The 1,036,668-nt window shown below is 35.8% G+C and overlaps 168 protein-coding genes, 7 long non-coding RNA genes, 5 other non-coding genes and 7 pseudogenes across 260 annotated transcripts; 85 read left to right on the forward strand and 102 right to left on the reverse strand.

Moving 5' to 3' along the window:
* Positions 1-219: 219 nt before the first annotated feature.
* Positions 220-8,527, reverse strand: LOC111791535 (kinesin-like protein KIN-14P). Its single transcript, XM_087121971.1, has 20 exons — positions 8,284-8,527; positions 7,088-7,250; positions 6,840-7,000; positions 6,642-6,752; positions 6,325-6,550; positions 6,033-6,160; positions 5,809-5,892; positions 5,600-5,677; positions 5,424-5,516; positions 4,064-5,182; positions 3,900-3,981; positions 3,724-3,819; positions 3,466-3,645; positions 3,138-3,244; positions 2,947-3,052; positions 2,573-2,735; positions 2,244-2,497; positions 1,982-2,145; positions 1,453-1,910; positions 220-706 (listed from the first exon to the last, which is right to left on the reverse strand). Exons 2-20 carry the CDS (start codon positions 7,212-7,214, stop codon positions 592-594), a joined length of 3,852 nt encoding a protein of 1,283 aa, XP_086978097.1. The 5' UTR covers positions 7,215-7,250; positions 8,284-8,527; the 3' UTR covers positions 220-591.
* A 1,794-nt stretch (positions 8,528-10,321) lies between these two features.
* LOC111786603 (small ribosomal subunit protein uS5x) lies at positions 10,322-12,516 on the forward strand. The gene is made up of 2 exons (XM_023666839.2): positions 10,322-11,086; positions 11,980-12,516. Exons 1-2 carry the CDS (start codon positions 10,439-10,441, stop codon positions 12,139-12,141), a joined length of 810 nt encoding a protein of 269 aa, XP_023522607.2. The 5' UTR covers positions 10,322-10,438; the 3' UTR covers positions 12,142-12,516.
* A 939-nt stretch (positions 12,517-13,455) lies between these two features.
* Positions 13,456-14,958, forward strand: LOC111791830 (F-box/kelch-repeat protein At3g23880-like). Its single transcript, XM_023673314.2, has one exon. It carries the CDS (start codon positions 13,537-13,539, stop codon positions 14,707-14,709), a length of 1,173 nt encoding a protein of 390 aa, XP_023529082.2. The 5' UTR covers positions 13,456-13,536; the 3' UTR covers positions 14,710-14,958.
* A 1,777-nt stretch (positions 14,959-16,735) lies between these two features.
* LOC111790162 (putative glycosyltransferase STELLO2) lies at positions 16,736-20,248 on the forward strand. The gene is made up of 3 exons (XM_023671000.2): positions 16,736-18,765; positions 19,139-19,265; positions 19,493-20,248. The coding sequence occupies exons 1-3, from the start codon at positions 17,072-17,074 to the stop codon at positions 19,958-19,960; spliced, it is 2,289 nt and encodes a 762-aa protein (XP_023526768.2). The 5' UTR covers positions 16,736-17,071; the 3' UTR covers positions 19,961-20,248.
* A 366-nt stretch (positions 20,249-20,614) lies between these two features.
* LOC111790161 (protein SEMI-ROLLED LEAF 2) lies at positions 20,615-33,235 on the reverse strand. 2 transcript variants are annotated; one of them, XM_023670999.2, is made up of 19 exons: positions 32,468-33,231; positions 31,509-31,583; positions 27,979-28,094; positions 27,384-27,498; positions 27,154-27,282; positions 26,742-26,789; positions 26,303-26,484; positions 26,019-26,215; positions 25,612-25,904; positions 25,364-25,513; positions 24,845-25,270; positions 24,338-24,487; positions 23,340-23,415; positions 22,959-23,086; positions 22,625-22,825; positions 22,436-22,543; positions 22,226-22,348; positions 21,941-22,129; positions 20,615-21,245 (listed from the first exon to the last, which is right to left on the reverse strand). In XM_023670999.2, exons 1-19 carry the CDS (start codon positions 32,612-32,614, stop codon positions 21,084-21,086), a joined length of 3,015 nt encoding a protein of 1,004 aa, XP_023526767.2. In that variant the 5' UTR covers positions 32,615-33,231; the 3' UTR covers positions 20,615-21,083. The 2 variants fall into 2 exon arrangements, with proteins under 2 accessions (XP_023526767.2, XP_086978330.1); XM_087122204.1 differs by lacking the exon at positions 22,226-22,348 and having other exon boundaries at positions 32,468-33,235.
* Positions 33,236-34,598: 1,363 nt separating this feature from the next.
* Positions 34,599-37,661, forward strand: SIP2;1 (small and basic intrinsic protein 2;1). The gene is made up of 3 exons (XM_087121963.1): positions 34,599-35,091; positions 36,918-37,178; positions 37,270-37,661. Exons 1-3 carry the CDS (start codon positions 34,804-34,806, stop codon positions 37,432-37,434), a joined length of 714 nt encoding a protein of 237 aa, XP_086978089.1. The 5' UTR covers positions 34,599-34,803; the 3' UTR covers positions 37,435-37,661.
* Positions 37,662-39,522: 1,861 nt separating this feature from the next.
* On the forward strand, positions 39,523-44,257 carry LOC111789672 (putative protein S-acyltransferase 4). Its single transcript, XM_023670312.2, has 6 exons — positions 39,523-39,820; positions 40,544-40,732; positions 41,472-41,780; positions 41,889-42,110; positions 42,552-43,090; positions 43,855-44,257. The coding sequence occupies exons 1-5, from the start codon at positions 39,767-39,769 to the stop codon at positions 43,080-43,082; spliced, it is 1,305 nt and encodes a 434-aa protein (XP_023526080.2). The 5' UTR covers positions 39,523-39,766; the 3' UTR covers positions 43,083-43,090; positions 43,855-44,257.
* A 575-nt stretch (positions 44,258-44,832) lies between these two features.
* On the forward strand, positions 44,833-52,241 carry LOC111790586 (alpha-L-arabinofuranosidase 1). Of its 4 annotated transcripts, none has more exons than XM_023671547.2 (18): positions 44,833-45,452; positions 45,680-45,879; positions 46,356-46,410; positions 46,669-46,880; positions 46,982-47,103; positions 47,178-47,325; positions 47,758-47,827; positions 48,004-48,149; positions 48,716-48,761; positions 48,849-48,901; positions 49,358-49,502; positions 50,128-50,246; positions 50,333-50,404; positions 50,493-50,596; positions 50,786-50,842; positions 50,931-51,132; positions 51,397-51,543; positions 51,782-52,241. In XM_023671547.2, the coding sequence occupies exons 2-18, from the start codon at positions 45,691-45,693 to the stop codon at positions 51,929-51,931; spliced, it is 2,037 nt and encodes a 678-aa protein (XP_023527315.2). In that variant the 5' UTR covers positions 44,833-45,452; positions 45,680-45,690; the 3' UTR covers positions 51,932-52,241. The 4 variants fall into 4 exon arrangements, with proteins under 4 accessions (XP_023527315.2, XP_023527316.2, XP_023527313.2 ...); XM_023671548.2 differs by having other exon boundaries at positions 44,833-45,339; XM_023671546.2 differs by having other exon boundaries at positions 44,834-45,402.
* Positions 52,242-52,552: 311 nt separating this feature from the next.
* LOC111790589 (E3 ubiquitin-protein ligase At4g11680) lies at positions 52,553-55,460 on the reverse strand. Its single transcript, XM_023671554.2, has 4 exons — positions 54,794-55,460; positions 54,218-54,337; positions 53,376-53,670; positions 52,553-52,987 (listed from the first exon to the last, which is right to left on the reverse strand). The coding sequence occupies exons 1-4, from the start codon at positions 55,258-55,260 to the stop codon at positions 52,826-52,828; spliced, it is 1,044 nt and encodes a 347-aa protein (XP_023527322.2). The 5' UTR covers positions 55,261-55,460; the 3' UTR covers positions 52,553-52,825.
* Positions 55,461-57,352: 1,892 nt separating this feature from the next.
* Positions 57,353-63,049, reverse strand: LOC111790587 (Transducin/WD40 repeat-like superfamily protein). Its single transcript, XM_023671550.2, has 14 exons — positions 62,795-63,049; positions 62,640-62,695; positions 62,365-62,544; positions 61,391-61,505; positions 61,132-61,231; positions 60,818-60,994; positions 60,531-60,589; positions 60,109-60,196; positions 59,941-60,016; positions 59,207-59,306; positions 58,611-58,662; positions 58,391-58,528; positions 58,220-58,307; positions 57,353-57,699 (listed from the first exon to the last, which is right to left on the reverse strand). The coding sequence occupies exons 1-14, from the start codon at positions 62,850-62,852 to the stop codon at positions 57,637-57,639; spliced, it is 1,350 nt and encodes a 449-aa protein (XP_023527318.2). The 5' UTR covers positions 62,853-63,049; the 3' UTR covers positions 57,353-57,636.
* Positions 63,050-63,588: 539 nt separating this feature from the next.
* LOC111790590 (protein sym-1) lies at positions 63,589-69,065 on the forward strand. The gene is made up of 7 exons (XM_023671557.2): positions 63,589-64,055; positions 65,099-65,186; positions 65,529-65,623; positions 66,708-66,780; positions 66,869-66,961; positions 67,053-67,139; positions 68,839-69,065. Exons 1-7 carry the CDS (start codon positions 63,679-63,681, stop codon positions 68,917-68,919), a joined length of 894 nt encoding a protein of 297 aa, XP_023527325.2. The 5' UTR covers positions 63,589-63,678; the 3' UTR covers positions 68,920-69,065.
* A 4,263-nt stretch (positions 69,066-73,328) lies between these two features.
* LOC111790592 (calmodulin-binding protein 25) lies at positions 73,329-74,109 on the reverse strand. The gene has a single exon (XM_023671558.2). It carries the CDS (start codon positions 74,056-74,058, stop codon positions 73,357-73,359), a length of 702 nt encoding a protein of 233 aa, XP_023527326.2. The 5' UTR covers positions 74,059-74,109; the 3' UTR covers positions 73,329-73,356.
* Positions 74,110-80,868: 6,759 nt separating this feature from the next.
* On the forward strand, positions 80,869-84,869 carry LOC111790588 (putative mediator of RNA polymerase II transcription subunit 26b). Of its 2 annotated transcripts, none has more exons than XM_023671553.2 (9): positions 80,869-82,060; positions 82,169-82,237; positions 82,318-82,400; positions 83,245-83,297; positions 83,372-83,511; positions 83,621-83,648; positions 83,738-83,997; positions 84,083-84,173; positions 84,327-84,869. In XM_023671553.2, the coding sequence occupies exons 1-9, from the start codon at positions 81,602-81,604 to the stop codon at positions 84,449-84,451; spliced, it is 1,308 nt and encodes a 435-aa protein (XP_023527321.2). In that variant the 5' UTR covers positions 80,869-81,601; the 3' UTR covers positions 84,452-84,869. The 2 variants fall into 2 exon arrangements, with proteins under 2 accessions (XP_023527321.2, XP_023527320.2); XM_023671552.2 differs by having other exon boundaries at positions 80,874-82,060; positions 83,366-83,511.
* A 2,130-nt stretch (positions 84,870-86,999) lies between these two features.
* On the reverse strand, positions 87,000-90,805 carry LOC111790886 (bZIP transcription factor 17). The gene is made up of 2 exons (XM_023671996.2): positions 88,846-90,805; positions 87,000-87,696 (listed from the first exon to the last, which is right to left on the reverse strand). Exons 1-2 carry the CDS (start codon positions 90,695-90,697, stop codon positions 87,254-87,256), a joined length of 2,295 nt encoding a protein of 764 aa, XP_023527764.2. The 5' UTR covers positions 90,698-90,805; the 3' UTR covers positions 87,000-87,253.
* Positions 90,806-92,507: 1,702 nt separating this feature from the next.
* Positions 92,508-95,909, forward strand: LOC111790835 (uncharacterized). Its single transcript, XM_023671920.2, has 4 exons — positions 92,508-92,859; positions 93,869-94,487; positions 94,591-94,876; positions 95,662-95,909. Exons 1-4 carry the CDS (start codon positions 92,751-92,753, stop codon positions 95,713-95,715), a joined length of 1,068 nt encoding a protein of 355 aa, XP_023527688.2. The 5' UTR covers positions 92,508-92,750; the 3' UTR covers positions 95,716-95,909.
* A 1,496-nt stretch (positions 95,910-97,405) lies between these two features.
* Positions 97,406-99,097, reverse strand: LOC111791249 (transcription factor MYBC1 pseudogene; annotated as a pseudogene).
* Positions 99,098-99,574: 477 nt separating this feature from the next.
* Positions 99,575-104,738, forward strand: LOC111791687 (exocyst complex component SEC15A). 3 transcript variants are annotated; one of them, XR_002814674.2, is made up of 4 exons: positions 99,575-99,965; positions 100,435-100,515; positions 101,839-104,283; positions 104,361-104,738. XR_002814674.2 is itself a non-coding variant. In XM_023673136.2 (3 exons), the coding sequence occupies exon 3, from the start codon at positions 101,854-101,856 to the stop codon at positions 104,227-104,229; it is 2,376 nt and encodes a 791-aa protein (XP_023528904.1). In that variant the 5' UTR covers positions 99,575-99,965; positions 100,435-100,515; positions 101,839-101,853; the 3' UTR covers positions 104,230-104,738. The 3 variants fall into 3 exon arrangements, 2 of the variants coding, with proteins under 2 accessions (XP_023528904.1, XP_023528906.1); XM_023673136.2 differs by having other exon boundaries at positions 101,839-104,738; XM_023673138.2 differs by lacking the exon at positions 100,435-100,515 and having other exon boundaries at positions 101,839-104,738.
* A 931-nt stretch (positions 104,739-105,669) lies between these two features.
* LOC111790583 (uncharacterized) lies at positions 105,670-107,847 on the forward strand. Its single transcript, XM_023671543.2, has 2 exons — positions 105,670-105,817; positions 105,923-107,847. Exon 2 carries the CDS (start codon positions 106,032-106,034, stop codon positions 107,610-107,612), a length of 1,581 nt encoding a protein of 526 aa, XP_023527311.2. The 5' UTR covers positions 105,670-105,817; positions 105,923-106,031; the 3' UTR covers positions 107,613-107,847.
* A 1,320-nt stretch (positions 107,848-109,167) lies between these two features.
* Positions 109,168-112,190, reverse strand: LOC111790584 (WAT1-related protein At5g07050-like). Of its 3 annotated transcripts, XR_002814503.2 has the most exons (7): positions 111,874-112,189; positions 111,742-111,804; positions 111,499-111,615; positions 110,932-111,355; positions 110,198-110,349; positions 109,821-110,111; positions 109,168-109,679 (listed from the first exon to the last, which is right to left on the reverse strand). XR_002814503.2 is itself a non-coding variant. In XM_023671544.2 (6 exons), the coding sequence occupies exons 1-6, from the start codon at positions 112,137-112,139 to the stop codon at positions 109,901-109,903; spliced, it is 1,233 nt and encodes a 410-aa protein (XP_023527312.2). In that variant the 5' UTR covers positions 112,140-112,189; the 3' UTR covers positions 109,754-109,900. The 3 variants fall into 3 exon arrangements, 2 of the variants coding, with proteins under 2 accessions (XP_023527312.2, XP_086978565.1); XM_023671544.2 differs by lacking the exon at positions 109,168-109,679 and having other exon boundaries at positions 109,754-110,111; XM_087122439.1 differs by lacking the exons at positions 109,168-109,679; positions 111,742-111,804 and having other exon boundaries at positions 109,754-110,111; positions 111,874-112,190.
* Positions 112,191-114,072: 1,882 nt separating this feature from the next.
* Positions 114,073-116,331, reverse strand: LOC111791715 (cytochrome P450 CYP94D108-like). The gene is made up of 2 exons (XM_023673184.2): positions 115,679-116,331; positions 114,073-115,125 (listed from the first exon to the last, which is right to left on the reverse strand). Exons 1-2 carry the CDS (start codon positions 116,323-116,325, stop codon positions 114,285-114,287), a joined length of 1,488 nt encoding a protein of 495 aa, XP_023528952.2. The 5' UTR covers positions 116,326-116,331; the 3' UTR covers positions 114,073-114,284.
* A 913-nt stretch (positions 116,332-117,244) lies between these two features.
* LOC111790181 (WAT1-related protein At5g07050-like) lies at positions 117,245-119,530 on the forward strand. Its single transcript, XM_023671020.2, has 6 exons — positions 117,245-117,468; positions 117,665-117,727; positions 117,805-117,921; positions 118,039-118,465; positions 119,074-119,225; positions 119,311-119,530. The coding sequence occupies exons 1-6, from the start codon at positions 117,266-117,268 to the stop codon at positions 119,435-119,437; spliced, it is 1,089 nt and encodes a 362-aa protein (XP_023526788.2). The 5' UTR covers positions 117,245-117,265; the 3' UTR covers positions 119,438-119,530.
* Positions 119,531-120,864: 1,334 nt separating this feature from the next.
* Positions 120,865-123,549, forward strand: CYP98A3 (cytochrome P450, family 98, subfamily A, polypeptide 3). Its single transcript, XM_023671018.2, has 3 exons — positions 120,865-121,397; positions 122,160-122,557; positions 122,701-123,549. Exons 1-3 carry the CDS (start codon positions 120,914-120,916, stop codon positions 123,343-123,345), a joined length of 1,527 nt encoding a protein of 508 aa, XP_023526786.2. The 5' UTR covers positions 120,865-120,913; the 3' UTR covers positions 123,346-123,549.
* A 182-nt stretch (positions 123,550-123,731) lies between these two features.
* On the reverse strand, positions 123,732-130,770 carry LOC111790180 (V-type proton ATPase subunit H). Its single transcript, XM_023671019.2, has 12 exons — positions 130,641-130,770; positions 130,392-130,461; positions 129,624-129,749; positions 129,338-129,440; positions 127,953-128,025; positions 126,923-126,988; positions 126,673-126,790; positions 125,943-126,104; positions 125,626-125,751; positions 125,265-125,390; positions 124,508-124,687; positions 123,732-124,293 (listed from the first exon to the last, which is right to left on the reverse strand). The coding sequence occupies exons 2-12, from the start codon at positions 130,425-130,427 to the stop codon at positions 124,045-124,047; spliced, it is 1,365 nt and encodes a 454-aa protein (XP_023526787.2). The 5' UTR covers positions 130,428-130,461; positions 130,641-130,770; the 3' UTR covers positions 123,732-124,044.
* A 2,325-nt stretch (positions 130,771-133,095) lies between these two features.
* Positions 133,096-133,781, forward strand: LOC111791729 (uncharacterized). The gene has a single exon (XM_023673199.2). The coding sequence runs from the start codon at positions 133,113-133,115 to the stop codon at positions 133,779-133,781; it is 669 nt and encodes a 222-aa protein (XP_023528967.2). The 5' UTR covers positions 133,096-133,112.
* Positions 133,782-136,149: 2,368 nt separating this feature from the next.
* On the forward strand, positions 136,150-143,335 carry LOC111791383 (uncharacterized). The gene is made up of 10 exons (XM_023672694.2): positions 136,150-136,547; positions 136,889-137,006; positions 139,990-140,406; positions 140,820-140,919; positions 141,078-141,130; positions 141,236-141,298; positions 141,431-141,976; positions 142,295-142,552; positions 142,641-142,906; positions 142,989-143,335. The coding sequence occupies exons 1-10, from the start codon at positions 136,462-136,464 to the stop codon at positions 143,203-143,205; spliced, it is 2,124 nt and encodes a 707-aa protein (XP_023528462.2). The 5' UTR covers positions 136,150-136,461; the 3' UTR covers positions 143,206-143,335.
* A 577-nt stretch (positions 143,336-143,912) lies between these two features.
* Positions 143,913-144,752, reverse strand: LOC111791049 (3'-5' exonuclease). Its single transcript, XM_023672232.2, has one exon. The coding sequence runs from the start codon at positions 144,696-144,698 to the stop codon at positions 144,069-144,071; it is 630 nt and encodes a 209-aa protein (XP_023528000.1). The 5' UTR covers positions 144,699-144,752; the 3' UTR covers positions 143,913-144,068.
* A 604-nt stretch (positions 144,753-145,356) lies between these two features.
* On the reverse strand, positions 145,357-149,210 carry LOC111791252 (uncharacterized). Its single transcript, XM_023672521.2, has 5 exons — positions 148,336-149,210; positions 147,280-147,392; positions 146,825-147,196; positions 145,949-146,741; positions 145,357-145,727 (listed from the first exon to the last, which is right to left on the reverse strand). The coding sequence occupies exons 1-5, from the start codon at positions 148,577-148,579 to the stop codon at positions 145,657-145,659; spliced, it is 1,593 nt and encodes a 530-aa protein (XP_023528289.2). The 5' UTR covers positions 148,580-149,210; the 3' UTR covers positions 145,357-145,656.
* Positions 149,211-150,344: 1,134 nt separating this feature from the next.
* On the forward strand, positions 150,345-154,503 carry LOC111790415 (pentatricopeptide repeat-containing protein At1g80270, mitochondrial). Its single transcript, XM_023671301.2, has 5 exons — positions 150,345-150,514; positions 151,127-151,670; positions 152,228-153,476; positions 153,585-153,685; positions 154,367-154,503. The coding sequence occupies exons 1-3, from the start codon at positions 150,480-150,482 to the stop codon at positions 153,473-153,475; spliced, it is 1,827 nt and encodes a 608-aa protein (XP_023527069.2). The 5' UTR covers positions 150,345-150,479; the 3' UTR covers position 153,476; positions 153,585-153,685; positions 154,367-154,503.
* LOC111790418 (transcription factor TGA2.3) lies at positions 154,117-160,289 on the reverse strand. The gene is made up of 11 exons (XM_023671303.2): positions 159,387-160,289; positions 158,471-158,571; positions 157,935-158,008; positions 157,625-157,819; positions 157,370-157,447; positions 157,217-157,276; positions 156,969-157,046; positions 156,816-156,867; positions 156,471-156,742; positions 154,905-155,153; positions 154,117-154,619 (listed from the first exon to the last, which is right to left on the reverse strand). The coding sequence occupies exons 1-11, from the start codon at positions 159,485-159,487 to the stop codon at positions 154,473-154,475; spliced, it is 1,407 nt and encodes a 468-aa protein (XP_023527071.1). The 5' UTR covers positions 159,488-160,289; the 3' UTR covers positions 154,117-154,472.
* A 1,358-nt stretch (positions 160,290-161,647) lies between these two features.
* On the reverse strand, positions 161,648-166,257 carry LOC111790416 (amino acid transporter AVT1A). 2 transcript variants are annotated; one of them, XM_087122097.1, is made up of 12 exons: positions 165,923-166,257; positions 165,005-165,267; positions 164,685-164,905; positions 164,432-164,455; positions 163,966-164,146; positions 163,369-163,594; positions 163,134-163,269; positions 162,998-163,014; positions 162,545-162,693; positions 162,425-162,468; positions 162,044-162,106; positions 161,648-161,877 (listed from the first exon to the last, which is right to left on the reverse strand). In XM_087122097.1, the coding sequence occupies exons 1-12, from the start codon at positions 166,150-166,152 to the stop codon at positions 161,764-161,766; spliced, it is 1,668 nt and encodes a 555-aa protein (XP_086978223.1). In that variant the 5' UTR covers positions 166,153-166,257; the 3' UTR covers positions 161,648-161,763. The 2 variants fall into 2 exon arrangements, with proteins under 2 accessions (XP_086978223.1, XP_086978222.1); XM_087122096.1 differs by lacking the exons at positions 161,648-161,877; positions 162,044-162,106; positions 162,425-162,468; positions 162,545-162,693 and having other exon boundaries at positions 162,900-163,014; positions 163,369-163,609; positions 165,923-166,256.
* A 4,283-nt stretch (positions 166,258-170,540) lies between these two features.
* On the forward strand, positions 170,541-192,523 carry LOC111789977 (ferredoxin-dependent glutamate synthase, chloroplastic). 3 transcript variants are annotated; one of them, XM_087122086.1, is made up of 33 exons: positions 170,541-171,142; positions 173,543-173,855; positions 174,561-175,003; positions 175,132-175,263; positions 176,818-176,916; positions 177,337-177,407; positions 178,067-178,163; positions 178,535-178,627; positions 179,735-179,880; positions 181,599-181,758; positions 182,737-182,847; positions 182,968-183,183; positions 183,665-183,822; positions 185,613-185,742; positions 185,900-185,958; positions 186,067-186,172; positions 186,451-186,547; positions 186,841-186,956; positions 187,079-187,276; positions 187,408-187,518; positions 188,018-188,257; positions 188,373-188,471; positions 189,162-189,257; positions 189,340-189,537; positions 189,713-189,787; positions 189,952-190,080; positions 190,201-190,299; positions 190,512-190,654; positions 190,753-190,846; positions 191,192-191,430; positions 191,527-191,605; positions 191,711-191,794; positions 191,886-192,523. In XM_087122086.1, the coding sequence occupies exons 1-33, from the start codon at positions 170,834-170,836 to the stop codon at positions 192,045-192,047; spliced, it is 4,902 nt and encodes a 1,633-aa protein (XP_086978212.1). In that variant the 5' UTR covers positions 170,541-170,833; the 3' UTR covers positions 192,048-192,523. The 3 variants fall into 3 exon arrangements, with proteins under 3 accessions (XP_086978212.1, XP_086978213.1, XP_086978214.1); XM_087122087.1 differs by having other exon boundaries at positions 171,002-171,142; positions 173,571-173,855; XM_087122088.1 differs by lacking the exon at positions 170,541-171,142 and having other exon boundaries at positions 173,714-173,855; positions 174,561-174,676; positions 174,742-175,003.
* A 6,673-nt stretch (positions 192,524-199,196) lies between these two features.
* On the forward strand, positions 199,197-218,011 carry LOC111790936 (P-loop containing nucleoside triphosphate hydrolases superfamily protein). Its single transcript, XM_023672067.2, has 32 exons — positions 199,197-199,462; positions 199,583-199,672; positions 199,804-199,922; positions 200,289-200,402; positions 200,498-200,579; positions 200,843-200,910; positions 200,995-201,069; positions 202,526-202,671; positions 202,764-202,866; positions 204,027-204,107; positions 204,271-204,339; positions 204,430-204,489; positions 204,567-204,728; positions 205,130-205,186; positions 205,646-205,891; positions 205,965-206,027; positions 206,134-206,289; positions 206,888-206,992; positions 208,038-208,109; positions 208,271-208,420; positions 208,497-208,610; positions 208,690-208,776; positions 208,864-209,067; positions 209,148-209,336; positions 210,971-211,174; positions 211,266-211,355; positions 211,835-211,975; positions 214,794-214,891; positions 215,409-215,487; positions 216,291-216,410; positions 216,506-216,577; positions 217,577-218,011. The coding sequence occupies exons 1-32, from the start codon at positions 199,339-199,341 to the stop codon at positions 217,802-217,804; spliced, it is 3,768 nt and encodes a 1,255-aa protein (XP_023527835.2). The 5' UTR covers positions 199,197-199,338; the 3' UTR covers positions 217,805-218,011.
* Positions 218,012-218,375: 364 nt separating this feature from the next.
* Positions 218,376-218,556, reverse strand: LOC147793054 (uncharacterized). Its single transcript, XR_015420322.1, has 2 exons — positions 218,517-218,556; positions 218,376-218,486 (listed from the first exon to the last, which is right to left on the reverse strand). It is a non-coding gene; the product is annotated as an uncharacterized LOC147793054 (long non-coding RNA).
* A 15-nt stretch (positions 218,557-218,571) lies between these two features.
* Positions 218,572-220,719, reverse strand: LOC111790937 (nucleolar essential protein-like protein). Its single transcript, XM_023672068.2, has 7 exons — positions 220,356-220,719; positions 220,089-220,181; positions 219,838-219,982; positions 219,631-219,741; positions 219,467-219,549; positions 219,304-219,361; positions 218,572-218,901 (listed from the first exon to the last, which is right to left on the reverse strand). Exons 1-7 carry the CDS (start codon positions 220,623-220,625, stop codon positions 218,822-218,824), a joined length of 840 nt encoding a protein of 279 aa, XP_023527836.2. The 5' UTR covers positions 220,626-220,719; the 3' UTR covers positions 218,572-218,821.
* Positions 220,720-221,479: 760 nt separating this feature from the next.
* On the reverse strand, positions 221,480-224,160 carry LOC111791765 (Haloacid dehalogenase-like hydrolase (HAD) superfamily protein). The gene is made up of 6 exons (XM_023673235.2): positions 223,785-224,160; positions 223,590-223,696; positions 222,645-222,753; positions 222,388-222,549; positions 221,999-222,172; positions 221,480-221,784 (listed from the first exon to the last, which is right to left on the reverse strand). The coding sequence occupies exons 1-6, from the start codon at positions 224,112-224,114 to the stop codon at positions 221,755-221,757; spliced, it is 912 nt and encodes a 303-aa protein (XP_023529003.1). The 5' UTR covers positions 224,115-224,160; the 3' UTR covers positions 221,480-221,754.
* Positions 224,161-227,513: 3,353 nt separating this feature from the next.
* LOC111789964 (PIN domain-like family protein) lies at positions 227,514-231,110 on the reverse strand. The gene is made up of 10 exons (XM_023670705.2): positions 230,873-231,110; positions 230,433-230,523; positions 230,280-230,345; positions 230,075-230,180; positions 229,853-229,895; positions 229,685-229,757; positions 228,843-228,930; positions 228,415-228,471; positions 228,257-228,335; positions 227,514-227,697 (listed from the first exon to the last, which is right to left on the reverse strand). Exons 2-10 carry the CDS (start codon positions 230,501-230,503, stop codon positions 227,684-227,686), a joined length of 597 nt encoding a protein of 198 aa, XP_023526473.1. The 5' UTR covers positions 230,504-230,523; positions 230,873-231,110; the 3' UTR covers positions 227,514-227,683.
* A 1,970-nt stretch (positions 231,111-233,080) lies between these two features.
* Positions 233,081-236,385, reverse strand: LOC111791711 (protein STRICTOSIDINE SYNTHASE-LIKE 10). Its single transcript, XM_023673181.2, has 3 exons — positions 235,986-236,385; positions 234,728-234,991; positions 233,081-233,851 (listed from the first exon to the last, which is right to left on the reverse strand). The coding sequence occupies exons 1-3, from the start codon at positions 236,282-236,284 to the stop codon at positions 233,281-233,283; spliced, it is 1,134 nt and encodes a 377-aa protein (XP_023528949.2). The 5' UTR covers positions 236,285-236,385; the 3' UTR covers positions 233,081-233,280.
* A 5,677-nt stretch (positions 236,386-242,062) lies between these two features.
* ARR9 (response regulator 9) lies at positions 242,063-243,954 on the forward strand. Of its 2 annotated transcripts, none has more exons than XM_023672198.2 (5): positions 242,063-242,337; positions 242,428-242,555; positions 242,641-242,718; positions 243,308-243,378; positions 243,481-243,954. In XM_023672198.2, the coding sequence occupies exons 1-5, from the start codon at positions 242,235-242,237 to the stop codon at positions 243,776-243,778; spliced, it is 678 nt and encodes a 225-aa protein (XP_023527966.2). In that variant the 5' UTR covers positions 242,063-242,234; the 3' UTR covers positions 243,779-243,954. The 2 variants fall into 2 exon arrangements, with proteins under 2 accessions (XP_023527966.2, XP_023527965.2); XM_023672197.2 differs by having other exon boundaries at positions 242,066-242,337; positions 243,484-243,954.
* A 1,223-nt stretch (positions 243,955-245,177) lies between these two features.
* LOC111790839 (uncharacterized) lies at positions 245,178-249,763 on the forward strand. 5 transcript variants are annotated; one of them, XM_087121954.1, is made up of 9 exons: positions 245,178-245,392; positions 246,645-246,778; positions 246,953-247,058; positions 247,312-247,491; positions 248,304-248,507; positions 248,598-248,771; positions 248,937-249,005; positions 249,081-249,180; positions 249,378-249,763. In XM_087121954.1, exons 2-8 carry the CDS (start codon positions 246,731-246,733, stop codon positions 249,149-249,151), a joined length of 852 nt encoding a protein of 283 aa, XP_086978080.1. In that variant the 5' UTR covers positions 245,178-245,392; positions 246,645-246,730; the 3' UTR covers positions 249,152-249,180; positions 249,378-249,763. The 5 variants fall into 5 exon arrangements, with proteins under 5 accessions (XP_086978080.1, XP_086978081.1, XP_023527693.2 ...); XM_087121955.1 differs by having other exon boundaries at positions 248,613-248,771; XM_023671925.2 differs by having other exon boundaries at positions 248,304-248,771.
* Positions 249,764-249,843: 80 nt separating this feature from the next.
* On the reverse strand, positions 249,844-257,434 carry LOC111790838 (binding protein). The gene is made up of 17 exons (XM_023671924.2): positions 257,091-257,434; positions 256,671-256,993; positions 256,386-256,546; positions 255,113-256,301; positions 254,793-254,984; positions 253,528-254,184; positions 253,229-253,405; positions 252,747-252,814; positions 252,433-252,655; positions 252,247-252,346; positions 252,023-252,138; positions 251,838-251,895; positions 251,002-251,153; positions 250,723-250,924; positions 250,313-250,465; positions 250,131-250,203; positions 249,844-249,985 (listed from the first exon to the last, which is right to left on the reverse strand). The coding sequence occupies exons 1-16, from the start codon at positions 257,221-257,223 to the stop codon at positions 250,142-250,144; spliced, it is 3,966 nt and encodes a 1,321-aa protein (XP_023527692.2). The 5' UTR covers positions 257,224-257,434; the 3' UTR covers positions 249,844-249,985; positions 250,131-250,141.
* Positions 257,435-257,956: 522 nt separating this feature from the next.
* On the reverse strand, positions 257,957-261,519 carry LOC111790951 (uncharacterized). Of its 4 annotated transcripts, none has more exons than XM_087121957.1 (3): positions 261,348-261,519; positions 260,228-260,476; positions 257,957-258,293 (listed from the first exon to the last, which is right to left on the reverse strand). In XM_087121957.1, exons 1-2 carry the CDS (start codon positions 261,517-261,519, stop codon positions 260,256-260,258), a joined length of 393 nt encoding a protein of 130 aa, XP_086978083.1. In that variant the 3' UTR covers positions 257,957-258,293; positions 260,228-260,255. The 4 variants fall into 4 exon arrangements, with proteins under 4 accessions (XP_086978083.1, XP_086978085.1, XP_086978082.1 ...); XM_087121959.1 differs by having other exon boundaries at positions 257,957-258,322; XM_087121956.1 differs by having other exon boundaries at positions 260,217-260,476.
* On the reverse strand, positions 261,346-263,653 carry LOC147793055 (Pentatricopeptide repeat (PPR) superfamily protein). Its single transcript, XM_087121953.1, has 2 exons — positions 262,614-263,653; positions 261,346-262,547 (listed from the first exon to the last, which is right to left on the reverse strand). Exons 1-2 carry the CDS (start codon positions 263,503-263,505, stop codon positions 261,556-261,558), a joined length of 1,884 nt encoding a protein of 627 aa, XP_086978079.1. The 5' UTR covers positions 263,506-263,653; the 3' UTR covers positions 261,346-261,555.
* Positions 263,654-266,943: 3,290 nt separating this feature from the next.
* LOC111790682 (uncharacterized protein At3g28850) lies at positions 266,944-270,199 on the forward strand. The gene is made up of 2 exons (XM_023671693.2): positions 266,944-268,233; positions 270,063-270,199. Exon 1 carries the CDS (start codon positions 267,175-267,177, stop codon positions 268,216-268,218), a length of 1,044 nt encoding a protein of 347 aa, XP_023527461.2. The 5' UTR covers positions 266,944-267,174; the 3' UTR covers positions 268,219-268,233; positions 270,063-270,199.
* Positions 270,200-270,231: 32 nt separating this feature from the next.
* On the forward strand, positions 270,232-272,245 carry LOC111790683 (SEC14 cytosolic factor family protein / phosphoglyceride transfer family protein). The gene is made up of 3 exons (XM_023671694.2): positions 270,232-270,482; positions 270,771-271,035; positions 271,807-272,245. Exons 1-3 carry the CDS (start codon positions 270,233-270,235, stop codon positions 272,039-272,041), a joined length of 750 nt encoding a protein of 249 aa, XP_023527462.2. The 5' UTR covers position 270,232; the 3' UTR covers positions 272,042-272,245.
* A 152-nt stretch (positions 272,246-272,397) lies between these two features.
* Positions 272,398-276,971, forward strand: LOC147793056 (uncharacterized). 3 transcript variants are annotated; one of them, XR_015420338.1, is made up of 4 exons: positions 272,398-272,782; positions 272,909-273,029; positions 273,335-273,424; positions 276,186-276,565. It is a non-coding gene; the product is annotated as an uncharacterized LOC147793056 (long non-coding RNA). The 3 variants fall into 3 exon arrangements; XR_015420339.1 differs by lacking the exons at positions 272,398-272,782; positions 272,909-273,029; positions 276,186-276,565 and adding exons at positions 273,036-273,231; positions 276,616-276,971; XR_015420340.1 differs by lacking the exons at positions 272,398-272,782; positions 272,909-273,029; positions 276,186-276,565 and adding exons at positions 273,036-273,221; positions 276,616-276,971.
* LOC147793057 (uncharacterized) lies at positions 273,218-273,697 on the reverse strand. The gene is made up of 2 exons (XR_015420341.1): positions 273,649-273,697; positions 273,218-273,580 (listed from the first exon to the last, which is right to left on the reverse strand). It is a non-coding gene; the product is annotated as an uncharacterized LOC147793057 (long non-coding RNA).
* A 3,407-nt stretch (positions 276,972-280,378) lies between the features above and the next one.
* LOC111790076 (BTB/POZ domain and ankyrin repeat-containing protein NBCL) lies at positions 280,379-282,781 on the forward strand. 2 transcript variants are annotated; one of them, XM_023670874.2, is made up of 2 exons: positions 280,379-280,986; positions 281,743-282,781. In XM_023670874.2, exons 1-2 carry the CDS (start codon positions 280,513-280,515, stop codon positions 282,730-282,732), a joined length of 1,464 nt encoding a protein of 487 aa, XP_023526642.2. In that variant the 5' UTR covers positions 280,379-280,512; the 3' UTR covers positions 282,733-282,781. The 2 variants fall into 2 exon arrangements, with proteins under 2 accessions (XP_023526642.2, XP_023526644.2); XM_023670876.2 differs by having other exon boundaries at positions 281,746-282,781.
* Positions 282,782-284,613: 1,832 nt separating this feature from the next.
* Positions 284,614-289,974, reverse strand: LOC111791350 (putative methyltransferase PMT7). Of its 2 annotated transcripts, XM_023672643.2 has the most exons (8): positions 289,559-289,970; positions 287,936-288,350; positions 287,411-287,700; positions 286,579-286,959; positions 285,923-286,169; positions 285,485-285,623; positions 285,087-285,282; positions 284,614-284,839 (listed from the first exon to the last, which is right to left on the reverse strand). In XM_023672643.2, exons 1-7 carry the CDS (start codon positions 289,728-289,730, stop codon positions 285,124-285,126), a joined length of 1,803 nt encoding a protein of 600 aa, XP_023528411.2. In that variant the 5' UTR covers positions 289,731-289,970; the 3' UTR covers positions 284,614-284,839; positions 285,087-285,123. The 2 variants fall into 2 exon arrangements, with proteins under 2 accessions (XP_023528411.2, XP_086978932.1); XM_087122806.1 differs by lacking the exons at positions 284,614-284,839; positions 285,087-285,282 and having other exon boundaries at positions 285,519-285,659; positions 289,559-289,974.
* A 1,052-nt stretch (positions 289,975-291,026) lies between these two features.
* On the forward strand, positions 291,027-305,240 carry LOC111791012 (WW domain-containing protein). 3 transcript variants are annotated; one of them, XM_087122354.1, is made up of 15 exons: positions 291,027-291,594; positions 293,378-293,494; positions 295,189-295,223; positions 295,302-295,380; positions 295,984-296,062; positions 296,380-296,463; positions 296,540-296,682; positions 297,112-297,171; positions 298,660-298,819; positions 299,691-299,892; positions 301,243-301,371; positions 301,619-301,735; positions 303,512-303,637; positions 304,000-304,051; positions 304,598-305,240. In XM_087122354.1, exons 1-15 carry the CDS (start codon positions 291,229-291,231, stop codon positions 304,748-304,750), a joined length of 1,902 nt encoding a protein of 633 aa, XP_086978480.1. In that variant the 5' UTR covers positions 291,027-291,228; the 3' UTR covers positions 304,751-305,240. The 3 variants fall into 3 exon arrangements, with proteins under 3 accessions (XP_086978480.1, XP_023527950.2, XP_086978482.1); XM_087122356.1 differs by having other exon boundaries at positions 291,453-291,594; positions 293,346-293,494; XM_023672182.2 differs by lacking the exon at positions 293,378-293,494 and having other exon boundaries at positions 291,028-291,594.
* Positions 305,241-306,162: 922 nt separating this feature from the next.
* On the reverse strand, positions 306,163-310,527 carry LOC111790395 (5-methyltetrahydropteroyltriglutamate--homocysteine methyltransferase). The gene is made up of 12 exons (XM_023671276.2): positions 310,369-310,527; positions 309,518-309,871; positions 309,322-309,409; positions 308,948-309,075; positions 308,470-308,861; positions 308,190-308,353; positions 307,944-308,024; positions 307,700-307,866; positions 307,520-307,625; positions 307,190-307,440; positions 306,903-307,104; positions 306,163-306,813 (listed from the first exon to the last, which is right to left on the reverse strand). The coding sequence occupies exons 2-12, from the start codon at positions 309,865-309,867 to the stop codon at positions 306,445-306,447; spliced, it is 2,298 nt and encodes a 765-aa protein (XP_023527044.2). The 5' UTR covers positions 309,868-309,871; positions 310,369-310,527; the 3' UTR covers positions 306,163-306,444.
* A 2,325-nt stretch (positions 310,528-312,852) lies between these two features.
* Positions 312,853-314,753, forward strand: LOC111791244 (protein VAPYRIN). The gene is made up of 2 exons (XM_023672509.2): positions 312,853-313,798; positions 313,885-314,753. The coding sequence occupies exons 1-2, from the start codon at positions 312,898-312,900 to the stop codon at positions 314,556-314,558; spliced, it is 1,575 nt and encodes a 524-aa protein (XP_023528277.2). The 5' UTR covers positions 312,853-312,897; the 3' UTR covers positions 314,559-314,753.
* Positions 314,754-317,414: 2,661 nt separating this feature from the next.
* On the reverse strand, positions 317,415-318,406 carry LOC111789654 (uncharacterized). Its single transcript, XM_023670290.2, has one exon. It carries the CDS (start codon positions 318,342-318,344, stop codon positions 317,991-317,993), a length of 354 nt encoding a protein of 117 aa, XP_023526058.2. The 5' UTR covers positions 318,345-318,406; the 3' UTR covers positions 317,415-317,990.
* A 2,177-nt stretch (positions 318,407-320,583) lies between these two features.
* On the reverse strand, positions 320,584-322,814 carry LOC111791373 (cyclic dof factor 1). Its single transcript, XM_023672675.2, has 2 exons — positions 322,467-322,814; positions 320,584-321,896 (listed from the first exon to the last, which is right to left on the reverse strand). Exons 1-2 carry the CDS (start codon positions 322,590-322,592, stop codon positions 320,763-320,765), a joined length of 1,260 nt encoding a protein of 419 aa, XP_023528443.1. The 5' UTR covers positions 322,593-322,814; the 3' UTR covers positions 320,584-320,762.
* Positions 322,815-326,217: 3,403 nt separating this feature from the next.
* On the reverse strand, positions 326,218-326,968 carry LOC147793058 (uncharacterized). Its single transcript, XM_087122147.1, has 3 exons — positions 326,804-326,968; positions 326,661-326,713; positions 326,218-326,552 (listed from the first exon to the last, which is right to left on the reverse strand). The coding sequence occupies exons 1-3, from the start codon at positions 326,895-326,897 to the stop codon at positions 326,430-326,432; spliced, it is 270 nt and encodes an 89-aa protein (XP_086978273.1). The 5' UTR covers positions 326,898-326,968; the 3' UTR covers positions 326,218-326,429.
* A 2,501-nt stretch (positions 326,969-329,469) lies between these two features.
* LOC111791736 (FAD/NAD(P)-binding oxidoreductase family protein) lies at positions 329,470-331,077 on the reverse strand. The gene has a single exon (XM_023673206.2). The coding sequence runs from the start codon at positions 331,029-331,031 to the stop codon at positions 329,619-329,621; it is 1,413 nt and encodes a 470-aa protein (XP_023528974.1). The 5' UTR covers positions 331,032-331,077; the 3' UTR covers positions 329,470-329,618.
* Positions 331,078-334,472: 3,395 nt separating this feature from the next.
* On the forward strand, positions 334,473-336,970 carry LOC111791734 (cation/calcium exchanger 2). The gene is made up of 2 exons (XM_023673205.2): positions 334,473-334,703; positions 334,817-336,970. Exon 2 carries the CDS (start codon positions 335,121-335,123, stop codon positions 336,837-336,839), a length of 1,719 nt encoding a protein of 572 aa, XP_023528973.1. The 5' UTR covers positions 334,473-334,703; positions 334,817-335,120; the 3' UTR covers positions 336,840-336,970.
* Positions 336,971-338,490: 1,520 nt separating this feature from the next.
* Positions 338,491-352,646, forward strand: RIF10 (polyribonucleotide nucleotidyltransferase). Its single transcript, XM_087122276.1, has 25 exons — positions 338,491-338,922; positions 339,706-339,774; positions 340,505-340,611; positions 340,700-340,742; positions 342,121-342,204; positions 343,866-343,930; positions 344,042-344,198; positions 344,729-344,785; positions 344,887-345,000; positions 345,568-345,831; positions 346,404-346,478; positions 347,050-347,163; positions 347,516-347,608; positions 347,953-348,131; positions 348,268-348,451; positions 348,569-348,616; positions 348,746-348,818; positions 349,894-349,967; positions 350,133-350,240; positions 350,326-350,420; positions 350,804-350,867; positions 350,957-351,010; positions 351,102-351,143; positions 351,686-352,162; positions 352,319-352,646. Exons 1-24 carry the CDS (start codon positions 338,632-338,634, stop codon positions 352,001-352,003), a joined length of 2,772 nt encoding a protein of 923 aa, XP_086978402.1. The 5' UTR covers positions 338,491-338,631; the 3' UTR covers positions 352,004-352,162; positions 352,319-352,646.
* Positions 352,647-352,992: 346 nt separating this feature from the next.
* SDG20 (SET domain protein 20) lies at positions 352,993-355,147 on the reverse strand. Of its 2 annotated transcripts, none has more exons than XM_087122278.1 (2): positions 354,510-355,147; positions 352,993-353,653 (listed from the first exon to the last, which is right to left on the reverse strand). In XM_087122278.1, exons 1-2 carry the CDS (start codon positions 355,126-355,128, stop codon positions 353,265-353,267), a joined length of 1,008 nt encoding a protein of 335 aa, XP_086978404.1. In that variant the 5' UTR covers positions 355,129-355,147; the 3' UTR covers positions 352,993-353,264. The 2 variants fall into 2 exon arrangements, with proteins under 2 accessions (XP_086978404.1, XP_086978403.1); XM_087122277.1 differs by having other exon boundaries at positions 354,498-355,147.
* Positions 355,148-356,656: 1,509 nt separating this feature from the next.
* Positions 356,657-359,526, forward strand: LOC111789998 (HSP20-like chaperones superfamily protein). The gene is made up of 6 exons (XM_023670753.2): positions 356,657-356,817; positions 357,207-357,393; positions 357,944-358,097; positions 358,938-358,966; positions 359,056-359,101; positions 359,288-359,526. Exons 1-6 carry the CDS (start codon positions 356,813-356,815, stop codon positions 359,320-359,322), a joined length of 456 nt encoding a protein of 151 aa, XP_023526521.1. The 5' UTR covers positions 356,657-356,812; the 3' UTR covers positions 359,323-359,526.
* A 587-nt stretch (positions 359,527-360,113) lies between these two features.
* EMB2654 (Tetratricopeptide repeat (TPR)-like superfamily protein) lies at positions 360,114-368,310 on the reverse strand. Its single transcript, XM_087122028.1, has 10 exons — positions 367,857-368,310; positions 367,529-367,701; positions 367,277-367,382; positions 364,901-366,010; positions 364,694-364,799; positions 364,401-364,605; positions 362,678-362,810; positions 362,368-362,472; positions 361,512-361,632; positions 360,114-360,669 (listed from the first exon to the last, which is right to left on the reverse strand). The coding sequence occupies exons 1-10, from the start codon at positions 368,256-368,258 to the stop codon at positions 360,653-360,655; spliced, it is 2,478 nt and encodes an 825-aa protein (XP_086978154.1). The 5' UTR covers positions 368,259-368,310; the 3' UTR covers positions 360,114-360,652.
* A 1,361-nt stretch (positions 368,311-369,671) lies between these two features.
* LOC111791473 (Integrase-type DNA-binding superfamily protein) lies at positions 369,672-373,642 on the forward strand. Its single transcript, XM_023672835.2, has 9 exons — positions 369,672-370,037; positions 370,685-370,767; positions 370,910-370,918; positions 371,024-371,112; positions 371,474-371,547; positions 371,619-371,669; positions 372,043-372,104; positions 372,243-372,880; positions 373,246-373,642. Exons 1-9 carry the CDS (start codon positions 369,787-369,789, stop codon positions 373,297-373,299), a joined length of 1,311 nt encoding a protein of 436 aa, XP_023528603.2. The 5' UTR covers positions 369,672-369,786; the 3' UTR covers positions 373,300-373,642.
* A 1,028-nt stretch (positions 373,643-374,670) lies between these two features.
* Positions 374,671-383,103, forward strand: LOC111791514 (uncharacterized). The gene is made up of 3 exons (XM_087122779.1): positions 374,671-378,397; positions 378,570-378,623; positions 379,339-383,103. Exons 1-3 carry the CDS (start codon positions 375,211-375,213, stop codon positions 382,602-382,604), a joined length of 6,507 nt encoding a protein of 2,168 aa, XP_086978905.1. The 5' UTR covers positions 374,671-375,210; the 3' UTR covers positions 382,605-383,103.
* Positions 383,104-383,628: 525 nt separating this feature from the next.
* LOC111786543 (putative disease resistance protein RGA1) lies at positions 383,629-387,090 on the forward strand. The gene is made up of 2 exons (XM_023666783.2): positions 383,629-383,956; positions 384,041-387,090. The coding sequence occupies exon 2, from the start codon at positions 384,194-384,196 to the stop codon at positions 386,828-386,830; it is 2,637 nt and encodes an 878-aa protein (XP_023522551.2). The 5' UTR covers positions 383,629-383,956; positions 384,041-384,193; the 3' UTR covers positions 386,831-387,090.
* A 975-nt stretch (positions 387,091-388,065) lies between these two features.
* LOC111791416 (putative disease resistance protein RGA1) lies at positions 388,066-391,502 on the forward strand. Its single transcript, XM_023672742.2, has one exon. The coding sequence runs from the start codon at positions 388,389-388,391 to the stop codon at positions 391,335-391,337; it is 2,949 nt and encodes a 982-aa protein (XP_023528510.2). The 5' UTR covers positions 388,066-388,388; the 3' UTR covers positions 391,338-391,502.
* A 527-nt stretch (positions 391,503-392,029) lies between these two features.
* On the reverse strand, positions 392,030-405,157 carry LOC111790702 (nuclear pore complex protein NUP93A). Its single transcript, XM_087122027.1, has 15 exons — positions 404,853-405,157; positions 404,118-404,209; positions 403,949-404,015; positions 402,344-402,403; positions 400,657-400,746; positions 399,731-400,000; positions 399,318-399,413; positions 399,063-399,197; positions 396,614-396,667; positions 396,400-396,483; positions 395,553-395,639; positions 394,575-395,477; positions 393,905-394,086; positions 393,012-393,303; positions 392,030-392,480 (listed from the first exon to the last, which is right to left on the reverse strand). The coding sequence occupies exons 1-15, from the start codon at positions 404,952-404,954 to the stop codon at positions 392,403-392,405; spliced, it is 2,592 nt and encodes an 863-aa protein (XP_086978153.1). The 5' UTR covers positions 404,955-405,157; the 3' UTR covers positions 392,030-392,402.
* Positions 405,158-407,350: 2,193 nt separating this feature from the next.
* On the forward strand, positions 407,351-417,986 carry LOC111789808 (calcium-transporting ATPase 4, plasma membrane-type). Its single transcript, XM_023670506.2, has 7 exons — positions 407,351-407,864; positions 411,629-411,683; positions 411,775-413,717; positions 413,806-413,964; positions 416,761-416,932; positions 417,022-417,320; positions 417,425-417,986. Exons 1-7 carry the CDS (start codon positions 407,685-407,687, stop codon positions 417,722-417,724), a joined length of 3,108 nt encoding a protein of 1,035 aa, XP_023526274.1. The 5' UTR covers positions 407,351-407,684; the 3' UTR covers positions 417,725-417,986.
* Positions 417,987-418,832: 846 nt separating this feature from the next.
* LOC111789809 (UDP-URONIC ACID TRANSPORTER 1) lies at positions 418,833-422,577 on the reverse strand. Its single transcript, XM_023670507.2, has 4 exons — positions 421,637-422,577; positions 420,960-421,063; positions 420,360-420,588; positions 418,833-419,215 (listed from the first exon to the last, which is right to left on the reverse strand). The coding sequence occupies exons 1-4, from the start codon at positions 422,078-422,080 to the stop codon at positions 419,069-419,071; spliced, it is 924 nt and encodes a 307-aa protein (XP_023526275.1). The 5' UTR covers positions 422,081-422,577; the 3' UTR covers positions 418,833-419,068.
* A 1,044-nt stretch (positions 422,578-423,621) lies between these two features.
* PAP16 (purple acid phosphatase 16) lies at positions 423,622-426,561 on the forward strand. The gene is made up of 5 exons (XM_023670859.2): positions 423,622-423,956; positions 424,201-424,425; positions 424,493-424,775; positions 425,626-425,791; positions 425,922-426,561. The coding sequence occupies exons 1-5, from the start codon at positions 423,713-423,715 to the stop codon at positions 426,150-426,152; spliced, it is 1,149 nt and encodes a 382-aa protein (XP_023526627.2). The 5' UTR covers positions 423,622-423,712; the 3' UTR covers positions 426,153-426,561.
* Positions 426,562-428,650: 2,089 nt separating this feature from the next.
* On the forward strand, positions 428,651-430,916 carry LOC111791742 (protein IQ-DOMAIN 12-like). Its single transcript, XM_023673212.2, has 5 exons — positions 428,651-428,981; positions 429,079-429,375; positions 429,455-429,688; positions 430,058-430,189; positions 430,329-430,916. Exons 1-5 carry the CDS (start codon positions 428,868-428,870, stop codon positions 430,674-430,676), a joined length of 1,125 nt encoding a protein of 374 aa, XP_023528980.2. The 5' UTR covers positions 428,651-428,867; the 3' UTR covers positions 430,677-430,916.
* A 3,586-nt stretch (positions 430,917-434,502) lies between these two features.
* Positions 434,503-441,068, reverse strand: LOC111789948 (uncharacterized). Of its 9 annotated transcripts, none has more exons than XR_015420329.1 (7): positions 440,910-440,955; positions 440,071-440,463; positions 439,426-439,731; positions 438,681-438,898; positions 438,461-438,579; positions 435,195-435,541; positions 434,503-434,850 (listed from the first exon to the last, which is right to left on the reverse strand). XR_015420329.1 is itself a non-coding variant. In XM_087122333.1 (3 exons), the coding sequence occupies exon 3, from the start codon at positions 440,438-440,440 to the stop codon at positions 440,114-440,116; it is 327 nt and encodes a 108-aa protein (XP_086978459.1). In that variant the 5' UTR covers positions 440,441-440,463; positions 440,561-440,687; positions 440,910-441,006; the 3' UTR covers positions 439,771-440,113. The 9 variants fall into 9 exon arrangements, 3 of the variants coding, with proteins under 3 accessions (XP_086978459.1, XP_023526456.2, XP_023526458.2); XR_015420326.1 differs by having other exon boundaries at positions 434,503-434,930; XR_015420327.1 differs by having other exon boundaries at positions 434,503-435,541; positions 439,426-439,687.
* LOC111789946 (cytokinin dehydrogenase 1-like) lies at positions 436,087-439,832 on the forward strand. Its single transcript, XM_023670681.2, has 5 exons — positions 436,087-436,729; positions 438,442-438,569; positions 438,664-438,924; positions 439,032-439,294; positions 439,377-439,832. Exons 1-5 carry the CDS (start codon positions 436,135-436,137, stop codon positions 439,759-439,761), a joined length of 1,632 nt encoding a protein of 543 aa, XP_023526449.2. The 5' UTR covers positions 436,087-436,134; the 3' UTR covers positions 439,762-439,832.
* A 1,397-nt stretch (positions 441,069-442,465) lies between the features above and the next one.
* On the reverse strand, positions 442,466-447,076 carry LOC111789947 (hydroxymethylglutaryl-CoA lyase, mitochondrial). Of its 2 annotated transcripts, none has more exons than XM_087122816.1 (8): positions 446,865-447,076; positions 445,906-445,963; positions 445,375-445,554; positions 445,146-445,226; positions 444,892-445,055; positions 444,604-444,740; positions 443,991-444,106; positions 442,466-442,736 (listed from the first exon to the last, which is right to left on the reverse strand). In XM_087122816.1, the coding sequence occupies exons 1-8, from the start codon at positions 447,035-447,037 to the stop codon at positions 442,467-442,469; spliced, it is 1,179 nt and encodes a 392-aa protein (XP_086978942.1). In that variant the 5' UTR covers positions 447,038-447,076; the 3' UTR covers position 442,466. The 2 variants fall into 2 exon arrangements, with proteins under 2 accessions (XP_086978942.1, XP_086978943.1); XM_087122817.1 differs by having other exon boundaries at positions 446,825-446,964.
* A 3,543-nt stretch (positions 447,077-450,619) lies between these two features.
* On the reverse strand, positions 450,620-451,356 carry LOC111790981 (putative calcium-binding protein CML36). The gene has a single exon (XM_023672131.2). The coding sequence runs from the start codon at positions 451,339-451,341 to the stop codon at positions 450,799-450,801; it is 543 nt and encodes a 180-aa protein (XP_023527899.2). The 5' UTR covers positions 451,342-451,356; the 3' UTR covers positions 450,620-450,798.
* Positions 451,357-456,433: 5,077 nt separating this feature from the next.
* LOC111790722 (uncharacterized) lies at positions 456,434-460,678 on the forward strand. The gene is made up of 2 exons (XM_023671747.2): positions 456,434-456,966; positions 457,061-460,678. Exons 1-2 carry the CDS (start codon positions 456,679-456,681, stop codon positions 460,430-460,432), a joined length of 3,660 nt encoding a protein of 1,219 aa, XP_023527515.2. The 5' UTR covers positions 456,434-456,678; the 3' UTR covers positions 460,433-460,678.
* Positions 460,679-461,354: 676 nt separating this feature from the next.
* Positions 461,355-474,342, forward strand: DFC (DHFS-FPGS homolog C). 5 transcript variants are annotated; one of them, XM_087122390.1, is made up of 17 exons: positions 461,356-461,521; positions 461,599-461,712; positions 462,443-462,625; positions 462,871-462,936; positions 464,935-465,044; positions 465,278-465,338; positions 466,094-466,177; positions 468,287-468,343; positions 468,460-468,520; positions 468,767-468,813; positions 469,249-469,326; positions 470,069-470,227; positions 470,729-471,058; positions 471,219-471,297; positions 471,867-472,022; positions 473,579-473,766; positions 474,088-474,342. In XM_087122390.1, exons 3-17 carry the CDS (start codon positions 462,482-462,484, stop codon positions 474,145-474,147), a joined length of 1,680 nt encoding a protein of 559 aa, XP_086978516.1. In that variant the 5' UTR covers positions 461,356-461,521; positions 461,599-461,712; positions 462,443-462,481; the 3' UTR covers positions 474,148-474,342. The 5 variants fall into 5 exon arrangements, with proteins under 5 accessions (XP_023527438.2, XP_086978516.1, XP_023527436.2 ...); XM_023671668.2 differs by lacking the exon at positions 461,599-461,712 and having other exon boundaries at positions 461,356-461,525; XM_023671667.2 differs by lacking the exon at positions 461,599-461,712 and having other exon boundaries at positions 461,362-461,521.
* Positions 474,343-476,074: 1,732 nt separating this feature from the next.
* On the forward strand, positions 476,075-482,817 carry LOC111791322 (glycosyltransferase-like At2g41451). Its single transcript, XM_023672612.2, has 11 exons — positions 476,075-476,518; positions 476,968-477,117; positions 477,222-477,274; positions 477,666-477,774; positions 477,850-477,984; positions 478,143-478,187; positions 479,220-479,407; positions 479,600-479,741; positions 481,475-481,521; positions 481,993-482,080; positions 482,187-482,817. Exons 1-11 carry the CDS (start codon positions 476,183-476,185, stop codon positions 482,484-482,486), a joined length of 1,593 nt encoding a protein of 530 aa, XP_023528380.1. The 5' UTR covers positions 476,075-476,182; the 3' UTR covers positions 482,487-482,817.
* A 573-nt stretch (positions 482,818-483,390) lies between these two features.
* LOC111789768 (RNA-binding CRS1 / YhbY (CRM) domain protein) lies at positions 483,391-487,160 on the reverse strand. The gene is made up of 5 exons (XM_023670451.2): positions 486,911-487,160; positions 486,034-486,173; positions 485,436-485,769; positions 484,828-485,229; positions 483,391-483,998 (listed from the first exon to the last, which is right to left on the reverse strand). The coding sequence occupies exons 2-5, from the start codon at positions 486,111-486,113 to the stop codon at positions 483,507-483,509; spliced, it is 1,308 nt and encodes a 435-aa protein (XP_023526219.2). The 5' UTR covers positions 486,114-486,173; positions 486,911-487,160; the 3' UTR covers positions 483,391-483,506.
* Positions 487,161-488,886: 1,726 nt separating this feature from the next.
* On the forward strand, positions 488,887-493,333 carry LOC111789950 (serine carboxypeptidase-like 45). Its single transcript, XM_023670692.2, has 8 exons — positions 488,887-489,165; positions 489,276-489,377; positions 490,105-490,200; positions 490,310-490,402; positions 490,529-490,599; positions 491,359-491,825; positions 491,895-491,987; positions 492,920-493,333. The coding sequence occupies exons 1-8, from the start codon at positions 488,913-488,915 to the stop codon at positions 493,191-493,193; spliced, it is 1,449 nt and encodes a 482-aa protein (XP_023526460.2). The 5' UTR covers positions 488,887-488,912; the 3' UTR covers positions 493,194-493,333.
* A 743-nt stretch (positions 493,334-494,076) lies between these two features.
* On the forward strand, positions 494,077-496,577 carry LOC111790940 (Ankyrin repeat family protein). The gene is made up of 2 exons (XM_023672071.2): positions 494,077-494,275; positions 495,621-496,577. Exons 1-2 carry the CDS (start codon positions 494,127-494,129, stop codon positions 496,273-496,275), a joined length of 804 nt encoding a protein of 267 aa, XP_023527839.2. The 5' UTR covers positions 494,077-494,126; the 3' UTR covers positions 496,276-496,577.
* A 1,160-nt stretch (positions 496,578-497,737) lies between these two features.
* Positions 497,738-500,346, reverse strand: LOC111790939 (FK506-binding-like protein). Its single transcript, XM_023672070.2, has 3 exons — positions 500,044-500,346; positions 498,268-499,255; positions 497,738-497,994 (listed from the first exon to the last, which is right to left on the reverse strand). The coding sequence occupies exons 1-2, from the start codon at positions 500,114-500,116 to the stop codon at positions 498,306-498,308; spliced, it is 1,023 nt and encodes a 340-aa protein (XP_023527838.2). The 5' UTR covers positions 500,117-500,346; the 3' UTR covers positions 497,738-497,994; positions 498,268-498,305.
* Positions 500,347-501,687: 1,341 nt separating this feature from the next.
* LOC111790075 (uncharacterized) lies at positions 501,688-505,027 on the forward strand. 2 transcript variants are annotated; one of them, XM_023670873.2, is made up of 10 exons: positions 501,688-501,947; positions 502,093-502,483; positions 502,644-502,730; positions 502,815-503,273; positions 503,359-503,494; positions 503,566-503,731; positions 503,988-504,116; positions 504,195-504,389; positions 504,480-504,602; positions 504,693-505,027. In XM_023670873.2, the coding sequence occupies exons 2-10, from the start codon at positions 502,195-502,197 to the stop codon at positions 504,807-504,809; spliced, it is 1,701 nt and encodes a 566-aa protein (XP_023526641.2). In that variant the 5' UTR covers positions 501,688-501,947; positions 502,093-502,194; the 3' UTR covers positions 504,810-505,027. The 2 variants fall into 2 exon arrangements, with proteins under 2 accessions (XP_023526641.2, XP_023526640.2); XM_023670872.2 differs by having other exon boundaries at positions 501,691-501,947; positions 502,644-502,736.
* Positions 505,028-505,747: 720 nt separating this feature from the next.
* On the reverse strand, positions 505,748-506,792 carry LOC111791191 (early nodulin-like protein 17). Its single transcript, XM_023672439.2, has 2 exons — positions 506,524-506,792; positions 505,748-506,438 (listed from the first exon to the last, which is right to left on the reverse strand). Exons 1-2 carry the CDS (start codon positions 506,741-506,743, stop codon positions 506,092-506,094), a joined length of 567 nt encoding a protein of 188 aa, XP_023528207.2. The 5' UTR covers positions 506,744-506,792; the 3' UTR covers positions 505,748-506,091.
* A 1,261-nt stretch (positions 506,793-508,053) lies between these two features.
* LOC111791286 (ruvB-like protein 1) lies at positions 508,054-514,207 on the reverse strand. 2 transcript variants are annotated; one of them, XM_087122331.1, is made up of 13 exons: positions 513,966-514,207; positions 512,399-512,530; positions 511,972-512,160; positions 511,718-511,849; positions 511,463-511,612; positions 511,093-511,248; positions 510,273-510,407; positions 509,887-509,952; positions 509,698-509,804; positions 509,214-509,313; positions 509,030-509,121; positions 508,641-508,710; positions 508,054-508,455 (listed from the first exon to the last, which is right to left on the reverse strand). In XM_087122331.1, the coding sequence occupies exons 2-13, from the start codon at positions 512,486-512,488 to the stop codon at positions 508,366-508,368; spliced, it is 1,377 nt and encodes a 458-aa protein (XP_086978457.1). In that variant the 5' UTR covers positions 512,489-512,530; positions 513,966-514,207; the 3' UTR covers positions 508,054-508,365. The 2 variants fall into 2 exon arrangements, with proteins under 2 accessions (XP_086978457.1, XP_086978456.1); XM_087122330.1 differs by having other exon boundaries at positions 513,938-514,207.
* Positions 514,208-514,919: 712 nt separating this feature from the next.
* Positions 514,920-522,005, forward strand: LOC111790537 (putative ubiquitin conjugation factor E4). The gene is made up of 16 exons (XM_023671474.2): positions 514,920-515,834; positions 515,924-516,128; positions 516,358-516,509; positions 516,596-516,890; positions 517,034-517,186; positions 518,434-518,637; positions 518,739-518,851; positions 518,948-519,062; positions 519,470-519,559; positions 519,654-519,857; positions 519,979-520,074; positions 520,179-520,301; positions 520,821-520,913; positions 521,053-521,217; positions 521,443-521,532; positions 521,611-522,005. The coding sequence occupies exons 1-16, from the start codon at positions 514,996-514,998 to the stop codon at positions 521,794-521,796; spliced, it is 3,123 nt and encodes a 1,040-aa protein (XP_023527242.2). The 5' UTR covers positions 514,920-514,995; the 3' UTR covers positions 521,797-522,005.
* A 109-nt stretch (positions 522,006-522,114) lies between these two features.
* Positions 522,115-525,231, reverse strand: LOC111790538 (uncharacterized). Its single transcript, XM_023671475.2, has 5 exons — positions 525,087-525,231; positions 524,438-524,502; positions 524,269-524,341; positions 523,446-523,511; positions 522,115-522,297 (listed from the first exon to the last, which is right to left on the reverse strand). The coding sequence occupies exons 2-5, from the start codon at positions 524,467-524,469 to the stop codon at positions 522,223-522,225; spliced, it is 246 nt and encodes an 81-aa protein (XP_023527243.2). The 5' UTR covers positions 524,470-524,502; positions 525,087-525,231; the 3' UTR covers positions 522,115-522,222.
* Positions 525,232-526,084: 853 nt separating this feature from the next.
* LOC111791248 (phosphatidylinositol 3,4,5-trisphosphate 3-phosphatase and protein-tyrosine-phosphatase PTEN1) lies at positions 526,085-531,097 on the reverse strand. Its single transcript, XM_023672514.2, has 8 exons — positions 530,805-531,097; positions 530,033-530,353; positions 529,530-529,706; positions 528,727-528,840; positions 528,112-528,300; positions 527,697-527,930; positions 526,934-527,035; positions 526,085-526,423 (listed from the first exon to the last, which is right to left on the reverse strand). The coding sequence occupies exons 2-8, from the start codon at positions 530,309-530,311 to the stop codon at positions 526,271-526,273; spliced, it is 1,248 nt and encodes a 415-aa protein (XP_023528282.2). The 5' UTR covers positions 530,312-530,353; positions 530,805-531,097; the 3' UTR covers positions 526,085-526,270.
* A 1,257-nt stretch (positions 531,098-532,354) lies between these two features.
* Positions 532,355-535,633, reverse strand: LOC111791635 (eukaryotic translation initiation factor 3 subunit I). The gene is made up of 8 exons (XM_023673041.2): positions 535,322-535,633; positions 535,008-535,223; positions 534,618-534,745; positions 533,344-533,463; positions 533,149-533,238; positions 532,931-533,017; positions 532,767-532,846; positions 532,355-532,658 (listed from the first exon to the last, which is right to left on the reverse strand). The coding sequence occupies exons 1-8, from the start codon at positions 535,503-535,505 to the stop codon at positions 532,583-532,585; spliced, it is 981 nt and encodes a 326-aa protein (XP_023528809.1). The 5' UTR covers positions 535,506-535,633; the 3' UTR covers positions 532,355-532,582.
* Positions 535,634-536,448: 815 nt separating this feature from the next.
* LOC111789647 (transcription initiation factor TFIID subunit 15) lies at positions 536,449-539,673 on the reverse strand. The gene is made up of 8 exons (XM_023670282.2): positions 539,533-539,673; positions 539,122-539,275; positions 538,655-539,010; positions 538,332-538,532; positions 537,907-537,990; positions 537,389-537,470; positions 537,186-537,312; positions 536,449-536,886 (listed from the first exon to the last, which is right to left on the reverse strand). Exons 2-8 carry the CDS (start codon positions 539,239-539,241, stop codon positions 536,663-536,665), a joined length of 1,194 nt encoding a protein of 397 aa, XP_023526050.2. The 5' UTR covers positions 539,242-539,275; positions 539,533-539,673; the 3' UTR covers positions 536,449-536,662.
* A 1,022-nt stretch (positions 539,674-540,695) lies between these two features.
* LOC111791573 (small ribosomal subunit protein mL103 (rPPR7)-like) lies at positions 540,696-542,435 on the reverse strand (annotated as a pseudogene).
* Positions 542,436-542,618: 183 nt separating this feature from the next.
* On the reverse strand, positions 542,619-546,115 carry LOC111791572 (2-isopropylmalate synthase 2, chloroplastic). The gene is made up of 9 exons (XM_023672962.2): positions 545,452-546,115; positions 544,251-544,464; positions 544,101-544,181; positions 543,518-543,610; positions 543,340-543,426; positions 543,169-543,269; positions 543,042-543,075; positions 542,889-542,963; positions 542,619-542,806 (listed from the first exon to the last, which is right to left on the reverse strand). The coding sequence occupies exons 1-9, from the start codon at positions 546,102-546,104 to the stop codon at positions 542,720-542,722; spliced, it is 1,425 nt and encodes a 474-aa protein (XP_023528730.2). The 5' UTR covers positions 546,105-546,115; the 3' UTR covers positions 542,619-542,719.
* A 1,487-nt stretch (positions 546,116-547,602) lies between these two features.
* LOC111785532 (transcription factor MYB106) lies at positions 547,603-548,627 on the forward strand. The gene is made up of 4 exons (XM_023665924.2): positions 547,603-547,749; positions 547,820-547,949; positions 548,025-548,275; positions 548,347-548,627. The coding sequence occupies exons 1-4, from the start codon at positions 547,617-547,619 to the stop codon at positions 548,454-548,456; spliced, it is 624 nt and encodes a 207-aa protein (XP_023521692.2). The 5' UTR covers positions 547,603-547,616; the 3' UTR covers positions 548,457-548,627.
* Positions 548,628-551,217: 2,590 nt separating this feature from the next.
* On the forward strand, positions 551,218-555,579 carry LOC111791156 (cystathionine gamma-synthase 1, chloroplastic). The gene is made up of 11 exons (XM_023672394.2): positions 551,218-551,773; positions 551,910-552,013; positions 552,200-552,273; positions 552,379-552,547; positions 553,638-553,697; positions 553,792-553,995; positions 554,147-554,233; positions 554,397-554,504; positions 554,822-554,917; positions 555,026-555,144; positions 555,262-555,579. Exons 1-11 carry the CDS (start codon positions 551,302-551,304, stop codon positions 555,383-555,385), a joined length of 1,617 nt encoding a protein of 538 aa, XP_023528162.1. The 5' UTR covers positions 551,218-551,301; the 3' UTR covers positions 555,386-555,579.
* A 1,031-nt stretch (positions 555,580-556,610) lies between these two features.
* LOC111791157 (glycine-rich protein) lies at positions 556,611-558,208 on the reverse strand. The gene is made up of 2 exons (XM_023672395.2): positions 557,017-558,208; positions 556,611-556,929 (listed from the first exon to the last, which is right to left on the reverse strand). The coding sequence occupies exons 1-2, from the start codon at positions 558,139-558,141 to the stop codon at positions 556,864-556,866; spliced, it is 1,191 nt and encodes a 396-aa protein (XP_023528163.2). The 5' UTR covers positions 558,142-558,208; the 3' UTR covers positions 556,611-556,863.
* Positions 558,209-558,461: 253 nt separating this feature from the next.
* Positions 558,462-559,727, reverse strand: LOC111791159 (uncharacterized). The gene is made up of 5 exons (XM_023672400.2): positions 559,456-559,727; positions 559,307-559,387; positions 559,041-559,190; positions 558,651-558,842; positions 558,462-558,581 (listed from the first exon to the last, which is right to left on the reverse strand). Exons 1-5 carry the CDS (start codon positions 559,636-559,638, stop codon positions 558,480-558,482), a joined length of 708 nt encoding a protein of 235 aa, XP_023528168.2. The 5' UTR covers positions 559,639-559,727; the 3' UTR covers positions 558,462-558,479.
* A 1,778-nt stretch (positions 559,728-561,505) lies between these two features.
* On the reverse strand, positions 561,506-565,889 carry LOC111791155 (Disease resistance protein (TIR-NBS-LRR class) family). The gene is made up of 5 exons (XM_023672393.2): positions 565,182-565,889; positions 563,778-564,879; positions 563,424-563,699; positions 562,412-563,326; positions 561,506-562,304 (listed from the first exon to the last, which is right to left on the reverse strand). The coding sequence occupies exons 1-5, from the start codon at positions 565,685-565,687 to the stop codon at positions 561,681-561,683; spliced, it is 3,423 nt and encodes a 1,140-aa protein (XP_023528161.2). The 5' UTR covers positions 565,688-565,889; the 3' UTR covers positions 561,506-561,680.
* A 773-nt stretch (positions 565,890-566,662) lies between these two features.
* Positions 566,663-568,672, reverse strand: LOC111791160 (vesicle transport v-SNARE 13). Its single transcript, XM_023672401.2, has 6 exons — positions 568,518-568,672; positions 568,279-568,405; positions 568,088-568,146; positions 567,819-568,007; positions 567,360-567,530; positions 566,663-566,941 (listed from the first exon to the last, which is right to left on the reverse strand). Exons 2-6 carry the CDS (start codon positions 568,370-568,372, stop codon positions 566,792-566,794), a joined length of 663 nt encoding a protein of 220 aa, XP_023528169.2. The 5' UTR covers positions 568,373-568,405; positions 568,518-568,672; the 3' UTR covers positions 566,663-566,791.
* Positions 568,673-569,241: 569 nt separating this feature from the next.
* On the reverse strand, positions 569,242-572,553 carry PYR4 (pyrimidin 4). Of its 4 annotated transcripts, none has more exons than XM_023672397.2 (9): positions 572,353-572,553; positions 572,195-572,272; positions 571,780-571,925; positions 571,252-571,433; positions 571,003-571,139; positions 570,745-570,910; positions 570,465-570,581; positions 569,699-569,859; positions 569,242-569,607 (listed from the first exon to the last, which is right to left on the reverse strand). In XM_023672397.2, the coding sequence occupies exons 2-9, from the start codon at positions 572,222-572,224 to the stop codon at positions 569,413-569,415; spliced, it is 1,134 nt and encodes a 377-aa protein (XP_023528165.2). In that variant the 5' UTR covers positions 572,225-572,272; positions 572,353-572,553; the 3' UTR covers positions 569,242-569,412. The 4 variants fall into 4 exon arrangements, with proteins under 4 accessions (XP_023528165.2, XP_023528167.2, XP_086978506.1 ...); XM_023672399.2 differs by having other exon boundaries at positions 572,244-572,272; positions 572,353-572,552; XM_087122380.1 differs by lacking the exon at positions 572,195-572,272 and having other exon boundaries at positions 571,780-571,901; positions 572,353-572,552.
* A 731-nt stretch (positions 572,554-573,284) lies between these two features.
* On the reverse strand, positions 573,285-574,372 carry LOC111791093 (NAC domain-containing protein 100). Its single transcript, XM_023672295.2, has 3 exons — positions 574,210-574,372; positions 573,849-574,132; positions 573,285-573,769 (listed from the first exon to the last, which is right to left on the reverse strand). Exons 1-3 carry the CDS (start codon positions 574,355-574,357, stop codon positions 573,467-573,469), a joined length of 735 nt encoding a protein of 244 aa, XP_023528063.2. The 5' UTR covers positions 574,358-574,372; the 3' UTR covers positions 573,285-573,466.
* A 7,700-nt stretch (positions 574,373-582,072) lies between these two features.
* On the forward strand, positions 582,073-583,615 carry LOC111789965 (cyclic dof factor 1). Its single transcript, XM_023670706.2, has 2 exons — positions 582,073-582,310; positions 582,610-583,615. The coding sequence occupies exons 1-2, from the start codon at positions 582,104-582,106 to the stop codon at positions 583,486-583,488; spliced, it is 1,086 nt and encodes a 361-aa protein (XP_023526474.2). The 5' UTR covers positions 582,073-582,103; the 3' UTR covers positions 583,489-583,615.
* Positions 583,616-584,915: 1,300 nt separating this feature from the next.
* On the reverse strand, positions 584,916-591,114 carry LOC111790034 (granule-bound starch synthase 2, chloroplastic/amyloplastic). 2 transcript variants are annotated; one of them, XM_023670813.2, is made up of 9 exons: positions 590,293-591,114; positions 589,838-589,874; positions 589,232-589,744; positions 588,706-588,770; positions 588,454-588,531; positions 588,255-588,365; positions 587,972-588,016; positions 586,783-586,956; positions 584,916-586,112 (listed from the first exon to the last, which is right to left on the reverse strand). In XM_023670813.2, the coding sequence occupies exons 1-9, from the start codon at positions 590,677-590,679 to the stop codon at positions 585,156-585,158; spliced, it is 2,367 nt and encodes a 788-aa protein (XP_023526581.2). In that variant the 5' UTR covers positions 590,680-591,114; the 3' UTR covers positions 584,916-585,155. The 2 variants fall into 2 exon arrangements, with proteins under 2 accessions (XP_023526581.2, XP_023526580.2); XM_023670812.2 differs by having other exon boundaries at positions 589,232-589,874.
* On the forward strand, positions 591,099-592,520 carry LOC111790035 (F-box protein CPR1-like; annotated as a pseudogene).
* Positions 592,521-593,241: 721 nt separating this feature from the next.
* On the forward strand, positions 593,242-594,585 carry LOC111790036 (F-box protein CPR1-like). Its single transcript, XM_087121884.1, has one exon. It carries the CDS (start codon positions 593,257-593,259, stop codon positions 594,409-594,411), a length of 1,155 nt encoding a protein of 384 aa, XP_086978010.1. The 5' UTR covers positions 593,242-593,256; the 3' UTR covers positions 594,412-594,585.
* A 5,607-nt stretch (positions 594,586-600,192) lies between these two features.
* LOC111789694 (F-box protein CPR1-like) lies at positions 600,193-601,547 on the forward strand. Its single transcript, XM_023670349.2, has one exon. The coding sequence runs from the start codon at positions 600,193-600,195 to the stop codon at positions 601,333-601,335; it is 1,143 nt and encodes a 380-aa protein (XP_023526117.2). The 3' UTR covers positions 601,336-601,547.
* Positions 601,548-602,761: 1,214 nt separating this feature from the next.
* LOC111791727 (ribonuclease MC-like) lies at positions 602,762-603,611 on the reverse strand. The gene is made up of 2 exons (XM_023673196.2): positions 603,357-603,611; positions 602,762-603,287 (listed from the first exon to the last, which is right to left on the reverse strand). The coding sequence occupies exons 1-2, from the start codon at positions 603,597-603,599 to the stop codon at positions 602,883-602,885; spliced, it is 648 nt and encodes a 215-aa protein (XP_023528964.2). The 5' UTR covers positions 603,600-603,611; the 3' UTR covers positions 602,762-602,882.
* Positions 603,612-605,414: 1,803 nt separating this feature from the next.
* Positions 605,415-606,377, reverse strand: LOC147793059 (ribonuclease MC-like). Its single transcript, XM_087122748.1, has 2 exons — positions 606,141-606,377; positions 605,415-606,011 (listed from the first exon to the last, which is right to left on the reverse strand). Exons 1-2 carry the CDS (start codon positions 606,375-606,377, stop codon positions 605,415-605,417), a joined length of 834 nt encoding a protein of 277 aa, XP_086978874.1.
* A 1,287-nt stretch (positions 606,378-607,664) lies between these two features.
* On the forward strand, positions 607,665-609,361 carry LOC111791754 (pentatricopeptide repeat-containing protein At2g36730-like). The gene is given in 3 exon segments (XM_087121885.1): positions 607,665-608,982; positions 609,030-609,293; positions 609,295-609,361. Coding segments are annotated over 3 exon segments (1,545 nt in total). The 5' UTR covers positions 607,665-607,747; the 3' UTR covers positions 609,341-609,361.
* Positions 609,362-611,990: 2,629 nt separating this feature from the next.
* Positions 611,991-614,570, forward strand: LOC111790098 (aquaporin NIP2-1). Its single transcript, XM_023670902.2, has 5 exons — positions 611,991-612,238; positions 612,342-612,566; positions 613,641-613,835; positions 613,919-613,980; positions 614,134-614,570. Exons 1-5 carry the CDS (start codon positions 612,092-612,094, stop codon positions 614,369-614,371), a joined length of 867 nt encoding a protein of 288 aa, XP_023526670.1. The 5' UTR covers positions 611,991-612,091; the 3' UTR covers positions 614,372-614,570.
* A 7,655-nt stretch (positions 614,571-622,225) lies between these two features.
* Positions 622,226-624,736, forward strand: LOC111791241 (aquaporin NIP2-1). Its single transcript, XM_023672504.2, has 5 exons — positions 622,226-622,405; positions 622,487-622,711; positions 623,804-623,998; positions 624,085-624,146; positions 624,284-624,736. The coding sequence occupies exons 1-5, from the start codon at positions 622,274-622,276 to the stop codon at positions 624,462-624,464; spliced, it is 795 nt and encodes a 264-aa protein (XP_023528272.2). The 5' UTR covers positions 622,226-622,273; the 3' UTR covers positions 624,465-624,736.
* Positions 624,737-625,933: 1,197 nt separating this feature from the next.
* On the reverse strand, positions 625,934-627,195 carry GASA4 (GAST1 protein homolog 4). The gene is made up of 4 exons (XM_023672505.2): positions 627,031-627,195; positions 626,883-626,918; positions 626,534-626,567; positions 625,934-626,419 (listed from the first exon to the last, which is right to left on the reverse strand). The coding sequence occupies exons 1-4, from the start codon at positions 627,097-627,099 to the stop codon at positions 626,238-626,240; spliced, it is 321 nt and encodes a 106-aa protein (XP_023528273.1). The 5' UTR covers positions 627,100-627,195; the 3' UTR covers positions 625,934-626,237.
* Positions 627,196-637,381: 10,186 nt separating this feature from the next.
* On the forward strand, positions 637,382-638,798 carry LOC111789935 (zinc-finger homeodomain protein 9-like). Its single transcript, XM_023670662.2, has one exon. The coding sequence runs from the start codon at positions 637,698-637,700 to the stop codon at positions 638,565-638,567; it is 870 nt and encodes a 289-aa protein (XP_023526430.2). The 5' UTR covers positions 637,382-637,697; the 3' UTR covers positions 638,568-638,798.
* A 4,899-nt stretch (positions 638,799-643,697) lies between these two features.
* On the reverse strand, positions 643,698-644,928 carry LOC111791245 (myb-related protein 306). The gene is made up of 3 exons (XM_023672510.2): positions 644,698-644,928; positions 644,473-644,602; positions 643,698-644,387 (listed from the first exon to the last, which is right to left on the reverse strand). The coding sequence occupies exons 1-3, from the start codon at positions 644,828-644,830 to the stop codon at positions 643,733-643,735; spliced, it is 918 nt and encodes a 305-aa protein (XP_023528278.2). The 5' UTR covers positions 644,831-644,928; the 3' UTR covers positions 643,698-643,732.
* Positions 644,929-647,820: 2,892 nt separating this feature from the next.
* Positions 647,821-650,329, forward strand: LOC111791379 (uncharacterized). Its single transcript, XR_015420347.1, has 5 exons — positions 647,821-647,987; positions 648,062-649,008; positions 649,192-649,614; positions 649,713-649,948; positions 650,017-650,329. It is a non-coding gene; the product is annotated as an uncharacterized LOC111791379 (transcript).
* LOC111791376 (thyroid adenoma-associated-like protein) lies at positions 650,309-657,932 on the reverse strand. The gene is made up of 4 exons (XM_087122379.1): positions 654,184-657,932; positions 653,861-654,108; positions 653,022-653,618; positions 650,309-652,865 (listed from the first exon to the last, which is right to left on the reverse strand). Exons 1-4 carry the CDS (start codon positions 657,514-657,516, stop codon positions 650,438-650,440), a joined length of 6,606 nt encoding a protein of 2,201 aa, XP_086978505.1. The 5' UTR covers positions 657,517-657,932; the 3' UTR covers positions 650,309-650,437.
* Positions 657,933-658,420: 488 nt separating this feature from the next.
* Positions 658,421-664,370, reverse strand: LOC111786108 (cullin-3A-like). The gene is made up of 2 exons (XM_087122585.1): positions 663,871-664,370; positions 658,421-660,836 (listed from the first exon to the last, which is right to left on the reverse strand). Exons 1-2 carry the CDS (start codon positions 664,029-664,031, stop codon positions 658,796-658,798), a joined length of 2,202 nt encoding a protein of 733 aa, XP_086978711.1. The 5' UTR covers positions 664,032-664,370; the 3' UTR covers positions 658,421-658,795.
* Positions 664,371-666,608: 2,238 nt separating this feature from the next.
* Positions 666,609-667,581, forward strand: LOC111785883 (uncharacterized). Its single transcript, XM_087122026.1, has 2 exons — positions 666,609-667,228; positions 667,339-667,581. The coding sequence occupies exon 1, from the start codon at positions 666,747-666,749 to the stop codon at positions 667,221-667,223; it is 477 nt and encodes a 158-aa protein (XP_086978152.1). The 5' UTR covers positions 666,609-666,746; the 3' UTR covers positions 667,224-667,228; positions 667,339-667,581.
* Positions 667,582-668,689: 1,108 nt separating this feature from the next.
* Positions 668,690-670,617, reverse strand: LOC111791380 (uncharacterized protein At3g28850). Its single transcript, XR_015420238.1, has one exon. It is a non-coding gene; the product is annotated as an uncharacterized protein At3g28850 (transcript).
* A 1,462-nt stretch (positions 670,618-672,079) lies between these two features.
* On the reverse strand, positions 672,080-674,447 carry LOC111785879 (uncharacterized). Of its 2 annotated transcripts, none has more exons than XM_087122709.1 (5): positions 674,225-674,447; positions 674,001-674,050; positions 673,417-673,540; positions 673,203-673,310; positions 672,080-672,883 (listed from the first exon to the last, which is right to left on the reverse strand). In XM_087122709.1, exons 1-5 carry the CDS (start codon positions 674,400-674,402, stop codon positions 672,261-672,263), a joined length of 1,083 nt encoding a protein of 360 aa, XP_086978835.1. In that variant the 5' UTR covers positions 674,403-674,447; the 3' UTR covers positions 672,080-672,260. The 2 variants fall into 2 exon arrangements, with proteins under 2 accessions (XP_086978835.1, XP_023522009.2); XM_023666241.2 differs by having other exon boundaries at positions 674,156-674,443.
* A 1,347-nt stretch (positions 674,448-675,794) lies between these two features.
* LOC111789750 (2-aminoethanethiol dioxygenase, putative (DUF1637)) lies at positions 675,795-678,338 on the reverse strand. Of its 2 annotated transcripts, XM_023670431.2 has the most exons (5): positions 677,815-678,329; positions 677,141-677,259; positions 676,859-677,042; positions 676,281-676,487; positions 675,795-676,205 (listed from the first exon to the last, which is right to left on the reverse strand). In XM_023670431.2, exons 1-5 carry the CDS (start codon positions 678,038-678,040, stop codon positions 676,075-676,077), a joined length of 867 nt encoding a protein of 288 aa, XP_023526199.1. In that variant the 5' UTR covers positions 678,041-678,329; the 3' UTR covers positions 675,795-676,074. The 2 variants fall into 2 exon arrangements, with proteins under 2 accessions (XP_023526199.1, XP_086978836.1); XM_087122710.1 differs by lacking the exon at positions 677,141-677,259 and having other exon boundaries at positions 677,831-678,338.
* Positions 678,339-682,822: 4,484 nt separating this feature from the next.
* Positions 682,823-689,934, reverse strand: LOC111790962 (FACT complex subunit SSRP1). The gene is made up of 16 exons (XM_023672106.2): positions 689,774-689,934; positions 688,907-689,092; positions 688,519-688,624; positions 687,858-687,994; positions 687,622-687,705; positions 687,446-687,540; positions 687,166-687,274; positions 686,980-687,066; positions 686,786-686,878; positions 685,982-686,179; positions 685,732-685,877; positions 685,509-685,656; positions 683,742-683,840; positions 683,474-683,653; positions 683,308-683,386; positions 682,823-683,188 (listed from the first exon to the last, which is right to left on the reverse strand). Exons 1-16 carry the CDS (start codon positions 689,825-689,827, stop codon positions 683,061-683,063), a joined length of 1,929 nt encoding a protein of 642 aa, XP_023527874.1. The 5' UTR covers positions 689,828-689,934; the 3' UTR covers positions 682,823-683,060.
* Positions 689,935-691,608: 1,674 nt separating this feature from the next.
* LOC111791316 (AP2-like ethylene-responsive transcription factor At1g16060) lies at positions 691,609-694,650 on the forward strand. The gene is made up of 7 exons (XM_087122448.1): positions 691,609-691,869; positions 691,948-692,030; positions 692,266-692,354; positions 693,172-693,245; positions 693,319-693,369; positions 693,480-693,556; positions 693,637-694,650. The coding sequence occupies exons 1-7, from the start codon at positions 691,640-691,642 to the stop codon at positions 694,215-694,217; spliced, it is 1,185 nt and encodes a 394-aa protein (XP_086978574.1). The 5' UTR covers positions 691,609-691,639; the 3' UTR covers positions 694,218-694,650.
* A 307-nt stretch (positions 694,651-694,957) lies between these two features.
* Positions 694,958-697,107, reverse strand: LOC111790573 (pectate lyase). The gene is made up of 4 exons (XM_023671532.2): positions 696,677-697,107; positions 695,937-696,597; positions 695,619-695,861; positions 694,958-695,427 (listed from the first exon to the last, which is right to left on the reverse strand). The coding sequence occupies exons 1-4, from the start codon at positions 696,871-696,873 to the stop codon at positions 695,203-695,205; spliced, it is 1,326 nt and encodes a 441-aa protein (XP_023527300.2). The 5' UTR covers positions 696,874-697,107; the 3' UTR covers positions 694,958-695,202.
* A 1,943-nt stretch (positions 697,108-699,050) lies between these two features.
* On the reverse strand, positions 699,051-704,362 carry LOC111790575 (uncharacterized). 2 transcript variants are annotated; one of them, XR_015420384.1, is made up of 5 exons: positions 704,047-704,362; positions 701,194-703,671; positions 700,070-700,141; positions 699,892-699,986; positions 699,051-699,338 (listed from the first exon to the last, which is right to left on the reverse strand). It is a non-coding gene; the product is annotated as an uncharacterized LOC111790575 (long non-coding RNA). The 2 variants fall into 2 exon arrangements; XR_015420383.1 differs by having other exon boundaries at positions 699,892-700,141.
* LOC111790574 (auxin efflux carrier component 8) lies at positions 701,212-703,619 on the forward strand. The gene is made up of 6 exons (XM_023671533.2): positions 701,212-701,719; positions 702,344-702,518; positions 702,594-702,679; positions 702,758-702,915; positions 702,998-703,074; positions 703,250-703,619. Exons 1-6 carry the CDS (start codon positions 701,212-701,214, stop codon positions 703,314-703,316), a joined length of 1,071 nt encoding a protein of 356 aa, XP_023527301.1. The 3' UTR covers positions 703,317-703,619.
* A 1,120-nt stretch (positions 704,363-705,482) lies between the features above and the next one.
* Positions 705,483-708,883, forward strand: LOC111791142 (mitochondrial outer membrane protein porin of 34 kDa). The gene is made up of 6 exons (XM_087122727.1): positions 705,483-705,668; positions 705,793-705,860; positions 706,511-706,621; positions 707,705-707,791; positions 707,953-708,161; positions 708,237-708,883. Exons 1-6 carry the CDS (start codon positions 705,620-705,622, stop codon positions 708,541-708,543), a joined length of 831 nt encoding a protein of 276 aa, XP_086978853.1. The 5' UTR covers positions 705,483-705,619; the 3' UTR covers positions 708,544-708,883.
* Positions 708,884-709,716: 833 nt separating this feature from the next.
* On the forward strand, positions 709,717-711,989 carry TRX2 (thioredoxin 2). The gene is made up of 3 exons (XM_023672215.2): positions 709,717-709,927; positions 710,061-710,183; positions 711,512-711,989. Exons 1-3 carry the CDS (start codon positions 709,763-709,765, stop codon positions 711,638-711,640), a joined length of 417 nt encoding a protein of 138 aa, XP_023527983.2. The 5' UTR covers positions 709,717-709,762; the 3' UTR covers positions 711,641-711,989.
* Positions 711,990-712,706: 717 nt separating this feature from the next.
* On the reverse strand, positions 712,707-714,121 carry LOC111785462 (uncharacterized). Its single transcript, XM_023665856.2, has 3 exons — positions 713,513-714,121; positions 713,142-713,430; positions 712,707-713,066 (listed from the first exon to the last, which is right to left on the reverse strand). Exons 1-3 carry the CDS (start codon positions 714,119-714,121, stop codon positions 713,011-713,013), a joined length of 954 nt encoding a protein of 317 aa, XP_023521624.2. The 3' UTR covers positions 712,707-713,010.
* A 290-nt stretch (positions 714,122-714,411) lies between these two features.
* LOC111785461 (Tetratricopeptide repeat (TPR)-like superfamily protein) lies at positions 714,412-716,805 on the forward strand. The gene has a single exon (XM_023665853.2). The coding sequence runs from the start codon at positions 714,428-714,430 to the stop codon at positions 716,654-716,656; it is 2,229 nt and encodes a 742-aa protein (XP_023521621.2). The 5' UTR covers positions 714,412-714,427; the 3' UTR covers positions 716,657-716,805.
* Positions 716,806-717,936: 1,131 nt separating this feature from the next.
* LOC111785459 (beta-glucuronosyltransferase GlcAT14B) lies at positions 717,937-721,470 on the forward strand. The gene is made up of 4 exons (XM_023665851.2): positions 717,937-718,818; positions 718,916-718,991; positions 719,076-719,191; positions 720,447-721,470. The coding sequence occupies exons 1-4, from the start codon at positions 718,239-718,241 to the stop codon at positions 720,959-720,961; spliced, it is 1,287 nt and encodes a 428-aa protein (XP_023521619.2). The 5' UTR covers positions 717,937-718,238; the 3' UTR covers positions 720,962-721,470.
* Positions 721,471-724,791: 3,321 nt separating this feature from the next.
* On the forward strand, positions 724,792-726,488 carry LOC111785460 (AAA-ATPase ASD, mitochondrial pseudogene; annotated as a pseudogene).
* Positions 726,489-728,865: 2,377 nt separating this feature from the next.
* Positions 728,866-730,755, forward strand: LOC111785464 (AAA-ATPase At3g28580). Its single transcript, XM_023665858.2, has one exon. It carries the CDS (start codon positions 728,952-728,954, stop codon positions 730,572-730,574), a length of 1,623 nt encoding a protein of 540 aa, XP_023521626.2. The 5' UTR covers positions 728,866-728,951; the 3' UTR covers positions 730,575-730,755.
* Positions 730,756-731,283: 528 nt separating this feature from the next.
* On the reverse strand, positions 731,284-731,392 carry LOC111785467 (small nucleolar RNA R64/Z200 family). The gene has a single exon (XR_002813673.1). It is a non-coding gene; the product is annotated as a small nucleolar RNA R64/Z200 family (small nucleolar RNA).
* Positions 731,393-731,485: 93 nt separating this feature from the next.
* LOC111791924 (small nucleolar RNA U54) lies at positions 731,486-731,573 on the reverse strand. Its single transcript, XR_002814712.2, has one exon. It is a non-coding gene; the product is annotated as a small nucleolar RNA U54 (small nucleolar RNA).
* Positions 731,574-732,846: 1,273 nt separating this feature from the next.
* LOC111785463 (glycerol-3-phosphate acyltransferase RAM2-like) lies at positions 732,847-734,676 on the forward strand. Its single transcript, XM_023665857.2, has 2 exons — positions 732,847-733,110; positions 733,372-734,676. The coding sequence occupies exons 1-2, from the start codon at positions 732,847-732,849 to the stop codon at positions 734,611-734,613; spliced, it is 1,506 nt and encodes a 501-aa protein (XP_023521625.2). The 3' UTR covers positions 734,614-734,676.
* An 882-nt stretch (positions 734,677-735,558) lies between these two features.
* Positions 735,559-737,668, forward strand: LOC111789794 (transcription factor MYB35-like). The gene is made up of 3 exons (XM_023670486.2): positions 735,559-735,691; positions 735,783-735,912; positions 736,972-737,668. The coding sequence occupies exons 1-3, from the start codon at positions 735,559-735,561 to the stop codon at positions 737,531-737,533; spliced, it is 825 nt and encodes a 274-aa protein (XP_023526254.1). The 3' UTR covers positions 737,534-737,668.
* A 2,397-nt stretch (positions 737,669-740,065) lies between these two features.
* On the forward strand, positions 740,066-744,706 carry LOC111791610 (type I inositol polyphosphate 5-phosphatase 8-like). Its single transcript, XM_023673004.2, has 7 exons — positions 740,066-741,467; positions 741,545-741,635; positions 741,730-741,840; positions 741,947-742,567; positions 742,889-743,152; positions 743,961-744,150; positions 744,328-744,706. Exons 1-7 carry the CDS (start codon positions 741,359-741,361, stop codon positions 744,436-744,438), a joined length of 1,497 nt encoding a protein of 498 aa, XP_023528772.1. The 5' UTR covers positions 740,066-741,358; the 3' UTR covers positions 744,439-744,706.
* LOC111791611 (uncharacterized) lies at positions 744,500-747,922 on the reverse strand. Of its 2 annotated transcripts, none has more exons than XM_023673005.2 (9): positions 747,755-747,915; positions 747,087-747,256; positions 746,933-746,995; positions 746,794-746,813; positions 746,629-746,673; positions 746,054-746,112; positions 745,701-745,834; positions 745,289-745,377; positions 744,500-744,905 (listed from the first exon to the last, which is right to left on the reverse strand). In XM_023673005.2, the coding sequence occupies exons 1-9, from the start codon at positions 747,858-747,860 to the stop codon at positions 744,773-744,775; spliced, it is 819 nt and encodes a 272-aa protein (XP_023528773.1). In that variant the 5' UTR covers positions 747,861-747,915; the 3' UTR covers positions 744,500-744,772. The 2 variants fall into 2 exon arrangements, with proteins under 2 accessions (XP_023528773.1, XP_023528778.1); XM_023673010.2 differs by having other exon boundaries at positions 744,767-744,905; positions 745,706-745,834; positions 747,755-747,922.
* A 462-nt stretch (positions 747,923-748,384) lies between these two features.
* Positions 748,385-756,182, reverse strand: LOC111790610 (ubiquitin receptor RAD23b). Of its 3 annotated transcripts, XM_087122442.1 has the most exons (14): positions 755,954-756,182; positions 753,842-754,003; positions 751,028-751,066; positions 750,863-750,936; positions 750,719-750,760; positions 750,385-750,562; positions 750,152-750,286; positions 750,004-750,078; positions 749,608-749,655; positions 749,407-749,516; positions 749,241-749,319; positions 749,037-749,156; positions 748,764-748,800; positions 748,385-748,681 (listed from the first exon to the last, which is right to left on the reverse strand). In XM_087122442.1, the coding sequence occupies exons 1-12, from the start codon at positions 756,017-756,019 to the stop codon at positions 749,040-749,042; spliced, it is 1,125 nt and encodes a 374-aa protein (XP_086978568.1). In that variant the 5' UTR covers positions 756,020-756,182; the 3' UTR covers positions 748,385-748,681; positions 748,764-748,800; positions 749,037-749,039. The 3 variants fall into 3 exon arrangements, with proteins under 3 accessions (XP_086978568.1, XP_023527348.1, XP_086978567.1); XM_023671580.2 differs by having other exon boundaries at positions 748,385-748,800; positions 755,954-756,181; XM_087122441.1 differs by lacking the exons at positions 748,385-748,681; positions 748,764-748,800 and having other exon boundaries at positions 748,835-749,156; positions 755,954-756,181.
* A 3,286-nt stretch (positions 756,183-759,468) lies between these two features.
* Positions 759,469-762,839, reverse strand: LOC111786074 (seed maturation-like protein). The gene is made up of 5 exons (XM_023666429.2): positions 762,226-762,839; positions 761,872-762,115; positions 760,216-760,314; positions 759,840-760,054; positions 759,469-759,711 (listed from the first exon to the last, which is right to left on the reverse strand). Exons 1-5 carry the CDS (start codon positions 762,672-762,674, stop codon positions 759,636-759,638), a joined length of 1,083 nt encoding a protein of 360 aa, XP_023522197.1. The 5' UTR covers positions 762,675-762,839; the 3' UTR covers positions 759,469-759,635.
* Positions 762,840-765,809: 2,970 nt separating this feature from the next.
* Positions 765,810-767,679, reverse strand: LOC111789653 (protein transport protein SEC13 homolog B). The gene is made up of 2 exons (XM_023670289.2): positions 767,454-767,679; positions 765,810-766,982 (listed from the first exon to the last, which is right to left on the reverse strand). Exon 2 carries the CDS (start codon positions 766,902-766,904, stop codon positions 765,996-765,998), a length of 909 nt encoding a protein of 302 aa, XP_023526057.2. The 5' UTR covers positions 766,905-766,982; positions 767,454-767,679; the 3' UTR covers positions 765,810-765,995.
* A 908-nt stretch (positions 767,680-768,587) lies between these two features.
* Positions 768,588-775,939, forward strand: GMII (golgi alpha-mannosidase II). The gene is made up of 4 exons (XM_023671170.2): positions 768,588-769,566; positions 771,440-771,589; positions 772,069-772,101; positions 772,759-775,939. Exons 1-4 carry the CDS (start codon positions 769,003-769,005, stop codon positions 775,492-775,494), a joined length of 3,483 nt encoding a protein of 1,160 aa, XP_023526938.2. The 5' UTR covers positions 768,588-769,002; the 3' UTR covers positions 775,495-775,939.
* Positions 775,940-776,419: 480 nt separating this feature from the next.
* LOC111790814 (uncharacterized) lies at positions 776,420-781,974 on the reverse strand. Its single transcript, XM_087121905.1, has 16 exons — positions 781,692-781,974; positions 781,438-781,575; positions 781,235-781,332; positions 781,062-781,162; positions 780,885-780,963; positions 780,601-780,661; positions 780,444-780,490; positions 780,224-780,316; positions 780,009-780,099; positions 779,789-779,837; positions 778,922-779,038; positions 778,676-778,823; positions 777,783-777,875; positions 777,630-777,698; positions 776,796-776,838; positions 776,420-776,697 (listed from the first exon to the last, which is right to left on the reverse strand). Exons 2-16 carry the CDS (start codon positions 781,490-781,492, stop codon positions 776,597-776,599), a joined length of 1,245 nt encoding a protein of 414 aa, XP_086978031.1. The 5' UTR covers positions 781,493-781,575; positions 781,692-781,974; the 3' UTR covers positions 776,420-776,596.
* Positions 781,975-782,048: 74 nt separating this feature from the next.
* On the reverse strand, positions 782,049-785,065 carry LOC111790813 (uncharacterized). Its single transcript, XM_023671877.2, has one exon. It carries the CDS (start codon positions 784,973-784,975, stop codon positions 782,462-782,464), a length of 2,514 nt encoding a protein of 837 aa, XP_023527645.2. The 5' UTR covers positions 784,976-785,065; the 3' UTR covers positions 782,049-782,461.
* A 4,555-nt stretch (positions 785,066-789,620) lies between these two features.
* On the forward strand, positions 789,621-792,730 carry LOC111789670 (protein NRT1/ PTR FAMILY 5.8). The gene is made up of 4 exons (XM_087122423.1): positions 789,621-789,804; positions 790,227-790,444; positions 791,150-791,697; positions 791,769-792,730. The coding sequence occupies exons 1-4, from the start codon at positions 789,732-789,734 to the stop codon at positions 792,604-792,606; spliced, it is 1,677 nt and encodes a 558-aa protein (XP_086978549.1). The 5' UTR covers positions 789,621-789,731; the 3' UTR covers positions 792,607-792,730.
* Positions 792,731-794,846: 2,116 nt separating this feature from the next.
* Positions 794,847-796,098, reverse strand: LOC111790555 (plant viral-response family protein (DUF716)). Its single transcript, XM_087122425.1, has one exon. It carries the CDS (start codon positions 796,000-796,002, stop codon positions 795,001-795,003), a length of 1,002 nt encoding a protein of 333 aa, XP_086978551.1. The 5' UTR covers positions 796,003-796,098; the 3' UTR covers positions 794,847-795,000.
* A 118-nt stretch (positions 796,099-796,216) lies between these two features.
* Positions 796,217-804,811, forward strand: CFM2 (CRM family member 2). 5 transcript variants are annotated; one of them, XR_015420372.1, is made up of 15 exons: positions 796,217-796,985; positions 797,128-797,656; positions 797,727-797,857; positions 798,209-798,514; positions 798,598-798,754; positions 798,867-799,159; positions 799,969-800,028; positions 800,125-800,181; positions 800,273-800,383; positions 800,679-800,921; positions 801,002-801,218; positions 801,389-801,519; positions 801,621-801,839; positions 802,201-802,323; positions 804,790-804,811. XR_015420372.1 is itself a non-coding variant. In XM_087122421.1 (14 exons), the coding sequence occupies exons 1-13, from the start codon at positions 796,296-796,298 to the stop codon at positions 801,789-801,791; spliced, it is 3,096 nt and encodes a 1,031-aa protein (XP_086978547.1). In that variant the 5' UTR covers positions 796,217-796,295; the 3' UTR covers positions 801,792-801,839; positions 802,201-802,404. The 5 variants fall into 5 exon arrangements, 2 of the variants coding, with proteins under 2 accessions (XP_086978547.1, XP_086978548.1); XR_015420373.1 differs by lacking the exon at positions 804,790-804,811 and adding an exon at positions 802,456-802,677; XM_087122421.1 differs by lacking the exon at positions 804,790-804,811 and having other exon boundaries at positions 802,201-802,404.
* PMZ (zinc finger (AN1-like) family protein) lies at positions 803,013-805,084 on the reverse strand. 2 transcript variants are annotated; one of them, XM_087122427.1, is made up of 3 exons: positions 804,056-805,084; positions 803,742-803,888; positions 803,013-803,634 (listed from the first exon to the last, which is right to left on the reverse strand). In XM_087122427.1, the coding sequence occupies exons 2-3, from the start codon at positions 803,850-803,852 to the stop codon at positions 803,194-803,196; spliced, it is 552 nt and encodes a 183-aa protein (XP_086978553.1). In that variant the 5' UTR covers positions 803,853-803,888; positions 804,056-805,084; the 3' UTR covers positions 803,013-803,193. The 2 variants fall into 2 exon arrangements, with proteins under 2 accessions (XP_086978553.1, XP_086978552.1); XM_087122426.1 differs by lacking the exon at positions 804,056-805,084 and having other exon boundaries at positions 803,742-804,009.
* A 596-nt stretch (positions 805,085-805,680) lies between these two features.
* LOC111790330 (peroxidase 31 pseudogene) lies at positions 805,681-807,020 on the reverse strand (annotated as a pseudogene).
* A 1,546-nt stretch (positions 807,021-808,566) lies between these two features.
* Positions 808,567-812,521, reverse strand: SAG101 (senescence-associated gene 101). Its single transcript, XM_087122424.1, has 4 exons — positions 812,263-812,521; positions 811,760-812,117; positions 810,111-810,653; positions 808,567-809,635 (listed from the first exon to the last, which is right to left on the reverse strand). The coding sequence occupies exons 1-4, from the start codon at positions 812,283-812,285 to the stop codon at positions 808,811-808,813; spliced, it is 1,749 nt and encodes a 582-aa protein (XP_086978550.1). The 5' UTR covers positions 812,286-812,521; the 3' UTR covers positions 808,567-808,810.
* A 766-nt stretch (positions 812,522-813,287) lies between these two features.
* LOC111790331 (Gibberellin-regulated family protein) lies at positions 813,288-815,657 on the reverse strand. Its single transcript, XM_087122780.1, has 5 exons — positions 815,644-815,657; positions 814,853-814,976; positions 814,408-814,443; positions 813,949-814,282; positions 813,288-813,720 (listed from the first exon to the last, which is right to left on the reverse strand). The coding sequence occupies exons 1-5, from the start codon at positions 815,655-815,657 to the stop codon at positions 813,536-813,538; spliced, it is 693 nt and encodes a 230-aa protein (XP_086978906.1). The 3' UTR covers positions 813,288-813,535.
* A 3,680-nt stretch (positions 815,658-819,337) lies between these two features.
* On the reverse strand, positions 819,338-821,790 carry LOC111790332 (Heavy metal transport/detoxification superfamily protein). The gene is made up of 4 exons (XM_023671197.2): positions 821,413-821,790; positions 820,869-820,922; positions 819,722-819,781; positions 819,338-819,620 (listed from the first exon to the last, which is right to left on the reverse strand). The coding sequence occupies exons 1-4, from the start codon at positions 821,725-821,727 to the stop codon at positions 819,492-819,494; spliced, it is 558 nt and encodes a 185-aa protein (XP_023526965.2). The 5' UTR covers positions 821,728-821,790; the 3' UTR covers positions 819,338-819,491.
* Positions 821,791-824,492: 2,702 nt separating this feature from the next.
* On the forward strand, positions 824,493-834,331 carry LOC111790325 (uncharacterized). Of its 2 annotated transcripts, XM_023671187.2 has the most exons (5): positions 824,493-824,802; positions 824,930-825,086; positions 827,937-828,308; positions 828,418-832,801; positions 833,835-834,331. In XM_023671187.2, exons 2-4 carry the CDS (start codon positions 824,976-824,978, stop codon positions 832,756-832,758), a joined length of 4,824 nt encoding a protein of 1,607 aa, XP_023526955.1. In that variant the 5' UTR covers positions 824,493-824,802; positions 824,930-824,975; the 3' UTR covers positions 832,759-832,801; positions 833,835-834,331. The 2 variants fall into 2 exon arrangements, with proteins under 2 accessions (XP_023526955.1, XP_086978104.1); XM_087121978.1 differs by having other exon boundaries at positions 824,493-825,086.
* Positions 834,332-834,481: 150 nt separating this feature from the next.
* On the forward strand, positions 834,482-837,339 carry TBL22 (TRICHOME BIREFRINGENCE-LIKE 22). The gene is made up of 3 exons (XM_087121983.1): positions 834,482-835,075; positions 835,171-835,457; positions 836,409-837,339. Exons 1-3 carry the CDS (start codon positions 834,886-834,888, stop codon positions 837,183-837,185), a joined length of 1,254 nt encoding a protein of 417 aa, XP_086978109.1. The 5' UTR covers positions 834,482-834,885; the 3' UTR covers positions 837,186-837,339.
* A 40-nt stretch (positions 837,340-837,379) lies between these two features.
* On the reverse strand, positions 837,380-840,913 carry DOX1 (Peroxidase superfamily protein). Its single transcript, XM_087121982.1, has 10 exons — positions 840,748-840,913; positions 840,393-840,656; positions 840,154-840,303; positions 839,612-839,745; positions 839,297-839,510; positions 839,048-839,193; positions 838,548-838,775; positions 838,224-838,426; positions 837,873-838,116; positions 837,380-837,726 (listed from the first exon to the last, which is right to left on the reverse strand). Exons 1-10 carry the CDS (start codon positions 840,868-840,870, stop codon positions 837,501-837,503), a joined length of 1,932 nt encoding a protein of 643 aa, XP_086978108.1. The 5' UTR covers positions 840,871-840,913; the 3' UTR covers positions 837,380-837,500.
* Positions 840,914-843,819: 2,906 nt separating this feature from the next.
* LOC111791221 (uncharacterized) lies at positions 843,820-848,155 on the reverse strand. Its single transcript, XM_023672482.2, has 7 exons — positions 847,863-848,155; positions 847,699-847,779; positions 847,436-847,612; positions 845,361-845,531; positions 845,032-845,241; positions 844,858-844,946; positions 843,820-844,503 (listed from the first exon to the last, which is right to left on the reverse strand). Exons 1-7 carry the CDS (start codon positions 847,942-847,944, stop codon positions 843,901-843,903), a joined length of 1,413 nt encoding a protein of 470 aa, XP_023528250.2. The 5' UTR covers positions 847,945-848,155; the 3' UTR covers positions 843,820-843,900.
* A 584-nt stretch (positions 848,156-848,739) lies between these two features.
* On the reverse strand, positions 848,740-853,501 carry LOC111790614 (Potassium transporter family protein). Of its 4 annotated transcripts, XM_087121980.1 has the most exons (10): positions 853,247-853,501; positions 853,056-853,129; positions 852,745-852,968; positions 852,173-852,662; positions 852,019-852,072; positions 850,779-851,039; positions 850,647-850,699; positions 850,374-850,497; positions 850,034-850,288; positions 848,740-849,859 (listed from the first exon to the last, which is right to left on the reverse strand). In XM_087121980.1, exons 3-10 carry the CDS (start codon positions 852,781-852,783, stop codon positions 848,817-848,819), a joined length of 2,319 nt encoding a protein of 772 aa, XP_086978106.1. In that variant the 5' UTR covers positions 852,784-852,968; positions 853,056-853,129; positions 853,247-853,501; the 3' UTR covers positions 848,740-848,816. The 4 variants fall into 4 exon arrangements, with proteins under 4 accessions (XP_086978106.1, XP_086978105.1, XP_023527360.2 ...); XM_087121979.1 differs by lacking the exon at positions 853,056-853,129; XM_023671592.2 differs by lacking the exon at positions 853,247-853,501 and having other exon boundaries at positions 853,056-853,222.
* Positions 853,502-856,943: 3,442 nt separating this feature from the next.
* LOC147793060 (uncharacterized) lies at positions 856,944-861,283 on the reverse strand. Its single transcript, XR_015420231.1, has 3 exons — positions 861,143-861,283; positions 860,953-861,039; positions 856,944-857,350 (listed from the first exon to the last, which is right to left on the reverse strand). It is a non-coding gene; the product is annotated as an uncharacterized LOC147793060 (long non-coding RNA).
* LOC111785558 (uncharacterized) lies at positions 858,496-859,516 on the forward strand (annotated as a pseudogene).
* On the forward strand, positions 859,947-861,120 carry LOC111785557 (uncharacterized). Its single transcript, XM_023665958.2, has one exon. The coding sequence runs from the start codon at positions 859,947-859,949 to the stop codon at positions 860,934-860,936; it is 990 nt and encodes a 329-aa protein (XP_023521726.1). The 3' UTR covers positions 860,937-861,120.
* Positions 861,284-861,417: 134 nt separating the features above from the next.
* On the forward strand, positions 861,418-864,928 carry LOC111785556 (cyclic nucleotide-gated ion channel 18-like). The gene is made up of 6 exons (XM_023665957.2): positions 861,418-861,903; positions 862,028-862,240; positions 862,807-863,117; positions 863,493-863,604; positions 863,700-863,936; positions 864,011-864,928. The coding sequence occupies exons 1-6, from the start codon at positions 861,418-861,420 to the stop codon at positions 864,785-864,787; spliced, it is 2,136 nt and encodes a 711-aa protein (XP_023521725.1). The 3' UTR covers positions 864,788-864,928.
* Positions 864,929-865,128: 200 nt separating this feature from the next.
* Positions 865,129-868,104, reverse strand: LOC111789607 (uncharacterized). Of its 4 annotated transcripts, none has more exons than XM_023670231.2 (7): positions 867,765-868,104; positions 867,041-867,166; positions 866,695-866,942; positions 866,460-866,566; positions 866,217-866,349; positions 865,922-866,116; positions 865,129-865,734 (listed from the first exon to the last, which is right to left on the reverse strand). In XM_023670231.2, the coding sequence occupies exons 3-7, from the start codon at positions 866,938-866,940 to the stop codon at positions 865,453-865,455; spliced, it is 963 nt and encodes a 320-aa protein (XP_023525999.1). In that variant the 5' UTR covers positions 866,941-866,942; positions 867,041-867,166; positions 867,765-868,104; the 3' UTR covers positions 865,129-865,452. The 4 variants fall into 4 exon arrangements, with proteins under 4 accessions (XP_023525999.1, XP_023526000.1, XP_023525997.1 ...); XM_023670232.2 differs by having other exon boundaries at positions 866,695-866,945; XM_023670229.2 differs by lacking the exon at positions 867,041-867,166 and having other exon boundaries at positions 867,765-868,103.
* Positions 868,105-877,278: 9,174 nt separating this feature from the next.
* LOC111789815 (methyl-CpG-binding domain-containing protein 9) lies at positions 877,279-893,433 on the forward strand. 2 transcript variants are annotated; one of them, XR_015420282.1, is made up of 13 exons: positions 877,279-878,011; positions 878,973-879,672; positions 879,805-880,914; positions 881,065-881,730; positions 882,289-882,594; positions 883,411-883,746; positions 886,088-886,186; positions 887,868-888,308; positions 888,776-888,986; positions 889,091-891,027; positions 891,297-891,819; positions 892,445-892,507; positions 892,938-893,433. XR_015420282.1 is itself a non-coding variant. In XM_023670517.2 (11 exons), the coding sequence occupies exons 1-11, from the start codon at positions 877,506-877,508 to the stop codon at positions 891,597-891,599; spliced, it is 6,615 nt and encodes a 2,204-aa protein (XP_023526285.2). In that variant the 5' UTR covers positions 877,279-877,505; the 3' UTR covers positions 891,600-892,335. The 2 variants fall into 2 exon arrangements, 1 of the variants encoding a protein (XP_023526285.2); XM_023670517.2 differs by lacking the exons at positions 892,445-892,507; positions 892,938-893,433 and having other exon boundaries at positions 891,297-892,335.
* LOC111789818 (homeobox-leucine zipper protein HAT5) lies at positions 892,760-895,661 on the reverse strand. The gene is made up of 4 exons (XM_023670518.2): positions 895,154-895,661; positions 893,942-894,081; positions 893,604-893,843; positions 892,760-893,351 (listed from the first exon to the last, which is right to left on the reverse strand). The coding sequence occupies exons 1-4, from the start codon at positions 895,242-895,244 to the stop codon at positions 892,962-892,964; spliced, it is 861 nt and encodes a 286-aa protein (XP_023526286.1). The 5' UTR covers positions 895,245-895,661; the 3' UTR covers positions 892,760-892,961.
* Positions 895,662-899,845: 4,184 nt separating this feature from the next.
* LOC111791758 (uncharacterized) lies at positions 899,846-900,349 on the reverse strand. The gene has a single exon (XM_023673228.2). The coding sequence runs from the start codon at positions 900,347-900,349 to the stop codon at positions 899,846-899,848; it is 504 nt and encodes a 167-aa protein (XP_023528996.2).
* A 2,799-nt stretch (positions 900,350-903,148) lies between these two features.
* On the forward strand, positions 903,149-904,748 carry LOC111791451 (bidirectional sugar transporter SWEET5). Its single transcript, XM_023672803.2, has 6 exons — positions 903,149-903,462; positions 903,550-903,586; positions 903,671-903,887; positions 903,987-904,148; positions 904,236-904,355; positions 904,449-904,748. The coding sequence occupies exons 1-6, from the start codon at positions 903,420-903,422 to the stop codon at positions 904,620-904,622; spliced, it is 753 nt and encodes a 250-aa protein (XP_023528571.2). The 5' UTR covers positions 903,149-903,419; the 3' UTR covers positions 904,623-904,748.
* Positions 904,749-907,798: 3,050 nt separating this feature from the next.
* Positions 907,799-908,816, reverse strand: LOC111790047 (bidirectional sugar transporter SWEET7b-like). Its single transcript, XM_023670824.2, has 5 exons — positions 908,737-908,816; positions 908,414-908,630; positions 908,163-908,324; positions 907,959-908,078; positions 907,799-907,864 (listed from the first exon to the last, which is right to left on the reverse strand). Exons 1-5 carry the CDS (start codon positions 908,814-908,816, stop codon positions 907,799-907,801), a joined length of 645 nt encoding a protein of 214 aa, XP_023526592.2.
* Positions 908,817-917,243: 8,427 nt separating this feature from the next.
* Positions 917,244-923,026, reverse strand: LOC147793061 (bidirectional sugar transporter SWEET6b-like). 2 transcript variants are annotated; one of them, XM_087122094.1, is made up of 5 exons: positions 922,833-923,026; positions 920,462-920,807; positions 917,869-918,021; positions 917,659-917,778; positions 917,244-917,561 (listed from the first exon to the last, which is right to left on the reverse strand). In XM_087122094.1, the coding sequence occupies exons 2-5, from the start codon at positions 920,687-920,689 to the stop codon at positions 917,427-917,429; spliced, it is 636 nt and encodes a 211-aa protein (XP_086978220.1). In that variant the 5' UTR covers positions 920,690-920,807; positions 922,833-923,026; the 3' UTR covers positions 917,244-917,426. The 2 variants fall into 2 exon arrangements, with proteins under 2 accessions (XP_086978220.1, XP_086978219.1); XM_087122093.1 differs by lacking the exon at positions 922,833-923,026 and having other exon boundaries at positions 920,462-920,672; positions 920,752-920,958.
* Positions 923,027-924,587: 1,561 nt separating this feature from the next.
* Positions 924,588-925,127, reverse strand: LOC147793062 (serine/threonine-protein kinase 52 pseudogene; annotated as a pseudogene).
* A 341-nt stretch (positions 925,128-925,468) lies between these two features.
* On the reverse strand, positions 925,469-928,027 carry LOC111790408 (formate dehydrogenase, mitochondrial). Its single transcript, XM_023671291.2, has 6 exons — positions 927,868-928,027; positions 927,104-927,275; positions 926,322-926,862; positions 926,110-926,234; positions 925,929-926,041; positions 925,469-925,836 (listed from the first exon to the last, which is right to left on the reverse strand). Exons 1-6 carry the CDS (start codon positions 927,955-927,957, stop codon positions 925,723-925,725), a joined length of 1,155 nt encoding a protein of 384 aa, XP_023527059.1. The 5' UTR covers positions 927,958-928,027; the 3' UTR covers positions 925,469-925,722.
* A 3,250-nt stretch (positions 928,028-931,277) lies between these two features.
* Positions 931,278-933,912, reverse strand: LOC111790409 (formate dehydrogenase, mitochondrial). 3 transcript variants are annotated; one of them, XM_087121848.1, is made up of 7 exons: positions 933,720-933,912; positions 932,892-933,063; positions 932,116-932,656; positions 931,904-932,028; positions 931,724-931,836; positions 931,498-931,635; positions 931,278-931,461 (listed from the first exon to the last, which is right to left on the reverse strand). In XM_087121848.1, the coding sequence occupies exons 1-6, from the start codon at positions 933,807-933,809 to the stop codon at positions 931,522-931,524; spliced, it is 1,155 nt and encodes a 384-aa protein (XP_086977974.1). In that variant the 5' UTR covers positions 933,810-933,912; the 3' UTR covers positions 931,278-931,461; positions 931,498-931,521. The 3 variants fall into 3 exon arrangements, with proteins under 3 accessions (XP_086977974.1, XP_023527060.2, XP_086977975.1); XM_023671292.2 differs by having other exon boundaries at positions 931,278-931,635; XM_087121849.1 differs by lacking the exon at positions 933,720-933,912 and adding an exon at positions 933,484-933,624 and having other exon boundaries at positions 931,278-931,635.
* A 1,546-nt stretch (positions 933,913-935,458) lies between these two features.
* Positions 935,459-942,189, forward strand: ERA1 (Prenyltransferase family protein). Its single transcript, XM_023671539.2, has 14 exons — positions 935,459-935,681; positions 935,781-935,867; positions 936,461-936,566; positions 936,749-936,784; positions 937,890-937,972; positions 938,056-938,109; positions 938,308-938,359; positions 939,259-939,323; positions 939,984-940,040; positions 940,278-940,350; positions 940,476-940,565; positions 940,631-940,736; positions 941,216-941,340; positions 941,788-942,189. Exons 1-14 carry the CDS (start codon positions 935,560-935,562, stop codon positions 942,019-942,021), a joined length of 1,290 nt encoding a protein of 429 aa, XP_023527307.2. The 5' UTR covers positions 935,459-935,559; the 3' UTR covers positions 942,022-942,189.
* Positions 942,190-943,314: 1,125 nt separating this feature from the next.
* On the reverse strand, positions 943,315-946,626 carry LOC111790581 (carbonic anhydrase 2). Of its 3 annotated transcripts, none has more exons than XR_002814502.2 (10): positions 946,373-946,626; positions 945,246-945,307; positions 945,010-945,156; positions 944,852-944,900; positions 944,637-944,753; positions 944,507-944,560; positions 944,335-944,420; positions 944,022-944,127; positions 943,685-943,900; positions 943,315-943,497 (listed from the first exon to the last, which is right to left on the reverse strand). XR_002814502.2 is itself a non-coding variant. In XM_023671540.2 (10 exons), exons 1-10 carry the CDS (start codon positions 946,568-946,570, stop codon positions 943,459-943,461), a joined length of 1,017 nt encoding a protein of 338 aa, XP_023527308.2. In that variant the 5' UTR covers positions 946,571-946,626; the 3' UTR covers positions 943,315-943,458. The 3 variants fall into 3 exon arrangements, 2 of the variants coding, with proteins under 2 accessions (XP_023527308.2, XP_023527309.2); XM_023671540.2 differs by having other exon boundaries at positions 943,742-943,900; XM_023671541.2 differs by having other exon boundaries at positions 943,707-943,900.
* A 5,039-nt stretch (positions 946,627-951,665) lies between these two features.
* LOC111790582 (uncharacterized) lies at positions 951,666-952,789 on the reverse strand. The gene has a single exon (XM_023671542.2). The coding sequence runs from the start codon at positions 952,722-952,724 to the stop codon at positions 951,840-951,842; it is 885 nt and encodes a 294-aa protein (XP_023527310.2). The 5' UTR covers positions 952,725-952,789; the 3' UTR covers positions 951,666-951,839.
* Positions 952,790-954,949: 2,160 nt separating this feature from the next.
* On the forward strand, positions 954,950-957,308 carry LOC111790928 (uncharacterized). Of its 2 annotated transcripts, none has more exons than XR_002814591.2 (4): positions 954,950-955,172; positions 956,173-956,436; positions 956,617-956,685; positions 956,797-957,308. It is a non-coding gene; the product is annotated as an uncharacterized LOC111790928 (long non-coding RNA). The 2 variants fall into 2 exon arrangements; XR_015420311.1 differs by having other exon boundaries at positions 956,235-956,436.
* A 186-nt stretch (positions 957,309-957,494) lies between these two features.
* On the reverse strand, positions 957,495-959,229 carry LOC111790926 (polygalacturonase QRT3-like). The gene is made up of 3 exons (XM_023672062.2): positions 959,008-959,229; positions 958,688-958,924; positions 957,495-958,604 (listed from the first exon to the last, which is right to left on the reverse strand). Exons 1-3 carry the CDS (start codon positions 959,227-959,229, stop codon positions 957,570-957,572), a joined length of 1,494 nt encoding a protein of 497 aa, XP_023527830.2. The 3' UTR covers positions 957,495-957,569.
* A 5,114-nt stretch (positions 959,230-964,343) lies between these two features.
* On the forward strand, positions 964,344-969,627 carry LOC111789758 (cinnamoyl-CoA reductase-like SNL6). The gene is made up of 5 exons (XM_087122251.1): positions 964,344-964,786; positions 966,289-966,473; positions 967,582-967,776; positions 968,290-968,446; positions 969,151-969,627. Exons 1-5 carry the CDS (start codon positions 964,516-964,518, stop codon positions 969,471-969,473), a joined length of 1,131 nt encoding a protein of 376 aa, XP_086978377.1. The 5' UTR covers positions 964,344-964,515; the 3' UTR covers positions 969,474-969,627.
* Positions 969,628-972,195: 2,568 nt separating this feature from the next.
* On the reverse strand, positions 972,196-972,298 carry LOC111786200 (small nucleolar RNA snoR1). Its single transcript, XR_002814722.2, has one exon. It is a non-coding gene; the product is annotated as a small nucleolar RNA snoR1 (small nucleolar RNA).
* A 2,724-nt stretch (positions 972,299-975,022) lies between these two features.
* LOC111789696 (large ribosomal subunit protein bL12c-like) lies at positions 975,023-977,737 on the reverse strand. Its single transcript, XM_087122602.1, has 2 exons — positions 977,613-977,737; positions 975,023-977,021 (listed from the first exon to the last, which is right to left on the reverse strand). Exon 2 carries the CDS (start codon positions 975,747-975,749, stop codon positions 975,177-975,179), a length of 573 nt encoding a protein of 190 aa, XP_086978728.1. The 5' UTR covers positions 975,750-977,021; positions 977,613-977,737; the 3' UTR covers positions 975,023-975,176.
* A 3,564-nt stretch (positions 977,738-981,301) lies between these two features.
* LOC111791337 (MYB-like transcription factor EOBII) lies at positions 981,302-984,532 on the reverse strand. The gene is made up of 3 exons (XM_023672629.2): positions 984,394-984,532; positions 984,178-984,307; positions 981,302-981,852 (listed from the first exon to the last, which is right to left on the reverse strand). Exons 1-3 carry the CDS (start codon positions 984,530-984,532, stop codon positions 981,510-981,512), a joined length of 612 nt encoding a protein of 203 aa, XP_023528397.2. The 3' UTR covers positions 981,302-981,509.
* LOC147793063 (uncharacterized) lies at positions 982,692-984,764 on the forward strand. Its single transcript, XR_015420200.1, has 2 exons — positions 982,692-982,889; positions 984,216-984,764. It is a non-coding gene; the product is annotated as an uncharacterized LOC147793063 (long non-coding RNA).
* Positions 984,765-989,231: 4,467 nt separating this feature from the next.
* On the reverse strand, positions 989,232-993,567 carry LOC111790990 (ADP-ribosylation factor 1). 3 transcript variants are annotated; one of them, XM_023672148.2, is made up of 7 exons: positions 993,303-993,464; positions 992,781-992,956; positions 992,050-992,120; positions 990,992-991,111; positions 990,062-990,180; positions 989,675-989,756; positions 989,232-989,479 (listed from the first exon to the last, which is right to left on the reverse strand). In XM_023672148.2, exons 2-7 carry the CDS (start codon positions 992,926-992,928, stop codon positions 989,474-989,476), a joined length of 546 nt encoding a protein of 181 aa, XP_023527916.1. In that variant the 5' UTR covers positions 992,929-992,956; positions 993,303-993,464; the 3' UTR covers positions 989,232-989,473. The 3 variants fall into 3 exon arrangements, with proteins under 3 accessions (XP_023527916.1, XP_086978177.1, XP_086978176.1); XM_087122051.1 differs by having other exon boundaries at positions 989,388-989,756; positions 993,418-993,567; XM_087122050.1 differs by having other exon boundaries at positions 989,388-989,756; positions 993,303-993,465.
* Positions 993,568-994,525: 958 nt separating this feature from the next.
* Positions 994,526-999,086, reverse strand: LOC111790992 (ADP-ribosylation factor 1-like). Its single transcript, XM_023672150.2, has 7 exons — positions 998,954-999,086; positions 998,247-998,427; positions 997,132-997,202; positions 996,415-996,534; positions 996,032-996,150; positions 995,684-995,765; positions 994,526-994,876 (listed from the first exon to the last, which is right to left on the reverse strand). The coding sequence occupies exons 2-7, from the start codon at positions 998,392-998,394 to the stop codon at positions 994,871-994,873; spliced, it is 546 nt and encodes a 181-aa protein (XP_023527918.1). The 5' UTR covers positions 998,395-998,427; positions 998,954-999,086; the 3' UTR covers positions 994,526-994,870.
* Positions 999,087-1,000,014: 928 nt separating this feature from the next.
* LOC111790993 (polygalacturonase At1g48100-like) lies at positions 1,000,015-1,002,812 on the reverse strand. Its single transcript, XM_023672151.2, has 7 exons — positions 1,002,482-1,002,812; positions 1,002,239-1,002,370; positions 1,001,864-1,002,040; positions 1,001,726-1,001,770; positions 1,001,433-1,001,640; positions 1,000,854-1,001,044; positions 1,000,015-1,000,640 (listed from the first exon to the last, which is right to left on the reverse strand). The coding sequence occupies exons 1-7, from the start codon at positions 1,002,806-1,002,808 to the stop codon at positions 1,000,266-1,000,268; spliced, it is 1,455 nt and encodes a 484-aa protein (XP_023527919.2). The 5' UTR covers positions 1,002,809-1,002,812; the 3' UTR covers positions 1,000,015-1,000,265.
* Positions 1,002,813-1,008,584: 5,772 nt separating this feature from the next.
* On the forward strand, positions 1,008,585-1,014,215 carry LOC111790995 (DNA (cytosine-5)-methyltransferase DRM2). Of its 2 annotated transcripts, none has more exons than XM_023672157.2 (10): positions 1,008,585-1,008,834; positions 1,009,808-1,009,874; positions 1,010,598-1,010,723; positions 1,010,885-1,010,984; positions 1,011,074-1,011,120; positions 1,011,363-1,011,479; positions 1,012,447-1,012,546; positions 1,012,623-1,012,717; positions 1,012,819-1,013,556; positions 1,013,708-1,014,215. In XM_023672157.2, the coding sequence occupies exons 2-10, from the start codon at positions 1,009,872-1,009,874 to the stop codon at positions 1,014,140-1,014,142; spliced, it is 1,761 nt and encodes a 586-aa protein (XP_023527925.2). In that variant the 5' UTR covers positions 1,008,585-1,008,834; positions 1,009,808-1,009,871; the 3' UTR covers positions 1,014,143-1,014,215. The 2 variants fall into 2 exon arrangements, with proteins under 2 accessions (XP_023527925.2, XP_023527928.2); XM_023672160.2 differs by having other exon boundaries at positions 1,008,586-1,008,834; positions 1,010,890-1,010,984.
* A 1,277-nt stretch (positions 1,014,216-1,015,492) lies between these two features.
* LOC111790994 (DEAD-box ATP-dependent RNA helicase 14) lies at positions 1,015,493-1,021,246 on the forward strand. Of its 2 annotated transcripts, none has more exons than XM_023672154.2 (9): positions 1,015,493-1,015,603; positions 1,016,384-1,016,716; positions 1,017,103-1,017,258; positions 1,017,473-1,017,541; positions 1,018,065-1,018,334; positions 1,018,843-1,019,193; positions 1,019,356-1,019,633; positions 1,019,731-1,020,108; positions 1,020,246-1,021,246. In XM_023672154.2, the coding sequence occupies exons 2-9, from the start codon at positions 1,016,414-1,016,416 to the stop codon at positions 1,020,748-1,020,750; spliced, it is 2,310 nt and encodes a 769-aa protein (XP_023527922.2). In that variant the 5' UTR covers positions 1,015,493-1,015,603; positions 1,016,384-1,016,413; the 3' UTR covers positions 1,020,751-1,021,246. The 2 variants fall into 2 exon arrangements, with proteins under 2 accessions (XP_023527922.2, XP_023527923.2); XM_023672155.2 differs by lacking the exon at positions 1,015,493-1,015,603 and adding an exon at positions 1,015,611-1,015,752.
* A 1,076-nt stretch (positions 1,021,247-1,022,322) lies between these two features.
* On the forward strand, positions 1,022,323-1,026,706 carry LOC111790022 (uncharacterized). Of its 4 annotated transcripts, none has more exons than XM_023670783.2 (9): positions 1,022,323-1,022,585; positions 1,022,999-1,023,430; positions 1,024,067-1,024,100; positions 1,024,209-1,024,433; positions 1,024,532-1,024,621; positions 1,024,938-1,025,003; positions 1,025,426-1,025,517; positions 1,025,605-1,025,652; positions 1,026,320-1,026,706. In XM_023670783.2, the coding sequence occupies exons 2-9, from the start codon at positions 1,023,081-1,023,083 to the stop codon at positions 1,026,429-1,026,431; spliced, it is 1,017 nt and encodes a 338-aa protein (XP_023526551.2). In that variant the 5' UTR covers positions 1,022,323-1,022,585; positions 1,022,999-1,023,080; the 3' UTR covers positions 1,026,432-1,026,706. The 4 variants fall into 4 exon arrangements, with proteins under 4 accessions (XP_023526551.2, XP_023526552.2, XP_086978685.1 ...); XM_023670784.2 differs by having other exon boundaries at positions 1,023,098-1,023,430; XM_087122559.1 differs by having other exon boundaries at positions 1,022,323-1,023,430.
* A 2,490-nt stretch (positions 1,026,707-1,029,196) lies between these two features.
* Positions 1,029,197-1,031,946, forward strand: CRK42 (cysteine-rich RLK (RECEPTOR-like protein kinase) 42). Of its 2 annotated transcripts, XM_023670724.2 has the most exons (6): positions 1,029,199-1,030,004; positions 1,030,329-1,030,442; positions 1,030,600-1,030,950; positions 1,031,027-1,031,261; positions 1,031,348-1,031,492; positions 1,031,565-1,031,946. In XM_023670724.2, the coding sequence occupies exons 1-6, from the start codon at positions 1,029,257-1,029,259 to the stop codon at positions 1,031,934-1,031,936; spliced, it is 1,965 nt and encodes a 654-aa protein (XP_023526492.2). In that variant the 5' UTR covers positions 1,029,199-1,029,256; the 3' UTR covers positions 1,031,937-1,031,946. The 2 variants fall into 2 exon arrangements, with proteins under 2 accessions (XP_086978684.1, XP_023526492.2); XM_087122558.1 differs by having other exon boundaries at positions 1,029,197-1,030,004; positions 1,031,348-1,031,946.
* Positions 1,031,947-1,032,973: 1,027 nt separating this feature from the next.
* On the reverse strand, positions 1,032,974-1,033,792 carry LOC111791466 (Cytochrome c oxidase subunit Vc family protein). 2 transcript variants are annotated; one of them, XM_023672819.2, is made up of 2 exons: positions 1,033,746-1,033,792; positions 1,032,974-1,033,278 (listed from the first exon to the last, which is right to left on the reverse strand). In XM_023672819.2, the coding sequence occupies exon 2, from the start codon at positions 1,033,251-1,033,253 to the stop codon at positions 1,033,068-1,033,070; it is 186 nt and encodes a 61-aa protein (XP_023528587.1). In that variant the 5' UTR covers positions 1,033,254-1,033,278; positions 1,033,746-1,033,792; the 3' UTR covers positions 1,032,974-1,033,067. The 2 variants fall into 2 exon arrangements, with proteins under 2 accessions (XP_023528587.1, XP_086978864.1); XM_087122738.1 differs by having other exon boundaries at positions 1,032,974-1,033,284; positions 1,033,746-1,033,789.
* Between the last annotated feature and the right edge of the window lie 2,876 nt (positions 1,033,793-1,036,668).

A 1,036,668-nucleotide genomic window follows, 5' to 3' on the forward strand; every position in this document is an offset into this window, starting at 1 on the left:
TTATGTACCAAACTTTATGGTAATTAATTTCCTAACCTATATTTGTTTCAATAAGAATTGGAAAAAAAAACTTGTGAAAAACACAAAGAATAAATGAAAAAGAAAAGGAAAAGTTCTCTGTAAATTACTGCCATCTTTTACCATGTCCCGTTAGAGATTTAAGACCTGTAACAAAGCATCAGCTTAATTGATGTTAATTAAGTTTAAAGATAGATAAATAAGAATTACATTATGCCCAGAAACAAAAAAAAAAAAAAAAAACCCCTAAATTAGTATAAGAAACTATTTCTTCTCGTTCTTAATCTTTGTTAATCATTTAAAATGTTCTTTGGAACTCGATACTTATTTCGAGACCTCGTTTGATAATCATTTTGGTTTTAGAAGAATATTGAAGTAAACGAAAAGAAGAACATGAAGGATCATGGAGAAAACTACTATCATTTTATGTCATTTATTTCACAGCTATGAGAAAAAGTAGAATGAAAATAATGAAACTATTCTTTCCTCTAAACTAAGAGGAAGCTTATTTTCATTTGCTAAACAAAAAGAAGGGCTAATAACTTGATGGAAAGTAATAGAAATATTGAGCTTTTACATACTTGGTGCTGAGTATGACCTTGAATGCTCCTTGGATCCTGGCGGTGTAGTTGAAGCAGTTTGTGGCTGTTTTTGCGAGATCCTAGTATGAGTAGTGGTAGATCTGGCCCTGCAAAACATGGAGGGTTTTCAAGAAATAAACAAAAGACAAAATCGTTATCAAACAGACCGTGAGCTAAAACTTTCGTTAAATGAAATGGCTCACGTTTCTAGCTCTCTAACACTCAAGAAACTTTTGTAAGAAATGAATCTGTAACAGCCTAAGTCAAGTCCGTCCATCGCTAACAGATATTGTCTGTTTTTGCCCATTACGTATCGTTGTTAGTCTCATGATTTTAAAACGCGTTTGCTAAGAAGAGGTCTTCACACTATTATAAGGAATGTTTTGTTCTCCTCTCCAACTGATGTGGGGTCTCACAATCCACCCTCTTGGGGGCTTAGCGTCCTCGCTGGCATACCGCCCGATGTCTGACTTTGATACCATTGTAACAATCCAAGCCCATTGCTAGCAGATATTGTCTGCTTTAGCTTGTTACATATCGTTGTCAACCTCACTATTTTAAAACACATCTTCTATGGAGAGAGTCTAGCCCTACACCAACCAATGTCTCGTACCGTCTGGTGACTGGCTTTGATACCATTTGTAACAGCCCAAACTCACTGCTAACAAATATTGTCCACTTTGGCCCGTTACGTATTGCTGTCAGTCTCACGATTTTCAAACACGTCTGCTAGGGAGGTTTCCACACCATTATAAAGAATGTTTCGTTCTCCTCTCCAACCAAAGTGAGATCTCACACAATCACTCTTAAATCACTCATAATGGTCAAGTTCTTGAAAGACAAAACAACTTACTTTTCCAACTTCTTTACTGGTCTTGTGAGTTGAGTGAGCTTCGGTCTTTCTGTAGTTGCATCATTTTCTGTTTCAACAGAAAGAGCATCATCAGGTATGTCCATTAGACTTTCTTCATAATCTGCATCAGGAAATCCTAATGTTTCAGCACCTTCAATAATATTCTGACCTATGTCTAGTGGCCGAATAACTTCATTATGATTCCTCACATCATCCATCAAATGCTGCGAGTCGCCTTCCGAGCGCACGTCAAACAGCTCCTCCTGTGCTCCTGAGCTCTTTCCACCTGAAGGCTTCTGAGTTGTTGCCACTCCGCCGAACACGTCTTTGTTCATAGAAGTTGTGCTGCGCTTCTCGGTGTTGCTACTGTTGTACACATTGTTCTTGAAGTCTTTGAGAACTTGTAGCCTCTCAATCTCATCATCCCTTTTGCTGATAGTGTCTTTCAGAGATGCCACCTTTAACAGGAATACAGTTTAGAATTTTGTTGTAAATGATTCCAATGTAAATCAAGATGAGGCATGTTCACCTGGGTCATTAGCTCTCTGACATCCCTTCCTTCCTTGCTGCTCCGAGCTGCTCCTAGCTCGATTCCCGAAACTCTCTCCGCAAACTTGAGTGTGCTCAAAGATTCAGAATATGAGTTCACATCAGGATTAAGTTGTATAAACATGACCGTCTTTGCTTCACCACCTGCAGCATAGAATCCAAATTTGTACTTATCTAGAAGTTCTGTTGGCAAAATGAGTATCACATCCATGCAAATGAACAAATTAAACTAATGTTAATACCAAGAGAGCTTTGAAGGACTTGAGTGAGCTTGCTATTTCTATATGGAACATGAGAGCTCTTTTGTGCTAGAGCAAAAATGACATCTCCAAGTGCAGACAATGATTTGTTTATGTGTTGTGCTTCTTTGAGTCTATCTCCTGTAACTTCAGAGCGATCAACCCGCTCACTTCCAGCAAGATCTACCAAATGAAGATTACCATGCAATGAGGAACCACCGTTCAAATCCGCCCCACGAACGTGAATAGTCACAATACTGTAGGTTTGCATGAAAGATAAGAGAGGAATAATATAGTGATGAACATTTGAGAGTATAACAAAACATACTAACCTATGTGACCGACTACTTCTTTCATTCATGGCCGTGGCGCCAACTGCTCTGTTTCTCAGTCCAATGTCCATTAGTTCTATAACATCTGAGGTTGAGTTCACTGGAAGCAAGGTAGCATCAGGTACCGCAAGTCCAAATGGTTGGGAATGAGTCAAAATCCCCAGTGTGTGAGAATTAAGATAAACAAGGGATAAAAGAAGTTGGAATATATCATAAAAAATCAGTGATTCAAGTCAAATACTTTAAGAAAAATGACTTGCAATTTGGTGATAAGAGTACAATGCATAGTTCAAAAGGATATTTCTTCTGGGAAGCATTGCTTGAAAGTAAATCCCTGACTTGTTCATTATAAATTTCAACCATTTGCGCCCCAACTTCATAGGCGATGGCACCACTTCTATTTTGAGAGATCTCGAAAAGGTCGTTGAGCGCACGATAGTTAACTCCCCAGTTCTCCTTAGTAGCATTATTAGGACCGGTCTTAAAGGAAACAATGTGACATATCTCATCAGCGAGAGCTCAAAAGAAACTGTCCGTATCATTGAAACATGTAAAGGAAGCATACCATTGTATATGTCTTTCCGGAGCCAGTTTGGCCATAGGCGAATATGCATACATTATATCCATCAAGTACAGATCGTATCAAAGGTTGGATATCAGAAAAGACCTCGCCTGCATTTAATGAAGACAAAACAACAATGAATAACTGCAAAGATGCTTGAAAGCTATCAAGACATATGTAACAGCCGAAACCCATTACTAGCAGATATTGTCCTCTTTGGGGAAGCCTAGAAGGGAAAGTCCAAAGAGGACAATATCTGCTGGCTGTCGGCTTGGGCTGTTACAACATCCTACATATACAAGACTACACGATAAAATGAAAAGAAAGAGACCTTGAGTTGAAGCTGGGCTGTACACCTTGTTAAACTTAAATAACTTTTGACCTTCTTTCCCAGGCTTGGTGGGGTTTGCTATTACCACTTCTCCATTTTCACCAATATATTCTATGGTCATCCGTTTGTCTTTATGCCCGGTCAAAAACGGCCTTATTCGACAAAAGACTCTGATGTTTCCTGATGGAACGGAAAAGATTAAGTGATACAAAAAGCAAAAAAAAGAAATGGTGGTGGAATTCAATACAAGAGTTCCACCTTTTAAATCCTGTAGCTCATTGAACAATTTTCTATTTTCAACCAGCAATCCATGATAGTTTCCAGCTGCATGTGCTACTGATTTGAGTTTGAGCCCTGGAGAAGGTAGAATTCATCATAAGAACTCATTATTTTAAACATAGTATAGTTCTAAACTTCCTCACAATCATCACTACCTAATTGGTTGACATCGTTCGAGTAGTCCAGCTTCACTCTCAAAACCTCTTCTTTAACAGACTCTGAGGAGCATCTAACCTCCTAAAAGTGGTTCATAAAACATTTTCATTAGTCATAATATCTCTCAAAAGAACTAAAATATGAAAAGTTTATTCCATCACACCTGCAGTAGATTGCATTGAAATTCTACCATACGCCTGTAGCTGTTTGCTTTTGCATTCCATTTATTTTGCTTTGATTCAATACTTGCTGTAAGTTTTTGCACTTCGTTACTTGAATCTTCCAAGAGATCTTCAAGTTCTTTAATCCTTTCCTCAAACATTGATTGAGCAGATTTTCCTTCTGTTTCCACTTGCAAGCAACGCAATTCATACGTCTTTGTAGCTGTTTCCAATGCTTGCTTTAGCATTGCTATCTCTGCTTTACATTCATCTCTTTCTTTAATCAACTTAGTCACATCCTCATCTTTTTCCGTTTCTAATTGCAAGCAACGCAATTCAAACATCTTTTTAGCTGTTTCCAATTCTTGCTCCAATGTTATGATCTTTACTTTGCTTTCATCTCCTTCTTTAATCAATTTAGTCATACCCACATCATTTTCTGCTTCCACTTGTAAGCGATGCAATTCATAAGTGTTCTTAGCCTTTTCCAACTCTTGCGTCAAGTTCATAATCTCTGCTTTACTGTCATCTCTTTCTTCAATTAACCTACTCACATCCTCCCCTTTTTCTGCTTCCACTTGCAAGCGGTGCAATTCATAAGTGTTCTTAGCTTTTTCCAATTCTTTCTTCAACATTGTGATTTCGGTTTTGCTTTCATCTCTCTCTTTAATCAACTTACTCACATCCTCCCCTTTTTCTGTTTCCACTTGCAAGCAATGCAATTCATACATTTCTTTAGTTCTTTCCAAATCTTGTTTCAACTTTGTGATTTTTTCTCTACCTTCATCTCTTTCTTTAATCACTCTAGCCATATCCTCATCTGTTTCCGTTTTTACTTGCAAAGAACGTAATTCATTTGTTTTCTTAGCTATTTCCAATTCTTGATTCAACATCATGATCCCTACTTTGCTCTCGTCTCTTTCTTCAATCAACCTACTCATATCCTCACCATTTTCCATTTCCACTTGCAAGCAACGCAATTCATATGTTTTCTTAGTTGTTTCCATCTCTTGCTTCAAGAGTATGATCTCTGCTTTGAATTCATCTCTTTCTTTAATCAACCTAGTCATGTCCTCATTGGAAAAAGTCTTCTTTTCTTCTGTTTTTGTCTTCTCAAATTGCTGCAATTTCAAAAGCTTTCTGCTAGTGAGTGTTTCCTCAAGTACAAAACGCTCATAAAAGAATCTGGTATGTTGTTTAAGTAGGAATGCACGCAATACTTAGCAGCAAAAGCCAGATATAAATAAGAAACTATGTATTTTCAATATGGTCAAGAGGCAAACTTTTGTTTGTTAAAGTTAGCTAGGAACACGCTAAAGAAAAATAAAACACCAGGAGACGATGTGAAAATTATGATATTACCTGATTTTCTTCATTAATGTTTGATGCAAGTGCCTCGAGCACTCTTATTCGAGACTGGAATTTCTCTTCACGAGCCTTGAAAAGATTGTTTTGCTGGATAAAGAGAATCATGACATAGAATTTCAAAGCATAATTCAAATGGAAAAACAATCACTTAAAATTAGTTACGACATTACAGTTCGAAGATGTTCCGCTTGAGTAGAAATACGGCGCTCGATTTCTTGAACGACTTTTCTTAACAGGCATGCCACACGCTATCCAAAAAACAAAAGTAATGTTGGGAGTGAGTATTTAAGAAAAAAAACTATGACCAACAAATATGCAAACAGCTAAGTTCTTACGCATACAATACAATTTATATCATAAAGTAATTACATGGCCATACATGAGGAAGTTCACCATTCTTTTTCTCCACACTTTCATCAAGAATTCCATTCACCACACTCAAAAGTGACTGCGTTGGAGCATTCTGCATTAAGAGATGCTGAAGTGCATCAAAGTTAAATAAACAATATATGTCACTGAAAGACTATACACAAACTGAATCATATATGAAGCTTATTAGACAAAAAACAAGGGGTGGGAGGTGGAGGGATCAGAAGAACTCACGTCTAGACTATTTGATTTCATCATTTCTGAAATTTTTGCAGCCGGAAGATCAGCATAACGACCTTGCTTTAATTGAAACACTTCGTGAAACTTATGGCCAACTTGATGATTTGATCCACCGAATGGATCTGTTGTTTAAAAAAAATTGTTTATTAGACCAAAGTGCCTGTACTTTTGAATTTCAAGGTTTCCAAATGATAAACAAATAAAATCCATGTTGAGCTGAATTCTTCGTTTGGAGGCCAACAGAAATCTTCTACATTTATATAGTTGATGTTTGTCAAAATCAAACCTGACATAACAGGACTACTCAGTGTGCGATGAAATTTCGACTCAGATAAGACTTTCCTCCTTTCTTCTCCAGACATGGGAGAAAATGGCTCATGTAAGGATGCGTCAACACGATTGTTTTCCGACTTAGTAGGTGAGGTACATGCCAAAGGTCTATCTCTATCTCCCAGGTTGTTAGTCCATGCTCTAATTGACCATAAACAATTGTAAAGAGAGTCCATAGATCCCTGAAATTTAATAACACCTAAGAATGAGAGTGAGAACAAGAAGATATATATAGATATATATGAGAGTACTTTCTTAATATGGACACATTACATCTTCAATGTCGGCATTGTCAAGCTTCAGTATCCCCATGTCGGCTACAGCTTCAAGGAACCTCTTGATCTTCTCCGACCGTGAAGCCAAATTATGGATAACATAACCTCCCTAGTGTAAGAAAACTGATACTCATAACAGTGAACAGTATGATATGACAAAAGGACTTGAAAGGAACCAAAACTAGCTGGACAATACCTCTTTTGCAGGACCAGGCTTTTTTAGCTTGTTCAGAATTTGGGACAAGACATTAGCATCCAATAAGCATGCTTTGAGGTCCTCATCAGAAGCATTGATTGGCAAGTTTAGACCAGGGAAAATACTCCTCAACCACCCAGCCAATATCAGTATCTGCTTGGCTGCAGGAGAATGTTGTAAAAGAATTGAATGTTTGCTTTTGGTTTATGAGCAGACATGCAAATGATAATTGTTGGCGAAAACCTCACCGTTCCTGTCTACAGATGGTCTTCCATTAACACCTATATTTGAGATTGTGAGTCCAGCATAATCTCTGTTGTTTTTCTCTGAAGATGAATTCATGGTTGAAAACTGCTGGGCAGTGGCATCAAGCATATAGCTTATCCACTCATTTACAAGAATAATATGCTCCTATAGCAGGAAAGGGAATATTACGACGGTGTAGAAAAATTGCGTCTTCTTCCATTGAACAAAGAGCTAAGAAATGAACCATGAAAAAAAGAAAAGACCATAAACTATATAATGCATATATTTGAGCTCAGCCGAATTGTGATTCTACATCATCTTATCATCAACTGATCAACCTGTTAGAAATTACGAACCTCCACAATGGTATAATATTGTCCACTTTGAGCACAAGCTCTCATGGCTTTAATTTTGGTTCCTCAAAAGAACTCGTATCAATGGAGATTTATTCCTTACTTATAAACTCATGATCATCCCCTTAATTAGCCAACGTGGGACTCCCTCCCAACAATCCTCAACAATCCTTCCCTTGAACAAAGTACACCATAGAGCCTCTCTTAAGGCCTATCGAGCACTCGAACAACCTCCCTTTAATCGAGGCTCGACTCCTTCTCTAGAGACCTCAAACAAAATACACAATTTGTTCTCAACACTTGAGTCACTTTTGACTACACCTCCGACGCTCACAATTTTTTTGTTTGACATTTGAGAATTCTATTGACATAGCTAAGTTAAAGGCATGGCTCTGACTATATAATGCATATAGTTGAGCTTAAACGTAAACTTAATCCAAATGAATTGTGATTCTACATCATCCTACCATCAACCCCACAGCCGAAATGTGGGTGTGACATGTTTGCAAATGACAGAATAGATAAAAAAAAGAAAAAGGCGATACAGCAACACAGCATCATTTCTTTAAGGCAACACATCAAAATTCTTCAATATACACTCCATGTTTTAAACATTACATCACAGATAGAAGTCAGGGATTTGAAGACAGAGCATCGTTTCTGAGTTTTATCAAACACCATAGAACGAAAAGAAATACGAAGTCAGAGATTCTAAGCCATAATATCAAACACTTTTCCAATCTGGTTGAGATTACAGAGACATTCAAACTTCATAAATATCAAACACAAAACCATAACTCAAGCAAGAAGAAAACAAAATCCAAAACAAAACTACGAAACGCTACCTGTTTTCTGAGCCAATGAAGCGGGCAATCGACAATAGAACATGAGAAATCTTCTGGAAACCTCACAGAACGAAACGGATGTAGGACAACGCCAACAGACGATTTCCATGTGCCTTATCTAAGAGAACGAAAACGGCAACCGAATAAAGAAAAAAAAAAAAAGGCGAAAAGGTCAGATTGATGCCATGAACTTTCCTCGAACGTTAACGAGGTCAAGATCGTGTTCGTGAAGAAAAAATGAAATCAAAAGAGAGAGAGAGAGAGAGAGAGAGAGAAGAAGAAGAGAGAGCGTTGATTAAAGAAATAACTCGATATTTGAATGGTGGATGTTTTCTTTGGCGGTTGATCGTCCATGGAAGACGAAGAGGATTGAGAATGTTCCATGAAAGTAGGAGAGTAAGCTCCATTGTTCTCTTTCATGGATGGATTATTGTACATTGGCGCGGGTAGACTACACCTTGCAATATTGCTGTTTTTTAACTGCCTGACTTGTTCTTCTCTGTACACCGTTTATTATATCAAATAAGAACACCATCATAATATTATATCAAATGTTCATGTTTTTCTTGCAACTTTACAATAAATTTATCTCATTTGATCTTTATTTTCTCTTCAACTTTCAATGCATTTTGTTTTTTTGTTTTTTTTTTTTCTAATCAAATATCAATTATTTCATCTAAAAAATTATTTAAATCTACATTTTTACTCGTAGCGGTTAGGTTCGAGCTTAGGTTGACGGGTTATTTCTTATTCTAGTTATATTGTTATGAATTTATTTTTAATTATATAATTTATGTACGTCAATCTTAATATTTGAAATTAAATTATATTATTTTATGAATATTGTACGACCATTTTCTTAATATTTAGTAGAAAAATTGTAAAAATTATAAATATTTAAAATTAAATTATACTATTTTATGAATATTTTACAACCATATTTTCTTATTATTTATTAGAAAATTTGTAAAAATTATAAATATTTAAAATTAAATTATACTATTTTATGAATATTTTACGACCATTTTCTTATTATTTGGTAGAAAAATTGTAAAATTTATAAATATTTAAAATTAAATTATACTATTTTTTTATTATTTAATAGAAAATTTGTAAAAATTATAAAATAATTAAGAAAATATTGAGATTTAAATCATGCATATATGATATTGTTTTATAAGCTGTCATGAATTTTGACGATTTTATTTATTATATTTATATAAAAAAATTTGATGTTCTTCTGACTATTAATTTTTTATTTTTTATTTGGTCAATTTGAACGTTTAATAATATATTTATTAAGTATTAAGGTGTTAATAAAAATTATTATGTTATTAAGTATTATGGTCAATGAATAAGCGTTTGACTTGAAATGAGTATGCATGACCTTTTCTTTTTTAAATAAAAAAATTAATTGTTAAAATTGAGAGATAATTTATTAATGTTAAATTGGTAAATAAAATATTTTAATTCCATCCATAATTATGAAATTCTAACACTATTTTAATTCATTAGGAATTGAATTGGTTATGGGCCAACCTAGACCTTTTCAAATTTTATAAAAATTTAATTCCATTAAATAATACTGAATATCAATAACGGTCTGTATTTGATATTTGATGGCCTGAGTTTTTTTTTAAGAGTGAAGACTATCTTTACAGAGTCATTCCACACATGTTTTAGTTCTTACTGACATGTTTCACTGGAAAATTTATAAGATATCACCAACCTAAAATTGTTTCAAGTAAAACATGCTTAACCATGTAGTTTCTACAGTTGAGCTACCGAAAAAATGGAAAATGAGGGTGCACCTTGATGGTATAGGTAGTGTAACAGCCAAAACCCACCGCTAGTAGATATTGTCTATTTTAACCATTTATATATTGATGTTAGCCTCACGGTTATTAAAACACGTATACTATGGAGAGAGTCTAGTCTACTCCAGCATCGACTAACTTTGATACCAGCCACACTAAATTCCTTAAAAAATGTTGAAAATAAGGTAAAATATATTCTAAAATTTTATAGAAACCCTAGTTTCCCTTCCACTCCCTTCACTGTCATACTAAGTTCGTCTCTCTATCAACTGTGCCAATTTCTTGTCCAACACCTCACATCTTTTCACTCCTTCAACTTTCCCCCCTTTTCCTTATCAATGGCGGAGCGAGGCGGATTTGGACGAGGTTTCGGCGGCAGAGGTCGCGGCGGAGGTGACCGCGGCCGCGGAGGTCGCCGTCGCGCTGGTCGACGTGATGAAGAGGAGAAGTGGGTTCCTGTCACTAAGCTAGGGCGCCTCGTAAAAGAAGGTAAGATCCAGTCCTTGGAGCAGATTTATCTCCATTCTCTCCCCATAAAGGAGCACCAGATCATCGATACCCTCATTGGACTTAGCCTTAAGGACGAGGTTATGAAGATTATGCCAGTCCAGAAGCAGACCCGTGCCGGACAGAGAACTCGTTTCAAGGCTTTCGTCGTTGTCGGCGATGGTAATGGCCATGTGGGTTTGGGAGTGAAGTGTAGTAAAGAAGTTGCCACAGCGATTCGCGGTTCCATTATTTTGGCTAAGTTGTCTGTGATCCCTGTGAGAAGAGGGTATTGGGGTAACAAGATTGGTAAGCCTCACACAGTGCCGTGTAAGGTTACTGGAAAGTGTGGATCCGTCACTGTCCGGATGGTTCCGGCGCCACGAGGTGCTGGGATTGTGGCGGCTCGAGTTCCCAAGAAGGTCTTGCAGTTCGCTGGGATCGAGGACGTGTTTACATCTTCTAGGGGATCGACTAAAACTCTCGGCAACTTTGTTAAGGTTTGGTCTAACTTAAATGGTTACTCTATTCTCATAACTTCAGATTTTGGCTTTGTTCTACTAAAAATACGTTGATTTCGACTTTTGGTGCGCTTCATCATTATGAACACTAATAATTAGATGGCTAAGTTTTGCTGTAGTGTGATGTTTTCGACCTTAAAATTTTGCAGCCTAACTGAAATGTTTCTGTGGGCTTGCATTATTAAGCTACGTTGCATTCTTTGTTACATTTTTGTGTCCTGCATCAAGATGACTCTGCAATTTATGTCTGATATATCTCTTTTTTGTGTCGTCGTTGTGTTGTTAGTCATTGATTAAGGTACTATTCAATCCTTAATCAGTTGATGATGGGTTCTAGATGGGTTGTTTGATTTCAATTTCAGTAGGGGTCGTTTGAAGCTTTTTATGCAGTAATGTTGTCCGATTGTCTGTATGTTGTATCATTGTTGGTTGCTCATAACAGTGGAATTCCACACTACATAAGAGATTGGATCACATTGGTTGGAGAGGGAACTAATCATTCTTATAAAAGTGTGGGAACCTCAACTTGCGAGGCTGACGGCGATACGTAACAGGCCTAAGTGGACAATATCTACTAGCGGTGAGCTTGGGTGGTTATAAATGGCATCAAAGCTAAACACAGGGCAGTGTGCTAGTAAGGACGCTGGACCCTATGGTAGTGGATTGTGAGATCACCATTGGTTGGAGAGGCATTACTTAGAATGGTGTGGAAACCTCTCCTTAACTAACGCGTTTTAAAATTGTGAAGCTGATGGTGATACGTTAGGACGGATTTGTGGCTATTTTCTTGCGGTTAATGGGAGTTTTGTTGTTTATCAAGTGGTATTTGATTTCTTGTGGGTCTTATTTCTACATCTTTATTGGCATTTCAGGCAACCTTTGACTGTCTGCTGAAAACTTACGGCTTCTTAACACCTGAATTTTGGAGGGAAACACGTTTCACAAAATCCCCATTCCAAGAGCACACAGATCTATTGGCGAAACCTACCGTGAAGGCATTGTTGTTGGAAGATCCTGATAAGGTTCCTGCTTAAACTTACTCAATTTCTTCTTTCAATTCTGGGAGTATATCACTGGTTTACTTAAATGAGAAAGGCTCCACACTCTTTGTTCCCTGTTGAGATCTGTTACTTAGAAGGACAACTTTTCGTGTTATGCCTTTTCTTTTTCACCAGATTTGAATTTTTACTGTAATTTATTTACCCTTTTTTAGTTTCATGAATTTCATTTTGTTGCCCATATTCTTTTTTGTAATTGATTAGATTCGTAGATGTTCCTACGAAGAAACAATGATGGTACTTGAACTCGGTTTATCGAGCATGTTGATCCAACCAAACAAGTTGGTAATTCATCCTAAACCATATAGATTGAAATTGATTAATCGATTTGTTTGGATTATTTAGGATCTAGATCTCTTTGACATAGTAGCTTTTGTGCATTTCTTCCTCCAAAAACTATTCATATAGATCATTTTTTGTACATTTAATATATTTACTTGAATAATGTTTATTGTGTTACTTGAGTGCGAGTACTTGTAGCATCCACTTTTATTCCACAATTTTAACGATGTTACAACCCTTGGAAACTCTTATAGTTTATGAAAGATGAGTTAAGCCCCATATTGTGGTTGACTAGTGATGTTTAATCTCGAGCATGAGAATACGTTGAATAGTGATGTTTACGTAAGTTCAAAGAATTGCTACAAAATCATGGATAGCGATATTTTTGCTTCAATCACTGCAAAGTATCATACTTGTCTCATTTGTTAACCAATCTCACTATAACTCTTGGAGAACGCTCAAAACGTACTTTGCAAAAAGACGCCTTCCCGTTCAGGCTCTGTTATGTACAGCGTAGGCCATTTCCCGTTCACGCCTTCCGCAGGCCTCTGATGATAGGTGTTACTAAGAACGATCATGGAGCTCTCTGTGTTAGCTTCGATGGTGAAGAAGGAGCAGAGATGTAATTGGGAATGCAATGAATTGATGGAATCAGAGATGGTAATGGGCTGTGAAGCCGTGAGAGTGCTCTAGTCTTGGCCGCACCCAATATTTCCCCTCCCTTAACGAAGTGTAAATGATAAACAGCAATTGGACACGTGTAAATCATCAAGCTGCGAGTGCTCTAGTCTTGTCCGCATCCAATATTTCCCCTCCCTTAACAAAGTGTAAATCATAAACAGCAATTAGACACGTGTAAATCATCAAGCTGCGAGTGCTCTAGTCTTGGCCGCACCCAATATTTCCCCTCCCTTAACAAAGTGTAAATCATAAATAACAATTCGACACGTGTAAATCATCAAGCCGCGAGTGCTCTAGTCTTGGCCGCACCCAATATTTCCCCCTCCCTTAACAACGAAGTCATCCGTTTGATTTTCCGTCTTTAGTACCCTTCAGAAATCTTGAAGAAGCTTTACCAAGCTCTCTCCAATGGCGGCTCTGGGGCATCTGCCTGAAGAAGTGATGATCGAGATTCTCTCCAGGCTTCCGCTGGAGTCTCTGCTTCGATTCAAGACCGTTCGAAAATCCTGGTATGCTCTAATCAACGACCCTAAATTCGCAACCAAATGTTTCTGCAATTCTCTTCATCAGCAGAAACACATTCTTCTCAAGCGTCTTGTTACGAAGAACTCTGGCAATCAGGAAAATGTCTTCTCCTTCCTCAAATTTCCCCTTCCCTTCGATGGATCTGTGCCGGTTTACGATCTCGATTTGCCATTCGAAGAGGATTTTCGATATTTCGAAATCCGTGGCCATTCTCACGGTTTACTCTGCCTCACTGATCTTCGTAAGGACATTTTCCTCTGCAATCCAGCCACCAGAGAGTTTCAAAAACTACCGCGGTCGATTCTCCTCACTGAACCCCTGGATGAGTTCATCCGGATCACTTCGTTCACTAATGCAGTCGGATTCGGATACGATTCGAAATCTAGGGATTTCAAAGTGGTTAGGGTTGTGGATTTTGTGGAACTACCTTGTTATTTTCACCCTTCTAGAGTGGAAGTTTATGATTTGAGTAAAGATAGATGGAGAGAAATTCAGACCTCTGATAGATGGAGTGGAATTCAGAGCCCTATTTGTGGCAAAGTATTCTTGACGCCTTGCTTTGAGATGTATCACGAAGGAACATATTATTGGTGGGCAAATGCAAAGGTAGAAGGAAGGGCAGAAATTATACGGTCATTTGACATGAGCGAGGAAGTTTTCAGGCCAATTCCAGTGCCAAAGAGTCTCAAGGGGAAGCGCGAAGCGTATAGAAGTATGGGGGTTTTGAATGGATCGATTGTTCTATTTCATTATCCATGGAGTGAGAATGGAAGAGAGTTCGACATATGGGGGATGGAGAATGATGAATGTGGTGGGGTTTCATGGTCAAAGCTGCTCACAATTGGGCCCCTTTATGGAATCGAGAAGCCATTGGTGTTTGTGGGTTCTCATGAACTCTTAATGGAAGCTAATGGAGGGCCGGTGATTTTGTACAATACTCGAACCCAACAGTTCAAAAAACTTCCTATAAAAGGGCACGAAAGGTTCCATGCTACTGTTTTTGTTGAAAGTTTAGTGTCTGTGAAAGGAGGAAATAACTTGACATATGAATTTTGAATCCATGCTTTTGCTTTTACGCATAATCATCTACATTTGAATCCATGCTTTAGGTTTTGCACTTCCTTGTACATCCTTGTCTCTAGGGTGATTGATAGTAACAAGTTAGACTGCTATGGGTTTAGATAAGCGATATCTTACACTCATCTTTTCTTTCTTGTTCACTGATTGGAAAGATGGGTACTCTTATATGCATTATTGTACTGTGATTTCTTGTTGACTGATTGGAAAGACGGGTACTCTTATATGCATTATTTATGCATTTATGCATTATTGTATTGTGATGTTGAATTTTAAGTAGTCTCAAAACTTCAATATCTCATATAAATTTAAATTGAGAAACTGTGAAACTTATTTCAATTATAGATAAAGATAGCGAATATAGTTGATAAAGGTGACACTATCCTTGTCGATGCACGTAACAAGTTAGACTGCTACTGCTATAGGTTTTAGATAAGCAATATCGAGTTACATACTTTCTTTCTTGTTGACTGATTGGAAAACTGCTACTACTATGAGTTTTAGATAAGCAATATAGAGTTACATCCATCCTTTCTTGTTGACTGATTGGAAAGACGGGTAGTCGGGTAGTCTCATAGGCATTATTGTACTGTGATGTTGCTTTAATATAGGTAGTTTTAATATAGGTAGTCTCAAAGCTTTAATATCTCATATAAATTGAGAAATTGTGAACGATAGGGTCTCAATTATAGATAGATAGCAAATATTACAAGATTGTTGTTGATAAAGGTGACACCATCCTTGTCGATGCACCTAACAATCTCTGTCAATAGGACAAGATTTTTATTTATCCTTGTCGATGCACGTAACAATCTCTGTCAATAGGATTTGGGCGTTCGATGCTATTTTACAATGAAGAACAATATTTTTGAGCAAATCCATATATATTTGAGTAAAGTTGGATTAATTGTCTTGATATCGATTGAATATATATGGATTTTCAATTTAGAGTACGATTAACTATTCATGTGTTAAAATATAAAAAACCCAAACCCATTCTTTCACTTATTTTTTTGGATTTAATTTTTAATATCATATCTGGAGGATAAATTTAAAATTAGTAGTTAGACATTAATATTTAATATCTAATAAATATAGGGCAGGATGTTTGTTGAAAAATGAAATAATTAGTTGGTGAAAAAAATACCATAAAAAAAAATCAAAAGGTATAAAAGTTGCAATTTTAATCATGTGCCACGTGTATATATAAATATGCTAACCAACTAATTCAACCATATTATAATAATGCTTAGCTTTAAAATATATTTCCATTTTTTTAACGGTATCGATTGAATTTTTAGAAAACTGAAAAAATTCGGTTTAGTATGTGAGTTGAAAATGGTATTGTGAATTTTTTAATTTTATAAAATTTTAGTTATCAATATAACATGTAGGGTGAATTTTTTAAAAATAATAATAAAAAAAACTCACTACCTAACCAAAAAATAAAGAGTTGGGTTAGGTTAGATTGTGAACTTTATTAGGTTTGCTGGATGAAAGTCTCACATCAGCTAATTTAGGGAATGATCGTTTATAATTGGGAAGCCCAAAGCAAAGTCATGTGCTCAAAGGGGACAATATCATACAATTATGGAAAGTCGTGTTCATTTAACATGATGTCAGAGTCATGTCCTAAACTTAGTCATGTAAATAGAATTCTCAAATGTCGAACAAAGGACTCCAAAAGAAAAAGGAGTTGAGCATCGATTAAGGGGAGGTGTTAGGATGAAAACCATGACTTAAACTTAGATATGTAAATAGAATCCTCAAATGTCGAACAAAGGACTCCAAAGGTGTTGGATGAAAGTCCTACATCGGCTAATTTAGAAAATGATCATGGATTGATCTTCGGGGAAGCCCGAAGCCATGAGAGCAATAAAAATAGACAATATCATACTATTATAGAGAGTCGTGTTCATTTAACACGGTTTGATAGGTTCGATTAGGTTAGGAGGATCAAACGGTAAATTTGAATATTATAAGGACGAAAGTGAAAATAAAAGATTTAAGAAGAGTGGAGTTGAGTATGAGGGAGTGAGAGTCCCTTCCCACCAAACTTGAACGCAGAGTTGTTAGAATCGAAGCTGAAGAAATCCGCAACATGCTTGTCGGCAACCACTGCTTTCAGAGTACAACGCACAGAGAATTTGAATTTCCATTGCAGACTCTCCTCTGCTCTGCAACAATCACAATCCCACACCAACACGTTCTTCCAAGAAGAAGAAGAAGAAGAAGAAACCCCATTTTTTCGCGGGATCTCCACGGAAGCCATTGGAGACCCTTCTGATAATCCTGGAACAACAGTGTACTGTGTGGCTGTGTTCTTGATTTCTCGGATCCAATGTTGGTTCAGGAGCGTTCAACGCCTGAATCCCCCAAAACCCAGATCAGAACTCTGCCGACTCTCCACTCGTATCGTTTCTCCAAGTGTAAAAGCCTTGATTTCTCCACATGGCTATCTGAAAATCTCTATAAGGTAGTCACGATTTTACTCCTGATTGTCACCGTTGCCGCCCTCTTTTTCCTCCGTAACGTCGGGGATACCGCCGCCCTTCTCTGCTTCCAATCGCAGACGGCGGCGTTGGAGAAGATTCAATTCCCTAAAATCGATTGGAATTCGATCGCGTCGATCCCAGCTAAGTCTTCTCTGTATCCGGAATTTCGCTCCGAGCAATGGATCGTCGTCTCGGTGTCTAAATATCCCAGTGATTCACTACGGAAGCTTGTGAAAATGAAGGGTTGGCAGGTGTTGGCGATCGGAAATTCTCTGACGCCGTCGGATTGGGCTCTTAAAGGTGCGATTTATCTCTCCTTAGAAGAACAGTCTAATTTAGGGTTTCGTGTGGTCGAATTTCTTCCGTATGATTCTTTCGTGAGGAAAACTGTTGGGTATCTCTTCGCAATTCAACATGGCGCGAAGAAGATCTTCGATGTGGATGATCGAGGGGAGGTGATTGATGGAGATCTAGGCAAACATTTCGATATAGAATTGGTGGGAGAGGGAGCGAGGCAGGAGATCATATTACAGTATAGCCATGAAAATCCCAATAGAACTGTTGTTAATCCCTATATTCATTTTGGGCAAAGATCAGTGTGGCCTAGGGGCTTGCCACTGGAAAATGTTGGTGAAATTGCTCATGAAGAATTTTACACTGAAATTTTTGGGGGAAAGCAGTTCATTCAACAGGGAATTTCCAATGGCCTTCCTGATGTTGATTCGGTATTTTACTTCACTAGAAAATCTGGATTGGAAGCTTTTGATATTAGATTCGATGAACGTGCTCCAAAACTGGCATTGCCTCAGGGTATGATGGTTCCTATCAACTCCTTCAATACACTTTATCATACCTCAGCCTTCTGGGCTTTAATGCTTCCTGTTTCCATTAGCACAATGGCTTCTGATATCTTGAGAGGATATTGGGGTCAGAGGCTCTTGTGGGAAATTGGTGGTTATGTTGTAGTGTATCCACCAACCGTTCACCGATACGACAAGATTGAAGCATACCCGTTTTCGGAAGAAAGAGATTTACATGTGAACGTGGGTCGTTTGGTCAAGTTTTTGAATTCATGGAGATCGAGTAAGCATAGGCTGTTTGAGAAGATTTTGGAGTTGAGCTTTGTAATGGCAGAGGAAGGGTTTTGGACTGAGAAGGATGTGAAGTTTACAGCAGCTTGGCTACAAGATTTAATCGCTGTTGGGTACCAGCAGCCAAGGCTAATGTCTCTGGAGTTGGATCGTCCACGAGCGACTATTGGTGATGGGGATCGGAAGGAGTTTATTCCACAGAAATTACCATCCATACACCTAGGTGTTGAGGAAACTGGGACAGTGACTAATGAGATAGGGAACTTGATAAGATGGAGAAAGTTCTTTGGAAATGTTGTGCTGATCTTGTTTTGTAAGGGCCCTGTTGAACGAACCGCCCTGGAATGGAGGTTGCTATATGGGAGGATATTCAAGACGGTCATAATTCTTTCAGAGACCAAGAATTCAGATCTTGTAGTGGAAGAAGGCAGATTGGACCATGCATACAAGTAAGTCACTTTTTCAAGAACATGATTAACAAGTTTGTGTGAGTTTTTGATGCCTATGTAAATAGTAATTTGGTAGATAGACAAGATTTTGAGTTCTCTTCTCTGTGTATTGTTTTCTGCCTAGAATGAAAATGATTAGTGTTCGACGAAAATGGTAACATGGGAAGTTCACCATATCTTAGCTCGGCCTTCCGAGTTTAGAAAGAGGCTTATAGTTTGCGTTCGATTTTGGGATGACCAAAGAATTGCTCTTAGTTCATTGAAAAAGTGGCCGAAAGCTTTGTTTTACCTGGTTATGTCATTCGGTATCACGATTAGAGCTGTCTGAGATCACATGTTCTTCTAACTATGTTGTTAAACATGTCTTTTTTAGGTACCTTCCCAAAGTTTTCGACACGTATAGTGGCGCAGAAGGGTTTTTATTCCTGCAAGACGATACGATTCTTAACTACTGGAATCTGCTACAGGCGGACAAATCGAAACTGTGGATAACAGACAAGGTACCATTTGAGCTAGTTTCAGCTGAATTTTTGTGTTTTAGCCTGTGGTTCTTTAGTTGCATTTGGTGGTCAATTAGTAGAAAATTTTAGGAGGAAATATCTTAACACACAAAACAATGTTTTAACTGCTTGAGTGCTTGTTGATCCTTGTGGGAATTGGCTGACTACAAATCTGAAACTTTTTATAAAGCTTGATCTCTAGAATCTCATTATGTTAATGAAATCAGGTGCCAAAATCTTGGACTACTGTGTCAGCTGAAACCTCTGATTGGTTTAAGAAACAATCAAGCATGGTAAAGAAGATAGTTAGCATGATGCCAGTTCATTTCCAAGTGAGTCATAAGCAGTCAGTAGAGAGTGAGAATAGTGTCACGATATGCAGTTCCGAGGTCTTTTACGTTCCTCGGCACTTCGTAGCAGACTTTCTTGACCTTCATGGTTTAGTGGGTGATTTAGAAATCCATCACAAGGTTGCAATCCCCTTATTCTTTACAGCTATGGATTCGGTTCAGAACTTCGATCCAGTACTGAATACAATGAGCTACAGAGAGAAACCAGCAGCCACAAATTCATCAACTATTTACTCTGTTCATGTGCCTGCTGTTCATCCGTGGAATGTATCAAATGAACAGGATTTCATTAAGTTGGTGAGAATCATGGCAGAAGGTGACCCACTTCTAGCAGAGTTAGTTTGAGGGGTAGACGTTGATACCATGGGAGTTGGGGGAAACCATGCATACCAAGCAAACTGTTATACCAAACTGATAATTTTTGTTCTCTTTTTGGTTCAGAGTGAAGGAAAATACATATCATTTGCTTCCCCTTCCCCAACACTTTTTGTAGAGTTTTGTGTGTTCTTGGAAGCAAGAAATTGTATTCAACCACCCCTTGATAGGTCTGTTCTGTAATGTTTTCATTCTTTGCTTCTTCATTTTCATTTTTTTAAACAAAAATGAATAAAATAATTTCCTGTTTCCTTCTTCCTCCTCCTCCTTTAGCTTTTTTTCCTTTCGAATATGTCAAAAATCTATACGACACAAATAAAAAAAATGTAAATTTTTTTTTTTAACTTACGACCTATAAGACATGAAAGTGCACGAATCTAATGATAAATTCAAGTTTTAACGAAATCGAAAAAATAATATATATATAATAAAAATTCAAGACGTATTAAATACATGAGAATAATACACTAAAACAATTGCAGTAAATTCTACGTATCATTTGACGAACGATACATTACGAGAAAGTTCATGCCTAAGAATTATTAAGATTGAAAAATAACTAAGATTTAATATCATGAAAAATCATTGAGAAAAGGCTTGGAAGGAAAAAATAAGAGGCTTCACTGAGTATAATTTACCTCTAGTTTCTTCTCTCTCCTTTTTTTTCCTTTCCTGTAAAATGGGCTATGCTGTTCCATTGTACAACATGAACACTAGCATAGAGTTTCAATACAACAATGGAGAAACAAAATATACAATCAATTAAATTAAGATGAAAGCTCCCAAAAAACAAAAGACGACTACCAAACGTCTAAAGCAGGGAGCAAAATAGCAAGTTGTTTCCAGCAGGAGTCCAGAAATATGAATAGAAAATTTGAAGGGAAAAAAAGAATGAACGAATTGAAGATTTTAGACCTTCAAACTTGACTGAAAACAACAAAAAGTGAAGCTCATCTTTTTTCTGTAGTAGCTACTTACAAAATGTACTCCAGTTGCCGAGTCATCTCGCTTGTTGATATCGATGCCTCGAGTACCTAATACTTCTGGTTCAACTGAAAGAACATGTGATACTTTACTTTACACCGGAGTGGAATCAACAACCTGCTGCTTTGAGAAAGTTGTCATAAGGACTAGAAGCTGGTAATCTGAACATGTGTGTATGACACTGATATTCAGCCCCGCACGACATCGCAATTGGTCCAGGGAGCGGTTGATGTGGGTTAGCTGTGAAGTGTTCAATAGATAGATTGCCAACCTGCAATTTCAGGAATATGTTAGAAGTTTGTAAATTGTTTATGTTTCTTTTACATGGTGAAGAATTGCACCCACATGTGGAATAGCTATAATTTATATCCCTGCAGACAAATTTCACAAACAATCCAATATTAACTATGAGATCCCACATCGGTTGGGGACGGGAGCGAAACATTTTATAAGAGTATGGAAACCTCTCCCTAGCAGATACGTTTTAAAAACCTTGAGAGGAAACCCAAAAGGAAAAGCTCAGAGAACAATATCTGCTAGCGGTGGGCTTGAGCAGTTACAAATGGTATCAAAGCCGTGAGACACCGGGCGATGTGCCAGCGAGGAGGTTGAGCCCCGAAGGGGGTGGACACGAGGTGGTGTGCCAGCAAGGACATTGGGCCCCAAAGGAGATGGATTGGGGGGTCCCACATCGATTGGAGAAAGGAATGGGTGCCAGTGAGAACGCTGGGGCCCCATAGGGGGGGAGTGAATTGTGAGATCCCGCATTGGTTGGGAAAGAGAGCGAAGCATCTTTATGAGGGTGTGGAAACCTCTCCCTAGTAGACGCGTTTTAAAAATCTTAAGGGGAAGCCCGAAAGAGAAAGCTCAAAAGGGAAAACCCAAAAAAGACAGTATCTGCTAGTAGTGGGCTTGAACGGTTGAACTGTTACATTAACACATGGTTGGTTTCCATCTAGGGTTTACCTCATTCTCTTGGTTTGGCAGAGATACGTTCATAGCCTTCTCCTGTTTATGTGGGGAAATCATCAAAGTTGACAACTTCTGATGTTTTCCAACCAGAAGTAGCTCACAATGATGGGCCATTTCCTTGAAAGACACATCAGCTGTGGTCGAGGCGGAGATTCTTCCGACTTGATGTGCCGTTTCAAGTACCTGATTTAGAAGAAATATGAGACAGTAAGCTACTGTTGAAAATTCCCAATTTTGGTAACTTTATCAAATAATGAGAGCTTGAAGTTGCTAACATACTGATTCTAAAAACTGATTCACATTCAAAAGGGGAATCACAATATGCAACTCTTGATTATCTTTAGTTTTGTCTTCGAATGAATCATAAATGTCTTCTTCATCAATGTTAAAAATTGGAGAAAACTGCAGAGAAGAACACAAGTTAAGCAAAACTTATGCTAGATATGTTTACTTTCTCTTTAATGAATTCATTAGAGTTCTGAGTAGAACCTGAAAAACTTTATTAGAAGCATCCTCTAACAGATTATTTCCAAGAGGACACATGTCGTCAGGTACAAACTCGCCGAGAAGTTGCTCATTTATGCTCGAGATTTGTGACTGCACCATAGAGGTAAAAATTTGTCACTGTTCAGCAATAACAAATGAATCTATCCAGAAATGAGTGTTCTAGTGCTTTACGTCTGAAAGTGTATCCAAGCTGTTTACAATCTCAATAACAATGGATTCTCTAGTTTGATCTTCGGTTATCTCTACTTCAGATAGAAATTTTGAGGCCAAATCATCATCTTCCTTAGATCCATATGAACTAGTGATTATCTCAGACTGTAAGGCAACAGCCTGTAACTTGCAGTCTTCCACCAGTTGTAGAAAGGGATCGGCCTAAACAGGTTCAGAAACAATTCATAAGTGAAATTTCTAAAGCAGCTTCAGATATAAACATAGACTTAATCTGGAAGGTAATGGTAGGTTTAAGAGGTCAGTTCTTTTAGCAATAAGCAAATGAGCAACATACCATTCTGTCCACATATATAGCCTTCACTCGCTCAACGAGATGAAGCATATCAAAAGCTTTGGACGAAAAGAGGATCATCGATGTGGCTAGCATAAATAGGGATCTACGACGCGATGGTGGCAGCGATCCTGCAATTAAAGCATAACTTGTAGCTTCGAGTTTCAAATTAAAGGAAAATCAAGCCTAGCCACTCTTCACTATGATTTAGAAGTCAATTCTCACATAATTCTCTTCCTTTCAATGTTTTATTCTGGATAATATCACCTTCTACCGTGTTTTTATTTCTTCCTCACATATATGACAGATGCATGAAATGACATCTTGATTTCATGAAGAGATTAGATTGAAGACCAAATTTAAGCTAAAATTGTGAAACTTCACCTCCTGAATTGAGCGAAATGTCCCGCAATGAAAATGCTAACTGAAAACTTCGTGCTAGGACCTCATGACTTGAATTCTGCATAGAAAGAACCATATAATACATTGAGATTAGAGAATAGAGGAAATGAATATTTTGAGAGGTTAATGAAATCCAAGTTATATATATACAAAAAAGTTGTTCAAGCCCTTCGTACTATATTTTTCTGGTTCTGGGAGAGTTTAACATAACATCCAAAATCTTAAAGTTTTCGACTAAACTGTATGATGGCCGATCTCAAGCAGCAGTCTAGGAAGTCATCACTGGACTATGTAGAATATCTTATCACAATTGTCAACCTCCACGATCCAGAAAGAGAGAGGGTGGGAGAGACATTTCTAAAAGCACCTAGACACGTGTTTCAAGAAAGCCCCATAACTTTTTTTCTTATTTCCATGAGTACTCAAGTGCCAACTTGCTCATACCTCAACTAATCTCACGGGACCTTACTACATTTGGTTACTTGGGAACTCATAAGGTATTAAATCATAGGTAGGTCATATGTGGCTTGAACTTATTCCCTCAAAGTCCTTTACTACTATATACATTAGCCCCCCCTTTTTCTCACTTTATTATACCCATAGATTAGCAATAAATAAGGCCCTAATTGTTTGTACTTATTATCATAACTTTTCACACATCGCAATAAAAAGTGCTTCCTTCTCAGGAAATAAAAATAAAAAGCATTGAGCTTTCTGTAAACTGGATACTGAGGCATATAGGACAAATTAAAAGAACCAACCCCAGGTAAAGCAAATTGAATTTGCAAGATAGAATGAATTTTGTACTCCGTTGCAAAATAAATTACATGCTTTATGCGGATACATTTAGTCCCTTCAAAGTTTAGCATACTACCAAGAAAATGAGATTTTCAACTGAAAAAATAACGACAGTTCATCCTAGTAAAAGGAAAAATCAACCCATCTGAAAAGTATCGTAATCAACCTAATAATTCAATTACCTTAGCTCGAGAAAACAGCAAGATCAAGCTGTATGTATGGGCAATTGCTTCATAGCTTACTGGAAAATTAGCGGGAGATATGGATTGTACAAAAATTGATGAGAGAAAAAGCGTAATTTGGCGACTACTGAGTCGGAGAGAAGAAGTTTCCTGAAGTTTGATTAGGATAAAAATAAGAAAAGGAAAAAGTAAGTAAAGTTGGTAATCTAACGCAAATTGAGCTCTCTTCTACTTCCATGTTATGCAATACTCAAGTATGCTACATTCCTAATATACTTCGGGAAATTAATATATACAATATTAAACAACAGTATTCTAGCAGAACACCCATGCATATGTCAAATCATCGATAATAGTTGACAAGTGAACTATAACAATGGCCTACTTTAATACCTATGATATCACATCTATTTGCAGGGAAAAAGGGAACAAAATGCATATCATATACTAAGCAGTATTTCACAATAAAATACTTAAAAGAAATGAAATAATATTCACATAACTTACTGGTTCTTTTCTCAAGCTGTTGATAGCAGTTGCATCAGTTCCCAGAGGTCCAGAACTTCTTAAGCTATAGGCCCGACTGTAGGACGACTTCAACCTACTTAGCGTACCATTGTTTACAATTTCCTGTTCACCATCAGCAAGAGCGATACCTTTCATATCTGGATGACCATTTTCCAGTGAGGAGACCTTTTCATGCCTCAGCTTCCGGAAAAGGGCAGCTGAAGAAGAAAAAACAGACACGGTTCTTGAGAGTGTCCTAGGAAGGTCAGATGCCGTCATTGACTTACGATCTGAAGAGCATAGACGAGGACAAACAGAAGAAGGCACAAGGACAACTGAAACAATACGATGTGCTGTAACTCGTGTTTCATGATCTGGATGGACCATAGCCAGTAATAACTGATAAAATAAAGCCTCAGGGAATGCCTAAGCCATAAAACACTGAATTTATTAAAATCATAAGGTTAAACTTTGCTGGAGAGAACGAATTAGACTCAAAAGCAGAAAATTGTTTCTTGCCTTATTTTGGTATGATAAATTAGGCAAGGAGGCAACAATTTGAGCAGCACGATAAGCAACAGAAATTGTAGTTCTGGCTATGTCAGCAATGGTAGAAAGGCTCTCCAACATCACAGCCATGGCATCAAGAACTGGGCCCGGTACTCCAACCTATTTTCCAGTGCTTAGTTAAGCTTTTAAGTTCTAAAAATATGCACAACAATAATGAAAGTTAAAACAGTTAAAATTTTCATAGGCATTATCATCACCTTATATATTAGCTGTACCAGACACTGATCTACTGTCTCACTTAAGCTTTTCTTCCAATTTTTCACATCATCCCCTGTATTTGCATCATCAAGTGAGCAGTGTATGCTCTTCCTCAAATGTCTCATGCAGTCACTCACTGCACTAATTATTGCGACTGAAGGTTCAACCTTTGCCTCTTGGGCAAGGGTTGTAGTCACAGAAACAATGTCCATCTGCATGTTAGGTAGCTTCAGGACACTTTTATGGTCAAGATGTTTAATCAACATGGAAAGCAAAACATGGGTACTTAGACCTGTCAAAAAAAAACGATCGATCAACCAGAAATTTACAAGGAAACATGAGGTACAGGCGTTGAAATAATAAAGACAGAAAGAGTACAAACAGGGGTAGGACTGAAAGAACGCACCAGATTGTTCCATTATGGACTGCAAATCTTTTAGAACTGGAGCTGCAATACCGTTTTCAGTAGACCATAAATTTCCATTATCAAAGTAACGAAACAAAGATTCTAAAATACGCCTCATGGTTGTAGCTTCTTTGGCAAGTTTGGCCATGTTGTGTAGGCAAACCCTAGACCAAAAGCAAGGGTTTTGGACATCCTCCCTATCAAAAAAGGATTGTTAATGTATAATGCAACATTTATCTCAACAAGATTATAACCTGGGGACTTAATCAGAGTCATATGATTACCCTGTCAATATCATTTCACCTCTTTCAGTCACGATTTCCCTCCAAGATGGTGTGCTCATCAGGACAACTGATGATGAAGCGATATGACCCTCATCCTGTTGCACTTCTTGGACCCACCGATTATTTAAGTTGTCAGAATTTTGTCCAGAAACCCCATAGTTTTCCAGGACCACTGAAACAATCTGTAAAGACAGGACAAACCAAGCTAGGCTTCAATTTTCATATAATGATAATACTAGTCATTAGAAATAATGTTTGTTTTTCCATAAAAGGAACAAGTTTTGGGGAGGCCATGGGAGATATGAACCTAGTATTGATTGCTTGAATCAATAACTAAAAAATAGGAACATGGATAATAGAATAAAGAAGCTATAACAACACTATAATATACTTAGGATAACAAAATCCAGATCAGTCCAGAATTTCTGATTCAACTTACATTATCAAATTCGGCAGAAATATGAGAGTATTCACCCATAAACCATACCTAGAAGAAAACATAGACCAAATGAGTTTTCACAAGCTATTTGAAAGAAACATTGTACAGAAGAAGGAATATACTTTGAGAATGAAAGTTTTATGCACGAATCAACTTGTACTCTCTTTGCAAGTTCATGAGTACTAGGTACCTTATTATTGTTATTATTTTGTCATCATCGTAAGAAACCATAATAGAATCACTAAGAAGAATGAAAGAAAGTATAAGTGTTTAGCATGCCAAGAGAAACAACAGAGAAAAGAAGTACAGTTGAAAAGGGACAGGGATATTATCTTCTCTTATTTTCTATGTACTATTAATTCCCTTTGACTAGCTTCACATAAATGTAAATAGTAGAAATAGAAAGGAATACCATTGAGGAAAGTCCTTGCAAGCCAGCTGAACGCAGGATTTCAGCCCCTTCATCAACTCCAACATCTTGAGCTAATTGACACAGTTTTGGAATAAAGGCTTCTAAGTTAAACATGTAAGTCCCATCACTCTGGACCATCAGAAGTTCAATATTAAATCAATAAAATATATATTGAAAACCTCCGTACTACTGTACTGAATATAAGGATTAAAGCTATATTATTAACTTACCTGACTATTCACAAAACTAAATAGAGTCTGGCATCCTATTACTTGCATTTCCCTCTGCCGTGTTTGGTCCATTAGAGTTTGCATAATGCTTATTAAGCTACTTGCAAAAAGAGGCCTACAAGTAGTTCAGAATCCTCATGAGCCAATAAGTAATGTTTTAGAACAGACACTATGTTTCACGTCGTCTTATGGATGGGTGGCGGAAAAGTTTTAATAAAAGACATAGAATGCTACCTAGATTCTAATGGACAGCAGAAATCCTTCAAATACAAAATCAAATAGATCCATTTTTAGTAGATTTCAGAACAAATTTATTAAAGATGCTAAATTTTCAACCTCATTTCCTTACTGCCTAGGTGCTCATAATCCCAATATCTAAATAAAAATATTTACTTGGGCACGTTCCAAGCATTAGAAAACATTGTTAAATCCATTGAGCTGTAAGAGAATAAAAAATATATTTATTGACATAAAAGTCATTGAAGATTTTTCGGAAGGTCAAACTAAAGCGTTCTCCCTTAGATATGACAAGAGTAGATATTAGATGCAGATAGACAGAAAACAAATCAAGAAAACAAAAGATGGTTTTACTCACATTTGCTCCTTACATGAAGCCACAAGTTTTTTGTAGATGGACATGACAATTTTAACGGCTAGAAAATTCTCATTCCTCAATTCTTTGTAACACCTTTGCTCAAGGGAAGTTGTGATCTGTTCATGAGATTTGGAAATTAAAAATTAGTACAAAAACTATAATCAAGCATTGAGCATGCTAATTAGTCATTGATAATTATTGGGGTAAAAAACTTTATCGGAAGAGAAGAAAGTATGAAACTTGATTTACATAACTCTTCCAAAGATGGGAACGACAATACAAATGATAAAATGCAATTTGAACTCCGCAAAGATACACGAATACATGCACCACAATAACCAGAAACTTCCTGAGATGATCGGTTTATCTAGAGCAGAAACTACATCCTATGAATTTAAAATTAGCATAATCCTTTGTTAATTTGGTAATATGGTCAAAGAAGAAAATATATATCTTTTATAAGAGACAATTTCATTCCTGATTGATTGACATTTACAAAAGGGATGTAATATTCATGGTGCTTACAAAATACCTTCCCAATTTGCAAGGAGGGAGGTATAACTGTAGGAAGTAAAAATATTAGACAGTTTACACCAAGATATAGCTTGGTAGATAACATTGTTGAAAAGTTTTGTATAAATCTGTGTCTTTTTTGCGAATATTCTTTGCTTTCTTTCTTTCCAAAGATTCCAAAAGAAAGTCATGATGAGGTTTTTCCATAGTAGGGCTTTTGCATTCTTGAAAGTGTAGAAAGTTAAGGTCATGTCCAATAGATCCTTTACCTCCCTAGGAAATGTGAGATGCTTTCCGAATATATTGAGAATTGTTGTCCAGGAATTCTGAGCTTATGTGCGTTGCATAAATAAGTGGTTTTGTGATTTGTTTTCCTTCTTGTATAATGGACACCAATTTGGAGAAAGAGTGATGTAAGACATTCTTTTTTTTTTTTTTTTTTGAAGATTTTCACTTGTGTAATGGCTTTATGCGCTGTTTTCCAAAGGAAGAACTTCACCTTTTTAGGGTGATGTCCTTTCCATAATGTCTTTGCTAGCGTGAGATTTACTGCTTCTACTTTTTCCCCCATGTCCATCATCAAGGATTTTGTACAGAAGACCCCGCAGCATTGGGGAGCCAAGTCAGTGAATCTGTTTCGTTTGACAATACCACAAGAGCAAGGTCAAGACTTAATTTGGCCCATTTCGTTGCTTCATTATCCTTTAAATTCCTACCAAGCTTCAGGTCCCAGAATCTGTTGACAATATTCCACGTTTCTTTGATCGTGGCTTTTTTACGATAAGAGAGCCTGTAAAAAAAGTGGATATCGCAAGGCTAACATGGTGTTTTCAATCCACGGGTCGGTCCAAAATGATGTGCTTCCTCCATCACCCACTCTATGACAAGTTCGGTTGTACAAGATGGAGGGGGTTGATTTTTGTTTGATGTAGGAGTATATTTCGCCTTTATAAGATTTCTCCACAAGGCCTTTTCTTCGTGATGATATCTCCATATCCATTTGGCGGTGAGAGATTTGTTCTTCTTTATCAAGAAAAGACCGAGGTCTCCTTTTTCTGTTGGGAGGTTTATAATATTCCATCAAACAAGGTGTAAGTCATCTTTTCACAAGTAGTTTTTGAATAATCTTTCTATATCCGCAGCCACTTATTGTGGCATTTCAAATAGAGACGTGTAGTAAGTGGGGAGGTTGGATAATGTGGCTTGTATTAGGGCAAGTCTTCTGCCTTTTGAAGTATAACATGATGACCATGTTGACAGCTTTCTTTCTATTTATTCAATAATAGTCTTTCATAAGGAAAAAGATTTGTGGTTTCTTTTTAGAGGTAGTCCTAGGTACATATTCGACCATTCTCCCTTTTTACTACCATATATGCTACCAAATTCTTCACTAATCTCTGTTCTAATATTGATGTCCATGATCTCTGTTTTTTGGAGAATGATATTTTGTCCAGACAATCCTTCGAAGGTTTTGTATAAAATAGGCATCTGCCAAGTCAGAAAAGAGGATTGTATCGTCCTCGAAAGAAGAAAATGTGAAACTTGATTAAAGATATCTTCCAATTGAAGACAAGAATACAAAAGATAAGGCGCAACTTGACCTTCAAAAAGGATACATGAACGTATACAGAGCAAAAGCTACTCCCACATGATCAGTTTACCTGATGTAGAAACTACATCCAGTGGACTTAGTTTACAAAAAAAATCATTCTTATTAGATTAATAATATGATGGATAATGTCTTGTTCATGTTCAGCATCTCATTTGGTAGCACAGACCTCAAAAGCCACCAAAACTTTTCTCCAAGTTGAAACTCACGGTTTCTATTCTGGATGGTAGTACTCAAACTCATGAAAGAGATGATAACAAATTTTCAAATTGGGTTGAGAGAACAGAGTTACCAAAATTAAAGGCATTTTCTTCCTGTTCCTTATCTTCTTTATTTTGTGGTCATTCTTTGCCGAATATTTCTATTAATCAAAGGGCTTTTTCTACAATGTCCTTGTATTGATAGAGATGTTGGTACCCTCGTAGGTTTTTTGAGTTTATTTCTTGTATTAGGAAATATTATCTTACTCTGAAGGCTTGAACTTTTTAAATCTTCACTATTTTAATGAAACTTTCAATTTTTATTAAAGAAAATATAAACTAAAAGGCTGAAACTCACGCTTTCCCACTAATCCTTGATAGAATAATAACATTTGATTGAAAGAACTTTTCAGCATCATAGTTTCTTCTTCACCACTGCAGTCTTTCCTTTACTTTCCCAAGGCATATATTCCTACGGAAATCTAATATAATTTTCAAGAGAAACCGAAGGAAAGAAAATATTTACTGCTTGTTCTCAAAAAGGTTAACTGACATGCAAAGGTATACGGTAAATAAAATAAGAATCTCTGAATGAATTATGTTTCCAGAAAGTAACTTTCCAGCTTATCTCTTACTTCAAAATACTATAAAAATGAACATGTAACATCCTTGTAGAGTTGAGCTGGAAAACTATCCAACCTGGGTTCCCAATAGAGTTCCTCCAGGGATCAGAAATACCAATCAAACATCATTGACGCGACTGTCAAGGCTCTGAGCCCCATGAAACTTTCTAAATCAATAAAAATCATGACAGCTGAATGAAAGCCAAAATAAAATCAAACATAAAGAAGCTTCTGGAAGAATGGTCATCAGAGACAATTGGGCAAATCCTAACTAAAGCACAGTAGGCATTTACTAATACTCATCGAGCGATTCTTATTTTAAAGCAAATGAAAATAATTAGGAAGTATGTAAGGCAAATAAACAAAAAGATGAGGACAAAAAAAATTTATGTCGGAATTAGGATGTTGGAGAGCAGTTATACAAATATACTTTGGGAACAATGCCATCCAGCTCAATGTCATCGACCTTGCAGACGATGTATAATTATGTGAACCAGCCACAACAAAAGTGAACAAACTCTTATGAAAAATAAAACTGTGAGATCGCATAGCAGACAACGGTGTTAAGAGTTTAAAAAATTTTACCTTCGGAATTCGAAGAGGATTTTTAGCAGCATATTCACATAATTTTCCTATCTTCCGCTCATTCGGTCCTTCTTCCTAACATAATATAGGGATTATCCTCAATCAATTATGAATAAATACAAAAAGAGTGATGGACAATTCAATGAGAAGTACGTTGTTGAGAAATGAGGGTTCGTGATAGGAAGACCCAACAAATGAAAATAAATAATAATATTGATAATTTTTAATAAAAAATAAAACAGCATATTCGACCCGACCACTGAATTGAGTTGGGTCTTTTTAGTTTTCACCTTACAAAAGTGCATAGTCAAAGCAATTGGCTCCCAAAAGGAGGAGTAAGGAGAGATTAATTAGTGAAAACTCCACTCCTATCAACCTTTCACTAGTGAATATCAGGAATGCCAATAAGACCTTTAGAGTTCAACATAAACACGAAGGAATTTCTCTCTTTCGATTCCATGTCATATAACAGCGAGATTGCCGATCCCAAACCATAACAGTAACTCTTTTTGGATAGGTAGAGAGAAAGGACTGAATGATCCTTTGAACAGCCTCCCCCACTCCAATCATCCAACCAAAAGAAAGAGCTATTCCCATCCCTAATCTTCATGAAAGAACCTTACAAGTATCGCGTTGTAGCTTGACAATGCTAAACCAAATCCTAGAGAGTAAACAAATTTCTTTTCAAGGAAAGTCGGTCAAAACACACCATAAATTTTTATCATTAATCACTTCCAGAAACCCCCCACAAGAAGATAGAACGTTGCACCAATATCAATTATCTTGTTTTCTTAGACCAAATTTTACTTCAAAATTTCAATATAAAATTCACCATGATTTGTCGTCACCAAAAACCCCCCAAACCCCATTAGTGGAACACGAAAAAACATCAGTCATAAACAAAGCAAAATAATGCTGGGTCAATAGTAAAAGTGCTATAAACATAATAAAATACTAACCAGATTACGAGGGAATATCTCTGCAATAATCTTCTTGTACCTCTTCACAGGCTGCCTAGACCTTGCCCTCAATGCAGGACAGAAGAAACAAAGACTACCACATGCAGGCAATACTTGCCGAGAAATCAGACCCGAAATAGCGCTCATATTCAAAATCTTACAATCACACACACACAAAAATCCGGCAAACCCTCACAAGATAGCCCTTTCTTTCCCTTCTGAACAAATAAAAAATCGAATTCCAATGTCGAGAAGGGAAAGAAAAGCTAGAACTCAAATATGCACTACTTCAAAGCCAAATTAACCAGCCTACAAATTGAAAGATTCCAGTCACTATGTCGCAAGTCAAACGCGGCAACGACAAAACACCAAAACCCCACCAGTTCAGATCGATAAAACCACGTCGCCAAATGAATAGCTAACAATATTATTACGATCAGAATTCCAATAAAAAGTACCTACGATCATTGTCTGAAAGAAGCGCGCAGAGGCTAGGCCGAAATTCGTCTAAAACTAATAAGAAATTAAAACGTATCCGGAATTTCAGCGCCTAATTTCACCGCGAAAATCCCAGTCTCCCTCGATTCCCTCTCCAAAAATGATGAAACTATCCGTTTCCAGGCTGCCAATTATGAGTGAAAACCCAAAAAGAATCCCAAACTTCTTTAACGGCATGGTTGTCTGTGGGTCCATAATACATGGATGGCTGATGCTGAACCCATCGCCATCGTTGGATCGTGTGAGAGCTTTGTTGGCAGTTTAAACCCATTTAAAACTATTGTTTTCGCTGAATAGACATACGGACGTGCCCTGCCGTCTTCTAAACCCAAATGTGAGACCAAGCCACATTAACGTTTTTTTTTTAATATATATATATATTTTTTTAAATACTTTTAAAATTTTAAAATATTAAAAAATGTCCCGACTTGGTGTAATAGTTAGTACCGTATTTTAAATATGCTCGTGAACTATAAAAAATAACATTAATATTTTTATTTTTAAAAAAATAAAAGTTTTTGTCGTAGACGAAAACTATTTATTCATATCTCCCTCGTCTGCTTCGACTTTAACAGTTTTTTGTTTTATTTGCCTTTTACATATCTTCTTAGTTCCTCGATCTTTAAGATTTCTCTTATTTTTCTTTCTATTTTTCCGACCCGATAACTTTAAATAAAAATGAGAAGTTATCTCAACATTTTCCAATTAGCACACAAATAATCAATTTATTTTTAAGTCGATCCTTTCAAATAAATTATATATATATATATATATATAAACTCTAATTCTCAGTCGAACTATCCAAGCTTTTGTTGAACTAAGAATTTTGAAGTGAAGTAATTAACACCTCCTAGTGCAAATTTCGGATATAAAGCTAGAATTACATTACCTCTCCGATCGAAGTCTAGAGACAAGATTTGAAAACTTATTATAAATTAAGTCACTCTACAATCAAACTTGATCAAGGTTTGATTGAATGCTTCGGATGCAGTTCTATAACAATAATGGGATGAAAATAGAAATGACAAATGATGCTCGAATTTACAAGGGAAATGTCTCAATTTGAGATCTTAATTACCTTCGTGTAACATATTGTGGATATTTATAGGTCTCAATTTGAGATCTTAATTACCTTCGTGTAACATATTGTGGATATTTATAGTCTCCTGATAAATGAAGACGTTTGTGGCCGAGATTTATTCCCGATCCTTTTAATGACGAAGTCAAATTGACCCTTTGACCCTTACATAATTGAAATTAAAAATAATACATTCAAACCATGGTTGGTTTGCTGGCCAAGAAGACCGACTCTAATCTTCTTGACATTTTTTTAATCTTGTCAATATATATATACCGACATTGAGAGTTTCTTATTTTTATTTAAAATTTTGATATTTAAGAAACCAAAAATAAAATAATAAATTAAAAAAAAAAAAAAAAAAATATATATATATATATATATATATATATATATATATATATATATATATTTGAATAAAGAAAGGAGAAGATTAAATAAAATATTTTTATCTATATTAATAATTTTCCTTTAAAAAAAATTGTTAAGAATATTTATTTATTATTATTATTTTTTAAAGTTTTGATAAAATTCAGATTCTGTATTAAAATATTCCGTCAAATGGCAATCAACGTTGATCGACCGCCGCCGCATTGGAATCCGATAATATCGTCAAGAAGACCAATGTCGTTCAGACATTCTAAGGTCGTCTAGGTCCAATCAAAATCCCGCCCACCGACGGTCAACGTTCCTTCACTTTGATCAATCGAGTAAAGATCAGGGTCACTGAAAAGAACCCCAGAAGGTCTCCATTTCAACGATGGCTTCTGGGGCTCGATTGCTTGTGCTGGATTTTGCCCTATCTTTTATGTGGTTATGGTCGGGGGTTTTGGTTAAGATCTTTGTTTTTGGGGTATTGGGGTTCGGAAATGATCCGATTGGCGAGGTTGTCAAGGCTTCCTTTTCGATTCTTAACATGTTCTTGTTCGCGTTCTTGGTGAAAATTTCAAAAGGGGCGGCTTACAATCCTCTTAATGTCTTGTCGGCTGCTTTTTCTGGGGGTTTCAGTGGCTTTCTCTTCACTGCTGGTGCCAGAATTCCTGCTCAGGTTCTCTTCCCCACTTAGTCTGGGTTCTGTTGTTGTTTGCATCGCCATGATTTTGTGTTCAAGCTAAGCTTGAATTTGATGTTATATTAACACCTGAATACTCTTCTGTTTGACTTAGAAATTTATTCTATAGGGAAGCTTATGCTGCTGCTTATTTCTTGCTTTCATTGTTGGTTGACTTCCATGTCTGCCTTGGTGCTGGGATGTTTGTGTATGGATCTTCAATCCTTTGGCTTGTTGTTCTTTCTTCTGTTGTCTTGGTTCTTACCCCTTTGCACCCTCTTAGGTTAGAATTGTTAAAGAGGTCAACCTTTTAGTTGGATAGGTATTACATGAGAGAACTGACACTATGGACCTTGTTGGTTGTGGTCACTCTATGGTCATTGTTGTGGTTTGGACTGGTGCCTGGCTTTGATACCATTTGTTACAGTCCAAGCCAACCGCTAGCACATATAGTCATCTTTTGACTTTTTCTTCTTGACTTCCCCTCAAGGTTTGTAAAACGCGTTTGTTAGGGAGAGGTTTCAAACACCCTTATAAGGAATGTTTTGTTTCCCTCTCCAACCAATGTGGGATCTCACAATCCACCCCCTTGGAGGCCCAATGTCCACGCTGGCACACCGTCCAGTGCCTAGCTCTACTGCCATTTGTAACCGTCACTAGCAAATGCTGTCTTCTTTGGGCTTTCTCTTTCGTGCTTCCCCTTAAGGTTTTTAAAAACGCGTATGTTAGGGAGAGGTTTCCACACCCTTATAAGCAATGCTTCGTTACCTCTCAAATCAATGTGGGATCTTACAATCCATCCCCTAGGAGCCAGTGTCATCGCTGGCACTCCGCCTTGTGCCTAGCTCTGATATCATTTGTAACAGTCCAAACCCACCACTAGTAGATATTGTCTTCTTTGGGTTTTCCCTTTCGGACTTCCCCTCAAGGTTTTTAAAACGCGTTTGTTAGGGAGAGGTTTTCACACCCTTATAAGAATGCTTCATTCTCCTCTTCAACCGATGAGGGATCTCACAGTCAATAAAGAGAGCGCTTGGCATTGAGGGGGTAGGGTCAGGGAAGGGGCGTGATTGGAGTGTCACTGGATCGATGGGGGAACCCGTAGGAAGGGCGGGATGACCCGCCGAATTCACATAAAAAATCGCCAACATAAACACAAACGAAATGGTCGAATTCAATTGAATAATTAGGAGGCAAATTTGGAAAGAGCATACATTTTATATGGGGATTGTTTGTCAAAGTTCATCGCAACAAAATTCTAACTATAAGGTAGATTTTCATATTAGGGAGGTTTGAATGTTGCCCTTCTTCTGGGGATTATTGAAGCCTTTAGGCCAAAAGCCAGCACAACGAGATGAGATTTGGATAGTTTAGGAGTTTTTACCTTACCTGAACTATTCTCAATAGAATGTTCTCTAATGCTATGTCGTCCATTCCGAGCTTCTTAGGCTCATAACGAGTCATCGATACTGCTAAACTTTTTCTCGTATGAATGTCGGTAAAGTTTATTTAAAGAAACCGAGCTTTCATTTAGAAAAATGAAAGAATATACAAGTGCATATAGACATGCCCACAAGAATATCCCATATGAAACTCACACAGGATACAGGGTGAATTTTCACCGAGCTAATCACTTGAGTCTATAAGCTACCTCTCTTATCCACTTCTCTATAAGGTCGATTTTCTTCTTTCTTCAGACCGAGTCAAGTGTTTAGGTTGTTTGAGGCTGTGAGACAACATGACAAAGGAAGTACATGGCCTAAACATGCATCTCCATGCTCACTCCAAAAACATAACAAGTTATGGCCTAATTCTCTCTTCAGGTACTTGGAGCTGTTACTGCTGTTAGGCTGATTATCCACACGTTTCCCGAAGCAGGACGAGGACCCCGTTTGAACGTTGGCATCCATCACGGTGCGTTGACGGAAGGGTTGTTAACGTTCGGCATCGTCTTCATCTCACTCGGACTTTCAAAAAAAATCCCTGGAAATTTCTTCATGAAGACTTGGATCTCAAGTGTCTCCAAGTTAACACTTCATGTTCTTGGTTCTGACTTAACTGGTGGCTGTATGAACCCCGCATCCGTAAGTGTTGATGATATCGTTCTCTTATTCACATCAATTTTCGACGTCGAAAGGACGCTCAACGGATTAATCGTTTTCAACTTTTCCATAGGTAATGGGATGGGCATACGCTCGTGGGGAACATATAACGAAAGAACACATTCTTGTATACTGGATCGCTCCGATTCAAGGAACTATAGCAGCAGTATCAACGTTTAAGGTACTATTTCGAAAACCGAAAGACGAGGAAGTAAATACAAAGAAGAAATCAGAATGATTAAGCTTGGTGAAGTGAGTTGCTCTGCTGATGGATTGCTTACCATTGTTCAAAATGTATATAATTGTTTAGTGATCTGTGCATGCTTTTCACTTCCTTCTCTTGCAAGAAATGTGTTTCTTGCTATTCAAGATTGCACGTTTTTTGTCCATTCTAGCTACGCGTAGCTCGGTGGATAAGACACCGATTACTTGAATAAAAGTAGAAAGATTGTTGGATGTTCTCCACGCCTACGTCTTAAAGAGATATATGTCCATATCCTTATATTTTCAAAAGTTTCAATAATACTTTTATACTTTCAAAAAAGTTAAAAAAAAAATACTTTTACTCGATGTGAACTTCTTAACCTTAAAAATAAAATAATAATAATAAAAATAAAAATACTTTTATAAATTTTTAAAAGTAGCACTAACATCGTTTACTTTTATAAATTTTTTTAAAATTTTATAGTTAATACATAGACGAAAATTGTTTATCGACACCTCATTACTTACCATCGTTTTAATGTTACTTTTATGAGTATTTTTTAAACGTGGTACTAATTATAAAAGTATTTTTGAATTAAAAAAAAAAAAATATATATATATATATATATATACACATGTTTTTAATGATGGAGATGACAACTTGGTGACAACTTTTTATTAAAAAAAAAAAAAAAAAGACAACTTGATGGAGTTTTTAAATTTGTTTTGTCTTGTTTATGTTATCTTTATTTGTTTATTAATATTTCTTTTTATTTATTTTATATTCATATTAAAAAAATGAACACATCAAAATCAAAGTATACCTGGAAATTATTGGATGATTATATGAATTTATTTGACTTCAATCCCTCCAACCCACTTACTTAAAAATATAATATTTTTATAACGGTTATGTATGCAGTAATCGTATTCTTCGAACCGTACTATATGACCTTTTTAAAAGTTCTATTATATCGTGACATTTTTGTAGCAGCGGATTAGTGATTGTGCAGTACTTATTATAATCCAACGAACAAACAAGCTATGTCAAAATCAAATTTTGCAGAATTGTCGATGGATGGTCGAGCGTTCTGGACGAACATGACCAAGACATGTACCACACTTGATTTTACCAAACTTTTTAAACCGAATATCATCTTAGTGTAAAATATTATTCGATTGAAAATAAACGTTTTGAAATACGAAAACTTAACTTACATATTTAGAAGCTAAAGTGATATAGATCAACAGTAATTGATCTATACTGTTCAAATTCTCAAACGTCATTTATTTAAAAAAAAAATTCCCGTATAATCAAATATACTTAATTTTCATCATTTTCATATACAGAAAAATGGAAGGAATATAATAAAAATATTAATAAAATATCATTAAGGTCGACTTTATATATTAATAAAAAATATAAAAAATTTAAAATTCTAAAATGTTTATTTGTTGATTAATTTTTTTATATATATACTTGTTTATTTTTAGATTTTTTAAAAATTAATATAACATAGATACATATATCAATTGGTCCAATCACAATTTGACACGTGTTAAATATTTTTGAATTTTTTAAAATTTGGATAAGGTGAAAAAAAAAAGGGTAATATTCAAGGTAACTTGGCAGTGAAGCTACCAGTACGAAGTCGTGAGTCCTGTGGAACGGGAGAAGGTTGGAATGATAATAAAGAAAGAAGCGTGAGGCTATGTGACAGCACGTTTCATGATTCGAATGATGGAGGTAGCAAAGTTCAAAAGCTTTGCCGATTCTCATTATTATTTTTATGCGCTTTCGATTCCCAAACGACAAAGAATGTTGGGTACGTCGTGCGCAAATGCCGCGAGAAATTGAAACTTCCGCCCGTTACATCAATGCTACTAACCCCATTTGATCGATTTCACAGACAGAGAGCGAGGGAGAGCGAGGCTGTGAGGAACCTCTCTTGGGTTACTCCGCGTTCTTCCGAAATCTGGAAATCGATTCATTTCACGAGCGGAGCGGCTCAGCTGGTTTTTGATCGAAAAACCTCCGAACCCATTTCCTCTCCTTCTCTCTCTCTCTCTCTCTCTCTCTCTCTCTCTCTCTCTCTCTCTCTCTCTCTATTTCGTTCTTAGATTCAACCCTTTGTTCTTCTCTTCTCTCACGTGTCCGCACGTCGTTTCGTTGAAAAAAAATCGACCCCAAAAGGGGGAGTTCTTGATTTCTTGAATCATGCTTTGATTTGGGTTTTGGCTTGGGGGTGGGGCGTCTGTTTTTCCATGGCTCTTTTGGTGAACGAATAAGACCGGGCTGTGTTTTTTCCTCCTTGGTTTTGGGTATAGGATTGTCCGAGTTGGGTGGATCGTTCACCGGACTCGGTATGGCCCCGCTGAAGAAACCCAGAAGAGTTTACCAAGTTTGGAGGGGAAGTAATGTGAGCTCTTATCCCTTTTTTTGTTTTTGTTGATGGGTTTGTTTTCAATTCATTATTTGATTGATTCAACGTTTGCAATTTGAGATAGTGTTTGATGTATTAGTACCATTGTTTCATTCTTTGCGATTGACTGATGTTGTTCTGGTTCATCTTGATGACTGTTTACGAGCTGAGAATGTTGATGGAAAATCTAAGTTGTATGTGAGAGTGTTGATATTCATGTAAACAGCAATAACTAGTAGAATTCTTCTGTATTTCATGATCAGATACCTTGTTTGTTTGATTTTTTTGGTCAAATAGTGTAGATCATTTTCCTAGAACTAATAGCTGAGCGCTAGGATATAAAACATTATATGATAATACAATTCCTAGCTCCACAATGGTACGGTATTGTCCACTTTGAGCATTAGCTCTCGTGGTTTTGCTTTTGGTTTCCCCAAAAGGCCTCGTACTAATGGAGATAGTGTTTCTTACTTGTAAACCCAAGATCTTCCTCTTAATTAGCCAATGTGGGACTACTCCTCTCGATAATCCTCAACACTTATCGCTTAAATACTTGAGGAGTTTGAAGTTTCTAAAACTTTTGTGACTTTGAAGTCTTGATGGGTATAGTATCAATTTTAGTGATGATATTATCATAAACATATACAATTGGGGGAATGATACCTATATTTCCATACATACATACCTAAATTGATATTTCGTTTTTTGTTTGTCTTTCAGAGATTCTTCTGTGGTGGGAGATTGATATTTGGGCCTGACGTATCATCTCTGTTTCTCTCCATATGCCTTATTGCTTGTCCTGCAGTTGCTTTCTGCATAAAGATATTCTTGAAGGTTTATAATGTGGAACCACCTGGGAATGCTCATTGGTATCCTGTATTATTTGGTGGTCTCAGTCTCACTTTTCTGGTGAGTTTTGGTTGGATTGGATTGGATTGGACTTATGTTTTTGTGAGATTCTACATCGGTTGGAGAGGGGAACGAAACATTCCTTATAAGGGTGTGGAAACCTCTCCCTAGCAGACGCGTTTTAAAATCATGAGGTTGACGGCGATACGTAACGGGCCAAAGCAGATAATATCTACTAGCGGTGGACTTGGGCTATGAAAACCTTCATGGTTCCATCTAAGAAAATACATGGTGGGCCCCCAATGTGGATTGTGAGATCTCCCATTGATTGGAGAAGGGAATGAAGCATTTCTTATAAGTGTGTGAAAACCTCTCCCTAGCAGACACGTTTTAAAACCGTAAGTTGACGGCGATACATAACGGGCCAAAGCGGATAATATCAACTGGCGGTGGGCTTGGACTGTTACAGTTTTATGTCCGTATTCTTAGTAAGGTTGTCTATATAATTAGTGAGAAAGAGCTTGAATGAAGGAAAGAAAGAAAGAAAGAATTATAGAAAACTATAGTCTATAGAGATTGACAGTGTAGAATAATTCCTTCCATGATTTTCTTTTGTCATCTTCCGACTTTTTTCGTTCTTTAGAGTTGTCGTTATTCTTCTATGATTGTTGACAACTAACCAAAACCCGAAACCGAGCAGTGTATGTCGATAGCTCGACTTATTTAATTATGAAGATTTCATTGTTGTATAAGCAAAGGATCTCGCAGCATTCTCACCTGTGAAGTAAACTATGTGCAGGATTTGATGTTTCTCTTCTTGACTTCTAGTAGAGATCCTGGAATACTGCCTCGAAATTCAAGGCCTCTTGAATCAGATGAATCAGAAGACATGGCTACACCATCCATGGAATGGATCAATGGAAGAACCCCACATCTGAAAATCCCTCGAACTAAAGACGTGACGGTAAATGGTCATGTAGTCAAAGTCAAGTACTGTGACACTTGTCTGTTTTATCGGCCGCCTCGTGCATCTCATTGTTCCATATGCAACAATTGTGTTCAGAGATTTGATCATCACTGTCCATGGGTTGGGCAGTGCATTGGAATAGTAAGTTATTCGTATGGTTAAAACATAGTGAACAAGGCTTGGCTCAAACTTTATTTGCTTATTTTTGTTGGGTTCTAACTATTGGCTACATTGTTGTTACCGTTGCAGCGTAATTATCGGTTCTTCTTCATGTTCATAACAACCTCAACTATCTTGTGTGTATACGTGTTGTCGTTTTCATTGTCTGTTCTTATTCATCATCAAGAATCCTTTTTCAAGGCTGTATCAAAAGATATCCTTTCAGATATTCTAGTAGTGTACTGCTTCATCGCCTTTTGGTTCGTCGGTGGCCTTTCGATATTCCATTCTTATCTTGTATGTACAAACCAGGTAATCTTCTTGTACTCAGCCGTTTGGATTAACAACTTATGCATAATATGATCTAACTTTCTAGAATCATATCTGCATATGGATCAAAATTTATATTTTGCAAGTTTTTTCAATAATGAATAAATAAGAAATAAAAGATTAGGAAGATGAACAAAAGAAAGTGGGGAAGAACAGCCCGAGCTATCGAGATTTTCTTTTCACGAAAGCTTTCGATATGGTTCTCGGGATGCCACAGTAGAGTTTAAAGATAATACAACATGAAATATGGTAAATAAGAAGAGAGAACAATTTAGTTTATTGTTGAGGAACTGTAAACTCCTCTTAGGCTGGTGCTTATTTTTTCCCTTCTGTTTATACAAATGCTAGCTTACCTTGAATATTCTACTTGCTCGCATGTTCTGATAAAGTCACCTCAGCTTCTTTACATCTCTTTTAATACAGACTACCTACGAGAATTTTCGGTATCGGTATGACAAGAAGGAGAATCCATATAACAGGGGAATGATGATAAACCTTAGGGACGTACTTTTCTCCAGGGTACCACCTTCATCAAATAAGTTCCGTTCTGTCATCGAGGATGATCATATGATGGTGGCTGTTACTCCTAATCTTGAAGAAGGAATTCATAGCTCGAAGGAGAAGATTGATATTGAAAGGGGAACTAAGTTTATGGAGGATGAGGCCTTCCCGATCCCCGAGATATTGAGGAGGTTGGAATTTGATGATGATCTGGAAGATGATTTGAAGACTGTAGAAGGAGAAAGACCTCATGTTGATCCATTATTTACTCTCAACCAAGAAGTAGAGGAGTTTGCAAAAAGTGCCCGTGATCGAACACCCGATCCTCAGCTAGTATTATCTATGGAAGATAGTGATGCAGTAGCCGTAGAAAGTTTCATCCTTGCTGGAGTAAACCTAGATGAGACCAAGGATGCAGATGACTCAGCTCAAGTTCAAGCTTCTAAGTTTTAGGCGTCAAGGTGAGCATCTCCCTCTGTCGATATTTTATATCTTAACTAGTTGAGGTATGTTCAAATTGATCATTTCCTTCGGTTTATAGAAATACAATATCTAGTGAATATATATATGACAATTAAAGTTTCGGGAGCTCCACTACTTGCACTATGCTTGTAGCCTATGGCTTATCCCGCTTATCTTTAGCGAGGTTGAGGGTCAACTCCACGAGATGGTGAGCGTTTTATTTTAAATTAGTAAGATTTCAATTAAGAGTTTGAGCCTACGACTTAGGAGGATGTCTCAAAACATCACCAAAGATGTGGAGTATATAATATTTTCTTCGTGTTTACACAATTTTATGAACATTGATTAAGATTATGATCGCCCTTTAACTTGTTTCGAGATGCCATCGTGATGTATAGCCTTAACGACCTAGCTCACACACTCTTGACTTGACTTTCTCTCTTCAACCCCACTTCCTATTACAAGTAAATGACTTTTTACCCGACGTTGCTCGTGTCTGTTTCATTATATATGTTTGTATGCTAACATTATTCTATTATGCCGACCATCCGTCTCTCTTTGTCGAGAGGGAACGGAGTTTTCATATAGTGTCTTGTTCAGTTATCTTTTGACAAAGTTGAGATCGTTTTGTATCACTCAACTTCAATCATGTATATTTTGCGCAATATCATTGTCTGGATGTTTTCTCGGTGCGTTTCATGTCATCTACGAGTCTCTCTGGCCCTCATCGAAATTATGCTCACAAATTTGGGTGGTGCAACAGGTTACATTTTCAGAGGAGGCAGGGAAGAAGCAGTATGCATCTGTAAATGCTTGCTGCTTTGGTTAGAAGCTGTGAGAAATGGCTTAAGAAAGATAGTGATGTACTTTAGGTGTAGAAGCTTAATGAATGTTGACGAAGAACATCAAAGGCTCTATGGTGGATGAAGAATTTTCTGGTTCTCTATGTTAGAAGTGTTGGTTGCTTTGCGTTTTCATGTATCTAAAGTGCTAAAGAATAAAGCTCAAATTCCGCCTGCCAAAATCAGGTTTTCTTGAGACATTGATCCATTTTTTCTGGTTTTTTCTGCAACTTTTTTGTTTCTTTGTCTGCTAAATCTGTTTGGTTTTATAAGAAACCTTTGATTTAAGGAAAGAAAATTGATTGTCTAGTTGGTTGACTTGTATGTTTGGTTTTCTTTACTTCTCTTTGTTCCCTAATCTCTCCTTAACTTCTCTAAAATTGGCCTTACCTTTGTCGTGAAACCTTTAACTTCAATTTCGTGAAGATTAAGGTTCACTAAGTTACTTTTGTCAAACCCAAGCTGTCTGTTATGATTACAACGATATATAGACATCAAAAAACTCATGAATGAGGCCTTAAAACAACTTCAAACATTAGAAAAATATTGGAAAATTATAAGATATTAAACATAAAAAGGACTAAATTAATACGAAAATGGAAGATAAACAAACTTATTATCCATATTAAGTTATACCAAATACCTATGAATTTGGAGCGAGTATTAATTATGTTCATACACGTTGAAATTTGCCAAAAAAAAAAATTTGAATACTCAGTATACTATTTACTGAAACAAAGGATGAAGAATGGATTATTGGATGAGTACTATGAGAGGAAATGAATTAGAGTTGGGACCATGTGAGTGGAAATGGAAAGACTTTCCTTTTCATCCATGGACCCTCGATTCCAGACCAGGAGCTCTTATCCAATTCGATCGAGGTGGGGGCGCAGTTTTTCACCGTTATCCATGCGGAAGGGGACGTGGCTTTGAAGCAAAAAAAAGAAAGAAAAAGGGTATATTTGGATAGGATTGTGGGCACCATCATCATCAATGATCAACAATCATCAATTTCATCGAAAGTTGGAGCAAAATGTCATATTATCTGTCCGCTGATCCACTAACCCTTCATCCGTCTTGTAAACTAATCCACAAATTACAGTCGCGTCGAGGGCTTTACAAGGTCAATGGGCGGTGTTGGGGACGCAAGGGAGCGGGACCCATTGAAGCAAATCTTGAAAGGAGTAATGGGTTCCGCTTGTACTTCTCACCCAGATGGGTTTTCTTTTCTCCCTCTTGAAATTTATACGTGACAGTAAGAAAAACAGGGTATTCTCTCAGTTAGATGATCATCGGCCTTTATAAGGAGGTTGACTGAGCAAATACAGCAGTATTTCAACTCGAGTTTACGAATTTGAACTCATCTTTGGACTTGAATTTCTTCTACTTCTGATAAATTTCAGCAGGTTCACGGATGAACACAATCTTCATTTCTATTTCCTGTTGATTTTGAAGAATTTGTGTTGGCTGTAAGTCCGATCTTGTTGAGAATCTAGTTTGCTTGTGTATTGGGCTTTTCGTAAGTCATCTCTGATTTCGTTTCTGTTAAGTGTCATTAGTTAATCGCTCGATCGTTGTTAGTGTTTATTCAGGCGTTTTTTCTTAACCAAATTAGATATTATTCAGGCGTTTTGTTATTGTCACTTGCACTGCTGCTGCTGCTACATTGTTGTAATGGCAAGGTGTTTGTATAATCATGGATGGACTACCAAACTGAGCTTGATTTCCTTTTTTTGGTTTTGATAGCGTTGGATGCAATGATTGTAATGGGTTCTCGTGAAGTCTCATATTATGTTCTTCTGCTATGCTTCGGTATTGTGGTCGTCTCTGTTTGTACATTCTTTGCCATTGGAGATGACACCGCCCAGCCCGTTCGCCTAGTTGTTAATGCTTCAAATGCATCAACACGGCAGATTCCTGAAACACTTTTTGGAATATTTTTTGAGGTTGGTTCTTTAAATTGTTTTTGCTGTTTCTTTCATAATATATATATATATATTCTTCTGAATCCAAACTTCTTTTATCTGAAATTATGACAATATTATTCATGATTATTTTTCATGTTTTTCAGCTTACTGCAAAAACAACTAAACTCTTGGTTTAGTTAATTTACGATTTGTCGTTTTGTTGATGTTATGTTATAGATTGTGAATCGTCTAAATTGTTCGATTGGAACAAATAGATTGTTGTTGCTATTGATGTTATCAGTCTATGGACTTTCTAATATCGTTTTATGCATAATGACATCATAGGTTGTAAGGGTAAGCGTTGTTGGGAGTGCACACGCTAAGTTTCTTTTGTCACTACGCGACTTTACAGCGTTTTACTAATTCGAGCTTGTTTACATAATTGTGGGGTTTGATTTGTACTTTTGAGAAAAATATCAAGAAGAATGAGCTTATTTTCATGCTCTCTTTTACAGGAAATTAATCATGCAGGGGCTGGTGGAATATGGGCAGAGCTTGTGAGCAACAGAGGTCAGCTCATTTTCCTTATGAAAATAGCATCAAGAAGATGATGGGTGAAGGGTTTGGAGTCTTTATTGAGTTCTTGCATTCGGAATTCGCTTTCGACTTAAAGTTGTTTACTAAATGAGCCAATTCATTCATTGGTTTCTGTTGTGGAAGCACCATGTATTTTCTTAGATGGAACCATGGAGGATATATTTTTATTTGCAATTAAAATGAGCCAAGAACATGCTGATGATATAATCTTTATGATTCTTTTATTCACAGGGTTTGAAGCTGGGGGTCCAAACGTTCCATCGAATATTAGTCCTTGGTCAATCATAGGAAACGAGTCAACTATTAGTGTATCAACAGATCGCTCGTCCTGCTTTGATCGGAATAAGGTGGCTCTACGTATGGACGTGTTGTGTGACAGTGAAGGTATCAATGTCTGTCCAACTGGAGGAGTTGGTATCTACAACCCTGGATTCTGGGGCATGGTTAGTCCTCTTTGAGAAGGAATTTCTTTCCAATGCTTTTATGTTGGGAATTTTCTGGACCCTTATGTTCTTAAAATGTTAAATTCGGTTTCCCTCCTCAGAATATCGAGCAAGGGAAGGCATACAAAGTGACTCTTTTTGTTCGATCCTCCGGAAAAATTGATCTGTCCATTTCACTCACAGATTCGAGTGGGCTGAAAAAGTTGGCAACATCATCCATCATGTGAGCTTATCTGATTTTTTCAAAAGAACTCCTTGCTGGAATGGCAATCCAATATAAATTACTTGTCTTTGTAGATCTTCTGATGTGTCAAACTGGACAAAGATGGAGGTTCTATTGAATGCCTCCGAAACTAATCCCAATTCACGTCTTCAGTTGACTACATCAACAAAAGGGGTAATATGGTTCGACCAAGTCTCGGCCATGCCTCTGGAAACATATAAGGTATTTGTCTCTATATGTCTATATGGTTTGACCAAGTCATGGAAGTGTAGAATTGCAATGTTTTCGGGGTTTTGCTTCGAATTTTCTCAGTAGTTTTCTGCTTATTGTGCTAGACACTGCATTCATATTTGTATCCTTTGAGGACGAGATAATCATGAGTACGATACTACTACCCTTTTTCTACCCCTTTTCGGAACTCAAGCTAATCGTTCTGCATAATTCAAAATGGTTCATGTGCATTATACTTCTACATTGGTAGTATGAAATTACTTTCTGCTTCAGGAGCCAAAAGCACAACTTATTGTCTTCAGGAGCTTTGTACTTCCTTTTCTAAAGATACCAAACAACTTTAGATGAATGGTTATACTTTTTTATTGCACAGAAATCATGTATTTCACTTTCCTTACAGTTGTAACCTTTATCATTATGCAGGGTCATGGTTTCCGAAACGATCTAGTCCAAATGATGGCTGATTTAGAACCCCGATTTATTAGATTTCCAGGTAATCGTCGTGTTTCATCTTTCCTTACCTCTCTCAAATCTTGTCAGGTTGTGTTTAATGTTCGAATTGTAAGAACTTATTGCTACAAATTTGAAATTTCTTCGTCGTGCGGTGTTTCTTTGTTGGTCGTGGTAACTGATAGGCAATCATTTTTTTCTTAAATCATATAAATGAAGGGGGATGCTTTGTGGAAGGTGAGTGGTTAAGAAATGCATTTCGTTGGAAAGAAACCGTTGGACCATGGGAACAGAGACCTGGACACTTTGGTGATGTTTGGATGTACTGGACTGATGATGGACTTGGCTACTTTGAGTTTCTCCAAGTGAGTGTTGTATTTATTTTTCCATGCAGTCAGTATAACTTTTCTTTAAAAACAGAAATACTTGCAAGCGCTGGCACACGACCCGTGTGCCTGGCTTTAATACCATTTGTAACCGCTCAAGTCCGTCGCTAGCAGATATTGCACTCTTTGGGCTTCCCCTTCTAGGCTTCCCCTCAAGGTTTTAAAACACGTCTGTTAGGGAGAAGTTTCCACACCCTTATAAGGAGTGTTTTGTTCCCCTCTCCAACCAACGTGGGATCTCACGATTTATGTCCGTCCAAAAAAGAGAGATGGTTTGTGCTGACATCGAGTAGTGTGTCACTTAGCTATTGTGGAGTGGTACAAGCTCAATGTATTAATGGACGTCATCAAAGTTGAATATCATCAGGTTGAGAGGAACAGTAAAATAAGAAATGTATCACAGATTGATAACAAATCATTAAGATAGCCCCCACAGAAGAGTTGCTACTTAACTTTATCTCATAATTGATATTACTTGCATGTTATGATTGATACTCTTCAAGTTTGGTTGTATATTACATTATTTATTGAGCTTTCCTTTGCAGCTAGCAGAAGATCTTGGTGCTGCGCCAGTTTGGGTGTTCAATAATGGTAATCCATGATGGTTATCTTCCTTTCCTGCTTTCTCCTTTTATTCATTTATTTTCTTCTGCTCAATATATAATTTTATTTTCTAAGGAATCAGCCACCGAGATGAGGTCGATACTTCCGCTATCTCACCGTTTGTGCAGGTATGCTCGCAATCATTTGTTGATGTTTAACAGGCACTTCTACTCCCTCCTGTATGGATAATAGTTTTATGATGCCTGCAATTATATAGTTGCGAGTTTTAACCAATAAAGATCTCGAAATGAGGTCGAGAGAACAAGCTAGTGTAAGCTCATTAGGGTTAGTGACTTAAGATACCTAGTTGTGTCATCTCTTTTTGATGTGCATATGCATTATCTTGTGTTTTTCGAGTACTGTCCTGAATTGCTATCAGGCCGATAAATCGGTTTTTGTTACTTGGACTAGGAAATATGCTTCGTAATGATCTTCGTGGTATTTCTTGTCGATAAATTTGAAATATTGAAATGACTGGCAGTGTGTATCTTGTGAAATCTGTAAATCTTTCCCATACTAACAAATGGGTAGTATCTTGATTTTGTCAAGTCGGTATTCATCTAATCACGATGTAGCGATTTTAGGAAGCGCTTGACAGCATCGAGTTTGCAAGAGGAGATCCTAACTCTACTTGGGGTTCCGTTCGGGCTTCGATGGGACATCCAGAACCTTTTGACTTGAAGTATGTTGCCATTGGAAATGAGGACTGTGGCAAAAAGAACTACAGAGGTTTCTCAATCTTTTAGAGTATTTTCTTCATGTTTCCATATGGTTCTGAACTTCTAGCATTATTTAAAATGGTTCTGAACTTGATTAACAGGCTTGATTCAGATTCTGTAATTTAAAATGTGTTTTGTAAAATTCAGTCCCTTTTTTGAGTTAATCTGTCCTTCTAGCAAATAAGTATAGCATTGCGAGATCCCACGTCGGTTGGGGAGGAAAACGAAGCATTCTTTATAAGGGTGTGGAAACCTCTCCCTAGCAGACGTGTTTAAAACCGTGAGGTTGACGGCAATATGTAACGGACCAAAGCAGACAATATCTGTTAGCGGTAGGCTTGGGCTATTAGAAATGGTACCAAAGCCAAGTTTCTTACAATGTGCCAGCGAGGAGGCTGAGCCCCGAAGGAGGTGGACATGAGGCAGTGTGCCAGCAAGGATGCTAGGCTCTGAAGGGGGTGGGATTGGGGGGTCTCACATCGATTGGAGAAGGGAACGAAACATTATTTATAAGAGTGTGAAAACTTCTCCCTAGTAGACGCATTTTAAAACCGTGAGGCTGATGACAAGTGATGTTTGTCAAAATGTTGTAAATTTTCCTCTGCTCTTTCCTTGAAGAACTTTTATTTGGGCAGGAAATTATGTCAAGATCTACAACGCGATGAAACGTGCCTATCCCGACATTAAAATAATTTCGAACTGTGATGGGTCTTCTAGGAAGTTGGATCACCCAGCTGATTACTATGACTTTCATGTAAGATTTCTTAAGCATCGCCTATTCATTTTCTGCAAATGGAATAATGTTGTTTTTAGTTTCATACTAATTTCTCCCCATATCAGATATATACCTCCGCCAACCAAATGTTTTCAATGGCTCATAGGTTTGATAAAACATCACGCACTGGTCCAAAGGTCTCTACCTCCTCCATTCTATTCCTCTCTTCCTTTTGGCTCTAAATATAGAATTGAATACGAACCAACTTCTGCGATTACTCTGCAGGCGTTTGTGAGCGAGTATGCTGTGACGGGATCAGATGCTGGCAAAGGCAGTCTTCTTGCAGCCCTCGCCGAAGCTGCATTTCTCATCGGCCTTGAGAAGAACAGGTTTGTAATATTAAAAACAATGCTGACATAAATTGTGAGATTCCACGTTAGTTAGAGAAGGGAACGAAACATTCTTTATAAGGGTGTGGAAACCCCTTACTAGTAGACGCATTTTAAAAACCTCGAGGAAAAGCCCAAAAAGGACAATATCTGATAGCGATGGATTATTAGCTACTTGTTTTCTTGCAGTGATATTGTTGAAATGGCAAGCTATGCACCACTTTTCGTGAATACTAATGACAGAAGGTATCACTGTCTGTTGCCTCATCAGCTCTGTCATGTCTGACAATGATTGATTGATAAACTAAAATGGAAAGCTTTGTGTTTCATAAAGGTGGAATCCAGATGCTATTGTCTTCAACTCATCCCACTTGTACGGAACGCCTAGCTATTGGATGCAACGTTTTTTTGTAGGCTCAAGTGGAGCAACTCTTCTTGATACTACACTGGATGCTAATTCTGCTTCTTCTTCCCTAATTGCATCTTCCATTATATGGAAAAATCCCGAAGATGAACGCAACTATCTTCGAATAAAGGTATATATGTATTTCTGTATATGTGAGATCCTACATCGGTTGGAGAGGGGAACGAACCATTTCTTATAAGGATGTGGTAACCTCTCCCTAGCATATGCGTTTTACAATTGTGAGATTGACATCGATACATAACTAGTTAAAATGGACAGTTTGGACAGTTTTTCTACGTGGATCTCCTATGTTATGACCAAAAGTCCCAAGACACGTTTTCAACATGTCTTCGACGTTATTTCATGGCATACTAATATAGCCAACCTTTTGCAGATTGTTAACTTTGGAAGCAACGAAGTGAGTCTCAAGATATCTGTAAATCATTTGAATGCATTCTCCATTCAGAAATCCGGGTCATCTCAGACTGTACTTACATCTCGTAATTTGATGGATGAGAATTCCTTGAATGACCCAATGAAGGTAATCCAAGCACCCTCTTGATCTTGAAATTTATTTCTAGAAATGTAAAGAAGAAATGGTACTAAATTGTCAAAAAACACTTCGATACACGAGAGCTGCAACGTGCAAGAGACCTTCGACTCCATGATAAGAAACTGACTTACACTCCGAAGTTACAAATCTGATTGGTAGCTAACTATATTCTTAGGTGATACTCTTTTCACCTCGGGTTTTAACCTCTGACGTTTCACGATGGCAGGTGATTCCGATCAAAGTTCCGCTCAATACCGCTGGAGAAAACATGGACGTTGTACTTCCCTCTCATTCTCTAACTTCACTTGACTTGTTCATGGAATCTAGCAGTATAAGGATGCCTCGAAGCTATCAATCATCAACATCTGCTATCTGAAGTTGTATATGAAGCTAATAAGCAAAACAGTGAATGCATTCATACGTCTGGTAATCTTTCAACATCGAATAGGTTGAAAGATCTATGTTATTTTCCTTGCAGTTTGGCTCCAAAGTGAAATAAGCATATAGTATGCTTATATTGTATAGTCCTTGGGGGAGCGCTCGTTGGCATCTGATTCGATATCAACGGCACCATTCTTGTAAATTAACATACTAACTATATGGAGCTATCTCCCCCAATTTGGCTGTCGAACACCATGCTAGTATGTCACGGTTACAAACTCAATAGAACCTCTACAATCATTATACCTCGTGTTCTTTACATCAATGATTAGGAACTCATAATTAAGAGCGAGCCTAATCCAATCTGTGATCTTTTAGTCAAAGTTCGCGGAGCAGGTATAGCTACAACACTCCTTCAATGATTATCTTATGAGAATTATTTCACAGAACAAGACAATATCCAAAGTTCGCCATTGTTATTTTATCCTATCTTAGCTTGCTGTATGGATTTGATGTGGCAACACCTATCCACCATACCCTTCTGCATCATCCCTATCTCAACTTATATTTTATGAACACATTTTTGTTCGATGATTAAAACAGGTTTGGGATTCAGTGACACAGAAGAAAATTTCACATATAGCAGATTAAATTAGAGGCACAACACCATTTCCTATCAATTTACATACATATAACCAAAGCCCACCTGTTAAAAGTAAAGATTAAATTCTGTTCACAGGTGAGGTTGAAATCAGCTAAAATCCTATTCTCTACCCCCTCCCTGTTTCTAAAAAGCATTAGTTGGCAGAGATCAGCAAGCATCTAACCTGAAATCGAAAATGCCGAACTTACATATTCTCAGCTGGGATTCGTCTGCTCCTCTCGATGGTCATACCAGTGTATCGCCCCGACAGATACTAGATTTGCAGAGTGGACAGGTTGCGTTTATCCGAAGCCATTTGCCGATGCACCCACAATGAAAATGGTGGTTACAGGGAAGAGTATAGAGCTCCGTCCCGTCTTCATATTGCGAAAGGCAAATGCAACATTCCTATAAAGAAGTAAATCTTCATATACTCAGCTTCAAAGAAATTACAAGATGAACATCACAGTAAGTGATGAGCAAAACTAAAAGCTGTCGTAGAATCACTAACTATTGTGATATTGCTATTGTAATCTGCTTGTGCGAAGGACTGTATCGTTATACGTACTTGTCTCTATAAGCAAGAACAGTCGATCGTGTTTGCAGTTAAGCAGGTCATGAAATTGAGTTATTGAAACAAGACCAAGAGTCCTAATTATTCAACCCAGATTGACCCTTATTATAAAATTCATAGATCTTTCAAGGCTCAAGAATTCAAATTCTACACTTATCAATCTAGAGCAGGAGCAAAATACTATAAAATTGATAGTTTGACATAAAAAGATAAGTAGCTGACCGAATCCTCTGGATGAAGAGCAAGTTCTTTGATAAGGTGATCGTTATCTAACTCCGTTGTTGCTCCAATTGGTTCCCGTTCTTTTCCATGGATAAACGCCCCGAGCGCAGCCTGACGAAATGTGTACTTGGGAAGAGCCCTGATAACCTCTTCTGAGGCACCTTCTCTGGCAGTCATGGCATATGCAAATGCTATAATAGGAATGCAGCAACAAAGGGAGAAGAAAACAACACATGCCATCCCAATACAAAAGAGAATAAAGAACAAGTCAAACGCTAGAAACACGACGGTTAACCTGCAATTAACACGACAAATATTCAGCACCGAAGCTCCAAATCAGATTAAATGGTTCCATACAACTACAAATCAAAGCTAGATTACTCGGGGTGAATGCAATTAAAGCTACAATTTCAAACCAACGATCTCAAAGGAACTAAAAGACATTTGATGACAACGCTTCATGGATTTAGTAAACCTTTAATCATCTTAGTTTCGTAATTGTTCGAGATCCAACACTCATCAGCTTAGTTCGATATGCAAATATTACTAAAACCCCTAATCTTACAAAAATCATAACTTAAAGCTCCAGAAGTCCAGATTGAACAGTGTGAAAATGCTAGATTTATTCAAAGCCCACCTAGAGGTTGCATTTGCAACAACTTTCAACAAGTAACGAAACTTTTCGTTGAATAAATGAAAAGAGACTAATGCAAAAGGGATACGAGCTCCGAAAACGAGCAAAAAGAAGAACAGAACATCGAAAAAAAATACATAGGAAGTTGCAGTTTGGTATATGAAACTATTTCTCCAAAAGGAGACATGTCAAAAGGCAAAGTTCTTACCAGTAAAGCCGGGGAGAATCCTGTAAAAGTGTATGGCCACCCATGACAATCCAATAGAATCCAAAGACCCACCAAACCGACGAGGTCATTGTATTCATTGACTCCAACCTTTTCATTATGCTAGAAGGACAAAGATCAAAACAAATTAGTCCAAAGCTTGTGTTGCTGCAGCTCATAGATCTGTATACTTTTGTGTTCATCAAATAAGTTCCAGACTAAATGTGAGAAAATGATGTGAAGTTATTGCTGGTTCGTTGAATGAAACATGAAAAAGAAAACAAAATAAGCTCAAAACCCATGAATTCACTGTGGCTTATATGTTTGAATTTGCCAAATGTTGAGCAGATTTGGTTTTTCAAACATATTGAAGAACAGATTGAATTCCATCATTATTATTCATTCAAAGGTTGAAATCAAACACCAAGAGAACCCTAGAGGAGGCGATCAAAAGGACATAAGTACACACATATTGCTTAGATTACTGCATTGGAAGGGGAAATCTCAAAATTGCGCATATGATTCAATCAATGAATGCATTAGATATAATTCATACAATGTCTTCACTGTTCTTCCTACCTGCGATGATACGCACGGTCCTCAAAGCCGTGGAGCGCCATACTCCGCTGATACTCAAAGAAGACAAACCCAACATGCAGGAGACATTGCAAGCCATATCCAGAAATCCAAAGGCGCAAAGGCGTGGAAGGGCGTTCTCGAAACGTGGACAAGAGGACAACAATGGAGACAAGAACAAAGGCCAAATTCCAAACGACGTCGAGAACTAAAATGGGCATAGAGTAGAAGCAATTTTCCCTAACAATGGAGCGGCGATTGAAATCGTTAGCGTCGTCGTGGTCTTCCGTGTCGGATCGGGAGTCGGCGCAATCGGCCAATAGGGGGCGGTGGCGGCCGGAGGTAATCAAACGGGTAGTGTAGCGAGTTAAAGGGATTGTAAAAGTGGTACTGACAGTGGGATAGCGAAGAACAGAATCATTATGAGTGCCGCCATTGGCAGTGCGTCTCAGTGCTCGTTCTTCTTCCATTATGGGAATGGCTTCCACTTGAGAGAGAGAGAGAGAGAGAGAGAGAGAGAGAGAGAATGGGTGCGGTGGCGGCTGAGAGTAGTTGGGTTGGGGAGCTGAGGCAGGTCGCAGGCGTTGCTATGGCTCCGTCGCGGCGTGGGGGGGAGATTCAAACGACGTCGTATAATATCTCAATCGTTCTAGACAGGGTTTTGTACGATGATGGATAATGTCCAAGCAACGATGTAATGTCGACCCTAAGAAAAAAAAAAAATAAATAATAATAATAAATTACCAATTTAATTTAATATTTATTTGGTCTCCAAATGATCCAACAAATTTATGAACTTCCCATTTCCACAATAAATTTTTAAATTTTTAAAAGTTTATAATACCCAAAATTAAAAACTTTAAGAAATTATTTTAGGCTCAATAATTTTGGACAAATAATTTAAAATTATTATTGTGACGATGAAGTGATAACGATTAATAAAAAATTAAATGAATTAAAATTTGACGTAACTTATCTTAAAATTTTAATACTCGTACAAAATTAAAATTCTTCATTTTTATAACACAGATGCCTTAAAAATAGAGAATTTATGCGCTTAAAAATTAAAATAAAATAAAAGATTATAGAATAATTTATAATTTTCACATTTAACCAATTAAAAATAATTAAGAATTGTGTTTGTGACAACAAATTAATGAGCCATGTCAATGTGTTGGAAGGTACAACTTAATAATAGAGCCCATTCAATTAATATTTCAACACTTCCATTTTCTTTTTCTTTTTTTTTTTTTTTTTTTTGCTTGGAATATATTTATATTTCTATAAATGAGAAACAAAAGGCTATGCTTGTAGAGGTTGAAAGTTCATTTTCATTTATGTCAATAAATAAATAATATATATATATATATATGTATAGTGGTAGGTACATTATCGGGTACAATTTTTACAATAAAATATTAAAAAGAATCTAACTCTAAAATTAAATATTCTAAAATTTAATCGTAAGGTGAAAATTCAAGAAAGATACGATCCAGCAAGTCCAAAAGTATCATAGATTTTTTAGTTTAAAGAGTACCAACTAGGAGATCAAAGCGATAATAATTAGTATCTTATTTAATGAGCTGCACTCAATGGTCAAAAATACCGTATTTATAGATGAGTATTATAAACTCTCTCTATTTGTTTTGTGATCTTGAAGGGCAGTTAATCAATCACGAATAAATAAGACATTTAGGTATGAATGATGATGCTGAAGATCAACCATGAAGATTTTATCGGAACGAACTAAGCATATACTATCCATTTAGTTTAGTTCTTACTTAACATCCAATTTATCACACACATTAATTAGCTCTATTGAGTGTTATCTTCATCTTGCCATAATTAAGCTACCAAACACTAAGTTACTCCAATTAAGACCATGCATTGTGATTTGAAAAACTTCTCAAACATTCTATATTCATAATAAATTAGATTCTCTAAACATTATAGAGTTAGAACCACTCCCACCTCTAGAATTTTAGATTTGCGATCTAATAATAAAAAATATATAAAGTAGTTTTTGTTTCTAAAATTTCACCGAGAATTAAAAAACTTCTAAAAGAAAACAAGCAAAGTTTTCAAAACCCGAATGGTTATCCAACCAGATCTTAAAACTTCGATTTAAACTTTCGGGTGGGGTAGATCTATGTTCCTTTTTGTGAAAAGGAAGCCATTTATAGAACAAAAGGAGAGAAAAATGTTGGAGAAATTTAAGGTAATCCAGTTGTGTTCAAGGTAGTGTAGAACAAGAAGGCCATAATAATAAATGAAGGGTTGGACAAAGTCATGCATGGGAGAGGGTCTTCCATGGTGAGGACCATCTTGGCTGGATGCTATGCTCTAGTAAAATGTAAATCCACCGACCTACAAACAAATCTTTCCTGTAATTTCTATATCAATTTTGGCCAAGTTTCCTTCCATTTCGCTGAGATTCATAATCTCACCTATAAGATCCCCGACATGAAAATGGTAGGTTTAAGCTAACTTAGCTAGCTATGATAGAACTAAAAGTATGAGGACCAAAAGCAGAAAAGCAATGGAATTTGTGGGGTATTTGGCTCAAGAGAAACAATAGAAACAACATAATTTCCATAATCCACCCTCTTCAGAACATCCACCGACATCAAAACTCTGATGCAAACAAACCTATCAGATAGCTTTTCTTTCTTTCTTTTTTTTTTTTTTTTTCTTTTTGATAATAACAACAGCAAGAGCAAGAGTTGAAGATGGTACCGTAGGATTTGCAGCAACAGACTGTACAGAAGAATTAGAAAACCTCTTCTCTTTGAAATTTAGCACCATACAGTATCTCCTACCAAGACTAGGGCTCAAGAGAACCACCACTAAGGAACAACATGAGAGCGGAATATGAGAGGATAGGTACAGCAAAATCCACTGCTCCAACACTGCACAATTAGTGGAATCGAGCTTGAACATCGTAACAAATTTTTAAGTGAAAAAAAGATGAAAGTAAAACAGTATTCTTACATTGTTTCCTATGTTTCAATATGTAACAGCCCAAGCCCACAGCTAAGAGATATTGTCTTCTTTGGGTTTTTCCTTCCGGTCTTCCCTTTAAAGTTTTAAAACGAGTCTGCTAGGGAGAGGTTTCCATACCCTTGTAAGGAATGCTTTGTTCCCCTCTCCAACCAATGTGGGATCTCACAATCCACCCCCCTTGGGGCCCAGCGTTCTCGCTGCCACACCGTCCAATGACTAGCTCTGATACCATTGGTAATAACCCAAGCCCACCGCTAGCAGATATTGTCTTTTCGGGCCTCAAGGTTTTAAAACGCGTCTGCTAGGAAGAGGTTTCCACATCCTTATAAGGAATGTTTCGTTCCCCTCTCCCACCAATATGAGATCTTACACAATCATATCAATACCAGCATTTATTTAAAGCCAAGGGATTCTTTTGAAACGTACCACTGAAAGCAAAGGTCCCTGCTTGAACTTGCCATGGAACGAAAATGCAGCTGGCTTTGGATTGTCTCCAGGTCCTCTAATAAAGCCACTGGACAGAAATTAAACAATTACATAGACAGGTCAGTTGAATTTACAATTTACTTGAGTCGGAGTACAATGTCAATAACTTACATCAATGATGGACAAATCAGGGGAGTCCTTTTAATATCATATACTGCGATCAGGCCATTATATAATTCATCTCCATCCTTGAAAGAGACAGCCAGTCGCTCTCCTGAAGCATCCCATGCTATCTTCTCAATACCCTGACTGAAAGGATAATGCACAGCTGTCAAAATTTTATGGTTAACAATACTGGTCATGGGCGGTCTAACAAACGAAACATATATACCTGTTCGTCAAAGTAGTTATCTCCGGCAAGTCAACAGCTAGCAGATGTGCAACTGAAGACAAAAATCATTGAGACTGCATCAGATCTACAAACGAGTAAAAACTGAAGATCCATATTAATGGCTAGCGAACATTTTGCAGTTTAATAGAAAGTAAAACTAGATTCATCACATTAACCAGGCAACATAGGCAATAAAAATATTGTCCCTGTAGAGACACTAGGTGAAGACGTTAAGTTAAATAAACATTACTCAATACCTTGCATAATGCACCTGAATCAAAAATGAGAAAAGAGTTTCAAGTGATGATATTATCACAAATCATGAAGACTTGATCTAATCATTAGTTTGTTATCGGCAAACTGCCATGAAACTTCCAGAAAACTTCCGTTCATTCCTTTTTTTTCCACCAAACTCTCACTGTCTAAATATTATTTCTACAGATCTCATAAGAAAAACTTCCAGACACCCCAATTCTGGCAGTTGCAATATGCGAGACAGTGTGCACAAGTCCACTGTAGAACATGACGGAGGCCCAGATGAAAACTCTATAGTAGCTTGTTAGTAGACCCAGCAATTGTAAAGACGATTCACATACCTAATGACGGAGGCTTAGATGCAAAATGAATTGAACCCAATACTGAAGACTCAGAGAAAGCAAGTAGTATCATACGTCCATCAGGATCCCATATTGCTCCCTGAAATCATGAAATTGTTTAGTGGATACAAAGTAAAAAATTTAACTAGTTAAAGACTCTTACTAATTAAAGTGGTGGCTAGAAAATATTGCTAACAACTATAAATTTTAACTTGACTGACAAAAGTGAGAACTAAATAAAAGAATAATTTTCATGCAATGTCTAGATACCATGTCCGGACAATTGTTGACTACTTTACACTGATAACAAGAAGGATTAAGAGAAGGGGCAAGCTACGACGTATTATCTCCTATACAAGGGGGAAAAGAGGAGAAAAAAACCAATGAGATTTCTGATGCCATATCTGGCATAGTTAAAGCCTTATTCTTATCCAGCTATGGAATTCAATATTATTATTTGCTTCAACTACTATATGCGTACATGGATTATTTGGAGTATGAGTTGCATTTCTTCTACATCCTTGTCTATTTTCCTTATGAGAAACCGAAGTACATAGGAAGTTTCTCCTCCATCTGCCCATCTATATTACATTATTTTAAGTAGATACTATGCATTTTTTCCCTAGACCAAAACAGAGGGGGCGAGCAAGAGTAAATGACAGAGACAAAGAGAGAAGGGGAAACATCCCTGGACAAGTTAAAATAAATAAAACATAATTTTTTTTTCTTTGTACCGTGACAAAACCACTTGTTGTCGACCACTGTTCAGATGTCCATGTGTTCGTTTCCCAAAGATAAAATGTTCCATCCCTGCAAAATGAATGGTCTTATGTATGCAGAAAAAAACAGTCCTGGCTGATTATTATGTAACAAAATGCACAAGACAGTTGGATAGTACTTACAATTTTGCAGCAAAAAAGTAATCTCCAGAAGGTGACCACTTGATTGTTGATACACACCCTAATCCACGCCTAATGGGTGTTCCCAACCCTGGAACCATTCAAGAGTCAAAGAAGTTCTTAAAGAAACATAGGAGGGAGGGAGGCAGGAGAGAACTTCAAAATAATGAAAACAAATAAATTAATCAATTGGTAAATGAGATGAGAAACAAAATAAAATAATCAGGCAATTCAAGTACTGTTGATACATTACTAAAGAAGCATTTTCCATAGATATGCTACCCGGGACTATTATGTTTTTTTAACCCCTTTGAATAGAAAAGATTCAGAGATATAGAAGGAGGAAATGAATCCCTAGCATTATTCTTCTTGAAAAATAGCGTCCAGTCATCAAACATAATTAAGAAGATTAGCCTTTGACATACCTTGAGCGACATCCCAAATGGTAAAAGAAGAGCTCTCATAAGATGCAGATGCTAGATATGTGCCAATGAGTCAAGGAAATTTCTCGTATCAGGTTGAAATACTTCAGTGAGGAGATAAATGAAAAAGAATCATAAAAATATAGCAAAAGTCAAATATCATCAGCAAGTATAATCAAAGAAAATTATTTGAGAGATTCTTCCGCAGAGGAAGAGGGGAAAACACCCGCCACCAACCAACAATTCAACTATCATGCAAAGGACTAAATTTTTTTAATTTATTTGGATATCTTCCATCAGGACTCCATGACAGGGCACTAATCTGTTCATCACGGGTTCGAAGAAAATCAATTAGGGTATATCGAACCCCAGAGCCTCTTGAGAATGATCCTAAGAAGGACACGGCACCAGGTCTCACCGAAGCAGCATTTCCTGGGAAAGAAGCAGCCCAGATGCAAATTCCATCTCTGAAAGAACATTCAGTCCAAGAATCTCAAGTCAAGTTAATGGTAAATATTCTTGCGAGAAATAGTTTTGTCCTCTAAAGTTCTAAGATATCTAGTGTTTATTTTAAATGATAAGATTGCAGCTCTAAGGTACTTACTTGCATGCCACCGAAAGAGTCCTCCCGCCATTTGGTCTCCACTCAAGAACTTTAACATCTCTTTGCAAGTCGTGGGTCAAAATGCAAGGGTCTTTTCCTTCTGTCCAGAACATAAAATACATTCGCATTATTTGAAAGAAATTGAACAACAAATTTTACGATGAAATGAACAGTACAAATACAACAACGCTACTTCTATATACAAATAAAAAGATTACAAAACTTTAACCAAGTCATATGGTGAATCAGATTCAATGACCTGCATTTTCAAAATCACGGACAACAACTTGATTCGTCCCAGATATGAATGCTAAAATATGCTTGTGCTGGTGCCAACTCACTCCTTGAAGATATTCTGCTGGTAAGTATTTTACCTATAAAATTGATCAGTGAGCATAAGTTGCTTAACTTTCATTCACAAGTTACAAAGCACGTGCTTACTTTTGGAATGCACGTTGCAGTCAATTTACTAAACTCAAATGTATCTTTTAACAACTTCAGAACTTCAAAGTAGATAGAGTTCCATAAAGCAACCATTTTTATCATGCAAAGAAAAAATGTCGAACTTCCTAAAAATTACAATGGATGTGTAATTTAAAGACACCATTTTAAATTTCATATCTTCTGTATTCGAATTTATTGAACCCCAACAATCATATCTAAGTAAAAACTTAAAGGCATCATGAACTTCAAAATGTTTCCTTGTTGCCAATATATATAAGGTACGCCAGTAGGAGTAAGATACAACAATTAAAATGTAATAGCAAACTAAAATTAAATTAACCATCAATTTTTTCTGTGTGTCCCTAAGTGCAACGAAGTTTGCCGAGCGAAAATGCTTACAAATATTTCCTTACCTAACAATTTATCGTGTTATAGTGCCTTAGGTATGAATCATATTGAACAAGATATAGGATTTCAGAGTGCCTTACACAAAATGATATTGAAGGATTGTTATTGTTATGAAGTTGGGTTAGCAAACTAATTTCATGTAGACAATCAAATTCTTCTTTTTTGAGCCAAAATTTTCTTTCTTTAGATGAAATGGAATATTTTCATTTGTTAAGAGAAAACATTTAAGACTGATCTCTTGTAAACAAAAAATAAAAAAGGATGGAACAAAAATACCCGCAGTTCTGCTACGAGAATGCCTCGACATCAGGAAACTAGTGTACCGGCATTTAGAAATGCTTCTGAACCACACGATTAGCTATCAACAATTATTAAACTTACATCATTAGGACGTAAAAAGCGCTTGATGGAGCCCTCGAGGAATCCCTGCAAAGATGCAATCACACTCTTCCTTTGGATACTTTCCCCATTTGCTTCATCATTTCTAGCCTCATTGTTCGGTTCAGGAATCGGTGACTCCAAAAAATCCGACTGAAATGGAACAGGACTAAACACCATACCCTGTTAAACGCCACAGCCACAAATTCCATAAACAAAAACATCGCCCCTGAAGAGAACGGTAACATCAACCATAAATTTCAACTATCATTACTCACAAGGACTTTCCCATAAGTGTCGTTCGCCAGATCATCGGAGATTCGATCAGCAGTAACTGAACAGTAAGAAATTCACAAAACAGATGCTCAATATCATAAAAAGTAAAACACTGCAACTATATACATGAGAAGCAAAGTAAAAGTTCGATACTAACTGAGGTCGCGATTGATTTCGCATATGGTAACAGACCCAGGAGGAGGAAATGAAGGCATTATGAGAAAACTTAAAAGCCCTAAATCGATCAAATGACTGAATTTCTGCCCAATTCAGCTCGAGAACTGAATTTGATTCCGGCGAAGTTCTTGGATTGTTTGAGCACCGGATTTTCCCGCCCACTCGTTCGGGTCCGTAGTCGGATTTTCCAATGGAGATCCTTTTAAAGATTGCTGAAATGTTCGAAAATAGGGTTTAGATTTTATTTTTAAAATATATAAAATATATATATATATATATATATATATATTTTTTTTTTTTTTTTTTTTTTTTTAATTTGCTACCTATTACTATTATTATTAATATTAATTTTCAAAAGTCTTTTTTATTTTTTCTATTTCCGTCGGGACAGAGACTCGAGCATTTGTCGTCCGTATCAACAATGATCCAAATTTTAATTGGCATACTTACTCGAGAGGTGACATATTGTTTGATACATTTTTTTTTAGATTATCGACTATTTTCTTTCGCTCGAGTAGAAAATATAAATTTATATTAATAATTATTGTAAAGTAAATTATTTTGAAAATCTTTTTTTCTTAAAAAGAAAAAAAAAAACATAAAATGTTATTATGTGGAGGGGAAATTTTAATTTATAATTTTAATTTTTTAAAAAAAATAAAACACTTAAAAAATATTTCCAAAAGGGGAAATTTGAAGAAAAGAAGGGAAAGGAACAAAACGCAGATGGACAGTGAACAGTCCTATCTTCTGCATTGGCCGCTGTGAGAATTGCTGCCTGGTTATCGTCTGCAGCAACACAAGCAAACGAAATCGATTAACCTTTCGAAACCCATTGCTGGGCTCTGCTTCACACGCTCAAAGATGGTTCCCTGTGGCGTCTCTCCTTCTCTGAAACCTACTACCCTTTGTACTCGTTTCAGCTTTAATGGCCGACCCACCTTCGGTTTCGGCCTCCAAGCTCCAATTCTTGAAACCCCACTTCGAATGAAGAGGATTTGTGCTTGTTCTTCCCGCCATAACCATATATTGGAGTTTAAGGATGTGGGTCGGCGTCAAATGCAATGTGGGTCGCGGATTTTTACGAATTTCCGGATTTCAGCATCCTCTGGCGATGGCGATGGCGATGGCTTTGGCTCTGGAGGTGGCGATGGTGGATTTGGAGGTTCTGGTGGTGAAAATTCTGGAGGCGGTGAAGGGGATAGCGGCAAAGGCGGGGTTAACTGGCCCTTCTTGTCTTGGTAATGCATCTCACTATAGTCAATCTTAGACAAGATTGTTGGGAGAGAAGTCCCACCTCCGTTAATAAGGGCTGGCCTTTGTGGTAACCAAAAACAAAACCACGAGAGCTTATGCTCAAAGTGGACAATATCATGTCATTATGAAGAGTCGTAGTTTCTAACCTAGTATCATAGTCATGCTCTTAAGTTAGTCGTGTCAATAGAATCCTCAAGTGTCGAAGAGCTAAATTCTGAGCCTCAAAGGTTTAGTCAAAATGACTAAACTGTCAACAAAGGGTATATTTTGTTTGAGAGTTCTAGAGAAGGAGTCGAGTCTCGATGAAGGAGAGGCTATTCGAAGACTCCATAGACCTTAGAGGAAGCTCTATTGTGTGTATTCGATGGGAGGATTGTTGAGGATTGTTGTGAGAGAAGTCCCATGTCGACTAATTAAGAGGTTGATCATGGGTTTATAAATAAGGAATACATCTTCACTGGTATGAAGCCTTTTGGGGAAGCCCAAACCAAAGCCACGAGAGCTTATGTTCAAAGTGGACAATACCATACCATCGTGGAGAGTCATAATTCCTAACAACTCTCTCTTGGTTAGTCGTAACATCCTCGTCTTGTGATGATCTTCTTGATCAAGTTCAACAACTGTTTGACCACCTTCAAACTTCTCCTCTACATCCAATTTGTCCTCCTCTTTTGGTTGCTTCCCTTCATCATCTTCGAAATCCCACCTCGGTTGGAGAGGGGAACAAAGCATTATTTACAAGGGGTGAGAACTTCTCTCTATCAGATGCGTTTTAAAAATCTCGAAGAGAAGTCCAAAAGGGAAAGTCAAAAGATAACAATATCCGCTAGCGGTGGGCTTGAGCTGTTACAACTCGCGCTTGTAGTTCATCTCCTAGGACAAAAATAGGGTAGTTTTGGTGTTATAACAGCTGATTTCATTATGCTTCCTTTGTAATCTAGTGCCAAAGTGTATAGAAGATTGAATCAGAAACAAGTCTCCCTTATTTCTTTTATTGTCATTGTAATTTGGTTCTGTATTATTTCAGGTATTTGACTGTTCTTGCAAAATACCCTGTTTTGGTGAAATCTGTAACATCTGGGATACTCAATGCTCTGGGGGATTTAATTTGCCAGGTTTGCCTCCTAATATGTTTTTCTAGAAATCTGTGAACGTTGATAAAACACCGGATGGTGTGCCAACGTGGACGCTGACTCCTCAAGGAGGGTGAATTGTGAGATCCCACATCAGTTGGAGAGGGGAACGAAGCATTCCTTATAAGAGTGTGGAAACCTCTCCGCGTTTTAAAACCATGAAGCTAACGGAGATACGTAACGAGCCAAGTGGAGCTTTTGATAGAGAGCTCCTTGCGTGGAGTAGTGTTTATATTCAGATGTTTCATCCTTGTGCCACAGCTGCGTCATAATTTGTTTATATTGTAAGAACGGTTGAACTAAGTTTTTAACGTCTTCGTATAGCTTGTTTTTGAAGAAGCGCCTACAGCAGATTTGAGAAGAACGTTTCGATTTTCTCTTTTGGGGCTCGCGTTAGTCGGTCCTGCATTACATTTCTGGTATTCCTACAAAACCCTTATTCCCTCCTTTCTTATAAGTTCAAAGCTATTTGATACGTGATTACAAATGAAGACTCATTTGAAGTTACCTATTAAAATCAATCTCTTATTGTTGATGATTCTCATAGACATGCCATGCATCGATCCGAAACTCGAGATGAATTGTAATGTAACAGCCCAGGCCCGCCCACCGTTAGCAGATATTGTCCTTCTTGGGCTTTCCCTTTCAAGGTTCCTCTCAAAGTTTTTAAAACGCGTCTACTAGTGAAAGGTTTCTACACCCTTATAAAGAATGTTTTGTTCTCCTCCCCAACCGAAGTGGGATCACCCAATCCCACCCCCCCCCCAAAGCCCAGCGTCCTCGCTGACACTCATCCCTTCTCCAATCGATGTGGGACCCTCCAATCCACTCCCTTCAGGGGCCAGCATCCTTGCTGGCACACCGCCTCGCGTCCACCCCCTTTGAGACTCAGCCTGCTCCCTGGTACATCTCCCGGTGTCTGGCTCTAATACCATTTGTAACAGCCCGAGCTCACCCACCACTAGTAGATATTGTCCTTTTTGGGCTTTCCCTTTCAAGCTTCCCCTCAAGGTTTTTTAAAACGCATCTGCTAGGGAGAGGTTTCCACACCCTTATAAAGAATGTTTCATTCTCCTCCCCAACTGAAGTGGGATCACCCAGTCTCACCCCCCTTTAGGGCCCAACGTCCTCGTTGACACTCATTTCCTTTTCCAATCGATGTGGAATCCCCCAATCCACTCCCTTCGGGGGCCAGCATCCTTGTTGGCACACCACCTCGTGTCCACCCCCTTTGAGCCTCAGCCTGCTCGCTGGTACATCTTCCAGTGTCTAGCTCTAATACCATTTGTAAGCTCACCCACCGCTAGTAGATATTGTCCTTTTTGGGCTTTCTCTTTCAGACTTCCCCTCAAGGTTTTTAAAACGCATCTGCTAGGGAAAGATTTTCACACCCTTATAAAGAATATTTCATTCTCCTCCCCATCAGACGTGGGATGTCACCTGTAATCCTTTTTATATTCTTACACCCTTTCAGATACGTGTCTAATGCATCGATACGTGTAGGTACTTGTATCTTAGTCAATTGGTGACCTTGCCAGGTGCTTCAGGTGCATTCTTGAGCCTTCTTCTTGATCAGGTAATTCATATCTTTGTAGCTATTACATCTTCTGACTAAGTAATTCAACCTGAAGTACTGTTTCTGAATGTAATGTTAACAATTCCAGTTCATCTTTACTCCGGTGTTCCTTGGAGTCTTTCTAGCTGGATTAGTAACTCTAGAAGGGCGGCCATCATGTATTGTTCCTAAGCTTCAACAGGTGCCATTCAAACATCTTCCTCTCCAGCAACAGAAGCAACCCTTTATTTAGTTTTCTTCTCTAATTTGTTTTGGACTCTTTTGGTTTGTAGGAGTGGTTTTCTTCTGTTGTGGCTAATTGGAAACTTTGGATACCTTTCCAGTTTCTCAACTTCAGATTTGTTCCCCAGCAATTCCAGGTATGCCTTACTCCAATTGTGTCCTGTTTTTATATACCATATGATCGAGTTAATCTTTCAAGTAGTAGTTTCTGTTCTTGTTGGATGATATCACTGAATGAATGGAATGATGCTGGTTTCTCTGACTGAATCAGAATCCACCATCTTGTTAATTTAATCATCGTGAACCATAGTTAAAAAGTAGTTGTGAGATCCTGCGTCGGTTGGAGAGGAACGAAGTTATCCTTATAAGGGTGTAGAAATTTCTCCCTAGTAGACGTGTTTTAAAAACCTTGAGGGGAAGCTCGAAAAGGAAAGCCCAAAGAGGGCAATATCTGCTGGCGGTGGACTGGGGTTGTTACAAATAGTATTGGAGCCGGACACCGGGCGATGTGATAGCGAGGACGTTGGGCCCCCAAGAGTGGTGGATTGTGAGATCCAACATCGGTTGGAGAGGGGAATGAAGCATTTTTTATAAGGGTGTGGGAACCTCTCCCTAGCCGACGCGTTTTAAAAAAACCTTAAGGGGAAGCCCGAAGCGGATATCTGCTAGCGGTGGACTGAGGCTGTTACAAATGGTATTGGAGCTAGACACTGGGCAATGTGCCAGCGAGAACGCTAGGCCCCCAACAGGGGTGGATTGTGAGATCTCACATCGGTTGGGGAGGAGAATGAAGCATTCTTTACAAGGGTGTGGAAACCTCTCCCTAGTAGACGCGTTTTAAAAAAACCTTGAGCGGAAGCCCGAAGCGGATAGTCCAAAGAGGACAATATCTGCTAGCGGTGGGCGAGGCTGTTACAAATGGTATTGGAGCCATACATCAGGCGATGTGCCAGCGAGGACGCTAGGCCCCCAACAGGGGTGGATTGTGAGATCTCACATCAGTTGGAGAGGAGAATGAAGCATTCTTTATAAGGGTGTGGGAACCTCTCCCTAGCAGACGCGTTTTAAAAAAAAAACCTTGAGGGAAAGCTCAAAGAGGACAATATCTGCCATCGGTGGGCTTGACTGTTACAAATGGTACCAAGGCCTCAAAGGGATTGGATTGTAAGATCCTACATTGGTTGGAGAGGGAAACGAAGCATTCTTTATAAGGGTGTGGAAACCTCTCTTTAACAGACGCGTTTTAAAAAGAATTTTAGAGAAAGCCCAAAGAAGACAATAGCCGCTAACCGTGGGTTTAAGCTGTTACAAATGGTACCAAAGTCCCGAGATGTGGATTGTGGAGATCCCACATCGGTTGGAGAAGGAAACGAAACATTATTTACAAGGGTGTGGAAACCTCTCACTAGCAGACACATTTAAAAAAACCTTGAGAGGAAGCCCGAAAGAAAAAACCCATAGAGAACAATATCTCCTAGCGGTGGACTTACGCCGTTACATATACAAAGGATGCCAAGTGTTTCATGAGATCCACGACACGAAACGTTAAAAGGTTAGGTAATAACTGATAGGTTCATCGGATTAGTGTCGGATTAGTGGAAGTATGCTAATACTACCCATGTTCAATGGACAATCTTTAGAGTGAATTTGGCCATGCTTACCATCTTCAACCAAGACCTCCTGCCCCCTCCCATACTGACTGTCTTCCATCGTTAAAGTTTTCGATCGTACCCGTCTTCCAAATCAAAAGAAAAATGGCATAACAATCTGTATAAACCCGGTACGATCCCGGTACGATGTAGCTCTAAAACTTCGTATATGCAAAACGAGTTTCAGGTCCTTGCAGCTAATGTCATAGCCTTGGCATGGAATGTTATCCTCTCCTTCAAAGCTCACAGAGAGATCATTACACGATAATAGGTAAAAGCTTCACTTTTCATGGGATTATATGGATGAATTTGTATTACATTCAATAAGCATTTTGGTCAATCTTTGATAATAATTGACCATTTCTTGCAGAATATGTTCCCAAAAATAGTTCAAATAACAGTTATGTTGAATCATTAGTTCTTATTTGTTTCCGGAACGGAAAACGTACAATATGTGCGTGTGAGATCAAGCTCGAACGTTCCTTATTTTGATTTTCGTTGCTAAATTTCAAGTATCCATCACTGTTTTATTTAGTAAACGAGGTTGAAATTGAACAAAAAAAAAGCTAACGATTCATCGTTGACAAGATGACAAGGCCAACTAGCTTTGTTAACTTGACCACGACAATGTTCTTTAGCTTGGCTTCATTCAACATCACAGCTTTTAGAGACGTCAATAACCATTACGTGTCGACCTTCCAAATGAAATTACTTCGAGATATACACAGATAAAGAGGTATTGTTATTCAATTCTCTCGTATGAAAGTCAAAGTCAACAAGAAAGTCAAAGTCAACAAGATTATGAAGTTTAATGCGAGGGAATTCATAGTCAACTAATGCATACAAAGTCATAATAGACATTATGAGTAAACCTTATCAACAACTCATTTCTATCGTCTACTGATCCAAAACTTCCAATGATGCAAATTTCAAAGTCAACTAACGATCGTAGTAATATGATAATTTTTTATTGATACAGTTGAGAATATATAGTAATAATTATGATACGTTCATACGTCTATTTTAAAATATCGATATATATTTAGAGCTAACACGTGTAATCAATGACTAATCAGATCGTTATTTTTGTTAATTTTTTACGATTATTGCATTCATCTTTTGATAACAAGTGTGATTTTTCAATTTTACCCATCACTTTTTGTTGAAATGCACTAAAAAATGGTGGATAATTTCTCGAATATTGGAGGGTATTTTGGTCTTTTAACACTAAAAAAAATAAGAACCCATATTTTGTTATTTTAAAATTAATAAAAGGGTCGTGTAAGATAATCTTTTTTAATTAAATCTTAAAGTCAAAAGTTTTCTTTATATTTTTTTTATAGTAAAATAAATAAATTGTTATAAATAGAAAGACAAAAAGTCACTTTTTTTTTTTTTTCTTTCACCGCTTAGAAATAGTTAATATTAAATCTTTTTTTTTTTTTTTTTTGCTAATAAAACCGAAAAGAAAATTGAAAAATGACGTAATAAAGACGCAAGCATGACGGCATCACGAATCTAAACTCGCAACTCAGTTATTTGGGATGAGGTGACAGCTCGACAACGACAGACAAAATGTTAGTAGACACGTAATCTTATCAAGTGGGCCCCACATGACTAATTTTGTATTGTTTTTTTTTTTAAAAAAAGGAAAACCTATAAATAATAAATTCACCGGTCATTACGACAAGTCTCTATTTCTCTTTCTTACGTAAGCAGTGACGACGGAGGTGCAGGCAGCAATAATGAGAATGGCCGCAGAGGATAATTCCTTCCTGAAGAAAAGAAACACGTGGCGTGAAGTGAGTAGGCGGTGACGGAGGAAGTTGAAAGTCATGGGTGATGTGGAACCGTGGAGGTCCCGATCCATCGAAGAAAAGACTGAGACTGTACAATCAAGTACAGCCCGCAAGTTTGACCATTTTTGTTGACTTTTTTTAAAAGAATTAACGGCCTACAATAATTTTAAATTTCTTGTTTGATTTTTTCTAAAAATTATTATTATTATTATTTATAAATAAATAAATAAATTAAGGACAAACTCCATTTAAAATTTATTGAAAATACCTAAATTAAAATTTATAAAATTTATAAAAAAATAAACTTATGATTAATTCACTGTAGACGAACCAAACCCAAGATTTGGAATCCAAATCTGATACCTCATGGTCTCGACATTCCCCGTTTCTTAAGAGTGAAGCCTATTCCAACAGACCAACATAAGTCATTTTAACATATTTTGTTCTCACTCACGTGTGTTCTAGTAAAATTTTTTACGAGGTCATCCAACATATAATGCTCCAAGTAAATCACGTCTAACCATGTAATTACTGTTGTTGGTATAGACAGTGACTTTCAATTTTCTAAACCTTTCTTAGTTATTTTGTCTTCATAATCGCTCTTTTTCATATATATATTAATTTTTAGTTACTTTATCTCATACTCGACCCCTAATAAACTAATTCTCGACTTTCTCTGTTGTGAGAACATTGTCAAGAGTTTTATAATAGTACAACACGACCGATTCCACTTTTATCTTACATTCACGTAAAAATCTATTTTTACCTTCTTTTTTTTAAAGTCAATCGAGATTTTGACAGTACTTATATACCACAAATCTTTCTAATCTTAACGTGTAACATAAACGTGTCGACGTTGATGGCTCGAAATATCATATTATAAAAATTTAAAAATGTATTTTAGAAAGAATCTTGACGTAATTAGCTTGGATTGCAATCTAATAAAGACCTGAAAAATAATATTTTTGAGGAAAGAGGAAGCCAGTAGTAAACAAATAAAATTAAATAATAAAATAAAAAATACAAAAACAATAAAACCATCAATCAATACGGTGCGTTTTGGGGCCCACTGAAAGCAATGGAATAGACCGCAACGCCACCGTTTACTTGGTCAGACTTTCGAATCCATTTTTATTTTTATTTTTTAAAATTCCTTTATTTTTATTTATTTTGATCCTCCCACTTTTTATAAAAATAATTATTTAATCCTTTAAAAATAAAAATATAAAAAAAAAAATTATTTAAAAGAATTTCAACTTTTTTTAATTGATAAAAAAAAAAAAAAAAACTATATAATAATATATTATTTATTTTTTTATTTGTAATTTCTATGGTATGCTATCCCTTGCAACGGTTTGACATTGACCTTAAAATGACTCTGCCCAATGGACGGTGACATGTGTGACATATAATATAATCTTTTTTATTATTATTATTTTTTTCATTCATAAAATTTTTTATCTATTTTCAACACTTACACCCGTGTCTCGATTTTAGATCAAAGATGTAGTTAAAACGAGTAAAAATAATCTAATTTGAGAGGCGCCCGGGATGATTTGGTTAAAATATTTTTAAAAAATGTAAAAATAGTATATATATTCGAAATAAAAATAAATAAATAAATAATTTTAAATTTAAGATTTAATAAATTATTCAGCCATTATTTTTCTTCATATAAATTTTATTTGATTTAAAATAATAATATATTGGGAAAATGAAAAGACAAAAAGGTCAAAGGAAGAGAGGCAAGGCCATGTGCCTTTGATTCTCTTTGGAAATATTCAAACCTTCAAAACATGAAATATATAATTATTTTCCTTTTTTATTTTAATTAATTTCTTTAATTAAAAAATATTTATAGACCAAAGTCACCCAACACCTACTACCTAACACATTAGCTACGTATTTATTTAATTTAACCTTTTGACCTCGAGTAAACTCATTTAAAATATAAATAATATTAATAATAACTCTTCTGACATACGATAACGTGCCCTAATGAATCTGACCTTATTTTAGGACATCACTCACTTACGAGAACAATCGTTCCCAGTTCTAGTTATACTCAAATTATTCTATATATATATATATATATAATTATTATTTATTTAAAAGGCCATAGTAATTTTGGGAATTAAAAAAATAATAATAATAATGGGAAGGGCTGATTGGATTCTCTTTTGAATGGGTACGTGACAAAAGGGCAACAGTTTTGGGATAAGCTTGGCATCTTTTTGGCGTACGAAACACATCGCATTAATATTCAAATTATTGTATTTTCGATAATAATAATTAAAAAAAAAAATACTTTTTACTTGGGGAGAAAGTTTAGTCTATTATCTTTAAAAAAATTTATGATAAATTTATTAATTTTATTAATAATCAATTAAATTAAATAAAATGTATTTTATTTTAATATCAATTTATTTAATTTTAAGTTCACTAAAAATATTAAAATGACGCTTTAAATTTTTTTAATTGTTTATTATAATACTTTTAAATTAATAATTGAAATTTACTCTAAATAATTGACTCCATTTGAGGGAATTTGGTTAAAGAATATTTGGGGATTTAGTCAACGAGTCAAATGTTGACTTTTTTTTATTTTTTTTTATTGTGTCAAAATTCGAATCCATAATGGCAAAGCTAGGAAGCTTCTTCCGTTGGATGCGTCGTCGTTTTGAAAATAATAATAAAAAAAATTAAATATCGAATTATTTTAATGAGAAATAGGCGTTAATAATTTATAATATTTTACCATTACATTAAATTACAGTAATTTCCAAAAAAAAAAAAAAAAAAAAAAAAACCCTTATGTCCATCCCACTAAAAATTAAAATAAAAAAAAACTAAATATTAATTTCCAAAAATAAAAAAAAAAAAGAAAATAAATTATCCATTCATCATCAGATAACCGCCTTCCACGACTCGAGAGTGGGAAAAGACGAAAATGTATCAAAATCCGACCCGATTGGGTCATTATTCGGCAACCCTAAATCCGGCCCAAAAGAGAGTGGGCCCAGCCCAGTTATATCAGATCCGCTCCCGGAGCTCTGCTGTTGATGGTGGTGGTGGTGGTGGTCGAGTAGAAAGGCAGACGTGTCGAGCGTCGGGAGTCCAGCACCAGCACCGCCGCAGACGGCGAAATTGACAGTTGGTCTCTGCGGCTCCGGCTTCAAAACAGGGGGAACCAAGAGCTGGGAGTTACCAAATCGAACGCCGGTGACTTGCTGAACCATTTGACGGAAATTAGCCGGGTCCGCCGTGATAAACGTGGTGTGATTCTTCTTGGAGGCTCTAGACTTCCGCTTGGAAATCTTGCCTCGAGTAGGCGGAATTGAAGAAGTCGTCGTCGTCTGCCGGTTGGGAGCGGCGGAGTCCGGGTCGGAAGCGGCGGAAACAGTGGGAGTGGGATCGGCGGATTCAGGGGAGATGAGGTGGAGAAAGGAAGAGAAGGACTGTGAATCGGAGGGGAGAAGGGAAGTGTGGAGGGCTTTGGCCAGAGTTTGGGTTTCTCTTGAAAAGGGATCGGAATTCCATGGGTCCTGAAAGGTGGAGCGGAACGGCCATGGATCGAGGACGGTCGGGAAGTTATCGGAGGACGCCATGGCAGAGCAGTGGAGAACAGAGTGATGAAGAAAACAGGGGAAATGGAAGAAGGAAGGGAAGGGAAGAGGCAGTATAAATAGGGCGGTAGAGAGAGAGAGAGATGAGAGAGAAAACGCGTCGTGGAAGGGGAAACGCGCGTGAGAATTACTTTCTTGTTCCGTACGTGTGAGAGAGAAAGAGAGCAAGTTTGTTACATTTTAACCATGGTTAGATTTCACCATGATTCAACTTTGGTTAATTATATGAATTTTTTTAAAAAATTAGAATGAGTCAAACACCACTCTTGCCCCGACAGTGATTATAGGGCACTTGTTCTATAAGCAAAGATATCATGTATAAGAAGAATTGACGATTAAAAATATTTATTAACAGTAAATTAGCTCAACCTGCTTATGCTAGTCACATTTCCGATAAATGTTTTAAGAAACAGGAAGAAATACATTTGAAAACAATTTGAGAGAATTACTTCAGAATTACAGAAAGCAACGCTCTATGGTTGTAAGCAAAATTATATATATATATATATATATATATATATATATATAAATACAAAATTATTATACAAAAGAATATGGAAAATATGTTTAACACATAGTTCTAAAAAATTCCTCCCTTTTATTAATATTAAGATGATATTGACAAATTACACCTAAGTTTTAATAAGGGAGAGTTCATATTATATTTAACAATAATTTAAAAATGTGTCACATCATTATTTTTTCATATCCATATAGATTTAGTTAAATATATAAAATAATAAAAATTATAGAGATATTAGTAAATTAGTTAAAAAGAAAATATAATTTCAATTCTTATATTGACAACTAAACCAACTTTCATATTAATGGAATTATTAATCATTAAACATACCAAATTTTAAAGCAATTAAATTTTTATTTTTATTAATTTCCTTAAATAAATATATATAATATTGAATCACAATCAAAATAAATTATTCGGTCTACTTGCTTTAGGAGTTTAGCGTATTTGTTGACACACTGTCTGGTGACCTAGCTTTGATATCATTTGTACCAATCCACTCGTCTTGAGGGTCAGTGTCTTTGCTGGTACACCATTCGATAACTTGATTATGATATCATTTCTAATAGTCCAAGCTCACTGTTAGCCGATACTGTCTGTTCTTACCCATTACATATCGTTGTTAGCCTCACGGTTGAAACAAATGTCAACAACAACAATGTTACTCAAATATAAATATTTGACAACTAGTCGTATCTTTTTATAGTATATTTTGAAACGAAATATTTACGTTGACATCAAAAGTGACAAGGTATATAGCAGCGACCCGACACCATCCACAAATAAGAGTTGGTTGTATTGGATTTTTTCTTTCCGTTCGAGTTAGGTTAAATTTTTTAATAATCGAAAATTCGATTCATAAGGTAAAACTTTTGTGGTCTTGTCAGCCTGATCAACGCTCGAATAAATTAAATAAAATAAAGCGGGAAAAGAAAAAAGATTTGATGGATGGGATTGGGATTGATGAATGGTGGGGTTAAGTTAGCTTTAGAGCTGAGCTGTCTCTTTTCTGCCAACCTTCCTTCCTACTTCCTCCATACTAAGATTCTCTTCTTTACTTTCTTACGTGGTTCCGAACAATTTAAACCCGAGCTAGCGTCTTGCACTGAAATGCATGACAGCTCGAGCTTATTGCCTCAAGCAGACAGAGACACGATCATCGTTCATAACCTAAACAAATTCACCTAGAAAGTCGTTACGAGCAAAAGAGTCTCTAAATTCTCACTTGTTTCATTCAGTTACGAAGATCTCCCCGTCCTAACGCCTCGACTCTTAATATAGGTCATTCCCTGACCGTTCAAACAAAAACAACACAAACCGTAATATAAAAGAGTTCAATCGTTAGCTCGGAAAAATTTTATTGAACTCGCATATAAATTTATTATCATAAATCGAGATTTATATTTTTTATTAAAATTTAAAAATAAATAAAAACCCTTAAAATATAAGTATATATTATATATTATATATTTATTTATTATTTATATTTGACCGCGTTGACCAGCCCACAGGCTGAGAAGCGTAGAAGAAACAGCTAGGGGTTTTCCAACATTCTAGAACACTTTATTTTTAAATAAAATTAAAAACATAAAAATAACGCCGCCCATGACGTGGCTGCATACGTTAGCATGACAAAATGATGACGTAATGCAAATAATTTAAAATAATAATAACATTAACAAATAATATGAATGTAATGTGTGGTCTGGATGTGATTTGTGATGCTGATCCATATCCGTCTCTACTGGACCCGCCCGCACTGTATCCCTACCCTTTCTCTCTAATTAACCATTATTTTAATTTCAAAAAATAATTATCTAATAGAATTCTAAATGTTTAAAAATAAAATAATTATCAAATGAAACTACATTTTTTTTAAGTTTCTCATCGTACGGTTTAAATAATTTTGTCGAAAAATAATTTATCTCGACTCCAATCGTGACGAAAAAGCTATGTTTGAACGAGCAAATTAGCGGTAAAAAAATGTTAAAAAAGGTAATAATTATTGGTAACTATTTAATTTAGACTTTTATGGATAAGCAGACGCACGTGCAGTGGACCCTACATCACTTTTATTTTAATTTTTATAGTAAAAAAAAATATTAAAATATGTTGGTTTTGTAGAGGAAATTATGGACAAATAATTGCGGAGATTAGGGATTTGGGTTTGTCAATTACTAAATATAATCCAAAAATTGTGTCTTATAACCCTAAACTACCTCGATATTACGAGAAGTATTGCAACGTACGTGCCTCAACTTAACGGGGTCTCGGTTGATTTCCCTTCCTATAGCTATTCAGATATTTTAGTTCGCTAAGTTTGAAAAGTCAGTACAGACTAGTCATGGAGGTTGGATACGGTTTCCCAGTTAGAGATCCATCTATCACTGATGATATTTCCTCATGACGTTTTGTCTTTGAAAGCGTCCTTCCTTCTCAATGTTCGGGAATCGATCTAGTGTATTCTTTTTTATCTTGTATTGAGAGTACACGGAACACCAACCCATCTCGACGAAAATAATTGGATTGCAACTAGGTGAAAAACCCAGATAAAACATAACAATCAGGAATAAATAATAAACAACGTTTTTATTGATTTGAAACAAGCGAGTTAGAAAATTTGAACGTTTGATCTCTTAATCAAACACAATACCCCGAACGTCGTAATTTTGTGGATCCCCTCCCATAATTTGAGGTCAATGGCTGAGTTTAGGGAAACAAACCATGATCCAAATGAGCAAGGATTGGGAAACACATAGAAACATGGAACATTAAATAAGAGACACAACAAAGGCTCCTCGTGTCGCACGTTGGTTGCTGTCTGGTTTGAACGCCCCCTCCAACTTTGTCAAACCGTTATTAAGATTTTTGTTTTGTCTTGGAAATAGATAATTGCTTTATTAACTAATCTTGACCGTTCATTTATTTGATCGGATAAGAATAACGAGCCTTCATATATCTCTACAATGATACGATATTGTTCTTTTGGTTTCATCGAAAAGATCTCGTACCAGTGAAAATATTGTTCTATGTTCGTAATATTTTTTATTGGTTACCTTCACTTATTTCATTGTTTTTGTTTCGGTTCTTTTAAAACCCTAATTTCCGAGAGAGACGTAATTTATTAGGATAACACGAATCATTAATTTTTTACTATATAAAATTTTGCAAAAAATTAAGTTTATTAATTACGAATCAATTGGTTTAAATTAACAAATAATCCACGTGGGCACTGAAAAAGGAATGTTTGGGCCTTTAGGCCCAATGTTTGTCCCCTAAGAAGCCCAAGATCTTTTTATATGGACATTGAAAAGATTAAGCCCATTTTATGTTTGGGCCTTTAGGCCCATTAGTTAAAAAAAAAAAGGTATTTTATAATACCTCATATAATATTCTGTCACATTCTCTTCACATTTTCTCTTCTCTCTCTACCTACTATGGTTCGAACCTGCGCACAGAGAGTCGAACTGACTATCAGTTCAAGCTCATGGCCAGCAAAGCTACGACACCGTTCGGTGGAAGCATAGTCACAACTTATTTATTAATACTATATTTTCCAGAAGAAAAAAAAATAATAAAAAACTATAAATTGTTTAGAAAATTAAATATATCTTTTTATTAAGTTATAAATTTAATTCTTATAATTTAGTAAAAATAATATATATTATCTTAATTACTATATTAATATTTCCCTAAATTTTATTAATTGAAAAATAACATTTTTGATATTAGGCATATATTTATTTAATTATATAATTATTTTATTATTTATTTTCCTAACAACTATTTAAACTAGTTTTTAAATATTGAAATTGAGTTATAATTTTAATTAAATATTTAAAAATAAATAAATCAATAAAATTGACAATTTATGATATATTAATTATTTTACAATTTATTATTATTTAAAAAAATTAAATATTTAAGTTAAAAAAAACCTAAATATAATATATATATATTTATTGAATTTATGGAGGGACACGAAAAGGGTAGCCAACAACAAGTGCATAAGGAGTTGGTAAGGATATGATAAAATCACGAGGTAGATGCCACGTGGCGAGCAACCGTAGGAGAGTTCAGAATATGCGTTGTATTCGCTGTCGTTTACAAATACGGAGCGTTTTAACAAACACAGCAATAGGTAGATAAGATTGTACACGTCATCGAGCCGAGCTGTTTCCCTCTTCAACTGTCCGTTTGACACGTGTCTCTCCCATTTTCGAAACGTGATTAACACGTGTATCGCACCCCTTCTGTCTCTCTCACTGTTGGTCTCTGTCGCAATTCTCCACATGCTTTCTACCCTCTTTCGGCTTGAATTTTAAATTTCACTTTTACTCCCTAACTTTATACTTAATTGCTATTTAACCCCTATGGTTTTGGGGCCAATTTTAAATTTTAATATAATTTAAATTAATTGCATAGTTTTTTTTTTAAATAAATGATTAAATAATTACAATGGATTCGTAATTTATTAAAAAATATTGGTTATCCACTCTATTTTATTTTATTTTATTTTATTTTTTTCTAAAATTAAAAAATAAAAGAAAAAAGGTTTGAAGATGGTTCCCCCAACTCTTATTAACTAGATCTGGCATATGATAAATATGGAAAAATTAAAAGCTGCTTTTAAATTCTAATATTTTTAAAAATAAATTTACATTTAATTTTAGGGCAATTTGCTGTAATTAAAGTCAACGCTAGGGTTGAAATAATAAAATTTAATTAATCACAAATTATCACCTCATTAATTTAAATTAATGGTCAAATTTATAAATTTGAAACCAACCACAGAATTAAACATGTCTGTCTAGTCCAATTAAATTGTGACACGCCAGACTAATTCAGCTCGAGCTCGTTAAAAATGGTTTAACCCAAAATCAATGAGTATAGAGTCATTGAAGGTCCATCAGAACCCTATAGGAAGTCGGTTTTCATTTTGGGCATATGAAGTGTTGGATACACAATATATGTAAATTCATTGAAGGTTCGTTCATTTTCTTTTCGTCTCGGTTTTACGTCACTAGTTCTGTCTCACTTAATTTCTTATTGAGACTAACCACATCGAACTGGTTCCTGTCTCTCTTAACCTATTCTACACATAAACGCAACCTAATGCCATAACTTACGTGTAAATTTAATTCTAATCCTAAGTTGAGTAGGGTTAGACGTACTGATTAGAAATTCTTCTAAGAACTGCTCCCGAGAGTCCTACATTTTATTTATTTATTATTATTCTGAAAAATAAAAAGTAATTTTAAATTAAATAAAAAAGGAAAAAAAAATGGCGTATAATATTTATTTAAATAAATATTAGTGGTATTTAAAATCTTGTCTCCCAAATTGGAATATATATAAAATGAGAAACCAATGTATGGTAGTAGGTGACGGCTGGAGGTGTGGGGGCCACGTGGAATCCGCAATATGAGCTTATCCACGAGACCGCGGCGTGTCGATACGACAATCACTGTCTGTCACTCACAGCCATGTGAGTGTAGCATTCAGCCGAGTCATCTGCATCTCGGCGATTTTATTTAATTTTTTAAATAATAAAAAAAAATTATGATTATTTGACTAAAAAAAATACTCTGACTCGCCCAAACTCAACACGTTTGTCAAAATGGTCCGAGTCAAATTTTTACTCAACTCGTCATCTTTAATTAATTAATTATTTTTGTATTTCACATTTTAAATTACGTTAAATTACAATTTTTTAAAAAATTTAGATTTTTAATTTTATATTTAATATATTTTAAAGATTTTTTTTTTTTAAAAAAAAAAATTAAGATCTAATAAATATCACGTGTTTTTTTATTTTTTTATTTTGTATATAGAGCTCTAAGATATTTATCCGAACATGCTCGGTCAACTCGTCATGCATTAGGCAAATGAATCAACTAAAAGATCATAAAATCGAATCTCCCATGTCATCAAATTCAAAAAAAAAAAAAAATCACGTGAAGAACGTTACACGTTTAAATTACTTGATCGTCTCTAAATCTCCTACCTTTTTAGCTCTACAAAGTACTTTTAATAAATAAATAAATAAATAAATAAATAAAAACTCGTTTAAAATTACTCTTTAAAAAGTTATTTCAAACAGATTCGGGTTCATAATAAAAATCCCAAGATATTGATTTTTTTTTAATGTTAATTATATTTATTTAAAATATATATATAATACAATTATATACGTATATATATATATAGAGAGAGAGAGAGAGAGAGAGAGGAGAGAGAGAGGGGGGTGTTTGGTGGGTTGGGGAGCTTAAAGAGAGATAGGGATTTATGTAGTCTTGGTTTGGATACCCCAAAATCTGTGCCCTTTTTGCAGCACCCAGTTTTATTCTGATCTCCAATTTGTAGAGAGAGAGAGAGAGAGAGACAAACAAACAAAAAAACCCACAAATCCAATTCCAATTCCGAATCAAAATCAATTCTATTGAAAGAGATTGAAGGATTGAATTTCTGTTCTTACTTTTCTCTTTCATTTTCCATTTTCCCCATATTTTTCTCCCCACTAGATTCTGGAACTTTTCCGAGATTAAAGAAGATCAAGGCAAAGCAAAGCAAAGCAACCAAGTTCATCTGTTACTCCCTTCGAATTTTCCAACAATCCATCAAAATAGCACTTGGGTGTTCATCAATCCCCTGTTTCTGTTCTGTTTCTGTTCCTGTTCTTGATCTGATCCTTGATTTTCAACTCACTCTACACACATTAACCAACTCTTTGTTGGGTTATGAACGGATGAACTACGACTGTTAATCAGTTTGTTGCTAACCATTTTCTCTGGGAATCGGATTCTGGTGGTGTTGGATTAGTGTTTGAGAAGGGTTTTCTTGTTGGGTGTTTATCGTTTACGGATTTCCTTCCAAACCCCACCTCGAATCAACTGGGTTTAACCCCAATTCTTTGTTAGGTTTTCGTTTCGACGGCGATGGAATTCCCACATCGATTTTGATTTTTCGTTTGTGTTCGATCGAGTTTTGTAGATTCCGATCATGGCCGCCAAATCTGGGTCGTTGGATTCATGGAGGAATTACTTCCGGAATGCGAATTCGGATATCTTTAGCATAATCGATTACGCAATCTTGGTGGCGGCTTCTGATTGCCCTAAAGAGTTCAAGTTGAGGAGAGATCGAATAGCAGAGCAGTTGTTCTCTTGCCGATTGACTCGCTGTTTTGGCTGCGATCGAGTGGAGCTAGCGGTGGTCGGCGACGACAGCGACGGCGGCGAAACGGGTTTCAAGAGCGATTTTGCTGGAGATGGATGTGAGTTTGAAGGCGGTGGTAGCAAAGAAAGCAAGGTTTATAGCAGTAGAGATGATGCAGGGGAGATGAATTTCATTAGCTTTGGTGAAGCTGAAGCTGAAGCATTAACTGATGAAATTGAACAAGAATCTCAGATTGTTGGGGAGGTTTTGAGGATCAAAGAGATTCTTAATAACTTCGAAGAATCGGTAATGATTTCTTTGAATGTTTTTTTTTCATTTTCTGGGCTGTTCTTGTCTGTCATGATGATGATTATTGTTCTGTTTGTTTGTGTGTTCTTGTGTGTTCTTGTGCAGTCTGATTCAGTGTTGTTTGATTCACTTAGAAGACTTGAATTGATGGCTTTATCAGTTGATACACTGCAGGTGATTTGAATTCTTCTGTTTGTTCTTGTTTATGAGGAAAATCTGGATTCAAGTTTTAGTCTTTTTTCTCTCTTTATCAGGCAACTGAGATTGGCAAGGCTGTTAATGGCCTCCGAAAGCACGGATCGAAGCGCATCCGCCATCTTGCTCGAGTTCTTATCCTGTACTAAATCTTTCCTTCGACGTTCATCGAGTATATATAGATGATATGTGATGAATGTCCACATTTGTCTGCTATGTTCTATAGATCTTATTGATTTGATTTTGAGCTGATCTGTTGAGTTTTATATACCACTTGTTGCATAGAATCGACAAAGAACGATCACTTTCGACCGTTCATGTTCCATTGTTTTGTTTGTTGAGTAGATGAAGAGCTTTTCGAGCTCGTTTACTGAGAGGGTTCTCTATCTGTAACAGCCCAAATCCACGGGCTTTCCCTTTTGAGTTTACCCTCAAAGTTTTTAAAACGCGTCTGCTAGGGAGAGGTTTCCACGCCCTTAGAAAGGATGTTTCGTTCTCCTCCCTAACCGATGTGAGATCTCACAATTCACCTGCCTTCAGGGCCCAGCGGCCTCGGTGACACTCGTTCCATTCTCCAATGGATGTGGGACCCCCGTCCACTCCCCTTTATGACCCAACGTACTTATTGACACACTGTCTTGTGTCCACCCTTTAGGGCTTAGCCACCTCACTGGCACATCGCCCCGTGTCTGGCTCTGATACCATTTGTAACAGCCTGAGTCCACCGCTAGTAGATATTGTCCTCTTTAGGCTTTCCCTTTCGGGCTTACCCTCAAGGTTTTTAAAACGCGCCTACTAGGGAGAGGCTTTCACACCCTTAGAAAGGATGTTTTGTTCTCCTCCCCAACCGATGTGGGATCTCGCACTATCTGTCATGTCATGTCTTGTCTTCGATAACGTTTGCACTCATATCTGTCATGTCTTCTTCGATATCTGTTATTACTTTACTTTGTTTGAGAGTAAAAGATCTACCTTATGGGTTGCAGGGAGTGGAAACAAATGGTGGACGTGTGGGTAAAAGCCACCGCTGCGGTTCAAGGTACAGTTCTGTCGTCAACTTTTTCGAGTTCGTTATTGAGAAACGTTCTTATTTTTGTTGACAAATAGCTGCAGAAGTCACACCGGACTCGAAAAACAAGTCTGCTGCTGCAACAGAAGAAGAAGATGATTATGAAGAAGAAGGGCTTCCATCTCCTCCTTTAGACGAAGCTGCATTTTTTACGACGCAGCCGACATCTATGGAGCTCTCACAAGTATGACTCTATTTCCTTGCTTATTCTATAGAAACGTTATCTACTTTACGTTACATCGTTTCTGATCGACTGTATTTTACTTTCGGTTCCGTTCCGTTCCCTGCTGAAGTTCTTTGATGGCATGGACGATGATGGAAGTGAGTTCGTTACGCAATATCCTCTCTACAATTTTTAGCTTCCCATTTCTTAGATTCATGATTACGAATCGGGATATATGTCGTTTCAGATCCTCGAAACAGCGGGGAAGTCGTCAAGAACCGTGATAATGTGAGAAAAACATCGAATGGCGATCCAAATTCTATGAGGTGTAAACAACAAACCGTTCGAGAGGTCGACGTGCCTGCTAAGGTTAATAAGAGTCAAATGAAGGAACAAGTTGTGAAGCCAAATTCTGGGCTTTTGAGGCCACAGAAGCTAAGCACAGAGCAGAAGAACACACAACGCAAAATGGATAAGCCTACAATCCCAAAGAGGAGCCAGCAAGATGTAAGAACAAGAAGATCTGATACGACTAGTTAATTCGGCTCGATGTTCGAACTTTTACCTGATTTGTTCGGTTTGTGTTTACCAGAACTTCAAGAGCTCGGACGAGGTTGCGGTTCAAGTGAAACTTGAAGCTACAAAGAGGAAACTCCAAGAGAGTTACCAACAAGCTGAAAACGGTATTTGTTTCGTTTTTCCGTTCGTGTTCTTATCGATTCTAATACCAGTTTCATGGGGAATGTTAAGGTTTAGTGTCGAACGTTTTAAGTATCGAATCGATTAAGCTAAATGTTTACGAGTTTCTCAGTTGATTCATGGTGTTTATTCAACAGCCAAGAAGCAGCGTACGATACAAGTTATGGAACTACACGATCTTCCCAAGCAGGGACTCGGCCATCGAAATCCACACATAAAATCTGGAGGATACCAGCGGCATTGGGCGAACGGTCGGCGTTAGGATCGTCGATGTTAAAAGGTAGAAGACTGATGGTTCCAAGAATCAGGTGGAAGGAAGATGGTTCCAGCTAAAGCTCCCTGGCAAACAGTGTCTGTTTTGACCGACTTGCTCGAAGGTAAACATCAAGAAACTTGGGTTCGGTTCGGTTCGGTTTCGGTCTGGCGTGCCGGAGAAGGCGGTCCAGATCGGAAGGAGAGTTGGAGCTTTATCCTGTTTACATAATTACTGTATAGAAGGCTTGATTTGATATCCTCTTCACTTCAGTGACTGTTTGTTACATTCAAGGAAGCCTTTCTTTCATATAATTTGGCACAAAAACAAGGTGCAGTCCCATAAACAGTGTAAAATCTGATCTGTATACTCCTGATGATGAATGCTCATTGTTCTTATGGAATAATAGCCTACTGATTCATTCAAATGCTCTTCTTTTTGTTCTAGACCTGTTTGCTCGAGGCGGGTTCATTGTTTTTTCGCTCTACTTCATGGTTCAGATGCGTTTGGTAAACGAAAAGTGGAAGTTGGAGAAAGTTGGAGGGGTTGTAACTCTATTACGAGATACGAGATTCAAACATTTGTTAACCCCTAATCTTCTGTGAAGAGAGTTAAACCTCTGGTCTCTTAGTCGATGGTATATTCGTTAATCGTGTTTAGTTATCTACTGATTGTGTAACAGTCCAAGCCCACTGTTAACAAATATCGTCTGTTTTGACCTGTTACAAATCGTATTAGAGTCAGTTGTTGGTGGTGCGAGACACTGTTCGAAGTAAAGTTGGATTCTTTCCATAGTAGATATGGTCTAAAACCGTGACACTGACGGAAATATGTATCGGGTGACATGTGGTATGAGAGAGAGAATGTGGTGATGAGTTTATCCATTGGAGAAGGGAAAAGGGAAAAGGGAAAAGGGAAAAGGGAAAAGGGAGAGTTGATTTGATTTGATTTGCTTTGATTCCGATTAATATTTGCAAAGGATAAGGGTTTCCTATCCTTTGCTACACACCTCAAAAACCCATTACCCATTTTTATTTCCCATATTGCCCTTCCCCCATAAAAAAAATTAAATTATAAACTATGTAAATTAACGATTATATGGAAGTAAATTAATTATTCATTTCTAGACGTGTGTTGATACCTAAGTTGATAAGGTGTCCTCGAATTAAATACAGAAAGAAATTTTCAAATTATTAAAAACTAAATGATTATGATAAAATATAAAAAATTGTGTCTAATAGATTCCTAAACTTTAAAATGTATATATTAAGTACTTAATAGGGAATGAATCTTTAAATTTTTATTTTCAAGCTCAAATGCTTTTATTACTGTTTCAAAAGTCTTCTTTGATATCGATGTTTAGATTTTCGATGTGATTAATTACTAGTTACACGTCAACTAATTTAAAAAAATTTATTTATAATTATATCTAAATTTCTAAAAATAACAAGAAAAATTTTGTTAAAAATATGATGGAGTATATAGAAAGTCTTGAAGAACGAGAAAGCTGATCAAATGACTATCCTATAACTGAATTTTCTTACCGAATCAAAAAGTGGCTTTAATGACTATCCTATAACTGAATTTTCTTACCGAATCAAAAAGTGGCTTTGGTTATGAGTTAGCGATCAAACGGAAAAGGGCTTGAATGAACTGAAAAACTCAACTTTGTGAACCGTTAGGGAAATGGCCAAACTGTACAAGAGTACCCCAAATACATACTGAATACCCAAAATACATACTTTTTAACGTCTGCTTAAAGAAAATAGTCAAATCAAGCATAAGACTAATTGAGTCGTTCGTTACATCGATAATTAGCCGATAAGAATAATAACTTTTTTTTTTTTTTTTTTATGGTGTTAATTTACAAATGCAATATTTAAAAGAAAAATATATTTGAAGCATAAATACTATATATATTTTAAAAAAAATAATAACCTTTAGAGAAGAAGAAGAAAAAAAAAAAAAAAGAGACCTAATTAGGAAGTGGTTGGATTTGGATAAAAACCCTAGGACGCACTCAAAGCTAATTAATTACAATGGAACAACCAAATCCAAAAGGTTGACTTATTTGTTAGCTAACTTTGTTGTTGCTGCCGACATTAATTGGCACTTCCTTTTCTTCTACTTTTATTAAGATAAACTCAAAAACTTAAACTTTGTATATACCAAATCTGTGAGTATATAAAACATACCAAGACATTCAAATGTCAACCATACCAAAACATTCCAATGTTGAGACGAACTCCAGAAACGACATTTGAGTGCCAAAGAAACGACATTTGAGTGCCAAAGAATCTGTGTACTCCGCTCGTTGTTTGAACTCTACAACATTTTGGTGTCAAAGAAACTCGAAGACAATTAACCAGCTTATACACATCTCAATTAATCTCTACAACATTTGGGTGCCGAGCCAACACAACTCGAGAAAAATTAACCTTCTTACGCTCATCTCAATTAATCTCACGGGAGAACCCATCTAACTCTACAACATTTGGTCGCCGAGCCAACGGAACTCGAGGAAAATTGAACAGAGAAAAAAGGAGTACAATGGACATAGTTAAACAATATATATTCAAACATTAGAGTTTCTAGCACTTACAGCTTTCTATCCAGAAGATGATATGCACCCTCCACGTCTATTGATGACCGAGTTCCTTTAGAATGTCACTAAACTGATCTTAAAAGTTAAGCATTACAAGCCAAATTCAAAGTCATGATCTGAAGGTTATTCTTCAAACCCGCCAATTGTCCTGTGTATCTACATGTGTGTGTGGTATATAAATAATCTGGCAAAATGGTTTACAAGTTTTAAGTCGACACGAGATGAGGACCCGCACGGGGGAGAACACATGAATATGTGACATACTTGACACTGTCCAGTACCACAGAGACAAATATTCTCGACATTGACTTTGGCGTAATCACGCCGTCGACTTCGCTGTCACCAGCTTCTCTTGGATCAATGAGAACAGAAACTACCATGGAGGAAGATGTTTTATTGTTACCTGGAAAGCTGTCTTTGCGTGGGTTTCTAACAGGTTCTTCTGTGATGTTGAAATTTGATCCACTTAAGGGAACCCGAAGATCACCCAGGATTCTCCTGTTCTTTCCCTTGTTAAGACGAGTAGCATTCCCACGATGCGCTCGAGAAGTATTGACAATTGAAGATGCTGGAATTATTACGCCTGGAGATGTTGCCGATACGTCGAACTGAAACACTTCCGTGCACAAGCCAGAACTCAACATCGGTCCTACAGGTGAAGAAAAACCATAACTATGTATAGAACGATGTTGAACCCACCCCACAATCATTGGCCAAGACCATCAAGCAAAACTTGAGGATATTAAAGTTTGACACTCATCTAATACATCTCATAACCATTAGATCAAATCCTCATACACAAAAACGTGTACCCCCAAAATCAATTTTCCGCCTACTACTTTGCAAATAAATCGGGACAATATATGGTCTACAAGATTCGGTTAAAAATGAAACTGGCGAAATGGGTCGGAAATCCTAAAAGAAAGGAAAAAACGTGAAAATCATGGCAAAAGCATCCCCAATGGCCAAACAACCTAAACAATCAAATAGAAGCAAAACAATCATCTCCAAGGAACCACAAGAGTTTCTTAGTTTGAATTCATGTTCCTTCCCCTTTTCGCACAAGTGGGACGCATCGTAAAGCAAGTTTTCCCACAAGTAACAGGTAGATGTTGCTTTTTCAAGGGTAAAAAACAAAAATTATATTCGCGCAAACAGTCTATCACACACTTCTGAATAAAAACTATTCATGTGCACGCATTGATATCTGATGAAAAATCATCCTAATTCACGGTGTGGAACTATGTTCTATGGTTTAAATGCTTGAAAACACCTTTTGAAGGGTATTGTAGGTCTAAGACATCAATAACAAATTTGTCTTACATCAGTATAAAGGCTAACAAGGGAAAACAACGAGTCGATCTTCCGGCCTACTTTTCAAATTACATGGGCACCAAATAAAGGACCCAATGCTCGCATCGTTAGAAATCACGACTCTCCACAATAGTATGATATTGTCCACTTTGAGCATAAACTCTCATGAGTTTACTTTGGGCTTCCCCAAAAAACCTCATACCAATGGAGATGTATTCCTTACTTATAAACTCACGATCATTTCCTAAATTAGCTGTGAGACTCCCTCTCAACAATCCTCAACACGCATATATCCCGTGTCAATATGTCTTGTTTCAACAGCCATCTGATAGTTGATACCATTAGAATTCTAAATCCCAATGGAAGAGGTAAATTCAAGCAGATTGTGCAACAAATGAAACTTCCAAATATCATCATGCCATGCATAGAAATTGTATATAAAGAATAGTAATCATAATCAAAATGTTAGCATGCTGGGTATTACCTGCAAGACCTTCACGAAACCACTGTTGGAGTTTACCATCAGCCGCGGTAGACTTGATATTTGGGATCGTGAGGGCTGGACTAAGATCCCTAGGAATTGCAAGACCAGTCTCCCTAGCCTTGTTCGTATCAGAAGCCTTGCGAGAGGCCATAGCTTTCTCGCCAGCCAGGAAAGAATGAATTATCAAGTTTCCATCGATCTTCACTAATTTGTCATTCCTTGGAACGTATAAAGAAGCAACAAGAGGTTCGCTAGCATTTCCAAGCTTATTAGACTTGTTTGAATCATTCAAATGCTCCGACCCCTTTCCTTGATTGAATTTCATGTCTCGCCCTTTCCTATAAACTCCCTCACATTGTAAGCGGTTCAAAGTACCAGATTTTCCACAAGGAGTTCCCACATTCCCACCATCGGATAAATTGAAATGCCTATCGACTCTCAAAACCCTCCCATGATTCTGATTGTATAAACTATCACCAACAAATGCCAACTTACCAGGAACTCCTTCAACATTTCCAAATCTGTCATTCACTACAGGAACTAGACCACCAAAAAGCATAATAAAGAACAACAGACCCAGAAAACTAACACTGGCAACCTTCTTAGTTCTTCCCACAGCCTTCTTACTCTCATTCTTTTTACTCCTAGCTGCAGAAGCAGGTTGTTGGGGCTTTAATCTAGGAATAGGAACCAGAGGGACCTGAGACCCTTGCGGTTTAACAACATAAGGAGCACATGGCACCCATGGATAAGACATTGGAGGCATTGAGGGATGTGGGTACATACCAGGAGGAGGAGGCTGACACATACCACTACCAATCAGCTGCTGTCTCAGAGCTGCATTCTCAGCCAACATATACGATATCTTACTATTCAATCCAGCAATGGTTGAATGCATGCTTCTCACTTTATCCTCCAACTCCTCCACATAATGTTTTTTCCTCTGCCTGGAAAGCTGCGCACTCTCTCGATTCCTAATCAACCTCGCTTTCCTCTTCTCTTCGTCCTCATTTACAGCACAGAAACCCAATTGGGGATCGGTAGTTTCCGCAGGAACAGATGACCTTTGATACTTGGAAGATCTGAAATCCGCCTTACCTTCATCCTGTTCTTTCTTCCTCTTAGTCATACAAAATTTCCCTATTTCCTCTGATTTAATCTTCTGGTCGACACTAACATCATAATACTCCGCATTAGAAGATGATCGGCAATTCATTCCTTCAGAGACTCCAGAATCAAAATTTCCAGAACCCGAACCCTGAGACGATGCTGGCTCGCCTGAGAATTCATGATCACTACCACCGCCACCATGCTCTGGGGAAGGACAATTCACAATCCTCGAACTCTTTGAGTCCCATCCACCAGAATGAGTCGAAAAACACTCGCTATCCACGGTTCTTAATTCAGAAGATTGATAGTTTAGAAACTCACCTTCCTCGGGGGACTGCTTGCATGAAACCGCAGAGCTCCCCGATCCTGGAGAGCATGCAGGGCTGCAAACACGAACAGCAGCGCCCTCGGAAGCTTCCCGGTCAGCCTGGAGTGGGATATCAGGAGGCAAGTCCAGCGAATTGGTAGTTTGATCCAAATCTTCGGAGATGAGGAAATCGTCAGCCTCAGAGGGGAGGAAAAGACCGTCAAGATCGTCAAAAGTTAGCTCGAAATCTTCATTTTCGTCGAATCCCAAATCCAAGGCCGTGGAATAAAGAAAAGGGTCACCGGGGTCGTGATCGGGATCGGAGAAAAACAGAGAGTCGAAAGGCGGAATTGGAAGGGATTCAAATTCGGAAGCGTAAGCGGTGGAATTAGGGTTTTGATCGGAGGGGGGAACAACTACAATTGGGTCAGCCATGGTTAGGGTTCTGGTGATGGTGAGGAAGATTGGTTGGATTTATAAGGGGAAGACTGAAAGGAGAACAAATGAAACGCAAACTGCTCACCGCGTTCTTGGTCAAGCGCGCGTCAATCTCCCTCTGTGTCAATGGCTCCCAAGTCTGACTGGCTAACGATCTCTGCTAGCCGTGGACTTCATCTATTACTAATAATATCAAAATCAGACATTCGGCCGTATGCCAGTAAGGACAATGGATCTCCAAAAAGGTAGATTGTAAAATCTAACATCAGTTGGAGAGGGTGAACGAGTCATTCGTGTGATACATAACGGGCCAAAGCTGATAATATCTACTAATTTTAATTTAATTTTCTAAGAACATCTCGATTCTTATCTTGATGGCATTTCGAGGTCACCACTAAAGCTAATAAACATTTATGGTGTCAGTTACGTTTAATGCTCAAGTGAATTAGGTAAGTAAGCTAAATTTGGTGCCATTCCAATAACCAGAATCATTAATAATGGGTCACGAGTTAGACAATAGTGTTGAGTAACATGTTCGGTACCACATTTTACCCGCTTGCTTGAAAATTTATCATATTTAAGCGTCCGATTAAATTATAAAAAATGTCTTTAAATTATGTTGTCGTCTTCCGCTATATTTTAAAGTTTATTTCAAATCCGCTCTCTTCTACTTTTGTCGTTAGATTTATAAAAAAACTTTTTTGATTAAGATTACGTGTTTTAAGTCAGAATATATTAAAATATTATTATTAATTGATGATTATCACAGACTAATCATGTACCGTATATAAATTAAAAATGTACTCAGACACTTTCCTAGTATAAAAAAATGTCAACTTTCTTTTTTAAGATTATTATACAAAATTATAAAAATTAAAAGATTAATCTTATACTCGAAACGTTCTAAGGTGCAAAATTCATACATCTTGAGTAAAAATGAAGAGTATGGATATTATGTCATGGTCATGTTTGTCTAAGACGTGTTGTCTGTGACTATATGTTAAATGTCCTAGTCATGCTTGTGTAGGACGTGTTGTCCGTATGCCCGTTCTAAACTCCTTTTACTATTCTCGTTATGTCGATATGGGGGTATACGACCGGTCACTAAAATCATGTTTCTACCCAGATGTGATTAATTGTGGACTCTGACTCGTAACTCAACTATTTAATATCTATAATGAAGATTGGTAAAAAAAAATTGAACCCTCGATTCAGAGACAAATTGAGAAAGAATATGGATATTATGTCACAGTCATGCTTGTCCAAGACATGTTGTCTGTGACTGTGTCAAATGTCTCAGTCATACTCGTCTAGTACGTATTATCCATATCGTACACCTATTCCAAACCTCTCTTACTATTCTTGTAATGTCAATATAGGGGTATACGACCGGTCACTAAAATCGTGTCTATACCAAGATATGATTAATTGTCGATTCTGACTCGTAACTCAACTATTTAATATCTATAATGAAGATTGGTAAAAAAAATTTGAACACACCATTCAGAAACAGATTGAGAAAGAATATGAATATTATGTCACGGTCATGCTTGTCCAAGACATGTTGTCTGTGGCTATGTGTCAAATATCCCAGTCATACTTGTTTAGGACGTGTTGTCCATGTATATGATGGATCACTCAACTATTTAATATCTATAACAAACCCCAAGAAAGAATATGGGTATTATGAGCTCTCGTCTTTCCACACGGATTGCCCCAAGAAGAAAGGAATTTCTTGGCGAACAAATAATTCAGAAAATTTTATTTGTTTCTTTTTTTGTGATATAAATTCATTGCCAAATTCCATCTGTGTCTTTCCTTTTACCCCTTTCCCCTCCGCCTGGTGGGATAAGAAAGAGGGTTCTCTCTCTCTTTTTCCTTCTCCTCCTTCAGATGCTAAGAATTAAACCCTTTACCTGTTTCTGCACCTTCCCTCTTCCTATTCTTCTTCTCCTCCTCTGACCCAGAAGGGGAAGAAGAAACCCTTTGCAGGAATCGAACAGTTTCAGAGTCTTGTGCGTTCAATCAATCATAAACAGAGCTCTTTTCCATGGAATCGGCTTCCTTCGAACCAACCCCACAAGGGTTCAAGGATAAGGAGTCAATGGTTGATCCCTTCTTGGTTGAGGCTCTCCAGAATCCTCGTCATCGTCTTACCAGTGAGTTCTTTTGTTGTTTCTTTCGTTTTTTTTAAGGGGTTGAATTGCCCAGTTGACCTAATCTTGAATCTGTTATTGGGATCAATTGATTTCGATTTGCGAGTTTGTATTGGTTGATTTGGATTTGGATTTGGATTTGCTATAAGCTTGTAGTTGGGTTAGATCTGTTTTTCTCTGTGAGGTTCCTGTCTTTTTGTTTGTGGAGGAAATCTGGATTTGGCCAAGAATCTTATGATTATGGGTTCATATTTCTTAGGAAACAGAATGATTTCATTGTAGAGATTATGGATTTACAAGAAATCAGATGAAATTTCCCCAACCCACCAAGGGGATTACAGAAAATTCTCAATTGGCTATAATTTGTGTTCACTATGATAAACACACCAAATAGAAGAAAGCAGCCTGACTTGGTCGTTCTGTCCCAATGTTTCCATAAAAGCATCAATATGGAGCACGACCGCAGAATTCTAGCTTTTTTCGCCTAAGAAAGTTCTAGAAATGAGCTCGTAAAAGGCTTCGGTGCAAGTCGTAGGTAAAACCCAACAGAGTTTGAAAGATTTAAACAATCTATACCAATATGAGACAGCAAATGGGCATTTAATGATATATTTGGTAATTAGTAGGGGTTTTTGTGAGATCCCACATCGGTTGGGGAGGAGAACGGAACACCCTTTACAAGGGTGTGGAAACCTCTCTCTAGTACATGTGTTTTAAAAACCTTGTAGGGAAGTCCGAAAGGGAAAGCCCAAAGAGGACGATATCTGCTAGCGGTGTGCTTGGGCCATTATAAATGATATCAGAGCTAGACATCGGGCGGTGTGTTAGTGAGGACGGTGAGCCCCGAAGGGGGATGGACACGGAGCAATGTGCCAAGCCCGGGGGGGGGGGGGGATTGTCAGATCCCTCATCGGTGGGAGAGGGGAACAAGACATTGGGATTTCTTCATTTGAACATTGGTTTCTTTTAATAATATGAATGATTTACATGTTAATGTACGATTTCTTTTCAGTTTTACGGATGGAACTCGACATCCAGAAGTTCTTGCATAATCCGGATCAGCAGCTCTTTGAGTTCCAGCATTTTCCTACATCATACCTTCGACTTGCTGCTCATCGTGTTGCTCAACATTATGGCCTTCAAACCATGGTTCAGGACTCTGGCATAGATGGTTTTGGAAATAGGATCTTGGTTCGTAAAACGGTGGAAAACAGACTCCCTTCTGTGCGGTTATCTGAAATACCTGCGAAGCAATTCGACAATGAGAAAAATGAGCAGGTCAAATTCGTCATCAGACCTCGGCCTAACAAAATGTCTGAAACTTCTGCCAATGATGGAGGTCTCAAACAAAATTCTGTCCGAAGCGTGGAAGAGAGAAAGGAGGAATACGATAGGGCACGAGCTCGAATCTTCAGCTCTCCAAGTAGTCCCGAGTTAGACGATACAACATCTCAATCCCCATCTGAAGGAAAATATGCATGCCCGAACAGGGATGAAACTGAAGGCTTTGGAACTTTGGCTGGTGATTTGGAAAAATTTAATGGCAGGGACGGCATGACTTCTCGGGTTGCCATTTTCAAAGATAGGGAAAAGGATCGTAGTGACCCCGATTATGATCGCAACTACGATAGGTATGTTCGTGTATTTGGCCTTGTTTTTTGTTATCTTTATGCACTGAATGTCTGTCTATTAAGCCTACGTCTATGTTATGCCAATGATTCTTTGTTGAAACAGGTATATTAGGAACCTTCCAACCAATCAAAATTTAAGCTTGGCTCCCTTTAATATGCAAAAAATTCAGCCTCCATTTGTACAATGTGATATGGGTTACTCCCTCATGGGTCATATACCAGGAACTCAACCTTCACTTAACTATGGGCCTCATCCGAGTCCTGTCGTAAGCCCTTTCTCCGCAATGGGTATGAACCGAACGTCTAGAGACGCTTCTTATGAGCAGTGGCAGAGTGCTGCAATGATGTATGCCCATTCCTACAACCAGCTCAGGCATTCTGCTTTTCAGGTACTTTTAATTAATGTACCTTTTCAGTTCGCTAAAGGTTGAAGTATTATTTGTCGAAAACCAAGAAAAAAGTTCTTCGATCCTTTTGCATTGTGGATGCTAGCATTGTTTTTCATTTCTTTATTCATGATTGAGATGAGATGTAATAGCCTAACTATCCGATATTGTCCTCTTTGGACTTTTCCTTTCGCTTTACCTTTCGGGCTTACCTTCAAGGTTTTTAAAACGCGTATGCTAGGGAGAGGTTTCCATACCCTTATAAAGAATGCTTCGTTTTACTCCTCAATCAATGTGAGATCTTATGATAAAAGATAAGAAGTTTTGGCTCACATCGGTTGGGGAGGAGAAAGAAGCATTCTTTATATGGGTTTTATACGGGTGTGGAAACCTCTCCCCAGTAGACGCGTTTTAAGAACCTTGAGGGAAAACCCGAAAGGGAAAGCCCAAAGAGGACAATATCTACTAGTGGTGGGGTTAATGTTGAAAGACGTTTTTAGGAAGCAATCAATATTTCATAAGATGAGATATGATTGAGGAGTTCCTTTGCATGAGGATGAAAGGTTTTCGTGGCACGCTAGGGTATGCTCTCTCGGGGGCTTTGGGAAGAAAGAAACAATAGAATTTTTAGAGCGTTCGAGGGACTCTCGAGTTAGGGGTGGTCTCGTATTAGGTTCAATGTCTCTCTCGATGAACGTTCGGTTTAGTCTCGGCCAGAACTTGTAAATGATGAATAATTATGAATGTTTTGAACTAATGGTAGCATCTGGTGGTATGTTATATTGCAGGCTCCATTCTGCCAGCAACCCCTCAGCTTTGACTACTCTCAAAACCACCATTAGAGATATATGATGATGATGAGGAGCTTAGGTGAAAAACACTTTACAATTAGATATTGTTGTGTACTCTTGTTTGATTGACTGCTTGGAATCTCAGTTCTAGTTTTTGCATAACTTCTTATAACACTTTCTCTCATACTCCATTATGCCATTAGCTGCTATACAACACTCCTTAATAACATTTCTCCCATTCAACATCGATTTTCTTCGTATTTTCACACGTTCATCATCGGTCTCATAGCGACATGAAGAGTGACTAAGATTAAAGTATAAACAGACTCGAACAATCCCGAAGATAAGGTAAGATACAGCTTGAACTTTGCAAACGAACAAAGTTTTAGGTCGCCTTTTGTAGCCCGTTTTATGAGTTCTTTTTCCTTTCCTTTTGGGTTTCTTTTATCCTTTTTCATGGACTAAAAGATGGATGAAGTGAATAGGTGGGGAAAGAGTTATTTTCGATAGATTACTCGGAGGCAAATTCGTTACAGATTATGATTTTAGATTACTGGTTAGGTAGACTACTGGTTTGGGCGTGTATCGTCAATGATGCATACTTGAACTAGTTTGTTTCTTTACTGAATTTTTTTAGACGGCTGACAAAATTAGGAATCTTTTTGCGTTTTTAGTAGCTTAAAAAGTTTAGATGTTGATAAACATGATGAGCAACTGCAAAGACAGTCAGACGTAATTTTATTTATGAGACAAATAAAAATAATTGAATGATTGTTGTTGTACGATCCTATCCAATAATAGACCAAAAAGAACGAGACGAGATATTTGTCATAGTGTTGTACTTGATTGCACACGAACCACAAAATATATTGCTTCTTTCTTCCACTTTTTTCGATACAACTTTGTGTGTTTGTTTCACATTTTAGATTTGCCCTAAAAGTCACTTTCTTTTGCATTTAGTTTTTGTTGGAAATAGTATTATTTCCGCTTAGTCCAAGAAAAAAAAGGACTATAGTGTGTAACAGACCGAGACCATAGTTAGCAAATATTGTCCGCTTTAGCCCGTTACATATTATTCTCAGTCTAACAAACAATTTTAAAACGCGTTTATTAGGGAGAAGTTTCCACACTGGAAACTAGCATCCTCGATATCTGGCTCTGATACCAACTGTAATAGCCTGAGGCCACCACTAGTAAATATTATCCGATTTAGCCCGTTATATATCGTCGTTAGTCTCACGATTTTAAACCGCGTATGTTAGGGAGAGGTTTCCACACTCGTAATAAAGAATGTTTCGCTTTCCTCTCCAACCAGTGTGAGATCTCTCTGTAAGTACTCGACTTTATGAAAAAGAACACCCAACAAGACAAAATTTAAACCGTAATGATTAAAAAAAAGAGTTATCCAAACTTAGAGGAATCCCATGTGGTTGCATTTCCCAATAATCTAAGTTAATAAGGTTCCTTAAAACATCATTAAAGAAATGGATGTGTTTGGTAGTGCTTCATTACAGCTAACATATGTTTCACACATGCTTAAGTCAAATCTAACATAATCAAAGATTCTAAACTTCACATGCACTGCTAATCCTTCTTTAATTAACATATAATTATGGATAATTTGTAATTTAATGCTCTGTTTTTTTTTTCCTTTTGCTTTTTCTTTTTCGGAAAGACTAAGAAGATTCAATGTTTTAAAGCTTGCTTGTCGGTATAACAACTGTAGATCAGAAAGGAGGAATCAAGGAATCTGGTGCTTTGATTTCAAGATTATTGCCTTGAAAAAAGATTGAACTCGATCGAATCTTCAAATAAAAAGAGTAAAAAATGAACTTTATTTGGATCTGATTCACTAATTTTGCATTAATTAAGAAAAAAACAGAGGATTTGATGAAGATGATGATGAACAGAGCTGGAAATCCTCGAGCTCTGTTTTGAGGATTTCAATGGCGGTTTTCGGAGTCTTGTACAATTTTACTCGTTCGGAAATAGAATTGATTTTACCTTCATTCGGCTGCCGGCGGCGAACTGTCTTGGAATACTGGGATTTGGAGATCGGAAAAACGCCATTACCGCCGGTGAAACAGAGGTCTCTAGCCGGATTTCTGTTTGAAAGAAATTTTAATCGTTTCCGGTGGGGAAAAGAGTAAGAACCTTCCTCCCTTCTGTTGCATTACCCGAATCCAAATCTTCGCTGTGATTCATCTCCGGGTTACTCACCGGAGCCCCAAGCCGGTGAATAGGCCGAGCCAGAAACGGACGCTCAAATTGCCCATTTGGCGGCGACCCAAATTGAGCCACTTGCCGGTGGTACTGAGCGGCGGCGGCGGCGGCAGCCATGTGGTGGTGCTGCTGCAGAGCTCCAACGGGTACAAACGGCAAGAAATGGTCGGAATTAGTCCGAGAAGAGTGAAGAAAATGAGGCGGAACAGGGGAGCTCGCGAACAAATGATCAGTAGCGAGATCTGAAGCGGCGGCGCCATTAGCACCGCCACCGCCACCGCTGCCGCTGGAAATCCCCTGCATACGCTTCAAATAAAGACGGTATTTCTGCAAATGGCTAGCTACGTTTTCACGAGTTAACCCATCGACACTCATCAACTGCATTATGGTTTTCGGGACAGCATTTTTTATCCCCAAATGGGCGACAGCATCAACAAATCGCTTATGGAGCTGTGGAGTCCAGACCAGGCGCGGCCGCTTCAGGGTTCTCGCAGGTTCGCCGGACCCCAGGTCTCCACAGTCCCCAAAATCAGCAGAACTCGGCTGAGCGACAACCGGAGGAGGCGGCGGCGGGGGATGGCTGTTGTTATCAATGGCAGCATTTGAGCTCGAGATGTCAAATGCCACAGCAAGATCAGGGGTGATAAGGGTTTGGGAAAGAGGCATCAATTCCTCAGGAGAAGGAAGCTCCTCTTCCCATTTTGAGAACCAATTTGAATCCTCTTCCCTCATTGTTTCTGAAATCTAAAGCAAACCCACTTCAGTTTTCACCAATATTTCAACTGGGTTAGCTCCAATTCTGCAAATCAACAAGCAAAAAGCTTCAAAAAATAGGATCAAACCCAGAACCAGAACAGAACAGAACAGAGCAGGAGGAAGAAGAAGAAGAAGAAGAAGAAGAAGAAGAAAGGCGAGGAATTTGGGAGAGGGGTTCGAGGCGGATTCTTGTAAGCTCCTTTATTTATTTATTTATTTATTTTTGGGTTTTATTTTCCGAGATCTGAGGGTGTTGGGGAAAAAAAGGAAAAAAATTTAAAAAATCAGAAGATCTGATTTTAAGGAAAATGGATTGGCAGCGCGTGGAGTACACGAATTTTGTCAGAAGAGGAGTGAGAGTGGGGAAGGTACAGATGTGTTGAGACAACCAATCATTTGAATGTCGTGGGCCTTCTCTCAGGGGTTGTTCTGGCTACGACGACGGCTCCTAGTACTAGGATTTTTATGGCGCGTGTACTACACGTACCAATGGCGTTTTTTTTAAAAATAATTTTAATATTGGTATGTCATTTAAAGAATTTGATCGACTTAATGAGATTTAAGTTGAATTATTAATTTTTTTAAAATTTTATTTAATTTTATAATTATTCATTTTCCAATTCCTCTTTAAAAAAAATAATATTTTTAAATATATATATTGAAAATAAATTATAAATTTTAATTAAAGGTTTGAAAATAAATAAATAGAGTAAAAAATTATTATATATATATATATATAAAGTATAAAATAAATTAAAATTTTAGTCTAAATTTTTACAGCACGTGATAAATAAGAATAGAATAATTTAATTTATTTTTTATTTTTTAATTTAAAAAGATAATGAATTTTATTTCAATTTTGTCTTAATTTTAGAAAACCTTCAACAAAATTATGAGAATTATTTGTTATTTAATTGATTTTTAAAAAATTTCAATTTTTTTTTTGGTTATTATCTCTGAGATCAGGCGCTCTTCATTCTCCATGACTCTTCAACTATTTCTCCATTGTTCTAGCGTCTCTAGACTCGAATTTCAGATTCTGAAACAATTTCTCTTTAATCTCTCGGATCTCCGGTAAGAAATCTGGCAACGAATCGGAGTGGAGTCCGGTAAAATCCGCTTTAATCGATCGGAGCGACGAAGAGGAAGAGAATTCCGGGGATTTTCTCGCTTGGATCATTGCGCATTTTGAAGAACAAATAATGGAACGAAATTACGGTATCGTTCAATCGTAGAGGAGAACCTTCAGATTAGATGCCAATCTCTCAATTTCTCAGTCTCCATCTCTGTCTCCCCATGTTTGATCAGATCCTTCGCTGAAGGTATGTTGATTGGCGATTCCCGATATGAGTTTCCTGAACTGGAGAGAGTAAATGCTTCCTTGTTTCATGCAAAATTTCCTTTGGAATGTGCGCATTTAGGTATTCTGTACAATTTTCGATATGGATTTTGATTGTTCTGTGATTCAAACGAATGATTTTAGGTTGTAAGAGTAAAACTTCTGGAGATTATTAAAATTAAACGTATGTTCGTGTTCGATTTTCGGTTTACATTGATGATATCGTCTGTTTTTCTAGTCGCTTTCACATTCTAAGAATGTTCACCCAAGTCTTTTTGTACTTTTGTGAAGATGCTTATATAAAATAATGGCTTCTAACTTCGTTTTATTCTCCACCAGTTTCCATAGCCTTTTCTTAATTCTCTCTCTTCCCTGAAAATCACACATCGTTCAATATATTTCTAAATTCAAGTGCACGTCTCTGATTGTTTTTGGTTTCTCAATTTTCCCAGTGTTTATCAAAGTCGGTTATGGGGCACTGAATTCATATTCCATAATTGAGGGATCATGTTCTACAACCCTTCCTTGCTATAGTATGTTTTCTTCCCTCTACTTACTTCATTATAATGTGGACTGTAACGCTCCACAGCTTCAGTTTAGCTCATTTCTTTAATTGCCGCCTTGAAGTTTTCCTTCAAAATTGTTAGAATCGGAGAGAACTATAATTTTGGTTTGGCTCAATAAACCAGATAGATTGAACTTTTTTATTTTTTTATTGTTAAGTTCAACACAACATTAGACGTAGGCATATTGACAGGAGGCTGAGCCTTGAAGGGAGGTGGACACAAGGCGGTGTGCCAGCAAGGATGCTGGGCCCCGAAGGGAGTGGATTGGGGGGTCCCACATTGATTGGAGAATGGAACGAGTCCAGCGAGGATGCTGGGACCTGAAGGGGGGTGAATTGTGAGATCCCACATCGGTTAGAGATGAGAACGAAACATTATTTATAAGGGTGTGGAAACCTCTCCCTACGAGACACCTTTTAAAAACCTTGAGAGGAACCTAAAGCCTAAACAAGACAATATTTATTAGCGGTGGGCTTGAGCTGTTACATTCTTGGAGTTTTAAATTCTTCAATTAAATTTTGCTTCAAGTTGTAAAATCAATTCTCTCACTTTTTTATCATGCCCAAGTTTTTAGGAGATTAAAAGGAGTTTAAAAATAGGAAAAAATCAGAATATTTTGGAAAAAAAAAAAACAAAACAGTTAGTATGATCAAAGGCTGACATGTCACTTGTGGTCTTGGAACCTCAAGTATAAATGGTTGATGTCTGATACGCTAATGTAAAGATGATGTGCACCTGGTGTTGAGTGTAAATGGTCAAGGGCCAATGGAACGAAAAGTGTTGTATCAGAGCCAGCCTTGAGTATAAATGGTGGTCGGCGTGCGTCGTTTTGATGTCTTGAGGGGTTGAACTACCCAATAGATTATAGAGTATCAGCGAGGCCTAGGGTAAATGGCCAAGACTCACTACGTCACAGGCTATGAAATTTTCTTTGAGTTCATTCTTACCTTGTTTTAGTGTAGGATTGGTTCATGTGACAAAAGTTGGTAGAGATACCCCTTTTACAATAAGTTTGGGTTTTCTGTTAAACTGAGAATGAGGTGTGAGTGAAGAAGTTTGTAATGTTTCATTGTACATAGATGGTTTTGTATGAACGTGTTCTCTACATATTTTGTTGTGAATTGAATTGGAATAGCTAGAGTGCTAAGTATGATGGTGTTGATTTGTAATTCAACACTGATCGAACACGAAAGCTGCACCATTTGTAGATTTTTTTAGTAGCATATGTCAATCTTGATATTTATATACTATGTAGGATGTTGTATTAATATGCATTTGACATTTTTGTAGAGTTTGATCTTAATAATGGAGGGAAAACCAAAGAGGAGAGCTGCTGCAGAGAATGGGGAAACGGCCGAAGACCTAGTACTTGCAACATTAATTGGCAATGGCGAGGATCTCGGTCCAATTGTTCGACATGCATTTGAAATGGGTCGACCAGAAACTCTCCTTCACCAGTTGAAGAATGTTGTAAAAAAGAAAGAAGTTGAAATTGAGGAGTTGTGCAAGACTCACTACGAGGAATTTATCCGTGCAGTTGATGAACTTCGTGGGGTTTTGGTCGATGCTGAAGAGCTGAAGGCCGAATTATCGACCGATAATTTTAAATTGCAAGAGGTTGGGAGTGTGCTTTTGATTCGACTCGAAGAGCTTCTGGAATGTTATTCAATAAAAAAGAATGTGACTGAAGCCATCAAAATGTCCCAGAATTGTGTTCAGGTGCTTGATCTTTGTGTCAAGTGCAATGATCATATTTCTAAAGGCCAGTTCTACCCTGCATTGAAAAATGTCGATCTGATTGAAAAGAATTATTTGAAGAACATTTCTGTCAAGACACTAAGAATGGTCATTGAGACAAGAATTCCTGTGATCAAATCTCATATTGAGAAGAAAGTGTCCACTCAATTCAATGAATGGCTTGTTCATGTAAGGAGTTCTGCTAAGGTTATCGGGCAAACGGCTATCGGCCATGCTGCAACTGTTCGACAAAGAGACGAGGAAATGTTAGACCGTCAGAGGAAGGCTGAGGAACAGAACATTTCAGGGATAGGAGATTTTTCATATACTTTGGATGTCGGAGATTTCGATGAGGACTCCATTCTAAAGTTTGATCTTATACCTCTTTATCGAGCGTATCACATTCATACATGTCTTGGGATCAAAGAGCAGTTTCGTGAATATTACTACAGGAACCGAATGTTGCAGCTTAATTCCGACTTGCAGATTTCTTCGTCTCAGCCATTTATCGAGTCCTATCAGACCTATTTAGCTCAAATTGCAGGATATTTTATAGTGGAGGATCGTGTGATGAGGACTGCTGAAGGGCTACTATCAGCTGAACAGGTTGAAGCAATGCTGGAAACTGCTGTTGTCAAGGTGACATCAGTGCTGGAGATACAATTTTCCCTCATGGATTCTGCAACTCACCTTCTCCTGGTGAAGGATTACGTTACTCTTCTGGCATCTACTCTTAGACAATATGGATATGAAGTCGGGCCTGTTCTCGAGACATTGAACAAAAGCCGGGACAAATACCACGAGCTTCTTTTGGAGGAGTGTCAGCAACAAATAGTGGATGTTCTAGCTAATGACACCTACGAGCAGATGGTTCTGAAAAAAGATAGCGATTACGACAACAACGTGCTCGCCTTTAATCTGCAGACATCTGATATAATGCCTACATTTCCGTTCATAGCGCCATTTTCTTCCACCGTTCCTGATGTATGCCGCATCGTGAGGTCCTTCATTAAAGGGTGTGTTGATTACTTGTCCTACAGTGCACATTCTAATCTTTTTGAGGTTGTGAAGAAATATTTGGATAGGATCCTAATTGATGTTTTAAATGAAGCAATACTCAATATTATCCATGGTGCATCCTTTGGTGTTTCTCAAGCGATGCAAATTGCTGCGAATATAACAGTTTTGGAAAGAGCCTGTGACTATTTCATCAGGCATGCAGGTCTGTTATGTGGAATGCCTATTCGATCAGTCGAGAGGCCACAAAGCGGTTTCGCTGCAAAAGTTGTGCTTAAAACTTCAAGGGATGCGGCTTATATTGCATTGTTGACTTTGGTGAACACGAAGTTAGATGAGTTCATGGCTCTTACAGAGAATATTGGTTGGACTTCTGAGGAGGTTACTGCAAATGCAAATGACTATATAAATGAAGTGCTTATTTATCTCGACACGATAATGTCGACCGCACAACAGATTTTACCGATGGAAGCTTTGTACAAGGTCGGGAGTGGCGCTCTCGATCATATCTCCTACTCTATAGTTTCAGCTTTTCTTAGTGATAGTGTGAAAAGGTTTAACGTGAATGCAGTGATGAGCATCAACAGTGATCTGAAAATGCTGGAAGCTTTTGCAGACGAGAGATTCCACAGCACGGGACTGAGCGAAATCTACGGTGGAGGAGGAGGAAGTTTCCGAAACTGTTTAATGGAAGCTCGACAATTAATCAACCTTTTGCAGAGCAGTCAGCCGGAGAACTTCATGAATCCGGTGATCAGAGAGAGGAATTACAACATGTTGGATTATAAGAAAGTGGCTAGTATTTGTGAGAAGTTCAAGGACTCCGCTGATGGCATCTTTGGTAGCCTTTCTAGCAGAAACACCAAGCAAAACACTCGCAAGAAATCAATGGACGTGTTGAAGAAACGACTGAAAGATTTCAACTGAGCCTTTTCAACATTTCTTGTTGAATAATATATATATATATATATGCCTGTACAGGTGTTTTGGCTCCTCCTAGCTTATTTATTTGGATCATCTGTTGTGTATTATCATTTGATTTGGTGCCTTAATTTTAGGTATAATAAAGCCTCCACATGCTTGGTTCTCTTCGGCTTCTTCGTGCTTAAAGCTCCTCTGCCATTGTGACTCAAAAGGGAAGAGATTTTTGGTCAGTAGTACTCACTCTTCTTTGCTTCATTGTTCATTGTTCATTGTTTATGTTCATTAGAAACATGTTCTTGACTCCATTGTATGAAACGGAAGTCTTGGACATAAAAATAAGCTCGATTTAAACTATTTTTAAGAATAAGTTAGGTTGATTCGACGGGGGAATTTGAGTTGGGATTCGAAGATCTTTGAAAAATACAAGTTTAGTTTGTAAATTTTGAGGTTGGTGTCTATTTGCTCCCGAACTTTCAAGCATGTTTATAATACGTTCCTCAACTTCCCATTTTCCCACCAATTTGATTTTTTCTTTAAAAAAAAAAAATAATTTATTAGATATATTTGAAGTTTACCTCGATTAAAGTTTAAATTTTATGTCTAATAAATTAATAGAGATTATATTTTAAAAGATTAAGAACTAAATTTTTTTATGTCTAATAAATTAATAGAGATTATATTTTAAAAGATTAAGAACTAAATTGATCAAAATTTATAGTTTAATCCTAATTATATTTATTTAAATAGATTAATAACTAAATTGATCAAAATTTATAGTTTGAGAATTAGATCGATTGTACTGCACTTTCACTTTCAAAATTATAAATTTATTCTTACCATTTTGAAAATCCACAATATTTTTCTAGACAAAATCTTAAATTATATTTTGTAAAACAATTAATTTTTTAAAATTCTAAATATACTTCGAAGGGACATAAACATAAATATTCGAAATGTTCGATTTTATAAGGATCCTCGATCAAGTCCTCTATCTTAATAACTATTATCAAATTTATTTTTAAAAATATTTATATTTAAATGATAAAAATTTTAATGAAAATTCTATTATCTTAATATTGATTAAATCTATTTTTAAAAACATTTATATTTAAATAATAAAAATTCCAATGAAAAAATTATAGAATTTTAAAGATAGAAATTCCAATGAAAAAATTGAAAGAATTTTAAATTTAGTAATTTAAATAATCAATTCAAATGTGAAAATATGAAAATTGTCCATTTTAAAAAAAAAAAATTTAATATTAAATTAATTCTGATAAAACATAATTAACAACCTATAATCAAAATAAAGTTAATCGAATTAGAATATTTCAGTTCAAAAATGTATTTCGCGACTCTGTTGCGTGTGAAGTCAACTATATCGAATTAACCAATGTAATGACACAATTTAAACCAAATTGATTTTCTAATTTCTCCTTTCATTAAGATATATAAATTCGCCCAGCTAAGCACAGTCGAGCCCAACTAAATAGCCCATTACTCATTCCAAATCTATCCCAGCCCCTCGCGCGCCGCTCATTCTTCCTCTCCCTGACGTTCACGTTCTCCCTCGGTGCTCTCTCTCTCCCTGGTACGAGCTTTAACTCCCATTTGATTTTTTTGTTTTCTGATTGCAACCCTCTGATCGTGTTCTTGTCTGCTAATTAATAATCTGGAACCCTTTCAATAACCCTAGTGCTAGTAGTTAGGAAGATAAGGTAAATCCTGGATTCCAATCGTGTTATAACTGGCGGCTGAGAGACGAATTCAACATCCGTTTTGTTTGCGATACCGAATATTATCAAATGGGTAGGCTAGGGTCTACTGTGGAAATTCCAGAAAGAAGACATCGATCCGATCGAGAAAACGGCAGCCATCGTTACTCGCCGGACTCCGATGCTTCCGGTGGGGATTACCGACGACGTCGTAGCCCTAGCTATGAAAGTTATGATCGCTACAGCCATCGTCGTCGATCTGTATCGCCTGGCTACCAGGACAATAGGCGGAGCCCTAGGGCTGATGGAGACCAAAACGGTCTGCCCAAGAGATTTGGGCGCGCAGGAGGCCGGGCGTATCTGGATAGAAATGGGAGGGCGTCTGACGAGTCCGATTCGGATGAGGAGCTGAAGTGGTTGAACTATGAGGACTATCGGAGGCTGAAGAGGCAGAAGCTCCGGAAGACATTGAAGCATTGTATTTGGAGAGTGACCCCTAGCCCACCGAGGAATGGGAACGAAGATTATGAGGATAAAGATGATGAGATTTTGGAGAAATATGGCAACGATGACGATGGAGATATAAGTGGCTTGAGCGAGAAAAAGCAACATGAAAAAAAATATGCATCTGATAAAGCTAAGAATTCTGACTCTGACTCTGATTCTGAGTTATCTGATACAAAATTGAAAAAGAGGAAATTGAAGAGTTCTGGTTCCAGGCGTAGAAGTAGAAAATCGTCTCTTAGCGACTCTGAGTCGGGCAGTGACACCGAGAGTGAGAGTGAGAGTGAATCAGAGGAAGAGAGTCGGAAGAGAAGAAAGAAATCGACGAATAGGAGGAACAGAAAACATAAGAGTATCAGGAGTAGTAAGAAGAAGAAGAGTATGTACAGTGACACGGAGGACAGCGAAGAAAGCGAGACAGATGATTCTGATGCCAGTGACCATGTCAAGTCAAGAAAAAGGAGTCGTAGAAAGAGGTCCAAGAATGGTAGGAAGAGGAGGTACAGTGATTCAGATGAGAGTGAGAACAGTGAAGGTGAAAAATTGAGGAAGCGAAAGAGCTCATCGACTTCAACAAAATCCAGGAGCAAGAAAAACAGACAGTCAGAAACGGAGAGTAAGGGTTCCTCTTCCGAGGAGAATTCTGGTTCTGAAGATGTTGATGGTAAGAGTAAATTAAAGATCGACGGAGATAAAATGGCTGAGATTAACGCCGAAGCTTTGAAGATCAAGGAAATTTTGGAGGCACAAAAGAAACCTGCATTTGATAATGAGATGCCAGTTGGACCAATGCCACTGCCTAGAGCTGAGGGACATATTAGCTATGGTGGTGCTCTTAGGCCCGGAGAAGGTGACGCCATTGCACAGTATGTTCAACAAGGGAAGCGTATTCCCCGGCGTGGTGAAGTGGGTCTTTCAGCTGAGGAAATCCAGAACTTTGAGACTCTTGGCTATGTGATGAGCGGTAGCAGGCATCAGAGAATGAATGCAATCCGTATTAGAAAAGAAAACCAAGTTTACAGTGCTGAAGATAAAAGAGCCCTTGCAATGTATAACTACGAAGAAAAAGCAAAACGCGAGCGGAAGGTGATGGACGATCTTCAGCGGCTTGTTCAGCGCCATATAGGTCATGATGTTGGCCCTTCACATGATCCTTTTGCTGCATAAACTCATCTGGTACCATACTTAGATGTTTATGTACTCAATTCTTTAGGCAGGAAGAAAATGTGTGATGCAAGGATATGTGAATCACTGCTAAGTATTGGTTATCCCTTTTAGTTTGCCTATCAAACAAGCTTTAAGCAAATATGTTTTGGTTTTGACATGTGTTGCTGAAATCCTCTTATCTTATTATCATTCTCCATCTTAAAAGGTTGTATTTATAAATGAGTTTGGTGGTTCATCTTTGCAAGCTAGTGATGGTACAGGTATTATATTATCACAATGAGTCATCTGCTTCGCCGATCTTCCTTTCATGGTCTCATTTCCTTTGCAAATCTCTAGTATTTATAATTTTCTCTAATGTTATCTTTACCATGATGTTTTCAACATTTACTATGGATTTGAATACTCGACATAGAGTAATTGTGCCTCTGCATTTCAAACCTTTAGCAGCTCGATTCAAACTTTGATGCATAGATGTGTGCTTTGTTGTCGTTATTCTTACGGCCTATTTTCATTATTGAGGCCAATTAATTCTCTCAAAGGATGCTTATCAGGTTGCTTTTGTTTAGCATAGACTTTTTCCTCATCATTATCATCTTGTAAGCATAAATTCTCTAGAGGGGCTTGAAATTTTTTTTGGAGGAGGTGTGGGAGGTATTGCTGTTTGATGTCTCTTTATGGGTGTCCATGAATTGGATTTTTAGTTCGTTCATGTAAGTCATGACTCTTTTTGCAGATTTTTTGTTTCCTTTTACAGGCCTTTGTACATTCTTTATTTCACTTCCTCTGTTTCTTATAACTTTTTTTGGATATAGATGTCATTTTTAATGAGTTATAGATGCCCCCAATCTGTAGTGTGTGGCTATAATGATATTACTTGTTTCGTTCTTATTCCTCAGTTTGGCAAAGAAGGAGCTGTGAAGTATGAATGCAAAGGTATGTTCAGTTAATCAAACCTTCTGGTTTTGTACTCGTGCTTTCCTTGCATGTTTATGTTATTCTGAGAGCACAGTTAGAATGAGGGCTACATGGCTGTAACTCAGCCGTAACTCGCACTATCCTACAAACCAATAGTCCTTTCAACCTGCTTTTTCTTTGAACTCACATGCTCTTGCTTCAAGCCGACCCTGTTTAGTTTTTAGTTTTAGAGTTCTTTCGGTTGGACCACGAAAAAGAAAATTGCACTTTGTCAGTGGCAATCAATTTATTTTGATCTTATCTTCACCATGTTTACATAGTCTAATGATCCACGAAGATGTGATCTGTTCATTTATGTATTTCTTACCTATTTAGACGTCACATGCATACCAACTTTTGTCGTGGTTTAGCCCTAAATCACGTATTATCTAGTGAGTTTTGGTATCAGTGACACCTCAACCCCAAGACATGCATTAAGATTCAAAATATAAATTTGAGACAATAGTCCTTGTGCAATTTAGCCACACCACCTACTTATAGCACACCACCTACTTATCTTGAACTACTTATGAGAATGATAGGATAGGTATCCTTGATTACAATCTATTGACTATTGATCAATTGATAGGGGTTAGGGGTTAACTTTCTCTTCCAAGTCTCACACAACCGTATTTACTTGAACAATGAAAACAACACATTTTCTATCCGCACAACACAAAAGCTATTTAAATGAACAGAGAAATTATATTTACTCGTATTTATTATTTGCAAAACCAAATTGGTTCGAGTTGGGTCAGTTAGCAGGTAGACTCTATCCGACCCAAACAATAATAACACCATACTTCCTTATTCCTTTCATTCGTACTGCTAAACGATTCACTCTCTTTCTAATCAACTTGATCTTTGCCCTTATTTAGAATTAAAGCTCTCAAATTATTGATACGAAAAACAGGCCACAGGAAGAATGATGGGAGGTGGTGATGACCTAAGTGATCTTAATCCTAAAAAACACAGAGTTGGAGTTGGTTATATTATTAACATTAAAGAACAAAAGAGATTATTATGCTGTTTAGTGACAATTAGGAATCTGCCACTCAAAAGACAACCAGCTTAGTGGAATCTTCCACCTTTTTGTTCAATAATTGTCACAACCTGTGTAGAACCATCGATTAGTTGAATTGAAAGAAATATCCGAGTTGAATGAAGAAAAAAATTTGATAATACGTAATAGTAATTGCTGTTTTTAATTATCGAGCTATATTCAAATTGATTTGTAAATGATAAGTTCATTACCATTGTATTAACCTTCCTCCCCTCCCTTTTTCTTGGCCATTTCTCTGTTATTGTTCTTCAGGATTCTGTCTTTTTTATTCTTAGTTTGGGTGATTAGTGTGTTGAAGCTTCTTCTCCATGGTGGGTGGAATACTAAGGGCCAAAGCTTCCTTCTTTTGAGTTGCTTCAATGGCTTCGTTTTTGACAGGCAATTCTTCACCTTTCACTGCTTCAGCAGTGTCTTCAACACCCTTGCATTTACCCCATAAGACACAGTACAGCCCTACCGCAATCAGCACTGCTCCAATTATCCTGAAAAATCAGTACAAAATAAGAGTGTTGTGTTCTAAAGGACTCTGCTAGATTGGTTACCCTCCAAAAGAGAATTGATGAGTTACCCTCCAACATAAATCTTCTCAGCCATGATGAGAGAGCCCATGAAGGCAACAATCACCGTCCCCAGAGGGCAAAAAGCTGTAACAAAAACTGGCCCTTTTGTTTTCATGACCAAACCTTGAAGATAATATGCCAACCCTGAGCAAACAATCCCCTGCATAAACATTCAATATTATGAATCAGAATTAGAAGAATGTTTTTTAGAATCGAAAGACGGAAATATCTGGGACAATTATTGTGAGAGCCCACGTCGGTTGGAGAGGGGAGCGAAACATTGTTTATAAGGTGTGGAAACCTCTCCCTAACCGACGCTTTTTATAAACTTTGATGGGAAGCCTGAAAGAAACGCCCAAAAAGGATAATATCGGCTAGTGATGTGTGCTTGAACTGTTACAAATGGACTGTTATAGTAGCGACTTGAAGTTAGTAGAAATCTATGGTTGTTACAGTTGGTATTAGAGCCAGACACCGGACGGTGTGCCATCGAGAACGCTAAATCCCGAAGAGGGATGGATATCGGGAAGTGTGCCAATGAGGACACTGAGCCCCGAAGGGGGTGGATTGTGAGATCCCACATCGGTTGGAGAGGGGAGCGAAACATTGTTTATAAGGGTATGAAAACCTCTTCTTAGCAGATGCGTTTTAAAAACTTTGAGAGGAAGTCCAAAAGAGAACATAAAAAGGACAATATCTACTAGCGGTGGGTTTGGACTGTTATAATTATTTTCTTTCTTACCGCATAAGCGGCGGCCAGGAGGTTCATGTCCCAGCCAATGGCCCAGGCGTGAGGGCGGTGCTCCATGGCGAGGGTGACAACAATGGCTTGAAGGGTTCCTAAAAAGCAAACCATGGTGGTGAGAGAAAGATGGGCTGTGTATTTTCTCATGGTTATGACTTGCAGAATGAAGAAGGCCGCCCAAGCCAGAGTGGCGATGATGAGGAAGATGGAGCCTTTGATGATCTTTCCGTCGTTGTGAAGGTTGGACGCCGCCGCTGCATCCGCCGTGGGTGGTGTGTTTGGGTGGCGGCCATGCCCAGTCCAGAAGAAGTTGATGACACTTCCTTTATAAAATGTCATCAACATGGCTCCCACCATCGTCACTATTGTTCCAAACACCTTGGCTTGGCATCTCACACTCTTCAACTCCAACTTCTCCATTCTGATAATGACCGTTTTAGTTAAAAAAAAGAACTTAACTTTGAATACAATAATTCCATGTTAATATGTTATTTTTGTATATTTATTCATTTTGTTCTATCTGTTTATTCGATTTGAAAGGACGTTAACCAAAACTTAACATACCTACAAAGAAGTGCCATGATGAATGTCATTGAAGGAAGCGTGTTGCTTATGGCACATGCAAAAGTTGGGGATGTCATTTTTATCCCCAAGTAGTAGAAGTTCTGATCAATCAGTGGTCTGTTGAGATCGATACCATGGAAGATACAAAAAAGGATACAAAAAGAAAAGGTTTTTAGATAATTTAAAGGAACGAGTTAATTTGTTTGAAAAAAAAAAAAAAATACAACCCGCTTTAATACTAACCCAAGAAAAGCCAGAACAAACAGCTGAGCGAAAATCTTAAGTGTAATCTTGGGTCTCATTTTTCTGAAAATTTGAAACTAAAAATGAGTTACTCGTTAAAGAAATGATAACTACGAACTCAAAGATATGTACCTCTCAAAAACAAGAGCAAAAGGTGCCATGACAACAGTGGCAAAGGCGTGGCGGTAGACGACGAGAACGTAATGGCTCATACCGTGGTTGAGGGAGATGGCAGAGATGATATTCATTCCGGCATAGCCAAATTGGAGGGAGATGACAACGATGTAAGGCTTTGCATTTTGAAGGAGACAGCCAAGGGATTGTAAGTATCCCATGCTTGTTTTGTTATGTATAAAAGGGGAAGAGTGGTATGGTGAAGAAGAAAAGGAAAGGAACATATGAGTGTGTTCCCAAAACAAAATGGCTACTTACACCAAATATTTATAACCTACTTCACGGCTTTTGTTTTCTTTTCTTGTTTGAATCGGAGTTGAATCAGAGTTCGAAGGTTCGTCGTTGGAACGACCTATACCGTAGACATTACTCAACCGAAACAAACCCATTCTAATTTACACGTAAGAACGATTTATGAATGTTGATTGGGTGCATATAATGTATAAAGCGTAGTTGACAAGTCACTTCTATAAAGTGACCGGTCTGAAATGCTTTCATCAATGATGCGTATGGGTTAACTCATTCTTACCCCAAATAGCGACTCAATTCGGCCTAGTAGGGAAGAGATTCATATAGAGAATTTGTCGTTATGGCAATCTCTTTCTATGTTAGCGGGAGGGGACAGGCTTTCCTGTAGTAATCCTGTTGTGGCCCGTCTGTCTCATCGCATCTTTTTGTGACTATACTTGTAGATTGACAATCATATCAGTTTTGCATGAGAAACTTTAGAAAAAGGCTAAAGACACTGATTGGTGGAAAAAAAAAGAAGATAGAGACGAGAAAAGTGAGTTATGGAGTGCTCAGTGAGATCATTATCTCACTAAAAGGAGAAGGAAAGAAGAACGAAAGCATGGTGGTGGATGGGAATGTTTTGGCTTTGAGTTCAGTTGAATCTGCTACCCACAACAACGCTCTGGCTAATACCAAACTGAATCCGAATGGTATAAGTTTTAAATGTACGAGTATCTCCAGTTGTTTGTTGTTGATTCTACGCATACAATCTCCCTCTCTCACCCTTTTCCTCACGTGTTTAGGGTTTTTTCTTCGATTCAACGTCGAAATATCGTTCTTTATATAACATCTCGACGTTATCGACAATTCTTATATATATTCATTTATTTTACTCTATTTCGGAGAACTTCTTGAGATTCACATAAAATACATCACAGCACGATTTGAAAGACTTAGAAGATTATTTTGGAAGCTATAAAAGGGATTTCGAAGCTCGAGATCGTGAATATTAAACTGAAGCTAGTTCACGACATATCATATAGATGCTATATCGATGCCTACATCCAACAAAGTTCTGTCTAAGATTCTAGGAATCCGATATTCAGATAATTAATTTTGGTTAGTTATTTTATTTTTATGAAGTTAAATTATTAAAAATTATTTAATAAATAATTTTATTATTTATTAAATAAATAATTCACATAAATATCTCCTCCTCCCACTTTCTCCTAAAAGTTAGTAATGAGATAATAAATAAATAAATAAATAAATAAATAATTCTTTTAAAAAGAAAAATTGACAAAGTATTTTATTATTTAACACTTTATTTAAATCAATTATGAGAGCACTCATTTGAAGATAAGGGTCGATGAATAAAATATCATATGGTCGAAGATTTTAAGTAGGGATGTTCGTGGGTTCGATTGAATCAGGTTAGAATATTCTTTAGATTCAATCGAATCGTTCCGATTGTAAATTTTTTTAACCCAAAAATCCATTATTAAATAATAAATCAAACTCGATTCAATCCAACCATAAATTTTTTCACGTTAGATTCGTCATCAACATCCTCGTCTCCTCTGTTGTCGAAATCAAACGAAAAAATGTCGCTGCAAAGTATCGTTTGCTTGACAATCCAACAACTACGACTCGATTCAGCGTGTTTTTGTTGGTGCCACAATTTTGGCTTGACAGGATCGTGGAGATTTTCGTATTAGCGGGACATTTAGAATTTATGTACAATCAGTCTCTACAGAGCTGGTAGAGTGTCACAAGAGAAGCTTCTGACCCATAAAGTGGCGGCCCCACAAGTGACGCCCATCCAGCCACATGAGAGTCAAAACAAACAAATGTTACAATGTAACCAAGGAGGACCGTGCATCATCTAACAACCACAGAGATGTATATTAAAGTCAATCGGACAGAAGCAACGATGTCAACACGAGAGACAAAAATAGGATTGATAAAAAGTCAAGCAAGACCTCGAACCTCAACTTGAAAAGTCGAAATTCCAGAAAGAGTTTGAACATACAGAAGTACGGTTGAAGCATTATTATTGGCTCGAGTCGACAGTTTCACATTATTGAACACATAAGACGAGATTTTGAAAAGTTTTTAGACAGAACGTCTCGGGATCGTTATATTGACCTCTTTTCGACCATAACTTGCAACCCGTTCTCCATCCTCAAAGTCAATGACTGATAATGCTTTGGAGTCTCCTTCTTCATGATTATGACCTCAAACCTCTCCATCACAGCTGCAACTATGGCCTTCATCTGAACATAAGCCATGTCTTTCCCCACGCACGTCCTCGGCCCTGCATGGAATATAGGGAACCTAAAAGGGCTCTCACCCCTACAAACCCCATTTTCCAGCCACCTTTCCGGCCAAAACTCCTCACAATTCTTCCCCCAAATGCTCTCCATTCTCCCCATTGCATATGCATGGTACATCACAAACCAATTCTTCCCGACAACCGTCCCGTCCGGTAGGACATCGTCGCCTCGACAAGCTTTTGGGTCCACCGGCACCGGTGGGTATAACCGGAGTGTCTCCGACAATGTTGCTTGGAGATAATGCATGTCCCGGAGTTCGTCGATGTGGAAGGTTTCTCCGATTTGGTTACTAGTTTTAGACCTGATGGTTTTGAGTTCTTTAAGGATCTTTTGTTTGATGTCTGGTCGGGTGGATATGATCCAAAAGAACCATGTTAGAGCTGAAGAAGTGGTGTCTCGACCGGCGAGGATGAAGCTTATGGCTATGTCTCGGAGGAATTTTGGGGAATTTTGTTTGTCGGCCATGAACCGAGATAATAAATCTTTGTCATCCTTGTTTTCGGTCGTTTTCTCTTCCATTCTTGAGCGTATGATGTTGTCTACAAATTTATGAACTATCGATATGGATTTCTTCAGGGTTCTCTCTGATCCCAAATTGAAAAATTTCTTGATCTTGTACCATTTAGGAATTGCATACCTAAATCTGTTCAAATTAAGAACAAAATGTTAGGAATAACGACTCTCCACAATGGTATGATATTATCCACGATGATTTTGCTTTGCGTTTTTCCAAACCGACTCATAACAATGTAGATGTATTCCTTACTTATAAATGCACACGATCATTCCTAAAGTAGCTAATGTGGGATTCCCTCCCAACCATCTTCCTACACTATAGAGCCTCCCCTAAGGCCTATGGAGCCCGCCTCTCCTTAATCAAGGCTCGACTCCTTTGTTAGAGCTCTCGAACAAAGTACACTATTTGTTAGACACTTGAGTCACTTTGATATACAGCACGGGGTGGATTATTAGAAGAGAGTCTCACATTGGCTGCTTGAGTGAATGATCATAAGTTTATAAACAAAGAATACATATCCATTGATATAAGGCCTCGTACGGAAGCCAAAGCAAAGTCCGAGTGGATTATATCCGGAGATTCGTGTTTCGTAACACGAAATGGGTATGGTTTTTTGATTAAAAATGCAGATCGGAGAGAGAGAGAGAGAAAAAAAAAAAAAAAAAAAAAAAAACAGAACCTGCCGGAAATTAGAGTGGCGGCGGTCTCAAAAGCGAGCATGAACTCGGTGGCGGAAGTTGCATCGCCGCCGAGACAACCAGGGTCGAAATTGAACGATAATTTACAGACATTATCAAACGCAAATCGTTCAAAAACGTCTTGAAAATCCAAAATCTGCTCTGTTTCAGAAGCCTTTTCCAACAGAGGAATCAGCTTCGTTTGAATCTCAATTACAACATTTTCCGTGACGAAATTTCTCAGCGATTTGGTGCTGAATTCATAACTCGCCATTTTCCGTTGAATCCTCCAAATTTCGCCGTCGGAGTTGAAAATTCCAGACCCCAAAAAATCCTCCATAAGCGAAACCAATCGTTCCCCTTTCGAGTAGTTCTCAAACTGGGTCTTCAGTATATGCTCCACCACATCTGGGTTTGCCGTCATGACGCCGGAGATACCCCCTGGCCGGCGGAATACCGCCGTGTTGTTCCGACTGTTGCGGAGGACCTCCGTCGTCCAGTCCAGAAAACGGTGCCGGTTCAATAAGAACAGCGGCAGAACTCCGACAACAGGGTAGAGTCTAAAACCTTCATGGCTTCGTGATTTTCGAAGGTAAAAGAAAACAGAGAAAAAAGTGATGAACAAAATAGTCCCAACACAGACCTCCATCGGTGAATTAGTTCTCTCAGTAATATCTAACTTTACTTTTTACTTTTTTTATAGTTGAGTTATGCTTAAATTGATTAAATATTTATGTAAAATAAATTACAGTTAGGTTTATTAATAAAAATTAATTTACTGGTTAACTACAATAAATATAAATAAAGTAAACTAATTAATTATAATTACGAACAATTAAATTATTGAAAAAAAATAAATTTACCTTTAAATTTAAAATCTTCACATTTAAACTCTATTTTTATTATTATTTTTTTCTGAGCTGTGTTTCAGTTTCAAACTCTTATCGGAGGCTGTAGCGATGAATTTTTTTGTAACGGACGAAAGTTACTTGGAGGTAGAAGACCTATGTGTCGTGAACTTCTTTTTTCCAGAAAAGAAGTAATGACGATGTTTGGGGAATAGGGATCGGGTAACTCTGTGTCAGCAATTATGGTTATATAGAAGATGCAAGCGTTATTCGAGCACTCTTTTTGGTTAGGACCCTGGACTATTCTTCTGGAACTCTGTAAAAGACAAAGAGAAAGGAAAGACTCTCGATTCATGAGACTGAACTCCGAAACCTGAACCTGAACCTCTATTACCATTAGTTATTGTGAGTTATTCTTTCACGAACTGTAAACAAACAAAGACTCAACTCAAGCAAGATGAATTCGATAGATTGAACTCGGTAAAGCTATTTTACGATCTCTTCTCTGTTCTTTCTCCTGAACCTAAACCTCTATTCCCTTCCCTAATTGAACGAGGTAAACTTCAATTCTATTGCCGGAACCTTGGAATTAGATACTCTAGTAATTCTAACGGTAAACGATGGATACCTGTGCGTATGGGCCCGTACCTTAGGTTGAAGCCCAATTCATAATAACTTATAAACACAGTCATAAGCTGTTCTAAGCTGTTGATTCCTCTCTTCCCTTTAACCATAATAAGCATGGGATACTCACAATCCCTTGGCTGCTTCTTTCAAAATGCAATGCCTTACATCGTTGTCATCTCCCTCACATTTGGCTACGCCGGAATGAATATCATCTCCACCGTCTCCCTCGCCCGTGGTATGAGCCACTACGTCCTCGTCGTCTACCGCCACGCCTTTGCCACCGCTGTCATGGCACCCTTTGCTCTTTTCTTCGAGAGGTACGTAGAAGAGTCAGTACTATCCTAGAAAAGAGAGGAAAGTTCGTAGCTTTCGTATACTCTTCAGTTATCGCGTCTTACGATAAACAAATCCCTTCATATTTCTATAATTATACGATTATTTTTATTTTCAACATTAACCCATTTCACGTTTTGTTGAGTTTTCTTGATATCTCGTTACTAATTTTACTTTCAGGAATGTAAGACCTAAGATTACATTTAAGATTTTCGTTCAGTTATTCATTTTAGCTCTTCTCGGGTTAGTATCAAACTTGCTGCTGGGAACCCTAATTAAGTCCTTTCAAGTAGCTAAAAATTTTCTCTCGATCTCAACAGGCCAGTTATCGATCAGAACTTCTACTATTTAGGGCTGAAAATGACATCTCCAACTTTCTCGTGTGCTATAGGCAACATGCTTCCTTCAATGACGTTCATCATGGCAGTGCTTTGCAGGTATGTTAAGCTTTGGTTAACGTGTTCTCCGATCGAATAAATAATCAAAAGTACGAAGAATATGAATAAATGCAAGTATTATATTCGAAATGTCAACTAATTCGGTCAACCCATCAGAATGGAAAAGTTGGATTTGAAGAACGTGAGATGCCAAGCCAAGGTGTTAGGAACAATAGTGACGGTGGTGGGAGCCATGTTGATGACATTTTATAAAGGAAGTGTCATCAACTTTTTCTGGACCGGGCATGGCCGCCACACAAACACACCACCCACGGCGGCGGCGGCGGCGGCGGCGGCCAACCCCCACAACGACGGAAAGTTCATCAAAGGCTCCATCTTGCTCATCATCGCCACTCTAGCTTGGGCTGCCTTCTTCATTCTCCAAGCCATAACCTTGAGAAAATACACAGCCCATCTTTCTCTCACCACCATGGTTTGCTTTTTAGGAACCCTTCAAGCCATTGTCGTCACGCTCGCCATGGACCACCCCCGCCACTCCTGGTCCATCGGCTGGGATATGAACCTCTTGGCCGCCGCTTATGGGGTAAGAAAAACTAAGAATGTTAGCTTAATTCACCATTTTGTAACGACCCAGATCCACAACATAGTAGATATTGTCCTCTTTGGACTTTCCCTTTCAGGCTTACCCTTACCCTCAAGGCTTCAAAACGCGTCTACCAGGAAAAGGTTTCCACACCCTTATAAGGGTGATTTGTTCTCCTCCCTGGGACATCACAATCCACCCCCCTTCAGGGCCCAGCGTCTCGCTGGGCACTCTTTCCTTCCTCCAATCGATGTGGGACCACCCCCAAATCCACCCCTCTTTGGGGTCCAGCGTTCTTAGTGACACACCGCCTTGTGTCTACCCCCTACGGGGAACAGCAAGAAGGTTGACACATCGTCCAGTGACTGGCTCTAATACCATTTGTAACGACCCAGATCCACCGCTAGCCGATATTGTCCTCTTTGGGCTTTCCCTGTTTATAATCAAATAAACACTGGCACACCTACCTACAAAGTATTGTTATGAATCACAAATCTCTACAATAGTATAATAGTGTCCATACTTTGACTATAAGCTCTTCTGGCCCAAAAATCCCGTACCCATAAAAGTAGTGTTCTTTACTTATAAACTCACGATGAAACCCGCAGGGAATCGTGAGCTCGGGATTGGCATATTATCTTCAAGGTTTGGTGATGAAAAGAAAAGGGCCAGTTTTTGTTACAGCTTTTGGGCCTCTAGTGATAGTGATTGTGGGCTTCATGGGCTCTCTCATCTTGGGTGAAAAGGTTTATGTTGGAGGGTAACTGCTCATCAATTCTCTTTTGGAGGGTAACCGAGCCGAGTCCTTTAGAACACAACGCTCTTATTTTGTATTGATTTTGTAGGATAATTGGTGCACTGCTGATTGGCGTAGGGCTGTACTCTGTTTTGTGGGGTAAATGCAACGACGTTGAAGACGCTGCTGAAGCGGTCAAACGTGAAGAATTGCCCGTCATAAACCAACCCATTTAAGCAACTTTCTATACGAAATAAGGTGTCTTAATCATGTCATAAACATATCGATGACAAGCTCTTTGACTGAATCATAGGTTATTTTAAGGTTTATTTTCAAGGCTAATGTCAAGGTCATCCAGTGTCGTCGAATCCAAATCTCGAATCTTAGATATACGTTGTTACATATATGTTATGTGTTGCAAAAGATCAAAATATCGAGCCACGAGCCTAGTATTAAATTATTAATTAATATTTGATATTAAGATATGAGATTGTGGGCGCACACAATCTATGATGTTTCTCCAACCACATTATCATGATCATATCATTCAACCCATCCACCTACCTCTCCAATACCATGTTCGAGATTTGCGCTGTTTTTTTTTTTAGTTTAACGATCGGTTTCGAACTGATTCTAACAATTTAATATTGATTGAATAATTGAATTTATCCCTTAAACGTGTTTTTTCAGATAATTAAACTTGATTTTGAAGGATTAAGAACATGTTTTGGAATAATTTTCGGGATGATAGAAGTGATTTTGATCATTTTGAATGATCTGTCTCGAACATGTCACAAGTGTATTTTATGAAGTTTCGATATTTATACCGTTACTCTCGAAATTTTGAAACATGTGTGAAGGACGGGGAGTGAGAGGAGTCGATAGAAATAGTATGACGTTTTTACTTTAAAAAATTGATTAAATTATTCCATAGAAAATTTAATAGAGAAATTCTAAAATTAAATTAAACATATATACTTAAAATGGGCAAAAATATTAAATATATATATATATATATATATTTTTTGGTAAGAATTTAATGAAATTGGAAAATGATGTGTCGAAATATGAGTGGTGGAAGAAGAGACAACAAATGATGCGGGGAGCAGAGAATAAAAGCTCTTCATCAACAACCACACATCTCACCAACCTCCACCGGCTTCTCCTTGCACCCAACAAACGCACTCTCCCTTCTTTTTTTCTTATTTCCATTTCTACCCCTTACCTACCTCACCTAATGGACTCCCTAAAACCACCCCCACCCTCTCCAACCACCTCGTGCAATACACGCTCCACAATCTACTTTCAATTTTTTTTTCCCTTTTTTAACCCTATACTTTTAAATATATATTGTAATTTGTTTAAATTTTAATTAATATACCCAAAATTCAATTGCATTTTATTACCATATATATATATATATATAATTGTTAAAATATTATTGAGATTAATATTATTATTTTAATAAATAAAAATAAAAATTTAAATCATGAATATAGTGCAACTTATTAATATTCTAGATTGTATTAATTTTTGTTTTTTTACGTTATTTAAGACTAAAAAGGAAAAATAAAATTAGGAAAATAGAAAATAATAATTAAAAGTCTTTACTCCACCAACTCCCTTCCCTCATATATCAACCTCTCCCACACTCCCAAAATTCTTCGTAATTCAAAAAAATTAAAATTAAAAAAAAAAATTAAAATTCCAAAATGGTCCTCTCTCTCATCCCTCTCTCTCTCCTCCTCCTCCTCCTCGCCTACAACCTCTTCAACCGCCTCCGTTTCAAGCTTCCGCCGGGGCCACGCCCGCTTCCGGTGGTCGGAAACCTGTACGACGTGAAGCCGGTCAGGTTCCGATGCTACGCGGACTGGGCGAAGCAGTACGGTCCAATCATATCGGTGTGGTTCGGGTCGACGCTGAACGTGGTGGTGTCGAACACGGAGCTAGCGAGGGCGGTGCTGAAGGAGCACGACCAGAGCCTGGCGGACCGGCACCGGACTCGGTCGGCGGCGAAATTCAGCCGCGACGGAAAGGACCTGATTTGGGCGGACTATGGGCCCCACTATGTGAAGGTGAGGAAAGTGTGTACCATTGAACTGTTCTCACCGAAACGACTTGAATCTCTGAGGCCCATTAGAGAAGATGAAGTTTCCGCCATGGTTGAAGACATCTTCAAGCTCTGCACCAATCCTGGTACCTTCAATTTCTTACCCATTTTTTGCTTACGTGGCTGCAAAGTGGTCCCCCACGCCATTAATATAATTTTTTAATGATATTTTGTTTCTGCAAATAATTAAAAACGGTCCTCGTTATTAGGAAGAAAATAACCAAAAAATAAATATATCAACTCGTTAATTTTAAAAAATATTCAATTATATATACTTTTTTTTATTTCATTTTAAATTTATTATTTTTATCATTTACCTGTCTAAAATAATTTTTAACTATTTAAAAAATAAATGTTTTCTTATCTGATATTTTATTTTTATAATTAGATTGAGTTAAAAAAAAACATTAAATAATGAAAATAAATACTTTTTTTTGGTAAATATTTATTTAAAAAAATACTTTTATTCTTTATTAATATTAACCTTTAGTAATTAAAATTTTAATATATATATATATATATATATATATATGTGGTAATTTGTTGTTATTGTTTTTTTAAATATCACGTTCTTATGATTGTAACCATTTTATAAACAATTTTATGATGATTTTTAAAATTAAAATAATTGGTTGAAAAGGTCAAATAAGGAAATATCCAGAGTCAACTCTCCAGTTGGAATTTTTAATTAATTTATTAATATTATTATTATTTCTTAATATTTTATCATTTTGATTTTGATTTATTAATTTTAGGGGTTGAAATTGGCTAAATTAATAAAAATATTGAAAAACATTAAAAATTATAATAATTAAAAAGAAAATTGGAATTTGGGTTTTGCATCACAGAGAACTCAGGCAAGAGTGTGAAGGTGAGGGAATTTCTGGGAGCGGTTTCATTCAACAACATCACCAGACTCGCATTCGGGAAGAGGTTCGTCAACTCCGATGGCGTTATGGACGAGCAGGGCCTCGAATTCAAGGCCATTGTCGCCAATGGCCTCAAGCTCGGCGCCTCCCTGGCCATGGCTGAGCACATCCCTTGGCTTCGCTGGATGTTCCCTCTCGAAGAAGAAGCCTTCGCCAAGCATGGTGCCCGTCGCGACCGCCTCACTCGAGCCATCATGGAAGAGCACACCAAAGCTCGCAACCAGAGCGGTAATGTCAAGAACCACTTCGTTGATGCTCTACTTACTCTCCAAGATAAGTATGATCTCAGTGAAGACACTATCATCGGCCTCCTTTGGGTACGTTATGCGATTTTCCCTATCTCTCTCAGTGAAGAACTGTTTTCAATGATTTCGATCTCTATTCAACTCTGTGAAATGAATCGAAGAACAGTCTTCGAGGATTTGGATCTCTTGTTGATGTGGATGTGGATGTGATGTAGGATATGATCACTGCCGGCATGGACACGACGGCGATTTCGGTGGAATGGGCGATGGCGGAGATCGTAAGGAACCCTAGAGTGCAGAAGAAGGTTCAGGAGGAACTAGACAATGTGGTTGGAGTAGATCGGATTATGACAGAGAACGACTTCTCGAACCTTCCGTATCTCCAATGCGTCGTAAAGGAGGCGATGAGATTACATCCACCGACGCCATTGATGCTGCCGCATCGATCGAACGCCAACGTGAAGATCGGCGGCTACGACATCCCCAAAGGCTCGAACGTGCACGTGAACGTGTGGGCAGTGGCACGTGACCCGGCGGTGTGGAAGAACGCAGAGGAATTCCGGCCGGAGAGGTTCTTAGAAGAGGATGTGGACATGAAAGGGCACGATCTCCGGCTGCTGCCATTCGGGGCAGGGCGCAGGGTATGCCCAGGGGCTCAATTGGGAATCAATTTGGTGACCTCAATGTTGGGGCACCTTCTGCACCATTTCGAATGGACACCGTCGCCGGGGATGAAGGCGGAGGAGATCGACATGTCGGAGAGCCCTGGATTGGTGTCGTACATGAAGACGCCAGTGCAGGCTGTGGCCACTCCCAGGCTGCCTTCGGGGCTGTACAAACGCGTGCCTGTGGACATGTAAGATGTGTTTGTTTTTGTTTGGTTGTTGATGTTCCTCGGCGTTTAGATTTGTTTTGTATTATGAAAAAGGGTTTCTTCCGGTGATACTGAGGTTGAAGAAGGTTTCTGTTTTCATGGAAACTCCTTTCTTTCTGTAAAATCTGAAGCGAAATCAAACCTTGACGACAACAGAACAGATGTTTCAATTCAATCACTCAATTTTCTATCTTCCCTTCCCTGCTTTCCTCTTTTCTAATGGGAATTTCTCTGCTTTCTAATGGGATTTTCTCTGCTTTCTTCCTCTATTCTAATGGGATTTTGTGATATTCTACTTGATGTTACTTGACACATTCAGAAAACGGTAGAAAAAAATTGAAGATCATTGACATAGGAAACTCAAATTGCAGATTACGAACAAAGAAACCAACTTTTCACTTGCTTTAAACTCAATATCTCAGAGAGATCTCTTCAATTTTAAATCAATACACAACAAAGCGTAAAACACAAGGTAAGACACCCTGGTGACTTTATTCAATATGCCCAAGAATACTCTGGGAATGCAAGAAATGAATAAAATCTCTCGTTGATTCACACCAACCCCAAAAAAATTTAAGAAGATAATAACTTAATAAAATGAATCACCTCTTTAGCTCCAGCAAGTGGGGTGTTTAAGTAGGATGGGTTTAGTATGTAACTTACACATAGTGGAGAGAAACTCGACTTAAGCCTGCAGAAAGCTGGCATACTTGGCACCTAGGAAGAGCCTCTGGATGCAGAGGAGGGCATATTTGGTAACCTCAGCATTCTCATGATTCATCAGTTTCATCACTCTTTCCTTGGCCTTGAGGTCTGTCACTATAACTCTCCCAGCTGGATGGTGTTGAATGAACTGGGAAAGATCAAAACAAGCAACTGCCAGAGCCCTTGGATCACTGGAACTGTCCAGAATGGTGATTAGGACCCTCAATATCTGTATCAAATAATTCGCCTATTACTTTCACTTTCAGTACAACCAACAAATTCTTCATATATCATACAGATCTATAAAGGATAAAGTGGTTTCTTTATATAAGTAGGACCAACATCATAATCACATTTAATGCAGCCCATTTGAGTATGATAATGACTTGGTGAAGATTCAGAAACGGTAGAAAAAAATACTGTAACAAGAGGAGGGAAAAAACCTTCAAGTCGTTCTCTTCGAAGCTTGTAATATTTTCACGCCAGAAATTTACATCTTTGTGCATAGGAGACCAGTCAAGATGCCCGAGAAGGACTTCTTGCTTGTACTTATCAAAAGAACTTAGTTTCTTGATATTATCTTTCAGCCCCTCTTCCAGTTGACTCAGAGCCTCCAAAAGGTCCTATTACATGGTTGTAATCATATTTTTAAGTACACTGTAGAAAAGAGAGATGGGGAGGGAGAGAGAAAAAAGCTAAAAGATTTGCTTACTTGGTGAAGAAATGTATGCATGGTAATGGAAGTTCGAATAAAAATGGAAATCAGTCGTGAAAACAGGAAACCGAGAGATATTAGGAATGATGAGCAATGTCATTCATTTCACACTCGGAAGAAAAGGTACATCAGAAGTATGTTCGTGGGAAAGAAGAAATTGCACCTAGATCTGATACAGAAAAGGGGAAATGGGGGCAAAAGAATGAAATCCTCGATAGAGCTATAGGATATAATTCAGCCATCAAAGATTTGGATAAAACATGCGATGCTCAGTAAGTTTCAACCAACCATCAATCTTATGGAGATAATATTAAGACAGAAAGTAATGTCACTTTAGTGATATCGATTCAGTTGTTACTTAAAAAACGAGCAAACAAACAAATCAAGAACTGTTTCTTTGATGTCCATCAGGGAGGTTGGTGCATTGGCTATTATGATGAAAATAAAAGAAACTCAGTAAGGAAAAAACTTCGGACTTTTCCTACCTCATCACTCCATGCTTGTGATTTCAAACTTTGAACAATTTGTGGTAGTCCGAGACCGACCATTTGAGCTCCAAATGTTCCCTTGTGGAGTAAGTTCCTCAAGGTCAAAATAACAACTCGGACAACCTAGTAGAAATAACACAAACAAGTTAATAAACATTGATGTTAGAAGTTGAACATGGTAAACAAGCCAACATAGTCTAAGTGGCTCTACTTGAAGATAGAAAAATAAAGGCAGGATGAAACAATGCCATGAATGTACAGGGGAGAATGAATACAATGCGGTTATAGCAAACTAAAACACACAGAACAAGACAGAGTAACTTTATTAGAATGACCAGTGTCCAGAGGGTGGTTTCACCTTCTCTTTTGTGGAACTCTTGACAACATCAATGAGTCTCGGAAGGGTTCTAGAAGTGGCCAAGAATTCAATTGCTGGCTCATAATATGATAAGAGCCAAACACAAAGACAGGTTTCATATAGAATCTGTTAGAAAAAGAACAGTTAGTTTCAATGTTAAAGTTTGACAATAACAATTTTCAAAATTAAATGGAGTAATTGATTACTGGAGACAACTTAAAAAATGCGAGTCTGATAAATATGATAAGAAATCCAAAGAAAATATCCAACTAATAAGAAGACGAGTGCAAATGCCAAGAATTAAATGACCAAATTACCTGAGTAGATTGTTGGGTCGATGCAGGAGAAATCAAAGGAATAAGCAATTTCACTCCATCTGCCTGGACAAAGGAGGATCTGACCTTTGGTTCCTTCAGCAGAGTTGAAAGGCAATTGATAGAAGTCGATACAGCACGACTAGGATGTGAAGGATTCTTCAGCTACACAACATTTTAAGACTACTGTGTCAGCATCGTTGAAACTAGAGCTCAATAATAGATTTTCGATTGGCTAAAATAAATGGGTCACTAAAAGGGTGTGTATGGCCTGCAGCTGCTCTTACACATTACATTTCCAAGTTAATCATCAAACGGAAAAAAGTACATGCATACATTTAAGTACATGGGTTAGTATCTATGTTTAGATAACATATTTCCTTATGGCTTTTGCTGAATAAATATCGCATCCATACCAATTAATCACGAGTGTAAATGGGAGAGGAAATTTTGAGAGAACACAAAGTCAAGATGCCAATACTTGCAACACATTAAAATATATTTTTTTATATTTTAACATTTTAACGATGAACATATCATATAGATATCCATTAAAAAAGAATATGAAGGAAAAAATATGATATATAACATCTATGATCTCTTAGGAAAATCTTGGATGCAGTTGATGTAGCCCACACCAAAGAGGAAAAAGTCCCTAGTATTTTCTTATGTTACAGGCTCTCTAGTCTCTACATTGAAGGAATGGTAAAGATATTGAACATATGCAAAGTACCTGTGCACAAAGCCATTTCACCAGTCCATCCAAAACATCATCAATGGTAGTAATTTTCATCTTGGAATTTGAGACATCATCATTTGCAGAACTGCCATCATGAGTTGTCTTTCTAGCACTATAGTTACGAGAAAGAAATTAAGTCAATCCATAATGGTTACATCAATCATACATGCACACATATACACGCCAAAAAACATACAACTAAATCCTTGAAATTTTGTGGTGGAAAATATTTCCAAAAGTGTACCTCACTAACAGAGAAAGTATTTTACAGCTCTTCTCCTGTATGAACCAATTTCGCTTCCAAAGCAATCTGAATTACATAAGAAATTTACTTAGTATTATACTTCTCCAAAAAGAATTGGCATACTGCTAAATATATAATCCATCCCCAATATTTAGGCCACTTTTAAACTTTTTTTCCTTTCCCTTTAAGAACATTACATATAATCCTTAATGTATAAATTTATCTCAATCAAATTTTCGTGTGAAAAATGATAAATTTGTAATGATGTGCAGTTTAATTATAAATTTATTAAAAAATCCAATGGTTGGTACTGTAAGGTACTGTATCCTTAATGTCCCAAAAACTTCTTTAGAAAAATAAGCAAAGAACTTTTTCCCTCTTTTTTGTTTTTTTATTTTATTTCATTTTATTTTTTTAAACGAAACCCTCCTGAAATATAAATTATGTGAAGTAAAAATCCTGAAAACAAAGCAAAAATAGGAGACTGTTTTTCATGGGAGGGTTATCAAAATTTGGAAAAAGTGCACAATAAACCGCCCCCCAGAACTCCTTCAAGGACCTTTTCTTCCATTCAATGTGCATTATTGATCATCAAACAGTCAGGATTAAAACTCTTCTTTAAGATGATTTAAGGGGGATCTAAAATAAGTGGATGTAGCCAACTTATGTATAGCGGGCTGGTTAGGCTGTATGTTCTCGACTAATAATCCCCCCACCCCATTATTGTTGAACACTAAAATGAGTGGATGTAAATTATGTCTTATATATAGGTTATAAAGCTTGGTTGAGGTTCAACCATTTGGAAATTATGTAACTATATACATAAGGGAAGAATTAAACTTTATTTGGTCAAGAAACAATGTAACTTGTAAGCAAAAGATTGTACACATTAGAGAGAAGTTCAAAAAAGAAAAAAAAAACAAAACAACACGAAAAAGATAAATCAGAATATCAGGATCATATAAATTAATGAAATGTATAACTAATTTAAACAATTCTGCATAAACCCATGCTTGAATCACATACATACCGTAGGAAAGGTTCATAAGCATCTTCGCTTGCAAGAGAAGGATCATGGAACAATCTTGCTCTTTTTGGGTTTGCTGCCAAAGCATTCACCACATATATATCAGTGGGCTTTTAATGTTTTTCTTTGCTTTAACTGAAATTATTTAAGACTTCTATTGATAAATATTTGAGCCTCCCATAGTTGGAGAAACATGTTGAGATGAAAGTGGTATTAAGGGATCTTAAAATACTAGTATTTATTATCAACTACGAAAACATGATAGATGCTTGTAACTAATATATCTACAGGCTGAGTTTTGAACAAATTAGACTTCGAAGGTCAAACTAATATAAAAATATATTACAAAATTGCATATTAAACAAGAAAATGAAACTTTTCATTTAAAAAATTAAACAAATTCCAAAATGAGTGAAATATATGAAAAAGAGAGTTCAACTGATAAATAAAAAATTCCAATTTAGATTAGTTTCCTATAAAGAAAAACAATCAAAAGAGCGGGAGAGGGAACACCAAGGAGGAACTTTCAGATGAGTTGGCACAAGCCAACCTAACTAAGAATGATGTCTACCTTCAAAAGTTCTCTAATTTTTTTCCAATCAATGCTTTTACCACATTGACCCCAAGCAGGTGAGAGAATGCAATGGTAAAGAAAGACCCAATAAAAACTGAAGAACATTACTTTTAGACTAATATGAAAAGAGTTTTCCAAGAATAAATGGTTAAGAAATTCCCCTGCTTCAAAACAAAGACAACAAATGGAAGGTTAGAGACATGAGGGAGACTTTCGTTGGAGAACGTGAGCTGTCTTTAGACTACTATTCAGCACTATCCAAGAAAGAATGTTAATTCTTTTTGGACTTTTTGATTTCCACAAAGCAGAGAACGAACCATTTGCCTGAGATGAAGCATTCAACTTACTAAAAACAGGTTTGATAGAAGATGACCCCTAGGCCTCTTTAAAACTTCCAACTTTAGCAACTAATAAAGCTTCCAGCAAATAATTGAAATCAATAACCTCAACATCTTTTGATCGCCTTCTCAAAAACAATAATCCAAGCAAGACAAGAGTCTAAAAAATCAGAGCTACCACTTGTTTTAGTACATCAACTAATTTTTAACCAATTCCCTAATAAATTACTCAAACCATTACAAAGGCTTGCAAACTTCAACCAAACCACTCTTATCCCAGCCCCTCCTAATATAATTGGATTATTCAATTTGTTACCTTACAAATATGACATACTTTCAGAAAAGAACCTTTTTTATGAACTTCTAAGAAAAGCCCCATGTATATCTCGAGAAAAATAGAAAATATAGTTCTTGATCTTGTAAAACTCTTTTAGACTTCCAAATGGAATCATAAATTTCTATTCATATGAAGTTACCTGTCAGCATTTCGTCGATTAATGCTAGAACATATTCCACTGTTTCTTCCTTAAATATATCACGTAAGATGCTAACAAATAATCGAACATATGCTGGACCATCCTGCAAAATCCAACTGCACTTTGAGTATAATGAGATAATGTAAAGAAAATAGTTCTTAATTTGCTATTTTCTCTACATGGGGTGGACAAACAAGATTTCCATCACAATAATCATGCACAAAAGAATAATAAGTAGATGAATTAAATAATGAAAATGAATCAGACATATATGGGGAAAATTTACATCATCCAACAATTGTGCCCTGTAACTCTCTGGTCTGTTATCATAACGCCTTAACAGCTGAAGGCTTGTTCCACTGATAAGTTTCGTAGTCATGTATGTCTCCCATGGAATGTCCCTTGTGAGAACCTTCCACAATTAGAAAAAATGTTAATGATAGCATCCATTATCAATTCCAAGAAAAAAAAAAATCTATTACAAGGATCTCTCTAAGGGCACCTCAAGACCTCAGTGAAAAATATAAGTTGGAATGTAAGAGGCCTTATCTCAGAATTTTTAAGTAACTTCATCCTAGTAAGTTCCAGATCACGTATTGGATCACCCAATGAAAATGACAATGCTTTAAAAAATAGTAGAATTAAACTTGCGATTGCTAAGAAAATGAATCTCTCAAGACAAACAGCTCGTTTTTGCTCCCTCCAATTTCTCCATCGAGTTATATTTTCTAATGAATGGCATTAAGATGTTCAGATGAATTGCAATTTTAGATCCTAGAAGAAACTTGCAATTACTTATAACCCATAACTAACGAGTAAGTGAACTATTTTTGGATCATTGACCTAACTGCTCAAACACCTAACATTCAATCACCATGGGTGTAGTTACACTCACACCACCAAACTGACAAACAGTACAAATTACTCGATAATCAATAACATTTTGCGCCATCGAAGAAATCAAGTTCTTTACAGTACTACTAATGACCATCTAAAAACACCTCAGAATCAAATCTAAGAAGGAAAGAAACAATAAGAAGATCCAATCACCAACCTGCTCAGTGCTAAGCTCGGCGTGGTCTATTTCCATCGCAACTTCCGCTTGCAATTACGCAACCAGCAACCTGCAGATCAAGCAATCAGATCAAACTCCCAAAATTGAAGTAAAATTCACTCCACGAACGAGAAGAAAACTTCACGAATGGTAAAATACATCAAAATATCCATCTCCACGCAACTGTGATCCAAATTGCTTCAACTAAAACTCTCCTATAAATTATGGGTACAAATGCAGAGAATTTACCAGGAAGAAGAACCAGAAAAAATTGTGATCCAAATTCGCAGATCAGTAAGGAACACAACTCACGATCTCCTAGCAAATTACGAAGAGAGAATCGAATTAGCTCGTTTTTTTTTTTTTTATAATTTCATTTTCAGCGGTTTGCACGAGTTGCGTTTTTTTGGACCAACTCACCATTCGTTTATCGTGATGAACCGGTTGGATTGAACCGCCATGCTTTTTTTTTTTTTTTTTTTTTAATTATGATTATTTAAGATATTAATTTTTATCTACAACTATAACCTATTATATAAAATTAAAATGAACTCAAAACACAAATTCACATCTAACTTCTAAATAACGGATTTAATGAATGATAAATCAAGAAAAAAAAATCGCGATTTTAATTTAAAATATAAATACACTAACTCATAGATTATCAGAACCTCCAAACAAAAAATAAATTTAAATAATATAAAATTAAATTGAAAAACAGTTAAAAATGTGAGGGATGTGAATAATATAAAATTAACTTGAAAAATAGTTAAAAATGTGAGGGATGTGAACAGTGATCATGTATGGCATTAACAATGGATCGTGTGCAATATAAAATTAACTTGAAAAACAGTTAAAAATGTGAGGGATGTGAACACCGTGATCATGTATAGCATTAACAACTGATCGTGTGTAGCGTGAATAGAGTGATCGAGAGTTTTGAAGGAGCACGAGAGACAAATATAGTGAGAATTTAAGCCAAATTGAAATCATTAAATCAAGGAAGCCTTTACAAATATAATTAAAAAACTAATTTCATTCGATTGAACCCATTTTTTTATTTGGACTCGAAAATCAAGTCATCGTCAGTTTTTTAAAAGATATAATCCAATTCAAATCAAAATCTTATCCAATCAAACTCACCGGAACACAATAAGATTAGCACAGAAATATAATTAGTTGGGACGAGAAACTAACTCATTCATTGACTAATTGGTTGGAATTTATAGGTCAAAAACACAATTACAGGTCGTTTTGTTTTGTTTTTTTTTTTTTTCTCTCCCATCTTTTGGTAATAAAATTATATTTTGAAATATAATTCATAATTTTAAGTCCACCGCCGACGTCCATTCTTCCTCCTTTCACCTTCTACTTGTACGGGAAAAAATTCCAAAATAAGAAAAAAAATTATTTTTTGAGTAATTTTTTTTCAAGTTGGATTAATAAAATGAATATGTTCTATTTAAGTAATTAACTTAAATTATAAATGTAGTAATAATTAACCCTCCAAATTTTTAGTTTCTTATCTAAATCACATCTTTAAAATTTATTAATATCTCATTCATTTTTAATTTTTTAATTTTATGTATAATATTCTAAAACAATTTTATTTTAAAATCAAATTCGAAGCTACCTATTAAATAAAATTGGTTAAATTGTTCGATGAAAATTAAGACTTGAAATGGGTGTGACGGTGACATAAACGGTGTGATCGCGTGTAGCAGTCTAAGTCTATAAAAGTATGGGTGTGACAGTGACATAAACGGTGTGATGGCGTGTACCAGTCCAAGTCTATGACTCTCCTCAAAAAATTTAAAACGCGAGAGGGTGGTAATATTTGTAAAAACAATGTTTTATGAATCCGCTCTTTTGAGACCCAACCTTTTCGCTGGCACTAATTCTCCTCTCCAATCGTGGAATTTCACACGGTATATTGTTAGGGTCATTACACGTTTTTAAATTATTATTATTTTTTTTTTAGAAATTTAGCAAAATAATTCATATTTTAAAAAAATGAAAAAGAACTACATTATCTTCGCACAATAATCGAGAGATAATGATGAATAACATAATGAAAGAATGGTTAAACTTTATTCCCTTTATAATTAAAATGAATAGAAAGCCAAATCTCTCACTTTTAATGTGTAGTTACCATATTTACCTCTCTTTTTGTACTTTCCTTATTTACTTTCCAACTCTAATGTCCCTTAACCATTTAATTACCATATCCTCCCATTAACACGCTTCAATTTTAACCCTAAATTTTTTATTTTAACCCTTTACTTATTCAGATTTACTCATTATCTCCATCGACCTAAAGTATAAAGCTCGCGAGTTTTGTACATAAACAACCCTACACCGTATTCTATCGCCACAACTTCAACTCTAAAAACGAAAAAAATAATAATTATAAAAAATTATGTCACGGATATATATAAATTTAAAATTATAAAATATATATAAATTGATAAAATTTGGTGAAAATTTATTTATTTAGGGTTAATTTGTGTATTAACTAAGGTAATTAAAATTGTTTTTTTATATTATTATTATTATTATGACTTACTTTCCATTAATTGGATTTGTACTTAAAAGTCAAAATTAATCTTCTAAAATAGATACCTTTATTAATATCCCAACTCGTTTCCCCTCTATAAATACACTGTAACAGTTAATACTTTGGTCACTCCAAAATCATCTTCTTTACTTAACTTTACGGCCATGGCTTCTTCCGGCAAGTCCGAAGGTTCCGAGGTGGAACTTAACCTGCAACATTCTTTCAAGGTTTTGAAAGCGGAACCCGGCTTCGAAGAAGTCGGGACCGCTATGGGGACGGAGACGAGGACGAAGAGAGAAACCCGGGTTTTTTACTGCAAATTCTGCAGTAGAAAATTCTCAAATCTCCAGGCTTTGGGCGGACATCAAAACGCCCATAAACGAGAAAGAGACATTGCCAAAAGAGAGAAAGCCGCCGCCGCCATGAGCTTCAGAACCACCGCCGCAACTAGTACGGACGCGTTCGATTCCATTGGATCTTTTTACCATCCGTATTATTCGGCAATGGGGATTCAATCTCTGCGAAACAAAGCCCTAGGGTTTCCGATTCGGCCGCAATCGACGATTCGTAAACTGACTCGGCCCCAAGCCGTCGCCCATGGATGCCGGTGGTGGCCTAGAGAACAATACATGGCGGCGGCGGCGGCGGCGCAGCAGTTACATTTTGGAGGTTTATGGCAAGCCGCCAACAATGGCGGAAGAGAGAATTTGGCGGCAACTGAATTGGAATCCATAGCCATGGCGAGTAGAAACGCTTCTTCTTCTTCTTCTTCACAGATTTTTGGAGCCGATCAGTACAATATCCACGGCCTTGATTTGACCCTCAAACTTTAATTTCTTTGTAATTTTACATTTTTTATTTCATTAAATTATTGTTTAAATTCTTGTTAAGAATGAGATAAACAATATAATTGGGAAGGTTTGCTGACGGACATTAGGTTTAAGTTGAATGAAGGCACACATAAAACATTGTTTAATTTAAGGTCAGGATTAAAAGAAACATTGCCGGTATGTGACACATGTGCTGTCCCTCCATTAGACAAATTTATTGTAGATATGGTGGTAGCCTTTGGTTCAGTCATAACAGAAACTTTGGATATTATATGATCTGTAGCTCCACTATCGAGAATCCATGGATTAGAACTCGTAGAGTTAATAGATAATGCAGATAATGCAGATACTGGAAACAAACCTGCAACATTGATGTTATTATCAGAATTACCAAAAGGACGATGATTGAGTGCAGATAAGGCTTGTATAATCTGTTGTAATTGCCCAGAAGAAAAATTTGGGATGGAATTAGGTGACTGTTCTTCTGTATTCAACTGAGAAACATCGGCCATATTTGCAGATGATCGATATCCTCGATTGTTGCGTTGATTGAATCGTACTGCCCTTCTAGAATTATTTTTCTGTTGACATTGATATTCTGTATGTCCCCTTCTATCACAAAATTTACAGTGAAACTTAAGGAATCGACACTCATCAATTGTATGACCACTTTTATTGCAGTGTTCACATGATTTATCCTTCGCGAGTTTTGAATATGTTGTTTTCTTCTGCACTGCTGATGCAATCGAGAAATTCTCAGTAGGTTCAGAAGTTACCTGACGCTGCATCTCTTCTTGTACAAGTAATGAATAGGCTTGCCTCACATTAGGTAATGGAGTCATCATCAATATGTTGGATCTCACCGTTTTATAAGATTCATTGAGTCCCATGAGTAGTTGCATCAACTTGTCTTCTTCGCGTTGATCAATATGTATTTGACGTTGATTACAGGTAAATGGTGTGCGGTATGCTTCCAATTCATCCCAGAGTGCTTTGAGCTTGGTGAAATATACTGACAGTGCCATGGTTCCCTGCGACATCATTCCTATAGACCTTTGTATCTGAAAAATTGCTGGACCATTCTTTTGTGAGAATTGATCGTGAAGATCAACCCACACTTGACGAGCTGTCTTGGCGTAAATAATACCCTCAGCGATATCTGCTTCAACTGAATGAGTTAACCAAGATATTATCATACTGTTGCATTGATTCCATAGTTCAAATTCGATTGAATTTGCATCTTGAGACGGTTCTTCAATTGTGCCATCAATGAAGCCAATTTTCTTTTTGGCAATGAGAGCATGCATAACTGATTTACTCCAGAATTGATAATTTGTTCCATTTAATTTGATTGGAACAAGTGAATATCCTGGCTGATCAGAATGGTGAATATAATAAGGATGTGTTGAATCAACATCCGAATTTTTGAAGCTGTATTTGGCTGATTCCGCCATAGAGAAAATTTTGATATTTAAAAATACCAAGATCTATGCTCTGATACCATGTTAAGAATGAGATAGAAAATATAATTGGGAAGGTGTGTATTATCATTGATATTGATATCCTTTAAATAGGATACAAACTAGTACAAATGAGGAAAATATAAAATAATTAAATACCAGAATAAAATAAAATATACTATAAATCAAATCATAAATAAAGAATATTATGATATAATATCTAGAGTATATATTATTTATAGAATATATCTCAGTTATTATATCATAATATTCTTTATTTATGATTTGATTTATAGTATATTTTATTTTATTCTGGTATTTAATTATTTTATATTTTCCTCATTTGTACTAGTTTGTATCCTATTTAAAGGATATCAATATCAATGATAATACACACCTTCCCAATTATATTTTCTATCTCATTCTTAACAATTCTATAGATACAATTTTATTATTATAAATTACATAAAAATTACATTAATTTGTGTTCTTCACTCCTGGGTTTTATTTATTTAATTCAAATTATCCTAAATTATTTAAATTTATTTTATTACAGAAAAACATTATTTTTAATATTAACCAATAATAACTAATGCAAATAAAATTACACCAGAATATTAATATAACATTAATTTTATATTAATAAATAACTATTAACTAAATTAACAAACTTATATATATATATATATATATATATATATATTTTTAAAGGATATCTTTTTTAGAATTTTAAATTAAGAGATTTATAATTTAAATGTTATGTGAGATTTATTTTTAATATAATTCTCAATTTTTACTTACAAATTTAATTTTATAAATGAATAAAAAAGAGAGAGCGGGCCCCACACCCGAGGCTTTCCTTGTTTAAGCATGCACCATATTCCCTAGGCGATCCCAAAAGATCACGTCCTTCCTTATTTGCGATCTCGTTCTTCCCCAAAAGGCGCTCCCGCCAATTTCGTACTAGAATCTTCCCTTCCCTGGATTCTTGTGAAATTTCCTGAAATTCTGCTTCCATCAACGAAGAAAGTAGAGAAGGAACTGCTTCAGGTGTGTGTTTCAACTCTCTTTCCGTTTCCTTTCTATGGAATTTCACTCGCAATTGATTCTTCCGTTATTGGAACTCCATCGGAAGTGATCGGATTGTGTCGAAGGTTCTTCCTTAGTTTTCTGTGTTGTTCTTGCTCTGTTTTTGTAGCTTTTTTTTATTTTTATTTTGTGTAATGAAGAAGAAACGTAGCCTGGCCACTGCGACGGATTGGAAGGCGGAAATCAAGAATGCGACTAGACAGGAAGCTGTACGTTCAATGTAATCTCTCCAAAACTTTATCGATCATAAACTGTTCTGATTTGTTTATCGTTTGCGTTCGAGATTGATTTAGGAGACTGACGGAGAATTCGTATTGGCTTCGTGCAATAATGTACAGATTAGTTGAATTTAATTCGGTTGTTGCTGATTGATGTTGATTACTGTGTTTAATTAGCTGCATTTATTGTTTTGCTGAACTGAACTAGCTGCCTTTTCTGATTCCATTGTTGACTTGAAAATTTAAGGCATTGCTTGAGTTTCTCTTTGCCGTCTCATATTCTGTTGGTTTTTTTTTAATAACAAAGCATATGAATTTTATTGAAAACAGTATGGTCTTGCAGATACGCGATGTTGAAGGAAGGAGTGTCTTCTCATTATCCTAATGGCATGAGTTCGGAAAGAATTGCTAACCTTGCGATAGAATATGAGAAGAGGTTCTTTAAGAACGCAAAAACAGAGGTACATTAGTAAACTTTCTATGATTTCAGATATGAAACTGTTATTTTCCAGTTCTGACTTTTGGGATGCATTTGTGCTGTAATATGCTTGTTCGGATCATGATGAGTATTTATAGTAAAAGATATATATGGTATTGGTAGAGATATATGTGTACATATTTAGTAAATATTTGGTATATTATATTTATTAAGGGACTCAATCTGCTAAAACTATATTTAGTAAATTGAAACAGTGTTTTCAAAAGGTATTAAACTATATTTAGTAAATTGAAACAGTGGGTTGTTGTGGGGTCCTAATACTTGTATCAGAGCTAGTCAAGTGTGTTGTTGTGTGGTCCTAACTACTGGTATCAGAGCTAGGCGAGATTCACCCTGATCTGTGAAAATGAAAAGTTTAAAGATTGGAATTGAAAAGTTTGATGAATCCTATTTTAGTTTCTGGAAGATGCAAGCTTGAAGATTATCTATATCAAAAAGATCTTCACGAACCCCTATTGGGGGTGAAGTCGGATACCATTACCACGGAGCAGTGGAAGCTCAAAGATCGACAGGCCTTAGGGTTGATCCGGTTGACATTGTCCAGAAACATGGCGTTCAACATCATCAAGGAGGACAACGTCAGATCTGTTAAAGGTGCTGTCGAATATGTATGAAAAATCGTCGGCTATGAACAAGGTGTATTTGATGCGGAGATTGTTTAATCTACAAATGTCTGAAGGTGGATCTGTTGCTAGTCGTATACATGAATTCAATATGATTGTAAGTCAATTGAGTTCGGTGGACATTAATTTCGAATATAAAATTAAAGCATTGATTTTGATGTATTTTTACCCGAGTCGTGGGATACCGTTGTTGTCACGATCAGCAGTTCTTGATGATTTGAGAAACTGAAGTTCGATGAAATCCGAGATGTAGTTCTCAGCGAAATAATTCGCAAACTAGAAACTGGAGATTCATCTGGTAGTGTTCTTAGTATCAACCAAAGGGGAAGAAGTAAATCAAAGGGCTCAAACAAAGGTCGATCAAAATCAAAGAACCGTAAAAAAATTTCAAACAGATCAAATGTAACGTGTTGGAGTTGTGGAGAAAAAGGTCACTTTCGGACATATTGTACGAGATCAAAGAAAAAAACAGAATTACAAATCAGAAGATGATGATTCTAGAAATTTCCCAGAAGACATTGGGATGCTCTAATCTTCAGCGTGGGCAGTCTGATTGAATTCTAGATTTTGGATTCAAGTGCATCCTTTCATTCATCTTCAAACAAAGAGTTGTTTTCAAATTTCAAGTCTGGAAGTTTCGAGGTGTATCTTGTCAACAACAAAAATTTAGAGATTGAAGGAAAACGGGATGTCTGCATAAAAAAAATTCAGCAGAAAATAAGTGGATATTAAAGGATGTCAGATATATTCCTGGTCTCAAGGAAAAGAGTTCGTGGAAGATTGTGAAGTGTGCTTTGGTGGTAGCACGTGACACAAAATCTGAAATCTTATACACCACCGCAGGGTGTATGAACATGGCTGTTGTTGCTGAGAGTTCTTCAAATTCAAGTCTATGGCACAATAGACTTGGACATATGAGCGTTAAAGGAATGAAGATGCTGGCTACGAAAGGAGTTTTGGAAGGGGTCTGGAATCTGTTGATATGAGTTCTTGTGAGAACTGCGTTATGAGCAAACAGAAATGAGTTAGCTTCACAAAGATTACCAGATAATTGAAGAAAGTGCAATTGGAAATGGTCCATACAGACGTTTGGAGACCATCTCCAGTTCCAATAGAGGGTTGTCAGTACTTGTAGAGTTCAAGTTGCCAAAAGAAGTATGGACAGGAAAAGAGATGATGTGAAAATAGTTGAAGCTGGAAAGGAGATGATATGGATGACAGACTATCTAGAAAAATTGAGCAAGAAGTAGCATGAGAAGATTCTTTGTACAGAATGTCATACAGTTGGTGAGGAACCCGGTCTATCATTCAAAAACAAAACACCCATATCATTTTACTCGTAGGTTAGTGAAAGATGGTGATGTGTTCGGAGAAAATAGAGGGTGCAAAGAATCTAACAAACATGTTGACAAAATGTGTTAGGTTGGAACATTGAGGTTGTGCACAGCCTCAATTGGTGTGGTGTAGTGAAGGTTGAGAATGAAATTTTTGTTGACTAGATGAGTCTTCCAGTCGGAGAATTGTTGGGATATGGAGCTGAACGGTTGGGATATGGAGGTTGATGACTATTTATAGCAAATTGGTAGAAATATATAGAGGAGATATTTGATAAAGATTTTGTGAGTTGGAGAATGGTGGGATATGGAGCTTGATGACTATTTTTAGTAAAATATTTGATAGATATATATGGTAGATATTTCGTAAAGATTTGATAGAGATATGCAAATTGGTAGAAATATATAGGGTAGATATTTGATAAAGATTTGGTGAGTTGGAGAATGGTCGGATATGGAGCTTGATGACTATTTATAGTAAAATATCTGATAGAGATATATATTGTAGATATTTCGTAAAGATTTGATAGAGATATATACGTAAATATTTCGTAAAGATTTGATAGAGATATATATGGTAAATACTTCGTAAAAATTTGGTAGAGATATATATATGTAAATATTTCGTAAAGATTTGGTAGAGATATACGGTAGATATTTCATAAAGATTTAGTAGAAGTATATATGATAGATATTTCGTAAAGATTTGATAGAGATATATTTTATCGTAGTTAAATCGGTTAAACCTATAGTCAGTAAACCAAAACCATATATACATGATTAGTGAGTGCTTCTTGGTCCGTACTTCAAAAGGTACTTTCTTCCCCCTCTCTATTCTATTTTGTACATATCCGAAGTCATCAATCCCTTGCATCTTTTTCTTTTGTGTTATTTGTGTTCATCTTTATTGAGTGTGTGCATTGTTGTGGGATCCTAACCCTTCTAAGTTCTTAATTTGCAACATAAGTAATCGGTCTATGCCTCTCAGGAAGCATATTTGAATGCTGTAACCGGCAAGATGAGTAGGAGTGAAAATCGCCATGAAAGCGCAAGCAGTCGAGTTCGTCCTGCATTTGTAATCCAGCCTCCGCCACAGATGAGTAATCAGCCACACCAACGGGCAGTGCCTAATCCGCTATATCAACAACCAGCAGTCCTTAATTCACTTCCGCAGCAACATACTCAGCAGTTAAGGCCAAAGCCACATGGACAGCTACAGAGACAAAAACTGAATGTCAGACAGACACATCAGCAAATTGGGATGCACAATCAAAGCTTTGTTAGTCCACAGAAAGCACTAAATTCACCATGCGGACCACAGGGTTTAGTGAGTCCAATATTCACACAAAATCCAAATGTGTTGAACTTGCAGCCAAATGAGAATTTGACTACCCAAGTAAAAGAGGTATTTGGTTCTGTTTATAATTAAATATTGGTTATGTCTAGGTGTGTAAATACGTAATTTGTTTGTGTATATGTCGTTAAAATACCATCACTCGCCGGTCAAATCCAATAATTATATGAGCCCATTGTATGTTTATGTTAGGAAAATGATTTAGAAATGGTAGGAATAAAGATACATAGATATTTCAGAAAAATGATTTAGAAATTTTAGGAATAAAGATACATAAATACCCAGTTATCATCCCAAGAAATACAGAGCATAGAGTGCAGTAGAACCTAGAGTGTCTTGTATTCTCTTCTCAATTAGTCCTAATAAAGAGTGCGAGTCTTTTCCACTTAGAGTTGTGTTGAACATATATATATATATATAGATATATATATTTTGCGATCTGAAAGTCAAGCTGTTGTGTACAGGGTGTGATTGGTGAAGCTTTTTGGGCCTCAAAAGTCTCACATCAACAACGTCCTGCGATAGAGCAGCAAAAGCAACACCAGTCCATGGGAGCTTCAGCAGGTAAGTTTAAGTTTTTAAAGAGTTCCTATTCTAAAACAACACCATAGTTCTTAATGTTCTTTCTTTTGATGGTTCCTCAACTTAAATGACTTGTATCTTTAGAAACATGGAGCTTCAATCTACAATGTTCTGTGCTTATCTTTCATGTTGTTGCACAGTTCCAAATGGAGTTCCAAATTCAGAAAATTGGCGTGATCTTGCATTTGCTGAGGTATTTTTTTATTATATTAATTCATGGAAGCTTTCTGGATGTTAGGATGTGAGTTTTGTATGTCAATTTGAACGAAGTGCTAAGCCGCTTTTTTTGTTCTTGCAGATGGAGCAGCTCAAGAAGATATGCGTGCCTCTTTTCAAGAAGATGTGTCAACAGTATATGCAGGTACTAAACAGATTTCAAATAAAGACAGATATTAATTGATCTTCATCAGACTTTCATCCTTATTTGATCCACTTTTTGTGCTACCCTCCGTGTATTCTGGTCATATTTCTTGACGGATCTTACTTCTTGTAGGCAGCACAAACAGGGAATATCCAGCACCACCTGGTTTCACTGCAAAAAATGATACGATTTTTGCAATTGCCAAGGGATAGAATCATCTTAACTCACACTAAAGAGGAGTTTTATGGATGTTTGCTAACAATTGTGAAAACTCTGAAATTTTTTGAGAATTGTCATATGAATCTTGCTAATAAGCAGCATTCCCTACGTGGGCAGCCCGGCCTCGGTGGATCTCGCATAAACCCAGTTCAGCAAAGTGATAATGTGAAACTCCATTTTCAACCAGTGAACTGGGCTGCAAATGTCTCTCCTGGTAGTTATTCATCTATAGCGCCACCACGACAAAAAGGTTCATTAAGGTCAGAAGCAGATTGGGTTCAGGATAATCTGTCGCAGAATAGCCAACATTCAGTAAACATCAAGCCAGAAATTGAACTCCAGTCTCATAACATCAGAAGCTCTAGCGCAACTACCTCTCCGCTCCCAGAACCTGCTAATCTCGGAAGCAATAGGCAATTGTCAACAGCAACGGAGCCTCAAAGTCGCTTACTTAAAGCGGTAAGTCTATGTTGTGTACAAGAATAGCATTTGTTAGAAATCACGACTCTCCACAATAGTATGATATTGTCCACTTTGAGTATAAGCTCTCATGGTTTTGCTTTGGGCTTACCCAAAAGGCCTCGTACCAATGGAGATGTATTTCTTACTTATAAACTCATGATCATTCCCTAAATTAGCGAATGTGGGACTCCCTCCCAACAATCCTCAACAGCATTTGCATGATCTAATGGATTAGCATAGGATGATCTTTTTTTTCTTCTTTTTTCCCTTGTGCTCTTCCTATTAGCTGATTATGAGATAGTACAAATTTTGCAGGTTGAGTCTGTGTCAAATGAAGCATTGAGAGAGGCAGTATTGGAAATAAGTTCAGTTGTAAATATGAACGACTCTATAACAGAACCATGGTGTCACTCAAAGGCCACTCATTTAATGTCGTACGACCGACGTGGTTCCTCAAATAGTCTGAAGCGCAAAATAAACGCAACGACCTTAAACGACATGCCATCGCCTTGCAGTGATGCTGCTCAGTCTGCACCAACAGTTATATCAAAAAGAACTAAGCTCAAGAAACTGGTATACATCATATCTATATAGTCTGATTGAAACTGATATTTCTGCCCAGTTATTAATTTTCCTTTTTTGTGTGCTTAAAATTTTGCAGTCCGGTTATGCCTTATTAGAAGAAATGAGAAACATAAACAAGCAGTTCATCGAAACAGTCTTGGAATTAGATTTGGACGAAAATCTCAATGCACGATTAGCCAATGCAGGCACTGTTCTTCGATGCTCATATCGCGCTGTAACTGATAGTAAAAATTCAGAAGCTCACCCTGTTAAGCTGCCAGTGCTGTCTGTGAAGCTACTTGTGCCTCTTGATTATCCAGAGGACTACCCTGTATTTCTAAGCAAGCTTAACACAGACTGCGGGTAAGACTGATAAGGCATAATGAGTTTTAAATGACCCTTGTTTTCTTGTACCTATTCCTTACTTTCTTGCATATGGTGATAGCAATGTGGACGAACAATTTAGAGAGCTGTCGAACGAAGCAACGTCGAGGCTACGCGCATTCCTTCGCACTGTCCCGGAATGCTTGTCTCTTGAAGAATATGCAAGGGCGTGGAATGAATGTGCCCGCTCTGTGGTATCTGAGTATGCTCAACGTGCTGGTGGGGGATGCTTCAGTGCTCGATATGGGACTTGGGAGGACAGCATCAGCACAAACTAACCTCTAATACTCTTCATAGTTCATTTGTTATAAATTTTCTTCATTTTTTTTGTTAATATCACTAATCCTTATTGGAAAATTGGGTCAGAACGAAAAATTCCTTAAGGATATTCATATTTAAGCATTCATAAGTTATTAATATTCGATTTTTTTTTAAATATCTATATTATTTTCGAGTTCAAATAATAATTACTTTTTAATTTGAATGTATATTAATAATTTTAATTATACATACACAAACATTTATATATATATATATATATATAGTTATTTTTTTTTTTTATTAAAATGGAACTTCAAAATCTTTTTTAGTACAATTAATGGGTGTAAAAATTTGAATTTTTCACTTCCAAATAAAAAATTAAATGATAATTTCACTTCACTTTTTAAAGTTTTAAGGGGATGATTGAAAGATTCTAAACCAAATTTGAAGAGGCAGAGGGAAGGAGAAGAAAATAAAAGAAAAAAAGAAGTGGCGGCGGCGGCGGCAGCGGCGCCGACGGTGGTGTCAGCCATAGATAGAGGACGAAGCAGGTTCGGAGGAAGGAGAATATAGGGAAAGAGGGAGAAATTGTTTTAATCCTTGAGCAGATTAACCAAACTCCATAGCCACTTTGCAGCTCTGCATCGGCCACCGCTGCCCTCCACGGCCAGAAAATGCCGCCGGTCTTTGATCCATGGGAATAAATTTGTAACACAATTTCAACTATTCTAAATTTGAGATCCAACTTTTTAATCTTTTTCCTTCAAATCTGCAATGATTTGATTTGCAATATTAGAAAACAGTGATTGCTTACATGATCGCTAACCTCAAACATAGTTCATCGCAAGAACCCTAACAAAGAATCCTCAAATTTCGTTCTTCAACTGGATGATGCTTGCAAATGCCTTCCAATCTCATACGAAATAAACGCATCAAAACAAGCATACTTAATCTGATTATGAGTAAGCCATTCTTGATCCCACCTACTCAACGTGACGCCCCTCGGCTTACGAATCTCTTTCCCCAAAATCTCTTTCGCCAGACTCTTCAATCCCGCATTCTTCAATTCTCTTCTTCCCGTAACGCTCTCAGCCAAATTCCTCAGATCCACCGTCTTCCTCACTTTCAATCCGTAGTCACAGTTCAGTTTTTCAGCGTCCCCCTCGATTCCGACTCCTACAAAACTGATGGATTCGTTTTCCAGAAACTCATACAGAGATTTAGGGAATTCAGGTGCGTAAATCAGTTGCACAATCAGGCATCGGCGGCCGGTGCAGAGTTGTAACGTGGCCACGGGGTTCTCGTAGGAGCGAATGTTAGGGCGCCACTCGATGTCGAGGCCGACGATGAGAGGGGAAGTTTGAGTGTTGAGGGTTTCTGAAATCCAATCGTCTACCATGAGTGGTGAAATGGTGAGCAAAGTGAGAATCGGCTCATCGGAGTCGAAAGTAACGTCGAAGTAATTGTGGGAACCGGAGGGATCTTCACGGTCAACGATGGTGAGCGCCATGGCAATCAGGAAAGAACTCCAACGAGAACAACAAGCAGGTCAAGAAAGTCCTCGACTCACAAGAGAGCTTTATATAGAAATTCCCTAATCTTTTTCTTTGACCAAAATACCCTTCAAATTTTCAAAAACTATTCCCTCCTCTTTTTCCATTACAGAATCATGAAACATTTAAATTCTTGCCAAATTTTTTTTTTAAAAAAAATATTATTATTATTTATTTCGATTTTAAAAACAAATTTAATTTACAAAAACGAAAAATATTAGAAAAATATCAAATAATTATCCAAAAAAATAATTTACGGGACGAACATTGCCAAACAATCAAAGAGACAAGATGAACGTTTTCACAAAAATCATTTACATAATGAACATTGCTAAAGGATCAAAGAGGTGAGACAAGACGAACGTTGACAAATAAAAATCATTTACAGGATGAACGTTGCAAAAGGATCAAAGAAACAGACAACGTGAGACGGGATGAACGTTGACAAAAAAAAATCATTTACAAGATCATCATTGCCAAAGGATCAAAGAAACAGACGATGTGAGACAAGATGAACGTTGACACAGGATGAACGTTGCAAAAGGATCAAAGAGACAGACAATATGAGACGGTGATATTAAAATTAAAAAAACGTCACGTGCTAATATATGAGGGTTTTTGTGGGGTGAAAAATTGTAATTGGTTGATTAAGAAGTTGAGAACAAGATCCATTTGCTGATTTCTTCTCTACTTTACATTTTCTGCAGAAGAAAAACAACACAAGGCCTGCCACCTCTGTGACTTTGACCTGGAAAAATGCATCTCCTAACTTGCTTCATCTCATATTTACATTAATATCAACTCTAGCAGGAGCACGCCTTTGCGTCGGGGTCTCGCTATCGCTATCACAACTCTGATATCAATTACGAGTCCTGTTGTTACCCAGAAGTACGCATGTAGGTTCTATCTCCTTGGTTATACATGCCATACAACAAGAAACAGCGCGAGTGTCCATCGAATTGTATGAACACGAACACCTACAGAAACTGCAAATCAACATGTCGGATTACAACACGATCAGTCTGGCTTATAAACTTAATTTTCAAAAACTACAAACTCCCTAACCAGTCTGGCTTCTTCGCCTATCTGAATCCGTTAACGACGGATGCTGAATCCCTTCCATTACACGTAGGTATATTCGAACCATTACTAATAGTTTCTTGATGAAGCTATGAAACAATGTGAGAATGAAGGATGGCATACTCACAAGAAAATTGTGGTGGCAAGACTGAAGGGGCACTTCTGTCGCCTTTTTCTGGAGGCTGTACATTAGATAGAGCTACCCCTGGCAGTGGACTTGAAGCAGATATGGAAACCGTGACCGATGCTGGCAGGCCTACTCGTAAGTATGGCGACGATGGAGGGCTGCTTGGAGACGGAATAGAGCCTAAATGAGATCGTTTTCTGACTTTTGTTGACAACCCTTTATATCCATATCGAAAACCAGGTGGAGTTGCTTTGTAGTTACGTTTCTTTGAAGCTGGACTTTCCACTGGGGATGAACCAGCTTCAGGAGCGGATGAGATCCCATTTTTCGGTGCATGTTTGTGCTCCTCTGTTACAGGACTCGGTGAATATGCAGTGTCCTGGTGGTGGTGTTGGTGGTGGTGATGGTGATGGTGATGGTGGTGGTGGTGGTGGTGGTGATGGTGGTGGTGGTGGTGGTGGTGTTGATGGTGGTGGTGGTGGTGGTGGTGGTGGTGGTGGTGGTGGTGGTGGTGGGGGTGAGGATGAGGCAGAGGAGCAGGTGAAGGTGACCGTGCTTGACCGCCACTAAGAGAGTGGTTTAGGACCGACGAAAGACGCACCTGCTTGACCTTGCCAAAAACAGTGTTGTTCAGGCCAAGATTTCCTGAATGAGAATTCGTGATGGTTTGAGCCAACTGTTTGAGTCTTTGATTCGACGAATTCGTCCCAATAGCCATCAGAACAGACGACTGAACAATAGTAGGAGCCTGCATTGTCGAACCTCGTTCGTTCGATAGGCTAACATATAAATTCTGCATCATACAAAACGCTGTCAGTGAAATCTATACAGCTAAAAACAATATCCATCAGAAGATAGTAAGGAAGACAGCCAAACCTCATAACGAGATAGACGTAATCCCGACCTCAGCTGGCTGGTAAGATCATCGAAATTCACTTGAATTTGAAAGATAGAATAATTCAACGTAAAATTGAAATAGATCTGTGCTGTCTGCAGAAGAAATGCACTCTGAGGAGGAATAATAGTTATCCCACCAGGAAATTTCAACACCTCGAACAACGAAGTATTGCCGAATAACGATGCGTTCAATCGGAGAGGAGGATCATTTATAACCAATGTTTCAAACGTTTCCTTGATTAAACTTTGAGAAGTTGGGGGAATTTTTGAATACTTAGCATCAGGATCTACGGAGAAAATGATATCTGTTACGTTCGATCCGCCTAATGATTGTAGCGAGAGGACAGCCACCTGATTCACAGAGAGTATCAGATCAAACGACCGAAAACGTGACTAATCAAGCTATAGATGAATCGAGAAACTGGATTGAATACCTTGACAAAAGGAACAGGAATTTCTCCAAAAATGTTATCTTCAAGCTCAAAAATATGGTTTTTCAGAAAAGGAACTGGCTTCCGAGCACGAAAACACGCTACTATTTCATGATCTGGAAACGGGATAGAATCATATAACTTCAGTGAAACGATTATATAATATACGAAAGGGATTGCTAGCATGATATGATAGCGTTACAATAATTCAACCAAGACGAACTGATATCGATAAAATCCATTAAAACTTCACAATTTCTAACACAAAGTTCACCACAATCAAACAAATCTAGACACACCCAACAAGCAAATGGAGTACTCATTGAGTTTATAAGATATCACCCAACTTCTAAACCCATCTGATTACGACGCAATTAATTTCAGTTAAGTTATACGATCATATCGTTTATATGTATCGCTCTTTCAAATTCCAATGTACAAAAGTAGAGCGATCCGTTTAAAACCAGAGCACTATGAGCTTTTAGGCAGTACATTTCATGCATCAATGGGTGTAAACATGTCGAGTTTGTATACCGAGAGAAAAAAAACGAACAATCAAGCTCATAAAGTCTTCGGATAACCAAAAGAGTTCTTCAATATAACACAAAACTACTAACATTATCGAAATGGAAAATTTTAATGCATATGAACAGCAACTTGATGAACAGAATTCACATGAATCCAGGGAAACTAAATGTATACATGGAAAAGTGAGTCAGTTTTCATCATAAACTTCTCATTTAATCGATCAAATCTTCCACAATCAATCAAAAGTGAGTTTCATTACTCGCAATCCCATCGAATCCAGCAAAACAAGACTATAATTCTTCCACAAGGAGCTATCTAAACACAAGAACAGCTACAAACATTCAAAAATCCATAACATTCTACTCTTCAAAACAATCAAAGTTGATATCAACAGCCAACAAAAAGGGGATGATAATCTGATATCACCAGCCAACACCCACCAACATGATTCTAGGTCTACAAACACTCAAAACCCAGGAAGCCTGAACAGGAAAATCATGAAAGAAAAAGAAAATTGACGAAGGATCCGACCTCTATAAGTAGAATCAGCCGCCTGATCCGGCCAATCTCCGTATGAAAGGAACGGCGGCAGCCAAAAAAGAGCAGAAAGAAACACAGCCGCCGACAGTAACAGGAAGAAGACACATCTCACAGCAATCAGTCTACGAATCGCAAAGCACCCACCGCCGCCACATCTACTCTGTACAGTCCAATCAGAAAGCTCAGAGGAGCTCACTCCAACCGGCAGCGGCTGTTCTTCCTCGCTCTTTCCCATGGAGGCAATGCATGAGAAGTGGGTTAACAACCGCCATTGCCACCTCCCTCAATCGGGTCCAAATTATCTCCCCCCATTACAGCTCAAACTCAAAGCAAATCGATCCCAGAACCACAAAAGCTCAAAATCTCACCTCGTGGAGCTTCTCCACCGCAAACCCAGAACCCAAATTCAAAAAGAAAATCTAGGGTTCGAGAGAGAGAGAGAGAGAGAGAGAAATTGGGGGCGATTCGGTCTGATTTAACTGGCGCAACAACTACAAATGACAGCCACAGTCTTGGAAGTAAATGTGGATATAGAGAGGGGGGTTTATTACTCATCCATCAACCATCCATCTATCCGTTTTCTTCACCAAAATTTATAAATCGAAAGGGAAAATGGGGGAAAATGGAAGAAGATGACAAGACAGTAGAAGGGGAAAAGGTAAGAAATGGAAGAAGAAGCGCCAAAAACAGAGAAATGTGGGAACAATGAAATTGAAAAAGGGAATTGATGGCACTAATTGCGCACTTAAATGAAGAGCCGTGGAAGATGGGTTATGCCCATTTCATCACTTCCACTTCCGATCCTAATTCAAAATATAATAATAACAAAATCAGTGAGGGATTCATTTCAGTGTGTTCATCAAGAAACCGAGGCACATGAACCCTTCCACAATAATCATTGTTTTTCCCATTACAATTTTTTTTTATGGATAATTTTAATTTTTCTCTTTTATCCGTTTTATATTGCACACGTGTGATCTTCTCAGCAAAGTTATCTATTTTTTTTTTATTTTATTTTATATATTTGTTTTTATGGTTTCCTTATTTACTCGAATTTAGATAAAAGAATTGTGGTGTGGGAATTTTTAATATATATATATATATATATATATTTTTTTTTTTTTTTTTTTTTTTAAACAAAATTTATATTTACCATTTTTAAAAATTGTTGTTAGGGTTTTTCCGAGCAGGTTCGATATTTGAAATCTAACCTTTTAAGGTCGGAAATAGGTCGGAAATATGGGTTAGTCAGTCATAACTTGGCTACAATGGTACGATATTGTCAACTAATATGATATTGTCCACTTTGAGCATAAGCTTTCATGGCTTTGCTCTAGGCTTTCCCAAAAGGCCTAACACCAGTCTCTACAATGGTATGAATTATAAACCCATGAGCATTCCCTAGATTAGCCGATGTGGGACTTTCATCATCCAACACCTCCTCTCGAACAAAGTACGTCTCCTCTTAATCGAGGCTCGACTCCTTTTTTTCTTTTGGAGTCTTAGTCATTTTTTACTATGCTTTCGAGGAGACTCGACTCCTTTTCTTTTGAAGTCGTTCTTTTTGTTCGACATTTGAGGATTTACCAATCTATTGACACAACTAAGTTTAGGGCATGGCTCTGATACCATGTTAGACGAACACCGCTCTCCACAATGGTATGATATTGTCCACTTTGAGCATAAAGCTCTCCTGGCTTTGCTTTGGGCTTCCTCAAAATGTCTCATAACAATAGAGAGAATATTTTTTTATTATAAATTCACGAGCGATAGATTAGCTGATGTGGGACTTTCGTCATCCAACAACACCATGACGAGACTATTGAAACTAATCCAAAATTAATTAGTATTATTTTAAAAAATTATTATTTAAAAACCCAATTTAATTATTAAGGTTATGATTAGTAATATTAGTAACTAATTAATTGTAGGGTTTATTTATTTATTTATTATTATTAATTATTACTATTATTATTATTTTTTATCTTAGACTTTCAAGACTGAAGTACGACGGGAGGAGGGTTTTGGGGTTTAAGAGCGACGTTACAGCCTCCGCCATTTCAATTCCTCTTGTTCTGGTTTCCATTGTTGGAGGGCTTCTCTGAGCTCTTCGTCACTACTAATATCATCTCACCATGTGGGCTCTTCGTAGAGCTTCTACTCCCCTTAGGTATGCTTCTCTTTGTTCATCATGTTTACGGCTGTTCTCTGTTTTCCATATCAGATTTCTCTGTTTATGTAGCGTACATAGTTCATTCCGTAATGCGAAACAAAGAAAACTAATTTGAATCTCGTTTTTGCGGTTGAATTTTGGATTCATTTCATGCGTATTGAGTTGTATTCATTGTATGCATCAACAAGGTTCTTGCTTGCTTCTGATCGAGTTTTCGGTACTTATTTTTTTCCGTATATTAGCTGAAATGCGAAGCTTCTCTTGGTTGGAGGTTGTTATGTGCATTTTTTGGACGTTTGAGTCTCAAAGATGATGGTTGGGATATCATTGATGGAGATTTTCTTGTCTCTTACGGATAAGTTTTGGAGATGGTCCGAGTGATGAAATTAGAATCAGTGAAGAACGTAGAAATCTATATAATATTGAGAAGAACAGAAGAAATCTATATAATTTGAACATTCTTCTTTTCCAATGTCCTAAAACATGAAATTTTCTTCCGGCAGTTTATTGAAATCCATTATTATCAATCATCCAAAGAACTGTTTTTTGGATAATGCCTCCAACTTTTCAGATCAGTCTCTGTACAATCTTTTTGTGTTCTCTTTCCAGGAATCAAGGGTATAGAGTAAGAACTTCATATGTCTTTGGAAATCTAGAGATACCATACTATTGGGAAGGAAATATAGTTGGTTCTGGTACCACCGCTGCTATATCTGATAGATGCATTTATTTTGAGAGAAATGGCCTTGCAACATGGCAGTCCTCTGGACTTTATATTAGTAGTCATGCTCTATCTTCACAAGCTGGTGCTGAGAACAGTGAAAAGGAAGATGACTTGGAAGATGGATTTTCTGAACTTGAAGATAACAAGACAGCTGATGAAAATGAAGAGGATCGAACCTCTGGATCGGAGATTGATGATGATGATGATGATGATGATGATGATGATGTTGATGATACTCAAGATGCTGAAAATATATCTACAAAAAGGGCTCCTTCAGAGCTGTTCAAGGCAATTTCGAGTTCTCCAGGTTTATCTGTTCCTAGTGCACTTGATAAGTGGGTCAGTGAAGGAAAAGAACTAAGCCGAGCTGACATCTCTCTGGCCATGCTCAATCTTCGTAGACGTCGAATGTTTGGGAAGGCTTTACAGGTAAATTGACTTTAAGTTACTTTTCAAGCAATGAAATTCATTCGTATGGTTTGAGACTTATGATTAATCCCATTTATCTTGGGATTTACAGAACTCTATATAAGTTTATGTGATTAGTGGACACAACGGATTTCAAGATGCAAATGTTGATCAATTTTTAAAAAGTTCAACAATCAACTATAATATGGTCTGACAAGCACATAATAATTTCAAGATGTGTTGGTTAGTTGATCAATATAAACTTAGGCTTGTAATCAGTAAACCTGAGTATGCAGATCAATTCTTTAGAAGTACCATTATCAAATGCTTGTATAAAAATTGTCGAGCTGGCCTATAGCATCCAAGAAATGGTGCTAGGAACTGCAGTCTAGTCTATTTGGATAGGCATTTATATATTGTGGCCTTATAAAGCCATTTCTGGTGTGAAAATGGTTATACAATTGTCTATCCTGAAGAATTTTCTAGCTATTGTATATGGTAATTATTTCCCCTACTTGTTAGACATGCATTCATCCTTTCTTGAACTCTTTGCTGGCATTTATGCATGGGTTTCACAGTTTTCAGAGTGGTTGGAAGCAAAGGGACAACTCGATTTTATTGACAGAGATTATGCTTCTCGCCTCGACTTGATTGCAAAGGTACGGGGTCTCTATAAGGCAGAGAGTTACATCGCTCAAATTCCGAAGTCTTTCCAGGGAGAGGTGATATACCGAACTCTTTTGGCTAACTGTGTGATCGCCAACAACGTAAAAAAAGCAGAGGAAGTGTTTAACAAAATGAAGGACCTTGAATTCCCAATCACAACATTTGCTTGCAACCAGTTGCTTCTTCTTTACAAGAGGCTTGACAAGAGGAAAATAGCAGACGTTTTGTTGTTGATGGAGAAAGAAAATGTCAAGCCTTCTCTGTTCACTTACAAAATCTTAATAGATGCTAAAGGCGTTTCAAATGACATGATAGGGATGGAACAAGTTGTTGATACAATGAAGGCTGAAGGAATTGAACTTGATGTTACTGCGCTTTCCATATTAGCAAAGCACTATGCTTCATGTGGGCTTAAAGACAAAGCCAAGGCCATTTTGAAGGAGATGGAAGATGTTAACTCCAAAGATTCTCGATGGCATTGCAGAATTTCACTTCCCCTTTATGGAGAACTGCAAATGGAAGATGAAGTGAGGAGGCTCTGGAAGATCTGTGAGTCGAATCCTCATTTCGAAGAATGCATGGCTGCCATTGTTGCTTGGGGAAAGCTGAAGAACGTCACAGAAGCTGAGGAAATTTTTCATATGGTTTTAAAAACATGGAAGAAGCTTTCCTCAAAACAATATTCTACCATGTTGAAGGTTTATACAGACAATAAGATGCTGACAAAGGGCAAGGAACTAGTCAAGCAGATGGCAGACAGCGGTTGCCGCGTCGATCCGTTGACATGGGATGCAGTTGTGAAGCTCTATGTGGAAGCTGGGGAGGTAGAAAAGGCGGACTCATTTTTGCAGAAGGCTATTCAGAAAAACCAGATCAAGCCACTGTTTACCTCGTACATGATCATCATGGATCAGTATGCGAGTCGAGGCGATGTCCACAATGCAGAGAAAATCTTTCATAGGATGAGACTATCGGGTTATGTGGCTCGATTTAGCCAATTTCAAGCTTTAATACGGGCATATGTTAATGCCAAGGCTCCAGCATATGGCATGAAGGAGAGAATGAAGGCAGATAATGTATTTCCAAACAAAGATTTGGCAGGAAAATTAGCCCAAATTGATGCGTTCAGGAGGACAGCAGTGTCAGATTTGCTTGACTGAGGTATTTAACCTGATACTTTTGTAAGTTATAAACTCCCTAGATTTCAACTTTATTTTACAAATCAAGTATTTGTTTGCTAATCTGGTGGCTGCCCTTTGATATATGTAGGTATACTGATAGGACAAAGAAATTTCGATATTGGATCGTGCTGCACATGGTCATATATTTCGATCATCCAAAGAACTCTGATTATGCAGAAACTCAAAATGGTATACTATTTTACATCTCTCCCACGTTTGGTATGCAATGTGTATTCTGTTTCATTTTTCGTAATCGAATGGATTCGATAAATGTCTGTTGAACTGTTTTTGGAATGGGGCATCTAAATAGTGGATATTTTAGAAATGATATTTTTATCTTTTCAGTATATTCCAGTTTTGAATTTAAATTAAAAAGTTATTTAATGTGGTAAACTTGTTTTACTTTTGAATGGGGCTTCCGGGACGTTCTTCAGCTTTCCTTGAATATCATATACAAATTAAAGTTGGGAGGATTTTGAAATAACTACGCAGAGAATGCTGTCTTGTTAATGAAATGAAGAAATAGATCATGACATGCTTACTATTCTATGTCTTGGGAAGAAAATAATGAATGAAAAAAAGAATGTATCCTTCCAACTTAGACGTTTTAGATCAATAGAACAAAAAGGCACTGAAATTTCATATGAATATGATCTACTGGTGTAGTAAGCTGATGTAATATAAATCTAAATTACAGATACAAGCTATTTTGCCTTTGAGTTCTATGCAACATCACCTAACTACATGAAGAGATTATTGTAATAAGCATACAGCACCACCAACTGATACTAACATCTGCAAATGTGAAAGCTATATATATCAATCACAAACTTCACCTAACACCATTACCCATCTTGATCCATTGTACAGTTCCTATGACAGAAGCAACTCCATCCAATGAAGAAATGCAATTGGCGCGGTAGCACTGGAGGCACTTGTTCATAAAAAGATTAAGTAGAGAGAACTTCCCTTCCCCTCACTCTCGAGGCCGTGCAAGCCAGAGAGAGCTGAGGGCTCTAAGGCGGGAGAAGTAGTCATTTATTGCAAGAAGCGCACGAGCTGACTGACGGGTTGTCAATATGCGATGCATTTGTTGAAGAGTTTGTTGACGAAGATTATCAGCCTGCAAGTTCCAACAAGAGGAAGAAAATGGAAAGTGAGCATGGATTCATTTTTCAACTTTACTTATGTGTTGTTGCAGATTTGAGGAAACGTAACATGAGTAATAGGCAATGTAAATGAAACAAGATGCAGCTGAAATGTTATGAATTAAAAGTAATTCCTTTGAAGAGTTGAAACCTGAGATCTTTATTTTATTTGAAATAATTTCTTCCATTTGCAAGTGATCTCCAGTAATGAATTACAGGTTTTTCGATAATAATGATTCCAGCTCGATAGAGTGGCATACCTGGCGTAGGAAGCCTTCAAGAGTTCCAAGCTTTCCCATTGCCATGGCCATTTGACCCATATAGTTTGCGACATTCCCAGACGATCCCGACGTTGCAGGTGTGCCACTGGCCAATGTTTCAGCCAAGGATTGCTGCAATGCATCCATTCCTTGCGAGAGAGCATCTTCTGCTTGTTGTGATAATTGTTGCAGGTTACAGATGCCCATTAGCTGCTGCTCAGTCAAAGGCTCTAATTGGTTTATAAGAAGCTGCATTAACATAGATGCAGTTTTAGGTGAGGATGCTATAAAAGAATCCATGCCTACATAATTAGGTGGACAGTTAAATTGACAGCAATTTAAGATAGCGGTCGCGCCCTTTAAAGATTCATCCAAACCGAAAGAAAATACGAACCCTATAGGTATTAGAAAGATTAATGGTGAGTAGTGATAACACATTACATAAAAGGACAGCATTCTTTAACTACAGGAATGATGTGCATCAACATGATATTGTGCCAAGATGCTATCAAGCCCTATTCATTGAAAACCAGAATGAAATGGTATCTGAGTCGGAGCCTAGACGATGTGCCAACAAGGACGCTGGGCTCCCAAGAAGGGTAGATTGTGAGATCCCACATTGGTTAGAGAGGAAAACAAAACATTTCTTATAAAGATATGGAAACCTCTCAAACGCATTTTAAAACCTTAAGAAGCCCAAAAAGGAAAGCCCAAAAAAGACAATATTTGCTAACAGTGGGCATGGGACTGTTACACTAAACTTCATAGATTTGAGGACTAACATCATTGCTAACCCAATCTAAAGACAAAAATGGATTGGGCCTACAGTAAGAGGTATCACCATACGAGGACTGAGTGGAGCTCAAAGGTGAAAAAGTAGCAGACAAAAAAAGGTGAGGTGGGAGGCGGGTGAGTGAAGTTACGAGAAAGGTAACTGCAACGATGCCACCAAAGATTTAACAACCCAAGCCCACCAAGCCCACCACTAGCAGATATTGTTCTCTTTGGGCTTTCCCTTCCGAACTTTCCTTTAAGGTTTTAGCAGACAAAAAAAGGTGAGGTGGGAGGCGGGTGAGTGAAGTTACGAGAAGGTAACTGCAACAATGCCACCAAAGATGTAACAGCCCAAGGCCACCGCTAGCAGATATTGTCCTCTTTGGGCTTCTCTCAAGGTTTAAAAAATGTGTCTATTAGGGAGAGGTTTCCACACCTTTATAAAGTATGTTTCATTCTCCCCCTAACTAACGTGGGATCTCACATGAGAACTCCCTATCGAGAATGCTAATACCTTACTAACCACAACAAGGATACTAGTATTTATTTAACTCGAATTATCACAAAAGATGAACGGGGTAAATTGCAAACGATGATTAAACTCGGTGGCTGGTGGGACATGCTGAATCAGTTTTGGACTTGAGGTTCTTAAAGGCCAAACCGATCAACTGAAGCGTGGAATATAGAGTTGGGGAGCAATTAACTTTTTGTTCTTATACTCTTAGACGTACATGCACCATACAAACATTTTCTTCTCTATTTTCACATGCAAATATACAGAGAATTTCGTACCTTCAGGATCTCTGATGAACGGAAGCCACCAATCCACAGGAAACACCGCTCTGCTGGTGTCTTCCACATTCCTGACAAGATGTGGAACACATCAGCTTTGGCTGCAATGCCTTTCAACCTGAAAATATCGTCGAACTGTGTAGTCACGTTATCAACGACAGTTCGAAGTTCAGTGTCGCCCGCATGTGAATTCACTGCAGCTCTAAGCTCATTTATTAGCCTGTTATGCTCCTCTAACCAACGTGAATATTCTGCATCAAACGCTAGGGCCCCTACAAACCCCCCAAAAAAAAAGATGTGAAAAAGAATCACATGCCATAACATGCAAAGAAAAAAGCTTCATACCATTTCCACTCATTGAATGAGCTTGATCTCCAGAATTTGAAATAAATATACCCTGCACAAATTGTGACAGAGATTTATGCATCTTAACACTTTCCTATAAATTGAAAGATAATGTGCTATGATGGTCAAGCACAAAAATAAAGATAACTCGACCTGCTGGCGGGCCCGCTGGAGTTCTTGCTCAAGTTGAGTAAGCTTCAGCCTGCTACTTTCTAGCTGCTGCACATACGCCTACAAAAGTACGGAAATTCAATGCATAATACGACAAAACTCGTCGAACATTTCTAAACAACTAAGTCAATGTCAGTTATAAAGCAGGACAGCTTTTTCAATACTAGACAGTTTATAATTTTAGAGAATTTGTGAATGAGACATAGAGAGCAATGATAATGGAAGCTTACTTTTTTCCTTAAACGACTTTTTCTAGCAGCTTCACGATTTTGGGCAAGCCTTCGTAAGCTCTGAAAAGGATGCTAAACAGCATATTAGCTGCTGCTAATATCCATCAAGATGTTCAGCTAACAATGTAAAAATATTTTAGTTTAAAACATAACCTTCTGATCAGGTGTTTTTTCTTTCGATTTGTTGCTAGAATCGTACACGACAAGTGAGTTTCCTTGATCCTTGTCAAGCTACAGAAGACAAAAGAACGTGAGGTTACGACCCAAGAATACTAAACAGAAAGATAGGCACTATTACCTGGGATATGAAAACATTCAACCACATTGATTATTGATATCAGGAAACTTGCACACATTGATTATTAAACAATGTAAACCTAATCTCATAACATACTCAAGGGACATTACCCTTTGACTTTTGTCATCTGTGTCATCCGTGGAGGTATCAGTTCTTGTGCTGACGTCGGCCATGTTAGACTCTCCCCAGTTTTCATGAGGACCACCCGACGTAGAAACCAAATTTGGATTTGATTCTTTCTGTAATGGCAATGTTTGAGAGCCCATGATAGCAGTTGGCAGATTTACATCAGTGGATGCAAGTGGCTGAATTCCGTTATAGTTATGTCAGGTGGGTGTTAATGTTCATCAAATACAAGTACGAAACAAAACCAAATGAAGCTTTCTATTAAAAAAAAAATGAGAACAGGTAAAACAGTACCTTAATTAAAGAACCAAACTGGATGTTGTTGTTCAGAGTCGAACTATTTGACTTTATCTGATTATACAAAGGATCTAAGGCAAGTAAATTTGGAAAGAAAATATATCAGCAGAAGAAGAACAACAGGAAGAACAGAGAAGAGAAAAGCAGCAAGACTTTCAGAGGCTTAGATTTTATGAACCAAGAGAAAATGTAGCTCTTGCTCTTCTATAATAATACATCAGCCTACGGTTTTAAACGCGTCTACTAGGGAGAGGTTTCCACACCCTTATAAGGAATGCTTCGTTCCCCTCTCCAACCGATGTAGGATCTCACAGCCAATCAAAACATTTCTTAGCACGCTACAAACCTAGCATAGGAATTATCCAAGATAACTTAGTCAAAATCATAAGAAGTGCAGAATGCAGAGTGTGTACTCAATAATGCAACATCAAGAGTGACATGAGATGAACAGATGATTAGTGAAACTACTTTGGAAGTAAACAAATAATCGAAAGGCCTAAAACTCCATAACAAAATAAAACATTGTTGCATACTTCTAGTAAGGTCTACATTTTCTATGTGAAATCCAAGAGTTTGCTCGAGCGTTCTTAAGTCCGAAATCCGAGATGAAGGAATAGAGCTCCCCTCTGCACCCCTGAAAATCAAAGTGAAAAAAGACCATCAAAGCGTGAAAGAGAAAATTCCAACAATAATGCAAAAGATGAACAAAAGATCCTAGCAAAGAAAGGGATGCCCATGCATCCACAAACCTATAACTAAGGTCAGGAACAAAATGTTTCTTGAACTCAAGGATGTGAATTGACTAAGAAATTCTGTGTTTGAGTCATACTTGACATTCAACTAAGGATTTAACATAACAAAGTTGGAGATGCTCTATGTAACGGTCCAAGCCCACCGCTAATAGATATTGTCCTCTTTGAGCTTCCCATTTTTAAAACGCGTCGGCTAGGGAGAGGTTTCCACACTCTTATAAAGAATGTTTTGTTCTCCTCCTCAACCGATGTGGGATCTCACAATCCACTCCCCTTCAGAACCTGGCGTCTTCACTAGCATTCGTTCCTTTCTACAATCGATGTGGGACCCCCCAATCGACTCCCTTCGAGGCTCAGCCTCCTCGCTGGCACATCGTCCAGTGTTTCGCTCTGATACCATTCGTAACACCCCTAATTTTCTTAACCTAATTAGTGACGTAACCCATGAAAAAATTCTTCAATGTTGCTATAATCAACTCATGGAATTAAACAAAGTGCTCCCATTGAAATTAAAGCAGGTATTAATTTAGTCTTATGGTCCTATTCCCCTCCATGAATTAATAAACCATCAAGTAAGAAGTAAGTACAAGCTAGACAGACTCATCAAGAAGCCAAGTACATATACTGCAAAGTTAAATTCAAACAGTGAACACTACATAGTCTAGTAATTCAAATTAAATAAGATAGAGAAAGTTACATGGAATTATTGGCTGTGGGCATCGAAGAAACGAAGCTAGGCATCCCGTTCACCTTTTTGTTTATATCGTCGGCACCAACCTTCACTGTTCTACTACCCATCAATCACCATCATCACCACCACCACCACCACCACCACCAGTTCAACAAAAAGAAACAGAAACCACTGAACAAGAAGAACAGGAAGAACAGGAAGAACAGGAAGAACAAGAACGAGCTCTTCAAATTCAAACAAAATAACTCAAACTCAGTTCGCTGAAACTCCTAAATCCCAAAGCCCTAATCAATTTATCAATCCAAAAACATCAAAACTTCAGCAATCAACTCATCGAAGAGCTCAAAACAAACAAGAACCCAGCAAAACTATGACCCGTATCGAAGTCAAAAACCTAGCGAAAACAGGAATCGCGAGATGGGAGTTCAGTTTGAGAAATGAATCGATGTCGGGAAGGTGGAAAAATCCGAGGAACAGAGGAAAGAAAACCCTACCCAGAAGGGGTGTGGAGATAAACAGCGAAACTTTTTTTGACTTTTTGATCGAAATTCTTAGGTAAAGGCATTTAAAACCATGGGAGAAAAAGAGAATTCCCTTTCTCCCACCCGCACAGAGAGAAATTTCAACAGGCCCACATTGAATTTTGAGCTTTGGAATAAACTTGTTTTAAAATCAAACTCGGCCCTGCACTTGTTGGTCTGGTCAGGTCAGGTGAGAGAGAGAGAGATAGCGTAGAAGATGCGTGACGCTTAGACCATTCCAAATTCTAACCCCTTCCTCACGTCCTTTTCCTTCAAAACCCCTTTTTATAATCATATTTCATTGATGATGCTACCACTTTCTTCCTTCTTCCATCGCTGATTGTGATTCTTGTGTAGTGGGTACACCACCGCCTTCCCCACTGCAACTCCGCCACACCCTCCACTGAATCACTTTCCCATTGCTTTATAAACCCTAAACCCTCTTTCACGATTTTCTCTTTGATTAATGATATATATTCAAATGATTGAGCTTTAAGTAGGGTTCAAAGACAAGTTTACCTTAGACATGTTCTTGATACTCACTGCGACATAGTGTTGTCTTGTCGAGATGAGTCAGAGTAATATGCACTTCGCTAGTGATTGTTTGAGCTGAGCCTGATTTGCTCGTGTTAAGTCTCGATTTTTCAGTTCCATTTAAACGAGTAACATGGGAAGTAATGGAAATATATTTTTTTCCTTGTTAGCTGAACAAGTCCAAGGACGGGAATCTCCCATCCTCGTCTCCACCCTGCCCCACTACACTCTACATACATTAAAAAAACACGAGCAAATACTTCTACTTGATCATGTAGGTGTCAATTATGGAATAATTTCCACCCTAGCATAAAAGGAGTCAAATTAAGTATTTAAATAAAAGATTCTATTATAATGTTCTTCGAACCTTATATTATTTTCGTATCTTAAATGCACCTTAAATTAGTATCTTTCCATTTAATTAATTAATCGAGAATAATTTTTAATCTCTAGAAAATTAGAAATATCTGTTAATTAAAAAGACAACAAACCCGTTTTACATAACTCACGGGATTATTGTAATAGATACATATCACGATCACATGACGGGTCAGATCCTTCTCAAAGTTATTTAAGAACTAGATATACAAAGGTCGTAAACCGATTACCCTAAATTTAATAAAAAAAAATTAGGGTTATAAGTTTCTCGAAAATCAATTATTATTATAAAATATATATTTTATAAAGTTATTGCAATAATAACCTTAAACTAAAAGAAAACGAAGGATACCAGGATGTAGAATTACGTATATACCCTTAGTCAAAGGAAAAGTCAAAATTGGTGACGTTAGTCGTCTTGGCTTGGCCTTGAAGAAAAGCTATAATTGTCAATTTCCTACCCACCCCCAATGGGCCCCACTGACCAAATAAATAATTAATTAATTAAAAAGCTTTTAAATTTTATATTTATTTTCTAGCGTTTCAATAACATCTTTAAATTAAAGAAAAAAAATTAAAAATGTTAAATGAAAATGGTTAGTATTTTATTTTAAGTATTTAAAAAATATCTTTTAATCTTTTAAATTTTTTCTTTAATCTTTACTTTTAAAAATAACTCAAAAATAAAAATTAAATTAGTATAAAATATTTCAATAATTTGATTTAATAAAAATAAATTAACTAATTAATTATTAATTATTAATTAGTTAATAATTGGCTAGTGTATCTTCGTGGAATAACCATAGCCAACGGTAACGAAAGAGCTTCAAACCCTTTTTTGATAGTGCACCCGACGTACAATTATTAATAATATTGTCACTAGCAAAACTAAAAACGAATCAATACATGAGTTTAACATGTACTAAGAAAATAAAACGAGAATAATCTTATTATATGTTGCACCTACTGATCTCTGGTTTACGAGCCATCTGTGAAAATGAAGAGTACGTTCCAAGCACGGCTCCAACTATGCCCACCAAAATTACCACCTTACACGAAATTACCTAATTTTCATGCAACCACACGTCACCAACTTCAATTATCGATTAAATTATCAATTTAATCTCTAAGCCCGTATTTAATAACAACGTCTAATTTAATAGCTTTAAATTTTTAAAATTTGTATTTAATAGCTAAAATTAAAAAAAAAAATGGTTAGAACATAATTACCTGTAGTCTAGAAGCTTCCTTCCCCATGATCTTCAAAAAGCAGGAGGCTGGTATTATTATTGCCTGAGCCAAATGTCATTATATTTTTTAGGATATGGTATTTAAAATAATGTTTTATATGTAAATATTTATCCTTATTAATATATCACAATTTAATTTAATTAGGGGAATAATTCAAATTATTACAATTTTATTATTTATTTAATTGTATATATATATATAATTTACCCACTAATTTTAATAAATCCCTCCAAATTTATTAATTTCAATAATATTTGCATACATTCAAGTTAAAAATAAATGGATATTTTTTTATATTATTTTAAATTATTTTCATCCCTAATTTTAGATTTAAATTTTTTTTCCAAAAAAATGACTTACAATGAGTATGCAGAGAAGGGATCCAATTAAAGCTAACACAAGACCTGCAAAATAATAATTAATTAATTAATTTAAATACAAAAATAGAAAATAAATAAAATAAAAAAATTCAAACCATACCAAAAAATGGGAGAAGAAGAGCCACAGAAAGGGAAGAGAGAACAAGTGCAGTTCTTATAAGAATGGAACACCACAAGCTATTTGAAACTCTGGCTGGTAACCTCTCCTCTATACTCTTTGCCAATGGAGTCATCAATAGTGCATATTTGAGCATACGTTAAGGATTCCCGATTCATTTCAAAACGATTACGATTACGTAACAGCCCAAGTTCACCACTAGCCGATATCGTTCATTTTGGCACCGTTACGTATCGCTATTAGCCTCGTGGTTTTAAAACACGTCTACTATAGAAAGGGTCTAGCCCTACTCCAACCAGTGTCTTGCACCGTCCGGTGGCGAGCTCTATAACCATTTGTAACAGACAATAGCGATAGCTGTGATTCTTTTATGGACAGAGTCTAGCCCTACTCTGACTAGTACAGATAATTTATAAGATTAGAAAAGGATATTTAGTCAATGGAATGATAACCTGCGAAGAAAATGCAACACACGTCAGTTTAAACATCGAGTATGCGAATATCGATCCATTTTTAGTGATGGGTTTTCTTAATACACGTCGATCACCGTTAAGTCGAGTTAGAAACTGACCGTGGTCCACTTTGCAACATTGGAGGCAAGAGCATGTTGTGGCATGTTCAAAGTTATTTGGGACAATATAGTTTGGCCAAACATGAGGAATCCCATCACAGCAACACCTCCATATATTAGAACACAAAATACAAAGCTGCCAAATATAAACACAATTTGATGGATTAGGATCACTTTCGAACGACGATGAACGAGTTATGGACCGAGTGATATGGGATTCGTAACGCGTACGTACCACACTAAGAGAGCCTTAGTAAACTTGGTTTTATCTGCCATGGAATGGTAAAGATTTGGGAAAAGAGTATGACCAGAGAAGCAAAATCCATAAGCCCCAATGGCAAATGGAATGCCCTTCCAATTCACTACTTCACCAGCTTCAACTTCATGAAACCCTATTCCTCCAAGTGTTCCCAAATATGCTATGGTTAGGATTATCACTGTTGTTGCTACCACCCCACCAGCTGAAATATGATATACTAAACGTGTGTGATCATTTTGGGCTCGTTACTATTCTACTAGGACTTGTATAACGACTCAAACCCACTGCTAACAGATGATGTCCTCTTTGGACATTCCCTCTCGAGCTTACTCTCAAAGTTTTTAAAACACGTATGCTAGTAAGAGGTTTCCACATTCTTATAAAAAATGTGAGATCTCACAATCTACCTGCTTCGGAGTCCGGAATTGATGTGGGACCCTCCAATTCATCCTCTTTCCAGACCCAGTGTGCGTGAGAGGAAGCTCGAAAGGGAAAGTCGAAAAAGAACAATATCTACTAGCAGTGGACTTGGACTCTTATGACTCGGTCTCTCTAAGGGGTATGAAATGTTACCGGAGAGATACGAGATCCAACGGAGATCCCTGAGGCAAACTGTGGGCAAAACAAGAAGAGCAGTAACGATTCCAAAGAGGTGGTTAGAGTCCAAGTGAAGGCCGCCCAGATTCAACCGCGCAGTCGGAAATAGACTGCTAAGGTTGTCCTCTTCCAAGATTATGAACTCAATGCAGCAACACTGTACATTTTTACTTTCTAACCCATTAGACACTTTTACAATGTTTAAAAAATAGTGTTGAGTTTAAAAAAAATTATATATTTTAAAAATCCCTTTTTGTAATTTTAATAAAACCTTTAATTTTTTTTTAAAAATAAATAAAAATAAGAACCGTAAACATAATAGATTATTTTATAAAAAAAAAAAAATTAAAGTTTAAAAATATTTTTAAAATAAAATATTAACGCTTTTTAAAAACAATAAAATTTTAAGAATATTGAGAAACAAGAGAAGAGAGAGACTTACATATAATTCCAAATATAAAATGATCTGAAAAAAAAATAATAAATTAATTAGCTAAAAGCAAAAACAATCTTACAACTAAAACAAATAAAAAATTACTAAATTTTATGGTAAATTTTTTAATTTTGTAATAAAATTTTAATATATTAAAAAATATAAAACTTTTAATTGATTAAATAGACGTAAATAAAAAAAAAAATTAAAGAAGTAAAGGGGTAATTAAAGAAAAAGGGAGGGTTAAAAAGGTAAAACTGACCGATACAAAAAGACGTCCAAAAGTTCCAAAGGCAGCTTGACCCAAATCTGGAAACGTAACGATATTGATTTGGCCTCTCTTCTCAAAGCAATGTTTCATAAGCATAGCTGTGAAATAGCACATAATGGCAAACACAAGCAGCACTCCCAAGCTTCCCCATCCTCCTTCTTTGACCGTGTATGGTGTGGACAGCAGCCCTACTCCAGCCATGAAGTTCATTCCTGCCGCACCCGAACCCGAACCCGAACCCCAACCGTTTTAATTATATTCTTGAATTTCAAAACTTGGCTTAAATTTTTAAGAATTAGAGGTAACTTTACCGTTAAATATGGTTTGTGTGAAGGTGCAGCCGTGAAGAGAAGATACTGATGGGGTAGACGAGATCTCGTACTCTAATTTGTGTCCCTCGTCGTCGTAATAATTGGTTAATAATGGAGTCTTTCCATTGGAATCGACATCGTCATTGATCTCAGACTCTAACAAACTCTCGATTCCATTTTGAAAGCTTGATTTTATGATCGTTGGAATCCGTAGAATCCCGAATGTTGGTGAATTTGTTATTGCGTATGAATCGCTTGCTTCCCTACCATTTTTACATAAACGCTTATCATTATTTAAAGATTCTAAATTTAAATCTTGTGATGTCCCATATTGGTTGGGGGAGGAGAACAACCCACCATTTATAAGAGTGTGGAAACCTTCCCCTATCAGACGTGTTTTAAAGCCTTGAGAGAAGCCTGAAAGGGAAAGTTCAATGAGGACAATATCTGCTAACGGTGGATCTGGGTCGTTACAAATTGTATCAGAGCCAGTCACCGGACGATGTGTCAGCCTTTTCGCTGTTCCCCGAAGGGGGTAGACACGAGGCGGTGTGCCAGTCAAGACGCTGGCCCCAAAGGAGAGTGGATTTGGGGGCGGTTCCACATCGATTGGATAAAGGAACAAGTGCCAGCGAGGACACTGGGTCCCGTGGATTTGGGGGCAGTTTCACATCGATTGGATAAAGGAACGAGTGCCAGCGAGGACACTGGGTCATTGGTTGGGGGAGAGAACAAATCACTCTTACAAGAGTGTGGAAACCTTCTCCTATCAGACTGTTTTAAAGCTTCGGGAAGCACAAAAATGACAATATGTCTGCTAGTGGTGGTTGCAAGTAGTGAATTTTGAAATCAAATTATAAAAAAGACAATAAATTAATTAAAAAAGAGAGAGAGAACATTAAGCAGTTTCAAACGCACCTGAAACTTTGCGGCCATTGTTGAGAAGCGGAGGCGGAGCTGCAACCTCGACGGAGGCACCGATCAACGGCGGCGGAGGAGTTATCTCCGTCGCTGAAACTGCCGCAACTACTACCACTACTTTCCGTTCCCTTATTGTTCATCTCCATATCGTCTTCTTGATTTTCTTGGCCGCCATTGTACGGTGGCTCGAGGAAAAGCTCCGAGTCTTGGTCGCGGCGGTCCGCCATGGAAATTATTTGGAGCTTTATTAATGAATTGGTAGCTGCTTGGTTATTTTAATATCAACCGGACTTTCTTAAATTCCCATCTCTTTAGGGTTACTTATGGGATCCTTATTTATCTTATTCATCAACATTATCCTGTTTGGACACCCTCTTTGTCCCGTTATCTTATTTGGGTCATTTCATCGTAACTATTATACGTGTTTAAAATTTGTTCGTATTGAAAAATTTGACAATAGTTTATGTGACGGCTCGGTGGAGCTATTTGTCAGTTGGTTGATGTTAAAAAACTCATAATTTTCGGAAATAGACTTGTCTGAAGATAAGATGTAACGCCCCAGATCCACCGCTAGCAGATATTGTCTTCTTTGGGCTTTCCCTTTCGGGCTTCCCCTCAAGACTTTAAAACGCGTATGCTAGGTGAAGGTTTCCACACCCTTATAAATGATGATTTGTTCTCCTCCCCAATCCACTCTTTCCTTCCTCCAATCAATGTGCGACCGCCCCAAAATCCACCCCCTTTGGGCCCAGTGTCCTTACTGTCACACCGCCTCGTGTCTACCCCCCTTCGGGGAACAGCGAAAAGGCTGACACATCGTCCGGTGTCTGGCTCTGATACTATTCGTAACGCCCCAGATCCACCGCTAGTACATATTGTCTTCTTTGGGCTTTCCCTTTCGGGCTTCCCCTTAAGCTTTAAAACGTGTTTGCTAGGGGAAGATTTCCACACCCTTATAAATGGTGATTTGTTCTCCTCCCCAACAAATGTGGGACATCACACAAGTACTCTCAAGAAAGAAGACCGTGAGGGAGTCCCAACCACCACCGAGAAGAAATCGCAAAGATTTAACACATACGATGTTGCATGTAGCTGAAAATAGCTAACCGAACAAACGACGATCGAGGGTAAACCTCAAATAGAAAAATCGTTTGAGAGAGGAGAAAATCTTTATACACAAATCTTAGGAGAATGGTGGCTTTCATAGACTTGTAGCGTTTGTTATTTTGCGATAACCTCTCTTTTCAACCCAGTAAATTTACCAGTGAGGTACGTGCACGTTCGACATAAATTAATATTGTTGGTCCTATATCAACTTTTTTCAGTCTAATCCATAAGAAGAGCGAGGACTCTAGGTCAAGCTTCATATTTATATCGTTACGACTCAAATGAGATAAGTTTGACTGGACCCTCGTATGTATATAATAAAAAAATAAAACACGTAGATTTGGGATACTTATCCCTTAAAATTGGTATTTTTTTTTTAAATTTTATCTCAAATATTACTTTTTCAAATGTCTTTATAATATATAATAAATGCTATCTTTAGTTATTTTTCCTTCCTTGTCGTTTAGTACACCTCATATATGACCTTTTAAAAAGTCATTTTTTTCTCCCATTTTTCAGTCTTTATCTCATAATTAAATTAATATATTTATCTACACAATAAAATAATATTTGACCATTTATCAAAATTTCTAATTTAATTTCATCCTTTTATCATTTATATCTAAAATAAAATATACGAAAACAGAATAATTAGGATAACATTTAATTTTTTTTCATGAGGTCATCGACCTTCGTCATAGTTGTTAAATTTATTAATATGTCTATATATTATAAATTAGAAGCCTCTTTCGAATGCTAAGTGTTTAAGTGCAAAAAGAAAGTAGTTTTAAGTACTTAGATTAGTCGATCTGACCCTAAATTAATAGCCGACAACTCTCAATAATGTAAGCCTTTTTATCTTTTATGCTTTATATCTGTGACGGTGTCTGTACCTTTTTCTTTCCCTTTTGTAAAAATAAACGATAAAGAAAATGTATAAGAAATCAATGTCGACGTCATTAGCCATATAAAAAAAACATGAGAACTAAGCATGCAAATAATAAGATTAATAATAAATAATACAATATATTCAAATAGAAAACAAATATTTTTATGAGTGTCTCTCTTTTTTATAATTAATTAAGTTTTAGTTTTATAATTTTGAAAAAATGGGGTAATTTTTTTTTTTTTTTTTAACACAATTTTTTTTATAATTTCTTATAAATTTCAATGTAATTTAGTTTTAAAAATATTATTAAATGAGTCTGAATCAAACTCAACCTATGGGCTTAGCTATCGGAAGGTTGGATTTGCCCAGGCCCAAACAACATCAAGTCGGGTTGGGCCGGGTCGGCCCAGTCAACCCTGAAAAATTGGTGCATGATTTTCTTTTATCTTTTTATAATAAAAAATATTAAATAAAAAAAAAAATCAATTCATACGCTGCTCCCAAAATTATTTAAGTTTATCTTTAAAATTATTTCTTGAATTACTATTTATTTTTCAATATTTTTTTTAATGGTAAAAAAAAAAAATCAATTTATTCCCTTAAAAAAAATAAAAAATTCAATTACGAGCCCGAAAACAACACAAACATGATAAGAAATAAAAAAATTCACTATGACGTACTAAATAAAATTCAGACCAACTCAAAGTATGTAAGTATTTGATTAGGTTATTTGCGGGTTAACATTTTTATCTGATCAATCAGTTAAAAAATAGAGTTATAATCCAATTATGCACTGATAGATCTAAAAATAGAGTTATAATTCAACCTTCCATTATTATGAACATTACAAATATTTTAACGTTTGTAATTGATGTTAGTGATGAATTATGACCTGTGGTATTTGAATTTTTTGAAATTTTAATTATTAATGTATCACGTATATATTATTTTATAATAAAATTGGAAAGAGAGTATTTTATAATAAAATTGGAAAGAGAGAGACCTTGAAAGGGCAATAAAATTGGATCCCAATTTATATGGACTTGGTTGGTTTTTGGTGACTAATCCAACCTCCTCCACACCCACAATATAACATATTATACCCACACAATAATAATAAAATAATAGAATTTAATAAAATTATTTATTATTATTATTATGGGAAGTAATTTTAAGTTTTTTTTAATAATGTAATTATTAAAATTTTATCTTTTCTATTTTATTTTTTAAAAAATGACGCTTTTCTTTTAATATAAATTATAGATTATATGATATTTAAATAAATTAGGACAAACATTAACAAGTAATCCGGTTAAATGTGGCATTAAGTGAACACTAAATTTCACATGTCACGTGCGTCACGTATACGATGAAAATATGATTAATGTCGTAGGAACTTTTTGAACCACGGGTAAAAGCGTAAGAGTGATCCTATTTTTGTATGTTTGGTATTTCACTCTTCATGATCTAAAAAACGTAATTATTGCATGCTTTATTTATTGAATTTTATTTTAATTAACATAATATTTTTTAAAAGTTAAATCTCACAAAATATCATCTCGAACACAAATATTTTTACATTAAATTAAATAATTTAACTGAACAAGCTTTTACTTTATATAATGTAAATTGTATCATATATTTATTCTAATTTTTTACGTCATAATGAAAAAAAAATATTGATTCTAATTTTTTTTTTTCATTTAATAAAGATTTTCACGCATTTACTTTACTCATTCTCTCTGTGACAACATCTTATTTCTCTCTCTTCCATAATAACTAGATATTTCATATTTATCAGTAATTCTTAAACCTTAATTATGATTTTAATTATGATTAAATAAACTAAATCAACCAGAAAAGAAGTATTTACTTTTTATCTTTTTAGATTTTACTGGAAAAATTATATTGAGAAATACAAATTATACAATTAAAAAGAATCGTAAAAATATAAAATGAATTTTTTTTACAAATGAAATGTTAAGCTATTAATGACGTCATTAACTTTGTCAAACCAATTAATTAAATACATTTAATTTAATAAATTTTATTTTTTATAGGTTAGGATTGAAAAGTTTGTGCAGTTATTTCAAGGCATAGAAAACGACAACAAATAGAGGAAATAAAAAAATAAAATCAATTTAAAAAATGAGGTGGTTTATTGGATGACCAATTCCTTACAAACAAGTTGATTAAATAATGCAATAATTTCCCTAATTTCCCTTTTAATTATTACAAATTGGGATTAAATTCAGTTTAATAAGCCATTTAGTGGTTGATTGGGACCATGAATCATCTACTCGGTAGTCGTTATTACCTTGTGTACCAAGATCGGTTAGGGCTAGTTTCGTTGTATTCACGATGTCGTTCTATTTTTCACCATCTTTTTTTAGTTTTTCTCGCATTTTACCCGAGCTTAACTTCATAATCACTTAAGTCAACGAAAATTGCCATGATCGCCATTAGCATCAACGACATCATTGCCAAAATATTCTTGAACACAACAATTCCTTTATTCCTACGTGAGTTCTACTTTTGAGAGTTGAATGTGTAATTTTTAGATCGTGTTTGTCTGATCTTAAAAAAAAGAATATAATATATATTTAATTATTTGAAGAAAGGAAAAAAAAAAAAAAATGAAGATAATTGCGAGGGGAGCCAAAAGGGAGGGATGAAGGCACGTGGAGGCAGAAGAACAGTAATGGAAGTTTCCACCGTGGAAAGCGGCCATTGAGAGGTTGTCCACGGCGGGATGAAAGCGTCGGCATCAACGGCACAGAAGCTCCACAACAATTGAGTACAAACCCATCAGCTACAAGAAGACGAGGTTGAGAGAGACCAAATTCCGCACTTCTTCTACCAGCTGACCCTCGGGTGGTTCTCCTCCTCCTCCTCCTCCTCCTCCTCCTCCCATGGCGCTTCCCTCTGCTTCCTCCTCCATATCCCACCTCCGTCCTTCTTCTCCGTCGCTCTCTCCTCACTCCCCTCTTCTCTCCCCCAATCACGGTCTTTCCCTTCTCGATTTCGTCGCTTTCTATGGCAGGTCCAACAGGACAAGAAGGAAATCATTCCTCTCATATTCATCCTCATCCCTGTCTAATCGGAACATTCCTCACTTCAGTTCTAGGAAGTTTTCTTCCTCGATCAAGGCTGTTCTCGATCTTCCACTCCCTGGTTCTGCTCTGGACAACTCCGATGCTCCTTCCGAACCCGTACCTCAGGTTTGTTTTTCATGTTTGCGTGGTTTCTCATCTGGATTTCCGGTTTTTAGTGAATCGCTTCAAGTATAGATGGATGCGGGATGATGGTTTCCTCATTTTGTTTATCATTACTGTTTCCTTTTGTTTTGTCTGAGGTGGTTGAAGTCTGTGGACTAAATATTGGGAAACGTCGCGGAGAACGCTTAACTGGGTCTTATTATGAGTCTCTTACGTAGTTAATGAGTTTGTAATAATAGTCATTTGTGGATCGTATTCAATTTTAAGTATCGGAGTTGAGATGATTCAATGGGGAAGATGATCCATGCATTTTTGCAGTGTGTATGTGAGGGGTGGTTTTTTGGACTGTCGGGATGTACTGTAAGGTAGCGGCTATTAGTTTGTTCTGCCTCTACATTGTATGATAATTGATGTGTGTGAGCGTGCGTGTCTCTTTTCCTCCGTGGAAAAGAAGAGAAAGTTGATTATTCTATTGAAGAGATATTTGTTTGAGTATTGGCATTGATGTCAAAAGTTATTTCTTAATGTTGCTATGGCGGACCATTGCCTGTCAAGAATCTTTGGAGTAGCATTAACTTATTTGCAAGTTTTTGTTCCACAACAGTTTCTTTGTATTAGTGACTAGAAAGCCTATTTTGGTATCCATACTTGCCAAGATTGGTGCTTAGATGAAGAGGTCCTTTTAGGAAAAAGACAATAGATTATATGTGTACGATCCGGAAGGTTGAAAATTCCTAGGTCAGGGTAACATTTTGGTAGTTTTTGACAACTATATTCAGAAATAATCATAGAGGATGTGATAAATTCTTGTTGTAGAATTTGAGAATCACATGACCATCAATTCTATCAAATAATTTCATGGAACAACCGCCTGACACTGTGATACTTGGATGTCAAGAAACTTGTAAGATTTTAAAATCTTAGGTAGGTAGCCCCCAAGGCGTTTGAACCCATTTTCTCAAAGTCTCTTTACCTTTTTCACATCTACCAATGTCACTAGGCCTCAACCCATGATGGTTCATATGGTCATTAATTATATCGCTAATAAAAAGGATATTTATCTTACTTCTTTAAAGAAAAGTTCTACACCAATGTCCGATTTCAATCCAGTTCATTCGAAATGTTTTAGGACACTCAACTGGAAGACATTCTTAGGAGGAGCCCTCTTCCCCTATCCCTCAGGCTGTTCTTCCTTTGTTGGATAATATATTGTGACACTTGGGTAAAAGAGAGGTACATGAACGATAGTGATCCTGAGGTAAGGAGGTTAAGAAGTGCTTAAAAGAATTGAAAGTTTCTTTCTATACTAACAAGGTGCACTTTCCTTTTCAATGACTCAATCATAAGAACTCCATAATCAAACATGCTTAGCTTTGAGTAATCCTATGTTGGGTGATCTTTTGGGAATTTTTCTAGGAAAAAAGGAGTGAGTACAAAGCACATTGAGAGGATAAGTAAATGATTGGTCATGTTCCAGGGGATGCAGAGAATGCTGAGGCCATCATGTGTTGAATTGTGATTCCAAATTTTGCTCTAAATCTTGGGTCAGAGGCATTACATATATTCTCCATATTTCTTACATAAATAAGAAGTTTTAGGATAGGTTGTGATTGCAAGGAAGAATTGTTCCTTCGGGGATTGACTTTCAATGCCATTAAGTGTTTGTGGAGGTAGACTCTTTTCAGTTCTAATGGAAGGTGTGCGAAAAAAGTGTCCCTACAACTGGCAATGAGTTTTTCTAAGCAAACACATGAACCTCTTGATCATCTATTATTATGTCCTTGGACTTGCAATCCAAGAGTAAAGTAGTTCAAAGTTTTTAGCTTAGCTTTGGGATTTGAGGCATGTGAGAGGCTTGCTTGTATTGGGTATCAGCAGTAGGTCATGTTTCTTACAAGTGCAGTAATTCTTTGAGGCCCAAAAAATGCAAAGCGAAAGAAAGGCCAGGACTATACTTTTGAAGCACAAACTAGAGAAGTGTGAATAAATTTGTCATATATGAAAAGTATTTGAACATTAACAAAGATTTTAAAATAATTTAAGAAATCAGGATTCTTTAGAGAAAGATATTTGGACATATTTTAAATTAATAAAATTCTCCTTCCTCCCCTTTTTATTTGTTTAATTTTTAAGTCACTGTAATTGTTTTTATTAAAAAGATAGAAAAAGGTGCGAAATCATGTAGGTATTTGGGACTTGGGAAGATGTTTAATCCTTCACTTTAATCTCTGTATTCTTTGTTCAAGTTAATACTAATTTCTTATGAATTTGTTTAAGCTTTCTCAGAATGTCACACTTTTGAAAATCATTTTATGTTATGCCTTTAATCAAAGCATTTAGTTATGTCTGTAATCAGAGCATTTAGTTATACCTGTATACATGATATAATTTGGTGCTGATCAGGTTGCAAATTTGAATGACATAATATCAGAAAGAGGAGCGTGTGGAGTTGGATTTGTTGCCAACTTGGAAAACAAAGCATCCCATAAAATTATACAGGATGCTCTTACAGCACTAGGCTGTATGGAACACCGTGGTGGATGTGGAGCAGATAATGATTCTGGTGATGGTTCAGGATTAATGACTTCCATCCCATGGGATCTTTTTGATAATTGGGCCAACGAGCAGGGGATTCCTTCATTTGATAAGTTGCATGCTGGCATTGGCATGGTTTTTCTGCCCAATGATGATGGTCAATATAAAGAGGCAAAAGAAGGTGATTGTTCAATTACAATTGATCTAGTTGAACCAGATTAATTGTTTCTTTCTTTTATCGCTGTTACTATTTTAACTCAAATGTCTTGATTTACTTATTTACTTTTTGACAATTAACAAAGACTTTCGTTGAGATGCGAAAAGTTACAATCAGTCAACTTTTGTTTTAACTGTTGAACTCAGTGCTATTATTTTGAACTCTACATTTGTAAGGGTTTTGTATTTTTATCACTTTAGCTCAAAAAACAATATTTTATTTTTTTGATCACCTTATGGATAATATTACCTACATAGCTATATCTTGGTGTAAATTGTTACTATGTTTTAAATCTTACACTTTTGTATCTCTTAATACCAATTAGAAAAGTCATTTGTCCTTTGGTTTGAGATTTCTTTCCCATCTTTTTGTAATTTCATACATCAATGAATTTTTTATCCAAAAAAATAATACATCAATGAATTTCTTTCACATCTTCATAAAAAAAGTTAGAAAATTAAAAGAAGAAATAAGAGGCGTGCTTCAGTCTTTAGTGAGGGGGCCTCGCTTCTTTGAAGTGAGGAGCTCACCTCTTGTGTTTCCGGGGGCCAGGCCTGCTCTTCCAATGAGTATATCATACTGATAATTTATTTATCCAACTTTGCTTTATGTGGACATCATTTTTAATGCACGTATAATTTGGTGACACTATTGATCCTTGTTTTGTAGTTATTGCAAGTATCTTTAGACAAGAAGGTCTTGAGGTGCTTGGTTGGAGGCCCGTTCCTGTGAATGCTTCTGTGGTTGGTATAAATGCAAAGAAGACCATGCCTAACATTGAGCAGGTATTCGTCCGAGTAGTTAAAGAAGAGAATGTGGACGACATTGAACGAGAACTTTACATTTGTAGGAAATTGATTGAAAGAGAAGCAAACTCTAAGATTTGGGGAAGTGAGCTATATTTCTGTTCTTTGTCGAATCAAACTATAGTTTACAAGGGAATGCTTCGCTCAGAGGTTCTTGGGTTATTTTACGATGACCTTCAGAATGATCTCTATAAATCCCCTTTTGCAATTTATCATCGAAGATATAGTACAAATACTAGTCCTCGATGGCCTCTTGCCCAACCAATGCGATTATTGGGTCATAATGGAGAGATCAACACAATCCAGGTAATTGTTGTTTGTTTTTTTGTTTTATTTTTTGGGGTTCTACTAATTGTCTTTAATCTTATGTTGTTAATATGTTTGTGGTATAAGTTCAGTAAATTCCTTGAAGCTAACTATTTACTGTTAATCAGGGGAACTTAAATTGGATGCAATCTCGAGAAGCCTCCTTAAAGTCATCTGTATGGCGGGGTCGTGAAAATGAAATTCGTCCCTATGGCAACTCAAGGGCATCGGATTCAGCAAATCTTGATAGTGCGGCCGAAGTAAGTCTATATACATTATTGGTGAAAATGCATATCCATGGAGATGAGCAATATTAATTGTCTTATATTTAATTTGGTTATTTGCATATTTTGAACGTATTACTTGTAAGTTTGCATGTGTATTGTTAAATAGATGCTTCAGTGATTCGACATTTGTGCCAGAGTGTCATGCCCAAAGGTCTGTATAATAAGAAATGAAGGATGCTCCAAAATTAGCAGCAACAAAATTGTACAAAATAATTTAAGAGGCCACAAATATTGAAGAATCTAACCATCGAACGATGAACAATTTCGAAGAATCAAGAGATCAAGCCCAAGAATCATGTGAATTCCCCAAGGTGGCCAAAGATAAAAGGTTACATAGATGAGCCCATTCCAAAATTTCAGCTTCATTGAGATTCCTTTGAAGACCTATATCACAAGCGGATTGTGTTGGATTGCTAATTGGAGCAACCCTTTTTAAATAAGAGTACGAATGAGAGCAATAATGGAGCAATACCTCGAAGGTGATTTTGAAAAACCCCTCAAAATAGGAGACGACCCCATACAATCAGAACTTGATGAATAATATTTAGCCATGATAAGTTGTCGTCAAGAGCATTTTCCTCATGGAGCAATGCCAAATCCATTTAGCTAAAAGATAACCAACCCCTAGGCCTCCTACAGGTTATTTTGCAACCAACATTTCTAACTACTGTTTCTATATCCTCCACAGAATTATTAATGCCCAGTAGTTCACTGTTCCCAAAATTGATATTCAATCTGGAGGCTAACTCAAAGACTTTGGTAAGATTAAAAAGATTATCCAAAGCAAAAGACTCCATAATTGAGAACAGTAACGTATCATTGACAAATTGTTAGTGATTTAGGCAAGAAGAAGAGGCACCAATAGGATGTGTCAAGGTTTTGTCCAAGAAGTACCATGGGAAAATAACTAAGGCAATCCGAAACAACAATAAATTGGAATGGAGAAAGTGGATCACCTTGCTTAATGCTCCTTATTGGAATGATCCACCTCTAAGCCTCCCATTTATAGTTACCAGGTAATTAACACTAGAGGTGCATGCAAGGATCATTTGTGCCATAAGGTCCCGAAACCTTTCACTCTTAGAACCACATCTGCAAAACCCCATCAACCTTATCAAAAGCCTTTTTAAGACCCAACTTGATAGCCATACCTTGCTTATGAGAGCTACGCCAATCATCAATCAACTCAATTGCCATCAAAGAAGCATCTAGAATTAGGCAATTAGTAACCCAAGTTATTGGGTAGACTTAATTATTTTGTGTAATATTGATTAAAGGTTGTCTCTTGTTCACAAAACTATTGATCAAAGGTCAGTTTTTTAGATTTTAGTATTTTATTTGGTTCTTTATGGTTTGACTTATAATGTGCATTGTATTTCTATTATTATTGGCAATTCTGTGTTTCTCTAGTAGCCTGAAAGATAAGATGTCCTATGCTAGTTTATGTATTTGCTGAATTTCTGCTTAGTCTGATTCTACATCCTCCTCCTCCTTTATTTTACTAGTTGTTCTCTTCTACTTGTTTAGTTGTTAATAAGAAGTGGCCGTGCTCCTGAGGAGGCTCTCATGATCCTTGTTCCTGAGGCTTACAAGAACCATCCTACGTTGATGATCAAATATCCTGAGGTACCATTCCTTTTGACCTAAATACGTTGATGATCAAATATCCGCAATGTACCATTCCTTTTGACCTAAATACGTTGATGATCAAATATCCGCAATGTACCGTGTTCACACCTTCTTTTGCATCAAATAGAATTCACAGGACTCACTATCCATAAAATTAAGTTTAACATGTTAAATTCCATGAGGGTTAGGCTACTTCGGTTCTTTTCTTAGGGATGGATTTCCATTTCATGGACTGCATTCTTCCCTTATATTCCTGTGTGCTTTTGTAAGAATGGGTCTGGTTTTTTTTCCCGTTGCCTTTTTGTATAATTTTAACTTACCTCTCAACTATATTTTTCACCAATCTTAATTAGTTGTGTAATTAGATTAAAATTACATTGCTGATAATTTTCTGCTGCCTTTTGAACGTTCTCTTAGGTTGTTGACTTTTATGACTATTACAAAGGTCAAATGGAGGCTTGGGACGGACCTGCTTTATTGTTGTTCAGGTAATATCTAAAAAAGGTTTCTAGTAAGTTTTTGGTTGTTATGATATGAAGAAGTGAGTTAATAAATTAAGTCTCACCTTGTAGTCTTAAGTTTTTTATTTTTCAGCATAGATGTAGAATACAAGCTTTGAGTTCAAATTGTTGCATCCCTTTCATCGCTTCTAAAGCAGATAGTCTTCATGTTGGCCTTTATCAACTAAAACGTTTAACAAAATCATCTTTTAAACTTAGTTCTCACCCTTATTTGTTTTCTATTTTGTTACTCTTCCTTTTCTTTCATTTATTTATTTACATTTTCGGATAAGGAAGAAAACCTATTTTATTAAGAGAATGGAATATACAAACGTGACCAGAGGAGTTACTAAAAGGTCTGCAATTGATTATGGAGGCAAGGGTGTAACTAAGAACTCTTTGCAACTTGAAGGTCAAAAGTGAAGCCAACTTGGCTTTTTGGTGGCGCTCATATCTCACAGATTTCTTCTGTAATTATAGTTTTTCCGTTTTGATTGCAAATTAGAATGCCTTTTTGTGATAGTGAGATTTCTCATCTTTAAATGTTAACTTTATACATATCAATGGAAAGACTTTCTAGCTTTTCTGAAAAAACTATAGGTTCATGCTGATGTCTGATCATCGCTAATGCAATTGATATTGTGCAGTGATGGAAAAACAGTTGGTGCATGTCTTGACCGTAATGGATTGCGCCCAGCTCGGTATTGGCGCACATCAGATAATTTTGTTTATGTTGCATCTGAGGTGTGTTCTCCATCTTCTCTTTGTTTTCGTTGCACAACTTTAGATGTCAGGTTTGAAAAGTTAAAACCAATTTCAGTATGAATGTAAGTACCTTATTGTTACTTGGCCTTGATGACACCAAAATAATTAGTTTGTTTGGTAGTTGCTTCAATATTTTGTTAGGATCTCAATTGAAGTTCTTGTTATTTCATTTATTTATTCATATTTAGTTTGTTCCTTTGTGCATGTACATCCAAATTGTGGAATCCAAACACTTTTAACCTTGTATGATGCATTTTCCTTATGAAACAGTGAGAGGAACATGTTCTTCCGAATTTTTTGAGGCACTATCGATATTCCAACTTTGTATTAACTGCCATCTTCTTTATCAGGTTGGCGTCTTACCAATGGATGAGTCTAAAGTTACAATGAAAGGCCGCCTTGGTCCAGGAATGATGATTACTGCTGATTTGCAGACTGGACAGGTTTATTTTGATTTTTTGCTGGTTTAAACTTTTGCATTCAGAGTTTAGTTACGTGGTCTTGTTTGTGAGTTGTGGCCATTATTTGTTCAGTGGTGCATGATAAGAACTGCTAGACCTAGTTATCTCGTTGGAGAGTAATTTTCATGTTTAATCTGTTGCTTTCTTAAATTACAATTATTATTATTTTTTAATAAGAAAAAAGCTTCTTAAAAATGTTCAAAGGAATAAGCTGCCATAGGAAGTGAGAGGAGAAGGAAAATGACAAAAAATACGTAATGAAAGCCTCCCAATTCCAATTCATACAAATATAGCTAGGAGAATAAAGAACGAACAAATTAGAAAGAGATTGCTATTTGGAGGCTTTGAATATTGCGAAGTCAAAATGCTCCAACCAAATGCTGGACTTGTCATAAAAAATTCTCTGGTTCCTTCCAATCCAAATGTATGAGATTTTGGACTTAACTGCATTAACCCATAATATGCCCTCATTGAAGCCTGAGAATTAAGTTTGTTATATTTTAATTTAAAAAAATATAAACTCAGGCTTCTTCACCACTGACTGAACACCAATCTTTCTCCTCCTCTACCCTCCCTCCTTTCCCCCTTCAATACAAACTTAATCTGCCTCCCGGATCTGCCAACCCCTAAAACTCGAACCCAGGAATCCGATACAGCGTGTCTTTCTCCGCAACCTAAACCTTTCTTCTTCTTCTTTTTTTTCCCTCCTATGTTTCACACTGGTCTTCAAACTTCTCTCTATGACTTTCTTTTCCCTAATTTTCGAACTTCTCTCTCTCAGAATTTTTTCCCCATCTTAAAAAGCAACTCATACATGGCAATCATATAAGGTCTAGCTAAGTTTTCAGTTTCATTTCTCAAACAAACAAATTACGAGTCTAAGTTGCACTCTAAGGAATTCCACCCCAAATAATAACCAATGAAGAATAATTTTTGAACTCCTTTGAAAGACTACATGAAGAACCAACGATACATTTTATCAAATCATATCTATCTTCTCACGAAGATATTTTTCATTTAAAATTCTATTGTTTCTTTCACCTCAAACTTCCAAAGTAATGCTTTTATTGAACTGATGTCAATTTGCAGGTCTTTGAGAATACAGAAGTTAAAAAACGTGTTGCTTTGTCATATCCATATGGAAAGTGGATCAAGGAAAATATGCGCTCATTGAAGCCTGAGAATTTCCTTGCATCAACACTATTGGATACTGATAAGTTGCTGAGAAGCCAGCAGTAAGTTTCTTTTCAATGTCTCTTTGATGTTTTCAGACAGATTATTCAGCATGTCCTGTTCATAAAATCTGTAAAGAAAAACTTTATTCAGATCCTATTACTGGAATCTAGATGAACTATGTGGTTTTTTAATAATTCTCCAATAGTTCAACTTTGGCTATTAGTGTGGAAATGTGCGGGTTGTTAAGCATGCCTCTCTACAGGGCATAGTTTGGGCAATTGACCACATTTAGATCTTGGCCTTTCTTTTGGGGTAATCCTTCTTCTCTGTGTAATTGGTAGCTTGTCATTGATTAGATTTGTTAGATAGGATTTGTTTAGGGTTTGATTTGTCTCCTCTGGTTGGGCTATCTTGTAGGCCCATATCTAGGAGTCTTACGAACTCACTAACATTAGTTGTTGACTAACTCATGCAACTATTATCTAGTTGTTAGTAATGGAATGAATAACTAAGTACAAAATGATTCATATATTGGGTACAAAATGGGGTAAAGAATATAAAGATTAAACTATAAATAGGATTTCAAATGATTTGAATTTCTGTTTCTTTGTTTTACAAAACCTTCCTTTCTATTGACATTCTATCATATCATTCAGTTTCCTTTAAAAGTTAAAAAAAAGTTTGCAATTTCTTTTGAACAATTTTTTTTGGTCCCTTACCTTAGCTTGGGCCTGAATACTAACGATAGTCTTACCGTAGCTTGGGGTTTATCAATAAATTTCCTTCAAAAATTAAAAAAAAAAAGAAAAAAAAGAAGCAATTTCATTTGAACAATCTTTCTTTGGTTGTCCACTAAAAGTCAACACAAATAATCCCCAACTTCCCTAACGTCAAACAAGGTTCTTTCTAAAGGAACAGAAGAATGTATGGAGAGTACACGGTTCATTGGGCCTATTGGACAATAGGTTCACAATATAAGTTTTTTTTGGTCATCGAGCCATTGAATACTTCAGTTTAGTGAAATGGAGTACTTTTAGGAAAGTGATTCACTGATTCTGGATATTTTCTAATATCTCTTTTTCCTTTTAAGTTTCAATTGTGTGCTTTTTGAGTGTGCAGAAATAGTTTGGTTTCTAAAAGATGTTATGATTGCTTTTTCATTGTAAGAGTTTATTGAGGTTCTAGTTCTTTTAGGTATCAACTTATTACTTGCGTCTGTCTGTTAGAATAGGACAATTGGAATAAAAACTCTACATAGAGGGAGGTTTGGAGGAAACTAAATCTACAATTAATGTCGTATCTTTTCTTACTTTTTGTAGTTCTTGTTGCTCTTTTTCATGCACATCTTTGTATGGTTTAGAGTTTCAGAGTTCATCCAGAAGTTCAGAGTTCTTAGAGTCCTTTATAACTTTGTCACCTTTCCAATTTTGTATGGTTTGGGTGGAGTGGGGGGTTCTTATAGAAGTTAGACTGGTTTCAACCTTTAGCTTTGGTAAGAACTTGATATACTTGTGATTTGTTGCATAAAGGTATAATTTATTCTCTTGTTATACTATAGTCAGGTTCCACATTATTGCACCGTTTTTATTGCTTTTTCACTCCTCTTGGAGTTTATATCCTTAAACATTAGTCTCTTTTCATTTCCTTGATGAAAAGTTTTGTTTCTTGTTATTAAAAGAAAAAGTCAGGTTCCACATTATTTCAAGACTTTTTCCTTCACATATTGAGATACTTCGCTATTTTTAGTTGTTCTAATTAATTCAAATTGTTGCATCAGGGCATTTGGCTACTCCAGTGAGGATGTCCAAATGATTATCGAGAGTATGGCTGCTCAAGGAAAGGAACCTACGTTCTGCATGGGAGATGATACTCCTCTGGCAATATTGTCTCAGAAGCCACACATGCTCTATGATTATTTTAAGCAACGGTTTGCACAGGTTCACTGGAAGTTTCCTTTTCCCGATTATTGAAATACTTGTTAATGTCCTTCAATCTGTTGTGGGCTGTACCTTAGTGCATGTTTTCTTGTTATTCTTACTTATCATGTCCAAACATTATCATACGGCAGCTTGCAGCTGATGGCTTGGCCAACCACAAAATTATGGAACCATGAAATATTATAATTGATATTGTTGTCATGCTTGCTGGTTGGTCAATGCTCTCTATTTAAAGAAATTGAGTCAAAACAGCGTGGATGCTAACATAACATACATGAACACAGCTTCATTTCATCTTTTTTAAAAAATAAGACCCACTTTAATTGTATGTGATGTTCACATTTCTGTTTACTTGCTTGTTCTTCACTCTTTTTTTTTTTCTTCTTTTTATTAATTTTAACTTTATGCAATTAAGTTTTATAACTAAATTGTTCTTTTATATCTTTTTACTTCTTAACAGACATGAACAAAAATTTGAAACCTTAATTATTTACTTGTACTCGATGTGGTTCCTAGACATGGCTTTATTCTGAAATCCAAAAACAAAAGGCATGCTCTAGATGAGTTTGATACATATCAGATGTTTGTTTGCGCATGTTTGTGTTGTGTATGTTTACAATGACATTTATCATAATATAGTGTTACTTGTCGTAGAACAACGTTGTTGAGAGGAAATCTGAAAATGGCTTCTCTAGTAGTTTCATCTACCATTGACATGATAAAATTTGCAGTCAATGTCAACTGGCACCATCATTTTCTTCTCCTTTCAACTTATAACAAAAGCAAATTAAACTGTCCATCTGCTCTGATTTCCGTTTCCTCTATGTTGCCTGACTTCATTTTATTTAAAGCTCTTGAATATATATATATATATAAACATTTTATGCCCCTGCCTGTTTCTCCAAATTTTTTGTGCTTATGGTTTTACTAATTATTAGTACTTCTCTATGCAATAAATTCACTATGTTGTACTTTTAGGTGACAAATCCAGCAATTGATCCTCTCAGAGAAGGACTAGTCATGTCTCTTGAAGTCAATATTGGAAAGCGAAGAAATATATTAGACATAGGACCCGAGAATGCTTCACAGGTTGCCAAGCCTTCTTTTTTCATTCTTTCTAGTAATTTTATATTTTATAGGTATCGGAGAGTTCTTACAATTGAATCTTTGTTTGTGTTTTCTGATTGCCGACTGAATATCATCGACCAGGTAACTTTGTCTAGTCCTGTTTTAAATGAAGGAGAGCTTGAATCATTGCTAAAGGATCCACACTTGAAGGCCCAAGTATTGCCGACATTTTTTGACATACGTAAGGGGGTTGATGGTTCTCTGGGAAAAATTTTAAACAGACTTTGTGATGCTGCTGATGAGGCTGTTCGTAATGGTTCTCAACTGCTTGTTCTATCTGATCGTTCTGAAGAGCTTGTAAGATCCATTCTGGTTTTTATTTGTATCTGGAAGACTTTGTTGATATAATTTCCGACATAAGAAATAGAAATAAAAATAACGCACTTGAACCTAATATATAATTTGTGAGAAGAACCTGAAATTTTATTGATAAATTGAAATAGAAAAAAGGGTGGGACCTTCCAACCACCGAAGGTGGATTACAAAAAACTATAATGCACACGAGCTATTGAAGTAAGCTAATCTTTTCAATTTTTCTGTGATTCTGGCTTCTGTGTACTTGATATACTTGTGCAAGGAACAAAAAAATTAATATGATTGCTAATGTTGTGCTTAATTCTTTTTTGACATGCTTAATATATTTGTTTGTCATGTTCATTTAGTGCTAAAATTTTTCTGCACTAGGTCCTTTCTTTTTCTGCCTTATTTATAATTATTATTCGTCGTCATCATCATCGTTGAAGGCCTTTCCTTATTTGATGCTGTACCCATCTTCTAGGAAGCAACTCGCCCAGCTATTCCAATTCTTCTTGCTGTTGGGGCTGTTCATCAGCATCTTATTCAAAATGGCTTGCGAATGTCAGCTACTATAGTAGCAGATACTGCTCAGTGCTTCAGTACTCATCAGTTTGCTTGTTTAATTGGATATGGTGCAAGGTAATTTTCATTCACTGGAGTTTTTTAGATCCCTTAATATATTATGTTTCCTTTTAAGGTGATGGAATCTATTGCATTTAGGATTGAATTAGGTGTAGGAGGCAGACTAAATGGTTTTGAAAAATAATGTGCATCAGTCAACGAGAACGAACTGTCTTTGGTTTTAATTACTAATCAGATCATTGGTGAGTACTCAAGTATGATGAAAAGGGGGGTTGTATTTAACTCTGGATAAGCCCATGGTCAAGTGAAACATAGAAAATATCAGAGAGGAGATAGAAAAGAAGTTAGAAAAAGTTAGAAGTAAGATGTTGAATGCTAGGAATAGAGAGAAAACATGAGAGAGAAGAAAAGTTGTTGAGACAAGAAGTGTAAAGAGGTAAAACTGTAGAATGAAGGAACCAAAAGAGAAGAAGAAAAGTTGTGGAAGAAGAGGTATAAAAGGGGAAAAGACGAAATGAGAAGAAAGAGAAGATGAAGTTGAAAATCTATAGTGGACAAGCCCATGGTCAAGTGGATTTTGACATTCCTAGACCATATATCAAGTTGTAGTTGTAAAGGATTCGTTAATTGGATTTTGATGGGATACTGGATGTTAAATTTTCTTTATCTATCTGGCTTCCTTTTTTACATTATGATAGGCTTGGGGTAAACAATTGCAGGATTTTATGCGTGTGTTGCTACATTTAGTTTTGTAATGTGTTTCTGGCAATTTGATACGTAGATAAACTTCCAAATTGGTGTTTGGTGGTTTGTCCAATGGAGAAAGGGGAGTGGGTGGTTTCTCATCTTCAATATGATGATGTTAAAGTTTTCTTCCGCTTGCGAGAGCAGAGGACAGGAAACTTAGTAACAAAGACACGAGCAAGAGCTGTGAGAGAGATCTGTAGTTAGCAAAATGAAAAAAAAAAAAAAAAAAAAAAAATGAAATATAGAAAATAGGTTCCAAATATAGAACTCACTTGAAAGCTATACAACACGGCAAGAAGCTATACAAAGGCTTCAAACATAGGCTCCAAATAGTTAACAAAATTAAGGTATCTTATACATGCCAATAGTTGTAGTCCTAAGCAAAGTTTTGCAATTAGTCGAGCTTGGTAATTTTTTATAGCCATCTCCTTTTTAGAACTTAATATATTTAAAATGTTTGGTTCCATCATTAGCGTGGGCACGGAAAAACTTCTTATATTTCATTCTTGCATTGAGGTGTTGCAACTAATATAAACCGAGGTGTGATTTTCCTTCACATAGTGATCAATATGGTTCATGTATTAGGTATCTGGGGCTGGATGCTAGATATTGATTAAAATATTAACGATGCTATTAGGACATATATTATAGGATGCTAGAGGCGTACTAGTCAAAGCGTTCTAGTCATTAATACACCATGTTGAGGTTAGATGAACAAATGGTGGGATTAATTTTGGGAGAAAACTAAGCCTTTCAATTAGCTAGTACTAGTTTATTTTATATTTGATATACAAAAGATATCTGGAAGGAGATTTGTACGTGGAGATAGTTAAGGAGATTATTTGAACTAGTTTGAAGGTCATATGATAATCTGGACCAGGTGAACATTGTTGGCTTATATCTTGGCGAGAAATCTTGAGTAGTTTCGTTCTCTTCGTTTATGCTTACTCATATTAATTAAAATATAAATATTTTTTAAAACCTATATTTCTTATCTTGTAAATAATTAATTCGAATAGAATTATTTCTTTAATAGTTTTGGCATAAATTGGTTCATGAGTAAATATGCAGCATATTACAACCTAAAATCATCTTTTCAGTGCCATATGCCCATACCTGGCTCTGGAAACCTGTCGGCATTGGCGCCTTAGTAACAAGACTGTTAATATGATGCGGAATGGAAAGATGCCTACTGTAACAATTGAGCAGGCTCAAAAGAACTTTTGCAAGGTTTGGGCCTTTGTATTTCAAGACATTTTTAAATGGGTTGAACTATTATGTTTTAATCGAATCCTTGAGTTACTTTAGATTTTATGACTCTTTATTGAAATGCTGTCTTTGGAACTGAACGGTGTTGTGTTGTGCTTTGGATGCATATCCAACTCAGGCAGTGAAGTCTGGTCTTCTCAAAATTCTTTCCAAAATGGGCATTTCTTTACTATCAAGGTATGCTAGTTGTCCTTTCCCATTTTCCGTCTGTTTCCAAGTTGTTTTCTTCTTTTTCCCGGTAACCCTATGAAGTTTTTGACAACTTTTCTTGTTTTCTGTTCTTAGCTATTGCGGGGCACAAATATTTGAGATCTATGGATTAGGAAATGAGGTTGTAGATTTTGCATTTCGTGGGAGCATATCAAAAATTGGTGGATTGACGTTTGATGAGGTAAGTAGTACTGTGTGAGGTTAACCCATAATTTTCTTATGTATCTGGAAGGAATTCGTCAGGGTAGGGTAGCCCTTGAAATGCTGATCCAGAACTTCAACTTTTTGCTCATATTTATATATTTACATTTTATACGCAGTAGCAATGAGTGTCTATTGGTTGTTGGAACACTTATAGCTTGAGTCAGTATGACTGGCATTATTGAACTTTAATTTAGAGTTTCAAGTTTTCTGTGTCTCTTTCATTCTACTAAAAGATTTTTCAATGCCTTGCTGCAGTTGGCCAGGGAGACTTTGTCTTTCTGGGTGAAGGCATTTTCTGAGGATACAGCCAAGAGACTAGAAAATTTTGGATTTATACAATTCAGACCAGGAGGTATGTGTTAAAGGTCAAACTTGACAGAACTGTAATCGACATTTGTATATTGGGTGCAGATCAATTTGGTGTTATTAGTGCCTTGTGTACTTTCTTCATATAATAATGATACCTAGTTGATAGACAACTTAAATAGTTGTTGGAGTGCTTTTCATCGTTATGCTTAAAAGTAAATTCCAAGTTCAACGATTATTCCTTTTCTTTTCTCTTGTGTGTTGACACATGGTTATAGCTCTTTTTGGTTGCGTGGAGGAAAAGAAATGTTCTTAAAAATCGTCTTTTGTGTGATAAAGGAGAGTATCATGGAAACAACCCTGAGATGTCAAAATTGCTCCATAAAGCAGTGCGCCAGAAAAATGAAAGTGCTTATGCAGTATATCAGCAGCATTTGGCCAATCGGCCTGTGAATGTAAGTGCTGAAGCCATATTTTAGCCTTTTCTTTCAAGATTTTAACGGAAGTTTCTGAGATTAAAGAAGTTCTATGTTGAAGTTAACTGGATTTCTAATTTTCTTCTCCTTGAATCATATAGGTTCTTCGTGATCTTCTGGAGTTCAAAAGTGATCGTGCTCCAATTCCTGTTGGAAAGGTTGAACCAGCTGCATCTATCGTTAAACGCTTTTGCACTGGTGGAATGTCACTTGGAGCTATTTCAAGGGAAACTCATGAAGCGATTGCAATTGCAATGAACAGAATTGGTGGTAAATCCAATTCGGGAGAAGGTGGTGAGGTAGTTCATTATCCTTTTACAGCAGTGTTTCATAAAAGTTGCTGTATTATTATCTACTCTTTTAGCTGCATTAAAACCATAGGGAAAGTACTTCCAGACATGCTGACATGCCCAATATTGTTATTATTCAGGATCCCATTCGTTGGAGACCTCTAGCAGATGTTGTTGATGGGTATTCCCCGACACTGCCACATCTTAAAGGTCTTCAGAATGGCGATACCGCTACTAGTGCCATTAAGCAGGTAACACCTCTAAACTCTTCCCTTTTCATTCAATAATTTGTATCAAAACCTTGATTGTGTAATATTTTTCTGACCTTAATTAATACTATTCATTTAATGCTGTATCTATTGTGTTGAGCTCGAGGATATTATTATTTATATTTTACTTTGTATGTTTTATTGTCAGGTGTAGCAGTTTTGTTTTAGTTAATACCGGTTAGTTAAGTTGTTAGTTGAGGGTCGGTTATTTACATCGGTTCTGTATGTCTTTGGGCCTTGGTTTTAGCCTATAAATACTTGGCTGCTCTGTATTTTGAGGGTTAATCTGAAATTGAATAAAATTATCCATTTGTTCTACACCATGGCCTAATCTTGTAGCTCTCTAGTAAAGAACATGAATGTACACTTTTATCCTATGTTGAGGTACCTAGTCAATGTGCAGTTGAAAATTGTTGGATTGTCAGTAAGGAAATTTAGCTGCACTTTCTTTCTAAAATGTGGTTTATTTTATCTTCTTCAGGTTGCTTCTGGACGTTTTGGTGTCACTCCAACATTCTTGGCCAATGCTGATCAATTAGAAATCAAAATTGCACAAGGTGCAAAGCCTGGAGAAGGTGGCCAATTACCTGGAAAGAAAGTTAGTGCTTACATTGCAAGGTTGAGAAATTCAAAACCTGGTGTTCCACTTATATCTCCACCTCCACATCATGACATTTATTCTATAGAGGATCTTGCACAGTTGATCTTTGACCTTCATCAGGTAGTTCTTTGCGGCTTGCTCAATTTAGTCATTTATATTTAGTTAGTGATGAGATGCGCCTGGAATTCTGATGAAAACCATCGTCCATTTCACCAACAAAAAAAAAAAAAAAAAGGTGAACCCAAAGGCTAAGGTATCGGTAAAGCTTGTTGCTGAAGCTGGAATTGGAACGGTGGCTTCTGGGGTTGCTAAGGGTAATGCTGATATTATACAGGTATCTATATTTCAAATTTCCATCAATTTATGGAGCAGTCTGTAATTTATGTTCTACAGTATAACTGATGTTCTATACAAGTTGGCTGGTCTCAATCTCTCTACATTTGGTAATGTTATAGTTTTTGTTTCCAGAGTTATAATAGTATAGAGCATTTCGTTTTATAATTCAGAACATTGATGACTTGTGCATGCTAGACTTGAAGCATTGATTATTTTGAGAACTAAATTGAAACCGTTCAGAATTTCCCTGTGTTTTGTCTACTAAAGTGCACTTTTCTTTTTGAAAGCTTAACCCCTTCCCCTCGGGTTGCATTGCTATAGAAAACACAAGCTGACAATTTTCTTCTCATTTTGTCAAGCTGCAGGCAGGAAAGATATATTAATTTGAAGAATAGGAAAAGAAGAATGCTAGTTGATTAATCTCTTAGTAGTTTGAATCTTTGAATAATGGTTATGGCCTGCAATACCATAAAATATATTGTCAATATCATATCTTTTCAAATGAGCGTATGTACTTCTATCATCTTCCAACTCCTTTTAATTTAAAGCTTGCAAGCATTAAATTTGTAATCGGCAGAATAGGGAAAGATGAACGTGGATGATATTCAGGCCTAATTCTCTTATTAGTTCTGAATTTTTAGTATTTCAGTCCATTCATTTGGTTGATTTTATCTGATATGCCTTACAGATATCCGGGCATGATGGTGGAACAGGAGCTAGTCCTATAAGTTCCATTAAGCATGCTGGTGGTCCTTGGGAACTTGGACTGACAGAAACACATCAGGTTCTATTCATTATCTTATTTGTAATCATTACTTTGTTCTTTTTGAAGACATGGTTTGTGATCATTGAATGATAATATACAGACCCTTATTGAAAATGGACTTAGAGAAAGGGTCATTCTTAGAGTCGATGGTGGCTTTAAAAGTGGAGTTGATGTCTTAATGGCCGCAGCAATGGGTGCGGATGAATATGGTTTTGGTTCAGTTGCCATGATTGCTACTGGTTGTGTGATGGCCCGCATATGCCACACTAACAACTGCCCAGTTGGTGTTGCTAGTCAGGTAATGAATACGGAGTTTCAGAACTTAGATGCTGTGAAAACTGTGTGAAGTGGCTTGTAAGAGCTAATTTTATTGTGGACGTTGAAACCATTCATATAGTTGCGGCTTAACCTCATGTTCATATTTGTATGTATTTGATATGTGACCGGCAGCTGCTATTTCGTTCTTTTTTCAGAGAGAGGAGCTACGTGCACGTTTTCCTGGTGTACCTGGCGATCTTGTCAACTATTTTCTTTATGTTGCTGAGGAGGTTATTTCTCTTCCTGCCACTGTAGTTTTACATTTGTTTATAATTTCACTTGGTCATCTTTATAGATCTTAATCTTGGAAGCTTCCTCCTTTCATTTTGGTAATTTTATCTTGCTCAGTTTTTGTTTCTATGGTGAGTAATCGAATTTTTATTGTTTGTTTCAGGTAAGGGGTACACTGGCGCAGCTGGGATATGAAAAGTTGGATGATATAATTGGAAGAACAGAATTATTAAGACCCCGAGATATCTCTTTGATGAAGACACAACATCTCGAACTTGATTATATACTTTCTGTATGTATTTATATGAAACCATTTGAACTTTTGATTTTGCATACTGGGTGGTTATATCACCATGCAGTTATGTCCTTGATTATTGGTGTTCTTATATAACCATCTTAAACTTATTTCTAGAATGTTGGATTACCAAAATGGAGCAGTACTGAAATCCGCAGTCAAGATGTTCACACAAATGGTCCTATTCTTGATGATATCCTACTTTCAGACCATCAGGTATGAATGAAGATGATAAATGATCCTCATGTGAAAATGTAGTAGTCTGTGAGTTTTGTTCGCCATTTGTTCTATTTGCAACCATTTTTACTTCGTACGAACCTGTGAAAAGTGAAATGATATTAGCTGGACTTATTTGACCATGTCCTGATTTTTTCTTTTTTTCTTTTTTTCTTTTTTTTTTTTTTTTTTGTTCCAATTTATGTACCCAGATATTAGATGCAATTCAGAGTGAGAAAGTTGTACAAAAGACAGTGAAGATATACAATGTTGATCGCGCTGTTTGTGGGCGTGTAGCAGGGGTGATTGCAAAGAAATATGGCGACACTGGTTTTGCCGGCCAACTGAACATTACGTATGATGCAAATTTTGAGAACTTTTACTAATGTCACGAGAAGTAAATTGGAAGCATAGCCATATGTTGGTGAACACTATTTTCTTTCATGTATTCAGGTTCACAGGTAGCGCTGGACAATCATTTGCGTGCTTTCTTACACCTGGAATGAACATTCGGCTCATAGGAGAGGCCAATGATTATGTGGGAAAGGTACTTCAAATATTATTATACTGAAAGAGTTGGTGTCTCGAGTAGAGATGAAGCAACTTGATTCACGACCCTATGTTTGTCATGTAATGTTTTGAACTATTGGAGGAAGAGAAAACTATTTCCTTTACAATAAGTAGTCAAAAGCCTCTGCCTTTAAGATTGTTCATAGGTCATAGGATAATTTTAATGACATTCCAGGTTCTCATGAAAATATCTTGTGTGTTTTCCTAGTTAAGAATATCTAAGATGGATACCCAGTTCGGACATGAATCTCATTGCCCATCTTTGTGTTGTGATTTTATGCATGAATGTTATATAGTTTCTTACTTCATTTATATCTGCAAGGGTATGGCGGGGGGTGAATTAGTCGTAACTCCAACCGAGAATACCGGTTTTGTTCCTGAGGAAGCAGCCATAGTGGGGAATACATGTCTGTATGGAGCAACTGGCGGTCAAGTTTTTGTTAGAGGAAAAGCCGGGGAGAGGTTTGCTGTTAGAAATTCACTTGCTGAGGCAGTGGTTGAAGGAACTGGTGACCATTGCTGTGAGTACATGACCGGTGGTTGTGTTGTTGTACTTGGCAAGTATGTAATTTCCTTTTATCCAAGTTATCAGTCAGTATATTTGGTGGGTATCACAGAAAACTATATTGACCATTTTTTTGCATCCAACTTATTCAGAGTGGGAAGAAATGTAGCTGCTGGAATGACCGGAGGCTTAGCTTATATTCTTGACGAGGATGATACGCTTATTCCTAAGGTTTGTACGCCTCGTTCTAGCCAATCTTCACCTCTAATTGCTAACCTTGTGTTTATGTTAAAATAATATGAATTATGTGGATAATTCATGTGAAATATGAGCCAGGTTAACAAAGAAATAGTAAAAATTCAGAGAGTAACGGCGCCTGTGGGGCAGATGCAGCTGAAGAGCCTCATTGAAGCCCATGTTGTAAGTATTTTCCAATTCATAACTCCATTTGAAGATGGAACCATTGATTCCATTTGAACGAACTGAGATTTGTACTGCTTCTGATAAATAGGAAAAAACTGGTAGCAGCAAAGGCTCCGCCATCCTGAGCGAGTGGGAAACTTATTTACCACTCTTCTGGCAACTGGTTCCACCTAGTGAGGAAGACACCCCAGAGGCTAGTGCTGAGTACGTGAGAACAGCCACCGGAGAAGTGACCTTTCTGTCTGCATAAACAGTCCCAAAACAACCGTTGCTGTGATCATCTGATTTATTTGCCATGCTGCAACTCTACGACTTCTGGGATATGAATGGGAATTCTTGATACGAAAAACGCTCGCATAACTCGGCGGTGAAGGCTATCACTTGGTGGTGAAGGAGCCCTGATCTACACCACCATTCAGCAAGTAAGCCTTCTCTCGTATCGACCTCTCTGTAAATATCAATTGCAGCATAAGAAAGAACTATATGCAGATTTCATGTAGTTCATTAGGTTTCCAAATTCTTGTCAAAGCAAAGCATCTGTTAATACTGTGATTAAAAATAAGCTTAGGCTTGGCTTGCTATTGTTGGCCATTGTTCTATTTCTGCTATCTAGTCTGCTTTCTTGCATTTCAGGTTTCAAGAACTCTCTGAACAATGTCATTTCTTATTATAAACTACTTCTGAATGCTTTTATTTTGAACTGAAATTAGTTGGGTCCCTTTTGAATTGAAGTGGGATTGTAATCTTAGCAAAGAATCAGAGGAAAAGTGGGTCACTTGGTTGACTAAATCACAGTGGTTTAGTGGAAGTGTGCTTTTCTTAGCTTTTAATCTTAAATTATGAGAGCTTTCACCAAATTGGTGAATCTCTTGGTGCTGCCTCCACTTCAGTTCTTTTTTGTCTCCTGGTTCATGCACATCCCTGTCTTCTGCCTTCCATATCTCTAACTATGTGAGTAAATTTTTGTATCTAGGTTCTCTTTCGGCTTTCCTTTAAAATTTTAAAATACGTATATTAGGAAGAAGTTTTTCCTACCTCCCTCAATTCATCCCCCTTCGAAACCCAGCGTCCTAGCTGGCACACCGGCTGTCTCCCCCCTTTGGGGTTCAGCCTCTTTGCTAACCCATCGTTTGGTGTTTGACTTTAATACTATTTGTAACAGTTCAAGCCTATTGGTAGTAGATATTGTCCTTTTTAGGCTTTCCTTTCCGATCTTTCTCTCAAGATTTCTCAAGATTTTAAAATGAGTATGCTAGAGAGGTTTCACATCTTTATAAAAAATGTCTCGTTCTCCTCCTAACCGATGTGGAATTTCACAATTTTAGATTTAGTTTGTCATGGATGATTCTATTTCTAAGATCAAAAGCTATATATGTTTTTGCTCATTCAATGAATTAATCAAGGAGCCTAGCTTAACCAAGCCACTAGGTTAATTAAATAAAATAGTGTTGAATTTGATGCCAATACTAATTATTTAACTACTTTATACTATACCCTACCATATTAATTATTTTATAAATTATTTTGAACTTAAATCTACCATCCATTTAGCATCTATTTGTTACTTGCCTTTCTTAAGTTTATGATTTTATACTTTTAAATAATTTAAGCTCATGAAAACTATTTATGCCTATATTTTGTTATTTATTTAGTTTTTCACTTTTGAAATCTTGGTGAATTTCTTGTTTTAAAAAATTATGTTTTTTAAATTTTATTTTGTGTTTATTTCCACAATTTTTTATTTGTCTCAAACCTAAAATAAAGTAGATAAAATTATTCTTGTAGCAATAAAAATTACCCACAAATTCTTTCTCAATAAGTAGAGAAAAATAAATAAATACATCTAATTCTTTCTCAATAAATAGAGAAAAATAAATATATATATATATATATATATATATCTAAATGGAAGGCTCTAAATTGATGCCATGAAGTTGGAAACTTTATTTATTTATTTATTTTTGGTACAATGAATATAGAGTCGTGAGAATTTTAAAAACTACATGTCATTATGCTCAACACTTTTTAGTATCTCTCTAATAAAATCATTGTCTCATTTCATAAAAAAAATAAAAATAAAATAAAAAAATACTTTAGTTTTTTTTTTTTTTTTCTTCTAAAAAGTCAACTTTTTCTATTATTTTCTTAAATAGCATATTTTAAAATCATGTAAGTCAATTGATAAGGATCCATAATTGATCATTTATACAATTGATTGGTCAAATATATATTTGATTTAACTTTTAATAAACCCCAATATAATTAATATTAACAGAATATGTTTACAAAATTAATAAAGTCATAATTTTGTATCATTATTATTTTACATATATTATCCTTTATAATATATTATACCATACATATTTTAATTAAATTTAAAAGAAAACAATAATATATTTGAAATTTTAAATTTTAAATATAAACGCACTGAAAACATAAAAATATTATTTTTTAAATTTACACTATTTAGATTACGTAATCTTTTAAAAGAAAATTAAGATATACCTCAAAGTTAACGATGTTAAATGAACACGACTCTCCACAGTGGTATGATATTATCCACTCTGATCCTAAGTTTTGTTTTGGGCTTCCCCAAAAGGCATCATACCAACGGAGAGAGTTTTGTTTTGGGCTTCCCCAAAAGGCATCATACCAACGGAGAGAGTATTCTTTGTTTATAAACTCATGATCATTCCCTAAATTAGCCGACGTCGGACTTTCTCCTCCCACAAACGAATCTAAAAACATAAAATATAATCAAAATGGAACTAACTTGGGTAACATAATAAGAATTAAATTTTTTTTTTAAAAAAAAAAAAAAAAACTTAGAAAATATATATTTATTGAATGATTGGGAAGAACAGAGAAGATGGTGTTAAAAAATTCCAAGTAGAAGATATTATTTTTTTTGAAGTTCTCTGAATCAAGACAGTCTCCCAAGCCTTTGTGGGCCATACCCTGACCCCAACATGCGCCTAAGATCCGCACCTTGGTCCTTCCATATATATATATATATGCGTAAGTTCCTCAGCCCGGCCTCCATCGTTTCATTGCTCCGACCACTGCCTTTCCCGCCGATGCGGTGGCGCGTATGGAAGAGGGGGAGTTAGAAACCTACGATGATCGATGGTGATGTGTTACAAAGTCTTCTCCGGCGTGGTTCTGGTGCTGTGGACGATGGCGCTGGTGGTCCTGCCGGTGGTCCTGCCGCCGCTTCCTCCACCGCCATTGCCGGTTCTTGTTGTGCCTGTTTTGATATTAGGGGTTCTTCTTTTTTGTGCTATCTCCACTTCTAACCTGCCTGATACGGTCAGATGAACACGACTCTCTACAATAATATTATATTGTCTACTTTAAACATAAGCTCTCGTGACTTTGCTTTAAGCTTCTCCAAACGTGAGATAATATTCTTTGATTATAAACTCATAATCATTCCTTAAATTAGCCGACGTGGAACTTTCATCCAACAACGCAGACCGTCGTTTTCTCCAAACGGTTTATTATTATTATTATTATTATTATTATTATTTTAATGTATATACCAAGTTTCCGTCTTTTTTTTTTCTTTTATATATATAAAAATTAGTGTAATGAGATGAAAATTTGAGCATGTTATTTCCTTTTCTTCCTTTTATTTAAAAATAAATCAATTTTTCAATACATTTTAAAATTTTGAATTTTGAATTTAATTAATCTAAATAATTTTTAATAATTTATTAGACGTAAAATTAATTAAAAAGCTTATTAAATATCTTTTTAATTTAGTTTAATTTCTATAATTTTAAATTCATAATCAATTTTCGTAGACTTTTTCTTAATACAAATAAAATATTTCATTAAATTTTAACCATTTTTTCACGGTAAAAGTTATATAGTTTACTTTTAAAATTTAAGAATTAAATTATTTATACTAATATTGGATAATAAATAATTATAAAATTAAAAATATAAATCAATTAAATAGGCATAGAAAGGATTATTAATTAAAAGAATTATCCACTTGTGCTTTAAATACCCAACAGCACACAGTTTTATACGTATTTTTATATAATATTTATGACATATACTTACATTAAATTATAATTTTTTTTCCCATACTTTGTTTTTAATTATTTTATTTTATTAAGAAAATTAGTTACTAAGATAAATATAATTAAATATAATTATTTGACGAGAAAAATAAAATATAGCTAAAATAAATATTTTAAAAGTTAGACTATTAGAATAAAATAAAATAAAAATTTATAAATAAATTAAATTTCCTAAATATTTATAAATCCCACTTGAAATTTACAGCATTTTTTTTTATTAAAGTAATTTTATTTAATTTTTTTCTTTACTTTAAATTTTGAAAAGAGAAGCGAATTAAGGGAAAGTGCATGCATCTAAATGATGACACTGCTCTCCTAAACATCAACTTGCATTTATTTTATTAAATATTTGAAATTTGGAATTTAAATATGTGTAAAATAATTAATATTTATGGTTAAATATTTTTCTTTTTAATCAATTTTATATACGATATTTAATATTTAATTAAATCACATGTCAACGATCTAGATATCAGAAGTTCAAATTTCTCTACCCGAGTAATTATAAGAATATGATAATTAAAAATATTTAAAAGAATTAAAAGTCTCTGCATGTACCAACAAAATAAACCATTCCTTTTTGTGGCTCGATCGAGTAAAACTTTGAAAACGTGCTTGAGTAATACTATGTTAGGTGACTTCATGAGAATTTTCCTAAAAAGCACGTGCATTAGGACAAGACATGCTGAAAAAACTGTATCGGTATGCCGATATAGTATCTACTCTTACAAATACTTTAAATTTTATGGTTAATGTGATCGTGTTGTTACGGTATGAAGGCGTAATGCACGTTGATAATTTTCATAATAAAAAGGTAATAGTCATGCCTTTCAATCCAAACCATGATGATGGCATATCGAGGTAATGGGTGTGATGATTCTGATGTAGGTATGATAAATGATGCTTACAATAATGTCTACCCCACATTTCTCGTTTTATTGTCCTATATGTTTTTCTCTTTGAAATTCTAAGAGCGTTACTTAATTCATAGCACGAGACACTGTTGTAGTGTCTCGATGTTACCATTGTTGCCTTAGGGCACAAGAAATGTACGTGAAGACTAGTCTATGTTAAAAGTACTATGAGATCCCACATCGATTGGAGAGAGAAACGAGTATCACGTGGAAATCTATTCCTAGCAAACATGTTTTAAAAACTTTGAGGGAAAGCGTGAAAGAAAAAATCCAAAAATGACAAATACGTAACATCTCGACCCTATTTTGAGTTTTATAAAATATGCATTATTTCTTGTAACGACCCGATTTTTTAAAACCCTAAACAGATTCAAACCCAATTCAATTTTAGAAAGGCGACTCGGTATATTACTAGCCCGAAAGAAGTATATTCCAAAAGAAGAAGTGGTTTGTTTTCTAATTAGTCCTCAAGCTTTTGATTATTACTATGTTTGGTACAAATCTTGTCTCCCACACATTGTCTTCCACTCCTAAGGAAAAAGCATTGATTTGGATGCACAACAACAACAATAATAATAATAATAATAATAATAAATAAATAAATAAATTATATATATATATATATATATATATGGATAGATTTATATTCGTTCGATTAACTATTAAATAGTCACGTTATCTCATATTTTTTGTATCGAAAAATTAAAAAAAAAAAAGTGCATTAATTACCGTTCAGCTGTGTATACCGACAAAAGAAATTCTCAAAAAAGGAAAGTGTTTGTGACGTTGTTTTGTGATTGTATAAAGATGTTGTCTCCCACTCTAGAGGAACAGTCTAAATTTTACATATAAAGGAAGATGTTCATGAATCTTCATCGTTATCATATACTTAGCGACTAAAATAAAATGAGATAAGATGAAGTGACATGTACTGACTTATTAGTTATATTAAATTGGAAACATTATAATTGTTGGAGGATGAAAGTCCTGCATCGACTAATTTAGAGAATGAAGCTTTCTGGAGAAGTCCAAAGCAAAGCCATGAGAGCTTATATTTAAAGTGGATAATATCATATCATTGTGGAGATCTGATGGATTGACATTTCCTATATATGTTATCATCACTGTAATATCCCACATTGGTTGGGGGAGGAGAACGAAACACTCGATATAAGAAGGGGCCTTCTCTTGCTTGTTAGTGCTTTAGTTTGAAATAAGGACGTTTAGGCTTGACTAAGAGTTTCGTTAGGGCAGCTGCTCGTTTAGTATTTGCTTTGGCTTCACCGTATGTATCTTGCTGGCATGAGAGCTATTGCAACTAAAAGCAGCATTAGAAAGACAAAAAAGGCATTTCAAGTCGACTACAAGACTAGGACTACAATACAAGTCACGAGCGATAATGAAGTCAAGCTGGGTTGGATTTTTTATGTCGAAAGCCCCAAAACTAGCTATCTTATAGAACCGTGATAATATCTGGATGAATACTAGTTCCGCTGACAAGTAATAATTATCAATTATTGTGAAACATTTGTTAACTATCGTACTTTCGTTTTACCATTTTTTTGTGAGTTTTTCTCCAGTAATTTTACCATTTATTAGCGATGATTATAATTTTTTGGCATACCAGAAAGCCTCCTACTAATTGAGGGAGTATTCTTTGTTTATAAACTTATGATTATTCCCTAAATTAACCGATGTGGGACTTTCATCATCCAACACCTCCCATCGAACAAAATATGTCTCCCCTTAATTAAGGCTCGACTCCTTTAGAGTCTTAGTCATTTTTTACTGTCTTCACGACTAATCAATGAGTTGGAGACCAGAACAAAACTCCCCAATGCCGCCGTGGAGGGGCGTCGAGGAGGAGGGAGCTTCTTATGTTGAACAAACCCTAAAAAATCGAAATTATAACATAAAATCGGAAGCTCAATCTTCTGGCTTTATAACAAGAGAGAGAGAGAGGAGATTGGAAGAAGGGCGGCGACATGGCGGCGGAGAGCGGAGGTGGAGGCGGAAGAGGTGGCGACGATGGCAGTGGCTGTTGCAGCAGAAGAAGCAAAAGAAGAAGAAGGAAGTGAGGAAAGAAACCGGGAAGAAGAAGAAGAAAAGAAAGGGAGCCAAAAATTATTATAATAATTGGAGAAAAAAAAATAAATGGTTAATAATAAAAAAAAGAAATTAAATCATTTAAAATTTTATATATCATCCATAATCGCAGTAATAACTCATATTTGATCGTTTATTATAATTTTAATTTGATTAAATTTAATAAATAAAATGCTTTTAATGTGTTATTTTTATATACTTAAGTAAGTATATATTTTAATTTTAAAATTAGAAAATAAAAATGCAAAGAATGATTTTATTTATTTATTATTTATTATTTATTTTGTTAGCTTCATTTTTGAAGGCGCTCTAATTTGCAGAAGTGCGAGGGCGGGAAAACGAAAACGAAGAAGAAGAAGAAGAAGAACAGCTTCGAAGAAGAAACTCAATCCTCCCGCTCTCTGGAAACTGGACTGAAAGAGAACTAGAAATGGAGAGGATTCATGTAACCGTCCGAGCCAGGCCGCTCTCGGCGGCGGACGCCAAAACGAGCCCTTGGAGAATTTCTGGAAACTCCATTTTCATTCCCAATCACCCTAACAAGTTCGATTTTGGTATGTTTCTGCTCAGTTATCTTACTTAAATTTCTGTTTTTCTCGCAAATTTTGCTCTCCTAGGTGTTTTTTTTGTTTACTTACCTTGGCTGTCGATTTTGCTTTCTTTCTACTTTGCAGATCGAGTTTTCGGCGAAGATTGTAGCACTTTCGAAGTTTATCAAGCTCGCACTAAGGAAATTGTTGCCTCCGCAGTTCGTGGGTTCAATGGTATCTTCTATGGAAATAGTTGATGGTTTGGTTTGTTTTATGTGCTTGTACTATTTGGCTGACTACTCTAATATCACTCCTTTGTGTTGTTGTCTCTGTTTTTATTTTCCTTCTTCTCTTGCATTATTCAGGGACGGTCTTTGCTTATGGACAAACTAATAGTGGTAAAACTCATACAATGCGAGGCTCACCAACTGAACCTGGGATCATTCCACTTTCTGTGAATAATTTGTTTGATGTTATACATCAGGTATTTCTTCAATTTAGTCATTGTCATCATAGGCCACGGCCAGGCTACACGAAGAGCGTCCTCCACTTACTGTTCTTACTTTTGTTTTGGTGCTTGCATTTAAAAATGTACTAGGAAACACTGACTTGTGGAGCTTGTTTAATATTCAAATGGAAAAAGAAAAAGAAAAAAAAAAAAAAAACGAAAATGGTTTTCCACAATTGGACTGTTAAAACGAAAATTCAAATTGTATACTGTTGTAGCTGGGAGAAAGAAAAACAATGAAGGTCAATATAATGAAGCATCGAGCTTGAGTTTGACCCAACTCCTGCTCATCTAATTTATTGAACTATGAGATATGTCTAAGTGAAATCTTCTTGTTCAAAGGATGCGGATAGGGAGTTTCTTCTGCGAATGTCCTACATGGAAATCTACAACGAGGAAATTAACGATTTATTGGTTCCTGAGCATCGAAAACTGCAGATTCACGAAAGTTTAGAGGTGGTGCTTAATTTTAAACTTGGGGCAACTTATTGTTCCATGTCCAAACTTCTGTTTACTTTTGTTGATGTTAATTATTTCCTCCAAATTTGCAGCGGGGAATCTATGTTGCTGGTTTGCGAGAAGAGATTGTTGCTTCTTCTGACCAAGTTCTCGATCTTATGGAATTTGGAGAATGTAATTTAATTTTCGAAATGATAAAGTCTATTGCTTCCTCCTTTCTTAAAGATCTCAATAAAATTCTACTTCGTTTCCAAATTTCTTTTATATTGAAGAGTTCAATAGAAAGCATATTTGTTATCCATTACTGTTTAATTACTGGTTCTATGAACTATTTACCCCTTGAAATCGATGCCTCTGGTTTTTTAGGCTTTTGTCTGTCTGTTCTTATATATCTTAGTGATTTCATGCTAATTTTAATATCTTGTTCATACATTCAGCTCATCGTCATATTGGAGAGACAAATATGAATTTGTACAGTAGTAGATCCCACACTATTTTCCGCATGGTAAACTCAATATTCTTCAAATTCCGCGAGTCATATTGCCATTATATTCTTTTTCCCTCTCTAACTTACCTAATAATCAAATAGATAATTGAGAGTCGGGATAAAGTTGAAGATGGAGACACTGGAAATTCTTGTGATGCTGTTCGTGTTTCAGTTCTGGTACGTGGTTCCTGCAGTTATCAATTATTTCTACATGTTTTTTGCTTCCGGTATTCGTTTATCAATTACTTATTATTGTGATTAGATGACGGAGCCATCATCTCCCCTTGTTAGCTAAAAGCTTCTCTCTCACTTTCTTTCTCTCTCTCATTCAAAAAATTATGGTAAGAGAGAACCGATTGGAACTATGGGGTGTTGTCCTTTTTAATTGAACGCACGACTTTTAGGATTTCTTTTGCAGTTGCAGGCTGTTTAGAAGAGGGTATTATAAAACTATTGGCTTTATCTGCACTTAAAGTTTTGATGATTATATGGTGTGAAGGGAGGTCGTCAGTAAAAGTGGAGTGGTGGAGGTGTATAAAATCAACTCAAATGGGGTAAAGAAAGGATTGTCATTCTGGAAGGAAGTATATACCCAAAGCGGGGTCGGAAGATTTTTAAGAAAGCAGTGAGGTGTTTTTCTTTGAAAGAGAAGGGGCTTTTGGGAAGTTTGATGATGTGGTGGAAAGGAGGATGCATAGAACAAACTTATAGTATAAATGAAAAATAGGTGTTTTGTGGGATTGAGTGGAGCAAGGTGATTAGAAAAGAAATGTGGAAAAAGGAGGAAAGAATAAAGGAGGTAAAAGGAGACTTTTGCGGGAATATTGTAATTGAAAGAAATTGTATCTAAGTATTCGAGAGTTAAGGTTAGGAAATGGATTGAAAATGTAGTTTTGGGAGGATGGTCGGTTGGAAGGAGGGTCCTTGTTGATTAAGTATCCAAATTTGCATGATCTGGTGTTCAAAACAGTGAATGATGTGTGGATTCAAGTGTATTGAGTTGTAACAATAAAACAAGAATGGCTTTTGAAGTAAAGGAGAACGATTTAATGTTGCTGCTGGATTTGTTGAAGAATTTTGGATTATAGGAAGACGCGGGAAAGAGGGTGCGATTGCTGTAAAATGGCGGTAATTTATCATGTGGTGTTTAGCGCAGAGATTGGTTAATGGCATGATCTTCTTTGTTTAACTATTTGGATAAAATGTATTTGTGTGGATAGGTTGTCTTGTAGGTCTCAATTAGTGGAAAGAATGCGACGAAGACATACTTTGTGGATTTTAAATCCTTCCCAGTGGTGCTTGTGTTATTCTGATAGTGAAGATTTGCCTCTTTTTTTTTTCTTTTGTTATTTTAGTAGGAAATGAGGAATTTAGTACTTCAATTGGCTGAACTTGATTAAATATTTGGTCGAATATAAACTGTTACTATTTAATTCATTAACATGTTTTATGTTATACATTTTATCATGGTATACATGATTTATAATATATTATGTTTTTAATGTAATCCTCCATTTTAAAATTTAAAATTTAAATTCACTGAAAATATAAAAATTCTTCTTTAATCTCCATTTTCCGAATTTGTCTTTCATAGGTGTTTCTTATTCTTCCTAGTTGTGCTAAATGCTTGCAGAATTTAGTTGACCTTGCTGGTTCGGAGCGTGCTGCAAAAACTGGTGCCGAGGGTATTCGTCTTAAAGAGGGTTCCCACATTAATAAAAGCTTGATGACACTGGGAACTGTCATTAAAAAATTAAGTGAAGGTGCTGAGAGTCAAGGGTAGGTTTCTTTTTTTTTTTTTTTCACTTCTTTGCTGCTTAAAAGAAGGATTGTTGCTGGATGCATGGTTGCTTATTTGATTTATGTTGCAGGAGCCATGTCCCCTATCGTGACAGCAAACTTACTCGTATTTTGCAACCTGCACTCGGTGGAAATGCAAACACAGCAATTATATGCAATATCACTTTAGCACAGGTATCATCTTTTTCCACCAGAGGGATTTTCTTTATTGTTCTTTTAAGTAGTGATACTTTGTTACATCAATTTCTTTGAAGTAGGAAGGATATAAATTCAAGTTACCATTCAGAAAAATAAGGCTTTACTCGTGAAATGGGTATGGGAATTCGTAAAAGAACCTAACAAGTTGTGGCACATGTATTCTATGTTCAAAAGTAAAAGAAGATATCAATCATCTCCTCTTTCATTGTAGTATTGTAATTTCAGCTGGAAACTATAGTCGGCGTTATTTCAAAATTTCGGATTTTCATGGGTTCTCAAGTCTAGACCAGAAAGCTATCTTTTCTGGTAATTGGTGGGCATAGAAAGCAAATAAAATATTGTGGATTAATTTCGTCAAAGTTTTATTTGGGTCTATGATCTGGAAGGAATTTCAGAATTTTGTAAGGCAAAAATTTCTAGTGGGGAGAAAGACTAGATTTCATCAAACTCTTTGACTTCTTGCTGTGTTAGTTTCCTGCATTTCAGTAATTTTCTTCTTTAGAAGTTCACTCTGGCTAGACTTCTCTCCTAATGTTTTTCATTATTAGTTACTCTCATATCCCATTTGAAAAGTTTCTTGTAATCTTCCTTTAGATAGGATTTTCTCGCACTTTTGTAATTTCAATTCATCAATGCATTTGTTTATTATCCAATTTTTTTAGCTATTTTGTTAGAAGAGTTCTGTATAAGTTTTTTGTGGCAGCTTTATTAGTTTGGTTGGATGGAGAGTATTGTAATTGGGGATATTTTAGAGAATTACATATTTGCATTTGTTTTTGAGTTAGATGCTAGAATCTTGTGACATTTGGTACCTTTCAATGGAAAGTCTGTTTCTGTTTCTGTTTCTATAATCTATAAAACAATTTCATAAAAAATCTTGTTACCATTTTGGGTTCAATTCTGTTTTTAGCTCAATAGCCCTTCAAGGCTTAAAGTGTGATTATTTGATTTTTTGTTTACAAATATTAAAGGTATATCTATTTAATTTTCTCTTACTGAAGTGCCTCGAATTGGTTGTAGACTTCCTAGATTTTAGCAGTCTGTTGAGCACCTGATTGCTTCATTACATATGTTTGAAGGAAGTGTGTATATCTATTACTTCATCCTGATTGCTAAGTTCCTTGATTTGGCGACAGATTCATGCAGATGAGACGAAAAGTACCCTCCAGTTTGCTAGTAGAGCATTACGTGTCACTAACTGCGCTCACGTGAATGAGGTTTTGATCTATACTTAGGTTTCATTTCTTTTTTCCCTCGTTCCATCTCAGATATTTATGCTTTCCTCTGAATAAGTTAATATTTCTGGGCCCACATTTGCTTTTAGTCATTGTGCTTATCCACTTGGTTCATCCAGTTCAATGCTTTAATTCTTTCCTGTAGATTTTAACTGATGCTGCTCTGTTAAAGCGTCAAAAGAGAGAGATTGAGGAGCTTCGAGCCAAATTGCAGGTTAGACCATATCTTCTTTTTCTTTTTCTTCCTTTTTTCCCTCCTAATAAAAAGGTCAGACTAATCTTTTGTTCTGTTTCTATGTTTCAGGGTTCCCATTCAGAGCATTTAGGGGAGGAGATCCTCAACTTGAGAAATACATTATTACAGGTCAGCAACAAATGTTAATATGATGATCTTTTGTAGGATGCACGGACTTATCCTGAAAGTTTCTATATGCATGTCAGATTGAACTGGAGAGGGAGCGAATGGCTTTGGAGTTGGAGGAGGAAAAGAAAGTGCAGTCCGAATGGGAGAAGAGGGTGCAGGAGCAAGCTAAGAAAATTGAAAATTTGAGTTCTATGGTGCTTTATTCAAAAAGAGATGATAACCATGATGAAATTAAAAAGGTTCACAAAATAAAAGTGTATTGCATTGATTACAGTTTTCTAATTTCATCTTTTTACAGATTTATGCCTATTGGGAGGTTTCTTATGATCACCTTGGCCTTTGGGGATTTCTCTCATCATTTTTTTTTTGTACATTCCCTCTTTTTTTATTATTAGAAGTTCGTTTCTTATCAAAAAGAAAATATTTTGCATTAATATGTTTTTCTGACTTCTTTTGTCTAGTCTGTACATGTTCCATCTCATTTTTGTTATACTGCTTTATTATTTTCTATCTGACGTCATGTCTAGTTCTCGGCTATTATCCTTTGCTTCCGATTAGTCTTCTTATCACATCTATTCAGAGTTTCTTTTTAAAAATTGTACCTTTTTTTACGTAAAAATTGTACTCTTCAATATTGTAGAATAAGAGAAGGGATACATGGTGTCCAGGAAATATTTCACGGAAGCCCCTTGGAGAGGTAAAATTGTTCTTATTATATTAGCACATGGTTTATATCATGTGTCGCGATTCCCTAGTATTTGAATTTTGAACACTAATGAAACCATCCTACTGTATGCTTTCCAAGTAGTTTAATAGATTTTGAGATATTATTTGTTTTTGGTTGCTTGGCTAATGATTGCTAGAGATAATCTAATGATGTGTAAGCTAGATGGTTAGAGTAGAGTTCACAAGATGGATGTTGGTTAGAAAAGAAACCAACAACGGAGAGAAGAATAAATGTGAAAATATTTGCATTAGTTTTGAAACTGTAGTCATTAATGGGAGAGCTGAGGACTCTCCTGAAAACTCCTCAAATTGCATCTTATATTCGTCTTGCCTTTATTTCGAGTAAAATTAAAGCGGATATCTCTACCGTACTTTTTCCATACATTTTTTTGTACTGATGCTGATATATGAAATGTTCTTGCAAATTTAGGTCGATTCAACCATCCAATCTATTGCTTCGGCTGTGAAGCCTGTAAAATCCAACCGTGAAATGGGACCACTTCTTCCCTTCGAAGAACTGATGGATGACACTGACGTTTCTAAGGGGGAAACTTGCAAAAAGGGTGAGAGTGATCAAAAGAATGTATTAGAAGGGTGTGCTTTTCCAGAGCCCTGCGCATTATTGCATGTTACCAATAGGAGAAAAGTGGCATCGAAGAAAAAAAGCTTACCGGGAGTATGGCACTTGTCTTTTACTCTTTAGTTTTTAAATTGAAATTATGGCATTAACATTGTTATAAATTTGGCAGGACAGTGATGTAGTAGATGTCCAAGAAGCATACGAAGATTTGCTTTTAAGGTTTGAAAGTGAGGTATTATTTAGTCTCTCTACCCCAATATTAGCATGATCTCCCCCCTCCTAATCTTTCTTTCCTTTTAATCCTTATTTATTTGTTTATAATATTTTTTTTTTTGTAGAAAACTGTGAGTGATATAAAAATTGACTGCTTAACAAGGAAGCTTGCTGAAATTGATGATCACTATCATGTCAAAAGAGGTGACTTTAATGGGGACAAACAGATGAGTTTACGGGAATCGGAGGCCATCCTTGTTATCAAGCGACTTCAAGAACGGGTGTTTTGATCATCTCTTTATTATTTTATATCACAATTCACTTGCGAGCCAAACATAAATTTCTTAAAAAGTAGGACACGAACATGTTGGGAATACATTTATATATACGTGTCTATAGTTATATATTCACTTCTTTATTGATAAAACATGTAAAATTGACATAAAAACAAGATATACTAAACAGTCACTGAATCTCAAAAACAAGATAAGGATATGATAGTGTAATACTTTAGGATTGATCGACATGTAAGGATTCAATCTGAATGTCATTTTGTTTTTCCTAATTTTTAGGTTAAATAATATTTAGAGTCATGTTTGAGCTGTATTTTACCCATGCCTAAAATTTAATATATATACATATTTTTTTCAAACATGCCTTTAGCATGTCGGACGTATCCGAAGCGTGTTCGAACATATCCCTATTCGACACGAACACTTTGCCTGGCAAGGTGTCCATGCTTCGTAGCTAATATATGTACATTATTCAGTCTTTCAATTCATTTATGGTATTTTCTTAGTCGGTACATGCCATCGCTTATGTTGGGATTTCTTTTTTACTTTTCATTCCGCCCTTTATAATTTGTTATTTATTTCACAGATAATGATTTTGGAAATGGAGAGATCTTCAAGTCAGCAAAATCTTGATAATGTTGTGGAGCTTGCAACAGAGCAAAATATATGTGCTAGGGAAAAGTTTGACGAGGTAAGTACGGTTCAAATGCCCCCATCTTACTTTGTTTTGCTATTTAACTTGCTATAAATATCTTTATAGGTGCTTTGTAAGGTTGAAAATATTGATGTCAATATTAAAGTTTGATATTCATAACTCATATTTAATTATTTATGATATATCAATTTATAATTTATGGTTTGGGAAAAATCACAGATATCACAAAAGCTTTTAAAATTTTTGTGAATTTCTTAAAAAAACTACAATAACTTATTTAAATCATGACACTATTATATTATTTAGGAACATACGACTTTAAAGTCAAAAGTTTAAAAATTCCCTTGTTGTAATATTGACAGAAATCGTAAGTTTGTTTAAAAATGTCCTTGCCACTAATATATGGACAAAAACCTTTATCTATACCCCATCATCTCCCTCTTTCATTTTCTCTCTCCTCTCACACTTTCCCATTTCTCATATTTTTTTCTCCTTATTCAATACCCTCTTAATCATTTTCTTTCATTCCTCAATCTCTAAAACTTACTTAAAGTAAAAAATATGAAATCTCCCATTTATGAGCAAGTGTCCAAATATAAGAAATTTCAACACCAAAATTGTAAATTTCTTTAAAATTATCTTGAGTTGAGAAGTAACCAATTTGGAAAGTCACAAGATATTCTTATTTTTTCACCCAGATACTCTCTTTTCCCTCATTCATTCTCTTCTTATCTTTGCAATCAAACGTGACCCAAAACTTTGGGTTAAAGAATTAAATCCAACAAAGTCCAAAGATCAAAATCTCCTCTCAAAACACAGGAAATAGAATCACCAAATACGAAAAGGGTCGATAAAAAATATCACCTTTGCTACAAATTTGGTTATGTACATGTTTTTTTTTTCTTTTCCTTCCCATTGTACATAAAAGGTACCTTTTTATTGCAACATTCTTTTTACAGTTTCTCTCAGTAGTTCACGTTTATCTTGATAGTAGTTATTTGGTTTTTGAGTTGAGTTTATCTTATATGGCTTTGTTGTTAAGTAATATTGTGAGGTTGAGTAAGTTTTTAAACTTTTGTAGCTATCTGAAGAGCTGCATTATGCACGTGAAGAAGCCAGGGTAGCTCGTGAGAAGCTTAATTCCCCGGTCTCTGTAAGAAACCTCCATAGACCTTCCATCTTCGATTATGGTTTTGAATTATTTGGTCTTGCCTTTCTCTAATTTTCTGTGTACGTTTCTTTATATGTTAGAAGTTAATCAGTTATTAGATGAAGTAATTTGTAACAATCTTCCTGCCAACATGCTTCTTTCAGGAAGAAAATTTTGACCTATTGTCAATACTTTCAATGGAACTCCAAGAAGTAATTACAGAAATGGAAAACTCTAAACAAATTTCCTCTAGTGTTTCTTCGCTCATCAATGACACGTCTCAGTGTTTTTATGCTATATCTGACATGTTGCTTGTAAGTATTCTGTTCTCTTACTCTTGTCCAGCTCGAGGACTTTCCTCTAGGGCTCATTAGTTGTAACAAAATGCAGGATTTGAGGACTACGATCCATCAATGTGCTGTGCAAGAAAAGCTAATTATTAATGATCATGAAGAGTTTAACTCCAAAATGATGCAGAAAGTTTCCAAAATTGAGAATGAGAAGGTGTGTATATTTAATGTATGTGGTTCTAATCCTTCTGCATCTTGTAAGCCAGTTTTAATATTATTATCTGGATGCACAGCTTCTTCTTCAAAGTTACTCGGATGATCTCCAGAATCAGATAGAGTTACTGAAGCAGCAAGCTCATAATTGTGAGGAGCTATCAATGGTAAATATTATTTTTTACTTTTTTATTAGATGTATGCGTTGCAATCCTTCTAACAGATGTGCGTTTGCATATTTGTATTTCCTACAGGCTCTTTCTGATCATCAGAATGTGGAACAAACTGATTATCTTGCTCAAATCCAAACTCTTCAAAAGGAAATTACATGTTTGTCGTCTAGTTCACTTGCAAGGGAGAAGGAAAGTCTTAGAAAAGATCTTGAAAAAACAAAAGGAAAGTTGAAAGAGTCGGAGGTTAAGCTAAAAAATTCTTTACAAGAGAAAACAAAACTTGAGGTTTGATGACCTTTTTTCTATTTTTCTCCGAATAAAATTAAGTTTGGGCCATCAATTTAATAACATTTTTATACTTCCAGGGAGAGAAAGCTGCGGCAGAACGAGAGATAAAACGGCTAGTTGGACAAAATTCTCTTCTCAAGCGTGATATCAATAAACGTGACTCCATTGCTGGTAGACGGCGTGATTCAATTATTGAAAAGAGTTCAAAGGGGCTTGATCCAGACAGAGCAAAGTCCTTTGTACTTCCATATGAACAAATACTGGAGGTAACAGTAGTGGTGTTAAGAAACATATTCATTACTTCTATTGGTTGACTAATGATTGGTAAGTTATAAAAAAAAAAAATCATACTTTCAATGTTTATACATATTATATTTGCAATTACTTTAACCAAAATTCATATTTGCAAATATTTTTGAGAATGATGCAACCCAGTTAAATTTTCCTAAAAGGTGAGCCGGTCCACCTAAGGGGAGTCAAACATCTTACTAATAACTTTAATAGTGTATCTCTTCTAAATCACCTGTGGACTTATTCGATATTTTCTATTATTGTCAATTGGAGTTGAACATCTTACTAAAAACTCCAACAGTGTATCTTGTCAAAATCACCTGTGAAATTTTTCGATATTTTCTATTATTGCCAATGGGAGATCGTCTCTTAAACTTGGTTGCTGTCGTTTCTCTTAAACTTTGCCAATGATTTATCTAAATGATTTAATAATTAATGGACTATAATTGTAAACTTTTCTTTAGTGCATACATATACTGGTTGATTTTATCATAGTTGAAGCTTTTAGAGTGGTTGTTCTTTGCATATTTCCCCCCCACCTCTTCTTGTTCTGACAGCCAAATTAGTTTTGTCTTGTTTGGGTATTTCGCCCTAACATACACACTTCTCTTATAAGACAGTTCATTTTCCTTTGAGGTGCATAAGTCTTATCATCAACCATGCTCCCACATCCATCAGTGTCATTGAAACTGTTGGAGAGTAAATTCTAGTATATTATTGAGTGAGAAAATAATAATATTTTTACAAGATGAAACTCAATCATAGATCCAAAAATCAGCAATTATCTCAAGTCTAAAAGGAAATTATAGCTATAAATACGCTAAGAAATTGTAGCAGGATGGTATATGCTAGTCATTCCTAGCTTGGAAATCAAATTTCCAGGCTAGTTCAATGTAATGTCTTGGTCAAAAGGTCTGCTGCTTGATATTAGGAAGGTACATATCTCAGGTTGATTGTATTAGTCTCAATCATTCTCATTGATGAAATATGTTAGCTAGATCCGGCTACTCGCATCCCCAAGAAATTTCCAAATTCTTTTGAGAGAAATTGCTAGGCTATTTCTTAAAAAAGATCGTAGTGAGAATTATATCATCAACACATACTATTAACACCATGTTCTTACTTGGTGAGGAGTTTGATGAATAGAGTGTGCTTAGATTGGCATTGCAGATTGCCATCTTTTGAATAAATCTCTCGAAGATGGCACCTGCAAGGATGATGACCAGCGGCTAGGGTTTCAATGGCTTGATTTTGATGGGCTAGAGTTTCTAACTGCTAAGCCTCTGATACCATGAAGCTATATATAAGAGTGACTTTCAAGTATATTATTGAGTGAGAAAATAGGACTGTTTATACAAGAAAGATCCCAATCATATATTTGAAAAAACAGCAATTAGGATTAGTCTAAAATGGAAATTACAGCTATAAATATACAAGAAAATAATATGCCTAATTTACAGCTTGATATTCTACTATCGTTCTAACGTGGTTTTTTTTTTTTCATGACAAATTTTTGCATCTAGGAAACAATTATCATCCTTATTCATTTAAAACTTGTCTTGGAGACGTGTTGGATGATGATTTGCGAATTCTTTTGAATGTTTATCAGGAAGATCACAAGGAGTTGGAAGTTCTTGCCTTTGAGTTAGAAGCGAGGATTGCTTCTCTGGAAGAGCAATTAAGGGCCACATCCGATGAGAAAGAAGAGGCAATATTTAGAAATGAATGCTTGCTTTCAGAATTAGAAACTTTAACTGAAAAACTGAGAATAGCAAACATACAACTGACTGCTGTTCAGGATGTCTCCGAACTTGTAAGCTTATGCTTTCATTTCAATAATCGGACATTGGTTCTGTGTGAACTTCTCTTTTCTTTATGAAACATAATATTGTGTTGCTCTCCAGAAACAAAGCTTAGAAGAAGCTCAAATTAAGCAGAAAAACTTGGAAAGCTCCATAGGACTTCTGGAAGAGCAAAAAGAAGAATTGGCCATGGTAATTTGTGATTTTACATTCGCCTTTTTATAAAATAATAATAAAATTACAAGTTTGGTTTCTAAACATCTAAGATTTTGTCTATTTGGTCCTAAACTTTTAATTTTATGTCTAAACGATCCTTGATATGTTTGAATTTTTTTAAAACTAATCGATCTGTTAGACATAAATTAGAATTTCATGTTTAATGGAACTAATAAATTTTTCATTATGTGTTAACTGGGTCCGTGGATTTCAATAAACATTGAATCAGTCATGGACCTCTTAACACACCAAAATTGACAATTTACGGACTTATTAGATACTTTTTAAGTTTAGAGACCTATTAGATATAAAATTGAAAGTTCATAGACTAAATAAAAATAAAACTCAAAGTTTGGGTACTACTTGTAATTTAACCTAAAGTTGAGTTATTCGGAAAACATTTTTGGCTGCGTTTCATGGTTGAACTTGTTGGTGCATTTCCACTGTTTTTGTAGCATCTCACAGAAAGCCTTCTGGAAATGGAGGAGCAAAGAGCAGTATGGTTATCGAAGGAGAAAGCTTATGTTGAAGCAATAGAAAAGAAAGTAAAATCACACGACCTGGAGGTGGCTTCCGCATCAAATGAAATATCAAAGGTATGAACTTTGTGACTCAACTTGTCAACAAATCTGCAGTGGCTGTCTGCATGTTATAATTGGTTTCTCTGTTTTCTTTCAGTTTGAAGTTTTGGCTCTTTATTATGCATAGTTTCATCAAAAACCAGTTTCCTTGTTTTTTTTATCCACTCTGTTTTGGCATCGCCGATTGAATTTTCTAGCATATATTTCATACCTTTTAGATGGAGGCAATAATTATAATTTCAAAATGCTGGTGGATAATTAATAGAGCTGTCCTTAAGTTATCGAAAGACTTGATAGGGGATTGCATATTGATTTTGCAAACCAACACCTTTCTATCAGTACTAATATTTCGTTGAGGTCATTTAAAATATATATTGTGCTGATTGTGTTTTGTGATAGCATAGATAAAAGCAAAGCTAACTTTTTTAAATTCTATTAGCACTGTCGTTTCATTATCATTTCTCAAGGGCATATAGTTCTCTAAACAAGGGAAATACAGGAGCCATTTATTTGTTCAACTTAAGGCTTTTATTTAAATGATGTTATCTTTAAACAAAATTACTGTTAGAACATTTAAATTCATTTCCTGAAATATTAAATGTTTTCGTTAAAAACGCACTGTTGCCTTGTCTCCTTGACTTCGGATCTAGACTAATATTTTTTACTTTTGGTCTAAGTTCTCCCAAATAACATTTACTGTGTTGGACTAAGATGTACCCTACCGAATACGGAATTTACTGTTATTGTACAAGGTACTCCCAAATATGAATTTATTTTTCTGTTTAACCTATCAGCCCTCCTAGAAGAAGCAACATCATCCTAAAAAGTAGAAATAGCTCCCATCCTAATGGAAATTCTTCTATTTATATTTAAGTCAAATATTACAATAAAAAAGTAGTTTTTATCACCATATCTAAAGAATTCTGACGTTGTATTATCTAGAAGAAAATTACACTCTTGGTCCTTGAGGTTTGGTCTAGGTTGCATTTGGGTCCTAAGTTTTCAAACCCACCAATTTGATTCTTGAGGTTTGCACTTGGTAGTATTTTTAGTCCCTCTGTCAGTTTTTTCATTAACGAACGACAGAAAGCTGATGTGACACCTATTTTTTATTAAAAAGATATTTTTTTTAACCTTTTTAATTATTAAACTAAAAAAAACATTTGTTTCGTTTTCTTTTTCTCTCTCTTCGTTCTCCATGATCCTCTTCTTTCTCCCTCTCCTCCTTCGGTCTTTTGTCCTCACCATTAATGGTAGCCACTGTTGCCTGTGCTAGCGACTGTACTTTTGTTTCTTCTTATTTCCTGTCCATTCTTTTTCCCCTTTTCTTTTTTTGAAAAAAAAAAAGGACTGAAATGTAATGGGAAAAGGAAAGAGAAGAAGAAAAAAAAATACAATTGCAGGCGACAGGTGGCGGCAGTGACCATTGATGATGAAGGAAGATGGAAGGAGGAGAGGGAGAATGAAAAGAGAGAAAAAAGAAAAAAAAAATACTTTTTTGAAGTATAATAATTTAAAATTAGGTTTTTTTTTTAATAAAAATAGGTGTAAGACATCTTTTCGTTTGTAACTAACAGAAAAACTGATGGAGGGACCAAAAATGCTACAAAATGCAAACCTGTTAAAATGGTTGAGTTTTAAAACTCAATGTCCCAAAGACAACCTAAACCAAATCTGAAGGACCAAAACTGTAATTTGTAATTTTTCCTATTATCTATGAAGACCTAATAACTTAAAAAGCCTCATGTGGATGTTTTTTGTTTGTAAAAACTGAATTTTTTTACCAATTAAGATATTCCAACCACATTTCTTCACTCCATTATGCTACGGTGAATTGAAATATTCATTGTGTAAGGTAGTTGGAAATAAACTTTAACTCTGTTTTAATCGTACTGTTATAACACCAGGTTCAGTGTAGTGTAGTAAGAGTTACACAGATAACTCAATAGGGATAACGAAAAAAATGGAAATAATACATTTTTAGTGCGTCAAGTTCAAATCATCTCAGGAGACCATACCCAAAGGATAATGCAATTTGATGGAAGTAAAAACAATTGTAATACTAATTTAACCTACGTATTAAAAGACTTCCTCTTTTATTGAGTTAAGAGGATGAGAGATAACTGGAAAAATTCTTCTATAGTCCAGACCCTTCTAAGCAGTACTACCCTTCTAAGCAGTACTATGTAACATAAAATTAGACGTAAATCACTAGCTAAAATACAGTAGATGCTATGCAAATATATTCTTCACAATGCATAAAGGAGATTGTTCGCGTGAAAAGTTTGAATGATTTATTAATGTTTGAATGGTTCTACATGTTTAAAATCGAAGCCTGTAGATATTGTTCGCAAATGTGGAAATTTTTATCTCACTGGGAAAATATTGCTAACATGCAAGTGCCCTTTAATTTTTTCCCTCGAATCTCTGGGTTACCAACATTACCAGAAACGAGACGAGTCATTATGGTTCACAAGCACACAGTAGACTTGATATAGTGCTAATATAACAAGCTATACATGAACCTTAAAGCTGATAATGAAGAGCTAGTTGTTCATCAAGTTATTATACCTTTCAAGCATTTGAGTTATCCAATAAAGGCTTAGACAAAGTCATAAATAGCCATCAGATTGTTTCGTGAATAACTTCTTACCAGTAATCCATTGATGGATTGCGAAGACAAGATGGTTAGTCCATTTTATTTTACAGTATATATTGTGGCCATTGCACTTTTCATGTCTGATGTTCTTACAACCTTCATGCACTTTTATGTCTAAAATGTGCCGTGCTTGCTTGTTATGATAGTCTAATGATTATAGATATTATAATATAGGTGATGAATGATTTGGAGTCTTGTCGTGAAGAATGTGAGGTACTTCAACACAGATTGAGAAGTTCAGAGGAGAGTGAGAGAAGAGAAAAAGAATTCAGGTTTTTTCTAGACTTTCCTCTCAGTTGTATCTTCATAGAGTTTGGTAGATCATGCATCTCGTTTTTACATATATTAATTGATGTCAAAGTTAAAGTTGGTCTAATCTGTAACTTCGTTTAATAATAAATGTAGTTGTATTAACAGCGAAAAATTTGTTCATTGTTCAAAAATATATTACAACACTGATGAAGGTGCTTAGGTTCTTCTTAGCATTTGTATTATGTAGTGCGATTTCTAATATATGATACCTGCCTATTGTTATTACAAATCCAAAGATGTATGAGAATTTCATTACGCTCCAGTTGTGGAACTGATTTAATATAATTTACTTTAGATTTGTCTATTGAACCTGTCCTCGTGTTCTGTTCTTGTCGTAATTTCTTAGGCAATGATGTATTGGAGCATCTATGTCATGTTGTATTTGTGTCTGTGCTTAGGCTCCAGTAGCCTATTTGAAGAACAAGTGATGTATATTACATTTATTTGTGTTTTGTTAATTTTGCTTATTTATTGCAGTAAGGAGAAGCTAGATATCATAGAGAACCTAAAAAATGAGAAAAATAAAGCTGAGGTTGAAAATGAAGCGATTCAGCAAGTAAGTTCTGTTACTTTAAGCACTTTTATGGATGTGAACGTGACTTGATGATACAAATACTTCAAACGATTTTTTTTTTTTTTTTTTTTTTTGCCATTGGTCTTATATAATGTGGAGCACATCAATCTCTTTTAACAAATTGTCAAGTGTAAAATGAACGATTTTGAAGAACAATGGATAAGATTTATTTTCTAAAACTTTAATGAGAGATTGGGTATGAGATGAGATCTTTGTCGTGAATTTTATGTTCAATTATTCATTCAAACGTATGACTTCCACTAATATCAAGATCTTTAGACTATTATATCATTAATAGCTAGTGAAATAATACTGTATCTTTGTGAAAAGGAAAATTCTTAAGAGGAGGTTGGGCTTGCTTTACGATGGACTTCAGTGATTATCCTTCGTCTCTCATTCTTCTGATTTGGATTCCCTTTCTGTTATTTTGTTCTAGTGTTTTCAGGGATCTTTTTGTTCGCTTTTTTTGGCTCCTTTTGTTCTTGTTCTTTTCTATAATGTCTTCTATATACTTTCACTTGTTTTCAATAGAAGTTATCTTCAGAGAAAAAATCAAATATATTTAGAATCAAACAAAATATCCAAGTAACACATTAAAAAAAAAAAGGAATAGTTGGGTTTGGACACCCTAATGGTTCACATGTGAAGCTTCATCGATAAAGCAAAAGACAAATGTTTGAAGAAATAATAGGAATGAAAAATAAATTATGCTTGATATTATGTGCAAACTTTAGGATTCGGGTAAGGTAATATTTGTAGTTAATCACACGTCTTTTATGTTTCAGAGTATTAGAAACCAGTTGCTTCTTGTAACGAAGGAAAGAGATAATCTGATGATTCAGATTCAAGAGCAGCAAAGTCATTCAATCGAAATAGAATTGCTAAAAGATAATACCAGTGAGATGGTGATGACGAAACTTGCCTGCTTTTTTTTATTTCTTTCTCATGTTTAACCAAGTTTTTTTAACCGTAACATAATATGCTGATGAATTTAATGCAGTTAAAAGAAGCAAAACTTCAAACGGAAAAATTGGCCACGAGAATTTCCAGCTTGGAAGTTAAGATGCATGATGTAAGTTCTTGAATATATAGTGCTCCTCGCTAAATCTATGTTGCTTTCACTTTTAATGGGAGGAAAGAAAATCCTACCTCTTTATTGAACATTTTTAAATAGATATAAGAAGCTGCTATATTTTCATGATTATGTTTTATTTGTTACGAACATATTGTGTGGTGTTGTTGGTGTCATTAAGTAGGAAGTATCAGACAAAACTGGATGCTAGATCTATGGTGATAAGTTTTTAAGTTCTGTTACTAAAATGGGTTTCTCTCCAAAATGAAGAGTTCTTGGTGGAAAAGATGGAACACACCTTTCACATTTGTATTTGTACAGTTGCAGCCGTTAAATTCTTTGAGATGGTGGAATGAAGATTGTTTAGTTATTCAATATAGTTAAGTTCTTCGAAATTCCTTTTAGGATTAGAGGTGACTTGGCCTAGCCTTCGGTGATAATTTAAGGACTTCAAGATTGCTTGCTAGAACTAGCACAAAAAGTGGTTTATAGATTTGAAACTCTTCCCTTTTCCTATTTACAGTTTCCTTTGGAAAAAATCCCAATGAATTATGGTATAAAATGGTGGTTGCATTTATGGGAAGAACAAAAGGAAATTTGGTTGGTTCACATAATCGAAGAAACTGAGCTGTTCAAGAAGCCTCTGGCAGTACATTATTAGGCTACCTTTGAAAGATTCTCCTTCACTAGGGCAGGCAATGGCAAGAATACATTGATTAACCTTTAGCTCTAAGATCTCCTAGGATTTTATAAATTTCTAGGAAGAAAAACATTGCACTTCTAAAGGTGATTTGCTAATGAGATATTCTGATTAATAAAATGGCATTAGTTACGGATTAGCAGACAGGAGTAGGGTATTTCCTGTATCTAATACATATTCATGCTGATTGATTCCCTTTTGGTTCTACACTAGTTTTGCGAGAGTAAAATAAGACAGAATATGTATCTACCATTATTATCTTATCTTGTTCAAGGGAAATCTAACATGCTTGCAAACAGGATGCGGTGCAGAACGGCAAAGAGAAGGCTAAGCTTCGAATGAGGCTGCGAGGAACTCAAGCAAAGTTGGATGCATTCCGCATTAGATATCAGGGAGCAGTGGATGAGTCTGATCTTATGGATAGAAAGTATGAGAAGGCTACTGCAGACTTGAAGAAAAAGTTGGCTTCTGAATGTATCGAGAACCTTAATCTTAGGAAGCAGCTTGCTTCTGTACAAGGACTATGAAGGTAAATACTTATTCATGTGTATCCATAATGTTAAATTTTACTAACCCTTCAGCTCAGGTCTAAGTCCTCATTCATTCATCCATCAATGCACGCACCTTGTTTGTACATGTTTCTTTGTACATCAGCTAAAACTGTATCTTTATTTCTTTTACTAGGTTGTAACCTCATTGACTGTTTACATCGTGTATATATTCCTTTTGTAATAGCTCGAGAAACAAAAAATTGTTTCTATTTATCTTCTAGGTTTAATTACAAAAAAATACTCTGTTCATATTTGAAACTATACTTTTGACATTTCATTGTTTCAAGAATGCATAGTGGCAACATCCTACTTGTTACTGCCTGGTTGTCAAAAGGGATCGTCTTGTTGGTCTAATATGTGTAGAAAATAGCGTCCTTGCAATAAAATACTTCCTTTCTGGCTCATATTTATTCATCTAGCATCACATCATATCAGGTAAACTCAGCAATGTTAATCGCAAAAACTAGGGATTATTTAAAATTTAGGAGCATAATTAGAACTATTTGCCATTTGAAAACTAAATTTGTAACTTATTCACCAAGAGAGATTAAACACATCAATAAACTGTACGATTTTAACTTCAAACTTATTCATGTTGGGCATGAAAAAGTGAACATATTTGCCTTTCACAATTGATATTCTAACGCACAGCAAAGAACTCAAACGCTATGCAATAAAATTCCAGTACAATCACTTCTGATCGAACTTTTAAGAACTAGAAATCAACTCGAACTTTTAAGAACTAGAAATCAACTGCTTACAATTATATTTAGAAGAAGAGGCATTGGTAACATAATAGACTGAGAATTCGCTACACAGAAATAGCTATGGTAAGGTTTAATTCGTCTTTACAGCTCATTTTTTAAGCAGTAAAAAATAAACGCCTAAGACATCTGCAGGCAGATTCTCTGAAATAATAACTAATAAATATGAAACAACAGAGTTGAGACACTGATTATCAAACTTAACTGGATGCAGAGTTGTAGGTACGGTTCACCCTACATTCCATTTATCTGCCAAATCTTTGCAAATATCCGCAATACAGCAACTAGCACTGAGAGGATATTCAGAAACTGCACAAATATAACACGAAAATTCGTCAAACAATTCAGGAGTGCACGGCCAAGATAATGACTTTTCTTCTCCATCTTTTCGGATAAGAAACAGCATCAAGATAATAATGCCCAGAAATAACAGTAAAAGTTTGAGCAATTTGCCAATTAGTCAATTTTTTACAAATATAATGCTTAAACCACTCAATGATATATTTGAAAGTGCTTTCAAATGGTCAAAACTTAAAAAGCCCTTCTACCTCAACGCTTATGTTTGGCTACAATTTAGAAGCCGTCCTTGAAAGTAAATGATATTAAAACTTCATCCTTCAAAAATCTTCTGAAGTTAAAAGTAAATGTACTAATGTAGCCATTTCCTCCCATCCAATTACTTGAAATAAACACGAAAGAAAACAAACTTACTTGCTAAAAGATCATCGGTGTAACCGGTCTCAATTTTCCCATGAGCCATTGCACCCACCTAATACACATTGCAGTAAAGGGAAGTAAGGGGGAGTTGTCATATGTATAAACATAACAATGAAGCATGTAAAAGTGAAATTTCCAGTAGGGAGTTTAAAGATACCACAAAGACAAGGTCTACATCATCTTCGACAGCGTCCAGATAAGTTCGCACCTTGACCAACTTGTCTGAACTATGCGAGAAGCCTGATATGCAAGAAAACATTACGAAAAGTTTCTACCAAACCCCAAAACTCACAATGGGGAAACAGCATTATATAGGCTTACCCATTTTACGAGAATTGGAAGGTAAATACTGTGTTACAGGGTTTTTTATCACCCTGAAAAGCTTCTCACGCTTGCCCGCAGCTGTGATGCTTAACTTTTGTAGCAATTGCACTGCAAAGTATTGGGCAAAACGCCAATGAAAAGGATTCAAAACAGACTCCAATTCGATAGATGTTCAGCCAAATTAGAACAACAAAATCAACTTACACATAACACCATAAAACCGCTTCTGCGTCCTTGGAAGACGAACATATGGTTTGATTTCAATTAATAAACCTTTCTCAGTTTTCACATAAACAACTTTCAACCTCCCAGCCTTTGCAACGCGGCTATCGAAAATCGCCAAGAGAGCCTGAATCATTTATATTTAATATCACTTATGGTACTCAAATATCAACATAAACAATTCGCTCTCTCCTATCCAATTGGAAAAACAACAGTGAGCTACAGCTGCTTACTTGATGCAGGATGTCGGGTCTGTAATCCCCAGGATTTCTATTGTTTCTCCGCAAAAAATTGGAGTGGTCATCGGAATTCAACAGCTGGTAATTCTAAAACCACGAAAATTGAAATCCAGTTTACAAAAACAGAGAATGGAAAGTAAATAGTAAGTTCAAACTTCAAAAACACATAAAAAAAGCTCAGTTAAACGCCATAATTGAATTAAATCCTAAAACTCCAAAGCAGCAAGCCAAAAAACGATGCATAAAAAAGAGAATACCTACCTTCCCAACTTTGGCGACCTCCAGAGAAGCTCGTTCGAGGACGAAGATGACACCAGCCTTACTATCACTCTTGGGGTCTTTCGGAACGATTGGAATACCTTCAAGCTCGTGGAAGGTTTCTTCGGCTGCTTCATTCTCTGGTTGTTCATCAGGTTCGTTCTCCACCATAGCCTTCTTGGCCGAAGCGGTCGATTCTTCGCCATCATCGTCTCTGTCGTATCTTTCCGTCTTCTTTCTCTTCTTCCCTTTCGCCGCAAACGGTCGAACCATTGTTCTTCTTTGAGCTCGAACTCGCTTAACAGTAGGCGCGAAGAGAGGGTTGTAGCCGAAGCTCAGCGCTGAAACCCTTGAACTCGATATGGTTTTGTCATTGAAACTTTAAAGCGTGCCCTGCAGCTGGGCTTACGGGCTGGGCTCTCAATTTTTTCTTATTGCGCCCTCGAAGTTCTTATTGGGCTTTCAAATTGTTAATATTGGGCTTGGCCTCTCACCTATTGGGCTTTCGAATTGTTCATATTGGGCTTGGGCTCTCAGTTTTATCTTCTTGGGCTTTCGAAATGTTAATATTGGGCTTGAGCTCTCAGCTTTGTATTATTGGGCTTTCGAATTGTTAATATTGGGCTTGGGCTCTCAGTTTTATCTTATTCGGCTTTCTAATTGTTAATATTAGCTTGGGCTCTCAGTTTTATCTTATTGGGCTTTCTCATTGTTAATGTTGGGCTTGGGCTCTCAGTTTTTTCTTATTGGGCTTTCTAATTGTTAATATTGGGCTTGGGCTCTCAGTTTTGTCTTATTGCGCTCTCGAATTTCTTATTGGGCTTTCAAATTATTAATATTGGGCTTGGGCTCTCAGTTTTGTCTTATTGAGCTCTCGTAGTTCTATTGGGCTTTCAAATTATTAATATTGGGCTTGAGCTCTCAGTCTTTTCTTATTGAGATCTCAAAATTATTAATGGGCTTTAAATTTTTCGATATGGGCTTGGGCTCAAAATATTCTTATTGGGCTCTCAATTTTTTCTTATTGGGCTCTAGAGGTCCAATTTCTACCAAACTCGTTGGATTTTTGGTACTCACTGGGGGGAGAAGCCAAGTTCAGTTTACCCAGAAAATGAAATATCCCAAAATTGAAACTCCAAGCAAATAATGGTACTGATATAGTGAATAAGCATAGAAAAGAGAAGGGATGTGGAAGCCTTTTCAGTCCAAACAGTTCAATGCATACATCATAAAGATCGTTCACACTTAAGCGACAATGTCGAGTAAGTGTGCTCGGTACAAACTACGAACTACAAACTACAAACTAAACACGCCACACAGTATATACAAACACCTGCGCTCTCTGCTAAAAGCTGTACATTCAGAGACCTTCCATGAAAACCCAACAAGTTCAAAATCCCCTTCACACTTTCACTCCTATCCTCTCTGCAACCTGCAGCACCAAAGAAAGAACAAAAAGAAGAGCCAGAATGTCAATACAAGAAGCCGGTGACGACGACGAGAATGATATTAGAATATCAATACAAGCCATGGAGAAAGGCAGTAAGTCAATTAACTTGGACATTAATATTGAAGACAGATCAATGAAAGCAAACTACATCATATGGTAGGTTATTTCCTTCTACAGTAATTAATTTGGATCATACCTCTTTGAAGGAGTGTACATCACTTCCCCAAAGCCATGCATCACAACCGGCATCTCTTGCGCCCCATACGTCATTTCTACGATCATCCCCAACATGTAAGGCTTCCTCAGGTCTCACTCCCAACAATTCACAGGCTTTTAGGAATATAGTCGGATTAGGCTTCTCAGCTTCAACCTGTTAGGAAGAACAACTAATGTAATTTCATATGTACATGTGAAAATAAAGAAGTTTGTAACCAAGTCATGTCCAAGTAGTAGCTATGACAATGGTGAATACAGAGGCTATTAAACCTGGCTCATGAAATACACATGAAAAAGAAGGAAGAGCAAGGAGCAAAAACATATAAACGAAATCTCAATAGAACCAATGAAAAGGGGTGAATAACTCACTTCAGCTGACACTGCTACAGCGTCAAACCAGTGATCACATTTCAAAGCCCGCAAAAGAGGCCTTAACCGAGTGTCGAAGTTTGACACAATAGCTATCTTTACACCTGCTTGTCTAAGAGCTTTAAAGACTCTCTCAGCATCAGGATCACAAAGGTGCCAAGCCTGCAAAATCAGCACAAAATATCATAACAATAAGAACAAAATCATCCCAAACAGTAGAAATGCCAGAGGAAAAAGCGGCTGCCAAAAATTTTAACCTTATTAGTCGTATAGTAATTGTAGAGTTCTTCAAAGTACTGAGAATCTGAACAGCCCGTGGAAGAACTGACGATATATTGCCAAAAGGGTTTCCCGTCACTCACATATCTGCAAAGTTCCATCAAAACAGTTACTTTCATCACGCCATTAATTATAATGGAATTGAAGAAGAATTAAAAAAAACTTTCGCTGTCTCTGGATCTGTCATACAAGACAGTCCTCAAAAATCAACAAATGAATAAAGGAAACATGTTTAGAATCATTTCCCCAGGACAAAACAAAATCTTTAATGTTATGCTCATAGTAAACCAAGATCTCACTAGATCATTAACGAGCAAGCAATTGCTCCAATAAAAAAGAACAGAAGAAAAGAGGTGGTAGTTTTTAGGCTGATTTACAATTAGTAAAGATATTTAGACCAATTTAATATTTGGATTGACCAAGAAAACAGAGGCCATGACAATCAATTCTGATTAAAATTTAAAGGTTCAAGTCCACTTAATTCTGACAAAAGCACTTTACAAAACTGGCTAATCTACTGGGTGGCCACGAGCATAAAGCTAGAATTATAATGGCCAGTGACCTAATTGTGCCAAAAAAATCATTAAATACACAATAATTTCCTTGAAATTACCCCGATTAGGCCAAATAATTTTCTTCTGAACTATAAACCCAAATGGCACATGCACTTCAATGAACAGTTATTCACCTAACAAACAATATAAATGCTTCTTAATTATACTTTCGAGATGATGTAGTCAACCATTAAATGGTCTTTTAGACAGTGTGGAGAGATGCAAGAGACTTTTCTTTCACAGAACATAAGGTCTACGAGATCCATCCAGACAAGATTAAGGATAATAAATACAAAATTAGTCATAGTAAACTGAAATTCGAAGACAGTCCAAAAGAAAAACCCAGAGAATCGAATGAGAAAAGTGGACCTGAGACGAGATCCTCCCCAAGGCTTCTCGTAAGCCCTTCTGTATCGATTAAGAATCTCCCCTTCCGAGTAGTTCACACCATACTTCTCACCTATTTCCCTATATATCTGTAACAAAATCCTCAAAACATATCGGAAACATTTAACAAACTGCAACAAAGAAATTGAAAACGAAATTCGAGAGAGAGAGGGAGACCTGAGCCATGGGCTGAGAAGGAACAACAAGAGTGCCAACAGCATCAACAAGCAAAGCCTTGTGAGTGATTTCGCCATAGAGAGACCTCCGATAGTCCTCGTAATCCTTAACACCCAAGATTTCAAACCCCATAGCTCTCGAACCTAGGGCGTCGTGCTCCACGGAAGCGACAGCAGAGGATGCAAATGAACGCCCGAACCCTCCCAGCGGGTGGAGACGATCAACCGGCTGGACTCCATTGGAGAAAAACGGAGACCTAGAAAGGAAATTGTTATGAGAGAGAGTAGAGAGGATCCTGGAAATCTTGGTTCTAGCGGAAATTAGCGCCATTGTCGAGCTTCATTAGAGTGCAAGCTTCCACAGAGCTCTCGGCTGCGAAATGGAAAGTGTTTCAGAGGTTTTTCGAGTGGCTTAAATAAGACGCCTGCTAAAGAAGGAAATGACGATCCTCGTTATGCGGAGTTTCCCAATTTGCCCTTCAACATTAACTTTATTACCACGATTTAATAAATGGTACCACTACCAATTATCATGTAAAATATTTGTAATATTTTAAGTTAGTTTAATGATTGATTTTATTATTAAAAAAAAATTATAAATTTGACTTTTCTACTCAAAAGGGACATTTTTGAGTCATGTTATTAGGTAAACAATTTATTTAAAGACAAAAAAAAAAAACAATAATAAAAATAAAAACAAACTTGGCCACAAGATTTTAAAATGGAACCATATTGTCCTTGACAAATTCCAAGATTCGTTTATGTGTCACAACTAAATTAACTTACAAAACTATATCATAAATTTTTCAAATTTACAAATTAATTTCTCATTAAAAGATTAGGAGAAATCGAGACTCCTTGAACTATGAATTAGAGATTCACTCGATACTTGTGTGATATGACACCGGTTGGAGAGGGGAACATAGCGTTGCGGGTGTAAAAAATTTTCCCCAACAGATACATTTTTAAAACGATGAGACTAACAACGATACGTAGCGGCTCAAAGCGGACAATATTTTCTAACCATGGGTTTGAGCTGTTACAAATAATATTAAAAACATACATCGGGTAGTGTGCCAATAAGGACACTGGGTATCCAATGGGGTAAATTGTGAGATTTAACATCGATGGTAGAGGATAATGAAGCATGGACTTGGAGTTGTTACAAATGATATCAGACCAGACACTGGGCAGGCAGTGTGCCAGTAAGGACACTAGGTCCCCAAGAGGGTAGATTGTGAGATCTAACATCGGTTGTAGAGGAGAACAAAGCATGGGCTTGGTATGTTACAAATTATATCAAAACCAGACACTGGGCAGGCAATGTGCCAGTAAGGGCACTAGATCTCCAAGATGGTAGATTGTGAGATCTAACATCGATTGTAGAGGAGAACGATCCATGGGCTTGGTCTATTACAAATTATATCAAAACGAGACACTAGGCAGGCAGTGTGCCAGTAAGGACATTGTGTCTCCAAGATGGTAGATTGTGAGATCTAACATCGGTTGTAGAGAAAAACGATCCATGAGCATAGGCTGTTACAAATGATACCATAAGCAGATACTAGGCGGTGTGCCTGCGAGGATGCTAGCCCCCAAAAGAAGTGGAAGGTAAAACTTCCCCGATAAAATCATTCGAGTTAATAAACGCTTTACATATTCATTATTTTCCATTTACGAGACTAAAGTGTAAGGTCTTGAAAATGGAATTTAAAGGCAAAAAAGAAAAAAAAAAGGTATTGATTCTAAGTGATGGATTCTATTATGATTGAAGGGGAAATGGACAAAGGACAGATCATCCAGCCATTTTCTTCGCCATTCCATTTGATTATGAACGTCTCCGTCACCGGAGAGATGGCGAGGTAGGCTTGTAATTAAGCTAAAATCCCGACCCTTTTAACTCAATATTATTCAGCCAGCTGTTGAATGCGACAGGTCAGACTCGATTACGTGGCAGCCCATGTAGGTTGTTGGGTCCCACGTCATCAGTTTGCCCCATATTTCATTCACAATATTTTCCTCCCCATACTTGAATTAAAAATAATGTATTTTTAATTAAAAATTATAATATTAATAATAGTTTAAAAAAAGGAAGCTCATCACTTCTCTCCATCCATGTGAGTGCCAAATTTTATTCAATTATAAAATTGTGAGAAATAAATATATGTATAAAATAATAAATAAAAAAAATTGATCCGAGTAGCAAATTTATTCTTTATAATTAAATTTTATAATATTTATTTCTATACTTTATTATATAATAATTTAGCATGTTTTAATCTAAAATGTATAATTTTTAAATCAATAACATCTACGTTTTTTATGTGATACAAATTATTGTTCGAAATTCACGAATATTTTTAAAAATTAGGTCGTAATGTAACTTTTTAAAGTGGAGCTCGATCACACATAAACTAATTACGGGTCCCGCCCGCATTACCGTTACCTCATGGAAGGAAGAGTCATCCGTTTGGGTGTTTCCAAAGCATTGAGATGGAAAACGACAACCAAAACAAACATATTCATTATTCAAAGTTTTTTTCTTCTTTCCTTTTTTTTTTTATTTATTATTTTTTGGTATTTTTAGAAAAATAAATTATAATCATATAATTGTGACCAATTGTTCATTCATTTTGGGTATTTTATTTGAAAGTTTGTTAGGTTAGTTTTTATTTTTCTATTTTTTGATAATGAAATCATTTTAAGTTTAATTCCGACTCTGTTATATATATATATAAATAAGGAAAGTTGAGTGGGTGAAAGTGGAAACCGGGGAGATAAAATGTGGGCATGGATTGGAAATTGATAGAAAATGAAGGATGAAATTGCAAAGAGAACAAAATTTGTGGTTAAGCGAAGGCGTAAAGGAAAATGAGGGTTTCAATGTCACCAACGAACACATAAAATAGACCACTTATCAAATCCAATGGGCCTCGAATGTTTTATATTCACAAGCTCAATGGCCCCTACTTTTCCCTTGAAATAAGTAAGGTTTTTGTGATAAAGATTCTCTCGACTTTGTGACCACATATCACCATGTTCTATTGCTTTCTTCTACACCGCCCAAAATCAATTCTAATTTCAAGTCTCAAACAAACGACCAAGATAGAATTTGATTGGAAGTAAAAGTCGTCGAAACATGTGAGCCATTCAATTAATATTGACCCGAGTTTGCACGTAAAGTTAAAGTAGAGAGATAGAACTTGATTGAAAGTAAAAGCCAATGATCTCAATTGTTATGTTTAAAGAGGACTATTATGAACGTTGATAATTTATATGAATCATCCAAAAGAAGCTCGATCAAAGTTGACCAATGTAGATGGTCATGTGACCCGAGATTACTCAACTCAAACATGCCCCACTCTAATGTTGAGTTGAGTTCTGATATCTATTTAGGTCGGTCTAGAATTGGTCTAGAAATTTCCAACCCTCGCAGACCTCTATCATGAAGATTTGAAATTCGAATTAGGGTACTCGACCTCATCTACCTATTGAATATACCCTATGAGTCATATTCATGTAGATAAACTTGATGAATTTGGTAGGGTGAGAACCACAAGTGACAACCCAAGAACTCCGCTACAATACTATTTGCCTCAAACTAAGTGCTTAGACATGGTCCAAGACATTAAGTTTGACCTTTAGGTGGATTCACACCTTGTGGTGAGCTTGAGATATTTTTAACTCGTGGTGGAGAAGCAAATCCACCATATATGATATGACTGAGATATTCATTCAAACAAATATGTGATTAATTCTATCAGACTAAGCTCATGCCAGTCAAAAATATAATCTTAAACACCGTATAAATACAGCATTAACCTAAGGCCAAAAGTAAGTTACATGGGGAAACCTCTTCAAAAATTCTTTTCCTTCTGTCATCCTTGCAAACTGCCACAATCACATCCTTGGAGCTGCATCAACCATAATAAAAATGTCAAATATTAGTGTACAAAAAATATAAAAAGACTTCTTCACGGCAACTCAAACAGAGATATAGAAAGTGTAACGGCCCAGATCCACCGCTAGCAGATATTGTCCTCTTTGGGTTTCCCTTTCGGGCTTCCCCTCAAGGCTTTAAAACACATATTTCAAAGTTACACAGCGGAACCCGTGCTCATCCAGATACTGTCCTCTTTGGGCTTTCCCATCTGGGCTTCCCCTCAAGGTTTTTGGGCTTTCCCTCGTGGGCTTTCCCCACTAGGCATCTACTAGGGGAAGGTTTCCACACCCTTATAAAGGGTGTTTTGTTCTCCTCCCCAACAAATGTGGAACATCACAAAAAGAAAGACCCATTCATTATCACCACCAATTAGAAATAAGATAAATCAAAGGACAATATACGAATTCAATCGTTGGGTTGAATGACCGAACAAGAACTTGAATAATCCTTCCATCATTCTATATGGGTTAGACAAATAAGAAACTAAGTCCATTAACATTTATTATATGGGTTAGACATGTTTAGCCTACCTCCTCCCATTGTTGCTTCAGGCAACCGCTCAATTGAATACTGATGTCGGGTTATGTACATGATTGGTACACCAGGAATCTGCAATAAAATAAACACGTTACTTTATCTAACTATATTGCCAACTATTATGGTCGGATTATATCTCTTTTCATTATACCTTACGAATCCTACGCTTTAAATCTCTGTCACAAGTGGCAACGATATAACACTTATGCTGCACACAAACAAAACTTCTGTTAAAAAGATACCAAAACAGTGAAAGAGAAGCATTTAGCTCACTATGAACACTTCAATTTCAAAACAATAATTCACCCCTTTTTTCTTATAATTTTATCCATCGTGAGAGCTTCGGTACCCGATTCTTCCTTGGTATCTTTTTCAAAAAAAATGTTGACTAGCTTACAAATATAATAACCATACTATAAGTCTGTAGCTAACTATATGATAGTTTCTTTATGAAGATAAGCTTAAAGAAGAGAGATACAATTTAAACTGGTTTGCGACATGTATAACGCTGAACAAACATGAAGTCGGAAAACTCATCGTTTATGAACATGATCATGGGCAAAAAGCTTTCAGTCTCACCTGAGTCACCCTTTCGACAAGGCAATCATCAGCATAGGTTCCTTTATGAGTACATGGTAGTCTCTCGAATCGTGGGTCCTTAGCTATTCTGCTCGAGCCCAAAAATACTAATCAGTACCAACAAGAGAGATGCAAAAGAAGGAAACAAGCATTGATCTTTAAGAAAAATATATTTACAAAAGTAACAAGAAAGAGAACACCAAAGAAAAACCAAGAATAGAGTATTGTTTCCAAAGAATCCTATCGCCATGAAAGTATATGAAAACCTTATTTTATTTCTTTCCATTCATAATGTGCAAAATTAAGCTTTCACCGTATTCGTCCAAAAATTTTGGCTGTATGTCCAAAAATGTTGTTAATGGAGGAGCTGTTTATTTCAGATTCTTGCTCAAATCAAGGGTAAAGCTAAGACCTTTTCTAAAAGACAAATAAAGATAAGACTGCTTGGATTAATATTGAGCCAGAAATTTCTTGAGAAACTGTCAAGGAGAGTAATAAAAAATGAAAGTTGCTTCTTACAGGTAGCCAATCATAACACTAAATTTTTCATAGATTTTTTTTTTTTTTTTTTCATGATCTTCAATCAACAATTTGATTAGTGCTGCCATTCAAAATTCTAAAAAGTTAAAGACCAGATGCGCACACAATATCGACTAACTCTAGCCAATCTCAAAAAGCATCTGAATGTGTACATACATGTGTATAGTACCCAAAAATGAGAACATAAAAATTCATGTTCTGAAATATCACAAATTAAACATGAATTTACCTAACAGCAACTCGATACTTAAGAACATAGAAAATTCATGTTCTGAAATATCACAAATTAAACATGAATTTACCTAAGAGCAACGCGATACTTCTGACCTAATCGCTCAAGTTCAGCCATCACGCAATCTGTTATACAAGGGGTGCCTATAACACGATCACAAGTAAGCACACATGTCAGCTGATTATCACTTCTCATATTTCAAATTATAATATAAAAAAAATCTGTAAGTGCTACTTACATTTTGCATACAGACAATCCATCATTCCCTTCTCCAAGTCCAACTGCACCAGAAGGAAAAGAAGAAGAAAACCACTTCAATTCAATTCAATTCAATTCAAATAATCCATAATAAAATGAGCTGTACATATCGAAATCAGACAGTTATAAAAATTTGAAGCACTCACTTTAGTTATATCCACGATGTCGAAATCAGATAGTTATAAAAATTTGAAGCACTCACTTTGTTTTGAATGGAGAAATTGATGAAATTTGTATCCACCAAAACCCGATAAGGGGGCCCCAATGCAGTGTTGTATTTGAAGAAAAGTGCTGAAGGAACATTTGGACTGAATTAACAACAATGCAAGCATGAATTAGTCATAGACAACGAGTACAAAAAATTAATAATACAGAGCACATAACAGTCAGCTCAAAAGGTTCCTTACACGTTTCTCGGGAGATTTTCTTTCGTTAGATCTTTCTTTTTTGGATTCAAGACCTCTTCCTTGTAGCTAAAAACAAAAAAACAAGAGAAAAATAAAAGATTGAAACAAAATAGGATAAAGTTATCAATTCAAAAGAAAATATAGAAGGCATACTTTTTAATCGCTTTAGAAGAGATCATCTTCTTCACGACTGCAAATTTGGGTCCTTTCTTGGCCCTCCCCATTGGATTTTGAATTGGTTAATCTGAGTAAGAGAAGTTCAATTCAATTAAAAACTCATTGTCTTCTCCCCAACTATAATCTATGAATATACAAATAGGATTACAAGAGAATTGGATAATAGGATAGATTACTCCCACTAATTATCTGATAAACATAAAAGGGAGATGCTAGAAATTCATGGTATCAGAACAACTCCGTTTCCAGCAGAAACCAAAGAGATACAAAGATGATCGAAGTCTATTCACAGACGTGCAACAAATCAACAGCAAGTCCCAATTTAATTCGCCGCAAGCTTTTTTCTTCTTTTTAATATTAGGGTATTGTCATTTAAAAAAACTATAAAAACAACTAAGAGGAGATTTGGAGAATACCAGTAACAACGATATAGTTGAAAATCAGTACAAGCCCGCTGGAGAGAGACTGCGGCAGAAGGGAAGACGATGGCGAAGGCGACAGGAAAGGGAGAATGAGTGCAAACCGCTGGTAGAGAGGCTGCGGCACCAGGGAAGACGACGGCGCTGCAACAACCGGAGAGAGGCGGCGGCGACACGAAGGGAGAATGAGAGAGGGAGTGGTGAAGAACAAGGGCGCGCAGAGCGAAGACGATGGAGTTTAGGTTATGCCTCCTCCTTATATATTTATTATTTTACAGCTTTATTTTTTTCTTTTATTTATTTGATGATATTTCAAATTTTAAAATTCAAAATATTATCATTCAAAACATTTAAAAATTAATTCAACCTTAATTTTCTTATATTTATATATTTAAAAATTTATATCTCCCAAACGACCCGTATTAAGCTAATTTAATTAATTAATTAATATTCCTTAATCATTTTAATCCTATTTAATTAATAATTAATTATGAATATAAATATATCATTTAGATTTAGCAAATTTAAAAAAATATTATATTTTTTTTTTAACTACTTAATAAAATTTTATTATTAACTATTAATATTCTACCATTAATTTTTAAAAACTTATATTTATTTTCTCACGTTTGTTAGGAAAAATATTTAATTCTTGATTAAATTTCAAAAACAATAAATAAAATTTAATTTTGACAACATCTTTTTTAATAAAATTATAAATGAATTCATAAAGGGATAAAAAAATATTATGTAAATAATAATTTTCTGTTGTTTATTATATCAAATATGTAGATCGATACAGTGAATCTCCCGTATACTGTACCTAATGAGCCAGACTCGGGTATTCGTAGATTAGGTTGATATGTAGATCAATACGTGAATCTTTCATATACTGTAACTAATAAGCTAGACTCGAGTATTCGTAGATTAGGTTGAATTGGGTTGGGACATTTTTTAGTTGAGTTGGTTCACGTCATTCGAATGACTCTCTCAGCCAACTTATTAACGTTTTTATTTATCTAAACAAAATTCAACTCAGATAAATTTAATCACCGAACTCAAAATATACGAGTTGAATTTTGTGGAACGGGTGACATAAACACAAAAATAAATAATAAGCGTATATTAAAAACATTATAATTCATTCATATAATATAAAAAAAAAAAAAAAAATCTCTTAATACAGCCCGTAAGTCATAGATATGCATTAGAAATCAAATAATGGTTTAGTTTTTGAGGATGTGAGAGGGAGGAGGAAGAAACGCCGTGGAAATAGAAGCTCCAACCACCGTCTTGTTCATAGCCATGGACGCCGGCGATGCTTTGGGTTCGTCCACCGACTGCTCAGCCTTTTCATCTTCAAGTGTTCGGCGAAGCGGCAGCGTAGCCAAGATTTTAACGGAACTAGGCGGCGGCGGCGGTGGCGGCGTACGAGGGTAGTAGAAATCTGTGGGGAAGAAGTTGTATTGCATTCCGGCCATGGCTGCTGGATTTCCAAGGCCTTCAAATTAGTTTCTATGCGAAAGAGAGCGGGATGGGATATATTATATAGAAATTTTCTATTTTTTTTTTTTTTATAAATAATTTTAAAATAAATATAGAATAATTATAAAGAGTTTAAATTAAAATAATTTTTTAATTATAATTTCAAATTTGATGGGCAATCACCTTGGATTTATTCAAATAGATTTATTTATTAATAATTTATTATTGTAAATTAATTCAAAATTACTCTCACACGTATTTAATTATTTAAAATTATTTTGGGTTTATATATATATAACAAAAAAAAATATATTAAAATATCATAAATAAATAATAATAATAATAATAATAATAAATAATACCAAACCCTCCCATAATGGAAAGTTGGAAATTTTCTTTTCTTTAAATATTTGTTGATCGCAAAAACTGGGCTTTTTTTAATTGTTTGGTGTTACTTGTGTGGCTGTTTTTGTTATATTTCTTTTTTTTTTTCATTTATTTTAATATTTCTTTAATTAAATTTTTTTCTTCGATTTCTATTAATATTCTCTTTAATTAATCTAAATGTATCGTTAAAATTTAAAATTTCGCTTCGGTTGTAAATTTAGTTCATAAACTTAAAAATAACTTTCAAAATTAGGTACTAAACGAATATTTTAAATAAATAAATAAATAAATCAACACAACTATACTATAATCTACCAAAAGTGAAACGATATGTCCAAATTGAGGAGAGATTCAAAACCCAAATATATTAACTAAAAGTTAGATCAGACAGAACTTATGCTTCTTCCAACGCCTTTTTACGATCTTCTACACAAAAGTTACTCTATTTCGAAAAGGAAAACTATAATTATGAAAAACAAGAACGAACTATTTATTCGAACGACACTTAAAGAAATGGCTTACGATGAACGAGCCTACTTCGGTTCATAAACGCCCACAAACGGCACTAGAACCGACCCAAACCACAGCTTCCCATCCTTCTCTTCCACTTCACTAATGAACTTCAAAGTTTTCCCTTCACAATCTTCCAATATCTCCAAAACCTTTCCTTCCTCACTCAACTTAACAGCAGTGGCATGAGCCTTCCCTCCCACCACCAACGCATGCAATTGCTTGAAGTCTAAAGGAAGCTTCAACAGCAGCTTCCCAAGCCAAGAGGTTGAAGCAACCAAGTTCCCAACAATGCCCTTTTTGGAATGCAAAGCAACCCAATATTCGCCTTTGGAATTCCTTCTAATGTTGTCGGGAAAGCCCGGAAGCTGAGCGAGGACATCCAAATTTCCTGTTTTAGAGCCTTGAAGCCAATATCTGAGGATCCTGCCGGAGGTGGACTCAGCAACAAGCACATGGGAATGGTCCTTGCTTAGCTGAACTCCATTGGTAAACGCAAGGCCGTGTAGTAAAACCGTAACTTGTTTGCTAGCTCGGTGGTACTTAAGTAACCTTCCTGTTCTATCTCCGCTCAAGATTGATGTCATGAACTGCCTGCAAGTATACAACATTCACTGAAATCAAAGTGTACTTATAATACCATAGCGAGTTAATAGACGCAGTTCCTGTTTCAAATATAATGAAGTGTTTTGTTAAAACAGAGATAACCAATGTGAGATCCCACATCGGTTGGAGAGGAGAATGAAAGTGACGAAACATTCTTTATAAGGGTGTGGAAACCTCTATCTAGCAGACCGTTTTAAAAACCTTGAAGGGAAGCTCAAAAAGGAAAGCCCAGAGAGGACAATGTATGCTAGCGGTGGCTTGGGCCGTTACAAATTTTGGTATCAAATGGTATTAGAGCCAGACACCGGACGATGTGCTAGCGAGGAGGCTGAGCTCCGAAGGGGGTGGACACAAGGTAGTGTGTGAACAAGGACGCTGGGCTCCGAAAACGGTGGATTGAGAGGTCCCACATCGATTGGAGAAGGGAACGAGTGCCAGCAAGGACGCTGGGCCCCGAAGGGGGGTGGATTATGAGAACTCACATCGGTTGGAGAAGGGAACAAAGCATTCTTTATAAAGGAAAGTCACGTCGGGCCTCAAAGGGGGGTGGATAGTGAGATCCCACACCGGTTGGAGAAGGGAACGAAACATTCTTTATAAGTGTGTGGAAACCTCTCCTTTGTAGACGCATTTTAAAATCTTGAGGGGAAACCTAGAAGGAAAAGTCCAAAAAGGACAATATCGGCTAGCGGTGACAACCAATGACATGAGATACATATCAACTCAGCAGAACATAACATAGAAAACTCAGGAACCAGAAGAACAATTAGTTTATGTTCATCAAATGGTTTGTTTTCAACAGATTTTCTTCTCTAAGATCAGTTGCTAAAACGAGGCATGAATATGATTTTGAGTCTGAATTACCTTCTTTGGAAAACTGTGCTACTGTCAGTGAAGTATATGGTATCACTGTCCTCATCAATATCAAGATCATTGGTGAAGCGAAGTGGGATGCCTTCACATTCACTCACAAGTTTTGTTGCCAAGCCTCCACCAGGTCCCACTACATGAAGGCCGAGATAGGCGTCGGCGATGTAGAGATCACCAGTTATCTTATCAAAACGTAGTCCCAATGGCCTCCCACATATATGCTCCAATTCAAGTGCAAATGGCCTAACACACTCACTCCTTCAACAACATAAAACCAAACCAATTATCAGATGAACCTGAAAAATGAATAACATTTGCCAAACAATCATATGCAGAGTCAAACCAGTTTTAGATGCCCTGAGATACAATTATGTCGAAGCCCACTACTAGCAAATACGGTTCTCTTTGAATTTTCCCTTCTTGCCTCTCCTAAAGGTTTTTAAACACGTATGCTAGGGATAGGTTTCCACACTCTTATAAAAAATGTTTCGTTCTTCTCCCCAATCGATGTGAGATCTCACAATCCACCCTCCTTCGAGGCCCAGCATCCTCGATGACACTTGTTCATCTCTCAATGTGGGATCCTCCAATCTCATGTTGTGTAAGGGTCGCACATCGATTGGAGAGAGGAACGAGTGCCAACGAGGACGTTGGGCGCCGAAGGGGGGTGGAATGTGAGATCACACATCGGTTGGAGAGGGGAACAAAACATTCGGAAGGTGTGGAAACCTCTCACTAGAAGAGGCGTTTCTAAAACTTTGAGGGGAAGACTGAAAGAGAAAGTCCAAACTAGACAATATCTACTAGCGGTGAACCGGAGAGAAAAGCTTAATCAGTCTGCAAAAAGATGTAATACAGATTTTCAAAACAAGGCCTTAAAATGATTACTCAAGAACTTGATATCCAACCATAAGGGCACCAAAGTTAGCTGCCTCTGCCCCCAACTCCTCCTGCTATGGGCGTTATGGCAAAGAACAAGAAGAATCCAAACAAAGAACAGGTCCACGCAGGAGGAGAATTTGACAATCAATTCTCCAAACCAAGCAATCTTAAAACCATACGTTAATCCATCAATCTATGTATATACTCACAATTTTTAAGAGAAAAACTTATGATTAATCAGCCATCTCCAAAATATTTCATATAATAACAAAATTCAACAATGATCTGCTTAATTCAACAAGTTGCAGCCAAGCAGCACCATTCCATTCCACGATCATATTACAGAACATCCAAAATGATAAGATTATACCTCTGAGAGCTAGTGACAGCGTAATCAATCCAGCCACGGCCATCGCCTTGCCACTTGAGAATCCGGCCATCGGCGACGCCAGTGTAGGGGCCTTCTCCATTCGGATCAAAAACCAGGCTCTCCGGTCCGCTTGCTCCGGTGACCGGGATAACGGTGGCGGAATGAAGATAGTCGTGGGTTCCTGGAATCTGCGGCGGCTCAAATACCTGATTTAGCTTGAGAAAAGGGGGTTGGAACGAGAAGAGGATGGCGACGACGGCTGCAAACGTCGCCACCGTCAATGTAAACATGAAATTCATGTGTTCTTCCTTTGCTGAAATGGTAGTGGATGGAGTGGAAAGACGGCCTCTAGAACTCTGTCAGTGGTGAAAAGATTGCTTCCCATATTCCATTTTGATATCATAATTTCTAACCACCTTTATTCTATTTTCAACCCCACATTGATGGGTGCATTATTTATTGCAAATTGTTCCTAAATTCAAACATTTCTATGTCTAACATTCAAAATTGGACGCCTTGGGGTCTCGACATTCTCGTATGACATGATATATCATGTCTAAGATTTAAAAGCTGATGTCTCGTGGTCTCGACATTCTCGTGTGACATGATATTTCATGTCTAAGATTCAAAATCTGACGCCTCGTAGTCTCGACATTCTCGTATGACATGACATCTCGTGTCTAAGATTCAAAATTCAACGCCTCGTGGTCTCAACATTCTTGTATGACATGACATCTCGTGTCTAAGATTTAAAATTCAACGCCTCGTGGTCTCAACATTCTTGTATGACATGACATCTCATGTCTAAGATTCAAAACCTGACACTCAGTGATCTTGACATTCTTGTATGACATGACATCTCATGTCTAAGATTCAAAATCCGACACCTTGTGGTCTCGACGTATGACATGATATCTCATGTCTAATATTCAAAACCCAACATTTTGTGGTTTTGACATTCTTGTACAACATGACATCTGGTGTCAAAGATTCAAAACCCGACACCTCGTGGTTTCGACATTCTCGTATGACATGACATACATATGTTGTCTACTTGTCTAACGTTACTTCTAAAATTAAAAATTATTTTCACAAACCATTTCACCACGCTTCCTCATTACTCACACGAGCGTTTCGAATATAATCTCAGTTCATTCATATATCATTTCGTTACTAAAAACATTACAAAATTTCAACTCCAACTTTAACGAGAAAAAAAAAGTAAATAAAAATGGCATTGAATTAAAATATAATTTTATAATAAAACAAAAATTAATATTTAAAATCTTAAATTATATTATTAATAACCTTTTTAAGAGTTAAATTAAATTGGAATCACTTTATTGATTTGATTTAATGAGTTGACAAAGATAATTTGATGCCAATGCTTTTACATTATCTCCCACTTTTTTAAGATGATGCTTTTATAATATTTCATTTAATAAATAAAGTTTACTTTTTAAAACAAATTTACATAAAAAAAAAAAAAAAACATATATTTCCCTTAATAATAATAAATCTAATTTTATAAATAAAAAAAAATTATTTATTTATTTTTTTAATAGAATTAATCGATTTGATTGTAACTTTTTTATATTAATAAAATTTAAAAAAAAAATTATGGGAATTTTAGAAATTGGATTTAAATAATTGGCTACCAACATTAATATGGGCCTTCCAATGAAAGGAAAAAGTATATGGGCCGCCATTAAAAGCCCAAAAAAGGGTGAAGTTTGCTAAATTGCAACTTTAGTCCTCAACTTTTTGAGTTATTGTAAAATAGTCCTCTAAACATTTAATTATATATTTAATAATTTTTTTGAAGCTTAAAAGGTGTATTTCTAAAATTTGAATCGTATGTATTGTAATTGTGTCTAATAAATCAGTACTTTGAAACGATTTGAGACGCTATTTACGAAATTGATTAAAAGAAAGCAGTCCAAATTCAAAGAACGATCCAACCTCATCTGAAACCATACCATATCTCGAAATATTTTAAAATTTATCTCGTAAGTTAGAAAATATTAAGAAAATGTATGATTTAGAACATAAAAGTTGGGATTTTGATATTGATTTGGTGACTCAAAGTAGTTTCCAAAGGGTATTGGGAATATTATATTTTTACCAATTTTATATTAATTTTCAATGGATTTGAAAGATTTTAGATCTTAAAAGATGATGAAATGTTTAGTTGTTTCAAGTTCGTTCATCTCGATCTTAAAATCTCTGCCTAAATAGATTATATTGGAAGATTTTGAGAGCTTCAACGTAACTAAAAATATAATTTTTCTTCCGTCGAAGTTTGGAAATGCATCTGTAAGAGGAAAAAATGAGAGGCTTTATCTAAATGCCTTGATCAAGGGCAGATGTATAGAACCTTTCAACGAGCCATTCCGCCCATTTCATCGAGATAAACAAGACGTATTCTATCATAACTTGTTCCCGGGAGAGGTTTCCACACCATTTATAAAGAATGTGGTCTCTCAATCCATCCCTTGGAAGCGAGTGAGACACTGACTCATTGCCCAATGTCTAGCTTGGATGACATATGTAACATTGTGATGTCTCACATTGGTTGGGAAGAGAACAAACCACCATTTATAAGGGTGTGGAAACCTTCCCTAGCAGACACGTTTTAAAGCCTTGAGAGAAAACCCAAAAGGGAAAGTCCAAATAGGACAATATCTGCTAGCAATGGATCTAGGACGTTATAAATGATATCAAAGTTAGACAGCGGACGATGTGCCAGCCTTCTCGTCCCCAAAGGGGGGGTAGACACGAGGCGGTATGCTAATAACGACGTTGGGCTCCAAAGGGGTAGATTTGGGGGCGATCCCACGTCGATTGGAGGAAGGAAAGAGTGCCAGCGAGGACGCTGTGGCTCAAAGGGGGTGGATTGTGATGTCCCACATTCGTTGGGAAGGAGAACAAACCACCATTTACAAGGGTATGAAAACCTTTCCCTAGCAAACGCGTTTTAAAGCTTTGAGGAGAAGCGCCCAAAAGAGAAAATATCTGCTAGCGGTGTATCTGACCTCATGTTCAAAGCACGGTTATTTTAATTTGTTAATAAGTTTGGTTCGAGGGTTATTTTAATTTGTTAATAATAGATATTATCTAAAATTATAAAATTAAAAGAAAGTAGATATAATTTAAAATATAATGCGAAGATATTATTATTATTATCTAATAACGTGCAGTTTAAATAAATAAAATGTTGGTTTGAGTTTCCATGTGAAAGCATTAGACTTATGCTTTAATTATTTAATGTAAGAATTAAAATAATAATTAAAGAAACATGGAGAAAAGCTTGTTCCTTAGTTGTAAAATTATAATATTAATATCATAATTATATTTTAAAGATATGAGATTACAAATTCACCTGATTTTCTTCATGCCTCATTAAAAAATTTGATACTCCTTGATTTCATGGTGTCACACCTACATAATAATAATAATAATAATAATAATAATAATAATAATAATAACAATAATAATAATAATAATAATAATAATAAAAAGTTAGGTCACGGTAGAATTTATATCTGCCCAATTTTTAATGTAGGTATACACGGGTCTGGTTGAAAAAATCTTTTAAATCAGTTCGAAATTTTGAATTGATTAGGTTGATAACTTGAGTGCTCGAGTAGATCTCATAACCAAATGAACCTTCTATTTTCTGGTTGAATTGAGTTGTCGGGTTATTTTTTTTATTATTATTTTAAAATAATTTTACTTTGTAAAACTCAAATATCAAACATTATCCTCAGTTACAAAAATAAAATATTCTTAATCACGCTAATATATTAAAAAGGGTATGTTAGGTTGGGTTGGGTTGTAATCCTATTTTCGAGTTGTTCGGTTTCACCAGTAAACCGACCCAGAGTTTTGGCTTTCTAAATCTGATCCAATCCAATCTGAACGGAAAAAAAATCCAACTCGACCTTTACGATTTGAATTTAGTAGACCTGATTTGTCGTTTTTTTTTAAATAATAAAAATGTGAAATTATCGACATTTTATTAATATTCTCGTAAAAACGAGACGTCGAGTCAATTATAATATAATAATTTATGGTATTTGAAAGGGGAAAGAATGAGAAAGGCATGTGGGTGAGGGATTGAGTGGTAATGTCACGTCTTCTACGTGATGCCTCTCATGCTTTTGGTTCGCCGTATCAACTTCATGACCTAAGTATATAATTTACTTTTATTTCCAATAAATTATATTTGCATTCGCTAAAAACAAATTAGATTTTTACCGTTCGATATAAACATAAGAGTAATTCGTCACTGTTATCATATAATATAAAAAAAATCGACGAAAAATAAAAATATAGTTTATATACATCATTTATAAGTTAAGATCAAATAGATTCAGTGATAAATTTCATCTTTTTCTACTTTATTCAATACGATTAAATAGTTATGGAAAAAATTTGATCGTTGTCCCGAACGAGAGGCCCACGAGCTATTAGTTCAGTGATAGAGCGTGTCCCTGGTATTTACGATCTTTGTACTCGGGATAAAATGATGCAACAATAATGGAATATAATATTTGTGGAGAAAAACTAAAATATTGTAATTGTTTTTATTTAACTATATATTATTAGATTGTTTTATTTGGTTATAATGTTTGCTAACAGTTAAATGTCACAATTTTCAAATCTTTCATCTTTAATGGGTGAATCTTGTGTGGGCCCCACTTATATGTGAATAAGATGACTTCAAACTCCATAACAAAATTTATAAATTTTGATTTATTTTTTATTTTTTATTTTTATTTTTTCAAGGAGCCATACATATTAAAATCAAATATTAAATTAATTATAATTAACTAATTTATTGATTCTAATATTTATTTATTTTTATTTTTTATTAAGATGTAAATTGTTAATTCATTTATTAATGTTTTTTTTTATTTAAAGAAACAAAAATAAAATATTGATTTTACTATGAATCTAGCATAGTTTAGATAACATATTCAATTATTAACAAAAAATAATGATAAATTATAGCAAAATATAGAACTTGGGTTAATTAATTATAATTAATTATAACAATTTAATTTGTAGGTTAGTGAGTGGATTGCTATGTTTATAGATAATTATTTATAAATACGTAATCGATTTATACAAATCAATGGCTACTATATAAAAATAATATACCAATACTACCATTATTAAAGTTAATTAAATTCTCAATGAAAAAAGTATGTTATATATTTACTTTTTTTCTTCGTACTTTAGGGCGTTATAATGGTATCAGAGCCAGACATCGGACGAAGTGCTAGGCTTCTCGCTGTTCCTCGAAAGAGGTAGACATGAGGCGGTGTGCCAGTAAGGACACTGGGCCCCAAATGGGGATGGATTTGGAGGTGGTCCCACATCGATTGAAGGAAGGAAAGAGTGTCAGCGAGGACGCTGGGCCCTGAAGGGGGATGGATTGTGATGTCCTACATTAGTTAGGGAGGAGAACAAACCACCATATAGGAGTGTGGAAACCTTCGCCTACTAAATGCGTTTTAAAACATTGAAGGAAAGCCCAAAGAAGACAATAGGATCTGGACCATTACAATTATATATATATATATATATATATTTATCTTTTGAAAATGAAACTATTGTATTCACACGTCTTCGTATGGTAATAAATTAAATAAAAATTGAAAGATTACAAAAGATATTTAAAAATATTTGATAATATTTTTTAAACTTCGTAGGTCAAAATCAAGTGGATAAAAATTATAATTTAATGGAAGAAAGAAAGAAAAAAAAAAAAAAAAAGCATGGGATGAAAACAAAATTAATTAAAAAGTAAATAGGAAGAAATCTTGAAACAAATCCCAATTCTTGTGTCCATTATAGAAAAAATAATAATAATTGAAGAAGCATGTCCCACTTCCCGATCACTTGGGAAGATATTGGGGACGATTCGTCTCATATATAAATAATAATAATAAATACTATTCTCCCCCTTTTATTTTTCTTTTTCTTTTTCTTTTTTATTTTGTTGTTTTCTTATATCTAATATATATATATATATATATATCAATTGCTTGCCTTTCAATTCAAAAAAATAAAAAATAAAAAATTCGGAAGATTTGCAACAAAATGCGGTCGGATCTTGCTTCGTGAGATGTTAATCGTGGTGGGTCATTTTTTTCCCCCTCCTCCCTTCCTCTTAAAACCAACGCAAACCCACCAATTTCCCATTCTCTCTCTCTCTCTGATTCTGAATTTGGGGCAATCATGGTTATGGCTGCCGATTCTCAGTTCCATGTGCTTGCCGTCGATGATAGCCTCATAGATAGGAAGCTCATCGAGAGGCTGCTCAAAACCTCCTCATATCAAGGTATTTTTCTATCTTCTTTCTTTTTTAATCCAATTTCTGTTTGTTTAGGAATTGGTTTGGTGAATTCTTTGTTTGATTTGGTTTCTGTAGTTACTACGGTTGATTCAGGGAGCAAGGCCTTGGAATTTCTGGGTTTGATTGAAGAACATCAACATACAAACTTCAAATCTCCTTCTTCTTCTTCTTCTTCTTCTTCCTCCTCCAACATTCATCATCAGGTTATTCTATTTCGGATTTGGATTCGTTCCTTTTCATTCCATTTTCTTCTTCTGTTTCTGAAATTTTGTGAGTTTTTGTTTTCAGGAAGTGGAAGTGAATCTTATCATTACTGATTACTGCATGCCTGGGATGACTGGCTTCGATTTGCTCAAGAAAGTTAAGGTAAGAGGGAAAGAAAGAAAGAAAGAAAGAAATAAAGGAAGATGTTCTATAGTTTCTTAGTTCTACTCTTTGTTGTTGCTGTTGTTCTTCTTCTTTCTCTGTTTTTTTTTTTTTTTTTTTTTTTTTTTTTGGATTTTTCTGAAGAATGCGTTTGTCAACCCGCCACTTGTTTGAGGAAAATTCTCAGAGAATATTTTCTCACTAACTTTCTTCTGTTTCCTTTCTAGTCAATTAGATCTGTGTTATGCTGTTATTCTCAATACTTTCCTGGAAAATCTGTTTTTCTTTGGAAACAAACAGAGAGACTAATTAGGAACTTGCTTATTCACTACTCCTGGAACTTTCCTGGAAAATCTGTTTTTTCTCTGGAAACAAACAGAACTAGTTAGGAATTTGCCTAATCACTACTCCTGAAACTTTCCTGGAAAATCTGTTTTTCTCTGGAAACAAACAGAGAGACTAATTAGGAATTTGTCTAATCACTACGTCTGGAACTTAACTGGAAAATCTGTTTTCCTTGAAAAACAAACAAACACAAACAGAGGACAAATGAATGGACGTAAATCTAACAATTTCTGTGAATTTGCAGGAATCGACGTCTCTTAGAAACATACCAGTGGTGATAATGTCATCCGAAAACTTACCTTCGAGAATCAGCAGGTAAGGAATCAAGAATCGATTTGCAATTTCTTCTTTAATGCATCGATCTCTGATATCGCTTGATCAGAAACTGATGTAATTGAATTTGATTGATGTTCGAAGCAGATGTTTAGAAGAAGGCGCGGAAGAGTTCTTCCTGAAGCCAGTTCGATTGTGCGATGTGAATAAACTGAAACCACACATAATGAAGACGAAATTCAAGGATCAAAATCAAGAAGAAGAAGAAGAAGAAACAACAGAGACCGAATTCGAATCGGTTGAAAAACAACAACAACAACAACAACAGATTCAAATGAACAGTAACAACAAGAGAAAGGCGGGGATGGATGAAGAAGGTGTAGGAGAGGACAGAAGAAGAAGAATAAGGTACAATAGCAATGGCGTCGCGACTGTGAATTGATCGTGTTGATTAATGGTGAGGCGCCATGAGAGAAATTGTACATAGAGGTTCTGAAAATTAGAGGAAGTTTTTTTTTTTTTTTTTTCTTTTCTTTTTTTTACTATGGAGATTTATTATACAAAAATTTCAATTTTGTGTCTTCTAAATTTATATTTAATATTTTTTTATTTTAAAAAGTTTTAAATCGACAAAAAAAAAAAAAAAAAAAAAATCGACCTTTTATGTTTTTATTTATAGTTTTAATTATTTTAATTAGTTTAGATTATCTTCTCTCTATTAATCTAATTATGATTAGTTTAATTATCTTTTAATCTAATAGAAAATGAACTAAAAAATAAATGGTAACTAAAATTAATATTCCCAAAAAATGCCTATTTAATAATACTCATTAACTATTCCTATAAAATATCAATTACTATATTAAAAAAATATGTTAAAAAAATTGTATTTGTATTTGATTTTAATTTATTTATTTTTATTTTAAAAGTTTGAATATAATCTTTTATTGATTTATTTGGTTAGATCTTTCAAAATATTCTCTAGATAGATTTCTTAATCAATTAAATATTTTTATTTTTATGGACAGTGAAATTGACATTTATATAATATATAAAATTTAAAAAAAAGTTAGGTTAAAATACTGTTATGGTCTTAATAAGTCTACCATTTTCGAGATTTGACCTAATAAGGAATTCATTTATTTATTTATTTTTAAATACTCTTAAAATTTATATTCATCTATTTTAATTTTTTTTAGTTTTAATTATATCCTTATACTTAAAAATAAAAAATATATTACCTTTAGATGAAAACCTTTACTATTTTATCTCCAAAATAACCTTAATCTTTACACCGTTTAATTAATATTTCTTTTAAAATAAAAAATACTCCGTACAAGAATTCTATTTTTTAAATATTCATGAATTTTTAAAATTAGTATTAATATCCTTAACGTTTATAAAACAAAAGTTAAAAAAATGGACGAAAACGTCTATCTATTATCTTTTGAATGTTACTCTGGAAAGTGTTGAAGATTATTGGGAGTGAGTCCCACGTTGATTAATTTAGTGGAAGGACATGGGTTTATAAGGGAGAAATATTATCTCCATTGGTACCAAGCCTCTTAGGGAAGCCCAAAGCAAAGCCATGAGCATAATATCGTATGAATAGTTTCGATCAATTTACTGTGAGGGGTAAAAAATGGGATTTGGATGTAATTTTATAAATCGTCCAAGTTTCGATCATGCGGGGCGTAGCCACTGAGTTTATCCAATTGGGTGTTAGGTGGGCCCGGTTTGCTCATTTCCACGTGGAAAAGCTGTAGGTTTTTTCATTTAAAAAATACAGCTTGGATATAAATAAATAATAATAATAATAATTAAAAAAAAGCTTGGCCAAAATATGAAAACTATTACCGATGAATGGAATCGAAACCAGAGGAAGAGGCGATCAAAGCAGACCCAAAAAAAGCAAGAATAAATAAATTCATTCATTCATTCATCAAATCCTTCATTTCTACTCGATTCCTTCGTCACTTTCTCTCTCTCCCTGTTCCTAATTCTTCCTCTTATGAACTTCCCTCCAACTTGTTTCTCCTCTTCCAATCCGATTCAGGTATGATCCCCACCGACTCTGAAACTGGAGTTCTTAATTTTCTCCCAATTTACTTTTTGATTTTTGCTTCTTCTTCTTCTTCTTCTTCTTGCGATTTTATCTCCGCTTCTTCTTATTACCGCCACTTGTTCGTTTATTTTTCCCAGTTTGGAGCTCTTTTAGGGTTTTTCCTCCCCCTGTTTTAAGTTTTATGGTTGTTGGACGTCATTGAGGTGGAATCGTTGAGGAACGATGTGATTTTTCGACTATGACCTTCGTGATAGTTTATTCTGTTGACTGTGGACGCTCGTTTTATTTTTTTTGGATTTATGGTTGTTTGATTTTTATTGCCATCATTGTTTACGCATGCGGAATTAACCGCAAATCTTGTGCATCACCGTTTCAGGTCGAGGGTCGAATGTATTAAAAAAAAGAAAGAAAAGGATATTGGATGTCCGAATCATTATTTGATAGGGTCAGGTGATCAACATGAATAACAGGGTTTGGTCTAGGTTTAAGGTTGTTCTGAATAGTTCCTTTTTTTTTTTTGTTTTGTTTGGTATTATTTTTGTTACCGAATTCAAGGATTTCACTTGATTGATTTGCATCGTTGGAGTAGCTTGTGTCCATAATACATCCTTGTCAGTTTAACGCAAGCCATTATATCATTCCTCTGCTAATAATAATGGGATTCTCAGGGTTGAGAGGTCGTGTGTTGAGGCTTGTGAGGGGGTGAGGTTTAATGGTCTTAGGCGGACTTGGATTACTAGGTCTTTTTGTAATTATGATATTGTTTGATTTTGTTGAATTAGAGTTTGTTTTTGTAGTTAGTTCTTGAAGTCCCTTTTGTTTGATTTTGTTGAATCAGAGTCTATTCTTTCATTTTTCTCAATGAATTTTTGGTTTATCACCTGAAAAAAAGATAGCCAACATGCAGACAGTGTGGACATGAGAGAAAATAGTAATGAAAAGTTAAGGAGCAGTGCAAGAAAACTCTGTATATGTAAAGTATTTCTTGATGATTCCACATAGGACAAGTGTTTTACCTTCTTCCAAAATATTTCTTTTTCTGATTATTTAATTTTAACCTAGAATTTATTCCTCCAGTCGACTTTTCTACAGTATTCCCTTTGAGTGAAGAATATTCCTTGATGCATGACATGATAGATTTGTTCTTTCATTTCACGTGTACTTATTTTACACTTTTCGACGTGAACCTTGATTATATTTTCCTTTTGGTTTTGTCATTCAACTTATTTGATGCATTGAACAGCCTGCCTTGGTCCCATACTATCCATCTCCAGTAATTGGTATTCTTCAGAATCTGTAGTAGAGGAAAGTGGTGAATAATCAATAAGAATGTCGAGTGGATCAATGAGAAGAGTCTCGCGCCAAGATATCCAACTGGTAAGCTGACGTGTTCTTGGTCAGTCACTTATCAACTCCCCCTCCCGCTACTTTTCATTCTGCTGCAGTTTTGTTTGTCCTAATCGTTATGAAGACATTTTTTTCTTTGATCATCCAAATTTACTTTTATGAGATAATGGTGTGCTACATTATTTCCTTTCTGTCTGCTGCTAGGTGCAAAATCTTATTGAACGATGCCTTCAGCTATATATGAACCAAAAGGAAGTTGTGGAAACACTACTGAACCAAGCAAAAATCGAGCCTGGTTTTACAGAACTTGGTAACGACGAGTTTATGTTTCTTGCTACCTTTCTGCTCCCTTGCACATACAATTGAAATTGTGAGAGGTGTTGATGAGAGGATTATTATATCAGAACTAAAACTGTCATGCTAAATTTTTTGTTAGTTTGATGTAGTATTTGCTTTGTCACTTAGCTGTTAGACAGTTGATAATAATAATTCTGGATTAGTCGTTTTCTATGGTAGATATTCCTACTGTCTTACAGCAATTTAATGTATTTCTTGCGCTCTAGTTTGGCAAAAACTTGAAGAAGAGAATCGTGAATTCTTCAGGGAGTATTATCTGAGGTTAATGGTGAAGCGTCAGATAGTTGAATTCAACAGGTTGCTCGAGCAACAAGTTCGAATGATGCAAATACAAGAAACTGGAATTACTCCCTTGCCTGCCTCCAATGGATCACTCGTCCAACAAAGTGAGTCTGATTCAATTGTCCTGCTTTGTTCGCCTTTTTCTTTGTTTTTTTTTTCTTTTTTCTTTTTTCCCTTCTTTTGTTAAGTTTCTAATGGTTTTCATCTGGAAATGTCCTGCATTTGTAATTTATTATAGTTATTGCACGTCACTCCTTTTCTTCTATAATATAATAATGTCAATACATAGTGTGATTTATCTCATTTATTTTGTCCAATATAAAATAGTTGGTGGCTAGTTGAAACTGGAGAAATGAGACAAGGGAAGACATGATCATGTCATGATACTCTTGTACTCTCTTTTTGATCCCTAAACTGTGGGTTCTGATAGTTGAGTTAAATTGAAATGAAAAATCACTATTTTTTTCCCATGTAATTCAGATATACAACAAATCGTATCAAGGAAAAGAGGCCATGACTTCTTTTGCTGTGATCCCTTTTTCAGCAAGTAACTAATAAGTAGTAAACATCATTGACGATCCTGGCTTAACTTTGCTTCACTTACTGGACGTGGATAGTTAATTTCTGGCAAAAAGCGCTATTGTGTTAAGTTGTGATATTTTGATCTGAGGTTTTATACTTTTTTTAATAGATAATGCTCTATATGCATTAGGATATGCCCAATCCGTTAGAGACCTGGTTCAAACTAAGCAAAGAATTGTCAAGTTAATGTTTCAAATCTTCTAAACGTCTTAAAAAGTTTTCACAAGCCCTTAGGGAAGGAGCTTTCATGCATGTTTCTCAAGTTATTATTTTATCTTCTAGACCAAATATGAGGATTAACTATAATAGATGTTGGCATTCCATCTTTGAACAGTGCACCAGAATCCAACATATACAGTATCTTCATTGAAGCAGAATAATGTGCAGCATCCTTTTGGCAACAGCATGCCCAACAATGCGTTTCCCAATGGTGCTGTGTCATTGCATTCAAGAATCCATTCAACAGTTGACATGTCTGCACGTGCGAGTAGGATCGAAGCACCACCATCTGTACTTCCAACCCAAAGCTCAAATATAGGTATGAATGGTAGGACAATAAAAACAGAAGTTGGATATTCAGGCAATTCCTCTTACATGTTTGGGAGCGTTGATGGTAATGTGGTGGAAGCACGCCAAACAATAGGGGACGTATCCGTGGTACCTTACTCTGGCATGGAGTCCAGTGGTCAACCCATAAATGAAGCACTGCTGGAACCGGATACTTCCTCTTTCGGATTTCTTGGTCAGATTCCTCGGAATTTCAGCCTATCAGATCTAACTGCGGACTTTTCCCAGAGTTCAGGTCTGTGGTGTTTGCTTGCTGTTCTTATACCAAGCTGGCAATCGTATGTTAAAAAAATCCGATATAGCATTCTTTGATAAACATTAGAGGGTATAACTTTGTTTGATGGTATAAAATATAACAAAACTCTGCTCAATACCAATATCTTGCTTTTGTTAATATCAGATATACTGGAGAGCTACGCTAGATCTCCTTTTCTCGCTACAGAAACCGAGAACTTCATGGATCATCAAGGTGCAAATTATGTACCTAAACTTGCCATTTGTTTTCTAGAATGATTACTGACTCCATCGTGTTTTGCATGCTTAGGAGATAATAAGAAGTCGTTGGATACCATATCAGAAGGCTTGAGTTGTGAGGACTTTGGAAGTGATTCATGAGTCCTTAATATCTGTTTGGTTAGATTAAGGTATACTCTTTTTTAACCCTATTTCATCTCTCTGAAACTCGGCTTTATTCCATCAGTCATTTTCAAATATTTTCACTGTAGACGACTTATGTATGAAACGTAATGATGATCGAAATAGGATTCTAGTCTAATTTGTAAGTTTTGAATTTCTCTGCTGATGGTCGACTTGTCATGTTCGTTTTTAATTACTAATGCAGGTCTTTAATTTCTTTTGGAGGAAAAGGGGATGGACTAATAATGTTTGGGGAAGTATCAAACTGGAAATGCATCAGATTTGAATTTTTTTTTTTTTTAAAAAAAGGAAAGACAAGAAAAAAAAAACACATGCTTCAGATTATACTGACATCACAATATGTAGTGGTAAAGCTTTGTTTGGGTCAACTTCAGAAATGTATGTAAAGGCATATTCTGCTTCTCAGCTTTGGTTTTGGCCTCTTCAGTTAATTATCTTTTCATTTTCATAGGATTATTTGTAGTTGTGTTGTTTCTTTTTCCTTTTCGGTCGAAAGTAAATGCGACAATATTTAGATGACATTGTATCTAAACTATCCTATATTAGACTCATTTTCGTTTGTTTTGTTTAGTTTATGATCTTTGAACGAACCAAATAGTTTATGATCTCAAGCGAGTTGAATTTTGATTAAAATATTTTACAACAGCACGTTTCCTCTTCACAAAACCATTTGATAAATGCTTTTGGGTCTGTTTTTAAGTACAAAAGTATATCAACCTTGCTTCGTATTTCACATAATCCACAAGACCTAGTTTGCTTAATTGCTTCTCACATTCCTTGCAACTGAAGAACCTGAATGATTAGTCAACAAATAAAACAATATTACATAACAGATGAGATCAGATTGAAACTTAAAATACTCTTATAAAATCAAGCTACATAGTGTTCTAAAAGAAACTACTTCATTAGATTTGTTGCATAGTCAGAATGAACTTACAAGAGACGACACTAAGTTCTCGCTGAAGTGTCTCGTCTACGTGAGCTTCTCGTAACTCGCAATTTGGAGGACCCTGCAAGACGGCAGACAGGCAACGTATCAATGGAAATTCTTGATTCTTGATTCTTGATTCTTGAAATCTCAAAAGAGATAAAACAATCAACTTCTTGGGCTCACAATACCTTCATTCTTAACTTGGAAAGGTTTAATTTCAGTATTACATGTTTCCGGGCCTGTCAGCTCACTGAAGGTGCCAGAATCTTCCGACTCAACGAACTTAGCTTCTGAATTGTCATTTATAGATTCAGCATCTTCAGATGATTCAGTGTTTTCATCTGCAAGGATGATCTTCTAATGTTAAAGTTCCTAAAAATTATGGTATTAGACTGTTTAGAACATACAAAATAGGGGCGGGGGTGCATATTTTGTGGTATTCCTCGTACCTAATGCATATTCAGAACAAAACATTAGGCATGAGAACAATAATATGCAACTTTAATGCTTCCTAATACGTATTTAGAGCCAAGGAACTGAGGAACTGAGGAACACGGGAAAAAAGAACAATGGAAATGAGTTGGTGGCTTAAACCAACCTTCGGTGATTTCGGACTTCGGAGCATCTTCTTCATTTTTTGCTGCCACAGAAGAAGTTTCAATATTACCAATCCTCTGTTGATGAACTTGGGCGTTTCTAGCAGTAGCTTCCTGCTCCTTCCTTTCTATATGAGTCTTGTTAAGCTTTTCTTCGAATTCTTCAATGCACAACTTCAGTTCTGGTTTAGCAAATTTCTTGCTCTGAAATAAAGTATGGAGAGATGAGACTTCATAATTCAAATGTCAGGGTGTGTACGTTCTAGCCAATAACCTCATACCTTGCTTATGATACTCTTGAAATGTTCCATTACAGAGTCCTCAGAAACAGCATGTTCGTATGTCTTGAATGAATCTATCAACTTTTTCATTCCCTTTTCCGTGAAGCCTAGTTGAGAAAGGCAATATGAAATGTATTCCCACTGTTTAACATCTGCAAACGGATAACAGTCATAAGCTTCAAAACATCATCATATGGTTAGTTGGAGAACTTGATACTTGATACCAAAAAGTAAGATTATAGCCAATAATGGTTGGTTAAGTAGAGAAGACATTAAAATTCAAAAGAGATGGTTTATATCTTCTTCTTCCTCATTCTCTATTTTCCTTCTTTTTGGCAAGAATCCTATTTTCCAGCAAGCTCCTCGTATATCTTGGACGACCCCGTTCCAATTGGACCTTGAGCTAATGTCATCTCTTATCAATTACTAACCCCTACTCGGGATGAACTTGAATGACTTTTGGCATAAGTAACTTAAGTTTATTGACCTTCTAAACGAAATAACTTAACTTGACAGTTGATACATTCACCAATGGACTAACTTCAATAATGCATCACAAAACTATGACCCATAGCATTTGAAAGCTTCCCTACTACTAGTATTAAAGTACTTGAGTACAACTAAAACAAAATAAAAAATGCATCAACAATAAAGTATTGGGTATTAACAATTCTGTATTATACAATTTGTTGCATAAATCATAGAAGTCATACCAAGAAGCAAGTACAAAATTCAAAACTTAGCTAGTATTGTAGTGGGACATTATAAATTTGAAATACACAGAAAATTATAAATTGAAAAACGTGCACAAGGAGTGAAAAGTTGAAAATTAATACCTGAAACTCCACTAAACCTATTGCAAAGCTTTTCGACGAGTGACTCCATTTGTTTGTCCTAGAAAAACATAACAAGTAGTCAGTTTTAGAAACACATTTGTTTGTCCTAGAAAAGCGTAACAAGTAGTTAGTTTTAGAAATATAAGTTAAGATTAGTTACATCTCTTCGATCAAATTTCCCTTACCTTCTTGATGGAGCCAATCAAGAATTGCATAATATTACAGAAGGACTCTCTCGGTAGGTTCTGATTAGAGAGTTTTCCTAATATATCTGGCAGTAGATTGTATATAGGATTTGCTCCTGTAGATAAGGGGATGACAATAAGAATTTTGTATGACCAAAAACATGTTCAAGTAGTGAACAGAATGTGAGCGTTATTAAAAAGTTCATTGATGTTATAAACAATACCTTTCTTAGACAGCTCATGAAAAAATAGTTTCGCCAGATTCGATATTCTCTCATCATCATCTTCTAAACGTAGAGTCATTTCATTTATGTAACCTTTTACCTAAGCACATGCACAAGTATCAAATTAGTCTACTTCAAATATGATAGACAAATTAAGACAAACTAACAGTATTCCACCATTCAAACCTTCATCATATCATTTAATATGAGATGAGAAAGCACCAATACAGCATTCTTCCGAACAGAATTCGAAGGATCCTTCAATCTCGCATACATATTCTCAGTCCACGGTTCCAAGAGATTAGGGAAACGAACAGCCAAATCTCCTAATGCAATAGTACAATTGGAACGGACAATATCTGATGGTGCGGTTTCTACAACCGTGAAAAGAAGTTGAAGATTTGCATTGCTGAAAGTTCATTTCATGAAAGTTAGGAAATCTTTACACCAGAGATAGAGAGAGAGAGAGAGAGAGAGAGAGAGAGAGAGAGGGGTCTCACCAAAAATCTGCATCAATGATCATTAAACGACATAAAGCAAGCATTGCAGATGCTTGTAGATCTGGGAACTGCAGATGGAAATAACAGACAGTAAGAACAATTCAAATTACATTTTCAACATTCATAAAAATAATAGAAATAAAAAATAACGTTGGTTTTAATATTTGAAATGTGCACACAAAGCACAAAAGTAGTATGCCGCTAACATGTTACAACTATCCATACAAATCATACGACTCAAAAGCTCTGCATTTTTGCAATTACTTGGACATATTTGAATGTATAAAGGAATAAACATAATGTAAAAGTTCACATGGCAAAACATCACAACCAAAGAGAAACAAATGAACATTCCCACAATATGGCGAATCCTGAGCAGTGTCTCAGTCCAGTGTGCCCAAAAGACCAGCTAAGCAACGAACAAACTAATGAATAAAACATTCATCCATAGTATAGATGTAAAATGGATCACAAACATTCACCTTATGCAGTAGGCTGAAATTTCTGCAAAGTTTGGAAAGAAACGGTGCACATTGCCCTATTAAATTCTTCCCTCCTGAATTACCAAAAACAATTTCTTTTTCTGCCTTCTCTGAAAGAGAATCAATAATTGCATCTTCAGAAGCAGCAAGGCCTAGCTCAGCATTTATGCCATTTTCCTGCAAGAATCAGTGTCACATTTTATATTACAAAAATAAAGTTGGTAGATAGTAAAAATAAATGGAAGACGTAACTTTATCCTCGTCCCATAACTGACTCATTATACAAACGGAGAACTCACCTTCACGCCATTAGCCACTGTTGCACCATTACCGTGTACAGTCTGACCATCAGCCATTTTATACTTCGCTTTTTGTTTCTGGATCTTTCGGGTGCACGATTCGATGTATACTAGCTGGTTCATGGCTACATGACTTGCAATAAATAAATATCTACTAAGTTTCTCAATTTGGACAGTAGTTAATATGTCACCTTCGCCACCTTCAATGTCAGTTTGCAGGTGAACTTCCTTGTTACCATTAAAAACAGAAGTAAGAGATTTTTTAACCAAATTTGCTGCTATGTTTTCAGGAGACGGATGAATTGAATATATAGCTGCTATGGCTTTATCAACAGCAGCATACCATATATTCTCTGGAAGCCAAGAACTAGTAATCAAGCTTTCCAGCTTATCGAACACCCGGTTGCCATTACCAGCCAACAACTTCTTTTTGTCATCTTCAGACAGTTTTTGGATGGCAATGCAGGCTGTCCTGGCAAGTAAAGGGTCCACCTTAGACCATCGACCAAACCCGATGTCTATAATATCCTGTATATGAGAGCCAACAATAGCAGCAGATGATTTTGATGCCATGCAAAGAACAGATAAAGCACCCCGGCTTTGCTCTGCTGTGGTTCCACCAACATTAAAGCAAAAGAAATCCCATAAAGCTGATATCTGGAGAGAAGAAAAAAAATTAAAAATAAACACTTCATTAATTATCTTATACACTCCATGGTAGAAACTCATAGACCACGGATTATTGTGGAGATCGATGCACCATTAACAAGCAAGCTAAAATCACGACAGCTAACAAACTAACTTTTCAGATGTCATCATAAGACAACCGAACTTAAACTCTGTACCCCATCATAGGCATGTCGATCTAATTAGTCACATCTGATATCTTCAATTACTTGAAGATACATATATTCACATATCATTCTAATAAAGTTCGTATTCTTTAAATTATTGTGGTAGTATATGCCATACTAAAGTTAAAAATGTTCCATAAAAGAAGTGAATACCATAGAGATGAATTTTTTTCTCTAGTACTTTATCTTTTAGAGTCCGAGCTACTATTCAACTCATTCAGATGCTACTCAGACTGTAAAGTATAATAGGAAATGAATTTTTGTCGACTACCTTTTTGCTATTTTTCTAACATTATAAAATATCCTACAAGTAACTGGCCCCTTATAAGCACGATTGTCAGGCCAAACTTCCAAGAAAGTTGTTAACTTGCGAAGAAAAGATGAGAAACAGCGATATATAGTGAGACATACCGTGCTACCAGATATGTCACCCTTCGATACCAAGGCATCAATCATAAACTCCAGAGCTGCAAGATCTCCAATGTTTGAATCAATGGCAAGATGTAGAAGACTTTTAGCAGTTTCAATTGGGTTTTTTGTTATATATATTGTTATGAAGGCGTTCTCAACGGCTTCATAGATGGATTTATCTTGAGAAAATGCCTACAAAAATAATAAAATTTTATTCTACAAAAGAACTGTTCGACAAATTAATGATGAACGATATCTAACAAAAGGAAATAAAAATTGACAACTTTAAGCCCTGATAAAAAAAAAAAACTAAAGCATACCAATGGCAACATTTTACGGAGACAAGCCTCTGAACCATCAATTTGGAATTGTCTGCACCTCATCAACAAAAGAATTGTATTCTCAACGTCAGTGGCGGAAGAAGAAGCCATTAACTGAACTAGTATTGGCATTACTTCTGATATACATGTCGAAAACCTCAGGCCAGCCTCTAGAGATGCAACCAAAGCCCTGATCTGCTCCAAGTTTCCAACATCCAAAGTCAAATTGTCCTTCTGAACAGCCTCTTCTTCCATTTGAGAAGGATAGCTATCAGTCAAACTATCTTGCTGGTTCCCTCCCCCACCTTCTGTAAGGCCATTATCAACTTCACCATCACCATTAAAGATATCGTCGTCAAATGACAAGCCACCTTCCACATTTTCTGAGGACTTTTCTGGTTCAAGCTCGTCTAATTTCTTCTTATACTGCTCTAAAGTTGCTTCAAATGAAGCTATTCGCAGCTGTGGACCAAATGGGTTATGCTGCAACATAGTGATGAGCAATTGCAGCGCAGATTTTCTGACAATTGCACTCTTATCCTCCAACCTTCCAGCAGCAACCGCTGCCACTTCATTCCACAAACCGATAGAAACAGAATGTGCTTCACATAGGTCAGCCCAAACCTGAATAACTCGACTCCTAGTGTAAGCTGAAACATCCCGACAACGTTCAAGTAAGATTTCTAGCATTGCCTGCTTGCTTCGAAGACGAACAGATTTACAACTCAGTTCACCTTCAATGTCGCAAAACGCTTTAGCAATCAACTTACCAAGCACCCCCACAAGAGCATTCCTTATTTTATAGGATTCACCACCAAAATGTGGGATCAGAAGTCCAATGTTGGTGGAGAATAACTTTGGGAGCCTGTCAGCGAGCTCTACTAGGAATCGCCCTATGTTTTCAGCCCCAGCTGTGTCTTTAACATAGTCTTTCGGGTTAGTCCTTCCAACGTCTCTAATAAGAGAGATTGCCAGGATTCCATCAGAATATTTCTTCTCTGCCCCAGCAACAGCATCAGCGACGTGAGTCACAACGTAATCATACTTGTGAATAAGGTGCATAATTGAGGCACATGATTGGGTCGTAAAGTGATATTTTGTAGAACAAGCACCAATTATACGACACAGAGCATCCTTCGAATCAACATCCTTCAAAAGGACTGGATTCTCGAACATTGAGACCACGTTTCTAAAGAAAACCCAAGTAAAAAGTGTTAAAATTACAAGTAAATACCCAGGGAGTTGTTTTCAACAAGTAAGTTATAGTACGTACTTTGCAATAAAAGACAGATAATTCTCATCCGGGTCTGATGAACCAAAGAGCAACGAGATGTTGATCTCCATTGAATTAGCAATCAAGTTTAATATACGGCCCCTCTGGAGTTCCCAATTCCACGAACTTCTGGGCATTTTCTTCCGAGTACTAGCGGTGACCTAAAGGCATGATTGAAAGAGCTTGGGTGAAATTCGATTCAAGCTAACAAAACCACAAAATTTATCAAACTAAAAATAATTTCGAAAGCAAAAAATGACCAACGTAGAGGAATTAGCAGACAACCTTTGAATTGTTGCTACTACTACCACTGGATTCCTCACTGGTGACAATATTGAGAAGGAAAAACGTATAGATTTTAAAAGCATTGCGATAAGAAGCAATCTGATCGAGAACCGGAGCGTCGGCATCATTACTTGAGGAAGCTCGTGCAAGCGAATCAATGTTGGGAAGAAGAACACTGAAATTAGACCGGAGACTCTCAACAATATTCAATTTACAGGAGGGAGAGAGGTTACTATAGTCCCGAATCAAAGAGTACACACGATCGAAAATATCCTGCTCTTCGACGCAGAAGAGGTCCTTGTCGGAAAGATCAAATGAAACGCCTGTTGGAATTGGAGCAAATGAAGAGTACAGATGGGAAATTAAGGGTGAATGTGTTCCAAAATGGAAAAAGTAGTGAAACAGTGGAAGAGGACGAACCTTTGACGAATTCTTCAAGTTGAGATGGAGGAAGAGATGCGACTTCAGTAGGATTCTGTACGCATAGGCGATTATCGTCGTAGTCTTGTTCGAGAGATCGAAGGGTTTGGGGGAAGACGAAAGGGGAAGCCATTGGAGGGAAATCAGAGAGAGACAATGAAGCTTCCGAATCAAAGTTGAGAGTCCAAATTCAAATTGAAAGGGGTTTTCAATGAGCGGGAAGGCACTGTCAGTGCCCGGTCTGTACCGGGTCGGGTCAGATTACGGTCGGTCGGGGCTTCATTATTTTTTATTATTATTTTTTTTTTTTGTAATTTTTAATCTATAAGAAATTAACAGATAAATTGCTTAGAATCTTCTAAAATTCTCGATTAAATTTATCCATAAAAAACATATTAACTTTTTTTTATTATTAAAATGTTCAACTGTCAGTAAATTATTAATTTCTTAATTTAATTTTTTAATATATTTAGACGCACGAATTAATCAAATGCATAAATTAAGTTTTATATGTCAAATAACAGAGTTATAATTATCAACTTTTATTAATTAATTTATAAACATATTTTGTTATTAATTTTTTTACAATCATGAATTTATAATATTATATAATTTATTTATAACATATGTTATATCCGCTTTAATTTTGAAAAAAAAAATACATATATAAATATTTATCTACATTTCATCATCTCCACTTCCAATTCATGTCCCCTATTCCCGCCTATTCCCGCTCTACATAAAGCTAGCACAACTCCGTGAAACTCAATTCAACTTAGTGGGTATGAGGAGTGTCAAACCAAAATATCCGACAAGCATTATCCCTCCCGAAGAAGGAGGTAGAATGAATTGCCCTAACACATATCTGACCAAGAGTTTGTTCAATGTATATAAACTATAGTAAGAAGAAATCGAGAATACTAAAACTACCAAAAGTTCTTAGGAATTAAATGTTTTAACAAGATTGTACGTAAGTAATTGATACGAATATTTCAAACTAACATGTTCTCGTGGTCAGAGCTCCAACGAGCTAAAACATGCAGATGACTCAAGAATATACAATTTTTACCAATTCAGGATGGGTGTGGAAGCAGCAGCCAGAGTCCAACACAGTAACTTTTGTTCCTCAGCTTTCACAGTTCGTACTCATCTACTAATAGCTTTGCCTACATACTCAAATTTTGATCTGCCATTCTTTTTTACCTGCATATGAACGTATTATCGTTCTTCACCTATTGAGAATGGAAGCAACAGTAAAATATAATTTTATCCACATGAGTAGGATCTGGGGATTTATAACCAGAAGTGTGCAACTATAGCAGTTTGTTCCTGCATTAATAAACCATGACATTGTCATTGTTATTTATTTACATGCTAGGTTTTTATAGATATTAACGTACACTGCCTGTTATCTTGAGCAGTTATACAAATAAGACCAGAGTCGAACCTAACCGTTGAGTCTGAGGGTTGTGTATGTACTCCCATTGGATAGACAAAGAGTCGTAGTTAAACATACAAAGAAAAGGGATAGTTGCCTTCGAGTAGAAGCTCAACCCGGCTAGCACGCTTAACATTCAACTACCAAGATCCAAAAAAAAAAAGAGAGAGAGAGAGAGGGTTGAAGGCTCGAGCGAGGAAGGGTGGCGAAGGAAACCCATACTAGAATGTGGGTATCTAGACTCGAAAAAGCAGGAAAAGCCATTCCAGAAAGCTTTAGCTCGTCAACTCTATTCCTGCTGTGTATCTAGTTTATAAGGGATGCTTGACATCCATTCACTAGCTAGCTTAAGGTGATTAGTCCTCAGTTATAGGCAAGTCTTCAGCCTCAAGATTTGTCTAAGCACCTATTCCAAGATGAACCTTCTCACTTACCTTGTTAGGTTTGCGTGCTCAACTACTCCTCCTATCTTGCACTCATTGTTTTAGAAGTATACTCGTTCAAACCTTACTTTAAGCTAAGAATATTTGCTAAAATTTTCACACCTGAATGGTAGTAAAACTCTGTATTTAAAATCATCAAATAAATTACAAAAGAAATGAAAAAACAATAAATGGGAAGAGAAATAAATGGATACAAGATATTTTCTAGGTCAAATATGGTAGCTATGGTAAACCATAATAAAAGCCTAAATATTTAGATATTTGCCTATAATAAAAGGTCAAATATGGTAGCAATGGTAAACCGTAATGGAAGGCTAAATATCTAGATATTTGCCTGTAATAAAATGTCAAATATGGTAGCTACGGTAAACCGTAATGGAAGGCTAAATATATATAGATATTTGCCTGTAATAAAAGGTCAAATATGATAGCTACGGTAAACCGTAATGGAAGGCTAAATATATAGATATTTGCCTATAATAAAATGTCAAATATGGTAGCTATGATAAACCGTGATGGAAGGCTAAATATCCTTAACATAAGCTATACTCATCATCAATTCCTAATAATATCCATAATATTTCTCTACAATCTTCACAACAGATCTATACAAACAGCCCAGAATCAGCCATCTTTTTCTAGTTTTACAAGGGAAATTAATAGCCAAATTTCCAGTGTCATTTGATATAAAGACAATTGGTATTTCAGAAAACGAAAGAATATCTTACAGAGACCCATTGAAGAATAGATCATAAGACAGTAGAAAATATCAGATATTGACGTATAGTTAATATGTTGAATGAAAAATGATCAAATGTTAAACACCCAATGGAACTAGAAGCAGAATATATCTCCAAACTTGATGATATCAGTTGAATCAATGAAGGCCAAACCAATTCATACAGTTCCTATTTTAGCTAGCTATAATTTCTGTGTAAAAGAAAGCAAGAAATAAACAAGAATAGCTACTCAAATTGCAACCTCTTCAATTTCTTGAAACACAGGACTCCAATTGTTGCGTAATGGCATTCCTAATCACACTTCACACGATTGAGAAAGAGAAAAATGATTGAACGGACTCTAGAACCCTATAATCAAGCACATGGAGAGCATAATTTGCAGAAATCCGAGATGGGAAAATCAGACGATTCAAACAAGCTTTTTGAAACAAACATCAAACTTCAGAAGTGAAAACAAAACACCAAAATGGAAAACAATCAGAAAATTCGGAGTTAGGATACAGACCAGAGGGTTACCGAATTGACGAAATCGAAGAATCTCCGGTCAGCCAATGTGAAAAGGGCCAATATCACCAGTTCTGATGGAGCCCGCGACCTCGTCGGCGATGGCCAAACAAGAAGAAACACAGTCGCTCAAGGCTACCCAAACCATGTTAGCGATCCAAAACGCCATGTGCCATGTCATTGCCATGGCCTTTCCGGTGTGTTGTTCGAGGTAGAGGCGTGGACTGGGAGTTTCAGAGCATATCCATTGAAGGAATTGGACTAGATTTAGAGGAAGCCATTAGAGAACAGAGGCAGAGGCTATTGGGCTGAGTAAAAGATAAAGCTGCAAACTTTATGGTTGAAGAAATGTTACCCGTAGCGTGTAGCTAAAGCCGATTTCACCACAATTTCCTTTTTCAGATTATCTTATTTTACGGGGATTTTTTTTTTAAAGAAAAAATAAAATTTATAGTAATTGTTCTATAAATGTTAAATTTTTGCCCATATATTTCGATATATTATTCCTTACTTATCCCCCACCTTCTGATTTAGTTTGGGTTGAAGTGTTGATATAATTAACATCAATCCAACTGAAAAATAAGAAAAATATGGGTCGATATGATGTTGTCCACTTTGAGCATAAACTGAGATGAATTTCTTACTTATAAACCCATTATCAATTCCTTAATTAGTCGATGTGGTATTCCCACCAACGATCCTCAATAATATGTTCTTAAAATTAAAAGGAAAAATCACATGGAGAGCACTACCAATCTTTAAAGCACAAAAGTATCTTCTTTAAACAACTACTTTGATTGCTACTTCACCATGTCCATAAGTTAAAAAGTACGAAAACAAAGAACTTAAAAATGGATGGACAGTTCAAGTTGCCAAAGCACAAAAGTACGGTTATTGAAATGGATAGAAAAATCTACCGCTAGCAAATATTGTCCTTTTTCGACTTTTCTTTCTAGGCTTTCCTTCAAGGTTTTTAAAACGCATATGCTAAGGAGAGATTTCCACACCCTTATAAAGAATGATTCGTTCTTCTCTCCAACTCACGTGGGATCTCACATTTGCTTCCCACATTTGCTTCCCACTGTATCCCTTTCTTTAAATAACATAGTTCATAGACTCAAAGAAGACAGACCTGTAGCAAAGGGCACAAGATTTAGCTTAGTTGTTGACGGTGGAGGCAATCTCATCAGTACAAGCCGCTCGCTTCCCTGCTTGCCATTTGCCTGTGAATATGGCAGGGAAGAGATATGGAGATGAACATAGGAATTGAACCAACCTCTGGGTGTAGCAGCGTTGAAGAACATATGGTTGGCCAAGCAAATTTGACACCAGTTACAGGCTCATGGAATCACAAGATTCAAATCCACTGTTAAATCTTCATATAATGTATGACCAATCTTCTTCATTTTCATATGCAGATCATGAAGTAAAAGATAAATATTTTCAGATTGGCAATGAGAACTGTCGCCCACTACGAACACGTGCACTGCATTACCAACTTCTATCCAACTGCAACCAGGTTGCTTCTTCAATCCCTTATCCTTCATTTTCAACCTTACTTTGGCAGCTTCTCTCCATTTTCCAGTTGAAGCATATATGTTAGATAGCAGCATAAAGGTTCCTGCATTCTCTGGTTCTGTTTCCAAAAGCTTTTCAGCCGTTAACTTGCCCAAATCTATATTGCCATGAACATTACATCCAGCAAGAAGAGCTGCCCAAACAGACGATGAAGGCTTATCCTCAAGCCCCTTGATGAAATCAAATGCCTCTTGGAGTCGTCCCGCTCGGCCAAAAAGATCGACCAAGCATGTGAAATGATCTTCTCTTAGCGTTATAGACCCATCTCTTACGAGATTTTCGAAGTATTTCAACCCCTCATCCACAAGGCCAGCATGACTACAAGCAGAAAGCAACGCAATATAGGTGACATTATCTGGACGAAATCCCAATGCCTGCATTTCATCAAATAAACGAATTGCTTTGTAGCCATGGCCATGATGAGCATAGGCTGCAATCATCCCATTCCAAGAAACTACATCTCTGTGGCTTGTCGATCCATCATCGAATATCTTACGAGCCATATCCAACTCCCCACATTTTGAATACATGCTTATTAAAGCTGATACCACATCTGTAACTTCTTGGTATACTGACTTACTTATTATCTGGTGAATTTGTTGTCCCTCGCAAAGACCGGCTAAGTTACTACAAGCACCCAACACGCTGACAAAAGTACCTTCATTTGGTTTTACATTGTTGGCTGCTTGCATTTCTGAAAAAATCTTCAATGCTTCTTCACTTTGCCCATCTTGTACATGTCCAGAAATCATTGCTGTCCAAGAAACAACATTTTTGGTAGGCATTTTATAGAACAAATCCACTGCCCTTTCAAGCTTACCGTTTTGAATGAACCCTGTAATCATGGCGTTCCATGAAGGCACATCCCTCTCTGGAATTTTCTCAAACAGTTCAAAGGCCTCATCCAGCCGCATATTCTGAGCATACCCAGTAATTATTGCATTCCAGGAAACCACATTTCGCTCAGGCATTTTATCGAACACTAAACGGGCATCATCAATTCTCCCATTTTTTGCCAAACCAGCCACCATGGCCGTCCAAGAAATCACATCTCTCTCCGGCATCTGGTTAAAAAGCTCCTGAGCTTCATCTACCCTCCTCCTTTTCATCAATGCTGTAATAATAGTGTTCCAAGAAACCACATTCCTCTCGGGCATTCTTTTAAACAAATCAAAAGCCTGATCGACCCAACCCTTTCGCGCATACCCTTCAATCATAGTGTTCCAGGAAACAACATTCTTAACTGGCATGGCATCAAACAAGCTTCTAGCCTCCTCAATCCGGCTCAATCTTACATATCCACTAACCAATGCTGTCCAAGTAACAACATTCTTTATAGCGTCATCTCTATCAAATAGCTTCTTAGCTTCCTCAATCATTCCACATTTGATATACCCTGTAATTACTGCAGTCCATGAGACCACATCTCGATCGGGCATTTCCTCGAACACCCTACGTGCCTCTCCGATTTTTCCTTCTTTACCAAGCTTTGTGATCAGCCAGTTCGTGCGTGCAACATTCGAATTGGCACTATAGTCTCTATCTGTTGATGAGATTTTCGGCACAACCTGATAGGTAGAAAACGGCGACGATAACCTGGAGTTGTGCGAATTGCACAAGACACGCACATATCTAGCAAAGCAAGAAAGAAAAACTCTGGTTGTATCTTTAGCATAAATTTCCTTAATCAGTACCTGATACAATAAAGACATTTGTATCCACTTATTGCGTATCCCCGCCGCCTACGGCTCGCCGGAGAAGAAGATTGAAGAAACAACGGGGCGGCTGCATACGTCGTGGCTCGTGAAAGACGGAGAAGAAGACAATCATGCTTTCCATTTTTGTTCTCTTTCCATTTTTCCCCATATTTTCTTTTTCAATATAAAATTCAATTTATGTTTTTTTTTTTTTTTTTTTGTGCAATTTTAATAAAATTTTGAGAATTAAATTAATTTTAAATTGCATCAAAATAATTATAAATTACTAATAAATACTTTAAATTAATTTACTAAAAATTTAGATTTTAAAGAACTTTTTATTGAAATAATTATTATAAAAAATTCATTTTATTTTAGTCGTATCATACCCGCTTTGAGCTTCCCAAAAGCCTCGTACCAATTGTGATGTATTTCTTTACTCATAAACTCATGATCATTCCCTAAATTAATCAGGACTTGCTCCCAATAATCTTCAACAATTAAATATTTATTTTTTAAATATATATATATATATATATATATATATATATATATATTATACACACGATCATTTCCTAAATTAGCGTGTGGGACACACTCCCAATAATCCTCAACAATTAAATATTTATTTAATGTTAGACATATATCATCGACTAAAATAACATTCCAACATTTTCCTCGACAAATTTTAAACAAAAAATAATTGAAAAATTACACATTATTTGATAACGATAGAAGAAAAAGTACAAGTTTAGAAGATTCCAAGCACTTGGTCAATTAATTTGTTTGAGTTGTAAATGGGACAACCAAACCAGACAACCCTTAATAAATGCTCGAATTCTATTGGCTAATAAAATTTGGTAAACCATAGATATCAAATATTTAATGTGAAAAAAAAATTTGATCCATAACTTTGGTACTCATTATAATCAAAAGACAATTACCACATGACCCACATTCATTTGTGGGTGGTTGCCCCAAAGATTCATTATTAAAGCCCATTTAATATCTTACATCAAACACTTTCATATACTAATAATTTAAAAAATCAAGCTCTATCCGAGTGGACTGAATGACATTATCGACCAATGATTCGAAAGTGTGAGATATATTTACCAACTAAGGATATTAATAGGTTCGGTTGAATCTGATTGTTCGGGTAAAAATTTTCAACCAAAACAATTGTTATTGAATAATGTACCGAAACGAAGCCAACTATACTATTTTTTGGATGAATTGGTTCGAGTTGTTTGAGTCATTTATTCAAAATTTATAGTCGTGTGTAAAAACATTTATTTATTTATTTTTAAATATTTAATTAAGATTGATAATTTATTTTGAATATATATTTTGAAAATTTACCTAATTAGTTTATGAAAAATAAATAATAAAAAATAATTATGAAACAAAATAAAATAACTATACGTATATTTAAATGTGTTGGATGATGGAAGTCCCACATCGACTAATTTAGGGAATGATCATGGGTTTATAAGTGAGGAATGCTAACTCCATTGGTATGAGGCCTTTTGGGGAAGCCCAAAGCAAAGCCATGAGAGCTTATGCTCAAAGTGGACAATATCATACCATTGTGGAGAGTCGTGTTCGTCTAACAAAATGTATCGAAAACAAAAGTATATTTTTTAAATTTTAGTCGTCGAACTTTGTTGTTTGTGTCAAATATGTTTTCGAAGAAATTATATAAATTTAAACGCTTATATTCTTTCACTGTGATATTCAAATAAAGGAAGTAGGTGACTGAATCAATATCATTAAAAGTTAACATCTAATACTCTAAATTAGGCAAGTTTTATTTAAAATAATAAAATAATTTAGTGTTTGACGTTTTAAATAGGTGGAATCCCGTGTGAATCAGCAAGGACCACCTTGCAAGGCTAAATACTCCTGGGTGACCGATAGTGAAGTAGTACTGTGAGGGAAGGGTGAAAAGAACCCCATCGGAGAGTGAAATAGAACATGAAACTGTAAGCTTCTAAGCAGTGGGGAGGAGACCAGGACTCTGACCGCGTGCCTGTTGAAGAATGAGCCGGCGACTCATAGGCAGTGGCTTGGTTAAGGGAACCCACCAGAACGGTGGCGTGCCTATTAAGTGATCATATTTTGAATTAAGATTCCAAATTTAGAGCAAAGTAAAATATTAGTTATTAATAAATAAATGAGTGTATTGTAAAAAAGTCAAAATGTAGAAATTATTTTATTGGTTGGTTGGTCTTAATTATTAATAAAATACTCCATTGGATGCATTGGATTTGATTTTTTAAAATAAAAAATATATGCGTACAATTGAATTCAGCCGATATATTCCAAAAATACAGACAGGTAACATTTAATTTCCTTGGGAATGCACGTTTTAACGTTGCTTTCTATTTTTTCACCACAGTAATTATTTTTTAAATTAATATTAATTTTTAAGAATATTTTTCAAAAATTAAGATTATTGTATATTAAAAAAGAAATTAGTGATTATAATTATAAACTTAGTTGAGTTTAAATAAATAAAAAATTTATGTATTGAATTTATTTGAATGAATGATTAATTTTATAAAAATGAATTTTTATTGTATGATGTAATTATATATACATATGTTTATTTAATTTTTATAATTATTTATTTGATTATTTATTCTTCAATTCTTTGTAAAAAAAAAAAAAAAAAAAAAAAAATCTAACAATTTAAGTGGTAAATTTTAATTCTAACATTTTACTTTTATTTAATGAAAATAATCGGAACAATTTGAACAAATTCAACCCAAAAATTTTATAATTAGATTAAATTGTGTCCGTTCATTATTTAATAAAAGTTGTTTCTGTTAAAAAAATTTAATTTAAAAAATGGCTTTATTTTGGGTTTGGCAAAATGGCTTGTAATAATTAATATTTATAAATTCAGGATCATTCTCTAAAATAGCGAAGGTGAGACTTCCTCCCAACAATCATTTCCTCGAATAAAGTACACTATAGAGTCTCCTTTGAAGCCTATGGAGTCCTCGAACAACCTTCTTTTAATCGAAACTCGACTCTTTCTCTAGTGCTCTCGAACAAAGTACACCATTTTTCAACATTTTAGTCACTTTTGATTACACTTTCGAAGCTCATAATTCTTTGTCCGTAGTTTGAGGATTTTACTGACATTGATTAAGTTTAGGGCATGACTCTGATAGTATGTTAGGAATCACGACCCTCATGATGACTAAGTTTAGGGCATGACTCTGATACTATGTTAAGAATCACGACCCTCATGGTATGATATTGTCTACTTTGATCATAGATTTTCATGATTTTGTTCTGGACTTCCCTAAAAGGCCCCACAGTGGAGACGTATTCTTTACCTATAAATTTATGATCATTCCCTAAACTGTGGGCTCTCTCAAAAGAAATTATATATATATATATATATATATATATATATGTTAATTACTTTTAAATAAGGCAATTTCCAAGTCCCAACCGCGTCTCTTCTGCAGCTTGTGGTGACTGTTAGAGAGAGAGAGAGAGACAGAGAGGAGAGAGAGATTTCATCTTCTTCTTCACCGAATTCAGCTCCTTCTTTAATCCGCCATTTTTCTCAGCCAGTTTGAACAACCAGAACCAGAAGAAGAAGAACCAGAAGAAGAAGAACCAGAAGAAGAAGAAGAAGCTGTTTAGTTCTTCGATTCCCTCTCTATGGGCTGTTCTGCTTCCAGACCCATCACTTTCCCCTCCGCCGACCCTGAAACGGCTTCCCCATCCTCTCCGCCGCTTCCCAGAGCTTTCTCTCTTCCGACGCCGCTCATCCACCACCCCCCCATCAAACACGGCGACACCCACCATCTCGTCACTCTCACTTCCACCACCTACGGTTCTCTCCTCCTCATCGACCGCCCCAACCCCAATGCCTTCAAATTCCCCGCCCCAGAACACGCCGACCACTCTCAATCACCCACCGCTGCCGATTCCGACCACGCTTTTTCCCCCGATTCCGTCATCAACACCTGGGAACTAATGGACGGCCTCGATGACCCCATTCCAAACCCCAACCTCGCGATTCAGAAACCCCCTTTCAAAACCGTCGGATCCGAGGATTTCGATGCGCCGTCTTCCTTAGTCAAGCCGCTCTGGCAGCATTTGTCCGAAGAAGCTCTCCTCGCTAAATTAGACCCTAACGTCGTTTTAAGTTACCGACGAGCTCTCTCCTCCCGGCAATTAGCCTCCAATGGCTACCAAAAAACCGCCAAATCAGTCGATTCCAGTCCGATATGTTCTTCATTCCCCGGCGGAGAAGACAAAGTCGTAATCTATTTCACGAGCTTGCGAGGAATCCGGAAAACCTACGAGGATTGCTGCTGGATTCGCACGATCTTCAGAGGATTTAGAGTTCCGGTGGACGAACGCGACATTTCCATGGATTCATCGTACAGAAAAGAGTTACAGAGTGCGATTGGAGGGAAGAAATTAAGTCTACCACAAGTGTTCATACGAGGAAATCACATCGGCGGTGCCGAGGAAATCAAACAGCTAAACGAGTGCGGGGAATTGGGAAAGCTTTTAGTGGGATTTCCAGTTCGGGAGGTGAAAACTGTGTGTGAACGGTGTGGGGAAGCGAGGTTTGTGCCGTGCCCTAACTGCCATGGCAGCCGGAAGGTGTTCGAAGAAGAAGAAGGAGAGCTGAGAAGATGCCCTGATTGTAATGAAAATGGCTTGATTAAGTGCCCTGATTGCTGCATCTGAGTGCAAAGAATTTAGGTATGATATCAAAACGCTTCTTCTTTGCTGCAGCTTGTTCTTGTAAGATTTATTTGTTCATATTGGTATGAACACTGTATAATCATTATCTATGTGTTCTTCAAAATATATCTGAGTTATGAACCCTAGATCTTGGATTCGTTCGTTTCGAGTTTTTAAGATGTTTGAGAATAAGATACCTTAAATTAGATTGAGCTTATGTTAATCGATCCAAATGACTTGTTCGATTGTGTTATGGAAGGCTTATGTTTAGGCTCACAACCTAAATAGATGGAAAACACATACGACAACAATTTGGTTTTAGGGTACAATTGTGAACTTATGGTGTATTAAGGGAGGGGGAGGACGGGTTTTGGTTGCGTTAAGTAAACAGTGTCGTAGATAATTGGACAACGTTTTTGTGATGTCCTACATTGGACATTGGTTGGGGAAGAGAACAAATCACCATTTATAAGGGTGTAGAAACCTTCTCCTAACAGACTCGTTTTAAAGTCTCGAGGGGAAGTCTGAAAGTGAAAGCCAAAAGAAGACAATATTTGCTAGCAGTGGATCTGGGTCGTTACAAATGGTATAAGGGCCAGACACCGGACGATGTGCTAGCTTTCTCGCTCTTCCCTGAAGGGGGTAGACATGAGGCGGTGTGTCAGTAAGGACATTGAGCTCCAAAGGGGTAGACACAAGGCGGTGTGAGAGTAAGGACGTTGGCCCCAAAAGGGGGTGGATTTGGTGGTGGTCCCACATCGGTTGGTGAAAGGAACGAGTGCTAGCGAGGACGCTGGGCCCCGAAGGGTGTCGATTGGAGAAAGGAACGAGTGCCAGCGAGGACGCTAGGCCTAGAAGGGGGTGAATTGTGATGTCCCATATTGGCTGGGAGGAGAATTGTGATGTCCCATGGGTAGTTACAGTTTGGTTTAAAATCATTTTTAAATAAGTATTTAATCATTAAGATTATACTTTTAAGCAGGATTGTCTTACTACGAAAGTGATTTTAATCGTTTTATTTTGGATATATATACACCCTTATATTTTCAAGATAGATACGAGTTGGTGTGCCAGTATGGACGCTGGCCCTAATGGGATGGATTTGGTGGTGGTCTCACATCGATTGGAGAAAAGAACGAGTGTCAGCGAGGACACTGGCCTCGAAAGAGTAGATTGTGATGTCCCACATTGGCTATAAGACGCGTTTTAAAAAGCCTTTTAAGGGAAGCCCGAAAGGAAAAACTCAAAAGATTATACTTTTTTTTTAATATTTATTTTGGATATATATATATATATATATGAAGATAGGGTTTTTGTCTTTTGTCCATGGTAGGTAATTGGTTGGCCTTTTATGATGACAAGTAGCACCAATACTTTCTATAGCTTTTATTATTTAACTATTTAAATTATTATTTTTCTAATTTATTAATTGAATTATGCTGGTGTTAATATAATTAAATAAAAAAATAAATTGATATGAGAGTGATTTTATAATTAGTAGTTTTAATAAAAATGATTTGTTTATAAATTATTTATTAAAATTAAAATTTATAATTATTTTGATATTTAGTTCTAGGGAGTGGTTTTAGAATAAATATTTTTATATTTAATAAATCAATTAATTTTAATTTAAAAATTAATAAATATGAGTTTTTTTTTAATAAAAAAAATTCATAGATTTTTTAAAATGTAAAATTAAGGGTAAATAAATAAAAGTACCTTTAATTTAAAAAAATTGTAATTTAATATACCCATCGATCTTATCTTCTTCACGATCTTGACGTCACAATAAAAGAGGTTTTTATCGCCTAAAGCTCTGATACCGTAAACCCTAACACTGAATTCAGCTCTCCTCCAATCAAAGCTCCAACAATGGCGATCTCAGCATCATCCGGTCCATTCATGTAATTTTCTTCATTATTTCACGAATGCGAGCTGTTTGTTGATTCTGAACTCGATTCCACCTTAAATAGCGAGAGACGAATCAGGGGAAAGTGAGAAGAAGATCGAAGCAGATATGGGCAGCACCCCGAACGATTTCTCTGTCATCATTCTCCCTTCCGAATGCGGTATTGATTCGCGGCCACTTTTGGCGGATAAAGGCAAGGACAAGGAGTCTGAAGAGGATGAAAATTGGCACGATTGCGCTCAAAACCTTTTATCTGATGAGGATTTCTCCGATCTCGATCTCTTGCAGTTTGTCCGTCTCGAGGGCTCCGATAAGGCTGGGAATCGCATCCTCCGCGTCGTCGGGAAGTACTATCCAGGTAAAGTAGCGATTCCGTATTATGATTTTTCTTCTGTTATTGGTTTTTGAGGTTTCATTGTTTTAGTTTAACAATTTCGAGACTTAATTGAAAGTGGACTACTTAGACCCAACAAAGGTTCATGACGAATTTACGGTTAGCCTCTGTCTTCTCTTGATATCACCATAAAATGGATGGGGCTAACGTTTAAGCACAAACTTCTGTTCAGAAATATTGTTTAATGTTTTCTTGTATTAGAATTCAATAACTGCAACTTGCTTTCTAAGCACGATATTTCTTCGAACACAGCTGTGGTTGTAAGTGGAGAGCGGCTGAAGAAATATATCCTCCATAAATTTCAGAACGAATTGTCAGAGGGTCCATTTTGCGTTGTGTACTTTCATACAACCGCCCAGAAGGACGATAATTGTCCTGGCTTAACCATCTTGAGGTGGATTTATGAAGAACTTCCGTCTGATTACAAGGATAGACTTCAAACTCTCTACTTTGTACATCCTGGTCTCCGTTCAAGGCTTGTCTTGGCGACTCTAGGCCGGTTTTTCCTCAGTGGCAGGTGAGTGCGTTCACCATATGTTGAATTTGTTGAGATTTGATCAATATTTTTAATTAAATTAAGGTTTAACATTTGCAATTACTGCTGCTGCTTCTTTATGGATAGAATTCAGCTTCTTCTTATTAGTGCTTCAATTGGTAATTGTTTATCTTCTTTTTGATTTCACAAACTTTGAGAATTTTACCATTGCTCTTGCAATATTATTATCATTTATTTTTGCAGCTGAAATTTTCATAGTTTTCAGTTGACACTTTTACAATCACGCCTTTTCTTTCATCATACTGTATATATATGTATGTATGTATATGTATATGAACATGAAAGCAGTTACATTCTCATACCCGGTTTAGTTAGTTTAGTTATTATATATATATATATATATATATATATATATATGTATTTATGTATATGTATATAATAATAATATTTTTTATTGATGTATTCTATAAGCAAATAACAAGGGAAGAAACAGGTAACCGTTCGTCTTCGTAGGGATGTAATCAATATGATGCTACCAGAAATTATTAGTATCTTTGGAAATATATAGTTTTTTTCAATTCTTAAAAGCATCTCACTAGAAAATATAATCTTTACGGTAGTGGGGAGAACCGATGGTATGAGTTACTATGGTTGTTTAACTTACTTGAAATTTTGTGCTATCCGTCTCCTCTAATGCTGTATATCTTGAATGATTTATGCCTAGAAGTTTGAAAGCGTTATAAACATACATCTTGTGTAGTTTGTTTGATAAGATTTATTCTCTTTTTGTAGTTTGTACTGGAAAATCAAGTATGTGAGCCGCCTTCAATATCTTTCAGACGATATAAAGAAGGGAGAGGTTGAAATTCCTGATTTCGTGAAAAGTCACGATGAAGTTCTTGAACACAGACCATTGACAGATTACGGCATTGAACCTGATTCTCTCAATGTCACAGGGGCACCTTATTCTGCCCACTCCTTTGGGAGATATGAGGAGAGATGGACGTCAAGGCAGTACATGATGTAGTAAGCCTGGTTAAAGAAGTTGTGTTTGATCTTAGGCAACTCCAAGGCTCATGGGCAATTAACATGAGCCATGGCTAAACAATAAAAAGTTTGTACATGTGTTGCGTAGCTTGTATTAGTAACTTCTCTAGTGTTGCTTGCAAACTGAATGGGATGTTATTTCTGATTGCCTGCCAATGTTAGATGCTCATTTATTTTCTCCTTACCAACTGGTTCAAATGTTTAATTATCTTTCAATGGGCCCTTGTGTTCTTCATTATGGTTGTAGTTGATAGCTTATTCAAATTATTTTATCTCGTGTCATATAATGCAAGGAGATAGCGTGACCTTGCATCTAATCACCCTAAGGTATATTGAGGGCGAGTTCAACACGATTTTTGAAAGGGGATAAATAGTGCTTTTCAGCTTATTTAGAGCATTTTTCAAAACTTTTATGAAACTTTAATAACTCTGGAAAGTACTTTTAGAGTAAGTATTTCTCGTAGAAAAAGTACGAACTTAGCAGCACATTTAAGTCATCAAGGTAATTCACATTGAGATTAAGGCATTGGAGTTTCCTGCTTTTAATTGTTTTGTTCTTCTACATGGCAAGGAGCAAGAAAATGCAAAGGCTACAGGCAGGAATGTTGTTTATGGATATGATTGCATTACAATACACACCACAGAATCATAATGGAGTTTCAAATTACCAAATCTCTGTCTTGACTCTGGTAGTTGCATTGGGTGGGAACAAGTCATGACAGTAAGGATTCAGGGCTGTAAATTTCTGACAAACTTGAAAATTCCTTGGATGTCTAGTTTCCTTCACTCTTTATATGTAAATTATTCATCATGTTCTTTGTTAGATGATATTATATTTTGGTTTCAGATTATTTTAGGAGTGAATTTTCATGGTGTGAAGGAGGAAGAAAACCCTGAAGAGTTTATGAACCAGACTGATTACCCAGAGCATTGGAAGAAGAATAAGCACATCTCACAAGCCAAGGAAGGTTAGTTCAAATATACAACAGTGACCAAAAACTTTACAATTACAATCTATGTTATATAACATTTTTGGGATTTGAATTTATATTTTCCTCATCTACCATGTATTGTTAGAAAGATTGGCCTTTTTGGTACAAAGGAATAATGATATGATCAGAATCAGGTCTAAAACTTGTGTATGCTCAAGAAAATCTTAGGCAAGTACAGGTGCAAGTCTCTATCTCGTAGATAAAAGTTGATTTATACAATACACTAGATCCCATGTTGCTGATATTGATGAAACATTTATAACACTAATTACAATAAACAGAACAATCACCCAGGAGGATCAGCAGCATGCCTCACAAAGCCAACAGCAGCACAATGCAAAAAGACTGCATCCAATCCACAAGTTTATCAGGTAACATTTGGTTTTTCCTTGAGTGAAAAGTGAGGGGGTTGGGAAAGGATAGTGAAAATACTCACCATCCTTCAATAAAACTTCTATCTCCTCGTTTCTTTGTAGTGTCCCAGAACCGTTTCTTCCTGCCTGTCCTGGCATCCTCGGTCGGGTGCCCTATAGTTTAGAACAGTTAGATTGAGAGACAGTGTGAAACCTTTGAGGGAGAGGAAGAGAGAAATAACCTGGTGGGTGATGGTCTTGTTTTGCTTCTGATATGGGCATCTTTGAAGCTTTGAGGTAGAATATTGTCTGCTATTACCCATATATATATCGATCCAATCCTCACTAAAGCTTGTAGTGTTTCGTGGGAATAAAGCTTAGGAATATGATTCTGATACTGATGACCAACTTAACTTCAACTTGATTGGCTTCCCATTTCATTTTTAAAGCTTTTGATTCTTTAGAAATCAAACCATTCACACTTCGTTTTAACCTTGCCAATAACTATCATATTCTCGAAGATTTTGCCATGGAAATAAGGTAGCAGTTTTTGCTTATAATACCCACGAAAAATTCTCTTAGAAAGCTAGATGAAGATCTTGTGGTAGAAAATAAACTAAGTGGAAGGGATGGGTAGGTGTACAAAAATTAGACTACATGCCCATGTATATCTATTTGGTTCTCAAGTTTTCAAGACTAATTCTTTTGATCCTTGAGATTTGAATTTGGTTTTCATTTGATGTTTGATCATTGAAGTTGAATTTGCTTTCTAATTGGTCCTTGTAGTTTGAAGATCAGTTTTATTTAGTCCCCCACATTGTTATTTCTCTATATTAATCAATAGAAAATGATTTCATTAGATTAAGTGTTAGTTTAGTCATATAGAAGATATTAAGATTCTATTTATTATATTGTCATTTCCCTGCTGGAATAAGCTGGTTTTTATGGCTGAGTAGGGAGAGTGGGCTGAAGCCTTTACAAATTGAAAGCCCAAGAAATGAGTTAGAGGTCCACAAGTCCAAGCCAAAAAAAATTAAAAACTAGAGTGCTCCATTAGAATTTGTAGCATTTGAGAACAAGTTAGTTAAAAAGATGTTCACAAAAGTACTAAGATCCTAAAATTTCTACCATATTCAACGATTGCCCGTAAGACATTATGTCAACTATATGAAGACTAACCTAATTGAGTGGAGATCAATTACCTAAAGTTGGATATAGAAGAGAAAAATCTAAAGTTTTTTATAACCAAAGTTCGATGAAATTCTCTCTTGTACTTGGGACACAATAACAAAAGCGTCAGTCACATTGTACCAGCTTCACCGAGTAATTTCTCCATGACGAGAAATGTAGGTAAACCAACCAATAGGGCTTGAAATTCCTCACAAAACTAGCTTTAGTTAAAACAACCCAATAGTGATACAAACACGATGGACAAATGTACATTTAATGCAAATACCCAATGGAGGGTTGAAGCTCTTAAACATGAGTTAAAACTTGGGGTTATTGCACAAAACACAGAGCTGATCAGGGGTAAGGAAGGGGGGAAGATGGAGCAACCCAATGAGACAGGCAAATCCAGAGGGAACCAAAAGACAGCAAAAGGAATGAAACAAAACCCTGAAAGAGAGATGAGACTTGTGAAGCCTCTTTCTACGTTTCTCTCTCTCTCTCTCTCTCTCTCTCTCTCTGTTTTAATGAAGTGTCCCATTACAATCACCAACTGTGTGGCTTCTCTGTACGCAACATGTTTACCAAAAGACAGAAAACTGAGTCCGACTCAGAAGGGTGGTGGGTGGTGGGTCAGAGCTATTAGCCATGTGAGAATCAGTGCCCTGTTTTCTACACACAAAATTTTAGCCAGCAGAATCAAATTATAGAACTAAAGCTTATTATTGGATATGAGTATTGGATAAACACTAGGTTCCAAACTCAAAACTCAATGATAACTATAGGACTATAGGAGTAACTCATAAGTTTTGAAATGGAATTTCAAGCTTATCTAGTATTCCAATCATGGATTTTGTTTTCAATAAATTCTTGCATTTTTTTAATTTTTAGATATGTCAAATGTCCATTAAACCCAAAATCAAAAGTTTTGAGACTCAGAATTTCATTAGGAGATTAAGAATCTATCCGACACAGTAAGCATGGTTAAAAGTTCATAGAGATTTTTTTAAGCAATTTGATTTAACCCACAATCATTTAACCTTCTTACAGTGGGAGAGAGAGAGAGTTTTGTTTGTTTAGGGTTAGGGTTTATGGGGACAGTTTTAGAGAGGGTGATGAATTTGTTTGTCTTTTTTTTGTATTTTTTTGGTTTGTTGTTTATTGGGGTTGAAAGGTCAGCTCAAATGTCTGCATCTCATTACCTCTTTTGATGCCACTACTTTCCTTCTTCTCGTCTTGTCAAATCACTTCCAATCCTTGGATACTCACATGCGCATCTCTGCCTCATTAGGCTTGGCCATGCCTTTGGATTTTGGAAAACTCTTCACCCAACATTCCCTTTTTTTTTCCTTTTCTATTTTCTGAACTTTTTGGAAAATTTATAGTTTCAATTGGGTTTGAGTAGAGCTTAAGATCTTCCTTTTCAATTTTCCTAAAGATCTTGCAAGAACAACATAGATTTCAAAAACAAAAAACAAAGTCGTCACTAAACGGTACCTAAATTACTCGATGACCATACTTCAACTTTGAATTGGGTCTTAGTAGAAGTAGATTGATATTTAGGCTACTTGATAGCATATGTTTAATTTCTCCACCAACTACTCTTTTACAGAAGCTAGTGGAGGTCTAAGCCTCTTCCCAATTATCATACACAAAATAATGTGATGTAAAGCTGAAGAAAATGAATGCAAATTGAATGGCATCATGATGATGCTAAGTTTAAGCTTATTAGTGGAGAGTCAAAGGGGAGAATAAGAAAGTGGATGTGTTATTGCTTAGATTCTACTTTGAGTGGTGCCAACCTCGCCATTTTATTTACAAAACGATTTTGTTACTCGTGTGGTAAATATTTTATACTCGTTCTTGCTTTTTTTTTTTTTTCATTTCGATTCATACATGAGCTTGTATGGTTGTCACGAGACGTATGAGATTTCAAGACTATGAACAATGTTCAATTATGAAATCTCATTTTAAGTATTTTATTTATTTAGCATTGATCTTTCTTGTTTTGTTTTTTAATAGCGACAATCTCAAAATAACAGGGGTTAAGGTCGGCTAGTGAGACGATGAGGGATAAGCTTCAACGTCGAGAGGGAAACAACCCGGATCACCAGCTAAAACCCCTAAATGATCGCTCAGTGATAAAGGAGATAGGGGTGCAGAGACAACTAGGAGGTTTGCCTAGAAGTAGCCACCCTTGAAAGAGTGCGTAATAGCTCACTGATCGAGCGCTCTTGCTCGAAGATGAACGAGGCAAAGCGATTTGCCGAAGCTGTGGGATGTAAAAATGCATCGGTAGGAGCATTCGGTCATTATAGTCGATATCAGAATTCCATCAATGATTTGTTTCATCCGATAGCATTCTTCATATCAACATGATCAGATCAAACATGTTTGTTCGTGGTAAAAAAAATTAAAATCTTTTACATTATATTTAATTGGATTGAAAAAAAAAAAAAAAGAGTTGCAAAGGGGAAGGGATGCATGGGGTGTGTGTGCAGGTCAAAGGTGGCATGATTTGGGGAAAGTCAAGATTGAGTGTATAAATCTTTTGTGTGGGAGAGAGATGGAGCTCTAACTTTAGGCAATCATTTCCAATCCAAAGGTCAAAATTGGTCAACCTTCCATTTCTCCTAATATATTTTTTTTTTTTCAAAGTTGGAATAATCTAAGGTTTTGTGGTTGAATTTAATTTAAGATGATTTTAAATCCAACTTTTATATATTTTTTAAAATTTTGTTAATGTCTTTATTTTTTTTATTTTTTAACGGTAAAATATTGGGTTGGTTTAGTTCGGGTTGTTTGAAGTATTTATTAAATTTTATGTTCTTAATAAAATTCATGGAAAAAAAATTCTATTTATTTTCAAATATTGAACTCAAACATAATTTCAATATATATTTTAAAAAATTATGTTGTAGACTTAAATTTTAATTTTCAAGAATTATGGGAGGATAAATAATAAAAAATAATTATAAATTTTATTTAAATTATAATAAACTTTTAAAGTTAACGGTAAACTAATATAGGAGTCATAAAATTTTAATTGATTTATATAGATTTAGCACAAAAACAAATGTTTATGGAAATTGATGTATTTTGAGGTTGACGCAATGGAAGAAAAGGATTTGAATTGACTCCAACAATTTTATTGCACCATTATTAGGAATGGAAATTTTGATTAGGTTGACTCTATTTTCCTCCACTAAATTTATTTCTTATAAAAATAAAAATAATAAATAAAAGTTAAATGTATTTTCTTTGATTGGATTCTCATTCATTTCCCATTTATAGAATTGTCTTTTCCATTTCCATTAACATTACATCCAATTAATTACCAACCCACCCTAATTTTGGCATCACAAATAGACACACCAACATCAAACAATCATACCTGATAATGGGGCGAGAGAGGAAGACAACGAGAGACTGACTTTCACACTCTTATAAAGAATGTTTCGTTCTCCACTCTAACCGATGTGGGTTCTCACTATCTATCCTTCTTCGGGACCAGTGCTCTCGCTGACACTTGTTTCTCTTCCCGATCAATGTGGGATCTCACAATTCACCTCATTTCGGAGCCCAATGTCCTTGCTGGCACTTGCTCCTCTCTCCAATCACGTAGGATCTCACAATCTACTTCTTTTAAGATCAACATCCTCACTAGCACTCATTTCTCTCTCGGATCTCACAATCTACTCCTTTTAAGATCAACATCCTCACTAACACTCGTTTCTCTCTGGGATCTCACATTCTACTCCTTTTAAGATCAGCATCCTCACTAGTACACGTTTCTCTCTAGGATCTCACAATCTACTTCTTTCAGATTAACATCCTTATTGGCACTCGTTTCTCTCTTAAATCGATGTAGAATTTGAAAAAATGATAATGGGGGAGAGAGAGAATGAATCGAAGTCAAAAGTCAAAAGTCAAAGAAGATTTGATGATTGTAAGCAATGGACAGACAAGATATAGTTGGAAGAAGGTAACCTAATAAATATCAAAATCTGTCTTGTCTTTGTGTTTGTTTTTTTTCTTTCTTTTTCTCTCTATTTATGTAATTTTCAAAGAGAAAATAAATAATTGTTTATACACATAAATATAAATATACCACTGTGAGTTTGATTGATAGCTACAACCATTCAACCCTTTCACCTCCATTGGCTCTATCTCCTCAAATATACCGTTTCTTTTTTTGTTCGTTACTCTAAGATGCCCTAGTCACGTGTCACGTAATTTTATATACCATTCGAAAAGAAAAGAGTTGCCTAATCGAACATAAAAATGCTCCACTCACACGGCTTCGGTTTCTTTTAAATGTTATGGGCTCTTGTCACTATGTAGTACATACTTCGTCTAGGTGGGTAGTCCCTATCAATCCCAACTATGATACATGTCGAGTCAATTCTGATAAACCAAGTACAATTAGGGCTAGCTGGCAACCACACTTAAGTTTTCCGATCTATCCCAACACAATATCTCATGAAAATCATACAAAACAGATCAGGAACGGCTCAATTCTTGAATCAACTACTATATGTAGGCCCGTCCTAATATAACACTATGACTAAACCAACTATGATACATAAGTGAGCCAGCCATGATAAACTCGTCTTGATTGACGATCTGATAACGTGAAAGGGAAGTCTAGTTCATCTTTCCTTGAAGTTTCGGTGTCAAGGCTCTAACTACGTCGAAATATTTTATCGACTAAACTACGTCGGAGGGACTAAAAAAAAAAAGATGAATAATTTTGTGGGGGTGTGGGAGTAAATATGAGAAACTTGAGGGGGTTTAGAGAAAAGTAGTGTAGAAATAAAAGGCACTAAAAGAGGTGAAGAGAGAGAAAGGGAATAAAATGTGAAAAGACAAGTCAAATGTGAAGTCCATGGTCTTAGACATCATAAGACAGACAGTGGTCTGTGCTGTCAATCCAATGGATTTTATTTCCTCTCTCTTTCTCTCTCTACATTACTTATATTTCTCTTCATACAAAACTTTATTATAAAATTAACATATAGTTTGAGGTTAAAATATTCCATCAAACCCCTCCTCAATAATTTGATATTCCTATAGTTTTGTTTCATAAAATACGTGAATTATATACCTTTACAGATGTCTATTTAACTTGTAGAGTCGAACTCAGACAAGTGTAAAATCTCTCCTTATTAACTAAATTGGGATTAGGACGGAGATTATATTCTCATCTCTATCTTCGTGCTTGCCAAATCCCTACCCCGTAGGTTTCTCTGTCTCAATCTCATCCCTTGCACGGGAGGTCTACATACATACATATATACACATACACATATATCTATATGCATGCATGCATACACACGTACACATACATATATACATATATATACATACAATATACACATACATACATATTTATACATACATACATATTATATACACACATATGTACACATACGCATATATCTACGCACATACATGCATACACATGTACGCATACATATTATATATAAATACACATACATATATATACATACATAAATACATATATATACATACATACATATATACACATACACATATATCTACATACACATATATCTACATACGTACATGCATACACACATACGTATAGACACACACGTACACATACATATACATATACATACATACATATATACATACACACATATACATACATACATACATACATACATACATATATATATATATATACATATATATATATATATATATATATATATATATATAATCAATGGTTTTTAAAAATTAAAAAAAAAAAAAACCCTTTATAATACCTCAGCCGCCCAAAAGAGGCATCCATTTCGCAATTCTCCACCGTTGTTAGAAAAAAATATCTGATAGCAACAAAGCGCCACCACAGCTCCTCCATGAGCGCCGCCAGGGGGGTTTTAAATTGATCATAATCCAGGAGCGCCGCCATGAGCCTGGAAGACTCCCTAAGATCCCTTTCTCTAGATTACCTTAACCTCCTCATCAACGGCCAAGCCTTCAGCGATGTCACCTTCAGCGTGGAGGGCCGTCTCGTCCACGCCCACCGCTGCATCTTAGCCGCTAGGAGCTTGTTTTTCAGGAAGTTCTTTTGTGGCCCGGACCCGCCAGGACTCGATCTCCTGAGCCCCGTTGGGTCGCCGCCGCTGCCGTCTCCGCCGTCCAGGGCGGCTACTTCCCAAGTAATTCCCGTGAACTCGGTGGGGTACGAGGTGTTTTTGTTGGTGTTGCAGTTTTTGTACAGTGGACAGGTTTCGATCGTGCCGCAGAAGCAAGAGCCGAGGCCTAATTGCGGCGATAGAGGGTGCTGGCACACGCATTGCTCCTCCGCCGTTGATCTTGCTCTTGACACTCTCTCCGCCGCTAGAGCCTTCGGCGTTGAACAGCTCGCTTTGCTCACTCAGGTTTTTTTTTTTCCTTTGGATTTTATGACAAAGTTTTTGACTTTCGAGCTCAAATCCTATTATCTCATGTGGGTTTTGAGTTTTTTCGATTAAAATTGACGAATTAGTCGACTTTTTTGGGTTTTTTGTAGTAATTTGGTTGAACACTTTCTAAATTTGGGTTTTTTCTTCATTAAATCGATAAATTACTTGATTTCCTTCTTGGGTTTTGAGTTTTTTCGATTAAAATTGATGAATTAATGGACTTTTTTGGGTTTTGTTTAGTAATTTGGTTGAACACGTTCTAAATTTGGGTTTTTTCTTCATTAAATCGACAAATTATTTGATTTCCTTTTTGGGTTTTGAGTTTTTTCGTTAAAATTGAAGAATTAGTGAACTTTTCTGGGTTTTTTTTTTAGCAATTTGGTTAAACACTTCATAAATTTGGGTTTTTTTCTTCATTAGATTGAGAAATTATTTGATTTCCTTCTTGGGTTTTGAATTTTTTCGATTAAAATTGAAGAATTAGTGAACTTTTCTGGGTTTTTTTTTTTTAGCAATTTGGTTAAACACTTCATAAGTTTGGGTTTTTTCTTCATTAGATTGAGAAATTATTTGATTTCCTTCTTGGGTTTTGAATTTTTTCGATTAAAATTGATGAATTATTGGACTTTTTGGGTTTTTTTTTGAAGTAATTTGGTTGAACACTTTCTAAATTTGGGTTTTTTCTTCATTAGATTGAGAAATTATTTGATTTTGTTTTTGGGTTTTTGGCAGAAGCAATTGGGAAGCATGGTGGGTAAGGCCTCCATTGAAGATGTAATGAAGGTTTTATTAGCTTCAAGAAAGCAAGAAATGCATCAACTTTGGTCCACTTGTTCAAACCTTGTGGCTCAATCCGGCCTCCCGCCGGAGGTGCTTGCCAAACATTTACCGATTGATATGGTGGCTAAAATAGAAGAATTACGGCTGAAATCCTCCATGGCCCGCCGTTCTCTAATCCCCCACCACCACCACCACCACCATCACCATCACCATCATGATTTATCGGTTGCCGCCGACGTCGAAGATCAAAAGATTCGTCGTATGAGAAGGGCCTTAGACTCCTCCGACGTTGAGCTTGTAAAGCTCATGGTCATGGGTGAAGGGTTGAATCTTGATGAAGCTTTGGCCTTACATTATGCTGTGGAGAATTGCAGCCGGGAAGTTGTCAAGGCTTTGCTTGAGCTTGGCGCTGCCGACGTTAACTACCCCGCCGGTCCGACAGGCAAAACCTCGCTCCATATGGCGGCGGAAATGGTGTCGCCCGACATGGTTGCTGTCTTACTTGATCATCATGCCGACCCGAATGTCCAAACGGTCGATGGTGTCACACCGTTGGATATCCTAAGAACCCTAACTTCGGACTTCCTTTTCAAAGGCGCTGTCCCTGGACTAACCCACATCGAACCGAACAAGCTTAGGCTCTGCCTCGAGCTGGTTCAGTCCGCTGCATTGGTTCTATCTCGAGAAGAAGGAAATATCAATGTCAATGCCAATGCCAATGTCAATGTTAATATCAATGATGTTTCATCGTCTCCAATATATCCACCGATGAGCGACGATCACAGTAGTAGCAGCAACAGCAACATCGGTAATCTGAATCTCGATTCTAGATTGGTTTATCTAAATCTCGGGGCATCAGTATCGGTTCGAGAAGATGATAACAGACATGGATCACAAGGAGGGTGTGTCCCAACAATGTATCATCATTCCCATGACTTTTAATGTAAGCAAAATCAAAATCTTTTTATATAAAATTCACATATATCATCTATCTATATCTATATTAGAACTCACAAGAACAAATTGCAAGCTCATACACGAATTCACGACGAGCTCGAGTCATTTCAGCAAAATTCAAAATTCGTTAAATAGGCTCGAACAGGTTTTGGATTGATCGGACGACATTGAAGGACGACGTTCGAGTAAGAACTAAGATTGATTCTTTTTTGTTTAATTAGTTCAGTTTTGTAGGGCTTTTGAATTGAGTCATGAAGGTATGAAGCAGACAAATAAGCATACTCAGATTTGCTTCAAAATTTGTTGTTTTGTGATTGGGAGACAGTCTTTCAGGTCAATCTTTTCAAACCCTTTTGGTTCTTTTTCACAATTCTTCCTATTAATCAAATATATCTCTTTACCTTATCAAAGTCATAATTTTTCTTTTATTCTAATTATAAGAAATATGCAATTTGTAGTTGATTTTAGTTTGTCTAGACAATTATGAGCTAATATGATATCAGATATCAACTCGATGTTGTATATATATGATATCAGATATTAACTCGACAACGTCGATTGATTGATATCTTTTTAGGAGATTAATTTGATTTTTTTTTATGGACAACTTGACTAATATATTTATATGGTTTGAATTTTTTTTTTTTAAATATTATAATTATGATTATAATTTTGTGTCCATTTTTTCATTCTCTTTCCTTGTTACATTTAATTTCTAGGTTTTTTTTTTTTTTTTTTTTTTTTAAGATTGATCACTTAATTTAATTGGTTAAGACATATATTATCGAGTTTGAATATTCGCTCCCTGTGTTGTTGAATTCATAAAAATAAAAGTAACAAAATATTTGAGAGCGTGGATTTCAAACTGACATTTTGTTGAAAATAATGGAATGTGTATACATTATTTTAAATATAAAGGATGGGTTTATAATCAAAAGCTCAAATGATATGTTTGATATCTATCGACGATAAATGTCTACCATTGATTATTACAATCTTGTTTGCTTCTATACTTTGAATATACCATATTATTTGACTCTGCATCTTATGTTAGTGGTTGTTTGAATATTCATCGAACTTAAGATTGATATACTATATCAATAAATTTTAAATAATATTAGTAACAAAAAATTATATCATTCATGTACTATTTTTTTATGTCGATCAACGATAATGTATATGATTCATGCTTATAATCTAATCAAATAACAGTTCTTTTAAAGGGAAAAGAGGGCTTAAGAACCCCTGTTTGCATAGTTTTAGGTTTAGTTAGGCGTATGGATTTGGGAGATTAATTATTCTGTCTTGGCTTTCACAAAGCACAAAAATTTGGTCTAAAATGGAAGTTGGGACATTGGCTTTTTCAGTGTTTGGGAACATATAAAGATACTGAACCAACACAAATTAGCAAGCTGATAGACAAGCATATGCTAATGTTTCATCCAATCATACTCATTATTTAAAGATCTTAAGTTGAGTAACTTACCATGAGCCTTGTTGGAAGAAGTAACCCTTTTAGTGTTTGTCATTGCACGTCTTAGTCCCTTACTCGAACTTAAATCAACACAGTTTGGAGGCCTTGGTATAATCATTAGTCTCTAGATCCCACCTTATTAGATCATCAATAGATATGAGAGTACGACATTGTAAAATAATTAATAAATTGTGAGATTCACAAAATAAGAAACCAGAGATTACCGTTTTCGATTGACCCATTTGGTTGTCTAGTGTTGGGAATAGGAACACTAGAATTTAGAGCTTATTTGGAATGACTTTCCAAATGTTTTAAAACACTTTTTTTAAGAAATTAGAAAGTCATTCCAAACACACCGTACGTAAGTAAATAAATAAATAACAATAAAGCAGTTCTTAGAAGATGGGTAGATTAATCTCAATGTTTTAGACATAATTCTAAAATATGGTAACATGGAAAGGGCAGTTATGTCACTGGGACTTTCTTTTGACAATCCATTTGAGAGGTGCAATCTTGTTTACTTGGGGAAGAAACTCAGGAATCAGCCAAAACTCCCATTCATTCAGCCTTCTCTTGGACAGTCTTCTTAGTGGAAGATTGCATATTGACACTCAAATCCTGTCAATCAAATGCCAATCATGTTTTTAATATGGCAAAAACTAAACACTACAGAGCAAGAGATAGAATCTTTAAATTCTACTTTGGTTCTCAAACATTCTTTCATGGTTGTTTTATTTTGATTACAGAACATGGATGGGAGGAGGGAAAGTTGTTGGATAAGTGGTTTTTTCTATGCATATAAGTTATAAATGGTGGGATTTTTTTAAAACTGTGGTTTCATCTGAGCACAAGTTTGAGAGAGAACCTGTTGAAGAGAGAACATTTGTACAACAGCCAAGAACTTAGATAATTGCCCAAAACTTCTTTCTACAGATCAGCACAGATTCTGGGTTCTTTTCTTTAGTTTGCAGTGTATGCATTTCGACGTCCCATAGATATTTGGGAGCGATTTCTTGTATTCTTGACGTTATTGAAGGCTCGTCTCTAATGATGATGTATCCCTGTACATGGACATTATTCAAAGGCAATTTGAAGTTTAAATCAGTAACAGTAGCAGATTAATGCCAATAGCAAGAGATCTTCATTACAAAAAACTTTGACAACAGCAATGCCATGCCCATGAAATCTTATGAGAAGCAAAGACGGGTTTTGTTTCTTCATGTGGGTACAAGCTTGCAAAATTACAGGAACCAAATTAATTACCTGAGGTCGTACAATGCGGTCCATTTCCAGCATTATATCCTCCAGCAAGCAACCCTCTTCACCACTTTTATACTGAGAAAAAAGATGGTATGCATGCAACAAATCGTATGTGCGCGGATAAGTTGAAAATGGTTCACACCTACATTACATGAGATACTTGAAAACTGAGCTTTCACTAAGACATAGGAAAGAAACAAATGGGCAGTACAAAATATATATATATATATTTTAAATCTATCCAAAAGAGACACTGATAATAGTACAAAGATCCTTAGACAGCAACACCAGAAGAAAGCATGAAAGCTGATCATGGCTCTTACCTCTCCCAAGACAGCCCCAAAAACTTCTTCGATTTTTTTCCGAAGTAGTAAAAAAGTTGTATGCCAAAAAGTATGATACTGCTCATATTTGGAAGATGTTGGAGAAGAAATAACTTACCAATCATGAAAGGCGCCAATCAGACCCCGGTCGTATATAGCAGACAGTGTATTTTGCATGTTTATAGGAACTACATTCATAACCCAGACTGGAAAATTGTTCAAAGCCACTGCAAATCCACCATAGAGAGCATTCATGTCCATGACATTTCGAATATCTGCGTTGCTGACATTCATCAATTTCCAGTACTGGTTAACTTGAGCTTTCCAAAACAAGGTATCCAAATCAAATTCCTCTTGACTGACACCTGTAAGTGAAGACAAGGATTGCATCATATACCACGGCAATTAAATTTCTAGGTAAGAGCAAATAGTCCCAAATTAGAATAATTAAGACACTTCTTGGGAACGTAAACTAACAAAGGTTCACCTCGCACCATTTGCTAGCCCAATGATGTTACCTGTTACGGTTAATAAACAAAGTTCCTATTTACTTAAATAAGTTGCCATTCCAAACAGTTTTTTAAAGTGACAATAACTCCAAAAAGTTACCAAAGTTATTGTTCAAAAGAAAGGGTATCCAGGAAATACAAAGATAACCCAGGAAAGTTATTGAATGGTTTTCTAAGTTGATTAATTCCTGCTTTTGAATGAGAGCTTGGTGAACAGAAGAGCCAAAAACAACTAGGAGGATTTCTTTAGAAAGAAAAGAGTTACCTATTTTTCTGAGACTCCTCGAATATACTGAAAGGCGTTCTGGTCTCGGAGGTAACTTCTGAGAATATGACTGATCAGTTACATGAATACAGTTTCTTAAAGGTATTTTCCATGATGGTTTAGAATCATCCTCAGCATCACATATTTGCACAACTTTACGATCCGCGTTGATGATAAGGCATGATGGATTTTCCTGTTTGATCCAGATAGCAGTCTGAACCTTTCTGGCAATGAGCTTCCAACACATTGCTGTTGTCAGATTTACCAGCTTCTCCCATATCATTGGGAAATCTTTATCTTTTCTATAGGCAGGGGGAGCTGAATAGACAAAATATCCATTTGGCCGCAGAAGCCGATCAATTTCTTTGAGTAAAATACCATCTGCAGAGAAGAAGGACAAAGTGTAACTTCAATGAATTCCAGGTATACATCAAAGCAGTCAACCTGACAAGATTCAAGATGAAGGCATATAAGAGCCTTCATAAAAGAATTCAGTGTGTCACGTTTATTACCCGGAACAGAATCTGAACTTACACAGGGCTAGCAAGGTAAATAAGTAGCAACATTCATAAAGTTGGCAACCATAAATGTAGACATGGATAATGGCATCGTGGTTTTCATTATCTTACTACTGCTCTTGAGGTTTCTTAAAATTAGTAGTCATTTTGCTGTTATTTAAAAGATGAGACCTTAAAGTTTTTTTTTTTTTTTTTTTTTTTTTTTTTTCTTTTTCTTTTTTAACAAGTAATAACTACAAGAAGAGGACCGTAGTAAGTGACTATAACAAAAATTGAATAACAAATGTTTTTGTGCATAAAAAGTACTGAAATACCATTTTCATGCCAATCAACACGGCACCTTGAGCAATGGACCATCTCAAAGGAACTTGAGGGATATGGCATTTGCTTTGTTGCCAATGCAGAAATCATTGCACCGATACCTCTCTCTAGTGCAAATTGAATCTGATTCTCATGCCCATCCTTAGGAGCAAAGGACATTGTCTGAATGTCAAATGGAAGAAGATAAGCTGAGAAACTAGCAACGCCACAGCCAACATCTAAAACCTGATATACTCCAGCAGAGCTTAGTGTGCCCGTCTCATTTGTAGTCATGTTTCCTAATCTGTGTTGCATAAAATAGGATAAATAGAACAGTCCGACAAGGAAACCTATTTGTTGTTCAGATTTATCAGAAATTACAAGGAATATTTTTTAATATCAGTTCCCAAACAGAAAATTAAATTAAAACTGCTGGACAGATTAATATGATCCCACTGATAAGGGTGTGAGTAGACTCACGTCCCAATAAGAAACAAATAAAAGAGGAAAGGGGAAGTTCAATAAGTCAACAGTGAAACCTTTGGATGTACTCAGGCGCCCCATGTTTGAAATGAGTACCACCTCCAGGAAACCACCATAGTTGGTCCTTCTCATGGACCCAATTTTGTCCTCCTTTAACTTCAGCGAGGTGTGTATGATTCACATTGCTTCGCCACACATAATCCCGGCTGGTTGGCCACTTTACTGGGATCTTGTAGTCTTCTGGTGGAGGTACCAAACAAAACAAGCGGTTTTCAAGTGGAGGGCAATGCCTCTCAAGTTCTTCTCTTCTTGAAAGATCCAATGTCGGAAGCAATTCTTTTAGGTAAGAAATGTCATGGCAAGGAATATACTCAGCGTATTTTAATGGACATACATCCATACCATTCTCTGGAATTGAAAGTGGTACCTTCCTGTAAGTGATTGACACTTGGTTTGACATTGAGGAATTTCCTGCAGTATAAGTAATAAACTTTGAGTCAAGAAATTGATTGCAGCAATAAAATCAGACCTTTGAAGTTCCCTAAAAGCACAAGAGTATGTCACAAATCCAGAAGGTACACACATGTTGATCTAAAAAGGAGAGTGTGTGAAAGAAGAAGGATATACAAAGAACAAGTCAGAGATTGTCTTATAAGTAGGTTTTACATTTCTTAGGCAGCATCGTTGACTTGAAATAAAAGAACCTAAATTCCACCAGAGGGAACGATCATTTGAACATTTGAAGACCACTTTTAATGTGAAACTGCAACCATATTTCCCGTGTTTCAGAGAGACAACTAATGGAATAGCCAATTTGTTTTTTTTTGTAAGTAAAAATGATGGATTATTAACATTTATAATAAATAGTATTTTAGTGAAGAATTAAGTTATTACTCAATAAAGAATTCTATCTCTATGAATAGGGAGATAGGAAAGAAATGAATATAGGAATAGATAGAGATAAGAAACAATACAAAAGATCTCTTTTTTTGTAGTTGGATTCTTTCCACTTTTTTTTCGTTCCTATTCTTCTTTCTGTGAGAAAGGGACTTACTAAATAAGGGATTATTTCGTTTCCGATAGTTATTTATTTAATTGGTGGATAGGCGCATACTCTGGATCAGGATCGTGAAGAGTACTGCCTGATAATTTCTACAAACTTAAAGCCCTAATTCGTATTCTTTCTATATTATGCATTTTGCATATCTAGAGCAAGAGCTCAATTTCATTCACCCACTAGAATAATTCAAAAGGTGGAAGTGGATGAATTTTGAGTTTCATTCCTACAAGCAGAAAAAGATAGTGGTGACAGTAGTCTTAATCCCCGTGGAGATAATTTGTTTAATAAGCATCTCCCTTCCAAGTGACATTTTCCTATACCAACCGATGGTGGGCCTTCCTTAAAGAAGTACAGCATCACTGCCAGAAACAAGGCAACACCCCAGACATCCTTAATTTTTTTTTTTTTTTTCCTAATCCCTGTACTATGAAAACTACAAAGGAATTGGTGCTAAAAGGGAGAAAAAATAACAATAAAACAACCTATCTACAAACCCAATCCAGAACGCAGAAATCTAGCAGTGCACGGGTAACAATCAAGATCTAAACGAAGAACTAAGCATCATTTTCATAGGAAAAAAAAAATACTAAAATTAGGAAACATAGAGAGACGAAAGTACCAAGTAATGATGATGAAGTGGAATTTGAAGGAAGGTGAGAAACATAAATAGGAACATTGTTGCCGAAGAGAGTGCCTAAATAGAAAGATCCAACCATAAGTAGCAAAGCAAACATTATCATCTGCCATGATTGCAGAGCAAAAACAGAACCCAACCCATAGCCGCCGCCCATTGTTATCTTCCCCTCGGACACGAGCTCTCTCTTGAAAACTCGAGAAATTCGTCAACACCCAATTGGCATTACCATTTGAGAGAGAGAGAGAGAGATCCGAGTATAAAGAGCTACAGATGTGAAGAACAATTTGGAGCCTAAAGCTGAGATTTGCGGAAGAACACTCTCAGTTTCAGAGATGGATTCAACCTCTCTTGATTTCACAGATCTTCTTCTTCTTCTTTAATTCAGAATCCATTTTTTTTTTATTTTCCTTTTCTATTTCTACCGTTTTCCCCTTTTTTTTTTTAATTATTATTATTTTAATGATTAATCGTTTTACAAATATTAAATAGGAAAAAAAAACTAAATATTAAATAATTTAAAGCTTTATTTTTTTAATAAAAAAAGTAATAATATTTACTAAATACATATATATTCAAAAGGAAAAAAAAATAAATTACAGTTTTTTAATCTTATCTAATTGATTTTTTTTTAGTTAATTAAATTCTATGTGTTAGTTTATTGGGATTTTCTATTATTTAAATTAATGGGCTTTTATATTTTATTTTACAATTATTTTAATGTTGCTTTTTTATATTAGTAGCCAAATATGATACATTATTTCTAGAAAAATTACAATTTATGCACTATAATGTACAATATATTAAATTTATTACTAAAAAATACCATTTAAAATTGTAATGTATTTAAAAAATCTATTTAATTTTAAGGTTAAATTAATAAAAACGACGTTTAGTCTAAAAAATATATAATTTTTAAAATTATTAATAATATCTCTAAAATAATCCATTAAACTATACTCATAATTTTAAAAATGATTAGACGAAAACTTTTAATACTTTATTTCAAAAATAAATTTTTAAGATTAAATATTTAAAAAATAACGTTTCAATAATATCCTCTAAATAAATCTCGAGCTTTTTTTTTTAATTTAAAAATCATTTTAAACTTTTTTAAAACTAAAAATTGGATTTCATTGTTTATTTTATTTATTTATTTATTTATTTTACCTTTTATCTATGTTTTCGTGATTTTTATTGAAGATGTTTACTAGATTTAAAAAATATTAATGTCTTGAACTAAAAAAAAATAATATAATACATCTTTTTTAAACCTAATAAAACTTTTTAAAATTTATGAATATTTTTAAAAATAAGTATATATATTTTAATTTAAAGGTATTATTAAAGTTTTAAAAAAATTAAATGTATTTTATTTTTATTAATTTAGCATAATTTTAGGGTTAAATATTTTAATTTTTTTTTTTTTTTTTGTTCAAAGCTTAGATTTTGTGGAGCGGTCAATTTCCGGACAGTTTTGGGAACCGCCAAGAAATACAACCAGGTTTTTCCGATTCGGCGCTCTATTATATCCTTTCAATTCGACGCATACCGTCTTTCCGCATCAGCAATCCGCCATACTCAAATCTGCCTCAAATTCCCACAAGCAGCTGGTCAAGTACAGCAAAGCTTTCAAGATCCAAGCCCTTCCGGGGATGCCGACTTCTACTGCAGCAATTGCAGATTCAGGAGATTCGTCCAAAACTACAATTGGTTCTAGTGTTGAAGATAGTTCTCTCAAGGAATCAGGTTCTGCTCAATCTCAATCTTGTGCCCAAAATGAAGTGCAAGAACTTGAAAAGTTTGGCAACCAAATTTCTCCTTGTCAACTGGGAGAAGTTCATAGTTCTGTAGTAATCTCTTCTGATCAAGAGAAAACCCCAAGTTTTGGAAATGATCAGAACATTGTTTCCCATGATGGTGTGTTTAATATTGCTGTCTCGGCTTCTAGCAAATTCGGGTCACATGTCGATACCAGAGACATTGATAATGCTGTTCGGGATGCTGTGTTGAGGGAACAGGTATGCACGTTTAATATGTTTCAGTTTTTCAAATTCCTCTAAATGTTGTCAGCTTAGTTCTGAATACTATGACGGCGCTCTCTTCCATTGCTATCCCCATTCAGCCTGACTCTTTTTGCTTTCTGCATAGCCCTCATGTTATGTTTCATTTTTTTATAGAAGTTTTCGATGGCGCTTCCCCCTCATCACCTTCGTTCTGATGGGGACTAATTTTATGGTTTTCTAGAGTAGAGAGAATACATTTAGACGTTGCAAATAACATGAGTTAAATTAGAATTTGTGTACCGGATTGTAGTGACCAAAATGGTAGTTTAATAATAATAAAAAAAAGTTCAGAACTTCTGTGGGGGATGGAGGAATGAAATGTTGCGTCTTCGTCCAAAAGCAATATGGAAGCAGCTTCTTCTGAAGATAATGAATCTGTTCATCAACGCGTTGATTTGTTGAAGTCAGCATTTATTTCGTTGGGTTCGAATTTTAAAGGGTTCTTGGAAGAAGCCTTTTTAGTCTCTATTTGATATAATTTTCTTAGAAGAATCGCGAGGCTTTTATTGTTCTTTCTCATTAAGATGTTGGATCACTTAAGTCAACATTTTTATTGTTGGTTCAAATTTCAAAAGGTTTCTTGGAAGAAGCCTTTTTTCGTCCAACATGTGCTCTAGTTTTTTATTGGCATTTATGGTTACTCCAAAATTTCTTTTATTTCAGATAACTTCGATTTTAGCTTGTTCGGTTTTCATTAATGTTTACGAGGAAGAAGATTGTAGTCGTTTCTTAGTTCTTGATTTTGTAACCTTTGAACACTTTTTGCTTTTCATTATATCAATGAGATGCTTTTGTTGTTAAAAAGAAAAAGAAAAAAAAAGAAACGGATGTAGGTTCCTGCCAACTAACTTCAATTGGTATCCAATCTCTCCCCAAAAAGCTAAATATCTTGAAAAAGCTTTTGTAGAGCAGAAATTTGTTAGGCTATGGGGACAAACAAAATGGGGCCAGATGGTTTTACTGTTGAATTCCATAAGAAGTCTTGGAACGTCCTTTAACCTGAAATAATGAGTATTCCAAGATTTTCAAGAATTGTATCATCAATGCTAGCTTGAGCGAGACCTATATTTTCCTCATTCCAAAGAAATCGGATGCTAGAAATGTGGGAGACTACCACCCAATTATCCGCATATCATGTATGTACAAGATCATTGCTAGGATTCTCTCTTAAAGGCTTAAGAAGGCAATTCCTTATACTATCACTGAGCAACAATCAGCTTTTGTGTCTAGTAGACAAATACTTGATGCCTGTTTAATAGCCAATGAGCTCATTGATGATTGGAAATGGAAAAAGAAGCAAGGGCTGATCATAAAACTGGACGTTGAAAAAGCCTTTTATAAGGTGAATTTGGGATGTTCTTGAAGAAATTTTTGTGGGTAATGGCTTTGGTCCAACGTGGAGGAAATGGATTTGGGGTTGTTATCCTCTCCTAATTTTTCAATCATCATCAACAACCGTTTGAGAGGAAAGATCCTGGCTACTGGAGGCCTCCATCAAGGTGGCCCCCTCTCCCCCTTCCTCTTTATTGTGGTTGTGGATTGCTTTAGTCTTCTTATGGTTCATGCTTCAAATAGAAAAGTCATTCGAGGTTTTTCTATGGGAAGAAGTTCCCTAGATATGCATGCATCACCTATAGTTAGCCGATTACATTATGTTGTTCTCATCTAAAGAACAAGTGCTTGATAATTTTTTCAACATTGTGCAGCTATTTGACGTAGCATCATGGCTTGATGTTAGGTGGAAAGAAAGTTCCTCTCATGGAAAAACAATCATATCTCAAAGGGTGGAAGACTGCAACTCTTGCCAATCCTCCGTCCAACTTATTATATGGCCATCTATAGAATGCCAACCAAAGTGAGTAACATTATGGATCAATTGCCCATAAATTTCCTCTGGAAAGGTAACAATGATGGCAAGGGTCTTCATCTTGTCAAATGGGATAATCTCCTTCACCCCTTGGAGAAAGGAGAGCTTGGTTTACACAAATTGAAAGATCGAAATGGAGCCCTCGTTGCAAAATGGATTTGGTGTTACAATGTGAGAAAACAGCTCTTTAGAGGAAGGTCATTGATACAAAATACGGGACTACCCTTCTCAACAAAAAATCGGGCAGCAACTCCTTGGAACAGCCAAGGGTCCATTGAAAGCCATTATGAAACATTTCTATCTGATTCACGACAGATTATCCTACACTGGGTGATGGGGCAAATATTCCCTTCTTGCAGGACATATGAATTGGAAATGACTCTTGCAAGAAAATTTCCCTTGATTTTTTTTTTCTCTTAGTAAAGATGGGGCTATCAAGGATTTCTGGAACACAGAGTTTGGCTTTTGGAACTTGAGATTGAGATGAAACCAGAGACAGAAATTGACGAATTTGGGCCTACTTCTTACACTGCCTGTCCACTGTTTCCTTATTTCACAGTTCTGATATAGGAGTTTGGAACCTAGAGACAAATAGTGTCTTGTCCAACAGCTCTCTCTTGCGTGATATAGCCCCCTCCAATACAGAAACTGAATTTTCTCTTTATGATTAGATTAGGAAAGGACACTACCCAAAAAATATCATTTTTCCCATGGGAGCTATCTCACAAAGCTATTAATATACTCTTGAAAAGTTAAAGAGAAGACTGCCTGGGATGGTGCTTTATACGCAAACAGAAATCAGAATCTCAAAGTCACCTCTTGGTGTCATGTAAATTTGCGAAGACCTTCGGTACTATCTCCTCTCTTCATTTAACTGGTATGCGGACATTTCGGAAAATCCCCATGTCCTCCTCGCTTACACCCTTGGTGGGCATCCCTTAAAAAAGGAGAAAAAAGACGATTTGGGAGAATTATATAAGAGCCTTCTTCTGGAATTTGTGGCCAAAAAGAAATAGAAGATCTTGAGAAAGAGCTTTCTTTTATAGATTTTTTTATGCTATAGTTAATACGGTTGTGAATTGGTGTAATGTTCTCCCTTATTTCACCACTATAGCTTTACCATACTCCTTTGTAACTCCTTTGTGGGGTCTCCCTGCTTTTGTAATTTTTATACCATCAATGAAATTGTTTTAGACAAAAAAAAGTTGTCAGAAGAGGTCCATCCAACCCTAACATAATTGTTTTTTTTTTTTTCATATTATTTATACATTTTCAATCTATTTTGAAGTACATATATATTCTTTTGAAAAATGTATCTTCAACGTGTTGTCCTAATTTTTTAGAATTGACATGTTTTTGTATTCGTGTCATGTTGTATATGTTTTCCATGTCCATGTCTAACCTTTTTAATGGGTAGATTTCGTTGAGGGAGACGAGAGTATTCAAGACAAAGAGAAACCTGCACCACAAAAATGTGGGGATATTGGTTCTCTTTCAGCTTCCTCATGGTGCCTGAAGTTTCCCTTGCATATGAATTGGAGAGGATTATATATTTATTTTAATTCTCCTTTAGATTTCTTTAGCTCTCCTCTTGTAATTTTATTCATATTCCGGACACTCTCTTATCTATCTAAATAAATCATTTTAGTTTCAAATGCTTTAATTAGTTTTTTCCCTAACAGGAACTTGCTACCCAAAATATTATTCGTAGCCGAAGGTGATGGTTCTTCATTTGTTTTTGAGTTATTACAGTTCAAAATTAATAATGGAAACTAAATATATTTTCTCTTCCCAGAGACTCCGTGGATGCAGATGGACTTCCAGAGGAGAGATCAGATATCTTTTCAGAACGTTATGACCCAAGTGCTCTTAAAGTAAGTAATTTTCTACCTTCATACAACCTTCATTCATAAATTTTCTTTAGAATGTTGGATAGCTACACCTTCAACAGAGTTAGCTGTATGTCATCACTGCCACCATGGTCCCTATTTATTTACTCTCTTGAGAAACAGTTGTCTTGTATTGAGTCTATGAATGTACAACAGGTGGACTTGGGTGGTGTAGTACAATGCGAGAACAATAGGATTCTCTTAAGTAAGACTGATTATTACTTTTTAAGCATTAGTCTAACCAATAAACTTCATAAGGATTAATGCATTAGTCCTGTGGGTAAGTTCTTGGGTTCTCTTGCTCATACTGGCTTAGAGGTTCCAAGTTTGAACCTTTGAGTGAGTTCAATACCAAAAACCTTCAATGTCACATGGGTCTGGTCCTTGGGGTGGGTGCGGGTGCCTAAGCTCCAATTCCCGATTATGTATGTAAAATACTTCTCGAAGAATTGTGAGAGCCATGGATATCTTCTTTGGACTCTTTCATTCGTGTTGATAATGCATGACCTGTTATACACACAAAAGCTTATTATTCATTATCATATTTTGTAGCTTTGATGTATTTTTCCTTCATTAATGTTACTTCAGGAGCATCTTTTGAAGATTACTTCTGAACATCGTGCAGAAATGGCTATGAAAAGGGGAAAGTTGAATCTTCCCGAAGAAGGTTGGTACTTTGTAATCTTTCTATTGAACTTTTCTCTTCACTTGCTCTTGTTGTCGCTCAATATTAGTTAATACAGAATGGGCCAAATTAAGCCTTAACCTTGCCCCAGTGGTATTGTCAAATGAAGCAAACTTATTGACTTGGCTCTCCAGCACTGACGGGGTCTACTCTACAAAATCCTTCATGATGGACATAGGTGAAAAAATAGAAGCAATAAATCCCACACTAGCAAAGACAATATGGAAAGGACATCACCCTAAAAATAGAAGCAATAAATCCCACACTTTCAAGGAGAATGACATCTTGTTCTCATGCAGGGAACTTGGAAATTGGAAATGGTTATGGCGTACCTGGTGGATGTGCTTTCTATGGGGCTTCAAAGCCTGGAATTGTTACCCACGGTAAAAACCTTTTCTTTTTGCTTGACTTCGATGTTGACCTCCAAATTGGTTCATTTCATTGTTGTCACGCTTTCAGGAAATAATACGATTGACCAGAAAATCCAGGGACAGGTTAGGGAAGCAGAACAAAGTTCTTCTGCCAAAGAATTGCCCGAGTACCTCAAGCAGAAGCTAAAAGCTAGGGGTATTCTTAAAGAAGATGCAAAACATAGCAATTCTGTAAGAATTGATATGCCTTCGTATTCTTTTTTTTTTTTTTTTTTTTTTTTCCCTCAATGAAAGCTTGGTTATTCATTAAAAGAAATGATATGCCAAACTTCCTAAAACAAGCCTTGGCAGCTGCGTCTTAGTCTTATTAGTTAGCCACAGACCAATTTGACCCGGTAAAATCGATATTACCTGTTCTTCCTGCTGAGTAAACACTTCAATTTTCTCCTTTCTTATCTTTAAAAAGCAGATTTATAAAGAAAAGCTTATGCACCTAAATTTCGTTCAGATTCATAAATAGTATTTTGTATCATGTTTGGGATTTGAATTTGTGGCCTCCTGATAGCAATTATAGTTCAATTTTCCTTCGCATACTCTTTATTCAATTGCTTCTCTCAATCAGTTATCAGAACAGTAACCGGACCTTAAATTAAATTACAGGCAAATTCTGATGCTATTTCAAATCAAATGTTGCAAGGAGAAAAGCTGCCTCATGGATGGGTGTGTACTGTTTGCAATTTCCTTACCAATTCTATGTTGTGTTCTCTTTCACTATCCAACTTATGTTAGTATTGCCTATTCCATCTTGTGAGTTAGGTTACTTTTCTTTGATATCGATTGTTATGTGTTTCGTGACTGAGTTCGAATTGGATGTATTTAACAAAATATTTCCAACGAGTAAGAATGTAACATGCTTGACTATTTATTCTAGAGTAATGTTAGTTTAACCATTTTTCCCTATGTACTTGATCAATAAATATACTAAATCTACTTTGTTATAATATATCATACATTTAAATATTACTAGCCTCTGTTTCATATGAACAATAATCATAATATTAGTGCATATGATCCCAAGGGGCGGTGTCGTCGGGTACATGGTCTCTGATGTCACTTGTTCGAATCTTTGGGTGATATTGAAACAATTGTTTTTTTTTTTTTTTTTTATGTGTTTGGACCCTTGGCGGGTGTGGACTGTTAAAGAATAGTGTGTTAGATGTTTTAGTCAATGTAGCACTTTAGTTTCAGAAATAATATTATTTAATATCAACTATAATTATGTTATTTTGGATTACAGTAGATTACTTCATTGTCACACCAGTGTGGTGTTTGCTAAAACAGTTAAGTTTGTGAAGTGAATGAGTTTTGACAGAATAATTACGGAAGGTCAGTTTCCCATATGTGAGTGAGTATACCTAGCGTCTAGGGGACCTTGTTATGGGGTTGAGGCGGCCATTACTGTAATAGGGACTTATTTGTTTGTATCATATATGGTTGTTGGTAAACCATCAACTGGATGGGAATATTGTAATTTATGCTTTTTTATAATTAAGAGTAAAATACACTTTTTGGTCCCTAAAATTTGAACGTAATTTCCATTTGATCCGAGAGTTTTGAAGCTAACACTTTTAATTCTTAAGATTTGAATTTAGTTTCTATTTGATCTTTGAGATTTCAAAAGTGACATGTTTGGTTTTCGACATCTAAATTTTCTTTCTAATTGGCGCCTGGTATTTGAAATTTGTTTAAATGCCCATGTAAAGAAAATAAAAAATAGAAGACTGTTTCAACAAAGTCCACTGCAATGACATTATTTTAAACCTCGGAGTAAACATTGTTCGCAGACAACTTTATTTAGGAACCTATTTTAAACCTCAGGACTAGTTAAAAATCAAATTCAAACCTCGGAGTAAACATTGTTCGAAATTTCAAGGAACAAATACAAACTAAATTTAAAAATCAAGAATCAAATGTGTTAGCCTTAAAATCCGTTTGACTAGCAGAAGTTTAGTATCCCAGGGACCAAAAGTATGAGTTACCAAAAAAAAAAAAAAAAGTGTGATTGAGAATATTGACTGGTCTAAAAGAGAGAACTCTTTTTATTTCCAAACAGTTTCAGTAAAATATGAAGATGTGTTGGGATACATTTTTTTGGAAGTATGTCCTTAGGCCTCCTTTTTTATAAACTTGTATGTTTCTACTGCATAGGTGGAGGCTAAAGACCCTGGCAGTGGTGTTTCATATTACTATAATGAAAGCACTGGGAAGAGTCAATGGGAAAGGCCCACTGAATCGTCTTTTGGTTTGCAACTTTCATCTGCTGTATCCCTTCCAGAAGATTGGATGGAGGCAGTCGATCAAACAACAGGTTGGTGAGAGATTTAATGTATTTATGATTTTGATATACTTATGCATTATCTGGAGGAGAAAAGACAAGAAAGCTGGAGGATTCCAACACCATAATCCTTGTCGTTTCAGCTTTACCATACTTTTTCTCGATGCATGTTTAAATTTCTGATTTCCCCTAAAAATAAGAATGATGTATCTTTAAAGGTTTATACTTGAGAAAGTGGCCTTCAGTTCCAAGTTTCTTGTTTGGCATTGTTGTAACGTAGCTATCAGGAAGGCATTCAGTTAGTGTAATTTTGACTTTGTTTGTAGCAAGTTCCATTTAAACGTGGAAGGCATTCTTTCTGAGGCCTAGTTACGGCCATCCACTTCCTGGTTTGCATTTTAAAGCTTCTAACGATTGGTTACATCTTCCCGATATATATATAAAAAAATAATAATAATAATAAAAATAAATAACGTTGTCTAATTGTGAGTTGCTGGACATCTGGATTCATTCTGTCCTTTGTTCTTTGCTGGTTGCTCAAAATCAGACTGGAGGTAGCACTTAACAACTAAACCATAGAGAATCTTCATGTTTAGTCCTGTCCTGCATCCCAACCTTTTTTGTGAGTCATTGATGTGGAGAGTCTATACGTTGAAGGCTTGAGTAATCAGCTTGAATTGTGTGGAAACTTGTTTATTTGGCATCTCATGAATCTTCTCTACAAAGTTCGCAAGGCTTGAGAATGGAATTATACATTGGGATGCTTATGTTGTACCTTTACTATTATGTCCTTGTGCAAATTCGTAGCTTTCCTAACTTCAATGAAAAAGATGCTCAGAAGAAAGTTGCTGATTAATATAGTTTGCAGTTTTGTTCCTGTTGACAACTTTTCATATGATTACAGGCCATAAATACTACTACAATAGGAGAACCCAGGTAACCCAGTGGGAGCCGCCTGTTGCATCTCATCAGGCAACTTTGGCACACTTGAATGTTAGTGCTCCTGGGTCTTGGAACGACCAAACTTCAGGGCAAAGTAAATGCGTCACATGTGGAAGCGGAATGACCCTCGTGCAGGGTTCAAGATACTGCAACTGTTGTGCAAGGTAAAGGAGATATATATATATCTAGCTAAAAAAATGAAGATCTTTTCATTAAGAAACTTCAAAGTAAAGAGATGGTGCATGAGTGAACACACTATATCAAAAAAGCTATTGAGATACATCCTTGTTTGGCAAATCGATTTGGAATTTTTATCATTAATCGTCTGCATTATTACATAAGGTGATTGTTGGTGTTTAAAGAAAATCTGAAGCAGGACTGTTCTTCTATAGTCATAAAAGCTGCCAGTCCAAGGAGTCCTTGGGTGAGCATTAGTTAGCATTAAGTCCTTTAGATTCTTCTGCCTTCAAATTAGGCCCTGGTAACATGAATCATGAACCATTCTTGGAATATGGCTTCTTTTTCCCTGATCGGATTATTACATAAGTTCCTTAATTGGATTTCCTTCCATTTTCAGAGTTGCTTCTAATCCAAACAGCTTAATTTCTGATTTGTGGGATCATTTGAACCATTCTTGGAAAATTACATTGAGGAGAAATTTGAAGTATGATAAAATTATGCACTTTAGTGATCTAATTTTACTATTAGAAGAGGTTCATATAAGCTTTAGGGACAACAAAAAATGTATTGTTGCTTTGCCTTACGGATTCCTTAGTCAAATCCCTAATTAATAAGCTGTTTGGGAATCCCAATGCCCTCTTTCTTGTTTAAAGCTATTTGAAAATCGATATTTGTTTCCCATTATTTCACAGTATTCATGAGCAGGTTTACGTTGGTATGTTAGTGGTAAAGCTGGACTGGAATAGGTAATTAGACGATGGTTTTGCACAAGCACAGCCTGAATGCCATCCAGAGATTCATCAATCTCTAAAAGGAATGGCTATGAGAAATCGAGAAGCCCCAACATCATCATAGATGTCAACTTTTGAAGGGCTGCTGTTACATTCTGTCCATGAAAAACTGTCTTTTTAGAGTCATTGAGTTAATGGAAAGGAAATGGACCATAGTTAGCTACGTATTCACTAGCTCAAAAGGGATGTGGAGATATACTTGGGAAAATCAAAGAATCCATTAGCTCTCTCATCCGACTAAAAGACTCTAGTCTGAGAAAAAGCATGAATTCCCCATCTCCATCTCACTACTATATTCTATGCTACTTATCCGCCCTTTTTAGATTCTGACTAAGGGCCCACATATACATCTTACTCATCCATTAAGTACATCTTCCTCCCCCCTCCTCACACTTCCTCTCATACATGATACATGTTTATTAGACACAATCTGCCAATCAACTAGTTGGACACCCACTAACTGTTTTTTTACTGCAATTTTATATGGATAAAATCTGACACTTCGCTCTTCTTTGTGTTGGTTTTGGTGGCTAAATTCATCAGTGGGGTTTCTACAAGTTCAACCAATGGGACGTGGCAGGATCAACCGTCTGACCAACATAAATGCATGGGATGTGGAGGTTGGGGACTAGGCCTTGTTCAAGCTTGGGGTTACTGTAATCATTGTACACGGTATGTTGATCTCTTATATCATTCGGCAGTATTACTCTTTAGAACTTTACTTAACATTAATATATCCATTGATGTGGCGTACTGCAGATGCAATTATTTTAATTTGCAATCTTAAATGTTTCTATGACCTTACAGTTTTCAGCCCAAACCTTCGACAAATTCATACAAATATCTTGGTTCTTCTCATGGATTACGTGATATATGCTGCTATTGTTTTACTAAAAAAAAATTACATTTTGACTTTCAGAACTCTCGGCCTTCCCCAGTGTCAGTACTTGCCAACCAGCAATATTTATAATCAGCAGAAGACCGAGAACATCAAGAATAACGCTGATCCTTCCATCAAAAAATCTGCTTCAGATAGGTAATGGAACAGTCTTCTCACTTTAGACTAGCTTAAGTATTGATTCTGTTTCTTTATATAATATTAATATGACATACAGTACTAATTTTGCAATATTTGAAGTTGTTTAGTAGTTGAGCATAATTTTTTAAAAAGATTTGTGGGTTATGGTTTTCTAGAAGTTATTTTCTATTAGTTGCTTTGAGCGACATATGTAAGATCAACTAAAGCCATGTTGAAAATTATGGGTTGAGAGTAATGATTGACATACAGAGTAACTTCAATCTTTAACCTTGATCACAGTTGTTCGTTCTAACTATTGTATTGAACAAACTGCATCTAAATAGTTTTCTCCAGTGTTAATATTTGGTCGAACTTTGACCTCATGATCCCTAGTCTTAAAATTTATGGCCTCTTTATCCTTCAATGCACTTTTTGTTCTCTGTACTAGTTTTATCCTCTTTTCCTTTTCTCCCTTTTCATGGTGCGTTGGACGTTGGACTGACCTAATAATTAAGATATTGAAGATGTGCGCTAGCACTGTGGGTTTGTATCACTAAAGATCTAGAATCGTGGCATTGGATATTTTGTTCAAGTGGTCTGGCAACACGAGTGTCTTGGTGCTGATATTAACTTGGTCAACAATTTGAAAAATCCTTTGATTCTTTCATTTTGCAAAATAACAAATAACCAGCTATAAGCTTGTCAAAAATATAAAAAATTTGATGTGGCAAGAACCCACTGTGTAAGCATACATACTCATAGGTAGTAAATTGTGAAAGATTTTCTTACTATGTTTACATATCCGTGTGGAACCATTACACAATATTTTCTTCCTATCACATCAAGTATGGGAACTTTGGCCATGCAACCTCTTTGGTTTAATTTTTCCTAATCCATGAACATAGTTCTCACCTCTTGATTCTTTAGAGAACTCGGAGGATCTAGGTGTATGGATGAGGTTTCTGAAGACACTGCATAGCCACTTGATAGAAGCTAATTCAATTGGCGTAGAAAATGATTTTTACTCTCTAATCTCTCTGAGGAGATAGCAATGGCCTCTACAACAAACTTCTAAATCTAGCTTGTACTCTTTATTTCAATAAAACAAAAGGCATGGTAAGCAAGAGAGATTTGCCTGTGGGAACAACTTACGAGTGATAACTAAGCTTGATAAAGGGCATATACTTGGTGATACTTATCTGAACCTTTCTTAACTATTCACCTTTTATATTTTATTTGTCTTGAAGCAGTTTTCTTGTGAGCTGATTTGATTGGGATTTGTTTTCATTCTCCTCTAGTACTTCTCAATAAATCGAGCTCTTTTTCCCACTAAAAAATGTCTGTTATGTATGACATTAAATGGACAAAGTATATATTTATTATGGCGCATTCAACATGTTTCACCATGTTTTGGTTTTCTGGGTGTGTTGTATGGATGTATGTTGCAGACTTTTTATGGCACAGGTTGCTACCATACTATTCTGCCTTCTGAAGTCTACAACATTAAATTTGAATTATTATAACAGTTGGAATGATCTTAATCCTAGTATCATTATAATTTCATAACTTGATATGCAGACACAATTATCTATGCATACATGAAATTGTGGTTGGTCTTTATAATTCAAAATACTTCATCAAACTATTTAATACTCTTTATGTGTCCTGTTTTCTTCTTTGTTATAGTCTATGTAATGTAAAGTTTCCACATTTCTTTTTGGGGAAGGGGATGCATTACTCTGTCCAGAAATAGGGGGAGGATTAATTATTAAGCTATTGAGTATGGGTTTCCAGGTCCAAAGGGAAGCCTCCAATAGGGAAAGGTGGAAAGCGAGAAAGTAGGAAGCGTTCCCACAGTGAGGATGATGAATTGGATCCAATGGATCCTAGCTCCTATTCAGATGCTCCTCGTGGTGGCTGGTAGGTGTTCAAAATTTAGCTTTTTGGGTTTAATACTAAATGATTATTTAGGCCCATTTGATCACAACTTAGTTTTTGGTTTTTGAAAATTATGCTTACCTTTTCATCGATTGAATTCTTAGCCAAATTCCCCCCCCCCCCCCCCCCCCCCCCAAAAAAAAAAAATCAAAGTTTTAAAGAACTACTCTCTTAAAAAATTTCAGAACTTGATTTAGATTTTGGCCCTAAAAAGTAGATAACAAAACAAAAAGTACTTCATTTTCAAAAACTAAAAACCAAAATGGTTGTCAAACGAGGACTCATTTTGGATATTTTTATCGAAGAAGTGTGATATTTAATGGTTTGTTTTGATTACTTTTCAGGGTTGTGGGTCTAAAAGGAGTGCAACCTCGAGCAGCAGATACTACTGCTACAGTAAGTAACTAATCATTTTGTTCTATGTTTTAACTTCGAAGAATGAGTAAGATTGAGATGAATTAGGATTTTAGACTTTTAGCTGTCTGCTGTTGCAACTGTTTCACCTTATGATAACGCAATTATCATTTCTTGTATGGCCATTGTATGTAGTTTCACATATAAAATGTTTCAGAGTTACAGTACATTTTCCAAAATACGAACTGCATATGGAAGATACAATAATTAAAAATATAAACTGCTCGGTGCCTTCTTCATGTTCATTCCCGAGAGTTTTTTCCAGCCCCAACATTTTTCGGTTCTTTTTTTTCTGCCAATCATAAATCATTTTCTTCATACGGAGCCTTGGTTTCAGTCTGTTTTATGTATTGCGCTGACCCTACCCCTTCTGCGATGAACTCTAGACACTGGCTAGAACATGCGTTATTCTCTCGTTCTTCAATCCAATGCTCATTGTGTTGGACATCAGTTTATTTTTTTTCTTATTTAATGGAAATACTTCCAATTGGATAATAAATGCTTCCCTTCGTCCATGGTGAATTGCAGGGTCCTCTCTTTCAACAGCGGCCATACCCATCACCTGGAGCTGTACTGAGGAAGAATGCTGAAATTGCTTCACAGACCAAGAAAGGAAGCTCTCACTACGCGCCTATTTCCAAGAGAGGAGATGGAAGTGATGGCCTTGGTGATGCTGACTGATCTTCTACTTTATTCTGCTTCGGCATTTACAGCAAGCACTATTTCTGTAGCGCAGGAATGCACTTTCCACTTGTGGAAATGCTGCTAACCCCATATTCTTACTTGAAGTTATGGATCAGATGCATGTGATTGCTACTGACTTTCTGGATAGGATGTGGCCGTATAATCAAGTGGGAGTTAGTTATGGAGCCATTTAGAGGTCTTCTTCTATTCATGAGTTTCTTGGTTTTCTTGGGGCTCACTTGTATGTAGTAGCTAATGATACAATTACTGGAAAGTATAACATTTGAACATATTGAACATTTTTCTCCTTCTTTCGTGATCATTTACTTCAAACGTTATACTTATGTAACTTAGAGTTGCTTATCTTTATCATGTTGTTTTTCTTGTCTCAACTTATGAGTTTGTTAATCCTACAATTATGTACACTCAAAGAGTTGAACAGTTTCTCAATATGAACACTGCTTTGCTGGGTTGCTTTTGGATGGTTTCCTTGTGACTTTATCCAAGTAAGATGTCATTATTTGTTGAATATTGATTGAGAATCAATATTTCAAGTAGAATAAGAAACACAGTATTCCCCGTACCTGCGTTCTCTACTAGTCTGTTAGGGAGAGGTTTTCACATCCTTATAAAGAGTTTCGTTCTCTTTTCCAACCGATGTGGAATCTTACAAGAAACATTTGGCCTTTACGAGTACCCACCATTCATGTATTCCTATCTATTCCCGTAACCCAAGATTGTATTTTGGGCAGCCTCAAATGAATGCAAATCGGTGTTTTTTTATGGATTGTCATTTCAAGTGTTGCTCCCATCGGCCTTCTTATGTCGGGATATGGATCCAATAATAAATATTCATTTTTAGGTGGTCTACGAGCTGCTGCTCAAACAATCTCAATCAGCGCCCCTCTCGCGGTACCAGAATTAATGACTATTTATATCAGAAAATGGTCATCTTGATTCATTAGAAATTGAACAAGTAATAAAATTTCTCGTTGAGTTACGTTTAAAACGAATCAATCAATTAGTTATGAAATACCATTGATTCGTTGAGACAAACTCTCCCTTTTTTTTTCGAAAAAAGGGGTGAAGAAGACAAATTTTCTCTTTCTTTTTTCAAAAAAAGGTTGATGAATAGATATCTTCATTTTTATATTTATTATTCAGATTAATGAACTAAATCAAATAGTTATATGAGTGAAAAAAAAACGCTTCAAAATTTAGAAATAAAAAGATAAAGGTCAGCTGAGCACATAACTCTGCCTCAAAAGATTATTATAATGGATAATAATGGACACTTGCTGTATGATGTGGATGACATTTTTCTATGCCTTATGGATATATGCTTCATCGCTTCCTTCAAGTGAGCATTCTGCATCAGATTTTAGGGAGGGGGGGAAATCCATAAACAATTGCACAAACTGGCAATGCTGTCTTCTTTTTCATTTCACTTCCATAAAAATTGCAGTTTGGTGCCTTTTGAAAAAGAACGAACAAAGCTACACCTTCAAATCAAAACCAATACTGAAAAGGAAATTTTTGTGAAATAAAAAATGCTCAAAAGTGGAACTACAGCTACTAAAATATGTCGGGGACTCAGTTATTGGAGAACAAACAGGCATATATTTCTTTCTGGATATCTGGAAATAAGGGAAAGATAAAAGGTGCTTCAATCTTCATAAAACTCAGCCAATTCATTTGGTGCTGGCAAGCTGAGTACGGAGGAGCTTGGCGGCAGCTACCATGTTCTTAAGAGCAGGATTCACCTCGGCGTACTTGCGAGTTTTGAGACCGCAGTCGGGATTGACCCATAAGATGTTGGTCTCCAGCACTGCAAGCATCTTGTTGATCCGGTCTGCAATCTCTTCCGTCGATGGAATTCTGGGAGAGTGAATGTCGTACACACCGGGGCCAATTCCAGCACCGTACTTCACTCCCTCACGGAAAACTGACAAGAGCTTCTCGTCGGAGCGAGAGTTCTCAATTGTGATCACATCGGCGTCCATATCGATGATGGATTGGATGATGTCGTTGAAGTTGGAGTAGCACATGTGAGTGTGAATCTGTCACATAATGGAACATTAGGCGAATTGAACAATATAATATGCTGTTAAGGGTAATGCAAATCTATATCAGTGGTTAGTGCAGTAACCTGAGTCGTGTCTTGGACACCACAGTTTGTGATACGGAAAGAGTGAACAGACCAATCCAAATAGAAAGCATGCTCAGACTTCCTAAGAGGCAATCCTTCTCTTAAAGCAGCTTCATCGATTTGGATGACATTAATGCCAGCCTTCTCGAGATCCTCGACCTCGTCCTTGATGGCCAAGGCAATCTGGTAGCATGTTTCGAACCTAGAAGACAATAGCATACACAAGAAGCATCAGGCAACAGTAGATTCTTTCAGCTTAAGGGTGTGGAAGCATTATCTTCTATTACCTTGGCTGGTCGACTCTAACAAAGGACCAGTTGAGAATGGTGACAGGGCCGGTGAGCATTCCCTTCATTGGGCGGGCTGTCATGCTCTGAGCTGCGGTAGACCAGAAGACAGTCATGGCCTTTGGGCGGCTCACATCACCGTAGATGATTGGAGGCTTCACGCAACGAGATCCATATGATTGCACCCAACCATTGACGGTGAATGCAAAACCTGACAGCTGCTCCCCAAAGTATTCAACCATATCGTTTCTCTGCAGTGAGGATGAAATTCTCGTTAGAAGGGGCACAATGAGAAAAGGGTACTACGAACTCCGGCTTCAAATAACTCACCTCGGGCTCTCCATGAACCAGGACATCAATGTCGAGCTCTTCTTGGAGCTTGACAACTTTGCTGATTTCCTCCTTAATAGCCTTCACATATTCCTCCTCGGAGATCCTAAAGAAAGATGCAAACATTAGAAATAGGGTTAAAATATTTGGAACTTCCAAGGAAAGCTCGTATTAACTCACTTGTTAGCTTTGTATTCACGACGAACCCTCCTGAGTTCAACAGTTTGAGGGAAGGAACCAATGGTGGTGGTTGGAAGGATTGGAAGATTAAGCTTCTTCTGTTGAGCATCAAGTCTTGCACTAACATTTGTAGCACGGCGGTGATCAGAGTCCTTCAAAGCAGCAGCCTGCACAATAAAAAAGAAACTCAATTCCTGCAAACAGACAGTTAAACACCTTATAGATAAGAAATGGTTGGTCATACCGCTTTCTGAACAGCCTCATTGGTCACCCTTGGGGACGATTTCCTTGAAGCATGAGCTCCGGCGTTAGCGGCAAAGAATGCCTGAAAAAGAAATCATAAGCTTGTAATTTTGCACATCAAACCAAGAAATACTGCTAATCGGCTAATTATAATTGACAGACCCCAACACAAAAGGGTTAGATATCAGGGCTTAAAAACATAGCTGGCACCTTCCATAGATGGATTTCATCGGAATCAAGAATATACCTCATCCTTTTCACCAGCCAAGGCCTTTGCCAATGCATTAACTTCAACAATCTTTTGAGCAGCAAAAGCTAGCCATGATTTGATTTCATTGTCCAACTTAGTTTCGTTGACGAGGTCAACAGCGGTGTGAAGTAGTGAGCAGGAGGTGGAGACAACAAGTTTATCTGCATAATTTTTTCAGAGGGAGAAGGAATCAGTAAAAAAGCCTCTCAAATAGTAATAATGAAATAAAGCACCCGGAACCAACATAGTAATACAAATGTAAGCAAAAGAATATCACCTTTACCCACAACGGCAGCCAGTTCCTCCAATGTGCTAACTGAAGCAGCAAGATCATTGGCCCAAATGTTCCTTCCATCGACGAGTCCAGCAAAAAGGTATTTTCCCTTGGGGAAATCACCCTTGATCAAATCAAGTGTCTTAGTTCCACGAACCAAATCAAATCCATAGGCAGTGACACCCTTCAAAGAAGAAAGGGTCTTGTATGCCTCAGCAGGGACATCAGCAAAATATGTCTCCACAAGAATATTCAAGCCAGAGAGAGCTGACTCAAGTCCAGCATACGCATCAGAGAAGGCTTTCAATTTCTGAGAATCAAGATCCAACACCAGTGTAGGCTCATCAAACTGAATCCAAGAAGCGCCAGCCGCTTTAAGATCAGAAATAACCTCCCTGAAAAGTTATCCAACATTAGTATGTGACAAGAGAGTCATTGTGGGAACATTCTAGTATATCTTGATAGAGTGACGATTCTTTACTTGTAGACGGGGAGGATCTTGTCAAGAAGGGAGAGAAGGGAGAAGGTCTTGTCAACACCCTTTGCAGGCTTAGAGAGCAACAAGTATGACACGGGACCAACGAGAACTGGAACAGTGTCTACTCCAAGCTGCATAAGCAAAACATTTTTTTTATCTCAATTATTAGGTATTTACATGCCTAAATCAGATACATTCACAATCCACTATTATCTTTTTCGGAAAAAGATATACGAAAAATCCACTCCACGTGAAAGGAATTCAATGCCTATTTCCAATTACTTTAATCATTTAAATTCTCTATTCTCAATCAAATCTTGAGCTTATTTTATGAACTTTAAGCACAATCAAAGCAAATATTAAGAACAGCAACTTACAGCCTTGGCTTCTTTGTACTCATCCACTGCCTTATGGGAAGCATAAGAGAATTTCACCTCTGGTCCTAACTCAGGGACAATGAAGTGGCTGCATCATTGCATTGGCAGGATTAATTATACCATTATCATAACATTGTCATTGCATACTAATGATGGATCTTCCTTCCGAAAGTAAAAGGTCAGATGGGTTACTTACTAGTTTGTGTCAAACCATTTGGTCATTTCCATAGCTGGTACAGATGCATTTCCTCTGGCCATGGAGAAGTAGGTGTCGAAACCAATCTCACCACCAGCCCAACCGTATCTAGGAGGAACAGCCCCAAGCAATGCAGTGGTATCCAGCACCTGATCATAGTATGAAAAAGTGTTGCTGGGAATGTATTTGATCCCTGCACCAGACATCTGTTTCCAGATGGACGACCTCAGATCTGCAGCCACCTTCTTCAAATCCTCCGCGGAGCTCTTCCCATCCCAAAATGATTCAAGAGCAAACTTGAGCTCCCTCTTGGGGCCCATACGAGGATATCCAACGATGTGAGATGCCATTGTTCTGCTCAAGAGATCCCAACGTAAATCAACAACATTTCAATCTCAAAGGCCAAATCCAACAATCAATAAGCAACAGAAACAGATACAGCATGTTAAGTAGAAAGTCGGAATTAACCAATCACTAAATTTACAGGACAAGGAAGCAACAAATATACGATAGTGTTCGAAGTATAGATCTGGTGAAATTTTTGTTTTCTTGAAGGCGTACAATTGTAGATCTGACATAATTTAATGGATATTCGCTATTTCAAGCATTAGATCTATGTGTGTCTGAATTGTTAGCTTGTGTGAACTATACTCATTGGATTGGATTGGATCTTTAATAGACAGAAAGTAAACTCCTAACGCATTGGAACACCAAATCATAATTCGTTCAGGCCTAACTAGCAACACAAGTTGTTTAAACACTAGATCTGAATCCAAATTGCAGCAATGCCGCCATACATCAAGTAGTGAAAATTCACAGAAAAGCAGAAATTAGGGGAAAATGGAGCGAACCTTGAGGATGTGGAACACCGACAGAGGCTCCCCTCGGAGGAAGAAACAGAAAGGAATGCGAGAGGTAAAGAGATAAAGAGACGATAATGGAGGAGCCACAAAGAGAGAAGGCGCGAGTTGGAAGCAACGGGAATCAAGCTTATTTATAGAGACGGACGGTAGCCGGTGACTGACAGACAGCCAACGTGTATTTCATTTATTTATTTATTTATTTATTTACTTACTTTTTTTACAATATTATTTTTATTTCTTTTAGTGGTTGAGCGATAAAATCTCATAGCCTAAGCTATACTATTAATTTACACTTAATTATAAATTTTCATTATTAAATCTTTAAAATTAAAAATATATATTTTTTCTGTAAGAATTTTTTTTATATATTTTTTAAAAAAAATTAAAATTATATATTTTATTTATACAATTTTTTAAATTTAAAGATTTAATAAATATTTTGTAAATTAAATAAACAAAAATGTTAAAATTTGGAATGGCGAGAAGCTCGCACGCGCGCGCGTGGGATTGGGGGTTGGTGATGTGAAAGAATTTAAGGGGAAAGGCGTAACGTGGAAGTGAGGAGTACGTGGCCACGACGATTTGGCTTTTGTTTGTGTGTCGGAGCGAATTGCGGTGATTGGTCTGGACACTTTGACCTGACGTGGCATTTCACGGTAATTTTAGTTATTATTAACCCCCATTTTTTCAATTATACATAAATTTTAAATCAATTATTATTATTTATTTAAACCAACATGGTTATATTTATTTAAATAGTATAATAAATTATTTATTTAAACTTTTAATTAATCTTTTGTAAAAAAAATATATATATATATATATATATTAATTAAATGATGATTGGTTGTAAAAGCTTTTTTTCTGTATTATTAAATTTATTTTAATAAACTAACTAATTATTTAAAGTAACTGTAGAAACTAAATATAAATAATATTAATTTATCTGAAATATACCAAATTGGTAAATTTTATTTTTTTATAAAAATAAATATATAGGAAAATGACAGTGCTGACGGTGGAGATGCGAATGAAATGCACGCGCTCGTAAAACGCGTGGAAAAGATTAGAAAATTGCCACCGCATGTGCCATGTATAAAAATAATCATAATTTTTGGAAGACTTTTTTTTTTCAAAAATTAATTTAAAAAAATAAACAGAAAAAAAAAAATGAGCGAAGGAGTTTGGTGGTTGAAATTGATTGAGGGATTGGTGGTAGATGTGACCCAAACCAACCTATTTTTCCCCCATTTAGTTGGAGATTTATTTCTTTTTTTTAATTCCCTTACAAATTTAGTTCTAATATATTAAATAATTTTTAATTTTTTTAATCTACATAAATATATTTTTTATGTAATTTTTTATTTATTAAATTAATTATATGTACGTGAATAACCAAATATTTAGGAATTACAATATATTTTAAATAATATAAATTAATTAATGAGAGAATAGACAAAAATAAAAAATAAAATAAAATAAAATAAAAATTCTTCCTAGGATGGTTTGTTATTCCAACCAAAGTATACCAAACCTTACCAACAAAATGATAATTAAATAAAATATTAATACAATTATAATTTTTAGTTTAATTAATATTATTTATTCTATGCTTTTATTTAGGTTATCATTTCAAAATACATTCCTTCCATGGTTAATAAATTAATATAATAAAAATAAATAATTTAAATACTTTACCGAAATTTTATAATTTTTTTTAGCTTTTCGTCTTAAATTAAATCAATAAATAAAGTTGTCTACGAGTGTCTAGTTTCTTTTTCTTTTTAAATTTTTGTATTATCATTTATATTTTTAAACCCATAAATTTACGAAGGTCAAATGTATTATCTATTTGAATTATTCTATTAATAATTTCATTTTCGAGCTCCCACCTACTCTTTTTTAAATTATAGAAAAAATTTAATTAAACGATTATATTATAAAAATATCAAATTTATATTTCCAAAAACACACAAAAACCAAACTTTGACTTTTTAATACCCTCTTTTTTTTATCTAAAAATTATATTCTTCAATAAATATATATATATTAGATTTTTCTTTTTTTAATTATTGAATGGTAGGACTGATACACAATCTCCCGAAACGAGCAAGTAAATTGTAAAGTAGAGCTGTCCATTTAATTCGAGGCTCGAGGTTCTGTAGAAACCCATCTCAAATAGAATAGAGAATTATCGTTTAAATCATAAATGGAATAAACAAGGATTATATATTTCATCTCTCGACTCGCTCCCGTTATTAGAAATTTAATAAAGATAATTTAATATTTTTAAATTGATTAAATTAAAAAAGAAAATCCCACGAGAGCCTTGCATTGTATGTAATCCGTATCTTATTAAACTAAATAAATACAAAAAATGACAAAAAAAAATTGATGCCTAATAGAACAAGTCTCCCATTGTTTTTCACATCCACATTTGGCGGTCCCTTGTCATCCACCGCCGGCCTTCCCCTGTTTTTAAAACCTCCCCTGTCTTCTCCCTTTCACGCCCCAAAAATGGACCGTCTCATCGCCGTCGAGCCCTCCACCTTGATCCCAATTCCGATCGAACCCTCTCGGAAATGCTCCGCCGAGCTCACCCTCCGCAACGTCATGTACACCATGCCCGTCGCCTTCCGGCTGCAGCCTCTGATCAAATCCCGCTACACTTTCAAGCCTCAATCTGGAATCATCCCACCACTCGCTACATTAACGGTTGAGATTCTTTACCATCTCCCCCCAGGCTCCGATCTCCCCGATTCCTTTCCTTACTCCGATGACTCTTTTCTCCTCCACAGCGTTGTTGTCCCCGGTGCTGTTATCAGCTTTGACTCTGTTCCGTCCGAGTGGTTCACTACCAGAAAGAAGCAGGTATTTATTGACAGTGGGATTAAAGTCGTGTTTGTGGGGTCGGCTGTGGTGACGAGGCTAGTGGCGGAGGGGGTTATGGATCAGATTAGAGATGTGTTGGAGCGGAGTGATCCTAGCTGGAGGGCGGTGGACGCGGTGGATGAACAGGGGAGGACTCTGCTTCACTTGGCGGTGGAACAGGGGAGGGCGGATTTGGTGCAATTGTTGTTGGAGTTTAATCCGGATATGGGGGCAGTGGGGCGGTGTGGGATGACGGCGTTGGAGGCGGCGGCGGCGGCAGGGCAGGCGTTGATTGTGGAGTTGTTGTTGGCGAGAAGGGCGAGTACAGAGCGGGGGGAGGAGTCTGTGTTTGGGGCGGTGCATTTGGCGGCGGCGGGGGGACATGTGGAAGTGTTGAGGTTGCTTTTGGTGAAAGGGGCTTTTGTCGATGCTTTGTCTAAGGAGGGCGATACGGCGCTGCATCTCGCTGTTCAGGAGCGCCGCCGTGACTGTGCTCGATTGCTTCTCGCTAATGGAGCCAAGCCTGATGTTCGTAGTGCTGAACAAGGTGGACTTTCTCACAAAAAATGAATTAAAAACGAAGGGTAAAATTGTAATTTGAAAACGGAATGTTCGTTGTTTTGTTTACAACAGGAGATACGGCGCTGCACATGGCGGCGAGAATCGGCGACGAGCAAATCGTGAAGCTTTTAATTCAGAAGGGAGCTAACAAAGACATCCGAAATTGGGCCGGGAAGAGGCCATACGACGTCGCATTCGACCACTCCCACACTCGCCTCTTCGACGTCCTCCGCCTCGCCGACAAACTCGCCACCGCCGCACGCAAGGGCGACGTCCGGTCAATCCAGCTCCTCCTCGACAGCGGTGCCGCTCTCAACGGCCGCGACCAAAACGGTTGGACAGCGCTCCACAGGGCGGCCTTCAAGGGTCACACCGACGCCGCCAGAGCCCTAATCGACATCGGCATTGAAATCGACGCCAAGGACGACGACGGGTACACCGCCCTCCACTGCGCCGTGGAGGCTGCCCAAGCCGACGCCGTTCAGCTCCTTGTCGAGAGAGGCGCTGACGTGGAGGCGCAGACTAATAAAGGGATGAGTTCAATGCAGATTGCTGAGTCACTGCAGTACCCGAGGATTATGAGGATTTTGATGCAGGGCGGCGCCGGCAGAGACGAGGAGGCGTCGCCGTCGCAAACGCCGTCGTGGGGGCTGACAAAGAAGAAGCAGCAGAGTAAGAGCAGAGGGAGAATAAGGAGTGTGCGGAGTACGGAGTTTGATAAGTCGGTGGCGTTGTCGGTAGTGTGAGAACAATATAGAGTGTTGTATGTATGTATGTATGTATGTATGTATGTACGTACGTATGGATGGATGGATGCATGCATGTACGGATGCATGTATAGTTTCCATCGCTTGTTGTTTGTTTTCAAATATCTATCATAATTGGAAATTTGTAATTAATTCAAGGATTATGTTTTTAATTTAAATTTTTAAATAGGTTATTTACCACCTATTAAACATTTTCATTTTTTAAATTTTTAGAATTTATAATCAAGGAATACTATCTCCATTGATGGATTGATTTAGAGAATGGTCATGAGTTTATAATCAAGGAATACTATCTCCATTGATGTGAAGCCGGAAACCCAAAGCAAAGCCACGAGAGTTTACGCTCCAAGTGAACAATATAATACCATTGTGTAGAGTCATGTTCATCTCATGATATCAAAATCAGAACCTAAACTTAGTCATGTCAACAAAATTCTCAAATATCTAACAAAGGAGTCTAAGTAGACAATATTATACAATTATGGAGAATTGGAGAATCGAGTTCATCTAACCAGTTAAACTTTTTATTTTTAATCCCTATGAAATACTGATAATAACGAATTGGAGACATAAATGTAACAATTAAATAAATTTTGTTTAGCTTATTTAATATTTGAATTAGAGATTAAGAAGAAAAATTATAATTAACAATTCGTACATTTTTGGATCGAAATAATCGCACTCTGTTTTTCAGCAAACACAACTCACTTTCCCCATTGTCTTAACAGAGACGGAATGATCGAAGAATTCAGAAATCAAGAAGAAGAAAGGAATCAACGAATATTAACTTCATTACAGTTTAATTACAGAGCATCGACACAAGGAAGCAAAATCGAGCAGTAGAAGTGAAATTAGGGCCAAACTAAATCAACACAAACCCTAGATTCCTTGAGAAACTCATCCATTACCGTTTCATCGACGCAGATCCGACTCATATTGTTCTGGCACTTACTGGACAGCGACTTCGCGACGGCAGAATCAGACGACGGCGGCGGCGGCGGCGGAGAGGGAAGAGGAAGAGTGAGCCAGTAATCGGGATTGGTGTTGTGGTGACGGACGAGTTCAGAGAGGAGAAGAACGAGAGACGCCATTGGAAGGGAGATTTGGAGATCTGAAACTGGTTGGGATTAAATGAAGGGGAGGAAACGCTTGGGAGATTTATAAAGGAAATGGAACGGGTGGATGCCATTTTGGCGCCCACCGAATTTCATCCTTTGTTTTTTGTTTTTATTTCAATGGATTTAATATTATAATTAATGGCCGCCTCCCGGCTACCGCTGTTTAGTTTTCTCCGCCGGTATTTTTTTTTTTCTTTAAAAGAAATAATAAAAACAATTGAATTCACTGTGGTCGGTTTTTCTCCTTCGCTTTACTTACGACGTCGTTTTACCTACTCCTCGACAATAAATTTAATTATTTATGAAATATATATTAAATATTATATTTTAATATTCTTTTTTATTATTTATAATTTATATATTTTATTCTATTTTTAATATTTAATTAGTTTATATATATAATAGATAAAATTTTAAAAAAAAATTAAAGATTAATTATATATTTTTAAATATTATAATTCAACACAAAGAAAATAAAAAAGGAACTAAACTTGTATAATTGAAGTCTGGAATTATTATTAGGAAGCACTAATAATGTTAATTGTTTTTTTCTTATTTAATTGAAACAAATCTGTTGATTTTATTTTGATTATAATAAAAGTGAAATGTCAAGTTTGACCTCGTCGTATAGCTGGATAAATATATAATATAATATATAAAAAATGGCGAAAAAAATGGGAAACGAGGGGCCGCCTTCAGTTTATATTTATATTTCTGCTGTCTGTATTATTAAAGCTGCTCCGATATGAAAACTCCTTCAATATATATATATATATATTTTTTTTTTTTAATTTATATTTTTCTAAAATTACAATAAATAGAACTGATTAATTTGTAAATAAGTATTAATAATTATCCATATATTTATATATTAAATTAAAAAAACACGTATCTCCAACGTGTCTACGTCTTATTTTTTTAGAAATTGACGTGTTGATGTATATATAAAGTGTCGTGTCTGTGACACGCATTTGTGTCTATACTTAGGTCACCGATTTGTATTAATTTTCACATTTTTCTTCAGTAGTTTTTAATATTATATAAATATAAATTTAAGGCTAAATTAAAATTAAAAAATTAAAATATAGTCTAATAAATTAGATGTCTATTAAATAAAATAAAATATAAATATAAATGTTAAGATTTTCTAAGACAAAAAATATATATATATTATATTTTTTTAATATTGTTTTTTTTTTTTCAACAATTATTCAATTTAGTCATGTACTTTAGAAAATTCACCATTTTGGTCTTTATTTCAAAATTCGACATAAATTTTATAGATAATAAAAAGTTTTTAATACAAGTTTATTATTTAATTTTAAAAAAATACGTCAGAATTTATACCACTTATTTCTAGTCTGAATTAATGATGGAATATATAATATTTCTAATCATTTAATATTTGAATAATATATTAGTCAGGGAATATGCCTTAGATATTGACTTAAATTTAAATTGAAGTATATTTTATTTTATTCTCAATATTTAGTTAGTTTTTGTATCGTATTTAAAATAAAGAAACGGGGTTAGAAAAGTCAACGGGAACCATGTGATAGGTTTGTTTTCCAAATGTCAACTTGAATTTAATTTAATTTTAAAATTACATTGCAAATTGTATTATTAAAGAAATAGGTTGATAAATAATAATAAAAAAAAGAACAATAATTGGTGGGTATGGTTGACTTAGAAAATGATTAGTCAAACAAGATAAATGTGTCGTCCATAAATATGGTACCCTTCATAGGCTAAAAGCTTGCAGCTTGAATCAACAACAATGTCAGGGATAATGACCAAGATCCAAGAAACGCTGCACCGCCGTCAGAAGCAGCCGCACGACGGAGAGGAGAAAGACGGCGGCGGGATTGTGGAGAGGATGAAGGAGAAGATCCATGGCTACAAGGAGAAGAAGCAAGAGAAGAGGAAGCAGAGGAAGGAGAAGAAGGAGAAGAAGGAGAAGGAGGAAAAGTGTAAAGAAGAAGAAGATGGCGGCGGCCACAGCAGCGACAGCGACTCCGACAGTGGCGGCGGAAGCGACTAGCTGCGGCGGCCGCGATCCTCATTGTTGGAAGTAGTGTTGATTTTATTTTATTTTCAGAATCAAATTTTAATTTGAGAATATTTGATAAAATCACGTATGAAAATTTTATAATAAGAATTTATCCATATAATTTATAATTTAGTACTAAATATCATTAACACTATTGGTGTGTTTTTTTCCGTAATTTTGTAAAATAAAAGAACGAGAAGAGATGTTGCACAAACAGAATTGGATGGTGGTGGCGGTGGCGGATCAGTCGCTGTCGCTACCGCTGCCGCTGCTGCTGTGGCCACCGTGGTGGTGGTCGTCGTCGTCGTCCTTTTTCTTGTCCTTCTTCTTCTTCTTCTTGTCGGCTTTGTCATGGTGGTGATGATCTCCATGGATCTTGTCCTTGATCTTGTGGACTAGGCCTACCTTGTGCTCGCCTTTGTGCGCGTGTTGGTGATGCTCGCCTTTGTGCGTGTCTTTATGATGCTCGCCTTTGTGCGCGTGTTGGTGATGCTCGCCCTTGTGCGCGTCTTTATGATGATGCTCGCCTTTGTGCGCCTCATGATGATGCTCGCCGATGTGGAGCTTCTCTCCGATTTTCTCGATGAATCCCGACATCTTGGATCTAAGTTGTAGCTGTTTGAGAATTGGGTAAGGAAGGAACCCAATTTATAGATACTCAAACCCTATTTCTAACCAAAATAATTTTGTGGGGGAAACCCAAGCGATTGATAAATTTAGGATTGTTTGGTTAAAACGGATAATCGTGTGTACGTAATATATGAGGACTAAGTTCGGTCGTGTCCACAGAATCATGTCTGTGTACGTGGGTCAATCCTACATCACGTGCTACATGTCACAATCGCATTTTTGTGGCGGTGGAAAATTAATTTTGCGATGCTTGTTCTGATCTAGTGAATAAATCAATCATGTGAAAATTGTAATTCGTGAACAGTTCGAACGTATGATCGAGTCACGAGTCACATTCGTGAAAACGTATTTTAAAAAACGTAAACGAAGAAATAAGTTGAATCCTACGCTCCGTATTGATATCACGTCGACTAGATTTTTTTAAATAAAATAATTACATAACAACAATAAAAAAAAAAAAAAACACTTCATCCACTCATATATTGCCACGTGGGATAAGATCCGTTGCCGACATTACTTGATTGTTTTTTAGTACAGATCTCCGCTATTGCCGACATTTAAAGATGGTCGGCAATGAAATGCCACGTGTCAATAAACTAGGCATCCACGTGTCGTGAACCTTCTTTATTTTTGTCGTGTAGCTAAATCTGCCACTTGGGTTTCTCACACTTGAACTAACTTATAATATTCATTATTTTAAAGTATTATATTATTTTTTTTAATCTTATAACAACCTCGAGTAATAAGGATGAGTGTATAATTGATACGACCAACATTGTAATAGTTACAAATGATTTGTTCTAAATTGTTCGTGTAGATATATATGGATTTGTAAAAGAATAAACCCTAAACTGTTTAGCCTCAGTTTACAAATATGTCGGTTGAAATGATAAATGTTTCAATAATAAATATGGGACACTGTCTTGATCGTGAATGAGCTAAAAATTTATGTCGGTGACGGTTAAATTTTATCGTCAATCCAATAAGCTTAATATTTTGAAAATGTTGACCAAATAGAGAGTCAATAATATAATATTACAAGATGACGATCATAGCTCAGGTAAAGTATTGATTTTGAAATGTGAATGACGAGACACTTCTATTTTATTGACTCGAGAGGGACTCGGTTTATAATCAGACTAGAAGAGTGTCGGTGACAATGGGCTTTTGAATTTCCGATATCGGCCCATTTGAACTTGCTTGCTTTTAAAGGGGAAAAAAGGCAAAACTTTTGACCTCCTTTTTAGGTTAACTTTTTCTAAATTACTTTTATGCCCACTCATTTAGAGGAGATTTGAGTCACTTCTCATCAAAAGCTAGTATTCCCATCAGGGCTATTTTGGGAAAAGAACCACGCCTTCATTAAGGTACTATTGCTCGAAATGAGAATCATTGCAGTGGAGAGGACCGGGAAGGACGCACCTCTGGTGAACCAATTATCGTGCCCACGGTAAACGCTGGGTAGCCAAGTGCGGAGCGGATAACTGCTAAAAGCATCTAAATAGTAAGCCCACCCCAAGATGAGTGCTCTCCTATTCCGACTTCCCCAGAGCCTCCGGTAGCACAGCCGAGACAGCGATGGGTTCTCTACCCCTGCGGGGATGGAGCGACAGAAGTTTTGAGAATTCAAAAGAAGGTCATGGCGAGACGAGCCGTTTATCATCACGATAGGTGTCAAGTGAAAGTACAGTGATGTATGCAGTTGAGGCATCTTAACAGACCGGTAGACTTGAACCTTGTTCCTACATGACCCGATCAATTCGAGAGTTTATATCGAAATTCATAGAATTTGATTGTCTAGACATCATTCATCTTCAAAACTCGAATATGTCATAAATGGGATCTTTAGGTTAGCTTCATCACTCAATAGACGATGACCGAGGACGAGTTTAGGTCAACTACGTCGGAATTCGTCAAATCTATTTGTCTAGATATCATTCGCCGTCTAACCCGAAAAGATGAAAAGCTCACCGATGTTAAGTCTATCACGAAGAGGGTATGTAGGTCAGCTTCATTGCTATCGTTACAGACAACGACTAAGACACGTTCTGAAGTTTCGTAAACGGGAATGCCTCGATTCTCGTGCAACCTTCCCAACACCCTTTTGTTAAAATTAAATGAGTGATGAGATCTTCCAATCTGTTGCTTGGTTGGCAACTCTTATAAAAATTGGCTGTGTTCTTCAAGAATATTTAATGTAATGTCATAGGGTCTAAACAATAAATTCATGAAAGTTGAGGGACCAAATATAAATATTTTACAAAATTTCATAAACAAATAGATACTAAACTATGTACCAAATTTCTGCAAAGCTTTCAGACATTTATGAACAGCTTTTAACACAGTCAGTCAAAGAAACAACAACAACGACAAAAAAAAAAACCTCTATAAAAGCGAGTAAAAGCTTCCATTTTTTGCTTCCAAGATGTTTGGAGCTTCCAATGTCGTCCACATGGGACTCCTCGAAGCCTCGCTTGGATTATTGACTCGTAATGTCTTAGGAATCACGACGCATTTCTCTGGCTTCTCTTCCTCAGTTAAGCTATCTGCATCTCTCGAATGCTTTCCGAGGGTAGGCGAGGAGGTTGTCGGGCACCTGCCAATGGTGGCTGGAGATGTTTGAGATGCACAGACATCGGATGAACCGGTGGTCCATACGGGCGTACAACCCCAATATGAAGCTGGCACGAATTGTAACGGGAGGCTCGGACCGCAAAAGCCTGGAACTGCTAGCATTGTTGCAGGGAGCCATTGAACTGGATTGGGGTGACTGCTAGTAGTATCTGAAGTCTGTGCCATTGCTGATGGAATTACGCCATTCCCGCCCTGATTCAATGGAAAAACCAATTGCGGTACGGGGTAACAATGAACCGTATTCGATCCAGCGATCTCGGTACTAGAATTAGGCAATTCGTTTCGACGAATACTAGTCGTTGTCATGGAAGAACCGCACGAGGACGGTTCTTCAGGACTGTCTCCACAGCCAATCTCAATGGATCTCTTTTGATCTCCAAGACTGAGCACTGTCTCCATTGATTCACAAAGTGGTGCTGCTTCAGATCCAAATTTCAGGACAGTACCATTACCAGTAGACTCAACGCCCGACGTTTCCAACCGGGTTGTCGCCGCAACTCCCTCAGACGACACTATGATCTGTCGGTATTGAGACGCCAACTGCTTGTTTCTTCGTCGTCCTGCACCGATAGGAACGTTTCTCATCGTCCCACCAGCAGTCCAATATCTTTGACAGTTCTTACAGAAATGCCTAGGTTGATTGACATTGTAATTGTTGAAGTAACAAAACTTAGTTTCCAAGCTATTACATCTAGGACAAGGAATGATCTTGTCTGGTTTCTTAAAAGCTCGTTCTTGATCTGTGCCATTACCATCCATCTGTTCCTCTTTCGAAGCTCGGTGTTCTTCATTATCCCCTACCAAAACCGACGACCTCTCGGAACGACATGAGTCCTCTGCACCCGGGACAGACTGCTCAGCTTGTTTCCAATTGTTGCAAGCATCCTACAAAAGATATTGAACAAAATTAACACTCGAAACAGTCGAAAACACATAGCGAAGAACACGATCGACAAGAAATGCATCAGATTCCTAGTTCATAACCCTTTCCAAATAAGGAAATACTATATCCATTCAAGTAATCAATCATTATTGAACTTTTTCAGCAGCTCCAAACGTTCAAGAAAGAACTCCAGTTAACCATCAATGAATTCCACATTCTAATATGGCTGAAACAGAACAAACCCAAATGGGAAAAAGTCAACCAAGTTCGCTAGAACATTACATGAATAAACCTAAACAAGAAAACATGTTATTCATCTCCATCACAATGAAAAGAACAGCTTAAACGAGACAACAACAAAAGGGACAGGGACAGGGACAAGGACAGGGGCAGGGGCAGGGACAGCTCCGGTCGGGCTAACAATGGAAGAAGAACAATATGAATAAGACAGTGCAATCAATCGTCCATTTCAACAATCTCGCATGACCCACAAGAACACAATACGAGATAATCAGATTAAACCCAGAAATCAAAAAACCCATCAAAATTGAAGGGGAAACAAAAATAGGTACCCGATTGAGGCGAGGGGCGGCGGAAATCTGGGATTCCTTCAAAGGGATGGTCCGACCGAAGAGTTTAATGGCGAGATCCTTGAAATGTGGGGCGGCGGCGACATCATCAGTGGTAGAACTCGTCATTTTGGTGTCGTTTTCAAGGAAAATTTGGTGGGTTTTGAGAATGGGATGGTTTGGAGATGAAATCCATTCAAATATAGAAGAAGAAGAAGAAGAACCAGAAGCTTTTCCTCTCTCTCTCTCTCCTTCTCTCTCTCTGAAATCAAAGAGGAGAGAGAGGAGAGGAGAGGGAGGGAATTGGAAAGGGAAAAAAGGGAACAAAAAAAGAAAGCCCTTCAAAAGTTAAGAGCTAAAAGCTTCAAAGCACAAAGAACGTGAGGCATCAAAGTACCCATTTTTTCCTAAATTTCTCCCCTTTTTTCACTTTTCAAAATGTCTCTCTTTTTCCTTTTCCTTTTTCTTTTTCTTTTTTCCTTTTTCCTTTTTAAATCTTTATTTTATTTTTTCTTTATAAAAAAAAATGCAAATTTTATTAATGGGACAATTTTTCTTTTTCTTTTTTCTCTATTAATTTAATAACCCAATAATAATTCCTCCAACATCAATTATTTTTAATTCATAAATCATTTTTTTATATTAATTTTTGTTATTTAATAAATAAATAAAACATTTAGTGTAATTTTGATGAAATAATAAATTAAATGAATATATTCGATTTCCGAGTTGCTTATTTGTTACGAATTACTTTTTAAATAAAGGGTTTCTTTTGACTAAATAAAACTTTATTTACACTTTTTTTTAATTATTTGATTACATTTTTCATCCTTTAAACATGTATTTTCAGACTATTTATTTTTTATTTTTAGGTTATAATAAAATATTTTCAGAAATTAATATTTTTTTTAAAAAGAGGGTTGCAATAAGGAAATTGGTAGTAAATATATTTAAAAGAAAATAAAGAATATAAAGTATAAATTAAATATTATAAAATGGGAATGAATAATGAGAATAAGATGCTTGTTCTATTATTATGGAGGAATCAACGTTGAAATTGCTAATTTCACTTGCTTTTTTAATTTCTTTCTACCATTTATTATATTATTATTTTACGAACATAATTTATAATTTATTAAGTTGCTTATATTAATACGAACCGACGTGAGAGGAATGAAATACAACGTCTAATAATTCGATGAGCTAATCCAACTCGACTCGAAAATAACGGGTTGGGTTGAGTCGTGAACATTATTCGAGTAATTCGTATACGCCTTTATTAATAAAAAATTGTAGGATAATAGAGTTTTATTTTATTATTTTTAAATAAAACATTAAAATTTTATAATAAATACATAAAGTTTTAATAATTGAATTGTATTTGGATTAAATATAATTTAAATACGATTTTTTTTTTAATAATAATAATAATAATAAAAGATGGTAAGCGTGTGGGACCATACGTGTAAAAAGTGAAAAGTGATGCCTATTTCTGCGTGGATCGCTTTCTACGCCGCCTTTAATGCATTTTCTGTTGTTTTTTTTTTCTTTATATTATTATTTATTTATATATAACTTTATTAAATCCTTTCCTTGTCACATTATTAATCCAAATTTATTTCTCACTAATCATATTATTAATGAGATATTTCTTATTAATAATTTTTTAAATTTTTATTAAAATAATTTTTTTCGACTAATGTTATTTTCTTATGCATGTATTTATGTTGTTCGTGTTTGTGAGCATAGAATGATATGAGACTAGCTGGTTCACGGAATTAGGGTTGATATCATTATCATTGGGGTGGAAAGACCAACCCCATCAAGTTCGAGCGATTAGAGGTATGTCATCATCCCACATCAGTTGAGAGGGGAACAAAGCATTCTTTACAAGGGTGTGGAAACTGTTAGGAATCACGACTATCCACAATGGTATGATATTGTCCACTTTAAGCATAAGCTTTCATGGTTTTACTTTGGGCTTTCCAAAACGTCTCATCCCAATAGAGATGTATTCCTTTCCTTATAAACCCATGATCATTCCTTAAATTAGCCAACGTGGGACTTATTCCCAATAATTCTCAACAGAAACCTCTCCCTAGTAGACACATTTTAATCGAAGTTGAAGGGAAGTATGAAAGGGAAAAGCTAAATAGGACAATATTTGCTAATGGTACGCTTAGACTGTTACAAATGATATTAAAGTCAAACACTGTACAGTAAACGAGATGGAAGTGCAACGTATGGCATACGTGCAATGAATGGTGAATGTTACTCTATATGGGTATTGTAATTGGAGGACCAATCTCCATTCTCATCACACAACCAAGATTTAAAGATACCCAAAAGTGGGTGAGTGGTTAGATGTCTACTTTTGTGAGATGGATCCCACCCTCCAACTCCAAAATTCATTCCTTTTATAACTCAAAAACAAGAACCAAAAAAGAAAAAATAGATTTAATAATATTTAATCAATCCATCAAAATATTATAATTTATATTAAAAAGTTTTAATCATCGTAATTAAATTTAAACTCCTTAATTTTTTTTAATATATATATTTATAAATTACATATTTTGGTATTAATCTAAAGTTAAAAGAAAAAGAGAGAGAGGAAAAAAAAGGTGAAATAAAGTTGTTTTTGCTTCTAAAAAAAGCCATTTTTCCGACTTAACTTTTCAACTTTTATCCTTTGCCTCAGTTTCAAAGCTACTTTTTTTTTTCTTTTTTCTTTTGCTTAAAAAATACTTTTTATTATTTTTTGAATTTATCAAACCAAATAAATTCTTTAAAATTTAGGACAAAAATTCCACTAACCTAAGACGACAACAACAAAAATTCCACTAACCTAAGACGACAACAAGACAGTGACTAGAATACTTACTTAAGTGACTAGAATACTTACTTAAGAGTGATACAATGATATTTAGACATGTCTACTTTCCTTCCAAATATTTTATGTGATTGGCCTACTCAACTGTGTATCTACCGTAAAGGCAGGACATCACATCCTTCAACTAAGGGAGACTCCATGCCCTCCCCTTCCTGACTGGACTGACTCTCAGCGTCAATCTCCTCTGAAACATGCTACATAGCCACTCATTCGCCTTAACCAAATAGTCGAATCTATCTCTTAGCAATTATTATAACTATTAAGAACCCATTTCCAACTAGTTCACCCGGATTGGTAAGATCAAATTATAAGAAAAAGGTGAATCTAGTATGAAATTGTCGGAACTAATTGTTTTATCAAAGGTTTATTAGGATTTTCTACTTTTAAATAATAAAAATATTTTTTAAACAAATATGTAATTTCATAAAGCTGTATTTTATTATTATTATTTTATTTTTTAATAAGGGCATTTGTGTAAATTGAATGCCCCATTCTTGTAATTTGGATTTGGACTTTTGGGCTTTTTGTCGTAAGGGCCGAAGCCCACCATTCTTGGGCTCAGTGTTATTTTAAAGAAAAATTAGGGTCTAATAATTACTCATTTATTAAGATAAATAACCCAAGTATTTTTTTATTTATGATAAATGACCAATTATATTTTTCTAAAAAATTATAATTTTAACCTTTGGACCCTTTTACCCTTCTTAATTCGGTCATCTATACGTTTTAAAGTTTTTACGTATTTCAATATATTAATTTTGTTATATTTATCTTTTCCCAATTTTTATTTCTTTTTTCGCTATAAAAAATTATATAAAATGTAAATTAATAATAATAATAAATAAATAGGATAGACAATAATTAAACCAATAAACTTATAATATATTACAAAAGGAAAAAAGTCCAATCAAATACTGTTATTAGTAGACTAAAAGCATCGGAGTGAAAAGACAGAATTGCCCTTTCTTTTTTATAATTTACCCAAGTTTATATCTATTAAAAAAAAGTGAGCATTTCTTCAAATACTAACCCTTTTACTTCTAATTTTTGGTTAAGAAAATAAATAAATAAAGTTATGGCTTCGCCGGAGTGTTTGGATCGTGGTGGTTGTTTGCTCCGGTGCCGGGATAATCATTGTTCTCCAAAACCAATCTTCCAAATAAATCTCCACCGTTGAACTCCAAATCTCTCACATCCTACAAAAATTATAGATCAAAACACAATTCAATTTCTCAATCATACCTGTTTGGTTGCCGAGAAAATTTCCCAGAAAAGTAAATAACTTTCTCGAGAAAAAAAAAAACCTGAAAAACAAAATCTTGCGCAGATGGCTGATCGAAAGTCGATTTGAAAATCCCTAAAAAAAACCACAAATTCATTAAAAAAAAAAAAGGAGAGAGAAAGATGAAAATTGGAGTGAATTATGAGAGAGAAAGGGTTTACTTACTTGTGGTGGGAACAGCAACAGAGGAAAGGAGAAGGGAGAAGCCGAGAAAGAGAAGCAGCAGCCGCCGGAGGGAGAGGAAAATTTTCTGACCCATGTTTTCTCGGGAAACAAACAGAAAAGATCTCTGTATATAAAGGGATGGATAGGTAGCAGTTTGGCAAGAAAACCGATGTGGGAGAACATTTATATAAACAAACCAAACAAAAAGGTCAGAAAAAACCACTCTGGTTTATTGCCTTTTACTAAAGTCAACGTGCTCGTGCTCGTGGAGATGTAACGACCCGACTTTTTAAATTTAGATCAATTAAAGTAAATATTATAATATTTGCGAATTCTCGAGAAAATGTTTGAAATTCTAATGAAGATATTAAAAGAAAAAAGGTAAATACATTGGAGATCGACCAATCAATTACTTATGTGGGGACGACAATTGACGATAAATAGTCTAGTAAGGGAGATGAATATGAAGAAGATGACTATGCAATTGGTTGGACGGCCTCGACCCTTGAGAGGGATTGAGAGTGAGAGAGATTGAATCTGGTGAATTGAGAGTGACACGAGGACATGCACGAGAGCAGAGAGAAAAAAAATGAGATTAGGGTTTATTGCCTTTTACGAAAGTCAACGTTTGACCCAATTTTTTAAATTTAGATCAATTAAAGTAAGTGTTATAGTGTTTACAAATTCTCGAGAAAATGCAATACATATATTAGAGACAGATCAATCAATTACTTACGTGGGGACGACACTCGACGATAAAGAGTCGAGTAAAGGAGATGAATATGAGGAGGACGACTGCGCAATTGGTAGGACGGCCTCGATCCCTGAGAGGGACTGAGAGTGAGAGAGGTTGAATATGATGAATCGAGAGTGACACGAGGAAACACGAGAGCAGAGAGAAAAAATAAGATTATGGTTTTTTTTCGTGTATTTGTCATTTAAAATTTTAAAATAAATACGAAATATTTTAGCTGTCTCTAACCCTAGAAGTTGACTTAATATATATTAATTTTTTCATGTGTCTCTCTCAATCTTAGCTTTCACACGTGCGGGTTAAATAAATGATTTATATAATATGTTTACATAAATATTAAAATATATCCCACTTGGGTTTTAAACTCATAATTTAATTATTCACAAATTTCCCCTAAAGAAAATTAATTTATAAAATAGTCCTCAATAAATTCTTCTTTTTCGAAAAGGCCCCTTGAAATTATATAAAGGCAAAACTATATGCCAAAAACTATTTGCTGTTCTCCTCCCAAATATTATAATATTTCCACAAATTGCCATTTTCTTTGCTTAATTATGTTCAACCATTTATTTATTTATTTCATTACCCTTATCCATTTAATTAATTATTCTATTTCCGTTATTGTCTTTTATATATATATATATATATATATATATATATATACATTTTTCTATAGTTAATGATTATACTTTTTAATATATATATATAGCCAAGATCATCGATGTGTGCTGAAACATGGAATGACATCACGATACATAGGTCATGTTGTTAGGAATCGAGGTGACAATGAGATGAGACGTTCTTGTGTCACAGACGATTGAACATGCATGCACGAGTGTCGTGTGTGACTAAACAAGCTTGGATTCTATACAAATTGTGTTCAGTTGACGAAGACAAACTTCGTCGATGGTCTGACGAAACCACAAAGTCGAGCGGAAAATGTGAATGGGGCTTGAGTCCCCCTTAAGGCTTGCTTTGAGCTTGTCAAGATCACGATGTTGCACGGTTGAGAAAATACGATCGTGACAGTTGATATCAAAGTCATACTTGTGTGTCTAAGTCAGACGAGACAAAAAACTCGAAGATTGAATGAAAACTTTGGAAGAATCTTGAAAATCTGAATGAATGTCGGAATTAACGTGATAATATATAAAATAAAGTTAGGTGAAATGCAACTTTAAGATTTAAAAGGATTTGAATAAAATTTAGGTAAGATAGAATAAAGTTTACAAATGAAAGTGAAGCTTATTCCTTTGACTTTGTAAAAGAGACGTCTTTGATTTCCCATTTACACATCTCAATAAAGCTTACAATCCACTTACATATAGATAAGGCTAATTCTGGTATTAAATTTTTATCGACATACCGATCTAGAAAAGACGTGTCACTGATTAAGAGATCCTAAAATGTCAATTGTTATAAAAACGACTATATTTGTTCTTGAGCTATTGTATTAAAACAGAAATAAAAGTGTTACGAGACCTGATTTCGATCGTATTATTAAAATTTGATTAGAAAATATAAATTTCAGAAACGAAATCGTTATCAAATCGAAGTTAAACGGTCTGTAAATGATGAATTTATACGATAGATAGCTACGTCGTTTTCCATTATCGAGAATGGATAGTGACCATCTTTTTAACACATTTTTATTCCCTTTTTCTTTGAAATTAAACTTATCTTCTCATCCATTTGGGGAACACGGTATCTTTAAGATCACATTGGCTAAGATTTTGAAACGTTTTGGTGACGGGTCCATAATGGAATAAACAAATAACTTTTTGAAGGTTTTGATTGCGTTCGGGATAACTAAGATAACAATAACTTATTTAAAAATTTAGGACGAACAGAATACGACCTTCGAGCTTTTGTTAGGAACTACAAATCTATGTAATTGTATGATATTGTCCACTTTGAGTATGAACTCTCGTTATTTTATTTTTTATTTTTCCAAAATGTTTTATATCAATAGAGATAGTGTTTCAGACTTTGAAATAAAATATTAAAAAAAATAATAATAAACTAAAAATAAAAATAAAAATTATATTTCTCTCTCAAAAGTCATACGTAAGCGACGGCCCTTTCTCTCACTAAGGCTTCGACGGCCTTCCTGCCGGAGACCAACGCGCCGTCGAACGTGGCGGAAGTCAAATAATCACCACACACGTACAGCCCACTCTCCACCGTTGGATCTTTCATCAAATCCGACGGTGGAGATTGATTCGGCTGTGCAAAACCAATCCTATACGTCCGTAAATGCTTCCATCCCTCAATCGTTGATTCCCCAAACCAATCCGACATCTCCCGAATAACCTCAGCCGTCAGATCCTCATCTCCAACATCCTCAAATTTCCCGATCAACGATACCGACACCAGCACCTTCTCCGCCGGTCCATACGACGGCGCCACGTTTGTCGCGAAAAACATATTGTTAACAATTCCCTTCCCCGATCCATTCAGAAACAGCACTGGTTCCCTCACCGGAATCCTGTCCCGATCCGCCGCGAAATACAAACATACCGTACTCCTAGGCGGTTTCCGGCTGCCGATTTTTCGTCTTCCGGCTAGTAATCTCTCTGCCTCCGGTTCCTCCACCGCAACGATCACCCCCATTTCGCTGGCTATAATTTCCCCACTCTGTAACTTCACAATTGGCGATTTCGATTCGAAATCGACGGAGACGACTCTGGAATTCAGCAAAATGGTTTCGGGCGGGAGATTTGCTGCTAATTGTTGAGGGATTGCGCCGATTCCGTTGGCCGGAAGAGTATTTTCGCCGAGTGCGAGACATTTGAAAATGAAATTAAATAATCGGGAGGAAGTTTCCAATTCGGGATCGAAGAAAATCCCGCCGAAAAATGGCCGGAAAAAACGGGTGATTATGGAATCGGAAAACCCAATTTCCTTCAATAATTCCATGGTGGAAGCCTCTCCGGCGGTGAAAATTTCCCGATCGGACTTGCCTAGAACTCTGGCTCTGGTGAGCCCAATAAGCAATTTGTCGATGACCGAGCCAATTGGGTTGGTTAGAGAGGCGAGGGAGTCGGTGAAGTGGCGCAAAGGGTCGGCGACGGTGTGGAATTGGCCGTCGAAGTAGACGAGGGCGCCGGAGTAGAATTTTTGGAGGCGGAGAGATTGGTAGTCGAGGAGAGCTTGAGCTTCAGGGTAGGCGGTGATGAAGATTTGGAACCCGCGATCGAGGAGGAAGCCGTCGACGAAGTCGGTGCGGACACGGCCACCAACGCCGTCGGAGGCTTCAAGGAGGAGGAATGGGATGTTTTTGGAGCGGAGGTGGGTGGCGGCGGCCAGGCCAGCCAGGCCAGCTCCGACGACGATGACTCCAGTTTTGGCGGGTGGAGCAGGGGAGAGGGAAAGGGAGGAGGAGGAGGCGTGGGGAGGCTTGAACACGAGGCTGCCACGTGGGTAAGAAATAGAGTGGCAGGGAAGACATGTTCCGACGGCGCTGAAACTCATTGCTGCTTTTCCGATTTAGTTGGAGTTCTTGCTGGCAATGCCATGGTGGTGATCATGGTAACCTTATCCATTTCCTAATTTCATCCCTCTTCTCCCACTGCCACGTGGCCTCATCACTTAGTTCTTTTCTTTAGTCTATGGTTAGTCACGTTGGAGACATGGTGTACTCAACACGATCACGATCACGAGTGGCTTAAACAAGCTTCTAATTATATACCACTCGTGCACAAGAAAACGCTCGAGAGGAAGAATGAAGGACTGACCTCGATAGTCAAGTCAAAACTCGTTTTCAATCCAAAAAAAAAAAAAAAAAAACCATAAATTTGATGACCAGTCGAACTTCAACGTTTCTAAGTAAAGTTTAATCTAAAGGTGCAACATGGTCTCGGTGGGCCTCTTGAACACACTTGTATTGGGCCTAAAACTATTAAATAAAACACGATGAATACAGTTGCACTATGCTCGTATGATTGATTTATTTATAAAAACAGTGTTGAGAAGGATTTGTATGATGTAAATGTCAACCTCAAAACAACGAAGCGTGGAATGATATCCAATCTTTAGTAGGTGGCTCCACCACCGCCAACCGAGCCAACCAAACGCTGGCCTTTCGCACCCACCACATTGTTTGTTTTCGACATCGTTCAATCAATGGATTACAATTTATACCCACCAATGAATCCATAGCCGTCCATCAACAACATAAAAACTGGACGTTTTGGAAGCTAACTCAGTTAGAATAAACAATACGTGACTCTAGAAGTGCATCATTTCATATCCACACGTTGTATTTTCAAACTAATGTTCGAGTCTTATCATTTGATGACTAATTTATAAAAGAGTCGTAATTATTTGAATAACGACATATTAGTCTATGAATATATATTTTATCCGAATTTATAATGATTATTATTATTTTAAATGAAAATATGTAATTATATAAAATTTGTGGTTGAGAATTTATCATTTTATCTATTTTTTTTTTAAAAATAAATAAATATTATCATTAAATTCCATTTTGGATACCCCACTGTCCATCTCCATCAACTGCAACCCAACTTGTCATTTGGTCGAATATTCAGTTGATTTATTTATGTCTAATCAAATTATTAATATAATTTAAAATCAACTTAATTATGAGCTAGATTATCGGTTATTTTTTTAATTATTTTTAAAAAATTATATTTATTCACGAGTCACAATGCATCACTAACATAAAGTATTAAAAATATTTTTATCGTTCATGATAATCTTTAAAGTAAAGTAAAATTGGGTTGTAACTCTTCGTTCGGGTTGGTCAGGTTGACTCGACCAAAAACATTGTCAGCCCACAAACCGACTCAAATTCTTCAGTTTTCAAAAAATTCAACTCAGCCCAAATCGAGAATAAATCTAACCCAACCCAACCTATATGGTTTGTATGGTTTGGGTTAGATACTCGTGATCGGTCGAGTTCTCAATTTTTCTTTTTATAATTTAAAGGTTAAATATGGTTATAAAAATTATTTTTAGCTCTATAATTTAATTTTTTCAATATTAATTTGAAGATATAAAATATAAAATCCAATTTTCCATAAACAAAAAATGGACAAATTTGTGGACAAAAAATATTGTTGCATCATTGGAATATTCTGACGTGGATTAAATATTCTGGCACGATTTTCTATATATATATATATATATGGGCCGTTTATTTTTCGAGCCTAAACCCTAAACCTTAAACAAATATCGACCTGTTATTAATCTAGATTATCAAAATTCATATACTTTTTTTATACAATTTTTATGAATGGTTTTTTATTTATTTTTAATTTAGTAATTATAGAGCGAGAAGACGAGCAACTTAGTAGTTCCAGATGTTGTTGCCTTGTGGCCAGCTCTCAGGGTCATTCGCCTGTTAAAGCGATACGTGAATTGTTCTAATAAATATTATTATTTGACCCGTCAATTAAAAAAATAAAAAAATGGGTCATATTAGTTTATTCTCGAGCGGAAAAAAGTAATCCTTTTTAGATAAATTAGGGTTTCGTCAAAGATGAGTAGACATAGAGTAAAACATAATGCAAGAAAGATGCCAAAATTGATCGTATGATGACCTATATACTATTTAATAATATTATTGAATATATATATATATAATTGAAGTATAACGTGGACATATCACAAACGTGTTTTGTTGTCTAACTCGTGAAGCCCTTAAATGAAAATAGGAATAAAGTGAGGGGCCTAGCTTGCAAAAACAAACAAAATGAAGGACAAAAATAATTGAGAGATGGTCATCGTACCGAGTTGTCGATTCGGATTTAATTGAACGAAAACAAAATCACACACACTTATATATAATATAATATAATTATACTAATTTTGTAAAATCGTGGTGGAATTGAATCCCTATGATTGTGACTCGTAACTTTACCCTCCACCACGCTTTTTGCTTTCTTAGTGTAATAGTCCATATCCACTACTAGGAGATATTGTCCTTTTTGGACTTTTCCTTGAGGGAGCTCCCCCTCAATACTTTCAAACGCGTAGGGGAAGGTTTCCACACCCTTATAAATGGTGGTTTATTCTCCTCTCCAACCAATGTGAGACATCACAATCCACCTCCCTTCGGGGCCTAGCGTCTTCGCTGGCACTCTTCCCTTCCTCTAATCGATGTGGGACCGCTCCCAAATCCACTCATCTTTGAAGCCTAACGTCCTTATGTGGGACATCACAATCCACCCCCCCCTCGAGGCCCAGCGTCCTCGCTAGCACTCTTCCCTTCCTCCAATTGATGTGGGACCGTCATCAAATCCACCCCCTTTGAGGCCGTGCGTTTTTACTGGCACACCGCCTTTTGTCTACCCCTTTCGGGGGAACAGCAAGAAGGCTGACACACCATCTGATGTCTGGTTCTGATATCATTTGTAACGGTCCAGATCCACCACTAGCAGATATTGTCATCTTTAAGCTTTCCTTTTTAGACTTCCCAGTCTCAAGGTTTAAAACGTGGGAAGGTTTTCACACCCTTATAAATGGTGGTTTGTTCTCCTCCCCAATCAACATGGGACATCACACTTAGCCCTCAAACTTTATCTTCGTAACAGACTAAATTTATTATTTAAAAAAAGTTATAGAGAATAAAATTATCATTTAAAAAAATTATAGGGACGGAAATGAACATTTTAAAAGTACATGAACCAAAATGAACTAAAATCGGGAAGACAGAGACTCAAATATTATTTAAATATTAATAATATTATTGCTTTATATATATATATATATATTTTTTTTTTTTTAATTAACGGATTTGATTGATTCTTAAATTTTATCGAGCATCTATTTTCGTTCCCGAATTAAAAACATTTAATGACATAATTCTATTGACTTTCTAAATAATTTTTTTTAAAAAATGATATTTAAAAAAAATTAAAGCGCGTCCCAAATGATTCTGAAGTAAAAAAGTGAAAAATAACCCCACGAATATCGAGAAGTCGCGTTTACACACACATTGGAGTCAATGTTTGTTGCTGCGAATTTGATTAACACGGATTCGTGGTTCGTTGCAATTAATCCTCTCGTTTTGGGTATCTGAAACGCGTAATCGTAATCTCCAATCAGGCGAAGGGATCCGATTCTTCGTTTTTGGTGAGCTTTTCTTCACGAGGAGGTAATGCGAGCGTCTGACAGGTAGGTTCTCCCCTTCTTTTTTTTCTTTTTAATCTTCCCCTTCCCGTTTCTACTGCTTTGATTTTGATTTTGATTTTGATTTTGATCTTGATTTTGATCGAATGGCGACACAGAAATGAACACCGCAAACTGTTCCGCATGTGGATAAAACTGCTCCATCTACTCAATTCCATTACGCTTTCATTCTGGCTTATACGACAAAAGCCACCCACGTCTTTGGATTGGAAGCGGAATCCGGAATGAGTTAGTTCCCCCCCTTCTTTTTAATTTTGATTTTGTTCAAGATTTCTGTCCTGTTCTTGATATATCTGCCAATTACTCACTTATCTGAGACTGAAATCATGAGCCATTGTTCCCATGTTCTTAGTTCTTGAGATAGAGATTAAGAGAGAGGGCTTCGTTGATTCGTTTTCTTGAATGGGTGTCTTAGTTTCTCTCTTCAAGCAGAGAGGTTTTATCATTTTCTTGAATCTCTCGTTTCTATCAGTGGCGGCTTGTGCTTTTTTTGCCATTCGTTTTCATTCTCCAGAATCCCATTTCCACGTTCTTAACAAAAGCTCGAGAAGAATCCATGGAAGCCCACAGGATGATTGCCGGAGTTTTCTTGGTTTAACTGATTTTGAAGCTAAGTGCTCTGTTCTTAAATCCAACAACCCTTGTAACACCCAAGGCTATATAGATTATCTTTACATTTTCTATTGTCAGTATGGAAGTTTTAGCATTCTGGGGTATACTCTGCTGTTTCTGTGGCTTCTTGTGTTGTTCTATCTTCTGGGTAATACTGCCTCTGAATACTTTTGTTCTTCCCTTGAGAGCTTGTCAAAAGTGTTGAATCTGTCCCCTACAATTGCTGGTGTTACTCTGCTTTCTCTTGGCAATGGGGCACCCGATGTTTTTGCTAGCCTTGTTGCCTTTATGGGGGATGGAACTAGTGATATTGGATTGAATACTGTTCTTGGTGGAGCTTCGTTTGTTACCTGTGTCGTCGTCGGAATCATAAGCATTTTGCTGCGTCGGCGACGAATTAAGGTGAATAGGTCTGGCTTCATTAGAGATGTTTTGTTCTTCCTCTTGGTTCTTTTGTCTGTTTTCTTCATACTGCTTCATGGTCATATCAATCTATGGGGTGCCATTGGGTTTTCTTCCATGTATATTGTTTATGTTTTGGCTGTTTATGTCTCCCATGCTCAATGGTTGAGTTTTAGAAGTGGTGATATCTGTGAACCCCTTTTGAAAGAGCCACCAAAGGATGAGTTTGAGGGTGTAAATGAATCACGGTACAACGACGACAACAACGACGATAACGATGATGTTAGGATCGATGTATATGATCTCTGTTTTTGTCCAAGATTATCGCCTTCGTGTCTCGTTTTCCTTCGCATCCTTGAGATTCCTCTTTACTTGCCTAGAAGATTGACAATTCCAGCCATTGCTGAAGAAAACTGGTCTAGACCATATGCAGTTGCTTCAGTGATATTGGCTCCTCTTCTCTTATCTGTTCTATGGACCTTTCACCACCAAACCGACACGACACAGTCGAACCTGATCATCTGCGTCGTCGCTTTGCTGCTCGGGATTAGTTTTGGGATTGTTGCATTTGCAACAACTGAGAATTCAACCCCACCAAAGAAGTGCTTATTCCCTTGGCTAGCAGCTGGCTTCACCATGAGTTTAACATGGAGTTACATTCTAGCTCAGGAACTAGTAGGCCTATTGGTTTCACTTGGCTACATAATGAACATAAGCCCTTCAATCCTAGGACTTACCTTCCTAGCCTGGGGGAACTCTCTTGGGGATTTAGTTGCCAATGTGACCATGGCATTGAACGGCGGGCAGCGAGGCGCTCAAATCGCCATCTCCGGCTGCTATGCCGGTCCCATCTTCAACACTTTGTTCGGCCTAGGAATGTCCCTCGTCGGCGCGTCGTGGAAGAAGTATCCTCAGTCGATCGCCATCCCTCCCGACCCGTATGTCATGGAGACATTGGGGCTATTAGTCGGCGGGTTGCTTTGGGCACTCGTGGCCTTGCCAAGGCGAGAGATGAGGCTTGATGCAGTGTTGGGAGGAGGCCTTTTGGCTATCTACTTAACCTCTCTACTCTTAAGGCTGTTGCAAGCTTTTGCTTCCTCCCATTAGAATCATTTGAAAAGAAAATTACAAATGTAATTGTATTTTTTAAAAGATTATGATACAATTACACTTAGTTTCTTGTAAATTAATTCCACTTGGTTAAGAGTAATTTGATCTATGAAGATTTAATTGTAGAATGGTCCTTTGAGTTTCTAAATTTTGCAGAAAGGGGCCTCAGTTTTCTTGGTATTAGAAAATTGACTGCCGACCAAACTGTCTTTCAAGATAAGAATTGTTGACTGTGGCCGACAACTTGAAATTGACTGTTTTCTACTTAGTCTAGAACTTCTCAATGTATATTTTATGATTTTTATTAAATTTTTAAATATTTTTCAGCTGAAAATTTTAATTATCCAATTCTTTTTTTTTTTAATATTTGTTTTTTTATTTTTACAGCTCAAATTTTCCTCATTCAATGGCTATTTCAGCCGCCTTTATATATCCATTTTTGCACATATCTCAAAGCTACATTATCCACGTGGTAAACAATTAGAAATAAATTATTATTTTTTATGTTTAGACTCTAAAATAGACATTTAAAATTTAGAGTAATGTGTTTTGAATTAATAAATAAATACGTGTCGCATAGAAAAAAAAAAACAATTATGTATAAAATTGTAGAGTGCATTATATCAATAATATACTAATAATATACTCAATATAATATAATGTGAATGATATATAATAAATAAGTTGTATGTAGTAATAATATGATATATTTATGAACGACAGACACATGTCAATAGTTGTATGTAATATAATATGATATATTAAGTGTATTTCTTCTGTACTTTTTCAAAAAAAGAAGATTACGTAAAATAATTTGGGTCAAGATGTATTGAAAACGTTGTCCCCACTTATAATTAGTTATTCGAAACTCTACTCCTAATATTTATCCGTTAAAGGAGCTTACGTATAGTTAAACTCTTTTACAGTTGATTCAATGTTTTTATTATATCATAAAAAAAAACAAATAATAAAAAAAAAAGGGGGTGTTGTTCTTATAAAATTTTATTATATATATATATATATATCAAAAGATTAAAAAACATTGACCTAGCACGCCGAGAATTAAATGGTTACGCAAGTCAATTGAAGTCTTTTCACTGGTGCTTCTCGAAAAGTCTGTTGTTTTCTATTTCGAATCACAAGGCTAGGTTTGACCTCCGAACCTCCTCTCTTCTTCTCTTCACGTACATGGGTTACTTGCCCCTATCCATAATAGACGAACTGGAACCACTGAGAGAGAGGGGGATACTCAACTCACCTCCCCTCTTCCACAATGAGGTGAAGATCAAGGGAGGGGGCCAGAAACCCGAACGTGAAACATTTCACCGCACCACATGACTATTTTGTCGAGCTCTCTCTTAGATGTCTCCTCTATCAAATCACAAATGTTGGTTCTCATTGTGTTAGTACGCAAGAAGAACAAACAAGTACGAGTGTGTGTGACTTCAAAAACCTAAATACATCGAAAGCAGTAGCTTTGAAACAACACTATTTAGATGCATTCAAGGGAAGAAACTCAAAAGATCAATCTCGAGACTCTTATCTATAATATAAAATTATTACAATTTTTAGGAGTTAGATTAAATTATTATATAAAATTGACCTAATTCTGTTCCAGCATTTGAAACGGGATAAAATACTCCCTCCAAAAAATATTGCACTAAAGAATCGATAAGGCAATTTTGCGAGCCGTCAATTGGGAGTGGATAAAATCCTACAATCTTCCCTCTCTTCCCCTTCTCTGTCTGCTTCTCGAACAACACAGAGCAGCTGCACCTACAGATCAACAATGTTAGCGAACACTTGCGGCCTCCATTTCCGACCATGCTATTCCCACGCAGCCGAATTCTCTCATTCTGGGACATGCCAAATCTCTCTATCTTCCTATTGCCCTCGTTTCCATGCTTTCACCAAACCGAAGCTCTCGTCTCTGTCGCTTCTTCGCAGTAAGAAAAATGGTAAGAGTTTGGTCACCAGGGCTCTTACGAATTCTGCGGAACCTGACTCGGTTGCGGCGAGCGATGGAATACCCAGTTCTTTGCGGCCTTTCTCTGTCAAAATTCCTGTTGGGGATAGACATGTAAGTCTGAGAAATTTTACTTTCCGCGACTTTAATGTGTTAACGAGGAGTTTATGGAAGTGGGGTTTTGAGTATAATTTCATTTTTCAAACTGTATGGAGAACCTTTTAAATCTATGTACATGTGTTGCCAAAAGAAATTTTTTGTTGTTTGAGTGTTATGTGAGCCAGTTGCCTATGTAAAAATAAGAAGTGTAAATTCAAGTTAATGCAAGTGAGTGACTGAGAGTTGTTAGCTGAAATATATAAAATTCTGCCATCGGGTTAAATGGAGATGTTGTTGAGGATTGTTGGAAGAAGAATCCCACGTCGACTAATCAAGGAGTTAATCATGAGTTTATAAGTAAGGAATATATCTTCATTGGTATGAGGCCTTTTGGGGAAACCAAAAGCAAAGCCATAAGAGCTTATGCTCAAAGTGGACAATATCATACCATTGTGGAGGTTCGTGATTCCTAACAGATGTAAGCTAAAGAAGTTTGAGTGAAGAAAGAAGCTTGTGAGTGAGAGAGCAAACTTGAAAAATCAGGGGGTGGGGGTTGGAGGAGTTCTTCTTCAGTTTATTGTGAGCTCTAAGTAATTTGCTTTTGTTTGGTTAATGTATGTTAATGGATGTGGCGAACCTAGTAGAACCACTTAGCTTGTTGTCTTATTGCACTTGTACTCTGCTTTAGTTTCTTTGTCTGTAGCCAAAATTGTAGCTTTTATCTGGTTGTCTGGACGAGAATGTTCCGTAAATGTGCGTCTTTACTGGAGCTTTTGTTCTGCATTATGAATCTTTCAGATTTTGGTCGAGACGGGCCATATGGGGAGACAAGCTAGTGGTGCTGTTACAGTAACTGATGGAGAAACTGTAAGATGAATTTCAAATTCATATAATTCTTCGCTTGCTATTGCTTTAATGCCAATATCTTGTAGCTCATTCTTTTATCGATTATGCATGCCCCATTCTCCACTCCCTCTTTAATCACCCCACTTTGGAAGATGTGTATCCCAAGAAGGTCAGTTTTATTTTTTTGCTTAGCAAGTCTCGCACAAGAGATTATCACTATTGACCCCATCCATATGTAGTCTCTTGTTATTCTATGGTCTTAGCGATGCAACATTTGTAAGAGAGCATTTTTTATGGGATTCTCAATTTGGAGGTGCAATTTGGGATAGCATTCTGGAGATGTCTAGAGTGTAGTTGGTTCATAGTAGTTTGCGTGGGAGATCTAGGGTGAAGGAGGTGCACTGTTTATTTGCCTTTCGTAGATAGGATCGACTTGATCGTGGGCTACTTTTTTTTTATTGTGGTCTTTTGGAATATTTGGCTTGACAGAAATAGGATGAGCTTTTAGCAATTTGGAGGTATTGGGCAGAGATTTGAACCTTGGCTAGGTTCAATTCCCCTCTTTGGATCTAGTAATTGAATTGGAGCCCTTTCTTTTAAATTTATAGTTTGTTTGTCATTAGTTTCTTGGTTCTTTTATTTTGGGTATTCTGTTTCTACATGCACAAAGAACTAGTTTTTTACTTACTTTTTCTTTCTTGCAAACTAGTTGATTAGGAGAAACTAACACATTTGGTTTCTATATCTTCAGATTGTTTATACATCTGTTTGTTTGGCTGATATACCAAGCGAGCCTTCGGATTTCTTTCCACTTTTTGTTAATTATCAAGAACGTTTTTCTGCAGCAGGTCGGACTAGGTCTGCATTGCACTCCTTCCTACTTGTTTTCTGTAGTTATTTTTTTCTTCTAGTTTGATGCATAACCTTGTTTATACCTTTGGCGCAGCGGAGGATTCTTCAAACGCGAAGGAAGAGCAAGAGATCACGAGGTAGTCTGTTTGCTAAATTTATTTTCTTTTTCCATTTTCAAAAGAAACATTGTTTTAAATATGATCATAATATTCTAGTTTAAGTTTTCTTGTGACAAGTTTGGCAATGTAGGTTAATCATGGGCTACATTTTGAGCTATTCTCATCATGATAAGATGCAAAATATAAGAAGCACATATTTTAGGCAAAAGGAGTTGCAAGAATAAGCGCAACAAGATATGTGTGTCAGTGCATAGTTATACATTTCTAAACATTGCACGTAAATTTATTCTGAAATAAACCGATGCATCAACTTCTACCGTGAATTAGTTTTCCCAAACTAGGTAATTGGGGGTACAATTGTCGAACCCAAAGACTTAACAAGAAGCTTTGGCACTTCACTTCACCAATTCTATTGCCTATAATTACGTTGGAGACCTTGCCTTTTAGCATGCATCTTGTCTTCAATATAGAATGCTTTTAAGTTGTTCCATTTTCTGCTTTTAGGTTAAGAACCATCAAAGCACACAACTGGTTTCATTCTCTCTCAATATTCTGATAATGAGTTTTCTTCCTTCAGAGCGATATTTGTTTTTGTAATTCATTTGGTAAATCATAAATGCGCAACTTTCTTTCCCATTGTTGGCTGAACCATTTTATTGTTTTTTGCTTGGATTACTAAAATCAACCACTGTACTTTAGCCTAATAATGCCTTAGACTTGACTCGCATTTCCCCTCTTGAAGTTGAAGAAGCCGAAATTCATATTCATCTTCTACACTCCATCAATTTGCTTTTCTCCCGAATCGTTTGTTTTCGACTCAAGTTTGATTGACTTAATTGATTCTTAGCTTGATTTCAGTGTTTTGACTTATTAACCTTCTTCTTAGTTGTTTTCAACCCACTGCCATGTAGATTCTTTCGTTTATTTCTCCCGGAGGAATGATCAAGTCTTGTATTTCTTTGTTCAGTCCATGGATATATTGTGCCACCTGCTATTATTATTCCCCCTCCAAATTATTTTTGCATTTAATTGATAACTTCTTTATATAGGTTTTCCTTTGATCTCGATCCTTGGCAAAAATCTTGGTAGATTAGGTATAATTTTTGCATGATTAATTGAACAGAATCTGTTCTTTAATAGAGAGTCAGTTCCTTGAGGCTTCCTTCTGGGCTCTCTGATAGGCATTTTGGTAACTATGAGTCTCTTCCATATGTAGTTACCGGGGTGGCCCTTGCAACCCTTTTTCTCTGAGGCTTCTTACATTGCATATTTCATTTGATAAATTGCTCTGTTTGTCATGAAAAAAAATCTATTTTCTTCTCGTCCTTCTGTTATATTATTTATTTATTTATTATTATTTTGTTATATTATTTATTAATTATTATTTTTCTTTCAGGTTCTCATTTGTAGATTGATTGATAGGCCCTTGCGCCCAACTATGCCCAAAGGTTTTTACCATGAAACCCAGATATTATCTTGGGTATGAGTTAATGATGCTATCAATTTTCATTCGTTTATTTATTTATTTTTGTATAAAACCCAAACCTTAATGAAGAAACAAATGAAAAGAATACACGGACATACAAAAAGGGGCTCCAGTAAAGTAAAATGAGACCTAATGAGTAATTACAAAAAGGTCCAGACATTGAGGCTCAAAGAGAAACAAAGAATCTAAGAAGTGACCGAAGTAGATTTTCATTTCTTTACATCTAAGACATGCAAAATGATTGTAGCCTTATGGAGGGTACAGCGACATTCAATTAAAGCTTTCTACCCAATTGATAACCATGTATGGGAGCAACTAATTGACATATTATAACAGATGCGACTTTTATATACATATCTTGAGTGGCCGAGTTAGCTTGCGTGTAGACCTGACTCAACTGCATTAGTTGACAACTACTGTTATCTAACTACACCATTTAATAACTAAATTGTGTAACATTTGGGTATAAAGGAACAGGTGGATGGTGTAGGGTTCTTCAGAGATGTTTGGAGTTAAATGCACATAATTTTTTTTTTCAAGATACGAAAATATCATTAATTAAGGAAAAGAAGTAAAAATGCTTAAAGGATACAAGCTCTCAAAGACTGAAAAGGAAAAGAGAAGAAAAATTAGATTCTAGAACATAACAAATTAGGAAGAGTGGACAAAAGCACAAAAGCACCGAATCCTCTGAGATTTTTATCGTGTACTTTATAATTTGTTGGTTTTTATTCTTGGCTCCTTTTTCGGGATTTTTGTTTTCTTTTTTTGCTGCTCTGGTGTATTCTTTTCTTTCTTCTCCCTGCAAGTTAGATTTTTAATTTAAAAATAATGTTCAAACCATGATCTTGGAGATTGTTTGGGACGATATAGATATCTCTTTAATCTATAGGTTATTATTTTCAAGTTCCGTATTGGATCTTGGTTGTACTCATAAAACCTCTTCTTCGTGATAGAAATACTTTTTACATGGGGTGGGTGGAGAGGCCAATCTAAATTAGTGACGGAAGACAAGAAAATTCTAATAGAGTTAATTTTAGCAACATGAGCTAACATTTGTTGATAATCATTCCCATATGTTTGGGTAAAGCATTTCATTGCTACCTTGACCATGTATCTTTCAACACTACTATTAATATTTCATTTTATGATAACTACTTATCTACATTTCATCATTTTCTTGATAAGTTTATTACTTTGTACTCCATCTCAAAGCATTTAGGTTTCAATTTGGATCATCTAAAACATTTTGTATATTCCTTGGGATAAACAAATTAGTTGTCCTTGAAGTGAAAGCTTTATGGCTATTTAATCATCTCAAATATAAGAGATAATCTGCATGAGATATTTAGAGCAATTTCTAGTACTTTTTCTCAGAGTTATACATGCCAATTTGAGAACTTTTGTACAACTTCCGTGGCTTACTTTTGTAATATATTTATTTAATAAATCATCTCTCATCTAAAGAAGTGAGGCCTAAAAATAAGGTTGTACAAGAATCAAGTATTCGCTCCCTCAAAGGAATTTTCAATCTTGTAATTGATTATTTGTAACTAATAGTTTCAATAGCTGATGTAGTTGTATAAGCTAAAGTGTTTATCATATTGGGTTTTTCTTCATCGACAACAACGGTTGGTGTTTACATATTCTTATAGGTTTTGAGTTATGATGGTCTGCACACTCCTGATTGTTTGGCAATTACAGCAGCTGGAATAGCAGTGTAAGTCTGTTATCTTTTTGTTTGATGACTTCTTCTACAAACATTTATGTTGCACATACATTTTCATTTCGGTATTCCATTTTTTAAATCGTTATGGTTCAAAATATACAGTGCGCTTTCAGAAGTTCCTAATTCAAAAGCAGTTGCTGGAGTTCGAATTGGTCTTGTTAACGACAAGTTTATTGTTAATCCAACTACTAAAGAGATGGAAGACTCTGAGCTTGATTTAGTACTTGCTGGCACTGATAGTGCAATATTGATGATAGAGGCAAGTCCATTTTTTTCAGCTTTCCTAAAGGGTGATTTTTATGTTCCTACTCTTTGTGCTCCATAAATCCTTCAGTACAATTTACGTTTCATTCGAGATATATTTAGAAATAAATATTATGCTCGCATGTTCTTCATGTTTTATTATTATTTTTTTTCGATATGACATAATTCATCCAGGAAAATTTCAAAAAAAGGGAAATAAGCTCCACTCGGTGCTGAAGGAGCTTATAATTATTCCAGTTGACATTGATTAAATAGGAGTATGATGATAATAATCTCTAGAGAGGAGGCTAGGTTAAATGCTTCATAGTTGATTGGTGATTTGACATGGTATCAAAGGAGGAGGTTTGGTGTTCAAACCCCCTGGAATATCATTTCCTCCTCCATTAATATTGATTTCCATTTTTTGGACCTTCCACAAATTTACAAGCCCACAAGTGAGGGGGAGTGTTAAAATATTGATATAATCTACAAATTTGTGTTTTCATTGTGCATAGAGTAACAAATTTTATTAAAATATCCATGCAGGGCTATGGTAATTTTCTACCTGAAGAGATGTTGCTCCAAGCTGTAGAAATTGGGCAGGTTGTTTACTTACTTTAAGTATGTAGCCTATTACTGATGTATTTTAAGATAGTTTATCTAGGTACCCAGAATAACAATACAAAACTCTTTCTTGAAAGCAGAATGCTGTAATAGCAATTTGCAAGGAGGTGGATGCATTAGTAAGGGAGCGAGGGAAACCAAAAATGCTCGATGCCATTAAGCTTCCTCCTCCTCAGCTCTATGAACATGTTGAAGTATGTATTTTGTTTCCCTCTCTCACTGAATAAGGTTGTGGCAATCTTCTTTACCTTCCTAAAAAATTATGTTCATTGTGTACACTGCATATGGGTTTGAGAGTGTGATCCTACTGCTAATAACTTGGTATTTTTACAGAACTTTCATGTTAATGATAATTTCCGTGTCTGTAATTTTCTTTAAAAAAACACATGATGGTAATGTTAGAGTCTGTTACAAATACACATTAGTTTGCTCCTAGTATTGGAGCTTCAAAGTCTCAAGCCCTTAGAAGCTGTGTGTGAGATCCCACATCGGTTGGAGAGGAGAACGAAGCATTCTATATAAGGGTGTGGAAACCTCTCCCTAGCAGACACGTTTTAAAAACCTTGAGGGGAAGCTTGGAAGGGAAAGCCGAAAGAGGACAATATCTTCTAGTGGTGAACTTGAACTCTTACACTGTGAATTCTAATTTATTATGATTTAAAATGGAAGACATTCCGTTGATCATTCACGTCCGTTTCTTTTGTAAAATTCCCTTCATTCGTATGCTTGGATGATTGCTAAAATAATATTTTTTTTTGTAGGAAATTGCCGGTAAAGAGTTAGAAAAAGTCCTGCAAATTAAAAGCAAAATTCCCCGTAGAAAGGCTCTCTTATCATTAGAAGAAAAGGTTATTTCCATATTGACAGAAGAAGGTTACGTCAGTTTAGATACCACTTCAGAAGTTCTCGAACCTATACCTGATTTGGTGGAGGATGAAGATGAGGATGATGAAGTGGTGGTGGATGGTGAAGTTGATGAAGGTGATGTCCATATTAAACCAACTACACGCCGGCCTATCTTAACAGTAATGCTCAGCTCCTTTACCCTACTTATAATCGTTTATTATATAATATTTTGTGATCTCTTCTAGTTTTCTCCTGTTCCACTAATATGGATATCATACATAGTTATATAAAAACCATCATTGCCCCATTAATATTTCTAATCCTATACATCTTACATAGATGTTGCCTGATGTTCTGTTGCATACTGCCTCATTTTGTTATCTGATAATTATCTTGGGTTAAAATACAAGTTTAGTTCCTTTAACTTTTATGATCATGTCTAATTAGATCCGAAAGTTTAAAATGATTTTAATTAGTTTGTGAACTTTTAATTTTGTGTCAAGTAGATCGATCATGGAATAAATCTCTTAAAAAATTCCTATTTCAACAAAAATCTAGTCCTAGTATCTTCTTTCTAACATAATAATAATGATAGTTATTATTTTTATTATTATGGATCTTTATTAAGAAAATGTCTTCATTTGGTTGCCCTGTTTCAGATGAATTATCTTTTGTTATTTGCATTCATTCGTTATCTGATTTTATTTATTTTGTAGTTTTATTTAACACCGTATCATTCTATTTCTTATAGCTCTTTTCCGTGGTAGACGTAAAGTTAGTATTTAAAGAAGTGACATCCAATTTTCTCAGGAGACGCATTGTGGAGGTACAATTGCTCTATATTCTATGTTTTACATTTTTAATAGAAATTATACTGGAAAATGTAATTATCCATTAAAAATTCTTTGTATATATAGGGAAAATTTCTCCCAGAGGAATCCCCGCTTCGATCCTCGTGAAAATAATAGGAAATTTTGCTGGGATTGGGATTGAAATAGTCGGAAGGAACAGGGATGGGAAAGGCTTCCCCATCTCTGCCCCGCCTCATGAACAGATCTAGATGGAATAGGTTCAATACATGGTGACCACTTCCCTAGGATTTAATGTCCTACAAATTTTCTTAGTACCAAATGTTGTAGAGTCAGACAGTCGTCCTATGAGAATTTTATGAGAATTTTGTAATTACGTACATGCTAACCCAAGGATTTGATATCTTACAAGTTTTTTTTGATACCAAATGTAGTAGAGTCAAACAGTTGTCCTTTGAGAATTTTGTAAATATGTACAAGCTAACCCAAACACTCACGTATATTAGAAAAAGATATATTAGAAAAAGAAAAAAAAAAACTATTCTCATGGAAATGTTTTCATATTCTCTCTGCTCGTTACTGCTTTAGGGTGGAATAAGAAGTGATGGGAGGACACCAGTTGAGATACGTCCAATTAACTCAAGATGTGGGTTACTTCCTCGGGCACATGGCAGCACACTTTTCACTCGTGGTGAAACTCAGGTTGTGGCAATCATTAGTGCATGTGTGTGTGTGTGTTACCTTACAAATCAATCAAAGGTCGTTTTTGTAACCTCTTTGGATTTGCTTCCTCTCTTTCATATCTAGAAAAGAAGAGTGGCACGAGAGTCCATTCCAAATAACCGGTCTTTTTTGGTTTTTTAGTTGGAAAATCTTATAGTTCCTTTTGGTTTGGTCTTTCCATCTTAAATTAGTGAAACTAAGGAAATTCTTAAGTCCCGGCCCTACCACAAATAAAACAAGGGAGTGGAAAGATGTTAAACGCAAGTAATTCTTGCTCCCGCCCCTTGGTATGCATCAAATTTGCAATATTTATGTGCTGTTTTGTTTTCAGTCACTTGCAGTGGTTACGCTCGGGGATAAGCAAATGGCACAAAGAGTGGACAACCTTGTTGATGCAGATGAGTTGAAAAGGTTCTACCTTCAGGTTGCTTAAAATCTTTTTCTTCTTCTTCTTCTTCTTTTGTATTTTGTAGGTTGTTATGTATCAAGTTTTCAATCTATTCAATGGTAGCTATGTAGACTTTTACATTTATAAAACTTTCACTGCTTTCCCTTTTTTTTTCTTGTGGTGGTGGGGGGAGGGGATAAAAAAGGGTCAATGACGTTCACTGCTTTAAGCGTCAAAAGTATTTCTTTTTCTTGTTCCAATTTATCAAATCAGGTGTGACGAATTGCCTGATGGTATTTGCTTTTAAATACCTCATTAAGATGGTCTTGAGTTCTGATAATGCAAGGTGATTGTTACTAATAACTCATATCCATATTCAGTACTCTTTTCCCCCATCATGTGTCGGAGAGGTTGGGCGTATTGGTGCACCTAGTCGAAGGGAAATTGGTCACGGTACGCTTGCAGAGAGAGCACTTGAACCATCTTTACCTGCTGAAGATGATTTTCCTTACACCATACGTGTTGAGAGTACAATCACTGAAAGCAATGGCTCCTCAAGGTTAGTTGGTTTGAGTGTTTTTATGCTTCCAAAACATATAAACTGTGCTATCTTTGTTCATTTTATTGTCAATAATTTTGAGAACTCTTTTAAAAACCTATTCATTTTTTAATATTTGCTAGTTTTTTCATGTTAGCATGGCATCCGTTTGTGGGGGTTCATTGGCTCTGCAGGATGCTGGAGTTCCAATTAAGTGTCCAATTGCTGGAATAGCAATGGGTTTGGTTAATGATACAAAGGAATTTGGGGGAGATGGAACTCCACTTATTCTGTCTGACATAACAGGATCCGAGGATGCTTCTGGAGATATGGATTTCAAGGTATTATTTCAAAGCTTTAGTTGATTTTTGACTCAAAACAAGATTCCCATATCTATAAAAATGTTACAACCAGGGCTACTAAATCCAAATCTTATGCATAAAATTGGTGTTTTACAGGTAGCTGGTAATGAAACGGGCATAACAGCATTTCAGATGGATATAAAGGTATGTTATTCTTCGATTTTATCCCAGTTTCTTACTGATTTGGCAATTATTGTGTCATTTGCTATAATATGTTTATTTGATACGCTTCAAAAGTCCTTGTGAAGATAAGAATCTGTGTTGATTTGATAGGTGGGCGGCATTACTATACCCATTATGAGAGAGGCGCTCCTGCAAGCAAAGGATGGCCGTAAGCATATTCTTGGTTAGTAATTTTCTTTCCATACCCTTTCCAGATCCTTGATCGTATATTTTCTCAACAGGCTCCCTTCCTAATATCACGATCTTCACTAACTATACCAAAAGGACCTCTTCCTTAATCATTTAAGGGACAAATTGCCTTAAGTCATATGCAGCCAGTCTCTTTAGTTACCTTCCTTGGAACTAACCTCCTTTCATCAATGGAATTATTCTCCTTTCCTTCTGTTACTTCAATCCCTCCTACTATCTTACTGCCAACCCCACCAGATATATCAATGCACTCTCATTAGATTGGACCAAGCTAGCCTCAAATCTATTTTTGTAACCGATCAAGTTCACCACTAGCAGATATTGTCCTCTTTGGACTTCCCCTCAAGGTTTTTAAAATGCATTTGCTAGGGAGAGGTTTCCACACCCCCTTATAAAGAATGCTTCGTTCTCCTCCCCAACGGATGTGGGATCTCACAATCCACCCCCTTCAGGGCCCAGTGTCCTCGCTCGCACTCGTTCCCTTCTCCAATCGATGTAGGACCCCCCAATCCAACCCCCGTCGGGCCTAGAGTCCTTGCTGGCACACTCCCTCGTGTCCACCCCCTTCAGGACTCAGCCTCCTCGCTGGCACATCTCCTGGTGTCTGGCTCTGATATCATTTGTAATAGACCAAGTTCACCGCTAGCAGATATTGTCCTCTTTAGGCTTTCCCTTTCGAGCTTCCCTTCAAGGTTTTTAAAACGCGTCTGCTAGGGAGAGGTTTCCACACCCCTTATAAAGAATGCTTCGTTCTCTTCCCCAACCGATGTGGGATCTCACAATTTTCTTGCTGTTTCCACTTTTCTTCGTCCGCTTCACTATTTTCTAACCATTTAGCTTGGTCCAATCAAATGAGAGTGCCGGTTAGATTGTATTGATCAACAAAGGTGGTGGACATGAAATGGATAGTCTCAACAGTATCTAATGTATTTTAATTGTCTGACCTTCTAATCACCAATTTATGGTGATCGATGACATTGGTAAGTTGGTAAAGTTCTATGATTTTCTTGAAGTGTATGATATATCTAATGTATGTTTTCAATTGACAGCTGAAATGTTGAAGTCTTCTCCTCCTCCTTCGAAAAGGCTTTCACAGTATGCTCCATTGATTCATATCATGAAGGTTTGTCCACTGCCCATATCAATTTGTTGAATTTCCTTCACATCTTTGATGTAATTGATTGTGTATTATGTGATAATAATAGAAGTATAAGAAGAAATACAATACTCTTACAATGATAATAAAATTTGAAATTTACTGCTTCTCTCATTTCTGATTCTTTGATAGGTTCTACCTGAAAAAATAAACCTAATCATTGGTTCTGGCGGAAAAAAGGTGAAGAGCATAATAGAGGAAACACGAGTCGAGGCTATTGACACTCAAGACGATGGGACAGTATGTTCAGAGAAATTCATTTGTTAGCTAACTTAGCCGGCTATGACTCTTTTGACTGCAATTTTGATATCTTTTGCTTTTGTAGGTTAAAATTACTGCAAATGATTTGTCAAGCTTGGAAAAATGCAAAGCTATTATTAGCAATCTGACAATGGTTCCAACTATTGGTGATATCTATAGGTAATTACTGTTCTAAATAATTCTTTACACTGTTTTCCTTTCAAGGAAGGTGCATAAGTAAGGACTTCTAGTTGGGACACATTACTATTTTTGGTGTAGTCTAAACATTGGAGAGAATTCTCTAAGATGGGTTCGAATAATAATGTAATCGTCTTGGACTTGAGAACTTAATGGAAAAATTTATAAAGACAATTGGAAATCGTATGTTACCTTGAAACAGTGTTTCTGCAAATCTCCTGCTTTACAAAGTTCTTGTATACAGAGCTTCATCCTGATTAATATATCAATTGCTGCTGTGTCCTCTGTACTTAACATTTGCTAGTTTCTTCAAACAAAACTATTGGAGTATGACCTCGGATTTTTTTCGTTCTTTTTCCTTCCAGGAACTGTGAGATCAAGACAATTGCTGCTTACGGTGTTTTTGTTGAGATAGCACCTGGACGAGAGGTATCATTGACGCCTTATTTCCCATTTCCTTTCATGTTATGAAAACTAGATGGTCCCTTTACTTGTGTCTCTTGTAAGTTTTCATACAGGGACTTTGCCATATTAGTGAGCTGAGCTCAGATTGGTTGGCAAAGGCAGAAGATGTAAGCACATTTTTTCTTCGGTTCGACCCTTTTGTCAATGTTTTCTGTCAAAAGTTCTATACTCTAAAGATAAAAAGCTTTTCTGTGGCAGGCTGTTAAAGTTGGAGACAAAATCGATGTCAAAGTCATTGAGGTTAGATTCTATGCCCTTGCCATTGTTCTGAGATTGTATGAATTGATTGTTTGCAAGTTAGAACTTTTGTAGGCTTCACCCACTAGTTTTAATTTCTTTAAAGAAAATTTTGCTGATGGGACAGTATTGTACCTATTTAGTGTTAGAGTGTTTCAATTGCTCGGTCATGTCATATAGGTCCGAGTCGGACATCCAATTGCTTCGATTTGAATTATCCAGAGGATGCCTTGCTATTATATAAAAAAAATGGACAATCAAACCTATTTCTCGATTCAATAGAAGCCCAAAGAGATGAATAGGGTCCCGAATAACGAGAGATATGTAAAAAACAGGTCCGTACACCAATTCCTAATCCTAAATGGAATGTAAGAGCGTAGGGATCCATATGTAAACATGGTATCTATTTAAATACGCTCGGATGACCCCTTCTCATAATTAGAATGTATATAAGCTAGCTCTATTCCAGTCGGTATGGAATGAACTTATAATCATGGAATCGACTCGATCATCAGATTATAGATTATAAGTTCACAATGATACAGGTAAATGAAAAGGGTCAGCTCCGCCTTAGCCGTCGAGCATTGCTTCCAGAGGCTGACCAGGATTCCAGTTCAAAGGATAACACAGGCAACCCCTCCAGAAACAAGGCTGCAATGCAGAAGGGCCCTGATAAAAGTACCTCTAAGATAGCTGGTAAGGAGAACATGGAACAGAGTAACGTGCAGAAAGGTGTTGTTGCAGCAAGTGGTAGTTCATCGGAGGACGCTGCAAAACTGCAGAAGAAGTTCATACGGAAAGAAGCGACTGCAACGAAAGACAGACCTATAAACAAAGAGAAGACAAAAAGCACAAGCAGTTGAGTTGTTAGTAGTATCTCCAACACCGAACTTTGTGAATGAAAAAGAGGATGAATTCAGATTGGTATATTAATGGTGTTGTGCACAAAACTGTATGTTAGTGTTCATTCTGCAGCAAGAGGATTAGTGGTACAAGTGCCTCACAACTTGAAAATTACCAAGGTGAATTCGCTTGTCCTTCCCAATATGTTTTTTCCTTGCTACATCTGCTACCAAGTTCTTAGCTGTGCTATTGTAAATCTTAAATATGGTCGACAACTTCGTAGTGTAATTCTTGTCGGTTCTCGAACTTATTTGGCTGTTTGGAAATTCTAACAGGACAACAAAAATTGTGGTTTTCCCCCATTGAATCCTTGATACAAATGTCCAGAAATGCGGTAGTAGCAGGAGCAAAACAAGGAGCAAGGCACTGGTAAGCTGCTGCAGAGTAGAAAGAAGATGGTCTCAGAACTCCTACTTTTTGGTCGGAGTTGCAGGGAATATATTTGTTCATACGAAGACTACTTTCATGTACTTTCATGTACATTACGTTTCAAAAGGAGCCTTTGTGGTTTCTGAAGTTTGAAAATGGTATTCAATGATCTCTAATTCCTTGATGATGTGTAAATTTTGGTACTTGGATTGTTGAGATGGCTCTTTTTTCTTCTCTCTGGCTTCCTCCACGGCCATACTGTCTTCTTTGTTTACCATTGTGCTTGTCGTTTGTCGCCATGTCACTTTCTGTTGTCGTCTACCACTCGTTGCCAATCGCTGTGGCTCCTCGTTGTCCTGTCGTGGCTCAGATCAAGGGAACAAATGGTCGTTCCCCTGATATACTCTAGATTTGTGGATGAAGATTATTCCAAATTTGGGGAGTAAACGAGTTCTAATCAATGGGTTTTGAGAACGTAAAATCGAGAATAGTAAACTTGAAATATAGTTATTTTCTAAAATTATAAGGACTAAATAGACATTTTAAAAGTTCTAACATATGCCATTAAGAACATGGACGAGGAGTATCAATATCAGTGCTGCTATCCATTGAGATATGTTCGAGATGGCAAAAGTTACTAGTATCACTATCAGTGCTACCATCCATTGATCTATGCTCGGGAAGCCAAAAGGTACTAATATCACTATTAGTGCTGCTAGAAGTATGTTCGGGATGGCAAAAGTTACTAGGTATAACTAACTATCTAAAATGAAGTATAATACAAGGAAAAATGAACACAAACTACTCTCAATTCCTTTCCTTCCCGTTCCCATTCTATTTTCACTCATGAAACTATGTATTTTCTGAAGGCAAAGTTCCCAAACAGCAAGAACTACCACAGAAGCATTTCAAACCTTCATGCTTTACTCTGATATCACCATAACTAAATGTAAGCTCTTCATCTTTTGATATGCTTCGTGAAGCGTAGAAACAAAGGCGAGGCAACATAACGCCTGTGCTTCTCACCAGTCTCGTTACTAGATTACCTCCATCACAAGAGTGATTTGCGAATCGCCCGACATTCCCAATCCAGGTCGCATCGATGTTTGTTCGCAAACAAGCATTTCCAGATGGAAGGTGCTCCCTCACTACGAGAAGAGATGAAGCGAAACGTCCACCTTTAGCACGAGCATCATATATTTTCTGCCGCCTTCTTGCTTCTCCGGTGGTCAAAAGTTCACCTTTTAGATGCAAAGATTAGCCGCAGAAAGTTTAGAGATCTTCAATGCATTAAACACAGTATATCTCTTACCCTTCATGTAAACAAGTACTCATTTACATTAACCAAAAATCTGATAAAAAAATCATCATCCACATATTCTTCCCAGAAAGCAAATAGTTTTCATCTATTTAAGTGCTCTCGAGTAATTACCCTCGTAAACAAACAAATCGATCAAGAAGGAATCCAATCGACTCGTATAGAAGCAATTTTGTGGACTAATATTAACTACTCCTCACTTTGCAGACTTTCACGCCCCATGAAACTATAAAACATTCTTTCATACTCAATAGAGTTCGCAAACTTTCAATATACTGACTAATTTGGATGAAATTAACTTATTCTATGTACATACGAGGTAAATCAGTAGTTTTCTTAAACATTAATTCAAGATTCAAACAATGAGACCCCTAATTCTTCTATTAGCTTATGAGAGATTTTGTTTAGTTCATAGTTGGACCAAGAACACTGGTTCACTGAAAAAACAATGGAACGAAAGAAATATATACATATATTTTGGGACTTGACTAAAATATAATCTTATAAGTTGAAACTCACTTCTTCAATATATGCAAATTGAAACGTAGGTGAGCAGTTCCTTAAGCATTAATTCAGGACTTCAACTAAGAATATGTGTATTTTCATGGCGTAATGTGGACTGATTACCGAGGGGATTCAAAGACTGTATGCAATCTTTAACTCTAATGTTCATACTAAATTCAGCCGCTCAAACAAATTAAGGCAGAAAGGGCAGAACAACTATGCAAAATCGTAACAAATTCCAGAAAATGAACATCAAAATGTACCTGCATACTCACAAATGAACGTCCCTTTTTTAATCAACTCGTCTGCGTACAAACCCCATCCTTTCTTCTCATCTCTCGAAATTTTCAATCGAACAGAAATTCCTCTCTGAGTCAACCGATTTTCACACTCCAGCCCACAAGAACATCGTGGTCCGCACTCGCTAGCAACATCCTCCAACCCATCCAAACTCGAACAGGGGCATTGAAACTCAAAATCCCCGCAATTTTCGCAATCGCATCCAGATACTTCGCCGCCCAAATTCATCGATTCGCTCCCGACATGACTCGACTGTGAATCAGAAATTGAACCCCAGCATTGGCGTTCGATACGGTGATCGGGGATGATGCTCGTCGGGGTGTAGATGAAGAAGGCGTAAGGGCAATCGTTGATTGGAGGGTGGAATGGGATGGGGATGTTCTCGATTGATCTAGAAGCGTCGAGAATCCGACGAAGAGTGATGGATTTGGAAGTGGCATAGAGGAACTTGCAAGAAAGAGAAATGTTAGCAAGCTCAAGGGAGGTCAGCCATGGAAGGACGAGGTGAGCGCAATGAAGGAGACCACTCGTTAAATGTTCTTCTTCTTCGGCTTCACTGGTTTTCAAGCCTTTTTTTGATCCGACTTGCGGCATTTGGCGATCGAACCCCCGTTCTGTCGGACACCATCACCCTTTATACATGCTTATAAATTATTTATTAAAAAAATGCTAAATAAATAAAAGTGGTCTAAAAAATAAAAATAAAATCACTCAAGCATGACATCATCATCATGGAGATGGGTATTGATCCCCGTACCTCTCACATACTAAGTGAGCACTCTACCATATGAGCTACATCCCCGTTAATAAATTGACGATAATTTAGGAAAAAATGACCGAGCATCTGATTTTTCTTGAAAGTTAATTACTTCATAGACATTAATTAATTCATGGTTGCATTTGAAAAATAAATTGAACAAATAAATGACATCATGGAGATGCAGGATATCAATCCCTATACCTCTCGCATGCTAAGCGAGCGCTCTACTATCTAAGCTACATCCCCTTTAACAAATTGACGATAATTTAGGAAAAAATGACAAAAAAAAAAAAAAAAACATCACGGAGTTGTGGCATATCGATCCCCATATCTCTTGCATGCTAAGCGAGCATTCTACCATTTAAGCTAAATTAACAATAATTTAGGAAAATACGACCAAGTATTTGATTTTTGTTGAAAGTTATGATTTTAAAGACATTACTTTAATAGAAAAATAGTACATTAATCTTCGTTACTTTAAGCCAATAATTCACGCTCTAATTTCTGCAAAAATAAATGATTTTTTTTGCAGTGATGTAGATTTAAACAGGTGGAAATAGGGAACCTACTGAACATAAAATTACTAGTGAATGTAAAAATTAATAGAAGGTGAAAACAGAGAACATACCATATATAAAATTACTCGTGAATGTACATTACTTTTCATTACTCTCAACGAAGAATCGTTGCATTAATTTCTGCAAAAAAAATAAATAATTTTTTTTATAGCGATGTAGATTTAAATAGAAGGTGGGGATGGAAAACATACCATATATAAAATTACTGTGAATGTACATTAATTTCCGTTACTCTCAGCGAAAAATCTTTGCATAAATTTCTATAAAAATAAATGAAAAAATTTGTAGCGATATAGATTTAAATTGGAGGCAGGGACAGGTAACATACCATATATAAAATTATTTGTGAATGTACATTAATTTCCGTTACTCCCAGCGAAAAATTTTTGTATTAATTTCTTCAAAAATAATAAACAAATTTACAGCGATGTAAATTTAAATGGGAGGTAGGGACGGGAAACATACTAAATATAAAATTACCGTGAACATACATTAATTTTCATTATCGTTAGCAAAGAAATATATGCATTAATTTTTACAAAAATAAATAAAAAAATTTTACGGACGTGGGGACCGCTCTATACAGAAGGCTTCTCTATCCTTACCCCATTTAGTCGACATCATTAAGTAGCTATGGTTAAATTGGTAAATATATAGATTTTTTTTTTATTTGTTGGAATTAAAATTTATTTAGACAAAAAAAAAAAAAAAAAAAAAAAAAAAAAAAAAAAAAATTTAATGGAGGAAATGTATAGTATTGAGCTACGCTCGAACTTGAAACCGAAAAATTAGTTTAATCCAATCTTCCTCCGACCAAAAATGGGTTTAAGCGGTTACGCACAGAGCCCCAGAGTGGACTTCAATTTTTATATTCAGGAGTAGCGGGGAAGGGTTTTCTCTCGATTCTCCTCACCGTTCTTTCCGATCTTTCCTCCCCAGAATGAGGTATTTTCTGTTAATTTTGCTGTTTCTTCACATGTAACACTACTTGTATTTGATCATCTAGCTTTTATTCTGGCGTTTTTAGCTTTTGATTTTGATTATTCGCTCCTTTTAACTCTTGTTTCTTCCCGCTAAATCACGCCAGTTTTGTTCTTCTTCTTATGTGAAATTTTTTATTTCTGTAACTGGATTCTTTTGTGGGGATGAATTTGGTTTTGTTTACGTTTCTGGATCGATGCTTGTGGAAGATGTTGTCTGTGATCTGTTTGAATGAGTGTAAGGCTGGTAAATGTAGGTCATAATGGATAGAGTTGGGGTTTTGATCGCCTTGATAGATGAAGGCAGTTGTCAAGTCATGGCGATAATTTTTTTTTTTTTGTTTGTGTATGCAGTAGTCGTAATCCGGAGGTTCTATGGGCTCAGCGTTCGGATAAGGTTTATCTGACCGTTGCTTTACCTGATGCCAAAGATATTTCTGTGAAGTGTGAACCTCATGGGTTATTTAGCTTCTCTGCAAAGGGGCTGCAAGGTGCATCTTTTGACTTCAGTTTGGAACTTTTTGGGTCCATAGTGCCTGAGGTGAGCTATTGAATAACTTTTGGTGCACTTTTTTCTTCTGTTTAGACCATGCTTAGAATGATCTTGATGTGTCCATTACTGATCTTATATCATATGTAGTGGTTTCTTATTCTCTTATGTGTTAAGGACCGTATGAGCGGAAGTTGGGACTTGGGAGTTGACACTTTAAATGTTCGGGAAAATGGCATCAATGCTGTGATTGTTTTCGAAGATCTTCTGCTTATTAGCTTAGCTCGCAAAAAAAAATTTAGGATTGTTACTGAAAATCAGAGGAAGGAGTGGAAAAAATTGTAAGAGGAGAGTATTTTCTTATATTTCTCGGTGTATTGAAGGAACTAAAAAGCGGCAAGCAGCAAATAGCTATAGCTGCTAGCAAACCACCACACATGTAGCATACAGTCATTGATTTTGACATATAACAGCAAGAATAACAATCAGATTTAAAAATTAAATGAAACAAAGTAGAGTTGAAACTTAATTAACACTCTTAATCTGATGGCTTAACATTTACTTTATATTTATCCAATATCCTTCTCTTTGCTTGATACAGGGCTGTAAAACTAAGGTTGGCTTGAGGAACATAATTTGCTCCGTCCAAAAAGAACAGAAAGGTTGGTGGAAACGGCTCTTGAAAACGGAAGAAAAACCTGCTCCATACTTGAAGGTTGACTGGAACAAATGGTGTGATGAGGATGAATCAGACTGTAAGTTCTTTCTTGTAACATAGATGTACTGTTGGTATATAAAATGCAAACACCCTAGGAATTGTAGAGGTAATATACAAAAAGGAGAGAACCTCTGTCGTAAAGGGAGTTACATTAACAACTTTTCAATTAACCAAAATGTCATCCGAGTATAGTTTGTGAAATGACAGAAGAAGTTGAACCCATGGATGCCGTGTTTCTTTCTTGAAAGGATGGAACACCCAATATAGATAGGGATTTATCCATATTGAGTTTCTCCTTTTGCTATTCAACAATTTGAGTTTTCCAACCTGCACGTTTTTTTAATATTGCCGACGTTTCTCTTCCTTATTTGTCACTACTTTCTTTCAAGTTTAACTACTTGAATTTTCCAACTTTCTGTAGCAGATATCCTGCGTTGAAAACTATTATAGGGACCCCGAAATAATTTTATGATGTTGGTTTATGATCAAAGCATAAGGATCAGTAGGATACTAGTGAGAATCTTAGCCATTGCTATATGGCACATTGATAATGACTTAAGATGTTGGTTTGGGTAGGCGTTACTTTGGGAGAAAGATCGCCTTCCTGAAAAGCTCCAGTATATTTTTTTCTTCTATATTACCATACAATTTCAGTCTTATTTTCTCCCAACCTTAGGATTGGGATCCTTATCAAATTGGCTCTGCTTCTATTTACATAAATATGAAACTGCCATCCCATGCTATTCCATTACCATTTGGCTATGCTATTTGTGAATTGTAACTTAGCACTTGTAGCTTCAAAATTCTTAGAAGTAGAACTTTAATCTTGCATACCCTATTTGTAATATTTGTTGTAACAGTATAATTGATTTTGCAGCTGCTTTAACTTCTGATGACGACCTTGCGGTAAGTTGATTACATTTATTTCCTATATGCTCTAATTTAGTCAAAAGTTCAAGTTGTGTTATATAAGCTATGTAAATAATTTTCTATAGGATATGGGCCTAGATGATGGAAGCGGCGAGGATGGAGGAATGCTCTGTGAGTCCCAATTTAATTTTTTTTTACCATATGTTGTTTCTTATGAATCTTATGGCCCTTGGAAAGAAAAAAAAAACTTTTAAAATAAAATTAATAATTTGTTTTTTAATCTTAACAAATAAAAAGCACTTTACAGAGTACTAATGGGTACTAATGTTTTACCGCTTCTTATTGTCTCCTTGACAGATCTCCCCGACTTGAAAAAAGTAGGAGGAATCTAGCAACTACGTGAAGGGGAAGTTTGTATAGAAGTATCCTAGAACCATTAGATTGACCACTGAAGTTGAATACTGTTTTTATTCCATGAATTTTGTATCAAGTCTTGACTAGTGCTTATGAAATTGTCTGAACTTGACATTCTTGATCTGCACTTACACATTTGTCTGCCCTCTCATTAGCTGATCTATTCAGATTTTGCAGTCTCATTGTTCGTCCATTTGTGTTCGCGTTCATTTCATTAGCTGATCTATTCAGATTTTGCAGTCTCATTGTTTGTCCATTTGTGTTCGCGTTCGTTTCATTAGCTGATCTATTCAGATTTTGCAGTCTCATTGTTTGTCCATTTGTGTTCGCGTTCGTTTCATTAGCTGATCTATTCAGATTTTGCAGTCTCATTGTTCGTCCATTTGTGTTTGTGTTAGTTTCATTTTGTCATATATACGCATGAGCTTTACCTTACAACTTAAAAATTATATCTTTATTTTTTGCTAGTTCATTAGTCCTCAACATTTGATAACAAAGTTGGTAGGAGTAATTTTTTGTGTATTTGTCTTCAGTTTTAAGTATGAGATGCTTTCAAGAACTTGTTCTGATAAGTTGATTTGGGGATGCAAGAAAGGGTTTATTTTGCAAATTAAACTCTTGTATTATAACAATGACTTCTGATGTTTGCCCACATTAGCGAAGTATATATATATGTATAAGAAAATGTTGCCATATCAAGCAGAATAATGGAAATGCCACCCCAAAACCATAGATTTCACCGAGGGTTGCCTGAAAAACTCAAGTCGTTCTAAAAGAAACTCTGCCATTAGATTGCATCACAACCATCTGGTAGTTGACTGATTGTAACTAATTGTAACTAAAGTTGACTGATTGTAACTTTTTAGTTGACTAATTATAAGTTTACATTGTTAGATAACACAACTTTCCACAATAGTATGATATTGTCTACTTTGAGCATAAGCTCTCGTGACTTTGCTTTGGCCTGCTTTGGCCAAAAAGCCTTATATCAATGAAGATAATATTATTTGATTATAAACTCATGATCATTCACAATGGGGGACTTTCATCTCACATACATTACGAACAAAGTTCTCGTGCCACCAATCCCTTCCCACTTGAGCTTAGGAAGTGTTAGTCTGTACCATCTTTGGATAAATGCGGACAAGTTCGAGCCACATACAAAGAAACTTTGGTGGCCAAATCACCTCAGTGGATCTTTCAATGAGAGCCTTTCAAGCGGACTGCTGCATCCGCATAGAGGGCAGACACATATTAACACCTCGTGTGGATAAAATGGAAGGATGTGAATGCAGAGTTTGCTCCATGCTATCTTTTCAGAGATTCTGCATTGGATTTTATGTTGCAAGAGATCATTACAAGATCGAAAAACGATAATAATATAATGAAACTAGATGAAACTTTTTAACAGTTCAAAGAGTACAACTTGACTCAACCTGAAATGACTGAAAATTACAGTAACAAGCTTTATGATTCAATAGTTGAACCTTATACACCAGCATGAGATAATAAATTACATATCTATTTGTCTTATTTTATCTCTACTTTAAAATTCTAAATAGGGTAACGTCCTCCTGCTCCATCATAAGTTCACCAAAAGTTGTTTTTAACTCATAAGGAGTTGGTGCCTTGCAGAGGGAAATCATTTTCATTAGTTTGTGGAGCATTTAGCTTCAGAGGAGCAAGAAGACTTTTAGTGGGGTAGGGATGTGTTGGGGAGTTTTGGACTATGGCTAGGTTCAACAACTATCCTTTGTTTATTTGCAAGTTGGTTCTTTCCCAGACAACTTCAAAAAAAAAAAAAAAAAAAAAATCTATTTAGGTGTAAAATTTCTTAAACTAATCAAACTCTTAAAGGTTAAGGTATATTTTAACATTATTAAAAAAGTTTTAAAGAACAATAACAAAACTGTTGAGAGTTCGATGGTATTTCGAACTTTTTAAGAGTATTAATGATTTGAAAGTTTAAAGGTATTTTTGAAACAGAATATTGACGGTCTCTCTAAAAATAACGGTAAACGTACTTTTGATTTTTTTTTAAAGTACAAGGGTATTATTAAAACTTTTAAAACTTTTAAAACTTTTAAAACTGGTACCTCATGTATGAAAGTATGGTTTCTCGCTAAAATAACAATTATAATCGCAGAAATACACACAACCCACATACCAACTCTTTCCTTGATGATAGCAGCGCACTCTGCACCACCACAATTTTGTGCGAAGTAAAGTATGTCACTGTACATTGCATTAGAGGGTTGGATTCCAGCATCATCCATCCACTGCAAGACCTGTACATAAGTTTATTTAAATTTCTATATTCCTGGCTGGGAATATGATGAAAACACTTAAAAAGCCATGTTATTTAATAGAAAGCAAAAATTTAATGAAAGGGCAAAAGTACGAGCCAAAATTGCACCCAACTCCACAGACTAAAAACAAGGAACTGAAGAAAAGAGACAGTAACATGGTATGGAATTCGTAATGAGCTAGGAGGGGCGTTTTTGCTATAGTCAGTCAGAGAAAGAGTAGTAATGAGTAGCAACGGAAAGCTCTCTAATTCTTCCTTGATTCAGTAACTTGATTGATAAATAAACCCTAGTTCATTTCAAAACATGAATGACAAACAGACACATCCAAGAGTAATCAGTATTTCAAAAGAGTTATTAGGGGAAAAATGCACTGTGCGAACCGCTTTCAACATAAACTTGCATTAGACATTCAAACGTTGTATCCTGCTCTAGAAATCATGACTCTGGCATCTTAACTAAAGATTCAAAAGAATTTAGACTATCATGTATAAACAAGGACTAATATTTCTTATGGTACTTCTCCAAAGTCTAGGCTTGCTCAAAGTTGCTTCAGTATTAGCACCGAGATATCAGAAAAAAAAAAATATATATATATATATAGGACAACTAAGGTCCAAGTAATATACAATTCCTATAATCAGCAGTCATAGGTATATATTAGTAAGAACAGCTTAAGGGCTTTGAAATGCCAAGTTAATGAAACATAAAGCGTACCTCAATGTATTTCCTCCAATTTCCAAAAGACAAGAGATTCTTCAACAAGATTGAATAAGTACTAATATTGACACTGGATCCCAATGCCACGAATCTGTAAAACAGCTGTATTTTGGGATAAAATAGCTTAGAGTTCAACGCACTACAAGGATACAAACAGTTGGCATATGTAAATCATGTTCGTAGATATCAGACTTTAAACGATAAGGAAACAGGGGAAATTTTGAAGTAAAAGAATGTGCAGAAAAATTTGCTTGATTCCCAACATTAACCCATAAGAAATATATCGACACGTATATTTTCCAACTACCTTCATCATAATCTCCATCTTTCCACTTTTTCCCAGAAAATGCAGAAGATGATTAATAGTTCCAACTGAGACGAGATGCAAAGAGGGCTCCATAAGCTTTATTATGTCAGTTGCTTTCCTCCAATCTCGTAGTCTGCATACAAATTTCAGTAAATAGTTTCTTAGTGAAAGAGTGAAAAAAATAAGTTGCAAATTTTCAAGGTAAAATTCAGATGATAATTCTCTTACTTTTACAATAGTTACAAGGGTCTATCTTAAGTAGAAGAGAGACCTAATACACAAAAGGAAAAACCTTGTACACATAATCACACTTCAAGTACACCTAACAAATAAAATATGGTAAATATATTTAAGAATAAACCATCAATAAGTAAACCTGAAAACCATTGTGATCAAATGATTCAAAGCAAAGAAGGATGCCTCGAAAAAATTGTAATGATTATATACAACTGTAATCATAAGTGGTAATCATATTAGAAATGTGTGAGGATGATGTGAAAACTATGTCACCTAGATAGATAAATAATGCTAGGCATAGCGAGAGAAGACTAGTTAAGTAGCTAACTGCCTTTTATAGCTGGTTGATGTAAATTGAGAGGCTGTTAGTGAATTCCGTTCGGTCAGGAAGTTAACTGAGGAGACTGGCAGTCGTGTGTACAAGAGGCTGAGAAGAAGATAGTCAAAATTATGAGAGTTAGAGAGAATAGGCCTACCAAATGCCCTTTATCAAACATCATCCCTCCAAAACCTTGTCTAAAGACCTCTCCATCCCTCTAAGAATTCTTATATTTCTCTCAATCCACATGCCCTACAAGATTGCAAAACAGTAAGTCTGCCACAAGACCTCCCCTTAACACGAAACAAAAAGTTCATCACACTTTCCTCAAACAAAGGCCATAAGTCCCTATTACACACCACAGGAACCCCAAACAAACTGAAGCACCGATTCCAAAGGGAGTAAGCAAACTGGCAACCCCATAAGTGATATCAAGATCCCTCATGTTTTCTACAAAGAACACACCATTGCGGGCGTAAAACCAAGGTAGAGTGCTGCTAGATGCGATCTTGGGTGTTCACTCTTCCATGTAAGACTTGGAAAGAAAAGAAACTTCACTTTCTTAGAAATTTAACCTTCCACAAAAAACAAAAAAAAACAAAAAAAACAAAAAAAAAAAAAATACTAAGGTTACTTGAATTGGAGCTCGTTCTTGTAAAAGTTCGGGCAAAGTATTAATGGGCATACTAGGGTACCCGTACATTTTACATAGATTAGGCAGAACAGAGGAAGAGTAATTAGCAACACATTAACTGTTATACCTATTGGTGCCAGTTAATTGGATTGTTCATGAGTCAAGAATTCGTTAGGAAGTTAAGTGAGTGGACTGCCAGTTGAAACATGCACAGGAAGTAGAGTAGGAAAACCTAAGAAAAATGTTAAGAGAGTTAAAGAAGAGAACAAGCATCTATGCTGAATTCTTGAGACATTCAACTTAATAAACATTCATAGCTATACCACCCAGTCAGATCACATTTAATAAAGCTCAAAGATTCTTCTTTTCTGAGGACTACACGGAAGGATCAAGGTGAGTCTAAGTTCAACCAAACCAAATGCTCAATAAATTTTCTACCGAGGGCAGCGAATTAACTATCCTTGCCATACAAATATGCTAGCAAAATGTGTATAAAGAAAATATGTAATGTATATGTACATGTAAAATCTTACGTGCTACAAGCTGACAACATTTCAAAGAAATTGGCATCGTTGAAAGGAATTCCCTTCTCCTTCATAATTTCTGCCAGAGTAAGAACGTTGGAAGCCTGATTTCCCTTATTATATGCTTTCATCAAAGCGGAGCATGCTATAGAATCTAGTTGAATGTTATTTGTTTCCATTTCATGATATAAGGAGCAGGCTTTTTCCCATGTCTCTGATATGAAAATCAAATTACAAAAGTTCAGAATCAAACAATCTCTTTTTATAGTGGCAAATCAGATCAATGAATTGAAAAAACCTACCAGTTGTACTATATGCATTTATCATTGCTGTATATGTAACTAAATCGGGACAACAACCACTTCCCTTCAATGAATTGAACAAAGTTTCTGCTTTCACAAGTTGACCCTGCAATGCATGAAAATTAAACAATGAATAAAAGACCGGGATTTATCTCAATTGACGTGTAGTCTAAACAAGGGAAGTGTCTGTCTTGCTAAAGTACTAACCTGTTTACTATAGGCACAGATCATAGAAGAGTAGATCTCTTCAGACAAAGGAATCTTTAAATCTACCATTTCTTTGAAAAAGTGGATTGCCTCGTCATATTTTGACATCCTACAACAACTACTTATCAAGATAGTATATGTGACAGAGTCTGGTTTAGTGTTCTTATTCTTCATTGATCTATACAAATCAACAGCCTTTTCATATTCACCAATATTCATGTAGCTACCAATAGCTGAATTATATGCAATAGTGTTCAAACGAATTCCCCGTAGCTCGGCAGCAGAAAGCACAGCATCTACATTCACCTTTTGACCAAATCGTCCACAGGCAGCCAAGAGGGTGCATATTGAAACAACATTTGGATGAATTCCATCTTGCTCCATCTCACGTAAGATGTCAACAGCTTGAGCTAAATAGCCATTAGATCCATATGCATCTATCAGGGCATTGTAGCTAACAAGATTTGGCTTGCATTTGTTTCTCTTCATCATATCAAACACTTCTCTAGCCCTTGTAGGTTGCTGAGATCTTCCAAATGTACTGAGTAAAGATGTATATGATACAACATCAGGGCGAAAACCACTCCTTTTCATCTCATCAAAAACTGTAGAAGCTTCTTTATCCATCCCATGAGAAGCATATGAACTTATTAGAGCATTATACGAAACAATGTTAGGTTTTATTCCTTCACCCAGCATTGTACTAAATACAGCTTTACAATCTTCAATCTGTCCACAAACAGAATAAAGATGAATGATACTTGTGAATGTTACAACATCAGGACGACATTCAGCCCTCTTCTCCCGCATAGAATTAAAGATTTCAATGGCTTGTCCATATTGTTTGACCTTTATCAAACAATGAATCACAATATTAAGTGTTGTTGTGTCAGGCCGGATGTTTGTACCCTTCATCAATTCAAAATATGACAAAGCTTTTGAATACTGAGCCCCACTTTTATATGCAGATAGAACAATATTGTGGGTCACAAGATCAGGGCCAACCCCATTGTCTGTCATTTTCTTGCAAACTCTCAAAGCTTCTCTCCAATTTCCAGAAGATCCGCATGCATTTATCAAATTATTAAACGTTGATCGACTAGGAGGGATCTGCATCAATTGGAAAATAATAATTTTCTTAGTACAATGTATATATTGATAAATTAAAATTTAAAAGTTAATTTTCACATAAATTCATTTAATTTTCACGTAAAGTCATTAACATTGTTTTGATATTCACAATATTTTTTTTATAACTTTCTTCATTGTTAATTTTTGTCATTGACAGGTATTTTATATGTATAAATAAACAAGAATTAATATCAGTAGAAACTGAACAGTTTCAAAAATCTTTCAAATGAGTTGGTTTTTAATGTAAAATATTAAATATATGTTTGGGTTTTTGTATAGAAGGGACAGAGGCGTGCCAAAAAAAAAAAAAAAAAAAAAAAGAAATATGACCCAAAAAATGCTAAAACTGGGAAGGAGAGGACTTCTATCATTCAATCAAAAAGCAATCTATGCATCTACCTCTCCTATGCATGTCATTCCACCCATCCCAGGAATTTTCCCCTAAATACTCCTAATAAAGCTCACGAGAAAACTAGATCACTTGGAATCTAACAAAATACCACATGAAGGTTTTTTTTTTTTTTTTTTTTTCTTTTTTTTTTGGAGAAAAAGCTCCTAAACCAACCTTCTCTTACCCCTCCCTCAAGTCCTCTAAGTTTCCAATAAAAAAATTCATATGTAAAGAGTTGACTCCCTTGCATTTGCAGAAGCATGCTTCCCATTGCAAATATCAGAATAAAAAATCCTTCCACTCCCTTGATCCTCTCCAAAAAGGGTCCTCCCCTCTCCTCACACCCCTCCCTCTTAAAGATTGAGGGATAGGATTATCAGCCAAAAGAAGCCAGGGGCTGAACTTCACTAAGAAATTAGGCAACCAAGCCCAAAAGGTAAAACCCCCTAAAGGTGCAGGCAAAGGATATAAAGTATCGATTCAAGAAGAAAAAAGTTAGCGCCGCTAAAGGAACCAAATGTGCACAAATGTAAATAAGCTACAAAGGTTGCCCATCGCTGACAGCGAATGGACTTGATGTCCAAATAAATTAAACAAAAAAGTAACTCACACTTCGGTATAAATCCTAGAGCCGAACATAGTGGTACGAGTATAAAACTCTATAGTTCCTGAGGTGTTGATCTTGAAAGTTCGTATTCCTAGTTCTTCATATTGATGAACATTGAAGGGTGAGGAATTATGGGCATACAGATGCATCATATGTATACATATACACTTGACAAATCAAAGGCAAGAAGGTTTCACACAGTCAGTCAGAGACACTAAAATCATAAGGGAAGTATATAAATACATACAGCAGCACGTAGCATGTCCTCCATTATATTCATCGCCCAACGCCATTGGCCTGCTCTACCATGTGCATTGATTAGGGAATTGTAGGTCTCGGCATCAGGTTTGCATCTAATAAGAAATATTGTTCAATCAACAATATCTGAACAGAGATCAAAATTGCGCCACAACAAGTAAAGCACCAAGAATACTTTCACAGAACCACATAAGAAACACTATTCAATACTTCAACATTACATGGGGAATCTAAGACTTACCTCCATTTTTGCATTTCAAAAAACAAACCACGAGCTTGATCTATTCGGTTATGTCTGGCATGCAACCTTATCATCATATTGTAAATATCGTTACGGGCACAATAATTCTTTTGGTTTTTCATCCAATCAAATACTTGGACGCAGTGTTCAATAGACCCATTTTGAGTCAACTCCTACCACAAGAGGAAAGAACGGTTGATTCAAATCTTCATAACGTAAATGGAACTTCACTAACTTACATCAATCTTGTAAAATCATACCGGTCGAAGAATTAGAGTTTAATCATTGCACAATAAGCTGTTAAAAAGACGGTGTGGAAGGGCGATACCTTCATAAGAGCAGGATAATTCTTCCGAGCAAACCGTCCAACCCAACAATTCAACAAAGCCTCGACATCACCATGGCGTTGTAGCTTCAGAATCCTCTGTACGACCTCAGTGACCGTCCAGTCCTTCTGGAATCGTTCGCCCCCAACTCGAAGCTGGTACCGCCTGGGAATATCGAGTTTTCTGAGCCCGTTAACGAGGGTCCGAACTTCATGCTTGCCATTGTCGTAGTCCACTAAAACTTGCTTTGTCTCTTCGAATGCCGACTCGTTCTTCGAATTCTTGCAAATGATGAGGGTTTTAGGAAAAGTGGAATCCACGCTCCGACCAGTCAAATCGGCGGGATATGAAAATTTGTGGTGGTGAGAGGGGCTGTGGTAGCAGTGTGGTGGCAGCGTCGCCATGGATTAGAGAGGGATAGCATGAGAACTAAAACCAGTCGCGACGAGGACAAGTTTATTAAAAATAAAAAAAAAAATTTAAAGAATATAGGACAATTTCATGACTCACCATTTATTTGAATAATTTGATAGTTTAATTATAATTTTAGTGGGAAGTCGGGAAGAAAAATCCAAAAATGATAATATGGGCTAAATGGTGCGCTTGAGTTGTTACAAATTGTATTAGAGCTAACCACGAGACAGTGAGCCAGCATCACGATAGGTTCACGGAGAAGCTTGGAACAGAAAGCACAAATGGGACAATATCTGCTAGTGATAGCTTGAGCCATTACACACAGTATTAAAGTCAGAACACCGATCGACCTGCTAGTGAGCTTCCCCTAAGGGTGTAGAAACAGTATTAAAGTCTCACATTATTTGGGAAGGAGAACAAAACACCATAAGGGTGTAGAAACCTTCCCCTGATAGACGCCTTTTAAAACCTTGAGGAGAAGCCTAAAAGGGAAAGTCCAAATAACACAATATCTGGCGGTAGGGCTTTGTGATGTTACAAATGGTATCAGAGTCAGACATTGGACGACGTGCCAGCTTTTTCGCTGTCCCTCGAAGGGGGATAGACACGAGGCAATTTGCTAGTAAGGACGATGAGCCTGAAAAGGGAGGTGGATTGTGATGTCACACATTGGTTGGGGAGGAGAACAAAATACCATTTACAAGGGTGTGGGAAACCTTCTCGTGGCAGACGCATTTTAAAGCCTTGAGGGGAAGCTCGGAAGGGAAAGCGGAAAGAGGACAATAACTACTAGCGGTAGGATCTGGGCCGTTACATTCTTCAACTCATCTGAATAAGCTTTGATGTATAAATAAATGATTTTTGTTGATATCATGAATATAAAATAATTTTTTTTTTTTTAAAGGTTAGTATTAATATAACTTTTAAATAAAAGTTTATTAGTATTATTGTAATGATATACATAAAAAATTATCTTTTAATTTTTTTAATAGATTAAAAACTGATAAATATTATTGAAATTAGGTATATAGAAAATATTTTCTAAATTTGGATGTTACTTCAACAAAATTTAATAAAGAAAAAAAAAAAGAGCATTTAATATTAATTTGAATAATGGCAAAATAATGGAATTAACGTCCACAAACACAGCATGTTACTCTGACATGTAGCAACCTGACTTTTCCAGCAGCGGACAAGTGGCGTTGGTACATCACGTGATCATCACGCTTACTTTCAAACTCCCGAATTTACCAATTTATCCTCCTTCCCACGCTAGCCGTTGCAACCCCTTTTGTCATCGCCGAAGTGCCATGCGATGGTTCCAAATTCCCAAGGACAAAACCGTAATTTACTATCCCTCCTCTCTCCCCCGACTGTAGTTTTGCCCCCCCCCCCCGTGGTCAATCAAAATCCTCCAAATCGAAGTTTTTCCTCACACACACACTCTCACTCTCACTGGAACTTTCTCTCTTCTTGTTTCGCTGAGATTCTTCCTCCTAGGGTTTAATTGCAGTTTCCATGGCTTCCTCGTCCTCTGATCCTGGCTTCAAACACGAACCAGGTTCTTGTAGTGCTGCTGCTGCTGCTGCTGTTGCTGGAGGAGGAGCGGCGGAATCTTCGGAAGTTGTAATGGCGAATGATCAGCTTTTACTGTACAGAGGGTTGAAGAAAGCGAAGAAAGAGAGAGGTTGTACTGCCAAAGAGCGGATCAGTAAAATGCCTCCGTGTGCTGCTGGAAAAAGAAGTTCTATATACCGCGGAGTCACAAGGTAATTTTGATATCATACGGCTTTGGAGCTTGTGAAGCGTTTGATTTCTGATATATTGAAGAGTTCTGTTTTTCTGTTTTTCTTTCTTTTTTGTTTGGAAGTGATTGAGTTTAATTAGCTTACAGATTCTCTAAAATTTAATTGGAGAAGTGTACAATTGTTTCTCACGATTCGCAGCCAAATTTGATAGTGTGTAAAGAATGTGCTGTTCGTTCGTTCCGAAAAGCGTTTAGTTATGCACGAAAACAGAAGCTGAAATCGATCATTCTCATGTTGGTGAAAGAGAGAGTTACTGAATTGGCTTAATGATTAACTGCATCTTAAGTAGAGCTAGACATAAAGGGAATTTTGGAACATTACTGATCTGTCTACAGGTGTGGTATATAGGACCTTAATTATTGAGTTCATCGTAATCATCATTCTGTTGAAGTCGCCTGCCTCATTTGGTACCATATCAAGTCAGTAGATGTGGGCAATACACGTTATTATCATAAGATGATCAATTGTTTGGTTAACCATAAAGGTGCTTTCTTATTTTTTTATTTAGCGAGAATTGGTTACCTGACTTTGCTTGTGATGTACTCCTGTTCTTTATCTTTACCTTTTTCTCTGCTGACAAGCGCCATTGAATGGTTTGATGATATTAGGCATAGATGGACTGGTCGTTATGAAGCTCATCTTTGGGATAAAAGTACATGGAACCAGAACCAGAACAAAAAGGGAAAGCAAGGTCTGTTTCTCTCTCACATACACACAAATATTGGTGTGAAACCAATCACTGATTTGCTTGTGATTTCGGAGTACTGACATCATTTTTATCTTTTGTCTTTTATTTAAAATGTGCATGGACGGCATATGATTGATCATTCCAGTGTATCTGGGTAAGTTAGACTTCTGATTTCTTTTCCTCTATATTGTTTTTAACATCGACTGAGACTAGATTATTTTTCCCTTTACACTTATTAATGAACAACACGTATCTACAGGGGCATATGATGAAGAAGAGGCCGCTGCTAGGGCTTACGATTTGGCTGCGTTAAAATATTGGGGTCCTGGGACTCTTATTAACTTTCCAGTGAGATGTCATTTAGTCACCTTCCCCTTCAGGAAAAGGAAAAACGAAAAAAAAAAGAAAAAGAAATTGATTCTTTTATGACCATGGTGTTTCATAAATTGTTTTTATGCATACTTTGAAGCATGCATTCCTCTTTCTGATCCTTGATCTTACATAGTATTGGAGTTCTAATTTAAATTGTACGACACTTTCTAGCTTTTGAACGAGTTTATTAAATATGGATGTTATAGAATATTACCACCTTACAGAGTTTTGGAAAAAGTATTTTATTATCCAGTGTAGTATTTTCAGTATCCAACTTGTATGCTTTGTTCTGCTTGACTTTTCTTTGTGTAATAAGAAATGGAACTTCATTTTGCAGGTGACTGATTATTCAAGGGACCTTGAAGAAATGCAGAATGTTTCAAGAGAGGAATACCTTGCATCCCTAAGGAGGTAAGTTGAAACAGTTGAAACATCTTTTATGGTACAATCGGCTGCTACTCATATAATTATATACTTTTCAGAAAGAGCAGTGGATTCTCCAGGGGAATATCCAAATATCGAGGTCTCTCGAGGTATTTTTTTCCCTCACTATCATGCTCTTGATTGAATTCACTTTTGCTTCCGCAAATTAATATATTGCTTATATACTAACATGCAACTGATGCTATTTCTTTAGAGTCCTTTGAGGTAGAATAAAATCTTTGAATCCATCTATTATTTTCTTTCTTTTCAATTTTCTTTTTTTACTTAAACTTGCAAATTTTCTTTATATCATTGAAATTTTGATTTAGAGTATAATATTTACATTATTGTTGTGGCTTCAAATGAATTCTTGATGGACATCATGCACACTTGAAGTCGTCTTATAAATTAATAGTATCACTATTCATGTGACTTGCATTTTGTTGATCTGTGTTAACTAATGTTGATGCATTTATGAACCAGTCGTTGGGATCCTTCATTTAGTCGTGTGCCGGGCCCTGAGTATATCAACAGCATAAACTATGGTAAGTTGTCTTAACTTATTATTATATCATGTCTCTAGGTTCAAGGACAGTTCTCTCGTTGGATGTCTTTGATTTCTGAGTTTATACTTAAAAGTGGACAAGAATTTCTCAGTGCCTACCCTCCAATGTAATCTTAAGGTGCTGGAGATGATCAAGCAACAGAAGGTGAGTTCGTCCCAGGCTTCTGCATTGAAAAGAAGATTGACTTAACAAGTCACATTAAATGGTGGGGGCCCAACAAAACTCGGACGGCAAGTGCTGGCTCAAAGTCATCAGAAGAAGACAAACATAGTAGTTGTGCTGGAGAAGTTGGCAGTGAACTCAAAGCTCTGGGACAGACCACCCGTCCTACGGAGCCATATGAGATGCCCTGTTTGGGTACATTACATGATGTAAAGAAGACTACTTCCAGGGTCTCTGCTTTAAGCATCTTGTCACGTTCCGCAGCCTACAAGAGTTTGCAGGAGAAAGCTTTGAAATTACAGGAAATTAACAATGAGAATGATGAGAATGAAAATAAAAACACTGTTAACAAGATGGATCATGGGAAAGTGGTTGAAACACATACAAGTCATGGTGGTGATCCCAGCGAGAGATATGGGGTTGCTTTCGGAACAAGTGGTGGATTGCCACTTCAGAGAAATATGTTCCCCTTGACTTCTTTCTTAACTGCACCTCTTCTTAGTAGTTACAACACTGTTGATCCACTGGGAGATCCGATTCATTGGACATCTCTCGTTTCTGTTCTTCCTACTGGACTTTCTCGTGCAGCCGAGGTTAGTATATTCACTATCGTTGTTTTTGAGATGACTATTAGAAGGATGAAAATCACTTTTAAGGAAATAAAGTCTTATGGTATTTGGTTGCATCTTAAGTAAGAGGCAATATCTGAAAATTCTAAAAAAACTAAAAACATTTAGACGACTTCGGAAATAAACATTTGATTATTGCTTTGTCTGAAAGTGCTTATAGGAATCTATTCTCAAAAGATATTCCAGTTTTACTCATAATAAATGTTAATGGTTCAGTCTACGACCTGGAAGATGATATGGTTTTAGTGAAACATATTGTGTTGCTTTATATCCAAAGGGACGTGGAGAGATGCTATTGCTTTCATATAACCCTCGGTTCCATAATGCAGGTTACAAAAACGGAAACCTCTTCAACATACACTTTGTTTCAACCCGAGGAATAAAGTTCGAGGAATGTCTCGCGTACCCCAACAATGATGTTCGAGTTTAACTCAGTTCGACTGGGTTTCTGTGCTGATTTTGTAGGATCTCACATGAAAACAAGCTTTCAGGAATAAAGCTTTACATAAATCACAATGCATCATACATACTCACCATCACCTGAGGCTTTAAAACGTAGTAGCGATGATCACGAAAGGAAACCCCATACGGTTGAAGAAAAAAGGAAAAAATATCAAGTCTTACAATATCACCCGTTTGTTTTGTCCTGGTTGTTTTATATTATGCATATGTATCTCTATCTGAAAGTTATAGTTATATAAATATGATTTCCTTCTTGAATACATATATCCAGTTATCGATATCAAGATCTCGCTGCTGTTTCCCATTTCGTGTGTTGACATTCTATCATTTTTAACCAAATGTCTGTGTTATGCACCCAGTCATCTGGTGAACATAGTTGGAAGGATCGGAGTGGCTAGCCGCTTGCAATTTGGATGACATTGTCCTGCTGTGCCCTCAGAAGAAAAGGTAAGACTCCAAACTCCAAACTCCAAATCCATATTCTGCAGTGATTTACATGAGATTTCAGCCTTCCTGACTTCTGCTACGGTATTTTGTTTTTACACCTACAAATAAATTATACCTAAAGATTAGACTTGGATTGCTTCAAAAATCACCTCTTAGGTACTAAATTTGGTGGACTCTTGTATTGAATGCTGGTAGACTTCTTGCATTTTTTTTTTGTTAACCAAAACAATGTTCCAAAAGTTCGAGTTGGGTTGGATTGGTGGCCTAAGTAACTCAAATAGAATTCGTAACCCAGCCTAATCCAACCCTCTATTTTCGGGTCTATTTTCGGGTTGGATTGAGTTATCAAATTATTTTTTTATTATTGTTTTAAAAGATTCTATTATTACCCGAGTACATTCCTTAATGTTAGTATAATTAGTCAAGAAGTGAAGTATGAAGTTGCAATAAATAACAAGACTTTTTGTTTTTGACGGTGGAACTAACTTTTGATGTCATAAGTTTTATTTTCTTTCCATTTTCATTTAACAACTTTCTTTTAATACACTTCGTAATTGAACTGCCATTGCCATTTTGGTTAAAGGTTTTTGTAACGTTGGAGTTCGTGAGCAAGATTTAAAATTATTGGTTCATTTGATTAATCTTGATCACAATAATACTATCTATATTGATCTTATTGATCTTCAGTCGTACCAACTTAGTCCATTACTATATATATCAAGACTACCAAATAAAATTTTGATTTTCTTCGCAAAACAATAAACAAAATATTAACAAAGGTATATATATATATATATATATATTTTTTCGTTTCAAAGATTAAGCGATTTTTATGAAACAAATATATAAATTAAAAATATTATTGAGATATTGACCATAATACTACTTTTTTATTTATATATTTGTTTCATAACAATGGCTTAACAAATATATAAATAAATCATTTATTTATTTATATTTTTTTAATATGTAAACAAATTCATCGTTATTTTTATATGTACTCAACAAATATATAAATAACTTTTTTTTATTTGACTTATTAGACAAAATAATAGTAATAATAATAATAATAATAAAATATTGAACATGAGGACATCCATGTATCGGAAGATAAATAATATTCAGAGGCAAAGAACATTCTGTACTCTGTTCATGACGAACAAACACAAACCCAGTTTCAGTTGGCTTCCTTCTGCAAAGCAAAGAAGATCAGGTATGAAAAGATTTTGCAGTTTGCTTGATCATAAGGAAAACGAAAACTAGCCGAGAAATCGAGGAAAGTAGCAGTTTCTCACTTGATTTCAAATGCAAAGAATTTTGGGCGGCTACATAACGATGCATTTTGAAGATGAAAGAAAGAACTCTAGAATCAATCGGACACGACAATGGCCGGATTTCTTGATAGTATGGCCGGGAATCTGCTCGGAAGGATCATTGGAGCCGCTGGCCGACCAGAGTTTTGTCATATACGAAGCGAACTAAGAAACCTCGAAACGACTGTGTCGAATCTCAAGTCCGGACTCCGAGACGCCGAGGAGAAGCAGGCAAGCGATAAGGAACTCGATGATCTGCTTAAACAACTCAAACATGCATTTTCAATGGCCGACGATCTACTTGAGGTATTGGAATGCGATTATTTGAAGTGGAGAGTGCAGAACAGAAAGAATGACGTTGACAAAAAAGGATTCCAGTTCTTTTCTTGTTTCTCGTCCAATTTCCTCGTTTCTGCAACTAAAACTGCCGCTGAAATCAACGAAATCACGAAGACTTTAGATACGATTGAGGAAACCTTATCTGAATTCTCTCTGGTTGAAGATGAAAATGAACATATCAAACGTTTGAAGAGTGAAATGAGTCTGCGGTCCTCCATTACTGGTTCGCAAGTTTTCTCAAGGCTTCTGCATTTGAAAAAAGAGGCGATTCTCTCTGATAATTTCGACTACATTGTTGGTAGAGATGAAGCAAAACAGAGTATCATTGATGAACTACTGAAGGATGAAGATGATGAACAAAAATCTCGGCGTATTCTTTCAATCCACGGAGATGGAGGGATGGGAAAGACGGCTCTGGCCAAGTTAGTCTACAATGACAACAAAGTGTTCGATCATTTTGACAAGAGAAAGTGGATATGTGTTTCTGAAGATTTTGATGTTCGGAGAATCAGAAGGGAGGTTCTCAGTTCAGCAACCGGAGAAAAGGTTAGTGATGTCCTAACCGACTCCCGTTTACTAATCCGGCTCAAACGGAACTTTATCGGCAGGAAATTGTTGCTTGTTTTGGATGATTTTGGGGATTTGGATTCCGGTAGAGTATCAGAACTGGAAAAATTAATGGAGATGGGCGCTAATGGCAGCAAGATCATGATCACCACTCGCAGTGAGCAAACTGTACAGGATTCTGCAACATACAAGATTGAAAAACTCGACGAGGAGAAATCCATGGTTTTATTTGAACAGACATTTGGAAGCAAAAACCTTACTGAAAATATGACCAGAATTCACAGTGAACTCAAGAAAGAACTTGTGCCAAAATGTGGAGGAGTTCCTTTAGCAATCAAATCCTTGGCGGGACTGCTTTCGTCGGAAGCGAGTTATGGTGTCGAGTGGTTGGATGTCACGGCCTTCAGTGAGAAATGGAAACAGGAAGAGGTGAAGGAGGGTGGTTGCGTTTTACATGCACTGAGACTGAGTTATGATCTAATGCCATCTTATTTAAAGCCTTGTTTTCTTTGTTTTTCGTTGTTGCCAAAAGATTATGTGTTCTTCTCATTTGAGCTAATCCAGTTATGGATCGCGCAAGGAATCCTTCATTCAGATAGCAAAGATCCCGAGGTTGTTGGGGAGCAATACTTCAAAGAATTGTGGTCTCGCAGTTTACTCGAAGACGTTGAGGAGCACACTCTTGGATATTGGTTCAAAATCCATAGCCTTATTCATGATCTTGCAGTCCAACAGGCTAGTAAGGAACAACAGGACCTGGAATTTTTGCATCAGCTGTCATTTGTCGACTGCAACAACAAGGATTTGCCCGGGGCGACATGTGATAAAATTTGTGTTCTTTCCATTCCAGTGGGAGGAGATGTGGAGCCAAAGATCAATGGAGTTCCTCTTTTCAAATGCATCACCAAATTCAGGCAGCTAAGGGTCTTATACTTATGCAACTCTTCCTTGGAAGAAATTCCAACCTCCATCGACACGCTGAAACATTTAAGGTACTTAGATTTGCGAGGGAGCCGACGACTCAAGAGGTTGCCAGAGTCTATTTGCAAGCTACAGAGCCTGCAGACCCTGATACTTGCATTCTGCTCAGAGCTTGAAGAGCTTCCCAAAGACATAGGGAACTTGATCAGCCTCAGATTCTTATGGATACAGACAAAGCAAGCCAGCTTGGGAAAAGATGTCATAGGAAGCTTAACATCGCTTCGTTTTCTCGCGATCGGAGGGAGCAAAAACTTGACTCGCTTGTTTGATGATATTGACAGACTCGATTTGCTTCAAACACTAATCATTTATGATTGCAAATCTCTGCTAACATTGCCAAAAGGCATGGAAAGCTTGAGTACGTTGTGTAATATGGCACTATGGGGGTGTGAGCAGCTGAACTGGACAATCTCACTGGAATTGCTTCGTTTTAAGAAACAGATACTCAGAGGACTTCCAGCATTCGCCATTTTTCCGACGTGGTTAAACGAGTTTGATGCAGATTTAGAAGTGCTAGAAGTTGGAGAGTTTCCCACGCTAAGAGTATTGCCTTTCTGGCTTCCAAATTTATGGGAACTTCGAATTCTTGGGATCTCCAACTGCCCTAGATTGGAGGGTCGTATGCCTCGTTATATGCATAATTGTTATAAGATGGAGGAATTGAGGATCACATTTTGTGGGATGTTTAGCAAAAACGTTATGAACGAAAGCAAGCACGGCGAGTGGGGTATCTCTCACATCTCTACTATTTATGTCGACGCCAAACGAATCAATTCACGAGTAACATCAATAGACGAACACGAGGCAGCAGGTGGAGCTGAAGTAAGGCATGGAGTAGACAATGATGAGCAGGAGAGTGATGCTCAACATGTTGGATTCAACAATGATGCTGGTGTTAAATCAAAACAAGATGGTATTGGTAGTGACATTCATGAATCAATTGGTGCCCGACAGGATAACGGAGCAGCTGAGGACGGTCGTGTTGGGGCTGGACAAACTGGACAAGGAGAACACGACCGAGCTACGAACGATGATCATCTTGAAGCTAACATTGGTAGTGACATTGGGACTGGACGACCATTAAAACCAGAACATGATAAGGCTAACAATGATAGTCATGTTGGTACTGGACAAGCTGTTGGAGAGAAAGTAGATGAAGTTGGCGACGATAGGCTAGTCGGAACCGAACAAACTTTGGGAGAAGAACAGGTTGATCCTAACGTCGGGACTAGACACATCGTAAGAGCAAAACAAGATGTAATTATTGATGAGAGTCATCCTGGGGCTAAACTTGGCGGAGCAAATGAGAATGGCGATGCTGTGGTGGACCGTGCTGGATCCGAACAAACGGTGGTCATTACAGTTGAGGGGTTCTGAGGATGTGTTTAGTCCACCCTACCTAGGTTTTCCAAGAAATACAAAGCACGGAGTGCAGGAGTATTCTGCAGAGTATCTTGTAATATCTTATCGATTGGTGTTAATAAAGAGTATTCAACAGCAGCCGTTGACTGGACATCTAAGAGTAAAGCATTGTTTTTATGCAGGTTGCGAGAGCGGTACAAAATTGAGGGCAAACTCTGAATACAGGGTTAATGTTGGTTAGTGAGACGATGGGGGATAAGCTTATCGTCGAGAGGGAAACAGTTCAGATCACCAGCTAAGGCCCATAAATGACCGCTAAGTAATAAAAGAGGTAGGAATATGCCTGGAAATGGCCCCTTAAAAAATTAATAGAATATATTAAAAAAAGATTAGAATGGGAATGGATAGAATTAAAATTATTAAATTATTTAATGAAACTATCATATATATATATATATATATATTAAAAAATTCATTAGATATAAATTGAAGATATAAAAAGGTTTGAAAAAGAGAGGTTGTTTGGAGAGGGAGGGAAAATTTATGTCAATCACAGGCTTTTACAGCTACATGAAGAAGCAGAGGTTTGAATGAATCATGATCCAAGCTGGGGAGGAGGATAACTCATCAAGAATTTCAGACGAAGAAGGAACTCAAAAGCAAGACATCCGTGGAAGATAAACAATATTCAGAGGCAAAGAACATTCTGCACTCTGTTCATGAAGAACAAACGCAAATCCAGTTTCAGTTGGCTTCCTTCGGTAAAGCAAAAAAGAAAAGGTATGAAAACTTTTTGCCGTTTGCTTGATTGTAAGGAAAACGAATGCTAGCCGGGAAATCGAGGAAAGTAGCAGTTAACTTGATTTGAAATGCAAAGAATTTAGGGCGACTACATAGCGATCCATTTTGAAGACGAAAAAGGAAGAAATCGAGAATCAATCGGACGAAATTGAACCCTGACAATGGCCGGACTTCTTGACATTGTTGCCGGAAATCTTCTCGGAAGGATAGTTAAAGCCGCTGACCGACCAGATTTTCGTCATATCCGAAGCGAACTAAGAAACCTTGAAACGACTGTGTCGAATCTCAAGCCCAGACTCAGAGACGCCGAGGAGAAGCAGGCAAGCGATGCGGAACTCTATGATCTGCTTAAGCGACTCAAACATGCATTTTCAATGGCCGACGATCTGCTTGAGGAATTGGAATGCGAATACTTGAAGTGGAGAGTGCAGAATAGAAAGAATGACGTTGACAAAAAAGGATGTCAGTTCTTCTCTTGTTTCTCGTCCAATTTCTTCGTTTCTGCAACTAAAACTGCCGCTAAAATCAACGAAATCACGAAGACTTTAGATACAATTGAGGAAACCATGTCTGAATTCTCTCTGGTTGAAGATGAAAATGAACATATCAAACGTTTGAAGAGTGAAATGAGTCTGCGGACCTCCATTACTGGTTCACAAGTTTTCTCAAGGCTTCTGCATTTGAAAAAAGAGGCGATTCTCTCTGATAATTTCGACTACATTGTTGGTAGAGATGAAGCAAAACAGAGTATCATTGATGAACTACTGAAAGATGAAGATGATGAACAAAAATCTCGGCTTATTCTTTCAATCCATGGAGATGGAGGGATGGGAAAGACGGCTCTGGCCAAGTTAGTTTACAATGCCCACCAAGTGTTTGATCATTTTGACAAGAGAATGTGGATATGTGTTTCTGAAGATTTTGATGTTCAGAGAATCAGAAGGGAGGTTCTCAGTTCAGCAACTGGAGAAAAGGTTAGTGATCTCTTAACCGACTGCCGTTTACTAATCCGGCTCAAACGGAGCTTTGCCGGCCGTAAATTGTTGCTTGTTTTGGATGATTTTGGGGCTTTGGACCCTGATAGAGTATCGGAACTGGAAAAATTAGTGAAGATGGGTGCTAATGGCAGCAAGATCATGATCACCACTCGCAGTGAGCAAACTGTACAGGATTCTGCAACATACAAGGTTGAAAAACTCGATGAGGAGAAATCTATGGTTTTATTTGAACAGAAATTTGGAAGCAAAAACCTTACTGAAAATATGACCAGAATTCACAGTGAACTCAAGAAAGAACTTGTGCCAAAATGTGGAGGAGTTCCTTTGGCAATCAAATCCTTGGCAGGACTGCTTTCTTCGGAAGCGAGTGATGGTGTCGAGTGGTTGGATGTCAAGGCCTTGAGGGAGAAATTGAAACAGGAAGAGGTGAAGGAGGGTGGTTGCGTTTTACGTGCACTGAGACTGAGTTATGATCTAATGCCATCTTACTTAAAGCCATGTTTTCTTTGCTTTTCATTGTTGCCTAAAGATTATGTGTTCTACTCATTTGAGATAATCCAGTTATGGATGGCGCAAGGAATCCTTCATTCAGATAGCCAAGATCCCGAGAATGTTGGGGAGCAATACTTCAAAGAATTGTGGTCTCGCGGTTTACTCGAAGACGTTGAGGAGCATGCTCTTGGATATTGGTTCAAAATCCATAGCCTTGTCCATGATCTTGCAGTCCAACAGGCTAGTAAGGAACAACAGGACCTGGAATTTTTGCATCACCTGTCATTTGTCGACTGCAACAACAAGGATTTGCCCCGGCCGAAATATGATAAAATTTGTGTTCTTTCCATTCCAGTGGGAGGAGGTGTGGAGCCAAAGATCAATGGAGTCCCTCTTTTAAAATGCATCACCAAGTTCAGGGAGCTAAGGATCTTGTACTTATGCAACTCTTCTTTGGAAGAAATTCCAACCTCCATCGACGCGCTGAAACATTTGAGGTACTTAGATTTGCGAGGGAGCCGACGACTCAAGAGGTTGCCAGAGTCTATTTGCAAGCTACAGAGCCTGCAGACCCTGATACTTGCATTCTGCTCAGAGCTTGAAGAGCTTCCCAAAGACATAGGGAACTTGATCAGCCTCAGATTCTTATGGATACAGACAAAGCAAGCCAGCTTGGGAAAAGATGGCATAGGAAGCTTAACATCGCTTCGGTTTCTCACGATCGGAGGGAGCAAAAACTTGACTCGCTTGTTTGATGATATTGACAGACTCAATTTGCTTCAAACACTAATCATTTATGATTGCAAATCGCTGCTAACATTGCCAAAAGGCTTGGAAAGCTTGAGTACGTTGTGTAATATGGCACTATGGGGGTGTGAGCGGCTGAGATTCCCAATCTCAGTGGACTTCCTTCATTTCAAGAAATTGATACTCAGAGGACTTCCAGCAATTGCCACATTGCCAAAGTGGATAGAGCATTTGTGTGATGATTTAGAAGTGCTAGAATTTGGAGAATTTCCCATGCTACGAGTATTTCCTGTCTGGCTTTCAGATTTCTGGGACCTTCGACTTCTTGGGATCTCCAACTGCCCTAGATTGCCAGGTTTTCTTCCTGATCTAGATTCTTGTGAAAATGTGGAGGAATTGAGGGTCACGTTCTGTGGATCCTTTAGCCAAAAAGTTGTGGAGGAAATCAATCATCAAAATCAAAATCTCTCTCAGATCTCTACCATTTATGTTGACTCCAAAAAAGTGAAGCCGCGAGTAGTATCAGCAGATGAACACAAGGCATCAGGTGGAGCTGAACAACCTGAAGAAGTAAGTGGTGTCCATAAGAGTGATGCTGATCATGTTGGATCCAATACTGATGTCCATGAGAGTGATGCTCAACATGTTGGATTCAACAACGATGCTGGAGTTAAACCAAAACAAGATGGTATTGGTAGTGACATTCATGAATCGGGTGGTGTCCGACAGGATAACGGAGCAGCTGAAAACGGTCGTGCTGGGGCTGGACAAACTGGAGAAGGAGAACACGACCGAGCTACGAATGATGATCATCATGAAGCTAGCATTGGTAACGATATTGGGACCGGACAACAGGCTAAGAATGATAGTCATGCTGGTACTGGACAAACTGTTGGAGATAAAGCGGTCGGAGCAGAACAGGTTGATCCGAACGCGGGGACTAGACACATCTTAAGAACAAAACATGATGGAGATACAGAGGACAGTCATGTTGGGGCTAAACAAACTGCAGAAACTAAAAAGGATTTAGCTGGTGATGATAGTGATATAAATGCAGGGCAAATTGAAGGGGCAAATCTTGGTGGAGCGAATGAGAATGGCGATGGCGAGGTTTGTCTGGGTGACAATGACGACGCCGGAGCTGAACAAGGTATGGTGGTTACATTGGAGGGTTTCTAAGGATGTGTTCGGAGAGCGATATGTTTATTAGGTAACGACTTTACTTCCCTTCCCTTGTGGCAATGTTAAAGGGGTGGTGCTCTTGGGGGTTGCTCCTCTCACAAGTTTGAGCTACCCACCTAGTTTGGATGTATCACCTCATCTTAACAACTCGTCTCGTCATGTCACGTGCCATTCAATTTTTTTTTTAAATATTATAAATATTTTTCGGTAGGATGGGAGTGACCTGCAAAAAAGATAATGTGTGTCGGATGAAAGTACACGTTGGCTAATTTAGGGAATAATCATCTGTTTATAATCAAAGAATTCTATCTTCTTACTAGACATTTTGAAAAGTCCAAAACAAAACCATGTAAGCTTATGCTCAAGGGAGTGTCTTGTTCATGTTGTCAGAATTAAGTGTAAATGTTGTCAGAATGAAGTGTAACGGTTAGTTTGAATTAGTCAAGATATTTGTAATTTTATTAATATTTTTTATTTATATTTGTAATTTTATTAATATTTTTATTTTTTTTTAGATATTTGTAATCGGTTAATATTTTCTTTTCCTCTCTAGATTGGATCGAGATATTTGAGATATTTGTAATCCGTTAATTTTTTTTATATTTTTTTTAGCATATTCTAATTTGATTAGTAGTTAATATTTTTTTCTTTATTTTATTTAGTATATTTTATTAATATTTTCTTCTTTACGATTTGATTAGCTGTATATTTTATTTTTTTATGGTCAAAATATTGCATATATTTGTAATTGGTTATTTTTTTCGTTCTCGATAATATTTTTTTCTTTATTTTATTTTATTCTCAAACACATCTTACATCTTTGTAATAAATTAATATTTTTATTCTTCGTTCTATTCTCAAAATTTAGTTTATTTATGTATCTTATTTAAAGGGGCTAATACAGTGAATGTTGAACCATCGATCTCAATTCTAATTTCATTTTTAAGTATTGTTTTTTGTAATAATATTTTTAGATGCTAAAAAAAATATAATATATTTAGAGAATTATTTAAGAGTGAGAGTGGTGTTTGTAGAGGGAGGGAAATGTTGTGTATGTCATAAGGCTTTTACAGAGCTACAAGAAGAAGCAGAAGTTTGATTGAATCATGGTGTCCAAGGCAGGGGAGGAAGATAACTCATCAACAATTTCATGGCCGATATGCTTTCCATCTTCTCTGATTCTATTTCTTACTCTCATTTGTAATTCCTATTTTCATAGACACGAAGAAGGAACTGAAAAGCAAGACAAACGGTGGGCTCAAAGGCGCATCCGCGGATTGGGAGATAAATCGTGTTCATTCCATTAGCGACGCAAGGAACATTCTGTATTCTGTTCATGAAGTACAAAGGTAAAATCACTGTCTGCTCGATTTCTTCTGTGAAACAAAAGCGAAAAGGTATGAAAGCTTTCTGCCGTTTGCTTGATTACGAAGAATACGAATACAGTAGCCGAGAAATCGAGGAAAGTAGCAGTTTCTTACTTGATTCCAACAGCAAAGAATTTTGAGCGACTACATAACCATGCATTTGGAAGACGAAAAAAAATCAGAAAGCGAGAATCAATCGGACAAATTTGAACCCTAGCAATGGCCGGACTTGTTGACAGTGTTGCCGGAAATCTTCTCGGAAGGATAATGGAAGCCGCCAGACGACCAGAGTTACGTCATATCCGTAGCGAACTAGGAAACCTCGAAACGACTGTGTCGAATCTCAAGCCCGGACTCAGAGACGCCGAGGAGAAGCAGGCAAGCGATAGGAAACTTTATGAACTGCTTAAAAACCTCGGGAACGTATTTTCAAAGGCCGACGATCTCCTTGAGGAATTGGAATGCGAATATTTGAAGTGGAGAGTACAGAATCAAAAGAACGACGTTGACGAAAAGGGATGCCAGTTCTCTTCTTGTTCCTCGTCCAATTTCTTCGTTCCTTCAACTAAAACTACCGATAAAATGAACGGAATCACAAAGGCCTTAGATACGATTGCGGAAACCATGTCTGAATTCTCTCTGATTGAAGATGAAAATAAACACATCAAACGTTCGAAGAGTGAAATGACTCTGCGGACCTCCATTACTGGTTCGCAAGCTTTCTCTAGGCTTCTGCATTTGAAGAAAGAGGCGATTCTCTCTGATAATGTCGACTCCATTATTGGTAGAGATGAAGCAAAAAAGAGTATCATTGATGAACTACTGAAGGATGAAGACGATAAACAAAAATCTCGGCGTATTCTCTCAATTCATGGAGATGGAGGGATGGGAAAGACGACTCTTGCCAGGTTAGTGTACAATGACCACAAAGTGTTTGATCATTTTGACAAGAGAATGTGGGTATGTGTTTCTGAAGATTATGATGTTCAGAGAATCAGAAGGGAGATTCTCAGTTCAGCAACTGGCGAAAAGGTTAACGATGTCCTAACCGAGAAGCGTGTACAAATCCGGCTCAATGGGAACTTTGTCGGCAGAAAATTGTTGCTTGTTTTGGATGATTTTGGGGCTTTGGATCCCGGTAGAGTATCAGAAGTGAAAAAATTAGTGGAGATGGGTGCTAATGGCACCAAGATCATGATCACCACTCGCAGTGAGCAAACTCTACAGGATGCTGCAACACACAAGGTTCAAAAACTGGACGAGGAGCAATCCATGGCTTTATTGAAACAGACATTTGGAATCAAAAAATTTGAAATTATGACCGAATTTCAAAGTGAACTCGAAGAACTTGTCTCAAAATGTGGAGGAGTTCCTTTGGCAATCAAATCCTTGGCCGGATTGCTTTCTTCGGAAGCGAATTATGGTGTCGAGTTGTTGAATCTCCAGGCCTTGATTGAGAAATGGAAACAGGAGGAGGTGAAGGGAGGTGGTTGCGTTTTCCATGCACTGAAACTGAGTTATTATCTATTGCCATCTTACTTGAAGCCTTGTTTTCTTTGCCTTTCGTTGTTGCCAAAAGATTATGTGTTCTTCTCATTTGAGCTAATCCAGTTATGGATGGCACAAGGACTCCTTCATTCAGATAGCAAAGATCCTGAGTCTGTTGGGGAGCAATACTTCAATGAATTGTGGTCTCGCGGTTTACTCGAAGACGTTGAGGAGCATGCTCTTGGATATTGGTTCAAAATCCATAGCCTTGTTCATGATCTTGCAGTACAACAGGCTAGGAAAGAAGAACAGAACCTGGAAATTTTGCATCAGCTGTCATTTGTCGACTGCAACAACAAGGATTTGTCTCAGCTGTCAAATGATAAAGTTCATTTTCTTTCCGTTCCAGAGGGAGAAGGTGCGGAGCCAAAGATCAATGGAGTCCTTTTTGTCAAATGCATCACCGAGTTCAGGCGGCTAAGGGTCTTGTACTTATGCAACTCTTCCTTGGAAGAAATTCCAACCTCCATCGACACGCTGAAATGTTTAAGGTACTTAGATTTGCGAGGGAGCCGACGACTCAAGAGATTGCCGGAGTCTATTTGCAAGCTACAGATCCTACAGACCCTGATCCTTGCATTCTGCTCAGAGTTTGAAGAGCTTCCCAGAAACATAAAGAACATGATCAACCTCAGATTCTTATGGATACAGACAAAGCAAGTCCGCTTGGGAAAAGACGGCGTAGGAAGCTTAACATCGCTTCGTTTTCTCGCAATCGGAGGGAGCGAAAACTTGACTTGCTTGTTTGAAGATAATGACCAGCTCAATTCCCTTCAAACACTGATCATTTATGATTGCAAATCCCTGCTAACATTTCCAAAAGGCCTGGAAAGCTCGAGTACGTTATGTAATATGGCCATATGGGGTTGTGAGCGGCTGTTATTGACAGACTCTCTGGAAGCCCTCCGTCTTAAGAAACTGATACTCAGAGGCCTTCCATTTTTTGCCACCTTGCCAAACTGGATACAAAGTTCTGAAGAAGATTTAGAAGTGCTAGAAGTGGGAGAGCTTCCCAGGCTAATAGCATTACCTCTCTGGCTCGAATATTTATGGGAACTTCGAATTCTTGGGATCTCCAACTGTCCTAGGTGTGTTGGTCCTCCGTTTCCTTCTTTAAGTGATTGTATAAAGATGGAAGAACTGAGAATCACGTCGTGTCGGCGGCTTTCCGACATTGTTAAGAAAAGCGGTGATAAAAGTTGGGTTATCTCTCACATCCCTTCCATTTATGTTGACACCAAAAAATTCAAGCCAGAAGTAGCAGCAACAGGCCATGCGGGGCAGCCGGTGGCGCCGAAGATTTTATAGTTTCATTTTCGTTTCCTGTTCGTTTTACCAATTTGACCATCACTTGATTCACAGGATTTGTTTTTGAGTTGTAGCCTTGGTTTGGATCTATCACCTCTGTGTGGCCAAGAACAGTGTTTGAAGCCTGACTTGGTGTGCAGTTACGACCCATCTTTCCATGTTCATTTCTTGTTCCATTTCTGGTGTTAGAGGTTGTCTAACGGGGGCAAAATTCGTATGAATTCTCTAATATATATGTAAGATCTCGTATCGGTCAGAGAGATGAACGGAGCATTTCTTATAAAGATGTGAAAGAAGGTAGGAGTGTCCATGTGTACTCCGCTAGAACAATCACCCTAACAAATAAGATGAAGATTAATGGTGAAAACCAATAAATGGTGATAGATTGAAAATCAATGACCTCAAAGCTTGGCTCAATGGTAGGTTCTGACTTACAGACTAGCTTGCTAGTACATGAACAAAGGATGAATGGACGTGGAGGCAATGGACAAGCATTAAATGAGACATACAAAGATAGAATCCATGGAAGAGGAGGCGACCAATTTATGAAGTTTTTCGAGGAAGAGATAGACAATCGTTCTATAAAAAAAACCTAGAATTGAGTATTACAAGTGTCATTAAAGAATTGTTTTATGTGATGATAGTTCCACCGTTGAGCTATCCAAGAATTCAATGATGCAGATTGAGATTTAAAGTCGTCATTTTCCCGCTAAAAACTGGATCACCTCAAATTCATACGAATTTTAGAGTTATCCATACGTTACGTGTGAACATCCCTAACAATTCCAATGGACTCGTAATTATATTATCAAACTTCATATATCATTATTATACAAAGAAAACAACTAACCAGTCTAGATTTTATAACCATGAGAAGAAAAAAAAAAAAAAAAAAAAAAAAAACTAATACTAGTCTCACAGTAAATAAATTATTTTATTTTTTAATTTAAAAGTAATTTAAAAAATACAATTTTACTTACTTTAGTATTTTATCCCGAAGTAATAATGTAAATATTAATATATAGATTAAATTATAAAAAATACCCTTAAAACAGACGTAGCAGTTGTAGATGATGAAAGTAACATTAACAAGAGTAATACAACTCTCCACAATGTATGATATTGTCCGCTTTGAATCATAGCGGTTTCATACCAATGGAGTGTATTATTTGTTTATAAACTCAAGATTATTACGTATGGAGTGTATTATTTGTTTATAAACAATTGGGAGACCTAATTGGGAGCTCCATGGAGTTGGTTGGAAAGGTGGGAGAGTGTTGGACGCAAAGGAAATTCTGTATTGTGTTCATGAAGAACGAAGGCAGAACCAGTTCGTGTTGGCTTCCTTCTGTAAAGCAAAAGGGAAAAGGTATGAAAGCTTTTTGCCGTTTGCTTGATTACAAAGAATACGAATACAGTAGCCGAGAAATCGAGCAAAGTAGCAGTTTCTTACTTGATTCCAACATCAAAGAATTTTGAGCGACTACATAACCATGCATTTTGAAGACGGAAAAAAATCAGAAATCGAGAATCAATCACACAAATTTGAACCCTAGAAATGGGCGGAATTCTTGACGGTGTTGCCGGAAATCTGATCGGAAGGATCATTGAAGCCGCCAGCCGACCGGAGTTTCGTCATATCCGACGCGAACTAAGAAATCTCGAAACGAATGTGTCGAATCTCAAGCCCGGACTCAGAGACGCCGAGGAGAAGCAGGCAAGCGATGGGAAACTCTATGGTCTGCTTAATCAACTCATGAACGAATTTTCAAAGGCCGATGATCTCCTTGACGAATTGGAATGCGAATATTTGAAGTGGAGAGGGCAGAATCAAAAGAACGACGTTGACGAAAAGGGATGCCAGTTCTCTTCTTGTTCCTCGTCCAATTTCTTCGTTCCTTCAACTAAAACTACCGATAAAATGAACGGAATCACAAAGGCCTTAGATACGATTGCGGAAACCATGTCTGAATTCTCTCTGATTGAAGATGAAAATAAACACATCAAACGTTTGAAGAGTGAAATGACTCTGCGGACCTCCATTACTGGTTCGCAAGCTTTCTCTAGGCTTCTGCATTTGAAGAAAGAGGCGATTCTCTCTGATAATGTCGACTCCATTATTGGTAGAGATGAAGCAAAAAAGAGTATCATTGATGAACTACTGAAGGATGAAGACGATAAACAAAAATCTCGGCGTATTCTCTCAATTCATGGAGATGGAGGGATGGGAAAGACGACTCTGGCCAGGTTAGTGTACAATGACCACAAAGTGTTTGATCATTTTGACAAGAGAATGTGGGTATGTGTTTCTGAAGATTATGATGTTCAGAGAATCAGAAGGGAGATTCTCAGTTCAGCAACTGGCGAAAAGGTTAACGATGTCCTAACCGAGAAGCGTGTACAAATCCGGCTCAATGGGAACTTTGTCGGCAGAAAATTGTTGCTTGTTTTGGATGATTTTGGGGCTTTGGATCCCGGTAGAGTATCAGAAGTGAAAAAATTAGTGGAGATGGGTGCTAATGGCACCAAGATCATGATCACCACTCGCAGTGAGCAAACTCTACAGGATGCTGCAACACACAAGGTTCAAAAACTGGACGAGGAGCAATCCATGGCTTTATTGAAACAGACATTTGGAATCAAAAAATTTGAAATTATGACCGAATTTCAAAGTGAACTCGAAGAACTTGTCTCAAAATGTGGAGGAGTTCCTTTGGCAATCAAATCCTTGGCCGGATTGCTTTCTTCGGAAGCGAGTTATGGTGTCGAGTTGTTGAATCTCCAGGCCTTGATTGAGAAATGGAAACAGGAGGAGGTGAAGGGAGGTGGTTGCGTTTTCCATGCACTGAAACTGAATTATTATCTATTGCCATCTTACTTGAAGCCTTGTTTTCTTTGCCTTTCGTTGTTGCCAAAAGATTATGTGTTCTTCTCATTTGAGCTAATCCAGTTATGGATGGCACAAGGACTCCTTCATTCAGATAGCAAAGATCCTGAGTCTGTTGGGGAGCAATACTTCAATGAATTGTGGTCTTGCGGTTTACTCGAAGACGTTGAGGAGCATGCTCTTGGATATTGGTTCAAAATCCATAGCCTTGTTCATGATCTTGCAGTACAACAGGCTAGGAAAGAAGAACAGAACCTGGAAAGTTTGCATCAGCTGTCATTTGTCGACTGCAACAAGGATTTGCACCGGGCGACATGTGATAAAATTTGTGTTCTTTCCAATCCAGTGGGAGGAGGTGTGGAGCCAAAGATCAATGGAGTTCCTCTTTTCAAATGCATCACCAAGTTCAAGCAGCTAAGGGTCTTATACTTATGCAACTCTTCCTTGGAAGAAATTCCAACCTCCATCGACACGCTGAAACGTTTGAGGTACTTAGATTTGCGAGGGAGCCGACGACTGAAGAGGTTGCCAGAATCAATTTGCAAGCTACAGATCCTGCAGACCCTGATACTTGCATTCTGCTCAGAGTTTGAAGAACTTCCCAGAAACATAAAGAACATGATCGGCCTCAGATTCTTATGGATACAGACAAAGCAAGCCCGCTTGGGAAAAGATGGCATAGGAAGCTTAACATCGCTTCGTTTTCTCGCCATCGGAGGGAGCGAAAACTTGACTCGCTTGTTTGAAGATAATGACAGACTCAGTTCCCTTCAAACACTGATCATTTATGATTGCAAATCGTTGATAACATTGCCAAAAGACTTGGGAAACTCGAGAACATTATGTAATATGGCACTATGGGGGTGTGAGCGGCTGAGATTGACATTCCCAATGGACATCATTCGTCTCAAAAAACTGATACTCAGAGGACTTCCAGCATCGACCAATTTGCCGGATTGGATCTGTGATTCTGCTAGGAATTTATTAGTGCTAGAATTGGGTGAGTTTCCCACACTAAGATTATTACCCAATTGGCTTCCAAATACAAGGAAACTTCGAATTCTTAGGATCTCCAACTGTCCTATGCTGGCGGGATATATGCTTCCTAGTCTACGAAATTGGAAGAAGATGAAGGAATTGAGGATCACGTTTTGTGGGTTGCTTAGCAAACAAGATTTGAAGGAAGCCAATCAACCAGAGTTCGATACCTCTCGCATCTTTACCATTTATGTGGACTCCAAAATAATCAAGCTACGAGTAGCATCAAAAGACAAGGACAAGGACAAGGACAAGGCAGAAGCTAAACAAACTAAAGAAGTAAATAATGATGAGCGTAAGAGTGATGCTCATCAAACTAGATTGAACAATGCTGCTGGAGAGGTATCAAAACAAGATGGTATTGGTCTTCCTGGGGCCAGACCAACTAGACAAGAAGAACACGATGATCATCATGAAGCTAAGAATAATGGACAAGCTTTAAAAGCACAACAGCATAAGGGTAATAATGATCCTCGTTTTGGGACTGAACAACCTTTAAAAGCAGAAGATCCTAAGGATATTGATGGCACAGTACGGACGGTTCCTATTATGGATGTGAACTCATCTCCAAGCAACACATGATGGAGCAGAAGAAGATGTAACTACTGATGATACTCATTTTGGGGCTAAACAAACTGAAGAAACTAAAAAGGATTTAGCTGTGCTACTCATACTCCATACTCATACTCATATTGATGTTACCAAAATTGAAGCAGAAGCAACACATTTTATTTTAAAACTTCCATACGATAGGAAGTGTTACCAATTTTCATCGTTTATATTTGAAATGAATTTGTGCATATAAATTTCTTATTGGATACTCCATTCCAATCAAGTTCTTGAGAATTTAAAAATGCATAAACATTTTTCATGGGTTAGACTAAAAAAAAGAATAATCACAACAATTTTAAAAAGATAGCTCAGAAGTTAAAACTCAAATATCCACCCACATCGTTGAATAATGTCTAGCTCCTATACTTCATACAAGTTACAATACGCCATAACGATGAAAATATGTTTCGAAGTTCAATATTTATACATAAGAATTACTATTTGTTTTTGGTCATTTTTCATGGAACCAGAACCGGGCACAAAACGCCGAGCTAGCTGTACCTATTCTATAGCTGGCTAAGAAACCCGTAAAAGGTATGTCGGTTTTGTTTCCCTGATTTAGGTTTGATCATTTATACGACCATATTTCTTTGTACCTCCTGGTTTTAATGATCTCAAAACACTTGAGTAAATAAATCTAGATAAGCTCTCTATACCTCCAATCAGTAAAATAGTTCTTTGCATAATATTCCAAAATAAAAACTGATTCACAGCAGATTTGAGCAGATATAAACCCTATATTTAGCACCATTTTTCCACCTCTTTTGCTTATAGCTCTTCTAACAAGCATAATAAAGAGGCACGGAAGGAAACGAAAGGAGAATGAAAATTTGGGAATGATAATGTAAACTTACAATTAGTCTTCAGATTGGTGAAACAAAAACTGCGCAACATTCCTCAACTTCATTTTCCTTCTTCTTTTGTACTGCTTCACAATGCTACAAGCCTAAAACTATGCTAAATTTCCCATTGCTCGGATCTTTGCAGAGTTTCATTTTCATGGCTAGCCCTTCTAATGCTGAAGTCCACATGCTTTCACAAGGTTTGAGCAACTTTTTCATACAAATCGTGAGGCCAGTTCCTGTTTAAATTATTTGCTACGAAGTTTGCAATCTGCCAAAGCAAGAGAAGTCCAACATGAATTAGCAGGTTTACCAAGAAATGCACACAACAGACTAACTTTAAATTTCAACACCATGCCACAGTATTTTGTCTAATGCCGTTATTTTCTGATTAGAAATAATAGTATGCTGAAAGGGTGAAACGTCGTTAAGTTTAGTTCAAATCGGGGTGGACCAAATTTAGTCAGAGAAATGTCATTAAGTTTAGTTCAAACGTAGTTAAGTTTAGTCAGAGAAAGTTCTCAGTTAGCCAAATATACCTCTAATGGAGATCTTTGACTCCCTTTCCACATTCCACTTAGCATTAGTAACAACAAACCCAGGACCAAAAAACTAAATCGGGTCTAAAATGTCTATTTACTCGGTCCGATCCATCCCAACACCTCAATACCCCTACTTTTTTCAACATTAATTTAACACATCTACTTTGAGCGATTAATTGACAAGAAGAGGAACTAACAGACTTGCTGGAGGTTAGTTAGCAATGCATTAGAAACACTATTTAAGGGTGCTGTTTGCATACCTTGGCCCTCAAGGCACGAAGAGATCCATCAGAATCTTTCACATTGTCCAGACACGTAAGTGCAATCTTCAAAAGATCTGGTACACAGCCTTGAATGTGAGGAGATAAGTTTTGAAATACATCAGAAGTCATATCAGGCCCTCGTGGATCCAAAGGAAGAAATGGAATTCTAGCAATCTCCCTTAGAGCATCTAGATGATGACCCAATCTGGCCAACTTGTGGATTGAAAGAACTGCCTCAAGTTGTCTTAACACGGTCTGTTGCTCCATGACATATTCTCTTTCCTGAAGGCTGCATGTTACATTCCAATCAATTTGAGTGAAGGCAACTATGCTACTCCCTAGTTTACAAATATATTGTAGAACCCACGGATGTAGGGGGAAAAAATCAATAAAAGAACAATGTTCTCAATGGCTCAAAACAATTTTAGCATATCAAATTAAACAGATTTTTAATTTAAAAGGGAAAAAAAAGATGGTCAATATTTCCCCTTTTACTAGAATTCCTTGTGTAGAAATTATATGCTGAGCTCAACTTAAAAAATATATACACATAAATAAAATTTTCTGAGTGCTAGAAAATTAGAAAGCGTTTTAAAAATCAATACAAAATTACAAGATTGAGGACTGGCATCTGAATTGATTTTTTTTTTTTTTTTTCCTCTTGGGGGGGGGGGGGGTGGGAGGAGGCGGAACCAAGACAGGAGAAAAGCCTTTTTTACGAATTTTATGTTTCAAGATATCAAAAACTGACTAAAAAAAAGAATGGCACACAACCTCGAACAGTTCAATAAATACAGATACAAGAAACAGTTCACAACATATTTCTTATAAATTAAAAGCATTAACTAAAAATTGCTACATGTGAAAAGACGATTAAATTATTAAATGACCTGATTTCAGGATAATATTTGTATGTTTCCAAAATGTCATTGCCTGAATGAATAAGGCCAGCAGTCCGGCTTTCCCCATCCAATCTACCACGTGACAGCGCACAGATTGCTTCAGAGAGACACCTATTAATTGTATCCAGTGCCATTGAAAATGCCCCAACTCTCTTGTGAATCTCTATTGACTGATAAGTAAAATACAGAATTTTAAAATGATGAATAGAATACTATGAGGGGATAAGCCAAGTTTCAAATAATAGGGGGCAATCATAAATAAGACAATTTCTCATAGACATCATAGATAAGAAAGAATCAGGAAACAGAGATGGTAGAGCAAGACACTCGAACAAAAAAAAAAGGAAAATTGAAGATTCTTGGGATGCTTGGTTGAGGGTTGTTTGTATGATATCCAGTGTCTTAATAATTGTTCCAAATTCATTTCCAATGGTTAACTGATTCAAATATAGAAGAGATGGATCTTTATCCCGCCTCATGGTTTACCATTTGTTGCCTCTCTATGAAAAACACCCTCATGGAAAACTTTAACCTTTTAAACATAGAGTTAGCTAAATATATAATTCCATGATAGTTATACATATGAACTGAGAACATGCTACAACCACCACCAAGTTTAGAGAAAGACATTTGGATTTGTAAGACGACAAATTATTACCTTGTCATAAAGCCCAGCTTCCTGACACTGTCGAGCAGCTTCCAGTAGAAACTGTTGCCTTGATTTAATGTCAGTCATAAAACGTACTAATTCACCTTCTTCTCCAGCACCTCTTGCACCAAGCAAGAGATAGATGCCTCCATCACGTAACAACAGCTCAGTTAGAAGTTGCTTCAGCATCAAAGTTCTCTGCCGCTGCTGATCCACACTACCCCTGCTAGACCATGCCAACTGTCCACCCCCCACGGCTGCAGCAGCCTGGGCATAGTACTCTAGTGCCATAGATAAATTACCCATTCTTAAATATAGAGAACCATACTGCCTAATTATGCTAGATACCTCAGCATAAGCATCCATCACACCCAATTTTTGTCCAGCCCCTGATCCTTCTGAAAGTACTCCATGGTCCGCAAGCACAATTGATATGTGGGCAGCATCAATATTTAATCCTTCTTCTCCTGTTTCCTTTGACAAATACAAGACCGCAGGCAGCAACTGGATACTTAAAAGCAGAACATATGGATATACCAGGGGGTCTTTCCCATTTTTTGTATAATATGACGGTTCAAATTTGTTGAGGTAAAACTGCAAATCATCCAAAGTGTAAGGTACCGAGCCTTCATTCAGAACAATAGATGAGGATTCCCCATGGCTGTTACGTACAGCTGACAACTGAAACCATAGAAAATCCTCTATTGTATTAAAGAGCGTTGGAAGATCTCTCAACAAACGGTCAATATGCCGGCGAGAACCTGAAATAATAGCATATAACAACAACTTTTTCTTATCATATGCAGCTCGGCCCATCCTATCTCCCATTCTTAACAACTTCTCACATTCTTCTGATGCAACACTTGTGATCTCTGCTGGTACCATACCCCCAGTATTAATCCATTCTGTAAGCTGTCAAGAAAAAAAATTGTGACTTAAGGTTGAATATGGCATCAATTCCATTAACAAACAATTTTAAAATTATACCAGAGGAGCAAACTGATTTGATGCACGAGACGACAGTGTAATGTTTCTGGCCTCGTCGTAATATCCAGTTCTCAAGCAGAAGTAAATCTGTTTAAAACAAAAATAAACCTTAGGGCAAAATTCAAGGAAAACCAAGGGTCCATTGCGTTTGAATGGTGATTTGAAAACATGAGTCCTATGAAGCATGGACACTTAATGTTGGATAATATAATATGTATTTCGGTACTTGTATGGTACTTTGTACTATTGTCAATTGACTTGATATTTTATGCATTTTAGTGGATTACACTGGTATCGCTGTTAAATTTACATATATCCTACAAAAGTAATAAAATAATGTATCCTCTGTGTATCCATATCTAGTATTCTATAATTTGGCAAATCGTCATTTGCAATGAGAACCATCCAAAATCTGTCTTCCTTTCACAAATGTTGTTTGGAACTCAAAGATTGTGTATGGGAGAGTAACTTTTAAAATTTATGATAGGATACTTAACAAAATCTGGTGCGAAACAAAAAGTATGAGCCTGATAGGGCAAGAATCATGGATATTTTGGCTTCTTTCTTCCCCAGTACAAGGCAAATGTAGGTCTTACTTAGATTAGCATTTTTTTTAATTAAAACTAAGCTTTCAATGAGATAAAATGAAAGAATATAGAATACAAGTGGCATGCAAAAGAACCAACCCCAAAATGAGCCAACAAAAGAAAACGGCCCAATCATATAAAACTCAAATACAAACAACCACATTTGCTGCTAGATGTATTAATGCAAATACCGTTTTCTTTTTTCTCGATGAGAAACATATTAAAGTGAATACTTATAAAATTCAAAAAGGTATCAACACCTGTTGCCAAGTAGTATCAACAGGAGGCTGTCTACGTGCATCATTGGCATCAAAATCTAGAACTCCATAGTCTCTCAAGCGAATCTGCAAATAACAAGAACTTAAAACTGAAGTACAAGATCTTATCAAAAAAAAAAAAAAAAAAAACTGAAGTACAAGATGGGATATAGCATGTCAAATTTTCTAATTCTTTGAACATATGTCACAAACAAACCCGAAGGAAGGCGCGAACTCTTTGAAGATTTCCAACGACACCACCAAGGGCAGCCTACATGGAAATAAGATGACTTCAACATACGAGTCATGTAAGAATAAATGGCAACTATAATAGTTTGAGCATAAAAGTAAACACACAGACTATCTATGCATAAATTAACAAGTGTATATAGAAATTCGAATTTATAAAAGGAAACAAAAAAAAAGGAACCTTCTAATCCTAGAATGGTTTTTTCCTTCTTTTTTTTTTTTTTTTGAAAAGAGTCAATCTTGAGACCATCAAACTGTTTTTATTAGTTTTGACATTGAAGGGAAATCCATTAGCAACACTTATTAGACAATGAGTTCCAAACGAGGAAGGAAAAAGGCTTATGTTTCAGTTGTGACGAAGTTCTACATTGGCCATCATTGTAAACCGAGGGAGTTAAGAATCAAGGTGGCGTGCAAGGAAGGGGAATATTAGCTAGATACAAAAGCAGTGTTGGAAGGGATGGGTGCAGAATAGCTACAGCTAGATGAGGAGTTCGCAAAGTTGACTTTGAAATCAGTATTGAGATTTTCGAGTTCAGAAACAATTAAGCTTAAAAGGAAGGGTAGATGATAAAGAGGTACTGGTGATGATAAATTGTAGGGCAACGCACAATTTAATATCATTGCCGTTGGTGGAGAAGTTGAATATGTCGTTGATGGAGACATCGAACTGTGGAATTGTCATAGGCAATGGTACAACAGTGAGAGATCGAGGCATTTGTAAAGGCGTTAGCCTAAATGGATGGCCCTAGTGGAAAAGTTGAGAATGGTGCAAATGGGGGAGGCAGCCAATCGTATTTTGTAGTCTCTTGAAGGCTCCAGTATATACTCTTGTAAGCCTACCTTCTTGGGTCTTCGTCTAAGACCACTTGGTGGATTTGTCCATTACAAGAGCAACTTGGAAGCATAAAAGCCCTAAGAAAGCGAAAGTTTTCCTTTGGTCGTTGGCCTATTGGAATTTAAATACCAATGATAGACTCCAAAAAAAATTAGGTGGTTCTGGTCACCCTCAGATTGTAGAATGTGCTCGAACGAGGTGGAAGACCTTAATCACCTATTCACCCTCTCCAATTTTCTTATTGATCATGGAACTTGTTGGCCGAAAATTTGGGATTAACTTTCCCACTGCGATTTTCTTATAGATCATGGAAATTCTGCACCCTCTTGATATTAGCGATTGGAAGGCTCTCGTTGTATAGCTTTGACAGAGGCTTCCTCCACCCCTCCCTTGGGCTGTTTCTATTCTTTTTGGAACATTGTTTTTTTTATAAATTTTTTTTGAATGTTTCTCATCAAGAAAACAAACAAACAAATCATAGAAGTACACAATAAAGCCAACAACTAAAATAGATCCTTATCAAAATCTCAACATTCGGCCCCATCTTTCTTTCTAGTCTTTTGGCAATGGACCTTGGCTTAGTTCTCACTGATTCTCTGTCCGTAGTCCATTTTAGAACAAAATTATCACTAAGTAGCATTTTAACTTTTTTCCAAGTCAGAAACGTAGATGAATAAGTATCGATGTTCAAAGCTTTAATATTCTAAAGAACTTCCATCATCTTCCTCTCTTTAAGAATTCCTGGCCATCTTCCCTGAATCTTTGATTTTCATTAAAGTTTTATTTGCAAATCTTTTTTCCTTTTTCGACTGCTTGTCCACCACCCTACAATTAAAAAATTTCTCTTTACCCATCACATACTTTTTCTTGCATTACAAGGCTTTCGTATCACTTTTCCCTTAGAGCACCTGTATAAAGGATCTCTTCTCCTGAGAATTTGAGACCTACTGTTCTTCTCTTCCCCCAATACTTTGCACAGTTATTTTTTTTCTTTGAAAATCTTCCATCTCGCAGAAAACTCTCCATTCCATCTCATCCCTGTCCAAACCGCAATTCAATTCTCATCCCCTCATTTGATGTGGATGCAGTCTCTAAAAAACAACCATGTTGATTTAATATTTTGTACAATAACACGTTCATTGAATTAATCAAGTTCGTTTTTTCTCATGCCAGATCTGGTCCTTTTGAAGACCTTATGGCTCAAAGGATGGTGATTGTTCTATCCATCAAATTTGCTCCCATTGCACTTTGATAAATATATATATATATATATATATGAAATTTACCATTTCCCTCTAACTTTACCTCACCTCCATAACCATAACCATAACCATATACTAACTTAAACGGGAAACAAATAACAACAAAACTACTTAATGTAATGTTTGCATCAATAGTTAGGTTACTAACTCCATACTCCTATACTTGAGAGAGTGTCTAATTTGAGATGTCATTTGGTTATGGGACATAAAGTTTTCGGGTACTCCCACCTTATCAGTTCCTCTTCATTAAAACAAGTGTGATCATTCCAAACAAAAAAATAGTAAATAGAATTATACTTGAAAAAAAAAAACATTACCTGTGCAGGATGGCTTTGTATTGTATCCATCATATATTTCTCGTGTCCCAACTCTAGATGGCGCCTGGCCCCAAGTATTAGTGACATTGTTTTTGAAACATTTTGTTTTGGAGTTGAGTCCTCACCCATTAATGTCTATCATTTTAAAAAAAATCTAGATATCAACAATTTATCAAATAAAAAAGGAATGAAAGGCAGAGAAGATGATTGGGTATTCATTATGTATATCAATTAAAGAAAGGGTGATCGACTTACTTGAATAAGATGCCAAATCTTTTGCATGTTAACTGACTTCCCAGCAGATCCATGGAGATCTAAACTTTCATAAGCGCCTTTGAAAGCTACAGCAGGCTAATAGTTGAGAACAAACAGTAAAAACCAAATATTAAATACGTGTCATCATTCATCTACAAATGGTTGACATTTAGCAAATGATTAAAGCCAAGAAAATACATCAAAGCTGGCCTTCCATCAGTGCACGTTTCTAACAAGTTATTATGGGTTAAATGCTAAAGATGACCATAAGACAAACATCATAAATATTCATAAATGAAAATAAGAATTGAAATGAACTACGTTGGTCCATTTCAACAAGCTATTAGGATCCTCAACAAGGATATAATGTAATAGAACGACTACAAGTCGGTAAAGAAAGAACCAGCTCATACTTTAAATGGTAATCCACGTTCCCTGGCATCGTTCATCTTCTTCACTACTTCAGCATATGTTGATGCTTTTTTCTCCATAGTAGGCTTGTTGGCTAGAGATACAGACTCCAGAGTGGGAAAACCAGATGAAACATGAGGACTGGATACAAAGGAGGCAATTTGACCCGACCTTGGAGCCCCACTATTATCATCAATCATATTAGTCCTGGGTAATGTAGATATTCGGCTTAAACTCTGAAGGAAATCACGTTTTTCCTTTTTCCAATCCTCCTGCCAAACATTTGATTCCATAACAATTCAGAAACAAATGCACGATTAGTAAAGAATTGACCCAAGCAGATGTTCTCTAGAAACGAGCTCTATTTACTATCAATTGAAGTAGCTAAAAGCACGACCAATTCAAATCCACTAAACAGAGATCAATTTACCCATCGCATCATTTTAATTTAACCTCACAAAGTGGATGCAAGCCAAATATAAGAAACTAATCATCTATAATGTGAATGGAGAAGCACAAATTTTCCATAGTTAACTATGAAAGTTCTTGAACAATAACCGCAACAAGAACCAGTAATCCAGTGCCACCATGAATAGAATGAAGATATTCATCAACTACAACATTAAAAGGACAACCAAAGGGGCAAATAAAAATAAAATATATCAGTTATCTCTTCTAAGATCAACCTCAAATGAAAAAACATGAAACGCCCAACTCTTTTCTGAAGCTTTCAGAATTAGTTCCAATAGGAAGCCTGTTCTACCACTTGACTTTTCACATGCCACTATTAAACACGCAGTAAAAAATGATAGAAGAATAGGGAACAACTGAAAATTAAAGTGAAATGTTCGCATATTATGTATATAACATTAAAGAAGAGGTAGTTAGAGAAAACATTCAACCTCTCAAAATAACTAGTCATACTAACCTCTAAAACTTTCATCATGTAACCATTAAAACTTCTGACATTGTCCTTCTGCGCCTCCTGTATGGCCGAGATCATTGCCATTTCATGGACCTAGGTTGAATTCGAAATGCACAAAGATCAGACATATCAACATTAATAATTGTCCAGGATAAATTGTGAAGATAGCACCAGAAAAGTTGAAATTTTTTTTTTCATAATAATAATAAAAAAATTTCCCAGCTGTAAAATGAATAACTCAACACAAAAGGCAAGGAGATCAGTTTTTAAGAGCTTATATTCTAAAATTAAGAGAAAAAAAATACATGATTTTCAACTCCAAATTACAATGTTCCTGTGAAATTGATTTAAAAATGACTTAAAAGTGTTTCTTAGAACTCAAAGACATAGTTGTACAACCTACTGAATAGACCTTGTTCAAGTGTTTCTATGAATTCATTTTAAAATCCTCCTTCATTGCAAATTGGGAAGGTCTTTTATAAACACCATGGATTATACATCCCTTTTGTAAATTTCAATCATCAATGAAATTGTCTCTTATAAAAAAAAAAATTTAAAATCATTTAAAATAGATAGCAGAGTATTACAATGTTCCAGTGTTCGTTTTAAAAAACAACTTTGTAGTGTTTCTATGAATGATGAATTCATTTTGAACTCCCACACTAGATTTTTGGGTCCTATAACCAACACATTGAACCTTTCATTTGAGTATATAGAATTAGTTATAAAAGCGAAGGGACAGAGTACAAACAAGTTAAGTTGTCCCTTAAAAGAGCAGAAAATTAGCCCATTCAGCATGGTAAAAAATGTTTAAAATCCAAATTCCACCCCTAATAGAATCAAAATAGCAGCAAAAAAAAATAGGGCAGTTAGAATTAGCCATGTGAAATACTCTCGAGAAAGCATTCCTGAAAATATATATTCCTCGTCTAGAATCATCCCAAATCAAATTTGATGTAACTAGCTTAATCTCACACCATCTAAAAGCTTCAATACAAAAATTTGAAATGGGGACACTACTCTTTGAACGTTCTCTCCACCCCTTGCCCTTACCTCGGGACACTACTATTTATCCCACAAGATAAACTTATGTTGGGTCTTTTATTCTTTTCTGGCTGGGAGTTCTTATTTATGGCTTTATTGTATCTTCTAGGGAATTTATCGCACTGGTGTTGCATTCTCCTTTTAGGAGTTATTATAATTTTCCATTAATTCAGTGAAGAGTTTTGTTTCATTGTCAGAAGAAAAAAAAGAAAAAAAAAAAGAAAGAAAGAAAGAAGGAAGAAAAAGAAGAAAGAAAGATAAAATTTCATGCTTTATTGTACATATGTTGTGTCTTACCTCACCATGATGCTGAGGTTCCAAAGAACCAAGTGCAAATTAATGAGACTCGCACTTAATTTTTTTTTTTTTAAGAAACTTGAAATATCAATTACAAAAGGCATACTTAACAAGTCCAAGAACGACAAAGACTACCATACATAAATGTACGAATAACCTAATTAGTAACAGCATAAAACATATACGTACGAATAACCAAATTAGTAATAGCATTAGTTCAGCAACATCCTCCAGCAAATATAAGTATGAAATAGAAATTTCAGCCAACATTTCATATATAAGCCAATACCTTTTTTAGTAAAATTTATCTGCAAGACTGCAATGATAGGAAACTTTGCATAAAAAATACCTGTTGCAAGTATTCTTCAATACTAGTTGCCTCCGCAGGAAATACGTCCTCAAAAGTAGTCTTCAAAAGAAGTAATAAACAGGCACATAAAAGATTAGAAAGCAACAGAATACTAGAATAAAATCTTGCAATGTAAATTAGATCAGGCCGACCAAAATACACACAACTTTAAAAGATAAATACTTTTGGACTATAAAGGTAAAAGCCAATATCCATTCTCTCCTTACTTGTCATCCTTAAAGAAGAAGGCAGAAAAGCTTTGACTCAACCTCATCAAAATTTTCCTGTGATGCAGTTCAATTGAAAAGAAACCACCTTATTTTTATACGCAAAGATCAATAGGCTTTCCATAATTGACATACACTCTCGCTTTTTCTCTACTCGTGTTTTCACTCTATCGCCCTCCTCCATTCCTCCTTTCCTCCCTACTCCCCATCCCAACTCTCACCCCTGGTCATTAACCAACCCTCCTTCCCCTTCCCTAACCAATGACAACCGCAAAGCCATATCATCGTTGACTGGAGAACCTTCTTCACAGCTTTGAATGACCATTACAGAAGCAGTAGAGCAAGAATAAAAGAAGGTGGTCATACGTCCTACTACACATCATGCATCACCTAGAACTCGTTGTTACAGCTTGAGACATTCTACAATATCCTCCTAAAGGAACCTTGCTCCTTCAAGGCTTTCAAAGAACTAAGAACCAAAGATTGTATTACTTTGATCAAGAAACTAAGAAATAAACAAGGCTATTACTTGGAGGTCAACCAACTTGACAACAATGGTCGAAACTAAGAAATAAACAAGGTTATTACATGGAGGTCAACCAACTTGATAACAATGGTCGAAAGTGCTGAGTTTTCATCCCATCAGATTCAAACAAAGAAGTATGGTTCTCTTTTTACTCCCTCGTCTCAGACTGCCCATAAAAAGCACACAAACAAAAGGAAAAGGCCCACAAGTAGTCGAGTTGGAACAAGCTGAAGGTACAATATTTTAGAATGTCTAAATAAATGCATGGAGCAAACTGAAGATGAAATAGTTTAGAATATCTAAAGAAATGCATGGAGAGTAATCAATGATCGCTTCATATGAAGGTTGGTTAAAGATTAAAAATCATCCCAACCCTTGACATTCACATACATAGGAGACTAATGTGGCGGTTTTGAAGAAATGGTTAATACTACTTGCAGAGGGTTGGATCTTAATGAGGCATTAGAGGTCTTTTTTGTAATCCACCTTTGGTGGTCGGGTATCCCTTCCTTTTGTATATTTCATTTATCAATGAAATCAATTGTTTCCTTAAAAAATGCCTTCTTTTCTCGACAATGCCATTTTTGTTGTTGCTCTGGGTATAGACTTAGTAATTCCTTCTGTAATTATTGTATTTCTAATAGTTGGGCTTACGGAGAATTGTCTGGCAACCCCATTAGTCGTAGGGTGAGGACTTTCCTCTCCTCCCCCTTTCTGTATGTTTCATTATAATAATGAAGGGTCTAATTCTTATTTTAAACATACATTATAGGTAGTACATCAAAATTCAAAGAAAAAACTAAAGTCATTAAGAAGGTTATTTATAATTGAAAACATCAAAAAGCTCTTCACCTTTAGTTCAAAAGACTTCAAATCTCGAGCAAGTTGCTCCGCATTTATTCCCTCACGAGCAAGTAACCTACAATTGTAAAATGCGCTCGCTTCTAGGTAAGTAAAGAGACTGCAGCAACAAAAATATGAATTGACGAAGGGAAGATTTTGTTAGCAGCAATAGAACTACCTTGTAGCAGCAATAGATTGAGTAGGCGCCTCAGTTCTCAAGGTCTTTGCCTTGAGTTTTTTAGATAACACTTCCAATTGATCTAAGTTCCTCTGAAACAATCACACATCGTGAAATTCAGAAATAAGAACTGAGACAATGTGGAGACAAGAAGCTAGAGATTTCGTTTCTTGATCATTCTTCTTATATTCTTCTTATTTTAAAATCAGAAAACATCATGCATTCCGAAACTTCTTTTCCCTCTTGGTATTTGTTACTGAATCTTTTGTTTCAAACGTTATTAATTCTTCTTTTCTCCCGTTAAGCTGGATGCAGCAGGCGTTTAAGAAAATAAGCACAGTTAATAAAGTCTCAGAACTCTTGTTTACCTTTAATGCACCCATTTTTCACTGCCTTGAATTGAACAAAGTGGTCGTAATCGTAAATTGATAATGATAATAGAGCTAGAAATGCATAGTTTTCCAGATATACAAATATATCTAAAAATCAAGTTAGAAGTGCAGTCCATTGTCGAAACAATTAGACTTGCCCAATCCAGCTGTAGGTGAAAATTATGAAAATAAAAACATATCTAACAATCAAGTTAGTAGGGCATTCCATTGTCGAGACAATTAGACTTGCCCAATCCAGTTGTAGGCGAAAATTATGAAAATGAATGTATGTAATTCAATTAGAACCCTCGATTTCCGCAGATTCTGAGAAAAAACAACCAAAGCGACAGAGAGAGTACGAAACCTGGAGAGGAGGGAACTGCGCTGATGGAGCAGCTTGTTCGAGGAGCTTCGTAGAAGAGTGAAGCAGATCAGTCCAGCCACTCATGTCTTGGTCGTTCGCCATAGCTCTCGCAAGGAGGCACCGGGAGAGGTCTGAGAGGCAAGGGCAATTTGGCTAAGTGCCCTTGAGCGGGAGAGAAACAGCGGCGGCAGCACTGAACGGCTAAAAGCGAGGGAACCGAAGTGAATGCGCGAAGGTGGAAGCACTTCAAGTGAGCGGGAGGTGCAAGGGTTTAAGGTTCTCAATGGTTTGCTAAGAAATAAAATAGAATACAAAGACGTTTTAAAAATGTTAGTGTCAATTGAAAACCTTAAACCCTTTCATCTCAATTTGAATATATATATATAACGAGTAAAAACTGAAAATATCTATCGATGGTGGGCTTAGACGATTACAAATAGTATTAGAACCAGACATCAGCCAGTCTGCTGCCTAGGTTGTTACAAATAGTATTAGAGCCTAGACATCAGTCAGTATGCGGCCTACGTTGTTACAAATAGTATTAGAGCCTAGACATCAGCCAGTGTGCTAGCAAAAATGTTGTAGAGCCTAGACATCAACCAGTGTGCCAGCAAGAATGATGTAGAGCCTAGACATCAGCCAGTGTGCTAGCAAGAATGATGTAGAGCCTAGACATCAGCCAGTGTGCTAGCAAGAATGCTGGAAAACTCAGGACAGGAGGATCATAGATCTCATATCGGTTGGAGAAGGGAACGAAGCATTCTTTACAAAATGTGTGGAAACTTCTTCCTAATCCGTTTTTAAGTTGTGTGGCCGACAGCTATATGTAAGGGATCAAAATGAATAATGTCTATTCACGAAAAGTTTTGACCAACAAAATTACAAGCTCGATATTGCTCAAAAATGGTGTCCATAACTCAAATAATTGTCGGCAAGTATAGGAGAGAACAAAGATATATATATATATAGTCGTTGGCCACGAGTTCATACGTGATGGGCTTAAATTTATGCATACCAGACCCTAAACCTATTAAACAATAAGCCATCCATAATGCAAAAACTATGCATACAGTCATCAATTCAAGAGTGCCACGTTTGTAGAGAGTGGGTGAGCTGGCAACAAAGGGCGATGGATGTTCATCCCGTGTAGTGGAAGTCAAACGACGGAGTCCCGAGTTTATGATTGATCTGAAGAACTACTGCCAGATACAATTCTGCTTCCCCTTCGTACTACCGATATTCTTGTCTGGCTCTCTTTTAGCTTAAGAAGGTAGCGGTGAGAATGAGGATCACTTTGACACTCGTTGAGAAAGGGCGTTTTAGGGTTTAAAAGCTTTCCAACGTGTTGCAGATCATTCGGTTGTGAGAGGCTCTTATGGCCACTATGTGAAGCTCAACTTGCTTTAGCAATTTTGTGGATGTCTAATAAAATTCTAAATTTTTAATATTGTATTTATTACAAAAATTTACTTATTTTTTAACTGTTCACTATCAAACTAGTTTATGGTCAATTAGATATTTTTAAACATTCACAATATACCTCATAAGCATAAAATTTATTATTACGTCACAACTAATTAGTTAAATTAGAAAAAAGTTAGAAAAAAGTTACACGTGAGTACGTAAGTAGTAGTAGGTAAAACATAAATTGTCACACATCATGCAGGTTTCATATCAAAATAAATTTTATAATTTTTTTTAATAAATATGTGAGTGAAGCCACATTACGTTATTATAACGACCCAGATCTACTACTAGTAGAGCTTTCCCTGTCGGGTTTTCCCTCGAGGCTTTAAAATGCGTATGCTAGGAAAAGGTTTTCACACCCTTATAAAGGGTATCTTGTTCTCCTCCCCAACGAACGTGGGACATCACAATTCACCCCCATTCGAGGACCAGCGTCCTCGCTGACACTCGTTCCTTTCTCCAATCGATGTGGGATCGCCACCAAATCCATCCTCATTTGGGGTCCAGCGTCCTTACTGGCACACTGCCTCGTGTCTACCCCCTTTGGGGAACAGCGAGAAGGCTGACACATCGTACGGTGTCTGGCTCTGATACCATTTGTAACGACCCAGATCCACCGCTAGCAAATATTGTCATCTTTGGGCTTTCCCGTTTGAGCTTCCCCTCAAAGCTTTAAAACGCATCTGCTATGGGAAGATTTTCACACCCTTATGGTATCTTGTTCTCTTCCCTGACCAATGTGAGACATCACAGTCATAAGAATAGGTGTTACGCTGTAGAGATAGTTTTCACTCTTATAAACAATTCAAGACAAATGGGTCACGTGGTCATGTCGTTAAATAATGTCCATTAAGGACTGAATCTAGAATCAAAATCATGAACCTGAAAGGTTATAATTTTCCACGTTACTTTTTTATTTTATTTTATATGCAAATTTATACTAAATTAAATTCCAATTAAAAAAGAATTATTAAAAATTTCTATTTATGATTATATATTGTAAGAAACAAGAAACATTTTTATTTACAATTTGTATATAAAAAGGGAGAAACAATTGACCAAAAAATAGAGCGCACCACATCCCGAAGCATTTTGCGAGAGGCTAGCGCACGATTCGGTTGTATCCACTCATTCCCGTTCAGTCCACTTCCAGTAATCTGGGCAAGTTCGGGTACCAGGCTGCTTTGGAAGAGCCTTTCCGTCTTCTGCAGTAAAAGCCTCTTTCCTTTTTCAACTTTGATTCTGATCTGCTCGGAATAAGGCCGATTAAAGCGACGGATACGGCTTTCCGCCGGTTGAAAACTCAAATCAGAGAATATTTCATTTTCATCTTCTCTGTTTAGATCTTATTAGCAGTGAGTTTCAATGAGTATAGAGAAGTATCTTCTGAAGGACTTTGAAGTTGAGCCGAAACGTCCTTCACCGGAAGCTTTGAGGAGATGGAGATCTGCCGTCTCTATCGTAAAAAATCGACGCCGAAGGTTCCGAAATACTGCAGATCTCGACAAACGCTCCGAAGCCGAGAAAAAGAAGCTCAAAATCCAGGTTCGATTTCCTAGTCCTCTCTATTCTTAATCTATTCAAATCTCAGGTTTCATATTCATATTCCTGATTTCAATCTCCACAATGTGGATTTCTTTTATTCCTCTTTCTCGTCTGCTTGGCTACCGACAAAATGTTAGAAGAGTAGACTAGTTTACACAGTGAACGACGCGAAATAGGTTCATTCAGGCAAACTCGAATAGGTTTTAGAATTTTGAGTTTATTTTCCTTCGATTTCTTCCCTTACCTTTTGCCGCGAAGATAGGGTTTCTTGACGTAATAGCTTTGAGAAACAGTGTTCACTCTCCACCCATTAATGGTCATTGTGAATTTCCTAGTTGGAAAAATCTCGAATGCTATAGCGGATGCCGAACGGCGACGGCAAAATCTGGTTAAACTATAAATTTCATATTAAATTTGAGATATGTATCCATTTAATCCACATAATTTTCAAAATGAAAATTGAAAACCCGTTTCTCTAATAGTATTCCTAAGAAAATTATTTTTTGTTTAGTTTATTTTTAAATAAAATAAATCAAAAAATTATTTTGACCACTATTTTCTTTTATTTATTTAGATGGTTAATTCCTCATGAAAAATCAAAATTTAAAGAGAAAATTTTAAAACTCAGTAGAAATAAAATAATATTATCTATAAAATTATCTAACTATTTTTATATTTTTCAAATGTTTAATTAGTTTAAAATATCAAATTATCTGAAGTCTACAATATTTTAAATTTAGGTTAAATTTAATTTTTATCCATATATTTTGATTTCATTCTAATGTAGTTTTTATACTTTAAAATATTAAATATAATAATTTTTTCTTTAAAGAAAGAAACGCTATAATTATATTTCCAAAATTTATTTTTTATAAATTATAATAAATTAAAATATAGACTATTTAAAAATTTTATTAAAGTAAAATACATGGAGATATTTTAACTTTACATTTAATATCTAAAAAAATATTCAACCAGTAACGGCCTTTTGTCTGCTTATAAAAAGCTTGGCCTTTTCAATTGGACGTTCATGTGGGTCATGTGTCCATATTTGTATCGTTGACCTATTGGTATCAATTTGGCCAATTAGATCGTGATACACAATAAGGAAACTTTTCTGGCGATTCAACTAATTTTCTTTTTTTTTTATTTATTCTTTTAATTCATCCTTTTTCTTAGAAAGCCGTCGGCCACTGGAATAATACTTTTTGGAAAGATGGTAATAATCTATAGAATATGCCTTTTATAAAGCTGTAATAAGTGAGATACTTTATTTTTATTTTTTTTTAATTTAATTTTTAAAGAAAAAGATGCTTCAACGAATTTTACGCCGGCGGAAATGGTTTTAGAGGGAGTATTTTATTTTTATTTCCTCAGAGAATAAACCTTATGTAAGATGCGAATTTATAGATTTAATAAAATCAAACCATTTATAAGGTTTTTAATACATACGTCATGAATATCTAGATCCGGTTTTCTTGGTCATATTTAAAAATTTTATTTTATTACCCTTTGAATTCTTTAACTGAAATTCCGTTGAAGTTTCATAAATAGCTTTAGAAATAAGTAATATAATGGAAAAGGGAGAAAATTGAAATGGTTTTTAATTGTCAACCATGGGAAATTCTACACCTATGAAAATATGAACTGTTCTTCCTGCTGCTTTTATTTTATTTATTATGATTAAGGCATGATTATTATACTTTAGAATAGGGATGGAGTTGAGGAAGTCAAGCTTGTGTAGCATCTAAGAATTGCTGAGGTGGAATTGTGTTATAAAACTTATTTAGTGCAAATGGAGGGAGTAGATAGGATGGAGTTAATAAAAAATACTGGAGCAATGAATATTGGGAGATGGGGATAGGAGGAAGAAAGTCAAGTTAGTGCAGAAGGGTAGTTGGATGCCCACTTTTTGACATAGAGTGCAAGGACGCGTCAGAGGGAAATTTCTTGGAAGTTTCGTGGGACAATGAAGGATAGGATTTGTGGACGGTTTTGAGTGTGGGACCACTTAACCTATCATGTGGGGACGACAATTGATTCCTTGTTCTACTCTTTTTTTTTTTTTTTTTTTTTTTTTTTTTTTTTTTTTTTTTTTTGCTTATAATTAATTATATCTTTATTTGAAATAATTATCAGGTTCTACTCTTTTTTTGCTTATAGTTAATTATACCCTTATTTGAAATAATTACAAAGTTATACTCTTTTTTCTTTTTTTTTTCTTTTTTCTTTTTGCTTATAATTAATTGCACCTATGTTTGAAACTTCATTTGTATTTTTTAAATATGGTTAGTAAGACTATTTTTGAAGTTTTTTTAAAAAAGCTTAAGAGGTGTATTTAAAGTTTTTTAAAAAAGTTTGTAAGGTATTAATGAAACTTTTGAAGATTTAAGGATATTTTGTAAATTCTTTTGAAAGTTTAAGGATATTTTTATCAAAGTTTTAATAATAGATTTGATATGGTAATTCTTGCCAAGTTGAATCTAAGAACAGTGGTAGAGGCGCTTTGGATATGCAAACCCCTAATTCACAAATGCTAAAACCTTCAAATCAAGTTGGATTTCATTCCATAGATTGCAACTCTTGGAAATTTGATCTAACAACTTTATTGAAGGATTAAGTCCTTTAGATCAAATTATATCCAAGAACCTCAAAAAGATAAGAAATCACCCTAAAGAAAAATAAGATCAGAATTATCTTGTTTGTTGATCAAATGTCTCAAGACAAGAAAACTTATTTGTAATTTGAATCACTTCAGAAAGAAGGTTGATCAAGTTAAGTTTAAATGATTCTAAGTATGCAACCAAGACGGTGTGAAATTGCAAAGAAACTTAGCCTTCGCTAAAGGAAAGCACGGAGACTCTTTTTGCTCCAATTTCCCAGTCTACTTTACAAAGTCAACATACATGACTTTATATAGCCTCAAAATAAAAATGTTTACCTTGCTGTGACCTTTCAAAAGTTATAACTTTCGTACATTATGACCATAATTAGCCACTATGTAAATGTAATCTTAAAGTAAATCAACAGTCTTAAAATATGTTAATGAAACACCTAACTCTAAATTATCATCCACCCAAAATTTATAACCATCTAACAATGGAACTCATTTCTTTCTCATTCTTTCTCTTTATTCTTTCTTTTCCTTTTTCTCTTCCTTCCTCCTCCTTCCTCCTTCCTTCCCACTTTTGATTTTAAGGGGAGGTCCTCCCGGCTAGAGATCAGAATTAACATGGATGGAATTTTGACACAGACATTGATGGAGTAGAAAGTAAAAGTCAAAATTATGGAGAAGGGATAACAGCCTCTTTAGCATGCCATTTGGATTTTGTTTTATATATTTTAGATCTGTTGAATGAATCAGACTTGGCTAATTGTTTGTCTGTTTCACATATTTAAAACTTATTTAGTATTTCATATTCTAAACTCATTTCATTTTTATTTAATTGAAATGTACACTATAAATTATATAATAATGTAAAATAACAATTTAAAATTTAAAAGTTCTCTAATTTTCTAATATTTCTAGATTTTGCCTTATAAACTAGTTTAGTTCTTATTTATTTTTCATTATTGATTGAGTAAATATTGGTTAAAAATACTTTTGGTCCTTGGTCTTTTAACTTTCATCATAATAACAATTTAGCTCTACACTTTAGTTTGTAACAATTTAGCCATGCATTCTAAATTTTGTAATAATTTAGTTTGAAAATTTTAGTACGTAACTATTTAATCTATATACTTTAATATTTTCTTTTTACCAGGAAAAAATTCGAGTTGCTCTTTATGTTCAGAAGGCAGCATTACAATTTATTGATGGTAATGGCCTATGCTTACTTTCAATCCTTTGATGTTATATCACAAAACAAAGTTTTTATCCCTTTATTTACGTACATCATACTCTGTGCAGCCGTAAATCGGGATGAGTACCATGTGTCAGATGAGGCTAGGAATGCTGGCTATAATATTCATCCAGATGAGCTTGCATCCATAGTCCGTAGCCATGATTATAAGGCATTGAAATTCCATGGTGGTGTTGAAGGACTTTCAAGGAAAGTTTCTGTCGCACTAGATGCAGGTGTTAGTGAAAAGGATGTATCGAAGAGACAAGAGATTTATGGTTATAATCGTTACACAGAGAAGCCTTCCAGATCTTTTTTGGTGTTTCTATGGGAAGCATTACATGACGTGACATTAATCATCCTAATATTCTGTGCGCTTATTTCTTTAGGCGTTGGGATTGCCACTGAAGGATGGCCTAAGGGGACCTATGATGGTTTAGGAATTCTACTCAGTATACTATTGGTCGTCTTGGTTACTTCTATTAGTGATTACAGGCAGTCTTTGCAATTCAAGGATCTTGACCGGGAAAAGCAAAAAATTGATGTTGATGTCACTAGGGATGGGCTGAGGAAAAAAGTTTCCATTTATGACTTGGTTGTTGGAGATATTGTTCATCTATCCATTGGGAATCAGGTTCCTGCTGATGGGGTTTTCATATCAGGATACAGTCTGCTAATTGATGAATCCAGTTTATCTGGTGAGAGTGAACCAGTGAACATAGGTGTGGAAAAACCGTTTCTTCTTTCAGGAACCAAAGTGCAAGATGGATCTGGAAAGATGTTGGTAACAACAGTTGGCATGAAAACTGAATGGGGAAAACTAATGGAAACTCTCAGCGAGGGAGGAGAAGATGAGACTCCACTGCAGGTGAAGCTGAATGGTGTGGCAACTCTTATTGGTAAAATTGGTTTGACTTTTGCTGTATTGACATTCCTGGTGATGACAGGAAGGTTTCTCGTGGCAAAAGCTGCTCACCATCAATTTACGAAATGGACTTCAAGTGATGCACTAAAACTCTTAGATTTCTTTGCCATTGCAGTTACAATAATAGTTGTCGCAGTTCCTGAAGGTTTACCACTGGCAGTGACGTTGAGCCTTGCCTTTGCTATGAAGAAACTGATGACCGAAAGAGCACTAGTTAGGCACCTGTCTGCATGTGAAACGATGGGTTCGGCCAGTTGCATTTGCACAGATAAGACAGGGACGTTAACCACAAACCACATGATAGTTAGCCGTGCATGGGTTTGTGAACATTTTATGGAGAATAAAGACCATGGGAGTGTAGACAAATTGAAATCGGAGATCTCTGAAAACGTTTTAGGCATACTTTTGCAGTCCATATTTCAAAATACTAGCTGCGAAGTGACTAAAGATAAGGACGGGCAGAACTCGATCGTTGGTGGAACACCAACGGAATCAGCACTATTAGAGTTTGGCATCCATTTGGGTGGGGATTTTCATGCCCAACGTACAGAATATAATATACTTAAGGTTGAGCCTTTCAATTCTGTTAGGAAGAAGATGTCTGTACTTGTAGCACTTCCTAATGGTGGTGGGGTTAGAGCTTTTGTCAAAGGTGCATCTGAAATTATACTAGGAATGTGTGACAAGTATATTGATTCCAATGGAGAATCTATTGATTTAACAGATGAGACGGTAAAGAATGCTACAGACGTTATCAATAGTTTTGCCAATGAAGCTTTGAGGACACTTTGCTTGGCCTTCAAAGATTTAGGGGACCCCAGTGACAAATCTATTCCAGATGATGGATATACATTAATTACAGTTGTTGGAATCAAGGATCCTGTACGCCCAGGGGTCAAGGAAGCTGTTGAAACTTGTTTAAAAGCTGGAATAACTGTGCGTATGGTTACTGGTGACAATATTAATACAGCGAAGGCTATTGCCAAAGAATGTGGTATACTTACACACGGTGGTTTAGCTATAGAAGGACCAGACTTCCGTAATTTATCTACAGAACAGATGAAGCAAGTTATACCAAAACTCCAGGTTAACTCTCTCAACCTGGAAATTAATTATATTTAATTTTCTCTTCGGAATATGGTAGCATATTTTATATAAATTGAGATGGATATAGGTGATGGCTCGGTCCTTGCCGCTGGACAAATACACATTGGTTAACAATTTGCGGAGTATGTTTGGCGAGGTCGTTGCAGTGACTGGAGATGGGACAAATGATGCTCCAGCTTTGCATGAGTCAGATATTGGACTAGCTATGGGCATTGCCGGGACTGAGGTCAGTACATCAGCTAAGTAAATAGTAATGGTATAATTACATGCAACTGGCTGGGGTATAGGGTTCTTTTTGTGCTTATAAATGAACTTATTTTTATTGTTTTTTAGATTTTCTTTTTCTTTTCTGCCTCTGTTATATGTTTATTGTACTTGCTCAATTAATTTATGAGGTAGAAAGAATCAGAATGAACCATTCCTTCCTTATACCATGCTCAGATTTTTTATGAATCAAATTAGTTCAACTTAGCAAACTGGTGAAAACGGAGTTTTATACTAGTTTACAACCGAAGAATTTTTACTTCAAAGTCGTTGTATTAGAATCAAAGTTGATTGAACTCATACTGCAGTCTCTCTCCGGACTCCATCTAAATTTATTCTTTTAACTTGAACAGTGGCCATTTGTCATTTATAACTCCTGATTTTTTCTATTCATGATATGTTAGGTGCTTGTGGGCATCACGAAAAAAACCACGTCAGACTAATATCATGAAATAATAAAATCAACTTCATCTGCATAGTTGCCTCAACTGAAACACGAACTTAGGATAATATCTTTTATCATTCTATTTTCCTTTGCCACATAGTTGCCTCAACTGCATCATGATAGACAATATTTCTATAAGGCTGCAAAAGAAAATTCTTGACCCTATGAGAACTCTAATTCTTTGAATCTACGGTATACATAGATCAACATTTAAGGACCTCAAAAGACTGAATATTTGCCTAAATTCTAATCTGTGCACAATGTATTACTTAAAACGATAACACATACTTTTCCAACAACCAACGTGTAAATGCTTTTGGTTGCTTGATTGCTTGTGCGTCTATCGGTTGTATTTTTCATACTTCTTTTTGCACAATTATAATTTTTTTTTTTTTATAAAAGACAATTTCATTGATGATTACCATTTACAAAAGGGATGATATATCCATGATGACTACAAAAGACCTTCCCAATTCACAACGAGGGAGGTATAACTATAGGAAGTAAAAATTAGACAGCTTATACCAATATATAGCTTGGTAACCAACAACATTACACAATTTTATGTATATTCCAAACAAGGATCTAGTAGCACGGGATGAAGGCACAACACGTGTCTGTGTCTACAGTGACAACCTTTTAACTAGAGAAAAAGGTCCATGGAGATTCAGACAAGAAGATCAAAACATCGCAAAGGTAAGCTCACAAGCTTATAGGTATAAACTAGGGCCTCCAACCCAATAAAAAGGACCGACAAGAACTATGAGTTCAATCAAATAGAACCCAGTCAGAGTGGTGCATAACATCTGAGCATTGGTAGTTGTTGCCCCCTGACGTGATAGTGCAATAGAAAATATCACTTTGGATATTCTTGATGAGTGATTGGGAGGGAAGGGAAGGTAAGCCATGAAGACATTGCACTCCTTTCAAATGCGGTATCTTGAAGCATTTCATGTCAGCTACCACACTAGAGTTTCCATAGAATTAGAGTAAGTTTGCATATACCGTAGATTGTAAGTTTGCACACAGTAGCAAAGAATCATGCTTAAACAGAACATTGCCCGACACTATTTGTAATGTACTTGATGTGGGGCCTGAACTATTTTGTAATGCTCTTCAAGATTTTCCTCCAATGTCACGAGAGTCAAGCACCCAAGCCACCCGTAGGAGGAGTTTCATAATTGCTGCTTGGTTCCACAAAGCACTCTATTTGACATCTAGGCTGCCATCTACAAAGGGAAAACAATTGTCTTCCCAAAAAGGTTTTGTACGTGCAAGGATTTTGTCCTCCCTTCCCATAAAAAGTTTCTAAGGAAACAATTCAATCATGTTGGTCACTTTAGTTGGCAGGATAAATGATTAGTTGGAGCATTTCAACAAAAGGAGGAGTGGGAAGCCCAAGTCCGTTTTGGGGTAATATGCGCTGGATTAAGGGGTTACAGTCCCTGGAAGACAATTTTAGATTAGGTGTAGGCCTAGGTTGATAGGAAGAGAGACCGGCTGTTAATTAACAGTTGATATCTGATCATCCACATTATGTTGGTCTATCTTTCAGGGAAGAAAAAGCTCTTGGATTGGTTAGTTGCTAACCCTGATAAATCCTCAAAATGGTCCAAAGTAGATTTTATGAAGTAAAGTGATGAGGATCAGTAGCATATAGAGATCATCAAGTCATCAATGAATTAAAGGTTGTTTGCTGGATCTTATCACACTTGGGATGAAATTTTAAACTACCTACATTAAATAGAATCCAAGGACAGTATCACCATAATCCATGACAAAAGGATATGGGAAGATAGGGGAACCCTACCTCAGGCCCTCCCTACATGGAAAAAAAAAAACCGATCTCCCACCATTAATCACGAAGGAGAACATTGAGGAGGTGATGCAGCATTTGATTTAGTTACGAAACCTCAGAGTTACTACCTAAATGCCAATGATAATATCCAAATGGATTGAGTCAGACGCCTTGAAGATTAACTTTTATAGTACTCGTACAGCAAAAGGGCCCTAGTGCAAATGATAACCACTCAAAATCTTATGACAGGGAAGGAAACCAACAATGTTGCACCCTCGGGCTGATGAAGTGGGGAAGAACATTCCTTATGTGCCTTTTACTGAAAATTGATTGATTCAATAACTAAACTTTTATTACCTTAATGATTCTAAATAGAATCACAACTACTAGTGATTGCTGATATCTTTATAATCATCAGGTGATTGATTGAAGAATTTTAACAAAGAGACATTATTATGTTTTTTAGTTTAACGTTACCGTTTGTTTTATATTGTATTTTCTTGGATGACTTGCAGGTGGCCAAAGAAAATGCCGATGTCATCATAATGGATGACAATTTTTCAACCATTGTAAATGTTGCGAGATGGGGACGTGCGGTGTATATTAACATACAAAAATTTGTGCAGTTTCAGCTAACAGTTAACATTGTTGCTCTAGTGATCAATTTTGTTTCTGCTTGCCTCTCAGGTGAATTTTTCATCAACGAAGTTGGTTTTTTATGCCAGACCAGTTGAAAAGGACTAAATTGTGGTTGTTTTTTTCTACCCGACTTTCAGGATCTGCTCCTCTTACGGCTGTTCAGTTGCTTTGGGTGAACTTGATTATGGACACTCTTGGTGCCTTGGCCCTGGCCACAGAGCCTCCAAATGATGCACTCATGCAGAGACCCCCAATTCCCAAGGGGGTTAGCTTTATTACCAAAGCCATGTGGAGGAACATTGTTGGTCAGAGTATCTATCAACTTGCTGTTCTTGCAGTTCTTAATTTTAGGGGAAAGCAACTTCTTGGACTTAGTGGAGCCGATTCCACGAAAGAACTTAATACTTTGATATTTAACTCATTTGTGTTCTGCCAGGTATGAGTATGCGCAACACTGTCCATCAAAATTGTCTTAAGCTCAACAATTCTCTTTTATTTTGGTACACTAATTTTACATCTTTGGATTGCTGTTGTTTACAGGTTTTCAACGAAATCAACAGCCGTGAGATAGAAAAGATCAACATATTCCGAGGGATGTTCAGCAGCTGGATATTTTTGGGAGTAATGGCATCCACAATTGGGTTTCAAATAATAATTGTTGAACTTCTGGGTGCTTTTGCAAGCACTGTACCACTAAGCTGGGAACTGTGGGGACTGAGCGTTTTGATTGGATTTGTAAGCATGCCAGTTGCAGTTGTGTTGAAGTTCATCCCTGTTCATAAGGAAACAGTCCATCATGATGGCTACGAACCACTCCCTTCTGGCCCAGAGCTGGCTTGAAATTCACACCTCTAAGACTGCCAAGCAAGGGAATTTATATGTATTTGTTTTGGGGATGATAAAAGAATGGACTTGGTTTCAGCTGTGAGGTGCGTTCACAATTTTTTGTATCGTTCACAAAAGATCGGAACTTTTTTCTTCTTTTTTTTTTTTTTTTTTTTTTTTTTTTTTTCTCGGTAAAAAATCAGGGGTCTTGTTAATTATTACAATTTCTCTCTTTCAGACTGCTGCAACTGAAGAAAGATTTAAGGAATTTCTTTCCCTTCTCTTTGTTTTTTGTTTTTGAGAAGGTAGACCAACACGATTGCTGAAACGTCCCAAGCTTAGGATTTAGAGTCAAGCTTCAAAATTTAGATTTGGCAATACAACCTCAACATTTTCTTGCATGCTCTTCGACATAGCCGACATAGCTTAGTCATATTACTTGTCTTGAACTGCTACAGTGAAAATTGTTCCATGAATCTGTACAGGTTCTTACAACATGTTTTGTCTTTATTTGCATGTTTCTTCGAAAAAGTACAAAAAAAAAAAAAATCATCTAACATAAGATTACTCCAAATAAAAAAAAGCTCTAACTTTTCAGCTCCTAAGATTGAATCATCGAAAAGGAAAGTGCACACTATTGGTATAGATAATAATTATTAATTCTTTTTGCATAGTCTCATAACCACTCTCACTCCATTGTGATTTTGGTTCATTAATGTATCCCTCTTCTATTTGGGTATATCACATGGCCATTAGTATTCATCTCAATAACGGCCTAGACCCATAATTCAATAGGATTCACATTTCAAATTCGATACATAGTCCTAACATTCACGTGTATTTCCAATGACTTGCTCATGTCACTTATCTTGAAGCTTACAGACTAACACAAATCTTTTTAAACATATTTGGTTCTCATTTGACAAGACCACATTATGTTCTAAGCCAAACATTTAAAAACATGTTAATAAGAACATTCCTTCAAAAATTCAAAAAGCCACCAAAAGGGATGATTTCCCTTTGACAGGAATTTAAGACAATTAGAATTTAGATTAAAAAGTAAAGAGTAAAAGCTCTCTACAGAGATCAATCAAAACTGAGCTATATATTCTTCTTGGCGAGATGATAAAAACTCAGCTGAATTGATAATGAACAAGGGACAATATCTTCTAAAAGAAGGTAACGTGGAACGTGGAGCGTGGAACATAAACGAATCGAACAAAAAAAAAATTATTACTCAGTCGTCTTTCCTATGATTCTAATGAACAATCTCCAACTCTTAACCATATTTCTCTGATCATCACAAAATAACAATGTGTCATCTTCATGGTGATGATTCCATACCTTGGCTTCATTCGATCATCTATACCTCCGCTTGGTTTCTCCATATGCAATGACTCCGAGAACGGTTATCGTGTAACCACCTATTCCGATGACTGTGACAGGGTTTCTAAACAGAAGAATGGAGATAACAACGGCCACTGCTCCTTTTGCATTGCCCAAAACCTGATAAGAATGAACAGAAGCAAAACTTCACATAGATTTCTCAACAGATTGCAGCACTTAGAAACAAATCTTGACAAGCAGTGCATAAACAATGTTTAAAACAAGATCCCTAAATTGGAGGAAGCATTCTGTCTCAATATCAGTTATGGCATATCCAAGTAATTGTGTAAATCTGAGGACCCAGATCGAGCAACAATCCACTAACTCTGGCCTAGCTCTTTGTGAGATCCCACATCGGTTGGGGAGGAGAACGAAACATTCTTTATAAGGATGTGGAAACCTCTTCCTAATAGACACGTTTTAAAAACCTTGAAGGGAAGCCCGAAAGGGAGAGCCCAAAGAGGACAATTGTGATGTCCCACATTGGTTGGGGAGGAGAACAAAACACTATTTATAAGGGTGTGGAAACCTTCTCCTAGCAGACGCGTTTTAAAGCCTTAGGGGAAGCTCGAAAGGGAAAGCCCAAAAAAGACAATATCTGCTAGAGGTGGATCTGGGTCATTACAAATGATATCAGAGCCAGGCACCAGACGATGTGCCAGCCTTCTCGTTGTTCCCCGAAGGGGGTAGACACAAGGCGGTGTGCCAGTAAGGACACTGGGCCCCAAAGGGGGTGGATTTGGTGGCGGTCCCACATCGATTGGAGAAAGGAATGAGTACCAATGAGGACGCTGGACCCCGAAGGAGGGTGGATTGTGATGTCCCGCATTGGTTGGGGAGGAGAACAAAATACCCTTTATAAGCATGTGGGTGTGGAAACCTTCTCCTAGCATACGCGTTTTAAAGCCTTGAGGGAAAAGCCCAAAGAGGACAATGTCTGCTAGCGGTGGATCTGGGTCGTTACAACAATATTTGCTAGCGGTGAACTATCATCTTTAACGGTGCCCCAACTCTCAACTAGCATTGTCCCCGTCCTTCCATAAAACCACCTCCCTAATCTTCACCATAAAAGTTGTTTCTAATTTTCTTTTTTGATCGAAGTAAAAAAGAACATAAAACTTAAAAAGTGGCGCGATCAATCAAATCCAATAAATCTCTACACGGAATTCTGTAAGGACTAACATGAAAACTAAGTAATATGGGTTTATGGCAGTAATATACTAGAACCCTTTAACAAAAGAAGAGGATCAAGAAGATATCTTACTTGGAGTGTCAGTGCGCTGGTATGTTTAGTAACCAAGAAATTCAACAGGTTTGCTGAATAAGCCATAACTGAATTCAATAAAAGAAGAAGCCACATGAATCTATGGTCCCTTCCAAGTGCTATGGTAACATCCCAAACATTTGGTTCCATAATAAGTGCTACAGGCAACAAGGCTAGAACAGCAATCGGGGACATATAAAGCAGCAAGTTCATCGAGTTCAACTTTTCCCTGCCAACAATCAACAGACAGCAGCAAGCATATGATTTTGACACTCAAAAAGTGAAGTAACAGCTAGATGAACTGATGACGTTCCTAAGAAACACGTAAACTACTTAAGGTAACACGATCGTCTACTATATCAGCTATTGCAACAGTGTTTCACATTTTCCAGTTCTTATTACTTATGAGTCAATTCCGTGCAAGCTTGAATCGTCCACATTAACACGTCCCTCAAGAAAAATGTAACATCAATGTAACTTAATCATGAAACGTGGGAGAGCGATTCTTCGAAGAATAGCTATGAAAATGAGGCAATAACTCGACAGTAGAAAATTTATTGAGAGGACAAAAGAAAGGCAATTTATGACAATTACAATTACCCTTCTGAAGATAATAGGATACCCTGAAGAACAGACTTGAATGCCCTTGCAGCAGTTGCACTTATGCACATAATAAATCCAAACAAGTGAAAATCCGGTTCGCCCTGCAATCACCCGTAGAACGTCTTACAATTCCATAGACGATTATAATATAAACACGTTAAAAGGATCAATTTACATGTATGAACAAAGTTCTAAATGAAATGCTCTCAAATATGAACTACTACAGTCGAATAGGCAAAGGATTTGCCTCAGCAATCTGCTAATTTGAAAGCCAATCCTCTATTCTTGTCTCTAAATCCCATAAACGATCGCCCCTCAAACCGAAACAGGCTACATTTGTTTTACCATTGCGCTCGACGCTATCACAGACTAGTAAACACTTGAGCCTGCCCTGATAATTCATAAATGGCCTATTTGAATGTGGAAGACGATATCTTATCTTGAACCAATCAGTGAGTACTCATGGAATTTAAGATTTGGTAATAAACAAAATATATGAAGCTCTGCATCTAACATTCTTCCAGATCTGGCCTGCATTTACGCCACACGCCTAATGGTAAAGTTCTACTGAATTCAAAGCTAATTCTAAGGAATCTTAATCTTTTTCTTGCGTTTATGCAATGAATAAAAGCAAAAGAGAATTAAAAAGTGATCGAAAATGAACTCAAACATACCCCACTGGCGATGACAACCCCAGCAACAACAGGGATAAGCGCAGCATAAGTGACCCAAGCCTCCCTCTTAAGCGTCATCAAATAGGCGAAGAGAGCAGTGAAGAACGGCGTTGTCGCACCGACTGCCTGATTGAAGGATACGGCAAGGTACCGAAGGGAAACATTACCACCGACGACGGAGCCACAAAAAACAAGGCTGAGCGTCGAGATTTTAAGGAATTGGGATCTGGATTTGAGCATCTGAAGCGGCACAACCTTGAAAACAACAATGGAGAAGTAGCTAAGAATCGCGCAGGCGGACATATGGCACATTGTGAGGAAGATTGGGAATCTGAAGCCATAATTGGATAGCAAAAATTTGTTCAGAAGAAGAACGCCAATGTTGGATGAATACCAAAAGATCACAAGAGACAACACGAATAGGGTTTGCTTATTGGTAGCCATCGTTTATCAATTTCTAATCCGATTCTCGATTCGTCGTTCAAAGGGTTTGTGGATTTGCAGGAGAAGCTCTCATCTGAGCTGCAATGGAATCGAACGCATTTCCCTTGTGGATCTCTCGGGGAGGAATTCAAAAGAAATGAAATCTCTAATCTCTACAGAATCGTTTGCGAGCGAGAATTCGGGAAGTTTGCAGGCGATGGAGAGAAACTGAAAACAGAGAAAATTTTGTGTTCTTCGTCTATCCGACATGTGTCAAATTAGAATAAATAATGCAAAGAAATTCATCATCCGATCCATGATATGAACATGAAATCAAATGAAGTGTTCATATTATAATCAGCAAATGTGCTTAATTTTATCGTACCAATATCAAGAAATTCATCATTCGATCCATGAACATGAAATCAAATGAAGTGTTTATATTATAATCAGCAAATGTGCTTAATTTTTATCGTACCTATATCAATTCTTGTTTGTTCTTCCCATTAATTTCAAAATATTGATTGATCTGCGAAGAAAAATAGCTCCATATTTCTGTCGGTGGAGAACAAGGCTTATATATATATATATATATATTTATATATATATATATGTATGTATGTATATTTTAATAATTTTATTTAAGTTAAACATCTAATCTAATCTTTTAGTTAAATTATATTTATTTTAATATAATTATATAATACTATAAAAATACTTTTGTTTTTTTTTTTTTCAAAATTTTCTGCCATGTCAGAACTGTAAGATTTTTATTTTTTATTTTTTTTAAATTTCAAAAGTTTTAGTATTATCTTATATTATATTATATATACAAAATTAATTGTTTTTCCTTTTATTTCAAAAACAACCAAAGATGCCACCGAATATTAAAATTTTAAAACTTGATTTTATTGGTTTATTACATCAACTCAACTCAGTGACATGTCATCAAGTCGGGTATCATTATTTTCTGTTCAGTTACAGTTTCTTTGTTTTAATTCCAATTTGAGTGATTAAAAAAAAAAAAAAAAAGTTAGAATCAATATTCTAAATTTTACGACACTTTACGACGCTAAATTTAAAATTAATAGTAACTAACGGTAGGTTTGTTATAATCAAAATATTGATTAATTAAAATTAATCAATATTAACTTGAATATTAAATAGGTGACTCAGCCGAACACAAGTGCATAGTTTTTTGTTTTTTTTGTTTTGCAGTGTGGAGAGAGGAATGAAACATTTCTTATATAGACGTGGAAACATCTCGCTAATAGACGCGTTTTAAAACTGTATGATGCTAACAGCGATATGTAACAAGCTAAAACGGACAATATCTACTAGTAGTAGGTCTGAAATTGTTACAAATGTTATTAGATCCCGATACCAGGCCATGTGTGGATGGATTATGAGATCTCACCTCCATTATAGAATGGAACTAAACATTTCTTACAGGGTGTGGAATTAAGATGCTCAAAGAATATTCCAAATATATATATATAATATATATAGAATATTCCAAATATATATATATATATATAGCAACAATCTGAGAGGGGCCCCTTTTGTCGTCGTTGCTCAAACGGCAAGTTCTCTTGAAACCTTACCTTACAATATAAAGCTCTGAGGAAGGAAGGTCTGTTGAGGAGTAACACGATGACGCAGACGCCCTTCATCGGGAAACTCGCAATATTCTTATCCTTCTTCGCCTGCGTCAGCTGCCTGACCTCCGCCACGGCCCCCGGCACCGTTCTCCGCTTCCGCTCAGGCTCCCCCACCTTCAAGATCGTCCTCTTTGCAGACCTGCATTTTGGGGAGGATGCCTGGACTGATTGGGGCCCTCTTCAAGACGCCAATTCCTCTCGAGTCATGTCCACTGTCCTCGACCTTGAGAATCCAGGTTCATTGCATTCCTTATCTTAAACTCGATTGAAACATTCCTGAGATTTAAGACGAAAATATTTGTTGCTAACAATAAAACTCGATTAAGACATTCCTAACATTCATATCATTGCATTCCTTATCCGAAAATATTTGTTCTAAGATATATGTTTAGCTTTAAGACGAAATAGAGAAGATTTGACTAGTTGTATCGATGCATTTGGATTTTAGAAAGCAAGTAATAAGGGATATTGTGATCATAGATTTGGTAGTATACCTTGGAGATGTGATTACGGCAAACAACATTCCAACAGCCAATGCAAGTTTGTATTGGGATCAGGCAATCTCTCCAACAAAAGCCAGGGGTATTCCATGGGCCAGTGTGTTTGGAAATCACGACGACGCACCATTTTCGTGGCCGATCGACTGGTTTTCTGCTACCGGAATTCCTCCACACCGTTGCCGGGACGATGCTACCTCGTGTTCAGGTGAATATATATATATATAGCCAACTCTACATTCATTAGATTGATGTTTTTGTGTTTTCTGGTTAAGGATTAGAAGAAGAATGTGAGTTTAGAGGCACACAACGGTTGGATTTGATGAAAAATGAGGTGAAGAATAGCAAGCTATCACAATCTAGAAATGGTCCAAAACATCTCTGGCCAAGTGTATCCAACTATTATGTCCAAATCTCTCCATTCTTTGATGATTGCCAATCGCCAGTAATGAACTTGTATTTCTTAGACTCTGGTGGTGGTTCTTATCCAGAAGTAATATCCAGTGCTCAAGTTGAATGGTTTCGGCATACAGCACAACAAATGAATCCTAATACTAGGTATGGATAGTTCTTGATCCCCGAATAATGCAAATTTAGTCTCGTATCAGTTAGAATTAAGATGTTTAGGGGGTAGATTTGGAAATTGTTAGAAACGATTGACTCTCCTTAGTGATATTGTGACATCCCACTTCAGTTAGAGAGGGGAATAAAACATTAATTAGGTGTGGAAACCTCTCCTTAGTAGACGCATTTTAAAAATCGTGAGCTGACGACGATATGTAATGGGCCAAAGTGGACAATATCTACTATCGGTGGACTTGGGCGGTTACAAATGGTATTAGAGCCCGATTTCGAGCAGTGTGCCAATGAGAATGTTGGCCCCACGGAGGGTGGATTGTGAGATCCCACATTGGTTGGAGAGGGGAACAAAACATTCTTTATAATTGTGTGGAAACTTCTCCCTAATAGACGCATTTTCAAAATTGTGAGGCTGATGGCGATACGTAACGGGCCAAAACGGACAATATCAGCTAGCGGACAATGTCTTGGGCTGTTATAGATATTGTTCACTTTAGATATAAACCCACAAGATTTAAGTGCTTTTGGTTTCACCAAAGGTTGCATGTTGACTAGATAAACATGAGATCATGAGTATATAAGTAGAGTCTTTTCAATGAAATTGGAATCAAACCCATGAAGGGTAACGTTGAAACTGGACAGTAACATACTATTGTGAAAGGTCTCTATTGCCTCTTCGTATTTCTTCTACTTCGTTCGGCCTCTGTTTATATGACTCTTATATTTGAGTTATTTGAGATAACGTAGAAGTATACGAGCTTAGGTTTAGATTGTTTTTGTACTTAGTTTTGGTTGTGATCCAATGGTATAATGCATGAGGGAAGAACAGCATACCAGAGATTGTTTTTTGGCACATACCAAGTGGAGCATACGAGGAGGTGGCTCCATCTTGCATAGAAAAGCCTTGTGTTGGTTCAATTAACATGGAGAAAGTTGCTGCTCAACAAGCTGAATTTGGCATCATGAGCCTACTTCAACAAAGACCTTCTGTCAAGGTATTATAATTAAGAAATAAACATAAATTCGTTCGTTCTCTTTTAGTCCTTAAAATTTGATTTCGATTATGTTCAAGTGGTCGAGTTTTTAAAATTGATTCGAGATACGTTGGATTTGATGCGTTTGTAGGCAGTGTTTGTAGGACACAACCATGGATTGGATTGGTGCTGCCCTCACAGTCCTCACAACACTACAAATAAGCTTTGGCTGTGCTTTGCAAGACATAGTGGCTATGGTGGCTATGGAAACTGGGCAAGAGGAGCTAGGATCATCCAAATCACCCATCAACCCTTCTCCCTCAAATCTTGGATTAGGATGGAGGATGCTCAATTACATAGTCCAATCACCTTCACTCCATAGATTCTCGAAACACAATCTTAAGCTCGTTACACAACATTTCAAAACCTATGCCGAAAAAGTCAAATGATTGACTTTTCTATGATTATCATTTAGATTCGTGCTCAGTGTCACGGTCTTACTTGTCCAAGGCGTGTTGTCTATGGCCACATGTCGGATGTCTCGGTCATGCTTGTTCAGGACGTGTTGTCTATAGCCGCATGCCCGTTCCAAACCCCTTTTAGATACTTTCATATTATACAGGTCTTTACTATTTCATGTTGTGTCAATATGAGGGTGTATAACCGTTCACCAAAATCATGTCTACACTTGCAAAGGCTAAAATGCCCCAAAATGTACTATAGGAGATATGACTAGTTGCCATTTTTTCCTACCATAAATTATATGTTATTTAAGCCGTGATGTTCATTTATTTGCTTATAGTCATATAATGTTGTTTTCTTCCATTTTTTAAAATCATTTTTAAATGTATTTCCTCATCACGTTTTCTACCTCATTTGTCACAAACATGACTCAAGGCTCGATCATTCGTCGACGTTCGAATTTCTCACGACTAACTTGTTCATTGGGTTAGAACAACTGTCATACAATCCTTGTCTCGCTGCCGCAAGAATGCAATTGTGACACTCAGCAACATAATGAATGCTCGTTCTTATGACAAATTAATCAAATTAGTCTTAATTAATCATTTTATTTTATAGAATATAGCAGTCAATTGGGAATGGGAATAAAAGAATTCAAAAGAAATCAATGGAATAAAAAAATTCAAGAAAAAGCATTTGAATCAATTGATACAATGCAAACTCATGATACCTTTATCAACCCATTTTAATATTAGCATCAATAATCCATCCAAATTTGAACATGAGTGTTCTTCACCGACCCTTTCAAAATTTATTTATTTATTTATTTTTGCAAAAACATCTCGTAACGCTGTCAGCAAATGTTGTCTTTTTTCTCCTTAAAATTTTTAAAACGCGTCTACTAGAGAGAGATTTCCATACCCTTGTCAACAATGTTTCATTTTTCTCTCCAACCGACGTGCTATCTCACAATCCACCCCATTTTTGAAGCTCAGCTTTCTTGTTGGCACTCGTTCCCCCATATGGGATCAGATGTGTTCCAATTACGAGTTAATATCGACTTTCACGATGTAATTTAAATAATTAATATTTATAAAAAAAAAAAAAAAAGGTTCATGAACTTGAATGGCAATCCAAGCATATATTATTTAAAAAAAAATTGATGTTAATTTTGTAGGTTAGGTGGCATTAGAACAGCTCAAAAGCTAGTTTGGTCTCATTGTTTTGGGCCACAATTTGAATGGTAAAGAGATTTAAAAAGGCTTTATTTCTTTTGGACAAGTCATCAACTGTTCACATGCCTCATCAATGGATCATTGGGACCAATTTGGTGGGCCTTGATGTGCAAACCACAGGCCCATTAGAGGAAATTATATTATTATAAAAAAGCATGCAATCTAAGGGAAAAAAATAGTAAAATAAATTAAAAAATTTTTAAAAAATTAAAAAAAAAAAAAATGGAGCTTTTGAAGCATGCTTGTTGAATACTTCTAACAGAGAAAAAAACAACTCAATATTATTTGTCAAAGGAAGGATTTAAAGTGGCACCACACTTTTATGTACCTTTTTTTGGTAGAGGGTTCGTTTAGTAGGTTAAATCACAAAATTTCTCGTTTTTATGTCTTATAACGGGGCATCGTGGTTTGACGTGATGTAACTATGAGGTCCCACGTTGGTTGGAGAGGGAAACAAAGCATCTCTTATAAGGATGTGTAAACCTCTCTCTCACATACGTGTTTTAGAACTGTGAGAATATCGACTAGCGTGTCTTCAGACTGTTACAAATGGTATAAGACTAGATATCAAGCTGTGTGCCAACGAGGACGCTGGCCCCCAAGGGGGTGGACTGTGAGGTCCCACGTCTGTTGGAGAGAAGAACTAAACATCTCTTATAAGGGTGTGGAAATCTCTCCCTAACAGACGCGCTTTAAAACTATGAGGCTAACGGTGATATGTATATGGGCTAAAACGGACAATATCTGCTACAACTTGGGTTTACAAGTCTCGATTTTGAGCTACCAGAGGAGGTAGACCTTCGGTGTCGCCTTCAGGGAAGCCCACCAATACAGAATTTCAAGTAGGGGCGAGAAACATGAGAAATGAGTTCATGCCACGACGATGTATATGGAAAGAAATTGGACGGAGAGAATATATTAATCAAACGGAAAGAAAGAAATAGAATAAGAAAAGGTAATATGAACATATATAGATATATATATATATATATATATATATATATGTATGTATAGGTTTTGATAAAGAAGATTATTTGGAAAAGATGAGGCAGGTAATGGGACCAAATAGATGATGATAATGATTAAAGATTGGTGTCACATGCATAAGTTAGGGAAATGGAACCACATATATATGGACTCATTACATACAAATTGATATCAATTAAGTGCTTCCACCATAACAGGAACACTTTGAACTAGTCCATGGCAGTTGTGAATTTGACAGTTGGAGGTGAGATAAAGCAGCAAAACATGCCACAAAAGCCCCCTTCAACCCACACCTAGATCACTTTCTTCACTCTTTTTCCTACGCCTTTATGCTAGCCTTGGGTTGGGTTGGGTTGGCTTGGGTTGGCTCTGTTGATATCGATATTCGGATATAGGACATCAACATCGGATGAATGATCTCTCTGTTCTTAGAAGTTAAACATGGTGTTCTAATGGCAAAGACAATGTGTTGGATTGGTTGGGTCAAGAGGCTTTTTGGTTCTGACCCAAAAACTAAATCAGAAAAGGTTTGATTCATTTACTTTTTTTTTTTCTTTGTGTTTTTCAATTTGGATTCAGATTTGAATTGCTTTGATTCTTGTTGGGTTTGGTTTTAATGTTTAGAAATCTAGAAAGTGGAGATGGGTTACTCAAAGATTCAAGGTTAAGAGGTGCCAAGTGATTGCACCACCACCACCACCACCACAAACAGCTCTGAATGAAGCAACGGATGAGAGGAGGAGACAGGCTTTGAGTGTTGCTGCTGCCACAGCTGCTGCAGCTGAGGCTGCCGTTGCAGCTGCCAATGCCGCGGCTGAGGTTGTCCGCCTTACGGCCGCCTCGGACTCCTACTGTTCGTTCTCGATGAGAGATCGAATCTCGGCTGCCCTTAAGATTCAAAGCTATTTCAGGGGATATCTGGTAGGAAAAGAGATATTGTTATTTTAAAAAGTCATTTCAAACTCACTCGATCGATCTTAATCTTAATGTTTCGAGGTAGGCAAAGAAGGCCTTGAGAGCACTTAAGGGAATAGTGAAACTTCAAGCAATAGTTCGCGGCCGAGCCGTGAGACGTCGAATCGACGCCGTTTTGAACCGACCAATGATAATCGAGGAAAGAAGGAATTCAAATGTGTTTCAGAAGAAAAGTTTCATTGCAGAAAGAAGTTGCAATAGCTGTGGGAAGAAGGTGTTCATCCAGCCAAAAGAGGAGTTTGAGGAGGATGAACTAAAGGTATGGAAAAGCGTTTCTAAATCAATAGCTTTATGAAGCCCACCGCTAACAGATATTGTCCGCTTTGGCCCGTTACGTATCACCTTCAGCCTCACGTTTTACGCATTAACTAGGAAAGCCCAGAAGAAGAAACTCCGCTTTGGCCCATAACGTATCACCCTCAGCCTCACGCTTTACACGTTAACTAGGAAAGCCCAGAAGAAAAAACTCAAATAAGACAGTATCTGGATGAGTACTAGTTCCGTTGTGTAACTCTGAAAGACGCGTTTTAAAAACGTCCTAAAAAAGGACAATATCTACCAGTAGTGGGTTTGAGACGTTACAGTTTCCGAGTACTAACCCGTTAAGGTTTGTTTATTATGATATCAGCTTGATTTGAACAGCCTAAGAAACTGGGATGGCAGCAGTCTCTCCAAAAGGGGCATTGAAGCCTTGCATTTAAGAAAGCAAGAGGCAATGATGAAAAGGGAAAGAATGTTGAAATATTCATTTTCACATCGAGTAAGTACATTCTACACGTCAATTACCGCTAAGCTATGTTCCTATAAGCATTACCTGCCCGAAAACCTTAAACATAGGCAAATATTTTCACGAACGCTCACGGATTCCCATTACGTGGGGTCGTTTCGCATCATCTCAGGAAGGAAGAAACATCCAAATGACAGAAGAAAGTCCAAGGAGAAGTTTGAGGCCAAGTGTGCACATAAGTTTAGTAAGTGATGTGAATATGAGCTCACAATACTCATCGCCAAGAAGATCATTCGGCCATTTGAAGCATAATTGCTCATCAGGCGGTGGTGGCTATGAGGGCTGCATGCCCACAAGCTGCTCGCCGGTGTTCCCAACGTATATGGCGGTGACAGAGTCTGCTAAGGCTAAGACAAGGTCAATCAGCACTCCTAAGCAAAGGCTATCATTTCTTAATGATGTCTCCTTTTGGTCATCTTATGAGGGAGAGTTTATGAGGAATATGTCTAATCAAGTTTGAGAATTGCCTTTTTTTTGGTTCTTGTTTCATCTTTGTGATTGTGTTTTTGCTTGTTTTTCTACGAATTTATGTATTTTCGAGTTTTGTTATGCTCTATATACTATATTGATTTTCTTGTTGGTGTCGGTGTCGGTGTCGGTGTCGGTTGGTTCTTCGACTGTTACACCTCGGTTACGGGTTAATAGAGAATTTTCACTTTGTTTATCCGTTTTTGCTCGTGGGTGGATTTGATAGGATGACAGATGCTTTACAATGGTATGATATTTGTTTGTTTTGGATGATATAGTCTTTCCTTGTATAAATGGAGATAATTGTCCTTACCTTGATTGCATGGATTTCTCGGTTTCTTAGTTAGGATGAAACTTGATTTGTACTTCTAACAATCTTCACGATTGAGCTTTCTTAACGACTGGAGCTTGATGTTTATCTCGAGGCACGATTTGTTCATCTTGAGGTAAAACCCACATAGGGTATTGTGAGATCCCACGTAACACTCTCCACGATTGATGGTAATACGTAACAAGCTAAAATTGACAATATCTGTCAATGGTGGGTTTGGGCCGTCCAAATGGTATCAAAACTGGACATTTCTGATAAGAGTGTGCTGTTCCAAATGGTATCAAAACTGGACATTCCTTATAAGAGTGAAACTTTTCCCTAACAAATGCGTTTTAAAAACCGTGAGGCTGACTGCAATACGTAACGAGCTAAAGCGGACAATATCGATTAGTGGTGGTCTACGTAACGAGCTAAAGCAGACAATATCGATTAGTGGTGGTCTTTTCTTAGACTGTTACAGGCACGAACACCGATTACACTACTCTAGTTGATTCGTATAAGAAGATTGAATCTTAAAATGTTTCGCTTTATAAATTTTCCAATTAAAAAAATATATATTTTATATGATGATCATATGCCAAAACAAAATGAAGAACTCAAATTGGGCCTGAATGTAATTAAGGCCCACAGACATATGGAGACAAGCCCAAAGCTAAAAATTGATACATCACATAAAACTTAATTAAGCCCAATTAATTAGGGGCTAATACTTGATTAGTGATTCTTAAGAAGGGGCTTAAGTAATATCCTTTAAAAAAAAAAAAAATAATTCTTAGATACGAAAGACTCATCAACCGTTATTATCTTACAAACTCGAGTTCAAAAAATAGGACATACAATAACGGTTTCAGCCCACCACTAGCCGATAATGTCCATTTTGGTTTGTTACATATCACTATCAGCCTCACAGTTTTAAAACATGTATGATAGAGAGAAGTTTCTACCCCTTAAAATAAATGTTTGGTTCCCCTCTCCTACCGATGTGTACCCTCGACTACGAGACCAAAAGCTCGAATACCTCCCACCTGTTAATTGATGAATATATCATTCACATGATACTCGTTGCTTCGTAGACACAATAACCAAAATAAACTGAATTCTCTCTAATTCACGTGGGCTATTACAAATCATTAAGCCATTATTTGGTGGAAAAATCGTAGATAAACCGAATATAAGAATCAACATGTCCCAAAAAAGTCATCAATCCCTTCATTTCAACTTTGGCTCTATCTACTTTGATTCCTATTTTAGAAATCGTGTACTCGAAAGTTAACGTTCTTTTATCATAAAATGATATTTTTTGGATAAGTGTCGAAAGATTCTTCAAAGACAAAGAAATCATATCTATGAACGTTTCTATTATTGATTTAACCATATATGAAAGTGATTGTGCGTCTTTCGAAGGTTGTTAGAGTACTAAAAAATTCAAAACACATTCTAAAGAAAAGGCAAACGTGTTATAAATGTAGGTGAAATTGGTTTTTTCTTAATCTCGAGGAGCTACAGTAATTTGGTTATATCTAGAAGAACTAAAAAAAAAAACATAAAAGTTTGGCTGATCTATCCCACATTTGATATAAGAACGACAAAGAAAAATATGTTCTGGTTTTGTTTCGAAGTCACATAATTAATATTTTAATATTTAATATTTTTTAATTACAATTATTTCATTATTAATTATAGGAAAAAACTCGAGGATATTAGTGTAATCTTGAAGAGTACGTGGCTGACATATGAAAGCATTATGTTGAAGTAATAATCTAAAGAGTTTATATTCTAGCATATGGATAAAATTTAATGTTTTATTCTTGTAACACTATTGATATGACCTACTCGGTAACACTCAAAGGAGGATCATACACAAATTGTTCAGTATAAAATCAATGGTACTTAAAGAGGAAGATATAATTATACGGGTAAAACAATTTATTTATTTATTTATTTATTTATTTATTATTATTATTTTTTTAAAACTAAACTGTTACTACAAGAATGATTTACACAATGGTTATATCTATGAACACAAATTGTCATATAATGCATAAGAATGCAATTCTAAACATTCAATTTAACATCTCGACCGTATGAATATACTTTAAAAAATATTAAATGGGTCAATCACAAATTTATTAGATACGTTTTAAAATTCAAAGATAAACGACACAAATACAAAATTTATAGATTTATCTGATATTTTTAAATACGCTTGAACTTTCAAAAGTTTCATTGATGCTCGAGACCTCAAAGGACAATAGATTAGGTTGGTAGGGTAATGATGAAGAAGCATATGGGGAACATGATAAGATACGGAAGGGAAGTATGTTCAGGAAACATGATAATAATAAACCCTCACAAACTCCGTACTCTCTTCTCTATATTCTCATTTTTTCCTCTTACAACCTAGGAGATTGTGACCATGCTACACCGATGGGGTCGTTCACCATTTTATAGACTACGGGAACCTACCCATCATTATTTATAATCTTTTCCATGGTCCAAGATACGAAGAAACTATTATATTTATACAAAATTAAATGACATACGTATTAATTTACAACGTTTAACCTCAAATTCATCAAAGGCGGATGACACACAACGAGAAACGAAAGTTGTCTTTTGTTATATTTAACGAAATGAGTATATATCGTTATTGTATATAATTGACCTGATATAAGTAAATCATCTCATTTTCACATGGTTGTATTTTATTAATTTTACCTCGAATATTTAGAAGAAAAAAAAGATGACGTAAGCCACATGGTAAAATTACATTTTGGTCCTCTTTCATTAAATGTATTCCTACTTTTTTACCAAACAATTTTTTAATACATCTTTCATAAGGCAGATATCAAGGAATATGTTTCATAGATTTTTCTAAAAAAAAATTATTAAAAAAAAATTATAAAAATTATAAAAAAAATTCAAAAAGATTCTTAAAATTAATAAATAAAATTTTTTATAACTCGTTAAGTCAAAATACCTATTATTTATATTATATTCATATAAATGAAATTTTGTTGCTTTTTTTTTTTAATATTTCATGGGTTTTTTTTTATATATAATGTAAATGTCATTATTTGATTAAAAATAATATATTTTTCTGTAATTTAATTTAATAAACAAAATACCTTTATTGTCGTTTATATTTAATAAAAAAAAAAAAATCTAGAGCTTTGTATAGCCATCTTAAATTTAGAATGATCTTAAAACCACTTGAGAGTAATTATTTCTTATTCATATACACTTACAACAATTCAAATATTAGCAAACAAATAAATTTCAATATCAATCACTCACAAAACTTTATCGAAGTACGAATAATGCGAACATATATAGTATTAGAATTTTGATGCCTCAACTAATTCCATGCCATGATTCATAGGAAGAACAAGCAAGCTATTGGACGAGGCATCGAACGGAGAATCTAGGCCGAGATAAGATTTGACACATCAACAAAGGTAGCATTATTGAGGGAGGGCCACAGATCTAAATATTAAATGTGAATCTTTTTCTAAAATGATGTAGGGACTAAGATATCAACAACGACAACAATAATGATAATAATACCACACATAGAAGCAGCAAGCATTAAAATGTTATCCTAAAATCAGAACTCACTCCCTCTTGGAAATCAACTCATGAAATTGTCTATTCAGAATCCTTATCATTCAAAAGGCCAATGGCCAAGGCACATCGACATCAATGCAGCTTGCAAAAAGATGGATGTCAATCTGTAAAACTTGGTAGGGCGACCGAGTAGCTTTCTACCACGAGGTGTTCGAGGTGATTTCTTTAAAGCTTCTGTCACAACCCCTCTCCTCACAAGAGACAACGACTACAATAATTGTACTATGTTCTGTTAGTGCTACATTGATTTATATGCCTCACATACCCATCTGTTCCCACCCTTCTCTCCTACATGGTATATGGTGTATATATTAGAGAAGAAAATGCTGCACATAGGGAGAGAATGCATAGATTTCATACCAGAATTCTAATCACTGTCCCTACTAATGTTCTTCAATCAAACTTCTTAATCTAGAGAGAGTTCGTGTAGGATATCGTAAAGCGTGTAAAATACACAAATAAACATGTTCCTTTAAGCAGAATGGAAACTAGGAATTTTCTTGAAAATTTAACTTGGGAGAGTAAAGGTGAGAGTGAGGAGAATTGTTGTACCTGTGGGGCTCCTCGTGGTGTTCACATGTTGAGGGACCCGCATGACCTTACTTACAGTGATCAAATACCTTTAAGACTTTGGACCATTCTCAATACATCACATCCCCAAGGAACTCCAGATGGTCCATTTCAACTCACCACTGTACTCCTTATCTTGCTTCAGTTCATCTCACTTTGTCACCTGACTTTTCTCAAAACAAGTATAATAATAGAATCAATACTATTCAAAACAACTTACAGTGCTTTTAATAGGCCTCACCCGACAATCTTCAACATCCCTTGCTTCTCTCCTTCCAATACAAGTTTATACTTATTGTTTTCAGCAACAGCGGTCTCCACTTTGAATTCTTCACCCAATTTTGCAGTTTCCATCAGTCTGAGTGATAATATGGTCCAAATATGTTGTACGGAAATCTTATAAATGAAATATTCTAATGCTATCAAAGAGAACAAAAGAAAAACTAAAGAAACCAAATATGATTTTCTAAACAGTTTCTGTTGTATTTAAATTAAGTGCGAGAGTTCATTAAGATAAGTGTCTTATTTAGGGGAAAAAAATAAGACACTTATCTAATATATTGTTCTTAAGAGGGGGAAAAGAGAAAAAAACGACATCAGCAACAGTTATCTCAACCAAATGCCGCCTTTACATTAGATCCCAGAAAAAGCTGAGGTAATAAAGATGCCCACCTACCCAAAGACAAGACAGCAAGTAAATAACGTCTGAGCCGAAGTTGAAACTGCTCATTAGACAAACAAGCTCTTTAAATTCTCTTCTTCCACCTCCAATTACCTAGAGCTCTTCTACACCACTTCTTTTTTCTTTGCCTCATAAAGGAAATCAAGGAGAAGCTCAATATTTAGAAACATGCGGTCACCATTTCCTAGCTTTCTCAACAACAACAAAATCTTACTCTTCAAAATTTGCATTATTCTTTTCATGAACTGTGCTACTTATAGAACCAACCTTTGTTTCACCAAATGTTTCGGGGAGCCTACTGGTGACCCTCCTATACAATCTTCTTCTAAACTGCTTTCATCCTTGGAAACAATAAGCCTAGATGGACACTTTAGCTTTAAAAACAATCAAGCAGCAGCTAAAGATTTTGGCAAAAGATATCACATGCTACCCTTAGCAGTTCTACATCCACATTCAGTTCGTGATATTTCAATTACATTAAAGCATATATTTCAGATGGGTTCAGGAACAGAACTTACAGTTGCTGCAAGGGGTCACGGCCATTCTCTTCAAGGTCAGGCACAAGCCTTAAGAGGCGTAGTTATCAATATGGAGTCCCTCAAGGAACCAGCCATGCAGGTTCACAGTGGAAACTTACCATGGGTGGATGTCCCCGGAGGAGAGCTGTGGATAAATATCTTACATGAAACGCTTAAACATGGCTTAACACCAAAATCTTGGACTGACTACCTTCATCTTTCTGTGGGTGGTACTCTATCAAATGCTGGTATTAGCGGGCAAGCTTTTAGGCATGGACCTCAAATCAGTAACGTCCACCAGCTAGAAGTTGTCACAGGTACTCTTTCGTTTTCTAGCTTTTCACTCCTGCAGTGATTGCACAACTAGTTCTTTTGAACTTATAACCTCTTTTCTGTCACCAAATTTGGGTATAAACTTTGCTGACCTCCCCAAGTATAACAGTTAAAATGATATTTTCCAGCCAAATCATTGCTCAGGTGGCTTACCCTCAAATAAAACATTGGAAGTTCAAATCTCTCACATAATCTCCTCAAGTTCTTGAACCTATTTAAAAATCAAAACTACAAACAAAAGCACTCTAACGGGAAATTTGATTTCCAAATTATCGAAATTGGATACTGATGATAAACCTTCCAAACTATACTTGATCATCAGGCAAATTGTGCAAACCCCACAATTTAATTAGGATGGACCCCAAAACTTGACTTAAAAATTCTAAATGTCAAATTAGCATTATTCTAGTACCCTCCATTTAAATCTCTTTCTCAACTACTTTTCTCTCTTAAGTATGTCCCTCACACACATATTCCGCTTAAAATATTATATTATATTTATTATCCCTGTACCAACGTTCTCTATCGAGGAATTAGGGAGGGGCCGCAATAAAGATAGATTTTGTGATTATACTGTACGATAGAGGGAACAAAAATATTTAATAGAGCAGAGTGGTTGGGAGAAATAATTATTAAGAAAGAGACTTTTCTTTCTCATCAGATAGAACCTTTATTGAGGCACCAAAATAACATGAAGTTCGAGGGATTTATTGTTAAAAGAACAGTATAATTTTGGAGATGCCTTCTTCATTTCACTTTGGGATGTAATCCTTAGTCCATAAACGCACAACAATGTAACAGTGCAAAAAATTTAAATACTACTTGTGTTATTGGCTGTAGGGATCCTCTGTAATTCCTCTTAGGTGAGAAGAAAAAGTTCACCACCCAACTTATTATAAATTGCTCACTCTATGTTCCTCCTCCAACTTAGATGAACAATCTCACTGTTGAGAAAATTGAGGGCAACAATAACATAAACCAAATATGAAACATGAATATAGACCATTATAAAATTTGATGAAGAGACTGAAAGACTCAAGTAATTTCAATCACAAACAGATCCAATTTACCATAAAAATTTTCAATAATAAATTTAATTTCATGACAATCAAATGATATTAAATACATTTGGAATCTTATTTATGTTGCATAAGTAAATATTGTGGTTAATAATATAGTCGAAGAAGCTTTGCAAGTATTGCTTACAATTCGATGCAAACATGGACAATCTTATCAACCTGAAGCTTCTTAAGAATCGAAAAAGATCACCCAAGTTAACATGAATTTTTGTAATTTCCTTTTACGATGGAAACTGTTGACCCCTAGACTCTTTCATTTTGGCCAACCCCCCACCGAAAGAATTAGAACAAACTCATGAAGGAATAATCTTCCATTCAGTGAAAAGGAAGGAAAATAAAAATGTTGGTATAACGTCCTGAGTCATGAAACCAACCCAATATGGAAGACGCGAAAAAGGGGAAATGGAAGCAGTGTGAAAATAGCCTAAACCTCTCTAAGAAATAAAAAATGACGAGAGGTTGCCAGGGGCCAAAAGCGCTAAAAATGGAGAAAGCCAAGGAGAATTAGAGAGAGAACTAAAACGAAGTCCACCAGAGCAAAAGTAACCAAGCTTCGAATTATTTCAATATTAAAACCTTGGAGGCAGACAAACCGATGTAGTTTCAATTGAATGCAGGAAAGGGCGAGGTTATTACCTGTTCAGCGCAGCAGAATGCAGACCTGTTTTACAGCGTACTTGGAGGCCTTGGTCAGTTTGGCATCATCACAAGGGCAAGGATTTCTCTAGAATCAGCACCAAAAATGGTAATACACCCTGCATTCCATCAGAATAGGTATATAATATAACATTTTTAGTGATATCTTGTAATGCAAAACACAATCCGCCATCTTTTGACAGGTAAAGTGGATAAGAACCTTGTATTCAGACTTCGCCATATTCTCCAAGGACCAGGAACATCTGATATCCACCAAGTACTCCTTTGATTATATTGAAGGCTTTGTTATAATAAATAGAACTGGCATTCTCAATAATTGGAGATCTTCATTTGATCCCAAAGATCCAGTTCAAGCCAGCCAATTCGTCTCAGATAGAACGACACTGTATTGTCTAGAAATGGCCATGTACTTCAACTCTGAAGAGACAGAAACTATGAACAAGGTGAGCATTGCCATAGACATTATCAGATATCAAGCTCATGACAAACAGCCAAAAAAACAGTTAAAAAACCAAATAATGTCATTTCCAAACTCTATGTGGTTGTGCAGAGAATTGAGAAGTTGCTATCACAATTGAGGTACATTCCAGCTACTCTCTTTCAGTCGGAAGTTCCTTACGTGGAGTTTCTGGATAGAGTGCACATATCTGAGAAAAAACTCAGGGAAAAAGGATTGTGGGAGGTTCCTCATCCTTGGATGAATCTAATGATCCCAAGAAGCAAAATACATGATTTTGCTGCAGAGGTGTTTGACAAAATTCTATCAGATTCTACCAATGGTCCCATACTAATCTACCCGGTTAACAAATCCAAGTACTTGTTTCAATAGATTTGTCCCAGAAACTCTACACTTACAATTTCCCCATCCTAATACAAATCAGTTTGGGTTGTACAGGTGGAACAATAAAACATCAGTGATCACACCAGACGAAGAAATATTCTACCTAGTGGGTTTCTTATTTTCTGCACTGCCAACTTCAACCGGAAAACAAAGCTTAGAGTACATTTTAGCCCAAAACCAAATAATTCTGGACTACTGTGTCAGGGATCTTCCTGGATGTACGCAATATCTGCCTCATTATAGCTCCCAAGACGAGTGGCAAGCTCATTTTGGCTCCAAATGGCGGGTACTGATGGAGAGGAAATCTGCCTATGACCCATTATCAATCCTTGCCCCGGGACAAAGGATCTTCCAGAAAGCCACCCCTGTACAACATCTTGTATCTAAAACAAACCACAAAACGAGCATCCTAGAAGAAGAGAATGCCAAAATGATATGAAAGGTCAAATAAATTTAAAATGTATTCTGTCGTAATATTACCATTAATCAGAACAAAAACTTTCAATGTCTTGACTCTTTGAGTTCTTTGTCCTCGAGAGGTTTAGGATTTAAAATCACAATCGAAGGTCCAATACATCATATCAAGCATAATTTTGAAAGATTCACCCTCAAAATCTATCTTGATGATTGCATTGGAAAGGGTCGTGATCTATATTGATTCAAAGACACAACAAAGTAATACATCTTCCTAAAGTGACATAAGACAAAACATGATCCTGTATAGACCTTGTAAACAAACCGTACTTACAAATGACTGAAGTTGGACACAAACAAAAATGCTCAAAGCGGAACTACTCAGTTTTTGTAGCTTCTTTCCAGCCAAGACCTGGTCTAGAAATCTCCCCCTGTGGTCCTTCATATGCTCGAGCACTGCGAATTGTAGCCTCAAAGTCAGTAGAATCACTTGCAACAGGAAGAAAACTACCAATATCATCCCTCGCACCAAACCCTCCAGCCCGAAAAACATCATCAGCCGACATGGAGGCCTCCATGCTCGTTTCTCCATCCATACCAATCTGTTGAGAAGGTTCAGTCTTCATGACATTTTCCCTACTTCTGTTAGTTTGCACATCTTGTGGTGAGCTTGAAACTGATTCTGTCACCTCTTTCTCAACCATCACAGAAGGATCTTCTCTCTCATCTGTTGTGAAAAAGAAAAGAAAACTTCAAATCGAGGGGAGGAAGGAAGGAAGACATTGAAATTCTCAGCAAAAATTAACAGATGAACTCCGACGTACAAGATACTGAGTTTGGGATGATTTTTCAAGATCTTTCTCGAACTCTTCAATGAAAATGTTGACAATTCTATGAAAATTTTGCATTTGAGAATGCACAAAACAGTTCTTACCAACATCATCGATTCCTCTAAAAATAATAGTCGGTTTAGATCCAGAGAGCAACATTGAAGCAGAATGATACTCGATGAAAACAAAATTAAAATCAAGACGAAGAATAGTAACCAAACAAAAAATTAAGAAAAATCAAACGCATAGTTATTCTACCGAATCGGCATGATTTTCATGGGAAGCAAATAGAAAACAGAACACTTGAGGAAGATTGAGAGGTGAGAAGGAATTTTGCACAAACCCTGGAGTGAAGAGGTCGGATGAACTTCCATAGCAGAGGCTATTGATCTCTAACGGTGGTTCCTCTCCTCGACTTGGATGTTTTGTGGAGCGGCAGAGGGCAACGTGTAATGGGAATATAAAGACGCGCGTCGAACACGTTTGCAATTTGAATACCAATCATTGGAATCCCGGGAAGGTACTGTTGACCCAAACCAAAAGGTTATTTTAATTTTCTTTTTGGGTTAAATTATAGAAAATAGTGAATTTTGTATTTTATTTTTAACATTAAAAAATTTCAATAATATCTTCAAAAAAAAATAAATAAATAAATAAATAAATCTCTTAAAAGTTAATATTTTTCAAAAACGTTATTAACACGGCTAATTTGAATTACAACTTATATAAATAACTCTTTTTTTTTTTTTTTTTTTTTTTTTTTGAGAAAAACTATAAAATAAAATCTCATAAAACTTCACAAAGCCCGTGAAATAAAAATTTCTTCAAAACTCAATAAAAATGATAAATAGTTAAATATAAAAATGGAGGCCTTCAAAACACCCTTTATAAGGGTGTGGAAGCCTTCGTAGATTTCTATTGGGGAAAAGGGAAAGGCCAAAAAGCTTGAACGAAAGCCCGGATGGAAAAACCTAAAGAGGACAATATCTAGATAAGCACTGGTTTCACTATCGTCTAACTCTGACAGACGTGTTTTAAAGCCTCGAGAGAAGCCCGAAAGAGAGCTTAAAGAGGACAACGTTACAGAATATAACAGTTACAGAATATAACAGCTAGACTAATTTGATCTAAAAAAGATGGCCAGAAAATCTTCACAGCTACAATTTTGGTAATGATCGTATCTCTTTTTATGCATTAAATCCAAATGTATTAAATCATTTCATTACTATTCTTTTTCTTCTTGCTATAATTTATATATTTCGATTGAACAGGTAACTTTAAACATTGGAGAATTGAAGAAGAGGAGAGAGGATTAAAGAGAGTGTTAAAAAAAAGAAATGTTAAGCGGTAGATTGAAACATGAGAAAGTTAATGAAAGAAGGTGGTGATCGGTGTAGATAAATGGTTTTCATCAATACACTAACGAGACCGTGCTCCATTATTTCTTCATATGCCCATCTTCCATCGAGACCGTGCATCTCTTCGACGCTTCATTCTCTGCATTCACAATGCTACTAAGTATTGAAAGCAAGAGTTTTCTTCACAGACATTGCCCTTGATAAGATGAACAGGAAATGTTCATTTCACCTAAACAGAATGATAAGTTGTCAATACGATTGGATTGGCTAACATGCTCATAATTCAGAGGGTTTGAGAGACCCCTTTGAGGTTTGGCCTCGTCTCGTATTCCGCTCACGTGTTTGGTCATATTTTTACTCGACTCGAGGCCTTTTTCTGTAGGTAAGGCTGCTCAGTTATTCACTCATAAATGCTTTCGTTTCGGGTTATATGAGAGCAACATACATAATAAAATACTTTTGCACCTAAAACTTAGAAGAAAGCTACTAGGGGTCTTGAGGAACAATATCAGAGAAGACGCAAGAATATAGTGTAAAGTACCTCATAATTTGGATGCAGTAGCTGTGCATTTATTGGGCTTGGAGGCAACTTTCTGCAATGCAATTGCTACTTTTGAAGCGGAAGGACGCCCCAGGTGCTTGGAGATGAAATCTCCAGCCAACATGAGCTTTTCAAGGTCTACGTTGGTCTTCACTCCAATTCCATTCAGCATATACACAACATCTTCAGTTGAAACGTTTCCAGAAGCACCTTTAGCATATGGGCAACCCCCTAGGCCAGAAACCGAACAATCCACCGTGCCAATCCCCATCTGTTAATAAGATGAGCTGTTTTTCTTCATCTTCATCTTTTGTATCGTTTTCAACATCATTATATCCATTGCATGTAACAGATTCGTTTTCATTATAACAGTTGATCAAATAGAGTGAAAAAACTCATAAGCTTAGTTTTCAAAAACCAAAATCAAATGTTCATCAAATGAAATCTTAGCATGGTAGCCCTCAACTTAGAATAATGCTTCTTTAATATATATATATATATATATATATATATATATATATATATATATATATATATATATATATATATATATATATATATAGTGTGCGATTAAATCCTTCAGTGGTATGGAGTCAGATGCTAGAAAATTCATTTCTAATAGATAATGCTACCAAGAAAATCGATACACTAGTTCCTATTATTACTCTGCTTGGATCATTGGCTAAAGCGAAATTTTGTAATGTGTTAGGGCATCCCATTAGTAAGCCGACCTGGATCGATTCGTCGGATTTTTCTATTATTGATCGATTTGTGCGTATATCCAGAAATCTTTCTCATTATTACAGAGGATCCTCAAAAAAAAAAGAATTTGTGCACGTGTATATTTATATGTTGTAATTAGGTACTTCATACATATTTTTCTCTTAATCAAATTCAAGATAGTCTTAGAAGCCAAGAGATAATGGCAGGCCCTTGGTAGTCAACATGCAAGAGGAAGCAAGTGAAAGGAGAAAAATTTAGTACTATGTTAGTACCTACTCCTCTTCATTATTTGACACATCAGTTACTAGTATATTATTGGTTAAATTGAAAATCTTTTCCTGGAACTTTTGAATAAAAGATCTATTAAACATAAAATTGAATTTCGCAAACAATAGGACAGTGGCCACTGCAAGTTAGTTATGTGAGCAAGTTGCCTAGGAGTAAAGAGGGCGTCAGAAAGAGATTGGGGCATAAGAGTGAGATCCCACGTCGGTTGGGGAGGAGAACGAAGCATCCATTATAAGGGTGTGGAAACCTCTCCCTATTAGACACGTTTTAAAAACCTTGAGGGGAAGCCCGAAAGGAAAAGCTCAAAGAGAACAATATCGGCTAGCGGTGGGCTTGGGGTGTTACAACAAATATTCTTGCTAACTGCAAGGTAGAGCAGGAGAGATAAGGTCTCTAATTTCCCTAAATTATACTTTGATACTCGCCAATAAATACCAACTCATTGGCATATTTTTTTTTTTTAAACTAGTAGGTTCCAACCAATTAAAACCAAGATGGAAAAAACAGAGATTACCTGAAGTGAGAGTAGGATATTGGACAGAGCTTGCCCATAAGTGTCATGGAAATGAACAGCAAGATTTTCAATTGGAACAACATCAACTACGGATTCAAGCATTGGAATCACAGTTCCTGCAGAGGTGAGAAAACTAAAGTTAACAAGAACATGAATGTTGCCAATGACTCCTGGAAGAGTTAGAAAAATTACTGTCAAAAAAGGATTCTTAAAACAAATATTTAAAAGAATCATTGTTAAATAATTGTTTAGGAAAAATTGAGTTCACCATGGGAACTCTTCTAATTAAGAAACTATGGAGATACAAGGTCCTCTTATATAAGAAGAAAATCCATTAATGAATAAAGAAGACACCGGTATAAATATGAAACATACACATAATACATAACTAATATTACAAAGGATATACAAAGGAAATCCTATAATGAAGTACTTACATCATGCTAGCAATGAAAGATATAAGTTAACCAATTTAGAATGAGAGGCATAGACCATACAGATACCTAATTTAACGTGCGATATAATCTTTCTTCGGTTTGTCCAAATGCCATCAGAAGATAGATTCTGTTCATATCCTCTGTGATTTTAAACTAAAGCTATTCCAAGAGGTTACCTGGAGTACCAACACCAATTGTATCGCCAAGGGATATTTCAGAGCATCCCATACTGTAAAGCTCCTTAGCAACGTATGCTACATTTGATGGGGGCACCATTCCTTCAATGGGACAGCCCACAACACATGATACATATCTAACATGTTTATAGGAGACATTTTCAAAATATAAAAAGTAAATCATATCAAACCAGGGGAGGATCAAATCATATCTAACATGTTTATACGAAATCAAACCAGATATCAGATATGTTATAGTAACTCAGTTTTCTGGTTCAAAGTACCTACCCGCGAACTGGAAGTGAGTGCTTTCTTGCAGCAACAGCAACTTCACGGTAACGACGGAGACTTTCTTCTATGCTGCAATTGATATTTGACTTTGAGAAGGATTCGGATGCTGAAGCAAAGATAGCTACTTCCTTTGCTCCAGCTGCAACAGCCGCTTCAAAACCCTATACAAAGCAGTCAAAAAATCTCATCAATAATCACAAAATGCATTCCAGATTAGTCCTACCTTTATATTTCTGTACTGAAGTTCATACCTTAATATTTGGGGTCAACACAGGAAATCGAGCACCTTCAACATTTCGAATTCCCTCCATAACATCGTTTGCATCTGCTAACTGAGGAAAATAAGAGGAAACGAGATTAATTAGTATATCTACAAGAAACTCAAACATGAAGGCAGAGTGCATGAAAAGTTGAAGTAATTGTTTTAGGAACACAAAAATATACCAACCAACATGTTCATTGACTATCAAGCCAAGTTACCTGAGGTACCCATTTAGGAGAAACAAAACTCGTGGCTTCAACAATACGCAACCCAGAAGAGACTAGCATCTTTATTAATTCAACCTTAACAGCAGTTGGTACAATGTGCTTTTCATTTTGTAGTCCATCTCTTGGACCGACTTCAACAATCTTCACAAACTGCGGAATATGGCGTAAATACTGCAAAGGCAGAAAAAACTCGTTCATCAAACAAATTCAATATATTTATTATTCTCCTTTTTTACATAAGAAACAGAAATCACTGAATATTTTAAATAACCATTATAATTGAAAACAACATTGCAAATAGTTAAGATTAAGAACACAGTACCCAAAATAAAACTTGTTTCAAATCATATGGGACAGAGATCTTGACTGGAAAGAGAACTCAATGGCAGTACAAAGGAAAAAAGTCATTTCAAAATTTGAAACACCTTTGTTGATTTTTTCGTAGACAGATCGATAGTTACTGGAGCTACCGTTTTTCAATTATAGTATATTTCACTAGGAACTGCCATTTTAGAACTTCACCTGGGACAATCTTCTCTTATTTTCTCTTGAAAGAACTGCATCTCCTCCATCTTGTTGACTGTGGAGACATAAATGCAGTGTTACATTCAAACTTAAGCATGAGACTTAAAGAAAATCTTGAATAAATACTACAAAGTACACACTTAATCTGTGTAAACAGCATTAGAAAAATATTGTCCATAAAGAGGAATTACATCTAATCAAATCCCAAAGATCCTCTCCAAACCTCTCCACCCCACAAGAAACTCTTGAGCTACTCTCAAGCCAAATGCCCCGCAGCCGAAGAACCCGTCCTTTTTCATGGAAAGGAGAGTTCAAGAGCACCTCAAACATCGAACAACACCCACTGTTACGAGCTTGCAACCCCAGAAGTCTTGAAAAAACTGATCCCACAGAGAGGTAATAAAATCACAATCCCAAAACAAGTGGTCTAAATCCTCTTTGTGTTACTAGAACTTCAAAGCCCCATTATACAAATAAATACACCAACCCGTGATCATACAAGAGAGCATACTCCCCACCAGAAATGACAAGAATCTGCCCTAATCTGTATTAATTGCTAAGCAAAGATTGAAACTAATCAAATTATTCTCTCCAATCATGTACCCTCCGAACAATATGTTGTTTCTTCCAAACTAGACCCACTTAATAGTTTGGATTGCATTTACCCAAAGCTTATTAGCTCTACTCTTGAACGGATCCCCCCAAATTCGTCGAAATAGATTTCCCATCGTAAAATCGTAAAAGAATGCCCAAATTTCACGATTCCATCTTCCACGACTCACCCCATAAGGATTTAAAGAATTCTATCGCACATTTTCAGCGAAAAGATATTGCAACGATAAGCGATTTAATAAAAAAAAAAAACGAAAGCATCGAAAGGTATAATTAATTCTCCCTATAATCAGATCATACATACTGGATTACGAACTTGTGAAGAACAATCATTTCATCCATACCAGCAATTATCAACTTCTCCTTGTATGCCAAGACCGTTAGTAGAGCTGACGCCTACATGCGAAGCCGAAGATGAACTAAGAAACCGGCCGGAAATTCTCATGGTTGGATTATATCCATGGCGCCAAGACAAACCCCGTCGAGTCAATTTAGCAGAAACCTTTGCCGCTTGCATCGTCCTAAATCAATAAACAAGAATGAAGATCAAGATCATAGGTGGATAAATCCATCTCTTTGTATACTTACTCGTTTCTTTCACGTGCAACGCACGTGATTTTTCTTCATTTAAACTAAATGGCTAATTATGATGATCATATTATTTAACTTAACCTAATATTAATTATATAATTTTATTTGTCGATATTTGTTTTTTTTAATCGTGCCTTGAGTTAGAAATGTTCATTTAATTCATAGGGTTGAGACACTGCACGGGTTCGAGACGGAAAATCTCAGTTAAATAGAAAATTGAGAGAGTGTGAAGAGAGATTTTTTTCGGTTGACGAAACAGGGCAGAGGAATAGACAAGTGTTACGTTGTCCATCTTTGTTCTTGACCTCCGTCTCGCCCTGTATGTATATATGTATGTATGTATGTATAGGTCTCCTCACCCCACGTATAAAAATCTAAATATCTTTCTTCGACCTATTTGATGTCACCACCACCACGAAAAAAAATTTACTATGCTCTAATTGAATGAACAAGATGAATAATTAGTAATTAGTCGTTATATATTTTTTTTGTTATAAATAATAAATTACGCTTTCTAAAGCTTAATTGTTCATTTAAACTATGTGCTAAGTGCACGTCCTTGTAAGTCTTGCTTTAGTCTCATAGTATTGTAATAAACTGGGATTGTAACAGCTCAATCTTACCGCTAGTGGATATTGTCCTCTTTGAGTTTTTCCTTCCGGGCTTTCCCATTACGCGTTTGCTAGGAAAAGGTTTCCACACCCTTATAAAGGGTGTTTCGTTCTCCTCCCCAACCAATGTGAGATTCTCACAATCCACCCCTTTCGGGGCCCAGCGTCCTTACTGGCAAATAGTCCAGTGCCTAACTCTAATACCATTTGTAGCGGCCCAAGCCCACTACTAGTAGATATTGTCCTCTTTGGGCTTTTCCCGTCTTTCAGAGTTATACAGCAGAACAGGTGCTCATCCAGATACGGTTCTTTTTAGGCCTTTTCCTTATGGGCTTCCCCATTATGCGTATGCTAGAAAAGGTTTTCATACCCTAATAAAAGTATGTTTCGTTCTCCTCTCCAACTAACGTGGGAGACTGTGTCCTCAACCAATATGAAATTCTCACACTTTGCCGCTCAACTTATAAAGTATTATTTTTTTCACGAGAGAACAATATCAAAATAAAAAGTAAATAAAATAAGAATGATAACATAGGGAACCTCTTTCGTCCCATCTTAATCATAAACATAAATGTCTTGTCTTTGTCGATCTATGAGCCAAGGAAGTTTCCAAGAAGCTCAACCAAACCTCCCTCACAAATTTACAACAATTAATTCTATATTTATATATATATATATACCTTTTTCTATTTATTTTTTTAAATTATAATTTCCCTTTAATATTTCATTCATTTTTCAACTTTTATAATCTTAACGGTCTTTTTTCAAATTGGTCGAATCAAATTAAATCGATAAATTCTTATCAATAATACGCAACTTTTCTGTAACAAAATGTTCAATATTTTCAATCAAGTGTTTGTAAGAATGATAGAGATTGTGCAAATCTGACAACACCAGAAACTGCAACAACATAACAGAAGTGAAGAAAAAGAAATCGGTCAAAACCACAATCAAGGCGAATACTAGATTTTGTCCAACATGACCACAACTCAACGAAAACAGTGTTAGAGACAAATATTCTCGAACAAACAACAAACGAACATAGTTGAACGTTTCAAGCATGATGAACCTCAAGCAACCAATAATACATGAACAGTCGAAATTCCTTAAGAAAATTGTTCAGGGCATGAGTTATATCTCGTGTTTGACAACGAACTCGACAAAAACCAATCAATTTGCAAAAATTTATATTTTTTATGGCTTCAATTTATTTTATACATCCAAATTCTCACCCACTCATCCTCATCGTATTAATATATATAATTCAATCAATTTTACAACCATTTATATGTTTTTAATGAAAATAAAGTAAATTATATATTTTAAAAATTGACTTCGAGTAACAATTGAGATAAGTCTACGACGTAACCGAACCTTCTAAAGCAATAAATTAACGAGAAACGGATTATAAAAACATAGAGAGAGACACAGTTTTAGGTTTGGTTGTTTTTAGTTGAAAAACAGAGAATTTATTTTAGAATCCTAAGTTTGGTCGAAAGCATGTTGTTTTCGCCCACCCATTTTCCCTTAATTTCCTCGAACCTTCCTTCTTCATTGCTTTCCCATTTTCATCCAAAACTATTATTATTTGTCCCACTTTTTCCACTATTTTTCTTTGCATAATTACGGCTTAATTCGTCACATTATTCATTTACAATAATTTTGGTAGATAATTATTTCACATATGTCAGTGGGAACACATTTTGAAAATGAGATTTTCGGTTTACATTGGAAAACAGAGAAGACAGTGGAGAACATTTTTTCTCCATTACATAATCGGGACCAGGGATGAGATTATAATCCTATCCTCCGTCCCTCTTCAACTTTTCGTCCTGACTTGCCTAATATTTTTTAGGATTGTAATAGTATGTTATAAATTTTTTAAATTAATAAAAAAAAAATTATGTTGTAATATTAAATTTAAAATTTTAAGAAATTAATTTATTGTATTTTTTTTATAAATTTTTAATTTTTTTTTACCTCCGATTATTGTTTACTTGGTTGAAAATAATTGTAGGTTAAAATAAATATGAAAATTATAAATTATTTAGGGGTTGTTGTACTTTTGAACTCAACCATAAAGGCTCGTAAAGTCAACGCAACAAAATTTTCAATGTCTCATAGGCATATTGCTTTTAACCTTTTAATGCTTCTTGTTAACTTATTTACTATTGGAGCGTGGTAACATTTTGGTAATAGTAAAATTTAATGTGACATTATTTAATTAAAATAATATTTTAATTTTTTTTATGGCAAATCTTGCGGCCACCGCTGGCACATCCCATCCCTTCTTTTTCCACTCTAATTTTCTTTTAAAATGCTACCAAATAAAATATATATATATATTCATTTTTTCTATAAAAAAAAAACTTGTAAACTAAAAAAATTAAAATATCTTTTAATTTTAATTAAAAAGATAAAAAAAACAACTTTATAATATTAACTTAATTTTGAAAAGTATTATTAATATCCTTTCACTTTTAAAAAACCTAAAAAAAAAAAATACCTTTAAAGTTTTTTTACTTTAAAAATAACTTTAAATTTTTTTAAAAAATCAAATTTTTTCTCTATATATTAATAATAATAAATTTTGTGAGTAATGACCCTCAAGGCTACTTATAAATTTTATAAATATTTTTTAAACATAATATTCGTGAAAATGATTTTTTAAATTTTCTTAAAATATTGGAAAGGTACTAATGATTTTTTTTTTAAAAATTAAGGATATTTTTAAAATAAAATAGTAATATTTTTTATAAAATTAAGCTTATTATTAAAAAAATTGAGAGGTAAGATAGAAAATATATTTTATTTTCTTATAAATAGAAGATTAATTGAAAAACGTGGATGAAAATATATTTTAATTAAAAGAGAAAATAAAAAATTGGAGGGGATGATTTGACCAATTATGTCGGATCCGACGACGTCGTTTTATATACTTTGGAACAACCGAGACAAATACAAGAAACGAACAAACTCCCCCTCCCTCATACACATCCTTTTTTTCTTTTTTTTTATTATTAATAATTAATTGAAAAAAATATATATATGAAAAGGGAGCGGGGTTGGTTGATGTTCAACATCTCTGGCACTCCATCATAACCGCGAAGTCCTCGAAGCACACGAACCCATCCCCGTTTTTGTCCACTCCGGCTATCATACGCCGGCAATCCTCCAACGTGCACTGCTCATCTCCCATGGCGGAGAACACACTAAAAAGCTCCTCCGCCGTGATTTTCCCGTCGTGGTCGGCGTCGAAGATTTCAAACGTATCTCGCAGTTCGGAGTGGCAAGGCGGTCCGACTTTGTCTACTTGGCTTATCATCATCTTGAGCTCCTCTTCGCTCGGCGGTTCGGCGCCGATGAGGCCTAGTAGAGCCTCCAGTTCCTTGCGGTAGTCGGTGTGGGTGTCGGAGAAGTCGGACCATTCGCCGGAGAGGTGGGGGTGCGGGTGAGGCGGTAAGACGCTGGTCGGGGAGGAGGATGAGGCGGAGCCGAAGGAAGGGGGCTCGGATTTGGAGAGGCTGGAGCGGTGCTTTTTGGAAGGGAAAAAGGATTTGGCGGTGAGTTTGGGGAGCTTCATAGTGAAGAAGGAGAAGGGGCTTTGATTTGCGGCCATTGGAGGGGTGAAGGTCGGGGTTAAATGGTGGGAGGAACTCTGCCATTGTACGGCCCCTAGCAACTTCCCCGAAACTTCCTTTCATCACTTTTTTTCCTTTTTTTTTTTTTTTTTTTTTTTCTTTCCTTTTATTATTTCCTGTCAACAAACGGTAAAAAAAAAATATATATATATATATATATTTAATATATGGTTCGGTTTGGTTTTTTTTTTCTTCCGGTTTGACTAATATTAAAATCAAACCGAATTTCCTCAACGGTAAAAATGGTTTGGTTTGATTTTTTTGATTTGGTTGTGTACCGTTGGTAATTAATTAATGATATATTTAAAGCGTAATGATATATTTAAAGAGAATATTAATATTATATCTGAAATATATATTAATATTCTCTTAATTTTTCTTATTGGTAGGTATTAGTTGCTAGTTTGTATCTTATTTAGAGCTTATCAATATCAACGAGAACACACCTTTGATTTCAATTCTCTTTTTATTTCTCATTCTTAACACGAGATTTGTATACACATTGCCCAACTATAGGCAACGTGAGTTAAAGTTGGCTTGACTCACTCAGTGCTGAGAGTGAGTGCTACACAATCGCCAAATCTATTGTTTAGAAACTGCGATTGTGATTGTTGGTATTATAAATGGTAAGTATTATTGAGCGATTTCTGTATTTTTTACTCATGGAAAATTGTCGCATTTATTTTTATTTTTTAATCTTTAAATTTATCTTAATGGGTTTGGGCGGGAGTCTATTCAAATGAGATGAATAATAGTTATTATCCGTTATACATTATCTATCATTTTATTATGTTAAATCGTATAATTTTTAAAAGTTTAGAAATCGAGTCGAGTTACATTAATTTTGTCTCGATGCCGTTCTTCCTAAAAGGGTGACCCAGCAACAGGGAATCCTTAGAAAACTGAAACTCCCCTGTTCGATATGTGAAACCAAAATGCACGTCGCAAATCATTTTACTGTCTATCCGAGGAAGAAGCAAATAAAGCAAAAGCCTCCGCTTTGTGTCGGCTTACCATCCATGTTGGAAAAACAAAAATCATTACAATAAAGTTTTTTTTTTTTTTTTTTACTGAAAAAGGCGTTAATCTTTTGTACTAATTAAATTAAAGAAATAGATCTCAATTATGGAAGATTCTTTACAAGTATATGTACACGTGGCAAGCCATGATTGGCCTTCGCTTTGATTCTTAATTCTTTTGTCCCTTTGAAACTATTTTATTTGGATTCGAGAGATATTGTTTTTCTTTATTTGATTTTTATTCGAGTTCAATAATTCCCAAAGTTCAAAGCTCGAAAGAACGGAAATTCCCGAACATTATTACTTAACAAAATTTGTTATTTTTAAGATGAAAACTAAATTTTACGAACACGCACCTACTGACGTCACTCTTCCACATTTTCTCTCTCGAGAAACTTCATTTTCTATTTTTAAATATTAAATAATAATAATAATAAATCTTAAAATTTAAATAAATTTTGCAAATATAATTATAATTAGTGTATATTAATTTACTTTGTATTAATCAAATATAATTTTGAAATTTATTAAAAATAGTGAAGGATTAGGTAAAAATAAATTAAATTTTTTTATTGGATTAATTATTATTATTATTATTATTATTATTTATTATGTTAAAAAGATTATAATTGAAGCATGTGGAAATTAGATGATGGGTTGGACACGCGAAGGACGCGGAATGTGTAATGGGGAGTGATCATACACACAATCACATCCAATCATTGTCTGAATTTTTTAAATATATAAAATATTAAATTATTCAATATAAAATCTTTGCTTCATTACTGTTTTCAGTACATTGAATTTAGATGTTTTTTTAATTTACACCAAATATAAAATTCCTTTTCATTAACATAATAATAATAATAAATACTTAAATTCTAAATTTTAATTATATTATATATATTCCTATAAATATTCCCTCGAGTAGACCAGACCAAAATACCTAGAATAAAATCGTCCTAAAAGATTGTGTTTTTTTAGAAAGCATAATTTAGTCATCGATACATTTTAAAGCTAGACGTTTGGTTAGATAACGTTTTGGGTTGAATTGGGTCGGACTAAGTTTTTTTTAAAATCATACCGATTCGAGCTTATCTAATCACATGGTTATCGCAACCACGTGGCAACCATCCAAGGTTATTCCCCTCACAGCTAACTAACCATCACACATGCCTATGCTCGTCACTCACTGCTATAACATAACAGTACGACCCAACTAAGGTTGAGTTGTGTTGTGAAACAATTTCAAGTTATTGGGTCTACTAACCCAACCAATCCAACATTTTGGGTTGGTCCATAATTTTTCTCGACCCAACCCAAACCAACCCATGTATACCCAATTAATTGATATATGCACATATACATTATAAATAGAAAATCACTATTTTCTCGTTCAAAAGATTGAATCACTATTTTTTTAAAAAGTATTGGAATATATTTTATATATTTATATTTGATATATTTTATCTTACCTTCAATATTTGGTTAGTAGAGTATTTTCTCTTATTTTTACGATTTAGTTTGTAGTTTGTATTCTATTTAAACGTTGGGAAGAAAATTGGACTTTAGATCCCACCGGGACTTTTGATCCTACCGTTTCTCAGACGTTCGATCCCACTAATGTTTCTCATTTTTAACATGATTCAGAGTATCATTCTTAACATGATATCAGACCATCATTCTTAACATGGTATCAAAGCAGGAGAAGAGGAAGAACAAACCAAACATGATATCAGACCATCATTCTTAACATGGTATCGGAGCAGGAGAAGAGGAAGAACAAACCAAACATGATATCAGACCATCATTCTTAACATGGTATCGGAGCAGGAGAAGAGGAAGAACAAACCAAACATGATATCAGACCATCATTCTTAACATGGTATCGGAGCAGGAGAAGAGGAAGAACAAACCAAACATGATATCAGACCATCATTCTTAACATGGTATCAGAGCAGGAGAAGAGTAAAAACAGACTAGAAGAAAAGTGACAGAGATAGGAATAGAGGACAATGATAAATTGGGATCAACCTTCACAAGATATATCATTCTTTTGATCCCACCTATGTTTCTCAAGACGTTCGATCCCACTAATATTTTTCATTTTAACATGTTATCAGAGCATCATTGTTAAAAAAAAAAAAAAAAAAAAAAAAAAAAAAAAAAAAAAAAAAAAAAAAAAATTAGATTTTTTTTTAAGAGAGGAAAAAGTCAATATCTTATATATATATATATATAGCTATGGAATAAATGAATTAATTAAGTTGGGTTGAAAAAATGAGATTTGAATAAATAAAAAATGAAACGTCATTATCTATTATTATTATTATTGGAAATGAAAGGAATTTGTGTTTTAAATAAATAAATAAATAAAGGAGAAAAGGATAAGTGTGAAGTATTTATGGAAGAGTCAAGAGCCACAAGTGGTGTGTAAGTTAGGGTTGAAAGTTCCACAAATTGGGGCGTAAATGAATCCCACACCCACTTTTCACCAACTACTCACTCATTTCACACTAATACTTTGGTTAAATCTAGTTGCTCGAGTAATTATTTGTATCATTAGATCACATTAACGATAGGTTGACTTATATTTTTTCGGTTAATTTATCCATCAGAAACATAATTGACGATAATTGTAATCATACTAAGGTTAACCATGATCTATCTATACTGTAGGCTACACAAGGAGTAGACCATCGAGTAAGAGATGGTTATATTACCGTGTTAGTAGTATTTTGTTATTCAAATCTCTATTTTTCTCTTTTTAAGTCCATTGAAGACGAGAGTGAAGTACAACAAGGCCATTTCTGTCCACCGCTCTTCTCACAGAGTCGTACGTGGACGTTACCGCTCATACAGCTCCCATCCAGCAAGAGAAAGCTGAATGAATATGGATAGATGCCCACATCAAGAACTTGGCACAGAGATTCTAAACAAGACTCAAGAGTTTACGAGCTGGAACTCTAGAACATGAACCCCCTATTCTCTGAGTTACTGAACAACCCACCCGTATTACCTTTCTAGTTCGTTATTACAGTAAACTCCGGACTATTACTGATGAACCTTCCCCTGAACCGATATGACAGTAACTGTTTATCGTTTCTATAATATTTCATTATAGTTTTAATCGTATAATTAATGTTGAAAATTTTGAAAGTAACACTGACACCTTTTAACTTTATAAAAAAAAATTTAAAAATCATTACCGTCAATATAAGAACAAACTCGTCTATCGACACCTCATAGATTATCATTTTTAAAACATATTACTAACCGAAAAAATATATTTTTAAATATTTAAAAAAAAAAATTGAAATTTTTAGGGCATTAATAAATTTTTTGAAAATTTGAAAAGTATTTTTAAAATCATATTAAAAAGTTGTTGTAGGGTATTTTTTAAATAAATTATTAATAATAAGTTTTCATTTTAAAACTAAATTTTAATTTTTTTAAAAAAATAGATATAATTTTATTAATTCAAATTAAAATTTATATAATTAAGTTATTGAACCTAAACTAGTAAGTGCATCCAACCACTCTTATTTGGAAGTCATTAAATGCAAGTGATAATATTTTCTTAAAAAAAAACAATAGTTATTAAAGGACGACACACATGTAGCTATTTGAGCTATTTCTACAATTTACTTATTGCGTATTTAATGTGATTATATATATATATATATATATATATATATATATACACGCACGGTAATAACAGAACAATTAGAGTAAAAACTGAGCTTTGAAGAGATTTATCGAAAAAAGTTGACAGTGAGAGTTGGAGAGATTTATCTTACACTCTTTTACTATATTAAAAGGAGAGAGGGTATAGTAACTAACTAATAGCAATTTTTGCTAACAAATGGTTGACTAAAGCAACTAAAAATAAGATATTTATGAACACATTTGTTACTAAAAATAATATTAATATTATTGTGATGCATGGAAGAACAAGAAGGGTTTGAGCTGTGTTGGTCAACCTGGGTGGGGGCCCAGCAAGGCTGGTCAACCAAATTACAGAATAAAAATGTAGACATAGGCCATGGCCTGGCAGGCTTGTGCATTTGTGCAAGTCAAGAAATCCTTTTCTTTACTCACATTCAAATCCGTCTTCGAATTCTCGTCCGCAGACTCCAAATCTCATCAATTCAATACAATAACCTTCAGATTTGCTTTCGAGGAACGATTTCAATCCTTTGTTTTCCTCGCTCGATCGTTGTTTTTCCTGAATCTATAGATCATTTAGGCGCACAGAATTCAGATTTCTGAGTCTGGTGTGGCTGATTCGAGAGAATGATCGACGTGGATTCTCATCATCGTCGGCATCATCGTCACTCGCAATCGGAAGATGATCGCAGAAATGAAGATGGAATCCCGAGCTTGGACAAATCAACTGCTGGAGAAGGGACATCTGAGTTCAGTTCCGGTATTGTTTCGTCCTCGTCTTCTTCTGCTTCTTCTGCTTCTTCTTCTTCTTCTTCGTCAAGCTATGGAGATTCTACTACAAATTCTGTTTCTGATTCGTCGCCGAATTTCATGAAGACCACTAGGAGCTCGGAAGCGAGAAGAAACTACTCTCAGGTCTGTCTCAGATTTCGATTTCTTGTTTCTCGAGTATTTGCGATTGATAATGGTGGATTTTGTAGTGAGATTTTGAATCTACTGTTTGCAACAGAAATCACTGGCAAGCCGCTCTGGTTCAAAGCCTACGAGGACTATGGCGAGAATGTCGAGTTCTAGATTCAAAAGGACATTGATAAGGAAATCTTCCGATCAAGGAGAATTGCAATCTCCGGTAAGTTCCCGCAGATCTAAATTAGGGAATCGGAATAATGGACAAAAGAATAGTGATGTTTCTGCGGTTTATTCAAAATCAAATTCGGTGATCTCGGGGATAATGTTAACTAGAAAGGCATCACTAAAACCTGTGAGGAAGTTCGCGAAATTGGCTGCTTCCAAGTCTAAGAAATATTCCAAAATGGAAATGTCTGAGTTACATCCAGAATCATGTGTTGAAAAGATGACTTGTTCTTCAGCCCTCAAGGGTTCTAAGTTTTCTGATAACATTGAGATCCAATCTGGAGAAGAGAAAGAATCTGAAAAACTTGGTGTAAAGAAGATTTGTCCTTATAGTTACTGTTCCCTCCATAGTCATTCTCATAGAAATGCTGCTCCATTGAAGCGTTTCAAGTCCATGAGGAAACGTGCCATGAGAGCTCAGAAAAACAAGACTGAGAGCGAACCGCCTTTTCGAGCCAAACAATCTGGAAAACGGAAGGAAGGTATTCAAGCAAGCAAAATGGTGAGTAGAGAAGGACTAGTAGCTAATGAGAACACAGGCAAACCGGTATCCGCTGTAGAGGAAGAATTCCGTCCTAGTGTTCTTATGGATACCGATGCGAAAGGGAAAGATAATTTTGATGCAGGCGAATGCAGCAGCTTGATGGAAAGTTTGGGCTCTTCTGCTGTTGATTATGAGCAAATGGGATGTCAAAGTTGTCCAAGTGAAGCTGGTGAGAAGCTCAAGGGAGATTTGGCAGCGGAAATGGATAGTCTATCGCGTTCGAGCTCTAGCTCGAGTATCAGCTTAAATATTACAGCAGAAGTGCAGGAGATTAATCCAAAGTATGTCAGAATGTGGCAGTTGGTATATAAGAATGTTGTGGACAGCGACTCTGCCAATGCTGATAATAAACTACCTGTTCTTCAGGTGAAGGAAACATCAAAGGACGTTGACAACAAATTGGTATTAGACACCAACTCCAGCTCCTTTAAGCTTGTCACCAATATTGATCAGGAAGGAGCAGATGTGTCTCCTGATGCAGCTGCCAATAGAAAACTTGAGCTCTTCAAGAGGGAAGCTGTTAAGTTAGTGCAAGATGCTTTTGATAGAATCCTTCTCCCGGAGATTCGAGACCAATCCCCTCGACCTCATGATGAGAATTCAGGAGAGAAGCTGTGGGGAAGGATTCCGGCTGAAGTTAGAGGATCAAGCTTCTTAATGCCTTCTTCCAGTACTCATTCTGCTGGAGAGGATCTTGCACAAGATCGAGACGAAATGGGAACTAAAGTCGAAAATAAAACGTCCATGGAAGAAAAGAAAACAATGCCAATTGAAAACATGTCAACAAATAAGTCAGTAGCTAAGGGATGGAGTAACCTGAAAAAGCTAATCCTTCTCAAGAGATTTGTCAAGGCTTTGGAGAAAGTAAAGAAGATTAACCCACAGAAGCCACGTTTTCGACCTCTTAATCCCGACCCAGAAGGAGAGAAGGTTCATCTCCAGCGTCAAACGACAGAAGAACGAAAAAACAGCGAGGAATGGATGCTTGATTATGCATTACAACAGGTTATCTCAAAATTAGAACCAGCTCAGAAGAAGAGAGTTTCTCTGCTTGTAGAAGCTTTTGAAACAGTTCTTCCATTGCCTGGAGTTGAGGCTCCCATCAGGACCAAAGTAGCTTCTCCTGTAGATTCTCAACAAGATCATGGAGTTTCTGATGGAACTGATAAAGAAAGCGAACGTCAAAACGGTGCTGATGATACCGTTCTTGGGAACTTTTCGAACATGAAGAACATTTTCAAAGCATCTGCAGGCCAAGCAAACAGTATTACCAAGTTAGAGAACCAGAATTCAATGACGTTCTTTAATAAAGATGAAGCAAACTTAGAATATCTTGAGAAATCAGAACAAGATCAGGCTGTTCATGAAACTACTGGTAGAGGGTGGCGGCTAGTAGGGGACATTGCTACTCGCAATCGCGATAAGGTAGAAGAAGAGATCACTGTAAAAGGAGGCTATCCCATGTCGGTTGATATACGCTTGCCAGAGGTCAAAGATGCCATTTTAGATAGTGAGACCTCCAAGAACGCAGAAGACACTAGCCATCAAGAAGTTTCAGTGAATGGAAAGCTTCTAAAGATTTCTAAAAGGGTAATTGCACGTTTAAACTCGGAACTACTTCATAACGGAGATCTGGAGCCTGACCAAACAATATCCAAAAACGATAGTTCGATCAGCTTAACCGGTGGAGTATCTGATACATCCAAAAGCCTCTCATCAGAAGAGTATGAGACATCAGCAATAGCTAGAACCCTCACTTCCGAAGAACACGAGAAATCGAGCGAAGTCAATAATTTCGAACATTGCACCTCAGCAAATGAACTACTAGAAAAAACAAGGGCGGTTATATTCGATAGAAGTCGGATAGCTCAATCGAAAGCTGGTTCCACACAAGCAGAATCTGTTTCCAGCAATGGTGAAGCAAATGCAACACAGTTCGAGCCAAAAAAGAATGCAAGCATGTGGTTCTTGATATACAAGCACATGGCTTCGAGCATTGATGCTAAAGATGGTTTGAAACCTCTTGTCAGTCAGGAGACTAACAAAGATGAAAAGGAATTTTCTTCAAGAAAACAAAACAAGGAAATGGAAGACGGCTTTGTGAACGATCCAGACGTGAAGCTCCGATGCATCGAAGCAGTAAAGCTAGTAAACGAAGCAATTGACGAAATCCCTCTTCCAGAAAACAGTACCTCACCCGACGATCGATCATTCTCCGACAACTCGAATAGAGACCAAGCATTAGAAGAGAAACAAGACGCCTCCGAAATAACAGATAGAAGAAAAGAGGTACACAATACTACTGATTCTAATAGCGAAGAACGAACGGTGAAGTCTGTCGATACGAACAGCCAGGAGGAGGATGGAAAAGAGCAAAACATGGGAAGAAAACACAATCAGCAAGTTCTAAAGAATTGGAGCAATCTGAAAAAAGTGATTCTTCTGAAGAGATTCATCAAAGCAATGGAAAAAGTAAAGAAATTCAATCCAAAACGACCAAACTTTTTGGGTGTGGAGCAAGATGCAGAATCAGAGAAAGTTCAGCTGAGGCATCAAGACACAGAAGATAGAAAGAATGCAGAGGAATGGATGCTTGATTACGCACTTCGACAGGCCGTGGCCAAGCTCACTCCTGCTCGTAAGCGAAAAGTCGACTTGCTCATACACGCTTTCGAGACCGTTAATCCAACAACCAGAAAGTGAGAATCCTACAAGTTATTTACTTCCTTTCAGTTCTTTATTTCATATTATTTTTTGTGTTTGGTCTGGCAGAGAAAAAGGGTTACTTCCATAGTTCATATATTGTGAAATTTGTTGTGATTTTGAGAAGTTTGGAGAGTTGGATTGTGAATATGAAGAATAGCACAAGTACTTGTAGATGCATCAGATGAGCTGTATGCTTCACTGTCTTCATCCTTCTTTGCTATATATACTTCTACATGCACCAGATGAGCTGTATGCTTCACTCTTAAACTTAAAAAAAAAAAAAAATATATCTAAAAAATATTAAATTCTTATTTTTTTTTTTTCATAAGACGATAATTTCAAAAGCATTTTTTAAACATAGAACCAAGTATTTTTATGTTAAGGGTATTTTTTAAATTATGTTAAAAGTTTAAAGTAGTTCCGAGTTTAGCAAAAAAAAATATTTAAGTGATACACTTTATTGATGCTATGACTAAGAACGAAGGCTCAGTGGAGGCTTATACATCCCACAGTTGGCACCATAAGAACTTACTCAGTGGAGGCTTATACATCCCACAGTTGGCACCATAAGAACTTATGTTCAAGTTGGACAGTATCATATGGAGATTCGTAGTTCCTAATATTTAATTACTATATTATTACTAATAAATATTTTAAAATTATTTACATAATAAAAAATCAAATTTATTATTATTGAATTGTTATTGGAATATATTTTAATTGTATGGTACCAAAAAAATGTTAAAAAAATTCCGTAATAATAATTATTGATTTGGTGTAAATTCAGTCTCTTTATTTATATATTATTATTATTATTTGTTTACCGGGAGGAAATTACATTTTTACCCCTAAGTTAAAAAAGACGTCAAATGCCCATGAAAATATCAATATTTATGGAAAAAAAAAACGGAAATTTAACCATCCAAATTTCATCCTCAGACACCAGTTTCAACGACAAAAAAAGTACGGACATATGTATATTATATTGCTCCAGATTCGGATTCTTGCTCATGGCGGCTTCGCGCTTCTAATCTCCCCAATCTGAGTGCAGCCCTTACTCCAGTTTCTTCGCATTTCTGCGTTTCTGTATGTATAACTCTTACTTTTTTTTTTTTCTTGCGCTCTACCTGTTCTTTCTGTGATTTTGTTTGTTCAATGTTTAGCTTCATCATCTACTTTACTGAATCGGTAGAGGTAGAGGTGGAGTGAGATGGAACTGCTGCTTTCTTATCCCTATCAGTCGATGCTTCGTCTTGTAGTGAGAATTTGAAGAATAGGTTGAAACCTAAGTTTGAATTTGTACTTTTTTCTTGTGATGTGCAAAATTACTAAGGTTTTGTTTTCCAATCTAGCTTAACAACACACAATTCTTCTTCTTGTTCTCATTATTGTTGAATATTGATTGATTTATAATCGGCGCCTTTGGAATTTGAAAGCATTTGATCCCACTTCAAACCACTGGTCTCTAGAATAATGGGTTAGTGGTCCGAAGTTGTTCCTCACACAATCTCATTCTCAAGATATTGAGTTTAGAAAGCCATCTATTCATTAGAGCGTTAGCACATGCTTGAAGTTTTTCCCCCCTGCTTATCTTTCTTTAAACGAAACCCAATAATCCCTTTGGTAAAGCCTTCATTTCTTTAGTTCTTCCTTTTCTCTACTTCATCATACTACATTTTTCTTGTTGTATTATAAATTACCAATTTCTCAATATTCCCTATGCCTTGCCTCCCTGATGCTTGCACTTGCTCTTAGGTTCCAAAATACTATTACACTTTAATGGGCCTTGTGCTTTAGAAAACCCTGGATGGAATAGAATATCTTGGAGGCTATTCAGTAAAGCACCATCTCTTTCCTTCTCAATTCTCCTCTCTCACCTCTCTCTTGTTTTGTGAGGTTTGTGTACTCAGAAAGATTTGGTGTCTTCTTTGGCACTTCCTCAATATGATTTTTGATTATTGATTTCGAGTTTCCGAAAATCTTATTTGTTTTTCAATGATGTGATAGGTTTCTGAAAGGTATAGAGGCTGTTACTTGGGAAAAAAAATGAGAAACAATTTGCCTCAGTCATCTTCCTATGAATCTGCTCTGGAAGCACTTTCGTCCTTGATAACACAGAAAAGTCGTGGAACAATGGCTCCAGTAATCAGGAGCAAGACAAAATTAGAAAGGATGAGAAAGTACATTGAGGTAACTCTTCTGACATCAGACTCTAATGAAGAAATCATGAAAGTAAAACGTTTCAACATTGCTGATCTGATATTGTGAATATGTGATAAAAAATTTGTTGGTCAATTATTTAGCTTGATTTCTCTTTTTAAATATTTACTATTGTCACAATAGAGAAGAGTGGAAATGATCATTTGAGTTTGCCTATCATACTACTTGAACCACTTTATAAAGATTAAATCACAATGCTTATGTTTCTTTTGCAGATTCTAGACCTAGTAGAATGTGTAAAGAAACTAAAAATTATTCACGTGGCTGGAACTAAGGGAAAGGTATTCTATTTTCTACCTTTAATATTGCTTATACATATTGCAGGTGAGGAATAAAACTTAGGTTAGAAGATCATTGGAGTATAGTTTATTTCATAACCTCTTTTTGCCTCAATCAATGAAAATTTTATGTTATGGTATTTATGTCTTTATAAATGAATGAAAAACAAATTTTCATCAAAGACAAATGAAAAATCCAACAAAAGAAGCCAACTAAAAAAGAAAGAAAGAAAGAAAGAAAGGAAGGAAGAAAGATGATAGGGAATAAGCCTCCCGTGTGTTTTACTTGTGCTCAAGGCAGTGTGAGCTACCCGAACAAGATAAGGAAGGAGCGAAGTAGTGTAAATTGCAATAAAGAGCATGGAGGTGTTTTTCTAATTTTTTAAGTTTAATCCTAATTTCAATTTTTTGTGTAAGTTCTTTAACATAATGTTACTGTAGGTCACATATGGGGAAAGAGAGTAAAAATATGTACAAAATAGCATGAGGTTAGGGTGGGAATAGTTTCAGGAAATAGGTAGGGGCTACTAGCTTGTTTTACTTCTTTGGGGATTTTGTATCCATTGTTAATTGAATAAGTTGAGTCTTGATTAGGAACTTTGATGGGGGAGGTACAAAATGTTACTACCTCATAAAGGACCGTTGATGTAGCAAGAGGATTTAGAATGCATGGTCTCTGATGGTGTAGAGGGAGGGGAAAAAGGCAAACAGTTGGATATGTGATGGTTTTGGGTGTGGGGCAGTTGAGTGTAGTCGCTAATGTTTGATGTAAAGAATTATGAAGTGGATAGATTTTCGAAGCCTAACAATTCAAAATCTACAAGATGAGTAAAGAAGAGAGGAAGGGGGTGATAGTGATAGTGTTGAGTATTTCTGGATAGGCTTTAGCATGGTATTGCCTAATTGGAAAATGTCCGACTGAATAATATTTAGACCACGTTTCAATTTATAAAAAAATTATTTATGTTTTCCTGTTTTGCATCTCCCACGCTAAAATGAGGGGGAAAAAAAAAAACTCTTACTTTCTTTGCACCTCTCGCTTAAGTTCTAGAAGGCTGTCTCACTCTTTAAAAAACACCCGGGAAAGTATTGGTTGGGGACAAAGAACTTGAGGGGCAACTCTTGTCTGTCTTTGCCTCACTTATTCCCCATCTGTTTGTCCGAGACCGTTCTTGGAAGGTTTAAATTGGTGTTCCATTTTATTTCATTAGGGATAGGTATGGGTTTGAGACTCCTTTTAGTATGAAGGAAATCAAGAGGGCGTTTTTTTAGCTTCGATGGGAATAAGGTGCCTATCATGAGCTTCATTATGGCCTTCTCTAAGGAAAAGAAAGATATTAAGGAGGAGGAATTGGTTGTGGTTTTTATTGAATGTGATCATGGTCACTATGAATGAGACTTATATAGAACTATGCATACCTGGAGAGGGACTTTGCACTTTTTAGTCTCTTCATGATCTTCTAGCACTCGAGATGAATTTTTCGCAATCCTCTAAAGCTAGGGTTTGGATTTTGGTAATATTTCATACTATCAATGAAATATGTGTTTCCCAACAAATTCTTCTCAATGCTTGGGTTTTTTTTTCTTCTGTTAATTCCTCCTGTAATAAATTTTGTTGGTAACATTTCATTATGTCAATGAGAAGTATCATTTTTTTTTGTAAAAAATGACATGCTATCCATATTCATTTTGCATTCATACTTTTTTCTTATCAATACAATGAATGAGTTGGCTAGTTTTCATGCTACAATTTTTTACATTAGTTTCGTCAAATAATGGAGCGAACTAAAAATGTATGAGAAAATTTGTGGGCCAAAAGATAACTATATTGTGATGGTTTAATGGCTCTCCAAAGTAAAATAAATAACTTTTGGTCCATCATTCATATCTTGCTGGTGCAGAAAAAGGAACATCAATACCTGGTTAAAGAATAAGCAGGGCCTCAGTATTGCAGTATTCTTTAATCCTCTTTTCATTTTCACCTGATCTGTATGAATTCAGGGTTCCACATGCACCTTTTCTGAAGCAATTTTACGGGAATGTGGTCTTCGAACTGGACTTTTCACTTCCCCTCATCTCATTGATGTGCGTGAGAGATTTCGTATAAATGGGTTAGTGTTGAAATATATGTTGGTATTTAGCAAAAAACATGTCTCATCTCACCCATCCCTCTCTTTCTATTATAAAACACAAACATCATGTACGTGTGACACACTGAGAAATTATTAGGAAGCTCTCCGTTTACTTATTATTTTCAAGCTCATTAACTTTGTTGAAGTTGTATTTCTTACTTTATCTAATATATATATTTTTTTTACAATCTCACTTCGAATGGAACAATCAGATTGGATATATCAGAAGATAAATTTCTGCATTACTTCTGGGCATGCTGGAGACAATTGAAGGTATTGTTGCTATTCCTTACTTCAATTCGATTCTCTTTGAAAGGCATTTGATGCAGGCTCTAGCTAAGCTTTTTTGCACGGTCATGATTTATAAGAATTACAATGAGTATATACATCATTTGCATGTCCAGATGGTTTAGTCAACTGTAGATGTACGGAAAAGTATCAAACAAGAATACTACTTCTGCCTTAACCAACTTACCCACATTGGTACAGATCCACATACAATTGGTCCAGTTCATAATCTCTTTCATCCTCTTTGATTGTTGATGAAATGTTTTGATGAAGTTTCCAAGACAAAAACAGAAAAAAAGCTAACTTGTTGAGTTTATTTGGAATTGACGAGTCAGTCACTTGTGAAGGAAGATGCACATATATCAATCTTCTAGCATTTAGGAGGAGTGCGTTGGAGTAATAGTTGGAAACAGAGCTTGTGAAAACTTCAATATTTGAATAGTTCAATGATTCAGTTGAATTATGTGTGAATAATAAATTGATATTTTGTCTTATACTGGCTGAGATTCTAGCTTGTGCTTCAATTTCTTACTTTCTGTTCCTTACATGGCATAGCTATCTCTGGTGTATTTTCGTTTCCTAATTTTTTGGAACAAGAAACAAAATTTTCATTCATAGATGAAAAGAAAGAAAAAGATAAGGGTACAAATTACAATTCAACGATGTGTGTGCCTAATTTTTCTTTTGCCAGTATGCAAACTACAACCTTCAGTTTTGTGATTTTGGGTGTTAATTTGCAGGAAAGTGTTACAGAACATCTGCCAATGCCTGCACTATTTCAGTTTCTTACATTGTTGGCTTTTAAAATATTCATAGATGAAGAGGTAAATGACTTTAGTTTCAGTTAATATAGCTCCTATTTTAAACAGTCTAGGGGTAGTTGCAATGATTGCTTTCATTCCCTTGTTCTATTTTTGCAAGAACTTATGATTTATGCAAGAATTGAACATCATGAATGTCATGGACTTTTAATGTCATAGCATGATATATGAAGGATCTTTCGTACAATTCACTATCTTCTGTTACTAGCTTCTCTATTCCTTTCCAATATATTATTATGAATGGTGAAAGAATAGAGACGGCAGAGAAGTAGTCCTCTGCAAGCTTAAATAGGTTTCTTCAAACCTATTAGACTTTGTCCTCCCAGAAACTAATATGGCTTAGTGTTCTTTGGCATAAACTTTCTTTGACTTGGAAGAAAGCCTCGTTTCCTGAAGGGTGTTTGACTCGTTGATTTAGTCTGTCTCAGGTGGGATTTTATTATAATTTCTTTGTCGTTATGAAAAGGATAAAAATAAAGCACCAAAAGCCAAGTTCATTTCCTTTTCTTCTTTCAATGCACCATCTGGTGACCTTGCATCTTTAATGTCCATTTCTTCTTCTTCTTCTTCTATCATCATCAACACTTTGATCAATGTTTGTATATATATATATATATATTTATGTATCTATAAACTTCAAATAACTCTCATGCTAAAATTTTGTTTTAGCTTATGATAAGTATTTATGATGCAATGCCACATGTTAAAAATTTTGAGATATATCCAAACTAACGTCTTGCCAAAAAGGATATTTAAAGTCAATTATGATGCAAAAACACTCTATTTTAGGCAGAGTGCTCTGTTATTTTTCATTCATTGAGTTGGAGGAATCCATAGGAGGCCCGCCGAGATGAAGAAATGGCTACTGCTAAAAGAAAAGGGAGGTCCACCTGCCTACCTAAGAAATCCGAGACCTGTTGTAGGAGAGAAGCAACTTGATTGATAGGGAGAGGAGTTTGTATAAATTCTTTTGAGATAAGTGAGATTAAATCTTGGATTATAGACTTTGGTACACTACCTTAGTTTGGATGTCATCTACATACACTAGAAGCAGTGTAGTCTTGGATTATAGACTTCGAATACCATAAGAATATTGTTATCGTTGGTTGCTGACTTAAATTGACAGCTCTCACTATGCGATGTGAAGAATACATTCCTTTATGATGATCTAGATGAGCAAAACTACATGAGTACTCCCCCAGGCTTTGAAAAAACTCGAGAAGTGTTTAGACTGAGAAAAGTCAAGGAGATCACTCTCTTTATCAAAAGCTAAGAAGCAAAGAGAGCTACAATGCTTCTAGTGTATGTAGATGACACCATAGTCACTTCAGATAACGAAGAAGAAGAGATTGAACTTGGGGGAAAGTGATGAGAGAATTCGAGATTAAAGAACTTAGAAGGCTAAAGTACTTTCTCTGTATTGAAGTCGCATACTCAGCCCAAAACATCTTTATATCACAACAAAAATATGTGATGAATTTATTGATGGAAATAAGAAAGGGCAAATGTAAACTTGCGCTAGTGCCAATTGATCCGCATAAGAATTTGGAAGAGTCAAAAGAAGAACCGGTGAACAGAGAGATGTGCTGGAGGATGGTGGGGAGGCTTATATATTTAGCTCACACTCAACTAGACATAGCGTACTCGAGTGTATATTAGCCAATTTATGCACGACAGACAAGAGTCTTTCATTATTAGGGACAAGTTTGGAATTTTTAAATTATAAAAAGAGTAAATATGTCCAAAATTGCTTCTCAACTATCCCACCATTTAATATAGTGTAGACGTGTTTGATAATTGTTGGCTAAATGTACATGAGTGTCCAACACGTGTGGTTTATTGAGCTTAATAAGTGTTTAACATGTGTCCAACAAGTATGGAACTTATATTCATTTTGTCAACTAATGATTTTCGTAGAATCTACTTGTTCTTTTCCTACAAAAGAAGCTCCCTCACAACCAGTTAACAACGTTTTAAACCTGATCAATTTGAGGATTAGTTTTTCTAAACATGTTCAAGTAACTTGGATTACAGAGTTACATCCTTATTTTCCTTCTTGTTGGCCTTTTCCCTTTATTTTTCATTATGGAATTATTGATTTTATCTCAATAGGTTGACGTTGCAATTATTGAAGTTGGTCTTGGGGGAACGTACGATTCAACAAATGTGGTATGCTCTGCCTATTAGAATTGGTTTATTCCAAAAGTTTTTGAGATTGAAAACTAGTAACTATGAAATCTTAAGATTAATAAAAATTGATTGATCAATTGGTGGTTATTGTGCAGATAGAAGAACCTATAGTCTGTGGCATCACTTCGCTTGGGATGGACCACATGGAGTTATTAGGCATATCTATCTTACTAGTCATGATTTTCTACCTTAAGCTTTTTGGTTAAAATTTTTTAATGTTAATTTTCGGGGAAAACCATTCAAGCATGAGATGGAGATGGCTTGCAGTATGAATGCTTGAAACAAACTAATGCTCCAATTGTTATAAATCTGGTTTGAGCATCAATGCAAAACAAAAAATGAATTACCTGTGAATTTAAGTTGGTTGCTTCGACCAGATTCTGACAGTGACACATGTTTCAGGAAACTCGCTAAGCCAGATTGCTTCGCACAAGGCTGGAATTCTCAAGGTACAGTGTCAATGTAAGCCTTTGCAATAACATGATTTTTTATTTTGTTCTAAATATGACCACCTAGGACAGGCTCTCAATGTATATCTCTGTTTGGGGGGGAGGGGTTCCCTCTACCCCTGCCATTAGGCTGTTCTTGTCCTTTTTTTGGAATATACCATTTTGATGTTTCTTGTAAAAAGAAAAATAAATATGACCACCTAGGACAGCATTCTTTCTTAGTTTAGAATCACAGTTTTGAAGAATGAAATGCACTAATATTGCACCAAGTGTTATGCATGGCTGTTGCTTATTTTTCTTTAGTGGATTAGTGCAATATTCTTCTTTGAGTATACAAAATTGCAGTTTTAAGAAAAACAATATAAAGATATTTTGTGCCATGCTTGATTTTTACTCGTATTCTAAGTCAGCTTCACATCTTGTATCCATGTAAAGCCTCGAGTTCCTGCATTCACAGTACCACAGCTTCCAGAAGCAATGGATGTTATCCAGAACAAGGCACGTGAGTTGATGGTAATTTTCTTCCTTTCAAGACAAGATTCAATGCAACTCAAGCCATCTTTGGCTTATAAGCAGCTTCACGATTCTCGAGTTTGCATGTTAATACTCATGAATTTTGAATAAAATCATGAAATGAATTTCTTTTTCAACTAGATTTTTGAGCAAACAATTAAGCAGTGAAATACTTGTAGAGCTTTCTCTGAAAACATTCAAGAATCTTGTAGTTAAGAGTTTTAATGCATGTTATAACAGTGATAAAAGCCTCGTATCATTGTGTATTGGTATTAGTAAAGCCCAGACACATTGATCAGCATTTTGTTGAATTTTATTTGGTTTTATCAGAAGAAAGTCCTCCAGGTTAATGCTTGTCGTGTTCTCCTTCAGCACTTTACTGGATTCTACTTTGCGCTCTGGTTCTTATTGTTGTATCATGCATGAGCTCCAAGCTATTTTGTAACTATGGTTGATCTTCCATGCACACCAATTGGAGATCTTCTATGTAACTCTTTGATATCCCCTTATACTTCTGTATTTCTTTTATTCAACGAAATCATCAATAAAGCCCAAACATAGCTGAAGAGAATTTCATAGAGATAGGCTAAAATTCTACTTGCGGTAGTACAAGTTCAGCTTTCAATACTTCAAAGTATTAATAGAAATGTCTAGAATATACAATGTGCACATTTTATGTGGGGTTATGAAAACTCATGATACGGAACTTCATTGGACATTGACCTATGCTTACCGATTGCAGATCCCATTAGAGGTAGCTGAACCGCTTGACCATACAAAGCTAGATGGATTGAAGCTTGGCATGTCTGGTGATCATCAGCTTGTTAATTCTGGTCTTGCTGTTTCCCTTTGTAAATGTTGGCTTCAGAGGACTGGAAACTGGGAAAGGATGTTCCTAAATGTTGGTCTTATCTTCATATTTTACTTTATGCTTGACATGACGTTTTTGTTGATGGTTTCTTCTTGAATTGTTGGTCGTGGCATTTAGGAAATGGGAGATTATAGTGACTGGAGGTGTTAAGTTGCTTGGTCTGTTCTTCCCCCCTCCCTGTTGACATGCGTGTTGTATATAATGCATGTGCTTCACCTGCCATACGTGCATGCATCCCCATTTATCAGAATGAAATTTGGATGATATCATAAAATGTGTTATGCGGTAACTATTTTATCTAGGAACTCGAGGATTTTGTGTCTACTCTTAATCAATGTTGAGTTGATCTTTTCCCTTCAAACTGCTGCAATCTTCTTTCTTCTTTCTTCATTCTTCCTCTTCCTCTTCTTCTTCTTCTTCTTTTTTTTTTTTTTTTTTTTTTTTTCTCTTTATTATTTTTATTTTAAAATTTATGTTCTAAAACATAGATATTTAAGCCATTTCACTGTATCTATCTTGTGCGAAAATCAGGGTTTCAAAGTGGCCAAAATACCAGATGCATTTCTTAGAGGTCTTTCAACAGCAAATCTTTCTGGGAGAGCACAGACAGTTTATGATTGTTATGCATCATCATTTAATTCTTCAACACAGTCTGAAAACTCGAATGGAGATTTAATATTCTATTTGGATGGAGCTCATAGCCCAGAAAGCATGGAGGCTTGTGCTAACTGGTTCTCTAGTGTTGTGAAGGGAAATCATAAGTCGTTACATTTTTTTAGTGCAGAAAATGTGGACAGAGATTCGGGAAATGATGATGTAAAAGTCCTGCAGGAAGCTGAGTCCACAAAGTTGTCAAAGCAGGTAATTTCCACAATTAACATTGTTCTGTGGCATTTGAGATTTCTTTTCAGCGTTACTGATGAATCCCTCCCATTCCAGTTTTTTACTTCAACTTATATTGGTGACTTATTAAATTTTGATGATGTAAAAGACAGTTAAATTAATTTTTCCTGGTCTGTAGATTCTCCTATTCAATTGCATGGAAATGAGAGACCCTGAAATCTTATTTCCACGACTTGTGAATACATGTGCTTCCTCAGGTATTATGCTTGTACCCTTGTGTTTTTATTTTTTTATTCGGCTTTTATCAACCTAAATAACCCATAGATAGCAGTTATAATCACAATCCAATTTTTCTTCCCCTTACGCATAGGTGTACCTTGAGCCATGTTTTCCTCCACTTATGGTGCATAGGCCGGGGATTGAAATCTTCACAAAAGACATCCGTCGTTTTTCATTAAGATATATACATAATATGAACTTTTTCACTGTAAAAAAGCTATGCAACATGATATATTAATGATGTCATCGTCAATATTGCACATAATGCACGAAGATAACAGAAGTTGGGGATTCTTCTTTCGGATTAATGGCTGATAGAATTTTAACACGCCGATCTATTTGTATGTTTAACAGTGGTTGTTCTAAAGTAGTTTTCGTTTTCAGCAGCACAATTTGAAATCTTAACATCATAAAAGGTGTCCTTCTGTTCATTATAACTGGAAAAGTGGTTAACAGGGATGCTCTCATTGATCTTACTTTCAAGTCAATTTTTGCCGGGTTTTGAGATTTTGAACCCATTTTTCTGACTTCGATCTTTCATCTTTAGGTGTTCATTTTTCGAAAGCCCTTTTTGTCCCTACCATGTCAACATATAGCAAAGTCTCTTCCAGTAATTCGGTGACTTCGTCAGATATTATAAACAAGGACTTGTCGTGGCAGCTCAACCTCCAGAAACTTTGGGAGAAGATTATGCATGGGAAGGGTATTGTTCCTTCTCTTTTTGCTTCAAGTCGCACAACAATTGAATATATTATGTTCGTTCTTTGTCTATTTTTCATATGCTGCAGTTATAACTGTCATGCATACTCCACTGAAGTGGGGAATGTTTGTTTAATTCCAATCTGGCTGCAGCTGAAATACTTTCTATGAAAAAAGAGGTGATTAACAGAAATTCTTTGAATTCTTTCATTGGAATATAATATATATTGAATCGTTACAATGATCTGCAATATGAAATAACCGATATTAGGTGCAATTGATGGAGGGAAACTAAACTGTCAGTTCTTCAAATGAAATAAACCATTGATTAATAAGCGGTAAGTTTTAGGCTGTAGCAGGAAGTAAGTTTAAAGCTTTTTTAAAATGCTTTGTTGAAGTAAAGCTTGGATTTAGGGATGGAAAATATGTAGAAGTTATAGGTCTCACTGTACTGATTGCATTATTACAAAAATGAGAAAATAACCGACTTCCTTGGGGAAGTTCTTTAGATGGAAAATCTAAATTTCTATCGAGAAAAGAAAAATGAAAGAATACAAAATGATAAAAAAAAAAAAAAAAAAAAAAAAACCCACAAAAGGAGTTAAACCACCTGAACTACTATACAAATAATGAGCTCTGATCCAAAATTGTGTGAGACAACGGATAATTACAAAAGCTCTTGGAGACTAATGCTCAAAGTCGAGGAGAAGCATTAAAGCTGGCAATAGACTACACCTCTTCCTAGGATTTCCCAATTGCTTTAACAATCCTAATATTCCTCTGAATCCAAAGGCTCTGCAAAACAGCAAAAAAAAAAAAAAAAAAAAAAAAAAAAAAAAAAAAAAAAAAAAAAAAAAAAAGAAAAGAAAAGAAGAAGAAGAAGAACCCAGCTTTCCACGAGATCTAACCCTTATCTCAAAGTGATAGATGCAAAGGAACCTCCTCCATTATATAACAACAATCTATTTGCTTGCTTGAACTGCTTGCTTTCCCCTATTTCTTCTTTCACGAGGGTTTCACTTTTGAGCCAAACAAACACCTAACAACTTTTAAAAACTCGCAGACCGAATGTGATGATGCAGCAAAGTAATGGTTGGCTGTGCATGATAACCCTCTTTGAAGTTTTTGTATTGCTATAAAAAAGTTGCAACTCACAGGCAAGATAATTATACTTAGTTCCCTAGAACTATACTTATATCTGATCATGCAGCAAAGCAATGGTTCTAGAACTATACTTATATCTGATCATGCAGCAAAGCAATGGTTCTAGAACTATACTTATATCTGATCATGCAGCAAAGCAATGGTTCTAGAACTATACTTATATCTGATCATGCAGCAAAGCAATGGTTCTGTTACTCAGATTCCACAATAGCAGTTCGTTGGACACTTTTCATGGATGAACAGCATTATAAGGCTATTGATAGCTTAATGCTAAATTCATGGAGGCTTTCCTTTTGTAAATGGTGGTTTAATATATGATTCAACTAATGATTTATGGTTTAATTGTTTTATTTGAATCTTGATCGAACATGGTTGTCATCTCATCTGCTTCTGCAGAACCAGATTCTATATCCGAAAAGGATCTTAAGCTCGACCACGAGCGAGGTTTGCCTCCTCTGTATGAGGACTTTCACTCAAGTCTGTCGGATAACAAATTCAGTGGCAGCGCAGTGATGCCTTCATTGCCATTGGCGATAAATTGGCTGAGAGATTGCGTCAGAGAATCCCCATCCATTAGACTACAGGTATGAGATATTTAAATCTCACTCTGTGAATGGCTGTGAAATTTCAGTTCCGTGATATCTTCTTTTGACCTTTTAACTCTGTTAATTAGTTTGTTCTTAAGTTGGGGATAGTCATAGGGTGATAGATATTTAAGTCATTCATTTGATCTTATTTCTGCCCTTTTCTCCATGATCAGCTTTTACTTTGTGCTTAGTTGAGTTCTTCAGAATTGTAGTTCATGCAGTTCATTATGAGTGCTGTTCTAAAAAAAAAAAAAAAAAAAAAGGAAAAAGAAATCAAAATGTAGTTGTTTACTTGAGCAAATTTTGTGATGAATTCAGGTTCTTGTCACTGGATCCCTTCATCTGGTAGGAGATGTGCTCAAGTTAATAAAAAGGTGATGTTAGATCAACTCTTCTGATCTTCTCCCCATTGTTAGGGATGTGATATTTCAAACTTCCTAGGATCGCCTATCTGTTGGGTCACTTTTTGTTGGTTTTTATCTCACAGTTCATCGTTTTTCATTCAGTTCATACCTCAATAAATTAATTGTGGTAAATTTTATGTTATTTTCTGCTAGTATCTTTGGTACTCCATTTCCTGGTGCTAGATTTTTCTTGGAAGAACAAAACTTTCCTTTCTTTCCAGATACAAATCATTTTCATTCTGGTAATTTAGTCTTCATTTGTTCAAGTGTCTATGATGGTAATCTTGTAGAACCCTTTTTTTTTATGTCTACATGAGAAAATAGGTTTGAAAACTGCTAAATTTGGTAACAAGGTAAAAATTATTCAATTAATGAGGTAGCAAGGCTTGGATTAGGAGATTCGTGAACTATTTGAGCAAAAACATACCATATCGTAGAAACCACACAAGAATTCCTATACCGGAAGCTTTAACTTCCATTAAACCACCATCAAACATCAATCCATTTGGATTCTATCGAGGTATTAAACCCTCCTATGTCCATGCCATGTCATTTACAGACTCCATACTGGATAGTGAGTGTATGATCCAACCCTTGGCAAGCCACACTGTACTTATAAAACCCATTTCAAAGGAAGTCGCCTAAGACACTCATCTCGAAACAGTAGGTAGTGTGCATTAGGTGAATATTTATCCTTACGTTTCTAACACTCAATTTCCAATATGGTCAACTTTTTTCCAAAATTGGAAGTGAAATGCAGGAGAAATGGTTGGCTAAACAAAGATATAGAACAAGAAAACCACCAAGAAACAGCTCATAAACACGTCAAGAGATCAGAAAAACATGCTTAATGAACAGCAAGAATACAAACTAAATGCCTTAAAAACCTTTGAAATAGACAAGAAGAATGAACAAGACTCGTTGACAGAATAATATTAAGTTTCTCTTTCTTGTACCTTCCCTTGTGGGAATCATGGCTGAATGGGCATGCATTACACTTGGCCACCCTCCCATTAGACAAACATATCGACCATTAATGGAAACATAATAAAATAAATACGCCAACGAGAGTCTGGAACGAAGGCGAAATTTGAATCTTTGACCATAAAAGCTTATTAATGCATCTTCGATTGGCTATCTATATCTGTACATACTATGAATGAAGGCTAAACTTTCTCCCGTTTTTTCTTTTTTTATTTATTTAAATTGTTATAAATATATATTTTTTCATTATTAATTTAAATTTTGGAAAACAAATTTTCTTTTGGTATCTAGGTTCTAAGTCTAGTTTTGGTTAGGTCAATATGTTTCAAAATGCTATATTTTTACTCGAAATTTCAAAACATAGATTTGAGTTCAGTTTTCATTTGGTTCTTAAATTTGTGTATTTTATACTTTTAACCCGTTAATTATCTAATTAATTTTACTATAATAATTACAAACCTAGTTTCTATTAGAAAGTGCATTAATATACGACATTAGTTTAATAATTTTTATTTATTAATAAACATTATCATTAAAGACGAGGTAAAAGTATAAATTTTGAAACTCAAAATTAAGGTTGAAAATATAATATTTTAAAATTTAGAGACGTAAGAAATTATCCTAATTAAATTATTTTTTATTGATTGATGGGAAGATTTTTATTGATTGATGGGAAGAAATTACTCGAAAAAACGGCTACTTCTTGTGTAACATGCAGTAATTAGTTTTTTTCTTTTTCGAAGATTTACCATATGAAGAAATAGATAAATAAAATAATAATAATAATAAAAATAAATTAAAGAGGAGGAAAATAATAATAATATTTTTTGAAGCATTTTAAATTCGTAATTGTATAATAAAGAAATTATTAAAAAAAAAAAATTGAAATCGGCCATTAACACCTAACGACAAAACGGTTCCTTCTTCCTCCGGTCGTTCGACTTTCTCCCTCTCTAAATTTCTATTACTCTGTGTGTGTGTGTGTGTGTGTCGATGCGCCAAACAGTCTCCTTCTGCAACAACACATGGCGGGTCAATATTCCCTGAGACCCAATTCCTCTTCTACTTCTCCTTCTTCCTCTCACATTCTTGCTTCTCGCTTGCTTTTCCTCTTAACTCTTCTCCCCTTGACTCTTGCTTGCTTCGCTTTCCTCCTCCAATGGCGGGGCGGCCTCAACGACCCTGTTATCCGCTGGTCCCCCGATCAGCACCAGTTCCCCGGTATGTCCACTTCTGCTCCTTCTATCCCCTCTCATTCTTCCCGTTCCGATTGTGTTGATCTTCTTGGTCGGAGCCATTCCCCTGCCTTTTCTTACTACCGAGACTGGAAGTTCGACTACGGCACGGATCTGAAGCCCAAGGTGAGTCTTTGTTCTTTTACTATAAGTTATTTTCATGCCTTGTATTTTTCTGGCGGCAATTTATATGATCTTGTTATGGTGGCCAAATTCTTAGTCGTCGGGTGTAGGATTGGTTTTTATTGTCTTATGTTTGTTGGATCCCGTCCAATTCCCTCGTTTTTTATTCGAATGGATGTTCTATTTGATTCTGACGAATGCAAGCTATATATATCTATTGGTTTCGTTTAACTATAGCGTGAGGCGCTGATGATGTGCTGAGAAAATGGAATTTTTTTAGAATTTCGATCTTGTATGTGAGTTTTCTCATGTTTTTTATTAGGATTGTATAGTACCTTTACCTTGCTAGTTTGACAGCTTCAGGGAAAGAGATCTACTCGTTTTCGTTTTCGTTGCCGATGAACACAGACTGCTGTATTTAACTTCTCGCTCTGAAACCTTCTACTTATCAGATATGCATCACAACAAGCACTTCTGCTGGTTTAGAGCAGACTTTACCCTGGATCTTTTTCCACAAGGTCATTGGAGTTTCGAACTTTTTCCTTTTTGTGGAAGGGAAGGCTGCCTCCCCAAACGTATCCAAAGTTTTAGAATCCATTCCGGTGAGCCATTTTCTGTGCTGTGCCTCCACTGTGAACTCAATGTTAATTAATTATCTTTTGTCTTCTGGAGTTGTCATCTTCAAGTAAAACCTATTTGTGTTCAGGGAGTAAGTGTTATATACAGAACGAAAGAGCTAGAAGAGCAGCAAGCAAGAAGGTCAGTATTTTTTTTTTATTTTTTTATTTTATATTTCAGATATGAATAACCTTCCTTTCCCTTCCCTTTTTATTCCCTTTAATGGTTGATTTTAATTTTTTATCTTTTATTTTCAAATCCTGATAGCCACTTTAATCTTTCCACAAGCTGATTGAGGAAGCTAAATTATACTCTCTACATCACCACCCATCAAAATATCCTGTGTTGTGTCTGCACAAGCAGAAATAAATGAAAACAATAGACAACCCACCATTGCCTTTGTTGTGTGGCTCTATGGAGATTCTTCTCCATTTTTTCTGCTTCTGAATTCTCTTCTGTAAAACACTTTTTTTTTTCCAGAAAAAAATGATCTTTGACCATTTTTTATTGATATTATTTGTTTGAATTTTAGCCGGATTTGGAACGAGACATGGCTGTCAAGTTTCTTCTACAAACCATGTAATCATGAGTTGTTCGTGAAGCAGTCTTTGAACATGGAAATGGCTATTGTCATGGCCAGGGTATTGTATTTTTATTTTCCATACAGCTTTTCAATGTGAACTTTTTCAATGATAATTAAGTTTTTTATTGAACAGAATGCTGGTATGGATTGGATCATCCATCTGGATACTGATGAACTAATGCACCCTGTGGGCACACGGGAGTACTCATTGAGACAATTGCTTGCTGATGTGCCTGCAAATGTTGATATGGTTGTTTTCCCGAATCATGTGAGTCAAGTAACTCAATAAAGCTTTCTTCAAGATCACTCCATATAATTGTCTCATCCAATGTCTTTGCTTTGGTGCTAAGAAAACTACATGAACTTTATCTCCTTACTTTAAGTGGTCATTGATGTGGAGGATATATTGGCTGTATTTTGTTTCAGGAGAGCAGTGTTGAGCGAGATGATGTAAAGGAACCTTTCAGCGAGGTATAAATATTTCATATATTTTGTTCAAAGCTATCCAGGGAGTGCTTAACTAATAAATTATTGTTGTAACGTAGTGTGGAGCCAGAAATTCTCTATTAGTTAATTACTTATCAGTTGTTATTGAAAAAAAACTATAAGCTTATGTACTTACTTGGTACTGAGATTTTAAATTGTAAGCGGCTGTTTGAAGATAGTTTTATTTATTAGATTTCTATTTCTTTGGAAAGGAAAAAGAATATATATATATTGATACAGGGAACAATTCAAGTTATAGAGTTTCCCTGGATGGTTTATAAATCGCGGAAAATAAAGCTATGTTTTACTATTAGCAAATGTTTACTTTTTTTTTTTTTTTTTTTGTTTCTTTTCTCTAAAAATTACTTTCTTAATATTAAGAAAAACATAAAGTTAATGTTTTTGTAAAGTTGTTTTAGTAGTCGTGATTGGAGTTATAAGAAATGTGTTTTCAAACAGTTTTCTGAAGGGAATAAGTTTAAACCATGGTGGCTACCTACCTAGGTGATTGTAAGAATACTCGAGATACTCCTTTTTGGAAAATTGTCTGATCCTACTACATTCTATCGATCTTTTATCCAGTGAGAATGGGCGTTTTGCATGTAAGTAGTCCAAGCATTTGTGGATATTAAAAATCTATCTAATAAATCAAACTTGAAAGTGAATTGCAGAAAAAACACACACAAAAAAGACACAATCATGCCCTACCGATTTCTTCTGTTAGTAATCTCTCACACTCTCTAAAATTTCAAAGCAGAGGCTCCTCTTTGTGATTAATGGATTCACATGGATTCAGACCTAGTCTCATTACGACATTTGCATCTTGTTACTTTTTTCTGTGCTTCGCCTTCAATAGATCTTCATTTTCTTGTTTAGCCTGTTATAGAATATTTTAGTTTGTATCTCTATGGAACAGAGAAGAGTCTGGGTAGAACCATAAATTCATAGGCTGGGATTGCTAAACCATTTGTAGTTGAACCTGGCCAAGTTCATTGTTAATCCTTTATGCTTGTTCAGGTATCGATGTTTAAAAAGAATTATGACCATCTCCCAAAAGATATATACTTCGGTAATTACAAAGATGCACTCCGTGGCAATCCAAACTATTTCTTGACATATGGAAATGGAAAATCAGCTGCTCGGATTCAAGACCATCTTCGTCCAAATGGCGCACATCGATGGCACAACTACATGAAGAATCCCAAGTATATGTTATTATTTTATCTTTTTGATGTGTACACACATTTTTATTTGTCTTAAATTGCTTTTATGTCATCATTTTTTTATTAAGCAGTATAGCTAACCATTACTTGGATTCATAGGAATCTTTATTTATTTATTTATTTATTTATTTTCCCCCTTTTTTCGCTAAATGCTTATGTATTTAACAATGATAGTGAGATAAAATTGGAAGAAGCTGCTGTTCTACATTACACATACACTAAATTTACTGATTTGACTTCAAGACGTGATCGATGTGGCTGCAAACCAACAAAAGATGATGTTAAAAGATGCTTTATGTTAGACTTTGATAGAGCTGTGAGTTCCACTACCCTCAGCGTCCCCCCCTACTGCCTTTTCATTTAAGTTGAGCCATTGCAATTGTTACTTGTGCTTCCCTAACTCATTATGTTGTTTATTTTTAAGTCTCGAAACTTTGGTATGTAGAGACAATCTAGACTATTTACATGCTATTATAGATGGAGGATTTGTATATATATTCAGAATGATTTTTTAGTTATGATCAAGTTAGTTTTAAACCAAAGAAGTCCCACAATGGGGAGAGAAGAATTAGCCTTGACAAGCCATCCTTAAGCTTAATAGAATTGGAAAAAGATCTGTCGTGAATCCCATCAGATATGCTGAGTGTATATATATACTTGAGTGGCATCCCTATTTACCTTTTTTTCTTTTTCATTGGAGTCTCATCTTCAATTGGATGGAAATGGAGAAACTTAGGGGTTGGATGAGAGGAAGGGTTTGCACTTGGTGCATGGGAGGTGGTCTCTAGGCCTTTGGACTTGGGGGTTTAGGCATCAGGAATGTTAGGACAAGAAACAACCCTATTGGCTAAATATATCTGTCGGTACCCATTGGCACAGGGTTACTGTGATCAAGTCCTTGTCTCATCCTTTTGAGTGGACCGATGAGGGGTTAAAGACACTTCCAAAAACCCGTGGAAAGCAATGGCATTTGAATTTCATATTTTTTTCTCTGTTTATTCATAATTGACATTGGGGACAAGCAAGATAAATACATTTTGGGAAGACATGTGGTTGGAGGATAAACCCCTCTGCTCCTTGTTCCTCATTCATATTATTTATCTTCCTTCAGGAACCACTTGGTTGCTTCAATCTTTGGTCAGATGGATTTGTTGCCTTCTCCTTCCTTGGGTTTCCTTCATTTGTTGACCTATAGGGTAATGTCAAATGTCTTGGCTCTTCTTTCCTCCCTCTCCTTTTTTCACCTTTGGTCAGGGAAATGTGATTCCCACCTTTGAACTCCTAACCACAAAGGTTTTTCATATAACTCTTTTTTTCAATGCTTGTCCAATCCTTCCTTGGTGGGTGGTTTTATTTTCTCCTCAGTTGGAAGGCGGAAATTCCCATAAAGGTGAAGTTCTTTGTGTGACAAGTTTTGGATGAAAGAGTTGACACATTGAATCGAATCTTTGCTAGAGGTTTTTTTGTAGTTGGACCTATTTGTTGTATTCTTTGCATCGAAGAACCTGAATCATATCATGTCGAGTTGTGATTTTGCATGAGGAAGCGTTCAAGGTGTTTAGCCTACCTTTATCTTTGTTAGCCCCCGGAGTTCCGTGGAGGTGTTTGAGGAACGTTTCTTTCTTACAACCTTTTGTGTAAAAGGACATTTTTTGTGGTTGGCTGGGGTGTGTGGGCTTTGGGATACACAATATAATCTTCAGAGGACGGAGAGTTTTTCATCTACAAAAAATATTAATCCAATAAGTTTTGACTTATTGTCCAATCTTTTTATGTAGATGGAACGACTCTCTTTCTATGAACAAAAACTTTATTACCTTGTTTTCCCCATGTATTTTGAGTACACAAATGTGGGCTTATCACTAAAATTTTCCTGATTTTCATAATAATGGGAGTACCTATTGCTCTAGGATATATAACATGAATTCCTGATTTTCATCACCCTTTTTGTGTACATAATTATTTAAATTGTTCATTAAATCATTACTGTTCTTCTCTATTGGATTCTTGCCGATGATGAATGACATCTCCACACTGTATCCTTTACAGGCATTCATAATTGCTTCTACTGCAACAGAGGAAGAAATGCTAGCCTGGTAATTATTATGCTCAATAGTATAACTTCCATCTCCTATTTCGTTGTTTCGAGATATGAACCTCGTGTCCTGCAAATATAGAATCTTCACGAGTAATTTGGTTTGAATGTAATCTAAATCTCAAGGCTGTCAGAGATTGCACAGCGAGAGGATTAAATCTCAACTGAATGGGTCATCCCATGACTACTTTAGATTTTAATGAGAGAGCCTCCACTTAATGGTCAATGGATTGGATATTTCTTTCTTAAATAACAATGATAGCAAGTACACATAGTCTAGTTTGCAGGTGTTTCCATCGTCTCATTTCTGATGGTAGTTTACTTCCAAGTTCTTTTTCAATACTTCTCTGAATATTGGTCACCGGCAAATCCATTCTATAGATAATAGTTGTGAGATATCATGTCAAGCATTCGTTCCTACTGTCCATTATGAACTCTCTCACCTTATACTTCAGATTTCTGTCGGTTTTAGGTATCGTGAACGAGTTGTGTGGACTGATAAAGCACTGACCTTGAAACTTTTAAGAAAGGGTATTCTGACTCGCATTTATGCACCTATGGTGAGAATTGCATCTGTTTTTCATATTCAACTTGTAACCACCAAACACTTTGTGTAAAAGATGCACGGTGCAAGATAAACTCAAATGTCTTTTATTCTATCCACAGATCATTATTCAAGGATTGAGGAATTCTGGCATCTTCAGTTCTGTAATCTCTTCTGCTGTTCATCATAAATCGGCCAAAGATCAAGTCTTATCATCTGTGAAGATTAGTAACTCTTCTAGACCAATTGAATCCGGGGTTATATCTTCTCGAAAGGTTGGTATTATTAATAAGGGGGACTTTCAAGCAACTGCCAGAAGGGTCCTGGAAATTCTGGACGATCATTCTGACCTCTCAGCTACCCCGCCATTATCTCCGCCCAGCCTCGACGATGATCTTCCAGCTCCGACACATGAATATTAACCATCATCATAAATAATTTCCGTTATACACAGGCCTCGGTTGTAGGATTTAGGATTCGTCAGTCTGGCAAAGGAGGAAACTTTTAGCAAGAGGAGACTGATCTAGCCGTGCCATGAAGATTTTGAGTGTTTAATTTCTCATGGGGTTCTTCCCGGTCGATCACTGTCCAAGCGGCTGATGTACATTGCAGATTTAGATGTTACAGCCCATAGTGTTAGAATATTGTAGAGAGAGAGCTTGGATTTTGGATTTAAGATTACTGATTGGATGGATTTTCAGAATGGGATGCCCCCATCTTTAATACAAAAAAACAGCAACAATTTACAGTTTATGTCCCAATTCATATTCATATTAGTTAATTCTGTTTTCTTTCTGCCTAATATATTATTTGGTACGGTAAATTTTGATCTTGACGAAGATCGATTTAGTACCTACAATCGTAATGCATAGTTACTACTTTTTTGAAGTTAGAGATTCAAATCATCAACTCTAACGTTCACAGTACTTGACAGCTGCTAGGGGTTTACATGATCGAGGTTGGGTTGAGAGATTTTTTTGACCCAACCCAAAAGTTTGGGTTGGTTGGATTGGTAACCCAACCCGAAACTTTTCACAACCTAACCCAACCCTCTAGAAAAAATGAACCCAACCCAACCTTTATAGTTTGGGTTGGGTTGATCCGGGTTGTTGGGTCGAATGTACACCCCTACTAGCTACTAGAATACCCATCACATGCCCTTCCTCCCTTCAATACTTGAACTAAAAACAATTTCATTAAAAACAATTTCATAGCCTAGGATTCATCAAGATCAGGAGGTTTTCTACTTTCCTAACAACAAAATGAGACTATCTAATGAAATTGAAAGTTTTAGTAAAAACCAGGTCGAATTTTCCCATGCTGATATCATCTTAGAAACGGTTAGTTACTATAATTTCTGAAAATGTTTCGGTATGCATTTATGAACTGTTTTCATTGGATCATAGATCCATTGAAGTCGAACAAAGAATCAGGTTGCAGTCTCATGTCATTTTTATGTGTATCGGTAGTTCTTGGTTATGATACTCAAATTTGTTCTGGGAAGCTGAACAAGTGTTCATTGTGGTTGAGGACATCTCTCCTGTCTGAGAAAAACTTCCTTCGATCCTCCCATTATCAGAATCATCTAATATGTCACTTTCAAATTCTGATTCACTTGTAGAAAAGCAGGAATCTGCAAATTCTTCTCCAATCTCTAACGATTCGTCATCCGAAAATTCAGGATTTCGCTTGTTCATAACATCAGATGCTAAGCAAAGAGCAGCAGAATGAGAGTCTGTCATTTCATCGACTTGATGTTTCTGTGAGTTCTTCAATTTGTCAGATGGAAGGTCTAAGATGGACAATGGATTCCTATCATTTGGGTCACCATAAAGGGCAACATGCCTGTAATATAGCTCCAGTTCCTTTTCAGCAATGGCAATGAATCGGCGAACACACTCGAGGGATTGCTCGTACTTGGACTTTTCTAGTGCCTGCAAGGAGGGAAGCCATTGGTATGTTTTATTAATAATCAATTTCCTACAAACAGAATCCACATAAACATGAACATTGAGGTTTTAAGCATACATGCAGCAAACAGATTGAATAACAAAACAACAATACCATAATACAACTATTAAATCTAATTAGACAGACCAAGTTTAGACCAAGTTTGCAACATTTGGTATTTGCTGTTAAATGAAAGCTTTTCATACAACAATCTAATGTCAGCACGTTATTCTCTGATCAAGCTAATCTAAACATGAAAATGGAAAAGCTGCACTATTTTCTAGGTACCGACGCTGACAGCTTGATAGGAATCAAGCAACAAGAGTCAAAACTTGACAAACTCCCTGTGAGACCCACATCAGTTTGGAGAGGAGAACGAAAGCTTCTTTATAAGGGTGTGGAAATCTCTCCCTAGCAGACGCGTCTTAAGAATATTGAGGGAAAGCCTAAAAGAAAAAATCCAAAGACGACAATATTTGCTAGCGGTGGGCTTGGGCCGTTCAACTCTCCAAGTCTTTGAGAGGATTGAATTCTCCCTCCCACGTATTGACACTCCATCAATCCAAAAACGAGAAGTATATGCTTAGGTGAACCTCACACTTCTCTAACTTCAATACCATTACTTAACTACACAGCCGACTCCCACGCACATATTTTATGGTTGAAAAGCCAAATAGTCCTCGACTGATATCCTCCCTTACTATTATGTCTTAAATAAAGATGCACTGGCCCACGAACTTCGATTATAAAAAAGAGAAAGAAAAGAAAAAGACATCACATACATTAATGAAAACTGAAAATTTAAAAACTAACCCGTTTCTTAGACAATGTATCAATTGGTGACATAACTTCTGGTTGCACATATTCCTTTCCTCGATAGAAGATGATAGTATCATCACCAATTATCTGTATCGGGATTCCTCCACTCAATCTTGCAATTTCCTGTGCGTACTCATGCACTTGGCCAGGTTTACAAGGTTTGCAAAAAACTTTAACTGTTTCATGTTTCTTCCAATGCATGTGCATGTTTAAAATCACACCTCCAAAAACTCCTCTTCTTCCAATAGGTACATAATTAGACCTCTTTTGACCCATTTTCTTCATATAAAACCGTTCCTCTGCAGTCAGATTGTGTGGCTCCACCACAGGACCCTGAACTTTAGGAACTTCATACCGCTTCAATCTCTCAATCAGCAATGCTTCTTTAATCCTGGCCTGCAGCAAGATCTCTATAATTGTAACTGAAAACATATGAAAAATTTCCAACATCCATTAATTTGAAAACCATCTCGCTGTAGTTCAGCATCAGAACTAAGAGAAATGCTCATGAAGTAATTCTTTTTCTTTTGAAATGAGAAAACTTCGTCAAAAACATTAGTGATACCATAAAATATATAGAAACGGTTCTTTTCTTTACTGACCTTTTCAAGCTTGTGCTTGATTCTCTCTTCTGCATTTGAAAATTTCTGCTTTTTCTTCCCCTTTACACGCAGTTGACGAGGGTCTTTCTTATTTGCTACTTTCCTTTTCTGCTTCGCTCTCATTCGCTGCATCTTCAATTTTTTCTTAGTCTTCCACTTATCTTTTTTTGGAGGATCCACTTCATGTGTTTCAAACTTTGGTTTCCCTTGGGATATGACAAGATTCACGGAACCATAGCTTAAATTTCTAAATCCCAACAAAGGTTTTGAGATGTTCAGCAGAGGAAAGTTTTTTATACGAGAGAAAGTAGAGTCAGGAACCCCAAGAACAGGTCTGCAACAGAATATATGGTGTAAACACAGTAAAATTCAACCAGAAAATTCATCAACAGGTCTGTCTTTCAAAGTCAAATACAAGCCATTTTCTTCCAATCTCAAACCCAGTCGGCTAGGTTAAATTTTTTTTAAAAGCAATGGATCAACAAAGAAATTTATCACTAGAGAGGAAAATCTAAGGAAAAGAAGATGAAAACTGCTGTTCAAAAGTAAAACACATCGATAATATTAAGAAGATGGAGGAACCTTGACTGAAGAGTACCTGAAAAATGGTTGGTTCAGAGATGAAGACCTGAAAAGCAGAGAAGCTCTGCGAAGATTATGAAACAAAGATTTTGCCATATAACTATATTTCTTGTAGCATAGTTAGTTGTCACGCGACCATAATTTCATTTGAATATGCTGCAAAAGAAAAAGGAAACAATAAAGATAAATTTAACGAAGAACAAAGCATACTCGTGGAAAGTACCTGCAACTCGATAATTCAAAACAAGTTTGAACAAAATCCTTAAAAAGTTCTTATTTCATCATGTACAACTTTCAATTCAAAAACTTTTAAACAATAGAAATAAATTTATTTCATATTAATCAAATAACTTCATACATTAGCAGCTCCAATGCAATAGTTCCCAATTCAGTTACAGATCATACCAATGGGCAACAAAGAACTTGGATATCAGACCGATTCACCAAACCCTTACATACTAAACTAGATTGAGCGACACTGACATTTTGAAATGAAACCTGAGCCGAACCAACAACAATTACACACTCGTAGTCCAGTTAAGTGATTGGGTTCGATAAATTTCTGCTTTCTCCTATTTCATTTTAACTAGAACGGAAGAAAATTACATGAGAAAGAAATCCCCCTAGGCATTTCTCACTATAAATTTGAAGATGATTAATCAAGTTTTGTTCCCACAGTTTTAATAATCACTTGCAATATTTAACAATGAAACGATATAGAAAGCTCAGACAAAAGGTAATACCAGAAATTTCATCTCATTATCTTAACATTTCAGGGGAAAAAAACCACAAAAGATCCAACTCATCCGTTTACATACTCACTAATCAAAGAAAATCACAATTCCAAGTTCCTCGAACTTAAAAAGAAATTTAAAACCCAGAAAAACTTGTACCTGAGGATAGCGGGAATCCGAGAGACCAGCCGCGTGTCAAAGCAACCGACGGCGACGCTGGGAGAGAGAATCGACGGTAGTGTGAATGAGACTGAACCCTGCGCAGAGAGAGAGAGAGAGAGAGAGAGAGATCGATGGTGAGCCACGGTGGTGAGAATTGGTGCGAGAGCTGAACCCAAGCCAATAGGAGTCGGCTCGAACCGATAGCAAGTCGATTCTAGGTAGAGATGGAGCAGGGCGAGGTGGCGGTAACGTTTATTTCATTGTACATTTTCGCTAAAATTTTCATTTATTTTGGTTGAATTTCATTTTATAGTAAATATTTTTTATTTTTTTAATTTAATTTTTTCGAATAATATTTTTAATACATAATTTATTTCTTACCATATAATTTTTATTTAAAAAATCTAATATCACGTTCATAAATAAAAAATATAATATAATGTCTATAACATAATATTTAAAAAATTAAATTTTAATATTATAATATAATTTTTAAAATAAATAAAAAATTTACGTAATTTTTAAATATTATAATTATAATATTAAATCAGTTGATATTGTAATATATAAATAATAATAAAGTTATAAGATGTAACAGAGAACATGATCCTTGTCTCTGTCTCGATTCCCATTTAGCTAATAGCGAGAAAAAATTCGACTTTTTTTATTTTTCATTAAAAGAAGGTTCTTTTACCATTCTACCCTTTTAATTTTTACATTTTCTTAATAATGTATTTGTCTTCTTTAATAAACATTGCATTTTTATTTAAATTTAAAAAATAAAAATAGCTTATTAATATTAAATTTTGAGATGTAATAATAAATAGGTAAAAATAGTGTTTAAAAAATTAAAAAAATTGAGAAAATAAAAATAAAAAAGCTGAAGAAAACAATAATGCATATTCATAAGAGTCATATTCAAACAGCTGGCTACTCCATGGACTACGTTTAATCCTCCTTTGTCATCATTCTTGCATCACTTTAACGCTCAAAGTCATGCCCTTTAAACCTTTTTGGCTTTACCCTCTTCTTTTCTTGGTGGAGGGCCCTCATATCCATCAACAACACACACCCTACCGACCGAGTCCCCGAATACGTACGTAACGGTCTCCTACCTTCCTCGACGTTAACGGTGCCAAATTACAGGACCGAGTCCCCGAATACGTACGTAAGATTATGTAAGCACGTATAAGTATCTTAAAATAAGTTTTGTTTCATAGTACGAGATACAAGCACATGTAAACACGTTGTATACATGTGAAGATGAAAGTTTGTTATAATAGGAACTATTAGCATAAGACATACACCAATCCCATTTGAACGTAATTCATTCTATCAAACTATTCTATTATCGATCAAAAGGTTAAAAAAAAAAAAAGTTGGTGGAAAAATGTAATAGCCCAAGTTCACTGGAGATATTAGTTTTTCTCCCCGTGTCTGTTAGAGAGATATTAGGCTCTCCTCCCGAACCGATGTGGGATCTCACAATTCACCCTCTTTCAAAACCCAACATCCTCGCTTGCACTCGTTCCTCTCTTTATCAGCCCTTTTGTGATATCCCACATTGGTTGGGGAGTAGAACAAAACACCCTTTATCAGGGTGGGTGTGGAAACCTTCTCCTAGCAGACGCGTTTTAAAGTTTCGAGGGAAAACTCGAGAGGGAAAGCCCAAAGAGGACAATATTTGCCACCCGTGTTCTAGCTGACACTCGTTTCTCTCTTCAATCGATGTGGGATCTCACAGAAAAGATATACATAGAACAGTATAAAATGTAAATAGAACAGTAACATATACCAATCAACGAGAGTGGACTTCACTACATACACATCACGGATTCCCTGTCACGACTATTCAAAAGTAGGCTCGATTGGTCGATTGGCTTTTTGTCTTCCCAAGACCAATGCCTACTCCACTAGTAAATATCTCCAAGACCCACTTTTTGTATTTTGTTTGCATATATAAAGAGAGAGGGATAGGAATGGATTAGCATAGAGAAAAATGGAGGAGAGGCTCAGTGTAGTGCTTGTGGGTATGGTTCTAGTTCATGTGGCATTGTGTTCAAGGGTGGTGGGTGTCCCCTTAGAAGATGAAATCAGAACCTTGCCAACCCAACCGAGCCCTAACCCCAGTTTCAAGCAGTTTGGTGGGTATGTCACCATTGATGAGAAGCAAGGGAGGGCTCTCTTTTATTACTTTGTTGAAGCTCACTCGCAACCGGCTTCTAAGCCTCTCGTTCTGTGGCTCAATGGAGGTAATCTTTACTTTTAAGTCTCGATTTGAATCGATATCCAATTGTTGTTATGAGATAGTCGTATTGTGCTAGTTTGATTAGAAATAATATGACGTTTCTTCTAACGATAGGTCCGGGGTGTTCGTCTCTTGGAGGAGGAGCTTTTGTAGAACATGGTCCCTTCAAAATTAATGGAGAAATTCTGGTCGAAAATGAGTATAGTTGGAACACAGGTACGAAGATATTATCTCACTCCAATAATTTTGTTTTGGGTGACAACAAAAAAAAAAATAATAAATAAATAAATAAATATTAATTTTTTCTTATTCAAAATCTATAAAGTTTTTTAAAAAAACAAAATCCGTACCGGGTCGAAGTATATCGAACCCATATGAAGTTTACCATGAGCAGATTGAATCCATTGAACAAACATGAGTTCGGTTACGATTTGTTTTTCCGAAGTAACAAAAGCAAAAGTATACGAAAAACATTTAGTACCTAAACTTTCAAAAATATTTGACGATGTTTTAAGTTTTTAATTATAGGTTTACAAATTTTAAAAATATCTAATAAGTTTATTATAAATTTTTAATACAGTTTTTTATGTTTCTATTATATTTAAAAATTTTAAAAAGTACGTTGATCTATTATATATAATTTTAATTTTAATTTTTTTAATTCTAAAATTTATATTTAATAGACGAGTGAATTTTATAAAATATTAAAAATTCAACCCTCTATTGAAAGTTTAAAAAATTATTAAATATTTTTAAAGTAATCACACAAACAAAATTGATAAAAGTTTGGTGTATGAGAGCCTAAGTACACAGGTAACAGATATTGTTAGTTTTAGCTGGTTACACATCACTATTAGTTTTATAATTTTAAAACAGGTTTGTTAAAGTTTTATTATTTTCTACAACCGACCCAGAATCTTATATGGTGTGTTTGTTTGTTCAGAAGCAAACATGTTATATTTGGAGTCACCCGCTGGAGTCGGATTCTCGTACTCTGCTAATAAATCTTTCTATTCGAGAATAGACGATGAAATTACAGGTGTTTCTACTCTCCCTATTTTATCATTTTTTTTTTTTAATTTTTAATCAGAAAAGATTGAATTTATTTGAAATCTGATAATTGGGGGGTGGTTTCATTTCGTGTTAAGCCCGAGACAATCTCCTGTTTCTTCAGCACTGGTTCGACAAATTTCCAGAATTCAAAAACAGAGATTTTTACATCACAGGGGAGAGTTATGGAGGTATTTAATTCTCTCCTCCTTTTTCCCCTTTTTTTTTCCTCTCCGCCGCCGCCGCCGCCGCCCCCGCCGCCGCCGATAATTGGGTTGAAGCTAACTTTGTGCCATGGTTGACTCCTTTGATAACAGGACACTACGTTCCACAACTGGCGCTGCTCATTCTTAGCTCCAAAGTGAATATCAGACTTAAGGGAATCGCTGTGAGTAGCAATTTTACTTTGATCTATTTGTTAAATTAGGCATTTTGTTCGGTTAAGAATCATTATCTTCTACAATAGTATGATATGGTCCACTTTGAACATAAACTATCATGACTTTGCTTTGGACTTTTTAGAAAGCTTAGAGATATATTTCTTACCTAAATTAGCCGGCGTGGGACTTGAACAATCCGCACCTCGAACAAAGTACACTATAGAACTTTCCCTTGGGTGCATGGAGCCATCGAACAACCTCCCCTTAATCGAGGCTCGACGCCTTCCCTAGAGTCCTTGAACAAAGTACACTACATAACCTTTCCTTAAGCCCATAGAGCCATCAAACAACCTCCTCTTAATCGAGGCTCGACCCCTTCTTTGAAGTCCTCGAACAAAATACACCATTTGTCTCGAACAAAGTACACTACAGAACTTTCCCTTAGGCCCATGGAGCCATCGAACAACCTCTCCTTAATCGAGGCTCGACCTCTTCTTTGAAGTCCTCGAACAAAGTACACCCTTTGTTCGACATTTGAGTCACTTTTGACAACATCTTCGAAGCTCACAACGACATTTGAGGATTCTATTGACATGACTAAGTTAAGGACATAACTTTAATATAACATGTCTACTTTGAATATAAGTTCTTATGGCTTTGACTAATAGAGATATATTCTTTACTTATAAACCCACGATCATTCCCTAAATCAACCAATGTGGGACTCCCTCCAAACAATTCTTATTGACCGGTTGCTATGGATGCAGATAGGAAACCCTCTCCTAGATTTCGGGAACGACTTCAACGCAAGAGACGAGTACACGTGGTCACACGGCGTGGTTTCAGACTCAGCTTATAAGCTTCTAAGTTCAGTTTGCAACAATTCACGGCTATATAAAGAAGTCCTTCAAGGCACCATTTCTCCAGATTGCTTCTTCGTTATTTCCCAGGTTTCCGAACAGTTATCCAGCTTCATCGACCCGTATAATATCATCGGCGACGTTTGCCTCACCGCAAACAATTCACAGGCTGCAGCTCTCCTTCATCCACTTTGGTCGCTGCTCTACACTGCCAAATCCACAACGCCGCAATTAGAGCCTCAGGCAAATGGCGTTGAGAGAGATATCTGTTCGCAACAAAATGCTGCCAAATACTTGAACAGGAAGGATGTGCAGCAAGCGCTCCATGCCAAACTCGTTGGAGTGGCTCAATGGAGTCTGTGCAACCGCAATCCGTAAGTAAATGTGAACTTTGAAGGTTAAGATGAATGTTGTTTGAATATTGAATGATTGATTACGTGCAGAGATTGGCATTACGATCGGAAGGACACGTTTATATCGATGATTGATGTCGTTAGCTCGCTTGTGAAGTCCAAAATCCGAGTCTTGGTTTATAGGTAATCCCGTTCTTATATAATATCCAAGTCTTGATTTTAAGCTCGTTTTCCTCTCCAACTGATATGGGATCGCCCCCACGTCTACTAGGGAGAGATTCCACACCCTTGTAAGAAATTATGCTTATACCACAATCCAACCCCGTGAGGCCTCCCGCGTCTACGTGTGAGAGGTTTTCACACTCTTATAAGGAATGATTCGTTTCCCTATCTCTAACTAATATGAAATTTCACAATCTACCCCTTAGGGTCCGTGTCTACTAGGGAGAGATTTTCACACGCTTATAAAGAATTATTCATTTCCTTCTCTAACCAATGTGGGATCTTACAATTCACCTCCTTAGGCCCGAATCTACTCTCGAGACTCTAACCAATGTGGGATTTTACAATCCACTCCCTTGAGGCCTTCGTCTACTAGAGAGAGATTTCACACCTTTATAAAAAAATGCTTATAATACCATGCACCTCCTTAAGGCCCAGCGTCTACTAGGGAGAGGTTTCTACACCCTTATAAGAAATGTTTCGTTCCCTTTTCCAACTGTGGGATCTCACAATCCACCCCTTAGGCCAAACGTCCTTACTGGCACACTACACGGTGTCTGGCTCCAATATCATTTGTAACAGTCTAAGCCCACTACTAGTAGATATTATCCATTCTGACGTAAACGTATCGCCGTCAGCCTCACGATTTTAAAACGCGTCTACTAGAAAGAAGTTTCCACTCCCTTATATAAGGAAGAATTCGTTCCCCTATCGAACCAATGTGAGATCTCATAATCCACCTCGTTGGAGCTAGCGTCCTCACTAACACACTGTTCGGTGTCTGACTCTAATACCATTTGTAGATATTGTCCTTTTTGATCAGTTACGTTTTAATATATTTGTAGGAGAAGTAAGGAAAGTAAATGTAATATGTGTATTGATATTGAAAACAGCGGTGATCAAGATTCGGTGATACCATTCACGGGAAGTAGAACACTGGTGAGTTCATTGGCAAAGGCGTTGGGTGTAAACACAAGCGTGGGTTACAGTGCTTGGCTGGTGGACAACCAGGTTGGTGGGTGGAGTGAGGCGTATGGCAAGTTTCTATCCTTTGCAAGCATAAGAGGCGCTGGTCACTTGGCTCCCGAAACTCAGCCCAAGAGATCTTTGGTGCTTTTCAAGGCATTCTTATATGGAATTCCACTCCAACAAATCTCATCTTTTTAGTAACCCTAATTAATAAATAAAGTACAAACTTATATAAGCTACCTTTTGTTACACGAATACGACTCTCCATACTACTATGATAGTGTCTAGGTTGAGTTTTCTATTGAAATGGCTAAGTTTAGGGCATGACTCTGATACCATATTAGACGAACACGACTCTCCACAATGGTATGCTATTGTCCACTTTGAGCATAAGCTCTTGTGACTTTGCTTTGGGCTTCCCCAAAAAGTCTCATTCGAATGGAGAGAGTATTACTTGATTATAAACTCATGATTATTCCTTAAATTAGCCGATGTGGGACTTTCATCCAGCAATTTGAACGAACCCTTTCAAACTGTGGTTCCGATCGTAACTAAATTTAAAATTTAAAATTGTGGCTCGTATTTCAAATATTTAACCAACTAAATTGAGATCCTTCTTACTAAAGATATAACTCCGGGCCTTCTTATTAATTGAAACGAAAAAGCTGGTTGTTACGTGGAATTGTATCTTGATTTGGTAATAATTAAAGTGAGCATAACTAAATAGTAATTAATATATACAAATCTCTGTTGTCATCACATCACTGTGTGTCTAGCTTTGATACCATTTGTAATAGCTCAAGCCCATCACTAGTAGATAATGTTCGTTTTGGCCCGTTACGCATCACCGTCACCTCATAGTTAGAGAGAAATTTTCACACTCTTATAAGAAAATGTTTCATTCCGGTCTGGAACAACAAAATTATGATGAAATAAAATTTATGAAAATGGGCTTCGTAACTGAAGCAGAGATTATGAAAGCCCATTAGAGAATGCCCACTAACTAAAAGGCCCATATCGAAAAGCCCATGAATTTTTGGTCTGAAAGGTCCAATGGGTCATCTTCTTTCTGAGCTCTCAGTTCTTTCTTTTCCACTCTCAGAAGCTTGGATCGGAAGGTGGGACCGTAAAATGGGAAGGTCTCTAAGAAGGAGAGGCGCCACCGGTGGTGACGATCTACTTCACGCCGCCGCCAGGAACGGCGACCTGAGTTCTGTCATTTCAATTTTGGCATCTAACGCTTCGTCTGTCAATTCCAGAGATAAGCACTCTCGGACTCCGTATCCTTATGTTTCCTCCTGTTAATTGTTATTTCCAGATTTTTTTTTTTGTTTAATAGAATTTTGTTGAATCATCATGCCTCCGTTCAGCTTAGTCAAATCCTTGTAATTTGTTCGATTAAATTGAAGTTGCTTAGGTTAGATTGTTTAAGAAGCTTTTTAATGGTTGTTTCTAGGTTGAATCAACCGAACAAACTCAAGTTAATTGATTTCTAAAAAAATATTTTGATATATAAAGCTATTATATCACCTGCCTGTACTCTTTTTTGAGTTTTATCCTTCAATGATTTTTGGAAGTAATATGGCTATGTTCCTGATTTTCTTTGTGCATAATAAAATTTTAGGGTAAATAACTAGAACAATCTGATATCAATCTAATACTACTGAAGGATTAGAGATTGAATTGAGTTTTGTTACATTATAAGGGTCATTTGATTGAATTGAGTTTGAAGTTGTAATCTTTCATTTTAAAATTTGTATCCTTCAAAAGTTCTTTTTCAAGTCTGCCTTTGGGCTCAATGAGACGAGTTATAACTCTTAGTTTGTTCTTGATGAGTGATTTAGCACTATGGTCTGGACAAGTCGCGCTAGACGTGATTTAACATCGGCCTCATGGCCATATCATCCATGACCAAAAAATTTCGTTTATGGGAAAATTTTATTTTACTGCTTAATGATTTTGAACTAGTCTGCCACTGAGCTTATGATTTACCTGCCAGTGCTATCAATGAGTTAAGTTTTTAAATATTATTGAAACGATTTTTAGCTTACTACAAGTGTTCTTAGGGCTGTACAAGACTATTTTTGTGGGTACTAGTTCTACATCATGGTTGGATACTTCTTAGCCAGGTTTGTGCATTTCATTGCTGAGGTTGGGGGCTTTTTTTACGTGCTTGATTTTGTTGCTTGGTTCGGGCATTCTCATGGTTGAGTTTGAGCACTCTTGTAGTTCGTTATTGAGTGGTTTGTTGCAATTTTGTGGGGATGTTATGGGGTTGCTTCATGAACAATTAAATATAGTTTTACGAGTACTTTACTTTAATTCAAGACGGGTTCCTAGTGTATTAATGCTGATTTTTATCTTGACATAGATGCTCGATCCGTCCTCCTATCCAACGCCTTTTACCATCTAATGTAAAGGTTGCATTCATGTTCTTGAAAGTCTTCTTTACCTTATGCTTTGAACTTCGTCACAATATATGATGCTCTTCCAATGTCATGTTTTCATCTGGCTCGACCGGGCTGGCTATCCCTTTATTCTTGTTAGTTTCTGCGAGTACACTACTTCTAGCATCCAAGCCCTTTGATTGTGTTTCCTTAACTCTTAGCAAACTTTGGAATATAGACTGCATTTAGCAGCATGGTCTGGACAAGCAGAGGTTATAAATTATCTATGCAAGAACAAGGCCGATGTTGGTGCTGCTGCCATGGATGATATGGCCGCAATACATTTTGCATCTCAGAAGGGACATTTAGAAGTTGTTCGTACTTTGATCTCACATGGTGGATCGATAAAAGCTTCTACTCGAAAGGGTATGACCCCACTGCACTATGCTGTGCAAGGTTCCCATTTGGAGCTTGTTAAGTACTTGTCAAAGAAAGGTGCAAGTTTGAGTACTAAAACGAAGGCAGGACAAACCCCTCTTGATTTGGCAAGCAACGAGGAACTCCGCTTGTTCTTGGAAGAGCATGAAAAATCATCTAAGAAAGAAGAGCTAAAAGAAAAAGGGAAAGCCGGGACAACTCAACTGCAGCCAACTGCATCGCTAGAAGATGGGGCACCCACCGCAAAGGCGAACGAAACTGGAAATGAAGACGATTCAGGGGTTGAGCAGTCAAAGAGGCCAAGCGATGAAGAAAACCAGGGGATCGAGCAGTCAAAGAGGAAGAGTGATGAGGCTGTTGGGGAGGAAGCCTTGTCAAAACCGAAGAAGGCGAAAGTTGCCCTTGGCCATCTTCTAACATCGGATGACACACAAGAGGACGATGAAAACTCATGAAAGTGGCGTCGAGTGGGTCGTGTAACCAGGCAGGCATCGTTTATATTCACTTCTCGAGATGTGTATTGTCAATTCTATAATTTTAGGCATAGACCATAGACGTTTGAAAGTAACATAGTTTTGTTTTAGTATTTGTATCTTCCTAGTTTAAGCTTCACATCAAAGGGTTGATAGATAACTATCTCTAACCCTTCTCTGTCTTAATGTTTCTGTAGTTGAATGTGGACAAAAATTATACTTCGGTCTATAAGGATTGAGTTCGAATGAAAAAGAAAGAAAGAATAAGATAGGTTTGTTTGTTAGTTTATTCTTATTATAAATAATGTATTTAAAAATACTATAAAATATATGGATATTTGATTGTTATTTTATTCCTATTATAAATAATCTATTTAAAAATAGATAAAATATATGGATATATATGGATATTTGATTGTTATTTTATTCCTATTATAAATAATGTGTTTAGAAATAATATAAAATATATGAATATTTGTTTGCTCATTTATTATAAAATATTGATTTTATTAAAAAAAAATGATATTTGTTTTCTTAAATAGAAATTTAATAAAATAATATAAAAGAAACTAAATAAAATAATAAAAAAGTATATATACTGAGAGTCGAATTTACGCATAGAGAGATGTATATTATAGGATTTTGTTCGATTTGGGTCAATCCAAAGTTTTGTCCAATGAACTCGAAACCCGAACCGAATCTATTCAGGTTCAAAAAAATTAACCCAACTCAATCCAACCCGTATAATATGTGTTGGGTTTGTTTGAGTTATAGAATTCAATGTACACCTCTAATGTTTATAATCCAAAATTAAAAAGATAATTTTAATCCTAATAAGGGTGAACAAAGATGTTTTCTCTTGGGAGAGTAGGTCAATTTCGATAAAAAAAATTTAGTTGGAGTAATTTTATTTCATCCTTTGTGACCTCGCCAAGCCAAAGTGTAACATTTTCTTTGTGTGTTTTAATAAGAATAAAAAATGTAGCCAAAAGTGGGGCAAAAGTGGTGTGTTTATTAACGTTGAGACTTTTTTTTTTGGTTAAAAAATACTAAGAGGAGAAGAGATTCGAACCTCTGACCTTTTGATTTATATGTTTGTTCATGTCAATGATCTAAATTTATTGATTTAGTATTAGAACGACAAAGCAAAGAAAGAAAGAGTTTTCATGAACTTGATTCAAGATAGATACGGTAATCGTGTTCCAAACTAAGATTATTCGGTCTTCAAATTTTAAAAAGTGACTACTAAACCTTTCGACTTTGTATTATTACTTAAAGTCATTGAATTTCTCAATTTTGTGTCTAATATAACTTTAATATAATCTATAGTTAATGATATTAATAGATTCATTTGGCACAAAATAAAAAAATTCGGACAATTGTTTAGGAACCAAATAAAAACTATATACTAAACCAATAATTTAACAAGTAGACTTTGTACGGATAGTCAAAAACTTGGGAAGTTTATTGAGATTGATTGAAGGCTTTTCCTTCATGCATATACAGAACAGGAAAACCGCATATGCCTTAAAAGAGGCAATATGCGCCTAAATGATTGGTTTCTAAACTCATCCATCATTCATTATTCTCAACACAATCTAAAACCCAACAATAATAGGGGCCAAATTTGATGAACCACATGACACAGCACACAAAACCACTCTCAGCTGTTCAACACTTCCAGCTGAACAAGCCATGAAACTGCAAAAACAAACATGGCAACATAATAATTTACAGGGAAAGTTCTTTCCAACAACATAAAAAAGAATGTGCCACGATGATATAGGTCGATCGATTCGAATGTACTGTACAAAAGAATAGGGGGTGGGGGGAGGAATGAACATTTTTATCTTCTATACTCACTGATATTTGCAGGTTGCATAGCAAAACTCAAACCGTGCTCAAAAGAAAGTAAACGACGCATAGTTTACCCATTCTATATATATATATATATATATATGATATAATCTCTACCTGTAGATAATAAAGAATATAAGGAATGATATCTAGACTCAATATTCACAAAACTGGCTTCTCCGGACTCCATGCATCCCATTGCCTGACCATTGCTGGCTAACTGGTCCACTAGGATTAGAATTCAAGCGGTTCCAACTTTTGGGAGCATTATTATTATGTTCATCAGCAAAATTTACTCTCTTCCTTCCTCCTCCCCTCCTGTTTCTCCACCCATTTTCCTTTTGATACCCATCACCATGAAATCTCGAACCCTTGAACGTCGAAGAATGGTACCAATTTCCACCCATGTTCTTGCAGTTTGCATCCCGTGTTCTCCATATCTGATTTGTGAACCTGTTGTCTGATTTATTGTGATTGTAATCGTTATTGTAACTGAAATTGTATTTGTAATTGTAATTTTGATTTTGATTCTGATTCTGGTTCTGGTTCTGATTCTGATTAGTCCCCCAATCATTCCAACCAACTGAATTATTCAAATACTCGTCTCTCAAAGCTCCATTGTTCTTGGAAGCATAATTCACCTCCCAAGAGTTTTGTCCATCGTCCACCTTCTGATCACAATTACCATTCTCTGCTTCCGGTTTCTGAATATCAAGGTCGCCCCATCCGGTGCTATATGACTGATACAAGCCAAAAATGTGACAAACTTTCCCAGTCACTCCACCTTCCTCCTCAACAACTGGGGAGATTTGTTCGTTTTCAAGGTCTAACATCAGATCAGGGTCAACGTCGCAATTCCAATCGATCTCATCGATAAAAACGTCAGGATCAGGCAATGATATATTGCAAGGCAGGCCATTGATTTTTGCCCAGAACCTACTCTTTGCATTGTGAAATGCTTCTTCGCATGCCGTGTCGTTCCATTTAACCACGTTTTCATAGAGGAACATACACTTCTTTGCATCCAACAGCTTCCTCCATGGAATCAACCCAACAGAAGAACAAAACTTCTTTTCCCACGATGGCACGTTGGAGTGCCGATTACCTGTAACAAACAAGTACATACAAGCCCCCAAATAGCCATTAGACAACAAATTCATTCGCCAGAAGGAAGGGAAATGCATACTTCCAAAATCAAATACCCAAAAGAAGCAAAAACACAAAACTAAGGTCGCTTCCAAAGATGAAAGACGAAATTGATATACAATACAGCCAAAGATGAATCTACTGCGTAGCTTACAGTACAAACATGCCTAACAAACGTAAACCGATATCAGAATTTGCTATAAAGCAACAACAGGTCCAAAGAAAAACTTAGAGAAAATAGATTAGTTATTGTTGGAAATAAAAATTGGAACACTAAACGCAGCCAATATTCCGCAGAACGATCATTCAATATCAAAGAACCATCAAGAATGGAAGTATTCAAGAAAAAAAAAAACGAATCATCAACATATAGAAACCAGCCAATATTCCGCAGAACGATCATTCATTATCAAAGAACCATCAAGAACGGAAGTATTCAAAAAAAAAAAAAAAAAAAAAAAAACGAATCATCAACATATTTACCATTATCAAACAAAACAAGAAGCATCAAACTCAGCGAAATACGAAATATAAATGTATCTCGAATCGATCACCCAAAACGTGGAAAATTCACGAAGAACTCCTTTCTTTACGTAACTAAATGAAACGAAAACCGCAGCTCGTACAGATCGCAACCGACATTAATCGCAAGAAACAGAGAAACAGAAACAAAAACAAAAAAAAAAAAATAGCAAAATCGAAGAATTGCAACATGAAATTATTAGGATTAAACGAAACGCATTTTACCTAGGGAGGGATTTCTCGTCGCCTTGAGTTCTTGGTGACGATTTTCACAACTCTGTTTTCTCCAACTCCCCATACGATTGAAATTCAAAACGCAAAAACGCCGAAGAAGAAGAAGAAGAAGAAGTGATGCGATTTTCGAAACCTAAACAGAAAAATAACCGACATAGAAACAAGGCGCGGATTCTGAGATACAGAAAAAGAGAATTAATAATAAGAACACAGAGATTGAATCAAATCTTGGGTGAGAGAAACTCTAAATAAATAAATAAATAAAATTTTAAAAAATAAAAAATAAAAAATAAAAGATAAAATAAGGGAAGAATTTGGATTGGCCGAGGAATATCAGAATCTAGAGGACTTCCAAAATTCACACCTAATTATTATTAATTTAATTAAATATTCATCCCTTACCTTACGCAAAAAGTCTCTTCACTTCTTCCTTTTTATCTTTCGGTCCCTTCTTTTTCATTATATTCACATTTTATCCATGCCAAAATTTATCCTCCAGTCCCTCATCTATTTATTAATTCTCAATTCATCCTTAAAATTTTAAATTTTAATTTATCCTCCAGTCCCTCATCTATTAACTAATTCTCATTTTCACCTTTAAATTTTTAAATTTTTATTTTTTTTAAAATTATGTTTAAAATTGTAAAATAAATTCTCAAATCTTAAAATTATAATTGATTTAGGAGTAATTTTGGAAAGAATATTTTATCCTTATTTTTAATCATTCAAAATTCAAAATCATTTTAAAATTTAGTTTTATAATAAAATCATTAATTAACCAAAATTTTAATTGTATTAATAATATATATATATATATATATATATATATATTGTAAAAAGGACTGGATTGAAAATTGATAATATATTTGGGGTAAAGTTGAAAATTTAAAATAATTAGAAATAAAATAGAGAAATATTATAAAGAGTAGGGACGGATGGATAAATTTATAATTATTAGAAACGGGTACTTGACTTGACTTTAATTTTGTGATGACCCAACTAACTTTGTGTTCAACATTTTACCGTGCGCGACAGAGCCGAAGACCCACTAACTTTGTCATTGCTGGTTTTTTCTTCACGTGCCTTGCACGAGCTTTTTTTTTTTTCTCTTATTAAAAAAACAATAAATTATTGATTTAAATATACATTTAATTCATTTTTACAAATAAAAATTTATTAAAGGAACCAATTATTTGTTTTCTAAATTATTAATAAATTAGATAGCATAATTAATAATTGTAATTACCTTATTAATTACCTTATTTATTTATAGCATTATTCATTAATTCAAATGTAATATTATTTGATAAATCTTATATTATATCTTTTTTGAATTATTTTTCATTATTTTATAAATAATTTATCATAATCCTATAAAGTTTACCACGTGGCAGTATTTGATTGGTTAAAATATAACTTATACAACTAATTCTTTGGTTTAAATTAAAAATTATTTATTTGGGAGTAATTATTAAAATTGACGTTAAGTAAATAAAAATAAAATATAAAAGTATTTATTTTATATAAAATTGTGATGAATTATCAAATAGTTTATTCCCAGATTAGTGTTTAAATGATGATTAGTCCCCTAAGATGAAGGAGATTAGTTAATGAGGTTCATAGAATAACAAGAACATATGAGATTTCTATTTTTAAGTTCGTTGTGATGTTGAAAGCGATCGCCATTTTCGTCGCAGTTTTTTTCTGTGAGGACACTAATTTGTTGCCTCCCATTTTCTTACAAATGGAGCTTCCAGCGTTCGGGCATTCCACTTTGGATCCGACCTTTTTTTTTTTCTTGTCGGCCTCAACTCGCCCTCCTCTGTGTATGTGACTTCCTCTGTCTAATCGCCGCCGCTCATAGGACAACAAGGCCTTCTATTCTTCCTTGTTGGGTATGTTATGTTTTGCATTTGTAATTTTTCTTCGATTTTTTTTGTGTTTTTTCTTTTCGATTTATCATCGGTTAGGTTTTTGTTGGATAGATTGTTTGTTTGATGGAGTTGAATCATGAATCTGTGAATATTATGGTGGTTGCAGGCCTATTGAATTAAATAATTTGGCGTTTGCTTTGGAAATTTTGAAAGTGGGCTTGTTGTTGTTATAGAATCAAAGGAAAAGTAAATAAATAAATAAATAAATATGGGGAGCTGTGTATCAACTCACGCTAAAATAGTGCCGACAACCAAGAGACATCATCGTCGACAGTCGAGAAAGTCGAAGGGAAGATTGGGGAATTCCATGGTTGAGGGAGTGAAGAAACGACATAGCAATGCAGGAGGCGGTGTGGTCACTGATTATGCTGTGAGTGAATTTGTTCATATGGATTTTGAACATGGCGCCACCACCACTTGTCGGAGATCTGAAGTTACCAACTCCACTTTCCACCTCACCCAATTGCAATGGCAGCACAGCCAGTTTGATGCTAATGGTATCCATTCAATTATTCTAATTCTAAAACATGAACTCAAATGGCGTGGCGGTGATCTAAAACATGAACTGAAATCTCGAACAATGCTATACTCATTTCGAGTCTCAATTCGTGTCGTGTCGTGTTGTCTGAAGTTATTGATGTGTGTGTGTGCTTACAGGGATTTGCCAAGAGGAGTTGTGGTATGATTCTATGAGCTTAGTGGATCAGTCTGATTCAGATGATGACTTCAGTAGCGTAATTGGGGGTAATGGTAAGCTAACTATGAGTCTCATTGGAACAATATTTTGCCCTTTAAACGTGCATTTCCCTGACTCTAATCTTCCTGCAGAAGGGTTTCCAACAGTGCCAACAACTGGCCAAGTGGTTCAGTATGAAAGATCAGCATGTTTTGTGGACAACAAGTGCAAATATGAAGAGTTTTGTGAGAGTTACTTGAAAATAGATGGAGGAGGAAAGCCAACAAAGTTCATAGGAAAGGAGAACTTTGAAGAATCAAGCACCTATGCCATCGTGAGCGCTCCTGGCTGTGGCCTTTCTTGCTTGGCCAAGGCTGAAGCCTGTGGGAAAAAGAAGACATTGTTGGATCATTCCTGTGGAAGCTTCAAAGGCCTCAAAGTTGATGGACCAAGCCATGAAGACAACAACTCTAGCTTGAGAAAGTTGGTGTCAGCTGCTAGCTTCAATGAGAAGATCCTGAACTCGCAGCCACCTCAGAAGATGCAGTCTGCTGTCTTTCGGCTTTCGTTTAGGCGGCGGTCGTGTGATGTTGGTGAACCCAACGAGCACTGTACGTATACACTCCATTTGGACAGCACTTTTCAAAATTTTCAATGGGTTTGGTCCTTACAAAAGTTTTGTGCTCACAAATTTAGGTGAGTCTAAGAAGTACTTATACCGTCCACGAGCTGGGCATATCATTCCACGGTTCAAAGGAGATAAGCCAACTCCTGGATGTTGGTGTGAGATACCACCATCAACTTTTAAGCTCCGTGGTCCTAACTATTTCAAGTATGTTCTAGCTGCATTGCTTGGTTTTTCTACAAAAAACAAGAACTTGATCCATTTGCTTCGATTAACAGAGATAGGATAAAGTCCCCTGCTTCAAACTTTAGTCCATATGTACCGATCGGAGTCGACTTGTTCATATGTCCTAGAAAGATAAACCACATTGCACAGCACCTCGAGCTTCCAAGCATTGAAGCTAGCACCACGGATGTGCCTCCGTTGCTCATTGTTAATATTCAGGTACTCATTCTTCTTTGATATCGGTTAGAAATCACAAACCTCTACAATGGTATGATATTGTCCACCTTGAGCATAAGCTCATGTGGCTATGCTTTTGGTTTTCCCAAAAAACCTCGTACTAATGGAGATGTAGTTCTTACTTATAAACCCACGATCAACCCTTTAATTAGCCGGTGTGGGACTCTCTCCCAACAAGCCTCCACATTATCTAGCTCGAGATCTTGGAAGCTTTTTTAATGGCTTTTTTGTGTGGCAGCTGCCTACTTATCCAGCTGCAATGTTCCTTGGTGATAGTGATGGGGAAGGGATGAGTCTTGTTTTGTATTTCAAAGTTTCTGATAATTTCAACGAGGGCATCTCCAATCATTATAAGGAGAATATCAAGGTAGTTTCTTCTACTGTTGAGCGTAAAGATTCATCCAGCGGTTATTACGAGACTGATATTTGCACATTCGTGTCGTAGAAATTTATCGACGACGAGATGGAACGGAGCAGAGGATTTGCAAAAGATTCTGTTTTTCCATTTAGAGAGAGGCTAAAGATCATGGCAGGACTTGTTAACCCTGAGGATCTCCAACTAAGTTCCACAGAAAAGAAGCTTGTAAATGCATACAATGAGAAGCCTGTCCTCTCACGCCCTCAGCACAATTTCTTCACGGTAAAACATCATAACCCTTTTCGAGTTTCTCAAGATTTATATCTACCTAAACTTTCAATTTATTGTTCGTAACGTTTCTTTGATGTAAAGGGTTCAAATTACTTTGAGATCGATTTGGATATTCATCGCTTTAGCTACATATCAAGAAAGGGGCTTGATTCATTCCGAGACCGTCTAAGGAACGGAATAATCGATCTCGGTTTAACGATCCAGGTAAAAGAATCTCCTTTGTTTTGGGATTTTGATGAAGAAAAATCGATAGACATAATGAATATATTTGTTTGTGGTATGAACAATGATCAGGCACAGAAGCCAGAGGAATTGCCTGAGCAAGTGCTGTGCTGTTTAAGGTTGAACAAGGTTGATTTTGTGGATCAAGGACAGCTCCCAACATTAGTTACCATTGAGGAGGAGGATTGATTGAGATTGATGAGCCATTTGCCAAACTATATTTGTAAATTTTTGGGGGAAATATATAATCAAATCTCTTTTCTTCCAATTTTATTCCACAACGATCTTTGTTCTTCGTTTTCTTATTGACCTCTCATTCTTTCCTTTGTTATTTCTATCAATTATAACTCCTGTGCGTATGTGTATTGATCTTTATCTTAATAAATTTAAAGCATAATTTATAATTATTCTTTTTGAGTAAAAAGGTAACTATTTGAATCGAGTTTGAAAAGAAATACTATCCTAATGCCCTAAACAAGCTCAAAGCTGTATAAATCGTCTCTCGTCATACTTGAGCAGCTAATACTTGCTTATAAAGAACCAACGAGTTTTTACGCTCCATAACATAGGATGATAACCCCTTGTTTATGGTCTTTTTCTAAAAGTTAATATAATGATAGTGTGAGATTTGGGATTTTGAGATCTCACATTGAAAAGTTGACCTAGATACGTAATGGGCTAATGAGGACGATATCTGTTAGTAATGGGTTTGGGCTATTACAATGGTGGTGATGTCATGGACCAAAGAGGACGATATCGGTTAGTAATGGGCTTGGGCTATTACACTGGTTGTGCTCCGATGGATGGGTGGATTATGAGATCCCAAGGCTTGGGCTATTACAATGGTTGTGTTCTAGTGAGTGGGTAGATTGTGAGATCCCAAGGCTTGGGCTATTACAATGGTTGTGCTCCAGTGGGTGGGTGAATTATGAGATCCCATAGCTTGGCTATTACAATTGGTGGATTGTGAGATCCCACGTCATATGGAGAGAGGAACAAAGCTTTCCGCTCCAAGAGGTGGATTATGAGATCCCACGTTACAAGGATTGGGGAACGAAACTTTCTAAGAGTGTGGAAACCTCTCTATAGTAGATGCATTTTAAAACTATAAAGCTGACAACTATAAGTAACAGATCAAAACAAACAACATGTACTAGTAGTGGATTTGGACTGTAACAGACCATGGTTATACTTTAATACGTTCGAGACATGAACACCCTAATCGTCAAGAGATACTCATCTCCAAAATGAGACCACAAAAGGTACCACCCGATTAGAGAGTTCTCCACCAGTTGGGGACGAGCTGAGCCGACTAAACTTAGAACATAATGATATAAAAGGTGAATTGAGGAAGGACTCTTATATCTATGAAATCGAGAACTAAAATTAAACAAATCTAACCCAACCCAAACCCAAACCCAAACCAAACAAAAGTGTAGTAAGTTGAATGTGAACTCAGTAAGAGTGGTCTCTACCAGAATCGGCGGAAAGCTTCCCGGAGAGCGGCGATGGCGAAAACAGCGGTTAAGACAAATGGGGTATGGCCGATGTAGGAAGATCTCAGAGCACTGCTCGTAGCGTTGAAGGGGGATGCCGAGGGCGGCGGAGGCAGGTGCCGGACATGGATAGCGAGCTTCATGCCTCCATAGCAAAACCCTTTACCGCTAATGAAGTAATAAGGTCTAGTGACATTCAAATGAACCACATCTCTTCCAGCTCCGGTGGTGAAATTATGGAGTGGCTGATCGGAATTGCAATTCTCATACTCTGTTTTGTTCACCTCCAACACATTCATTTGGTTCCTGTCGTACACAAAAACTAACACAAACAACCGCCAAATTACCCACAAACCAACTCATTAGCTACAAAAATCCGCATCAGATCTATAAATTGAAGTGCTTACAGAGCCAGTCATCGTAATAGAAGTGTTTTCCCTCAGCCCAGATAGTGTAGTTCACATTGGTCGTCCAACCCATCTTGCCACCGACAGTCCACCGTGTCGCCGAAACTTCCGGCATTGCCGTCAGCATAACCACCGCCGCCGCCGCCGCAGCCACCAGCAGCCCTACGCCGCCGACCCTTGTTCTTAGAACGTGCATAGCTCTGTATTTCAGTGTGTGCATCCATGACTGAGGAGTGATGCTTATAAAGATTAAAGAAGAGGTTGGTTTATAGATCCACAACTTCCATTACTTCTTTAATTCAACTCAACTACTGGGTTAGTACAAATTATTAAACCCCAACTTTTTTTTTTAATACAAATTTAATTTTCAACGTATATTCAATCCCAAAATATTTAATAAGCTGTTTTAAAATTTTGAAAATGTGTAATTAATTTATAAATTTAGAATTTTGAGATTAATTGAACAAAATAATATTGTGTGGGTCTTTTTTTTAAGTTTAAGGATATTTATGTTACTTTTGAACTCGAAAATTGAGGACTCTTATTTTTATAAAATTGAAATAGTGGAGACCACTGATTCGACCATAATCTAACAGTCAAATTATTAGTCCTTCTACACAATTATAGGACAATGGTCCTAACTTTTAGAAAATCAATGGTCCTAACTTTTAGAAAATTAGGGTTTTCTTTTGTAATTTTTGTTCATGTTTCTGTCAACCTCTGAACAAAAAGTCCAAATTTTTGCGATGTAAGATCAAGCGAGGAATTTTCAACCCTCTACTTTTTATACTAAAAATATTCTTTTTTCAACCCTCTACTTTTTATACTAAAAATATTCTGTATACAATTCACTTTTTATACTAAAAATATTCTTGAAACAGTTCAATAAACTAGAATATTCTCTTGACACAATTCAATAAACTAGAATATTCTCACTGTCTTTTAATAAGTTAAAATCTTCTAAAATGTGTTAGACGAACACGACTCTCCACAATGATATGATATTGTCCACTTTGAGCATAAGCTCTCGTGGCTTTGCTTTGAGCTTCCAGAAAAGGCTTCACACCAATGGTGAGAGTATTCCTTGATCATAAATCCATGATCATTCTCTAAATTAGTCGACATGAGACTTTTATCATCCAACAAAATGAACTCACAATATAAAGAGTTGATGAATTGAAATGAATTTTAAAGAACATAAGCTTTTCAAACTCGTGGTAGATTAATTCATTACCAGTTTTAGTAAAAAAAAATCAACACGAATAAAAAATTTCATTCTAATTGGTCGATTCATTCACTAGACGAGGCAATCACTTGTTTTTCTTGTATTAGTGAGTGTCTACGCCTCAACTAACTCACAAGACAATCACTTGAACCTCCGACATTTGATTGTCAAAGAAACTCGTAACATATTAAATCCTAAGTATACGTCAAAAAGAAATATTCATGCTCTCCTTTCAAATGGGCAACTCTAATCTTGTGTGTGTGTGTTTGGTTATTAGAGTTGGTGAAATGAAATTGCAAACATAATGATAACCAAAATATGAACCCAAATTTTCACTTCAGGTTGCAGACTCAAGTTTATACATAGCAAATCAATATGAGAGAATGTGCATCTACACTACATAATGTTTACTCTCAATATAGACATTAAATTACCAAGTAATCCATACATCCCTCATACTTCAAATTTTACAACTAACATTAGCGGATAACAAAAATTTACCACTGAATAATCCTCATCCCTATCTCCATCTTTACGCAGTGAGATAGAAAATTACCTCAGAGATAATAATCTCCCGGTGGGGAATGGTTAAAAATGGAGTAGCACTTGGAAACAAATCAAGAAATGTATTTTTCTTGCTGCTCTTGAAGAAGCCTTGCCGAAGACTTGGCATCCAGATAGAGAGCGCAAACTTCTTCGAGATCTCCCTGTGGATGTAAAGCAACCAAAACAGATAAATGGAGCTTCGTTGTTTGGATCAACTTTCTAAGAGCTTAAACATAATTTTTTTTACACTTCAAAATATATATATTTTTTTAACACTTCGAAAGTTCAATTCGAACATGTCCATAACGTCCCATCAACTAAAGAAACAAGAGTTTGCCATCTATACCTTGCATATGCTGTCTCGACCATTCATTTTTGCCACAACACTAGCAGGCGATAGCAATTGAACTGCATGTCTACAGAACCAACAAAAGGTTTCAGTCTTATTAGGATATATGTTTGCATCTGATTTGGCATTATCTTAAGAACTTTTGTGTTGCTCAAAAGTACCAACTTCCCACTCAAAATCATTACTTTTAGTAGTTTATAAACGCTTATAAAAGAATCAAAAAGGCAATCAAGTGTTGCAGAGATCTTTTGACCTATGTGAATTTAAAGTAAGCACTTGAAAGCAAGTGATGTTATTATGTGCTTTTTACTAGAACGCTTGTAATCAAATTACCTCTATTAAACTTGGTTTAAAAGCATTCCAAACACAAATCTATCGTATGGTACCTTAACGACGTTCTCTGACCTATCTCCCCAAGGAAAGCTAAGCTTTCTTCGTCTACAACCAATTCTTCCACCTGTGCCCGAATGGCTAATATCTTGACAAAGTATCAGTGATAGCATTGTCAGTGGTTTGGCACCTTCATACAAGTCATAAGATTTAAATTTCAACAAAAGAATGCAAGCTGACCTGAATCATCTCAGCAGGGCCATAAGTTTGTGTTCGGATGATCACCAACCGGTCAAGCAAATCGACAGGTATTCCATGAGGACTATTCATATCAGTCCCTCTGAAAGAAAGGATTTGTTCAGCAATAATTTTTTAACAAGCAAATCGACAGGTATTCCATGAGGACTATTCATATCAGTCCCTCTGAAAGAAAGGATTTGTTCAGCAATAATTTTTTAACATCTGGAAAGATGTGTTTTCGTTTACAGTAATTAGTAATAGCTACATCATGGTCAAAGATGTCGTTTATTTAAGATTTAGCAATGATGAAAAATTACACAAGCAACCTATCAATAATTTTCCTTTTTTTTAAAAAAAAAAAAACTCAACCATTGAGACATTAAGTATGAATTCCACACAAAAAATAGAGGAAACATTTAAAACATGAAAAAGGTGCAAGAATGAGCAATTTGAAAGACAATCTACTAGGGGCAAGGCTTCCTACCGCACATTGCAGATTCCTCTGTTTGTTGCAAAGATCACTATTGGGGAGAGTGAGCTCTCTAAAGCTCGATTTAAGTATGAAAAGCACTCCATATCCAACATATGCACCTGGAAATTTTACTTACTTCATAAACAAGCTAAAAGTTTTGAGTACAGAGAATGATGAAAGAGCTGAAAGTGTAGAAATAACCTCATCAATGAATAGAACTCCCGGGACTAGCTCTGCTATACCTTCATCAATATATCGGTTAACCACCTGTCATTAAAATAAACCCAAAATAATTTTACTTCTATTTCTTGAGTTTACAAATTCCAAACTACTGAAATAGAATACCCTCCAGTAAGATCGAAAAATGTCATGAAATTTAGAACAGTTTTGGAAGAATGTTCTCATGTAGAATATGAAATATGGCAACAATACAGGTTTCAAGTTACTATTGAGAACATGCAAAATAAAAATAAATGAAAACAATTAACTCACATTCCCAATCAAGTACGACAATACTGTCCACAAGTCAAGGAATCACCAAGAATGTATGTAACTCAGAAAAAGATCTTTCAAACAGAAAGAACTACCTTATTTATTTCTTGCCGCAACTTGTCTGTGATTTCCGTTTTCCTTGGCTTCATCATCTGACCCATTAGAGATAGTATATCCTGTCCACCTTGAGGCCGTGCATTGGCAGCATCTAGATCGTGAAGAGTCACATCCTGTCAGGCAGAAAGGAATAAATTAATACAAGAACTGTCGCTGTTTCAATTGCATGTCCAAAAGCATGAATAAAAATGTAGGCAATAAGATTGCTTCCGAATCAGAATGCAGGGAAAGAGTTTTTTGTCTACAGATCCCCAAATTTCAGAATGTTACGCCATAAAGATTAAAAACTTGCGCTATTAAAAACACGCATACACATGGATGCACATTCTAATCACTTGTATGAGACATGCTAGGCCCAAAGTTCTTAATGGAGCAAAGCATTCTAGTGCGTAAGTTTCTTGCAGCTTAGTGCAAGATGAAGTAGCGTGAGTCAATTAGGGCACAAATACAAGAAGTCAAAACAATATCATCAAACAATTGACTTTTTAAAATCATAACAAATAACTAACCTACACTAAACAGTTTCCAGTCAACCAGTATTGGACAAACTTTCAATATAAAAAAATTTCAGATATTCTACATGTGTTTTAAATGTGCATGCTGACTTAATAGTTTTCATAAATAAGATTAAAAAAACCATATAAAGTTTAAATAAGAACATCAGAATTATAGTAAAGAAGACACACATTTTAGGTAGGTTTTCTTAAGCTAGCAAACTAAGGATTTTGGACTGCATAAATTATAATTATGAACTGAGGGAATGCTACACAATAAAGGTACATTTCACAGGGAGACAACCTGGACTATTTCTTTCTTTTTGTGAACCTCCCCTTTAGGAAGTGGAACATATTCTTCAGCTTCAAGATCAAACTCTGTAGCAAAAGCATCACTTCTACCCACCCTTTTCACAGCTCCACTGTTTGCTTCTATATATATAACATCGCCAACAGCTACCTGAAGAATGTGAAGATGAATACTCCCACCATTACAATAAGATCAAACCTCAGGATTACTTAGCATAAAGATGTTTCATTATAACCAAGATTGGTCACTAGTAAAACAGTACAATAAAAGTTGGAATAATGTAAGCAATTCTATTACATATAGGCACACCCCCCCTCCAAAAAAAAAAAGAGAGACAGGAAACAATAAATTAGAAAAATGTCACCTTCTCTTTAATCAAGGCATCATAGATGGTCGGATCCAATTTTAGTTGCTTTGTTCCTTTAATAGTCTTTAAACCAATGATAACATGGCTTATGCTTTTACCATAGCCACCGGTCACGCTCTCTGTTTCTTCTGGTGAAAGTTCTGTCACCTAGGAAAGATACATCATATCAACACCGCTACAAAATAAAAAGTTTGTAGTACTTATCCACATCAACAATTAAAGATTCATATGGTGTAGGCACTAGGCAATTACCTCTCCCTCATAGACCTCTTTATTTTCCTTGATGCGTAGACCAATAGATCGTCGGAAATTTTCCATCAAAACCTCAGTTTTCTTCACTTCAGATGAGTATACTTCAGACCCAACCATTGGACAAAAGGGAACCTGTCCATGATAATAAAGTAAGTATATTTTCTAAACCAAAAACTGCAAATCTTTTAAAGTCAACACTGAAATAATTCTTGGGGCCTTTCAAGGAGTGGTGATGGAAGGGAAATCAGAAGGACCTTGCTTCCTAGTTCCTGTGATATTCCAAGTGCAAGCGCAGTCTTTCCGGTACCTGGAGGTCCAGCTAGAAGAAGTGCTCGGCCAGCCATTTTCTTCTGCCGTATCATATCAACAACAAGCCCTGATGCTTCTCTTGCTTCTGATTGACCCACAAAACCTGAAGCTAGTGGCATTGCCTTTCCTGAGGCCTACAGTGGAAAAATAAGAGAGAGTTAGAGAAGAGACTTGAAGCACAGAGGAGGTAACAACCAAGCCCTGAAGCTCCAAGAGAGGAAAGTTAATACAAAAATTGCAAAGAAAGTAAATGTAATATATCAAACACAAGCTAAAACATGGAAGGTAACAATTTTCTATTCGTCTAAAAGTAATTTTAAGACCAAATAACAATGATTATTTACTATTTAGTGTAAAGTTAAAGTGAGATACCTCAAGACCAAGGCCTTTAATGTGAGTGTGAGTGGCTACCCGCTGCTTCTTAGAGGTTGATTGAACCTCTTCTATCTTCATCTTGTCCATTTTGGCTTACAAGGAATCTCTGATGCTCAAAATATAAGGTACCTGAGAATGAGGATATATTTGATAATCTAAGATTACCATGTTGACAAGAAAAAATGGTACAGATAGCTGTGAATAGTTGGATGAGTGGAATGTAGCCAAATTGTAAGTTATTCTAATGATGCCCTTGGTTTTAGTTTTTACCTTTTCTTATTTATATCTATTCTTTCCTATATCTTTCACTTAAGTAAACCAAATCAGCTACTAATAATGTTTAGTATGTGTTAACAGGCAAATGATACAATACTATATGATTAATCTACTCAGTAAGAAAATTAAATCTAGGTTACCAACTTCGAAAACTTACCAATATATAACCTTCATGCAAATCAATCATTGTTTATACGAGTATAATTGAGTTGCAACAGATACTATATGGACTAAATAGATACCACAAACTATAAAAATATATCTGAAACCCTACTAATAGCTGCCAAAATTCTACATCTAACAATGGGGAAAAGACGAGTTTTGACTTTAAGTCAATTAAAAACACTTCCCAAAATTTACGAGTCCGGTTAGTTAAAATCCCCTAAAATATGCTTAAAATGCTAGAAGTAGAAGTACTAAATTAGTGCTTCTTTCACATAACCCCACATTCTTCAAAATCATCCCAAACTCTCCCATTAATCTCAAACCAGAACTTTCACTGAGCCCGACCTGAAACTAAGAAGATTGGGTTGGGCAAGGCTGAGTTTTTGCCCCTCTGGTTTGGAGGATCTCAAAAGCATTAGACAAGCAGCTAACATAAAAATTAAAGGAATACACTAGAAAAAAAATACCCATTCAGACACACGCAGCCCCTGTTTGTACACCCTGAATTTGGAAGCTTATTTCTAATCATTCCAAGTGATTAGATGAAAAAAAAAAAAAAAAAAAAGACTTTAGTGAAGATTTGAACTCCTATCTTGAAAAAATAAATTTTGCTCCAAATAAGTAGGATTTGACCTCCTGTACGTCAGTTCATATCCATAGATAGTTTCTTCTATGTCTAAGTAACCTCGAAGATATTCAAGCAAACTTCGTGTTAATTTTGTACTTTGTTTGTTCGTGTATTTTGCTGTTTTTTTTTTCTTTTCAAAACTGATTATAATGATTTCAATCTTATCAATACAGTTTTTATCCAATAAGTTTTCTTTAGCCAATCAGACTACATACGTGGTGAGTTACTTTTATTCGCTTTCTTCAACTACTAAATCATATTTTTTCTTTCAATTTAGTAATTCGGATAAGAATAGTACATTTTGTTTTTCTTTTTAATTTACTCAACAAAATAAAAGTTTCGCTCCTTCTAACTTTCTTCTTCGTTGGTGAACAGAGTAAATCAACATAAATCAACGAAACAAAATAAATAAAACAAAAAACAAAAACCTAGGGGGTTTGAAAAAATGAGCGGCGGTGCAATCTCACCAACTTCGTGGGTTAGAGGAAGAATCACCGTTTCTGAGAAAAACAAACAGCAGAGATGATAAGTGACTCTGGTTGCTCGGAGAGGCGAGCGAGAGAGGGAGCGGCGGAGAGTTCGTCGAGAGGCTGAGATTACAGCATGCGACGGTAGCCGCTCAGACTGCGTCGGACAGGTGCGAAGGGGGCGGGGTGCAGTGGCGGGTAACGGGAGGGAGGGAGGGTGACTGAAGGTGAAGGAAGAAGTAGGGTTTAGACGAAAAAGAAGGCTGGATCGCTCAAAAAATAACAAAATAGTAAAATAAAGAAAGACAGCTGAAAATATAAAATATATTTAATTATGAAAATACTCCCTCTTTAATTAATTCCAATTATATCCCTCCTGTCAAAAATAAATAAATAAATAAATTAAATTTTAATTTTATTCTTAAAAAAAACACACATGAAATTTTAAGCTTTTTATAATACGCTGTGATAGTCCAAGCTCACTACGGATAGATATTATTCGTTTTGGTCAATTATTTATCATCATTAGCCTTGCGATTTTAAAACACGTCTATTGGGAGAAGTTTCCATACCCACTTCAACCAATTTGAGATCTCACAATCCACATTCTCACTAGTACACCGTCCCATATCTATCTCTGATACTAATGGATAAACGAACAACAAAAATTAATTAATTAATTAATTAATATACAACAGAAATGGTGAGCTGTATTAGCATACACATCAGGTGCGATGTGGAACTCGCTTACATTTAGAATTAAAAAAAATAAAAAAATAAAAAAATAAAAAAATAAAAAACTAAAAGTTTGTCAATAGTTTGTATTTCTACTTATTTATATAATAATTTATTTTATTCATAATATTTTGTATTATTTGGTTAAAACCTATCCTTAATGTGTATTATTATTATTATTTTAATTTAAATAATATTATTAGTGAAATTAGGACGATGATAAGTGGGACGTAATTTCCTTTTCTTATATACCGTATTCTCTTCTCTTTGCATTGACAGAAAGTTCAGTCCTTTGATCTCCGGCCTTCGTTTGCTCAACTCTAATGGCGACCTCAAAACCTCAAAGGTCACCGGAGGAGGTTGAAGACATTATTCTTCGTAAGGTCTTCCTTGTCTCTCTCACCGGTTCTTCCGATTCCGATTCTCGGATCGTTTATCTCGAGCAAACCGCCGCCGAACTCCTTAGCGAGAGCAAGCAATTGAGGATTTCAAGAGATGTGATGGAGCGCCTCATAATCGATCGCCTTTCCGGAAATTTCCCATCCGCGGAGCCCCCCTTTCAGTACCTAATCGGTTGCTACCGTCGAGCTCACGACGAGAGTAAGAAAATTGCTTCTATGAAGGATAAGAATTTGCGGTCTGATATTGAAATTGCGCTCAAGCAAGCCAAGAAATTGGCGATTTCGTATTGTAGGATTCATTTGGGGAATCCTGAATTGTTTTCGGGTGGGGATTTGGGTGCTGAGTCCAACACTTCGCCTTTGCTTCCGTTGGTTTTCTCTGAGGTTGGGAGCTCCGTGGATGGATTTGGGTCTACTAGCAGTGTTGGTGGTCTTCAGTGCCCTCCTGGTTTCTTGGAGGAGTTTCTACGTGATTCGGATTTTGATACATTAGACCCTATCCTGAAGGGGTTGTATGAGGATTTAAGGGGTAGTGTCCTTAAAGTTTCGGCTCTTGGGAACTTCCAGCAGCCTTTAAGGGCACTTAGGTTTCTGGTCAGTTTTCCTGTTGGTGCTAAATCTCTTGTAAATCACCCTTGGTGGATTCCCACCGGAAAATATTCCAATGGGCGTGTCATTGAGATGACAAGCATTTTGGGGCATTTCTTCCATGTCAGTGCTCTGCCTGACCATGCCATTTTTAAGAGCCAACCTGATGTTGGGTGAGTGTTAATTGATGTGTTTTGAGGTTTTGTTTATTTGTATACATTGTTTCTGCTCTGACCAGTGAATCTCTTGTTGGGAACTTCAGGCAACAGTGCTTTTCAGAAGCATCCACTCGTAGACCAACTGATTTACTTTCTTCATTCACTACAATTAAAACTGTCATGAATAGCTTATATGATGGCCTCGCGGAAGTTCTTCTCTCCCTTCTTAAGAACACAGAGACCCGTGAAAATGTTCTCGAGTATCTTGCAGAGGTGATAAATAGAAACTCATCAAGGGCTCATATACAGGTACTTTTGTATGAGTTCAGTGATGTCTACTGTACACCACGAGTTTGATTATTATTGTCAACGTGTAGCCATATTCAATATTTTGATTTCAAAAGAATGATTGAATTTCAAGTTCAAAGGTTGGTTTATTATTTTTATCTGCTTCTTTGGTGACTGTAGAGGGATATTGATGAATGGTAAAGCCTCTTTTCCACTTTAACAATTGATGCAATGTATTTTCTTTTCGTAGGTTGATCCTCTCTCCTGTGCAAGTTCGGGGATGTTTGTTAATCTCAGTGCCATCATGCTACGTCTCTGTGAGCCATTTCTAGATGCAAACTTGACTAAAAGGGATAAAATTGATCCAAAATATGTATGTTATGGTAACCGCTTGGAGCTAAGGTGAGTGGCTTTTGTTTTCTTGCTGATCTTGTTATTGATAATTGACCCAGTACAATTTTTCTTAAATGTGGTTGTGTAACTGTCAGAGGATTAACTGCTCTACATGCTTCATCGGAAGAAGTTACCGAGTGGATTAATAATGGTACTCAGTTGAATACTGATAACTCCGGGCAGTTCAGCGACAGTGAAAGTCGCTTGCTGCAATCCCAAGAAGCTTCTAGTTCTGGCAGTAATGCTACTACTGGATCTTCTACTGCAAAGGCAAGATCGAGTAGTGATAAAACTAGGTACCCTTTCATATGTGAGTGCTTCTTTATGACTGCAAGGGTGCTGAATTTGGGCTTGTTAAAAGCATTTTCAGACTTCAAACATTTAGTACAGGTAGCTATACATCATGCATTGGTGGATGAACGAAATGCCACATGCAATTTTCTGATTTTTTTTGGTTAAGAATTTATTTTCATTTGTTTCCTTCGTTTATCCTGTGTGATGGACCTTCTCAAGTGAAGTAAATTTTTGTCCAGGATATATCTAGGTGTGAAGATACATTGTCCACACTCAAAGCCATGCAAGGACAAGGGCCCGCCCCACAACTTGAAATTGATATAGCTCGCCTTGAGAAGGAAATAGAGTTGTACTCACAGGAAAAGCTTTGTTATGAAGCTCAAATACTGAGGGTATATTTCTGCCTCACTCTTCTCTTCGAATTCTGTTATTGTATGTTTTGTAATTAAACTTCGGAAAAAAATAAAAGTTACATATTTCCCCTCTACTTGGCTAAGTGAATCATTTTAACTTTAAACTTGAATTAGTGGTAAAATTAGTATTTGAAACTAAATTAGAAAATTTCTCAAGAACCAACCAATAAATCATGCGAACTCAACCAAAAAGCTCAACAATTGCTCAAGAATTGTGTTATTGTATGTTTTGTAATTAAATTGTGGAGTGATTCGAATTTCAATCAAGTATTCTTGCCTTGAGATATTTGATCAACAAGGTAGTCTGAATCTTACTTTCCTTGTAACGATTCCTTATCATTTTGGTATCAGAGCTTTCCTTTGGGTTGATTCCTTATCATTTGGTATCACAGTTTTCCCTTGGACTGATTCCTCATCAGAGTCATAAATTGTCTAAAAAATAAAATGTCTAAAAAATGAAACGTGAGTGGTCGAGAGTATCAACTTCACCAACCATTTGAGTATAGGGTTCAATTGGATGAAATGAAAGGTTCAATTAATCGATTCATAGGTTAAAGGAACGAAGATTTTCTATACTTTTCATGCCTAGTAAATTTTTGCTAAGTCCAGTTTTAGGTAGGGGAATGTGGCATTGGAACTTAATGATTGATTGCTCGCTGTAATGATATGAACTTGGAGACGTTTTCTACCATTTTTTACTCATAGAATTTGCTACAAGTTCGAAGCCTCTCATGGGCAGTAGGAAACCAACAAAAATTACTAGTGTTGGCTCACGTTGTTTTAACTTGGAAGCTTTCATTCTTTTTTATCTTTATGAATTTTGAGCTTTTGAGATCTTCATTCTTTTTTTTTTTTTTTTTTTTTTTTTTTGATCTAATGAGTTGATTGCAATTAGTGAATTGAATTGGTGCTATAAGGACTACAAGTTCACCCTTTGTTTATTTGATCAATACCCTCAACCTTCCTCATATATTGGAAGCTCTTATTGTGCACATCTGCAGTTTCCTTAAAGATGGTACTTGCACCAAAAAATTTGATCTTTGTTCATGCTGTAAAATATGGACGCCAGTTGATATCATTCTTGATCTTGAATTGATTATAATCCCAAGAGCTATGATTTTATCTGTTATGAACTTTATTGTGGTTGATTTTTGGTTACATCAGTTGAACCTATCTTTGAAACTGAGTGTTACAAACCATGGTGGTTATTTCTGTCCTCTTTGTAGGATGGGACACTAATCCAACAAGCTCTTACTTTCTATCGATTGATGGTTGTCTGGTTAGTTGGTTTGGTTGGTGGATTTAAAATGCCTCTTCCATCAACTTGCCCAATGGAATTTGCATCCATGCCAGAGCATTTTGTGGAAGATGCAATGGAATTGCTTATATTTGCTTCTCGGATTCCAAAAGCTTTGGATGGAATCAATTTGGTAACTCTTAACTGATCCTAGTCGATTCTTTCGTTTCTTTAAATGCTGCGCATCTATTCTGCTGTGTGAAAACTTTTGATATTTTGTTTTCATTTTGACAGGATGATTTTATGAACTTCATTATTATGTTTATGGCAAGCCCAGAGTATATAAGAAATCCTTACTTAAGAGCAAAGATGGTCGAAGTTCTGAACTGCTGGATTCCTCGTAGAAGGTGATTTTACGTACATGATATGTACATACATTGATTATTTGTTATTATTTCCATACTCATTTTGAGGTTGAGTATGTGGTTCTTGTTTACGTGCAGTGGTGCATCTGTAACAGCAACATTATTTGAAGGGCACCAACTATCGCTTGAATATCTTGTTAGGAATCTTTTAAAGCTTTACGTGGACATTGAGTTCACTGGTTCACATACACAGGTACAGCACGGTTGAACTGCTTTCTTAAATGTGGAAGGTGAAGGCAATTGTTCTGTTTACAGAGAGTGCTCATTTTCTTTTTCCATGTGTTTCAGTATCCCTATTAACCTTTCAATAATTATTCTATGAATGCTTGAAGCTTTTTTATCAAGCTCAAAGCTGATCCTGCAGGATATTAGAATGGATGCAAAGCAATAACAAAAATGACAAATATAGAAAAAGAACAAAATAAGCTGCCCCTCTTGTTCAATATCTTAAAATCAGCTAGGAAACATGTTGCATGTTATGTTAACGCTGTGATATCCTCTCAAATTGACATTTTGAGTTATTGTTTCGCCTGTTCCAATTTTGATGAGTTGGAAATTCTCAATGCTGCTTGTTGACTGGTCTTCTTTACTCTGGTGCAGTTTTATGACAAGTTCAACATCCGTCATAATATTGCAGAACTTCTCGAATATCTTTGGCAGGTTCCAAGTCATCGCAGTGCTTGGAGAATGGTAACATTTGCTTCCTTTTCCTCTGTTGATTTCTTGGTTGATCGCCATCATGGCTCTATCTTTACATGGCATTTCCCTTAATTTTTCATTCCAGATTGCCAAGGAAGAGGAGAAGGGTGTTTACTTGAATTTCTTGAACTTCCTAATCAATGATAGCATATATCTTCTTGATGAAAGCCTTAATAAGATTCTTGAACTTAAAGAGCTTGAAGCTGAAATGTCAAATACCGCAGAATGGGAACAGCGACCTGCTCAAGAGAGGCAGGAGAGAACTCGGCTGTTTCACTCCCAAGAAAATGTTGGTTTGGTGGCCCTTCTATGAATGCACCTTGTGAACTGTTGTAAATTACTCCCAAAGCCTTGATATTGATCTTGAATTTTGAGCATCTGCTTGATCCAACTTTATTCGTTATTCTCAGATCATCCGAATTGATATGAAATTAGCAAATGAGGATGTGAGTATGCTGGCATTTACGTCAGAGCAAATCACAGCTCCTTTCCTACTTCCAGAGATGGTACTATCACACTGTTGCGTGGAGCATCCTTTCGATGTGTTTTCGCTATAATTCCTCTTGTATTGATCACATTTGGTAATCTTACATTCCAATTTTCCTTACAGGTCGAAAGGGTGGCCAGCATGCTTAATTATTTTCTCCTGCAACTTGTTGGTCCTCAACGAAGATCTCTTAGTCTGAAAGACCCCGAAAAGTACGAATTCCGTCCTAAGGAGTTGCTCAAGCAGGTTAGATTCCAGTTTCTATTATTATAGGTAACTAGTAAATAGATTTGAATGTTTTGTCTTGTAATCTGTGTCTGTACTTGAGGGAGTAGTGGCATGACTGGATCAATTTGTTTCATGTAATCATGCGGGGGAAAAGTAATCAAAATCTTATTGAATCCAATATCACAGTTAAGATTAGCTATTTAATGTTTGTAATCTAAAGCAGGAATATAAGCATGCATCCTCCCTCATTCTCCATATTTAGGCCAAATGCCGAGTTGACGCATGTGAAATAGAGAGTTGATGCCCTATGATGTATATTATAATTCTGAATCATAGATATTCTTGGTTAAGTTTGATGTGTCCTTTTCAATTTTCTCGGCCAAGTTTTAGTTTCTTTCCCTTCTGTTTACTATAATGAAATAATATGATACGCCTCTCTGCTAACCGCAATGTATTTAGGGCACTTAGAAATGGCAGTTATTGTCATAATTTGGGTTGTTCGTGCCGTGTCTTGACATATTTCGTTTGGTTTTGAAGATTGTTCACATGTATGTTCATCTGGCAAGAGGCGATACAGATAATATTTTCCCAGCTGCCATTTCGAAGGACGGGCGATCATACAATGAGCAGGTAATTTATTTACTCCAACTTTGTGACAGTCCTTTGAGAAGAAAATCCCATTGTGCTAAAAGGAAAAGAAAAAACCTCCTAGTATAACTAAACTCCAATGTGTTCATCTCCTCTGCCTGAATTTTGTTGCTTTCTCCAGTTGTTCAATGCTGCAGCAGTTGTACTTAGGCGAATTGGAGAGGATGGTAGGATCATACAGGAGTTTATTGCTCTTGGTAACAAAGCCAAGGATGCAGCTTCTGAGGCGATGGATGCTGAAGCTACTCTAGGAGATATACCGGACGAGTTCCTCGACCCAATCCAAGTACGTTTTACTCCACTCATTGTATGTTTAAGTTGTGGGTTTCAATCACTCTTTTGGGTCATTGAGTTATTGATTTCATTATGTATGATCACTGAGCAAAAAAAGCTTTTGATGTGTGCATAAAAATGGAATGGTTTTGATCAGACACATATTTGAAGCTTAAAAAAACGAAACTGATACTATGTTGGTGACAACCAGTTAAAGCTCATTTTTCTCCTTGTGTAGTACACTTTAATGAAGGACCCTGTGATCTTACCTTCTTCAAGGATCACGGTCGACAGACCCGTCATTCAAAGACATCTCCTCAGCGACAGCGTAAGACTTGCATTTTCTTTAAGTAATGTCGAAACAAAATTTTCAGTTTCTTTTGGCTAAACTCTACATGATTTGCAGACCGATCCGTTCAACCGGTCTCATCTGACAGCAGACATGCTAATACCGAACGAAGAACTGAAAGCAAGAATCAAAGAATTTATCAGGTCACAAGAACTGAAGAAGCAACTGGAAGGAGGAGGGGTTGCTATGCAGAGCAGCAAGACAACCATCCAACCCACAAACGGAGAGATGTTGATTGATTAACGTTGAGAAATTACTTAATCGCCTTGTTATCTTATGGTTTGGTAACGTAACATTTCAGAAGATATTTATATTTGATACTATGCTGTAAAGCTGATTAAGAATATTTTCATTGGGCACTATTTAGCACATAGGCTGCCTGACCTTGTAAGTTGTAATATTTTAAAATAAAGATTGTAACTTATCAGGAAAGCAAAAGTTAGAAATTTTAATGGTTTCTATTATCTGGATAAAAATTGGGAGCATAATGCATGTTTTACTTTTTAGTTCAACAATATGTAGAGCGGGAGATTTGAACCTCCGAACATGTTGTAAGTCAAGTGTATTATTAATTTTGCTAGGTTGATGTATTATTGATGTCCCGGCAAAATGATGGGTTTCTTTTAGAGAATACAAGAGTCATTAATGTACAAAAAGAAGTAATTACATTTAGTCCAATTTGCTATCAGTAATAGATGCTAACGCATTCCTTTCGCCGCCACAACCATCACGACCATCTTCACTCTGCAAAGCACAAACAAATTACATGTTTAACAAAGTCAACAAGTGGAAGATAAGAATATGTTAGAGAGTTATTAAGAACGTCACTCGGGGCATCTTTAGTAATTAGTTGGTGACTTTCTTAAGGTTAGAACAGTTAATTTGAAATTGTTGTAGCTTTTCATTTTGGTCGTAGGTTGTCTAGGTAGGATGCTGAACAATGGAGCCTTGAAAGGATTTACAAAATCCATAAATATTGATAACTCTTCACTTGGCCATTAATCACTTTTCGTTTGCACGTAATCGAGGATCTCCTTACTTTCATCACACTATTTGACAAAGCTTCTAGTCTAAACATTTGGGAATCTCCTTAATACTTAATTGGTTAGCCAGGCCTGATAGTTATTGTTGGATGATGAAAGTCCCAATGATCATGGGTGTTTATAATCAAGAATACTGTCTTCATTGGTACGAGGCATTTTGGGAAAGCCCAAAGCAAAGCCATGAGAGCTTATGTTCAAAGTGGACAATATCATACCATTATGGAGAATCGTGTTCATTTAACATGGTATCAAAGTCATGCCCTAAACTTAGTCATGCCAATAGATTGGTAAATTCTCAAATGTCGAACAAAGGACTCCAAAAGAAAAGGAGTTGAGCCTCCTCAAAGGCACAATAAAAAATGACTAAGACTCCAAAAGAAAAAGGAGGCGAGCCTCGATTAAGGAGAGGCGTACTTTGTTCGAGGGGAGGTGTTGGATGATGAAAGTCCCACATCGGCTAATTTAGAGAATGATCATGGGTTTATAATCAAGGAATACTCTCTCCATTGGTATGAGGCCTTTTGGGGAAGCCCAAAGCAAAGCCATGAGAGCTTATGCTCAAAATGGACAATATCATACGATTGTGGAGAGTCGTGTTCATTTAACCGTTATAAGAGACCTAGTTTAGTCAAAGGTACAGTTAGTGGCAACTTGCAAGCTTGCACTGCTTCTTAACAGCCTAACTGCCAAAGGAACCTGCTGTTATTAGAAACATCTAAGCCATTTATTCCAGCCAGTCCAGTTCTTAAGGTAGATCAGAATTAAATCAGATTTATTAAGCATTCGAGCTATTTGCGCACATAAAAAGAGCATCCAAAGAATAATTAAGAGAAATTTGGATATTGCTACCTTCTTTGTTAGACCATGAGCAGACATTATTTCATAGAACTTGCGCATGAGCATTTCTTCTTCTACCTGCAAATATTAGCATTCCAATTACTTAAGAACTAGCAACAGAACCAACAACCTTCAAATAGTAACCCAAAATTCCAGGCGTTCTCTTTATACAGACTAATGCAACAAAACAATATTACATTGATTTTGAATTTCCAACTGCATTAAATGAAAACTCATCTCTATATGTGAATTGCAGTTACTCTTCCTTTTCCCACACTTGCAATAACAAGGTACTAAGGTATAATGCAAACAATGGTAAGTTACTATGGTTCAAAAAGAAAATACTTCATCTTGCAATCGTAACTGATTACGTTTAAAACTAAGCACACTCAAATATTGTTTGGAAACCTCCCTCCCATTTTCTTGTCAGTACAAAATTGTCATAAAAACGCATATACAAATTGATGAAATACTAGTGAAACAATATTTTAATTGTAGCTTCTAAAAGAACTATATTCAGCAGTCAAAACAACCTAAGATAAGAGTCCTAGAGGCTTAAGAACGTCAAAAATGAAAGTCAATGAAATAAAATCTCTAACTGAATCAGATATTCACGGATGCCAATCAGGTAAATACATAAAGGCGAGGGAATGGAATCATATATGCATTAATATGTCAGATTTCTTGCAAAGTATTCTAAAAGGTAAAGCCTTAGAAAGCTGTACAATGCACAGCTCAAACATTTGCATTAGAATGAACTCACACAAAAATAATATTAAATTAGAAATACAAGTTCATCAAATAAATCAGAAATCTAGAGCAAAAGAAAAGAAACCTGAAGTTTATGTACTTCATGGGACATTGATCTATAAGCATCCATAAGAAGCTCATCCTGCTTCTCCAAATGTCTGCACCACAAAATCAGAAGTTAACGATCACTGATCAGCATCCAATAGCCAAATACACAAAAGGGGTTACAACTGAGTTAATTGAAAAGAACTTACTTCAAAACCTCTCCTGTGTGCTTGGGGTCCATTCCAAGTGGTTTAGACTTCAACGGGTTCCAAAACTAAGATTTCATTTTTAAAAAAGCACCCTAAATCAGTGATGTTATTATAAATGTTTGAGAACAAGTAGAAGTTAACAAAGCTTAAAAGGGCTTATCTATTTAGATTGGTTTGATGAATTTGATGAAATACAATCCAGCAACAAAAAATCAAGCTAAAATTTGACATAATAAATACAAGAATTGATGAATTTGACATAATAAATACAGGAATTGATGAATTTGACATAAAAGCACCCTAGAAATACAAGAATACAAACAAGGACTGGAAGTTATGATCGAAACTAAAATTGCAGTCCGACATTCAAATAGGTGAGAACAGAGAATGGTGCGATAGTGAATAAAACTCTTCTACGACTTGATGCTCATTGCCGGTAAGAGGTCGCTATTTCATTAACATAATAAATCAATTAACTGACTGAGATTTGCAAAAGAAAAAGAAAAAAGGAGGATTCTACATATGAAAAGGCAAGAAACGCTACAGTTTTCACGGAAATTATCTCCTATATCAACTGATTAATGGCCAAGTGCATTAGAATGAGAAAGCGGAAGCACAAAGCGTTAAGAAAAAAAAAAATGAAACTCACTGTCGCCTGTGAATAGGTCGACCTCTCAAATCTGGCAGGCACTCCACGGCGGCGGCGGCGGCGGTGATATCGTCGCAACTAAGGAGAGAAGACTCGCTCAACAGTTTGGGTCCAAATGGAGTTCTACCGATTTATCGTAATTAATTAATTTTTTTTAAATAATGTAACTTTAAAAAAAAAAAAAAATACATTTTCAAAGAGAAATATCAATGTGGTACAAATTAAGTAATTGTTAAGAGAAATGTATAAAAATTGTAGAATTTAGTGGTAATTATTTGAATTAGTAATTTATATATAAATGTGGATGCTTGGAAGAATTTTGAAAAAATTATATGAATTATTAAATGAAATTTTAATTATGACTTAGTTATAAAATGACCGTATCTAAAAACACATACCATACCGATTGAAAGAATTTTTTTTTTTCACCCCATTTACATCTAAGAAATATTTGCATAAAATTGTAGAACATAGTTCATTACCGTACAAAATGATTCAATCTCACAAAAAGAAATGAGAAAAAAGGAGACTGGGAAAAATGAGGAAAAGCCCACGAACTTCAAGCCCTAACCCGTTGTTGCCATCGCTCATGTAGGAGATCCATTCAAGAATTGTGTCTAAAAAACGCCTCAAACACTTAGAAAGTCAAACCATGGTGAAATTGTAGCTTTTGTTCGTTTGACTTCTTATGAATATGACTTGGATCCTTGTTAATTGCCAAGACCTTCACGTTGCCTATGAGTATCTCTTAAAGAACGATAAGACTTACCATTTCACGAACTTGTTTACGAGAGTCGTTAATATTACGAACTTGTTTTCTAAGAAAGTTGTGGTAAATGCTTGAACTCCCTTTAAAAGTGAGCATAAAAGTAAGTTGATAAAAATTGAATGGTGGTCACTTCAAAGTATATACAAAATTGTCATTTCTTTTCGTTCCCTTTTCTTTTTTTTTCTTTCTGTTCTTCTGTTTTTTTCCTTTATCAACTTATTCTCTAAAGTACAAAATTTGTGTTTATTCTTCCTAATGCCTTCCTTCCACCAATTGAAAGTCCAATAGATACAAATGGTTTTTTTTTTTTTTTTTTGCTCTCTGAGAAGATGATTGATTACAAGAGATAACGTGGAAGAACGAAGAAGAAGGAAGAACGAAGAAGAAGAATCAGTCTACATTTTGAGATATTAAGTTAAGATGAATCATATCTAGGGCATTCGTCTTCGGACGAAGTCGAAAATGAGTGTTTTGCATTGGCAGGACCAAATACCAACTCCAAGCAGAAGGATGGACCACAAATCGACCTTCCCTTTTTCCCAACTTTGTCCAAATCCTGCAACCTTAGCTGCAATATGCATCAAATTCAAGGGTGAGAAAAGAAGTCTCTCATTTTGCCTACTTCTTCAATGTAGGGAAACTTAGCTTAGCCATCCATCACATTCCTTTGGTCAAATTATCATTTAGTCCTATAGTTTGTGTTTGGGTATCTGATTGGTTCTTATGGTTTTATCAGTTTCAATTTGATCAATATGGTTTAGTTAAAATCCCTCATAACTTCTCTTGATTCACTACATTTTATACATAAACATGTTATGCATTCTTTGTCACATAAGAAACCTACCAACCTTCTGTAACATCATGTACATTTTAAGAGATTTAATAAAATGGTAATGGTAACTTAATCTTGTTCTTTTTTCTTAGAGAGCCTAGAATGTAAGAATACTAACTATCCCAGCATTTAGTGCAAATTGAAAGCTTCTTAGACTAAGATATGCAACCATGATGTACGAGATAATAGTTTTGAAGCGCAGAACAAGGGTTTGGAAGCAGTAGAAAATCAGAGTCAAAGAAGTACCTGTATCAAGCTGTTTTTAATGAAAGCTGAGTTGAAGCAAGCATAGAACAGACGCCCTCCAAACATCTTTGCGTAGAATATGATGCGCACATCTCCAGTTAGCTGTTCAGTCAAATTACATAGATTTTCAAAAGAAAGTATAGACAACATTCAAAGTAAACAAATGAATTTTAGAGTGAGTTTCAGATTACTAATGAAAGCAGTACACTTCTGGATGAACCATGTTTTCTATGGAGAGATTAAGGGCTTCCTCGAAAAGGATGTTAGACCCACTGATTTTGTTCTATTTTAGATTTTGTCAGAGGCCAACTGAATCGTTTCCAAAACGAATGTAGTAAACCTGTAACAAGTCCACTGCTAGCAGATATTGTCCTCTTTGGACTTTCCTTTCTAGGCTTCCCTTCGAGGTTTTAAGACGCGTCTGCTAGGGAGAGGTTTCCACACTCTATAAAGAATGTTTTGTTCTCTCCAACCACCGTGGGATCTCACAATCCACCCCTTGGGGGCCCAACGTCCTTGCTGGCACATCATCTAGTGTCTGGCTCTGACATCATTTGTAACAACTCAAGTACACCGCTAACAAATATTGTCCTCTCTGGGCTTTCTCTTATAAGTAATGCTTCGTTCGCCTCTCCAACCGACGTGAGATCTCACAAAACTAGAGGTAGGAAATCAGCTCATTTGTACACTACGTGCAAGAACTGATGGATGTTCAAGGATTGTTAAGCATAATCATAGAAAGAGCAGCCTTCTTGTTACTTACAGGTAAAGGCTTCTCAAAATTGTAGTCAAGGCAGGTTTTGTGGTATAGTGCTGAACACTCTGTATCCATTTGAACAATAAAATGGGGCTCTACTTCTGACTTGTTCTCTTCATTTTCGCCTTCAACAAAAGATAAAAAATAACGTGGACTGTTACTGCTCTCATAACCACTCTTAAATTGTCTGCAACAACTCCGGGTACGTTCCATAGATGGACGGTATAGCTGAGAAGGAACCTACAAATAATAACAAATAAAGTCTTAATGTACATAAAAAAAAAAAAAAAGAGGAAGATAATATAATCACTGGTTCCCTTCATTGTACTAGCAAATGAAGGATCACCATAAAGGCAATGGAGATATGATGTTAACAACTTCTGACGGAAGGTGTGAAGTAACTCAAAGAGACTAGAATTACCTCCTGCAATTCTGAGACCACAAAGAAAATTGATTCAGTGTTAACTGTGTCATAAAGACGAATTCTCTGCAACTCTCTCCTACAGGGTATGGGCAACTTCACCTCAGGAGATCCATTATAAACCCCCTTGGGAAAGGAAAGGCACTCTGCCCAGTAGCCAACATACCGCCGTTGGCTTGGAATTGATACCTGTTAACATTAGAAGAAGACTCAATGTGAATGACCAAGCACCAAACTTAAGTCATAACAACTTCTTTTTCCTAGTCTTGTTCAGATCATATTAAACGATGAGATGTATTCTAGTTCATATCGATAACTCGTGTTAAATATCGTGAAAAATATCTGGAACATAATCTCACAACTGGGAGAAAATCTTAAGAATGTAATAAGATCAAACTTATAATCCAACAACATCAGTATTTGGGTTCAATAATAATTTAGCATGAGGCAAGGTCAATGTTTTACCTCTCCGTCTAGGATTGCTAACTTTAGATCGAAGTCCAATATTAATAACAAAAGAGGCCTGATTTTTTAAATCAAAAGTTTTATGCTGTTCAATCCATCCATCTAAGAACGTCACACTACCATTAAACCCTAGTACCTAAAACGACTTACTCCTTCATTATTGGTCGTCCGCCTCTGAGCATACAGGTGAAGTGCATCCTCCACTGACATGCCACAGTAAACCAAGTAGGCACATACCATTAATCCGGTTCGACCTTTCCCAGCCTGAACAGTAATTACAAGTAATTTGAAACTAAAAAAAGGAGTTAGCATAAAAATAAGTTTGATAAAGAGGTGTGTTTTTCTTAGATTTCTTGTCCCAGAATATTTCTCTGGCTTTCAATCAATAGTTTGATCAAGCTATGTTATGGCCTTCATCCACACCAAATACTAAAGTAAATATATCTAATGAACCTTCTCTAAAAGTAGGAATCAACGCAAACTAATTTAGATCTTATTCTCCTTAACTGCAAAAGAAAGTAATCCCATAGACGATAGCCATTTTTGAGCAGTGGAAGAAATCAAAACAAAAATAGCAGCAATAAAACGACCTTTCAGCCCAAAACTTTAAGATAGGCTTGTTACATCTAAGCTGATTTATTGGTTTAATTTGATTATCATAGACCCATCTAATCTTCTGCTAAAGGGAAAAAGTAGGCCAAACTGTTACATGTCTCATGATACTGGCTCAGTTTGTTTGGATTGAGCAAAGAAATCAGATACGTTGTCTTCTATGCATATAAGCAAATTCTTCCTTCAAACTATTTCAACTGACAAAACATTTTGGTCACACTAGAAATACAAAATTACCATGCAATGTATTGAAATGCGTTGGGGAAATTAAAAAGATGAAAGAATTGGGGGAAATTCCAGTATAACAACTATTTTAGACTTGTCTAGGAAGTCACAATTACCATGCAGTGTATAACCGCAATATTCTTTGGGTGGGATGATATCCATGAAGAGACATTTTCACAGAAGAGTTTGATCATATGTAGCGGTGGAACATGATTATCATCAAAAGGAAATGACTCCACGCGCCCATGAAAATGTGATGGATCATATGATTCTTCAATACAGAGATTATAGATCTGCGTTGTCCCAAAAAATATATATATCAAGATGCATGAGTCATGTAGCATGGAACAAACTAGGACTAGTTAGAGAAACAAAATTTGATGCAAATGCTATAATTCCACAGGAAGTGATAAGCTCTTGTTATAAGAAAAAATTCCATTAGAATATGTTTACATTACATACTGCAATTTTAACCTAAAATCAGTTTCCATGCAAAAGGGTTGTCTAGAAGTAATAGCTTGAAAAGGGTAGGAAAAATAAGAGCCTAGATATCCAAGGAAGATCAAGTGAAAAGATATGATAGATCAAATGATCAATAATTAAGCAGTCAAAATTTTACCTTGTAATGTCCTTGATGCCTCATGTCCAATACGGACTTAACCTGCCATAGGGGATTACGATACATAGCACGCATCCGTTCCGCAGGGAATGACATTGCCAGAATATGATCCGTAATGTATGACATGTCAAGATCATAGCCAGCAACAAGCATGCGCCTCCTTTGCTTGGATACCAAGTTACGGATGTAAAATTTTTTGGATAGATAATTCATCAGGTGGTGTTGCAAACTAAGGTTTTCAACCTTCCCCTGACCTTGCTTCGAAAATTTAATCCCCATTTCACCACTATCACAGGCTCCTCCTCATAGATAGTAAGCTACCTATCAATAAAGCAGTTATTAATCCAAAATAGCAGACATGCATCAACTGCTACTTTCAGAGTCCCTTTCGAAACACAATTAATTTCAATATTTTCACACTTATTACTCGTTCATGAAGTTACATTTACAGGTTCTACAATTGAAGAATGACAATTGAATTGCTCTACTTCGCTTCTGGAGGATAAATCACCTCACTCCACGAGATCTCGAACAATGAAACAAAACTTTCTCTACTTATCCAAAAGACCGAAAGATTTGTGAATTACGCAAAATTAACGATTGCAATTATCTTTTTCCATGAAAATAACAAATCATTGCATTAGTTTATCCAATTTCTAGAGAGGCGTTCAACGACATTACGAATTCAAGCAAAGCAGAGACATACAAACCAGAGATCCAAAAGAAAAAAAAAAAAAACAGAAGGAAAAAAGGGGGGAAAATAAGTGATTACCAGGAACGGTAGATCATAAGCTCCTCAGATGAAACCGAAGAGCGGACAGTTCTAGGGCACCCAATTCCGTAAAGAGAGTGCAAAACGAGAGAACTGGAGTACCCTAGAAAAGCTTGAAAACAAAATGGAGGAGGAATTCAAGGTGGTCGGGAGGTGAAGATGAGGTCCATTAGATCAAGATGGGGAGCGGGAGGTAGAATTAAGAAGGAAAAGATATGTAGGAAGAAGAAGAGGGGGTTTGGGGTGGAGTTTGTGAGCCCCAAATTTGGAGGAAAAATGGGCGCCATTGTAGGGCAAACACCAAAGGACTTGGATGCTCTTAGGGTTAGAGGTTATGGAACGTGGAACGAATTGGAGGGAGCTTCCATGACCGTTGCTATTGGCGGCAAATTAACAACTCCTTCACAATATGTTGGTTCTCTTATTATTGCATTTTTTTTAATTTTTCTTCTTTATTTTCAATTATTCGTTCTAAATAATTTGAAATATAGATGTTTATTAGTTTGTATATTTATTTAAGATTATTTTTTATTACTAATCTTTTGGTAATTATACATTAATTTAATATAATTTAAATTTATATATATATATATATATATATTTTTTTTTTCTTTTTTTTATCTTTTTTTTTATCTTTACTAATTCACTAGTTTATTTTTGTAGAAATATGAACAATTGTACACGAAAGAGAACTCACTAAATATATAACTACTCGAAAAGTAAAAAATACATCAGAACATTATTCAATTTAATTAAAGTGTGTTTTGTATGTCTAAATGCAAATTATAAATACAATTAATGTTTTTAGTGCATAAATGTATTAATTTGTTTTTCAATACAATATTAAAAAATGTGAAATAAAGGAAAATTATGAATATATATATATAAAGGAAAAGTGAAGGGATGTAAATAGAGGATAAGCTGATCCTACATTGTTTGGAGAGGGAAACGAGCAATCCTTGTAACGGTGTAGAAACCTCTCTAGGTTTGGAGAGGAAAACGAGCAATCCTTATAACGGTGTAGAAACCTCTCTCTAGGTTTGGAGAGGGAAACGAGAAATCCTTATAATGGTGTAGAAACCTCTCTCTAGCAACGCTCTTCAATCCTTATAATGGTGTAGAAACCTCTCTCTAGCAATGCTCTTCAATCCTTATAATGGTGTAGAAACCTCTCTCTAACAACGCTCTTCACAACTTTAATAGTAGACCCTTGAAGAGAATACAATGTGTAGAAACCTCTTTGTAGTAATGCTTTTCACAACTTTAAGAGGAGACCCTTGAAGAGAAAGTCAAAATAGTACAATATTTGACTAGTATTACTTGGAAAAGTCAAAAGACAATATCTATTAGCAAATGACTTGAAAAAGTCTAAAGGACAATATCTAGCGGGCAATGAACTCGAGAGGTACCTTAAAACAAACCAATGTTTGAAGAGGGCATCCAAAATTGATCTAATATCTCTCATATGTGCATTCTAAGATGTCCGAGTTTAGGGACAACGTTCGATCGTTTAGTGTCGGTCTTCGCAAGATTTTTGTGTAGGTGTCAACAACAAGAAAATGGACAATTCATTGGAGATCACAGCACCATAGCAAACCTTTTGACACTGAGGTTAAATAGTTCATAGGCGAAGCTATAGCTGCCAAGATATTTGTTATGTAAGAAATTTAAAGAGCTAAGGGGTTCTCAACTACAATAATTCAAGCCTATAATTAATATAATGTGGCATCCAAAAATGCAACAGAAGTATATCATCCTCTCTCCCACACTCACATCATTTACAGCTTGATGTTGAAGTAATCGGGGTCAAAATGATGCAGTCTTACATAACCATCTTCACCTCCACTTGAAAAGCTACAAGGAACACCAAATCCATATTAAGCAACACATCAATTATCCATCCAATCAATGCAATGATTTAGTTTGTTTTACACATACAAGCAGCAGTGCAATACACCATACCTCTTTCCATCGGGATTGAAAGCCAGAGCATTGATGGGTCCAAAATGCCCTTTCACACCTCCAATCTCTTCTTGAAGGATCTATAAGACGAAAGGGAAATATCAACCAACCGAACTAACTCTGTAACTCTAAGGTAATAAGATAAATGGCAGAAGGTGATATACCTTGTCATAAAATTTTGCTTCGAACTTTCCTGCACGATGATCAGTTGTTGTCACAGCCGAAGCATCCTGACCACCACCAAGCACCACCTGAAACCCGAAAAGCCAATCCGAGTCCAAAGACGTTTAACAACATATCAGACAGTCGAGCATAAAACAAAATATCATTGTCAGAAACTTTACTCTGGCAATGCTACATTTGGTCATTCACGTATACATACATGATCAAGAAGTGGAGACATTGTAACTGCATTGACTGGGCGTTCTGTCACATACGTCTTGATGAGCGTCAACGTTCTAATATCCCACAGCTGAATTTAAAATCAATGAATATTAAACCACCAAATTTTAAACTGTTAACCAGATATTGGAGGTAGGGAGGGGGGTTGTTGAAGAATCAGAGATCTGTACAATACCCTTGCAGACTTGTCCAAAGAACCAGTGATAAAATGTGAACCATCAGAGGATTTCGTAAGGGAAGTTATTGTTTTTTTATGGCCTGTCTCCTTGTCTGATTCTTTTAAAAGTTTACCTGTCTGTAAGTCAATCAAACATCAAGAGGAAAATAAGCCAGATTCACCAAGAAACATTAAAAAGTTATCAATAGAAGTAGAACTCGAACAATAAACAAGGAGTTGGAACATTAGATTTGGTAACCACACATCTTGATTACAGATGCAAATATTAGGAAACGTCAGTTGGCCCTTACCTCAGCATGTCTCTAAATGTAACATAAATACTCAGCATGTCTCTAAATGTAACATAAATACTTCAATTCCAAATATATATATATAGAATTTTACTTCTTGCATACATTATATTAAATGTTCTTGTTGTTAGATGAACACGACTCTCTACAATGGGTATGATATTGTCCACTTTGAGCATAAGCTCTCATGGCTTTGCTTTGGGCTTCCCCAAAAGGCCTCATCCCAATGGAGAGAGTATTCTTTGTTTATAAACCCATGACCATTCCCTAAATTAGCCGACGTGGGACTTTTATCATCCAACACCTCCCCTCGAACAAAGTACGCCTCCCCTTAATCGAGGCTCGACTCCCTTGGAGTCTTAGTCATTTTTTACTACCTTCGAGGAGGCTTGACTCCTTTTCTTTTGGAGTCCTTTGTTCGACATTTGAGGATTTACCAATTTATTGGCACGACTAAGTTTAGGGCATGACTCTGATACCATGTTAGATGAACACGACTCTCCACAATGGTATGATATTGTCCACTTTGAGCATAAGCTCTCATGGCTTTGCTTTGGGCTTCCCCAAAAGGCCTCATCCCAGTGGAGAGAAGTATTCTTTGTTTATAAACCCATGACCATTCCCTAAATTAGCCGATGTGGGACTTTCATCATCCAACCCTTGTTTCGTTATTGCAATTTTTTTTCACAATAATTTTTTTTAGCAAAGATGAGATACAAATCCAAACGAAAATTGAACATATGAAAAGAAAATTAATTGCTGCTGTTGTGGTTAGAACAAGCCACTTGGCCAGGAGGACAACATCATTAGTCCAAGTTCCCAATGCCTAACCCACCTGCTGTTATGGTAAGAACAAGCCACTTGAAGAAATACTTACAGAATACTTTTATAAAGGAATAATAGCCAAAAATACTTTCTTTGATAGGAAGTAGCCATAAAAAATTGCTATACTATTGATAAACACCCAGTACCAATCATTACCTCAGAATCCCAAATGCGAATAACAGCATCTTCGCCTGCACTCACAATGGTCTTATTTAGAGGCCCCCAAACAGCTCTATTGATTCTTCCCTGGGGACCCTTAAGAACGAGCACAGATTCACCAGTCTCTGCAGCATATCAGAAACAGTTTAATGAGCATATGTAAATCACTTAGAGCCAAAAATAAATGTCCATTTTAATCACAGAGTCAGCTGAATATAGCAATGTCCACTGAAACAAATCTTTCAAAACCTGCTTATATTGTTAAAGGGAGAACAAGCATCAATACCAATAAAGCTCAAACAAGTCGTGCAGTAACATTACACAAATTGTATCATCTAGAACTGATCGGATAACTGAAAAACCAAATGAAAGAAAAACATAGCTTACGTTCCGAGGGGTCTCTGGCAATGCGTTTGACATGAATAGCAGAAGGCAACTCCATGAAAGGATCGGTGGTAATCACGGCAAGCTTATCCCCGACAGAGAAATCAACTGCCCTAGCAGGTGAGTCGAAATTGAAGGAGAAAAGTTGCTGCCCAGTTTGTACATTCCACAGTTTTGCCGTCTGATCCGCGCTTCCAGTGATCAGCCGCATTGAATCTCCTGAAATTCAAGTAGTATATAGCACACAAGTTCAGTCTCGGAATCCTCAATTATCAATCCAAACAAACGCAAGGTAAAAATAAGAAGGTGAAGCATACTGGAAACATCACAGCACCAAACGGCACCATTATGACCACGATAAGTCCCCAATCGCTCGCCGTTGTCAGCGAACCAGACGGTGGGGTTGTGATCCTTGGCACAGGAGAAAAGAAGATCGCCATCCCTATTGTACTTGAGGAAAGTCAATGGCCGTTCATGGCCTTTCATCAATATTGGACGCATTTTCGATGAAGTTTGAAGCTAGAATTTGTTGGCAGAAATGATAGAGCCGGTTGCCGTGAGACGCCGGCGATGGTGGGATTGGGAGGATGGGTGTGGGAATTCGGGGCTAGGGTTGGTGTATTTCGGAATTAGACTTGGGCTTGGGCCGGTATTTATTCGATACGGTTCCAATCCGTGGCAATGGCAACCACTCCTCAGGTGGACTAAGGCTTGGTTGAAGGTGTCCTTTGACTAAGAGGTCTTGAATTTGGCCATGTAGAGTTTGATACTCCTTAGGCCTACTACCCTCGAGCGACATTCGGAGATATGGGTGTTGGATGATGGAAGTCCCACATCGGCTAATTTAGGGAATGATATGGGTTTATAAGGGAGCATTCTTTTGAATATCTCAAAGACATCTCTATGAGTCAATTTATAGATGTCATTTCGCCATTTATAAATAGTTTGATTATTATATTTTGATGATGTCGAAACAAAAAGTGTGAAATCTTACGTCGGTTGAAAATAGGAACAAAGCATTCCTCATTCCTTATAGGGATGTGTAAACCATAAGACCATGTAGATGCATTTTAAAACCATGATACCATAATGCGTTTTAAAACCATGATACCATAATGCGTTTTAAAACTGTGAGACCATAGATGCATTTTAAAATCGTGAGACTAAAGGAACAAAGCATTGCTTACAAGTGTGAAAATCTCTCCTTAGTAGATACATTTTAAAACCGTGAGGCTGACAGCAATACGTAACAAAAAGGCAGTGTGCTAGCGAGATTTGCTAGTGATAAAACTTGAGGGGAAACACCTAAGGGAAAAGTAAAAAAAAAAAAAACAATATCTGCTAGTGATAAACTTGAACAAGCCAGGTTAAAGGTACATCGGTGGTGTCGTGGTGAACTTGATAAGATTGCAAAATTAGTGAAAACAGAGCAACTCAACCTGCAAATTTGGAACTCGTAATCTGATAGTGTTCTTCACGTACCAAAAAGATGTATCACAGAACTCAATAGAATATCTCTCAATAAAAATAAGACCCACGAGGTTATATGTTTTAAACCAAATGTTTCAACCATTCCTTCTCCCCTCCCTCCAAGGTCATCAACAAAATTATATCCCCACTGGTTTTACCAATTCACAGGCAGACCCCCGAACCATTTCTCAGTGCCGGTGCCTGCTCCGGTGGTCCTTGTCCCTCCCATATTCTCTATCTCGCTCGTACTCGTAATCTCGATCACGATCTCTTCCTCTATCTCGCTCCCTGCTTGGACTCCGATGTCTTTCTCTGTTTTCTCTTTCCCTGTTTCTGCTGCTATCTCTGTTCTTGTCTCGGTCGTCCCATCCTCGGTCTCTACTTCTCTCCCTCCTCTCTTTCTCAACTACACCTGAAAAAGAAAGTTCAAAAACATGTATTTAGGTAGGCTTTATATTTAAGCCAATGACTTTTCAGGATAATCAGAATTTGTAGTAAATCAGTGCCCGTTGAGACAATCAAGAATTTTCCATGTTAAGCTCTCTCAAAGCTTCGAACGTGCAATCTTAAGAGTAACTGTGGGTCGGGCAGCCCTTTGGGGGCTAAAATCTCCGACAATATTCCGGAATGTTAACTTAACAGACATGCACAAGAAGAATTCTCAAAATAATTTCAAGGTCAATAGCATGGTGTTGGTGGACAGACACGTACCTAGTTCCTCGACTTCCCATCCAGCCCGCCCAGCACCTGGTAGTACCCGACCAGCTTCCATTTGCTGAGATTTGGCACGAAACTTCTTCTTAAGGTTTCCAAATTCATCATACATCTCACCATCATCCTGATATCATAATTAAAAGATTGTCAAATCCCACTCAGAAAACGGTTTTTCTCAAAGCAATGGTCCACCATCTTACTTCTTCAGCTTCTCTCCGTCGTCGTTTCGTCTCCTCCAACTCTTCTTCATCGAGTTCTTTGTAACCTCCACCACGCCCTCCTCTATGCAATCATAATTTAAAAATAACAGATAAGACTTTGTAGTAGTCTATAATTATTAGTACAGCTCAAGTACTACAATCGTACAAATATTTTGTTTGTATGATCAGAAAGACCACGATCAACGAGTAAAAGTTCATCAATGTGGTAAAAATCTCATACTTGTTTAGTTCAACAACAAGCGGAGATAGGAGAATTCAAACCTCTAACCAAGACAGTTGAGCTAGGCTCAAATTTGTGGCAAAAATCTCATATTTTTTAGACAAAATTTGTGGCATTCCCTTAAGAAATACATAAGTTTATACTACCAATAGTTAAGGGTTGTCGCCTTAAACTAAAAAAAGATAATAAAATACTGCAAGAAACGTCATCAACTAATAAGATCATGTGCTTTTCAACAAAAAAATAGCAAAACAAAAATAAATAGTTTACGTTATACCTCGTGCCGCCCTCGTTATGACCGGGTTTGTTTGTGTTACAAATGTTGCATTTTGTACGCTTTGCCCAGTTAATGTTACCACACCTGAAACATAAAGCAGTAGGAAGAGCCAGTTACACAAGCAAGCAGTGTTATCCAAGCAGAGAACAAGTATCTAGAAACAAATAACCATACAAGACAATATTTCTCCCAAAACTTCAAATTAACATTGCGATTGCTCCTTCGGATCTTCTCTCGAGATGCATCATTTCATGATTGCCATGATATTTAAAAATGGTACAATATATAATGCAAGAACTTCATAAAAATATCAAATGATAACATTGCAGAAAAGGAAATGCAAAGGTAATACATTCCTGCAAGACTAAACCCAATGCAAATCAAACTATGCTGGTTGCACATAAGTAAAGTGAAATTAGATTTACATTGGACAAGGCCAATCATTTGGACCAAAGAGGCCAGTAGGGCCACCAACTTGACGGCTATTGCCTCCAGAGTCCTGGTTGCTAGCGCCACGGCCCCTGCCACGACCTATAGAGCCTGCACCACTACCAGCAGCACCAGAAGGTCGAGCACTTCCACATCGGTTGCACACACCGCGAAATGCAAAATTAACATTGGAACAACTGCCAGTAGGATAGCACATGAGAAGCCATTTAAACAACAATAAGTGACTGATACAAGTCAAGCAAGATTGATCGATTGAAAGAAGCAAGAAGGAGCTGCTCACCAATATCATATCACAGACCTTGTATTTGGACACAGCCAATCTCCCTCTTGTTGCCATGCTTTTCCTGGAACATCACCGCGACCTCTCCCCCTTCCACCGCCCCCATTCACATCCGCAGCATTCTCCTCGAAACCAAGATCATCACCAACAACAATTGGATCATCCCCCACATTAAATGAGAGATCATCTTTACTTTTGGACTCTGCTATATGAACTTCAATGATATTACCATGAAAATCCTTATTGTTAAACCATTCAACAGCCGCTAGGGCTGCATGTGGATCCTCATATGTTACAGTAGCATCTCCTTTAGGCTCATTCGTTGATTTATCACGATACAACCAGATCTTTGGTCTACCTGTTCGCTTGTCTTTCTTTGAAGATTAAACAAGCGAAAAAGAGGACTATTAATACTAATACAACCAAAAGCAAAGGCGCATAGAAACAGGCAAAGCGTAAACAAAATTGTGGCTAAATTTCCCAACCTTTAGTAACCCAATTGTTCCAAAATATTCAGCAAGCATATTATCATCTGTCCCATAGGGCAGGTTGCAGACGTAGACAGACCCATTTGAGAGGGCTCCTTTACCCGCATAGCTAGCCATTATTCACCAATTTTCATGAAATCAAAGTTAAGACCTACGCAAAACACGGCCAATCAGTAAATTAAAATCTCTGAAAGAAGCCGCGAGAGACAGATAAATCTTTTCAAGAACATAGATCTCGAAAGGAAAAGCAGAGGAGAAAGCAAAGAAAACAGAAATCGTCGAGCGATGAATGAAGGAGTAAAGAAAAAAATTAACCAAATTTGAATCATGTGGTAGTGGAGATAATGGACCTCAAATCAGGAAATACAGGTACGAAGAAGATTGAAAAGAGATGAGCGATAGGGTTACCTGAGCTGCGTCGAGTTTCAGACTTTGATTTTTGGTTCGTCTGCCGCTTCTTCACTGCTTTTCCACAGTCCCTCGCTTTGATGAGAGTGAACCGGGTCGATAACGATCCAATTAAACCCACCTTCTTAACATTATTATTTTAATTTCCATACTTTTTAGACGATAATAGCTTATGGATTATTCACATGTATTATTATTATTATTATTATTTTCTTTTTTTTAAAAAAAATAGATTGTACTAAAATATAATATATATATATATATCTTTATATTATTTACATTATTGACTCTCAAAATAAAAATAATCGTCTTCATAATGTGCCTATAAATACTCGATTATGATTTTAGATGATAAATAAATTTTTATTTGGTATAAAAAAAAAAATATTGGGCACAATTGTTTGAATATTTAATTTCAAGAGAACGTTTTAGGTCAATTGTGGCTAGGTTAAGTTACAAAAAAAATAAAAATAAACTTTTAAAATAATTTTAATTTAATTTTAAAACTAGACTAACTTAACGTGTATATATAAATACCTTAAATGTCTGTTATTTATTTTAAAAAATATTAAATTAATAAAAAGATCTCCAAAATGTTTGTCAAAAAAAAATACCACCGTGTCTTATAATATAAGATTAAAGGAAGAAATATATATAAATAAGAAAAAAAAAAGAAAAATGTTAGTGGGGACAATGCCTAAGTGTCACGGTCATGCTCGTGATAAAAATAGTTACAGAAAAATGTTAGTGGGGACGATGCCAAGTGTCACGGTCATCCTCATTCATGAGGTTCATGACAAGTCAAACCCTTTATGTTTTTTCACATTTCAGAAATATATGTCTAGACCTGTCGCGATTGTGCTGCACTCACTTTCCAAGAATCTCTCTCGAAAATCTCTCTCCGCCCTCAACCTTCTCTTAAAATCGAGACCAGAGGTTCGAGCATACATCGCTTGGCTGTAAGCGACACAAGAACGAATTGGCTTAGCTCACTGGTCGTTGGAAAGTGAGTGCCGCACGTTGCAAGTCCGCTGCCATCAAAAGTGCGATTGTGACCAATGGTATCAGAGCTTTGTTAGTTCCATCGAACCAAGCAGCCAATGAGAATTAAAAATAGCTGCAAACAGCTTCTTCAATGGATCAACTCACAGATAACTTTCAAGTCCGATAATGAAGGTCTCATCCGATTATTGAATAGAGAACAAGAATATGAAAATGAAAAATGGAGATTCATATCAAAAGTAGCAAAAATAGTGTCATTTAAAACCAATCCATTCCCTCCAATTGAAGTTAAACTCATCCACTCAGTTCATGCAGTCCAAGGAAGAACATGGTAGTAGCAACTCCCAGAAGAAAGAACAGGCAGAGGAGCAAGAGTAGCAAATTACATACCATTGTGATGAACGGATGAAGCAGCAACAAAGCCACATATAAGTGAGATTTTGATGCTCTGTTCTTGTGAGATGCAAAAACAATCAACAACGCATTTCAAATCTTTCAAATGAGTGTCTGTAATCACTCTACAGCGAAAGAGCAGCTTCAATTTTCCCCCACGAATCCATAGCAGGTCCTTTGAGCATCTTCTTCATCTTCTCAACAATCTCTTTTGCCTCTTCAACCTTTGATATACCCACCAATCCACGAACCAGGGCCTCCATTGCCTCAAATGGAGGAACCCACCTCCTCTTTATGATCTCTCTACATGTAAACTCCCCCTCCTTAACCATGCTTCGAATCAAACTATAACAGATTCGCGAACTGGGTGAGACATGGCCATCCTCCAGCATACTCTTCAGAACTTTCGTAGCCAATTCAATATCTCCAACATTGCCGTAGCCATGGATGATTGCATCATAGCTAGTAGAATTGGGCTTCACACCCTTTGAAACCATCTAATCTAGCAATTTCTTGGCCCGTGCACACTCCTTGTTCTTGCACAGCCTCAAAGTCCTGTAATTGTAACTAGCGAAATTGTACTCCAAACCTCTCTTTGAAATTTCCTTCACAATCCCGTCGAATCCGACCAAATCGCCTTTGTTCCAGTAAGCTCCTAACAAGATATTGTACGAGTCAATGTTGGGGACGACCTTAGCATCATCCTTGTACAACTCATCGATCCAGTTCCGAGCCGATTCAAGATCGTTTTGCTGAACAAAAGCCTTCAACACCAGATTGTGCGAAACCACCGTCGGAGTAACACCAATCTTCTCCGGAATGGTTCTAAACATCTCATGAACCTTCTCAGGCATGGAATTGTTGAGATAAACAGAGAGAACAGCACAGAGCGATTTCTCTGACAGATCGCAGGGTTTGTTCAGGATTACCTGATCAAGAGTGCGGATAGCTTGATCGACCATGCCGGAGCCGGAGTAGAGCATGATGAGGCGGATCCAGAAGCCTTCAGAAATGGCGGAGGGGGATTTGAGTTGGGATTGAATGATGCCATCGATGAGGTCGAAGCGTTGAGCACGCGCGAGTTTGCGGATGGAATAGTGGTAGATTGGGCGGTGGCGTCGGAATGCCGGAAGGTCAAAATGGCGGATTTAGCAGCACGAAATGAAGGGAAAGGGGAATCGGAGTTTGGTTGAAGCGGCCGAGTTGTTGAATATGTGAAAGAAGGAAGGAGTTTGGAATGGAGGAAGAGGCATCTTGGAGTTCTGGAGAGAGCCGCAGCCATGGCGGATGGCGATGGGGTTTAGACGTGAAAATTACAGCCTTCAATGGCGTTGGTAGGGTTTAGCCTTTCTATGGGCCAAGCGATCGAGGACCGGAGGTAAAGAAAATGAATGGCAAATTGGTCAAACTAATTCGAAAAGGAATAAATAATATAAAATAAATATATAATTCAAAATGAAATGTTCTTAAAAAGTGGTTTTCTTTTTCTTTTTCTTTTTTCTTTTAAACTTTTTTAAGGGTGAAATTACCCTTTTATCCTTGAGCAACAAAAATATTAAATGTCCAAAAAAAAAAAAAAGTGTATTAATTAAATATATAATTGTAAATATTAAGTTTCTCCCATTAAATATTTCAGGGTCGTTATATGATATCTCTATCCACGTGTCTCCATATGATCTAATATTATGAAATGATATAAGTTTTAGATTCAAAAGCTTGCGCATCTCACTTAAATAAATAAATTTACTTAAAAAACGATCCAACTATAATAAAATCTAAAATTTCACACAAACTATGTTCTATTTTCGGTCACTTTGATGTCAACTTTCTTAGAAACTTCATCAGATACCAGTGCTATAAGATCCGCATCTATAATTCTCTGAAAATTCAAAAACAAGTTAGGAGTATTAATGAACGGTAACCTAGGTAGAATAATCTCAAATGGGTATCACCTAAGTTACCTTTTTCTGTTCAGCTAAAGCTTTGAATCGCCAAAATACGTTGTCGAGCTTGTCCTCATCGATCTCATAGCCAAGCTGAAAAGACAACGAGGGTGAAGCTACTACAAGAAATAAATGATATGATAACTTACGGAAAACGCTATCACAATATACCTTTCGAAGTTGACTTTTAAGAGCATGACGTCCACTATACACGCATAAGAAAGTCAAAGGTGGAGCTTTGGTTGAAAAAAAATAAGAACTTTAAGCAGGCTCATAGCAGTAAGGAAACAGGGGATACCTGAGCTTTCCAAGAACAATACCAACATGATTGGATCGTTGATAGCCAATATCTTCTGGTGGTATGATTTCGTAAGTGCCTCTGTGCTTAAGCATCCCATCCTGAGTATCAATGATCATATTTAGGATACCATTTAAGCCTCAACAGGAGTAAAATTGGAAGAAGAGCAACCTGGTGGATGCCACTTTGATGAGCAAAGGCATTGGCTCCAACGATGGCCTTGTGGGGCTGCACATTCAATCCAGTGTACTCTTCTACCTGACCAACAATGACACTCAATTTGGCCAACCTTCTCAAATAATTAAGCTTTTTGGTAACTTTTTCAAGAAGCTTTCTGGTAACTAATTACCATCTTGCTAGTTGAAAAGATATGTCTCGAGTTAATTCCAGTGTAAAGACCTCCAAGCACATGCTCTCCACGACATTGTAGGGTCATTACCACCTGAACATATCATGTACCGTAGAACGATACACTAACTCAAGTAAAGGAATGATACGTGAATGAATCGGGACCCCATTCGAATGAGAGTGATAAGGATAAGACGACCAAGAAAAGCTTAAAAGAATTGAGAGTTACTATCTACACCAACAAAATGCATATGTCCATTTTGACGACTCAATTATAAAAACTTCATGGTTAAACGTGTTTTGCTTGGAACAATTCTATGTTTGGTCAAAACATGCTAGAAAGGTTTGTGTCGGTCTGTAAGTACATGGGAGGATACCGGGACCATTAATTTCCTAGGACGCATGCAAACAAGGACAGAACATGCTAGAAGGACTTGTGTGGATCCGTAGAGACAGTCTTCACTCTTAAAAGCAAAGAGTAAGTAAAGTGCTATACCACAGGGGAATACCGAAGCATGGGGTGTTACAAAAATTATAGAACCAATTTGAGCATAGATCGGTTGATAAATGAAAGAACGGGTTACCTCCTCGAGTGAAGCATTCCCAGCTCTCTCACCTATGCCATTTATTGTGACCTCAACTTGCCTTGCACCACCGCATGCCCCCTACAAGACAATAAAATGAGAGGAATGGAATTTGGAGCAAGAACATAGAGAAGGGTTAATATCACTTACTGCTATTGTATTGGCAGTTGCTAGCCCAAGGTCATTCTGGCAATGCGTTGAAATGATAACATTTTGAGTGCCAGGAGTATTACATTTTATATCAGCTATCAGCTTCCCATATTCAGCTGGCACTGTATACCCCACTGTGTCTGTTATGTTCAGAGTTGTTGCCCCAGCTCTTATCACTTCACCAAGAATTTGATACAGAAACTCTTTATCTGATCTGATACCACACCCAACAAATGGTAGATTAAGTTTATTCAATAACTCGAACCCGAACCAGTTCAATTCGAATATATGCGAACTACGCAACAGCCTAACCCCACCGCTAACAGATATTGTCCTCTTTGGACTTTCCCTTTCGGGTTTCCCCTTAAGGCTTTAAAACGATCTGCTAGGGAAAGGCTTTTACACCCTTATAAAGGGTGTTTCGATCTCCTCGCCAACTGATGTGGGATGGTTTCCACACCCTTATAAAGGGTGTTTCGTTCTCCCCCCAACCGATGTGGGATCTAACAATCTACCAACCGATGTGGGATCTAACAATCTACCCCCTTCAAGGGCCAGCATTCTCACTGGCACTCGTTCCTTTCTCTAATCGTTGTTGGACCCCCACCAAATCCACCCCCTTCGGGCCCCAGCGTCCTTAATGGCACACTGTCTCGTGTCTACCCCTTCAGGGAACAGCCTCCTCGCTGGCACATCGTCTAGTGTCTGGCTTTTATACCATTTATAACGGCCCAAAACCACTACTAACAAATATTGTCCTTTTTGGACTTTTCCTTAAATGCCAGCAGAACAGCCTCTTCAAAACGCGTTTGCTAGTGAAAGATTTCCACACCCTTCTAAAGGGTGTTTCGTTGTCCTCCACAACCAGATGTGGGATCTAACAATCCACCCCCTTCAGGGCCCAGCATCCTCGCTGGCACTCGTTCCTTTCTCCAATCGATGTGGGACCCCACCAAATCCACCATCCTTTGGGGCCAGCGTCCTTAATGGCACATCACCTCGTGTCTACCCCTTCAGGGAACAGCCTACTCGCTGGTACATCACCTAGTGTCTGGCTTTGATATCATTTATAACGGCCCAAAACGCATCTGCTAGGGAAAGGTTTCTACACCCTTATAAAGCTAGTTTCGTTCTCCTCTCCAACCGATATGGGATCTAACAAACTCGAACTAGCTCAAGTAGAGATGATTAAAGATCAAACCTGCCAGCATCCTCAGGGCTAAACTCAACATCATCAAAACCCAAGCTTCGTGCAAACCTCACCATGTTCCTAGCAATCTCAACCACTTCCCCTCTCGTCTTTCTAAGCTTATGCGTCAAATGAATCTCACTCGTTGCAATGAACATATGTATTCTTGGTCTCTTAGCATACTTCACTGCCTCCCAAGCAGCTCGAACGTCGCTCTCGGTACACCTCGAGAACCCGCAAATCACCGGCACGTACCCATCCTCACCTACCTCATTGCCAACCTCTTTCGCAACCATCTCCACAGCCTCAAAGTCCTGCCTCGACGCTGCCGGGAATCCCGCCTCGATTGCATCGACCCTCAGCTTCACAAGCTGACGGGCAATGAGAAGCTTCTGCTTCGACGTGAGGGCTGCACCGGGGGATTGCTCGCCGTCGCGGAGAGTGGTGTCAAATACGCGTACATAGGAAGCGTCCGGGATGTAATTCGGGGTGTAGGGTGGACGTTGTCGAACCGAAGACACTACATGACATGATGTTATTTGATGACGGGAAATACAAACGTCGTGATTCGGCTTCGACATCGACATTGAAACCGGCATAGTTAGCATGGACATAGCTGGATTGGGTTTGAGGTCTCGTACGTTGGAATTAATTGAGGGCATCATATTTGTGGAGGACATGCACGACATGATTTGTCGTTTTTTAACTTTGTTGAAAAAGGAAGACAACTCGCATCTTAAATTATTGGAAAAGAGAATCTAACATATTTTACACGTGACATTTTGCAGCTTTATTTTGGAACTATATAAAAAAAATCGAACTCCTTTGCAATCAAATTTGTACTATACTCCAATTTCTACCTAACGAGTCGTCCTTTTCAATATCGTGAATTACTAAAAATAATTCAACATGAACCGATATGTAATACTCATTTAAGGTCGAAAAAATATTGAGATAGTTGAAATTGATCGTGAAGAACAAGATCATGACGAAAACTCATAAATGATGGAGGATAACACTTGTCGTCATTTTTTCATAAGAGTTTTTATTTCTTTATCAAATAAAGTCCACGACCACAAATCTTATGACCTCTTGGACTTGCTTTCACGGGTTCCCCGAGTGTTGAACAATGACAGCAGCTTCCCGAGTGTTTTGATTGAAGTTGTCATTACTCCGCTCCACGTTACCCTACTTTTAAAAAAAATTATTCTCATTTTCCATTTTATATTTTTTAATAATAAAAAAAAAACAGCTATTTTATACTAGATTTCAATAAATATTGTAAAAATTAGATAGATATTTACAAAATAATAATAATAATAATAAATGAAGGAAATAATAAATATTGTGAAGGTTTTTATAATTAAAATTCTTGTTATGAGAGAACAAATGGATGAATTAATTTAGTAATTGAATTGCCAATCTTTTTCATATCCACCAAGTCGGTTCCACTAGAAATTGCATTAAATAGTTAGTTTTGTGGATTCAATTCAATAATTTTTCTAATTTTTAAAAATTATTAATACTCAAATAATACCAATTTTCGTATATATTATTTATTTATATGAATTTCTGATAGTATTTAAGACAATTGAATGACTAAGAGTTGTTAAAAATACGTTTCCAATAAAAATTTGAATAAAATTATTATGTGACAATTAAATTGCAATTAGTAATTATAAAGAATCGTGTACATCACGATCATACTAAAAGTGGACAAATAACGTTACATCGAATGAAGTATATGTCGGACCAAAATGCAACACCCAAATTACCCAGACATGGAAGAGAAGTATTAAACTCTACTTCGATGTAGATCGGGCATAGGAGTCTATATGTCTAATGGTTAAATCTTTGTCATGTCGTAAATATTTTGTGACAATTCGTGTGACAGAACAATACCATTTCTTACACACACACTCTTATAAAGAATGTTTCGTTCGGCTCGAGATGCAACAAATGGGTTTGAATCAGTCACTGGAAAAAACGATTCTCGAGTAATTTTAACGACTTTTTAGTTTAAAAACGAGTAAAGAAAAGGTTTTTTTTTTCGAGATATTAGTCACGATCATGATTAATTACGATCGTACATAATTAATATACAAAAACAGTGCATAGAATCATGTATATAAAACACAAACATCCAACAATTCCACAAAAGGCTGTGTTATATCCAAATGGGAACCTCTCCTCGCCGCCACAAGTCAGGGTTGAAGAAAGGGCCATGGACGCCGGAAGAAGACCACAAACTCTTGGCTTACATTCAGCAGCATGGCCATGGAAGCTGGCGAACCTTGCCACCGAAAGCCGGTATGACGCTACTCAAACACCTTCTTTAAATTTTCGACGAGGGTTTAATAATTTCTTTCGAAAACTTTAGGACTCGAGCGATGTGGAAAGAGTTGTAGACTTCGATGGACGAATTACCTCCGACCCGACATCAAAAGAGGAAAATTTAGTTTGCACGAAGAGCAAGCGATCGTTCAACTTCATGCACTCCTCGGAAACAGGTCTTTATTGATTCATTCACGATGTTTAGTTTTTTCTTACAAAGATTTGATTTTGATATCGTTCGGGTGTCTAAGGTGGTCAGCGATAGCGACCCATTTACCTAAAAGAACGGATAACGAGATCAAGAACTACTGGAACACGCATATGAAGAAAAAGCTGATCAAAATGGGGATAAAGAACAATGAAGAACAAAACAATATGAACTCCACCCTCACCCACATGGCTCAATGGGAAACGGCTCGGCTCGAAGCCGAAGAACGACTCGCTCGACAATCCAAGCTGCAACCAATTCCATCAGCCAATCAAAACCCATATGGTTCTTCAGGTAAAATTCAAAATTCTACATTTAAAAATTTATGAGATTTGAAATTTATATATTAATTCTTTGCGGCGAAGGCGGCGAGGAGTCTCCAACGACGTCGTCTACGGCCGCCGGTGGCGATCAACTGCCGTCGTCGGACAGCAAGAACAACTGGTGGGACACCATTCTCGGCGGCGAGTTCTGATGGAAGTGAGTTTTTATTTATTAATGATGGAAAAAGAAAATGACCCAAAAATTAATTATGATTTTCGGAAATTATTATTTTGGGAATTAATGTAAGTGTGAAAGTTTGATTTACATTATTATTATGTTTTTAAATTAATTTCTATGTTTCAATAAATTTATTGCAATTATTAATATTTTTTATAAATTGTTGGAAGTGTATTATAGTATTTAAAATTAACATTTAATATTGTATGGAAAATAAATTATAAAAATTTAGGTTTATTTTTCCAAGTAAATAAATAAATAAATAAATAAATAAATAAATAAATAATAATAATAATAATAATAATAATAATAATAAAGCTTTAAGATTCTTTATGGGCATTATAGTAAAAACAGTGGCATCTAAAAAAGTGAGCTTTTATTATTATTTATATGTTCTCAACTGCCCAAGAAATTGGATTTATTATGTTAATTATAAAAATTAAATTGTCATTTTAGGTTTGTAAGTTAATATTAAAAAAAATTGTAAAGTTAGACCCGTTAAAAACGTCGTTATTCTTACGCTATTTCAAGCTAGAACAATGCAAGATCGATTCCCGATAAGCACAACTTGATCTCTCTTAGTAGTAACTAAGCACTAGCGGGAAGCTCCACTAATGGCACGTGGCAATATTTTGTATTCTTAAACCATTCCAGACTAGAACAATGCAAGACCAACTACCACTGAGCACAATTAGAGCTCGTTGTTACTGGTGTGTCGTAGGCCCTAAGTGGATGACATCCCATTCTTATAGGTTAAGTAGACTCTCACCCGTAGAGTTCCTACATATACCTAATCAATCCACGTGGTCATAACCAACCCTAAATGTAGCTCTAATTAAGCAATTAAATAAACCATAGTGATGAGGTACATGGGGAGTTCTTGTTCTTCTTCACTGTTGCAGGTCGTCTTCGAGAGCATAGCTACGGTCGATTCACACACGAAACCAAACCGGTGAAGGCGTCAGTGGCGTCGCACGCCTTGTCTTCTTCCCGGTTTTTCAAATTTCCGTCCAATTTCGTCAGACAACTCGGTAACAGGGCGAGTATAAACGGCAGCAATATTGACATTGCGCAGGTTGTCGCGGCTTCGTGGTCGAACAACTCCTCTCCTTCTCCCTCGGCGGCGGCAGCTAATGCCGTTGATGCCGCTGGCACAACGCCAACAAACCAAGAAGCAGAAAAATGGTAAAATAAGATCAAAACTACAATTAAAGATATATAATATTTATTTTTCAATGCATTTTTTTTTTATGTTTATAGAATGATAATAAAAAAAATATTTGTATTTATTTTATATAATTATTTTTCTCTCTTTCTTTTTCTATATGTGTGAAATGTCAATTATTAATTAAGTAATTAGTTAAATAATTGATTATTGTCCATTATAAATATATATTTTAGATTATGTACTAAAATGATGATATAAAGTAATTAAGCAAATAAGTAAGATGTTTATTTATATTAATTTATAATAATACAATAATATTATAATAACTAATTTTAATGTAGCGTTACTAATTTTAAATTTAATTGAAACATATCTTTAAAAATATCCGTAAAAATAAAATAAAATGACGCTCATCTATATGGCACGTAAAAACCAAGATAAAATGACGCTCATCTATATGAAACGTAAAAACCAAGATAAATGAGTGTCATGATGTAATCAAGAAAAACGATACATAATGTACAATCGTGATAGTTGTATACTCATCTAGAGAAATTAACCAATGTAGCATATTGAGACCTAGTTTTTGTACGTACTATCAATCACAGATGAGATGACTAATTTATACATTAACCAAATACAATTATCTGCTTGAGCAGATCGAATGTTTTTATTACTCTGGACTGTCGAGCTATCACGAATACAATCTTACTAAAAGACATATGACTGGTTTTGGGGCGTAGTTAGCTTCAAGGTTAGAAAAATGACCGACCATCCATCTCTTCATTTGAAAGGTTTATCTCGGTCGACATTTACCCTACCGCTATCATGTTTGTTTCATTAGTTTCTTCAGTCTGGTGCAGGTTGATAGCGATATAACTGTTTGTACTTTAATGCCACAACTAAAGTGCTCTGATACTAATTGTTACCGTGAAACCATAAGCAAGGTCGATCGTGCTCACACGCCCATAAATATAAATTAAATAAAGAGACATTGATTCACATGATTTAGAGAGTAAAAATTACCCCACATCCTCGAGTGGTAGCTAATTACAAACTACATGAAATTTTTTTAATTATTTTAAAAAGTTGAAAAGATTTTATTACAAATATATATATATATATATATATATATATATATATATTTTTTTTTTTTTTTTTTGTAGAATATTGAATATTTTATATAAATTAGTGTTATTTTTTTTTTGTGGGAATAAAAAATATATCCAAAAAAGTAAAATAAGAGAATAAAGTAAGAAGTCGCAAATGGAATATTAATCATTTATTTTCTTCAAAAAAATGTATTTAGAATTTTTTTAATAATTAAATATTATAAATTTGATTGGATTTAATTTTTATTTAATTTATTTTAAAATTTTGGTATAGTTGAAATTTTTATTTGCTAAAGTTATTGTTTCAATATTTTATTTTTTATTTTTTGCGTTTAAAAAATTGATATTATCTAAAAATTATGATAATTAAATGAATTGAATTTAACGAGTCAAATTTTAGTTTTTGGATTTGTAATAAAATCGCATTGATTCCTAAATTTCAGTCCACACACGAAGCATTTCCAACTTCACCTTTCTGATTCTCACTGATCTCCGAGCCGCCACCGTCCCCGATACCCTTCCTCTTCTTCTCTTCAGCCATGGCTGGTTCTTCTCACGCTAGACTCCTTGGCCCTGCTTCCGACTGCCGTTCCTGTCCCGATCTCGCTGTTGCAGGTCGTTTTCGAGGGCACAGCTACAGCCGATTTACTCATGAAGCCAAATCGGTGAAGGCGACGGTGGCGTCTTACGCCTTGTCTTCTTCCCGGATTTTCAAGTTTCCGCCCAATTTCGTCAGGCAACTCAGTACCAAGGCGCGTAGGAACTGCAGTAATATTGGCGTTGCACAGGTTGTCGCGGCTTCGTGGTCGAACAACTCCTCTCCTTTTCAATCGGCGGCGGCGGCGTCGGCTAATGCCGTTGACGCCGCTGCCGCTGCCGCAGTGCCTGCCACTTCTGATGCGGCGGCGTTGGAAGGTAGCGTTGGTACTGAGAGTTTGAAGGTAGAGGAGGGTTTAGGTGATTCCAGAACCTCTGTCTTCGATTGCGATGGGAGTGTTGCAATCCACGCTGGTAGGGCTTAGTATGAACTTTGACTTCGTCTTTGAGTCTTTGAGATTCCCAGAACCATTCTCTTTTATCGCTTTTAGGAATTTTCTCCTTTGATTTTTGGAAATATGTAATTAACTATTTTCGGTGCGAATTTCAGGCGAAAGATTCGGTCGTGGTAGAGTTGACGACGCTATTACTACGCCGGTGGTTAACACTTCCGCTTATTTCTTTAAAAAAACTGCTGATCTCCTTGATTTCAAGGTACTTACTTGGATTCCATGTTGATTCAAAACGGTTGACTTCAAATTGTAGTGTTATCTATCATTTTTCTCCCTATGTCTATGATTTTTTGCTCCTCAAAACATACATCAAAATTGAAAGAAAACAATATAAAGAAACTTCAAGAACTTCTTTCTTGCTCTTTATTCCATATTGGATCCATGGCAGGAGAAGCGCGCTGTAAGTTTCGAGTATGGGCGCTATGGAAATCCAACGACAATTGTTGCGGAGGAGAAGATAAGGTTTTGTTTCTGAACTAGTTGTTTGTTTCTTTTGTAATCCTTACCAAATAGCCATGTTTCGGATCAAATAGAATCGTGGTTGAAGCTGTTTTGGTTTTGAACCAGTGCTTTAGAAGGGGCTGAATCTACCCTGATTGTGGCCTCAGGCATGTGTGCCAGCACGATGATGCTGCTGGCGTTGGTTCCGGCTGGAGGGCATATCGTGACGACCACAGATTGCTACAGGAAGACGAGAATTTTTATTGAGACCATACTTCCCAAAATGGGAATCACGGTATTATAGCTTTGATCTTATTTTTCTTCTTTTTTGGTGGTCTAGTTGATTATTACGCCAATGCCAGTCTTCATTAACATTTTTCTACTCCTTCAATGATTTGGTGTTCAACTTGATCTCTCTCGTTCTGAAATACATAGCCTTTTCCCGCATGCATGCTTTAATTTTTTGGCAGTCAGAATAATTTTTGTTTTTGTTTGATGTAATACGACAACTTATTTTCTACTTGGCGTTATAAATATAAATATATAAAATGAAAAGATGGTAATCTGCCTTCACCAGATAAAATTGTGCTCAGGATACAAACAAGTCAACTTGGGGCAATTCTATCTGGTCTGGTGTCGTCCCCACTTGGCTACTTCTTTCTGCTAATCTTGAGGCCGGTTTGGGTTGACTTTTTTCTTAATGTGCTTGAACAAGTTTTTCAAATGCAATTAAAAAAAATAGTTTTTATAAGTACCGAACAAGTATTCTTAAGCTCTTAGCAATTCATTCCAAATACGTTCTTGATTCACTTTTTACTTCCATCATCCCTATTAAGTATTTTTGTTTTGGCATGAAAATAGAATTAATGAAGAATGAAAATATGAGCAAATGCCATTTCTTTAGATTTTTTTCTTTAATATTTAAAGAAATAGAATTATAGTTTCCATTTGATGTGTTAGATCCTGTTAACAATCTTCCTTCTCGTTTATTTTTACTGATTATAGAACATCTGAATTCTTTTATTGTTGATAATTTTTTTAATCAGATGGGGTTTGTTATCTTTAAAACGAAAATTGGATGGATTTGTCTAGAAGTTGGTGCTTCATGTTTTGTGCTAGAACTGGGTGGTAGGAGAGCTCTATTCTTTTAGCCAACTTTCTTTTTGATGATGTGCTAGTTATGTTTCTGAATTACTGTACAAATTTCAAAAGTTTTCAATAAATAAAATATAATGCAAAAATTAAATTTGAAAACAACATAAAGTTTTTTTTTTTTTAAAATCTTGTGGTAAAACCATCGGAGGTTGTAGAAATTGTTTATTTGTGCGTTCAAATTTTTGTGTTAATTGCTGACTTGGTAACTATAACTATAACTTGGAATGCAGGCTACCACCATTGATCCTGCAGATATGAACGCCCTAGAAGTAGCTCTGAAAGAGAATAATGTATGACCATGTTCCAAGTTTTTTTTTTCTTTTAAAGGTTTTCGTGTTTGGACTTAGTGGAAATTGATGTTACCTTTATCTTCCTTCCGTGCAGGTTTCTCTTTTCTTCACTGAATCCCCAACTAATCCATTTCTGAGATGCGTTGACATTAAACTCGTTTCAGAGATGTGTCATCGACATGGAGCATTGGTGTGCATTGATGGTACATTTGCCACACCATTGAACCAGAAGGCACTTTCACTCGGGGCTGACCTGGTTCTTCACTCTGCCACCAAGTATATTGGGGGCCACAATGATGTAAGCCCGCCTGATATGTTTTTTTTTTTTTTTTTTTTTTTTTTTTTGGTTTTATTACTCGAGGAATCGGGATTTGAATTATTAATCACTTAAAGAGTTTTGTGAGCATTTTTTCCCCTAACAATGGAATTTACCAAGCATTGTCTTTTAGGTCCTTGCTGGTTGTGTAAGTGGTTCTCTGAAACTGGTTTCCGAGATTCGGAATCTTCATCATGTGATAGGTGGTGCCTTAAATCCAGTGAGTCATTCTCTTATGCTGTTTAATTTTCCATCTTTCACTTATTGGTTGTGGAGTAACGGTTCTTGATGATTGAATGTTCCATTGGTTTCCTGCGCTCATTTTAACCATTTTTTGCGCCAAGCCCTACTGTCTAATTAATTGCTATTTCTTCATCCTACAGAATGCTGCTTACTTAATTATACGAGGCATGAAGACGTTGCATCTTCGTGTTCAGCAGCAGAATTCCTCAGCTCTTAGGATGGCAAAGCTTTTAGAGGCTCATCCTAAGGTATGCCATTTAATTTATCCAGCTGCATATTGTTTCATACGTTTAATTTACTACCCACTAATAGACCAAGGCAGTACAAAGGAACAAAAGTAAGATTCATTATTGAACCTTTAATTCTAAAAGTTATGAAGCTTTGGGGCATCTAATAGCAAGGATTTAATTATAAATCAGTGGTATGCGTTGCATGTTCCTCTGGAGAAATTAACCAATGTCGCATATTGACACCGAGTTCAATTTATACATTAACTGGATACAATTGTCTGCTTGCAAATTCATTTACATTGGATGTGACAAAATTATGTCTCTACTGTCTGCAGATCAAATGTGTTTATTACCCTGGACTGCCTAGTCATCCCGAGCACAATCTTGCTAAAAGGCAGATGACTGGTTTTGGGGGCGTAGTTAGCTTCGAGGTAAGAAAACGACTGATGATCCATCTCATCATTTGAAGGGTCTATTCCTGTAGCCTTTTACCCCACCTCCACCATGTTTGTTTCATTAGTTTCTTCATTCTGGTGCAGGTTGATGGCGATATAACGACCACCATAAAATTCATTGACTCATTGAAAATTCCATATATTGCTCCATCATTTGGTGGGTGCGAGAGTATCATAGACCAGCCGGCTATAATGTCATATTGGTAAATATACAATTCTTGACTTTTGACGCCTTTGTTTAGTAGGAGAATGAATACGTATTTATGCTTTTATGTGGGTGGTGGAAGTATTTTAACCTTTTGGTAATGGAAATGGAATAGGGATCTTAATCAGACAGAGAGGCTGAAGTATGGGATAAAGGACAACTTGGTGCGCTTCAGCATTGGAATTGAAGACTTTGAGGATTTGAAGGCTGATATTCTGCAGGCTCTTGATGCCATTTAAAGCCTAAGCACTGCTCCATTCCAAAAACAGATAATCAAGTCCTCTATCTGTTTATTTATCATCATCTTGCTTTGGTCTTGAGTGGTTGGTGCGTCGATTGAATCCCTTATCCCCATTCCCTCAGGAACAAAAAAATAAACTCAGACAGACATTGTTGTTATTTTCTTTGACAAAAGACTTTATTTTTTACACTACTGAAATATGGTCGTTACTATATGCATGACTGGTAGAAAATTGAAAATTCTTTTAAATCATTTCAAAATGATGTCACAAGCTTAAACATTCATTAATAATATTAACATAGTGTATGGTAAGATTCAATGCATTGTCTTTGTATCTGTATGAAAATGGTAAAAACACAATCATCCCATCTTGATAGGATGTTCGACAAAGGCTTGAAAATGGTTATGGTCCTTGTCCATTGCATTTCAAATATTAGTGAGATATCTACATTTTTAATTATTTTAAAAATTGTATTGCATTAGTTCTAATTAAGTTTTATAAAAAATTGGATCGATATCATTGCAAGTGTTCAATTATCTACATTTGTGATCCAACCTTGTAGGTTGAAATATGCTCGTTTTGAAAATTTTGAATTCTTTGAATATTTAGTTGAGTTTACTTCACTAAGGTCTGCATCAATTAAGGTTGAATTATGCTCAAAATTTGAATTTTTTGAATATTTAGTTTATTTTTTAATATTGTTCACTAAGGTATGCATCAATTAAGGTTGAATTATGCTCAAAATTTGAATTTTTTGAATATTTAGTTCATTTTTTAATATTATTCACTAAGGTCTTGAATATTTAGTTCACTAAGGTCTGCAAATGTTAAAATCCATTGATTAACACATATATCGTTTGAACCAAGAGAGAAGAAATTTTTGTTCGTTCATTAATCAATCTTACATGTTATTTATCTCATCAACTATAGATCAACACCTATAGATCAACGCCATTTTTCCTAGGTATAAAAGTCGTTGATTCTTTTAATAAAAATTTCGGAATAATTACTAGCATGATAGGATTATAGATGTTCCTTAATGAGTGGCAAATCTCGAAAGGCAACCATCCCCTGAACACCTCTAATTATGAATTAGAACCCTATTTAGTAGACGGAAATTGAAGGCACCCATGACGTAAAACACCTCTAATTATAAATTAGAACGTAATTTTAGCAGGAGATTAAAAATGTCCCAATAAAAACAAGAACAAGAACAGAAAAATTATCAAAGCATCATCATAAGCTTGATTCAAGTATAGAAGTAGATGGATAAAGTTATGTCCCAAAACCATCAAACAAACAAACAAACAAAAAAAAAAAAACACACACACACACAAAGCATTCAACAGTTGATCATGCAAACAAAGCATAACACAGCACAGTTGGATGAGCGGAGAAGCAGCCAATGTGGGTATCCCAACCTTTTATTTAGTGCCAATTTGAGAACGCCCATCGGCCATCACTCACTCACTCACTCACTCATCCTCATAGTTCCTGCGGTGGTGATGGTGGCGGCGGCTGTCCTCGTCAGAATCACCACCCTGCAATCACAAAAACCCACAAAATTAATACCACAAAACAAATCTTATCATCTTCATTTTGAATTGAGTGAAGTGAGCTTAGCTTACGTATTTCTTGCGCCCATATCCCTCTTCCCCATACGCATACTCACGCTCCTCGTCCTCCGCGTAGCTTGGCTTCCTGTAATCCTCCTCCTCCGACCGCCCATAGCTCGGCCTCATCCGCTCCTCATCCCCATAATTTGGCCTCTCATACTTCTCCCTTCTATACCCAGAACTCTCATACTCCTGCTTCCCATACCCCCCACTCCCCTCTTCTTCCCCATAACTCTGTTTTCGCCCGGATCCGTACTCTTCAGTCTCCGACTGCCTCCGATACCCACCAGACCCATACGACTCCGATTCCCCCTCCTCTCTCCGCCCATACCCACCACCAGATCCGTAAGACTCCGATTCCTGTTTCCGCCCATACCCACCAGATCCATAAGAATCCGATTCCTGTTTCCGCCCATAACCACCACCAGATCCGTACGAATCCGATTCCTGTCTCCCCCCATAACCACCAGACCCGTAAGAGTCCGATTCCTGTCTCCCCCCATAACCACCAGACCCGTAAGAATCCGATTCCTGTTTCCGCCCATACCCACCACCAGATCCGTAAGAATCGGATTCCTGTCTCCCCCCATAACCACCAGACCCGTAAGATTCCGATTCCTGTTTCCGCCCATACCCACCAGATCCGTATTCTTCAGATCCGTATTCTTCAGATCCGTAAGACTCCGATTCCTGTTTCCGCCTATACCCACCAGATCCGTACTCCTGTTGCTCCGACTCCGATTTCCGACCATATCCTTCAGATCCGTACTCGGATCCACTTTGCTGGTACCCATAAGCCGGCTGGGGCCTAGCAGACTCATAACCACCAGATCCGTATTCTTGTTCCACAGGACGAGGCGGAGCACCATAAGAATGAGGCTTAGGGCGGGAGTAACTGCTGTACTCAGCCTGGAGGGCGTCGTCGCCATAAGCTGAGGGCTGGGCATTGGATTCAAACTGGGGACGCTCGTAATCAAACTCGTTATCGTTGCCAGCAGAGTGCGGGTAGCAGGTATCTTCGCAGGGCGAAATTGGACGGCCATATGTCAGAAATAGGTCAAATCCTCCGCCGTAGGGCGTCGGATCGTACTCGTCGAAGTCATCCACCGCCTCATCGTCCCTCGTGTAGTACGGCATCGTGAAATCTCGTCGATCTGGAAGGAACTGCTTTGGATGAATCTATTGCGAGAGGAAGAACGATCTCAAATTGGGAATTTAAGTACTGAAATGGAATTTGGATTATCCGTGACTATACGGCGTCGTTTCGTCCTTTTAGGATAGGACAGCTGGTTGGTTACGCGTATTTGTCAACGCTCTCTCATATAAAGCCTTTGACTTTTTTATACAACACCAAAATGATTTCCATTTAATTATTTATGGAAAATAATATTCTAAATTACATTAATAATTAAATTTTAAAATAAAATAAATAATAACATTATGGTATAAAAAAAATAAAAAAAATGTAAGAGATATTAGGCATTCTTGCTTTGCTTCTCCTTCTTGTATTTGGTGTAATCCAAAACCAAATTTTGTGTAAAATCTCTCATACTTTCCTTCATCATTCCCTCCAATCCCTATGAATAACGATCAAATTAGCTAACTTTTAACGAAAAATTATGAGCGTTAATGGATAGAGTGAGTACCTTTTCTGCAAATGGCTGAAGAAAATCAGTGGGTATGGGCGAATCAAAGCTGTGAAGATCGAGAATCAAATGATTTCTCAGCACACTTTTTGATTCTGATTCTGTTCTAACGGCATACGTCGCTCCTTTTACACTGATTCTGAACATTTGCGGTTTGAAATCTTTGCCCATTCCCCTCACCTCCCATCTCATCTGATCATTTTTCATTTAAATGTTAATATCTAGATATTTGCTTTCCATTACTGCATACTATAACAATCGTATTTGTCATTTTATTATAGACAAATATCTTGTATCTATTTATTGTTGTTATGTTTGTAATTTATGTTAATATCCATATAGGTATAGTGGTTTCGGTAAATATTTTTAGGTAAGTTGAGAATTACATACCATTTGAAGGTCAAGAAATTTAGCGACATGGCGAGGAATATGAATAGGGTAATCTTTGGGGGAGCTTCTGCAACTTAGTCTCACGTCAACTACAGGGCTAAGCTTGAGGAATAGCAATTGAAAAGATGGCATTTCGACTCTCCATTCACCCTTCATCGAAACAAACAATATCATATCATTATTACAAACACGAAGAGATTCAAACAACAGCAACAACACCGATTAAAAAAAAAAAAAAAAAAAAAAAAAAAAAAAAAAAAAAAAACCTTGCTTAATTTTTCACTTTTTCCCGAAAAAGTAGCTCTCAACAATCGATCTTCGTCTCCAATATACTCATCAAACGAAGCCTGCGACGATAAACACGATTTGAAGAACAAAAAGATAGAAAATTAAAGAAAGGGTTTTGTTTGGTTACATGAGGAGACTCAAAAAGTGGATGAAAAGTGGAGAATCTAAGAGAGAAAATTGGTGGGTTTTGATGATTATTGTTGTTGTTCTTCACTGCAAAGCTTCTAAAACAATGCCTTTTCTGATGGCATTTCCGGTTGATAATAAGCTGTGGAAAGTGGAATGAAACAGCAGCCAAATTATGAGCCATGGCTCTGAAAACCCTTCTGCAGCACTCCCCAAAGATGCCTGTTTTTGTGCAATGAGAGGAAGAAAAGTACACAATGATTCACTATTGAAGCTTGAAATATATGAATGGAAGATGTTCAAATGATAGCACTAAGGTCCCCAAACCACGTGGTGAGTTTGGTTATTAATACCCATAGCTATTAATTTGTGTGCTTTCCCAGCCCATTGGATGGGCATGTATCCAACATTATATCATATGAGCTAGGACTTGTCTAAGATATGTAACCTTTATCATTTTGGGCATGTTTTCAAACCTACTTTTTAAGACTTACCAATTGTCGATGGGTCGACGCTCGTCGTATGATCATGATCTTCAACTTTGTTGAGAAAGAGCGTTCCTGGTGAATTTTTGTAACGACCCAGATCCACTGCTAGCCGATATTGTCCTCTTTGGACTTTTCCTTTCAGGCTTCCCCTCAAGGGTTTAAAACGCGTCTGTTAGGGAAATGTTTACACACCCTTATAAAGGGTGTTTCGGTCTCCTTTCCCACCAATGTGGGTTGTGGGATCTCACAATTTTTGTACCATTGTAAGAAAATAGTTGGAGTTAAAGATTAAACTTGTTTCGTAATGTGAAGCTCTAGCTGCTCTTGCTTCTAACCGCCACTTTTCATTAGACCTTTTTTTGGATATAGATTCTTTACCGATTTGGTCAAATACCTAGCGATCACGAACCCCAGAATGGTATGATATTGTCCACTTTAAGTATAAGTTCTTGTAACTTTACTTTTGGTTTTCCCAAAAGACCTCGTACTAACGAAGATGTATTCCTTATTTATAAATTCATGATCATCTTCTTAATTAACAGATGTAAAACTCCCCCCTAACAATCTTCCTTACTATCTAGGGTTGGGCCACGTGATAACCTTAACCCTCCTTTTGGGCAATATGAAACACATATGAAGACTTATTCTTTCAAGCATCTACCTTTTAGGAAATATCCAGCTATTGTAGACTTCCCACGTGATGGGATTAACTATGATAGAGACAAACTTTGGTTGTACTTCTATAATTTGTTCGTTCTCAAATAGTTATTTATTTGTGTTCACTCTCGAACATATTACATTTAACTCTTCTTTATTCGAGCGTATTGTCAATTCTTTTAGCTCAACCACGAATCACTATAACTACATTATCAAAGCATATTGACATGATTAATTTAGAGATATTGCTCGGACAACTTATTAGGGATATCGACCCTTCACATATATCCTATTGGTATGATGTAGTCCACTTTAGGTATATGCCCTTATGACTTTATTTTCGGTTTCATTCCTAAAGACTTGAGTGTTTTGATCGAAGTAATTTTATATTTGATCGAATGTGAGAGTAATTAGATTCTCATTTTTTAAAAAATTATTGTTAAACAAAAATTCTTAAATGAATTATTTCTATGTTACAATATTTCATATATATATATATATACACATGCATTCCACGTGATATTTTATTTCATAATTTCATATATATATATATATACACATGCATTCCACGTGCTATTTTATTTCATAAAATATATATATATTTATCACACGCACATTCCATTTTTAAAAATTATGTAATTGGCTAAAGGATTTTTAAAAATAGAAGAAAAGGAGAATTTTAAATTTCCAGACGGGGGTTAAAAAAAGAAATGAAATAGAGCGGGGGATCGAACCCCGTGCCTCTCGCATGCAAAGTGAGCACTCTACCATTTAAGCTACATCCCCATTATTTGATATCATTGTTTCTAATATATTTATAAAATAAATTACTCTTTAAAATTATACCTCAATACACATTTTTTGTTGAGCTCATGAGGCACCACTGCAAGTTGATACAATTTTTTGTTGATGAACTAATCGTCGATATTGGTGAAAAAAAAAAAAAGTAGTTTTGACTAATAAAAAAATTACGATAGATACACGTAGTTCTGCTCTCACGATATGTATTATATATGTGTATATGCATCTTTGACCTCGTGGTCTAAAACAAAGCACAAGAATGACTAATATGATTTCAATATCAAAGCCTTTCATTTTCCCTCTGATCCCCATCTGAGTTATTTTCATACTTCAACCTTTTGGGCAGCTGGTACGAATCACTCGGTCCTTCATCATCATGGTCACAACCTCTCTTAATCCCGACTCCTTCATTTTCATTAACATCTCCGTCTCGGTTATTAACGACAGCAACATCGTCATTTGAGGTCGATCCAAACTCCAACATTTTTCTTTCCACATACTTGTCGAACACCAGCGAGATGCCGATCTTCTTCACAGTGATTTCAGCTCCAAAATCAATGATGATCTCGACTTCATCGCCAGATTCCATCTTGAAGGTTTTGTTTGATAAATGGCCTTGCCACAAGTGATCTTCAGTTGACATTACTACATCATTGGTAAGAGGTTTGTTGGTTGTAATGACACCCTTTGTGTAATTTATGACTGATAAACTTGGAAGGTCTGATGACACTGCGTTGTCAAAACAAGAAGAGTAAACTATGCACACAATGAAGCCTTCTAAATTGCAATCAGTAAACTGAGGCAAATCAAAGAACACTGAGTGACCCTCATCTTTGTATGCAAACCAATCTGGAATTTCCTTGCCTGGAACACAAACTCCTCCAAATCCACTAACTGTCCATCCCTTATATTCAAAACAACAAGTTTTTCAAAACTTCGCTTGAATTTTGAGTATCGTTTTCAAAAACCAAATGATTATCGAATTGTGCGAGATAAGGATAGAGAGAGTACCAGTAGAATGTTTTCCTTGAAGGAGTTGGAGATGTTGCTACATCCTTCCATGTGAATGACTCTAATAGAGTCCAACAACATTTCCAAGCCAGGGATATCCATAAGTTTGGGGCAATTACTCACAGACAAAGCTACCATACGCTTGACATTCGACAAATCTGGTGCCCTTTCTAATGAAATGCAGTTTGATGCATACAATGAATTCAAATGTGGCGGTAAATCTGGGATACATTGAAGCTCAGTGCAATGATCCAACATAAGAGTCTCGAGTTTCAGAAGGCCACTAATGCTTGATGGTAAGCTATGGAATGAATTGTCTCTCAAATCCAATTCTCTCAAAGAAATCAAACTCCCTATGTCTTTTGGAATTGTGTTGTTTGACAAGTTGCAGTTGTTTAGGCGTAGTGTTCTTAAGGCGTTTAAGCCTTGTAAGGAAGAAGGGAGCAGAATTGAGTTTGGATATTTGGTTGGTGAAATCCAAGACCAAAAGGCTGAAGGGAATGATTTGGATGGAGGCCCTTTACACCCACATAGAGATAGATATTTAAGGTTTTTCAGCTTCACAATAGTGGAAGGAATTCGTTGAATGGCTGTATCATCAGCTGTTAGAGTTATTAATGATACCATTTCTCCTAAATCCTCTGGCAAAGTACTGAGCTTTGAACAACCTGAAAGAATCAAAGTTTCCAGAGATTTTAACATGGAGAAACCCTTTGGGAGAGACTTGAGGCATTTGCAGTCCTTCAAGTTTATTAAAATGAGTGCCTTCAGTTCTCCAATGGTAGGGTGCAACTCAACCAAACTCTTGCAATCTTTGAGTTTTAGTGTCTCCAGATTGGGGAGTTTCGAGAAATCCGGAGTATACGTTAGGTAATGAGAATGGCTAAGATTAAGAAATTTCAAGTTCTTCAGAAACTGTTTACAAAGAGCGAGGAAGAAACATCAGAGTTCATAGATTAAAATAGAACGAGTTGCGTATGGTGCACGGACTAAAAAAGGGGTGTGTGTGTACCTTAGACTCCTTCCAAAAGAATCGGATTTGGCTATATCTCAAGTCCACAGCAACCAATTTCTCCATATGAAAGTCTTTAGGTAAGAACTTCAAAGGAAATCCATGCCAACAGAGCCACCTTATCTCCTGAGAAATATGCTTGAAATCTCCAGTTAAGTTGACAAAGTTAAGTTGAAGTAACCTTAAATTCTGCATTTCATTAAACGCTTTTGAGCTCAGCTTTTCCTTGCTAAATCTTGGCAGCTTCAAACTTAGCCCTTCAATGGCATAAGTTCCCTACATGATTCAAAATTTCCATGTGAGTACCCAGAAAAAGCTTAACAAAAGGAGAATTCATCAAAGAGTTTCTTTTACCTTATGTCTTGAAAGTACAGAAAGAACTTCCTCATGAAGAACAAGTCTGCTATGTCTTTCAGGCTCTTTTGGGAACTTTTCACGAACAATTTCTCTCCCCATATCTCTTAGCAAATCATGCATCATTAACTTGTTTTTGTCGCCAATTGTTAAAAGGCATCTCTGAAGAAGAACACTAATACCAATTTTTGGAAAGAATCCACAGCCATCTAACACTTGTTCAACATAGTTTTTGTCCACTCCAATAAAGAAACATGAAACATCAAGAAATATATCTTTGTATGTGTGATCATTAAGCCCATCAAAGCTGATTCTAAGCTTTCTTTGAATTTGATCGTCTGGAATTTTCTTCAGTTTGTTCAATGTATCTTCCCATTCAGCTCTGCTTCTACCAAAAAGGAAAGAGCCTAACACTTCAAGAGCCAATGGCAATCCTCCTGAATAATTCACAACACGTTTTGACAGTTCATGAAAGGTTTCCGAAGGATAACTATTGCGAAAGGCATGCCAACTAAAGAGCTCGAGAGCTTCAGTGTCATCCATTTCATCAACAGAGCAAATTCCGTCTACTTCGAGTTGATTTAGCAAATGTTGATCTCGAGTTGTTAGAACAATTCTACTTCCCGAACCGAACCATTCACGACTTCTCGCTATGGCATTTAACTGTCCTATTTCATCTACATCATCTAATATCAAAAGCACTTTTTTCCTACGAAGTCTTTCTTGTAACACGACAATTCCTCGGTCGACATTTTCCAACTTAATCTTGGTGGATTTTGTGAGTGAAGAGAGGAGTTGTTCTTGTAAGCGAATTTGACCATTGGGTTGCTTGGAGATGTCTTTGATATTGGCAAGGAAACATTTGGCTTCGAAGTTGTGATAAAGTTGATTGTAAAGTGCTTTTGCAATGGTGGTTTTGCCCATTCCTCCCATCCCCAAAATTCCTACAAAACGAACACCATTTGATCCAATATCTAAATGTGATGCCACAACTTTCACTCTTGATTCAATTCCCACTGGATAAAGAGCTATGAATAAGTATGTGCTGTTGAGCTCCCTTGATATCTTCTCAACGATCAACCTTATGAATTTGGCCTCATGTCTGCCATGAAGGGTTCAGAGTTACTCAAAAACTTAGGACATCAAACTCTTACTAGCAAATTTTCACTATCTTCATTCTGGACTTTTCTCAAACATGTTGGCTGCTATGAATTGTGGGCTAAATATACGTTTCTGTTACTAATTTGTTTGGGATAATCAGTGGATTCATATAGATTTAGAAGAGAATAAAGTTCGAAAACACAAAATTTCTACTCAAATTAGTGATTCTAAAGTCCAATCAGTTGAGAGAATGAATTAAAACATGTTAAAGCACAAGAACATTAGGGAGTAGGAAATAGATACCCATCGGCGATGTTTCTCAAATCCCAACCAGATAAATTTGCAGCTTCAGAGAGAGCCATTCTCCACCTAAGAACTCGATCAATGTCCGTGAAGAAACGCTGTTCATGTCGAAGAAACGCCTCTTCAAATCCGCCCGTTTGCTTCCTCACAGTAGATGGATCAACATCGTAGAATATCGGCAAAACCAATTGCCTCAAAGTTCTTCTACATTCCATGATCTTCACGAGCTCTTCCAAGCACCATCGCGAATCTGCGTAGTTTTGTGAGAAAACAATAACAGCGACCTTCGATCCCTGGATTGCTCGTTCGAGCTCCGAGGTTATGTCTTCGCCTTGTTGGAGCTCTGGATCGTCTCGGAAGACGTTGAGACCAGCATCGATCAATGCGTAGTAGAGATGATCTGTAAAGTTCTTGCGAGTGTCTTCGCCTCTAAAACTTAGAAAAACATCGTATATCCAACCGCCGTGTTGAGCTCGGAGAGGGTCATCGGCCATGGCTGCTTCCATAGTCGAAGCTGAGATGGGAACACAGCTCTGAACCGCATCTTATGCATTCCTAAGTCAACCTTTTTTATGAGTCGTCGTCCCTGCAGTGGAACCACTACTACTGCCGTCTCGCCCACGTTCCTTTTCATTTTTATTATTTCATTTTAAAATTTGAAGTCAACTCATTCTTCGGTTCCCTTTACTTTTTAGAAATTAGAGACTAATTGGAATCAATATATTCCCTTCATTTATTTATATATATATATATATATATATATATATATATCTAAACAAGAATTCTGCATGGGCCAAATTTTTATGGGCCCCATTCTTCTGCATGGGTCAAACTTCTATGGGCCCCACATTTTCGTGGCCCAAAATTCGAATGTCAAACTTTTATGGGCCCCACATTTTCAGTGGCCCAAAAAGGATTTGGGATACGTAAAACAGGGGTTCAATTTTGGATGAACCTTGGTAATATAATGTATATACCTTGAAACCACGAACATTAAATAAAACCCTAAACACTAAACTCTAAACCCTAAAACCCTAAACAGAATCTTAATCCGTATAATTTCAATCTATTTGAATGTCATTCAAATTTCAACGAGGATTTAACTTATTAAATAAAATAAACATTTTCACCGCTAAAGTTTATACTATAGACCAAGTTATCTCCATGAATATAACAATTCATATGCAACGGTAGACCAAGTTGTGTACCTGCATTTAACTACTCTCATGCACGGTAGAACAAGTAGTTTCCATGAATATAATTACTATATACAAGTTAATCATACACTAGTTATTCGTAATTATAATTAAGCCAAAGTTATATTTTACTCCTGTAATTATATCTTATACCTCAAACATCAAACAATCAAGTGATGACTATAAGTACTATAAAAAGAGTTCGACTTTGGTTGCTTTGGTGTACTGAGTTCTCCCAAAATTCTCATACTGTATTCTATTGTTTACAAGGATAAAAACTATCCATGACAAAACCCAAGAGCATTCTTTATACATTCCAGAGAACAGGTAACAGTTGAGGAAGAAGTGAGTTAAAAAAGACCATCAACTAATCTCCCAACAGCAAGCTCACACCCAAAAAGAGGGTGTCTTTACCTATTTAAGTTTGAAGTACAATATCACAATGATGGCAATAACAAGAACAGTACCTATGCAGGCAATTGTCCACTTATTTTTGTTCATCCTCCTTGACATATTGGTTAAAATTCTTTTGCTTCTGCCTATGTTATCATCCACACCATGAAGCTGCAAACAGAGGAAGATTAAAAAAGAAGAAGCAATTACATGATCATGTTCACTTCATTTTGGTCCTCTAATCTCAATAAGAAAAACAAACTAAAGATTTGCAACCGAACGATGCCATATCTTTCCAGTCAAACTAATGATTTGTGATAAAATAGCTGTGAGATCCCACATCGGTTGAAGAGGAGAACGAAACATTTTTTATAAGTGTGTGGAAACCTCTCCCTAACAAACGCGTTTTAAAAACCATGAGGGAAAGCCCGAAAGGGAAAGCCTAAAGAGGACAATACTTGCTAGCGGTGTGCCTTGGGCAGCTACAATCACAACTTGATACTAATCTATATTTTCAGTCAAAAAAAGTTTTTGAGTTTAATGAAATGCTGAAAGCAGTCAATGTTTTGTAGGGTGGGAGAAGGATTACCGTGTCATGGGCACGCAAAAGAGGTTGTCTCTGTGAATGCAAATCTTCTAGGATTGAGACTCCAAGGTCTTCAGTTTCAAGCATAGTTCTTTGACTATCCTTAATCCGGTCGCTCGACTTGCCTAATCTCTCTGTTGTGCTCATTAGTCTAGTTCTTTGATCAGCTGAGACCTAAAGAACATGTTTTCATCCTCAGTATTACAAAAGTGTTCCATAAATTTAAAGGAGCAATGATCAGAAGTGTAAATATTATAAATTAGTTTCAACGATGATCAGAAGCTTATGCTGTTAATGGTTTATTGAACTCCATCACCCCAACAAAAAGTAGCTTAAATTTAGAATCTTCCATGGAAGCGAGAAGAAGAGTACATATGCATTTTCAAGGAAGAAGTAGGGTTCATCACGTCCCTGCATAAGATAACAATTTGCAAGAGTACAAGCAACTAAATATATCCATACCGCGATGGTATCAGCCAATCCAGATTCCAGCAACTCATTGCGTGCAGTTGCATTTAAGTTGCCAAATGTAATTCGTTTTACTTCTCTTTTCAGATTGTTCAAATCTGATTTATATTCCCTTAGCTTAGCAAGAAGATTAGCCTTCACACTCGGCTGCAAAGTCCTCGCGTCGAGATTCATTTTCCGAATCTAAAGAATAAGATTTATGTCAATCCAATAATTTAGTGTAACAAGCCAATTCAATTAGTACCAGAAACATGTACAAATACCAGAGATTCGGCTTCATCAATACCACCCGTTATCTCAGAAAGCGTTTGCTTCTTCTGCTCTACAGAATTACGAAGAAGAAGAAAAAAAAATCAAGCTCCAAAAGTTGCGCAATCGCAGTAATAAATCCACAAAAATCGCAATATTCAAAACGAACATGGACACTCAGAAAAGAAGAATTAGATCGTGATACCTCCGTCTAGGGCACTGGCGGAGGTGCATTTTCTGAAAAGATTGGCAGAAAGCTCGCAATATTGACGCTCGTAGCCTTCGAATACCTCGCTCATGGTGTCCGGAGTATTGAGAATCCCTCAGTGCAGCTGTTGAGGTGAATTATTCTCTTAGAATGCAGTCGATAGACGAAGAAGGCAAACTAAATTCGATAAAGCTGAAAAAGCTTCATTTTCTCTGCACATAACCAAGTGAACAAACCTGTTATCGATGAGGATCGGAAAGGTTGGAAAATGTTGCAGAGATCAACAGAGAAGCAAGCCGGTGGCGGTGGCGGTGGCGGTGGCAGAATGAGCAAAAGAGAAGCAAGCGTGTGTTGAACTTGACTTCGAAAAAGAAATAATTAAATTAGGGAGAAATTAATATTTATAAAACTTTATAGAAATAAGAAATAATGGTATGAACTTATAGGTCTTTTGACTGAGTTCATTTCCTACCCATTTCCAGTAAATTTCATTGTTTGTTTTCATATAAAAATTAAAATTATTTAAAATTAGATGTAAACAATATCGATTTTCATGATAATTTTTAAAAATAATTTGTATTTAATAGATTTCTTAAATGTTAAAAAATATTCTATTGATATTTTCTGTTCCCGAACATAGTATCTATGTAAATAATTGAAAATTTAAGTATCTATGTAAATAATTGAAAATTTACCGTTAGAGTTTTCGGTCAAGCAAATAAAATATTTTTATATTAAGCACGAGATATTTTAAAGAAAGAAAAAAGAAAAACAAAAATTTTGTTAATATATTTGATATAATAACATAAATAACAAATTCTATTTGCGTTCTACGGTAATAGAAGACCAGTTTAATCCCTATCTCATATATTAGAAGTTTGAATCTTTTCACTCTCGCATGTTAAACTAAAAAAAACATTAATACAAACGAAACTTAAAACAAAATCGTTCATATGCGAGTTAATGAAGTCCCAAAAACAAAATTTGGGAATTTTATTAGCAAACCAACAATATCAAAGATCCAAAAAAGTTGATATCATGGGAAATCAAGATGGGTCTAGATGATCAGAGAAAGGAGGATGTCTAGAATGTGGTGTTATATTGTGTGAGCAATAGTGGAACTTGTTAGTCTTAGTTGATGCATGGCTGCCACTCAAGTGTCTCACCTGCAAACATTGGAACAATGTCCCCAAAGGGGAAAGAAAATGACTCGGGAACCTTCCATGGAGCTTTTTGCAGTGTAATTTTTGAGGTGTTTCTGGGGAGCCCATAGAAGTCTGGTCCATTGAAACTTGTAAAAGCTTCTAATTTGTCAAGAGCACACGCCTTGGCACAGAAAAAGGGAACAAAAAGAGTGATGATTTGATAAAAATGAAGGCGTGAACAAATTATTAGCATATGAGGATGAAGAGTATACCTCTTCAAACACCTTTGCGTATAATGATAAGGCAATAGGGGCACTGTATATACCAGCACAACCACAAGCACATTCTTTCCTTCGTCGATCGTGTGGAGCGCTATCCGTTCCAAGGAAAAACTTTTTGCTCCCACTGGTCACAGCTGACACGATTGCCTGCCCTATATGAGAGGACGAGAGCTTTCATTTAGGGGAGATTCTCGATTTTCATAGTGAGAAGTCGCCAATAATTTATATTCGTGAGTATCTGGGTCAGCTAATACACATCTTGAATATCATCGTCTCAAGATAACTATCAAGCCCCTTCTATGCAAGGAAACTCGTAAGGTATTAAATCTTTGGTGGCTTGCTACTATCACTTGAACCCATTCGCTCAAAGCCTTATTGATCACTAGATCAACTATGGTGATTCTAAGATCAATTACAAAAAGTCAAAAGCCAGCGTCTGTTGAGATTAATCCATTCTAACCTCCAAAAAGCTTCCCACTTCAATAGGAATATCTGATAATTGTTAGGAGATTATGTGATATTCCACATTGGTTGGGAAGGAGAACGAAACACCATTTATAAGGGTGTGGAAACCTTTTCCTAGCAGACGCGTTTTAAAAATCTTAAGGGAAAGCCCAAAAGAGAAAGCCCAAAGAGGGCAACATCTCCTAGCGGTGAGCCTAAGCCATTACAGATTATTTTTCACGAACGCTATTGACACAGACAAACAAGAAGACCAAAATATAAAGAATCAGCACAAAATTTAGTTGGAACATACTGTGAGTCTCTCTCTTGAGTACTGGAAGACAGTAATTATGTGGCTGCAATCCTCCTTGAAACAGAGAATTCCTGTTGAGAAGAAGATGTTGTGGAGTGACTGTTGCTGCTAAAAGTCCTGTGAAGTATTTTAAAACTCATAAACTAGTAATTCTACGTTATAACGAAAAGTGATACCACTGTTGAAGAACGGAATAAAAGAGCAGTGATACCACTGTTGAAGAACGGAATAAAAGAGCGATAACTAACCAAAACACTTCAACGAAAATAATGATGTATACCATTTTCGCAAGACTGAACAAACTTAGCAGCATCTGCAGTAGTGATATGCTCCATCACCACCTTCAGTTTTGGAAGCCTCTCAATCAGAGGTTTCAACACAGTTTCAATGAAGACCTTCTCACGATCAAACACGTCGACATCAGGATTTGTTACCTCGCCATGAACCTACAAAGATTGTTCTTTCTAAATTAAAAGGAAAACCCGAGGACTGATTCTCTATATATTGGAGAAATAAAGTGTTCTATCAGAAAAAGTACCAACAGAGGCATATCATGTTCAACCATCTCCTCGAGGACGGGCAGACACTTTCCGAAAAGATCTGTTACACCGTCTTGGGAATTGGTTGTAGCACCAGCAGGATACAATTTTACAGCATAAACAGCCCCACTTCTTCCTGCCAATGCATCATCATGTTTAAAAAATAGAATATAACCACAGAGAATCACTAAATATGAAGTTCAAGGGAAAATATCTTCCAAGAATTAATGTTGGAAGCTAAGACTTACTGGCAAGCTTGATCTCGTTGGGGCTCATTGTTTCTGTCAAATAAAGGGTCATAAGAGGAGTGAAGTTGCTATTGGACGGTAATGCTTCCAAGATAGAATCTCGATAAGCCACAGCAGCAGCTGTGGTAGTGATGGGTGGCTTCAAATTTGGCATCACAATAGCCCTTCCAAAGTTACTAGCACTGCACATTAATAGTTCAGTACAAGAATGATCTGAAAATGTTAAAAGATCCCACATAGGAAAGATGAAGAAAACTCATAATCTTATATAAGATACATGTGTTAATCATCTCATTATCAATTAGCTTTAGAAGAAAACTCGTTTATGTAATATGGTATCTTAACAACCCAAGCCCACCACCCGCAGATATTGTCCTCTTTGGTCTTTCCCTTTTGGGATTCCCCTCAACGTTTTTAACTTATAAAGAGTGTTTCGTTCCCCACCTCAACCGACGGGGGATCTCACAGTATCAAAGCCATGAATGAACGTTAAAATAGAATCATTTAGAATAGACATGATAAATTTACCTGTGAGGAAGAACAGCTTTTAAAAGATCGCCATCACGAAGATGAAGATGCCAATCATCAGGCTGAGTAAGTGTGAGCTGCATTTTTGGCCCCTGACACCTTATGAACTTGAGTCCTTCAAACTTTTGCACAGGTGATTTCAGTGGCTACCATAAAGAATGTATCAATCAGTGAATGGAAAGCAAAGATTTGAATTCAATCAAGTTTAGTTCATTGTTACTGATATAGTTCCTAGCAGATTAAGGGAACTATAAAAATATAACACAACACGATAATGTTCAAATTACATCCTATAATGCTCGAATAAGATATCACTAATGTTGATTGAAGAACAAATGATGGTAACAAAATGAAGTACCGAGTACCAATTGAACATAAATAGAATGGATTCTATCAATAATAAACGCATATGTACTTGGAACGGAAGGGCCAAAGTCTTTGTCATAGTAAAATCCAGAGACAACCTTGAGTCTTCTTTAAAACGATTTTTCTTCTGTTCAAATGAAAATATAAAATCAGAATAACAGATGCATTATCTAGTTCCCCCGTCGTTGATCTATTTGCGTAGGTTACCTAGCGCCGCCGTCGCTCGTATGCCAGAGAAGATAAACTGGGAGTCGTTGCGCCTTGGGGGGTGGCACGAGCTGTTCGTAGGTCACATGCCACTTGCAGATCTGCTGCCGTGAGGGGTTGAATCCACCGGAGTTGGAGAGCCACCAGTTCCCCTGCTCGTAGCTGGGTAACGCCGCCCAAACAAGTTTTAGAGAGACGAGCTTTGGAATCACTTCTTTTGCTAAATTACGAAAATCGCCCTAAACTTTCCCATTTGTATATGACTACATTAGTCTTTTCAAGTCCCTGATAATTAAACATATTTTACTTTTAAAGTTAAATTGTGCGGGAATCTGATAATTTTTTATGGTTTATTATTTTTTTAAAAAAAATTAATTATTGTAAAGCTTTTACTTTTCCATATAATCTTTATTAAAAAAAATCATAATAAATTATTAGTTTCTCTAATAATTTTTTTTACCATTAAATAAAGCTTATAACATAATTTTTAATTTAAAAATTAGAGTTTGAAAGTTAACTAATTTATTTTTTTTTAATATAGTCGAGGGAAAATTGAGTGGAATAGGGACGGGAAATATAATTCCGACCTCGACCCTATTTATTTAAGGAGGAAAAAAAATTTCCATTGTTAAAATGGACATCAACTTCTAGTCTCTTTCATTAAATATTTTTTTGGACTTAAAATAATAAAACACATGTATGGCATGTCATGTGTTATTAAAATTGTCAATATTCTCTGATTTGCCCATTTTGTTTTGTCGTGTCCCTGTTGATCACTATTATCTCTAGGTTGGTGACCTAACTCACTCCCTTCCATAACATAATAAATTATTTTACTTTTTTTAATGATAAGTGTTCTAATGAACGTGACCATGATATGCTCAATTGTTACAGTGGTATTGGTGTGCTAACGAATACGCTAGGCCCCAAAGGAGAAAAAACGTATATTTTCCATTCCAGAAGTTAACGATCTCATAACATTACTCAGCTAAATCAAGTCATAATAAACTCGAAAAACATTAAAACACAAAACGACTATTACACAACAACAGATAAAAACTAAATCTGAATATAATACAAACCAAACTTAGATACAATAATGGTAAGAGGATTATCAGTAATTCCAAAGGGAATCAAGGGCATCATCAGGAGGCGATGGATAAGAGACGTGGTTGGCAGAAGAAGTGACCTCCAACCTCCAAAACCGCCCTTCATTTTGGGGCTCCTCCAAAAGCCCCACCCAAAACTCACCCTCCTCGTTCTGATCCTCCTCCATTGAATTGGAGAAGCAGGTCACCTGCGATGCATCCGACTCTGTTAACGGCGGAAGAACAGAGGATGAACAGCTTACCGCCATCTCCCCCTTCCCCACAGAGCTCCCACTCTTCTTGAACACTCTGCATATCACCCATTCCTTCTGCACCCACCAACCCAAACACCATATCTATCACAAACAGCAACAAAAAAGGAAACAAAAAGCTATAATTTTGACGAACCTGTGAAGAATTTCCAGGAAGGAGAGAATAAACAGAGGATTTGGAGTGTAATCTGTACTCATGCATGACCCAATTGGAGTTATGACCACGAGGGGCTCTGCCTTTGTAGAAAACCAGAGTCTTCTTCATACCCACGAGCGTTCGCCCTTTGAAAATCTCTTTGTCTTTACCAGTGGCCTTCCAATACCCTGCCTGTGTGGCTCTGTTCGTCCTTAACCCCCGTGGGTACTTCCTATCAATCACGCAGAAAAAATACCATTCTTTCTCACCCATTTTAGCTTTCCCTGTAAGCAACAAAACCCAAATTTCAAAATCGAAAATTTCACCCATTTGAACACGTAACCAAATAGCTAGGAATTACCAGGCAAATCCCATGGCTCGCACTTGTTCAGATCCACTTCGCCGATGGCCGGAGACGAGAAAGAGGCGGAGAGGACCTTCGGGGAAAGATAGTGTGTGATCAATTCTTCGTCGGTCGGGTGGAATCGAAATCCAGGTGGCAGTTCCATCACCGTCTGATCTTCCTTCTTAAGAATGTTTTATTTTGCTCCGGCAGTGGAGGGAAAATTAGAACAGAAGCCTTTTGTAGAGACAGATGCAAAAGCTTCAAATTTTACTATTTTTCTTAAATTATTTATTTATTTATTTATCAAATCTTATCCAATTACATGTGTACTTTTTTTTTTTTTTTTTTTTTTGATGCATGTATTGTACGAGATGCATGAAATATGGCCATTTCTACACAAGGAATAACTCTAAAATTAATGCAAATAAAATACATTTTATTTTAATGGCTTAACTTTTGGGCAATTAATTAAAAAAAAAAAAAAAATGAAGTGGTGAGAAATGAAATAGAATTGAAATTGTGGGGGAATGGTGTAATTTTGGTTAATTAGGTTAAAAAAAAAAAAAAAGTCATTGTGTTAGTTGCTATCTGCCTAAACAAAAAGTCTTCTACTTTATAACTATATAAAAATGTCTTCGTGTGGAAGATATCATATTTTTCATGTTTTTTAAGGTTAATTTTAATGTTTTTTTAAGATTAACTTTAGTTTCTTAATTTCAAATTACAAATTTAATATTTAAACTTTCAATTTTTTAAAAAAATTAATAGATTTGTTTAAATATAAATTTTAAAATTATATTTAATAATTAATTAATTTTATAGGAACTAATTAACACAAAATTAAAAGTTAGGTTTTACTTTTAAATAGGTAACCTAATCTGAATTTATTCAAAAATATTTGTCATGTGATTAGCCTATGTCAACCAACAATTTTTGTCCATAAGTATGAATTAGTATAATTAAGTATAATTTAGTATGTTTAGGCTATAAACACCCTTTTGTCTTTTAATAGATATTATTCAAACTACAACATTCACATTGTAATGACTAGTTTTTTTTTTTTTTTTTAACTATTTAACATGAAAGGATTTTTTTTTTAATTTATATCGAAATTGAATAATTTATCTAATTTTTTAAAATAAAAATATTTTAAATAATAGACATATTTGATTAAATTTGTTGGAAGGTGGGAGTTTTATTTATTTATTTATTTTTGGGTAAATCAAGCGATTTATATAAATTTATATTTTATCATTTTTATTATACACAAAATAAAATAAGATCAATTAATTGGGCATTTTTGGAATTTTTGAAATTAGTATTCACATCAATGGCATGGACGGAGCCAATATGCATTACCTAACCTAAAATGACGACTTCAGGCTCCACTTCTATACTTTTCCCAACATGTGAAAGGACTAAAATACCCTTTATTTATCTAAATATCCTTCTATAATTAAATTTGAGGCATTTTTTTTTCTCGATTTGGATATATCTTCTCTAAGTTCAATCAATCAACACTCCTCCACGTTTGGGACTTGATTGAATGCCACGTGGATAACCGAGCCCAAGTATTCCGACAATATAGTACGAACAAATTTCACACAATAACGATGTATTAAATAGTTATTTTGTGTTGCGAATTATTTCACTAGGGTTATTTTTACTTAAAATTCAATTATTTATAATTAATGTCCGTTTTCTATTGGTGATGTATAGATAATTTAAATTAAAAAATATATTTTTTTATTTTTTATTTTTTTATTACAAAGTTTGATCAATTATTTTCTTTATATACAGGAAAAGTATACTCCTCTTTCTAATTATAAATATTCTCTCTTTTTATCTTAATTATTTATTTTTTGTCGTTTATTCTTTTCTGGCAAAATAAATCCAGCTTTTTTTTTTTTTTTTCCTTTAAGAAAATTAAAATAAAAAAATAAAAAAATTGTGGCGTAAATAAAGTGGCATTACAATTATTGGTACGTTGGGTTTATACTTCCCATTATTGGTTTCATAAAAATTAATATTGGAAATTATTTACCCATGCATTGAATTCAGCGTGGCTGCTTTTTTCCATTTTCTGAAATTTCAATCTCAACCGTCAAACTCTTCTCTTCATCACACGGCTGTAAATCAATCACTCAGTCAATACTCGATATCTGCCACGTCTGATTGTACATCCATATTGTTCTCTTTCAATGAAAGCTTGGACCAATCAGAGACTTGAGCTGCTGATGTGGAGGGGAAGTAACATCCATACGACAGCTGCTCCACATTTCTCCACGTGGCATCATACAAGTGGTGGAAAAGCATGGGTTGTGTGTGACAACGGTTAGGCAACCCAATTAGATATTAATCAAAATTTGCGGTTCCGTAATCTGACTTCTAAGCAGTCGTGCGGAATTTTTATAGATTTTAAATATTTTTATTTTATTAATTTCTACCTTATAATCTAACAAATTTAAATAAATATTAATAATATTTTTTAATCTTCTTACCCTAAATATAAAATATAAAACTCAATATCCAATCAGAAAAAATTTTAAAAAATTGATAATTACTGCTTGTGTTTTTTTTACAGTGATCTAAAAATATCTTCAAAATCCGCTTCATTGTAGCAGCACTTCTAATAAATTCTTTATCACATCGGGATTTAGAGTTATATGTTGTAGTCATACGATACAATTGTACCACGGTAATAATTAATGATAAATAAATGATGAAATATCAATTATTTACGAGGTTGAAATTGTAGATAAGAACCAATAAAGAACAATAATGGAACCAGAAAATGTACCCGAAGAAATTATTAGGTGAGGACGAAACCATATTGTTCTATAAAATTTAAGGGGTTCATATGATTCAATAATTTGATCAACCAGACTCTTCAATCCCAACCATAAAAGTTGGATTGAGTTATATATATATATTTTTTTGTTTGGGTTTGTTGGGTTGAACTAAAATTCGTTTCCATTTGCTAGTTGACTATTTTTTTTTTTTAGAGTCAACGGACCAATTACAAATTATGAGATTCTAAGTTTTTGTAAAGGGGAACAAACCTTTCTTATCAAAACTCTGAGGCTAACGACGATATGTAACGGACTAAATGGATAATATCTACTAACGGCGATTTCAGACTATTACAAATAGTATCACAGCTAGACACTCTAGAATGTTGGACTCAAGGGGTGGATTGGATTGTGAGATCTCACATCGATGGCTGGCCCTCAAGAGCACATCGATTGAATATGGGAACAAAATATTTCTTATAAGAGCATAGAAACCTCTCTGTATTACACAACCCAACACAACTCTATTGAAGTCACCAACTCGATCAACCCAAAACTCGAAAAAATAATAAAGAAAATTAGGTTAGGAGGTGGGAAAAAGAAAAAATGGTTGAGTAATAGAATGGATTTGGCATGAGAAAGCTTCCATGAAAGGAGGAGGAAGTTGTATAGCTAGAAACGACTAGCCGACCAAAAGTTAATGGTTGTCGGCAAGTCATCCTTGGCTGAACCACTTCAAGTCTCCTTCCACATGCAAGAGCTTCGACGCAGAACAACAAAAACAAGAACAAGAATCAAAACGAGAAGGAGAAGAGTTGCGTAGACAGGACACAGATAAAAGTTGGTCCAACCTATATCTTCAAAAATATTTTCAACATCATTTAAATACTTCCTCGATTCAATTCATATGTTGAAACGTATTTAGTCAAGTCAATCCGTTCAATTCGAAAACAACGTTCACAATCCAACTCAACCCTACATTTATAATGATTAGGAACATTAATTTTTTTAAAAAAATTTGTAACAATATTACCGATGTATTGTAACACAACCTATAAACATCCATCATCATTTAAGACATGAACTGAGTACCCAACAAAATTAGAATTTAATAGACATCTACAACAGCCTGTATGTTGAGTTAGGCAAGAAGTCATTGCTGCATACGCCAACAAACGACACAAAAGCAATTATTGTATCTTCTAAGATATCATGGACTTGCATATATTTGTAGTTTAAGTCTTATTCAAACTCATTGTATGCGATACTTCCACCATGATTAAAATATGTATCAAATCGTCCAGCTTTGATGTTATGAAAGAACGCCCAGTTGATGGGCTTGGTTGGTTCTATTTTTTTTAAATAGACATAAAATTCGTGACAAAATTTGTAATTTAATCTTAGGAGCGAACGAAATCATGGGTAAACAAAATGATATGCAGATAAGAAATTTAGGACAAGGCAACCTCCATAAACTTTACAAACTCATTGAAATCAATTTTTTGATCATTGTTATGATCAAATCTGGCTATCATTGATTTGCAGTCATGGATGAATATGGTATTATTAGAGGCAAGCAGGCCCAGAACTGTGTGCAATTCCTGTGCATCAATGAACCCATCTCTGTTTCTATCAAACACATTAAACGTTTGCTTCAACTCTTCCAAGCTCGGTTCATTCTCTTCAAACATGCCTCTTACTTCATCCCTTCCAAAACATTCATCAATTTCATCATCCTCTTCTTCGTTGCAATAAAGCTCTAATTTTTCCATCACAGATTTCACTTCTTCTCTGCTCATGAACCAATCTTCCTTGCCCTCTGGTTGTGAGGCTCTGCTTTGTGGTGCAGCCTTCTCTTTTGGGGGCGATTGAAAGAATGAGAAGACTAGAGAGACGAGGTCGTGTATTGTGTCGGCGAAGATCGATGCCCGATCGATGAAAACGAGCGGCGGCGTCGTTGTTGTCGTTGACGGGATGAGCTGCAGATTGATGGTGGGTTGTGGGTTGTGCATTGTGAGTAGATACTCGAGTTTGAAGAACATGGATACTGATTTTGTAGTTGTGTTGTTTGTGGAGGGAATGTGGTGAATTGGTGATGGGGGGAATGGGTTTATATAATTGTGGTCAGCTTTGGAGGTTGAAATTTGGAAACTTACCGGCGTGTGTTGGTGCCATTAAGATACAATAATGTTCAACGTGAATTGATGTGTTTGGGAAACTTCAATCCATTTTCAAGTTTCCTTTTTTTTCTTCCCTTTTATCATATTAGGAGAAAATAACAAGTGGGTTTTTCTTAAAAATCGTTTTCACCCCCTTGGGGCCCGCATCCTCTCGTACACACAGCCTGTTGTCGGCTCTGATACTATTTATAATGGTCTAAAGGATCTCACAATCCACCCTCTTAGGGGCTAGCGTGCCAACGTCTTCATTGGCACACTGCCGCCTGATATCTATCTCTAATACCATTTATAACAACCTTAGCTTTAATCTCATTATTTTAGCCTTTAACCTCCCTGTTTTAAAAGTGCCCGTACAAGTAGATTTCCACAAACTTGTAAAGGATGTTTTGTTCCTCTTTCCCACTAACGTGGGACCTCATAGTTATTTATTTTTTAATCTTTCACGCTCCAAATCTAGTTATATATTTGACATTCAAGTAAATGAGAGGTACATGAATGAACCAAGACCATATCCAAAAGAGAACGAGTCTAAACATACCATGATTAAGAAAAGTTTTGCAATGTATTATTTATATCAAAGTCGATGGGGTTTTGTTTGAAGCATTCCAATCTGTCCGAGGATTTTCTTAGGAAACATTGGTTCGTGGGATTGACAGACACAATGCAAAATCTTTCTTAAACTTACTGAGTAAATACTAACAAAAATACATTTTTTAAATTCGGGTTTTTGAAATTTATATTACACGACTAATCTTACCTTAGTATTGATTGGATAATTCAAATACACGTGAAACAAAACTCAAGCTTATTATCTATCAGCAGTATTTAAGACTAATGACGGGACAAATACAAGAGTTTTCGATGAATTTACATATATATTTTTATAAGTATTGTAGTAAGACTTTGAGACACCCGGGGGGTCGTAAAGATATAAGATTAAAAAAATAGTTTGATTTGATTAATGGAAGACGGAGTCAAATTTGATTAGTTTAATTAAATGGAGTAAGTTGAATAATTGAAGATTATAAGGTATAAAATTATGGTAGAAATTAAATAATGTTGGGTATATAATTTAGAGTGGGTATCTATCACTTTTCACACGCGCATACAAAGTTCCAAATGCAAGAAATTTCAGTGAAATGAAGCCTTTCTTATTTCATTGCCCAACCACATTACTTTACTTCAACGTCCTTTTCTTCCTTTCTTTTAACCATTTTCCCAAACATTGTCTAAATTAATATATACCCGAAGACTTAGACTTCTATCAAAACAAAGCAATCTTCAAAAGTGTATGGAAATCTTTTCTTATTAGACGCGTTTTAAAATTGTAGAGTTGACGACGACATGTAACAAGCTAAAACGAACAATATCGCGGTGAGATTAAATTATTATAAATGGTATTAGAGAGAGGAGACACTGAGCAAACGAATGAGGTTTAAAATGTTTAAAATTCTTATTTAGTTCGTTGATTATTCTTGTTTTTTATGTGTTCACAAGACGTGTAAGTGAGTTTCTAGGCTTCGTAATTATTAAGGGCTTGATGTATGGGCTTCTCTAATTGTTGTACCTTTACGTTGTCTGGATGTGCAAATATGGGCTTAAACGACTCCCCTCACTAAATTCTTATTTTCTTGATTTGTTTGTTTGCGAGTAAGCAAAAATATCATACATAATGAAATTGTATGAGACTAGACGATAAAATATATAATATATAATAAATTTGTATTTCGCCAGATAATTATATGGGACATGTCCTCTGAATTAAGAGAATGTCTTTTGTAATATTTTTTTTAAAAATATAATTAAAAGTTGGAATAAGTTTCAATTAACTTAAATGATTTTGTGATAATTAGAATGAAAATTCATTAATTAAAATTTTTTTATACGTTTTTTCTATTATATTTATTCTATTTATTTTAAATTTATACTACTACGATTTTTATATAACCGGTGTGGGGTCCACCCGTATATACGTGCTGGTGTGGCAAACCGAGAAAAGCCATCGTGGTGGTGGTTGGTGGTGATTGCTTGCGTGGCAAGAGAGGGCCCGGATCACGTGGCTGGTTGTGGAAAAATACGCTTTTATTTATTTATTTAAATGGGCTTTATCGTCTTTCCATGCTTAGATATCATCGCCCACGGCTTACTCTTTCTCTTGCAACTTGCATAACAAACTCCCGAAAAATTCGGAGATTAAATTAAATGTATATAACTTATAAATTATTATATTAATTCATCAAATACACATTTAATTGCTTCACATCAAATTAATATAAAATAACTTTTTGGACCGGAGATATTACGTAGGAAGCGAACAAATGCTGACTAGGATTGGAAAACCACGTCATTATGATTATTATTTTTTTTTTTTGCGCCAAAAAAGAAAAATAAAAAAGAGAGGAACTAAAGATCTTTTCAAGGCCACAAACAAGCTTGTGGCTGAGAATCATCCACTGCGGCTGACGTGTCATTTTATCCCAATCCAACTCATTTTCTTTTTTAAAAAAGAATCCGATTCGACTATGACACGTCGTCGTTTCAATCGTTAGATTCATTTTCCATTTTATCACTTATTTTAAATTGACACTATCATATATTATATTATATTATTACCAAAAAGAAACATCAATTTAAAATTTAAATTATTTATATTGTCGGTAGGATGAATAGATTTCGTGTTGGAAAACCGAAATTAGAAAGAAAGAAATAGTAATAAAATATTTATTTAATAATAATATTATTAATTCAATAATTAAAATGGAAAAAAAAAGGGAAAAAGTGGAGTTCTCCTAGTCGGATGTAAAATTTATCCACGCTGTCACTTCACACGTGTCGGATCTCTCTCTCTCTCTTTCTTTGATTTTGATTTACAAATGAAAAAATAAAATAGCAAAAATAGGAAAAAAAAAAAAAACAACAAAACAAAACAGGGCAGAAATGTCGGAGCCTAAAGATCCGGCGATCAAGCTCTTCGGGAAGACGATTCCTCTGCCGGAAGCTTCTCCTCCCAGTCCTCCGCCGCCGTCTTCCTTACCCGGTAACCATACCACCGCCTCTGTTAATCATGACCTCGATTCTCCTTCTTCGAGCTTCTCGCCGGAAGGCAATATCCATGGCGATGTTGAAGATCTGGAGGCCGATAAGGTCTGGATTTGCCTCCAATCGTTTTCTATTTTGTTTTTTCAGATACCCTTTTCTGGTTTGATATTGATTTTGTTGATTTTGTTGACTCGACATGTTCTTCTGTTCGGAGAAATTTAGGTTTCTTTCTTGTTTGGTTTATCCTTTGTTTGTTCTTGATTTGTGTTGTGTGAAATGATCCTTGTCTATGATATTCTTATTCTGCTATCAAGATTTTGGGTTTTGATGCTTTCGGAATTTGGGTCAAGATTATTGAGTTTGTGCTATTTGGTAATGTTGGGGTTTTATGTGTTCATGAACAGAATGAAACAAGTAACTCACAAGAGAAAACTCTGAAGAAACCCGACAAGATTCTTCCATGTCCGCGTTGTAACAGCATGGACACCAAATTCTGTTACTATAATAACTACAACGTTAATCAACCGCGACATTTTTGTAAGAATTGTCAAAGGTATTGGACGGCTGGTGGGATGATGAGGAATGTGCCAGTGGGTGCAGGGCGTCGTAAGAACAAAAGCTCTGCTACACACCATCGTCAAATTATTGCAATGGAAGCACTTCAACAGCCTAGAATTGATGTTTGTAATGGCAATGTGATGGCATTTGGTTCAGATGCTGCTCCTCTTTGTGAATCAATGGCTTCCATTTTAAACATTGCTGATAAAACAAGACAGAATAATGAAGATGATGATGAAGTGATTCATAATTGTGAAGGCGTTTTACCTTCAATTCCATTCATCCCTGGGGCTTACACTTGGAATTATGGTTTATATCCACCAGGAATTGGTATGCCTATGTATCCAACCGCGCCAATCTGGGGCGCCTGGACACTCCCATGGGTACCACAGGCGGCATGGATGAGCCCTGTGGGTCAAAGCCATGCGCCAAATTCTCCAACATTGGGGAAACATTCAAGAGATAAGAAAGGGGGGGAGAGGTGCATTTGGATACCAAAAACGTTGAGGATTGATGACCCAGAAGAAGCAGCTAAAAGCTCCATATGGGCAACTCTTGGAATCAAGAATGAGAAGAGGGATTCAGTGGGCGAAGGGGTTTTCAAGCCCTTTCGATTCAATAACAGCGATGAACAGAATGAGAGAACCAAACCCACTTCAGTGTTGGAACTCAATCCAGCTGCATTGTCCAGATCAATCAAATTCAATGAAAATGTATATCACTGAGTTCATCAGATCCGACCAAAATGAGTTGAGTTTGAAGTTTGTCTGAATCAAAACGTACATATATATATATATAAAGTAAATGTGTATGTAAATAAAGTTCTGGAAGTTTTGGTCATATTAGTTTCCAGTTTTGATCCATTTTATGTTAAATTTGTTTTGTTTTTTTGTTTTTCGAAAAAAGAAACTAAATTTTTAATTTTTAATTTTTAATTTTATAGGGTCACTTTCTCTCTCTATCAGGAGAGAGAAACGGATAAAATGGGATTAAGTGTAGACAAAAAGAATCACGTGACGAAAAGGAGGAGGAGAAAAGATATTTAGAATAATTGGTGGAAATTATTAGCTGGCTGTTTGGTGGGGACCATGCCACGTGGTTCCATTTAATCACATTGTTTTTTTTTTTTATATATATATTTTTTAGTTCCATAAAATATCAATTCTCATACTAAACTTTTAATTTCATTATATTACAATTTTAATAAACGTTCCATAATATTATTTTTACCAATGAGTTACCAAGAAAAAAGAATTTATTTCTTCATTTGTCACATCAAAATAATAAAAGGATTTTATTTATTTATTTATTTCTTCGGTATATTACTAATCAATCTTGATATTCACTTACTCTCTCGTACATGGATTGACATTTTAATAAGGAATGAACCTAAAGGAAAATTGTGATACAAAATGAGAATGAATCATCACAAGGCAAGTAAGATTTAGATTACTTCGTTCAAATATCTAAGGCAAGAACACTTGTTTGAGATTCGAATCAGTTCACAAGATTAGATCTATCATGTCAAGCTTGAATGATTATACAATGTGTTAGAATCACAATATGTTGTCACAATCGCAATCTTACAGCACTTGTTCTAACCTAAGATCTATCATGTCAAGCTTGAATGATTATACAATGTGTTAGAATCACAATATGTTGTCACAATCGCAATCTTACAGCACTTGTTCTAACCTAACGAACAAGTTAGCCATGTGAAAATTGAACTTTACGGACAATCTAAAAGTATGATCGAGCCTGCGTCACGTTTAGCAGAAAATGTTTTATAAAACGTAACCGAAGAAATATATTGAAAATAATTTGTGAGGAAATAATATAACAGGCTAAAAGCAAATGAGCAACAACACCCAACTCTGACAACTAGTCAAATCCCTCTAGAGTAAAGCATCGGGGCATATTAGCCCCTAAAGGGTGTAGAAATGATTTTGGTAATCGGTCATACCCATATTAACATGACATAAATAGGAAAGACCTAACTACATATAAAACAAATAAAAAGAAGTTTAGAACGGGCATATGACCATAGATAACACACCCTAAACAAGTATGACTAGACATCCAACACGCGGCTACAAACAACATACCTTGAACAAGTATGACCGGACACAATACACCAACAAAGACCAACACATTCTCGGCACAAAAACTTTGAATAGCATTAAATTTATGTACTTTAGCTACAAGTAATAGAATCTTATTGTAGCAGAATTGGATTGGGTTGAAATGGAAGCAGTGATTCTCATTTCAGACAATCAAATCAGGAACCAAAATTTACTCATGAGACTGTCAAATCCCAAACACATAGGCCTACTAAGACGAAGACTGCAGAGAGAGTTGAGAATATTAACACATCACCAAAGACTCATCATCTTCACCATTGGTATTTTGCAGCCACAAGAACTTCTTCATACCTTTCAGCTGCATGGTCCCAACTTAGATCCTGGGTCATCCCTCTTCGCTGGAGTCCTTCCCAACTCTTCTTGTATTGTCGATAAGTGAGTAAGCAGTTCCCTAATGCGTGTATTAGCTTATTAGCCTCCGCACTATCAAACGTCCACCCGAAGCCAGACTCGTTGAATGGATCGAAAGGTATGACGGTATCTCTTAGACCCCCAACACTGTGAACAACTGGTATTGTGCCATAGTTCATTGCGTAGAGTTGGTTCAGTCCACAAGGTTCGAATCTTGATGGCATGAGTAAGATGTCTATGCCAGCAGTTATTCTGTGCGCCATCTTGACGGAGAAACCTACCCATCCTCGAACTTTGTCGCGGTGTTGGTTTTCGAAGTCTCTGAGCATTTGTTCTAAATCTTGCCTGCCAGTGCCCAACAAAACTAGTTGGACATCCTGACCCACCATCCATGGAATGGCCTCAGCTATTATATCAACTCCTTTCTGGTGATCCAATCTCCCGATAAAACCGATCAGAGGTACATCCTCACGAACGGGCAACCCGAGCTCCTTCTGCAGAGCTGCTTTACATTGGGGCTTCCCTGTCTGAAGTGTTTCTATTGAGTAGTTTGTGTAACCATCTGATGTGAGGTGAATATCATACTGTGGACTCCACTCTTTTGAATCAATCCCATTCACAATGCCCGTCATTTTCCAGTCAATCTCATTGATTATTCCATGTAAACCCCAACCTCCTTCAATAGTTTTAAGCTCCCAAGCGTATCCATGACTGACTGTGACCACACGATCAGCTGCCTTCAAACCGGCTGCAAAGATATTGAAGTGCTCACCACCGACAGGGTCATACATCTTGAAGAGATCCATATAATGTTCTGGAAGATCCACACGATAAAAATCATCAACTGGCCCCCGACCCTGCAGAACCAGTAAATGTGGTGAAATACACACATCAGTTCTTTTTTCCCCCTCTTTGGAGAGAGAGGACTAGTGTGCAATTGATGCGAGGAAATCTTTGCGGGTGATAAAGTTTATTGTCAAAAGAAAATATCTTATCAACGGAAAATCATGCTTCCATCAACAAAATTATACAAATTGAAGTGTCTAGCAAAAACATCCATCTTCCATCCATCTTCGGCCAGGTAGTAGTGATATTTGTTTTTGGTCTCCTAAGTCTCAACCACCACCATATGTCTAGAATCTCTCAATTCTCTTCATTGTTGAAGGATACAATTTTCATATGGGTCACATTCAGAAGTACTCTTCTTTGCAGGGTCGTTGTGGTACATTCTTTGTATGAAGGAATTGGAGGATTTGGGTCACATCCCTTGGAGATGCAAGTCCACTCTCTTGATTTGGGACTCCCTTTTAGAGACATTTGGGACGAGTATTGGTTCGAAATAGAGAGACAAGAACGGTTGGAATAAGAATAACAGAGGCAGGGGGCAGAGAGGAGGAAAGGTGGGGGAAGAGAGCGGAGCATTTGCTTATATTTCCATTACCGAGCCACAAATTTTGATGGGAAAAGTTTTGAAATTCATTTTACAATGAAAAAAATAATAGACTGAATCAAATATACTTCACTAACCTGGTGAGCTATGTTGTGAATTACGAGAATAGATCTTGTGAATATCATGAGACCATTGTCTCTATAATATGCTTTCAAATATACAGGTAACATTGCAGTATGCCAATCATTTGCAACGAAAACTAAATTTCCATCTCCGTAACATACACCCCCACATGGAACATGCCAAGGAACCTGAAAAAAAGGAGGCAAAGTATTACTTCCAAATAAATATGATCAGCTTTAGTTGTACCACAAAAAGTGAGAATGTTATTAGAAAATAGCAATTTCCATTTGATAATCCACTTTAGCCTTTCAGCCTCTTGATGGTTATCAATGATCGTAAGGCGTTCATCATTTAGTTCCTGGGTAGGGATGCAGACCCCTGGCCATTGGGCTGTTTTTGTATTCCCTCTCATTGAAAAAGCATTCGTAGAAGTGGACTAGCAGTCCATTGATGTTGCATTCGTAGAAGTGGACTAGCAATCCATTGACAACATCAATGGAAATGGAGGATATAGGTTAGAGGCTGTTTCTTATCTGTAAATTACTTTATCGTTATCAATGGCAGACCTCAGGGTAAAATCACAGCTTCCAGAGGTGTTGGACAAAGCTGTCCTCTCTCTACCCTTATATTCACTTCAGTGATGAAATCATTAAGTTGTCCTTCAGAATGGTTTGGATTCAAGCTCACGGAAGGTTTCTGTTAGAGTAGTAATAGGAAAAAGTAAGAATATTTCTAAGAATATTAGTAATGGTATAATGAATCCCAGCTATAATAAGTTGGAAGTTGGTTTATGTTCATAGCTAATCCCTAATCCCTCCTTGTACGTGGGATAATGAATCCCAGGACCATCTGTAGGTCCTCTTTTATGAGACATTTGGTAGGAGTAGCACTTTCATTGAAATATCTCAAGCAACCTCCATCCATTGCCTGCGGCTGAATCACCCTTTCAGAAAGATGACAAGAGTTTTGTGGGTGAACCTGGTTAGAAGTTCTACTTAAGATCTCATTTTTGTACCACAGGCATTTAATGTAAGATACATCATTTTGTCATTATTTTCCTACCGATATTTGTTCTAATTGGAGGGAATTTTGTAACCTGCGTTAACCTTGGATATCCCTCTCTTTTGTATATTCCATTGCATTAATGAAATTTGTTTCACTTTCAAACAAATATAAATATCTATGCACTTCAGCCAGTTTTACCTCAACCGCTGCCTTGCAAAAGAATGTCATACGCTTTAATATATCCTGAACCAATGAACATTAGTAAATGTAAGGCGTGAGCACTTGGAAATGATAATGAATTAATTGCTTGGATAATAACTTGGAGGGCAATACGATTATATTGTAATTGATATCAGAGAAATTAATATTATTGCTATATTGATTATAATAATAATCTGAGTTTTATTCTCACTATTTCGTAAACTAAGTCCATCCCTTAGCATAACTTTTTAAGGTAAAATAGCAGGTGTCATCATTTTACCTGATGGTCTCCCCCATATATATTCTGTTCTCTGTGGTGAAACATGTTGTTATCAATGAAGACAAAGTCAACTCCATCTACATATGTTTGGAAGAATGCAACTTCAAGGTCCTACCAGTTACAAAATTCACATATCGGTGATAACATACAAGAAAAATTGTTTACAAAACGTAATAGCTCAAAGTAAAAGTTGTTGCACCTGTCCATCCACTTTATATCTTTTCCGAACGCCTGTATCTTGGAGGCCAGCATAATTTGCATATCGAGGTACTATAACCTATAAAGTAGAAATGAAATAAAAATGGGGACCAATGCTGAGACGAACATAAATTTACTTATTTAGAAACAATTACAACTAACATTGGCGTTTATAGTAAGCAAGATTGTCAAATGTATCTTTTCTATATGTTGTTTTTAAGCAAAAAAGAACTAGCTAAGTGAAAAGTACTACCATAACCCTATGTCCGCGACGAGCCAAAGCCTTTGGTAAGGAGCCAGCAACGTCTCCAAGCCCACCTGAAAGAAATCTTCAAAAACTCAGTACGTAATCGATAAATAATGATGTGAATGGAAGTATATGCAGAGAGGCAGGTATTTTTGTTTTGTTTACTGACATCTTAAAAATTTCAATACCAATAATCAGACTCAGAGTAATAGAAAGCAAAGCTGAAGTTGACAGATAAAAAAAAAGGCTACGAGGTATTTGGTGCACGTGCAACTAATGGAGAAGGATCATGTTTTATACAAATTAAACTAGAGAATTATTTATATTGCTGGAACGATTAGTGAAGTACAACGAGCAAAGCAGAACATTGAACTCGAAATTATTGAGGATAGCTTCTTAATTTCCCCAAAAACAAATATGGTGATAATGAATTTTGTAAGATCCTAAAATGTTTTCACGGAAGAAAAAGGAAAATGGACCTAAAAGGATTTCACAGGCTACGATCATCCACTTAAAAGAAAAAGAAAAATACCAGTTTTTGACCAAGGAGCACACTCTGCAGCAACTATTATGACATTCATAACATTAACCCCAGCCAAAGGAGAAGGCTTAACGTCCACACTTTCACTTTCAGCAGCATCACTATCAACCTTCAAAGTTGGTTCACTTGGTTGTCCATTCTTTTCTTCTTTTACAGCAGAATATGAAGATTTACTGGCAAGAAAGGCTGGAACAAAATCGGAAGATTTTTTCTTTGAGCTGCCTTTCAGCTGATGTTTGGAATCTGGAAGAACTTTTTTTGAACTTCCTTTCAGCTGGTCTTTTCGATTGGGAAGAACATCAGAATATTTTATCTTTGAACTGCTTTTCAGCTGATCTTTGGGACCTGCACTGGATATTATCTTTTTAAGATCTACAACTTGCTTCTCATCATTTTTATCAGACGGCCTACTGGAAAAAGTCGGTACAGCATCCAGTTGCTTTCTTACATCTAAATTGTCATTGCTGACAGGTAGACTGCTTCCGTTCAAACTATCAACAGTACCTTCATCATTGCGCGAAGGAAAACCAGGAATAGGGAATGAGCCATCCATTTGTTCATTTGAATTTTGTTCTTCCTTGGAGTCGAGGGAAGTACCTTTTATGGATGAAACCAATTTCTTTCTCTCTGCAATCTACAGAACACAGGAAAGTTATATTTGAATGCCCAAATTTGAGCTCCTACAACTGGAAATTCAGGAAAAACAAGAATCCGAGAATGTATATAACAAGATCTTTTTTTACTTTTTATTTTCTCCGCAAACTATCCCATTTCGAAGTCTAAGAGTACTCCTAAAAGAACAGGACTGACATCACAGCAATATTGCAACATATTGTTCGGCCTCCAATCCGTTATACCTACAGCTGATCTCTAATAGTATCACAAAATTTGGGGGTTTCCTAACTAGGTAGCTGATCTCCATCCGCCAACTCCACTCACATGAACTTTCAGTTTAACTGATAGCAAAGCTAAGAACCGAGTCCACAAAATTATAATATCGGAAAGAAAAAAGCATCAAAGCAAAGCAAATAAAACTAAAAAAACATATATACCTGCTCAAGTAGCTGTTGCTGCATTGCAAGAACCTTCTTGCTCTTTTCAATGGTTGCTTGAATTGCTTGGTCCGGATCGTCACTCCTCTGACCACTGTTAAGATCCGAAGTGGCTGCTCTTGCTCGCAGAGGCGTAGGCCATTTCCCGTTCCTCCCAACCATTTTGTCCACTAAAAACCCCACGCCTTCGGCAGACCTCTGATTCTGCTGCTTAAGTGAAGAACAGACAGTCCGATGATAGGTGTTACTAAGAACGATCATGGAGGCCTCTGTGTAGGCCTCGATGGTGAATGGTAGAGACCCTATAAACACCATTTCTCTTCTCAACGGCAGAAGAAACCCAAGTGAGGGACCGGAAATTGAAGGAGACCCAGATGAGGCTCGCATGTAACAGAAATAGAGAAGATAAAAAAGGAATGAAGAGAGGGCAATTGAAGGAGCAGAAAGATGCAATTGAATTGATGCTGTGGGTCGCGCTCGCAATTGAATTGATGCTATGGGAGGGCAATGAAATGCTATGGGTCGCGCTCGCAATTGAATCGATGGAATCAGAGATGGGTAATGGGCTGTCAATCTGTGAGCCTGAAATTAACTCACAAATTTGGACAAAAAAAATTCCCCTCCCTTGACCTTAACAATGTGTAACTCTCGAACGGAAATTGGACACGTGTAAATCATGAAGCCGCGAGTGCTCTAGTCTTGGCCGCACCCAATTTTTCCCCTTCCTTAACGACGAAGTCATCCGTTTGATTTTCCGTCTTTATTACCTTAAGAGATCTTGAACAAGGTTTCACAAGCTCTCCCCAATGGCGGCTCTGGGACATCTGCCTGAAGAAGTGATGATCGAGATTCTCTCCAGGCTTCCGCCGGAGTCTCTGCTTCGATTCAAGACCGTTCGAAAATCCTGGTATGCTCTAATCAACGACCCTAAATTCGCGACCATACATTTCTCCAATTCTCATCATCAGCAGAAACACATTCTTGTCAAGCATCTTGTTACCAAGAACTCTGGCAAGATGGATTATATCTTCTCCTTCCTCAAATTCCCCCTTCCCTTCAATGGATCTGTGCCGGTTTACGATGTCGATTTGCCATCCGATGAGTCTTTTCGATATTCCGAAATCCGTGGCCATTCTCACGGTTTAGTCTGCCTCACCGATCTTCGTAGGGACATTTTCCTATGCAATCCAGCCACCAGAGAGTTTCGAAAACTACCGCCATCGATTCTCCTCCTCACCGAACCCCGGATGTCTTTGAAGGGATCGATTCCTCCACCAACGCCATCGAATTTGGGTACGATTCGAAATCTATGGATTTCAAGGTGGTTAGGGTGGTGGATTTTATACAACCACCTCTCATTTTTCACCCTACTAGGATTGAAATTTATGATTTGAGCAAAGATAGATGGAGAGAAATTCATACTCCTGTTTGAGTATGTGGTCGTGCAAAGTGGACGCCTTCCTTTGATAGATATCAGGAAGGAACATTTTATTGGTGGGCAGCTACAGATGAAGATGAAGGGGAAGGGGAAGAAATTATACTGTCATTTGACATGAGTGAGGAGGTTTTCGGGCTAATTCCGATGCCAGAGAGTTTGAAGGGGGAGAGACAAGAGTATAGAAGTACGGGGGTTTTGAATGGATCGATTGTTATATTTCATTACCCATGGAAAGGGGATGTGAAAGAGTTTGACATTTGGGGGATGGAGAAGGATGAATTTGGTGGGGTTTCATGGTCAAAGCTGATTACCATTGGGCCTCTTTTTGGAATTGATAAGCCATTAGCGTTTGTGGGTTCTAATTTACTCTTAATGGAAGCAATTGAAGGGCATGTGGTTTTGTACAATATTCGAACCAAACATTTGAGAGAGCTTCCCATAAAAAGGGCACCCAGAAGTGTTTCAAGCTACTCAAGCTACTACTTTTACTTGAGAGTATGATATCGGTGAAAGGAGGAAATAACTTGAAATATGAAATTTGAATCTAAAGTTTTAGTTTGTGCACAGAGTCTATGTACTTTTGAATCCTTACTTTAGATTTTATACAAAATCATCTACTTCCTTACACAAAACCTCCCCCTCCCTGTATGAGTGTGATTTTGGAACTAAACTAATGATCGATGATAATAACAAGATCTAGATCGGTATGACTTTAAGCAATATCGGGTTAAATCAATCTTTTCTTTCCTATTAAAATGGATAGTCTCATATGTATTATTATACTTAATTTAGGTTGTCTCAAATAGGGGTGTACATGCAACTCACAGTCCGGACCAACTCAACCCCAGTTATAAGGGTTGGGTTGGATTAGCATTTCGAGTTGGGTTTATTTTTCTGAACCCGAATTGGTTCGATTCGACTTCGGGTTAATGGGACAATAACTTTGATTTACATTAAGTAGTGGTCGAACCTGTGCCTAAGTCCTTAGAGTAAGGACAAAGTATCACTACTCATAAATAAGCTAAAATACTTAATGTATTTTATAAATAAAAAAAATCGGTTAAGGTAAACCCAAAGTCGTTGACTCATTAACCCGAAACCAAACCGAACCAGTTCGAGTTCAGAAAAATGAACTCAATCCACAGTATCACTATTTGTTTTTCTTTAACGAAAGTTGGTGAAATATGAACTCCATATCTCTTATTAAATTTAAATTTGGATTAATTTGGATATTATAATTGAGATTAATTTGGATATTATAATTGAAGGGGCAGAAAGATATTATAATTGAGAGGGCAATGAAATGGTGTGAGTCGCTCTGGCAATTGAATTGATGGAATGAGAGATGGGTAATGGGCTGTCAATCTGTGAGCCTGAAATTAACAAACAAATTTGTACCAAAAAATTCCCTTCCCTTAATAACGCGTCAATCATGAACACCAATTACACACGTGTAAATCATCCGTTTGATTTTCCGTCTTTATTCCCTTCACAAATCTTGAACAACCTTTCACAACCTCTCTCCCATGGCTGCTCTGCGACATCTGCCTGAAGAAGTGATGATCGAGATTCTCTCCAGGCTTCCGCCGGAGTCTCTGCTTCGATTCAAGACCGTTCGAAAATCCTGGTATGCTCTAATCAACGACCCTAAATTCGCGACCATATATTTCTCCAATTCTCCTCATCAGCAGAAACACATTCTTGTCAAGCGTCTTGTTACCAAGAACTCTGGCAAGCAGGAAAGTATCTTCTCCTTCCTCAACTTCCCCCTTCCCTTCGATGGATCTGTGCCGGTTTACGATGTCGATTTGCCATACGATGAGGATCTTCGATATTCCCATATCTGTGGCCATTCTCACGGTTTACTCTGCCTCAACGATCTTGGTACGGACATTTTCCTCTGCAATCCAGCCACCAGAGAGTTTCGGAAACTACCGCCGTCGATTCTCCTCCTCACCGAACCCCCCACTGAGCCCGACGGGTACGATTCGTCCACGAATGCCATCGGATTTGGGTACGATTCGAAATCTAAGGATTTCAAGGTGGTTAGGGTTGTGGATTTTATGGAAGGAGCGTGCCATTTTTACCCTTCGAGAGTGGAAATTTATGATTTGAGTAAAGATAGATGGAGAGAAATTGAGACTCCTATTTGTGGATCTGTATTTTGGATGCCTTCCTTTGAGATGTATCATGAAGGAACATATTATTGGTGGGCAAAGACAGATGAAGGAGAAGAAATTATACAGTCATTTGACATGAGTGAGGAGGTTTTCGGGCGAATTTCGATGCCAGAGAGTTTCAAGCAGGAGGACTGTATGTATAGAAGTATGGGGGTTTTGAATGGATCGATTGTTCTATTTCATTATCCATCGGAAGAGGGTGAAAAAGAGTTCGAGATTTGGGAGATGGAGAAGGATGAATTTGGTGGGGTTTCATGGTCAAAGCTGCTCACAATTGGGCCTCTTTTTGGAATTGGGAAACCGTTGGTGTTTGTGGGTTCTAATGAACTCTTAATGGAATCAATTGAAGGGCAGGTGGTTTTGTACAATACTCGAACCAAACAGTTGAGAGAGCTTCCCATGAAAGGGAACCCACATGAGTTTCAAGCTACTCAAGCTACTGTTTTTGTCGAGGGTTTGGTGTCTGTGAAAGGAGTAAATAACCTGAAATATGAAATTTGAATCTAAGTTTTAGTTTTTACACCAGACATGTACTTTTGAATTCATGCTTTAGCTTTTACACAAAATCATCTATTCCTTGTACACTCCTACATCCCTATGTGAGCGTGATTTTAAAACTAATGGTGATTATGATAATAACAAGTTACACCGTTATGGCTTTTAAAATAAGCAATATACCATTTTTTTTTTTATTGACTGATTGGACGGGTAGTCTCATCTACATTTTTGTACTATGTTATTGATTTTCGAGTAGTCTCAAATAGAGGTGTATATTCAATCCAACAACCCGAACCAACCCAACCCCAATTGTAAGAGTTGAGTTGGGTTGAGTTTATTTTTCTAAACCCGAATTGGTCCAGTTCAATTTCGGGTTAATATGACAAAAACTTCGAGTTGACCAGACCAAATTGAAACAAAAATTTATAAAATACATCACAGCTTATTCACGTGGGCCCTGATGTTACTTCATTTCTCATTGTTTCTTTTTATGGTTTTTTTAAAATTTGTTGGATAATATTTTATTATATATTATTTTTAATTTTTTAAAAAACAATTTCTTAATATTTCGTACTATTCCTAAACCCATTATAATAAATAATTATTCATACGCTTTATACTATTTTTAAATTATACTCTAATAATAAGTTAAGCAATCATTTTTTTTATTTGAGAATATGGTTTAGATATGTTTATTGATTTTGTTTATTTTTTCTCCACTATTTTTTCATAGGTTTTCTTTATTGGGCTTGGTGAGAAATAAATAATTTTAAATATTTAGGAAAAGTTTCACAGTATATTTTGATTTTGATTTTATTGGGTAGGATGTTTACCATCATTCTTGAGATGAATAAATAATTAATTTCAATAGATTTTCAAATTAATTTCTAATAGATTTGAAAATCTTGATAGAATGAAAATATAAGAATGAAGTAACTAGAATCCATTAAAAATGATTAGTTAAAAAAAAAAAATTATACCTAACAAATTATTATTATTATTATTTTAATTTACAATTTACTTTATTGATTAAGTGGGAAGGTCTTAAATTATTAAAAAAATATATATATAATAATGAATAATAAACATATTAAAATTTAGAACAAAATTTTCAAATTTATTAAAACTAATTACTTCAAATTTATTGTTGGTTAATTTATTAATGCGTTGAAAAATAATATACTTATGAAATATTAAGATATTTCTAATGTAATAAAATAATATAAAAGAAACTAAAATTCAACTGCAGTCGAACTGTGCATAAGTAGTACCACTTTGGCGGACCCATAAATAGGCTAAAATTCATAATGTATTTTATAATTTTTTTTTCGGTTCGGGTCAACCCAAAGTTCTTATCCCGTTAACTTGAAACCAAATCGAACTATTTCAAGTTTAAAAAAATGAACCCAATTCAACCCTAATTTAAATTTGGTTGGCCCAAATTGTCCGGTAGATGTACTAAATCTTGAACAATCTTTCACAACCTTAAACAATATTTCTCCAATTCTCTTCCTCTAAAGCAGAAACACATTCTTCTCAAAGTAATATGTTATAATATGTTATAAATGAGAAAGGGAACGAAAACACCCATTTATTTTAATTATAATTATTTCCATATTGCATGACATAAATTTGAAGAACTCAGAAATTAAAGTTGTTAATGCAATTGGAATCGGTAAGAACGCAGTCGATAAGGGTGACGCCATCCTTGTCAATGCACGTAACAATCTCCGTCAATAAGATTTGACCGTTCGATGCGTTTTGACAACGAAGAACAGAATTCTTCCTGAAATGCTCTATGATGACACTTTCCACCCTTTGCTTTGACTTGGAGGCCTTGTTTGGAACTATTCCTTCCTTCGGCGTCAAGAAGGTCAATACTGTGCCTCAAATTTATGGATGTTTGGAAGTAGGCAATACCTGCTCATGAGCAAACCCCATGTTTGTTCCACTCATGACCCCAAAACTGTGGGTTCTTTCCCTAGATGAGGTCTGGCCAAACTATGTTAAGATCATTTTCTAAATGCAAAAGCTGAAATTCAAACATAATGAACTAGTTATAATTTGCACATCGTAAACTGAACAAAAATAAATGAATGTTTGAGTTTTACCTTTTGTATGAACAAAAGAGGTGTTGTGGCAGTTAGTTACCGAGTTTCTTCCCTCCTGAGGCTACAAGCCATGGATTGTGAAGGAATTTATCCCTCCTCCTACACATTGTCCTCGTCGTAAAGCACACAAATTATACGGCCACTACTGGACAAACAAAAAATGATCAAAAGGTTGCGATTCAGCCATAGGAAGCAAAATGACAAATGCAAACAACAAAAAGATATGGGTTTGGAGTTGTGATTATGACAGTGTTGTGGGAGCTTATGGTGTTACTATGAACCTATGAACCCCTCTTTATTGTGAGCTAAGTGTTTCACTTATACAAGCTAGATGAAAATAACACGAAACATAGCTGCTAAAGATGGAATTGCTTCCCATCGAAAGAATCTACAATTTGGAGATGAAAATAACATGAAACATACCTACTAAGGATGGAAATACTTGCAACTGGAAGAATATTCAATTCGGGAATTAACATCCCTCTCCTTCGGTCTTCATTCGTACAATTTTCATATGGGTCACATTAAAAAATACTCTTATTTGCAGGGTTGTTGTGGTACATTCTTTGTATGAAGGAATTGGATACCTAGTCATGAATATAATTTCATAAGACAAACATCCCTCTCCTTTGGTCTTCTTTCGTACCATTTTCATATGGGTCACATTAAAAAATACTCTTATTTGCAGGGTTGTTGCGGTACATTCTTTGTATGAAGGAATTGGATACCGAGTCATGAATTTAATTTCATAAGACAATGCATACAGGGTCGTTGGGGTACATTCTTTGTAGGAAGGAATTGGATACCTAGTCATGAATTTAATTTCAGAAGACAATACATACGCGTTTCAGTAGACATACGTAATCACATTCAACATGTGTCATCTCAAGTTATTCTATGCTCAAATTTTTAGACATGCTTCTTACATCATACTTTTTTTTGCATATTAAGAGCTTAGTTACATTCAAGGTTATAAGGTGCCAATTACGTAGTACGTGACACTTTTGTTTGGATTTGCGTCTCTATAGACAGAGGGTTCCAAAATTTGCTGAACTCCTCAAATAATTTCTACAGGGTTGAAAAACAAGGAATACCATGAAAGTTTCAACAAGGAATACCATGAAAACGGTGCCAAAATCGAAGTCAAAACAGGTGAAATACTCCAAATTGGCAGGCCGATGCCTGGGTAGTGCGCCCTCGTTGGGCCACACGAGTAGCTGGCTCGCATTGGGCCATGCGAGGCGTAGGCCCACGTTGGGCCACCCAGGACGTGAAACCTTCGCCTTCCCCTCTGATTCCATTCCTCTTTCGCTCACCAATGCGTGCTCGCCATCGCCTCTCCCTTTGATTGAAAAGACGGATAGTCTCATATGCATTATTGTGCTATGTTGTTGAATTTCAGGTAGTCTCAAAACTTCAATACGTTGGAGTAATGAGAAATACTAATGATAGCACCAACTTATTTCAATTAATGATAGATAGCAATACATCATGTTCTCTGTCAGACTAACATTATTGTATTGCATGAATACAAGAGCTTAGAAAATGGAGATACTAAGGCAATTAGATTTTGCAAGATTGTAGTTAATAAGGTGACACCATCGTCCTTTTAAACTACTCCTTTGAACTCTTAGATGCTAAGAAGGGCTTTCTACTCTTTACTTTTACTTGGAGGCCAGGTTTGGAACTAGCTTGGTCATGCTTTATGATCAAATCCCATATGTGTTTTACTCTTAGTCAAACTACAAGATCGTTTTCTAAATGCGAAATCTTCTGAAACCCAAGAAAGGAGGTGACATGGTTTGTTAAGATCGTTTTCTAAATACGAAATCTTCTGAAACCCAAGAAAGGAGGCGCCGTGAGTTACAAAGTTTCCTCTCTTATGAGGCCACAAGCCATAGATTGTGAAACAATTTATCCCTCGTCCTACACATTGTCCTAATTGTACAGTACAAAAATAGGGGCTACGGTTGGACAAACCCGAGTGGACGTAAGTTTGTGATTTAGCCAAAATCACAAAGGAAAACAGCAGGAAGATTTGTGCGGTTGCCGTTGGAAAGTGTTGTGGGAGCTTGATGGGAAGGGTTGCCTATGTACACAGAAATATTTAGGGTAAAATTTAGGGTCAGTTACAATTTTCTCTATAATATGCTTTCAAACATTGCCAGTATGCCAATCATTTGCAAGGAAAACTAAATCTCCATCTCCCTAACATAATCGGGACGTGGCACATGCCAAAGAACCTAAAAAAAGAGGAAACAAAATATTACTTCCAAATAAAATATGATCAGCTTAAGTTGTACACAAAAAAGTGAGAATGTTATTAGAAAGTAGCCATTTCCATTTGACAATCCACTTTAAGCTTTCACAAATCCATTTAATAATGCACTTTAGCATGATTATCAATGATCGGAAGGCGTTCATCATTTAGTTCTTGGGTAGGGCTGCCTTCTACCCTAGCCTTTAGGTTGTTTTTGTATTCCCTTTGAATGAAGTTTTCTCGACTTTCTGATTAAAAATATAATAACAACAACAATGGAGTTTAGCCATTGAAAAAGCATTCATAAAAGTGGACTAGCAATCCATTGACAACATCAATGGAAATGGAGGATATAGGTTAGAAGCTTCTTCTTATCTGTAAATTACTTTATCCTTATCAATGGCAGACCTCAGGGTAAAATCACAGCTTCTAGAGGTGTTGGACAAGGCTGTCCTCTCTCTCAGGGTAAAATCACAGCTTCTGGAGGCCTCTGATGATAGGTGTTACTAAGAACGATCATGGAGGTCTCTGTGTAGGCCTCGATGGTGAATGGTAGAGACCTTATAGACGCCATTTCTCTTCCATGAATGTAGTCAGTGTGATTCAAAATCTAGGGATTTCAAAGTGGTTAGGGTGGTGGATTTTGTGGAACCACTCAACTATTTGCACCAGTGGAAATTTATCATTTGAGCAAGGATAGATGGAGAGAAATTCAGTAGAGGCAATGTCGAATATTAGAATTTGGCTTAGAGTAGAACCAAGTTGACTAGAGATGCAATCGAGTGAACATACGCGTACATAAAACGTGTATGACCGAACAAACTTAGTTTCGGTACGATTTGTGTTCCGTCGACGAACTTTACTTAAAGTCCCACCAAAAATTATAATAGGGTTTGAGTTTCTTTTAAGATTTGTCATGATCATATCAAAATCATGATAAAAAATACGACCGTAACATCCAACGCCACAAATTTTTTCTTACAAGCTCGAGAAGTACCCATGGGTCCATTTGAATATATTTTTCTTTTAATTTGTTACTTACTCATAAATTAATTATTACCATTTTTTTTAATATCTAGACTTTTCATGCTGACATATATGAATTGTGATTTCGAAATAAAGTCAAAATATGTTAATTTACACACATAATGTCAGAGATAAACGTATATATCTTTCTAGAAAAATGTATAAATTAAATTAATAACAAAATTATTGAAGAAAGAGTTATTTATGGAAGAAGACCATGCGGTGTCCAAGTGACAGCAATTGGACACGTGTAAATCCTGAAGTCGTGAGTGCTCTAGTCTTGGCCGCATCCAATATTTCCCCTCCCTTAACGACAAAGTCATCCGTTTGATTTTCCGTCTTTATTACCTTCAGAGATCTTGAACAAGGTTTCACAAGCTCTCTCCAATGGCGGCTCTGGGACATCTGCCTGAAGAAGTGATGATCGAGATTCTCTCCAGGCTTCCGCCGGAGTCTCTGCTTCGATTCAAGACCGTTCGAAAATCCTGGTATGCTCTAATCAACAACCCTAAATTCGCAACCAAACATTTCTCCAATTCTCTTAAGCAGAAACACGTTCTTCTCAAGCGTCTTGTTACGAAGAACTCCGGCAAGAAGGAAAATATCTTCTCCTTCCTCAAATTTCCCCTTCCCCTCGATGGATCTGTGCCGGTTTACGATGTCGATTTGCCATTCGATGAGGATTTTCGATATTTCGAAATCCGTGGCCATTCTCACGGTTTACTCTGCCTCACCGATCTTCGTAGGGACATTTTCCTCTGTAATCCAGCCACCAGAGAGTTTCGGAAACTACCGCCGTCGATTCTCCTCCTCACCGAACCCCCGACTGAGCCCGACGGGTACGATTCGTCCACGAACGCCGTCGGATTTGGGTACGATTCGAAATCTAGGGATTTCAAAGTGGTTAGGGTTGTGAATTTTGTGGAAGGACCAGGCTATTTTCACCCTCCAAGAGTGGAAATTTATGATTTGAGTAAAGATAGATGGAGAGAAATTGAGACTCCTATTTGTGGCCATGTATTTTGGGCGCCTTCCTTTGAGATGTACCACGGAGGAACATATTATTGGTGGGCAGATACCAATGAAGGGGTAGAAATTATACAGTCTTTTGACATGAGTGAGGAGGTTTTCAGGCGAATTTCGGTACCAGAGAGTTTTGAGGGGAAACGCGAGAGGTATAGAAGTATGGGAGTTTTGAATGGATCGATCGTTCTGTTTCATTATCCATCAAGAGGGGATGAGAGAGAGTTCGACATCTGGGAGATGGAGAAGGATGAATTTGGTGGAGTTTCATGGTCAAAGCTGCTCACAATTGGGCCTCTCGGAGGAATTGAGAAGCCATTAGTGTTTGTGAGTTCTGATGAACTCTTAATGGAAGCCAACGAAGGGCGGATGGTTTTGTACAATGCTCGGACCCAACAATTGAAAGAACTTCCTATAAACGGGCATCCAGCCAGGTTCCAAGCTACTCTTTTTGTTAAGAGTTTGGTGTCTGTGAAAGGAGGAAATAACTTGAAATATGAAATTTAAATCCAAGTTTTAGCCTAATAGTCTACTTTTGAATCAATGTTTTAGCTTTTACACAAAATCATCTACCTCCTTGTACACCCTTACCTCCTTGTATGAGTGTGATTTCAAAACTAATTGTGATCGATGATAGTAACAAGTATGAGTGTGATTTTAAAACTAATTGTGATCGATGATAGTAACAAGTTAGACAGCTACGAATTTTTATTCTTTTGTTTCTTGTTGTAAGTTTGTAAGTTTTAAACTTTAATATGTTTATATAAATGAGAAATGGTTGTTGAATTTCGATAAGGAATGGTTGTAAGGTAGTCTCAAAGCTTTAATATGTTATATAAATGAGAAATGGTAACAACTTATTTTAATTATAGATAGATGGTAACCCGTCTTGGTATCGAACTTACATTATTACATTGCATTTCATGATAATTGAAGACCTCAGAAAATAAAGCTATTAACGCAAAATCCAACCATCATTGTCGATGCACATAAGTTTTACAACGAAAAAACAAGATTCTTCTTAAAATGCTTTATAGTGACACTTTCAAGATTTTTCTTAAAATACTTTATAGTGACACTTTCCACCTGCTTTGACTTGGAGGCCCCGTTTGTAACTACTCATCATCATCAGCCAATTATTTGACGAACCCCTAATCACCGTATAACCGCATACATCATAAACATATGAAATAGAGACATAACATAGCGATCTAAACATGGATACCTAGTTATGAATTTAACTTATAAGACAGTGCATTGCGTCTGAGTAGACATACATAATCACATTCAACATGTGTATCTCAAGTCATTCTATACATGTGTATCTCAAGTCATTCTATACTCAAATTCAACATGTGTATCTCAAGTCATTCTATATTCAAATTCTTAGGGCATACTTCTTACATCTTACATCAAACTTTCTTGCATATGAAGAGCTTAGTTACATCAAGGTTTTGAGTTGCCACTTACTTAAAAAGTGTGACACTTTTGTTCGGATTTGCATCTATAGAGGTTTCCAAAATTTGCCAAACTCCTCAAATAATTTCGATATCAGTGAAAAATGAAGAATACCATGAAAATGGTGCCAAAATCGGAGTTAAAATGAGTGAAATACTCAAAAGGGGCCAAACCGACCTAACTAAACTGGGTCGAGCCAGGCCACTGCCTGGGTCGCACGCTCGTGGTGGGCCAGGTGAGGCACGCACGCCTGCATTGAGCCACGAGGGTCGCTGGCTCGAGTTGGGCCATGCAAGGCGCAGGCCTGCGTTGGGCCGCGCAGGATGCTAAACCCTTGCCTTCCCCCGATTCCCTCCCTCTTTCACTCACCTATGCTTGCTTGTCGTCGCCTCTCCTTTTAATTGGAAAGACGGATAGTCTCATGTACATTATCGTGCTATGTTGTTGAATTTCAGGTAGTCTCAAAGTTTTAATATGTTATAGAAATGAGAAATGGTGAACGATAGCACCCTCTTATTTTAATTATAGATATATATTAATACATCATGTTCTTTGTATCGAACTAACATTATTGTCTTGCATGAGAATTGAAGAGCTCAGAAGATGAAGCTGTTGGCGCAATTGGATTTTGCAAGATTGCAGTTGATAAGGGTGACACCATCGTCATCGATGCACATAACAATTTCCGTCAATAAGACTTGGCCGTTCGATGCTGTTTTACAACGAAGAACAGGATTCTTCTTGAAATGACTTATGATGGCGCTTTCCACTCTTTGCTTCGACTTGGAGGCCCCGTTTGGAACTACTCCTTGAACTCTTAGGGCACTCAGAAGGTTAATGTTGTGCCTCAAATTTATGGATGTTAGGAAGTAGGCTTTCTGGTCATACTTGCTTTCTGAGCAAATCCCATGTGTGTTCCACTCATGACCCCAAAACCATTTGTGATTTCCCGTGATCAGATTTGGCCAAACTATGTTGAGGTCGTTTTCCAAATGCGAAATCTGAAACTCAAACATAATGAACATGTTATAATTTGCCCATCTAATAAATAACGCATGTTTGAGTTTTACCTGATTAAAATCAAAGGAGGTGCCAGGACAATTAGTTACAGAGTTTCCTCCCTTCTGAGGCCACAAGCCATGGATGGTGAAGGAATTTGTCCCTCGACCTACACATCGTCCTGATTGTAAAGCGCAAACATTAGGCGGCCATTGTTGAACAAACCAGAAGTCATCGAAAGGTTGAGATTTAGTCATAGGAAGCAAAATGGCAAAGGCAAACAAGAGAAAGATTTGTGTATTTGGGGTTGCCATGATGGGGTGTGTCGTGGTAACTTGGTGATTATGGTGTTATGTAACTCTATTTATAGTGAAATATTTGATTTGTCTTTATTCACAGTAATTATTATATAATTATTGTGTAATTATTGTGGTTATGGGCTCTCAATTATTGTAATTAACTTTGTGATATAGTCAAAAGCTTGAATATTACACTATGGTGAATGTAGCGTCTACGGCATCCCCATTGCTAGCATATATGATTTATTTGTTCTAATCATTATTTATCATCCTTCTTTTTCCAGAATTTTTTGGTACAACAATTTCAAGATCTTATAAAACAAAGTCTATCATGAAAATTTAAATACTTGTTAATTATGGTAATATTGTAACAACTAAGCCCATCCCTAGTAGATATCGTCCGCTATAACCCATTACATATCGACATCGTAAGACTAACAACGATACATAACAAGTCAAAGCGAACAATATCTTAACCCTGAGGTTGACGGCAATAGGTAACGAGTTAAAATGAACAGCAAAAGCAGCGTATCTAAGATTTGACCAAAAGTGTGGGCATTGCTTTAATTTACAAACAAATAGTTTAATCCAAATTTGTGGACATTATCCCTTACAACATTTGACCTACAGCCGCCTGAGTTATGGGCATGAGGACGTGGGTGGCATATGCCCACGCCACATTCAATGCCACATTGATTAAGAGGTTTGAATTAAATCAAAATAACAAGATATGTCAAATGTGGCGGCTAAACAATATTGTTCCAAAATATTGGAATCAAGATTTAAGCCAAATGAAATAATTATAGTTGATACAAGACACGTCAAATGTGGCACCCAAACGCATAGTTTCAAAATATTTGAACGGAAGAGAATTGATGTGATAGTTGAATAAATGAAGATACATGAATAAATCGATACCATATCTAAATGAGAGTGATCCTAATAAGTTTTGGTGGCTCAATCACATGAATTCCATAGTTAAGGCATTTCTATACTAATAAGTTTTGAATGAGGCAGATTCGAGGACCCCATCCAAAAGAGATGAAGCATACTTGATTCTTTGTTGCTTTGGAAATTCCCTCGGAAAATCTTTCTAGTTTGAACTCAGGAGCATCTTCACCCCATATTTGAGGATCGTGATGTATGGATAAAATTGGTTAGTATGGCATTTTAGACCACTCAGCCATCCTAACCATTTGTTAATAAATTGAGTCACTTTTTTACCTATAAAATCTTATTCATGCTTTTGATGTATAATTCCTAATCAATTGGTTTCTTCAACCATTAGTATTACAAAAATGTTAATTAGAGTCGGAGAAGAAAAACCCTAGTCTTCACTCAAACGCTTTGTGACTAGGAGCACATATGAGGGAACCCACCAACTATTAGGTATGTACATTAAACTTGACAACTCGAATCGACTCAACCCAAATTATAAGGACGGGATTGGATTAGTATTTCGAATTGAGTTGGGTTAATTTTCTAAAATCGAATAAATTCAATTCGAGTGTCGAGTTCATTGGTCAAAATTTTTGGTTCACCCGAGCCAAATAAAATCTTATAAATATATTAAGATTAATGAGTCTAATAGACAGAATACTAACAACCTTTTGAATTGTTTATAAGATTATCTAACGGTGTTGACTTATTTTTAAAATATTTAGTGAACAAATAAGTTCTTTCAGAATAAAGACATGACAAAGCATCTTCATATGAAATTACAACCCGACACAACCAAATCTTTTATTTCGACACAGCGCACACACTACTACTCTTATGACATGTTTTTATATATATATATATAGAAACACAAGTATTTAATGGAACCGATTATTCCTGCTTTCCACCACCACTACCACCTCTACGGGTTCCATAAAGTCTCTGCCTAAACACGATGGCAATGGAAAGAAGAATACAGAGAAACAAAAATTTGTGAATAGAAACCTGGTGGACTAAAGAATCCTTAACCTCTCCAATTGCACTGACCGAATTCAAAGGTTGTCGATCGAGCCACACAAATTTTGAAGGACATGTGATTCCAGCATACTTAGTACAATCAATTAGAGTCTCACCATCTCTGTCAAAGCACAAGATGATTTCGTGCAATTGATATCTTCTAAAGTGTGCATTCAGATTGCAGCGTAAACCTGGCTTCTTATGTGTGAAAGCTACAATTGCATCTTCGATATCTTGATATTCTATAATATTTGTGCCAGTCGGCTTTAGTCCCGCAGCATCCAACATGGCCTCGAGATTGTAGTCATTGTTTATACGAATATTTAGAGTTGTTTGGAAATATTGAAATTGATCGAAAGGAGGATCCGAACATGTTCCATGTTTTTTCCATTCCTTCCCCCAAAATTCTTGGTTGTTCCCTCCTATTACGTTGGGCCAAAATGTTTTTAAGTCGTCTTCTATCCCTGCAACCTAAAACAAATAAAAGCCAAGAAACTTATTATATTTTTTAAAGTTAAGAGATTCATTCCCACGAATCACCAAAAAGAAAAAAAAAATTACGAAGTACGTAAAGGAAAGAAAAAGAAAATAGCTAAGAACCTGAGCTAGATCAAATGGTTGTCCTGCACAAACAAGACGAGCACGTGAGTAATTGCTTGGCCACAAACCATGAATTGTGAACATGGTTGGAGGCTTAGCATGACATGTTACCCCAAGCTCGCTACATGTAGCTGGAGGCCATTGTTGAACCATTTGAAAGTATTCAAATTGTGCCTTTACGCCTAAAGTGAGTAAGACGAAGTTGAATATAAAAATTATGAAATGAGGTTTAGCCATAATGGATTTTGATTACTTTTGTGCTTGCAAGCTAGATGAAAATCATGATTGGGTTTATATACAGAATTTTCTTAACCAATCTTTGTTGACTTTTTTCTAAAGGAAATAATGAGTCCGAAGCATCATAATCTTCTATGCGTATTGATATTCGATAATTTATCGTTATTATTTTCATGTCTTATAGACTTTGATAAAGTCGTCGCTAAATATAAAATGAATTTAATAACTTGATCACTTAGACATATATCATTATCTAAACATTTTAAAAATTAAATCTCTACATATAATTAAACTATAATAATAATAGTAATATTTTCATCACTGCTTAAGGACATATTTGTATTCAACTGAACATTTTATAACATTCTATGTGAGGTTCCACATTAGTTGAAGAGGGAAACAAAATCGGTGGGTTTTTCTCCTCAAGGTTTTCTAATACGTTCAACAGGGAGAGATTTTCACGCCCTTATAAACAATGTTTTGTTCTCGTCTCTAACCGATGTGGGATCTTACAACACTGTTTTATAAAAGTCCAAAGGAGCATACGATAATTGAGATGTACTCTTTCCTCCGTGCTCTAATTCAAGTCTTCACATCTTACTTCTATTAAAAATATAATCTAAACTTCTATTAAAAATATAATCTAAGTGGAGAAATGTTTATTGGATAAATGTGAGATGTGAGGGAGGTGATGCATATGAGACAAATTAATGTTGGTTGAAGCAAAGTATTTAATTGGAAATATTTCATAATCAATTGTATCTAAAGCTTCAAAAAAAAAAAAAAAAAAAAAAAAATCAATTGATATATTATTTTATAAAATAATAGAGTTAGCGATGACTTTTAACTACCTTCCTTTTGTCTTTATACCATTAAATATTTGGAAAAATATGTAAAAAAAAAAAAAAAAAATTATAAATTTTCATATCCATTCTTCTTCGTCTTCTAAATTAAAATTTGCTTTCGATACAATTTTTAATATTAAATTTTATTTCTAATAGATACATTAATTTTTATAAAATATATAATTAGTCAATTTTTAGACATAAAGTTAAGTCGAGTATTAATTAGAGTACATGTCTAAATATAATGACTGGCAAGGTGTCATTAAGAGATCTATCTATGTTGTGACATTGAGTAATTAAGTCATTTGCCATATTAATATCGACCATTCTACAATAACTATCATAAAATTAGTAATATGTGTGGGTGAAATTAATTAGTCAAATAGAAGCTTTAAAAGGAAATTTAATCTATAGCAAATGTGTAGGTCAAGCTTTCCAATTTGGTTGCATAATTGGGTAGCCATTGTCATTAAGCTCGCTGAAGTCTGCAAATTGGAGTTTGGAGGCCATACGAATTTCAGTTGCATGGTTCGACTCCGGATTTCAGCCGTCCGTCAAGTTTTCCCGCCCAACGCCGCCGATTACAATTCCAATTCCAATTTCCTGTCCAGAAAACATCAATTCCTCTCCCTTTTCAAGCTCAGTTCCTCAACGGATCACCTATTTCAAATCCACGCTCAAATCCTCGTCTCTGGCCTCCAAAATGACCCATTTCTCACCACTGAACTCCTCCACTTCGCTGCTCTATTGCCCTTCAGAAATCTCAGTTATGGCCGCTCTCTCCTCTTCCATTGCGACCTTCATTCCGCCCCTTTGCCATGGAATTTCATTATCAGGGGATATGCTTCGAGCGAATCTCCACAAGAGGCCATTTCGGTATTTGGGGAAATGCGAAGACGAGGAATCAGACCCAATAACCTCACTTTCCCCTTCCTTCTCAAGGCCTGTGCGACTCTCGCGGCGCTACAAGAAGGTAAGCAGTTTCATGCTGTTGCCATAAAGTGTGGTTTGGATTTAGATGTTTATGTTCGGAACACTCTGATTAATTTCTATGGGTCCTGCAAAAGAATGTCTAGTGCACGGAAGGTGTTCGACGAAATGTCTGAAAGAACCTTAGTTTCGTGGAATGCGATTATTACAGCGTGTGTTGAGAATTTATGCTTTGATGAAGCGATTGACTACTTTTTGAAAATGGGAAACCATGGTTTTGAGCCGGATGAGACCACAGTGGTGGTTATATTATCTGCTTGTGCAGAGCTTGGTAACTTGAGCTTAGGGAGATGGGTTCATTCTCAAGTGGTGGGGAGAGGGATGGTTTTGAATGTTCAATTGGGCACTGCCTTCGTCGACATGTATGCTAAATCTGGTGATGTGGGATGTGCTAGGCTTGTATTCAATTCTTTGAAACAGAGAAGTGTATGGACATGGAGTGCAATGATTTTGGGGCTAGCCCAACATGGATTTGCCAACGAAGCCATTGAACTTTTCACAAATATGATGAGCTCCTCTGTAGTCCCTAACTATATCACTTTCATTGGTGTCCTATGTGCCTGCAGCCATGCCGGATTGGTGGATGAAGGCTACCACTACTTCAACATTATGGAGAGAGTTTATGGGATTAAGCCAATGATGATACATTACGGGTCAATGGTGGACATCTTAGGACGTGCAGGTCGTGTCAAAGAGGCTTATGAGTTCATCATGAGCATGCATGTGCAGCCTGATCCGATCGTGTGGAGGACATTGCTAAGTGCATGCATGTGCAGCCTGATCCGATCGTGTGGAGGACATTGCTAAGTGCATGCAGTGCTCGTGATGTTGATGGTGGGGCTCAGGTTGCAGAGGAGGCAAGAAAGAGACTCCTTGAGCTGGAGCCGAAGAGGGGCGGAAATGTGGTGATGGTTGCGAACATGTTTGCTGAAGTTGGGATGTGGAAGCAGGCAGCAGATTGCCGGAGGACGATGAAAGATAGAGGAATCAAAAAGATGGCTGGGGAGAGTTGCATCGAAGTGGGTGGCTCCTTGTGTAAATTCATCTCGGGTTTTAATGCTCGAGCTGATTCTCATGGCATATTTGCTTGATGGATTGAACCTGCATATGCAAATCATAAACTTCTAATTAGTTTAAGTTACAAATTTCTGATGATCGATCTGTTTGCTGACACAATGATTTACTGATTTTTTTGTTTGTAATTTGTAATGATTTAGCCCTGATGATTTGTTATAACTTGTAATGGGAAATTCTTAGGAGAAGGAAGAAATTGACAAAGGATTAAGGTAAGTGTCAAGCTCAATGCTTTACTAGGGTTTCCAATTTCCTTTTCGGATAAAATCGAAAGAGGTTGAATCGAGCTAGTTGAAGTCTTCTTGGACCTTGCACACCCCTTAGGCGAGCTTTCTAGTTTTCAACTCTCTTTTCTTCTTCTCCAAGGACGAGGTACTAGTAATCTTGCGTTTGATTGACCTTGAATCTATTTTGCCTCGATTTTATTCCTCGTCTTTCTGTTACAGTGAGTTTTCTTTAGATTTAAAATTACTCCTAACAATCGAAATTTGAAATTGACAAATATAAATTCAAGTTAAAATAGTATGTTATTTGCATGTTCATTTATGATGTAAATATTCTTTTTTTTTTTTTTTTACGTATGGGTAAAGTTTTTTACAATAATAAATATGAGAGTGTGATCGATATGAAGGACAACGATCTCCACTAAATGAAGGAAGTTTCTTGTACCGACCGCATTAAGAGGAGAATTGATATCAACCATATATACTTCAAAAATAAACTTACTTTCAAGTAAAAAAAAATATATATTTTCTAGTTCTAAAGAAATTTAGACCATAACTTTTGAGAAAAAATCTTACATGCAAATAGTGTTGTTTCATTCCACATTCTTTGCATATCATTAGTCATGATTCCTACCCTTCCGTTCACATGGCACCATCACTTTTATTCTTTCCTTGATTTTGATTATGGTCAAATAACCCACAAAATGAGACCAGAGCCTCCAATTATAGCATTTTCCATATCGCTATAAAATCAAAAGTTGCAAGATTAATCTTAAACGAGTCAGTTTAGATTGAGGTTAATTGGACTAGATTAGATTGATCGAGTTTAGCCAAGCCATCTAAGTTTAAGGTGGCCTAGAGTCCAACCTGAACTTGTTCTTACCAAGCCTATGGCTGACAACTCCTTGATCAAAGTTGTTCGAAGACTCGAGAATTCTTAAATCAAATCTATATAAATAGACGATTAAAACTCTCAATTAAATATGTTCAAATTGCTCTCGAGCTCTAATTTGTTAGCTCTAGTTTAAAAATTATTCTTGATAACATACAAATTGAGTGGATTAACTTGTGCCGTATGTGTTAATCAATTATCTGATTTATATAAATGGTGATAAAATTATCAATAGAATATTCATCAGTGTAGGTTAAAAAATAATAATAATTCACATTTCTCATGTCCTCAAATGGGACAAAAAATCAATATTCATATTGATATTTTTTGTTAAAATTATGTGCCATATGTATTTTTTATGATATATTAGAAAGGTCTTATATAAAAAAAAATGTTTTTATAACAACTTGTAGAGATTACTTAAAAAAAAAAAAAAAAAAAAAAAAAAAAAAAAAAAAAAAAAAAAACGATATAATTAATTTTGGTGTCACACCCCACGATTTAATATGTGTTTAATCATGAACTGTGACTTTTTGGTATGATCAATCCTAATTGATCATGTACTTACCCTTGATAGTGACTTTGGCAAAATAGAAATAAGACATAGAAGAAGATAATGTATTCAACCCAGATAGGTAGATAAAGAAATATCGAGGTCATCAAATATCAAATTTAATTTTTTTTTTTAAATTTTGATATGAATCTTGAGCATGAGACGTTTCAAACGGTATCAAATCAAAGACTCTCCCAACAGGATGTAGTCGAGGTGAACAAAATTGAAAGTTGGTGGACATTAACACCCAAGTAAATTAGGGTTATATGATTAAGGTACAATTACCGAAAATGATTCTCAAATACACTACCTTTTAATATATACTATTACAAATGATAATGATATTTGGAAACATATGTAGACTAATTTTTATTTTGAAAAGAAAAACTTAGAAATCACTGATTAACTTACATAGTGATAATCACGACAAATTTTCATTTAATGTGATGTCATTGATTAGCGTAAATGAATGATTAACCTACACATTGATTGATTGATTGATTAATTGTAAACAGTATTTCAATTTTAATTATATTTACATAATTATTTTACTTCTCTTATTATATGTATTCGAGAATTAATGATTTTTTAAATTCTTAATCTTGTTAAACTAATTTTAAATAGTGGTAAAAAAAAAAAAAAAAAAAAAAAAAAAAACTTTAGAGGCTAATGTTCTAATGGTATGCTGCTAGTGTATGACTCTCTGTTACCATCACTTTTTGAGGGCCAGCGTCTAGACACTGACACACTACTAGTCCTCTAGTTTTGATACCATCAATTCCCTTGGGACTCAGTGTCTTCACAGATATAGCGGTGTCTAACTCTAACTCTAGTACCATCCAGTCCCTTGGGGCCAGTGTCCTCGTTCACTCACTTTGATACTATTTGTAATGGCTGAAGTCCAATCCTAATTGATATTATGCTCTTTAGATTTTCTGATGTGACGAGAGGACACACGTGGCATAGAAAGAGATACGGAAGTGTAACCAGTGAGAGGCCTACACCTATCCAGAGCTTCATTATAAAAAGGGTATCCTCCTGGGTTTTTATAACACATCAGGGTTCTTCCCCCTTTGGCATTACTAAATTAAATAGCCAAACCTTGAGATCTTCCCAGTTTCAAATACAATAAAAAGATGAGTTGTGTTCAAAATCCAGAGCTTCCCAACCCAGAAACTGTTGTCCATGTTCAAGATTTAGTCTCAATTGAAAACCCAGATTCCAAACACTCCATTTTTGCTTCTTTGTTTCAAAACCATTACCCTCCTGGGTTTTCCCGAAAGGTACCTAAACCCTTTTCTCACAATAACATGTTTTTTTTATTCCTATTTTTTTGGGTCTTTGATTACTGAACTGAACTCTTAGCTGTTTCCATGGCCAAAACAGCTGGTGGCGGAGGTGATAGCCACGTACTTGCTAGTGTTTGTGACTTGTGGAGCAGCCGCATTGAGCGCCAGCGACGAACGGAGAGTCTCACAGCTTGGAGCCTCCGTGGCTGGCGGCCTCATCGTGACGGTAATGATCTACGCTGTCGGACACATTTCTGGCGCCCATATGAACCCGGCTGTCACCTTAGCTTTCGCTGCAACTCGACACTTTCCATGGAAACAGGTCCCACTCTCTATAACTCTTTTATTTCTTTCTTAATTCAATATCCTAATCATTTCCTCTTTTTTCTTAATTATTTAATACAAATTTAACATAACCACGTCTTTGTTGAGCATCCCTTACTTCCCAATTTAACTAATTTATGGGAGAATTGGTAAAGAAATACATCTCTATTGATATGCAAAGCCACGAAAGCTTAATATTATGTTATTATGGAGAATTGTGATTCCAAAATGTCTTTTCATCCCAATTTGATACATCATTTGTTTCAAATTTAATATTAATATTTAGGATTTAGGGCGGTGCTAAGAATATAGGAACGAGGAGCCCTATTCTTTATATATATATATATATATATATATATATAAACTTTCTCTAATTTGTGTTAATATTGTAGATATTGTTAGACGAACACAACTCTCTATAATGGTATGATATTCTCGTATTCTTTGTTTATAAACTCATGATCATTCCCTAAATTAGCTAAAGTGGACTTTCATCATACAACGGATATAAATAAACAGGGGTAGATAGAAAAAAGAAGGAAAAACACAGGAGAGCCGTTAAAATTGGTTTCAACTTTATTTGACAATAATTAAGAGAAGAATTTGGTAGAAATCAAAATATTGGTTTAGAAGCGTAGAAGAATGAGTAGAAAGGAAAGGATGAGATAAAAGAGGGAAATGTAGGCCATGTTTAGTGGCCACATGACGTATGGACAAGCTACTCCAAATATTATTCTTAAGCCACGGCCACAAGGAGGAGAAGCTTGTGTGATCGCTTTGTGGCCACAACCTTGGGTTCATTTTTCCGACCAAAGAATGGGATGGGACATTTAGGCAGCATAATTCCAACACTCACTCAAATTTGGGATAGAGATAGAAATAGAGATAGAGATGTCCACCAAAAATTGGTTGCCCAATTGTGAGTGGAAGGTATACCAAAGGACAACACATATCTCTTCATGTGTGTTTTGATGGATATCAATTCACTTTTTCAAATTCCAATCAAGCAATCAAACAAATTATTTTAAATTCTTTATGAGTGATGTTGGTTTGGTTTGGTTTGGTTTGGTAGGTTCCATTGTATGGAGCAGCACAATTGAGTGGTGCAACTTGTGCGGCCTTTACACTTCGCATATTATTGCATCCCATAAAACAATTGGGCACAACAACGCCATCGGGGACAGACTTTCAAGCATTGGTCATGGAGATTGTGGTTACTTTCTCAATGATGTTCGTCACATCCGCTGTTGCAACTGACACTAAAGCAGTAAGAATCGATGACCAATGCTTTCAATTTCATGTTTTGATTTGATTCGATTCGATTTGATTCAATAGTTGTTTGTTTGGCAGATAGGAGAGCTAGCCGGTATGGCAGTTGGGTCAGCTGTGTGTATCACTTCCATCTTAGCTGGGTAAGGAAACATAACATTTTTTGGTTCGCTTCAAATAATCACTAACTAACTCTTTTTCTTTCTAAAAAGTGATTAAAAATAACCCGTTTTGCGTATGGACATATTACATTAAACAAATGAATCTAATGAGGGTTTGTGTTAGCGACTATTCAGACCTGTATCAGGAGGGTCAATGAATCCTGTGAGGACATTAGGACCTGCATTGGCAAGTGAATATTATAAAGGACTTTGGGTGTACTTTGTTGGGCCGGTTACTGGAACTCTATTGGGTGCATGGTCATATAAATTCATACGTGCCAGTGACAAACCTGTGCACTTAATTTCTCCTCACTCATTTTCATTCAAACTTCGAAGAATGTCAAGATCAGATGTTAGTGAGGGTGGAAAGTGAGCGTTGGCTCCTCGTCTTCTTCCATCTCTAAAATATTTGGAATGTTGGAAAAGATGTGAAATAGTTTGAGTGTTTCATGAGCATGATCTCGTGTCGTGGTGTACTATGCTATAAGCTTCTTTATTATAGCTTAGCGATGTATGAGAAGTAGTGATTGTAACCTCATCTTCTATGTATGAAAATTTTCTACCTTTGGTCACTTTTGTTCTTTTTAGTTCAATCATATAAATTCAAAGAATAAGTAAAACTTTAACCAATCAAACAACAATAATGTCAATTATGTCGCCGACGACAAAAAAGATGCACAGGGTTAGTGATATGAACCAAGAGACATCAATCATACAATATACTTCAATGAAGATGTGAAGAACAGGTTGTCAAAATTATCAAAATATGTTTCAATTCATGCTACATTGAAGAAGAATAAAGTTTGATTGTTGTAAATTTTGGGTGGGTTATAATTTAGAGTAATTTAGAGTTATTGTATTTTAAGACTTTTTATTTAATTTAGGTTACATTTACATAATGGCTAATTATGGTCATAAAGTGTGAATGTTACAACTTTTGGAATGCCTTTAATAGTTTCATTTTGAGGCTATATAAAGCCATGTATGTTGTATTTGTAAGGTAGACTTGAAAAATATATTAAAAGAAGCATTTGTGCTTTCTTTAGCCACGGCTAAGTTTCTTTGCAACTCTATATAGTTTAGGTTGCATGTAGAATCATTCAAGCTCGACATGATCAATCTTGCTTGTGGAGTGATTCGAATCTCAATCAAGTGTTCTTGTCTTGAGATATTTGATCAACAAGAATCATTGAAGCTAGACATGATCGATCTTGCTTCTGGAGTGATTCGAATCTCAAACAATGTTCTTGCCTTGAGATATTCGATCAACAAGGTAATCCGAATCTGACCCCCCTTGTAGTTGATTCCTTATCTTATCATTTGGTATCAGAGCTTCAGGCTCAAGATCGGATATATGTTTCCTTTGCGTTTCTTCTCAATTTGATTTTTATTTATTTTCATCTTCTTAGTTTTTAATCAACCCAGAGTTCAAAATTCAATCTTTGCTCTATTTAAAATTTTGAGAGGTGAGAATGAGAGATTCATTTGTGTAACTGAGTGTAAAAAGAGTGTCCTAAAATTCCTTGAGCGTATACTCTTGAGAGAGTGTTGTGAGGTCCGTCGTATTTCCATAACTTATTTTTTGCAGCAAAGTTACACAAATAGATTCGAGGACGAATCCTCTTGAAGAAGTGGAGAATGATATGAACCAAGAGACATCAATCATACAATATACTTCAATGAAGATGTGAAGAACAGGTTGTCAAAATTATCAAAATATGTTTCAATTCATGCTACATTGAAGAAGAATAAAGTTTGATTGTTGTAAATTTTGGGTGGGTTATAATTTAGAGTAATTTAGAGTTATTGTATTTTAAGACTTTTTATTTAATTTAGGTTACATTTACATAATGGCTAATTATGGTCATAAAGTGTGAATGTTACAACTTTTGGAATGCCTTTAATAGTTTCATTTTGAGGCTATATAAAGCCATGTATGTTGTATTTGTAAGGTAGACTTGAAAAATATATTAAAAGAAGCATTTGTGCTTTCTTTAGCCACGGCTAAGTTTCTTTGCAACTCTATATAGTTTAGGTTGCATGTAGAATCATTCAAGCTCGACATGATCAATCTTGCTTGTGGAGTGATTCGAATCTCAATCAAGTGTTCTTGTCTTGAGATATTTGATCAACAAGAATCATTGAAGCTAGACATGATCGATCTTGCTTCTGGAGTGATTCGAATCTCAAACAATGTTCTTGCCTTGAGATATTCGATCAACAAGGTAATCCGAATCTGACCCCCCTTGTAGTTGATTCCTTATCTTATCAGTTAGTATAAGTTGTGACTGTTAATTACTTTTAAGCTTTTCATAGTTATCTTATTCTCAAGATCTCTCTCATTCGAATGTGGTCTTGTTTCATTTATGTACCACTTCTTTACTCGAGTGTCATAACTACAATGAACAATAATTTTCGAACAACTTGGTTGTTAAAAAATTGAAGTGTTGGTGCTCGGTTGTCTTCACCCTAAACCATTTATGGACAAAGGTAAAGAAATTGGTTGAATATAATTTGGTCTTCCTTGATGAATGAAGCTGTCCCCCACTTATTTCATTCTTCCATTCAATACATCAACTGTCCCTCTTATTTTGAGAACGACACTACAAATCAAAATGTGATTCTTATGCAACCATGCCATTTCATTCGGATTCCAAACTGAAGTTTCAAATGAATTCGAGTTACCTTACGAACAAGTTTTTTTTAAGAATAAATAGTAAGCTAGCAGTTATAGCCCTGTTTAGCTTTCTATTCCGAGCGGGATACATTTAATAGGGAGAAGTTTTCACACTTTTATAAAAAAATGTTTCGTTCTTTCTTCCAATCGATGTGAGATCTCATAATCCAACCCCTTCTAGAGTCCAACGTCCTTACTGGCATACCGCCTCGTGTCCACATCCTTCAGGGTTCAATCCAACCCCTTTAGAACAAGTTTCTTTTAAGAATAAATAGTTAGCTTGTAATAAAAAGGCTGGTTTTCATATCTTTATAAAGAATGTTTCGTTCTCCTCTCTAACAGGTATGACTGACATAGTAATAAAATTTAGAATCGGGAAGTGAGGTTGATTGTAGTGTCTTAGTCTCACAACAAAACACACCCACTAAGTTAGGCAAGAATGATGAGAATCTGATAAAGTAAGTGGATACTATCCATGAGGTTAGTAATAGTATATGGTGGGCAGTAACTCATGGGCTGACACCGACCAAAAATAGTGAAGAATCTGTATAGTGACACCATTTTCAGAAAAGGTTGGAGAAGAAGATAAGAAATTGAGCCCACATTTTCTGAATTCAATGTGTTTTGGGTGTCTCACTCTCACTCTCCAACACTTTATAACACTTTATGTGGGTAAGATTACACAACGATTTGCTTTCCAAAATTTTTTAGTATTTTAATATTTTTACATTTAAGATTGTAATCTTCTAGATACCAAGATTTTGCCACTTAATAAAACTCATCCTAATTTTATTATATTATATTATAAAAGGTAGAGATGTTTTGACGGTTTTCTTGTTCCCATATTTGAATAATTGGGAGTGAACAAAGATAATTTCAAAGAAATTGCTGAGATCGAAAGTGTAACAAATATAGGCGGAATCAAAAGTACCCGTGAGATATAGAGTCCATTCTTCATTAACATTCACAACATTTAAATAGAATACAAGCTACACACTAATACCTAAAAGGAAAATATAAACTAATTAATATTGAATAAAATTAATAAATTATTTGAAATAAAATTTATAATTTTGAAAGAAATTTGAAGAACTAAATTTACAATTTAATAAAATATTATTAAATTTACAAAAATAAATATTTAAAAACATAAAAATAGCAATTAAATTTGGAAGATATTTTTGTCTCATAGGTGCTTTTATTTCCCCCACATATTCTAGAGATGCCACGCAGTGGACAGAACTTTTCATACTTTTTCATTATGATTTCTTTTTTTCTTTTCTTGAGACGTCACGCTCAATTGTTCTACGTGTTCTTTAAATTTGAAAGGTTGAAATGATAAAAGAGACTAAATTATTACAACGAGACTGAATTGTTAATACTAGAAGAGACTAAACTATTACAAACAAGTAGGCCATGAATTGGTGGGATTCTTCGTATAGTGGATTGGTGAGATTCTTTCCGGAGCACAACCATTATTCAATAATTAAGATATATCTACCTTTCTAATGCTACATTCTAAAGAAATGAATAAAATAGTTGGCAAAAAAAAAAAAAAAAATGGATGATTCTTCAAATAGTGAACCATCCAAAAAGAAGTATGACATTGTTCTTTCTTTAAATAAATGATTGCGAACCGATATGAAAGTGGAAGGCTTGGAGTTGTAAAAAGCAAATAATATCATGTATAATATATAGTTGAAGTTAAATGATGGTTGAGCATATACCTCGTAAGCATATACCTACGACTATATCGATCAATATCAATCGGAATATAATCCTATTCGTTTAGATATTCATCTTCAATTGAATGAAATAAACTTACTTTAAATCACGAACTAAAATTGGTTTTGTTAGACGAACACGACTCTCCGCAATGGTATGATATTGTCTATTTTGAGTATAAGCTCTCATGGCTTTGCTTTGGGCTTCCTCAAAATGCCTCACACCAATGGAATTGATATTCTTCACTTATAAACTGATCATTCCCTAAATTAGTTTACGTGGGAGGTTTAACTTATAAAAATTTTAAGATTCAAACTAATACAATTATTATTTTAGAGTGTTTTAAAGTCCAAAAAGAATTTTATTTATTGATAGTTGAGAAAAGATGGGTAAAGTTGAGGTACTCAAAATGGGGTACCAGCTGGGCCAAGCTTCGAGATGCCTTTCTTTGGACCTTCTTTTTTGGGCCAGATGGCTCTTGGACTTTGATACCAACAATCCACCCATGGGTCTGCCATACAAATACCTAAATTTAAATACTCCAAATAGAATTATTTTTGGAGGTGTAGTATTTAAATTTTATTTTCATTAAATTGGTTTTATTCAAAACAATTTTGTTTTTGGTCGTTACTATGCATGTGAGTGAGGAGAAAAGATACTGAAAAGTAAAACTTAAAAAGGGCAATATTTGATAGCGGTGAACATGGGCTACTACAATGCATGTCCAATTTCATCTCAACAGTTCACTCAATACACTCTTATTTAGTCCTCGCCAAACCTTTTTTCGAGCCCCACGCGCTAACCCAAGCATAAACTCCTAGGAAGAAAAAGTAAAAAGAAAAAGAAATAGAGTTTTTGTAATTGATTGATTTGAAGTTGAAACATAATTGGAAGAGATTGTTTGTTGTGATCTTTATTGTTCGTCTCTTATAATAATTATGCATCTTTACCATGCACATGTGGATATGGATACCTTTTCTTTCACTTTTTTATTACACTATTAAATCTAATTTTTTTAAAAAAATATATTTATTATTTTCTTTCCACTTTACATAATTATCCATTTTCAAATAATTTAATTTTTGTCCATATATCAATATTTCTATCCACGTTTAGTATATAACTTTTAATTTGAGCAAATGATAATAAATTTTATCTTATTTTTAAAAAAGGAAAGGTTTTTCTTTTATTTTTTTTTTTTATGAATTTTTAATCATTTTAAAAAACTATCATAATATTAATATTTTTAGTAATGTTTTCAGGGACAATTTCGTAAATTTAAAATCCCAATTTTTTTTAATCTAGAATTGTCCAAATTACCGACAAATAGATATATGTTCCGTGTAAACCTCAAAAAAATCCACTCTATTGGGAGAGACCATCCTTATCCTTATTTCCATGGTTTTAATCAGCTTAAATCATCATCTAAATGGGTCATTTTATTATTATTATTATTATTATTATTAATTCATTCATTAAAGTACACTAACATTTCTACTTCATTTCAAACCTATATTTATTAACATGTCACACAGGATGGAGCTTAAGATAATCAAGGAGAACAAACAATAAAGTTAAAATTAAAATTAAAATTAAAAATAATTAGAATAAAAACAAAATAAAAGAAGCCCCACGGTTTGAAAGTTCTAAGGTGGTGAGTTCTTAGAGCTTTCCAGTCTTTAGTTAGCTGGAAGGACGACTACTCTTTTATATTTTCTTAAAAAATGTAGCATTTAGTCAACTCGACCTAACCTAAGCAAAATTGACTTAATTATTTATTTATTTATTTTTCCTTACCTCAACAACAATTATAATAACCCGTAAAATAAATGCATTAATTTAATTCTGGATCCATCTAACTTTACAGCATTTAAAATAATAATAGAGGGAAATTTTAATGTTAACCTAAGTTGGTTAGGTTAAATAAATTTAGGCATTAATTTGAGAGGAAAACGTGTAGAATTTTAAAAATTATTGTTAGGTCATCCTGCCCTCCCTTCGTCCAAAAAGGTCGGCACGGAACGTAAGGGAAAAGACGCATTTAATTGAGTGGTGCCAAGTGGGCGCAAGTGGCCAAGTTGCTACTACCTCCGAATCATAATCTTTTATTTTTCTTTTCTTTCCTTCTATAAACAACAATACTTTTAATTCTTTCATAAAAAATAAATTTACTACTTTTTTTTCCTTTAATTTGTTCCCTCCATGGTAATTAGGATTGGATTTATAAGATATTTTACTCAATTTTTTGTTTTTGAGAAAATAATAATCTTTATTTATAATATATATCAGGTTAATAACTAAAATTTAATAATATTTAATATAAAACTCGAACTCATTAATATATATACTTTTTATGTAGTAGTAGAGTACGATGAAGGAAGCTGAGTTGTTAGTTTGTTTCCATGTGCAAATGCTTTACTACACCAAACAACACGACAGAGATTTCATCACTTTTGGATCTTTTCTCTACTTCAACACTTTCTTAATTCTTTTCTTTTCTTATTTTCTTTTCCGTCTATGTACATCAAACATGAGACGGGTTAATTGTTAGTATAGAACATTTGTCTGGTATTCGATTCATATCAAAGTTAGCGAGCTTATAGGTTTCATTTATACGCATTTAATTGCAGAGTTACTTGTCAAATTCACGATGGAACCCAAACTTTCAAGGCATTGACTCGAGGCCCATCTAGTCTCTATGAATCTTATTTTTGACATCACTTACGATATTTTCGGTTCTACTCTTGTATGCACCCTCATCTTGACAATCATACTCATTCTTCTTAGCATGTTAGACGATGTTCGTTCTCCTTCGTTGCATTTGCTCAGACAAGCAACACTCCAATGTAGCCACTAATCTTGATTCTAACATTAAAGTCACCACTACACTCTTCTTAGTATAATTATGATATTCTTCTCCACTTAAACAAGTTATTGCATTCAATGACTCAAGAGGCACATAAAAATATCCGAGCAGTGATGAGATCTATCACATGTCAAGTATTTAATATGACAGCAAAAAATTATAAAATTTATTATATTTAGAAATTATTTATTTGTGAACAAACTTACAAATATCTCAACAAAATTTCACACCATTGTAATAACCCAATTATTTTCTTCAAATTTAAAAACTAAATTAAAAAAAAATTAATCAGTCCATTTCAGATTAATTCTGACTTCTAAAAATTTAAAATAAAATAAAGTTATATAACATGTTAAATATCAATATTTGAAGAAACAAAATGCAACTCTATTCCCTTACTTAACAATGAAGAATAAAAAAAAACCTTACATATTTATATTTATATATATATATATATATATATATATATATATATGTCTATTATGTTGGATGTGCAGATGGGACTACTTATTAACGTTTTTAAATGGGAAGTTAGGGGTCATGACGTATGACTGTGCCACTTCATCAAAAAACGAAACAAAGGAGAAGCCCGATTTATGCCACGTAAGAAATAAGGCGATGAGGTGTACGGTGGATACTGTTGGATCTTTATTAATTCATTTATTTCTTAGATAAAGAATTGAAGACCGGTCCGAATCTAACACGTGGCATTTGAACAAACTATTGTTTGTTAATTTAATTTAGATAAATTTAAGTTTTTACCCCTCACTTTATTGTAAAAGGGCCCAGTGGACGTTCTTATCTATTATGTTTTAACCCAAAAAAAAAGAAATTAATTTTTGAAAAGGAAACCAAAGAAATAACATTTAATAAATACATTTTGTGAATTGGTCCGTATATACACGACACTATACCAATTAATATTGTGCCTATAAAGATATTTCACTTCCTTCATCAAATTTTCGAACTATCTGAACCCTTATTTCCATAACCAAGAAAAACAAAAAATGGCGACTGGTAATTGGAGCGCCGCCCATGAAGAAGCCTTCATCTCCGTCGGAACCGATTACTCCGATCCCCACCAATCCTTCTTCCGCGACCGATTTCAACAACTCTGCCCTCCCGAGTTCTCAAAAAAGGTACGGATTCTTTTTTAACGTTCTATTTTTGTTCGATTTCAAGCGATGGGTTTCTGATCGGTGAATTTTGTCGACGGTTAGCTTGTGGCGGAGGTGATTGCGACGTATTTGCTTGTGTTTGTCACTTGTGGAGCGGCGGCATTGAGTGTGAGTGATGAGCGACAAGTGTCGAAGCTTGGAGCGTCGATGACCGGTGGGCTCATTGTGACGGTGATGATTTACGCCGTCGGACATATCTCCGGCGCCCATATGAACCCTGCTGTCACTTTTGCTTTTGCCGCTGTGAGGCGATTTCCGTGGAAACAGGTCCCTTCTTCTTCCTCCTCCGCCTAAACCCCTTTTCCCCAATTTTGTGTGAAATTACCATCTTGTCCTTTTATTTTCTTTTTTATTTTAAATTTAAGGTTTAAAATGAGGATATTGAACTCTCAACCAACCGTGTCCAATTAACGATGTCGACGGATGTTACCAAAAATAAATAAATATATTTTTTTAAAAATAATATAGATAAATAAGTATTTTACACTTTTATTTCATAACTTATATTGTATTTACGTTACTGCCATTATTATTTCTTTTTAATGTTAAAATTGGTAAGAGTGGCAGAAACGGATTTTCCTCATTTTTAGACGTAAGTAATTTTAGAGAAAATAATTTGTTTACTACTGATTTATTAAAATTTATTTTTATATAATCATTTATATGTTTGATTCCCTATTTTTAAGAAGAAAAACATCATATAATAAAATTAATTTTGAGCATGACAAAATAATTTTTGTCATATCAAAATTGTAAAGGTGAATTTAAGTTATTGAATTAATTTTAAAATAATAATAAAATATTTAGTTCTGACTGGCACAATTATAAATAAATAATAATAATTTTGTTTTTTTTTTTTTTATTATTGTAAATTCTTTCAATAAATTAAAGTTATATAATAATATATTAAATATCAAATTTGAATTATTAGTGTACTCTGTTTACGTAACAATTAAGAAAACAAGAATGAAATGAATTGATAAGTCATATATTTTATTGGACGGGCGTGGATTGATTATTATATTTAAGTGGAAATTTAGTGGTAATGATGACTTGTGCCACTTCATCAAAAAGAAAATAGGAAAAAGGAAAAAAGTCTGCCACGTAGGAAATGACGTGATGAGGTGTAGGGGAGATATTTTAAAGACGGGTCCCACTACCTTGGCAGATATTTATAAAGTTATAAGAACTATTGGTAGATGCTTACTGTGATGCAGCAGCCTTGGTTGATTTATTTCAAATAATTGAGAATCCAATTTATAAATAATAACCATTAAAATAATTTAAGAGAATTTTGTAAATATTAATGGAACTTTTTAAAGTTTAGGAAGGTTTATCGAATTATGTAAATTATTGCAGGTTCCATTGTATGCAGCAGCTCAATTAAGCGGAGCTACATCGGCAGCCTTTACACTACGCATATTATTGGACCCAATTAAAGAACTCGGGACTACTTCGCCTTCTGGACCCGAGTTTAAAGCACTTATTGTGGAGATTGTTGTCTCCTTCTGTATGATGTTTGTCACTTCCGCTGTCGCTACCGACACGAAAGCGGTAAGAACAATATCGTACTTTCGATCCCATTTATGTTTCTCATTCTTAACAGAATCTCATTCGGTTTTTTGCTCTGATTTTGGCAGATAGGAGAGCTTGCAGGCATAGCAGTAGGTTCGTCTGTATGCATCACGTCCATCTTTGCCGGGTAAGGAAACAAAAACCTTTTTGGTTTTGGCATTTTTCACCTATAAAACCTTTGTTGTTACTTGGGCAAGATCTTAACCAAGATCTCAAATTAAAAGCTTCCCCAACATGAAATAAGTTTGTGTTAACCATGTCTAGGCCTATATCGGGTGGGTCCATGAACCCCGCGAGATCAATAGGACCCGCCATTGCAAGTTCACATTACGAAGGGATCTGGGTGTACCTAGTCGGGCCAGTTACCGGGACATTATTGGGGGCATGGTCATATAATTTCATACGAACAAGTGAAAAACATGGACATCAACTTTGTCTACAATGACATTCACGCAGCGAATGATATCAAATCGTTCAAAAGTGATGATCTTTCCATCGATTCACTTCAATGAGTTTGTTTTATAAAATCTGTATCTTGTATAAAAGATGTGTGATCAAATTAAAGCTTATTTTTTTATCAGTTTGTTATGTCATTTCTTTAGTCTTGAGAGAATGGATCTGAAATAGATGATTCATTTTTGTGTTGTACCAGTGTGAGCTTTGATCTGAATTTTGTATAATAATCAATTATAAATTGATTTCTCCTTTAGTTCTCTACTTTTTTGTTTTTCTTTTTATTTCATGGACTTTCAGATTTTATTAATACTAATAGAATAATAATAATAATAATAATAATAAATTTATTTTTTATTTTTTATTTTTAAATTTAGTTGACTCCCAAAATTGTTAGAAAATTTAGATTGATTGTGAGGAATATAAGAAGCAGACGACCTATAGAATTTATTATAATAACTTGAATTGGAAAAAACTTTAAAATATGGATATTATTAAATGCTTCAAAACCAAAGTCTTTTAAATATCATTTTCTCATAGTTTACTGAATATAAAATTATTAATGATACAAAAATTATTTGTTATTTTTAAATTTATTGAAGATAATATATCAAAATAATTGTTAGTTAGAAATTAAAATTTTAATCATTTAGTCTATTTATATTAGTTGACTCCCGAAATTCTTCATTGTAAGTGTTCTCTTTAATAAATTAGTTAGACTCGAAGGTATATATAATATTTTAAATATGAAAGAAACTTCAAACATTGATTAATGACGGATGCATATATATTTTAAATCATTCAACTTCTAGAACTGTTTATTTTATTAGATGGGCGGGTAAGTAGTATTTAATATGAAAACTTAGTGCTAATGATGTATGGTTTATTTTATTAATGGGTGTTATTATACAAAATTTAAAATTAAATTCAAAATAAAATAAGGTAGTGTTCAAAAAGCGAAGATGGGCCGAAAATGAAGGCTGAAAGAACAAAAGGTATGATCCAGAAATTAGATGGGCCGTGCAAAACCTTTATTGGGCTTTAGGTATAATCCTCTAATACCAAATATGTTATAAGCTACAAAATTGATACATGATTTGGTGGGATTCTTACTATAGAAATTAAATTGAACTACCCGAGTCTAATTTTTCTTAAGGAGGTTTCAATGTAGTATGCTAGTTTAGTTTGTAGCATTCAAAAGGTTGGAGTTGCTATCATTTTCAAGACAAGCTTAAAAATGCATAAAAACAAGATTTGAGCAACAGTTCTCAAATTTAAAGATCAGATGATGAAGTGAGTCAATCTATCCATGTGAGGCGGACGACAGAGTTTTGACTAATAATGAGAGTGTCACATGGAAACAGTGAAACGAAAGATTAAAGAAACAGGATTCTGTGTTTAATCATTATATCAGTTCTCAAAGCCAATAAAACATACATAGCATAATTCACACCATCTATGTAAATAGAAACAAAATGTTTCATTCATTGCTCATATATTATAATATAAAAATAATCCAAACCCACTAATCACTTTGGAAGGTAGTTTAAAACAAAAAGTCCCCACTAATCTGTCACAAATTTCTTCATTCTTCTCTCTGTTTCTTCCCATCTCCAACAGTGGACAATGACAGAAACATAACAGAGCCCCATTTTGTTGAAGGGGACACAAATGAGATGGAGTTAGCGGGAAAATGCAAAGGGGAAAGTAAAGTAACAGAGGAAATTGAAATGGAAACGGATATGGAGATTAACGAATTGGTTTTTTAAGGGCATTTGGGTCCCCCTTCCTTGGTCTTCCAGTTGTTGTAGCAAGGGCACACGGCTTTGTTTCCATAGTAGCCAGGGGGCACACACAAGCACTTCCTGCAGCACTTTTGGCAGAAGAACATGCATGGTTTGTGGTATTGTGTCCTCCCGCACCGAGTGGCGCACCGATTTGGGCATTCTGTACATTATTTATAACCACACATTTCAGACACAAATCCGGACAAATCCAACCCAAAGGAGCCGCAAAAATGACTCATAAACTGTTTGGATTTCGAATTAGGAGGATACTTACGGAAGATCTTGACGCTCCCTGGTCCGTATGGGTTCTGAAAAAAGCCAACGACAAAATGTGAGTACAATTACAACGTATTTCCCAAAATGCCGTAAAAACAAATTGTCGATCTTAGATTTCTAAAGCCTGATTTAAGTTAGCAGAGAAGTAGGAGTGTTCGACAAAATGTCGCAATGCCAAATAAGTGATTTACGTTGTTTAAAAGCCTGATCTACATCAAATTAGTGAATTAAGAACAGACCAAATCGAAACGTGAGCACAACCATACAAGGTGTTCGACAAAATGCCACAATGAAAAACCCCCGATTTCCAGTTAAAACCAAACATAGAACTAGAAAAAGAGTTTTACCCTGCTTCGACCACCACGTCCATTACCAGCCATGACCTACAGAAACAGATCGAAGCACAAACAAAAACAGAGTGAGTTAAGTTCTGTCAAGACGAAAGGAAAGGGACTGAGCATAAGAGTAGTAAGACAACGGAGCAGAAGGTCTCACAGTGGTTTGAAGCATGGAAAACGCAATGAGAGCCAAGAGCAGGACAGCGGCGAACTTAGCCATCGCCATTGGAAGGTGAAGGTAAAAGAGAAGAAGCTTGAAATGGAAGAGACTGGGAAAGCAGAAAAGGGAAAGCGGGGTGCTGAGTTTGGGGCCTCATTCTCAGTGGGTATAAATAGAAGGGGCGGAAGGAAGAAGAAGGTGGGAAATAATCGAGTGTTGTCGCTCATATGCTTGCGGGTTTCCATGGCTTCGATTTGGACCGTCTCATGGCACATGCGCAGGCCCCGTCAATCGCGCTGTTTTGGCAACATCATACAAACGGCTGAGGTCCTTTAAAAAAAAAAAAACAAATAAATAACAATCTTTTCCATAAATTATAAAATAATGTCATATAACCGTAGTACTTTTATATAATTCAATCCCTTAATTTTTACAATCATAATTTAAGTTTGATTTAATTGAATTTTAATTCTCAACCTGCTTTAACACTTCCCTAAAAAAATGAAAACCAGCAAACAGCTCCTGCACGCGTCAATAAAATAAAAAAGCACACCAGGTAGACCACGGGCACCCACTAGAAATTACTAGATTGAGGCCCTAGAGAACCAACACCCACCAAAGCTTCATAGAGACAAACAATCGAGACACCTAAGTTCAAACCACCTGAATATTTAAGAGAGAGGGGAGGAGGGTCGTTAACCATTGGGTTGGAACAATAGCCAACCAATTAGGCAGTCACTTCGCCTCATCCATAAAATTATCTGGAAGGATAAGATTGAGTTTGAAAAATTGAAAGAACACAAAAATTAAGTCTAAAATGTTAGATGACTTATAAACAACGCATTATTTAATACATCATGTCACTCCATCCGGAGGAAAAGCAATAAATTTAATATAATAACAAGTAGAGTTGTATACACTTTTTTAAATTTCTTTTAGTTCTTTAAATAAAAAGCAGGCATTACTTTGCTTAATTAATTTTATTATAGTTCATGAATAAATATGATTTATTAACAGTTTATTGATTTATTAAAACTAAAAAATACAAATAAACAGAATTCTAAAGATTTATTTATTTATTTGAATTTAGACATGTTGAATTTTAAAATGTAATTTAATTTAAACAAAAATTTGGAAAGAAGGGAGGGAGTTTTTTGGAAAATTGCGAAAGAAGAGGGAGGGACGGTGCATTGAAGAAGGGGAAGGCGAGGTTAGTTAGGTAGTTGGAAATTGTGGGTCCCACTAAGATTGTACATGACTGTCGAAAACTTTCCGCAATTTTCGCTTTTTTTTTCTTTTTTACTTTTTTTTTTTTTTTTTCTGTTTTCGAGGCATTGATTCCTGAAAGGGCGTGAATTCGAGTTATTTTCTTAATCGAATTTGTAATTATATATATAATAAGACTTAAAGGGGAATAATACAATGAAGCATTCGTATTTAAGCTATACATAGTGCGATACATAATAATGATACACATGGAGATGGTCTTATTTAATTGAATACGATCATCCATTTTTGTAGTACAAAAAGTTGTAAACAAATATTGGTAGATCTCCCTAATTTCATAAACCCCACATGCAAATGTTTCTACAAACTTATAACGCCAATAATCCATAATTTATTTTTTATATTTTTTTTAATCAAATATATTGTAATTTTTTTATGCAACAATTTAATTAAAATGCTTCATCGATTTTATTTTTCATTTTTTATTTTATTTTTTGTGTTTGCAGGGTAAAAAGGGTAACATAAGCACGTGAGAAAAGGCTGCAAAGCAATCAATCTGTTTGACCGAAATACTTTTGCGCTTATTAGATGTAAATGACGTGGGCCCCCCCCCCCCCCCCCCCCCTCCCAGTTTTTCTTTTTTATCCCATACACATTCACCGACACCTCTCCTTTTACCTTCTCACTATTCTTTTTTTTTTTTAATTACTTAATTAATTCCATTTTAAAATGACACGTGTCAAAAGATAAAAAGATCATATCAAAACCTACTACTATATCCTATATCAATTGAAAAGAAAGAATTAATGTCAGCGAGGTTGCTGGCCCCAAAAGATGGGTGAATTGAACGAAAAATACCCATTTTAAAAACCTTGAGGGAGGGTAAGCGTTAAAGCTTAAAAAATATAATATATGTTAACTCCGAACTCGGGCTGTTACAAATACTAGGTTCTTGAACCACATCAAAATCAGTCCTCTAGTTATTGGTTGGCACGAGGTGGTGTAACCAAACGCAGTCCTCTAAAGTGGAGGAGCTTCGAGGGTATTAATGTTTGAGTGGTGGCAGGATATGGTTAAATGAAGGGGGCCTTATTACTTGTGAAAACATATACTTATTTATTGCATTAATCAATATAATTACTACAAACTAATAAATTTTGGCTGCCATTTATATTTTACTTCTCCAAACATATCAACACATTTATCTTTCCGTTGGTACAAATAAAAATATCAAATCCAAACAGTAATTAATTCATGATTTGATTTTTTTTAAGTCGTAGATACAAAACATGTTGAAATAATTCACGTTAGTCTTAAGGAATAGTTGAAGTGAGGAGTATGTAATGTGACAATGTTGCAGCGGACGCAAAATAATGTCAAAGCTATCCGGTGCCAAATCTAGATTTGAATCCTGGGCATGTTTTGGTACAAATGGTATTACATCTCTTAGTAAGCTTGAGGATGAACCAAGATTGAAGGTAGTGTGCATGTAACATTCGAGTAAATGAATGATGCATAAATAAGTTGTGACCACATCTCAACGAAAGCAACCAGAAGCATAGAATAACTATTACATTACTTTAAGTGGCTCAATCATAAAAACTTTATATTTGAACGTATTTTTTTTAAGTAATTCTATACGGAGGGATGTGACACGTCATAAGAAAAGCAGACAAATGTCAGATCAACATCACTATTAAATAAAAATATAATAATCAAGAATTAAAGTATTTAAAATCCACTTGATCATAGACATAAAAGAAAAAGAAAAAAAAGGACTTATTTTTCAAGATGGATATGTTTTTTTATTTTTGTAAATTAAAAAAAATTAAAATAAGGGAGAGTGTGGGTTGTCGGTGAGGAAACGAATCCTCAATTATTAGGAAAGAGGAGAGAGACAGAGATTATAATAAAATAAAACACAATAAAATCACCGGATCTCTTCTTCCAAATATCCTCCAAAAAAAAAAATAATAATAATAATTTTCATATATTTAATAAAATTTATAGAAATCATATTTGAGTATAAATATTTTTAAAAAAGAAAAAAAAAAAAAAAAAAAAGATAATCGAAAGTGAAAGGGCCAAATCCATCCCATCAAAGATGATATAATTGTTATAAAAATAGGGGATGCATGTGCTGCGCATTAAGATACTCACATGGACACAGTCGGTCGCTAAGTAATTGGAGTGGCACTGGCAAGCACACTCCAACGCCCAACTTGGACAATCTTTCCTTTTCTTTCCTTCAAGTAATTAATTGGTAAAAGTAATAAAGTTGAAAAAGTTGAGGGTATTAATGAATGCATTTAGAAAAAGGATAAAGAAGAAGGGTTTGAAATGCATGTGGGTGGTGGGTGGCTTTTGTTCCTTCACATGGACACTCCCCTCCCCCAATATTCTATGCCTTAAATCATTGCGTAATTATTTAATCAAATAATACTTTCACCTTTTTTTTTCTTTCAAATATTCAACTTGGGCCTGGGCCTGTGCCTAGTTATTTAATGGGCTTGTTGAGACAAAATGTCCTTTTTAAGCTGAAAGCCCACTGTCATCTCCAATGGGCCCGTTCAAACACTTATTTAGATGGGTCAGGCGTATTTAAGGGGCCCAAAAGTTTGGGCCCATTTTCTGGTCTGAATTTGTCAGAATCAGAAATTTTAGAACAAACAAAACATCCATTTTACTCCACTTTGCACCTAACACTTCAAAATCTTAAAATTGTGGTTAATTTAAAATAAAAAAAGTGTTAGAAAAATGAGTATGTTTCCATCTCTATCCGTGCGAAAAACATAATGCGTAATTGTTAGATGTAATGTAGGTTAAAAGAATGAGTGATATGATTTGAAAACAACGTAAACCCTTACGAACCCTCGTTCTAGGTTCGTTCTAGGTTAGTAGAGGAATGATTTCATGTTTTAGCATGGATGGATAGAGTATATAATGGGAAATTTTTGGTAAGGCTGCCATATATTATCTTTGGATTCTAATTTTTTTCATTTATAAGTACAATGGGGAAGCTAAAAAGGAAAAGGCTAAGCTAGTGTTGCATTTAGGGTTGCCTTCTTTACTCATAAAACCTACCACAAAAGGATCTCCATTTGCTGTCACCCACTAATATTCATTCATTTACTTCTACATCTTTTTAATTACTACTACCTCACTTTGACCAAAAATTAATGTGAGTTGCCATAGATCTTAGGTTAAATTTAGTTCCATTTCAAATAAAAGGTATGACTTTATTTAATAATTGTTTTATAGAGTTAGGATTGACTATTTATAAAGGATTGTGTCGGATCTACCGTCAAAATCCTTGTTCATCATATTTATTTTGGTAAAAACTTGAACTTTTAAGATTACGTCTAATCAAATCATAAACTTTATAAAATGTGCTTCTTAAAATATTTGAATTGTGTTAAATGAGGGATTGAATTTTTTAAAAAAATTAAGTAATTTTGTACACATTTTGGTGGACAAGTGGATTTTGATTCAGAGATTTTCACTTTTCACAACTCAATATTCAAACAACACTATAATATTTTTAAATACTTTACCCTAAAATATTATTACTCTTTTTTTTTTTTTTTTTCAAATCTAATATATTCCCCTAATAATTTGTATTTTGAATAACCAATATTATTATTATTATTATTATTTACTAATTTTCAATTTATTTCTCAACTTCTCATACAAAAGTAGGACTGTTGGTATGTTTTTTAAAAAGTAAGAAATTAAAAGGAAAACTTTATAGAAAGTAAAAGCTAGTTGGAAATAAAGTGAGTAAATATATATATATATATATATATATATATTAGGCTTATTTATGTGAAAAAAATGATAAAATATTTATATTACATAAAAAAAATATATATATATAATTGAATTAGTAGGTGACTTTTCAACTTTATGTCTAATATATCCTTAAACTTTTAAATTTAAAGTTGAACAAATTTTTTTGTAACAGCTCAAGCCCACCACTACCAGATGTTATCCAATTTGGAATTTTTCTTTCGAGTTCACTCAAGGTTTTTAAAACGTGTCTACTACGAAATATTGTCCTCTTTGTGATTTTTTTTTCGAGCTCCCTCGAGGTTCTGGAAAAAAAGAAAATGTATTTTTTTTTAGTTTTTTCCTTCGGACTTCTCCTCAAGATTTTTAGTGAGCGAGATATTTCTATACCTTTGTAAAGAAGGTTTGCACGTCGCTCGGTGCCTAGTTTTGATCTATTTGTTACGACATCAAGCCCACGTTAGGAAATATTGTCATTTTTGGATTTTTATTTTTAAAACATGTCTAACAGAAGAAGAAGATTTGACTGTTATAAAAAAATGTTTCGTTTTTTTTCTTCTCAATGTAGGATCTGATCGAGGATTTAGGTTTTGATTAGGATATAAGAAAGAAAAAGAGATGGATTTGAAAGAAATGAAAAGGGAGAGGAGGGAAAGTTAAAGAACATAGGAAAAGGTTGAAGATGAAGTGCAGGGAAGTATGATACAAAATCAAAATGAATGAGGTTGTCGGCTGTGCTGTCCCCTCTTCTTGTAAGCAATGGAAAATTGGTTTTGGTTTAGGTTTATGTTTAGGTATGCGTAGGGTGCCCTGTCCTTGTTACAGGACCCTCCTCTGATCATCATGCACAGCCCCACCACCACCACCACCACCACCACCACCACCCTCCTCCTCCTCCTCCTCCTCCTCCTCCTCCTCCCCTTTTCTTTTCCAAGGGACCCTCTGCCCCACATCCACGCCAGGTGCCCTCCCTTTTGTCCTTTTAACTTCCCTTCTACTTTTCCCCTCTTCTTTTTTTCAATTTTTCTTTTCTTTACATTTTCTAATTAGAATGCTAAATTAAATTCGTGACCTAACATTCTACAATACTGTCGACTTAAATATAAATATAAAATGACACGACATAACATAAAAGATAAGATTTTGAACTATGAGAGACAGTGATTAATCGTAACGATGAATTTGATTTGAATTTTTAAAATAATTTGTTTGAAAAGAAAAAAAAAAAAAAAAAATGAAAATGTAGGGCAGAATGCATGTGAAGGTCTGCAAATAACATTGATGAGGAATGAGGAGGAGGAAATTGGTGTAAAAATGAAAGAAAATAAAAATGATGATGATGATGAAGTTGTCTGAAAATATGAATCCCCATGTGGGTTTGTCAACTACTTTGGTGTTACCACTCACAAAATCCTCAACCATTTTTTTCATAACTTGTTTTTCAAGCCATATTCATCAATACCTCATAATATAATCCCTTCTTTTATTTTCTACCTTCCAATCATTTTGCTCGTAGATATTGTCATCTTTACACTTTTACTCAAATATTTAAAACGCTTATGTTAGTGTAAGATTTCCACTCTTATAAATGGTGTTTTGTTCTCCTTCACCACGAACGTGGGATTGTAAGATCTCACAATAATTTAAAGGCGAAGAAATATAGATCCATATATTTTTTTTAAATTAAAAATATTAATACAAAATTTTACTATGAACTATCATAAAAATAATATTTATACTTGAAAATTTAAAATTTATTAGAGATATAATATGCACAAAAGAAAATAAAATGAATTAAAATTATATTTTAAAGCATTTTTTAAAAAAAGTAGGAATTTGTTTGCAATAAATTATCGTATTTGTGAGTTTCAATACAACCGTTCTCTTTGCACGCTTTTCTATAATAAAACCATAGCTGCAATTTCATTGGTTTGATGACGTCAAACAAAATTAATCCAGTCAATCAATCAATCAAATAACTCGAATTAAGTCCCGCAAATTTCCGTGCCAAATCTAACGGCTTATTATCTCTCATCACTACGATCCTCCATAAGGTGCGTCGCACACAACCATATCTCAATCCTTCGTTCCTCTTCTAATTTTAATTTTTGAAAAAAAAAAAAAAAGTTTTCAGAAATATCTATTTTGTTTTTATTTTCTTAAAAAGTGGTCCAAAAATATTCAAAACGTCCATTTTCGAATTTCAAATTTTCAGTTTGATCCTACCATTAATTTTCTATTTAATACTCACTCATTTAATATTTCTCTCAAATTCAAAAAATTCAAAAAATAATAAAAATAGTGAAAATCTCACCTAACAATTAAAATTTAAAGAAATATATTAAGTTGCGTATGTATTAAGCACTGTATACTTGACATCATAATCATTTCATGAAATTTTGTCTCATAAATTTAAAAATAAAATATTATTCAATTCGTAGAAAAGAATAAAAAAAGTTAACATTTGATATTCCAATTTATTGACCTAAAAACAAAATTATTTATTTTCTTTGGTAAGCATTAAAGCAGATATTTTAGAAAAATTGGAAAGTTAGTGGGACAAAAATGAAAATTAAAGGCCATCCTAATTAATTAATGAGTAGAAGGACATTTATTGATGATTATTATATTCAATTTGACTTTTTCCAATCCACCATTAACATTGACTTATTTGAATTAGTGGAAGGACACGTGGCGCGTAGGATGAGGACTGAGGCACACGTGTACGGCACGTGGAAGGGGTGCCCAACAGTTCTGATAAGTACGAAACAGGCAGGATTGTAATTAAATGTGGAGATTAAGGAAGACAAACATAAGTCCGTCCCGTTGTGTAAATATCTTAGCTTTCCAAGGATATTTTTGACCACATGAAAATTACTATTTATTATTATTATTATTATTATTAATTCTCTTTTTTGATTTGTTACAACGATTGCCATAGTTTTGGTCGTTCGCCTTCCACGTTGCCAAAGAATAATTAAGATTTTTGATGAAAATTTAGGTCCCTTCGAAAATGATGTTGCCTTTTTTAATAAATAATTAAGCATCTTTCTAAATTACAATTTTAACCCTGGCAACTATGTTAATAAAAATATTTATATATTTTCCAACAAATTAAAAAACAAAAATCATCGTCTATATATTTTTACATTTATGTCAAATTTGGAATTTATGTATATTAATAATAAATAGTGTTTATCCTAATGTTTGAAAACTATGGATGTATATCAACATAACATCCACAACGAAGGGAATGAAAAAATTAAAAGTTTTGTAAAGTTTTATAACGACAAAATCAACTAAAATATAAACATAGATTAATAAAATGTATAGTTGAAATTTAAAAGGCTAAAATAATAGATATTTTGAAAACTAGCTATTTTTATTTGTTGACTGTCTAATTGTTTTGAAAATTACATCCATTTATTCACATATTTATATTTTGAAAAGGTTGAATTTTTAATTTTAGATTATTGAATGATTTTAATTATATCCTTAAATTTATAAAAAAAAATTCTTTCCAATTCTTGACTATGGATATTATTTCATTAGAGATTTTTTTTTGCAGTAAAATGAAGGGCATAAATTCACTCGAACACACGCATTAATGAAACATGACACGTCCCATGATTTTCATCTATTATTTATTCAATATTTTATAAAATATCCTCTTTTTGTTATTTCAATAAATTTAGTTGCCACTATAACTCCAAATTCTAGTTTTAACTTTTGTATTTATTGTTGGCTTTTTTTTTTTTTTAATTATTATTATTATTTATTGATGTTTGGTTCAAAATATCTTTTAATTAATAACAAATTTTAGTATTTTGAACCTATAAAATTGGGAATTCTCAATCACTCAAATTAGAATTAAAACAAAAAAAATTACAGTCGAGACAAAATATCCAATTTGATGATATGACAGTAAAATTAAAATAATTGACAAATCAAAATATGACACTTATAATTTTAGAAGAGCAACAAAGGTAAAGTTTTTTTTTTTTTTTTTTTTTTTAATATCTAAATAAAATTAGTTATACCTAATATTAGTAATTTGAATCTAATATTTACTCATTATTATTTTTTTTTATTGTATTATTATATTAAAAAATAAATTTGAAAAATTTTTCCTTCTTATTTATTTTTAATCTCATTTCTCTTTTAACCATGATCAATATTAATTCTTTTTTTTTTTTTTTTCATTTTTTCTTCTCTATTTAAACAGATTATCTTCCCCATATTTTAAAATACACAAATTTTATGATTCTTCAATCTTCAATCTTCTAAAACCTTCCTATTCTCTAAGCTTTCAATTTTATTTTTCTTATATTGTACGGTAAGAAAATAGTTGTGAGTGCTCAAATTGTAAATTTACTGTAATAAAAAGTTGTTGTGTATTCCTACAAAATTCAAATACTTGTATCTGTTTGATCTTGGACGGTAGAAAAGATTGAGTTTGCTCTTGAATTATAGTTAAGGATTTAACCAAATGGTAAGAAATGAATAAAAAATTTTAAAACTATATTGATGATATTAAATATTTTAAAATTACAAGAATAACTAAAACTAGCATTTTGGGAGTAAGTGGTAGAAAAAAATGCATTTTTAAACAGAGAAGGTTAAAAGTTATCTTCAAATTATTAATTTTTTTTTGAAGTATTTATGAAAAAAAATGTTTTATTTAAAAAATAAATTTTCTTCGTTCACAAATCATTCCAATTCATAAGAATCAAATTCATAATTAAAAAAAAAAGAATAAAAAACAAATATTGATAGAAAAATAAATAAATAAAGAATAAAGGAAAGGGAAAAAAGTGCAATAAAAGCGGTCCATGCTGTTGACAAAATTAAGAAATAGATTACACACAAACGCAGTCAAATTATGGGAGACCAAAATTCACTGAACCACCACAACAAATAAATTAAACAAAAAATACACAATAAAATTATTAACCGAGTCAACTCGGTCCATAATCCCCGAGTCATAAATTCCCTCAACCCGGTGAATTATTTCTCTATTTCTTTTCTTTTCTTTTTATTTTAAATAAAAATAAAAATAAAATCCCCTCTTTTTTATTTATTACACATACAGAAAGATGTAACCCCAAGTGGACCCCACTCTCTGAAACTTAACCACACACTACAAAACCATAGTTAGAGTTTAGAAAACTAACAAACTTAACTTGGGTTTACAAGTACCACCACAAAACTCAACCCCAGATTTATTTATTTATTTATTTATTTAAATTATTATTATCTTTTAAAAATAAAATAAAATAAAACTTGTTATTATTATTATTATTATTATTATTATTATTATTATCAACAGTCATCACTGCTCATCATCATCTCCTTTTTTCCTCTTCTTCTTCTTCTTCTTCTTCTGTCTCTCATTTCTCTGGTTTCTGGTCTCCGACTTGTAATGTTCAAACCCAGTGCTTCCCTAAATTTCTTTTTCTCTTGTTGTTTTCTCCCAATTTTCTCCACTTGGGTTTTTTTCAAGTTCTTCAATTTTTAATTTTCATTTTAATTCTTTTTTGTTCTAAAGGGTTTTGAGGCTCTTTTAAAAGGGGTGTTTCATTTTTCTTTATTTTAATTCCCTTTTTTTTTTTTAATTTTTTTTTTGAGTTACACTAAATGTTTCAGACATGGACTTGACTCCTGCGATTTCCACCGCCGTTGCCGCCATTACCACCGGCGGAGGACCTGTCAAATCCCCTGAATTAGACACCGACACACCCATCAAAATCCAACCCACCACCAAATCTCACCCTTTCACCAACGGTGTCCTCAAGCGCCACCATAACACCCCACCGCCTGTCGTCTACAAAGAATGCCTCAAGAATCACGCCGCCAGTTTAGGTGCCCATGCTTTGGACGGCTGTGGCGAGTTCATGCCTTCCTCTACCGCCACCGCCTCCGATCCCACTTCCCTTAAATGCGCTGCTTGCGGCTGCCACCGGAATTTCCACCGCCGTGAGCCGGAGGACTCAATCGCCACCCCGACGACAACCCATATCATTGAGTACCAACCTCACCATCGCCACCACCCACCGCCACCTGCAGCAAATCGAAGCCCAAGCTCTGCCTCTCCTCCACCGATCTCTTCCTCCTACTACCCTTCAGCTCCCCACATGCTTCTTGCCCTTTCCGGCGGACTGCCGGAAAACGCCAGCGGTGGATTCCACCACTCGATTCTGACTCCAAGCCCCAATTCGAGAAAGCGATTCAGAACAAAATTCACTCAAAATCAAAAGGAAAAAATGTATGAATTTGCAGAAAAAGTGGGTTGGAAGATTCAAAAACGAGACGAAGATATGATCCAAGAATTCTGCAACAACGTCGGAGTAGACAGAGGCGTTCTCAAAGTTTGGATGCACAACAACAAGAACACTTTGGGGAAAAAAGACGGCACCCAGAACACCAACGGCAGCGGTGGCGACGGCGACGGCGATGACAAAATGAACGGCGGCAACGAGCCACACGCCGCCGCAAATGGGTCATCTTCTTCATCTTGATCTGAATAAATTGATGGATGGATGTTAGCAGAGAGTATCAGAGATAGAAGAGTAAGCATCTTTTTTTTCTTTTTTTTCTTTTTTTTTTTCTTTTTTATTGTTCTTTTTTGCCCTCTTTTAATTTCTCAAGTTCATTTTCTAATTACATTTCAATATTTTCTCATCCTGTTTCCAATTAAATTAACCAGAACATCACCTTGGAATTGAAATATATCCATAGTTCATCATAAACCCATCAATCACCACCACTAATTACTTCAATTACCCACTTAATCATCTTCTCCCTTCTTCTTCTTCCTCCTCCTAATCTCAAAAATTTTAATAATTAAACAACCCCATCATCAGGGAATCCCAATTAGTATCGCTAATTAAGCAAATCAATTCTTGATCTTCAATTTTATTATTATTATTTTAATTAAATCAGATTTAGAGAGAGAGAAGAGGAGAGAGAGATTTGTTCTTATCTTGTGTCTGCGAGAAAGCAGCAGAAAGCGTTTTGGTTCCTGTAAATTATTCCAGACTATCCCAAGGATTTGAACAACACAGTATTCTTTTCTTTTTATTTATTTATTTTTAAAAAAATTTATGGAATAATTTATATGATTAATTGAGAATATATGAAAGCTTAGGGTTATATTAGCAAAAGTGGGAACGCCTTTTTAATATTCCTCAAAGAGCAAACAAACAAGCAAAGGCGTAGCAATCTTTGTTGTTGTTTGTTAGCGTTTGGGGTTTTTATCCCATAAAATTATATAACAAATTATTTAATTTTTTTGATTAATGTTGTTTAATATTATAAACTTCCCTTTTAAGGTAAGCTTAGATACTATATTTTATTTATGTATTATTTAAATAATAAGGATGATGATGGGAGTTGTACTTCCAAGTGTCTTGTCTCTTGATTTGCATGATCACTTTTAAGCTTTGTTTAATCTTTTGGTCATTAACTACTAATTAATCATCTCTTTCCCCATTATTATTATTATTTTAAAAACATAAAGTAGTATTTAAATTCTAAGGAATGAAATGGTGGAGGATGTTATTATTAATTATGGAATTTATGTATTTAAAAAAGGTTTTTAAAAAATGAAAAAGATGGGAGGGCTAGCAAATCTGAAGTTGGTGAAGTGCAATAAAGTTGATAGGGCTACTAAATCGGAAGCCATTGAACCCTCTTTTTCTTTGGATACAGCTGTTTTCATGTACTTTCCTTTTGCTTTCATACCCCATGCCCGTCTCTTCCGCTACCTACCATACACTAGATCTCGCATCGGTTGAAAACATGAACTAACCATTTTTTATAGGGATGTGAAAACTTCTTCTTAATATACGCGTCCAAGAAAGACAACTAATTATGAAAGCGGACTGGTGCTTGACTAAGACCTTCCAATTCCATGATTAGAAAGTTGTGAACCTTACACAACACAACCCCTTCTCTTCGTTACCTCATGCTCACCCATTTGTGCCTCTTTTTTGGACTTTCAAACTTGGACAGTTCTTCTTTCTATAAATGCTGGGTAACCCTTATGGTTAAGCGTTTTATGTGAGATACATGTGAAGGAGGACAAAACATGCGGGAAAGATTCGTACTGGTGTACGAGGATAATCAATGTGACTATGTTGTATGGGTGATGCTAAACCTGTATTTCGAATCCTAAGCGTGGATCCACTATTATTTCGGTGAAATCAAAATGGATTAACATGAAGGTAGATTCCCAAAATTTCATATATACAAAACTAAGTCTAATCAATCTTGTTTTCCTAAATAAAATCATTGATATTTGATTATGTGAAATATTATCCAAGTATAAGCGTGAAATGCTTCAAAAGTTGCATGATTGGACAGGCATGGATTCGACAGGAGTCTAATCTTACATCACTTAAGAGGACAATTTATTTGGGTTGTTTAGTTTTATCATTGTCACCTAATATTGATTTTAATTTGCAAAATATTGTGTTTTAATATCAATCTACAGAAGGATGTTCAGTGTTATGATGTGTCATATTTCTTGATCGCATCATGACACTTTATGTTTCGATTCTCACATGGGTGATGTCGCTCCACATGTAGAGGTCACAACCTACTCTTTTTATAGAATATTTGGGACTCGATTGAACTCGAGAGAGCTTATTATTCCACTTACAATCTAACGAGTTAGCACTAAGAATCAAGTAATGAGAACATGAAATCTAAAGGTGATTCAAATGTGAAATGAAAGTGAGAAAAAAAAAGAGAATATCGCGAATTGGAGTAAAAATGGTGGAAGAAAAGAATGCCTCACCCAAAAATAGTAAAGCGAAACGCAGAGTAAAAAATTCCGCTTACTCACGCGCCTAAAGGCATTGCCCCAGGAGCGTGCATCACATGCGCCTTTACGCTCATGAAGTGGCCGTGGGCTTTTTATTTACTTATATTTTCTTTAATAATTCGAAATGAGAAAATTTGAGAGCGTCGCTTTTTGTCTTCATATTCATCCTCGTCAGCCTGTAATTTCCCCCTTTTTCTTATTCAAACAAAAATCACCACGTGTCATATTCCATTTGGTCCAAGTGGAATCCTCGTCAGCCTGTTATTCTCCAGTCAACTGCCACGTTATAAAAGCATACTGTTGGATGCCCGTTTACTGCAACGTCAGTTCAGTGTAGGATTTTTCCTTATCTTCCTAACTCTATTAATCTTTCGCTTCGGATTCATTCATGTATCTCTCATTTACTTTAGTGTTATATATTCACTAACTTCTACTTTGATATCATTTGTAACATTTCAAGTTTTGAACATGAAACACGAATCTAATAATTTGAGTTTCCATGTGATTGGAATCCAATATGAATTGCATAAAAATGGTATGAAATGAAAAGGAATGGTGATAAATCAAATCAAGGTCTTAAAAGAAAAAACTTTAAGTCCTCTCAATTAATAATAATAATAGATATTATTATTACGGGGGAAATAAAAGAAACCCTAAATTGGCGTATCATAATATAGACAAAAATCATGTGATAAAATTGATGATAAATAGAAAGGAGAATTTGTAAAACCAACCAAAGCTAACAAAATATATGCATAGCATGTGGTGTGGAGAAAATAAATACAAATATTAATTTCTTTTTAATATGTCATTACAACACACACATCACTTCCCTTTCATTTAATTCATATTTTTTCATCAAAAAATAGATATTATAAAGCAAAATTCCTTTTTTTATTCCTAATATAACTTCTACCTATAATAATATTTCATTATCATTTTGTTTTATGTGCAATCTTCTCTTTTCTTTTTCTTATTTTTCCCCCTCACTTTTTTGTTTTAAAACGTATTATAATTAATGTCTTAATCTCGAGTATTTTTCACTAATCATTTATTACACAATTTTTTTAAAATTTATTTTATAATAAACCTTAATATTGGAAAAGGTAAAAAAGGAGAGAAAAAAAAAAGCACCAAGTGGTGGATGAAAAGAAAACTTTTTTTGTTTTTTGAATGTAATATTTGAATTTGAAAGATAACACAAAGCAACAAAAAATAAAAATAAATAAATAAATAAAATGAAAAAGTGAGTAGGAGGACCACAAATTATTTACATATAGGGAATAAAAATGGTGCATTTTAATAATGCTGTGGTCCTTTATTTTATTTTAATTTTATTTTTGTTAAAGCCCATATCTCTGACTTCCATACTTTTATATTCTTTCAAGATAATTCTCCTTTTTATTTATCAGATTTTTCAAAAATTCCTGAAAGAATATAAAATGAATTATTATTTTATATTAAAAACAGAATTATCTTGAATTTTGAGAAATATGATAAATCAAAACCAATTTATATGATTAATATTATTATGATATATTAAAAGAGATATTAAAGGAATTGTTATATGATGTTAACATATAATAGAAATTGAAGAATAAAAAATGGAGTTTTCTTCTCATGGATCAGGCCCAATGTCTGATTAAGTCCAATTTATTGGGCTGAAAAGCCCATATAATTCTTTTTCCCCCGGGCCTCAAATTGCTCATCAATCAATATGCTGACGTGGAGAAATCATAATAATTATAAATTTTATTTAAAAATTTTAAATTTAAATAAAAAAAAGTTGACGAGTTCAAAGATGATCCATCCATCACCATCTATCTTTTAATATCTTTCTTTGACTTTATGAACATTAATAAAAAGAAAATAGTTGACCAGTTCTAAGATAACTTCTAAAATGGGAATTAAAAATAAATAAAAAAAAATAATCCTTAAACTTGTTATAAGATGAGAAAGGACAGTGGTAGAGTGTTCTAGAAACTGAGAGAGTCAGCTGAAAAGGAGAAAGTCTCCACGCAACCTTGTAGACTAGGATTAAGAATCTTGTCGGTGTTGACTTTTTCTTTACTTCCAAAGTCAAACCCAAATCCAGAGTTTCCAGTTCGAATATATATATATATATATCTATATAATAATAGATGAACAAGGCTTTGAAGTAATTGGATATGTCCTTTTCGTCTCAATTAATTTAACCAAATAATTTTGTTCAATTATTTTGTCATATCCTAACTTGGGTTAAGCTAGCTAGTTTCCATTTAGTTCGTTTTTTAAGATAAGAAGAACATGATTTGTTGACTAGCATGTTTCGTACTCAGTTACATAGAAAGAGAGAGAAAAAAAAAAAACGGTACCCCATGTGGGTGAGTTACGCCAAGTTTTTCTAAATTCATTTCATAAATGCATTGATCCATGCTTTGAAAATTTGATAAGAGTGCGAAAGTTGAATTTCATTATCAAAGGCTCTGACTTCACGACAAAAAATCCAAGTTAGCCTAGTGACTTATATATAGTCCAGTTACAAGCAATTTAATATTTTAAATATAAATGCATAAGTAGTTCACATGGTACTCTTAATAAGGGCTTCCAATCCCATCCATCAATAATTTATTTTGGTTGGTAACAAAAAGCTAACAATAAGATGAAATAATTATAGCATATGATACACATTGATATATATATATATATTATAGAGGTAAATATGTCAGAAGTGAGGCTAAATGATTGGGCTAAAGGATCATATTGGCCATTTTCATCCATATTCAAAATATTTAATAACCATTGTTTGGAACTCTTTAATAACTACAAAATACACAAAATATTTTGTATAATATATGGTAATATTTATTTGTAATTTCATAAAAGATTATCATACTTTGTTAACTTTTCATCTACTGTAATATCAGTGAAGTAATAATCTTTAGCATCTCCATGAAGCCATTCCTCCAGCAATTCCATTGCCAACAATCCTTCACTTTCATCCATTTCACTTTCCCCTTGGAAAACGCTCGTCTCCGGCGACACCTCCGAATTTGACGATTCAAGATAATCAAAACCCAGAAATGTATCCATCGATTCCGATGAACCTGCCCCACTAACTTTTTCTCCGCCGGAATCCACCACCGGCGGTGAGCTGGACCGGCAAGAACTGTTCGTCGGTGGGTTTTTGTTCCATTCTTCGAGCCACCGTGCGATGTTGTCGGCGCTGGAAGCATATGTCGGAATTTGGCGATTGGGTGTTTGGGACTCTGCCATCGGCAGAGGAGGCGGTGGGGGTTTGGAAATTTCGGGTGAGAGGGCGTCGGAGAGGGCTTGTTTGGCCATTTGAATGTCGGTTTGGAGGCGTCTCTCCCATTGGCCTCTAGAGGTGAAAAGGGCATCGCCGGAGAGATGGGTGGTCGGAGATGGGTAATGGTTGGTGTTGTTGAGGCTCTTCTTGAGATGAGTGTTCCAATGGTTTTTAATGTCGTTGTCTGTTCTTTGTGGAAGGTACGAAGCTATGGCCGCCCATCTGCCATGATCACAATAAATGCATCATAAATTTACCCAAAAGCAAAAGCTCTGTTTTCTTAACATATTTCAACTTGGTTGGTTACCTGTTGCCAAGAAGGGCTTGAAGATGAACAATCATTTTCTCTTCATGGTGAGTGAAATTACCCCTCTTAATGCCAGGCCTCAGGTAATTGGTCCATCTCAGCCTGCAACTCTTACTGCATCTAAGCAGCCCTAGAACAACAACAACAACAAGATTTAGAAGAAGAAGAAGAAGATTGGAAAAGGGTAAAAGGGGGTAAAGAAGAAGAAGAAGGATATCCGGTTACCAGTGTTGGCAGGAACAGCCCTCCAATTGGCAGGGCCATGTTGTTGAATGTAAGACACCAAAACAATGTCTTCCTCAGGAGTCCAAGGGCCTTTCTTGACACCTTGTTTGTCACAGCAAGGAGGGCGACCCATTTGAAGTGAAGGCTTGTGTCGTAGTTAGTTGAAAAAGCAGAGAAATATGGGGAAATGGGGAGTTGGGTGGGGTGTATAAATAGATAAAACTTTGGGGACGCTGACAAATTAAGCTCACAGAGAAGAAAGGGTTAGAAAAAAGAAAGAGTCAAAGGGAAGAGGGGGCAGCATTAAAGTTGTATAATAATACAAAGCAGAGGTGGAGGAGAGACATATAAAAGTCAAGGCTGTGGGTGTGGCTATAAACCCAATGCCGCCTCTCCGCCTCCCCAAACCGCGTCGCATTCAATGTCATCTTCCTCACTGCATCATTTCTTCTTATCATTTCTTTTTATCTCTTTTTTTCACTCTCTTCTGGGCCTTTTAAAAACTTTCATTTCCTTTAGTCTTTTATAGATCAAATGTACTCTCGATTCATTCACGTACACTATTTATCTCTATATATAATTTTACGTAAGAAAAAATAGCTACTTGAAAGACACGCAAAGTTACAACAAATAATATCAGGAAAAAAAATTATTTGTGTCAAATCTCATCAACAAAAGCATATGATATCATAGTTGGAAGGCAAAAAAGTCAAAATATCAAGATCTTATTAGTTGTCTTTGCCCCCAAAAAAAGAAAAAAAAAAAAAAACACTTATTAGGCCAATACCCATCACTTTCTCCCGGTCCCTTATCTAATAGGATATTAAAAATATCGCAAATATTAGGATAAATTGTAAGAGTTTATGCACAAAATGAACAATATCATATTATTATAGAAATATGTTGATGACAAATTAGTCATATAATATAACTAAAACGTAATGTGTCTATTGGTACGAGACATCTTGGATGAAACAAAAAAAAAATAAAAAAAAAAATAAAGTCACAAGAGTGTTAGAGTTACGAGTGGTCGTTATCTCTACCCAATAATGTGATACTTATTATTTATGTTCTTCCAAAGAAGAACAAGAGCAAAAAGAGATGGGAGCATGTTTGTTCCAAAAGTCCATGGGATTGGGGCATAGGTAGCTATACAATGTAGTGGTAGGGGTGTTTCGGAGTGGAAGGGCCATGTGACCTTGTTCATCTTCCATGTGTAGGAAGTAAATACTATCACCTACCAATCCCTGTGGGGGGCATTGGCTTTCTTTTAATTACAAAAGCCACCATTTATTTCACTCCCTTCAACTTTATAATTCCTTTTTCCTCACTCCAAATATTTATTCATATCACATTTTCATTTCCATGGTCCCTTTTTTAAAAAATTTATTTTTTTCTTTTTTGAAAATTTAATTCTATGTTTTTTTTGGAGCACAATAATATAATGACAATTAAAAAAGTTTTAAAAATGTGGGACCAAATTAAAAAAATATAATTTCAAATGTTACAATAAAAATTTTCTTTTCACTTTTCAATAATTAATTTGGTAAATGTATGTTTGTCGTGTAAGAATTGACGTATTTAATGTAAGTTCCAACAAAAATTGGGTGTCGCCCATGTGGAACCCAATACCAACCATTATATTTCATTTACAATTCACCTTATTCATTAAAGATTTTGTCCTTTATAAAATATTATTTTTAATTTTAATTTATTTTGGATCTTTACCTTCACTTTTCACATTTAAAATAAAAAATAATTTCTTGAAATAATAGTGGGCTAAAATTGTGTTCAAATTTAATGGGCCAAGATGGTTAGGCCCAATACCAATTTAATGGGCCAAGTGTCTGCACTCCCGTTCGTTATTTAAGTTTATAATTAAAAACATGCTTAATCTAGAAAATTTATAGAAAATCAGCATACTATAAAAATTGTGATGTGATTAACAAATAAAATAAGCGTGAATTAAAAATATTAAGTAATGGAATAATTAAAAAAAAATTAAAATGGAGAAAAAAATGTTAATTAAACTGACTGACTTTTAAATCCACCCATGTTTCGATGAAAATAAAGGAATTTTGGAGCTTTGTTTTATTAAAATAATAATAATAATAATAATTTAGAATAATATCCATCGTCAAAAACTAAAATATCGTGTCCGTTGATGTTGTAATGGGCCCACTTTTGATGAAATTTAGAACGTGTATGGCCGTCGATTTCCTTCCAAAAAAACACCCAATAAAATTCTTTTTTTCTTGCATATATTTTTGAGAGTGGTCAAAATTATATTTATTTTTCATATATAAAAATTAAAAGAAAATATTTAAAATTCCCCTTCCCAATACGGTGACAGGTGAAGCTTCATTTGTCTCATCATCGCAAATTTGACCAAATTAAAATATCTACCTAATAAATTCCATTTATTAATATTTATTTCCACTTATAATTTCTTTTTTTCAACCTATAATAAACTTCATTTTCTTTTACTAAATTCATTTATAACTTTATCAAAACAAAAATAAATTGTATTATAATATGTGATACTATGTCTATGAATATGAATTAAAATCATAATAAAATAATATATTTTTTTTCTAAAATTATACTAAAGTCAAAATAAAAATAACCCATAATCGTAAATAAAAAAATGAAAACCCATTTTATTCTTGCATTTCTCCCTATTAATAACACTAAAATCTTTTTTAAAATTGATATTAGTACTAGAAACCCATTTGAATTTATTTCCATTTACATTAATCTATTAATATTAAGGCAAAAAAATTATTGACTATATAGTTGAAAAAAATAATTATGGAAACGAGATGCTTATATATTTTTTTATGCTTATATATTTTTCATTTTTTTTTTATTTTTTAAATTATATATATATATATATATATATAAAATATAAGATTTAAGTATTCGTTAATCAACGATATTAAATTATTAATTTTCTTTCCAAAAAGAAATATATTAATAATATTTTTCTTTTGTCGGAAGAAAAAGAAGAAAAACCGGGTTTATAAACATTGTTGGTTGAAGATGGTGGGAGAAAGGAAGAACAGGGTAATACAGAGGCTTCAACCAAACCAAACCAAACCAAACCAAACCAAACCAAACCAAACCAAACCAAACCATTATTAATATAACGAATTCTCAGAATCCCATTCCTCCGACTGGATAAAACTTACTCCAACCAAACCACTGTTTATTATGCTGTCTTATAATTCTTTCACTCTGTTTATTTTTTTCTCTCCTCTGTTTCTCTCCCTTTTTACCTTCCTCTTCAGGTGGGTTTTCTTTTCTTTATTTTTTCATCTTTCTTTTTCTGTTTTTTATTCGTGGGGTTCTCCAATTCTTTTAGGTCTTTTCATGGGGAGAAAATCTTGGAAACTTCTGATCATGATGATCATTCACGGCCACTGGAGGAGGAGGCCGATGGCGGCGGCGGAGTGCCTGAGAGTTTAGAAGAGAAGGAAACGGATGAGTTTGTTTTTAATTTCCGGTTCCAAACGTTTGAGGAATTTAGCAAATCGAATCAAGGAAATTTTGGTTCTCACAAACTGGATTCCAGTGGTTGTTCATCTTCACTGAGTAACATATACGAGTTTTCGCCGGAGAAGAGTACCAGCCACTTTGTGGAAGAAGCTAAAGTTCCGAGCTTTACGGTGGAGGTTTTGAATTCTTGTTCGAAACACGTGGGTTTGGGAAATGGGAATTTTTCTGTTCGAGAAGTTTCTGGAAAGGTTTTGGAATCTGAAGTTACAGATTGCTTCGCTGATGGAACAGAGGATTTTTCCGGGAAAATTTTGAAATTTGAAGCCGTTGGGGACGGAGAAATAACAGAGACCAATGTAAAGGGAGAAGAGCAAATTTCAGAGAAACAGAGTGAAGAAGAAGAAGACAATGAGATTCTTCGGAGTTCCTATTCAGACACCGGCGTGGATGTCGGAGGTGGGTTTCCCTCCGATTTGGATTTGGAATTGGAAACCGGCGGGTACGAACCAGAGGAGGAGATAAACGAAGAATCGGAGAAGTCGCGGGAGGAGGGGAATGAAAACAGAGAAGATTCAGAGGAGTGGGAAGATGAAGAACTGAAAATGGAAATGAAGAAAGGGAGAGGCAGAGGGCTGGCCACCATTTATGAAGAATCAGAGTCGCCAAAGGTAATGGGAGAATTGAGGGCATGGAAGATAGATGAGAGGTCTGAATATGGAGATTTAATGGAGGAGCTTCACAAATTCTACAAAGCTTACAGAGAGCGCATGAGGAAATTGGATATCTTGAATTTCCAGAAGATGTATGCAATGGGTGAGTTCCTTCTTCCTCATCGCCATACATATATATATATATATTGATTTGATAGCAAAGGCAACTAGCAAAGTCGATGCGAGGATCGGTGGGATGATTTATATTCGTTAAATGAAAGTAAAATAAGACTAGTTTTGTATCTGATCGAGTCTTTTTTTCCTAATATTTGTGTGAAAATGATAGGGGTTTTGCAATCAAAGGACCCACTAGAGTCATTTTGTAGCGACAGAAAATCTTCATGGCCATCATAAATCACGTCTCTTCTCTCGCACAACCTAAGGCTGTACAGACAAAAGAAATGTCAAGTGGACCCAATGAAGAAGTTCATAAGAGAAGTTCATTGTGATTTGGAGATGGTATATGTTGGCCAAATGTGTCTCTCTTGGGAGTTCATTCAATGGCAATATGAAAAGGCTTTGGATTTGTGGGAATCTCAACCTCATACACGACTTCACCTTTACAATCAAGTTGCTGATGACTTCCAACAGTTCCAAGTTCTCTTGCAAAGATTCTTAGAGAATGAAGATTTCCAAGGCCCCAGACTCCAAAATTACGTCAAGAATCGTTTCGTTGCTCGTAATCTTCTTCAAGTTCCAGTCATTAGAGGTAACTACGCTCAAAATCTCATCTTTTTTGAATTACAAGACACACCCGAAAGCTTTCTCAAGCTTCCATTCATATAATTTGGTTTCGTTTTTTGGTAGAGGATAAAACGAGGGATAAAAGGAAGGCAAGAAAAGGGAAAGAGGACGGTTACGAAGCAATCACAAGTGATATACTTGTAGAGATATTGCAAGAATCAATAAGAGTAATATGGCAGTTCATTCGAGCAGATAAAGATCACAGCAACACCACAAAACGCTCAAAAAAGTTCCGAGTCAAACTCCAAAACCCAGCCGATAAGCAACTTCTAACCGAGATTCAAACAGATCTCCAAAAGGTTAGTTCTTTTTATACTTAGATTTAACTAAATTCTTCTCATTACTCAACAGATTTTTGGTGTTGCAGAAAGAAAAGAAGGTGAAGGAAATTATGAGAAGTGGAAATTGCATACTGAAGAAACTGCAGAAGAAAGGAGGAGGAGGAGGAGATTTGTGTTTCTTGAGTAAAGTGGATATGAAGTTGGTAGGAAGAGTTCTTAAAATGTCAAGAATAACAACAGATCAGTTGATTTGGTGCAGAAACAAATTGAATAGAATCAGTTTCTTCAACACTCAAATCCATGTACACCCTTCCTTCTTTCTTTTTCCCTGTTCCTGCTAAGTTCTTCCCTGTATATCACAATTATTGTATATAAACATGAACACAAACGTTTCCTTCACTGCTTTTTGTAATCAATCTTGTTCTCATTACCCATTTGAAGAACAGAACAACAAAAACAATTACCACCCGTGATAACACATTACAAGAACAGTATTCTAACACAAACTTATCTGAGAAGAAAATATGGATCAAAACCTTCCCAGATTCCCTCATGTTCAAGTTCTGGGATCTTGTGATCTCTATTAACATCTATGGCTTCTTTGTGTATTCTAATCACTAACAAATACAGGTTAGATATCAGAGGGTTCCTAAGAAACGGGTTAATAATCTTACCGATTTCGACGACCTCGGTGTCGAGAGGCTTCGTAATAATCTGGGTTTTGCCATTTATCATACAGTTTGAAATGGAATAGAAGCCAAGCAAATTTCCATAAAGTGGAAGAAATGCATCTTTGTGGTTGCCTGCACCACCTATCCAATCAAATCCACCATGTTTGCTTATATGATCATTTGAAAATTTTATCAGCTGATGGAAAAATCTCTTTCTCAACCCAACCAAATAGTTTATGAACCATTGGGTGTCCCATAAAGCAACTAGTTTAGATCTTGAAAGCTTTTCCAAATGTAAACAACAGGTCTGACTGATCAATAACTTCTCTTCGTGATGATTATCGATTTCCTTGTCGAACACTCTTCTAACTGGGTCGGCTGGCGATGCGGTATAATTTGCTGTGTTCAATACCCAGTTTGCAAGGTAATCGAAGTACCGAACCCAATGGCCGAATATAGATGACAGGTACTCAAAACTTGATCCAATAACTTGCTCCACTTGGGTCCGAGCATCGGAGCTTGTCGTAGTTCTTTCCGAGCTAAAACACTTCTGGACGTCAGCTGCGAGGCTTTTCCGAATCTCATCGTCTTCATCCTCCAAAAGCATAATACACGTAGACCATATATTAAGGATTTGATGAGCATACATATTCACATAATCTCTCTGTTCAAAATGGGAGTTCGAAGTCTCCTGAGGGATTTGGTTATCAAACATATAATCACCAAAGATTTCAGCTTGTTCTAGCAAACCTGAGGCTATAATAGAATCTGCAGCGGCCGTGCGCATATTTACTGGCTCTGATGCAGCACTATGTTGCCTTATCAGGTCAGTGAATAGGGTAATACAGGACTGGAATTCCTCCAAGTTATTTGATGTTCTATCTTTTGGAGACTCTCCCATCATGGCATCAGAAACAATGGAGGCAGAATACAGCACCGCGCAGCGTTTTATGCACGTTCCCATGCAGCGAAGGGTAGTTTCCCGAGTTTTCGCATGTTTCGTAAGCTTATACAAGGAAATCAACTTATCCCAAAACTGCAGAACAGAACCACAGTCCATCTTACCAATATAAACTACCTCTTCAGTGCATTCCACATTGCCAAACTTCTGAAACTGAGACATATTCCAAGCGAAAAGATTCTTTAAAATATAGTATAGACATCTGTAATTCTTCTCCAATGACAAAAGCTCTGTAAGCAAGGCTTGGAGGTTGGTTTTAGTCCAGTGATCAACAGTCCTAATCTCATGACTACTCAAGTCATTGAACCCATCAGAATATTCTGTTGATTTCAGAAATTTAAACAGCCATTTCAACGTCGAAAGTCGAACTTCATAGCATGGATCTTGTAACGAGCGGATTAGTCTTTCTTGAAGTTGTGGAAAAGGATAATTTATTAGAGTGGCTGGCACATCTTCATCAGACTCAGATCTTTGTGACTTCTGAATAGCTGCATAATCTTCTTCATCAAATGGTTGAAGCACACAATTGAAGTAGCAAATAGCTGCTTGTTGCCGAAGTTCTGCCAATGTTGGATCATAAAATGACAGTTTGTGGTAGGTTTCCATGTCTAAGCACTCAGTAGATAGATCCAGAAGCAGGTTGCGGATGATATACAAACTTTTGCTTCTTGGGCATGTTCTAACAATACTCAGCATGTGCCCAAGGACTCGTAAGAAAGACGTACCAAGAATTGGGCAAGAGCAATGTCTACGCTTAGCCATCCAAGAGCAATGTCCAAGGACCTCGACCAAGTCATTAAGAATCTGGATTTTCTTCGAAATATCTGCTAGATTTCTACAATTTGTATCCAAAAGAGAAATCAACTGCAACAAGATTCCATGGATCTTATTATACGAAGAACGTCGAGTCGTTGCAGTCACATCTAAGACTGTGCTCAATTCGGGAGCCATGATTGTGTTGTCATCAACAGGCAACCCAGATGCTATATTGAGGATGACTGATGGTAAGTTCTCATTGGAAACCAGGCCTGTTAATGCTCTCGATGCAAGAACACGAATTCGTAGATTGCTTTGAGACGAGCACTTCCTGATGAACGGCATGAAGAGAAATGGATCCAGGTCATCCCCAGCTTCACTTACAATTGTAGAAGGCTTAAGCCTGGATAGAAGAATTAACACAGGACACAAGCTTGGGTGCACAACTTTTGCTAGATTGGATTCTGCATTTCCAGAACAGCCATCATCAAGAGAATCAGTAGCCACTTTCAGTTCATCCAATAGAAATCGATGCAATGCTGGATACCTGTTGGCAATAAAACTTCATTAAGTTGTGAATGGATATAATATCCCCATCAAATAAGAACCCGAACAAAATTCAAGTTAAAATCACAAGGAAAGTGCCTGTGAAAAAATTCAACTAAAAATTATCAGTTAAAATCTGAAATCAAAGATATCATACCTGTGAAAAAATTCAAGTCCAGTTAAAGCTCGACGAGCTGATTCTCGTTTGTGAACATTGAGAAATCCTACCATCCGCCGAACTAAAGCAGTGTATGCCAAGCAAGCACTATTACGCACCTCCCAGTAAGAAGAAGAGAATGCGCGAATAGAAACAATTATAGCCTGAGCAGAGAAACCAGAAGTATCAGTTGCTAGGTTGGCATCATTGAAAGAGGCTCTAAGGACATTGAATGCATGAACTGTTGGAATGACGCCTTCATCTCGAATTTTAGAGGTTTTTTCACTTGCATAAGTCTCATGGGGCGACACAGACTCTGTGTCTTGGCCTAACTCTGCGGATGGTAACTCGGAGAAGTTTCTGTTTTTACAGTCCGAATCAATCGGATTCTGCAACAACCTCTCAGCAACATCTATGAGCCACTTGAGAGCTCTTGGTAGAAGCTTCTTAGGGGAACCTTCTGGCTCTGCTAGAAATAGAGCAATAAAGGCAGCTGGAATACCAGCGCTTCTCCTCAATAAATCGTCGACTGTCTGACCATTTGCGGCCATTCTTTCCATTAGCTGATCCATCCAGGATTCTGTTAACTTACAAAGTCTAGAAAGATGGGATAAGTTAGAGAATTTATATTTCTTTGAAAGGAGAAAGGTTTAATGTCCTCTCATAAACGTTTGCAAAAATTTCCATGATAGGATTTGATGATATTCATAACAGCATACAAAATTTAAGTGTTATTCAATCAAGCAAATGCATGGATGCTCTAGCATAGCAGAAGAACGAAAATATAGAATGAGAAAAGCTTCAACTCATGCAAAAACTATGAAAACAAAAAAACATACCTTTGGTCATTTGAACAAAGTAAACGGTTGCAAAGAGCAGTAAATCCGGCCCTTGTCTTATCGATCGCACCATTGTGTTTCATTTTCAAAAGAACTTCCAAAAAGTGGTCTCCAATCACTTTAAGTTGTCTCAAATCGAGTACTTCATCGTGTTTTAATATAATGGAAGCATTTGGATCAGATTCAACTGAATCAGAAGCAGCAGGCAAAGGCACTTTCCTTGTGATTGTTCCTAAAAGAAGACTAACCTGCAAATGGCCAGCAGAGAGAGATAAGGGAGACAATCAAATGAATGAATTGGAGACAATCAAAAGGTAAAGTACCTCTTTCATGGCAAGCCAACAGCCAACCATCACAATCTGTTCTGATGTTCTTGAATTTACTGTAGTTTTTTCCTTATTATCTTCCAGTTCTGACAACGACGTGGATGCATCAGCCTCATCTGGAACATCCAACAGAAAGGCATCATCATCGTCCATGTCGTCCATGTCCTCCGGAAGGTACCAGGCATCTGCTGAAACCACGCCGAGTGCCAGGGAAGTTATTCGCATCACAAGCTCCAAAAGCTTTTCCAGTAGACTTCTTATCTCTGAGAGACTAGAGAGCACGATATCTGAACTCCAATCCAACTCTTCAAAAGTATAGCGCAAAGCGAGCAACACACCATGAACAAAGCTGTTTTTGCAGGCTTCAGCGAGATTCCTCTCTCCCTCAGTTACAGAGATATTCAACCAATCAATTAAGGATTTCAAATACTCTGCCACTGGATGGTTTGATCTGAATATCTCCGCACCCACATTTGGTAATTTATGCACGGAATCGGAATCTAAGCAAACAACATCACCTGAAGCTCTGACTATCCAGCCTAAATCCAAAACATACTTTCTGAATACGAGCCTTAATGTTAGTGCTCCAGCGTCACTTTCTCGGACACGGGAGCTGCAAACTAACTTTTTCGCCCATGTGATTACTTCTCCCACCATATGTTCACTAGAAATGCCAGGAAGTGGAGTTGGAAAGTGAAGCAATATACGGAAAGAACTTTCTCTCAGACTATCCCAACTATCAATTATTGATCCAACTAACAAAAGAACTGAATCAGGTAAAGTAATTCCTTCGTTATAGGGAAGGAGAAGAGTATCACAAGACTTTTCTTTTGAAGGAACAACTGACCAAACATTAAGCATTACTAGAAATAGATCCATCGCCATAATTTTTCTCCTATAGGGTGCAGAAGGATAACAGGAGAAAAACAGAAAGCAACTCAACCACTTCATAAAACGAAAAAGATCATCCGCTCGACCAGCTATAGTTTGCTCATTTCCATTTGGCAGATAGTTTTCACGATTAGAAGAAGCACGTGGTATCCAACTACCCTGCTTGAATTGTCTCTCCAAAGCTATTCGTACTCGAGAAAAAAACTTTCTAAACAAGCTAGTCCATTTCATCTGGAAAGCTGTAGAGGAACACCTCATGTTCAATGGTATTGCTTTCTTCAACAAAGTAAGTTCTAAATGAGATGGAAGACTAGAAGTTTTAGGATTTAAGAAAATAAATTCTGCAGCATCCACACGTAGTGACTCGTCAACGTGTGTCAACGCTAATACAAGCCACTCAACAAGGATTTCGACCTTTACTCCCTTGATGAAAACAAGAGCATGACAACCAAAATATTCTATTTCATGGGAAAATCGCTGTTCTAAGCTACGTTTTTCTAGCCAATCAATGTCTCCTTCAATTAAAGCAAGTGAACGAGATACTTTGAACAATGAAATAAAAATGGCAACTTTCTGTTCAACTCTCAGTTCCATGCTACCTTCATTATTACCAGGATAGAGAACTCCATTGTCACACGCGCTAGGCCAGACTGAGATAAACGCAAGCATAGGAAATATACTATCTATGTCAATTTCAAACAATACTGGAAGAGCATAAGTGTTTAAATTTGATCGAAGCTTTGATATCCCAGAACCAAGTCCACGAAGAACGGGTGGCAAGCAACGGCCTCTGTAAAGTGCATACCCACCTTCAATACCATCACTACTCCAGCACTCATCCCGCAGGTGCTCAAGGAAACACTTCAGAAAAGAAGTGGCAGCACAGCACACATCATCATCAATGTATGCTTGTACAGTATCAGATAGCAGAGAAGGACTCATATCTAACAATGCCTTTGCACCCAACCTCTTGGTCAAAGAAGCTAAAGGAACATATCTTCCTTTACAGCGAGAACCCAAATGAAGAAGATCAAAAGCAATTTTTCGCAAGTACGACTTCGTTTTCTCGCTACCCTCTGACCAGCATAGTGACGATTGAATCTCTAAAAATAGATCAAAAATGAGATGCACTTGTTTAACAGTTTGACTCAAAGGATCTTCCAAGTTAGTCCACATAATTCTTAGTATTCGACTTCCCATCTCCTCAGGGAGTGGATCATAACTACAGGATGTATCAGTAAGATTACTAACTAAGGAGGTTTTTATTTGTTGCAAACAAATCTGCAGCACAGTCAATGAATGAAAGTTAAAATGGCTGTCGGTAGGATTTTCACAGTAGTTACATAGCTCAGGCAAAATGGCATCATAGAGTATCGTTTTGACAGAGTTACCGCTATATGGACAACCTGGATGGCCATTCAAATCTCCTTCTATCATAGAAAATGGTATGTTGAGCACAGGCCTTGGAATTGCTGTCAGAATCCCCCTGATCAAGCAGAGTCTACTCAACATTGAAAAAGTTTGAATTTCAGCGCAGACATTCGCTTGATAAGGAACCTTCGCAACAGCATTCCTAAATTCATTCTCGTACTTCAAACATGAAATGTGGTTAGTTTGTTCAAAAATTCCATAGAAGATGAGCACCCCAAGTTCTTCCGAGTTGAGACAAACTTGCAAAGAAGCACAGAAACTCACCCCAGCAGACACATAACAATCCCTTGAAAAAGCTAAGGATTTTAGAATGCTTAAAATAGTACTTACAATCATCCCCATAACACTTGAATCTTCCAGGAACTTGGAGGGAAATCGCTGGAGTAAGTAATACAAGCAAGACAAAGCCTCTTGACACTGTTCAATGACGATTGGAGAAGGCCTAGCCAAATCATTGGTTTCCTTAACCACAGAGTCCAAGCTAGAAACAATATCCCGAGAAACCAAAATGGCGCAATCTCTAATAACATCCACTAAATATCCCAATTTGGGCATTCCCATTACCGATAAAGCCACCCTCGACACACAGAACCGCTTATCTCCACCTTGTTGCATACCACTATGCTCCTCGCAGAGATTCCTGAAACATTCGCCCAATGAATCCTGGAATTTACGGCTTTTGGCCAAAGTGGAGACAAGGGTTCGATGCAAAGGCTGGGAATTCTCACAGAACAAAACCTCCAAGTAAAACCGCGCAGCTCTGGACACCGAATCCTCGTCTCCATTGGTTAATAACTCGGAGAATGCGGAAGCGACTTTCTTGGCGTGGTTTACTTGAGCGTAAACGGAGTTCAAGGATACAAGTTCGAGTAATTCAGTGAAGAATTTTGAAGAGGATTGGTGTTGGGATTGGCAGGAATTGAGAGAATCGATATATGAGTGAGGGAAAACAATTGCACTGTAAGTATAGCGGTGACGATGCTGCAGAGCTCGCCATTTAGCAGACATTGATGCGGTGATTCAGAGTTGGGATACCCTTTCTCTGTCCCTCCGCTGTAAACTCTTGCTTAGAGAGAGAAACAGAGGGCGGGGAGAAGAAGAGAGAAAATGGCGGCCAGCATAGTATCTTAAATTAGGGCCGGCACGAGTTTAGTTTTGGAAACCAATCAAGTTTAGATTTTTTTTTTTCCCTTTTTCTCACAAAACTTTCGATCATTACATTTTGATAAATTGTATGTTCAAATGGGTTATTTTCTGCATCAAAGCAGCCATTAACTCACCTTCAGAATCAGATCCTTCATTCTCTTCTTCTGCGATTGTTTCAATCTCCATATCCGCTAGCGTTTCCTCCTTTCAAATGGGTTTTTTTCAAATTTGTGATTTAGCAATGATTTTGATAGTTCTTACACCTAAGAACAAGAACTAGATGCATGGAAGGAGCGGCCCTAAAAATAGATGTAATAATGTAATAAGAGATGGTGAGGAAACATTTTTTCAAGAATAGGTGTAATAAGGGATGGAGTGAAAAACATTTTTCTCTCTAAGATAAACGAGACCGAAGACAAAAGTCTTTTAAGATAAACGAGATCGAAGACAAAAGTTTATATTCTCCAATCTTTTATATTCTCCGACCTTCCCACTCAAATCTTCAACTCTCTCGCTTAACATTAAATTTTTTAAAAGTCATATTGGTAGATTATTTGGATTTTCTTATAATTTTTTAAAAAAGATTATATTAAAAGATAGAAATTTTTTAAAATAACTATTTTAAGAAAATAATAATAAATGAAAAAAAAAATTGATCCCCACAAGTTCCATAGAGGGAATCTCTAAATGAGGGACATCTCTACTCCCATTGATAGGCATCACCTTGTAGAGTCAAGGTTCCAAATAATAGAGGTTGCACCAAAAGTGAAGCTAAGTGGCAGGCAATCTAATCATTCATAATTTGGACGAGTTCACTATAAATCCAAGAAAATACAATGTACAAGTCGTCTGCTTTCTCAGACCTTCCTTGTGGAGTATCGCCTTTAAACCTTCTGAAGCTACCTTTCACCATGGATTTCATATCCTAGTGGAACCAGTAGAAGCATAATCAGCAACAAGAAGCCAAAAGATCAAGAGCGTAAAGGGAAAGAGGTGGGCAATAGAGAGATGACATTTCATCTAACCAACCCAAGCCTGCAGCAATTCAATGGTAATATTGCAACTCATCAAAGTTATAACAATGAGCCCGTAGTATAAAGTTTTGGACACATTAAGGGCAATCGTAGATGCTTCTTCAAGTTCACGCAAGATAACGGTACAATTTTCTATCTTCTTTGTCCCTCTCCAAAAACTCCCTCTCAATAAGAGATTCAATTCGTTTTTTAATCACAACGGGGTTGGGAAGGAACCTTGACTGCAGCTGCTTCGTGACTTCTGCGACGATGTTATTGTGATCCAATACCCGCCTCGCCTTCATTATTCTGACTATCGCTGCCTCAATCTGTGGTTTCCGGTCTTCCTCTACCCTCTGCCGAGTTTCCTGGTTTTCTGGCTCGGACTCTCTTTGTGCAACCACGGTACCGATCTTCACCTTGTACAACTTGCTCGTGAATTTGTCGTTGAAGAAAAATGCATCATCTTCAGCAATGTCCTTGCTCATTGGCTCCTTCCGGAGGACATTCCGTCCTTTCACACAGGCTAACGACTGTAGACATCTTTTCAAGTCTACTGCTGGAATCTCTGTGGCTTGCTCGATGTCTCTATAATTCAACCGATCAGCATTGTTGAACAGCATTAGCACGCACATTTGGTACGTCGAAACATTCAACTCATGCTTCTGGCCCTTACCAAAAGTTGCTTTCAGATCGGCTGACCCCATATTCGTTTGCCAAGATAACCTTCGGCCAGTATGTGTCCCAAGGTAGTAGCTTTTAAATTTTTCACATATCCCAAGAATTTCTGGAGGAAGGTTGCAAGTTGTGCTGGCCTGAGTAGGCCACGAACCTGTAGTGAGAACTTGCACAACTAGTGTGGGACCTTCTCCTAGCTCAGCACCAAATCTTGAATAGAAACCCTGCATTGTATCCTGGGATGTCTTCATATCAGTGAACATACCCTCCAACTTTGAGGTAAATTGGTACCCACACTCTGTTTTGAGCTTAACAATTAAACTTCTTTCAGCGTCATCAGAGACAGTTTTTCCGGACAGAAGCCTCTTGGCCAAATGTTGCTTGTAATATTTCTCGAATACATCTTTCTCTTGAAGGTAACGAAAAAGCATCATAACCTTGTCTAGCACAATTTCTATATCCTCTTCACTGACTCCTCTCAATCCTCTACGTAGCTTGTCATCTACAAACAAGGATATAAATTCTGGAGATCGAGCATTCAAGTTGATAAAATATTCAAATGAGGAATTCAAGGCGTTTTGGAACGTCTTGTCGTTGTTGAATGCCAAGCTGATAACCTTGTCATATTTATCCTTCAAATCAAGGAGTCGCTGCACATAATCCACAGGATCTTTTATCCTATCAGGATCTGTCACCAGCTGCTTACCTGTATCACGGATGTAAGATGTCATGACATCCCTTACTATAGAGAGTCCACTTGGTACACGACGAAACAAGTTATACATTCTGCCCAAATCTTCATATTTATCATCAACAAACATATTTACTAAGCCTGAGTTTTCCATATGGACTAATCTTTGCATGTGACTTTCTATCATCTCTTTTTCCACCACACTGGTTATCTTAGGTTCACTTCTAGCATCTAAGTAATGGGATACTCTTTCTATTTCTTCATTCAAGCGTCTCTCAGCCTTTTTCAGATAATCCCCACAGTCACAAGACTCAATAAATTGCTGAGACTCGAGACGATAAAAATCTGCAGAGACATCAAGAAAATGCTTTTCGAAGTCTTCTTGGTAAACAGAAGAGCCTAAATCCATAAGCATCTTTACAATGTTCCTCATTAAACCCCTGTTTATAACTTCACCACTCCTTTCCATATGCACAAGTTCAAGAAGAGTATCTCGGAGTCTACTCTGGGTTTTGATAGAGTGGATGACAACATCCCTCCATAGATTCAAACCAAGTTCATGAACTGGAGTTTTGTGAGTGCTTGGGATGAAAGTTCTATCCATGTACATCAATATGTCGCGGATCATTTGCAAAGCCTTGTTGTGGTCTGCCCATTTCCTGTTCAATTCTACCAAAAAAAGTTCTCCTTGAGCTGCTTCAATTCCTTTAGATATTTCTTTCAGATGAAATGTCATTGTGGTCACAAGTCCAGAGTAAAGTTTTTCCCCAAATTTATGCAGCACCATATTGTACGCATTCCTAAATGCATAAGATGCTTAATCATCAGGAGAGAAAATATTTTTCAAGAATGACAAGATACACTCAAAAAGGCTTGAAAGCAATAAAATAAACAGGGTTCCTACTATACTCCAGCAGTAAAATACTTGCTCAAGTTTATAAAAATGAATGTTGAAAACATACAACAATGTAGTTAACACTGTAAAGTAGTCACAAACTAGCTGATAATGTCAGCTACAACAACAAATTGTTGAAGCCACTTTACTACCCCGTCCACACGCAAAATAACTTGATTTGTGTAAGAAGCTTTGAAGCGGATGCATTACATAAAATAATAATCCAATTTTTTTTTTTCAGGCAGCGGTGAAATAATTGTACACTAAAAATGCAAAGAGAGAGAGATAATGAAGTCTAAAAAGCAGATCTACATGGTAGCAATTGAAATCTCATCTGAATTGTATTCCTATCCCTTCAAAATCATTATCACTTGGAATTTTAACCATAAAACATGCACAAATCACAAGTTCAACAAACACTCACTGATTTAATTTTAATAATGCACAAAGAAAAGTCCATCCTCCAACCCTCCCGTTACATGCTTAGACAATACTCAAAATCACCTTGAGCAAAAAATAAAACAATTTGATTGGTTAAAGTTTACATACTTAAATTGGAATGCATCTGATAACATAATCTACAGGTATGATGATAACTATCACAAACAAGTAACATTTGAACCCCTGTGCAGTTATCCTACATGCATATAGATGTGTTAGAGCATCAGTGGTGAATAGCACAAAGGCATCTGATACGGATGTTATTAGGGATACATTAGTGATTGGTGAGGAAAGCTCTCTTCCTTCCAGCAGTCTCTAATCTTAGACAATTTCGTGTCTCATGGTAGATTCTTGATAATCTCTCCTCAAGAAAGTTTCCCCCACAGCTATATGTCTCCCGAAAATTTCACATTGCTCCCATCTCCAACCTTGAAATTAAGATATTTTTCAATGGGTTGTCTGCATTTGCTTATGAAGTGCCATGGGCTTCTTTTACTGATGCTTTCTTTGGTAACCATCCATGACTATCAACCTCACATTTTATTTTGAAAAGCTCAACTGCATATTTTGTCATCCACTATTAATCTCCCTAGCAAGTTTTCAACAGGGAAAATTCCAATTCCACTTAGCTGCAAAAGCAATGTTCCTTTTCTTCAAGTTTTCGGGACAGAGACCTCCTTTGTCTTTGTTCTAAAGAGAAATTTCCAACTTGTGAGGTGGTACCCTTCTTCAGCACCAATTTTAGCCCAAAGATAGTTTTGAACTTTACTTTCCAAGAGATTAGCTACCTTCGTTGGCATTTGTAAAAAAACAAGAAGGATTAACTCTACTGCAACCCGCCCTTCCAAGATTGCACAATTATCAAAAGAATTTGAAAAATAAATCTAGAAAGGAACCACATTAATATGATTACTGGAACAATTTGATACTAAATTGAACAAAAAAACAAAATAGCAAGAATGCAGAGATAACGTACTTGCAAACAATGTCCTCAAAAGACAAAATCACAGTAACTTAATAAGCTTAAAATGGAAACTACACAGAATTACAATGCTGTAGCTTGCAGCTACACATTTCCACAAAATAAAAAATAAAATAAAAAATAAGGAAAAACGAAAAGAACAAAAGTGGAACTTTCAAAATCAGAGCCAAAATGTGTAGAAATTCAAGAAGGGTCATGAAGTAGGCAAAAATTGAAATGGTTTGGTGGTTATCTCTGTAAGTGGTCATGCCAGCTACAAATTGTAATCTGTAGTCAGATTAAGGATCATAGTAACTACTACAACCACATCTTGACGCCAAGTTTGTTGAAACAATGGTATTAGTCTGTTTAGTCCGAAGGGGATAATGGATCAGAAGTATAAAATATCTAGCTGCATATCCCTAAAGCTAAAGAATTCATAGAGACCATCCCGTTTATTCCTAGTTGTACACTTGTAGGAGAGAAGGTTCCTAGACAATCATGATATGTTCTTTTCTGGGCTACACTAGTTGAAGGAGAAGCCATCAATCAACTGTGTGGAGAACAACTTGAAGTCCTAAAAAAGGGACTTCTAGGTTGTTCATGATCTTTCTTAATTTATTTCTATGATTTATATGCAGTTAAAGGAGAGGCTTCCAACCGAGTTTGTGGAGTAGAACTTAAAATGTACTGTTTTCTTATTAGCCAGTCTAATGAACCTTTCTTTTACGCCAAATGCGCAATATTAGAAATACATGCCTCTTACACATGGATCTACCTTACCAAACCTACCTCTACATGAGTATCACATAAATCAATAAGGATATCAAACATTTCATCAGCAAGTTTAAGAAATAGAAAAAGGTCATATTTAATCTGGTAATACCCCATTGCCACTTACCCCATAGAAACAAGAAATGTGAAGCATGAGTATTGAGTATAGACAATAGGGCACTGTACAAAATGATTGTCAAATTCCAAATTCACTCAATCAACTGTGTGGTCGCAAAAAAATTTCTAAAAATCGTCAATCAAAAGGGATATGAGAAGAATAACTAGAGACATCTTTCTTTAGTTAAAAGAAGGATTATAGAAGACGATGGCATTCTAGATGAAAGAAGGACTATAAATAACTTATTATGCCATTGGGTTCAACTAAAACTCCAAGAATTTTTCATGAGGCTCGTGAACCAAGTTATTCAACTTCTCGTCAATTGTTTTGCTCTCATTGAGTAGGATAATGTCCTTGCAAATAGAAGATCCATTCAGGACCATCTCGGACACATACATAAGACTAGCAAATAACTATGATGCCTTACTTCATAAAGCAGGAGGGCAATATGTAAGTCGCAACATTTCCTTAAAAGCACATTCTCTGAAACACATAGGCGCAACAGAGAAGTAATATGAGAATCGCTGCTTCAATAGAAAACTCATTGCACAAGTTGCAATCTCAAGTTCCATCCAAGAGTTGCAGCAAATAGAGAGCGAAATAACACGCTGCTATACACGTGAAATGAAAAGGAGCGGAAGCAACCTGTAAAGCTCTTCGAAGCTGAGCCCGCTAGCGTTATGATTGTATATCTCGTGAATTGCATGTTCCAAAATCTTCCACGTCTTCTCAGCATATTTCGGATCCACCACGACCCGGTGCTTAAAGGCCTCTATCTGGAAATTCCTCTTCTTCTGCGCACTCATGGCTTCCAAAGATCGGATCCCAGAAAACCCTTAATCTTAATTGGATGGTCGAACCCTCCAACGAAGCCCTAGGTTTTGGAAAGACGCAGACGGATCAATTTTCACGGAAAGAGCAAGCAACAAAGAATGATTGGAAGAAGATTTGAGAAAAGGGAAATGGATTACAGACAGAAATGAGAAATTGGACGAGGGAAAGAACACGGAAATCAATATCGAGAGGATTTAAGAAGCGCCTGGACAATTTTTGAAAGCAACAATTTGAAGAGAAAAAAGGAACAATGGAACAAAAATTTACACTTTTAATTGAAATTATCCTTTTCTTCTCGACGTGGTTCTCTTTTTCCTCCAATTTAACTGAGATGGGTTGCCCAAGCTTGGGAGGGTCAGACAGGCTTTGCAGCCGGGCCAAATTGGGGCGGATGGATCAGACCGGTCTAACTTATTGCTTTTCTTTTTCTTTAAAACTTTAATGAAATTTAAAAATTTTAATATGCCCGAACCTATCCGACCTAAATTATAAAAATTGGGTTGAATTAATTTTTTAGAACCCGATTTGGTTCGAGTTGGGTACATGTTCATTGTGCAAAACATCAAGTCAACCCGACTTAACTCGATTGCATAAAAAGAAGAAGAAGAGAACGAGTTGCCAAGCCCAACCCATGTCCTTCTTACTAAACCGACGACCCACTACCCACTACCCACTCGGTTCTTCTTCTTCTTCGTCAATTCATCTTCTTCATTATCCGTAGTTCCTTACTTCCACAATGCACCACCTCATATAGACTTACAGGCACAGTCGCACTCCTTTTAGTACTTCTTCATAGTCGCACTCGTTATATCATAATGAACTAGGATGCTGTTAGTAAATTTGATTACAACCTAGCTGTAGACTTGTCAGACTTCACCCTAGCAATTGACTTTAATTTTTTTTTAAATAATTGGACAATCCAACTCAAAATCTCTCAATTTCTTTGTTGGTACCAGAGACATGAAGATTCAAGATGGCTATTAATGGTACAACTAAACTAAACACTCAACTCCATGATAATTATTATTTGTGAAGTTTATAGCTGGCTAAGCCCTATTGCTATCAGCCTTACGATTTTAAAACGTGTTAGTTAGAGAGAAGTCTCCACACTTTTATAAAAATTGTTTCGTTTCTCTATCAAACCAATGTGGAATCTCACATTATCTGTCAAAAAAACCTTAACCGACCCTATAGAGCTCAACCACAACTCGTACCATAACTACAATTTTTTAAGATTACTACTTAACTCCAATACTATTTATCATCCACTTGAAAAATAATTAGTTTATAACTAAAGTGAAACTTGAAGATATGTTGTGGTTCACTAGCTGATCACGTTTCATATTTGATAAACCTCTTAAGTTTTTTTCATACTCACTAACTATGTACATGAGCATGTATTTTTCATTTTAATAACTGATCTCCACGTCATATTTATATATATAATTTTTAATTTAACAGCGACCATGGCAAGAGATCTTATCAACAACATTTGAAATGATAATTAAGGTTTTATTTCTTAAAATACTTTGAATAACATTTTAAGGGAGAAGTAACGTATAATAATTTGTAATTTTTTTAATATACAATATTAAGTTGTAAATGTGTGTGTATATAAATAAAGGCATAACTTGATTTTTCACCCATTTTAACTATTAATTATTACATTTTAACTCATAAAATTTTAATTAACTTAATAACTATTATATTTATTATAATTACATCAATAAAATTTTAATTTCGTCTATTACTCAATATTGATACATAAACTAATATTTATATTATTGATTTTAATAGATGGTCAATATTACTCTCAAAATTAGTTATTTACCTTACGATAATATTTTAATCTATTAATCAACATCAAAACTTTATTTTAAAATTTAAATATAATTATTATTTAATCAAATTTCAATTCTATTTTAATTAGTTTTTATGGATCAAATTAAAAAATAAAAAATATAAACGTTATAAATCTCATAATTTACGAAGTCATCGATCAAATCAAAACTTTTAGAAGGTATTTATAGCAAACTTTATATTCCTCGTTTATGCAATTTTCTTTTGTAATTATAATAATACAATTATTGAGGACACGTCAGATCGTGAAAGGCCGTGACGCTCCATCCATCACCCGCCGTCCCACTTGCAAATTCCCACCCTCCCATGCCACCTGTCTCCCAAGACCTTGCTAACGTCACTTACACTCTCGGTCACCGTCTGGGACCCACCACTCTGCGCCCACTCACGTCCTGCCACATCTCCTCCCTAAGAAACATGCAAGTTTATCGCATCCACCAAAATCTACCTTACCATTCTTCTTTCGCCACGTAACGAAAAAATTACCACCACGGATTATTAAAATGACGTGGCGTGGGAGAGGTGGAATTGCACTAGTGACGTGGCGAACAGCGAGAGAAATATCCATAAAAAGAAAATAAAAAACGAAAACCCTTTTCCTTATAAGAGGAAAACGGTTTTTTGACCTTTCCATATAACCCCATTGTCACTTAACACGTGTCCCAATCATTCCGCACGTGCCTTCCGCCAGGCAATCACCTGGAATCGCACCCTTTAATCTCCAGAGTATATAATACACAGGCACGGCCTCTGTTTTTGCGTCACTTGAGAGGAAGGGCAAAGGAAAAACAGAATTACAAACTGAACCACCAGTACACGCCGTCGTTATGACGAAGCAGTTGAAAGAGAATCAAGAACCATTCATCTCCGGCACCGGCGAAGACGAGTTTCCGTCGGCGGAGGCAGAGTCGATGAGGTCGATTTGTAATCCTTGTGATTTTCACTCTTCGAAGACGTGCAAGGAAGTGGAAACGGATCAGGAAAGTATAGGATCGTCGGAGGAAACTGAGTCGCCGAAATCAGTAGCGAAGGTTGCGGACTGGAGGAAGAAAATGGCGTATGTTCATTACCAGATTCGGAGAATCAGAGAGGAGGATTTGCATCTTGGTGAAGACATCGGCGAAGGCTTCAACGCGAAAGAGAAGATTAATTCGATCGGAGATTGGTGCGATGTTCGACATAATCCTCCTCACTCTTATCATAATGATCGCGTTAGTTCTCAGATGAATGTTGTAATTTTCTCGAGGCCGATCTTGCCTAGCTCGCCGCTCAGCGGGAAGAACAAATACAGAACTATAAGTTAAACAAGGTACGATTATTCTTCATTCGATTTCGGTTCTGCAAAATTAATTAAATCTTTGAGGAAACTGAAGGTTTCGATTCTCGTGATTGAGTTAGTTTTGGATACTGATTTTGCAGGAGAGATATTAGTTAGAGTGCGCAGGAAGTGAAAAATTGGGGGAAGTTTTGATCTCTGGTATATGGCTGCATAGTTGTAGGGTTTGTTTGAATTTGTTAGGGCAAAATTAGCGAAATGGAACGATCAAAAAATTTGAAGGATGAAACCTCTACTGTGTAAAGCCTAATCTCAATCGTGAAACAGAGAGAAAAAAAATGCATGAATCCTGATGTTGTAAATAAACTTCCTGGCTTTTCTTCTTCTCTTTGAGTTCATTTCTGATTTGTTTCTTTGATCTCTCCATTCAAAACTTGGATATCTTCCGAAGGTCTATCTATATTTACGGATACTTGTAATAGAAATTGTTTTCGAAAATGATTCCTTTTAGAAAACTGATTCCACAAAAACTAATTGGAAGTACATTTTTTTAAAAAAAAAAAATTGTTAAAACAACTACTAACTAAAAAATAATCTAAAACACACACCTCAATTTAATTTTTTTTTTTTTTTAATTATGCTCCTGTACTTTGAATTTTTTATTTGTCTTTATTTTGAACTTTGGAACAAAAAGTGCTCTTTAGCTTCAATGATTTTTAAAATATTTGTTCTTCAAAATAAACTATCAAAATTTAAAAGTTAAATCATTTCTCATATTTAGAATACATGGAATTAAGGAATTCAAATCTATAATTTTTGGATCGAAATATGTATTTTATGCTAGTTAAATTCAAACCTAATGGAACATTTTCGTAACCGATTAATTATTAGAAATTGATCTCATATAGTCTAAAATTTTCCTTTTCTTCATGCAAATATTTAAGGGCAATTAAAATTTTCCTTTTCCTTTTAAATATTTAGCGCGGAATACTTTTCGAGAGATCTCCTCTAAATCACTAATACTATCGATATAATCGTGAGCACCGAACATGAAAGTTCTAGATAGACGGCGATATTAGGACTGTGAAAGATATCCACCACATGATGATCTAATTGCAGTGGTGCCTTTGAAGAGAAATAAATGGGCCATGCTTTTGACAACAACCAATTATCAAATCACTTTGTCCAAAAGTGATTTTCCTTTATAATACATTCTATCTTTCAACAACAAGATGGTGCATCTTATCATTATGTCTCTCCATTGTGTTTATAAAAACAACCAACTTTAAGATCATATGTTATCAGAGTTCTTCATTACTGGATCTCAATTGATTCTGATTCAGTTCTTGAATGGAAAGATTGATGCCCAAATGAAATGGGTTTTAGATTGAAAACCAACCAAAACAATGAACAAATTCAAGAACAATCAAACTCAATTGCGATTCAATCATGAATGGCTCATACTGGTTTCTGGTAAAATGCAAGATTAAAACAGAGCAGAAATCAGCTTCTGGTATGAACACTCTGTATTTGGTAATCTGAATACAAAAATCTCAGGTTTTAAGTATACAATTTTTCTCAACACACAGAAGAGGATGAACTGCTTCACATAACATTATTGTTCTGTATTTTCCCCAATTAATCCTCCAAAACTTCTCCACTGTACAAACAAAAGGAAAGAACAGAGAGAATTTTCAGATTTGTACCTTGCAAGAGCCATTAATGGCAGCAGATGGGGCACCTCACAAGCCCATTTTCATTGCAATCAGTACACCTCTGGAAGCCATATCCATCTTCTGCTTCTTCTTCTTCTTCTTCTGCTTCTTCTTCTTCTTCTTCTTCTTCATAAAACACTTTACAGCTTCCAGAACATGTCTCACATGGCACAAATCTAATATCCCCACATGCCTCACAGACTCCCCCATCGTCATTTTCAAGCTTCTCGCAGCATTCAAGCAGTTTCTCAAGCTGCCCATCTTCGTGTAGTCTGCGAATTTCTTCAGCGCCACCGATTTGCTTTCTCCCAATGAACACTCTGGGCAAGCTCTTCTGATCTTCCATTAATAGCTGCTTGAGCTCCTCTTTAAACCCTTTATGCATTGACACATCTCTCTCGTCTACACGAATCCCAATTGCTCTCAGAATGCTTCTAACATCACAACAATCTTCATATGTCTTACGAATCCCTCTCAAGCTCGTGAAGTATAGAATTACCTTATCCCTCTTCTTCTCCTCCGGCCAACTGTAGAATTTCTTAGATTCCACGGCGGCTAACGGCGGCTGTTGGTGCTTTGTGTTCTCCACCGGACGGAGATAAAATGAGTGATCCGGGGTGAGCTGCTGAAGAGACTTTCGAAACGATGAAATCACTTCCGGGACGAAATCGGAAGCCATTGAATCAGAGTTCAAATTCCCATCATCGATTTCATCTTTTTCTTCTTTTAATCGAAGCCAGAGAGGTTTATGAGATGAATCTGTACCATTTTGTTTCGGAATCGGCTTGGGCTGATCGATGAGAGATCGATAATCGTAATTACGGCTACCGAAATCGAACGAGAAGCTTCGATATCGGCTCGGAGACCAGAGAGGGCTAACATCCTCTAGCCCTTCCATGAGCTCCCATATGTTGATCGTCTCCGGCTCCCCCGGCGGCGTTCTGATCGGAGTTTTCGATGCGGTTTTCGGGATTTTCTCTCTGATTATGTTCGACCATGTCTTCGCTTCCGCCAATCCCATTCTGAAATCCTCAATCGTCTTGGAATTGTCGCTCCTCTGCGACTGACAGCAATAATTAACACTACCGCTACCGCCACCGCCATCACTTCCGAGCTCCAACGAGCCTAATGTGGAGGAGGTTAGGGCTACGACATGATAACTATCGCCTTTGGCCTGTGGTGGATGATGAACTTGCATAGAGTAGCTTCGAGAAATCGGCGAATACGGCCGCCGGCAATGCCGGCACCGATTTGGTTTCGAGTTTACACATCCCATTGACGAATTAGATAGACAGTAAAAGAAATGATAACATAAATCGATCACAAATTTTTCAAAGCGACATTCTGTTTCTTGGTTGAATCGGATGAAAAGGGAATGAATATTACGAAGTGAATGAACGAAATCGGTGGATTTCAAAGAAAATTGTTTCTGAATCAAAAGACAAAACAAATTGACATTCCAACAATCGCAAGAACCCTAGTTCCCCCTTTTTCTTCTTCATCTGATCGTGAATGAAAAATCAATCCCCAAATTGCAGAAATGGAAATCTCATAGCAAATCAGAAGAAGGAGAGGAAGCATCAATGGCGGATTAAAAGTGGTGAATTCAGAACCCAAATTCCATGCCGACGTTCTACTTATACTTTCCTCAACAAAATCCAAACCCATTTTTTAACTTTTATCTCCCTTCATCTTCAACCTTGGGCAAATAATTACAGAGACATGTGTGGCCATGGCAGGCACGTGCTGCACGTGAGCTTTTAGGTTGTTGTGTTTCCGACAATTGTGTCCATTGTTCTAAAAGTGAAAAAAAGTAAAGAACTTTGGATCTCACAGCTCCCATTTCCAGTTGCCATCATAGCTGCAGCTGATGAACCAAGCATGACTGATTAAACAAACCCTTATTGTCCATACGAATCTGCTAAAAGAGCGGAGAATTTGTACGTAAGAACGATGTATTTGTTCGTACAAGATGTTTAGAATGAACGTTGTAAGTATAATTTCACTATGTTCGAACTCAAAGTGGACAGTATCATGTTCCTTGGAGAGACTAAAATTGTTGTATCTAAGTAGTAGTAATAGAGACATATCCTAGACTTAACTTCGACCGACAATCATGTAAAATAATTGTGCATAAAACCAAGGAGAAGCTCGAAAGAGAAGACTCAAACAAACAATATCTACTAACATTAGACTTAATCATCATCACCATGACTGACCCGCTTTGATGGGAGCTTTGTGCATGACGACCTTTTTCCGTCTTATAATATGTTGATTATTGTTGCCTTTTTTTCCCATCTCTCCCTCTCTTTTTTGCTTTATTTTTCCCTTTGGGTTAAGTGTTTCTTCCTATACAGATGAATTTCTAAAACATGAGGAGGACGCAATCATTTACGATCACATAATTCAATTCAATTAACTTTTATTAAATTCCGTTATTTATTAATACTTATATTAGAAAGATTCATAATTAATTATTATTGTATTATTGGTATTGTATAACTTAACGTATAGAGAAATAAAACATGATTAAAAAATTGGGTCGAGATTAGAAGACATAATTAAATACATCTACCTTTAGTTAAAAAGTACGTACGCATCTTCATATCTTTAACACCATACTTTCTAGTCGTTTCAAACATGTCTTTAAGCATAAGTTTAATTAATGCCAAAACCAAATTTCTTTTAAAAAAATTTAAATTTTATTTGGCACGGGTTTGAAATATTTGTAAGCCTACTTTTTTTAAAAAAGAAATTAGCGAGATTATTTAATGCAATATCAGAGTAAAATTGAGAAGAAATTAAATAAAAATATTTTATCTGTGATTTATTGTAAAATTGAGATGCTGCAAATTCACGTGAATTTTAAAGAAATGATGTATTTACATATGGAAGGTTGTTTTACTTGCCATCAATTCTACTTTCCATACTAAATAATTAGAATTTAACCATTTTTAAAAAAAAGTAACCATATTTTAAACCATGATTAAATGATAAATTTGGAAATTTGTTCGAGTCTTATCCATATTGGATTTATGTATTATAAAAATATTTTATACACCGACAAAAACGTTATAATAGAGATCAGTCGAAGAGAGAAAATTTAGATTAAGAAACTGTTTTGAAACAATTTCAATGATTAAGAATTAAAATAAAACTTTGAAAATGATTTAAAAAAGAGTGGTTAAATTTTCTCGAGCTTTTATACACATTCAAGAACAAGAACAAGAACATAAACATGAACGGGAACGAGTTTTGTTTATTTTCAACCTCGAAGATTCTTTCCGAGCTTCCAAAAGGGGTAGAAAGAAGAGGAACCTTATTTTCAAAGCTACATGAGTAAAAACACTTCACTTAGCTGAGAACTTAAACAGCATAATGTGATTGTAAGGCTTCTTAGAAGTCACAATGGTTGAAGGGAAATTGGGATGGTTCACTGCATCAGGATATCCTTGTGTCTCCAAACAAAGCGCTGCATGAGCTTGGTACACAAACCCCCCCTTCCCCTTCACGTCCTTTATATAGTTCCCTGTATACAACTGAACCCCAGGAGCATTTGTCGATACCTCCAACGTCCGTCCCGACTTCTCGTCGTGCACCACTGCTGCTTTCTTCACCTTTTCGTCCCCGGTGCCGTGGTCGAGCGCGTAGTTCATGTCGTACCCTCTTGGAAGCTTGTTTATTCTGCTTCCAACCTTATGGGGCTTCAGAAAATCATATGGAGTTCCTTTCACAGATTCTAACTTTCCAGTTGGAATCAGATAGTTATCGACAACCGTGATTCGGGATCCGAAGATCTGAAGACGATTCGACAAAATGTCGCCACTGTTATGTCCACCAAGATTCCAGTATGTATGTTGAGCTAGATTTACAGGGGTAGGCTTGTTTAGAGCCTTGGCTTTCATTGTTAACTTCAGTTGGTTGTTTGCTATGAGTGTGTAATTGGCAGTCACCAATAGATCACCAGGAAAACCTGCAAAAAGAATGGTTAGTATCGTCCGCTTTGGCCCGTTACGTATAGCCGTCAGCCTCACAATTTTAAACATGTCTGCTACGGAGAGGTTTCCACACCCTTATAAGAAATGTTTCGTATATAGCCGTCAGCCTCACAGTTTTAAACGTGTCAGCTAGGGAGAGGTTTCCATACTCTTATAAGAAATGTTTCGTATATAGTCGTTAGCCTCACAGTTTTAAACGTGTCTGCTAGGGAGAGGTTTTCACACCCTTATAAGGAATGTTTCGTTCTCCTCTCCAACCGATATGGGATCTCACAATACTATTTTCGTTCTCACCTTCTTCACCGTCGAAACTGCGGTAGGAAAAAACGATTTGAGGAGAGCTACCACTTTTCTCATACTTGGTTACTTTCCAGACAACATCACTGAAGCCTCTAGTACCACCTAACATTACAAATCACTCATCAACTATTCTAGATATAAACAAAAAAATGCCTGAAAAGTTCATAAACAAACCAAACAGAAAACCAAGTTGTGTGAAATAATGTACCATGAAGTGTGTTGTTGCCTTCATTAGCAATCAGCTTGTGTAGAACTCCATTCAGAGTAAATTTCGCGCCACTGATTCGATTTGCAACTCGTCCAACAATCGCACCAAAATACGTCGTGTCGTTCTAAAAACGTAAAGAACATTTTTCTTTGTTAGTTGAATTGAATGAAAAAAAAAGGGTTTCCAAAGAGGAAACTCAGAGATCAAAGAACACCAAGTTTGGTTATAGATCTAGTAGGTATAAAATTGAAAGTTGTTTTTGAAGAAACGAACAGATATTCGAAGACTAAACATGTAATTTAACGATCAAACAATATCATGTTTAACGTAATCACAAACAGAAGAACAAACTTCAATTTGTTTCTCAATTTAAGTATCACATCATAAAAATCCTACAGAATTTGGGCCACACATGGATAATTATTCCAAGATTATGAGATGTTTTGATTTCCCATGGCTTTTTACCGTGGGAGCAATTATAAACCAAACAGAAGAACACAAAAACAGGATTAGAGGTATCAAACTTCACAGTCAAGAGTACCAATTGGAAGAGAAAAAAGGGCTCAAAACAGCTAAAACCTCACCTGATACTCCCGAATAGAATCATACCCAAGAACAACATCATCCAACTTCCCTGAAAAAAGAAACCCATAAGAGAAAAAGGGAAACGAATTAAGAAACACAAGAACAGAAACCTTAAAAACCCCTACAAAAAAAGGGGACCAAAATGGGGACAAACCATGCTTGTCTGGTACAAGAACAGACACAATAGTGGCACCCCAGTTGGTAAATTTCACTGAAAGGTCACCTCTCTTGAGCTCAAAAATCCCAATCTCCCGCTTCTTCTCAGAGGCATTAGCAATCCCAAAAGCAGCTAAAGCAATAACACAGAACAACCCCAGAAAAAACTTGCCCATATTTGCCAAAGAGTGAAGCGATTTTGCCCTCCTCCATATCTGCTTCAGCGACCTTATAAAGAGAAGCATCGAAATGGAAGAAGAAGAAGAAAAGTGGGGAAATTGAAAGACCCATCTGGCAGAACAGAGACATGTGAGTGGTGGGTTTGACTTAGAAAACTAAAAAGGGTAAAATTTATTATCATTAAACTAAATTTTGGACGATAACCAATGGATCAACCATCAATGCAGTGTAGTGGGCCGCTTTATCTTGCCCTTTCAGTGGGCAACAAGTCAAAATGAGTCCTTTTCCCTATGATTTTTCTTATGGAAAAGTATTCTTTTCCATGGGTGACAAGGATTAGTAGAAAGTTGAGTCCTACTCATATTAAAAAATCAAGTGATTAGGACCATTTATAGTATCATTTTCTCTCATAAATCAGTCCCAAATAAAATAAGGGACCAACTATAATATAAATTTTCCAAGAAATCCCGGATATTTGGAGGCATTAAATTCACTTAAAAAGATTTATTTATGTTCATTTACATTTTTATCTATCAAAAAATAAATATTTTCGATTATAAAATGGTTGAGACCGAGTGAAGTGTGAAGCATCGGCACATGGGGGCATGATTAATTGGACTTTTTTTTTTTTTTTTTAAATGGTAATAAATAATGGATGTGGAAATGGCCAGCTTAGAGATTCTTTTTAGTGTTAACAACAATGCCCAAAGGATGAGTTATCTGCTGCTCACACATGAAGACTACTTGGACGTATCCTCATCTTTATAATATGATGTTAAACATATTATAAATATTTCATAAAGCTAATACTTATTTTTTAGTTCCATTAGAGGCATCGTATGAGATAAAATTAAGTAGAACAATTTTAGAATGTATTATAGAGATACCCGTCAACTCTCCCGTTTGGTAAAATTACACCTGCATCAACACCTGCTAGACCTAACACGAGGTCAGCCATCAAAAACATGAGTTATATAATCAGGGGTCCGCCAGCTAAAAATTGTCAGAAGTGGAATTTAAACCCACACCCTATAACCCTAACACTAATTTCGATTATACTAAACGAACAACGAAACTCTCTCTCTCATACGAGCCCCAGCACAAGAACACAAGAACAATAGTTACTGTTGGACGATGGAAGTCCCACATCGACTAATTTAAGGAATGATCATGGGTTTACAGTGAGGAATACTATAACTCCATGGTATGAGGCCTTTTGATCTTGGTATGAGGCCTTTTTTGGGAAACCCAAAGCAAAGCCACCATGAGAGCTTATGCTCAAAGTGGACAATATCATACCATTGTGGAGAGTCGTGTTCGTTTAACAGTTACAACTCCATTCTCGTAATAGCTTTATAACTTCACGCTCCAAATTATCATTTTCTTCGAACACAAAAGGAAGCCATTCATTCTCGTGCTTATTCTTTGTCGTTTTAAGGCGAAACTGTCTAAAAACATGACAAACTGAAATACTCCTTTATACTCAGTCCCTTTCTAACTCCACTATATATACATACAAAACATGATTAAAAACAGTAAGAAGGAAGGATGAAGGGAGCACCTAATTCATGTTCCACAAAACAAGAAACATCAATAAAAGAACCTTATTTTAATTCTCTCTCTCTCTCTCTCTCTGTTGTTTCTTCTAGAAGTAAACAAAGATTGTATGCTGCACACAAATGGTAGCAGTCCATGACAGCACTGTATGGAATGAACAAGATCTCATTTGCAGAGAGTTCATCGATTCTCTACTATCTTTGGCCCTTTGTACACTGCTCCAACGGCAGCCAAGTCTTTAGGTTGCTCTCTTTCTTCAAGCCATGCGTACCTTTCCCTATCTGCTTCTGGGACCGAAACCCCCTCCTCCACTGTCATTTTCCAACATAATCATCATGTCAATCACACATCTCCTGTATCCACTTCATTATACACTCACTACCTACCTGAAAATTTTGTGAAGGGATGGTCAAGGTAGTATGAGCAATGCCGACCGTCTCGATCGGAGTATGGCGGGCCGAGCACATCTAACACTGCACACGCTGTCACAGCTGTGAAGCAATGCATGTTTCCTCCATCTGCAGGGTAAAGAATCGACGAGTCGCATGGTGCCGTGAAGTCTGCATCTACTTTGACTTTCGCTAACCGAATACCTGGAGATGTTCAATCTTAGCAAATCCTATAACTTACATGTATCTCGACTAATCTCATCGACCAAGCGCAAAAGAGATTCATGTAATCCATAGCTCGCCCTATCAGTTTTGGTTATATAACAATCAACACAGACAACCCATCAACATCAACCCTTTTAGATACTTCCATTGATATTGACATTTAAATCCTTACTTTGGCCCGTTACGTATTGCTGACATGACAATCTCACGGTTCTAAAATGTATTTGCTAGGGAGAGGTTTCCACACCCTTATAAGGAATGCTTCGTTTCCCTCTTCAACCGGGTTGAAAATGACTGTTATTTCAACCAATTGTAGAGTGAGCACATAACAATATTGCATAGAGACTCACTTCTTGAAGGAGCTCTGCCACGCGAGACGTTGGCACGTGTAGACGTGCCATTCACAGCGCCGCCATCCACCCAGTCGTATGCCTTAATGTGCATGGTCCCAAAGAGAAGCTTGCTAAAGACTGTCATTCCAGGATGGTTGTGAAGTGGAATGACACCTGAAGGAGGCAAGCAAAATATTCCCATCTGCACCACAAATACAACACACACGGTCAAAAACTGTACAAATTTAAGAGCCTTCCACAACTAGATTGCTCTCTAATAAAGCAAATGAAAATGCATACAGAGAATTTGTTGCTCTCATAGAGGTGCAAATATGTTATAGGAGGAGTTCGTCGACCGGCTGTCGTCCGAAAATACGGCATCTCCGGCGACAACCCAACATCTACTGGCTCCATTTTATCTATATACAACAAGATTCATTATCAGTAACACAAAAACAAACAGCTACACTAAGTGAAGAAATGACAATAACACAAAACAGACCAATTGGTTTTGATTGAGTTACTCTGAAAACCATCCCAACAAGCTCCTAATTTGCATATGAACTTAAGAAATTGAGATGGGCTTAGCTCATTCTATAATCAAAACTGAACTATGTGGATGTTGAAGCTAATCATTATCCAACCAATATAGCTCAAGCACCAATATCAAGAACAGACATACCACGAAGAAAAATAATAAATAAATAGATACTCAGCACGTGCAGCAGGCAGTGCAAGTTGCAGCAGAAAACAGAGCTAAAATATACAATCCAACAGGACATTGAAAAAAACACATAAAACCCAACACAAAAGCTTTTCACAAACGAGGTTCGTACAATTTGTACACATTAAAAAAATGGAAACAGACAGGCTTATGATTACAACACGAAACTACATTATCAATCAGAATTGGGAATTCAATTCAATTCAATTAACAATGAGGTTCAGAATTAAATACAAAAACAAACACATACCCAGAACATCTCGTACCCGTTCAATATCCTCAAAAGGGGGAACGATTCCAATCCCACCAGAAGCAAATACTTCATTACAAGTTTCATAGAGTTTCTGAACCGGCAACGGCGAGGACTTCCTAGTCCGCCGCCGGTTCTTTCTCGACTTGTTATTCGTAGTTGTTTCTTTACGTAATTCACAAAACTGTTTCCCCTTGCGATCAGCCAGATATCGCTCAATCCCCATTAACCCACCAAAAATTGGTCGAAATTGGAGGGGGGAAGTGAAAAATTAGTGAAATTAGGGAAAAGGGTCCCCGAAAATAAGCGAAAAAGGATAGGGAAAAACGGAGATCTGGATAGAATCGAAAAGCGAAAAGGCCAAGAAACAGGGGAAGAGGGTACAGATTAGTAGCGATTGAAAGAAGGTGTAAAAATGGTCATCTCCGTATGGAGAAGAAATGGAAAGAATGGAGTCAGAAGGGGTATAAAAGGGAGAGGTTTCCGCACAGAAAGAGAGAGAAAGAACGATGGGTTTGAAGAAGAGAAAACCAGGGGCCATTCCCACCATTCCAGTGGGCTGTTCCAAACAGTGGATTTTTTTTTTCTATTTTTTTTTCAGGTGGGGTTTATTTTCCCCTCACCAAATTTCACACTTAAAAATTTCTTCTTCTTTTTTTTTTTCACTTTTTTTTTTTAATAAACAATAAAATAATTCAATTTTGTATCATATTAGGATTAAAAAAACAATCTTAATCTTTGAATGCTCGCTAAATTAATAATTCACTTATAATTTATACTCGGTCAAATTTTAAATTAAAAGATAAGCTCGAACAAAATTTCATTTGGGCATAGTCAAATATTCACCTTCAATTAAAATTGGGTATATAATTTGTTATATAAAATTTAATGTTTGTAATATAAAACATTCAAAAGATAACATTATTTATTTTAATATAGAAACTAAATTGTATTCATGTGCGTTAAATTATTACATACTAATTTTGTTTTTTGTAATTTACTTCTAAAATTAAATTTAAAAATACTTTACCCATAGTTTGATTGTTTACGTTTACCCATAGTTTACTTATTTTATTATATATTTTTAAAAAACATAGTTTTTAAAATTTTATTTCCTTTTTATATTTTGGCTGACAGTTCAAAATATTTTTTTAAAAAGTGAAAATTGAAAAAAAAATAAAAAAATTAAGAGACTAATTACTGAGAATAATGCTGCACCCATGGTCTCTGTCTCTGCATGGATTGCATGAATATAAATTTTAATTAAGAACAAATAAAAATTTATTTATTGGCTCAAAAAAGGACAAAAAATATTGTACTCATTATATATTATATGTTGAATGTCTTAATTGTTAAGAGTTCATTTAATAATAATTTCAACTACTCTTATGAACTGTTGTGAATCCTATTATTTTATAATAAGCTACATTAAAATTTTGATATATTTTTTTAATATATAGTGATTTTAATAACTATCCAAAAAATAATTGGATACACAAAACCCTAAAGTTGTTTACCCGTGCACGAGTATCCTTCTAGAAGTGTATACAATGTACACGGTTTTCTTTAAAATTTCAATGACGGGAAGAGATCATGTTTTCCTTTCGTGTATGTTGGAAAATTACGAAGTCTATAAAAGTGAGCTGTTTTTTTTTTTTTTTTCTTGGTTCAATGTTTGATTTTAAAAGGGGAGAGAATTAAAATTTTTTGTTCAAAATCTATGAAAAATATTCTATTTTGTGATAATTATGTCGGAAGATCTTAGATATACAACTAAGAAAAATTATCTAACTATCTCTGTTTGGCATGAGATATTTTTTTAAAACTAAAAGGAAAGTCATTAGAGCTTCGTTAGGTTGAATGGCACTGTCATGACCTCATGTATTTATAAATGTGTGTAATGAGAATTACATGGTGGGCGTTAGTCCATAGTAACAAACCAGAAAATCATAGATTCTCTTTGATAACAAACTAGTAAATCTAGATTCTCGATCCATGGTAACAAACCAGTAAATCAGTAGATTATTTTACTATGTATAGATATGACATATTCTGTGACTCATGCCTATGCTTCAAAATTCAGATTCAATACTTGATGACTCTAACATTCCCCTACATGTTACTTCCCCTTTCTTAAGAGTGAAAATTATCCCCACAAACTAACACGAGTCTTTTCAGTATGTTGTCCTCATTCTTAGTCATCCTATCTTCATGATTGCTTTTATTCGGATGTCATCTCAACTCATTCATGTGAGATCTCACGTTGGTTGAAAAGGTGAACGAAGCATTTCTTGTAAGAGTATGGAAACCTTTTCCTAATAGACGCATTTTAAAATTGTGAGGCCGACGATGATACGAAATAGACTAAAGCAAACAATATTTACTAGTGGTTGACTTTTACAACTCATGTACTCTCTTTTCTTCGAGTTTCACACCGCTTATGTTTAAAGTAGACAATAAAATACTATCGTGAAAGACTTGAAGTCAAAATTGAATTTACAAATTTAATCCTGGAATGAATTAGAACGAGATAATAGTTGGAAAAGACACGTTCATGTAATGATTACATCCTTGAATCTTGACTTTGGTCAGCTAAAAGTTTGAACTTTCTTTGTTTGACTCCTTACTCATTTTTCAAAATATTCCACCAACAAAATTGCAATCACACAAAATGTTTCATCCGACATTCCAATAAAAAAAAAAAAAAAACAAAATGATTGATTAATTAACTTATTAAATATGATGTCAGCTTGAAAATTAGGTTCGTTATTCTACAAATCTATTGTTTCTCGGTTGAAAATGGATGATGATAAACAATGAAAAATATTAGATAGATAACGAGCTCATCGTAATAAAACAAAAAAAGAGTTTTAGACGGTGAAGTGAGCTCCTTTAAATTATAAACGACTAATTTATTATTATTATTATTATTTTTAGAGTAAAAAAATAAATAATATGAATGTATTTTTTAAAAAATGTAAAAATCAAATAAATTAGAGTAAATATTAAAAAAAAAAACAAAAAGTCCTCTCCAATAAGTCATTATCCAAATTATTTCCAAGCAAATTTCCTATTTTTATCCTTTGAACATATTTTAATTTTATCTAATTATGGAATTATTTTCATCTTAACTAACTAAGCTAAGTGATTAATGTATAAACCGTCCATATTGTCATCTCCATATCATACAATATTGGTATATTGTAGATATTAATTTAATGACCAAAAATATAGATTAGGTCAGATTTTGTATTTTTTGTATTTTCGTAGATAATAATTAAGAAATTTCATACATTTTAATGTGAAATATAGCGTATTTGGGTTAACTGTTTCTATTGCATGAAACAATAATATAATTTAAGCTCTATAATATTTTTAATCGGTATTTATTGTACCTTTACGTTCAAAATTATATTAAAACATGTTTTAAATTTTGTAAAATCAATTTGAAAGGTATGAAAATAGCATTTCAAAACTATTTTTTAAGATTACAAATGGTAAAAATATTTATATTTTTTAACGATAGAATTTATTTAAAACTAAATTATTGTCAATCAATAATAACATTGTCTGCACATTATAAACTAAAATAGATATTTGGAAAATTAAGGAAATAAAAGATGAAATAAGGGCGGTTTAAATATTAATTTTTTAAGAAGAGAGAGAAAATGTTACAAAACAAACCAAACAATTGATTTGATTAATTTGATATTTTTGTGCATTCAAATTAAATAATTTTTAATTTTATTTGATTTAAAATTAAATAAGGAAAAAAATAGACAATTCAACGATCAAACTAGAGAGAGAAGTCAAATTACACGTGGGAGGAAAAAGTTTGAGATATTTATATACAAAATAATAGAAAAAAAAAAAGGTAACCAAATTCAAAGCAAAAATAACAAAGAACAAAGGTAAGCTAAATTATTCATAATCGCCACCAAAAATAGGCGACACGAAATTTCAAAACTCAACCAATCGGATTTCGCCACGTGTCAACAAAAAGGAACAGAATCCGATTTTTATTCTTTGAAAAAACAAAATGAGAGGATAAGGCTTACCCTTTTCCTTTTTCTAAATATATTTATTTATTTTTTTCTCGTGTGGGCCCCACTTCGTGGTTAGTTTTTTCGTGATGTGGAAGGCATAAATAATCAAAATCCGCCCTGACGGCTGAAACGTGGCGTAGCATGGCCTCACGTGGACGCCAGGTGCCATGTCCATGACTTGGCTCATCCAAATCATCCTCTCACTATTTTCGCCTATTCCACGTCCTCCTTATCTTTTTAGATTTTAAATTCTGCATTTTGTACTTAATAAATTAATTATTTGTTGTACATTTATTATAATATTTATCCATTTTATATCCACTATACTTTAGTGACTTTCCTTTTATGTTTTTTTTACTTCGTCGAACTATGTATCGATAATCTTTCTTAATGTGAATTAGATTATCGATAATTAGCTAAACTGAGACTTCAATCTATAAAAATTTTGACTAAAAATAAAAATTTTAAATATTTAAGAACTAAATAGACACATTCAAATTTATAAATTAATTTATAATTTAAACCTTCTATTATGCATTTTAATTATAAGTAAAAGATGGATAAAAAAAAGCAAGTACTTTTATTCATGTTTCGGAAAGAAAATCAAGAAACATAAGCTGTTTTTGTGGTTTCTAAAATTCGGACACCTTTTTTTTAGAACATTTTTGAAAAAATGACGAGAAATATTGTATTTCTTAAAAACGAATAACAAGAAACTGAAAATAAAGGCAAGACTTTTATAATTTAATTTGTAGTGGCACGCTTGAGAGAGATATTAAGTTTGCTACTGGAAAGGTAGCAAGAAAGTTACCAGCCCTCTTGAATTGGCTAGGTGCTTATACTACTACAACCACCCATTCCTTCTTATACATGACAGGTCTTTATTATCCGAGTGTCGAGGTAGAAAGCCGAGCCTTCTTCTTTGCTGTTGAAGCTAGATGGGAAAAAAAATCTACTCAATGTAAAGGAATTCTAAATATTTACCAGGTTGTATCAGCTTACAGCCAGCCAAGTCAGGTTGTTCAATCTCGCTTTAGTTGCTTCAGAAAAGAATGCATACAATAAAGAAGCCATAACCAACCAGCACCTCTACTGATTCCTCAGCTAATCTTTGATCTAGGTTATGTAGTGATGCTAACAACATGGTATAATGTAAATGCCATTCAGCTATAAAGAACTAGAAATTGATTGATCGATCATCTATGCACTGTCAGATTCATTTCCCGAATCTATATTCATTGGTTGTGCATTCTTATACCCACTGATTTCCTCCTTGTATCGTTTTTTGTCATCCCGAGCCTTTGATTCGTACGGTTCTTTCTCTTCCGCTGCAAGTAAATTAATTAACGCTCAGCTAAAATACACATGCGTTTCTACTTAGCTTAAGGTGACATCAGGATCTTTAATGCAAGGATCCATCCAATTAAAGTTTAGAAAAGCCACATACCCGACATCTTATTCCACTTGTCTCCAAGTACTCGTCCTAATTCCGTAAAAGAAATTCCAGGAGTACTTTTCTTTATGTTCTGCAATGAGGAAATACAGGTAAGCAAACTACCAATTTCCTAGAATTAGTAAAAACAAAATAATGGGGGGGTATGAGAGAAAATTACCTCTCTTTCCATCTTAGAGAAGAACATGAATCCAGATATTGCCCTCTTTGGTGCATTTGGATCCTTTTTCTTTTTCTGCTTCTTCTTCTTTGAACCATCATCAGTCCCTTCTTTAAGTTTCTTCTTGGCAGGTGGCTTGGAAGCCGAAGGGTCTTTCTTAGCCTCCTTTTTTCCAGGCTTCTGAAAATGGTACATAAGGTATCAGAATGCAAGTGTATATTCAACTCAAGGGAGACAAAAAAAAAAAAAAAAAAAAAAAAATGCTGACCTCTTTTTCACCTCCACTATCACTACCGTCAGAGTGATCCCCACCTGAATCATCAGTTGGAGAACCCCCATCATCCTTGTCAGCAACAAAATCTGAATCCTATATTGACGCTACCATATTATATGGAGTTGGACAAGAATATCAAAAGGCAAATATAAAGACATACACAGATAAGTTTATTCGAACACAATGATATAAATAGGCTGCCACTGCCTCACAACTTAAATGCAGCTAGCTCTGTCTTCCTACTTATATTTGCTGTAAATTCGAAACTTCATACATACGAGAAGATTGAAAAGGGCAGCATACGTGCAGGAAGTTAATGCACAGTGAAAGACTCACCATTAGCTTCAGCACTAGTCTCCACTCATGGACTATATGCAAAAGTTGCAAACAAAATGGACAATAAAATGATTCGCAAGGTAGATAAACAGGAGGTAATGCATGGTTCTATTAACATGTGACATTTACAATTGAATGGATATTCACATGTACCCATGGCTCACAATATGCTGTAGACAGTATGTTCGAGCCTCAGAAACCTGTACTAACAACAACATATTGGCCAATCATGGAAAAGTTTTGATGTAAAGAGTTTTAGAACTTCTAAAATCCAACCGAGTACAAGGTCATTTAACCAGTATGTACCATTGGGATTTCAGAGGCACAAGTATTATAAATTAACCACAAAACACAACCAGAGGCATCCAAAAGCACCAATGTGTCATGATAAACAAAAAGTATCTGTTATGAACTGTATTTATTAAGCACTCATCCAATGGAAGATTAAATCCCTATTTGCTGATGGCCCATTGGAAGGGCCAAAATCTCTCCTCCAAACTTCAGAACACTCTAGAAAATTTGATCATAACCTTAAACTGTCCATATCTTTCCTATTTATCCTTTCGCATGACTACAGATAACAAATGGTGGGCATCCGATTCCCATAACTAGCACTTTCCATGACTATCCATTACTCGCAGTGAGAGTTGCATCCTCATAACTACTTATATGTATCTACCCATAATTACAAATAACTTCAAGTGGGAGTCAGCATTTTCAAAACTTCATTCGTTAACTGTCAACACAAACCATCTTCGCAAAAATTACAATGTGGCGAGGCTAGTATTCCAAATAATATTCCCAATATTTTTCCTAAAATAGTACTCAATATCACTACATTCTAACATCCTCAGTCTAAAGATGGTATCTATCCATGAAGCCATCAATAGTCTTAACCCAACAAACAAGTCAAGGACAAGTAATCAACTGCAATCTGATTGAGCCCGAGAATCAAAGGCATAAGCTCCCCCTCTAGCATTCCCACATATCCCTTTCTAGTAATCTCAGCTACAAACAGCAAAATTAGAACACTGGTATCATGCTAGCGAACTTGGTCTCAATAGCCACTTCAGCTGACATAATGGCCTAACAAACTACAACCACTTGACCTTAACCCAGTATAAAAGTAAACCTTCTAATGCTTTCCAGTCCTACCTAAAATGCAAAGTAGGTGTAAAGTATTTACCACTATCGAAAGAGAACCCTAATTGGCATAATGGCCTAACAAACTACAACCACTTGGTCTCAATAGCCACTTCAGCTGACATAATGGCCTAACAAACTACAACCACTTAATCTTAACCCAGTATAAAAGTAAACCTTCTAATGCTTTCCAGTCCTACCTAAAATGCAAAGTAGGTGTTAAGTATTTACCACTATCGAAAAAGAACCATAATTGGCAGTACTAAACAGGTAAAAGCTTACCTCTTCATCGCTCTCATCTACACCAGCTTCATTTCTAATGCGCTCAAGATGTGGGTCAACAGCGTCATCATCGTCCTCTTGGAGAACAGCTGCCACACCATCTCTAGCCTGAGCATCTCCCAAGTTCATGATTTTCATACCCTTTCCACTGCAGATATTAACAAATAAGATGAAATTAAATAATGGACACCTCCATACAATGAGGTAAGAAAATTAGGCTCACCTGATAAAGTCAAAAAGATTATGGTATTCATTCCTCTGAATATTTCTAAAGAGATGTTCTTGTTCAGTTTTCAGTCTAATGAGAAGATCAAAGTAGTGCATATTTGAGCCACCAGCAGCATGCCTCTCAAATTCAACATAGTCAATCTATTGCAAAAATATTTTAGGGTAAGCAACTCAATAGATTGAACATTGAAAATTGAAACATCAAATAATGTCAGAACATGCAAGATCCAATATCGAATCTATACCTCCTCATGAAGAATAAGGGTAGGAGGCTTAGGAAGAAAGAAGAAGCTTTTTTCAAGTGGATATAATACACCATCTTCAGCTTTCAAAGATGACTTGACAGCATAACCATCTTGACAGCTGCGGAACTTTCCAGGTCTGGTAATTTTTGCACCAGATAAACCACGCAATATGGTGGTGAACACCTCATGAATCAGTCCCTGATATCAATACAACTATTCACTGAGAGAAACATGAAATTCCCAACGAAAACCCATACACCTTGCTAAATGCTTGGAACTGTTGTTTGTGATCCATGAACTCACAAAACATACGCCAAAGTATAGCTGACCGAAAAGTGGATTAGTGGAACAGTTCTTTTTTTTTTTTTTTTTTTTTATGCTTGTTTATACTTATGAAGTCCGGACTCTTTGGTAGCTTGGGTAACGTATTTGTGTCTAACACAATGAAATTTCAAAAAGCATTCAACTGGGCAAAAGAACCTTTATTTTTTCATTAACTTTCTACAAATAGAAAAATAGTAATATGCAACAAAAATAATAAATCTCGAGTAATACATCAAACTTGGCTTTTTAAAAATGTAAATGCCTTATTAACTTTAATTTTTCTTCTTCTATGATATAAAAACAATATATATCTTTAAAAAAAACGTGTGTGGTAAAATTGTGTCTTTATCGTACCCATGTCCTAGATTTTATAAAATTAATATGCCACTTCGTTTGTGCTTGAGTCATGTCTGTATTCTTTGTTTCTTCGATCTAATAGTAAAGAAATTCTATTCTTTGGAGGGAGAAGCACTTTTCTACCTTATAAGAAGGTTCTAACTTGTCCTTGTACTTCGTGTTGAAAAGTTCATCGCCTATTTGCAGGGTGCTTTGAACCACAAAGTCAGTCTCAAACTGCAAAGATGCATAAGAACAAAAGGTGATACTTGAAGAGAATTCATTAAAAGAAAAAAAAAATTAAAAAAAAAAACATGTAAAGAAACCTTAACAAATACCTGCAGAACAATATGAGGGTACAAAGTTTGGCCTTTACGAATTGGTGGATCTAAAGTCACTACAACAAAAGTATGTGGCTGATTGGACTGCACAAAACATCACATGCACATAAGACTTCAAATCTTATTGACTGACTGGACTAAATAGTGTAACATCTATGGTCAATAGAAGTCAAGAAGAAAAACCTTTGGAAGTAAAAAAAGGCGAACAACGCTGCTGTATTGTATTTTGAAATCATTGGCTTGTCCTTGGAGCCGCAGGAACGAAAGGTGGAGTTCTACACTGTACCGACCCCTATACAACAAAAATAACCACATTAGAATACCTTAAGACAGAAAGAAAAAGTTGTGCCAGCATTAAAAGAAACAAAAGGAACGATGCAAGCAAATTAGATAGAAACATGTGCATGCTATGATACTTCTAGGCATGTGCAGTCACATGAAAAGCAACACTCAGACCGTCTACCTTGGAGTGAGGATAGCAATGCCCTCAAATGTGACCACAGCTTCCTCAATGCCCGCACTAACATCCGCCATGGACATAATTTTGTCGCGGAAAACCTTAATCAAACTATACTTCATAAAATCTCACAAAAAAAAAATACACATTGTAGTATGAATCAATCAGATATATGATTCTACCTGAGCGGGAGGGTGACTTTCATCACCAACAAATTGAGTATTGGTATTTGGTATGTGAAAACTTATCTCCATTAGAGAATCTTTCTGTGATCGTAATGTTAAAAATATTAGATTACAATAAAGCAATCCAAAACAAAATCTATGCAGTTCAAGATATTAGATGCCACATTGCTCATCTATTGGTAAGCAACTAACACAAACTATTTTAAAACAAAGAGAAAACATAAAAGAATGACCTCATTAGCTCCTGTTGTATCATCCACATGAAACTCTAGCATAACATCGTTCTTCCCTTGAAGCTGTGTTTGAGCAACATCAGCTAGAGACACTTCAAATGCTTGCTTTGAACCAACCAAGAAAGTAAGCATATTCCCTACACCATAAGGTATAAAGTAATTAAAGGAAGACACCTTTCCTATAGATGTATTTCATTACTAAAGAAATTTAGGAAGGATCAATTATCTGATACTAGAGAGAGAGAGAGAGAGAGAGAGAGAGAGAGAGACGTAGAATGCTCGACAATCTTATAAAATAATGAAAAGAAATTATGATTGCACATGCCAGTGCAGGGTATCTTTTTTAAAAAAATAGATTCAACCTCAACAATCAAATTTGCAGAGAGATGACTTACATTTGATTTGCATCACAGATCAGACTAGAAATCCAGAAAACCAAGGAAATGTAAGCTAGAGCTAAGTGCCACTATGGTGTAATTCCTAAACCAAGATTGATGATTTTTTGAGCCATTTAGTCTTTTCTTAGAGCACCAAAGCAGCAGTTTTATACATACAAATAAAGTACGAGTTCTTTGAATACAAAATTGATTACCACAAGAAATTCACAAGTAAAGACTACAAGCACAACACGTGATAGACTAAATGCATCAGAACAGCTTACCATTCAAGTCAACTTCACCCCAATTACGGCCACTGACAGAAAGCTGCTTTTCCTCTGGTGCTATTCCACAATTACTTTGGAAAAATTTTGTTAAACTACTGATGTCCTACATTAACAAAAAAATTCGCACAATCTAACTGCATCTATTAAACAAAAACAATCATGAAATAGTAATTTGTAATCATCTCATTTCGAGCTACTGTTGTGATCAGATGGCATAGGCCAACAAAACTAGCTAATCCACTAACTAAAGGCAATGGTTAAGTGAATAACCGGGGGCAATGACATGGACCAAAATTAAGTGAACTAACACCATGAGGTGCATAGCCAGATTCTAACGTCAATCAATAAATATAAAAGTAATATCATTCTATAAAATTCAGGAAACCTGATCGCGGAATCCAGTGAACTTGTAATACAATCCATCTTTGACCCGAATTCCTAACTGGTTTGTCCTCGGGACCTTCATCCATGTTACACCAACAATGTCTGCTTTATCCAATTCAACTGCCTTTCCACCTCCTTGCTTCTTCCACAGAATACCTCTTTGATCTGTCTTAAGCTGACCAGGGTTCTGCATTGAAAGATATACATGGAGGAGAATTGTAAGGGTCCATTTTTATCATTCCAAACTTTCACAGAAGCCCCCAAAGAAAAATCAGAAAATTGTAACTATTAAAGATCATTCAAGTTGAGTATCCTCCAATACAAAGTACTTCAGTTAATGCAACAAGTGAGATGTCGAGGACAAACAATTACAGAGTTCAAAATATAACACTTCACCCTCACGCTCCCAACAGATGACACTCGGAAACAATAACAACCCATCAAATTTATGAAATTTGGGAATTTCAAGAACATGTACAGGTAATAAGTTACCAGCATTCCCATTATGCCGGAACAAAATCTCCAATTCTATTGAAAATTAATAACTATTCTAGCTATTTGAACACCACCTCCCTTCCGCGGCGCCACGAGGAGGTACAGAAAGACACAAACAGCGGAGAAAAAAAACAAAAACAAAAACAAAAAAAAACAAAAAAACAAAAAAACAAAAAAAAAAATCGCCCTTCACTTTTCCTTTCGAAATACCAAATCACCATCATACAAAATCTAGGAAGAGTTCAAAACTTAGGGTTGAAAAGCACAACCGCATCTCCATGCCCACACTAAATACAACGATCCAACTCCACCAAGAAACCTAGTAAGTTACCAGCGGCACACACACACACACACACACAGAACGAGAGCTCACAGTGCCTCCACGGCCGCCGAGAGAGATATTGCTGTAGAGCTGTCCGTCAGCCATGGCCGGAAACTGAGACCTACCCGAAGGAAGCGAATCGCAGAAGAAGAAACGCGAGAAGAAGGGTTTGCTTTATATCGTTTTGAGAGGAAAATCGGAGTCCCACCGTCGAGGCGCCAAGCGGTGATGATCTGGTATTCACGACCACATCGTAAGCTTGCTTACATTTGACGAAAGGCAAACACTTCTTCAGTTTTATTGGTGAGATGGGGAATACTGTCCGGTTCTAACTTAAGCTTGCCCGCATTGGAACATCTACTGAATTACACGGATGAAATTCATTTAGAAAAATATTACTTCATCTTTTAAAAATAAAATATTCAATGTTCAATCTTTTTGTACCAAAATAATAATAATAGTTTATTTAATATTTAAATCAATGTTTATTTTTTAACTGTGTTTTTTTTTTCTCGATCAAATTAGTTCATTAATGATACCACCGTAATTTGTAAGTGATGTTATTATTCAAATTTTGAAACAAACAACTTATTGAAATCCACCTTAAATTTTTATAAACAAATCTTTTAAAAAGATCTAACTTATTAGAATTGTTATGCATGGATGAACGTAAATGGTCTAAGAAAACATCGCCATCAACTCGTAATTAAACAATATTAGTCATTGTCATGGAAGGCAACAAAACCAAAGATTGGCCAAGCCCACAAGGGGGGATGCCAAGTCGTGAAGTAACTGCACTCAACTCTGCAACTCTGCTAACTCAAACCACCAACCAACAACCACCTTCTTCCTCCATTGGAGACCACGATTTATTATTATTATATATCAACTTATAAATTACATATTAGAGATGTATTTCTTTACTTATAAACTTATGACAATTTCTTAAATTAACCGAGACGGGACTTGCTCTCAACAATTATCAATCATTCTAACATACGAGCACAATCTTATATTGGTTAGAAGAGTAAAGGATAAAACGAAACGATCTATAAGAATGTAGGAATCAAATTAATAATTTAATCCGTTTTAAAAAATATATTCATTAGACAGTTCATATGAACCACTTGCCTTAAAAATCCAAACAGAACAACACAAAGCTTTCAATTTCAGTGATGTTTTTTTTTTTTTTTTTTGTGTTTTAGAAATGGATTAAGGTTGGCAGACAGAATGTAGACAAATGGGGGCTTTTTTCGTCTTTTCACATGATTGCCTTGATATTACCGACCTTATTGTTTTGGACTGTTTGAATAATTAATATTAAAAATCCAACCATAAATATTCCTATATTTCTATTGGTTCGATATCGACATTTTTATTATATTATATGAGAAATATATAAAACAGAAAAAAATAGTAGCTAATAATTGTAAAATAATAATAATTCAATTAAATCGAAGACAAAATAATATCATATCATTCTATGGGGATACATGAATGAATCGACAACATCCTTAAAGTTGTACATGACTCATTTATAAGAACGAAAAAATTAAACATACTTAGCTTGAAGCAATCTTATGTTAGGTGATCTCGTTTTTTAAGAAACATATGAGTGAGAACAAAACATGGTGAAAGAATTCAAGCTGGTTGTTATTGGAGTGACAAATAGGTAACGTGATCATGTTGTTAAGAAATGTCGAGACCATCGTGTTTTGGAGTCTAAATAGACTTTGTTATTTTGCAACTCGAGAATAATTAATATAAAATTGTAATATTTAATTTAACATCGTTCTAGTTTCGTCTTAAAGTAAAATTTAATTTAAATAACAGAAAGTCGATGGAATGATATATATATATATATATTTGGAATAAGACTTGTGGGGTTGGAGGAGAGGAAGAGCAAGAAGAACAAAAATGGAGGCGGCAGCTTTGGTACTGAAGAATGAGGAGAATCTGAGAATATGTTGGACAGGAGGTCAAGCTCAGGCCATAAGACGTGTAAAGAGACGGCGGAGAGAGCCTGCTGCTGCCGCCGCCGCCGCCGCCGCGGATCAAACTAATAAACAACAGTGTGTGAAGCAACAATCCGATCAAGGTCCGACCACCACTATGAAGCGGAGTTCGAGATTTCGGGGGGTGAGCAGGTAATTGAAACAAGACATAAACATAAGATCATTAAAACGCAAGATATTGGTTGTTCCTGATGGTATTGTGATGAGCAGACATAGATGGACGGGTCGGTTTGAAGCTCATTTATGGGATAAGCTTTCTTGGAACATGACGCAGAAGAAGAAGGGAAAACAAGGTTAAACAATGTTTTTCATGGAAAATCTTCCATTTTCTTCTTATTCATTGAAATTTTTGTAGTGGGGTTCTGATAATCTGTTTGAATTTTGTGTTTGATGCTTTTGATTCAACTGGTTTTTTGGTGTCCCAACAGTTTATCTTGGTGAGTAACTTCACTTCATTTCAAGCCTTGTTTTACTGTCTCTGTCTCTCTAAATAACATGTTCATGTGTTTTTGGTTTAATTCATGACAGGAGCTTATGATGAAGAAGAATCAGCTGCAAGGGCTTATGATCTAGCAGCACTCAAGTACTGGGGTGTAACAACCATCACTAATTTCCCTGTAAGTTTGTGTTAAAAATTATGTATTGAAAGTTAATAATCCAAAACGTAAAGTAGATACTGTGAGATCCCACGTCAGTTGAAGAGGGGATCAAAACATTCTCTATACCCTTGTATAGCCAAGAGGAAAAGCTTCAAAATGACAATATCTGCTAAGGGTGAGCTTGGCTTGGGCTGTTATAAATGGTGTCAGAGCTAGGTTCCGAGCGATGTGCCAGTATCGCTGAATGGGGTGGACACCGGACGGTGTGCCAACGAGGACGCTGGCTCCCAAAACAAGGTGAATTGTGAGATCCCACATTGGTTATAGAAAGGAACGAAACATTCCTAAGAAACCTCTCCTTAATAGACGCATTTTAAAGACCTTAAGGGAAAGTTCAAAAGAGAAATCCCAATGAGGACAATATCTGCTAGCGGTAGGCTTCTCTCCAGTAGACACGTCTTACAGACTTTGACGAAAAATTTGAAAAGGAAAGCTCAAAGAGGACAATATATGTTAGTGGTGGACCTCTCCTTAGCATACACGTTTTAAAAACCTTGAGGGGAAACCCGAAAGGAAAAACCCAAAGAGGACAATATCTGCCAGCGGTGGACTTAGGCCGTGGACCTTCCGTTATAAGTCCATATGCATGAGACTTTTATAGTAGCAGTTTTTCATGAACGATAGTAGCAGAATGATACACAGATTGAGATGATTTTGAGTAGAATGAAATGAAACAAGTCATAAACTAATCACCAACAAATGGTTTAAATTGATTACCAAAGGTTAGTTTAAATTGATACCAACATTAGTTGAGGGATGTCCTTTCTTTTTGTAGGTATCAGAGTATGAGAAAGAGATTGAGACAATGCAAACAATGACAAAGGAGGAGTATTTGGCCTCTTTAAGAAGGTTTGGATTCAAACATTCTAATGTTTTTCCTTCTAAAATCAAACTGCCATTATGATATATCGTTTTGTTTCAGAAAGAGCAGTGGCTTTTCAAGAGGTGTATCAAAGTATAGAGGAGTTGCAAGGTGAAGTTACCTTGTTCTCTATATTTGGAGATGTTCTTGAGTGTTCTTGAGTGTTCTTTGAGTGTTCTTGAGTGTTCTTGAGAGTTCTTGAGTGAATTTCTGTTTTGCAGGCATCATCATAATGGTAGATGGGAAGCAAGAATAGGGAGAGTTTATGGGAACAAGTACCTGTATCTTGGAACTTACGGTGAGCAATTCTAGTTTTGAGAAGATTTTTCATGCTGAATTTGATTCCTCATCACATATCTGTTTGATCTTCCACTGCAGGCACTCAAGAGGAAGCTGCTCGAGCTTACGATATGGCCGCCATTGAATACCGAGGGATCAATGCAGTCACCAACTTCGACTGGAGCAATTACATGGCTTGGCTAAAGCCTCCTCCAGTGCCACCCGCTGCCCTCAACGACGTCCATACGACGTCGAATCCCGACAAGGAACTCTGTAACTCCAGATCCATCCCAGTAGAAGAAACTTCATTGTTTGAAAACAATCACTACGACATTGATCTCTTCCATTCCCTTCAAAAGCAAGAACTTCTCGAGAGCTGTAGCACCCCGCTCAATGGTTATGCTAAATCATCTTCTCCATCAGCACTCGACCTCCTTCTTCGGTCGTCATTTTTCAAGAAACTGGTTGAGACCAACTCAAATCTCTCTGTGGATGATGCTGATAATGGAGAAGAGACCAAGACTCATGTGCAGCTCAACAGTGTATTTGATGAGTTTGGAGACGTCTTCGGTGATAGACTTACAGATGAACCGTTCGTTTGCAGCTCGAACAAAGATCTGCAAGAAAGTGAGCTTCATTCATACTTTAATGGCATGTTTCATCGTTTCAAAGCAGCCTGAAAGTATGCTTCCTTCATTGTTGATATCATCATATCAAACATGTTAATATAGGAGTAAGAACTCGACTCGGTCAACTTCCTCTGTTCTATGTCTAGCTCTGTTCTAGAACATGGATAAACAGATATTGCAGAATCATAGATAAGTAATAATCCAAACTCGAGCAAATTGCCAAATGAAAACGCTTACCCGTTCCCGGCGATCAGAATTCAACATCCTAATGCTTCAATTTAACACTGCAATCCATTATAATTAGCATCAAAATTGCTTTCTTTTGTTCTTGAAAGTCATGATCTGAAGATCTTACATAATTCAAAGCCATCTCGAAGTCGAAATGCGACATTGTAGACAGCACCTTGTCTAGCTTATTTCTATCGCCACCATGTGCAGCCACAGAGTTAAGAACATCGAGCTCCAAGCTAAGTGTGTAGGCGACACTCCCCACATACTCTGTAAAATCGAATCAACAAGCAGCGCGTTCTGGTACTTCGGCCGGCCGTGCAACGTCGCCAAAGGATGAACCCCATGACCAGACAATGCCGGTCCATAATCAACAGGATCGGAGCCGAGGCGGCGGAAACGATGATGAACAGAAAGAGGATCGCGCCGGCAGCCAAAGCAGAGGAGGTGGTGGTCGGTATGTTTAGGGTTCTGTTACCGATTCCGACGAGAACCCATTGGAAGGACAATGGAATTTGCAACAATTTGGCGCTAAAAATAAGTATTTGCAACAATTCTCAATATTTATAAAAGAAATGGATTTTTTTTTCATTTATAACCAAAGAAAAGGGAATACAAATAACAGCTACAAATAAATTGTTATAAACACAAAAGAATGAAATAAAGTTGTTCGTCTTCTTCAGGCCTTCCACTTTTAATTCCCTCTGCTGGTTTTGTCAAGTTCTCCATTTTCGCTGCTCTCTCACCCATCAACTTGTTCTTGTTCTTCAGCTGAAGGTAAATGAGTTTTGGTTGTTGGCTGTTGCTTTTAGCATGGGCGACCAACATAACAGTTGAGCGAGCCAGAGAAGCGCGTCAGCCTCCTAACAAAAGTGCCAGGCCTAGCCTTTATCATGTCGAACCTGCTGTATGGCCTTTGCTTGCTTGGATCCCCAGACTCAACAAAATACGCTCCGTTCATCAACAAATCCCCTTCCGATCTCCATGTCCATGTTTTCCATACACTCTCTGTTGCGTAGTTTCTGTTCGTAATCTGTATTTGTAACACAAAAGATTCAATTTTTCTCCAACCCATTTGAGTTTTTATCACAAAAAGTTAAAAAAGATTCAGTTTTTCTCTAACCCATTTGAGTTTTTATCACAAAAAGTTCAAAAAGATTCAATTTTTCTCCAACCCATTTTGAGTTTAATCACAAAAAGTTCATAAAGATTCAATTTCATCACCTGTTTTGCAGCAGGGTTAGGTGGGGCAATGAAACGATTCCCTTGACTGATAATGGTGGGATGTTGGCTGCCACCAATGGCATACATGAGCCAGTGAGTGTAATCGTTGTTGACAACATGGAAGAATCCCCATCTGCAGCGCGGCATCCTCTGCACCAATCCCTTACCAAAATGGTTGAAAGCGACAGTCACTTGCATGACCGAGTCGCCTTCAAATGAATCACTCGCACCAAACAGCATCACCTGCATATTCAAATGGTAAAAATATGATTTTTGTTTGAATGATTTGGAAGTAATTAGTGATTGATTTATAATTACGTCGTTGTGATGAGTGAAATGAGAGTTTGAGACGGTGATAGCCGTGGAGCCTTGGATGGCATCGATGAGGCCGTCCTGGCAGTTGGACATGGAGAGATGATCGAGCCAGACATTGGATGATCCAAAGATGGATATGCCATCGCCATCACTGACTGTTCGAAGGCCGACATGATCGTCGGCGTCTCGAATCATACCGCCAGTGGCCGAAAGAATGTGGTGGATGTGAAGACCATGGATGATCACATTCCGGGAGAATTGAATGCTAATACCAGCACCATAAGCAATATGCACATTGGCACCACGAGCATCAATGGTCTTATCGCTAGTCACCAACAGTTCCTTGGATAGCCTAATGATCATGCTACGTCCAAAAATAATCCACAACGGCCGCTTTTGAACAACAGCATGTCGGAGGGTTCCGGGTGCAGGGTCTACGACATCGGAGTCCGAAGCATCGGTGACAGTATAGAAACGTCCTCTTAATCCCCCGGTGGTTTTTCGGCCAAAACCAAGAACACAATAGGCAAGTTTCTTACGGTTGTTGGCCCAATTTTGGTCGCAACGCCAGCAACGATCGATCGGGTTCGTCGCCAAGCACGGCCCTTTGTATTGCCTCAAGCTCCTCCTAGTGCTATTGTTTCCCTGAATTCCCTCCAAAGCCCTGCAGAAAGAAACAGAGAACAATGTCGATAATTAGAACGGTCGAAGACGAAACATCTGAATGAAATGTCGATACGTACAAATAAACATGATGGTTAAAGTGATCGGTGACGTTCATGGGGTGAGGGTGGTAGGCTTTAAGAGCAGCCTGTTTGGCCTCTTCAGCCTGTTGCAGCAAAAAGTCATCATATTCAGCAATGCCAGCCCTGAGAGATGGCATAAGAACAGCCATTGAAAGCAGCACCAGGGCAGCCTTAATACTCCAACTTGCCATCATTGTTGTTCTTGTTCTTGAAGAACCAAGCAAAAATGGAGCTCTTTGAATGGTTTTTTTTTTTTTTTTTTTGGTCTGAAACCAAGCTTATTGGGCTGGTCAAGGTCTAAGAAAGAATCCCAGATAGGTTAAAGGCCTAAGTAAATTCAAGACCTTGCCAGACCAAACTAGATGTGAACCAAGCCTGAGTTTATTTTATTTGTCTTATTGTTCTAAGCTGCTAACATTGCTTGATTTTGGAAATGATCATCAATGGATTATTTATAGTGGGAGATTTTGGGGTTTGTTCTTCATTTCTTTCTAAAAATAAGAACAGTTCATTCTCTCATGCCGGATTTGGTGGAAATTCACTGCTATTTTAAGCTTCTTCTTCTTTGATTCATCCTTTTTTTCCGATGAACTGTTGCTTCTTTTCATTAGGTTTAATGGAAAATTCATTATAGAATTTAATTATGAAGCTCTAATTTGTGGTGCAGAATTTAATTATGAAGCTTTAATCATTATAGATAATTGCATGAGACTAGAAGATGGATTATAATTAATTAATTTTTTTTTTAATTTTATATTGCTATTATGGTTATTATTTGTATAATAGGACTATCAAACTCAAACAATAAAAATTGGATCGGGTTAGTTATTTTTTTTTTCTGGTTTAGGTTGAGTTGCATGTTTTAAAAATAAAAAATTCGGGTGGGCATGTGAGTGATATTTTTTAGTCGGGTCAACTTAATGAATCTGAAAATAGGGTTACAATCCAATCCAAGCCTAATTTTAAGATTGTTGTAAAGGTTACAAATGTTTATTGTTTGTAACTGATGTTAATGATGCATTTTGACTTGTGAATGTTTGATATTGAATTTGATTAAATTTTAGTTATTAAAGTAAATTATATTATAGATAAGTAAGATTTTTTTTTAATAATTTATAATAAAATAACCCGACAAACCCAACCCAAAAGAGAGAATTTGGTTGGATTGTGATTTTTTTTTTTTTTTTTTTTTTTTTTTTTTTTTAAAGTTTACTCGGATCATCAAATCCCCGACTCAAAATCTCAGATTTATCAAAAAAAAAATTCTCAACCGAACTCAGTAACGCTTAGTTATGTAAAAGATGTTTAATTCCTATAAAATGAATACAATGATTTAATTCGTAATTAAATTCTTATAAATAAAAAAAGAATATGAGTATTTGTTTCTTTCCTTCTTTGGAAAAACAGTGGGTTGGTACGTGATTTGAATCTCTCAGGTAAAAGATGTATGTTTTAACATTGGATTGGTTCGAGGAGAAGATTGTTGGTGAGTGAATATCGTTGTGGACGGATTTATTCAAGGGAAGGTTAAAGTCTGGTGCTTTGTTCGAGTGGAGTACTGCTAGAGTGAGAACAACGTCCCAAATTGGTTAGAAGTGGAAGATACTTATAGTATATAAGTGACGATAATTGTTTTCGTTCGTATAAAATTTTTTAGATGAAATTAAAAATTAAACCGATATCGTACCAGAGATTTCGTTGTTCTTAAAGCCTCCTCCCTCAAATGAATGAAGCTTCAACCCCAACCCAATAAGAGATATTACAACATGATTGGTTTCATTTAACTTCATAAATTACCAAAGTATCCACTGAAAAGAAATCCTAGGCAGCTTTTTCCCATTTTGGTTGCACCATAATCTTGTCCTCATAGGACTGTTTGAACAATTCAGGGAAAAACTTGTTCAATTAATTTACATTATAAACCTTCCTTAAATTTACTATTATATCTTTAATCGAGTTACCAAAAGAGAAGAGCAATGAAATTTTAACGTGACAAGTTATTAATTTACTTTAAAAAGTAGCGGTAGAAATTTATCTTCCATTATTGGCTCTCCTCTGGTCAAGATCAGGTCAAGATCAACTCCTCAACCACAACGAGACGGGGACGAAGAAGTAATTTTTTTTCATATAATTAATCTTTATTAAAACAATTGTAAAAAAAAAAAAAAAAAAAAAAAAAAAATCAATAAATATATTTGATAAGTATATATATATAATCTTCTACCAACAAAATTTCTAAACATTAAATTAATATTTAAAATTTAATATTACAACATAATTTTTAGTTTAATATAGTCTCTATACATAGATAATTTCAATATGTATTGAAAATATATTTATATGAAACATGATAGGAATGAAGACGAGGACGGAAAATATAATCTAGCCCCGTCTCTATTTATCTAACAGGAAGAAATATTTTCCCTTTCGTCCTCATAACAAAATATCGTTGATCTATTCCATTCATAAATAAGTCTAGAATTTGAACTGAAATTTACCTCAAAATAAAATATCTTTATCAAGAGGTTAAAGCAAACGCATGAGTAAAAATATAATTTAACCAAACTTAGCTACAAACCTATGGAAATGATATTAAAGGGAAAGTAAGAACTCATTCTTCCCTTCCAATTCAAGTTGTGTAAATCAACCTAGTCACGTCCTGCACAGTAACAAAACAAAAGTGAAAAAACAAAAACAAAGAAGCTTGAAACATAATATCTTCAGCTGAGGTACAAAAGAATTAGAAATCTCGAAGTTGCAGACAACATAACTCCTTCCAAGACAGATACCAAACAGTGTTTCATAAACCAGTGGGCAAAGTCAGTGTCAAAAGATATTCTATGTCACACCATTTTTATAACACAAAGAATTTGAAGTAATGTGGAGAATCAAATTTGAACAACTATTTAGCCACTAGGAAAAATAAATTCTATGTCACACTATTCTACATTGCCATCAAATCACAGCCATTCAAATGAAGTTGTTTGTCTGCCTTTTGATCATCTTACTTTTTAACTCCATACTCTATGTTTCCTAATGAATGAGATGGTCTTGACTTTCTAACGAGTTGGCAATTTCTATTATCAAAAATGAATCCTCTCTGATTTATTGAAAATAATTTCTTTTTTTTCTGTTACGAAAGGAGTATCTAATTCTAATGAATAGAAAAAGGCATCATGTTCCAATTCTTGAGCTACTTTTCAGACACTTACAAGGTTTTGGCATCATTCTTCTAAAAAGCAGCAAGCTGATGTCATCAATCTTCAATGGCTTCTTCCAGTTTCTCAGCTCTTTACTGTAAAGAAAACTACAGAGACAGTAGGTTCAATTCCTTCCCTTCACAGTTATTCTCACACTTTTGACCATATTTAGGAAAAATTCTTATCTTACAACTGCATTGAACTCTCCTACTGTTATTCCCATTACTTCACTTGCAATTCAGTTCTTTATTCCTTCTTCCCACTGTTACAACATAAACAAAAAAAGAAATTATCAAAAGCCTACAAATTTGCAGGTTAAATTTAGAATATAAGACCCGATACACGCTTTCCAATCATACAAGGTCTAACAGTCCAAGCCCACCGCTAGCAGATATTATCCTCTTTGGACTTCCCCTCAAGGTTTTAAAACACGTCTACTTAGCCGATATTGTCCTTTTTGGGCTTCCCCTTAAGGTTTTAAAATGCGTCTACTAGGGGAGGTTTCCACATTCTTATAAAGAATGTTTCGTTATCCTCCTCAAGCAACGTGGGATCTCACAATCCACCCCCCTTTGAGGCCCAGCGTCCACGCTGGCACTTTCCAATCATACAAGGAAACTACTTGAAGCATTATTCTACAACGAGGAAAGAACAAGTGTAAGCATACGGTTGATGAACAGGAGGGGTGGGGTTAAAAACTTTGAATAAAATGAATGTTTTAAAATGTCGACCAGATGGAAAACAAAATTGAAAAATAATGGAAATCCCTTTTAATGTTCTTTCAAAATGAAGTAAAAGACTAAAGCATGAAGTTATAGAGTTATCATGTCAGCCTAGTTAGATCTTCTTTATTTAAAGAACTGATAAATGTAAAGCACATGAGTACAAGAATTCTGGAATCTACTTTTAGCTTACAGTGACAAGAATACCCCCACTTTCATAAGTCCATTAGTCCCTGCTATTACACATGATTATTACAATAATTATACTAATTATCTAACCATCACACGAGGGATTAGAAAAAGGTGATTCATAAATGTATAACATAATGGATCTCTTAATCTTATTAAAAAAAATCTCATGTAGCATATGCTGTTTAATTCATATTATAAAAATTCTACATAGACTTGTTGTGATCTACAAATAAGCAAGCTGAAGGTCATTCTGGGCATTATTGGAACTTTTGAAGAGGCTTCCAAGGAACAGTGGCTCAAAACCCGAGCTTTTATTGATTAATAAAGCAATCAAGAAAAGCAGAGAAAAGTGCTTTATTAACCAGGAATTTCTATAGACAACACAAAAAAAATTTCAAACCTTCTTCTGCTGGTCACCATGATTTCGTTGTCTGATGTCTATCATGTTGTGGCAGCCACAGTCCCTCTGTACGTAGCCATGATGTTAGCTTACATCTCTGTAAAATGGTGGAAGTTCTTCACAGCGGAGCAATGTTCTGGAATAAACAAGTTTGTGGCAAAATTCTCAATCCCACTGTTATCATTTCAAGTCATTTCAGACAACAACCTCTACAAAATGAACCTGCAACTGATATTGGCCGATTTCCTTCAGAAAATATTGGCTATTGTTTTGCTGGGAGCTATCACTAAAATCACCTCTAGGGGAGGCTTGCATTGGATTATCACTGGTCTCTCTCTGTCAACCATGCCAAATACTCTAATTCTTGGACTCCCAGTATTGAAGGCCATGTACGGCACTGAAGCAGATGTGCTTCTTGCCCAGATTGTTGTGTTACAGAGCATTCTTTGGTACAACATATTACTGTTTCTCTTTGAGTTCACTACCACCAAAGCAGCTTCTTTAGCTCCAGCATCAGAAGCCACAGGTAGGCATTGGAATTGCTTTTTAAAATAGTAACAAACAGAATCAATTCACCCCTACTTTATAGGTCATGCTGTGTAAAGCTTAGGAATTCCTTAAACAAAAATGGTCATATTCATGCCCATGAACTTCAATAACCATCCCAGCTTGAGTCTCATGTACAATATTAGGACTTCCCTCAACATAAATGGCTGCTGTATTCATGATATCAACCAAAATAACATTACTTCATATATGTAAGACCAAGAATGGGAACTTGCTTAACTTTTTCTTGACTGCTCTCATTTCCTAAAATTTTATTCTTTTCCTACTTCCATCAGTCATGAGTGCTATACTTAATCCAGTGTATTTGACACAAAGAATACTTAACATACTTTCTGTAACAGCTCAAGCCCACCACTAGCAGATATTGTCATCTTTGGGCTTTCCCTTTCGGGTTATCCCTAAAGGTTTTTAAAACACGTCTCCTAGGGAGAGGTTTCCACACCCTTCTAAAGGGTGTTTAGTTCTCCTCCCCAACCAATGTGGGATCTCACACTCTCACATAAATTTACGAAACAAAAATGTGTAAGCTAGCTTTGTCAGATTCAATCATTCTAGTTATGCTGTTTGCCTTTTTGAAAAGCAGAAATTGATATAACTCAAGAAGAGCGAGCCAAAGAAGAAATTGAGGAGGCAAGAGACAGAAGCAGGAGGAGTCTCAAAACTAGGACCATTCTCTTAACAGTTGCTAGAAAGCTCATCAGCAACCCCAATACTCATGCAACTATATTGGGACTCATTTGGGCAAGCATACGATTCAGGTGAATTAAAAACAATAACTTTCACTTAAAAAAAAAACTTAAAGATGCATTGGGATGAAACTAACATGCTCTCAGGTGGGGAGTAAAACTGCCAGAAGTTATTGACAGATCAATAACAATTCTATCAACTGGAGGACTTGGTATGGCTATGTTCAGCTTAGGTATGAAATGAAAACTTTACAAGAAGTTCTATCAAGTAAATGAAGAAAAACTTGACTTCAAGTTGTCTTACTCATTAGGACTTTTCATGGGTTCGCGGAGTAGCATTATAGCATGTGGTACAAAGATGACATTGGTGGCCATGGGAATGAAATTCTTGATCGGGCCTGCACTTATGGCAGCATGCTCATTTCCTCTAGGACTTAGGGGCAGATTGCTCAAAGTGGCAATTGTGCAGGTTCATTGTAATTTGTATTACTAAGTCCACATGCAGGATTGACAATTCTGTTTGACGTCTTTTTTCTTCTTTATTGGTACAGGCAGCACTTCCTCAAGGAATTGTTCCATTTGTCTTTGCCAAGGAGTATAATATACATCCAGATGTTTTAAGCACAGGGTAAATATTGTAATTTTCAAATCAAACATTCATCATTTCTTGTATCTATATGGGCTCAGATGATAGAACTTTGCTTCATATTAATTTCTAACATTTCATCCAAAAGATCAAAGACAGGAAAATCAAGTTATATAGCTAAACTACATACTGAAATGAGGTTTTGTTTTGGTTACAGGGTACTCTTGGGCTTGCTCATTGCACTGCCGGTAGCACTGGTCTATTACTACTTGATGTCATTGTAACGCATCAATGCAAACATGCCACCACAAGATACATGGTTCCGATATTTAGGACATTGACGCTAAACACCAGGAAAGAACCCTTGCAGAGATGAAGTTTTTGAGTTGAATTTTTTTTGCCATTTTTTTCCAAAATGGTATACTGCTGATGATTTTAGGAAAACATGTAAATGTGTGTGCTAAAGATATCAACGAAGGATGGTCATATGCAATAAACAAAATAGAAGGGAAATTGCAATATGTTAAATTGGAAGCATAGTGAACAGACCTTCGTCGCTAGTAATCTATCACCCAGAACTATCTGCATTCTCGCGTTTCACTCTGTAATTGTGCAAATATCAGCTGGGCTATCAAGATTCTGTCAAAAACAATCGGAAATTGCATGAAAGTTCATAGAATAACGTTTTCAAATGGTTAGGCATACTATAAATTCCTAATTCTTCGTATGTGTTTTTCAAACATCAGATCTAACTATCTCCTATCCAATCATAAATTCCTAATTCTATGAAACTTTATGATACAAATTAGGGTAAACGTCGAGAGGATTGACAAACTTCGGACGATTAAACAACAACGCGATATGATACTTCCGATTAGAGCTTGAGTTCTCCCCAAATCCAAACTAGTGAGTACAAAATCTATGAGAACAGTTCTATTTTGAGCCGCAATTTACATTACAATTGAAAACATACAATCCCGAGCAAGCGCAGAAAAACCTTAGTATTACACTCACCATCGAATTTGACACTAATTAAGTTGAATGGTGCCTCCTTGGTCCCACTAATCGACGCCATTGATCAAAGATTGAGCTGGATTTACAAGCCACATCTTGGAAAATCAGTTTCTTTCAAGAACAGGCAGTTCCGCACATGCAGCCATAGCGCTCTCAACCTTGTTCCAGAGATGGAGTGAGAATTCAAGGTTTATATACACCCAGATGGCGATCCCAATACTCTTCGCCATTCTCTTAACACTGCAGAATATTGGAGAGAGTAGCTATCGCGTCGAAGATCTGGATTTTTTTTGTATTTGGTATTTTGTTTATTCAATAAGCTGTATGTCATATTTTTATTCACCAACCTATTCACACAGACTATAGTATTCTACTACTCATGCTATCTATCGCGAGATTGAATCATTCCTTACGAAATGTGAAAATTTCTCCCTTAGTAGACTCGTTCTAACTGTAAAGTCGATAGTGATACGTAACTGTGACAAAAAACATACAATATCTGTTATCAGTAGATTAAGACTGTTATACCAATTGTTTTAAACTAATTCCACAAGAGAGACATAATAAAATTAAGAGGAATTGATGAAAGATAAAAAATTTGAACATTCATATAATATCGAGTTTTATGAAATTTTGATTATTAATGTACAAAATTTAGAATTAATAACAATAAAAAAAAAACACGAACAATACAACACTTAACCCAACTCAACAAAATTTTTAGTTGGTCTAAAATAAATTCCGAATTAATCAATATTCACCCTTAAGAAGGAAGAAATGATTAAGAAAAAATGTGGGAGAAGAGGCATCGACTAAAAAAAAACACAGGGTGAAATTTGAGGTATGGAATGATGGAACGAGGAATTATTAATCTCTAATTTTTCAACTTCGCGTCTAAAAAATTTTTAAAATTAAAAAAAATATATAAATACCTAATATGTCACATTAAAGTCTTTTAACATATTCAAAATTATTAAAAATTAATCTATATGACAATAAATGGATCTAAATACTTTATAAAGTTAATTTACCAATAAATACAAAAATTTAGAGGTAATTTAATCATATACTTATCTGAATAAGTTAACTTACTAATAAATAAAAAAATTTACAGGTAATTTAATCATATATTTATCTAAATTGTTATTATATACTTTCCATTTTTGTAATTTTATCTAATAAAAATAGTGCACAAAATATGACATCATCAGAATTAATACCGAGACATTCTCGACAGTCGACACAATATTTTAATTATATTTATTAAAGAAAGAAAGAAATAAATATATATAAAACTCAACGGTCGTAAATGCTAGAGGATGGTCTTTATTCTCGAATCCAACGGTCGAAAAATAACAGGCAAAAAAAAAAAAAAAAAAAAAAAGAAAAGAAAAAGGGGAAAATAAAGAGAAAAAAGAAGAAGAAAGGGCTGAAATTAGGGTTTTAAAGGTGTATATCAAAGCCACCGAATCCTCCATTCATTTCCACCTGCTTTGGGGAAGAGGATTATCGTTTCCCTTTCAGAATTTTCATTTCCTTCTCCTTTTGAATCTTTCATTTTCCCCCACAAACCATGGGAAAGGGTCCTGGTCTCTACTCCGACATCGGCAAGAGAGCTAGAGGTTATTCATTTCTCCATCTTCATTTCTTCATTCCATTTTTTTCCTCTTGTAAAATGGTGTTAAATCTTTTGTTTTGGTTAATTTTTCTTTAAATCTTTTAGTATTGTGCTGTTTTCTTTGGCAGATCTTCTGTACAGAGACTACCAGAGCGACCAAAAGTTCACCATCACCACCTACTCCCCCACTGGAGTTGTGAGTTCGTCTTGCCATTCTCTTTAGTTTCTAGTATCTATTTTGGTGTTCAACTTCTACTGTTGGGTTCAATTTCCATTGGTGTATGAATCGTTAAGTACAACAAAAAAAAAGGAGTGAAATACGCTTCTTAATTATGAAATTTTGACTTTATTTCTCTCGTTTTTAATTCTGTTGCTGTTCTTTATTGATTCTGAGGTATTACCAGAACTTATATAGCTTTTGTATATTTATTTGGGTTGAATTTTGATTCTTTGAAGTAATGAATGTACGGTTTTCTTTTCTTTTAATGGTCACTGACATTACCACTCTGCTTATGGGGTATGTTTGTTTTATTTTCAATTGAATAAGGTTCCTATGGAAGAAATTGTAACCGCCCAAATGTCTGAGATTTCTTAAAGCCTAAAGGGTGAATGGCGTAGTTAATTTTCATGCATGCACTGGTCATTATCGACCGTGATTCATGAGTCTTTTGCACCATTTTTTTAAAATTAGTTGGATCTTTCATGAACAAATTCCATGTTCCATTTCGGTCCTGTGGTTGCTTACTAGATATTTATGCCAAGTATTTGGGAATTAACTTAGATGATGCTTTTCCTCTACTGTTACAAACGTTCGCTTATTCCCTATTTATATCTTTCTGTTTGCAGGCTATAACATCTTCAGGAACGAAGAAGGGTGACCTGTTTCTGGCTGATGTGAATACTCAGCTGAAGAACAAAAATATCACAACTGATATCAAAGTTGACACGAGCTCCAATGTAACGTATTTTTCTTTTACTTTCTGCTTTATTGTATTCCTCTGTTTAAGATTTGAGTATCATACTTGTCCCCCTCCTGTTCTCCCTCTCTCTCCATTACTTATAGCATGGAATTTTAATCTCATAGTTTTTTTTTTTTTTTTTTTTTTTTTTTTTTTCCCCATTAGCAAGTCAAGAAATTAGAGGGTTTTCTTGGTTTAGTGTCATTGTTGTTCCATTTTCATATTTGAATACAGTGGTGCAGCCAGAGATTTTCTTAGGGTGGGGCAAGGTTTTACATGCTAACTTTTTATAAACTAAAATTTAAATTTTTAAAATTCAGAGGGAAAAATCAGAGAAAGATAAGTCCCAACTATTTTGTATTAGTTTTTGAATTATGTCATACGAAAAGTGGACAATTGCCCTCTTCTTTTTCGCTCCGCCCCTGTCTGAATATCTTGGATTTTCATCTGATTACGGAACACTATTCAGTTCAAGAAAGCCCTTTGAGAAAGTCTGAATGCACTATAGAAAGATAACATGAATTGTTCCCAATCAAGGATCATGTGATCATGTATAACACTCTGAATAATTAAGAGTTTATGATTAAAATATTAACATAGAATATTTGAAGCGAGTGTTTGTCTTGCTTCCTCTTGGTGAAGCTAGATTCCCTTGTTTAGTCTATCCCTTTGCACTTTTATTGAAGAATAAGGAATCATGTTCGGCAATGGCTGGTCCACTTCGATGTGGAAAGCAGCAGAGCAAGCATGCCTATCTTTTCATGATCATCTGACAATCTGAGAAAAGCCATCTGCTTCTCTATTTTGTTTGAGGCAGTTCTTAAGTATATTCAGTAATGATATTTCTTTGAGGCGGTAAGCCATTGGGTTGAAAAAATTACCCCTTTTGTAATTGCTCCCACCCCATCCACCGACATGCACATTTATTGATGCAATTATAAAATCTAAATCGAGGTAGGTTTGTGTATGCCATTTTTAATCACTGGTATTTGGTAGTGATGTTGTACGTTCCTTCTTACTTATTCTTTGTGTCATATTACTTTTTGTGCAATTCTTGTGACTGCTGTTGTGAATTTTGTAGCTTGTCACAACTATCACTGTGGATGAACCTGCTCCTGGATTGAAGGCAATCTTTAGTTTCAAAGTCCCCGATCAAAGGTCTGGTAAGGTGAGTGATGGAATAATGTGTTTTCTTTCAGTCTCAGGATTTTGTGTCTTTCTTTTCTAATTGTGGAGCTGTGCATTTTTTTTTTCTCTGACCATCATGTGAAAATAGTTATAAAACAGGCAGATAAATTCAGCCAACTGAATTTTGTTTTTGTCAAGTAGGTGGAACTGCAATATGTGCATGATTATGCTGGAATCAGCACGAGTATTGGGCTGACAGCCAATCCTATTGTCAACTTTTCTGGTGTTGTTGGAACGAATCTTCTTGCCCTTGGTACCGATCTTTCATTCGATACCAAAACTGGAAACTTCACCAAAGTCAACTCTGGACTAAGCTTTGCCAACGCAGACCTTATTGCTTCTCTGACCTTGTGAGTTTTTTAGTCAGCTCTCGTATAGGTTTTGGTACATATTCAGGGGAATAATTATGTCCATTCATGATTCAGGAACGACAAAGGTGATACCTTGAGTGCATCATACTACCACACAGTGAACCCATTGACTAGCACTGCTGTCGGTGCGGAGGTAGCTCATAGCTTTTCCTCCAACGAGAACACCATCACGGTCGGCACCCAACATGCACTCGACCCATTGACCACAGTGAAGGCACGGGTGAACAACTTCGGAAAGGCAAGTGCTCTTATCCAGCACGAGTGGCGTCCAAAATCATTGTTCACTGTATCTGGGGAGGTAGACACCAAAGCAATTGAGAAGAGCGCAAAAGTTGGTCTAGCCTTGGTTCTCAAGCCATGATTAGGAAATTTCACTCGCTATGGCTTGAAGAATTAAGGTAGGGCTTCTGGCGGCATACATAGCCGGAACTTGTTTGTTCTTCAGACTTGGCAGTTGTTTTGGATTGTTGAAATAAGCGTTGAGATGATGATGGTATCATTAGAGACTTGTTTAGTACACTCTGGTCAGCCCCTCCCTTTTGAAACTGAGGCCCATGCTGGATTCATGTTGAGATATTGTTCCAACTCTATTTTCTTTTTCCAAGTTTCGACACAATAGGTTCAAATCTATTTCTTATCGACAAGAAAGTGAAGGAATTGACTAATGTAGACGATTTTACACATAAACCTTCTTCCCCTAATCCCCATTTTCGAAGGAGGATTTTTTTTCTTCTATATATATATATATATATATATATGTATGTATGTATGTATATGCATGTATGTATGTACGTATGCAAGTATATGTATATCTACGTATGTGTATGTATATGTATGTATGTATATATATGTATGTATGTATTTATGTATGTATATATATCTATGTATGTATGTGTATATATATCTATGTATGTATGTGTATATATGTATGTATAGATGTATGTATGTATTTTGGATTTTTTTTTAATTCTCTCTCAACATATGGTCTTTAGAATTAGCATCTTCTTTTTCTTTCTATTGATTTAAATTAGGGTATCTATTCCATATTCGATATTTTTTTTTTTAAAAATATTCCTTTAGCATCTTTCATATTTTATGCCCGAAGTCAAAAGGTCTTTTTTTACTTCAAAATTATTAATTGTATCAATTAAAAAAATTAGATTTTTATACTCGAGGTGTATTACTACTTTATTTACCAAATTGTACCCATTATTAAAAAAAAAAAAAAAACTGGAATTATTTCAGATAAATTTTTTTTTTAAAATCATTAATGCATATTTCACAATATTAAAAATAAATAGTAAAAAAAAAAATTCATTAATATGCATACTTCTGTAATTTTTTTGTGTGAAAAATAATAATTTTGTGAAAAATAATAATTTTATTTAAGTGATTTTTGAGTGAATTTAAATGAAATAGTGTGAAAATAGATATAATTATGTACCCTAATGCCGGATGGAATAAATACCTAAATATTCCTATTTTCTGATTGGTTATTGGGCCGCAATGATAAAAGCCATGGCCCATTCGTCTGGCAAAGTCTACGCCGACAGATCAATTTTTCTTGTGCACGGAGAAAAATGGGAGTCCTTCTATCGAAGATCGGAGCTCTTCTTTCAAACTGGTTCGGCCCCTCGACGGCGAGGGCCGAAGATGCGTCGTCGGAGCCGACGTCCGTGTTGTCTTTTCACTCCTCAGCTAGATGGCAACTCCACTTCAATTCCGCTAAGGAATCCTCCAAGCTCGTAAGCCTCTATTTTACTATATCAATTGCTAGTTGTTGGATCAAAGGGATTTTTTCTAGGGTTACTGTTGTTAATTCGATTGCTGATCTGATCTATTTCTCTTCCTTGAATTTGTTGGATTGTGGGAGAGTAGATGGTGATTGATTTCTCCGCGACTTGGTGTGGACCCTGTAGGCTCATGGAACCGTCCTTCAACGCCATGGCCAGCAAATACACCGATGTTGAGTTCGTCAAAATCGATGTAGATGAGCTATCTGTACGTCTTTCTCCTTCTCCCAATTTTGCATCCTCTTATTTCTGTGTCAGAATCTTAACTCCGATTGTAGTCATACGTTTTGTTGCTAATGTTAGGGCGTTTTTTCAGTTTAGTGCATGAATTTAAAACCATTTCTTTCATATTCAAAATCAATTTAAAACATCTCTTTTATGTCAATCACAAACCTAGACAGTATTATGATATTGTCCACTTTGAACATAAGCTCTCATGACTTTGCTTTTTGTTTCCTCTAAAGACCTCGTACTATTATTCCTTACTTATAAACCCATGATCAACCCCTTAATTAGTCGATGTAGGACTCCTCTCCCAACAATCCTCCCCTTGAACAAAGTACATTATAGAGCCTCCTCCGAGGTTTATGGAGCCCTTGAACAGCCTCCTTTGAGGTTTATGGAGCCCTTGAACAGTCTCCCCTTAATCGAGACTCGATTCTCTGGAGTCCTCAAACAAAGTACACCCTCTGTTTGACACTTAAGTCACTTTTGACTAGACCTTCGAATCTCGCAACTTCTTTGTTCGACATTTGAAGATTCTATTGATATGGCTAAGTTAAGGGTATGACTCAAATATTATGTTAGGGATCACGAACCTCCACAATGGTATGATATTGTCCACTTTGAGCCTAAGCTCTTATCATTTTGATTTTGGTTTCCACAAAAGGTCTCATACCAATGGAGATAGTATTTCTTACCTATAAACCCATGATCAACCCCTTAATTAGCTGACGTGGGACTTCTCTCCAACCATTCCCAACACTCTAATCATTAAAATTTAATTTTATGTTTATTTTATATTTTTAAATGTGATTTTCATTTCATTAAAATTTATTTTGAATGGTGTGAAACATGCCTTTAGTTGTTGTTTTCATTCTAACATTATGTTGTCCAATAAATGCTTAGTGAGTTAGTATAAGTTTCAAAGAGATATTAGGCATGTAGGAGAGTAAACATTTGCAATTTCTACCCATTTCTTACAAATTTGGAAGAGAAATAAGAAAATTTCTTCCCTTTGTAGGTATATTATCGCGTAAGTTTATCATAAGCTAATATTAATATTGACTTACGGAAATGATATAGTCGAAAAATGTTAAAACATGCAAACATGGACATAGCTATTCTCCCCAAAAGGAACCACTAGTCTCACATGTTCTTGCTCGACAAACGAAATTTTTTCAAATAGGGACTAAATTGAAACATTTTAAACAACAAGCGTAGATTGAAAATAGAAAATACACCAATATTAGGGACTAAAACATACATTTAGCTAGAATTTAATTGCAAGATTGACAAGATTGTTCGTGAAATCAGGATGTGGCTCAGGAATTTGGAGTACAAGCAATGCCCACATTTATGTTGCTGAGGAGAGGGAAAGTGGTGGATACAGTGGTTGGAGCCCGCAAGGAAGAGCTGGAGAAGAAGATTCAAAAGCACAGATGAGCATCTGGTTGAACTTAAATCCAAAAACCCCCAACAATAAGTCCTCTCACTCTGACTCTTCTTCCTCTCCTTTATGTAAACACTTGAAAGTTATCTATTTTCTAACTTGGTCAGCTATTTGAATGTTAAACTCCATCCTTGGTTCTAGTTTGATCTCAATCTATCCATCTTCTCTGTTCTGTAAGGCATACCCATTGTTTGCCTTTAGTTGGTGAAGTGCATAAACGCCCAACAGTTTTAGGATGTTTTCTTGCAAACAGCTCAAGTTTTGAAGCTGACTTGAAAATTTGTTATCTGTGTGAAACAAATCTTGATAGTATAATGCTTAGTTAAGACAATTTCTATGATCTGTAAGAACCGTGTGCTGCTCCTCTTCTTCATCTTCTTCCTTTTTTTCAGTGTCTTTGCTATTATAATAGCATTTGTTGTGGCCTTCCTCTATGGGAATGCAAATATTTGCTTGTGAATGCATTTTGTTTTACCTTTCTTTGAGAAGCACATTCATTTTTAGAGATGATTTACAATGATGTCAAAGTAAGTCAGGATTGATCTCATCTTGAGAATTGCAAATCTTACAGAGCAGTGAAAAAGGAAAAGGAACAAGACAACGTGGGAATACAATGATGTTTTTCATCTCGCATTCGATTTGTTTTTGTTTTGGTGTTTGCCTTTTCATTTTGTATTTTGTGTTCAATCTTTATGTTCTTGATACATATTAGTTTCTGAGTATCGTAGGACTTATTGAAATTGAAAGTAACATAAATTCCAGAATTGGTTTAGCCTGCCTACAGATTTTGAGATTTTGGGCTTGTATTCATATCTTGGTTACATTTTAGATTAATTTAAATTATTTGTTTTTCTTGTTTTATTATGGCTTAGTTAAAAAATAAAATATTTTTCTTATAATTCAAATGTCCCACACTTTTTAAGAGTTTTTTTTTTTTTTTTTTTTTTTTTTTTTTTGGGCGTAGGATCACGCGAGCTGCCCTAGTAGTAGAAAACCGATGAAAAGAGGTACTTTATTTGGTTTATGGACAAAAATATATACATTTTGTTAACTCTATAATTCATCGAATAGAAATTTTTTTTATCCGAATTGAACGAAGTAATACAAAAATTCAATTAATACAAAGAAAGAGTCATTTTGTATGTTACAATTAATACACAAAAATTCAAACCAAAGATTCAATTGGGAGTTATCAAAGAATATAAGTAGATTTGGAGCTAAGTGTTGGAGAATGAGATGACTGTAAGTCAAATTTGGAGGTCCTAAACTTTTCTAGAAAGAAAACTTTGTGGTTTGATTGATTTCTCTAGCGGGGATAGCTCAGTTAGTTGAGTAGAAGACTGAAAATCCTCGTATCACCGGTTTAAATCTGGTTCAAATCTGGTTCTTGGCTCTCCGGACTCCCGAGCGTCTCGATATCTAGTAACATCAAAGCAGCAGCAATTATACGAGGAGATCAAGAAAATGTTGAAGACAAAAGACAAGTATACTGACCATTAGAAGAAGGGACCAGCACAACGTGCAGGCCGGCATTGTTTGGAGGAAGATGGAGGCGGAGAGGATAGAGTTTTCCATTGAGAGGATTCCGAGTACAGACGATGATGTCGGGGAGGCCCGACTCCTCTATCAACTTCTCCTTCAACTCCTCCGGCTGACTCCCTTTGAATGTAAAACTCACCTCTTCTACTCCCTTCTTCACCTCCCCTTTCCTGTTTGCCACATAGTAATGGATCACCCTCCCCTCCGCCGCTGTCATTGGTGACCCATCTACTGATTCGCCTGACTGCAAGTCATTAATATGTATATATAAGACTTTCAACTTCAAACCCAATAGAAATATAGCTGTGGATTGCAGACCAAACCACCTGTTCTCTACAATGATGATCCCGTGACGTCGAGGAGTCCACGACCTTGCAATGCCGGCGGCGGAAATGGTGATGATGGTGGTGGTGGGGTTTGTGCTTGGAGGGTGGAGGCGGTGGTGGAAGAGTAGGTGCAGACGAGTGGTAATGAACAGAGCTGGGAGATCGAACCTGGAGGATATCGATGTCCCAAAGGATCCAATCCTTGGTGGCGGTTCTAAAAGGAATATCATGAGTAACGGAGTTGCGCCAGGGAGGCAAGCCGCTATTGGCCCTAAGAAACTGGCCGTACCGAGTTTTGAGCCTGACTAGAAAGCCCTCACGGAGGGCCTCCCACTCGGTGGAGGGATCGGGCTTTTGGGGTAGGGTTTGCAGGACCTTTTTGCCGGTCATGCCCAGAAGAAAGGGGAGATTGGAGGCGGTTAGGTATTTACCAAAGCAGCTCTTGAAGCGGAGGCCGGGGGGATTGTCGACGAATTCGACCGTCCATTTGGCGTTTTTGACCGAGCCGTTGCGGTCTTGGTACACGCTTTCTTCGTCGTCCTCTGCAAGGAGGTACTTGTCATGGTGGCTTTTTAGACGAACCACTTTGGCCTTCTGGAATAGCTCCATCGCAATCCTGGACGACGGAATCAACAACAACAACAACAACAACAAAATATGACCCAAAATTCAAGACAACCCTTTTTAGGTGAAAAACAAATGGTGTAAACCCGAAAATGGAGGACCCTACGGCTTTGCCTCGCCGGAATCTGCTAATTCCAGCACCCCATTATTTGTGGTTCAAATCTCCCACTGTTTTTTATTTTTAATAAATTTGTAATTTCATTTTTCTTTTTTTTTTACATAATTAATAAAAAATTTGTAATTCGGGTAAATGTATTATATAATTTAAGAACATTATTGAAATTAGTTAATATGAAGAAAAAGGCAATAAATGAAACAGAAAAAATACAAAGAAGGCACGAAGAAGCGAAAACGCGAAGGGGTCTCCGTCACCGGCGCCGGGAACGGAGCTGCGAAGAAATCTCTGCTCTCTACTCTCTCCTCTTCACTCCTCAAAATTATGAACTAATTCCCTTTGTTGAAATGGTTATTATCTCTTTAATCTCACCTTCTTCAATGCAATTACAATCGACTTCATCCTTCTCTTCCCCCGTCTTCTTGTGCCTAATCGAAACCAGAAATAACCTCAAAGTTTGCCTGAGTGAGTTTAAATCAAAGCCCAGAATTCGGATTTCAGTTCCCAGAGCTTCATCTTCTTCAACATCCAAAGATGTATGGAGAAGAAAAACCCCATCTGAGAAATCAACCACAACCCCATTTCCCCAAAAGTACGAGCGCAGTGCGAGGAGGCAAAGAGAGTCCTCACATTTAGACCACAGCGTTGATATGGACGAGCTTTTAGCGTCAATTGGACAAACGAAGAACGAGCAAGAGCTTTACTCGATTCTGTCGCCGTACAAAGGGCGGCAGCTTTCAATGCGGTTTATGGTGTCGATTCTGTCGCGAGAATCGGACTGGCAAAGGTCGCTTGCGATTCTCGATTGGATCAACGAAGAGGCTCTTTACACTCCTTCGGTCTTCGCTTACAATGTTGTTCTACGAAATGTGCTACGTGCTAAACAGTGGGAACTTGCACATGGGCTGTTCGACGAAATGCGCCAGAGAGCTCTTGCGGCTGATAGGTATACTTATTCGACCCTTATCACTTATTTTGGCAAAGAGGGTATGTTTGATGCTGCCCTCTCTTGGCTACAAAAAATGGAGCAAGATCGTGTGTCTGGTGACCTTGTTTTGTACAGTAATTTGATTGAGCTTTCTCGTAAACTCTGTGATTATTCAAAGGCTATTTCTATTTTTTCGAGATTGAAAAGATCTGGGATTACCCCAGATATTGTAGCCTATAACTCCATGATTAATGTGTTTGGAAAAGCTAAGCTTTTTAGAGAGGCTCGTTTTTTGTTGAAAGAGATGAGAGCTGTGGATGTTGTGCCCGATACTGTTAGCTATTCCACTTTGCTGAGTATGTTTGTTGAGAATGAGAAGTTCTTGGAGGCACTCTCTGTGTTTTCTGAGATGACAGAGGTCAACTGCCCGCTTAATCTTACAACTTGTAACATTATGATTGATGTTTATGGTCAATTGGATATGGTGAAGGAAGCTGATCGGCTGTTTTGGAGCATGAGAAAGATGGGAATTGAACCGAATGTTGTGAGTTACAACACCATTCTGAGGGTTTATGGTGAGGCCGAGCTTTTCGGGGAAGCAATACACCTTTTCCGGTTGATGCAGAGGAAGGAGATCGAGCAGAACGTCGTGACATATAACACCATGATCAAGATATATGGGAAGTCCTTGGAGCATGAAAAAGCAACAAATCTCATACAAGAGATGCAAAATAGAGGTATTGAACCAAATGCTATCACATACTCAACAATAATTTCAATATGGGGTAAAGCAGGAAAGTTGGATAGAGCTGCAATGCTATTCCAGAAGCTGAGAAGCTCTGGTGCTGAGATTGATCAGGTCCTTTACCAGACTATGATTGTGGCCTATGAGCGTGCAGGCTTGGTTGCTCATGCCAAGCGTTTGATTCAAGAGTTAAAGCAACCAGACAACATTCCGAGGAAGACAGCGATTACCATTCTTGCTAGAGCTGGTCGAGTCGAAGAAGCCACTTGGGTGTTTCGTCAAGCATTTGATGCGGGTGAGTTAAAGGATATATCTGTTTTCGGGTGCATGATCGACCTGTTTTCGAGGAACAAGAAGCACAAAAATGTGGTGGAGGTGTTTGAGAAGATGAGAAGCGTGGGACATTTCCCAAGCTCTAATGTCATTGCCCTTGTCCTAAACGCTTATGGGAAGCTGAGGGACTTTGACAAGGCCGATGCTGTATATACGGAGATGCAAGAAGAGGGCTGTGTTTTTCCAGACGAAGTGCACTTCCAGATGCTCAGTCTCTATGGTGCAAGAAAGGATTACAAGAGATTGGAGGAGTTGTTCGAAAGGCTCGACTCCGATCCCAATATCAATAAGAAGGAACTGCACCTCGTCGTTGCGAGTATCTACGAAAGAGCTAATAGACTTAACGATGCGTCTCGGATTATGAACAGGATGAATGAAATGTCCATTTCAAGATCCTGACTTTGAATTCTACCTTCCTGTGTACAGTAAAGTTTAACTAGCTAAATGATTCCTTACTTATTGAACATCATTTGTAAAATATGCATATTGCCACACAAACTTGGGCAATGAGGCAAAGTTCTTGCTTAACCAATCATGATATTTGGATACGATTAGGCTTCGTTCCCCTCTTCAAACAACGTGAGATCTCACAATCCACCTCTTGAAAGTCCAATATTCTCGCTAACACACCGTTCGGTGTCTAGCTCTGATACCATCTATAACAGCCCAAGCCACCGCTAGCAGATATTATCTGTTTTGGCCTATTACGTATCACTCTTTCACAATTTTAAAACACGTCTACTATGGAGAGTCTAGCCCTACTCCAACCAATATTGTCGTCTCACAATTTTAAAATGCGTCTAGCCCTACTCCAGTAAGAAAATAAATGTATTTAAGTTCCATAAACAGTCTCCAGTCTCCTAGAGAAAATAAATGTATTTAAGTTCCATTTGAATTCAAAATTATCAGTTTCCTCATTTAATTTTACTATTAATGTTTTTTTTTTGTCAATTACTTCCTTACATATCATTTATTAACAAAAGGCTTCATTTGGTGTAAATTTAATTTAAAACCATCCAATTAAAGATTGTTTTTTTTTCAAGAAAAAAAAAATTGAAAAAAATGGAAAATTTTAATTAAGAACCGACCTTTCACTTTCATTAATTTTTCTTCAGTTTAGTTTCCAATAATAATGCTATTAAAACTTCCACTTTTAAAGTAATTTGATGACTTTAAATAAAACCAAACTCCCTCTCACAATATTTTTCCATTTTTAATTTAATGACCTGAAATTTCTAAGATATTAATTTTTGTATAATGTAAAACAAATAATAAAATATCACCATAACTCGTTTTAATTGTGTATATATCATAAACAAATTCAAATTTAAGATATAAAATAAATTAGTAAATTAAAAAAAACGTATTTAGTTTATTTAAGGAAATAAAATCTTTGACTATTTTATTGAAGACGGAAAGTCTTAAAAAAAACATTTTTTCTTCCTTTTGCAAATTCCTTCCTTGCATAGAAAACTTTCTTTTATAAGATTTAAACTTAATTTTTTTTAATCCTCAAATATATAATTTATTGTAATATTTTTTAATTTTATTTATAATAATGGCTATGAAAAAATCAGTATTAAGAAAAAAAAAGCATTTAAAATAGATTTAAAACGTAAAATTAATTTGATAGGGTATTTATATAATAATGCTATTTCCGTAGTTAAAATAGGCTAAATCTCGTGTCTTCAGTTCCATCAATGGTAGGTTAGTGAGATAGCAATGGCAGGTTGAAGATGGGAAGAGAGAGGGATATATAAATCTTCAGTTTTTCACTGTATTTTCTCATTGTAAAAAATGGGTTCTAGTTCGTTTCTCAACTGAACACTCAAATTCTTTCCTTTTCGTGTTAGTTCTAATTCAGTTGCAGTAGAGATCGAAGAACACCCAACTTCACATTCAACTCCTTTTTCCATTTAAACACTCAAAACCCTCATGTTTGAAGCGTTTGCTTTGTGGGCAATCCGATTCTTGAGGTGAAATGAAGAAATTGAGGAGTTATTATATGCATTTCAGACACCCACCGAACATGGAGCGGCGATGGATCTTCCTCTTGGCAATAGGCTCCATGGTATCTCTGTTCCTTCTGTTTCTTTCATTGATGACCTCGCCGGGAGGAACCTCTCTGTTTCCGTTTTACAAATCGCTGGCTGTTTCTAGTTCTTTCTTTGTTGAATCGAAGCTTCATCCGGTTCCAGTTTCATCGCTCCCTCCGCCGCCGCGATTCGCGTACCTAATTTCCGGTTCAATCGGAGAGGGCAACATGTTGAAACGGACGCTTGAAGCTTTGTATCATCCGATTAATCGGTATGTTTTGCATTTGGACCTCGAATCGCCGCCGGAGGAGCGGCTGGATCTGCAAAATTATGTCCAGAATCATTCCATTTTTAACAAATTTGGGAATGTTAAGGTCATCACTAAGGCTAATCTTGTTACCTATCGAGGTCCGACTATGGTGGCCACTACATTGCACGCCGCCGCGATTTTGCTCCGAGAAGGTGGCGATTGGGATTGGTTTATTAACCTCAGTGCTTCAGATTATCCTCTTGTTACACAAGATGGTGGGTTGTTGTTTTTTTCTTGTCTTGTTTTTGTTTGGTGGAGGTGCTGGATATGAATTGACTAATCTTATTGATGGATTTTGGACTTTTTTGCTAGATCTACTGCATACTTTTTCTTACTTGTCTCGTGATCTCAATTTCATAGATCATACAAGCAACATTGGATGGAAAGAGTAAGTGATAGGCTTCTTCTTTTGATTCTTTTGGCTTGTTTTTTGTGAAGAGTTCTTATTGATATCGAGTGTTGATGTTTGTAGGAGTCAGAGGGCTAAACCAGTGATTATTGATCCAGGGTTGTATATGTCGAAGAAGGCTGATGTGTTTTGGATTACACAGCGGAGAAGTGTGCCAACAGCCTTTAAACTCTTTACTGGTAGGCTTCGAAACAATTTTCGGTTTCTTAGAACAAAAATTTGGCGAATACATATTTGAATGACCATGGTTTATGAGTTTTTTCTTTCTTTTTTCCTTTTAATCTGTTCTTATAGATAACAATTGAAGTTTTTTCCTTCGATGGGTGTATCATAGTTGCTGTTGTAATCCTGTTATAGGAGCTGTCATTCAACAATTGTTTTATGCTCCTCGTAGGTTCGATATCGATTTGTTCTGTGCTAATGACCTTCTGAGTTTTCTGGTAACTTAGCTTAGATCATCCACTTGATATTATTACATGGGCTTTGGATAAGCATAACTGATGATCTTGTTATCGATTATTTGACAACTCATTAGTACGACCTTCTTTTCGTAATGAACAGAGGAGAAGAACAGCAAGAACTTTTTAATGGCCTAAATGTCATGTTTCCTTTTGCTTTCAAAGTGTCGGGGAACTATGTAACGGTGTCGTGTGGGTTGTGTTTTGATCGTAGCTATTAAATGAGTTTCAAAACAAGGGAACTCTAGAAATTACATGGGAATGGTGGTATGAGTTAGTGGATGATTTGATCATTAAGTTACTGATCTAAATAGAATTTGAAGGCCATACAAAAGTATAGGTCCGCCTTCTCATTGTATGGCATTTGAATGTCATGGTGGAAACATTTTCTTATGTTTTAAGGTTATTAGAAGTGTTGGTGGAAAACCTCAAGTACTTGCTTAGAATCTGACTTGGTGATGGGAACAGTTCATGTCGGAAATCTTGAGGATATTCGTTTCTTACTTGTATGAAGTGGTAGCTTTAGAAAGATAAACGCTATATTGGCCTTAGGTGGATCCATTGGGATAGAACAGGGGCATAATGCAATGTAACAGCCCAAGCCTACCGTTGACAGATATTGTCTGTTTTGGCCCGTTACGTATCGCCGTCAGGCTCACGGTTTTTAAAACACTTCTATTAGAGAGAGGTTTCCACACCCTCTCTAACCGACGTGGGGTCTCACAAACATAGTAAACAAAATGAAGGATGCGAGTATTTACGCTTTTTTCTGTTTTTAGTTAAGATTAGAGTATGTTGTTGTTTCAAGGTGCAAATATAGTGATTCTGTTCTGCATTTAACTCATTGAATATCAACTGAATGTTTCACTTTTCTCAGTTTTGGATGTTATTTGTTGGCATACTGTATCATTTCATCTTTGCTTGAACGGATGATTTTTTATGGGAGTTCTTTTACTGAACTCTTACCTTATCACAGGTTCGGCTTGGATGGCGCTTTCTCGGCCCTTTATCGACTACTGCATATGGGGTTGGGAAAACCTACCTCGGATCGTCCTAATGTATTATGCAAACTTCATATCTTCTCCAGAAGGGTACTTCCACACCGTCGTCTGCAACGCTCAACAGTTCCAAAACACTACAGTGAACAGCGACCTCCATTTCATATCATGGGACAATCCTCCCAAACAACATCCTCACCATCTCAATATCAATGACATGCAAAGAATGGTAGATAGCAATGCTCCATTTGCTAGAAAGATCGAAGGAGAAGATCCCGTTCTCGATGAAATCGACAAGAAACTTCTACACAAACGCCCCAACATGGTAGTTTCCGGTGGTTGGTGCATTGGAAGCCACGAAAATGGGACCGATCCATGCTCAATCACCGGCAATACTAATGTATTGAAACCAGGTCCTGGAGCAAAACGACTTGAAACTCTGATCAGCTCTCTATTATCCGAAGAGAACTTTCGACCTCGACAATGCAAATAAAGGAGATACATCATCAACATCATCATCATCATCACCATCATCGACAACATACTAAAAATCCCAAATGGTAAAACTCAGATCATGGAGAATCGGGAGAATCATCATATATTTTGGTGTTTGGGAAGGAAATGGCTGAAAGTGTACACAACAACAACCCCTTCAGTAGGTTACTAGAAATGGTTCAGCCATATCCATTTCTCTTAGCTTTTTGTTTTCTTACAAAGCTTCTTGACAGGTTCTTTTTTCCTCAATCCCTCTGCTGCCGCCGCCGCCGCCGCTGCTGTGGCAACACTTCTGTTTTTGTTCCACTGATACCTTTCCTTTGTAATACCCAAATGGATGGAAGAATTTGGGTGTGACTGACTCTTAGTTCATGAAATTTCTGCATACTGTTAGTATCAAAATTCTGTCAGAATCTTTGAAACCTCTAAATTTAGTGTTCTTATGCTCTTAGAAGTTTGTTAAGGGTCTGAAGTTGATGAATAAAATGATTTTTTTTTTTCAATTAATTTCAATTTTTGTCCCTCTTTTAGGGTTTTTTATTGATTTTTTTTATTAAAAAAATCATGTATTAGTATTTAAAAATAGCTGTTTCATTTTAATAAAATGATAGACAAAAATATATATCCACCTATAGAAATATAGAAATAAATGTAAGATAAATATAGGTTACAACTTAACTCTAACTCAACTAGTTTAAAGATTTCTTTCCATTTTTGTACTACGGTCAAATTTTGTTTAGAAAAATTACTGGGTCCTCGTCCCTTACAATGGGCCCTGCCCTCCCCTTTTCTGATTGGACTAACTCTCGGGGTCAATCTCCTCTAGAGCATGCTGCACAGCCACTCATTCGTCATGACCAAATAGTCGAATCTATCTCTCACTGATTCTTTTCTCCACTAAGAACCCCTCCCCAACCAGCCCATTTTGTAAAATCGGCTAATTTAAAGGGGGTGAATCTAGGTCCATTTTGTAAGATCGGCTAATTTAAAGGGGGTGAATCTGGGTCGGAATCAATCGGTTTGCTTGATCGAAGCTTTGTTAGGGGTGGATCTTTCCGTTTCATTTACTATTAATCAAGCATTAATTTTTAAATATATTTTTATACAAATGTTCCTTAAAACAGGAATATCTTATCTACTAATTTGATTTAATTAATGTTTTAGATGCCATATCTTTGTTAATTAACATTCATTATTAAAAAAAAATTACAAATCTATAAAAAATCAAAGCCGAGGGCCTTTTCGTCACTTTGTTATTTATCCTCAATTATTCTCTCTTTTGTTTCTCTGGATGAATGTGGATTGGCAGTTTCCTTAACGGTCTTCTTCTCAGTCTCCTCTGTTTCTGCCATTTTTGCGGCTTCACCTTCTTCCTCTGCTTTCTTCTTCTTCTTCCTCTGCTTTCTTCTTCTTCTTCCTCTGCTTTCTTCTTCTTCTTCCTCTGCTTTCTTCTTCTTCTTCCTCTGCTTTCTTCTTCTTCTTCCTCTGCTTTCTTCTTCTTCTTCCTCTGCTTTCTTCTTCTTCTTCTCAGCTTCCTGTTTCGAATCCTCAGCTTCAACTAATCTCTTGAAACAATCATCCGTTGCTTCACCCTCATACTCCGGCATCAAATTCTCAGCCACATCCGCCGGTGTCATCTCGGCTTCCTCTAACAATTCCCCAATTTTGTGGTACGAATCATGCCATTCAACGTCATGAATGACCCGACGTGAGTCCATAGCTCCATCACCGACATAGCCGCCATTTGGGATGTTTTTTTTTGTTTGGAGAGGGAAACAGGGGAATGAAGAAGAGGGTAAATTGGGAAATTATAAATAATATTTAATTTAATCTATTCAATTAATTAAAATATTCTTAAACATACTTTCTTAAATTAATTAAAATACTCTTACATTTTTTAATATACTTTCTGTATTAATTAAAATATTCTTAAATTTTTAAATATACTTTCCTAAATTAATTAAAATACTCTTAAATTTTTTAATTTTGGGCTGATTTCAAAAGTTTCATAGTCTTAATTTTTTTTTAAATCTAAAAAAAACATTTGTTGGCAAGTTTTTGAACTTTAAAAATGTTTTTAAAATACCGTTTTAATTATAAAAAGTGTTTCTTTTAACTTTTTAAAAACTTCAAAATTTCTAACTTTTTTTTAAAAAATAAAAACACTCGTCAATCAATTTCATATGCTTTACCGAGTGAGTGTTTGAATCAATAGGTGAAGTAGTTCGGAACCGGTCATCATAGTCTATAATAATCAAACCTCTGGCCCCTGCAGGTCCCTTTTAGAGGCAAGCAGCGAGCCGAGAAGAGGAAATCAGGTGTGAGGTCTGAGGTGAAATTAGGGAGAGATGAATGAGCTTGACCTTTCAGCGAGTCCGAATGGCTATCAGTTGTGTTTGAAAGGTTATGAATGAACAGTAAACGAAGAAAGACGAAACTCAAAATTGTGAAGGGGAAAGCAGGTGAAGTAGCTCAGCTGAGGAAAATGTTTTTTTCTTGAGTCTTGAACTTCAAAATTGAATATTAAAAAGTTAGGAAATAATGTGTGAGATGCAGATAAAAAGTTTTCGTTCATATGCTGAGTATTAATGGTTAGAAATCACTACTCTCCACAATAGTATGATATTGTCCACTTTGAGCATAAGGCCTCACACCAATGGAGAGAGCATTCTAAACTCTATAAACTCATGATCGTTCCCTAAATTAACACCGATGTGGGACTTTTACTATGCCTTCGAGGATGGTCGACTCCCTTTCTTTTGAAGTCCTTTGTTCGATATTTGAGGATTTACCAATCTATTGACACGACTAAGTTTAAGACATGACTCTGATACCCTAGACGAACACAACTCTCCACAATGGTATGATATTGTCCATTTTAAGTATAAGATCTCGTAGCTTTGCTTTGGGCTTCCCAAGAGGCTTCACACCAATCGAGGGAGTATTATTTGATTATAAACTCATGATCGTTCCTTAAACTAGCCGACGTGAGACTTTCATCATCCAAATTTAGTGATAAGAATATTTATGAACTTTTAAAATTTTTATAGGATATTATTAAAACTTTTTAAAGTTTAATAATATTGTTGAAACCTCTTTAGTTTAGGATTATTATTGAAATTTAAAAAAAAAAAATTAAAAATATTTTTTTAGAAAAATTATAAATATATTTTATTATTTTAACCCGATTAAAATAACAATTTAATTTAATACTATTTAATAAAATAAAATAAATTAAAAAAAATGAAGGTACGCACCCACTTGTTTTAGGGTTCCTTTGTTCACACGTACGAAAAGAAACCATGTCCAAACAAGCGCGTGGGAAGGGAAATTTCTTTGACTTGTCGTAAGCCATCTTTGACTCGTTAATATATATATATATAATTACGACTCTTAGAAGACTTGACCCATTGACTTGACCCATCTCAATTTTCAGAAAAAGTAACATAATTTCTTTTTATTTCTTAACTAATTTCCCTATTTTCTTCCTTTTTTTTTTCTCTAATATATCATATATATATATATTAGTATTTTAATTTTCTGTTATATTTTTATTTTTGAAATTATTAATTTATTTATTAAAATAATTAGACTTAGACTAGTAGATCACATCAAATTTGACGGATTACGACCACGTGACGTGGCGACAAAATTTCCTACTTTTTATTTCTTTGTTAAAAAAAAAAAAAAAAAAAAACTGAAAATTTAATATTAAAAATGACCGTTGGATGTTGACCGATGAAGCCACGGCGAAGCTGTTGTTCTTGTCGTGTTCTTAAGAGAAGACTTGCAAGTCAGCAGCTTAGCTCCGTCGTCCGTTCATTTAAAAACCCATTTTGGATTAGCCTTTTGCAGAAGCCATGGCGATGAAGATGGGGGAGCTCTGGACTCAAGTCGGCTCTTTAATGGCCACCCTGATGTTTGTTTGGGCAATTATTCAGCAATATTTCCCTTACCAATTCCGTGGCCATGTCCAGAGATATGCCCACAAACTCACCGGTTTTCTTTACCCTTACATCACTATCACCTTCCCTGAGTACACCGGCGAGCGTCTCCGCCGTAGTGAAGCCTTTTCCGCCATCCAAAACTACCTCGCTTCCCGAAGCTCCATCCGGGCCAACCGTATGAGAGCAGAGGCGGTCAAAGATAGCAAATCTCTGATACTCAGTATGGATGATAATGAAGAAGTTATTGACGAATTTGAAGGCGTCCAAATCTGGTGGACTTCCAGCAAAACTACGTCCAAGAATCCCTCTGTTTCTTATTACCCTTCAAACGATGAGAGACGATTCTACAAGCTCACTTTCCACCGCCGCCACAGAGACGCCATTCTTGGGTCTTTTATTAACCACATCATGGAACAGGGCAAGGCGGTGGAGCAGATGAATCGGCAGCGGAAGCTTTATATGAACAACGCCAAGAACGATTGGGGGCATAAAAGCAATTGGAGGCATGTTCCTTTTGAGCATCCTGCTAATTTTAAGACTCTGGCTATGGATCCCAAGAAGAAGCAAGAGATTATCAACGATTTAATCAAGTTTAAGAATGGAAAAGAGTATTATGAGAAGGTGGGTAAGGCTTGGAAACGTGGGTATCTTCTTTATGGTCCGCCGGGGACTGGGAAGTCCACCATGATCGCCGCCATGGCCAATTTCATGGAGTATGATGTGTATGATCTGGAGCTGACATCTGTTAAGGATAATAGTGAGCTGAAAAAGCTATTGATTGAGATATCGAATAAAGCAATGATTGTGATTGAGGACATTGATTGCTCTCTTGATCTTACCGGCCAACGGAAGAAGAAGAAGAAAACAGAGGATGAGGAAGAAACAGAGGAGAAGAAAGACCCTGTTAAGAAGGCGGAAAAAGAAGAGGAAAAACAGAGCAAGGTGACACTTTCTGGGTTGTTGAATTTCATCGACGGGATTTGGTCGGCGTGCGGCGGGGAACGGCTGATAATCTTCACGACCAATCACAAGGAGAAGCTTGATGAAGCTTTGATTAGAAGGGGAAGAATGGACAAACACATAGAGATGCCATTCTGTGGGTTCGAAGCTTTCAAATCTCTTTCGAGGAATTACTTGGATGTTGAGTGGCATGATTCGTTCCACAAAATTGGGGAATTGTTAGAGGAAGCCGAGATGAGTCCGGCGGATGTGGCTGAGAATTTGATGCCGAAGTATGAGGGTGAAACAACGGATGATTGTTTCAAGAGATTAGTTGAAGCTCTTGAGGATGCGAAAGAGGAAGCTGAGAAGAAGAAGAAGAAAGCAGAGGAAGAAGCTGAAGCCGCAAAAATGGCGGAAAAAGAGAAGGAGAAGGAGAAGGAGAAGAAGATCAAAGATAATGAAATGAAAAGCAATGGAATTGGAGGTACAGAAGCAAAAGAAAATGGTGAGACAAAGAAAGATGAGAAGAATTGAGAGTTGAATTCTGTTTTCCTCTGTATTTCGTGCAATTAGTTGTTATGAAACTTGCTAGATTTCAGTTTTCTATGTAATGGGCCACAAATCTTCTATTTTCCATCCATCCATCCATCGTCTAAACCGCCCGGATCACCAGTTAAGGCCCCTAAATGATCGCTCAGTAATAAATGAGTTTGGAGTGCAGAGACAGCCAGGAGGTTTGCCTAGAAACAGAACCCACTAGACGGGCTTGTTAACGTGATGTACGCATTTGTATTTTAACATATGAAATACAACATGCACGATGTCATGCATTAAAAATCATGGATTAATGAGATGATGCATATAAAACTTCTATACTTATCATGACTTTAATACGCAACATAAGGAGGCGACATGAGTGTCTAAAGACAAGCTTGAGGAGGGTTGGGTAGGGCTCAAACCATAACCTCAAAAGTTGGGGTTTATATATGAGTTTCGACATACAGCTCAGGAATTAAGTTTGTTTATATGAAAGATGAACTCTCACAAATTTTGGTGTGATACTCAACGGACTATGCACGAGGTCATATATTCACTCACCAAAATGACATCTACTTGAGAAGGATTGAAAATGCCTTAAAATGTACTACAAGGGGAGGCATGGTGTCAACTCTCCACCACCTCTGCGCCGTGTGGTCTAAGTAAGCTACCCTATCCGTATGTATGTTTGTCACAGCGGGTGAGCGCCGCGAGTGAGCGTCTCAGACGTTTCCTTTGAAAATGGTCTTTCAAAGACAGTACCAGATGACACTAGTGTGCTAATATTACGCCCCAAAACCATGTATCAGAAATGCAGCCGTTATGTGTAACGTATGTAGTTAATGGTTTACCATAGACACACGAGAGCTCAATATAAATATTCTAGATAGTAATATTTTTTTTAATAAAAAATATAATAAATAAATAATTTAAACCATTTCAACCAAATATAAAATTGAGTGTTGCATTCACACTTATAAATTAAAAGGAACTTGGCGAACAAGTTCCATTCACTTATTTTTTTTAGTGTTCTAGTTAATTATTTATTATACTTTTAAATGCACAAAGCTTTTAAACTATTTTTTTTTTTTAAAAAAGAAATAAATAAACAAAAAAAAGTTTAATAAAATAAACATTAATGTCTATTTCTTTGAAACTATCAAAACTTTATAATTTAATATTTATATTTGCATTAAAAAACATTAACCTATGACATAAGCTGACCTAACTACCTAAACCAAAAATATTTTAGTATTGGATATTTAAAACAGATATGTTTTTTTTTTTTTGGATTAAAAAATGAAGAAAAAATATAGTTTTTTTTTTTTAATGTTCAAAGTGAAATAAATAAATTTAATCTTTATGGGTATATGACACCATCCTTATGACGTCACAATCTTTGCATCATTTCTTTGGTCTTCTTCTTTCTCATTTTAAAATCCAATCAAATTTATTTTCCAAAAAATCCAAAATAGCAATCAAACTTTAGAGTAAATTGCAATTTTCAATTTGTGATCAAATTTTGAAATTTTAAAGTTAATGACTTAATAATGACATTTAAGTTCTTAACTTTATTCGTTTTAAAAAAACTAACAACACACGTAGTGTTGAGTATATACATTAGCATGCTTACATGAGCATAATTTCCAGTCATATATAGTAAACTCCCTACCCAAGGTTATATATGCTAAGTCGTTGTTATCTTTCTCTTGCTTTATATAACGTCTCTTTCCAAAATCTCTCTTTCCAAGCCGTTGTTATCTAGCTTGGCCATAGACAACAAATTGACTTAAGCTCACTTGTCGCGAAAGTGAGTGCCGCACAAGTCCGCTGCCTTCGAAAGTGCGATTGTGTCAAGTGGTACTTAATGTTCAATGACCGTTCAAAATTAATATAACCAACCAAGACCAATATTATTAGTTTTCTTAATGTTCAATGACCGTTCAAAATAATTAAAATAAATATTTTGAAAAGATGTTAAAATATATTTAAATGTAAAATTGAGAGTAACACCAAACTAAATTATTAAAAAATCATATATTTTAATCCCTTAAATATAAAATTTGTGGAGTTTTGTTTCTTGATTTTTTTTTAGTAGTTTTTTTTTTTTTTTTTTTTTTCTAAATTAAAAAGTAAAATAAATATATACATAATATTGAAATTAAAAGCTATTAATACATTTTGAAGTATAAAAAACATTTATTAATAATACATTTTTCAAAATTTAGAATATAAATTTGGTATTTATATATAAAATTTCCTCACTCCAATTTGACTTCTCGTTTCACTTCGGGGCCAAGTTTCCCACTACCATTTTCTTTAATGGAGCGGTCAGCCGCCATGAAAATAAAATAAAAGAAAAAATGAGGAACTAATATTAAAGCATGACAACGGCGTGTTGACAAATGAAGCTACGACGAAAGATGTTGGGCCATCGTCTTCTTTAAAAAAGACCTCCAAGTCTGCAGCTAAGCTTCGTCGTCCATTCATTAATGAAAACCCACCTCTGTTCTTCTTCCACTTCTCTACTGAAAACTTCCCAATTACTCTTTTGCTGAAGCCATGTCGATGACCATGGGGGAGCTGTGGACTCAAGTCGGGTCTTTAATGGCCACCGTCCTGTTTGTTTTAACTATCATTCAGCAATATTTCCCCGTCCCACTCCGTGGCCATATCGACAGATATGCCCACAAACTTACTGGTTTTCTCTACCCTTACATCACTATCACCTTCCCTGAGTACACCGGCGAGCGTCTCCGCCGAAGTGAAGCCTTTACCGCCATTCAAAACTACCTTGCTTCCCGAAGCACCATCCGGGCCACGCGTATGAGAGCGGAGGCGGTCAAAAACAGCAAATCTCTGATACTCAGTATGGATGATAACGAAGAAGTTATCGACGAATATGAAGGCGTTAAAATCTGGTGGACTTCCACTAAAGTTATGCTCACCAATAAAAGTTTTTCTCGTTACCCTTCAAACGATGAGAAACGATCCTACCAGCTCACTTTCCACCGGCAGCACAGGGAGATCATTCTTGAAACTTTTATACACCACATCATGGAAGAAGGCAAGTCGGTGGAGAAGAAGAATCGGCAACGGAAGCTTTATATGAACAGTTCCAAGAACGAATGGTGGCATAAAAGCAACTGGAGGCACGTTCCTTTTGAGCATCCTGCAAAGTTTCGAACTCTGGCAATGGATCCTGAGACGAAGCAAGGGATTATAAACGATCTAATCAAGTTTAAGAACGGAAAAGAGTATTACGAGAAGGTGGGTAAGGCTTGGAAACGTGGCTATCTACTCTACGGTCCGCCGGGTACTGGAAAGTCCACCATGATCGCTGCCATTGCCAATTTCATGGAGTATGATGTCTATGATCTCGAGCTCACGTCCGTTAAGGATAATAGTGAGTTGAAAAAGCTATTGATTGAGATATCGAACAAATCAATAATTGTGATTGAGGACATTGATTGCTCTCTTGATCTTACTGGGCAACGGAAGAAGAAGAAAACAGAGGATGAGGAAGATAAAGAGATGAAAGACCCTGTTAAGCAGGCGGTAAAAGAGGAGGAGAAACAGAGCAAGGTGACACTCTCTGGATTGTTGAACTTCATAGATGGAATTTGGTCGGCATGCGGTGGGGAGAGGTTGATCATCTTCACGACCAATCACAAGGAAAAGCTTGATGAAGCTCTGATTAGAAGAGGAAGAATGGACAAACACATAGAGATGTCATACTGTAGTTTCGCGGCTTTCAAAGTTCTATCAATGAACTACTTGGACGTTGAATGGCATGAATCGTACCACAGAATTGACCAATTGTTAAAGGAAACCGAGATGACTCCGGCAGATGTTGCTGAGAATTTGATGCCCAAATATGAGGGTGAAGAAACGGATGAGTGCTTCAAGAGAATGGTTAATGCTCTTGAGCGTGCGAAAGAGGAAGCTAAGAAGAAGGCAGAGGAGGAAGCGGAAGCAGCAAAAAAGGCAGAAAAAGAGAAGAGAGAGAAGGAAGCGGAAGCAGCAAAAATGGCAGAAAAAGAGAAGGAAGAGAAGGAAGCGGCGGCAAAAAAGGAAGAAGAATCATCAATCTACACCGCCGAAAATAATGGAATTAAATGCAACGGAGTTGCAACCAAAGAAGCAAAAGAAAATGGTCACATGGAGAACAATCAGAACAGTTGAAACATGGCAATACAGGGCAATGCATATTTTAATTAATTAGGCTAAAGTTAAAGGTGTGTGAATATGGATTCCTAGGATAAGTGGTTTGGCCCGTTGTCTGGGGCATATGCTTGTTGTATAAATTTATGTAACATAATACCTATGTTAATGGACAAATCCCACCTGTTAATATTTTATGATAGCTCCTGCTGCCATTGATTCTTTGTTATAGAGAACTGATTCAATGGAAGCTTACAGAATCTTCTTTAATGGCTGACCAAAAAAAAAAAAGAAGATATAATTAAATCAAAAGGGAAATGAAATAAGGAAACGAGACGAGACGAGTGAAATGTGAGTAAAAAGGGTGTGGTTTCAAAGACATGATCATCGAGATTTTTTTCTCAAACACTTCGACAGGTACCAAAAACCCTCAGCTGCAATGCTGAAACTATGAACCGTGCTTGAAAACTTTTGCTGATAAAACGGATATGATTAACTTCGACAGCATTTATCTTTTGGCTTTTGTGGTGAGTGAATACAGCATTTTCATAACAAGATCAAACAGAAACTCACTTGAAAATAGATGATTCAAGAGGAAAATGGATGGATATAGAGTAAACCATGCGAGTCTGGTTGGGATTTCTATTTCTAGTGAAGCTCGCTGTTGAAGTCACAAGTTTAAGTCGAGTCTGTTTAGATTGAGACTCCAAATTAAAGGATTAATCAGAAACTTAGGCTCAGAATATGAATATTCATTCTCATCGACTTTTCTTTCCGAGAAAAGAAAAATCTCTGAAGTCTGACATGTGAATTTTATTCATAATTCATCACCGCAGAAGAACCGAAAAAAACACCTAAGCAATTACCACAAAGCAAGAACCAATGACGACACGCAATAACACTAATCACAAAGAAAAAAACTCTGTAGCGGAAGCTCTCATTGCGTTTCAGTAGATCTCTACAGAAGTTTCAACTTCAGAATAGCGTATATTGCCCGATGAGGCATGTAATCACAGAGCAACCGCTACAGAAAAACGCACATCTTGTAGAAAAAACATCAGAGAAAAAAACAAAACAGGTGGAAGCAAATTAGGAGTTGAAAACAGTCGCGATTAAATAAAAAACGCGAACAAACACAAAATTCTCATCAAATCTCGAGAATCAAGGATTCAAATACTCGAACAAACAAGTAAACATGTAAAGAAAGATAGCCAAATCAACAGAAATACCAAGAATCATAGATTTGGAATGGATTTTCCGTTCATTTTTCAGCAGATTTTATCTCATCACTTTATTCAAGTAACAAAGAATGACGAACAAACGCAGAGAGAGGCCATCAAAGAGATATGCAGACAGTAGAGACAGAAGTGGAAGAGAGACCGCGCAATGCGAACTTGGAGGCGCATTTTTATAGGTCTAATTTGACCGCTGGATGAGAAACCCTAGACAGGATCAGAACAAGGTTCTGCCCTTTTGAGCCTTCGGCCCAATCAAACGAAGGGTCCAAAAACTAATAGATTAATCATTAGTTAAAAAAAAAAAATATATATATATATATATATATATATATATATTTGATTTTATTATTCCCTTAAAAATAATAAACGACATCGTTTTAGCCACCATTTCAACAAATGAAGATATCCTAGGAATTCACGAAACCTTGGCAAATTGGCGACCTAAACAAAGTTATAGGTTATTATAACTTATTATTATTTTCTAGTCATAACATTTTAAACAATTATAATATGTCGCTTATTGTTTTTTCAATTTGAATATAATTTAAATTAGTTAAAATATTTTTGTTTTCGAGTTGGTTTGATATTATTAGTTCATGTTATTGAAAAAACAAAATAAAATTTAAAAATTAAGAACTAATTTTTATTAATTTTTTAAATTCCACAAATGAAAATTAGACCAAAAGAATTAGAAAAAATAAATAAATATAAAATTTAAAAAATAGAAAGGAAAAGAAATTATAAAATATAGAAAAATCTTGGCACTCACCAGCAGCCAAAGCACAAATATTTAATTTTTATTTTTAAAAATTGATTTTCCAAGGCGTACAAGTTAACATAGAAAGATCGGTGACTCCAAGGACGACTTGTCGGCTTCTGAGATCTCGGCGCCACCTTTGCTCTTTGGTCTCTTAAGCCAAGCGACTTGTCGTTTTTATAACTTCCGCCCTCTTTTTATTATAAATGTAATGTATTCATAGTTCAACTTCTAAAAACAAAGCTACTTGCTTCAAACTCCTCCAATAATGGTGGAAGCAAAAGATCAGCATGGTGCGATGAACAACAATACCTTTCCAACCATTGATCGTTGTTCATCCATCGGTCGGGAGAAGCACACGGTCGTCGCCGACATGGATGGGACATTGCTTTGTGGGCGTAGCTCTTTCCCTTACTTCGCCCTTATTGCCTTTGAGGCGGGTGGAGTCTTGAGGCTTTTGTTTTTACTATTAGCCTCTCCGATCGCTGGAATTTTGTACTACTTGATTTGCGAGTCAGCTGGTATTCGTGTTCTTATTTTTGCAACCTTTGTTGGAATGAAGGTAAACTAAACCATTTTACCATTCAAATATCAGATATTAGTAATTAAATATTTAATAAATTTTAAACTTAAAAGTTAAAAAATTGAATAAAAATGGGTAAAATAGAAATTTTAATTTAGAAAGTAATTTTCTTCAAATTAATTATTTTTTTTTTAATAAAACTAAATTTGAAAACTATTTAGAAATAGATTATGTATTTTGATGGGTTAAAAGTTTAATTAATATTAAAATTCAAAACTTAAATTGATTTTCTCAACAAAGGTTTCCGACATCGAGTCGGTGGCGCGTGCGGTTCTACCAAAGTTCTATGCACATGACTTGCACGTGGAGACTTGGAGGGTATTTTCGTCATGTGGAAAACGGTGCGTTTTAACAGCAAACCCAAGAATCATGGTAGAACCATTTCTCAAGGAGTTCTTAGGCGCTGACGTAGTCATCGGAACTGAAATTCACACAATCGGCCGGCGAGCCACCGGCCTGATTCAAAGTCCTGGAATCATTGTGGGAAAAAACAAGGCTACGGCGGTGGGGGAAATCCCAACGCCGGATATTGGGATCGGTGACCGGAAAACTGATTACCCCTTTATGAAGCTCTGCAAAGAGGGGTATGTGGTTCCGGCGAAGCAGGAGGTTAAGCCGGTCACCGTCGATAAATTGCCTAAACCAATCGTGTTCCACGATGGGCGACTGGTTCAAAAGCCGACGCCGTTAATGGCGATGGTTTTAGTTCTATGGATTCCAGTCGGGTTTGTTCTTGCTTGCTTGCGGATTGCTGCCGGTTCTCTCCTTCCGATGCCGATTGTGTACTATGCCTTCTGGGCTCTTGGCGTTCGGGTCAAAATCAACGGTACACCACCACCTCCGGCGAAGAAATCCACCGGCCAAACCGGCGTCCTCTTCATTTGTTCTCATCGAACCCTTCTCGATCCAATCTTCCTCTCAACCGCTCTCGGCCGTCCAATCCCCGCCGTGACATACTCAATCTCCCGCCTCTCGGAGATCATTTCTCCCATCAAAACCGTCCGCCTGAGTCGCGACCGAGCGGCCGACGCCGCAATGATCAAGAACTTACTCCAAGAAGGCGACTTAGCAATTTGCCCAGAAGGGACGACATGTCGGGAGCCATTCCTGCTCCGATTCTCAGCATTGTTCGCAGAGCTAACAGACGAGATCGTTCCAGTGGCGATGTCGAACCGAATGAGCATGTTCCACGGGACGACAGCGAGAGGGTGGAAAGGGATGGACCCGTTTTACTTCTTCATGAACCCAAGTCCGGTCTACGAAGTGACGTTTCTGAACAAATTGCCATACGAACTGAGCTGCGGCGGAGGCGGGAAATCGAGCCACGAGGTGGCGAATTACATTCAGAGGATGATTGCTGCAACGCTGTCGTATAAGTGCACTAACTTCACCAGAAAAGACAAGTACAGAGCTCTCGCCGGAAACGATGGCGTCGTTGTCGAGAAATCGAAGGTTGAGTCTACAAAGATAATGGGCTGCTAGGGATTCCAGACAAAAAAAACTTCAATTATGTGTGTAGCACAATAAAATTTTAGAATTGTGTGATTTTTTTTTTTACAAAATTAGAAAGTTTTAAATTTTACAACTTGATGAGGTAATTACTCTTGGACAACAAGAACACACGCATACGACACTGGACTCGACCAGCTATCACCGGAGCTGCCTAGTGATAGAGGGCGAGAAGTGGTCTACAACAAAATGGGTTCACATGCTTAGTTCTTCTTTTCAACTGATGTGGTATCTCATAAAAACGCACACGAGTGATCGAGCAGTTCAATAGACAGCGTCTTGACCATATATTGGCTTGGCCAACTCCAACATCTCGTTTTTGCTCAATTTTCTTCGTTTCTCTTTAATTCTTATAACTCTTTTCACCTCGACTAGACTAGCTTGGCCTAAAGCCTCATTACCATTTCATCCCTAACCTAATGTCTATGACAATTCCATTCTATCTTATCTTGGTTCTTATTTTTCATCCACACGTGTGTCACAAGTGTTCGACAGCTATGTTTACCCTGGCTGGTGTTAAAGCTCCTCTTCCCATGAAGTTCTTGAGTTCCTCAGCCAATGCTAAGGTCGATGTTTTCTAGTAAGGCTAATAGTTAACTAATCGTTTTAGTGTCGAGACCGTCGTTTTAACCAAAATTTAGAATAGGAATTAACTCCATAGATGAAAGAATCACTCACTTTGAGCCTCGAATAGAATGCACTCGGGGCCAACCTGATGAGAGAGAGAGAGGAAAAGAATCATGCAGTAATGGTTCATTGGGAGCTCTGTTTCCATGCATTTCATGCCTTAAAGATCACTTCTTAAACATTCACTTTTCCCCTCTTAAAAAATGACTAAAACTATAGCTTCCAATTGCATCACCATTACATAGTAAAGCTTTTACCCTCAAATCTCCCTCTCATCACCATTGTTGCAGGATGGGGAAGCCTCCTTGCTGTGATAAGTCCAATGTTAAAAGAGGGCTTTGGACTGCAGAGGAAGATGCCAAAATCCTTGCTTATGTTTCCAACCATGGAGTTGGGAATTGGACTCTGGTTCCCAAGAAAGCAGGTCTCTCTCTCTCTCTGTTCTTTCTCTTGCTTTGTTTCTTTTGTTGTCTAACAATGAAGGAATTTGAATGAATATGGCTCGTTTTTCAAAGGGCTGAATCGATGTGGGAAGAGTTGTAGACTGAGATGGACTAATTACCTTAGGCCTGATCTCAGGCACGACAGCTTCACTCCTCAAGAAGAAGACCTCATTATCAAACTCCATCAAGCCATTGGAAGCAGGTCCTTTCTCACTTCCCTTTCGTTTTCGGATATTTGACTTACGGGTTAGATTTAAATAGTCTAAGCTTTTGAGGTCGATTTTGTTGAGAATTGTTGGGAGATGAGAGAAACCAAAAGCAAAGCCATAAGAGCTTATACTCAAAGTAGACAATAACATGCTATTGTGGAACTCCGTGATTCCTAACATAGTATCAGAGTCATGCCCTTAACTTACGAACAAAGATGTTGGGACCCTCGAAAGTGTAATCAAAAGTGACTCAAGTATCGAACAAAGGATGTACTTTGTTCGAAGGCTCCATAGATCTCAAGGGAGGCTCTATGGTGTACTTTGTTCGAGGAGATGATTATTGAGAATTGTTGGGAGGGAGTCCCACATTAGCTAATCAAGGGGATGATCATGAGTTTAGAAGTAAGGAAAACTAACAGCAAACCCATGAGAGCTTATACTCATAGTGTACAATATCATACTATTGTGGAGATCCGTGATTCCTAACATGATATCAAAGTCATGCCCTTAACTTAGCCATGTCAATAGAATCCTCAAGTGTCAAATAAAGGGTGTATTTTGTTCGAAGGTTCCATTGGGGAGACTATAGTACTTTGTTTGTGGAGATGATTATTGAGAATTGTTAGGAGGGAGTCCCACGTTAGCTAATAAGGGGATGATCACATCTCCATTGGTACGAGGCCTTTTGGGGAACCAAAAGCAAAGCCACGAGAGCTTATGCTCAAAATGGACAATATATCATACCATTATAGAGAGTCATGGTTCCTAACCGACTTTGCGCTCGTATCTACATGACGTTCACATTTAACTCTACTCCAAATAGTCATTATACTAATGCATATAAGGCTCAAGGATCTTTCTCGACACACAAACCAAACATAGATTATAAATCAGCTCAAGACTTTCCAACTCAAGGAACATCCTCGTTATCTACGAAACAAAAATGGTGATCCAATTCAAGCTATATAAGGGAAGAAACATTACCATGTTATTGAGTACTTGAAGATGAATAACACACAATCTCTGTCTCTGTCTCCATTGATGTAGTGCAGGTGGTCTGTAATAGCAAAGCAGCTGCCAGGAAGAACAGACAACGATGTGAAGAATTACTGGAACACAAAGCTGAGAAAAAAGCTTTCAAAAATGGGAATAGATCCAATAACTCACAAGCCCTTTTCTCAGATCCTGTTTGACTATGGATCCATAAGCAGCCTCCCAGCCACGCCCAAACCCCCCTTGATAGGCCCCTTCAACAAAACATTGATCCCAACAACAACAACAATGGCCAAAACCCAGCAACCATTTTCTTCAGGGGCCTATTTGGGACAGCAATTTCAGTTTCAGACCCCAAAGAAACCACAGTTTTTCAATGAACAACCGACAACCTCGTCTTGTTCATCGTCCTCCATCAATGGCGGTGAAGGCTTGTTCCATTTTGCTGCTTCTTCGTCGTGTTGTTCGGAGCAGCGTAATGGGATTGAGCCCTTTTCGCAGCAATGTGAAGGGTCTTCTTCCGATTCGTCTTTCGATTCGTTTGTGGATGCCTTGTTGGTGCAGGATTGTGAGATTAAGGGCTCGTTTCCGGAGATTTTGGATGGGTGTTTTGATTATTGAGGAATTTGGTTTTTTTTTTTTTTTGTTTCTTTTTCAGTACTATGAATGTCGGGGCGGATAAAAATAAATGTAGTTCGCTGAATAAATTTGCTGCCACATTATCTTAAAAAATAATGAGTTCTTAGTGTTATTTCATTTCCGAGTTGATTGCCTAATAAAAGTATAAATTAATTTTAAGATTTATTTAAATTATGAAATAATAAGATTTATTGGATATACATGAACTAAATGATTTAAAAATGTGATGTTCGAGGTTAGTTGGGGAGAAGAACAAAATACCATTTATAATGGTGTGGAAACTAGAACAAAACACTGTTTATAAAGTGAAAACCTATGGAAACCTTCCCTACGCGTTTTAAAGCTTTGATGGAAGGTCCAAAGAGAACAATATTTGCTAGCGGTGGGCTTGGGGTGTTACAAATGGTATCAGAGCCAGGTTCCGAACGATGTGTCAGCCTTCTCGTTGGCCCCAAAATGGGTGGATTTGGTGGGGGTCCCACATCAATTAGAGAAAGGGACGAGTGCGAGCGAGGACGGCCCCGAAAGGGGTGGATTATGATGTCTCACATTAGTTGAGGAAGAGAACAAAACACCCTTTATAGTGGTCTGGAAGCCAGAATAAAACACCCTTTGTAAAGGTGTGGGAACCTATGGAAACGTTCCCCTAGTAGATTCATTTTATAAAAAAGTGTGAAAAAATACTCTTTTTTGGACGTTGGTTGATTAGTCGTTGATTAGTCATATTCATTAGTTGTATAGATGGGTCATGGGGTCAATTCAATGTAGACTGCACATTGAACTTAGATCCACATTTCATATTCAATGTAATTAATTTTCTGATTGGAATGCTTAAATATCGGACCATTAAAATTTAAAGAGAAAATTAATGAAAATTTAATCTTAACTTTTAAATCGGTTAATGAATTTTAACTATTAAATTATTAAAGTCTCCATCCAAACCCACAGCTAATAGATATTGTTTGTTTTAGCTCGTTATGTATCTCCGTCAGTCTCACAGTTTTAAAATGCGTTTGCCACGGGAATCATTTGAAGCATGACACCAGAATTCATGAACCATCCATCTTGAATAATTGTAGACACATTCAAGACGTTTGCAAAATCATACTCATCAGCTGCATTCAACCGTTCTTATTGGAACTTTTTTGGTCTTATCAAATAGGCATTATTTCTTAAAAATATGATTTATGAGTATCCCATGATTTTAATTGGAAGAAATGAAATGACTACAAAACAAATTGAGAGAGAAGGATGAATGTAAGATGCCCATGTTTTGGGACACATTTGGTGACTATGAAACAAAACCATACACTACATTACAAATGGCAATTTGGAATAAAAACAGATATTATTATCCGACCAACAATATATTTTTATCGTGATTAAGATATTAATTACCATATTAAAGAGTTAGATGATATCGATCTCTCACCCATCCTAAATGTTACATTAAAAAAAGAGTTGAATTCATTTGTTTACGATCTATGCTTCAACTAAGAATTTAGATTCAATTCTCTCATCCTAAAAAAGTTATATAAAGAAAAAACAAATTATCCAACTTACAAAAATTGCTTTTTGTCTTTTTTTTACTAATATATTTGAGTCTCTAATATTTAAATATTTCTTAATTCAATCCCTATTATTGATTATGTATTAAAATAGGAAAGTTTCATAAAAATTGGTTAATGATATTTAGTGAACTTGCGAAAATTAAAAGCTTATCTAAAAGGATTTCTAGAATTTTTTTGGAAAAATGAAAAATTTTCATCACCATCTTAAATAACACTATCTTCTTCTTGCCTCGACATTTCAACTTTCATTAATCATGACGAACTAAATTAAAGAAACACTTGTATTATTGGAACTAAAACATCCAAGGAAGTGAGAGAGGCTGTTTGGTTAGAGTAATATTATCTTTGTACGGTTCCCAACTTGCCATTTGTATTTAGAGATGTTTACAAAGCAAGACGACAATAAAGAAGATTTCACCATCAATTCACATATGATTTGAGTTGGGTTATTTAATTATCGAATTGAGCTAGATTCAAATAACTGAAAATTTTATGTGTTAATTTTACCGAACATATATATATATATATATATATATATTTATTGTTGAAATGAAGATTATCAAATGACATCAAAAGTAAATTCATGCAAAATGGTATGCTTAACTTTTTATAGTCAAATTGGTTTACTTGACTAGTTCTAGTAAATATCTACCCAAATAAATACTTGAAAGTGGATGAAATTTAATGACTATTCTAAAATTTAGAGATTATACCCAGAAAAAAATTGAAAAAAAAAAAGTTAAAACCCATAATATTTTACTAAATATCAAACCTTCCAACAACTAAAATTAAATATGGATCAATTAATTAAGGTCAAAAAGAGCACTTCAATAATATTAGACAGGACCATTATAGAACTTGATTTTGGTGGCTTGCAGCTCCCTAAGATCATAACTTTTTCATCACCATACACAAATCATAATGGAGGAAAAGAAAAAAAAGTGACTGATTATTTGAGGACATAATTCACCTAATTCTGATGATTGGTAATTATTCATCGATCCTTCGAATAAGAAGGCTTTTTTTATAAAAAAAAAAGAAAAAGAGAGAAAAAAAAAAACTATGATGGTTACTTAATTTTCCAACTCAATTAGAGTTGGATAAGTGTTCATCCTTTGCTGGATCTTCTCATTTGAATAATTATTTGGAAGAAAAATAGGGAGGGAGCTCACCATTCTCACCAAACTAACTCTTATGCAAACCATAAATCTATAAATTAATTAAATGCAATGTAAATAATAACACAAATTAAACAAATGACTCACCACTGTTCAAGGATAAGCGCCCTCTTGTTATCTCCATATGCGAAGTGTCGTTTTAGCTTTCTTGGCCAAGATCACTCCCACACCAGTAGCGTTCGTGATCAGTCACAAACCCACAAAATTATAAGGTAAAACATTTATGGTTTATCAATTAGACATGTTTATCTTAATTCTACCGGTTTCGAGATCTTACCAATTACATAAACAAAAGTTTCTAAAGTCCACATTAACCACAAGCATAGAACTACCCAAGGCCCGGGTTAGCAAATACTTGCAAGAAACTCTAAGAATGAGATGTAATCTTACAAAAAGATATGCGAGCAAAGCATACAGTTGTGAATAGAAAGATGGAAGCAAAAGAAAAATGAAGAAAAGGGATGGAAATGGATTATTTATTAGGGTTAGGGACACAACACAAATATAAATTTTGACGTTATTAAAAGGAAAATTAATCCACAAGACAGACGTGACTCCCACTACCTAACAGCTCTCTACCTATCCTATGTAATATATATTTAATCAAAATCCTTCCTCCTAATATCATATCATATCATAACACATTGTGAGGCTTATATCTCTTTAAAGTTCCTTTCACTACTCGCTGTCTTTCCTTCAACCAACACCCATCAAATTATACACACTATTTCTCTCTCTCCGAACCACCTTTGACTTCTACCCTCTCTCTAGAAGTTGCCGCCTGCAGTTTCTTTGTTGAACCCCAATTGGGTTCCTTTTCAAATCTCCTTTCTCTCTCTCTACTGCATAGAATTGGGCGGTAAGCACGAAGGTTTGTGAGGAATTATTTGCTCCTCATTGAATTGTAGAAGAGGGTGGTCAAAGTCAGAGAAAAGGGAAGAAATTATTGCCACCATAAAGCTTTGGGAATTGTTAAGCTATATGGAGAACAATATTAAGAGTGGAATGATCAGCTCATATGAACTTGAAGAGTACCAGAGATTTTCTTATTCAAAGTAATGGAAGGGGAGAGCCATAAGTCCAAATCCAGTAGGTTCCGCAAGTACTGGTTCACTGCTGGAAAGCATAAGAGACCTGACCCATGTTGTCCCAGCAATGAAATTTCTGGTTCGTTTTGTCATATGTTTGTTGATTTTGTTTCGGTTAATTTCCATTTCAACTTACTGAGGTTGTCTTTGTTGCAGATGGAGATGACTACGAAAGTGAAAACTTTCTGGAGAAGGTCCTTTCTCGGTCGGTGGATATGGCTCCGTACAAATTAGCCAATGAATTAAGGTGGCCAAAGGAATTAAAAGTTTTTGAGTCATAATTTCTCTATGATACTTTTCTTAACTTTTAATCTGGAATCGATTGTCCTCAATTGAATCAGAATCTTTGTGGGTACTTGGAATGTCGCCGGAAGATCGCCGATCGGAAGCTTGGCCGTCGATTTAGACGATTGGCTCAATCTCAAAGATGCTGCAGATTTATACGTTCTTGGGTATGTTGTTTAGATCCAAAAAGAAAACAGACCTCTTTTCTTATTTTGAACAATTGGGCACTAAGTTTCGACTGGGTTTGTTTCTTTCTCTGTTTTTGGAAGGAAGGTTTCAAGAAATTGTACCGTTACAAACAAGGACAGTAGTCGGAGCGGAGGACACAACCAAAGCAACAAACTGGAACTTACTGATCGGAAAAATTCTAAACGACAAATACGGATGCCCATGGCTAACGCCAATGATGACGAACACAGCCACCGGCGACGAGGATTACAAAAGAAACAAAGACTCTAAAAGGCCGAGGAGTTTCGCAGGCGGCGATCAAACTCCGATCAAATTCCCGGGGAGAATTCCGGCGAACAGGGTAATGGGCGGGAGCAGATACGTGTTGTTGGCAAGCAAGAAGATGGTGGGAGTGTTTATAAGCGTATGGATAAAGAGAGATTTGGTGAGGAAATATTACATATCCAATGTGAAAGTTTGTTCGGTGGCCTGTGGAATAATGGGTTACTTGGGGAATAAAGGGTCGGTTTCGGTGAGTATGTCGATTGAAGGGACAAGTTTTTGCTTTGTGGCTGCCCATTTGGCTTCCGGGGAGAAAAAGGGGGACGAGCGGCGGAGGAACCGCCAGGTGTCTGAGATATTCCGGCGAACTTTTTTCGCCAGAACGCCTAAAGATGATTCCTATCCAAATCCACGTCCTCCACCTCTCACCATCTTAGGACATGAGTAAGTGGGTGTTTTTAATTTCTTTGTCGTCGCTATTAAATGAAAAAGGCCAACGTTACAGTGATTGTACACAGTCGTTGTACGTCCAACATAATTTTTCTTCCGATTTAAGGCAATGTTAAAATAGAGAGGTTAAAGTTCTAGAATAGATAATTAAACTTAGAGTAAATTACCCATTTGTCCTTGGTGGCTTGGAGTTAGTTTTAAGAAAAGGGCTTTCTAGAAAGCATAAACTTTTCAAAAGATTGAAACAATAGTTAGTAGTGTTATGATGGAAAGTTAAAATTGACGTAAATTTTGGATTTGTGTGCTGTGGAACAGTCAAATATTTTGGTTTGGGGATCTGAACTATAGGCTGTATTTAGAGGACAGTTTTGCGAGGCAATTGATAAAGGAACAAGAGTGGGAAGCATTGCAAGAGTTTGATCAGCTACGGAAAGAGCAAGAAGCTGGTGGGGTATTTCAGGGATGGAGAGAAGGGAACATAGAGTTTGCTCCTACCTACAAGTATTCTTCATCAAATTGCAATCGCTATTCAGGTGGTCCTCTGAGAAGAACAGGAGAGAAGCAAAGAACTCCAGCATGGTACTATTTCATCATCTAACACACATTTTACTCTATTCTCTCTCCCTCTCTAAAAGCTTATGAAGCCCTAGGGTTTAGGGTTTATGAAGTCCTTGATAGCTCTAAAAGCATGGTACTATACTCTAAAAGCATATAGGATTCTTGAGTACAGAGTCCATGAAGTCCTTCAGTTTTCAATTAATTTCCAAGATATTGGACAAAAGAAAAAAACAGATATATAGATTGATTAAGCTCTCTTATCTATTTTCGAGGATTCTAGAGTAGAGGGTCCATGGAGTCCTTCAGTTTTCAATTAATTTCCAAGAAATTGGACAAAAAAAAAAAAAAAAACATATAGATAGATTCTTTAGGCTCTCTTATCTATTCTCGAGGATTCTAGAGTAGAGGGTCCATGAAGTCCTTCAGTTTTCAATTAATTTCCAAGAAATTGGAAAACAAACAGACAGAAACAGAAAGTGTAATCTCTCTCTATGAACTCGATGAGATGAAATCATAGGGTAGAGTGTGGATCCTTCTGTTTTGAATTAATTTCCAAGAGAGAAGGAAAAACAGAATTCACAGAGAGGGAGAGAGGGAGAGAGAGAGAGATGAAATAATTTCCCAGAGACAGAAGAAAAAACAGAGAAAAAGATAGAGAGCTTAAAGAATGCCAAATAATTTACTCTTTGTTCCCTCTGAAACCTTAAATGAAGGCCTAGACTTTTGGATTAATTCCCCTAAAAAAAAAAAATGGGGAAAAAAAGTCAGACAGAGAGAGTGAGGTTAAAGAATGCAAGTAATTGACTAAATGATTTATGTAACTTGGCAGGTGTGACAGAATTCTATGGTATGGAAAAGGAGTGAGGCAACTCTCCTATTTCAGAAGTGAGAGTAAGTTTTCTGATCACAGGCCAGTCTCTGCCCAATTTTTAGCACAGATTGAGCTGCTGGAATCTACAAACCCAAGGGTTATTGCCCTCAGCAAATTTCTTCCCTCCATACCGCCTCCCAAACAGATGGTAAACTCTCATGAGCAAACATTTTAGTTCCTTACTGTACCCTAGGGAACTGGTCTAACAACAGATATATATAATCATTATCAAACTGATCTGTATAGAATCAAATTTGGTTTTCAGATAAGAAATTCAGGAGGTTTGTACTTTTGATCTTGAAAACATAACCTTGATATGATGCAGGTGAAGGGCGAAACTAATGAAGAAGCAAAATCTACCTTGGCAGCATTGATGGTAAAGGATAGGGAAGAATCGTCACCATGGGTGCGAAATTCTTATAGAACAAACATATAGAACAATTACAAGGGAAAGAAAGTACTGGGAGCTCAGCTTTTACGACCAAGCTGGGTATGTAGGGAGATGAAGAAGTGACTTGAATTATCTTGGTCTCCTTCAAGTTCACTTCAATTTTTTTAAAAGAAAAATTCTACACCGTCTATCTGGGTTTAATTGAATTTGTGAATATATGTAGACAAAATAGACAACAAAAGAAAGTTACGCAAAATGTTTTGACATACTTAGAAATTAGAATGGTGAGTATCCTACTATATTTGCTCTGAAATTTACCTGCTGATTTTGCATATCTAAAATTCTACGGTGCAGAACATTTTATGTTTCTTGTAAAATTTCAATGGGCCTCATTTACCTGAGGAATGTTGTCCAAAGCCTCCGTATTGTCTTGGAAACATTGAGGGCAGATACAACTTTTCAGCAATTCCTCGCTGAGACGACCATATGACATTTCCAGTCCAGAAGTCTGCTTATTGATGGTCAAAGAAACATAATCACCCGGAAGTGTCCAAAGTTGGTAAAAGATTATTAATAGATATAGTAAGATTTAAATACATTCTATATTTCTCAGCAATTGACTTTGACTACAAAGCATTGCTTCTGTTGAATCAGAAAAGGAAACTTAATGATATAAATGATAAAGTACAATAACAGCAAATCTTTTGTAAACTTACTATTGTTTACCTTTCTGCTTCTATTTTTTTGGACACCAGGCAAAGCAGTAGTATACAGGAAGTATTTAAAAAATTAATATTAGTGAAGAAATCTTAGCACTTAGAATGTTAATAGGGCATTTTTCATACATTAACATAATCTGTTATGTCAAAAGTGATAATTTATTTGAAAAGGATATTTAGTCAAATCTTCCAATTCTTTTGTTCCTTTCACCATCATCACCATCACAGCCTTCCTTTTCTCCAGATTTATCAACGTTTGCCGATTCTGCAGACATAATATTATCATTTAAGAATACAGTTCCACTGAAAGAGAGAGAGGGACAAGATGAATTTGAATTAATGCAGGATCTATGGAAAACTGTTGAAAATACCATTTCCCCTATTGAGATGACGATATGGATCCTACTAGAACTTGATTTAGAGCTTCCATTTTTCTTTTCTTGATTTTGATTGATGGCGATTTGTTAACAGCAAGATTTAAAGCTTAATACACAGGCAAGAAAAAGAGTTTCTCAAATTTGACTAACATTTCAACTGCAGCAAGTATAGGTAGGTTTCTCCCTAATATTTGGAAGAATTGTTTTTCACCTGACTTTGAATTTGTTCTGCTGATAGGAATTCTTCTTCTTCGTTGGCTAATTGAGTCATTACTTTGATAAGCCTTTCCTCAATAGATTGGGAAGAAGTTGTGGTATTATCTCCCTCCAGTTCATGGGATCCTTCTGCAAGGAGACCAAGCCATTCAATTTTGCATAAACAGAAGCCTAGTGTTTGAAATACATGCGAGGTAGAGAGTAATTTGAAGCAAAGAAAGAACATGGAAACAAGAAGTTGTTCGCGACGTCAGTTCAGGTATCCTGTTTAACGATCGACACCATATGTAACTGAATGTAAAAAATGCGAAGAAGTTAAAATGATCATAAGGCTGGAACGGGACTCACCTGTAGCATTTCCAACAGACTCTATAGCATTTTTTCTGGACAGTTGATCTTGAAATTTCCTGTGTTTCATTTAGAAAGGTACAAAGGAACATAGCATTCCAAAATTATTAACTAGGCACATATTGCACATTTAAGGACAAATTGTGCTAATATTCACATACGAATCTAGTAAGAAAAAAATCTGTACCAATTGCACAAAGAAACTCGTCATGCTAATGCTTCAATATAGGAGGGGAAAGTTTACCAGTTCATATTTATTTAGCCCTTGTGATAAAGTGTATTGAAAAGCAGAAATAGTAATTGACTCGACATATATTGTCCTTACTCCAATACTCCTTGAAATATGAATTTGTAAATATTAATTTCAATATACAAAATAACATGGCCTTTCCAGTCATCCAATATTAGATAATAGAAGCAACTTTAAAAATGAAAACAGAAAACTAAACTGAGAACAGTTTCCAAACGGGTCCAAGGTCATGTTCAATATGATAAGTGAAAATAGTACCGGAAAAGGGAAGCATATGTGCACGGATTCACAGTGCAAGTGGCTTGCATTAAACTAGAAGACGGACCTGATTTTTTTATTAAGGTCTAAAAGGTGATTGATAAACTGGTCCCTGCATGGCCAATAAGATCTCATCACTTCCATAGTAATCTAAGCCATTGAATTACACTTCACTAAGAATTTTATTCTATTTAAATTGAATGTAAAGTACAAAAGATAGACGATTATCAACCTCGTGGCTCCTCCTTCAACCTTTTATGGTCCAGCGGCAGGATTCCATATCCCAGTATGTTTTGAAGAGAATCAAGAGAGTGTGAGAATAACAATACGAGACAGATGCAATTTAATAAATAAGTTACTCAACTCAGTACCTTCAGAGAGTCTAACTCAGATCCAACAGATGCAATTTCACCTTGCAGCACGGAGATTCTTGCCTGGAGTGGATAAATTAAATTTAAGAAGCAAAAGAACAATTAACGGTGATGCAATTATAAAAGTGAAATGTAAGAGAAATAGAAATAGTACTTCGAGAGTCTGAATTGCAGTCTCATTCAGAGACAATTCGACTTCACAGCCTTTAAGCTCTTGTTCAGTGGTTTCTTTGACGCGCTTGACATTTTCGAGCTCCACATTAGCCACTTCCAGCTCAGATCGCAGTTCTTCCGTTCTCTTCTTCAAAACAACAACGCTTTGCTCTGCATTGATAAAAATACGAATAAGATTCCTTAAAACTTCTTCGCGAAAGGAAAGAATTAAAGAATTGCATCGTTAAGTTCGTCAAATTTCATAATAAATTCTAGTACAATCGCGAATACTTTAATCAGACGATTACTTTTAGGAAACAAGTCTGATCGAACAGAGTAATCATTGCTAGCATTTCGATTACAACATTTTTCAGGGATTCGACAGTGTTCAAGCATATAAATACCTCCTCATCAACCTAGATTCTGGTAGAATCGCCAATACTCAACCAGAGATTTGCCTTTCCGAAACAAGTTTGATCAAATACAGTAAAAATTGCTAGCATTATGATTCTAACATTTGTTCTTACGTAGAAATACCTCCTTATCATCAGAAATTCCTCTACAATCACGAATATTCAACTACAAATCTGATCGGAATACAGTATCAAACGCTAGCATTTTGAAAAGAACATTTTCTAAGGATTTAACATCGTTCTTTCATAGAAATACCTCCTTGCGATTTTTCGGCCGCGTATTCGTTAATTAGGGAGAGAAATAGCTTTTGATTTTCGTTTAGCGCCATAACGTTTGAGCCCTTGAGTTGCTCTCTAATCATTTTCCTCCAAGTGTATGAAATTTGAGAATCTCGAAAAACACAATAAAATGGAGAAACTGAATGGAACCGATATATTATAAAGGAAGACCAAACTGTGTCTAAATAATATCTTCTAAATAAAAATGATTAAGAAAAAAAAAAAAACTTGATTTTAATATTAAAATACTATTTTGTGATTTACCGTAGCTCCATCTTTACTCTCTTTTAGTTTAAAATATTGCTGAATTTTTAAAATTATTAAACAAATTCTTACCTTTTCAATTTTATATTCGATAAATTCGAGAATTTTAGAAATGCAGAACCTAATTTATAAGTTAACACGTAATAAAATAAATAAAAACTAGACCTTTAAACAAAATTTTCTTGTTTTTTTCTTTTTTAATATATTTTTAAATAATATATAGATATACATATATATCCATACATACATATATATATATATATATATATATACAGGTTAAATGTGACAACCAAAACCCTAAACTTTCTATTTCCTCGAATTAGACTAAAACAAAAAATAATAATAATGTAAAAGTCTTGGTAAATATTTTAACAATTAAGCTTCAAGCAACGTAAGTTTAACTGATACACAAATTAGCGATAAAAAACTCGAGAGAAGAGAATTTCTTCGAACTACTTTTAAAATTCAAAACTTGAAATTTGAAAGACAAAAAGGGGGAAATTTGGTGATATAAATCTAAGCTTTAAACCAAGTTATCAAACACATCCAAACAGATAAACAAGCAAAACTGGTTTCATCGTAGAGAACTCTGTTGCGCTGTTTCGCCCAAAAGACACACTCTTCACTGCCATAGGGATTTCTGCATTTTTTGTCCTCATAGATTGAACAGTATAACTTCAATTCTGTTCAAAGAATAAGCAATAGAAATCAAGAAACCCCACCTTTTCAAATGTCTAATTACGCCACGCTCGACGTTACCTGAAACGTTAACACAAGCAAACTAGCTTTGAGCTTATAGTCTAATCGTTACTCTCTCGACGTTCTATATTTGATGAATTCATATGTGCCAATTAACTATTAAAGTTCAAAAGAAAAACAAATTATTGGCAGTTCTGCAAGAAAGTTTGAAACTTAGAAGCTAACAAATATCATGGATTTGTCTAAACAACGAGAAGAAAAAAAAAAAACTATTCATCGAATGTGATGAAGTTCACCATTTAATCCTCAAATTCGCCACCATGTTCCAAGAGATAGTTGGCAGCCAATTCCTCATTTCGGTCACAAGCTAAAAATGCCTCGATGACTTGATCCCTATCGAACCCCAATGCTTCGAGCTGCAATGCGTGTAAGTGAGAGGAGATGGTAAGCAGACCGATTGTTGCTCGATACTTGGAAGTATATAAGGGCAGATAACTTACTCGTTCAATTGCTTGCTGCTCAGCTGGTGTGACATTGATAGCATGAGGCATGTCTTGCTCAGGCTGATCAAACAGATCCCTGGAAGAAAATGAAAATTTGGATGTCTTCTAAATTTCAATTGACAAATAAAAAGATCATTGGCCACAAATGGACGAGAAAACTTGCCCTTCGAAGCCCTCAAGAGGCTCATTTATTAACTGGAGAAACTCTGCTTGATGATCCTGGATTAATCTCAAAAGCTGAGGATTCTGCTTCCCAAGTTCCTGAAGCATTGCCTGAAACAGAAGCCGAGTTAAAAGTTTTAAATATAGCCAAAAGAATGCATAAATTTGAAGTCAACGAGAAAGGAAAAAGAATAGCACAGACCTGTAATATTTGTGGATTTGCTTGCACCATAGACCGCAATGCTTGAAACTATAATAGTGTGGATGGTAATAACAATACATATCAAATTTATCAGCATTAATACAAGAAAAGATGCCTAAACAGATCATATCAGAGTAAATATTTAAATATATTTCTTAAAACTTTGCCGTTCAATTGTTTGGAAGGCTATGCTCGAGTCTAACCGAGCATCTATTCAATTAACAAGACACTTCAGAGGAAAAGCCAAAGTTCAGTAGCTTGGCAGCAAAGATTAATGACATGTTCTGACCCAAACTATTCTTCATAATGACCAGTAAGAAAGTTATCAGAAGGCCGTAGACATTTCCAAACAATAGTCCTACATAAACAAGAAAAATGAGAAAAATTAAAGCATACCTGTGGGTTGTTTCGAAGGAACTCAAGGGATCCAAGGCTACCTCCGCCACCAGCAGCGGCAGCAGCAAGGGACTCCTAAAATACTAGCACTCAATGAGAATTTAAAACGAATAGAAAGGACAAAATTTCGACCAAGTACAAACTTTACCTGTGGGAACATATTCAAGGGAGATGAATTGGGACCTCCGGAAGTAGGAGGAGCAGTCACACCTCCTGTTTCTATAGGCTGGCTAGACGGAGGACGGGCCACAGGGGCTGCAATTTCTGCAGCTTCTGGAATACCCTGAATATAAAGCCAAGTTCAGTAACATTTTAAAAAATAAAAATAAAAAAATAAGAAAAACAACTGAAAATACTATTGGCAAATTGGTAAAAACATACAGAGTACAAATAATCTACTGCCCGCTCAGGATTATTATAGGCTGCTCGAAGCGCACGAGTAACTGTTTCTCTATCCCAGTTACCACCACCCATATCCATTATTTCTTGAATAGTCTGCTCAAGATTGTTTCCAGAAACTAAATTTGAAGCAGCTTGTCCATATGTATCAACTTGAGTACTGCAGCATAACAAAATATTCGATACTTCATGCTATTTAAGTTTGAACAGTTGTCCTAATCACATTAAGGAACTTCAAAAGTCAACACAAAAACTTGGCAACAGAAAATTAAAGATACATAATGATATAAATAATAAGCAAAAACCAAGATCATACTTTGCAGTTGGCACATCTGAAGTAGCAACATTCCTCGAGGCTCTGAAAAAGCAATCACAGAGAAACATCTATAATTATCAAGCTGATACGCTGCTAAGGGGTAAGAGAGACAATAAGTTGAGTTGGCATAATCAATAGACTCACGCTGGTTGTGCGGGCGCTTCAGGAATCGAAGTAGAATTTGGTGTTGGAGTAGTTATAGGTACATTGGTAGTCGTCTGTCAAGTACACAGATAGACACCAGTTCAGAGGCGAATATGAACTAATTACACAACCCCCAAATAAAAATAATAAAGAAAGACATTAAACCTGAGTAGACGATGACCCAGTTGAACCAGGTGCTTTACTCTGTATAAAGGAAATCAGTGAGGGGAACAATTGAAAAACATATGAATTCAGGAATCTCAGGAAAAGGGATGACAAGGATTTATTACTAGGTCTGAAGTTTAACCAAATCTCTTCAAAGATCCATGGATAAATGCAACCACTATTTAGGTGGATAATGGAGAGAATAACAATATAATCTCCTGTGACATTCATTACTTATGATAGCTCTGATGGATTTCATTTAACTACATTTAAAACCTTTAAATGACATACTTGGAGTTTGAGAATGTAAAGTTGTAAATTTGATAGAACTGCCGCTCCTCCTTTTATAGGACAAATAAAGATATTATCTGAAACCAAATAGGTAGTGAACATCAAACAGAAAAATAAAGGTTCACACTATTTCCCACAAGCAAATCTAGGCTTCAGTCCCCGAAGAATTACAGCTTTGGAACACCAGACACTGGTTACAAAAGAATGAGTGATTCTGTGTTTCCCTGTCACTTCTGCACATAATTCAGCAATGAGAAGAAATAGAGAACCAAGGAGAACGCCACTGCAGCTTGTCATGAGTGTCTAGACAGGTGTGAATTAATTCCAAGATTAAAAAAAAAAAAACTTACCTTCTTGGGGTATATGCCTTTCCATATGGATGTGTAGAGGTCAGATCGTTTCACGCCTCACAGGTAAAGAGATAGAGAGAGATTTAGTAGAAAAACTCCAATTTTCTCTAAATTCCAGCACCAACTATCAAGCGAAGCAGTAAGATTGGTTGTTTCAAGAGCATGTGAAAGGCAAACCTAAGCTTCAATGTCAACCTCCGATCAACTTTTTCTAGGACAGAACTTCCAAGAAGCTCAATGATGAGGGCCATGTTCTGTGTTGAGAAAGGAAGAAGACGAATGGGCTCACTGGAGCAGGAAGCCAAATCGAAAAGAGGGGCAATTGAGAGGGAAGCAGGGTTAGGAAGTGGAAGAGAATGGAGCAAATCCGTTGAGGTGAAGTAAAGTAAAGCAGAGGCATCAACTTTGAGTCTATAGAGAGATGACCAAGCGTCGAATGGTGAATGGTGTCAGTGAGAATGTGGGTTATTTTATTATTAATGGTCATCACATTTTTGGCCAAAAATGTGATGCTGTGGGTGGGGCGGGGAAATTGGCTGGGTTGGTTCAATCCCAACCACAAAGAATTCTTTTATGGGAGGAAGAGAAAACGAAGTCAAGGGGGGAAGGTCAAATATGATAAGGAAAAGTGCCAGACGAAGGTACAGGGGATTAATAAAGGTTGTGCAGCTCTAGGTATGGATCTGATGAAGCTGGGATAGGACTAGTGCAGGGAAAGGTTTGGGTCTACGAAGGGGCAAGAATAAAGGGACTCGTGTGGGTCCAATGGCCAGAAGGGTTTTAATGGAAATGGGGTGGATAGATGAAATCTCTGGTGAGGTCAGTGGGATTTTTTCATGGATTCCAACAATTTCTTCGATGAAAGGGTCAACATTAAAAACAAAAAGAAAACAAAACAAAACAAAAAATCTATTTGGACTGTCACTGAGGCAGTGGATGATGCGAGATTTAGAATGGTTGGAATAAAACCATGGGGGTCTTCCTTAATCTACAAGCATACCTCCATCATGTCCATTCTTGTGAGTGTTCTTTATTGTTTCAACACACTCATCACAAAGGTCTCTGATTTGTCTGAAGGCTTTACAAGACAATATTTCAATTGGGATGGACTATATTCTCCCGACTCCATTGTTCAAATTTCACCATAAATGCACCAACGCTAAAATTCAGCCTTGTTCCTTGTTATCAACAGCTAAAATTGCTTTGTTGGATTGTAGAGGACTTAATGGACCCAAAACATGTGAGTTTCAGTTGCATTGCTCTTAGGATTTCATACTAATCATCATGGAGGTGTTTTAGGATCGATAATATGCCTTTGTCAAGGTAGAAGACAGCAAGTTCCAACGAGGTTGGTGGGGGTGGTTTCGCTGTGGAGCTGTCTTGGAGAGTAATGAGTAACGGATTTCTGGGGAATGAAAGCCTTCAATACTTCCTTATACGTGGACTTGGGAAATAAAGATGGAGTTTTCTGGTGGTTGAGACCTTTAAGAAGAGAAAGGAAGTTTTTCCAACGAATCTTGTTTTCATCCACAGGTATGATGAGCTTATTTAAACAACCGTTTACTCCAAGCTTGGCAATCTTAACAAAGTGGCCTTCTCTGATTGATATCTTTTCATACCAAAGCATGTATTCAAGGTATCCAGTAAAGCTGAGAAGCTTGTTGTCAGCAAAGGGCGGAGAGGTTTTCTTCAAGGTGAACATGAGGGACCGATTGCTTGAGGTCTATATAATGCACAAACCCTATGCTTTATCAACGGCGAGTTTTTTTTCCTATGGAAAAAGTGACAGAGTGTGGGAAAGGCCGCCCAACCATGGTCGGAGGGACGGTTGGAGCTCCAGTGAGCTAGGTGGTTGGCAGCCAAGTGTACAAAGGATAGGGGAGGGGTTTGTACAGAGAAAAAGTAGGAGGTCATACCCTTTGGTGTTGAATTGAAATTAATATAAATTTGCATGTTAAAAGATGTTGGACATCAACAATCATTAGACCACTATAGCAACAAGACGTATACTAATAGCAAACTACGAAGAGTTTAATCACTAATTCTCATGATAGAAAAGAAGATTATCATGTAGCAGTCCACCATAGCCATTTAATATGAAGCAAGATAATAATCAGAAAGGAAGCTTAATTATTTCGGAAAGGATGTCCAAGTTGGCTACAACACAACATACCTTACTAAGCATGACAACCAGAAAACCATCTTCAGTAACCTTGTTCTCTGACAGCGTTGTTTCATCTTTTAGAACCTTCCCATTGTGGATTAACAATTGCTGACCACAAGGATAACTATCTGTTCCTTGTGCATCTTCAATGTTCTTCTTTACACCCAAAACCTAGTTAGGTGGAAAAAATGTAGAATATTCAATAAAAATAAAAATACTTCCTATGCTAGAAATATTTTAACTAAAATCACCAGCTCGATTCACAAATCACCAACATATGTTCATCTATTCAATAGACAATATACTTCTCCTAAGAACATAATATGACATAAAATAATGTTGTAGGTACAATTAATGGTACACAAATATTAGTTCAATAAATAAAGCTAATAAAGGGCTGGGACACTAGGAGTTGAAGTCATAAAAACAGGCATAAAATAATGTCGTAGATGTGATCACTAGCACAATTCTAAGCACTAAGCAGACAAAACTGATGGGAGAGGGAAGGGAAGCCCTTAGAGACGCATTATACACAATCAGCCCCAAATCTCATGACCTTAACCTCCCACAGGAAGTATAATTCTATCACTGACTTCTGCTATTTCATAAAAGTAGCAAAAACTGCATCCCACAAGAGAATTTAGACAAGCCCTTTGAGGGGGAATAAGTTAAATGAAAAGTGAACCAAGATGGGAGCAATCCAACGTAGCTCAAAAATGTTCCACAATATATCTTACGAGTTCCAGCCAAGGCGATTGTGAACAAACAAGTGTTGAATGTCATTCTCTTTCCTTTAATGGAGAATGTACTTCAGAAGGGTAGAAGACCTTTTTTTAAGTAAGAAACTGAGCTTCCATTGAGAAAAATGAAAGAATGTACAAGGGCATACCAGAAACAAGCACACGCTAGTTACAAGAAGATTAGGTGACATGAGATAGTGCCTCTTTTAAGTTTTATCATTAGTATTAATCATTCTAAAAGCCACCATCCAAACAAAACCCTGAATATCCGCAGGAACCTTCAATCTTGAAATCAACTTAATATAAATGCGAATTAAAAGGACAGTGCAAAGAAACAGAACAAAAAATTTTCTAAAAATCCAACCAAATAGCAGTTTTCCTGTTTGTTAGGTGATAATTTCCTAAGATAGTTTTCATACATGCCCAGTCCTTATTTTCCTCATGTCTCAAATGTGCCATGTAAAGGACAAGTTCCAAATAAAAGAGTCCCAAACAAAAACCTCCGAAGTGGAGAGAAGATATGTGAGGGGTGGGGGCACACAAATTGAAAAAAGACACAGCAGGAAGAATCCCAACAATTGTCTTCCCAAGATTGCAGTCCATCACCTACTTATATAAGATTAGAATAGGTAAATAGATCATTTACATAAAAAATTAATAATAAAAATAAAATAAAAAGAAGAAACAAGAGACGCTCATTTAGTTTATTTCTCTCTAAATAATTTATTTAATCCTTCATGACACCATCACTGTTCTAAAAGGCTCAAAGTCGATATCAACACTTTTTCTCACAAAGAGATAAGACACAAACCTCAATCTGAATAGAAACCATACAAATGTAAATCACGTATTATTAATATAATGATTATATAAAGTAGGAAGACAAATAAATAATTTAGTTGCACCAAGCCACGGAAAAAAGCAAATAGAGCATGACATGAAAACTAAAAGCTGAATTATAATTTCAAATGGAACATTGTGGCACGCTCGGAAGGAATTGAACTTCGAAATTCAAAATGGGTTTCAGAAGGCATCTCAATCAAAAAAATCCTAACTAGGAATGCAATTAACGACTAAATAGACAAAATAAACATAAAAACAACAATCTGTAAGGGAACCGATATACAAAAAATCTGAAATACCACTGATTCAAAAAGGTGGAATGATGAACCCTAAATAAAACTTCAAAATTTCAATTAAAAGAATCGCCGAGGAAAATAAAACGTCAGAGACCCTTTTGCCCAATTTACATTATACACCAAACTCCCATATAGACACTAACAGAAATTCAATACTGTTTATCTGAAACCGATAAATTTCCATTTGCTGTTCAACCAAACATAGCGCGAGAAATCAAATGGCGAGAAGAAGAAAAACTCACGGTGTCTGTAGGCTGAACCTCAATTTGAAAGTGACTTCCTTTGAGGGTCTTAACCGTAAGCTTCATCCCGACAAAGTAGAAGGAGAGAAGGAGAAGGAAAGTGAGCGAATGGGAAAGATTCAATAGCAGAAGAAGAGGAGGAAAAGGAGAAATTCAGAAGAAGAGAAAACCCTAGATTGCCAATATAGAGAATCAAAGGTTCAATTGCAGGAAGAAGGTGGGTAAATGGACTTTACACTCCCAGTCACCAAGCGAGGGTCAGGCACGTGACTGACAACCCGGACCGTAAAAGAGGGATAAAACAATACAAATAAATGTCCAAAAATTAATTATTTCTCTGTTTTTTTTTTTTTCTAGTGAGTTTAGAATATATGCTTTATGAAAAAATAAATAATAATTCATAAGGAAAAAAATTTGGTATTTTTACCTTTAATTACATATAAATAAAAAATTATTTTAATTATAATTAAAAATTATGTGAAAAGATATATAAAGTAAGATTTAATGGTTGAGATTTTATTCTATATTTAAATTGCTAATTAATGGATTGATTTTTTAGTGGTAGCAGAACAATTTATAATTTATTAATATATTAAATGTCGATTACATTTTTATTCAAATTATTTTAGTTATTTGATAATTAAAATCTTAATTACATTATCTTACTTTTATGAGATAAAATTATGAATCTAATGTGTATTCTTGATAATTTAAAAAGAAAAGAAATTAAAAAAAACAAATTTCAATAACCCATAGTCTCTCCCAAAAATGAGAATGCATTGAATGTTTATAGGAGCGAATTAAGCGTTATCTACAAGACGTTAACTAGAAACGTAAATGATTGAGCTTGAGAAGCTTCGAATCCAACGTTATCTCCAAGATGTTGGTCTTTAACTAGAAACGTAAATGCTTGAGCTAAGAAGCTTCGGGTCCAATCAGCCCGTAAAACTCACTCGAATGAGCAATATTATTGAACCAGACAAAACGACAAACAATAAACATGTTGTACTTTTAAATATAAATTTATATCATATCAATTGAGTCGGTTTGGGACTATTCTTTCCTATTAATTAGTCCCGATCTTCTCAAACTTTCTTAAAAAATAATAAAAAAATTTAAAATAGGATTAAAACCCAATATTTGTCATAGATATAAAATAATTTAAAACTCAATATTTGTTATAGATATAAAATAATTTAACAACTGTCACGAAAAGTGTTCGCATTTTTGTACTTTTCACTCTTAGTGAAGGATAATTCATCCTTCTTCAACCAGTCCAGACGGGAGATGAAAACACCTATTTATTTGAGTGTTTGAAGGGAAAGCAAGGAGAAGAGAACGAGTGAAAGAAAAGTTTGAGGTTGAGTCTTTCTTCTTTACTGTCAATGGAGACTGTTAATGGAGAGTAAAAGAGTTCAAGAAGATTCTCAATCAGTCCAGGACGGAAGATGAAAACACCTATTTATTTACCGAGTGTTTGAAGGGAAAGCAAGGAGAAGAGAACGAGTGGAAGAAAAGTTCGAGGTTGAGTCTTTCATCTTTACTGGTGGAGATGCTCTTGCTTGTGCAGCTGGAATCTCAGTCGGAAAAGCGGGAGGACTGACCCAAGGTGCTCTTGCTTGTGCAGCTGGAATCTCAGTTGGAAAAGCGGGAGGACTGACCCATTCGGTGACTTTCGCGGTCGCCCTCACGGAACCAACTTGAATCTGCGGCTTTTGCGGTCGCCCTCACTGAACCAAGGATTCGTTCAGTAAAGCTATTTGAAGAACCGAAAATGAATAGTAGCTCTTTTCTTTCGGGAGATAAAGCTATTTGAAGAACAAAATGAATAGTGTTTTGAATCAAACTTAACTGCTCCTTCCCCTGAACCGATTTAATGGTCGGTCGAGAAAATGAATAGTATTTCGAATCAAACTTAACTGCTCCTTGCCCTAAACCGACTGATTGTTTCGAATCAAACTTAACTGCTCCTTCCCTTGAACCGATTTACAACTGAAATGAATAGTGTTCCTCCCTCTGAACGCTCCTTCCCCTGAACCGATTTATAACTGAAATGAATAGTGTTTCGAACTGAAATGAATAGTGTTCCTTCCTCTGAACGCTCCTTCCCCTGAACCGATTTATAACTGAAATGAATAGTGTTTCGAACTGAAATGAATAGTGCTCCTTCCCCTGAATGGATTTACCGTCGAGAAAATGAATAGTGGTTTGAAATGAATAGTGCTCATTCCTCTGAACCGATTTACAGTGGAGAAAATGAATAGTGTTTCGAATCAAATGAAATGAATAGTGTTTCGAATCAAATGAAATGAATAGTGTTTCGAATCAAACTTAACTGCTACTTCCCCTAAACCGATATTTCCTTCGACTTCTCTCACTCTTCAAATCAATTAATATAAGAGTTTAATATAAAATCAATTAATATAAGAGTTTAATATAAAAGTTATGGTATAAGAGTTTAATATAAAATCAATTAATATAAGAGTTTAATATAAAAGTTATTTTAGATATTTCTTTCCGGTATGAGAGTTTAATATAAAATCAATTAATATAAGAGTTTAATATAAAAGTTATTTTAGATATTTCTTTCCGGTATGAGAGTTTAATATAAAATCAATTAATATAAGAGTTTAATATAAAAGTTATTTTAGATATTTCTTTCCGGTATGAGAGTTTAATATAAAATCAATTAATATAAGAGTTTAATATAAAAGTTATTTTAGATATTTCTTTCCGGTATGAGAGTTTAATATAAAATCAATTAATATAAGAGTTTAATATAAAAGTTATTTGAGATATTTCTTTCCTCCCGGTAAATAGATCTATCTCACTCTTTATCGTATAAAATCAATTAATATAGAAGATATTTAAAACTTTCTTATATTAATTAATATAAAAAATATTTAAAATTTTCTTATTTAAAATTTTCTTTTAATATAAGAATTTAATATAAAAGTTATTTTAGATATTTAATATAAGAATTTAATATAAAGTTATTTTAGATATTTCTTATCTGCTAAATATAGGTATCTTTATCTCACTTTTCTAAAATTAATATAAAAGATATTTAAAATTTTCCGATATTTAAAATTTTCCGAAAATAAACTTATCTCACTCTTCATCCATTTATTAATTAATATGAAAGATATTTAAAATTTTAAGTAAATATGAAAGATATTTAAAAATATTTCACTCTTCTCTCATATAAAATAGATAGATGACTACTCTCATATAGAATAGATATTTAAAATTTTAAATAGATTATTAATATAAAATTAGATATTTAAAATTTTAAATAGATTATAAAATTTACAAAGTTGAATTTGTTCGGATTAAAACATTTTTTTATAACTAACTTGCAAAGTTGAATTGACTCAGATTAAAACATTTTTTAGACATCACAAAGCACTAGTTAATTAATTGATAAATTTGTTATATATCTCGAAATAGTTATTTTAAACTTGTAAAGTTATCATCGTGCAAGCGTAACAGAAGTTTTGCTTGATGGACAATGATAGTCACCCAATTAAACCTTTTATTGAAAGAAAGAAAAAAAAAAAAAAAAAAAAAAAAAACAATTATAGAAAGGTAGGTAAGGTATGGACATAATATAAAGACATTTGGGGGTGGGGTGGGGTGGGGTAGGGGTACAGAAAGAATGTACACTTCCTTCTCTTACAAATCATAACAACCCAACGACACAGCTCAACTGCAGTCTATTCTCCAAGCTTCTCAAGTGATGCCCCAATAACATACACCTGCAGCAGATCAACAAGTTAGATCATTGGACATGCGCCTCATTTCAATATTATCTTAGAGCCTAAAACATGTCTTGCTTCAAAGTTCTAAGTTCTTAGTTTGTTTAACCATGGAATTTTTAACTAACCAGAATAAGAGCTTTGCTAGGTAATCCCGAGATGTGCCTACAGTATCACAAAACTCACTGCCAACATCTGCAAGTTTCTCTAAATCCGCCACACTCGAATCCTCATTGAAAGTAGAGCTAGCATCATCTTTGAAGAACCTTTGCAATATGTTTCCAACAAGCTCGTGAATGATTTCCTCCACCTCCGATGTAGATGGTTTGCAGAGTTCGGTCACCTAAATAATAAACGTGGAGATAAGTATGAGGGCCCCCAGAATGAAGAAGAAGTTCAACAGCTTGGGTAACAATCAGCACGGGCTTACTTCCAACAAGGAAAATAAAGGCATATATGCACAACAATATAGTTACGTATGCACCAAAAAAAAAAATGAAATACCATATTAGAATCCAAAGACCGCAGATACTCCAACAAATCATTCCTGTTTTCTTTGCCATGTTCCATCTGCATATTCACTTGCTTCTGAGCATTCAGTTCCTGACACATTCAGAACAACAGATGGGAAGGTAAAGCAGCGGATCATGAAGATGCAGGGCACGTGAATTTAACAAGTCAGAGAAAGCATTTGGTCTCATCCCAATAGACAGGAAAACCTTCCTATCTTGACTGAATGAATATACTAAAAGGCAGATAATTAATTGAAATATGCTGAAGAAAATAAGCAATAGAGTTTATTTTGTCTTAACCCTTTGAACGTAAATTAAAGGAGCCCGAATATGATCGAACCAAAGAACATGAGATGATAGCAGGTTACGTTTGACCACAAAGCTAAAATCTAAGCATGTACTACTAAACTTGATAGCCAACCTAACGGTTTTCTTTTGGAGTCTACATTTTTCTATCAAATTGATGACATCTAGCTACATGCAAGATAAGCAACCAAGATAAAGATGGAGATGATCCCTGAAATTAAACCAAGTTATTCAATCTAACTGCAAATACATCCACAATAATGTAAAACTAGGTAAATAGCCGAAGGGAAAGATGCAACAGCCCAAGCCTACTGCTAGCAGATATTATCCTCTCTGAACTTTCCCTTCCGGGCTTCCCCTCAAGGTTTTAAACCGCGTCTACGAGGGAGATGTTTTGACACTCTTACGAGGAATGCTTCAAAAATTAGGTTAGTTGAGGCTCGAATCAAGGCATGGGCACGATTATGCAAGATGGCACACAAGTGGCCAATCGCGCATGGGCCCGAGGGTAATGGCACAAGCCAGACACCAGGCAGGCTACTAGTAGTGGTGTGCCAGAAGTGGGCTTGGGTTGTTACAAATAGTATCAGAGTTAGATACTAGGCGGTGTACTCGAGTACACTGGCCCCCAAGGGATGGATTGTGAGATCGGTTGGAGAAGGGAACAAAGCATTCTTTATAAGAGTGTGGAAACCTCTCTAGTGAGGCGTTTTAAAACCTTGAGCTAAGCATGGAAGAAAAAGCCCAAAAAGGACAATATCTACTCGGTGAGCTTGGGCGGTTACAACTTCAATACTCAAAACCTCAACAATATAACAAATAGGAGTATATTAGCATTTCATTCTTGATTACATACAGAAACTGGTTAGTTTCTGGCACCTGACAATCAATTACTAATAGCAGAAAATACATTTAAATTCAAGCTTGATGCGAAACAAATCACATTCTAAACAAAAAGATCCAACTGAACATTAGACAAAAATATATGCAGTTGTACAGGGATAACATGGAAACTCATGTCTGCAAGTATGAATTAATACAGCATACACCCACTAAATAACATAGCTAATAGCATAAAACTATGAGGAGTTGTATCCAAATAATTTGCGTCTTAACATAGTAAATGAAACCCTTCATTTGTTAATTTTTAGAAAGAAGATCATAAAACAAATGAAAGACTCCGCCCGCATTTAGGATACTGAATTTTTTCAAGAGAGTTAAAGGTTTGCATTTAATAATTTAGAAATGATTTTGAGAATTCAGTTAGTCAAGTCATAGATGGACAATAGAAGAAATGTGTTGTCAACAGGTGAAGATTGTTAACAACTCAGTAAATCCTTACATCCTTGAGATTTGACAATTCCGACTGCAACTGCTGGATGTACTTCAACGCCTCGGGCGAAAAACCAGTTAAGAGACGAGGCCTTGTATCCAAATCTTCCAAATTAGAATCAACGCCCACCCGAATCTCCTCAACGTCCGAAACTTCCAGCGGTTTCGACCTGTCGAAGCCAGTCAAATTATCCGGCGAGATATCGAAATTCCTCGTCAAAGACAACCGATACTCCGCATTCCAAAGAGTGTACCTATACAGAGGCACTCATCAGAATTCCAAAAATCTGACGGAAAACGTCCCCAACACATGAACAAATTCATCAAACTTCAGTAGACAGCAAAGAATCGATCAACTCCTTACCCGGTGATAATTGACGAAGAGAGGAGATTATGGAGAGGGCTTTTGGAAACCCTAACGGTGACAGCGAACTGATCAGACGGAAGCAAACCCAACATTGAAGAGATAGTCTGCTTCATGGAATCCTTAGCAGCATCAGAAACACCCTGGGAGATATTAGATGTATCAAGCGGCTCAATCCGCTTAAGCATATTAGCGATTACGGAGAACCCGCGATCGAATTTCAACTTCCGAGTGGAAACAAAGTCATCGGAAACTCCGCCGCCATCAACCCCGGAGATAAGGCAGCTGACAGTTGTTGCTCCAGACGTTGAGGGAAAACGCCGCCGTTGAAGGCCAAGATGTGAATAAGAAAAAGAAGGCAAGGGCGGCGGAGGTGGTGGAGGAAGACGGGGTTTGATTGAAAAATCGGTGATGCGAGATAGGAAGAACGCTCGAGCAGAGGCCGCCATTAGAACGAAGGACAACAACAAAAGCTTCGAGGATCCCTTCAATGGCCCTCCCCCTATTATGTGGACTGCCTGCGCTCGCAGAGATTCTACCAATCAAAATCCCATTGCGTTTCCATCTCTGAGCTTCGCTTTCGGAATCTCGTAATTGCGCGATTACAACTCACGACTTCAGTTCACATATTAATATACTCCATGTGAGTAAATTAGGTTAATAATGACATTTAAAAATTAAAATTGCCAAAAAAAGGTTCGGTTTAAACTAATTACAAAAATAACCCTTTTTTTTTAATTATTTTTTACGTTAAATTTTTTTTTTTTTTAATATTTTTCAAATTAAATATTTAATAGATCTAAATTATTTAAAATTTAAAATTAATAATTATATCAATTAAAATTCTACCATTACAATATGATGCATAATTAATTAAGTTAGGTTCGTATTTATTATTTATATAATTTGTTGTTTTGTGAACCGGTAATAATTCAATTTTAAATACTTAATTAAAATTAAGAAGATATTTTTTTTACTATTAACAAATTTTAAATTTGATTTTTATTTGGTAAATAATATATTTTTTTTATGTGTGAAAATTGATTCCTTTAATCATATTAAAATATATTTTTATTTAAGTGTTTTGTTTATTAGTTGAATTTTGTACGTATTTTCTAATTTAACTTTGAATAGATATTGACTTAAGCATTTTTTTTAATATTAAAATGAACTCTATTGAATCAACCATAAGAAATTGAATTTTTTATTAAAAAAAAAATTAATTTTGAATACTATTTTCAAATAACAACAAATTCTCTTATCAAGAATTTGCTGAAGAACTCATCCAAACCATTCATTTTTCCATTAATAAGCCTGATTTAAATATTTTCCCAACACAAAATAAGGATTTGAAGTGGATGGTGGTCCATTCTATAACTTAAATGAAGAAAGACCAAGTATTTGTAGAAGGTCAATGTCGATCAAAATTAGTCAAACAAAATCTATTCGACTTGCCTAATTCCTTCTTTCACAAATAATTGGTATTGCACAAATTAGAAAAACTTTAGTATTACAAGAGTATCACATCGTCTTTTTTTTCACATTCTGATTTTGCTTTTATAAGTATTTTGTAAAAATACTGATAGATTTCATGTCATTTTTAAAAGGATGCTAATGTGATCAGTAACCGTATTGGTACTGTTATAGTACCTTAAAATTTAGTGGGTACTACAAATCTCGTAAACACGAGAAATTCGATAAACTGACTTTAAAATCCAAATGAACTTCTTTGATTAAGAAACGAACCTTAAAATTTAGTGGGTACTTTACAAAAATTTAGTGGGTACTTTACAAATCTCTTAAACACGAGAAATTCGATAAACTGACTTTAAAATCTAAACGAACCTTAAAGCAATAATAGTCTAACGAACCCTAAAGCAATAATGGTAAAGTTCATAGGCATTTAATGAGAAGAAATTAGGAAAAGGGTGGAACTTGCCTGTATGGTTTTTGGAATTTGAATGTGATAGCAAATAGACAGCCCATGAATATAATACCATAGCATTAGTTAAACACATCAATCCTCTAAACCTTGTGCATTTGATCACGAAAGATTAGGAAGAGAATGAACATTGCCTGCATTTTTTGGAATTTGGATAACAGCAAAATGGTTGTCATTAATGCAATACCAAAAACATTTGTTAAACACACCGATCCTCATCAAACGCTTTGCATATTAGTTGTCGAGATTGTGACTTATCGCATTTTCTAAACTATCAAAGTCATCAAATGATTCTTTTTCTAAGAAAGACGATCTAAACGAGGAAACAACTCACAAAAGGGTTTATCGCCAAACCAACAATCGTTCTAGAAGTAAACTTTCAAGCTCTTTCGAAACGAGTATCTAACAAACTCAGAGAAAAAAGAAACTAGATGCAATCGCTTGAAGAGGTTTTTACCAAATCCCTAAGAGTTAGAACTACGACTTGCTGCCCAGGGTGCTGGCCATTTCTGCTCATAATAATGTTGTACCACAAAGCATCAGACTCCATGAAGAAATGTCACAACCACTTAATCAACAAACAATGCCAAAGCAGTTTGTTTTTCCCCCATGCAAGCAGCCAGCATGAAATCACCACTCCAACGTACCCGTGAATATGTAACATATCTTAATATAATTTATAGGTTTTGTTTAATGAACCCGAAACCAAACCGAATTTATTCGGGTTCAGAAAAATTAACCCAACCTAATCCAATCCCTATAGTTCAGGTTGGGTCGACTCGGGTTGTCGGGTTTAATGTACACCCCTTGCTAGCATGAGGCAATCATGTGGTTATCATGTGGTTCAAGATCTTACGAAGTGAAACATCAAGTCAGTTTAATGTAACAGGCATATGAGGAGATCAACACTAGACAAACTAACTTTTTATTTCTACAGATCAGAACAATCAAGTGACAAAAAATTTCAGAATAATTTTTCTCCACAAGACCAAGACAAGGGAGGTTCATCATCAATGATACTATCTATCCACAGTTCCATCTCTTTCAAAGTTCTGTTCTACCTTTGACCTCAGTGACATCTTGCACAGGGAAGATGCAGAGTAGAATCATATTTTCAGGCATTTCATCTCCAATGTGGAGCAGATTTCTACAAAATTTCCGGTCAATCTTGTGATATAGGATTACATAGTTTTGTTATAGGAAGTGGTTCAAATCTCCATTAAAGGGACAAGGTCTAATGGTCAGCTTCTGGTCTATTTCATGGAGCATCTTGCTCGAGCTGAGTGGACAGACATTTTACGAGTGGTATATTTTATGGGACAAGGTCTGATATGCTGTGCATAATAATGCCTTTCTAAAGCTGTTGGTCTCAGTCTTGTTTCTCAAATTTCTCGTCACTCACAACTAGTTCTTACTTGTAATTGTAGGTTATTCTTCTGTTTGTTTGTCTTGGCCTTCTTTCCCATGGCTCTTAGGTTATTCTCCTTATTTCGTACAACTACAACTAGTGTTTAACGCATATTTGTTGTACTAACAAATGCGTGATACGTGTGTAAAAAGTGTCGGAGTGTCCAAGTATGGAACTAAGTGTCTGCTTCTTAAATTCTAGCAGTCCATCAATAAAAAGACCCAAACCAGGGAATTTAAATAAAAGCAGAAAATATTACTCATTTCTCACCCCCAAAATCTGATTAAGTTGTGAAAACATGCAATAATAGTACAAAAGATTGTGAACAAAATATAGGGAAATTGCTTAAACAATATTGAACAACATGCTTTTGACAAGACACAGAACACAAGGGAATGACAAAGACAAACACTGAATAACCTAAGGCTCAACTGTAGTTACTTGCTGCCATTTTCCATTGACCACTTCTTTCCACAAAGTAAAATGGTTATTCCCATCAGCAACGGCCAACAAGTCTCCAGTCAATGACCATGAAACCTTCCAAATTGGAGTCTTAAAATCATTCATCACTGTGCCCTCCCATTTCCCTCCATCCTTTGTAACAGACCAAATAATCACTGTCCCATCCTGGGAACCACTTGCAATGGTGGATTTTTGAAGCCCTAGGTTTGGCGACCAAGCCACATCCCTCACCCAATCTGTGTGCATCTGAAGGGCAGGGGAAGAATCTCTCCTCCAGCTTCCATCTTTTAGTGTCCACACCTTCACTGTACTATCAAAGCCCCCAGAAGCTAGCTTCCAAACAGGGTCCACCAAACCCGAACCAACTAAGGAACCTGGAGCCGTAGTAGGGCCCCATGAAACTGAGGTAACTCCGACAGGGTGGGCCTGTTCGATTTGATTACTGTCCCAGCCACCATCCGATCTAGCAATAAAGACTGATATACTTCCATCAGATGATCCACAGGCCAAGCAGAGGCCAAGTTCATGGGGTGCCCAGGCAATGGAGTTCACCGAAGACTTATGTGCATTAAAAACATGAGCCTGCAACCATTGATTTTGATTGCCTTCCTTCCAGATTATCACTTGACCATCGTAAGAGCTGGAAGCTATCATTGAACCAAACTTTGGGTGCGCCCAAGCAACTTGCCAAACTGGGCCTCTATGACCATTCAATGTAGCTAAGAGTTGTGAAGCAGAGTTTTTGCTAACGCTAATAATTTTAATGGTAAAATCAGAAGAAGCTGTTGCTATGCGTTTGCCAAAGTAGTCCATTTGTACATCATGGACCATATCTTGATGGCCAGTTTCAATCTTCTGCGCAGACATTGTACAGGTTTCCTTTTCACTCTACTAATTCCTTTTACCCTTCTCTTCAATCTCTAGCAAGTATCCTTATATATTTAGCTATGATAGGAAAGAATTTACGTCAAAAAAACTATGCAAAATTGATGCAACTGCACAAAATTAGTTAAAAGGAAAGTTCCGAAATTAAAAAAAAAAAAATCAATACAATCAATAATTCACATCTATAGACTCCAAACAATCAACTAAGAGGTCGTTGTTCATTTCCCTTTCTTCACTTATACCTTTGGTGGTTAAAGGTACCCGTTGCAGATCTAACAACGAACAATCCATGACAATATTTACAGACAAACAATAACAAAAGTCCTACGCGCTCACTCAAAACACAAGATTATTGACAGGAATAGAAACAGAACCACCTCCATATGAGCAAAAGGATAAACGAAATGAACAAACTCAAAGGCTTTACACACTGCGGAAATCAAGACAGAAGCAGATCTGGAATTTGTCTATCGACGCAAATAGCGTAGAGCAAAATTCATCAGTAACCGAAGAAAAATGCATTGGAATTACCGGTGAAATAATAGGATTGTTATAAAGCCACAAGGAAGCAAATCGCCGTCGCAGAACCAGAGTTCGCCCGCCGATCTGCCTGTTGAGCTCCGTTTCCTCGTGGAGTGTTCCGTTACCCGGCGGCGGGCCGATATATCAGAACGGGTATTGAAGACCGCAAGCAAAATTGACCGACCAGCACCAATTCTATGGGGTTTCCTTTCTCGTCCCCTTCTTTGCACGTTGAATATTAATTTTGCTTTTAATAAGTTTTGACCGTTTAAAAAAAAATTCTTACTCTTCGAAAATTATATTAATAGCATCCAATTTTAAAAAGAAACCTAAATTAATATAATATATATATATATACTCCCCCATTTTTAAAAATTTAAATAATACACCTAAAATTTCATAAAATTCAAAAATATCTTCCAATTTTGAGTAAAAATCTTTAATATTATATTTTAAAATATAATATTAACAATTATCTCTTATCCATCTATAACTCTTTTTTTCAATCTACACAGTTAAATGGGTTAATATTAATTTTAAAAAAATTAAAAATGAATTTTGCTGACACTCTTGTCATACCCAAGTTTCAAGTCGTTTCTCTGAGTCGAATCGCAGTTAATTAAGCATTTGAAGTTACCGATAGTGATACTGGTAGATCTGCTACCTATGCCTTTATTTGCCTTTCTGCTGATGCCTATACCTTTTCCCCTTTGCCAAGTGGTATCACTCTCTAAATGCGGGGAAGACCGGTTGACTTTTAACGGCAAAAGCAATTATTGCCATCATAAGACTTTGATTGGTTAAGGAGAAAACATGTTGGCATACCATTTCTAGACAGGGTGAAAGAGTCCTATAGATATTTTTTTAAATATAATACTATGTATATGTATTTTTTAATTAAAAAGGGTAAGAATGTATTAGTGAATTTTTTAAAATTTAAAAGTATTTAATTGTTCATCTAAAGTTAATGTAACAATATTTTTAGAGTTTTTTTTTTTTTTTTTTTTTAAAGTTTATAGTATTTTTTTAAAAATTAATTTAGCAGTTATTTAATATTAAAAAAAGAAAAAGAAAAAGAAAAATCGCCTTCAAAGAGAGCTTCCCGCATAAATTTGTTTGATCACAAAACCCTAGAAAAACATTCTCTCTCTTCGTGAATGCTTTTAGGAGAAAAACAAAAAAGAAAGAGTGATGTGATTATTACATTGGATAAACTAATCTTGTTCTTCATTGGATCATTGTTTTTCGAATCGACTAAATGATTCCCGGGGAAATCAATTAACAAAATCAAATTGTTACTGAGATTTTTTTTTTCTTTCTTATTTCTTCCACCACTACAGTATTTGATGGGCCGCTGCTCGCAGATCGAACGATATCGTAATGCTCCTTTACTGAATCTTGACTATTGAGCAATTGACTTGGTTGATTGTTCACGACGAAACGTTGGTCGTTGCTTAATTTCAATCACTGAAGTCCATTTCCTCATCTTCTTCAATTGAATGAAATCGAAGCCGGTGCTCAACTTTCTACTTCTGGTGAGTGTAGGGAATTAGCTAAAATGGCCTTCTCCTCCTTCACCGGCGGCGGAGGTAGCCGACGTGGAGGTTGGGCCAGTTCTATTCTTCCTTTTTCTTCTGTTTCACCCAGTGCTAAACCGAAGCACAACCGGAAGTATCGCCGGCGGTTGGCCATTCGTGACTTCATCTTTGCTAATATCTTCACCATCGGCCTTTTGGTCTCCTTCATCTTCTTCTTCATCGTCCTTATCCGATACGGCGTTCCGAAGCCGATTTCATCTCACATCAAATCGCACGCTACCAGATCCCACAGGCCGCGGAAACCGATCGTGTCCGAGAATTGGAACAATGAGGTTTTGAGTTCCACTGTGGATATTACGACCAAGAAATTGTACGACAAGATTGAGTTTCTGGACGTCGATGGTGGTCCGTGGAAGCAAGGATGGAGAGTGACCTACAAAGGAGACGAGTGGGATTCGGAGAAATTGAAGATCTTCGTGGTGCCTCATTCTCATAACGATCCAGGATGGAAGCTAACTGTTGATGAGTACTACGAGAAGCAGTCTCGTCATATACTTAATACGATTGTTGACGCGCTTTCACAGGTGAATTTTTAAGTCTTAACGTCTTTATCAATAGTTCTTCTTGTTCTTGTTCTTATTTTTTTAATCTTGATTCTTGAGTGCCTCAATTGAATTAGGGCCACAATGATGATTTTGGCGTTTTCTCTGATTGAGTTTCTGGCTTATGTTTTCGATTCTCATAATGGATATTGATGAAATTGGGCGTAATGAAGACTGGTAGGTCTTTTTGGAGAAAACTATGCTCTGCCTTAGTACATTGGAAGATAAGATGATTTGAAATCAAATCAAACAACATACTACACCACCAGCACAACCACATTCAATTCAATCCCTACCGAATCTGAGATTTGAACCTACAACACGATGGAATGACTGAATCCCATCCATCCAAACATGCTAACAAGCTGCGAATCGTTTCGGTTTGGAAAAATATTCTATATCTAGGGCTAAACTTTTTTCTTCGTGTTTAGGGTCCCTTGTGTGATAGCAAAGAGATTATATAAGATCCTTGAAGGGAGTCTGCTTTCATTAGTTCAACTGGTAGTTTGTCACTGCTTTTTTTTACTGGGATAGTTTAGGTTTGGGCAATTATAGAAGGAAGAGGACATGGCTAACAAAGAAATTTGTGGCAAATTCATATGTTGGGGGAACTTAGTAAAATAAAATTTAGTGTTGGAAGCCGGAGTGGTTCTAAGATAAATCTAGGTTTAGTGATGGATTTGATTCTCTAGACCTTTTTTCTAATGCTTTCCTGAAGCTTAGGCTAGCAAACTATCAAGGAAGTTTGGGATGAAGAAAACTTTGAATGAGCTTCCATCATGGGCAGTTTCTTTGCATCTCCCTTATAATCTCTTGCTTAGCAAATAGATATATCTGGAGGATTTTTCAGTGCAATCTCTTTTCTCTGTGTTTTTGATGGAGATAAACATTATTTGGCCTTCGCTTTGTAAAATGATTTGGAAATAGAAAAGGCCTAAGAGGTGTGATGAGGAACATTTTTCTTGGTGGTATTAGTGCTAACGATGAATCCAGCTTAGGATCCTGGAAGAAGCCTCTAGCCAAACTGGTATGTTCACTGTAGGAGTACCTGTGAGGAGTTTGATCATATTTTCTAATCCTGTCTGGCTGTCTGGCTGTCCTTTCATTACTCTGTGCTATTAGGTACTTCCAATTACCAGTTCGTCTTTGAATCTATCCAATTATCAGTATGTCAAACCAATTTATCTTAAAATTTTATGCGGTCACAAATCCAAAGAAGAACTCGAAAGTTTGGATAGTAAGTTGGCGAGTCAGAACATATAGATGGAGAGAAATAGAAAAATGTCTGATATTATAAGAGGAACTTAAAAGATTTCTTTTGAGTTTGTACTCATTGCCTCTTCTCTTGATGTACTTCGTTAAAGCACTTCTATAATTATTCTCTTTCTACTTTTCCAATTGGGGATCGATTTTGTAACTCTTTGGTTTTAATCCTATTTTTAGTACAGATTGTCTCTTATGTTAACAAAGTAGATATGCATAAATCAAAATATAGCACCTTGTATAAAATATGCAGAACCTGCTAACTACACAAAGATGGTTAAGACGTCCCAACTCTTAGAAGAGATTGCAGGTTGGAACTCCCACTCCCATAGTTGTGATGTAATATTCTTAAAGATACACACACACATGCACATCCCGATCACCTATTATCTTGGATATGCTTTTTTGTTTAGTTATTTAAATGTTTTGTTCTTTTGTTTAGTTTATTAATAAGAACAGAAGCGTAAATTGATTTTTGTGGGGACTTGAATTGCTTTGGAGATTGACAGCGCACAATTCCAAATGTAGCTGAATTGAATGAGAGTTAAATCCTTTTTAATTGCTTTAAAATTGCTTGTTCTTTAATCTGTAGGATTCTCGGCGGAAGTTTATATGGGAAGAGATGTCTTATCTGGAGAAATGGTGGAGGGATGCTTCAGATGAAAAAAAAGAATCGTTTGTTACTTTAGTTAAAAATGGGCAGCTTGAAATCGTGGGAGGTGGCTGGGTGATGAACGATGAGGTAATATGCTCACTTGCATGTGAGGTTTCTTTGGTCATTTGAACAGAATGTGTGAGTATTTCCAATGCCTACATGTGTTCAATAATTTTTATTATATAGAACCGAAAAATTCTGTTACTACTTGGTAACCGGAGTTTTCTGATAAAATTTCCTTCTGAACTTTTAATCTTAAAAATATAAACACCAAAACGCAAATATGTAAGGAGTAGTCAATCAGGCAGAAATATTTATCGGAGGATTGAGGTTCAATCGAATGCCTTCAGGTGATGCTCTAGATATTTAAGTTTCCATTAGGTTACAATTACTAAACCTCTGGATTGCATTTTATATTAAAGTTATAATCTAAAAACAAGTTTGTGCTATACGTTTCTTGCTCATTCCTTGGAAAGATTTTACTGTTTATGGGGCACTATTATTCAATTTGATCTTCTGCCAAGTTGAAATCTGGAAATTAACATGCCAATCCCTTTCCTTTGCAGGCCAATTCTCATTATTTTGCTATAATCGAGCAGGTAAAATAAATTCTTCTTCTTAGATAATAAAAGTGTACGTTGTTCTTACGTTATTTGACTTTTAACCTGAACTCTTTGCTAATTGTGCGTTCCAAGCTTGAACTCTATTGAGTTGAACTAATAAACATTACTTGCTTATTGCATATGATTTGATCTCCATTATGAGTAATCTGTTATGTACATTGTTATCCATAAAATAATTCATAATTCATATTTCTGTTAGTTTTTATCATAACGTACAACAATTTATCTGCCTGAGGCTGAGAAATAGTGGAATACCACACCATATCAATTTTCCCTGCTTATTTTTAAATCTCCCATTTTGGTCTACTTGCTATAAATCAAAATGACAAGGATAGAACATAAGATCCTCTAATCAAGACGCATTATCTTCTTCATCCAAGAAGTGTGTTTTCTCAGAAAGAAGATAGAATTTCAATAAATGGAATTGTGCAAAACAAGCAAACAAAGTGTTGGTGATTCAATAGTAACAATGAGTTGAAAATTACCTGCTAATTAGCACGTGATTACTCAATTTAGAATGCACAGACAATTCCCCTCTTTGTATTCTTCTATTGTGAAAAAGGGTGCTTATATTCCAACTAGCTATGCTTGCCTTTCTGGATTACTTTTACTGATTATTTTCATTGAAACAAGATGGCAGAGGGGAATATGTGGTTGAAGGAGACCGTTGGCATTGTTCCAAAAAACTCTTGGGCAATAGATCCATTTGGTTATTCACCCACTATGGCATATCTTCTTCGTCGCATGGGCTTTGAGAACATGCTTATACAGAGGACCCATTATGAGCTGAAGAAGGAACTTGCACAGCATAAAAATTTAGAATTCATTTGGAGACAGAGTTGGGATGCTGAAGAAACTACTGACATTTTTGTGCACATGATGCCCTTTTATTCTTATGATATTCCACATACTTGTGGGCCAGAGCCAGCCATCTGTTGTCAGTTTGACTTTGCCCGATCCCGTGGTTCTTCATATGAACTATGTCCCTGGAGGCAAGATCCTGTTGAGATTAACAAGGAAAATGTTCAAGAGAGGGCAATGATGTTACTTGATCAGTATAGAAAGAAATCAGTACTATATAGGACAAATACCCTTCTTATTCCTCTTGGAGATGATTTTCGATATGTTAGCATTGATGAAGCAGAGGCTCAGTTTAAGAACTATCAGTTGTTATTTGATTATATTAATTCTAATCCAAGTTTAAATGCTGAGGCAAAGTTCGGCACCTTGGAAGACTACTTCCGAACTCTTCGTGATGAGGCTGAAAAGATAAACTATTCACTTCCTGGTGAAGTTGGCTCTAGTCAGATCGGTGGTTTTCCCTCTTTGTCAGGCGATTTCTTCACTTATGCTGATAGACAGCAGGACTATTGGAGTGGGTATTATGTTTCTAGGCCTTTCTTTAAGGCTGTTGATCGTGTATTGGAGCAAACACTTCGTGCTGCAGAAATGATATTAGCTTTATTGCTTGGTTCTTGCCAGAGGTCTCAATGCGAGAAGTTGCCTGTTGGGTTTTCTTACAAGTTGACAGCTGCCAGAAGAAATTTGGCTCTTTTCCAGCATCATGACGGGGTCACTGGTACTGCAAAAGATCATGTCGTACGGGATTATGGGGTTCGGATGCATACTTCTTTACAAGACCTGCATATTTTCATGTCTAAAGGTATTGAGGTACTACTTGGAATTCGCCATGAGAAATCTGATCAGAATCCTTCACAGTTTGAACCAGAACAGGTGAGATCAAAATATGATGCCCAATGTGTACATAAAGCAATCGATCTTCAAGAAGGAACTTATCAATCAGTGGTCTTTTTTAATCCTCTAGAGCAGACAAGGGAAGAGGTTGCAATGATCATTGTCAACAGGACAGATGTTGCTGTATTGGACTCAAACTGGACATGTCTTCAAAGCCAGATTTCTCCCGAATTTCAACATGATAAAGCCAATGTTTTTACAGGGAGGCATCGTATCCACTGGAAAATTTCAGTTCCTGCTTTGGGATTGCAAACATATTATATTGCGAATGGATTATTCGATTGTGAAAAGCCAAAACCAGCCAAACTAAAATTCTTCTCAACGTCTACTTCATTACCTTGCGCTACTCCGTATATATGCTCGAAGGCCGATGATGACGTGGCTGTAATCGAGAACCAGCACCAGTCTCTCGTATTTGATGGAAAGCATGGTTTGTTGCACAAAATCATTAATAAAAATGGTTCCCAAAATGTTGTGAATGAAGAAATTGCATTGTACACAAGCTGGGGTAGTGGGGCCTACCTATTCAAACCCAATGGTGACGCTGAATCTATCATAAAAGCAGGTGGATTGACCGTGATCACTGAGGGTCCTCTGATGCAGGAAGTTTACTCTTATCCAAAGACCGGATGGGAGAAATCCCCCATCTCCCATAGCACTCGTTTGTATAGTGGGGGCAATCCAATTCAGGAGCATCTCATTGAGATGGAATATCATGTTGAGCTACTTGGCAAGGAATTTGACGACAAGGAGCTGATAGTCAGATACAAGACAGATATTGACAACAAGAGGATATTTTATTCTGATTTGAATGGTTTCCAAATTAGTCGGAGAGAGTCGTATGATAAGATCCCACTGCAGGGAAATTATTATCCAATGCCTTCTCTGGCATTCATGGAAGGATCCAATGGTCAAAGGTTCTCTGTCCATTCTAGGCAGTCTCTGGGTGTGGCAAGCCTCAAAGATGGATGGTTAGAGATTATGCTCGACCGTCGTTTGTCCATGGACGATGGACGTGGCCTTGGGCAAGGAGTGAGGGATAATCGTGCAATGAATGTCATTTTCCATATCTCACTTGAGTCGAGTGTTTCAACCAAACTAAATCCTGTTTCCAATTACTCTCCTTTAAGCCCTTCTCTTCTTTCCCACTGCATCGGTGCTCGCTTAAACTATCCCTTGCACACATTTATTGCCAAGAAACCACAAGCTTCATCTGTGCAGCCACCCCCAAGATCTTTCTCCCCTTTAGCAGCTCCTTTGCCATGTGACTTGCATATTGTCAGCTTTAAGGTTCCTCGTCCTCTGAAATACTCTCAGCAATCGCCAGAAGATCCACGGTTTCTTTTAATATTTCATCGGAGACACTGGGATTCATCATATTGTAAGACAGCCAGATCAAATTGTACTAGGTTTTCTGATGAGCCTGTCAATATATTCAACATGTTTAAGGGGCTTGCGGTATCAAACGCACGAGCAACTTCCTTAAATCTATTGCACGAAGACACAGAAATGCTCGGATATAATGAACAGTCCGGAGATGTTGCTCATGAAGGGCAGCTGCATATCCCTCCCATGGAAGTACAAGCTTACAAGTTGGAACTGAAGCCACGTTAATAAATTGTAGAAATGCCAGTTTTTGAGAGATCTAACAATGCTGATAACCTCCAAATGAGCATCAACGAAGAACCGATTTCCGACTCGGCGATCAATAAATCTAGCAGGGTTATCTAATGCCACTTAAAGATGCCAGAATCTGGGGCATGCATAATATTTCTGGAACTGGACAAGGATGACGATTTCGTCTTTTATGTTTTCGAACTGTATGATCTCATGATATGGAGTACTTATTTTTGGTTTGGTTGGATTGGCATTGATCCGATGGAAGGTTGGAATAATGTGGGAGACTGAGGAATCTTACATTTTCAAAACTGCACATTTGGATGATGTCTGGGAATAGATAGATAGCAGAGACAGAGTAGCTTGAAAGTAATGATCTGAACTATACGGTTATGTGAGTTGTAATTGTGTTCTTTAGAATTTTGTTTTGATTTGTACTCTCTATTATCTGAATGGCCTCACTGAATCTTCCTTCCACGATCTTAATGGGATTATTTTTCTTGTAATTTCAGAGGAAAACTATACTATAGGGGATTCCTTTACAGGTTTAATCCACTTCAGGAAAGTCAAACACGTGCCTAAGAAATAGACTTAAGCATATGGAGGGTGCACATCCAGTTCATGGAGATTGGAGTGATTTTTCAATTTTTTAGCCAATCTTGGTAAAAGACAAAGTTTAGGGTTGAATGATTAGTTTTAAAAACCAGATCCGACTGTAGCTTCTAAATTTTGGTGTCATACTGGCTCTTTTGGTGTCATACTGCGCTTGAGCCGACTAACGATCATCTTGCAACTAGTCTTGCCTATAGTTATAGTGTCGAAGGTACAATCAATTTTGTTGTTTTACAGAGATATACACTTAGCTTTAGGATTTTTTTTTGTATTTTCAATGAAAAACAAGATAAAGAGGAATCCAGACAAATAGTTGAACAGCAGAGATTTCCAACTTTTTCCCTGGAGAAATTCAGTACAAAGTGAAATTTGAGCTGCCTCTAAGAATCCAAACAAGGAATATACAACATCGCCCAATCAACTACTTAACTTGAAGGAAAACTGTGTGTAAGTTTATTAGTAGAGAGAAAGAGAAGAGAATGGGGTGTTATAAAATAATCTCCTCAGCAACGCTAAGGTTGAGGGTCTTGTTTGGGAGCACTATGCTATTGGTCACCACAACTTCGTCTTCAACAATCACAGCTTCTCCTGAAAAACACACCAAAATCCCCCCTTCAGTTGGTTCTAACCGCATCAATTTCTCACCAGCCCTTACTCAAGTAATAAAACAAGTACAGGATTCGTACCAAGGATCGTAATTCCGAGCTTATCATTGAAGTCACCATTTGCCTGAACCAGTTCAATTGCATAAACATCTCAGCCAGTTTTTTATTTCCTTAGGAAAGATATTTAAAAGAGAATAGAAAGCACTCTCAAGCGAAGCTAACCGCACGAAGTTGATAGCATTTCCTAAATCACAGATTCTCCCAAAGAGTAGAAGAATTACAAAAAGATTCTCCAATTAGGTTGAAGAGGAGGTTGGTAAGCCCAAATCATGGTCCGAAAATGTGAGATCCCACATCGGTTGGGGAGGAGAACGAAACATTCTTTATAAGGGTGTGGAAATCTCACTCTAGTAGACACGTTTTAAAAACCTTGAGGGGAAGCCTGAAAGGGAAGGCCCAAAGATGACAATATATGCTAGCAGTGGACTTGGACTGTTACAAATGGAATCAGAGTCAGACACCGGGCGATGTGCCAGCGAGGAGGCTGAGCTCCGAAAGGGGGGGTGGACATGAGACTGTGTGCCAGCCAGGACGCTGGACCCCGAAGGGGGGTAGAGTGTGAAATCCCATATCAGTTAGGGAGGAGAACGAAACATTTTTTATAGGGTGTGGAAACCTCTCCCTATCAGACGCGTTTTAAAAACTTAAAGGGAAGCGCAGAAGGAAAAGCCCAAAGAGATCAATATCTACTAGCGATGAGCTTGGGCTGTTACAGAAAAATAACTAAACGACGACGAGCTACAGAAGAAAAGGAGTGGTTCATCAACTCAAAGACACTCGCGCTACTTCAATGTCTAGATTAACCATCTAAAGAACCGAAGTAAACTTAAAATATAAGAACATGACTGCACTTGCCTGGACACGAGACCATTTGCCCACTGATGATTTCCATCCAATAATAGAATGTATAACAACAGCATTTTCCTGTCAAAGAGAGTTACATGATCTTCTAAATCTAATGTGCAAGGGATATCTTATTACTAGTCTTCATGGTAGCTAATTCCGTACCATAATTTCAGCATCATCCAAGATGATGCAACTTATAAGCCTCACACCAGCAGCCACACGAACGTTAGCAGATATAGAGACATTGGGGCCAATCTGTTCAGGAAAACATTTTAGAGTAATCAGGGCTAGATACAAAAATTATTCAGGGCAGCTGCCAAATTGTAGTTACCACTCTCATAATGGTCAGATGCATAAAAATGTCATTTTTGTAACTTCTCTCATGAACATCTGGTAGTGTAAAAAAGTCATTTATGGATGTCTTCAATATTCAAGCCAAATTTTGAAACCTAAAAAATGTAACTTTTAAAAACTTGTTTTTGTTTTAGAATTTGGCTAAGAATTCAAATATATTCTTAAGAAAGATGAAAACTATTGTAAAGAAATGGTGAGAAAACAAACCATTTTAAAGGACCCAAGAAATTAGAGAATTTTTATTTTATATATTTCTCGGGGGGGGGGGGGGGGGGGGGGGGAGGGGGTGATTTTAGATATTTGTGTTGGATTGATTTAAGGTTTTTATTTTTAACGTGTAAGTTCATGACATCGTTTATGAACTATTTAAAATGAATGTTTTCTGCATAAAAAGAGGTCACGTCATGCATATGGGTAGCGGTTCTATTTCAGTAGGAAAATAGGGCAGTTACACATTAAACCAAAGGGCTAGGCATGCCCACTCTTCTAGAAAAGTGAGTGCCTAGGTAACACCTAGGGATCGGAAACAAGAGTTGTGGGAAAAACTGAACAATGATGACATAAGAAGCCCAAGTAAACAGACGAGAGGCATAATAATAAACTTCGGAACTCTATATTGAACTCTAAAAAAGGGAATATCTTAAGAAACAGAATAAGGTAAGTTAATTGATTGTAAGGAAAAATGAAGGAAAAAAACCTACCTTTGCAGTGGAGTGTACTTTTGCAGATGGATGAATGTAGACATCGCCAACGATATTAGCACTCTTGGTACCATTTCCAGTAGCCAAAAGATGGGGAGAGGTTAATTGAAACTGGGCAAGATAAAGGGCCGAACACTTCAAAGACATCCTGCAATGTTGATACAGATGCACGAGGCTTTGAAATACCATAAGTTCGAGTATTACTACAACAGAGAAAAGGCACAGATGCTGAAGTGGTTACTCTACCCTGGAGTCTTGATTTGTTCCCAAAATTCCATGGTCTGGTACGTATACAACCGTTTCTTTCCGGCAAGGGGCGACAAAATATCTTGATCTAATCTTACGAAGTCCGTAGGAAGGTTCCTGTTGGAAGAGATATAATGGAAAAAAAGGTCACCTAAGAATCAAGAGGTGTTAAGAAAACTGACCAAGAGAACAATAATTTTTAAAATAGCATACAAAGTTTGGCTCATGTACTCAAATCTGATGAATTTCTGCTTCTAAACATGAAACTGATAAGTGATAACCAAATTAAATATATATCTATATCTATATATATATATATATTCTAAACATATAGCATTATGCATATTCAGTATGAAATCATTGTATGAAACTGGGAGTTTTTTTTCTTCTTTTTTTAATGAGTAAACCGAACTTTCATTGAGAAAAGAATGAAGAAATACAGTCGTAACCTACAAAAACAGGCCTCCAATCTAACAAAATAATTCCCAATGGGTAATCGCAAAAAAACTTAGTCAAAGACACCCAAAGTGACACATTGAACCAAATACAAAACCATGCCTCACTCAGGGACCTCTCGAACCCTCAAAAAATTCTATTGTTTCTTTCTTCCCAGAACCCTGAAACAAGGGCTCATCAAGTTGTAAGTTGTATAAATGTGAGATCCCACATTGGTTGGAGAGGTGAATGAATCATTCTTTATAAGGGTGTGGAAACCTTTGCCTAACAAATGTGTTGTAAAACCTTGAAGGAAAGCCCGGAAGAGAAAACCCAAAGAGGACAGTATCGGCTAGCGGTGAACTTGGGACGTTACAATAAAATTAAGAGATTTTCAAGTTAGAAAAACAGACAATGTGGTGTGTAGCTAACCTTGTTGCAGATTGTAGAGCTTCAAAGCTGGAGATACGTCGTAGATTAGCTGCAAAAATTGAAAAAAAAAAAAAAAATCAGACTCTATTTAGAGTTGAAATGAATATTGCAAAAACTATAAGTATTATGAAAAAAGTTATGCTTGCAAAACATCATTTGCTGTCAATATAGCACATGATCACAATAAAGTTCAAAATATAGCATCAATTTACACTCTAACCTCTGCCTTCCCGATGAACAGAGACATCTTCGATGGCATCAAAAATTTCCGAGGTAAATACATATACACCACAATTGATCAAATCACTCACCTGCAATTAAAGAAAAAACAGTAGTTGAAAACATAGATATCGAAGAACTTGGACAACTGATTAGCAGATCAGGTTTGATAAACTGAAGTAAAAAAAAAAAAAAAAAAAAAGCACCACGTCATACAAAAGTTTCGGGTTTCTCTGTGTAATGCAACAGCTCATTTGTGACTGGATCAGAAACCAGTGCACCAAACTGATTAGCCGATTCGGCAGAAACCTGTACAGGAAGCCAAATAAGAGCATAAATCCGACATAAAGTGGCACTAAAATGAATATAATGTTACATGTTTTTGATTTTGGCTACATAATCATTTGTTTTTGAAAGCCATAGATCATACACCAACCTTTTTGACTAATATGGTTCCCATCCCACCGGATCTTTTATGTGCCTCTGTAAAGTAAGAAAAGAAAAACACCGCTTACTTTACTATGAACACTTAGGTTAACAGCAGATGATGAACAAATTGGTTCCTAGAAAAAATTACAAGTCACAAAACTAACCAAGCATGTCTGGAAGAGGAAAATTGCAGCAAACATCACAGTTTAGTAAAAAGATGTACGACTGCGAAACATACAATAAACAATACATGAGAACTTCTGAAGTTACAAGAACTAAATCGACATACAACGTCGAAGAACGTTGAAGAACTTAAGGACTATATTTATAATTTAGCTAAGAACTAATGCACAATAAAGTTCATATCATGCAGATTGAGAAACACGAATACGATCTTGCTATTCCATATAACACAACATAAACTAAGGAAAGAGCAAAGATTACAAACTGGGCTGTCTTCCAAGATAATATCTCTGAAGTAATAAATACCCCCAGCTGAGCCATGGGGTTTATCCTCCTTCAAGTACCTAAACAAGCCAACACAGTCAAACAAGCTCCACCATTTCAGAACCATATAAGCACAAGCCATAACTAAAGTTGAGTACATTGGATGATCGGCAGTCACCTCACAGGCAGTCTCAACTCATTGGACAAAGAAGAAACGTAAAGAGCGAAGTCCCTCTCCTCATAAAATCCAACAAGAAAAATTTGTGCTAAATTTGTTATCTACAAGAATTCAAGGTTCATCATAAGTACCCATCCAAACTAAGCAGAAATAAGATTCAGCTGAAATCTAACCCCTTTGCATGCAGAGATAGGATGATGAACCATCGGCTGGCCAGCCAGAGGGAATAGAGGCTTCGGAGTATTGAATGAAAGAGGCCGAAATCTAGTGCCTGCATAAGAAAAAGGAAAAACAGACCAGTGAAATCAAGCCAAGCAGAAGAGAAGATTTTCGGATCACCGGAAAGGGAATCGGAGATTTGAAATTTTGTTCATACCTTTGGTTGGGCCGCCGACCATGATAACAGCAACCACTTTCTCCGAGCTCTCCATACTCAAAGAAAAACAAAAACCCTAGAAGACCCAGCGCATCAAATCTGTAGGTTTTATCTTAGTGATTGTACCTCCATGGTTGACTGCAAATTCATCGAACCAAAAGTGAAGTGACGTTCCAAAATCCAATATTCTTCACTTTTCTTTTACAATTACAGAGAAACAGATCGGGAATGGAAGCAACCGTGCCGTACATCACCTGACTGATACGCATCAGCACTGTATACGTAGGTCTATGGTGACTAACAAAACAATCTATACGAACACAATTTTCACAAGCTTTTATGCATATTTTAGCTGTTCATACCTTCGAGTTGAAAAACTAAACAAATAAAGACTATATTATGATATCATGATTAAGTTGAAAAACTCAATCAATGAAGACTTTAGGGTATATAGACACATTCTTATATACTGACTCAAGTGGTGATAGTGATATGAATTATCTTGAACTAAAGATCAATAAAAACATTCAGTAAACTGTAGAATCAAATGCATTTTTTAAGCATTAGAAAAGTCGGTCCAAACAAGCTATGCATATAAACGAATTTCGACAGAGTGAAAGATACTTAAGATCATTTCGAATTCATTCTTTACATCCAGCAAAATAAATGAATTACATCGACACTAATCTACCATTTGAGTCAGTATATAAGAATGTAGAACAAGGATTCAACACAGAACTATCACTCTCTGTGATGCAACAATGGAAATATGTAGGCTGATTCAAGCCTAACGTGAACTATAAACTCCTCCCTGAGCTTGACAAGAATCAATTCAGATTCCTCACAATGCATTTGCAGAGCTAGAAGAGGAATGTATAAGGATAATTTACTTAACTCCCGACGCATCGCATCGATTTAAAGGAGTCTATCAGCTGACATGTGGATTAGGAATATGAAGATTAACCCAATCATCCAATAATCAAAGTGAGTCATGAAAACAATGTTAAAAAGAAGCTCATCAAGATCATGGTCGATTATATTCCAGCTGCAATGTCAAGTCCTTGATTCCAGCATCATGCAGTATGTGTTCAACCTTTGCCTTTATAGAAGGCTTGTCGGTTTCTGTTGAGACATGAAGACGGAGTGTTCCCACGACGTCGGTGTTAGTGAAACTCCATACGTGCAGGTTCTGAATGCCTTGGACTCCACAGATCGCCATAATATCATTCACAGCTTCTTTCAGATCCTGCTCATGTGCCCTGGGAACTCTTTGAAGCAAGATTTCTGCAGAGTTTCTAAGTAATGGAATGACTGAAGATATGATCATTATAGAAATAAATATGGAACAGGCGGGATCGGCAACTAGCCATCCCTTGTATTTGATCAAAAGGGTAGATATAACGACACCGACACTTCCCATGGTATCGGCCAAGACATGTAGAAATATCCCTTCCATGTTGTGGTCAATGTGGTGATGGTGGTGCTTCTTTCGGACTGTCCCCTCAACAGGTTGTCTTGAAGGGTGGCTATGTGAACTTTCTGAAACAGTGTGAGAAACCATTTTGGGCACATCAGGTTCAGCATGAGCATGGCCATGGTGGTCTTGATTGCAAGATTCGTCATGATGATGGTGATGGTCGTGATCATGGTTGTGGTCACAATGGTCAGAGTGATCGTGATGATGATGATCCTCGTGGTGGTTACTGAGGTGAATCTCACTGCAAACGTCGACCTGATTGTTCTCATGATGGCCAGTATGGACAGAAACTGAACTTTCATGAGATTCATGCTTGTGATGAGAGTCTGCAAACAAGTGGGAGCTCGCATGAGAATGAGAATGAGAGTGCGAATGCGAGCAAGATCCCGATCCACTGTGGGCGTGATGATGCTCTTCATGAAAGAATATCAAACCAACCACATTTACAACTAGCCCTCCAATAGAAACTGTTAATAAGCTGTTTGTAGATATCTCCTGTGGATCCAAAATTCGCTCAAACGACTCCAATACAATGAGCGCCCCGACCAATACCAGGAAAACAGCATTAGCATATCCTGAAAGAATCTCAAATCGCCCTCGCCCGTAGTTGAATTGATTGTTCGCAGGCAAGCGAGAAATATATGAAGCATACAGTCCAATAGCCAAAGCAGCACAATCAAACAACATATGACATGCATCTGATATCAGCCCAAGACTATTGCTCATAAAACCAGCAACAAATTCAACAACCATATAGCCAGTGTTGATCAAAAGGAAAAGTGCAATCTTTCGAGACTTCCGCTCAGTCAAAATGTGATGAATAGGTCTCATGACCGTCGTGGTAATGGACTCCGACGACTCGACCCCAAGCTCAAGATAGTTCAGATAAACAGGATCTAACTCTCTTACAGCCACATACAGCAGTAATCCACATAATAACAATCCCCATAGAGAGAGATCAGGAAAATACAGCAACTCTAGAATAACAGTACAAACAAAAGTGACGAGAAATTCACTCCTAAAATCTTTTGAACTGACTAATTTATCATCACCATAATTTTCATTCAAAAGAACCCCAAAAACTACAGTGTTTGCAAGAGGCCATGCCAGATTTCCTAAGGAAACACTCTTCCCCTCCGCTTCAAACACGAGCATACTAATTACAGCAGGAACAAAAAGGATGACCGTCGTGAAGAACAGTGAAACTAATCTAACTCGTTTCTGACCCAATTGTCTAACAGTCCCCCAATTCATGGAAATCCGCTCGTAACAACCCAAGAATCCAGAAAGAAAAGGAAGTAACATAGGCAAAATTCTCATACAATTCTCTCTAGGAAGCACAGAAAATCCGTATTTATCAATGAAAGAAGTTGCAAATGGGAAGCAATCAATTCGGTCCCAACTAATAGACAACAGAAACAAACCAAAGAATAAGGACAAAAACCCGCGAACCTCAGAAGACCGACTTCGAGTACGATCACCCATAGTCGCCTGATTCCGCTCCTCGGCCAAGAATCGAGCCACCACATTCCCGGTCAGTTCAGCTAGAATCATTGCCGCTGTTCCACAATACAACAGCGCTTGAAATCGAAGAAGGAAAACAACCGCGAGCAGAATAGACTTAGCAACCAAAGTCTTAATCTGCGACTGCGAAATCGAAGAGAAAAAGAAAACGTCTCGATTCTGCTTGGAACTGTGAAAATGGAAGTTGGAGGCGGAAGAAGAATCGGTAAAAGGAGAGAAAACGAGAGTAAGAAGAAAGGACAAGAAAGAAACCAAGAAAGAAAAAGGGAAAAGAGAGAAAGAAGGCGAAGAGCGGAGGAATGGGAGGAGCGAATAGAGTGAACGGAGCGAAAACAGAAGCAAAAACAGGAATGAAATTGAGCTTTTGTTGGAGGATTTGGAATTGAGGCGGCTCTTGGAGGGAGTGGGAGTTGGGGTTGAAGACGAATACGGAAAGAGAGGGTAAGAAGGTCGAGAGGAGGCGGCACCAACGGCGCGCGGTGGAATTGAGAGACGGTGAGGCCTGTGATGGTGGTGGTGGTGGTGGTGATCGGCCATAGATTCCGACCTCCGAGATGGACTTTTCAGATCTCTACAATGGCGCCGGCCAATACGAAGATCGAAGGTAGAAGGAAAATCTCGTTTAGTTTCCAGAAATGGAAACAGTTCATTGGAGACTAATAATCAGCCCAAATTCAAATGTGTGGAGCCCAACAGGCCCACTTAATTTTCAAATCATGGAAAATATTTAGATATAACGGTAACGGCGTAATTGGACCGTATTGCCACTTTTCTAACGCTCCGTTTTCAAAAATAGACCGAAAAAATAAATAAATAAAAACATAAAAATAATGTGGGTCTAGTTTATTTATTAAATTTTAAATATATATCTTTTTTTTTTTTTTTTTTTTTTTTTGTATATGTGATGCCTAAAATTTGAGTTATTATAATTAAATATTCTTGATAATTAGTATTTATTTCACTCTAAAATGTATGACTTTTCTAGTTTTCATAATTAATGTATATTTATGATTATTATTATTTTTTAATTTGGTAGCTTCTTAAAGTTAAATTTCCTTTTAGATATTTGATAGGTTAGATATTTTTCAACTATTCTTTTTTATTTATCAAAATTTTTGGATTTTTATCGAATGGATTGTTCTTATTTGAGGGGCTATTTTGGTCATTTGATAATTATTAACGAGACATTCAAGTAAATAAGAGTTACATGAATGAATCGAGACCACATCTGAATGAGAGCGATTAGATGATAGGATAACTAAGAAATATTTAAAATAATTGAAAGTTACTATCCATACCAACAAGGTATATCTTCATTTTATACGACTTAATTACAGGTAGTCTTCACTCTTAAGAAACGAGAAGTAAGTAACATGACCATGTTGCAAGAGAGTGTTAGGGTCCTCAAGTGTCGAATTCGAATTTCATATCCTGGTCTAAATCTTGGGCATGGGTCGCTACAAATGGTATAGAAAGATGTGATCTGGGGGAAACCAGGGGAAAGCTAATGGCACGTGACATCCAAGTAAAGGAATGGTACATGAATGAACCAAAACCACAATCGAAAGTCACTATCTCTACCATGTCGTCACCGATTTTTATAATCTTCCTTCCGAATTCCATTAACCAAAGAGAAAAAGACCTCCATTTTCGAACTCTAAAAGGCACTTAAATTTAAAGATGACTCCTTTTCACGAACACTAAACCTAACACTACTTTTCTTCTTCTTATCTTCATGGTCTTCTTTAATTACTATTCATAAACCAACTTTAAAATCGTGTTGAGTTCATCAGCAATTACAGATCAAACAGTTTACGTTTAGCTGTCTCTTCCATAATCCCACTATGTTTAGTTACTGTCACGTTACATTCTTCTTTTATTTTACATCCCACTTCATTAACTTTCTAATTAATCTATGAAACAGATTAGGACTATGGAAAAAGACTCTGACGTCACTCACTTTGCTAGTTTATTTTCGTGGTATTAACTAACAGTTAAGTTAAATTTTTAAAAAATTTGTTTATATTGTATACGTTCGGTCGAACGTTAATTTATTTATTTATTAAATATGACCGACCAATTACAAATATTTACTAATTAATATTTTTTTATCCATTAATGTTAACATTAATAATGACGATATTATCACCATACATTTTAAATATATAAAGATTTATAATTCACTGACATTAATGGATGGATAATGATATGATAGATCTTGGAAGTGACATATTTAAAATAATATAAAAGTTGATTTTCCATGCATGCAAATTTCCACAAAATATTATTTTTAATGATGAATAAATAATATTAAAAAAAAAACCCCAAGAGGGCAAACATTCTTTTATTTTCCTAATTTTCTCTCAAAAAATAAAAATAAATAAATAAAATGTTCCACTAAGGTCCATTATTGAAGAAATAAAGATGTGCACTAAGGCCACACATATATCAAGTGGTACAAGTAAAGTGGAATTAATTTAGACACAAACATTAATAATATAAAGTTATTAACTTTTTTTTTTTTCCTTTCCGAATTTTCTTTTCTTTTCGATCCTTTTTTATGGGGAATGTACTAATCTCGATACCTTGATTCCAAATTTTAATTAAATTTTATGTCGTACTGATGATGTTTGTATGCATTCGTTCGTTACTATATATTATCTTCTATTTTTATTTATTTTTAGTCGTGTTTAATCTTATCAATTTACCGAAGTGCGTCGTTTTTTTTTTTTTAAGTATTGGGCTATTACGACCACTAGACGACGAGTGCCATTGAATTTAATAAAATTGTTACCGATAAATTTTTTTAAAGATTTGATTTCTGATAGAGTTGTATTAAAATATATATATATAGAGGCTAAACTTAAATTAGCCCAGAAAATAATATGTAACAACCTAAGTTACTTGATACAAATATCATATGTCTTAGCCCATTACATATAATCATCTGTCACACGGTTTTAAAACGTGTCTATTAAAAAGAGGTTTTCACACTCTTATAAGAAATGTTTTGTTCATTTCTTCAACCAACATGGGACCTCACAGCGATATCAGAGACAACACGAGGTGGTGTACTAGCAAGGACGTTGACCCCCAAAGGGAGTGGATTGTGAGATCTCACTTTGGTAGGAGAGGGGTCACATTTACCTAACAGATACGTTTTAAAACTGTGAGGCTGATGACGATATGTAATGAACAAAAACGGACAATATTTATTAGCAGTAGGCTTGAATTGTTACGTCATATTATGCCAAAATTGAATTGAAAAATTACATAAGAATCGATAAGCATCTAAAAAAGACGACGGCCATGGGCAAGAACAATATATTACTCTTAAACCAACCATAAAAATATTTAATTTAAAATTGAGTTAGTTTAAAAAAAAAAAAAAAAAATTGGTTTTTCCCTTCAAAAAGGAAGTTTCTAATTGGGCATGGTAGCTTGCTAACCACTCTACAAACCACATTAATTACGTACCTTTTGTCTTGGATTAAATTAATTTATTTTGGAAAATCAATAATAATTATCTTAATTTCACCCAAATCTTATTATTTTATTATTATTATCATTGGTGGTGGTGGCTTCCACGTGGAATTCAAATCCAAGGAAGTGGATGAGTCATCAACATTGCGTTGACTAATGTGGGCCACCCCCAGGACTTCATTGGTGGAAATGTGTTTGATGGACAGATAAGACATGTTTGATCTGATGGAGGATTCTGAGTCAGACAAAAAATAAGACAACATAAATCTGTCCATTAACTGATTATAGTGACGGTATCGGATATTGCTTTGATGTGTCATACTTGTTTCTTTAATAAATAAATAAAAATGTTTAATTAAAAAAAAAAACTCAAATTTTAATTTTTTTTGTTATTAATTTAAAAAATGCCGAGTTTTCATTTTTCTCAAAATGACAGTTTAATTATTAGTCAAAATCATAAACAATTTTTTTAAATTTTCAAAATTTTAGGAACTAAATATATATATATAGAAAACATGTATGAATTGTGGATATTTCCAAATTATAATTCCATTTTTATGTTTTTTATACTATGATCATCTCCCACGTGACATTATTTATTTTGAGTATAGATTCATTTTATTTTTGGTTTTATTATAAAGAAATCATCAACGACAACAAAGATATATAATTGTTTTTATTCATAAAATGCTATTTATTTTATCTATTAATATTTCGGATTTAATAAAAGTATTTCATCCAATTTAGTTTTTAGTCTGGACATTACTATATTTTATATATTAATTTTTGGTTTATATTCTTAAATTTCCTAAAGGAGTTATCAATTTTGTAGGTAAACTATATAGTTATACTAATTAAATATGAAATAATAGAAAAAATACGGATTACATTTAAATTTTCTAAAACTTTATACATTTAAAAAGTCAAAGACTATAATAGTTATTAACCTTCTTAAAAGTTGAATTAATTAAAGTCAACTAAAATATGTGCTTTTTTAAATGGTATAAAATCAAACCAGCCAACCTTAAACATCCAAATTCCTTTTTTTTTTTAATATATAGTTTTTATTTTCATTTTGAAGGCCCACGAGTAACAAAAATCAATTAATATAAAGTGGGTATGGTTAAATATCTTAATTTCAATTCTAAACATCTTTGATGATAGTTTTAAAAAGACAGAATGTCCTTTTTTTTTAATGTTACATGACTGGAGGCTAATTCAAATTACTTAGATTAAATAAGATCAATTCCCACCTTTCAACCGTCTGTTTTTCACTCACACGAAGCATATCATAAAGAATTCAAGGTTAAATATTTGTATAGAAAAGATTATGAAAAGGTTAATTTGTTTAAAATTTAAAACATATATATAACCTCATTTACAATAATGAACAAAAGGAGGGAAGAACAACCCATGGTGAAGGCATCCACGTGGCAGGTGATGTGTAGCACGTGGAGTGGGATGTACCAAAACATTGGGAAGTGACGTATATACATGCATGAAACCAAGAGACAGTCACTGCTAATCTGATTTTATGCAACGCCAACGACAACTTAGTGTTTTTTTTTTTTTTTTTGGTCTTTCAAAATTAAAAAAAAAAAAAAAAAAAAAAAAAAAAAAAAAAAGAACTTTAAAGATATTTATTATTAAAATGGAATTGGCTTTTGTTTGGTTGGTGGATATATATATACGTTGGCCCGATCAGTATTTGCCCACAGAACAAAACAGTCTTCTCTCTTTTCCACCGCCATTGTTCTCTGCAACTTCCAACCTCAACCTACCCTTACCTTCTAGTCTTCCCTCTGCTGCCATGGCTGCAGCAGGAGGAGGAGGAGGATCGCCGCCCCGACCCCGGTTGAGCAGATCATGTATTCTTCTCATAGGTATTCTCTTTCTCGTTCTCGTTTGATTATAATTTTGAGTAGAACGAGCTAAACTTTGAACGTGTGACACAAAAATTCGATAAAATTTATTTCGATTCGTCATTATTTTTCGAACATTTTTTTTATAATTTTTTTACTTTCTATTTATTTATTTATTTATTATTATTATTAAACCTAATCAGTTTCTTACTCTTCTCATTTTATATGTAATGAATAAATACAAGGAAAATTTTAATTTTATAAATTAAATATGTGCGTGGTCAACTAAGATACCAAAGTTAATAAGTTATATTTAATAATATCAAAATTAAACACGTTACAAACCCATAACAAAAATTAAATTTATTTTTATTTTTAGAATTTGACTAATTACTCAAATATTGCAATAATAAAATATAATTAAAAAAAAAAAATTGGAGCAGTGGTATCGGGGATGGAGAGGTTCGTGTTCAAAGGGGTGGCGTCAAACCTGGTGACGTATCTAACGGACGTGATGAAGATGAGCAACTCGTCGGCGGCGAAGACCGTCAGCAGCTGGTGTGGCTTCACTTCCATGCTGCCGCTTCTGGTGGCGCCGCTTGCTGATTCTTATTGGGATCGCTATTCCACCATCTTAGCTTTTGGTTTTCTTTACGTTCTGGTAATAGTCACTCAACTTTTCTCTCTTTATTTTGGGTTTGGATGATGAGTCAGTAATCACCATGGAAATGGATGATGAGTCATTATCCCGTTTCATTTCGCTAATATCTTACTTAATTGTGTTTATAGCGTTGACATTTTAAGTAAGCGGGTGAATGGTCAAAATGAAAAATAAAATGAATTATCGAATGAAACTGGCACAATAAGATATCTACCTCATAATAACTTCTGTTTGATGTAGAGTGGTGTTGTGTCCACGAGTAAAAGTGTCTAGCTAAGTTAGGATAGTCTGGATTCTTCCTCACAGTTCGGTTTATGAATTGATTTGTCAGGACCTCATGTGAAGTTAGTGGAAAGTAAGGAAAAAAGGGTTCGACCGAGCTAGCTTGCTCGATACATGAGTTAGAGGATTTTAAGGTTTTGGTTATTATTGTTGTAACCATTAAGGATAGGATAGGCCATAGGGGATGAAATCTTTGAGCAAAAGTGAATCAATGATTTGGTCCAATTATATCAACTTTCTCTTTTTACAAAAATAAGAGCTTTGCCTTTTTTCTTCCTTTTTCCTTACCTTTAATTTTAGCCATAAGTTAATAATATTGAAATGGGTAACTTTTTTATGGAGTTTTCTATCTTTATTTATTTATTTTATTTTATTTTTCGAATGATAATTTCTTGTTATTAAATTTGATTAGAATTTGAACAGGGTCTGGTCGCTTTAGCATCAACCACATTAGCAAGAACATGGTCACCAACAAACATGGCCTCCTCCTTTCTGTTCTGGTCCCTCTACCTCATCTCCCTCGGCCAGAGTGGATACAACTCTTCTCTTCAAGCCTTCGGTGCCGATCAACTCGACCATGACGACGCTGAACTCACTACCACCATAGGGAAGACATCGTCATCCTCCGACGAAAAGTCGAAGAAGAAGAGCTCGTTTTTCCAATGGTGGTACTTCGGAGTATGCAGTGGTAGCCTCCTTGGTGTCACGGTAATGTCCTATATTCAAGACAACTTTGGTTGGGTCCTTGGGTTTGCCATCCCCATGTGTGCCATGGTTTCTTCTGTCTCTCTATTTGCTTGTGGCACGAGGATTTATCGCTATAAGAGAGACGACGATGAGGATCGAGCCGAGAAGAGACGGTTTGTGAAGGTGGCGGAGGTAGTCAAAGCCACAGCTTCTAGACTCATGTGTTGTAGAAATGTTGTCGCCTTCTCCGGTGAAAACTCTGATGATGACGATGTTGAGTTAGAGTAAGAATCAAACCACTTGAATCAAAATTAAAACTTTTAAACTTTGGAGCTGATTATCTGTGATTTCGCAGGCTGCAAGAGAGCAAGCCACTCTGCCATGAAAGCTCAGGAGCCATGAAAGTCATGGATGACAAGAACATGATTCAAAGAGAGAGATTGTGTGTGCCGGACAAGGTGAAGATGGTACTGCGGCTGTTACCAATTTGGACAATGCTTCTGATGTTCGCTGTAATCTTCCAACAACCAGCTACCTTCTTCACCAAGCAAGGCATGACAATGGAGCGGAACATCGGCGCCAACTTCAAGATCCCGCCCGCTACCCTCCAGAGCGCCATCACCATCTCCATAATCCTCCTCATGCCGTTATACGACAGAGTTTTGATCCCGATCACCCGCCTGTTTACCGGTGCTGAGAAGGGCATCACTGTGATGCAGAGGATGGGCATTGGGATGTTTCTTTCCACCATTGCCATGATCCTCGCCGCCCTTGTTGAAGCCAAGAGGTTAACAATGATAAAAACTGTGTCGTCGTCGTCTGTGCCGCTTAGTATCTTCTGGCTCCTGCCTCAGTACATAATATTGGGAATTTCAGACATCTTCACAGTGGTGGGGATGCAAGAGTTCTTCTACTCGGAGGTTCCAGTAAGCATGAGAACGACAGCATTTGCGCTGTACAACAGCGTGTTCGGTGTGGGGAGCTTTTGCAGTGCGATATTGATATCAATCGTGGAGTTAATGACGAGTATGGAGGGGAGGCCGAGCTGGTTCTCCGACAACACGAGGGAAGCTAGATTGGACAAGTATTATTGGCTGTTGGCATTTTGCAGTGGATTGAGCTTTGTATTGTATGTGATTTGGTGTAAATGTTGCAGAAACAGTAGGATCAATGAAGAAGAAACACAATATTGAATTTGAATCAAGCTTTGTGAGTGATGGGTTTTGTAAATATTTTATGTGGAATGGGATTGTAATGGGTCTTTTATTTCACTGTTTGTTAAATAGGTAGAAATGAGAAAGATTAGAGTTAGAGTACTTCAAATGTTTTTCGGTTTTAAAACGTGTCTAATAAGGAGAGGTTTCCACACTTTTATAAGGAATGTTTCATTCTCCTTTCCAACTGATGTGGGTTCTCTCAATTCACCCCGTTGGAGACCTAGCATCTCCGTAGGCACACCATTCGGTGGCTGGCTCTGATACCACTATAATAGCTCAAGCTAATCGCTAGCAAATATTGTACACTTTGGCCTGTTATACCGTCAGTCTCACAGTTTTAAAACGCGCCTAATAGTGAGAAGCTAGCTCTGATACCACTATAATAGCTCAAGCACATCGCTAGCAAATATTGTCTACTTTGACCTATTACACTGTCAGTCTCACGATTTTAAAACACGCCTAATAGTGAGAGGTTTCCATACCCTTATAAAGAATGCTTTGTTTTCCTCTCCAACCAATGTAGGATCGCAACAATAAGACTACACGTCTATTTGCTACCGTTCCATCAATCTTGGAAGGAAAAACCTTCCAATTATACATCTTCTGTGAGATAGCAACGATTTTTCTGTTTTTGCCCGGACACTCCCTTTTCAGAAAAAAAGAAAGTAGTTTTGTTTTAGATCAAATTATATGTTCGACAGGTTCAAGCTTTTCCTCACTTCTACAAATAGGGACGATGTTTATGTTTCCAACCATATATACACCAAACCCCATCGAATCACTCGTTCTCTTCGTTTCTTTCTTTCATGCCAACTCCCAGTCGCCATACTCTAGTCCTGATACTAACAGCAAACCAACAAATCTTGAATCACTAAGATGAGCTATTGAACTCTAACCAAAACAGAACCTAAGACTCTGCACCCAATCGTCCATCGCACCGACTAACCGATCGATCTCACCGAAAACATCAACTTTGCTGTTTCTTCTCATCCTCTTATCTTTTCCCCCAACATCTCTACTTCAACATTAAAACACAAAGCAACCTATTTTGTTCAAATGTATCGATCTAGGTAGATCGCATGAACCGAAAATTTGGGTGAGTCTTCCAAACATTGAAAAAAATTTAGTGGCACAACAATCCCATATCCTTCACCGTTAATGTTTTCGATCTTATAGTTCCTGTCGGAGGATATTCGAGGCGTCCAACATCTACAGTCATTTCCAAGTCCCATAGTTTGTAGCCTTGGATCCTATAATCTACTTTTTCCAGGAACGAAAAATGTAACAGCCCAAGCCCACCGCTAGCAAATATTGTCCTCTTTGGGCTTTCCCTAATGGGCATCCCCTCAAGATTCTAAAACGCGTCTATTAGGGAGGGTTTCCACACCCTTATAAAAAATGCTTCGTTCTCCTCCTCAATCGATGTTGGATTTCACAATCCAACCCCTTTGGGGCCCAGCGTCCTCGCTGGTACTCGTTCTCTTCTCCAATCAATGTGGGACCCCCCAGTCCATCCCCCTTCGGGACCCAACATCCTTGCTGGCACATCGCCCGGTGTCTGGCTCTGATACCATTTGTAACAGCCCAAGCCCACCGCTAGCAGATATTGTCCTCTTTGGGTTTTCCTTCCGAGCTTCCTCTCAAGGTTTTAAAATGCGTCTGTTAGGTAGAGGTATCCACACCCTTATAAAGAATGCTTCATTCTCCTCCCCAACTGATATAGGATCCCACGAAAAAAAGAAACGGACGGATCATCGGAATGATCCAGGTCTAAGGATTAGAAGAAACCAATGATTTGTAACACTAAATGAGGCCTTTTTTTTCTTTGCCTGAAGAGACCCAATGGTGTGAGACATTTGCCTCACTTTAATGGAAAAAAAACATTAAAGAAATCACAAAAATATACTAATAGTAATGTTTTCTAGTCCTCGGTGTGGAAGATTTGGAGGACTGCAATTCATGATGTATTAGAATTACATGAAAGAACTTATGTACTCCTAAATCTTCTAACCATACATGAGACATGAATACTCCAAGCACCATTCTCATAGAGGCACGAGTTTCATCTAGAAGAGATGTAAACACTCCTAAGATCCAAACGGACATAAGCTTCTAGGCTAAAAGATTGAGCGGCCAAGTCTCAGGACCTTTTTAAAACATTCAAAGGAACAAGAAAACTAAATGAATGAACACACCACCAAAAAAGCTCAACAAGATCAGCAAAGCTTCTTTCTATTTTATGGTCAAGATAAAACAGAAACCAAATCAGTACCACTCCATTTGATACAAGGTAATCACAACATCATCAGTCTAAACTAACCATACTCATACAGTTTATAAACCAAAATTTACATTCCAGTGGAATTTACCTCATTGATGAGCATCATGAGATTCATGACCATTCACACCCACATCGACTACCGCTTGCTTTGTCTTCCCCAAACTGCTCTCTTCACCAAGATCATCGTCAGAATCCAAAGTGAACTGACCCTGAAACCCAAATGGCTGCATCTCTGCCCCGACCGGGCGGTACTGCGAAAAATCACTGCTGCCTCCATTTCTGTAAGTGATGATTGAATATACACTAATCACCAAAACCACTAGAAGGGCAAGATGGCAATTGAACTGAAGCGTAGCAATAGCTCTGGCTCTGTGATATTCAGAGTGCCCCTTGCATTTTATAGTGTAATTTCCTCTGCTCTTTTGGTGCAAAGAGCACCCATCAGCAATCAAATTGGTGAAAAAAGACAACCCCATTTGTAAGAACCATGTCCCCTGCAGAATCAGCCCAACCCCACGAACAATTTTGGGAGAATTCAATTTGGGGGAATTCAATTCGAACATTGTAGAGATAACACAAATTGTAATGGGAACAAGCAAGAGATCAAAATACCGATTCTCGATTCCACTGGTGTCTTTCCTCTGCAGGTAGAACAACAAAAACTCTTCCACAAAAGCGAATAGCGCGATTAAACTAAGGATTAACGATGGAAGATGAAGTGAATCCTTGAGATTAACCAAAAAACCAAGAATCGAATAGAGCAAGAAAAGAGAAGCAATGGCCAGATTTGGTAACTGGAGGGTGGAACCGACTCGATCGCTCGAGTTCACCGCATCAAAAAATGAAACGAGGGAGTTTAATATGACAAGAAACGAGAGAATGAAGACGAAGATGAAAGAGAGAGACGATGAAGATGAGGGGTTTTTGGCGGTTGACGGCGGAAATCGAGATGGGGTTTGGGCGGCATCGAGAGAGGAAGATGCGGTTGGATTTGGATTTGAATTGGCAATGGAATTCAAGGAAGAGAGTACCTCCGACGCTCCGATCAGAAAGAAACCCCCGCCGGTGACGGACAGGGTGAAGAACCCCATACTTGGATCTCGCCGGCGCTCTGCTCTCGATATGAATGTGTTGAAATGTGGAGAGTCCTTGGACTGTTCATTTCTTCGTTATTTCCAATCGGTTTGAGCTTTGACTTTGGATTTTTTGTCAAAATTAAAAAAAAAAAATTAATAAAAAATTATGAGAGCCATCACGCACGAATCACGTGTCTTGAATTACGGGATAAATTGTTAGTTCCCTCTCTTCACCGGGAACCAGAGGAGCTCCGTCGTCTTCGTCTTCTTCGTCTTCTTCGTCTTCGTTTTCTTCAGTGTTCAATGAAATGTTCATCTTGCAAACCCACTCTTCCTTCACTCTTAAACCGCTGATAGACCAGTCCCCTCCGCCCTTCACCTTCTTCTCATCTCAGCTCCATCCCACCCTCATCTCCCATCCTCCAAAATCCAACCGCTTCCTCCTCCGCTGCTCCGCCGTCGATTCCGACGCCCTCCCCAAATCCGCTATCCAAAGAATTGCCGACAAGCTTCGAAGCCTTGGCTTCACTGAGCAACCGCCCGAACCAGTATCGGACCCTAATGCACCTTCTACGCCTGGAGAAATCTTCGTTCCGTTGCCCAATCAACTGCCCAAGTACCGGGTTGGGCACACCATTGATTCCAGCTGGAGCACGCCTGAGAATCCGGTTCCGGAACCGGGAACGGGGTCTGCAATTAAGAGGTTTCATATAATGAGAGATGAGTTGGAGAAGCGGAAGAGGGAGGATGGGGTGAAGCAGAGGAAGAGGGAGGAGAGAGCGCCGACTTTGGCGGAGCTGAGCTTGCCTGAGGAGGAGTTGAGGAGGCTTCAGGGAATTGGGATTAGGTTGAAGCGGAAGCTTAAGATTGGGAAGGCTGGGGTTACGGAGGGGATTGTTAACACTATACACGAGCAATGGAGGCGGTCGGAGGTTGTGAAGATAGTGTGTGAAGATCTGTGTAGGTTGAACATGAAGCGGACACATGATTTATTGGAGGTTTGGTTCTTGATTTCTGATTTTAACTGCTTGAAATGATTGTTTCTATTATAATGTTATGAAATCCTTCAAGTCATCTTTGTAGTTCCTTGTTTTCCCCGGCACAATCAATCTAATTCTGTCTTGTTCTCCACAATCTCAGAGAAAAACTGGAGGAATTGTTGTATGGAGATCTGGAAGTAAAATTATATTATATCGAGGGCCCAATTATGTATATCCTTACTTCTCTGATGAAATTTTGAAACATGATGCATCACAAGGTGCTTTACTGGATTCACATAGTGATGATGATGGAGGGAACAGTGAAACAGAGAGCACTTTATCTAGCATCAATGATGAAAAGTCTGCTGAACCAACTTCATCTGATAAACTGGCCGGTGGGACTCTCATTCAAGGTGTTGGTGCTCCAAACAAAGTGAGATTTGAACTGCCAGGTGAGGCAGAACTTGCAGAAGATGCTGAGAGTTTGTTAGAAGGACTAGGTCCTCGTTTTTCGGATTGGTGGGGATATGACCCTCTACCTGTTGATGCGGATCTTCTTCCTGCTGTTGTTCCGGGATACCGTAAGCCATTCCGTCTTCTCCCATATGGAGTGAAGCCTAAGCTAACCAATGATGAAATGACCTCACTGAGGAGACTTTCTAGGCCTTTGCCATGCCATTTTGCATTGGGTGAGTTGCGTTGATACATATTCTTTATAGTACGGTCGGGATCGTGTCTTATATTTTCATCATTTTACAGGTCGTAATAGGAACCTTCAAGGGCTTGCTGCTTCCATTATCAAGCTGTGGGAAAAATGTGAGATAGCCAAAATTGCAGTGAAAAGAGGCGTACAGAACACAAACAGTGTGTTGATGGCTGAAGAGTTACAGGTTATTGATACGTCTCTCTCATGAAAAAAACCGGACTTTCATTGAGAGGTTATTGATAAATTTCAATTCTTACGAACAATATGCCTTACATCTTATGTCTGTTGAGTCTTGCTAACACTTACGAAAACATCACAAGCTCCAGGAATAATGTCACGTAGTTTTTCAGTCCGTGTAAACAAAGAATACCAGGTAGCATGTCTGGTTAAATATGAAAAAGAAATCTGTATGTTCTTCAGACTTAGGAATATAGTGTATGCTGACGGTTAGTTCTTGGAGCAATTTTCTTATTTTATGCATCTTTTACAAGCAGATTTTCTTCATGTGCTTATAAAATTAATATTGTCTTCACAGCTGCTAACTGGAGGAACTTTGCTTTCCCGAGACAGGGAATTCATCGTCTTCTATAGAGGAAAGGATTTCCTGCCATTTGCTGTTTCTTCTGCAATCGAACAGCAACGGTACATTCGATTACAAAAAATGAAACAGATGGATAATGCACTATCTACAACGGTGCAGGAGAAGAAACTTGAGATAAATGAACGTGGTCCCACAAATGGAAGTCAGAGCATCACGGAGTGGAAAAGGGTTGTCTCAGAACAGAGAAAGCTGATATCATCTGAGACATCTATGAGAAAAACTACCATCAAGTTGTCCATTGTATGTCTACATTGATAATGCTGCAGCTAAGTAGCTAACAACTTCTGGTTTCTGAATTACAACTTAATGTTACTACTGAACAGGCATTGGAAAAAAAAGCGAAAGCAGAGGAACTCTTAGCGAAGTTGGAGGAAGAAGAGGTGCTTCGACAACCGGAAATAGATAAAGAGGGAATAACTGTGGAGGAAAGGTATATGCTGAAGAAGGTTGGCTTGAGAATGAAGCCTTTTCTACTACTCGGTCAGTGATGCAAATCTAGAACGGAGGTTTTCATTGGAAAGTGTCATTTCAAATTGATCTTTCTTGCAGAAATAAACTCATTGAGTTTGTTTTATATTTTCCATACACACAGGTAGAAGGGGCGTTTTTGATGGAACAGTTGAAAATATGCATCTTCACTGGAAGTATAGGGAACTTGTGAAAATAATTACTAATGAGAGAAGTTCTAAAACTGTTCATGATATTGCACGGACCTTAGAGGCAGAAAGTGGTGGAATTTTAGTTGCAGTTGAGAGAGTGAACAGGAGTTATGCTATCATTATATACCGTGGGAAGAATTACAAACGGCCTTCACGTTTAAGGCCTGAGACACTCTTGAATAAAAAAGAGGCATTGAAGCGATCTATAGAGGAACAACGTCGAAAGGTGAGACAAGATTATTCCATTTTCTTGCATGTGTACGTATCTGTTTCCCGTTCTTTTAATCTTTTCCTGTACCCCAAAGAATATAACCATATAAACAGAGAACTCGAAGGATATATTCATTTAAGTAAAGAACTCTCCATGAGATTACTAAGAAATTGGTTAAACTGATGAAACTATGGTAATATATGGTCAAGTATTGCTGTTCTTCAATGGAGTTATATTATGGCTAATTAGTCCATACAATGATGATTAAGGTTGATTGGATTCCAGTTAAAACTGATGCAACTAAAGAAAGGTCCTTTCTGTATATATGTATATGTTTTATTTTTTATCTCCCTGTCTTAAGAATCCTGACAATCAGGGTCATTTTTATTATGAGCTGCTCAATTACTCACTAGAAGGATTGTCCTCTTCTTGGATCTCATTTTATACGGGTGTATTCCAAGCACTTCAAGGTGACAATCTTCTTCAGCCACGAGTTCATGAAAAATAGCTGAATTGCTATGGTCAGCATTGTCACTGCGCTTGTATTGAAAGATGTCGTGCATTTTTAGGACTAGTTAAGATGTGAAAGAGATATCATGGATTTAGTGATCTTCCTTGTATCTAGATGAAAAGCAGTATATGAAGTTTTATATGAATGACAATTACTTAGGCTCTGATTCATGCGGTGCTTATGGGAGGATGTCTTATTCTCCTTTTCTGTAATAATTTTTGTTGACTAACATAATTGTTTCTTATTCAAAAGAAACAACTTACTATTATCCCTCCTTCTGCTTCTTATTCTATTTGTTGCTGTGACATTGCAGTCATTGAAGCTTCATGTTTTAAAGCTTACACAAAACGTTAAAGAATTGAAACTTCAATTGGTGAGTTGCATTCAAATCTGCATACTTTCTCTCTTTGGTTTTCTTTTTCCTTTCCTATTTTTCCTAGCATTTCTGGTTGAGTCCCATAACTCTCAGGATAAAGACAAGAAAGCAATTGGTATGGAGTCGATAAAGAAATCAACATTTCAGCAGGTGAGCCGTTTCTATACATTTTCATATACAGGACTTGTCTTTCCCCCTAATAGTAATTAGATTGGTAAATTACAGTTTTGATATGAATTAGGAAAAAGAAGGGACAAACGAGATACAAACAGCTGGAAGTTTGAAATTAGATAATGATCCTGCCTGCCTCTCTCATGCAGAAGATAATGCTTGTTTGGAGGAGAATGAAGTGGTAAGATTCATACCATGTAAATGTTCATAATATCTTCTGTTTATCTTGTGCTAGAGGGTACCTCTAGTAATGGCTTCTATTCTAAAAAATGAAAATTGAAGTATCCCTAGCCTTGAGGTAAATTAAACAAAAATGTTAATTCATTACGTATTACTGCGATTTGCGTAAATGTAGGTTTGTACGTATGTTGATTCTGTGGTCTTTTTGTGAACCTGTGTTTGCTACTGTCTTAAGAAATATGCATGGGTTTATTCAGAAGTGGCTTACGAATTATCCCCTGGCATGATTGTATTAGGCCATGGTCAAAGGGGGTAATGCAGCTCATACGAGTGGAACTGTCTGTTTGGAAACTTCAATAAACAGTCTACAAGCCACTCAAAGGGATAGTGATACCTTTTTAACATCTGATGGTGATCAGACTAATGCCGAACTGAAATCTTCGTCTGAACCGGTTGGGCAAGGAAACCACACAAAGGTGTCCATGGCTGAGAATGCTGCATTTGGAAGTATTGAACCTCTATCAGTCGCTAATTGTTTGGTATGTTAACAATTATTTCTATCAATTCGATTGTTTTTCTTGGTATAGTTGCTCACACGATATAGCTGCTAGAATTCCAGTCAGGAGAGAATAATTCTGGAACTTCAGATGCCGTGCATCTTATTGCTTTGAATAAGAAGATGAAGCCATCTGTTAGATTGGAAGAGGAAAAACTAGCAATGAGGATGAACCAACCAGGTCAGATTCCTGCCAGAGCGCCTCAACTCTCCAACAAAGAGAGGCTTCTTCTACGAAGGCAAGCGCTCAAGATGAAAAAACGTCCCGTGCTTGCTGTAGGTAACTCGTGCTTCCATCCTTTCCACTGTGAGTTTTTCCTTGCAACTTTTAAAGCCAGATATTAGGAGATGCAGTTGGACACAGCTTAAGGAACTTAGTATTAGTAACTTAGTTTCTTCATTTCCATGGACGCTTGTTCAATTTGTTAAATGGCCTCTATTAATTTTCAGGCAAGAGCAACATAATTACAGGAGTTGCAAAAGCAATCAAGCAACATTTTAAAAAACACTCTCTTGCTATAGTCAATGTCAAAGGCAGAGCCAAAGGAACATCAGTCCAGGAGATTGTTTTTAAGCTTGAGGTTACCACACCCAAGTCTTCCCTCTTGTTTGTGTTTCTCTATGTGGAAATGAATTTAATGCTTTAATATTTGTTCATTAAAACTGCCTTTCCCTTTGCTAGCATGCAACTGGTGCAGTTCTAGTCTCTCAGGAGCCCAGCAAAGTTATTCTTTACAGGGGTTGGGAGGAAGAAGATAAATCCCAAGATAGAAAACAAAGCAAGGGTGAAGCTCAACTCTCTATGTCTCCTGAACTCTTGGCAGCTATAAGGGTTGAATGTGGATTGCGGTGAACTGAAAGAAAAAGTCAGCTCCTCGTGAAATTCTAGCTTGTCTCTCAGGTATTTCTTTAATCCTCACAGTATACTTATTCTAACCTGTTATATGGCACGCCTAAAACTTCACTTCATAGAATTGACTGTTAGATTTACTTTTTACAAGATTAAACACTGGGTTTTTTTAATCGTGTTTACTTCATTTTAAGCCAGTGGATGAAAAGAATCTAAAAAGCATTCGATAATGTTATCTTAAGTTTTTATAACATCCAAGATCTGGTTCTACATGTTAAGAATTCATCCAGTTGTAAAATATGAGTCAGGAAATTATTTATTCAATCATACACGCTATGCTATGCTAGCGTATGTGTTACTTTACAAGTAACCATAGAGATATTAATTTTCTTGGGTTGACATATCATATCAGAGATGTTACTTGAAGAGTTTCTGAATGATCAAACCTCCAGTAATCAACTGGCATTCTTTGGCTTGATATTCGTGGTGGCAGACGTTTGGAACTCGTCTCTTTTGCTGCTTGTCAATGTAGCAGGTAAGATTTAAGAATGAATCTTGATGCATATGTAGATTGATAACTGATCTTCAATGGCATTAATTATTCAATTCTTTCTAATGTTGTGTTCTTAAAATTCAATTATTTCGTATGCATTATGTTACTGCAAAGTGAACGGAGGGTCGGTATCGGTCTTGGACCACTGCTAGTTGTCTTCTTTGGGCTTTCCTTTCGGGCTTCTCCTCAAGGTTTTAAAACGCGTCTACTTGAGAGAGGGTTCCACACCCTTTATAAGAAATGTTTCGTTTTCCTCTCCAACCAACGTGGGATCCCAAAATCTACCGCTTGGAGGCCAGCGTTCACGTTGGCACACCGCCCGGTGTCTAAGCTCTAATACTATTTATAACCGTCTAAGTTCACCGCTGGCCGATATTGTCCTCTTTGTATTACAAGGGCAATATATGAAATGGTGACCCGTGCATGACTCCTGTTTCTTCCTTAACTTCCACTTGGATATTTGAAGAATCTATTTTGCGAGGGGTCATTCAGTGAAAAAGAAAAATGCCAGGTTTGAAGAATCTTTGATTTGTCTTGGGGGATTGAACGAAACATAGAGAATAAATTGAAAATTTTTAAATCATGGGGACCAAAATAAAAATGAAAATGAAGCACAATCCATAGGGAGCTAAAATGGGGGATTGTTGTAGAAGATTTAATGGTATTACTGGTAAAATTTAATAGTAAGGTCAGCTTTAATATTATTTATTTTATTTTATTTTATTTTATTTTATTAAGACAAGTACTTTTAGAAAGAGGGGTTGAAATTTATGACCATTCTTTATAAGAACAGAACGGAGGAACAGCGACCAAAATCTAATGGTTCATAAATTAATTCCCTCTAGAAAGCAATCAACAAGCTTTAACAGATGGGGAAGACCCATTAGCCGCCGTCGGACGTCCCCTTTTCCCACAATCGCCGCCGCTCCTCAATTCCAAAGCCGCCATAAACTTCTCATTCCACCGCCCTGTATCCACCCGTCCACAATTATGCTCCGCCGGAAACCGGTGCTTCAAACACACCTTCAAACGGCAGGTTTTACACACACAAGTATTGGAAAACGTAAGAATTTCCCGGCACCGCCTCGCTGAACAAGTGGGCTTTTTCTTCTTCCTTGGATCGCAATCTCCTGATTCGTGATGCCTCTCCAAAATCCTGCTCTCGTCGCCGCCGTCCTTCCCGGTGGTCTCGATCGACATCGAGCAGATTTCGCAGACCACAACTTTTCTACTGTTCCGATCAGATTTCGGGCAGTCGTGGGATTTGAAACCGCGATGCTCCAAACAGAACACCTACAAATTCAAACAATTTTCAGAATAAAAAATCATCAAATCTCAAGACTGAAACCAGAGATAAACAAATCCGTAGAGAAACAAGAATTGGGAATTGGGGATGAGACCTTTTGGCAACCGTCGCAGGTGAAAGGAAGGAAATCGAGTTGGTGGCAATCGGAGTGCTGGCAGTGGCGGCCAAGATCAGGGAAAGCCTCTGTTCCTCCAGCGGCGGCCATGGTGGTTTCTTCGTCAGAAGGTCTTCTGATTTGGAACTGAAAAAAAGGATTAGAAATAGAGATGAAATTGTGGTTGCAAATTTGGTTTGTTAGATGTTAGAGGAGGAGAAGATTATGATGAAATTTGGGCTATTTATAGGATTCGAGTTGACTTGAGAAGAAAGTTAAGGAATTGGAAACTATTTTAGAAGAAAATTAGAAACCTCTGGATGAACGGCGGCGGAGATTCCTTCTTCCGAATCCTACGCGGTGTAAACGCGTAGCTTTCTCCGATTGGGTGAAGGGGCTTTCAAAAAAAAATAAAAATTAATATTATTTAATTTGCATTCTCACAATTAATCAACCTAGAAGAAGATTTGCAATGCTGCTACTTTGCATTACATTGATACATGATGAGAGATGAAGCTATTATTGTTCCATTATTTCAGCTGATATAGCATTATTAAACAATCAATTTCTTATTGTTTAATAATACAAGGAGCAAAATTATCCACCAACTTTTGGTCTACTTTTCATCCATTTAAGTCATAATTGATCATCATAATAATTTGAACCCACATGTAAATCTTAACTTAACAAGAACCAACTAAGTTTCTAACATCAAATCAACTGAACCTAAGCTGACTTGACACTATTTTCAAATCAAATCAAATGCATTTTTCTTCCAAACTTGATCTAGATTTAGTTAATAAACTACAAAACAAGTAGCAAGCAATCACTGGTATAAATTTCTTTAAAAAATTCAAACTAAGCTCTTCCCCCACCATAGCCTTGAAAGCTTAGACAAATAATAGATCTTTTTAAAATACATAAAACCCATCTGGCTCATCAATACTTCTTGACCTTGAACCATTTGAGGCAAACTAAAAAAATAATGATGGAGAATAAAGAATGAATGTATAGACTCCATGAACTTCCAAAACTAATGATTTTTCAGGTCAGAGAAATTCCAGCTCAACAAATTATGCATATGGAAACAGATGGCTGGAAGAGACAACCAAGCAGAAAAGTCTAACAAGCAATCAAAAAAAACATGCATGAAAAGGAGGAAGTATGTACATTTTTCAACAATATGCTAAAAAACAGATATTCATCAGTATTGATGCTTTGCTGGTCTTCAAGCTCTTTTGCTTGAAGCATGAAGCAAAAGGTTACTACCACAATTCAAAGTTCTAAACTATTCTTTCTTGCACCAACATTGAGGCAGGATAATAAAAGGTGTAAAAAGATTATATGCAAAATCAACCAAAAAGATCCATGCTATCGATAAACATACTTGCCTGTTCAATCATTGTCTGGCGTATCTTCTTCCATGTGAGCATTGCCATCTCAAAAGATAGAAGCCTGAAATAGTTAACAAAACAACCAAAAGCAGTACCCAATCTAAAAGGGTTTTGATCATATCATAAAGTTTCAGTTTCAGAGTGGAATATAACTCACATGGGCGTTAGGTGGAATGGATTGCTTAAAGCATATTCTTCGGCATTATTTAAGGTATTAAGTATTTTGTCAAAGTTTTGAGAAAGTGGAAGAAAAAGGGTCCTTCAATTCTATTTCTTTCTGAGAAACCAAACCAACAGAGAGACAGCTTTCGAATTTGAATTCACAACCTCAGTTTCCAGCTCCTGGAAGTCTAAATACCATTGATTCTTTCCTTCCTAGGTAAGGAACCAGCCTCATTCAACCATTTCAAGTCATTGACCCAAAATTTCAACTCTCATTTTATTTCTCCTTCAATCCACAATCAAACAATCGGTTCAAATCAAATCTTAAGAAATAGCACCATGATCAATACTCAAATCATGGACAGGAGTTACGAGACATAGAATCAAGAGAAGGACAATCTTTATAAATGAAGTGAACTGTGAACTCTCTCACCCCTCTACAAGGCTACACATCATACAGAAGCTGAGCAACACAAGTACACAACCCCACTAGAAGAATACAAAGTTTACAACCAAGAACCCAAACAATTAAACATGTATATATTGGCTCAGATATCACAATTGATGCGGAAGTATACAGATTTTTCATATGCTCATAATCAGAAAGAACCAAATGTAAATGATCTTGATTTCAACCTGATGGAGTCTCCAAATTGAATCATGAATGACAGATGTCTCCGAGTTTAATTAATAGCATCACACTTATGTCGAATCTCCCCTTGATTCCCCGTGATAACTTTATAATTACTCAACTTCTCCATCGCCCGAGCAAAATCCTTGAAGAACTTGTTCTCATCCGCCGCATACGCCTCTACGAATGGCCTCGTCCTCCAATCACTATACAACCCATGATCAGACTTCAAGATCCCCAATCCCCTAGGAAGATTCTGGAAGTAAGAGTTATCAAACTTGTTGGGAGTCATAATGTCATTGAAAACCGATAATGTAGGATTTTTTTCAAAACCAGAACAAGCCTTCTGCAACCCTTGCGCTAATCTAGGGTTATACTGCGTATCAAACGACGACGACTTGCTATAATTATAGATCTGAGAGCTGAACTCCTTACAATGGGAGAATCCAATCGTATGAGCACCACTTAACGCCACCATTTCCTGCACGGTAAACCCCCGCGCTTTAAAAATATCAATAATCTGAGGAATAGGCGAGGTAGCTTTCGGCAGAGCACCAGGAATCGTCGAAGCTTTAGACACACGGCTATCCCTGCGACCAAGGAGAACGTTGTAGTAAGGCCCGCCGACCATGGTGACGAGGTCGCGAGTGACAACGGCGAGGATGTCAGTACAGGAGACGGTATTGGGACATTCAAGCTCGAGAGCGGTCTTAGCCCGAACGATAACATCAAAGGCGTCGCCGGGGAGAGAGAGGTTGATATCGGCATCGCGCTCGGCTTTGTTGAAGGGAGTGGATGAGATGAGGACGGAGCCATCACAGCCGTTGGGAAGACAGTCATGAAAGAAGAGGCGAAGAGTTCCGGCGGCAGTGGAAGGACTAGTGATCTGCTTGTTGGTGACGGTTTCTTGTATAATCTGGCTGAATCTCGGACAGGATTTCCGGTAGTAATCTGCCGTGAGAGGAGCCGATTCCGATAGGGACAAAAACAACGCCGTGGAGAGAAGAACGAAAAAAAATTTAAGAATCTCCATGGCTCTCTCTCTCTCTCTCTCTCTCTATCTCTCTCTCTCTCTCTCTGAAGGAGAAAGGTTTCAATGAAGTGGAGCAGTAGAAGACGAGAGGTTTTACAGAGGGAAAGAACCCGCGCAAAACGGCGTCGTAGTTGAAATCCACGCGCCTCGATCTGGACCGCTAATCACGGACCGGGTGGGACCCAGCAGTACTTTTATCGACTATTAAAATAATTTAAGTTTGTGGAGTTTTCTTTCCGGAGAATCGTGAAGGCAAGGAATGGACAAATGGGAGGACCCCACGTGGAGGTAGATAACAACATTGACGATAATACCCTTGAGAATTAAGAATGAAACAAAAATTGATTGGATGAGAGTACTGATAAAAGATGAGAATGGGTGCAGGGGATAAAAGTTCGAACGTAAGTGGGAGATTTTAATGGGAGCACGAATATATGGAAATGAGTGAGTGAATTATTTATTAAAATAAAAATAAATAAATAATTAAATAAAAGGACGCGTAATGTAATGTATTTTTTTTTATTATTATTATTTAAGAAATTTGAGCTGGCCCCCGTTTTTCTTTCTTTTTTTTTTTTTTTTTAAAAAAAATTCAAATTTATCCTTTAAACGTATCAGTTTATTCCAATCTATCCATATTTAAATAATAAACTTTTAATTTCCTCCAATTAAACCTCTATCTTTTATCTTAAACTTTAAAAATATTCTAATTCTTTAATCAAATTTTGTTCAAAGTATTTTTTTTAAAGTTGTGTTTAAATAAATTATAAAAGATATGTATGAATGGAAATAGATAAATAATTTATACAAAATTTTAATTTTTTTTTTTTTTTTACACAGTTATTTAAGAGTGAGAACTTTGGGCGTTAGTATGGAAAATAGAAATTTTTGAAATAAGAAAAAAAAAAAAGGAAAATTTATATAATTTTAAATTTTTTAAAAAAAAAGAAAATTAAAGGAAGGCAGGCGTACCGCGTGGTTTGGGCTTGGCGCGTTAAATCACGTGCGGGATCGTGCCAGGACGCGAAAATATGAGCGAGCATCTACGCTCTACGCACCTCTCATCTCATTGAAATTATACATTTAATTTTTTTTAAAAAAATGGAAATGTGTCGGTTCCATTTAATTATTAAAACAAACAGAATTATTAATTCTGTAAATTTAAATAATTTATATTTTGAACTGATAAATTGTTGGATTTAAAAAAATTAAATAATAAAAGTTTTTCAATAATAATGCTATATCCAAATTATTAGACATTTTTTTAAAGTTCGTGACCTATTAGACACCAAAACGAAACTATAACGATATAGAGGATGGTTGAGAGAGAGTTCCACATTGGCTAATTTAGGAAATGTTCATGAGTTTATAAGTAAGAAATATATCTCCATTGGATTGGTACGAGCCTTTTTGAGAAGCCCAGTCATGAAAACTTATACTCAAAGTGGACAATTTCATACTATTGTGGAGATCCATGATTTCTAACATGGTATTAGAGTCGTGTGCCCTTTGTCAATAGAATCCTCAAATATCGAACAAAAAAAAAAGTTGTGGGCCTAGAGATCCGTGGTTCCTAACATGGTAATAGAATCACAAAGGGTATACTTTGTTCGAAGACTCTAGAGAGGGAGTCGAGCCTTAATTAAGGGGAGGTTCTACAATGTACATCTCTATTAGTATGAGATTTGTAGTGGACAATATCATACTACTATGAAAAGATCCGTGATTTCTAACATACAACATACTACAAATCTTCCATTGATATGCCCAAAGCTTCCTTATTTATGAAACAAAGTAGATATAAGCTTCCATTGACAAAATTAATGGCTAAACATATGAAGAAGTGAGTTTAAGGGATATCTAACCTCCCATTGGCATACTCTTTATACTCCTCATTCCTCATCAACATCGTGAGGACAGAGTCATGGTCATCTCCCACAATCCCATCATATTCATCCCACCATCTCATGAAGCTGCTGTGCGGCAAGAAAATCTCAGAAGACACCCCATAGTTCTTCATCAATTCCACTACATACTCCTCAAATTCCTTAAGCTTAGCTAACTCTGCTTCCTTCTCTTCTGCACTGCTATCCACCATTCTCAGCACTTGACATGCCACAACAGCCTCCTCCACATGTGCCCAAAACAAAGAATCCACAGTAAGTATGGAAGAAACAGATTCTCTTTGCGTTGAGCTAGACTCAGGAGTCATGGACTCATTGTACCATTCTTCCAGCTTCCTGTAATGCTTTGGCCTATGAGCTTTGTAGTTCTTCAACCCCTTTCGGTAGTGTTCGGCGATGTCGAGCGGTTCGACCATTCGTCGATAGTTCGTCCCTCCGAACAACAATCGTACGTTCAGTGGACTCCCCTCCTTAACTGGCTTCCTCTCTGCCTCCTCTACCTTGTTTTCCCAGTAAACTAGTAGGATCTTCTTGAACTCGGCCACTTTTATGTCGGGTTCGGTCCTTCCGTTCTTGTAGCTGTCGTAGTAACCGATACTCTCTGAGTTACACTTCTTCTTGTACCATTCTAGTTTTGCCATGTTTATTTTCACGTCATTTAAAGTCTTGGCAAAAGGGTTTGTCTTTTCGAATATCATGTTCATCTCGTTGCCTTGCAGTGCCATAGCGAGCCTTTTAACATCTACTGCTCTCTGTTGCTGCTGCTGCGCCTACAATGATTTCACAATGATAATCTAAAATTTGTAAGGCCCAGTTCCTCTCAAATGCGCAATTTATAAATTTTTGTGAGCTAATAGCGTTGAGGATTGTTGGAAGGGAGTCCCACGTAGGCTAATGTAAGTAAGGAATACATCTTCATTGGTACGAGGCCTTTTGGGGAAGCCCAAAGCAAAGGCACGAGAGCTTATGCTCAAAGATGACAATATCATACTATTCTTGAGAGTCGTTATACCTAACATAGTATCAGAGTCATGCCCTTAACTTAGTCATGCTATTTGAATTCTCTAGTGTCGAACAAAGAAGTTGCTAGCCTCGAAAGTGTAGTCAAAAGTGACTCAAGTGTCAAACAAAGAATGTACTTTGTTCGAGAACTTCAGAGAAAGGAGTCGAGCCTCGATTAAGGGGAGGCTGTTCGAGGGAGAAAGAGTTATTATTCCTAACAAATAGTACTTAGCTACGACTTACTTGATCGGGAACAACTCCGATGGCTTCAAGTTGTGCTATAAAGCTTGCTGTCCAGGACTCTGAATTCTCTGTGATCAACCTTGTGGTAGCCTTGAGATTTGCCTGGTCTATCAAACGAAGAATTGTTTCTTTATAATCAAAGAAGGAAAAGGCAGTAAGATGAGTATTAGCTTTGGTTGCCTCCAACAGTTTCGAGGTCGATTTCGGGTCTTCGAAACAAGAACAACCACCGGATTCGGAACAGAATAAGAAAGTACCAAAGGGATAGTAAGCTTTGTTGTTCAAAAGGCTTGTAGGAAGAGGGTCATGGTTGGAGACAACATGAAGGAAGCAAGAAGACCATGTTGAGAACTGTGAAATGGCGCTTTGAAGGGCCTTATTGCCTAATAGAGGGGAACCAAATGTTATACAGAGAGGGCGTTTGGCCTTGGTGAGATCTATGGAGTCAAGAAGCAATAGAGTGAAGAGAGAAGCAACAGATCCTCCTAAACCATGTCCTGTAATTATTAATTGAGTCTTCGGATTGGATTTCAGCCTTGAAATCTGGTAATAAAAATGCCCAAACCAATCAACACAAGTACTTATACAGATTAGCCACAGAACTTTCAAATATTAATTAAAACTAAGAAAATGATATCATAATTGTAACCATTCAAGTTCACCGCTAACTGATACCGTGCGCTTTAGTCCGATCAGTCTCACGATTTTTAAAACGTGTCTACTATGGAAAAGTTTTTTAACCCTCCTTATAAGAAATGTTTTGTTCCTTTTTACAACGAATGTGGGATTTCACAATCCACCTCCTTAAGGCCCAACGTCCTTGGCACACCGGTGTCTGATTCTGATACCATTTGTAACAGCTCAAGATATGGTCCGCTTTAGGCCGTTACGTGTTGTCGTTACCCTGACGATTATTAAAACACATTTTCTATGGAGCTCATTCTTCTCTTAACCAACCTCGAATCTTAGTGATCGGTGAAGAGGAAAGCTGCTCAATTTAAATTTTAATCTCATTTTTTTCTTTAATTCACATTAATCTATGTGTAAAAGATATTGATACTATTATTAGATAAAAAAATAATAATAATGAAAAAATTATTATTATTATTATTATTATTTTTCTTATAAATTATTTGTTTGAAAATAATTATTAATATTAACAGCTAAATAGATATGTTATTTAATATACTTATTAATTAATAAAAATTCAATCAAAATTTAATTAGTTAAAAATAAATTAACTAACAATAATTAATTATATAGTTAGGTAAGGTAATATAATTGTTAGAAATAATTAATCAAACTAAAAAAGATATTAGTTATTTATATAAAAATTTAATAATAGTCAATCACTTAATTTATCTTATCTTAAATAAACTTAATTAATTAACTGATTTTAACTTATAAAAATATTATAATTAATCATTTAATATAATAATTTTTTTTTTAAAAAATATCTAATTTATTATGACTAAGGAATTATTGAACAAATGAATTAATTGTTTATTAAAATTTATTTTAATTATCTAATATAATAAAATTGTTGAAAATATTTATTTACATTCTATTTTACGTAAAATCGTTACTTCTTCATTACAAAACAAAATATAATAAAAAATAGGAGAAAAAGAAAAGAAAAAAAAAAATACCTCTTGTTCGTAGACAGGATAGAAACGCCCAAAGAGGTCGAGCGCAACTCCATTAATGGCGGAATCCGGGCAGCTTTCGGAGTAAAGAAACTCAAACGCAGTAAACTCGTCCTTGAGATCCGAAAGCGAAACCAGGTCTTCTCCTCCTTCTTCTTCAAGTGGATTTTCCGAACAGTTCGGAGTAGTAACAAACGCGAGGATCTTACAGTTCGATCGCTCATTGTAATGTCCAAAAAAGGCCAAACACGTCGATTCATCGGCAGTAATTACAGTACGAAGCTTCGTAATCGCCTTCCATGAATGATCGAGCAAATCTGAAGTCGCGATTAAATTCGCGATTTCCAATCCGCTGCTGAATCTGTACGGAAAATAACCTAAATCAGCCGATACGGAGCACGATTTTGGGGATTCCGGATATCGAAATCAAAAAAGAAGCGGAAAATCAGAAGAAAACAGAGGAAGTGTAAGATAAGATCCAGTTTGAGAAAGTGAAATTTGGTTACCGTTGAGGGTTATTGTCGGCCATTAATAATCGCCTCCGGTGAGTTTCAACGAACACAGAGCAGAGTGGAAAATCAGTGACCTTCTCAGAGGAATCGGATTCTGTAAGTCTCGTAATTCTAAGTCGGAATTAGGTTGTGTAAAATGGGCTGGCGCGTCCCGGTCACCGTCGCGTCGGCTATACTTTATTCCTTACATTTAATTAATACAACAATAATAATAATGTTAATTAATGTTTAAACAAGTTTAGGCTTAATATAAGCACTCAAAATTTTAATTTATAGTTTTAATAACCGTGCATAATGTTTGCTTTCTCGTGCCCAAATTCATATATGGGTCTCATACCATTCATATATGGATCTCATACCAATGGAGAGTGTTATTTGATTATAAACCCATAATCATTCCTTAAATTAACAGATGTGGAACATGATCATTCCCTAAATTCACAGATGTGGAACACTTTCATCCAACAATATCTACTAGCTTTCATCTTGGTCATCTCTTAACTACATTCTACTAAGAGAGGTTCTACTCTAATACCATAGGTTTGGTACATAATTATCGTAATATTCTTATGCAACATGACCACATTTACTATTTGTCAGTGGTCTGGTTTCCATGTAACATAATGAGGTTCGACGCATAATCAATATGTTGGTAGTCAGACGTCAATTGAACCTAAAATAGGTCAATTAATCACTCGTACAATCTACATTGCTAAGAAATTTCATTAAATCTTCCCAAAGTTTAATATTAACTCATTAGAAACTTTGTAACGTTATTTGATTGACAATGACGTTTTTATTAGCAAATATAGATCTCGATATTTCCATTAACATATACGATTTTTGTCGGGAAGGAGTAAATGGTCCCTTCCTACACCTGCAAAGTGATGGGTGTTGGTAAGGTGGGTCTGTTTATTCCATATGCTTGTTTCTGATCCTGAGGCCACTAAGATCTTCTTCATATTTGGGGCTCACCATATATCTCCATCAACTCATTTGAATAATTTTAAGAAACAATGTCAATACCAAACACTAGATAGATTAATCAATACCATACCATCATTATCATACATCAAATTCAGACACTCAAGAACAGAGCATATAATTATGATAAACTGTGGCCTAATCCTCTATGTTCTTGAGTAGTTCCAAAGAGCCTTTAGGAAAAGTGAAAAAACCAGTGATTTTCTGACTCTTCTCATTGCAGAACAAAACCCTTTAAAAGAAGATAAAGAAATAGATGCCATGTTTGTTTGCTTGTGATGGCTTAAGGGCACTTGGGTCTGTTGCCATGAGTAGTCATATCAGTGTAGCACTTTCCACAGACTTCCCTGTTGCCGTATGTCCCCGGTGGAACACACTTGCAGCGGTAGCAGCATGTCAAGCACGCCCTTATGCATACGTTTTTCCTTGAATGAAGCTGGCATCTTCTTCCACATTCTGGGTTGCAGGCTGTTTAAACATCCAAAATATCCTCAAGTTACTCGAAATAATTTGATCTTTAAGGCTCAGTTTGATGATCATTTTGTTTTGAACTAAGCTATAAACATGGGGTTCTCAGAATCAAAGCCACCATTTGAAATCTAAGAGAATTCAGAGCCAGTTTTAGTAATCTTTAGTTTAGAATGCAGAAACCCAGAGGAAAGTAAAGATGAATTAGAGACAGGGAAGATTCTTTACCCTTGCCAATGACTGGTGGTGGCCTAGGAGCTGCAGGGGACGGCGGCTTCACTGGTGGATTCACAGGAGCCTTCGCCGGCGGAGGAGAAGACGGTGCCTTTGCCGGTGGAGAAGGAGTGTACGGTGCCTTCACCGGTGGCTTGACCGGTGGAGAAGGAGTATAAGGAGGTGGGGGAAGCTTGACAGGTGGAACAGGGGTGTAGGGTGCTTTAACTGGCGGTGGTGTCAAAACAGGGGTTGTTGGTGGTTTCACAGGCGGCAGTGGCGACGGCGCTTTGTAAACTGGAGGAGAAGGAGCTGGAACTGGAACTGGGACCTTGGGGTATACAGCATCCTGTAATGTAAAACCAAACAGCAACAGCGCTAAAGTGAGTCAACAAAACAGCAACAACGCTAAAGTGAGTCAACAAAACAGCAAAAAATGACAACAAAAGCAACAAATTACAATCCAAAGATCACCTTCTGTTGGGACACTCCATTGGCATTAGCTGAAACCTGCAAAAAAACAGAGAAAAGACAAGAACTCTTAATCAAATCATGAATGCAAAAACCAAACTGTATGAGCACCCACCCAACACATTAAAAGAGAAAATGAGCAATACCCATGAGGCAAGTAGAAGAAAAACGCTAAAAACAAAGCGATTGGCCATTGAGGACATTTGTCGAACAGGTTGTGGGCAAGGACCCAAAACAAAGAGAAAAACCCTGATTGATTACAAGTTGAATAGAGCAGAGAGAGGTTTAAATAGAGGCAGAAAAAAAATGGGGAGGTTCAAATTTCAAGAAGAAATAAAAATGTAGATGGATGGATGGATGCCAGTTCAGATGAAGATTTCAAAAATTTTGTATTGGGGTTTGCAAAATTTAGACCCACATGCTCCATGCCAATGTAATGCATGTATACCAACTGGGAAATATTGATCTTCTTAGGAGTGTCCTTCGCTATTATTTGCTGCCTTTCCCCCACGAGCTCTTGTCTTCTCTGACCCTCTTTTGGCTTGGACTGTGTTTTGGGGATGTTTTCAGATCTTTACCAACTATGAAATACTTCTTAACCTTCTATTGGTTCCGGTGTTTGAATATTTCACTCGCCATTTTTTCAATTTCTACTCGTTTAAAATGATGATTTCTTGTTCAATTTGGCTCTTCTTGAAGCGTTTGAATGTTTGAAGTACACGATCTTAATTAACTTGAGATTGATTCTTGCTTTTTAAGTGTTTGGCACAAGTTCTTAATGAACTTTAAATTTGAATCCTCAAGGTTAAAGATCGTTTAGAATAATTAATTCTCGTTAAACTTGACTCTTTCATAATTTTAATATTTGGGTCACGATCGAGCTGGAATTTGAATATCCAAAGTTTTGATCCTGTTGAAGACGTCGAGCTAGCCAAGATTTATGAATTTTATGAGTGTAAATTGCGTTTGATTATGCAAAAAAATGGGTCAATTTGTGCAGTACGTATTTAGTTTGGGAATTCGCAATTAGTATATAAGTTAGTACATAACATACATTGTGGGTTCAATTGTTTGAGCTCGTGTACCACGAGTTTTCACGATCTTTGTTCTCTTGATTACGATTTTAAATATCAAATTTTTTGTACATCAAGTTCGTGACCTAAAATGTCGATCTAAGCTGTCTATGAACTCACCTCTCACGCACACCAACGTTATAATGAAGTTGGGATAGATGATTACCTAGCTCGAGTCATCGGGGCTATTAGAAATAATGCACCAAATTCTTTTTTATTTCATTTTTTCTTACATTTTTGTACTTAAAAAAACATAATTCAATTAGTTAAAACATATATTATTGAACTAAAAAAAGATTGTCACAATATAATATAAAATATTATAAATTCTACGCTTATATTAATACTCGATTTATCTAATTTACAAAGATCAATTTACATACTAAACTTAAACCTCGAAATTTTTACCCTAGATCGTATAAGTCTATCCTATAAATTAGACACACAGACACTCATTTAAACGAGAGTAAATAAAGATGAGTAATTTCGATGTTTTAAATAATATAAACGAAAAAAATATATTAATTTTCAGTGTAAAGTGTGAAAATTGTAAAAATGTATTTTTTTTTTTTTTTTCATATACGAACAATTTAAAAAAAAAATGTTGGAAAATATAATTTAATTAATTATTTATATGAGTTGGCAAACTTTATTTGACCTTTCTACTTTGTCAGAGTACTTGAGTATTATTTTTTAACCTTTTATAATATTAAATGAGATAATTACTATATTAATTGCAAAAGCTGTCACCACCAAATAAATTATTAAATTATTTTTTCAGTCTCTCTGTACTTTTTGTTTTCTTTATATTTTTTTTTTCTAAATAAAAATTTTATCCATTAAATTGGTTAAAAAAATATTTAATTTTAATATTTTATATATATATATATATATGCTTGTATTTCCTATAATTTTGTTTAATTCTGTAATTATTTTAAATTTTAAATTTTAATTATTTTGTTTAAAAGAGAAGAAATAAACATAAATTTTAAAAGAAAATCATTATCTAACAGAATTTTAGCATTCATAACTTATAAACAGAATGATAAATATTAAGAATAAATGTTTTTTTTTAATTAAAAAGTATGGAAAACAGACAATTTAATTATTATTTTATTGTTTTTTTAAAAGAAATAAAAACATGTTTATTTATAACAATTTTATTTTTATAATTTACTTTTGCTTCTTTTAATTTTTTTATTCGTAATTTAATATTTATAAAGTATGAAAATCAAATGATTATAAATAATTAAATCATAAAACTATGTTTAAATCATAATAGCTATTTAACCTAAACTTTATTGTTATTATTATTTTTGTCTCTCTATTAGGGCTATATATTTAAAGCAAGATCCTTTTTTTGTGAAAAAAATTAATTAATAATATATTAATAAACTATAAAAGACTTTTACTTAATTTTCACCTAATTCAATTAATTAAAGCATTAATAACCTGCTTCCTCTATCAACCACTATTAAATATCTCGAGAATAAAAGGACAAATGATAAAATAATATTTTAAATTTTATTAAATAAAAAATTAACATTTTAGAGTATATTAAAATTTATATTAGAATTAAAAAAATTATTAAGAACAGAATTATAAATTTGGTAATTTTAAAAAATAATACTTTTATTGAAAATAATAATAATAATAATAAATATATATTGAACAGATAGGAAAGCACTTTACAGCTGGCGGAAACGAAAGTGGAGCCCACGGTCCATGGTTAGAAAAAGGCTGGAGCCAGCCGAGCCACAGCCACTTTTTTTTCCTTTTATTTTACTCTCTCTTTCTCTCTCTTGTTTTCTCTCTCTAGAGACACGTGACGACACGTGACGTGACATCAGTCAAACCTGTCGGCTACACCTAATCCTGCCTTTTCCATTAAAAAAAATTAAATAAAAACTTAATTAATGAGATCAGATGTTCCCACCGACTCATTTACTCAAAGTCAACTCCCTCTTTTTTTTTTCTTTTTTTTTTTCTTTTTGTTAATTTTTTTTAAGAAATAAAAACCATAACTTATAATTGATTTTTGATGATTCACCTTCATTTTATATGTTTATAAGCTCAACATTAACCTAAGAAATGAATTAATGCATTCACTATAACATTGCATTAAAATAATGACAAAATATTAGATTTATTATTTTCTTAAAAATATATATATATTTATTTGTTCATTTAATGTTTTTTATGAGTCATAAATAATGTCATCCAAAATAAACATACTAGTTCGTTTATTTGAACTATAGTTTGTAAATATATAAAAAGAAAATGAAAAATGTTTTAACAAAACAAATATTTTTTTTCTAAAAATAAAAAATATTTTTAAATATTTGAGTCCGAGAATTAAATAATAATTATTCTCCAAACTTGGATTTCACTCTTTATTTATTTATTATATTTAGATTTATTTTTATGAATATTTATAAATTATGATTCAACTTGAAAAAATCAAATCAATGTCCGAATAATAATATTAAAAAAAATCGAATTTATGAAACCTCTTTTCTACTTGCAATTAAATAATAGTTTAACGTTTTTTTTTTACACTTTATTTGATCTTAAGACTAATATAATATTGAATTTTAAATTTTTAAAATTTTTAGTTGTAAACTTTTTTTTATTTTATTTTTATTTTAGTTGAATATTACATTATTACTTATAACGAAAATAAGTGTCACATAATTATTTTGTTAGCGTACGACATAAATTGCATTATTGTTATACCCAAAGTTAAAAATAAGTCATATCATATTATTAAATTTTTTTTTTTTTTTTGTAGCAATATATTTGTTAGGAGAATGCTTCCTCGTCGAAATCCTTTTCACTAACCGAGTGTTTGACTAATTAATATATATATATTATTGATTAATAGGTCAAAAGTTCGAATCTTTTATTCTAAACATAAGTGGTATTGAACTCAAATTTTTAAAATAAAAATATATATAAAAAATAATGAAAAGTTCAATTGGGAGTATACGACAAAAGTTGATAAGCAAGTTGGTTCGTTGAAGAGTACTACAACTTCAGACTTTTTTCTTAAAACTACCTAAATTACTACGAAAACATAAACAAGATTCAACTCATGGGATCGATAAGTTGATAACACGAAGCAAACTAACTAATATAATATTATTTTTTTAGTTTGATAACAACCGAGCAAAGATCGAATACCCGACATTTATAATGATAATTAATGTCTAATATATTTGAGCTTATGATTTATTTATTTTTTGTTGAGAGATTTAAAAAGAAAAAAATAGCGCAGTTTGTTGAGTGGGGGCAGAAGGAACAGGGGAATGAATTGGAAACTGGGGCATGGGGTGACCTAATAATTAAGGGTACATAGTCTCAGAATGATTAGGGCCCTCCACCCCTCATAGGACATCAAATACATCTGTAAATTAATTATATTCATTTTTTTAAAATATTATTTATATCTTACCTTATTTAAAATTACAAACATATTTTAGAACAGATATAGAATCAAGATTAGATCTTTTACTATATATATATATAAAAAAATGGATGTAGCAAGATTTGGTCAAAGACAAATATCAAACAAGATCTATCTATTCAACTAATAAAATTTGTCCTTTTTTTTTTATCTAGAAGAATCTTTTTTTTCAAAAGAGAGCTGGATCAAATAATGAAGTTAGGTTCGGGAGAAATAGATGTGCGAATGAAAGGGATAAAATGATTCCGAATTTAAATCCGTAAAAACATTGTTCCTTGGGTCATAAATAAGAAAAAGCTAGGATATGTGATACCTTATGTCGATCATCAACTTGAACATAGTTCAATCACCAACTATTCAAATTCCTCATCCATATGTTGCTGAACGTTATAAAGGGCGTTTAAATAATGTGAATTTTAACTAATCGAATGGTGAAAAATGTCTAATATGTCTCTCAACTTTTAATTTTATATCTAAATGGTCATTAACTTTCAAAAGTGATCGCTCTTTCCCTCTTTTCAATTCTAAGACTTCATAATCAAGAGTATCTAAATAAAAACTTCTTCCTTATCTTCGAAGCTCAAATTCAACGTTTGTAACTTGAAACCTGCACCTTGAATGGTCTCGATCAAGCTCGAGGCCACTCCTGTAGATTGTATTGTTGTTTGTTTTGTAAGCTAGAACAAGATGAGAGGAAAAGAAAAAAAAAAAAACGTTTAGGCAATTTGGTAGGATGATGCTCATAAGTTGTTTGCTAACAACTAATGATCATACATACCTCAACAGATGCAATGCCCTCAACGAGCTGAACTTTCAACCCAGTGATACCATCCGTTTGCTATAGAAGAACATATACAAATAAGCAAGTGTAGACTTCAGTTAACTACAAAATGTAACTAAATACAGAGTTGTGAAATGAGAGAGGATTATTTGGGAGGGAGACAGTAACAGCCATTCTCACTCTCACCGCTAGCAGATATTGTCTTATTTGAGCTTTCTCTTTCGGATTTCCCTCAAGGTTTCTAAAACGCGTATGCTAGGGAGAGGTTTCCACACCCTTATAAAGAATGCTTCGTTCTCCTCTCCAACCGATGTGGGATCTCACAGAGTCTCACGTTGACTAATTAAGGGGATGATCATGAGTTTATAAGTAAGGAATACATCTCCATTGGTATGAGCCATTTTGGAAAAACCAAAAGCAAAGCCATGAGAGCTAATGCTCAAAGTAGACAATATCATACCACCATGGAGGTTCATGATTCCGACTAGAAACAAGATCTTCAAAAGAACAAGAAACTTGGTTCTTAACACTTCCTATCACTTCAGCACATTCTACTAAATTTCAATGCTTTTGATGATGTCTCACAGTAGAAGTGAACAGACATAGCATAGTGATATCTAACTAGATGTGATGATTAAATGGTCTGTGAGATATTCCACGAGTTGCATACAAGAAAACAGTACTAAAAGGTCTCCAGTTGATTTGTAGTTAATAAAAACCATTTCCCAAAATTCTCATGGTGTTTGGCTACGCAGTCAAAACTAATTTTAAAAATTCTAAATAGCAATGCTTTTGGAGAAAGCCCTCGATAAGTACTCATAGAAAAGTTCAAGTGTATCCCAGATTTTCTCCTATAACAAACACTTCGTCAAATTTGTAGAGCTAAAACAAGACAAACCTTATTATGAAGTCTTAATGAAATTGAGACTACCACGAGTTCCTATTAAAAATCTTCAGTAGATTGACAATTCAGATCTTATCAAAGCTGGAGTTTCAACTTTCACCAGCAAAATCAGCTTATCCATTATAAAAAATTATATATATATATATATATATATGTATAAAAGGTAATTCTTAAGGCCATTTTACTAACAAATAACAAGAAGCAAGACATGAAAGGCGCAAGGAGGATAGAACAATGTACCTCCAAAGCCTCGGTTACAGAAGGCACAGCTGATTCATTTAGCGTCCCCTCTGCCTTTGGAAACGAAAAGGATAACTATTAGCAATGCCTCCAAGCAATTCAAAGGTATTATACTTGCAGATCCCAACAATGGTCACAGTTCATAAACCACTGATTTGGAGTATTTTGTGTTGCTAAATTTTACCACTAATTTGGAGTATTTTTGTGACTTAGATTGGGAATTTCTTTGACATGATTGTGAGTGTTTTCACAGCTAAATTTTGTATGATTTATTGGTTGGTTCATGGACATTTTTCAAGTTACTTTTGAAGAGCAACAATTGCTGAATTTCGAAGTTTAAACTGAAAAATTAAACTCACTACTTAGGTGCAGGGCAAGGAATTGAAATTTCCCCCAAGAATTAACTAATTAAACAGCTAATGTCTAAACCATATGCAATTTCATTCCCAAATCAAAATGTGCTCAAATTCTTCACCAAATTCAAGACCCACTTTCACCAATCGTCATCAGCAAAACACACATATATACTAAAATTGTTATATACCTGAAAGAACATGGTGAGAATATCAGACGACGAGACAGGCACGGTGACTGCCGGCTGCTCAGACGGAGAAGGCGACGGCTCTTCGCCTTCAACTCCTTGCTCTGGAATAGAGGCATCCTCTTCGACTACCCTCACTTGTTTCAGGCCGCGTGGCCGGCTCCGGCCCTTAACCGCCGAATGCCTGAAGGAGGCGGCGGAAACGGTGAAGCTAGAGGAGGAGGGAAGGGCGAATAAAGGTCTGGAAATTGGGGATGGATTTGCAATTGCAGGGCGAGAAATGGAGTGAAGGGCGGGGAAGAGGGAGATCGAAGCCATTTCTCGACGGTTGGAGTGTGTGTAGTGTCAGGAATTTAGGATCCCTATCTGCTTATCCACTGGACTCAGCCACATAATAACTTCCCCTTTTCGGATCTGGACCCTTGATTTCTTTTTCTTTTTTTTTTAAGAAAAAAAAAAATAGTGACTGTACTTATTATTTTATTATTATAATTTTTTAAAATGTGTTAAAATAAATTGTACGATCGAAGATACATTCAGGCTGTGACTCAAGTATCGAACAAACAGTGTATTGTGTTTATAGATTCCATAAGAAGTTGCCGAGCCTCGATTGAAGGCTGATCTTTTTTACTTTATTCGAGAAAGTCCCGCATTGGCTGATTTAAAAAATAAAATATCATAATCTACAATACCACACCAAGTTTTGTGGATATTACTTAATAAATTAGGCGATTGATTTTAATTTTTTAAATTTTATTTTAACTATTTCTTAACCATTAAATAATTCTCGAGTATAAATATATTTTTTTATATTTAATTAAAAAGATTATGTGTGTATTCATATATTTTTCCAATAAATAATTATGAGATATTTTTGTCTCGAGTTTCTTTACTCTCTCTAAACTTTATTTATTTGTCTCCAATCTTTTTTACTTATAATTGTGCCTAATTTCTAAATGACTTTAATTAAATTTATAATTGTAATTATAATTAAATTGATTTTATCTCTAATCATCATTTCTAAATTTACATATTTAATTTAACGAACTCACCAGTCTTGTTATTTATAAGAAAAAAAAAAAGGAAATTAATTCTTAAATAAATAAATAATAATAATAATATATATATATTACCTCTCCATCCCTTTTCCAAATAAAGTCCAACAAAATGACATTCAAATTCAAATATAAAAACAATTTTGGGACGAACTGATTCCTATGTTTTTGGGAAATAAATGTTAGAAAACGACTTTTAAGCTTTATCAAAAGTAAAATTGAAAGCTATGCATGTTTCAACTTCGAGTTGAAGCTTCGTAATATTAAGTAGATATTAAAATGGTAATATAAATTTCGTATAAAAACCGATCAAAAGAGGTATGTTCTTTGTTGTAGAACTTTCAGTTATCTAACATTTCTGTCGAGATGTTGTATTATCGAGATGTTATAGAAAACTTAATAAATAAATAAATAAATAAATATTAATATATATATATTTTATGTCTGGGAAATTCCAAACCTTCAATTTCATATATAGTGGTGTTATTTTAAAAAGATTTTAAATAAAAAAAATTAAAAATTAAGAGATTTATTAGATAATAAATTAAAATTAAATAGTTTAACGAAAATGATAAAAAGTATTTTTTGAATTCAAATAATTTTTCTAAATTTCAGTTAAAATACCATTTTAGTCTCTAATTCTACTAACCAAAAGAAGAAAAAGAAATCTTAAATTTAGTTCTTCAATTTTTTTTTTTATCTAATTAATTATTATTAGCAATAATAATTTTCATGTTAAAAAATTAATATTTTTTCCAATTTTGATAGGAAAGATGTTCGTAGAAAATAAAACGTGTTTTATTTATTTATTTTTATAAATAAACAACGAATTAAAAGTAGGACTAAATTTAAGCTCTACGATTTATATGCTGAAAATTAGCTATTTGGTAGAGGTTTTATGGTATTCTCAGTTGATATTATCATTCGTAGTAGTACGAGTTACTTCCTTAGTGTGTTTTTTACTAATGAGTACACCACAACACGAATTTCGTTGAATTTAACAACATGAACGTGCGCTAGCCCGTAGGTAAGTCTAAGAGTACATATACGGGCTCGTCTAATAAGGTCATGTGCATGTGTATGAACCGTGTCTAAACAACCCTACTCACGAAACATTTTTAGCAATTAAATTTTATTAAAAAAAACATTTAAAAATCAATAAATTTAGATTAGAAGTGGCTAAGCTAGCGGTTGAGAGTTAATGGGGGGTTCATTTAATGTATAAAAGCTATTTATAATGAAAATCACTTTATAATAAGCCCTATTAACATATCAATAATAGAATTATATAGTAAATGTGACCCGCACTATAGCATTAATTAAAATGCTAACCACAAAATAAATATTAAATAACAATAAATACAACTTTTAATATAAATTAAATTACTTTACAAGACTCCAACACACTAATATTTAATATAACTTTCTTTTTTTCTACTTATGATTTAGATATTTCATGAAAAATTATGGCCATCACATTTATGTAATTATAACCAAACATGTTACATATGAGAAATAATTAAATTTGCACATATTTATGGAGAAAGAAAATCATTTATTTGCATTATAATTAGAATTTCATAAAAGTGGCTTTTAATATATTTTATTTGTGGTAGTTTTTTTTTTTTAAATTAATAAATATTAATAAAATTCATTGATTATTGTTATCTCTTTTTTTAAAATTAGGGTAAAAATTAAAAATTTATTTACTTGGAAAAAGGAAGAAAAAAAAAATCTCAAATATTAATTCTAAAAAAGGAAAAAGAACAAAAAAAGAAAAAAAAAGGAGAGATTTGGGCATATATACTATACACGTTACTTGCGTACAGGATACGACATATCGGTACCTGCAAACGACATGATTCCCATTGACCCACACATTGCTTTTTTTTTCTTTTTTTTTTTTTTTTTTTTTTTTTTGCGGAAAAGTCAAAACGGCGTCGTTAGCTTTGGTATTGTCCTTTTCAACAACTCCCTCGACTCTCTGCAAAAATTTTGGCTCCAAGCCCACGTATTCGCTCCCATTCGCCATTTTCGTCTCTCAAATCCCATCTCTCTCTCTCTCTCTCTCTCCAAATCTCTCCCGGCGAGTTCTTCGCTCAAAATCTTCGGAACCCATTTCTTCTTTTTACTCTTTCCCCCCATAATTTCGATTCCTTCATTTTGATTTCTCTCCCCTTTACTGTAACGCAATTCTCAGCATCATCACACCTCAATTACACAATCCCTAGTTTTCCAATTTTCATCTCCCTCCCTTTTCAGCCGTCTTCCCCGCCCTTTATTCATGGCTTCCTCTTCTTTCTCTGCTTAGTTGAACAAGACCCACCTCTGATTTCAGGTTTCTTCGTACCCTTGTAAATCCCCAATTTGCGAATTTTGCTGCCCCTTTTGCTTTTGCTTTTATTTTTTTTTTATTTTGCCTGTGTTGGGGGGTGGGATTTGATCTGAATTGATGATTCTTTTAGAAGAGGAAAGTGGTATTTATTCAAGATTCAAGGAAAATGGAGGGATATGCATGGGTCTGGAGGTGAGAGGTGGAAACAGAGGCGGCACATGTGGCCGGTCCATTCTAATTCGACAGCTGTAGCTTGCGAATTGTCCGCCCCAGATTTCTTTCTCAAAGTATTGATAGTTTTACGTTTGTTTCGCCCCGATTTCCCTTTTGTTTTCTGCATTTACTTCTAAATTGTGTATCATCTGCTGTGTTCTGCTGTCTTGTATTTTTTTTTTTTTTTTTTTTTTTTTGTTGTTCCCTTCTCCCCATGAAGAATTTGATCTTGTTTATTAGGTTTCCAACTCGGCGTAGGATTGTTCTATCGATTGCGTTGGCATGTGAATATGATATGATTTCATTAATGCTATCCTTTTTAAGGGTTTTAGATGAAGACTAAATCGTTTATCTTTTGGTTGCTCTATCCGCTTCTTTTTGTTTTGTTTGTTTGTTTTCAAATTTCCATTGGTCTTCCGTTTTCCTCCAGCATTATAGTTTAATTTCTTGATCTAATCTCTTGAAATTTGAATTAATGTTAGTGTGATTTGCTATTACCACGTAGCTACTTACTGCTTTAGTGCGTAAAACAAACTGCAGATTGTTGCTCTTTCTCCTCACTGGTTAGTTGTTTGGTTTGGTCTAGATGTGTTACTTCTTGGCGATTGAAAAGGGTCCAGCCCCATTTAGCATGGAAGAACCTAAAATGAGTGGGAGGTTACATTTTCTGCTGTTTATAAATATAAAGGAATTGCCTTAAGACCCCTGACAAAGTATGATCGAAGTAAATTGTATTGTGGTTAATTATTGGTGGGAATTTAACAGTGGGGTGAAAAATATTGTTGGTGCGCTGTCTGTGTAGAGTGTAGATCTACAAGAGGAGGGTGGTATGGGATTTGTAAGTATAGCTCTTTCCAGTCAAACTATGTTTGTGTTGGCTTAACCAAATTAGGGAGTGCTGAACCACCCTGGGGTTTTGCCATCATTCTGAAGGGAAATGCTTCTACTGAACGCTTCCTTTATGGAGGCAAAGCTAGGCAGTAAACCTTCATTTTCTTTGAGAAGCCTTTTACTGGAAAAATGTGGTATATGGAGGAATTTGAATGGGAAAAGGTCATAGTTTATAAGGATAGGTGGACGCTTAGGGGAAAAATGTTTAAATTGTCTCACCCCCTAAGCTACTATACCGTAATAAAAATGGTTATTCTTACCACTGTGATCGTGTTTTCATGTCCAAATTTATAGGGAATAAGACTTAATGTTGCCCAACTAGTTTGGTTATAGGCTTGTCCAGATTGATTTTGGTTAAAATAAGTGGACTTGCGAATTGGTCTTGGGTTTAGACCATGATTGCCATTTACTTGGGATATTAATTATCATAAGAGTTGCCCCATATTGAATAATGTAGGGTAGGATGAATTAGAACTATAAAATTTTATATGGAAACTACTATTTGTAATTTCGTGCATGAAACTAAATTCTTAAGGGGTTGTTTGACTCGTGGTTACAAAACACAAGTTTATAACATCTGGGAATTAGAAGCCCAGGTTATATACAAAATGTTTTGGCTGTACATAATAATGGATTACAGAAAATGAAGTTTGTGTAATATTTGTCAGTTACTGAGTTTTGATTTGATAAAATTAGTTTGTAATATGAAAGGAAGATCTTATAGGTTTATGTCTTTAGAACGTGGGTTTTTGTCGTTAAATAGGATTTGCAAACTTGTAACTTGGGAGTTGGGATAAACAAACACGTTAACCAAACATACACATAGATGTAGTCTCTTAACGAACAGTTTCTTAAATAACTGTCTTTTTATGACCATTTTCATTAAAAAATATTGGAAATGATCGACTTTAATTATTTGGTTGGATTGGGTCCATTGCCTTGAACTAAGTTGCAATCGAATAATAGGGTTAATTTCAAGGTGCCTCTTAAGTTGACCCATGAACACTCTTAGAGATGGTGAAATGCTTTTCATATAATCGGCTTTGTGGAATAGCAGGAATTGATGGATCCATGAACAGACAGTGCAAGATTCATGATATCTACTTGAATGGATCACAAAGTACATTATATGAAGGAGAGACGAGCTATCAAAGTGTGTAAGATTCTACTGGTTTGTTTTCAGTCATCTGTTGAGATTAGTTCCTCCCCATGAAGATGCATACAAATATAATACTAATGCCTCAATGTAAAAGGACCTAAATTGAGCTGATGTTGGCATGGCAATTGAAAACATCAAAAGCAATTTGATGGCAACATCAACATGCAAAATCCTGCAGGTGATAGATGCAGAAATTGCTGAAGCTAAAGCTTCAAAGAAAGCATTTCACCATCTCTAAGAGCGCTCTGATTTCTGTGATTTCTCAGATGAACTAAGTTGCTAAAGCTTCAGAGTTGTTACCTTCTCTTTGATGCGCAGAAGAGGGAATAGGTCTACCTATGAGCTTGCTAAGAGCTCTGCTAGTAGTGATATGAGATAAAGTGGGTTGAAAGAAACCCTACTTTGGGTCACGGAGTTGCTTTCTGAAGATATTATCTGAGCTTTGTTTTGTTTCCTTTTATCACATTCAAAAACGGGAAAGAAAAATAACCCTATTGTATTCCTTAGAAGTTGAATGCTTGTAGTGGTGAATTAGAAGGTTGTGGTAACTCAACTTTCTTGTAGAGTTTGAACATCCGTTCGTGTGCCTGAATATAATGCGATAATTCAAATGTAGTTTTATGTCACTCTGATGCAGATGTTCGTATTAACTGTTCATGCACATGAATTCGATGATATTTACATCCAATTAAATAACTCTGTAGAACCTTTTATTTTCAGTGTAGAACTATCATTTTTGGTTACACATGGGTTGTGTGTGTTTGTGTATATTATGTACATGGTTTCTTGGAGGGGGGTCTGTTGATTTACATTTTACTTGGTCTAGATATTTTATTTATTATACTTGTACTAAAGAAGGTTTTGACTATAATAGGATGGACGCAAAATCCACGTTGGTGATTGTGCTCTTTTCAAGCCACCTCTAGATTCCCCTCCTTTTATTGGAATTATACGTTCATTCAAGTCGGACAAGGAGACAAATTTAAGGTTAGATGTGAATTGGCTTTACCGGCCTGCTGATGTGAAGCTCCCAAAAGGATTATTGTTAGATGCTGCGCCGAATGAGATCTTTTACTCATTTCATAAAGATGAGATACCTGTCGCATCATTACTTCATCCTTGTAAAGTTGCTTTCCTTCGCAAAGGCATTGAACTTCCGTCGAGCATTTCCTCATTTGTGTGCAGAAGAGTGTATGATACTGATAACAAGTGTTTATGGTGGTTAACCGATAGAGATTATATTAATGTGAGTATCTAGAGTATCCGCTTTCATCTCACATTAAGAAGTTTCTTTCCATTCTTAGGTTGATTTTTCTAGTAACACACCCACCAACTCAATCAAATTTTAATTACAGGAACGTCAAGAAGAAGTAGATCAACTATTAGAAAAGACAAGGCGAGAAATGCATGGGGTGGTGCAGTCTGGAGGCCGTTCACCAAAGCCCTTGAATGGTTCACTTCCAGCCGTGCAGCAAAAATCTGGTTCAGAAAGTATACCAAATAGTTCTTCTCTCACTTCTCACGTTAAAAGCAAGAAAAGGGAACGAGGTGATCAGGGGTCTGAACCCACAAAGAGAGAGCGGTTATTTAAAACAGAAGATGGAGAATTCGGTCAGTTTAAATCAGAAAGTACGCTAAAGAATGAGATTGCTAAAATTACTGATAAAGGAGGACTTGTTGACTTTGAGGGAGTTGAAAATTTTGTCAAACTTATACAACCTGACAGTTCTGGTCAGAAATTAGACTTGGCCGATCGAGTGATGCTTGCTGATGTTATAGCAGTCACTGATAGGATTGATTGTCTAGGATGGTTTTTGCAGCTCAGGGGTTTGCCTGTATTAGATGAATGGCTTCAAGAAGTTCGTAAGGGTAAAATTTGTGATGGTAATGGCACGAAAGGAAGTGTTAAAACTGTAGAGGATTTTCTTTTGGCTCTACTTCGTGCCTTGGATAAACTTCCTGTGAATCTCAATGCTCTTCAGAGTTGTTATATAGGTAAGTCTGTGAATCATTTACGTACTCACAAAAATGCTGAAATTCAGAAGAAAGCAAGGAGTTTGGTAGATACCTGGAAGAAACGTGTGGAAGCTGAGATGGATGTTAATGATGCAAAGTCTGAATCCAGTCATGGTGTCTCATGGCCTTCTAAATCTGGGCCTTTAGAAGTTTCTCAAGTAGGGAGCAAAAAGGCTGGAGGGTCTAGTGATGATTGCGTAAAGAGCTCTACACATTCTAACATGTTTAAACATTCTCAAGCTAAATTCTGTCCCAGTGAAATGGTTGGCAAATCATCTGCATCGTCGAGCAGCATGAAGTCTTCTTCAAGCATGGTTGCTTCATCAAAGGATTATAACTTCAAAACACTAGTTGGTGGGAACTCAGATCTTCCTTTGACTTCTATAAAGGAGGAGAGGAGCAGCAGTTCAAGTCATTCCCAAAATAACAGTCAGTCAAGTGATCATGCAAAAACTGTGGCATCTTCATGCAAAGAAGACACTAGGAGCTCAAATTCTGGTTCAGGAAGTGTTAGCAAAGTTTCTGTGGGTGCTCGCCATCGGAAGCCTAGCAATGGTGTTCATTTGAATACTCTCACAGGAACACACAAGGTATCTGGGTCTGGAAAACTTAATGCCCTAAATAAGAGTTTGACTTCTGAAAAGGCCTCTACTGCATCACGTGAGAAATCTCCAGATGCGTCACTTGTTGAACATGGATATAGTCGACTTGTTGTAAAGTTGCCGAACACCTGCAAAAATCCAGTGGGAACTACTAGGGTTGTCACAGAGGATCAAGTTGTTTCATGTCACAAAGGATCTCTTCATGATGAGGCAGGTGATAACCATGAAAAGAAAGCTAAAGGCAGAAGCGATTTGCTTGGGGCTAGTTTTGCAACTGAAGTAAACTCAGATCAATGTCATAAGAAAGATCAATTTCTCAGCTCAGAGGAGGGTAAAGAGGTAGCTGCCAGCAACGAACGAGGCAGGCTTGCTGCGGCCAATGAAGGGCAATCAGAAACCAATGCTTCATCGACTGGAATTATATCTAGGCCTGGAAAAACTTATGATGCTTCTCTAAGCTCCATAAATGCCTTGATTGAAAGCTGTGTTAAATTTGCTGAGTCTAATACATCATCATCACCAGGGGATGTTGTAGGGATGAATCTTCTTGCGAGTGTGGCTACTGGGGAAATATCTAAATCTAATAATGCATCGCCGTTGGATTCTCCTCAGGAACGATCACCTATGGCAGAAGAATCTTCTGATGGCAATGATGGACAATTGAAAAATTTTCCTGAAGATATTAAATGTGATGAAGATGATGCTAATGGTGAGGCTGGGGGTCGCTCATCTTCTGAACCTCTTGACAGCAATAACATGTTGCATGATAGAAATGGATCTCATCCTGCCTCGACCTCAGCTGACTCACCTGAAGATGGAAGAGGTGTTGCATTTGGCTCTTCAAGGGAACATATTATGCCATCAAATGCTCAGCAAAACATGGAGAGGACGCCTTCAAATTGTGATACAAAACCTTGTGCTGAAGAATGCAATGCCTCTGTAGCTGTTGGTTCTTCATACGGTGTGGAAGAAGGTAATACAGACACTGTGGAAACAAATCAGCTTTCTGATCAAAATGAACTAGGGCAATCAAAGTCGCTTCTAGTACAAGACTCATTATTGGAAGAGTGTAGCCAACTCCGTGAAAATGAAATAGTGGACCAAACTGATGACAGAGCGACAGATAATGGAGTGGCTTTGAAATCAGAAGTAAAAACTACATCAGCTCTCGAAGAGGAAAAGCAATTGGATGAAAAGACGCCTTGTTTATCTTCACAATTAAGTGGTGGCGATGTTCAGACCCATGCAGACTTAGATAGCGGCAGTGGAATGGAAGAGAAACTGTCATCTACACCTGAGATTCACGCAGACTCTCAGGAGGAAAAAATTGAGACTGCTACAATGGTTCCTGATGCCAATTCTTTTGATGCAGAATTTAAGGATAAAAAATCAAATATTGTGAACTCAGAAATTCATGTTAATCAGATCGGGAAACAGACAATGATTCAGGTTCCTCCTCTGTCAGATCGGAAAGATGATTGTGCAGTGCAGGATTTGGGAAGAACAGATGACATTAATAATTGTTGTGGTGGGGTTTCTATGCACGTGGAATCTCCCGCCATTCCCTTACCGGAAAATGATCAGGATGAGAAATTAAGTTTAAATATTCCCGAGTCGACTGGAACCAAAGACCATGTCACTAGTGAAAATCCTTCACTTTCTGCTCCAAGGTCAGACACAGTGGTAAAGCTGGATTTTGATTTAAATGAAGGTTGTTCTGTGGATGATGTGACACAAGACGATGTTATTGGAAGTTCCTCTTCTGTTCAGCTGCCCATTTTCACACCTTTCTCCATCCCTTCAGCATCAGAAAGCTTCCCTGTTTCAGTTACTGTGGCTTCTGCTGCAAAAGGATCAGTTGTTCCACCAGCGAACTCCCTAGCAAACAAAGTTGAACTTGGATGGAAGGGTTCAGCTGCTACAAGTGCTTTTCGCCGTGCTGAACCACGAAAAAATCTTGAAATGCCACTCAGCTTGAGTGATGTACCGCTTGTTACTACCACTAGCAAGGAGGGGCGCCCACCTTTGGACTTTGACCTGAACGTGCCGGACCAGAGACTCCTAGAAGAAGTTGCTTTGTCGTCAAATGTACCGTGGAAAGCAAGTGTTGATCCAGGGCTTTGTGATCGAGGTGGTGGACTTGATCTTGATTTGAATAAAGTTGATGAAAGTCATGATGTGGGCCCATGTTCTATTGGCAGGAATAGGTTAGAGCTCCCCATTTCAAGTAGGCCATTTGTTTCTGGTGGTTTAGGGAATTGTGGGTTCAGTGCCTCCAGAAACTTCGATTTGAACAATGGTCCTTCCCTTGATGAAATGGGGGCAGAAACAGTACCTCTCAGTCAGCAGAATAAAAGCTACATGCCATTTTCATCACTTCTCCCTGGAATGAAGGTGAACTCTGGAGAAATTGGGAACTTCTATTCTTTGTTTCCTCAGGGTAATTCATATTCAGCATTAACGGCGATCCCATCAGTCTTGCCAGGTAGAGGAGAACAAAGCTATGTTCCTGCTGCTGTATCTCAGAGAGTATTTGCTCCCCCTACAGGCACAGGATTCACTGCTGAAATTTATCGTGCACCAGTGCTTTCTTCCTCTCCTGCTTTGGCATTTCCACCTGCTAACTCCTTTACTTATTCTGGGTTCCCTTTCGAAACTAGTTTTCCTGTACAATCGAACAATTATTCAGGTTGTTCTACATCTTACATGGATTCATCCCCTGGCTGTTCGCTTGGATTCCCTACCATCACTTCTCATTTATTAGGGCCAGCTGGGGTAGCCCCTACCCCTTATACAAGGCCGTTCATTATGAGTTATCCAACCGGAAGTAGTGCTGTTGGTCCTGAGATTGGAAAATGGGGAAGCCAGGGTTTGGATCTTAATGCAGGTCATGGGATTATAGATAAAGAAAGATTTGATGAAAAGTTGCCTTTAGCATCGAGACAACTTTCAGTTCCCAGTACGCAGCCTTTTGCTGATGAGCAGCTCAAGATGTTTCAGATAGGTGGTATGCACAAGAGAAAAGAACCCGACAGTGGCTTAGATGGTTCTGCTAGGTTTAACTACAAACAACAATGAGTGAGGGCAGTAGCATTTCATTGTGGTCACCAACCAAGTCCTGGTGAGCTTACTCTTCCCATTCCTTCCGTACAATTGCTAAATGATGCTAATTCTACATTTCGCATGATATTATGATATTGAACATTTTGGCACATTATTTTCAGTCTTTAGTGAACATGACTGCATCTCCAGTTAAGTTTGTTTTCCTTTTCCCGCTCCATTTAAAGCTCTAATATGGAATTGTGTTTGTCTTTGATATGTTCCCGGTCACATTTTTGTAGGAACCTTTCACTTACTGTTCTTGTTTTCTATTCCTCCAGGATGGTCTTTTTTTAAATTCTTTTTGTAATTATGATATTTCCATGTTATATTCCAGTTGAAGTGGTTTTCTGTGCCCCGTTGGGCCTTTTCTGTATATTCATTTATTTTGATCAAACTTTGTTACCGACCCATGTGACAATACTCTCCTATTTCCTATTTTTTGAAGCTTCAAACTTATTTGAAAACAGAAAATTAGAAACAACCGACTGGTATCCAAGGACCATGCTAAGATATTAGTAGAATATGTAGGGATTTCAGTATGCATTCCCATAAACTTGGCTTTTCTTTAAACATCCTGCAAGTTTATGAGGCAAGTACTTGTCCAAGTCTACCCGCATCCGATGGCCTCCAATTTTTGCTTCTGTTATGGAAAAGTCAATTTAGAACCTCTTTTATTGCATCTGCTGTGCCCCTCTTTTGAATACAACCCATAAAAGCATAAAATTGTGCAAACTTTTATTTTATCTATACCTATCTGCCACTTGGAAATGGATGGTGTGTGTTTTATCATGTGTGAAGCTACAGAGGTTCATTTTCTGTGCTTGGGAATCAGTGTGCTTCTATCTCTATTCATTCCCTTTGAAGAAAGGAAAGATCCAAAGAATTGATCTTTCTTTTAGTTGTTGAATTTCACTTTGATCGATGAATTTGTGATATTCCAAATCGTTTTCTCTTCATTGTTGTGTTTTCTTAATTAATTTTTCATGTTATCTCCCTGCTCTTTTTCACCTTTTTCCGAATGCTGAACCTTTTTATGGCTGCTCTTTTGATAGGCCAAAGAATTACAGACCAAGAAAAAAGAACACAGTATACGTGCTAATAGTGGCACCAATAATAAAAAAACTGTTTATGATGGGGCTGGCGTACTGTTCCCTCTCAAATGTTGCAGCAACATCGCTGGTTTTCAGGCAGCTGAATTTTTCTCTGTGGTGGACACATTTCGACAGATTCGTTTCACTAAAAAGCAGACAAGGTTTCATTTGTGTAAATATCTAACTTAATAGAAAGCAAAGCAAAAGGAAGTTGCTGTGTAGAAAGCTAATGAATGGCGTCAGACATGTGGTCGATTGCCATCCATTCAGACACCTTCACCTTGGAAACAGAAGTGGATGTAAGAACTTTTGGAGGTTGTGGCCGGCCTTTGTCAGTGATACTCAAAGCTGTGTTCTCCCTTACATATGTAGTTATTACTTCATTCTTACTGTTAGGTTCTCTTTTACACTCTTTATTCATAGTAATACACAGATCCCTTTTCTCTCTTGCTCATGAACTCTTTTTCTCACTCTGTTTTTCCATAACACCATTACTAATCGGAAACAAAAGGGCTTAAGCTTGTTCTGATTGATGGTTCTGATGGTGAACAATGTTTCTCTTTTTGGAATTCCCATGTCCAAATGATAATTCTCCTTCAGGTTTTCTTCTGCAGAAATTAGGGTATTTTATTGTGTATGGTCCACGAATCACATGAAATTCGTCAAGGTCTTTATGGCATTATGCGTGTTGCAATCACATGCTACATGATTGAAATCACATCTTCGGCTGTGCTGTGCCTTCCCTTCCCTTCCTTCCTTCCTTTGGAGGAACCCTGTTTCTGAAATTGTAGAGAGAGAAAGAGAGAGAGAGAGAGAAAGATGCCATGATTGAGAGAGGCTGGAAAAACGAGTAGTTATTAAAGAGAATTACGTATTGTTGCTGTGATGGCTTGTTGAATAGAGGTTTCCCATTTTGGATGTAATTTTCTTATAGAAGCATAGATTTGAGAGTTTCACAAAACCCATACAGTTCATACTCAAAACTCTCTCTGTTTCTTCATGCTGAAACGCCATGAGATTCTCAAACTCTCATTTGGCAAAGAAATCCAATCCTAATCGCAATTTGCAGAGGGAGAGATGGAGTTGGTTTGGTCCTCTGTTATGGTCATTCTTAGGAATGACCGCCATTGTTACTTTCTTCTTCTTCTTCTTCATTACTCCTCGAAACCCATTTCTAGTTCTTAGTCCAAAGCTTCTGAAAGGTAACAATCAAACTCCAAATCCCAAAACCCATTTCCCCATTTCCACTGATTCTTACGTTGAATTCTTAAATTAAGGGTATGCTCTGTTCATGCAGAGAAACAGAGGTGCAATTTATTCAAAGGGCATTGGGTAAAGGAGGCAAGAGGGGCGGGGATGTACACCAATTGGAGCTGCCCCACCATTCCAGAATCAAAAAATTGCTTCAAACAGGGGAGAAAGGATATGGATTTTGTGAACTGGAGATGGAAGCCAGATGAATGCGAGCTCCCTCGGTTTGATCCAACGGCGTTTCTTCATCTTCTTCGTGGAAAGAAACTCGCATTTATCGGCGACTCTGTTTCCAGAAATCACATGGAATCTCTTCTCTGCATCTTATCACAGGTTCCTTCCATCTCTTTCTTTCTCAATCTCTCTGTTTTTCTGCCAAACTTTTGATTGTCGAATGAAATTAGTGGTGGTTTTGAGGGATTGTTATTATTACTGAAACTCTGTTCCTCCATGGATGAATTCATGGGCTCAAAACCATGGATGGTTGTGGGTAGCTGACGTTTCTTTTATTTTGCTCAGATTTTTTTTTTTTTATTTTTATTTTCTAATTGTTTCCAAATTTGTATATAATTTTGGACCATTAAAAAAAATATTAAAAAAGAAAAATGGTCAAGATTTTTAATTTTTCTTTTTTGAAAAAACATTTTCAATAATGGGAATAAGGTCAATATTTGTGTGGCTTTTGTTAATGATGTTTCATTTAATATAATCACTTTCCAAAATTAGGGGTTGAATTTTACCATATTCCCATTGCAATTTTGGCAATAATTTTCTTTTTCAATGTCAGTTTTTTATTTTATATAAAAAAAATAGAAATTATTATTAAACAAAAAAGTAAGAAGTATATATATATATATAATTACTTAAAAATGAGAGAAAGAAAAAGTGATTTTTTTTAATAATATTTTTCTTAAAAAAAATATTGGATTAATTTTTTATTTTTCCAAAATTTAATATAATCCATTGTTTTATGGAAAAATATCAACCCACAAAATATATATTAAAAATTAAAAAAACTTTAAAAAAAATAGTAAAATATGTTTATTTATGGGAAAAATAAATTTACAGCAATAAATTGATAAAAAAAAAAAAAAAAAAAAAGAAACAAAAAATTCAAGGCACAAAAACATGAACGGTTTCCTTAGTTTCGCGGTGGCTGAGGAATCTCCGGTCAATGTAGAAATTTAATTAAATAAAGCACAATTTTGAATTAATTAATTAATTAATTAATAAACCTTAATTAATTAAGCTTTTAATTATGTTCTTAAAACTTGAATTTTATAGGTAGAAACTCCACAAGATGTTTACAAAGACTCTGAGGATAGGTTTAGAAGATGGTATTTTCCAAAGACTGAGCTCACCCTCATCATGCTTTGGACTAAATTCCTTGTTGCTGGGAAGGAGAGAGTTGCGAACGGAACAGGAACGGGCGTTTTCGACCTGCAACTCGACAAGCTCGACGATGGCTGGATACGACACCTACCCGATATTGACTACGCGATTATCTCCAGCGGCCATTGGTTCTTTCGACCGTTGTACTTGCATGAAGGAACCAACATCATCGACTGTGTCTACTGCAACGATCCAAATATCACAACTCACAATCCCGACTTTGCCTTGAAAATGGCTTTGCGAGTTGCTTTTAAGTACATCAATGATTGCAAGAGTTGCGGTAAGTTGGTAACATTTGTAAGGACGTTCTCGCCCGCCCATTTTGAGGATGGGATTTGGAATACAGGTGGGTACTGTAATAGAACAAGCCCGTTGAGTGCAAAAGAGATCGATTTAGAGAGCTTTGATTGGAAGCTAAGGGATATTCAAATAGAGGAGATGGAAAAGGCGAACCGAGAAGGGGAGACGATGATAGGGAGGAGATTCAAGGCAATCGACGTGACAATGGCTATGATGATGAGAGGGGACGGGCACCCGGGGGAGTTTTGGGGTAACAAATGGATGAGAGGGTACAATGACTGTGTGCATTGGTGCATGCCAGGCCCCATTGATGCTTGGAGTGATTTGTTGATGGCAGTCATGAGGAAGGAGGCTGCCATGGATTCGTAACAAAATAATTTCATGTTCTAAGTCGAATAATGTTTCGTTGATATACGAATTTTGGGACTATATACAAAAGTCGATACAAAAAACAATTTGTATAGAGCACGTCAACATGGTCAATACTCGTAACAAAAAAATTTAGCAACGGTTCTTAATTTAACTCGATAGTTCTCGACTAGCATCGGATCTAACAGACCAAATACTCGTTAAAACAAGAACTCTCGCTTATTCAAGAAATATAAGAATCAAAATCCAATTTTGAGATGAAAAACATGAAGAATACAATACAATACATGAACTGATGAACACGAATACGGAGAATCAACGAGGAAGACGAAGGTAAATGGGAATAGGGTTGGGAGTGTTGGGAGGAGAATCCCAAACCGAGAAAGCACTTGATGAGTTCATCCATTTCTTTGAAATCTCGGGTTCATGTCTTTCTATAACATCTTTCAAGCTCTCGGTTGAGTTCACCCATTCCAATCCCTTCTTCGTGTATGTTTCTTCGTTGAAATGACTCGTGAAGAACTTATCTGCTTCTAGCCTCCTGCATTTTTAGAATTTTTGTTTTCTCGGGTTAGCTGAATACATGCACGTTTGATAATATTTTTATCCTTCTAAAATCATTTTTGTCATGCTCGTGATTTGTAATTTGACTAGAATAAATAGTTAAAAAAGTTCGGTTTAGTTTACCTTGAAGCCATGAGCAAGAAAATGACAAAAGCAGTCTCGCTAATAGCAAAGCCCTTAATTTTTTTCTCTGCCATCAACCCCACCAAAATATCGAGCTTCTCCACATCATCATCGTACACGTCACGAAGCACTTCAATCGCTTCTTTATCGTCCGTTAGATCTTCCCACTTGGAGATTGGAATGAGAAATAATCCCCTGCGGAAGTCATTATACCTAGCAACTTTTCTCTCTCTGTCCCGGTAAACTGCAAAATGAAATTGAATTTACCACCACAAAATTAGCTCCATCATGATGGAAACCAACGGTTCATATTAGATGAAGAGAAATGAAGGGTTGTGATTCGGTCAATACTTTCAAGGGCTGCAAGGTCAACATGATCGGGCCTATCCTTGCCGTCCATGTCATGGGCTATGAGATCCCTGAGCCACACTGGATAATTCCATAGCTCTAGGGCTCCACTGGATTGGTGGCCCATTGAAACTAATAGGGCCGTAAAGCCCATCTCCTTTGAGGCCTGTTCTCCTTTGAGCCCAATCATATTTCCCATTGGCACTCTATTCAAACAAAAAAGAAAATCTATTAAAATTAGTTGAAACATCACAATAATTGTTCAATCATTGATGTTATATGAAAAATGACAAAACTAATAGGAGGAGAGAGAGAGAGAGGAGGTACGTTTCGATCAACGGTGGAGATTTGTTGTGATCGGGTTCAACCGAGACATCTCTACAGTGGAAATCATCAGGTAAGAGTGAATGCATGCGATAGACACTAGCAAATTCTTCCGTCAAGGAATATGGGACACCGTGATTATCGGGTTTTTTCAAACCCACTAAACCTCCCAAAATGGCTCCTCCAACGTGCCCAAACGTGTCTTTGAATTTCTTCCCCAATAATCCATACCTTATAAAATTAAACCAATCATCATTATCAGATATTGTCTGTTTTGGCCCACTACGTATCACTATCAGCTTCAATTTTAAAACGCTATCTATTAGGGAGAGGTTTCCACGCTCTTATACAGAATGATTTGTTTCCCTCTCCAACCGATCTTAATAGTATTCTCATCACGAACAATAGATAATGAAAGTAGTAACCCGACGTAACAATGTAAATTCTCGTATATGTAATAGATTAATTTAAACTTTTGACATCTAGATCGAGAAGGGTTATACCAGTTGCCACGCATTCCTGCAAGCAAAGTGTCAGTCTTGAGAAGCTCAACAGTCCAATCAATGGTATGAACTTTAGCAATCACAGCAGAAGTCACGAGCCTTGCATGTCGATACAAATCTTCATCTTCTAGATCTGGATCTTCCTTCTGTTCAAAGTGGACAATATCATATATAATTGTAGATTGTGGAGAGCAGTGGTTCCTAACTTAGAACATACAAACAAGCACAAACAACAAGGAACGCTCAAACCTTTAAGGCATCACAAACGGCATTATGCTCCTTAATGAACAAAGCCTGCAAGGTGGAGACACCGGCCCAACTATTACGAACGTCGCCGGAGATGGCAACGCCGTCGTGGTCGTGAAGAAGAAGCCCATCGTCGGCGATCTTCAGCTTCCCATCTTCATAAGTTCTCACCTTCCCCAACGTTTCTGCATTGCTTCCATACAAAACACTTCCATCCCTACAATTCCATAGGTCGTGAAGATCAGAACACCGAAAAGTTCTTTTTTTTTTTTTTTTTTTGTGAACTTAAAAAAAAAAAAAAAACAAAAAAACTCTTACCACCAAGGAGTTCGTACGTTAATCGATCCGGTTTTGTTTTGGAAAAAGCCGGTTGGAACCTGTTTTGTCTTGAAGAACTTGAATGATTTTAATGGGCACTCACTTGCAACCTCACGTGGAGCCACCAACTCAACCTGTAATTAAATGGAATAAAATGGCTTAAATTAATAACATTATTCTTTAATTTTAAAAATATTATTAAAATTTAAAAGGTTATTCTGGTAAATCTAGGGAAAGATTTAAGGATATTTTTATTAATTTAATTTTTAAAATTTTATGAAAATTTTTTAAATACCGTATAAAAATAATTTTGAATTGTTTTAAAAAAGTCGAAGGTATGGATGAAACTTTTTAAATTCAAAATATATTGAAATATTATTAAAAATTTAAGGGTATTTTTAAATAATGGTATCGGTCTAAAATTAATAATAAATATATATTTTTTTAGAATTTTTTAAAAATTGAAGAGTATTATTGAAATATAATATTTTTGAGACGAAGGATAAAGTTGAAAGAGTATTTTTATTAATTTAATTTTAGACCTGTTTGGTATCCTCCAAATGATCGATCCAATCATGAATCATGAACTGAATCCAAGAAGCAGCGATCATGTTGAATTGCTTTCCGGTGTCTATAAGTTTTCTTCTTGCCAGAAGCTTTGTAGCCACCACCATAGGATCCGGGCTCAACAGCTACAAAAACATTATCAAACCAAATCTTAAAGTTTCGAGTTTTACTAAACAAAAACAAAAACATATGATGTGTATGTACGATATAAAACCTTATTAGATTGTTCAATAGCCTGTATGTTTCTACCAAAGAACGATCCTTGGGCGCCTACAGCTTCATTGAATGGATCGTTATACTTCCCATCAGCGGTTCGATACGGGAAATCCACCGGATTGGACCGAACTCCAACCGGGGTTCGTCCGACATTGATCAAGTTATATTCTTGATGAAGATGCCGACGAATTGCTAAATAAAGCAACCCCAAAATCACAGGAAGCTTATGCCAAACTCCGAGTTTATCAACAAAATGCACGATCTACAAATTAAACAAACACGACGATTCAAACACTTCGTAAACCAAACCATCCTTAAAAAAAAAAAAAAAAAGCTAAAAACGAAATCGTTACCAAGAACAAAAAGGTATCAATAACAGTCATCCTTTGAACAAGCTCATGGAAATCCTTATGGATGAACTTTTGGAGCTCTGATTTGAAGACAGCTTTAATGGGTTTCAATAACTGAGACAACATTTTTCTCTCCGCCTCTCTCTCCGCCTTGAATTATGAAGCCCAAAATCTCTCCGCCAGTATATATAGAGAGATTAAGGGAGAGAGGCAACCTTTTTTTTAATAATATTTGGGAGTTTGAATAATTAAAACGTGGTGGCTATGGTTTGATACCCTAAACTCCATATTTGATACCAGCTTCAACAACAAAACAAATAGGAATTCATATAAATCTTCTTTCCTTCAATTTTTCTCAACTTGGTATTTTTTATTACGTCATTTTTTTATTAATATATATATATATATATTTTAACTTATCATCATTTCTTAAAGAAATAATATAATTGGCAGAACTCATATGGGTTATGGGTTAGTGAAATAAATATTGTTTTATTTTCACATTTTTTGGCTTCTCAGGTTTGGAAAGTGCCAATCTTATCTCCAAATGAAATGAATCACGTTTTCAAGTATTTATCGTTTTAGTATCAGTGTCGTTTCGACTCGATCAACGAACGAGGATAAATTTTGATACTTTGAGACAAACCCAAATTTTGATTTAAATAATTTAGATAATCCGGGAACAAAATTTTAAGTGCATATTTTATAAATCAAATAACATGTGGTTAGAAGCGTGACAAAAGTCTCACATTGGTATCATTTTTAGTAAAGCTTAGATAATATCAACACCATCTTAGGTAGATGGTTTGTTTTTTCAAATCAATATCAAAATTGTCTTTTTATGAGAAAAAAAACAAAAGATTGGACACTAAAATAGTTAATATGGTTTGAATATTTAGAACATTATTGTTTTTGTCAATTTAGAAGTGGTGTAAAGGCCGCCACCCCGCCACCCCTCCCATTGCTTCCAATTGAATGGTCAACTAGTGGATTTTAGGTCCATCTCCGCCCACTTGCAAGGATGCATTGCATTTACCCAATTAGATCAATCAAACATCATTATCAATTACTTTTCAAATCCCAACCTAATTTGATTGATTTATGCATATTTTTTTCGATTTTAGTTTAAATTTTATGTTAATTAGGTTACTTCCGTTTCTAAAATGTTTCGTTTTGACTCTTGAACTTTTACAATTATTCTAAATTTTTGTTTCAATCTTTCCGTTAAAAAAAAATTATTTTAATCCTGTATTTTTATTAAATTAATTACTTAACTTTTGAGTACGTGAAATATTAACATTATCTTGATTTCAAACAATACGATTAGAGACGAACACATGATAATGATCAAAAGTATTATTTTTATTACCAATTTTATATGTCATTTGCTTGACCGTCACTGTCACTGTCACGTATTATTATTATTATTATTTACTTTAGGTGGGGTGAAATATTTAAACTTAATTTAATGTTCAACAAATACATGTAATGAATGTCCCTAAATCTTAGGTTAAAAATGAGTTTGAATGGAATAAAGTAGACTATGAAAAATAACCATAGGATTTTAAAGGTAATGACAAACTTATTTTGATCGACTCTTTCAATTTTTAATTTTTTTTTTATTTCACGAAAAAGTAACGTATTTGATATGTATTTTGAGTTTCATCTTATTTTAATTTTTATATTTTCAAATATTTAAATTCATTCTAATATTCCATAAATTTTAATAACAATTATTTTTTACTTCAAAAATATTTTATATTTTTTTAATATGTTCACAAAATTTTAATTTTTTAAATTTATTAGACATAGAGTATATTAGAAGGTATATAAATACAAAATTAAATACATTTATAATCTAAGGACTCGGGATCGAAATTTAGTTTCTAAAACTCGATAATTTACGTATAATTTTGAATAATTAGGTATTCGATCGATCTAAATAAAATATTCAATAAATAATTTACGTATAATTTTGAATAATTAGGTATTCAATTGATCTAAATAAAATATTCAATAAATAAAGTATAAATTATCATCATGATAATTGAATCATTTTTTTTTTAATTTTCTTTCGAGATTCACACTAGATTATTCCTTGTACCAACACTAGATCTCAAAATATAATTAGATATAATTTTTTTTTAAAAAAAGGCATTTGTTTTATATATATATTTTTTATTTAATTCAAGGAACACGGTTTTGTGCGGTGGAGTGGCGTTTTTTTGTTTTATATGATTTTCTTTTTTAATTTATTTAGATACTTATAATAATGTATTTTAAAAAAACAAATAAAATAAACCGTGTTCAAATAATTATTATTCATAAAATGTCAATAATACAAGTGGAATCATAATTTTTTTTGTATTTTTCTATGGCCATGTTGATTGAAGATTTTATTTTTAAATATTGAATTATTGAGCCCTTTTTTCTATACTTATCTGATTATTTTCAAAAATCAAATTAATAATTTTTTAAAACTAGAAAAAATAATTTTTATTTTTAGAATTTGAATGTAATGAGTATAACTCATCTCTTGGACTTAAATATCATTTAATTCAAAAAAGAAAAAAAAAAGACGAGATTAAATAATTAATTAAATTTTAAAGATGTATATTTTTTTTTGGACCGCACAATGTTCTAAATTCAACCATAAATTTTATAATTATAACGAACCACTTTTCAATTGAGCCGGTTGTCTTTTTACTTCAAGTTGAGCGTGGCAACCTCCCTACGTCATTTTCATTTTGTTTCTTCTTCTTAACAAGTGCTCTTTTAGTCAATTACGATCATTCCTAATATTTTCTGATATGAATCAAAGCATCAATCATGTACTATAAATTTCAATAAAAATGTGAAAAAAATGTTGTTCAAATTATCACAAAATGTTGCCATTCATAAAAAAGAATCAACATTTTTGTGTTCCGTCAAGAACTAAGTTTCTTTGCAATTTTTATATAGTTTAGATGGTATGTTTAGAATCATTTAAGCTTGGCATGATCGATTACTTCTGGAGTAATTTAAATCTCAATTAAGTGTTTTTGACTTAGATATTTACAAAATACACCCTAGCAACTTTTATTCCTTTCGTTTTTTAATAAAAGAATTTGTAAATTCATAACATCATACAACTCAGATTGAGAAACCAAGCAATTGTTAATCTCTTATTCCCTTTTTCTCTGTAACAAAAGAGTTCTCATGTTTGTTGTTGCTGAAGGATTTCCCTTCCACACAGCCACCACCTCCAACACAGCATTGCTCTTCTTCTTGTACTTCACCAAACACAACCTCATTTCTCTCACTGCTCCGGTCGTACCACGCCTTTGGACTCGATGGATATGGTTGTTCTTCCCCAACACCATCCCTGCCCCGAATGCGCCTGTAACGCTGCACGTTTTCGGGACGTGTTGCCGAATACGAGTAATGTATCCCAGTCATTGTATGCAGTGGTTCACGGCCACATGGGATTGCAAAGCTTTCCTGCATGCCCAACCCTGCCTGTCCATGTTTGTTTACTTGATAATGCTGCTGGACGTGGGGGTCGGCTGCCTTTCTTCTGGCTCCAAGAAGCAATGCCACGAAGATTTCAGCTGCGGATGAGCCAGTGTTGAGGAAAAGCTTGCCGAGGGAACAAATGATATTCTCTCCTGGCTGATTGTCTTCTTCCTCTTCACTGGGAATCAGTGGATGCCTCATTGATTTCTCGACCCTCCGATATGGAGGAATCGATGAAACGTCCCTTGAGTCAGCTCTTGAGTCCTGCAAGTCATAGGAAAAAGTTTAGCTGCAACAGAAAGTTGGTTCTACATGAATGAATAGACGAGCCAATCTCTCCCTCTTAGCAATACAGCTAAGAGCCCAAGCCCACCGCTAGTAGATATTATCCTCTTTGGGTTTTTCCTTTTGGACTTCCCCTCAAAGTTTTTAAAATGTGTCTTTTACGGAAAGGTTTCTACACTTTTATAAAAAATGCTTCGTTTTCCTCCCCAATCGACATGAGATCTCACAGAAACATTCGTAAAAATATCAGAAAATACTAATGTTGATGGATAGTTTAGTCTATACATTATCTATAAGACTATAAAGATATTGTTTATCTTGTAAAAACAATACATTTTTAGAAGAAAACGCGGCCAACACCCAAAATTGAAGACGTGCCAACATGTATCCCAAAAGCATAGCTGCAGTCAGCAGAGCCATCCCTACAATAACAGAACATAGTAAAGAGATTACTGAATATGAGAGAAAAATGGCATCCATGGTTGATTTGTTTTGGATACAATGTACCTAGGAGGAAGCTACCATCAAACTCGTCGGTACAATCCTCGGCACGAAGTCGAATCTCCCGAATTGCTTGGTTTCCTCTGTCGACTACCAGAAGTGAGCAGCTGCTTCCTACATAAACCACATCAAAATCATTTGAGAATTTTGATTCTTCACTGGGACCATCAATATGGCCACTTTTCCTCCATTTTCCTCCAGCAATGGTCGTAACTCCTGCAAAAGAACTATAAACGACTTATATACAATTAACAGATCCCAAAGGCAAGATGTTGAATCTTAAAAAATGCGAGCGGAGATTATTTGGTATGAACAAGAATGATTTAGGAAAGTACCGGCATCACTGATTTTTCTTATGGCTTTGTTCTTTGTATCTGCAATGTAAATATTTCCTCTCTGATCCACAGCTAACCCTCTTGGATGGCTCATTCTTGCATCCCTTGGCTTTCCATCTACATGTCCAGAGTATCCTTCAGACGATCCTGCAAACAGCTGGGGCCTGCAAACTGATATGGTTTCTTGCTTTCAGCAAAAGGAGAAACTAGAGTACCCAATTAGGAAATGCAATTCTACACTGCCTGAGTTATCAAACCAAAGAAATATCAAATCTAAATCATGAGTTATAACTAAATGGCATACCATTTAATAAGGTGAAAAGTAGAAGTATTTACTGGATACGCCGTTGATTGGTCGAGTTGAATACAAAAACTATGCTATTTGCATTCAATACTAGAAAAAAACCAAAATTTTAAAAAATAGGGTATAAAATTTGCCTTGTCATGCAATCATTGTAATAAAATTTGACTCCTTTAGATAATTGAATTAAGTAAATACAGTATTAGGAACCACGACCCTCCCCAATAGTAAGATACTATCCACTTTAAACATAATGTCTCATGGCTTTCCTTTTGGTTTCCCCAAAAGGTCTCATACCAATGAAGATAGTTTTTCTTACTTATAAGCTCATGATCTTCCTCTTAATTAGTCAAGGTGAGACTACTCTTCTTAATAATCCTCAACAATCCTCCCCTCGAATAAAGTACACCATAGAGCCTTCCCTAAGATCTCCTTCTTTGGAGCTCTCGAACAGCCTCCCCTTAAATCGAGGCTCGAATCCTTCTCTGGAGCCCTTGAACAAAATACATCATTTGTTCGACACTTGAGTCACCTTTGACTACACCTTCAAGGCTCACAACTTCTTTGCTCGACACTTGAGGATTCTATTGATATGAATAAGTTAAGAGCAGGACTCTGATACCATGTTAGGAACCACGACCCTCCATAATGGTATGATATTGTCTACTTTGAGCATAAGCTCTCATGACTTTACTTTTGGTTTTCTCAAAACGCATCCTACCAATCGAAACAGTGTTCCTTGCTTATAAATTCGTGATATTTCTCTTAATTAGTCAATGTGAGACTCCTCTTAATAATACTCAACATTAAAGTCGGGTAGCTGAATGCCTAAATAACTCATGAGTTTGTTGTCAGATTGTCCACATACCTAATATAACTGTCCCACGAACTTTTAAATACCAAATATTTTAATGTTATGCAATAGGCTGCTAAAATTATTGATTACATGTAAGTGGGTCCGAAGGATCAATGGGGAAAACTAATATCTTTGAAACGCAAAGTGAAATGGAGTGGTATAAGAACCAAATAAGACATTACATGTCTTTTCCACGAAGGTTGCAAATATTGGATACGGGAAAAGTACACTTCAATCAATCGATTTAAGTACGTCAAAGCCTGGAATCGTGGTAACTAAAGCTAAAGGACTAAGTGCTAATGAAGCTCAATATTGGTCTAACTAAAGAGTTATAGATCATTAATTAGAAGGCAGAAATTTTGAAAAAGATAGTTTTCCAATTAAAAAGTAGAGTCTTCTGCTAAACAAAAGCTTGTAAGCAAAGTAAAAGTGATATGATCAACATTTGGAATCAACAAATACCAAAAGAAGGCAAAGAATCTGTTGAAAAAACTAATAAAAGAGAACAGAAAAGAAGAGATGTCCAAAGTTTGAAGCAAAGTACGAGCAGCTACCACAAGCCTAGACAAAGAACAAGCAAGCTGACTAGTAACATAGCTATCAGAATACAAAATTTATAATGCTAATTTCTATACCAATTTCATTTTAGTTCATGCACTTCTATGAGACATCAATACATGATATGATTGCATACACTCAATGTCTCATCATGTCATTATATTATTACTATCTAAGACGTTTTTAAACGTATAAGAACTGAAACAAGAAAAATAATATGACAGAAATGTTATAAAAAGCGAAGCACCCAGCAATTAGGACATTAGTAATCTTGCTTAGCAGGCCAAAGATTCAAATTCTTACCCCAAATTTCTAACCAGCACAAATGAAGTGATAAATTAAGGCAGAAAGAGAGCTTACATTGAGAAGATGGCATAGAGATCTTGTGAATGTTACTATTTTCAGAATCCAAAATCAGAAGCTCCCCACTAGGAGACACCCCCACAGAGTAAGGCTCAATCCCCAGCTTACTACCATCAAACACAGTCTCAACAACATATCCCTTCTCAAATGTAATCATCGAGCGGGTAGAAACCACTAAAAAATCAACCAAAATAAAACCCCACAAATCAATCAAACACATAGAAAACGCTCACAATTAGGGCTCAGGAAACGAATCAAACCAGTACTAGAGGCCGAGGTGATCGCCGATATCCAATTCACAAGAGCCGAAACCGCCTTGGACAAAACCCCAGCAACAAAATCTGCAACGAAACGAAAATGCCTAAACAGAGTTGAAAAAACAATAAGAGAAATTAAGAGGCGAGGTTTGAGAAACAGCTCGTACTTGTGTGTGTGGCAGAAACTGAAGAAAAACCACAAACAAGAACCGCGAAAATGGCCGCCAAAAGGACCCAACGCTTCGCCATTTTTTTATGCTCGGTTAAACAGAGTAGAAAAAAGTCGTCGGAACGGCTAACATGACGACGAGAGAATCAAGTTTAGAAGGAGATTCATGCGGATGAAATGGATTATAGCGATTGTTTTGAGTTCTGATGAGATTGAGATTCCATGACACAAAATCTCCCGAGGAAGGAAGAAAGAAGCAGAACGAGAGCTCTGGAAGAAGAGCCGCGAAACTGTGGCGCTGAGAACCTTTTATACTCTAATTTGAAAGAATATTTAAATTATTTATTAGAAAAACATTTTTCCTCACTCATTTTCTTAAAACTGTCTTAGTTTCTCAAATAAATAAAAAAATTATAAATTCTAAAATTATAATTTATTGTTAATTTTAATTTAAAATATAATTATATATACCTTATTATTTTTATTATTTATTCTCCAGATACTTTTTTAAAATATTTTTAGAAAGGAAATTTTTCAGATATATTTTTAAATTAAATTTGCAAATCTGGAATCGCCCAAAAAATTTAGTGGGCAACCGTTGAATTTTCGTAAAATTTATGTAACGGCTCAAGCTCACCGCTAGCAAATATTGTTTATTTGAGCTTTCCCTTTTGTGTTTTCCCTCAAGGTTTTTAAAACACGTTTGGAAAAGATTTTCACACACTTATAAACAATGCTTCATTCTCCTCTCCAATAAATGTGGGATCTCACAGTTTAAACCACAGTCTCGAACGGGATAAATAACCCATTTTATTTCGTTTTATTGGGGGAAGGTTGTAAGTTTTGGAGTAAGCAAGTTGTAGGATTACAAGAAGTGAGGTCCAAAAATGGTTTTATTATATACAATGAGAGAGAGAGAGAGAGAGAGTAGAAGAGAATGCACAAAGTGATATCAAACTTGGTAGATCATCCCCACCTCTAAAGTAGAAGCATGAGGCACACTCCACGCATAGCTTGGCCCTCTTGAGTTCCTTCTCAAGAAATCATACCCATAATTTATGACCACTTTCTTAACCCAACCTGATCCCCTCTTTGCCTTAACATATGAATGCCCCATTATGAATGCCATCCCAGCTTCTCTTGCCTCCATCAGCTCTTCCAGCTCCCTCCTCGCCTCCACATCCATTTCTGGCCTCTCTGGTAGATGAAACCTCACTCTTTTCCTCACTTTTTTGGGTGATTTTATCTCTCTCACCTCTGATGTTTCTGCTCTTTCCCCTTCATCTTCGCACATTCTTACTCCATCTACGTGCGTTGACGATGTCCCGACCACTGTCATTCTCTCGTTCTCTTCTACGTCCTCTACTTTCACACTGCTTTCGACCTTCTCGGACCTGATGAACTCTGCAATGCTGCATACCAGGTCTTTTTCAAACTCCATGCCGTCCTTGTGGATGTCGCGGTACCCATATCGTGCTATGCATCGGTAGAGACGGTATTCTTTTGGCCCGACTCTTCCTACTAGGAATCTCTCTCCTGGTCTCACGTGTGGGACTGGGACGGATTTGATGCAGAGGAAGACTAGGACTTGGTGGAAGGCAGGGAGGTTTGTTACGAAGTGGGAGAAGATGGCTGGGATTCCTGTGACGAGCTCGGTGTATATGAGGCCTATCCCGCGTACTCGTACTATGCCTAAACTGGGACCTAGGCCTAGGAGCCAGTTGATTGAGACTTTGTTTTGAACATCAAACTCGTATTTTTTGCGTGTCCCGTAATGCCATACATACATGACTAGTAGGAAGATGAACGAGAGCGCGATGGGAACCCACGCCCCTTCTCGAAACTTGATGAGAGAGGCCGAGAAGTAGAGTGATTCAATGGACCCGAAAAATAGTATGAAGGCAATGGCAAAGAGAAAGCTTTTATGCCAGCACAAGATGATGACTACAGACATTAGGCAGGTTGTCACCAGCATAACAGTTATCACTGCCAAACCTGTTAGTAAAAACGACACGAAGATCAGTTCATGACGATAATCAGCCTAGTCGAAACGTAGAAGTTTGGATTTCGGAGGAGACATGCGCTCGAGATTAGTATATTGACTATTCCCAGTAGACTTAGAGAAAAAAAAACGACTTCAAAAGCGCTTTCATAAGTCAACTAGATTACCTGATGCATTCCCCATGCGTTTCGTGTCTCGAAAGCCACCTGTAATAGCTAAGCATAAGAGCATCAAAGTCCAGTTGATCTCTGGTATATAAATCTGACCGTGAATTTTCGAGGAGGTATGAACGATTTTGACCCTCGGGAAGCAACCCAATGCCGAGCACTGTTTTATTATTGAAAACGTCCCAGTAATGACAGCTTGACTTCCGACCACCGCAGCTAAAATGGCGATCACAAGAACAGGCCATCTTATTTTCTCTGAAACATAAGATTACACAGTTAGAGCTCTTTTGACATTCATATATGTTCACTTGTCTATGATGCACCACATTTGTACACCTACCAGGAACCGACACGTAAAATCCGATTCGATAGTTACTTTCCTCGCCGTGATGTTGAGAAAGATAAGCAGCTTGTCCCATATACGCCAGTACCAAAGCTGGATAAACCACAAAAGTGAAAGCAATCTGCAGTAGAACAGAAGCAGATAATTTTAAACACGACAAAGATTTGAGTCGGAGCAAAATGATCATAAGCTCATTGCTACATTTCTACAACCATTTTCATAGTCGAAATTACGAAAAGTAGCATGCATATGCAAAGTTGAAAAAATGACCTTGATAGATAGCTGCGAGAAGTGCCCGAGATCAGCAAACATTGCTTCCGAACCTGAATATCGAACAGGCAGCTTCAGATAACGAAGAACAAAGAGAAGAAAAAATGCTGCGGATCGAGCCATTCTCATTACCTGTCATACATAACAGTATCCCGCCAAGGGACATCCAACCTCCCCTTTGAGTCTTCTTCAGAAACTTGTACATATAATATGGGGAGAGTGCTTTGTAAACATGAGGATTCCAGTGGAAGATATTGTACAACCCTATGGCACTGATGCACAGGAGCCAGGTAATTACGACCGGTGCAAACAGAAACCCGACTCGATGCGTTCCATAATGTTGAATTGCAAACAGTATTACCAATATGATGCAAGCAACCGGGACTTCGACATCTGCAGAAGCATTAAACTATTAAGACTTTCATGTTTTACTCTGTTGCCATGTAGAGTGAATAGGTCCCTCAATAACAAAAGGAGACCCCACAACGTCGAGGAGCAGAGTCGAAGCAGACGGTAAGTAATGCAACCAAATAGTTTGTCAAGGAAAACTTAGTAATCATTCAAGTAAGCAATCAGCATGTAACAGCCCAAGTTTACCACTAGTAGCTTTCTCTCAAGGTTTTAAAACGCGTCTGCTAGGGAGAGATTTCCAGACCCTTATAAAAAATGTTTCATTCCCCTCTCCAACCGATGTGGGATCTCACAATCCACCCCTTTCGAGACCCAGCGTTCTCACTAGCACTCGTTCCTCTCTCAAATCAACGTGGGATCTCACACCGCAGCAACTCACAAACAGAAAACAAAGGTTTACTAGTATAAGTTACAAGGACCCATCAACAATAATGAATGATTGATAAAAACCCGCTACCAGAAAGATGAAACCTCCCAGTTAGCATTACTACGATAACGAAAGAGTTCGTAGAAGTCAGGTGATATGGATACTTCAATGGGGACTTAGAAGGTAAATGATTTGACCAAAGAGATGAATCCTATAGCAGCAAGCCAAAGAACATTTACAAAGTTCAAGAACTTTCAGTAAAAGTATTAATTTAACACCTCTTTTCCTTACCTTTTCGGTTCTTCTTTTCTTCACATGATAGTGATTCGACTATGATTGGAACTGGGGTGTTTGTAAATCAATCATATATGCAGAGACCCACAATAATTTGTGTAATTATTAAACAATGAAATCCAGGATCATCCACTATTTCAATAATAAACAATTATAAAAAAAAGCTCTTCAGATTTGTACAGCTAAAGAAGGAAACACTTGCAGTTTTTCAGAAGAATGTTCAGAAAACCAGAAGAAACCATCTGGGTTCATCAATTTTTCCATGAAGATTCAAGTGAAAAGAGTAGCAGAGAAGCTTACAGCGATGGTGTTCTTTAGCCATGGAGAGTTCCAGCCCAGAAACCGCAGAGAAAACTGCCATGAAAGACCCAAAACAAGCAAGTTTCATCAATTCAAACTCTGAATTCATATAAAGTTTGAACAAAAACAGAACAAGATTAAGAATCTACAGTACCAGAAATTGCAGGTGTAAGAACTCCATCTCCAATCACCATGCAAGCGCCAATCAAAGCAAGAACAAGCAAAACCCTCTGCAACACTCTGTGCTTCTCTAACGTGGATTTCAGTCTCGACCCACAAGTGTTCTTGCTGATTAAATCCACCCCATCTTTTGTATATTCCGAAAGGTCCTCATCTGCAAGTTGGCAATTGGGCAAGGAGCTAACTCGGGCATGGCGGCAGAGCAATGAGTACAAAGCGAAAGTTCCCCCTTCGCCATTATCATCAGCTCGAAGCACAATAAAGACGTATTTAATCAAAGGAATGAGTGTGAGAGTCCAGAAGATAAAAGAAAGAACTCCATAAATCTCCTCGTTGGTTTCAGAGTGTTTTATATCCTCAGCAAATGTGCTTTTGTAAACATACAAAGGGGAAGTGCTCAAATCGCCATAAACAACCCCCAAGCTTTGATAAGCCAAAGTTAAAACAGCTCTCCATGAATTTTTCTGCAACAAAAACGATTAAAATCAACAAAACAAAGAAAAAAATAAGGAGATGAGGAATCGATTAGCCCGCCATTTTCAGTACCTTGATTGGGTGACCCCCAATAGCACTCTCCAGATCCATCAATGGCTATCTCAGAGCTTCAAAACACTCGTTACCCATTAAAATTAAAGCGGAATAAAGACGACCCAGATGACTAAACACCCTCCCCGTTTCGCCAAATTCAAAATAAAACCAAACAAGTATAGTGTCTTCAATGGCGGACCCACCAATGCAGAGGGGGTACGAACTTAGCAAGAAGAAAAACCCTGAAAAACGATGAACAAACACAACACAAAAACGAATGAAAGAAGAAGTGGAATCAAAACAGAAGAACAAGTAGTGAACAGACGAACCCAGATACGGAGAGGAAATTAGAGATATTTTGATATATTGGGTTGGTTCATAGGATTCTGATTTTGTGAGAAAACTGTTGAAGAACAATTAAAGAGCAATTGAGTGGCGAAAGTGCTCGACTCAACAAACACGCACGATTGCAAAAGTTCAAACGCACCAACAACAAAAAAAAAAAAAAAAAAAAACTGACCTCATCAAAGCAATTTCTTCACCACTAATGAGTTGGAAGAGGCTGAATTTAAGGGCATAAAATAAACCAAACAAACGTCTGAATCATGGTGATGGTTCTTCTTAATGGATCAAAATCAAACCCAAATCCCATTTTTAATAATTTTCCTTTTTCTTTTTCTATATGATTTTTATGCAATCTGCAGATAAGACACTGTTCATCCTACTTCCACCTAATTTGTAGCAACTGTTCTTTAAAAGGGAATTGTTTTTTTTGCAGAATACCTTAAATTCTTTGCTTCATATGCAAAGAAAACAAAAGACTTAAATAATTTTGAATTAAAAGGAAATGGACTTATTTTCTTATTTTTTAAATTCTTATTATTAATTTCAAATAGTAAAATACAATATTATTATTATTATTATTATTATTTCAAAATAAAAAGACAAAAAATGGTTTTTTTAGAGCTAAAAGAGGTGTGTAGAGATATATTAATATTTATCATTATATAGTTATATGTATCTAAATTAACTCAATGGTAGAAATGAACTATTATTACCGCATCAGTAAAAAAAACATATTTAAATTAAATTTCACACAGCAATAAATAATTATTTATTTATCAAAGTGGGTGAGATTTAAAATAAATGCATTTCTAACTTTGCATATATTGATGGGAAAATAAAACAATTTTGTTTGACTATTATTTTCTAAAATTCCATCAATGCCCTTTATAGTTTTTTTTTTTTTTTTTTTAATTTATCAAATTTTCACTTTTTTATTAAAAAATGTTAAATCCGAATTAAATTCTTTAAAATTTTAAATTTATATCTTTTTAACCTATTTAATATATTTTTAAATTCATAAATGTATTAAATATAGAAATGAATTTGTTTCCGTTAAAGTTAGAAAAATAAATGGAGATGGGCCATAGCATTATTTTTTTCAACAAAATGTGACGTGGCAATTTATTGTTATTATAATTAGGTGGCATCCTAGTCAACCTTTTTGTCAGATATGTCAGAGTTTGGGAAAAAGAGGAAAAATGTTCAAACAAGTAACGTAAATTCACATTACATTTACCCAATTATTTATCCTAATTAATTTTTTTTCTAAATAATTTATTTATTAATAAGCTCGGAGTAGATTCTCGATCGATAGGGAGACAAGAGACGGTCATCTCAAGGCACAACATAGCAAGATCTAAGCAACCCGAATGGGATTCAGAGGATTCATAGTACCACAACCATACATGCTACATGTTCATCATTTTAGAAAGCGAGGAGAAGGGATCTATTTTCTGTGTAGTTGATTTAACTCGACACGCTCTAACGAATGTGTTGTTAGATCTCTGCTCTAGACAGCTATACAAGCAACAGCAAAGGCAGTTTGATTTGAGACTTTTCTTTCAGTGTTTCTTTCACGACAAGAGAACCGCATACGCATACGCATATGCATATGTTGCAAGTGGTAGAATGCCCGCCAAAGTCAATTTTAACGATAATAATAATTAAAATTTTATTTACTAAACTATAAATTTATTAATTAATTGTATAAAGAAGGCGTGTGAATATTAAATTGGAACATTTTTGTCACCTTTCAATCTTGGTTTTGATAAGTGAACTAATCAATGCCATAGAATATTCTTTTTAAAAAAAATTGTACACTCTTTTGTAGCTTTAGGAAGGTTCTAATCTTTTTGTGAAAAAATACATCTTAATAAATCAAATTAAACTCGTGTTTTAGCCGTAAATCATATGAAATAATTAAATTATTAATTAACATTAAAGTTGTAACTCGTATAAAATAATATTTTAAATAGTTTTTTTAGAACGTATATTTGGAGATTAATTATTCAAGCTCTATCTCAAATCCAAAAGAACCAATTTTTATAACATAGAAAAAAAAAAGATGAGAATAAGAATTAGATGCTTAGGGCAATATGGTAGGACGAGTCATTTTGAATATCATCTACTTATATTTATCTCCTACCTTTTGAATTAGATGCTTAGGCTTATTTATACCAAATCTCGACGTAGTTTAGTAAATAAAAACATCAATTAACATATTAGAGGTGTTAGTTGAGTCGGGTTTAGACATTTCTTCGAGTCGTAAATTTACAACTATTGTTAAATAATAAACTCAATCCAACTGGAATATGACGGGTTTGAGTCATTTATTTAAATTTAAATTTTATTTATTTTTAAATATTTAATTAAAATTTCTAACTCAATTTCAATATATATTTTGAAAATTAATGTTAAGAAAGTATTTTTTTACGGTGCCATTTGAACAAAATGAGAAAAAATGTGAATAATTCAAATTCCCATCAAACACGTTACCATCGTGAAGGGTCTCAATAGCGACCGACAATAAAATAGCTTCAAATTTAAGATGCCGATGAAGTAAACAAAAAGACTCAAAATTTAAAAGAATCAAAAAGTTTATATACCCTTATCTAAAACAACGCTATCCACTCACAAAAATATGCACATACACGATGATGCTGCTCTTACTAGTAAATCAATTTCTTTGATTCTATAAAATAATTTAGGATACGATTCTCGAATCTATTAAATATCAATTTTCAACTCATTTAGAAGTTCTTCGATTAAAGAAAACGAATTATTGTATTAGAAAACTTTTTGTTCCATAAAAGTATACCTAATGTTTTGTTTTATAATAAGATTAAAAAGTAAGAAAGATAAGCTCAGAATGAAAGAAAGAGATTGGAAGTGACATTTGTGTTCAAAAAAGAAGGATAGGAGATAGTGAAATAACCCTTTTGTCTCTTATATAAAATTGAGATCTAACGGTTGTATTCGGAGATTTTGATCTTAAGTAGAGGCAAAGTCGAGCCGAATGACTTGATCTAGTGTAGAAGTAAATTGGATATACACACAGGGTAGCGTGTGTGGCCAAACGAATTTGGAATCTGTACAAGTTGTGTTCGGTTGACAAAGACAAATCTCGCCTAAAGTTCGACAAAGCCACTTGAGGTTTCCTTAAAACTTGTCTATGAGCATGTCAAGAACATGATGTCGTATGGTTGAAGATGTAATCTTCTACACCGTTTCATGGTAATTTGGACCAATTCAGGTCTCAGTAGTTGATGTCGTCTCACGTATAAAGCTTCAAAATGTATCACATGTGCACGTGTATTGAGTCATAATTACCCAAATCTCAAACCATCATGACTCTTTAATTGACCTAAAAATCTGGCATAATCAAAGCTATGTGCGAAAACATGTGCCCAAACCCTTTCTACATTCGAATCAAATCTATTGGAATTGGAAATGGAATTGAAATTTAGATCTAGAATGAATGAGGTGCCCATTTTTTTTATATTTATTTTCTTCTTGCTGAGGTAATATAGTGTATTATTGTGGGTTGACTTTGAGTTTTCTGCAATAATGGCTGTTTTAATTTAAAATAAAAATTTATTATATATATATATTTTTTTTATTTTTTTGGTCTTCTCATGAACCTTAATTTGTTCAAGCACAACCCATGTCAATTTAGGTGAAAGTGGAACCCACATTTTGACTATTGATTTTACCATATAAAATTTATAAATAAATAACAAATCGCTTAAAATATTAATATTTTTATGTAATATAAAAACATTAATTTCTAACAACGAGAGGAAATTGGATATATATGATAAATAGTTAATATTAACTACGAGCTCATAAATAAATCATAATAGTGTTTCTTTTTGTTGGAACTCATATTCACAAATTAAATTTTGGGCACAATCATCACAACAAAGTTGAATTTTGTGGCATAACTTCATCCACACATTCACACTTTTTCTTGAAAACAAATAGCATTAAATGTTCTTTACAAAGAAGGAAGATATTCAATAGTGCTAATATTAGCATGACTCAATAGGTACAAGATGTTAAAAGAGAGGATTGGTGAAGCTACACTACGAACCATCCATCGCATAGGGAATTGTCGTCACCGAGTTGTAGGGCTACCGTCGCACCCCTCACCAATGGACCCACTAAACTTTGGACACTGGCTATCGCTTCCTCACCTGGGTTCCTTGGATCTTGACCCTCTCACAGCCAACCAACTCGAGGGATCGAGATCATCATCCCCAACTTAGTCTTCTCATAGCTATAATTTTGTTCAAGCAAAACCCATATCAATTTAAGGTGAAATGGAATCCATATTTGGCCCCCCAAAAAAATGGTCATATGTCAAGATGAGGGTGTAAATGGCAATAGGTCCGACTTGTAGACGAAAGATCGTTGGGTTGGGCCAAGAGTTGTAGTATTGGGCTGGCCCATAAAATTTAAAAGTTGTTAATGTGGGCTCTTGTTGGGCTTTCCATTTTACTATTTTACCCCCAAGCCCTTCAAATGGCTCTTATAGAGGTCTTGTCTCTAAAAGTATTATAAATTGAACATAATTATGGAAATGCCCTTCATATTTAAATTTTATAAGAATTTACTGATCAATTTGATTTAAAATTAAATAAAATATATAATAAATCTCTAAACTTTCCATTTAATGTTTTGCTAATGAGTCTACGTGAAAGATTACAAAATTAAAAATCCAAAAATTTGCTTGATACAAAATTAAACGTTTAAAAACATATTAGACATATAGTAAGTTTAAGAGTGTAACAACCTAAATCCATCGCTAGTAGCCGTTTTGACCCATTATCTACCGACGTCAACCTCTTTAAAACGTGTTTACTAGAGAGAGAGATTTACAGACTCTTATAAGGAATGTTTCATTTCCCTCTTCAATCGATGTGAGATCTCACAATCCACCTCCTCCCTTAAGAGCCCAACGTACTCGCTAGCACACCACCCGGTCTATGATACCATTTATAACAACCCAAGCCCACTGCTAGCAAATATTGTCTGTTTTTTCCCATTACGTATCGTTATCAGCCAGTAAGACGCATCTACTAGGGAGAGATTTTCATACCCTTATAAGAAATGCTTCATTCATACAAAATTAAAAAATTTAGAAACATAATTCAACACTTATTAATTTTTAAATGAACTTTGAAAAAATTGGCACATGGGTAGGTGGGACCCAACAATATGAAATTGCAGGAGATTTCCTCTCATCCTCAACCGTGAACATTCAAAGATGAGAGAGGGAGAGATTAGAACACCAATATTGACTTGGCAAGAAGGCAATAACAAGAAAGAAGATCATCAATGGCAGAGTTGAAAGACTTGTGTGCTTCTTAAAATCATGAGAAGATGAACACTTGCAGAAGAAAAAACTTGAAGATCCAAGAAATGGAAAACCACCAGATTCTGTCAAAACCCAAACTGGGCTTCTCTGCTTCATTCAGAGAAGCCTTCAAAATCCTCTTTAATCATCCAAACTTCATCTCTCTCATTATCTTCATCTCTCTCCCCCTCTTGGCCTCCCTCTCAGCCCACAACATTCTTCTTCACCCAACCTTCATTCAACTTCTCAGGTTTCTCTCTCATAAAAATCCTTATGATCCTTCTCTAACGTCCATCATCGTGTGTCAAATACTCGAGGGCACAGCCTGCTTCTCGCAGCTCTCCTCTACTCTCTCCCATGGGTTTTTTTATATCAATTCTTGTCTCTTCAGCACTCATCTTCTTCCTTGACCTTCTCAACACAATTGCAATAGTCTCCATATCAGCAGCATTGTATGGAGGAAACTCTCAAATGGGTTTTAAAGAGATGCTAGTTCAAGTCAGGAAGATGGTGGCTTTGAAACTCAGAGGGTCATTGGCTACATCTCTATGCTCTGTTTTGTTGGCTTCACTCACTCTGTTGGGCTTGGTTGCTTTGTCAAAAGACTTCTTTTTTGTGGCTACAGGCAGCTCTCACATCTCAATAACAAACACCTTCCTCTTACAACTTTTCATCTTCACATTCATCATTGGGACACCTTTTGTGGTTTTGTTGGGGAAGTATGTAGAGTGGAGTGCTGTTTGGAATATGGGGATTGTTATCTCAATCTTGGATAAGAACCAGGGGTATATAGCCATAGGAGTGGCATCATATCTTAGCAGAGGTAGCAGAAAGCTTGGGTTCAGTTTGATGATGGTTTTCTTTGTTTTGAAGGTGGTTTTTGGGTTTCCATGTCTATATGCTTTGTGGAATGAGAGAAGTTGTGGGGTTTGGGAGAATGTGGTGTTTGTGAGCTTGAACGGTGTGGGGAATGTTGTGATGTGAGTTGTTCTAATGGTTTACTTTTATGACTGCAAAAGGGAGCTCTTGGAGAAGAAGATTGATTTGGAGAATAATGGGAAACCCATTGAGGCTGTTCAACAATAAATCCAATTGAAATTGTGTATTTGGTGCTAGAGATATCTAAATTATACGTTTCTATCCGTATTATATACACAACTAGCTCTAATACCAAAATACTAGAGAGAGGTTTACATGCCCTTATAAAAAATGGACGTGGGATATTACAAGATCTTATGATCATAGATTTTCAATTATGACAAATTTGTTTAGAAACATTTTAGGAAATTGAATCGAAACAAATCAACCAGATTTCAGTCAAATTTTCAGGACCTAAAGTAAATCAAATGAGATTTTGAGGACCCAAAAGAAATCAATGCAGTTGACTTTCGCATGTGAGCTTGCACATGTAGGCTTCACACCAGTCACCAACACATTGGGAAATGACAACAAGATGAAGACCATTGGGGGCTATGTTCTTTCAACGATGAACACTTGAGAGAATTCAAGATTCAAAATGGAAAACCACCAAATTCTGGCGAAATCCAAACTGGGCTTCTCTGCTTCATTCAGAGAAGCCTTCAAAATCCTCTTTAATCATCCAAACTTCATCTCCCTCGTCCTCATCTCCTCCTTCCCCCTCTTCGCCTCCCTCCTCGCCCACCACATTCTCCTTCACCCAACCTTCATTCAACTCCTCAAACTTCTCTCAGAAGAAAATCCATCTGATCCATCTCCAAGGTACATCATCAGGTGTCGATTAGATGGCAGCACAGCCTGCATCTCGCAGCGCTCCTCTGATGACAACAACTTCAAAGCAACTCTCTCCCACAAGTTTCTGATATCAACTCTCATCTCTTCAGCACTCATCTTCTTCCTAGACCTTCTCTCCACAATCTCAACAGTATCTATATCAGCAGCAATATATGGAGGAAACTCCCAAATGGGTTTCAAACAGATGCTAGTTGAAGTCAGAAAGCGAGTGGCTGTAAGACTGAGAGGCTCATTGGCAACATCTCTGTATGCTCTTATACTTGCTTCACTAACTCTATTGGGTTTAATCGCTTTGTCAACAAACATGTTTTTGATGCCAAAAAGCTCATTTATCTTTGGGACAATCTTTGTATTTCTGTTGACAAAATTCATAGAGTGGAGCGCTATTTGGAACATGGGAATTGTTATCTCAATCTTGGATAAGAACCATGGCTACATAGCAATTGGAGTGGCAGCATATCTAAGCAGAGGCAGGAGGAAGTTAGGGCTAAGTTTGATGCTGGTTTTCTTTGCTTTGAAGGTGGCTCTTGGGCTGCCATGTCTCTATGCTTTGTGGAATCAGGGGAGTTGTGGGGCATTGGGGAATGTGGTGTCCGTGAGTTTCAAGTGTGTGGGGGATATTCTAATGTGGATTGTTCTTATGGTTTATTTCTATGACTGTAAGAGGCAGTTTCTGGAGAAGAAGATCGATTTGGAGAATAATGGTAAAGCCATTGAAGCTACTCAACAATAAATTGCTAGATTTTTACCTTCTCAGTCCGCCATGGAAGCCTGCAAATTGGAGGTATGAAGCTCTTTTCCTCCCCTTGAGTTGTAGAAGAAAGAGAGCCTCCTTCCTGCAATTGTACAAGACGATAAACATTGGAATGTGACAGTTTATAATAAGGATTTGATTCAATTGCAAAGAATTGTTGTAATTTTGAGTAAATTCAATCTAACCCTTTATCGAAACGTCCTAATTTTAGCCAATTTTCAGAGAAAACCGCCATGGCCAAGAATCAATGTTCTTGGCTATTACACGTCCAATTGGCCTCTCCACGATTTTCGCTTGCACCAACCCAATTACATCCCCATTTCCTCCTAAATTTCTCATTTCTTTCTTCTTCTTCCGATCTCCATCAACCCTCAATCTCTGTCTGTCGCTTTCTCTCTCTCTCTAACACACACATTTCTCGCCGGGGAACTCAAAAAAACCCCGGAATCCGCCATGGAAGATGAATAGAATCATACAGTCGCCGGCGTCCAAGTTCCGCCCCTTTCGGCGATACCTTGACGGCTCGTCCACCGATAAGACTACCGGCGTGGCGACCGCCACGGACGAACACCCTAATTACATCCTCCTCCGTTACCAAATCCTCGACCCTGACAGCGACATTGTCGCGCAATGGAATCGCTTGTTTCTAGTGACATGCCTGATTGCGCTATTCATCGATCCGATGTATTTCTACACGTCGTCTGTCGGGGGACCTGCCTGCCTGACATCGGAGGTGAATCTGGGAATAGTGATCACGTTCTTCAGAACGGTGATGGATCTGTTCTTCTTGCTGCACATGGTGCTCAAGTTTCGAACCGCGTATGTCGCTCCGAGCTCTAGGGTTTTTGGAAGGGGAGAGCTGGTTATGGATGCCAGAGCCATTGCAAAGCGCTATTTGAAATCTGATTTTGTGATTGATCTCGCCGCCACTCTCCCCCTCCCACAAGTATGCTCCAATCAATTTCTCTCTAATCATTAACCATCCTTGAATTCCATGAACAACATTCAAAGTTCCTTATCATTATTATGATTTTGAATCCAAATATATTGAAGTTGAAATGTTGTATCAGATAGTGATGTGGTTGGTGATTCCAGCAACAAGACATTCAAGGGTGGATCATGCCAACAACACAATCGCTCTCCTTGTTCTTCTCCAATACGTTCCAAGGCTGTTCCTCATCTTCCCTCTCAACCAACGCATCATCAAAACCACTGGCGTTGTTGCCAAAACTGCCTGGGCTGGTGCTGCCTACAATCTCATCCTCTACATGCTTGCCAGTCATGTAACAACACCATATCTCGTCTCTCTACGTTCATCTTTACGTCATCTCGGTTAAACTCCCGTTATGTTACTAGTCTTTAAGCTCTCGATTATGCTTCTGTTCTATTTGGTCCTTGATATTGTCAATGTCATCAATGGATGTCCGTCTTAGCATGCTCTTTCGAGAAATTTTGATTGAGATAGTGTAATGTGGTAGATCGTCGAGCAAAGTATTGCTATTTCCGTTTTAGCAATAGGGATGAAATGGAAACCACGTGAAGGAGAGGATTTGAACCTTTAACCTTACCACCGAGAGTATATGTCCTAACCAATTGAGCTCTGAGCTCCCACATTGGTTAGGGTGGAGAACGAAACACCCTTTACAAGGGTGTGGAAACCTCTTCCTAGCAGACGCGTTTTAAAAATCTTGAGAGGAAGTCCGAAAGGGAAAGCCCAAAGAGGGGTCGTTACATGATCGAGAGTATAAGTCTTAACCGGTTGAGCTATAATCAGATTGGTAATGATGTCTATGATAAATAGATAGTGTAAAATGTTAGTAAAATGTGTGTATTGGTACTTGTATTACAGGTGTTGGGATCTACATGGTATTTGTTGTCCATAGGGAGACAGTTCGCATGCTGGAAATCGGAGTGTGCAAAGGAAAATGCGTCCAAAGTTCTAACATGTCTTCCCATCTTCTTGGATTGCAACAGTTTGAATGACACTGACAGACAATATTGGCTGAATGTCACTCATGTTACTTCCAAATGCGATCCAAGGAATGAAAACATTAGGTTCAAATTTGGAATGTTCTCTGATGCTTTCACCAGTGATGTTGCCTCCTCCCATTTCATTGCTAAGTACTTTTATTGTCTTTGGTGGGGCCTCAGAAATTTAAGGTATCCATCTCGATTTTGCTTCTAAATACGTTACATGTGACTTAATTGTCTTCAAATCTGTTGAAGCGTTGATAAAAGGTTAAATTTTTTGTTACCATCGGTTTACGCTTTTCGATTCAGTGGAGCAACAAATACTGTGCGCATGCCTAAGTTATTGGGGTCTATGCTCTATTTTCTTGAGTTCGGGGTTGATTTAATACGGTATCATAGTACTGAACTCTTATAGTACTGTGTTTGGATCTTTACTGGATGGATTTGGGGTCGATGGTGATTTAACGAAATTTATAACCTCTAAGTTTGGCCATATTTCTCTGGTTGTCCGGTAGGTCTTACAAATATCGTCCTTTTGAATGCTAATTTATTGTTTATTTATAGTTCTTACGGACAAACTTTGGACACAACAACTTACCTTGGCGAGACATTATTTTGCATATCAACGTGCATAGTTGGGTTGATACTATTTTCACAACTCATTGGCAATATGCAGGTTTTGACCATTTTTCTTATTTTTAAAGTAAATTTTGGGTGAATGTTTTGAAGATATAATTTGATCTAACTTAGTTTCTGTTTCCCATTTTGAAGACATATTTGCAGTCAATGACAGTAAGACTCGAAGAATGGAGGATAAAGAGAAGGGACACTGAAGAATGGATGCGACGTCGTCAATTACCACCAGATTTGCAAGAACGAGTTCGACGATTCGTTCAATATAAATGGCAGGCCACGAGAGGAGTTAATGAAGAATCCATATTGCGTTCATTGCCCATTGACCTTCGCCGTGAGATTCAACAACATTTGTGTTTGTCGCTCGTTCGTCGTGTGTGTATTCAATCCCAAGCTCGTTTACTTGTGTCGTTATATATCTGTCCAACTCAAATGTTATGATTTTCTAGGTTCCTTTCTTCTCACAAATGGACGATCAACTTCTCGATGCCATATGCGAGCGCCTCGTCTCGTCCTTGTGTACTCAAGGAACGTATATCGTGCGAGAGGATGACCCAGTTAACGAAATGTTGTTTATTATAAGAGGACAACTAGAGAGCTCCACAACAAATGGCGGTCGTTCTGGCTTTTTCAACTCAATCACATTAAAACCAGGTGATTTTTGTGGTGAAGAACTATTGACATGGGCTTTGATGCCAAGTTCCAGTTTGAATATGCCTTCTTCTACTCGAACCGTCCGAGCACGTACAGAAGTTGAAGCCTTCGCCCTTCGAGCTGAAGATCTCAAGTTCGTCGCCGGACAATTCAAACGCCTGCATAGCAAGAAACTACAACATGCCTTTAGATACTATTCCCATCAATGGAGGACCTGGGGTGCTTGCTTAATTCAAGTAGCTTGGAGGAGGCTTAAGAAGAGAAAATTGGCAAAGAAATCAGTATTCAGAAACAGCTTAAGCTATGGAGATTCAATACAAGAAGATATCGAATACGACGTCGAGCTAGCAGAAGAACACTACGACCACGACGACGACGACAGTGATGAGGACATGTCTACTGCAGACTACATGAACAAAACTCAGCATCTAGGTGCTACACTTTTGGCTTCAAAGTTTGCTGCCAATACTAGAAAAGGAGTTCATCTAAAAGCCCAAAAATCCAAAGCTTCTAGTTTGAAAATGCCAAAGTTGTTTAAACCAGATGAACCTGATTTTTCTATGGATGGATGAAATGTTTACTTCTTCCCTTAAACTAAACTCAAAGAAAAATCTTAACAAAATAGTTAGAAAACATAATTAACACAAGTCCATGTAAAGATCCTTGTAGATTACCAGTGCTAATTACATTACGCAGATCCCATTTGATATCCATTTGATCTTCGACTTTTATTTTCGAAATTTATGTTCATTTTCTCATCATACAATATACTATGTTCGTTACGAACGGCTCGAGGGAGAGAGGTGGAGCTATGGTATCCAATCAATCACAAAACAATGAACTGATATCAATATACCCATAGGGAAAAAATGAAGTATAGGCATAGAATACTTCAACAGGCATAGAACTGATATCAAAACAATGAACTGATATCAAGTTTTGTATTGATAATATTCACACCAAAAATGTCGAGTTTCAAGTGGATCTGAAAGAATATTGAAGTAACTATAAGGTATAGGCCAAAAAAATAGCAAAAGCTACACACTTCAACCGTATTCTGAGTACCTCAAAAGTTTTGAAAGAATTTACATGACAAGGCAAACCAAAAGAAAGGGAAAGAATAATAGCTATCATGGACTATACGCTAGCCGTTCTAAAGCTCCTCACATGGCTAGAGATTCAAGAACAAGGGGGGGTACACTCATTGAAGTTTCGATATTATCATCATTACTAAGCATCAAGAACTCGAGACAATACCTTCCCAAGAAACGTTCGTGACACGAAGAACAGCTTGTGCACTTAAAGGGGAGAGCTTTGATTGACAAAAGTCTTCCCAAGAGACCTTCTCTGGGTCTTCAGGCATCGTTGTTGGGAGGTCGGGAAACTTTGTGTACACAGATTGCAACTCCAGAAGGAGAATTCGAGCAGCCTCCCTCGACTCGGGAAGCTGGTCACTGAGCTGGGATGCTGCTGTTTGAATCAATTTGTCAATCCCAAATGTTCTTATCCCTTCAACACCCTATCGACAAATATTTGGTAAACATGTGAGCAGAACCGATACAAAAACGATTGAACTTTTTCCGGGGGGGTGATGGAAAAACAAGATATATGATGCTACCATGAAATTCCTTTCTTATAAGATGGTACACAGCCACAGAGAAGATAAGATGATCAAACAATTTCAAATGAAGATGCAAAATCCTCACCAGTCGTTGGACACTTCGACAAAAGCACGTTGAAGCCTTGGCTCGAATTCTCGGATTTCGGTGCTTAAGATATGGTTCCAATTTTGGTAGCAACAATTCAGGGGAAAACGATGTAGTCATTGCTACCAGAGCTTTCTCAGCCGCTTCACACACGAAACGTTTGTCTTGAGAAGACTTCAGAAGAAGCTGCAACAGCTGCACTCCATTGCATACACAGCTCAGAAAAGAAATCACCATTGAAGAAAAAGGAAACTGTAGAAAAAAGTTAAACTCAAACAGTGCAAGATAAAGTTACCATGGGGTCCAATGATTCAATCAGTTTGTCATTATAAGCACTGAAAATGTCTGCAGATGTCATAAGTGCAGTTTTGCAGACAGCACTTCGAGGATTTTTCATTGATTTCACCAAAAGTGATATCACATCTCCCCTGTCACAAAATTATATTGCCTAAGATGAGCCATAAAAGAAAGTAACTCCAATGAAAGTTAATACAAATAAGAAAAAACACCCAAATCAATCGAGTCACAGACGACTTACAGCATATCAAGCATGTCTTCCCTGTGATATATTGCTATCCGTCTCGTATTGTTCAGTGCTTCACAAACCAAAACCCAATCTTTTGAGCTTAATCCAGCTACGAGCGTCTGAAATTTTAAAACAAGTAAAGACGTTATCCATGTTCGACATTCACAAAACCGACCATGCAGCATCAATGACAATCAACCACAACTGTTAAACTGGAGTTAGCTGACAAATCTAGTAATATCAATACCTTAAGGCTCGATGAAACATCGTCTAGATCAGTCAAATTCTCAGCTTCGATATATTCTACTTCTGAACTACCAACCTCAGCTCCAGGATTACTGTTTTCACCATTTACTTGTGGTCTTTTCAACTCTTCAACATTCCCATTAGCACTCACTAGACCTTGTTTGCTAAGATCCCCTTTACAAGGGCTTTCATTGCTCCCTTCCAGTCCAGGCACTGTGTTAAGTGCTTTAAGAGCTTTCTCTGACATGGCTGCTAAGAACATACAAAATCAATAGAGCACCACTAAGGAAAAAGGATAACTGTATGAAATCCTCATTTTATGAAAGATCAATGAGAAGCCTGCATACAATAATAGCCCTTATCGTTCTAATACATTAGTTGTTTCCAAACACAAGTCTTCATCCATATCTTGGAGTTCATCCCAAAACATTTGACACTTCAAATCTTTGATCTCAATGACCCTCTTCTACAGTCTAAAATATTAACATTTTCATCAGCAGCAGAGCCTAATCAAATTCTGTAACACCAGCCCAGAAAACATAAGCATATTCTTGGAAGATCAAACATGAAACTCCCTATTTTGCAAGCTTCAACTTAAGAAAAATGTTAACTGGCCATCAAAATCCTTCTAACATAGCAACTCCCAGACGCAATTGAGAGTGCCCGGCTCACACCCAGATGATATCTCTCCTTGCCCACAAAATCTCTCTCAGGAATTACACTCACAACAATCCCCATCCCATCTCATTCATTCAAATCCATACAGATACAAACCAACATAATCGCAGCAATCGCCTTAGGAGAAGAACAAACCATATAGAAAATCAGCAACTCATCAAGTAGAACTAAAAACAAAGAAGATCCAGAACCCCAAAAGCAAATAAATCCAGAAACCACAATTCAAAAGAGCAAGCCAGCAAAAGGGGGCAAGATCTAGCCCACGAACCCATTAAGAATCGCAATCATTACAGTACATAATTCAACTTCAAATCAGATTCAAGACCTAAAACTCGAAAACAAACGCAAACCCAGATGAAAAAAAAATAAGAAATCAAGTAGTTTGAGAGGTACCCAGAGAAAAACGATGAAAAAAACGAAGCGGGTGATGGCGATCAGGAGAGGAAGTTGCTGCTACTGACACTGTGGAAATGGAGAAACCGGCGAGAGAGTAGCAGTGACGGAGAAATGGAAATGAGATGAAGAAGAAACGATGGTTTGGCCGGCAGAGGGAGAGGGAGTACACGGGATGCGACCCCGCCTTCGCCCATGGAAATCAATTTACTGTTCTGTTCCTAAATTTCTGGATTCCGATCCTCTCCCTCCATTTCTCCCTAATTTTCTCAGTCTGCCACTATTATTTTTCCTTATCCCTTCTTTTACAATATCCTGACATATCCAACATTAATTACCCTCACCCACGCCATTAATATCACTCTCCATACATGCTACAGTAGCGAGGTACGAGAACCAAAATTTAAATGCCGACTTCCGATGAACCAGGACATCATTTTCATATTTTAACTTCATTCTTATTCACTTTTTCGAATATCCCTAAGTTCAAAAAAATTAAAAATAAATATCGAAAATTTTAATAATTTCATTTTTACATTGGAGATAAAAAAAATAAATAAATAATTTATAGTACTGGAAGTAAACAACATTCAAGATAAAATACTCTAATTTCGATTTATTTCAATTTATTTTTAAAGTGTGTTTATTTAACTCGAAAATTCAAAAAATAGGGTTTAAAATTCATGTCTACTTTATCTACCTTACATATTTTTAAAATTATTATAAAATTAAGAATATTTAACGTTTGTAATAAGATAGACTGAGGCTTATAAATATTTGATATTTTAGTTTAAAAAATGTCTATAGATTCTTAAACTTTCCTATTATGTTTGGTGAAGCCTTAAAATTTTTATTATGTGTCTCAAAGTTGAGTAAGTCAGGTATGACCTATTCAACAGAATACAAAATTGAAAGTTCATTAGACAGTTTGATATTCTTAAAGTTTCTGAACATTATTTCATTTTGTCTAACCGTCATAAATTTTTAAATTGTTTAATAAATTTTAATATTACTCGATAGATTTAATTTTAAAATTTAGGCATTGTTCGATTTTGGGCGAAATTAATGAATTCTTAGCAAATATTCAAAATTTTGTGAATATTTTAAAATTTAAATTTTTTAAAAAATTAGTTTTATTTTCTAAATTCCTCTAAAAATTCAATTACTTTTCTTTAAAAGTTGAAAATGTTGATAAACAAATAGTAAAACCAACTCAAATTTTAAAAACTAAATATTTACTAAAGAAAGTAGAAATAATTGAATGGTTTGATATTTTTTTATATATTTTTTCTATCTTTATAGTTCAACTAAAATTATATTTACATTGAATGCAAAATATTAATAACGGGTGATTAATTTGATATTTTTATCCTATTGATAGCGGTTGAGGATTGTTGGAGTCTCGCGTTGATTAACTGAAGAGAATGTCATGAGTATATGAGTAATGAACACTAGTTCCATTGACATTTGGCCTTTTGAGAAAACAATAAACAAAAACATGAATGTATGAATGTAAATATTCGGTTTGTGGTTCCTATTATAAGCATTATCTTAACTTAATCGTGTCAATAGAATCTCTGTTTAAGGAGAGACTCAATGATGTATTTTATGTATAGAGTAGACTTGTTCACTCACAAGTTACGAGACTGCTTAAATTGAAACCCTAACCTGTCTCCTTAATCTAAAAAGAAAGATTGAAATTTTGTTGGTCATTTTAAGCTTCCATATCTTACCGAAAGCTGATCATGTAACTTATCTAGGTTGGTTATTATTTTAATATTAATACATTATTAGATATATATCAATTTAAATTCGTAGATAGCAACGGCATGAGTTGATAATTATTATGTAATTTTACACCAACGTTCAATGTCGGTTTTGGGCCTCACTAGTTCAATGGGCCTTATTCGGCCTCACTAGTTCAATGGGCCATAGATGATTTTTCTTAACCGTTTTTTGGGCCTCGTTATTCAATGGGCCTTAGATGACTTCTTAACCGTTTTTTGGGCCTCGTTAGTTCAATGGGCCTTAGATGACTTTTCTCAACCGTTTCTTGGGCCTCACTAGTTCAATGGGCCTTAGATGACTTTTCTTAACAGTTTTTTGGGCCTAGCAGTTCAATGGGCCTTTGATGATTTTTCTTAACGGGTTTTTGAGCCTCGCTAGTTCAATGGGCCATATATGATTTTTCTTAACCGTTTTTTGGGCCTCACTAGTTCAATGGGCCTTTGATGATTTTTCTTAACGGGTTTTGGGCCTCACTAGTTCAATGGGCCTTAGAGATGATTTTTTAACCGTTTTTGGGCCTCGCTAGTTCAATGGGCCTTAGATGACTTCTTAACCGTTTTTTGGGCCTCACTAGTTCAATGGGCCTTTGATGATTTTTCTTAACGGGTTTTGGGCCTTACTAGTTCAATGGCCTTAGATGACTTTTCTTAACCGTTTTTTTGGGCCTCACTAGTTCAATGGGCCATAGATAATTTTTCTTAACCCCTTTTTGGGCCTCGTTAGTTCAATGGGCCTTCGATTACTTTTCTTAACCGTTTTTTGGGCCTCACTAGTTCAATGGGCCTTAGATGACTGTTCTTAACCGTTTTGGGCCTCACTAGTTTAATGGGCCTTAAATGACTGTTCTTAACCTTTTTTGGGCCTCACTAGTTTAATGGGCCTTATATGATTTTTCTTAACCGTTTTTGGGCCTCACTAGTTCAATGTTCTTGCCTGTGCCAATTTATAACGAAAAGGCTGAGAAACAAATAAATTTGCCACGTAAGCTAAACGTGTTACACTGAGGTATTTTTATCTTAAAGCTAAGAATTTTTAGAATATAATGACGTTTAATTAATTTAATTTTTTTTGTACTTATATATATTATTTCTTTTATTTTTGTCTTCATGAAACCGTTTATTAATGTACAGTTCTATTCGGTTTTCACGTAACATCCATTTAACTTATATGCACAACACGTTAAAGGTGAAATCGCGAATCACGTACACGATTTATCCTAAATAACGGCCGCAATCTATCTAAATAACGGTTAATGATCGGCCAATAATCATGTTTCATTTATTATTTAACTAAATTGGATTCTAATTTTATAATTAAATTAGCTTCAAAATCAATATATATATATTTTTTTTTCTTTTCAAAAATAAAATTACTGTGTTTATTTTAATCCTAATTTGTGACGGTAATTCTACTTGATTGTAGTAAATATTAACCTAGAAGCTGCTAACCGGGAACCGGGATGCTTAGTATCCAAATTGGCATTATCAGGAAAGGCAACCGGGTACTGGTTGGAGCAGTTTACTTGCTTCCGATTCCGACGTGTTAAATGTACAGCGCAAGCACGCATGCATCACGTTCCCCATGCACCTCTCTCCAAACGGAAAAAAAGGAAAACGGAAAAAGAAAAAAAGAGAAAGAAACAAAAGCATTGAAAATAACAAAAAAAAAGGAAAAAAGAGAAAAGAAACAAAATCTGTTTCACTCGCAGTTACTTCCATCCTCCCCTTCTCGTCATTCTCCTGTTTTGCTCCAAATCAAAACCATCAAAACGAAACCACCCATTTTCACTCCCGTATGCGCGCGTGTCGTAAGTAGAGAAGTACTATACCATTCGTTGTAGTTCTCTAGAGCATATTTGCATGAGTTGTGTGCTACATCACTTTTTAGGTAAAGACAAAGCGTCCACAGATGACAACGGCATAGCGAGCCAATGACACGTGCATAAAGTAATTCATATTTAAATTCCAAGTATTCGGTTAGAATACTTTGTTTTGTATTAGATAGATATAAATTATTTTGTATTTGTTTTTATTTTCTCTATATTTAAGTATTTTGTATTTAAACACGTAATACATGTGTTTTCTAGATATAATAAATGTTTTAAATATTTTCGACATTTATATTAAATATAAGGTTTTTTTAATAGGTATATTCACCATTTTAATAGTAAGTATAAATTTAGGATCGTTATAAATTCATGGAAAATTTTTTTGGTCAGAAAAAAATAGGATTTAAAATTCAAGTCTACCACCTAAAATATTATAAAAATTAAGAATATTTAATATTTGTAACAAATAAATTGAAACTCGTAAATATTTGATATTTTAATTATAAAAAAAGGTCATTAAAATTTTAAATTGTCTAATAAATTTAAAATGTTTGTAATAAACTCTAAACTTAAACTTAGTTTTGTTTTCTAAATTTGTCTAAAAATTCAATTACTTTTCTATAAAAGATAAATCAATAGTAAAACGAGCCAACAAAAATTTTAAAAACTAAATATTTACTAAAGAAATCGAAATAATTGAATGGGTTTGATATTTTTTTAATATATTTTATTGATCTTTATAGTCAAAATAACATTATATTTACATTGAAGGCAAAATATAAATAATGGGATGATTAATTTGATATTTTTATCCTATTAATAATGGTTGAGGATTGTTAGAGTCTCGCGTTGATTAACTGAAGAGAATATTAGGAGTATATGAGTAATTAACACTATTTCCATTAACATTTAGTCTTTTGAGAAAACAATAAACAAAAACATAAATGTATCAATGTAAATATTCCGTTCGTTGTTCCTATCACAAGCATTGTCTTAACTTAATCGTGTCAATAGAATCTCTCTAAGAAGAGAATCAATAATGTATTTTATATATAGGGTTGGAATCTTGTTGATCGTTCCAAGCTTCCATATCTTAATATAGATATATATCAATATATTGAGATTGCTATTATTATATCTAAAATTCTAAAAAATTATTATGTAATTTTCACTAACGTTTAATGTCGGCTCTTAAGTGATCGTGACCCGTATATGCTCGGTATGCTCGGTAAGAATGGTCTCAAATTTTTTTGGGATGAATTTCAATTTTTTGTACATACATTTTTTTAAAAATTAAGCTAGGTACAAAAAATCCAATGGTCTTTTTTATTTTTACTCGACATGAAGTAATAACAAATAAAAGTATATTTTTTTAATCAGCAGGGGCATTGGGCTTTTTGGGCCTCACTAGCTAAATGGGCCTTTGATGTTTTTCTTAACGGTTTTTTGGGCCTCACTAGTCCAATGGGCCTTTGATGATTTTTCTTAACGGCTTTCTTCTTGCCTGTGCCAATTTATAATCAAAAGGATGAGAAAAGAGAAAAAAAAAAAATAATAAATTTGCCTAGTTACACTGAGATATTTTTATTTGAAAGCTAAGAATTTTTAGAATATATGGCGTTTAATTAATTTAATTTTTTGTACTCGTATATATATATATATATATATATATATATATATATATATTTTTTTTTTTTTTTTTTTTTTTTATTTATGTCTTCATGAAACCGTTTATAGATGTACAGTTCTATTTTGTCGTCACGTGACATTCATTTAATGTATATGCACAACACGTCAAAGTGAAATCGCGAATCACGGATACGATCTATCTTAAATAACGATCATGATCTATCCTAAATAACGGGCAATGATCGGCCAATAAGCGTGTTTCATTTATTATTTAGTTAAACTAGATTCTTACTTTTATAATTAAATTAGCTTCAAAATCAACTCATTTTTTGTTTTTGTTTTTTTTTTCTTTTCAAAAATAAAATTACTGTGTTTATTTTAATCCTAATTTGTCATGGAAATTTTATTTGATTGTGGTAAATATTAACCTAGAAGTGGCTAACCGGAAACCGGGATGCTCAGTATCCGAATTGGCATTATCAGGAAAGGCAACCGGGTACTGTTTGGAGCAGTTTATTTGCTTCCGATTCCGACGTGTTAAACGTACAGCGCGATTATGCATGCATCACGTTTTCCGGCATGCATCTCTATCCAACGGAAAACAAGGAAAACGGAAAAAGAAAAATAGAGAAAGAAACAAAAACATTTATTAATGAAAATAAAAATAAAAAAATAAACAAAAATTGTTTCAGCCCCCGTTTTTTCCATCCCCGCCTCTCTTCATTCTCCCGTCAAAACCACCAAAATGGAACCACCGGTTTCCCAATCAAACCGTCGGTTTCTCAACCAAACCGTGTAAATCGTGTGTAGATAAATACTACACTATTCATAGTAGTCCAGACTAGAGGCCACTCTAATATGAGACAGACGAAATAGGGATAGATCTCTAGAGGATATTTACATGTAGCATGATCCATTTAGTGTCCATCATTTTTCAAGTAGAGGCAAGACTCTCATGTACAGACCGCATCATGAGCGGATAGCATTTACATAAAATAATTTATATTTCAATTTTAGGGTTAGAATTTATTTATTTATGTATGCTATTATTTTAATATTAATACATTATATTATATGATTTTAATATAGATATCTATCAATTTAAATTCATAGATATTAGTCCCATGTATCGATTAATTTCACAATATTGCCTTTATCTAAGATTAAGATTGCTATTATTATATTAAATTATATAAAAAAAAAAAATTATGTAATTTTCACTTCTTAGTTCAATCCATGTTTAATGTCGACTTTTAAGTGATTGCAACCTCTATATGCTCACGTGATAAATGAGAAGGTAAGAATATCATCATTTAATAAACACCGCTATCAAAATTTATAGTTAAATTTACAGTTTAATATACACCGAATTATGTCATTTTTTTATATAAAAAAGTTTGGGAGCTGACAACTCGATTTATAAATTGTGAAATTGAAATATATATTATATAATGTATGGTAAATCATACTATACGGATAACTATACTTATTATTATAATATATATATACAGATATTTAAATTTGAATCCAATTTCTAAATTTGGTAAGAAATGTATATTTATTTTCATTGGATTTCTATATTTTTCCAAATTAAAACAAAAAAGAAATGTAAAATAATATAATATAAATATTATTTTAATGGATGAATTTCCTTTTTTGGTAATTTTTTTAAAAAATTAAGCTAGGTTCAACGAATTCAATGGTCTCTTTTTTATTTTTTATTCGATATTTTAAATAAAAGTATATTTTTAAAATTAGCAGGGCATTTGGTTTTTTGCGCCTTTGATGATTTTTCTTTAACGGTCTAATTGCGTGTGCCAATTTATAGCCAAAAGGACGAGAAAAAAATAAATTTGCCACCTAAGCTAAACGTGTTACACTCAGATATTTTTATCTTAAAGCTAAGATTTTTTAGAATATATATATGACATTTAATTAATTTATTTTTTTTTTTGTCTTCCTAAAATCGTTTCTAGATGTATAGTTCTATTCGGTCTTCACGTGACATCCGTTTAATTTATATGCACAACACGTCAAAGGTGAAATCGCGAATCACATTCACGATCTATCTTAAATAACGGCCGTAATCTATCATAAATAACGGCTAATGATCGGCCAATAATCGTGTTTTATTTATTATTTAGCTAAATTGAATTGTAGTTTAATAATTAAATTAGCTACAAAATCAACTTATTTTTATTTTTATTTTCTTTTATAAAATAAAATTACGTCGTTTATTTAAATCCTAATTTCCCACGGAAATTCTACTTGTATTGCAGTAAATATTAACCTAGAGACTGCTAACCGGAAACCGGGGTGCTCAGTATCCAAATTGGCGTTATGAGGAAAGGCAACCGGGTGTGTTTGGAGCTGTTTAATTGCTTCCGATTCCGACGTGTTAAACATTCAGGGCGAGTACGCATGCATCACGTTCCCCGGCCTGCATGTCTATCCAAACGGAAAAAGAGGAAAACGGAAAAAGAAAAAAAAGAGAAAGAAACAAAAGCAGTTATTGATGAAAATAAAAAATTAATAAAAAAAATAGAAAAGAAACAAAATCTGTTTCAGGGAGTTTCTTCCATTCCCCACCTCTCTTCATCCCTCCAATTTTTCCCTCCTCTTTGTAATTCAAATATATCAAATCATTAATAATCCGCAATTAATTTGATATTTTTATTTGAATAATAGCGGTTGAGGATGGTTGGAGTCTCACATTGATTAATTACGGGAAAGATGGTCGGTATATAAGTAATGAACATTATTTTCATTGACATTAGGCCTTATCGAAAAATCAAAAGCAAAGACATGAGAGTATCAATGTAAAGACTCGGTTCGTTGTTGCTATCACAGTCATTATCTTAACTTAATTGTGTCAATAAAATCTTCGTTTGAGGAGAGACTTTGTGATGTCCCACATTGGTCGGGGAGGAGAACAAAACACCCTTTATAAGGGTGTAGAAACCTTTCCCTAGTAGACGTGTTTTAAACCTTGAGGTGAAGCCCGAAATGGAAAGCCGAAAGAGTAGAATATTTGCCAGCGATGTGGATTGTTACGTACTCAATGATGTATTTTGCGTATAAAGTATTGTTACGTACTCAATGATGTATTTTGCGTATAAAGTATTGTTTACTCACAAGTTACGAGGCTCTGCTTAAATGGAAACCTCGTTAATCTAAAAAGAAGGGTTGGAATTTTGTTGGTCGTTCCAAGCTTCCATATCTTACTGTCGGTGGAGCGGTTCAGGTAACTTTTTAGGTGGGTTATTATTTTAATATTAATATATTATATTATATGGTTTTTATGTTTTTCTAAATTAAAAAAAAAAAAAAAAGGAAATGTGAAATAATAGAAAATAAATAGTATTTGAATGGATGAATTTCGTTTTTGTAGATAAAAGATTATATTTAACCAAAATAATAAGAAATAAAAGTATATATTTTAAATTAGCAGCGAATTGGGTTTTTAGGGCCTCACTAGTTCATGGGCCGTGCCAATTTATAACCAAGAGGATGAGAAAATAAATAAAAATAAATAAATTTGTCACATAAGCTAAATGTGTTACACTAAGACAATAATTCTTAGAATATATATGACATTTAATTAATTTAATTTTTTTTGTACTTGTATATATTATTTCTTTTATTTTTGTCTTTAGGAAACCGTTTATAAATGTACGGATCTATTCGGTCTACACGTGACATCCGTTTAACTTATATGTACAACACGACAAGGCGGAATCGCGAATCAGCGTACAGGAATTATTCTAAATAACGGCCGCAATCTATCATAAGTAACGGATATTCTAATAACGCCGCAATCTATCTGAAGTAACGGCTAATGATCGGCCAATAATCGTGTTTCATTTATTATTAAGCTAAATTAGATTCTACTTTCATAATTAAATTAGCTTCAAAATCAATTTTTTTTTTTCTCAAAAATAAAATTACTGTGGTTATTTTAATCATAATTTGTCACGGAAATTTTACTTGATTGTAGTAAATATTAACATAGAAGCTGCTAACCGGCAACCGGGATGCTCAGTATTCAAATTGGATACCCGAACGGCCTTATCCGGAAAGGCAACCGGGTGCTTGGAGCAGTTTAGTTGCTTCCGATTCCGACGTGTTAAATGTACAGCGCGAGTACGCTTGCATCACGTTTCCCGGCATGCATCTCTCTCCAAACGGAAAAAAAGGAAAAAGGAGAAAGAAAAAAAGAAAAAGAAACAAAAGCATTTATTAATGAAAATAATAAAAAAAGAAAAAAGAAAAAAGAAACAAAAACTGTTTCAGTCCCAGTTTCTTCATCCCCCACCTCTCTTCATTCTTCTATTTCGCTCAAAATCAAAACCAAACAGAACCACCAAAAACCTCAAATCTCAGCCGTCGATCCCTCTCGCATTCTCCGATTACCCGCCGGAATCACTCAACTGAGCAATGATACTATCCTTTATCCTGTTATTCATTCACTTCAACTTTGAACCCCTTCTCGGATAATGGAACTCGCCGATTCCAGCGACGAACACCCACAACTCAACAACCTTCCCAACCCCACTGATTCCACCACCCGTTCCGGCACTGGCATAGGTATCGATCTCAACGAGATCCCTTCTCCTTCTTCTTTCTCCGAAACTATATCTGATACATTCGACGTTGTCCGCTCCTTCCATGATAACCCTCCGCCCTCTGATGGAGACGCAGCCCATGTACCACGCGGGGTTCGGGGCTCCGTGTGTGGTTTGTGTGGTCTGCTGGAAGTGCGCGGCCATGTGGTGGTGTGTGACGGATGCGAGCGGGGGTTTCACCTGGCCTGCACCGGAATGCGGGGCGCTCATGCGTTGAATTTCGAGGATTGGGTCTGTGGGGACTGTTTCAGCAGCGGCGTGAAAAGTAAGCGGTGGCCGCTTGGGGTTAAGTCGAAGCAGCTGTTGGATATTAACGCTTCGCCTCCTAGTGATGGTGATGTGTATGCCGAGGATGGTGATGAATTGCCGGGTTTCAGGTATATGGGGTTTTGTGGGTGGAATGGGAAATAAAAGGCTTAGTTACTTTTAGATCTCTTCTATCTAGCTGCTTTCAGTTTCTGGAGTGCATGCTTTGAGTTTCCACTCCTCCACGAAAACTTTGAGTTATAAATTTTTAATCTTATGAAATTTTAGTTGGAGTTATTGTCGTTTTGAATGTTAAATGTTTGAAGATTAGTGCTTCACGTATAATACGAAGAACATGCAAGTATCTATAGATTGTAGGCTTATTAAATTTTTTGGAAATAGTGAAATGAAACACTCATGATTTATGTGTCTAGTTTTTTCGCTCGGAGTTTCATGTCTCACTCAGCTTCCAAAAGAATAACTTCCCGTTAGCATGCTTTTGTGTCAGAGAATATGCTCTTAGATCCTGTTAACCCCTCTGCATGTGTTCTGGCAATGTCTTTTTCTTTAGTGTGGTTGTTGTGAAGATGAGCTATATGATATTTATTGTTACATGCAAGCTTCGTAAATTTGGGAAGAACAAACTTCAAATATTGAAGGCTGCGAATCCGAGTATTTTCGAACATCTTGACCTTGGGGAAATTATTTGCCATATTCAAGAGAAGTCTGGCCAGTTAAATGTGCTTTCTACCTCTATGGTCTTGTTGAAGGGGATAAAATGGGTTGCGGAGTAGAATGCATGGGTTCATCTCCTGCTGTTTATTTGCATGGGTTGTTTGCTTGTCTCACATAATTTACAATGTCATATCTCTGTGTTAGTCTTCTAACTTGAACATTGGAGGATGCCTTACTCTTATCAATGCTGTTGCGTCATATGTTTTTCATCTGCCTACTTTTGAAGATATGCATGTTTGTCAACTATGGTCGACTCTATTTCATGAGATTAAACTAGTACGCAGTAATGTGCTGTTTTTATTTTTTTATTTTATTATTAGATTAATTTACTTCAATTTTAATCTTTTCCTTTCCTAGAAAACACACTGCAGTAGATAATTCTTTTCGTGGTACTCCCTTTAGCTCATCTGCGAAATATAGAACACTGTTACATTCAGGGAATGGATATGGCCTTCAAAGAGCGTCGGATATTGTGAAAAACAAAGTGAAGATGGGTTTAGAAGACATATTGCAGCAGACACAGGTTGTGGGAAGAAGCTTGGATGTAGATTTGGGCTGTCCTATAGGAAGTTGTAAAAGTAGTAGGGGCACATCAGTTAAATTGTCATCTCAAAATACTAGTGAAGTCTTTTTGCAGGCGCTTAGAGAGTTTATTTCTGAGAGGCATGGTGTGCTGGAGGAAGGATGGTGTGTAGAGATTAAACAATCAGTTGACAGCGAACTTTATGCTATTTACCATGCACCTGACGGAAAGACTTTTGGTTCAGTCTATGAAGTTGCTTGTCATCTTGGGTTGATGTCTTCCATGCAACCCAAAGCAAGAAGACAAGGGTCATCACATTTTTCTGGAAAGTCTTATATACCAAAAAGAAGGAAGCCAACCAAGTCTCTGGTTGCCAATGGTTTTACTGATAACAATGGGAGTTTGATTAATGATCGATGTAAGGGACTCTTGTGTGACCGTCAAAGCCCATCTGTTGTTACAGTTGTAAATCTTGAAAATTCTGAGGAAGCTGTGGCAGAAGAGAATGGAGGTTCCATTTCATCAAAATTTTATGTGAGTGTACTAGTTACTTTTTGTTTATTCTGTTCAAGTATCTCTAATCTTTCCCCACATTGCCTATGTACTGATTCGGTCATTGCTGTTTTTCTTACCGATTTATTTTTTGTTTTTTGTTTTACTGCGTAGGAAGGATTTCCACTTCAGTTTGAAGACTTCTTTGTTCTTTCCTTGGGAGAAATTGATGCACGACCTGCATATCATGATGTTACCCGGGTTTGTCCAATAGGTTATAGATCTTGTTGGCATGACAAGGTTACTGGTTCTCTTTTCATAAGTGAAGTGCTAGATGGCGGTGATTCTGGACCCCTCTTTAGGGTTAGGAGGTGTCCATGCTCTGCTTTTCCAATTCCAGTAGGGTCAACTGTCCTCTCTAGGGGAAAAAGTGAGATTTTTTCTGTTGAACAAGACAAAGAAGATGGTTTGATTAATAATGGTGGTGATGAGAACTTACAGATGATTCTCTTAGACCTTTGTCCACCAAATGAAAATGATATTTTGTCTTGTCTTGGTACTTGTTCTGATCGACCTTTTAATGTAAGAATGCAAAATGAATTGCATCATGAAGCAAGTTCCATTGCAGAGTCTGAAAACCTCTCAGATTATCTGTATGTGAGAGATGAAATTGGTGAGATTTCAGTTGAAGATACTTCATCATCAACAGCATGGAAAAGGATGTCACATGATTTGATCAAAGCATGTTCTAAATTATGCAATCAGAAAAGCACTTTAAGATTCTACTGTAATCATTTTGGTAACGAACAGGGTTTTCTAGGCCAGTGTAGAATTGGAGACAATAGTGAACTGAACTCTAGATTAGCAAAATTTTGTGGCTTTCCAAATTCTGCCTTCATCCGATCTGAGGTTGAAGTCAAAAATGAGCAACGCAGTTTGCCTGATGAACTTGAAAAGTGGCTGGAGCAGGATAGATTTGGGTTAGACGTTGAATTTGTGCAAGAAATACTTGAAAAAGTTCCACGGATTCAATCCTGTTCAAGATATCGGTTTGTAAATAAGAGAATACACAGTGCAACTTTACCAACAGTTGAAAATGGAGTCTTAGAGGTTCAGAAATTTGATGGAGAAGAATGTAAAGAAGATGAGCCACTGTATTTTTTATTTAAAAGATTGAAAAAATCCAAGTTTGCTGGTGATGGCGATGCCAATGACAAGAATCCCCCTCCTGGGAAGCTTTTGTGCTTGCATATTCCTCCTGAGCTTGCTGTTGATGCTTACCAGGTATATGCTAACTTCTTCTTCTCTCTCTCTCTCTCTCTTTTTTTATTTTTTAATTTTTTAATTTAAGTTAATTTAAATTGTGTTTTTAATTTGGACATATAATCTTGTTTCTTTAGCATGAAACCTTTCAACGTTATCTTAATGACCCAGGTTTGGGATTTCTTATCTCGTTTTCATGAAAACTTGGGTCTTAAAGAGGCCTTATCTCTTGAGGAACTTGAGGAAGATCTTCTCAACCTGCCGGGTGGTGGGGCTAATACTCTCCAAAAGTCTGAAAGTGAATTTAAGAAAGACCAGCTGTTAAATTCTCTTAACACCGAGTTCTCAAATGACCGAGTATCTTCAAAATTTAATGCTAATGGAGATCCACATGCATTTATACAAATGGAAACAAGGGTGATGAAGGAAGGTAATCTAGCTTCCTCAACGAACAGCAGATGCATGGGTGCAGCTTTTACAAAAGCTCACACTTCTCTGTTAAGAGTGCTAATCACTGAGCTTCAGTCCAAGGTAGCTGCTCTTGTGGATCCAAATTTTGATTCTGGAGAGTCAAAACCAAAGCGAGGAAGGAAAAAGGATGCAGATAGTGCAACTTCTATTAGGAAAATGAAGCTGAATTTGCTCCCTCTCAATGAACTAACATGGCCAGAATTAGCTCACAGGTACATCTTGGCTGTCTTATCCATGGATGGAAATCTTGAGTCAGCCGAAGTAACTGCTCGAGAAAGTGGAAGAGTCTTTCGATGCCTGCAAGGTGATGGTGGTGTGCTTTGTGGCTCTCTTACTGGAGTGGCTGGGATGGAGGCAGATGCATTTGTAAGACGGTTTATAGTTATTTTACATCTTTTATTGAGTGTGGCAACTCACGTTTCTTGCAGTTTTTATTCATGTTAAACTTCCGTTGCCGGTGCTGATTTTCTTTTCTACCTTTGAGCCCATAGTATTTTGTAAGGAAAGATAATACATGTAGTCTCACCATGATAGCACTATGGTTCTTATTTGATGATTGAGGCTGAATTATGTATTATGATTTTAACTTGAAAGAAAAGCCTGAAGGCACATGATTGACATATTAGCTTCCACGTGGATATGTATTTTTAGCATTGTAGTAGGCTCATAAATTAGGATTTTTTGAAGGAAAAACATCTTTTCCTTCTAATAAAGTATGTTTACCCTCTTCCTGTCAAATAAGTTGAAAATCAATTTCAACTTCTGAGGGTCAACTACTTTACTGTAACCATGTTAGTTTTGAGATTATGTTGTATATTTTCCCTCGTTTAGTTTACGGGGTTCTTTTGTTTTGGCATGTTAGATTAGTTGTTACCCTTTTAATCTTTTCTTTTTTGGGTCAACACTAATATTTGTTATTTTCAGCTGCTTGCAGAGGCTACAAAGCAAATCTTTGGATCATTGAATAGAGAAAAGCATGTTATTACAATAGAAGAAGAAGTCTCTGACCCAACTGGTGGTTGGGAGAGGGTGCTGGTTACTGATGGTAATATGCCAGAGTGGGCACGAGTGCTAGAACCTGTTAGAAAGTTGCCTACAAATGTAGGAACTAGAATTAGAAAGTGTGTTTATGAAGCTTTGGAGAGGAATCCACCGGATTGGGCAAAAAGGATATTGGAACGTTCAATTAGCAAGGAAGTTTACAAGGGCAACGCATCAGGACCTACAAAGGTGCTATTTTATTTATTCTCTACATTTTATTTATTCTCTTGTTTCTATTTGATCATTGATTGTTTGATGGTTGATGGGAGGAATAATTATCTTTGGGAGGATAAGTGGTTGGAGATAGACCCGCTTGCTCTCTGTTTCCTCGTTTATATCATCTATATTTTTTGTGAGGAAACATTAGGTGGCTTTTTTTATTTCTCATTTTGGGACTTCTTCCTTGCCTTGTTTGGGGTTTTTTGTCCTTGTTTAGGGGCTTGGGGGAACTTCAAATGATGTTTGGTTCCTCGTCATGTACTATGGTTCTTTGTAGGCCTCAGTGATGATGCTTTTTTTGTAACTATCCTTTAGGTTTTGTTTTACTTAACCGGAGTCCCCTTTTTATAGTTTGCCTTCTCTTTTCTTTGAAGGCTTTGTTTCTGTATATCCTTGTCTCATTTTTCTTAATGAAACTTTGGTTATTCATAACAAAAAAATTGAATATAGACATTGTTTGCTGCCTTTATTCATATCACAGTGTCTTCATAAAAGAGATGCCCATACAAGGGTAGATATACACATTAGCTGGCCTTGAAGAGAGAGGACAGTTGCAGTTGTGAGCATAGTTTGTGGTCATAATATGCGGAGTCTTTGCTGTTTACATAAACTGGAAATATTCAAACAGATAATCTGTGGAAAATTATATTGTCTGGGCTCTTGTTTTTGGCTTCAGGAATTTATAGTTCTTAGTTGAATACAGCTTACTTATTTCCAAATGCCTTGTGCTTATTTCAACATTGTGGTTGTTTATATAACTTGCTTGTTTCTGATTATCAAATGCAGAAAGCTGTTCTTTCATTACTAGCCGAAATATGTGGTGCTGGCTTGCCTCAGAGAGTTGAAAAACGAAGAAAGAGGAAAACTACTATTTCTATATCAGATATTGTCATGAAGCAATGTCGCATTGTATTACGTCGCGCTGCTGCTGCAGATGATGCAAAAGTCTTCTGTAACTTGCTTGGCAGGAAATTGATTGCTTCAAGTGATAATGATGATGAAGGACTTCTTGGTTCACCAGCCATGGTTTCTCGGCCATTGGACTTCCGGACTATTGATTTGAGATTAGCTGCTGGGTCTTATGCTGGATCACTTGAAGCATTTCTCGAGGATGTTCAGGAGGTTTGTTTTTATTCTTTAATCAGAATTCGTATTAATAATGATAAATTGGAAATAGTAGTAAGATATAATTAGGCCATAGTTGTAACTAACTAGGGGTGCCTTGGTGTTATAAATAGGGGGAGTTAGGGATCCTAGAGCGGGAATATTTTGGTTGTAGTGTGGGCTCTCTTCCAAGTCGGAGACTGGACAATCTCAAAATAATCCCTTCTAAAATCCCTAGCTCTCCCTATTCATAACCAAGAACTTCCAAACTACCACTGTCTTTATTAATATCCTAATGCTAAAGAAAAACTTTCATTTAGCAATGGGATATGTGTAGGTTGATGATAAATTTGTCCCTGTGCATTATGCATATATATGTTCATTATCTAGATATATACGCAAACATATAAATATAACTGAATTAGGATGATATAAATTTATTTCCTTATCAATTAATTTCCCACGAAGGTTCTATGGTATAAATATATTTCTTTTGTTAAAAAATAGTGCTTTCACTAAAGACAGGAGGTGTGCAATTTAGGTCAGCTTTTGTGTTAAAATGCAATTTACGTAAAATTTTATATATAAATGCAATTTAGGTAAACGTTTGTTATGAGCTTCTGCCTGATCAAAATACAAAGAACATTGTCCATGAGACATTCAAAGTGCATCCTAAAAGGAAAGTTGTTGAGTGGCATTCCAACAGGCAACTGCATGTTTATAAGAATTCGTATCTCGTGAGACCGGAGGTGGTGTCTAGGTTGTTGGAGGAAGGGGTTAGGCATAGGTAATGTTCGGGGGAGAAACAAGACCCTACTGACTAAATGACTTTGGCAATGCCAACCCGACTTTGACACCTTGCAGCACTAGGTTATTGTTGGCAATCATGAGCCTCATCTTTTTTATTGGAATGTGGTTGGGATGTAGGGTACTTCCAGAAACTCGTGGAAAGATACTTCAGTTGAGATATTTTTTAATTTATTTTTTTGTTCAAAATTTGGTGGGAAATGAGATATATACTTATTTTTGGGATGATTGGTGGTTAGAGGATAGACCCTTCCATTTTTACGATTATATTAGTTGGCTTCCCAGAAGAATCATATGGTGGCTTCTATCCTTACTCTTGCTGGGATTCTACCTTCTCTTTACTTGAGTTTTTGTTGTCCATTGGACAATAGGCAAATATAGATGTCTTGGCTTTGTGATCTTTGCTTGTCGTTACCGGTTTAGCCCTTATAGGAGGAAAGATTGCATCTAGAGTCCTTGCCCTTCCAAAGGCTTCTCTTGCAAATCTTTCTTTCTTTTGTTGTTTGGCTAGTTCCTTCCATTGGAGAGGTAAAGATTTCCAAAAAGGTTAAGTTCGTTGTGTGGCATGTTGGGCATGGAAGAGTTAACACCTAGGATCCGATCTTGGCTAAGGGTCCTCGTTTGTCAGGCCATCTTGTTGTATTCTTTGCAGGATGGTGGCGGAGGATCATTTACTCTAGAGACGTGATTTTGTTAGGGCTTTGTGGAACTGTTTTTGTGAGACATTCAACTTCAGCTTTGAGAGTTGTAGGGAGGCGATCACAGAGTTTCTTCTTTATTCACCTTTCTATGAGAAAGAGTTGTTCTTGTGGCAGGTTGGGGTTTGTTCCATTTGGTCCCATTTTTCTCATCGGGTATTAGTGACAAGGTCTTTTAATAATTAATTTCTAGGTCTCATTGGGTATTGGATTGGAGTCCCTTTTTATTCTTTGTTACTTGGCTCCCCTTTTTGTGGGTTTCTTTTTTGTTTTTTTGTTGCCTTTGCACTCTTTCATTATTTCTCAACTAAAGTTCGATTTCTCATTAAAAAAATAAAAATAAAATAAAAAAACTTCAGCTAGATCCATGCTACGGTGCTAGGTACTTAACAGTTCAGGAGCTTTCTTCTCAGCCGATGCCTCTAATTTAGAAGCTGCCTTGTATTTGTTATTTTAGCTGAAAGTAACAAAGGGATTTTTGAGGGAACTCCTCTCAGTTGCGGATACTTTTGGGATTGCTTTATTAGCATTCAGTTGGTTGGTTCCCCATTGGAGTTTATGTCATAATATTCAGACGAACTATGGAGGCCTTTGAGGACGAAATATCTTTTTCTTCCTCTTCTGCAATCTTTCTTTTCTATAATAAAATTTTTCTGATCTCAAAAGAAGTTGGTGGTTCATGCTCAAAGTTCTTAAACGTTACTGTAAGCTAATCATGGATGAGTTTTATTTTTGCTATTTCCTTCCATGTTGTGTTTTGTTTTAATTGCTCGTTCTTACTACTTTTTCTTTGGGCTTTGGCTCTCTCCTATCCAAAAAGCTTATTGGTATTGATGGTCGATATCCCCTTGCAGCTCTGGAATAACTTACGCTATGCTTATGGTGATCAGCCTGATTTGGTTGAATTAGTTGAGACATTATCCAGGAATTTTGAGAGACTGTATGAAAATGAGGTATGTGCCTTTTTGTTCTCACTTCTTTCCATTTCTCTTTACAATTTTAATGTTTTCATAATTTGGCAGTGATGTACCGTAGTTGTGATGTGCATAAGATGTCTGTTTACAATTTCATCATTGGAACCGCATGCAGATAAATGTTTTAAGTTTTAATATTTTGAGTGTTATTTCTTGATTTAAAAACCCTTCATTTTCTCATATTTATTTTGAAGAAACATATTTTAGTTAAATAATGTAGGAACAAAAAACCTTCAAGGAAAACATGGTTGGAACCGCATGTAGATAAATGTTTTAAGTTTTAATTTTTGAGTGTTATTTCTTGATTTAAAAACCTTTCATTTTCTCATATTTATTTTGAAGAAACATATTTTAGTTAAAATAATGTAGGAACAAAAAATCTTCGAGGAAAACATGGATACTCATTTATCATTTCTTAAGCCAAAGAGATTACCAATATAATCTTCTGTTGGCATACATAAAAAAGGAGCAGTTACGACACTCTTTAGGCAGAAAAGTCCTAGACGCCTGAAAACATATTATGTATCCAAAGATATGGAGCCTCAATTATCTTGTTTCTTTTGTATTTAAAAAGAATAGATGGCTGTTAGCTAGGATGTACTACCTGTGGGTGCGTGAAAACCACAATGATTGTAGAACTTCCTGAATCTGCATTATAATCTTCTACCTTTAAAAAGACTAAAAGAGAAAAATTTAATTTACCTCTAGTCCATGGGGCTTTGCCACCATAAAAAACTATACTTTCGTTGAACCAGCGAGAGAGTCCATGACATTGTGCCTCAGAGATTCTTTTGACAGAGTTCAAGCTTTCACCACCCCTTTTTCATCAGTGGATTCTTGATGCTTAAGGAACGCAGTTTGTTTAATAAATCGTTCCTTTCTACCTCAGTAACCACTGAGAGATGAACAGTGTTCTTCTTTTCACGTGCTCATCCATTAACCTTTTGAAGTCAAGGGAAAGCTGATGATTGTCCCTGTGATTAACACATCTGTTTCTCTCTTGGTTGTCCGACAACTTCTCAATGTCTTATTTTAGGTTAGAGTTGGTTTTAAAGGAATTTTGGAGAAGAGAAATGTAACGTGGGAAATATAGATATGATTGCTTGGATGTGAATCAACATATTGTCATATGGGAGTTCTTTCTTTTTTCCTTAATGAGTTTGACCTCCCCCTTTACAAGAACTGAATCCTAAAAGTTAAAATATAGTCTCTATGGTCTTAAAAGTTAGAATTTTATCCTCATGGTTTAATTTAACCTCATAAATAGTCCCTATAGTGTGATAAAATCCTCATAAATAGTCAGGGTTTTATCAATCCATAGGGATGTATTCTAACTTTTAAACTGTATGGACCAAATTCCAACTTTCTCCTAGCCTTTTTTTTGGGATATCCTATCATTTCTTATAAATGAGAAATTTTATAATGGTTTTGGTAAGTTAAGGGTTTTAAGAATGAATTTCATTGCGGTGTACATAAGCTGAAGCCAGTATTCTGTTATTCTCCCTTTCGAACATGTACAGTTACTGATGCATATTTTTGACACTTGACAGAAAACCTTGTATTCATTACCGTCATAGGAGCACCTTGAAAACTACTACGGTGTTCTTGTCCCTTTTCTTTTGCTCTGTCTCTGAAGATAAGATTATAACTTTTTCTGCAGGTTGTATCTCTTATTGGAAGACTTCAGGAGTTCTCCAAGCTAGAATCTGTGAATGCAGAGACGAAAGTGGAAGTAGATAGCTTTGTCATGTCCTCAAATGAGATTCCGAAAGCCCCTTGGGATGAAGGAGTCTGCAAAGTGTGTGGCATTGATAAAGATGATGACAGTGTCCTTCTCTGTGATACATGTGATGCTGAATATCATACATATTGTTTGAATCCTCCTCTTGCCAGGATTCCTGAAGGGAACTGGTACTGTCCCTCTTGTGTAATGGGAACACATAGGGTTGAAGATCCATCTAACCATACTAAGAGCCACATTACTAACCTGCACAAAGGCAAGAAATTCCGAGGAGAAGTTACTCGTGATTTTCTGGATAAACTTGCCAATCTAGCAGCTGCATTGGAAGAGAAGGAGTATTGGGAGTTCAGTGTGGACGAGGTTTGTTAATTTTCTCATTATGCGTATGGACATAAGCTTACATTTTTTTTCTCCTATTTCATTATTTTATTTGATTCCTCTAAATTATGTAGTATTTTTCTTGTGCACTTTTATTTATATTACAATGGTAATAAAGTATTCGGTCATATTTACTATGCCTCAATTCAGTTACCACACATTAGAAGAATTATTGGGAATATTTGTAGGATGTTAGTAAGGGCATAGTGGTAATTAGTTAGGAGGACTTGGTTATAAATATGAGTAGTGAGGGATCCTAGGACTAGAGGATTGTTTTGGGGATTGTCCCATGGGACTTGGGGAGAGTCAATACCCCTCTTTAAGGGCTATTGATATTGCAATATAATATGATTTTGTGTTTCTTGTTGTTGGGATCCTAACATAATCTGAAAGGCGGTTTTCATTTCATGGTTCATATGTCCTTATGCTTATATTTCTTCTGGATGCAGCGATTATTCTTGCTCAAATATCTATGTGATGAGTTGCTTAGCTCTGCCTTAATTCGACAACATCTTGAGCAGTGTGTGGAGGCATCGGCAGAGTTGCAGCAGAAGTTACGTTCGTGTTTCATGGAGTGGAAAACCCTCAAGTTTAGGGAAGAAGTTGTGGCTGCAAGAGCTGCAAAGCTTGATACAACTATGGTTAGTGCAGTTCGAGAAGGTGGGATGAAGGATGGGTCTTCTATGCTAATTGCAATAAATGTTTTACCTCCCAATATTTTTATTGGTTTTCCCACTTCAATATGTTGTCTGTTGATGTTTCAGGACAGGGTCATTATGATGGAGCTAGGCTTGGTGCTTCTGATCACTTCTCATTTTTAACGACCTTAGTGAACAAGTGTCACAATCATGCAAGTTTTCAAGAGCAAACGAGCAATGCCAATGATGTTATCGATAACAATGATGCTGGTGGCAATGTTCTATCCAATTCAGGTTCTCAAAACAGTGGCAAACCTGTAAAATTCAATGAGCCACCTTTGTCCAGTTCTTTGCCACAAAAAGTTGATGGTTCTGAACAAAGTAATATAGAGACTGAAATTTCTATTCTACCATCCGCAAAGCATCATTGGACACTTTGTGATGCTAACGGAGTGTCTGTAGCTCCTCATCTTCCTCATTTGAATGAATCACAAGCCTATCACAATGAGTTGGATAATATTAAGAAGGACATATTGCAGCTGCAGGATTCTATAGCAAGTATAGAGTTGGAGCTTCTGAAGGTATCTGTCCGGAGGGAGTTTTTGGGTAGTGACTCTGCTGGTCGGTTGTATTGGGCTAGTGTTATGTCAAATGGACAGCCGCAAATCATCACTAGTGGGAGTTTGGTACAGATTGGAAGTGAATCTAGAGACCGAGTTGGTAAGGGTCATGTGTTTAAGAATTATACTTCAACAAGCAATGGTAATTGTTCAGGTTTAGATGGGTCAAACATGTATTCCTCACTACTTCATCTGCCAAGGGATTCTATTGGAAATTTTCCATGGGTTTCTTATCAAACAGAGGCAGACATATTGAAACTCATTGATTGGTTGAAAGATAATGACCCCAAAGAAAGGGAGTTAAAGGAGTCTATTTTGCAATGGTATAAACCTAGATTTCAGATCTCTTCACGATCTTATAATCAAAGTCCCGAGGAGCAGTTAAAGGACTCATCATCAAGCTCGGATGTTGAAAAACCTGAATGTTCTGGTTTTACTTTTACCAGGGCATCTGCTGCATTAGAAAGTAAGTATGGTCCTTTCCTTGAATTTGAAATGCCTGATGACTTTAATAGATGGCTAGACAAGACCAGGTTAGCTGAAGATGAGAAAATGTTTAGGTGTGTATGCTTGGAACCTGTCTGGCCATCTAGGTTCCATTGTCTCTCTTGCCATAAGAGTTTTTTAACTGTTGCTGAACTTGAGGAGCATGATAATGGAAAGTGTAGTTTACACCCTGCCCAATGTGATGGTGTCAAGGAAGTTGGAGGCCCTTCAAAAAGTAAATGCAATATCAAATTTGAGAGCAAGCAAGAGGAGAGTTCAAGCATGACCACAGCAGAAACTTCTAAAGGAGGATATTTTAACCATAGTATGGGGTTAAGTAAATTTCAGAATGACGGCATGGTGTGCCCATTTGACTTCAATCTCATCTCCTCTAAGTTTTTGACGAAGGATTCAAACAAGGATGTCATTAAGGAGATTGGACTTATTAGTTCTAATGGGGTTCCATCATTTGTATCATCTATATCACCATACATTAGGGAATCAACATTGAACGTAATTGATCTCAATCAAGATTCTGGTACTCGGGAGGATGGAACCTTGTCTTCTGAAAGGCAGGCTTCACTAGGAAATATTGTTCTGGAAAATGCTTGCCATCAAAATTCGTCTATTGATAATTCAATCCAAAGACCTGCTGGAAATGAAATTAGTGCACTGAAAGCAAAAAGGCCGGCAACAGGATTCCCAGAACCAAGAAGTAAAAAAATCAGTATGAATAGCCGTTTGTCAGAGTTTGGGATTGGTAGAGGCTTTGTCATCCCACAATCTTCACAGAGGCCATTAGTTGGCAGAATCTTGCATGTTGTTAGAGGACTGAAAAAGAATTTGCTTGACATGGATGCTGCACTTCCTGATGAAGCTATAAGACCATCAAAACTACGTATTGAACGGAGATGGGCCTGGCGTGCATTTGTAAAATCTGCAGGAACAATTTTTGAGGTCAGTATTCCTTAATTCAGATACCTCAGATACCGTGTCTGGGTACTTCAATTATCATTATCTGATTTGTGGGCTGATTTGTTTTCCTTTTTCTTGACATATGTTGCAGTGCATCTATTTCTTGCAAGTGCATCTAGATACATTTCTTTTACAAAATTATGTGGTGCTTGTTAATTTGCTTGAAGTTTTAGCTGAGTTTGAAGCAATGAGTAAATGTCTTGGTTCTTGAATTTCTTGAGGTGAAACTAATACTTTATTCATTTCTCCAGATGGTCCAGGCAACAATTGCATTAGAGGACATGATAAGAACGGAATACTTGAAGAATGAATGGTGGTACTGGTCATCTCTCTCTGCTGCTGCCAAAATTTCTACGGTATCTTCTCTTGCACTCCGCATATTCTCTCTTGATGCTGCTATTATATACGAGAAGATATCGCCCAACCAAGATCCAAATGACTATTTGGACCCGAGCAGTATACCAGATCAGAAGCTAGCTGGTGTGGATTTAACAGAAAAGCCCAGGATAAGCAGCAAGAAATCTGGCAAGAAAAGAAAGGAACCAGAGGTTTAACCTGAGAGTCTCATCATATAACTCCCGACAAACTATATCCACAGGGTTTATTCCAGTGGTTATGGTTGTTGTTGAGTTCTTGTGTTTGAAGACAAAACCTTCAATTCATTTTATGGTTTATACCTTTTTCCATTGCTCCTTGACAAATTTGGAGTTATTTGCGATTTTACTGCTGCAGCCATTGCGCCCCTGCTGCCGACAGATCCGTCTGTACATAGAGGTAACCTTGCTAACTGGGATAAGCGGTTCAGAATCTATGTCTGAGCGCTTTGTTCATAAAGACTGCTTGAGGCTCCAACTCTAAATCGATAATATGGTCCCTTAGCCCAATTTTGGACAGAACTTCTGGAGCTTTCTTTTTTTGTTTCTTGTTTTTCATTTTATGCTTGGAGCAGGTAGGGTCCCAATGATATCTATTATCAAGCGAGACTCGTTTAGAAGGATGTCGTCATTAAACAGCAAGTTCCATACACACAGAAGCATTATGTATAAATAGAAAAGGGAGAAGGGAAGTCTAGAAAAAGAATTGAAACTCTGTTGTAAACATAGTTAATTCTTTACATTTCTTTCCCCCCTTCTCCCCACCCACAGTTTTTTTTTTTTTTTTTCTGTCATTTATGTTCTTCCCAACTGGGTATTTGTAGATGCCTGCCCATCATTCACTGGAGGGCAGGAAAACTCGTTTTGGTTTCTATTTCGTCTCGTGAATAACCTGCCTGTTATCTTTTGCTCCAAATGAATTTTACCCTGCATGTTTCTCATACTCTAAACCTATCTATGTTCTGCAGCTGTTGCCATTGCAGGCATTAGTATCAACAATGGTAAATTTGACCTTACTTTTGTAGGTCTCGTCTTCCTTGGTGCTTGACGAGTGACTTGGTTGGGGCCTTCCTCAATCATTGTAACAGGTACCAGCAAGTACTCTTGCCTTGTATAGGCAATCTTGAATATTTGTGCTTATAGCAATCAAAGGTAGATAGCTGCACATCTTTTTCTGTCTTCTCATTATTCTTGATGACCCGATTTCATATAGGAGTTCAGTATCGGTGTCGTTAATTGAAAATAGGAGTATGATTTTCCACTGATCGGATTTGAGAATCTTCATCATGTGGATTAGGTTTTTCTGCATATCAATTGAAAAAAAAAAAAAAACAAACAAGAAATCTGAAGTATGCTATATCCTTGCATTGTCTTATAAGTTTACAGTTCAAGTTTGTGGACACTACATTTTGCACCATTCTTTAAGCACAGCCATACAATACTTCAAACAATGTCTATAATATCTCAACTTTATTCATTACAAACAAGAACTTCATTAACATTTTGTATAAGCAACAGGCTGTTACAAGTCGAATGACTGTCCTAAGGCCATGTCCACCAAGCAGGAGGCCCTCCCATTCCCTCCTGATTTTGTTGGCCTGTTACTGCAAACATGTCTGAGAACAAGTAGTTGCTATTGTTATTGCTATCATCATGTTCCATTTGCAACCCATTAGGCAGAGGTGCACATTGCAGATACTCGTTGCTGGGGAAGTAAGAATCACAGCAATCAATGAGTTGTCGACAATTATCGTCGATCACCGTACTGCCATCGCTCCCTGAACTGAGACGATCTTCAGCCTTTCTGCTGGAGTGTGGGGCGGAGACATGGCCAATGTCTGCTAGAAGAGGCTCTGATGTCACACATGGAATTGGTGCTTCTCCTCCTCCATCCAGCTCTTTAGCCAGAAATTTCTCAGTTAAGGAAGTCACCTGAAAGTAATATAATGAAATTTGTTTTAAGTCTTTAACTCTTGTTGTTAGTTTTTTATGAACTTTCCTATTTTCTTTCTTATCCTTTCAGACATGCTGTTCTAGTTCGATCTTTCGAAATGCACTAGATAACAACTGACCGGGAATTCACTAAGCTATATACCGAGCTAGATTCAATACTCCAATAGTGAATAAGGTGAAAATTTTACTCGTCTACCATAATTTAAGAATGTGTATGTATATATAACTCACCTGAGATTTAAGATCTGCATTCTCTTTGATAACTGAGTCATAGTTAGACAGAAGCAAATCATATGAAGCTTTAAGAACATCATAGTCCCTTTCGAGCTGCTTTGTCTTCCATCGAGCACGACGATTCTGGAACCACACAGCCACCTGCCTTGGTTGCAGCCCCAACTTCTTGGCCAGTTGGGACTTCCTCTCTGGCTCCAGTTTGTTCTCTTCATCAAAGCTCTTCTCCAACATTTGAACCTTCAACAATTTTCCGCAACTTCTTCATTTTTGTCCCACAGAAAGAGTGCAGCAGCAGAAGCAGGCAAAATGGGGCAGTAAAGGCAAATATAACAAACCTGATCATGGGTGAGACGACGCTTCTTCTCAGGGTAGAACTCGTCGTAATATTCATCATCGTAAAGATCGTCCGGTGATCGAAAAAATGGCCTCCCCTTTGGACTCTCATGCATAGTCATACTAATCATTGTTCTTCCTCCTTCATTTTTCATCACAATATTGGAAAATAAAATAAGTTTTGATTTAATTGCGAGGGAAAATCCATACAAAACTATTTAATGCTAATCCAGTATTTATAAACATGAATCACAGTTTCTTTTTTTGTTCAACTATTTTATGGATATTAGAAATTTGGTAAACAAATTAATTTTATAGAACCAAATATTTAAAATTTCATAATTTAAGTTCATAAAGTTCATACATCAATATAAAATTTGAAACATCATTATTATTATTGTAAACAAAAGGGTTTCCACTAACATGTAAATTGATTAAACAAGGAACAATGCATGCAGAAACACACAAGAGCACTCAATCGAAAAGTTGAAGATCAAAACAAAAGAAAAACCCACTTCCATTAAAATAAGAGGAAAAATATAGGCTTATTTTTGGATTATTCCAAAAAGTTAGCATGCGGTAATTTATTAACTAACCATTATTAACAAATTTAAATAAATTCTAGACCACTACTTAATTATAAACATTATAATGACGCTTTAAATAATGAGAAAACATAAACAAATCATAGGGTTTTCAAAAACTCTACGTCATCACTCCTCTCTCTCTCTCTCCTTTGAAAAGTTCATAAATTTGTCGAAAATAAAAAAAAATTATTAAAAAATTATCCACAAAAAAAAAAAAAAAAAAAAAAACATTAATTTTTGTTTTTAAAATTTGGGTGAATATTTCTTAATATGTTTTGTTTTTCTCACAATTTTTTAATATGATTTCATTTTCTTCAAGTAATTAATTGAATTCTTATAGCTAAATTCTAAAAAAAAAAAAAAAACATTTTGAAAAGTTTTTTTTTTGAAGTTTTCAAAACTTTTTAAAAAATATTTTAAATTGAAGGGTTATTAAAGGAAATTAAAATTTTAAAAGTATCTCTGTTATTGAGTTCTATTTGAAGTAAAATTGAAAATAAAAACATTAAATGTTCTAACGAATAAGTGTATATTAAAGTATAGAAGTAGAAGTTTGATTAAAATGCTTTGAAAAAACTTTATAGCTATGAATCAATACAAATAAAAGAGATCGGAAGAGAAATTGACCTCGCAGAACAGGATCGCTACCGGCTCCGCCAAGGTAAAGCATGTTGCCACCGCAAGGCGGCGGATTAAACAAGAACCGCCCAGATTCCATTAAAATCTCCGATTCCAGCGACGTAGAGGTTAAATTTGTACGAAATTTCGAATTTGACTAAGGCGAAGGTTTACTACTAACCTAAAACACGAACAGTAATCTCGAAAAGGAAAAGGAAAAACAGGATCAAGATCGCTTGTGGCGGAAGAAACTGGTAGTCCAGAGTAACCTAGCGGAAATCTCCAACGGAATCGCAAAAAATCCCACCATGCCTTCTAATTTCTGCTCCACAGATCCCAACAAGAATCGGTCGTCGGATATACGAGTTCCGGCGACACGCAGAAAGAAGAAGAGCGATTTGATCGGACAGAGGAAACAGCGGCGGCCGGAGACGCGACGGCTGGACTCTGTTTCTGTTCTTCCAATCGATGGCTTTTTCCAGGTGCCTTCCGCTACCTAAAGGGGCAATTAATGAGCTTCTTCCCGTTTTTATAATAGGGGAGGGAGTTGAAATGACTAAACTGCCACTGTCATTATATTTTTATTACAAAAGTATTTTTAGTTTTTTTTTTCTAAATAATATTATTTATCCATCAATTGGGATGATATAAAAAAAACGAAAGAGACCTTGTAACTTTATATGAAGTCATCCCCATACTTTAAAATAATTATTTTTCCGCCCATAAAATTTAAATATTTACCAAAAAGTATTAAAAGTAAAACCTTATAAAATGTTGTAAATTTAAAAACTATTTTCTCCAAATTTAAAATGAATAAAAATAATAATAAATTGAATATATATATATATATATATATATATATATATATATATATATATATATATATATATATATATATATTCTGATGGTTGACTTTGCACCAAAAACTAGATCTAGGCGGTCGGGTTGGAAGACAAGCCACTGAGATTGAAACACATGGCAAGTGTCGGATCTAAAGAAGTCAAAACATTAAAGTATTGAAGATGTATCGTCCAGATGCGTCTCTTAACTCTGTGTTGCATGTGACTGCATGCTTGTTTTAAATTCTTTTGACATTTTGTCAAATCATGTTTAATCAACATAATTTGTTTGAAAATGTATAATAGGAGAGACGATAAATTGTCATTTTTTCTTACCCAAATTATATGTTATCAATTTCGTCGTTTATTATTTGTTAACTTATAACATTACTTTTTAAATTTTTTTAGAGGATAAAAAATTTCTAAGGATAAGTTAAAATAAAATTGAAACTATGGAATAAATAGACCAATCTCATAACATTTCAAATTATTAAAAGAGGTGGATTTGACATCAAAATATATTTTATTCAATGTTTTAATTAATGAGTTCGACTTGTTCATGACATGTGTTCAAATTCATAATAGTTCATCCAATTTACAATAACTTTTTTTTTAAAAATTTAATATACATGAGATTTTAAATCGGAACTCTTTGCATGATTCGACTACCCGATGGTCCCAACACAAGTTTCTATGTATGTTATGTTCTCAATCATATATATTCTAGGAAAATTATCTGGAGGTCATTGAACATAAAATTGCTCTAAAATAAAATATGTGTTTTAACCTGTATAAAGTCATTGAAAAAAAAGTGCACATTGTTAGTATAGGTAGAGATTTTAATTCTTTTAAGCGTTTAGTCAATCTTATTCTCATGATCATTCTCAATCGTATGTGGTCAAGATTTATTCATTTATTCGAGTGTCACGAAATATATATTATATCGAGCTAGATTCTATTTAAAATAATAACATATATATATATATATATAAATAAAAGTAGCTGAAAAATTATTTTAATATTATCTTGTGGCCAATGTTTTTCCTGAATATGAAATTACTCGCAAGAAAGTTGCGTAAAAATATAAAAAAAAAATATGACTTTTGTTTTTACAATTAAAAACCTATTTATTAATTAATAATAATAATATTAGGTGGCAGTACACATGTCCCATGTTTTTGCAATTTCGTTTTTAAAAAATTAGGGTTTTATTGGTACTGCTCTGACTTTGGTGAATAATTTTAAAATTATTTTCCCTACATTAAATAGTTCTTAATTTTGTCAAATTATTTTATTTCTCCATTCCAATTAATAAATATGACTAAATCGCTTTATTCATTTTTTTTTTCCAAGATGAAATTAAAATATTGAATTTTTTCAATTTGTAATAATGAATTGAAATTTTAGAAAATTTGGAGGACTTCTTCCCAAATATTAATGAACATTTATTCCACTCTCTTATCATCCCTTACAAGTTGCTATTTTTTTTTTTTTTTTTAAATGATCTAAAAGCATTATTTTGAATACTCAAAATTTAAACATCGATATTACCATCAGCTTCACCGTTTTAAGACGCGTCTGTTAGTGAGAGATATTTCACCTCTGACACTTTGACACACCTTTTAGTGTCTGGCTCAGCCCTCACAGCTAACAGATATTATTTGTTTTGACCCGTTAGATATCTTATAGGATCAAAACATGTATTCTAGGATAGTAGGATTCAAATTCAACTTGGGTTTTTCTTCTTTGATGAAAAAAAAGAAACATTTATGGGGGGAATGAACCAAAAGGCTATCTCTTTTTGTGAGTGGGAGAAGAAAAAAAAAAAAGGCAATAAGAGAAAATGGGATTGAAAATTGCATGCATTAAAAAGAAAGTGACATGCTCCACGAAGTGTTGAATTGTGGAGGAAGCTCAGGTTAAAGCTCCAACGGAGAGTGTGTGCAAGCGGCATGGGCGGGGTGAGCTGCCTTAGCGCATAAGCAGTGGCTTGTTTGGAAGGAGGTCCATGATGTGGGCGTGAAAGCTACACTTTTTTTTTCCCATACAAACGATCCTTATCTTTAGCTCATTTTGTGAATAGTTTGAGTGAACAAGAGTTGGAAGTAATGTTGGATAGGGCGTTTTTTTTTAGAGTGCTTTTGAATGAGAAAAGTAAAGGAGAGGGCACTTGGTGTGAGAGTTTAAAAGCTCTTAGATACCCATCTCTTATCTCTTATACCTTAAATTGGTTAGTGGTGTACCCTTTTGTGTATGAGTGTGATCTAAACCCGATATGAAATGTCACGATTTAATGGTGGAAATATGTTTACGTCTTTTGCCCTGTTACAACTATTTGGGTCGTATTAGTTATGTGACTAAATATGTTTAATGAAAAGTCTGCCCTTTTGTCCCGTACAATTTCATGAATTTCTATTTTGTCTTTCTATTCAAAGAGTTCAAGCCCACATGAATAGATATGTTTAAGTTTTGGGCTTTCCCTTCCAAGTTTTCTCTCAAGGTTTGAATTCTCGAGAAGAGGAGTTGAGGTGGTCCCTTATGACCGCCTGGATCCCACAAGTGAATAGAAAGTTGAATCTCACCTGAATCGACCCATCTATCCATTGAGCTAATAACCCATCGTGTGGGCCTCCTGTTGGGGCCTGCTATGCCAAAAGTGAGAGAAACCCCATCCCTCTCTTTCTTGGTTTGGGCTTTCCCTTCTAGGCTTGCTTCCCCTCAAGGTTTGGACTTTCCCTTCCATACTTGCTTCCCCTCAAGGTTTGGGAGGTTTGGGCTTCCTCTTTTTAAACGATGTGGGATCGGACTTCCTCTCTCCAACCGATATGGGATCGGACTTCCTCTCTCCAGTTGATGTGGGACCGGATAGTTGGTTTCGTTCCTTTCTCCAAGGATGGGATCGAATAGTTGGTTTGTGGGATCTAACCGTTGGTTTCGTTCCTATCTCGAATCAATATGGAATCTCAGGATTGGTTTCGTTCCTCTCTCGAATCAATATGGAATCTCAGGATTACAACTATTTGAGTTAAAGTGATGCATGTTTTTGTATATATTGTATATATATTAGTATGATCATTGTACATGTGAAGCATCAGCATTAATAGTATTAATAGTATATGGCTACGAAGGACAACATCTTTGCTTCTCTTTTGGCTCTACATCTTTAGTAAATTCATAGCTAAAAGATTGGCCATCAGCCCATTATATTCTGTTTTGCCCAAAAACAAAATTTGTGCAATTAAAGTCAAAACAATAAATTTTGAAGTTCGTTAGATTGCCCACCATTTTATTTCACCCCATTATATCTTGTTTCGGCCAAAAAAAACTCCAAAATTATAATACTTTTTAAATAATATTTAACTTTTAAAAAAAATTATAAATAATATTTAACTTTTAAAAAAAATTATATCAGTCGATGTTGAGATATAATATTTATAAAATATATTATTTATAGAATATAATATTATATCTTAATGTTCTTGACCTATACTCTGTACCTCTTTATTCTCACTGTTGGGAAGACAAGAGTGTGTTATTGACCTACACTCTCTTCTCAATGTTATTGTACTGGAGGAGACAAAAGTGTTATTGACCTACCCTCCCCTCTCAAAGACATGATGAGTTTGACAAATTGAGTGTTATTGTACTGAGAAGACAAAAGTGTTAATTGACTTACACTCTCTTTTCAAAGACAAGTTGATTGTTACTGACATTTTTCGCGGGGAACCAATAATACAAAGGGAAGTAATTGAGATAATAGTTTTTGTCATATAATTTAGGGGTCGCAGTTTTGAATTATTATAAGAATAATAAATGAAAATATTTGACAATGAAGCAGCCAAGTAGGAAGCAATTGGGAAAATCATCTCAACAAAGAAGCCAAATACAAAGAATTGGCACCCATACGTTGCAGCATATCATCTTTTATCAACAGATTTGAAGCCAACTTCATGACCCCATCTCCCCCTTCCGCCAACGTATCTTTGCACGTCACATAGAAAGACAGCGACCCCGTCAGGCTGGACTGAAGGCTCGCCTTGTCATTGCTCTCCAAATACTGGAGGCTTCTCACCAGGTCGTCGATGGCGGAGTCAAAGTTCTCGGTGCACACCGCTATGAACTGCGAGTTCCCCAGCCTCTGACTCGACGCTTTGGCGCTTTCGGTTTGAGACATGAGCACTTCGATGGTGTTCTTAAGGGCAACTCTTGGGTCGTTCGACCCTTTCACTGCGAACCGACAGAGGCGCGCGTAGTCGGCTTTGTCGCAGATGTCGGATCCGTGAGCTTGGCCGTTGCATAAGACGACGGCGGCGGCGGCGGCGGCAAGAAATAGGAGTGAGAAAGAAACCAAGCGGTTTTCAGCCATTTTGAAATTGGGAATTGATGGCTTTTTAGGGTTTTTAGGCTTCTTCTGATTGAGAATTTGGCGTTGGATTTGTTTTTATATGCGATTGTATCATAACCGTTTTCCTCAACTGCCCCATAATCAATGGCCTTCCCTAATTCTCTCAACTCATTTTTCCTTAACTATAAATAACATTTTATTTTCAAAATTAATAAAATAAAAGTAAATATATTTTCAAACTTAATATTTTTACAAAATATAACGTCTAAGTTTTTTTTTTTTTTTTTTTTTTTTTAAAAAGCCATTTTATAAAAAATTTACTTAAAAATATTATAAAAAATATAAAGGATGTTAGACAATAGAAATATGAATAAATATTTCAAATAGTATAAATATAAAAAAATCATAAAAATATTTAAATCAACAAATAAATATTTTTTAATTAGAAAATAAGTTTTTATTTTTTATTTTTTAATCATTAAATTTGAAATCCTATTTAGGAATGAGGTTTAAGACGTTGGTATAAGCATTACCATCTAAATTTTAAGAAAATATCGATGGACAATATAATAATAATAAAATAATAAAAAATATATATAATTGACGAATGTTTGTTATTATACGAGCAAAATATTGAATGAAGTATATATATATATATATATTATTGTATGATTATTTACCAAATAATGAAAATGTGATTAAGCAAAATTCTTTTGAGTTTGGTCTATTGTGTTTAATCACGCTGTCTGGATTGTGTTTCGGACGAGTAATTCTAATATAGATGTAAAGGGGCAAATTTTTTTTTATTAAGGGAAATAAATATAATGATCATATCTAAATTATTTATCTTAAAGAATTAAAACAACCCACAAAAAATGAAAAAAAAAAATACAAATATAATTATGTAAAATGACAATAATGGCCTTGGCCCAATTTTTTTGTATTCCAAATGCACGTTAGTCTGTAAAGGTGTAAAATGGAGAATAATGGAAACAAAAAGCTTGTGAAATCCAGCTAGTCTGCTCTTTTAATTTTATTATTTCATATTTATTATATATTTGCTTAAAAAATGATTAAATTAATATGTTGTAAAATGGTATAAAATGAACAACTTGAATTTAATTATGCTTCAAATTACATAAATATTGTAACAATGGAATCATGTTATAAAATATACTATTGGCTAATCATACCAAAGTTTTATTATTATTATTATTATTAGTGAATTTAATTATGTTTCACTCTAGTATAAATAGTGAATTTTAATTCTTTTAAATCTTTATTAACTATCATTTTCTCGGTATCTCTTGTTCGGATGATGTCCCAGTTCATTTATGTACCTTTTCTTTACACGGGTCGCATGTCAAAATAACAAAAATATAATTTTGTTTCTATTGTATTTAATAAATATATAAATTCCACTAGACATTTTTAAAGAATAAAAATGAGTTTTTATTTTATTAATTATAAGTACTTTTTAAAATTTTATACATATTCTTGTTATTGAAATTCTCTTTCTCACATGTGAAATTCTTTTTCGGAAAATGGGATTAAGTAATGTTTGAACTATGATTGATACTTTAATGATTGAATTGCTAAATATTCCCTATGCTACCCTTTTCTTTATATGCTTTTTGTGTTAAAATAATAATAATAATAACAATAATAACTAATATATAGTATTTATTTTACTAACTGAAATACTTTTCTTCAAATAATACACCAATTATGGGTACATACATTGGATTTTATAAAGTATGTTTTTTTTCTTCTTCTTCTTTTTATTTATTTATTTTAATTTCAATATACATTCTTTTCTTTTCTTTTCTTTTTTTTTTTATCTAAAAAATAATTATATAATTATTTTATTTTTTCACTAGTTAATCACATGCAGAAAATCCCCCATATTTTTATTTCTAAAAATCTAAAGTTAATCATTTTCATATATTCGATGTCATCATTATTGTCGATTAAATTTCTTCTTCTTTTTCTTTTTCAAAATAATTCACAATTTTTTTTTAATTTATAAATTTTTTAATTCACATGCGCCTCTAAATAATAGTAATTCTAGTATGGTTTGTAATTATCATGATGGGTTAGAGTAAGTATAATTATACTAATATTTAAACATATAAATCTTAAAAAAATAACATTTACAAAACCATCATCAAACATATACTCGTTTAAAGCTCTCTAGTCCAGCTAGACCACAAAGATGCACGAATTGGCCACCGCATTAAAATGGTATGGGATTGTCAATTTGTTGTAGTGCGTGTCACATAAAACAAGACAAAACTCAGAACCTCTCTCTCCCTTAAGTAATTTCCATACTCATTTCACTTGTTATGAAGAATCGACATTGCAAGATCCAATTAAACTCTTAAAAATACCCGACACACTAAACCAGCTCAACGATCGATCTTCATATCGTTCTAGTGAAACACAGATCTTATCAGTGATAAAGTAGGGTTTTGGTATGGATATGAAGGTCAACTTTCATGTGACATATCCATCCAATTTATGAACAAAACAAAGCCTTAATTAATGAAAGACAACTCATAAAGCCTCTTACACAAAGCCTAACTCAAGAAAAATCAATATATGTCACCATATACATAAAGCTGCCACTTTCAAAAAGTGAGTCAGAAATAAAATTGAAAAAACAAGCATCCCTACACCCATCACGGGCCATCCTACATATTATCCACTAATCCACACCCATTTGAGTATCAAATTGTTGAGTGCATGTGCTTCAAGCAATTAAAAAATAGCCATTTGTGGGTATATAAAGGCCAATTTTGACGCTGTTTCCTCGCCCCCCATGCATTGATTTGCCCTCAAATTCTCTGGGAGAGAGACAAAGATTTGAAGCCGACAAAAGTGTTTGAATCAATCAATCTGACATCAAATTCCTACTCCAAATCAATGGAATCATTCTGACATACCATTCCTACTCCCAATCACTCTTCATTAACATTCAAACAAACCCTTCTCTTCATTCTTAAACAACCTCTCTTCCTCTCTCAAATTTCACCCACTTCTCGTTTCATTCACGTCTCTACTTCCATCTCGTTCGAAATCGAAATTGAAGATGGTTAGTGCTGATCTTGCTCGGTTTATCGTCGGTGTTATTGGTAACTACTTCTCATCCTGTTATCTTATTCATATTGGGATTTATTAGTTTCGTTTCATTTCAGTCTCTGTACTTCTTAATTGTGCAGGCAATGTCATCTCGTTCGGTTTGTTTCTCTCGCCATTGTAAGCTCTCTTCTTCCTTCGATCTCGTTTATTTTATTTGAATCATTAATTATAACCTTTCCATGGACATAAAACATTATGTAGACCAACGTTTTACCAAATAATTAAGAAGAAATCAGTGGAGGAGTTCAAGCCAGATCCTTATATTGCAACGGTGCTGAATTGTATGTTCTGGGTGTTCTATGGCATGCCATTTGTTCATCCGGACAGCATGTTGGTCATCACTATTAACTCCGTTGGGCTTGTTTTGGAGATGATTTACTTGACCATCTTCTTCATTTTTGCTGACTATAGAGGCCGTGTATGATGTTCTTATTCATTTTTTTCCCTCTAAATTTCATTTGATTCATTAAAAATCTCCAAAATTTGTGACATTGTTTGCGGTTTCGTGCTATTTCAGACGAAAGTATGCATATCCATACTGATCGAGCTCATATTCGTTTCGATTGTCATTCACATAACCACACTTGCATTGCATGGAACAAAGAATCGATCGTTGTTAGTCGGAATCGTTTGTGACATTTTCAACGTCCTCATGTATGTCTCTCCTCTAACCATCATGGTAAGTTCGTTTAGATTCATTCAAAATAAATTAACCTTTTTTTTAATTTCTTTATCACGTAAATTTTAAACTCAATTGTTTCAATAGAAAAAGGTGATACAAACTAGGAGTGTAAAGTACATGCCGTTCACTCTTTCATTGGCGAACTTCTTCAATGGTTGCATCTGGACATCGTATGCTCTCATCAAATTCGATATCTACATATTGGTACGTTCTTTAACATTTCGATATTTTTATTGATTTCGATCTGAAATTGGGTTAATTGAATTGGGTTCTTTTTGTTTATGGAAAAACTTGCAGATTTGCAATAGTATTGGAGTACTTTCGGGTCTTCTACAACTATTTATATATGCATATTACTCCATGACGGGTTCAAAAGAGGAAGAAATTATAGAGAAAGAACCAACTAAAGAACCAACTAAAGAACCGACCAAGCTCCAACTGTCGGTGGTAGAAGGACCATGCAAGGTCTAAAAATGTTGTTTTTTTTATCTTAACTTTTATGCTTTGTATTATTCAAACCAACTGTTATTATTGTTTGGGATTTTGATTTGTTGTTTTTTAATTTTCTAGTCTCAATTAGTCTTCGATTTCTTATAAGAGTTGTAGATCTGATCGAGAAGTTTTTATAACCACGGGAATCATAAAAAACTGCAACTTTGGTAAGAAATATCAAAGTGAGAAGTTCTTCGTTCTCAAAGCACAAAAAAAATTGCACTCTCTTATCCGCTCAAAGTTCTTGGTTCCTTTCTCAAATCGACTTTACTATACTCTCTTACCTACTCCTTATTCGAAATGTTTACCTTTAGTTCTTCTTCGATTCTTAACGGATTTCAACTTTTCAAATTTCCAATTTTGCGACCATTTAGAAGGTGATAGTGACTATTAACTATGGTTGGAGGATTTAGTGCATTTGTCTATACTGATTAGAGATTTAATGAATTAAATTCCAAGAGGTTTCAATCCACCCCAATCTACCTCCTAAATTTAAAGAGGTTCCATATCATTACAGAGGTATTTCGTTCTTCTCCTCAACTGATGTGGAATCTCATAATTCACTCCTTCAGGATCCAAGGTCCTCGCTGGCACTCGTTATTTTCTCCAATCGAAGTGGGATCCCACCAAATCCACTCGGTTCAAGGCCTAACGTCTGTTGTCCTCTTTGGGTTTTTCTTTTTGGATCTCCCCTCAACATTTTTAAAACGCGTCTACTAGGGAGAGGTTTCCATACCTCGAATTTTGTTCTCGTTACTAGGATCACAATTAAATACAAAATTGAAAGTTTAAGAAATTATTACCTAATCGGAATTAAATATAATTTATTTAAATAATTAAACAGAAAAAAGTAAAGAATTTGAAGACATGCAACGTAGAAAAGTCAATCAAAGCTAACACTTATTAAACCAAGTTAGACATTAATTATTTGTATTAAAACATTTTTGTAAGCACAAAATGGAATATAATTATTTTATTAACAAAATAATATAAAAAAAAAAACCTTAGTTCAAAACAATTTACAAGTCTATCATACAAAATCAAATGGAATCCCTCTTAAATTTAGAATTCAGATTATTTTTTTAAAGAATAATTTCAAATTATCATACAAAAATCTTTAAATTAAAATCAAGGGGTTACAAACTAGTTTGAATACAAAATAAAAATAACCCAATTACTCAAAATTCACGAACAATTTATACATGAAGCTTTTCAAAACCACAATATTTCAGAATATATTCACAATTTCCCTTAGTTATTTGGTCTGAAAAATACAACAACAATATATTACTATGAATCTCCTCTAACCTTGTTTAAGATTCATTCAAAATAAACTAACCTATTTTGCATTCACATGCACATGGGTTACAATATTAAACTTCAATTGTTGAATACAAAACGGTGATACAGACAAACACTGCGAAGTAGATGCCGTTTACTCTTTCATTGCCCAACTTCTTCCATGGTTGCATCTGGAAATCGTGTATGCTCTCATCGACTTTGATATCTGCATATTGTTCCATATTTTCATTGATTTGGATCTGAAATTGGGTTAATTCAATTGGGTCTTTTTGTTTATGGAAAAACTTGCAGATTTTGCAGTAGTTTTGGAACCAACCAAGCTCCAACTCCCAGTGGTTGAAGGATGATGTAAGCTCTAAACATGAGTTTTTGTACTGACTGTTATTACTGTTTGTGATTTTCATTTTATTGAGTAGATTTGTTAGTTGGGGTTTTCTTTTTTTTTGAAAAAAAATGAAATTTTTTGAAATTGAGTAAGGATTTGGCTTGAGTTCATAAATGAGTTTGGTAAGATTTTTCTCTAGTCTCCAACTTTGAAGGTGAGTTCTCGGTTCCTTTCTCGAATCGACTTTACCGCTCTCTCTTACTCACTTCTTATTCGAAATACTTACGTTCCGTTGTTCTTCTTTGATTCTTGATGGATTTGAACAAATGGAACGTCTAGAATGGTTTTCTCAAAGCCAATTCCTTCCTTCCGACCAAATCTTGACTTCAAACGCGGTTTGGATGGATTCCGACTTTCTCTCTCAAACTCTCTAGCAAAAACCCTAAAAGAACTCTAAAACCCCTTTTGTATTTTTCTCCAGATCTAATCAGGGATTGCATAAGGCATCCAGATTTTGGTCAGAATTGTTGTAAAAATCCCACGAAACATTGAGTTTTTGTACTTCCGGCAGCGTGGGTTCTTACAGGGAGTTTCTCCGGCGAGCTTATGCATCTGTAATTCAGTTTTCAAATTTTTTATATAATAAAATTGTTGACTTTCTCTTACAACCATCAATTCAAACCCAGAAGCCAAACAAAAGAAGAACACCAATTAAAATAATCATGCTTTTCAAACCCTAAGCCGCCATCTCATTTCCTTCTCTCTCCTTTTCTTTTTCCCACCACCACCACCGCCGCCGCCACAACCACCACCACCACCTCATTTCCTTCTCTCTTTTTTTCCTTTTTCCACCCCCACCGCCGCCACCGTCACCGCCACAACCACTAACACCACCACCACCACCTCATTTCCTTCTCCTTTTTTTCTTTTTTCCACCACCACTGGTGCTGCCGCCTCCTCCGCTGCTGCCATCGTCACCGTCACCACCACCACCACCGTCGCCGCCACCGCCACCCCGACCTTATTTCCTTCTCTCTTTTTCTTTTTTCCCTCAACTTGTCCACCACCACCACCGCCGCCGCCACCAAAGTTCTCCGTTCCTTTCTCAAATTGGGTTTACAACCACCAATTCAAACCCAGAAGCCAAACAAAAAAAAAAAAAAAAAAAAAAAAAAAAAAAAAAAACACAATTCATTAATAACTTAAAGTTCAAACATTTCAAACCCTAAATCTTTTCCTTTTGGGTCGCCCAGAATTACAACAGGGAAATAATAGAGCTAAAAGGAAAAACCTGCTAAACGGCGCCGTATCCAAAGTGAATGAGAAAAATCAAGCCGACCCACCGGACCCAATTCCGCGTCCAATATATAAATACAACCGTAATTATAGGAATGTAAGAAAACAAGTTCGAATTGAAGAACAGTCTCACAGTTGGATCTAAAAATACAAAACTTTTTTTTTTGTTAACAACACATTTGAGATCAATAAACTGTATCTGCTCCATCCACGGGTATGTTTTTGGAGCAATTTAGCAGTAGTAAGCATAAACAATGAGTTGAAGAAGACCTGAAAACACTCCAACACCATTGTTTATCTGCAAGATTCAATTCATATCATAAATTAGGTTTTCATTTATTTATTTATTTATTTATTTATTTATAAACATTTGTAGAGACAAGTATAGGTACCAGCATGTAGATATCATGTTTGAGAATGGCATAAGCTGTCCAAACACACGCATTGAGGAAGCTTGTGAATGAAACACCCAACGACATATGCTTCACACTCTTTGTTCTTATCATCTCCATCTATAATCAATCAATCAATGAATCAATGAAGATATTATTAATTCTTAATTTGGATGATGATATGTTATTAACAAAATCACTTACCACGCCGGTGAGAGAAGAAATGTTGATCACCATATTGAAAGTATTACAAAGAATTCCCATCATCAGGGATCTGTTTTTGGTTTCATGCAAAACAAGCATTGTAATAGCAACAATGATGGCCATAAACATGAGCTCCATCACAACCCAAATACCCAATTTCTTCTGAAATCATAGCATCAACACCAATTGTATTATGGTTAATTTAGTATGAATATGAATAGAAAAAGGAGTAATTAATGAAAGAAAAATACCCGTTGTTTGTGATGGGCAAAATAGAAGAAGATGGCTAAGTAAACAAGTTGAAGAAGGAAGCCAGTAACATTAACAGGGACAACCAAAATGTGGTCAGGGTGAATGAAGGGCATTCTATAGAACACCCAAAGCATAGAGGTTAGAAGATTTGCAAGGTAAGGATGTGGGTGGAAGCCCTCCACCGACTTGGTGATTATGATTTTGTAAAAGGCTGGCCTGAATTGCATGAAAAATGGGAAGAATCATAATATTGGAGATGGAAGGAGGGGTAAAAGTAAAAAAAGTAAAAAAGTAAAAAAAGAAGAGAGTAGAGAGAGGTTACAGTGGAGAGAAGAAGAGGGCGAAGGTGATGAGATTACCGAGGATGGCAACCATATTCCGAGCAACGGTGGCGGTCACCATGTTTGCAGGAAACTCAGAGAAAGGGGAAAGGGAACATAGCTTAAGGAAAATGTTATGATTATGAAGTCATCTTATGAGTGTTTTTTATATAGTAAACAGAAGCAGAAGGAAAATTAAAAAAATAAAATAATAATAATAAAAAGTATCATTTTTTAAAATGTGAGAATAATAAATATAATTTTTATTAAGGCATACAAAGTGTTTAACGGCCCTGCTTGCGTTACGAGTACTAATCAAAGTTTTTACTTAAAAATAAATGGAAAATATATTAAAAAATATCATATACGGTACCTTTTAAAATAAATTTTATAAGAAAAATATGCAATTTAATCCCCCATAAATTAAAGAGTTTTTTTTTTTTTTTTTTTTTTTTTTTTTTTTATAATTTATTTGTTAAATAAAACTACAATCAAATAATTGAAAATTTAAAAGCAAAAATGTCTCTAAAAATGAAAACAAAAAAATGTCAAAATTACCCCTTCACTAATTGATTCATGCTAACTAGAAAATGTCAGAATTACCCTTCACTATTTGCTTCATGCTAACAAAAAAATGTCAGAATTACCCCTTCAGTAATTGATTCATGCTAACTATAAAATGTCAGAATTACCCTTCTCTAATTGATTCATGCTAACAAGAAAATGTCAGAATTACCCCTTCACTAATTGATTCATGCTACTCCACACTTGAGTGTCGTCGTCTTGTCATAAAAAAAAATCATTTTAAGAACAGAGTAAGTATTCAAAATACAAAAAGTATGCAAGCCATTATATGGTTAATCAAATGAAATTGAGGGCTCTTAGTCGATATCTTCGTAGGTAATCTTTTCACAAAATTGTTTTCATCTATTTGCTTCTTTCTCCTAAACCTGATTTTACGAGATAAATAGGCTTTAAACAAATAGACTCACCAAGCATAAATGTAAACTCGCACCTCTCTAAATCCACTGTAACTATAGTAATAATTATGAACCACCAACGTGCAATTAAGGCCAACTATTTATCATCGCTCGAACGTGTTGTAGTGATGATCGTAAATAACCGACGAATCACTATCAATTAGTTATCATCACCTGATAATGACTATGGTGCTAACCATAAAATAATCAAGCTGCAGTCACCACCCATTTGTATCACAACCTGAAGGTAATTATGGTGAATATTAACTTAATAGTTTTATAGAACTGTTCTACAAACATTTAACTCATTCATCAAGCAACCATACAAATACATATCAAATAGTTTACAAAAACAAAAACACTTCGGGTCCATTAAGAATATAATATCAATAAAACAAGAAAACACTTGGGTCCATTAAGAATATAATATCACTTTATTCTTTTTCCAACACAGACCCATGTTTCCCTTTCATTTATAATTAAATCAATACTAAAAACACAAGTCAAACGATTAAGATTCTTCCCCTTGCCTTATGGAGGTAAAGCTATTCATTCGATCCTAAATCTCTATTATATATTACCTGATCGGACCCTTTGACTCGACCTCCGAGTCAAAGAGTGAAATCGGGCTGGTTCCCGCAATTGCTAGAGCACGGGAGAATGAAGAGTAATGATTTCAGGAACTGGCTTGCTTTCACTCTTTCACTCCTTTTCTTTTCCGATATTCCCCAAGCAGCTATTGAACCTACTTATTAATGATCAAGAACAGTCAGTCTCGACTCAACCTATTGACACTTATGTAACATTTAAGTCACTACTGATTCTAAACATGTCATCTAAATTTAGTCATAATGATAAAAGGATAATTCTAAAAGAAAGTAGTTTATTTTGTTGATCAAATATAAGTCAAAAACACTTGTTTGAGATTTGAATCACTCCACAAATAAGATTGATCATGTCGAGCTTAAATGATTCAACCTATAATCTAAACTATATAGAACGGTAAAGAAACTTAGTTATTGGTCAAAGGAGAGCACAAATACTTCTTTTACTACCTTTTTGAAATGTGTTTTACAAACAATATATAGCCTAAAAATAAAAATTCTACTGGGCATTCGAAGAGTTGTAACTATATTTTAGGACCATAATTAGCTTATATTTGATGATCATAATTAACCACGGTAAAGAAGCCTTAAAATACATTAAAGAAACACCATAACTCTAAATTATGATTACCAAAATTTATAACAATGAAACTTAATTTTTGTTCAGTGGGGCATGAATTGAAACATAATTTTGACAACATTTTCTTCGCATCTTCTTTAAAATTTATATTGCATGATTGATGTCTTGGTTCATATCATTCTCCACTTCTCAAGGAGGATTCATCATTGAATCTATTTGTGAAATTTTGTTGCAAAAAATAAGTTATGAGAATACAAAGGACCTCACAACACATTGTCATATGTATACACTCGAGAAATTTTAGGTCATTTTGTTTGCACTCATTTACACAAATGAAGCTCTCATTCTCACCTATCAAATTTTTCAGTAAAGCCAAAATTGGTTTTTAAACTCTGGATCGATTATAAGCTAAAACAAATGAAATTAATGAAAATAAAAAATAAAAAAAATGTAAATGAAACATATATCCAATATTAAGATTCAGATTACCTTAATTAAATATGTTAAGACAGTAACACTTGTTTGAGATTCGAATCACTCTAGAATGAAGATGGATGATGTCTTGCTTAACTAATTCCAAATGGAATCTAAATTATAAAAAAATCACTTTTTGAAAACCCAATAATTATTCAACGAGTTCTAAGCATATTTATCACACCCCCTCTTTTCCCGGAAGTTTAGGTGAGAGACAAGAAACAAAAGTAATATCAAATTATATTTTATTAATTTTTTTCAAGAGATTAAAGCCACCATCTCACTTATTAATAATAATATTGTATTAATACTTTAATCTTTTAGGTTTGATAAATGTTTCTAAACGAAACTCGTTAACGATCCAGGCCCACCGCTAGCAGATATGTCCTCTTTGGGTTTTTCCTTTCGAGCTTCCCCTCAAGGCTTTAAAACGCGTCTACTAGAGGAAGGTTTCCACGCTCTTATAAATAGTGGTTTATTCTCCTTCCCAACCAATAACGAAGTTACAATCTCATTAAACTTAGGTTTAATATATTTGGCTAAAGGAATATTGCCACAAATGCTAAATAGTTAGTGAAAATCAACCTTCCAAATTAAAAAAAAAAAATATAATTATTTATTCATTTTATAGGGCAATATTAGGTAAGATGTCAATATGTCTATTTGTTTACTCATTTTTCGTAACAAATTTTAATAATTTTTTAATGTAAGGATTCAATTATTAATCTTCAATGCATTATGAATAAATTTGAGAGCATGTGCCAATTTGTCGTGTGCAGTATTAAATACAATACAATACAAAATCTTATAAGATTTTTTCAAATAATTTCATTGTTGTTATTTATTAAACATTTGGATGATCTTCAAAATTGTGTAGGTTGGGACTTAGATCTCCTTTGTCGAAAATAACTTCAATTTTTTAAGCTAAATTATATATAAAAAAGATATCTTGACCTTGGCTACTTGTTTAACTTATACATTTATTCTTTCAAAAGTTTGTTCTACCCTTAGTCTTTGAAACACATGCATTCTGATATTTAATAGATTAATTAATTTAAAATAAATAAAAAGTTTAGGTATCTATTATAAAAACTATATATATATTACTAACTTTACTGACTTATTAAATGTTTTGAAAATTTAGAAATTAAAGTAACATAAACATCAAAATTGATAATTTAATTAAATTTTATGGTTTAGAAAATAAAGAACTCCAGTCATGACGCGTATTTTAGCCCTCCACAATTGACATTTTGAATTACTTTAATTTTTAACTCCAAATAATTTATAAAAGAAAAATAAGGACAAAAAAAAAAAAATATTTATTCATATGAAAATTTGATAATAATACAAATATATATGTTCAAAACTTTAAATTATAAAAAATACTTATTATTTTTTTATTTGTTTAAAAACCATTTTTATATTTTCAAAAACTGCAATATAAACTTTAGACTTTTGTAAACGTCTTAAAAGTATAAATCTCTTCAATTTTCATATAAAAATTTGGATATGAAATGACTTAAAACTATAGGTGAGCAGCCCACTTTATTTAATTTTCGTGTAATTTTTCATTTATTTTTGGAAAAATTGAGAGAATCCCTAAAAGAATTAAAGCACATGGGAGCCGGGAGGGGACACACGATATTACTCATATACACACGTGGATTTTTTAGTTTCTTGCTTGCCGTTGTTGGTGGTCCAACTGAGTGGTCCTGAAGACCATCGGCATGGGGTTGATATTTTTGGTAAATTTAAGAATTTCCAATTTACCATTATGCCCTCCTTTCTTTTTCTTCTTCATTTTTTATTAAAAAGTTTCATGTCACTTTCATTATTAATAATAATAATAATAATAATAATATATTATTATTATTATTATTATTAATATAATAATTTATTACTAAATATCCTTAACACCCCGCCGCAAGCTGAGCGTCGGATTTGAACGAACGTGAAGCTTGAATCTGAAAAATTCAAAGAGGTTGAGAAACATTTTCAACAACCATTTCTTGCAAAGAGAAAACAATTTTTTCGTCTAGTCGATTAAAGCTACAAAGACAATTTATTTACTTTTGGAAGTTGTTAGAATAATAAACAATAACTATAAAATTAAATTAAAAAAAATATATATATATATATATATATATTTAATTCAATCTAATTTAATCTTCAATAATTCTGGAACAAACTTAATCCAAATCACATGAATTAAGTTAATCTAATTTTTTTCATTTAATCTATAAATCTAATTTTTTCACTTAATCCAAATCTAATTTTTTCACATGAATTTAGTTAATCTAATTTAATCTAATTTTTTCATTTAATCTATAAATTTTTTCATTTCTTCAAATCATATGAATTAAGTTAATCTAATTTTTTTATACTCAATTTTAAAACACTATTTTTTTTCTTTCTTTTTTTCACTCAATTTTCCTATATATTTTGTTTTGTGTCTTAATTTTTCTTTTTCTTCTATTTCATACTTATAATTCTTTTTCTTGGAGGGTGGGGATTAGACTTTCATTCTGATTGGACTCTTTTTTAGAAACTTAACATAAAATTCTTTCAAACAAACCACGTTTAATTTTATAGTTCTTTTAATCAAAGTTATAAAAAAAATGTGTATTTTGTTGGTATACGTATATAACCTCTAAATCTAACATTATGAAATTTTTTCTTTAATCGCTTTCTAATTTCAAGTTTGTGAGATTTTATTAAACGACTTAAAAGGTTGAATCTTCAAACAAGACAAGAGACAAGACAAGAGAGTTGAAAAGAACATTATACTAAAAAATAAAAGAAAGAGTGGGGCTAAAGTCTAGAAATTTTGCTCCCACTTAATCACCTGCGTAGAATATTAGAAATTAGTTTTTTTATTTTATATATATATATATATATATATATATATATATATATATATATATATTTATACAAAGTGTTTAGGCACCCTAAAAATATATAAATATATAAATTTCAATTGAAAATTAATATATCTTGATAATAATCCAAAAATAATAACTTTTTTAAAATGAAAAGAAAAAATTAAATGGTTTTGGTCTGTTTATGGAGAAGTTGAAGATTTAATGGATTCAACTTCCATCTCCAACTATTTCTAAATTTTAAATAAATTTTTCTAAACATAATTTCTAATTATCACAAAAAAAAAAAAAAAAAAAAAAAAAAAAAGAGAGAGAGAGCCCTTTGCATTAAACTGAATGTAAACTAATCAAGGATATAAAATAAGATTTTTCAAAGAAAATTACAAATAGTTACAGGAAAAATCTTTAAAATAAATTATATAATTGATAATTAAATTATAAAATTAATAGATTTGAGATTTAATTAAAAATATTTCATTCAAGATTTTTTTAAAAAAAAAATTATTTAATTTATTAATGATTATAAAAATATTTTTATAAAATTCAACTCTTAACAAACTATTTTGAATACAAAGAATAAGGGACTTTTAAGTCAAAAATAATAATAATAATAAAAAAATTAAATGTCAACAAAGGTAGCCTGTAGAAAACATAATAATAATAATAATAAATCAATAAAAATAATAAATTAAATAAATAATAAAAACACAAGCCAAACAAAAGAAGAAAATGCAGTGAATTTTTTTATTAATTTTAAAAATATTAAAGCCCCTATCTCACTTATTGAACTATATAATATTCTATTAATGCTTTAATCTTTTAAATTTTATCAATTTGATTATTTAATCTTTTAAATTCTCAATTTTAACTTGAATGTATTATTTTTTATTAAATATTTCTAAAACAAACGTGTTAACTAAGTTAAATCTCATTAAAGTTCAGTTTAATATATTTGTCTAAATATTGTCATCCAAATGTTAAATAGCTCATAAAAATCAACCTTCTAAAAAAAATACAATTATTTATTCTTTTTAAATAAGAGGTGTCAAATACATGTGGACTAATTAACTTTTTCCTAACAAAATTTAATCATTTTTCTTAATGTAAGATTCCCTTAAAATTTTCCACATAAAACAAAAGTATTAGAAGATTTTTTTTTTCAACTAATTTCATTGTTGTTATTTATTAAACATTTTTCTTTTTATTTATTTGTCTTTAAACTTCCAACTAATAATAATAATAAATGCATTTAAAGTTGGCTATAAACGTTATAAATTATTATTTTTAATATGCCAACTTTAAATGTATTTATTATTTCGGAATAATTTGAACATGTTTAATCAAATTCCAACTAAAATAATAATAAATGTAAATTTCATATGCATTTTTTATTTTTTATTTTTTTACTATAGCAGCTTACTTCATAAAGTTTTACTTCCCAAGCAATTCTAAGGTGTTTTTTTTACTATCTTCTCTTACTCTCATTCTGTATTAGATAGTTGTGAGTCACATTTAGTATTTCGACGCCTCGAAATTTGGAGTATGACAATGTAGTAACTTTAATGTTTAGGCTAAATTATATATATAAATACCTTGATATTGTTTATTTAACCATTCTATCCCCTGGATCATTCTCATTGGATGAGATCTCAATTTACTCATGTACCCACTAATTTTCGTTTTGATTCATCTTTGAACTATATCAAATGAGTTACCATTATGATACTATTGGTAAGCTTCGTGCCTAAGATTCAGATTCAGATTCCACACCTCATTCTCCACCTCGATGTTATTTTTAAGTTTATTAAATATAAATTTTAAATTAATATTTAAGAAAATTTAGAAATTAAACTAACATAAACATCCAAATTGATAATTTGATTAAATTTTATGGTTTAATTTTTTATGAAAAAAAGAAAAGAAAAAAACAAATAGTGGGTAGAAAAAACAAATATTTGTTATTTAATTTTTTATAAAATTATTATAAATAAAAAAAATATATTAAAATAAAAAATATTATTTATTTATATGGAATTCTGATAATATTGTTATGTAATACTAATATAGAGTTTTTTGATTTCCAAATATCTTATCTTGACATTATATTCTAACGAGATTAACAAAAAAAAAAAAAGATGTGATTGATGCATTTGTCTTGAACATTGGGCTTGTTGGGCCTGTTGGGCCTTTGCTTAAAATTATTCTTGCGGATAACCTTGGGCTTGTTGGGCCTTGGATTTCATTCCACGTCGGGCCCATCTATCTTGGACCCTTCCTCTTTCTCTTTATGCATTTTCATACCATTCATATTATATGTGGCGGGAAAAAATACACATGAAAATATCAGTGTTATACACATGAAAAAACGAGAAGAATAATAATATTGGAGATGGAAGGAGGGGTAAAAGTAAAAAAGTAAAAAAAGTAAAAAGTAAAAAAGAAGAGAGTAGAGAGAGGTTACAGCGAAGAGAAGAAGAGGGGGAAGGTGATGAGAGTACCGAGGACACCGAGGATATTCCGAGCAACGGTGAAGATAAAGAGAGAAGTATTTGAACCTTATGCTTCTTTTTTTTGTATGCGTTTTGTATTTTTGTAGTCTCAATCAGTCTTTCGACATCTTTAGATCTGATGGAGAAGTTTTTATAGCTAACACCAATCATAAAAGCAACAACTTTGGTAAGAGATGTCAAAGTGAGAAGTTCTTCATTCTCAAAACACAAAAAAAATTCCACTCTCTTTTACCCACTCCTTATTCGAAATCCAATGAACAATTAAGGATTGTATAAAATCCTAAAACCCTAAATCAAGGATTGTATAAAATCATTGTGTTTCTCTTACAACCATCAATTCAAACCCAGAAGGCCAAACAAAAGAACAAGAACATCAACCACAAATTCATTAACAATCTAAAAATCAAGCTTTTCAAACCCTATGGATTACAACAGCCTCCAATATATATATAAAAATACAACCGGAATTATAGGAATGTAAGAAAACAAGTTTTAATTCAACAACAGTCTCATAATTGGATCAAACAATACAACAACAATATATTCCTCGAAATAAGCAAGAAATACACACTTCCAACGCCTCAAATTTGTACTCAAAACTGTTTTTTTTTTTTTTTTTTTTTTTTTTTTTTTTTTTTTGTTGTTAACAACACATGTGAGATCAATAAACTGTATCTGCTCCATCCACGGGTATGTTCTCTGCCTTCTCCTCATCAAGTTTTGAAGCAATTAAGGAGTAGTAAGCATAAACAATGAGTTGAAGAAGACCTGAAATCACTCCAACAACATTGCTTATCTGCAAAATTCAACTAATGTATTAAGTCATTTTCAAATTAGGGTTTCATTTATTTATTTATTTATTTATAAATATTTGTAGACACAATTATACGTACATGCATGTAGACATCATGTTTGAGGATGGCATAAGCTGTCCAAACACACGCATTGAGGAAGCTTGTCAATGAAACAGCCAAACACACATGCTTCACACTCTTTGTTCTTATCATCTTTATCTAATCAATCAATGAATGAATCAAGTTAACAGTAAACCCTAGTTTTTTTTATTCAAAATAAACCATATCATATATTAATAAATCACTTACCACAATGGTTATAGGTTTAATATTCATCAGAATATTGTAAAAGTTACAAATTGCTTGAATCCTCAACGCCCTATCTTCGGTTTCATACAAAACTAAAGCAACAGTGGCAGCCATAACTATGAGTACGTACACAAGACAAATGCCCAGTATATGCTGAAATCATAACAACACCAATTATATTATGGTCAGAATGTCGACGGTAAAACTTACCTATTTATAATCAAATAAATTATAAAGATATGAGAAGAGTAATAAATGGAAATACAATAAATGAAAGACACGTATGGTAAGTTGTAATAGAACGAAAATATCTAGATATTGCCTTGACTTAGCGACATAAAGAGGGATCGTCGCTCACTGACGATGTTGCCTTGGCTCCGGTGAGAATATATCTAACCCAAGAAGTAGAATGGAAAACCTAGAGCAAGGGACAAAGACAATGTTGAAGCCGAAAGAGTCGCCACAATGGGCGAAGGAGCCAATTTTGGCGAGAAGGGCAGCAGCGACTTGGTTGGTGAAGAGGCTAGTGCAGCGCCCAGATTCCAAAGGTAAATCTCTGCAGAAGGTCGATGGGCTTATCGAGATTCCGTATATTTTTGAAGAGAATGTTGATAGAATCCTGAGATTAGGGTTTCTATGAAGGATGAAGGGTTGATTGGGAAGAAGATGAGAGAGACTATGTTGGCTAAGGGGAAACTGAGTGTGTTGGAGAAGGTGAGGTTGTATGTACAGAGTATGGCGAAGGGTGATTTGGAGGTCAAAAGGGTGGAGCCGAAGAGTCAATCGGCTCCATCTGCAACAGCCATGAAGATTGTCCTTGCGACATCAAAGCAAGTGGTGGTGGAGAAGAAGATGATAGGATTTTGAAGCCATTGTGACACAATATCTACCACTCAAGCACCATATATCAGATTGTCCTTGCGGCATCAAAGCAAGTGGTGGTGGAGAAGAAGATGATAGGATTTTGAAGCCATTGTGACACAATATCTACCACTCAAGCACCATATATCTTAGATATTCGTAAACAGTTAAATTTGATTAGTACTATATTTTATTTTATTCTCAAGATTTAGTTAGTTTATATTTTCCTTGTAGGTATTTGATTAGTACTCTATTTTATTTTATTTTATTCTCAAGATTTTCTTATTTGTAGGTATTCGTTAGTATCTTGTATCTATTTGTATCTATTTAAACGTTCAATAAATATTGAACCTTTGATCCCAATTCTATTTCTCATCGTTGTGAATATCAATGAATATTGAACCTTTGATCCAAATTCTATTTCTCATCCTTAAATTTGTATTTTTTCGTTGAGTAATAATATTTTCATATCTATTCACACTTTTGAGTGGTAGATATTGTGTCAGTTGGTATCAGAGTCAAGTTGGTAGGGTTTGATATTATTACTCAACGAGATGAATAGTGGGAGTGCTTATATGGGTATAGCTATGGAAAAGCTTGTTGGCAATAACTATAGTCATTGGAAGTTATGCATGGAAGCTTATCTACAAGGGCAAAATTTGTGGAATTTAATGGAAGATGATGACACAGACATTCCAGCAGATACTCCACATAATGCAGAATTACGCCGACAATGGAAGATCAAATGCGGAAAAACTTATTTTTCTTGCGAACTATGGTTAGCAAGGAATATATTGATCATGTTCGTGATTTAAAGTCACCAAAGCAAGTATGAGAAACACTTCAAAAGTTGTTCACTAAGAAAAATACCGCTCGGTTGCAATTTATAGAGAATGAACTAGCTATAGTAGCTCAAGGTAATTTTTCTATTGAAGAATATTTTTTGAAAATGGAAAATCTATGTTCTGAAGTTTCAGAATTAGATGCTGAGGAGTCAGTGAGTGATGCTCGATTACGGCGTTATCTTAGCCAGTGAATGATGCTTGATTACGACGTTATCTTAGCCAGTGAGTGATGCTCATTACGGCGTTATCTTATTCGTAGATTACGAAAAGATTTTATGCTCTTTATTTCCTCATACAAGGTGGGCAAATCAACCTACAATAATTGAACTAGAGAATCTCTTTCAAATCAGAAAGCCTTGATTAAGCAAATGACTAGCCCTAACCAGTTTACCCAAAGTCAGAAAATGTGTTTGTGTCAAAGATCAAAGGTTAGATCTTCATTGATATTCACAACTTTAAATAGATACAACATATCAACTAATACCTACCAATAAGAAAAATACAAATTAACTAAATCTTGAGAATAAAATAAAATATACTACTAATCAAGTTTAACTGATTACGAATATTAACCTATATTCCCTAACTAATATATTTTTCAAATATTAAATGATTACGAATATGATATATTTCATAACTAATTCAAACTAGAAATAGCACTAAACTTTGAAAATAAAGGATTGTAGTTGCTAAACCGAAAGGGTTATGATACCATGAAAATGTTTGCTCAAGACACCTCACCTAAATGGCGTGAACATGAATGTCATCTATCTATAATCAAATAAATTATAAAGATACGAAAAGAGTAGTAAATTGAAATAACAATAAATAAAAGACACATAAGCAATATATTACTATAATTAAAGTAGTTAATTAAAGAAAAATACCAGTCCTGGGTTATAGGAAAACCGGTAGAAGATGAACAAATAAAGAAGTTGAGCAAGCAAGCCAGTAAGAGTAACGGGGATGCACAAAATGTAGTGAGGCTGAATAATCTTATAGATGAGCCAAAGCATATAGTGTAGAAGGTTTGCAAGGTAAGGACATAGCTCCAACTCCTCCACCCACCTTCTTTTTACGATTTTATAAGCTGCTCGCCTGAATTTACGTGACATTCAGAAATGTAAACAACAATGTCAGGTTTAGGGTAAGCAAGTAAGACAGAGACAGAGCTCACAGTGGAGGGAAGACGAGGGCGAAGGAGATGAGATTAGCGAGGCTGGAAAGGGTCTCCTGGGCAGCGGCGGAACTCACCATTGTTACAAGACGAAAGGAAAAGGGTTTGTTTGCAAATAAAAAGGGGTGGGCGGGGGAATGAAGCAAACCCCAAACATATGTAACACTTATTCATAAATGAAACCAGTTAACACATTCTTTATTTCCATTAAACTGGAATGTAATCAATAAATTAGCAAGTAATATAAAAAAGCCCTAATTTGCTTCCGAACCTAGAGAAAAGAAAGGAAAATTAAAATATATTTTATTAGTTTTATTAGTTGACCTTGTTGACCCTTTGTGTGAGTTGGATGGGTAAAATTTTCGTAACCCATTACTCTCTATTTTCGAGTTGGATTGTTCTAGTTGGTTTTGTAAAAAAAAAAAAAAAAACAATATTTATCTATAATTTATAAGTATTCAATAGAAATTGAAAATTACTATACATAACAAAAATAAAAAATAATAATAAAACTGTAAAAATATTTTGCCATGAATGAAAGAAAATGAATCACGGTTGTCTCACCACTTAGGGTTATTTCATGGTTATGATCATAGTCACTTTCAGGTGATGATAACTAATTAACGGTAGTTGTACGTTAGTTATTTGAAGATTGCTATCATAGTCATCTTCAAGGCATGATAACAAGTTGAAAGCGGGCTATTCCCGAGTTGGTTGGGTAGTTAGATTAAAAATAAGAAGGGGAGATGTTGTGTTAACCTTTTGAGAGCTATTACTTGATTCCCAACCATCTCATCTATCTCGTATTTTTCAACCTAACTCAACTAAACTCAAACGATTCAAGAGTCCAAGACAAAGGCGCCCAAGAAACACCAATATTATAAGAAGATTTGGATACACCAGCCCAAGGCCCAACACAAATGCACGATGTCGACAAAACCTTGTCTCCGTCACATGGAAATTTGAAAAAATGTCATTGTCGGTGGCAGTTGTCACCTTCTATGACCCAGTCCACTCCTTCGAAGAGCGGCATTCAAAGTTAGCAAATTCACCCAAATTTCTCTCTTTCTCTCTCCATCATTAGATTTCTAGTCATGAATTGTATAATCCCTCAACATTTTCCTCACCACTTTTGTAAACATTCCACCAAATTATGAGTTTTTGTTAGGGGTGTAATATGGTCGGGGTTGGGTCGGGGTGGAGGATTTTTTTACCTTCTCTTTCAGGTTGGGTCGAAGTATTGTAAAAAAAATTTTAAGTTTTATTTATCTACCATTTATAATTATAAAAGAGAGGTTGAGGAGATAGGATTGTCAATTTTTTTTTTAAGTTTTATTTATCCACCCTTTATAATTATTGGATAGAAGAATATGCTTTATAATTTTATATATATATATAATTTATTAACCAAATGTATTAATAACTATGAATTGTAATTCATATTTAAAATATAATGTTGATTGGGACGGCGAGTATCCTTGAACCAACTTTAGTACCACTCTTGCATACCCATTAATACGGAAGGAGTCTAAATATATTTTATATTTTTTTTATTTCACTCGGGTCAACCTAAAGGTTTTGTCCATGAACCTTCAGTTTGGATTCAGAACAATAGACCCAACCCTATCCGAAATGCTAATCCAACCCAACTCAACCCTTATAGTTCAGGTTGGATTGGTTCAGATTGTCGGGTTGAATGTACACCCTTAGTTTTTGATTGTCAGGCTGTTTGAAAAAAATTCTTTTATCTTGTTAATTCAACTTAAAATGATATGATATTATTACTTTAAACATAAACCGTCACTTTCTAAAAAGTTGTTAGTGTAGTATTCATGAATTATAAACTCATAATTATTCTCTAAATTAGCAAATTAGCTTAGGGTATGCGGCACTTTCATGGATGAAAGGGACACAAAAGCTTGACAGGATAAAACGAGTTTCTCCGGCAAGCTTAAAACCAGTTTCTTAGAACCATGAATTGAAACCCAGAAGGCCAACGAAAGAAGAAGAAGAACAACAACACAAATCACAATTGATAAGGAAGCGGGAGAGATGGAAATAATGGAGGTAAGAGGAAAAACCTGGTAAACAGCGTCCCAAATTTGAGCGCCCTACTGTGGTGGGTGTGTGGCGGGAGAAAGCGATCCCACCGACGTAGCAAGAGATAACAAGTTTGAATTGAAGAACAGTGTCATAGTTGGATCCAAAAATACAACACCAATATATTTTTGGAAATAAATTGTAGCAAGAAGAGTCTCATAGCTGAGTTCTTTAGCCGCCTTCTCAAGTTTTGGAGCAATTACTCCACACCAAATTCAATGAATATGATACAATATTTTAGAAATATTTGTAGGGACAAGTATAGATAACGGCATGTACACATCATACTTATGAATAACAAATGACTTACCACTACCGTGAGAGAAGAAATTTGGGGGATTTTGGTATCCTTGAATGCTGCGGGGAGTGGGCATAGAAGCTGCCAGCTGCAAGGGACAATGACAGACATAGTGCTCTTCAAATATCACAACCTTAACCTTGGGTATTCAATCCCAACCAATTTTTCACCCAACCTCGATAAAAATAAATATAAAAAATAAATGTAAATAATGGACTCTAGACCCTCCACTCCTATCCTTCCGTGGGTATGTGAGGAATAACTAAACATATGTGATATATCCTTTCAACCTACCTCGAACAACAGAAGTTAATGCAAACCATAAGTAATAAAACAGGACCTTCTTGGGATCTCACCTTGGTTGGCAAGAGAACGAAACACCCTTTATAAGAAAGGTGTGGAAAATCTCTCACTAGCATCCTTATTTTAAAAACTTTGAGGGGAATCTTGAGAAGAAACCCGGGAAGGAAAGCCAAAAAAGACAATATCAAAAGCAAAACGGACGACTAGAAAGCCATGAGAGTTTGTGCTCAAGGTGGATAGTATCGTACCATTGTGGAGATCCATAATTTCTAACATGGTATCAAAGCCATGTCAATAGAATCCTAAAGTGTCGAAGAAAAAAATTGCTAATCTAGAAGATATAGTCAAAAGTGACTCATGTGTCGAACAAATGGTGTACTTTGTTCGAGGCATCTAAAGAATAGAGTCGAGCCTCAATTAAGGGGAGACTGTTCGAGGACTTTATAGGCCTCAAGAGAAACTCTATGGTGTACTTTGTTAGAGTGGAGAATCGTTGGGAAGGAGTCCCACATTGGCTAATTTAGGGTATGGTGTACTTTGTTAGAGTGGAGAATCGTTGGGAAGGAGTCACACATTGGCTAATTTAGGGAATGACGCTCTATACGCTTTTTGGGTGGAAAGCTCAAAGAAAAGCTACGAGAGCTTATGCTCAGAAGACAATATTATATGATTGCGAAGATTTGTAATTCCCAACATGGTAAATGGTGGGCTTGGGCGTGTTAGGTTATGAAGCCTGATACTTAGTTATATCCGGTACAGCTATATTTGGTAAAGCTATATCGGGTAAATAGCTATATATAGTAAATGGCTAAATCTGGTAAAGTAAGCTATACCCGGTATAGCTTACAAGTATAGCTTTCAAAATGTATTTTTTCTATTCACTGTACTATTTTGTTGTACATACCTAAAATCCTTTTAGCCATAGTTCTCCTCTATTTTGTTGTACATACCTAAAATCCTTTTAGCCAGAGTTCTCCTAAATCCTTTTAGCCAGAGTTCTCCTTGCAACTTTCTCTATCACATTCTTTGTGTTCATTTAGATCGAGCATCTAGATCGTCGCCAGAGTTCTCCTTGCAACTTTCTCTATCACATTCTTTGTGTTCATTTAGATCGAGCATCTAGATCGTCGAGCATCTAGATCGAGCGTGTGTGTTGTTGTGCGATTCTAACAACGCCATAGAATCTTCCCTCGGTAACATGTGGATGCTCAAGCTTGTGCCAGACAGAGAGCAACTTCTTGGGTAAAAGCTGCTCTAAGAGAAGCCATTTCTGCCTCCGACCAATGACCCTATTCCCCCCGGTCAAGAAGTTTAACTGAGCCCAAAGATCCAAAAAAACAAATTAAGAAACCCCCATAATCAATGCAATAACAAAAACCCAGAAAACAGAGCTCGTACCACCAACATCGTGGCCATCATAAATTCCACGATGAACAGTTCCAAAAGTGCCACGAGCTATGACGGCTTTGATGATGAGTTTAGAAGGGTCAATCTCCCACTCCTGCCTGGTGATTCCCGGCCTTCTTCCGCCGCCGCCTTCCTCGTCGTCCTTCCTCTTGTTCTTCTCCTTGGTCCATGCTTTGCTCAAATGTCTCTGAAACTGCTCGTCTAAGCTCTTCAGATCTATCTGATCCGCCCTCACATACCCATCTCCACTTTCACCCTTTTCTTTCATAATTTCCATCCAATTCGACAAAATCAATGACAGGAATTCAAAGACACAGAATCAATGGTTCCCCTGTTTTTTTTTCGCTGGCTCCCAACAATGAAGTATCAGACCATTTTGGTTGTAACATTAGAGAACAACAATTGGTCTTAGAGCAAGGTTGTGTCATCGAGATGTGCTCACATTCACCATCAATTATGGGACACTATCTTGGGACATTATCTTGATTTTAGGTATTGTGAAAGACTTGGCGGACATTATCTTGATTGGTAGATACTATTCTAATTTGGTCAATTTCGTTTGCTTTCGATCAATGGCGGGGGAGGGGCAATTTCCAGATGAACCAGATGGAGAAGAAAGATAAGAAAAACTATGATTCAATTCATCCTCATACATAGATATCCATTCCAGATGGAATTACATTATGATGAGATGCATTCATTCTCATTACACAAAAAGACTAACAAAGATACTGACGGACTTAAAAGGCCCAAGTTAGCTCCCACACAGCCAATTTATTCTGGGAACTAATTGTCGACTAAAAGGGAGCTGTAGGAAATCAAAGCCCTCTACAGAGGGCACAGTGAGAATAGAACCAAACTAACTAGCGGTACTGAGGGGCAAGTTCTCCTTCCTTGACGATGTAGTTTTGAGCAGGAAAGTCCTGTCCTTTGAAGTACCTATCAAGCATGTCCTTCACTCCCGCAGCATATCGCAACTGTGCATTGTTTCCCGTATGCATCGTATCATTAATAAAAAAAAAGCCTCTATTTGGCCATTGAAGAGAAAATAGTTGAATATAAACTATACCTGTGCATCAATGGTGGTGCCAGAAATATGAGGTGTCATGGCTTGGTTTGGCATGTAACGCCATGGATGGTCTTTTGGAGCTGGTTGCGGGTTCCACACATCACCACTGTAACCTGCATATTCACAAAAGTATTACCCAAAAATGGAATTGGGCTGCCATAGTATTATATTCAGTAATTACCTCCAATGTGTCCACTGTTACAAGCGTCAACGACCGCTTCAGTGTCCATAATTGCTCCTCGAGCATTGTTAACAATAAGTACTCCTTTCTTGCATTTGGCAATTCTCTCTTTGTTAAATAATCCCCTTCAGAGTTGAGTTTTTAGACATGTGTCAAAGTTTGCAACCTAAAACATTATATGTTCATCATCTCAAAGTAAAAACAATACATACCTTGTCTTGTCAGTTAGAGGAGTGTTGATGACAAGTACATCGCATTTTGGTAGCATTGCATCCATGTCCTCCTCAAACTTTGCTCCAATCTGCTTCTCAAGTTCAGGGTCAATCTTGAGTCGGTCGTGATAGAGGAGATTGCAGTTGAAAGGTTTCAGCCTTTGGAGTAAAAGTTTTCCAATTCGTCCAGCACCTACGGTCCCAATTGTCTTCCCCTCAAGATCATAAGCTCTGTGAGCTATCCCAGCAACATTCCATTCACCTTTAATAACCTGGTGGTGTCCTGGTAGGAAATTCCTGACGAGAATGAGAATTCTCATTAGCTCATCCTCTGCAACTGAAACCACATTGCTTCCGGTAACCTCGGCAACTGTCAGTCCAGCTGCAGCTGCTGCATTGAGGTCAACATGATCAGACCCAATTCCAGCCGTGAGAAGCAACTCCAAGTTTTTGGCTTTTTTGATCCTCTCAGCAGTTACGTAGGCAGGATGGAAGGGAGTTGTTATGAGAACGTGGAGATCTGGAATGTGCTTTTCAAGCTCTGAAACAAGGATGCACAAAACCACCAAACTTCATTAGAACACAGATTTAAAACACAAAGTCCGATAAAATTTAATATTTATACTAATTAATTATGGTAAAGCAAGCTTTATTTTATTTCAGCCTACGAGTAGGCGTTATTAGTTCTGTCTGACCCCTAAAGTTCTTCGAATTCCTAGTCCCTTTGTAAAAAAGGCAATACAGACAGGCGAATCAGGTAGAATGTTATGTCAGATGCTTACCACAATTGAGTCCTTCCTTATCATCAGTGACTATATACTGATGCCCTTGAGATTCCAACCATTCGCGTATGCCCAAGGATCCCTCCACACATCCCACGAAATTAGGGTTCATAGCAGCATACTCATTAGCCTTGTAAAACACACCGACGATCTTCTTGCTCCCTGCAGAAGCCTGCTCAAAAACAAGGGAGAGACGAAAGGCATTAATTAAGATTCACAAATCACGAGATTAACTTCATTTATCTAGAAACCCTTCCTCCTCCTCCCAATCAAGCTCATAATCACACAGAAGAACCAGGCTTCCTGATCTAGAAATCTATCTGCACGATCGGAGACTCAAAAAGCTTAAAAACACATGATCACTCAACGATACAAACCAAGCCTCCTGTTCTAGCAATCAATCTTCACGATCGGAGACCCAAACAACTTACAAATCACAAAAGTAGCTTCGATAATGCATAAATTCATCATCCATCGCCCAATCAAACACAAAATCAGACAGACACAAAACTAGGCATCCTGTTTTCGTGACTAAAAAGCGGAGACTAAAAAAAAAAAGCGATACAAACTATCATCAGCAAGGGAGTAAAAACAGGATCGAAGATCGAGAGACGAACATTGCAAATTTCAGTGATCAAATCCCTAAGAAGAACAGATTAGCGGAATATACAAATTTCTACCTCTAGAATTTAACACAAGAACCTCAAACTTCGCAATGAACGGACACATCAATTCGGTTCAGCAGAGAAGGTAAAATCGCTTACATGAAGGTGCCTGACGAGAGGTGATGACTGAGAAGGTACAGAGGAAGAAAAAGCTCGAATCGCTGCTGTAGCTGCCTGCTTCATCGCCATTATCGTCGTCCTTTTCTCTCTTCTGTGTGTAAATTAGGGACCCGTGAGTGATGATGATGCCAATAGCTTTCGGGTGTGGAATATTTATAGTTGCCAAAATGGGATTGGAAGCGAACCCGCTCTTCGCTTTCATTATTCAGTTCTATGTTCCTCCGCGCAGGCTGCCTTCGTTGTTCGCCGCCACGTCAGCATCTCTTTTTTTTTTTTTTTTTCCTTTATTCAGTCAAAATTTGTTCATTTTTGTTAGGAAAACAGCCGAAAGTACAAGATTTATTACAATTATACCCCTCAGCATTTTTATTTGATCCATCCAACCAGGTGGTTTCTTACAATTATATTCCTCAATTTTTTATTTGAATAAATAAATTTAAATTTTCTGATTAAATAATAATTAGAAAACATATGAAGTTGGGTCAAATTTTAACGTGGATTAAATGAAGAAAATATGACATTAATATTTTAACCGTTGACTACGATGTTTTTATCGACATTTTATAAAAATTGAAACATCGATATTTTTATAAATATTTTAACTTTAACCGTAAGAAATTAGTTCTCATATTCTTAAATGATGAATTTATTTATTTATTCATTCATACATGCAAAAATAATAATAATTTATAAAAATATGTTTCATCTTTATATTTAATATATATGAATTTTCAAATGTTTCATTAGTTCTTAAATTTAAAATATATATATATATTACCATTGATATATTTGAATTTTTTTAAAAAAAGTTTAATATTTTTTTAACTTTAAAGAATATTTAAAAGTATAATAAAACTATTAAAAAGTTCTGATATTTTAAATATAAAATATTAGTAATATATTTTTTATAAATAATTTAGCATTTAAAATATAATGCCAAAAGCGAAATATAATGAAAATCTTTTCAATTCCATTGGTTGATGCATGGTGACGTGGACTTGGCCAAGGGATAAGAAGCTAAATTAAAATCTTATCTTATACAACCATAACACATCCGTCTCTCTCAATCATTGAGATATTTCCACTCTCTCTTATTATATATTCATATTTAACTTTAATTTAATTACTATTTTCGTTAATAAATTTTGATTATAAATTTACTACATATACTCCATAGGAGTGTTTTTAATTTCTCCTCTAAATTTTTAATTATCATATTGTATAAATAAGAATTAATTAATCTTTACACTTATTAATAATAATAATAAATATTAAAAACATATGAGATTATAATTGAAGTGTTACATTTTTTTTCTTTTAAGAATATTTAACTATATAATTAATTTAATATTTAAACCATGCTTTTTCTAGAAGACAGTGCACAATCATGCACAAACTCGTCCTCGCAATTTCTTTAAAATATATAGTCTATATATAATTCATTAATGATGAGTCATGATTTAATTTATCATTAAAGTATTTTGTACGATTTTTTATGAAGCAAGTTTAATAATGATCTCTAAAATTTTAAATAATTCTATTTTTTTTTTATTTTAATATTTATATTCTTAAATTTTGCATAATTTTTAGGGTATAGACTTCCAATTTCAAAAAAAGAATATATATATATATATATATATATATATATATATATATATATATATTTGTCGTCTGGAGTGGGCTGGGGTGGGGCATGAGTATTGAGATATGGTGGGCCATTAGCTGACGTGGCACTCGATCTCGCAAAGAGGGATACTCTTGTGGAGTGCCCATCTGGTGTAGGTGGGCCGACAGCCCAACACAGTCTTTCCAATCCGGCAACTATAATATTAATAATTTAAAAATAAAATTACGTCCAAAAAGTTAAATTTATTTATTTTCTATATTAAAGATATTAAATTGAGTCACACTATTATCTCGGGTGGTTCTAAGAGTAAAAACTACCCCTATAAACCAACAAATTAAAATTATTTCAATATGCTTTTGTCTCGCTCCATGTATCATAGAAAAAATTTGTGACCCAATACAGAATTATATGTAACGGCCCACTCAGATCCATCGCCAACAGATGTGGTTCTCTCTGGACTTTAGCTTCCCCTCCTTGTTCTCCTGTCCAACTAATGTGGGACATCATAATCTAGGAATGAACTATCCAATGGAAAATCACAGTGAACTAAGAGTGATTATGAGAATAGGATATGTAATAAAAAAGGAATTTAGTCTATAGAAAGACTAACAAAAGTTAGGAGTGAACCTAACTTTCATAATTGTAATTATTTGAATGAGATTTTTTTTTTTTTTTTTAAACTATAGTCTATTAATTTAACATTTTGAGTCTAATAACCTTGTTTAACGTCTAAAATTATAAATTTGGGGTCTAAATTTTGATTTTTAAAAATTGACATCCTACCAAATATAAATGGGAGGTTTTTTATTTTATAAGATAAAAATTCAAATAAAAAAATTACACTTTGTCTCTAAAATTGAGATTTGTGTCTAAGGCATTACTTAGATATTGATGCAAGTTCTTCCTCTATGAATTAGATAGATTCATATATGAAAGAGATTGATAATAAGTTATTTCAAAATTAACTATTTATTCATCTATTTACTGATGTTCTAATAATGGATTAAATTAAATTAGAAAATAAAAAGATTGGCATAATTCGTCACTATTTTATTAAAAATCATTAGGTATGAATACATTGACTAAATTGGTAAAATAGTAAGGAATTTTCAGGACAAAATTTTCACTTTTAGAGACATAAATAGATAATTATTAAACCCTTTTAAAAGTTTAATACATATTTTAAAGTTTTAGTGACCAACGTATTAGCATAATTAAAATATTGAAGTATATTTGATTTCAATTTTACAAATCTATCAATATATAAATGATTTTTTTCATAAATAAAAAATTATAAACATTTTTTAAATTAGATACAAATCTTTGTTAATGTATAATCTTCGTATTAGAATTAAAAAATAATATATATATGTAATTTTTATAAATATTTATAAAAGATAATGAAAATAGATTAATCCTTAGTATCAACATCCAACATTTTTAATTTATTGTCCATTATTGAAAATTGGAGACAAAAATTATTTTTTTCGGTAAAGAAGTCGGGTCACTTAACGGGTTATATCCGGATTCGGGCGGATCATAACCCGGGAAATAGGGCTGGTAGAAATCTCGCGCCAAAGACAAGGAGAATCCTCTGATCTCAGTGCAGTCTTGACCCAGGCGTCGAAGGACCGCAGCAAAGCCAAAGGGTGGTGGAATCTGAAGTTGCTCAGACATACGGTTTTTTCTTACGGGCTCCTCGCGGTGCCCAAGAGTTCATGTTGTAAGGTAGGAGTATCTCTTTCTAATATGCTATCGAATGTTCATTTTCAATTAGTTTCGTAGCAGTTTATATTTCTAAACGAACGTTTAACTTTTGTAAATGGGGTAAACTCTACAATCTTTGTTCGTGGCAGTTTATTTAAAAGGCCCAAGTTAGCTCCCACAGAATTTATTTTGGGAACTAATTGTTGACTAAGAGGGAGCGACAGGAATCAAAGCCCTCTACAGAGGACACACCGGCAAACTAATTAGCGGTACTGACAGAGGACACACCGGCAAACTAATTAGCGGTACTGAGGGGCGAGTTCTCCTTCCTTGACGATGTAGTTTTGAGCAGGAAAGTTCTGTCCTTTGAAGTACCTATCAAGCATGTCCTTCACTCCGGCAGCGTATCGCAACTGCATTGTTTCCCATATGCATCGTATCATTACTAAACAAAGCCTCTATTTTGTCATTGAAGAGAAAATAGTTGAATATATACTATACCTGTGCATCGATGGTGGTGCCAGAAATATGAGGTGTCATGGCTTGGTTTGGCATGTAACGCCATGGATGGTCTTTTGGAGCTGGTTGCGGGTTCCACACATCACCACTGTAACCTGTAATGCACGAAAGTATTAGCCAAAGATGGACTTGGGCTGCTATAGAATTATATTCAGTAATCACCTCCAATGTGTCCACTGTTACAAGCGTCAACGACCGCTTCAGTGTCCATAATTGCTCCTCGAGCATTGTTAACAATAAGTACTCCTTTCTTGCATTTGGCAATTCTCTCTTTGTTAAATAATCCCCTTCAGAGTTGAGTTTTTAGACATGTGTCAAAGCTTGCAACCTAAAATATTATATGTTCATCATCTCAAAGTAAAAACAATACATACCTTGTCTTGTCAGTTAGAGGAGTGTTGATGACAAGTACATCGCATTTTGGTAGCATTGCATCCATGTCCTCCTCAAACTTTGCTCCAATCTGCTTCTCAAGTTCAGGGTCAATCTTGAGTCGGTCGTGATAGAGGAGATTGCAATTGAAAGGTTTCAGCCTTTGAAGTAAAAGTTTTCCAATTCGTCCAGCGCCTACGGTCCCAATTGTCTTCCCCTCAAGATCGTAAGCTCTGTGAGCTATCCCAGCAACATTCCATTGACCATTAATAACCTGGTGGTGTCCTGGTAGGAAATTCCTGACGAGAATGAGAATTCTCATTAGCTCATCCTCTGCAACTGAAACCACATTGCTTCCGGTAACCTCGGCAACTGTTAGCCCAGCAGCAGCTGCAGCATTGAGGTCAACATGATCAGACCCAATTCCAGCCGTGAGAAGCAACTGCAAGTTTTTGGCTTTTTTGATCCTTTCAGCAGTTACGTAGGCAGGATGGAAGGGAGTTGTTATGAGAACATGGAGATCTGGAATGTGCTTTTCAAGCTCTGAAACAAGGATGCACAAAACCACATAACTTCAATTAGAACACAAACACAAATCCCCATAAAATTTAATATTTATGCTAATTAATTATGGTAAAGCAAGTTTTATTTTATTTCAGCCTACGAGTAGGCGTTATTAGTTCTGTCTGACCCCTAAAGTTCTTCGAATTCCTAATCCCTTTGTAAAAGAGGGAATACAGACAGGCGAATCAGGTAGAATGTTATGTCAGATGCTTACCACAATTGAGTCCTTCCTTATCATCAGTGACTATATACTTATGCCCTTGAGATTCCAACCATTCGCGTATGCCCAAGGATCCCTCCACACATCCCACGAAATTAGGGTTCATAGCAGCATACTCATTAGCCTTGTAAAACACACCAACGATCTTCTTGCTCCCTGCAGAAGCCTGCTCAAAAACAAGGTAGAAACGAAAGGCATTAATTAATATTCACAAATCATGAAATTAACTTCACTTATCTAGAAACCCTTCCTCCACCTCCCAATCAAGTTCATAATCATACAGAAACACAAACTAGGCTTCTTGATTAGAAATCTAACTTCACAAAAGCAACTACGATTATCCATAAATCTTTCCTCCACCTCCCAATCAAACACACAATCTCTCAAAGACACAAACCAGGCTTCTTGTTCTAGCAATCAATCTTCACGATCGGAGACCCAAGGAACTTACAAATAAAAAATAGTTTCGAGAATGCATAAATTCATCATCCATCGCTCAATTGAACACATAATCAGACACAGACACAAACTAGGCATCCTGTTTTCGTAATTAATGAGCAGAGACTGAAAAGAAAACGATACATACTATCATCAAGAGGGGAGTAAAAACAGGATCGAAGATAGATGAAGATTCCAAATTTCAGTGATCAATCCATAAGAAGAACAGATTAGCGGAATATGCAAATTTCTAACTTTAGAAACTCCACACAAGAACCGCAAGAACCTCAAACTTCGCTGAACGAAGAAGAGGAGAGTACGATACTTCTAAAACAATAATCGGACCTACCAATTCGGTTCAGCAGAAAAGGTAAAATCGCTTACATGAAGGTGCCTGACGAGAGGTGACGACTGAGAGGTTACAGAGGAAGAAAAGGCTCGAATCGCTGCTGTAGCTGCCTGCTTCATCGCCATTATCGTCGTCCTTTTCTCTGATATGCTAATAGCTTTCGCGTGCGGAATATTTATAGTTGGCAAAATGGGATTGGAAGCGAACCCGCTCTCTGCTTTCGTTATTTAGTTCCCTGTCCCTCCGCGCAGGCTGCCTTCGTTGTACGCCGCCACGTCAGTGTCCTTTTTTTTCCCTCTTCCTTTGCCTTTACTTCATCAAAATTTGTCCATTTTTTTAGGAAAACGGCCCAGCTGAAAGTAAGAGGTTTATTACGATTATACCCCTCGATTTTTATTTGATCCAACGACTCAGGTGGTTTCTTACAATTATATTCCTCAATTTTTTATTTAAATCAATAAATTGAAATTTTCAAAGTAAATAATAATGAAAATATTCTCATACCATAAATTTATTTCTAAAATTTTTCAATTGTTAGGAATAGGAATAATGAATGATAATAACACTTCCAAGTTTGTAATAATTTAATCGTTAAATTTCAAAATTATAATGTTTGGTCAAAGACTCGTGTAAGTCTTTATCAAGGGTCGTTGCATGTAATCAAGAGATATATACAATTAGCTAAACTAGCAACAAAATTGAAAGGTAGAGATGCGTTGTTATGTGAGGTGTTCAAGTTGTATGGTGTCGAGTAGGTAACTAGGACCCTCAACACTTTGGCCTATGTTTTGATAAAGACGGACATTATTTAGAGATAAGTTTTGAGCTACTTTGAGCAAATACGCATTCTACTGGACATCATCCATGTGTCTTAACTAAGTAATATGAACGAGTTACATTCTCAAATATCTAATTATTGTGAGATGTCACCAAATCGAATATAAATAGAGGAAAAAGAATTCATTTATTGAAATTAAATCAATAAATGTTAATCTAAACATATTTTAGCGATAAGATATCAATTATTATTGTGAAAATTGATAATTTAATTTAAATATTTATAATTTTTGTTATCGTTGGACCAAAATCAAACTCATACTAAAAGCATTATGCTAAAAAGTATAATTTATTTTTACACCAAATTGACTTAATTTATTTATTGTGAGTTAAATTATATAAAATAATTTGTATTAGGTAATTAAAGTTTTATTATTATTTCAAACTTTAAAAAAGTTTTTGAGAATTTTTTTAATAGTTTGGTATTTAAAATATAATGAATGTTTGACGGTGACGTGTACCTCGCCAAGGGATAAGGTACTAATATAAAATCTTATCTATACAACACTATAATTATTTGGTCTCTAAAGTTTGATTTTTTTTACAATTTTTTCTATTTTCTCATGATCGTAAATAATTTGATTATATATAATGAGAGTATATTTTTAATTTAATTTTTATTTAAAATTTTTCTTGAAAATTCATTATTTAAAAAGAATTATAAATCTTTGTATGATTTATATGATTCTAAAAACAGTTATAAATCATTGTCATTAATGTATAATATTTGTATTAAATTTTAAAAATAATATATTTTTTATATTTATAAAATATATTGAAAATGGTAGATTAGTTATTAATATCGACGGCAAACATTATTATTTATTGTTTACAAGTGAAAATTGGAGACTAAAAAATTAATTTTTTCGGTAAAAATCGGGTCACGCGGGCGATATCCGGATCCGGGTCATAAACCCGGGAATATAGGGTTGGTGGGAATCTCGCGCCAAAGACAATTGGTTCGTCGTTGTGCTTTCATCTCCAGCAGAACCAAGGGGAACCCTCTGATCTCGGTGCAGTCTCGTCGGACGACCGACTATGGAAGCTCAGGTGTCGAAGAAGCTTACGCTGACGCAGCAATGCCAAAGGATGGTGGAATATGAAGTTGCTCGGATATACGATTTTTTCTTACGGGCTCCTCGCAGTGCTCAAGAGTTCATGTAATAAGCTAGGATTCTTTTTTTTACTCCAAATTCTTTGGTTCTAGTGGTGAATTTTCAGTTCGCTTGTGGTTTTGAATGATTTTCGATTGTTTCTAGGTTGGAGCTTCAGCGTGAAAGTCATATCGAATATCTTACCAATGGTCTCAATCATCTAGGACCCTCATTTCGAGTATTGGATGCCAAGTAATTCTCTCTTTCTTATATGCTTCGAATGTTACTTTCATTCATTATGCAATTTTTGTTCGTGGCAGTTTATTTTTCTAAACGAATGTTTCATTTTTGTAAGTGGGTTAAACTCTACAAGTGTTTTTTTTTTGGCGCCGTTTGATGTGTATTTGAAGGTCGTTTAAACTTCTATTTTTGTATTTAAGTAACTTGTTTTGTAGTTGAGTGTTCTATTTAGTTGTGCATCTTCTCAAAATGGTTAGTGAATATTATTATGAAATTGGAACTTAACTGGAAAAGTAGCCTTGCTTGTTAACTATTTTGTTGTAGCTTGGAATAATGCATATCGAAGACTAGTAGTTCTTTGGTTCATCCTGGTTCTAGAACACTAGTGTTTGGGTCTCCTAAGAATTAGTGAACTAGTGGTGGTCAAGCCAAGTGTCTATGTAGAGAATCTGTTGTAAAGTTTTCCTTGTGTTCTAGCGTCTGATTTCCTGATTACGTGTAGTTACTCCATTCAATTATATAATATATGCCTGAACGTGTGGTTATATTGTATCACATGCTAGCTGATTTAGGTCTTTTTTCTCTTCTTTTATGACATTTTACAGTCGTCCTTGGATTTGCTATTGGATCCTGCATTCTATTGCTCTACTTGGAGACTCTGTAGATGCTGAACTGGAGACTAGAGCCATCGACTTTCTTAATCGTTGTCAAGTATGGTCATTCTACCTCTTCTTGTTTGCACCATATATAAACAAATCTTTCTTACGTTTGGAATCCTTCTGCCTGTGGACTTACTAACTGAGGATCCTTGAAAGATTATTATTATCATATTAGTCTTTATCGCCTTCCCTCTTTTATTCCGGTTTTCAAGTCTCTTGTTCTTATGTTTGCAGGACCCAGATGGTGGATATGGAGGAGGACCTGGACAGGCAAGTCAATTTCATATTGATTTCTATGGCAAAATTATGCTGTTGTTAGTATGTGATAGTTACATAATTTCAGTTACCCGAGGGCTTGAAAGGAATGGACTCTTTTGGTAACAACGCAATGGTTTTTTTTTTTTTTTTTGAAAAAATAAAAGCGGCAATGTGAATATACTAGTTAAAGATCCATATATTTGTTCAACTTGAGGTACTTGTTCGCTATTCGATGTCAAAATTTAAGAGTTCCTGACTATAACTTGTTGAAAAGTCAGGTGGAAATGTTTAGCACTGAAACCACTCGGGAATGATGGGGTTTTGAGTATAAGAAAAATTTTCAATCACTGTGTTGTTATAGTATTTTCTGCATATGTTATGCAACTTAATGCATTAGTCTTGTGAGGAGTTAATTAGTATAATGCTTCCAAGATTCTTCCTTACTACAAACTTATGCCTTATTGTATGTTCTGTGTGCATGCCTGTCACTTGTTAGACCTACTGAGAAGTCGTGTATGTGATGGAAGCTGATAAAGATGTACAGAAGGGTAGCAAATACTTGTAGTAGACTAAGAATTGTTATAAAGTACCAAAATTTGAGAGGATTTGAGCACGACCCTCCAAATTGGACTTTTAGCCTTGCAATGACTTTTGTAAAGTAATTGGTTGTTTAAAGATTCTGCTTTATTACATATTGGCTTCTCAATTGAAGTTTGCTTATGAAGGTAGAAACTGAGAAGGAAAAAGGTAGAAACTGAGAAGGAAATGCAGATTGAGGAAAAAAAACTTCTAGTAGTTTAAGTATAATCAGCAAGTATCAAATATTGAGAGGACTGGAGCTCTCCCTTCTCCAAGGAGTTATCTAGATTTATATTCCCCCCCTCCTGCATCCCCTCTTCCTTATCGACTAGTTGCTACTGAAAACCGAACTAAATCTTTTCTTACAAGCTAAACCTTAATTTGATCACATTCCTTGCCCAACTCCAAGCATTACATTTTTTGTTCTTTAAATCATGTAAATCTGCACAATTATAATATATTCAGTTTTCTATTTTACAGTCAATATAGTTAAATGTATTAATATCTGTGGATTCATTAACTTTTCGGTTTTCTACAGTTACCTCACCTAGCAACAACTTATGCTGCAGTGAACTCACTTGTCACATTGGGGAGTCATATAGCTTTGTCGTCAATTAATAGGTGGTCAGTTTATGATCAGGGGATCAATTACCTTTCTGAGTAATTTTGCAGTGATGTGACATTATCATTGAAACATCTTTCAGACATAAACTATACACGTTTTTGCTGAAGATGAAACAACCTAGCGGAGGCTTCAGGTATCGAGTCAACCCCTAATAACTCATCCTTTGTTATGATTCCATTTTCTTTTCATGTCTTTCTAGAACATGTCTTGGCTTCTTGGGTCGAAATTGCAACACTATATTCATCGTTCAAGAATTAATGCATGATTTGTGATTCTTTGGTTGAATTTTTCTTTTCTTTAATATTGTCCATCGCTGGTTTTTTTTTTTCAGGATGCATGACCAAGGAGAAATAGACGTTCGTGCTTGCTACACTGCAATTTCTGTAAGTTTGCATCTTATTGTGGGATGTAATTGTGTTGCATTGTTCATGTGCATGTGCATGCAAATTTCAGTTATTTGAGACAATTGCATGCTTTCATGCCTTTGAAGTTGAAAATGGCTTATTGTAGCATGGATATAGACAATACATATACTACATTTTTATTTTATTTGCCGAAGTGATCATTCATGAATCACGATTCATCCAATGGGTGTAGTCCTAGGACATTATCAAGGATGGCGTTAAGAATTTAGGTTCTAGCTGAACATTGTTGAGGAAGAGACTCATTCTTGTGATGAGGTAATGTCCATTGTTTCAATGTTAATTTTTTCCCTTTAGCTACTGAAACAAGTGCAGCAAGTAACATTAATAGAGTTATTTTTCTTTCTTTTCTTTTATTCTTTTTCCAGTTTAAATCACATTTGGATCTTTATACTTTAACTTTGAGGGTTATTCCATTTTGGTGAACTTTCAAATATTTATTTTAGTTCTTGAACTGAAAAAAGGCATTTTGGTCATTGCTATTATTCACCTACCTCAACCAGACTATGTGGCTTGGATATATGCCCATGGCAACATATTGTTGTACATTCACAATCATGTTTTCCTTGCTTAAACAATTAACAACAAAAATATCGGAGATAACCACCCAGCTTCGAGGACTAAAATAAACATTTTGAAAGTTTGAATAATAAAATGACATAAGCTTGAAAATCCAGGGTAAGAAACTGGATTTATATCTTTGTTTTTTATTTGTCAATTGTCATCCGTAATGTGTTAATTGTTTTGTGTATTCTCAATTTTCTTATGTATGAAACATCAGCCTTCTAAATTTTTTTTTCTTTCTTTTCAAATACAATATTCCATGATTTTGATGACTCAAAACTTCTTCTGCCTTTCAGGTTGCCAGTATATTGAACATCTTGGATGATGAACTAGTTCAAAATGTTGGAAACTACATTCTAAGGTTGGTTCCTAGAACTCATTAGTGTTTGCATGCGTGTATGTTTGTGGGGTATGTGATGGACCTGTAGACTTCTAGTTTTTCTCTTTTTTTTCGAACAACTGAGAAACAAGAATAGAGTAAATCCTGACCACCTCCTCTTGTTCTCAGTGGTCATCTTTTTAAGAAGGAAAAGAAGATTCTGTAGCAGCTAGCTAGAGCATTAATTTTTTGACACTTGTGGATTGAAAAAAATTGGGGAGTCTTTCTCAGTTTAGAAGAGTCATCGCCCTTGCTTTGGAAAACCTCATTTTTTTTGCTCTTGATGCAAGTTTTGTACATCCTTTTGTAATTATGGTTCAAGTTCTATTTATGCCACGTGGAAAAGCTTTTTGTAATCTTTTTTATGTCATGAAGCTTTGGTGTTTTTCCCTTCCCTTTTTTATCAGCTATCGAAGATCTTCCACAGTTAAACATTACTATATTGGCTTGGGTAGCTATTCCAGTTTTTTTTATAAAAAAAATCTCCAAATTTGGCTTGTTGAAAGAGTGAGATGGACAAGTGACAAGTTCTGCTATGTGTTCTGCTGTATATAGTTTCTTGCAGACTTGTTAAATCAGAGTCTGTAATGTTTTCTATTCATTAAACTATCTGCGACTAACTACTGCTAAGTTTCTGTGCAGTTGTCAAACTTTTGAAGGTGGTATTGCCGGAGAACCTGGATCTGAAGCTCATGGTGGGTATGTTTCTGCTTTTCTTCATTTAATCTTGTTGGATGCTAAGTTCTACATTCAGTGGGATGATCAAAAAATTATATGATTGTTTTGTTTGTGTAATCACTATATAATTTGAACTTCCACAAATCATGGAAGTGGAGGGTACCAGTTTTTAAATGCTCAACACTAAGAATATCTTTTCATGTGCTCATGAATAACTTTTTTTTTGTGTGTGCATAATTGATGTATCGACCTGATCAGGTACACTTTCTGTGGTCTGGCTACTATGATTCTGATCAATGAGGTTCACCGGTTGGACTTGCGGAGTTTAGTTGTAAGACTTTGCTGAGGAAAATTAATTGTTATTGCTAATCCTGTCCTTCATTTGTATCAAGAGCATGTCTTTTGTCTTCAATGCTACACGGTACATAACAGAAACCTCTCTTCTGTTTACATTAGGAGTGGGTGGTGTTTCGTCAAGCTGGTTTAGAGTGTGGATTTCAGGGGAGAACAAATAAGTTGGTGGATGGCTGCTATTCTTTCTGGCAGGTTAGGTTCGAGATTGTTTGATTCAGTGTTCCTTGAGTTTTCATTTCACTAATGTATGACAACAGGGAGGTGTTTGCTCGCTATTACAACGATTAAGTTTGGACATTGATGAACAATCAGTTCAACCTGATGCTCAAGAAGTAGGCTCTTCCTTTGATGGCCTATCTACCGGTATGCCGTCAGTTTTCTTCTTTTGTTTTAAGATAACCACATATATTTCAAATTTTACCACGATGCTCAAGAATAAGACATCTTAAAAGTAAAACAACATCATCTCACCTTTTTCTTTGAAAAAATTGGCTTGTCCTCTTCCAGCCAAATAGCGCAACACAAATTTGGAACTAAACAGTTTCAAAAATCTTTCTTGCTTCATTCATAAATTTCCCAAATGAATAAAGACTAGACATTTCTTAATAGTCAATTCGCATCAAATCCAGAGGTAAGTTTACACCTTAGCTACGGTTCATCTGCCTCATGCTATTTTGTTAAAACATCCCAAATTGACAAAGAATAAACATTTATTAGGAGTTGGCATATGATTGAAGTGTGAAATTTACACTATAGCTTTGATTCACAACTTGTTTTCTTGTTTATACCTATGACTTCATTCTTAACTAAATTAATCTTGTGATATATATTCTTCTGAGTAGGTGCGGGTACTTCTCAAAAGGTTAACTTTAATGATATTGGTTATGAATTTATCAAGAAGCGTCCAAGTAGTCAACCTCTTTTCAACAGCTTAGCTTTGCAGCAATACATACTTCTGTGTGCACAGGTACACCTTATAGAGTTATTTCATATTACTAACTCGATAATTGGTTAGACTTCCTTTTACATATAATTCTTATTTTCATATGGATAGTGTTCATGTCCAATAGAATATACAAAATGTTGCAGTTTTGAAATTAATTCGAGAATCACAAGTAATTGACTGATCATCTCTGAAGATGGATGATCATTTTATGAAACATTGAATGGCACTAGTACTCGTTGAGTCCTCCCATTCCAGATGACATTCATCAAATATTCAATAGTGCATTTTTCAAAACAATAATGAGATATTTACTTGGTAATAATTTTATGTTTTGCTTGCTGCAATAATTATTTGTTTCTCCAAATATTGACAATCTTGTTATCTGAAAACAACCGTCGATAGTCCAAGGCCTCTCTTTGTGTGTATTCCCATTTGCACGGTTTGATTTTGATCATTCCTTGGATGCAGGTACCGGAGGGTGGACTAAGAGACAAACCTGGGAAGCCAAAAGACTACTACCACACGTGTTATTGCTTGAGTGGCCTCTCATTGTGTCAGTATAGCATGTCGATGGAAGATTCTCCACCAGCTCCCCGGGCAGTAACAGGCCCCTATTCCAACCTCCTGGAGCCCATCCATCCACTATACAATGTTGTCTTTGAACGTTCCATTGAAGCACTCGATTTCTTTAGGGGGAAATAGGTAAACTCTTCCCCTTCACCTCTGCGTAGCAATAGCATATTGTCATACTCGTAATACCTTAAAACTCACGTGGCTGTCTACTCTTCCTTTTTCTTTATCGGATTTATCGTGTATGCATAATGATCCAGGATTTAATTAGCCTATCTCATGGTTTCAAGTTTTGTCTCCCTTGTATTTGTGTGTGTTCGAGTTAGCTTGCATGCACCTTCACTATTTTCTCAGTGCAACTGCCGGACCTTACTACATTTTGTCGACTACGAAACTCGTAGGGTATTAAATCTTAGGTAGATAGTTGCCATGACTTGAATTCACTCTCTCTAAGTTCTTCAGCATCTCAATGTCAACTCCATATCTCTATCAAGCTTAGTTAATCATAGCCATGGAGAAGGGAACTTTGCTTGTTAACTATTTTCCTTTACCATTGGTGCCAAGAGGCTAAAGCTACTCTTTGTAATGTTTGCTTATCTCAAAAGGAAATTAGGATCAAGTTGCACTAAAAAAACAAAATAATTAGCAAACTCCTGCAGAATCATTCTTGAAGACGGTCCTGAAGATCTTGTCCTATTCCAAAACAATTCGTATCCTAAATTTACGAATCGTTTTGGAAAAGAGGCAATGAAAAGAATCTTACTTAACTTGAGCTTTTAATTTTTAGTAAATATTTAAGAGACGGTAGCAGGTTGAAGGAAGTTGGAGATGTTTAGTATTTGGAATTTTTCCTTGCATAGAACTAGGATGCCCATTACTCCCATGTGTTGTAATATGCTCTAACTGTCAGCCTAAGATTACAAAATCCTATTAACTCAGTTCTTGGCTTTGATCCCATTTGGTAAGCTTATTAAAGACTTAAAGGACACAGTTTTCTGAGGGATCTGTTCAAGCAAGGTCATATCTATAGGGAAAAAAAAATGCATCACTATCCTATTATATTTAGCATTTTCAACTCCTTTGTTCGATCGAATCAACAAAAGCTAGGATTAGTATAGACGTCACTCTAGAGTGTCGTTTTGTTTTAAACATTTAGAGCTCAAGATTAGGAATGAATCAAACTAATGATCTTTCTACATTATAGAGGTTTGAAGCTGCTCCAAAAGCTTAGTTATTTTACTTCTTTCCCTTTTCTATCATCTTCTGCTTAGGACAATTTGTATCTATCAGGTGCTTAATCTTTACTTTTTCTGGTAAGAATGTTGTGTTCATGGTTACATTTTTCTTATGCTCTTCTTCAAAATCTAACATTCCCAATGCAATTTGGATCAGTAAAAGGAAAGAAATGAAATGGAACTCTTAGAATTTGGTGAATCTGAAATGGATTTCAATGAAATTGAAGGCAAGATTCAGTCCTCAGGAAAAACAGGCTTATTCCAACATAACCAAGAAGTGTATTATTAAAACAAGTTTCATCTTTGCAGGATTGATTGACTTCTAAACGTGCCCCTAGAGCTTCCAGTGCAGAATGGTGGCCACATCCTTTACCTAACAAAGAAAGAGTAACATTTTGGTAGAGTAAAAAGGTGAAAAGTAAAAAGTAAAACAAATAAAAGAGATGGCAAACAAGAAAAAGTAACTTTTTAGAACTGGAGTTACTAATGAACTCCATTTCAAATTTATTGTCAAACTTATATACCAGGAAAGACAATTACACAACGAAAGTACATCATACGAAGAAAATCAGTGAGAAAAACCAGATCGATCCGCCGATAATAGATGGTGTTCATACAGACAAAGACGGAGTAAAGCTGAAATCAAGCCCCCAGAGCTCGAAAGTTCCATTAACGAAGTCGTAGTGACCACCCTTGAGTCCAAGAGTTCCATTCACCAAACCATCCCTAACAAATGGATAGGTTAGCAGATTCCCAAGTGATACACCAACTGCTTCCTGCATTTACAAAGAAATAGAAAACCATGTTATGAACTTTCAATAGAAAACCCATTGGTTCACTTTCCTTTTTGTTTCTCTATATTTGATTCTGAAGTGCAAAAAAAGGGCTTTATTTTACCTTTTCACAGTGTCCACACATTTCCCCAAGATCAGCACCACCGTGCTGTGATTTCACCTTGGCCTTAGCAGGCAAACCAATTTTCACCCATTCTTCAATGAAATCACTGTGTTTCCAGTCACAAATGTGAGTTCGAGTCAGTTTATTACCCAAGAAACCGTCATTTAGAGCAAAAATACAGTCGAAAACATGTTCGGGTAACTGTTCTTTTCCTTTTAAAGTAGTTTTCAATCGTTCTCTTTTAGTGTAACAACACGAGTTTCTCTTCTAGATTTGACGATGAGATATTGAAGTGAACAAGTAGAGGGCTTACGTCGAGTAGTTTCCATCAAATGGGAAAGTCATGAGACCCTTAATACCACCACAGGCACTGTGACCAATCACAACAATGTATTGCACCTGCACCACCAAAACCATTCATTCATCAACCAATTTTACTGTTTATTACATGTAAATGGTGAATTTAAAGTTGTTTGTTTATGTACCTTGAGATGCAGAACAGCATATTCAATGGCAGATCCAGTTCCTGAAAACTTGCTCTGTTTGCAACAGAATTATATCAGAAATGCCAGAGATTCAGATTTGAACATGAACAAACACAAAATGGAGCCAAACCTGATCATATGGAGGAACCAAATTGGCAACATTTCTGACCACAAAGGCCTCTCCTGGTTGGAAATCAAGAACATGTGATGGGCACACTCTTGAATCAGAGCAAGCAAACACCATAAACTGCATTTTTCATTACGAAATCGAATCAAATCCAACTCGAATGAACCGATCAAACGTCCCAATAAAAAGGAAATGAGAAAAAACTAAGTGATTGATACCTTGGGGCTTTGGCCCTTTGCAAGCTCTCCATACAATTCTGGGTTCTTGCTGAAGAACAAAGAAAAAAGTGAATGGTTTTCGGCTTCGAAAACTATGGTCGAACGTTTGATAACTGTTCGTGTTATTGCATAAATCGAACGTAAAACGGAAGGCTTACTCATATTTCTCCTTCTTGAAGTGAATGAAACCAGATTTGATTCTCTCAACAGGATCAAAGGGTGGTTTGCCTCCATCTGGAGTCTTCAATTCTGCTGTTATCTGTTCCACCTTTGATGTTGCTGTAGCTTTCAAATCTCCCTTCTCTCTGCACCCACAAATAAATATTTATTAATTAGAAAATAAAATTTTTCAAAAAATATATATACTTTAATTTATATTCAATTTTAAAGGTACCTGAGGAGCTTCTCCAAAGCTTGAATGGCTTCCTCATATGAACCATTCCCCATATCTTCTGTCTACAATATTCAATTCCCACAAAGAAATTACCAAAAAAGGGTAATATAAGAACAAAATGTTCTTAAAATTATATTTTTGATGGGTAGAGCATAAATAAATAAATAAATAAAATAACCGAGTCATTGCTTTCGAACATAATTTCAGCTCATAAAATACCAAACAAGACTTAGAGTTTTGTAAAATTTAGAGCTTAACTTGGTCTGAAATTGGCCGACTAACTTCTGCTAAATTTATAAAGAGACGATATATAACGTATGCATTATGTAATGAGATTTATGAGCTATGAGTTAAGTGAAAGGGAACAAATGGAGTGAAGTTATGCTGCCATGCACTACGTTACGTGTCAATTACATTTTGATCGGTTACATTTTAACAAATAGAACAGTGAATCAAATGTTGCCACATGTCCTCATACTTGTCACGTTGGACAAAATAGTTGGTGGCTCATACGAGGAATTCACGTGACATGCACGTGTACTTAGTTCATTAGTTCAAAAGTACCTCATTTCTCACTTCACCTACTATTACTTCATGAAAATTTAAACCTTTTTAACTTAAAAAAAAATATACATAAACCTATTAACTTTACTATAATTTAAGTGTTAAAATAAATTAACATCCAAAACATCACGTGTTTTTTAACTTAAAAAAAAAGTGAAATTTGAAGGTGGGTGAAGAAAGAAAGAGACAGATCTATAAGACAAATTGTGGTTTATATTGTGACAAGTGTACTTTCTCTTATACTCTCTCTCCTATTATTATTATTAATTAAGTAATGAATTAAAAAGAAAGAATAAAGGACAGAATTGTTTTGTTTTTTGGTATAAATAAGGAAAATAGTAAAAAAAAAAAAAAAAATCCACAAACTAACACTCTCCAACTAACTAACTACCTAAATCATGCCAACTTAATTAAACCCACTAATAACAATAATAATAAATCACTAAAATGGAGTGGCATGCATGAATTATGGACAACACTAAAATGGTAAAAATGAGGCACCATTCGAATCTGCATCGAACGATTATTAAAAGACGGATAGATAGAGGGGAGGTGGAGCGTACCCAAGTGGGGGTGATGAGAGGGGAAGGGGCAGCAAAGACAGGCCTGTTTTGGATGAGGTTAGGGACAGAAGGAGAGGGGTTGTTGAGCTTTGCAGAGACACAAGGACGAACGTTGGAAGAGGAAGAAGAAGAGGAAGAGGAAGAGGAAGGTTTGTTGAGAGAACGAAGAGAGTGAAGGCAAGTGTTAATGGAAGCCATTGTGCACTAAGCTAAGCCACCCTAAACTCTCTATTCCCTCGCCCTATTATACAAACACTCCCTTTTTTAAAAGCCCTTTTGGATAATGAAAGCGAACCCACAATCAACCACAGCTTCTTCTTTCCCAGATCACGTTTGGGCGTTCCACATTCCTCTCTCTCTCTCTCCTCCTTAACCATTTCACAACCTACCATACTCCTACCTTCTACGTACACCAAGGGCATTTTCGTCATTTCATCTCAATATCCCCGAGCTAAAATGAACCAAAATTGAAAATATAGAGACCAAAATAAAGATTTTGAAAATACCCAGACAAAAATGAACCAAAACCATGCCGAAACTAAAATAATATTAACAAAAGTTAAGGTATGAGACTAGATCCGACTGTATTTATATTATATTTAAAAGTAATAAGAAATAATATAAATACTATATGAAACTATATCCGACTGTTAATTAAAAACGATCCAATTAATTAAATATCCAACTGTATTTATATTATATTGTATAATTGTCTTTCTAAGCTACGATGCCTTTTTTCCACATATCCTATAAAATACAATTTTATTTAATTAATTTCAGCAAATAAAATATTAACGTATACATCAAATCTCTCTCAAGAATTATACTAATAATTTTATATTATTAAATAAATAATAATATATATTTTTTAAAATAGTATAAAATAGAATTTGAAAATTGTATGGTTATTTTTAAAAACAAAAGCCATCCTTATCCAGAATAAAGTGGGCAGTTAAAACCGTTATTTCCTAATATTAATAGATGACGGTAAAAACATTATCCTCCCTAAATGACCATTTTGTCCCAACTCTTTGGAGTAATAAAAAGTCAAATCTAAAAATATAATAATATGTTTTAGATTTTTTTTTTTTTTTTTTTTTTTGAAAGTTTAAGAATATCATTGAAACTCTCGAAATTTTATAGTATTTTTTTTACGTAATTTAGTTTATTTTTTAAAATTATTTTAACGAATGACGTTGAAATTTTACCTAGGTAGGGATAAGAACAATATCGATATAAAAAAGAAGGATAATGATATGAATTTGAAAAGAGGATGTTGAAATCCCAAAAGGGATATGTACCACAAAATGATATGAGGCTTTGAGTGAGTGAGAAACAAAGAAAGAATGGGTAAGAAATGAGAGATTGAAGAACAAAATGGATCACTCTCTCAACTCTATCCTCTCATTATCCCTCCTCTTATCTTCCTCCAACCACTCCCCCATCCCCCGTTACTCTCTCCCGATTTTCTACACCTCGTAAAATAAAATAATAATAATAATACGTCTAATATTACGAAGAAATGGAGTAGATACTATCAAAACAATGAAGAATCTATCTGCTGTTGAGGAAACCATTAATACGAGACCTCTTTGAGGAAACCAAAAGTAAAGGCACGAGAACTTATGTTAAAAGTCAACCATATATAAAATTTTAAAATTTATATAAAGCATTAGAAATTTTAAAATTTTTTAAAATCACTCCTAGTTGTAAAATATTTACTACCATTTATATCACTATTCGAAGATGCGTACCTTGGCTAATGGGCCGGAATATTATTGGGCTTGAATTGGGCCTTGGGAGAAACTAATTCAACCGCAACTTATTAATTAGGCCCACACAAACAGGCCCTAACTCCATGTAGATTGGGCCTGGCAGCAGCCCGATTATAGAAACTCGATGGATCGCCGCTCTGAGATTCGGCAATTCCGTCGCCGGCGATGAGGAGAATTTCACACGGACAAAGAGTTGCGGCGGAGGATGACCGTCTCCGGCGAGAAGGAGGTGGAGTGACGGTGAAGGCACCGTCGCCCATGGCGGAGATGTTTATTCGTCAGTGTGTGTAAGTAGAGAGAGAGAGAATGGTGGTTCCATTGATATAGAATATTGAAACTGATACGTCGAGGTTGGAACAGAAAATGGCGGAAGAGAGGAATTAGGATGAATGTCGACATTTTCTTGACATAGTTTCGACTGTTTTCGATGAGTCGGACCGAGTGGGGGGCCAAGTGGCGCCCTTGAACGCACTCAATGAAGTAATATGGACCAATTATGGGCCATTCTTTGTTTGCTTCAATATTTATTGGATCATACCTACAAAATTGGCCCGTCAATATATGATGTTCACCATGTTTATTTTTGAGACGAGGTACTAACCGTAAATATAATTTTAAATTTTTTTAAAAAGTAATTTAAAAAAGTTTAAAGATATTTTAAAGTATTAATGAAAATTTTTAAATGTGAGACATATTTTTGAAAGTTAAAAAATATATTTTAATCATAATAAAAGTTCAAAGCTATTTTTTAAAGATGGGTTTGAAGTTTTTTAGTTTAAAAATATTTTTTTATATAAAATTAAAAATTTTAAGATTATTTTTATTAATTTAGCCCAATTTTCGAAAAATTACTAACTAAAATCTTTTTGAGAAGCACTTTACACGTGGGTATTTATTCTCCCACGGCTGACGTGGACTTAGGTTGGTCCGATTACACGTGGGTAAATATTTTTTCCTCTTTGATATTCCTGTGCGTGAGCGACCATGAGATTCGGGTAAGGTGCCTATCGTACGGTCGATTTACAGTCCAAGAAGGGGCATATACGTCATTTGGAACAACGTACGAACACGTGGACTGTCTTAAATGGTTTCACATTGATAACGTTGATTTCGAGAAGTAGATAAACAAATTTCCCGCCAGATTTTATTTGACAACGTAAAAGGCCAAATGCGCCTACAGCATTTCCCGACCGACTGACCGAATTTAGAAACTGTCAAATTCTGATAAAATACACGTGTCGTGGTTTGATTTGTGAACCAAATTAACGGTATGTGATTCATGGAGAGTCCAATCACCAAATTAAGGAGTTTTAAGTAAGTAGTAATTTCCAACCGTTAATTTCGTCTTCATCATTATATGATACAAGAAGAATTAGGCATCATTATGCTTTTTATGTATGGAAAGTGTTCCGTTGCATTTTTAGATATTACAAGTCGATCAAACTTACCAAAATCAAAATTTCAGGGTTTACTACGTCACGACGTTCGTAATCTTTTGAATACACAGACAGTTACATTTTTGTTGTTAAAGATTCTCTCTTAGGGTTGAATGTTGCGGATTATTGGAACTGAGTCCCACATTGGTTAATTTATTGAAAAATCATAAGTTATACTCAAAGTGAACAATATTATACCATTGTGGAGAGTTGTGATTCCTAACATGGTATCAGAGCCATGCTCTGAACTTAGCCATGTCAATAGAATTCTCAAATATCGATTAAAGAATTGTGAGCCTCGATTAAGGGAAGACTATCTCCATATTTGTAGTATTTGTGTACTTATCTATTTTTGCCCAATTCACCAAACTCAAGGCTGGTGAGCTAAACGCTCAGCTAATTAATGACTGTCTTGGTTAATTTTGGAAAACATTAAATTTTAGCGTAACACTCACATGTCTCTACAATTATATGATATTATTCATTTCTGATATACGCCTCGTTATTTTAGTTTTGATTTTCATAATCTCTCATATCAATAAAGATATTATCTTTCACTTACATTATCGTTTTTTTTTTTACTTTAATCACACTACCAACCGTCTCAATTCAATTTAATTTTAAATTCCATTTATGGGAAGATCTATGAGATTGGGATGCATGAAAAAAGAAAAAATTATAATATGGAGAATTATTTAATTTGGAAATTAGTCGGGGCAAGCATTTGGGAAAAAAAATCCTTTATATTTTCAATAAAGATTTAATTAATTGTAATAATAAAATAAAACTATTTATTTTCTATTTAATTCATTTAATTATGATGTTTTTAATTGAAGTAATTAGCTTTTAAACAATAATTAATGTTTTATTAATAATTTAATTGGAAAAGTATATATATATATATATATATATATATATATATATATATATGCACATATTACGTTACCATATAGAATTTGGACTTGAAATATTTTATGCATCATACCGTCTATATCTACCTAAAATTAGTAGTGCGTTTAACTAACTAAAGATATATTTATTAAGACATTATATGTTCTTAATAAGAATTAAGAGTTTACGTGATTAGATGTTCGAATTTTTAGACCAAATTCGGTAATCATAATTAACGATAGAAAAAAAAATTATCTTAACCTATTATTTTATAGTATAGTTTAATTAGAGATATTCATTTATTCGAGGGATACTCATTTCAAATTGGGTATAAAACAGAAAACAAAGGGAAGTGGAAAGAAATTTATAGTAAATGAAAACAAGGGAGTGGATTATATTTTCTGTCCAGCTCCATCCTCAAATTGGTTTGAGCAATACATCTATTTAACTAGCAAGAATAGGTAGATAAGGTAATTAAAAGAATTGAGATGTTAACTAACGCTACATGAATATTAAACATATTTGCATAGCAAGTAGTTCTCTATCACGACTTTAAAACATCTATCACTCCATCTTTGATGACTAAATCCGATGTACATGTCACATCAACTAAGATATAAACAATCTTGGACGTGTTTACCATTTTGATTTTCGAGATAGAATCAAATCTTTCTTTAATAACCTAAAACGTGAAAATTGTTTAGAATATTTATGAAACGAAAGAGAATAGTCAAAAGTAAGGGTAAGTTTTGCTATCAAAATCAACCCATAAATTTATTAATTATTATATTCTCCCAACTTCTATCTTCCACTCCACTTTATATTTAATAAATCAAATTTATCAAGATTTTTTAAATATAAAATTAAAAATTAAAGGACTTACAAAAAAGACAAAAACAATTTGATTAAAGTTGACACAAACTTTTGGAATAAAAAGAAAAGTTCCAATAACTTTTATAATGTAAATTACTTTGTTTGGTAAGATGTTCAATGCGCGTTGGAAATTAATTTGGTGTATTGTTTTGAATACACAAACAAACTCAAAGAAATGAAACAGCAACTAAAATTGGTAATCTTAAGCGATTTTATGTGAACTTCCACCAAAATTCTCTCATGGAATCCCAAATCCTAATTGAATAACGATCTCTTTGTATACATATTCATAGACTAAGCATTTTATATGATCAAAGATGCCTGGAAAAACTTGTTCATCAATCATCTTTATTTTTCATTTTTGCATATCTAAACTGTAAACATAAACGTTTTGATGTACAGTGATGCGAATGAACCACTCATGATCAGAGCTTTTGCAATTGCAAAAATTAAATGCTCCATAACCAACTGGCTCTGCCCTATCCAATGATGTTAATCCAACAACCAACCAATTCCGGCTTGTAACTTGTAAGGAAGATACGATTTTCTCTTACCTTCTTTCAATGTACGATTCCTCACGTAGAACGATTCGTGTGCAGAGATATTCTTCTTGTGATCTCCGCCGGGTCTCTGGCCTCTCGATTTGTTGCCGATACGGGCCTCGCTGGAGTAATATATCTTCTCCTTCAATTGCTTCGCCGATTTTGTCTCTGACTTGATTTCTTTTGCCTTCTTAGTTGAGTATAAACTCGTCGACGAAGTGAAGGAGACATATGTGCGATTTCCGCTGCTGTGGCTTCTCCGTAAGAGGTCTAGGATTCCCCAACGCTTTGTCGACGATGATCCAGTGGATCGGCTCTTCTTGCACGCCAGATTTGGCGTTCCGACGGATTTAGGTTTCCAAACGCAGTACGTTCCAGACGGAACTCCTTCCAATTCGTCCGCTGACGATGACGACGACGAAGAAGACGACGAAGAAGACAGCGGATCGTTATCTCGATCTCTAATTAGAAGCTTCTCCAAAGGAATTTGAATCGGCTGCACGATTGCCGAATCTCGACCGTCGATTTCCGCTCTTTCAACCTGACGTTCCTCAAACAGAAGCTCGGAATCGAAAACCGGAAACGCAGGAGCGATCAAACCGCCACGAAATATATCAGAATCACCAGATTTCTGGAGCGAGACGAATTCGAAATCATCGTCATCTGCCTGATCCTCTGCTTTCTTCAGCGACGGCAATCGATCGAAATCGAATGAAGAACAGCCGCTTGAGAACTCGCCGCCGGCTCTTCTGGCGGCATCTGCCGTTGCTCCGCTGGAGTAACTATTGAAGCTCGGACACATTCCGAAATCTTCTTCTTGCATTTGCAGAGACATGGCGTTTCTTCTTTCAGAGTTTGTTTGCGATGACTAATGGAGAGTGTCGAGTTTGGGAATGAGAAAAAGGAATCGAGTGGTTTATATATAACATATATAGAAAAAAAAAAATTTAATACAAAATTAAAATAAGATTAAACTTGCAATTTAAAATTATGTAATAAATTTAATAGGCAAAGTCTTTAAAATTATTTGATATTTTTAGAACTTATTTTTTTTTTCCAAATAAATTTAATAGATAAATTTAATTAGGTTGGTAGAAAGTAAAACCAAACTAAATTTAAGGAGATTCGACAAATTTTTATTTATCATCCATATCCAAATGAAAACGACATAGTTTTGGAAATAAACTAATTTATTTAATCTACAAAAAAGAATTAAGTTTTTTTTTAATAAATAATTTAAAAGAATATTGTATTAATCCATAAAACAAATTGAAAAATTTATGAATTTATTAAATATTTTTAAAAATATGTATTCTATTCAACCCAACATTAAATAAAATTTTATTATTTTTTTCATTTAATATTTGACCCATATTCTTTTTTTTTACTAATAAAAACAAAATAAAAATAGCATGAAAAAAAAAACATTTAAATTGATTATTAGACATTTACACCTGTCAAGCGTGTGAATTTGCAACTTTACGAAAAGAGGACGAATGTAATCTTAAATGCAGATTTAAAAATTGTTTTGTTTTCATCATACACTCATCCAACGGCTGTGAAACGGTGGTTGAATTTGTACGGACGAGATATAAGAATATTTGAGAAATCTAGAAGGGGAAAATAAAAACAATAAAATAAGGGGTTGACACGTGTCAAACCGTGTCCGAGATCCTTCCCTTTACTTCACGAACACGTCGGACGCCCATAACGGAAGAAACACGTGGGCTTCTTTTCGACGTCGGAGTGCTTTCCTTTATTTATTACAAATTCGGATGAATTTTCTTTTCAATTTTTATTATATTTTTAATTAAATTATTATGGTAAATTTTGAATCTAAAATATATATATATATATATATATATATATATATATATAATATGGTATTTGATAAATTAATATTAAATTGTTGTGACCAACATGACAATAGTAATATAATTTTCAAAGACTTTACATGTGTTAATTTAAAAACGATTTTGTTTAACCTAAAGTATTTTACCAAAGTTTTAACAAAATAAAAAAAATAAAAAATAGAAAAGTGATTTTACATAAATTAATAAATAATTAGATTTAATAAAAAAGCTTAAACACGTTAAGATTCTCCACAAAAGCTTTTTACTTTTGTAAAGCCCGAATCAAGAATAAGCCGTCAAAAAATTTATTAACTATTTTTAATTAAAAATGGATTTTAAACACAAATATATATATATATATATATATATATATATATATATATATATATATATATATATATAGATATATATATATATATATTATTTTATGTATAAGAGATTTTTTGCTAATTTAATATTTTCTTAAATTAATCAACTTATTTAAATTTTTTCAAATATATCAAAAAATCATGAGAAAATAATTAAATAATTTATAATTTGTTTTTTAGTTAATTAATCAAATAGACATAAATTTAAAATTTCCGCCTTATTTCTTAAATTTTTAAATATTTTTTAAAAAATAAAATAAAATTAAAAAAAATAATGATTTTGTTCCCCAGTTTGATATGTTACTGTAATTATAAGAATCGTATAACAATGGAAAACATGTTGTGCTTGTCAATTTTATGTATATTAAATTGAGATTGCAAAATTCTATGTATCCATTTTAATATATTTTATTTAAAGCCTGCCTTATAAAAGTGAAACGTGTAATCAAAATTTACAGGGAGATATTTTATTTTTGTTTATACTTTATATACGGGTTGATTTTAGTCTCTAAAAAATTAGTTAATTTATTAAAAATAATTATCAAATTTGTTTTTTTTTTTTTTTTTGTTTGAAAAAAATAATATAAACGTTAAATTTTTAAATAATATTTTTAAACTTTCAGAAAAAAACAAAGATATTTTACTTTTAATATAATATCTCATTTAAAATATTTGTATTAATACGCTTAAAAGTAATTTAAAAAGTTAACCTTTAAAAAACGCGATAAATTAGCGATATATCTTCCGATTAACTCGAGATCCAAAATATCGCGCATGGACCCCACTTTCCTTTTCTCTCGTAGCTTTACCTTCCATTTGACAGAAACGTCGGTTCTTATTCGAAGTTCATCCCTCAACTCTGTAACGAATAAGAAAAGTTTTGGTTTCTCGTGGGCATTTAATCGCGTTCTTTGAACAGCTTGAATCCTGGATCGTTTTCGTGGGAAACAAGGAGATCGTTTTCGTCGTTTTGCTACATTCCAGATTGATCGCCTGATGAATCTGTGTCATTTCTGTTGATTTGGATTCGGTTCTGATATCTTCATCGCTGGAGATACTGAGGTTCGTTAATCGTTCAGTTTCTGATCAAGTTTAGTATGGAATTCAGCTAGTTCAATCTCCGTTACTTGTTTTCTCAAAATTTCCCCCTGCTTTGTTGTTCTGTTGAGCTTGCAACTTATTTTATATGGAATCGGTGTGTATTTCTATGTTCATTTTGATTCTCTGACCTTAATTTTTAGATTCCGGACATGCCAGATGAATGGTTGATAATGCGATGTTTTATTATCTAAGATGGTAGATAAATTCATTTGAAATAGAACTTTTCACATTTAGGACAGAAACAATAAATGAAAGAAATGAGCGTTAGGGATCGGCTAACATACGTCGCTTGAAATTGATTTGTTTGCTTCCTACATCATTTGTTGATTAATTTATAGTTATTCATATATAAACGCGCATGTCTAAACCATTCCTTCCAGATTGACCATTACTCTAATCAATTGATTCAATTCCATTCGATTCCTGGTCATTAGTTTTCTTAGATGAACACGACTCTCCACGGTAGTATGATATTGTCCACCTTGAGCATAAGCTCTCATGACTTTGCTTTGGGCTTCCCCAAAAGGCCTCGTACCAATGGAGATAGTATTCCTCGATTATAAACCCACTCCTACCAATGGAGATATTTAGGGAATTTTTCCTCGAACAAAGTACGTCTCTCCTTAATCGAGGCTCGACTCCTTTTTCTTTTGGAGTCTTAGTCATTTTTTACTATGCCTTCGAGGAGGCTCGGCTCCTTTTCTTTTGGAGTCCTTTGTTCGAAATTTGAGGATTTACCAATCTATTAGCACGACTAAGTTTAGGGCATAACTTTGATACTATGTTAGATGAACACGACTCTCCATAATGGTATGATATTGTCCACTTTGAGCATAAGCTCTTATGGCTTTGCTTTGGGCTTCTCCGAAAGGCCTCATACCAATGGAGATAGTATTCCTTGATTATAAACTCATAATCATTCCCTAAATTAGCCGATGTGGAACTTTCATCATCCAACAAGTTTTAGGTTTTCGAAGTTTTTATCGGACGGAATGCACATTCCTTTGGTTGTCAATTGCACAGATTAGACTCCTGGTCACAACCTTGGGATGGTGAATGCCATACTTGGCTGGAGAATCATGCCTTCATATAGTGAAATTGGCCCATCCAGAAGGACTCGAGGAGCCGATTATGCCTATTTTATTACGTGAAGTTCTCAATGGGTGTTGGGAATTGCTTGGCACACACTTGAACTTGCCCCGTTTTCCAAGTTCTACCTATGAAGGTAATTATAATATCAGATTAATCCAGAGGAACGAGATATGTATCAATTAAATTTATATTGGGATCGTCAAGTTCACATTTCTCTTTTACTAGCATTGATTCAGACAAAAATTCAATTCTATACTCATGCATCCTTTCTTACTTGACCATGCCCTGAATATTTGCTTTTGATGCCATGCAGAAAGAGTATATTCGTGGAGTGAATGCCTGGAATTCCAACCTCAATGATTTGAGAAGTCAGGGTGCCCTCGTATGTAACTTTCTTTAGAAAGAAGCGGCATGCTGTCTACTTCATGCTCTGACTAATTTTGTTCTTGATTTGGATGAAGTAATGCTCTGTGTTTCAACTTTTTGCCAGCAGATTCAGGATCATGCAGGTAACGGATGTGGGAGTAAATGAAAGGCAAGAAGATAAATAGGAGTTTGGCTTACATGCAAGAGAAGACATTAGTGGAAAAATTGGCTGTTCCAACACTACACCTAGCTGTGAGTTCTCCTTGCCTAATAAGTCAATCTTTATTTGGTATCAATCTTTATCTGCAGTGGTGGACATGTAGAATAGCACAGCTATTACACAAAATCATGTTTGCAGGAAGAAATTAATAAGTCAATCAAGTATCTGGAACAAATCTCTGGTAGTTTTCGTTTTCCATTTCTCATCATTTTTCCCATCTAAGCCCCTATGCTATTCTTTGGCTCAAGTTAAACTTTTAAGTCGATACAGGCATGAACATAGAGTCAGCTGAGGTGAGCATGAGTGACTTTATGCAGGTATGGCCTTTTTGGGTGTGTGTTCTTTTAATTATTTCTAACTGAATATTTTGTGTCCTGTGGTTTCTTTTTAGTCAATAAATTCATGCATCTTTCTGATTTTCTCTTGAATGAAGAAAAAGGGAACCTTCATTTCATTTTTCCAGATTGAAATATAGAATTTTGTGGTATTTGTTCTTTAGGAGAAGAGTATATAATATTAAAACAACTGAAGTGCTCATTCTCAACAATAACTGAATACACTGAAGACGTTTCTTTTACTTTACTAGTATACTATACATCAATTGATGAACCAAGAAACAATGAATTAAGCTTTCATTTCGATTTCATGTGAGGCCAGAAAACTAATTAAAATAGTATGTATCACGAAGCATAGGTTGTTTGGTGTACTTGAACATGTAACGTAGCTGCTACTGCTACATTCGACTGGACAGTTACTCGGTTGTGCGATACATTAGTTAAGGCATGGTTTGGAAATACCTGAACTTGACCTTGACCCTGACCCTGACCCTGAGTCTGCTCCATCTCCAATGAGTACCCTACATTTTTTATGAGGTTACGAAATAACAATAGGCTTGAGAAATCAACCGTCCAAGTCGTTCCATTTGCCCTTGTGGATCCTCTTCCCACCGTCGTTTTAACCACCATCCCACGAACATTATTTCTATCTACCACCACTTGATCAATTCTAGTGAAGGGAGTCTTGGATTCATCCAACTCAACTATTTTCACCCCTGTATAATCTCCTGAGAACATGTTATCCACAATATTCAGTCCACTTATTACTCCTCCTATTGATTTCAGTACAACCAATGCATTCCCTAAGAAGAAGCATCCTGTTATATGCACTTGAACTGGGTCCTCCACCACCACTCCTGTGTAATCCAAGTAGCAATTCACTATCCTTGTTTGTGTAAAACCAGGCGACCCCACGTAAATTCCGATCCCACCCAATCCCCTCGCCTTGTTGTAGCAATGTACTCCCATTAACACATTTGCTTGTCCCAACACCATCACTCCAATCTCTGCCGAGTATATTACTATGTCCCTCAACACATTGTCATTTCCCATCATTTTCACTCCGATCCCTGAGAAGTCCTTTTCACCTCGGTCTCCACCCATGTTGATGTGCTGCCCAATGAATGAGTTTCTTATGTAACTTTCATGCCCACCTTCAATTACTATCCCTTCGCTCATGAAGTGTGATATGTAGCAGTTATCTACTGTAGTTCTCAGTGAGTTGACAATGGCTATCCCACCTCCTCTGAAATTGCAGTTTAACATCAAGTCCTTGAGTGTGATATATTCATACATTACAGAGGGTGACGAAGACCTTAATTCTATAAGATGGCCATCACTTGGAAAAGAATCCGATGCGCGTAGTGATCCTCCATGTATCTGTCCACATGTAAACGTATTCTTATTATATTGTATCATAGGTAGTTGAGAAGAGAGGGGGTGTAGTATCATATAATAGGTACCATGAAATTGCCAGCCGCTAGGTCTGGTAAGCGCAAGGGGCGACTGATCTTGTAAGTCCCTCCATCTAGGTGAATTTGAGAACCTCCTAGGTCTAAAATGCCTTTCATCAAGTGAGAATCCGTTGGATACCGAAATGCATCAGAGATGGCTTTCTCTATCGCCTCGGTGCTGTCAGATTCCCCAGTAGGATCAGCTCCATAGGAAACCACGTGATAAACACGCGATCCCGATATTGGCTTCATGGTTGATCATATGGTTAGACAGTTTCAATCCAATCAAAGCCAGTTCTAATGTAGAGTTTAGAAAGAGAGAGAGTTACCGTGAGATGAGATTGAGAAGGATAAGTGCGAGAAGGAGATGCAGAAGAGAGGCCATTGTACTGATAACTGTGCAGACGGGATGGATCGAGGCGTCTCATGAAGCGATCTTCATAAGATGTGGAATACGAGCTCTCACTCAGAATCACAAATTCACTGATAGTAACTGCATAAACAAAGGCTATGAAAGGCCAAGAAGCAGAAGCATAGCTTCTGGGATTCATCTCTCACACTGATGAACTAAATGACAGTGGAATGAGATGAACTAGGAGACGACGTATATAAAGATGCATAAATTGATATTGAGGAGGGTATGAGCAATCAGCTGAGGGCGGCTGGTCTCAATTTCCAAGCGGTCAAATATAAGCTTGGAAATTGCAGTCATTGGACTGTTTTTTGTTAGGCAAAGCTAACCGTTTGTGTTTAGTTTTAATTTGATCTTTACATAGGAAAAATTGTTCCCATGAAGAATTTAATTAAACTAAGATAGAACTTTTAGCTGCCTGGAGAGAGAGAAAGAGGGAGGATTTAGTTATATTTTTCAAAGTTAGGTCTTAAGAGTTGCTTTGCTGCTGTACCAGGTGAGGAATCTTCTTTTCTCATGCATTTTCTAGTAACCCACAGTATGCAGGAAGCAAATAATTCAAGATTTTGACCAAGGATTTCCCATTTCTTGGTAGATTCATTCACCTTAAATTCAAAATAAAACACAATATGTGTGTAACATGTGTATTGGAAAGAAAGTGGAAATTAAGAATTTGGGTAAATTTCCTTTTCACAATTTAGTTTCCTACCTACTTTCATTTAGGTTATAATTATTATTCGTTTGTGTTTAGCTTCAGTTTGGGGAAGATCTTACCAAATTATAGGGATCCAAATAAGATTCTAATTTTAAGTCTAATAAAGTATAGTTATATTATAAAACTTACAGAAATGTACAAAGTTGGGATTTTGTGTCCCTGAAAATTTGAAACAAGGGAGAAGAACACATCCAGACTTTGTTGTATACTTGGATGTACTTTATAATTTGTAGCGAATTAGTCATTATTGTGAAAATTATAATTAAGATTTCATGGTGTCTATAGTTGGTAGAATATGAATACTATTAAAATACAAAAGTGTAACAATTAAAATTCAGCACAAAATGAGACCAAATATACACAATTTTTTCTTCAAATTTTGGTAAATTTTGTTGCTATGGCTTACCATCGTTCAACAACTGTTAGAAGGCCGTGGTCTTGTCTTTCTTTTTGGCAACAAGAATAAGTTTGAAGTTAAAGTTTTACAAATTAAATTAGTTTTATTATAATGTTTTGACATTTTTCGGAATGGTTTGGTTTAAAAATAATAAAATTAATAAAACGAGTACGAAACATTAGTTTTCATGATTAAAATCTTTCACCTACCTTCAAACTTCAGTTTATCATAACCTACCATGTGGTACTTTATATAATTTATTATACCCATACAATGTTTTTTATTATTTTATAATGATAGGTTATGTCCTATTTTCGTTCTATTTTTTTTTTTAAATTTAATTAAAAAAATTAAAGTTGTGGGCATATTTTAAATTTAAATGTATTTTTTAAACTTCAATTTTTTTTAAAATTAAGATTATTATAAAAACTTTTAAAAATTTAAATGTATTCTTGAAAAAAAATGAGAAGCGATAATTTAACATTTTTTAAAATTATCTTAGTGGTCATGTTACAACTTCCCATCTACCCTCTTAAAAAATTATTCATCTTACCTAATTTCACTAAACTATTTATTAAATTCGCATTTTCTTTGGTCTAACGAATTTAAATCCACGTGTCCAAATGGGATTCCTCTCCACTGCTTCTTTTTATGTATATTTTTTTTTTCATACTTCAAAAAAAAAAAAAATCATAAAATAATGTAAATCACTTTCAGCTAAAACTTATTATTAAAATTTATTGAAGTTATTAATAAATTTAATAATTTTAAAGGTGGGTATTCTACATTAAATGTAAGACAATGGTGTTTCTCCTTTTTCCTATTCTTTTAAAATTAAAATTTTGAGTATGATTTCAAAATTAAAATAAAAATTTATTGCATTAACTTTAACATGAATCAAATGATTATAGAAAATAGCAAAAGTTTACATGCACATGATTGCACCGTACATGTTATGATACACACGTGAGGGTCAGTCCTTGCATGTATATGATGTGATCTACTAGGACCGTGTCTTACATGTTATGAAAACACAAAACAGAGTCATATACTACTTCTTTATGTATTCCACTAGGGTCGTGCTCTACATAATATGAACTTGTATGACTTGTAACGATAACACATCAGAGCTACGAGACTATGAAGGAATGTTATGTGTCATAAAAGTGCTTTTTGAGTATTTTATTATATTTTTATTAAATTACTACTATAAGTATTATTATTATTATTATTAGAATTAAGATTGACCTTCTATTTGTTTTTTTTTTTATGAATTATTTGATTATTTTCAAGTAGAGTTGGCCATCGGTGATACCTACATATAATAATACGTAATATTTTTTTTTATTTTTAAAAGAATTAATGAACCTTGAAAATTGGAGTAGGTGGCAGTGGCTATATATATATATATATATATATATATATATATATATATATATATATATATATTATTTCTTTTAATTTCTCTAGCTGCCATATTTGATTTTTTTTTTCTTTTTCAAATCTTAATATTTTATTCAATTTTAAATTTCCTTTTTTTATATTTTAATTAGATTTTATCTTATTTATTACTTTAAATATATTTTAAGTTTTAATCATAATATAAAATTAAACATTTAAAAGTATAATGATTAAAATAGATAATTTTTAATTCTCTTTTATTGACTTGTTTTTTTACCTTTAAAAATATGGAAAATCTCTTTTATTAACTAATAATAATAATTTTCTTATCCCTCTTCAAAAATGACGGCCTATTTTCGTGGTCAACTAATTCCAATTTTAATTGGACTCGTGAACATTTAAAATTCTCAATAAATATATTAGTTTACAATTTTAATATACGAAAGTCAAAAGGATAAATTCACGAGCCAAATTACCCTACGAATTGAAGTCACGTACGTTACTTTGTCGGGGCTTTCTCTACCTTTAAATCACAAATTCATTGTTCGGGTCAACTAAATGTCAAACCGGGTTAGATTTTTTTTTTAGCTGGGTTGAATTTTTTGAAGACCGAAAATTTAGTTTGATTTGCGGGTTGACATTTTTTTTTTTGTCACGTCAACCTAACCAACCCCAAAAATAGAGTTACAACTCAACCCAACCTTATCTTCCTTTTAAAAAAAGTTTTTTAAGAATATTTAACATTTGTAACTAGTGTTAATGATGTCGGATTGCAAACTCTGTTCAGATGGCTTAAATCACTGACCCAAACTTTGATCTAAATAATTTTTTCAACTCGATATAATTCGAAACGCTATGATATGAAACTCGACCTAACCGGTTAGATGGTAGGAGACAAAAAATAATGGGTTGGTATTGGTGTTATGGACTTCCACGTACCTAACATTTGCTTGGTGACGTTCTTTTCTTTCCCCCCCGCTAATAATGACGAGGAAATGCGGTGTAAATAATAATACAAGAGTTTCCCATTATGCTTTTAGTCCAATTAAAATTAATGGTTAAATATAATACGAATTAAAAGAATTAAAATATAATTTTATTATTGATATTAATTATTATTATCTATATACTTATCAAGTGGGTAACTGTCAATTTATTTTTATTTATTTACGTGGTCCTTATCGACCACCTTTTTATCCTAAATCGAACGGTAAGAGAGGATGGATATTCCGTTGATATATTCGGAGGAGGAATCATGACTCTCCACAATAGTATGATATTGTCCACTTTGAACATAAGCTCTCGTAGCTTTGTTTTAGGCTTTCTCAAAAAACCTCGTATCAATGGAGATAGTATTCCTCACTTTTAAACACATTATTTTTACATAAATTAACCAACGCGGGACCCGCTTCCAATAATCTTCAACAATTCTGCCATAGTACAAAGTACTCGAATAGCCTCCCCTTAATCGAGGCTGACTCTTTTATTTGGAGCCCTCGAACAAAGGATGCAAAGTGCATCCTTTGTTCGACACTTTAGTCACTTTTGACTACACCTTTGAGGATCACAATTCTTTGTTTGATATTTGAAGATTCTATTGATACGCCTAAGTTTAGGGCATGACTTTGATACCATGTTTGGAATCACAACTCTCAAATAATCTTCGTGATTATCTTAACTTTTTTTTTAAAAACTTGAAATATTTAAAAAAATTTTAAACAAATTTTAAATAATACCTAGTTTCAAAATAGTCACGAATTTTCAAAAGTAATATTAGAAAGTTTGAGTATAATATATGAGATGTTAATAATGTAATTTTCGTCCGTATAGTAAAAAAAAAATTGAATATTTTTTTTATAAAATTGAAAGAAGTTAAAATTACTTTTAAAATTTCAAGATTATTTTAATAAAATATTAATCTTAAGAGAATTTTTTTTTTAATTTTTAATTTTTTGAAACTGCCTACTTCTATTAAAAAAATTCTTTTAATTCTATTTTTAAATAAATTGAGAAGTTCGAAAGTATTTTTATTAATTTAGGCTTATAAATTTTATCGGCTTAAAAACGCAAGCTCATACATCAAACGCAGGTGAGGAGAGAGAACCACGAGAGTAGGTAGAGAGAGAAAAAAAGACCTAATTTTTCCAACTACCTAAGATTAATTATTTAAATAAAATTGCATGGATGTAAATTTTTTTTAATTTAATATTAACCCTTAAAAAATTGAGTGGTAATAAAAAAAAACAATAATTTATGTAGTCGATTTGAAATATACTTCTAAAAATAATAATAATAAATGTAATGTTAATCCCTTAATTATCACTAATTGAAGCTTTACGAGTATATTGTTGATATAACTTATATTTTAACGATTCACCGATTCATTATTAAGCTATAGCGTGGTGTACACTGCTACTAATTTATTAGATGTACCATCACACATTTATGTCATCTTTTTAATAAATAGACAAAAATCATTGCTATGAAACAAAATATTGAATTAAATGTAAAATTGTAAAATATAATTTTGAAACATACTCAATTATTTAAATTGTTATTTTGGTCATTAACTAAATTTAATTTTGTACAAATCTCGATATATATATTAAATTAGGGATTTCGTGGAGCTTTTTAAATAAAATTAGTTGAGGAATTGATATGAAAGTGCCACGTTTCAATTTAGAATTGAGTTTTTTAAATAAAAAATTAAATAATTTAATGTTTGTTTATTGCGGGCGTCCCTGTTGTTCATTTCGGAGGAGCGGAGATTCCTGTGAAAACGTTCTTTTCGTGAGAGGGAACTAAGTCGCGAACGGATCTGAGATATAAATAATCACCACTCCTCTCAGACTCATTGCTTCCAAGATTCTGCGCGATCAGTTTCCACTCTGTTTCAACTTCAACAGATCGAAATGGGGATTGCAGGGGCGGAAGAGTGCCGGAGAGTGGAATTGGAGGAGCTCCGTCGCATCTCCGAGCGTGCTTGTATGCTTGCTGGTCGTCGGAAGAATTCTGATGAATTTCATGGAAGGAGAGTTTTGTCGAACTCCTCGAGTGACACCGACGAGGAGCCTGGCGACGAGCTCGTTTGCGTCACTAGTGGCGTCTCTCCCTTGGGCCTTGCGGTGGTGAATCTGCTCCTGCAGCGTGGATTTTCTGTTCGGATCGTTCTCGATAATCCTGGTTAGTTTTGACTTCTATTGCTGGTGATTTTCTTTTAAGAGTGAAATTTCTGCTCAGAATCGTTCGATTTTTTAGTGCTTTAGTCTTGATTTTCTCCTCTGATTTCAGCTTAATTTTTATCATTTTCCTGGTTACTTTCTCTTTACATTATCGGGAATCGTCTTTGAACTTGACGCATCTGATGCTTAGAATTGTTCGATGTTTAATGCTTAAGCTCTTGATTTCTCCTTTGTTCTAAGATTAACTTTGATTTTTTTCCGGATCACTTTCTGTTTCCTTTCTCGAAAAAGAACACGTTGCATTTTCGGGAAACTTTTTGGCATCTTTCGTCTCTGTTTCAGTGACCTTCATAGTCATGATCGTTCGATTTTCGAGTGCTTAACTATGATTTTCTTCTCTTTCCTATGCTTAACTCCATCATTGTCCAGATTACTTTTTGTTTTCTTTCTCGGTAAAAGCATATTGCATTTTCGGGAATCTACTTTGTATTTTACGCACATATTTCATTGACATTCTTACCGAGAATTGGATTTTTTTTTCGTGTTTAATTTTTTGTTTTTCCTTCTGTTCTATGCTCAACTTTGATCATCTTCCGGATTACTCTGTTTTCCTTCTCGTTTTTCGTCATTAACAACCAGAACAAAAGCATAATGCATTTTCGGGGATCTTCCTATTTCACGCTTCTGTTTCAGTAACATTGGTACTGAGAATCGTTCGATTTTTTAGTCCTCAACTCTTGATTTTCTCCTATGTTCTAAGTTCTGTCCTTAAGTTTGATCATCATCCAGATTCAAAAACAAGAAAGAGTATATTGCATTTCGGGAATCTTCTTCCTACTTCACGCATCTATTTGTTTCATAATATTGATTTCGTTTCCGAATTCATATCTTTATTTAGAACCGTGTTTCCAGTTGAGATAGAAAACAAGAATAGGACTAATTTGACTTTGGTGCTGCTGCTTGAGCAGATCGTCAACATTCAGCCACCAACAGCGGCAGCCTTTGTGTTTTTTATTCTATGAAAGCTTTTTATTCATAACCTTCTCTTTCCTTTAATTAAACATTTTCATTCGCATTTTCATAAACATTAACCATTATGATTTTATTTATTTATTCTTTTTTATTTTGTGAATCAACTAGAAAAAAAAAACCTATAAAAATCATTAACCATTATTTTTGCATATAAATAATTTTTAATCGATACAAAATTAAAAGTTGAAATTTCATTAGGCATAATATATAATTTTATATGTAATAGATGAATGGTAATTTAAAAATTCAGACTAAACTTACAATTTAAATACAAAAAATTAATGCATTAAACTTCAGATCAAATATTATAAATTTGACTTGGTCAACTAAATATATGAATGATCTGATGCAGGAAGAGACGTTAGAAGATAATTATTGTTTTAGATTTAATTATTGTAAATTTCTTGTTTTTGTATTTAACTTGGAATGGAATTTTAATAAATGATGTAATTATGCTTGAAAATGATGCAGAAGATAGAGAAAAACTGGGAGAGATGAATTCGGAAGCGGGTGGGATTAGAATCAATGGCAGCAAAGTATCGACGGTGTCGGCCAACCTGACGGAGTGCGATAGCTTAGCAAATGCTTTTGAAGGCTGTCGCGGTGTCTTCCATACCTCTTCTTTCATCGATCCTACTGGCCTCACTGGCTATTCGGTACGCATTTTTTTATAGCTAATATGCATCATTTTCTAAGCTTTTAAATAATTTTTTTAGTTCTCAATTTTCAAAATATTTTATTTTCGTACTGTTGGCTCAGTAGTCTTAAATGTTTTAGAATCACGTGGCCGTCACAGTTTTATTTATTATTATTATTTTTTTTTTTTTTACAAAAATATAGATATAAAATATTTAAACATTTAAAGTGTAAAATAGCCTAACAAGTTGGAGATTAAAAAAAAAAAAAAAAAAAAAATCAAATGGTTAAGTGGAAGACACGTCAACATTGTGCCTAACAGCGCGTGAAAGTCTTAATGAAGCGGTGGAAGATTAAAAACCATCCCATTGTTGCATTGTTGGATGTTTTTTTATCCGTCCACACAATCACTTCGGCATTCATTTATCGGAAGAATTGAGTTGCCTAATTAATTACATTTAATGTCACGAAATGTTTAGGTAGGATCATGAGTTTATAGTCGAAGAATACTCTCTTCCTTGGTACGATAACTTTTGAGGAAGCCTAAATCAAAACTACGAGAGTTTATGCTCAAAGTGGACAAATATCGTACCATTGTGGAGAGTCGTGTTCGTCTAACATAGTATTAGAATCCTGCCCTAAACTTAGTCATGTCAATAGAATCTTCAAATGTCGAACAAATGACTCCAAAAGAAAAAGGAGTCAAGGCTCCTGGAAGGCATAGTAAAAAATGACGAAGACTCCAAAAGAAAAAGGAGTCGAGCCTCAATTAAGGGGAGACGTACTTTATTCGAGTAGAGGTGTTAGATGAAAGTCCCACATCGGCTAATTTAGGGAATGATCATGGGTTTATAATGAAGAAAGACTATCTCCATTGGTACGAGCCTTTTTGGGAAGCCCAAAGCAAGGCCACGAGAGCTTATGCTCAAAGTGGATAATATCATACCATTGTGGAGAGTCGTGTTCGTCTAACAACGAATGTATATATATATATGACGATGAAATATTTTGTAATGCTATGGAATTAAGAAATTATTAATGAAGTTTAAATTCTTCTAAACATCTTTTAGTTTCCATTTTAACATAGTCTAACCTTCTCTTTCAAATGGTGATGCTGCATCCCAAAAGAAAGCCATGGCTGAGGTGGAAAAGAATGTGAGTGAGAATGTTATGGAGGCATGTGGAAGAACATCCTCTGTAAGATACTGTGTTTTTACCTCTTCACTTTTGGCCTGCATATGGCGTGACGGTACACGAGCTGAGCTCCTGCCAGTCGTCGACCATGATTGTTGGAGCGATCAATCGTTATGCATCGATAAAAAAGTAAGTCTAAAGATCTAAACTTATTTACTGTTTTATTTTTCGGAACTGTTTCTAAAAACTATAATTGAATAATATGTGAATGTTAAGCTTATAATGAATTCAGAATTATATTTACAAGCCCCTGATATTCGTTTTAAAGAGGAGTAATTTATACAAAGTGGTTAGATCTTTGTTTGTGGTGTATTTTTCCTCTTACATCTTTCTTTTAAGTGGTTAGACATTTTTGTGTCCGGATGAAAAGGGACTATTTATCTTCCTTCTTTTACTATAATATTTATAAAAAAAACCATCAACTTATAAAAGTGAATTTGAACATATCACAAGAATATTGTGTGCTTTAAAAAGTGAATTTGAATACATCATTTGCATATGAGAAAATAAAGATGAACTTCAAAGAGATGTTATTATTTATTGTGCTTTATAAGTGGACCATTTATCTTTTAACTTGATGTGGAAATATTATTATGGGGTTTTGAAAAAGGCAATTTATATTGGTTGTTGTTGGAATTCAAGCTATGGTATGCTTTGGGGAAGCTAAGGGCTGAGAAGGCAGCATGGAGAATTGCAAAAGAAAGAGGTTTAAAGTTAGTCACCATTTGTTCTGCCTTGGTGACGGCTCCTGACCTCTGTAATATGAGGAATTCAACTGCAACAATTGCTTATCTCAAAGGTACTTTTTTTTTTTCTTGATGGTGTCATTTAGTGTTCACTTACTCAATACTTACCATTTAAATTTTAATTATATGGCATCAATATATGCTCGTGTTAATGTATTGTGATAAAAAAAAATTGTACTATAGTTGCCCCGTAATAAAATAAACTTAGAAATTTGAGTTCAAAATGAACTATGAGAGATTATTTAGATGAGTTTAGTTCTTAACTTGACTTAACATGTATGGTAGAGAGAGGTTTTCACACCCTTATAAAAAATGTTTCGCTTTCTTCCCTAACCGATGTGGGATCTCACAATCCACCCACCTTCGAGACCCAGCGTTCTCGTTGGCTTCCCTTCTCCAATCGATGTGGGACCCCCCAAAATTCACCCTTTTCGGGTTCCAATGTCCTTGCTATCACATCGCCTCATGTCCACCTCCTTTGGGGCTTAGCCTCCTCACTTGCACATCGTACGGTGTCTGGCTCTGATATCATTTGTAATGGGTTAAGCCCACTACTAGCAGATATTGTTCTCTTTAGGCATTATCTTTCGAGCTTTCTCTCAAGGTTTTAAAACATCTATGCTAGGGAGAGGTTTCCACATCGTTATAAAGAATGTTTCGTTCACGTTTCAATTGACGTGGGATCTCAGAGTATTATTTTCCATAATCGTGAATTTCATTCAAGTTTTCGATCTTTCTCACTTCTAATTGATATCAGGAGCACAAGAGATGTACGAGCAAGGGATATTAGCGACCGTAAGCATGCGAAGATTAGCGGAGGCCCATGTGAATGTGTACGAGGCAATGGGAGAAAACGAGGCACATGGAAGGTACATTTGTTTTGATCAAATAATCAAAACACAGGCTGAGGCCGAGGCTTTGGCAAGGGAAATATGTGTGCCTGTGAGCAAAATTTGCGAATCCCAAGAAGCATCAACAAGCACTTCCAGTAAGTTTCAGTTATCAAACAAAAGGCTTTTCAATCTCACTTCTTCAAGAGCTCCTACTCGCTGTTATTCTCTGACGCATTTCCCTATTTAAGAAAAAGGTAGCAGCACAAAGTTGAGTACAGTAGTGGTAAAAAGCTGAATAATTACTGCTACTTATCTATCTATGGGGTAGATGGTTAATTATTGTACGACAGGTATGAAATAAATATTTAAAAATTTAAAGAAAAAATTTATGATGGTTCCTATGTTCTTAGTCCATTTTTTTTTTAATTTGATTCTAAATCTTTTAAAAGGTTCTACTAGGACAAGAAGATCACAATTAACCTCCCCTTTCACACCCTAAATTTCACGAGATGTCACAATGACTACTTCGATTTCTTTTGGAAAGAAATGCTTAATATGTATATACGTACTACTATTCTACGAGAATTAGTCTTCCGTCTAGTGTGGAGCACACACGCCCTTTTCCTTAAGTTATCCCAATAAATAGTTTGTGTAACATCATCATGATGCTCTAGGTAACATCCCGATGTTGTACCCAAGTTCATGTGTTCTATTGCTTTTTTAACTAAAAAAAATATAATTAGTTGTTTGAAAATGATGGTTATAGTTGTATTTGGTATGTTGGAGCTATACACATTTTCGTTTGAACAGGTAAATTTAAATTAGAATATAGAAAGTAAAATTAGATATAATTTAGCTAATGGCTAATATAATATCTGCCACTACTATCAAATTTGTTGTGTTGTAAAAAAAAAATGAAAATAAAATAAAATAAAATATTTTTTAAATGAGACAATAAAGTTTTGACGATTACAGTAAATGGTTGACACCTAAGTTTTCTTTAAGGTTGGTCGCAAGTGTCTCAAGATCGATGCCAAAACTTTATATCAATAATTGAGTGAATGAGGTTTTTGCTAGGGGTGTACATACATGCACTGGTGGCGTGTATGGCCGAACAAGCTTGGATTTTGCATGAGCAATGTTCAATCGAAGGTCCGATGTCGCCACAAAGCTCGGTGAAAAATGAATACGGGGCCTGAGTTTTCTTTAAGGTTGGTTGTGTGCGTATTAAGATTACACGCCACATGGTTGAAAAAGTGAATATTCGATTGGCAAAGACAAAAAAATGAAAACCACAAAAATGGACAAAAAAATAAATATGAGCTTGTCATCATGACGTTACACAGTTGAAAAAGTATGACCGTGACACTTGAAGTTGGTTGGATGAACATGAACTCAATAACCTAAACCAACCCAATTGAATTATTGGGGTGGGTTTAGTTAATTTTTCTAAATTCTACTGATTCTTCTACTAATTCTATTGAATTATTGGGGTGGGTTGAGTTAATTTTTCTAAATTCTACTGATTCTTCTACTAATTCTATTAAGATTATGTCGGAGAAGTGACTTAGGCAATGCTGATAATCCCCCACACAGGTTCAAATCTAGCTGTTGACAATATCTTATAAACTCGTTTATATCATTTTTATACAATTTCAAACACATTATGAATAAACTAAAAAATAATTTTCATAAATTTTATCTTAGATGGTATAATGACCGTCAAAATGGTGGTGGCAAACGGCAGAGATACACAACCGAGAGAAACGACACACGTATGATGATGACATTGAAGAATCATCCCATGTTGGTTCGTTTTAAAATCAAAATCCTTCAAAGGCTCTAACACTTATTTATATACTAGTGAACTTCTTAGTCTAAATTAATATCTAATAATCACCATTAAAGAGATCCCTTTTTAGTTAAACTAGTTCGGAAATCATTCGCAATCATGAATAGGACTAATACGTCGCGGTCAAGTAGAAATAACAAATCTCAGAAATCCAACCTTTTTCACATTTCCACCATTAATTTTTTTTTGAAGTGTTTTTAGGCACAGCTGGTTAATTAACAAATATTTAATGGTTTAGAAAGTATGGTTGGCTCGATTAAAATTCAAAAAGCTTAAAAGACAATAATTCTCTTAATAAAATGGTGGTAATAAATCAATTTCATAACAAGCGAAAGATTTGCTACAACCGCACAAGTAACTCGAAAATAATGACAAATCAATGTTCAAACTAAAAGAGAACAAATCATAAGATTTGTAACTCTAAAATGTCCAAGAGTAATTGGACAAATCATAAGATTTGTAACTCTAAAATGCCCAAGAGTACTTGAACAGATCATAAGATTTGTAACTCTAAAATGCCCAAGCGTACTTGAACAAATCATAAGATCTGTAACTCTAAAATGCCCAAGAGTTGTTTTGAAACAAGATTTGTGAATATGAAAAGTATCGATCATAATGACAAATCAATGTAGAATCAAACTAAAAGAAAACAAATCATAAGGTTTGTAACTCGAAAACGTCAAAGAGTACTTTTGAAACAAGATTTGTGAATATGAAAAGTATCGATCATAATGACAAGTCAATGTAGAATCGAACTAAAAGAGAACAAATCATAAGGTTTGAAACTCGAAAATGTCCAGGAGTATTTTTTAAAACAAAATTTGTGAATATGAAAAGTACATCATAATGACAAATCGATGTAGAATGAAAAGTCCTTCAAAAGATCGATTTAGCATCAACCATAATCCTTTTTATCGCAAGAAGTTAAAATGTTTGGTGGCGAACGAGAAAGCCACCGAAGAATGGCAGCTACGAGTCGACGACAGAATAGATGAAAAATTACTTTTAAATTCAAGATACGACATCAGTCAGAGAAGCAAAAAAAATCGAACACATCTAAAGACGATTTAAAATTGAAAAGAAAAACAACAGCGAAGCTTCTGTAAACAGAAAAAATGGCTCAGAGAGTTGCTGAATCTGCTCAATGAAGAGCGATCTGTTTCAGAACGCACTTCTCATACAAGAGGTGTCAGAAATAAAGAGCAATAATCATCCTCGCCGTGATAACAGAAAGACATGAAAATCGAATGAGAAGATTAAGAAAAACAACGGTCACCGGAGAACTGCGGCTCTGCGAATTAGGGTTTCGGAATTCCCATTTGATACAATGAGGAAGAGAGGACTCCTCCCGGCATTTTATATCTTAACATTTGGGCCTTTTGACTCCGGGCCCGAGTGGACCTCATGGTCTAAAAGCCCATTATATTGGGCTGATGATGGCCCAAACTATCCTTACCAATGGTGGGAATATGGTGCGTGTGCGCTTTTAATTACAATAATAGTTCATGTGAAAATTTTAATTGGTCTTTAATTCTTAAATTGGATTTAAATTTTGTTTCCAGTAAGATCTTCTTGGTTCAAAAAATTTATAGACTACAACCAATAATTTCCTAATTGCAAAATGAACTATATTACAGGAATATATTTTATACCTCCACAATCCTAAACATCTTCTGAAAAAATTGTTTCAACCCAATACAGCCTCGTCATTTTGTCATTCTCATTTGAAGCTTCCACCCTAACGGCCCAAATCCACAGCTAGCAGATATTGTCTCTTTGGGCTTTCCCTTTCGGGCTTTCCCTTTCGGGCTTTCCCTTAAGGCTTTAAAATGCATATGCTAGGGAAGACTTTCACACCCAGTAAATGGTGGTTTGTTTTCCTCCCCAACCAATGTGGGACATCACAATCCACCCCCTTCGAGGCCCAGCGTCCTCGCTGACACTCTTTCCTTCCTCCAATCAATGTGGGACCGCTCCCCAAATTCACCCCCTTTGGGGCCTAGCTTTCCCTTAAGGCTTTAAAACGCACATGCTAGGGAAGGCTTTCACACCCGGTAAATGGTGGTTTGTTCTCCTCCCCAACCAATGTGGGACATCACAATCCACCCCCTTCGGGGCCCAGCGTCCTCGCTGGCACTCTTTCCTTCCTCCAATCGAATTCACCCCCTTTGGGGCCTAGCTTTCCCTTAAGGCTTTAAAACGCACATGCTAGGGAAGGCTTTCACACCCGGTAAATGGTGGTTTGTTCTCCTCCCCAACCAATGTAGGACATCACAATCCACCCCTTTCGGGGCCCAACGTCCTCGCTGGCACTCTTTCCTTCCTCCAATCGATGTGGGGCCGCTCCCCAAATTCACCCCCTTTGGGGCCTAGCGTCTTTACTGGCACACTACCTCGTGTCTACCCCCTTCGGGGAGTAGCAAGAAGGCTGACACATCGTCCGATATTTGGCTCTGATACCATTTGTAATGGCCCAGATCTACCTCTAGCAGATATTGTATTCTTTGGGCTTTCCCTGCTCTCCCTTTAAAACACCTAGGGGAAGGTTTTCACACCTTCATAAATAGTGGTCCTTCCCACCCTCATAAATAATGGTGGTTTGTTCTCCTCCCCAACCAATGTGGGACATCACATGAAGAATTGTTCATACTAGTTCTGATCCTCTCCCAGCATTTAGTATAGAACAATGTCAAGGATTACTGGCCTCTACTTGGGTTCTCTGTGTTCTAATGCTGCTCCTACATTTTGAGCATTGGATCCTTCATTCGGGTGCACTCGAGATTCTTCAAGATTTCTGATATGACCGTTTTCTGCCTAATCGTTCATTCTCCATAATGTGATGTTCATTCCATCGTTTGGCTTTAATCTCATCTCTATCGGGGCTTGAACTAGAAATTTACCTAATGATGTGATGTTCGTTCCATGATTTCGCTTCAATCTCATCTCCATCAGAGCCTGAACTAGAAATTTACCGAATAATGTGATGTTTGTTCCATTATTTCGCTTCAATCTCCTCTCCATCAGGGCCTAAACTAGAAATTTACTGAATAATGTAATGTTCGTTCCATCGTCTCGCTTCAATCTACTGTCCATCAGGGCATGAACCAAAAAAATACCTAATAATGTTGAATTCATTCCATGATTTCACTTCAATCTCATCTCCATCAGGGCCTGACCTAGAAATTTACCTATTGTGGTCCGATTGGATGGTGATTTTAATGTCTCCTTCAGGAAGAGTTATCTTGGACGATTGGAAAAACTAAGACTTGGCTTTCTACTTTGTTTCTTATAGGACTTGACATGCTTGTCTTGGCCACTCCTCAAATAATAATCTTCTTGCTTGCTATAAGGGATGCTCTTTGTTTTGATTCCGCTAAGAAATCTCTGCACCTTGTTTAGTGTCCTTGGGCTAAACAGAATAGACTATCGTTTACATCACACAAGCATGTTGGGGCCATATCAAACTTATACTCATGCTGCTTATCTTTTCTGTTTCAACACTTGTAGGATTATTGAGACACAGTTTGGGATTCCATCAAACAATTTCGTTCTGATGCACTAGAGTTGTCATTTTTCAATCTAAAGGTGTTATTCATCAGCTTTCGTGTGTTGGACAGCCTGAACAAAACTTTACAACACTCCATGATTGAACACAAGATTTAACATATCCTAAATATTCCTTATTCAGGGAACCTAAGAAATTTTGAAATTTTGGGAAGAATGTGTACTGCCCACTGCTGATTTCTTGATAAATCGTACTCCTCTTCCCATTTTATAAGGCTTAGCTTTGATAAAATTGTATTCACCAATTAACAATTGAAAAGAAAATACCCCAACTCTAATTTCAGCAGAACGCCTAAGCTAAACTTCTTGTTGGCATTTTAACAAACACATTGTATGCAAGAAAGAGCAACAGGACAGAACACAGCTAGAGCAATGGCGAGTTGAGCACACAAAAATTCAGGAGCAATAAGGCATTCATGAACAGAATATCAACTAAATTTTTCAACAGTTAACAACAAAAAATAACCCCATTTCTAATTCGACTAGAATGCCTACATTGTAAACCTTAAAAATTGAAGAAACTAACCAGCCAAATCAAACGATAGCAATCTTTGCGCCAGCCTCTTCAAGCTGCTTCTTCGCATCCTCCGCCTCTTCCTTCGATATTCCTTCTTTAAACTTCTTCGGCAAACCTTCAATCAGCTCCTTCGCTTCCTTCAACGCCAAGCTCGTCAAAGCCCTAACAGCCTTAATCACCGAAATCCTCGCATTACTCGGCACTTCCTCAATAACAACATCGAACTCGGTCTTCTCCTCAACGGCAGCCGCATCGTCACCTCCGGCAGCCGCGCCAGGAGCAACGACGGCGGCGGCAGGCGCGAAAGCGGCGGCGGAAACACCAAGTTTCTCTTGGAGGTAATCAACTAGAGTACGAGCCTCTTCGAGAGTCAACTTGGAGATGACATCGCCGATTTCTGTAACTTTCTCCGGCACAGCGGCGGCAGAGAGTGGGCGACAATGAACAAAGCGAAGAGAGAGATTGGTGAAGGAGAAAGAGAAGGGAAATTGGATTGAAGTGGATCTGAGGGAATGGGAGAAATTTGATGGATAAGAGGATGAAGAACAAGAAGGTAATCGGAGTGAAGCGGTGGAGAGAGCGGAAGACATCTCTGTAGAGAGCGAGATCAAATAATTTGGAGAAGAAGATAGGATAGAGTTACAGTACTGCGATCTCCAGAAATGAAAGGATAAATTTGAATTCTATTTTGGACGAAATTACCCTTGATTCCTTCTCCAGGAGAGTGTTTATGTAAGGGGTATTGTTGGTATAACAAATAGCCTGGAGAGTTTTTGTTTAATTAAATTTTAAATAGAGAAAAAGGGCATTTGTAGAATCGAACTCGGGACCATTATATTACTTAAAAACATATTACGTGACGTGGAGTAAGAAATTTCAGCGCCCAGAAAATCGGCCCAAAATTGAAGTGGGCCCAGTTGGGGCCCAAGTTCGAGACCCAAAATCTTTTACCAATAAAATCAAAATTAATATAAATACTTTTAAAAAAATCTAAAAAATACTCTAGGGAATACAATAGATAGGTATTAACATATCAACCATACGATTCATCAACGACCACTTTACCAACGGCGTTTTTGTTATGTCGTTATAGGAGGGTTTCGAATGAAATAAGGATACGAGAGAGCACATGGATAGTACCAAAACTCTTGTGCCCTGATCCCTTGGTCTATTAGTGAACTATCTCTCTCGGAATTGTGAAAAATGTTGCTACTAAAATGGATCTGCTATAGCTACTCGATCTCAATTAAATGAAATTATGGGTTTGGGAGATTAGAATAGCATCTTCGTTTTGACATTTTTTTAATGATGATGTTTTTTGAAGCACAATTGATCGTATAACGTCGAAAACGTGCAATTAAGCAAAAGGGTTCAAACAAAACACTCCCATCCCTAATTTTTAACGAAAGATCATAAATATATAAACTAGAGACAATATCTTCATAGATACGAGATTTTTTTTAGTAAAGTCAAAGGGTAAGGTTTGACCCAATAACCCGACTAATCCAAATCATAAAAGTTGGATTGGGTTAGATTTTTCGGAGTTTGGGTTGGGTTGAATTTTTGAAGAATTGAAAAAAAAATAGGTCAACTCGACCAACCAAACTCTACCCCTACTTTTTAGATTATTATGAATTTTAAGAATATTTGACATTTGAATCTGATTTTGATGATGGGTTATGACCGGTAAATATTTGATATTTTAGTTATTAATGTAACTTATATGGTCGATAAGTATAATTTTTTAAATAATTATAAAAAAATAAACCAACAACCCAACCCAACTCGAAAATAGAGGGTAGGGTTAGGTTGGGTTGTGAACTCTATTTAGGTTGCTTGGGTCACCCATCCAAACCGTGTACCTGTAAAATTGACCACTCAATAAAAATTAATCAAACATTTAACGTTTTAATTATTGATATATTTATTAATTAGTTGAGTTATACTTCAATTTATAAAACCGACAAAATTAGGACGCCCCTTATAAGTATTATGGGATGAGGCATGGTCCCATACATGATTTTCAATATCCATTAAAAATGTATGTCCATAGGTATGATGGGGTTTCCATTTTAGTCATGGCAAATTGATTGGATTTTCAAATCTTTTTAATTTTAAATAAATAATTTTTAAAAAAAAAATACAATTTTAATTCTATATTATTACTCTTAAATTTAAACTCATCCATAAAATTTAAATAATAATTATAATTATTTTTATTTATTTTTTTATTAAAAAAAAACAATTATATATATATATATATATATATATAACTCTGCATAGGGCTAGAACTTTGGGGCTAGTCTCCAAAGGGATTCGCCGTGTACTATAGTATGCTAAATTTGACGGCTGATGATGATTTTAGTTCGAAAACTACATGAGTTGACTTTATTCTCCATCGGTACTATTCGAGTTTCCGAAAATCGAGAGAGGAAAGAAAGAAGAATACTTACCAGATAAAGAGCTGTGCATTGGTTTCAAAGTGTTCGTTCGACACTCTTCGATAGTACGTAACTCGGATCAAAAAAGTGGTGTGAAACAATTCTATCTAAAAAGTATATTTTTTTTCTACCTTAATAATGGAGCGAGAATGGTCTATTTATAAGAAAAGAACGCATCATTACCTTGTTAGATTCATGGACTTAGATATCGGCCTCTCTCGATCCGATTTGTGGGTATAGGTTGTCTATTGATAGTAACAAGTCAATGAAAGTGCGCCTACCATGGCCGAAAATTGGTCTCCTAAGTTACACGACACGAAGGACGAACTCTTACCTACCAGGAAGAGTAGGTACATTCATTCGTCCATTAAAGTCGAGAAAGAAGTCAATAGCCAACCGCCCTTGATGAAGGAAGCTAATCAAGGTACGCTTACTACTCGATTGTGTGTGCCTTTATAATTGCAAAGGAAGAGTCGTGTTAGGTCAAGTTGTCGAGTTGACGTTAAAAACATTTTATCGTAAAAAATAGCGATACTTATAGAACTAGCTACGAGACTTTAAATCTTTTATGAAGATCAAGTTTGCGTGTGTCTCTTCATTGACTCGTTTAAAACTTGAAAACAAATACTCGTGACCGAGCAAAGAGTTGCTTCGAGCTAAACATGCCTATCTTTGAAGTTTCTATCACTACCGAAAAGGACTATTAATTTTTTAAAACATTTCTTAATCATTGTATCCTCACGATCACTTTCATTCGATTATGGTCTCGATTTATTTATATACACCTATTTTCTTCGAGCATCACAAAATTCTTCATAAGAAAATCTTCAGGAGGTCCCGAACATAAGATTGCTCAAGTCAAACACGGTTAACATTCGAAGTTCCAATGATTAAGCAAGTGCATTTTACTCCTGTAGCTTTTAAATTTTTCTCCATATACTCAAATTGGTGAGCGGTCTCAGCTCATTCACGCACCCCTCCTTTACTCAGATATAACTTATCTTTGTAACGTTAACGCAATCAATCTCGAACCAGAAGCTCGATGCGTGAAATCTCTTGAAAGTTGTATCTCTTGCTTCGTACGTTTCTAACGGTCTCGAAGAAAAAGAATCGGAGAAGGTAAGCTTATATGGTTATTTTAAGTGTCACATGGGAGAGTTATTCAAATCTCACATGGGATGGCAATTGAATTAAATATTTGATTTTAAGCACAAAGAACATGTGATGAAAAAGGAAAATGAGTGGTTCATAACAAAATATGTCCATTTGTTTTCAATAACTTTCTTATAAAAGATAATGCATGAAATAACAAACTTCTCATTTAGGGTTTCTTTGAATAACAAGTTGGATGCTAAAGTTGATGAGTTTGGTACTCTCTCTATATTGCAACCTCCCATTATTATCCTTTCTGCCTAACTTTTTCTACCTAATGTTTTCTCATCTTTTATATATATATATATATCTATATATTTTCTCGTTCTTTTAAGTTTTAGGTCGGGCGGTGATGATTCAGCATGATATCATAGTGAGAAATCGTTCGGGTTCAAATTCTTGCAATTTCATGTTTATTTGAACATTTTGTAACACAAATTAATTTCGTAATCGACCTGTAAATTTAAACTTCTGGGTTTAAGAACGATTTAACTATTTTGAAAGAATTCGTTCGTGAGATCCCACATCGGTTCAACAGGGAACGAAACATTCTTTAAAAGGGTGTGAAAATCTCTCCTTATCAGACACGTTTTAAAAACTTTGAGAAGAAACCCAAATAGAACCATATCGATTAGTAGTGGGCTTTAAATTCAAATTAATTTCGTAATTGAGCCTGTAAGTTTAAATTTCTGGGTAAGAATTCGTTCGTGAGATCCCACATCGGTTGGAACGGGAAACGAAACATTCTTTAGAAGGGTGTGGAAACTTTTCCCTACCAGACACGTTATAAATTTTTTGAGAGGAAGCCCAAATAGATTAAGAAAAATTAAAATTTAAAATGTATTTATCATATTTCCTTAATAAATAAATAAAATATTCATTAATATATTTATTATTAATTTTTCTAAAGCTACTTATAGAAATGCGTATTTTTCCGAGCCTAACTCTAAACGAACTAAATGCGATGAAAAAGTTTCAAAGGTTCAAATTCCGAGGGAAAGAAGTTAGAAAACGATCATGTCGATAATTATAGTATGATAGTCATGTTAAATTTTTCCGAATATATATTAAAAACTTTTCCATACTCCTTACCTAAACATTTTAACCTAAAAAAAAATTCCCACGTTTCAACTTTTATCTTTTTATAATTAAAACTTTATAATAACGACGAAACGATAGCTCCAATCGTAAAAACCCGATCAAATGATAACAAAACGCAACAAAATTAATAATTCATCGTGCAAAATCTCAGCACTACCGACCTTATGTTCGTAAAACAGAAATGGCGAACGACCAAACTACAACTATTATGAGACCGACGGGTGAGTGTTTTATTAAAGGAAGATATTGAATGAAAGAGGGATGAGCGTGTTTACGATCGTACTCGACATGTGATAACATGTTAAAACGAGTGGATATGAATGTGGGGAATGACATGTGAAAGACTTATAATTTGCTTAAGTGAGCAATGCAAGAGTTAGGTTCACGTCGATCTTTAAAGGCTGCATGGCCATGCACGAGAATGGGTTATGTATTTATGCAAAAGATGAAGAGGAAAAAGGCTTCGTTTGCTTGACAATAATTAAGTGTATGGCTACGTGTCAATTTCTTGTGGTTTTAGTTTGGTTAACAATTATAAGCTTCATTTAATGGAAAAGAAAAAAAGAAAAGCAATTGTTTTCAAAGTTATTTAATAATTATTTGGTAATAAATTAATTAGTATATTTTCGTTTGTGTCGTCTCGATCGTTGAGAGAGAGCGAGATATCTCGAGAATTATTCGATTTTAACAAATCCTATCTCACGGTTATATTTGTGAAAGGCGTGCTGTCAGTGGTCGCATGTCCAATGTTCCGATCACGCTTATCTAGGACATGTTGTCCATGACCGCTTACTCGTTTCAAACTTCTTTTACTTGTTTTCGTGTTAGATAAGTTTTTACTATTCTTATTGTATCAATAAGGATGTGTATGACCCGTTACCAAAATCATGTTTACATCCCTCAGGGCTAATATGCCTCAAAATGTACTATAGAGAGACGTGACTAGTTGTCAATTATTTCTACCTAGGTTATATGCTATCGTTATTGTTGCTTATTCGCTTTTAGCCTATAACATTGCTTTATTTATATTTGTTCTCAAAGTATTTCCTCGCTCACGTTTTCTAAAACATTTCTCTCAAACGTGACCTTAGGCTCAAAGTATACGCCGATATTACCCGAAAAGTCTGAATTTCACACAGCTGACTTATTTGCTAGGTTAGAACAAGTGTCATACAATCATTGTCTCGTTGTAACAAGAGTGTGATTGTGACATTAAACATCCCTAATACTACGAAAAGAGAGGCCATGATGACATCATCTGGTGCAATTAATTTTCAGAAGTTTTGAACATATCACAGATCTATTAGATACATTAGACAGAAATCTGAGAGTTTAAGCCAGACAATTTTTAAACCTTCGGGAACTTTTTAGACACAAACTTAAAAGTCGAAGAATTAAAATTATAATTTAACCTAAAAACGATAAAATAATTAAATAAACATCAAGGATAAAATAATACTTATATATATATATATATATATATAAAGAGAGTATGCAAATTTTTAAACACAAAGCCATATATATGCCTTAGTCTAATTATATATATGGAAAAATACACATGTTTTTTTCCAAACTATATATAGAAAACCCTAATGATATTGAATCAAAATAAATAAATATTTTAAATTCAAATATCATCAAATTATTTAATTTCATCTATTCAGCATTGAGAAGCTGCATAGACCAGAGATCCTCCATGCTCCAATAATTGTCGTTGACATTATCAGTTGGCGGCAAAGGCATTGAGAAGGCATCCATGTTTTGGGAGTATGTCGGAGGAGAATAGGTTTCCATTGGATCCATTGTGTATGAAACTTGGCAGCTACTTGAACTTGCAGCTTGTTCATTCATTATCTCATGAGATACTCCAATATTTGTGGTGTTTTGTAGAGTGGGGAACCCATGGGCTTGCTTTATGTGCTTTTGGATTCTCGTCCTCCAGTAATTCTTTATTTCGTTATCGGTCCTCCCGGGAAGATGTTTTGCTATTTTCGACCACCTGCGTGTATTCAAAGAGAACGTCATCAGAAACGAGTGCATATCTAAACCCCTGATTAACTTCGAGAGAACTCTAAACCTTGATTAACCTCGAGAGGACTCTAAACCTTGATTGATTACTCTCGAGAAGACTCTAAACCCTGATTAACCTCGAGAGGACTCTAAACCCTGATTAATTAACCTCGAGGACTCTAAACCCTGATTGATTAACCTCGAGAGGACTCTAAACCCTGATTGATTCACCTCGAGAGGACTCTAAACCCTGATTGATTCACCTCGAGAGGACTCTAAACCCTGATTGATTAACCTCGAGAAGACTCTAAACCTTGATTAATTAACCTCAAGAGGACTTAAACCGTGATTGATTAACCTCGAGAGGACTTTAAACCCTGATTAACCTCGAGAGGACTCTAAACCCTGATTGATTAACCTCGAGAGGACTTTAAACCCTGATTAACCTCGAGAGGACTCTAAACCCTGATTGATTAACTTCGAGAAGACTCTAAACCCTGATTAATCTCGAGAGAACTCTAAACCCTGATTAGTTAACCTCAAGAGGACTCTAGACCCTGATTAATTAACCTCGAGAGGACTCTAGACCCTGATTAATTAACCTCGAGAGGACTCTAAACCCTAATTAACCTCGAGATTTGATAGATTTGACCTAAAAAACTCGAATATGGTAAAAGGATTGAACTAATCGGGAAAATGACAACATAGGACAACAAGAATAATCACAAACAACCAAGAGACAAGAATAGATGGAAATCAAAATATGTTTAAAATTAAATATTTAGACCACATGTTTGAATTGAGATGAAACGAAATGCATTTTGAGCCATGAAAATTTAAGGTAGTTATTTAATTTAAATTATTATTTATTTTCATGTGCTTAATTTTTGTGGGTTAAATTTGATTGGTCATGTTCCATGGCTGAAAATTAAGCTCCTTCACATACAACTTCTTGTATTTAAAGGATTCTTAACATCCCAATATTTTGAAAGGATTCGTAGCTTACAACACAATGCTCCATCACAGGTAGAGTTCTTCATAAATCAATAATCAAAATTTTCAATTTTTTTTCTCGACTAAATAATATTTTCTGATCTCTAACATTTCGATCTTTCTGTATTATTTTGTTATTCGGGATATAAATTTTTTTCTCTATTATTATTTTAGCCATATAAAAGGGTAGAGCCAAAAAAAAAAAAAGAATATATATATATTTATTTATTTATTTTGTAAAAGGGATTTATTTGGGTGATATAAAGACAAAGAAAATGGGGGCGGTTAAAATTATTATGTTTTTTAATTTAAATTTGTTTTTGCTGATGAAAAAAAGGAATATCCATGTGGGTTAAGTGCTGTGGGTTTAGCTAAAAAAGGAAAGCTTTTATTACAAAATGTCTTCTTTTTTCTCTCTCCTTTCATATTTTTGCTTTTCTTATATTCCCACCAGCTGTAATTATATTTTTATTCAAATATTTTTCTATAATTTAATTTAATTTCCTTCTTTTTCAAAATATTTCTCTATTTATTTTATTTTACTATTTTTATGCATGTGTATATTATTCATATTATTCAACGGTAAACCCACAAATTATATTTTTTAAAAAAATTAAATCTCATTGTTTAATATTAATATGCTTGCTTTTATTTTTAAATGAGTAAGATTTATAAACCAAAAGCTTACTCTTTTTTTTTATTAAAATATATATATATATATATATACACGATAACACGTGAAAAATTAAGGAAAATAATAAATATAAGAGAAGAAAATAAAATATTTTTTTAACAAAAATATGAAATGAGTGTGTAAAATTTATACCATGAAAAATAAAATTTTATTTTATAAAAGAGAAGAAAAAAAAATTTTAAATCAAAATTATTATAAATCCCATGCAAAATCGTCTCTTTTTTCTGTTTGAATTTTCTGATGATGGAAAATTTAAATAAATAAAATTCAATCAAAACGTGAGAAAAAAAAAAAATATATATATATATATATATATATATAGAGGAAAATAAGAATTTTGGTGGCCATGAATCTAAGCGTGTTGTAAAATCTTTTTCGTGGCCATGAAAGCCTCAAAGAATTCTTCATGCCAAACCCTTCTCTTCCTCCTACGAAACCTTTAAAAGGAGGTTCCAAAATCAGAGTCCAATCCCGGCCACGGGCCGAGGATCGGAGGAAAGAAAACGTTGTCTTGTTTCGATATCTCAACATGGTAACGTTTCATTTCTTTACGTCGGGTTAATATATATGTGTATGTGTTAAATTTTAATAGTCGGTCTGGTGTTATATTAAAAAAAAAAAACTTACTTGTTTCCCCATTTTGCATGCAATTCCATGATGAGAAGTTGTTCCTCAGGGGTTATATTGCCTCGTCGGACGTCAGGACGGAGGTAATTCAACCACCGAAGTCGACAGCTCTTTCCAGTACGTTTCAGACCTAAAACAACGTTTCGTTTCAATAAAGCGTTTCGATAAGAGAAAATTAGGGTTTCTCGAGAAAGAAAAAAAAAGTAGGATTAATACCCGCAGATTTAGCGAGAGAGTTCCAAACACCTTCGCCATGATTGGCTATGTAGTTGATGAGAGTCAAATCCTCTTCCATAGTCCATGGCCCCTTTCGAACCTCCACATCTTGGACTGAGTTGCATGCCTGCGTATCCATTCTTCTTCTTCTTCTTCAATCTCCTCAACTAGAGAGAGAGAGAGAGAGAAATATGGACGAGAGAGAAAGAAAGAGATGAAGAGCTAAGAACATAATGGAGATCGCTAGGGTTTTATAGACAATCCATATAACATTATGGATATTATTAACATTTTTAAGTTTATATTAGCTAATATTTTCATTTCTTTCTTATATTTATAATAATGATGTCATATATCTTAATTATTTTTAATACCATAACTTTTTTATTAACTCACATCTTATAATTAACTAATTACAAAGAAAAAAAAAACATCCCGTTTTAGCGGTGAACTTTTAAAAAATATATCTAATAGGCCCTAAACTTTAGTTATGATTAATGAGGGTCGAAATATTTGAATTTTTAAAAAATTAATAGATTTATTACATATAAAATTAAAAATTATATCTAATAAGTCCTTAAATTTTAATATAAATTAGATAATATCAATTTGAACATAGCTCAACCTAAAAATCAATTTATATCATGAAATTAAAACTATTTCAATTTAAATTTCTTTTATTTTTGCATGGAAAAAAGGAATTGAAGCCTTAATGGGGTACGCGTAGGTTGTTTTTTAAAAATTATTTATTTTATTAATATAGATATTTTTACTGATTTTTTTTTTTTGGTAAAGATTTGCACGTGAGTAAAAAAAATCACGCGTGTGGGAAAGGGAGAAATTAGGGTTTAAAAATGCACGTGCGTTGATATTCGTGTGAAATAGGCGTAGGAATTTTAATAATAAATGAATTCTTGTACGCATTTTCCTTTCTCTTTATTACATTATTTTAATTTTAAAGGGAAAAAACTAATAAATTCCATAACTCAAAATAAGGTGGCTTTCGGCTATTTATCTTATTTTTATCATATTATTGAGCATGAAATTTGTAAAAATATTAATTTATTTATATTAAAATATTTATAGTTATAGTATATTAATTTTTAATTTATAATTGGTATGAATAATAATAATACCATTATTTATATTTATTTTGAGATAAGTAAGTATTTTTATTAATTTATATTGAAATATTAATAATTTAAAATAAAGAATATAAATTTTATTCTCATTAATTTTAATTTAAAAGAGAAAAGGGCAGAATGCAGGCATTACTCTAAATATAGAATAATTTAGGGTAAAAGTGAGATTTAATAATTCAATTTAGATAAGATTAGAATTGACACTTCTTTTAGAAAAGCCTTTTAAGATGTTGATGTGTTGGAAATATCATGATATTGACAGTCACAGTAAATTTTTTTTCACTCTATATATATATATATATATATATATATATATTTTAATTAATACACAATGCTCGGGATCCGTCATTTATAGCTACGTTTTTTTTATCTGTTTTACGATGAAGTTGTGAGAGTTACAAAAAGAAATCTCAAGCTCCCGTGATCTAACATTTGTTGGAGAGCAAAACGAAACATCTCTCATAAACGTGTGAAAATCTCTCCTTAGTAGACGCATTTTAAAACCATAAGATTGACGGCGATACGTAACATGTCAAAATATATAATATCTACTGGCAGTAGACTTGGGTAAAATCTCAATTTCGATTCCTTAAATTTTTTTATTTCAACTATTAGGGGTAAAATTTTGGTTTTTAACTATTAAAATTTTTTTTATACTATTAATTTTACTTTTTTTTTTTTTTTTTTTTAATGCATGATTCACTCGGTAATTATTGAGTTGAAAAAAGTACTGGTGTTTTTTAATTGTCTGTTTTCACCATAAATAAAATTATACAATAATTATTTACCCTCTCTTGAATAAGTACTCCAATAAAAATCACATCTTTTTAGTAAACAGAATTTTACTAAAAACAGTAAAAATAATTGGACAAAAACATTTCAAACTTTGAATTCTCCATCTTAGACAATAAGACAATAAAAGAGAAAAAGAAAAATTCCTTTCTTATTTCTAATGAGTTTTCAAGAAATTTCAACAGACTGTTTATGGTACAATGATGCCTAGTACTAATTGTGAGAGTGAAATTGACAACACATAACCAAGGGGAAGAACGGGAGAACTCGAAAGTAAAAAGTGCATTAGGGTTTCTTTCGTTTTCAATCGTACATCAAATTATTTTCAAGATTCACGAATAACGAGCCACTATTTATCTCTGCAACAGTATATTATTGTGAGTAAACTGAAAATGAGTTAAGTAAAAACGACATGACCCATTTGAAAGACCTCATACAAATAACGATATAATTGAAGATAAAATCATCAGGTCAAATCTCGAGAAAAGAAAATATTTGTAAAGGAAAGAAAATGAAATGGAGAAAAATAGAATTAGGTTTGATGGGGGTAAGTGAGATCCACACATTTTGGGGTGAGAGGAAATGAAAGGAAATGAAATGAAAAGTCCAAATGCAAGAAGATGAAAGGCATGATGTTGGGTTTAGTCTAAAATACTAAAGAATCTAAATTAAAAGACAATTTCCTAACTTATTTAAATCCAAACAACTATTAGCCACTCATTTATCAAAAGATTAATTTTAAATGTTTTTTTTTTTTTAAAAAAATATAATCATTATTATATTACATCATTTTTAATTGCTTGAAGGATACCTACGTGGAAAGAGTACTTTTATAGAAGCTTTAAAAAAAAAACGCTTTTTTAAACAGTTAAAAAGTATTTATTTTTCAAATTTGAGAACAGTGATTTTCTATTTAAAAACTTTTTAGGAATTTTATCCGTTCTCATTAATATAAGATTCCACGAACGAAAAAGAGGCATAATTAGAAGACAAATACACGAAGAATCACATGGGTTTACCATAAAGAATTGATTAGAAGGCAACAACTTAAAAGAGTGTAATCCTTACTTGAAATAGTAACAAAATTGTAATGTTGTTCCAAGTAATGAAAGTTGGAAGGAAAGCCCAATGCTTTGAGGGCTAAGCTAATTGAAGATTAGTGGCCACCAATTTTGTTCTCCCTTTTTCCTTTTTCATTTTTCCTTTTTCCTTTTTAAATTTTTTTGAAATTAATTTAATATAATTGATGGGTTTTATTGGTAGAAAAAGAAAAGAAAGAAAAAAAGGGGAAAAAATCCCAACCACATAAATCATGTGGTTAACAAGTGATTAAGGCATTTTTCAAATATGAACAAAATTTAATAGACAATCCCATATTATGTGTTAAGCATGCTCTTGTTTTACCCTTTTTGGGGCTTATAATTAATTGCTTTACAAGTTTTTAAGAGAACAAGTAGTTGTGATTACAACACCATTCACATGGCTCCCAAATTCCTACCCTTCTAACAAAACATTCCTAATCCATTACCTTTTTGCCATCTCACTAACCTATTTATACCACCCTAACTTCCATTCTAAGGAATGAATGGGTTTTTTTTTAAAACGCTTAGGGCAGCGTTGCATCTGGTTATTGGTTGTCTAACGCAAAAAATAATTTCTCTTTTAACTACTCTAACCTCATCGTTCGTTCCCTCGATCAACATGGTTTATCATCAAACAGAGTATATAGATTGAGAGAGTCATACTAAGGAGAGACAGGTTATCTAAGTCATGCTAAAGGGTTACAAAAAAGACTCAATTAACCGAAACATGTACAAGATCATAATCAAAAAACTACGAAAAATAATAAAAGATGAATACAAAGAGTTTGACAGAACTCAAAGCTCAACAACGGTTTAAAACAAAATATTATTTTCTATGATGGTTAAATTATAAATTTTATAGTTTGGAGAAAGTTAAAATTTAATTCCTATATAGATTGAAGGTTAAAACTAAATCTATGTGGTATGAAAAAACACTAATGAATAGTTCCTACCAGGTGAGAGCTTATAAAAAAATCTAGACTATTTATGAGGGCTTTATGGAATCATAAAGATAAAATTCTAACTTCTAAACTCAGTACTAAATCTAATGGTTTTGATTGGCACGTCAACTCAGATACGTATTTTCGATCAAAAGACTCGAATCTTCAATCCCAACTGGTTGAACTTACCAAAAAAAAAAAGAGAGAGAGAGAGAAGAGAGATTTAATTGGTCTGAACAAAAATGTCTAAACTTGCCAACCTATGGTCTTCAAGTAAAAAAAATTTCACTTTCAATCACTTCTCAAGAGGAAGTCATCAGCCATCTTCCATTGCATGAGCATGACTAAAACATATTTCTTAAGATAAAAGCAAACACAAAATTCAAACCATCCCATAACTAAAAGAGAACACAAAATCTGACAGCAAAACCCACAAAAAGTATTCACTTCAGTATTTTAGTTGCTTGAAGTAAAGTAAAAGGAGTAAGACTAAAGGAATAACTATCGTTTTATATAACCTCAGGGTAATGCTTTCATGGTAAGAACATCCCTTACCAAATTTCTCCTTAACTAATCCTTCATATACTCAAAGACTATCCTTACACGTCTCTATGTCAAATCAAAGGCTTTTCCTTAGGTTAGGTGCATAGATATTTGTAGATATTTGAAACTCAACAATTTTTTGAAGTACAAGGCTTAAAAACAGATCTCCACCAGTTCATGGAGTCTTTCCCTCTACCACATGGGTTATTGAGTGATCTAAACGTTTCAGGTTCACAAAAGGGGACGGAAATCCTTTCTATATGAAGGGGAATTTGATCTTTCCAGACAACCAAATAATGATTCATGTGGCACAATAAACATAACAGTTCATAATCAGATTGATCGGATAAAAATAGGAGTTGATATTAACTGGAAAACAGTACAATAATGGACTTCTAGGAGCTAAGGAGGTAAGGAGTCTATCCGCTGAAATCAGCCATTAACAACTTAGAGTACATTTTAAGGTATAGCCAAATGTTTCCCAACTAAGATAATCACTGAAATCAAATGAAACTATCCGTCCCAGAATAACAAAAACTCTGAACAAATGCCTGAATAACCATCAAAATCATTTACCGCTTCAAGCCTGAAGAGTACAGGGGTTTCATAAGTTAAAAGAAGGAAAACAAACCAAATATATATGCACACCCCAGAAATCCTTTGTGCTTGTTACGTTTGATTAGAATGAAAAGAAAAACAGGTGAAAGAAGTATAAGCTAATGCAAAGAAACTCAGAACCCGCAAAAAAATTACGTTTGGATTTAATTCAAGAAGTGGTTACCTTGCTAGCAATGTTGTTGGAAAGCCAGTCGAGACCTTCGTACAGGCCCTCTCCCGATGTCGCACATGTGCTCTGAATGTACCTGGAACATAACACAGTGTAGAATGAGTACACTAATGGCAGCGCAGGCAACTCTGATCAAACTAAAAGAGATTTATCTCAACTTTCTACAGTATCTGGAAAGAGTTGAGCAACATTTTGACCATTTCTTTCCAACTTCAGGATAATAAATAGTTGTGTAATTGACTAGGGAAAATGTATCAATTCAATTTAGACCATCATTCACAAACGCTTTCGCTTTATGTTACAGGTGTTAACAAAAGAAATGCTGTTACACAGATCTGATCAATGAAGATGTCCCACAGGAGAGTAAAGCAAGTAATTTACCAGTGGCGTTGACGAAGAGAGTGAAGACCAAGCTTGTCTGTTATTTCTGCAGCATTCATGGCATTAGGAAGATCTTGCTTGTTAGCAAATACAAGCAAAACAGCATCTCTAAGCTCATCCTGCAACCAATAGAATGTATAATACTTCCATCAGGCTATACTCATAAATGGCTGAAAATGCTAATGATACTAGAAAACGGAATGATGTTAATTTTAACGTCTAATTTTAGGCAACATATACATTAATCTTTACATTGTAGTTCATAATTAATGGTAACTTTGCACTGCCTTTCATTGTAGACATATTAAGCCTCATATACTCACCCACCGTCTCTCCTGCCTTATCCTGGATCTCTCAGATTATATCTCAATGCATATATAAATTTTTTTTTCTCACTCCAAGATCATTAAGCCTCCAAAATATCGGTGCCAGCCAGTCTTTCCTTTCTCATCCTAACTTAGCAACAGAGTATCCACTGGTTGCAAGTGAAACCTCCGCTACCCTTGGCCAGTCCAGTGCTGCTACTCCAACCACTAATTCCACTGCTGCAGTAGCTGCAGCAATCACTGCCGCGACAAGTACAACCCCAACCTTGCCCCGCCGCACTCTCAAATTGTGTTGAATTTTGATACATTTATGATACCCATGCACACAACTATTTTGTTTGGAAGCTTTAAACTATATTGAACATCTTATCAAGAAACTATATTAAACATATTCATATGAGCTAAGCTGCTACACTATTCACTCCCCCGTGAGAGAAAATTACAAAACCTATAAACTAGAACCAATGTACTGATGAATAAGGATATAGTAAGAACAAAGTGAAAACAGCAAAAGAATATCGAAGTTCGAGTGAAGTATATATAGAAATTAAATAATGCAATAATAACATGTAGAGTGGAAAGATATAAACAGGTATTAAAGTACCTCATTCAACATCCTGTGCAACTCATCTCTTGCCTCAACAGCTCGGTCCCTATCATTGCTATCCACAACAAAAATAAGGCCTTGTGTATTCTGGAAATAGTGCCTCCAAAGTGGACGGATCTTTCAAAAAAAAAAAAAAAAAAAAAAAAAAAAAGAAATCACAGTCAAAATTTAAGAATCACAACAATTCTGGAAAACATTTTTTTTCTTTTTCTCACGAACATAAAAGGCCTAAACAGACGCCTGATTACTTAAAGCTCGCATTCATTATCTTGATGCATAAGTCTTTATATCCTGCAACGTCTAATATATCGAATCAGAACATTAATCATATTGTGTATCCATTTAGTAGAGGGAGGAAAACATATTTTACCGTCACTTTTTACAAGACTCGTGTAATAAAAGGATAAAAAGTTGGAAAAAAAAATTGGAGTTTGCACTTTCTGTTGATTGATCAAATTAAAAAATGCCTCATTATTTAACTCAACAGAGAGTGCAAACCCTAGGATGTTTACATGAATACCAATCCTCTTCTTCTGTTCATAAGAATGAGATATACAAGAATAAAATAAATTACAAATAATATTGTGGCGGAATCTCTTCTCAAAATTCAACCAAGAAATATTTTCTGCATCTAAATTTAATAACTAAAACGTATAAGCCCTTTAAATTTTGAAATTTGAGTCACTTGACCGTTTTTTTTTAACTGATAATTTTTTTTTAAAAAAATCTGATTTATGCTAAGCACAAACATAGATACAGAGACAAAGGCACAACATAGGCATGGTGACACATTATTTTCTAAGATTCTAAGACATAGACATGGCAAGGCGTCCATTATTATAATATGTGTTTTAAAAATATAAATTATTTTTATGCATTTCAACGATTCTAATGCTAAAATTTTGTTTTAGTGTATGATACTTACAGATTATACAAAAAAAAAAAAGAAAAGAAAAGAAAAAAAAGAAACATGTGCATATTTCAACATAAATGAACTATTTTCCTTTAAGCCTCAAACGTAGAAGGGAAGGGGGAAGACAGAGAGGTATTCATACCTTGTCCTGACCACCAACATCCCAAACGGTAAAGCTGATGTTCTTGTACTCTACAGTCTCCACATTAAATCCTGAAGAAAAGAGTCACTTAACGTGTGTATATTGATGAAATTTATGAAATGGTTTGATGAGAATCCTTATGCAACAATTGCAACGCTTTGAAGAAAATCGTCGCTTAAACTACGAAGAGAGGAGAGGGAACTGATTAAATGTTAAATGTGGAATTGAACAGAAGTTCTTTTCAACTGGCTTTATAGGTAAAGACGATGCGGATCAAGGTTATCGCCTTGCGTTATTGGTTGGATACACAAGACACATTCTCGAACTACAGCTCAATCTTGGAAATACCTAAGCTTTCAAGAAAAATGGAAAAGGAGATGAATGTTTGGGGATAAAGAAAATTCCAAACAAGTTGTTCATCTTCAGAGGAGATTAGCAGCAAAAGAAAGAATAATATCATAGCTTCCCTGAGGACGGATCCAAAAGGTCAGAAGGACTTCCAAGCTCGGATTAAAATATTACTCCGCTGGCAATCAACAAAAGGATGAAGCAGTGGTGGGGTTACCTCAGAAAAAATAAAAAACCTCAATAGCTCCTAGAAAGTTAAAAAGGAATTCAAGAATGGGCTCTATTCTCCAAACGAGGTTGATAAACATGGATGCAATATCTAATTTTGCCACTTAAATCCTCTCTCGGTTGCAACTAAATCTGCGATTTATGAATAGACTCACCGATAGTGGGGATGGTGGTAACAATTTCTCCGAGCTTTAACTTGTATAAGATCGTGGTTTTACCAGCAGCATCAAGACCCACCATCAAAATGCGCATCTCTTTCTTAGAAAAGAGGCTGCTGAAGAGCTTCGTGAAGGTCAGCCCCATTTCTGCTTCCCTCTATGGGCAACAATCACTGGACTCGCGAGCAATAGCATTCAAAATTAGAAAATAGAACATTAAAAGTTAATTTTCAACTTGTCTTGACATGGATTTAACAGATCTTCCAAGACAAACTCCTAACACGATTATCATAAATCATAAATAGAAGATTGCGACCTAAAAGAACACGCAAATAGCAGAACCACATCTAATCATCATAAAAATTCATTTTCCCTCAACACTTTGTCCTCTCTGATGATATTCAAATCAGCAATGAGAAGATCCAAACCGATCGAGGGTAATTTCCATTGTAGCAGATATGAAAATCAATATATATACATTCAAACAACTAGGAAGATTGAAAAGATTTCGCGATGTACCAGAAAACGAATAAAATGAATCCGTGTGTTAAAGATCAGTTGAGATCTGGAAGAGAAGTCCAGCAGAATGAAATTTGAGAGTTGAAGAAAAAATGGAGGCAAAGTAGAGTTTTACCTCTCGATTTGGGGGCCTTCAGGAGACAGATCGGAAGGGAAAGGGGTCACGAGATCGTACGTAAATTTTTTTTTTTTTTTTTTTTTTTTTATATTTTTGCTGAGCGAACAAAAACACTCGACTACAACTAAACCTATCTTCTAAGCCAACTTTGTTCATCCAGCCGTACGACTGAAACGTTGACTTATGAGATTGTGACAAGTGGCATATCCTAATTGTGCAAAGGGAATGAACTTAATGGTACCAAAAACTAAGTTTTTTTTTTTTTTCAAATTAATTTGAAAAAATCTTTCACATCAATTTGAAATTAACCAAAAAAAAAAAAATTTACAACTCAGCCTTCTTTTATTTTTTTTTTTAACTTGGATTGTGTAACTAACCTGATAAAAAAATGTTTAACCCGAATTAAATTGAATTTTTAGTTTTCAAAAAATTCAACCACAACTCCAAAAAAAAATCTAACCCAACCTAACTTTTATGATTTAGGTTGGATAATTCGAGTTGGTCGAATTTTCGGATCATATGAACATTTGAACTACCCGTTTTTTAAATCCATAAACTTTTGTAGGTAAAGTTATTATACTTTCAATTTTATAATAATTTTGTCAATATAGTATGTAATAATTTAGTGGTATGCTTTCAAATTCATAAATATTTAAATGCCAATTTTTAGTACTTAACCATTTAGATTTTATAGCCTTTAAACATAAGGGTCAATAATTATATTAATCTACCTATGTAAGATTGAATCTTATTAATAATTTTCACGAAAAAATGTTAATTTTAATGTATAAATGTTATATGAACTAAATCAATACAAAGTGAAGTTTAAAACAAAATTGTTACTCGATTCATAATTTCCAACCCAATAAATTATTTGTAATTGAATTAACCAAATTAATTTTCAAAAAAATCAATTTCAACTCTTAGTTAAAAAAATTTAAACAAAATTAATTTTCAAAAAATGCGTTATAGAGACCAAAACGCATAATTTAAAATGTAATATTTGAAAACTTTGTTTTTTTTTTTTCCTGTAAAATTTCAACATCTAAACTAACAGTTTCCAAAACTAATGAAATTGCCGTAAATAAAATTTAAAAACTTAAGCTAACAAAATCAATTATCTCCCATTTGTGAGATATTTCCCACGTCCGGTGGAACAACAAGGTTGTCATGGTAGAAGTATATGCTCAAGATGCCAAAAACATACCTTGTTGTGCCACAAGAACATTGATCAGACAAAAATATTGAAATTGGAATTAAATGAAAAGTAATAAAAGAATGAAGCTTTAAAAGCCAAGAGTGTGGCCCAAAGTATACCGAGTAAGCATGTGTATGGCGGAACCTTCCTTCCCTATTTATAACAATAACCACTGAAAACAGAGAAACAAAACTATCCTTTCCAGAATGGACTCTGAACATAGTCCTGAGCAACCAAATCTTTAACCGCCTCTCAAGCCTGAGGAGAAAGGGAGAGCAAATGACTCAATAACAAAGTTTAAATCTTACTTTTGTTAATACAAACTTTCAAGTTATTCTGTCTTAATACCTAAATTTTCATTAATCTAAGTATTCTGACAAGAAAAAGAAAATCAATCTATGTAGACAAGTATTTAAAGCTACATGCAGGAAGTTACGAAATTGGATCAAGAACTCTATTAAATAACCAATGAAAAACTAAAGATGAACGACTAAAATAGTTTATATGCAATTTCTTTTTGGAATTAGAATGAAAATTTTGAGACTGTTTTTAAAAGATCTGGTTTTGTTTTTAGAATTTTGATTGTAAAAATAGTGTAAACATACTATAGAAATCGAGTAGGCACAATTTTTAGAAGCAGAAAACTGGGTTATGAAACAAGGCATACTAGAATAGAACGAGTTTAAAAGTTGGAAGATGGAAGAAAATTTTTGGAACCATGCACAGAAATTTAGAAGTCAGTAGTAAAAAAGGACGTGTTTTGTTAATTTTCGAGGTAATTGACAAAATATTTGAAGCTATATGTATGAATTAGGCGTCAGATACAAAACTGAATCAAGATTTCTATTAACTAGCCCATGAAAAGTTAAAAGCAAGGACTTAAATAGTTTATCGTGCAATTTTTCAGGATAAAAACAGAAAATTTTGGAAGTTGGGGGGACCGAAGTAGACTACAAATTAAAAAAGTGAAGAAATTTTGAAACAAAGCACAGAAATTCAGAACTCACCAGCAAAAAGGAATTCCTATTAAGTTAAGATTGGGATCAAATGGGAAGGTGCATTTACCTTGCTGACGATGTTGTTGGAAAGCCAGTCCAAACCTTCGTACAGGCCCTCTCCAGATGTCGCGCAGGTGCTCTGGATGTACCTGGAATGGACAACGTGTAAAATAAGTTGCTTTAACATTATCATCTCGCTAGCAACTTAAAAAAATAATAATAATAATAAATAAACTTAAAAATATTATTTTTCAACTTTCTTCTGTCTGGTCCAAACTCACTAATGCGGGAGTATAGTAAGCAGTCCAATTAATTGACAAATGAAAGAGTATAATTAGATCACGATTCAACAATTGCTTCCACTTAATGTTCTAGGTGACAAGTCGATAAGGACATCATATGGTGACTTATTTACCAGTGGCGCTGGCGAAGGGAGTGAAGACCGAGTTTGTCAGTTATTTCTGCAGCATTCATGGCATTAGGAAGATCTTGCTTGTTAGCAAATACAAGCAACACAGCATTTCTAAGCTCATCCTGCAACCATTAAATGTAAAATACCACCATCAGGCTACAATCATAATGGAAGAAAATGCTTAATGATTCAGGAAAACAGAACGGTATTAATCTTATTGTCTAATTTTATTAACATATACATTAACCTTTAAGTTGTGTTCTTACATGAATGCAACCAGATTCAGCATTTTATGTGAAACCACAAGATGTACCGATTGAATACTATAAAATAAAATACAGCAGCAAGGATGCAGGGTGAAAAGATAAAAACAGCTACAAACGTACCTCATTCAACATTCTGTGCAACTCATCTCTTGCCTCTACGGCACGGTCCCTATCATTGCTATCCACAACAAAAATAAGGCCCTGTGTATTCTGGAAGTAATGCCTCCAAAGTGGACGGATCTTCCAAACGAAACCACATCAGTCAAACTTCATTTAAACGTAATAGTTCAAAACAATTTCTTCATAATTTTTTAACTTAAAGAACGTATGAACATATAAAACATAAGAAAAAAACTTAAAATGCCCCAGCGACTATCCAGTTATGTTCATGCACAATTCTCGTCCTAGAAAATGTAAGTATTTATGCTTGTTAATACAAAAATATATTATATGAACGAATAAAGAGAATAAGATCAACATGCTGCAGTATTCCAAATTAGAATCAATAATTGGTAACTGCTTATTCAAATTTATTATGATTTTTATGTTACGGAATTTCACACATATCAAACACAACAAATGAAATGCTTCAACCCTCGAATATTGTGAATAGGCATTTGCTGCTTTAAATTAACATTAGAATAAGAAACTAAAAATAGCAACTTACTAAGGCAACAACCACTTTATGAGCGTATCAGGAGAAAAAATAACTAAAACAGTGAAATTCTTTATTGATATTAAATTCAAAATAAATGAACTGGTCGTCTCTTAAATATAGTGAAAAGCAGGATCAGTCTCGCTTTTTTCACACACATACAGGAAGAGGGAGATGCATACCTTGTCTTGACCACCAACATCCCATACGGTAAAGCTGATGTTCTTGTATTCTACAGTCTCCACATTAAATCCTGCAGAAAATAATTGAGTCTTACGTCTACGACTTCCCTGAGATGGATTTTAATAAAATCATACATAATGTCATTTCTTAAACATTAAAAATCAATTATAATGCTCTGAAGGAAAACATGGGTTGGACAAAAATTAGATAGGGCAGAGGCATAACTGTATCACAAACCACCGCATTTATTCACTGCCTGAAAATCCATGCATGCTTATGAAACCCAAAAGTGAGAATTCAAAAGATACTATGATCCACAGCAACTATATAAAACCCGAGTATTTAATCTCATTCGTTGACCACAATAAGCTTGAAAATTGCAGACCAGTAACCGACCCCAAAACCTTTGATAATTAGGAATGTTAAGGGTACAAAATTCGTGAGATATTTGTCCCACACGGATGAACGTAGGTTTGAACCTTCAGCCTCCAGGTTATCTAAACTAAAGAACCTCTAATTAAACTCCAAATTAAGTTTCTTGACTTGAGAAATAATTTCACTTAGGCCATAGAACTACATCAAGTTAATTTTTTTAGTTCATTAATTGCAGGGTGAGGATCATAGCATTTTACCTTTGGGACGGGAATTGCATAAAGTTATGTCATAGTTCAACAATTCTCTCTCTTTTCAAATTGAAACAGACACTAACATATAAATCTCCAGTCCTAAATATGTTACTTTTCTTACTTGATGCAGGGTGATCTTCCTTTTAATTACCTGTTTTTTTTGTCTAAGATTAGATGTAGATGGTTGGTTGAATCTAAAGTTTTTAGCGTTAATTTTGTCACTAGCAGGCAGAGAAAACACTGGATTTGTGGTATTATGACCAGTGCCGGCAATAGTTTTGTAATCGAAGATGAAACGGCAATGGGAATTTGGAACCCTCTGTGTAAGACTAATGCTGCTTGTTCGAAAAGACAGCCGTTAAAAGAGTTAATTGGCATAGCTCTCATTCTCTTAGGATTCAATAAACCATTAAGGCAGATGATTCTGCAGCTGAGTTCTCAATCCCCAAAGTTCCATAGAAACTGCAATTTATAGTATAAAGACTCACCGATGGTGGGAATGGTGGTCACAATTTCTCCTAGCTTCAGCTTGTACAAGATCGTGGTCTTACCAGCAGCATCAAGACCAACCATCAAAATGCGCATCTCTTTCTTAGAAAAAAGCCTACCAAAGAGCTTCGAAAAGGCCAACCCCATTTCCGCTTCCCTATAAGGGCAACAATCACGGCACTGGCATGCAAGATAACTTAAAATCAGAAATCAAGCATTTAGAATTGTCTGGATATGAAACAAATAGATCTCCAGCTACGAACATCCAATGAATTAACATGAATCAAAACAACATCCTACAAAGAAGAAGCCAAAAGAAAAAAATACGCAACGAACCACCGAATAAATTAAAATCTCCAAAATACTTTGCCAAAGCTGATCCTCTAACGACATTTAAACCATGCAATGAGAATTCAAACTAATCCATTGTGATTCCCAATACGACAGACATGACATCGATTCGGCATCCAACAAAACATATCCAAACATTGAGAAGTGTGAAATATCTTCACAAATCACGTAAAAGTAAATCGCAAATCCACAAAAACGAACAATCATTCTAATGTTACGAAAACTATTCGCAATCTACCAGAAAAATGAATCCGTAAATCTACAACTTCAGATCAACAAAAGATCTTCCAGAGATCATGCGAGACCGAGATTGAGAAATGGAAAACGAAAAGCGATGGATATGAAAATTGATTACCGCTCGAATTCGTGAGAAATCTGAGAGTAGAAATGGATGCGAGAGAGAGAGAGCGTCCCAGTTCCGTAGTTTCCTTTCTTAATGGCTTCAGATTTATTCATCCAATTTTGCATGAAGAGCGAAAATACGCTCCAACGTGGAGAGAAGGGAACATGGAAACGACGCCGTTTTAAACATCCCCTATTTCTTCCATAACTGCCTTCCAAAAAGTACCCATCGTAATTTTTTTCTAATTAAATCTAATAGGATAATTAATTTTAAATGGTTATTTTAAATATTTTTTTAAATTCTATTTTAGATTTATAATTTGTAATTGAATAAATATACATAATTTAAAAATTACATAAACAAAATGAGAAAGTCTTGAAATCTTGAAAGCTCTGCCTCTTCTCTGTCATCCATGGCCGTATCCGCTATGTTTACCGGCCATGATCTTCGGAGTTAATTCCTCTTCCAAATCTCTTTCGATGTGGACTTTCCTCTTCCCACTCCATTTCCGCCGGTTGAGCTGTTTTTCCTCCACGAGCAAGGTTTTCAGCTCTTCTCCGTCAAACTATTACTAGACGACGTAGCGTTAACTTAGTCCTTGAATTTCATATTGCAACTCGTAATACTGTTTCTTGTCTTCTTGTTTTTCAGCTCATATTGATTGCGTAATAGTAATGTTAGTTTTAAGCTGTTGATTTTGATATTTGTGGCCGCCATTATGGAATAATCAGAACGAACAATAAGCGAATTGATCCACTTGGTGATAATCCGTAGAAGCCATGGACGAAAGGTTCGATGTAATATATAAGTTTTTATCAGTTGTTCGTGTCATTTTTTTCGTTTTATTTGACGATAATCTGGTAATTAGGTGATTTCTGTGCTAATCATTTCACGAAGAAGTGAGGAATTTTGAATTCGCGAGAATTTTGAATTCGTGGAATTTTTACTCAGGTGGTTTATAAAAGTATAAATTCATCTTACTATGCATGAATGATGAATCATGAGCAAGGGCCATTTCTGTAGCAAACAATATCGTATATAAATTCATCTTACTATGCATGAATGATGAATCATGAGCAAGGGCCATTTCTGTAGCAAACAATATCGTATATAAATTCATCTTACTATATCCAAGCAGCCTACACCGCGTAAAATTCTCTCCCAACTCTTCATCAGTGACTGTATCTCTATCTTTAGGACCCCTTTTTGCAGCATATAGCAATTCATTTCTAAGCAGTATACCATAGTTTTTTCTTCTATTTCTAAGTAGTTTACGATGTGAATTTTTCTTTTCTGTAATCTAATTAATCTTTAGCTGCTGAGCTTAGCAAGAATCGTGAGCCTGAGCTTTCCCTGGATTGCCAGACTGCAAGCAGTCAATGGCAGGGACAGTGGAGGTTTTCAGTTCACCATATGCCTTCCAACAGAATGGTTCGTTGGAGCGGCCACTCCCCTCAAGCTGAATGGTGTCTAATGTCACACCTGTGCATGGAAGGCTGTCACTGCAGGCTAAATGGACTGGCGTTGAAGTGTATGTTCCTCTTATGTTTACGTAGTTTACCCCTGAAATTGCTACTGCAGAAGATCCGTTATGGCAGCTACCCCCATCGCAGTAGTATTGGTCTATCATTATTGGAGTTTTAACGTCTGAAACTTGAATGTTTGAGAACAGTATTCCCTGTACTAAACCCGAACCCCCCTGCAATGGGAAAGTCAAATGCCCCTTTGTTAGCTGTTGAAAAATTACTAGCAAGAAATTATGTTTGGTTTGAGAAAGGGAGTTTTTTGGCAAACAACAGGGAAAACTATGTTTAAATAAAGAAGGGTTTGTTGATGCCTTTTTCCCCTGCTCTTACTCTCATACATTTATTACCATGCTGGAGAAAATATAGAGGAGTAAGGTTTTATATACCTGCCATGTTTTTATTCTGACCCCATTCATTGTATTCTGCAGTTTGACGTCGCGGACTGTGACATTGGAAACACATGCTTTTGTTTGATCGCGTCCTAGTCCTCCGATGCTAATTCCGTGGCCTGGTCCACAGTTGACATTGTGTATGTATACAGCTGAGCTTCCCGTTTGTATGGATATACAATCATCTCCTGTAGTTCAATTGTGTAGTTATATAAGTTCCATAATGCTACTGATATTTAAATTCCATTACTGGAAGAATTTCTTTCCTTTGTCACATCAGCATAGTTCTTTAGGGAATAAGGTTCTACTGGGAAGTTGAGTTTAAAGGCTGCTGTTTGGTTTTTTGTGATTACATGCTCGGTTAATTGTTCCTGGATGAGTTGCTTTTTCAAAACAACTGAAGTTCATCTTCCTTCAAAATTACTGTTTGGCAAATAAGGATCAACTTTCTGACTTTCAACCAATTGTATTACCTTATATTTATCTACTTACGTAAAGTTGGAATACTTTTTAAAGTAAAAACTCTCATGCTAAAGCAATCGTTTTTTGCAGATAATACTCAAAATTGGGAATTACCACAAGCTAGATTGCTGTTTGAAATGATCACATTCTGAGAATTCTGCAGGTGAATTCCATCTGTGTTTGGGCTGTCACCTGGCGATGAAATGGTTAATGAAGAAACCTGAACTGATGTGCAACTATCAAATTTCAGGTGAGCCTGTTGGCTGTTTTGGATGGTTATTCCAGAGACCGTCACTCCATCACTTCCATAGAACCTAAGTGCCTGCACAATAATGATAGAGTCACAAACAGAAAACTCTTTTTGATCCATTTGTTCTACTATAGTCAAGTTTAAGCCACGGCCGTACAGTTGGTTTGGTGCTTGGAAGTTTTCCACTACTGCTTTCCTTGTCCTGTTTCATGAGGTTAAAGTTGTGATTGAGAAGCTGTTTGACTTGAAATATGAAATACTTTTGATTTTTATCTGACTTGGTTTACAAAATTACCAAATTTTCGTCGGTAGGATCATATGTGGGCGAGTCATTCCACCAAACCGAGCCTTGTCCATCAATAGTACCTGTACCTCTCACTGTAATCCCTTTGAGTTTAGTGAATTCAATCCATTGTAAGAGACCTGAACCCCAAGCACTAGGGCTTGTAGGAGCGATGATTTTGCCATCCAACTGCATGTCAACATGAGAAATATACTTTAAAATGTGCATCAAGAAAATTTTCCTCTTCAGCATTAAGGAGCTTTCTGGAAATTTCTTTGTAGAACAGTTTTTGTGATTACAATCCTTCTAAAACATTAGGTTACTGTTGCACTTAAAAACAGTTTTGAAATCAACTTCCAAAACTGACTTCAGTGTATTGATATTGACCTGAAACACAATGTTTGGTTTGCAATTAGGACCGGAGAACGAAATGGGGCCAACGAGGAACTCGGACCCCGAGGGAACTTCTACAGTTGATTTCTCTGCATTGCAAGCTGATTCCCAAGCTGCCTGAAATGCCTGGTATGCATACATTGTCAAGAACTTCTGTAAGTTTTCAATTCTGTGAAGTATAAATGCTGCTTGTAAAATTTATATGTAATGTAACGAATAAGTGAAGCCTAAATTCACCTTAGTGTCATCTGCCCTTCCATCACCTTTAGCTCCAAAGTCCAACACATTAAAATTGCCTGAACCACCTTTACTAGCATCACCTTTACTTGCTAGTGAGGCTCCCACAACATCCTCACTCCCAACATGGCCACTGTCCATCAACCCCGACGAGCTGCTGCCTCCACGGTGACGATGAATGTGCCCGTGGCGGTAGCCTCCAGTTTTTCTATGTGCCCAATGCTTGCCTCCTCTAGCTTGGCAATTTTGCAAACTAAAAGACCAAACAAAAGCACAAATGAAAGCAATAGTTGCCAGACATTTTAAATTCTTCCCACCCATCTCCATCTCAAATAGGTAGAGAGAGAAAGAAAGAGAGAGATAGAGAGAATTCTGCAAGTATGATTGACAAACAGAGAAGATTAGGCTTGTATTTATAGGTTGAAAACTAGTTCTATGTTGGATATACTATTCACACATGAGCTCCACAGTTCAAAAGACAACTTGAGTTGTGACAAAACGCCCTTTCCACAGTTCAATCTTCTTTTTTTTTTCTTTTTTTTTTTTTCTTTCAATCAAGCTAATCCATTTTTTATTCTATCTCATTTGGATTAATTGAATTCGGCGGCCGCCTTCTTCCTTAAAATCCAAGCTAAGATTTGTGGCAAGAACACGCCAGGAGAGAAAAGATACTGTAGACACACCATTAAGGACATTGATACACCACAAACCAATACAGCCAAATCAATGAGAAAATATATTTTTGCACCGTCTAATGAACTCTTTTAGTTTGGAATTGTTGATTGGTTGCACGTGAATGGCAGTTTTTTCCCCCCTTTGAGAGTAACTTCTGCTATGTGAAAACAAAACAAAAAAATATATAGTATTAAAGAATATTATTAGCTTAAGTTTTCGGTTCCTATAATTATTCAGTTTGGTGCCAAATCTTGAGATTGTGACTTTAATCCCATATCACATCATTTCTTTCGTATAATTCAACGATCACAGGTTGAAGGATCAAACCATTAATCTTTGGAATTTGTCTTATCCATTGAGGTATACTCAAATGGGCATCTTTCACCCATTAATCATGAGGTTTTTAATTATAGTATTGATTTAATTTGGTACTGATAGAGGTTGAGATTATGAGTTTAAATTTCGTGAATGTTGTTTTCTATCCTTCTTCATGCCAGTAGTCTATGTAGTAGGCTTTGTGAGTCAAAGTTAATGTTCAAGTTGCATGTGAGGGAGCGGATTAAGTCGTTTTAAAGTCAAATGGATCATGGATCATGATTACTCAAAGTTTTCCTGCTAGATTCATTATGGTCTATAGTATAAAAAACGTCAACCAATTTAGGCTCACACTTTTTTGCTATGTACTGAACCAAAGATAAAAAAGTTGGTTTAGTTCGGTTATATTTCATGTTTGATTTTTCTTTTTAGTGTTTTGGAAAGCTACTATCTTTTATATATATACACACACACCACACATATCGAGGTCCTAATTGGATCGGATGAATTTTTTCCATCATTATAGATGGAGCTACCAAATATTCACATGACCAAAATCTGTCTTGCCAAGTCCCAATAGTCAACCCTAAACTTTAATAAATAAAAATATTGTACTTAAATTTGCTTAATTAATAAAATTGTTCTTAAATTAGGTAATCGGAACAAATAAAGAGTAAAAAGCTCGTCCATTCCTTGGGTGATCCCTTGCTCTCACGTTCCCGTGTTTCCTCGTCGTTTAGGCTGGTGAGTGAGATTTCTGCTCACTGCAGTCACCCCCGGGGTTCTTCGCACCTGGATAGTACCAGGACTTTTGTGCTCCGACCCTTGATTAAATAAATCCCTTATAACCCACAACTCAAAACGAGCCTCGCATATAATATAGTTTTTGAATAAATTGAATAATAAGAACTGAATTTAAATAAAGTGTGATATATCATATCAATGGATACTTTTTTTTTTTTTTCTATGTATCATTAAAATAATAAATAAACGTGCATGGACACGAATAAGGCAAAAATTAGCTGTTTAAATTAATAAAGCCAATCTTCGATTCAAAATTTATAATTTTAAAGCAAGATTTGCAAGTAAATGATATCATTGGACAGCTAGGTTATCCTTTATGCAGATTTTGATTGACACGTGTACGTGTGTATAGTACTATTATAAGGTACAAACTTTATAATATATGCTGACATTAAAATCATTGTTTAAATGTATTCTTATTATTTTTTTGGTTAGGACCAATATCGAAGTGACACCACGACCGAGAAGGGTATGAACGAAAAAAAAGCTCCAACATTGTGGATAGTTTGTGCAATTTACAATAATATTTAGCCTCGTAATTGTTGATTTAGGTTAAATTATAAAATTAACCTCGTAAATCGAGATGATCGGATTTATTCAATCATAAAACTAACATGTTCGAATAAATTTTATTTTTAAAATACTTATACATATTTAAAAAATAATAATTCAAATATAGTTTTTTTAGTCATATATCATTAATTAACATAAATAATATTAATCAATATACTATATAACAAAAAAATAAAAATAAAAACTTTTCCCCTACATTTTTTTTGTAATTCAACCAAATTAAATAATAACATATGATTTCTATTATCTATAACAATTATTTTTTCCTAATTTTTCTAAAAATAATTTAGAGTAAAGAAAATACTCGTAATTTAAATCATATAAAATTTAAAATAATTACGTTATTACATCAATAATATATTAACTTTGGTAATCACACGATTTACTGTTAATTTAACTTAATTTTTCGAAATTAAAATTGGAATTTACGACTAATTATAGGGAAGAATCTAAGGCTCGAAATTTTCAAATGGGTTGAAAATGAATTGGAATTAGCAGAAAAAGAGGTACCCGAAAACGGCGCCGTATGACATGCAAAATAAAATAAATAAATAAATATAAATATATATATGCATGTGAATTGGCCGCCGTGTCAACGTAAACCGTTAAATTCAGTTCATCCCGGATCTCATGCCTTCTCTTCTGGGATGGGTTCCCTCTCTCTCTACCTTAATTTTATTTTAATATTTTTCAAGATAATTATTTTAAAAGTAATTTATTTATTAATCTATTAAGAATTAAAATAATTAAAATAATAAATCTACAATGGTAAAACTCGTTTTAAATGTTATTTATCTCTAAAATTTAAATTTATTGTTTATAAATTTCAATTATAATTGTAAATGCATTTATTAATAATTTTCAATTCAGTCTCTTATTTATTTATTTATTTATTTATTTATTATTATTATTATTTTGTCCTTTCATGCTTCCATTGTTATACATGTGAATTTTGAAATGTTGAGCACAATAATTTATTTACATGATTTTGACAGACGAGAAATATGGACAATATTCTTAATAATTAATCAATTTGTACAAAATTAAAATATATATATATATATATATATATATATATATTGTGTACGTGTGATTTTTGTATATATAAAATAATAGTGAATTATGGTTGAAGCTGTCTAATATTTATTTATTTTTAAATGAATATAATAGATTAAATAATATTGACTAGTAACGAGCGTGACAACGATAATCCAACATTTTTCGAGTAATACTTAATAATTAATTAATTGCACAAAATTTTGTGTAAATTATTCTTTTAAAATTGTGAATTGTGATTTAAGTTTCAAAATATGAATATTATTCATATTTTATTTATTATACAAAATTTAATGGAATAAGTTATATAATATTGATGTTTACTCATTATAATTCATTTATTGCCTGAAATTTTGTGTAAAATTCATATTTTTTAATTTTAAAATTGTGATTCAAGTTTTATGTTTAGGCTCAATTAAAAAAAATATTTATAAATTTTGTACTTTATTGCAAAAATAACCATTATAAAATATTATTCCTGCGGATGAAACAGTTAAATTTTGTTTCAAAAATACCAAATTTTAATATTGTTTTTAAAATACTGTTGAATTTTAAAAAATTTAATCAATACATTTTCTTTTTTTTTTTTAAATAAAAAATATTTAGTAGTATGTTTATGAAATTTTAATAGTATTTTTTTTTTGTGTGATGTTCCACGATGGTTTGAGAGGAGAAGAACAAACCACAATTTATAAGGGAGTGGAAACTTTCTCCTAGTAGATGCATTTTAAAGCCTTGAGGGGAAGCTTGAAAGGGAAAGTCCAAGGAAGACAATATCTGCTAGCGGTGGATCTGGGGCGTTACAAATGGTATCAGAGCTAAACACCGGACGATGTGCCAGCCTTTTTGCTGTTCCCCGAAGGGGGGTAGACGCAAGGCGGTGTGCTAATAAGGATACTAGGCCCCAGAGGAGTGGATTTGGGGGCGGTCCCACATCGATTGGAGGAAGGAAAGAGTGCCAACGAGGACGCTGGGTCCCGAAGAAGGGTGGATTGTGATGTCCTACATTGGTTGGGGAGGATAACAAACTACCATTTATAAGGGTGTGGAAACCTTCCCCTAGCAGACGCGTTTTAAAGCCTTGAAGAGAAGCCCAAAGAGGACAATATCTGCTCTTTCCGTTCAAGAGAAAACCCAAAGAGGGGTGGATCTGGGCCGTTACTTTTTTATTATTTTTTAAACTTTGAAGATGTTTTTGAAGTTTTAAAAAGTTGAAGGGTATTTTTTAAATAAAATATTAACGTTCCTCCAAATTTAGAAAAAAAAATACAAAATATAAACTTACCTTTTAAATTAACAGTTCAATCTCACGTTATTACCGTTTATGTTGTCTTTACCCTTGGTGTGAACATTGGTGCGACAAATTATTTTCCTCTCGAGTCATATCAAATTTACGGCGAGCGTTTTAACCATGGGAGGGTAAATATGGAAAAATGATAAAAGTGGTGCATTCATTACTACATTTGGGCCTCGAGAAAGCCCAATAAGAAATGCAAAATAATGGGCCCTCCAATTGGATCTGGAATTCAAATTTCTATCGCATGAGATATATGTCGTATAAGTCAATAACATTTATTTGTCAAATTTTATTTTCTATCCAACGTGGCGGAGTAAGAACTCGAATACTTTTGACCTTTTGACATACAGCTTATCCCAACCACAACTCCTAACCAGTAGAGTTCGCAACACCACGTACTGCAGACTTGATGCTAGATGCCGGTCACGATGATGGTTTGGCGATCATATACCGAAAGATTGAAGACCTATTGAGAGGAGGTAAACTACTAGGACTGGAGGCGCGCGAGCTCGAACAAGAAGTGGTCGAACTGCATGCCATCAGCGCGGATGAACCGAACTCCTTTTCTGGAGTCCACGTACATATCAACTTTATATTATATTTATACACACCTTGTTCAATAAACACAAGTAGAATATTCAAACATATGATATTTTAAAATGTTATTTTTAAAGGTTACACTGAACATCCCGTTTTCATAAACTTCTAGAAAAAAATAAAAATATTATAAAAATGTTAGAATATTTTTTTAAATAATTGAAACAATTTAGAAACTTTTAAAAATATCGTCTTCAATTAAGTGTAATTTAAAGAATAATTTTAAAAGTGGGAGATATTATTGAAATGACATCTAAATTAATAAAAATACTCTTAACTAAAAAAAATAAAAAATTAAAAAATACCTTTTAATTTTGAAAAGTTCCAAAAATATCTTTAAATATTTTAATTTTTTTTTAAAGATACCAATTTTAAAAAACATTGATAAATTTTAAAAAATAATGTTAAAATTTTTTAAAGAATTCATGTCCATAAATATTTTTTATAAAGGTAAATAGTATTAATATTATTTTTAAAATTTCATCGATATTTTTAAATATAACAGTATTTTAAAAATAAAATATATATTTTTAAATAAAGAAAAACTTTTTATAAAGTTGAATAGTATTATTATTATTATTTTTTAAAATTTAAAATTTTAAATAAAATACAAAATTTATGAATATTTTTATTAATTTAGTCTATTTTCAATAAAATATAAATTATTTATTTCAAAGCATCTAGATAAAGCTGACCAAGCTGACCCCACTCATAAATATTGCATATCGAATATTCTTTTTTAAATAAAATAAAATAATTATCAAACAAAACCTAACCCAACTCAACTTGAACTTGGAGATAATGACTTTGTACCATAGTTAGAGAGTGAAAGTGAAATATCCAATCCGGAGATTCGACGGCGGAAGACACCAATTTCCCATCCCTTCATCGGCGATTACATAAATGGTTCTCTGATTCTCTCCGGCGACCATCTCTCCGCGCTTCTCCAGTTTCAGAAGCGCGACAGAGAGATTTCGCATTACAACTCGGCATTTTTCTCCGAGTTAATTTCATCCAACGAACTCATTTTTCGTAGGTACGTTTGTTTTTTCCTCGCTAATTTTCGTTTCCGAATTCTCCAGATCTAGAAATTTTGATTTTCAATTTGTGATCACTTTTTCCCTTTCGACGGCCCTGTATTTCTGTTTTGATCGCTCGTAAAAAGTAGGATCGAGTGTTCGATTTCATTTGCATGTGAAATTTCTTAGTCTTCGAGTGGTTTGAATCGGATGCTTGAGAAACAACACTCATACCGGATTCGATTCCGTTTCTGTTCATCATTTCTGTTGAAAATTAGGCATTCGATTTGTTGGGGATCGGTTACGGAAGGGAAGACGAAGAACCTTCCTTAGGGAGAGAAGAAAGTGGTAATAAAAAAAGTTTTTATTATTGTTTATGTTTATACAAATAATTTAATTAAAATAAGGGAAAAAAAATATCAATTTTAACCCTAACTTTTTGGCAAGGTGTATATAAAAAGGTGTAATTTGCTCATAAACTTTTATAAAATGTTGCAATTTATACCTTGTGACACATTTCATGGGAGAAATTGTTGATATTCTTATGTACATCGAATGAATTATACATCGTATTCTCGGTATGCAATTGATTAGACTTAGACGAATACGATAAGTTTTGGTGGAGTTATTTAGTAGATGGTCTTTCGCATCTATCGAATTTAATTTTTTTAAATTAGTGAGTTTTTACGATGTTATTGCCGTTAAAATTTGCGGGTAAATTAACATAATTTTAATAGTCGATGACATTAATAATTTGAATAGTTGATGAAATTAAAAGTTTAAGGTAAAAATTGATAGAGCGAAATTATAAGCATATATTAAATATTAGTTAAATTATAAGCGAAATTATGGTTGGGTTAGATTCATTATCTAATTTCTATAATTCAAGGGTCGTATTGTAATGAATTAAAAAAAACGGTTTGCAAGTTTTTATTTTATTTATTTATTTTTAATGAATTCTAACGGCATCTCTTGCCTCTCAATGTTTAGTTGTATTTGTTTGCAGCTTGAAGGCCCCATCTTCCACCAAATCATAGTCCACCAGGACATAAGGATGGTATGTGTATATGAAATTCCTCTCTCAAACAACATTCTAAGCAATAGTAATTTTTAGTTGACTTAATAAAATATTAGGGGTAAAATTGTAACAGTTCAAGCCCACCGCTAGTAGATATTGTCCTCTTTGGGCTTTCCCTTTCGGGCTTCCCCTCAAGGTTTTAAAACGCGTCTGCTAGGGAGAGATTTCTACATTCTTATAAAGAATGTTTCGTTCTCCTCCCCAACCGATGTGAGATCTCACAATCCACCCCTTTTGGGGCCCAGCGTCCTCGCTGGCACTTGTTCCCTTCTCCAATCGATGTGGGACCCCCCCAATCCACCTCCTTCGGGGCCAGCGTCCTTGCTAGCACACTGCCTTTTGTCTACCCCCTTCAGGGCTCACCCTTCTCGCTGGCACATCGCCTAGTGTCTGACTCTGATACCATTTGTAACGGCCCAAGCCTACAACTAGTAGATATTGTCCTCTTTGGGCTTTCCCTTTCGGGCTTCTCCTAAAAAATTTTTAAATGCGTCTATTAGGGAGAGATTTCCATGCCCTTATAAAGAAGGTTGCGTTCCCCTCCCCAACCGAGGTGGGATCTCACAAAAATTGAGTAATTCAAAATATCAGGGACTATTATGTAAATCTTTTCTTTTAAATATCCAAGCAATTAGCCCTTTCTTTTCTCCTTTTCTCTTTTTACTGTTTGGTTCAACTCTGCTTGTACGTTATTTTGTGTAGGCTGGGGACGATTTTGGTGTTGAAGTTGATAACATTGACTGGGACACTGAAGATGAGCTAGAAATTGAGAATATACCTTTAGCCTCTCATGCGAGCTTGGCGTTTCCTGGTGTCGAGGAAAATATGGTATTTTACGTCGACATTTATAGTAAAGTTTGTCCGTGTTAGTTTTCGGTTTGTTAAAAAACACTAGACAATATTATTTTGACAATGTCAAGCTTAGATTGATGCATAGGATTTTGTTGTGTTACTAATTCTAATTTATCTTTTTTGTTTTCCTCACGAAGGGAAGCTCATCTGCAGGTCCTTCGAACTCGAAGATAGTCGATCAATTTATTGGAATGGGATTTTCTGCAAAAATGGTTTCCAAAGCTATCGAGGAAAACGGTAATTTCTTATTTGTTCATTTAATAGTTTTTATAAGAAACGAAACAAAATTTTTAGTAATTTCTTATTTGTTTTGATGGACTATCCAGGAGAGGAAAATACGAATTCTATACTTGAGACTCTTCTCACGTTGTCGGTGAGTTTCTCAGACGACGACATATTAGACTGTCCATTTCGTATTTAGTTAGCCTAAGGAACTGGATTTCACGTGTCTGGGACATTGTTGAGATCTCAACCAGTTGTTTCGTAAGATACTCGAAGATCGTTGCCTAGAAGTCGTCATGACCTTCTTTTCTTATACATCTATCACTGACTAGCAACTGTCACCTTCTCTTTCGTATTTATATATGTTGAGATCATTTCTTTTTCTTCTGGCAGGCTCTTGAAAATTCTCCTCCGAAGCAGCAGCATGTCGATAGTGACGACTCGTTTTCAGATTACGGTGGAAGTTTTCTGGATGATTTTACTGATACAGACAGTGATTCTGAAAATGAGGTCGGTTGTTTTTCTTTGGTTTCATGGAGCAGATTGCTTTCTAGTCATTTTATGATATGATTGGAGAGTTCATCCTCCATTTGTCCTTTCGCGAAAAGGGCCGATTTTTATGGCTTGTCGGGTTGTGTGCTCTATCTTATGGTATCTTTGGTTTGGTCCCTCGGGCTTCGACGTCGATGAGCTTTTGTAATTATTCTATAGGTTTTATTTTGCTCAATTAGAGCCTTTTCCTTTAGGGGCTTGTCTTTTTATATATATATATATATATATATATATATATATATATATATACACGAACCTTTACCGAATGAAAGAATCAGAATCAGATATTCCTTTACAGGAGCGGAAATGAAACCGAAAACTAATAGGAAAGAAGCCATTGACTGCAAGTAGATTTACAAGATCAAGTATAAACCATATGGCTCGTGTCAGATATACAAAGCTAGCTAAAGGATTTCTTCCAAAATCTTGAGTCGACCCCCTTAAAAGACAGGGAAAAGATTTGCCCGCTAAAATGCCCACCATTCGTGGCATTCTTTCCTTCATTCTGAGAAGGTGTTTCATTAAAAAAATTTGAGTCAATGCTTATCCCTCCTTGCTACTCAACGTTTCATGGTAGCTCGGTTCATCGTGTTGGGGACTGCAAAACCGGTATCTGATGCTGGTATTTTCACTATATGGGAAAACTTTTGTACTTTCTTTTTCTTTTTGTCTCGGTCCATGGTCTGAACGAGTCGCACATACACCCTAGTACATGTTCCTCGACGCTGAGGGCATCCCCGAAGGGTGGGCGATTTGGTGATATTTCTGATTGGTTGTCTTGTGTTTCTAATAAGTTGTTTAATAGTTGACATGTTGAATTGTATACATAATGAGTTGGTTTAGATCAATCCTAACCGGATGATTATGAATTACTTCTATATTCGATGCTACTCAATGTTTCATGATAGTTTGGTTCGTCGTGTAGGGGACTGCAAAACCGGTCTCCGATGTTGATAACAAAAGGATGTTCTTGGTGGACATGGGATACTCTGAAGATGAAGCTTATGCAGCAATAGAGAGATGTGGTTAGTACCTCCTTGTAGGACTTATAGATCTTTAATATCTAAGCATCACTTCTCTGAATTGTTCTAAAATTGGCAGGTGTGCATTCCTCAATTGCAGAGCTGACAGATTTTATATCTGCTGCTCAAATTTCAAAGGCTGCAGATGTTCTTCTTGGTGATCTCCCTGATAGGGTAACTTTTCTGTCTTATCAAATTCTTGATCTTAAAGCTCTGCACGCGTCATAACGGAAACGAAACCCGCTTAAACGTCTCTGCTGATATTATTTGAACAGCCAAAGCCGACGAATCTCAATGCCTGCAGTACGCTCAAAAAGAGAAGGCATTGTGATTACGAGCCATGGAAAAAGAAGAAGCCGAGGTGCCCTGACGACGACGACGACGAGACAATTCGTTTGCCAAACCCAATGGTTGGGTTCGGGGTTCCGAATGAACTGTCTCCTACGGTTCACAGAAAAATTCCAGAAGCAGCCATGGGACCTCCCTACTTTTACTACGAAAACGTGGCGCTCGCTCCAAAAGGAGTATGGAATACAATTTCCCGCTTCTTATACGACGTTGAACCCGAATTTGTTGATTCCAAATATTTCTGTGCTGCTGCAAGAAAAAGAGGCTATGTTCATAATCTCCCAATACATAACAGATTTCCTCTTCTTCCTTTGCCTCCCCACACTGTTCATGAAGCATTTCCTTTAACAAGGAAATGGTGGCCTTCATGGGATTTTAGAACACAGTTAAATTGTTTACAAACTTGCATTGGAAGTGCTCGATTGACCGATAGGATTCGTAAAGCTCTTGAAGATTACGATGGCGAACGGGATCTGCCATTACATGTGCAGAAGTTTGTCGTAGAACAATGTCGAAAATGGAATTTGGTTTGGGTCGGAAAAAATAAGGTTGCCCCGCTCGAACCCGATGAAGTAGAAATGCTTTTGGGATTCCCCAAGAACCATACTAGAGGGGGTGGAATCAGTAGAACAGATAGATACAAGTCTCTTGGCAATTCATTCCAGGTACCGATCATTTCGTCCTCCCGAGTCTTATCGTACTAGATCACACTGAATTATCTTTTGAATACGACCCGATTTAATGATAGAAATTGACTCACGTTCGACGGTTGTGATATCTAACGACATATTTGGCTACAACATTGCATTGTTTCAGGTCGACACCGTGGCGTATCATCTCTCGGTTTTGAAGGACATGTTCCCAGGAGGAATCAATCTCCTCTCGCTCTTTTCTGGTATCGGAGGTGCAGAAGTGGCACTTCATCGCCTCGGTATCCCGCTTAAAAATGTAGTCTCGGTCGATATCTCGGAAGTGAACCGGAACATTGTGCGAAGTTGGTGGGAGCAAACAAACCAAAAAGGTACTTTGATTGATCTTGCTGATGTGCAAGAGCTAGATGCAGATAGGTTACAATACTATATGAACTTATTTGGAGGTTTCGATCTCGTAGTCGGAGGGAGCCCTTGTAATAACCTTACGGGTAGCAATAGGTACACTCGAGACGGACTCGAGGGCAAAGAATCCATCTTGTTTTATGACTACTTTAGAATCTTAGATTTGGTCAAGTGTATAGCCACCAAAACCGAATGATTTGATTTGTAAAGCCTCTTTCTGCAGTAAAAAAACGTGGTGTTCTATAGAACAAAGTAATTTGGCTCCGTAAGTAATTAACTGTTGGGAGGATGAGGCTTTAATTCTATCATTATTTAGCTGGCCTGTGTTGTTCAGTCTCTGTTGTACACTATATTTTGCTTTTAGAACAGCCAATAGCGCCACCCCGGAACACGACAGCCCTATTATAGGAAGCCATCAGCGCCACCGTGGGGTTTCGTAAAGATTTTGGACATCCGGTTCTGGAGTTAAGTTCATCACATGAAATATGAATGCTCACCAAATTTGGTGTTAATCGGACGTCGGATGGATGCTACACAGTATGACCGTTCACCAAAATCATGTCTACTTGTCCATGTTTTGCTCATGCCTCGACTTCTCTTCAATGCCCATTCAATGTGGTGTGTTAGATGACGCACTGTCCTCCTCGGTCGCATCATGACACATGTCTAGACACTCGCGTGGCTGGATGGGTGTCACTCGAGGGTTGTCGCATCTCTTGTCGCAACACGAGGGTCACAATCTACTCTCTTTTGTAGCTCAGAGGATTAGAGCATGTGGCTACGAACCACGGTGTCGGGGGTTCGAATCCCTCCTCACCCACAACCAGCCAAAAAGGAAAGGACTTTTTCCTCTGAGAGTAGGAAAATCATGATCGGGATAGCAGACCCAAAGCTATGGAACTTGGGTGTGGGTCTTTTGTCGAAATGGAATGATCTTATCTTTTTATTTTTTCTTTTTCGTTAATGGGTTAAGAGTGGGGGATTGTGACATTCTCCCACTTAAACAACTGACGGTCACAACCTACTCTCTTCATTGTTAGATTGTGACATTCTCCCCCACTCAAATTAATCATCGAGACGGTCACAACTCATTCTTAGATTGTGACATTCTCCCCCACTCAAACTAATAAAATATAACATTCTTTTTCGTTTAACAGTTTAATAGATTTATATTTCAAGATAATTTTTTAAATGTGGATTAAAATAGCAACTTTAAAAATAACATTTGATTTTTTTTTTTATAATTTTTCTTAAAATATAAAATATGTGATTAATTTGTCGAAATTAAAATGAAGGTAAATATTAAAATAAATATTTGGAAACTAGAGGGATACAAATAAAATAAACCTAAAATTTTTAGAATTAAAAATAAAATATTATTGAAAGTTTGACGACGAAAAAGAGATTTTAAAACATACACGAATGTTTTATGCATATGAGGTAACCAGAGTTGGGATCAGATTAACCACGGTTAGAGTGAAGGCCGTGGCCGCAGCCAAACGTCCAGTTTGTATAAATAGCAATCGATTCCCAAATTTTTCGCTCCACCATCTCTCTCTACGCTTCTCTGCATTCGGGAGCGTGGTAGAGAGATAACGCATACCTATTGTTTCGATTTTCGGTTCGTTTTCCTTCCACGCGGCCTCATTTCTCTCAGGTTAAGATCCTATTTTCCCGAATTTCCTTGCTGGAGTTGCAGATCTAGCGGTTTTCCTTTCATTTTGGTGCTGCCTTGTTGGTTTAGGGTTGCATTTTCTCTGGGGTTCTTGTTTGGGCTGTTTATTTGTTTAGAATCTTTGGTTGAAGGTATGGATTTATGTTGCACGTGCTTTTTTTTTTTGTTCACTTTTGATGGGGTCTGGAGAATCTTAGGTTTTGTATCCGCTCGGCGTTCAGTTTTGCTTTCCTTTCTCTAGAATTCTGCATATGCTGTAGCGCGTAGGTTTTCGTGCGATTGTATCTTTCTTTTCAAGGCCTCAACCTGTTTTGCGGTTGGCGGAGGCTCCGATACAGGTTGATTTTGAATCATTTTTCGTTCTTTCTGTGTTTCTGTTCGTGCATTAGCTCGGAATAAGGATTGAGATTTTTGGTGGTTTGATCTCGTCCTAGATTTATTGTTTAATGTTTATGTTTATCTGTCTTAAATGGCCATCGCAAGAGCATAGATCCAGTGTTTATTGTACTTCTTTTAAAGATAGTGGCTGATTTTCCCTTCATGGTTCTATCTTCTGGAAGCCTGGTGCTTAGTGATTACCGTGGCCAGAGGGGATTCCTCTAGTCTTGTATTCTTACAATTAGTTCCAAATGTTTTGCCCTAGATTTGCCAGCAGTTTTTTTTTCCGTCTAGTCATAGTCTTGTATTCTTACAATTATTCGTAGTTGCATATGTGAGCATTGCATGGACATCTCATCTAATTCTTTGTATTTATTTTTTCAGCCGTTGAGTTGTATCTTCTGTTCCCTTGTTATGGCGGCTACTGCTACTGCTGTATCTGTTGGCCCACGATATGCACCAGAGGATCCAACCCTTCCCAAACCATGGAGAGGTTTAGTTGATGGAAAAACAGGGTATCTTTACTTTTGGAATCCAGAAACTAATGTCACCCAATACGAGAGACCTGTAGCTGCTGCTCCTCTTAATTCATCAATAGTGTCCATAAGTTCTTCAGTTCAAGTTCAAAAGCCATCTTCAGGCCACTCTTATGGCAACAATTTGAATGAAAGTAACGATAAGTATGGAAGAGTTTCCCATGGGGCACCCAAACATGAGGTAGAGTCAAGTACACAAATATTAGGTCTCTTTTTTATTTGATTACAAAGGAAATACGTGCACTGTATCTCAACCCTAACGAGTGTTGAACTTTTAACTTTTTAGCATGTTCATTTTCCATGACCCTTCTGGTACTAAAATTTTTTAAGGCCATTAGTATCAACTCTTCTTATATTATGTATGTTTTAATATTATTATCTAAAAATTTGATTGATTATACACTTAAATGAAATGTTCTGGCAAACTAATTTCTTGAAATGATTTTGGATGTCGTTTTATGTTATAAAACAACTTCAGACATTTTGGTCAAACATATGACATGTGAATATATAATAAGTATTATGCACTCAATCGTATATGATTAGTGTGACCCAATTTTACATCAGGTTGCAAGGGGTGAAACCTTCCAGTCACATGATACCTTAAATGGAATATCTAGTACTGGACATGGAGGAGCATCATTGAAAGGACATAGACCGTCAGATGCTGGAAGTTGTTTATCTGCGGAGTCTTATCGACAGCGACATGAAATAACTTTTTCGGTGAGTGCTAGTTTTGGAGGTCATTAGAATGTAGTCACTGAAATTTATTTCTATTTTTTCTTAGAGCTGATTGGATTTTCTGTGCTTCTTTAGGGTATTATCTTAATCCGCTATCCTCTCGAAATTTACCTCCATTATCTGAATGCAAATGAAATGATGTTCATTATATTTCTTCTCATAGTAGAATTGATTGTTCTGTTAATTCTTTTGCTAGGGAGATAATGTGCCGCCACCATTTTCATCATTTGAAGCCACTGGTTTCCCACCTGAGATTCTTAGGGAGGTATGATTTTCCACTTTGTTCTATGACTTTGTTGATTTTAATCTTTGTAGAATAGCCATGGCTGATAATTCAGTAGGAATGCTCAGCTATAGAAAACCAATGTTTCTGCTGAAAGTTTAGTGGTTGCTGGGGTCATGTTAATTCTTTTTGTCACCTGTACTTTTTTGTCGCAGGTGCGATATTTGCTCCTGGGAGGAGCTAATGTCGTACGCTGTGGTGCCCTCTTTGTTTGGGGGCTTGCTTTAATTTGGAGTGCCCTTTTATGGTGGACCAATTTCTGGGAAGGGCTTTCCGAATCACCCATATTTGCAGCCGGGACTGCCGTTGGTGATGATTCAGTCCCACTAAGTTTGTACAAAAGAAGAGGCCTCCTCCTTCTGCAGCTTGCAATCAGCAAGCATTGGTCACATGCATATGGGGGATGCTGCTTCTTCTGGACTTAGCGTATTCGTGTAAAATGGAAAAATGAAAACCAACCAGATATTTTGAAGCCTCCTCTGCTTAATAGGGGTGACTTTTCCAGGTACATAATGCAGGGTTCTCTGCTCCAACTCCAATTCAGGCGCAATCATGGCCAATTGCTCTTCAAAGTAGAGATATTGTAGCTATTGCTAAAACAGGCTCAGGCAAAACTCTTGGGTACTTAATACCTGGTTTTATTCATCTCAAGCGCATTCGAAGTGATCCTAAGCTAGGCCCTACTGTTTTGGTGCTGTCACCAACAAGGGAATTGGCAACACAGATTCAAGATGAAGCCGTGAAGTTTGGGAAATCGTCAAGAATCTCTTGTGCGGTATGCTTGTTCTAATATAGGTTTTATTCATTACTATTATTTTTTCAGTTCAATTGGAGCTTTATAATTCCATCTCCAAATTATTGCTGGTTTGTCCACTTTCTTATGGTGAATACTTACTAATCTCATGCCTTAAATGTTCTTACATGTTGTTTTGCACTGACGTCTTGGCTTTAGTAACTGTTTGCTCAAAACAAAATTATGGTAGTGACATGATTTTTGTGATCACTTTGATGACATGAACAATAAAATGTTTAGAATTTGGAAGACACTTTTGAATTTCAACATGGTGTAATGCTGCATTTCCTGTGGGGTATTGGTTTTATTATCTGTTAGGCAAGGCATTATTCTTCGGAAGTACCCCATGATCTTGTGTATGTTTAGCTTCTTTTTTTATTTTCTCTCCGATTACTTTGTAACTGCTTCCTCGCCTCCTAAGCATGCTGAAATTGGATTAAATATTCCATAGGTTTTTTGGCCCAAACTAAATATTATTTGTGATTTACAGTGTCTATATGGAGGAGCACCAAAGGGTCCACAATTGAGGGATATAGACCGTGGAGTAGATATTGTAGTTGCAACTCCTGGTCGTTTGAATGATATTCTCGAGATGAGGAGAATCAGTCTACATCAGGTTTCATATCTTGTACTAGATGAGGCTGATCGGATGCTGGACATGGGTTTTGAACCCCAGATTAGAAAGATTGTAAAAGAGGTACCTGCTCGACGGCAGACCTTAATGTACACAGCTACTTGGCCCAAAGAAGTTCGGAAAATTGCATCAGATCTGCTTGTTAATCCTATTCAAGTCAATATTGGCAATGTTGACGAGCTTGTCGCGAACAAGTCCATCACTCAGGTATGAGCTTAACATTACCTGGTTTCAAAATTTGGGAACAACTTTCATTTTGTTCACTTTATTGTTAGGTTGTTTGTGTGTTTCATTTCATCTGTAGGTATTCTGTTTGAAATGGCTTAAATTCTCAAATTTTGAAATTTGGACTTATGATCTGAATCGCAGCATATTGAAGCCTTAGCACCACTGGAGAAGCATAGACGATTGGAGCAGATATTGAGATCTCAAGAACCGGGATCAAAAGTCATAATTTTCTGTTCTACAAAGAAAATGTGTGATCAGCTTGCTCGCAATCTTACACGCCAATTTGGAGCTGCTGCAATTCATGGAGACAAATCCCAGGGTGAGAGAGATCATGTTCTTGGCCAATTTCGCACCGGTAGGACTCCTGTGCTTGTAGCTACCGATGTTGCTGCTCGAGGATTGGATATTAAAGACATCAGGTTTGCATCTCCGTATTTAGTTCACTTCAGGGTTGTTATCAATGTCAGAACTGCTTCAGTGGAGCGTATTATCTTCTAATATCTACTTTCATTACAGGGTTGTTATCAACTATGATTTCCCATCCGGAGTGGAGGATTATGTCCATAGGATTGGTCGAACTGGAAGAGCAGGAGCTACTGGTATTGCTTACACATTCTTTGGTGAGCAGGACGCCAAGTATGCTTCAGATCTGATAAAAATTTTGGAGGGAGCTAACCAGCGAGTCCCACCAGAACTTCGTGATATGGCTTCTCGAAGCTATGGAATGGCCAAGTTCAGACGTTGGGGTTCTGGCTCTGATGGTCGCGACGGGGGTCGGGGTGGGCGCAATGATTCAAATTCTGGTGGTAGGGGTGGACTGGGAATGTCTTCCTTTTCTTCTGCCAAGCCAGACCGAGGTGGTGGCCGTGGATATGACTTTGACTCACGAGAGAGGTACTAAATTGTTTTAAACCATTTTCGAGCTCCTCAAATATCATTTTGCGAGTGGGGAGGGGATTCGTTGACTGGCATGTCCAATTACATCTGGAAGTTTTTTTTTTCCTAATGATTTTACTGTCCCTTGATGACAGGTATGATTCTGGATACAACAACCGTGGTCGCAGTCGGAGTCCTCCAAGGGGTGTGGGAGGTGACCGAACTAAAAGTTGGAACCGCGATCACAGCCCACCCATTTCACATGAACGCTCTCCAGTACGGAGTTTTCACCAAGCAATGATGGAGCGTAGCAACATTCCTCCACGAGGAAATGAAAATGCTAGTAAGAATGGTTCAGGAAACTGGAACCAAGGCCGAAGTCGTAGCCGTAGTAGAAGCCGAAGTCCAAACCGTTTTAACCGGGCTCCTGCAGTACGAGAGCGTTCTCCAGTTTTGAGTTTTCACAAAGCAATGTTGGAGAAGGGAAACTCTGGAGGCACACATGTGAACCCAGATAAGGATTTGAGAAAATCACCCAGCGATAGGACGGACGGTGGAGAATATGAAAAGAGATCACGCCCCTCATATCCTCCTCAAGAAGAGGTCGAGGAAGGCATGATCCCACAAGATGACCAAAGTAAGGGAGAAGCAGACAGATGATAAATATGACCCACAAGGCCACTTCTTGAAGGGGAAAAGGTCGGGCCAATGGAGGTTAGTTAGTTTAGTTTATAGGCCTTTTGGTGCGTAATCTGGTTATTGTGGAAACTATAAGAAGACCCAAATATTTTATGGCGTTTAAAGTTGTTGTTGGAAGCCTCCAAGTTTTTGGTGGAAAAGAAAGAGGGGGTGTGTGTTTGTTTGACAAGGGGTGTAGTGTGCCTGAATCCTCTAATATTTGATGAAACAGGCCTCATTTCTTGGGGGAATGTGTTTTTGAATTTTGCACACAACAACATGCTGCTGCTGCTATGAAGTTGTAATAGAGAATTGACTTGAATTGTAAATGTAGTTATGTCTGTCTGTCTGTCTGGCTGTCTGTCTGAATGAGATGTACATGTTATTAGGCGCTAGAATCAGTGCTCTCTTCAAACGTTTTGGTGTCTTTATTGTTCTTAGACTCAACTTTGAGAATCAAGTTTGTTTAATTCTTTTAGTCTCTAAATTCTTTTGATGTTAATAATCAAAGACATCTTGGTTTTAAATTTGTTTTGAATCATCGAAGAGTGTGTGAAAGATGCATAATTTGAGTAGCCATAACATAGTTGTGGATTACCCCAATTCATAGCAATTACAAGAAACATACAAAAACAATTTCAATCAAATTCTCATATCATTCAAACCTAACCAAAAATTTATATTTTAAAATGGATCGTATTTCAATCAAATTCTCATATCATTCAAACCTAACCAAAAATTTATATTTTAAAATGGATGCCTCGATCAAGTAAAATTTGTCTTGAAACTAGTCTAAATGTTAAACAATCTCATAAATGTTTTCTAAGAGTGTTCATATTGACAACTTGAATAACCTAACTATTCGGACTAACTAAGGGTTAGGTTGATACTTTTTTGTCAAACTAACCAATCTTAAAATAGGGTTCACAACTCAACTCTATTTAAGCCATTTGGGTCACTAATCCAACTAACCGAGTATATCCATTAAGCCATTTGGGTCACTAATCCAACTAACCGAGTATTTCCGAGATTTTCAATCTTAAAATAGGGTTCACAACTCAACTCTATTTAAGCCATTTGGGTCACTAATCCAACTAACCAAATATATCCGAGATTTTCAATCTTAAAATAGGGTTCACAACTCAACTCTATTTAAGCCATTTGGGTAACTAATCCAACTAACCGAGTATATTCGAGATTTTCAATCTTAAAATAGGGTTTCACAACTCAACTCTATTTAAGCCATTTGAGTCACTAATCCAACTAACCTAGTATATCCAAAATTTTGAACCCAAAAAAATCGTGGACAGTGTACACCCCAACAATTTTCTACCTAAAAAATTTTTGGGTCCTAATAACAATATTGTTAATGTTAGTGTAAGTGATCTATTTCAAATTCTAATTTTCTTAATGGAAAAATTAATGGAATGGCTGCTTTTGAACAAATTTAAAGTTTAGGAGGGCAAAGGTAAGATTTTTTAAGGTTGAAGGGCATAGTTGAAATTATGAAATTTTTAAGAATTTTAAATACTTTACAATTAAAAAAAAAAAAAAAAAAAAAATTGAGGCTGAGAAATTGTCAAATTCCAACGTTCATCGAAAAAGATGCTCCATAGATGCCGCCTCGGGAGATGTGGCGAACTTTTAGTGCGGAGCTGAAGCAGGTCCCTCACCATTATTCTTTGATTTTGACATTTTCGTCCTTTCAAGCGAAGATCTGTTGTCGCCATCAACGAAAGCGAAGATTCGAACTGGATCCGTCTTCAAATTCTTTTTCCTCTTCCAGAATCCTTCACTTTTTCCCATTTTATGTCTCTGTAAGTGGTCTATTTTTCATTTGATTGCATTCAGTCTGATTGGTTATATGAAGAAAAACGTGTAGAGAATCGGAATTAAAAGTGATCCTCATGATCATGTGTTGTGGAATTTTTATGAAATGAGGCTCCAATTTGAGAAAATAGTACTTCAGAACTCAGTAGCTTGGAATGGATTTTAATTGAATTACGTAGTAATGGTTGGAAGTTTTCCGATTAAGGAATGTAATTATGTTGAGATTTTGACGATATGCGATTTACATGTACTAATCTATGCCGTGATTGGAGAGTTTGAACCTGGCTTTTCTTTTAATGCATTGATCTGGAAGTATATTTGGATGTAACTCTACTGAGGATCGTTCTTCTATGATGATTAGAAACTCTTCGAAATTATATGTTTAGATCGGTTGTTACAGGGAATTGAATTTAATGAACACAGTGAATTAGGAAGTTGTGTTAGAAATTTGAGGATGATCCACGAAATTTGGAAGTAAGTTCATGATGTTCTCTCTCAGGATGCTGTTCGAGGCTACTGCTGATGCAACGACCCTCGGTTACTGGTTAAACTGGAGGGTATTGATCTGTGCAATTTGGGTATTTGCTTCTTTTACCTTAGCAATATGGATGATATGGGAATATGAAATTAAGGATAGATTAGGACACAGCACACAAGAAACTCAGCAAGATAAAAACAAACTTCGGAGTTGTGAAGCTTGGAGACCATGTCTCAGACAGATCCATCCAATCTGGATGTTGGCTTTTCGAGTTTGTGCGTTCGGTTCGATGTTGGCTTCGCTTATTGTGAAGACTTTGGCTAACGGGGCTTCCACATTTTATTATTATACCCAGTAAGCATTCTCTAATAACTATGATTATCATTTGGCTATCTTAAAGTAAAGTAGAGCAAATCAAACCTATTGTGTTTTGTCTCTGAATAAGGTGTTCTAGTCACTTACTTCTTGTTGTTTAATTGTCCCTTGGGACAGTGGTTGGTCTTAATTAGTCTCATTTGTTCTTAGTTAAAATAAAGAATTTAAATTATGGATTCAACATCAAGGATGGAGGCGATTTGGGGTGTTCTGGATATTTACTGGGAAGATATATGTCAGTTTGCATAATTTCAGGAGGTTGGAAATTTTTTGACAGTGGCTTTCAAGTGCTGATATTTTGATCCATCTATCGTCAATTATGTCAACTATGTTCCTATAAGTGATGCAATTCACTGTTGAGGATTGTTGGGAGAGGAGTCCCACGTCGGCTAATTAAGGGGTTGATCATGGGTTGGTAAGTAAGGAATATATCTCCATGAGGCCTTTTGGAGAAACCAAAAGTAAAGCCATGAGAGCTTATGATCAAAGTGGACAATATCATACCATTGTGTATATTCGTGATTCCTAACATTTTCCACCATCTTTTCAAGCGTTACGAACCCTTTTACCTTTATATTCTTCTGACACTGTTTTGTTGCATGCATTGTTTTGCAGGTGGACATTTACTTTACTTACAATATATTTTGCGGTATGTTCTCTTTTTCTTAATTTCAGTAGTGATTAATAACACCACTTCAATGTATTTCAGCTTCTTCAAATGTTTCAGTAGTACATGATCTAAATTTCTTTTTTTCAGTGTGGGTCAGTAATTTCCATATATGGAGTTTTTATCTGCAACAGAAAAAGAACCGAAGGTCTTAATGAACATCTTAATGAGAATAATATGGAAGAAGGGCAACATGTTCCTCTTCTTTCTGGGAAGCCCTCAAATTTAATTGGGGGAAATATAGTTTCATATTCCAAGGAGCAAAGATTTTCTCCTGCCGACATCTGGAGTTATATTTTTGAAGTTTTATTCCAGGTTAACTTTCGATTTAACTCATGAAAGATCAATTCTCAAATTTGTTTGAACTTGAATCAACTTTGTTTTGTTTTTTCTTTTCTCTTTTCTCTAAACAGATAAATGCAGGGGCAGTTGTACTCACTGATTGCACTTATTGGTTCGTCATATTTCCATTTCTTACCATCAAAGATTACAATTTCAGCTTTGTAAGTACCGTGGTTTCAAGAAAAATGTTTGGCTTTATTATGTTGTTTGCTTGGATGCAGGTGGACCCAAAATGCAAAACTCTGAGAAATTGTTGCATTTTTCTGTGTTAATGAAAATTTTCCCCCATTCTATAATCAGTTGAGACCCACTAGAGAGAGTAGATGCATCAAATGATAGCTCTGATATAGCTATAATTAGTATCGTTATAGTCACTTGAGAATATTTGTTGAATATTAATTCTTCATTTATGACTATTTCTAATTCTCCGTTGCTTAAGGTTTGTTCTATCTCAATCAGTTATCTCCATAATGTCAGATGACGATCAATATGCACACGCTGAATTTGGTTTTACTTCTCGGTGAAACTGCTCTTAATAGCATGGTAATGTTTCCTCTTATACATCACTTTTTTGTTAAAAAAATACTCTTGGTTGGGACAGTTTGAACCTTAGTTTGTAGAATTTGAGGCCCTCCACTAACTATTTAGGCCACCTACTTCAAATTTTGTAATAATTTAATCTCTAATACGAAAATACGGTCAAATTTGTCAATTTTTATTAGGTAATGCTTTGTAAGTTATAAATATGTTTGGTACCTAATCAATATATTTATATACATATGTAAGAAATTTCATTAAATTGCTACTAGGACTACTAAATTACTATAAAATTAAAGGTACAAAGACTAAAATATTGCAAGTAGATGTTTAGAGACTAAATTAGTACTTCCGTGAATAACTTTTTTTTTTTTCCCTCTTTCTTGTACCCTTCTTTTAAAAAGCTGTTTGATGTCAATCCTCTGCAGACGCTCCCAAGCTTTCGAATTTCATTCTTCTTTTTATGGACGGGTATTTACGTCATTTTCCAGTGGATCATCCATGCAGTTGTTTCGATTGGGTAACTTATACTTCCCCTGCGTCCTACTTTCCAACTCTTACCTAAATTCATCAAGATAATAGCAAGAGTTGGCTTTCTTTTCTGCAGGTGGCCATATCCATTTCTTGATCTGTCAGCTCCTTATGCCCCATTATGGTACGGACTCATATTTTTTATTCAAACATTATTTGACATCAACTTTCACATGACGTGAGTATCCATCATGATCTGCAATTCCATCCCAGTTTAGGAATTATATCGTATAAATTCATTGAAAAAAGGTTTGATTCCCGTTTTGGTCCATAAACTTGGTACTCATTTCCTAAATTCTATTCAAAAAGCCATTCTAGTCCTTGCTGTTAATTCTTAAATCATTTTGCAAAGGAAGTTCAAATCTATTTTGAAACATAACACCTATACTATTAGATGTAACTTCAAGCTAAACATTGTCAGTGTAGAGATCTGTTCACCAAATAAATGAACATAAAACGTGTTAGTTTTAGGTTCTTATGAAATAGTTTATAAAATATTAACATAAAACCAGAATGGAACAATATAAAACTCTGAACGTTTGTTCCATAAGTTGCTAAGCCAAGCTATTTTCGTTCTCTCTCAGCATTTCACTAGTAAGTTGCATTTTCGAATGGCAAGGTTTCTTCAATTCTTAAGAGCATCTTTGAGATGATTGTATATAATCCTTTTAATGTTTGATTTTACACTATTAAACACCAGTTTCTTACCATCAAAATTGTCCATTCATGTTTAGAAGTGATTTTTATTGGATAAAATTGATTATGGACCCATTTTCTTTGATGAATCTCAGGTATGTACTGATGGGACTGATTCATATTCCAAGCTATGGTGTTTTCATGTTGATTATAAAACTGAAACATGAACTGATGATGAAGTGGTTCCCTCAGTCGTACCAGTGGTAGCAAGACTGACAAATTTTGAATCCATGGTTAGTTTTGATTGCTTAATTCTTTTCTTCTGTGTACCCCTTCCCTACAAAAGTAGGAAGCGTGATGTTGAAATAGCAAATATTCTGACTACAAATGCAAAGGAATAGGAGATGGAACCCATTGTAGATGCTATTACCAAATGATGTAAATGTATCAGTTCCATAGGTTTGATCATACCCTACAATGTTACAGCCATGAATGACATGCTTGATTATATAATCTTCTTTTTAATTTTGCATCTTTGAGGACACTTTGTCTCTTACATTGGATTGGATTCTATACTTTGTCTCTTACATTGGATTGGATTCGCTTTGTCTGAAGTTATAAGCTTACATTTTGGGTACGTAGGCTAGGAAGAAACGTCACGTCCTTGCTGACACCCTAAGCTTACATTTTGGGTACATAGGCTACAAAGCAATGTCACGTCCTTGCTGACACCCTAAAATATTACTTCACATTTAAATTCTAACATCCTTGCTGACACTCCCTTCTCCAATCGATGTGGGATTTCCAATCCACTCCCTTGGTCCAGCATCCTTGCTGGCACATCGCATCGTGTCTAACTCTTTTGAGGCTCAGGCTCCTCGCTGGCACATTGCTCGATAGCTGGCTCTGATACCATCTATAATGGTCTAAGCCCATTGCTACCCGACATTGTCCTCTTTAGGCTTTCCCTTTCGTGCTTCTCCTTAAGGTGGTTTTTAAAACGCCACAAGGGAGAGGTTTCCACACCCTTCTAAAGAACGCTTCGTTCTCCTCCCCAACAAATGTGAGATCTCACAATAAATTTGAACTTAGAAATATATGTCATCCAAAAAAAAATTTGAGAACTAAACGGTGTGAACTAACATAAAGTTTCATAACAACCCTTTTTCTTCCAAGATCGACACATTTTCATCCCGCTCCCTTTTTTCTTCCAAGATCGACACATTTTCAACCCTCTCCGCCATTTAGATTAAGTCTTTTTAACAATTATGATTCACAAAAGCTTCAAAGTTGAGAATTATGATCCATGGCCATCTCTTTCATACATCTGGATGACACCCAATTTTAGGTGAATGAAAGTGACCCAATTGAATTTATGAAGCAAACAGCTAAAAAAAGCACAATTTTGGAACTATTTGTGTTATTGAAACACATATTCTCAACCATTCAAGACAAAATTGATTTTGCCTTTAATGAAACCACCCACCCAATGCCCCATTCCTAATCATCTTTCTCACTTTGATATCTCGTAACATACTCGACTATGCTTTACACCTCAATTATCGATCCTAACTGATTATATTTTTCATAGATTAGAATAACGCTCAGTGCTTGAGAGGTTGGATTTGCACTACTATAACGACTATAATATTTGATTCTACAAGTACGTTCTCACACAATTATATCATAGCAAGAATAGTTTTTATTGGGTTAGCATCGGTTCGAAATATTATATTTTATTATTATAACAAATAATTGAGAAAAAAAACAAAAAGAAAATAACAAATAATTAGAATATGAAATGAAACTAAATTTGTGAGGCCACAAGCAACCAAATTAATGGAGAAAAAGAAATGTGAACAATGTGGGGATGATGAAGGCATTAAATTAAGAGGGCCAACTCTGCATAAAACGGTGCGTCGTGGCCCAATCATAGTCTCTCTTTCTCTCTCTAGAATAAATAACAAAAGAGAAATTTGTCTCTTTTTGTTTAAATTTTGAGAATATTTTTTTTATTTATTTAAAAAAAGTTTATTTTTTTATTTCTATTTAGTCCTTAGGTTTTTAGGATTTTATATTTTTACCCTTAATTAAGGTTGATTTTGATTTTTGGTGTAGAATTTTTTCGTTAATTAATTTAAATATTACAATTACGAACTTTTTAATTAACAGTATTATAAATAAAAAAATTAGTGACAATTAATTAATTTATTTTTAATTAATAAAAAATTAACATAAATGACTGAGAGTTAATAAAAAATTAATATAAATGATTGAGAGTTTTCATAACCTTCATTTCATCTAACTCGTCCTAAAATATTATCAAGAAATGTGAATAAAATTTCAATATCATGTAATTAGTGCCTATGTAAGTGAAAACCGAGCAAGAAATGGTCAGATATGGGGAAAAAAGAGGAAGATCATGTGAAAAAAAAATATAAGATGACACGTGTCTAATTATATAAGGTATAATAATGATTTGAGGCTTCCACGTAAAATAAGGTCAAACCCTCTTAAAACAGGGTAGGCCGACTACTACTCAGCTCGATAATACTCTTCAACAAATCGTGCATAAGCTACTCAGCTCGTCTATGTGAATAACCGTGCACAGACTACTCAGCTCGTCTGTGTGAATTTCAACCCGAAATTCGTAATAAGAATTTAAACATTATTTTAATTTTGCCCCGAAAATTATCATTTTAATCTTTCTTTACAAAATTATAACCCAAATTGTATTAAAAAAATCTTTTATATAAAGATATAAGAATTGCAACATTTTAAGAAATTCACTCAAATTTACAGAAAAACAAATAATATATAATTAAAAAAAACAAAAATTAGTATTATTAATTATTATAGGAACTACTTTCTTGGAATAAGAGCGCCATTCTCCAACAAAGTAGGAAGGTGAGGGAGTCAGACATGCAGCGAAGCATTCACATTGTCGATTTATTATTTATTATTTTATTATTTATTTATTTTTAATAATATTCAAATTATTAAATATTTATTTATGTTTGTAGAAGCTCCATCCATGGCGGCAAACACTTCACTGTACACACAGAGAGAGATTTTCCAGTTACAGTAAAATCATGGCTTCCATTTTCATCCATGGAGTTTCCTTCTTCTTCTTCCTGTTCTTCTCTGTTTCTCTCTCAGATCCCCGAATCTCCGAAGCCGGAAGCATCTGCGGAACCTTCAAGCCTCCGCCCAAATCCCGATTCATCCCAACCTTCATCGAAGAAATGGAAGCCATATCCGAGCTTCTCACAACTCGCAATTGGACAACTCACTTCGTCAATTCTACTCCCCCGATGTTCGCCTTATCGCAATGCTTCAACGATCTCTCTCACAACGATTGCCTTCTCTGTTACGCCGCCAGCCGCACTGCCCTTCCTCGTTGCCTTCCCGCCGTCTCCGCTCGGATCTTCCTCGATGGATGCTTCCTCCGGTACGACAATTACAGCTTCTACAAAGAGTCCACCGATTCCCTTAGGGATTCTGTGAATTGCACCTCGGAATTGGGGGAAATCGATGAATCTGATAAGTTTGGGTTTGGAGAGAATGTTAGGGTTGTTGTTGAGAATGTGACGAGGACGGCCATGGCGAATGGCGGATTTGGGATTGGTGAAGTTAATGGACTGTTTGGTTTGGCGCAGTGTTGGGGGAGTGTTGAGCCTGAGGGTTGTAGGGCTTGCTTGGAGAAGGCGAGGAGGAGTATTAGAAGCTGCTTGCCGAGTAGGGAAGGGAGGGCTTTGAATGCTGGGTGCTATTTGAGGTATTCAACTGTGAAGTTCTTCAATGATAAGGCTGAAGAACAGGATCATGATGATCAAAACGGTGAAACCCCTGTTTCTTCAATCCTTGAACTGTTTCACTTCAGAATTTCTTTTGTTGAATGACTGTTTGTTGTTTAGATTTTGAAGATTTCCCAACTTGAACTGAAAATTTTGTGCATGTTAATCTATGAACTGTGTTTATGGATCTTGTAGAAACAGAAAAGCTCTGCGTTTTTCTTCCATTTCTAGCATAGTTTTCAATCTTACTTCTGGATCTCTAGTGTTCAGCACTTTATCAACCATGATTGATAGCCACTAGAGCTTTTTAAGCTGATTCCTGTCCTATAATTCTTATTCTATATCTCTTCTTTATGCTTTGCTTCAGGATTTTCTGGAAGAAGAGCTGTAGCTGCCATGGTTTTAGCTTCAGTTGCCTCCTTGATCATCGCCATTTCAGCTGCTTTTGCATGCTATACAAGAATATCAAACATAAAGAAAGGTAAGCTCAGCTAAATTTTCAGATTTAAACAATGGATGGAGATATTGTTATTGCCCTGTATGTTATGCATTTACTATCAGCAGCTAAATTGTCAAGAACCTTGTGGTTGATCTGTGGATTCCTCTAAATTTTCCATTGCATTCTTCTGTTCTTCCAGAGAAGAAAAAACAATCCCTTATTCCAATTTCCTTTAGGGATTCCGATGTGAATTTCAAGTATGAAACGCTTGAAAAGGCCACTAATTACTTCAGCCCATCAAGTAAGATAGGCCAAGGTGGAGCTGGTTCTGTATATAAAGCAACTCTTCCAAATGGGCAGATTGTTGCTGTGAAGAGGTTGGTTTTCCATACCAGGCAATGGGTTGATGAGTTCTTCAATGAGGTGAATTTGATCCGTGGAATCCAACACAAAAACCTTGTTACCCTTTTAGGCTGCAGCATTGAAGGACCTGAAAGTCTGCTGGTCTACGAGTATGTTCCGAATCGGAGCCTCGATCAGTTCATTTTCGGTAACGTTTTGCTCTTTTTAACCATCTTTTGATGCTTCTTTGTGCTTGATTTCTCATGATCCTTCTTCACTCCTAGATAAGAACAAGGTTCAGATTCTGAATTGGAAGCAGCGTTTCAATATTATTGTGGGAACAGCTGAGGGGCTTGCACATCTTCATGAAGGTTGTAAGATGAGAATAATCCATAGAGACATAAAGAGTAGTAATGTTCTTCTGGATGAAAATTTCAATCCAAAGATTGCGGATTTCGGCCTCGCTCGGCATTTCGCAGCCGATCAGACTCATCTTAGCACCGGAATTGCCGGGACACTGTAAGAGAGTTCTACTTACTATCTTGATCACAATCTGTATCTGACTTTATTCAAACTCTTAATTGTACAAATGTGGGATGAGACAGAGGTTATATGGCTCCTGAATATCTCGTTCGAGGACAACTTACCGAAAAGGCAGACATTTATAGCTTTGGAGTGCTGATACTCGAGATCGTCTGCGGTAGACGAAACAGTTCCTTCACAGAGAACTCTACCCCACTCCTCCAAACAGTAAGATTCATGACTACTAATCATATAAGGAGAGAGGAAGATGATAATATTCTCATTGTTCTTATGCCACAGGTTTGGGATCTGTACAAATCAGGGAGATTAAGTGAAGCCATTGACTCATGCTTGAACAAGGATTACCCTGCAAAGGAAGCCATGGATGTTCTGCAAATAGGGCTGTTATGCACACAAGCTCTAGCTTCTTTAAGACCGTCAATGGCGACGGTGGTGAAACTGCTAAGCAGTGAAGTAGAGAGGAAGGTTTCCATCCCAGAACAACCTCCATTTTTGAATCCCTGTGGAGCCTCCAGAAGATCTTGTAGAGTCAGCAGCTTGGTTTCCAAACTTGAAGTTTCTTCTGGCACATCAACAGATTCAGGTTCTTCTTCTTCTTCTTCTAACTTGCCTTCAAGAACTGGAGATTTGACTGAATTGAATCCAAACTAAACTATAGCAACCCAGTTTTCCTCATCCTTCATACTCCAACCAACAATCAAAGCCCCAAGACAACAAATCCTCCTCTCTCTGTATCTATTGTGGGTTGAGGGCTTCTCCTTCCTCCTCTTCAAACTCCAATACTCCAGAAATCTCGAGCCAACGATTAAAACATCCCTAAAAATCCTCGAGTCGGTTTAAGCTGAAGTTAGTTAACGTCGATTTAAAGTGAAGTTAATGTCACTCGATCGTGATCAAATCTCTACATTCTTCTTTTCTGTCCGCCTTCAACTACATTCAAATAGGCGAGAACATAGTTTAGCAACCCAAACATTCATTATTTTTCTTGGATTGTAGTTCGTCCACCGTGTCAATAGTCTAGCCGTTAAAATATCACTCCCTCCTCGAAGCCGAATTTACCCCAAAGTCGAATTTACTTCTTTCGTGAGGTCAAATTTAAACCTCTACGTTTATCACACTCACAAAAGTCGAATTTACTTTTTTCTTGGATTGTAGTTCGTCCACCGTGTTAATAGTCTAGCCGTTAAAATATCACTCCCTCCTCGAAGTCGAATTTACTTCTTTCGTGAGGTCAAATTTTAAACGTAAACCTCTACGTTTATCACACTCGTGAGAAGCGATATTCCATAAGAAAAATGTCGTTATTTTATTATTGTAGATGATTAAGAGACTATACTTGTGAATAGTATGAATATTCCTTACACAGCATGGTGATATATTATTAAGATATCATATGATATTTAGAGATATATTAAGATATGATATTTTGAGAATACATTTTAATATAATTAGTTACCGAATATATCCGTAATCCGTTAATATTTTTTTATTTTATATATTAAGATATGATATTTAGAGAATATATTTTAATAATTAATTACGGAGTATACTTCAAATATTCATAATCGATTAATATTTTTTTATTTATATTTTATTTTAGGATTTAATTAAAAGTATATTTTATCTTATTTACAAAATTTGTAAAAAAATTTAATTATATTCTTTTTAGTTCTATCTTAAACCGTTACAATTTAAGCCATTTAAATAAACATTAAACTAAACGAAAACAAAACTTACAATTTAAGCTAATTAATTTTTACAAAAAAAAAGACGAAAATTACATTAATTGTCCTCTGGAAGAACAACAGTAATGTCACCACGATCAAGCAACTCATAGAACTCTTTGGTTCTCCTTTGGTAATTCCAATGGTGCATTTTCCAGAGGCCACCAGCCATTAGCCCCACCCCAACTCCATATATTATCTCCTTTATCACGCTTGGTCCCTTGTACACAACATTCCCCACCATTTCCTTCCCCAATTCCCTACTAAACCTAAAGCTTCAAAAACAATACCAAATTTAAACGAGATAAGTAATTTTAACGGGTCGTTCGGGTATGATACGATGTCAAAATACACAATCATAATACTAAATTTCATATGGAGAATAAACACGTAATACCCTAATCGATTTGTCACAAAAAAAATTAAATATTCATATTTATGTTCTAAATTACTGTCACATCATTTTAGGTCACAGTCACATCATTTCAAACCTAAACCTAAGTAACTTCCTCATTTCTTATAAATGATATTCCATGTTTAATTATACAACAATAAAAGTGAGAAAGTGAAAGAAATTAAAATATTAAACTTACATCTTTTAATCACAATAACCAAAAATTAAAATATTTAAAAATAAAATATGGAGTTTTGCTTACAAATTAAGGAAATCACTTATTTTTATCATAAATAAATAAATTAATTAAAAAAAAAAAAAAAAAAAAAAAAAAAAACTAACCTGTATAGAGTTCCGATTGCACTGGGGAAATGAGGAAATGAAATTTCTTTTGCAGAAAATAAATGACTGAAATTTAATTAATATATGGGTGTGTAACCAAAAGGGGCATGCATGGCCGACACGTGCGAGCTTGCTGTGTACAGCTTGCCGACATGTCGTTCAGCTGAAGAATTGCATTGCCATCTAAAAAAAAAGCCCAAAATTAATAATTTTATCTAAAAAACTCAAATATAAAATGGTAGTTTATCATATTTTAATTTAAAAATAAATCCCATTTTTTATTTTTAAAAAATTAAAATAAATAAATTGTTGAATATTTGATTATAAAAAATAAAAAAAGAAGCTTTAATCAAATAACACCGACCAAATTGGTTGATTTGACCGAATGAAATGACTTTTTCTATATTTATATTTATATTTTTTAAAATTATTAATGGAAATTTTTTAAAATTTGAGAGTTTATGACATATCTAAAATAATTTTATATAATTCAGCCTAATTTTAAGGTCCCGAAATTAATTTGCTAGTGACACGTCAACACTAAAGCCACGTAATTGCCGCTCAATTAGGGAAAGACTATTCGTGCTGTCATAATAAAGGAAGCATTTGTTTGGTGGCTTTGGCTAGATAATGACACGTGTCGCCTTGTTTTCAAACACGTCGGCAGGTGACGTATTTACTCCATTGCATTTAATTTAATAATGGAACGTGTTTCGTAAACAGATAATTATAATCCAAATACAAAATCTAGAAACTTTACGTTCATTCAAGATTCAAATCTCATTATTATTATTTTTTTTATTTATTTTAAATTATATGATAATATACAAAATTAGTATTAAAATTTTAATTTTCAACCCTATATTTACTCTTTATACCTTTAAAAATTTAATCAATTTGATTTTAAATAATACAATGCTCTTAGTCATGAACCCTAACTTTAATTTATAATAATTTATTTATTTTTTAATTCTGAAAACTTAGTTCATAAATTTAAGTATTTAATAATTTGGTTAATGTATGGTGAAAAATATCATCAAAGCGTGCCAATCTTATTTTATTTTTTACAATCCAACCGTGTTTTTAAGATTATTATAAAATTTTAAAATATTTGATGTTTGTAACTCAGGTTAGTGATTTGTAAATGTTTGATATTTTAATTTTATGAAATTTTAGTTATTAAAAAATTAAAAAACAAGAATAATCTACGGCCTAGTCCAAGAAAAATAGATAGTTGGGTTGAGCTCGGTTGTGTTTCTCTACGCTTCCTCCAAACTAGGTTGTTGACATCTTCACGAAAAGTATTTCTCGACTTCTTTTTGAATTTTTCAGATCCATGCTTCACGTTCGTTCAAATTCGACGCTCAGCTTGCGATGAGGTGTTAAGGATATTTAGTAATAAATTATAGTTTATCGTATATATCATATTTGATATTTTATTATAATGGAAATATCTTCCTATGTATCTTTCCCTTTATTACTCTTCCATATTTTTGTAATTTATTTTATTATAAATAAGATAATTTTCACATCGTTTGGGTGTGGTGGATTAATTGTGAATTTTATTTGGGTTATTAGGGTGACAAACTCAACCGACTCGAAATTGGGTTGGTCCAAAAGATTTCATGAACCCAACCTAACTAACCTATGTATATCGCCGTTGCATAAGAATATTATTTATTCATTTATTTATTTGGTCAAGTAAAAGATATGGTAGCATTAATTATTTTTATTAATATATAGATTTCGTAGGACTCACCGTCAATTAAGTCGAAAATGAAACAAGTGTCGGAGTTCAAATTTCAAAGGTCGGTCTCGGTAACTTCCGTTGAAGCACGTGCGACACACACGAAGACCAAACAAACCCTATCACGAACTCCCACGTGTACACAACACGTGCTGTCTCGCACGAAACTAACAACTGTCGCACACGCGGGCATTTCTAATTGGTCCGTTTGGTAGTTGAACCCCCGCGAGTAGTTATATCAAAACCACTCCCCCCACAATTTTTCTTTTTTCATTTAATTTAATTTTCCCAGCCACTTAGATTTCTGAAAGTGACGTCATAATATAAGTAAAACAAGAAAAGCAAAATTTTATATTCTTTAAAAGAAAACGGTGACGTTTCAAAGCTTCAGGGTCGTTTACTTACCGAAGAAGAATGCCACGTGGCAACCTGGTCGTTTATTATTATATTTAAAAAAGAGAGAAAAGTAGGAGGTCGGTGGAGGATGGACCAAAAGCGCGACACGTGGCTGTCGTCTTATGCGAGGTGGGTCCCATAGTATCTTGTGGCCCGAAAAAATACCATAAGCTTTGAATAAAAGAATATTACCTCTTTTATTTATTATTTATTATTTATTATTTTATTTTTTTGGCCTTCTCTCTCAAGTGGATTCAGATTAATTTATTTTATCAGATATATAATTTAAATAATTATTTATCTCCACATTAATCAATAATTAATTGCCTTTGAAATTTAATGAATAATAATTCATTTATTATTTTGTATAAAATTTAATAATTTAGTTCCTATTATAAAAAAATATTATTAAAATTTAACAAAGTGAGATGTATAAACCACTATTTTTTATTTATTTATATATATATATATATCACTAAATTTATTTATTTTTAATTTCCTTTTCATGAGGTGGGACTATACACCTTGCAAGAAAATAAAATAAAAAAATAAAAATGTAAGAAAATAAAATAAAAAGTCCATTAAAAAATAAAAAAGGTTTGAAGGAAAATTCCATACATGAACTTGAAAAGAAATTAGTTATTCTTTAAGAAAATGATTGAATATTCTTGAAGATATGAAATTCTTGTCAACTAGAAGAGGGATAATAAAGAGGTAGAGAGATCAAATTTGGATAATTAATGCCAAATTAATTCAAATTTATTTGAGGAAAACCCTAGA

The sequence above is a fragment of the Cucurbita pepo genome, chromosome 3, assembly GCF_057944985.1.
Source record: "Cucurbita pepo subsp. pepo isolate OVF chromosome 3, ASM5794498v1, whole genome shotgun sequence".
Lineage (NCBI taxonomy): Eukaryota > Viridiplantae > Streptophyta > Magnoliopsida > Cucurbitales > Cucurbitaceae > Cucurbita > Cucurbita pepo.

Coding starts and splice junctions, on each gene's coding strand:
- LOC111791535 (XM_087121971.1), bottom strand. CDS start 7,214: ATGCTTGATGCCACTGCCCAGCAGTTTTCAACCATGAATTCATCTTCA. Junction 7,001..7,087: donor ACCATCTGTAGACAGGAACG/GTGAGGTTTTCG, acceptor ATTCTCCTGCAG/CCAAGCAGATACTGATATTG. Junction 5,893..6,032: donor TGAAATCAAATAGTCTAGAC/GTGAGTTCTTCT, acceptor CTCTTAATGCAG/AATGCTCCAACGCAGTCACT.
- LOC111786603 (XM_023666839.2), top strand. CDS start 10,439: ATGGCGGAGCGAGGCGGATTTGGACGAGGTTTCGGCGGCAGAGGTCGC. Junction 11,087..11,979: donor CTCTCGGCAACTTTGTTAAG/GTTTGGTCTAAC, acceptor TTGGCATTTCAG/GCAACCTTTGACTGTCTGCT.
- LOC111791830 (XM_023673314.2), top strand. CDS start 13,537: ATGGCGGCTCTGGGGCATCTGCCTGAAGAAGTGATGATCGAGATTCTC.
- LOC111790162 (XM_023671000.2), top strand. CDS start 17,072: ATGTTGGTTCAGGAGCGTTCAACGCCTGAATCCCCCAAAACCCAGATC. Junction 18,766..19,138: donor AGATTGGACCATGCATACAA/GTAAGTCACTTT, acceptor TGTCTTTTTTAG/GTACCTTCCCAAAGTTTTCG. Junction 19,266..19,492: donor AACTGTGGATAACAGACAAG/GTACCATTTGAG, acceptor TAATGAAATCAG/GTGCCAAAATCTTGGACTAC.
- LOC111790161 (XM_023670999.2), bottom strand. CDS start 32,614: ATGAGCGCTATTTCGGGTCTGATTTCTCGGCAAGTATTGCCTGCATGT. Junction 22,826..22,958: donor CTATATATGTGGACAGAATG/GTATGTTGCTCA, acceptor GAACCTGTTTAG/GCCGATCCCTTTCTACAACT. Junction 21,246..21,940: donor TGCCAAACCAAGAGAATGAG/GTAAACCCTAGA, acceptor CTGAAATTGCAG/GTTGGCAATCTATCTATTGA.
- LOC111789672 (XM_023670312.2), top strand. CDS start 39,767: ATGGCCCCGCTGAAGAAACCCAGAAGAGTTTACCAAGTTTGGAGGGGA. Junction 40,733..41,471: donor GTCTCAGTCTCACTTTTCTG/GTGAGTTTTGGT, acceptor AACTATGTGCAG/GATTTGATGTTTCTCTTCTT. Junction 42,111..42,551: donor ATCTTGTATGTACAAACCAG/GTAATCTTCTTG, acceptor CTTTTAATACAG/ACTACCTACGAGAATTTTCG.
- LOC111790586 (XM_023671545.2), top strand. CDS start 45,634: ATGGACTACCAAACTGAGCTTGATTTCCTTTTTTTGGTTTTGATAGCG. Junction 48,150..48,715: donor GCTACTTTGAGTTTCTCCAA/GTGAGTGTTGTA, acceptor TTTCCTTTGCAG/CTAGCAGAAGATCTTGGTGC. Junction 51,133..51,396: donor GCAACTATCTTCGAATAAAG/GTATATATGTAT, acceptor AACCTTTTGCAG/ATTGTTAACTTTGGAAGCAA.
- LOC111790589 (XM_023671554.2), bottom strand. CDS start 55,260: ATGGAAGAAGAACGAGCACTGAGACGCACTGCCAATGGCGGCACTCAT. Junction 53,671..54,217: donor GATTCTCCCCGGCTTTACTG/GTAAGAACTTTG, acceptor TGTTAATTGCAG/GTTAACCGTCGTGTTTCTAG. Junction 52,988..53,375: donor CTCTTCATCCAGAGGATTCG/GTCAGCTACTTA, acceptor ACTTCTTTATAG/GAATGTTGCATTTGCCTTTC.
- LOC111790587 (XM_023671550.2), bottom strand. CDS start 62,852: ATGCCTTCATTTCCTCCTCCTGGGTCTGTTACCATATGCGAAATCAAT. Junction 61,506..62,364: donor GCTTTTTACGTCCTAATGAT/GTAAGTTTAATA, acceptor TCAATTTTATAG/GTAAAATACTTACCAGCAGA. Junction 60,197..60,530: donor CATTTGGGATGTCGCTCAAG/GTATGTCAAAGG, acceptor GAATGGTTCCAG/GGTTGGGAACACCCATTAGG.
- LOC111790590 (XM_023671557.2), top strand. CDS start 63,679: ATGGTTCCCTGTGGCGTCTCTCCTTCTCTGAAACCTACTACCCTTTGT. Junction 64,056..65,098: donor AACTGGCCCTTCTTGTCTTG/GTAATGCATCTC, acceptor GTATTATTTCAG/GTATTTGACTGTTCTTGCAA. Junction 66,962..67,052: donor TTGTTCCTAAGCTTCAACAG/GTGCCATTCAAA, acceptor TTTGGTTTGTAG/GAGTGGTTTTCTTCTGTTGT.
- LOC111790592 (XM_023671558.2), bottom strand. CDS start 74,058: ATGGCGTCCTCCGATAACTTCCCGACCGTCCTCGATCCATGGCCGTTC.
- LOC111790588 (XM_023671552.2), top strand. CDS start 81,602: ATGGCCGCCAAATCTGGGTCGTTGGATTCATGGAGGAATTACTTCCGG. Junction 82,061..82,168: donor TTAATAACTTCGAAGAATCG/GTAATGATTTCT, acceptor GTTCTTGTGCAG/TCTGATTCAGTGTTGTTTGA. Junction 82,238..82,317: donor TATCAGTTGATACACTGCAG/GTGATTTGAATT, acceptor TCTCTTTATCAG/GCAACTGAGATTGGCAAGGC.
- LOC111790886 (XM_023671996.2), bottom strand. CDS start 90,697: ATGGCTGACCCAATTGTAGTTGTTCCCCCCTCCGATCAAAACCCTAAT. Junction 87,697..88,845: donor GTTTCGTGAAGGTCTTGCAG/GTAATACCCAGC, acceptor CTTCACCTGTAG/GACCGATGTTGAGTTCTGGC.
- LOC111790835 (XM_023671920.2), top strand. CDS start 92,751: ATGGAATCGGCTTCCTTCGAACCAACCCCACAAGGGTTCAAGGATAAG. Junction 92,860..93,868: donor TCCTCGTCATCGTCTTACCA/GTGAGTTCTTTT, acceptor ATTTCTTTTCAG/TTTTACGGATGGAACTCGAC. Junction 94,488..94,590: donor TATGATCGCAACTACGATAG/GTATGTTCGTGT, acceptor TTGTTGAAACAG/GTATATTAGGAACCTTCCAA.
- LOC111791687 (XM_023673136.2), top strand. CDS start 101,854: ATGGAGGGAAAACCAAAGAGGAGAGCTGCTGCAGAGAATGGGGAAACG.
- LOC111790583 (XM_023671543.2), top strand. CDS start 106,032: ATGGGTAGGCTAGGGTCTACTGTGGAAATTCCAGAAAGAAGACATCGA.
- LOC111790584 (XM_023671544.2), bottom strand. CDS start 112,139: ATGTTCCTTTCCTTTTCTTCTTCACCATACCACTCTTCCCCTTTTATA. Junction 111,616..111,741: donor TTTGTTCTGGCTTTTCTTGG/GTTAGTATTAAA, acceptor CGATCTCAACAG/ACCACTGATTGATCAGAACT. Junction 110,350..110,931: donor TCCTGGCCGCCGCTTATGCG/GTAAGAAAGAAA, acceptor ATGTTTATGCAG/GGGATTGTTTGCTCAGGGTT.
- LOC111791715 (XM_023673184.2), bottom strand. CDS start 116,325: ATGGAGGTCTGTGTTGGGACTATTTTGTTCATCACTTTTTTCTCTGTT. Junction 115,126..115,678: donor GCCACTCTAATTTCCGGCAG/GTTCTGTTTTTT, acceptor TAATTTGAACAG/ATTTAGGTATGCAATTCCTA.
- LOC111790181 (XM_023671020.2), top strand. CDS start 117,266: ATGGGATACTCACAATCCCTTGGCTGCTTCTTTCAAAATGCAATGCCT. Junction 117,728..117,804: donor TTCATTTTAGCTCTTCTCGG/GTTAGTATCAAA, acceptor CGATCTCAACAG/GCCAGTTATCGATCAGAACT. Junction 118,466..119,073: donor TCTTGGCCGCCGCTTATGGG/GTAAGAAAAACT, acceptor TGAAACCCGCAG/GGAATCGTGAGCTCGGGATT.
- CYP98A3 (XM_023671018.2), top strand. CDS start 120,914: ATGGTCCTCTCTCTCATCCCTCTCTCTCTCCTCCTCCTCCTCCTCGCC. Junction 121,398..122,159: donor CAAGCTCTGCACCAATCCTG/GTACCTTCAATT, acceptor TTTGCATCACAG/AGAACTCAGGCAAGAGTGTG. Junction 122,558..122,700: donor CTATCATCGGCCTCCTTTGG/GTACGTTATGCG, acceptor GATGTGATGTAG/GATATGATCACTGCCGGCAT.
- LOC111790180 (XM_023671019.2), bottom strand. CDS start 130,427: ATGGAAATAGACCACGCCGAGCTTAGCACTGAGCAG. Junction 129,441..129,623: donor GGGCACAATTGTTGGATGAT/GTAAATTTTCCC, acceptor TGGATTTTGCAG/GATGGTCCAGCATATGTTCG. Junction 125,391..125,625: donor AGAGTTCCACAAAAGAGAAG/GTGAAACCACCC, acceptor TATTTCTACTAG/GTTGTCCGAGTTGTTATTTT.
- LOC111791729 (XM_023673199.2), top strand. CDS start 133,113: ATGGCTTCTTCCGGCAAGTCCGAAGGTTCCGAGGTGGAACTTAACCTG.
- LOC111791383 (XM_023672694.2), top strand. CDS start 136,462: ATGAAGAAGAAACGTAGCCTGGCCACTGCGACGGATTGGAAGGCGGAA. Junction 136,548..136,888: donor CAGGAAGCTGTACGTTCAAT/GTAATCTCTCCA, acceptor ATGGTCTTGCAG/ATACGCGATGTTGAAGGAAG. Junction 141,131..141,235: donor GTGATCTTGCATTTGCTGAG/GTATTTTTTTAT, acceptor TTGTTCTTGCAG/ATGGAGCAGCTCAAGAAGAT.
- LOC111791049 (XM_023672232.2), bottom strand. CDS start 144,698: ATGGCGCTCACCATCGTTGACCGTGAAGATCCCTCCGGTTCCCACAAT.
- LOC111791252 (XM_023672521.2), bottom strand. CDS start 148,579: ATGGGAAAGAGCGAGGAAGAACAGCCGCTGCCGGTTGGAGTGAGCTCC. Junction 147,197..147,279: donor TTCCTGTTCCTTTTGTCAAG/GTATTCAATCCA, acceptor TCTGTGAATCAG/GTGGCTGTCCTCTCGCTACA. Junction 145,728..145,948: donor CTTGCCACCACAATTTTCTT/GTGAGTATGCCA, acceptor GTTGATTTGCAG/TTTCTGTAGGTGTTCGTGTT.
- LOC111790415 (XM_023671301.2), top strand. CDS start 150,480: ATGTGGGCTCTTCGTAGAGCTTCTACTCCCCTTAG. Junction 150,515..151,126: donor AGAGCTTCTACTCCCCTTAG/GTATGCTTCTCT, acceptor TTCTCTTTCCAG/GAATCAAGGGTATAGAGTAA. Junction 151,671..152,227: donor TGTTTGGGAAGGCTTTACAG/GTAAATTGACTT, acceptor TGGGTTTCACAG/TTTTCAGAGTGGTTGGAAGC.
- LOC111790418 (XM_023671303.2), bottom strand. CDS start 159,487: ATGGGTAGTAGAACAGTGAAGGTTGGTGCCGACGATATAAACAAAAAG. Junction 158,009..158,470: donor AAATGTAGACCTTACTAGAA/GTATGCAACAAT, acceptor TACTTGCCTTAG/ATCCTTTGTATAATCAGATA. Junction 156,868..156,968: donor TCCAGCGGGCCCGCCAGCAG/GTCGAGTTATCT, acceptor CAATTTGTGCAG/GGTATATTTATTTCAAATTC.
- LOC111790416 (XM_087122097.1), bottom strand. CDS start 166,152: ATGGCGGACCGCCGCGACCAAGACTCGGAGCTTTTCCTCGAGCCACCG. Junction 165,268..165,922: donor CAATGGCCGCAAAGTTTCAG/GTGCGTTTGAAA, acceptor TAAAAATGGTAG/GGAAGCAAGCGATTCATACG. Junction 163,595..163,965: donor TTGGATCTCGTATCTCTCCG/GTAACATTTCAT, acceptor ATCATATTTCAG/CTGGTGGGGTGGTAGCAACA.
- LOC111789977 (XM_087122086.1), top strand. CDS start 170,834: ATGGCGCTTCCCTCTGCTTCCTCCTCCATATCCCACCTCCGTCCTTCT. Junction 178,628..179,734: donor CTGATTTGCAGACTGGACAG/GTTTATTTTGAT, acceptor GTCAATTTGCAG/GTCTTTGAGAATACAGAAGT. Junction 183,823..185,612: donor TTAATTGGATATGGTGCAAG/GTAATTTTCATT, acceptor TCATCTTTTCAG/TGCCATATGCCCATACCTGG.
- LOC111790936 (XM_023672067.2), top strand. CDS start 199,339: ATGGAGAGGATTCATGTAACCGTCCGAGCCAGGCCGCTCTCGGCGGCG. Junction 200,911..200,994: donor CCCACACTATTTTCCGCATG/GTAAACTCAATA, acceptor ATAATCAAATAG/ATAATTGAGAGTCGGGATAA. Junction 206,993..208,037: donor CTAGGGAAAAGTTTGACGAG/GTAAGTACGGTT, acceptor AAACTTTTGTAG/CTATCTGAAGAGCTGCATTA.
- LOC111790937 (XM_023672068.2), bottom strand. CDS start 220,625: ATGGTTCGACCGTTTGCGGCGAAAGGGAAGAAGAGAAAGAAGACGGAA. Junction 219,983..220,088: donor GACCCGACATCCTGCATCAA/GTAAGCAGCTGT, acceptor TAAATGATTCAG/GCTCTCTTGGCGATTTTCGA. Junction 219,550..219,630: donor TTCCAATTCTCGTAAAATGG/GTAAGCCTATAT, acceptor CTTGCATATCAG/GCTTCTCGCATAGTTCAGAC.
- LOC111791765 (XM_023673235.2), bottom strand. CDS start 224,114: ATGGCGCTAATTTCCGCTAGAACCAAGATTTCCAGGATCCTCTCTACT. Junction 223,697..223,784: donor CTTCTCAGCCCATGGCTCAG/GTCTCCCTCTCT, acceptor ATTTTGTTACAG/ATATATAGGGAAATAGGTGA. Junction 221,785..221,998: donor ATGTACACTCCTTCAAAGAG/GTATGATCCAAA, acceptor TTGGTGCTGCAG/GTTGCAGAGAGGATAGGAGT.
- LOC111789964 (XM_023670705.2), bottom strand. CDS start 230,503: ATGGGGAGGGCCAAGAAAGGACCCAAATTTGCAGTCGTGAAGAAGATG. Junction 229,896..230,074: donor ATTTCTCCATTCAAAACAAA/GTGAGTGCTTCA, acceptor CTTCTGGTGCAG/TTGGACTTGGAGAAGGGAAT. Junction 228,336..228,414: donor TAAAGCGTAGGATTCGTAAG/GTATAATGAAAA, acceptor ATTTTATTGCAG/ATTCCTGGTGTACCAATCAT.
- LOC111791711 (XM_023673181.2), bottom strand. CDS start 236,284: ATGAATTTCATGTTTACATTGACGGTGGCGACGTTTGCAGCCGTCGTC. Junction 234,992..235,985: donor GCTGTCACTAGCTCTCAGAG/GTATAATCTTAT, acceptor ATGTTGTTGAAG/GAGTGAGTGTGTTAGGCCAT. Junction 233,852..234,727: donor AGCACAGTTTTCCAAAGAAG/GTAATTCAGACT, acceptor GTATACTTGCAG/GCAGTTCATGACATCAATCT.
- ARR9 (XM_023672198.2), top strand. CDS start 242,235: ATGGTTATGGCTGCCGATTCTCAGTTCCATGTGCTTGCCGTCGATGAT. Junction 242,556..242,640: donor CCTCCAACATTCATCATCAG/GTTATTCTATTT, acceptor TTTTGTTTTCAG/GAAGTGGAAGTGAATCTTAT. Junction 243,379..243,480: donor TTACCTTCGAGAATCAGCAG/GTAAGGAATCAA, acceptor TGATGTTCGAAG/CAGATGTTTAGAAGAAGGCG.
- LOC111790839 (XM_023671925.2), top strand. CDS start 246,731: ATGTCGAGTGGATCAATGAGAAGAGTCTCGCGCCAAGATATCCAACTG. Junction 247,492..248,303: donor TGGATCACTCGTCCAACAAA/GTGAGTCTGATT, acceptor ATCTTTGAACAG/TGCACCAGAATCCAACATAT. Junction 249,006..249,080: donor GAACTTCATGGATCATCAAG/GTGCAAATTATG, acceptor TTGCATGCTTAG/GAGATAATAAGAAGTCGTTG.
- LOC111790838 (XM_023671924.2), bottom strand. CDS start 257,223: ATGGCTTCCCCTTTCGTCTTCCCCCAAACCCTTCGATCTCTCGAACAA. Junction 253,406..253,527: donor CAGTGGCTAATGGCGTGAAG/GTGAGTTCTCCG, acceptor TGATTCTTGCAG/GAAAATGGCATAAATGCTGA. Junction 251,154..251,837: donor TAGGTTTAGTGGAGTTTCAG/GTATTAATTTTC, acceptor ATCCGTTTGCAG/ATGTTAAACAGTGGGAATAC.
- LOC111790951 (XM_087121957.1), bottom strand. CDS start 261,519: ATGTTCTTCAACGCTGCTACACCCAGAGGTTGGTTCAATTCCTATGTT. Junction 260,477..261,347: donor TCTTGTGCCCTTTGCTACAG/GTCTGTCTTCTT, acceptor CTCTAAATCTAG/TCCAATTCCTTCAATGGATA.
- LOC147793055 (XM_087121953.1), bottom strand. CDS start 263,505: ATGTCTTTATTGTATCAGGTACTGATTAAGGAAATTTATGCTAAAGAT. Junction 262,548..262,613: donor TACAGGGTTCATTCAAAACG/GTAAGCTTGAAA, acceptor TTTCTTGGACAG/CAATGATTTCTGGACATGTA.
- LOC111790682 (XM_023671693.2), top strand. CDS start 267,175: ATGGGCTGTTCTGCTTCCAGACCCATCACTTTCCCCTCCGCCGACCCT.
- LOC111790683 (XM_023671694.2), top strand. CDS start 270,233: ATGGGCAGCACCCCGAACGATTTCTCTGTCATCATTCTCCCTTCCGAA. Junction 270,483..270,770: donor CGTCGGGAAGTACTATCCAG/GTAAAGTAGCGA, acceptor CTTCGAACACAG/CTGTGGTTGTAAGTGGAGAG. Junction 271,036..271,806: donor CGGTTTTTCCTCAGTGGCAG/GTGAGTGCGTTC, acceptor CTCTTTTTGTAG/TTTGTACTGGAAAATCAAGT.
- LOC111790076 (XM_023670874.2), top strand. CDS start 280,513: ATGAGCCTGGAAGACTCCCTAAGATCCCTTTCTCTAGATTACCTTAAC. Junction 280,987..281,742: donor AGCTCGCTTTGCTCACTCAG/GTTTTTTTTTTT, acceptor GGTTTTTGGCAG/AAGCAATTGGGAAGCATGGT.
- LOC111791350 (XM_023672643.2), bottom strand. CDS start 289,730: ATGGGCGGCGGCTATGGGTTGGGTTCTGTTTTTGCTCTGCAATCATGG. Junction 286,170..286,578: donor GAGGAGTCTCAGAAAAATAG/GTAACTCTTTTC, acceptor CTTCACTTACAG/GTGTCAGTCAAGAGGAATTT. Junction 285,283..285,484: donor ACCGCATTGTACGACCTCAG/GTAATTAATTTG, acceptor GTCCATGTACAG/GGATACATCATCATTAGAGA.
- LOC111791012 (XM_087122354.1), top strand. CDS start 291,229: ATGCCGACTTCTACTGCAGCAATTGCAGATTCAGGAGATTCGTCCAAA. Junction 293,495..295,188: donor TCTATAGAATGCCAACCAAA/GTGAGTAACATT, acceptor TTTCCCTAACAG/GAACTTGCTACCCAAAATAT. Junction 304,052..304,597: donor CAGCAGATACTACTGCTACA/GTAAGTAACTAA, acceptor GGTGAATTGCAG/GGTCCTCTCTTTCAACAGCG.
- LOC111790395 (XM_023671276.2), bottom strand. CDS start 309,867: ATGGCATCTCACATCGTTGGATATCCTCGTATGGGCCCCAAGAGGGAG. Junction 309,076..309,321: donor AGTACAAAGAAGCCAAGGCT/GTAAGTTGCTGT, acceptor TTGCTTATGCAG/CTTGGAGTAGACACTGTTCC. Junction 307,105..307,189: donor GTTAGAGTCGACCAGCCAAG/GTAATAGAAGAT, acceptor ATTGTCTTCTAG/GTTCGAAACATGCTACCAGA.
- LOC111791244 (XM_023672509.2), top strand. CDS start 312,898: ATGGACCGTCTCATCGCCGTCGAGCCCTCCACCTTGATCCCAATTCCG. Junction 313,799..313,884: donor TGTTCGTAGTGCTGAACAAG/GTGGACTTTCTC, acceptor TGTTTACAACAG/GAGATACGGCGCTGCACATG.
- LOC111789654 (XM_023670290.2), bottom strand. CDS start 318,344: ATGTCGGGATTCATCGAGAAAATCGGAGAGAAGCTCCACATCGGCGAG.
- LOC111791373 (XM_023672675.2), bottom strand. CDS start 322,592: ATGACGAGTTCTACCACTGATGATGTCGCCGCCGCCCCACATTTCAAG. Junction 321,897..322,466: donor CCGCCCCTCGCCTCAATCGG/GTACCTATTTTT, acceptor TATCTTTTGTAG/GATGCTTGCAACAATTGGAA.
- LOC147793058 (XM_087122147.1), bottom strand. CDS start 326,897: ATGGGTCAGAAAATTTTCCTCTCCCTCCGGCGGCTGCTGCTTCTCTTT. Junction 326,714..326,803: donor TGTTGCTGTTCCCACCACAA/GTAAGTAAACCC, acceptor GGTTTTTTTTAG/GGATTTTCAAATCGACTTTC. Junction 326,553..326,660: donor CGCAAGATTTTGTTTTTCAG/GTTTTTTTTTTT, acceptor TAATTTTTGTAG/GATGTGAGAGATTTGGAGTT.
- LOC111791736 (XM_023673206.2), bottom strand. CDS start 331,031: ATGAGTTTCAGCGCCGTCGGAACATGTCTTCCCTGCCACTCTATTTCT.
- LOC111791734 (XM_023673205.2), top strand. CDS start 335,121: ATGGGTGTCTTAGTTTCTCTCTTCAAGCAGAGAGGTTTTATCATTTTC.
- RIF10 (XM_087122276.1), top strand. CDS start 338,632: ATGTTAGCGAACACTTGCGGCCTCCATTTCCGACCATGCTATTCCCAC. Junction 347,609..347,952: donor TGAAAAGGTTCTACCTTCAG/GTTGCTTAAAAT, acceptor ATCCATATTCAG/TACTCTTTTCCCCCATCATG. Junction 351,011..351,101: donor GGTTGGCAAAGGCAGAAGAT/GTAAGCACATTT, acceptor TTTCTGTGGCAG/GCTGTTAAAGTTGGAGACAA.
- SDG20 (XM_087122277.1), bottom strand. CDS start 355,128: ATGCCGCAAGTCGGATCAAAAAAAGGCTTGAAAACCAGTGAAGCCGAA. Junction 353,654..354,497: donor GTTCATTTGTGAGTATGCAG/GTACATTTTGAT, acceptor TGCATCTAAAAG/GTGAACTTTTGACCACCGGA.
- LOC111789998 (XM_023670753.2), top strand. Junction 357,394..357,943: donor TTGGGTCCATAGTGCCTGAG/GTGAGCTATTGA, acceptor TGCTTGATACAG/GGCTGTAAAACTAAGGTTGG. Junction 359,102..359,287: donor CGAGGATGGAGGAATGCTCT/GTGAGTCCCAAT, acceptor TCTCCTTGACAG/ATCTCCCCGACTTGAAAAAA.
- EMB2654 (XM_087122028.1), bottom strand. CDS start 368,258: ATGGCGACGCTGCCACCACACTGCTACCACAGCCCCTCTCACCACCAC. Junction 367,383..367,528: donor TTTGAAATGCAAAAATGGAG/GTAAGTCTTAGA, acceptor ATTTCTTATTAG/ATGCAAACCTGATGCCGAGA. Junction 362,811..364,400: donor ATGTTGTCAGCTTGTAGCAC/GTAAGATTTTAC, acceptor ATTTGTATGCAG/ACTACGAGATTGGAGGAAAG.
- LOC111791473 (XM_023672835.2), top strand. CDS start 369,787: ATGGCTTCCTCGTCCTCTGATCCTGGCTTCAAACACGAACCAGGTTCT. Junction 371,548..371,618: donor TACCTTGCATCCCTAAGGAG/GTAAGTTGAAAC, acceptor TATACTTTTCAG/AAAGAGCAGTGGATTCTCCA. Junction 372,881..373,245: donor GACTTTCTCGTGCAGCCGAG/GTTAGTATATTC, acceptor TCCATAATGCAG/GTTACAAAAACGGAAACCTC.
- LOC111791514 (XM_087122779.1), top strand. CDS start 375,211: ATGGCCGGATTTCTTGATAGTATGGCCGGGAATCTGCTCGGAAGGATC. Junction 378,398..378,569: donor GGTCATTACAGTTGAGGGGT/TCTGAGGATGTG, acceptor GTTTTTATGCAG/GTTGCGAGAGCGGTACAAAA. Junction 378,624..379,338: donor TGAATACAGGGTTAATGTTG/GTTAGTGAGACG, acceptor TCGGACGAAATT/GAACCCTGACAATGGCCGGA.
- LOC111786543 (XM_023666783.2), top strand. CDS start 384,194: ATGGCCGGACTTGTTGACAGTGTTGCCGGAAATCTTCTCGGAAGGATA.
- LOC111791416 (XM_023672742.2), top strand. CDS start 388,389: ATGGGCGGAATTCTTGACGGTGTTGCCGGAAATCTGATCGGAAGGATC.
- LOC111790702 (XM_087122027.1), bottom strand. CDS start 404,954: ATGGCGAACGACCAAGACATGAGTGGCTGGACTGATCTGCTTCACTCT. Junction 393,304..393,904: donor AAATATTATCCTGAAATCAG/GTCATTTAATAA, acceptor TGTAACATGCAG/CCTTCAGGAAAGAGAATATG. Junction 392,481..393,011: donor TTCGTGCCTTGAGGGCCAAG/GTATGCAAACAG, acceptor TTGCTTTGGCAG/ATTGCAAACTTCGTAGCAAA.
- LOC111789808 (XM_023670506.2), top strand. CDS start 407,685: ATGAGTATAGAGAAGTATCTTCTGAAGGACTTTGAAGTTGAGCCGAAA. Junction 407,865..411,628: donor AAAAGAAGCTCAAAATCCAG/GTTCGATTTCCT, acceptor TCTTTTTACCAG/GAAAAAATTCGAGTTGCTCT. Junction 417,321..417,424: donor ACTCATTTGTGTTCTGCCAG/GTATGAGTATGC, acceptor TGTTGTTTACAG/GTTTTCAACGAAATCAACAG.
- LOC111789809 (XM_023670507.2), bottom strand. CDS start 422,080: ATGGCTACCAATAAGCAAACCCTATTCGTGTTGTCTCTTGTGATCTTT. Junction 421,064..421,636: donor GGGTTGTCATCGCCAGTGGG/GTATGTTTGAGT, acceptor GGGTGATTGCAG/GGCGAACCGGATTTTCACTT. Junction 420,589..420,959: donor ATCCTATTATCTTCAGAAGG/GTAATTGTAATT, acceptor GATTGTTGGCAG/GGAAAAGTTGAACTCGATGA.
- PAP16 (XM_023670859.2), top strand. CDS start 423,713: ATGACGCAGACGCCCTTCATCGGGAAACTCGCAATATTCTTATCCTTC. Junction 423,957..424,200: donor CCTCGACCTTGAGAATCCAG/GTTCATTGCATT, acceptor TTGTGATCATAG/ATTTGGTAGTATACCTTGGA. Junction 424,426..424,492: donor CGATGCTACCTCGTGTTCAG/GTGAATATATAT, acceptor TTTCTGGTTAAG/GATTAGAAGAAGAATGTGAG.
- LOC111791742 (XM_023673212.2), top strand. CDS start 428,868: ATGATCTCTCTGTTCTTAGAAGTTAAACATGGTGTTCTAATGGCAAAG. Junction 428,982..429,078: donor CAAAAACTAAATCAGAAAAG/GTTTGATTCATT, acceptor TTTAATGTTTAG/AAATCTAGAAAGTGGAGATG. Junction 429,376..429,454: donor GCTATTTCAGGGGATATCTG/GTAGGAAAAGAG, acceptor GTTTCGAGGTAG/GCAAAGAAGGCCTTGAGAGC.
- LOC111789946 (XM_023670681.2), top strand. CDS start 436,135: ATGAACTGTGCTACTTATAGAACCAACCTTTGTTTCACCAAATGTTTC. Junction 436,730..438,441: donor CCAGCTAGAAGTTGTCACAG/GTACTCTTTCGT, acceptor AATTGAATGCAG/GAAAGGGCGAGGTTATTACC. Junction 438,570..438,663: donor TAGAATCAGCACCAAAAATG/GTAATACACCCT, acceptor ATCTTTTGACAG/GTAAAGTGGATAAGAACCTT.
- LOC111789948 (XM_023670688.2), bottom strand. CDS start 440,940: ATGGAAGTTCATCCGACCTCTTCACTCCAGG. Junction 440,464..440,909: donor TCCGACCTCTTCACTCCAGG/GTTTGTGCAAAA, acceptor TTTTCACAACAG/ATGAGAGAGAAGATCCTTCT.
- LOC111789947 (XM_087122816.1), bottom strand. CDS start 447,037: ATGCAAGCGGCAAAGGTTTCTGCTAAATTGACTCGACGGGGTTTGTCT. Junction 445,555..445,905: donor ATAAGAGAAGATTGTCCCAG/GTGAAGTTCTAA, acceptor CTGCCTTTGCAG/TATTTACGCCATATTCCGCA. Junction 445,227..445,374: donor CTCCTAAATGGGTACCTCAG/GTAACTTGGCTT, acceptor TATTTTCCTCAG/TTAGCAGATGCAAACGATGT.
- LOC111790981 (XM_023672131.2), bottom strand. CDS start 451,341: ATGGCCGCAAATCAAAGCCCCTTCTCCTTCTTCACTATGAAGCTCCCC.
- LOC111790722 (XM_023671747.2), top strand. CDS start 456,679: ATGATCGACGTGGATTCTCATCATCGTCGGCATCATCGTCACTCGCAA. Junction 456,967..457,060: donor CGAGAAGAAACTACTCTCAG/GTCTGTCTCAGA, acceptor TGTTTGCAACAG/AAATCACTGGCAAGCCGCTC.
- DFC (XM_023671668.2), top strand. CDS start 462,482: ATGAGAAACAATTTGCCTCAGTCATCTTCCTATGAATCTGCTCTGGAA. Junction 462,937..464,934: donor TGGCTGGAACTAAGGGAAAG/GTATTCTATTTT, acceptor GTATGAATTCAG/GGTTCCACATGCACCTTTTC. Junction 468,344..468,459: donor CGTACGATTCAACAAATGTG/GTATGCTCTGCC, acceptor GTTATTGTGCAG/ATAGAAGAACCTATAGTCTG.
- LOC111791322 (XM_023672612.2), top strand. CDS start 476,183: ATGGCGGGTCAATATTCCCTGAGACCCAATTCCTCTTCTACTTCTCCT. Junction 477,118..477,221: donor AAGTTTTAGAATCCATTCCG/GTGAGCCATTTT, acceptor ATTTGTGTTCAG/GGAGTAAGTGTTATATACAG. Junction 481,522..481,992: donor GAGGAAGAAATGCTAGCCTG/GTAATTATTATG, acceptor TGTCGGTTTTAG/GTATCGTGAACGAGTTGTGT.
- LOC111789768 (XM_023670451.2), bottom strand. CDS start 486,113: ATGGCAAAATCTTTGTTTCATAATCTTCGCAGAGCTTCTCTGCTTTTC. Junction 485,230..485,435: donor TCAAGCACAAGCTTGAAAAG/GTCAGTAAAGAA, acceptor ATCTTGCTGCAG/GCCAGGATTAAAGAAGCATT. Junction 483,999..484,827: donor ATACATTGTCTAAGAAACGG/GTTAGTTTTTAA, acceptor CCCTCCTTGCAG/GCACTAGAAAAGTCCAAGTA.
- LOC111789950 (XM_023670692.2), top strand. CDS start 488,913: ATGGAGGAGAGGCTCAGTGTAGTGCTTGTGGGTATGGTTCTAGTTCAT. Junction 489,378..490,104: donor TGAGTATAGTTGGAACACAG/GTACGAAGATAT, acceptor TTGTTTGTTCAG/AAGCAAACATGTTATATTTG. Junction 490,201..490,309: donor AATAGACGATGAAATTACAG/GTGTTTCTACTC, acceptor TTTCGTGTTAAG/CCCGAGACAATCTCCTGTTT.
- LOC111790940 (XM_023672071.2), top strand. CDS start 494,127: ATGGGAAGGTCTCTAAGAAGGAGAGGCGCCACCGGTGGTGACGATCTA. Junction 494,276..495,620: donor GATAAGCACTCTCGGACTCC/GTATCCTTATGT, acceptor TTTGGAATATAG/ACTGCATTTAGCAGCATGGT.
- LOC111790939 (XM_023672070.2), bottom strand. CDS start 500,116: ATGGGGAGTTGGAGAAAACAGAGTTGTGAAAATCGTCACCAAGAACTC. Junction 499,256..500,043: donor GACGAGAAATCCCTCCCTAG/GTAAAATGCGTT, acceptor TGTTTGTTACAG/GTAATCGGCACTCCAACGTG.
- LOC111790075 (XM_023670872.2), top strand. CDS start 502,195: ATGGGGAGCTGTGTATCAACTCACGCTAAAATAGTGCCGACAACCAAG. Junction 503,495..503,565: donor CGTGGTCCTAACTATTTCAA/GTATGTTCTAGC, acceptor TTCGATTAACAG/AGATAGGATAAAGTCCCCTG. Junction 504,390..504,479: donor CTCAGCACAATTTCTTCACG/GTAAAACATCAT, acceptor TTTGATGTAAAG/GGTTCAAATTACTTTGAGAT.
- LOC111791191 (XM_023672439.2), bottom strand. CDS start 506,743: ATGCACACACTGAAATACAGAGCTATGCACGTTCTAAGAACAAGGGTC. Junction 506,439..506,523: donor CTATTACGATGACTGGCTCT/GTAAGCACTTCA, acceptor TGTTTGTGTTAG/TTTTTGTGTACGACAGGAAC.
- LOC111791286 (XM_087122331.1), bottom strand. CDS start 512,488: ATGGACAAGATGAAGATAGAAGAGGTTCAATCAACCTCTAAGAAGCAG. Junction 512,161..512,398: donor TTAAAGGCCTTGGTCTTGAG/GTATCTCACTTT, acceptor TTTCCACTGTAG/GCCTCAGGAAAGGCAATGCC. Junction 510,408..511,092: donor AAAAGAAAGAAATAGTCCAG/GTTGTCTCCCTG, acceptor TCTGCCTGACAG/GATGTGACTCTTCACGATCT.
- LOC111790537 (XM_023671474.2), top strand. CDS start 514,996: ATGGCGACCTCAAAACCTCAAAGGTCACCGGAGGAGGTTGAAGACATT. Junction 516,891..517,033: donor ACTTCAAACATTTAGTACAG/GTAGCTATACAT, acceptor ATTTTTGTCCAG/GATATATCTAGGTGTGAAGA. Junction 518,638..518,738: donor CTTTGGATGGAATCAATTTG/GTAACTCTTAAC, acceptor TCATTTTGACAG/GATGATTTTATGAACTTCAT.
- LOC111790538 (XM_023671475.2), bottom strand. CDS start 524,469: ATGGACCCCAAGCACACAGGAGAGGTTTTGAA. Junction 524,342..524,437: donor CACACAGGAGAGGTTTTGAA/GTAAGTTCTTTT, acceptor TTTGTGGTGCAG/ACATTTGGAGAAGCAGGATG. Junction 523,512..524,268: donor ATGAAGTACATAAACTTCAG/GTTTCTTTTCTT, acceptor TAATATTTGCAG/GTAGAAGAAGAAATGCTCAT.
- LOC111791248 (XM_023672514.2), bottom strand. CDS start 530,311: ATGGGGATTAAATTTTCGAAGCAAGGTCAGGGGAAGGTTGAAAACCTT. Junction 528,841..529,529: donor TTGCGGTTATACACTGCATG/GTAATTGTGACT, acceptor ATTACTGTTCAG/GCTGGGAAAGGTCGAACCGG. Junction 527,931..528,111: donor TGGTCTCAGAATTGCAGGAG/GTAATTCTAGTC, acceptor TATTATTTGTAG/GTTCCTTCTCAGCTATACCG.
- LOC111791635 (XM_023673041.2), bottom strand. CDS start 535,505: ATGCGTCCAATATTGATGAAAGGCCATGAACGGCCATTGACTTTCCTC. Junction 535,224..535,321: donor TTGGTGCTGTGATGTTTCCA/GTATGCTTCACC, acceptor CTTGAATTTCAG/GAGATTCAATGCGGCTGATC. Junction 533,018..533,148: donor TGTCTCCACTTCTTGATCAT/GTATGTATACGT, acceptor TTCGGGTTTCAG/GTGGTGCTTGGTGGTGGTCA.
- LOC111789647 (XM_023670282.2), bottom strand. CDS start 539,241: ATGGCTAGCTATGCGGGTAAAGGAGCCCTCTCAAATGGGTCTGTCTAC. Junction 537,991..538,331: donor AATGATTGGCCTTGTCCAAT/GTAAATCTAATT, acceptor TTTATGTTTCAG/GTGTGGTAACATTAACTGGG. Junction 537,313..537,388: donor GACGGAGAGAAGCTGAAGAA/GTAAGATGGTGG, acceptor TTATGATATCAG/GATGATGGTGAGATGTATGA.
- LOC111791572 (XM_023672962.2), bottom strand. CDS start 546,104: ATGATGCCCTCAATTAATTCCAACGTACGAGACCTCAAACCCAATCCA. Junction 544,182..544,250: donor CAACTGCCAATACAATAGCA/GTAAGTGATATT, acceptor ATTGTCTTGTAG/GGGGCATGCGGTGGTGCAAG. Junction 543,611..544,100: donor GGAATGCTTCACTCGAGGAG/GTAACCCGTTCT, acceptor TGATATGTTCAG/GTGGTAATGACCCTACAATG.
- LOC111785532 (XM_023665924.2), top strand. CDS start 547,617: ATGGGAACCTCTCCTCGCCGCCACAAGTCAGGGTTGAAGAAAGGGCCA. Junction 547,750..547,819: donor AACCTTGCCACCGAAAGCCG/GTATGACGCTAC, acceptor CGAAAACTTTAG/GACTCGAGCGATGTGGAAAG. Junction 547,950..548,024: donor CATGCACTCCTCGGAAACAG/GTCTTTATTGAT, acceptor CGGGTGTCTAAG/GTGGTCAGCGATAGCGACCC.
- LOC111791156 (XM_023672394.2), top strand. CDS start 551,302: ATGGCTGGTTCTTCTCACGCTAGACTCCTTGGCCCTGCTTCCGACTGC. Junction 553,698..553,791: donor TAGCTCTGAAAGAGAATAAT/GTATGACCATGT, acceptor CCTTCCGTGCAG/GTTTCTCTTTTCTTCACTGA. Junction 554,234..554,396: donor TAGGTGGTGCCTTAAATCCA/GTGAGTCATTCT, acceptor TTCATCCTACAG/AATGCTGCTTACTTAATTAT.
- LOC111791157 (XM_023672395.2), bottom strand. CDS start 558,141: ATGCCGTACTACACGAGGGACGATGAGGCGGTGGATGACTTCGACGAG. Junction 556,930..557,016: donor GATATGGGCGCAAGAAATAC/GTAAGCTAAGCT, acceptor TTGTGATTGCAG/GGTGGTGATTCTGACGAGGA.
- LOC111791159 (XM_023672400.2), bottom strand. CDS start 559,638: ATGGCTCATAATTTGGCTGCTGTTTCATTCCACTTTCCACAGCTTATT. Junction 559,388..559,455: donor CACTTTTTGAGTCTCCTCAT/GTAACCAAACAA, acceptor TTATCGTCGCAG/GCTTCGTTTGATGAGTATAT. Junction 558,843..559,040: donor AATTTCTTGACCTTCAAATG/GTATGTAATTCT, acceptor AAAAATGATCAG/ATGAGATGGGAGGTGAGGGG.
- LOC111791155 (XM_023672393.2), bottom strand. CDS start 565,687: ATGGAAGCAGCCATGGCCGATGACCCTCTCCGAGCTCAACACGGCGGT. Junction 563,700..563,777: donor CTGTACTTTCAAGACATAAG/GTAAAAGAAACT, acceptor TGAATCATGTAG/GGAACTTATGCCATTGAAGG. Junction 562,305..562,411: donor TCAAGGAAAACATTCTACTG/GTACTCTCTCTA, acceptor TTTGAATATAAG/GGATGGACAGTTAGTGGATT.
- LOC111791160 (XM_023672401.2), bottom strand. CDS start 568,372: ATGAGCGAGGTATTCGAAGGCTACGAGCGTCAATATTGCGAGCTTTCT. Junction 567,531..567,818: donor GATTGGCTGATACCATCGCG/GTATGGATATAT, acceptor CATGTTCTTTAG/GTCTCAGCTGATCAAAGAAC. Junction 566,942..567,359: donor TTTTGCGTGCCCATGACACG/GTAATCCTTCTC, acceptor CTCTGTTTGCAG/CTTCATGGTGTGGATGATAA.
- PYR4 (XM_023672397.2), bottom strand. CDS start 572,224: ATGACAAAGACTTTGGCCCTTCCGTTCCAA. Junction 571,434..571,779: donor AAAGCTGTTCTTCCTCACAG/GTAAATTTATCA, acceptor ATTAATGTGCAG/TGCTAGTAACTTTGGAAGGG. Junction 569,608..569,698: donor ACGCAAAGGTGTTTGAAGAG/GTATACTCTTCA, acceptor TTCTGTGCCAAG/GCGTGTGCTCTTGACAAATT.
- LOC111791093 (XM_023672295.2), bottom strand. CDS start 574,357: ATGGAACTGCCACCTGGATTTCGATTCCACCCGACCGACGAAGAATTG. Junction 574,133..574,209: donor CGAGCCATGGGATTTGCCTG/GTAATTCCTAGC, acceptor TGTTGCTTACAG/GGAAAGCTAAAATGGGTGAG. Junction 573,770..573,848: donor TTCCTGGAAATTCTTCACAG/GTTCGTCAAAAT, acceptor TGGTGGGTGCAG/AAGGAATGGGTGATATGCAG.
- LOC111789965 (XM_023670706.2), top strand. CDS start 582,104: ATGTCGGAGCCTAAAGATCCGGCGATCAAGCTCTTCGGGAAGACGATT. Junction 582,311..582,609: donor AAGATCTGGAGGCCGATAAG/GTCTGGATTTGC, acceptor GTTCATGAACAG/AATGAAACAAGTAACTCACA.
- LOC111790034 (XM_023670812.2), bottom strand. CDS start 590,679: ATGCGAGCCTCATCTGGGTCTCCTTCAATTTCCGGTCCCTCACTTGGG. Junction 589,875..590,292: donor AGCAACAGCTACTTGAGCAG/GTATATATGTTT, acceptor TGTGTTCTGTAG/ATTGCAGAGAGAAAGAAATT. Junction 588,771..589,231: donor TGCTCCTTGGTCAAAAACTG/GTATTTTTCTTT, acceptor GATTTCTTTCAG/GTGGGCTTGGAGACGTTGCT.
- LOC111790036 (XM_087121884.1), top strand. CDS start 593,257: ATGGCTGCTCTGCGACATCTGCCTGAAGAAGTGATGATCGAGATTCTC.
- LOC111789694 (XM_023670349.2), top strand. CDS start 600,193: ATGGCGGCTCTGGGACATCTGCCTGAAGAAGTGATGATCGAGATTCTC.
- LOC111791727 (XM_023673196.2), bottom strand. CDS start 603,599: ATGGCAACCCCAAATACACAAATCTTTCTCTTGTTTGCCTTTGCCATT. Junction 603,288..603,356: donor CCTCCTTTGATTTTAATCAG/GTAAAACTCAAA, acceptor TTTGAGTTTCAG/ATTTCGCATTTGGAAAACGA.
- LOC147793059 (XM_087122748.1), bottom strand. CDS start 606,377: ATGGCTAAACCTCATTTCATAATTTTTATATTCAACTTCGTCTTACTC. Junction 606,012..606,140: donor AACCATTTGATCTAGCTCAG/GTTCTTAGCTAT, acceptor TATTTGTTTTAG/GTTGCAGGGATAGAAGACGA.
- LOC111790098 (XM_023670902.2), top strand. CDS start 612,092: ATGAGTTGTGTTCAAAATCCAGAGCTTCCCAACCCAGAAACTGTTGTC. Junction 613,836..613,918: donor TTGCAACTGACACTAAAGCA/GTAAGAATCGAT, acceptor TTTGTTTGGCAG/ATAGGAGAGCTAGCCGGTAT. Junction 613,981..614,133: donor ATCACTTCCATCTTAGCTGG/GTAAGGAAACAT, acceptor GCGACTATTCAG/ACCTGTATCAGGAGGGTCAA.
- LOC111791241 (XM_023672504.2), top strand. CDS start 622,274: ATGGCGACTGGTAATTGGAGCGCCGCCCATGAAGAAGCCTTCATCTCC. Junction 622,406..622,486: donor CTCCCGAGTTCTCAAAAAAG/GTACGGATTCTT, acceptor GTCGACGGTTAG/CTTGTGGCGGAGGTGATTGC. Junction 624,147..624,283: donor ATCACGTCCATCTTTGCCGG/GTAAGGAAACAA, acceptor AACCATGTCTAG/GCCTATATCGGGTGGGTCCA.
- GASA4 (XM_023672505.2), bottom strand. CDS start 627,099: ATGGCGATGGCTAAGTTCGCCGCTGTCCTGCTCTTGGCTCTCATTGCG. Junction 626,919..627,030: donor TTTCCATGCTTCAAACCACT/GTGAGACCTTCT, acceptor CTGTTTCTGTAG/GTCATGGCTGGTAATGGACG. Junction 626,568..626,882: donor GACGTGGTGGTCGAAGCAGG/GTAAAACTCTTT, acceptor GGCTTTTTTCAG/AACCCATACGGACCAGGGAG.
- LOC111789935 (XM_023670662.2), top strand. CDS start 637,698: ATGGACTTGACTCCTGCGATTTCCACCGCCGTTGCCGCCATTACCACC.
- LOC111791245 (XM_023672510.2), bottom strand. CDS start 644,830: ATGGGTCGCCCTCCTTGCTGTGACAAACAAGGTGTCAAGAAAGGCCCT. Junction 644,603..644,697: donor GGCTGTTCCTGCCAACACTG/GTAACCGGATAT, acceptor TTGTTGTTCTAG/GGCTGCTTAGATGCAGTAAG. Junction 644,388..644,472: donor CAAGCCCTTCTTGGCAACAG/GTAACCAACCAA, acceptor TGATCATGGCAG/ATGGGCGGCCATAGCTTCGT.
- LOC111791376 (XM_087122379.1), bottom strand. CDS start 657,516: ATGTCTGCTAAATGGCGAGCTCTGCAGCATCGTCACCGCTATACTTAC. Junction 654,109..654,183: donor GTTGGCTTGCCATGAAAGAG/GTACTTTACCTT, acceptor GGCCATTTGCAG/GTTAGTCTTCTTTTAGGAAC. Junction 652,866..653,021: donor GGACTTGAATTTTTTCACAG/GTATGATATCTT, acceptor TATTGCCAACAG/GTATCCAGCATTGCATCGAT.
- LOC111786108 (XM_087122585.1), bottom strand. CDS start 664,031: ATGAGTGCGCAGAAGAAGAGGAATTTCCAGATAGAGGCCTTTAAGCAC. Junction 660,837..663,870: donor AGCTTCGAAGAGCTTTACAG/GTTGCTTCCGCT, acceptor TTATGCATTTAG/GAATGCGTACAATATGGTGC.
- LOC111785883 (XM_087122026.1), top strand. CDS start 666,747: ATGACGAAGCAGTTGAAAGAGAATCAAGAACCATTCATCTCCGGCACC.
- LOC111785879 (XM_023666241.2), bottom strand. CDS start 674,402: ATGCTTCTCTTTATAAGGTCGCTGAAGCAGATATGGAGGAGGGCAAAA. Junction 673,311..673,416: donor AGGCAACAACACACTTCATG/GTACATTATTTC, acceptor TTGTAATGTTAG/GTGGTACTAGAGGCTTCAGT. Junction 672,884..673,202: donor CAGTTTCGACGGTGAAGAAG/GTGAGAACGAAA, acceptor TTCTTTTTGCAG/GTTTTCCTGGTGATCTATTG.
- LOC111789750 (XM_023670431.2), bottom strand. CDS start 678,040: ATGGGGATTGAGCGATATCTGGCTGATCGCAAGGGGAAACAGTTTTGT. Junction 677,260..677,814: donor ACGGGTACGAGATGTTCTGG/GTATGTGTTTGT, acceptor TGTTGTATATAG/ATAAAATGGAGCCAGTAGAT. Junction 677,043..677,140: donor ATGAGAGCAACAAATTCTCT/GTATGCATTTTC, acceptor TTTGTGGTGCAG/ATGGGAATATTTTGCTTGCC.
- LOC111790962 (XM_023672106.2), bottom strand. CDS start 689,827: ATGGCTGACGGACAGCTCTACAGCAATATCTCTCTCGGCGGCCGTGGA. Junction 685,878..685,981: donor CCCTTATTCTTCATGAGGAG/GTATAGATTCGA, acceptor TTTTTGCAATAG/ATTGACTATGTTGAATTTGA. Junction 683,387..683,473: donor TCTCTAAGATGGAAAGAGAG/GTAATTTTCTCT, acceptor TCCTCATTGCAG/AACATAAAGAAAAGTACTCC.
- LOC111791316 (XM_087122448.1), top strand. CDS start 691,640: ATGGAGGCGGCAGCTTTGGTACTGAAGAATGAGGAGAATCTGAGAATA. Junction 692,355..693,171: donor CAACCATCACTAATTTCCCT/GTAAGTTTGTGT, acceptor TTCTTTTTGTAG/GTATCAGAGTATGAGAAAGA. Junction 693,370..693,479: donor AAGTATAGAGGAGTTGCAAG/GTGAAGTTACCT, acceptor TCTGTTTTGCAG/GCATCATCATAATGGTAGAT.
- LOC111790573 (XM_023671532.2), bottom strand. CDS start 696,873: ATGATGGCAAGTTGGAGTATTAAGGCTGCCCTGGTGCTGCTTTCAATG. Junction 696,598..696,676: donor TTTAACCATCATGTTTATTT/GTACGTATCGAC, acceptor TTCTTTCTGCAG/GGCTTTGGAGGGAATTCAGG. Junction 695,862..695,936: donor ATTTCACTCATCACAACGAC/GTAATTATAAAT, acceptor TTGAATATGCAG/GTGATGCTGTTTGGTGCGAG.
- LOC111790574 (XM_023671533.2), top strand. CDS start 701,212: ATGATTTCGTTGTCTGATGTCTATCATGTTGTGGCAGCCACAGTCCCT. Junction 701,720..702,343: donor TCCAGCATCAGAAGCCACAG/GTAGGCATTGGA, acceptor TTTGAAAAGCAG/AAATTGATATAACTCAAGAA. Junction 703,075..703,249: donor CCAGATGTTTTAAGCACAGG/GTAAATATTGTA, acceptor TTTTGGTTACAG/GGTACTCTTGGGCTTGCTCA.
- LOC111791142 (XM_087122727.1), top strand. CDS start 705,620: ATGGGAAAGGGTCCTGGTCTCTACTCCGACATCGGCAAGAGAGCTAGA. Junction 705,861..706,510: donor CCTACTCCCCCACTGGAGTT/GTGAGTTCGTCT, acceptor TTCTGTTTGCAG/GCTATAACATCTTCAGGAAC. Junction 707,792..707,952: donor CCGATCAAAGGTCTGGTAAG/GTGAGTGATGGA, acceptor TTTGTCAAGTAG/GTGGAACTGCAATATGTGCA.
- TRX2 (XM_023672215.2), top strand. CDS start 709,763: ATGGGAGTCCTTCTATCGAAGATCGGAGCTCTTCTTTCAAACTGGTTC. Junction 709,928..710,060: donor CTAAGGAATCCTCCAAGCTC/GTAAGCCTCTAT, acceptor GTGGGAGAGTAG/ATGGTGATTGATTTCTCCGC. Junction 710,184..711,511: donor TCGATGTAGATGAGCTATCT/GTACGTCTTTCT, acceptor TCGTGAAATCAG/GATGTGGCTCAGGAATTTGG.
- LOC111785462 (XM_023665856.2), bottom strand. CDS start 714,121: ATGGAGCTATTCCAGAAGGCCAAAGTGGTTCGTCTAAAAAGCCACCAT. Junction 713,431..713,512: donor ATCATCATTGTAGAGAACAG/GTGGTTTGGTCT, acceptor AATGACTTGCAG/TCAGGCGAATCAGTAGATGG. Junction 713,067..713,141: donor GCTGGTCCCTTCTTCTAATG/GTCAGTATACTT, acceptor TGATGTTACTAG/ATATCGAGACGCTCGGGAGT.
- LOC111785461 (XM_023665853.2), top strand. CDS start 714,428: ATGAAGAAAAAGGCAATAAATGAAACAGAAAAAATACAAAGAAGGCAC.
- LOC111785459 (XM_023665851.2), top strand. CDS start 718,239: ATGAAGAAATTGAGGAGTTATTATATGCATTTCAGACACCCACCGAAC. Junction 718,992..719,075: donor AGCAACATTGGATGGAAAGA/GTAAGTGATAGG, acceptor TGATGTTTGTAG/GAGTCAGAGGGCTAAACCAG. Junction 719,192..720,446: donor AGCCTTTAAACTCTTTACTG/GTAGGCTTCGAA, acceptor ACCTTATCACAG/GTTCGGCTTGGATGGCGCTT.
- LOC111785464 (XM_023665858.2), top strand. CDS start 728,952: ATGTCGATGACCATGGGGGAGCTGTGGACTCAAGTCGGGTCTTTAATG.
- LOC111785463 (XM_023665857.2), top strand. CDS start 732,847: ATGAACAACAATACCTTTCCAACCATTGATCGTTGTTCATCCATCGGT. Junction 733,111..733,371: donor CAACCTTTGTTGGAATGAAG/GTAAACTAAACC, acceptor TTCTCAACAAAG/GTTTCCGACATCGAGTCGGT.
- LOC111789794 (XM_023670486.2), top strand. CDS start 735,559: ATGGGGAAGCCTCCTTGCTGTGATAAGTCCAATGTTAAAAGAGGGCTT. Junction 735,692..735,782: donor TCTGGTTCCCAAGAAAGCAG/GTCTCTCTCTCT, acceptor CGTTTTTCAAAG/GGCTGAATCGATGTGGGAAG. Junction 735,913..736,971: donor CATCAAGCCATTGGAAGCAG/GTCCTTTCTCAC, acceptor GATGTAGTGCAG/GTGGTCTGTAATAGCAAAGC.
- LOC111791610 (XM_023673004.2), top strand. CDS start 741,359: ATGGAAGGGGAGAGCCATAAGTCCAAATCCAGTAGGTTCCGCAAGTAC. Junction 743,153..743,960: donor AAGCAAAGAACTCCAGCATG/GTACTATTTCAT, acceptor GTAACTTGGCAG/GTGTGACAGAATTCTATGGT. Junction 744,151..744,327: donor TACCGCCTCCCAAACAGATG/GTAAACTCTCAT, acceptor GATATGATGCAG/GTGAAGGGCGAAACTAATGA.
- LOC111791611 (XM_023673005.2), bottom strand. CDS start 747,860: ATGATTAGAGAGCAACTCAAGGGCTCAAACGTTATGGCGCTAAACGAA. Junction 746,996..747,086: donor CTGCAATTCAGACTCTCGAA/GTACTATTTCTA, acceptor TATCCACTCCAG/GCAAGAATCTCCGTGCTGCA. Junction 746,674..746,793: donor GTTGAAGGAGGAGCCACGAG/GTTGATAATCGT, acceptor TTGGCCATGCAG/GGACCAGTTTATCAATCACC.
- LOC111790610 (XM_087122442.1), bottom strand. CDS start 756,019: ATGAAGCTTACGGTTAAGACCCTCAAAGGAAGTCACTTTCAAATTGAG. Junction 750,563..750,718: donor TCAGATGTGCCAACTGCAAA/GTATGATCTTGG, acceptor GTTATGCTGCAG/TACTCAAGTTGATACATATG. Junction 750,287..750,384: donor CAGTAGATTATTTGTACTCT/GTATGTTTTTAC, acceptor CTTTATATTCAG/GGTATTCCAGAAGCTGCAGA.
- LOC111786074 (XM_023666429.2), bottom strand. CDS start 762,674: ATGGCGGCCTCTGCTCGAGCGTTCTTCCTATCTCGCATCACCGATTTT. Junction 762,116..762,225: donor TCTTCGTCAATTATCACCGG/GTAAGGAGTTGA, acceptor GCCTCTGTATAG/GTACACTCTTTGGAATGCGG. Junction 760,055..760,215: donor GGTCTTTGGATTCTAATATG/GTATTTCATTTT, acceptor TTTATTATTTAG/GTGACCGAACTCTGCAAACC.
- LOC111789653 (XM_023670289.2), bottom strand. CDS start 766,904: ATGTCTGCGCAGAAGATTGAAACTGGCCATCAAGATATGGTCCATGAT.
- GMII (XM_023671170.2), top strand. CDS start 769,003: ATGGCCTTCTCCTCCTTCACCGGCGGCGGAGGTAGCCGACGTGGAGGT. Junction 771,590..772,068: donor GCTGGGTGATGAACGATGAG/GTAATATGCTCA, acceptor TTTCCTTTGCAG/GCCAATTCTCATTATTTTGC. Junction 772,102..772,758: donor ATTTTGCTATAATCGAGCAG/GTAAAATAAATT, acceptor CATTGAAACAAG/ATGGCAGAGGGGAATATGTG.
- LOC111790814 (XM_087121905.1), bottom strand. CDS start 781,492: ATGGAGAGCTCGGAGAAAGTGGTTGCTGTTATCATGGTCGGCGGCCCA. Junction 781,333..781,437: donor GGTCGGCGGCCCAACCAAAG/GTATGAACAAAA, acceptor TTTCTTATGCAG/GCACTAGATTTCGGCCTCTT. Junction 778,824..778,921: donor GAACAAATCAAGACTCCAGG/GTAGAGTAACCA, acceptor TCAACATTGCAG/GATGTCTTTGAAGTGTTCGG.
- LOC111790813 (XM_023671877.2), bottom strand. CDS start 784,975: ATGGCCGATCACCACCACCACCACCACCATCACAGGCCTCACCGTCTC.
- LOC111789670 (XM_087122423.1), top strand. CDS start 789,732: ATGGCTGCAGCAGGAGGAGGAGGAGGATCGCCGCCCCGACCCCGGTTG. Junction 790,445..791,149: donor TTGGTTTTCTTTACGTTCTG/GTAATAGTCACT, acceptor GAATTTGAACAG/GGTCTGGTCGCTTTAGCATC. Junction 791,698..791,768: donor GATGACGATGTTGAGTTAGA/GTAAGAATCAAA, acceptor GTGATTTCGCAG/GCTGCAAGAGAGCAAGCCAC.
- LOC111790555 (XM_087122425.1), bottom strand. CDS start 796,002: ATGGGGTTCTTCACCCTGTCCGTCACCGGCGGGGGTTTCTTTCTGATC.
- CFM2 (XM_087122421.1), top strand. CDS start 796,296: ATGTTCATCTTGCAAACCCACTCTTCCTTCACTCTTAAACCGCTGATA. Junction 800,182..800,272: donor AGAAATCAACATTTCAGCAG/GTGAGCCGTTTC, acceptor GATATGAATTAG/GAAAAAGAAGGGACAAACGA. Junction 801,219..801,388: donor ACGTCCCGTGCTTGCTGTAG/GTAACTCGTGCT, acceptor ATTAATTTTCAG/GCAAGAGCAACATAATTACA.
- PMZ (XM_087122427.1), bottom strand. CDS start 803,852: ATGGCCGCCGCTGGAGGAACAGAGGCTTTCCCTGATCTTGGCCGCCAC. Junction 803,635..803,741: donor CCTGCGACGGTTGCCAAAAG/GTCTCATCCCCA, acceptor TTGAATTTGTAG/GTGTTCTGTTTGGAGCATCG.
- SAG101 (XM_087122424.1), bottom strand. CDS start 812,285: ATGGCCGACAATAACCCTCAACG. Junction 812,118..812,262: donor GCCGACAATAACCCTCAACG/GTAACCAAATTT, acceptor TTTTCCGTACAG/ATTCAGCAGCGGATTGGAAA. Junction 810,654..811,759: donor ATCCTGTCTACGAACAAGAG/GTATTTTTTTTT, acceptor TTTTATTACCAG/ATTTCAAGGCTGAAATCCAA.
- LOC111790331 (XM_087122780.1), bottom strand. Junction 814,444..814,852: donor AGATCAATATTTCCCAGTTG/GTATACATGCAT, acceptor GTTTTTTTGCAG/GTTTCAGCTAATGCCAATGG. Junction 814,283..814,407: donor ATGGAGTGTCCCAACAGAAG/GTGATCTTTGGA, acceptor TTTACATTACAG/GATGCTGTATACCCCAAGGT.
- LOC111790332 (XM_023671197.2), bottom strand. CDS start 821,727: ATGGCTTCGATCTCCCTCTTCCCCGCCCTTCACTCCATTTCTCGCCCT. Junction 819,782..820,868: donor CTGTAACCGAGGCTTTGGAG/GTACATTGTTCT, acceptor GTTCTTCTATAG/CAAACGGATGGTATCACTGG. Junction 819,621..819,721: donor AGGGCATTGCATCTGTTGAG/GTATGTATGATC, acceptor ATCTTGTTCTAG/CTTACAAAACAAACAACAAT.
- LOC111790325 (XM_087121978.1), top strand. CDS start 824,976: ATGCATGGGTCTGGAGGTGAGAGGTGGAAACAGAGGCGGCACATGTGG. Junction 825,087..827,936: donor CCCCAGATTTCTTTCTCAAA/GTATTGATAGTT, acceptor TGACTATAATAG/GATGGACGCAAAATCCACGT. Junction 828,309..828,417: donor CCGATAGAGATTATATTAAT/GTGAGTATCTAG, acceptor TTTTAATTACAG/GAACGTCAAGAAGAAGTAGA.
- TBL22 (XM_087121983.1), top strand. CDS start 834,886: ATGAGATTCTCAAACTCTCATTTGGCAAAGAAATCCAATCCTAATCGC. Junction 835,076..835,170: donor TAGTCCAAAGCTTCTGAAAG/GTAACAATCAAA, acceptor CTGTTCATGCAG/AGAAACAGAGGTGCAATTTA. Junction 835,458..836,408: donor TTCTCTGCATCTTATCACAG/GTTCCTTCCATC, acceptor TGAATTTTATAG/GTAGAAACTCCACAAGATGT.
- DOX1 (XM_087121982.1), bottom strand. CDS start 840,870: ATGTTGTCTCAGTTATTGAAACCCATTAAAGCTGTCTTCAAATCAGAG. Junction 840,657..840,747: donor TTGATACCTTTTTGTTCTTG/GTAACGATTTCG, acceptor TTTAATTTGTAG/ATCGTGCATTTTGTTGATAA. Junction 840,304..840,392: donor CTATTGAACAATCTAATAAG/GTTTTATATCGT, acceptor ATGTTTTTGTAG/CTGTTGAGCCCGGATCCTAT.
- LOC111791221 (XM_023672482.2), bottom strand. CDS start 847,944: ATGGCGAAGCGTTGGGTCCTTTTGGCGGCCATTTTCGCGGTTCTTGTT. Junction 845,532..847,435: donor CTCTATGCCATCTTCTCAAT/GTAAGCTCTCTT, acceptor AAACCATATCAG/TTTGCAGGCCCCAGCTGTTT. Junction 845,242..845,360: donor AAGAAAAATCAGTGATGCCG/GTACTTTCCTAA, acceptor GTTCTTTTGCAG/GAGTTACGACCATTGCTGGA.
- LOC111790614 (XM_087121979.1), bottom strand. CDS start 852,783: ATGGATCTGGAGAGTGCTATTGGGGGTCACCCAATCAAG. Junction 852,073..852,172: donor TCTTACACCTGCAATTTCTG/GTACTGTAGATT, acceptor CTTTCATGGCAG/TTTTCTCTGCGGTTTCTGGG. Junction 850,289..850,373: donor ATTTTACGTGTCGGTTCCTG/GTAGGTGTACAA, acceptor CTTATGTTTCAG/AGAAAATAAGATGGCCTGTT.
- LOC111785557 (XM_023665958.2), top strand. CDS start 859,947: ATGGAAAACCACCAAATTCTGGCGAAATCCAAACTGGGCTTCTCTGCT.
- LOC111785556 (XM_023665957.2), top strand. CDS start 861,418: ATGAATAGAATCATACAGTCGCCGGCGTCCAAGTTCCGCCCCTTTCGG. Junction 861,904..862,027: donor CCACTCTCCCCCTCCCACAA/GTATGCTCCAAT, acceptor ATGTTGTATCAG/ATAGTGATGTGGTTGGTGAT. Junction 863,605..863,699: donor AACTCATTGGCAATATGCAG/GTTTTGACCATT, acceptor CCCATTTTGAAG/ACATATTTGCAGTCAATGAC.
- LOC111789607 (XM_023670231.2), bottom strand. CDS start 866,940: ATGTCAGAGAAAGCTCTTAAAGCACTTAACACAGTGCCTGGACTGGAA. Junction 866,567..866,694: donor ATGTTTCATCGAGCCTTAAG/GTATTGATATTA, acceptor TTAAAATTTCAG/ACGCTCGTAGCTGGATTAAG. Junction 866,350..866,459: donor GAAGACATGCTTGATATGCT/GTAAGTCGTCTG, acceptor ATTTTGTGACAG/GGGAGATGTGATATCACTTT.
- LOC111789815 (XM_023670517.2), top strand. CDS start 877,506: ATGGAACTCGCCGATTCCAGCGACGAACACCCACAACTCAACAACCTT. Junction 882,595..883,410: donor ACGCATCAGGACCTACAAAG/GTGCTATTTTAT, acceptor TATCAAATGCAG/AAAGCTGTTCTTTCATTACT. Junction 888,309..888,775: donor GGGAGTTCAGTGTGGACGAG/GTTTGTTAATTT, acceptor TTCTGGATGCAG/CGATTATTCTTGCTCAAATA.
- LOC111789818 (XM_023670518.2), bottom strand. CDS start 895,244: ATGGAATCTGGGCGGTTCTTGTTTAATCCGCCGCCTTGCGGTGGCAAC. Junction 894,082..895,153: donor TAGCGATCCTGTTCTGCGAG/GTCAATTTCTCT, acceptor TGAAAAATGAAG/GAGGAAGAACAATGATTAGT. Junction 893,352..893,603: donor ATGCAGATCTTAAATCTCAG/GTGAGTTATATA, acceptor TATTACTTTCAG/GTGACTTCCTTAACTGAGAA.
- LOC111791758 (XM_023673228.2), bottom strand. CDS start 900,349: ATGGCTGAAAACCGCTTGGTTTCTTTCTCACTCCTATTTCTTGCCGCC.
- LOC111791451 (XM_023672803.2), top strand. CDS start 903,420: ATGGTTAGTGCTGATCTTGCTCGGTTTATCGTCGGTGTTATTG. Junction 903,463..903,549: donor GTTTATCGTCGGTGTTATTG/GTAACTACTTCT, acceptor TTAATTGTGCAG/GCAATGTCATCTCGTTCGGT. Junction 903,888..903,986: donor TTGCTGACTATAGAGGCCGT/GTATGATGTTCT, acceptor GTGCTATTTCAG/ACGAAAGTATGCATATCCAT.
- LOC111790047 (XM_023670824.2), bottom strand. CDS start 908,816: ATGGTGACCGCCACCGTTGCTCGGAATATGGTTGCCATCCTCGGTAAT. Junction 908,631..908,736: donor GCCCTCTTCTTCTCTCCACT/GTAACCTCTCTC, acceptor CATGCAATTCAG/GCCAGCCTTTTACAAAATCA. Junction 908,325..908,413: donor TTGCCCATCACAAACAACGG/GTATTTTTCTTT, acceptor CTATGATTTCAG/AAGAAATTGGGTATTTGGGT.
- LOC147793061 (XM_087122093.1), bottom strand. CDS start 920,831: ATGGTGAGTTCCGCCGCTGCCCAGGAGACCCTTTCCAGCCTCGCTAAT. Junction 918,022..920,461: donor TTTCCTATAACCCAGGACTG/GTATTTTTCTTT, acceptor TTATGATTTCAG/CATATACTGGGCATTTGTCT. Junction 917,562..917,658: donor AACATGATGTCTACATGCAT/GTACGTATAATT, acceptor TGAATTTTGCAG/ATAAGCAATGTTGTTGGAGT.
- LOC111790408 (XM_023671291.2), bottom strand. CDS start 927,957: ATGGCGATGAAGCAGGCAGCTACAGCAGCGATTCGAGCTTTTTCTTCC. Junction 927,276..927,867: donor CTCTCGTCAGGCACCTTCAT/GTAAGCGATTTT, acceptor GTTTTTGAGCAG/GCTTCTGCAGGGAGCAAGAA. Junction 926,863..927,103: donor TAAGGAAGGACTCAATTGTG/GTAAGCATCTGA, acceptor TCCTTGTTTCAG/AGCTTGAAAAGCACATTCCA.
- LOC111790409 (XM_087121848.1), bottom strand. CDS start 933,809: ATGGCGATGAAGCAGGCAGCTACAGCAGCGATTCGAGCCTTTTCTTCC. Junction 933,064..933,719: donor CTCTCGTCAGGCACCTTCAT/GTAAGCGATTTT, acceptor GTTTTTGAGCAG/GCTTCTGCAGGGAGCAAGAA. Junction 931,837..931,903: donor TAACAGTGGACACATTGGAG/GTGATTACTGAA, acceptor CGTGCATTACAG/GTTACAGTGGTGATGTGTGG.
- ERA1 (XM_023671539.2), top strand. CDS start 935,560: ATGGAAGCTCAGGTGTCGAAGAAGCTTACGCTGACGCAGCAATGCCAA. Junction 940,351..940,475: donor TGGACTTGCGGAGTTTAGTT/GTAAGACTTTGC, acceptor TGTTTACATTAG/GAGTGGGTGGTGTTTCGTCA. Junction 940,566..940,630: donor GCTGCTATTCTTTCTGGCAG/GTTAGGTTCGAG, acceptor GTATGACAACAG/GGAGGTGTTTGCTCGCTATT.
- LOC111790581 (XM_023671540.2), bottom strand. CDS start 946,570: ATGGCTTCCATTAACACTTGCCTTCACTCTCTTCGTTCTCTCAACAAA. Junction 944,754..944,851: donor CAAAGGGCCAAAGCCCCAAG/GTATCAATCACT, acceptor TGAAAAATGCAG/TTTATGGTGTTTGCTTGCTC. Junction 944,561..944,636: donor TGGTTCCTCCATATGATCAG/GTTTGGCTCCAT, acceptor TGTTGCAAACAG/AGCAAGTTTTCAGGAACTGG.
- LOC111790582 (XM_023671542.2), bottom strand. CDS start 952,724: ATGTCTCTGCAAATGCAAGAAGAAGATTTCGGAATGTGTCCGAGCTTC.
- LOC111790926 (XM_023672062.2), bottom strand. CDS start 959,229: ATGAATCCCAGAAGCTATGCTTCTGCTTCTTGGCCTTTCATAGCCTTT. Junction 958,925..959,007: donor CTTCTCAATCTCATCTCACG/GTAACTCTCTCT, acceptor TCAACCATGAAG/CCAATATCGGGATCGCGTGT. Junction 958,605..958,687: donor TAGCGGCTGGCAATTTCATG/GTACCTATTATA, acceptor ACATGTGGACAG/ATACATGGAGGATCACTACG.
- LOC111789758 (XM_087122251.1), top strand. CDS start 964,516: ATGGGGATTGCAGGGGCGGAAGAGTGCCGGAGAGTGGAATTGGAGGAG. Junction 966,474..967,581: donor CTGGCCTCACTGGCTATTCG/GTACGCATTTTT, acceptor GCATCCCAAAAG/AAAGCCATGGCTGAGGTGGA. Junction 967,777..968,289: donor CGTTATGCATCGATAAAAAA/GTAAGTCTAAAG, acceptor TTGGAATTCAAG/CTATGGTATGCTTTGGGGAA.
- LOC111789696 (XM_087122602.1), bottom strand. CDS start 975,749: ATGTCTTCCGCTCTCTCCACCGCTTCACTCCGATTACCTTCTTGTTCT.
- LOC111791337 (XM_023672629.2), bottom strand. CDS start 984,532: ATGGATACGCAGGCATGCAACTCAGTCCAAGATGTGGAGGTTCGAAAG. Junction 984,308..984,393: donor CTCTCTCGCTAAATCTGCGG/GTATTAATCCTA, acceptor ACGTTGTTTTAG/GTCTGAAACGTACTGGAAAG. Junction 981,853..984,177: donor CATGCAAAATGGGGAAACAA/GTAAGTTTTTTT, acceptor GAATACACGCAG/GTGGTCGAAAATAGCAAAAC.
- LOC111790990 (XM_087122051.1), bottom strand. CDS start 992,928: ATGGGGCTGACCTTCACGAAGCTCTTCAGCAGCCTCTTTTCTAAGAAA. Junction 990,181..990,991: donor TGCACAGGATGTTGAATGAG/GTACTTTAATAC, acceptor TATTGGTTGCAG/GATGAGCTTAGAGATGCTGT. Junction 989,757..990,061: donor TCTCTTCGTCAACGCCACTG/GTAAATTACTTG, acceptor GTTATGTTCCAG/GTACATTCAGAGCACATGTG.
- LOC111790992 (XM_023672150.2), bottom strand. CDS start 998,394: ATGGGGTTGGCCTTTTCGAAGCTCTTTGGTAGGCTTTTTTCTAAGAAA. Junction 996,151..996,414: donor TGCACAGAATGTTGAATGAG/GTACGTTTGTAG, acceptor TAATGGTTGCAG/GATGAGCTTAGAAATGCTGT. Junction 995,766..996,031: donor TCCCTTCGCCAGCGCCACTG/GTAAATAAGTCA, acceptor TGTCCATTCCAG/GTACATCCAGAGCACCTGCG.
- LOC111790993 (XM_023672151.2), bottom strand. CDS start 1,002,808: ATGGAGATGGGTGGGAAGAATTTAAAATGTCTGGCAACTATTGCTTTC. Junction 1,001,771..1,001,863: donor ATCCTACCGACGAAAATTTG/GTAATTTTGTAA, acceptor CTCATGAAACAG/GACAAGGAAAGCAGTAGTGG. Junction 1,000,641..1,000,853: donor TCAGAATAAAAACATGGCAG/GTATATAAAACC, acceptor TTCCCATTGCAG/GGGGGTTCGGGTTTAGTACA.
- LOC111790995 (XM_023672157.2), top strand. Junction 1,012,547..1,012,622: donor TGCAGCAATAGAGAGATGTG/GTTAGTACCTCC, acceptor TAAAATTGGCAG/GTGTGCATTCCTCAATTGCA. Junction 1,013,557..1,013,707: donor CTCTTGGCAATTCATTCCAG/GTACCGATCATT, acceptor GCATTGTTTCAG/GTCGACACCGTGGCGTATCA.
- LOC111790994 (XM_023672154.2), top strand. CDS start 1,016,414: ATGGCGGCTACTGCTACTGCTGTATCTGTTGGCCCACGATATGCACCA. Junction 1,018,335..1,018,842: donor CGTCAAGAATCTCTTGTGCG/GTATGCTTGTTC, acceptor TGTGATTTACAG/TGTCTATATGGAGGAGCACC. Junction 1,019,634..1,019,730: donor TTGGATATTAAAGACATCAG/GTTTGCATCTCC, acceptor CTTTCATTACAG/GGTTGTTATCAACTATGATT.
- LOC111790022 (XM_087122559.1), top strand. CDS start 1,023,081: ATGATGTTCTCTCTCAGGATGCTGTTCGAGGCTACTGCTGATGCAACG. Junction 1,024,101..1,024,208: donor TACTTACAATATATTTTGCG/GTATGTTCTCTT, acceptor TCTTTTTTTCAG/TGTGGGTCAGTAATTTCCAT. Junction 1,024,622..1,024,937: donor AAGATTACAATTTCAGCTTT/GTAAGTACCGTG, acceptor CCATAATGTCAG/ATGACGATCAATATGCACAC.
- CRK42 (XM_087122558.1), top strand. CDS start 1,029,257: ATGGCTTCCATTTTCATCCATGGAGTTTCCTTCTTCTTCTTCCTGTTC. Junction 1,030,005..1,030,328: donor GGATCATGATGATCAAAACG/GTGAAACCCCTG, acceptor GCTTTGCTTCAG/GATTTTCTGGAAGAAGAGCT. Junction 1,030,443..1,030,599: donor AATATCAAACATAAAGAAAG/GTAAGCTCAGCT, acceptor CTGTTCTTCCAG/AGAAGAAAAAACAATCCCTT.
- LOC111791466 (XM_023672819.2), bottom strand. CDS start 1,033,253: ATGGTGGGGAATGTTGTGTACAAGGGACCAAGCGTGATAAAGGAGATA.